This window comes from Ochlerotatus camptorhynchus, unplaced genomic scaffold, assembly GCF_037179485.1.
Source record: "Ochlerotatus camptorhynchus isolate MF236.1 unplaced genomic scaffold, CSIRO-AGI_Acam_v1.1 ptg000330l, whole genome shotgun sequence".
NCBI lineage: Eukaryota > Metazoa > Arthropoda > Insecta > Diptera > Culicidae > Ochlerotatus > Ochlerotatus camptorhynchus.
The window spans coordinates 2,199,838-3,353,270 of record NW_027040818.1 but is presented as its reverse complement, the minus strand read 5'-3'; the positions used below and the strand labels follow the sequence as shown (position 1 = coordinate 3,353,270).

Here is a 1,153,433-nt window from a genome sequence, read left to right as displayed (position 1 = left end):
AATGTTTCATAGCACATTAAAAAAATGCAATATTTGTCTAAGAAATAAGCAAAGCTCCACGAATCAATAGCAACAAAACTAAACCAATTTCCTTACATAACCACTGATTTCAATGTTAAAAGTGTAAAGATTTGTTTAGAGAGCCGTTGTTCTGTTGCGTGTAATTAGGGTGCGTTCCATTAATTTCGCATGAAACAAATGTTTTATGTCCTTTAATAAGCTAAAGCTATACAAATATGCTAATAAAGATCATGTGTCAAATAAGCTGTCCATGCATAATATAATTATAATCCGTTGCGTTTGGCTTTTCAATACTAGCAATCTTTAGTAAAAAAATAATTTAACGTACTTTAATAAAACGGTAAAGTTTTCATTTGATTCACACGATCAAAATATTAGGATAGTACTGTACGATTCTTGTTGTCCATTATACTAGTACCAGCAATGCCAGATTGAAAGAAAAATATTAAATCCTAGTACACAACTAACCTTGGATTCAAAAATGCTAAAGCCACTATGTACTGATGAGCATTCAAATGTTACATGTAAAAGAAACATGACAACATTTATTTAATTATTTCATTGAATTATTCGATCAAAACATCAAAGGCGTTAAGCAAAGGAATGCAAAAAATATTATTACACACGCAACGAATCGAAAAGTCTGGGAAAACTAGCAACAAGGCGCCACTGAGTTGCCTATAGATCAGTGCACGGTCCCTAACCTCACTTTTTGCTCCCTATCATTTTGCTTCTGAGTAAAAGAGATAGCAACGAATGGGAGTCAAAACAAACCACCCAAAACTGTCAAAACTTACGGGTGAGAGAAGAGTGCGGCAAATCTTCGTGAACTGATCAATATATATATATCGAGTGTAGTGTCCCACTAACTGCTACCAGGAGGACTGAAAGAACAAAAGAGACGGCATGTTACTATATGCTACATGACTGATAAGCTCGTATTCGCCTTCTCTCTCATAAATCGTAAACAATGGGGTCATCCGTCGTGAATGGAACGATTTTTTTCTACGACGAAATGCATTATGATTTCACTTTTTCTGGACGACGGTTTTTACGCATAAAAAGTGAAAGACGGAAGATGTTTTGCTTTTTAACACAAACGCACACGGCCATGAGAAATGCCATTGGAGTAAAGAGAGTTTCCCTGCCATTCCTTCGACATATCCTCTCACAACCCAAGATATTTTCTAATCCTATAGGTAGAGCGATCTGCATGTGTATTGAATATAGTTTTGAGAATTCAGGATGAATGAAAGATTGGATATTTTTTAATTAGGAGGAATGTCAGCTTCGGCACTTCTTTCCCTTTTATCGCAACGGGGGTAAATGAAGTCTTAGAGTGTTAATTGTTTGCAGAACAATACATTGGAACATTATTTGCATCAATACCCGCTGATGATAATATTTCCTATCGTTAAACTTTGGATATGTCTTATTCTAATTGTGTTTTTGAATATCAAAGTGTATGGAATTATGATAATCGTACTAGAATTAGCAAAACAATCATAAATACAGTTTTTCTTTTATGTGATCGTCTCACTCCACAATTAGCATTTTACTTACCCTTTGTTTTTGCAGGAAGCATTGATGAAATCTGTGGGTAGGAAGTGATCTGAGCTGTCAAAGACTCGTGCTTATTCCTGCTTACACTACACCAGTGCTGCACCGCAAAAACGAAAACGACATAAGCTCAGAGCATGCAATAAGCTTATATGCAATAAGCAATAAGGTTAAATTCGAAGAAGAAGAAGAAGAAGAAGAAGAAGAAGAAGAAGAAGAAGAAGAAGAAGAATTCAAAACAAGCATATAATCTAAAAAATAAATAAGATTTTCTCATCTTTCCTAAAGACACTCTATACATAAGCACCAACAGAAGTGTACACACCTTTCAATATATGAATCTTGGGTATGTTTGGTATAAATGGTAAAAGGTGGTATAAGTGTAAATAAATTTTGAGTGTAAAAAGCGTTCTCTCCACCGCTAGGTGTCACTACCAATTGAAATTTAAATGGCTCCGTTTCTGATTCCCATGTTACCTATCTGTTCTGTGTTGTCAGGATAAGATCATTTGTTTGCATCATGGCTTCACCGGGGCAAGCACGTCGCGATTCGATTGTGCATGCTTGAAACGGAAATCCCGGTCTATCCGCTCCTGGCAGTTTTCGATCAAATTGCTGGGCAGTAAGGTTATACTTCGGTTGACCGAAAGAATGCCTTGGAAGAATGTAAAATCGAAAAGAATCTGCAGTAGTGGGCTGAAAAGCGAATCTTCCGTTACATCTGGGATCATGGAACAGCAAATTTACCAGGAGGAGTGCCTAAGGAAGAGACTACTGCCTTTTCTGGAGCAGCATGAGGTGGATTTCCTATTCTGGCCGGACTTGGCAAGCTGCCACTACTCAAATTCCACCAAACGGTGGTACAGCAAAAATGGCGTCACAATGGTTCCCAAGGAGATGAATCCGGCCAATACTCCGGAACTAAGGCCAGGAATACTGGTCAATTGTGAAGCACATACTGAAGGAAAATGGTGGAACTGCTACTGATCTGAAGGATTGGACATGGAATTTGGCAGCCAAACAAGTGGGAACAGGGCCCTTGCATAAGATGATAGGCCGTGTACGAAGAAAGGATCGAGAAATGGCCTATGGTAAGAAGTAAGATTGAAACAATTGTCTTACAATAAGCATAATGTATACTAATGTATAGCTGTTACATTGAACTATGAAAAATAAAATGCATTTTCAAACCCTAACAAGATGTTCATGTCCGGATTTGTTCATGTTATTTTCAGTACACAGATCGATGAAAGAAGCTATTATCTAGCTTCTAATATGACAAACACGACAAAAAACGGCTCTCTACCCAAGTTATTACCGAAAGTGAAAGTCGATGATGAGAATCCATAAATTTTACTTACAATCTAATGCATAGTTAAGCTTGAATTGTATTTGTATATGTATATGTATATAAACTACGTTTTCTTTACACAATGAAAACCAATGTATCTAATCTAATCTAATCCAATCTAATCTAATCTAATCTAATCTAATCTAATCTAACACCAACACAGCCAGTTCATGAAAGCATCATGGAAAATGATAAATATACCTCCATAATTTTTCTTGTCTATTTGGTATATGTTGCAGAGATGCGCAAAATATATCAAATCGGCCAGGCCTACTGTGTAGCATTTAAGGGACAAGATGATTCAGAATCATCGGGCCTGTTTAAGTAAAAGATTCAAACACAATGCTTCAAAATCCAATAAATGGATGAAACGTGGACATCTCGTACCGTACGTTCCGTTGTATTGTTATTTACAAATGATTGGTCGTTGGGAGCATCTAGTATAAAAATGTTAAGGGATGCTCCATCTTTCTTTAATGGTCAGGACATGAGCGCTAACTCTTGTCCTACCCCTATATGGCCTATGATTATAGCGCCATTACTCGCTTTCTGAAAAGAGATGAAGGAAATGAAAAAAAGGAAAAGAAACTAGTTTTGTGGGCATCTTTAAGAGGAAGTTCACCGTTTTCCCAAAAATATTTTTTTTTTTTAGTTTTTATAGTTCCCTCCTTAGATTCCTGAGAAAATTCACATGCAAAGACAGGTTTCCGTCTCATCATTAAAAAAATAGACACTCAGCAAAACCGAAAGGTCGCTGTTTCGTGTTTTTTGAGTCCAGCTTTATGCCATGATGACTAGAAAATGTTTTTGCACATGAATCCTCCTTAAAAAATAAAAAAAAAATATTTCTTTAGCCCTCCGATATCTCTCTCTAATACCTCTACCAAAATGAAAACGTTATTATTTTTTCGGAGCCGTGAACTTCCCCTTAGCTTAGATATTCATCTGTGTGTGTGAGTTTGTATCTTCACGTCAGCTGACCAGAGTTCAACCAAGTTACCTCTATGGTTCAACAGTGGAAATGAGGAAAAATTCAAGTCTGCATTACCGATCGATTTTCATTAACACCAGCAATGTCTAGAACCCAACACACAACTTGTTGCCATAATAAATTGAAATGTTTCGCAAAATAATATAAAATATGAAAAGATCACTCCGATCTCTCAAAAATGACATGGTCCAAATCGTTTTATAAACAGTAGAAACAAAAGAGCAGAAATGCGTCTAGCGATAGATGTGCTGCTGGCCGTCTTCGTCCTCCTTCTTTTTCAGCTTGGAAACATAAATACACCGGAACTGCTGCTGGTTTCCGAATCTTCAGCATTCAGCTGCTCCGAAATATCAGAGGTAACCAAAATCGTAAAAGCACCACTACACTTAGCAACCCGTAAATTTTACTCTTCACGCACTAGAAAATGCAAATCTCACGACGGAACCGAAAATAACGGAATACCCGAATCACAGCTCACGCGACCGGGATTCCGTTAAAAATACTTATGGAAATAGCCTTCAATTTTTATACTCACGCACTTTCTAGAAATATCTTATCAAGCGTCTTCAACCAAAATTCGAAAAAAAACGCTACGAAAAAACATAGACGAAAAATATGACAACTGACAAATTTTCGAGTCACACTTCGATCCTCACATAACAACTCCCAATAAAACCCAATGTAAAAACTATTGGCCGAATTTTTGAAAAAAATTGAAAAATGATTGCCCACAAGGGTTTTTTTTAATATTCTGCGTCAAAATTTAAAAAAATATAAAAACTGAAATATCTTAAAAAGCATCTCTTCAAATCATCCGATGATAACGCAAATAACGTGGTTGCCGATTACTCTTATGAAAAATCAATCACAAACAGCTTGATCGGAATATTTTCTCTTTGTGGGACTCTTATTATAACATCGACTCTGATCTGTAATGAAATCATCACCATTTAAAGCTAAACATAAAAAAATAAAGACCTCTGGTTGGAATTGCTCCCCTCCAGTGAACAAAATATCGTTTTACCTCTTCCATTGCTGTACCAAGTAGCACAGCTCAACTTAAACAAAAAAAAACAAAGCATCGGAACAATGGAATTTTAATGCAAACGATATCCCCATTACGAATATTATGTTCGTTTCGAAAAAAAAAATCAACATGACCAAAAAGGCGCTTAATTTCCATGGTACACTTTTCTCTCTCTCTCTCTCGATAATTTGAATAAATGCTCTGATAAGGCCTTCTGCCAGTGTCCTTGGCAACCCCAGCGGCAGATGATATGCCGTCATCGCAGCATAATGGGTGCGTTGTGCTTTTCTTTTACGCATCGGTAGTTGAGGGCAACCGTTCACTGGAGGGCAATTTGGTGGAATGCTTACGCACTCACACACTTACACTCGTTAAATTAATCCTAACGATCCGGAGCATCCAACCGGCACGAGCCAACCCTCTGAGCTGCTTTAAAAGCGCGTGCAAAGTGCCCCAAAAGTTGTCTCCGCCCGTCTCCGAAAGGAACAAGAAGGAGACCGATAACGATCACCATAAATAATAATTTCCCCAAAGCGAATGAGCCTCCACAGGCAAGCTCGGGACCATACAAAGTTTTGCACTCACTGCCACACAATCGCAGCAAACCAGTGCAGGATTAAGGGATTTCAGGAGATAACCGGTCCTGTTGGTCCGCACAAAGCGCTCGACCCTCTAATTGCTTCATCCTTTTAGAGGGACCAACAGCCATCCGTCCGTCCGTCGGTCGGTCGTCGTTGGCTTCTACCCGCACCCCTCACTTGGGATTACAATGAAGTGGAGCTGCCTCTGCTGCTGCTGCTGCCCCTTAATCGCATTGCTCTTAATGGAAAAGTGGCTCCAAGAGACATTTATTGTATTATCTCCAATGTGATGATGGCATTTATCATCATCTGCGTGCGGACGTGTGCCGTGGTTCAGCTAATGTCTGGTGATGGTGTTCGTAAAGTCGCATTTTGACACTACTATAAGATGCAGAAGACTGTGAAGTGGGCGCCTCGTTAACAGAACCGGTTGAACTTAGTTTGATACAATCAACGTTCGAATTATTCAAGGAGATTCCCAGGCAGAACAATATTATTAGAAAACAATCAGAATCACTGACACACCCATTAAACAAAATCTTAGATGCTCCTCTTTCAATTAGGACTAGTTTCAAAAAATTCACCCCCTTGAAAATTACCTCACGTTGGCAGAACCTGAATGTGCTTAAATGTTTAGCAAAAATCACTAGCATTCAATCAAAGTGTTTTGTTACTTCATACGTGAGGTTTCGCCTGTGGATTTGAGGGCATACCTCAACTATTGATTCTTTACACATAAAAACATGAATGTTTGTATTTGATATAATTGCATAATTACACGGCCGATATAAAGTTGAATAGGAATAAGTTCATGTTTTAGGAATAGTGAAATATTTGTATCATAGATCATATTTCAAATCTGTTGCTCCCCATCAATAAAATTGTCATCCACAGAATTATTTTTAAAAGTCTACAATTCACTGCTATTTTTGCTAAAAATAAATTTAAAATGCATTTTTTTTTATTTTGATTGAAGCGTTGTTTTATAAATAAAATCAATTTGTCCACATATTTTTAACAGTGCATATTTTTATCCACTAGAAAAAAAATAAACATCACTAACCTTTTTAGGCTAGATGCTCTACAACGACCCACTATTTATAAATTAAAGACTGAATGTCCTCGACTGCCCCGCCGCTTCGTCGAAGTTGCTGCTGAGGCATTCCACGAAGGTTCGCAAAACGATCCTGACCGATCATTTCCAATTACGCTGAAACTTTGCACAGTTGTTCCTTTTTAGTAAAGGTGCCATTTTGTGCTCTCAGTTTTTCATATTGAATCACGACTACTTTTTGAAAAGGGCCTGTGTAAAAATAGTACTAATGAGTTTAAAAATATATATTGCCGAAACGCTTTGTTCGATTGATTTGGTGTCTTGAGCAAAGTTGTAGATATTATTTTGGCAATTGTGTAAAAAATATACACTGTAAAAAAATTAGTTAGTATCAATGAAATTTTTTTATTTATTATTAAAAAAGTTAATTTATCAAAAAGTGCATTTCATTTTAGACCTCATTGAAGCTCATAATGTTTGCTACTAACTGGCAAAGTTTAGTGATGGTAAACTCAAAAACAAAAAAGTTATGTTTTTTTTTTGAAAATTTCACGATTTTTACATTTTTATTAAAAACACATGTTTTTTAACCGTGTATATTTTTTCAAGAATCGCATTTTAATTTTGGACAACTCTCCCGAAGACACCATAGCAATCAAGCAAGCCGTTTTTGCAATTATTAAAATGTTTATTTTATAAGCACTAGGCCCTATTGGAAAATAAGTCGGGGTTCGCTATTACATTTGTAATAGCGAATCCCGACTACTTTTTTATTTTCAAATTTCAACTTAAATCCACAAAATACATTTTTCTGCTCTTTTTTACTTTTTTTTATTCGGAAACCTTATGAACAGATATACATATTTTATTTTCATTGTAATACACTTACTTTCTATTTTTATTTACATCACTTCTTAAATACATCGAATTTTTTGGCATCATTATCATTACAGTTTGAGTAACGTTTGGCTTTAATTTTATTTTCTGAAACAGGAATGAAAGAATGAAACTTTTGAGTTCCTTGAATTAGTTTTGCATTATTATATTGCTCGTTGAGGTGTGAAGCCATACTTTCGTATTCCTCTGTTGTGGCAAAACTAAATGGTAATTTTGTTAATTCTTCTTCTTTTCGATTATTTGCCCAATTATAAAGCTCTCTTGCATTTTTTATTGGATGTTCACGTTCTTTGGCCAAACTTGCTCTAGTAGCCATACGTTTTATTGTACCTCCAATAGCGTCACAAGGACCTTTCCCATGTGATGTTGCAAAGAAATGCCATTCGGCTTCAATTCCATACTTTGATTTAAATTTACAAAGGCTAGTAATTTTTTTCCTGTTCTTGTACTGTGACGTGGCTCCATCGGACATAAAATAAATCTTGTTGATATTTTTAATTTGGTTAATGCGTAAAAAACTTATCATTTTAGAAATAAATAGGTTAACAGCCACTGAGTCATGCCTTGACTTTTCAGAAATTATAATAAAACTTAAATGTTTAACTTGCATATTTTCTCTAAAATATATAACAAATGGATGAATGGTAGCTTGTTGGACATTCCAGTGATGAGAGTGAACTTCATCCTGTAACACAAAGCTGTAGTTTTCGGAAAAATCGCAAGTAACTAAAAATTCACCTTCTTGCAAATTATTTCGTGTAGTTTTCAAAAAAATAGATTGCTGTGTTTTTATGAAATCATGTGGTTTCAAACTTGTCAATTTCAAGCAGAAAAATGAAACAAACTCGTCTGCAGGCTTTACAATAGTTTCTAAATCACATCTATCCGTGGTAAGCCCACTATTCAAATGAAAGCTGATAAATGCATTTTTCCTCTAATTGTTTTAATAAAATGTTTTCTAATGCGGAAGAGTCTGGACAATCTTCACAACACCGTAGATAGCAATATGTTGTCTTGTTTTCACAAAGTAGGCTGTCAGTGAACGTTTTTACATCATTTAAATGGTTAAGTTTTTTCAAACTGTGTAAGATTAGATTGATGTTTTCATGCGTTGTGCACACGCAAACATTGTGGGTTCCAGAACTGGTTAAAAGTTTACATTGCTTAGGGCGGAGTTTTGCAAATGAAGAGAATCCAATTTTTACATTGCAGTGAATTTCATTGAATCGTTTATAAGCTTCTCTCAAAGTCATCATTAGTAATCTTTTTTGAATGGCTTGTCGTTTTCTTTCTTTCTGCACACACATTATCTTTTTGACCATGCATTGCCCGGCTTATATCATCATCTTCAAAAAAAAAATTATGACTGCCAATTTTGTTTCATCACTTAAGGCTGTGCCATATTTTGCGGTTTTTGACGAATGACCTTCCTTTATCAACTTAGCCTCTGTTGCAATATATCTTCTTCTTCTTCTTCTTCTTCGCATTTCAAGCTTATTGCATATTGCATATTAGCTTATTGCGTGCTCTTAACTTAGTGTTCTAGATGCACTTCCTCAGTTATTAATTGAGAGCTTTCGATCCCTAATAAAAATAACCATAAAAGAGAGCTTAACGACGTGTTCGGGGTATCATCCAAACCATTTGTGGGATAGTTTACCCATCCGGGATACAGTTTGTTTATGGTATTTGTTTATTAGGGATGCCTGTACCATTTTTGCATTAGTATAATTGTGTGGCAAGTCCAATGATACTTCTATGCCCAGGAAAGTCGAGAAATTTTCCAACCCGAAAAATTCCTAGACCGGACCGGGAATTGAACCCAGCCACCTTCAGCATGGTCTTGCTTTGTAGCTGCGCCTTTACCGACTGAGCTAAGGAAGGCCCGAATATATCTAGGAAGGAAGGCAATATATCTACTAGCATGAAATTGATCCATAACTTTTTGTGTTGACCAAGAATAAGGCAATAACGATAAAATTTATAATTTTTCACTTCTTGCAGTGGATGAATTGGAAAACTTTTCCTTCATGTTTTCTAAAACTTCTTTGAGCTCATTCACTTCGTCAGCCTCAGGCTCGAAGTTGAAAAGATTCTCTCTAATACCTTCGTTGATTTCACGGTGCTTCTTTTCGGGGTAGTGGATGTAGTTGAGTTTTCCCACGTCTATCGGTGATACCTGGATTCCTGCAATGCCTCGGTTGAATATCTCGATGCTGACTGGTTGAGTGAATTCTTGGTACGATTGAACTGAAGTAACTGATGTCATTGGTGGTTCAGTTGTAAGACTTTCGTAGCTCGGCACGACAGGTACTATCACTGTAGTTGGCATCTGTAAGCTTCCGGCAACATGCTGTTCCTTGTTTGAGATGAAAAGAGCTTGTTTATCAACACGAAGACGGCAGGACGTGCAAATGCGAAAACCAGTATTCAATCCTGATGCTTCAGAATATCCAATCGATTTTAATTTCTGGATGGTAATATTCGAAATATTCCTCAGCTGTTTCGAGCACTTGACTTCCTCGAACGGCCGAATGCACCTGATAAAGCATGCTCGTTCACTCATGTTGCTTCCTGTATTAAAAAAAATTGAAAATAATAATCTTTAAAAATGATTTCATTGAAATACAACTGAAGGTTATGCTTACCTTTCAACCAAATGGTGTTACACTTATTTCCTATAATAACTTTTTAAGATGTATGCAGTAAAAAGCAATCTTTGTGATCAACTGCTTGTTTTCACCATTCAAACTCATTTAAGTATCAGATCGATAGGTACAATTTCTACATTAGGTACAGACAGATGTTTTTGGTGTTCACTACTACAGTGTTGAGTATTTGAATTATTACCATTAAGATCACTGATACAACTATGCAAAATTGAAGGCAATGAATAAAAAAGAAAATTAAAAAATCGTCAATTTGAATGGAATTGCTCCTTCAGTAGGGGTCGCTAGTTTGAACATCATATCACTTTTATTTAGTTCTAGCTCAATATTCATCAAATGATTTTTTTATTTTTGTTAGTAACGATACCTTTTCATGGTATCAGAAGAACTGATAACACAAATTGGCATCTTTACTGAAAAAGAACAACTTGGGGACAAAATCGATCTTTTTGGCAGCATACAACTTCAGAACCACCTTGGAGTAGTGGCAGCTGGCCAAATCAGGCCAAAAGATGACTCTGACCCTATGCAATACACGCTTTTTCAGGCATTCTTCGATGTAAACTTGGGATGTCATCGTCGAGGATGTGACGAATGGTTCCGTTTTCAAGCCACAACTGCAAATCGCTTGCCAAATCATGGCCTTCTTCGCGAACTTATCGGCAAACGCGAACTTGAATCTTCCCGGCACATCCCCACGTCCATTCGCTATGTAAAACTTTTGACCGGGAACCTGCTTAAAATTAAGTTTGACGTATGTTTCGTCATCGATCAAAGTGCATTCCTTGTGTTTCGTCAAAACACGATTGAACAAGAGCCTTGCATGCTTTTTGGCCACGGAATTCTGCTTCATGTGCCGGTTCGGATGTTTACTGGCTTTGTACGACTTGTTTCCTTCTCTGGCAAGGATGTTCCGCACCGTTTGAAAGTTGGCGTTGTACCTTCTGGCCACATCTCGAATCGAAAGACCGGGGTTGGCTTTAAGGTGATACGGCACGTCATGCAATAATGGCTGTCCCTACAATCATTAAATAAACGTGTTTTGGTGTGCGTACGAAAGACATCTTCATACAAAACAGTAAATTACAAATTACATACCTTAAAAAATGGGCCAGAATGGTATGAATAAGATCTGGATACATATTTCAATACTTTTCCACGAAAATATTGCCAATTCATTCACGCATTGGTAATATTTTTATTAAAAAGTACGATCAGCCGATTTTGTTATGCTCAGGGCATGAAATTTCAATAACTGTTTTCACTAGCTTTCACTTCTCAGAACCGCACTAAAAACAATTACGACACGTGCTTCTACAAGCACTTTCAAGTTAATTCACTTTTATAGACGACATTTACTTAAATAATATCATTTGCATCGTTAAAAACGCGAGCCGCGAATAATTTTGCAAGCTGAAACTGTTTTGTTTACCTTTTTTCTACATACCGCATTACGAAGGTGTGTGTACGAATCATCAATCATCGTATCCAGTGTTGTCGATTTAATTGAAACAAAGTGTGTAAAAAAAAAATGCTTTTATTGCTTTTAAAGGTGCTTAAACTGTGTTCAATTTAGAAACCATCACTAATAAATGTTTATAACAATTGCTTATTTTGTTTCTTAAGACAAAAAATGAAAGTAAATGAACCTAGAAATCTTCTATAGAAAACATGTGTGTCGTTCTGGGTGCACTGCTCGAAGCCATCAGCTGATATGCAAAAGGAGGCAAAAGGATGATTCGAAAACAAAAACATGCACGATAAGAAAAAATATCCAGCGGCCAGTTAATTTTTGCCTACTTTTGACTTTGAGTATAATCACGTTGAGTATAATCATATTCACCTACTTTTGGGTACAACTATTTTCTGGGTAGAAGCGAATTGTCAATTCCACATTAATTGAACACAATCAAATGAAAACTCTTCGACCCACATTACCTACTTTTGGCTTTCTGCAATATGGTGCCGAGATTTGTGAAAATGAGTCACTTTAGGATATTTTTTCTTACCGTGTACCTGGAGGTTTGAGCTCTGGAATAACTTTTGGACAGGTCGTATGCAACCAAAGTGTACAAAGTGTGATGTTGAATCAATTAACACTACTATGATGACTTGACATGTTGGTCTTGGTGGCTAGGCGCATAATTATTTTCTGTATAGGAAGGGGTGCCCTGGGAGGTGGTTGGTCGATAATATTGGCAAATTGAATAGAAATGTAGTGATAGTCTCAATATTGAATGATAAAGAGATATCTTTATCTTTTTAAAAATGTAGAAGGTTGAAATTTACAGTAAGATGGACATAACTTATTCTTTACCTTACTTATTTTTTTATCAATTGTTACACATTCGACCTAATAATATCGAACTAGCAGCTATGTTTACGGTAGTTGCGGTAGTGCATGATGAACACTCACACCACTACAGCATCAATGATAATCAATTCAATGACACATAGAAAGAAGAGAAAAAAAAGCAAAAAATGCGTGACGCATCGTATCACCTTAACGCACCTCAACAACACCTTGCAGCACAGCTGACGATACCTGGTTCCAGTTTTTTCGTAGGTCTGCTGATTCCTTTCCACACTCAGGGTTTCCTTGTAGGTTTTGACCACTCGACAAACTGTTGTTTTCGGCATCTTCAGCACTTTAGCCAGCTTGGAACCGGACCGCTATTTCTGAACGCAATCGACTACTTTGATCAATGCACCACATGCACCAGTTGTTCTCTATAGAAGTGTAAACAAACCACGGTTAAAGATTTTCGATTCGCAAAACTAGAGACGTGCTAGTGACACGCGAGGGATGTACCAATTTACCAATTTAGTTAGCCTTTATGAGGGTGTCGCTGAGTCGGTTGCCTCTCGTTAAGTAAGTAATACATCAACATTTCTTTCCCTATCCCTAGTAATGGTAAAGATGGGCGTGGCCATTGATAGCGAAATTCATGCTTCTGTAATTCTGGTTTAGATTGGAATCAATGTTTACTCCCCAGCATTATTCCTGAAAGTATTTAGTCTGCCTGAGAATTTCAAAAGAGTCGTGAGTGTCGCTAGTATCCAATCTACGAAGTAGGGTTTTTGATCTAATTTCCGTCCTACTAAGCACAACCCGCGCTTTACCTCTCTTTTCTGAGTTTAAACAAAAAATGGAATATTTCTATCAAAAATGACTTGCAAATTTATTCACCTTTCCGATTTGATAAAGAACCACAAATTGTTGATATATTGTCTAAAATCTAACACTGCTTCTTGATTCTAAATTCGTTCTACGAGTTTCAATTCCGTCCTAACGCATTGAAACGCCATTAGATTTTCTTCGTCCTACGGATAAACGTAGAAAAAGGGGATTCGCTAGGAGCGCTTCTTTTGTTTTGAGAACAATGAGCGCAAATATTCATACAATGCGCTCTAACAGGATTTATGTTGCAGTTAATGAACTAACGCATCGGAACAAACCTATTATTGATTTGTGCACGGTGAAATCATTGATATGATTGATCTTTTCTGATCGATAGAACGGAAATGGGCGATTACGACGAAGTAGCGCTCTACCCTATATGATAACAACGCTAACGCTAACGAACAAAAAATACCGTCTACACAGCAAAAAAAAATAACTTTGATCACATCAAAGTGGATGCACTTCAATCGTGTCAAAAATGTGAGGTAATATGACTTGTCAAAAAGGATAAAATTATCATTAATGCACTGTGAACTGACATTACGTTGCTTCGAATGCATTTGCTTATTTTTATGGCCATTAAAATTACATGAGATTTTCGTCATGATTGAAGTGCATCCTCTTGGATGTAAAATTAAAATTAATGTTTAGCTGTGTACAAATATACATTTGTTTTATTTTGCAATATAAACCAACATAATTCATTGTAATAAACGTCAAGTAAAATAAACGGAATGGCTACTCAGTTCTCTACTGCTATCACCGAAGCAAATACGTTGATACGGATTTTAACGACAGCTGTATAACGGAACCCACATTACGAGCACTTCCGGCAACAATTACAAGAGTAGAAAATTTGCGTGTCAGAGCTAGGGTTCATTTATAGCCACCCGTGGGCCGCTCTACAGCAACTGCTCGCAAATAGGTAGACATTTGTGTGGAGCCAAGGGCCGTCATCCGGCAGTCCGGCGGTTCTGATTTGGGCAATTATTATTATTTATGACCACCCATTGCCGCAGAATGCCACGCCAGTTCCGTCGTCCGAGTTCAGGTGACCCGACCGAAGGCTATTTGTTTCACCGTAACCCGGAGGTCATTCTAATAAAATGGTTATTCCACGGGTGGTACCTGGAACAATTGAATCAACTAATTAGCTAATTAAGTCCGTTTGCGATAAGCATTTTCTCTGAGAAATTTTTGTCATTCTTCGGGATTGACCTCCTTCTTTTTTGCAATATGACGTTGAACAACAGCAAACTCATTCAAGATTTACATCAAGCGCAAATTTACTGACCACATTTTTCATCTCTTTGTGCTATCAATTTGCATAAGAAATGAAGTTCATCGTTAGTTAGTGCTCAGTTCACTATCATCTTCATGAAGCCGCCGACGACAGATGACATTTTTCATTTACTCACACCAGACTACTGGCACGTGTACACAATTTTCTCATCCTTCTTCTTTCGACCATACATCCATCCATCCATCTTTTCAGTCAGTCGTCAGCACCAAGCGAGCGCCAGAGGAGACCCACCCGCCAAGCCATAATGAATTACCCCTTCGACAGTCACTGGCGGCGGTGCGGACAGCGCTGTTTAAAGTGGAAAAAGATGGATAGTGTTTCCAGACTTGGTTGGGCCTCCACCGCTATTTCCCGTTTCCACTTTTCTGTGCCCCACAATCGACACGAACAGACGTGGGATGTTCTTCATTGCGTCATTATGGTTCGCGGTCATCCCCCTGTCGGACAAGTGTTTGCTAAGCATTCCCAGCAGGGGAGATTTTTCCAACGAACAAACTGTCATAAAACAAGAGATGGACAAATTTCAACGTACTTGTCAGAAATGCGTTCGTAATTGTCCAGTCTTCAAACACACGCAAGCTGTACGAATTGACTGTGACTTGATGAGTGGACGCTGGCTGGTCGTCGTCATCGCTGGTGATGCCTGCAGACGCAACGTAAATGTTTAATGAGAAGTGAATTCATGCTGAGCTCTTTTTTTTGCTCTGCATAGAGATGACAACCAAAACGATCATTGCTGGTGACGTGCTGGAATGTTTGGCCAACGCCGGGGGATGCCGCTGTTATGAACCTAGACGGGCTGGACAGTCTGTTCGTGGAGTAAATATGGTAAGATAATGGCTGTAAGTGACGTGGGCTCCAAGAGTGTAGCCAGGTTTCTAATTAAGAGGGGGGGGGCAAAATATGTTTGTTATGGAGAATTAGGTTAGACGCCGATTAGCTGTTTTTGTTTTTCTTCATCGGTCTTAACGTGTCTAAATGAAGCCTGATGGTGAAAAGCCTAGAAAAGGCGTAAAAACCCCATATCTTTTCGAAATACATGAATCACAATAATACAATATGTCCGTGAATCAGGTAGAAGTCCTCGTCATGCAGTTGAACCGTACATTAAAAGGACAGCTACTCACCTTCACAGGAGTCTGCGTTGAATACGGTGACGAAAGGTTTCCGCTGCACAGTTAAAGTCGAAAAACTCGTAAAACTCGTTGAAATGCCCAGACATGAACCGTACTGGGTCATGCAAGCTGTAGTTCGCAGCACGAGGTCCAAGATGCAGGAAACTCCTCGACCGAAGAACTCGTTCGGGTGCGTAGATTTCGAATTCAGCCAAGATTCCTGGAGAGTCGATATCACCAATAAGTACTTTCGCTGCGAACCCGACCTGACTAATCGTCCGCCTTTGTTCTAGTGTTTCAAGACCCAGGAGTTGACAACGATCTTCGTACGGCGGAAGGTTCACAGGGTCATTCCAAGGAAGGTGACGAGAGGCATACCGAACAAATTTCCTTTGAACAGATTCAATCCTCGCTATCCAAACTGTTTGATACGAGCTGAATTCCAAGCTCGATCGCACTAGAGAGCAGTATAGAGCTTTTAGACAGGCAGGATCGCGAAACTCGTCAGCGATCTTGAAAATGAACACGAGTTGGCTGTTAGCTTTCGCAACGATGCCCGAGTAATGAAGCTTGAATGTTAAGGCGCAGTCCAGCGTGATTCCTAGGTCACGAACATTGTTCACACGATGCAGAAGTTGGTGATTTATCGTAGAGTTGAATGCCACTGGTTTCAGCTTGCGATGAAATGGGATAATATTACATTTTTGTACATTCAACGTGAGATGGTTTCTTGAGCACCACTCTTCGAAAGTATCGATTAGGTGCTGAAGCCGCAAGTAATCGGCGAAGCTACGAACAGTCACATAGATCTTCACATCATCCGCGTAGAACGATCGGCAACACAAAGTTCCTGATTGGTCAGATAGGACTTGAACCAACGAGTTAAACCCGAGGATACACCCAGTTTTTCAAGTTTAGCTAGCAGTATGGAGTGGTCAACCCGGTCGAATGCAGCCTTAAGATCTGTATATACAACGTCCACCTGCGCTCCAGCTTCCATACTCCGAAGACATAAAGAAATGGACGGAGCTAGATTTGTTGAAACTGATCTCTTGGGATAAAAACCGTGTTGGTCAGGAGAAATGTTATTTCTGCAGCTAGAGAATGCGTCGTTGATAATGATTTCGAAAACTTTAGAGCAGGCAATGAGTGATGTGTAATTTTCGACGTTTCTCTTGTCTCCTTTCTTGTAGATCGGGAACGTGAATGAAGATTTCCAACGCGTAGGGAACTCCCCCTGCTGTAATGAAATATTGAACAGCTTCGAAAGTGGTGTTGTAAGCTCTGAACAGCATCGCTTCAGGATGCTTGAGGGGATCCCGTCAGGGCCAGCAGCATTAGAAAATTTCAGTTTCTTGATGGCGGATTCGACGAGGTCTACTGTAACCGAGGTAATCGAAAAATTGAAAGCATCACTGGGAGTGTCCCTCACCGCTTCAGCAACTTGGGACAACGAAGCCGTAGTGTCATTGAAAATGCTTTTGAAATGTTCTGCCAGAAGATTACATTTCTCAAGGGAATTGCTGGCGATTCTATCAACAATCAATACGAAACTATCGATTTTAAATTGGCTCACTACTTGACTAGCCTATTGGTCCCAAGCAAACGATTAACGTACCCCATTCTAGTCGAAATTCTAGTACTACACAATGTTTGTTTTGATTCGCTATGAAAGTTTGACAGATAAAATGAGGGGCTAGTGGATTTTTCTATGTTTCTAGGGGTGCATCGATTAGCTTGGGACCGAAGAGAGTACCAGAGCTGAGCCAAAAAGCTGAGCACGTTTCTTCGGGACCTTCTGGTCTTAGAGTTACCTCTATGATTGTATCACCCAGGTGAATTTTGACTGGTAGCCCCTCCTCGTTTCGTTTGGTATTCACGAATTACCAGAACTGCTTTGGATTAAGCCGTAAATTTGCCTACACACACCTTGTGTAGCTCTTGTAAAGAATGCGGTGAAAATAATCGTTTGGTGAATGGGTGACGAGTACGACAGCATTTACGGAGGGCCTTCGATCTCAGACGCTTCAAATTCCGTAGTCGAGCATTGGACCATGCGGGTTTGGGAGAGGGTCTCCTCAATGGGACAGAATCAGTTATTGCCCGGCCAACGACCTCAGCGAAGTAGTTGACGGCTTCATCAATAGATGAACACGTGTCAAGGAACTGCCAATCTGCCTGGGCAAGCGAGTGACTCAGCGCGACGAAATCTGCTCTACGAAAGTCGAGCTCATGTACATCAACAGGGAGGTTATCGTATTATAGTGTCGATGCCAATCAAAGGCTCTGGGGCTTCTAGGATAGAACATTCCAGTCCTGCTGCTTTGTTCGTCAGAACGAGATCAAGCAGCGGAGAGTTGCTATTCAGTATCGAGTTGATTTGCGTTAAGCCATGCAGGTTGAAACCATCAAGGAGAGCACAGCAGGATGCGGACATGTTCGAGCAAAGAACATCAATGCTAGGAAGATCGTTTGCAGGAACGTTCCATGAGAGCCCAGACTGATTGTAGTCACCAAATACCAGAGCTAGGTCGTTTTGTTCTAGTCGAGAGAACACGGTACCAATCGAACTGATGTGGTTTGCAATGCTGCTCGAATCAGATTTCCGGTCTGGAGGTAGATACATGGCGCCAATACTTATTGATCTACGAGGCGTCGTTATTTTGACCCACAGCTGCTCTAGAGAAGTGCAAACTGGAGCATGATCGATGCAGGAGCTTAGGCGTTTGGATACCGCAATCAAGACGCCTCTCCCCCATGCGATTTGGTACTATTCTGGTGGTTGCGGTCGTTTCGAAATACCGTGAATAGACTGCCAAATAATTGAGATGAATTAAAGCGGTCATCGAGCCAGGTTTCCGTAAGAACTATGACATCGTAGTCAGAGTCAATGGCAGTCAGAAAAAAACATCAATCTTTGTTCCCAAGCCACGAACGTTCTGGTAATACACCAACAGGCGGTCGAACGAAGTCGGTTGGAGGTCTGCAGAATGATCGATCAGCCGAAACGAGCATAGTGGTACTCTGGAATACAGGTACGGATCAGGAGAAGAACTGTTTTCAACAAACGCATACTTGCCTGATGTAGAAGGTTGGAAGACCCCTTCACCATTCTCAACCACAGGGCCAGAACGACTACGATGACAGGAATCAGCAAGCGCGACTGGGTTGATTGGCTCAGGGGCTTCCTTGAGGCAGCAGGCAGCGCGTTCTGGTCTGGGATGTTCCAAAACGTGGCGAGCAAGATCCCGTGCAGTGCTGTATGTCCCATCGGGGATTTATTTATTTATTTATTCAGTCTTCGACGGTTTCGCACAGACTAATCTTAACCTATCACATTTACTCTTAACCTATTTTTAAAACAGAGCCTAGTTAAATTAAAATCGAAGGTACACAAACAGCATTAAAAGCTCTAAGACAGGAACTTAGCGGACTATTAAACCCATAACTAGTCCTGTGACTGGGAATGACAATAAGGGCAGAGTTTCGTAATTGGCGCTGAGGTGCGTTAAGCATAACTTCCTGTAGAAGATCTGGACAGTCAGTGTTGTTCATCAGGATGTCGAATACAACCAATTGTTGCAATCTCAGCCGTCTCACTGATAGCAACTCTAAGTTGATTAAACGGCACCTTTGTTGGTAATCAGGAAGATTCACGGGATCATTCCACGGCATGTTCCGGAGTGCAAATCGTATGAACATTTTTTGTATACGTTCAATGCGGATCACCTGGGACGTGTGATATGGTGCCCAAACCGGGGCAGCGTATTCCAGAATGCTGCGCACTAAAGCACAAAAGAGTGATTTTAATGCGTACACATCGGTTAGTTGAGAAGCATTACGCCGAATAAACCCGAGTACGGAGAAAGCTTTTGATGTCATGGTGGAGACATGTTCGCTGAATCTAAGTTTAGAGTCAATTATAACTCCCAAGTCGCGAATAAATTGCACACGTTCTAGCGGAGTAGTGTCAATTCGATATTGGTGAGTGAGCGTTGACAAACAGCGACTAAATGTGATCGTTTTGCATTTATTGATGTTCAGTGTTCACGCTCATACCATTCTCTTTGCACCAGATTGACACTACGTAGATGTCAGCCTGCAGTACAATACAATCGAGTACAGACGCGATAATTCTGAAGATTTTGAGGTCATCAGCATAAATGAGCTTTCCAGAGGATATTCGAAGGCACAGGTCGTTAATAAAGAGGACAAAGAGCAACGGTCCTAACACGCTACCTTGTGGTACGCCAGATGGTATGTCGAACGTATTGGAACGAGACGAGTTCACTTGCACAAATGCCTTTCGACCCGTTAGATATGACATTATCCAGTCCGCAATCCAATCCGGAAATCCCATGCGTTTCAGTTTTTCTGTGGCATAGGCATGCGGGACGGTGTCGAACGCTTTCGAAAAGTCGATGTAAATAGAGTCCACCTGGTTGCGACGTTCTATCTCACGGAACAGTACGTTGGTATAGCACAGTAAGTTGGTTGTAGTAGACCGGTGTGGTATGAATCCGTGCTGATACTCAGAGATAATCGGTTTCGCTGCATTCAGCACGACCTTATGAACTAGTGATTCGAGAACCTTTCCCAGACAGCAGAGAATTGAAATCCCTCGATAGTTTATCACATTGTTTAAACTGCCAGATTTGTGTACAGGAATCATTGACGCGGTTTTCCATAAACTTGGGAACGTTTTTTGTTCTAACGAACAGTTAAACAGTAACGTCAATGGTTCAACCAGAGATGCAGCGCAGTTCTTCACTAATATCGGTGGCAGACCATCGAATCCCGCTCCTTTCGAAGCATCTAATTTAGCCAACGTACTTAACACTTCGTCGCAAGAAAAACTGAAGATTGGAAGGTGGATACCATAAGATGGCACGTGTTGGAAACAATCCGGGCGAGGTACAGGAGAAGTTGAACAGAACACACTTTGAAAAAAATTCGAAAAAAGTTCGGCAGCATCTTCAGGTGTGCTGGCCATGGAATCACCGTAGATAACGTTATTCGGTACACGATTGCTAGCCTTTTGCTTTTTAACATACCTCCACAACATCGACGGATTTTGTTTTAGGTTGGATTCAAGTTTGCGCATGTATACTTGGTAGCTTGAAGAGAGAAGTTCATTATAGGATGATTCAATTAGATGAAGGAAATCTCTGTTCTCGTTCGATTTATCAGCGAAATATCGTTTGCGTGCTTTCCTTAGTCTATTGGGCTGATTTCGCAATTCAGCCGTCCACCAAGGCTTCCTGTTGACGCAACTTGAAATACGACGGCGACGAGGAACAATTGAATGAATAAGTCATAAAACAAGATAACGTTTGCATCAACAGTGTGTTCATGTAGAAGAAGCTGCCAGTCGATCGACGAAAACGCGGCATTAAGTGAATCAAAGTTGCATTGCCTGAAATCTGGGTCAATTGCATCCAAATCCGCGTCGATTTGGTGGTTTATGATGACGCTGTGCACACCCACTAGTAAAATAAACGGTGGGTGATGGGCGTCGGTGGATAAGAGTGGAAGTGGTGGCCGCAGTTCTTCAATGACATCTGGAGAATTCGTGAATGCTAGATCTAGTAGTCTACCGTTCGGGTTCGTATAAGAATTCACTTGAACCAGCCCGCACGTAGAGATGGATTCGGTGAGATTGAGTTCTTGTTCACTGGTAGCGTTCGAAGGTATAAACCCATTAACGTCCTCATCGAAGCACCATTGCAGATGAGGAAGATTGTAGTCCCCGAAGAGTAGAATAATGTCATTGTCCGACGAACGATCCGATAAGTTCTGGACAGCCGTAGCGTGAGCCGAATATAAACATGCGTCGGAATTCGGGGGAATATAGATGCCAATGATCAACAGCGAATGGTGAGGAAGTGTTACTCGTACAGCAATTTGTTCAAGCTGTCTACAATCGTCCAAAGAAACCGCAATACAGTGCAAATTATTTTTAACAGCTACGAAAACTCCACCACTCCTCGAAGAATTACTAGTAGTTTCACTTCGATCACACCGAAATATTGAGTAGTCGGAAGTGAGTTCCGTATCGCTTATATCAGACCGGAGCCATGTTTTGGTAAAAAACAATTATATCGTAGTCGCAGCTCGATAGCCTTAACTTCAATTCTGTAGTTTTAGTGCGCAGACCTCTGACGTTCTGGTAGTAGACGGATAGAAAGTTGTGTCCTGAATGAGCTGCATCATTATTGCTGCTGGTCACTACCGTGCTGTTTGGCTAGTTAAACTCGCTGACGTTTGAAGAGGGACAGTTGATTGCAACGCTAGAACCAGTAGATTGATCAGAAGTTGAACTGCTTAAAACAGAAACGTACTTGCCAAAGATAGCGGGTTGAAAGACCCCTTCTCTGACCCCACATACAGGGCCAGGACGACTGTTGGCCGATAACGGGAAAAGCTCCACTGTGATAGGGGGATTAGGGGCTTCCATGTAGCCAGTATCGTTGCGTCCCAGTGTTGAAACATGCTGAGTTGAAAGTCTTGAATAATGACGGCTGAACGGTGTAGTACTGAAACCAAGCAACGAATCAGGAGTTGGGCTGAACAAGAATGAATCGTACTTGCCTGCGGTATTAGTTTGGAAGACCACGTTTCCAAACTCACACACAGGGCCGGGACGACTGATGGACGATGGCAGGAAAGGCACGACTGTGGTGACCGTTGTGTCCCAGAGTAGATGAAAGTTGCGTAGAGTTGCGAGTAGTTGATGTAGAGTGTATCGATAAACTTATTGTGGAAGTATTGGTGGTCGTAGGTTGATTGGAGCCGCGTCGTTTTTTGATTCAAATTCACTCGTTGACTTGTTTGCCTCTAGGTACCAGCTTCACACAGCGCACCGTAGAATTTTCGATGTTGAAGGTTTCGCGGAGGTATTCCAGGACATCTTCTTCAGTCTGCTCGACGTGGAAAGGGGTAATGTAGAATGGTTTCAACAATTCGGTTGTGTCGGTATTGCTTTGCTGCCTTCGACGTTCGTTTCTCATAACAACCCTTAAACGGTTAGATTGTCCGTGAGGCCCTCGGTTATTTGTCAAGGTAGCTGTTGAGGTAACCGTGGTTCCAGTTCCAGGTGCGGTGATTGATACGACAGTTGTGCAGTTCTTGACAGCGGTGTTCATGGTTATTGTAGAGGCGACGGTGCATGTAGCAGTAGAGCTGTTAGTGGTAGCAACGGAAGTGGCATTCTCATTCGATCTAGTGACAGTTGTGGCAAGGATAGCAGTTGGAATGGCGGTCGTGGTGGTGGTGAGAGCAGCAGTACGCCTTACAACAGAAGCAGCGGTGGTTTCTGAAGTTATGGGTTCGTCAATGTTCATGCTAGAATGCAACGAACTATTCAGACTTAACCGATCTATGCTGTGGTGAAAATCAGTGGGAGCACCCGCTGGATGCTGATGGAATCTCAAATCAACATTCGATTCCCTTCTCAGATGTGGAAATGATAACATGATGTGGGATTTGAAGCCATCGGAGTATGGCGTTTCAGTCGAACCAGCCGGATGTTGCTCTTGAGGCGGTGAGGCGCTGGAAGCAACGGACGAATCAAGAGCGGAACTGGTGATGACACGAACATACTTGCCTTGAGTTGCGGGTTGGAAGACCCCTTCTCCAAGCCCACACACAGGTCCAGGACGACTGCACGACGATGACTGGATTAACTCGACTGTGGTGGGAGAAGAAGGGGCTTCCGCAGTGCTAACTTCAATGCGTCCCAGAGAGTTCAGGTGACAGGCGGGCGATGCATAGTTGATGGTTGGTAAAGCGCTAGAGCCAATGGACGAATCAGGAGCGGGACAGATCATGACACGATCATACTTGCCTTGAATTTCAGGTTGGAAGACCCCTTCTCCAAGCCCACACACAGGTCCGTGACGACTGCTATTATACCGTATGGATTACTAGGTCGATTGCCGTTTAACGAAAACTGAATATAAATAATGTATCCAGGGTGACAGAACCTTTCAAAACTCTAGGGATTATCTTCAAGTTTCACGTTTTTTCTAGTCTTATTGAGTTAGTTTTAACAAGTCAATCCTCTGATTTTCCACTCCCGGATCTTTTAAATTTCCCTAGAAACCCCTAACAACATAAAATTTGATACCGTTTGAATAAAAATTCCCGTGAACTTCAAACTAGGGGAAATGGCTCTAATGTTGGCCTATGGATCTAAGATTTTTTGGGACGGTACTAATTAATATTTCTGATTGCTATCAATTTGCTTCGTCGATTGCTGAATTTATGTATGGGCCCAAATTAGGGACACTTAGGCCGACATTATATACATTTGCCCTATATGCTTAAGAATAATTTCGGACACATGATGTCGACAGGCCAGTGCCAGTATGTTTTTGCTTAGAACCACGAAACCAAAATATGGATAATTAGCCACACAACGACTTGTAGCCTTTGCTCCATGCTGTAAATATTAAATTAGTAATAAATGAAATTTACACGAAAAAGATCAAATCCATACGCCAAAATCTATGCCAGTAGCGAAACGACACTAGCTGATTTACGTTAAAATTGGAATGCCTCGCGAGTAACGCCACTCGACCTTGCGTAGTTTCTCCCAAGGCCGAGTCCAGGTAAACCTTCGGGAAAGTTGGGGAAAGAGAGAGTGTGGCTACACCCGACTTTGAACGAGTGGCCAACGATCAGAATAATCTCTCGCATTACCGATCTCATTCGAAGAAGTTCGCGGGAAAATCGAACTTCCGTTAAGTTCAGCCGAGGTCACCTTCCCTAATCTGAGGGTCACCTTCCCTAATCTGAGGGTCACGGTTTCGCTTCACTTTCGTCCGAACCGCAGTTTACAGTGGAAGTGTGTCGTTTTGTTCGCGTTAATTTATAGTTTTGTATAGTGAGTGAAAACAACGTGGTTTTACTTGTACTTAAAATTCTAATTTATCGTTGATTGTTTAGTTATAGCAAATCAAACTAAATGTAGTGTGCGGCATAGGTTAGACTTTGTGTGCATTGAAAAACAATCTAGGCCAGGTAATGTGCTCGTCGAACAACATTTGTGCTTTGTGCTTAATATTAATTTCAACAGCCGACGACTACATCCAACTTCCGACGACCTGCTTTCCCGGGGCGAAAGATCCCGGCAACCGTCACCTTGTCCGGTGGAAAGCGATCAAATTTCTCATCGCGTATCGGGGCTTGGTGGATACCAACTGCCATTGTTGGTGAGATCACCGTCCACCCACGTGGAAAACGTTGGCCGTCCAACGGTCGAACATCATCGTCGCTGCCGATAACAGCAGCGCAGCAAACAACAGCAGCGAAAACCAACTGGTGAGTCCGTTCCAATTTCTTTGTTGAGTGTGGCGTCCGGCGAGGGCGCCACGGAGGACCTTTTTTGCCGACCATAAGGTCGAAGAGCATATTTTGCTAATATGTGGACAAGTCCAATGATTTAATGGTTGGGTGTAGGCAAATAAATCGTGCGCACGTATCGTCAGATATGGACGCCCACCCAACCCATTAATAATAGACACCCGGGTGCCAAGCTTCGTCGTTTCCCGCTTGCTGCATCGTCGTGGGATTAACTGAGAAGACAGAAAAGAGCACAGCACAGATAGGAGGTAGTTGTACCGAACGCACACAAGTATAGGGCTAGAAGTATAGAGAAGTAGAATAAAGAGGAGTAGAAATACAAACAATCACAACAAATCCGCAAAAGCATGCTTTAGTTTAAGGCTCTGAACCATTTGGTGGATTATTTTAACTTTTGGTTAAAATTTGACAGATGAAAAGTTATCGATTAACCCTGCTATCCGAGCGTGGTTACTTCTGACAGACAAGAAGTTAAATTTTGACGACCGTGGCTCGAAAACCGGTCGATCGACAGCACGGGGATTTTCGAACATAAGAAATAACTTTCGAAATGTCACTTTTAACCACGAGTTAAATTTAACTCGGCAAATGGTTCCCAGCCTAAATACAATAAAAAACAACTTACCGTTTTCCGTTGTAAATAAATGTTTTGATTTGAAATCGATGTTGTCCTATCAAATATTAGAATGAGACGAAGAAAGTATTTTTACGTTGTTTCGGGTCCGTATAATTATGTTGTTGTCTTCCGCGTGGTCAGATTTTGACTGTTATGTTGCGTACCTCTTTTGCTGCGGCTGCGCCTCTGGCGGAATTTAAGTGAAGCTACCGATGAGGAGAACTTGACGTGGAACGTCGTTTAGGGTTTGTGTATTCTCTTACCGGGAGCTTTTTAGAAGTATTTCGATGTTGTGAGAGATTATGCTGTATCGCAATAGGGGTTTCTACTCGATCAAATTCGGTAGTAGTCAAGCTGGCTCGATCTCTTCTTTCTATGAAGATTTTCAATTGGACTCGCCCTGAGGCAGTCTCATCCGGGCAAACTCAACGTGGCCTGCGGTCTCCTTTACCGGAGTGGCGCTTAAGCCACAGGCTTAACCTAGATCGGCCAGTGTCGGCTACAGACTAAACTATTGACAATAATGACAAACAATATTTTCCATTGAAAAAAGCCACAACCTATGGCCGAAATGTCAGACAGATTACATCGTAGTCGTTGCAGTGTTTTAAAACAGAGAAAGCCGTCCATCAAAGCAAAATTTTAGAAGAAAACTCCGGAAGAAATTCCGGAGAGTGTTTGAATGAGCTTCTGAATGGAGCTGAAAAACATCCAGAGAAAGACGAAAAGAGCTCTCCTGGATGAAGTTCGAGAAAAGCTGGAAAAACCTCCGGGAAACTTCCAAGACATGAATTATAAATTTAAATAAACTATCGGAAAAAATCGGATGTCACATCCAAAGGAAGCCAGAAAATTTTCGAAAATCAGAAGTAAATTTGCAGAAGTAGCCATTTCCAGGGAAAGCCAGAAGAAGCTCGGAAAAACCTTCCAATGGAAGTCGAACAAAAAAACCTTTGACTTATGGTCAAGCTTCCAGAAGAAGACGAAAGAAATTTCTGGGAGAATTAATTGAACTTCCTGGAGAAGACGAATGAAACTTCCTGGAGACGCTGGCAGAAACTTCTTAAGGTAGATTGGAAGAACCATCTGAAGAAAGTCGGAAGCCAGAGCGCTTACGGAACAGTCGAAAGAAACAAGGACATTCCGAATGAAAGAGATTCCTGGGGGATGTTCTAATAATCCAGAAAATATTCTGATATTCAAAAAACATCCCTGAAGACTCCGAAATTTCCCTAAAGTTTTCGGAACATTACTGAAATGCAGGAATGGAATATTCCATAGTTCTTCGAAATTCCTTGAAAGTTCTTGTAAATTTCCTGAAATTAGGGACTGTTTTGTAGTTCTCTGGTCATCCTCGAAGCGCTCGGAATATCTCTAATCATCTTAGAAGGTCACTGGACTTTCTTTAAGATTACGAAAACTCATAAGTGCTGCCACAATTTTCTTGAATTTATTGTAACATCAGCATTAAAGTTCTCTGATCTTCCCGATCTTTTGAATTTTTAAAAGTTAATCGACACTGCCATTAAAAAGCATAGCACTTCCCATAAAATGTTCTCACAATGATCTAATGTTCATGTAACTTCCCTTACGTTTCCTAAATTTGCATGGACATTGCTGAAGTTTTCGGAAATCGCCTGAGTTTCTCGGAACACCTTTATAATTTCAGCACTATTTTTGAAGAAACTACGTTACTTGTTTGAGCTTGAAGAGATAAATAAAATAAAGAAAAACCGAAGCGATTTGGATTTAATTCCAAAGTGAAATATAGCAATATGTTGATGCGGCTAGGCGAATGCATTGCACTGTATATAAAATGAAGTAAAATGGTGCCCAAGCGGTCATCAGATGACCCACCAAAGGATTTGGAACATCCGTAAAATTGATTACTGCGTAAATTTGATCAAAGTAGGCCTTGATTTTTTTTTCTGCTACTATATGGACATACAAGCTGCTTATTGGCTCCCAGTGATCACCAAATGGTCCGCCGGAAGATCCAGAACATCCGTAAAATTTATTGCTTCGTAAATTTGATCAAACTAGGCCATTATTTTTATCTGCATTTATATGCGATGTGGGAAAATAGTGTTTGCTGATCATTGGATCCAAATTGTCAACAGATCGTCCGCTGGAAGATCCCAAACTACTGTAAAATTGATTGTGGTATAATTTTTAATGAATTTGTCCTTGATTTGTTCTGATACTATTTGGAATTTAGCAAAATGGTGAATTTTTATATATTAGTCAGTCATTACTTCCAAGTGGTCCACCAGATGGTCCACCGGAAGATCTGAAACATCCGTAAAATGTATTGCTTGATAGCAACGTAATACCACTCTCAACAGCAATCCTCATTCTTCTAAACTTTCATTCAAGGAATAGTACTGAATTTTTTGTTCGTTCATCCCATACGTAGCCGAACGTGGGCTGTGAAACTTTTAACGCACATTTTTTCCATTACCACAAGTCACCGTTCGCACTACTGCCCACCTCCACCCTTCCATCAATCGTTGTTTTACGACGGACGGCGGTCTGATCCTTTTAAGCCGCCCAAACACCACCATTAGACTGATGCAAAATTTGAAACTTTCACTCCACGGTGCTCAAACGGTTCCAAATTGGGTCCTGATAAGCCTCCCAACAATCGAGCTTATTTTTTTTAAAGAAACTTACTTGACACAAACCTTTTGAAGTTTACATGGAAATTACTATGGGAAAACCTTTCGAAATTCACCATTTTACTCTGCTTTTAAAAATGATAGCTGTGCTTGTGAGAAATTTTCTCAGCTACAAAATTATTGAAAACCTTTTTTTTCGATTAAATGTAAGGAACAAAAGTTAGTAATGATTCAAGTCACTAATGTCTTATGATTATACTAAATCAACTGTTCAGCAGGTGACATTGATGTTTCTGGCGCGTAGAATAGAGCACAACAATCTCTGCTACTATGTCACACTTAACAATACAGTATTGTCCATATAACAGCTGCTCGATAATGCCATAAGAGTATCAAAAACTATTTAATTTGACGTTTGGCTAAAAAACGACCTGATGCAAAGTTGTAGCTGAGAAAATTTCCCATAAAAATAGTTATAGAACTGTTTAAAAGCACAATCTGCAAAACGGCTAGAAGACAATGAACAAAAAGCTTGGTTTTCCCATAATAATTTCCATAGAAACGTCAAATAGTTTGTCCCAAGTCAGGTTCTTTCCAAATTACTTCAAATGTTGTACCAGTCTAACCACCATGTATGCTAGTGGTCCTGTAGACAAAAAGAAAACAAATCCTTTTTCATTTTATCTTCGTTAACTCTATACAGGATTCGGATAGCTATGTTGCTGGTGGTGGTTGGTGATGCGGCTTAGGTTTGTCCACTTTTGCTTGCCAGGGACGTCCATAAAACTGGAAGCAATTTTTATCAATCAACAAAAGCATGCGACTAAAGCCAAGGTCTTGTTTTGCAGAATGGAAGGGAAATAGTCAGCAGAAGGTTGACGATGTAGTAATAAAGTCACACGCATATTGCTTTCTGGAATGGGTTTCGGATGTAATTTTCTCTTTTTGGTTGTCCGGTTGTAAATTCTGGTAATCATTTTGTGATTTTGGTTTTGTTTTAGTGAGGCTAATTGCAATACCAATACTCAAGAAAAATGTTTACAAATGAAACAATAACATTTGTTTGATTAAGTACAATGGCTTCTAAATAATCTCACGTTTTAACTAATGCATTCTAATACAATCAAAATTATCAACCGACGCATACCACAACATTAACGGCAATCGTTCCGATCATGGAACAATAAACACGGTACCGATCTAGAGAAAACCGTCTTGCCGCTTCGAATCACTTGAAGGTAAATAAACATACACGTTACATGTGCGACTTATTTCCATTGACGCGTGTTTTGCTGATTTGTATGTTTTCTCAAATCGAATTAGAAAGCACCCCAAATGGTAAATACCATTAAAAGCATTTAGACCACAATCGAATGTGGTATCTCTGCTACTTGATTCATCAATCCAATTAAGTACGCTTCACAGGAAAGGCGTACGTGGAAAATTGTGAATTTTTCACTGAAGAACCAACATATTGTTCCGGCATACTAGTACAAACACACAGCATCGTAAATATTCTGTCGTTATCCTGAATCAAGCTCGTCAAATATGAACTGGTGTGCGCCCATCAGGTATATTTGAATGTTTTTGGCCGCCTTATCAGGCAACCGTCAACCTCAGAATGGTGAAAATAGCATGATGATTTTTCCAGCATACACACAAGAAATATACAAAAGTTAAGGGTTGTGTCCAAAGCACGACCGCATTGTTGACATAGAACTACAAGGTTGTTTTTGATGCTCCATTCACTAATATATTAATATTAAAATAAATGGTTTAGAAATTTAACTCCAAAATTAACAATTAATTATTCAAATTTTTGAAATTGGGCGGTTATTGAATAAATCCTCATATTAGGATTACCTTTGGCCGCTTTCTTATTGGCTCGACACAATTGAACGCGTTCAGTAACGGTCCACGTCTGTTTTGCAGGTTTCCCTGCCTCCAGGTCTGTCACGCGCTTTTGATAATCGCGAAGCTATTTTGCAGCCTTGTGTTGAGACATTTTGAAGGTTTTTACAGAATTTCTCAATAAACACTTGATTCACTTCAAATATTGACTCTATCCAACGCGGAGTGTAAACTTTGTACCAATTGGAATATACAGAGAATACTACAATGCATAATCACGATGGTGTTTGAATATGATGTCTGTATTTGGGAAACAAAGACAAAATGAAATTTTGATTGCCTTTATTTTTGCACCCGCCGGTAAACTTCTTAACCCCTCTCATCATGAGTAGTTTGCTATCAAGTAGCGAAACTCTCCTTTGCGTGGTTTGCCAATGTCAATCCTTCAAAGTAAAGGGCAATTAACAAGTTATTAGCGAAAGATGAACCGAATCGATCAAAATCACATGAGCTTTTCCTGCAGCCTTTGTTGCTTGCTAGGTAAAATAATGGACTACCTAAGGGAACATGCATAAATGACGTAGCATTTGAGGGGGGAGGTGGGGGTTTCAGAACTTGTGACCGGCCATGTATTGGATATAGCCAAATACGCTACGAGGGGGGGGAGGAGGGGTCTAAAATTGATCAAAAATATGCTACGTCATTTATGGATGCTCCCTAACCTGCCACCACCTTCCTACTGCTGCTATTGCTGCTTCTGCTGTCTGCTCACCACGCCGTCCGAAGGGAAAATGAGTTAGGGCTGACTTCTGACTTAAATGATCTATATTTCTTGAATTTGTGTGGTTTACATGTATAACTTATCAAGTGACACAGATGCGTCTTTTCAACTTTAGTTCCTGTGAAATTTCAATTATTATTAATTACAGTTCCTAGTCCTATCAGGCCTGTTTTAGAGAATGACCATCTTGGTGGGATTGGTTTGTTTGAAAATATGAAAAAGGAGACTACTTATAACTACTATTTACAACTACAACTAACCTACAACTACTATGTACACCTAACCTACTATATACAAATTGCTTATCAAAGCATGTTCTGATAAATTACATTTTTGTGCAAATTTAGTCTTAATTTCGTTAATTTTGGAATCTATTTTGGCAATGCCTGCCTCTTCATGTAAATTTGTTATTCTAGTGTCGAAAGGACGATCAAGAACCATCCTCAGCACTCTATTCTGAGCGACCTGGATTTTGTTCCTGTGAGTCTGTGCACATGATTCCCACACCGGAGCTGCGTAGAGGATTGCAGGTGCTATGATTTGTTTGTAGACAGCCAGTTTGTTCACCCTTGAGAGGCGGGATCTGCGGCAAATCAGCGGATACAGACACCTAACCAAGGTAGAACACTTGACTACAGTTTTCTCTACATGCGAACGGAAGAGGAGCTTTTCATCGAACAACATCCCGAGATAGGTTACTTCGGCGGACCACTCAACCCTTGTGCCATCCATGATTACAGTACAAGAGGGAGCCGGTTTCAGTTTGCGCGATTGCCGATGGAGGAACATGATTGTTTGTGTTTTGGAAGCATTGATTTTGATTTTCCACGTGGTGGCATAATCAGCAAAGGCGTTAAGGCATCGTTGAAGTTTGTTCGTTATTTCGCGAGGCATCCTTCCTTTGACGGCTATTGCGGTATCATCTGCGAACAGGAAAAACACGCAACCGTCTCCAAGGGGAGGAATGTCGGAAGTGTAAATGATGTAAAGCAAGGGGCCCAGCAGACTGCCTTGCGGGACTCCTGCTGGGATGGAAAACGTGTCTGAAAGACAACCATTCAACGATACCTTAAACGACCTTTGCTGGAGGTAGCTACGGGTGATTTTAACCAGATGTAATGGAAAGTTGAAGTTACAAAGCTTGTATACAAGCCCATTGTGCCAGACATTATCAAACGCTTTCTCAACGTCTAACAAGGCCATGGCTGTGGACTTGGATACAGCTTTGTTACTTCGGATGTTATTCATCACCCGCACTAGCTGGTGATTGGTGGAGTGCCCCTTTCTGAACCCAAACTGTTCCGGAAGGAGAATGTTATTTTCCTCGACAAACTTGAGCAAACGATTGAGAATGAGTTTCTCGAACAATTTGCTCAGCGCTGAAAGGAGGCTGATTGGTCTGTAGCTTGAAGCTAGCGTTGGGTCCTTCCCGGGTTTGCGGATAGGTATGATTTTCGCTGTCTTCCAGATACTTGGATAGTAGTGCAGTTCCAAGCATCTGTTGAAGACAGCAGCCAGCAGAGAGTGAACCTTCATGCTGAGATTTTTCAATACTAGGTTGAATATTCCGTCAAACCCGGGGGCCTTCATGTTTTTGGTGCATTTCAGCGCTGAGCAAATCTGTTCCACTGTGATTCTATCCTCCGGAGGGATGGCACAAGGGGAGGAATCAAGGTTGAGTACGCATTGCTCAACCTGAACTTCGAGCGGACTTTGGATGTTGGAGCCAAGCAAGTGCGATTTGGCAATATGCTCACCAATCGCATTTGCTTTCTCCTGAGGGGTGATTATGAGCCGATCGTCATCATTTTCGACTTTGAGAGGTGGAATGGGTTTGGGATGAGTTTTCAGGACCTTGGCTATCTTCCAGAATGGTCTGGAGCGGTCGTCCAGATTCTGGACAACACGCCCGAAACTTTCATTTCGGAGTGAGTCCATTCTGGAAGCAATCTGTCTGTTCAGATCAGCCATTTCACGTTTTTTGCCCAGATCTCCAGTCCTCTGAAACTGGCGTCTACGAACATTTCTCAGGCGAATCAAAAGTTGGGTGTGGGAATCAATGGCAATAAACTTACCCCTCACAGGAACTCGTCGGACGCACGCCTCGTCAGCCACGGTTATGGCTTGGTGGAGTCCCTCCAACGCTCGGTCGATGTCCTCCACGGTGTCAAGCGGCGGGTTGTCGATGATGTGCCTGTCTACCACGCGTCCAAACTGGGCCCAGTTAACGCGATGGTAGTCCTTGCGCAGGCTTGAAGCAGGAGCCACGTTGCAGCCCAGTTCAGCCACCACCGGTTGGTGGTCGGAGCTGAGTTCGTTCAAGGCTACCGGCTTGGACAAGCCGATATTTGTCAGGAACAGGTCTAGCGTCGATGGGTTGCCCGCCGGTGAGATGAATGTTGGTTCATCCGAAAACCAAACGGAATACAGCCCATGCTGTGAGTGGTCGAACAGGAGACGACCGTTCTGGTTCTGCTGGTAGTTCCGCCAGGCCTCATGGCGAGCATTCAGATCTCCTCCAACTACGAAGCGGGAACCGGTACGGGTGATGGTGGACAGGTCCTTCTTGAATTTAGCCGCTAGTCCACTGCTGGCGGCACACTGTCGAGGGCAGTAGACGGCGATGAACTGGACGTATCCAGTCGACGACTCCACCTCCACACCAAGGGCCTCGATGATAGAGGTGCGGATATGGGACAGAGTGTGGTATTTTATTCCTTTCTTGACGACGACCGCAACACCACCCCCCCTGGAGCTGGTGCGATCAAGCCGAATAATGTTGTGGTCAGGCAACCAGAAGCTGTCGCCGGACTTTAGATGGGTCTCGGTTAGAAGGCCCACGTCGATGCTGTGCTTGCGGAGGAAGTCGGCAAGCTCAATCTTTTTTGCTCTTACAGAGCAAGCATTCCAGGTGACGATAGTTAGCGGTTTAGACGCCATACTGGATGATGAACTTACCGAGCACTTGGATCTGTTCGGGCTTATTGCGGCACTTACGAAGAGCACCGGACATGTTGACGAAAATTTCCATCAGTTCATCCGCTGAGAACAGATCGTGGTTGTTGTTTTGCGCTGTTGGTTGTCTCCAGAATCCAGGGGGGGATGGAGAGCTTTGACCAGCAGAATCACCGGAAACTTCTTGAGGGGGGGCGGGTTGCACCCGCGAATTCGCTTGCCTTTGCTGGGGAGCACGAAGAGGCGGAAAATCCTCCGTCCTGAATGATGGGGTTTTGTCCTTCTTGCGTCCTGGTTGATTGTTGCTTGACGCCAGCTTTCGGATGCGTTTGAAGTCCTCGCGTTTGGAGCACTGTCTGTCAGAGCCTTGATGTGCACCACCACAGTTAGCGCATTTTATCGCCACGGCTCCATCCGCAGGACAGTTGGAAGTGGCGTGTTCTTGAGCGCAGTTGCTGCAGCGTGGCTTGATGTTGCAGTTGCGGGTACCGTGTCCAAAATTGAGGCACCTCTGACACTGCGTTACGTCACGATGACCGCCACGGTATGGCTCCCACCGTACGATGATGGAGTAGATCGATCGGATGGCTTGTAGCGCATTGAGCGTCACCGTCCCTTTCTGGAAGTGCAATGAGTTAGGGCTAGCCAGCAGCGCTCTTTTATATCTTTTCTGGTTAAAGCAGAATGATGTGCAACCAAGTAGTACTCGATTATGACGACTGGGTTTGGGAAAAACGTTTATTTCTTTAAAACAGTGACCACATTACCAGATTACCACTTTTTCAATAGTTTTTTGTTGAAAATCATATTGATGCGTAGACATATTTCTGATCGATTGGTGATAAAATGATTGAAATTGGTCCAGAGGCAGCTGAGTTATTAATGTTCAAAATCTTTCATAATTGTGTTACATGTTCCGTTTTCGGTTTTCACAAAGTGTACCCCCATATAGAAATCACAGACGTAGTCCTACGTCAAAAAATTGTATTTCAAAGCTTGTTCTCCCAGCAGCTGGTGCAATTCGTGGTTCATTCGTCTCCTCCACGTTCCGTCATCCATCTGCACTCCATCGTAGATTGTACGCAACACCTTCTGTTCGAAAACACCAAGGGCACGTTGGTCCTCCACGAGCATAGTCCAGGTCTCGTGACCGTAGAGGACCACCGGTCTAATCAGCGTTTTGTAGACAGTCAACTTCGAATTTTATTCGACCGGAGCGTCCTCCGGAGTCCAAAGTATTCCCTGCCATAATGCGTCTTTGAATTTCTCTGCTGTTATTATTTCCGACGGTCACCAGTGAGCCCAAATACACGAACCTCTTCCTTTCATGTATTTTGTCTTTGATGCGTTGATGGCAAGTCCGCCTAGCTTCAGCTTTCAGCCCGATGTACGTTTCCGCCATCGTCTCAAAGTTCCGTGCCATGATGTCAATGTCATCGGCGAAGCCAAGGAGCTGGATAGACTTCCTGAATATCGTGCCACTCGTGTCTATCCCAGCTCTTCTGATCACACCTTATAACGCGATGTAGAACAGCAGACACGAAAGTCCATCACCTTGCCGTAGCCCCCTTCGAGATTCAAAGGGACTCCAGAGTGTCCTCGATACTCGAACAACGATCCATCGTCGCCTTGACCAAACGCGTCAGTTTATCCGGAAATGCAGTTGTAACCAGATGGGCTCAAATTTTGGCAAGATGATTAGGACCCAATATGGAATCGTTTAAGACTTGTGGAGCGAAAACTTCAAAATTTGCATCAGTCTAAGGGGACATGGCACTCTTCCCAATGTTGAACCCACCATCATAAAACCTCCATAGAACTCTTTGAATCACAACACATATAAACAGCTGAATTACTATATCTATAAGCATCAAATTGCAAAGCATTACGTACCTCCATAGCATTTTATAAAATACGATTAGGCACAAGTCCATTTGAAACGCAACTTTCCAGTGAGTTCATTAAGATATATCAGCAACAACCACTTTTACCTTTCACTACAGTAGATAAGCGCTGAGCAATGTACCCAGTGAAGTGTATCCAAAAGTATTCCTTCTGACAAGACATTTTCTAATTTAATTTTAAATTTATATTAAATTACCTTCTCAATCCAACGGGCATTGTAAATACTTTTCTGAGTCTTTTCACTATTATCAAGACATGCGTTCCTTTGATTATTAAAAAATCCTAATTCCCTAGTTTGAAGTTGACAGGACTACCCAACAAACAATTGAGAGCTCTTATAAAACACCTGAGTTGATCAAACGTTGAATAATAGCTTCCAGAGTTGAACAAGAATGTAGTTGTATTGCCATTTGATTAAAAGTTTTAAAAGCTGTTGGAGCACTCTTAAATGATTGTTTACGTTCGGTTTAACTATATGCTTTATAAGACCTACGATAACTTTTATAGCACCTTTGTTAAACTGATTCACAAGAGCTATACAGAACGTGGAATAAACGCATCAAACAAACCATTTGGAGCTCTTATAAAACACCTGAGTTGATCAAACGTTGAATAATAGCTTCCAGAGTTGTACAAGAATGTAGTTATATTGCCATTTGGTTAAAAGCTTCAAAAGCTGCTTGGAGCACTCTTAAATGATTGTTTACGTTCGACCAACCACCAACCATAATTTAGTTGCTAAAAATAGCACAAGTGATAGGCACACAAGTTATATGACCATAAGGCAATGATTATTCGACTGCAAGAGAAGTCACTCAAGATGAGCTTCATATACTTCTCTCATATGAACAAAATATGTATTCAAGAATAGAGCAGATGGAAACAGAAGCGGCTGGCAATCCGGGATCATGAGTTCAAATCTTGCTTCGAGAAACCCTCGGTGGAGTAGAGGTAAATTATATATAGGTGTTATAAAAAAATGCAAACATTAATTTAAGACATATATCATCAAAATCAACAAAATCAACGATAACATTTCTAGATAAATTCTCTCAATGAATGATTAGAGAGATTACTTGAAAGAATATCAATCAAAGATTGAACAGATGCTTGTTACTACTTCCTCCATGATCACAGAATGTGAATTATGGCATAATTACATATTTTTTCAATGTGCACAAATAAATTAAATGAATAAAAACTGTACAAGCAATTATTTTGGGGTACCACGACAATTGTTAAACTAATTTTAATCTGTGAATATTGTGAGTACTTACACAACGGTTGTTAAGGAGTCATTAAAAAGTGCTATAAACGCTTTTCACCGCTTGCTGTATAGTGATTATTTAGGAGTCATAAAAGAGTGTAACAAACGCCTCTCAAGTTCAATCTCTAATACATTTCGAAGCAGCTGTTAGGAGGTGTCTACAAACGTTGTATAAGAGCTTTCACCAAAATAATAAAGCTTGAGTTTAAATATGTATCTATAAACGTTGTATAAAAGTTGCTTCTATCCGGTTATTAAGGAGTTATTGAAAAGTGTTATAAACGCTTTTCACCGCTTGCTGTACAATGATTATTTAGGAGTCATAAAAGAGTGCAACAAACGCCTCTCAGGTTTACTCTCTACTAAATTTCAAAGCAGCTGTCAAGAAGTGTCTACAAACGTTGTATAAGAGCTTTCACCAACATAATAAAGCTTGAGTTTAAATATGTATCTATAAACGTTGCATAAAAGTTGCTTCTACTCCTATACCGCGTATACATATAATGCTGTAGTTGAACAGGTTCTCCAAACCAGTGTAAACAAGAGTTTTACAGAAGTTGTAATAAACAAATTGTACAGTTATTATTCAGTATGCAGTTGAATAAAATCACAATGGAAGCGTTTCTTCAACAAGAAATTGATTTTGGGTAAACGTTTTACTGAATACGTTAGACAACACCTTTGTGTTGCAGTTGTATAGGTTCTCCAAACCAGTGTTAACAAGGGTTTTATAAAAGTTGTGGTGAACACATTGTGCAATTATTATTCAACATGCAGCTGAACAAAATCAAAACGAAAGCGTTTCTTCAACTGGAAATTGTTACTTGGGTAGGGATCGAAGGTAGACCTTATACCAGTAACGCACCACGATCTACCAGCGTTACTGGTTTATCAACTTGCAATTAATGTTAGCGTTAGCGTTGTTATGATATACTTCGTAGATTGGATACTAGCGACACTCACGTCTATTCTGAAATTCTCAGTTAGACTACTTTCAGGAATAATGCTGGGGAGTAAACATTGGTTCCAATCTAAATAAGAGTAACACAAGCATGACTGTCGCTATTCCCGGTCACGCCCATCTTTACCATAACTAGAGATATGGAAGGAAATGTTAATGTAGTACTTACTTAACGAGAGGCCGCCGACTTAGCGACACCCTCATAAGTGCTACGGAGTTGGAGGGTTGGGTAGGGTATTCAGTTAGGATTCACCTCAAGTTGGCGATGCAACCAAAAGTATGTATTGTTTATTTGTTGTTTATTTAATCTTAACATATTCATTTTGTTTAGTGATCATGAATTTTAAGAGTCATGACGGAGAGCTTGGGATTAAACCCATGATTTTCTGCTCAGTAAGCAAAAACGATCCCTCCAGGGTCATCGAGCATCTCAGAACCATAACGGTTCGCGACAATACAGGACTACGTTTTCGCTTGATATGCAGATAGTTTCCGAGGTTAATGTTCAATATCAAATATACAAATGATGGTGGCTGTGGGAGAGCTTGAGGTTAAATCCACGATTTTCTGCTCAGTAAGCAAAATCGATCCCTTCAGGGTCATCGAGCATCTCATAATCCACAGCACTTTGCGTCAAAGTACGAATATATGGATGAACTATCTATTATTGAATAATAATTATTTACGATAATTACATGAAAGAAATAAAATATAAATTACAAACAAAACGTGACTACTAAAATTTCCAAAAGATATTCTCACAAATATATTTCACGCAACCAGGAATCTCAAAATCATTAGATGCTATAATGATTATAATGATAATCATCATATTAAACAGAAATGCATACTACTTTTTCGAACTGTCTGTAGTCGACACATCATTATTGATTGGGTTTTGACTGAAGTCATGTAGATAACGATGGGGTAGGACAGCTACCCTTAGCTTACAGTAAAATTTAACCCAGACCTCTTGCCAGTTTGGTCCTGGGTTCATGGTTCTGGGCACTCCAAATGGACTGGTTTTTGATTTCTTGGTGTAGGCTAGTTTAAACTGTTTGAGGTGTCACGTGAATTCCAAACTCGTTCCTGATTTGTTTCACTAGGTCCTAAAACATTTTCCAACATATTCTCACGAGAGCGGGACGCATTTTTTGAAATCCTAAAGATTTGATTTGTTTTGTATGAATGCGAGAAAAACTAGTACTAAATTAAAGCAATTCACAAATTCTAGCTTGTCTTGACTTGAATATTTGTCGGTCACAAACAGTTGCAGCAACTTCATTGTGACAAAAACTAGTCGCATAGAAGTTACCTCAACTGGTCTTTGATAAATGTGCTACTAGGGTTTGCTTGAATTATCTTAATCGCAATAATCCTATAAAAAATGTATGAAAATGTATATTGGAGCAGTCTCCATCGTGGAATAACCACTGCACAAGACACACTAAAAAAAGCCACACATCTCAGTATGAATAATTTATTCCTGCATGGCAAATTCCCTCCAACAATAAATCAAGAATATTGTCACATTGCAAGCTTCCTGACTTATCTTCGTGGAAATTACATTCAATGAATTCCACCCACAACCAAAAAGCTATCCAAAGCGACGACGCACCCCACTATGGAATTTTCCACGCTCAAAGAAACCCGAACAAGTCGCTGTCGTCGTCAGCGTCCTCACACGCACGCATAAAATATTCGTCTGTATTACTTTTGCCGAGAACCATAAAGACCGGTTTATTATCAAATTTCTCCAAAACTTTTTCTATTTCTCCGTCGTCATGGTCGTTGTCATTTCCCTGTGGCATCATTTGCGGAGCAATGGCAGCCAGCAGCAGAAACAGCATCCACACACTACTGCTGACTGACGGTCGCTAGGAGAAGCTCTTGTCATATGTGCTTATGGAAAGTCGTCCGAGGCTCACGGATGCTTTCCAAGAATTAATTGAATGCCGTTCTGGTCCCTAGGGGGCGAGGAATTTTCGACGTTGTCATTAGAAATTTGTGGTTATTTTCAGACATTTTAAAGTGATCTCTTCGACAAGTTTGAAAACTAGAACATTGGAGTTAGAACTAGATATAAACAAAAAAATGTTCTCACATTCCTCAAAGTAAGTTGTCTAACATGCCTATGATAAGGTCATCATTTGCCTCAAACCATAAAAATAATATCGAATTCCCTTCCGAAGTTGGAATACAGACCCCTGAAATACCAGCCCACGACGAAATAAGAGCAAGTTTTACTCTCATTTACATTCACAACATGAACCGGTAATTTGCTAGTTGGTTACGCAGCACACTGGAAATAATGGGACCTAGCCTGCATTCTCCGGCTGTGGCTGCGGCGTGTGGCAATGGTTAGCTGAGGCACTCACTCACGAAAAAAAAAAAACATTTCTGCCAAGGAAAAAGTTTGAGGTCGGTCTTTCGTAGACTCTGCTCACGATGTCATGAGACGTCTTCGGAAGTAAATATTTCACTTCTGTCGGGAAGGATGGATGCGCGTCTTCATTTACGTAATGGCAATTGAAATTCAGCGAAAATTTAAATTACGACTAATTGGATTAGCATTCAGAAGCTACTCGGAATTAGATGAGCTTCTTGCGAGTCGTTTGGGCTGCATTGTTTCGGATCAGTAGCAGATTTACGATAACAGAGGCGTAATTTTGAATAAGATTTACTCAAAGTTTTCCATTTGAAATTGTGATGATTCGACTTCATTATAAATGTCTTATCGTTCGTTTTCAACATTGTCACATTTTACAATGACAAATCCCTTTCCAGTAAGAACCATTTCCCACATGTAGCTCATCGATCGATTGATTGATGCCTCAGAACGGATTATTAATATTGCATTAAAATTTCCATGTCATCCGCAAGTGGAACGAGTGCTCCAGTCGGAAGGCACCGGAAATAAGAGAAAGGTACGAAAATCGAACCTCAGTGCAGACAACAATGGAAATATCCATCACTATTATTGGTCGGACTGTTCGGAATCGATTGCTCAGCTAGGTAATCTTTTAATCCACATCGACATTTGTTCTTTTCGATTCGGAATACGGCTTAGCTCGAACGAAGCATGATGGAATTGGTAAAGCCTCGTGGCCTCCCTCCACACCACCCACTCAGACACACAATGGTCGTCGTCATCGTCGTCATCGTCGTCGTCCTCCTTCTTCACAGGATATCTCGAATATAAATCCACTGAAACGTTGACAATCATATCGAAGATCGAAAGCTTTTCACTTCGATTTCCCCGTTTTGGGGAAAACTTGCTCCGCTGAGAAAGAAGCCTTTAAACGGCTGTTATAGTGTAGAACGGTTGAAATTCACCCTAAGGTCAACCAATTGTTCGCTCAAGACTTGAATTTTCACTAATGGTTTTTCATTAACCTTGTCTACGTGGAATTACAACTTTACCCTAACAACAGTGCCCTAAGTCTTCGCTCGTATCAACCACATCTCAGTCGTCTTGTCTTACTGAGCTAGTAAATGAAATCGTTGAAGCAAATTTCATAATTTGCATTTCTCAAACTTTGGTGCTGCCTTTTGCTACTCCTGCCCGCATAATAGGCAAAATGCTCCCCAGGCGGCGGCGGCGGTAAAACGACTGAAGCGAATAAGTTGCAGCACCAGGACAGAAGGAAACCCCCAAGACCATAGTGCGGAAAGTTGTAGTAACGATGATGCACCATCGACAGTCTTCGGAGTGCTGAGCACCACTGCACTGCTAATGGAGGAGGAAATGGAAAAGTTAAATCACTAACGAGACAATACTGCAGCTAGGACCGACGAAGGAGCCGGGGCAAGTTACTGCACACTTTGCACCATTGATGCGACAATAGTGTCACGAACTACCATGCCAGCAATGGGTGCACTTTTCAATTTCTAGTAGACCGGATGTTACTTATAACTTTTATTGAATTGTTGGCGAAAAGTATAGAATCTCGCAACAAAAATAGAAAGACAATTTGGTGTTTGGTAATTTCCTATCTAACTGCCATGATCGACTCTCTTCATCGATTTTCTCTTCAAATTGCTACAGTTAAGGGAAGCAATTTTCTTAAATTTGTCCAATACAGTGCTTCTTCTTCTTATTATTATTCGCATTTCAAGCTTATTGCTTAGTGCATATTAGCTTATTGCGTGCTCTCAACTTAGTGTTCTAAATGCACTTGCACAGTTATTAATTGAGAGCTTTCGATGCCAATATCAATGCATGAATTTGTATATTGTGTGGCAAGCAAAATGATACTGGAAGTTGAGAAAATTTCCAACTCGATAGATTCCCTCGACCGGACCGGGAATCGTACCCGCCATCTCCGGCTTGGTAATACCGTGCCTTTACTGACTAGGCTATGAGGCCCCTAATACAGTGCAGAGTGGTTTAAAAGTGAAAATTTCTGAACTTAATTGTATCCTTATGTTTGTGTACATTTTATCCATTGGCGTAACAACGGGGGGGCTAGGGGGTCTATACCCCCTCTAAGAATTTTTACTACTTTTTTTTCCATACACATCAAAATTGTTCACTAATTGCTAATTCAGAAGCTTGATAAATAAATTTGATTTTAACCCTTTGAAGTTTTCCAATGATTTTCATAATTAGGTTTGTTCTCGTACTTGCTTTTTTGCTTTTGCTGTAAGTTGCTGTAAGAAAATAATACAGGAGTCCCAGATTTGCGTGGTGAGTGGTGTTATCTAGCCACCGTCATTATTGAACAGTCTTTCAACCAATTTGGCGCACTTTTTGTGATTGTCAAGTTTGTGATTGGCCCTAATCACATATTAAAAATGAGCTCAATTGGTTGAAAGATTGCTGAGAAATGGCAGTCACACCCATCGCGCAAATCGGAGATTCCTGTATTATTTTCTTACAGCAACTTACAGCAAAAGCAAAAACCAAGTACGGGAACAAACTTATTGTCTGTTTCGCAACTTTTGGAATATACTTCATAATTTTTTCTTAAGGTGCCATTGTACTTCAGAAACCTAACTTTTTAATTTCAACAAATTGAGAGTAGATGTTCACGAACAAGTTATAGAAAATAGTATTTCAAGAAACTTTGCTCCTAGCGGCACCGGTGGTGTAGTGGGATGCTCTGAGGCGGTTGGTGGAGGCGGAGGAGGAGGAGGAGGAGGAGGAGGAGGAGGAGGAGGAGGAGGAGGAGGAGGAGGAGGAGGAGGAGGAGGAGGAGGAGGAGGAGGAGGAGGAGGAGGAGGAGGAGGAGGAGGAGGAGGAGGAGGAGGAGGAGGAGGAGGAGGAGGAGGAGGAGGAGGAGGAGGAGGAGGAGGAGGAGGAGGAGGAGGAGGAGGAGGAGGAGGAGGAGGAGGAGGAGGAGGAGGAGGAGGAGGAGGAGGAGGAGGAGGAGGAGGAGGAGGAGGAGGAGGAGGAGGAGGAGGAGGAGGAGGAGGAGGAGGAGGAGGAGGAGGAGGAGGAGGAGGAGGAGGAGGAGGAGGAGGAGGAGGAGGAGGAGGAGGAGGAGGAGGAGGAGGAGGAGGAGGAGGAGGAGGAGGAGGAGGAGGAGGAGGAGGAGGAGGAGGAGGTGCACAGTGGTGCAAAAGGCCAAATCCATGAACTTTTTTCATTTGCACCTTTTACAGTGGGTTTTTTTTTTCAATACAGTTTCTTCAAAAGAGTTTTTATAAATGACAAGACCCATTGAATGAAGTTAAGTTTTAGTTCGAAACTTCACCACAGGTGGTGCTGCAAAATCTAACATTTTAGTTTGACCAGATAGAGATATAAAGTCTTCAGCTAAGTTGTAGGTTGCTTTATAACTAAAAACTTTGTACAAGACGCCGTGTCTCTATCTGCTTGCGATTTTGAGTTATGAAGCGTTTTCTATATATGCAATGGTCTTAAAAATCCATTTATTGTAAATATTTCCAAAAATATTTGTTTTAGATGACTATAATGTTCTGCAACTTTTTAATAATCAATAAAATAAACAACTTTGCTCAAGACAAAAAGGTTATATCTGCAAAACAGAAAATTTTATAGGCAATATCAGCACAAAAATAGCCAAATTTCAAGCATCCACAAACTTCAAAGTGGCAAAAAGGGGCAGACGGCTCCTCAATATACTACAATTTCATCTAGTAGTCATTTGTATCCCGTTGTATCCATGTGAGCTGACTAATGTTTTATTAACAGCATTCTAACCACCCACCATGTTTTGTGTGTTTGTTTTTGACATGCCATAGCAACCCATGATTGCCATTTTTAACTGTCACTCGAGCGTTACGGTACAAAACGTTCGTTGCATTTGCGTTCATCAGAGTAAAAATTCGTTTGCAAATAACATTCTGAAAAATTAACTACACAGAAGGTAAGTTAAATTGCGTTTTGTTTTCTGGGTATTCTGCATTCATGTAATTTTTGTGTTTTATTGCTGGAGAATGGTTTTTGAGCAACTACCAGTCAAATATACTGAACAACATTAAAATGCTGTTATCGATTCTCTATTTCAGTCGAAATAGATAAACGAAAGCTGTTTTCAATTTGGAAAAACTCCTTAGGAGATGAAAAGGTTGCCTCCGTTTGCAACGAAGTTGTCATTCATTATGGAATTGAACCTGAGCTCATGGTAGCAGCTGTCATAGAAGCTAAACAAATTGTACTATCGATGTGTTAATATTTTACCCCTTCGAAAATAATTAATGGCATTCCTTCGTCATCCTCCCCTGCTAAACGTGGCAGAAAGTTACTGGCATTCGAAGACAACAGCGGACATCGGATAGATACTCAAATGAAACTAAGAGAGGAGGGTAAACACGATTCCGCGACTATTGTGCAATATATTGCACAAAGGAGTCCACCGATAGCAACGCAAGTGTCGTCATTGCAAAGTTAAGTTTCTAAATCTCTTGTTCCGTTTACAAATAATGAAGCTCTTGTCATGGATCTGAATATGACGAAAAATCAATATGAAAGATTGCGTAAAGGTGCCGTTCAGCGCAACGCAAACCTTTATCTTTCATACCACAAAGTGTCGGATGCAAAGAGAAGTTGTTACCCCGTAAAAGAATCCTTGCTGATCTCAGAAACTTCAGCTGAAGTAAAACTTGGGGCTCTTTTGAGACACACAAGCCGTACAAGGCCGTTCGCAATGCTGAGTTTCAAAATTGTTTCAAACTACTCGTCAATTCTATAATTTGAAACTGTCAAAAATAAAACTGCAACACGATCAGCGCAACGCACAGCTCTAAAACATGTTTGTAATCATCAAGTTCCATAAACTTTACTGTTCTCTATGAAGTTCTCCGGTTTTTTTTGTGGAGCTCTTCGAAACATCTTCAACACATCCAAAGAAATTTGAAACAGAGTTCCATTCGTGTTTCAAACTCGCTCAGAAATAAAACAGAATAGTCGAGCAGTTGCAAATCTGGTGCAAAATAGTGCTCGAATAATGAAACTGCAACTCAGCATTGCGAGAGGTGCGTTTCTGTTCTAGTTTCAAATTGAAACAGTCCTTATAAAATACAACAGCATTGCGAACGGCCTAATAGAAGCAAATATTAATACACTGTACAGACGGCTTATATCATCTAGTTTTCACTGGAAAACCTATGTATGAGTGCTCATTGCAAGACAGCCAAACATTGGTCAGCTCACATGGATACAACGGGATACAAATGACTACTAGATGAAATGATAGTATTTTCACTATAGTTTCATCATATTGAGGAGCCGTCTGCCCCTTTTTGCCTCGTTGAAGTTTGTGGATGCTTGAAATTTGGCTATTTTTGTGCTGATATTGCCTATAACATTTTCTGTTTTGCAGATATAACCTTTTTTTCTTGAGCAAAGTTGTGTATTTTATTGATTATTAAAAAGTTGCACAACATTATAGTCATCTTAAACAAATAATTTCGGAAATATTTACAATAAACGGATTTTTAAGACCATTATATAAAAAACCACTTCATAACTCAAAATCGCAAGCAGATAGAGACACGGCGTCTTGTATAAAGTTTTTACTTATAAAGCAAACTGCAACTTAGCTGAAGACTTTATATCTCTATCTGGTCAAACTAAAAAGTTAGATTTTGCAGCACCACCTGTGGTGAAGTTTCGAACTAAAACTTAACTTCATTCAATGGGTCTTGTCATTTATAAATACTCTTTTCAAGACACCGTATTAAAAAAACCACTGTAAAATGTGCGAATGAAAAAAGTTCATGGATTTGGCCTTTTGCACCACTGTCCAACGCCCAAGATCACGCTTGATTTTCGTAGACAAAAATCAACAAGCAAACAACTGCGATTAAATTAGCAAGCTGTGATATCGCAGTTCCGAATACCAAGCTAACAAAACTCACCAGCTGCAAATCTCACCAAACTGTGGTGAGATTGAGTTTCATGATTTTTGCTTTACACCCGAATGCAACCGAAACTTCAATAACGGCTGGCAGCAGCCACTTCGTGTCTGCCATCGGTAAAGAGTAACTAGAGACAGCAAGCTATACTTTCTCTTTCTAAGAAAACGATGTGCAACGGAATCGTTTTTGAGTCGAGTCAACTCTCAGCTTGATTTTTGCACGCTGTGAATAGTCTCGCAATATCAAAAAAGCTTGTAAAATCAATATCAAGCATGATAATATTTTGTTCCAATATCACGCGTGATATTACGAGCATATATGTTATGTTTTGCTGTACCTGTTGTGGACATTAGGACATCCTTTTCCTTCAACTTGTTGAGGATGCCTTGTCTTAGCGACGATATGTGCATTCTTCTCAGTATCTTCTAACTTTCTCCTAAAATTAAATGTGTAAATTTGTAACAATCTATGTTAGAAATATGATACTACCCAAACTAGAGTCAGTGCTGTGAAATCTCGACAATACACGGTGATATTCATAATTCTGCTTTAGTCACTTATTTCACCCGAGTGGCACATTTCCGTCACATTAAGTTGCAGCAACTTGTTTATTACTAATATAAGTTGTAAATAAGTTGCCACAGCAGATTTGTGACAAGCGTGCTACTAGGGCAGCTCAGTCTTCGTCAAGGCAAACCATGTCCATAATTGAACATTTCAAATTGTCCTATCTGCTTTGAATGATTCTCCTCATCAACTCTCTCTTCTCATAACCACTGCTGTGCAAACAGATTTCGCGCTAATTCTACCACATAGTTTGATAAAGGAGGTTCTTATCTAGCGTACAAAACGTCAAATACAACAGGGAAAGGTTTTGCAACTGAGTTATTGACGAAGGAGAAAGTCCATGAAGAGAATCGATCAATGCAAATTCTAGAATTGTCAGTTTCAATGCTGTCTGTGACGAGCATGTGTAGATTTTTATTATTAACTAAATTTGTATCGAAAGTAAATGAGTTGGGCAAAACAATTACATGGAGCCGTTCAAGTGAACAAGCATCTACGCCCTGAACTGCTTGGATAACAATTAGACTAACATTTGAAAAAAGGCGTAATTCCAAAATGTAAACAAACCATCTTTTGCCACATATAGAGAGAACAGTTCACAAACTACTCGGATGGAAGATCCGGGGGTATCAACATGTAAGAAATTATCAGGGCGTAGGTATTTTAATAGATGGGACTTTGGTATATATGGTTTCGGGGTAGATATCCGGAAGTTAATTAAAAACACTTGTACTCTGTTTTATCATAAAATGATTTCTGATCTGTTTATTCCAATTCGTAAATTTTACACTTCTGTATTCTCTTTTTCATACCCTCTATCTTTATCTGACAGAACTCTCTCGTTCTCACATTTTACCGTCTTACCGAATAACATCGAAATCGGATACTTCATATTTTACCTACAGCTTTTACACACAGGTATAATGTTTTATTTTCAATTACACGACAAAGAAAACTTTTTTCGAATTTTTAGTTAGGCATGATGATAGATTACACTATAAACTATATGTCAAGCTTATAAAATCATCCAGAAAATGGAAAGTCGTAAAATAGGATTAATTTTTAAGTAATCAAAATTCGGAAGCGATTTTCCCGATATGGGCATTTTGGAGTTACGCCCTTTTCAAATGTTAGTCTAGAAATCACACTTTTTGTTACCCACATTGACGAAAAAATGAATGATATTTTGACGAACGTTTTTTTGAGAATCAAGTCATTATGTGAAAATCAATTTTGTCAATATCGCGCGGAAGTCTGTCATTGATAATGACAAATCTCAGCACTGACAAGAGAAGTTATAATTTTGATAATAGATAGAAGATTTTTTGTTATTTCAACTACATCCTGCATCTAAACTGTAACAAACGGTTGATACAAAACTCTGAGGAACAAAATAACACAAGCTACAATAATTTTGTTAGTCTAGTATGAGAGTAGCCGACTACAGTCGCCATATTCATAGTCTGGTGGATAGAATTTCGATCTATCAAAAAGGCTAACCAATTAAATATATTGTAAACCAATATTTGAAAAGGTACAATCAAGTTTTATAAACGAATCTTTGATAGGTCTTTCCACGCCAAACAAATGGAAATTAACAACATCATCGGATAGGAGAAACTTTCTCCAACCCGATGATGGTGTTGGTCTGCGTAGGCGAGCATTGAGCCACATGAAAGGGGTTTCCGAAGTTTTGTTCACAACAGCTGATATGCTCTATTAGTTCCGATATTTGACAGCTCAATTGGTTCCCGAGATTCTATCCGCCAGACTATAAATATAGCGATTATAGAGCGGACTGGCTGGTTTTGAGCCAAACAAACTGTCAAAGCCAGAGCCAATCGAGCAGCGCCTATCTTGATTACATTGGCAGATGTAAGTGACAGATGTGTGCTACTTGGGTTTCCAAGGCAGTTTGTTTTGAATCCACTGCTCTCTTATACTAGACCCTCTCGAATCTACTCTATCGAATGCCGTTTTGAGGTCCGTACTCACTTAGAAATTATTACCGATTTAGGTAATGTTTTACCGAAGTTTTAACAGCTGACCGTTCGATAAAACTTTGACCCTCATTTCGAAAGCTGTTTCACTTAAAAATAATTTCAAAACCTTGTCAGCCTTTTTAAAAAATCGAGATTTTCCATTGTGGTGAAGTTTTTCTTGTGTTGAAGCATTAAAATTAATTAATTAAAATGTCTGATTTTACCGAATAGTTCAGCTGTTGAAAGTTCCATAAAAATTACCGATGCCGGTAATAATTGCTAAGTTTGTACGATTGGCGTAGTCTTGCCAATCGGAACCAAGGGGGGGAGGTGGCTGTCAAATACGTACAATCGTCGCCTACCTCGCATAACTGGTTCCAAACGTAAACAAGCCATAAGAAACCTACAGTGTTTGTTTACGTTTGGAACCAGTTTCATACAAGAATGATCGGTAGGCTGATTTAACAGCACTTCGCTCCCCCCCCCCAGATCGGAACACACGTCGATTCAAAATGAATTTTATTTCATTTATTTGTCGTCAATCAGTCAATTATTACATTTGTCATTGTTTGCTGATCAGCTTAAATAGAAAGGGGACCAACGATCCGCTCCACTCGCTTTTGGTGAATGGACATCATTTGATTTATTATCCACGTTACGTTCCACTATATCTGCATTGCAACGAAACTAATTTCTGAAATCCGCATTCACCGCCACCTTCAACATGAATGAATGTAGCAGCGATAACCAGCAATTTTTCATCTGACTTACTTTGTCATTCCGAATTTCTCCTCCTTTTCCCCTTTCAGATCAAACAGCAATGATGGCATCGACGGTTTACAAGTGGGAGAAACTCTCGCCAAGTGAATTCCAACAGCTGCAGGACCTCGCCTCATGTAAGTGAAACCTAGCCTTTTGCTCCCTTTGAAATCCGATGCTTTTCATCCCCCGTTCCATGCCGACTGTCTTCACCAGTTAGTCAGTTAGTGTGCAGCTCCGTTTTCCGTCATTCACTAAGTTTAACGTTTATCTTTTCTTTTACTCTTCCGCCTACAGATTCAACGAAAAAGCTGCAGAACGTACTGCAAGAGTTCTGCTCGCCCACGACTCCGTCGGCGACACGGTTCCATCCCGATGGGGTAAGTTCACCGAGCATAAACCAATCCAAATAAAGGGGGGGGGGGGGTAAGGGGGCGGTGGTTCCTACCGATCGATCGACTGGATGTAATTGAATCCGATCAAATGGAATGTAAAATTACCGGCAGCATCAGCACCATGACAGATATGTACCTACGTATGCACGTTCACGTGCTCGGGAAAAAAACGAGATTGTGCTGGTTTCATTTTATTCGCCCCATGCCAAGCGGGTAGGACGGAGACGGAGGTTTGATTTATTTCGTCGTTATCGAAGTGATTAGAAAGAAAATCCGCTTTTGCTTGAGTGGGTGTTTTCCGGAAACATGCCGTTCCCATGTTGCTTGGGAAAAAGAGCTTACATGGAGATTTGCTGCGAATACAAATGCTAATGTGATGTGCTTACATAATAAGCAGCGGATTCAGATGGTAATGGAGCCGTTTGATGAGTTCACGATGTCTGTTTAATGGGTTCTGTATTATTAAGTATCAGAGGGTTTAGCAAGCCCGCCCTTTTTGCATTATAAGGTCAACATAGGGCTTCTAAACAACATATAAGCCTTATTTTGCAAAAAGGACGATTTGCAGGCTTGATGGTCACTTGGGTCGTGATTAAACCACTCTGGTGGCACTAAAGTCATCCAAGAACACTTTGCATGAAGCCGATTTTTGTTGGTTCTTTGGTTCGATTATACGTCGGTTATTGACAGCTGATGTAAACATTACGAGTTTCAGCTTCGTTTATGCGTTTGGTTAACCGGTCATGGTAACGTTGAGGTATAGTTGAAAATGTTCACGTGCATGGTGTTTTCGATGGTTGTCTCGGTGAATTCCACTGTTTTGTTCTACCGCTCTATGCAATTATGAGAAAAAGTGCATGAAAGTGAATTCACGAAGGCTTCAAGAATCAATGACCGTGCTATCGATTGGACATACTCGGATGGTTGGATCTCATCGGCTAACCATGATAATGGTAAGGGTTGATGCATATATTATGTCACGCTCTAAGGGGGTTGTCTAAGATTTTTTGACAAGCAATGCATTAGGTATAGGAAAAACATCACGATAGGGGGGAGGGGGTAATTTTTTGCTCGATTTAGCATGACATAAATAATGCATGGGCCCTAACGCATGAACGAGACTTAAAATTAAGCTGACATTAGCGTTACCACTATCAATGACGGCAGCTTCAAGAACATTCGGTCGTGTCAGGGGATTCGATTAAACATTTAAATTTGAGTGACATAACATGACAGTGACATGATCAAACTCCTTACACAACTGCAGCTGCTTTAGTAAAACCCCCAAAACCCTATCACTCACAATTGACGGTGTGCGTTATATTAAGCTTTAATTGTATTGAGGAAAACGAATCATACTTGTGGAACAAGGGCATCGTTCTATTCTATGGAGTACACTGTGTCATCGCTGGAGAGTTCTGCTCATGAGGGTCTAACTGCGATGATCGATTCTCTTCATCGATTTTCTCTTTTGTTAATAACTCGGCTGGATTAACATTTTTCGGTGTGTTTGATGTTGAATTTTCACTACACTGTATTGCACCGAAAATAATTTTCATGTAGCTTCCATTGGAAACGCACATGATTTTCATCCATCATCAAAATTTATGGAATTCATCTGAATTTCACATAACATTTATGCGATCACATTAATTTTATATGATTTTTCATATGAATTTCATGGACCTCATAATATTCATGTGATTTTGTGGTGGGATTTGCTGCTATGCGATCACAGGAAAGCTATGTGAAAATCTCATGAGATAAGTGATAATTTTTTTGAGTGTGTGATCATTTCAAAAAATTGGTTCACTGAACTTTCGCGTCATTTTGCAAATACACCATCTATATTGATCGATTCTCTTCATAGGCTCTCTCTTTCGTTTATAACTTTGCTGCATATATATTTCGGGCTAATTTTTCTACATTGCCTGTTAAAAGAAAGTATTATTAAGCGTATTGGACGATAAGAACAGCTGAACATGTTTTTGGAGCCGAGTTATTAAAAGAATCGATCAATGTACAGGGTGATTTGGAATAACTGTCACTTTTAAAAATGGTCATAATGATTGAAGTCTTGCATGATTTTTTGATATCAGTTCATTTCAGATATACTAACTGGTATATTAATATACACACAGACAAAAATTTTGAATTTTAATTGTGATGTAAACATTCATTCACGTAGTTTTGGGTTTCATTTCACGCAACCGAGCAACTTGCAAACAATGTTGTTTACAAAGATGGGCTTTGGTATGCAATATTTGCTACATTGCATGAAATGTGTCAGAACTTTACATGATATATAATCTAAACGTATATTATTTGTGACGCTACATTTATGTGCATCATATTGAACAGACATTTACACTACTTTTTAGAACTGTGCAGGGTGTTCGGCTGTGGAAATAGTGGAAATAATTTAAGGGCGATAGAAGATCATATTTGAAGTAAAAAAATTGTTCTACGCATATGATCAAATCTCAAAGATTACTGAGTTATTGAACTTTTTCTGTGTTGGTCTTAGCTTGCCATAAATTGGCTCTAACTCGAAAACTATGCCATTTATCATCTCTTGCCTCCATTGGACAGCTTGGCAAATTTCCTGCTTAATAGTGTCATTTTTACTTTAAATTAGCTGCATTTAGACACATTTTAGGAATAAACGAGTCTAAAACTTATATTTTCCTTTATTATTTCAAGAACTACGTATTAAAGTGAATTATTTCGTCTAACCAAAAGATGCCTCTCAATGCGCTCTACAACTCTCTCTCTCTCTCTCTCTCTTTGACACAAATTTTCTATCTTGTTTAGTTTTGTCGCACTTTCGTACTAAACACATCATGTTGGGTCGTTAATTAACGGTTGCGTAAAACACGAATTCAACCCCACTGTGCGTTGCTGTTGACGTCTGTTTGCAGCACGCATAGCACACTTGATCGCCACGCGGAGTGGCGGTATGAAAAGTGTGACAAGAAAAACAATGCTGCGGGGTTCAATTGAACGCATAATGAAAATTGAAAGTGTTCTGTTTTTTTTATCTCGATACCAATGTAGATCAGTTCACTGAACTGATTGGGTATTTTCCAATGATTAATCAAATTGAAACACTGATCTTCGTTTCTTTCATATTTCAATAGTTGCTCCACAGACAAACAGACATAACTCTCGCAAATTGTTCATCGAACAAGCATTTAACGGTAAATTTAAAAGTATCGTTTGTCTGTGGTTGCTCTATGTGTCCTCCATTTTCTTGGATGCAGTACCTGAACCTCCTTCCGGTCTCTTCCGTCACTCCGCGTGGCGATCAAGTGTGCTATGCGCGCTGCAAACAGACGTCATCGTTTATCCCTAAAATGTGTCTAAACTTAGTAGCTTACTTAAATGACACTATTAAGTAGGAAATTTACCAAGCTGTCCAATGGAGACAAGAGTTTTGAGCTAAATGGCATAGTTAAAGCCAATTTATATGTAGCATAGACCAAAAAGAAAAAAGTTCAATAACTCAGTAATCTTTGAGATTTGATCATATACGTAGAACAATTTTTTACTTAAAAAAAAAACTTCGGCCTAACCGCCCATTTTGGGCCTATCGAGCAGAAAACTTGAGTTCAGAGTTAACAAGGCAGTTATGCGTTTGGTACGATACTTTAGTTAATAATCTAACGAACAAAGTCAATGAGAACGCGTGATATGAAGGTTTGCACCCATTATTCCCAAAAACGAAAGAAGCGGTCCGACCGAATCAATTTGTATCTTCATCCGATAGGCCGAAGTGAATTTATTGGCGTTTTAATAGCGTTTCAATGCGTTAGGCCGAGTTTAGAATCCGTAGGCCGAGCTTGGCGTCAAGGAGCAGTGTTGTTAAATTTGGAAGACATTAATAATAATAACATTCCGTTTGGTGCTAAACTGCTCTAGAATATGAAAGACTAAGTGCGGGTTGTGCTTAATAGGCCTGAAATGGGGTAGTTAACCCTATCGTCCCTTAAATTATTTGCACTAACGAACGTAACACCCTGTATAACCTTCAACTAAGCATACTTTGATTCAAATCTCTCTCCCTTTACCTTTAATTACCAGTCACATTTGTCACGCGGCACACACATTTGTCATGTGGCACGCACGTTTTAGCTCCAGCCCTTTTGGAGTCCTGCCGATGCGTCTTAGCTTTGATATTGAACGGATTTTCCACGCATGGTTCCTTTCATGGTTTCATTCTTTCGAAAAGATTTCAGTTTCTAAAAGATAACACACGAATTTACATACACAGATTTATGACATGCTCCATTGTCACGTCCATGGCTCTTGAAATCGGGAACGAATGAAATTTCAAATCATAGGGTTTTTGATCTAATTTCCGTCTTACTAAGAACAACCCGTGCTTTACCTCTCTTTTCTGAACGAATTTTAATCAAAAATGGAATATTTCTGTCAAAGATGACTTCTAAATTTATCCACCTTTCCATACGTACCGTTGGATTTGATAAAGAGTCACAAATTGTTGAGATATTGTTCAAAATCTAATACTGCTTCTTGATTTTAAATTCGTTCTACGAGTTTCAATTCCGTCCTAACGCATTGAAACGCCATTAGATTTTCTTCGTCCTACGGATAAACGTAGATAAAGAGAATTCGCTAGGTGCGCTTCTTTTGTTTTGAGAACAATGAGCGTAAATATTCATACAATGCGCTCTAACAGGGTTTATGTTGTAGCTAATCAACTAACGCATCGGAACAAACCTGTTATTGATTTGTGCACGGTGAAATCATTGATATTATTGATCTTTTCTGATCGATAGAACGGAAATGGGCGATTACGACGAAGTAGCGCTCTACCCTACTACCAATGCAAGCTGATATTTGTATTTACTTGAGAATTGCATATATGAGAAATCGGTGACAGTTATTCTGAATCACCCTGTAGATTGGTCTATTTGAAAGGTGACCCGAGAATTGTGGCTATGCGAAGAGAAAGTTGATGAACAGAATCGATCATCGCAGTTAGGCCCTTATGATTCTGAATGCTAGAAATGAATGATTATTCTAGTTTCCCATCAAGTGACTCCGTTGGCCTTCGAGCAGCAAAACCACACCGGAAACGGTAATACCTGGGCGCGTAATATTCTCATTAACCACAACATCGCTCCGGTTTTCGGGTTATGTTCTATTACCAAAAATAGATTGCATCTTTCCACTCTTCCTCGGAGAGCGCAAACATTGCCATCATTGCCATCGTCATTCCTCCTTAAATTTCTCATTTCCTGCTCCACCCATCCAAACATGATTTAGCTCGGAAGCAACAACCCCATCATATTGCCACCTTGCCACCTATCCGACCAACCAGGTATAGAGACGTACCACTGTTGATGATAATATCCTACATAAGCTTAACTGAAACGCCTGGGTACCTCTGCTACGCTGTTTATGTATATTGCGCCAACCACGAAGACGACGGTGACGACGGCGACGACACGCTCTCCTGGATAGAGACGTACCGCTACTACAACCATCAAGGATGTTGGAAAACGGATTATCATTAGCGAAAGCACCCGGCAGTGACTCTACACAACACTATACTCCGAGATGTGTGTGACACGTTTAGCGAGGATCGTCATCATCATCATCGTCGTCGTCGTCGTTGTCGTCGTCGTTGTCGTCGTCGTCGTACGCAAACCCATGTTTGAGGGATGGTGGATTGGTGTAAATAATGTTAATGCTACCATCTTCTTTCGACACATCATTTATTTCCCACCTGCTGCCACACCCACCATTGGGTGGCGCCCTAGTCACTTCTGGTTTCACTCATCCCCCTCCTCCCAGTCCACTGGGGACCCGTTTCGATGAAGTGGTTTTGCGGTCAAGGTGCGAGAACTAATCTATTTGGGGTAATACCTGACCAAACTGCTAAATGCTTGTGTGCTGCTTGCTAGCTACTGCTGTTGCTCACCATCCGGAAGTGGTTCTAAGGATTTGAACATTTAGATGATACTTGAAAAAACTATCGTGTACTGAGAAACTCATCGTTCTTATATCATCAATCAATAGGAAACTAATGATTTTTGATTGGCTTATCACTTGAATTATGGACGCCCCTATTGAAACATCTATTACACCCTATTTAACCCTAGTTTTTAGGCATGAATTCTCAAATATTTCGCTCCAACTGACACCTAATTGTTTTGTCTCAATAGTAACGGAGGTAACCCAAATAAATTTCAATCATTGCGACACTGCACAGCAACTGTTGTTACAGTCGACAACGGAAACAAAGTGCGACGTTTCAATCATTGTGTAACCGTATCGAGTCCCTCCCGATAACGGTAGCTGGGTGGCGGATAGAGCTGGAATGGCTGTAATCAGTGCTGATAAAAATCATTTCTTCCACACTCAACTTAGCTGAAAATGAAGACAACCTTAACAGATAGACCAACTACTTGCATGAATCTGAATTTTGACATCACAACATTTTCTTGATCAAGGCAACCTCTGAGTCTCGTAATCAACATTATTTGTTTTCCTTCATTTGTGGCTGGATGTTCATTATCGCGTCCGTTGCTGTCAATATTAATATTCGTCTTCATCTTGGTGGGGATGATTTTGAGCATCAAATGCAAAATGATTATTTTCATTTTACATAAATATAGTGCTGAAGGACGCGTCGTTTAAGTTTAACAGTAACAAATGATTGCCTCATGCTGAAGTGATGATAAAATCCCGGTTTTAGGCTCTGGAGTCAACAATGTTCAAAATAATCATTTTGCCCAAAATGAATTTGAATATGTTGCTTTCGAAGATCATTTCTGAATTTGACAATTTTGGGTTGGATAATCAAGCACCGGAGAATATCAATAAACACGTATTTGTTGATGTATAATGAACTCATTTGTTCATTTCACTCGTACGTAATAGCGAAGATTTTCAAAACAAACGCAATTCATCTACACTGGGTTGAAGCGCTACTCCTTGCGTGTGATGGTAAATGATAAAAACAGACACTGGCTGTAATACATGCTGGATGGATTTACCGAAGCGCTGATCGGACGAAGACCGGAGGAGACTTCAATGCTTGGGCAGTGGAGTGGGGAAGCAGATGTAGCAACGCAAGAGGGCACATTCTGCTGGCAGCTCTGGCAACGCTGGTTAGGCTGAATCCATTATCGGCGTCACTTTCTGCAGTCCGTCGCTGGTGGCAAACAGGAATTGGAAAGTGTGCGAAGGATATACCCATAGCGACCATCAGGCGATGCGATATGACATCGGCCAACGGAATCCGGTGGCAGTACGGAGTATGAGAACTTGCGACCTAAAGTGGAAGACGAAGGCTTTTGACAAGGATCTTTTCGTAAAAGCACTCCGTGTGGATAGCGGCCCCGTGGATGTGAACGCGGACGAGTTGACAGAAACGTTAGTGAGAGCATGTGACACGATCATGACGAGGAAACTGGAGCCAAATAACAGACGGCGTCCAGCTTACTGGTAGAACGAAGCAATTAGCACCCTCAGCCAGAACCAGAAGACGTGTTCAGAGAGCAAGAACAGATGCAGACAGAGAGTAACGTAGATGAGTTCTGCGAGTGGCCAGGGGCGCACTTAAACGAGATATAAAGTTGAGCAAGTGAAAATGTTTTAAGGAGCTGTGTAGAGGTCCTGATGCCAACCTCTTGAACGACCGAGGGGGGCGTCACATCTAAATCTCAATTCTAGATGCTCGAAAAATGTTACACTAGCGAATCAATCTACGAAAAATTATTTCATTTCTCGCATCTACTTGCATCGCGCATCATCTTTTTGCAGGGAATCTTCAGAATCGCCATCAATCTAATTTCTATCTACTAAGCTTGCACGCAGCTAACCACACCAAAACAAAATCTTTACTGCATCGTATATAGAGTCATCCCCCTCGAGAACGATGCAAACCGTGTCGTGATGGAACGATGATCAGAGGGCAAACGATGCCCAGTAGAGTGATGCAAAATTTGAAATTTTCGCTCCACAATACTTAAACGATTCCAAATCTGATCCTGACTAACCTCTCAAAATTTGAACCCATTTGGTGACAAACTGAGATGGCACAAACCATTTGAAGTTTGTATGGGAATTACTATGGTAAAACCAAGATTTTTGTTCATGTCTATCTAATAATTCACCATATCGGTCTGCTTCATAAGATTTCAACTGTACTTGTAGGATGTTTTCCCAGCTACAACTTTGCTCAAGACCACTTTTTGATTAAATGCAAGGATCGAAAGTTATCAATGGTTCAATGCGCTGATGTCTTATGATCATGCTCAATCAACTGCTCAGCAGGCAACATTGGTGTTTCTGGGGTGTTGAATAGGACACCAAAATCTTGGCTACTATGTCACACTGCAAAATACAGTGTTCCCTACAGAGCAGCTGCTTGATCATGTCATAAGTTTACCAATCTCTTAAATAATTAATAACTTTTTCCTGTCTCGTTTTACATAAAAACAATCTTCAGCAAAGTTGTAGCTGAGAAAATTTTCTATAAGAATGGCTATCGAACTGTTTCGCAGCTCATTATGGCAAAAGACTAGAAGGCAATGAACAAAAAATTGAGATTTCCCATAGTAATTTACATGTAAACTTCAAATGGTTTGTGCGAAGTCTGTTTCTAACCAAATGAGTTGTAACTTTTGGAGGCTAATCAGGACCCGATTTGAAACCATTTAAGCACTGTGGAGCGAAAAAGTCAAATTTTGCATCAGTCTAATGCCCAGAGAAGCTAAAAATCATCGTGGAACGATTTTTCCCGAAGCACGACCCAACGACCTGGCCTCGGTCCTTATGGAATCCCCAACGTTGCGTTGAAAGCGGCGATCCAGGCGTCTCCGGACATGTACAGGATTGTGCTACAGAAATTCCTTGGCGAGGGTCACTTTCCTAACAGGTGGTCGAAACCAGGAAAACCGCCGGGGGATCCAGCATCGTAGGAGCTTATATGCCTGCTGGATACACTCGGAAAACTCTTGGAGATGATCATCCTAAATAGACTGACGAAATGCACGGAGAGTGAGCACGGATTGTCGGAGAGGACCGAATAAGGACAGCAACGGTGGATGCAATTCGGTCGAGAGAGCCAAGAATGCGTCCACATAGATGCAGAGAGGAGATCGATATAACGATCGACGTCAAGAATGCGTTTAACAGCGCCAGGATCTCTGACTTCCTGTGCAGGATTCTAATGAGTTACTTCCAGAACCGAGTTCTGATCTACGAGACAGACATGGGACAGAGATCGATTAGGGAGTGGGAGTTCCACAAGGATCCATCCTTGGTCCAACGCTCTGGATCGTGATGTACAACGGTGTGCTAACGCTACAGCTACCCAAAGGAGTTGAGGTCATTGGCTTAGCGGACGACGTCGTCTTGACGGTAACAGGCATTGGATGAGATGGAAATGTTGGCGACCGAGGCAATTGACATGATTGGAAACTGGATGCAATGAGCAAAGCTGCAGACAGCCCACAACAACACGGAAGTGCTATTGGTCAGTAACTTTAAAGCGGTGCACTACACAAAAAGGCAAAATAGCAACAATCAATACGAAACTAACGATTTTAAATTGGCTCACTACTTGACTAGCCTATTGGTCCCAAGCAAACGATTAACGTACCCCATTTTAGTCGAAATTATAATACTACACAATGTTAGTTTTGCCCATTTTTTTTCGCTATGAAAGTATGACAGATAAAATGAGGGGTTAGTAGATTTTCCTATGTTTCGGGGGGTGAATCGATTAGCTTGGGACCGAAGATAGTACCAGAGCTGAGCCATAAAGTTGAGCACGTTATTTCGGGACCTTCTAGTCTTAGAGTTATCTCTATGATAATAGTGCCATATGGATTTTTGTCAGAAATGAGTTATCCATTAGAATCGAATGTAAACTATCGAAATTTTACACTGTGCACTAAAAGTTACATATTTTGTTTAGAAAATAACGTAAAAATACCAAAACTATGCGGTCCCATCCATGCATCCATAAGAGTCTACGGAGAAATAAATTTTCAGCAGCGTTTTTTTCGGCATGCTGCTTTTCCAGATGGGACTGAAATGCTTTTATGGGTAGTGCAGCGGACAGAAGTTGCCGCCTGGGAGCACGCCATACCCTCAAAGTACTTGTTAAAATACCCTGGCGTGATGCTCGACGACCGCCTACACAGATGAACATTCTGAATAAACTTCCATTTCACGTAAACTAGCAAGACATGTTGCTTGCAAAGCTAAACAATTGCATACAATATACGGAATATTTCATGACATATCTCATAAATTTACACGACCTATACTGTAAACTTGAATAATATACGACACTCCATTTTTGTGCATCATAGTAAAGGAAATGTACACTACTTTTTATAACTGTGTAACTTCAATAGCCATGTCGAATAGGCCTGCGAGAAGGCGGCGAAGGCCATCAACGCGGTAACCAGAATCATGCCGAACAACTCGGAACCAGTGTTCACTCTGCTGTTGGAAGAAGCAGACTTTCGGTATTTGTCACGCAATCGTCTGTTTACTCGGCAGCAGCCATTGTGTGATCCTCCTCATTGTTCTTCATTAGCAGTTGTTTCGGTCAACTTTGGAAAGCAACCGTTTAGTGATGAGTGTGTGAGTGATGATAACGTTGTGCGTCCATTGCTGCAATGGAAGCGCTCTGCCCCCGTTGGCGATACTGCCATACAATGAAACCATTGGAAGCGAGTCCCGTTCTGATGGAGGAGACTTATTGGTCAAGTACAAGATATTTCACTTGGTTTGACCAGGAAATTTGAAATCCGTTCATAGTGACTATGTGCCTGCTACTCGGTTTCAAAAGGAATTTCTAGGCTTATGTGGGAATTATAAGCTGAATTTTGTAAGCAGTGGGACAAATTTTCCATTTTTGTTAATAAGATGAGAAAATATCTAAACTTTTCTGCAGTCTGCTGCAAATAACACGAAGACTTCTTCCTTTAGCGGAAATGCCTGTGTTATCAGCGAATAAAGATTTGTGGCAATTATTAGGCAAATCAGGGAGGTCCGAAGTGAAAATGTTATACAATATAAGCTCAATAATGCTACCCTGCGGAACTCCTGCTCTAACAGGTAGTCGTTCAGATTTGGAATTTTGATAATTTACCTGCAGAGTTCTGTCAGCTAAATAATTTATGAACTAATTTCATAATATAAAGTGGAAAATTAAACTTTTTTCAATTTAGCAATCAAACCTTCATGCCAAACACTGTCGAATGCTTGTTCTATGTCTAGAATAGCAACTCCAGTTAAGCAGTCTACAGATTTTTTGAGCGAACTAAATTGGTAACTCTTAAGAGTTGATAACTAGTTGAATGCCCATGGCGAAATCCAAACTACTCATCTGCAAAAATTGAGTTCGTATTGATGTGAAGCATCATTTTTTTCATAATTATCTTCTCAAAAAGGTTACTCATTGAAGAAAGCAAACTTATTGGACGGTATCTAGAATCTTCAGCTGGATTTTTATTCGGCTTCAAAATTGAAACAACTTTGGGAAGGTCCATTAATTATGTCACGCAAATTTGGCCCACTTTCAACCCCCCCCCCTCCCCCCTTTGTCACATTTATTATATGGACCTTAATTGTTTTTTGTAAGGCTCGTCACAGTTTCCAAAACCCCCCTCCCCCCAAAAAGTGTGACATAATAATAGTTAATGGACGATCCCTTTTGCATTTTTCCATTAATAAGGAAAGTATGCCAAATGAAAATATCTGTTAAATAATTTCACCAAGAAAGACAAAGTACTCCCTGGGAGATTTTTGATAAGAAGACAGACAATTTCAACATCAACTGGAGCTTTCATATTTTGAAACTTTTTAGTTATAGATCTTACTTCGTCAAAATCAGTCCAAACATATTTTCCCGAGAGAAAATATTCAGATTATCCCCAGCAACCTGATTCTCAATAGGACTAGTAAGACAAAATATGGGAATTCTCGAATTGCTTAGCAAGTTTGTGAGCCTTTTTCCGGTATTGTGATCAAACTTTTATCACCTTCTTTGAGCGCTGGAATAGGCTTTTGAGGTTTTTTTTTTCAATAATTTGTGAGCTTCCAAAAGGGTTTGGAACTTGGGTCTAATTACGACACATTATTTTCAAAAGTTTTGTTCTTCAAGGCAGAGCATCGCGTTTTAATTTGTTTTTGCAAATCCCTCCAGATAACTTTCATGGCATGATCGTGTGTTCTTTGATATTACCTCCTACGGACATTTTTCAGACGGATCAAGAGCTGAAGATCGTCGTCTATTATAATTGAATCTAATTTAACCTCGCATTTTGGTACTGAGGCAGCTTTTGCTTCAACTATAGAAGTAGTCAGAGATTCAAGAGCATCATTAACATCATTTTTGGTTTGCAAAGGAATGTTTGGATCGAAGCTATATTCCATAAATGTTCGATAATGCTCCCAATCAGTTCTATGGTAATTGAAAGTAGAGCTGTTGGAATATTTCAAAATTAACTAAATGGTGATCAGAATCGAAGTCAGCAAGGCTACAAAGTTGAGACCAAATCAATAGTTGAAGGATTTCTTGCTGAAGAAAAGCATGTTGGGCTGTTTGGATATTGAATGGTGTAATAACCTGCAGAACAATCATCAAACCGAATATTTCCATTGAAATTGCTTTGAGCATTATTCCATGAGCGGTGTTTTGCATTAAAATAGTAACTTTCTGAAGGTTACGTTTGAGAAAATTCATTTGCTGGCCTACGCATTGGAATGGCAAATGGGCAGCTATAAACGTAAGTTGCTTTAGTTATAACGGCAATATGCACGTTATGAACTCTAAAAAGGTTAAACAGCTCCTCTTCATTATCTTTAAGAGATCGAGCATTCGAATTCAAAATATACAATGATTTAGTTCATCTTGAACAGACGTTCAGTTTTGATGTCGCAAGTAAAAAATGTGTGTTGCTTCTCAGTTAGGTACTTGAGACGACGGTTTCAGCCAATACACTTGAATTTAACGAAGTTTAAAAGTTCCGTGCGAAGAGCATGGAAGTTGGAAGTGGTTATCTCAATAGGGGGGACTTTCTTCTTCTTGGGAACGTTTAATAACATTTTGCCTGGATGATGGATCACTCTCATCATCCGTGAGCATATCAAATTGATTGCTCAAATAAATATCAGCAGAAGGGGGATCAAGAGATTGCCATTTTCTTTTGTGTTTAGGCGCCATGGCGGCACAACAAAACTTCTCCAAATCGACTTCCAAGTAGATTACTAAAATCTGAGAGGAATTTTCCAAATCGATATCCAAGCAGGATTACCTCGGGTGGGGTCGGATAGAAGAGGAATAAGAGTCAAACAAGGAAGAAAATTGCCAGTTAAGTTTGCGCTCTGAAAAATGCTGTTTAAATTTGTTGAAGCTTCAGGTAGCTGTAACACTTGCTTCAGCAAAAAGCAAATAGATCCGCACGGCAAGAGAGCACGATGCGGACTGAATGAAGAAGTTCATTTTAATTAGCGGACTATTTATATGTATACACATAATGCATCATCATTAATTTCAATTAAACATGATGCCTGGCATAAAAACATGTATTCCTGCTCACCAGCAAAAGCATTCATCAATACATTGAACATATTAATTATGATAAAAAGACATTGAGCCTGCAAAGCACGGTACTGATAAATTAAAATCCCAGTCAAACAATGAGAGCAGTTTCACCAGAAATGTCAAACAAAGAACGAAAAACCATCACCCAATGCACAAATGACCAGTTATGATCAGCAGCTCACCGAGAAAAACATGCCATCAAAGGTAAAATGCGATATTTTCCAACCCACCAGAGGCCACGTCGGTCGGCTCACATCTCAAATATCAGCCAAACTCATTACGGGACGGTGGGCCTCGTTCATCATCCCAATTACCAACCCGTTTTCTGGAATCAAAATTAATTTTATGGTCGTCCTTCCCTTTTTGTGCGGCGAATTTTATGTGTATCGGCTTTCCCGTATATTGTCCCTGCCGAACCCCATCAACCAACAGGTGCTGCCGGATCGTAGGTGCTTTGTGTCAGCTGACGCTTGCCGTGAACCATATTAACGACCTGTCAACGCTATCGAAGGTTGAAAGGAATGAATGGATATGCGACTTCATGGGACATCAACTGAGGAAGGGGGGGGGCATTGAAGCTTTGAATAATGACTCCCCGTCGTCAGTTCTGTATGCTTTTCGATGGGCGGGCAGGAAGAAGAAGCTGCGGTGGATTTAGCTGGGGAGTCAACGAATCTATCTGCCTGTCCGGGTGGGACACTTCTAGGCTATACGTTACGAGTGACACTCGATGGGGATTGGAATAAAGAAATTATTCTTTTGCATTTAATTTACATTGAGCGAGTTATGGCAGAATTCAGCTATGGTTGACGGTAAATTTACCTTTTTTTATTTTCTATGGAAAGGATATTTTATGTATTTTAGTTTGCATGTCATATTTGGTTGATATTCTTCAGATTTTTTTTTCTAATGAGTCATTTCAGCTCAAGTCCCCGGCAAGGTGACAGATAACCTTAGTTTCACGTACCCACTCGCAAATAGTAGATGTCGCTACATGACGTAAACAAAGGGATTGTCCCTCACCGCCGCAACGGTATTTCTCTATGGAAAACCAACTTTTTGTTGCACCATGTGTGGATGCCAAACAACAGACAAGAATGTCATATGAAAAGAGCTAATTTATGATTTTCGTGGCGAAGTGAAATAAATCCATACAAATTGAACCGAGTTTTATCTTCTTATATCAGGCATAACATTTGATAACGGCACAAAAGCATTTGTAAACAAACTTTCTACACGGATAGAAATCTCCTTATACCTTTTGGCAAATTTCCATTGCTGATTATTCATAAAATGTATAAGTCAACTAATAAGCAGACGCCTTGCAAAAAGTTAATAAAGATCATGTGTCAAATGAAATGTATAAGCGGTCACACATACCTTTTATGCATTCTAATAGGACCTATGTGGTTTGTCTTATGGAATGTATAAGGCTGATGCTTTGGCAAAAATGTATAAGTGAAACACATGAATTAAATGATTGATTTTCGTTTCGTGTAAGGCCTTTTGCACGCGAACCAAAGTACACCCACGCAAACCAATACTACTTTCGGAAAGGTGATAGTTACCTCTATCCGATGATGTTGTTGGTTTGCGTGGGCGTACTTTGGTTCGCGTGTAAAGGGCCTTAGAAAGTTTGTTTACAAATGCTTTCGTGCCGTTATCAAATGTTATGCCTGATATCATCGAAAACATTGGTTTTTTCGGTTAATTTTTGTTCTTGAATTTGATTATCCTTCAGATTATTGCAGTCAGCATAGTTGTGCAATGAAGGCTTGTCCTGGGCCCTTGAAAAATTACTTTCCCGTGCTTCTCTTACGAGGTACGTAAAGTAATATACTGCAATTGAAAATTAGTCAAATTGCATGATATATTACATATTAAGCTTAAATGCATTTAAGGCCTTCTAAAGCCATACAAAGTTCATCACAGTACTCTTTTAAGCTAGTTCCTCAAATTGTACATTTTGCAGTACTAGCTGCGTATACAGTATCTCCCCACTCTTTAATCCGACATCACGGTCTCTTATGGAGCTTTTTTTTACATTGGTATCATTGATTTGTATGGACTTGACAATCAACATTCATGTTTTCTTCATCATCGACGATAATAGCAATAGCGTCGAAATCATCGATAGTATCCTCGCTCAATTCTCATTTGTGTCGATTAATTCGATGACAATCACATATTTTCGTTTTACAAATCATATGTGTAAACATCTGGTTCTGTTCTGTTCGCGATATATTCCACATAAAGTGGATCACTGTAAAGGTTCGCATTAATGCGGGTTTCTCGCTGAAATTACTGGATTTCCTAGTCACTAATATTAATTTTGACGCCGGACGCGCGTTCCGATTTGGTGGGCGCGCGACAATGAGATGAACTTTAAGCGTGGATTTTATTTACTGTACATCATTTCCGCATTCGCCCTATTCAGATAACCCTTCTGAAACTTGTGAGTTTGACAGAACCACCAGCACCAAATTTTCGGGGTACACTGGAAATGTACTGGAGTTGTCAAGTTGCCCCCGGGTTGTTTCAGCTCTTGAAACTATTTTCTTTGTGTTTTAATGCTTTTTTTTTTTTTTTTTTTCTATTATAGTCACTTTAACACTCTTGGGTCATTCGTGACTTGTCCGGGGGTGAGATTTGAACTCGTGACTTTGGCGTGAGAGGTATGGATGTTAACCACTACGCCGGGGTCGCCCCCTGTGTTTTAATGTGTTTTCGTATTTTGGACCACGTTGAAACTTGTTTTGCTGCTTTAAAATTTTTTTCACGTTGCTTAGCTAATTTAACATTTTTTTAAGGTTCCTAATGATTAAGTAGCTTATTTTGAATATTTATGCAATAATTTCTTGGTTTATAACTTTACGTTGCAAAGCATTTACAAGTTTTTTTTTGCTAGCTTTGGCATTTTGCTGTAACTACATATATCGCATTCTAATACCTAACCTGTAATAAGGATAAAATTGAAACACGCCAATATCAACAGTGCTTAATAAAGCAATAACGCGCATTGCATTCAAATAGTTCTAATGCCAAAAAGAAACTGAAAATCTTGTGCTATTTTTCGATTACCCCAAGTAAGATAGTGAAACTTTCTATAGTATCTGTACAACCACAATCATCGAAAAGGTAAAAGAATTATGTATTTCCTTCCACTCTCACTTCGATCTATTGTGTCGTCTAAAAAAGTAGACACAGCATTTTCATCAGATTTCGCTCAGTACGATCATAGCCTCACACACAAGCCCTCACCGAAAGCTTCAAATTCCAGCTGCCTTTAATTCTGCCAATTTGCATCTCAAACAGCCAGCGAGCACCGGAAAACTCAAACAGGTGAAATTGAATCGATAATCGTATTATTGTTGCATTTCATCACGCCACATATGTATGGGGCTGGAAAAACAGACACCGAATGCCGGTATACCTCTATTATACCTTGTTGGATCACCACCTGCCGGCCGAAAGTTGCCAACCGTAATTGGATGATGCTATGGTGGTGTGATGATTGGTGGTTGGTAGCTAGAGTTCGTACACACAGTGACAGACAAAAGATTAATACAACGATAATTAATCGTATTTAAGTAGCACGGCGACGGAGACTTCTGATCGAAATGAAGTCTGAGACAAAATTGTGGAGAAAAATAAACCGAAGTAAGCTGGTTACTAATGGTTTTTGTTCTTTTCGAGAATCGGCCACTTCTTTGAGGGCACCGGATCATTCCCGGCAGAGCCAATGTGGTCACGGACTCTCAATAACGCCTTTACAGGGTGATATTTGAAAAATCATGCAGTTTGATAAGTTACATGGCAGGTTTTGGTTCTTTTCGAAAATTGGCCACTTCCCCGAGGGTACTGGAACATATTTCCGGAAGGGGCAAAACAACCGCGGGCTCTCAATATACGATGTTTGTCAATTTTCAAGTGTTCATAGTTTTAAATACTCAAAAAGTTTGCATTTTTCATGATATTAAAAGATAAATTATAAAAATAAGAGATGAATGTTTTGAGATAGGGGAAATGGATATTATGTCGGCCTAAATACCCCTAATTTGGGCCCTTACAAAATTCATTAATTGACTAAATTTTCAATAGCGACCAAAAATATCCAATAGTACCGTCCCAATGACGCGTTTATCTAGATAAAATTTAAAAATAACAAATTTTAAGCGATGGGCCCTATCTTAGATCCATAGGCCATCATTAGAGCCATTTCCCCTATTTCAGTTTTTAACACTATTTTATAATTTTTACTCATAACTACTAAATAAAAATTAACGTTGATATTTTCCCCAGAAAAACTTTACTTTTCTCTACAACTTTATATCAGACGTCATTTCAATCAGAACGGACGTTTTCGGGCTACAATTTATTGAAAAATGAGAAAGACGCCATTTGAAAAAAAAAATACATAATCCATAATGGCCGACATTCAATTATGCAAAGTTTCATGCAAAATATAGCTTTGGTGTAGAAAATGATTGACAAATGATTTTTTTTTTAATATATCCGAATCTAAAGGCTATGTGCGAAAACATAAAGACAGAAAGATAGAATACAACTTTTTTGTAAATGAAGAGCTTTTTGAGTGTGTTTATTTCCTTTTAATTTCGTAAAAATTATTTTAATAATGATTGTTGTAGTGAATAACTTTGAAGGTTATGACTTTGGCAATCAATCATTTAAGCAATGCGTAACATTTTTAGGCTCAAAAATTGAAAACAGCTACGGGCTTCTTCCGGTGTCCGTTTTACAAACTGAACAGTCCTTAGTATCCTCGGCCAAGTAGCAAATTGGATACATATATCTAGAATCTGGAACACGAATACTTCTTTGAGGCCTTAGATTTGTAATGCCACTGAAAATAATGAATTTGGCACCCATGAATGATTCCAGATGGCAGACATTGAAAAATTATCAACATTTCAGACATCGACAAATGTTCAAGATATTAGAACTTGATTTTTTTTTTTAGATTCTGGGAAATATAGGACATTGAGTTTTTTTGATACAACGGACTTCAGCTATCCGAACGTTTTACAATGCAAGGGTGCCAGGGGTATCAAAGGGTATAAATAACTTTGCTGACGATCATAGCTTTCTAGCTCATAAAGCTACTGAGTCTTTAGGATATTTCAATAATCATTAATAAAACCAATCTGCATCGTGCTCTATTACCCTGCGGATCTATTTGCTTTTTGCTGAAGGAAGTGTAACTGCTACCTAAAGCTATAACAAATTTAAACAGCACTTTTCAGTGCTCATAATTACCTGCAAATTTCCTACCTTGTTGGACTCTTATTCATCTTCGATCCTTGTTTGAACCCTACCCGAGGTAATCCTGCTTGAATATCGATTTGGAAAATTCCTCTTCGATCCTTCGGGTTCTTATAGCAACCTGCTTGGAAGTCAATTTGGAGAGCCGTTTTCTGCCGCCATGGCGCCTAAACGCAAAAGAAAAGGGCAATCTCTTGATCCCCCTTCTGATGAAATTCAATTGATATGTTTACGGATGATGAGAAGGATCCATAATCCAGGAAAATTTCACTAAACATTCCCGGCTTCATTCCAAAAAGGAAAAGGTCCCCCTATTGTCATAACCACTTCCAATTTCCATGCTCTTCGCACGGAATTTTTGAACTTTGTTAAATTGAAGTTTTCATATCAAATTGGCCGTCGGGGTGAAACCGTCTTCTCAAGCATCTTACTGAGAAGCAACACACATTTTTTACTTACGTCACCAAAACTGAACGTCTGTTCAAGGTTGTGTTGAAAGGTCTGCCCAATGGTGAATTCCTGGGTCAGATCAAAGATGAACCTGCAAAATTACTTGGAGTTGAGCCAGTCCAAGTAATCATGAAGTAACTGAAAATGAAATCCCATCCTGGTGATTTGCTCAACGGGATTTCTAATGTATTTTATTTAGGTCATTTCAAGTCGAGTGATCTAAACAACCTTAAGGCCTTCGAGTAAGCTAGCCTTATGCTTCCATGTCCAAGTGAAGTGAGAACTCTTCGGGAAGACTGGTAAAAATGTTCAAAACCTCAGTGCCGTAAGTGCCAGGGATGGCGTCACCGGACTAAATATTGCTACATGCCTGTTAAATGCATGAATTGTTGAAATTCCTCTCACTGATTTTAAGGCAAAACACCGCTCATGGAATAATGCTCAAAGCAATTCCAATGGTAATATACTGATCGATGATTGTTCTGCAGGTATTACACTATTCAATAGCCTAACATGCTTTTTTTCAGCAAGAAATCCCTCAACTATTGATTTGGTCTTAACTGATTCATGTCAACATTGTAGCCAATTGATTACCCATGATCAACCTTGCGGTAACTTTTGAAATATCCCTCGGGAAAATATTTTTGATTTGGACGAAGTAAGATCTATAACTAAAAAGATTCAAAATATGAAAACTCCAGGTGATGATGGAATTTTCTATATCCTCATCAAAACACTCTCAGAGAGTACTTTGTCTATCTTGGTACAATTATTTAACAGATGTTTCCATTTGGCAGACTTTCCTGATAAATGGAAAAATGCAAAAGTTGTTCCAATTTTGAAGCCGGATAAAAATCCAGCTGAAGATTCGAAATACCGTCCAATAAGTTTGGCTTCTTCAAAGAGTAAACTTTTTGAGTAGATAATTATGAAAATAATGATGCTTCACATCAATACGAAGTCAATTTTTGCAGATGAGTAGTTTGGATTTCGCCATGGACATTCAACTAGTTATCAACTCTTAGGAGTTACCCATTTGATTCGTTCAAACAAATCTGAAAAGGCTACTTTACTGGAGTTGCTCTTCTAGACATAGAAAAAGCATTCGACAGTGTTTGGCTTGAAGGTTTGATTGCTAAATTGAAAAAAGTTTAATTTTCCACTCTATATAATGCAATTAGTTCAAAATTATTTAACTGACAGAACTCTGCAGGTAAATTATCAAAATTCCAAATCCTTACGACTACCTGCTAGAACTGGAGTTCCTTAGGGTAGCATTCTTGGGCCTATATTGTATAACATTTTCACTTCGCACCTCCCTGATTTGCCACAAATCTTTGTTCGCCGATGACACAGGCATTTCTGCTAAAAGTCTGGTACTTATACAGATCGAAGCACAACTAAATTTTAAGGACGCGTAAAATCATGAAATTTCGCTAGCGAAAGAGGTTGTGAAAACATTTTTGTGGAACATTTTCCAGTTTCCTTTTTTCGCAGTTTACAGGCCACCTCCTCGTGAGCTTGTACCAACATACTTGCGCTTGATATTCCTAGATTACTCCATAGCTAATACAAAAGTCATATATGTAGTTGATTGCAAAATCATGTTAATTAAATTTACAGCTGTATCGATACAATACATTCAAACATTGGTGAAACTTTGCAATCACAAGGAAATATGGTTTGATTATGATCTTATATTTTGAATACTGAACACGGCGAATGAGAACGACTCAAAATTGAGTTTAGTTCACTCATAATCGCAAAAAGTGCAGGAACTCAGCAATGAGAAAATTTGTCTCATGGTTTCCTGTGGAAAACCTAAAAAATCTGCCGGAAAATGAGGAAATTGACGAAAATTTTATTCAGTCTCGGAGTAGTACCAATAGACTGAGTGAATCCAATCTTTACTTTTCTCAAATTCGGGAATGTTTCCCTGGAAAATCCTGGAAGAACCTGGGAAAACATGAGGCAAATTTACTCATCGCTGAGTTCCTGCACTTTTGGCGATTATGAGTTGACTAAACTCAAATTTGTGTCGTTCTCATTCACCGTGTAAATATAGACGAAATCAATAGAAGACCGTTAATGAAGTGAAAACAGTGTCAACGAAGAAAAAAGCCAAAATTGCATAGTGTATGCTAATACTTTTAATTAAAATTAAATAATTTTAAATGTAAAGAGAGCAGCTTGATTTCTTCACCATTGTTTATCATTTTTATGTACCGTAAAACGGGGTATCTTTGATAATGCGGGTAACTTTGATAGTATAGTATAAAGAATAAATTTACTCGCTGTGCTTTTTCCAAATAACAAACATTTGTTCCATATTGTAGCTTATCAAAAAACCATTTTCGTGTTTTCGCCTATTTGAAAAGCACTCAAACCATCACTCATGAATTGTATTTAAGATATAGCCATCACAAATTTATAATTTTATAATCATTTAAAGGATAATTTATCATTTTAAATAACTTTGTAGAACATATCCAATTTGCTTAGGTTTAGAAATAGTTTCAGTTTATTAAAAAAAAAACTATTATTTCAGCAACAACATTGAGCTAGGTAGTTCTGATCTTCAGCAATGTTGTTTATAGTAACACCATCTACAACTTTGCTGAACAAGCCTCTATATCATATTCTACAAAGCAAAAATTTTCCACCTCAGTTTGGATTAATCGCCCAACTGCTTTTAACATAAGATGGAGTTTTCCGTACCAAGAAACATTTCAAAAGACATCAAACTGCTACAATCAACCATTTCAACGCAAATAGTAATACATTAATACAATATACATTATTAAATAGTTCTAGAATATGATCCCGATTCATGGACAATTTTTCTGAGCGTCCGCTATGTAGAATTTTGCTCTAACTCAGAGGATCTTGAATTCAGTGCTGTTAATTTACATATCATTCGATTGAAGATGAACCAACCATTCAATCAATTCTGTAAAAACGAATTCTCACATGACCATAATTTAACAGCCCCTTTCTCATTCGAAGCTCATCATCACTGTCAATTGAGTCACTCACTATCATTTGATATACGACAGTGGAGTATGGAAGAAACCCAGCAAAATGGTCCCGAACACACATGTCGACCCGATGTCGGATCAGTGTAAGGCAAATTTAAGGTCTATGTCGACCCAATCTCACTTTGTTGTCGATTCAATTTTGGACTTTTGTCGGGTCCATGTCGTGTCAACATCGGGCTGGGGTTTGGGAGAAGCCAGGTTGGTTTCGGGTTGGCTTATCTTTTTCGCCGGAATGTCCAGAGCTCCGTTTATGTGTTGGTTACACTCAATTGAATGATATCAAGCGTTTCTCAAATGAGAATGATCCATGCCTTCGTCAAATGACTAAGCAACTGATATCACCCATTCGAAGGAGGTCTCCTTTGATAGCGAATAGCTGCTTTTCTCATTTTCATCGAAAATGTTCAATTGATTTTGAGAATTTACAGCACTGCCTTGAATATTGGTCCACGAATCAGAATCTTGAAAAAGATATGCTTAGAAGAATCATATTCTTGTTTTTAAAGTTTACCATTTGTTTAAGATTAAGATCTAAAAACTCTAACCAAGTTCTAGAAGCCCAGGTATTGATTTTGTTGAGTGCATAGTTTTCAAACAAAAAGTTTGAAGTTCATTCTAAAAATGTAAAAATCCTGAAAAATTATCCCATAGTACTTTCATTTTAATCTTAATTTTCAAGCACAGAAGGGGGTCATTGGACCTGGTCTCCAGTGAAAAATCACTGTCCATACAGCACAAGGGTAGAGGTAAAGATTTGGATTTGGTACCATACAATAATAATTACAGGGATCAAGTGAATCCTGGTTAAGATGCCGGATAGGGAAGATTAGTGTTTCAAGTAGTCGGAGTAACAGTAGTAATAGTTGTAGTAAAAGTTGGAAAGTAGACGTACAGAGGACCATGTTTTGCAATACCTTTTTAATAATGATGTTTTTGAAATGTTTGAGAATCAGTGTCAGTCAGTGCCATTGTCTTTGTCGATGTCTTTACGTTTGTCAGTTGCCATTGTCATTATTTATTTATTTATTTATTTGTCTGCATCAACAGGCTGTGTAAAGCCCCTATGATGATTTAAGTAACTTATATAGGTAAATCAAAAAAATAAAAACTAAGAATAAAATACATAAATAAAACACACAATCATTCACGGTTAACTGTGCCAGAAAAGAACGATGAGAAGTATCTTCGTAGCAGCTGTCGAGGCATATGGAAATCGAAGATGCCCGAGACTCGATTGAACACTCGTTGCAGCCCACCTATTGCACCGTTCATGCCATAGTTTGTGCGCTGAAGTGGCAATCTCAGCATAACGTTGTTACGTAGCGCACTACCTTGTAAAGTGTCCGCAATGAACAGGGCCCTAGAGGTGTCTCTTCTAGTTCGGAGAGGCTCCAGATCAATCAGCTGGCAACGACTTTCATAGCTGGGCAGATGAAATGGGTCTCTCCAAGGCAGCTTCCGCAGAGCGAATCGAAGAAAACGGCGTTGAACGGACTCAACTCTCTCAGCACCATTGTTGTAGTTTGGACTCCAGACCGCAGAACAATATTCCAGAATGGATCGCACCAAGGAACAGTACAGTGACTTCAAACAGTAGATATCGGAGAAATTCTTTGCTATCCTGAAGATAAATCCCAATGTCCTAGACGCCTTATCGACAACGTACGAGATGTGCTGCTTGTACGTAAGTTGAGAATCTAGAATAACACCCAGATCTTTCACATGGTTCACACGGTCGATTACAGTGCAGATAAGTTTGTATTCAAATGTGATTGGTTCTTTCTTCCGAGTAAAAGTGATCACTGAACACTTAGTGGGGTTAACCACCATTCGGTTCAAATTACACCAGCTGGCAAAGGCTTCGAACTGACGTTGAAGGAAGTGATAGTCATCAATCGAGTGGATTCGTAGGTAAATTTTAAGATCGTCTGCATACGATAGTCGTGGGCCTTCGATGGCCAAGTTCACGTCATTGAAGTAGAGTAAGAAAATCAAAGGTCCGAGGTGACTTCCTTGAGGTATTCCTGATGTAGCTAGATAGATATTGGACCGGTTGTCACCAATGGCAACCATCAGTTGCCGATCAATGAGATATGAACGAAACCATCGCAAGAGGTTGCCGCTGACCCCAAGTCTATGCAACTTGGCAATCGCGATGGCATGGTTTAGCTTATCGAAGGCAGCTGACAAGTCGGTGTATATGACGTCTGTTTGAGTCCTCTCTGCCATGCTTTCCGTAAGATACGATGTCAAACACAGCAGATTTGTGGAAGTAGAACGGTGAACGGTATAGGTGTTGTCTCAACGTATATGTTCTTGTCAATGACAGTATTGAAAGTATCCGTGGGATTTTTGACTGTGTGTGGTTATGTGTGTTTTCACCAAATTATTATATTCCTTCCTCATCTCCTAGTTTTAACTGCGTTCAAGAATAATTAACTAAAAAAATGTAGCAAAAGTTCATACTATAACATGTCTAACTTACAATCTACTTTTGTTGACAAATACCTAAATGTAATTTTTAATCTTTAAATTTGTGGAACCTTTTAACGGAATTCCTTTATGAAGCGCTTTGAGTGTGTAATTTTAAATTATATGACGATAAGTTGCTCAAAATAGCAGCCTGTAATTCCACCTCCAATTCAATGTCTTTTGTGGATTTTTAGAAGCAAAGTTGGGCTAAAAGCTAAATAGTTACCTAAAAATTCTATCTAAATCGTTCACAACCAGAGCCGGATCACTGATGAAAACCAAAACTACAACCCTGAAAAACGTATCGAAATTTTCGAAGGCGAACACTCCGCAACCTATTCTTGTTACTGATTCTGTCCAATTGTTAGGTATCCAAATTATAGTCATCCGTAAATTTATTATTGAATATATGGATGAATTATCTATCATTGAATAACTATTATTTACGATAATAACATGAAAGAAATAAAATATAAACTACAAACAAAACGTGACTGCTAAAATCTCAAAAAGATATTCTCACAAATCCAGAAAAACTTGTGAAAAGGGCATACAAGCTTTTTGTAAACAAACCTTCTTATGCCCTTTTCTCGCCACCCATATGACACCAACGGAAACTTTTAACTCGGTTGGCGAGAAAAGGGCCAACAAAGGTTTGTTTACAAAAAGCTTGTATGCCCTTTTCACATGTGGCTCTTGAAATGTAGTTCACGCAACCAGGCCTGCTTCCACTCACTCGCCACCTTGCACATGTTAGACACAAGGAGAGGCCAAAAGGCAAGCGTCTGACACACAAAACCCATTAAATCTACACGCTAACTTCTGCTTACTCACCAGGTGAGTCGATCATACTCACTTTCGTCCGATGTATCGAGTTGTCAAAAATTGAGTAAACGAGAAATGTCAAACTGAGTAAAAGCCACTCAGTCAGCAAAATCCTGGACTTGGAAAAATGCCAGTCATGTCGGAGGAAACCTCATAGAAAATGTTTCTCAAAACCGGCTAAAACGCCTTCAGGTAAGTACGAATTGCTTAGGGAAACGGTGTTGAACCGATTTTTGCTCCGGTAGAATGAATCCGGAGCGGGCAATTTCCATTTCCTTGAATAAAAATCAAAACAAAAACTCTCCCCGCAACTGAAAATACCGGCGAGTGGATTTGACTCCGTCTACGTGAGAACGTAGTTTACTCAAAAGTGAGTCAACATAAGGCTACTCAATTTTGAGTAGCCATACTTGCCGCTGAGATGAGTACATTCGACTCAATTTTGAGTTGACCAGAATAAGCGTGTACCTGCAGATAGTCACAATCAACGGTTTTACGAATCGCGAGCGCTAACTCTGATTGAACGCTCAAGAATCATAAAATCGCTGACTGTGACACTCTGAAAGCGAAAGTAACAGGTTTTATGCGTCAAACACCCACCATTTTATCTCCTCCCGTATCCAACAAGTACAAATCTCCACTGCAACATCCAACGAATTCAAAACCCCGAAAATCACTCCTCTATAGCAAGTGAGTGGAAGCAATTCTGCACGCAACGTTTTTTCATGATACACTTTTTCTACCTATCTTTGTATAGAGCTTTTTGACGTTTAATCAGCGCACACTACTGCACCATTTAAATCGAACGAGTGCGAGCAAGAGGGAAACAGATTAGTGGGAAAACAAACTGTCCATTCATTAATGTGTGCTAGATAGACGATTAAACGTCAAAAAGGTCTATTAGGCCTGTGCATGGTGGGTATATAAATGGTGATACAGCTTTGTCACTATCTAGGCGAGGAGGTCGCGGGGGGGGGGGAGTGCGGTTTTAGAGCAAATTGTAAACAAACTCGGTCGCTGTCCCATACAAAAATCCAACATGGCTGAATCATGAATTTGACACATTAGAACACCTATATATAGTCACCTTGGACCTGTGGACATGCGTTAGCTTCGAAACTTCTAACCAAACTGGGAAATCTATCAGATCACAAGAAAAAAACACAAAAACTTAAAACGTTTCAAAGGTAATTACAAGTAAAATGAATATTGATTATTTTACGCAAAAACGAGCAAGTAATATTAAATCACTTGTGTAGTATGCTAATGCTAATTGACTGTAACAAAAACAATATGCTTAAATAAAATTGTAATTTTAATAAAATGATATGCAAAATTTACTAGAAGGTCATTACTTTATTGGTGAGAAGTTTCTAATAAGCCCTCCCAGTTCCTCTGTATACAGAACAAATCTGATACTATAATCAGAATTGCTCAGTCTGCATGAAGCAGCCGATTTCATCAAGGAAGTTCTATTAACAACCAAGAATTAATCGTTTGAGGCATACTGAAGCATTATGAAGGTGATATGTGTCACTATGGGAAATCATCATCGTTGCAAATATAAAGAGATTAAGCATAACCCTTTGCTTCAGTACCGTCAACCTCCATGTATATGGGGAGGGGAAAAATTATCCTGTAGTACTTATATATATATTATTAAAGTGACGTTAAATTTGTCCGTGCAATTTATGAGTGAAATTCATTCCGTTAATTTTTGTCCATCACTGTATGTCTATACCGGTAGTTGGAAAACAGTATTTCTATTTGCCAAGATTTCAATTCCGGTTGGATCGATTCCAAGCCAAAGTTTCATTCGCTCGTTCGCTCGCTCGGAGAATGAGAAACTAATAGGTGCAATTATGCCTACGTGATGATTGTTTTTGTGGTCGTACCGTAATGTATGTTTTGGGGACCGAAATTCATTCACCAAAATAATTGCAAATTGCAGTGGCCAACTCCAATTGGCAGGGCAGTCTGTAGCGTGCAGCCTACGGCTCGTTTATAAAGATAACATAACCTAACCTATAGCGTTCAATTAAAAGTGGCATATTGAAAACGTGGGTAAAAGTTTTCGACAGATCTCCGAAAATAACTGATTGTGTTCATTAGTCTACACCAACCCAACCATTGACATTTTAGAATGATAAGTGGAAATTTTCAGCTGAAAGCTGTCCAGTTGTACCTCTTTTCATTTAAAATTAATTGCAATTTTCATGTCAACGGAACTTTCAACTTTTACTAACGTCCGCGCTCCTTCTGCACGGGTACCAAAACACTCCTATGCTGAAAACAACTTCCGTTTGCTCCGAGAGTTGCTCGTTTCGTATGCACAGCAGCTCGATTGCCATTGTTTGTAGGAAGCGCAAAGCAACAGCTCCCATAATCGGTTGACGGAAGGAAAGTGGCTTCAGCCAAAAAAAAACTGCAAAACAACCAGCAAATGTGCCAAAGCTTTCCGCGACAATAAGGCACGTCCGCGGTGCTAACGTACGACAACACGAAGTCACAAATGCACAAGCGACAAATGGCATTAATGCCATGCTCCTTGCTCATAAAATTTCAACGAAATTTGGAGCACGTCAATATCGAGCGATATCGTTTCAAAATGGTGCATCATCGTAAACCCTCGTTTTGAGCATCCTTCACACACCACTGACTGCACCACACAAGTCATCAAACGGAAGAGTGTCACAAGAACCCACTTGCACTTGACTCTCCGAGCCGGAAGCCTGTGTACACATAAAGCGCTTATATTCACGAAACACACGACCCAGACCGAGCTTCGAGCTACCACGAGTTCAAATGTTGGAAGTAGCTAGCAAAAGATATCATGGGAAAATTCTAAATAATACCGCAAAACAAAAAAAAGGGAAATGAAACACTCTAGGTGGTGCAAATATTCAAAAGTTCTTTTGCCAGTCTTGACGGTTTCTCATCTCATCTGCATATTACCCACTGCCACAGATCCGGGTGTTGTTGGTACGTTGGAATGAATGCCTGTTCTTTTTTTTTCTCTCGCCCTCTTTGAATATGAGAACAAGTTTCTTTTCAACTTTTCCAACGACCCTTGGCTGCTCTTTTGGCCAAAGGACTGAACTTCCCAAGCAGTATAAACATCCCAATCTCGGCACGAACCGGATGCTGAAAGAACTGCGTGCGATGGCACTCGAGTTGGATTACGGCCACTGTTGGCTGATGCCGCTTGGGTGCTCCCTCCATCTCTTTTTCTCTCACTGTAGCTTAGCATACAAAGCTGAGGATTTCCTGGAAGTGGCGCTAGTTATGAAGAGTTTGTTTGCTTTTTGGAAGTTTAAACGAATGTTGTCTGTTTCCATCGGATGATGTTATTCCTGTTGCGGTTAATTAGCAGAAGAGCTTTTTGGCTTTCGATACAGAGTGGTGGGTATTCTTGGGAAACACCATCGTTGAGTTCATATCTTTCGTCGACCAAAAAATTTGTGAATTGAAATATATTGGAAATGTTATGGTCATTTTAGCGCTTTTAATGTGATTCTCGTGTTCAAATAGCAACGAATTTCATCCAAAAGCATCTATGCACAGATAAAACTTCTGAATTTTAGTTGTAATGTAAACATTCATTCACGTAAACTTGTATTTCATTCTACGCAAACGAGCAACTGTTCTCAGAACTTTACATGATTTATAACTCAAACTTGTATGATATGTGACGCTCCTTTTATGTGCATCACATTGAACAGAAGTTTACACTACTTTTTCGAACTGTGCAGATAAAACTTCTGAATTTTAATTGTAATGTAATCATTCATTCACGTAAACTTGTATTTCATTTCACGCAACCGAGCAACTTGTAAACAATGTTGTTTACAAAGATGGGCTTTTGTATACAATATTTGCTACATTGCATGAAATGTGTCAGAACTTTACATGATATATCAGGCATAACATTTGATAACGGCACAAAAGCATTTGTAAACAAACTTTTTAAGGCCCTTTACACGCGAACCAAAGTACGCTCAAGCAAACCAACAACATCATCGGATATGGCACCTTTCCGAAAGTGGTATTGGTTTGCGTGGGCGTACTTTGGTTCGCGTGTAAAGGGCCTTAGAAAGTTTGTTTATAAATGCTTTTGTACCGTTATCAAATGTTATGCCTGATATAATGTAAATTTAAATGATATATGACGCTCCATTTATGTGAATTATATTGAACAGACATTTACACTACTTTTTTGAACTGTGTGGGTTTGGCAGCATTATCTCTGAAACTTGATAGAAGTAACTAGTTAACTAGTTTAATAACATGGCTTACTTATTTTACAAGCATGAAATAGAGCTAAATTATAACAATAAATTACAATACGTGGTCAAAGATCATTGTAGAAAAATTTCTATATTTCTCGGCTTTCTACGCTTCTTTAACGAGCGTTTTGCTGGCTCTCAATTTAGTGTTCTAGAGAAGTTGAGAAAAATTTTAATTCGAAAGGTTTCCTCTAGTGTACCGGGAATTGAACCCGCCGCCTCCGGTTTGGTAAAAGGGTGCCTTTACTGACTAGACCTGTGCGTTGGTCATTTCATCGGTGGCGGCAGCGTAGAAGCTGTTTTAGTCACTGATAAGTTCGAAATACAGGGGTTACTCAAAATAACTAGGATAGGCAATTTTGGTCAACTTTGGAGAGTTGATCCGATTTCAAATCTTCCAAGAGCATTTGACTTGAAAACTTATATTGTTTTACAGTGTAGCCACAAAAATAATCCTGGTCACCGGATACCGGAGATATTCCGGGTTTCCGGAGGGCTTGTCTAACTTGCTAATTTTTTGGTGAAATTTTATATATGATGCTGGTTAAATATAGTAGATACAACGAAAGAAAAACCATTTCTTAAGCGAATCATATGCCAAGAACTAATATCGGCCTATAATCAGCCAAGATATGGTCATTTCCCTGGAATCGGTTCTGAATGCGGGCGGATCATTTAATCACTCTAAACATGCCGTGCGACAGCTCTTTCTTCATGGTTTCTGGTCAATAGACTTTCGATAAACTTTAAACGCATCTTTGACCACATTGGCCACTCTCGGAACATCCAGTATGCCCCCGGGGGAACCTGGAGCTGGGAACAACTGCATTTTTACACCAAAACATGCCGTGTGACAGCTCATTCTTCATGGTTTTTCATGAATAGGCTTTCCATAAACTTCAAATGAATCATTGACTACATTTGCCACTCTTGGAATCACGGGATACCCCCGAGGGATCCTGTAGCAGGGGTCAATTGCGTTTTTACAACAATACATGCCGTGCGACAGCTTTTTCTGCATGCTTTTTCATGAGTAGGCTTTTGATAGACTTTAAATGGATTAGTGACCACATTGGCCGCTTTCGGGACCTCCGGTATGCCCCCGGGGGAACCTGGAGCAGAGAACAGTTGCATTTTTACACAAAAACATGCCGTGCGACAGCTCATTCTTCATGGTTTTTCATGAATAGGCTTTCCATAAACTTCAAATGAATCAGTGACCACATTGGCCGCTCTCGGAACCACTGGGATGCCCGAGAGAACCTGTAGCAGGGGACAATTTCGTTTTAACTCAAGAACGTGCCGTGCGACAGCTCTTTCTTCATGGATTTTCATGAATATTCTTTCTATAGAATTGAAGTGGATCATTGATCACATTGACCTTTCCTGGGATGACCACATTGACTGGAATGCCCTGGGGGGAACCTGTAGTGCGGAACACGACGAGGACTTTACGCACCTGCCATGGCCAGCACAGTCGCCGGATTTAAATATAATTGAGCCACTTTGGAGCTCGTATTCGAAGCGTTTTTCCTCCTCCATCGTCGTCGAAAACGCTTGAACATCTTCTGATCCAAGAATGGTACATCATTCCACTAGAAGCCATCCAAAAACGTTATGAATCAATTCCCAGACGAATCCAAGCTGTTATTGAAGCAAATGGTGGTCCAACATCATATTAGACGGTTCCATTAAAGGGTGTCCACGATGAAATTGCCACACACAAAATTGATTCGCAAAATTCGAGTTTTCATCCGATTGCCATCAAATTTTCAGGGATTGAGAAATAACTATTAAACTTCATTTTACCATTTTACTCGTATTTTATTTACAGTCCATACGCAAATGCCCGCACCTTGGCCTTAACCCCGGCCATAAGATTCTGCACAACCTGTGAATCAACCGTTTTTTGCATGTAAACCCATACTTTCTTCAGTTCCTCGACTGTCTTCACTACCTTAGGTCGTTTAAGAAGGTGCTGCTTCATAATCGCCCAGTACTTCTCGATGGGGCGGAGCTCCGGAGTGTTGGGAGCGTTGAACATTTTCGGCACGAAATTGACCTTATTGTCCGCATACCACTTCAGCACGTCCTTGGAGTAGTGGCATGAGGCCAAATCCGGCCAGAAGATTGTTGGGACGTTGTGGGCCTTCAGGAGAGGAAGCAGCCGCTTCTGGAGGCACTCTTTTATGTACACCTGTCCGTTCATCGTGTCCTGGGTCACGAAAGGTGCACTCCGCTTCCCGCACGTGCAGATGGCTTGCCAAACCAGGATTTTCTTCGCAAATTTGGACATCTTCTGAGTGCGGACATGCTCCAGAACGCTGAACTTATCCTTGGCCGTGAAAAACAGGTTGCCAGGGAACTGCTTGAAGTCGGCCTTCACATATGTTTCGTCGTCCATGATGCAGCATTCAACTTTCGTCAGCATGTTGAGGTACAACTTCCTGGCACGGGTTTTGGCGGACTTGTTCTGCTTCTCGTCGCGATTAGGGGCCTTTTGTACCTTGAACGTTCGAAGCCCAGCCTTAGTTTTGGCCTTCTGGACAAAACTTCGGCTTAGGTGCAGCTTCTTAGCCACATCCCTAACGGAGGCGTTCGGATTTCGGTTGAAGGCCCCAACTACGCGGTTGTGATTTTTGGTGTTGTACGGAATACTTTTTCCTTCACTTCTGGGATTCCGATCGGTGGTCAACCGTTCCTCGAACCGCTTAATAACTCGCGACACCGTGGAATTCGCGATTCCCGACGTTTTAGCGATGGAACGATGCGAGAGATCCTTGTTCTCGTGATGAATGCGCAAGATTTTATCACGCACGAGCTGTTCTTTCGACTCCATTTCCGCGAGTTTTGATCACAGGACTTTAAAACTTGCAGGATGTAAATAATGCACTATGGACTAAATCCACCCAAATTTTCATTAAATTCTACCCAACGGTTAAAAAGTTAGAGCAATTTCATAGTGTGGCAATTTCATCGTGGACACCCTTTATAACATTTTCCTACAATTTTAAATGGCATTTTTAATTTATAAATAATAATTCATTAATAATACATAGCTTTGCAAATAGCAAATAGCTTTGGAACCCAGATTAAAAGGGCAACTTTTCAAATAAGAATGATTTATTCGCACTATTATTTATTTGAAAATCAGGAAATGGCACTAACTGATTGTCACTAGCGAGCACAAAAGTGCTGGCGAACATCTCCAGAGCTGACGTCGACAGTCATTTTGTTCATTAAAGAGTTGTTGTTGTGCTCTTGCTACACCTTACATTAATACAAGAGAGAGAGACTTTTATTGGTCTACAACCAGAGTTTGAAGACCTACTCTCCCTATTCACTACTAGTAGTCAATGGTCCATTTCAAGACTTCAGATAGTTCGAGCTGTCGAACGGCATTGTGAAGTGAAAATACAATTTTCCTCTTACATGTTATCCTGGGGCATCTGCTGGTTCCAGAATGAGCTCCCCAATGGCATTGTTTTGAATAAAAATGTGATTGCATCCTACTACAGGTTCCCCCCAGGGCATTCCAGTGACTCCGGAAAGGTCAATGTGATCAATGATCCACTTCAATTCTATAGAAAGCATATTCATGAAAATCGATGAAGAAAGAGCTGTCGCACGGCATGTTTTTGAGTAAAAACGCAATTGTCCCCTGCTGCAGGTTCCCCCCGGGGTATCCAGTGGTTCCAAGAGCGGCCAATGTGGTCAATGATTCACTTTAAGTCTATAGAAAGCATATTCATGAAAATTCATGAAGAAAGAGCTATCGCACGGCATGTTTTTAAGTTAAAACGCAATTGCCCCCTACTACAGGTTCCCCCCGGGGGTATCCCGTGATTCCGAGAGCTGTCAATGTGGTTACTGATCCATTTGAAGTTTAATGAATGCCTATTCATGAAAATCCATGAAGAAAGAGCTGTCGCACGGCACGTTTTTAAGTTAAAACGAAATTGTCCCCTGCTACAGGTTCTCTCGGGGCATCCCAGTGGTTCCGAGAGCGACCAATGTGGTCACTGATCCATTTGAAGTTTTAATGAATGCCTATTCATGAAAAACCATGAAGAATGAGCTGTCGCACTGCATGTTTTGGTGTAAAATGCAATTGTCCTCTGCTTAAGGTTCCCCCGAGGGCATACCGGAGGTCCCGAGAGCGGTAAATGTGGTCACTAATCCATTTAAAGTCTATCAAAAGCCTACTCATGAAAAAGCTTGCAGAAAAAGCTGTCGCACGGCATGTATTGGTGTAAAAACGCAATTGACCCCTGCTACAGGATCCCTCGGGGGTATCCCGTGATTCCAAGAGCGGCCAATGTGGTCAATGATTCATTTGAAGTTTATGGAAAGCCTATTCTTGAAAAACCATGAAGAATGAGCTGTCGCACGGCATGTTTTGGTGTAAAAATGCAATTGTCCCCTGCTCCAGGTTCCCCCGGGGACATACTGGATGTTCCGAGAGTGGCCAATGTGGTCAATGATGCATTTAAAGTTTACCGAAAGTCTATTTATATATTTATTTATGTATTTATTTTTTCCATTCCTCAAGTACTCTCAATTCTATTGAAGTTCTTGGTACTATCTGGAAGTAAATAGAACTTTCAAAAAAAAATTCTCGAAGTTTTCCTGAATTTTATTGAATTGACCGGAATTTATCGGAGCTTACGCATATAAATCTTCGGACTTCCCTGAAAGTCTGGAATTACTTGAATTTCTCGAAGTTATGAAGTTATTGGTAGTTCCGTTGATATCTCTGAAATTCCCTAAAGCTCTTAAGTTAAACTTCTTTGAGGTACTTGGAAGTTCTTTAACTTGTCAATATTCCTCGAGTTATCTCCACATCTCTGAAATTATTTTGACTTCCCTAAAGTTCTCTGGACACCCCTGAATTTTTAAAATTTTCTTAAAAGTTCTTGCAGTTTCCTGAAGCTTTTGGAACCACTTTAAAAATCCTGAAATTTCCAGAAATTTTGCGGATCTTTTCTTTTGTTCCCGCAGTTTGCCTATGAAACTTCCTGAATTCGTTTCTTTGTATTCCTCAGACTCTCCTGAAGATCTATATTGTTTCCTGAAGTTTACGGAACTTCCCTTATGTTTTCTTGATGATATTCCTGAAATTGTTCAGAAATTAATGGAACTGCCCAGAAGATCTTTAAATTTCCCTTTAAACATGGATCTTCTGTATAGCTTTCCAAATGTGTTTAAGTTTATTCCCTGAAGTTTTTTTTAACTATCCTCAAATTTTCGGAACGTCTTGAAGGTTTCCTCTATTTTACTGAAATAAATGGATTTGCGATAAAGTTCTCGAAACAAATCTAAAGTTTTAGGAACGTCCGCCAAGTTGTCACAGTTTTCCTGATATTCATGAAACTGCCCTAACATTTTCAGAACTTACCGGAAGTTCACGTAACTTACTCATAGGTCTTTAAGCTTAAATTTTCCTGAATTTATTCTTAAAGACCTTTTAACTTCCCCACATTTCTATCAATTAGAACTTTTCAAAGGTTTCGATTTTTTCTGATGGTAATAGATCTACCGTATTAAATTCGCTAGCTTGATAAATTCACAAACTAAAATATGTAATCTAGTAATCCAGGTGGGCATCCGAAAATGCCTTTATGCAGTTTGGTACGCAACCTTTAAAATATAAGCATACGAAGATCGTTATTTCGATCATTTTTACGGATTGACCACTTTTATGGATGTACCGGATCTTCCAGAGTACAGTTTCGTGACCACCAGTGTGCGCATTCTGGTCCCAGATTCAAATATATTCATGTAGCATCACAACAAGTGATTTAAAAAAAATCGCTGGGCTATTCGGATACCTGGGTCAGTAGTTAGATCTTAACCTTCAATCTTCAGTCTTCGTGGTTAGGTATATCAATATTGTCGAAAAAAAACAATCACGAAACTCCGTGATCAATTTCAGTTCGAAGTTCGACGATAAGTTTAGCAACTATCGGTGCGAAAGCCGAAAACTTAAATTCACAATCGTGATAGCAACGACCGGTGAAGCAGTGAAATCTTAAGCGAAATTAACGCAGATGCATGGTAACATGATTAATTCTATAACCTTGTGATTCCATTTCTCCCGGCAACTACCATAGACCTTACAAAAACAGCAAATAAACAAAATACATTCCACACCCATTGAGCAAGGTAAATACGCAAACCATAACGAACATACAGTTTTGTAAGAACGTAATTTTTTTACCTCCCAAGTCCAGCTAATTTCAACTGAACAAACGATAAATAAAAATGCAACAAAACCCCACGATCTCACTCGTAGTTGGTACAAAGGGCCAGAACGTGACACCCAAAGGCCATTCAATAGCTTGAAGTGCAAACCACGCGGCATCACACACACACACAAGCCGAAACATAAAAAGGAGGATTTCCCCGAAAAGAGAAGCCTCTTGCTCACCTCACCACCCATCCATTTATGTGCTGGAGTATCTCGCGCTTTTGGAAAAACAGAATTCATAACAAGAACATCTTGTGAAAAGGGCAATTTTTGTAAACAAACCAATTTTTTTACACCAACGATTCCCCTTCCCGTTGATGTTGATTTGCATGGGCGATGGTGATAAATGAACCTACAAAAGATTGTTTACAGAAAAGCTGTCCGACCCTTTTCACATGTTGTTCTTGATACGTTCAACGACGACTGTGAACCATGAACAAAGAGCAAAAAGGCTTTTTCATGGCGATGAATGGAAAAAAAAGGTGCGTTGTATGCTCTTTTCATGGCTCGGTTTTCGGTTCTGAAAGGCAATAACGGAGCCTTAAAGAAATACGTGGAAATTGTCAATTGACTCCAAGCGTGGCGGTGTTTTCCAGTCGTTGCGCTCGTTGGTTGTGCAAGAGAACGAGATTAAATAAAGTGAACATCTGACAACATTGTAGTACTTGCATATTGGCAGAGTAGAGCTTTTGTGCTTGTTCCTTCTTTTGATGCATTATTGTCGAGGCTCGTTGAATTTTTCATTCGACTGGCTGTAGGAGCATTATTGTGGATGCGAAACACATTGTCACCGTTTGATTAAACCGTAAGCCGTAACCAGACCGTGGAATATGTGATTCTCAATGATGTCGCAGTTGAGATGAAAATTTTACGACGGTTTTACGAATAAACGAATTCAGTATCCGTAACTCGAAGATAGTCTTTCCCATTATGTCCATTACGGTCCATTCTTCCACCACGAGGGGGCAGAACGTGGCAATTGTAATGGTAAGCTCCATTTTCAACGTAATTGGCTAAGTAGCATTCACTGGTGTGCACTTGGCGTGTAAAAGCAGATTGAAATCGAGTGAGACTGCCTCGCCATGTAGTTACATGGTTTTATAAGATTTAGCAGGACTCGTTTGAAATGGATTGAATAAAATGGAGAGATTTTCCTTTTCCCTCGGAGAACTGATCCCTTCGAATGGTGCGGTTGGTGTGGAGATTTGCACAAGTTTTTGCAGGAGCATTCCAGTGGGGGCGGGGATACGTTCATTGTAAAAGCGTTACGTGATGGTAAACTGAGAATGGGCATAATGATGGGATTAGAATATTGATTCATGAGTCTGTGGTTGTGGGCAGACTTGCTGAGAATGGAAAACATCCAGCTATGGTTTGTCAAAGGTTGAATGGTATGATGCAATTTGTTAACATAATAGACTGTAGGCTTAACTCTCGCAATGCAGTGTGAATATATAATTGTAATTATAGAGCCATTTATTTTTTTAAATTTTCGACAATATTTATTCCAGTTCAGGTTTTCAGTAATCTTAGGAAAGATGGTCTTTTAACTCTAAAAATCGTAGCTCTTCCTCTGTAGGTCAGCCCAAGCAAAGTAAAATAACATCGTGATATCATCTAGATAACAAGTCTGGTTGAGTATTTAAAATGAAGGTCATTTAAATATTGCACTTTGGAAAAATAGCCAACAAAAATATTCCGATTTCGTTACCACACGGCCAATCATACCAAGTCAGTGACTGAGATTAATTGACTCAGAGAATTATTTTCTTTCCATACGAAATTTACTCAGATTTGGAAGAAACTGCAGTTCCTCATAGCTTATGAGTAACTGCAGTTTTTTTTCCAAATCTGAGTAAATTTCGTATGGAAAGAAAATTTTCTGAGTCAATTAATCTCAGTCACTGAGTGGGTATGATTGGCCGTGCACTCATTATATTTTGAACGCTATGTTTGCTAACCTGAGCGGTCATTTTGTTCCACCATCCGTTCATCTGTGTCGCATCCCGAACCACCTTTCCACTCTTCTTCACTCTTATGTTTGACAATTGCCCAATATTTCTCAATTGGGCGGAATTGATGGCAGTTGGGTGGATTGATGTCCTTTTCGAAGAAATCCATCCCGTTATCTCGTTATCACTGTAGAACTTCTCCGCTGTAGTGGCCAGTGCTGATAAAAATCATTCCTTCTACACTCAACTTAGCTGAAAATGAAGACAACCTTAAAAGATAGACCACATGAATTTGAATTTTGGCACATTCACATTCTCTTGATCAAGGCAACCTCTGAGTATCGAAGTCAACATTTGTTTTTGTTCATTCGTGGCTGGAAGTTTATTATCGCCTGTGTTGTTGTCAATTTCAATATTGATCTTCATCTTGGAGGGGATGATTTTAAGGATCAAATGCAAAAAATTATTTTCATTTTTTTTTTCCTTTGGTTTGTTTTTTCCGTCGATCTTGTTTTCCGTGCTGAGCACCAATGCTACCGACGTGCCAGGAAGGCAGCTCCCACACCTGGACCCTACCTATCGACCCATCAACTCATGAACCGGGGACCAACGGCTTTACTTCCCATCCGAAGGAAGGCGTGATCAGAGATGTTATGCCTCAGAACATCCCGGCGGCGCCGACTGGGATTGAACCCAGGCCTGCTGGGGTGAGAGGTAATCACGTTTACCACTACACCACCGGCGCCGTTATTATTTTCATAAATACACTAATACCAAAGAAGAATACTAAGATGAAACAGTCGAAAGAAAAATTTTCTATTTTAGTGTCCTCTTTCACGGTCCCTTTCATCCAATAAATACCCCCCGTATGCAAGGTAATTTTGTGGTTTTGCTTCCCCCTCGGTGGAGATGAAATTTTGCGCTCTTTTTTATCAAAACAATCACACGAAAATCAGAGATGTCCCATTTTTTAAATTATTAGATTAACATCTAATCGATTATTTTTTGTTCGCTGTGCTATCATTTTTCCACCAATGAGAGTGCAGCATATGTTTGAAACGATGGGCGATGATCATCTGGAGAAGTTAATGCTTATATCACCATGACATAACCGATTACAAATATTATACTTTTCGGTTCGTTAATCGATTACAGTCAAAATTCGCTGCTTGGGCCACCACCTCGGCCCAACTAACGAATTTGATTCGCTAGTTGGGCCAACTCAATTAGATAGATTACCGAGGTGAAGCAGTCGGCTAAGTTGTGTGAGTAATACCTCTGTACGATACATGCAATTAGTGACGTCACTAATTGCGTTTAGGTTGATTTTTTGGATTACTAATACAACCATATTTCACGATCTGCTTCACCTCTCTCTGTACCTCATTGGGGCCAACTGACAGAAGGCTAAAATTTGTTGAGGGGTGTGCGCATCCTTTGTTGAAAAGATTTCACAAAAAGCGGATTGAAGCAATTTGCTTGAAGCAGAGTGCAAAAAGCAAATCATTAAGTACACAATTTTTGTTTTTGTTTTCTTCTAGAATTTTAAATGAAACTCAATTGTTTCGAGCAAATACCAAACGTTAACATTCATTACATATGATTCGCAATCCTAACCGCATATGCTTACCCCCTGGAAGAATTTATGATCGATTGTCAAATCCAATTTGACATGTGATTTTGACATCCAGTTGCTTTTTAATTGGGTCATGGCCCAACCAACGGAGGCCCAACTAAAAAGCAGCCCAAGTATTAAAAACCCAACCAGCGAATTTGGACTGTAATCGATTATTCGAATGAAAATCGGCCATCAGTAGTTGAATGTGAAACGTCATTTCAAATTTAAGGCCGTACATAAATAATGATACAATTTGAAAGGGACCGGGGCTAATCACAAATTACGTCCCCATGGTAACTGAAATAAACACGAGTGCGGACCGGTTGCTAATACAGCGCTATAGAACGTGTTGTATTGGTTTTTATACAAAGATTGATTGAAAATTATTGCCTCATGTTGAATTGATGATAATATCGAGGTTTTAGGCTCTGGAATCGACAATATTCGAAATAATCATTTTGCCCAAAATGAATTTGATTATTTTGCTTTTGAGGATCGCTTCTGATTTTGACACAGCGTTGGATACAGCGTTGCCAGATTGTTTTCCAGCTTATCGGTACCAACAGTTTAAAAAAATCGGTATTTATTATCTTAATTAAATTTATATTTTTGCCGTTGGCTTGATGCCGAAAGATCAAACTTTTGGACTTAGAACGGAAAATTTGCTTTCCAGGAGAAACCGGAAGAATTTCCCGGGCAAATTTCCAGAGAAAGAATAAAGTAGCTCTACTGGAGGAAGTTTGAAGAAAGTTCTAAGAGAAGTCAGAAAAACTTCCGGGGAACTTCCAAGACAACTATCGAGAAACTTCTGATGACAAGTTAAAACAGCTTTTGGAAAAAATAAGGTACCACATCCAAAGGAAGCCAGACAAGATTTGGAAATCTGGTACAAATTCCAGGAGTAGTCATTTCCATGGAAAGCCAGAAGAAGCTCAGAAAAACCTTCCAATTGAAGCCCAATAAGAAACCTACGGAGAATGACTTAAGGAGAAATTTCCAGAGGAAGACGAACGGAATTTCTGGGAGATACATTTGGTGGAAGTTTAATTAAACTTCCTGGAGAAGAAGGAATAAACTTTATGGAGACGGAAGAAGATGGAATAAACTTCCTAAGGTAGAGTGGAAAAAACTTCTAGAGAAAGTCGGAAGTCAGAGGGTTTACGGATCAGTCACAAAAAAACTTCAAGGAGAAGTTGGGGAAAAATTCCGCAAGAAAGAGATTTCTTGGGGATGCTAGCACAACATTACCTGAAGTTCCTTACATGTTCTAATGATCCTGAGTATTTTTTATAAAACATCCCTGAAGACCCAACAATACCCCTGAAGATTCTTGAAATGCACTTTGAAATATCACATAATTCGTCTGAGCTCCTTGAAAGTTCTTATACTTTTCCTAAAGTTTATGGGGCTGTTTTGAAGTTCTCTGATCATCCTCAAAGTACTGGGAACTTCCTTGATTATTATGAAACTACCAGAAAACCTCTAATCTTCTTTGAAGGTGTCCGGACTTTCATGAAGGTTTCAGAACTGCTTAAGTGCTCTCACAATATTCTTGTAATTAATGGATCATCAGCTTTGAAGCTCTCTGATCTTCTAGATTTTTTGACGTAGGACTACGTCTGTGATTTTTATATGGGGTTACACTTTGTGAAAACCTAAAATGGAACATGTAACGAAATTATGAAAGCTATGGAATGTTAATAAATCACCTGCCCCTGGACCAATTTCAATAATTTTATCAACAAACGATCAGAAATATTTCTACGCATCGATAGCATTGCTTCCAACTGTTGATGCTCAACAAGAAACATCCTAAAAAGTGGTAAATGTCAAGCATTGTCCAAAAGCGATGAAATTACTAGCATATCCACCAATTACGTACATGCATATGTTGCTTCCCCAACACAGTCATCAGAAAATCATTTCTATACGAAACATGCCGATGTAGTATTGCTGCTTCCCCAACACAGTCATCAGAGAGTCGTTAGTAGACGAAACAAATCGAAGTGGCATTCCGATCTTCGGGCATGTGCAAATAGAGAGGATGCACAAAATGCTCTCCAGAGTTGTAATCTTGTAACCAAACTTGGAAGCAGGACTGCAAGTGATTTTGATCGATTCTCTTCATCGACTTTCTGTTTTGTTAATAACTCGACGACAAGCACATTCATTGATACGTTTGTTGTTCTGGATGATAGAAGAGCATAGCAGAAATAGTGCCAGAGAATCCCGCTCAAATTCCTATTCCTACACAAAACACAAGCAGTTAACAAATAACTTTTATTATATAAGACCACGTAGTCCTACGTCACCATTGCGTACAACCCTATAGGGCTGTTCCTTGTAGTTTTTTTTTTGTTTATAATAGTTCTCGAAACTTGCCTCTCACAATTTTTTAGTATTTATGTTACTTCTCTTAAGCTTCCAAAATATTCATGAACCTCTTGGTACTTTGCTCAAGTTTTCGGAAATTCTCCAAGTTCTTCGGATTTTTTTCAAAGTTTCAGCAATTTGATTTAAATTAATTGATCTTTTCTGATGTTCTCAGAGCTTCCTTAAGTTCTATGAATTGCTCCGGAAAAATGGAATAGTCCTGAAAACCATTAAATTTCCCTGAAGTGCTTTACATTTGTGAAGTTTCTAAAATATTTCTGATGTTTCCTTAGGTTTATTGGAGTTCTCTGGACATTCCTGAAATTCCCGTGTTCTCGAATTTTAACAGAATTTAATGAAACTTTATTCAATTCATCGGAACTTACCCTCACAGATCTTTAAACTTACCCAAAAGTCTGAACTAATCTGAATATTCAGATCTTCTTAAAAGTTCCTGCAGTTTTCCTGAAGCAAGAATGGAACCGCAATTAAACACTTTAAGCATCCCTGATGTTCCGGGGAAGTTGAAAAAAAAAACAAACTGGCGGGAGAAGATGGAAGAATCTTTCGAGCTAAGCCAGAAGAAACTTCCAAGTCGAAATTACTTTCCCGTAGGAATCGGTAAATAACTTACGGGGTAAGGTGGAACAAAATTCCAAGGGAATATTAAAAATCTTCAGGCAGTTAAAAATTCAACATATTGATGAACCTATTTATTCACTGAATAAAAGTATATACCGATTCCCAGGAATTATCGGGATAATTCATCAGTTGTTTCTCAATTCCTGGGTAGCCAAAATCGGCGAGGAAATGTAAACATTAATCGAAAGAGTGTCAAGCATAAGACGGCACTAAAAATAAGAGATAACCAAAAAACTAAAAGTCTCTCAAAATGGTTTCCTCCAACAGTTCAGCGTGGACTGGCAATCATTTTGATTATCATAAAAAAAATCGGTATAAATCGGTATAAAATCTAAAAAATCGCTATTCTGAGAAACCATATGAATACCGATAAATCGGTATATCTTGCAACGCTGGTTGGATAATCAAGCAGTGGTGAATATCAACAAACGCGTATTTGTTGGTGAATAATGAACTCATTTCTAGATAGAGCTGGAATTAGGGCGTAACAGCCTTTGTAAACAATTACTTCTCTCGTTGATTTCTAGGAATTCAAGGTACGCCTACACGAACCAACATATTCATCCGGTAGGAAAAGTTTTCCCTACTCGATGGTAATGTCGATTTGCCAGCGAGAGCCATAACTTTCGAGAAATCATCAAGAGAAGTCTTTGTTTACCAAAGCTGTTAAGCCCTAATTCTAGCTCTATCTAGATTTGTTCGTTTGGCTCGTACTTGACAGCGAAGATATTCAAAACGAACGCAATTCAAGCTTAACATTGCATTAGGCCCTAAGAAACATTGACAGATTCTCTTCGTCGACTTTCTCTTTGCATCACCACGGTCATGTAATGACATTCACAGGTATTTTCAGCCCATAAATCGATAAAAGCAGCTTTTATTTAGCTTCTAATACGACAAACACATCAAGAAACGGTTCTATGCTCAAGTTGTTAACGTAAGAGAAGGTCGACAAAGAGAATCGATCAATGTTACTTAGGACTTAATGCAATGTTCAGCTTGAATTCATCTACACTGGGTTGAAGCGCTATACGTTGTGCATGATGGTAAATGATAAAAGTAGAAGGGTCTGTGCCTAGGGGCACAAACAGAAGCTTGACGTAGGACCGCTAGTTGACGGAACAAATATGTTGATTATTTAGTTCTTAAAGGCCCAAACGCAATGTGGACGGAAGCGGAACGGCAACGGCAGCGGAAAAGCCCGATCTGAGTAAGCCAACTTGTCGGATTGAAAACTTGTTGGAACCAAATCGACTTCGGTTAGGCATCTTGATGTCATTTGTGACAACTATCAAACTTTCCTTTTACGTTCCGCTTCCGTCCACATTGCGTTTGGGCCTTAACTCTTTCCGTTTTTGAATTGGAGACCCTGAAAAGGGCTGGTTGTTTTTCAAATGGTGGCCACAACAGTGCGAGTCGATGTCGACCGGATAACGGCGGCCTAGTTATGCTGCCCTCCAGTCGATATGGGTGCTTACGTCGTCGTCTTAGTGTAGAGATTTTTCTCAAAATTTTGATGCAGATTTTTGTATATACAGATTACGTTTTTTTTTATTATACAGATTTTTCAGATTTTTCAAATAAGTGGAATAGGGAAAATGGATGTAATTTCGGCCTAAATGCTCCTAATTTGGGCCGATACATAAATTCAGCAATTGACAAAATTAAAAAATAGCGACCGAAAATATACATTAGTACCACCCAAATGACGCGTTCATCTATATAAAATTGATAAATAACTAATTTTTAGCGATGGGCCCAATCTTAGGCCAACATTAGAGCCATTTTCCCTATATGTTTAACTCTGGATTGTATTTATTAATATCCGTAAATAAATTCTTCCTTTTGAGTAGTTACGAGGAACTAACCATGTACCAATTTTTCACTTTTTATTTTATTATCTTCGTTAATTTTGAACGGACTTCTGATGCTCAGATGTCCTGATTTCTGATTTCTCGTTAGAAGGGATGTTAGTTTTACATTGTTATTATTGTTATTGTTATTGTTTAATTATTATTAACCATATCACATGTTGACATCACTCAAAAAAACAAGGTATAGGATGTCGAGGTCTTTTAAAAAGATTAATTCTTTAAAAGCAAACTTAGGTCATTCTTCAAGATTCTAAACTATGAACAAACTATTTCTGAACTTCAATTGAACTCAAAGTATATTTACGACCATCCATACCAAGATCATACTATAGAATTTATACAGATTATTTTACAGTTTTTTGTCAGCAAGAAACAGATTGAAAAGATTTTTTACTGTGAAAATACAGATTGAAAATGAAAATAATGTGGCAACACTACATCGTCTTCGCATTGGTACGATGCGTGCTGTTCCGCTCATATGTCGTGTCTGACGCTTATCCGTCCGTTGCTCGAAAACAAATGACAAAGAAGACGATTTGGCAAGCGTTTTTATTATCGCTGCTTTTCTCCTCCCTTCCTTTCATTGGTGAAATGGTGAGCGATCACCCGAGCATTGAGCTCGCTCATGTAAGCATGCGCAATGTGTCGTTTGTTCGAATTGCGCTCTATAGTTGCGTCCGTGTTTGGGATTTTTCGTTACATGTTTGAATTTTGATTTTTTTTTTATGTGACCACTGTGTTGGCCTAATTTGGTAAGCTGCCACTACCGGTGTTTGTTTTTGACGTAGGACTACGTCTTTAATTTCTATTCTGGGATAGAAATTAAAGATGTAGTCCTACGTCAAAAACAAACATTGGTAGTGGCAGCTTATCAAATTAGGCCAACACTTTACAGGTCCATTTTGAGCCTTAATGTACGAAAGAATCCGTTTTTTTAGGCACTCCTGCTTGTACATTTTGGAATCCATAGTCTTGTTTGTCACGAAAAGCTAAAATACCTTGCCATAAGCTTTCTTGCAAATTTATCGGCAAAACCAAATTTAAATTTGCTAGGGACGTCACCTTGACCAGCGGCTTTATAGAACTTTCCGGCAGTCCGGGAAGCTGCACATAATCCATCTTCACGTACGTTTCGTCGTCCATGAGGATGCATCCTTCGTACTTTTTGTAAGAACTTCTGTGTTGTAAGATTCAGTGTCCTGTTTGGTTGCTTACTGACCCGAAAAGATCGAAATCCTTCCCGCTGATGAATCCTTCTGACGGTGCTTTGGCTGGCATTGAATTTCTTGGTGATATCATAACCCGACAGCCCTGGGTTTGCCCTAACCGTTCTAAACACCTTCAAATGCAGCTTCCGATCCTTAGTTCCACTACGACGCATGCTATAGTCTTGCCAATCGACAGTATGCCGCTCACACAAACGTTTGAGAACACTGCACACGGTCGATTTAGCCAATTTCAACGACTTCTCGCTTTTTGAACCTGACCACGATGGATTTTCCAAGTGGGTGTCCAAAATTAATTTTCGGTTCACGGGTTCCATCAAGTATAACTTATTTTTAACAAAATGAATCGTGACGAACTTTTCAGCACTGAAAGAGGAAACATTTCAAAACAAACTGCTGTCAAAACATTCCAGATCCGACCGCTAGGAGCACTGCAGTAAAATAAACAGTGCGTCCAAATATTAAATGAATCAAGCTTTAATTCTCATTGAAACTAGGCCACCATTGACATATGGTCTTTAAATATTTAAATATATCCGCTTGATTGGTTGAAACTGATGAAAAAAATTAAATTGCCGCCTTCCTTAGCTTAAATTAATGGACCCCTCGCTCGCCAAGGTGGCTTACTGTTTTCAAAAAAGTTGAATTTCTAGCAATTCTTGACATAAGGCCTGTACTCGAAAAAAATGCACCAGACAAAAGTGATCGCCAAAAATTTATTTTAAGTCGGATTTTCTTGAAACTTTCAGGGAATGAACTAATACATATGAATTATGTTTCGGCATAATTACTTTATTAAATTTCCTTTCCATCGCTGAAAGACCGCACCTTTCCCTTAAGACCCCTCATTACATTTTGTGCAATGGTGGAAACGACCTTTTTGGTCACTTTCATCTATTCTATCTTCAACTCCAGCTCGTTCTTAAACACCTTGGACGATTTTCGAACTTTGGCCTTCATTATGTCCCAAAATCGTTCCACCGGACGAATATCTGGTGAATTTGGGGGGTTGGCGGTTTTTTGTACAAAAACAACGTTATTGTCCCTCCCCTTGGCTAGTTTTTTAACCTGGACGTTGGTGGGCGGGCCTAATCTTATGCTTCATAGTGGAGCGTTGGAGACGGTTGGTTTAGGTCCGGCATCGTTGGCTCATGCCGTGACAAAATAGCGTCATGAGCATGCGATGAGGATTACTGAGTTTCCTCTCTCTGATGAACCATTGCATAAGAGAACCAAAGTTCTAGCCTGAAGTGATAGTATCACACTTGTTACTCCTTTATTTGAAAGCCGCGTTGTAGTACGCTTACGTACGGGTGCGATACTGGCGGGTTTTGCCGCAAATCACTCTTATTTTATTTATTTTTACGCAGATAGATTTATTTGGGTTCAGTGCTTCTTCTACTTGCGTGACAAGCTTTCGTTGTTATTTTCATTAAGGTATTACTCAGGGAACAATGTTAAACATTTTTGTAGATGGTATTGCAACTATTCTTATATGTGCTTCGTTTTGATTTGGGATAAGTGTTTGAACTATGGCTCGGAATTTCCACTGTGGTGCGCTTCTATTGTGACATAACCATACGTATTTTTGTGGTGCGACATAGTGGAAACGTGTGAGTGTAGTTGAAGCATATGCCCTATGTAATTTAAAAATCAGCTAGGAAATTAACTTCAAAGTGAAGCATTTTAGTCACTTGAAGGTGTCAGCTGGGACGAACTAATATATATTAAATATAGGTCAAAGTCAAAAAGAACTTGAAACACGTTAAATTTTAGATTACATTCACAAGTGCAGGTACTTAATAAAGCATGGTACGTAGATTAGAGATTTCAATTATTTATTAAATTAGACTAGAGATATCATAATCATCAAACGAACTTAAATAAGAAAATTTAGATAGCCTAGTAGCATTAAGTGGATAAACAGAAGAGTTAGGATGCGGAGGGTCAGCTTAGGGAGGCAACTAGCCTTTAAAGCAACTGGCAACTAGCCTTTTCATGTATTATCTGTTTATTTTGATTATTGCTTTAAAATATCAATTTGGTATACATGTGAAAGGATGGGAGATGGATTTTCGGTTTCTTTACATTTGGCATCACTATGTGTCATTTCCTCAAAACCCCCCAATAACCGGCCTCTTCAATCCCTTCCTTTTCCCATGGCGTTCAAGTGGTCCGCATAGACTATTCAGCCATTACCCGTCCTTTATCCTCGGCTTTGGATTGACTTGCGCTCCCATTGCCTCACCAAACGCTGCAAAATGAAAATGAAAATGAAAAAACAACGTTATTGTCTCTGTACCAATCCAACGTCGATCGCGCGTAATGGCATGATGCCAGGTCCGGCCAAAATGTCTCGCCTCCGTGGGACCGCAGGAAGGGCAACAGACGCTTTTGGAGGCACCCGGTGCGGTAAATTTCGCTGTTGATGGTACCGATTGTGATGTACGGTTTACTCAGTTTACCGCATTGGCATATGGCCTGCCAGAGCAAGTATTTTTTGGCGAATTAGTCCACTTTCTTCTTCCTTATGTCTTCCGGAACATCAAACCGTGATTTGGCAACGTAGAACTCTAGCCCCGGTATCTGCTTTGCGTCTGCCTTGATGTAGGTTTCGTCATCCATAGCCACACACATCGGCCTCGTTAACCACTCTCGATACAGCTTCCTTGCGCGGGATTTAACCACCGTGTTTTGTTGGTCACACCGGTCCGGTGCCTTCCGTACCTTGAATACACGAAGCCCAGCTCGTTTCATGGTTTGCTGAACGAACCAGGCGGAACACTTTGCCTTCAGAGCCGCGCCGCGAATCGAAAGGTTCGGATTACGCTTGAAATAATCCAAAACCTTCCGGGCCTTCACAAGGTCAGCTGTCTTCGATTTTCTTCCACTTCCAGCCCGCCGCTCGGTCGTCTGGGACTCCTTAAACGATTTTACCGCAGTTGTATGGGTGATTCCCAGTTATCTTCCAGCGATTTTCTTCTTGTTTCGATGACATCTCAATTACCACCGAACCGATTGTTATGCAATTTTGCACATGTAAACAATTCACTCCAAACTAATTAGAACCAGATTTTCATCAATTTTTACCCACGGATAAAAAAGTTACACACGGATAAAAATTGTGCATTTTTTTTCGAGTACAAGCCTTATTTATCATGTTGAATCTTTGAAAACTCAAATGCTTTCATACACGCGAACAATGAGCCAACAATAAGCGTATTTCGTCTACTACTTGCAGACTTCATCAGTGCCAAGTACTCAACAACACTGTTGTAGTGCTGTTTAGTACTTGGCACTGATGAAGTCTGCAAGTATCGACGAAATACGTGTATCTTTAGACTTGGACTTTTTACTTAAGGGAAATCACGAATTCAAATGAACTTGCAATTCAGCTCATCGTGATTTTTGTTCACGAAAACCGGAAGGGATTTTTTTTTGCGTGGACCGGACCGGGAATCGAACCCCCCACCTCCATCTTGACAAAACCGTACCTCTACTGATTATGCTATCTGAGGCAATCAAATGCACGTAGCAGAAAATAAAAGGTCTGGAGATTACTCAGATCCATAAACTGCGTGAATCTCGAGATCCGTGCTCTTAAATTCCTCAAGATGTCCGTAAATGGTTGGGATTAAGTCTTGAAAAAATCGTACATTGTAGCAACCAGCAATGCCATTCATATTGTCTTTCAAACCGAGGAGGAAAAAAAACTTACCAAGACATTCTATCTCAGTTAAGACCCCATCCAGCTTCCGAATGGTAAGCAATCCTTTTTGTTAAGCGCATAGAAAAATTCCATCCTCAACCGAACATGATGCCTGGAAAGCATTTTCCTTGACTGTGCGCCATTTTCGCCATGTTGGTACCTACTCTACTCACTGCAGTCGTTCATTGTTGGATGCATACATCCAACCATCAACCCTTCCGCTGAGAAGCGAAAGCAAATTTACGACCCACCATGAATCATTCTCATTCTTCTCCCCGAAGGAAGGCAGTTGGCCTGACACATGACACCGTAGTTCAATTTGAGATTATGTTACTCCTCGGGCAACGTCTGATAACTATACTGTGCTGCAAGTGGTAAGTATCTACCAGAAACGTTCATCTCCTCCCAAAATGGATCGGAATACGAACAGCTCTCACTCTTGGAAATCTGTCACCGTGCGGGTCCTATTCTCGCCCCTCACAGCATTCGTCAGCCGATACTCGGGAGGAGAAACTCGCATTCGCCAGCAGCCCCCGAGCTCTTGAAGGCCAAGCCCGTCCCGTGGTGGAACTAAATTTAGATTTTAAATGCAAATTTCAGCCCCGTGGTAACCAGCTGCCGCATCTGGTGGATCGGATGGTTTGGATGCTGTGAGGAGAGGGGTGAAAGCGTGTGGCATTTCGATTACGATCCTGACTCAGTTCCCCTGGGAGAGAGCGAGTTGGAAAATAAAAGACACTGACACACTCACGACTCCCGAGTTCTGCTGCAGCATGGATCTGCTTTTTATCGCCTTTCCTCGAAATGCTTCCTATTCAACTTCATCACCATTTAACAATTTATGCAGAGAAATCATTTGCAATTCAATTGCGAATTGCAAGCTTGATTTTTATGGATGGAATTGTTTGAAAGATTCCTTCTTCCTCCGCTTTAACTCGTCAAAATCTGCGCATCGGGCATTTAGATGCAGAATTCCCAACCAGTGACCCACCGTAAATCTTTAATGGTCGTTGTAAAACATGTCACTTCATTTTTTCCACCATCTGGTTTCCAGTGGTAGTGAAACGAAGCAAAGTGCCAGACCGGGATCGGTAAAATGGGAAAATCACGTTCTCTGATTTCATTTTGTCCCAGTACCTTTCCTGCGATTACCGTTCACCGTTTACGCCATTGATTCACACTTGGTTATTCATTTATTCCTTCCATGGCCTAAAGGCTGACTAAAAGTAAATTTGTATGCACAAAAATACCTGTAATTCGTGATTTAATAAGTTTAAAAAGTCTATTAATGGTTGCTTCATAGTATTTTTATTAAAACTTCAAAGTTACAGCATTAGATGGTTACATTTCTTCAGCTTGAACGAAATCTTGAACCTTCACAGTGCAAACGGACACGGAATCAGCGCATTTATTCCATTTTGCCCGCATTTGCTGGATGTCCTTGAATGCCCCGCTGATTCGTCGAAGTCGCTGCTTTGAAACTTCGAGACTTGTTGACAGCATACCACTCCAGAACCATCTTGGAGTAGTGGCAGCTGGCCAAATCGGGCCAAAAGATGACTTTACTCCTATGCTTGCGTATGAACGGCAATACACGCTAATTCAGACATTCTTCGATGTAAACTTGGAATGTCATCGTCGAGAATGAGACGAATGGATCCGTTTTCAAGTCACAACTACAAATCGCTTGCCAAATCATGACCTTCTTCACGAACTTGTCGGCAAACACGAACTTGAATCTTCCCGGCACATCCCCACTCCAGTCGCGACGTAAAACTTTTGACCGGGAAGCTGCTGAAAATCGGGTTTGATGTATGTTTCGTCATCGATCAAAGTGCAGCCCTTGTGTTTCGTCAAAACACGGTCGTACAAGAGCCTTGCACGCTTTTTGGTCACGGAATTCTGCTTCATGTGCCGGTTCGGATGTTTACTGGCTTTGTACGACTTGTATCCTTCCTTGGTAAGGATGTTCTGCACCGTTTGAAAGTTGGCGTTATAGATTTTGGCCACAACTCGGATCAAAAGACCGGGGTTGGCTTTAACGCACCTCAACACCTTGCTGCGCAGCTGACGATCCCTGGTTCCAGTTTTTTCGTAGGTCCGCTTTAGGCTTTTGAGCACTCGACAAACTGTTGTTTTCGGCATGTTCAGCACTTTAGCCAGCTTGGAACCGGACCACTCTGGATTTTCCAGGTGTTTGTGCACAATATTTTTTCTTCTTTCGAGTTCCATTTGACGTTATTTATAAATGCGATCGACTACTTTGATCAAACTTGCACCAGTTGTTCTCTATAGAAGTGTAGAAAAAACACTAGAGGCGTGCTAGCGGCGCGTGAGAGGCGTACCAATTTACTTTTAGTCAGCCTTTACTACACTTCTGTTTCCTCTTCCATTCCATTGATTGCTTCCGTTCATAGTAGGCTCAGGCGGCATTTTTTTATGATTTCTCAAACTTGCCGGTCGCCAGGAGAAAGCAACGGCAAATTTGCTTTTCTTCGATTGATTGTACGATCTTCCTCTTCGTGCAAACGATGCTTTGATTGGTTGGGGGTTCCGTAAACCAATTTTAGTAACCATGGAAAGTGTGTACGAAAAACCAGTCAATCGCATCTTTGCGTGCCAACCGACCTCGTTGAAATTGCTCAGCAACAGTTTTCCGATATTTTCTTCTACCTAGCCAGCTAAAGCTCGAACATGAGACGGATGGGAAACAAGAAAACACTTTCCACATGCCACGGGTGAGGGAGGCGTACTGGATTTACCTCAGACGATGAATGATTTAGACACGTTTCAATGAGTGATTTCGGCATCAGCCTACGGAACTTCATGTTCTTGTGTAATCATAAAAATCATTCTCACTGTCGATGTTCATCTTCATTATAGCGCACAGTGTTTCCTTTTTGTTAGCCCTGATAAGTTAATCAGGGTAAAAACAGGGAATATCAGGGAATTAATTTTAGGATCTGGAAAATCTGGGAATCTCAGGGAATTTCAATCAATTTCAGGGAATTGTTTCTTAATCACAAAATTTAATTTTCTTCATTGAGTCGACACCCTGTTCACTCTACTGGTTGGGAGAAAATTTTTGTAAAGTAAATTCCATCTTCTGAAAGTATATCATTTGTGATCACCTCTACAAGGGAGATGCAAATTTTGTTTCTCACACAAGTACCTCTCACGTCTAAGTTACGAGCTCAAATCTTATCCCGGAAAATTCACAAAAGACGTAACTAGGATTATGGACTAGGACAAAATGTCTTCACTTCTATATTTAAAAAATACGGGTGGCAGAACAGGTACTCGCTTTAGGGGTTTTAAACTTAGTTTTTACCATGTCACTCCGCACAATGTGCCAAAACACCAATATTTTGGCACCAATGGTTTGAAATAGAGAGGGTCTAGTATAAGAGAGGAGCGGACTGGCTGGTTTTGAGCCAAACGAACTGTCGAAGCCAGATCCAATCGAGCAGCGCCTATCTTGATTGTATTGGCAATGTTGCTAGAAATCACCTAGGCATAGGTTGCCAAGGCAGTTTGTTTTGCATCCGCTCCTCTCTTATACTAGACCTTCTCTAGTTTGAAATATTCATGATCTCTAAAAATAATGGCAACACTGTGTCAAAATTTGATTTAATCGTTACGGTTGACATTATTTTTTTTTTTTTTTTTGAAACCTTGACCGTGAATTTCCGCCAAGGCATGCCATAAGATTCAGCCAGCGTTTAAACATTTGGGCTACTATCAGGACCAGGAACCGATCTGTTATTATCCGTCATCAGACATTTCTTACTTCACCGATTGCTGCTGCCCACCTCCATCTTGACAAAACCGTACCTCTACTGATTATGCTATCTGAGGCAATCAAATGCACGTAGCAGAAAATAAAAGGTCTGGAGATTACTCAGATCCATAAACTGCGTGAATCTCGAGATCCGTGCTCTTAAATTCCTCAAGATGTCCGTAAATGGTTGGGATTAAGTCTTGAAAAAATCGTACATTGTAGCAACCAGCAATGCCATTCATATTGTCTTTCAAACCGAGGAGGAAAAAAAACTTACCAAGACATTCTATCTCAGTTAAGACCCCATCCAGCTTCCGAATGGTAAGCAATCCTTTTTGTTAAGCGCATAGAAAAATTCCATCCTCAACCGAACATGATGCCTGGAAAGCATTTTCCTTGACTGTGCGCCATTTTCGCCATGTTGGTACCTACTCTACTCACTGCAGTCGTTCATTGTTGGATGCATACATCCAACCATCAACCCTTCCGCTGAGAAGCGAAAGCAAATTTACGACCCACCATGAATCATTCTCATTCTTCTCCCCGAAGGAAGGCAGTTGGCCTGACACATGACACCGTAGTTCAATTTGAGATTATGTTACTCCTCGGGCAACGTCTGATAACTATACTGTGCTGCAAGTGGTAAGTATCTACCAGAAACGTTCATCTCCTCCCAAAATGGATCGGAATACGAACAGCTCTCACTCTTGGAAATCTGTCACCGTGCGGGTCCTATTCTCGCCCCTCACAGCATTCGTCAGCCGATACTCGGGAGGAGAAACTCGCATTCGCCAGCAGCCCCCGAGCTCTTGAAGGCCAAGCCCGTCCCGTGGTGGAACTAAATTTAGATTTTAAATGCAAATTTCAGCCCCGTGGTAACCAGCTGCCGCATCTGGTGGATCGGATGGTTTGGATGCTGTGAGGAGAGGGGTGAAAGCGTGTGGCATTTCGATTACGATCCTGACTCAGTTCCCCTGGGAGAGAGCGAGTTGGAAAATAAAAGACACTGACACACTCACGACTCCCGAGTTCTGCTGCAGCATGGATCTGCTTTTTATCGCCTTTCCTCGAAATGCTTCCTATTCAACTTCATCACCATTTAACAATTTATGCAGAGAAATCATTTGCAATTCAATTGCGAATTGCAAGCTTGATTTTTATGGATGGAATTGTTTGAAAGATTCCTTCTTCCTCCGCTTTAACTCGTCAAAATCTGCGCATCGGGCATTTAGATGCAGAATTCCCAACCAGTGACCCACCGTAAATCTTTAATGGTCGTTGTAAAACATGTCACTTCATTTTTTCCACCATCTGGTTTCCAGTGGTAGTGAAACGAAGCAAAGTGCCAGACCGGGATCGGTAAAATGGGAAAATCACGTTCTCTGATTTCATTTTGTCCCAGTACCTTTCCTGCGATTACCGTTCACCGTTTACGCCATTGATTCACACTTGGTTATTCATTTATTCCTTCCATGGCCTAAAGGCTGACTAAAAGTAAATTTGTATGCACAAAAATACCTGTAATTCGTGATTTAATAAGTTTAAAAAGTCTATTAATGGTTGCTTCATAGTATTTTTATTAAAACTTCAAAGTTACAGCATTAGATGGTTACATTTCTTCAGCTTGAACGAAATCTTGAACCTTCACAGTGCAAACGGACACGGAATCAGCGCATTTATTCCATTTTGCCCGCATTTGCTGGATGTCCTTGAATGCCCCGCTGATTCGTCGAAGTCGCTGCTTTGAAACTTCGAGACTTGTTGACAGCATACCACTCCAGAACCATCTTGGAGTAGTGGCAGCTGGCCAAATCGGGCCAAAAGATGACTTTACTCCTATGCTTGCGTATGAACGGCAATACACGCTAATTCAGACATTCTTCGATGTAAACTTGGAATGTCATCGTCGAGAATGAGACGAATGGATCCGTTTTCAAGTCACAACTACAAATCGCTTGCCAAATCATGACCTTCTTCACGAACTTGTCGGCAAACACGAACTTGAATCTTCCCGGCACATCCCCACTCCAGTCGCGACGTAAAACTTTTGACCGGGAAGCTGCTGAAAATCGGGTTTGATGTATGTTTCGTCATCGATCAAAGTGCAGCCCTTGTGTTTCGTCAAAACACGGTCGTACAAGAGCCTTGCACGCTTTTTGGTCACGGAATTCTGCTTCATGTGCCGGTTCGGATGTTTACTGGCTTTGTACGACTTGTATCCTTCCTTGGTAAGGATGTTCTGCACCGTTTGAAAGTTGGCGTTATAGATTTTGGCCACAACTCGGATCAAAAGACCGGGGTTGGCTTTAACGCACCTCAACACCTTGCTGCGCAGCTGACGATCCCTGGTTCCAGTTTTTTCGTAGGTCCGCTTTAGGCTTTTGAGCACTCGACAAACTGTTGTTTTCGGCATGTTCAGCACTTTAGCCAGCTTGGAACCGGACCACTCTGGATTTTCCAGGTGTTTGTGCACAATATTTTTTCTTCTTTCGAGTTCCATTTGACGTTATTTATAAATGCGATCGACTACTTTGATCAAACTTGCACCAGTTGTTCTCTATAGAAGTGTAGAAAAAACACTAGAGGCGTGCTAGCGGCGCGTGAGAGGCGTACCAATTTACTTTTAGTCAGCCTTTACTACACTTCTGTTTCCTCTTCCATTCCATTGATTGCTTCCGTTCATAGTAGGCTCAGGCGGCATTTTTTTATGATTTCTCAAACTTGCCGGTCGCCAGGAGAAAGCAACGGCAAATTTGCTTTTCTTCGATTGATTGTACGATCTTCCTCTTCGTGCAAACGATGCTTTGATTGGTTGGGGGTTCCGTAAACCAATTTTAGTAACCATGGAAAGTGTGTACGAAAAACCAGTCAATCGCATCTTTGCGTGCCAACCGACCTCGTTGAAATTGCTCAGCAACAGTTTTCCGATATTTTCTTCTACCTAGCCAGCTAAAGCTCGAACATGAGACGGATGGGAAACAAGAAAACACTTTCCACATGCCACGGGTGAGGGAGGCGTACTGGATTTACCTCAGACGATGAATGATTTAGACACGTTTCAATGAGTGATTTCGGCATCAGCCTACGGAACTTCATGTTCTTGTGTAATCATAAAAATCATTCTCACTGTCGATGTTCATCTTCATTATAGCGCACAGTGTTTCCTTTTTGTTAGCCCTGATAAGTTAATCAGGGTAAAAACAGGGAATATCAGGGAATTAATTTTAGGATCTGGAAAATCTGGGAATCTCAGGGAATTTCAATCAATTTCAGGGAATTGTTTCTTAATCACAAAATTTAATTTTCTTCATTGAGTCGACACCCTGTTCACTCTACTGGTTGGGAGAAAATTTTTGTAAAGTAAATTCCATCTTCTGAAAGTATATCATTTGTGATCACCTCTACAAGGGAGATGCAAATTTTGTTTCTCACACAAGTACCTCTCACGTCTAAGTTACGAGCTCAAATCTTATCCCGGAAAATTCACAAAAGACGTAACTAGGATTATGGACTAGGACAAAATGTCTTCACTTCTATATTTAAAAAATACGGGTGGCAGAACAGGTACTCGCTTTAGGGGTTTTAAACTTAGTTTTTACCATGTCACTCCGCACAATGTGCCAAAACACCAATATTTTGGCACCAATGGTTTGAAATAGAGAGGGTCTAGTATAAGAGAGGAGCGGACTGGCTGGTTTTGAGCCAAACGAACTGTCGAAGCCAGATCCAATCGAGCAGCGCCTATCTTGATTGTATTGGCAATGTTGCTAGAAATCACCTAGGCATAGGTTGCCAAGGCAGTTTGTTTTGCATCCGCTCCTCTCTTATACTAGACCTTCTCTAGTTTGAAATATTCATGATCTCTAAAAATAATGGCAACACTGTGTCAAAATTTGATTTAATCGTTACGGTTGACATTATTTTTTTTTTTTTTTTTGAAACCTTGACCGTGAATTTCCGCCAAGGCATGCCATAAGATTCAGCCAGCGTTTAAACATTTGGGCTACTATCAGGACCAGGAACCGATCTGTTATTATCCGTCATCAGACATTTCTTACTTCACCGATTGCTGCTGCCGAGACTAAAATTGCTTTCTGGAAGTTGGTATGACGACTGACGACTGGGTGATGGTGAGAGAGGCAAGCACAACCGCCGCTGAGAACCGCTTTTGGCGGTACTTTTTCAATGCATCATGCACCAGTTCCTCTGTGATACCACTGAAGCAGCCAACTTTTAGTAGCAGCAACACTTTCGTCGCATTTACCAATGTCATCATCTTCAAACACCGCCGATGAAAGCAACTTTATCGCTTCCTTGACTGCTTTGAACAGTACATCTGTCTTATCGCCATCGTTGATCTTCGCAGCCGATTTCGATCCCTGGAAGAGCTTCTCGCGTTAGTGCGTTCCAATTATCGCAACAACAGCAGTACATTTTGCCGGTGGCTATAGATTTCGAATGCCATTTGATGCTGTTTTGACGAGTATCTGTAGCGGTCAGCGAAACTTTTTCGCCTTCACGAAGGGATCCTCTGGTCGAATTAATGTATCCGGTATTAGCTACTCCAACCGAGATGTCTCTGGATCACCGTCTTGCTTCGAATATCACTACCTTTTTTTTATCGCAGACCGATTACACTGCTTGTGATTTTTTATCCTTCAAAACAAAATATTTACACTGTCAAAATACCGGGTTACCAAACATGCCATTATTCACAAGTAAACAATGTTAAATGACTGTCACTCTCGGCACTGCGGACACAGCTGCGGCACACGTGAGGCACATTGACAAAAAGTTGGCGCACAATAAGTCTGTAGTGTGACCACCCCTTAACTTTTGGTTTTTACAGAACTTTTTAGAAAACAAAAAAAACCCGTAGAAGCTATGACTTAACAAAATGATTTCAGGGAACTTCGTAGATTGTTGGAAAACTTTAAATAGCGAACTTAGAAAACTCTATAGAACTTCAGGAACTGCACATAAATTCTTATGATTTGTTTAGAAGTACAACAAATTTTATAGGAGTTCAGTTATTAGTGTAAAAGCTCATAAAATCCAGTCTGAAAAGTAAATCCAGTAAATCTTCCTATAAATCCAGTGAACTTCGTAGAAAAGCAAATAATTAAGTAGAACTTTATCACACTCTATAGAAATTTTGGGAAGTTCGTTAAAGTTTAAGCATATTTCTTCACCTTCATTAAGTTTCTTTAAACTTTGGTTTGCTTTGGAGATGTTCAAGTGTAATCATACAAATGCTTGGAATCTCATGTAAATTCAGAGAGCTTCGACTTTTTTTTCAAAAGCTTCGTAAATGTGGGGAACATGTACCAGTTCGGGAAGCATCAATGGAGTTAATGAAACTTTGTTTTAATGCAGGAAACGCTATTAAAATTCCGTGACCTTCCTTTGTCTTAAGCACTTCTTTTAAAAAAATATATTTAGAATAGCTTTAGGAATTCCATAGAATGTTGTTACGGAACTTCAGCGAACAGAAAATATACGAAAATTTTAAACGTTCGGAAAGCTTCATAGAAGAGCTACGAGTTTGTAGTAAATCAGTATTCTTTGTACAAATTGAATGAGTTAAATAGAAAATCGAGCTACTTTGGAAAACTTTTTTGGAGAGCTATGAATTATGTAGATGTTAAGGGAACTTCATAAAAAAGGAAATATGTATTGTAAAAGTTTTATAACGTATGCATTAGAAATGCACTAATTTTATACGACGATGAAAAAAAAACGACAAAGTGTAATTCAAAGGAACGAATTTTCCTTAAATCCTGCGTTGATTAAGCTTTCTACAAAAATGATGGATGAAAAGATGGATGTTGGCATGTGCTTCAGCTCTTGGCCTTGGCTACTCCTCCGTTTGAGGCTCGCCCAAAAATTTTCTATCGGTCACAGCGTTGGGAGGGTTGGTTTATCTTCAGCCGGTCCATCTCCTCCAGTGATCTCTTGGAATAATGAGACGAGGCCAGGTCCGGCCAAAAGACCACATCCTTCTTCGTGTGACACTTCTTGATGAAGGCGGCAACTTCCGTCAGGCACTTCGTACTGTATATCTTCCCGTTCACCGCAAGCCCTGAATGAAAGAACAGCGGCTTGGACATTCCCTTATCGCTGATCGTCAGCCTTCTTCGGGAACTCGCTGTGGGAGATATATTTGCATCATCGCTTACCTCCTTGGTGGGGTACGTAAAGTACCCGGTCCCCTGCCAGTCATGCCCGTTCAACGTAAAGTAGGTCTCGTCATCCATTACGACAATCATTCCACGTTCTGCTAGCGAATGAGCAACATCAGGGTCTGTTGTCTCGTCACATGGCATTGCATTGAAAGTATTTTTTCACCGCGAAAAGTTTTTTATTTGCAAGTAGTTTTTGTGCCTTAGGTGACTCGCGCATTTCGGAAGGAAGCAGCCGATCCTGGCGAAGCCTACGGTCGGTCTGTTCAACTTTAACCCGCTTCGACGATATCGAAATTCTTGCCGCATCATTAGCCATAGTTAGCAGCAAGAACGGTTAAACAGTGGCAATCACACGGACTGGAAACAATAACCAGCAGAAAGCAGTGAGCCACCGCACGGACGGTGTGTACGACCGGCATCTATTGTGGCAGAGCAGCAACAGTATAGCAGTAGAAACGGTAAGGGCAAATAATAGCACGTATCTGTTTTTTGTATACCCATTCCTCTGACTGTTTGCTTGTGAATCGTCTGTCTCTCTCCCAGTGGAATCGTTCCACAAAGGGTGGTTCTTTAATAAAAAATTAATTACTTTTTAACGAAAGTTTTCAATTTCTAATGGATGGTTCAAAGGGGGGCAGTAAGCCTCCCAATGATAAACTTAGAAAGCGCCATTATCAGGCGTCCTCTGCCTCGCCTTGGGTTGTCTATTTTCGGCAGAAAGAGAAAGCCCTTAACTTCTTAGGGATTAAAAGAATATTGACGCGTCGTTTCCCGGGGACCGAATTTCATCAGGTCAATCGGAACAAACTGCGTATAACTGCGCCTACATATAATATCGCAAATGATATTGCTGACGACGAGGCTTATAACAAAGAGTATTACGTCTACATCCCATCTCGAGATGTGGAGATAGACGGCGTGGTCTCTGCAGTGAGCCTGACGTGTGATGACGTCATGGAAGGTATGGGGCGCCTTCAAAATGCTGCTACATCTACCGTGGACGTTCTGGGTTGCAGGATATTGTATTCAGCGACCACGGTAGATGGTCAAAAGACTTATTCCCCTTCAGGCTCACTACAGGTGTCTTTCGCTGGATCGGTTCTCCCAAAGTTCTTAGAAATTGAAAATGTTTTTTTCCCGGTGCGACTTTTTGTACCAAGGGTATATAATTGTACCAACTGCAAAAATTTGGGACACACAGCTGCTTTTTGTGACAACAAGCCCCGTTGTGGCAAATGTAGCCAAGACCACATGGAGGGTGCTTGCCAACAGGAAGCAACTAAATGTGCTTACTGTGGCAAAGAACCTCTTCATGCTTTGCAGGACTGCCCCGCGTACAAGAAGCGTACCAACAATGTGAAGCGTTCAATAAAAGAACGCTCCAAGCTGACGTTTGCAGAAATGGTTAAGTTGCAAAATGGATCCTCTGCTTCGTTGGCATCAGCCGCTCAAAATGAAAACACTTTTGAGATTTTGTCTTCCGATGAACTGGACTCTGACATAGCAGATGAGAGTGAGTCTCCGGAGGTACACGCCCCCGGTAAAAGGAAGCCGACTAGCTCCCCGGGAGTGCGCCGGAAAAAAAATAAAACCACTCTCAAAAGCATGCAAAAATCTGAAGGTAGCGGGGATTCATTGAAAAACCCGAACAAATCGGTAATTGCTGCTCCATCTGATCCTTGCTGCAGCTTTTCCACCCCGCCGCTACCTAATAAAGGTAATCGTAAGAAGTTACCAAAAATAAACACCACGTCTACTCGCAATTCAAAGAAAACATTCCCGTCCAAGCGAGGAAAGATTAAATTTAAGGACATTGTGGATAATATTTTGAATGCCCTCGGCTTTCCCGACGAATCGCCACTTCGAGGGCTTATTGACCTGCTTGTTCCTATAGTCGGAAACTACTTCAAGCAATTGACTGCATCATGGCCCCTCATTGGTGAATTCATATCTTTCGATGGATAATTCGTCGAGTGAGGATCAAGATATGATCACTTTATTACAATGGAACTGTCGTAGTTTAATACCTAAATTAGACTCGTTCAAGTATTTGATTCACAATTCTGATTGTGATATATTTGCACTCTGTGAAACTTGGCTTTCTTCTGAAGATGAACTAAACTTCCACGATTTTAACATTATCCGCCTGGACCGAGATGATTCATATGGTGGCGTACTTTTGGGGATCAAAAAATGCTACTCCTTCTATAAAATCTCAATCCCAATAATTTCAGGCATTGAAATTGTCGCTTGCCAAATAAATGTGAAGAACAAAGATCTTTGCATAGCTTCTGTATATGTCCCTCCAAGGACTTCCATAAACCGCCGTCAGCTTTGGAGTTCAGTTAATATCCTTCCATCTCCAGTTCTAATACTGGGCGATATGAACTCACACGGTACTGGTTGGGGCGAATCATACGATGACAATAGAGCGGGTATTTTCTATGATTTGTGCGACGATTTCAACTTGACTATCTTGAACACTGGTGAAGCAACACGTATAGCAAATCCTCCTGCTCGAGAGAGCCGTCTTGACATTTCTTTGTGCTCTAACTCACTATCATTAGATTGTCTGTGGAAGGTTATCAATGATCCCCATGGTAGTGATCACTTGCCAATTATTATTTCAATCAAAAGTGGTCGTCTAAAAACAGATCAGTCAATTCAAGTTCCTTTTGACCTCACGAGGAACATTGATTGGCAAAAATTTGTATCGGCGGTAACTCTTGGTATTGATTCTACCGATCCTCTACCACCACTGGAAGAGTATCGTTTCTTTACCGAGCTAATCTACAAAAGCGCATTAGAAGCTCAGAAACGACGTGTTCCAAGTGCATCCCTCAAAAGAAGACCCGCCACCCCTGGATGGGATGACGAATGCACAAAGTTGTATCTTGAGAAATCCGATGCCTTTAAAGATTATCGTAGACATGAAAGATCTGAGCTTTTTGAAAAGTATCTAAAGCTTGAAAAAAAAGCTTAAAAACTTACTAAAAGCAAAGAAACGAAATTACTGGCGTACTTTTATCGAGGGACTTTCTAGAGAAACCTCGATGACAACGCTTTGGAAAAAGGCTCGCTATATGCGAAACCGCTCATCTTCCAATGAGAGTGAAGAATACTCCTCCCAATGGATATTCGACTTCGCTAAAAAGGTTTGTCCAGATTCTGTTCCAGCACAACCAACTTTACGGGATACAGTCCGAAGTAACGGTTCTCTGGATGAACCATTCACAATACTGGAATTTTCAATGGCTCTTCTTTCATCGAATAACTCTGCTCCGGGAAGCGATATGATCAAATTCGACCTTCTAAAAAACCTCCCCGATATCGCTAAAAGACGATTACTCAACCTATATAATTCATTTATGGAATTCAATATAGTTCCACCAGCATGGAGACAGGTTAAAGTAATAGCTATTCAAAAGCCTGGGAAACCAGCGTCTGATCACAATTCTTACCGTCCGATCTCTATGTTATCATGCCTGAGGAAATTATTAGAAAAAATGATCCTATTAAGACTTGACCATTGGGTTGAATCAAACAATCTACTTTCAAATACGCAATTTGGTTTCCGGAAGAGTAAAGGAACAAACGATTGTCTAGCAATGCTTTCATCTGATATTCAACTGGCCTTTGCGCACAAGGAGCAGTTGGCTTCAGTCTTTTTGGATATTAAGGGCGCATTTGATTCGGTTTCCATAGACATACTGACAGACAATTTGCACAGTAGTGGATTACCCGGTATTTTGAATAATTTTTTGTATAATTTGCTGTCAGAAAAACAAATGACCTTCAATCTAGGTCAACTGACAACTTCTAGAATTAGCTACATGGGCTTACCCCAAGGTTCATGTTTAAGTCCCTTACTTTATAATTTCTATGTCAAAGATATTGATAACTGCTTAGATAATCAATGCACGCTTAGACAGCTTGCAGATGATGCCGTGGTTTCCATGAGAGGTCCACGTGCAGAAATCTTGCAAAGACCATTGCAAAATTCCCTAAATAATCTGTCTCTCTGGGCAAGAAATTTAGGGATCGAGTTTTCACCGCAAAAAACTGAATTGGTAGTGTTTACAAGGAAGCGGTTTCCAGCCCAACTGCGTCTAAATCTTTTGGGCAGAGACATTACCCAATCTTTAACCTTCAAATACCTTGGAGTCTGGTTTGATTCAAAATGCACTTGGGGTACCCATATTACGTATTTGAAACAAAAGTGTCAACAAAGGATCAACTTTCTACGATCAATTTCCGGGACATGGTGGGGTGCTCACCCGGAAGACCTCATTAAACTATATAAAACGACTATTCTTTCAGTTCTTGAGTATGGCTCGTTTTGCTTCCACTCGGCAAGAAAAAGCCACCTAATCAAATTGGAACGTATTCAATATCGTTGTTTACGTATTGCCCTTGGCTGTATGCATTCAACACACAATATGAGCCTAGAGGTCCTAGCGGGCGTAAAACCCCTGCAGAACCGTTTCTGGGAGCTCTCATTAAGAATATTGATTCAATGTAGTGTCAGTAACAACCTTGTGATTGAAAACTTCGAAGAAATGCTCGAATTGAGCATCCAGTCTAGATTCGTGCGAATCTATCTTAATTATATGTCATCGGATATTAGCCTTCCTTGCTATAACCCCTCTCGTGTATGCTTTACTAACTACAGTTCCCCCATTGACTCTCCATGAAACAGGCTATTCAAGGAGTTCCAGATCAACTTCGACCTATCTTAATTCCCCGCATTTTCGCTGAAAAGTACCAACAAGTCAATTGCAATAGAAGATTTTTCACTGATGGATCACGCATTGATGGATCCACTGGCTTCGGCGTCTTCAATGAATACTCAACCGCCTTTCGGAAACTTCAGGAACCTTGTTCCGTTTATGTTGCTGAGCTAGCAGCAATCAACTTCGCATTGGGGATGATTTCCGATATGCCCATAGACCATTACTTCATCTTCTCGGATAGTCTCAGTTCGATTGAGGCTATTCGGTCGATGAAACAAGGTAGGCACTCATCTTATTTCCTTTCAAAGGTAAGGGAGCAGATGAGTTTGCTGGTCGAAAGATCATATATGATTACCTTTGTATGGGTCCCCTCACATTGCTCAATCCCAGGCAATGAGAAGGCAGACTCTCTCGCAAAGGTGGGCGCACAACAAGGCGAGATTTATGATAGAAGAATTTCACATGATGAATTTGTCCCACTAGTACGTCAGAGTTCTCTTTTAAGTTGGCAAAACGATTGGACAAATAATTCTCTTGGGTGGTGGTTACATTCCATTATTCCAAATGTTTCTTCGAGAGCGTGGTTCAAAGGTCTGGATGTAAGTCGGGGATTCATTCGAGTGATGTCAAGACTTATGTCCAACCACTACTCGCTAGACGCACATCTCTATAGAATAAACCTCGTTGACAGCAATATATGTAGGTGCAGAACCGGTTATGATGACATCGATCACGCAGTTTGGTATTGCTCGGGTAATGACGCCTCCAGAGCACAACTATTGGATACCCTAGTGGCCCGAGGTAGACAACCCTTCCGTGAAGTAAGAGATGTATTGGGAACACGTGATCTTCCCTACATGCAAGCGATCTACGAATTCCTTTGTTTGTCTGATGTTAGAGTTTGATGTGACTATCCCCTCCTTTCCAAACAATTTCCCGCCATTGTGTCCCAGTCTTATTATCCTCCTGTTCCTGTGCTACTTGCCCCTGCCTAGCCAGGATTTGGTCAACCGTCCGAGAGTAGTATCTGAAGGAGGCTTCAGAAACCAGTTTCCTACCTAGATCCTTCCAATTGAAATTGTTACCTATTAACCTCGAGCCCGCCACGAGTAATTGGTACCCAATACTAACCTAGAAATACTGCTATTTAAAATGTAAATCAAACATTACTGATTTTGGCTCCGCAAAGTGTCACACACGACTGAGCCTAGTAAATAAACGAACTAGTTAAAAAAAAAAATCCATTACGACAACGACGTCGCACTTCGCCGGAAAGATGTTTTTCACCAGCCCCTTCAGTCGCTCCTTCTGGGTGATTGCCTGCTGCTCAGACACAGCCGGCATCGACTAACGCTTCCACATAACAATGCCCATATTGTCCAGGTACTTCTTCACCGTTTGGCCGGTACTCTGACCTCCCGGGCCAAGGTGCGGAACGATTCGGCCACCTTGCCTCGGTCTCCCTCTTGAGCTTCTGTGTACTTTACGGTCGCGGCCAGGCTTCCGTTCGACGCTCTCGCCTTTCTCCAGAGGATGTATTAAATGCCGGATCGGCTATTTCCGGCGGACACGAAGTGCCTCACGATGTCCAACTTCTTCGCTCCGTGGTGGAGCTGGCAGTCCAAACAAACCATCGAGCGTAGTTGTTTGACTGTTTTCGCCATAGCTGCTGCAAATTAACTGATAACGCTGACTTTTTTTTTTCTTAACACAACAGGGTTGCTATGATTGGCGATGCATAGGTCGATTCTCCACCAGGGGGCAGCCCGTAAAAGAAATAACGATAGGGATAGAGCTCGGGATAGAGTGAAATGTATTGTAACCATACAATAGAATTTATTGTACTTAACATAAATTGTATTGTCCACAACGAAAAAGTAAACTTAGAATTTATTGATTCCACAATAGAATATATGGTAAATGGGGAAATCTTCAACCGAACGATGGGTTGTTATGTATCTTTTTATTTCCTTTATTATAGAGATTTTCAGCCTTTGTTATGTATCTTAACTGAACAAAAAAACAGTTTTTCCCGAACAAGCCATTTACCATTAATTTTACGGATTTTCTATTGTTGTAAATTCATGCTATATGGGACTTATCTACAATCTATTGTTATATTTTAAATTTACTTGCATGATTTACATACAATAAGATTGATTATTGACAATTGATTTTGTTGTGATTTTATATTATTTTATGGTAATTGTATGGTTATTTTTTTCCGGAAGGATACGCGCATGAAAAATCGCTAAAATCAGTCCATTTTTTTAATGCGTACGTTACGATGTTCTGAGGTCGTTGTCAAATGTCAAGGAACAGTCAATGAGACATAGGGACCAATTATGAAAGTCGAGTCGAACGTCACTTCGCTCGACTGGTCTATTTTGGAATTACAGAAGTCGATGTCGACCGCTCAAAAAATGTTGACTCATCTGTCACAATCTGTCGAGTGGAGTTTGTTTTGATATGGATGTTCGTTTTGTTGATTCGCCTCTATCCGTTTTCCCCGTGTTTCTTTTAGCGTTCCGTTTCTTCTCCTTTGTCATTTTTTATGTGATTCATAGTAGGCAGCAATTCTGCCAAAATATTCGAAACCATAGGTTGACTTAAACCTAAGTGCATGTCGTTACCGACGCATTTGTTAGTAACTTCCAGTTGCAATAAAGTGAAGTGATGCACATATTTCCAAGCCTGGTGATGCAGCTGTATTCCTATATGCCATTTTGAAATCATTTTTAGTCAGATCCACCAGATAGAGAATCACAACTCCTGATTCAGTCTGAAGAATTTCACGCAAGTGAGAAGAATTTTCATTTAAAGTGTTTTTTTGTTACTACATACGTGAAATTAACGATTTTCAGAGTTGGTTGGAAATGCTATCTAATATCAACATGAAGCTTTAATGTGATAATTTATTAGCTAGAGAAAGTTCTGGACTGGAAATGCTGGGACTTTAGGTAGTGATGAATCGTTACTAGAACTATTTCACAGCCGCAGACAGTATATGAGCAAGTCAAACGCTCACTTTTTTTTTCCTATAGATTTGAAGAAATACTTCAAGTCTCCTCACCCGTTAATGTACTAGTTAGGTAAAGGAGTGTGCGTTTGACTAGTACTGTCGCATTATTGGCCCAGCGCTCATTTTCAACTTCTATTCAATTTTCACAATGCCGTACTCTAGCGGAAGTATCAACCATCCTTCTTCAGAACTTTCTCTAGCTAATAAATTGTCACACTAAAGCTTCATGTTGATATTAGATAGCATTTCAACCAATTCTGAATTTTCAGTTTATGTTAGATTCAAATGAACAGAAATGATAAATTATTATTTACTCATTGTCTGATTACCACCGAGGATTTGAAGTGTCACGAATGTTTCAGCGCATTATATTTATGTTATACAGCTCCTCCAGGTCATCCTCCTGATCACATTCGTAGAAGAATTCGACACATATTCACATTTTTCACTACCTCAACTTGACCGATTGTACAGAGCTGAAGAGCTACTGGGTGTTGGTTTATTAAAACAGAAAAATCACGGGCACTACAATCTCCAATAATGCTGGGTTTAGACTAGGCAAGTCAAATGATCAACTCAGTTGAATTCATTTGGCTTGAAAAGTTGAGCCTGGTTCAACTTTTTTCAATTCAAGTGAGTTGATCAAGTCAGTTGAATGGCATGGTTTACACGTTCAATTCGCGTTCAAGTCAGTTGAATTCAACTGATTTGATCAATTGACTTGCCCTGTCTAAACCCAGCTTAACAGTGGAGTTTAGCAGAAGAATAAAATGAATCGCACCTCTCCAAGAAACAGCAAACCAAATGTTACGAAAAATGCTTGAAATCTCAAGTTTACTGCAACTTCACTTGATGAGATTTTCGCAACAACAAAAACTAAAAAACAAACAAATGTAAACAATGATCTTTATCTGCCAAAAATGACAGTTAAATATGTAGAATTCCTATCTCTAAAGTTTTGGGGAAAATGGGGAAAAATGAGCGACTACCGTCATTCGTGACTTGTCTGGGGATGATATTTGAGCTTTTGAACCCCATTACGCTGAGGTCGCTCCCTTCATCATGCGTTTTGTGTCTGAAATCTACGGCAGGTTACAAAACTGTTAAAAAATTTCGTAAAATACTGAGTTTGGCAAATGGGTCAAAATGAGCTATTTTTTAAGTCTGCACAGGATGAAGTAGGTTTTAATTGATGTCTTCGGCTTCGTGTTTAAAGTCAAATAACTACTGATTTAACTATAAACGGGCAAAATGGGGCACTTTCCATTAACTGCTCAAGATAAAAAGGAATTCGATTCACCGGATATTTTTAAATAAGAAAAAGTATCTCAAACCTCCTGGAACCAGCGGCACGAGATAAGTTCGGTTCTGGATTAGTGTTTGCCCACTGTTCGATTTAGCAATGAGGCAAGTTTTACCACTATAAATCTATAATGATGATGTGAAGCAGTTATGCAAAACATCATGACACTCACTCGACACTCCCCAAGTAACAATCTAAATGCTTGGAAGATTTATTCTTATTTTATCATTGTTTTATCATAGCATCCCTTGCAGCCTGTGGTTGTATTACGGTTTTGTGTGCTTGTCATAAAATCAGGCCGTCAAGTCGAATATAAAACTGTTTTATGATTACTAAATTAAAACTCAGACTTCATAGTTTTAATGGTAGCTGTAAGGTGGCTCTATATCACTGCTTATAACTGCAGAATAAAACCAAAACAAAACATACAATTATGTTTTATGGCATACTTTTTATGACCGATATAAAACTTAAAGCAGTCTTAGACCTTCATCAAAACCTCATTACAACCATCATCTTTATCAGAGGCCTAAGATTTACAGATAAGAAATATACTACAACAATAACAAAAAATACTCTGAAAATTGTTACCAATATAAAAAAATAAATCTATTGAGATACATGAAATGAAAACCCCTTCAGTGTTTTTAAACACGATGAAAATGAGACAATCGCCATTATGAAACTCCTGGAGTATCTACAGTTATGGGCTCCCTTATTCAACATAAGGCACAATGTGGTGAATGAACTTTTAAAAATATTGAATAAGCGGCTTTCCGATACACTTCCGACAGATCCACGAACCCTTCTTAAAACAACGCAGACAGTTTCACTAAATCCGGTTGGAGATGGTCAGTATTTGCATCACGGCTTCACACCTTGTATTGTAAAAGCTTTTAAAAGATCCAATAAGCATTTCTTACATCTTGATTACAAGAGAAAATAAGAGGATCGCTTGGAATGTTGACTTTTTGACAGGTTGCCATGGTTTTTGTTTTGTTTTGATTCGCTGTACCGAATAAAACCAGCAAACTATTATAGAGCTTAGATATAACTTAACGTTCTCAATTCGGACTACGAAATGCTAAGATACAACCATTAGGTTTATGTTATGCTATAGAATTCCAATCTAGGAGAATATGTTATATTGAGGTATTTTTAAGGAGTAGCAAGTTATAACGAAAAAAATGTCGCCGTATGAACAAATTTAACACAGTATGAATAATTACGCTTTAATTGATAAAACACTTTCACACATCTATGTATAATTAAATAATAAATGACTGGTTATTGCTCAACAGTAGCAACAGTTTTGTACTAAATAGATAATCTTTTAATGACTCTTTAATGCATGGTGCAAATGCAGACAAATTAAAAATATCCCTATTTTTTAGTATTCATATGGCGCACTGAATTTATGCTCCTATTTGGTATAATAATCACCACAAATATTGCACGGCATGCTGTGAAGCATGTACAGATTGGTTTAAAATTGTAATAAAGTCGTTTTATTTTCAATATACAATAATATCAATAATATAAAGAATAAAACCACAATAAAATATTTCTCAATATTAACTATCATCCAAAAACCCCAACTTAAAACCTTCAAGGTTGTCAAAATGTTTTGCGTATCATGTTTTATCAACTTCTTCAGGAGCGATTTATGCGGTTGTAATATAGTTTTATGGTAGTCATCAAAAGGTTGTTAAAACTTTCTGACCTGGAGGAGGTTTTATGTTTGCATTTTTGACTACCACGTGTAGAGTGTGATAAAACTAACATAAAACCTTTGCTCCTAAGGTAGTTCGCATATCAAGTTATAATGAATGCATTAAAACTGGGCCAATTGGCCATGACATGGCTGTATAGCGGTTCTCAGGAGGCTGTTAAAGCAATGTGGTCGTCAGTGAAGGTTTTATAATGAGGTTATATCAACTGCTATAAAACTTTAATAAAACAAAAAATGTTGCTTGGGTCGTCAACAAATCATCCGACTATCGCTGACAGAATGTTTGGTCACGCAGTGAGAGGTAGAGCCGTGGCAAACAACAATCACCAGTAATGGTCGCTGCTCACAGGCAAAACGTAACACTCACTGCTGATGATGAAAATCACAACGAAAACAGTGAAGACTTCTACAGTACGATGATGAGAAAAAGCGAAACGACAGAAGAAAATGAAAACAATGCATACGCATTCCAAGTTCGTCTTGGCACGTGCGACTGTGTGAGTTACAAACATAGCTGGCAAAATTAAATGGAAGCTGTTGGGCTTACTCACCAACACACTCACATAAGCAAGCAAAGCAGCAACTGCTTCAAAACGAGCACAGATGAGTGTCGTGAATGTCGAGAATGACCAGATCAATGATGGATCACCAGCGAAGACGACATTCATCAGTTGCTTTTCACTTCTTTCGTCAACTTGATGGATACTCATGGAGAGTGCTTTGACAAGCACATAGACGAGTGCACGGATGGATTTGAGTTCACTCACTCGACAAAAAGTGACACAACCGCGGGGCCCTGTTTACTAGAAATGAACATATCAGGAGTGATTTGAGATTTGGGCGTAATTGCTTTTGTAAACAAACACGCAATCGCCGATTTCTCGAAAATAAAAGCTCATTTTCGTAAACAAGCTATGCCAAATGATAAAGGAATAATTCCTCTAGCTCGTAGAGTTATTAGATTTCAAAATTGAGCTTTCATTCACGAGAAATCGGCGATTGACGCGTTTGTTTACAAATGCAATTACGCCCAAATCTCAAATCACTCCGGATATATGTGTTCATTTTTAGTAAACAGGGCCCCGCTGTTGTGTCACTTTTTGTCGAGTGAGTGAACTCAAATAGGAATATACCAAGCGTTACTACCATCAGTTGTTGGACGATCATGATTGTGATATGGCGCAACTCTGGTGTGAACGACGTGAAAAACCACCACCGCCAGAACTTGGTAAACAATGACATCCACTTGGAAATAGTGGTTTTCTAGAATAAATCTTATAGGGTCGCAATTTTTTCGAGGCTTTTGTTATATTGTTCTCCATTTTTTTTAAAGTAAATGATTGTCACACATTTATGAATGAATACATGTGTTTGGAACACCAATCAAACTTCTGTCGCACTATAGACAATTTAAAGCGCCCTGATGACATATCAAAAGTCTGATACGCATAAAATCATCTTCAAGAGAAACACTATCATACAACGAAAAATAATATCATCCCTTCACTGTTGAGTTTTTCCTGTTCTACGCCCAGTTTTGGACAAATGTTATAATTTAACATCTCCAAACAAACTTTTGCCTGTTCGAAAACATCACCAAGTTTTGAGATTTTGTGTAGAAAAATATGGCGTCCAATCAAGTATCAAAACATTGCATTTTGCACAGGTTTCGAAGACCTCAAAAACCGAACTTTTGCCCCACCTTACTCTACGGTTCATGACTTTCAAATGTAGCTATTTGTGAATATCCTGAACTTCCAGCGCACAGCATATCGAAGCTAATGCAATGAGACCAGCATGACTACCCAAAACCCATCGCTATTCACATCACCATTAGCACTAAGCAACAGAGTGCTGGTCCAAAGAATAAATAGTTCAAAGACCAAAACTGCCCATGTGCCAACCGACCACCATACGTCATTAGCATCGAGAATGTAGCGAATAGCTTTTATAGACCGCCTACAAGCTTCAAAGAGAGCAACAACCCATCATTGAGCAAAAAGCAATTATGACTTGAAGAGTGAAAGAAAGACACAACCAGTAAGACGAAAAAAGCATAGCGAAGAACCCACTATCTATGTACCAATCTGGAACCGTACATGAACTGATGCTGAAGAGATTAGTTTTGCCACCCGCCATCGTTGCCGCCATCGTGGCCGTTGTCGGTCGGATATAAATAGTATTTTTCCCACAACATTCTTCATGGCTGCGGTTGTGGCTCTGGCGGGACCGACTCGACTGACTCTGTGGTTTTACTATGTTGGACAGAACTGCCGGTACTTTAGGTTAAAAGCATTTCACGTGATGTAACGCGCACTGGGAGGATACGCTTTTGAAGGATAATTGCTCACAGCGATCATCTATCATTTCTGTGCAAAAGCAACTTCCCGGAAATGTCTTCACAGTGCTTGTTAGGGAATCAGTATGATACATTTCGCAAACAGTTATTCCCATCAATCTAGTACCAGCCACTGGTCATCCGCCCGTCCCCCTTCGGTATGGGATAAAAAGCCAATTAGTGATATCATCGCCCCTCCCCGATCATCAAAAAACAGGGCAGCTTAACATAACCACTGCGTTACGATGGTGACGATAGGCGCTCAGTTCCGACGTTGTAAAATCCCTACCTCGCCCGGAGCGAGAAACGCGTAATTTGCTCCCCAATCAATATTTGATTGTTTGTACAAGCGCTTAGAATTCCGAGCGAGCAACAGGAGGGATTCAACCAGCAGCTCCTTGTTGACTGTTGCTACTGTGCCTCTCGGTCCGGTTGTTGGGTCTGACAGTTCGTGGAACGTATATTCAATTGACTACGAATTTCCGGGAACTAAAACCGATTGACATCATTCGAACAGTTGCCCTGGTTACAGCAAGACAGTTTTCTGTTTCTCTGTGGCTCCTGACATTCAAACCCAGTTAGCTTAAAAAGCCCTTTCCCAATCCTCTCGAACACCACTTCAAAATCTCCGCAGCCGAGCAAATTCCCTGAAAAGCAATCCTTTCGTTTTCACTGAATTCGATAACTTTCCAAGAGTTTAACTCCCCCTCCCAAACCACAGGATTTGGACCGGTACATATGAGCACCTTTTTACGATAGCTTCTTCTGATTCTTCTTCTTATTCGCATTTCAAGCTTATTTTTTGGCTTTTTAGCTTATTGCGTGCTCTCAACTTAGTGTTCTAGATACACTTCCACATTTATTAATTGAGAGCTTTCGATACCTGTACCATTTTTGCATTAGTATAATTGTGTGGCGAGTACAATCACATACTCTATGCCGAGGGAAGTCGAGAAATTTTCCAACCCGAAAAACTCCTAGACCGGACCGGGAATCGAATCCAGCCACCTCCATCATGGTATTACAGTGTTGCTGCGCCGCGTGAGCTAAGGGAGACATGCTCCCTAAACCGTCGATATACACGCTCAAGTGCGTAGCTACTCAGGGATATTATCCAGCCCTTGTTTGTGTTTTAGTTAAGATAAACAGTACCTGAGTAGCTACGCAGTCATTGAGCGTTTCCAAAAAATTGGGGAGCATTTCAGAAAAAAAAAATACATTTACCGTTTTCCCATTAGGAAAACATCCTAGGACACAAGCACGCTTCTGAATCTCGTTTGTTATTCAACCGAAACCAATATCGTTCAATGGCTTTCATCGCATAATCCGACTGTGGTTTCGAAATCGCCCCAAAATGCTTGATCAAAGCCACAGGGAGTAAACTTTTCAGCTCAGTTTCCCTTCTTTTGCTCAACTTCGATTTCAATCAAAAGGCAACTAATTCCTTATTCCCAAAGATGTGTGCATCTCCACAAAACGGAGTCCTCGAAGAAGCAAAAAATCCACACACCGACTCCACCTTCATGAAGATTGAATCCATCTGCATCCTGATGGCAGTTCGTTCGTTCCAAACCAATGGACGAAACTTCTTTAACCCGACTACGGGCTCCAATCGTCGAGCACCATCGACCGGCCAGCCAACCGTAGCTTTGTGATAAACTGGATACAAAGTGGATTGAACGTCCGTTTGTGATGATCTTTTGAATGAGTGCAAAGTATTGTATTCGATTTAGCGCAGTGGAGTCGGTGAACATCATTTCCGGCACCAACATGGACCAGTGCATCGATGAATTTGAATTCATGCATACGGCGAATGAGAACGACTCAAATTTGAGTTTAGTTCACTCATAATCGCCAAAAGTGCAGGAACTCAGCGATGAGTAAAATTTGTCCCATGCTTTCCTGTGGAAAACCTAAAAAATCTGCCGGAAAATGAGGAAATTGACGAAAATTTTATTCAGTCTCGGAGTAGTACCAATAGACTGAGTGAATTCAATCTTTACTTTTCTCAAATTCGGGAATTTTTCCCTGGAAAATCCTGGAAAAACCTGGGAAAACATGAGGCAAATTAACTCATCGCTGAGCTCCTGCACTTTTGGCGATTATAAGTGAACTAAACTCAAATTTGGGTCGTTCTCATTCGCCGTGCACTAAAGAAAATTTGACAGGAGAGTGGGGCAACGGCTTACATATACCAATGAGCTGGATTACCGAGGTAAAGCAATCGGTTAAGTTGTGTGAGTGAAACCACTGGACGGTAAATGCAATTAGTGACGTCACTAATTGCGTTTTTTTTTTTTTTGGTTCACTAATACAGCCATATTTCACGATCTGCTTCACCTCTCTCTGTAACTCATTTTTACATATCCAGCTTTCCATGCTCGGTAATGGCGGCCTGTTTGTTTGAATAAATGTATCCTTCACTGTGCTTTTTGACACTATCTGGATGTTCGAATTTTGATCCCTCCCTTTCCATCTCCCAGCAACAGAAGAAAATAGAACAACATACGCCCTCCAGTTAGTGTCAAAAAGTACAGTGAAGGATACATTTATTCATACAAACAGGACGCCATTACCGAGCATGGAAAGCTGGATACCAGGCTAGCTAATTACACACAGAGTTTAGATTACCGGTGTCGGTAAAATTTTACTGGGTTTTCAAACAGCTGAGTTTTCAGTAGTTTTTAATTAAATAAAAAAGTCAGTAAATTCATAAAAATAAGTGTATTTACTGGTAGTAATGATTTGTTTGGGTTTCATACGATGGGTAGGATGAAAATGTTTCTAATTGTTTTACGAGTTTTATTTGGAGACTGAGATTAACGTGTTTAGCGCTTCCTGGTGATTCGGCCGGTTGGTGGATCTCTTCGTGTGCCGGATTGCGTTTCCATGTCTGGAGCTGAACAACAGGCAATGTTAGTGAATTGTTCAGCTTCAAAATTAGAGAAACATCTGGAAGTCGATGCAGGAGTTCACAAAGTTTTTTTCTCACACATAGATTTCCAAACAAGTTCGAGGTAAGTACGCGATGTGAAACGGATGAGGATGACGCAAGCAAGTTGACTTACGGGTGAGATCAGCAATTATGGAATTTTGTTCGTTGACTGTTCAGTAAAACATAATGGATACTGTAAACGTGGTACTCTATTTGACTGAGTTTTAGTCATTCGCCGTAAAGCCGTACACTAATAAAATTCCACACATTTTTATTGACGAATTTCCATGTGAAACTCCACATGATTTTCATGTGACCACACATAAACAGAATCCACCCAGAATCACTCATAAAATGTATGAGTCAAATGAATAGTATGTGTGGTTACACATGGCTTTTATGTGTACACATATTAAGTATGTGTCCAACACATAGATATTATTTGTTGATCACTTTGCAAAAATTCATGTGTGGGACACATAAAAACAATCTTTGAAATGTTATCAGTGTACGGAAAATTCAGTACTTGCTATTACAGAATTCAGTAGTTTGTCGCACAAGCTACTGAGCATCAGTAGTTTTATTGAAAGTAGCTGAATGTTCGGTATTTTTTGTGATTTACAGTTCGAAAACTGTAAAAAAAATTACCGAACAGGGAAGCCGTGATTAAGTGTGTAGAGAGTAAACATCAACCGAAGTAGGCCGAAGTGACGTCATCAGAATCGTTAAAGTAAATAGTGTACAAGGGGAACATTTGTTTCACTGCTCTCGGGTTTTAGACGCACCAGACGGGATTTCAGGTATTCATCCGCGTTTTCGCACATGGGGCAAACCCGGAACTCAAGCAGCTCTAAGAAATTGAATTTGATGTTGTAGAGGATCCCTGATATCGAAAATCCACCACAAGCTTGAGCATCGTAGCCAATCCCTTCGGGTGGTTTTCTTACGGTACCGCATGAGATGACAATTGGCGAACGAGGCAGGAAAAGAAGTGGAAAGTCATTTCTTCGGCAGGAATTTGCTGAGGCTCGGAAAATCATCATCTTGGACGCCACATTCAAGGGCAAGAGGCAACAATCCGATTGCTTTTTAAGCCGGCGAGTTAGATGTTGTTGCATTTTCTATTGCATTTAATGTGGTTATCATGAAGTTTATCTGATTTTTAGACCATAGATGTATAATTTTAATTAGACAAGTTTGAAAATTTATGTAGGGGAAATGGATGTAATGTCTGCCTAAAGTCCCCCTAAATGTTTATATCACCAATTCTGATGACGTCACACACAAAATGACAGAAGTGGTGTAGCTAGCCTGGTATTTGTAAACCGTGCAAAGTAGTGGCGCCGGTTCTGGTGGTGTAAGCGTGATTACCTGTCACCCCAGCAGGCCTGGGTTCAATCCCAGTCGGCGCCTCCGGGATGTTCTGATCACGCCAGGGAAGTAAAGAAGTTGGTCCCCGGTTCATAGGTTGATGGGTCGATAGGTAGGGTCCAGGTGTGGGAGCTGCCTCCCTGGCGTCGGTAGCATTGGTGCTCAGAACGGATAAAAAATCATGGAAAAAAAAATGTAAGGCCTGAGTTCAATCCCAGTTGGCGTCGCCGGGATTTTCTGAGGCATAACATCTCTGATCACGCCTTCCTTCGGAAGGGAAGTAAAGCCGTTGGTCCCCGGTTCATGAGTTGTGATGGGTCGATAGGTAGGGTCCAGGTGTGGGAGCTGCCTTCCTGGCGTCGGTAGCATTGGTGCTCAGCACGAAAACAAGATCGACGAAAAACAAATCAAGAAAAAAAAATAAATAAATAAGCAATAAAAGCTTGAATCTGAATACCTATCAGCACTCCCAGCCAGGGATGGAAAATCATTTACATTCATTTAGTGCATTCATTTACATTCATTTGCCTCTATCTTTTTTCATCAACAGAATACCGTTAAATGATGTATGAAGCTTTTGTAGCTTTCGATACTAACTACAACTTTTGTTAGAAATCTGAATCTCTTATGCATGATGAAATAGAGCTGGCAGAACATGTTATTGTGCTTCAGTGAATGCAATTTACATTCACTGAAAAACAATGGTGGGTTCTTATCGCTCTGGTTCGTCATGCATAAGAGATACAGGTTTGGGTTGTTTACAAAAGATGTAGGTAATATCAAAGCCTACAAACACTATTTTACGGAATTCTGTTTATGAAAAAAGTTAGAGGCAAATGAATGTAAATGATTTTCCATCCCTGCTCCCAGCCGCAACTCTGGCTAATTCAAGGAGATGTGAGAATGATTAATTCATTCAGTGTTGTTTTATATGAGACATGGAAAGGATGCTGGGCTATTCTTTTCGATAGATCGATGAATTGGTTGTCGTGAGTGATACGATCTATGATTACGATTTAAATTAATTAGGCGTAGAAAATAATTAAAAAAACGTTGAGATTGGGATTGAACTCGCGACCTTCTACTTGGCAAGCGGAAATGGTAACCACTATGCTACAAATTTCGTTTTGTTGTTGCCTGAAACAGTGTTGTGGAATAAATTTTGTAAAGCATTTATAAAGCATGTTATTACAACATGCACGCATAGTTGTATAAGAGCTATTATGCTGACTGTATTCCCCTTTATTCAGCAATATTGTTAAGCGATGCAATGGAATGTAATAATGGAGCTAGAAAACAATTATTAGACGTATAATAAAGCATTTTATTAAATCAATTGAAAACAGTCGAATTAAAGCGTCAATGTATGTGCAAATTACACCTATCCAGTATGTTATTAAATCAAACTTCTGGTGTTGAATCAGGAAAACAGTCATGGTTTGTCTAGAGTTTAATAAGTATATTAATCAAATCAGAGTAAACAGCGGAATAAAGGCGCATTTATCAATCTCAATGAGGTTTTTTCAGCACATAATTTGACAACCTGTTTTATTCGGCATTTTATACTGTTATAAAGCATTTATTCAATATATATGCTTCTTTGTGACTCTGAAATGTTTGTTGGGGAATTCGAGAGGAGTCCGTTTGTTTACATAAGAATAAGGATTTTTCACAACGCAAATTAAAGCACCAAACTAACAATTTTCACAATGTAAACGCTTTACTCATTTCATTTATACAGCCTCAAGCTGTATTCAAACGTTATACGATGTGAGGCAACCTTTACTCAACCTCTATACAAGCAAATCTTGCGAACTTAGTCAGCTACTTATGGCTGTTGAGACGGTTGTGGAGCAACCGTTTGGGTATTTTCTATTGAAAATTTGGGTAGAAGTAGTTTAGAGTGTATTGTTTACACTGTATTTTTATCGCTGTCAGTATTTTGAAAGTTGAAATAAATAGCGTCACCCGGAAAAGCAACGTCGCGAATTGATTTTGCGCAAGCACCTGGAAAATCCTCAACTCTCTCATCGGGACATCGGAAAACAACTCGGAATTGTGCAGTCAACGGTGAGTCGTGTGATTAAACGTTACTACGAAACTCTGAGCATCGAACGGAAGGAGAAATACCGTAATAATGGATGTTCTATTAGTGATCAGGATCACAAGCGTGTCGTGAAAGCGTTTAAGCGGAATCCCAATGCTTCGGTCATCGATGTGGCCAAAAAGTTGAATCAATCCAAGTCTTTCATTCAGAGAGCCACGCACCGGGAGGGACTGCATACGTACAAAGTGCAGGAGGCTCCAAATCGTAACGAACGGCAAAATACGGTGGGAAAGTCACGAGCCCGGAAACTGTACACCCAGATGCTGACGAAGCCTCATTGTCTCATCATGGATGATGAGACTTACGTCAAGGCGGACTTCCGGCAGTTTCCAGGGCTACTGTTCTTCACCGCCCAGCACAAGTTTGATGTTCCGGAGGAAGCAAGGAAGTGGAAACTTTCAAAGTTTGCCAAGAAATATATGATTTGGCAAGCGATCTGCTCATGTGGCAAACGAAATGCGCCGTTCGTGACTACCGGGACTGTAAACGGGGAGATCTACCTCAGTGAGTGTCTACAGAAGCGTCTGCTTCCTATGTTGAAGCAACACGAGGGCCCTACGATCTTCTGGCTGGATCTAGCTTCGTGCCACTATTCAAATGTTGTCCTGGAGTGGTACGAAGCCAACGGGGTCACTTTCGTACCCAAGGACATGAACCCCCCAACGCACCGGAACTAAGGCACATCGAAAAATGCTGGACTAGTATGAAGCAGGCACTACGGAAGCATCCTAAGGAGGTCAAATCTGGGGAAGACATGAAGAAAAAGTGGGTTTCCGTACAGAAGAAGCTGCAGCCAGATGTTGTACAGAACCTAATGAGTGGAGTTAAGCGTAAGGTACGGTTATGGTATTGAGCTTGAATGAAACAAATATGCCAAAAACTTACTAATGGGTTGTCTGAAAGTTTGAAAAGGATCGGTCCACTAGGTAATTTTCTGCGTTTTTTTCGTGAAGCAATTTGATGTGGGAAACCCTTTAGTTCAAGATCAACAATTGAAAAGGCCTCAACTCCAAACCTAAAACACAAGGGTAGAGGATAATTTAACCTAACTGTTCATTTTGTTGGTTTGCGTTGGCGAACCTCGGTTCACGACAAAATGGTCTTACAAGGTTTGTTTACAAAATGGAGTTGAGGCCAATTCAATTGTTGGTCTTGAGTTCTTTGATATCAATCAGCCCTTTGCCCAAGTTTTGGGGTAAACCATTCAAAACGTGGGTACCAAAATCAATATGAGATAGATGCGTTATATATTGGATTTGACAGCCACAGCATACATTGTATACCCCAGGATTTTTCGCATGCCTGACAACCACATCCCTTTAGGTAAATCAATCAACATCGTTTCTTTCTTGAAAGGAACACTCGTCTTCGTTTGTATCGTTTGCTCACGAAGGAATAGAAGAAGAGCAAACACAACAAAACAAACGCAGAAGTAGAAAAATGGCAATCCGACAAGGCCGTGCTCCTCCGTCAGGCCATACGGTGCGTGCTCGTGGTGCTCGTATCTCCCAGACCCTTGAATAATTTATGACGAAAAATCTGCAATCATTCCTACCTACCAGCAGCGTGGCAAACAGATTACAATAGCTAGAAACCTGAGAGTGTCTCCACGTTCGTTCCCGGAGGGAAATCTGACGTAAAAGAACGACTTGGAAGTTTCCCGACCGACCGTCCGGCCATCTCTCAAGAAGCAGCTGTAGAAAATTGTTGCAAGGAAAACCAAGCATCTGCTATAGGGGATCCGGCACCGCGTGTGATAATGTCGTACAAGTCTAAATTCTAAGTTGTAGAATAAAACACAAGATAATGGCACCCGAGGCACGTGTCAAATGTCTACACTCGAAAAAAAATTGTCACCGCCGCCACGATTTGGAGCTCCGACCCATAGGACAAAATTGCAATGATCCAATAGCTGCTGAAATGTGTGTGTAAGTGTTGAGGGCGATCCAAGTTTAAATGGATCCGTTGACACTTGCTCATGCATAAGTAATGGTATTGAGATACTCTGCATATTTTTTCCGAACACTAATGAAATGATGGAACGTGGCGGGTTGACGAGGGAAAAAAAGGGATAATGGTCGGCAGTTTTTCAATCGTACTGCACTGCCGGTCTGCCGTTGGAACTTTTCAGCACTGCTTTTAAATTCCACCAGTCGACACCGGAAAACAAGTGAAAAATTTAATAGCTTCGAATAAATTAACTGTTTGGAATGTGGCTTTTTTCTCGCGCTGATTGTCCATCGGATCGACCGCGGTGCCATTGATGCGGTGCTGTGAAAATTTAATTAGCGAACGTGAAAAATCGCTGCCGCAGGAATTTTTCTATTGCTTTTTGCTGCGTTCAGCCATTCGCAAAAGGTCAGACGTGAAAAATAAATTGCATGCGGTTTTTGGGGGGGGTTCCAATTTTGGGATTCAAATAGGATCCAGATCTTACTCTATCGGAAACATTCAAATTTTTGAAGGTTCGGCATCTTGCACCCAGAGTTTATCAAGGGAATAAAGTCACCGACAAACCGACATGAAACATAAGTTTAACTTTTGCTCGAAAATCTATAACGGCCGATACAAATAAGCAGCGATCCGAATCTGTCAAAACCATAGAAATTATTTAAGGTTTTCGATCTAATTTCCGTCCTACTAAGCAAAACCCGCGTTTTACCTCTACTTTCTGAACGGGGTTTGAACAAAAAATTGAATATTTCTGTCAAAGATGATTATATAATTATTAGATTTGAGTCACAAATTATTGGGATTTTCAAATATTGAATAATGGTAATGCTAACGTTTATTACTGATTAGGAAAATTACGTTTATTCGATAAAAGCACATGTTTTAAACTGAAGGGTAAAGAGAGGTACACACATTTAGATTTTTTCGCCGAGATGGGCACCACCGAGCAGCTCGGCATTTTAATTTAACGGGATCTCAGTGAAAAACTTGCCGATATTCAGCTAACAAACGAGAAATTTGCCGAGATCTCAGCTAACAAACATATTTTTTGCTGAATTTCCAGCAAAATAAAATGCCGAGCTGCTCGGTGGTGCCCATCTCGGCAAAAAAATCTAAGTGTGCATATGTCAAAAACACTCAGTGCTGCCAGTCTGTTCAGGTGCGGAAGCCAGTGTGTACAGAAACGTTGATTTGTGTATGAAAACATAACACATTTCCCTCGTTTAACGGCCATCTGGCGAGAAGATGATTCGTGGCTTCCTGGCTCTTGTCGACCTTCGTGGAGCTGCTGGAGGTGTTACCACTCCGCTAGCATCGCGGGTGATGCTCGGGGTGGTGAACTGCTCACCACTACTGTTTGTTGATACCTGGGGTGATGGTGGCTGTTCCTGAAGACCGGCTGTAGTGGAACCGTCGATTGGTGTTGATTCCAACGCAAATCGTGAAGAATATGGATCTGGTTTGTCACTCATACCACAGCCATTTCTAGGCAAACCAGGTACGCGATTCTGGAGCTGATCGATATGCCGTTTACACTTTTTGCCATTATAGTCAACCTGATAGTGCAAGTCTCCTAAGCGAGCCGAAATTACACCGGAGACCCATTTATCCATCCGTGGGTTGAAAGACCGAAAATAAACTGGCTGGGAGACGCCAAACTCACGAAACGATGAATCCAACTTATTTTTCTGTTGTTGGCAGATTCTTGTAGTGAGATCCGCTGGCAGCAGTAGATTCAGGCGTGTTCGAATGTTCCTACCGAGAAACAGTTGACATGGCGGTTGACCAGTAGTAGAATGAGGTGCTCTTCTGTATTGTCGAAGAAACTCGTTCAAATTGAGTTGAATGTTGCTTCTCGTTGTATCCATTGCTTTCAAAGCATTCTTCACTGTCTGGACACAACGCTCGGCCTGTCCATTGGTTGATGGGTGGTACGGAGCAGTTAACTTGTGATACCTTACGCCTACCATCCGAAGATAAGTCTTGAACTCAGTAGATGTAAAATTAGTTCCATTATCTGAAACAATAGTTGTGGGTACTCCATACGCTGCAAAAAGTTCATCTAGGAGAGCAATTGTAGCACTAGCGGTCATGCTGATGGTAACCTTCACCTCGATCCACTTACTATACGCCCATAATCTATATGAATGCGCTCCCACGGCGCCTTCGGGTACTCCCACACGTGATCGCGAAACTTTGGAGGATCGTTGGCATTTTTGGCACATTCATGACACTCCTTTGCAGCGCGCTCGATGTCCGCATCGATTCCGGGCCAATAAATAAACGATCGCGCCAGCCCCTTCATCTTCACTATTCCTAGATGTCCGACGTGTAAATCCTTCAGTACAGCTTCCTGCAAAGAGCGCGGTACTACCACCCTGTGTTCATATACTAGACATCCAGTTGCAGTTTTGTAGTTGATTTCGGGGGGCTTGAAGCCTACACGTTCCAAAGATTGGCCCTCCTCGAGAGCGCGAAGAATCTTGCCCAAGACGTCATCTCGCCGTGTTTCCTGGGCGATTCGTTGAGCATGGATTGGTAGCTGTTGGATTTGATGCAACATAAAACAATCGAATGCATCGAACTGTTCGTCTCGTCCGATAGTCATCTCTCTCAATAGGTTTACTCCACACCCTGGAACAACACGGGAACAGTAGTCTGCGTTGACATTTTCCTTCGTTCGTTTGAAAACAACGTCGAAATCGAAGTTTCCCAGAAAATCGGCGTAGTTGGCCATACGGCTAATGCAAAGCGTCGGAAGCGATTTTTCTGGATGTAGTATCTGTGACAGCGGCTTGTGGTCAGTTATTAATGTCCAGTGATGTGCATACAGGTACATGAAAAATTTCTGCACAGCCCAAACTATCGCAAGGGCCTCCTTATCCATTTGTGGGTAGCGCTGCTCTGTCGTGCTTAACGTTCGACTGGCATAAGCTATCGGTCTTTCCACTCCATCACTCAGACGATGCGACAACACCGCCCCCAGTCCTGTACTACTGGCATCCGTTGCTTGTAGTAATGGAAGCTCCGGATCGTACTGCATTAGCACCTGTGGTGAAATCAATGCACTTTTGATTTCTGCGTACGCTGTCTCGGTGCTTGCTGTCCACTTGAAACTGTCGTGGAGTAACATATCTCGGAGAGGCCTGTCCCGTGTGGAAAGGTTAGGAATAAATGCGCTGTAATAAGTTGCCTGTGCCAGAAACAGCTGTAGTTCTTCGGGGCTCGACGGCTTTTTTGCATCCCGTATTGCTTCAATATGCCTGTCCGACTTATGTACTCCTGCAGCGTCGATTTTATGTCCCAGGAACTCCACAATAGGAGCCCCGAACACGCACTTTGAACGATTTAGGCGAAGTCCATTAGTTCTCAGCCGCTCAAACGTTTTCTCTAGCACATCCAACATCTCCTCGAAGCTTGCCGCATGTATCAAAATGTCGTCGTAGAAATTCACAACATTCGAAAGTCCTTGTAGAACCGTTTCCATTCGCCGTTGCCAAATTGCAGGAATATTGGCAGCACCATATACAGCTCGTGTGGGTCGAATCAACCCGTGCGTAGGTGTATTCAGCGTTAGAGCATGACCAAAATCATCGTCAACCGTCAAATGGGAATACGCATCGGTTATATCGAGATGACAGAAAACCACCGCACCTTTCATTTTGTGAAAAAGATAGTCTGCACGGGGAATTGGATGCTCATCAATTATCATTCGGGCATTCAAAGTTGACTTGTAGTTACCTGTAATCCGAATCGTTCCATTCTTCTTGGCGACGACGTGAGTAGTAGAGGCCCATTCAGATGATTCCACACGCTTGTAAAGACCGGATGAAATTTTCTTGTCTATTTCTCTGGCGTACGCATCTCGTAAAGCGAATGGAATTTCCCGTGTCTTTGAGAAGACTGGAGATGCTCCTGGTTTCAGATGTAGAGTAGCCGGAGGGCCAGCCAGCTTGCCAGCAGTCTCGCCGAATACACCATCGAAACGTGAGATGAGATGCGACAGCCGTTGCTGCTGTTGCTTGGTGATTACTGGTTCCGCTGCGGTAAGTGTGTTCACTTGCTCATCCGTGCCAAACAACTGCACAAAGTCAATGTCGTATGCAAATTGCGCAATCCATTCTCTACCGAAGAGTGAATCGAAATCTCCGTCTACGACGTACAAGTTTAGACGCCGGGAGGTCCTACCCAACGTAACATTCACTGGCAAGCGGCCGATGCAGTGGATTCTATGCCGCGTGTAACTGGCAAACTGTCTTTCCGATTTGTGCAGGCGAAAACTAGCTTTGATCTTGCGAAGCGTACACAGGCTCACGATTGCACACGGCGCCTCTGTGTCTAATTCCATCTTCACAGCCTTTCCATCAATCTGAACTTCTAGCATCTTCCTGTCCAGAGGTTCAACTGACGAGATGACATCAACTTTCTGCAAAGCCTCCGTGTGATCGGCGTAATCGGATCCCTCATCCGATAATGGAGACAGTTCTTCCTTGACTTGAGCCGTCTTCGATCTACATACCTTCGACAAATGTCCCTTTCTGTTGCAAGCAAAACAAACCGCATCCCGGAATTTGCAGTATTTTCGCACATGGCGGCCTCCACAGCCATGGCATGTTGGAGCACGATCCTGGTTGCTCGAGCCTTGACGAAAGCTTCCTTCCTTTACACCCGTTGACACATAACCCAACTTGTTTGTTGTTATTGTCGTTCCGACCGGATCCGTTGTCACTTCTACAGATGTTTTGTGTGTAGCTTCCATTGTGTGCGCAACCTTGTAGGCAGCGTCAAACGTCTCCGGGTTTTTCGCAATAATTTCATCGCACATTCCGCGAGATTCCAAGCCAAAGAGTAACTGTTCGATGAGCATACGGTCCAAAAAATCTCCGTATTCGCAATGAGCAGCAGTCTGTCGTAGTCACATAGCAAAACTCGCAATACTCTCTTCCGGCTCCTGGCGCAGTTGGCGAAATTTAATGCTTTCAGCATACTTATTTTTCGGCCGGTCGAAGTGTTCCACCAATGTTGTTTTTATCGCAGCGTATGTCAAATCCTCCGGTTGCCTTGGGCTGACGAGAAATTTGAGTGCGTTGTTCAGTTCAATTCCCATATGAACGCGAGCATATGCGGCATGGTCCGCCTCCCGGATTCTGCTGAGGTTGAGCGCCCAGTCGAAACGCTTGAAATAGTCCTCCACTGATGAACCGTCCGATGTCTTGAATTCTCCGATTGCGAAAGCTGCTGGTTTTGAGCCTCCTTCTTGTGCTGCATTGGCACCGCCGGCTGCTGCTGCTGAAACTTCCTTAACTGCTGCTCCGCTTAACTCCGCTGGAATGGACATTTTATCCAACTTCTAACACCACTTTCAAATATTGAATAATGGTAATGCTAACGTTTATTACTGATTAGGAAAATTACGTTTATTCGATAAAAGCACATGTTTTAAACTGAAGGGTAAAGAGAGGTACATATGTCAAAAACACTCAGTGCTGCCAGTCTGTTCAGGTGCGGAAGCCAGTGTGTACAGAAACGTTGATTTGTGTATGAAAACATAACAGGGATATTGTTTAAAATCAAATACTGCTTCTTGATTCTTAATTCGTCTTACGAGTTTCAATTCCGTCCAAACGCATGGAAACGCCATTCGATTTTCTTCGTCCTATGGATAAACGTAGAAAAAGGGGATTCGCTAGGAACGCTTCTTTTGTTTTGAGAACAATGAGCGTAAATATTCATACATCGCGCTCTAACAGGATTTATGTTGTCGCTAATGAAGTAACGCATCGGAACAAACCTATTATTGATTTGTGCACCGTGAAATCATTGATATTATTGATCTTTTCGGAAATGGGCGATTACGACGAAGTAGCGCTCTACCCTATCTAGATAAAAATAACTTGTCCAGAATAGACCAGACAGGAACCATTTCATACATTTTGCACGCGTGTTCATGGATTAGATGAACATATTCCGCGAACACAGAGTCATCTATGTCAGTAGTGTGCTTTGAGCAGAAATTTAATGGTAATTTCTATAATCATTCATGTCGGTTTGTCGGTGATAAAGTGTTCACTGGATGGTTGCTGATATGTTGTCAAAATTTCTGTGTGAATGGATTTAATGATTTTTTTCAAAATTTAGTGCAAAATGTTAACGTTATGAAACATCCCAACACTTCCCGTAATCCTCCTACCAATCATATCCATCACCCAACGTATGTACCCTTAGGGATACCCTTCGCAATAAACGTGACGTCAACCCGGACACAAAGTGCGATTATTCATCGGCAAGATCAGGCCAATGATTACGCTGCGTTTATTTTCGGCACCAAACTTTATAGCAAGAGTGGTGTGGTGCTGCCCAATACATAGGTACCTACATAAACCTATCTATGGACAAAGGACCACTTGAAAAGATTTCTGTTTTCCGTCCGTCCGTTCGGTCGTAATGATTGGGATGGATTGGGTCATTTTTTTCGACCACCTCCCTCCGGCTGCCTAGTCCCCACCTCGGTCTTGCTTGTATGAAGGACCAATTTGGCGTTGCTGGTGAATATTTTGCCCTCTGTTCCAAAAATAACGTTTCCAATTTTCCAATTAGCAGCAGTGACATCCAGGACAAAGTTTGTATGAAAGTCGGATTCCAGATTCCAGCGGGATACGTTCCGAAATTAGAGTGATAGATAGAGAGTGTGAAACGAGATCGCTTATAATCTTATTATCAATCATCACTCGAGTGGATTGAGGGGATGAAGTTGAGGCTTTTGGAGGGACGACGGGATGAATGGAGAGAAATTTAGTCCAGTAATGTAATTTGTTTGAGCGTAAATTTCATTCCATCATTTCTCGAGAGTCATTTGGTGATTTGTGAGTGGACTTTTGGCAAACAGATTGTGATTGCTAGGGGCAATGGGCCAGGGAAGATTGATTAGTAACAGAGAGCCAATTCCAGGAAGAGAAGCTGTTGTGCTGGTTGAAGTGCTGGATGACGTCGGTGTCTGGCTTTCAAGGTGAATTGCTTAAATTTTACTTGTGAATCATTCCATAATGGTGGGCGGTGAGGCGGTGATATGCTCAGGATTTTGTTTGGAATTGTTGCATTACTAAATTGTTGATCAATTGAACTGCATTCGAAATCTTAAAATACCCAAAATCCGGTAGAATCCAGTGCCGATTCCCGGAGGCATGTGAACTTTTACTTCCTCCAATCAATGTGGCATACTGCCGCTGTGCCGCCATTGATAATGTGTGAAATAGAAGAAAATTAATAGCTGTTGCTGGGAATAATTTGTAGGCATCCTATTTGATCCTAGCTCTCGAGGGGGTAATTTTAACGGCTCGTGTCCGGAGCTAATTGGTATGCAAATTTCATACTTTTTTTTAGTATCGCTTATCATCCGACCAGTGTTGAAACATAATGATGGTTTGCCGAAATTGGACTTTATTATTTGTTTCTTTCTGCAGCTCGAGTTACCGTTATGTTTTTATACCCGTAACCAGCAATAAACTTTTTCTAGTGAAGAACTTTATCCTTACTCTATAGTGAGTGGTGCAATGCAGTGTATAACCACAGACAAACAGACATACGCATTGGGTCGTATGAATAAAAAGCAGTAAGTATTAGTTTCCTACAATTAGAGTAGTAAATACTATATAGGAGAATTTACGTATTCTCGGCAACCTAAGCAGCGACCTTCTTTCTATAGCCTTTTTCTCTATGGAACGCACACATATGCAGTATTGGTTTGTTTACAATCTTTTGCTGCCAGCTGCTCTAACAATTTCAGTCGAAAGAATTGTCAAAAACTGTTTTGAAACGCTTTTACAAAGCTCCAATCTTCTATAGTGAGAGCGAGTATTGTCGGCAACCAGTTTTTCTTCGGCAACCGTTCCATTTGAACTACATGTTAATCTGCTGTTCTATTATCGGCAACTCGAAATCAGCTACAATTTGTAGTGCGTGTGTTTCATTTCAAGAAAACCCTGCTAGATTGCTTTTTCTCAGTGGTAAAAATATAGTCAAATTGAAGCTGAAAGCATAAAGAATCGTTTGCATGCATTCAGCGAAGTGTTTTCGTAAGAAAATCCAGTGAAAATAGTGTTTCAATTTGGGTTGCCGAAAATAGTCTGTCATGCCGAAGCCGTCATTTCCCCTATTCATAGTCTGGCGGATAGAAATATATATTCATAGTCTGGCGGATAGAATCTTGGGAACCAATTGAGCTGTCAAATAGCGGAACCAATCGGGCAAATCATGACTAACAACAGAAAAGAGCACATCAGCTATTGCGAACAAAACTTCGGAAACTCTTCTCTCGTGACTCAAGGCTCGCCTACGCAAACTAACACCATCTTTGGGTTTTTTGGGAGGATAGTTTCCCCTATCCGATGATGCCGGTAATTTGTGTTCGATTGGCGAGGAAAGGATAATCAACGTTTTGTTTATAAAAGTTGATAGTACCTTTTCAATTTTTGGTCTTGGTTCCGCTATTTGATAGATCGAAATTCTATCCGCCAGACTATGAATATAGCGACTATAGTAAATACTGCATACGAACCATTTTGGTATGAATAAAATGACATTACTTTACCGCATGATTCGAAGATGCTTCACAATTCTAGAATTTGGTATTTTGGTGTAAATGAAAGTAGTAGAGCAGTTCCACGTCAAGTGACGAGTCGATTTTATATTTCCCTCTCCGAGTTTCATGAAACTTCGTATAATTGTGCACTATGGGCATTGAACCAAGTTTGTGCCGAAATTCGGCCATTTTGACTTACGCATTTTTTTTTTTTTTTTTCAAAATGGCGTTGTTCGCGCGTGAACCGTTATTTCGCACACTGGCTAAAAAACTCGCGATTACAATATACACATACAACGCGATTACAACATACCTACAAATACCTACAAAAGTGATAAAACAAATTCCCAAATCGATCCTGGATATTGATAAGTGCTGTTGAAAGGAGTATGTTTTGCGAGAGAGTGATAGGAAGTGCAATGAGGTTTTGGCTAGTGTTGGCTTGTTTTGTGGCTAAGTGTGTATGCGAGTTGGCAGAGGTAGTAGTGTTGGTAGTTTGTGTCTGTTGGTTCGGTTTTGATTTGGATTGTGATTGTTGCTCCTGTCGGGATTGCGTTGAAGGTATTGACTGCGAGTGTGGAACGGAGGATCATGTTGCTCTACTATGCAACATGGAATGGTGCTTCTGGTGGCAATGGCGACATACTCCTAGATCGCAGGTCCTCACTAAATGGCCAGGATTGAGGTAATTCAACAACAGCTTTCCTTTCATGACGGCTTCATTACTCTCAGCAACCTTCATTCACAGAAACTTCGCACAATGAAACGCAGAATTCCATGTCTCGTTGCAGAAGGGACATCTTCCAACTGATTTTACGGTAGTGTGGTAGACTGCTGACTTCGATGATCGTTGATCTTCGTGATTGGATTTCGCTGGAGCTACTGACTGGAGAGTTATTATGAGTCTCCCAAATCCTCACTACATACCATGTGCGCCACTCCACTTCGTTGTGTTTTCGCCAATTTTCTCCAGCATTTGAAGTCAGTCATTCCACAGCTAAAAGTGCGTCGATGTGAGCCTTCACTATTAGCATTTTGTTCTCGTAGCGTTTTAGCAACGTATCCCACGCTACACTGTAGTTAGCGGCGGAAACTGAACTTTTCTCCTGTACAGCGTCACCAGACAAAGATGATCGCAGATAGCTGAATCTAGCCATCTTCATCAGCTGGGTGTTGGAGTCGATGAGGCTACGAAAACTATCACGGAAGGGGACCCATTCTTGAGTTTGGCCTACGGGAAGCTAGTTACTGATGAGCTATTTTCTGTCTGTCGTTGTGACGCAGATTTGCAGTTCTGTGCGAGTCGTCAATCAATTCGGACGCGTTTTTCATAAGCTCCCGCCCCGCGCGCGATAAATAAAATAAATTAATATTGTTTTTGTTTTACTTTATTGACCAAGCGTAATTTTTGCTAACGTCATGAGCTGCGAAATTTGTGCCTTCGACGCCTCTGCCGATTCGATAATGTGGACTTGTGCGGGATGTCCACGTGTGTTCCATGCTGCTTGCATCGGTGTTACAGTGCAGTCACAGACGCGGGGTTCAATGCGGAAAAAAGAGAGGAAACCGATCACTTCATACATACTATCATGTTGCGAGGCTTGCCAAAAGTATGTTGAAGCAAATTTGGACTTCCACCGGCTGTCGGAGGAACAGAAAAACCTCACAGAGCAACTGCATGCCAACACGCAGGTGATTCATCAGTTCACACTGCATCAGAGTAAACCCAGTATAGTCAATGAAGCTTTTGAGGGGCTCGAGGTTCTGCGAACCAGTATAAAAAATGAGCTAGCTGCAATACACAAAAACAGCAGTTTAGCTGGCAGTGTAGTTACCATAAAAAACCACGTCACGTCTGTATTCGACTCTGCAATACAGGCAACCAATGACAGAATTTCAAAGTCGTTGGATTCTGTGACGTCTGAGCTAGCCGGTGATCTGCGTAATATAAACGCAGAAATATGTCAGCTCAATCAGCTGGCAATTTATGCAGCCGCTACGTCAACAATGACTACTAACCCGATTCTAGAGCTCAATGTTCTTGATGAGCTGAAGTCATTGTCAGCTCATATAATGACGTCGCAGAACCCCGCGCCTTCGCCCGAGCCTTCCGATCCATACACCAGTTTGGAAGACGAAATAAACAACAACGACGGATGGCGTCTTCTAGGCACCAGAAAGGTATGGAGGGTAGACTGGTCTCAATACGATGAGCGAAAAAATCGTCGTATTAACCAGCAAAAAATAGCCGACAAGGGGAAAAAACGGAGGAAGCTAAATAAATCCAGAAATAATACCAACAACAACGATAGAAACAACAACAACAGTAATTACTCACACAATCATCGACATCATAACAACAGCAATAACTACAACAATAATGGCAACAGCCCCCAACGCAGTTTCAAGAATAACACCACCGCTCGTAACAACTTTTCGAGCGACTGGAGAATCTACCAACTTCCATCCGATCGTGAGCTACTTGCGGCAGCGAAGCATCGTTTGACACAAGCGACGATCAACTACAGACCTACAATACGATTCCAACGAGGTGATATTTTAAACCCTTGTCAAGCGAACGGATCCACGTTTGCTGCATCGACTATCCACCGACCAATACAGTTCCAGAGAAGTGAGACTCTCAATCCATATCCAACTGATGGTGACTTACCACGGCCTACGCCTGGCTCGCAGCCCAACTGGATGCCTACTAGATCTTCATGTGAGGCGAGCTGTGTTCAACATACGTGTTTTCGTCCAACTTGACGCACTATTCAAAGGCAGACCATGACGAGCCGGATGCGGCTGGTAATGAATCCATAGTTTTAAATATTTTTTTTTACGAAACTGACACACTCCATAGAGGAAGAAAATAACGAAAATCACGACACCTTGCAGAACGAAACAAATTCGGAACATGGATCAGGGGTAAATAACTTTGATAATAGTTTTATGAATGACAGGTTACCATCAACTTCTACACCTATTCTTCAAACTACTACAGAAATTTTGGTATATTGCCAAAATGTTAACCGCATGAGAAGCGCCGGCAAAATGAATGAAATTAACAAAAATATATTAAGCTCTACTTACTCTGTCATAATGGCTAATGAAACAAGTTGGGATGATAGTGTGAGAAGTGAAGAACTTTTTGGTAACAATTATAACGTTTATAGAGACGACCACAATTTTCAATGGTCTGGAAAAAAATCGGGAGGTGGAGTATTAATAGCGATTTCAACCCAATTGAATTCTGAAATCATTATGGCTAATTAATTTAAAGAATTCGAACATGTATGGGTAAAAGCGCAAGAAGCAGACGAAACACATGTCTTTGCTTCGGTATACTTTCCTCCAAGCAATGCTCATAAGAACACGTATGATAAGTTTTTTGGAAAAGCGGATGAAATTTTGTCTAGTTTACCCCCTGAAGTAAAGGGTGATACGGTCAAAATTTGGTCAAGGGAAAACGCGTGTAAATCGGTGAAATCGTTTATTTAAAAAATCAAATTAAATTTCTTTTTCAAGTTCAATTAGTATAAAATTCAGGAAAAATATTCAGTTAGGCTTCCGCTTTTCCAAATCCGAATTGCCGGGCCTTACGCTTGACCCCTGCCATCAGATTTTGTACAGCCACCTTGTCCACCTTCTTCGCCGCAGAAAGCCAGTTTGCCTTGAACTGCTGCTCGCCCTTAGTAGTTTTTTTTGGTCTTCTTTAGGTTCCGCTTGACAATAGCCCAGTATTTCTCAATTGGGCGGAGCTCTGGCGTGTTGGGAGGGTTCTTGTCCTTGGGAACCACCTGCACGTTGTTGGCGGCGTACCACTCCATGGCCTTTTTACCGTAATGGCAAGATGCCAAATCCGGCCAAAACAGTACGGAACAACCGTGTTTCTTCAGGAAAGGCAGCAGACGTTTATTCAAACACTCTTTCACGTAAATTTCTTGGTTGACAGTCCCGGAAGCTATGAAAATGCTGCTTTTCAAGCCACAGGTACAGATGGCTTGCCAAATCAGATATTTCTTTGCGAACTTTGACAGTTTCATGTGCTTGAAAACATCAGCTACCTTTCCCCTTCCTTTTGCCGTATAAAACTCCTGTCCCGGAAGCTGCTTGTAGTCGGCTATGACGTAGGTTTCGTCGTCCATTACCACGCAGTCAAACTTCGTCAGCATCGTCGTGTACAGCCTCCGGGATCGCGCTTTGGCCGTCGTATTTTGTTTATCATCGCGATTTGGAGTCACTACCTTCTTGTAAGTCGATAGTCCGGCTCGTTTTTTGGCTCGATGCACGGTTGTAGACGATACACCCAGCTTATTTGCGGCATCTCGGAGAGAGAGGTTAGGGTTTCGCTTGAAACTACCGGCAACTCTCTTTGTCGTCTCAGCGGCTTCCGGTTTTCGATTTCCCCCCGATCCAGACTTCCTGGCTGTCGACAAACGTTCCCCAAACACTTTAATTACATTTGTAACGGTTGATTTGGCAACTTTTAGCGATTTTGCCAACTTTGCGTGCGAGTAGCTCGGATTTTCGCGATGCGCGAGCAAAATTTTGATACGCTGCTCTTCTTGCTTGGACGGCATTTTGACAACTGAAGAGTGAATTCCAAAATCAAAATAGGAGCAACATTCTACACACACACACCTTCAAAATGAGGGGTGTTCAGGTTTTTTAAATGCAAAATTGAAAGAAATACGTCAAGTTGATATTGACCAAATTTTGACCGTATCACCCTTTAAAAGTACATATGTATGGGGACTTTAACCAACGCAATGTTGAGTTTATTTCTGATATGGACAATGAAAGCAACTTACTTCCCATCGTTGGGGAAAATGAAACACTCCATTGCAAATTAAGGACTTATTCAAATTAACCATGTGAAAAATCAACAAAATTGATACTTATGAAGATTTCTGTGTAACTGAATCGTTAAGTCCCATATGGAGAAAAGGAATGTTTCACACAGCAATAGAATGTTCCTTATTCACATAAATGAAAGAACCAACGACTGCGAATTTGATGAAATCTTTGATTACAATTCAGCAAATTATGATAACATTAGAAATAGATTGAACATTGTCGATTGGCAAGCAATATTAAGAACTGCAGGAAATGTTGAATGTGCAGTTGACGTATTCTACAATGTGTTGTTTGAAATAATACTCGAAGAAGTGCCAACAAAAAGAAGAAGACGTCAGAGTCATGCAAAACATCCGGTTTGGTACAACAGGGAACTGAAAAATTTAAAAAAAATCGAAAGCAAAAAGCTCACAAATTTAATAAAAATAAAATATTGGCCTTCACTACTATTAAAGATTTGCGATCAGTTTAATTTGGCCGTGAATATGGCATTTAAGGAGTATAATTTAAAAACTGAACTTGAAATAAAATGTTGTCCTAGGAACTTCTTCAATTATGTGAAAACCCAATTAAAATCTGATGAGAACTCGGATGATATATGCAATTTGTTTGTAAATTTCTTCCAAGAAATCTATACTACGTTTTCAGAAGAGGACTGTGACCGTGAATATTTTGAATCTTATCCAGAATTTTCAAGTGACATCAGCGTAAGTCAAATCAAGGTTCATGATATCTTAAAGGGTTTAAACAATTTAGATGCATCTAAAAGTCCTGGCCCAGACGGTGTTCCGCCAGTTTTTATGAAAACTTTAGCAACTGAACTTACTGCTTCATTATTTTGAATTTTCAATATGTCACTGGAATCTGAAAACTTCCCTAAAATATGGAAAAACTCGTTTTTAGTGCCTATCTTTAAATCAGGCAAAAAATCTGATATACGTTATTATCGTGGTATAGCCATTATCTCTTGCATTCCGAAACTTTTCGAGGCGATTATAAATGAAAAACTCTTCAAATTAAAAACAGAATAACTACTATGCAACATGGTTTCTTTAAAGGCCGTTCAACAACTAAGAATTTGCTACAATTAAATATAAAAAAAATGTAACTCAATTACCATTAGTAGAAAACGAATCCTACCTGATATAACAATCACTTTAGGAAACCAGATCGTAGAAAAGTGTGATAGAGTCAGGGATCTAGGTGTTATTTTGGACTCAAAACTTACTTTCACAGGTCATTATAACACAATTATTAACAGAGCTAACAACATGCTTGGTTTCATAAAACGTTTCTGTTATAACTTTCACGATCCGTATACGACTTAAACATTGTACATTGCTTATTTAAGGTCGATATTAGAATATTGCAGCATAGTTTGGTCTCCTTTTTCAATCACACACGAAGAAAGAATAGAGTCCGTTCAAAAGCAGTTTCTATTGTATGCACTCCGCAAGTTAGGTTGGACTGTATTTCCTCTGCCATCTTACACAGCTCGGTGTATGCTCATAAATATCCAAACATTAAAAGAGCGTCGTGAATTTGCTATGATTTCATTCGTAAACGATATCGTATCACATGGCATTGATTCAATAGAACTATTGTCATCCTTAAATTTATATACACCATCTAGGCATTTACGAAATAGAAATATATTTGCTACAAATCGTCATCGTACGCATTATGCCAAATTTGGATCCTTGAACCAAATGATGGACACATTGTAACCAGTTGGTTACAATCCGTGGATTTTCGTTTGTATGAGTTGTTGTTGTTTGGAAAATTCACGTAATATCAAAGACAGAAGGCAACACACAGCAGCGAGAGGGTTAGTACCGCTGCAAAAACACTCGAACGATACTAAAGGGAGGAAAATCGTAGTCTTAAGCTAAAAATGGAGAATGATCGGCAAAAGGCATGCGAGTGGCCATCTTCTAAAAGAAAAAAACCTTCTAATTGGCAGAAGTAATCAGGCGTCCGTGTAGACCGGTATCGTAAAGTGCAGTGCCATTTAGTGTACCCCCCCCCCCCCTTCTGGGGTTTCTGGGATGTTGGACTGCCTCCGTTCAGGTAATTTACTTTTTATTATCCTGTCGGAAAATTTCCCTGAATTATAACAATTCTCAAGACCTCGTACCGTAAATAAAACGGTCTTACACGGCTCGGCTCGGAAGTCAAGATGGCTTCGGAGCCTAATAGTAAATGATCCTCGATCGTCCGTCAGGGACGATTCCCTCAGACCGGTGGCCTTAATTGTCAAGGAGGGTCCCGTCTCGGCTCGACCAAGGTGGCCATGCCACGGTCAGCCAATTTTGTCAACGACGGAAGACGCCTGCCAGCCAAACGAGCCAGCAACGCCTGCTGAGCCGTATGTGGCTGATGAACGCCACCAGATCCGCCATTCTCCCAAAGCTGCAACAACACTGTCTGCAGCCCGCGCCGCAAGTTTCCGACCACACGGTAGTGCAGGAGCAGACGTGTGGGCCAACGCCAGCGTCGCGACGCCGTAGGAGATCCTGCTGCAGCAGTGAGTGCTAAATTTTGAACCCTCGCATACACGCCACATATATGTGAAAACCCACACCCACACGCCACAGAAAAGGGCAAATAAATGTTTTAGAAAATGTGAATATTCCTGTGTTTCATACTTTGTCCGCGTAGCCCCTCCGAATACCCAGTAACATGCCGGCCCTGCGACACAGTTCAGGGGTCTCATGCTACTGAGTTAGTTACCCGGGAGTGTCTGGTCATGCCATAGTCACAACATATAATAAGCACTGCGATAACATTGACTTTACAATGACAAAAACCAAATTAAAGCAATATTTTAATTTCTCGCATAACGTCAGCTAGAAGTAACTTTTCTTTTAACTTGTTCTCATGACATATTATAAAAAAAATATAAATAAAGTCAAAATTGTAAAAATAGCACTTAAGACCACAATTTTAAAACGGTCGACACTGATTGACGACAAATATATAAATAAGTTGTCGAACATTAGCTTCGGAAAACACAATTCACGATTCTTAATATAGATTTTTTTTGTAGCTACAATTTCTGATCCATCATTTCGAGAAGATCTGCTTTCATGGCACATTAGTGATCTTCGAAATCGCTGACAGCCTTCTTATTGCTCGATCTGGTGATCGTCCGTCTTTATCTCTGAATCACCGCTTAGGTCGATTTCTTCCAGTAGAAGCTCGATTTTACTCCGGCCCTCGAAATACTCCTTGTAAACTGCTTCTAGAACTTGAAGGCGAACTCCAGCTTTGCTTTCGTCTTTCAATGGTGGATAATGGTTCTGGACAAACCACTCGATTGCTTCCAAGGAGTTCAACAGCTGCCGTTCACGCTTCGTCAATGGACGCATATCAGCTACCATTTTGGCGTACAACCGTTTATCGTCAACTGCGGTTGAAGGTCATTCGGAAGGCTGATCCCAATTGGTCAGATTATGGTTTGTAATGTACTGCACTGTGCGGCGAATCCGGCTACAAATACCGAGCAAGTAAACAACCCAACCAAAGCCTGCAACAACAAACAGTGGCCAGAACCCGGGCCCGTAAGCTGTATGACCAGATGCTGACGAAACTTGATGGATGTGTCTTGATCGACGATGAAACCTATGCGAAAGCCGGTTCCAGGCAGATTCTAGTTTGTTTTCGCGGATCTTCTTATCTTGATAATTCATAGTCTCGAAATCTTAAAAACTTTCTCAAATCTGGATCTTGTTTTATTTCTGTTTCTAGGTTTATGATAATAATTTGTTTCGGTACTCTTCTCTTGTCTCGGTAATTTCTCTAGTATTCCAATATTTTTTTTTTCATTTGCTCTAGGAACTGTCTACACACTCTCCTTAGAATCCTCCCAAAAATTCTCTTGACCGTTTTCCAAGTACTCTCCCAAAACTTCAATGGAATTGATTCTTGAATTACATTTGATTTCTGCTCAGGAATTCTTTGAAATGTTCCTCAAAATTCTCATGGAACTCTCACCTTCTACGTTTCTTGTTTTTGAAACTTGTAGCATAAATAGCTATTTTAGAAGGAATCAGAGGAGTTATTAGCCTCTCCCTGCCACCTTTGACTCCCACACTCCACTATCCAAGTTCACAAGTGGCGGTGAAGGCATTTGAAGATATTTTTTCGATCTGGTTGAGGACTTTTCTTAAACCTGCTGGCATCTCTCAACCAGTGCCAAGAAAAATAGTAATAGATCGTTACATGGAATCCCTCCACATCACATTTTCAATGGCACTTATCACGCCATCTACATAGAAGTCATACAGATTTGAAAATTAAACGCGGTGGTGCTTGCTTCTCTGCAACAAGCATTTAGATTTATTTTGAGCTTCGTGGTTAAAATAGACCGCCAAATGAGGGCATGCGAAAATGCGATGTGGTAATGCAAATTGTATGGAAAAGGGATTCCGTCAATCGTGTTCTTAAATGTGTGTTCGGAGAACAACAAGTGAGTTCTAGGTCTGTTTATCTGTGGTATAGCCTTATTCCCGTTTGTTGTGAACGGTGAACGGAATTTCCGCACGCTAGGAAGAACCACGGTAGAGTTTACCTCATCGTCTTTCGTGATGGAATACCGCATTCACCTGATTTTGTCCGTTGTCCGTCATATTCGTAGAACTCGGATCGGGAGCAAAACGACGGGCAGAAAAGTTACGCTCTGTAGATAATTGTAGCATGAAAACATTGCAGTCGGTAGCAATTTAAAAGTTTGCGCCACAAACTGATTTCAACATTGTTTGAAGCCGTCAGGTCAATTTGAAGGGAAACAGAAAAGGGGCTTATCATTTTGAAAGCAGACATATTTAGTACGATACCTTGTCGGTATAACATTCGAAAAAAAATCTAAATAATAAATGAACAAATCTGATGAAAACGCCCAAACAGCTAATTCCTGTAATTTATCTACAACCTAATAAGTTTCCGCAAAATTAGGTCAGACAGTAACAAATTTCCCAAAGCCAACAAAGCAAATGATACCTCATGGAAATCACGGAACTTCCGTCCCTCGCTCTTCAAGGCGAGACCAACATCACACTCTACGCATTCCCCTTTCTCCTGATGGAACAAACTGCTTCCCATCGCCGGGTTGTTTATCTAAATCACCAGTTGATTTATGGGATATTGAGTCGAGTGGTGTTCTGCGTACGTGAGCCCGCCCTTTTTCCCTGCCTTCCATCCTCGCAGGACACTTATCACATTTTTTACTCAACCATCACCCATTTTCTTTTCCACTCTTTTTTTTCCAGGATGTCGATTACGAGGGTTTTCGCAAATTTTTGGACGCATTCCTAGACTGCGAAACGCCGGAGGAGCTTACGAGGCATCTGTTCATATCATTCCTGAAGCCGGCCCTGTATCAGCACAGCCATGGCAAGGCGCTCAGTCAGATGGCGGCGATCAGCAGTAATGCCGCCTGTGCCCCGGTGACGTCACACAACCGAGGTAATTGTGCGGGATCAGAGAGAATTTGGAATTCCAAACAATGCTGTTACTATTGCAGGTAGGGGAAATGACGGCATCGGCACTTCTTTACCTTTACCTTTGAGTGCTGATTCTTTGCATGAAGGTGCATTATATTCTAGAGCATCGGTTTGAAAAAAAAATTAACATTCTAAGACTTCATTTATCCCCTTGACGATAGTAGGTAAAGAAGTGACGAAGCCGTCATTTGCGATGGCGTTACCATGGTGCCGGGGTAAACAAGTTATTCAAGAACACTTTGCTTGGTACATTGGTTCGATTATAAAGGTTGAACACGAAAAAATCCCGACACATTAAAAACGCTGCCATAGAGTTCTCCAGATGAACAAAAGTGTGCGTGAGACCGCGCGCTCTACCCAAGTAACCAAAAGTTCTGCATTCCACGATTAAATTCACTTCCAAGTTTCAAATAAAGTTCCAACCGAACCTTCAAGTTCCATAAAGTTCTAATAAAGTTCCGAATGAATTTCAAGTTCATTCCGACAGTACTTTCAAGCCACGTGAAGCAATCCGCACAAGTCTTTATTAGTAACAAAATTTAATGTACGTAAATATGCAATGATCAGTGGCCCGAATAAATCATAATTCTTATATTTATGCAGTACATCAACATTCTATCCAAAGATAAAAAAAAATAATTAAAAGGTAATTTTCTGGATTCGAACCCCTGCGGGCAAACACCAAATTAAAATTCATCAAGGTGTTGTGTTTCGTATTCAAGTCAGTCAGCTGGCACTGAAAACTCTAACAGCTCACTTTATTATATCTCAGATGACACAGCGGTTCGTGCTGGGGCTCTCACGCAGAAGGACTGGGTTTAATTCTTAAAACAGCTCCAATTCTACTACTAATGCTGATAAATCAATACACATTAATACCTGCCTTTAGAAAAAAAAAAACTTTCATAAAAATGCGAATTAAATATAGAATGGCTTGCCGTGATATCGACTTGCTTATTTACGACTTTCTTATAACTGTTGATGTATGTGTTTAATGTTTAGTCAACCTTTACGTTTAAGTTTTAAATTAGTTCAAAATGCTTTCCCTTGTTCTCCCCCCAAATGATCAATAAATGTAAGCCCTAATCTCAAGTAAGCCGTGAGTAATCGGCCCTCGTTCTACTAACATTAGTTATAAGAAATGATATTCACTCTGTAAAAATCACCAGCATGTAAACACAATCATGTAAAAAATATTTGGCTCCGCAAAGCTAACGCATTTGAGCCTTGAAAAATAAATGGATTATAAAAAAATTGTACACAATCATGTAAACACAATCATGTAAAAAATATTCGGCTCCGCAAAGCTAACGCATTTGAGCCTTGAAAAATAAATGGATTATAAAAAATTGAATTGGTTATAGAGGACAAAAACCTTTTTTAATTTATGTTCTAAAGGGTGATACGGTCAAAATTTGGTCAAGGGAAAACGCGTGTAAATCGGTGAAATCGTTTATTTAAAAAATCAAATTAAATTTCTTTTTCAAGTTCAATTAGTATAAAATTCAGGAAAAATATTCAGTTAGGCTTCCGCTTTTCCAAATCCGAATTGCCGGGCCTTACGCTTGACCCCTGCCATCAGATTTTGTACAGCCACCTTGTCCACCTTCTTCGCCGCAGAAAGCCAGTTTGCCTTGAACTGCTGCTCGCCCTTAGCAGTTTTTTGGTCTTCTTTAGGTTCCGCTTGACAATAGCCCAGTATTTCTCAATTGGGCGGAGCTCTGGCGTGTTGGGAGGGTTCTTGTCCTTGGGAACCACCTGCACGTTGTTGGCGGCGTACCACTCCATGGCCTTTTTACCGTAATGGCAAGATGCCAAATCCGGCCAAAACAGTACGGAACAACCGTGTTTCTTCAGGAAAGGCAGCAGACGTTTATTCAAACACTCTTTCACGTAAATTTCTTGGTTGACAGTCCCGGAAGCTATGAAAATGCTGCTTTTCAAGCCACAGGTACAGATGGCTTGCCAAACCAGATATTTCTTTGCTAACTTTGACAGTTTCATGTGCTTGAAAACATCTGCTACCTTTCCCCTTCCTTTTGCCGTATAAAACTCCTGTCCCGGAAGCTGCTTGTAGTCGGCTTTGACGTAGGTTTCGTCGTCCATTACCACGCAGTCAAACTTCGTCAGCATCGTCGTGTACAGCCTCCGGGATCGCGCTTTGGCCGTCGTATTTTGTTTATCATCGCGATTTGGAGTCACTACCTTCTTGTAAGTCGATAGTCCGGCTCGTTTTTTGGCTCGATGCACGGTTGTAGACGATACACCCAGCTTATTTGCGGCTTCTCGGAGAGAGAGGTTAGGGTTTCGCTTGAAACTACCGGCAACTCTCTTTGTCGTCTCAGCGGCTTCCGGTTTTCGATTTCCCCCCGATCCAGACTTCCTGGCTGTCAACAAACGTTCCCCAAACACTTTAATTACATTTGTAACGGTTGATTTGGCAACTTTTAGCGATTTTGCCAACTTTGCGTGCGAGTAGCTCGGATTTTCGCGATGCGCGAGCAAAATTTTGATACGCTGCTCTTCTTGCTTGGACGGCATTTTGACAACTGAAGAGTGAATTCCAAAATCAAAATAGGAGCAACATTCTACACACACACACCTTCAAAATGAGGGGTGTTCAGGTTTTTTAAATGCAAAATTGAAAGAAATACGTCAAGTTGATATTGACCAAATTTTGACCGTATCACCCTTTAAAAGGTCCGTTCAAGTTCCGCCAGAAGCTGCTTAGAATGCTCTTCAATTATGATACCGGAACTTTCAAGTTCTTATAACGATTTAAAAATGAGGCTGCTTAGAATTCTACAGACCACCACCAACCAAGCTGCTTAAGCCACAAATTACTTTTTATCAGAACTTTTGGTTACTTGGGTACTCATTTTTATACATGGATGTTGGATTTTAGTGTTCGTGAGATTGCGCTTGGAGATATCTATTTAGGCATTTTTTTGGTTAAATTTTTCAAAATTTCAATGAATCAAGCTTCGAGCAATGGCCTATGGCAAGAAGGAAGGCTGAAACAATGGTCTTACAATAAGCATAAAGGCTGACTAAAAATAAATTGGTACACCCCTCACGCGCCGCTAGCACACCTCTAGTGTTAGGAATCGAACATCTTTGACAGTGGTTTGTTTACACTTCTAACCAACTGGTGCAAGTTTGATCAAAGTAGTCGATCGCGTTCAGAAATAACGTCAAATGGAACTCGAAAGAAGAAATAAATATTGTGGAAAATCCGGTGTGGTCCGGTTCCAAGCTGGCTAAAGTGCTGAAAATGCCGAGAACAACAGTTTGTCGAGTGATCAAAACCTACAAAGAAACCCTGAGTGTGGAAAGGAATCAGCGGACCTACGAAAAAACTGGAACCAGGGATAATCAGCTGCGCAGCAAGGTGTTGAGGTGCGTTAAAGCCAACCCCGGTCTTTTGATCCGAGATGTGGCCAAAAGGTACAACGTCAACTTTCAAACGGTGCGGGACATCCTTACCAGGGAAGGATACAAGTCGTACAAAGCCAGTAAACATCCGAACCGGCACATGAAGCAGAATTCCGTGACCAAAAAGCATGCAAGGCTCTTGTTCGATCGTGTTTTGACGAAACACAAGGGCTGCACTTTGATCGATTACAAAACATACGTCAAACTCGATTTTAAGCAGCTTCCTGGTCAAAAGTTTTACGTTACGACTGGACGTGGGGATGTGCGGGGAAGATTCAAGTTCGTGTTTGCCGACAAGTTCGCGAAGAAGGCCATGATTTGGCAAGCGATTTGCAGTTGTGGCCTGAAAACGGAACCACTTGTCACATCCTCGACGATGACATCCCAAGTTTACATCGAAGAATGCCTGAAAAAGCCGTCATCCACAACCGCAAGCATAGGGACAAAGTCATCTTTTGGCCCGATTTGGTCAGCTGCCACTACTCCAAGGTGATTCTGGAGTGGTATGCTGCCAACAAGATCGATTTTGTCCCCAAGCTAATGAATCCTCCGAATTGCCTGGAATTTCGACCAAACGAAAAATACTGGGCAATTTCAAAGCAGCTACTTCGACGAAGCGGCGAAGCAGTCAAGGACATCTAGCAAATGCGAGCCAAATGGAAGAAATGCGCTGATTCCGTGTCCGTTTCCACTGTGCGGGCGCTAATGGGCTCCATCAAGAGGAAGGTTCGAGATTTCGTTTGAACTGGAAAAATGTAACCATCTAATGCTGAAACTTTGAAGTTTTATTAAAAGTACTGTAAAACAACCATTAATGGACTTTTTAAACTTATTGAATCACGAATTACAGGTCTTTTTGTGCGTACTAATTTACTTTTAGTCAGCCTTTAATACCTACTGGTACAGTCTTTAATACCTCAATGTACAGCTGTTACATTGAACTATTAAAAATAAATTGCAATTTTAAACCCCAACAACATTTTCGTGTGCGGATTTTCTCGTTTTCAACCTTTACAGAAATTAGTATAAGGTCAAAATTAGATTATAACTTGGAAAAATACTGGAAGGATTTTCCTCCACACTGAACTGACGAATTGAACGGAGAGTGAGCATTAGGGTTGGTCACGTTTTATGGCGGATAACAACCGCCTGTTCCCCACTGCTCTTTCGATTTGTATTAAAGTTCCCAACAACTGTTCCAAATTTGAATGAAATGTACGATTAAGATTTGCAGGATAATTTTAAAGTTTGTATGGGAAAATGTATGGGAAACGGAGCAAAGCTGTTCATTAGCACGTCATAAATTCAAAAATGGCTAAATGTTGACCAAATGTAAGACTTAGATTGGGAAAACTAAGATGTGATCGCCAGACCAATCCGCATCGGAATAACCCATCAATTCAGGATGATCCGCTGAAATGCAGCTTCCAATCAACAGTACGACGCAGATATCTGACAACACGTTTTGCGGCCGCCCAGTCGGTCTCTGTTGGCTGAGATACTTTCCGTGCAAGAATCGATGTAGCTACAGGGCTACAGCTATGTCAGGTCACGCATTCACAGAGACGTACAATAACGCTTCCACCAAGCTTCTATAGTTGACATTATCCATTAATGGTTGATTCTGCGAATCACCTCGAGCATAGGCTTCATCCATTGGTATGCGAGAGCATTTCGCTTCACCCAATCCAAACTGTTCAGCAACGCGTTGGATGTACCCTGATAGGCAGAGACTGTAATTTCCGTTGACACGTTCAATCTCCAGACCGAGGAAATATGTTAACTTCCGTTGTTTCAAAATGCTTGCTGATTCCTTCATGTACACATTCGAGCTCTTCTTTATCGTCGCAACCAATAACCACATCATCAACGTAGAGTATCATGTACTACTATGCCTACCGTCGACGTCTCGAACGTACAAACATGGATCTGTCGAGCTACCCGTGAACCCCATCTCCTTCAATACTTTCAGCAACATGCGGATTGCCGTAGTCTATAAATGCTTTTGAGTAGTGGACAAACTAGTCCTTCTTTGCCCGGTTCTACGAATCCGGGTGGCTGAATTATGTAGACCTCTTCGTCTAGACCAGTGATGGCCACACGTGATGCTTGGATATCTATGATGCAGCAACCCCAGCTTGAAATTCTTTTGCATTACGAATGTATGGCCAAAATGATTGGAAAATACACTAAATTTAACTTAAAATACGGCCATCGAAAAAGATACAGCTATTAAAAACTGGGCATGAGCACCACGGGTTGAGACTACCGTTAAGGTAGGATGTCTCTATATCCACAGCTTCAGAATCATCTTCTTGTGACTCACTACTGCCAGAAGTGTTCTGAAATTCGCTTGCAGCTGGCGCATACACCTCCTCGAAGTACACACCCGTTCGTTTACTCCACCCTTGTGCGACCAATCGCGCTTTATATTTAACCGGTTCACAAAGGCTGCCAACTACTTTCATTCCCTACGGAAGATTGACAAGGTTCCATGTTTTCAAATCTCGATGTGAAGCATCCACTTATAACATTCTTCAAGTCTAAGTCAAAGTCTACAGAACCCTCACCAAACCCAAATTGTTACTTGTGCAGTCATATGAGAGGTACACCCCGAATCTATGTATGATTGTCCATCTTCATTCTTCGATCGTACACTTATGCACACTCCACTTTCTTCTTCTACTTGATTCACTTTATGCTTGGAGCTGCTCGGCTCACGGCCCGAATCGCCACCCTTTCTTCGTTGATCCTGATCCATTTGCGGCAGTCACGTCTGAAGTGCCCCTCCTTACCACAGTAAGGGCTCTACATTTTCGAAGCTCTAAAATAAACTCGAGTTTTGTTTCTCTCATACAAACGTGTTCAACGCTTCATTTCTATAACGCCTAGCTAGACTATCAACAAGAAACGAAAATGAAACAGAAGCACGCTTAGAAGGAAAGGCTGACTGTGGATCTTCTCGTCGTTGCTTTGCTTATCGCTTTCAATGTAACTAACGTCGAATTTCGAAACCTCATTATGGCTTTCACTCTCTTTCACGAATACTCTATCACCGCTCTTTCAATTTGTTTAAAATGCGTTATGTCCCGTTTTCGTTATTTTAAATATGAGGATAGAAGATAAATTAAACATATTACGTGTAATCTTCAAGTGTTTTCACGTGAGAAATGCTTTAAATATATATTTTCAATTTCCTTCATATACTATACGTCATGAAACCTCTGTTGATGTGTTTCATGAAAGACGAAACTATCAAAGTCGAGCGCTCTTTCGCTCGTACGTTTCACCGAAGCTTGAAAGAAAGACCAATGGAGCGACGGGAGAAAGAAAGACAAGCGATTGAACATTTGTTTGTGCACGCCGACTGAGGTTTTAGAATGCTGCGAAGCTATTCGACTTTAACAGAAAAAAAAAGTCAGCAGTCTCTTCGTCGCATCGAAATTGGTCGTTGGTCGATTGAATCTGATATTGTGACGCCCTGGTAATGACACTTTTGTTTTGCTTTTGTGCCAGTCTGCAGAGCTTGATGTGGCTGTTATGACTGCTGCTGACACCAGCCAGTGGTCTGTCACCGTTTCTCCAATTCCAGTCAGACGATTGTGGGGTAAGGTTTCATGGTCAACCATGCTGCCCTGCTCGGGCATCAGCAACGAAATCAAGGGTTTATGCATATATTATGTCACGCTTTAGGGGGGAGAGGGGGTCTAAGATTTTGTGACAAGCAATGCATTAGGTATAGGAAAAACGTCACGATTTAGGCTCCAGATCAATAATGAGCTTCCCTGAAATAAAATAATGTTCCCTTAACTTTTACGAAGCTGCTCAAATTTAAATAAATTTTCCAGATTTCAGAAAATTTCCAAGTTCCTTGTTTCTACGAATTTTTCTGAAGATCTATGAAGTTCCCAAAATTTCTACTAAGTTTCATCAATTTCTATGATGTTCCCTGAAGTTCTTAGAAGTCCTTGAAGTTTTACAAAGTTCCCAGAAGTTAGAAAAATCCTTTGACTCATGGCAAATTTGTAGACTCTGAAGACGTTCTTATTATGCCATCGATTAAATTCAGTGCTTTCCCGATTTTGTAAGCTCCCGATTTTGTCTACCCCTGAATTTGTCAGCTTTTTTCCCGATTTTGTCAGCCTGAAGATTTTGCTGAACTTTTTGGTTTGCAACAAGATTTTTTAAGCATTTCGCTCCAAATGACACTTAATTATTTTGTCGCAATAATAACAGAGGAAACTCAAATAAACCTCAATTATTGTAACACTACACAGGTGGCGGCTGCAATACAAGTTATGGGCAGATACCCCATTCAAGAAGAAGGTTCCGTGATCGCCAAAATTAACGGAATAATCATATGTAGTTGCTGCGCACTCGATGGACGATGGAGCAGTTCCACGAGACGCTGGTTGGACTTACCGAAGAGCTAGTTGGACTTACGAAGACCGGTAGTCATCGGAGGAGACTTCAGTGCTTAGAGCAACCGTAACGGTCGTTGTCATTTGCGGGACTATTTTAACAGCGCACAGCGCTCTCATTTTAGTTTAGTCACTCTTCTGCACACCGGTCGCTGCTATCGCGGTTATCAATTTACTCGCCGTAGTCCGTAGCGGTAGTGAGCATTTTGACATTTCTACGAATAGCAACCTTTCTCTCGCGCTGCTAAATTTGGTAACGCGCTTCTCACCGAGAAGCCGACTGCTATTTTAGTTACTCGTATGGCAACCCCCGATACGGTAGCTGCGCTATGATGAGGGCTGCTAAAATGAGTTGCGGTTGCTCTTAGGTAGTGGAATGGGGAAACTGATGTACCAACGCAAGAGGGCACATTCTGCTGGAAGCTCTGGCGAAGCTGGAAATCAGGCTGTTCAATAAAGGCACCACCAGCACTTTTTCGCAGAGATGGCCGGGAATCCATTATCGACGTCACTTTATGCGGACTGCAGTCCGTCGCTGGTGGAAAACATGAATGTGTGAAGGATACTATATGCCCATAGTGATCATCAGGCAATCCGATATGGCATCGGCTAACGGAATCCAGTGGCAGTAGACAGGAAGAGTTGACAGAATCGTTAGCGAGAGCATGTGACACGACCATGGGAAACTGGAGCTAAATAACATATGGCCTCCAGCTTACTGCTGCAACGAGGCAATTAGCACCCTCCACGCTAGTTGTCTCATAGCGAGAAGACGTGTTCAGAGAGCAAGAACAGAAGCAGACAGAGAGGAACGTACAGGAATGTTCCGAGCACATAAACGAGAGATAAAGCAGAGCAAGTCAAACTGTCAACTGGAGGTTGGTCGCGACGCTGCTGCCAACGACGTACACCGGGTCGTGATGACGAAGATCAGATGTCAAGTCATGCCCACTGAAATGTGCTTAGAGAACCTGAAAGTCATCGTGAAAGGACTTTTCTGTAAGCATGATCCAACGACCTGGCCATCTACATCGTATGGAGACGGAGAGGGAGATAACGACGAAGTCACCAACGAGCAACTCGTAGCAGTGCCTGCTGGATACACTCGGAAAACTCTTGGAGAGGATCATCCTAAACAGACTGACGAAATGCACTGAGAGTGATCAAGGATTGTCGGAGAGGCAGTTCGGATTTCGAAAAGGAAGAGCAAAAGTGGATGCAATTCGGACAGTTGTGGAAAGAGCCGAGAAGGCCTCGAAACAGAAGTGGATCGACGTCAAGAATGCGTTCAACAGCTCCAGCTGGGAGACCAACGCTACTTCCAGAACCGGGTTCTGATCTACGATCCAAATATGGGACAGAGATCGATTAGGATCGCGCTGGGAATTCCACAAGGCTCCATCCTTGGTCCAACGCTCTGGAACTTGATTTAAAACGGCGGTCTAACGCTGAAGCTACCCAAACGAGTTGAGATCGTTGGCTTTGCGGACGACGTCATCTTACGGTAACAGGCAAGACGCTGGAATAGATGGAAATGTTGGCGACCGAGGTGATTGACATCATTGGAAACCTGATGCATGGAGCGAAGCTGCAGATAGCCCACAACAAAAGCGAGATGGTATTAATCAGTAACTTTAAAGCGCTGCAGCGATCAGAAATTACCGTTGGGGAGCACGCAATAAACTAGAAGTTCGTGTTGAAATGCCTGGGAGTGATGGTCCACGACCGTTTGGCTTCAACAGCCACGTAGAACTACCCCTACGAGAAGGTGTCGAAGGCCATCAACGCGGTAGCCAGAATCATACCGAACTTCTCGGAACCAAGCAGTAGCAAGAGACGGCTCCTGGCTAGTGTATTTACGTTGATACTGAGATATGGAGGTTCAGCCTTCGTTGCAGCGATGAAAACCAAGCGGAATTTGAGGAAACCGAACAGTATGTACCGGCTCAACAAATCGTACGCAAACTTTTCGAGACGTTTGGTGTACCCTTTGTTGTAAGAATAGTAAACATTTATCAGTAATTCCATTAATAGTGGATAAATAATGGTTAAACTTGATTTCAAAATCATTTTGATGGTTAAAATATTGAAAAATAAAATTTCCCGATTTTGTCAGCTTCCCGGTTGTGTCAGCCTATAATTTCAGATGGGGCTGACAACAACCGGAAAAGTACTGTATCGATATAATATAATTTCTCAAAATTTAATCTTCTAGTCCAGTTAACATAAAGGACATTAATCAAAATAGTAACATCGAACTAGACAAGCTTGACAAAATACCGGTGATTCAAAAAAAACTCGCAAAATTCTGGGGGCACCCCCGTTAGCTACGTCAATGGGTAAAGGCTTGTCTTTCAATCAAAAAATGAGTGTGCAGGTACTCAAAGAGAAGTATGTTGAAGACACGTACAAAATTCCAGTTGGTAATAAAGATGAAGATGTGCCGTGTTCTTCCGTAAATTTTCCACGAGCTCAGAGAATTTCAAAATCAAACCTTCTCAATTTTCTCGGAAATCCTTGAACGTCGTATTAGACATGACAGATCAAATTCCGGCACGTGTGTCCCAGCTCTCGCATCGAATTGTATCGGAAGCTCCCCGGAGGCAGGGAAGTTCGGAAAGTTGAAATGGAAACATTTCCTAACATTGATTGTCGCACGCACAATTCTTTCTTTTCCTTTCCTGTGAATTATCGTTTTGCCTTTCTCACTCCCGCAGGGTCTATTCCCAACCTGAACAACATTATTGACCTTCCGACGCCGCAGCCTTCGCAAGAATCCCAACGCAACAGTTTCGTCGACCGGATACACGGCATCACGGATAAACTTCAATCGCTGGGCCATTTGGGACACGACACCGGTGACAGGCAGGGCAAAAGCGGTTAGTATGCGTGCGTTAGTTGTAGCGCTGTGTTCCATAATTTAATTGAAAAACACCTTCCAGGAACAGTGCACCCGATGCTGACGGTGACGCCGAGTCCGATGGGTGGTAGCAGCTCGATCCTGCCGGCACCCTTCCGTCGGTCTGCCGATTCGAGCCCGTCGCATAGCCACAGCCATAGTCATTCGCAGATTTCGCGGAACTCATCTCGCAAGAGCAACAATTCCGTTAACTGTCGGATAGATGGTAAGGAAATCAATCACGACGGCCACCAACCCAGGTTTTCATCATCACCCCCCATCGCCGTCCGTCGGTCGTCGTCGTCATCATCATCGTCAAAGTCATGATTTGGACGGGTTGTCTTGCTGATGGTTGGTTGCCGTCTCGGTGGTGTCATGTTATATGGCAGGTTACAGGCAACATGCAGTTTTCCCTGCGTTGGGAGTAGGGATGCCCAACGATTTTTTTAGATTTAATAAATATTCCCGCGATGAGCTGCTTCAATTGTAATGTAAATAAGGTGATGGATTTCATAGCGTTCTTAGTATCTACCAATGCTAAAATCTGGTCTTCAAAGCCTAACCCTACAAGTTATGGAAAATCATAGGATTCGCCATCTTCGCGCCCCCATGCTGTGACGTGTTGTCACGTCTGACAGCCTTTCACACAACCCACTCACGTTTGAATGGTATGGATTTTTGACTTGGCCTTCCTCAAACGACACCCAGCAGAGCCGTCATCGTTTCATTTCATAGGATTTCCTCTGCCCCTGTCGTCGTTTAGTTTGATACAACCGCCAACAATATTGACTGCCGATTGCTCAATCACCCAATCAACTGCTGCGAGATTTACATTCAATACCTACCAATCGTATAACAAGTGCTGATAAAGAAGCTTCATATCGACATTCAATATCGTGTGCGAAAAGATGTGTAATCTGCAAGTGACGAGCGCCTCCAAAAGAGAGCAAGTTTGATGGCTCGTCGTAACTTGTATTTCATTATGGCTCCAACCCACATCAACGAGCGGCAATCGAATCCAATCATAATGGTACGCCATGCCATCATCGCAGCGACGCAGGCACGCATTTCTCTGCGTATGACTTTTTGACGGCATGACGAGGATCGACGGATCGCATCCATCCATACCTATCACCGACCATATCAATATTCAGCATACAATGTAACAACTTTTTCTTCTATCTCCCCACCCCCGAACAGACATTCGATTGGTTCCCCGAAAGCAATCCTATTTGGATCCGATGCTATTCAAGGTGCCCCTGAAGGACGTCGTGTGCTATCTATCGCTGCTGGAGGCTGGCCGGCCGGAGGACAAGCTGGAGTGTGAGTATTCGATTGTCATCGTCTTTTTCTTCTTCTTCTTCTTCTGGCGATTACTATTATCTCGGTACCTACAAATGCGATGGACGGGATGGAGGGACAGCGGGTGTTCCGGGATGTTGTGAAAACAGGAAATTGGATCAGCCACGGTCCGATTTATGGTGGTATTTTGTAGCACCCAAATCCAGCACAGCAAAGTAATGCTGCAGGTTTGTTTTTCTCGGATAATCAGATGAAATTCGGTGCAAAGGAATTTTATCATCGGAAAGCTAGGTGACGAATCCAATCAGGATCGGTACGATGTAGGAAGGAAATCTAGATAGCATTTCGTTAAAGCATATTACACGGGGAAAAATCCGCTCCGAAATTCGTCAACCTCAAGTCATGAATTTCAGAATAAGTAAAATTTTAGTTTACGGAAGTACACCATGAATAAAAATCATGGAATCGTGAACATTATTCCGCAAAATAAACGTAACGCCTGCGTTACGGTGCACCGGACGCCAGCAAAGGCAATAAAACTCATAGAAACGTGAACTCTGTTCTGAAAACCATGATTTTCAGTTCTGGTCAACGTGATTTAAGTTCATGATTTGTGCTTGATATCGTGCACCTGTTCACGAAAATGGGAACATGGTAATTGGTAATATTGTTTTCAGTGATTTGACCATGGATAAATCAGTGGGCTATACTAGCTTGCGTTATTAAACCGCTAATTTAAACGTTTTGTGCCAAATTACTATTATGCCAAAAGGATCTTTACATGAAACCATTTTATACCGCATAACTGTATGCCAATCAGGTAACAGATCCTTTGTGAATTATGTTTTATAAATTTGCGCCTTCTAAAGATCTAAAAAATATTTGAAGACAAATTTAAAAATTTTAAATAAGAAAACTAAAGGGTGATACGGTCAAAATTTGGTCAATATCAACTTGACGTATTTCTTCAATTTTGCATTTAAAAAACCTGAACACCTCTCATTTTGAAGGTGTGTGTGTGTAGAATGTTGCTCCTATTTTGATTTTGGAAATCACTCTTCAGTTGTCAAAATGCCGTCCAAGCAAGAAGAGCAGCGTATCAAAATTTTGCACGCGCATCGCGAAAATCCGAGCTACTCGCACGCAAAGTTGGCAAAATCGCTAAAAGTTGCCAAATCAACCGTTACAAATGTAATTAAAGTGTTTGGGGAACGTTTGTCGACAGCCAGGAAGTCTGGATCGGGGGGAAATCGAAAACCGGAAGCCGCTGAGACGACAAAGAGAGTTGCCGGTAGTTTCAAGCGAAACCCTAACCTCTCTCTCCGAGATGCCGCAAATAAGCTGGGTGTATCGTCTACAACCGTGCATCGAGCCAAAAAACGAGCCGGACTATCGACTTACAAGAAGGTAGTGACTCCAAATCGCGATGATAAACAAAATACGACGGCCAAAGCGCGATCCCGGAGGCTGTACACGACGATGCTGACGAAGTTTGACTGCGTGGTAATGGACGACGAAACCTACGTCAAAGCCGACTACAAGCAGCTTCCGGGACAGGAGTTTTATACGGCAAAAGGAAGGGGAAAGGTAGCAGATGTTTTCAAGCACATGAAACTGTCAAAGTTCGCAAAGAAATATCTGGTTTGGCAAGCCATCTGTACCTGTGGCTTGAAAAGCAGCATTTTCATAGCTTCCGGGACTGTCAACCAAGAAATTTACGTGAAAGAGTGTTTGAATAAACGTCTGCTGCCTTTCCTGAAGAAACACGGTTGTTCCGTACTGTTTTGGCCGGATTTGGCATCTTGCCATTACGGTAAAAAGGCCATGGAGTGGTACGCCGCCAACAACGTGCAGGACAAGAACCCTCCCAACACGCCAGAGCTCCGCCCAATTGAGAAATACTGGGCTATTGTCAAGCGGAACCTAAAGAAGACCAAAAAAACTGCTAAGGGCGAGCAGCAGTTCAAGGCAAACTGGCTTTCTGCGGCGAAGAAGGTGGACAAGGTGGCTGTACAAAATCTGATGGCAGGGGTCAAGCGTTTTTTTCAATTCGGCAATTCGGATTTGGAAAAGCGGAAGCCTAACTGAATATTTTTCCTGAATTTTATACTAATTGAACTTGAAAAAGAAATTTAATTTGATTTTTTAAATAAACGATTTCACCGATTTACACGCGTTTTCCCTTGACCAAATTTTGACCGTATCACCCTTTAGAGCACAGCAACTGTTTTTTTAGATACACCCTAACTCAATTCAAGAAAATAGCTCTAATTTGGTCAGTTTAAGAGATACAAAAAAGTTCATTTTCACAAAACTGCTTTAAATTAGCTCAGTTAGAACTTTTCCGAAGAATGTATACCTTAATTTCTACAAACATAAAAATTTGATTTTTGATCTCAATGATTATAAAAACCACCCTAGAATTTATTGTCATAAAAATGAGGGCTTAACTATAAGGAACAACTTTGACTTTTAGTCCAAAGTTTCAATGTCAGGCTCAAAACATATCCTTCCACCTAAATCTGCATTCTAGACCACTGTGCACTATTTGACACTAAACTGACAAACTCCCATACAAAGTGACACCGAGGGGCGCTAATAATGTGATTTTTGCAAATGTAATCGTACTTATTTAAAATAATGCCAGTGTAACAAAATTGATGAAATTTTTGGATTGGTTTCCATTTTTAATGCAGATTACGAATATGCATTTACCTCATTACCTCTAAAGAACCCAATTGTCGAAATTGTTTTTTATCACTAAATGTTGTATTTAATTGAATCAACAATAAATAAGTAAATAACAGATATCAAATATTTCGTAAAAATAATTAAACACTTTTTTCGTCATTGAGAACAATACTCCTTTCTGGTGAATTGAGCGAACAGTAATGTTTATTTACTTTGCTCGTTTGGTTCAGCGTTTGACGGTTCGTTTGCACACTTAGAAATAACTAATTTTACACGTGACGTAATCCATCTTTGACATAAAGGATGAGACGTAAACAAACATGTCATGTAAAATTAAGTGCTCCGAGACTGAAAAGCTCGCTACTCGACGAAAAGTAAGTTTGATTGAGCTGAATTTCTCGGCTATTATGACTCAATTTTATGTCAAAATTGACGCTCGTATATGTCAGTCTCAGAACACCTAAATTTACATGATTTCTTCTAAGTGTGTGGTTCTTCCTGTTCCATTCTATGCGTGACTCTATTCAACGTCTCTGGTCTATGTTATTCTATCCATGGTGGGTATACACATGGTGATACAGCTTTGTCACTATATGGGCGAGGAGATCCAACATGGCTGAATCATGAATTTGACACATTAGAACACCTATATGTAGTCACCTTGATTCTGCCTTTTAATGGTGTTTATGCCAAATTACCATAATTAAGGGAAACAGCCCTATGGTTGCGGTACGTTAGCAGCGTTAGAAGCCTATTGTTGTGTATGGCCTCCATACACAACAATAGGCTTCTAACGCTGCTAACGTACCGCAACAATAGGGCTGTTCCCCCTACCATAATACGTTTTTTATTTTGTCATTAAGGTTACCATTTCCATGTTAGGGTGGTCAAAAAAATCGTTTTTTTTTCAAAAAATACTTTTTTCAAAAATTTATAACTTTTGAATCACATGGCCTAGTTTAATAATAAAAATAATATTCATGAGAATCAATATTTATTAGTTCTTCTTATTTTTCCAAGGAGGTGACCTGAGTTTTGCTCTCTGCCGTCAACGCAACTCCCTTTCTATTCCAAACGATTTTTAAACCAGAATGCCAGCCGACTGGTCTCCTTTTCGTACGATTTTTTCTTCTTCTCCGTCATTCCGATGTTTAGTAACGGGTGGCTCCGGGGACGTAATGTCCATTTCCTCTTCTCCAAGCCCAAAACCTTTCCCTCTGGATCTTTGTCGTTGCCATCCAACGGTGCACTCCCAGCCAGCACATCCGCGTCCAATTTCACTCTGTTATTCGCTCTATTATTTTTGTTGCACTTGCGTTTTTGTCCTTCGTTTGATTGTTCATTTTCTTGATTTCGGGCCATCCACTTGGGGCAGGAATTTATCGGGTGCCCCTCCATCTTGCATAAAAAACACATATTTTTGTTTCCCTCATAAAATATGGTTCCCATCCGATTGAGGAAATCGAGCGATGAGGGAATCTCCTTTCTCGCGTCTATATATACACTACCCGTCATAAGTGATGACTCGCGTGGAAAAGTATTGCAACACTCGTTTGAATATTGCATCACCCCCAAAAAGGTTTAGCATCACCCATGGAAAAGTTTAAATTTTCAGTAAAATTTGAACAAATTCACTGTATTACTGTTAAATTATTGTAGTAAACATTCAGAACGCCAGAGTTAGACTATGAAAGTGTTGCAGAAAGTGATGGCTCCCGGTAGAGAAGTTAGATATCACTATGGATAGTACTGAATCATTTCGAGCTAGAAATCATTTCAAATTTATTGATCTAGTAGATAAGTTTGAAATCAGTATGAAAAATAGTAAACCATTAAATATATATTACCCGCCATAAGAATAATATCGCTTCACTGAGAATTAGACTTCAAGGTCGTAGCGATTCTATACACAAAAGTTTGGTATGATTTGAATTTGAAGTGAATCAGAACTGAAAAGTTTTAAATCACTTGAATTTGATGTGAATCAGAGCTGAAAAGTTTGGAATCACTTGGATTTGATGTGAATCAGAGTGGAAAGCTTTAAATCGCTTGAAATCGATGTAAATCAGGACAAAAAAGTAAAGTATCACTTGAATTTCGACTGTTTACATTGTAAATTATTTTCTATCGGTGTCTGCACATTTCTCAAATTTTCCTGATAATTCTGAAGTGTGTTTTCCTTGATTTGTTTTCCGTGCTGAGCACCAGCGCTACCAACATCAGGGAGACGGCTCCTGCAACTGGACCCATCAACTCAAAGTACCGGGGACCAACGAGCTTACTTTCCTTCCAAAGGAAGGCAGATCAGAGATGCTATGCTTCAGAATATACCGGCGGTGCTGACTGGGATTGAACCTAAGCCTGCGGGGGTGAGAGACAATCACGCTTAACAGTTCACCACCGAAGCCATTTTCTGAAGTGAGTTCTAACATATCAGATGCAAATAAATTAATATTCTTAAAAATTAAAACATAACAAAACGTGAGTGGTTCGCGCTTGAGTTTGAGATCACACATCTGTTCGTTCAAAAGTGTTTCCACTTTGATTGAATCTACTTTTGTTTATCTTTTGCTTGCCTGTTGTGGCATTAGTTTTTAAAATTTCTGTGTGGCAGAAAGCTCCATGAATCATTATTTTGTCATTCATGGTTTGATATTCAGGGTGCGTAAAAGCTCCTGTTGAAAAATTAGTACCACTCATAGCACATCGGCTTTATAGAATATTAGTTTCTGCTCAACAGGCTTAATCATGGGTACGAGAGCTGATCCATGACTCATTACTCGTTCCAATATTGTTGCGTTACATTTTAAAGGGTTTTCAACACGCCACATCTCGCGTACCATGAACGTCAGTCAGCCGACTGTAGTGCGGGCAATTCAACGTCACAAGCAAACAGGAAACCACTCCAGCAGAGGTCGTTCGGGAAGGCCTGTTGGTTCCGTTGGCCGACAACATGTACGTAAAATGCAAAAACGTCCTATTTTGAAGAACCGTAAATCAATACAAAAGTTGAGAAGGATTCCTACGGAGAAACGTTCAGGTGTCGTAACGTTGCACAAGGCTGGATTATCAACTAGACAGATAGCGGCACAGCTAAACCGTACTCAATGCAGCGTTTTCCGAATTATTGAACTATTTAAGGAAACGGAATCAGTTTTCAATCGCCCGTACAACAGGTAAAAATATTCTTCGAAGTAGTGTGTTTGCTTCTGTTTTATTTCCAAATCTGCATATTGTTACTTTCCATAGTTTGAACCAAGGTTGCAAAGACTCATTTCAGCTAAAACAATGTTTTTCTAAATTATGAAATAATTAGATGCCATGATCAAATTTTGAATTGGTAGGATACAAGAAGAGGTTGCAAAGAATGTGTTTGACATATTAAACCTGTTTATTTCACTTCATGAGAGTCACAATCAGCGATTTTTCACAAACTCACTCACTCACTCACTCAGCGATCAGCAAATCGCTGATTGTGACTCATAGAAAGCAAAATTTACAGGTGTTATGTTTCCAACGCATACTTTGTAACCTCTTCTTGTAAGTTACAAGTAAAACATGCCATTATACCATCTTTTGGTTTTATTATTCCGAAAAACATTATTTTAGCTGAAATGAGTCTTTGCAACCTTGGTTTGAACCGGCAAAGACGTACTGCAACAATCCAGAAGCTTGGGAATGCAGTAATAACTCCTTCCCGGATGAGGACAGCAACATGGAAGAGGGTAGACAATCATAAGCGAGCGCAGATATTGCAGATGGCTGCAATGGGTCAATCCATGCACCGAATCGCTGCTGTGACGATGATTAATGCATCAACAGCATCTAGAATCATTCGCAGCGATGTTGACAAAACATCAACAGTTCACCTCGGCAGACCTCGGAAACAAGGAACTGGATCAAATCCATTAAAACGCACCTCTTCGATGACTCGAAGTTCGTTCGGCTCAAGGCGAAAGGAGTCAAGCATTGAACAGCGTGCAGCGTGCATGGCCCTATATAATGAAGGACTTTCGACACGGCTTGTTGCTAAGAGACTGTGCGTGAGACTGTGCATGAGAACCGAAAGCGATGTGGAAGGTCACGCATTACAACCAGAAGAGAGGACAAATATGTCACCATTTTCAGTAAACGAGAAAGAACACGGACAGCCCCTGATATCCGTGAAGAGTTGAATAGTATGAGAAGCACACCACTATCCGTTCCGACAATGCGACGACGACTCCTTGAAGTAGGGTTGAAAGGCCGTATTGCTGCTAAAAAAAACCTCTGCTTCGAGAAGTCAATATTATGAAAAGACTGCAATGGGCCAAAGATCACTAGAACTGGGATACAAACCAGTTGGCGAGAGTACTATTTACAGACGAGTCCAAATTCGACCTATTCGGCTATAAACGGTGAGTGTTTTTTCGCCGTCTTGTCGGTGAAAGAATGAACCCTAGTTGCATAGTACCTACCGTAAACACGGAGGAGGATCGGTGTTAGTTTGGGGTTCATTTGCAAGAAGCGGTGTTGGGGATTTAATTCGAATCAGCAGAATTCTCAATATAGAAGGATATCTCAATATACTGCAGCAAAATGCAATTCCAAGCGGAAAACGGCTTGTTGGACGGGGCTTTATCCTTCAACAAGATAATGACCCCAAACACTCGTCAAAGCTCTGTCGGGGATTTATAAACGAAGAGGAACAAAAAGGAGAATTGGTTAACATGGTTTGGCCAGCACAATCGCCTGATCTAAATCCCATCGAGTTGCTCTTAGATGAGCTGGATCGGGCCACTCGAAAAATTATACCACAAAATCATGAACATCTTTGGGAATGCCTACAGCAGTGTTGGCAACAAATAGATGATGATGCTAAAAGAAAATTGATCAAGCGGATGCCCAGGATGTGCAAGGCGGTGATAAATGTGAATGGAGCATATTTCGAGGAATCTAAAATCTGATTTGTTAAAATAAAAATGGTTTAAACGATCCTAGAGTAAATTTAAGCTGTACAAAAAACTTATATTCTGATTGAATCCGAAAGAATTTTTAACTTTTGACGTAGGACTACGTCTTTGATTTCTATATGGGGGTACACTTTGTGAAAACCAAAAATGGAACATGTAACAAATTAAGAAAGATTTTGAACGGTAATAACTCAGCTGCCCCTGGTCCAATTTCAATAAAGTTATCACCAATCGATCAGAAATATGGCTACGCATCGATAACAATGTTTTCGAATGTTGATTTTCAACAAGAAACTATTGAAAACTGGTAAATGTCCAGCATTGTCCAAAAGCGTCGAATTAACTAACAAATCCTCCAATTACCTACATGCATATGCTGCTTCCCCAGCACAGTCGTCAGAGAGTAGTAAGTAGACGAAACAAAGTCGAAGTGGCATTCACCTTCGATCCTCGGGTGCGTGCGAATAGGGAGGATGGAATTGCATTATATTTTGCACACTCATCGCCATATTCAGAATCAAACGCAAATTCTTCAGATAACCACCATCCGTCGTCTGTCGATGCTGTCACCTAAAACTAAACACGCCAAGCGTAAGCGGCCATGGATGTCATCTACGTTTTGAAGTGACAGAGACGCTCTCTGTTTGAATTGGGAGGTTAAATCATCACCAAACTTTGCTTGGTTAAAACAACACAAAAATGCTCATGTAATCAAACTGGATGCAGGGGTACAAACTATTTGGGTCAACTTTGATCAACTTTGAATCGCCACGGCCGGATATTTTCGATGAAAGAAGCAACAATCTAGCATCTAATTCGACAAAGACGGCAGGAAACATTTTGTGAAGCCGACTTATTTACGAAAAAGAGTGTCGATGAAGAGAATCGATCAATGTAGATAGGACCTATTGAAAAAGTGACGCGAGATTTGTTTTCCATACTGAGCTCCAATGCTACCAACGCCATGGAGGCAGCTCCCACATCTGGACCCTACCAATCGACCCATCAACTCAACCGGGGACCAACAGCTTTACTTCTCGAAGGAAGGCGTGATCAGAGATGTTATGCCTTAGAACATGCTGGTGGCGCCGACTGAGATTGGACCCAGGCCTGCTGGGGTGAGAGGTAATCACGCTAACCACCGGCGCCGATATCTTTCAAGGTGATATCACGGCGAAATGAGATCGACCCAAATTTGAGTTTAGTTATCTCAGAAATAAGAAATAAAGTACAGGAACTCAGCGATGTAAATTTGCCTCATGTTTTCCCAGGATTTTCCAGGGAAAAATTACCGAATTTGAGAAGTAAAGATTGGATTCACTCAATATATTGATACTATTCCGAGACTGAATAAAATTTTCGTCAATTTCCTCATTTTCTGGCAGATTTTTTAGGTTTTCCACAGGAAACCATGAGACAAATTTACTTATCGCTGAGTTCCTGCACTTTTGGCGATTATGAGTGAACTAAACTCAAATTTGGGTCGTTCTCATTCGCCGTGTATGCAAAAGGAAAAGAGGCAGTGTCGCTACTTGATAGCAAACTACTCATAATGGGAGGAGTCTTTGTAGCTTTTATACCACTCGGTTGCACATCATTCTGCTTTAACCTGAAAAGATATAAAGGAACGCTGCTGTATGGCATTACCTCATTTTCGCTTCGGACGGCGTGGTCTGATCTACGAGGTGTGCTGAAGGTGTTCCTGGAAAATGAGGTCCGTGATGCTGTCACGTGCACTAAACATGCCAAGCGTAAGTGGCCATGGATGTCTTTTTTTTTTATCTAGTTCGTTTATTTGGAAGGCTCAATCGCGTTAGCTTTACGGAGCCAATAATTCATTGTTCACTGTGTGTAACAAAATTCACTTAATTCTATGTCTATTTAGTAGGATAGCCATGGATGTCCTCTTCAATAAGACGGCCCTTTTCAGGGCCATCAAGCTTACATCAGTAAAGAGTTGGAATATAATTTATCTGTGCTTGTTTGTCCATATTCAGAACCACAACCCTTAACGACCACACAAAATGATCTCCAGAGTTGTAATCTTGTAACCAAACTAGGAAGCAGGGGTGCAAGTGATTTTGATTGATTCTCCTAATCAACTTTCTCTTTGTAAAAAAAGTACAAATTTGGTACGCCTACAATTCAAAAACGGAAACAGTTGAGGTAATAGATAAATGATCAATTAAAAGAACTAAATGCTCTTCACATTTATTCCGTGCACTAGCGGTCCTACGTCAAGCTTCCGTTCGTGCCCCTAGGCACAGAGCCTTCTACTTTTTTAGAATTATTTAGCATTTCGGTATTTCCTAATTTTCTGAAGTGAAGTGGCTTCAAGACTTCAAAAAGTGATTTCAAAGTATCCTGAAGAGTTTTTTTTTATTTCGCTTATTCACTTCCAAATCAGTACTTCCCAAAAAAATCTCCATTTTACATATTGGTTTTAAAATCAATATATTTCACCGTGATTCTTTACTTCTCCCGAGTCATTCAGTGTTTTTCAAATATTTCATCATCAAATTTCATACATTTCTGAAGTGATTCTGTACACAAATTGAATTTAGAATTTCCTCAAGTGATCCAGTGCATAAAAAAGAAATTGGGAAATTGGGAAATTGGGCTCTTATACACACCGATTTAAGTGATTCCAAACTTTTCAGGTCTGATTCACATCCAATTCAAGTGATTTCAAACTTTTCAGGTTTGATTCACATCAAATTCAGGTGATTCTAAACTTTTCAGGTCTGATTCACATCCAATTCAAGTGATTTCAAACTTTTAAGCTCTGATTCACATCCAATTCAAGTGATTTCAAACTTTTCAGCTCTGATTCACATCAAATTCAGGGGATTTCAAACTTTTCAGGTCTGATTCACTTCAAATTCAAATCATACCAAACTTTTGTGTATAGAATCGCAACGACTTCACGAGATTCTAAACTTTTCAGGTCTGATTCTCCGTGGAGCGATATTATTCTTATGGCGGGTAAAATATATTTAATGATTTACTATTTTTCATAGTGATTTCAAACTTATCTACTAAGGATCAATAAATTTGAAATGATTTCTAGCTCGAAATTATTCAGTACTATCCATAGTGATATCTAACTTCTCTACCGTGAGCCATCACTTTCTGCAAAACTTTCCTAGTCTAATTAAGAGCTTTCTGAATGTTTACCACAATAATTTAACAGTGATACAGTGAATTTGTTCAAATTTTAGTGCAAATATAAACTTTTCTTGGGTGATGCTAAACTTTTTCAAGTGATGCAATATTCAAATGAGTATTGCAATACATTTCCACGCGAGTCGTCACTTATGCCGGGTAGTGTATACACTGCGTACGCCAGTGTGCGTGTTAAGGCCCAACTCCACAGGAAATTCCTCCCGGATGGCACGCTTAATTTTTCTGTGTTTCCCCAACACCAACGCTAGTGCATTATTCGGATCAAATCATACACTCGCACGTATTGAAGGCTGTCTCCCGCAGGTGACATATATATCTTCACTGCCTTTCCATCCGCATAATGGTGAATACATTTTCCATTTTGCTCTTGATGGAGGTAGGGTTAACTACCCCATTTCCGGCATATTAAGCACAACCCGCACTTAGTCTTTCTTAATCTAGCACAGTTTAACACCAAACGGAATGTTATTATTACTGATAGCTTTCAAATTTATTTGCCTTTCCGTACGTACCGTAAGATTTGATAAAGTGAAACCAATCGTTGAGATATTGTCAAAAATCCAACACTGCTTCTTGACGCCAAACTCGGCCTACGGATTCTAAACTCGGCCTACGGATTCTAAACTCGGCCTAACGCATTGAAACGCCAATGAATTTATTTCGGCCTATCGGATGAAGATAAAAATTGGTTCGGTCGGAGCACTTCTTTTGTTTTTGGAAATTATGGGTGCAAACCTTCATATCACGCGTTCTCATTGACTTCGTTCGGTAGCTTATTAACTAAAGTATCGTACCAAACGCATAATTGACTTGTTAACTCTGAAATTATGGATTTATTTAAAGTTTGCTGCTCCATAAGCCCAAAATGGGCGATTAGGCCGAAGTAGTTCTCTACCCTAATCATTAATAATCCTATCCCTGGACAAGTCACTCTAGCTCACTTTCTATTATTTTTGGAAAAGTTTCACAGTACACCTTTTTCACTCGGTCGGTGTACTCAAAAGCTTGAGAACCGCTGATTTATCACATTTCCGTCCTGAAAGCTAAGCATCCCGTCCGTTGCAAGCCTTTCTCTATCTCTCTCTCAACTTTTCAGCATTCATATTCCTCACATTATATTCCTGCTTTGTTTCTATTTCCCTCCTTGCAGTCATGTTCCGGTTATACGACACCGACGGCAACGGCGTCCTGGACACCGCCGAAACGGACGCCATCGTAAATCAAATGATGTCAGTGGCAGAGTATCTCGGCTGGGATGTGTCCGAACTGAGGCCGGTAAGTTCCTTTGCTTCATTCCAACAACCATCCGATCCTGGCGCGCCGTGCTTTGTTGTGTTAAATAGGATTTCTCCAGATATATATATGGGGAACTGGATGTCTTGTCCATTTCGGCGAGATTTCTCGCTAATGAAGGCGAAAATCTGCTCACTTCGTACGCACGCAGCCTCGACGACGACGAGGATGCTTCAGGATATTTTATGCACAGAAAGCTTCTCCGTTTTCCTCCTAATTAAGTTGTTTGTTCAGCCTCGGCTAATAAAGGATGGCATATTCCGGAGGGAATTTTCACGTTTCATTGTTATTTCTGTTTGCGCTCACATATTTATCCGATGCCATTATTTCGATTTTGATTTCAGATCCTGCAAGACATGATGACAGAAATTGATTACGACGGGGATGGATCCGTTTCGCTGGAGGAATGGCAACGGGGAGGACTGACCACCATACCGCTTCTGGTGTTGCTAGGTAGGTAACCATCGCTAGTTGAGGTGAATCAATTTGTGTTGGGATAAATTTGATCTATATTTCACGAGTATTCAGTGTCAGTGTCTAAACAGAGCCCAGTAATTGCAAAGATGCTTCAACTTCACTTCAGTCCATACAATTTCTTCAAGCCAATGAGAAGAGCTTACAAAAACGTTTAAAACCACCCATTCGATTAAACTAATCCCTCCGTAGACGCTTAAATATGCCAGCTCTCCTCTGCTGTTGCTGCTCTGATACAATCTGACAGAACATGTGTGTAAAGCAGAGGATAATTCAATCAATTATTGCAACCAGAACACTTTCACAAACACACATACACCCACACGATCTCACATAGTCCAGAGAAGCTGCTGCATTGGGTAGGTCTGGCTAATCTGCACTTAACATAATTGTATTCCCAACACGCCATTCACAAACAGAGGAAACCCCAAGGTATGTGCAATCGAGGGGAGTGTTGGGTCACTGCTGTAGATCAATCCATAACACAGAGATTCCACTGCCACTGAATTCCATCCGAACCGACGACGGAGCCTAAAACTCAGCACAGTCTGGTCCATCGGTTCCATCCTACCCAAATCACCCCATGATCGTCATTGAGCAAAGACGACGACGACGACGGTGACGGATCTAAACGGCGAACTGGATTGAATATGCAAACTGGAAGCTTTTTCGATTGAACAAACAAAATTTTCAAATTGCCGTGGATCAACTTTATCCCTCTCCTGTAAAGGCCATCAATCAGTGGCTGAGGAGGAGAGCAGGCTGCGGCTGGACCTCTGTCGGCGGAGCAGACTAGACTCTGGCTGTGTTGAGTGAATCTTCCTTCGGATCGGTCCGCTGCTGACAGTTTGCTAATACATAGTTTGCTTCCCATTATTCGTACCCGTCTCTATCGGTGCCATCATCATGCACGCACGGAAAGCTTTCGGGGGAGTCCATCGCCCCAATAATGGTGGATGGATTGTTTAATAAAGGCTAATAATGTTTGCTGGCAGATTTATCTTTGGGTTGGGAAATCCCTGGGCTTTTTGTGCGAGGCAGTAGATAATAGAATGATTCGTAATCCGTCATTATAGGTTAGCTTCAGAGGTTTCAAAGTTGAGGGGGGCTAAATTTCGAATGATCTGTTAAACAAATTTCAAAGTCCGGTATTTAAAATAATTGTTTGATATTCTTGAAATTGGGCGATTCCAGGCCCAACAGAAAAAACTAAATTTTTGACCCGATTTGCATGAAACTTTGCATCATTGTTTGTTATGGGCAATTATTCAAAGTTTTGCAAAAAAATCGACCATTTTGCATCTTGTATTTTTTTTTCAAATTGTGTCTTTCACATTTTTGAACAAATTGTAGCACGGAAACGTCTCTTCTGATCCAAATGACGTCTGAGATAAAATTAGTGGAAAATTAAACTTTTCCATTTAGCAATCAAATCTTCATATCAAACACTGTCGAATGCTTTTTTATGTCTAGAAGAGCAACTCCCGTTGAGCAGCCTTCAGATTTGTTAGAACGAATTGAATTGGTGATTCATAACAGTTGATGTGTAGTTGAATGCCCATGGCGAAATCCAAACTGCTCAACTGTAAAAATCGAGTTCGTATTGATGTGAAGCATCATTCTATTCAAAATTATTTTTTTCAGAAAGTTTACTTGCTTGTTATTGAGCAAACTTATTTGGACGGTATCTAGATATAAGCTTCAGCTGAGTTTCTATCCGGCTTCCAAATTTGAACAACTTTTGCTTTCTTTTTTTCATTTATCGGGAAACCCGAGCAAAGGATTATACCAAATTTATAACAAGTTCTGATACCCTGTTATCAAGATTTGATAACTGAACATGTTATCATTGTGGTTGAATAAATAGCCAACATATCACAAATTTTATCAAAATAATACTCCTTGGATATGATGATGATGGTCCCACCACTACAAAGGTTTGAGCTGGACGATTTATCTTTAAGATAATTAAATATGACATTTTAACCAGGTTGGCAAACAAAATCGAACTGGTTTCAGTTACAGGAATAAATTCCCTCTAGAGTTTACAGTTGCTTCACAGCGATATAAATGTGGAAAAGCTCAGGCGTCTACCTCTTAGTTCATCTTTTTGTCCACCTAAAATATTCATAAGTATTACAAGCAATCAAGAGTTAATGAACAATCAACAAAGCATCCTATTACACTAGCAACCCCGCAATCTGATGCTATCATAATTTTCAGCAATGTCAGGAATGCTCACGAACCCCCAACATTTGCCAGAAAACTTACTACTAACTCAAGGTATCTTCCAAATAAGCTTCAAAATTGCATTTTTTTTTTATCAAATGTTAAATTCAGTCCTCTATATCCATAATACGCGCGCGAGGCTCAAACCTTTGAAGACTACTATTTTTTTTTACTACTACTATCAAATCATATATCAAAAATCCATCATCACCATCGTGGCGAACAAAATAGTTTTTGCAGTGCTACAATAATTATTAAAAAGTCGTTATAACAGCTATCCATACAAAATAATCCGTTAAAAATAACTTCGTCAAGATACATAATTTCATCACACACTGCGTCCTAGCAAGAAGTACGGTCGACTTGTTTCGCGCTCCGTTGTTTTGGAAGTTTTTTCGGTATTCGCTTGATATAATTTATCAGTTTTTTCTCACTAAGTGACTCCTGGCATAATTCCCGGTAAATTGATCGAAAAGTGAGTTTTTTTTTAGTAGAAAGTGTCATTTTCGGAAAGATTAATCCGTGCTATTGGAAATTCGCAAACAAATTTGGGCATCATCGTTGCGTGGTCACGCATACGCGCTTACGCATACCCGCTCACGTATCATCATCATCGAGTGTGAGCACCCGTTTCTACATCTATATCGTTCATCATTCATCGTGCGCCTGTGTGCGCTGAGTGCCGCGCCTCGATCAAGTGCACCACAGCGAAGGTCATCCACGCTGCGCGTCGCTTCCCAGCCATCTGTGTAAACGCCTACACATATAACGCTCGGTGGTAGTAGTATAGGATTATCAGATAAGTTTTTGTTTTTTTCTTGTTTCTTTTACTCCCCTATTAGTTAAATTTTCATTTTGTATTTCTGTGTTTGTAGTGTTTTCTGTGTATTGTGTCTGTGCGTTCAGTGGGAGAGCGTTTTGCGCTCCCACTAGTTGAACAAAATGGATGTTTTGTCAGAAGACGACATGGATGACCATTCATCTCAGAAGAATGATGATGTCATCCCTGGTTCGTCATCTCAGTCTGTCGATGGGCAGGCTGAGAAAAGCACCAGATTGCGGGCCTACCCGAATGACTCGACTGGCCCATGGGTTGTCTATTTTCAGCCCAAAAACAAACCCTTGAATGTTGTTCAGATATCTGATGATCTGACAAAGCGATTCTCTGCCGTGACCGAAATAACGAAGGTTAGGCACAACAAACTTCGTGTGACCGTCGCTAACCTGAAACAGGCCAATGAAATTGCTGTTTCCCAATTTTTCACACTGGAATATAGGGTGTACATTCCAGCCTCTGATGTGGAGATCGAAGGCGTGGTCACTGAGGCGAGCCTGAACCCCGAGATACTGGAGAAGCAAGCGGTTGGCCGATTCAAGAACCCCTTGCTTCCTCCGGTAAAGATACTGGCCGTTCATAGAATGAAGTCAGTATCGCTCAGCGAGGGTAAAAAGAGTTTTACCCCCACAGACTCGTTTCGGGTGACCTTTTCTGGATCTGCCCTTCCTCAATACATCGAGCTGGGAAAACTTCGTCTTCCTGTGCGGTTGTTTGTACCTCGGGTCATGAACTGCCAGAATTGTAAGCGGTTGGGACATACGGCCTCCCACTGCGGCAACAAGGCACGCTGCTCCAAATGCGGGGAGAAGCATGAGGATGGCGCCTGCGCAGCTACTGCACCAAAATGCGTGTACTGCAACGGAACTCCTCCTCATGCTCTCTCGTCGTGCCCGGCGTACAAACAGCTCGGGGACAAAATGAAACGCTCCCTTAAGGAACGTTCCAGGCGGTCTTTTGCAGAAATGCTTAAGACAGCCACGCCATCGACCAATGACAAAAATCCCTTTTCTCTTTTGTCAGATGACGAGACTGACTCTGACTTGGCTGAGGAGGGAACTTCTTTCAGTTTTCCGGAAGGTTCTGCACGGAAACGAAAGCGCATCCGTTCGCGGATTGTTGCAAATAAAGAACCCCAAATCAGCTTGCCTAAATCAAGGAGTGGTGGAAAAAAGGAGACTTCTACTCCTCCTGGATTCCGCAGAACTGACTATACCCAGGATTTTCCACCACTTCCGGGGACATCCAAAACCCCTGATGCCCCAATTTTAAGAACAGAAACCCCTTCTTCATCTGGGTTGTTCTCATTTGATGACATTGTGGACGGTATTCTCAAATACCTCAACATTTCTGATCCTCTGAAAAGCATTGTCCTCACATTGCTTCCCACTGTGAAATCCTTCTTGAAGCAATTGACTTCAAAATGGCCCCTTCTTGCAGCTATCATCTCCTTCGATGGATAATTTTCCAAACGAGGTCGGGGATTTGATCACTGTTCTACAGTGGAATTGTCGAAGTCTTATTCCGAAATTAGATTCGTTCAAGTATTTAGTCCATAACAATAATTGCGATGCATTTGCCCTCTGTGAAACATGGCTCTCTTCAGAAATTGATCTCCCTTTTTATGATTTTAACATTATTCGATTGGATCGTGAGGATTCACGTGGAGGAGGGGTACTTTTGGGGATCAAAAAGTGCCATTCCTTCTATAGAGTGAATCTTCCCGAATTCCCCGGTATTGAAGTTGTCGCATGTCAGGCTACCATTAAAGGTAAGAGCCTTTGTATTGCTTCTGTATATATTGCTCCTAGAGTCTCTGTTAATCGCAAACAACTTTTCGACATATGTGCGGTACTTCCCGCTCCATGGTTGATCATGGGAGATTTTAACTCCCACGGTACAGGCTGGGGGGAACTGTACGATGATAACCGTTCTACTTTGATTTATGATCTCTGCGACAACTTCAACATGACAATCCTTAACAATGGAGAAGTAACACGTTTGGCTGGTCCATCCTCGAATGGTAGCAGATTAGACCTCACCTTTTGCTCCAATTCACTATCGTTGGATTGCACTTGGCATGTAATCCAGGATCCGCACGGTAGTGATCATTTGCCGATCAAAATTTCGATTGCCAGTGGGTTCAACTCGTCAGAATCCGTTAACGTCGCGTATGATCTAACCCGTAACATCGATTGGACTAAGTTCCAATCCACGATAGACGATACAGTATCGTCAGTGGAAGAGCTTCCGCCGTTGGAGGAATATAATTTCCTCTCTAATCTCATCGTCGACAGCGCACTTCAAGCTCAAACACGACCGGTGCCGCGATCGTCTATTCGTAAGAAAACACCATCGCTCTGGTGGGATCAACAATGCACGGAGGTTTACCGTAAAAAGTCCGACGCGTTTAAACTTTTTCGGAAACGCGGAACACGTGAGCATTTCAACGCATACACATCTCTTGAACGCGAACTCAAGAGCCTCATCAAGGCCAAAAAACGGGGTTACTGGCGGCAGTTTGTAGACGGATTGTCGCGCGAAACGTCTATGAATACGCTTTGGAGTACGGCGCGAAGAATGCGTAACCGGTCTACTAACAACGAAAGCGAGGAATGCTCGGATCAATGGATTCTTAAATTCGCGCGAAAAGTGTGTCCGGATTCCGTGCCGTCGCAGTTGATTCCTCACGAAACCGCGAATTCGGTAGACGAAATCAGTCAGCCTTTTTCAATGGTCGAACTTTCACTCGCTCTCCTTTCGTGTGGCAATTCTGCCCCGGGATCTGATAGAATCAAGTTCAACTTGCTGAAAAACCTTCCAGACGTCGCTAAGAGGCGCATGTTGAACTTGTACAATCAGTTCTTGGAGCTCAATATTGTTCCCGACGATTGGAGACGAGTGAGGGTGATAGCCATTAAAAAGCCTGATAAACCCGCGTCGGATCACAATTCGTATAGGCCCATCGCGATGCTGTCGTGTATTCGGAAATTGATGGAGAAAATGATCCTTTTTCGCCTCGACAAATGGGTTGAGACGAACCACCTTCTTTCAGATACTCAATTTGGTTTCCGTAGGGGTAAGGGAACGAACGACTGTCTCGCGTTGCTTTCCTCGGAAATTCAGTTGGCTTTTGCTAAGAAAGAGCAAATGGCTTCTGTGTTCTTGGATATCAAGGGGGCTTTTGATTCAGTATCCGTTGAAGTTCTTTCAGAGAAACTCCACGCTTGTGGATTGTCTCCATTAATGAATAATTTTTTGTACAATTTGCTGTCAGAAAAACATATGAGCTTTTCTCATGGAAACTCTACAGCTTTTCGATTTAGCTACATGGGTCTCCCCCAAGGCTCATGTTTAAGCCCCCTTTTGTACAATTTCTACGTTAGAGAAATTGACAATTGTCTTAGTGACAATTGCACGTTGAGACAACTTGCAGATGATGGCGTAGTGTCTATCACAGGGCCAAAAGAGGTTGACCTGCAAGGACCCTTACAGGATACCTTGGACAATTTGTCTACTTGGGCTATTCAGCTAGGTATCGAATTCTCCACGGAGAAAACTGAGTTGGTCGTTTTTTCTAGGAAGCATAGCCCAGCACAACCGAAGCTTCAACTTTTGGGTAAACCGATCACTCATTCCATGTCTTTTAAATATCTCGGGGTCTGGTTCGATTCCAAATGCACCTGGAGATCCCACATTGAGTATCTGAGACGAAAATGCCAACTAAGGATCAATTTCCTTCGATCAATTACCGGAACGTGGTGGGGAGCTCATCCGCAAGATCTTCTGACGTTGTACCGGACAACGATTTTATCGGTTTTAGAGTACGGTAGTTTTTGCTTCCAGTCGGCAGCTAAAACGCACATCATCAAGCTGGAACGGATCCAGTATCGTTGTCTTCGTATCGCGTTAGGATGCATGCACTCGACTCATACTATGAGTCTCGAAGTGCTGGCGGGCATGTTGCCACTATCCGTCCGTTTTTCAGAGTTATCTCTGAGGCTCCTCACCCGTTGCGAAGTAATGAACCCACTGGTGATTGCAAATTTTGAGAAGCTTCTGGAGCTAAATCCTCAAACATGTTTTATGACTTTGTACTACCTTTATTTAACACAGGATGTCAGCCCTTCAAGAAATATTTCCAATCGTGTAGTCTTCTCCGATTTCGGCAATTCAGTGAATTTTGATTTATCTATGACGCAGGAAATCCGCGGAATTCCAGAGCATCATCGTCCTATGATTGCTCCGTCATTATACGCTGCAAAGTTTGGCCATGTTGATTCTGCAAGAACGTTTTTCACAGATGGATCTCTAATAGAGGAGTCCGCTGGTTTTGGTGTATTTAATGAATTTCATAGCGCCTCTCGAAAACTTGAAGCTCCTTGTTCTGTGTATGTGGCTGAACTGGCAGCAATTCACTACACTTTGGAAACTATTGCTTCACTTCTTCCGCACCACTACTTTATTTTTACGGATAGTCTCAGTTCTGTCGAGGCTATCCGTTCCATTAGGCCGGTAAAGCACTTCTCTTATTTTCTCTTGAAAATACGAGAACTGCTTAGTGCTTTATCCGTGCGCTCTTTCATCATCACCTTCGCGTGGGTCCCTTCGCATTGCTCAATTTTGGGCAATGAGAAGGCGGATTCACTTGCGAAGGTGGGCGCTATGGAAGGCGACATTTATGATCGACAGATCGCCTATAGTGAATTTTTCTCTATTTATCGTCAGCAGTCGCTCGTTAGCTGGCAACATCAATGGAGTGAAGGGAGCTTGGGACGATGGCTACATTCAATTATCCCTAAGGTGTCGAAGTTTGCATGGTTCAAAGGGTTGGACTTGAGTCGAGACTTCATACGCGTGATGTCTCGTCTCATGTCCAATCACTATTGTCTAAACGCTCACTTGTTCCGTGTGGGGTTGGGAGACAGCAATCTCTGTGAATGTGGACAAGGTTACCAGGACGCTGATCACATCCTTTGGTCTTGTGTGGAGTATCGTGGAGTCAGATCACATTTTTATGATTCCCTTCGGGCTCGAGGTAGACAACCTAATGTTCCAGTTCGGGATATTTTGGCTAGACGCGATCTGGAGTTTATGAAACTCATATATGTTTACTTTAAGGATATTAACCTTAGATTGTAAGTTTGATTAACCTTGTGTTTAGTTTGTGTTTTGTACGTCTGGGGTTTTTTTTTTCAATGTTTGTTTTCAAGATGAATAGAAATAATTTCATGCTTTAGGATTAATTAAATAGTTATATCGTAAACCACATTTAAAACCTGCTTCTTCCCTTTTCCCATCCAAAAAATTGTAAATCTCCACTAACCTCGAGACGACCGCGAGTATTCGGTCCAGTTCCTTTAACTTTAAATATAAGACAGTAACAATGTATAACGCAAAGGATAACTCGGCTCTGTAAAGTTTATTCGATTGAGCCTGTACAAATACAGTAATTACAAAAAAAAAAAAAGATACATAATTTGTCAATTCATAAAAAAAAAATCACTGGATAACCGTTCAAAAGACAGTTTTAACGTGTGAAATGCAATGTCTCTTAAATTCTGCTAATGTTGTTGAACGTTTAATGTGTCTAGGCATCGAATTGAAAACATTTATTCCTTTGAAAAATAATGAATTCTGTGAAGCACAAGTCAAGAAATGTGGTGTTCTTATTTCATCCGCGTTTCTAGTATTAAATATATCTATGATAGTCACTTCCTCTTTCAATTCGATCACACAAATATCGAGGTAGCAAACCGCTAACTACTTTAAAAATGAACACCATAGTCAAATATACAATTCTTTGCTTCACCGACAACCATTGTACGGCGTCTAGCATCAAAGTTAAGGAAGTGAATCTATTACATCTCAAAATCAAACGCATTATTTTATTCTGCAAGCGCTGTAATCTCGATATTTGTGTTGCATTGGACAGAAATAAAATGGAAGGGCAAAAGTCTACAGCGTGCGTGACGAATTTTTGCAGTAAATTTCAAATAGTAATTTCTCATGCTTGTGCATCATGATTTAGATATATTTGGCAGCACTGGATAGCTTATACTGTTAGGTGTAAGATTTAAACAAACAATGTTGAGTAAACGTAAAGATGTCGAAACAAGAGAGCAATCTGTCAACCGTTGTCGCTTTGTTGCGCGCCGGAGTATGCATGAAAAAAATAATTCGGTCGGTAAATGTGTCTGAAAGAACAGTGTATAATATTAAAAAAGGCTTGGGAAAGTGATAAGACGGAGCACGTGCTCATACTGCTAATAAAGCACAGAAATGGCTTACGGAAAATATTTCGTAAATTTGGGAGGAAGAAATTTGGCCCCCAAGCAGTCCCGATATCAATCCGTTGGATTATTTTGTATAGGGCGTCGTCCAACGGGATACCAATAGAACCCCTCACACCACACTTAAGTCGCTAAAAGCTAAAATCAAGGCAGTGATGACATCTATGGATCGAAACATTTTAAAACGTGCATACTGCAGTTTCCGGAAGCGTCTAACTACAGTCGTCGAAAGGGAAGTCAATTTTTTTGAATAAATTTACTTACAACTTCCATATGTTGCGAAAGAAAATAAAGCGCACAAAATTCATTGCTAGAATAACTAACTGGTTTATTTTTTCTCAAATATGCCATTTACTGCAAAAATTCGTCACGCACCCTGTAGATGGGGAGAGATGATTGATTTGTATAGCTGTATTTTACTGGCAATAGTTAAATCGTTTTTCAATCGACATAGAATTCCATACTTCTTGGCAATTTTCTTGATGACATTGTCAATGTGAGAGTTGAACTTAAGTTTGTCATCAATAATCACGCCAAGATATTTAATATCCTGAACGCGATCAATAGTCTCATCATCAATTACAAAAGAGACGTTCTCATTTAATCGATTCCGCGAAATCACCATAAATTTAGTTTTACTTGTATTCAATTTTAACTGCTTACACTTCAACCATCTACTTAGATACTGCAAATCTTCATTCAAGTGTGAGACAGCAACTTCTAAATCCTTAGCTGCAATGAATAACACAGTATCATCTGCAAAAAGATTAATGTCGCAAAACCGTAAAACACGTCGCAAGTCATTAATATACATAATAAATAAAAGGGGCCCTAATACACTTCCCTGGGGCACTCCAAGGTTGTTCCCCAAGGGACTGGAAACAGAATCATTAAAAACAGTCCGTTGAGTTCTGTCAGACAAATAGCTTTCAAATCATTTATATGCAGTACTCGTAATTCCAAAGCGCTTGATTGTACTTAACAGTAAGGGCCTAGAAATTGTTTCAAAAGCGCGTTTCAGATCCAAAAAACAGCAACAATCGTATCCCGATTGTTCTGGTATCAACAAAGAGTTGCTATTCAAATACTCCAACAGCTGGCCTTTAACAACAAGTTCTAAGATTTTCTCTAAAGTGTGCAACATGTTGATGGGACGAAACTCTTCGGCTTTAATCGTTCCAGCAACTTACAACAACAATAGGAACCACTAAGGATTCCTTCCAAATTTGTGGTACATGTCCATTCTGCAACGATTTATTAATAAGGTCCAGAATGATGTGGCCAATGACATGAAAGCAATCTTGAATAACTCTAGCATTAACATTATCTACTCCAGCCGATTTTCCTAATGAAAAACAAATAACTCTAAGTTCATCTAATGTAATTGGGTGAAAAACTTCAAATCTGCAACTACTATTAACTGGCTGTTTTATTTCGTCAGGTTCATCGACCAATTCAATAGATTGATTAATCAATGAAACACTGTCTACGAAATAATCATTAAACTTAGATGCAATTACTTGTTCTGACTGTTCTAATGTGCCATTAAAAGTTATGGACCGTGGTTTGCAATTACTAGGTTTTAATAAAGATTTCAAAATTTTCCATAACTCTTTGCTGTTGTTTTGATGCTGATCAATCTTCCTTTGAACATATTCACAACGAGTTTTCTTTATCGATTGTGAATACTTATTACGCGCGATTGTGTACCTACTCCAATGATTGTCATTATTAGATCTACAAAACTTTTTGTACCATTTGTCTCTTTTCCGTTTAAGACGCAAAAGATCCAAATTGTACCAGCTGTTCGAGTTTTTCAAAGAAACAAACTTTTGCTCAACTAGTTGATTGGTACACGTTTTCAAAGCGTTATTAAGAACAGCTGTAGATTCATCTAAGTTACCGGCCGCGAATGGAAAATCCAGGCTTCTCTCAACAAGATTTGAAACAGCTTGCTTCGAATATTTCCTCCAGCACTTCAATTTTACAAAATTATCGTTATCGTTAACATGGTCTAAGACATTAATCACTAAAGTCTCATGATCGGTTATTTTCAAATCAGTATCCGTAACTGAACAAATGGAATCAAAATTGGAATAAACGTGGTCAATTAAAGTTCTACTGTGCCTGGAAATACGCGTATATTCATTTACCGTTTGCTTTAAATTAAATCACAAAAATAACTAATTTAGTTATCATTGAAAACAACAAATTGTGTGATCCATGCAATTTTTTCAACAAATTTCAAATAATTTTATCGATTCGGTATTAAAGGCTTACGCTGATAACTGGAATATGTTTGGCATTGTTTTTTTTTTTTTCTTGATATGCGAATAATATTTGAAACTTTGCATAATTTAATATTCTTTCATGATAAAAACTGATAACAAAATTAGTCAAGGTTGATAACTAAATTTGTTATGCAATAACAACTGAAAACAAAATTATATCAGGAATAACAATACTTGTTTTCAAGATGTTATCAGGTAGTTATTTTACTTTGCTTGGGAAGTATGCCAAATGGAAACATCTGTTAAATAATTTTACCATGAAAGACAAGGTACTCTGCAAATTTTTTTATGAGCATTAGAAAATTCCATAATCACCTGGAGTTTTCATATTTTAAAACTTTTTAGTTATTGATCTTACTTCGTCCAAATCAGTCCTCCAGGAATCATCAAAAATATTTTCCTGCCCCTCGCGCGCCGCTAGCACGCCTCTAATGTTGGGAATTGAAAATCTTTGACAGTGGTTTGCTTACACTTCTATAGAGAACAACTGATACAAGTTTGATCAAAGTAGTCGATCGCGTTCAAAAATGACGTCAAATGGAACTCGAAAGAAGAAAAAATATTGTGCACAAACACCTGGAAAATCCGGACTGGTCCAGTTCCAAGCTAGCTAAAGTGCTGAAGATGCCGAAAACAACAGTTTGTCGAGTGCTCAAAAGCCTACAAAGAAACCCTGAGTGTGGAAAGAAATCAGCGGACCTACGAAAAACCTGGATCCAGGGATCGCAGCAAAGGTGTTGAGGTGCGTTAAAGCCAACCCAGATCTTTCGATCCGAGGTGTGGCCAGAAGGTACAACGCCAACTTGCAAACGGTGCGGAATATCTTTACCAGGGAAGGATACAAGTCGTACAAAGCCAGTAAACATCCGATCCGGCACATGAAGTAGAATTCCATGGACAAAAAGCGTGCAAGGCTCTTGTACGACCGTGTTTTGACGAAACTTTGATCGATGACGAAACATACGTCAAACTCGATTTTAAGCAGCTTCATGGTCAAAAGTTTTACATCGCGACTGGACGTGGGGATGTGCCGGGAAGATTCAAGTTCATGTTTGCCGACAAGTTTGCGAAGAAGGCCATGATTTGGCAAGCGATTCGCAGTGGTGGTCTGAAACGGAACCATTCGTCACATCCTCCCCGATGACATCCCAAGTTTACATCGAAGAATGTCTGAATTAGCGTGTATTGCCGTTCATCCGCAAGCATAGGGGCAAAGTCATCTTTTGGCCCGATTAAGCCAGCTGCCACTACTCCAAGGTGATTCTGGAGTGGTATGCTGCCAACAAGATCGATTTTGTCCCCAAGCTAATGAATCCTCCGAATTGCCCGGAACCAATCGAAAAACTACTGGGCAATTTCAAAGCAGCGACATCGACAAAGCGGCGGGGTAGTCAAGGACATCCAGCAAATGCGGGCAAAATGAAAGAAATGCGCTGATTCCGTGTCCGTTTCCACTGTGCGGGTACTGATGGTCTTCATCAAGAGGAAGGTTCGAGATTTAGCTCGAACTGGAGAAATGTAACCATCAAATGCTGAAACTTTAAAGTTTTAATAAAAGTACTGTTAAGCAACCATTAATGGACTTTTTAAGCATATTGAATCACGAATTACAGGTTTTTTTGTGCGTACCAATTTACTTTTAGTCAGCCTTCAAGATCCAAACTGAAATCACAAGAATTCTCGTACTGCTTAGCATATTTCTGTGCTTTTTCCGTACTGTGCTTTGTGATCAATATTTTATCACATTATTTTAGCACTGGAATAGGCTTTTGAAATTTTTTGAAATTTTTTGTGGGCTTCTAAAAGGGTTTGGAACTCGGGTCCAATTTCGGAACATTATTATCAAAAGTTTTGTTCCTCAGGGCAGAGAATCGCTTTTTGCTCTTTATTTTAAATTCCGCCAGATAACTTTCATGAATAGCGAGGGCAGGATAGCGTGTTCTTTGATAGTGCCTCCTACGGACATTTTTTAAACGGATCAAGAGTTGAAGATCATCGTCTATTATAATTGAATCGAATTTAACCTCGCCTTTTGGTACTGAGGCAGCTCTTGCTTCAACTATAGCAGTAGTCAGAGATTCAAGAGCATAATTAACACCACCAAAAGAATGTTTGGATCATAGTTATGTTACATAAATGTTCGATATTGCTCCCAATCAACTCTATGGTAATTGAAAGTAGAGCTGTTCGGAGTAGAAATTATTTCTTGGGATATTTCAAAAGTTACTGGCAGGTGATCAGAACCGAAGTCAGCATGAGTAACCAATTGGCTACAAAGTTTACATGAACCAGTTAAGACCAAATCAATAGTTTGTTACCGGTGGGTAACATAGTATTGTTTAAAATATTGATGTGGGGAGTAGGGCCAATAAATTGTAGTGAAATAACGGCCGATTCAAAGTGGGGCGCAATCGGTTTCGAAATGTGTGGATCTTGTGTAAGGGTTGTATTAGAAGCTACGAGATAGGAGTGAAGGCTGCCTACGATCGGGGGCGGATGGAGAGAAACGCAACACCACGGTCGATGTGAAGAGGTAAGAGAGAGCCCGACGGTCAGTGGATTTAGGCAGTAAGTCGTGAGCCCTCGTAGAAGCGACAAGGAAAGTTTGTTGCGTGTGGGGTGAAATTTTAGTCACCCCCGCCATCAGTCCAAGCCACGCGGTGTGAGAACGCTTTGTTTTCTGGAGCGCTAGGAGATCTGACTATCACCCGTTCACCGGTCAAGTGATCCGGTTATCACGGGGTCCTGAGTATCGGACCGCTTGTTATTCAGTCCGACGACTTTCGCCGCAGTGCTGCCACTCCAGATTAAATCAATACCCGGCTTCACGGTCAACCCACAATTAGTCGCCCCTGGCTTATTCTATCGACGGCCGAATCAACCTGGCACCGGCCAAGTTACCCGGCTATTCACGAATCTGCCCGGTGAGTCCGCCAGCTGGCCAGCTGATCATCAGTCGGGAATCAATCGCCACCGCATTGCGGACAGTCAGTCCTTCGTAGAAGGCCCATTGCAGGTTGACTACCCGTCAAAGCCCAGATCACCCCGGCCATTCAAGTCCTCCCGTTGCCCACCCGGCAGCCGATCAGCACCCGATATACCTCCCGGGCTACCTTCGTCGCCGTTTAGAGCCAGGATTACAGGCAAACTCACACGGGCGTCTACCATCGCCGTATCCCGGCCAGGGTCGCCCGGACCACCTGCTAACATCACCGCTTCCCGGCCAGTTTCGACCGAACCCCCAGCCGTTCACCGTTCGATACTGCTCCGCCCCACTGTCATCGCCGGCCAATAAAATACCAGGTAATAAAAAAAAAACATAATTTCAGGTCTCCTCACATCCGAAAACTCTCCCACGCCAATACGCCCTGAGACCCGGAACCTACAAGGGAATTGAGTGCCCACCCCGGGAGCTGCCGTTGGTTAAGACCAGCAGCTTGGGGTTTAGGGGGTTCCCTTCAGAAACTCAGCGGTTCCGGGGCATATAAAGTAGTCTTATAAGTTTAGGGATTTTTAACTGAAGAAAAGCATGTTGGGCAGTTTGGATATTGAATAGAACAATCATCAAACAGAATATTACCATTGGCATTGCTTTGAGCATTATTCCATGCGCGTTGAAAGAATGAGAATTTAGACCTATGACGGGTAAGTTTCTGAAGGTCACCCTTGAGAAAATTCTTTTGCTGGCCTTAGCATTGGAATGGCAAATAGGCAGCTATAAACGTAAGTTGCCCAAATTTAGTTTCGACAGAAACTCCCAAAGTTTCAAAAACTTTGGTTTCAAATGAAGAAAGAATTTTATGTTTGATTCGTCTATGAACAATGATAGCAACGCCACCACAGGCTCCATCAAGACGATCATTTCTATAAATGAAATAATTTGCGTCCTTTTTAACTTATGGTCAGGTTTAAGGAACGTTTCAGTCATAACGGCGATAGGCACGTTATGAACTCTCAAACAGTTAAATAGCCCGTCTTCATTATCTTTAAGAGACCGAGCATTCCAATTTAAATTATTTAATGATTTAAAATGCATTACTGAATTTCAAAGTCATGACGGTATTGTTCACAAATTTAACTACAGTTTGAATAGCATTAAACATGGAGTTAGTTTTTAGTATATCAGTAATCATGTCAATTAATGATTTCGGTAAAAATTCTATTTTAGGATTAGTAAAATTTCCGTTAGAATTACCTTGGCTAGTATTTTGAATTCTACCCTAATAGCAGCATAGGTAACTCCATTTACTTGCTGAACATTGTTAGCAGCGAGGAGAGCAGGTATGGGTGAAGAATTTGAAGCAGGGTGATGTTTGGACCTGCGGGTACGAATGTAGAATTTGTTCCTCGCTGACCGCTGTCACTAAGCACGCGATTGTAGGATCGCTTTGCGAGTCTTACATTCCCAAAAATTGGATTTGTGGTTTTCACCACAATTTGAACATTTAAATTTCTTAGGATCTTCCTTCACATGACAGTCGTCCTTTGCGTGAGAGGAATCACCACAATTCATGCATTTAGCTGGCATGTAGCAATTTTTGTTTCGTGGCCCCATCCCTGGCACTTACGGCACTGGGTGAGGTTTTGGAAACTTCCTCCAGTCTTCACTCGGACATGGAGCATAAGGCTAGCTTTTTCTAAGGCCTTAAGGTTGTTTAGTTCACTAGACTTGAAGTGAACTAAATAAAAAAAAATCATTAGAAATCCCGCTACGTGAATCGCCAGGCCGGGATTTCATTTTCATTTTGTTTACTTGGAGTGGCTCAACACCAAGTAATTTTTCAGGTTCATGTTTGATCTGATCCAGGGATTCACCACTGGGCAGACATTTCAAGACACAACAACACACGCTTAGTTTTGGTGTCGTAAGTAAAAAAAATGGTGCCACTTCTCAGTAAGATACTCGAGAAGACGTTTGAATCCGTCCAAGGTTTCAGCCAATACACGGCATCCACCCCGACGGCCAATTTGCAGTGAAAACATGAATTTCACGAAGCTCAAAAGTTCCGTGCGAAGAGCATGGAAATCGGAAATGGTTATCACAATAGGGGAAATCATTTCCTTTTTGGCATTAAGCCGGGAAAATTTATTAGAATTTTTCCTGTATGATGGATCATTCTCATCATCCGTGAGCAAATCAAATTGATTGCTAAAATCAATTTTATCAGAAGGCGGAGCAAGCGATTACCCTTTTATTTTGCGCTTAGGCGCCATGGCGGCAGTAAAACGTTTATCCAAATCGACTTCCAAGCAGATTACTATAAGAATCTGAAGGAGCGAATAGGATTTTTTCAAATCGATATCCAAGCAGGATTACCTCGGATTATCAAGAGGAATCAGAGTCGAACAAGGTAGAACATTTACAGGTATATTGAGCTCTGAAAAGTGCTGTTAAAAATTGTTGTAGCCTTAGGTAGCAGTAACACTTCCTTCAGAAAAAAGCAAATAGATTTGCACGGTAAGAGAGTACGATGCGGACTGACGTCGCTCTCCTCAGATTTCATTTGAAGCTTTCCTCAGCATTAAGGGAAGCTGACATTAAAAGTACAAAACTATTTAAAAACTTTGCCTTCCTACATTACAAATCATGTGTACATTTTTATGCAAATCAGTAATATAATTTTTCATTTGCCGTTTGGGTGTATCAGAAATACAATTGGTTCCTTTTTTGCACCTCCTGTTTAGTACAAAGATGGATTCTTAACTGTAAATGACTGCCTACGAATGGGGAGGGGGTCTTAAATCGCACATAAATGAAAAGCTGCAAATACAAAACACCAAATTTCACTCAGTTTATGAATATTCAATATCTATTTTCCTCAACAAACCCGCCTAGTTACAAACGGAAATTCATCCTGATTATTTACACAAAGTTCAAAACAAATTTATTCCATTACACATTCACATTCGCCCGCAGACAGACCGAGTCGTAGAAGAGAACTCTAACGAACCCACAACTGTACAACTCTCCATTGCATCAAACTGGAAATTGTCATATCAAAGTAAACAAGGTGACAAACTACGTATATGCAAATGCTATTCTCAGTTGGTTCGTTATTGATAGAAGGAAATTTGCATAATGATGAGTACTGACTGGATCTGGGTCTCCCACACGAACCGATGACCAACCAGGGAAACTGCCTTCGAGCGATTCCCTTTCCCCCACCGACAACGCTGTCACTCTGTTTGGACACTGGCCGTTGAATAAAATACGCACACAAATAACACCCCCTCGCCCGAATTTTCCCCAAATCCCACAGATTCATTCACCGCATCCCGCATTCCCCCTGTGTGAAGGTATTAAGCACTTGAATTTATTTTTCCTCACGTTTATTCGTCTCTGCCGCGACGGATGGAAATTCAACCCGTTACGCTGTGGGTAATCGAACCCGTAGGTGTCGATAATACCCTCAAAGAGGACGGCTACCACGTGTGGCGACTGAAGCACTTCAGCAAACCGGCCTACTGCAACATGTGCCTCAACATGCTGGTCGGCTTGGGCAAGAAAGGACTCTGCTGTGTCTGTGAGTATACCGACGAATCATTGCTGATGGTGTATTTCCAATGTCCCTGAACCGTCGTCGTCCACCACCGCAACACAACCTCAAACCACATCCTCCTCCCTCCTCACTGTCTCTGTGACGGGGTCATGTTTATTGATACATATTATGTATACGTTTCTCTTCTGTATTTTTTTCGTTCATCCAGTGTGCAAATACACGGTCCACGAACGGTGCGTCCAGCGTGCACCAGCGTCCTGTATAGCCACCTACGTCAAGTCGAAGAAATCGAAAACCACTTCAACCTTTCAGCATCACTGGGTCGAGGGCAACTGCTACGGTCGCTGTTCCAAGTGTCGGAAACGAATCAAAGCGTACAACGGCATCACCGGATTAACCTGCCGATGGTGTCGGATGATGGTAAGTGTTGTTGTTCGACTCTGGCTGGACATTGCTTTGGGTATTTTCACCACCGACGTGGAATGATCGGTTTATTTGATTTCTCTTAACATGGGCTGAGAGGATTTATTTTGAGCTCTTCGAGGAAATGTCAATCGGTGTTTCTAAGGTGATTAGAAAATCATTCATTCCGTACTGGTTTAGGGCACTTCCACAAATTTTGCCAGAGCTCTATTTAACGTGAGGTCACTATTCATCGCTCTCTCCTTCCACCGCTCACTCTGTACTTGTTATCATTAGTTTACTGAAAAAGAAATCACCCAAATTATTGTAACAAAAATCATGGTATACGATATCGTACAGAGCGTGTCACGACACCTTAAATTTTATTCTCATTAGAAACACTGTAGGGGAAACAGTCCTATTGATGCGGTACGTTTGTAGCGTTAGAAGCCTATTGATGTGTATGGAGGTCTCCATACACAACAATAGGCTCCTAACGTTTCTAACGTATCGCAACAATAGGACTGTTCCACTATCTCTGTTGTTTGTAAAGCAATCGTTATTAAATGGCTGGTGAAATAACCAATATGAGCAGTTCCACACCAAATGACGAATCGGAAAAACTCGACCATATCCGATTTGCATGAAACTTTGCATATTTGTTTGTTTAGAACATTTTTTTTTCTAAAATTCGGCCATTTTGGATCTTGCAACATTATTAGAATGGCGTCTTTCAAATTTTTCAAAAAATTATAGCATGGAATCGGCATTCTAATCGAAATGATGCCAGTGGCAAAGTTGTCGAGAAAAATTAAGTTTTTTTTTTCTGGCAAAAATATTTAAAATAAATATTTTTAGTATTATCAAGTAACAATTCCAAAACTATGTTATAAACCGAAATATTCCTAAATGCCCTCGAATGATGTTTAAGATTTATTTTAAAAAAAGCTCAGTTTTCAAACTTTTGGAGTGGAGGGGAAATTGTGAACACTTAAAAATTCACAAAAATTGTAGAACAAGAACTTTTGGTCACTTTGATGAGTTTTGTATTATTTTTTGTATGCGAGCAGTTAAAATCCCTTGAAAAAAAATGTATATTTTTCCCTGAAAAATCACCAGAAATGCTGTTACTGTACTACATTTTTTTTTAAATATCAAAGACGCCATTTTGTAAACGTTACAAGATCTAAAATGGCCAAATTTTAGAAAAAAATGTGAAGGATTGTTCATAACAATGGATAAGGTTGAGTTTTCCCGAGTCGTCATTTGGCGTGGAACTTGTAACCAGTGGTGTGTCGGTCTGTCCGAGATTCCGAGATTGTTGTGATTGTCACGAATTTAGTGTTTCGATTTAAATGTTATGAATGCCAGGAAGTTCCGCTGAAAAGTAAAAGTATTTTAAGATTGCTCTCGTATACCTCAACGTGTACAATTTTGAAACCATCGTCACTCTCATAGTTCTTCTATTCTCCACGAGTGCCAACTTTGATTTGCCAATAGTCTTTCTCTCATTTCTCGATGAACATTTCAAATGGTCCTATCTGCTTTGATCGTTTCTCTTCATCGACTTTCTCTTTTCATAACCACTGCTATGCAAACAGATTTCGCTCTAATTCTACCACATAGTTTGATAAAAGAGGTTCTTATCTAGCGTCCAAAACGTCAAACACAACAGGGAAATGTTTTGCAGCTGAGTTATTGACGAAAGAGAAAGTCGATGAAGAGAATCGATCAATGCAGATTTGGTCACGAAACATCTGTTGCGTGATCTTTTCCAGCACAACTTATAGCGAATTCGACACTGAGCATGCATAAATACGTATACGGGATGATCGATTCTCTTCATCGACTTTCTCTTTGCATTGATACAGCTAAGCAAAACAATTTTCTACAATTTGTTCAATGCAGAGTTGTAACTGGTTATATTGGCTATCAAAAGCAACAGAAAACGCACCGAGAAACGTTAATTCTAGCGAGATATTAACAAAAGAGAAAATCGACGAAGAGAATCGATCATCGCGCTTATGCAAACTCACTGTCGAATTCTTTTATTATTGGGTTGGAACTAGTTCCCACCCAGTGCGAAACTGAACTTTTTGTCAGTGCAAACAACCTCAACCTGAGGTAGGTTTTAAAAACAAACGACCAAACTGACGTTAGTCAAAAAAACAGGCAGACCCAATCTTGATACCCGATCCAGATTGGAACTGAATAATAAACGGATTCGCTATTAGTTGTTTCACGTACGTTGGACGACAAGATTGACGAAAAAAGTCTGTCATGTCATTCTCACATTCTGTCGCGATCGAGCTGCCGCTGGTCGTTTTCTAGCCAACGAATAAATGAAATTGTATTGTTTTGACGGAATTTCCCCGCTGACTCAAAGTAGCTCGAATTTTTGTGCTAAACTTCATATTTGGAAGTACCTAAGTGACTTCTACCCAAGCAACAATTTCGGTTTTATAACGCTCTTGAAGACCATGGTTTAGCCTTGAAGTGTTCTTTAAAAACTCGATAAAACTTGCAATGTTACTTGGGTAGTGATGGGTATTTTTGGAACGGGGGCGACGTGAAGATGCCGAAAATCGATCGATGTCCAACTCTATTTCGAATTCAAAATGGCAGCCATTGCACACTGGGCCAGGAAACGAAATTAGCAAGACAAAACCTCTAGCGCATTGGGTTTGCATTATATTAAAATAGTGTCTTTCGCAAAGTTTCTCGGTTTAACATGCGCTTTCATCTGGTAATGGAAACTAGTTCCAATTTTATCCGCATAGATGGTGCTGCGATACTAACTTTCTTATTTCACATACTAGAGGTTTTGTGTCTTCGGCAAAGTTGTAGAACATTAAAAAATATAAAAAAATGCCCAATCACTCAAAGTTCTAGGTCTTCAAACAACAAAGATATAGTGAATATTGTAAAATATAGCTGAAATTTACGTTTTTGTACTATTTTCCATACAAACGACAAATCCTTCATTTTTTACGCCGTGCATCTTTTAAGTCGGATAATTTGCAAGTTTTAAGGAAGAGTTCCCAATGTTTTGGGTACAAGCGAAATATTAGCCAAAATAGTGAAAATTACCATGATTTTCATAATCCGGTTTCTCAAAAAGTAGCAAGTTTTAGCAAAAAGTCATTTACTTTCTGAAATGTACCATTTATCTTCAATCAAATGTAAAAGTTTCAATGACATATAATTTCATATATTTGAGATATCTGAATTCATAGACTACAATGTTTATTCAAGCAGCGTTCGCCAAAGCACGGCTTGCTGGCTGCATGCGATGGAAACGATGGAATATGTCTCTTATGCTTCGCTAGCTGCACGTTGGCGAACGCTGTACTAATGTATGCACAAAGTTTCTTCATGTTCATGTTCATTCTAGAACATGTGTGCGTGTGACAAAAGTCGATGATAATAGTTGATAGAGCAGTGCACGGTCCCTAACCTCGCTTTTTAGTTCCAATTTTTTTTTCTCTGAGTAAAAGAGATGGCAACGAATGGAAGCCAAAACTGTCAACATTTACGGATGAGAGAAAAGTGCAGCATATCTTCGTGCACTGATCTAATGTTGAAATGAGAATACACATGTACTACTTACTGATTGACTAACTGAAAATGTAAGTACGAAAACGGAAGCTCTGTTATTTCGAAGTAATGTTGACTCTTCCGGTGGATTATAATTTGTGTTATTTTGAAGTATATAACTGATAATTATGGCAGAAGGTAGGTTATTTTTAATTGTTCAGAAGGAATTTATTTCATTATTGAAAAAAAGTTGTATAGATTTTTCTCCTTTAGCTTACTTAAATCTTTGGTTTTTATTAGTTAGGTAGGTTCCGATTCAACACATTGTAGTTTCATTTTTATACCTATGATCTTGACTTTTTTACCTAGGGGATGAGTACTTAAGGGGGTTAGATTTTGATAAGTTCTTTAGTGGGAATGACACTGATGAAGACTGCACATTGTAGTCGAAATACGTATCTGTCATGGATACAAAAATTAATTAAGTGGAATTAAATGGAAGATAAACCCTTTTGCTGTTTTATTTAGCATTCCGCTAACAACCCAATTTCATTACTTCATCGATTTATGGTCTTTAGACGTCATTCTGATTCCGAAAATACCCATATTGAAGAGTGTTTGACAGTTGTACTCACTTTTCCTGAAACCGGAAGCTGCCATATTGGATTTCAAGATGGCGCCCCGATTCTGAAAATACCCATATTGAAGGGTATTTGACAGTACTCCACACTTTATCGGAAACCGGAGGCCGCCATATTGGATTTCAATATGGCGTCGGACATCGATCTACGGTGTCTAGACGTCACTCCAATTCCGAAAAAAAATCATATTTCATTATTTTCTCGACTCAATACCTAAAATGAAAGATCATGGTAAGCCAGTTCGATAAACTGGCACCAGAGGAAGGACGTGAGGTTTTCTAGGAAAGAGGTAGTGCAGATTGATGAGGTCAGACTATTGACGGTCGTTCCACGAAAAATGGAGACAGGTACCAGAAAATCAGCGGAACCAGAAGCGTTACTGCAAACAATAACAACAAAATGGAAACCAGAACTACCAGAAGCACACAAATTTCACCAAACCGAAACCGAAGCCGGACAATACACAACAACCGAGGAGAACATATCCTGGTCCCAGTGGAACTAGTGCCCTACACAGCATCGTTAGTTCGCACATTCCGGTGAGGAAGAATGCCATGAAGGTGGGCACTATATAGACTGATGCAAAATTTGAAATTTCCACTCCACAGTGCTCAAACGATTTCAAATTGGGCCCTGATTAGCCTCCCAAAATTTGAACTCATTTAGTGAGAAGTTGACTTGGCACAAACCATTTGAAGTTTATATGGGAATTAGTATGAAGAAATCATAATTTCGGTTCATATACATCTGAAAATTCACCAGTTCACTCTACTTTAGAAAATGATAGCTTAGCTTGTTGAAAATTTTCTCAGTTACAACTTTTCTGAAGACCACTTTTCGATCAAATGTAAAGAACAAAAATTATTAATGATTCAAGTAACTGATGTCTTATGATTATGCTCAATCAACTGTTCAGCAGGCAACATTGGTGCTTATGGCGCGTAGAATAGAGGACAAAAATCATGGCTACTATGTCACACTGATGAATACAGTGTTGCTCACAATACAGTTGCTTAATCTTGCCATAAGATTATCAATCTCTTAAATAATTAATAACTATTTAATTTAACGTTTGACTGAAAAACGATTTTCTGCAAAGTTGTAGCTGATAAAAATTCCCATAAGAATAGCAATACAATTTGTTAACAGAACAATATGTAAAAATGTTAGAAGACAATGAACAAAAAGTTTTGATTTCCCATAGTAATTTCCATATAAACTTCAAATGGTTTGTGCCAAGTCAGTTTCTTATCAAATGAGATTAAACTTTCGGAGGCAAATCAGGACCCGATTTGAAACCGTTTGGACCACTGTGGAGCGAAAATTTCAAATTTTGCATCAGTCTAGTGGGCACGATTTTAGGGATTGCACCAGGGAACAGAAGATGTTCGGTGAACGTTGTGGATTCCCGGGCTTTCTAACGGAGGATTGCCTTTATTGCCAGTCAAAAACGGTTCGAACACTGCCAAAGGGGGCAAGACAGTCTTCAAAACAACTCCACAAGTACTTTAACTATTTTGTTTGTATTACTTCTGTGTGAAGTTAACGATTTACATAGTTGAAGATGCTAATTTCAAATAACAGACTAAAGTGGTCATTTTTATACGATAGATGAGGAGATAAAAGTTGTAAGTTGCGGCTTACTTGCCAGCCTATAGCTGGCCCGATTTACCCCGGCGGGGCGGCTACGAGCAGAGTACTTCCCCCAAAGACGTTCGGATTTGGATGGATTGTTAAGAAAAGAGAAAGAAAAGTACAATTTAAGACGTCTATTATCCTCTAACCTTTCCCTTTTCTCCTCGTTATCCTCGGTGTCACTCGGTGGGGCCCTTCGACGATAGCGGCGGCGGTTGCAGATCGTACTGCTTTACGTTGGCTCCAGACACGGTCTGTGCCGAGCGTTTTCTCCTTCACTTTAGCTGCGTAGCAGCGGTCCTTGGCGTTTAGCGGGGGGGATGAGCAAGGCTCCTTTATCGGAACCCCCTCGGCGACGATGGTGACGAAGCACCGGACCAACTACTCGCCGTAGATGGTCCCGGTAGTCACCGCAGCGCACTACCCAGGCGAACGCTCCTTCGGTTCTGCCTGCTTCGTCCCTCCTTGGCTCTTAACTGCGGTGGCGAGACTGGCTCTACTGGCTGAGCCACCGCAGTGAGGACGGTGGGTGTTCGGGGATCCTTGGGGTTTAGCCGGGAAGCGGAAAAATCCTTGAAATTTAGCTTCCCTTGGCGGCGATCCGACACCCTTCACTTCAGCTCACGAACCACGGCACTTTTCGGGGAAACGACGTCACTTCCACGCGACGGTGCTGGGAATTATCCCTCCAGCGGACACACGCCACGAAAACGGCACTCCAACTTCTCGTTTTCACTTGAAACGGACGGGGCAAAAAACGCGTCGATTTCCTACCGTGGCTCGTAACTTTCTTCTCCCTGTACTACTTGACAATCACGGACAATACAACAACCGCCATCGTTCTCCTGCAACCGCGCTCGAATGTTGTGCTGCTTATGTTTTTCGCCTTCTTTTGCAGCGGGAGGAGAAATGGGACCTAACTTTATTCTACACGCGAGACAATTTTGAACGATAATTTTTACACTATATTCTAATCCTAAAAACATGCCTACACGAATAAAATCTACGATGAAAATAACAAATTAAAATATTTATAAATAAAGCAGTGGTGAGTATGTTGCCGAGCGTGCGACCAAAACAAAAACAAATCATAACAGACAAGGCACACGCTCATGGCAAACACGTTAAAAGGGTGGGTTATTAATTGTCACCCTAGACGAGGGTTACAAAGTATAGAGTTGATAGTTCCGTTAGAGTACGTCGTATATAGAGACGAGCAAGGACAATTTTGAAAAAGGTTTGAGTCGGGTTGGTCATCCCTCTTTACCAAACTCCCCAGTTGGAGAGAGATGGTGAGTGGTGTCCCCTCCCCCACCGCCACCACTGGCAAAAAGAGATGACTGTCATTTGTCGAAAGGTACAGTAGCAGCAGCTTCCCTACCCGTGTCTCCTCGAGATCGTCAAGTCGACGATGACAGGAGCACATACCGTGATAGACGAAGAAAAGCTGCAATTTCCAAACCTGCGACTTGATACATCCCTTCAGATAACGACTTGAGTGTGGTACAATCGATAGAACTGTTTCAAACACATCGTCGGTACATGAGCAAATCGGTGATCATCTCTTTTTACCAGTGGTGGTGAGGGGGGGGGGACACTTCTCACCATCCCTCTCCAACCGGGGAGTTTGGTAAAGAGCAGACTTGCTTCCACTCACTTGTTATAAATCATTGTTTATCATTTAAATCATTAGATGTTATAATGATAATTTATACTAGTATGTTACAAGAAGTGGTTGTAAAGGATGTGTTTGATTCATAAAACCTATCAATTCTGATTTCAGAGCATCACAATTAGCAATTTTGTGATTCGTGAGCGCTCACTCTGACGCTCACGAATCATAAAATCGATTACCATGACGCTCTGAACGTGAAATTGACAGATTTTATGTGTCAAACACTTACTTTACAATCTCTTCTTGTAACTTACTAGTACAAAATATCATTAAAACATTTAACGATATCAAAATTCCAAAAACCCAGTTTTTATAGCAAGTGCGTAGAAGCAACCCTGGTAAAGCGATATGATCAACACGATTCGAACCTTCCTCAAAGTTGTCCATGCTCGCTTTCTACTATCTATATACAATTTTCATACTGCCGTACTCTAATTGCACTATCAACTCTATACTTTCATCTGCTCATCTATCGCTCATCTATCTAATCTAATCTAATCTAATCTAATCTAATCTAATCTAATCTAATCTAATCTAATCTAATCTAATATAAACGCAGCCAGTACGAGAAAGCATCCTGGAAAATGATTAGGTTAGATGAGGTCTAATCATTTTTCTTGCCTAATTGATGTTTACAGCATTTCTGAGATATGATATAAACATCAATACGGCCAGGCCTACTGCGTTGTATTTGCCGCAAAGATGATTCTTGGAAATAAAGAGGAACGTTTCTTGAATCTACAGGGGTGGAAAGATGCGTGGACATACCGTATCAAACGCTCCGAGTTACTATGTGTAGTTGTGTGTAATGTGTAAATATTTGTACAATATTGAAGAATCATTATCATGCATTACTTCAATGGAAGGATCTTATCGAATTTTTTCCTATGTTGGTAATGATTCTTTTGCGCTTAAAAGTTTCGTTGGATGCATCCAGGGTTACTCATCTATCGCTCATCTATCGTATAAAAATTACCACTTTAGTCTGTTATTTGAACTTAGCATTCTCAACTATATAACTCCACACCTTACAGATACAGCTGAGGATTAGAGATAGTCACAAGTTCGTGATACTCAGTGATTACCCAAGACCATTCGTGAGAGTGGAAATTTGGGATAGTGGAGCATCTAGAACATTGTTAGGAATAGGTGGTAGGAAGCTAGTGAGTTCTCTAAATTTGAAATTGAGGCCCGCGAATGTTGATTTGACGACAGCAGGAGGTCAAAATTTAGACGTCGTAGGGACCACCGACATTCCAATAACATTCAACGGAGAAACTAAAACTCTAACCGGTCTTGGTTGCTCTCAACCTAAATCGTCGTTGCATCTTGGGATATGACTTCTGGCAGGCCATTGAGATTCATCCAACAATTTTCCAGTCCGTCGAAGTGATTGATGAAGCTGAAACAGAACGAATGGAAAGCGTTAGTGAGCTCAACGATGACCAAAAACGGCAACTGGAGAAGGAGCTTATTCTTAGTAGCAAGTCCAGGGCACTTGGGAAAAACTAGTCTCATGGAACACAAAATCGAGGTGAAGGACGAATTTACAAATACCGACCCAGTTCTACCCGCAACTTAAAGAAAAGGAAGCAATAAATTCCTGACTTGTCTAGCTTAGCATAAATAAGACCCTATTTTAACGAGGTTCTTGAAGAAATTTTTCAAGATAATGTTCAACGACAAAGTTCGAGTGGTAGGAAACGTCGTTTTAAACAGCTCGGATGATATGATTCAAAGTGTTGACTTATGCGAAGCTGCTCGACTTCAATACACTAGTACACTAGCAATTCCTTCCGTAATTGAGGGATTTCCAAACTTACAAGAACAAGGCAAGGTAAAGATTTTGATAAATAAAATTCTAGCTCGGAAAAAACAAACTCGACCGTTCCGGAAATCACTTACGGCTTCTGTTGGCTCAAGTGATTAAGGTTTTATTGCACAATTATCATGAAATTTACCTGTTAACTCCAAATTGAAGTTATCAACTGTAATTTTAACTTGTAAAATCTAGGAACATTGAACGTTTTGAGATCGTACTAGCTAGCGCCTAAATTGTCATGCTGGATCCCAGTAGTCTGGAATTTTCACCGGCTGCGTCGACTGACGCCGCTATCGTCATGACCGCTGATAATACCAACAATCAATACGAAACTAACGATTTTAATATGGCTCACTACTTGACTAGCCCAAGCAAACGATTAACGTACCCCATTCTAGTCTAAATTCTACTACTACACAATGTTTGTTTTGATTCGCTATGAAAGTTTAACAGATAAAATGAGGGGTTAGTGTATTTTCCTATGTTTCGAGGGGTGAATCGATTAGCTTGGGACCGAAGAGAGTACCAGAGCTGAGCCAAAAAGTTGAGCACGCTATTTCGGGACCTTCTAGTTTTAGAGTTACCTCTATGATAATACTGCCGCCCACAGCTGGACGTCTGTAATTGAAAGAAGCACTATTGGTTTACCATAAATACACTGTCACACTGCTGCTACTGCCGGAACAGTTCGTCATACTGTTATAATAAACTAACTACTCGCGCCGTGCTCACCTTACAATAATTCAAAAATGCATGTATTGCTGACATTAAACCGAAGGCATCATATCAAGAAGACTGACAACTTTGCCAGAATCCAAGTGACAGCAACAATACCGCTGTGCTTGAGTGAAGGTGGAAGCAACGCATAGAAAAAAAGAGCAAATACACAAACCTTTCTTCTGAGGATGTAATCTTTGCTATCAAATTCGTTCGAAGCATTTACCGTTGAAAGGCAGATGACACGATTGTACCTGTCTCATAGCGTTCGTATGAGAAAATGGAAGAGTTGCCAGTCTTCTTGATGTGTTGTCTTCACCTCAAACAGTAAACAACGACTGAAAATGACAGCTGTAGCTTGGCAAGTGATCCAAGTGCACGATTGCACTTTTATCCATCCATCCATTCCATTTATGGGTTTATGGTATCATGAAATCACCGACAAACCGACATGAATGATCATACAAATTACAAATAAATTTCTGATCAAAGCACAAAACTGACATCTGCCGCCGTGTTCGCGGAAAATATTTCTCCTAGCCACGAACACGCGTACAAAATTTATGAGTTGGTTCGTGTCTAATCTTTTTCTAACAAATTATTTTTATTTAGATAAAACATTTCTATGGTTTTGACAGATGGGATCGCTCCACATTTGAATCGGCCGTTATGGATTCTCGATCAAGAGTTAAGTTTAAGTTTCATGTCGGTTTGTCGGTGATGAAATCGTGAGTATATTTTGTATTTTCTGTAGCGTTACGAATTTGCTGATCCCGCTAAACAGGCGTAGTTCACGGATTTGGGATTAAGTTCTTAAAAATTCGATCTACGTGATCACGTTTACGGGAACTAAGTCGTGAATTCATATGGAATAGCAGTTTAGATTCAAATGATATTTTTTTCACGAATATCGGAACGGTTTTTTTTTTCGTGTAGAATAATACGCCAAGCCACGATTAAAAACTTATTATATTATTCTTTCACCTTAAAGTTGATCAAAGCAAAATTAAAATCATCATAATTGACCTCTGACCAACAGGATAAATATTTGACAAACAAATTAATTGTCACTGGCTGATTGAGGTTTCAAAATCAATCATTCCTTTTTTTCGCCCAATACTTAATCAACCCTCGCCCATTGCATGCTAATATATTCAAAAATCTTTGAAGCGTCATACCATAATAATCCAGCCCGTAATTTCATGGCACTTTGAAGCTTCACGATTAATTGAATAAAATTTCACGCTCATTTTGCCCGTTTATTCCCCAGCTCCACAACAAATGTGCCTCTCTGGTGAAAGCGGAATGTTCGTTGGGTGAATTCGCCGACATGGTGCTACCTCCGACGGCCATTTGCCCCGCAGTTCTGGACCGGCAAAAGTCCATCAACTACGCCACCAGTCGAGGGAAGGTAGGACTTTGGAACCGGTACTCGAGAGAAGAATTCAAAACACTGCCCTTCCTACTTTCAGAACGTGTCCTCGACAATTCACTTCCAAATCACCGCCACGTCAAACATCTGCCCGCTGTTGGTGTTCATCAATCCGAAAAGTGGAGGCCGCCAGGGCGACCGAATCCTTCGAAAGTTCCAATACCTGCTGAACCCCCGGCAAGTGTACGACCTGTCCAAGGGAGGCCCCCAGGAAGGACTGACCATGTTCAAGGACGTTCCGAACTTTACGGTGATATGCTGCGGCGGTGACGGCACCGTCGGATGGGTACTGGAAGCGATGGATTCCATAGAAATGCAGTGCCAACCGTCGATCGGAGTCATTCCACTGGGGACCGGGAATGACCTGGCCAGATGCCTTCGGTGGGGTGGTGGCTACGAGGGGGAAAGTATTCCGAAAATTTTGGATAAGATACAAAGGTCCTCGGTGGTGATGCTGGATCGGTGGAGTATAGATGTCAAAAATAATCCGTCGGCCTGTGAGGACACACCGCTGATTCCGACACATAAGGTACTACAGGTCGTAATCTCCTTTGATAGCAGCACAGGCGAAGATGTTTTTTGAAATGAGATCCCTTTTTTTCATTCTCTCCCAACAGGTGACACTGTCGGAAAATGTACAAAAAGTGATAGAACTCTCGCATAGGATAATAGTAGAAAAATCTGTGATTCAAACGTATGACGAAATTCAAAACAGTACAAAAACTACCGAGATATCGATAGAGAACACGAAACGTGTCGTTCTGAGTGACAATAATGGCACGTTGGCAATGATGCACCAACAACAGCACCAACAGTCGACCACCATGATGTCGAAGGAAATTACTCAGCAAACAACCGCCACCAGCAACGGAGACATTAGCAAAGCGTTGCCACACTCGGAAACAGTCGTTAATGGCACCAGCCAGTGCCAGTGCCAGTGCCAAACGGAAGTCATCAATGGTGATAACCCAACAACCCCCACGATGGTGGTGACTGCAAAAACCACCGAAAGCAAAGACGATGATGCGACACGTGCTGCTCCCGACCGTCCAGAAGAGACGACGGAGACGCCGGAACAGCCAGAGGAAACGAAACAAACTGTCGAGCAGTCGGCACCGACGATGACGGCCTCAGCCAGGGAGAAAATTATTGACCTGCCCAAGCTGTTAAAGCCACAGGCCGCGTCGGAATTCATCGTACCCTATAACATTATCAACAACTACTTTTCCGTGGGTGTGGTGAGTATACAGGACTTTCCGATTTGCTTGATTTTTGCAGAGAGTGCGATTGTTTAAATTTGTTCGACAAGTTTGTTTTCTAATTGGAAGCAGTTGAATTTTCGTGAAACATCACCCCTTTACCCGCATAAAGCCAACCCACTGTATTTTAGAGCAACAATGTTGCATTAGAGAATGGGTTAATATTGTATACCAGGATAAACAAATCTTTGCTCATCATTGTTCTTGAATTAAATCAGCGATTTGACAACCGGGTCAGCGTTGCCAAGTTATTTTCAAGTTTATCGGTATCAAAGGTTTAAAAAAAAATCGGTATTATCGTTATTTACCATTTTAGTTAATTTTACATTATTGCGGTTTTCGAAAGCAAAAATTTAAACTTAGGGACTTTCCAGGAAATTCGGAAGAAATTTCCAGGGAATGTTTCAATTTTCTTCTGAAAAAGCCAAAAAAAAAACTTCCAGAGAAAGAAGAAAGTTCTCAAAAAACATCCGGGGAACTTCTAAGTGAAATATGGAGAAACTTTCACACCCAGAGGAAGTCAGAACGGTTTCGGAAATCGAAAAAAAAAATCCTGGAGTAGTGGCTTCCAAACGAAGCAAGATGAAGCTCGGGAAAACCTTCCAATATAAGTCAGAAAAAAAACCTCCGGAAGAATCTCGTGGAGAAACTTCCAAAAAAAAAAGACGAAAGAGATTTCTGGGATATTTCAATAGATACTTTCGGTAGAAGTTTAAAGGAGCTTCTAGGAGAAGTTGAGAAACATATTTCGGAAGGATTCCTGGAGGATGTCGATAGAAATTTCCGGTGCAAATCGGTAAAATCTTCTAGGGAAAGTTAGCACAATATTCCGCGGGAAGCTGGAAAAAACTGACGAAAGAACAAGCCAGAAGAAGCTTCCAACGGAAGTCGAAAGTACTTTCTGGGAGGAATTGCAAAATAAGGTTGAAAAAAATAACTGGCAACAGCACACTACCATTTAAAAATAAGTGGCAGCAACTTGATTGTAACTGAAATAGGTAACATATAAGATATAAGCAGAGTTAATGTACACGTGCATCCATCCCGCGTGATAGAGACACGCTTTCTATAAGATCGTAGGTGCCTGGTACATTTCGAGACGAATTATTTCGCGTTTCTTTTTTGTTCCTACGTGCCTCATTCGTGTCACATGTGCTGTATCTAATGAGCTAAGCTCGGCGAGCTCCAGGGAGATCGGCAGCGTACACTACGTCTTGCGTGCATGCTAAAAGTGGCTGGTTGGTGATAAAAAAAACAGCAGAGAACTGTTGTAGTCCTGTCACATTCTCGTGTTGCTGATACAACTGATTGATTTCAATCAGTTGGTATTAAGTTTTTGAGGGTTGAGAGATTGTGGTTTCATAGAAGTATTTCAAGCGGAAGATGAGTTAAACGATTACGAACCAATTACCGGCGGGGTTATTTGTTACCGATCCATGCGTATGGAATTTTCATGGTTCACAATATTGATTTAGCTCCACCAAGTTCAAACGATTTCAAATCAGCTCCTGATCATTCTCACAAAATTTGTTCTCATTATAATGCGAACTCATACTGCACTTGACCCTTTGAAGTTTATGTGGGAATTGAAAAATTGAACGTTAGGATAATTAGTTATTAATTGATTAGGAAGATGATGTTCTTCTGACATGATTCATTTACTATTCGGCAACATTGGAATAATAGGACAAAAAATCGAGACTATTATGTCATAAGGGCAAGATGCAGTGTTGTCCTGAAAACAGCCGATTAATCCTACCAGCAAGTTATCAGCTTGGAAATTAATTAATAACAAATTTTCTTGACATTCAACTAAAAAAGGGGTTTTCAACAAAGTTGTAGCTGGGAAATTTTCACGAAAGGGGGGGCTCTGATGGACAACTTTTCCGTAAATCTTTATGATGCAGGGCTAGAGCGATGAAGGAAAAAAATACACTTTTCTTATAGTAATTCCCATATAAACTTCAAGGAGCCAGTGCAGAATCAGTTCGCCACCAAATTAGCTCAAATTTTGGGATATTGATCAGTCTGATTTGGATCCGATTGATCTTGGTGGATCAAATTGATAGGTATTTTGCAGCTGGCAGAGAACCAATAGTTCGGAGGGCCCTTTAAAAAAACTTCGTTGTTGAAATTGATTCGTGTGACTTCATCCGTCAGTATTTTCAGCCTTTCAAGCTGTAGCCAACATCACTAGTTAATTCAAACATGTACTTAAATTTGAGAACTGTTCAAATAGATTTAGACAAAAAGCATGGTGTGTTCGTCCCAAGTAGTAGTCAACCTGAAAATATGATGAGAAATAAGAAAACTGGATTGTAAATTTTGGGATGAATCCAACAGATTTGTCACACTCAACGGTCAGTATCTGAATCGAAAACCATGTTTTCCAAAATGTTCAATATCTTTGAAAGCTCTGCGGAGCCGAAGGACTAAACAAATATTACAATTGAGATCTGAATCGATTTCCTATGAAACAGCAAAAAAGGTTATCTTCCATTCAATTCCACTTAATTAATTTTGGTATCCATGACAGATACGTATTTCGACTACAATGTGCAGTGTCATTCCCACTAAAGAACTTATCAAAATCTAACCCCCTTAAGTACTCATCCCTAGGTAAAAAAGTACTTAAGGGGATTAGATTGATAAGTTCTTTAGTGCGAATGACACTGATGAAGACTGCACATTGTAGTCGAATTACGTATCTGTCATGGATACCAAAATTAATTAAGTGGAATTAAATGGAAGATAACCTTTTTTGCTGTTTTATTTAGCATTCCGCTAACAACCCAATTTCATTACTTCATTACGATTTCCTATATTTTTTGTGCTTGCAACGCATCGAATCTCGACAGATCCGCAAACCCTTTCTGCCGAGGATGCAGATGTTCGTTTTTGCATGCTTTATCGGCCTCCTGAGGGCACTTCCATTATCACCACCTCTTCATGCAGCACCTCTACCACTTCCTCTGTTGATTTGCTGGTGCTGACTGACAATGCACCTACAGCCACTACACCAGGGTACGAACTGCTATCCGAGTTGCAAGGAATTTTGTAGTTCTTCAAGAAACTTCGTGGTACTTCAGGGAACTTTTTAAAAGTTCAGGAAACTTTCTTGAAGTGCAGATTTTGTTTAAAGTTCAGCTAACCACAATCTCAGCTAACTTTGTAGAAGCTTACCGAACTTCTTAGAGTTTCATCAAACTGCTTCGGTAACTCTTCTTCTACGTACCTGAAAAAGTTATAAGACACCGACGCTTCATACACCTCGCAGCTCGTAGTTGGGCTGAATTAGGCTATTGATACTGTCGCTAATGTCATTAGTAACACTTATGACTCTAATGTTCCGTTAACTATTTTCACTAGAACACTGTCCTGATTTTGAACGTTTCTTTGGTATTATTATTATATTTTGTTTTATGCATTAAAACCAACATATTTCAGATGAATCATGAGCTAAATTTAGTGAAATTATTTGAAGTTCTGAGATCGTGGAACAGTTCAGAAAACTTCGTAGAAGTGGGAACTTTATACAAGTTTAGGTATCTTCCTAGAAGTTTATTGTTAAATGGCAGGGAACCTCTTTATTATTCTGGGACCTTTTTTTATATCTTCAGAGCTTTGATGAAACCTCATGTTCAGAAAATTCGGCACAAATTCAGGAAATTTGCGGAAAATCAACGAGAAACGTAAACGTGAAGCAAGCTTTGATGAAGTTTTGTGGACTGCGTAATAATTCGAGGAACTGCGTGTAGCTTCATAGAAGTACAGGGCATTTTGAAAAAGTTCAGGGAATATCGTAAAGATAGAAGACTTCAGGGAGCTTCGTTTCAGTTAAGGGAACTTCAAAGCAGTTTTTCAGAGATCTTAAAAATCTCAATGAACTTCCTGAAGATGAAAGTTATGATCGTTTAATTTCAAGGTACTTTGAAATTTGAGTAAATTTTCTAAAACTTAAGGAAATTTTTTAGATGTTCAGGAAACGTTGCATAAGTAACAGGATATTCTTTCAGATATGCTCCCTAGACAGCCAGGAAGTTTTAAAAGATCAGTATTTGCTGATGTTCTTCTGATCTTAATTAACGAGTTGCTAAAAAAAAGGATGACTTAAGAATGTGCTTAAGTTTTTGAATATAATAATTTTTCAAATGCATAGATCAACTTTCAACACGATGTGTTCCAAATTTAAACCATACACTCTGGCAAAATGGTGGCAACATGGTGATTTGAGTGGTTGATCTGTTGCAGGTTGTAGCAATGGCTGTACCACTTTCTGGTTTGTTGTAGCGAGATGGTGGCGCTTGGTGGTCACTTTGTGGAATTGGTACCGATACTCAGGCGCTTCCTTCTGACACTGTTGGTATACAAAGGCAAGGTCGCCCATTATCTAACCGAAAAGGTTATTTCTTCTTAGCGATTACGGACATCGACGCGAAAACGATGCCATCGAAACCCGCAGAGCAATGGTCAGCAGCAGCCACCTAGATCGTACCATGCCAACCAGAAAGCGATTTGAAGGAACGGAACAGAAGGTCGGTAGACTTTGTGATATTACTAATTGGAATGGTAAATATATCACTGCACTGGTCCACACGCTCATCTGAGTTAAAGCCAATGATGCCCACTCATGTCACTATTTTGTTGCAGCTATTTAGCATAGATCGCACCATCATCCAGTGGGTCACCGCTGCCGTTATAGAATTTATCTGAATGCTCGGTCACATGAGGAACATTAAAAAAAAAATCTGAACTTTTTTAAAGTAATGGTTACAAAGTACAAGTGAAAGCGTAAAGGTAATACGCCAAGAAAAAAATGTTCTGCAAAAAATTCTTCCACCCATTGAATTATCATAACATTGCTGCATTCGTAGCATTCCCACATAATCTATTCAAAATACGTAACATCCCATCTAACTATGTATACCAGTTGTGTTGCCGATGAATGGTTAAATTACGTTGAAAATGTGTGAACGTCTTGCAACGGTCAAATCCCCGCACTAAACAATACCGATACACTTTTTGTAGAATTTTTGTCCATTCTATATTTTGAAAATAACGTGTCAAAAGATGTTAGTCATGCAAGTGCAGTTAAGTGTTGAACCGAAAAAAAAATAAACAAAGAATATTCTAATTGACTGGCAAATTAATGGCATTTGCTATTAGAGGATTTCAAGAATTTAAGCACTGCAAATATATGCTACCTTTCCTCTAAAATAAGAAAGGTTTGTGCAAACGCATATGAAATGTCGGTCAAAGCAACCAAGTTTCAACAGCCTGTATTTCGCTTACCTACACCTTCCAGAACTTCGAGCTCTGCAGTTCTAGCATTAATCGTAGCACATGAGATGAGGCACATGAGATCAGCGCGAGCCTCGCGCACGCCAGGATTTTTGGGTGTCGCATTTGTTTCTCGCTCGTATCTTGTTCTCGCGTGTCTCTTTCTCGCTCGTCTCATGTTGTTTTCGTTGCGACGGGAGACGGTTTGTTGAGAGTATCGGCAGCACATTTTTGCACACACGAGGAAAATGTAACTCTGGATATAAGTAACCACAACTGATCAGGTAACAATTTGGATTTTTTTTAATCGTTATAAATCGGTATAAAATCTTAAATATCCGTATTCTGAGGAATTTATCTGTATATCGGTATTATGTTAGAAAATCTGTACAAATACCGATAAATCAGATTGTTTTAAAAAAATTCTGGAGAATGTTAGAATTATATTCTGAAAGAAACCGAAAAAGCTTCCAGAAAATGAAACAAGAAGCTATTCTGGAGGAAGTTTGAAGAAAGTGCTAAGATAAATCGGAAATGTCCAGAAACTTCTGGGAAACTTTAAAGAAACTTTTGGAAATATCGGTTGACACATCCACAGGAAGCCAGACAATTTTCGGAAATCTGAAGAAAATTCCAGGAGAAGCCATTTTCAGGGGAATCTAGAAGAAGCTCTGAAAAACATTCCAATAGAAGTCGGTAAAATCCTCCGGAAGAAGCCCATCGGGAAACTTTTTTTTTTTTTTTTTTTCCTTTATTAACGAGACTTTCAGCCTTAGGCTGGTTCATCCCATCGGGAAACTTCGAGAGGAAAACGAAAGGAGCTGCTGGGAGAATTTTATATATACATTCGGTAGAAGTTTAAAGGAACTTCTGGGAGAAGACGAGTGTAACTTTCTGGAGAACGCTGGAAGAAACTTCCTGGGGTAGTTTGGATGAAACTTCTGAAGAAAACCGAAATTTCTGGCGGAAGCCTGAAATTTTCCGGGTCATTCGATTCTAGGAGAAGTTGGAATTACTGTAAAATACCGGAAGAAAGAGATTTCTGGGGGATGTCGAAAGAAACTTCCGGTGGACATCGGTAGAAGCTTTAAGGGAAAGTTAGCACAATATTCCAGGATAGTTGGAAAAACCTGGGGGGAGGGTCGACAGAACCTTTCGAGCAAAGCCAGAAGAAGCTTCCGAGGGACGTCGAAATAACGTTCCGAGACGAATTTGTAAATAAATTATGGGGTAAGGTAGCAGAAAATTCCAAGGGAAAGTAGGCAGAAACTTCTAAAGGAAGGTTAAATAAACTTCAGAATGTTAAAAAATTCACATTAAAGATAAAAGTATTTCTCGATTTCCAGGAATTACCAGTTTAGCTGTTTCTAGATTCTTGGGTGGCCAGAAACGGTGAGGGAAATGGAAGCGCTCACAATTCTGACATTTTTGCGCGGACAGACAATAATTATTTTGATTATTTAAAAATCGGCATAAAACCTCAAAAATCGGTATTCTGAGGAGTCATAGGGGCTGTTCATTAACTACGTAGACAGTTTAGGGGGGAGCTGGCAATTATCGACGGGCCAAACAAAATTTAAAAATTGTGTCTACGTAGGTCTACGTAGTTAATGAACAGCCCCTTATCTGTACATCGGTATCATGTTCGAAAATCGGTACAAATTTCGTCTGTCAACGCTGGTAGCGATTTCAAGACAATTCAAGCTGAACATTGCATTAGGTCCTAAGTAACATTAACAGGTTCTCTTCGTCGACTTTCTCTTTGCATTCCCACAGTCATGTAAGGCCATTCCCAGGTATTTTCAGTACACAGTTCGATAAATGAAGCTTTTATCTAGCATCTAATACGACAAACACATCAAGAAGCGATTCTGTGCTCAAGTTATTAACTAAAGAGAAAGTCGACGAAGAGAATCGATCAATGTTATTTAGGACCTAATGCAATGTTCAGCTTGAATTTGCCGTCGAATCCGAGCCTGTTTCTGATTGCCCGATTTGACAGTAGCTTTCGTGGAATAAAAAGGACAAAGGGATTACAGTAACCTGACTGGCAGCGATGTCGAAATCAATGTTGACGCCAATTGGCGTTGACGGCGACTCTGTAGCTCTTTACTCCTATGAGAAAATCCATAAGCAAACGTCAGACTGTGCGTGAAACATGGCAAACTTTGTATTATCCTTTCACTTCACCAAAAATTCCCATAAGAAACTGTCTAAATTAGCTGGAAATGAAATTTTTTCGTCGGTGCCGTCAAAGCCAATGGCGTTGTTAACTGTTTATATTTGCGAAAAGAAAGTTGAAAAATGGTGTGCACTGCGTGTTTTAAGAGATGGATGTTGTTGTTTGTTTATGGTTGTTTTTATTGTGTTAAGCAAAATTGACCACTTTGTCAAGCAGTTTTGACGTGGTTTTCTACCAGAGATTTCACAAAACTGGACCAACTAATTTCTATTTTTTTATGGAACGCACAAATGTTGGCTACTTTTCTCGAGGTTCTAGAAGAAAAAATCTCAAAATAATGTTTTATTTCGAAGTTCTAGTGTTAGTAAACGTCATTTTAACTGCTCAAATGAAGTGGTTAATTGATGTCCAAAGTGCTATACTGCGGTAGAAACTCCGAATCAAATCAAAAGTAAAATAGAAAAATCATTCTGCAATCCTGGCATCATTGGTCAACTCCGTCAAAATTTACGCAGGGCATCCATCAAAAACATTAAGTAGAGTGATAAGCTCGATTTTCAAGTCCCGTCCCAGATTTGAGTGAGTGAGTAATTAATGATTGTGATTACCAGGAAGCGAAATTGACAGGTTTTATTTCGACAAACATATATTTTGCAACCTCTTCTATGAATATTTATACTTTCCCGACGAAATGTGGAAACTTCCAAAATCTTCTGTGGCTTTTAAAACTCTTACCATTTCAGCTTTTCCTTGTCGTTTTCGCGCGCAAACAGGTTCACCAGCTTGATTATCGTTGGATAAAAATTATAAAATTTTCTGATATATACTTTTTCATAAATTTTTGGAACGATAAAAAAATACTCGTTTTTTATAAGCGATGAGGTAAGACGGACCATGACGGATTTTTCGACAACCATTGCACAAAATTGGACGCAACAAGCGCCTTATGAAAGGTACTATGGTCACATAGATCATAACTGAATATCTTTGTTCCACTGGTTCCACAGATGTGACCGGAACAGGTTGCAGTGACCATAATTTCGGTGAGCATAGGTCTAGAAATGATCAAAAACGGTACAAACCTATGTTTTGACACATATAATCGCATGAGAATTAGAAAATGTGACCAATGAGGGCCTCATTTTCAACACCCTGACATGTTCCGGGCACCCCTGGGGAAGTGGTTAAAATCATATTAACTTGAAACCCATCATGTGACACGACAAATCACATGAGAACTCTTAATACTACAAGGGACAGCCCTAAATCTTAATTGTGCAGCAGGATCTTGTACTTTGTGTAGGAATAGGAATTTGAGCGGGGTTCTCTCTATTTATACTCTTTAGTATGACGAGATTGACATAGATGGCTCACAGCGACTCACGAAGAGCTACTGATTTCAATCAATAACGATGCAGCCTCTTCCTCCTTCTATGGATGCTCATGTGGGCTGCATCTCACTGCTTGCAGGCAGCCTTTCGTTGTATACTGGAGAACAATGTTCAACGCCACGCGCCGACAGCACTGCTGCTGCTGATGCCGACGACCGGACACCATCACACACGTTGAAAGAAACTGAATCCGATCAGCGGTTGAGGCCAGCCTTGGTAGCTAGCTACTTGCGGGGAGCCTTTCGTTATGTACTGGAGAACACCACCACTCACCACGCGGTGATTGAATAAACACCGTTTGGTGAGTCCGGATGGAATTCAACTTTGAAATCTGTGTTAGGGAAATCGCTTTTTCACAGGCAATCGGTGATAATTTTAATTATCATAGCAATAGTTACACATTCATGCAATATTCAATAGTGAAATTTTGAAAAATGATAAAGTCTTAAATTTCAAAGAAATGTTTCTGATCGATTGGTGATAAAATTATTGAGATTGGTCCAGGGGCAGCTGAGTTATTAACTGACATAACCCCAAGGCTGCAAAATGCGTGTCGATGCATGTTGACATGACTGGTTCTCAGCAATACAATCACCAATCGTTATGATTCAGCCACCAATCGAAAGATATGGCTATCTAATTTTATTTTGAACAGATAGAAAACCAATTGGACCTGTGGTTGGCCAGCCGGAACGGAAAAACCCGGAAAAGTCCCGAGCAAAATGCGTGTCGATTGAAGTTGACATGACTGGTTCTCGGTGATTTGGTTACCAAATTTCAAGATTGAGCCACTATTTGAAAGGTATAACCATAGAGTTAACTCTAAGACCACTGGGTCCCAAAGAAAATCATTATTATTTTTGGCTCACTCAGTACCAGAACAACGGTCCCAAGCAGTCCCAAGCTATTTCACTCACCCCTGCATGTTCTGCATGAATCCACACACCCCTGATGTTATCTGTCAAACTTTCATAGCGAATCAAAACAAACATAGTGTAGGAATAGAATTTCAACTAGAATAGGGTACGTTAATCGTTTGCTTGGGACCAATAGGCTACTAAAGTGGTGAGCCAATTTAAAATCGTTAGTTTCGTATTGATTGTTGGTTATACCTTTCAAATAGTGGCTCAATCTTGAAATTTGGTAACCAAATCACCGAGAACCAGTCATGTCAACTTCAATCGACACGCATTTTGCTCGGGACTTTTCCGGGTTTTTCCGTTCCGGATGGCCAATCACAGGTCCAACCGGGTATCTACCTGTATTAAATGAAAGACGATAGCCATACCTTTCGAATGGTGGCTAAATCATAAAGATTGATCATCGCATTATTGAGAACCAACCATGTCAACCATGAATCGACACGCATTTTGCAGCCTTGGGGCTTTGAGGAAGTTTTTATGGCTTGGGGTTATGTATGAAATCACAGACGTAGTCCTACGTCAAAAATGGTTATTGATGGATAAATTGAGTATCGTGGACCACATTGGCCATTCACGGACATATTCCGGATACCACCCGGAAGCAAAACAAAATTTATTTTATTGTTCGAATGTTAATTAGTAAGAATAGTCACATCTCACCATAGATGGATGAATCCAGGTATTTATTCTTAGTTATAGCTAAGAGAAACGAATGTAGCTCAATACTAGATCTGGAAAAACATCATTTCAGTTTTAATCAAACTCACTTCGCAATAACAAAGGGTGACGCTTTTATCATAGAGGTAACTCTAAGACTAGAGTGTCGCGAAGAAACGTACTCAACTTTTTGGCTCAGCTCTAGTACTCTCTTCGGTGCCAAGCTAATCGATGTACCCCTCGAAACATAGGAAAATCCAGAGAGAATAGGTAGAGAGGCGAAGAGTGTGAAGCAAAAAAAACCTTATCGAACCGTCAAACTGGTATCCTATCGAACAAAATAAACAAAAGTTGATGTTCCCCAATTTGGTGAAGGCAAGTATTGTAATCGCTGCGAATATATTTGGAAGAAAACTTTTTAGGATGAGAAAAATACATGAACAAATAAAAAGTAATGCTTGAATTTAAAATGTAGTAATATTCAGGATATTTATTTTTATATTCTTTTAGTATAAAGATCAATTTTTTGTAAAATTTGCAAAAGCATACACACTTAGAAAATAGTACCGAACTCGGTTCAATTTCAACCGAGTTTTTATCTGCTGAACGCTCGGTAGTCTGTTCGGTTCAAAAAGAAACAACCGAGTGTTCGTTAAAGTTTCTTTTCCCACAACCTGTCAAACTAACCGAAAAAACTCGGTTGACAAAAAGTCAATTCAAGCAGGAATAACCGAACATAGGTTTACCCAAGTATTACCGAACGCTGTCAAACAAACCGACTCACCGGTTGCAATGACGGAATTCGGTTCTTTTTGACAGCGCTCAAATCCAAAAACTTACGATGTTTCGAATCAGAAATAAAACTAGTTTTTTTTAATGAGATGCATGATTTATATTATATTTGTCAGATGTTGTTTTAATGCATAAATATGCTTTGTATGTACTAACTATTGACAACAAACTTGAGACGAACCGGAAAATTATGGCTCACCTGTGCGGGGGGAAAGAGAGGGTTAACCCCCTTGAGGGAAACAAAAAACTTCTCACACGTCGTGATAATGCCTCCTACATGGAATTCAATCAAACATGCAGTTCCTCCAGAAGTTTTTCCATTTTCAAATCAAATTCACCGTGTGACACTAACGAAAAAACACGTCTTGCGAAAAAAACACAACGCGCACCAGCGAGAAAAAATGGCTGACGATATTTGGTTTAGCTGAAAACCGAGTTTTGGTTAAAATTTCCGTCGTGAAGTTGAACCGAAGTTGTGAGTTTGACGTTTGAGAAAGTTTAGCGAATATTCGGTTCAGTTTACCGAGTTTTCTCGGTTTTCAAGTACCAAACTGGTAAATATCGCTACTTTACCGTACTTTTCGGTTCAGTCTTCATTCCTATCTGTCAAATTTAACCGAAATTCGGGTTTGACTAGGAAAATACGCCTAAAAACATATTTTTACACGAATTCTTCGGTTCGTTGTTGGTAACCGATGTAGTTCGGTAGAAAATTAAACCGACTTCGGTATTGTTTTCTAAGTGTGTACATTTGTGGAAAAAAATAAATTTTTTTTAATTTCATATATTTTCTACCAGAAACAATGGGCTGATTGTGATACTAAAACAACAATAATAAAAAAAAAACCTCAAACCTTTGTAGGGGTCAGAGTGTTTATTAATCATTATATCCGGCAATATGGTATATCTGGTTCTTCTCCGAGTTGTCAAATGTTTCAGCGGCAAAAATCGTCATGGGAAATTCAATTTCAAATAGTGTGTAATCTTGTTCGTTGTTGTTACTATCTGCTGTTTGGTCAAGAGTTCGGATTTTAGTCGTGAAGTCGGTTAGCCACTTTCTATCATCTTGGTCGTATGAAGATGAGGGGATTGACATCATAAACTGCGACACGGAAAGCAGTTTCAGGTTGTCTTTGAACTGGAGTGCGGTTGGGCGTTTCTGTTTGAACCTTATCAACGAGAAAACGTTCTCGACGCAATCTTGCGTAAAACGAGAGGTGAACAAGCAAGGGTATTTCTGTTCGAACAGGAAGTACGTTTGTAAACGGAGGATCGAATTCGTACACAGGATTGTTGCTGCTTGCCATGGTTTCCAGGCTCTGCGAACACCAACCTTGCATGCGAATATTATTTTCCTGAACGAGGTTAGAAAATTGATCGATTGTCGATATGTTATGGAGGGAAAGTGCCAATTCTGATCTACGTGAAGACATAAGTTTGAACCAACGCCAGGTAGTTTCTATGAAGAAAGCCGTGGTTAAAAGCTCCTTCTGCCCAGTTTCAGCACTCATGAACCGTAAAGCAGCAGCAACATCGTGATTCACCAATTTGTATGAATTGGAAACTTTCATCGCGTCAAGACGACTGCCATTTAAAAAATCTACCTCTTTCCAAGTCAATCGAGATGCCATCTTCAAGCGCTTACCCTTTTCAAACTTAACCAATTCTTGCAAGTGAAAAATATCAACGACATCAGAAACGAGATCGTTTTCCTTAACGATATGCGCTGGCAGATATATAAACCGATTTTTCACCCATCCTTGGACGCAGCTTTTGAAGACGTGAACAGCATCCGGTATAAGCTCAAAGGTCCGTTCGTCGTCGATAGGATGCTTCAAAGGAGGGCCACTTAGTGCTTGATCCTTCGAATGATTCAAGCCGAAGTCATTCCACATTCGAACATTGTTCGGGCCACAGTCAGACGTTGCAAAGTGAACCTTCAGTCCAATCTGTTCCGCTCTCCTGATAATGTCAATCATTGTAGCTTTCATGAACCCTTCTGGTACTGAATTTCCGGTGAACTCATACGCCACTATTTGTTTCCACCGACTTGAAATACCCACCAGCATAAACACAAGTGCGTGGATGGCTTTTCCATGTTGTCCGGGAATGGTGATATCGCCAAAGTATTTTTTGTTGTTGCAACAATAGGTCCTACTAGGGTCGATCGACATTTCGTCCGCTATCAATCCGCAATCTCTTTCAGCGGATGACATGCAGTTTACCTTCGATTCCATCAAGGTAAACACCTCCGCTGAAACTCCAGTGTCAAAATGAAGGTTCTTCAAGTAGTCCTGTTGCGAGCGAATTGTAGGCATTGGAAAGTTCTTTTCATCGCGAAGGAAATTGTACCCTTTTGATCCACATGCGAAGCGATATTCAAAACTGTCCGTTATGGTCTTATCAGTCCATTTTTTTAACCCTCTTCTGTCCTCTCTGTAGCCTTTTCACTTGATCCGGGTGGAATAGCTTAGAGGCAGCATCCTCCTTGTTGCCGGAGAGCTTCTTCATTCGTGCCAAATTCTGCCGCAGCATTTTTATCGTTTTACTCTTCCGGAGGTCACGTTGTCTGAGGCGGTGTACTGTTCGGACTAGTCTAAGAAATGCGTAAAATATATATTAGAATTTAAACAGGTAGTAATTAATTATAATTACTTTTCGGTAGTCTTCGATTTGGATGGTCCCGAGCGTTCCGTGGAGCATGCCGTTAATGTCGTTCCCAGGGACTCGCTGGAAGCGCTTGTAATGTACACCGACTGGTTTACACTGGTGGTGTCCTGTTAAAATATAGGTACGCGTTATATTTTTGTTTGTATCATACAAATATTTGGTTATCAAACCGAATCACAGGTACTGGAATTCGAACACAAATTCGCAACGTATTCGAATATCGGAACTGAGTTTGGAAGTCTCATTAGTCTGCCGTTTTCTGATATTCGATACAGATCATCGTAGTTGAAATGAAGCTGGAAATATTATTATTATTATTGCAAAATCAATCTGAAAACTAGAAAATGTCTTACGCTGCAGAGCCTGCTGTTATCAGTAATGATGTAATCGTCCGGAAGCCTACAGAACTGAATCCTCTTCTGCCTGTTTTCCTCATTTTTCGGAAATCGAAAGAAAGTTATGTTTTTGTATCCACTCACATACTGGTTTTTACAAAAACTCGCAACGCACTTCATTATCAGCAATCATTAAATTTTAATAACGATAAAAAAAAACAATTCTGACGCGGGTAAAAACAACACAAATAGATGGTTGAAAAAAGTCACTTGAAGTGTGCCCTTCAGAAACAGTTGCCAGAACTTGTAGGATGGAATCATAATAAAAAGAGTGCTGCCGTTTCCACGGTTTTTCACTCTTCGACTCTCTACCTATTCTCTCTGGGAAAATCCACGAACCCCTCATTTTATCCAAGGTTGCAAAGACTCATTTCAGCTAAAACAATGTTTTTCTAAATTATGAAATAATTAGATGCCATGATCAAATTTTGAATTGGTAGGATGCAAGAAGAGGTTGCAAAGAATGTGTTTGACATATTAAACCTGTTTATTTCACTTCATGAGAGTCACAATCAGCGATTTTTCACAAACTCACTCACTCACTCACTCACTCACTCAGCGATCAGCAAATCGCTGATTGTGACTCATAGAAAGCAAAATTTACAGGTTTTATGTTTCCAACGCATACTTTGTAACCTCTTCTTGTAAGTTACAAATAAAACATGCCATCATACCACCTTTTGGTTTTATTATTCCGAAAAACATTATTTTAGCTGAAATGAGTCTTTGCAACCTTGATTTTATCTGTCAAACTTTCATAGTGAATCAAAACAAACATAGTGCAGTACTAGATTTTCGACTAGAATAACTTACCTTACCAATCAGGCTAAGGCCTTGTTGTCCTCTGCTGTCCGAAGAAGTCGTCTCCACTCTACTCGATCCATGGCCACAGTTCGCCAGCCTCGTAGTCTGCGAAGGGTCCGCAGGTCGCCTTCTACTTGGTCGATCCACCTTGCCCGCTGCGCGCCTCTTCTTCTTGTTCCTGTTGGGTCGCTTTCTAGAACCATTTTCACTGGGTCGTCGTGCGGCATTCTTACGACGTGCCCAGCCCACCGTAGTCGCCCAATTTTTGCAATGTGGACGATGGATGGTTCTCCCAGCAGCTGGTGCAATTCGTGGTTCATTCGCCTCCTCCACGTTCCGTCATCCATCTGCACTCCACCGTAGATGGTACGCAACACCTTCCGTTCGAAAACACCAAGGGCGCGTTGGTCCTCCACGAGCATAGTCCAGGTCTCGTGGCCGTAAAGGACCACCGGTCTAATCAGCGTCTTGTAGACAGTCAACTTCGTGCGGCGGCGAATTTTATTCGACCGGAGCGTCCTCCGGAGTCCAAAGTAGGCACGATTCCCTGCCATAATGCGTCTTTGAATTTCTCTGCTGGTATCATTTTCGGCGGTCACCAGTGAGCCCAAATACACGAACTCATCGACCACCTCGATTTCGTCACCGTCAATCTGAACTCGGGGTGGGAGGCTAACATTGTCTTCCCTAGAACCTCTTGCTTTCATATATTTTGTCTTTGATGCGTTGATGGCAAGTCCAATCCGTCTAGCTTCAGCCTTCAGTCTGATGTACGTTTCCGCCATCATCTCAAAGTTCCGTGCCATAATGTCAATGTCATCGGCGAAACCAAGGAGCTGGATGGACTTCCTGAATATCGTGCCACTCGTGTCTATCCCAGCTCTTCTGATCACACCTTCTAACGCGATGTTGAACAGCAGACACGAAAGTCCATCACCCTGCCGTAACCCCCTTCGAGATTCAAAGGGACTCGAGAGTGTCCCCGATACTCGAACAACGCACGTCACTCGATCCATCGTCGCCTTGACCAATCGCGTCAGTTTATCCGGAAATCCGTACTCGTGCATAATCTGCCATAGCTGATCTCGATCGATTGTGTCGTATGCGGATTTGAAATCGATGAACAAATGATGTGTGGGCACGTTGTATTCGCGGCATTTCTGCAGAACCTGCCGAATCGCGAAAATTTGGTCCGTGGTAGCGCGGGCACCCATGAATCCCGCCTGGTATTGCCCCACGAACTCTCTTGCATATGGTGACAGACGGCGGCATAGAATTTGGGAGAGTACCTTGTAGGCGGCGCTCAGCAGTGTGATCGCGCGGTAGTTGCAGCAATCCAACTTGTCGCCCTTTTTGTAGATTGGGCATACGACACCTTCCATCCACTCCTCCGGTAATATCTCCTCCTCCCAAATCTTGGCAATTACCCAGTGCAGCGCTCTAGCCAGTGCTTCACCACCGTATTTCAATAGCTCACTTGGTAGTTGATCTACACCAGTTGCTTTGTTGTTCTTCAGCCGACCGATCTCCTCCTCAACTTCTTGAAGATCAGGGGCCGGTAGCCTGTCGTCTTCTGCGCGTGCTCCAAGGTCTGTTGCCGTGCCACCTTCGTTTTCTGCTGCTTCACCGTTGAGGTGCTCGTCATAGTACTGCTTCCACCTCTCAATCACCTCACACTCGTTCGTGAGAAGGTTACCGTCCAAGTCCTTGCACATATCGGCTTGCGGCACGTAGCCTTTGCGCGAACTATTTAGCTTCTCGTAGAACTTCCGTGTGTCGTTTACGCGGTACAGATTTTCCATCGCCTCGCGATCTCGATCTTCCTGCTGACGCTTCTTCCTTCGGAAAACCGAGTTTTGTCTGTTCCGCGCTTGTCTGTATCGCTCCACATTCAATCTCGTGCGGTGTTGCAGCATTCTCGCCCGTGCTGCATTCTTCTCCTCTACTAACAGTTTGCATTCGCCGTCAAACCAGTCATTTCTTCGGTCCGGGATTGCAGTACCTAGTGCCGCTACAGCAGTACTACCTATGGCTGAACGGATGTCCCTCCAGCCATCTTCAAGAGAAGCTGCGCCAAGCTGCTCTTCCGTGGGTAGTGCAACTTCCAGCTGCTGCGCGTAGTCCTGGGCAACTCCGGTGTCCCGTAGTTGCTCAATGTTGGGTCGTGGCGTTCGACTTCGACGTGTGTTATGCACCGTCGAGAGTTTTGAGTGCATGCATACTGCAACTAGGTAGTGGTCCGAATCTATGTTCGCACTGCGGTACGTGCGGAAGTTGATAATGTCGGAGAAGAATTTCCCGTCGATTAGAACGTGATCGATTTGGTTTTCTGTGTGTTGGTCAGGTGATCTCCAGGTGGCTTTGTGGATATCCTTGCGGGGGAAAAAGGTACTTCGAACTACCATACCCCGGGAAGCTGCAAAGTTCACGCATCGTTGGCCGTTGTCGTTCGATACGGCATGCAGGCTGTTTGGCCCGATTGCCGGTCTATACATTGCCTCCCGTCCTACCTGAGCGTTCATGTCGCCGATGACGATTTTGACGTCCCGTTGCGAACAGCCGTCGTACACCTGCTCCAGCTGCGCATAGAACGCTTCTTTCTCGTCGTCGGGTCTCCCTTCGTGTGGGCAGTGCACGTTGATGATGCTGTAGTTGAAGAAACGGCCCTTAATCCTCAACTTGCACATCCTCGCGTTGATCGGCTGCCAACCAATCACGCGTTGGCGCATCTTACCCAGCACTACAAAGCCGGTTCCCAGCTCGTTGGTGGTGCCACAGCTCTGGTAGAAAGTAGCCGCTCGATGCCCGCTTTTCCATACCTTTTGTCCCGTCCAGCAAAGTTCCTGCAGTGCTACGACTTCGAAGTTGCGTGGTTGAAGTTCGTCATAGATTAACCTATCGCAACCCGGGAAGCCGAGCGATTTGCAGTTCCATGTTCCGAGTTTCCAATCGTAGTCCTTATTTCGTCGCGTAGGTCTGTGCCGATTGTTCCGATCCGTATTTCTTTCTTCGGTATTTGCAACTTTGTTTTTTTCCAGGGCGGCTTGTTGGGCCTGCCCCAACCCCCTGTCTCGCCGGGGGACCATCGTGCACAGCTCTGTTTAGAGTCCCACGCTGGCACTAGGACGGTGATCAGCCGCTCCTAACATGGAGAACAGACGCCGTTTTGAGCCGCACCTCCATGGTGAGCAGACGCTCAGGTTTGGTGAAGCATTTCCTCTATCACCGTACTATGGTTACCGCGCCAGTGTTCGCGTCGCACCTCTTCACTTTGCTATTGCCGGACTGGCAACATTGCCCAGGCTACGCCAACCAGCTGTGTCCATGTTTCAGCTGGTAGTCTTTTGTTATCATATGACTCGAGGAGGCGTGAAGTAGGAACTTGTGAGGACCAGGGCTAGGTATTCCGCTCCTTCCAGGTTGTCAACTCACCATTTTTTTCGACTAGAATGGGGTACGTTAATCGATTTGCTAGACTATATAATATAGGCTACAATAGGCTAGGCAAGTAGTGAGCCAATTTAAAATCGGTATCAATATGGTATATTTTAATATGTTTCATGCATTTTTACATACCTATATCTACAGTGACAGAAACAGTACAGCCTAAGGAAAAATGTAGTTTTTATTTATTGTTCAGAAGTTTCATAAGTTCGGGGGTTAAACGGTGTTCCAGAATGATAAAAACATGTTGTCAATCTTTTCTATTTTGAGTATTGGCAAGAGTCTTGAGGATTTCATTTTGAACTGACTGTGGTCCCTTTTACCACGCCGGACGTTCTTACCCCATCTTCCCCTGCATTTTTTTTATACATTCCATTGTTTTCATGACTATTATTCGAGATAAAGCACCTCTCAGACATTAAAAAAATAATACAAGTATACGCTATGGACTAAACAATCGTCACTGAAGATGTCAAGTCATTTGGAATAAAAGTTACAACTATTTATGTGTGAGCCAATTTTACCGAATACACCCATTACTAGCGGACCCATCTTGTCTCACCTTACCCTTACCGAACCGTTTTTACTGCGTCCTTGGGATGGATTTTATCGTTTCTTCGTTACTGTCAAACCAATCAATGATAGTGCTATCTCATTGAATCAACGATGTCAGCATACTGTTTCACTTAAATTTACTTCGCACTTTTATTGGTGTGATGAATGAACTTACACGGTAAGAATCAAATGCCCATTTATGCGTCAAATTTCACCCATTTCGAGAAAAAAAGGCCTACTTATTAACGGGTAAAATATAGTATTACTAATCATGAACACTAAATCACAGACAAACAGACGTAACACTTCATTGTGTATCTTCGTTCATGCATGTAACGGTTGATTTGAATATTATCAGTTCCGCGAACTACTCGCCGCAGCGCTGGCATAGGATCACTTTGACGTTTCTATACATTCTATAGAACTTTTATGCAATATTGTTTGCGAGCTAGCGAGCAAGCTTGTTTTCCGCGAGAAGCCCGAGAGATGTCGTTACTGAGGTCATATGTTTTGAGATACTATGTTTTCAAGAAAAACTTTTTCAAAGAGTTACGTCTGTTTGTCTGTGACTTAATGTTCATTATTCATTATTCATGAACAGTTCAGTGCCAACATTTCAAAGGGGCGTAATTGCATTTGTAAACAATGGCTTTACCCGTTGATTTCTCGCGAATAAAAGGTCACTCGTGAAAAATAATGACACCAACAGGTAGAGGAATGTTTCCTCTACTATCTAGCATTGTTAATTTGGAGGGGCGAGCTTTTAGTTGCGAGAAATCGACGGCTAAAGCCATTCTTTACAAAAGCAATTACGCCCCTTTGAAATGTTCGCACTGAGTTAGTGTTCATGATTAGTAAACATTGCCCGCAGCTTGTGCCACTTTTTCTCGAGTGAGTGAACTCAGATCCAATGCCCCATAAAGCGGTACTTGATTCTTACCGTGTGCGAAACGCGCCCTGCCCAACCAAACGTGAAATGATCGCTTGGGGAGCAATCAACTGAAAAGCGTCACATTTTCGTACCATGCCCTGCCTTATCTCATCCTTTCTTGTGACGCTTGGAAAAGAGTGAAAACATACCGACCATTTAATGCAAAGGCACGTGTTTGGATTCATATCTCCCGGTTTAATAATGCTTTTCTGTAATTTTTATCGTGAACATAAAATAGGAAAGGCACGCGGAACAGTCAGCGTCGCGTCGTGGGAAAGTAATTTAAAGTTTGCTTTCTTTCCTCGCTTAGCGGCGCTGCTGTGTAAGAGAGAAAAAAAATACCGTCGGAAACAGATACAGCGTCCGTTACAAATTAAAAATTGTATAGAATTTCCTCCAGCTTTTGCGTTGTTGTTATTTGAGATGCACTTTTTTCAATCGAAACTCTTTCTTTGTTCGTTCACCGGAACCAGTGTGCTTTAGCGAAACACTTGACGGTGACGCGCTTCCTCCCCCCAGGGCCACAGAAACAGGAAGCGCCGTTATAAGTTTTTTACGACTTGGACAATGAAAATATCGCTGTGTAAACAGCTTGCAGCTAATTTGGCCAAAATTGACGAACTTTTCACTTTGACGATTATTTAGCCGGTGTTAGACGAAGATTTAATCACCCTTCCTGGGTGACTTTCAGAATCCGTGGCTGTTGGTGCCGGTAAATTTAATGATTAAATCAAACTTGGGGGAACTTTCACTGCTCGCATAAAATTTGCTTTAGCTTAGGTTAGGATAGTTCATAAAAACAATGCCTAACAACTTAGCTGGGGCACCGACTCTCTATTCAATGAGCCACATTATTTGGACAGACAAAAGGAACATATTCTATTCTCGGGAAATTTTCCACCGCCAATGTAACACTACAATGTTACACTTTTTCTGTAGTGCGCGAGAGGCATACAAATACGGAATGCCTTGCTTTTCACTTAGATCAACTGTTCGGCAAGCGTTGCATAGTTAAGTTTAACTGTGGATATACAGTAATTCCTCCATTTATGCGGTAGGTGGTACCGTCCACCCTCCCTTATTTCTCGGCTGTCCTTCAACCAATTGAGATAACTAGTTTATGGTTGACACTAATCACATACAAACAATCAGGCGGACGGTATCACCCACCGTATAAATGGAGGGGCTATTGTAGTGTAGTTCCTCCCGAACTATTCCTACGCTTCTATGCTCTGAAGTAGAGAGGGTCTAGTATAAGAGAGGAGCGGAGCTTAGATGATTTTTAGCAACACTGTCGATGCAATCTTGATAGGCATATAGTCACTATATTCATAGTATGGCGGAGACAATGACGGGAGCCAATTCGACCTGTCACTTGCGGGAGCCAATCGAGCATGACTGTTTATTTATAGATCAATGAGGTCGAAGTATTGTGATCGTCACGATAAATGGAGAAAATCGACGCGGCTACTGCGTAGACGACAAATAATATACTTTTGATAGATTTTTTTACGGATGGAATGGTAAGGTTTAGTTTTCATTTCAATGATCCATACACAATCAAAACATTATACGTTGCATATGTTAGGCCCCTCCTTGAGTTCTGTAGTATAGTCTGGGCTCCATATCAATATACTTATATAAACCGTATTGAATTAGTTCAAAAACAGTTTCTATTATTTGCTCTAAGAAAGTTAGGCTGGACGAGATTGCCCTTACCATCTTATGAGTCTCGATGTATGTTGATCAACTTGGATGCACTTGAAAAGCGAAGGCTGGTCTACATTTGATTGACGACGAATAAATAAAGTAAATAAATAAATTTTGCAGGTATGCGTTGAAAGTGTAAGTTGATCGATATTCTTTTAACACATTTACTCCTATTCTGTCTAAAATTGATTACATTGATATTCATACTGCACAGACAAAAAAATATATGTTGCGTACAACGAAAACGTTCTCTCAAAGCTTGAACAATTTCACGGGGTGCCAGATTATTATTGAAGAAATCAAAGTTGCCAGTTGACAGGATTTTGTATCCGGCAGACTATAAATAGACACTGCTCGATTGGCTCTGGCTTTGACAGTTCATTTTTCTCAAAACTATACTAGACCCTCTCTACTCTGAACCGTCAGTACCCCCATGTGTTCGGCATCCTAGACATAGTATCCGCTTCAGTTGGTATAACACAGATATGCAATGCAGTTGACTTCCGGAAAACGGCTGAGAGTCGAGTGAATTCAATTGATGGCGTACGGATGCGGAAATGGTATGCGAAGCCCGGCTAAAGGTAGACGCTCCGTTGTTCCCAAACACCAACCAGCACAGGTCGAGAGCGTCTGCCCGATGATATGATGGGGGAACAGGGAAGGAAGTCGGAAATTTCAAAGGCCAAACGGTGATGGCCTATTTTAACCTGCTCACAATCAGACACCTTCGAGCTGTTTCTCCTTTCATGTGTTTGCTCTGCCTACATATACCTATCCTACATATGCACATTTTGCAACTTTGTGCCGTGCCAAAGGTGAACGAGCAGGAATCACGAAGCCAATCTGGGGAAACTGTATTATCCTTTCCGGAGCGTTTGGTGAGGGGTTTTATCCTAAGACGACACAATTGCGATGGCTCATTGAGTGGTCGTGAAAGGCGATAGAGGGCTTTGGAGGGTTAACAACATTATGCTAACCTTGCATATGAACAAAGCCTGCCACCAAAAATGCTTACATTTGGATTCTCTAGATTTGCAGAGGTTATCTCCTTCAACAGTTCACGAATGACATCATTTGATGCCCTCAACCAAATTGGTTGGACATTCATAAAGCCACCAATCGACGAACTTATATTAGGAAGTTGAATATTTGAAGATGCGAAATTGAATAGGCCATCTAGACGCTAAAATCAGAAGTCACGTTTTCGTGCTACAATTTATTAAAAAATTACAAAGACACCATTTTGACAAAATTTAGACGATCCAAAGTGGCCGAATTTTTCTAAAAATGCAACTGCTCTTAAGAGGCACTCTTAAGGCACAAACAATGTATTCCACCTAAATACGGCTTCTGGACCACTGTGCACTGCAAGCACGGTGTAACTGTTAATTAATAGGGAATGGGGCCGACGTAGGGGCTATCATCCATGCAGCTCACGCTAAAGACGATATGGTGAGATCTGGCCCTTCTTACTTACGTTCATAATTCACGTAGACCAAAATTTTATACTTTTTAACCCCTCCCTCTCCCTTCGTAGACTATAGTAGACTTTTCTGAAAACCCTGCTCCACCCCCTAAAATCTACGTAGTCTTTCATAATTATGAAAAAAATATATATATATTCAAAATCGTTGTATTGTCTCAAATTATCTTGTATTCATAATTTTAAATTCACTTTTGCAGAATATGATTAACAGAATATTAGTTCTTCCGGCTTATTTATTGGAATCATATTTTTTGGTTTTACAGTTCATTTATGAAAACCAAAAACTAGATACGAATGTGATTCAGTATGATAAAACATCCACTCATTTGTTTTAAACCTGTTTTGATGTTTTTTTTTTAAATTTTTAAACTTTTTTCACTAGAAAATTTCACCAGTATCCGATGTGTTGTCAACAAGGAATCAAAAATATCTCCAAATGACAAAATAACAAGCGATCAACGAACCGAATAATAACGCTATGTCAGAAGTGCAAAGCAATAATGATATAATCTTCACCGTTCTTTTTCATGACAAGCGGCCAGTGCGACACAACTCATTCGGGGCGGTAGAAGGAAACGAGCAAATTGTTGGCAAGCTGCTTCACGAAGTAAAGCCGAAGATGATACACGTGTGTAAATGGGAATTTTTTTGTTATGTCTTTTCCCGATTCATATCAAGCTATGTCCTCATCCATGTATATTGCAACAAAGCAGGCAAGCAATATATCATTATCCTTCTACCACTCGGATCGAGTTTTGTTACAGAGCGAGTTTGTCATGGTAGTCGTAGCAACCGTTTTGTCTGTATCGTTGGTTGCTTTATGTGTTTTGATTCGCTGGTTGTCAATAATTCAAACGACGATGTTGAATTTAATTAGTTTGTTGAATTTTTCCATTGGATGCAGCGAAGTAAACATTGAAATTATCCGATTATTTTATCCAGTATTTTACGATCGCTTATGGCCGCCACAATCTGGTTGAGTTTCTGTTAGGGAACATTAAATTTGAAGTTTGGGTTGTGTCGTTTAACGTGCGGGCTATCGAGAGATTAAATAATCAACAAATAAACAATACATACTTTTGGTTGCATCGCCAACTTGAGGTGAATCCTAACCGAATACCCTACCCAACCCTCCAACTCCGTAGCACTTATGAGGGTGTCGCTAAGTCGGTGGCCTCTCGTTAAGTAAGTACTACATCAACATTTCCTTCCCTATCCCTAGTTATGGTAAAGATGGGCGTGGCCGGGAATAGCGACAGTCATGCCAACCGGTGAACACTCGTGTTTATTTCAGTTACCGTGGGGACGTAATTTGTGATTAGCCCCGGTCCCTTTCAAATTGTATCATTATTTATGTACGGTCCTTATATTTGAAATGACGTTTCACATTCATCTAGTGATGGCCGATTTTCATTTGAATAATCGATTAATCGATTAACGAACATAAAAGTAAAATATTTGTAATCGGTTATATCATGCCGATATAAGCATTAACATCTCCAGAGGATCATCACCGATCGTTTCAAACATGTGCTGCACTCTCATTGGTGGAAAAATGGCAGCACAGCGAACAAAAAAATAATCGATTAGTTGTTAATCGAGTAATTAAAAAATGAGACATCTCTGATTTTGGTGTGATTATTTTGATAAAAATGAGCGCAAAATTTCATCTCTTCCGAGGGGGCAGCAAAACCACAAAATTACCTTGAATACGGGGGGTATTCATTGGACGAAAGGGACTGTGAAAGAGGACACTAAAATAGAAAGTTTTTCTTCCGACAGTTTCATCTTAGTATTCATCTTTGGTCATGCTTCTGTTACTCTTCTCGGAAAAAAATCCGTTCCCGAAAACGGGAACGGAGCGTGAACTAAAAATCACGGCCAGCTATCCAGAACAAAATTTTCTCAAATATACACCGTGAACACGGCTGTGGTTCACGAATATGGGAACTCTTTTTTTCTCGTGTTGTTTAGATTGGAACCAATGTTTACTCCCCAGCATTATTCCTGAAAGTAGTCTAACTGAGAATTTCAGAACAGACTTGAGTGTCGCTAGTATCCAATCTACGAAGTATATCATAAAAACGCTAACGCTAACGCTAACGTTTAACGTCAAACGACTCAACAAAAACGTCAAATCCTATGTTCCCTACCAAAAATTCAGCCAGATTGTGGCGGCCATAAGCACCGGTAAAATGCTGGATACGTGGATAAACAAAGCTAGTTTACAAATTCTAAAACATATGCATGAAAGATTCCCAAAAGATCATCAAATCGCTAGACGAATGAATCTTTGCTCGAAGCTTGCAATCCCAAGTAGAAATTTCGGTACGCCATTTAGTTTATGATAAATCACATATTTTTGAAAATAAATTTCAGCTACGTGGACTTTATCAAATAGACTAGCGTAAACATTTTGCTACACCCTCCTTCCCCATAGAAAGTCTACGTAGTTTTTGAACGGCCCCTAATTTTAAATCTGACAAAATTGCTCAAGTCCGCATTAAACTAAGAAAAGCAAGACATACAAATAAGGTAATTCTGTTAAAACCAATGAACAATGAATTATCGGCTCCTTGGCTCCGTAAAGCTAACGCGATTGAGCCTTACAAATAAACGAACTAGCTAAAGAAAAGCAAAATAATGTATGCATGGTATGAGGGTTTAATCAGTACGATTACATTACAAGCACCATCTTAGCGCCCCTTGGTGGGACTTTGTATGGGAGCGAGCTGTCAACGAATAGGTTTAGTGTTTTTTCGGTTTGCTAATCGATTAATGGATTATTCGTATAAAAATCGGGACGTTCATAAATAATGAGACAATTTTAAAGGGACCATCATCAGTTCATCATCGACGATAGTACGCCTTTTTAATAGAAACTAATCGCTTCAACCTCTGGTGGTGAATATGAGAAAGTCAAAAAGATTGTTGTGACAAATATTATAAATTAATTAATTTATAATATTTGGTTGTGAGCAAAATTTGTTGCCGTGAGATATTGGAAGCGGAACACTTTTACACTTTTCCTGATAAATTGATCAATCTGAAATGCTCGAAAACTTGATTTATAGTTGAAAAATTTCATTCTGTATCATTTTTTCAAGGATTCTGCTAATGTTCAGGAATATTTTTATTGAGAAAAATGCAAAATTCCAATAGTGCCTTAGTGGTTATGATCTTCCGTATTTCTTGTGTGTGAATAGTTTAGGTGCAAATCAGTTAGATTTGTGGAAAATCGTAAAATAAGACAATTACCGATGGAAACTGGCAAGATGTTCAATGAAAAATGCTTTAATTTGCGTTGTGAAAAATCCTTCTTCTGATGTAAACAAACGGTTTGGTTGACGTTTCCTCTAGAACTCGCGTGGTGCCCTCTACGTTGGTGGTGCATTAAAAAGGCCTATAGCAATAGCGTCGAAATCACCGATAGTATCCCCGCTCAATTCTCATTTGTTTCCATTAATTCGATGACAATCACATATTTTCGTTTTCCAAATCATATGTTTAAACTTTTGGTTCTGTTCTGCTAAAAGACACACGGGACTACAAAAAAAACAAGTTTCAAAAAACTGATTATGAATTGTGTATACTACTGAAAATCAAAACGAACTATCTCACTGGCATCACTGGACTTCCTATGTCACTACTGTTAATTTTGACATCGGACGCGCGTTCCGGTTTTAAGCTTGGAGTTTATTTATTGTACATAATTTCCGCATTCAGATAATCCTTCTGTAACTTGTGAGTTTCACAGAACCATCAGCACCAAATTGTCGGGGTACACTGGCAATACACTGGAGTTGTCCCCGAGTTGTTAATAACCTACTGAAAACCCGAAGTGGTTCGATTTATTCTAATGTTCTTAAAAAATTAACAAAAAATATCCTTCGATTGTTTTACAAAATTAAAGAACTAACCATTTTCAAAGTTTAATTTTAGGACCACAATCAGAGTGGTCGCTAGCTTTGCTCAGCAATTAAACAAGTATTTAGTATGAAAGGTCATATTTGACTTCCGTAGATCGTTTTAAAATATTGTTAGGAACATTTTATCCCATAAGACAATATTCCTGTAAACAATTTTTTTTTTTGTAACGCAACCCCAAGCATTAGATTTTGTTTTCTTAAAGTCCTGTATAGATCGAAGCGAAGTGAAAATCTCATATACAATACTATATTTTTCACCAGAAAAACGCAACTCGCAAATATTTCACTGCGCTTGGAACTGTAAACAGATACGATCTATTGACGTTTCGAGAAAGAGTGTACCTCCCAACTAACATTTTCAGCTTTGTAAGCCAACTTTTCCAGCGTTGTGCTGTAAAGTAGCTGAAAAGAAGCTGCAGATACAGCTACAAGCAAAAGCTAGCAAAATAGTTTTGGAGAGCGTTTACTCAACTTTCTCACAACCATTATTCAATTTGTCAGTCGCACTGAATAACATCAGCCAATAAACGCTAATGTCACTTCTACACACACACTAATCAACTTTCAAACTTGTAGCTGCAAAACAAAGCTAACAAAGTTAATATATTACTCATTTGATGGCTTTTAAACAACCAACCACTCTTGCTGAATAACATAAACATCAAAAGTGCTTTTTCAACAACTAAACAACCTGTACTCAGCTTATAAACTGTGTAAGAGCAACTTCGGATGCATTTTCACAGTCAACTAGGTTTATTTTTAGACGTGTGCAGTTTTACAGCTTTTACTCTGCTCTTTTATAACTAGTCGAGAAAAGTCATTCGTGTGCACTATTATAAAGCCTCTACTCAGCGATTTTGTTGTAGAAGGGAATGTTGATTTGTTTACATAAGTTCAAAGTGTTGGCTTAGCACAGTTGGTAGTGTCAAGGTTTGCCAATGAGGTCGTCTCGAATTCGATTCCAGGTTCCGGTGCAGGGTAAATAATTTGGTGATGATTTGTAGCTAATTTCGATTAATTTGATTCACGGCAAAATAAACTCAATAAATTCCTTCATAAAAAAGCGTAAACAGTATTTAACCCAGCTTCAAAAGAAAGCTGTGTAGTGATTATTGGATAACCGGGAAAAGGTTGAATAAGCGCCTTTCAAGTTCACACACAACTAAACAGCAGGATAACAGCTATATAGAAGCGTTAATGGATATGCAATAAGAGCTTCTCCCGACCGTTCCAACAGCCATAAGTAGCTGACTAAGTTCGCCAGATTTGCTTGTATAGAGGTTGAGTAAAGGTTTCCTCATATCGTATAACGTTTGAATACCCAACTAACAATTTTCACAATGTAAACGCTTTACTCATTTCATTTATACAGCCCCAAGCTGTATTCAAACGTTACAGCAGAGTAAAAGCTGTAAAACTGCACACGTCTAAAAATAAACCTAGTTGACTGTGAAAATGCATCCGAAGTTGCTCTTACACAGTTTATAAGCTGAGTACAGGTTGTTTAGTTGTTGAAAAAGCACTTTTGATGTTTATGTTATTCAGCAAGAGTGGTTGGTTGTTTAAAAGCCATCAAATGAGTAATATATTAACTTTGTTAGCTTTGTTTTGCAGCTACAAATTGAAAGTTGATTAGTGTGTGTATAGAAGTGACATTAGCGTTTATTGGCTGATGTTATTCAGTGCGACTGACAAATTGAATAATGGTTGTGAGAAAGTTGAGTAAACGCTCTCCAAAACTATTTTGCTAGCTTTTGCTTGTAGCTGTATCTGCAGCTTCTTTTCAGCTACTTTACAGCACAACGCTGGAAAAGTTGGCTTACAAAGCTGAAAATGTTAGTTGGGTACAGCTTGGGGCTGTATAAATGAAATGAGTAAAGCGTTTACATTGTGAAAATTGTTAGTTGGGCTATCAGGTTTTCACATCGGCGGACATGTAAAAACTGATCGATTTCGTTTCTCGGGAAAGGTCTGTATAGAGATCGAAGCGAAGCGAAAATCAGTTAAGCTAAGCATGTATGGATCTGTGCGTTAGAAGTCTCCAGATGGAAGAGCAATGTGATTTGGAACGCTCGCACAAAACAGAGAAGCGAAAAAAAAAGCCACGCGACGGGGCGATCCATGAATGAATTAGCATGCAAACAATCAGCACCGAGAGCATGATCAAGCTCGCGCGTGACTTTTTTGTTCGCAATAATTGATGAATATTGTAAGATATCTTTTGGTATTTCAATTCAAAATATTCCGCGAAAATTATCGATAATTGAAAACGGATTTAATAATTATTCGGCAATGTCATCTATGCGTTATCGCAAGAACTCCTTGAGAGTATTCCTGTGTGTGTATGTGTAAGCTAATTGCTAAAAAATAGGCGTTGATTTGAAAGTCAAGCTACAGTGAAAGCGCATAGTTCGAAATGGTAGCGAGAGAATAATTCGATTGTCGAGTGGTGGAAAAGAAATAATTAAAAAACGGATCCCAAATCTGAATCATCTGATAGTGAAAATGGTGGTTCATCACCGGAAGTTGCGAAGGATCCTCTAGAAGGCAATAGTGTTCCTGGGTATTCTGCTATATCTGGATATTTTATAAGATAATTGTATAAATTGAACTATTTTAGAAATCATCATGTTATATAGCCTTCCCAGAACTTGGATCCTTGGTATTGAAGTTGTCATTTCAGTAGTAGAATTATAATTATACAATAATGTTGTATTCACGAATATGGTCAAAATGGCAATACTTCCCATTTTGCTAATTTGCATGCTTGTTGGTATTGATGCATTTTGAATTTGGGTGTGGTTCGAACGGGTGTGGAGTCAGTATCAACGGAAAAGAATTACCTTTCACCTTAAATAAGTACTGAGTATTTAGTGGTAGATTCACAAACATTATTCTTCTTTTTCTTTGCATTGCATTGTAATTGCATATCGCATATTAGCTTATAATCGATTTTAGGGGCCTCATAGCTTAGTCAGTAAAGGCACGGTATTATCAAGCCGGAGGCGGCGGGTTCGATTCCCGGTCCGGTAGAGGGAATCTTTCGGGTAGGAAATTTTCTCGACTTCCCTGGGCATAGAGTATCATTGTGCTTGCCACACAATATACAAATTCATGCATTGGTATTGGCATCGAAAGCTCTCAATTAATAACTGTGGAAGTGCATTTAGAACACTAATACCCCGTCACATTACAGCGTATATCACGTGATATACGCTGTTTTGCAATGAGCACTCATACATCTAGTTTTCATCCTTTGTATGAGTGCTCATTGCAAGACAGCCTATATTACGTGATATTGGCTGTAATGTGGACGGGGTATAAGTTGAGAGCACGCAATAAGCTAATATGCGCTAAGCAATAAGCTTGAAATGCGAACAAGAAGAAGAAGATATTAGCTTATTGAGAGCTTCCGAAGCCTGGTACCATTTTTGCATTAGTTTACCGAAGTCACATCTGTCACACAAAGATGCAACATCTTGATTGGCCCTGAAATTAGTTCTATAGCAATAACCTCAACTGGTTTGTGACATGTTTGCTACTAGGGAAATTGTGTGGCAAGTACAACCATACTCTATGACCAGGGAAGTCGAGATATTTTTCATCCAAAAAAAACTACAATGGACAGCCCTATGCGGTTGTACGCAATGGTGACGTAGGACTACGTGTTCTTATATAATAAATCTTATTTGTTAACTGCAGCAGGAGCTTGTGTTTTGTGTAGGAATAGGAATTTTTCTCTTTGTTTATACTCTTTAGTATGACGCGCTTGCTACTAACGAAGAGCTACTGATTCCGATCAATAGCGGTGCGGCTTCTTCCTCCTTCTATGGATGCTCATGCAGGCAGCCTTTCGTTGTGTACTGGATAACACCACTACTCTCCACGCAGTGATTGAATAAACACCGTTTGGTGAGACCGGATGGATTTGAACTTTGAAATTTGTGTTAGAAAAATCGCTTTTCGCAGGCAATCGGTGATAATTTTAATTATCATAGCAACAGCTGCACACTCGTGCAATTTTCAATAGTGACAGTTAAAAAAATGATAAAGTATAAAATGCAATAGATGCGTAGAAATGTTTCTGATCGATTGGTGATAGAATTATTGAAATTGGTCCAGGGGCAGCTGAGTTATTAGAGTTCAAAATCTTTCACAATTTCGTTACATGTTCCATTTTCGGTTTTCACAAAGTGTACCCCCATATAGAAATCACAGACGCAGTCTTACATAAAAAAAAACCCAATTAACATTATCCAAACAAAAAATCCTGCTTCCGAAATGGATAAAAGATTTCTAAATCGATAGTCCCTTCATTTCAGTGAAATCTACCGTGACATCACCCATTTAAACGCTTATCCAATCTACAGATTGTAACAATTTATCCACTCAACACCTTCTTGCAACTTTCTTCCCCATTTTCCAGGACGCTGCCATCTGCGTGAAATTCCATCTGGAGCGTGAGAAAAACCCCCACAAATTCAACAGCCGAATGAAGAACAAGCTGTGGTATTTCGAGTACGCCACATCGGAAACATTTGCCGCATCGTGCAAAAATCTGCACGAAAGCCTTGAAATCGTGGTATGTTTTCACAGCTTTCCTTTCGGCAGCTGAACGATTTTGTTGCCGGTATAAAGAGGGGTGGATTTCAGCGAATTTGCATATCACCACCAGTTAAATTGCTTTTCTATCATGGGACTTTCCTTTCTCTCTCGCTCTTCGTAGTGCGACGGTGTCTCGCTGGAACTGGCGAACGGTCCCCAGCTGCAGGGCATTGCCCTGCTGAATATCCCCTACACCCACGGCGGATCGAACCTGTGGGGCGAGAACCTGTCGCAGAAGCGGATGCGCAAGGGTCCCTTCCGGAAGAAGCTGAAAAACTCGGACAAAGAGCTGTCGGCCAATAGTTTCAACTCGGTCGATCTGTCGATTGCCATACAAGGTATGTGATGCAAATCCATAATGGCCCGTATCGGAACGGAAATTTGTAATTTTCTTTTTCTTCTCTCATTTTCTGTTCGGATTTCAGATATTGGTGATCGACGGATAGAAGTTATTGGATTGGAAAATTGCCTGCACATGGGTCAAGTAAGGACCGGGTTGAGAGCTTCTGGTCGAAGATTGGCCCAGTGCAGCGAAGTGGTACTGACGACGAAGAAAACCTTTCCGATGCAAATCGATGGCGAACCATGGATGCAGGGACCGTGCACGGTAAGACGACCACATAAAAGGAAAGGTCGATTGTGTTTTTCAAACATAACATTACACGGGAAGCTCGAAAAAACGTGTCAAGAGATCATAGAAACCGTCTAATCAGCTTATCGAACTTTCCTGGGATGGGATAAAGTTTTATGTAATTTCCCTTCTTCCCATTCCAGATTCGACTGACCCACAAAAATCAGGTCCCCATGCTGATGGGCCCTCGGTCGGAGAAGAGTGGAGGCTTTTTCAACTTCCTAAAAAGATGACTATCGAAGAAGCCCGACTCGGATATCCCCTCCAATGAGGCCTAGCCATGCACAAGCCTCTCGGACAACACGTAACGACGTTGAAACAGAGGGGAAAAGTATTACGATACGAGGGCTTTGATCCCAAGGATGAGAAAAAAATACAAACAATAGCTTTAACTCGGAACCAACAAACCAAAAAACCAGAAATCACAAAAAGGTAGCGACATACTTTTTTAATACCAGGAAAGCCTGAACCGCGAAGAATGAACCAAATAGTTCCTTCAGGACTTTATCCAATTTAACTTGTATATTTAGATTCTATTTCAACTTTCCTATGTATGTTTATACACACGTAGACACAAACACACCTCTGTATGATATTGGATTAGAAAATGACTTAATTAAGAAAAACGGTTTCGTATCGAAATTCGTCTCTCAGAATGATGAGAATAGTGGTAATCGAGAAGGACCTGCTTTTACTGACTAAGAACTAACACTATTCTTATATGCACGAACTTTGTGCACAGAAAAAATACAACACATACACATTTCACAAACGCATGGATTTGCACATCAAGTGACCAATAAGCCCGGTAATTCGCACACGGCTCATATAACCGAGTCATTTGTTGATTGAGTACACCAGTAGTAGTGAAAGAGACAATTATCATTTCGCTCTTGAATGCGTTTCCGTTTTAAAAACCTTCTAACGATGGCAGAAGAGGACTTTACCGTCATTATCCCAAAAGCTAAGCATGGCCAGCGGTCACAGTTTATCTAGTTAATCCTCCGTTACTCGCGCCAACTTTTGTAACACGAGTACTCGCGCGTTGTACTTTGTACAACAGTGTGAGTTTTCCATTGCCATTTTGCAGCCGAGCTACCAATCGATATGAAACCAACGAGTATTCCTTGAAAAACTTATTTTTAACTAAACAAGCTAAACTTTTATCACAGTTGATCCCCCAAAAATGCGGATAATAGAGAAAATGTGAATAGAAACCGCGTAAAAAGTGTCCGTACTACGTGGGATTTGACTTAATTGGTTACAACATGGACAATCTCGAGATCCTGACCAGATAGAAAGTTACGGTCTTGGGCAAAGTTGTTCTAGAGATCATAACCTTTTTTCTGGTGGACAGTAGTTCAGAAAATTCTCACTTCGTGGCACTAGTATATACGTGCAATATTCGCATATACAATAGCTCGAGATCCTGAGTAGATAGAAAGTTACTGTTTTCGGCAAACTTGTTCAGGGGGTCAAGACTTTTTGGCTGGTGGACAGTAGCCCAGAATTTTTTCACTACGCGGCGCTAGTGCACACGTGAAATTCTCATATTTAATATCTCGAGATCCTGACCAGGAGATTCATAAACATGTAAACATGATCGTATACATGCTAAGTTTCCGCATGGGATACAACCTGACCAGATAGAGAGTAAATATCTTTGGCAAAGTTGTTCAGGAAATCAACATCTTTTCGTTGGTGGACAGATGTTCAGAATTTTCTCACTATGCGGAGCTAGTATACACATGCAATTCTCGCATATACAATAGCTCGAGATCCTCAGCAGATAGAAAGTTACTGTTTTGGGCAAACTTGTTCTGGGGGTCAAGACTTTTTGGCTGGTGGACAGTAACCCAGAATTTTCTCACCACGTGGCGCTAGCAAACGTGTACAATTCTCGCGTATGCTATAGCTCGATATCCTGAACAGGTAGAAAATTACTGCCTTCGAAAAAGTTGTTCATGAGATCAATGCCTATTACTTGGTGCACAATAGTTTAGAATTTTCACACTACGTGGTGTTAGTATACACGCGAAATTCTCGCATGTAAAATATCTCGAGATTCTGATCAGATAAAAAGTTACTGTCGCGGACCAAGTGGTTCAAGAGGTCGTAACTTTTTCGCTAGTGAAAAGTAATTCAACACTTTCTCACTACGTAGCGCTAGTATACACGTGAAATTCTCGCATGTGGTTTATTTCGAGATCCTGACCAGATAGAAAGTTACTGTCTTGGACAAAGTTGTTCAGGAGGTCAAAGCCTATTGATTGATTTACAATAGTTGAGAATTTCCTAAGCGGCGCTACACAGATAAAAATTCTGAATTTTAATTGTGATGTAATCATTCATTCACGTAAACTTGTATTTCATTTCACGCAACCGAGCAACTTGCAAACAATGTTGTTTTCAAAGATGGGCTTTTGTATACAATATTTGCACATTGCATGAGCTGTGTCAGAACTTTACATGATATATTATGTAAACGTATATGATATGTGACGCTCCATTTATGAGCATCATATTGAACAGAAATTTACACTACTTTTTCGAACTGTGTAGAATACACGTGAAATTATCACACATAAAATATCACGAAATCCTGACCAAACAGAATGTTACTGTCTTGGGCAAAGTTGTTCACGGGTCCAAGGTCTTTTGTGTGGTGTACAGAAATTCATTTTTTTTTTGCACATCATTGCGCTTGCACGTGTATAGCAATTCTCGCATTAGATATATTTTGAGACCTGCTAAACTGTCATCGGAAAAGTTTTCCAGGAGATTGAAACTTTTTCGTTGGTCGACAGAACAGAATTTTCTCACTACGCGGCGCTAGGATATACGTGAAATCTTCGCATATATAATATCTCGAGATCCTGAACAGCTACAAATTTACTGTTTTTGGCAAAGCTGTTAGGGAGATAAAGATCTTTTGGCTGTTAAAAAGTAGTTCAGAAATTTCTCAAAAAACTTGGCGGGCAATTCTCGCATATCAAATATTATAAAATACAAATACAATTTACATCAGCCTAAGTGGGATAAGATAAATATATTCTGGATTTCTTTTACTGGTGAAGATTTTCATACAGATTTGTGGATACATACATTGGGGTGAGTCGTTCCACTTATATATTCCACTAATATCGCTGAAACTTCCACCAAATGAATGTTAAGAGTCGCCCTTTCATTCTAGGCTAATTTAAAAATGTCTTATCGAGAGATCCAGAACAAAAACAAAATCCTGTATTTACGTGTGCACGGACAACGAGACTAACTCAGAGAGTAAGGCACTTTTGCTCAGTTGAATGGAGAAATTTATAAAACCGTACACTCCCGATTATAAGTTTAAGGACACCCCCAAAAAACATGCAAATGTTCATATCTTTGTCATTTAACGTCCAGTTTTCGTTCTTTTTAGAACATTTGAAAGATTTTGAATGGAAATACGAAGAGGCAAATTGCTCAAAATAATTTTCAAATTTTGTATACCAAAGGTTCATCCAAAGTTACACTATTTTTCAAAATTTACTCTGAAAAATCATGATTGATTTTCTCAGAATTGAGTTGAAAAAAAAATCTTTGAAATTAAATTAGTAGTAGAAATCTTATGCTATACCATTCATACCATTCAAATAACCTAAGGAGATTAAAAATTGGACATAAAATGAGAGAGCTTTGAACAAAACACATTTTCATGGGGTGTATTTAAGCTTATGATCGGAAGTATAGGTTACTCAGCGCTGAGTGAACTACGCTTTTGGAAATTTCTCCAGACAACTGAGTAAAACAATCTCACGACTGAGATAGTCCTATGGCTGGACTGGCTAACTCATGTGTATATATTTTATACATTTTACATTACATTACACATTTAAGATGAACTGAGTAGATTCTTCTCGTTTAGATTTTGGGAAAAGTGGGTTTTTTTTTTATATACAGGGGGGAATCTGCTCCCAGACTTCTGAGAAGATAACTCAGGGTGTGGGGATGCGAGAAATAGCTCTCCCGACCCACTAAACCTTATCCTGTTCTCTAGGCCCTTGCCCTCCCCGGAAACGCCCGAAAGCATTACGTCATGGGAGGGGGCCGGTTGCGCTATGGCGCATCACTAGGTGTTGTGTCCGACGTGACACTCGCTACTGCACAGTGAGCAGTTGTGCAGGGCCTTCCTCTTGTTGTTCGCTGTTCGTTGTTCGCTTGAGTTCTAGAGCAGACGTGATAGCCAGCCAACTGTCCAACAGGGCAGCTTAGGACAGATGTGACCACTTACCAGCTGCGTGTGCTAAGCACTCTAAGAACCCGGCGTCACTCCTGCCTTTGCACAACGAGTGTTTGTGCAGGGCTTCCCAACCTCCTGGGACGAGCTGGATGGGGTTCCAGCGTCCCTACTCTGCGGTAGTTCGTTTAGCCGCAATATCTCTTCCTTGGGTTCGATAATTAGCGTTTCCAGGGCACACCACGAGGAGGCGAACTACTTCATGCCCCAGGATAAGGTGTATGTAACCACTAATTCGACGTCACACTCCTAGCAGCGTAGGAATAGCGGTATAATGAAAGAGATGATAATTTCATATTATCAGGCCTTTTCTTTATGACTTTGGATGTACCACCGAGCAGCTTGGTATTTTATTTTGCTGGATCTCAGCAAAAAGCTTGCCACGTGGTGAAAAAAAACTTAACTACTGTCTACCAGCGAAAAAGTGTTGACCCCCTAAACAAATTTGCTGAAGACAGCAACTTTCTAGCTGATCAAGATCTCGAGCTGAATATGCGAGAAAGGGACGTATATACTAGCGCCGCATAGTGAGAAAATTCTGAACTATTGTCACCCAACGAAAAGATCTTGACTTCTTGAAAAACTATGCCGAATACATTTACTTTCCATCTGGTCAGGATCTAGAGATATTTTATATGCGAGAATTTCACATATATAGTAGCGCCGCGAAGTGAAAAAAAAACTCTGAACTACTGTCCACCTGCAAAAAGGCCTTGACCTCCTGAACAACTATGCCGAAGACAGTACCTTTCTATCTGGTCGGGAACTCGAGATATTTTATATGAGCATTTCACGTGTATACTAGCATCGCGTAGTGAACAAATTCTGAACTATTGAGCACCAAGCAATAGGCTTTGACCTCCTGAAAAACTTTGTGAAGAACAGTAACTTTCTATCTGGTCAGGATCTCGAAATATATCAGATGCCAGAATTTCTCGTGTATACTAGCGCTACGTAGTGAGAAAATTCTGAACTACTGTCCACCAGCGACAAGATTATCATCTCTTGAACAACTTTGTCGGAGACAGTAGCTTTTTATTTGGTCAGGATCTCGATATATTCCATGTTGTAATCAATTAAGTCAAATCCCACGTAGTATGGTCACGGTTTTCGCGGATTCCATTTACATTTTCCCTACTATCCGCATTTTTTAGTTTAGCTTGTTTAGATAAAAATAAGTTTTTTGAGGAATACTCGTTGGTTTCAGATCGATTGGTAACTCAGCAACAAAATAGCAATGGAAAACTCATGTGTGTTGTACAAAGAACAACAGTGCGAGTAACGGAGGGTTAAAATCGACAGTGAGCATGCATAAGGGCGTAAACGCGATGATCAATTCTCTTCATCGGTTTTCTCTTTACATTGCTACACCCAACCGATGGATGTAAGATTCGCATACAATTATGTGGGATTCATCATCAGAGGATGTAAGTGAAGACCGCATGAACCGAGGATGCAATATACCTAGCTGCGGTCCAATGCAAGAAAATTGAAGACCGAAAAATGTAGAGTGTATTAGTGAGTGAAATTAATTATGTCGAAAAAATAGGAGAAGGTTGCCGACTGTACTCGAACAATGAACGTTACGATTATCAGACCTGTGCTCCACTGCTCCTCCATGCTTCTGAATATGGATAGCCTAAAAACAAACAACAAGCGCTCATTTCCTCTCACACTTGACTTTGTATGCTTTTTCTGCTGGAGAGATTCGAGGCAAGTGTGTGCGTGTTATACATAAAAATCAAGGCAAATGCTTGCTTGTGTAGGTGAAAGCACAGACAGAACACGAAATAGAAAAGGGAAAAAACCATTACATCGCCTGCAAGGTCAACTTCTAACATTCGCTGCGATGTTCATGAACAGAGGATGATAGGAAATGGAACTAACATTCATTGTAATAAATTTTTCGTGTGCGTGTACAGCTAAGCGAAACAATTTTCTAGAATTTGTTCAATGCAGTGCTGTAACAGGTTGTATTGGCTATCAAAAGCACCAGCAAACGCACCGAGAAACGTTAATCTAAGCGAGTTATTAACAAAAGAGAAAATCGACGAAGAGAATCGATCATCGCGTTTACGCCCTTATGCGTTTACGCCCTTATGCTCATTGTCGAAATGTTAATCCATGCGAGTTATTAACAAAAGAGAAAATCGACGAAGAGAATCGATTATTCCGTTTACGCCTCACTGTCGAAATATTGCAATACAAATCTAGCACATCACAATGGCTCACCCCGTTATACGCATAACTGTCCCATGTTCTATGCAACCATTATGACCGTAATGGAGGGCACATATCCGTAAAACTTCCTGTCCCGTCCTTTCTCATTGCACACTAAATGAGATGCCAAATAACATTGAAAGTTTTATCAAGGTTTTAAAGCGTTCTTCAAGATCAAATCTTGGTCCACGAGACTATGATAAAACCAACATTCTTACTTGGGATGAGAAAATCAGGTAGCATATTATTTATTGTGTAGTTCATTTTGAGTTTCGGAGTACCTTCTTGCAATTCTGGATTTTTTTTTTTTTAAGAACTTATCCTTCAGTCAGATTCTGCGAAAGTTTTCAAAATTTCAGTGACTTCACAAATTTATTATATTCTATAAACTTCCAGAATTTTTAGAATTTTAACTCTGAAGATAACTTACTTTACTAGTGCTTTTAGCTCTTTGCGAGCTTTTCAATCTTTCACACACTTAGATTTTTTTACCGAGATGCACTGCACCGAGCAGCTCGGCATTTTATTTGGTTGAATCTCAGTGAAAAACTTCTCGAGATTCAGCAAAACTTATATTTGTTAGCTGAGATCTCGGCCAAATTTCCGTTTGTTAGCTGAATCTCAGCAAATTTTTCAATGAGATCCAGGAAAATAAAATGCCGAGATGCTCGGTGGTGCCCATCTCGGCAAACAAATCTAAGTGGACAGTATCTTTGGAAAATGGTGATACAGTCAACTGTTCATACCTCGTTGTTCTATATCTCGATGTGACAACTTTTTTGGTGTTTTCGATGGTCCTTTCAAACGGTCTAGTAGGCTATTCTAGTTCTACGTATCGATATTGCCATATATCGATGGTCCCTTCAATATTGAGATAGGAATGTTATGGAAAACTCGAACAACTTCTGAAATTACGAAAAAATTCGGAATTACTAGACCATTAGCAGTCCATAGAACTTAAAGCAACTATTTAGAAAAAAGCTTTTAAAAATCTCACAGCAAAACAAAAACTATGGAACTTCCGGGATATTAAGAGTAGTTTCTTGAGCTCCAGTAAACCTAACGAAGAATCTAGAAGAAATTATAAACTACCCAATTTTTCACGACTACAAGAATTGCGGAGCCCCCGGCACATTGATGATTTCAAAAACTTTTCGATCGCCTGCACACTACGAAAAAGACATGTACATTTCAGTGCCCTGAGACCGACATATGCGAGCGGCTCTTTTGACATAAGAATCAGTTGAAAAGGACGAGAAAATAAATTCAATCAAACGCACTTTTCGTCGAGTTGCATGTGTTTCAGTTTCAGGACACTTAATTTTACATGCCATGTTTGTTTACGTTCCATGATTTACGTCAAAGCTGAATTACGTCTCGTGTAAAAATAATAATTTATAAGTGTGAGGGAACAACTTTGAGGACTCCAATATATTACTGTACTTTTAGATATTCTTAATCTTCTTTTAGCAACTCTAAGAAGTTCATAAATTTGATCTCAACCATCCTTTGGAGCTCTTAGAAATTCTAAGGAATTCTGGGCTGGGCATAAAAGAACTGTCAAACTTCCGGAATATTAAGTCATTCAAGAAATCCAGGATTTTTTAGTACTCTAACAACTCTTCATAACGCTTGGGAATTCAAACGTTGAAAACATTCAATACTTCCCCAGTAACTTCAGAACTCCAAGAACTTCTCGATCCCTGAGATCACTAAGTCTGGTGCTGTGGGAGCTTCCACAACATCTAATAATTCTTCGTTATCCAGGATCTTCTCGATCTCCAGACAATTTCATACTCTACGACCATAAAAACTATAGAACTCCTGAAACCTCTGCACTAGCACACTACTGTGTTACTTGACTTATAACGAGTATACCATTCTGCAGAGAACATTACGCATTCCAACTGAAGGCCCTATCTGTTCTCATAATAATGTTCATTCTGTATTCGAGAGGAAAATCATCTGAATTCAAAACAACCGTCACACAGTGGTCCAGATCTGTAAAAACCCGGTCAAAAGTGATTATCTCACGAACGATGCATTTTAGACATGTGGTGTGGTGAAAGTTTCTGGATATGAAAATCCTCTTCTTATGACATTGACAGATCAATGATTAATCCCCCTAGAAGTGAGATCGAAAATTTATTTTTGTCAAAGTTTCATATTTTGGATCGGTGTCTTCGGCAAAGTTTTAGAAAATATCATAACAAGAAACTTTGCTGAAGGCACTAGGTGTCCATTTCTTTACCCTATTGAAATATGGAACGTTTTTTATAGAAACCCCCTTAATTTAAGTTTTTGCTCTATAACAATGTTCATTCAACTGCTACAGGCTTAAAATGTTCTACAAAATTTTTCAAAACATCAAAACACACAAAATTTCTCAACATTATAGGTTACTAAATTGCATAATAGGTCAGTTATTATTGATTTTTCCGAAAAAATAATAATTTTTGGCCACTTAATTATGATTTACTACCATTCTCCACGAAATCTGCATAACGTTTTTGGTGCAACGTACATAGCATGCGTTGCTTTTTTGTGTACCCTTCGGTCTTTCAAAATCACATGGTTGTGAGTCCGCACGTGTTTTTCGAGAGATTAAAATTCCAGTATCCAAATCGTGTGCTTGAAGCCGAAATTTAGCAGGTTTGTTTATCCCTTCTTATCATTTGAATAGTGAATTAATTACGTTTTTCATAGAATGAAGCCATTTTCTTCAACGCGACGGAAGCTGCTAGAAATTATCCGTGAGAAATCAGCTTTTAGTAGAGATGAGCAGAAAAACCACGTCACTTCTTATGTGTTGAATTGCGTTTGTTCATTGAATGCAACAAATCCAACGGATCTCATCATTCAACATGTTCGAAGCATAATTTCATCATTTTGTGGTATGTTTTGATTATTAATACTAACTACCAATAGCTTAAGACCCATTCAATATATCTGAAATAGACAAGCTTTATGAGCGATGGGACAATTGTCACAGAAAATTTTCTGCTTTTGAAGCTAAGTATAGTAAGTGGCTTGATGAGGATGTTTTGTTTTATATCGAGGATACTTCTGTGGAAATGAAGGAAAAGGAGGCGAATAAAGGTCGGCCATCTATGGCTTTCGAGAATTCGTCAGCTCGCAGTAAGCGGCGGAAAACAGAGACACTCAGAGAGCAGCATAGTGGTGCAGAGTTGCTGCATGCAGCTGCCATGCAGTTCAGAACCGTTGGGAATGAGTCTGCAGCAAAGCTGCTTCAATTTGTTGCTGAAAATCCTCAAAAAGCCAGTGATTTTCTTGATGCGTACAAGAATACAGAGATGCATTCATTGCCTGTCAAACTGACTCTTGAGGAAGGTGTTTCATTGATCATTGAAGCTGATCTAAGTAAAAATCAATATAATTTGCTTAGGTCTGTTGGAAAAGCGCACCATGCTGACATTTTCCCTGCATATAATGTGGTACTAGAGGCCAAGAAAAAAGCGTACCCCCCAGCAGAAGCTATCACAGTATCTGAAACAAGTGCAGAAGTTAAGCTCCAGGATTTGGTAGACTTGGACGCTAAAAGGATCGCGGAACACTTGGAAAGTGAAGGATTGTTGGAAAATTCAATTGAGATGAGATTGGAGTTGCTGCATAACTGCACCGATTAAAATTCTGAATTTTATTTGTGATGTAAACATTCATTCACGTAGACTTGTATTTCATTTCACGCAACCGAGCAACTTGCAAACAATGTTGTTTACAAATATGGGCTGTTGTATACAATATTTGCTACATTCCATGAAATGTGTCAGAACTTTACATGATATATAATGTAAACGTATATGATATGTGACGCTCCATTTATGTGCATCATATTGAACAGAAATTTGCACTACTTTTTCGAACTGTGTGGGGCTGTGATGGCAGTAGTGGGCACTCACAGTATAAACAGTCGATTTTCTCCGAGTCGTCAGATGATAGCTCTGTACTGTTGACAGCTATAGTGCCACTACAGTTGAGAACTATCAATGAATCCGGTCCTCCAATCACCATTTGGACAAATCCTGCGCCCTCGTCAACAAGGTTTTGCAAGCCTATCCGCATACAATTCATAAAAGAAAATAAAATAACCTTGAAGCATGAAGAACACACAGATAAAAATTCTGAATTTTAATTGTGATGTAAACATTCATTCACGTAAACTTGAATTTCATTTCACGCAACCGAGCAACTTGTAAACAATGTTGTTTACGAATATGGGCTTTTGTATGCAATATTTGCTAGATTGCATGAAATGTCTCAGAACATATCATGATTTATAATGTAAACTTATATGATATGTGACGCTCCATTTATGTGCATCATATTAAACAGAAATTTACACTACTTTTTCGAACTGTGCAGTATGTATCTGACCAAATTGCGTCACTGCAGCCATCCATGGTACAACTGAAAAATGGAAATGAGTTGAAAATATATCATCGTCTCAGTATGACCATGATTGACGGAAAAGCTCGAACCATCCTGACGGATACGTCATCGATGGCTACCTGGTATGCCTGTGGAGCAACTCCATCCGCAATGGCTGTGGATCAAGTGTTATTGCGACCAGTAAACGCTTCAACATTTAAATACGGAATTGCAGTTCTTCATGCACGGATTCGCTTTCTGGAGCTAGAGTTGCATGTTTCCTACAAAATGGAGCTTAAAAAATGGAGCGTAAACCAGCAATTGTATAAAGAAAGGAAAGAGATGATCCAGAAACGATTAAAGGAAGAACTGGGATTGCTCGTCGATGTTGTCAAGCCAGGAAGCGGAACTACCAATGATGGCAATACGGCTCGCAAATTTTTTGATAATATTTCCATTGTGGCAGATATCACTGGGTTCGACAGAGAAGTTTTGGAGCGATTCTCGGTGATTTTAACTACTCTAGCCTGTGGTCGCAAAATTGATACCGAGAAGTTCAGAATATTCGCACTGGAGACAGCCCGTTTATTTGAGAAAAAGTATCCTTGGTACTACATGCCATCATCAGTGCACTTTATACTAATTCATGGTGCTGATGTAATGGAGTCGATGGAGCTTCCGATGGGTCTTTACTCGGAAGAAGCGTTAGAAGCTCGGAATAAAAATTTAAGGTCATTTCGAGAGCATCGGACGCGAAAGACCTCTTGCCAAGCCACAATGACGGATCTGTTGCAAAGAATAATTTTAACGGGTAAGAAAATTCTTTTAAAAACAGGAAAAATAAGAAATAACATATCTCTTGGTTTATTACAGGCGATATACTTTTGTCAATGACCAGACCAATGAAATCCAAGTTATCCCAAACATTACCTGATGCTGTACAAAATTTGTTGAAATGATAATGCATGAATGAAGACTGTTTGAAATTAGCCAAGTTTTTATATAACATGAATATCTGTTACTTAATATGTACGTTTACCAAACCATGATTGTGCCAAGCTAACAATAAAGTATTAGCAATACTGAAAAAGAAGTTAGGCTTTGAAAAAATAAAGAAAGCTTAATTTTGTTTTGCGGCAGCAAATCGCCATCAAACTGCAAAAACATATATTTTTCAATAAAAATAAAGAATTACTTCTATTTGAGAATACAGTACGGTGGAATATTTTGAAAATATGTGGCCCTACTTTGAAGCAGTAGAGGTTCAAAGAATATTATATGTACGAAAAACTCAATATTAAGGTGTTTTCCATAGAAAACATCGCATATTACGCATTATGTTACCTCTAACTCATGTTTCTGCATGTTCCTGCATGAAATGTCGAATGTTTTGATAAAAACACACCTAAACGATTATTTTGCAATTGATTTCATCGTGGGATTTCGTGGAGAATGGTAGTAAATCATAATTAAGTGGCCAAAAATTATTATTTTTTCGGAAAAATCAATAATAACTGACCTATTATGCAATTTAGTATCCTATAATGCTCAAAAATTTTGTGTGTTTTGATGTTTTGAAAAATTTTGTAGAACATTTCAAACCAGTAGCAGTCAAATGAAAATTGTTATAGAGCAAAAACTTAAATTAAGGGGGTTTCTATAAAAAAAAAACGTTCCATATTTCAATGGGGTAAAGAAATGGACACCTAGTGTCTTCAGCAAAGTTTCTTGTTATGATATTTTCTAAAACTTTGCCTAAGACACCGATCCAAAATATGAAACTTTGACAAAAATAAATTTTCGATCTCACTTCTAGGGGGATTAATCATTGATCTGTCAATGTCATAAGAAGGGGCTTTTCATATCCAGAAACTTTCTTGAAGACACCACATGTCTAAAATGCATCGTTCGTGAGATAATCACTTTTGACCGGGTTTTTACAGATCTGGACCACTGTGCATCCGGTTGCAGCTATCATTCGAAAAGGCGATTTCGATGTTTCGATTTGAATGGTCTGAGGTTTCACTCGAACAGAGGACAGTGGTTTGGTACAGTGTATGGATCTAAGATTGGGCATATCGCTAAAAATCTACTATTAATAAATTTGAATTGGGACGGTATTAATGGATATTTTTGGTCGCTATTGAAAATTTAGCCGATTGCTGAATTTATGTATGGGCCCAAATTAGGGGCGTTTAGGCCGACATTACATCCATTTCCTCTGTGTATTCAATTCACAAGCATAACAAGTGCTCGGTGCCACAAGCACCTATCAAACACCAGCGGATGATAATTGTCTCCTCAAGAGTACTACACTATCGTGAGAGGTGATCTGCGCTTTATCCTGTCAAGCAATCAAACACACCCACACACACACAATGAAACAGCTGACACTGACACACTGACACTGTTAGTTTAAATTCAGAACTCAAGCATCGAAATCGTGGCTCTATTAAAGCGATGAATGTTATTTATTATTCCGAAACACAACGCACTTCATCTGTAGGCATATGAAGCTGGAACTCTCACGTTTGATGATTGTGTTTGTCTGCCAGGCAGATGGGGTGGAAAATCAAGGCGACCTGTAGGTATCTCAATTGTCGTTTAATCTAAACTGTTTGTCAGTGCGTATTATCCGTTATGATTGTGATCGGAAGTTGAAGATATTATTGATGTTGAACTGAGATTGAAATTATGATTATATCATTACCGTTATCGTCATGTTGTTATATTATCATTGTTAGCGTCATTATTGCTCTGGAAATGGGAACTCCCATTCCGCCACCAGTGGAAAACGAAGAGCACAATGCTCGGTTTATGTGCTTTAACTTAGATCTATAAGATTACGATTCGGGCCGCTGGTTCAGTGCGTGGACGGTTTGCTGGATGAATTTCTGTTGAAAGGCGTTCGATCAATCAAGTTGCTGTGAACTGCCAAATGTGGATACATACTCCTTGTAAAAATTCCATTCGAATGTAATTAGGCGATATATTTGAGGAGATTTCTTATTAAACTTATCTAAATTTTAAATTATACCTAACAAGTTTATTAGATTTCGAATTGGAAACCTATTAAATCACTGCACAAGTGTTATGAGATTGCTCTTATTGGAGTTGCCTACAATTCAAGCTATGGTCAGTTGTTTGACATTTTTTTTAATTACTCCTTAAGGCCTGCATAACTTAACGTATGTATTTTAATAAAAAAAATTTCAAGATCTCACATTTTAATTATTTTTTCTCCAAATCTTGCATCACGAAGATTGTTATTAAACACAAATTTTGAAAAAAAAAACAAAGTTCTAGTTTCAGACTCACACAAATTTTAAAATTTCGGGAATCTTCTTAATTGATTTTTTAATTCTTCAGTAAATTCCTTTCAGAACGTTCTTAAAAATGCGTTCAATTTGGTTTTTTGTTTAATATTAACAACCGGGATTTTTTAAAGATTTAAACCGGGAAAACTGGGAATTCCAAATTAAAAATTCACTGGCCACCCTGCCAACAGCATTTGTAAACAAACCACCCACACAAACCAACACCATCATCAGATAGGGGAAAGTATCCCCTACACGATGATGGTGTTGGTTTGCGTGGGAGGCCTTCGCTTTATGAGGAAAGAGCTTTATAACGGTTTGTTTACAAATGCTGATGGGCCTTTTTCTATTGTTAGTCCAGAACTTCCTGACCATCTCGGACTGTGTAGCATTGGCGTTGACGACACCGTCGAAAAATTTGCTCTTCCAGCAAATATAGACAGTATCTTATAGGAATTTTCGGTGGAGTGACGCACAGTCTGACGTTTGCGTTTTAAATTTTTGAGTGAATAATCATTAATGAAACTTGATTTTTTCATGATTAGCTAGCCTAATTAAAAAATAATAATAAAATAACTATTTAATTACATCAAATACGTGCTTTTTGAAGATTTATCACGATTATTTTGCCGCGCAACAAATCAAACATCTATGTGGACGGAGCATAATTTCGGATGGCCACATAAAGTGATACGGAACAAATACGGATTAATTTCAACTTCGATAAAAACGCGCGTAGTTTATTATATAGTTTTCTTTTGTCTGAGATAAAAAAAAGTAAACATCATATTATACACTTCTGGTCAGTAGACAAAAAAAAGGCACAGAAGATGCACACTCTAGGAAATAATAATAGGGCTGCTCACGACTAGGGATTCTATCGCCAACACTCCTGCTCAATTACTGGAGTTAGCTAGCCCGATGCCAGCACAATGCTTCCGAAACGCCGCAACAGGAAGACTCTTGGTCATCATGTCTGAACGATCTTCTTTGACTTCACCAGATCTCGGAGGTAATGAAACTTAACGTCCACATGCTTGAGCCGACCGAAATCCTTAGACTCTTCAGCAATACGCATCGTTGACTGGTTGTCTTCGAGGAACTCAACCGGCTCTTCTGGATCACATTTGAGGTCACGCAACAGTCTTACCACACAGCAAAAAAATAATTTTGATATCACGTTAAAGTGGATGCACTATAATCATGTCGAAAATATGGTGTAATATTACTTGCTAAAAAGGACAAAATTATCATTAATACAATGCATGAACTGACATTACGCTGCTTTTACTGCATTTGTTTATTTATGTGGTCATAAAAATTACATGAAATTTTCGACATGATTGTAGTGCATCCACTTTCATGTGATATCAAAATTATTTTTTTGCTGTGCAGCCACTGCTCATGACATGCTGCCACACAAAGTGCAGCAAGTTCCGCCTCCGTTGATGACAGAGAGACGGTTTGTTGCTTTCTTGTAATCCACGCTATGGTACATCCAAACACCTTAAAAATAGAACCGCTAACAGATCGCCTGCCTACAACATCGTTGGCCCAGTCTGCATCGGAGAACACTTTCATCGTAGCAGCATCCGGATTCCTTTTGAACAACAGACCCATGTCTAACGTCCCCTTTACATAACGCAAGATTCGTTTCAGCAGTAGATCCGTTGGACAGCTTTGATATTGACTAAAGAAGTTCACAGATGCTGCCAAATCCGGTCTGGTCGTAATCGCTGCGTAGGTTAAACATCCGATCAACCCTCTGTAGGGTCGTGTAGTCCGATCCTTTTCTTCACCACGTTTAAGCTTCAACCAATTTTCCATGGGTGTTGAAATCTGCTTGGAATTGTCCATTTTGAATCGCTTCAACAAATCCTCGAGATACTGCTTCTGACTTATACGCATCCAACCGTTATTCACGTCACGATCGATTCGTAATCCGAGCAAACATTTGATTTCTCCTGCGTCCGTCATCTCAAACTCACGAGCCAAGCAATATTTTACTGATTCAACAAGCTTTAACGACATACCAGCAATCACGATATCATCAACGTATATCACCAACATTACTGTTTGCTTATCGCTCTTCCACACGTACAGGCATTGATCATTCTGGCTTCTCTCAAACTTCAGTTGTTTCTTCACAAAATTGTGGAAACGCTCGTTCCAAGCACGAGAAGCCTGTTTGAGCCCGTACAAGCACTTCGTTAGGCGACATACCTGATTTTCACCAGTTTGGTATCCTTCTGGCTGAAACATAAAAATTTCCTCCGAAAACTCTCCATTCAAGAAGGCCGTTTTCACGTCCATTTGGTGGACGATCATGTTTTCCTGATTGGCAATTGCTAAAACTGTTCGCAATGTGTCTAGTTTAGCTACTGGTGAATATGTTTCACTCTCGTCGTTGGCTAAAACCGCGTGCCACCAAGCGGGCCTTATAGCGGTCAGGCTGTCCGTCGATCCCTCGCTTGATCCGGAACACCCACTTGCAGGTAATAGGGGTCCGATTCTCAGGCAACTTCGTTAGAACCCAAGTACTGTTCTGTCGAAGCGATGCCATTTCATCCTCCACAGCGGCTTTCCACTTTTGCCAGTCCGATCGCTTTTGGGCATCTGATAAGGAATTCAGAACTTCATCAACATATCCTGTCGCGTTGAGGGCATATGCTGCATATTCCACCTCGTAATCATCTTGCCACTTCGGCACGGTTCGCTGGCGTTGTTGTCGTGGTTCACCTTGGCGATCACTGCTCGCTTCATTATCCGGTTCAACAGGTGCATCTTCACTTCCGGTGCTCAAACTTCCGAACTCATCATCCGTCTCTCCGACGTCATCATCCTTATCATCCGATTGTACGTCACTCTCAGCTGAATTATCGCATTACTTTTCTTCCTCTGGATACCGGAAAACATCACAATACCGAACCTCTTTTTCTTCAGCACTGCGTCCTCCGGTTTCGTCGAAATCGATGTCCCGCGCGTGTACAATTCGCTGCGATTTTTCATTCCACACTCGGTTGCCGTTGTTAGCATAACCTACGAAGATACCCTTCCACGCTTTGGATTCCATTTTCTTGCGATGATCTTTCGGAATTTGCACAAAAACATTACAACCGAACGTACGCAATTTTGAAATATTAGGCTTCTTACCTACCCATAATTCTAAGGGTGTCACTCCAGGCGAGGGGGACGACTCTATCTACGATGCAGAAAAGATTGTGTTTTGCTGTGGCTAGCTGCACGCACGCTTAGTAGATGGAAGGAAGATTTATGTCGATTTTGAAGATTTCCTGCAAAAAGATGAAGCACGATGCAAGTAGATGCGAGAAATTAAAGATGATTTTTCGAAGATTGATTCGCTAGTGTGAGATTTTTTGGGCATCTAGAATTGAGATTTAGATGTGTCGCCCCCCTCGACTCCAGGTTCAATCGCACTCGAAGGGGTGCGGTTCACCAGGTAAGCAGCTGTTTGAATCGGGACCGTCCAGTTCACTTGAATGCCTTTCTGCTTACATAACCACTCGAACTGCTTGCTGCGGTATTCACCGCCGTTGTCACAACGGAGACGACTAATCTTCTTTCCGAATTGTGCCGTCACTAAAGCTTCAAAATTTCGGAACTGCTCGAACACTTCATCCTTCGACTCGATTAAAAACACCATCGTAAAATGCGACCAAACGTCAATAAACGTTACAAAGTACTTCACACCGTCAAGTCCGATCGGCGTTACTGGTCCACATACATCCGAATGAATTACTTCAAGCACTCGCGACGATTGATTGGTTTCACACACCGGAAACGGCTTCGGAGATTGTTTTCCCAAAACACACGGCTCACAAACAATTACTGTTTTGTCTTTTCCGCCGATAGATGGAACTATTCCGGAAACCATTTCACCACGGAAAATTTTGTCGAGACTCTTCGCATTCAAATGCCCATAAAGACGGTGCCACAGCTCCATATTTTTCAGAACACGACCACACGTTAACAACGATGCACTCCCGACGCGATCGACTTTGCAGAAATCCAACTGGTACAGCTTTCTAGCACGCGAGCCACATGCGACGACTTTCGAACCTTGGAAAATAGTCACTTTTCCACCCGCGTACACCACGCGCATTCCCGCTTCGTCTACACGCATTACGGAAAATAAGTTGCAACGAAGCTCAGGTACATACAGAACATCTTTCACTGTACACTCAGTACACTTACCATTTACGCACGACACAACTTTCACAGTGCCAGAATACCTGGCAACCATCGATTCTCCATCCTTTGCAATCGCAATTTCGATCGGATTGCAAATTGGCATTAGGTCTTCAAATAGTGATTTTTCATTTACAAGGTGATCTGAGCATCCTGAATCGATGAACCACTTTATTCGATCAGTCACCTTCGGACTTTTATCACCCCTGCTCACATCAACAGAACATACATCACTTCCTCCAGTCAAATGCACTTTCGATTTGAAATCGCCTGCAGGTTTCTTCTTCTCCTTCTTGAACGGACAATCCGATAATTTGTGGCCATCCTTCTTGCAGCCGAAACATTTGATCTTCTTCTTCCAATGCAGTTGCTTCGCTCCAACGATAGCTGTCTCGTTACTCTTCGAAACACATAACTCCACCCCTTTCCGCTTCGTCTCCTCATCCAGCAGCCGGCACTTAACAAACTCTAGGGAAAGATTCTCCTCTGGCATCGTTTCGAGCGCCATCACCACTGCCGAATATGACGATCCGAGCTTTAGTGTGATGATTTATTAGCTAGAGAATGATCTTTAGAAGAGGGTAGGTGGATAGTTCCGTTAGAGTACGGCAGTATGAAAATTGAATAGAAGTTGAAAATGAGCGAAGGGCCATTAATGCGACAGTTTTTTTAAGATCGACGCACATTTTTGCCTCGTCGCTAGAACTATTTCACAGCCGCAGTCAGTTTATGAGCAAAAAGAGGGACGCACATTTTTGCCTGTGGACTTGGAGACATACTTCAAGTCCCCGTGTACATCGTACGGGTTAGGCAAAAATGTGCGTCGATCTTAAAAAACTGTCGCATTAATGGCCCTTCGCTCATTTTCAACTTCTATTCAATTTTCATACTACCGTACTCTAACGGAGCTATCCACCTACCCTCTTCTAAAGATCATTCTCTAGCTAATAAATCATCACACTAAAGCTTCATGTTAGCATTTCCAACCAACCCCCCAGAGATTATTTGTTTAATTATGTCACAACCTCATCTTATCTAGCAAATGTCATTCGATGGTGGGACTAGGTTGTCTACTACAGTTGTCAACCCCCCTACATTTAGGCTGCGGTCCATTTGATGAATCTTAACTTAAATTTGACAGATGGAAAATTTTCAAATAAACCTTCTATTCTACCAGACATATTTCAGACAAACCAGGAATCAATTTTGACAAACAATTTCTCGAAAACGGACGATCGAAAATTATAATTTATCAGTGTCAGTGAAAATTCATTGAATGAGTAATTTGATTATGTACATGATAAAAGTTGGGATGGGTTTAAGACTGTAAAGCTGTAGTTTTCATCCAAATGAGCTAGACTAGATCATTTCCAAGTATCAAAAATGAATTATGAAGGCTAGTTTGATGCATTTTTTCAGAAGTATAGCAAGAAGATTAACTGAATTGGTAACGACTACAAGTTATGACAATCTCAATTGAACCTTTGCAAATCTTGAATTTTGTGATACGCACATATTATCAAAACGTTTGATAAAAACTCATTGTCCTCCTTTAAAGTTAAGAAAAGGAATCATTGTCCTCCCTAATCTCCAAACCTCAAATGAAATGTCCTCCTTTTCAAGTTTTATATATGGCAACCCTAGATACAAGAAACGTTCTGTGTGTGTGTGTGTGTGTGTGTACAATCTAACCCCCACTGTCCGGCAGTGTTATTATGGAAGAAAACTGCTTTTTATTACCCTTAAATTAAAGCAGGTTAAGTCCGGGAGTTAGAAGGTGTTAGCTCTATTGCAGCTCCAGTGACCCATTTCAGAATGCCTGGTAATTCACGACCACTCCGAGGTCACTTTTACTTACAATAAGCCCCGCATGTTCACTTTACCTTTATCAAATGGATAATGGTATCATAAACACACTTCCAGATTCAAAAAATATTATTTCCAAATCTGGCACGTATATAGTTTTCAAATTTGTTCCACTGTAATAAATCGATTTGAATGGACATTTCTTACCAATTTTGTTTCGAATACCTCTTGATTCATCTGCTGGCAGCACTTACTGACCCTTACCGGCGACCAACTCGTCTGCCCGCAAAAGCAACAACGCCTAAATCTCAAAGCTCTTTGGACGTCCCCTCGAAAATGCAATCGAGATATGTATAAGAACAATCTTCAACTGGAACGTACTCACCAAATCAATACATCCGGGAGTACATTCACGATGCTTATTTTTGTCTCGCATGCCCGTCGTCGTCGAACGGCAAAAAAGGGAACTTGGTGAGCAATTTTGTGATTTTTCACTGAACGGAATTTTCACTGAACATAAACCGCGAATTTACGAATTTCACCACTCCCAACTGCGAAACACGTTCAGAAGCACTTTTGGTACACTTTCGATATAAAAGTTGCAATCGAGCCAACATCAACACCGATTGTCAACGAAATGTTATTATTACTGATGGCTTCCAAATTTATTTACCTTTCTGTACGTACCGTAAGATTTAATAAAGAGAAACCAATCGTTGAGATATTGTCAAAAGTCTAACACTGATTCTTGATGCCAAACTCGGCCTACGGATTCTAAATTCGGCCTAACGCATTGAATCGCCAATGAATTCACTTCGGCCTTTCGGATGAAGATAAAAATTGATTCGGTCGGAGCGCTTCTTTTGTTTTTTTCACGCAAATTTAGATATCCTTATTACTTCCATATTAATTAGGCACGACTGAAAATTATGAATCTCACAATTTTAACATGAACATTTTCCAGGTACGGTCCCTAGATACAAGAAACGTTCTGGTTCCAAAACCTGAAACGGTTTCGGATGGCCACATAAAGTGATACGGAACATATACGGATTAATTTCAAGTTCGATAAAAACGTGTAGTTTATTATATAGTTTTCTTTTGTCTGAGGTAAAAAAAAAGTAAACTAAACATCATATTATACACTTCTGGTCATAAGCCAAAGAAAAGGCACAGAAGGTGCACACTATAGGAAATAATAATAGGACTGCTCACGACTAGGGATTGTATCGCTAACATTTCTCTATGTTTGCATCAGCTGTCTTAGATTGGCAGATAATCGTGCAAAAGAACCAACAACTTTGGCTTCAAGCAAAATGTTCGTCGATGACGTTTCTGCCACCAGAGTGATGTTTCATCGTCAGTGATAACACATGCCAATTTTCCACACAGCATGCTATCATATAGCTTCCGAGTCCTTGGTTTGACGGATGCGGTTTGTTTCTGACTCCGTTTCGGCTTTTTCTGCTTCTTTAAGTTTCTTCTAACGTTACTCTTCGATCTTCTCCGTTTTTTGGCCAAATCTCGACCAGTGGCACTTTTCTTATTGACGAAAGATTGAGTGATCTTGCGGTCCAGTTTTCGGTTCACCGGTCTCGGTTTACAGCCAGATTTCGGTGTGTCCTCGAATGCAACTTCTTCTCCGAACTTCCGGACGGCGGTTCGGACTGATTCGATACTTACTACCTCCATTTTCGCCAACTTCCTTACTGATAGGTTGGGAATAGTGCACCATTTGTGTACGATCTGTTTGCGCTTTTCCGGGGAAATGTCTCCATTTTTATGATTTTGTAAAAAAAAAATCACTTTGCACACACATCGATGAACAGACGATAAACTTCATCGGGATAGAAATGGCGGCGAGTTGAAACTGTGCTTATACTTTCTGGGACACACTATACCTCAACAATCTACATGAAGCTAAATGGACAACAATTCTCTTCACCTTCTCCTCAGAGCTCCATTCCTTAAGGCAACCATATCTAAAATTTGAAATTCCTCGGGAAATTTCCTTAGCAATTCTCAAAAATACAACCGTTGAAACCAACCTGCCACCGACCTCGTACTGAACTAAGGCTATCGGAACGAAAGTAAATCAAACAAAAAATCATAATCTGGATTCTGGATACACAAAAAGGTTCAAAATCAGCAGTTATCAAAAAAAAACATGTACAAAAATTCAGCAACGCGGCTCTGAATTACCGAAACTGACCTAGTCAAACAATACGAACGTTTCTTGTATGTGTGTGTGTATCTAGTGGGCATCGGAATCTGTATGCTTCTATGTCATAACAAACCCTGAACAAAATACCAAAGCCAACCAAACAAGTAAAAGAGTGTAAGATATTTTTGATCTTTGAATAATTTATTTTTCTACGAGCAAAAATAACCATTTGGAAAAAAAAGACAACCGGTGAGAGGGAAGGGACATCCCTAGGCATGAATGAAGCCATGATGATTCTAGTTGAAGGTGTGAAGCATGGCTCAGTGCAAGAGAAAATTATTTTTGCTTCGGAAACACCACAGTAGAAGTTAACATATGAAATGCATGAATATTGTGTACATAGCTAAATTTTAGATAAAAGATGAAAACTTGTAGCACACTCTAACGCATTAGTGGTTTTCGATTCACTGGATATTCTACGCCACTCAACGGAGCAGGAGAACACGCAGTATTGAAATAAATTTAAAAAAAAAACACTGAGATTCTAAAATAGGCTTATAAGATATGAACATATGAAGAGATGAAATTTCATTTAGTTAGAAGGATAGATGATCTAACAATTCTAAAATATACACCTTATACGAGATGGGGGCAGAGTTTTAGAAACGATCTATAATAGTGACACTCTCCTGGTTTAGACCACGTTCCTGGTTTTAGCAAATCAAACTGTTCACCTGTATCTTGTTACCCGACTGTATAAGTTTCTATTATCAGTTATTTTAGTTTTCTCAACCGATGAGGACTTGAGCAGCGATCGAAAGCAGCCAGTCGCCTCTGGATAGTAGTTTCAGGCCTAAAAACACTGGTTTTATATAGAAACATACACATATTCAAACCAAGCAGAGATATTGTATTTCTATAGCAAAACGACACAAACATATAAAGGGAGAAAACGAAACTGTTAGATTATATATGGGGGACAGTGTTTAGACACCGAACAAGAATGATCGAACTCGCACTCACGTGGGTGTACAGCAGCGAACGAATGCGAATGGAAGAGAAAGAAAGAGTGAGTAGAATAGACAACAACGGTGCGCTACCAGGTAGCCGAATAACTGGAGGAAAGCTCTGTTTAGTTTCTGGAAAAAATTTAGACATGTACAAAGTATAGTTCAATATGGTAATTTATTTCCGTCGTTATTGTCCATTCGTTTTAACTGAAGTTAAAGGGGTGTAACATTGAACAACCAACACACAAACTTTCGGACCAAACGGGGCACTTTTAGAAGCTAAAATGCGATACTGAGAAAATAGAGGATACTATTCATAGCGATTCATTTGTCAAAACCGTAACTACTTAGATTATTTCACCAACACAGTAGATAGTTTCCTATTTTTACCACCAACTGACTGACAATACAGTGAAAGTGAGATAATAACCCAACCAATCTGTGTCAGATTTGCTACCACCTACCTATCACCCTTCAGTATCAATGCACATTTTATTTTCCACGAAAAGAATCGAAACACATTCTCGAAAGTTTTGGTATTAAGAAAAAGGGCTTTAAACCGTATATACATATATACTGCAAAGAATAACGATGCTAACTAATATGATAGTGAACCAAAGCCGTAGTCAAACTAATAACAATATATTCGTCCAACAGTCATACAATTATACTCGTAACAGAATCATTAAGACCTACACAAGTATCGATATCTATAGAAATACATTGAGATAGACGGAAAACCATAGTTTCATGATAAGAAAAAATACAAATAGAAAAAAAAATATCAATTATCAAAAAATATGCATAACTTCTAGAATCTCGCATATGATCTTTACAAGTTCTATCCACGGCAACCTCGTTAGAGAATATATGCAAAATAGAGATAGAGATTTAAAGCTGAACATGTTTTTGTTTTTAGGAAACCATCGAAAAAAAAAACATTACCGTTACGAGAGCAAATATGTGATTTTATGTGTTAATTTAGCCAAAAATCAAAAAAAAAACACAATATGCGTTTCTGTTTTGCTGTGTTAATTATGTATAGAAGAAGAACAGTGCTGACTGCTGACAACAACGCCCGCTGGCTGTAAGGTCAATAACTAAGTTACTAAATATGAATATGTATAGGCAATGAATGCTAATGAAAATTATCAAGAGTAAAAGTCATGTACCATGTAATATATACAAAACTCTGTAGAAGGTGTGACCCATTGCATCCGAATGATCCTTGTTATACAGGGGGTAAGTGACTCTGCCACATTGTGCTACGCCCCCATAAACACAGTTCGACACACTTCAAACACCCACAAACAGCCTTCCGCTGCATGATAAACACATGTTTTAATCAATTCTGGCACCACTGCAAATAATGTTTACATTCGTGTTAATTTGTTGCTTTCAAAAAAACGAGAAAGAAACCGCCGAATTGTTCTGCCGGAAATGAAAAACATCCTGGATATGTATTCACGCTTTTTTAAAACTACCCAAATTTGGGTAGAATCCACCCAGATCTGTCAAAACTGAACCTACCCAAAAATGGGTAAACTATGTTGGGAGTGATAAGTTGACAAATTAACAACGTCGGTCGGATTCATGTTGATGTTGTTCATTTGTCAACTTGTAACTCCCAACACAGTTTACCCATTTTTGGGTAGGTTCAGTTTTGACGGATCTGGGTGGATTCTACCCAAATTTGGGTAGTTTTGAAATACGCCTTTTTAATGTACCACCAACGTAGAGTGCGCCACGCGAGTTCGAGAAGAAACGTCAACCAAACCGTTTGTTTACATCAGAATAAGTATTTTCCCCAACGCAAATAACAGCATTTTTCATTCAAAATCTTGCCAATTTCCATCGGTAATTGTCTTATTGTACGATTTTCCACAAATCTGAACTGATTTGCACCTTAACTATTCACACACAAGAAATCCGGAAGATTATAACCACTAAGGCACTTTTCTAATTTTCCATTTTTCTCAACAAAAATATTCCTGAACACCAGCAGGATCTTTTCAAAAACGTTACAGAATTAAATTTTTCAACTGTAGATTGAGTTTTGCAGCATCTCAGATGAATCAATTTATCAGGAAAAGTAAAAAAGTGTTCCGTTTCCTATGTCTCAAGGCAAAAATTTATGCTCACAACACTCTTTTTGACGTTCTTCTATCCATCACCAGAGGTTGAATCGATCGTTTAGTTTCTATTAAAAAGGTCTATAGCGTGTTGAAAAAATCCAATCCGAAAAAAACGGGAATTCGAAACCGGTTGGGATCTACTTCTTCTTCTTTCCTTTAGTTAACGTCGGTTTCTGTTATTGGACTTAGGATTACAGTGTAATGAAAGGCCAGGTTTAGAATACGAATAAGAATATATTGACTTAAGATGTTGTCACATCGAGAGCACATTTACGATTAAACAAAATGGTTCTTTTGCACTTTCTTCTCTCTGCTACGCAGTCGACCCTGCTGACACACCGATAGGGATGTACACGCACCACACGTATACTGTAGAGGTGGCACGATTGTTGCCTCTCCAATACTCCTCCTCAACCAATGCTGTCACCACTTGAAAACAATCCCATCATTTCAGCAAACTTCTTCTACTTGATCGCACCAAGCGGTTTTGTAAGCTAATCTGCTACCATAAGCTCCGTCGTACAGTACTTCAAGTTCAACACCTTGTCGTTACACATCTGCCTAACGTAATGCGCTCTGGTTTCAATATGCTTCGAACGACGACTCGTACGTTCGGAGCTCGCAAATGTGATGCAACTCTGATTGTCCTCCAGTACTGTTACAGGACCCTGACATGGTTCCCCAAACTCCTTGAGCAGATTCACAAGCCACACCAATTCCTGAGTTGCTTCGCTGAGCGCCACATACTCCGATTCCATCGAAGACAAAGTGACACTCGTTTGCTTTCGACTGCACCACGAAACGGCGGCACCAGCGAACATGTACACAAAACCAGTGGTTGGCTTCCGGGTACGGATATCACCAGCCCAATCTGCATCAGAAAATCCGACCAGGTCACCACCAGTACTGTCATACCGCAATCGCCAATCCTTAGTCGTCTTCAGGTAGCGAACGACTCGCTTCGTAGCCACCCAGTCCGCCTCTGTCGGTGAACTTACTCTTCGCCCAAGTATTGATGCACTTACTGCCACATCCGGTCGAGCACAGACCGCTATGTACAGTAGTGCTCCGATGAGACTTCTGTACTTTGTTCCATCAGACAGCAAAGGACTCTTGTCCTTTACCTTCACGTATCCGGTTTCCATTGGAGTTTTTACCCCTTTTACATCACGAAATCCGAATTTCTCAACGACTCTGTCAATGTATCCCTCCAAAGACACACTGTATCCACCTGCATCACAATGTACTTCCAAGCCAAGGAAATAACTCAGATCGCCCAGATCCGTGATATCGAATTGCTTCTTCAACGCTTCGTACACCACTTCAATTTTCGCTTCTTCCTCACAACCAACGAGAATATCATCTACATATACCAGCAAGTAGACCCTTTTCCCTTTCACTATCTTCGTGTACAGACAGCTATCGGATGTGCTTTGCTTGAATCCCATGCTCTGAAGAACATAATCCAGTCGTTTGTTCCAGCACCTAGCAGACTGCTTCAGCCCGTAAATGCTCCTCCTCAAGCGACACACCATGTTCTCCTTGCCCTTTACCACGTGTCCGGGTGGTTGCACCATGTACAACTCTTGGTCAAGTTGGCCATGCAAGTAGGCGGTTTTCACGTCAAAGTGTTTAACCTCATTCCTCTCTTACTCGCCGTTGCCAACAGAAGTCGAAGCGTTGTGTGTGTAGTTACCGGTGCAAAAACTTCATCGTAGTCTTCGCCGTACTTCTGGGAAAAACCCTGCGCTACCAGGCGTGCCTTATGCTTGGTTACCTCACCAGCTGCGTTCCGTTTCAACTTGAAAACCCAGCGGCAACCGACAGGCTTACGTCCCTTAGGTAAGTTAACCAATTCCCACGTTCCATTTTCAGAATGGGATTTCAACTCATCCACCATGGCTGCATTCCATTCTTCCTTTCGTTCACAGGTCAGTGCAGCCTTCAAGTTCTTCGGTTCCACTTCCTCCCCGGATACAGTCCCAGCTGAAAATATTTCTTCAATCAATCTGCTTGGGGGAACGCCCTTCGTGGAACGCATTGAACGCCTTGAAATTTCGTCCAACGGAAAACCATGAAATGTAGAAACACCATCAGAAGCACTACCATACATTGTCGAATCCAGATCCGAATCATCATTTTCATCATTTGTCTCCGAAGATCCATCAGAATCCTCTTCCTGATCTGATTCATCCGAAGGCATCACCAGTGGCACGTCGAAAAATTCTCCTGTGGCTGGAGACTCAGCTTTTGGAAACGTACGGACGGCTTCTTTCACGCTGCACAGCTCCAGAAATTTTGCATCTCTGCTGATCGTGACATAGCCCGTCTGCACATCCAAGAAACGATACGCTTTTCGTCCCTCCGCATAACCAACAAAAATCAACTTTTCGGACTTCATATCCAGAGCCTTCCGTTTATACCATAGAGGTAACTCTAAGACTAGTAGGTCCCGAAGAAACGTGCTCAACTTTTTGGCTCAGCTCTGGTACTATCTTCGGTCCCAAGCTAATCGATTCACCCCTCGAAACATAGGAAAATCCACTCGTTGGTGATGATTGACACGGCCTAGGACGACACAGGATTGACGGGAGTGATCCGTTCCAAAAGCCAAAAGCACTGATCCAGGAGTGCTCGAGCATTGGTTTTTGTCTTTGAGCTTACAATTAAAAATGTGTTATGAAAAAGTATGAATCATTTTTATGAGATTGCAATGCTTGACGAGAGGTAAGAACAGTAACTGAGTTTGTTGCTTCTGAATGTTTGGCTCCCGTTTGACAGTTCTGACTGGCTCCCAAGTGACAAGCACATTGAGTGAGTCCGCAGTACCCAGGTGTGTACCATCAACACAGACACGAGCCTACATATGCTTGAAATCAGTGAGCTTGCAGCTCTGAGGTGTCGCAGTCTAGAACAGTATGTTTCTCGGAAAGTGAGAGGATTATATATTCCGTAATAAAATTGGCATATTTCATAACGAACCAATACTCGGAAATAATCAATTTTATGAGCAGCCTTTATGTCGGCCTAAATGCCCCTAATTTGGGCCCATACATAAATTCAGCAATCGTCTAAATTTTCAATAGCGACCAAAAATATCCATTTGTACCGTCCCAATGACACGTTTATCTAGATAAAATTGATAAAAAGCAGATTTTTAGGGATGGAACCAATCTTAAAGCCATTTCCCCTATATGTTTAAAAAATGAAATGGTTTAAACTTTCGGGAAATTTCACTCCTATATTGCTATAGAAATGTTATCTAGAACTTTCATTTCAATAGAAACCCTGAGAAAACAAAACTGTTAAAACGTTCATACCTAATTATTTAATTCTTTCAATTTAAATTAAATTTAGGTAGGTATACATAATGCAGCCGAATCCTAAGTATTTAGTTTTTAACGCTTGTTACAGCTTGTTTTGTATCGTTGTCCCACAGCTGTCTACAGCAGCAGTCGATTTTTTATTTCGTTGTGAACCACACGATAGCCTGTTTTCGAGACTCGCTATTATATAGGTGCTCTTTGTTCGTTGCTAGCAGTTCGGTGCCTTTTGTTGCTACGGTGCAAGATGTGTGAAGTAAAAAACACCATCAAGTTTAGCTTCAGCCATTGTGATGCCAAACCAAACATCGGAGAGATAGTAAATTTCGCCAAAGCACTCGACGCGGATCCGGCTGAAATGGAAGCTGTTTATCGCATTGGTGAGGAAAGGGGAGTCTTCATGAAGTTCAAATCAGAGGAAGCGATGCTCCATGCTCTGACATTCAATTCGGAGGATTTAATCTTCCATTATGCGAATGGAACGACGGCAAAGGTACGCATGTTGCATGCTGGTGAATTCATTCAATATGTGCGTGTGTATGACTTGCCACCAGAGGTACCCGACAACGAGCTGGATAAAGTGCTGGGGAAATATGGGAAAATCAAACGCATCATCCGGGAGAAATTTCCTACTGATCTGTGTTTTGAGGTATATACAGGGATACGCGGTGTATATATGGATGTGAAGAAGAAAATCCCCACGTCATTACATTTCTTCAATCGCAAAGGAAATATTTTTTATGATGGCAACAAAGATAAATGTTTCTGTGCAAGGCGGACGGACACCGAAAGCTTTCCTGTCCCAAGCGGAAGGCTCGGAAGGAACCGGAGAAGCAACTGAAGGAAAAAGGAACGCAAAGTGAAAGAAAACAAAACAACAGCAGTACGTATGCTGATGTAGTGGTGGAAGGTGCGTCGTTTGTCATTAGCGACCAGGAAACGGACACGGGGTTGGAGATGTTGAATGAAGATAACGAAATGGACGTGACTACCCCGACGACCGACGAGAGTAGCGGAGAGCATGCAACGGGAAACGATGTTCAGAAACAGCAGCAGCGATCACGATTCGGGTTCAATGAAAATGAGGAACAAATTCGGGAAAGAAAGAAGTTGCGTGCACGGGAGAAGATCGCTTTGTCGCCGCTTCGATCGCCACCCAGAAAAATCATATGATAAAATATATTTGTATATATATATATATATTTTTTTTTTGTATTTTGAGTACCATAATTGGTATTCTATGTTACTCGGCTCCGCTTAGTTATTTTTATAACATTTGAGCCTGCCAAATAAACGAAATAAAAAAAAACAAAGCTTGTTTTGCAGAATGGCTTTGCGGGGCGGGATGTACCATATAGAGATACAGGTGTTGTCAGTCAGGCTGGTTGGTTTATATAACACATATGTTATCGATAGGAAACCTTCAAAAACTAGAAGGCTGGTGATCCAGTACAGTAATAGACCTAAGTGGATGGGAAGAATAGTGGATTAAAACTTGCGCTTTTCCATGAATAGAGCATTTTACGAGACATTTCTGGTTAAATTCATGAATGAACGCATAATACTCTTGTAAATCTTTGAAGTAAACCTGCCGACCGGGAGTATGTGCCGCTACAGGAATAACCGAAGAAATTCATGCTACAGTACACAAGCCCGGTCAAACCGTGAACGAGGTAGTTTTCACAATACCGCAACCTGCCAGTTGCTGGGGGTTATTTCGAGAGTCGAAGTGACTTTTGACTTGTTAAGTGAGAAAAATCACGTCGTGGTGACGTGACTCTCTGTGCAAATCAAATGAAGAGTCATGTCGCCACGACGTGACTTTTCTCACTTCATTAGTGACTTGGACTCTGACTGACTTTGACTAGAAAGATGCCGGAGATCTACGATCATTGCGTTTTTCATTGTAGAACCCTAAACTGGCAGTGGTTTTCATTGGCCGGTACGGTAAGTATTCACGTTTTGCTTCGCAGTGGGCACTAGCTTCCACAAAGCAATTTCGTAGCACTAAATTCATTTGCTCTTAAAAGTATAGATTCTTAAATCTTCAATACTAGAGCTTCCTAAATGACCATCATTTGGCGGCTCCATCTCTATCTCCGAACGGACCGCTTTAAACTCACAAATCTATAATTCTGGTATTACGACGTTGAACAATTATCACTTGACCACAGTCTCACCGAAATGTGCTTTTGCTGCTTCGTCTGCTATGGTTGTTTGTTCGGTGATAACTCGATCACGAGAAGATTCGGGCATGCGCAAGTAGATGGTAGTAGGGTTTTCGATCTAATTTCCGTCCTACTAAGCACAACGCGCACTTTACCTCTCTTTTCTGAACGAGTTTTAACTAAAAATGGAATATTTCTGTCAAATATGACTTCTAAATTTATTCACCTTTCCATACGTACCGTTAGATTTGATAAAGAGTCACACATTGTTGAGATATTGTTTAAAATCTAATACTGCTTTTTGATTCTAAATTCGTTCTACGAGTTTCAATTCCGTCCAAACGCATTGAAACGCCATTAGATTTTCTTCGTCCTACGGATAAACGTAGAAAAAGGGGATTCGCTAGGAGCGCTTCTTTTGTTTTGAGAACAATGAGCGTAAATATTCATACAATGCGCTCTAACCGGGTTTATGCTGTAGCTAATGAACTAACGCATCGGAACAAACATATTATTTATTTGTGCACGGTGAAGTCATTGATATTATTGATCTTTTCTGATCGATAGTACGGAAATGGGCGATTACGACGAAGTAGCGCTCTACCCTAGATACCACAAATGCAAACAGATGGTGTACGGTAAATAAATATATAAAAAATAGGACAGATTCTGGAAGATAAAAAAATATAAATGTGAACTATACTGCTCTAAGAATTGAATTTATTGAAATTTTAGCCTAATCCGAACCTATCGAACCGCTCCTAAAAGTCTCTACACAGAATTCCAAGAAAGCACGTCAACTTACTTAGCTTGACAGCATCGGTTTCAACATTATTTTCAGTATAACAATCAGGTTGCTATGTGTATATAAGATATTGATCAACGTGAGTTACTCAGAGTTACTCAACATTAACTCCGGTTTTACTCATGATCGAAAGCTGTCTTGCCCCCAGATGTTTCCTCTCGCGTGGCGCACTCTACGTTGGTGGTGCATTAAAAAGGCCCATAGACACTAAGCGATCGTTTCAACCCCTGGCGGTGAATAGGGGAACCCTGAAAAGAGTGATGAGGGTGGAAATTTTCACCACCGACAAACCGACATGAAACCGGGGGGGCGACACATCTAAATCTCAAGTTTAGATACTCAACAAATCTCACACTAGCGAATCAATCTTCGAAAAATCTTCTTTCATTTGTCGCATCTACTTGCATCGCTCATCATCTTTTTGCAGGAAATCTTCAGAATCGTCATCAATCTTCTTTCTATCTACTCAGCGTGCGCGCAGCTAGCCACAGCAAAACACAATCTTTTTTGCATCGTAGATAGAGTCGTCCCCCTCGCATGAAACTTAAACTTAACTCTTGATCGAGAATCTATAACGACCGATTCAAATGTGCAGCGATCCCATCTGTCAAAACCATAGAAATGTTTTATCTAGATAAAAAATAATTTGTCCGAAATAGATAGCGTTAGCGTTTTTATGATATACTTCGTAGATTGGGCACCGACAAACCGACATGACACTTAATTCTGACTTATGCCCGAAAATCGTAAACGGCCGATTTAAATGTGCAGTGATCCAAACTGTCAAAACCATAGGACTTTTTGATCTGGTCGAAGATATTCAGTTGGGAAAAGGAGATTATCTCGCATTCCGGATTCCAAATCATTTCCTACACGCGTTCGTGATTTGAGAGTTATGGACAGTGGAAATCGGTTTCTCTTCGTCTAAGTAGACAGTCGAATCTGACCGATTCCACATGGAAGATCACACGAACATGGAGAATTTGTTGTCGACCCAAACGTGGCAACATCCGATCCATATCGTTATCTGTTTCCATTTTTATAGTCGTAGAGGTAGTCTTTTTGGAAGAATTAACATTAATCATTGAATTTACCTATGCCGGGCGATGCTCTTCGTCTGAAACTAAATACTCTTGTTTTCCCGCAAATCACCTCCTTCAACAAGCGGTACAAACAACAGCTGTGAATTGAAGGGTTCCGATCTTGCGAGTTTCTCAGTAGTAGTCAGATGCGTGTCACTCTTTCTCCTGATACGGAGAAACGAAAGGATTTCTTTTCAACTTTTCGAAAACAAAATGCGTTCATCATTAAATATGGGGGGTACCTACACTGATAAATTGAAATATTCCCATTTTGCTTGAAATTTAATCAATTTGACATTAAACTCAGTTTAATCATATCGAATGATTAAAAATTGATCCTCTCTTTCTAAAAAATAAACATCTGATATTAATCCCAGTTGAATCATGGTTGATTAGATTGTAGATTATCTTTTTTTGAATAAATTTTAATCATTTTAAATTCTATTTTAATAATGTTTGATTGAATTTTAAACTTTTTTGATTATATATCAGTATTGAAAAAGAATAAAATTTAATACTGGAAAGATTATTTCGATTTTAATCATGCATGACTACTGCCAAAGTAATCATGGCTCGAACTCAATAAGGTGAAGCGGGAATCTGCATACTTTTTAAGCATTTTTTATTTAATTTATCTTTGAGTGTATAATTGTCACCGGTTTTTGCTCTTCTCGGCTACGATAACGAAGCAACGTGGCGAGAGATTATCGTTGACGAGCTTCACCAGATTACTCCGTACGTTTATACCTTTGAGTGCGGTTTCCGTTTCGATGTAGCACATTCGATCCAGCAAGATGAGGTTTTCGCAAATGGACTACAAGAAAGTGTAATCATCGGAATGAAATATTAAGCAACATGGAGGCAATCATATTTACCTGCAAGCACGTCTGAAGGCACGTCAAATATTCAGACAGTTGACCTCCGTTGGGATACTTGCTGCTGAGTTCGTCTAATTTCATCCGATGCGCATCTGTCCAAGGCTTGCAGCACTTCGAATCAGAATGATCACAGAGCTGATACCTGTCTAACAGATTACGACTTCCGTCGCGTGATGTATGCTTATTAACTGTCACCAATTGCCCCGTTCCAACAATCGATTCTACTAGGCTACGCTCAAACATTGCTTGTCCATGTGCAACATGTTGGTCCGAAGTCATTATGTTCCAACGAGCAGAGGTCTGTTGGCAACCGAGTCTAAGAAAAGGTCGTCCTAGAAAATTCCCAACATCTTTCAAAACCTCCTTTAGCTGACTGCTGATGGGAATATTCATAAAATTTGTGCAACTTTCATCCTGAGGCACCAGTTTGTGGTAGCAGCAAGGCATGATCACCAAGCTGGTAATTGAATCGTTCGAAAGGAACATTTTGATGGCGGTGATGGAGAGATCCGCACACGCGTGCAGACCTACTATTGCGTATGACACAGGATGAGGTTCGCTAAATTCTGTAGCCATGATGTTTCGAATTTGCTCAAAAGAGTTTTCTTCTATGAAGTGTTGGATGTATTTAACGTGTTCATGTGATTCTGGAAAAAGCTTTAACTGTCTCTGCTGAGCAGCACTTACGCGGTAGGAATCACCTTCCAGTCCGAGAACTTTAAAATCATGTTTCAAATGTAGATTTTGGCTTAAATATCCCTAAAATGCAGATATAGTTATTTTTTAGAGAATGAAAAATGGGCGCAAATTCGATTGCAACACTCACCAGACCTGATCCAAAATCCAGCAGGACTTCGCTCCCAACACAAACTTCACCAATAACAGCAGTCAGATTCTCGATTTCGTACAATTTCTTAGGACTAACTCCTTTGAAAGCGCCACCTTTCCCACTGGAACAATTCTTCTGTTCATATTTCACCAAAAGACTACCGGCCATGTGAAGGAACTGCTTGAAACTCGCACTCCACTCTTCGTTTACGTAGCCCAACGGAATTTGGTTGAGTTCTTCATTGGTGGTAGATTTGAAATCTTGGATCCACGTGCGATCGAGTAGCACATCAAGAACGCCAGCTTGCACAAACTTTGTGTTGGAATGTTCGAAGATCCACCGGTGTTCGTCGAGGAAAGCCGAGCACCGTAGGAAATAACCCGTATAGTTAAAGGCACTAGAATACTCCAGTGGCATTCTTGACTAAGGGATTATTTTGAATTATTTGCGAGATTTGAAAATTATCTTCCTAACTGGAAGTTGTGCTCAAAAAATTCAATCAATGTTTGTTTATGAGGTTTATGTTTTCGTGAGAGTGCTGACATGAGACTTGGTACGGATAGTACTAAATATCAGTGATGAAGAACAATGAACACTGGTCGTAAAACTGTAACCGTTTTTCAGTAAACCCAGATATTAAATCTTGATGAACATTTCAAATGGTCCTATCTGCTTTGATCGATTCTCTTCATCGACTTTCTCTTTTCATAACCACTGCTATGCAAACAGATTTCACGTTAATTTTACCACATAGTTTAATAAAGGAGGTTTTTATCTAGCGTCTAAAATGTCAAATACAACAGGGAATGGTTTTGCAGCTGAGTTATTGACGAAAGAGAAAGTCGATGAAGAGAATCGATCAAAGCAGATAGGACCATTTGAAATGTTCATCGAGAAATGAAATGTGAAAATTTTAAGCATTTAGCAATTCACATCTCAGAGAATTAATGCCAGGGTTTACATTCATGGATGTTAATTAACTTTGAGTACATCGTGCCATAAAATATTTCCATCTGATGAGATTGCCTATGATCAGCTGTTTCGATAGCAGTTAATACAACCTATCAAGTGTTTAGAAAAACTCAAATCTCATGCGTGAGTTTATTCGCCGATGAGTTTTACCTTGCAAATTTTAACTGCGCAGATATTCATTCCTTTATATATTGGCGTTATCCATTGTTATTACAGTTATCTTTACATCATAAGATAGAAAACTAACACATGCTTAATACCCCGTTCACATTACAGCGTATATCACGTAATATAGGCTGCCTTGCAATGAGCACTCATACATCTAGTTTTCACTGGAAATCCTGTGCATGGGTGCTCATTGCAAGACAGCCTATATTACGTGATATAGGCTGTAATGTGAACGAGGTATAATACCCTTAATATAAGCTGTCTTGCAATGAGCACTCATACATCAAGTTTTCACTGGCAATCCTATGTATGAGTACTCATTGCAAGACAGTGCAACTTCCATGTAAAATTCCACATGATTTTCATGTGTCCATACATAAACAGAATCCACTCAGAAGTACACATGAAATTTATGAGTGAAATGAATAGTATGTGTGGTCAACTCATGGACCGGGGACCAACAAGTTTACTTCCTTGATCAGATTTTATGCCTCAGAAAATACTGTCGGTGCCGGCTACTGTGTTACCTGACTTATAACGAATAAACGTTCTATACGAGTACCCCGAATACAACGTATAGTTCGTCTTATTTTACATTACAAATGCTATGCAAAATTAGACGAGTCATACATTGTATTCGGGGTACTCGTATAGAACGTATATTCGTTATAAGTCAGGTAACACAGTAGGATTGAACCCAGGCCCTCTGAGGTTGATGAAATGATGAGTCAATAGGTAGGGCCGAGATTCCAACAGCCAAGTAGTTCTGCAATTTATTTTGCTGATATTCGGTAAAACAATTGCCGAGACTTAGCTAACACACAAAATTTTGCTGTGAACTCAGCAAACAAACACATATTTTGCAGAGATATCAGCATAAGTAAATGCCGAGGTAATCGGCTGTTGGAGATTTTACCGAGCTAGATTAAGTATGTATCCAGCTTTCCATGCTCGGTAATGGAGACCTGTTTGTATGAATAAATGTATCCTTCACTGTGCGTTTTGAGACACTAACTAGAGGGCGTATGTTTTTCCATTATCTTCTGTTCCTGGGAGAGGGAAAGGGAGGGGTCGAAACCCGAACATCCAGATAGTGTCAAAAGCACAGTGAAGGATACATTTATTCAAACAAACAGGCCGCCATTACCGAGCATGGAAAGCTGGATAGTTATCGAAGTTATGCTTTCATGATTCTGAGTGTTTGAAATATACCTACAAACTATTTCATCTTCAAACAGTTGCACTAAAAACATACACAAATCACTTTTTTCCAGTGTAACCTCGTTCCGGGTCTCTGAAGCCATGCCTCCAAGCGATAAGTAGCACAAGCTATTTGACATCGTTTTGTTGTTTTGTTTACCCAACAAAAGTAGCTGGTGCTTCTGTCTATCTTCATTCGTATCACCGATCGGGTTTTACAAAAATCAACTAATTTTCCGTGAAAAAAACAAGTTTTATCTTACCGCAAACGATGGACGACTGCGTCGAGATCAATTCTTCCGACGAGGAGATACAGCAAGTGGCCCGCGGTAGCCGTGAGGCAGAACGGATTGGCATATCTTCGGCGTCCTGTTCGCCGCAACCATCGTCCGATCGACCCAGCACACCGGTATCGGCGAACCTGCGATATTCTAACCAGGCCGTACACCGAATGTCCCGTCGGAACGAAAATGGTCAGCTGAAAAAGTTGGAAACCGATCCGAAATTCCTGGCCAATTTCAATCCGAACACATCCCGCCGGGAGAAGCGAAAACTGAACCGAAAATCTACGCCGCTGGTGGTGCCGAAGACGACGGGAATCTACAACGAAAAAGGTATCCACCGGGACTCCTGCCGGGATATGTGCGATTGTTTGGACATGAGCTGCCCCGGGTGCCACTTTCCGTGCCAGTGCTGTGGGAGCTCCAAGTGCGGGCCGCACTGTCGCGTCACGCGCAAGTGGATGTACGAGAGTATCGAACATGACGCCAAGGATTTGGTGATTAGAAATAAGTTGATGATAAAGAAGTAATTTAGAGTATTAGATTAATATAAGAAGATAAGAGATTATCCGACTGTGTGAATGACCACGTATTAACTGCATTAAGGAGAATAAACACAGATTAACCTCATCTATTCATTATTTTGCGTTTGATAAAAAGAAATCTGTGGTATGAAAAGTGAGCCAAAGGCCACCACCGTAACGAAACTAGTAGTAGGGGAAAGTGGGGCAGTTTTACTACCTTAAGAAAATCATCACTAATCATACACAATTCAGTGGAAAACTCGAATGATGTTTCAGCAAATGGATAGTTTTAAGTCCTATTTACGTCATGAATCAAAGGGCCTTATTACGGGTGTCACTACATTGTGATAAGGAAGTGATACTCAGAATACGAGCCGTGATGGCCGTACAAAATCAAATGGGAATCACTTCACCGCGACGACAAGCTTTTACGGTGAAGTGACATCCGTAATAAGCTCCAAATTGAATATTAAAAGTAAACTTTTGAATTTTATGAACGAAGATTTAACAAATGTTCGTTTTGTAACCGAAATTGGACCGTTGGGGTAAAATGAGCACCCTGTTTGGGTGTATGAGCGACTTTGTATAAACAACCGGTTAGAATATTCTGTTCTCTTGAGGCATTATGAAGGGTCAACAATGAACAGTTTTAGCATAAAAAGATTTAAAAAAAGCAATAATTTTCTGTTGAATAAATTACATTTTAGAAGTACTGCCTATTTAAGGCTAAATTTTTTCAGTCTTGTGAATGACTGATTTTTTTTTCCAAAGCAGCTGCTTCAAAACGTGCTTTCATATGATTTAGTAATATTTATGAAAGGAATAATGTAAAATTGAAGAATTTAAGATTAAATATGCTCATATTACCCTGAATGGACGTAAGTAATATTTTGTTAAAAAAAATTCATGAGAAAATCATTACTGTTTATTAAAAACTAAAAACTAGAAATACAGATGTTTAACAGATGTTTATTGATTTAATAACCTTATTTTAGTAAATTGCACGATTTTCAACCTAGAGGTCGAATTTTAGTAAAATTAGTGGAATATGAATGACCTCCCTTAGCTCAGTCGGTAAAGGCGCAGCTACAAAACAAGACCATGCTGGAGGTGGCTGCGTTCGATTCCCGGTCCGGTCTAGGAATTTTTCGGGTTGGAAAATTTCTCGACTTCCCTGGGCATAAAAGTATGATTGGACTTGCCGCACAATTAATTATATGATTTGAGTAGTAGCTATACTGAAGATCCGAGAGATGTCGCCCCTTCAGTGGTAGGAAAATCATTTTTGCAGTATGGAGAATATCAGAAAATCCACGATTGGTGACTAAACATGCTTTCACAGAAGGAAACAAATAAACGAGTGTTTATCTTATCACCATAGTAATGTACTCGTTCAATTGTTGTGCATCTAAAACTGCCCATAAAGACGATAATGAATAAAAACTGAAAATTTTCATGCATTTCCAAATGGTTTCCTACCATTCCCATACATTCGAAAGTGAATGGCCCTCTGGATGTGGATGATGTCAAAAACAACAAAACATGATTAATTATACCAATGCAAAAATGGTACAGGCATCGAAAGCTCTCAATTAATAACTGTGGAAGTACATCTAGAACACTAAGTTGAGAGCACGCAATAAGCTAATATGCCATACGCGAGGAAGAAGAAGAAGATGACTAAAAATCTCGCTAAAAATGAGCAAAATTTAATTCAGCAAGTTCATTATATTTCAAGATATTAAGGTTTTACAAGGAGCAGGCGTTTTCCTCAAATAGCTCTTACTTTTAATAAAAGCAACCAAATAAGCCCAACAAGCCACTTTTTATTGTTGTGTCATAGGATGTATTCTGATGTTTTATGCGTGCAACAAATTACATCGTGATGAAGTTTGATTCTAATGTAACGTTTGGTTCTGTTGTCATTGGATGTATTTCGATGTCAAATTTTACATCGTCAAGACGTTTGATTCTGATGTAACGTTTGAGGCTAATGTATTTTTATGTACTTGGACGTCACACTGAAGTCTGAATACATTAAGGGTACAGCAATACACGTTAAAATTTAATGTATTGAAGATGTCTGCTGATGTTTCCTACATTACAATTTCTATTCGGGAACACTGTACCAATAATTCATAAATGTATGATGAATAAGGAGCCAGAAATTAATCATGTTTTGTTGTTTTTGACATCATCCACATCCAGAGGGCCATTCACTTTCGAATGTATGGGAATGGTAGGAAACCATTTGGAAATGCATGAAAATTTTCAGTTTTTATTCATTATCGTCTTTATGGGCAGTTTTAGATGCACAAAAATTGAACGAGTACATTACTATGGTGATAAGATAAACACTCGTTTATTTGTTTCCTTCTGTGAAAGCATGTTTAGTCACCAATCGTGGATTTTCTGATATTCTCCATACTGCAAAAATGATTTTCCTACCACTGAAGGGGCGACATCTCTCGGATCTTCAGTATAGCTACTACTCAAATCATATAATTAATTCAGAAACGTATCTCTTTAGCTGTTTTTTTTTTCTCAAATTTAAGGACATCTGTACGATAGAGGTAACTCTAAGACCAGAAGGTCCCAAAAAAACGTGCTCAACTTTTTGGCTCAGCTCTGGTACTCTCGTTGGTTCCAAGCTAATCGATGGACCCCTCGAAAGATAGGAAAATCCACGAACCCCTCATTTTATCTGTCAAACTTTCCGAAGTTTCTGCTGTACAAGCATACACTCAAAAAATTCCACACGTCATCATCATGTGTCTCACACTTAATTTTGCGCATATTGTGTAACACATCCATTTCATGTGTGAATCTTATGCTATGAACCATGCCTGAACACTATGGATTTGAATTGTGACACACTTGGATTCTATGTGTCTCATATGGTGATATCAATAGCTTTGCACACCATAGTTCAATATTCTACTTTATCGAATTCTACTTTACCGACTCTAAAAATGAATCGACAAATATATAAACAAAACTGCCAGAGGCCAGAGCTTTCACATATATTTTTAATGGGTCTGATTTGGAATTCGATCATGGACTGTTGGAGTATGCTGCTGCCGAAGTCTTCGTTCGATCTCACTGTGCCACGGTTGTTCTCATACACGGTGAGAAAAAAGTACCCAACGGCCAGTTCACTTTTACGTACTTTTGACTAGTTTGTCTCCTTTTCTCCTTCTAATGTTGTCAAAAACGGAGGAGCAAAACCACCCAACAGGGGTTCTAAAGTGTGGGAACTCAACGTTGAGTATAATCATATTTACCTACTGTTGGGTACAACTAACTTACTTTTGGTTAAAAAGCCAGTGGAAAATTCCATACGAACTGCACACAAGTAAATGAAAATTACTTAGACCCGCTTTACCTACTTTTGGGTTCCTGCACTATAGTGCCGAGATGAGTGAAAAGAACTTAATTTTGGGTACTTTTTTCTAACCGTGTATATGAGGCAGGTTGATAGGATAAAGTCACAACTCTTGTTATCGATGTTTACCTTTCTGAGCAAGCAATTGGGTTCTTTAAGGGTATTGAGGTAAATGCATATTCGTAATCTGCATTAAAAATGGAACCCAAACCCAAATTTTCATCAATTTTGGTACACTGGAACTATTTTAAATAAGAACGATTACATTTGCAAAAATCGCCTTATTAGCGCCCCTCGGTGTCACTTTGTATGGGAGCGAGCTGTCAGTTTGTCAGTTTAGTGTCAAACAGTGAAGTTATTATTTTGCTTTAAATCTTGATTTAAAAATCGAGATGAAAGCGTGTGAGCTCGAAAAAAATATCGCTATGCTCAGAAAACGAACCTCTTTCAGATAATATATAAAAACCCAATTCACATCGTATTGAAATGATGTGCATCTTTGACTTTTCCAGGTGAACTTTTCAAGATATATTCATTTCATTTCACGGCTCCATCAATACTGCATCGTAAATATGATGGTAAACAGAAGTAAATTGCTCAATTACTCAAAATAAAGATGATTTGTCATCTTGTTATCACTTTGAAGACCATCTAGCACCATTTTATAGCATGGTGCGTGTTGAGTAAATCAAGTTCCGGTGCATTTTCCATCGAAAATTGTGAGTATCAATATGTTTGCTTAAAAAAGGCCAAAATGAACATTTATTTAATATTGGCGTTCTATACAACCAATTCTTCATTACCACCAGAATGATACAACCTTTCCTAAGTAAATTCACTTAATTTCCACTTTCATCTTAGTGAAAATCGCACATATTTACCATTTTCTGAAAAATGCAGCTGGCAGGAGGTAACCTCTCCCTGTGGGTGCAAACTTGTTATGCATAATTTGCCATGAAAACATCTCCGATCCATACCGAAATAATAACAAATAGTTTTCAAATACGTTTTCTTAAACGATTCAAGCAAAAGTTTCCACGGGAAATTATTATTTTTTCTTTATGGACCGATTTTCCCTAAAAAGCGTCTGCTTTACTTGGAAACTTTGGAAACTATCCTCCTTCTAGTAGTTCTCGCTTCGAAATGTAGGTGGCGAAAGCTTGGAAAAGTTTCACTGCAAGACGCCAATAGCTCCGAGATTAGCTCTTGTTGATCTTCAAGGTGGATCGATGTAATAAATCTTCAACTAATTAGTCTTTTAGCTTTATTTATGGAACGTTATTACAGATCACACTATTCGTTGGGCTCTTCTTCACTCGACTGACGCAGTAACTATTTAGCTGTACACTGGTGTCCCTACGATAATGCATGTATGTGTGTGTTAAAAGAAGCAAGGGAATAAATGAGAGAATGGATTACACACTGGACAAATAATGCATATTTATTACACGCATTCTTTTTTTTATTATTATTATTATTATTATTAGGGGACGGGGACGGTAGGGAGAAAAATGCAATTTAGTATTGCCATTGGCCATAACGATTCGGGGGAACAACTACTCTTCCACTGCGGGTAACTTGAGGGGGATCAGAGAGTGGGTTTGATGATTGACTAGAGAATGAGCGGAATGAATCAGTATCAGATTCAGAGGCACTGAACTCTAGAAAGTCTGGTTCGTTTGTATCACTGCCGTAGCCAGTAGTATCATAACTTTGGATAGGACGATGGTTGCTTTCAGGCACAAGGCTAACGTTTTCTATTGGAGGACTTACAACCCGCTTAGACTGGGAACCATCTGCGTTTGGAGCAATGTTATCATCGAGTAGCAACTCTCCCGGATTAACTTCGCTATTAAGAGTAGGCGACAAGAACCGACGATTTCGGCGAAAGTGATTTCCAAAGCCATCTTTGACAATATAAGATCGACTATTTACTTTTCGGATTACGGTACCATAGCGCCAATCTTTGGAGTTCTTCCTAAACATAACTTTCTGTCCCTCAGCCAGTGGTGGTAAAGACTTTGCGTTTCTGTCATAGTATCTCTTCTGTGTTTCACGTTTTTGCTCAAGTCTCACACGGATTGAAGGATTGTCAACATCTAGTCTAATCAACAGAGATTCATCAATTGGCATACGCGTTTTGACTTGTCTTCCAAAGAACAGTTGACTGGGTGACATCTGCATACTGGCTATTGGAGTCGTATTGTACTCCAGAATACGATACTGGTATTGTTCAAGGTCATCGGCTTCGTAACATCTTTTCAAGATATTCTTTGCAATGGCCACAGCCTTTTCAGCAAGACCATTACTCTGTGGATAACGTGGGCTCGAAAATTCAAGAGTTATATTATTTCTGTTGGCGTATCTATCACATTCCAAAGAGTTGAACGGTACGTTATCACTGCGTATTTCTGTGGGATAACCGTAGCAGTTGAAGAATTTATCAAATAACTTACATACGCTTGTCATTGTTTTATCTTGTAGTTGATCACAGCAAATGAATCCTGAAAATGCGTCAACTATTACCAGCCAGTCATGTCCACCATACTCGAATATATCTGTGGAAACTTTTTGGAATGCATAGTCAGGAAGTGAGTCCTGAAGAAGAGGTTCCTTTTGATTGCTTCGTTTGAATTTCTCACAGACAATGCAGCTTTCCACTACTTCTTTCAAATCGTTTGTCATACACGGCCAGAAAAACTGCATCCTAGCCCTAGCAAGCGTTTTCTCGATTCCAAGATGTGGTGCATGTAGCCATTTACAAATAAGGTTCTGCAACTCAGTTGGGATGACTAGCCTATGATTCTTGAATAATAGACCATTTTCATAGTGCAATTCATTGCGATATTTATAAAAGAGCTGACTGAGATCATCTAAAGCGTGATACGAAGGCCACCCACATTGAATATACCTTACGATACGCATGTATTGTTCATCCTTATTGAGAGTTTCTACATAGCGATCATAGTTCTCTTCGGACATACATGCACGTTTAGTCAGACTGTGTACCATACCTTCAAGTTGTGAGTCACTCTCATCCGTTGTTTTTAAAGCAGCACGTGACAAGCAGTCTGCTACCAGCATACTTTTACCCGGCAAATACACCAGTGACAATCCCGGGTACTTAAGCAAGGCCATAAACATTCGTTGCAATCGTGGTGTGACATCATCTATGTCACGCTTTATGAGACTTTCAAGCGGTTTATGATCTGACTCGACCACAAATTCTCTTCCGTACAAGAAATTATGGAACCGTGAACAAGCAAAAACCACAGCAAGTAGTTCCTTCTCTATTTGGGCCCATTTCTGTTCGCTTTGGGTCAAGGTGCGAGATGCGAACGCAACGGGACCATTTTCTTGCAATAGCACACACCCTAGTCCATCCTTTGAACTGTCCGTTTGTACTTTACAGGGCTTTTCGGGATCGAAAATTGCAAGAACCGGAGCTTTTCCTAATGACTCACAGAGATCTCTGAATTCTTCATCATTATCGTTCGTCCATTTCCATTCTACACCATTGTGAGTAAGATTACGTAGATGCGATGTACGCTTGGACAAATTGGGAATAAATTTTTGCCAAATACTTCAGCAAACCAAGCAGTCGGGAAACATCAGACACGTTATTTGGCTTGGGCATTTGCGTTACGGCACGAATATCCTTGTCTAATGGATAGATTTCACCTTCTCCGATTGTATGTCCCATGAATTTTACTCGATTTTGACGATACTGCAACTTATCTGAATTGAACTTAACATTGTTCTCCAGGGCTCTTTCAACTACTTTAGATAAAATAAAGTCATGATCTTTCTCATCAACTCCCGCAATCGCTATATCGTCAAAATAGATCTCAACACCCGGTATATCCCCAAATATTTGTACCATCCTTCGTTGAAACATCTCGGGTGCACTATTCAAGCCAAATGGTACCCTGTTCCAACGGAAACGACCAAACGGCGTCATGAAGGTTGTTAATTTTGAACTTTGTTCATCCAATTTCATTTGCCAAAACCCACTACTTAAGTCCAATACCGTGAACACATGTTTTCCCGACAAACGGCTGAAAAGGTCTTCTTGCGTAGGAATCAGATAATGTTCTCGTTTGATACACATATTCAGCGGCTTGGGATCCAAACAAATTCGCAATCTGCCATTGGGTTTCTCAACTACCTGCATATTGCTTACCCAATCAGTGGGATAATCAACCGAAGAGATCACATTTTGCTCTACCATACCATTCAGCTCATCCCTAACCCGATCATACAGCGCAAGAGGAATTCGTTTCTTATAATGCAACGTTGGAATCGAATTGGGTTTGAGAATTATTGAATTCATTCCAGGAAACTCACCCAGACCCTCGAACAGATCACGAAAACGGTTCACAAACTCATTCTTATTATTCGGAATATCAACAAATTTCTTCACATTGCACAAACGTTTGATCAAGCCAAATTCACTACATGTTTGCAATCCAAGAAGGGGTTCAAATCTATCATCAACGACTAAGAACTGGGCAGACTGGGGAATATTTGTTGAGGGGTCGAGACATGTCAATTGTGCTTTCCCATGTATGTTTATTCTGTTACAACTGTAATCGAACACAGGGCCATCCTCAAATGTTCGAATGAGACCACCAACTTTCTTAAAGATACTGAGAGGAACGCAATTCACATCTGAACCAGTGTCCAGTTTAAATGCAACGGGCAAACTATTGATATGGTAAACCTTCTTCCATCTTTGTATCTGACCGCTGTCTTGTAGGTTAGAGCTTACTCTGTAAGAACCGGTAAGGAAGTCATATTTCACACTACATGCATTATCGACCTTGCGTATCTTACCTGCGTCAGTCCAATTAATTGATTGTACAGATTTCTTCCATCCTCCTGATGGGGTCGCCTGTTTGACCCTGCTTTCAATTCCTCCGGATGGGTTCGCCTGGTTGACCCGATTTCCTCTTCCTCCGGATGGGGTCGCCTGGTTAACCCTGTTTCGGTTACCGTTCTCCTTCTTATGGCAACACATTTTAAAATGTCCAACTTCTCCGCAAGTGTGACACACGGCCTTCGATGCTGCACACACTTGACGATGATTGCGATGATACAGCTTTCCACAATTGTAGCAGGTTTTCCGAGTGATTGAATCTATCACCTCTTGCGTTACTGCTTCCGCTTGCTTCTGCTCCACCACCTTCACTTCAAGCGGTCCGGCTTTTCGATCGAGCAGCTGCCTGTTCTCTGATGCCGCCTCAAAAATTTTGCAGATTTCAATAACTTTCGCCAGTGGGTCATCCTTCCCATCCAGCAGTTTCAACTGCAGCTTCTTGTTTTGCACGCCAATAATTATCCTGTCCCGAATCATGCGGTCTGAGTATGACGTTTGGCAGCCGGAACACTTGAAATCACAATACTGTACCTGCGTACGTAGCTCCGTCTCAAAGTCACCAAAAGATTGCTTCTCCTTTTGCGTCACTAAGTTGAATTTGAACGCCTCCATTGCCACATTCCTACGCGGCAAACAGTAATTATCAAATGCCAATACCACCTCTGCTAGTGTACGTGCAGCATTCCGATTACGGTCATTCATCTGCTCACCAACACCAACACCACCTCCAGCAACAGCACCCCCAGCAGCAGCACCCTCAGCAGCAGCACCTCCAGCAGCAGCACCTCCTGCAGCAGCACCTCCAGCAGCCGGTTCATCCTGTCCGAACATATCCTCAACGCTTCCATCATTTGGGTAAAGAGTATTATAAATTTCTACTCCGCGCGGTCCAACCAGCCACAAAAACGTTGCAATTTTGTTTGCTTCACTTTCTCCTATTTTATTGTTCGCTCTCAAGTAGATGGCGAACGCTTGCTTCCAGCGGGGCCATTCCTTCGCGAGGTTTGCTGTGTCAAGTGGCTGAGGCAAACGCATGTCGAATCCAGACGCCATCTTACACACCAACGCGTGTGACTATTCCTCCGCTTCCACGTTTCTTCCGGGAGATTTCAGGATCCACTCAGTACACTAGTTAGACATCCGTATCCCACTTCTGACACCATGTAATAAATCTTCAACTAATTAGTCTTTTAGCTTTATTTATGGAACGTTATTACAGATCACACTATTCGTTGGGCTCTTCTTCACTCGACTGACGCAGTAACTATTTAGCTGTACACTGGTGTCCCTACGATAATGCATGTATGTGTGTGTTAAAAGAAGCAAGGGAATAAATGAGAGAATGGATTACACACTGGACAAATAATGCATATTTATTACAATCGACATCTACACTGGACATACTCCCGTTCACACGTACGGCATCGGACTGCACTTCGATTTCACGGAGAGTTGCTTCATCCGGTTGTTCATCTGGATCATCCCAGACATCGTCGTCATCCGATTCAGTTGATCCTGGCTCACTCATTAGGTCCCCTCGTTCGAAACAGATGGATGGTACAACCAGACTTTCTCCCACCGAACCTGGCATGGGCCCGCAAGAAGTAAGAAATTTAACATCACGGCTAACAGTTACCTTTCCATTCGTCTCGTCCACCAGGCGGTATGCCTTCGATACTTCACTGTATCCGACGAACCTGGGCTTGACAGCCTTCCGATCCAGCTTCCCTCGCTTTTCATTTGGTACATGGCAGTACGCATCCACACTAAACCGCTGAATGTGTCCGAGATTGGGCTTCTTCCTGAACCACCGCTCATATGGTGTGCCACTGATCGACCGTGATGGCAGCCTGTTCTACATGTAGTTTGCAGTTACCACTGCTTCTCCCCAGAAACGCTTGTCCAGATGTCCGTCAATGAGCATGTACCTGGCCATTTCGACAAGGTAACGATTCTTTCGTTCTGCTACCCCATTTTGCTGTGGGGTGTATGGTGCCGTGAGCTGGCCGATGATACCGTTTTGCTTCATCGCCTTGCCAGTAAACTCACCACCCCTGTCCGAGCGGAGAATTTTTAGCTTCCTTCCAAACTGCGTCTTGACTAGCTCAACATATTCCTTCAGTTTCTGGAGCGCTTCAGACTTCTTCCGTAGCAAATAAACGACCGTGTACTTACTGTAGGTAGTCGTCGATGAATGTGATGAAATATAGTCTTCCGCCCAGAGTCGCCGTCCTCATTGGTCCACAAATATCAGTGTGAACCAAATCCATCACCGCCGATGACACACTTTCTGACGTCTTCGGAAACGATGTCCTGTGCATCTTACCTTCAATGCACACTTCACATACATCAGTGCAGCTGCATCTCTTCACCCTCACGCCGTTGACCAAGGTCTGCATTTTCAACACCGCTTCGCAGTCTCTGTGTCCCAATCGTCTGTGCCACGCATGCACGCAGTCATCGTTCGTCATCACCATGGATACGTTTTCGGTTGATTGACGAATTATGAACAAGTTACCAACGGACTCCGCCATAGCACATATCTTTTCACCTTTCATGATTCTCGCTCCAGTTGCGTCGAATGTGACGACGAATCCTTTCTGCACCAGCCGCTTCACGGATAGCTAACTTGACTTCATTTCAGGAACATACAAAGTGCTTTCTATTGGAACTTCACGTAGTCGACCAGAAATATCTAGCACATTTATTCGCCCAGCACCTCGGCCTTTCGAACATACCTTCGTCCCGTTGGCGACCCAAACGTCCTCAGTAGCTGCATCATCCAAATCCTCAAAGAAGTTCCGGTAATTTGCAATGTGGCAGGTTGCACCGGAATCCAAAATCCATTGGTCTTCCGCTTGACTATTGCATCCAGTGAGAAACGCGTAGCTATCATCATCATCTTGCTGCGATACGTGGTTGGATACAGCTCCGTTTCCTTTCTCCGCCTTCCATACTCTGAACTTTTCGCAATTTGCCTTCTGGTGACCTAACTTTTTGCAGAAGAAGCACCGGTCTTTTTCGGCCTTTGAACTTGCATAGAGAACAGCTTCAGGATTATCGCTATCATCGTTGCGCTGCTTCTTTTTCTGCCATTCATCGATGAGCTTGCCCTTCACCATATCCAGGGTCAAATCATTATCTGGTCGAGCTTCAAGGGCGGTTACCAACGTCTCGTACTCCTCCGGCAGACTGCTGAACAAAATCGCGACCAACCATTGGTCGTCATTCGTCAACAATCTTTTCCGGCTGTAAATTGTTGAGCTTCTCGAACAATTCCGACAACTTCGATACGTGCGCTTCCATATCTTCATGTTTTTCCAGGCGTTGACTACAAATTTTCTGCTTCACAGAGACCTTCGTCGTTAACGTTTTCTTGACATGGAATTTTTCTAGAGCTTTCCACGCCTCCGCTGCCGATTTGGCCTTCCTTATGTGGATTAATTGGTTATCCTCCACGGCCATTCCAATCGATGCCAGCGCTTGATCATCCTTGGTCTTCCACGCACTTGTAACCGCTTCTGGCCTTGCGTCCGCTATGGTCGTCCAATTTCCTTCCTTGGTCAGCAACAGCTTCATCCGGAAACTCTAGTTATCGTAATTGGATCCATTGAGCCTTGAAAACGACATCAGCTTGTCTTCACCAGTTCCGATTGCACTGTCTGGGCCCATAACCTATCAGCAGAAGTGGGAAAATTCGGACTGGACTCGAAATACTATTCGAACTACAATTGAAAGGAACGTCTTTATTTGTCAGTAGTATAATTTAAACTGAAGAAAATGAAGTTATGCTCTAAAAGCAAGGCATACTGCGTTGTATATACTCAACAATAAGACCGGTACCTCTCAAACAGCACGATACGTGGACATGCAAGCACTGAGAGTTTTCGAACGACGTGTGCTTAGGACCTCTTAGGACAAATATTTGGCAGGGTATGGGACACGGCGTATGAAGGAGAAGAATGAACTACGAACTAGCGCAACTCTATGGTGAAACCAGTTCCAGAAAGTCGGTAAAGCTGGAAGGATACAATGGAAGGGACACGTTGTAAGAAGGCCGGACAACAATCCTGCAAAAATGATGTTTACCTTGAACCCGACCGGTCCAAGACGCAGAGAAACCACAGAGAACAGACGCCCAACTTTGGTCAGAAACTTGTTTAAATATAAGTGGCGCTAGCATCTCCTGATTTCCTCTATAAATTTTCACTTTCGACCAATTTGGCACTAGTATCGATAAATTTTCGGTTGAAAATTACCACTCGGCACTACCGGCACTTAGTGTCTAGTGTAAGTTGTGCAACGCCAGCGCCATCATGTTGTCAAAGAGGGGTTTAAGTGGGGAAGTCGGCGTTGGCGGAGCTTAAGTCGAATAGGAATCTTGTTACACAAGTTTTTACAGAAATTTAGTTCGAGCCTCAACGTCCGTTCTCTGTGATTTAACTGAAACGACAAATAAAACCACAAAATCGAGCTTGAACAGCTTTCGTGAGTGCAAAGTTTATTTACATAGCAGTTTCCTTACATTCTGATGTAACCTCTTTCAAGAACAGTGCCAATATGGGTAGATTTGCTTTTATGTTTTAAATCACTTTAATTGATAGTAAATATACATTTGTGCTTTTTTATGGTTCATTTGTTGATGAACGAGGGGCCATAATCTGCAACAGTCAATCTAGTTAATAGTAGGTTTTGGCTGAATAATCACGTTGATTCTCGATAACAGTGTAATCTGCTTACAGTTGGTTTACTTTGCTGTCTTCTTTATATTCAATTTCACTTTACACATTTGCAACAATTTTCAAAAATATCAAATACATAAATATATATATACTTTTATTGGGGTGTAATATATAAACAATCCAACGACAGTCAGTGCATGTTTCCTTGCGTTGAATGTTTGCAGATGTGGTTTAACATTCTTTTGAATCGTTTCGTTGAAACTAAAATATAATGCGTGTACCCATTTGGCTCCCGGGATCGCTGAAGAGAAACCACCCAGCCTTGATCGTTGTTTGAGGTTGATCTGAAAAACAAACAAACAATAGCACAGATCAACTTCAAACAAGCTAAATCTCTCTTCAGCGAGCGGAGCCAAAGCTGCGCGACGTGGTCATTTCCGGTTTAATCATAAGTTGGAATATATCTTGTTAACATTGCGTGTGTTTTTGTGTGTTAAGCAGCGTGTAGGTTAAAGTTGGCAATCGGAACGGAGATGGTGTATCACAATGTTGACGGAGCTCTTTAGAGGTTAGATGAGTCCAAACTGTCGCCAAGTTGCTGGTCACGTTCCTTGCTGAAATTCAAAAAAATGTATATATTATAATGTTTTTCTAATTTCAGTTAAAGAGTTTATTTTACCCGTAGCACCGATACAGATTGGAAATGCCCGTGTGCAGACAAGCCAGATAGGTCAGTTCGGCGCCATTGTTGTTGTCGGTTTCGATTTCCTTCGTCAGCGTATCGGACCGCTTGCCGTAGCGAGAGCCCAGAAAGAAGCGATCGTTGCGTGGGACAACGTTCACCTGCCGGAGGTCCTTGCCACCGTACACGTGCGAACGTCCGTACCGGCTACCGACGAAGAACGGTCGCTTATCGTTGACATCTGTGCGGGAGGAAGAACGAAAATTGGCTTACAAATTGGCACATCAAAACTTAAAGTTTGTGGTGGGAAGTTCTTCGGTGGATTTCTTCAGCTCTGGTCAAAGATTTCCTAAAGCTTGTAGCTAGGAATTACTCGAAGTATATTTATCCTAGTAGTAGTTGTGGAATTGTCAGGAGAATTCACAAAAACCTCAATAAAACTCTAACGAGCCAGGATTCAAACAATAGAATTCATGGGTCGAATCATGGGTATGGCATAATTGACTATTCTAATTATACTTGTAGCTAATTGTTAATGATTAAAGACTCCCATCGCAATGAATGATTAATTTTTCTATGATTAAAATTTGATATTCTATGATGAATGAATAAATCTGTATTTACAATGATTAATTATTTAAAAAAAAATCTATGATGAATGGTTATGATTAACGAATAAATCTAAATTTACAATCATTAAGGAATATGATTAATGATTAAAAACTATTCTTCAATTTGTGGGCTTAGGGACAAAAGGTCGAAATGACAAAATGTCGAAAGGACAAAATGTCGAAATGACAAAAGGTCGAAAGGACAAAAGGTAGACCGATAAAAAATCGAAAGAAAAAAGGTCTAAACGGTCAAAAGATTGAATGCCGAAAAGCCAAAAGCTATATATATATATTCTGAAACTGGTTTTTTGTTACATCGATCTATTTCATCTGTTGAAACTTTGCACAGTTGTTTATTATTGTCCAACATGCCATTTTACATATTTGGTTCCCTAGTTTTGTACACGACTAACACTTGAAAAGGGTTTATGCAAAAATGATACGCATCAATAGAAAAACATATATCTTGCGAACGATTTGTTTGATTGAGATGGTGTCTTCGAAGAAGTTGCGGACAAGTATTATGCCTTTCAAGAAAAAATATACACTGTAAAAATTATATTTTTTTTACAAAAAAAAACCAAATTATCAAAAAAAAATATCAATCTTGAAAGTATTTTTAACAAAAAGCCCAATTAATTTCCTTAAACTTTGCTGTTCACAGTTTTTCAATCATACGCATGAGTTAAGATATAATTAATTATGAGTAAGAGATGGTATGGGAAAAGTATATTTTTCTGTTTGGCCCCATATACGGCTAGCTAGTTTAGCTAATTAATTATATCTTAACTCATGCGTATGATTAAAAAACTGTGTAAAGCAAAGTTTAAGGAAATTAATTGGGCGTTTTGTTAAAAATATTTTCAAGATTGAACACTCACGAATAACATCTCAAAAGAGTGAAAATTGCTCAAATTAAGCGACAAGTGAATTTTAACCTACGAGTATTTCGAAAATAACAACTTTGGGCAATTTAAGCATTATGAGCTTTTTAGTCTAGTCTAGTCTAGTCTACACATACACAGCCAGTACTTGAAAGAATCCTGGAAAATGATACATCTATCATTTTTCTTGTCATTATTAATGCCTGCTGCACATCAAGGATGTGAAACAAACAATAAAGCGGCCAGGCCTACTGTGTAGCGTTTAGTTAATTTTTGTGGAAGTGAATGTTTACCATGTCTACTTAATAAGTATAGACAGTGGTTAACATTTAATCCACAGGTAATCAAAGAGCGGGGACATACCGTACCAACCGCTCCGTATGCAGAATTTGAAAATAGGCTATATAAATTGTTGGGAGTGACAGAGCTAAGAAAGTTGATGTACACTCCTTGGTTGTCCGATCTCCTGGGATGGAACACAGGTATTTACCCCTTGTGTTCGAGCGTACAGTCCTCCCTCCGTACAAGCGTGGACGGCACTGCCAACCCACTGCCATCCCTCAATCGATCCAGCCGACGAAGGACAACAGAGAGCGGTGTGCGGACGTAACCTATACGGAGGGAATGCTGTATTCGCTTAGGTTATAGCGCCCTTGCTCGCTACCATTTTCTTCTAGCGGTTGGGACCTGAGCACTAACTCTTGTCCTAGCCCTATATGGCATATGGTTATAGCGCCATTACTCGCTTTCTGAAAAGAAAAGAAGGGAAGGGAAGGAGAGGAAAAGGACTTGGGAAAAGGAAATGCGGAATTCCTTTCCTCATTAGTATTTGTATCGTCAACTTTTATGAAAACTATATAAATCATTTTTCCTTGGTCAGAGGTATTATTACGACATTTGAATAAGATTGCCTTATCATTTGTTATTGAAAATTTAATGTTATAATGATCAACATAGCTTTGGATTATCCAATATAAATCGGTAACACTGTCCTGCAACCGATGATTTTTCTAATCCGAAAACTAAAAACTAAAAAACTTCATTAAGTTCCACTTTCACGCGACGTTCAATGGTTAAACAAGTAAACAAGTTATTAAAATGAAATCACGTACCCGAACGCAGTCAACAATGTATCTTAAACCGGATCAAGCGTGCGCCCTATTTTTCTAAACATTCCGACGCGTTCCGCCCAATATCTATCAATTACGTTTTTCTACAATAGTAGCCTGGGATAAATCCTAATTCGACCAACACGTAATTGTTGAAAAATTATATTCTACTTATATTCTACTGATATTAGGAGTCAGTAGTCATTAGGAAACCTGTTACTATATTACCACATATGTATCCATCTTTCATGAATTTGTTTTACGAACATGATTTAACACAACATTATTCTATGACAAAACTATATTCTGATAAAATTGGATCATTGCCTAGACCAACTATTGAAACTAAAGAACAAAACAATTGGCCACGTGTCTGGAATAATATTAACTTAAAGAACCTGAACTCAAATGAAAAATCTATTATTTATTTACTTTATAATAGGAAAATTGATCACAGAGCTCATTTGTATCGCATAGGTATTGCTGACAACCCTAATTGCTTATCATGCGGATTCCTCGAAGATCTTGAGCATATATTTTGTAAACGTTTTTCGGTCAATCAGTCATGGAACTATTTTATTAGACATTTACTAAACAGATTTGATCCTCGTTTAATGCGCTTCTTAACCTTTTCCAGTTTGATAGCTCCAACCTTAGAAGAGTTTAGCAGGGATGACAAAATTATGATTCTAAGAAAATTTGTTCAGTTTAGTCAATATATTTTGGAAACAGAACGACATATGATCTCCTTGCCTAGCTTCAAATTCTTCTTAGAAATAAATGCCTGTAATTAGTTAAGAATAGCTTAGCTTGTAAGACATTTTTATATGTTAGGAAGACAGAATAAAGATTTTATAAAAAAAAAAACAGACTAATTTTGACACATTTGACTGATGCAATTATTCATTCGTTCATTTATTGTATGTACTGTATGTATCTACAATCACACTCCTGTCTGGCAGTGGTCTGGCAGTGGTATTATGTATAAAATCTACCTGTAACCATTTTTTTTATGACTGCAAAAAGTTTGAACTCTGGAGTTCGAAGGTGATAGCTTTACCGTATACCCATTAGCCTATTTCAAGATCGCATGCTTCCGAAGATTTTGCTTACAATAAGCCCCGCTCCGGTACAGTATCGATGCTGATAATGTACTGAAACTTTCTTTAAAACAGTAGCGCAAAATTTGATTGGCGCGTATTTAATGATTTAAAAAAATATTTACGATAGAATTACCACAAAAATTAAGGAACGAGCTCATCAAATTAGTATCCAGAAAAGAACGGCACGGTTTAAAAGGGTTTAACCAATGGGAATCTTTTCTTTCCATGCTGATTTCACGGTCTAAATCACTAACACTGGCACAACACGGTTACTGAATACGTAAAACTGAACTGGACTATACATTTGGAAATAATTCAAACGAAAATTCTTCCGGATGGCGTAGCGCCACCAGCCAAAACGCTGACAGAAGATTATCGCAAAAAAATCCCGACAATCAATTTAAGCATTATGAGCTTTTTTGTTGTAAATTTAATGTGTTTTAATATTAACACTATTTCAAAGATATTCGATAATTATCGGTAGTATTTTGGAAAATACTTATTTTTTGCAATAATTCATAAGTTTTTTAATTATGATTTGCCCAGCAAATACACAGTATCAATTGGTATTTCTTTATCTAAACTACAAAATAAATATAAAAAAATAATTTAAAAAAATATATGCAATTTGAGCAATTTTAATTTTTTTTTGTTAAAAAAATATAATTTTTTACAGTGTATATTTTTTCTTGGAAGGCACAATACTTGTCCGCAACTTCTTCTAAGACACCATCTCGATCAAACAAATCGTTAACGAGATATATATATTTTTCTATTGATGCGTATCATTTTTGCATAAGCCCTTTTCAAGTGTTAGTCGTGTACAAAACTAGGGAACCATATATGTAAAATGGCATGTTGGGCAATAACAAACAACTGTTCAAAGTTTCATCGTAATCGTAAAAGGTCGATCCGAAACGATTTGCGAATGTGTGTGGGCTCAAAAGTAAAGATTGGATTCACTCAGTCTATTGCTACTACTCCGGGACTGAATAAAATTATCGTCAATTTCCTCATTTTCCGGCAGATTTTTTAGGTTTTCCACAGGAAACGATGCATGAGCATGAGCATAAGCATGATTGACCGCCCACGGTTGCTACTCTGGTATTGCCAGACCAGCTGTAATTACACAGAGAACCAATAGACGATGTGTAAAAACTGGTGATCTCGAATTAGGCAATACCAGCGCCAGCCGCGCCTAAACGCAGGTCAAGAAAGGAATGGGTAGGAATGTGTTGACGTGACACTCGCTTTGATGGAAGCCGAGGAGTCCTCTGCACTTCCACGAGGAATCACAGGGATGTTGGGTAAGAGGGTTGGGTTTGCAGCAGGGTTCGTTTTGGTAAAAATAAGCTGAATTGATGTCCTAACGATCGTATAACGCGAAGGAGCTTGGGATTGAACCCACGGTCTTCTGCTCAGTAAGCAAAAACGTTTGCTACTAGGCAAACGAGCTCCTTTTTAATCATCGAGTTGCTGTTATTACCATGTAGTCATATTAACAAATAAAACGATTGACGAATCTTGATGTGGATGGGCTTGAGATTAGACTCAGGATGTTCTGCTCAGTAAGCAAAAACGGTTGCTCTAAGGTCACCAAGCCCCTCATATCACATCATACCGTTACTCAAGTTGTTATAACTATTCAAACCCGGCACCGATGACAACGAAAGGTTTAGCAAAATACACGATAAACAAGCCATCTTACCATACATTTTTAATATGAAAGGACCTGGGACCGCGTTTTTCTGCTCAGTAAGCAAGCCAATGATAGAAGAGCAATAGTTTGTATCGTTTAACTCGATTTGTTTACATTTGTTACATTGGTCTATTTGAAAAGTGACGCGAGAATTGTTATTGTACTGATTATCATCGTTTTTGTATGTGCTTGATGAATATTCACTCTCCCACTATTCGCGTCTCATCCCACACGAAAGAAAAAAATCTCACCATTCGATTTGCTCACGCACCCACGCACAAAAACTCATCCTCGACCTGCAGCAATGGCACTCTTCTCTCTTCACCACTTGTTTTCACCGAATTTTTCCACAGGAAACCATGAGACAAATTTACTCATCGCTGAGTTCCTGCACTTTTGGCAATTATGAGTGAACTAAACTCAAATTTGGGTCGTCCTCATTCACCGTGCATTAATCCGATCGACTTGCTGTGATCACATAGCTGCAAATCCCACCACAAAATCACATTAATATAGTGAGGCCGATGAAATTCATATGTAAAATCATATAAAATTAACGTGATCACATAAATGTTATGGGAAATTCAGATGAATTTCATTAATTTTGATTATGGATGAAAATCATGTGCGTTTCCAATGGAAGCTACATGAAAACTATTTTCGGTGTAGAGCAAGCTGCGATTGTTTGTAAATTACCCAACCCCAGCAACCCGGTATTTCTCTAGGGAAAATCCACTAACCCCTCATTTTATCTGTCAAACTTTCATATCGATTCAAAACAAACATAGTGAATTTATACTAGAATAGGATACGTTAATCGATTTGCTTGGCACCAATTGACGAGTGCACGGATGGATTTGAGGTCACTCACTCGACAAAAAGTGACACAACAGCGGGGCCCTGTTTACTTAAAATGAACACATGAATAATGCTCGCATAACATTATGGATGGATTATCAATTTTTCTAAACAACTTGCAAGGTCCTTTTCACGAGAACCGAAGTATGCTTACGTAAACCAAGAGAACTATCAGGAAGGGGAGAATTTCTCCTACCCGATGGTGTTGTTAGTTTCGTATTCGGTTCGCGCGAAAAGGGCTTAACCTTTTTTGTGTACAAAAGTTGATAGGCCCGTTTCAAATGTTACGCGAGTATTATTCATGTGTTCATTTTTAGTAAACTGGGCCCCGCTGTTGTGTCACTTTTTGTCGAGCGAGTGAACTCAAATCCATCCGGGCACTCGTCTATTGACCACTTTGTCCAGCAGTTTTGACTTGACTTTCTACCAGCGATTTCACAAAACTGGACCAACTAATTTCTATTTTTTTATTGAACGCACAAATTTTGGCTGCTTTTCTCGAGGTTCTAGAAGAAAAAATCTCAAAATAATGTTTTATTTCAAAGTTCGAGTGGTAGTAAATGTCCTTTTAACTGCTCGAATGAAGTGGTTAATAGGCTAGTCAAGTAGTGAGCCAATTTAAAATTGATAGTTACATATTGATTGTTGGTGTAACTGATATCTACACCCTGAATTATTTTGGTGCACGGCGGTGTAGTGCAAAAAAAAACGACATTAGGATTTACTACACAATAAATTTCGTTTGCCGAATCTCTGTAATTTTTGCAGAGATTTGCGCTAACAAATTTCACAACGATCTTAGAAACATGTTGCAATAAGTGTTGTAAGGCCCTGTGTAAATCTCGGTGAAAAATGCCGAGATGGAGAAAATAAAACTAAGTGAACTTAGTCGTCCTCGTCGAAGTCGTGAACTTAGTTTAGTCTCTTAGTTGTGGATTTTGTGTAATTCTCCTATGAAAACTCCAACCTTTATCGTTTAAAAGTTTCAACTTCATAAATATCGATTTCCAGAAACAACAACCGTTCACCCACTTTAGATTTCCCGCATCTTGAAAGCACTGCAGCACGGTAACCTGCACTATTGAAGTTCTCTCATCTTTCAATTACAATCATTTCCGCTAACCTTAAAAGCATACATTTCCCGTCTCGTCTCTTGGTAGAGGCAAACTATAGCCATTTGAGGTATTGATATGTATCTCCTATCATTCACCTCAGCAACAAACAACCAGACAGAACAACTGCTGTCTGTAAGAAACGAACGCAAAGAGACAAATGTCTTGTTTTTTCCGACATGACTTACTGATTGAATTATAACTGCATTATTGATGACATGTTTATTTGCTGAGAACGACTCGTCCTATCGTCAAATATAGCCAACCTTTGCATTTGCAATTCTTGATATATCAGATTTCCGTATCTATATCAAATTAATAAATCTCACAAACAACTGCCTGAACCTCAAGTGTAGCCCATCGCACCCATTAATTTACGACTTTCGAGTACTTATCGCAAGATAACGGCCATCGACTGATAGGTACTTTCAACAATCATAGCTTTGGCGGTTAATTCCGATGCATACATATATTAATAGCTGGAAAATCCGAGTCGATTCCCGCGGTCAATGGATTTTTATGGCCACCGCCGCCACCAAATCGATGATAAGACTTACTCTTCTCGTCGACGCCAAACAGGCTGTTGGATTCGAGCGGCGATGGATCGGCCTCGCACATGGTGGAAACCATCAGCAGCACCACGCCGAACAGGAAGATTAGCGAAGAGGCGCTGTAGATGGCAGCGACGGGATGACTGCGTGCAATTAGTTTCATTTTGGCGTTGGGATGAGTTGGTCGTTTCCTACGGGACCGATAGAGATTGGTTGCACCCGGGAGGATGACGTGCAGCAGCGCTTATTCCGGTTGAGGTGACAGGGAAATGAAGATGATGTGGCCTGCAATTTAGAGAGAGAATACGAGGAAAACGGGCGATTAGCCAATCGTTGGAAAATATTTGTGTGTTGTGGATTATTCACAATGTATGATGAAAAAATTCAAGTTTCACTGTAAATCACTCTAATTGGCATATAGCTTGACTGATATATCAATCAATCTACGAGATTTTATTGTTTCTGATTTCTTTATTGATTTATGGGGCTCTGATGTGGAAATATGTTTCCAGCTTCTTCTCTGATGTTGAAATATTCTTCTCCTGTTTAATTCAATTTCCTTGCTTACAACTGCTTCTTAAGATGTTTCCTTGTAGAGTTCATTTTTCCATCACACCTCGCAATTTCAAGAGCACACAACTCAAGATCTAAGATGTTTATACATCTGCAAATTTCAGACATGACTTGCTTCTCCGCAGCAAACAACAAGTAGTAGTTTCAGCTATGTGCATTCACAGAAACCTTATTATTTTTACATGTGAAATTGCGAAGTGTAACACGAAAAAGGACGCTACAGGGAATCACTGTGACATCCTTATTCTCGAAACTACTTCGAAACTTTAAGTGCACACTTATCAGCTTTTGTGACTCGTGCAACATTTAAATTGCATACATGAAGTCAAACGAAATGGGGTATTGATTTCCGAAGTTTATGTAATTGAAAATTAGAAGTGGAAGTGCATGTCTAGCCTATGTGGCGACAATTTGTGAACATAACAAGGAATCACCTTAATTCCCTTAGATTCCTACGGCTACATCTATAATTTGCAACTTTGGACCCTTCGTCATCTGAAGTATTAAAGCAAGAAGCTGATTTTAAGTCTAAAATCCATAATGATTGTAAAACTAATATAATGTGTGTAATTTAAAACTGTAAGCTTCAAAATATTCCTAAATTCCGGTATCACATAAATGCTCTAAAGTTCAGCGAACTTGAAAAGATTTGCTGTTGTCGGAACATCTTACAATCTCAAAGCTCACGCTTGAGATTATTCGCCTACGAGTTTGGCCATGCGACATTTAACTGTGCAATAATCATTCATGAGATGTCCGCTTAAAAAAATTATTGCTTTATATTTTGGCATTATGTAGGGTAAACTACCCCATTTCCGGCCTACTAAGCACAAGCCGCACTTAGCCTTTCTTAATCTAGCGTAGTTTAGCACCAAACGGAATGTTATTATTACTGATGGCTTCCAAATTTACCTTTCCGTACGTACCGTAAGATTTGATAAAGAGAAACATATTGTTGAGATATTGTTAAAAGTCTAGCACTACTTCTTGACGCCAAACTCGGCCTACGGATTTTAAACTCGGCCTAACACATTGAAACGCTATTGAAAACCTAATGAATTCTCTTCGGCCTATCGGATGAAGATAAAGATTGATTCGGTCGGAGCGCTTCATTTGTATTTGAGAATATTGGGTGCAAAACATTCATATCACGCGTTCTTATTGACTTCGTTCGGTAGCATTTGAACTAAAGTTTCGTACCTTTACCTGTTAACGCCGAAATCATGGATTTAGGCTGTGAACCATTTGCCGAGTTAAATTTAACTCGTGGTTAAAAGTGACATTTCGAAAGTTATTTTCTATGTTCGAAAATCCCTGTGTTACCGATCGATCGGATTTCGAGCAGAACTCAGCCACGGTTGTCAAAATTTAACTTCTTGTCTGTCAGAAACAAACACACTCGGATAGCAGGGTTAATCGATAACTTTTCATCTGTCGAATTTTACCCAAAAGTTAAAAAAATCCGCCAAATGGTTCAGAGCCTTAGTGTTCTTTTTACAATATGCAATGGAAAACAAACAAAACATGCATATGCACTAGGGTGGTAAAAAATATCGATTTTGCTCCACCAAACATAACCGAATCTAAGCCAGGTTCTGATAATTCTCTCAAAATTTTAGTTCATTTGGATGTGAACTCACTGGATTTTTAAATTTTATATGATAATTACTATGGGAAAAGTAACGGTTTAGCCCTTCGCTGTAGTGATCTACGGAATAGTTTGCTATCTGTTCTTATAGAAAATTTTATCTGCTACACTTTGTCTAAAACTATTTTTTGATTAGATTTCAAGGTAATAAGATATTGATTGATTTCAAAGCCGATAATTTGCTGGTGTGATTAATCGACTGCTTTCAGAGCAACACTTGCACTTATGTCATAGTAGTTCTTCGCGCCAAGAACACCAATGTTGCCTGCTGAACAATTTATGGAGCATGTCACAAGAACATCATCTTCCTTATTAATTAATAACTAATTATCCTGATGTTCAATCAAATAGTGGTCTTGAGAAAAGTTGGAACTGGGAAAATTTCACATTAGTACAGGCAGAAAACTTTTCTAATCTAAATGCATATATAGAGGTACCAGACATGTTTTGCACTGCACTGTTCTCTGTGAACAATTAACGGAAAACATATTATGTGCAGTTTCCGATAGATGTCACCAAAAATAACAGTGGCATCTGATGGAAAATAAATGCAGAAGCTTAACAAAATGGTTTATTATTGTTAAATAAGCTACAAATAAAAGGTTTCTCATACACATTTTTACCACAAACGAAGTGGCAGACGGAGCGGCTCGAAAACTTTGGTGACTAACCTGCTATTGCAATTTTTCAGTGTACCACATGGCAACACCACTTCTACTGGATTGTACCACATGACAACACTACTACTGGATTCTACTAGCATTTTCACCAAATGTCCTAGAATGTTTTGGTTCTATCTCTTTCACTCTTCTCAAAACTGAAATGCATAAAAATAACGACAAAAATATACACTCTTTGCACACTGTCAAAGAAAAATTGTACACAAAATCAACTTTGTTCAAATCAAAACAAAAAAACTAGCCCATCTGGTGGATGATGGCACAAGCTTCTAAGAAAATTCTATTACAGCGAACCACATTATTTTAATTGATTTCTTCGCCAGTTAGTCGTCTGTCACTTCGTTGGTGTTTTTACCCACTTTACTACCAGGTCCCAGAGAGCCAACACAATCCAATGCTCCCTTACGAGATCAATCCCTCAACATTTCATGAATTTTGAAGACGCACAATGTGTGATTTCCCTCTCACAGACTTCAGAATAGAGTACCTGGCACTAAACAAATTTGTCGGTACCCTTATTTGTGTATTTAGATTAACATATGAATTTCCTCCTTTTCAGCATACTCAACACATAAAATGCTTGCTGAGCTCCACTTCTAACAGGATTCCCCGCCTTCACTCTGACAGGTTTTATGTGTCAAACATTTTCCTTTCAATATCTTCTTATATCTAACAAGTACACATTGTTATTTCAACATCTAATAATTTCAAAGTTCCGTAAATCATTTTTTTATAGCAAGTGAGTTGAAGCAACCCTGGTAGCAAGTACATCTAAATATAAGTGTATACGCTAACTTCAGCTTACTCACCGGGTGAGTCGATCGTACTCGATGTCAATTATATAAGGTCTGGCCCAACCGGCTTATTGGTATTAGTGAAATGTGGAAATGTTTAGTGGTGTTCGTATTTCATCGCAATGTTTATCTTTTTACACGAAACAGCTGTTTTCTGTGACGACACGTCTGCCATTCGCAGTATGGAATGTTGTGCTGCCGTGACATCGTCATTCTCTTGTTCAGCAATGTTTACAACATTTTTGCTTCTAACACCAGCAAGCTACCTGTTGTTCCAGACCTTGTATGATTGACATAGGATCGTACTCACTTTCGTCCGATGTATCGAGTTGTCAAAAACTTAGTAAACCAGAAATGTCAAACTGAGTAAAAGCCACTCAGTCAGCCAAATCCTGGAAAAATTATTAATCTACGTTATTAATCTTTGACGTAAATCATGGAACGTAAACAAACATGTCCTTTGGTTTGTTTTTTTTTTCCGTCGATCTTGTTTTCCGTGCTGTGCACCAATGCTACCGACGTGCCAGGAAGGCAGCTCCCACACCTGGACCCTACCTATCGACCCATCAACTCATGAACCGGGGACCAACGGCTTTACTTCCCATCCGAAGGAAGGCGTGATCAGAGATGTTATGCCTCAGAACATCCCGGCGGCGCCGACTGGGATTGAACCCAGGCCTGCTGGGGTGAGAGGTAATCACGCTTACCACTACACCACCGGCGCCGTTGTAAACAAACATGTCATGTTAAATTAAGTGTCTTGAAATTAAACCATATGCAACTCGACGAAAAGTTCTTTAGATTGAATAGATTTTCTCGTCTTTTTCAACTGATTCCTATGTCAAAAGAGTCCGCTAACATATGTCGGTCTCAGGCAAGCATGGGAAAAATCGATTCATTTTTGTTACCTCTATGTTTATACTACACCGAAAAAAGTTTTCATATAGTTTCCATTGGGAACGCATATGATATTTTTCCAATAACAAAATTAATGATTTTTATCTGAAATTCACATAACATTCATATGATCACATGAATTCTATGTGATAAATCACATAAATTTCATTGGACACATAAGGTTCATGTGATTTTGTAGTGCGATTCCCAATTATGAGATCACATGAAAGTTATGTGAAATTCTAATGGATATTTTCCATTGGAAATGTGATTTATTTTTTGAGTGTACTTACTCACACGCATACAACATCAGAAACGAACAGCAGCTTGTGCGAGCCGCACTGATTTCGTTCGTATTCGCATTGCTTCTATTCTCTTCGATGAACGCAGAATTGAGCAAAACAGACAGCTGAGCGTAACCTGAATGATTCTGAATGTTGTGGTGTGGATGATTCTTCACTTATTATTTTTTCCATGCTGAGCCTTTTATGATTGCATTCTGCTGAGTGAGCTGAATGAGAATTTTGCAGAAAGAATCACTTTTTTTTTTTTTTCTAGCTTTAAACACGCATTGAAACATTTAAATTGTTATTAATATGAATAAACTTGTTAAACTGTAACCAGTGCTGATAAAAATCATTCCTTCTACACTCAACTTAGCTGAAAATGAAGAGAACCTTAACAGGTAGACCAACTATCTGCATGAATTTGAATAGGATGCTGCACGCTGACGTCACGAATGAACGCGATGAACCCGCATTCATCAGTTTGACATCCTGTGATGGTTTGTTTACCTATGCTTGTTAGGCAATTCAAGTGGATTTGAGGTTTTAAATAAAAAGAACTAAAACATATGATATCCGACTATGTTCGTTTGAAAAATATTCCTCTCCTAAAAATCTAAAAAAAAAAACAATTAATAAATTTTTTAAATTTTTTTCAAAGTCCATGTAAGCAAACCACTGCCAAATGTCAAAAATGTGAGGATAAACCGACGGTGCAGCTCCCTATTTTGACGTAAAAACATTCTCTTGATCAACACGGAAACCTAAAAATACGCAAAAATGACTAAACGGGACTACACCTTAAATGTGTGTATTTATTACTCATAAATGCATAAATTTCATTCATTTTTGCACTAGCAATTACTCATAAATGTGTAAAATTGTAGTAATTTTATGAGTAGTCCCATTTTCTTTCAAAAATGCGTACTTTATAGTCATAAAAGAGTTTTTTGTGAATACCGTGAAGGCAACCTCTGAGCAAGGTTGCAAAGACTCATTGCAGCTAAAACAATGTTTTTCTAAATTATGAAATAATTAGATGCCATGATCAAATTTTGAATTGGTAGGATACAAGGATGGTTATTCCGAGAGTCGAAGTGACTTTTGTCACTAGTGAAGTGAGAAAAGTCACGTCGTGGTGACGTGACTCTCCATTTGATTTGCACAGAGAGTCACGTCACCACGACGTGACTTTTCTCACTTCACTAGTGACAAATGTCACTTCGACTCTCGGAATAACCCCCAAGAAGAGGTTGCAAAGAATGTGTTTGACATATTAAACCTGTTTATTTCACTTTATGAGAGTCACAATCAGCGATTTTTCACAAACTCACTCACTCACTCACTCACTCACTCACTCAGCGATCAGCAAATCGCTGATTGTGACTCATAGAAAGCAAAATTTACAGGTTTTATGTTTCCAACGCATACTTTGTAACCTCTTCTTGTAAGTTACTAGTAAAACATGCCATCATACCATCTTTTGGTTTTATTATTCCGAAAAACATTATTTTAGCTGAAATGAGTCTTTGCAACCTTGCCTCTGAGTATCGAAGACAACATGGTGGGGATGATTTTGAGGATCAAATGCAAAATGATTATTTTCATATTTAATACACAAATACAGTGCTGTAGAACGTGTTGTGTTGGAAGAATTTACACTCGTCCGGCAATCTGTTTGTAGGTGAGGATGGCTATTTTGATTCTGTGGTGTTCGCGCGAGTGAATGAATCTTCCCATGCTTGGTCTCAGGGCACTGAAATTTACATGACTTTTTCGTAGTGTGCACTATGCAACATCCAAACAACCCAACATGCTGATTTGCTCTTAACTGATTCATGTCAACTTTGTAGCCAATGCTGACTTCGGTTCTGATCACCTTCCTGATCTAGAACACTAAGCTGAAAGCCGGCAGATCGCTCGCTAGAGAAGCGCAATTGGCGTTGACGGCACCGTCGAAAACTTTGCTCTTCCAGCAAATTTAGACAGTTTCTTATGGGAATTTTCGGTGGAGTGAAAGGGTAGTACAAAGTCCGCCATGTTTCACGCACAGTCTGACGTTTGCTTATGGATTTTCTCATAGGAGTAAAGAGCTACAGAGTCGCCGTCAACGCCAATCAGCTTAGAAGAAAAATAAGAAGTGTCAATATTGAATAATGTGATTTGAAATGTCAAATGATATACTTTGGCTCAATCTAGATTCGCGGAGTTGTTCACAAACCACGTAGAAAGTTGGTGATGGGGGAGTAGTTCATCCCCTAATCACATGTGTGGCGAATGGAGTTCCAGGACCCTTGCACATTACCAAACCGCATGTGATCTTGTAATTTAATCCTTTTGTGATTTGATGTGTCGCTTGATGGATTCTGACCCCCTCCCCGAGGCTACCCGGAACGCAACCGGATGTGGCCGTGGGCTCTCAAACTAAGTGCCAATGATTTTGATTTGCATGATGGCTTTTGACTCATATCCGGGATTGGTTAATGTGGTACAGGTCCCTGAACTAAACTTCTTGTTGATCATGTTTTTGCATATTACATTGTCGCATGATAGTTTGTTGCTAATGTAAAAATCTGGTCACCTCCCCGGAGGAATTTAAAAATCAAATGTTTGCTCATTGTTATGAAACAAATCAGGGTAAAATTCATCAGAGCGATTAATTTTCTAACATTTCGGGGAACTAACCGCTAAATGCTTCCAGGCTCCAACCAAAGTTTGCTACATATTTCTCTCAATGAATCAAAATTTAAAGTTAATCTTCCCTCAATTTAAACACGTGTTGTACCGGATTTACTGCCTCGCACAAACAGTATTCGATCCCACTTTCCATGCCTCTCGCGTTGCCAAATATTATACAAATTGGATTGAATTTTCAATAACCCGGTGGATTTAAGATTAATACATACGGTTCACAGTCAGTCACAGCAGCCACGACCAGGGCAGGTTCGTGCTCTCACCGAATTCAACCGCAGAGCAAACAAAGTCTCCACAAACGGTGGCTTCATCGGCGGCTACGAATTCACATTTTTATTCCCGTTATTCTTCTTTTTCGCTTTTCGTTCATCATCGGGGCACAATGGGTGTGAAGAATAGGTTTGTGTGTAGAAGTATGTAACGATCACACACTCTTCACCCGACTCCCGTCGTCCTCGCCGTGCTGATGAGACGATGACAAACTGGTTTGAATAAATGTGGGTGGTTGGGAAAGCAAATTCAATCACGCAGTGCGAAATCATTCGTAACGCGTGCTGGTAGGTGAGGTGTATACATTTTTTTGATTCGAGACGAGCATAAGGATTTATTTCCACACACTGTGTCATCTCATTGCTATCTCGGATATCGATGGATCAAAACCGGATCCGGTGGGAGGCAGTTATTCTTGCTGCCAACATGAAGCAATTGGATCTGTGATTTCCGGCCGGCACTAACTAGCGTATAATAGATATTGCTGCAGGTGTAGGTACAATGTTGAGGGTGGGGAGAATTTTATCCCAACATAACAACAGACAGCAAAGATTGAATGAATTTATGGGATTCGTCGATGAAACGTCACAGGGTATTGGTGAGAGAAGGGAAGCAACATCCTTTATCTTTGACCAGTGTCGACAAACCGAGAAACGAGTCACAAGCAGCAAGTAATGTAGCCGATGCCAAGGACTAGAACGGAAGTGCCATCAGTGTGCTGTATGTTTAAAAATACCGACAGTAAGCAGTGTGGTGTCAGCACCGTCGAGTAATGTCCTAGGGGGAGCAGTTTTGTGTTTTCATAATGGTTGCTAATAATGGAATCATTATGATGGTACATTTACTTCCGTATGTGGACTGTCATTTCGGTTGAACTTGTTATGCTGTTTTCGATGCAAAAGAGTAACACTGTCGCTCTTAAATACACGTAGAGGTCTTTGCTACGAACGCCATTATCCGGAATGACCATTAGACTGATGCAAATTTTGACATTTTCACTCCACAGTGCTCAAGCGGTTCCAAATCGGGTCCTGATAAGTCTCCTAATATTTGAACTCCTTTGATAAGAAACTGACTTGACCCAAACCATTTGAAGTTTATATGGAAATTACTATGGGAAATCCAAACTTTTTGTTCATTGTCTACTTATGGAAAATTTTCTCAGCTACAACATAGCAGAATATAGTTGTTTAGCCAAACGTCAAATAAAATAGTTATTAATTGTTTAGAGATTGATAATCTTATGACATGATCAAGCAGCTGTTTTGTGAGCAACACTGTATCTTGCAGTGTGACATAGTAGCACACGAGTGGAACTTCGGATCAGAAAGGGGCTCCACTTGTCATTTGCGAACACTTGCGCACCTAGCGGTAGAAGGCATCTTCTGCCTGCAGTTAAGATAGGCAGCATGCTATCATAGTGTGAGTGCACATAGAAAGCCCATGTGGAAAGCTGCCACAACACATTGCGTGTTGAGCAGAAAAACGAACCACTTTTTCATTCATCGACTTGTTTGCACTTCCCCTTCTGTTCTGTGATAGTAGCCATGATTTTTGTTCTGTATTATAAGCGCCAGAAACACCAATGTTGCCTGCTGAACAGTTGATTGAGCATAATCATAAGGCATTAGTGGCTTGAATTATTGAAAACTTTTGATGCTTACATTATATTGAAAAGTGGTTTTGGACAAAGTTGTAGCTGAAAAAATTTTCTACGAGCTCAGTTATCATTTTTTGAAGCAAAACAATATGGTAAATTATTAGATGGATAAGAACAAAATATTTGGTTTTCCCATAATAATTTCCATATATACTTCAAATGGTTTGTGCCAAGTCAGTTTCTTATCGAATGAGTTCAAATTTTGGGAGGCTCAGAACTCGATTTTGAACCGTATGAGCACTGTGTAGCGAAAATGTCAAAATTTGCATCAGTCTAATGACCATTACCCAGAATGAAGCTTTCGGTTTCAACTATTGTTCACTATTTTGATAGGAATTCCATGGATGTTGCAAGGAGAGCTTCATGTAATTTTTTGGTGAATTTCAAGGTAGTTATGAGTAGAATTACGTGGTATTTCGCCGGAGAATTCTACGGAAATTATGAGGAAGCATTTAATTGCATGCCTAATAAAATTTGGAAGATAATTCCAAAGAAATTTTATTGACAATTCTAAAAAAATACAGACAAGAGTTCATAAGGAATTCTCGTAAGAATTTCCAGGGAATCTGCAATTGAAGATAGTTCCAAAGAAATACTTGGGTTTTAGTGACAAGAGGTAATTACTCAGGGAATGTTGAAAATAATTCATAGGAAATAGTAGTAGTAGTTATGAGTACAGTTCCAATGTAATTGTGATTAAGAACTTCTGAGGAGATTTGCATTGAGTAATCATGAGAATTTCAATAGAATTTAAAAAAATCACCATGAAACAAAGTTATAGGGAAAAATAAAGACTTTCTACGCGAAAATAAAAATCCATTTCGAATGAATTAATCAAATCATATATATATATATTCGATTACTAACATCGCATGAAGCTTAAGCGTAATTCATATGATATTTATAAACCATGATTCTTTAGAATTCTGAGGAGAATACCTATGGATTTTTAAAGGAGAATTGAAATGGAAAAAAAAGTGTTAATTCAAGACAAATGCAGAGATTACAATCACAAAATTCTGATAAACATCCTAAAGAATATCTGACCAGGATTCCAAGATAATTCAGAGAACGTTCTAAGGAATTCTGGGTGGAATTCTAAAAAAAATCTGAGAAGAATAAAGAAACTTATGAAATGAATAATTACCAAGTAATACTAGGATTCCTGAGGAGAGTTTTAGTTCAAATGTAGAGAATATTTTCAAAGGAATTCCACTCTCCGGATCAGTGATGACCAGGGCGTCACAATATCAGCTTCAATCGACCAAATCGATGCGACGAAGAGACTGCTGGCTTTCTTTTTCTGTTAAAGTCGAACAGCTTCGCAGCATTCTAGAGCCTCAGTCGGCGTGCACAAACAAATGTTCAATCGCTTGTCTCTCTTTTTCCCGTCGCTCCATTGGTCTTCCTTTCAAGCTTCGGTGAAACGGATGAGCGAAAGAGCGCTCGACTTTGATAGTTTTCTTTTTCATGAAACACATCAACAGAGGTTTCATGACGTATATGAAAATGAAATTACATATTTAAAGCATTTCTCACGTGTAAACTCTTGAAGATTACACGTAATATGTTTAATTTATCTTCCATCCACATATTTATCTAAAAAAATTTAACGAAAACGGGACATAACGCATTTTAAGGTTCTACAAAGGGTCATTATTTTGTTTACTTCTTCTTTTTGAAATATTCTTCGATCATCATTTATTTTAATGTATTGGTAAAATTCATTGGAAGTGCATGTCCCCACGCCAAAACTGCCCATTTTTCATAAATATCAACTGGTATGGTGAGGAAAACTTAACCATCTCTTTTCTTCCTTCATTTCAATACAACAGCAAATGTGATGTCACACTATCGAGTGGATAAGAATGTAGCAGACAAAACATAAGCACTGCCAGATTGCGCTGTATGCAAGTTTGTTTACACCCCTGAGCGGGAAAGTGTATAACAGGCTACGTGCACTGCTGCCATCAACCCTGTTAGTGTTGAATTCAATCTTCTGTGACTTTTTTAATTTGACCGGTAAAATGTTTAAAATGGTCATTTATGTTTTATTTAATCAGTTTTTGATATTTATTCACCATTAAATACATCCACTCATCTATGTTAATAAGGCAGACTTTGCAATTAATTGTTTTAATAAACTTAAATTCATTGCTAGAGGCAATACATCTGGCACCGCTGTTTCAATGATACTTTCACGATTGCTAGCAAAGCAGTAAAGTAGAAATGGTTTTCTTTGTGATGAATTTTGTTCACCAAGAGTTTTGTGAAGCAGTTGTTTTGAGTTTCGTGTATTCGATTGCGTTTCGAAGAACACAAGTAAGTAAATACAGTGAATGTGTTTTACCCAGGAAATTTTCGTGTTTTACCCACGAAATACATGTTTTAAATTTTCGTATTCATAATATACGAATGTATGTGTAAACTAATGATGATGATTTTATGATATTTAAAGAAGAAGAAGAACACAAAATTACTTACCCTTTGTAGAACCTTAAACAAATTGAAAGAGCGGTGATAGGGTGTTCGAGAACAGGGTTACTTCCACTCACTTGCTATAAAAAAAGGTTTTTCGGAAACAGCCGAAACGGAGTCAGAAACAAGCCACATTTGTCAAACCCAGGGCTCGGAAGCTATATGATAGCCTGCTGTGTGGAAAATTGGCGTGTACGATGAAACATACAGCCAAACTTCCGGGAGACCAATACTACACAGTCCGTGATAGTCAGGAATTTGACGATATGTGAGTGTGGCAAGTTGTCAAAACCATTTGTGACGAAGGAGACGATGAACACTGAAATTTAATTCGGGAATGTTTGAATCGGTCTCTGCGGCCTATGATCCGTCTACATGATGGTCCAGTACTATTTTGGTGAGATTTGGCGTCAATGCACTACTCGAAACAGCAAACAATGTGCAATACGTGCCAAAATAGATGAATCCTCCGAAATGTCCGGAGGCTCAGTCAATCGAACCTTTGTGGGACCTTTCCACTTTAAGGCAGCGAATTCGATCGAAAAATTTGAAAAATGCTGGACAAAAGTGGCCAAAATTATCGCCAAGCAATCTGCGCTGACACGCATGGGCAGAGGGAGATCAAAAGTTCGCTCCATGGCATACGATTAAAGGAGCTGTGGATTATTTTCATACAATGGAAAGAGAATACTATAGAGAACATAGGAGAAATGGCTCTAATGTTGGCTAATGTATCTAAGATTAGGCCCATCGCCAAAAAGTCTGCTATTTATCAATTTTATCTAGATGAACGCGTCATTGGGACGGTACTAATGGATATTTTTGGTCGCTATTGAAAATTTAGTCGTTTGCTGAATTTATGTATGGACCCAAATTAGGGACATTTAGACCGACATTACATTTCCCCTATACACTGAAGTCTTTTTTTACACGGTTTTTTTTACGCGGTTTTTTTTTACACGGTTTTTTACGACGATTTTCGAAATAACGCGGTTTTTTTTTACGCGGTTTTTTGAAATAACGCGGTTTTTTTTTACACGGTTTTTTGAAATAACGCGGTTAAAGAGCCAAAACATTCTAAGTGTTTTCTGAGGAATGGACTTAGCCAAAAAAACAAACTTGGAAGAGTACTTCTAGTGGATTCACCGGACAACATGAGTACATACATATTTTCGGAACGGGAACGACGTGTAGAGGCCGGAAATCGATGATTCATGCCATTTTGGAATCCAAGATGGCGGCTTCCGGTTTTGTGAAAAACTGTCAAATAGCCAACAATATGGATATTTTTGGAACGGGAACGACGCGTAGAGGCCGGAAATCGATGATTCATGCCATTTTGGAATCCAAGATGGCGGCTTCCGGTTTTGTGAAAAACTGTCAAATAGCCAACAATATGGATATTTTCGGAACGGGAACGACGCGTAGAGGCCGGAAATCGATGATTCATGCCATTTTGGAATTCAAGATGGCGGCTTCCGGTTTTGTGAAAAACTGTCAAATAGCCAACAATATGGATATTTTCGGAACCAAGACGACATCCAGAGGCCGGAAATCGATGATTCATGCCATTTTGGAATTCAAGATGGCGGCTTCCGGTTTTGTGAAAAACTGTCAAATAGCCAACAATATGGATATTTTAGGAACCGAGACGACATCCAGAGGCTGGAAATCGATGATTTATGCCATTTTGGAATCCAAAATGGCGGTTTCCGGTTTTGTGAAAAACTGTCAAATAGCCAACCATATGGATATTTTTGGAACGGGAACGACGTGTAGAGGCCGGAAATCGATGATTCATGCCATTTTGGAATCCAAGATGGCGGCTTCCGGTTTTGTGAAAAACTGTCAAATAGCCAACAATATGGATATTTTTGGAACGGGAACGACGCGTAGAGGCCGGAAATCGATGATTCATGCCATTTTGGAATCCAAGATGGCGGCTTCCGGTTTTGTGAAAAACTGTCAAATAGCCAACAATATGGATATTTTCGTAACGGGAACGACGCGTAGAGGCCGGAAATCGATGATTCATGCCATTTTGGAATTCAAGATGGCGGCTTCCGGTTTTGTGAAAAACTGTCAAATAGCCAACAATATGGATATTTTCGGAACCAAGACGACATCCAGAGGCCGGAAATCGATGATTCATGCCATTTTGGAATTCAAGATGGCGGCTTCCGGTTTTGTGAAAAACTGTCAAATAGCCAACAATATGGATATTTTAGGAACCGAGACGACATCCAGAGGCTGGAAATCGATGATTTATGCCATTTTGGAATCCAAAATGGCGGTTTCCGGTTTTGTGAAAAACTGTCAAATAGCCAACCATATGGATATTTTTGGAACGGGAACGACGCGTAGAGGCCGGAAATCGATGATTCATGCCATTTTGGAATCCAAGATGGCGGCTTCCGGTTTTGTGAATGTTTCAAAAAAATGTTATGCAACAAATTTTAATTAACTTTTTTTTTCGATAATCTGTAATTAATCTTCTTACATTTACAAGAACTTCATAAATTCAATGTTGAACAACATGTGATACCAGTGACTTGGTTGTGGAATGCATGTAGCACTAGAGGTTGTACAGGTACAAGTGGTAATGGCCTGCCGAGATTTGCTCAGCCGAGCTCGGTAGAAAAAAAAAAACTTAGTGTGTGGATAGTACTTAACATAACAGGAACTGGGGTTGAAGTTGTCGCTGACCGAATAGTCAAAGTCATGAAACACAGTGAACGAAGAATCCTTGTCACTGAAATCGATGTTTAGCCAATAAGACATCATGGACACTGCCACTGCCAAAGTAACTCTAGTCGGAAACCTGACAGACTTAAATCTTATTTACATAACTAAGACTTATCGATACTTAATACAAGCAAATGATGAAATTAAAGCATACCCCGTCAGTCAATGCTAACCAGTATATTATTGCGGTAATGCTCTTCGACAGAGGAACCATGCCATTAGTGCGAAGCATTTTTAGTCCACTGCACAGTGGTCCAGAATGCAGATTTAGGTGTAATGATATGTTTTGAGCCTGAAATTGGAACTTTAGACTAAAAGTCTCTTCTACAAAGTTGTTTCTTAAAGTTAGGCCCTTATTTTTATGACAATGAATTTTAAGGTGGTTCTTATTATCATTAAAATCAAAAATATAACTTTTTTGTTTGAATAAATTAAGGTATACATTTTTCGGCAAAGTTATAGCTGAGCTAATTTCAAGCAACTTTGTAGAAAATAACTTTTTTGTATCTCTTAAATTGGCCGATTTAGAGCTATTTTCTTGAATTGAGTTAGGGTGGCTCTTAAAAATCCAGTTTTTTGCTCTATTTATCTTATTTCGAATTTCTCAGCAAAGATGCCTTGAGATAACTTTTAGATCTTAAAAAGGCGCAAATTTTTAATGCTCAAAGCTTGTCAATATCTTTCGCCGATCAAGAGTTATTGACGTTTTTATACTAAAAGTATGCACTTTTCAAATGTTAATATCTCTGTTGGGCGCAAACAAAAAAAAAAGTTTTTTTGCAGCATTTGAAAGAGCGTATGTTATTCTCAATAATATGAAAAAATTGGAGGTATGCTATTTTTTAAACTCGTATAAAATCAATTTGAATTTATTCATATTTTTTACTATATTTGAGTATATCTTTTTTATTAGAAGAGATACAGGCAACAAATTCAGCTATAAAACATTCGTCTTAAAGAGTTTCAAAAGTCTCTAGAAGATGACCAAAAGACTTTTAAAATTCTTTAAGACGAATGTTTTATAGCTTAATTTGTTGCCTGTATCTCTTCTAATAAAAAAGATATACTCAAATATAGTAAAAAATATGTATAAATTCAAATTGATTTTATACGAGTTTAAAAAATAACATACCTTTATTTTTTTCATATTATTGAGAATAACATACGCCCTTTCAAATGCTGCAAAAAAACTTTTTTTTTGTTTGCCCCAACCAGAGATATGAACATTTGAAAAGTGCATATTTTTAGTATACAAACGTCAATAACTCTTGATCGGTGAAAGATATTGACAAGTTTTGTGCATTAAAAATTTGCGCCTTTTTAAGATCTAAAAGTTATCCCAAGACTCCTTTGCTGAGAAATTCGAAATAAGATAAATAGAGCAAAAAAACTGTATTTTTAAGAGCCACCCTAACTCAATTCAAGAAAATAGCTCTGAATCGGCCAATTTAAGAGATACAAAAAAGTTATTTTCTACAAAGTTGCTTAAAATTAGCTCAGCTATAACTTTGCCGAAAAATGTATACCTTAATTTATTCAAACAAAAAAGTTAGATTTTTGATTTGATTGATAATAAGAACCACCCTAGAATTCATTGCCATAAAAATGAGGACCTTACTATAAGGAACAACTTTGTAGAAGAGACTTTTAGTCTAAAGTTTCAATTTCAGGCTCAAAACATATCATTCCACCTAAATCTGCACTCTGTACCCCTGTGCACTTATACCAGCGCTCATTTCTGAAAAAAAACTTATAATTTATTCATTGCTTGCAAAAAGAATAGATGAATCAGGGCACATGTATCAGTATAAATCAAATTATAAAACTCTATAGTGTGAAAAAAATCAACAAATTGAAAAATTTACTCGGAGTCGTATGTTTGCGAAAAGAATTATTTCGCGAAGTTCTCTTTGGCGCAATTCCGATTTGCAGAATCCTATTTTGCGGTATAAGGATAAAATTTCTGCAAGATAGGACATTACGCGAAATGGGATATTCTGCCAAATAATATTCCGCTTGATGAAATAGGTTACCCCGTAAATCGCTATTGAAATGCCACTGCCGTCAAACTATAGGGCGCCTTGATTATGTTGAGCCGACTCTTTCAATTAGTAATGGATGAAATGGTTTTGCAGTACATACATGTATACCACATTTTTTTTTTGACCATGTCAAACAGTGGAATTTAAATTGAAGTTTAATTTAAAGGGTCTACTTCAGTACATACCGTGCACTGGTAGTGGCAGTGTCCATGATGTCTTATTGGCTAAACATCGATTTCAGTGACAAGGATTCTTCGTTCACTGTGTTTCATAACTTTGACTATTCGGTCAGCGACAACTTCAACCCCAGTTCCTGTTATGTTAAGTACTATCCACACAATTAGTTTTTTTCTACCGAACTCGGCTGAGCAAATCTCGGCAGGCCATTACCACTTGTACTTGTACAACCTCTAGTGCTACATGCATTCCACAACCAAGTCACTGATATCACATGTTGTTCAACATTGAATTTATGAAGTTCTTGTAAATGTAAGAAGATTAATTACAGATCATCGAAAAAAAAATTTATTAAAATTTGTTGCATAACATTTTTTTGAAACATTCACAAACCGGAGGCCACCATTTTGGATTCCAAAATTGCGTGAATCATCGATTTCCGGCCTCTACACGTCGTTCCCGTTCCGAAAATATCCATATCGTTGGCTATTTGACAGATTTTCACAAAACCGGAAGCCGCCATCTTGGATTTCAAAATGGCATGAATGATCGATTTCCGGCCTCTGCATGTCGTCTCGGTTCCGAAAATATCCATATTGTTGGCTATTTGACAGATTTTCACAAAACCGGAAGCCGCCATCTTGGATTTCAAAATGGCATGAATGATCGATTTCCGGCCTCTGCATGTCGTCTCGGTTCCGAAAATAACCATATCGTTGGCTATTTGACAGTTTTTCACAAAACCGGAAGCCGCCATCTTGGATTCCAAAATGGCATGCATCATCGATTTCCGGCCTCTGCATGTCGTCTCGGTTCCGAAAATATCCATATCGTTGGCTATTTGACAGATTTTCACAAAACCGGAAGCTGCCATCTTGGATTTCAAAATGGCATGAATGATCGATTTCCGGCCGCTGCATGTCGTCTCGGTTCCGAAAATATCCATATCGTTGGCTATTTGACAGTTTTTCACAAAACTGGAAGCCGCCATCTTGGATTTCAAAATGGCATGAATGATCGATTTCCGGCCTCTGCATGTCGTCTCGGTTCCGAAAATATCCATATCGTTGGCTATTTGACTGTTTTTCACAAAACCGGAAGCCGCCATCTTGGATTCCAAAATGGCATGAATCATCGATTTCCGGCCTCTGCATGTCGTCTCGGTTCCGAAAATATCCATATCGTTGGCTATTTGACAGATTTTCACAAAACCGGAAGCCGCCATCTTGGATTCCAAAATGGCATGAATCATTGATTTCCGGCCTCTACACGTCTAGATTATACCATGCAAGAGTGGAAATGGCATAATTCCAACACAAACCTGGTTCATTGTCTGGCTTTGTGGAAGCCAGCTGCTTTCAAGATGGTTAGGATTTACAAATGAGAGCAAATTCCGTAATGGTGTGATCAAAGCATTCGGAAGGTCTTTACCTCCAGAAGAACTTTATCATGAACGAATATGTTCTAGGTGATCATGACTTACAAGTACCGAATAAAATTCCATGCACACTGCTCAGTTTTTTTGTTATGATGAATTTTGAAATAACACGGGTTTATCACACGGTTTTGTGAAACACATGGTCTTTTTTTACACGGTTTTTTGAAACAACGCGGTTTTTTTTTACACGGTTTTTTGAAACAACGCGGTTTTTTTTACACGGTTTTTTGAAACAACGCGGTTTTTTTTTACACGGTTTTTTGAAACAACGCGGTTTTTTTTTACGCGGTTTTTTTTTACGCGGTACGTATCCCCCGTGTAAAAAAAGACTTGAGTGTATATGAAATAAAAATTTAAGTTCATTAACATAAAGTTGTTTTACTCCAATAATAAACTATGCTTATACTTTCTGGGGCACCTGAATTTGGAAATTTGAGTTGATAATTTCTAAGGACGGTCATATTTTCGATTCAGAGAAAAATAAGCATTAGGGTGGGTCAGTATTACATCCCCCTGCTCCCTACTGCTTTTTTGATCTATATTGCATTTCCCAACAACAGTACTAAATTTGAACCAATTTGAATATGGTTTGAATTTGCAGGAGAAATTTAAACTCGACTTTAAAGCTTGTATGAGAAATTGTATGTCTTCATGGTTTGTTCAATCTAAGCCTTAGATTTAGGATAGTATTGAGCAGTGTGTGAATATTTGATAAGCAAATTAATAGTATCTTCCCGTTTCCTTTACATTTTCCAAATTCAAACCTTTAAGGTGATACTCTAAGCACAGACAAACAGACGTAACTCTTTGAAAAAGTTTTTCTCGATAACATAGTATCTCAAAACATATAACCTCAGTACCGACATCTATCTGGCTTCTCGAGGAAAACAAGCTTGCTCGCTAACTCGCAAACAATATTGCATAAAAGTTCTATAGAATGTATAGAAACGTCAAAGTGATCCGATGCCAGCGCTGCGGCGAGTAGTTCGCGGAACTGATAATATTCAAATATACCGTTAAATGCGTGAACGAAGATACACAATGAAGAGTTACGTCTGTTTGTCGGTGCTCTAAGGAAGCCTTAGCGTGAAACTTCAAAGGCACAAATGTCAGCTTCCACAAAACATACAAATTTGAAATGGCTACTCTCTGTTTGTAATAGCACAGCAAACAAGGAGGGCTTCCTTAGAGTATCACCTTAAGTTCTACCGCTAATCCAGATCGTATCCAAATTCGTTCAGATCTGGCAGAGTTGCTTGAGGACCCAATCGATGGAGCAGTAGGACGCAGAGGGTTGTGATCCGCCTTACAAATCTAACCCACCCTAATAAGCATCATGTGACAGATTATTTGACATCCCAAAGCTGCGGTTGTCAAATCTTATGCTTTGTTTTCTTCTGAACTGGCAATATCTACCCATAATTCGCAAAATTGTCCTGCAATCTGTCAATAAGTCATTGCACTTTTCGGTGAGTCAGCACCAACGGAAAAAGCTTTTAGGGATTCATAATTACTTTTAACCATAATGCGTTGGACGTGTGCACAACGGCAGATCAAAAGCATCGGTTGATAATAACTTTCGATGCATCGTCGGGTGGTGCATTAAAGCGCGCATTGGAATCGTTTTTTTTTCGAAACGTGTTAATTCAAACACTTTTTTCTCTTGTCTTTTATCCGAACGACTCCCGTTTTCACTTGATACTACAAGTATATTCATGACCGGTGGCGTGAATATGGTAAATAAACAGCAGTTGATGAGATTAATCAACTTTTTACAGTTCAATAAGGGACCTTATTATCCAAGCTGCTAGGGCGGAAGCAATGCAACGATTTTAATCATGATTTGCAAGATGCGAAGGATGAACTCTGGCGAGGAGGTTGTGAACATTGTGTGTACTTTTACATACTGTTCAGAGCAAATAAGCAACTTTGCTGCAGTAGCGCAGGACGTCTAAATTGATGAAAGTGTAGCTGCCGGCGGTTGCCAGTCATTCGCCAAACGATTACCCGATAGGTGATTGGGAACATTTTATTTGAATTGAGTTAATTAGATGCACTTTCTGGGTAGAGTGCAACTGATAGGAATCGGTTACCTAATGGATTAGAAAATTGGTCGATTAGTTGATGCGATTCAGTGCACCACTATCAGTGTCAGTATCAGATTTCTCGCCGTCATTGCGCCACACAGTAATCATTCGCTGCTGGTTGGGACGCCTTTGAAGCGGTAAAAGTGTAATTTTACATACAGGAAAAGCTCAAAAGATCATTTACAGTTATCAACACAACAAACACTATTTTCTAATTGATAACTGTTATTTAGTTAGGGCCTGTTCATAAACTACGTAGACAGTTTTTTTTTTTGATTCTTGACCCCCCCCCTCCCCCTGCGGAGACAATTGTCCATACAAAATTTTTAAAATTTGTATGGGCCGTGGATAATTGTCAACCCCCCCCCCCCTAAACTGTCTACGTAGTTTATGAACAGCCCCTTAGGACGTCACCCATTAGTGATCTTTAAAAAACAGTCAAAAATTTTAGGATAAAATATGTATCCAATTTTATAAATGATGTTGCATCATAATTTCATCGTTATTGTTCAATGATATTGAATTTCACCCGTTTACGCGACAGATCACACATTTTAACATTTTATAATCTATGAGCACTGCTCTATCTGCTTTTAGCCTCGTTCATTGTCTTCGTGGTTGATGGCACTCACATATATGTCCTGCATGGCCAAGGCTTCCCATACTAATTAGGCTAATCGTGGAGTTTACGTTAATTAATTTAAAGTTTTATCTGTGACAGGCGTAAAAACCGTCCGTCATGCTCGGAGTAATAATTCCATCCCAACTTGATAATAATCCCTGGTTGGAACAATTTAGATTATACCCTGGTTCGCATTTACCGGTGATCCCTTGAGTGTAGCCAACCTGCATCCTATTTGTTGTGGTCGTTGCAATTATAACACATACAATGTCAATTTACTGGATCAAAGTAAAACGCACTGCAAAGTACTCCGTCTGCTAATGTACTGGTTAAAATTAATACTAACCGAAGGGCATATGAATTTGATGGCTGCAATGGACAAACAAAGATGGAACAGTGTGCAAATAAACGAGTGTTTACTGTTATTATTTTTTTTAAATTCAAAGCCTACATCGAAAATCAAACACGTACCGCAACCACTCATGGACAGGCCTATATTTATAGTTGTAGCCCAATGCATCAATAAAAAGTAAAAGTGATGTCGTAAACCACTTTGAATTGACCATTTCACCTATGCACAGAACGCAGAGAGGTGAGGCTTTTCTCTGTGACATAAAATTCAAATTAGGCTTGGGATTTGCGCTAGCCGCACGTCATCATTTGTGACAACGTAACAATATACGTATGTACGCGTATCTAACAGACGTTAAGCTGACCTCATACCTTCCTTGGAATGGTACACGGCTTTCTTTCATAGGTTCCTGGAATCGACGAAAACAATTTCCCACGTGAAGGACGACGATTACAGTCACTGGGGGAGCAATGAAGGACAATAAACACCCATTTGCCTGCCGGATCTGCTGGAGCATAATTCAATAAAACAAATCTTCGCTGATCTTGGCCGCTCTGGTGACCATCGACATAATGATACCTAGCATGTAGTTTGGATGGAAGTAGCCCGAGGGAGGATGCTATTTTGTTTCGGTTTCTGCTTGCTTGGTCACACAGTGTTGTTGGCTAGAAAGCATCCAATTGCGTGCACTTCGGTTTGTTTAATGTTGGTTTGTTTGATGTTGTCACGGTCATGGTTGGCGATGGACGCCAAATTGATATGGATTTTAAATTGACATGGAAGAATTAATATGATGAACGACATTGACATAATTTGCATGCTCACAAGATTAGCTTGTCCTTATTTTGGATCTCCATGGCTAACAATTATTTGACTGGAAGTTAAGACTGCCGTCAACAAAAAAAAATACTTGTTCTTCAAAGCTCGATGAATGAAAGTAAAAGAGTGAACTTATAACTGTTTTCGAAATCTTAAACTTGGAAAAAATTCTCTTACTCAGAAATATTTTAAACAAAAATTTCTCAACTTTCTCGATCTAATATAATTAACATAAATTATTTTTATATATTATATTATCGGACTTAGAATAAATCATGACTAATTCACCAAGCAAGTGCCTTTCTCGTATAATATTTACCCCTAATCCGTATTTCGATCGAAACTGATTCCCACACATTGATTTTTTTTTGCCTGTGAAATCCATGTCGCTCGAAATAGAGCTGAGATCTAATTTTGGGCCTACTAAGGCTCTGAACCATTTGGTGGATTATTTTAACTTTTGGTTAAAATTTGACAGATGGAAAGTTATCGATTAACCCTGCTATCCGAGCGTGGTTACTTCTGACAGACAAGAAGTTAAATTTTGACAACTGTGGCTGGGTTCTTCTTGAAAACCAGTCCACCGACAGCACGGGGATTTTCGAACATAGAAAATAACTTTCGAAATGTCACTTTTAACCACGAGTTAAATTTAACTCGGCAAATGGTTCACAGCCTAAGGCTCTGAACCATTTGGCGAATTTTTTTTAACTTTTGGTTAAAATTTGACAGATGGAAAGTTATCAATTAACCTAGAGTCGGTGTATAATGAGTCACGCCAAGAGTGAAGCCAAGTCTACCTATTGAACTGTCAAACCGGACGATAGGTCGTGCAAAGTAAACAAGCATTACGATGCTATGAAAGGTCCACGAAAGGTATTACAATTAAATATAAAATATAATCGAAGAAATGATCATATACACGCAGTGAGCATTACATTTGTCATGCGATATGTTTTGTAATGATCAGTAATGACAATTTCTACTATTTTTCTTTAAGATAATTCGACAAAATCACTGATATAATGATTTAATACAGCCGTTAATTTTTTCCTCACTAGAAGTCATTTGATGTTGATGCAGAAGTCCTCTGTTGCCAAGTTAAAAGAAAGGGAATCTTTCGAAAACCGTGATGCGAGTTCAACTGTTTTTCTCTTGGCGTGACTCATTATACACCGACTCTAGATTAACTCTGCTATCCGAGTTAAATTTTGACGACCGTGGCTCGAAAACCGGTCGATCGACAGCACGGGGATTTTCGAACATAAGAAATAACTTTCTAAATGTTAACTCGGCAAATGGTTCACAGCCTACATACTTAAAAAATTTCGCCGAGATTCTAACAGCCGAGTTATTCTGCAATTTATTTTGCTGCGATTCAGTCAAACAATTGCTGAGACTCAGCTAACAAATAAAATTTTGTTGAGATATCAGCTAACAAACAGATATTTTGCAGAGATATCAGCAAAAGTAAATGCCGAAGTAATCGGCTGTTGGAGATTTTACCGAGCTAGATTAAGTGTGTAAAGCTCTGAACCATTTGGTGGATTATTTTAACTTTTGGTTAAATTTTGACAGATGGAAAGCTATCGATTAACCCTGCTATCCGAGCGTGGTTATTTCTGACAGACAAGAAGTTAAATTTTGACAACCGTGGCTGAGTTCTGCTCGAAAACCGATCGATCGGTAACACAGGGATTTTCGAACATAGATAATAACTTTCGCAATGTCACTTTTAACCACGAATTAAATTTAACTCGGCAAATGGTTCACAGCCTAAGGCTGTGTTCCATTTGGTGAATTTTCACTTAAATTTGACACTTCGAAAATAAATTAAGATGTTCGAAAATCCCTCTGTTGTTGATCTTCCTATTTTCGAGAAGGTGTTTGTCAAAATTGATTTCTGGTCTGTCAGAAATAAGTCTGACACAATAGCAGGTTTATTTGAAAATTTTCCATCTGTCAAATTTACGAGGGGGACGACTCTATCTACGATGCAGGAAATATTGTGTTTTGCTGTGGCTAGCTGCGCGTACGCTGAGTAGATAGAAAGAAGATTTATCACGATTTTGAAGATTTCCTGCAAAAATATGATGCGCGATGTAAGTAGATATGAGAAATGAAAGAAGATTTTTCAAAGATTTATTGGCTAGTGTGAGATTTTTTGAGCATCTAAAATTGAGATTTAGATGTGTCGCCCCCCTCGCAAATTTAAGTGCAAATTCACCAAATGGAACACAGCCTAAGCACAACCCGAGGGGGACGACTCTATCTACGATGCAGAAAAAATGTGTTTTGCTGTGGCTAGCTGCACGCACGCTGAGTAAATAGAAGGAAGATTTATGTCGATTTTGAAGATTTCCTGCAAAAAGATGAAGCGCGATGTAAGTAGATGCGAGAAATGAAAGATGATTTTTCGAAGATTGATTCGCTAGTGTGAGATTTTTTGAGCATCTAGAATTGAGATTTAGATGTGTCGCCCCCCTCGGCACAACCCACCCTTTGTCCCTATTTTTCGAGTGGATTTTTTTTTTCACAAAATGGAATGTTCTCACTGTAGATGACTTCTAAATTTATTTACATTTCCGTACATACACTGAAAGAAAAGACCTGCCATATATTGAATGATTCTTCATACGGTGTGTTAACAAATGCCAATTTCTTGTTTTCGAATGAAACCAGCAACAAGTGAAAAGGATGCCTACACACTTAGAAATACCTAATTTTACACGTGATGGAATCCATCTTTGACATAAAAGATGAGACGTAAGAAGTGTATCGAAAAGTAATTAGCAACTTTTAAGGTAGGTTTATTCATATATGATTGAACTTTTTTTTAGTGTGCATGCTGGAAAATGTTTGTTTACATGTCAAAAGTGGTAGTGCAATCATTTTGTTTCGTTTGAGTTGATCGTTGACGCTATGGCTAGAATTAAACTAGAAACGAAAAAGAAAACTCTGCACATTTGGTGCACTGAAAAAGGTGTTACCTATAACCAAATACCAGATTCGTCATGGAACTTTTCACAGGATTTTTTAGGGACTTTTTCTAGATTTTTTTTAAATAATCGAATACACTGGAGTCGCTTTTTATGCGGGTGATACGTCCCGCGTAAAAAAACGCGTAAAAAAAACCGCGTAAATTCCGGAATCTGCGTAAAAAAAACCGCGTAAATTCCGAAATCCGCGTAAAAAAAAACCGCGTAAAAAAAGACCGTGTAAAAAAAACCGTGTAAAAAGCGACTCTAGTGTATAACGATATACCGCGTCAATTCTGAAATCCGCGTAAAAAAAAGCAAAATCCGCGTAAAAAAAATCCGCGTAAATTCCGGAATCCGCGTAAAAAAAACCGCGTAAATTCCGAAATCCGCGTAAAAAAAACCGCGTAAAAAAAAACCGTGTAAAAAAAAACCGCGTAAAAAGCGACTCCAGTGTAAATCCATCTTGGGGCTTTAACCCACATAATTTTCTTCAAAACACTCTAGAAATTATCTAAATAAATCTCATGAAATTTGGTCTGCAATTCACTTCATATTTTCAATAATTGTAGCATAATAACTTTAAAATTTTCATCAGAATAATATTAATCTATTAGAATTTATCTTAGCATTTCCTTAGTATTTATACAAAACATCGATGGGATTACTCCTTAAATTACTTTTAAAATCTGCTCAGGATGCCTCAAAATATGCTTCAGAATTCTCATAAATTCCACTTTCAGTTTCTATGAAATTCTCATAGGAATTTCATTGGGATACACCTTAAATTTAGTGTGGAATCATGCTCAGAACTTCCATAGAATTCTCGTCATAATTCTCCTCGAATTCTAGCCAGAACTCCCTTGGAATTCTTTTAATTTTTTTTTGCTTTATGTAGAAATCTTTTAAAATTCTCCCCAAAAATTCACCTCCTTACATTTCCAAGTCAATATTCCTAGAATGGTGGAATCATGCTTCGATCTCCCGTTGAATTTCTCCTCAGAATTCAGTTGGAATTCTCCCAGAATTCCCTTGGAGTTATTCTCACATTTGCTTAGAAATTATGCTTAAATAATCTTTTGAATTTTCATCTCACTTTGGAATTCTACTTAGAATTAAATTGAAGCTCTTCTCGTTCGAATTCTTCTCCAAATTTCCTTGGAAACCTCCTGAGCATTCATAAGGAATTAAAAGGCCCTCAGAATTATCTTGGAAGCATTCCATAGATTTCGCTTGAAGTTCTCCTCAAAACTAAAATGGGAACACAACAGTTCATCTGCTCTGACAGCTTGACTTGACAATTGACCACTATGTCAAGCAGTTTTGGCGTGACTTTCTACCAGTGATTTCACAAAACTGGACCAACTAATTTCTATTCTTTTATGAAACGCACAAACGTTGGCTACTTTTCTCGAGGTTCTAGAAGAAAAAATCTCAAAATAATGTTTTATTTCAAAGTTCGAGTGGTAGTAAACGTCATTTTAACTGCTCGAATGTAGTGGTTAATTTGATTGCTCACTGCTACACGGTAATCGTAAAATACCCAATAATGACTACAAAGAAAGCATTTTCGAGGGAAACTGGGACTACCCATTAAATGAGTAAAATTCTACCCATTTATGAGTAATTACGGCTACAAAAATAAGTAGTAAGTATTAATTTGCGAGTAACAAATACTCATAAATGGGTATTTTTTACTCATTTAATGCGTAGTCTCAGTCTTCCTCAATATTGGGTATTAAGCGGTAGCGGTGCACAGAAAAAAAAGTTGAATATTACATCCATACAGCTGCACAGAGGTCATTCCGCTGGTTGTGTAATGTTTATTATTTTGTTATAACTGATCTTGATTTTCACACGTCGTGTGTAGTTCGGTTATTACAATTAGATGCGTGTGTTGAGTTTGGGATTTCGGAAAGGGTGTATGCGTGATTCAGTTTAAAAACATTGTTGACTGCTTTCTGGGACGTCACTTCATTTGAATATCTTTTTGTTAAGTCGCTCGAAGATTGTGGTACTGTAAGGGGCACGATGGCTATAGAGTAATCGTTTTTTTGCTTATTGAGCAGAAGATCATGAGTTAGAACCCAAGCCTCGTTACATTACGGAGTTGATCTATCCCAGGCCTCTATTGTAGAAAATCGTGAACAATAGAACCCGGCAGAACAATTCGGATAAGTAATACATATGTTTAGACAAAAGAGGCGTACGCTTGATCCAGTTCGGAAGACATTGTTAACTGCTTTCGGGGATGTCCTTTCATTTTAATAGCTTCTTGTAATCGATAATGAACGATCGTAGATCGTTGCTTATTGTGATGTAAGGGGAACGGCGACCGTTTTTGCTTACTGAGCAGAAGATCGTGGGTTAGAACCCAAGCCTCTTTACATAACTTAGTTGATAGGATTGCGTCATTTGCTTACCAGGCTTTAAAAGATCGCATCACTTTTCAATGTGAATCCAGATCTAATTCACCTTTCCCACTAACAAAAACGTCCTTCCCGTGACAACCGTGGAGATGCAGAGGTATACTCGGTCTCTAGTAGCAACAGGTATCGAAATAACAATCCTTTCCCTCCCCGATGACAGTAAGGACGTGTCCAGGAAACCACTCATTGTTGCAGGCACAACCATTAGACAGTGGACTGTCCACCTCGTACTACTTGATCAAGTACAACAACTGATTGTATTCAATTTACCATTGTATGAAGGGCCAAATACGGAGGGTGAACCTGTAAGCAGAGACACTTACGCTTAGTTCGCGGGATCAAGGAGAATCCCCTTCCAACAATAAAATCCTACAACCCGGTAATATACAAGTCATCGCACGAGGGGATGTCCGAATGAGTGGGGAAGAAGAGTCCGCCTTCAATTCACGATATGTTAACGACAGGAAGTTGTTTATTCCACTCTCCCCATCCAAATCGCTTCAATCGGGTGCCCTGGTTGAACCGTCCCATACCCAGGATATAATGTGTCACATAATAATGGAATGAATGTTAAGAGAACAATAATCCATGACTTCACGGCGATTTCAAAGAGGTCCCATAGATTAAAGGACAATTTATATCCTTCTGCAGTTAAACAAAAACTATCGTCTCTGAAAGACTCTCGATAGAACTACACGATGAAAGCGTGATATTCGAACACGGTGAACCGGCCTCCCAGAAGGCAATGCAATTCGCAGGCACACTTATAACCGGTATAACCGTTCGGGAGGTGCCAGCGCTAATCCGGCAAATGCAGCCGAAAACTATGAAAGCGAACGCACGTACAAAACAGAGAGCAAACTTTAAACACCACCATATCCGAAGGGGTTTGAAACTGCACTTCGTGTCCTCAAAAATAAGGATTCACCGGATTTTACACACTGAAAATGGATTGCTAATCCCAAGCCCCATTCATATGGTTCTTTGGGCAAATTTCGCTAAATCTGTTCAATCGCGGAGTAACTCTACTGAAATGTATGATCGTCAATACTCATGCTCTATTTGGCTTGAAAATGCTCACATGAGCAAGGTTCGTATTTTGGCCGAATTTAGACAATATTCAAGTTGACTGTCTTCAATTTTGAGACTGAAGATTATTGGTTACATGTAAAGCCTCATTTCAAACCCACAATACTCAAACCTTCATGAGTCCAATGTCAAAAGTGTTATGCATACATAAATCAAATGTAAGGGAATTGGGAATCTTATAATTGATAGTCATTTTCCATTTCATCTTGTCCACTTAAATTGCTTCACTCATTTAGCTTGTGGGCACATTTTGACCTATGTAGGCATACTATTCTTTCCATATCCTTCCGAGAAAAGTAGTTCCCTGACCGGAGAAATTACTTTCCCCATCTACTTTGAAGAGAGAGAGAGAAAGAGCCATGCACGACCACACTGATGTCATTTTACTGATAGATTATTCACCTCTTTTGCCGGACATGTCACAATTTCCACACGTGGACACATGCCATCATTTATCTCAGAACGTTCAATTTCAGTGTAAAAATGCTATCAATGAAAAACAAAATCAGTCACTGCAAAGACCCATCATACTTACAATTAACCTAATGTTGCTCAATCGATTGGAGAATATTGTCCCCACAATTAGCGCCCCCTTCCCGATCGCGTAAAATAGACCCCGTTAATTGCTGCTTGCTGGGTTGTCTCGATTTCATAGACGGGTGCAAAGTGCTGGCACCGCGATCCATCTATATGCCCACGGCAAGGATGCCAACAGCCACTGTTAATAAATTGCATTATCATAAACTGCATCAAACGGATGTCATTCTAATGCACTTATACGACGCACACGAGAGATACAGAGAATAATGCGAGCAAAGGGGAAAGGTTCTTGATATTGTCCAAGGCCACGTGGTGTGTGCGTGGAGTTGGATTGAATCATCTGCAGAAGTTTGCCGTTCGCAAATTGGTATCGATTTCCGTGAGACCTGCCAAGGTAGCTACTTATTCACTGTTTTGATGTCCTTCAGTTGAAAAAATAGCGATGGATAAAAATGACGATGCTATTCTTATTCCGTGAGACTCAAGAGTAGATTGTACCATGTAGCTTTGACCGAACATTGAATGAGAACTCTCTCGAACACGTGTTCGGTTCGCAATGATAACAAGTTCCAGTGTGGGTCAGTTTTCCGTTGCACTTTCCTTTGTTATTTTTGGATGTGCACAGAGCAGACATTAGGAGAGGACTCTGCTATTACTTGTGTTAACGTTATCGCTAATGGCTCTCGTCAAGCACTTGTCTTACATTTTGGAAAATTTCATAATCAACAATACCATTACAATGGCATTTTTGGTGCAAAGCTACGAAAAACTTGCTCAGGATGTTTATATTTCCTGGAAGCTCAGCATCGGACAGTCGGTCAGGAGGAGGTCAGCCAATTGAAGACATGTTAATGGTAATGAGGTATCATGTTCAGAAAATATTCCGATGGCTGTGGTTCTCATTCCAGGGAATAGCAATGACGTGGTTTTTGAATGATTTTGCGTACATACCCGAAAGGCTATGAAAATTGTTCACTATAAATTATAAGAAATGCGATTGTTGTTTTAATCACACAAAGAATGTCAATTTTAGCACGTCTACTAAGACTTGTCAAAATACTCACGATGTAATCCTGCCTAAATGATTAGTCCACTCGATGCTTCAAACATAACGATCCCGCAGAATGTAGTCGCAATCCATGCGGATCGATGTTGGTTGCGTGTTACTCAACGCAAATCTCACAACATGCTCCGAATTTTATGCAGACTGTTTGAGAACCCGGGGAAAAACCAGAGCAAACTAATATCTTATTTTACTATCAATTTATTATAGAATTTGCAAAGAATACCAACACAAACAATTAAAATCATATACTAAATAATAATATCTCGTACGGTAGCGACAATATCATATCCATAACAAATTGAGCTATTTTTTGAACAGTTTGAAATAAATTTAATAAATAATAAAACGGAGCAGACTGCAACAGAACCATGGACGTTGAGACTATGGGTCCTGTGTCTGAACTACTCGTCTGTCAACGCTTGGGAGAATATAATGGCTTAAAGCGTATAAGAGCTATCTCATGTTAGACAAAACCAGTCATAAGTCGAGCGTAAATTCATATGTGTCGTTCATAAGTCGAGCCTTATGAAATTTTTAAGTCTATTTTCCACAGTACACGATCTGCTTTATTTTCGTCTTTGAAAAGTATAACCATGATAATCCTCCTACCTTCAACAAGAAGATAAAGCTGATTGGTCAGCATATGAGGCAGTCACGCAAACGACGGGTATTTTACCTCTTATATCGATCAAAACAAATTGCGAAAATAAATATATTGGAAATGTAATAGTTTAAAAAACCATATCGAAAATCTTAAAATATCGGCTTTTCCTGTAGCGAAAAATAAATGATTTTTTTAATCGACCATATCCGATTTTTATGAAACTTTTTTTTTTTTTTTCTTTGGTTTGTTTTCCGTCAATCTTGTTTTCCGTGCTGAGCACCAATGCTACCGACGCCAGGAAGGCAGCTCCCACACCTGGACCCTACCTATCGACTCATCAACTCATGAACCGGGGACCAACGGTTTTACTTCCCTTCCGATGCTATGCCTCAGAACATCCCGGTGGCGCCAACTGGGATTGAACCCAGGCCTGCTGGGGTGAGAGGTAATCACGCTAACCACTACACCACCGGTGCCGCTGTTTTATGAAACTTGACGTAATTGTTTGTTATCGACAGTGATTTTTTTTTATTGTTGCATGGAAACTGAATTTCTGATCGAAATGACGTCTGAGATACAGTTGTAATGTCTTTCTGGGAAAAAATAAACAAACATTTCATTTCATTTCATTTCATTTCATTTTTAGTAAAATTTAAAACAAATGTCTCCCCCCAAATATCTCAAAATGTACCCATCCCGATTTTTTTTATCTAAAAAAAGTGTATGAAAAAAGTGTACTAACAAAAAGATCAAACATTTTACAACAAGTTCGTGTTCTACGATTCTTGTAAATTTTTAAGTGTCAATAGTGTTAAATATTCCCAAAATTTGCAGTTTTTGAGCTTCCATTAAAAAAACAAAAACTGTATCAGGACAATTTGAGATATGTTGGACAACATTTTTTTTTTCACTTAAAATTACTAAAAACATTTCTTATATATTTGTGACAGTAAAACATTACATTTTAAATACATTTTTTCTATGTCATCATGGTATAAAGTTGGACTCAACAAACCGCAAAAATCAACCTTTCAGTGTTAAGAGTTCAACTGGTTCAACTTTTTCATGAAGAGATGGACAAAATATGTGTTAAATGTATTTGTTTGCGGTTAGTGGAAAGCACATTCTTAAGAAACCTACATACGCCAATTTATTATGAAAAGAGATATTTAATATTATTTAATATCGATCACGCAGTACCATCCCGAGCAGGAACGTATATCTCGATACCTCAAATTTTGCAAATGCTATACCAAAAACTACAAGGGACAGCCATATAAGGTTGTACGCAATGGTGACGTAGGACTACGTGAACTTAAATAATAAATCTTATTTGTTACTGCAGCAGGAGCTTGTGTTTTGTGTAGGAATCGAAATTTGAGCGGGGTTCTCTCTGTTTAAACTCTTTAGTATGACGCGCTTGACATACATCTCCCACAGCTACTCACGAAGAGCTACTGATTCAGATCAATAGCGGTGCGGCTTCTTCCTCTTTCTGCTTACCTTTCGTGGTGTACTGATGTACGTTTGGTGAGACCGGCTGAAACTCAACTTTGAAATCTGTGTTAGGGAAATCGCTTTTCGCAGGCAATCGGTGATAATTTTAACTATCGTAGCAACAGTTGCACATTTGTGCGATTTTCAATAGTGAAATTTTGAAAAATGACAAAGTTTTAATTTTAACAGATTTGTAGAAAAAATTTCCATCGATTGGCGTATTAAGAATTAAAATTCATCATCTCTGGATCAAAACCAGACCACTTTCATGCGGCGACCGTCTTTGGGTTTTAAAATAGCACCCACAATGTTACCATAAAGTACATGGTATGCTAGATTTAAACATAACTAGATAGAGCTGGAATAAGGCATAATGACTTCTCTCGATGATTTTATAAATTCAAGGCACGCCCACGCAAACCAACATTACCGTAGGGGAGGCGAAATCTTACCCTACCTGATGTTGATATGCGTGGGCGAGCCTTGACTTTCAAGACACCATCGAATGAAGTCATTGTTAACAAAAACTGTTACGCCCTTATTCCAGCCCTATCTTGATATGGGAACTGACATCCGACCTTGTCAAATGTCCAAAAATGCTCTAATACAAATTTATGGTGGTCCTGAAAAGGACCGTTTGTCGTGATGGTTGAGTAATGCTGAGCTATTGGGGTATTAAACACAGATGAGGCTGGTGAGCTGTATGTTGTTTGGAATGAGGGTGACGCGCTTGGCATATATGGCCCACAGCGCCTCACGAAGAGCTACTGATTCTGATCAATAGCGGTGTGGCTTCTTCTTCCTTCTATGGATGCTCATGTGGGCTGTAGCTTGCTTCTTGCAGGCAGCTTTTCGTTGTGTACTGGAGAAAAATGTTCAACGTCACGCGCCGAAAGCACTGCTGCTGCTGCTTGGGAACTGAATCCGATCACCGTCTTATACCAGCCTTAATAGCTAGCTGCTTGCGGGGAGCCTTTCGTTGAGTACTGGAGAACACCACCACTCACTACGCGGTGATTGAATAAACACCGTTCGATGAGACCGAATGGAATTCAACTTTGAAATCTGTGTTAGGGAAATCGCTTTTCGCAGGCAATTGGTGATAATTTTAATTATCAGCAAAAGTTGAACATTCGTGCAATTTTCAATATTGCCATTATGAAAAATGGTAAAGCCTTAAATTTAACAGGAATATTTCTGAGAGATTGGTGATAAAATTAATGAAATTGGTCCAGGGGCAGCTGAGTTATTAACGTTCAAAATCTTTCATAATTTAATACAGGTTCCACTTTCGGTTTTCACAAAGTGTACCCCCATATAGAAATTACAGGCGTAGTCCTACGCAGTGCTGAGTTGCATCACGGTACTGACAGCCTTTAGATTGACAAAAGAGATTCCCACGGTTAACAATCAAAACAACTGAGAACTCTCTCTCCGTAAAACTTCTCACCAGTATGAAACAACAACAGTGAGATATCGTTGTTTTGCTTTTCTCACTCATTCGCAATATCACTAGCTCCTGCCATGTGTTACCATCATATCACCGAGGAAAAATAAACAGACATATAAATTGACCGTCATCTCATTTCGAGTATAAATACAGTTATGACGGTCATTCCCCTTCCAAAATCACGGATGAGGCGACAGCTGTGATGTATCAAGGAAAAAGTCTTATCCTGCGTTATACAATCGTATCATAACCAGTAATTATTATTGTGAGAATTCATATCTGCATGAACACGTACTAACTGCAGTCACGAATGCTTATTCATGCATAGAGATTTTGAAGCTATTCATTTTTGACGTAGAACTACGTCTTTGTCGACTATACTGGAATGCAAATCAAAAAATATGTGTGGTGAAGGAGTGTTAGGTTTTGAACGCTTGTAACTTTATCATTTATAGATGAAATTAAATTCCAAATACGCCAATCGATAGGATATTACATTACGAACCTGAAATAAATATGTTTTCAATTTTTCTGTATTTAAACTTTTGAAAATGTCCAAATGATAATTTTATCACTGTTTTCATGAAATAAGCCTTTATCCCAAACCCAGTCATCATAAACGAATACCACTTGGTTGCACATCATTCTGCTTGAACCTGAAAAGATATAAATCAGCGCTGCTCTCCTGCCTCTGCTAATTACCACTTCGGATGGCGTGGCACTAGGTCCTATTTTGATTTCATTTGACATGTGAAAGTTTTTGCTCAGGATACTTGATTAGGTGAGTGATTTAACAGGTTATAATATTCGGTTTATTGATATTAAAAGAAAAAAAAAAGAAAGATTAACATATGAAACAAAACGATTAGATGGTCGGAGTGTAAAAGCAGGTAAGTACGGAAAGTACTTAATTCAGATATCCCAACGCTCAACCGAAAAGTACCCCAAGAAAGCTAATTGCGCCATGCGTTTTGCATTGAGCCGATATCGATTATGTGTGGTTTCACCAGATTTAGAGAATAGCCTCTCTGACGGAACACTTGTTACCATTCTTGATAAATAGTCTCGAGCAATGGGGTATACATGGGGATATTCACTACGGATTTTCTCTCATGCTTGAAAAGGATTGACAGAACGTGGGAAAACAGGCTGAAACAAGAAATTTTGTAATTCTGCCGATATGCCCCCAAGGCAATCCAGTTCTGACATAGCAGAGGACTGATGAACCTGCAATATGTCAATATATGAAGTGAATGTTTATGATTAATAACTTTCTTTACCATTTCGCCATGAATATCCCACAGGTCTCCGGTTGGTTTTAGTGAGGGGACAGATGTGTGCATATCATCGTATACTTTTTCGGTACTATAGATCTACTCAGACACAATTTTAACTGCCCGAGCGTGAGCTGAAGACTCCAGGTTCAGTGTCTTGAAACGGGGATCAAGGAGCGTTGCAATAGCAAATGTATCCATCAGCTCGACGTCTTTGAATCTCTCGTCAAGCTGCAGTGCGCTCACCGACAAACCGACATGAATGACCATAGCAAAAACAATAAAATTTCTGACCAAAGCACACTACTGACATCTGGCTCCGTGTACGCAAGAAACATTTAGCTAAGCCATGAATCCGCTTGCAAAAGTTATGAATTGGTTCGTGTCTATTCTGGAGAAGTTATTTTTATCTAGATAAAAATATCCTATGGTTTTGACAGTTTGGATCACTGCACATTTAAATAAGCCGTTAACGATTTTTGGGCATAAGTCAGAATTAAGTGTCATGTCGGTTTGTCGGTGGTGCACTACTGCACAATTTAAATCAAATGGGCGCGACCAAGAGGGAAACAGATTGGTGGGAAAACAAACCGTCCGTTCATCCATGTGTGTTGGATATAGAAAGACAATAAAGCTGTCCACGAGACAGTTGCGATCAGCTGACTTTTATGTTTACCAAGAACTTTTGACAGATCACAGTAAAACTGGCAGGTTATTCTCATATGAATTTCTGCTTTGTTTATGTTTATATTCAGCACCATTAACACCAGATAACTCATTGCTAATTAGCTGGCACATCGGTTACTTCATATCTATATATATATCGATATATCGAAGACATGTGAAAAGATTCATCCAAATCTGAGAGAGTTATACCACGTTCACATTACAGCCTATATCACGTAATATAGGCTGTCTTGCAATGAACACTCATATATAGGATTTGCAGTGAAAACTAGATGTATGAGTGCTCATTAATGTAAGTAAACATTGTAATAATCATTGTATGTAGTCTACACTGGCTTGACGAAATGGAAATAAAATTGGAAATAAATAAATTGCAAGACAGCGTATATCACGTGATATACGCTGTAATGTGAACGGGATATTGAGGTGGGTTGTGAGCGGCGCCGGTGGTGTAGTAGTAAGCATTAATAGCTCTCACCCCAGCAGGCCTGGGTTCAATCCCAGCCGGCGCCGCTGCAATTTTCTAAGGCATAACCTGATCACGCCTTTCTTCGGAAGGGAAGTAAATCCGTTGGTACCCGGTTCATGAATTGATGGGTCGATAGGTAGGGTCCAGTTGTGGGAGCTCACTGGCGTCGGTAGCATTGATGCTCAGCACGGAAAACAAGATCGACGTAAAAACAAATCAAGGAAAAAAAAAGCTGGGTCGTGTAATTGTGGCCTATGTAACCTCCGATTATATCTAATCTCGAAGATCCATAAATTTCACCTTTGTATTTCTCTGTCTATTAGTCTATTTCAACTGGTATCATAGATTGCACATGAGCAACGCGTAATGAGATAAATGTCTTCTTCTTCACGAAATATGCTCGTTGGTAACCAAAGTAATTCGATAGGAAATTAAACCGAGTTCAGTATTATTTTCTAAGTGTGTGTAGAGGGAGAGTCCACCTATCCGATAGAATTGCTGGCTTACATGGATTGACTTTGAATTACGAGAAGTTTACGACAGAATGCATTGTCTACGTTTGCGATATTGGCCCTTATGAACGATCAGTGTCAATATCACGAAAAACTTATTTTGACAGATCAATGTTCAACTATAGACCTTTTTGACGTTTAGTCGTCTTTCTCTATCTAGCAAACATGGATGAATGGACGGTTTGTTTTCCCACTAATCTGTTTCCCTCTTGCTCGCACTCGTTCGATTTAAATGATGCAGTAGTGTGCGCCGATTACCCTAATAAAAATGTTATGGTTAATTTGCTTAACGACGTGTTCTGGGTATCATCCAAACCATTTGTGGAATAGTTCACACATTTGGGTTATCGTTCGTTTATGGTAATTTTTTATTAGGGTAAACGTCAAAAAGCTCTATACCAGTTATACCACTTAGGCTACACAAAAAAGGCGTCAACTTTTAGTCAGTTTTTTTTTGCAGAAGTTCCATATATGCTATGTGGTATTACCTAAAGAGTCTGAATTTATAAAGAGGCGACATCTTATCCATTCGACCATTCTGCTCGATTGGAATGACTTTTCCTATAACTTTGACAGATAATCGATTGTTCCAATTTTGACATGTCGTCTCTTTATAAATTCAGGCTCTTCAGTATTACCAACAATCAATTCGAAACTAACGATTTTAAATTGGCTCACTACTTGACTAGCCTATTGGTCCCAAGCAAATCGATTAACGTATCCCATTGTAGTCTAAATTCCAGTATTACACTATGTTTGTTTTGATTCGCTATGAATGTTTGACAGATAAAATGAGGGGTTCGTGGATTTTCCTATGTTTCGAGGGGTGAATCGATTAGCTTGGGACCGAAGAGAGTACCAGGGCTGAGCCAAAACTTGAGCACGTTTCTTCAGGACCTTCCGGTCTTAGAGTTACCTCTATGGTATTACCATCTCGGTCGATGATACGTACGTATTACCCCGGAACGGGATTTGACAATCGAGCTTCTCACTCTTCTTAATGGTTTTGATGAAATAAGAACTTCGAATATTTGTGCGTGGTGTTTGACGGAGTTGAGTAATGATGACAGGATTGCAGAATGTCTTTTATATTTAAATTTGGGTTTGATTCGGATTTTTTACCGCAGTTTAGCTCCTTGTATGTCAGTTTTGCTCATCACAATAAAGACAACCATAAACTGACAACAATATCCATCGTTTAAAACAAGCAGTGCACTCAATTTTTCAACTTTCCTTTTGCAAATGTAAACAATTAACAACATTGATTCCGACATCACTGCCAGTCAGATTACTGTGATCCCTCTGCCCTGAAAGCAAATTGGCTCTAAATCGCTACCCGATTGTCAAGTCCCGTCCCGTCCCGTGTTTTGTAAGATGTTTCCAATTTATTTTTTATCCGAGATTGTGGTAAAAAATCGAAAAAAAAAATAATTTTATTCCGGAATATCTATTTTGAGGAAAATTGCAAAATTTGTTTTATAGGATGTTTCCAATTTATTTTTTATTCGAGATTGTGATAAAAAATCGAAAAAAAATATATAATTTTATCCCGGAATATCTATTTTGACGAAAATTACAAACAAATTATGAGGGAAATTCCAAGGGAGTTTCAAAGAAATCTCGAAAATAATTCCCAATGAATTTCGAGGAGATATCCAAAGAAGTTCTGAGCAGAAATTCATAGAATTTTAAAGAGCATTTCAAGGCAATCCTGTGAAGAATCCCAATTTATTAGAATGATGAAATTTATAAGAATTAAACTAAGAATACTTAGATAATTAATCATGGGGAGAAATCAAAAAGAAAATCGACAGGATTTCAAGATGATTCTGAGCTAATTTCAAAGCAATCCTTAGGTGAATTCCAAGATAACTTTAAGGAGAAAGTACATCCTTGAGATCAATACGTTGAGATTTATTTTTCTTTGAGTGCAGTTCCTGCAAAAATAAAGTTATGAACAACAACAACGCCACATGCTTCAGTTTGACCGTATTTTTACGACCGAGGTGGTGCAATCATACCTAAATTCATAAAGAGGATGGCAGCTCCTAAAAAACGTGACGTATTGTGGCATAATTTTGTTCTACGCTTTAACTCAGGGGTTCACAAGAAAGTCAAATATGGTAAAAAAAAAATCTGACAGTGAAAAGTTCACCACGACAGTTCAAAAGTACGATGAATTGAATCCAATGACGTTGCAGTGTGTTTGGACTGAATTGAAACTCCTATGAATCAAGAAGCAGTGTTAGATTTTTAACAATGGGTGACTTTTAATCAAATCTAACGGTACGTATTATAGTTATCTAAATTTTAAAGTCATATATGATAGAAACATTCATCTTTGGTAAAGTGCGGGCTGTGCTTATTATGACGGAAGTTAGATCTAAACCCTATGATCACATTCCACAATAAGATTCGTTTTCCTCCTCAGCTGCAGACAGGCTTCAGGTCATGTACAGCCCCATTTTCATCTAGAAAAAAAAATCCATTTCCCAATATGTTCAGGCAATTTCCCACGAAGAACACCGATTAAATATATCTCTCGAAAATTTTATTAAGCAAATCGTAAATAATACACATTCCTGAGTTTCGTTTTCTCCCTTTCCCCAACACAGATGACGACATCCCCCCTAATATGTTCACACACCTACTCAATCTACTCAACAGGTTGGAAGGAAAACCGATCCGTATGCATGGCACTTTTCCTTACTCAGTATAGAGGTATGAGTAGGTCGTACGCACACGGAAAGACGACTGACTGTCTTCACGAGATAAGTCCCATTCACGTATTTATACGATTTTACAGCAATTTTAGCATTATTTTTGTTTCACACCTATTGCAACCAGAACCTGGCTTGGACTGGGTTTGAATGTGGCACATCATATGCAAAGATAGAAGCTTGCATCTCACCTGTGGAGTTCCTACTGATATGAGCTCTCTGTCTCTTTCTCGTATAACAATATGGTGTCATAAAAGAATATATCATCAATTTCACCGTTACTTTTTTTTTTCTCGCACTTGTGGTGCACAGGTTTCCATGCTTTGAATATTAAGCCACGCGATGTTATTTATTCTACTCCGGAGGAAAGTCAATGGGTTTATCGACAGCCACTTGGTTGGTGAGGACATTCGGTTCATCCTGTTAAGGGGTAGTACTAGAGTAGCTGTAAATATTCATGGTGCGATAGACATCGGAATGGAATTGACATTTTTCAATCACTTTACGCGCGACGCTTTGCAAACTCTTCAAATTTGAGATCAATTATTGAAGGTTTTGGTGTTACTGGCAAAGTTACTCGCGATATTTAATAAGAACAATCGTCAGATTGGTTTAAATAAACGCCACCCAGATGGCACGCATGAGTGTATTTTGCCCGAAGCACGAAACCGACAGTACTGTAGAATCTTATTTTGAAATATCAAAATCAATAGGATCGCAGGGAGGTGCCTAAAAAGCATATAGGACAGCTTTTTATTTAAAAATCAATGTCAACTTCAAGTTCTATTCGAATTTTCATGCTGCCGTACTCTAACGGAGCTATCAATTTTGTGCTTTCCATAACATTCTCTAGCTAATCTGATGTTTATATTATTAAAGTATTGCCTTCAACTCTGTAAAAATGATGCTCAAATAATGCTAAATCAGTGGAATTGTCTATGTTCACCGACTAGAGATGCCACAAACCACCATGCGTTTCCATTTGAGTTAATTTCATAATGGGAATGAGGCATATGGTCCTTTGAATTTTTCTTCCGACCACCAATAAATTCCATCAAGCCTAAGTCGTATATTATTTACAAACAGTCATTTCGGCAGTTAGCGAAGCTTTCATGTTAAATTTGGGTAACTAACAGATTAAACATCACTTTTGCACGCATGTTGTCAGATATAACTAGCCAATTACACATTACTGATGTATCGATTTTATCGAATAAGCTAGACGACGCCATTGTGCGTTAGAATAGGTATCCCATTGCCAGAATAGCATCATAGAGACATTACCATCCGTCAACATGTCAATTCGTATCACGTTTTCGTTTATGGTTGTATTTAGATGTTGGAAGTTGAAGTTTTCTTAGTATAATTAAATAAGTTGGTGTTTTTTTTTTCTTCAGATTATGATTTAATTTGTGCAACGTTTCTACAATGTTTAGATATGTTTTACCCCATTCAAAATCATTGTCGGTCAGCATGCCATAACCTCAACGGACGTGCTGAAATACAATGAAGGAATGATGATCCATGACGCTTAGCGGCGCCGGTGGTGTAGTGGTAAGCGTGATTACTTCTCACCCCAGCAGGCCTGGGTTCAATCCCAGTTAGCGCCGCCGGGATGTTCTGAGGCATAACATCTCTGATCACGCCTTCCTTCGGAAGGGAAGTAACCCGTTGGTCCCCGGTTCATGAGTTGATGGGTCGATAGGTAGGGTCCAGGTGTGAGAGCTGCCTCCCTGGCGTCGGTAGCATTGGTGCTCAGCACGGAAAACAAGATCGACGGAAAACAAACCAAAAAAAAAAAAAAAAAGATCCATGACGCTTCTAAGTACCTTAAACAGAAGGTAAATTATTATTTATTTTTTTGAGCACCACTCGCATCCACAAACAACATACTCAGAAATTATACTATTTCTATTTAATTAATCACGTGTTGTTTTTGACATCATCCACATCCAGACGGCCATTCACTTTCGAATGTATGGGAATGGTAGGAAACCATTTGGAAATGCATGAAAATTTTCAGTTTTTATTCATTATCGTCTTTATGGGCAGTTTTAGATGCACAAAAATTGCACGAGTACATTACTATGGTGATAAGGTAAATACTCGTTTATTTGTTTCCTTCTGTGAAAGCATGTTTAGTCACAAATCGTGGATTTTCTGATATTCTCCATGCTACAAAAATGATTTTCCTACCACTGAAGGGGCGACATCTCTCGGATCTTCAGTATAGCTACTACTCAAATCATATAATTAATTGTATTAAGCTACTTTATAGCTTTTTCAATAATTGCAAAATGTGAATAATACAAAACAAGTTTAAAATTGTTCTAGAGCCAAATTGGTTTTGAAAGGAAGGTCAATCTACCACCGAACAGCTCAGCCGCTCTGAACCCTTCAAGTGTGAACATTATGCTTTCCCTAAGCGGTCCCTCCGCGTTCTGCCTCTGTTAATCCAAAAACCTAAAACTGATTCAAGGATTATAATATAGAGTGTATAAAATAAAATATCCACCTGCACAGTATTATCCATTTAGAAATCATTATACCCTAACCCACTTACTTGGCCAGCCTTCAGCATCAACCGGTGGGCAGTGCACTCTACACTCCAAGTTCCCTTTGTTTCAAAATCATCTCAAATTTCATACTTTACCCATTAAGTGTTGATTAATCACAATACAAATTGTGACCGAGCGCGGACTTGAAGTTATTAGACTATTAAATAATCTAGATCCCTTTAGGATCATTTAGGTTCAATCTGCGGGCCGTCCATAAACCACGTAGACCAAGTTTTAAACATTGCAGATCCTACCTTTCCCTTCGTATACTCAAATTTTAAAGCGTTTCGTTTCAATACTCCTCCCATAGGGCCTTTTCCATGACAAGTTGCGAAAAAATGCCACACGGCAGCAATGCCAAAATTTTTTTGCATGTTGCATCAGTACCTAAGAGTCCAAGCTGTACCTCATAGGTATATCACTCGTTCGTAGGCAATGACTTTTACATAAGCTTCAGCCCAATAGGCTTCGCGGTGTTAGTGACATTTGGAAATGTTTGGTGGTGTTTGTATTTATTCGCAATATTCATCTATTTACCTGAAACAGCTGTTTGAAGTGACGTCATTGCTTACGAACAGGTGATATACCTATGAGTTACAACTTAGACTCGTACACACAAAAAACAAAAATTGTATCATTAAAAATACTGACCTTTCAATTTAAAAGTATCCACTAATTCGTTATTCTAGCAATGACAACATTTAATACAACTAGGTAGTTTTCAATTTAAAAGTAAATGTTATGTTTTTGTCTTGTAGTTCTGAAAGTGCAAATTTTCAGATCGAAAATTGTTGAGCTATCAAAATCACTTCTTCATTGGGTGGACTTCTACTCATTTATGAGTAGTTTTAGAATAGTGTGAGTGCATAAAGAGCGAAAACAGTCACGTGTGTGTAGGGATCAAATGAGTTTAGCAAACGTTTGCCTCAATTCCGTTAGTAAAATGTGCCCCAATTCGATCTGTTTCAATTCACAAATGGAAGACCACGTAATTATGCACTCGCGGCGATCGAATGCGGCCTGAAACGTTATTTTTAAACCGATTTAATGTGGACAATTTTATCTACCTGCTTGAGTGTTTGGACCTGTGGAAAGTTCCGCCATCCATCAAAAATAGGAACATGGAGCGGGATTTTAATAAGAGGAAGCATAGTCGCTCGAACACACCACATTCGAGACAATCTGCAGGATTGCAGATAAAATGATAGTAAGTGTAGGCACCATAACGCATTGAAAATAAATTATCTGAAGTAAAATCTTCCCCTTGTTTTTTTTTTTAGATCCAGAACAATTTCTCGTATCCGTTAGATCCCTCGTTGGATCCCCAGTGGAAACATTCCTATGCGCATCTGAAAGTGGCCAGTAATTCGGTGGAAGTGGCCCGTTCGTCAAGCAATCCACATTTACATTGGAAAACAGATTTACATATAAACGGGCTTCTGGACTAGGAAATATCGCAAATCGCGTCGTTTGCTACAGCTGCCCGATCAAGCATTCTTGCATCGGAGGATTTAAAAATTATTGAACAGTGCATAATAAATGTATTTTTGAACCTTTCTATTACATATTAGAAACAGTAAAATTTACACAGCAATAGAACTTAAAATAAAACAATAATATTTTTATGATGAAAATTTTGTTATTTCAATTGAAAACTTTGACACGACATTTCAACTGTATCAAACTTTCATACCAAAAAGTTTGTTGTTAAACAAAATTAAACCACATGTTATGAACTTTAATCATGTTGTATGGAATTATTTCAGTTTTTATTAATTTTAACATTTAAAAGATTGAACATTTCGAAACATTCCATGCGGAAGTATCTCATGTAAAACCAATAATTGATGTTAATTTTGCAAATCAAATTCGGAGAGCATTGAAAACGTCGACATTTTTGGTACATATGCCTATCAAATCCAATACTTTGATTCTGATCCATTACGTTGATAATTTGCGTTAAGTTCTTTAAAACGTTATGTTTTGAGCATTTTAACTACCATCACATATAAACGCAAACATACTCCAATATGAATTATTTCCGTTACTAATTTCCATGCTAGATTAACACGATAGCTGAATATCTACTTCTAAAATCTTTTGCAAAATACTTTCATTTTAACGAATTATTTAACAAAGCTGCTTAAACGCTCGACTACCTCGAATCTTATGTCTTATATCAATAAGCTCATCAATAGAATCAAAAAGCGGCAACAAGTGGACGCTATTTATGTTGATTTCTCGAGAGCCTTCGACAAAGGTCTCACGAATTCGCCATTCTAAAAATGGATCGTGTTGGTCTACCATTTTGGATCATAAATTAGCTGGAATCGTATCTATCGTCCCGTAAAGCATTCATTAAGGTTCATGGGGCTAAATCCAGTGCGTTTGCAATTCCACTGGGTGTACTTCGTAAATGACCAATTCAATATTCGGTGCACCGAAAAGATATTGTATTCGGATGACCTGAAAATATTTAGAGCAATACAATCACCTCTGGACGGACTGATGTCTGTAGGCTGACATTGAGCGGCTGTCTATATGGTGCCAGAAAAATGGAATGCATACGAACGTTGGTAAATGTATAGTCATCACATTGACGCGTACTCGGTCTCCAATTGTGAACGACTACATGCTGCTGCTTTCACCATTAGAAAGACTCAATTCGATCAGGGATTTAGTAGTCATTCTTGACAGCAAGGTTTCATGAATATATCTCGTTAACAGTTGCTAAAGCGTATGCGATGCTTGGATTCGTACTCTCATTTCGATGACGTTTATACTTTAAAGTCGCTGTATTGCTCATTACTCCGAAGTGTCCTACCGTACAGGTTTGGACTCCGTATCATAATGTTCATATCCAACGAATCGAACGAGTTCAGAAACGCTTCGTCAGGTACGCTTGACGGGGTCTACCTTGGAATGATCCCTTCAACCTACCACCTTACGATCAACGGTGTGAACTTATTGGTATGCAAAGTTTAGAGAGCAGGCGGTTGATGCTCCAGAGGTTGTACATCTTCTACATTTTAACCGGCAACATCGACTGTAACAGTATACTACAGGATGTGTACATGCTCCTGCCCGCCAGCTATGAAATCAATAAACCCTGTGGATTCCTAGTCACCGAACCAACTATGGCCAACATATACATTGTATTTGATTTCAATACTAGGAAATCAGTCTATACAATATGAATAGGTCATTTTAAGCAGTCTGTACGACCATGTGGTCGAATTCGCTGAACTATAAATATATATATATTTTTTTTTTTCTAAATTACATACAATCATGAGAATAAAGAATCTGATACATTTCCGCGAAATCTTCATAACTATGTTTGGTTTTATCTTTTGACGTTGGATAACGTCTTTCGGCAACATACGGGGGTACAAAATTGAAAACAGTCATTTTGGATGCGTTACGAAAAATTAAAAGATTTTGAACGATAATAACTCAACCGTCTCTCGATAGATTTACGAGATAATGGCATCAATTGATTGGAAATATTTCTAGCAATTTGCTGAATGTTTCAAAACTATTGATTTCATTCTGTAAACTATTGTAAAATGGTTAAAAGTAAACCATTTTCTAAAGATGGTGAAAATCGATTGATTTTTTTTTATATTCTTATATTTTCTCCAACCGAGACATCAGATGCGAGTATCTGATACCTCTGATATTTTCTGTTCTACTATATAAGCGTCCAACAAGGTCGCCCGTTCCATCATTGTCTATCCGATCGTCGACCCAGCAGCAGAGCAGCAGAATATTCCTAAAATATAATATACACAATTAAGTACAACACATAACAGATGTTATCCAACGCCAACCCTGCGGTCGTATCTAGTATACAACCCTTCCATCTTTTTTCGTGCCACTCCACCCAAGCAACACACATCCATTATAATAAGTTACTGCAACTTGATTGTGACTGAAATAAGTTGCATACAACTAACGAGAACTGTTCAGTGAAAAGTGTGCTGCTAGGGCACTACGTCAACATTGTCGCGAATATTATACCTGTGCTTTAATATACTTTGGATCAGCGTAACCTCAACAGCAAAGTTGAAAACGCCTGCTAAGGCTGTGAACCATTTGCCGAGTTAAATTCTAATGGCGGTAAGCTCCAACTCGGATTAACTTTTAATACCGTCCCTGTTTGTATGATCTGAAAAATGTTTGCTCAGAATTATGTTGATTAACTCTGATGTCGACATCAAACCAGCCGGACATTCTTGATCGGGATTTAATCCGAGGATAATACCGGTTGGAGCTTACCACCATAAGAGAAGAGTGGACAATACGGGGGCGAAAACGAACCACTTTTCTGTCAAACGCGAACCAGCTCGTGATTGGCCGATTTGAAGTGCGTAAGATAGAGATAGAAATAGATATAGATAGAGATAGAGATAGAGATAAAAGAGTAAGAAGTCAGTTGTCTCCTTTTCATCTTAGGTTAAATTGAACTCGTGGTGACATTTCGAAAATTATTTCTTATGTTCGAAGATCCCTGTGTTTCCGATCGATCGGTTTTCGAGCAGAACTCAGCCGCGGTTGTCAAAATTTAACTTCTTGTCTGTCAGAAAGGACTACGCTCAGATAGCAGGGTTAATCGATAACTTTCCATCTGTCAAATTTTAACCAAAAGTTAAAAAAAATCCACCAAATGGTTCAGAGCCTAAGGCGGTGAAGTCCATCACGGTGCTAGCTACTATCCAGAGACGTTGAATCTGTACCAAAATACCGTCCTCTGTTCGAATGAAACCTCAGACCATTGAAATCGAAACATCGAAATCACATTTTCGAATGATAGCTGCAACCGGATGACGGTTGTTATTAAATATGATGATTTTCCAATCAAATACAGGATGAACATTGTTATGAGAAGGAATAGGGCCTTCAGTTGGAATGCATAATGCTCTCTGCAGAATGATAGTCATCTTAAATTGAAATGCATTTCGTATTGGTTCAGCCCCATAACGCAAATCATTCAAAACGATGATGTAAATAATTCTATGGAACGTCATTTGCTGCTCTGAGCAGTGCTGTAAATTCTCAAAATCATTTGAACATTTTTGATGAAAATGAGAAAAGTAGCTATTCGCTATCAAAGGGGACCTCCTCCGAATGGGTGATATCAGTTGCTTAGTCATTTGACGAAGGCATGGATCATTCTCATTTGAGAAACGCTGTATATCATTCAATTGAGTGCAACCTACACATAAACGGAGCTCTGGTCGACATTCCGGCGAAAAAGCTAAGCCAACCCGACACCAACCTGACTTCTACCAAACCCAACCCGACATTGACCCGACATTGACCCGACATTGACCCGACATTGACCCGACATAAACCCAAAATTGACCCGACAAGAACACGATATTGGGTCGACATCGACCTTAAATTAGCCTTACATTGATCCGACATCGGGTCGACTTGTCTGTTCGGGACCATTTTGCTGAATTTCTTCCATACTCCACAAATTATAGTTAGTGACTCAATTGACAGTGACAATGAGCTTCGAATGAGATAGGGGCTCTTAAAATTATGGTCATATGAGAATTCGTTTTTTTTTTATCTAGTTCGTTTATTTGGAAGGCTCAATCGCGTTAGCTTTACGGAGCCGATAATTCATTGTTCACTGTGTGTAACAAAATTCACTTAATTCTATGTCTAGTAGGAGTTGGGCCGATTACTCGCGGCTTACTCGAGGTTAGAAGGGTACATTTTCGAAGGATAGGATCAGGGGAGGAGCTTGGGGTAGGGTAACGTTGTCTCATCAGAGCGTTGTCGCCAGTATGAACGGTAGTGCTGTTCTAGCTTCGTCCGGAGTTCGACCGGCTATGGTGGGTGACCAGTGGGCGACGATGAGACTCATCGAGACGGGGGGACAAGACAAACAAAAACTAATAAAGAGAGACAAAAGACAAAAGGAATTAAATTCTTATACTAGACATTTGAAGAAAAACATAAACGGACTGCATATAGCAGAGATTACGGGTTGCCAACACGTCTCTGATAGGAACATAGGGTTGTCTTCCTTGGGCCTCGAGGGTATTCAAAAGTCGCTCTCTGGCGGCTTCATTATCCGTACATTGCCAAACTGCGTGTTCGATGTCATCGTAACCGTTTCCACACCGACAGATGTTGCTGTCCACGAGGTTTATTCTATTGAGATGAGCATCTAGCGAGTAGTGGTTGGACATAAGTCTACTCATCACGCGAATGAAGTCACGACTTAAGTCCAAGCCTTTAAACCACGCTCTCGAAGAAACATTAGGAATAATTGAATGTAACCACCGTCCAAGATTTCCAGTGTCCCAATCGGTTTGCCAACTCGAAAGGGTACTCTGACGCACTAAATGGTAAAATTCATCGTGTGAAATTTGCCTGTCATACAATTCGCCTTCCTGCGCGCCCACCTTTGCGAGAGAGTCCGCCTTCTCATTGCCTGGGATTGAGCAATGTGAGGGGACCCATACAAAGGTAATCATATATGATCTTTCGACCAGCACACACATCTGCTCCCTTACCTTTGAAAGGAAATAAGATGAGTGCCTACCTTGTTTCATCGACCGAATAGCCTCAATCGAACTGAGACTATCCGAGAAGATGAAGTAATGGTCTGTGGGGAGAATTCGTTTACATACAATTGATTGAATGGTTGTATTGGTTCATCTTCAATCGAATTATATGAAAATTTACAGCACTGGCTCTGAGCAGACAAACAAGGTGGAAGCATAGTCATCGCTATCAGAGGTAGTACGAACATTGGTTAATCGTGGAAACCGTAGATTGTTTATTTCATGGTGGAGGAAGTTTCCTCTACCAACAAGTAGTTTATGTATTCATGATGAATGGCTGTTCATGGCTATTCAATATGGAAATATAAACAATCGAATTCATTGTCTAATCTAAAGCATTTGTAAGTCACCCTATCCTTAAATTGTTGTCCTCTGAATATACCTGAACTTTATATGTTTTACAGCCTATTTTCAAATAAATATCATCCTATATTTGGAGGACAGCCATATGGATGCTTATCAGTTGATGACGAATTCAACCATAAGGAAATCATCCGAAATTCGACAGCATATTGTTAGAGGGTTTGAACGATACAATAATCAGTCAAAGTATTGCGTATGTTTTCGTTCAGTGTATGACTGGCACTGCTGACATAATCGGTACACCTGTGGCACACTTGCGGCACACTGAGTGACCTACTCCACACATTGAAAACTTGGTTCCAAGCTTGATCTCAAATTTCCAAATCCATCATACGATGATTTGTAGCATGATCGATGGAAAGTTTGCAGCACCTTGACCGGAATCTTTTCACAGAAATGCTGGGTTTAATTGTGGTGTTGAGTACTTGGCATTGATGAAGTCTGCAAGTAGTCAAAAGATAACCAATTATAACGGAATTTAAAGGAAATAAACCAACCCACTCAAAGCTCTTCATAAAGGGATTCCTTTAAGAGGTTCGACAAATTTAAAGGATTGATGCTGGGTTTGTCAAGCGTCGCCAAAGCACTTTAACTACATTGAAGCGATGTCTGTGAGCAAATCAACGTTTGAATTTGGCTTGTCTCCGCTGCATGCCCCGATAAGGTAGTATATTCTAATGGTGATTGACTATTTTTTAAATATTTTTTATGCATGTGCTTCAAACAGATTTATAAAATGTCTAGTAGAGTGATGCAAAATTTGAAATTTTCGCTCCACAATACTTAAACGATTCCAAATTGGATCCTGAATAACTTCTCAAAATTTGAATCCATTTGGTGAGAAACTGAGATGGCACAAACCATTTGAAGTTTGTATGGGAATTACTATGGTAAAACCAAGATTTTGGTTCATGTCTATCTTATAATTCACCATATTGGTCTGCTTCAAAAGCTTTCAACTGTAATTGTAAGAAATTTCCTCAGCTACAACTTAACTGAAGACCTTTTTTTGATTAAATGCAAGAATCGAAAGTTATCAATGGTTCAATGCGCTGATGTCTTATGATCATGCTCAATCAACTGCTCAGCAGGCAACATTGGTGTTTCTGGGCGTTGAATAGGACACCAAAATCATGAATACTATGTCACACTACAAAATACAGTGTTGCCTACAGAGCAGCTGCTTGATCTTGTCATAAGTTTACCAATCTCTTAAATAATTAATAACTTTTTCCTGTCTTGTTTTACATAGAAACGATCTTGAGCAAAGTTGTAGCTGAAAAAATTTTCTATAAGAATGGCTGTCGAACTGTTTCGCAGCTCAATATGGAAAAAGACTAGAAGGCAATGAACAAAAAGTTGAGATTTCCCATAGTAATTTACATGTAAACTTCAAATGGCTTGTGCGAAGTCTGTTTCTAACCAAATGAGTTGTAACTTTGAGAGGCTAGTCAGGACCCGATTTGAAACCATTTAAGCACTGTGGAGCGAAAAAGTCAAATTTTGCATCAGTCTAATGTCTACTGCACATCACTTATACACACTTAAATTTTTTCGCCGAGATTCCAACAACCGAGTAGTTCTGCAATTTATACTGCTGAGACTCAGTAAAACAATTGCCGAGACTCAGCTAACAAATAACATTTTGCTGAGATATCAGCTAACAAACAGATACTTTGCAGAGATATCAGCAAAAGTAAATGCCGAGGTAATCGGCTGTTGGAGATTTTACCGAGCTAGATTAAGTGTGTAGATTCTCCACATGCGAGCGGAATAGGAGCTTTTCGTCAAACAACATTCCGAGATAGGTTACTTCGGCGGACCACTCAACCCTAGTGCCATCCATGATTACAGTACAAGAGGGAGCCGGTTTTAGTTTGGGTGATTGTCGATGGAGGAACATGATTGTTTGTGTTTTGGAGGCATTGATTTTGATTTTCCACGTGGTGGCATAATCAGCAAAGGCGTCAAGGCATCGTTGGAGCTTGTTTGTTTGCTCCTTGACGGTTATTGCGGTATCATCTGCGAACAGGAAGAACACGCACCCTGCTGAAGGTAGTCACGGGTTGGGGTGATTGTAACAAGATGCAAAGGATAGTTGAAGTTACAAAGCTTGTATACAAACCCATCGTGCCAGACATTGTCAAACGCTTTCTCAACGTCTAACAATGCCATGGCTGTGGACTTGGATACAGCTTTGTTACTTCGGATGCTATTCATCACCCGTACTATTACTATACTAGTACTATACTACTGATGATTTGTAGAGTGCCCCTTCCTGAACCCGAGCTGTTCCGGTAGGAGAATGTTGTGTTCCTCGACAAACTTGAGCAAACGATTGAGAATAAGTTTCTCGAACAATTTGCTCAGCGCTGAAAGGAGGCTGATCGGTATGTAGCTTGAAGCTAGCGTTGGGTCCTACCCGAGTTTGCGGATAGGTATGATTTTTGCTACTTTCCAGATGCTTGGAAAGTAGTGCAGTTCCAAGCATCTGTTGAAGACAGCAGCCAGCAGAGAGTGAACCTTCATGCTAAGATTTTTCAACACTAGGTTAAATATTTCGTCGAATCCGGGGGCCTTCATGTTTTTGGTGCATTTCAGCGCTGAGCAAATCTGTTCCACTGTGATTCTATCCTCTGGAGGGATAGCACAAGAGGAGGAATCAAGGTTGAGTACGCATTGCTCAACCTGAACTTCGAGCGGACTTTGGACGTTGAAGCAAAGCAAGTGCGATTTGGCAATATGCTCACCAAATCGCATTTGCTTTCTCCTCTGGGCAGTCGGAGGAGGCATGATCCTTGGTGCAGAAGCTACAGTGTGGGTTGGTGTTACAGTTTCGGGTGCCGTGCCCGAAGTTGAGGCAGCGCTGACACTGCGTTACATGGCGGCGGCCACCACGGTAGAACTCCCAACGGATGATGACGTTGAAGAGGGAGCGGATTGCTTGCAACGCATTAAGCGTCACCGTCCCCTTCTTAAAATGTCCCTGGAAAAGGCAATCCTGCTACTTCCTCTGGCTTTCGATCCTCCTCTTGATCCGGAAGACGGCGATGGGGGCCAGCTAGTACCGGTCTTTAATTTCAGCTTCGATCACCTTCGTGAGCATTCCTGACATTGCTGAAAATTATGATAGCATCAGATTGCGGGGTTGCTAGTGTAATAGGATGCTTTGTTGATTGTTCATTAACTCTTGATTGCTTGTAATACTTATGAATAATTTAGGTGGACACAAAGGCGAACTAAGAGGTGGACGCCTGAGCTTTTCCATATTTATATCGCTGTGAAGCAACTGTAAACTCTAGAGGGAATTTATATGTGTAACTGTAACCAGTTGGATTTTGTTTGCAAATCTGGTTAAATTGTCATATTTAATTATCTTAAAGATAAATCGTCCAGCTCAAACCTTTGTAGGGGTAAGAGGTGGGACCATCATCATCATGTCGTGTGTGAAAAATTCTACTTTGGAATTCTTCAGGAAAGCCAAAACTTTGTTGTAGTCCGCTTTGGTGTGGAGGATGATTTTGATTTGATTGCTGTTGAATTGCCAGCTGATTGTTTGAATTGGCTCGTGTTGTGTATAATTTCGGCGCCGTGGTTCCAAAAACAGAAAGTCGTTGACGAAGAGGCCTCTCAGGGGCATACATATTTAGCTGAGCCAGCAGTGTTGGACAGTCAATGTCACCCGTAAGCAGTTTTCAAGTGAACATAGCTTGAGCGACCGTCCGTCTCACCTCTAATGGTTCGATTCCCAGGAGACGGTAACGCTTCTCGTACGGTGGCAAGTTCGTTGGGTCACGCCAGTTGAAGAAACGAAGAGCATATCTCACAAACTTGCGTTGAACGGATTCAATTCTAGTGATCCAGCTAGCATGGAAAGGGCACCAAACAACTAAACATGACTCCAATAAGGATCGCACAATCGAGCAGCAGAGTGACCTGAGGCATAGTGGGTCACGGAACTCGTCGGCAGTTTTGAAAATAAAGCCCAATGGTCGATTAGCTCTGGAGATGATGTCATTGTAGTTGATTATGAAAGTGAGTCTGCAGTCCAAGGAAACGCCGAGATCCTTTATGTGCTCTACACGAGCAAGACAGCTTCCGTAGAGAACATAGCCAAACATGATTGGTTCGATTTTTCGGTGATAGGTGATGATCTACAACTTTGCCCAAGACATAAACCTATTATCTTGTAATTACAGGTGCATATTTCCAAAGATGTAGAATAGCATTTTAAGAAACTTCTTCGAAGACACCTAAACGCTAAAACATCGGGAACTGTGGGAAAAGAGTTTTGACCGTTTTTTTTCAGAATGGTCCCACTGTACATTAGTGACATTGTTGACAGCACACAGTACTGCTTATCAGTCATGTTAATCAGAGGTTAAATGTGCTTAAATGTAGTTGAAAATATGGCAGAAACAATAATTTAAAGGTCATGAATGAAGCATTAATTTGCACTATACCATTTATGCATTAGTAGATTGTGAGGCAAGTACAATGATACATAATGTCCAACGATGTCAAGAAATTTTCTAAACCGAAAAGTTCCTAAAGGGTGGAACGGTCCAAAATTGGTCGGCTCAAATTAGGTGAATTTTTGTTAATCGTACATTAAAAAAAACTTGAGCACCCCTCATTTAGTAGGTCTGTGCGTACGATTTTGTTTTTGCATTTTCCATTGAGTTGCCAAAATGGCATCGAAGCAAGAGGAACAGCGTATCAAAATTTTGTTCGCGCATACCAAATTATTCCGACATTTTAAGTAGCTCCTTGGTCCAGAGTTTACACGGCTACCGGAAAAGGTACACACTTAGATTTTTTGCCGAGAATGGGCCCCACCGAGCAACTCGGCATTTTATTTTGCTGAATCTCAGTGAAAAACTTGCGGAGATTCAGCAACATTTTTGTTTGTTAGGTAAGATCTCGGCAAAATTCCCGTTTGTTATCTGAATCTCGGTATGTTTTAACTGAGATCCAGCAAAACAAAATACCGAGCTGCTCGGTGGTGCCCATCTCGGTAAAAAATCTAAGTGTGTAAGGTTCAAGATAAGTTTAAGCAGAAAAATTTTATCAAAGTTCCCGAAAAAATATTTGGTTTGGCAGGCAATTTGCCCCTGTGGGCTAAAAAGCGAGATTTTTGTGACAACTGGAATTGTCAACCAAGATATTAATGGAAAGATATGTTTGAAAAAACGATTGTCACCTTTTTTGAAGTAACACAATTGTTCCGTGCTTTTTCGGCCAATCTAATCTAATCTAACACCAACACAGCCAGCTCTTGAAAGCATCCTGGAAAATGATGGATATACCTCCATCATTTTTCTTGTCTATTTGATTTATGTTTCACATCGAAGATGCGTCACACATATCAAAACGGCCAGGCCTACCGTGCAGTATTTAAGGGGCAAGATAATTCAGAAAACATTGGGCCTAAAACGGGATAAAACGTGGACATCTCGTACCGTACGTTCCGATTTTCGTAATTATATGATTGGTTGGTCGTTGGAAGCATCAAACCTAGAAAGGTGCTCCATTTTCTTCTGACGATTGGGACATGAGCACTAACTCTTGTCCTAGCCTTTTTATGGCTTATGGCTATAGCGCCATTACTCGCTTTCTGAAAAAAGAAGAGGGAAAGGAAAAGCAGAAGGACAAAGGGAAAAGGATTATGTAAATTCTATGAACAGAAACAATACTTTTGATTTGAAATATACAATATAGAAATGCATAACGGCGGTGGTCACTATCCGAGTCTTGTCACTATTATCAAGTCATAAAAAGTAACAAGGACTAAAATGTGATCCTTTGATTACTGGAAAATCCTGATTCCCTAGTTTGAAGTTGTCACGACTAGAGTTCGGTGGTAGATCTTATACTAGTAACGCACCACAAAAAGGTGATCTTCCAACGTTACTGGTTTGAAAAGATAAAAATTTGCAAAATGTAACGAACTCACCAAGTTTAGCCAATTGAACCTGAATTGTTCCGTGCTTTTTCGGCCAAGGATAAAAACCCTCCAAACTCGCCGGAGCTGCAAAATTGGGCAATCGTTAAGCGGAACCTCAAGAAAACTCAAAAATCAGTTGGAAATTAAAAACAGTTCAAAGCAAATCAACGTTCAGCATCAAATAAGGTTGATACAACAGCGATACAACATCTGATGGAAGGTGTGAAACGTTAAGCCCGAAAATTCGCATTTGGAAAATCGGAAGCCTTATCAAATAATTTTCCTGCGATTGTGTAGTCATTGAACTTCCAAAAGAAATAAAGTTTGGTCATTTATACAATAACATCAGTGTTCACTCGGCTGTCGACAAAAGCAGGCCACTCTCGATGTGTGCCACGCGATCGTCTGTTTTCCCGGCAGCAACCATTGTGTGGTCCTCCTCATTGTTCTTCATCAGCAGTTCTTTTGGTCGATGTGTCGTCGACTTTGGAAAGCATGAGTGTGTGAGTGCTGACCACGTTTTGCGGCCATTGCTGCAATGGACGCGCTCTGACCCTCGTTGGCGTAACCGCCGTACAATGAACCTACTGGAACCGGCTCCAGTTCTGATGGAGGAGGCTTTTTGGATAGCGGAAGATAAAGTGTTTATTGTGTTGTACCTTTTGACTATAGTTTTAAGATGTATTGTATAGTAACCAAGCATCCTCGGCTCTGTAAAGTTAATTCGGTTGAGCCTTATCAAATAAAGTAATAAACAAAAAAAAATTATACAATAACATAACCAGTGTGCACTTAACCATGATTGTCCAATTTTTAACTGTTCCACCCTTTAGACCGGACTGGAATTTTAACCCAGCCATCAACCATAGTCACACACAAGGAATCAAAAATATCTCCAAATGACAAAATAACAAGCGATCAACGAACCGAATAATAACGCTATGTCAGAAGTGGAAAACAATAATGATATAATCTTCACCGTTCTTTTTCATGACAAGCAGCTCGTGCGACACAACTCATTCGGGGCGGTAGAAGGAAACGAGCAAATTGTTGGCAAGCTGCTTCACGAAGTAAAGCCGAAGATGATACACGTGTGTTAATGGGAATTTTTTTGTTATGTCTTTTCCCGATTCATATCAAGCTATGTCCTCATCCGTGTATATTGCAACAAAGCAGGCAAGCAATATATCATTATCTTTCTACCACTCGGATCGAGCTTTGTTACAGAGCGAGTTTGTCATGGTAGTCGTAGCAACCGTTTTGTCAGGCAACAAGCCTTCCGAAGGAAATCGTCAAAGTAATGAATCTGTTCCAATATGAACAACTCGTTAAATTACCCAACCCGTTTGTTACCCAAAATTTTTATTTCAGGATATTTTTTTTCTTTTCCTCAGCAAAAGTTTTAAATAATGATGTTGTCCTATTTTTTCCTAGCCTTTCCGATATTCTACTGCTTTTCCAAATCATTAAAATCAGCGCGATTCTCGGTCCAGTCTACACATTTTAAGGGTTGGAAAATATCTAGAATTCCCTGGGCATAGAGTATGATGATTGAACTTGCACACAAAAATGGTACCGGCATCGTAAGCGCTCAATTAATAACTGTGGAAGTGCATCTACAACACTAAGTTGAGAGCATGCGTTAAGCAATAAGCATGAAATGCGAAGAAGAAGAATAAGAAGAAGAGGAAAAGAAGAAGAAGAAGGAGAAGAAGAATGGTAAAATTTATCAAAATGCCTTGCATATTCAGCTGTTGCCTTGATTTTTTGGCAATAGATATCTATGTAGAGAAATATTGATAGTATTTCATCAATGGAATCTAACGATTGTTGTGAAGAGTTTTTCTCATAAAAAAGTATATTTTACTGCCTAAATCTCTACTTTATTTTACTTTCGTCTAATAGCATGCTTTTTTATTTATTTATTTATTTTATTTCGTCAACCAACGTAGACTAGTACATATTCGAATACAGTTTTGTTTTCTTAAATTTATTTATTTATTTCGTCAACTTTGGACAAAAGGTTAAAAGTATAATTTTGTCTTTAATAAAAACTAAGCAGTGTCAGCTTTCCTATTTTTTTATGAGTTATAATGCCTTATGGAGTAAAAATATTGTTTTAGTTTATGCCGAGACATTGTAAAGTCAATGGTTTAACAGTATTGATTGTAAGAGGCCATCATGCGGTTTAATGGCCTATATTTTGCATAATTTATGCCATGATGTTTTATGGCAAATAAATTTCGATTTCGGAGTTGCCGAGTAGGTGCATGGAAATTTAATTTTGATAAAAGTTCTGTGGAGTCAATGCGCTGCGAAACGATATCGTTTACAAATGAAACCATTGCATATTCACGACGCTCTTTTAATGTTTGTATGTTTATAAGAATGCAGCGTGTTTCATATGATGGAAAAGGAAATGATGTCCAACCTAATTTACGAAGAGCGTATAATAGAAATTGTTTTTGTACGGATTCTAGTCTTTCTTCGTGAGTGATTGAAAAAGGAGACCATACAATGCTGAAATATTCCAGTATTGACCTCACATAGGCAATATATAGTGTTTTAATTGTGTATGGGTCCTGAAAGTTATAGCGAAAGCGCTTGATAAAGCCTAGCATGTTATTTGCCCTGTGTTGTAATGGTCTATGAAAGTTAGTTTAGAATCTAAGATAATTCCTAAATCCCTAACTCTTTCACATTTTGCTACATTTTTATTTCCTAGTGCAATTGAAATATTTGAAATTGTTCTTTTCCTGCTAAATCAAATTAAGTTGCATTTTTTTACATTCAATTCTAGTAGACTTTTTTTGCACCATATGTAGAATATGTTTATTTCATTCCGGAATATATTGATGTCTTCTTCATTTCTTGTTTCCAAAAAGAGCTTCATGTCGTCGGCATAAATAAGCAATTTAAGTTTTTTGAGAATGAAAGAAATGTCGTTTACGTATAGAATAAAAAGAAGAGGTCCCAAATGAGAGCCTTGGGGGACGCCTGAAGTGACTTGAATTGGACTCGATTTCTTTCCGTTGAATTTAATTATTTGTTGGCGGTTAGTTAAATATAATTCAAGCCATTTGAGGAGCCCTGACTCAATTCCAGTTTTTTTTTGCAATTTAAAAAGCAGCATTGGTATGTCTATGCGGTCAAATGCTTTGCTAAAGTCTGTATAGAGAGCTTCTACGTGGTTTCCATTATCCATTGCATTCAATGAATAGTCTATAAATTCAAGTAATTTGTCGAGGTCGAGCGACCCTTGAAAAAGCCGTGTTGCATGTCAGTAAGTCTATTTTTGATTTGGAGAAATAATTTTTCGTTGACAATTGCCTCGAAAAGTTTAGGAATGCAAGAGATAATGGCTATACCACGATAATTACGTACGTCAGATTTTCGACCAGATTTAAAGATAGGCACTAGGAATGAGCTGATCCAAGTTTTTGGGAAGGTTCCAGATTCCAGGGACATATTAAAAATCCAGAACAATGGAGCAGTTGTTCCATTGCTAGACATTTAATAAATACTGGAGGAATTGCGTCAGGTCCAGGACCTTTTGAGGCGTCTAAATTTTTTAAAGTTCGCAAAATATCTTGCACTTGAAGTTGATTGAGGCATACAACATCATCATTCAAACCAACGATTATAGGGCTGCATCGACTGTTATCATTAGCTGATCATTGGATTTTTGACTAAGGTTCGTATTACTGAAGTATCAAAGTATTAAAAATGTAATGATTTCTAAATTTTCAATGCCAAGAAATTAGAGGATTTTTGTCAAATTTCTAACGATTTTTAATAATGCTAACTTAATGCTTGTAGGTAACTGTGTATTTTAAGGGAAAGCTTACCGGCCCGAAAATAAAAAAAAATTTCAGTTCGTTTTTATTTTTCTAAAAACATAGGGAAAAATTATCAAAAATCCAAGAAAATCAGTTTCTTCCTTAGATTTTTGTCAAAAATTACATGTAAAAATATTGTTTCTATCTCATCATATTTTCAATGGACTCTCAGAAAAACCGAAAAGTCGATGTTTTGTAATTTTTTGAGTCCAACTTTATGCCATAATGACTTATAAAAAACGTTTTTGCACGTGAATTTTCTTTGAAAAATTAGAAAAAATGTGATTTTTTTAGATTTTTGATACCTTTTTTCAATATTTTTAGAAAAATCAAAACGTTATTATTTTTTTTCGGACCGGTGAACTTCCCCTTAAGAAACTATTTTGGCATTTTTGCTTGAAATACACTTCGCACAAGGAAAGCTACTTGACCAATTTCACCCCATTTCTACATTTCCAAATTTCAAAACATTCCCAAAAATAAGCAATACATCCAATATGACGAATAATCATGCAGAACGAGCTGCTTTAAAAACCATTAGTTCGTCAATGTCCTCTATTTTGTAGAAATTTGGTTCGGTATTTAAATTAAACAGTGATCAATTCGCCACCGATTTACGAATGGCTTCATATTGCATCAGAATCGCTCGATTTACCTCATGAGCAATTTTCCAGGAAATAGGTCAACATTAGTGGACGGATTTTCCACCTGCACAACTATGATTTGTGATACATTCTTACAAAAAAAAACATTCATTGTTTCACTTTCATTTCGTTTAACTCAGGTCATCAACATATTTGCACGCAAGATTTAATTATTTCCCGCATGGTTCCCTTCCGATAATAGGTTCCGCGGAAATCAGTCCATTATCACGCTATTGCAATTTTCCTCAAATGTTTTCAGAACAGCAAAAAACGACCAAACGAATAGTATAAAATAATTGTTAACATCCGGGTCTTTCCACGCCACATCTCCACCAATCCTAAACAGACGCTAATCCTGAATGATTGCACAAATATTGTTCCCCGTCCCGCTGCCAGTTCAAAACTCACCTCTTGAAATGCCGAATTCCGCAATTACACACAATCACCACTCCGACGAAAAGAATTTCCAATTGCCACAGATTTATATCCCTTCCGTTGGGAGCTTCACACTTCACTCAAAAATAATCACACCAAGTCACTGTTGGCACTGCCAACGAAAATGTCGCCGTTCCGATCCTCCAAAATGCCGATCTAGTTCACTTTCAAACACGTCTTGCCAGCAGAAAACAAAAAAAAAACCGTCAAATTGTGGTTCTAACACTCAACGAGGATTATAGCTAGCTCGTTCTATGCTGTTCTGTTCCGGTGGTCGTCCGAGTCGTTCTGTTGGGGCATCAAACGCCGGCTGCTGTTGTTCCTTCGACACTGCGGTTCACCATGGCAATGGGCTATGCTTTTATACACATATATCGACGATACGATACGAAGCTCGGCAGGTTGCTCGCGTCTGCCGGTGGTAGGTGGCCGGGAGGAGGACCCACACCGACATGTGCGGCGGATGGTTGTCGTCCGTATTACGGAGGAGGTGGTGCGATGATAGCAGCAGCATCAGCAACACGATGTCCCACCGAAGCTACAAGTTGTTCGGTACACAAGGATAAGGTTGGGTGTTGGTAGTGCGCAGCATATCGTTAACATCCAACAGGGGAGCATAAATGAACGTTTGTTTGACGAGATGTAGCGTGGTGATCATCAAGGAAGGAGAAATTGTCCAATGTAATAAATTTGTCATTTGCGGAGACTTCTCTCCAAATTTACCTATTTGAACCATTTGAGCTTGAACGATCATTCCAATAAAGCATGGCCCACATAGTAATGGAACAACATCATTTGGGTCTATTTCGGATTTGAAAACGGTTTTCACTCAAGCAGGGCTGGCAAATGTCATTTTCAATGAAAGAACTCACGCGATATTTAAAGAGATACTTCAGTCACTATCATCGGATGAGAAAACGATGAAAGAGATTAAAATCTCATCGAATTTTTTGTCATGACAGAACGTGACAGTGTTAAGATCATCGTAATTACAAGGTCATTTATTGCTATTAAAGTTACTTGTACCGAGGAAATCTTAAAAATGTATTCACTTTACCGATTACATAAGGCTGCTTGCTTAAATTCATCAAAATCAGTTAGAAATTTTGATGTCAAAATCGCATTAGAATTATTCTCATGAGTGCTTGATCATTGGAAAATGACAAGAAAGCTAATGGTAGGTAGTTTCGTCTCGTGATAGTGGGAGGACCTGTTTTATCATTATCAAATGACGGCCGTGATATTTACCAGCATCCCACAAATTTTTCATCTGAGCTGCCGTTTTGATGACTGTATCTTTAACCTTCAGTGTCCTCTTCATAATTACCCAGGGCCTGAACTGAGGACAATTGGGTAGATTGAAGGTTTTCGAAACAAACTGGACTCCGCTGCCATTGTACCAGTGTTGTACTTCCCGGCTGTAGTGACAACTCGCAAGATCCGGCCAAAATGTCACCGGACCGTCATGTGACTGGATGAAGGGCAGAATTTGCTTCTGGAGACATTCGGCTTTGTAAACCTCCGAGTTGATCATTTTCTCAGTGATGAAAATCTTTGTCTTCTGGCCGTAGCTGCAAATTCCCTGCTAGATCATATATTTGATCTGCCAGGGACACCCCTTGAGCCTTCGCCTTGTAAAATTTTGGTCCTGGAAGCTGTCCGAAGTCGGTCTTTACATAGGTTTCATCATCCATAAGTTTGCACCCATCGGACTTGGTCAGCAGGTTGTCATACAGCTTTCGAGCACAGGCTCTAGCAACGGTATTCTACTTGAGTGATCGATTTGGTTACCTACTGGCGTGGTATGCCTGTAAGCTTTCGCGGTACCAAATTCAAACCAGATGGGCTAGTATTTTTGTTTTGATTTGAACAAAGTTGATTTTGTGTGCAATGTTCTTTGACAGTGTGCAAATAGTGTATCCTTTTGTATTTTTTTATGCATTTCAGTTTTGAGTAGAATGAAAGAGATAGAACCAAAACATTCCAGTAAATTTAGTTTTGCCATGTTGTACAATCAACAATCAATACGAAACTAACGATTTAAATTGGCTCACTACTTGACTAGCTTATTGGTTCCAAGCAATGTTTATTTTGATTCGCTATGAAAGTTTGACAGATAAAATGAGGGGTTAGTGGATTTTCCTATGTTTCGAGGGGTGAATCGATTAGCTTGGGACCGAAGTACCAGAGCTTTAAAATTTTAGCACGTTATTTCGGGACCTTCTAGTCTTTTTTATACAGGGGGAATCTGCTCACAGGCACCTGAGAAAGTAACTCAGGGTGTGGGGATGGGAGAATTGTACTCCCGACCCACTAAACCTGTGCGCTTGGCCCTTGACTAGAACGCAAGTAGTAAGTACTAGAATTTCGACTAGAATGGGGTACGTTATTCGATTTGCTTGGGACCAATAGGCTAGTCAAGCAGTGAGCCAATTTAAAATCGTTAGTTTCCACCGGTTGGTAGTAGTGTTGCCAGTGGTACACTGAAAAATTGCAATAGCAGGTTCGTCACCAAAGTTTTCGAGCAGCTCCGTCTGTCGCTTCGTTTGTGCTACTAATCTCGCTACTAATTCAAGGCATCTTCCAATGTTCCATTTTTTGTTCATCAAATATGAAATTAACTACTACTATTAAATCAAATATTAAAAGTCCATCATCAAAATCGTGGTGAACAAAATAGTTTTTGCGGTGCTACAATAATTATTAAAAAATTCGTTATGACAGCTATCCATACAAAATCGTCCGTTACAAACTTCGTCAAGATGCATAAATCTTCAATTCATCAAACAAAATTCATTAGATTACTGTTCAAAAGACAGCTTTAACAGAGAGGTAACTCTAAGACCAGAAAGTCCCGAATAAACGTGCTCAACTTTTTGGCTCAGCTCTGGTACTATCTTCGGTCCCAAGCTAATCGATTCACCCCTCGAAACATAGGAAAATCCACTAACCCCTCATTTTATCTGTCAAACTTTCATAGCGAATCAAAACAAACATTGTGTAGTTCTAGAATTTTGACAAGAATGGGGTTCGTTAATCGATTTGCTTGGGACCAATAGGCTAGTCAAGTAGTGAGCCAATTTACAGTCGATAGTTTCGAATTGATTGTTGGCTTTAACGTGTTATATGCAACGTCTCTTAAATTCTGTAAGTGGTGTTCTTATTTCATCCGCGTTTCTAGTATTATATCTATGAAAGTCAATTCCTCTTTCAATTTGATCACACAAATATCGAGGCAGCAAATCGTTAACTACTTTTAAAATGAACACCATACCGTATGGGCCTATAACCATAAAAAAACGAGTTTCTGGCAACCTTATTTGCTGTTTGGTTTTGATTCTGCGATCCGTTTCGGATCGTTCCTCTTCACTTTACTCCATGTCATGTGCTGAATGACGTTTGAGCAATTTTTGGTTTGAACGGCGCGCAGATTAGCGGGGTTCGAACTAAAAAGTGTTCAGATTAAAAACGGTCAGATTACCGGGAGTCCACAGTACCCTGATTATCATTGTTGTGAACACGCTAACTTGAAAGTACCCATTAATGGTTGAAAAAGACCCATTTTGAAGAAAAGTGGCTTAACTCATTAAATGAGTAAATTTTTTACCCATTAATGAGTATCTGTTACCCATTAATGAGTAATTGTTAATCATTAATGGGTAACAGATACTCATTAATGGGTAAAATTGTTTAATCATTAATGAGTTAAGCCACTTTTCTTAAAAAGTGGTCTATTTTTACTCATTAATGAGTACTTTCAAGTTAGCGTGAACCATGATTTTCGTGGAGATTTTATAGTACCGTGGACTAGACCGTGGACCCCCGCTAATCTGAACGACACTTCATGCATATTAACGGAGTTCATTTAAAATTTACACTTCTAGTAGCCCTATTAGCAACAATCAATACGAAACTAACGATTTTAAATTGGCTCACCACTTTAGTAGCCTATTGGTCCCAAGCAAACGATTAACGTACCCTATTCTAGTTGAAATTCTATTACTACACTATGTTTGTTTTGATTCGCTATGAAAGTTTGACAGATAACATCAGGGGTGTGTGGATTCATGCAGAACATGCAGGGGTGAGTGAAATAGCTTGGGACTGCTTGGGACCGTTGTTCTGGTACTGAGTGAGCCAAAAATAATAATGATTTTCTTCGGGACCCAGTGGTCTTAGAGTTACCTCTATGCTATTAGCATAGAGGTAACTCTAAGACCAGAAGCATGATCCTGGTAACCTTATTTGCTGATTAGTTTTGATTCTGTGTTCCATTTCGCAATGTTCCATTTCACAATGTTCCAGTTCGCTTTCCTCCATTTCATATGCATCCATATGAATGACGTTTGAGCAATTTTTAGTTTGGTCAGATTACCGGGGGTTTTTGCATTTTTATTTGATTTTTTTTTACGGGCCTCATTAAACTCTGTCAAATTTATAAGGTGAATCAAAACAAACACAAACTTTGACAGATTCTCGTACGATAGTGGGGTACGCTTATAGATGTACTTGGGACCAATGAGCTAGTCAAGTGATGACCCAATTTAAAAATGAAAATTTCGTATCGATTGTTTTGACGTAGGACTACGTCTGTGATTTCTATAGTGGGGTACACTTTGTGAAAACCGAAAATGGAACATGTAACAAAATTATGAAAGATTTTGAACATTAATAACTCAGCTGCCCCTGGACCAATTTCAATAATTTTATCAGCAATCGATCAGAAATATAGCTACGTACTGATGATTTCCAACAAGAAACTATTGAAACAGTGGTAGTGCGGTAATGTGGTCACTGTCCTTATGAAATAAACGTTCTTCCCAAACCCAGTCGTCATAATCGAGTACCACTTGGTTGTACCAACAATCAATACGAAACTAACGATTTTAAATTGGCTCACCACTTTATTAGCCTATTGGTCCCAAGCAAACGATTTACGTACCCTATTCTAGTCGAAATTCTAGTACTACGCAATGTTTGTTTTGATTCGCTATGAAAGTTTGACAGATAAAATGAGGGGTTATTGGTTTTTCCTATGTTTCGAGGGGTGAATCGATTAGCTTGGGACCGAAGAGAGTACCAGAGCTGAGCCAAAAAGTTGAGCACGTTATTTCGGGACCTTCTAGTCTTAGAGTTACCTCTATGGTTGTACATCATTCTGCTTTAATCTGAAAAGATTTAAAAGAGCGCTGCTGTCTAGCCTCAACTCATATCATACGCTGGTGCTGTCTCAGGTGAATCTGTCGACGATTCTCCGTTCATCTCGGAGCAACTTGTGACGCTCGTGGCCGAGGTCATCATCATCATGCGTACCTGCAAGACTCGATCTGAACAGCTACACGCTGCCCTGTTCCTTGTCACTAAGTATGGACCGTGAAGCCATCAAGATCGTAAATTGGAATTGCTCCTTGAAGAGCAAAAACATCGATTTTGTTGACTTTCTCAACGAATGGCACATCGACATAGCCGTCATCACCGAGACACACTTGAAGCCCGAGCTGAACGTCTTCCTTCCCGACTTTCAGCTCGTAAGGCTTGACCACACCAGCTCCGGGGGAGCTGCGAGACGGAACATCAGCTGCCGGCTACTACCAAGCTTCCAGCTGAAAATTATCGAAGCCATCGGAGTTGAGGCAACAATCAATACGAAACTAACGATTTTAAATTGGCTCACTACTTGACTAGCCTATTGGTCCCAAGCAAATGATTAACGGACCCCATTATTGTTGAAATTCTAGTACTACACAATGTTTGTTTTGATTCGCTATGAAAGTTTGACAGATAAAATGAGGGGTTCGTGGATTTTCCTATGTTTCGAGAGGTGAATCGATTAGCTTGGGATAACAGCGCCGGTGGTGTAGTGGTAAGCGTGATTACCTCTCACCCCAGCAGGCCTGGGTTCAATCCCAGTCGGCGCCGCCGGGATGTTCTGAGGCATAACATCTCTGATCACGCCTTCCTTCGGATGGGAAGTAAAGCCGTTGGTCCCCGGTTCATGAGTTGATGGGTCGATAGGTAGGGTTCAGGTGTGGGAGCTGCCTTCCTGGCACGTCGGTAGCATTGGTGCTCAGCACGGAAAACAAGATCGACGGAAAAAACAAACCAAAGGATTAGCTTGGGACCAAAGAGAGTACCAGAGCTGAGCCAAAAAGTTGAGCACGTTTCTTCGGGACCTTCTGGTCTTAGAGTTACCTCTATGGTTGAGGTGAGCACATCGCTTGGTCCAATCACCATCATCGCGGTCTACTGCCCCAAGCAAACCAACATTAGGGACGGCTCGGCCGCAGACCTCCGAAGAGACATCATCAAGCTAACACGACGGCGGCAAAATTCCGTCATCGCTGGCGACCTGAACGCCAAGCATCAAGCCTGGGGCAATAGTCGGTGAAACCAGAACGGCACAATATTATTCAACGATCTGCAGGAAACCCACTACAACATCCTATGTCCGGACACTCCCACTGGGTTGAGTCGATCCGGAGCTCATGGCACCATCGACATCTTCATCAGCAACATTGGCGATAACATCTATCAGCCTATCGCCTATCAGGAACTGAGCTCGGACCACTATCCGGTGGTGGCCGAAGTAGGTTCCTCGGCCAATAGGTTTCAAGTTTCCCGGCGAAATTACCATCGTGTCAACTGGCAGCAGTATCAGCGCTGCTGGGACACAGCAATCGATTACGACGTCCTACCGGAGTCGTTCGAAGAAGTCGATCAGTGTCTGCAAACCATCGAAGAGGCGATATCCCGTGCCAGGGAGCAACACGTACCAGCATCCAGACAGGTGAGTCATACTCTGAACCTTGACAGCCCAACCAAATAACTTATCAGGCTCCGTAACACCATTCGTAGGCAGTTCCAGCGTTCTGGGCTGCCCCACTTGAAGACCAATGTCAATAGGCTAATCAAAATTATCAAGGCCAGGAATGTGGAACTCAGAAATAACGATTTTCCGAACATGATTCGCTCTCTCTCCCAGATTGTGCAAAACCATTTTGAAAGATGACCAAAATTTTAAAAAATAATTCGAGACCGATCCCTCTGCTTTCCTCTGTTGACCAGAACTTGGATCCATCCCTACTCATAACTCCAGTTGAAAAGGCCAATGCTCTTGGCCAACATTTTGTGATTACACATAATCTTGGCCAAACCATGGTGAGCCTCCATGGGCCTGCCATACTGGAGGCAATGTCTAGAGTCGCTGACACCCCCGTAGTAGTCCATGATGATAGTAGAATATCGGCTGATGAGGTGATAGCAGCTATTAGAAGCACGTAAAACATGAAGGCTGCGGGTATGGATGGTGTAGTCAACCTCGAGTTGAAAAACTTGAGTAATGACTTTTCAACCATCTTACCGTTATCTTCAACAAATGTTTGGGGCTTGGCTACTTCCCTGCATGCTGGAAGTTAGCCAAAGTGATTCCAATACACAAGCCGGGCAAAGATCCTACCAGTGCCAAAAGCTATCGCCCCATCAGTCTCTTGTCCTCCATCTCGAAGCTATTCGATAAGTTGATACTCAGCCGTCTGCTGGTGTTTTCAAATGATAATAACATATTTCTCATAGAACAATTCGTGTTTAGGGAAGGCCACTCTACCATCCACCAACTCGCACGGGCTACTAACATCATCAAGCGGAAAAAGTCCGTCGAGAAGGCGTTCGACAATGTCTGGCATGATGGTCTAGTGTACAAACTGCATCGATACAACTTTTCGATCTACCTCGTGAAGATCATCAAAAACTACTTGTCGGGCAGATCATTCCAGGTCTACTTGAACAATGTCCCCTCTGATACGTTCAACGTTGATGCAGGGGTCCCTAGCCTGCTTGGGCCTATCCTATTCAACATCTTCACGTCAGACGTTCCTCCCCTGTCGGGTGGTGGTATCCTGTCAATGTTCGCAGACGACACCTCCATCATCTATAAGGGTCGAGTGATCCGTGCTCTGGCGAGTAAACTACAATCAGGCCTGGATGTTATGTCCGACTATTTCAAGAGCTGGAAGATTTGTATCAATGCAGCCAAAACACAAACCATTCTGTTTCCACACTCGAATTCACCTCGGCTTGTTTCGCCTGCTAACGTCAAGGTCCATGTTGATAGCACTCCCAATAAATGGTCGAGTGAAGTAGTCTACCTTGGTCTCACCCTCGACAGCAAATTGCTATTCCGATCCCATGTGGACAAGACATCCACCAAGTGTAACATCTTGATCAGGTCGCTCTACCCTCTGATAAACAGGAAGTCCACCCTGTCCCTGAAAAACAAGCTTGCTGTCCACAAGCAGATCATTATGCCGGCTGGGAGAGGTGTGCTAAGTGCTACCACCTAAAGCTTCAGAGGATCCAAAACAAGATCTTCAGAATGATCCTTAACAGTCCACCGCGAACTCGTAATTCTGAGATTCACCACCTGGCCGGTCTTCAAACGCTCGAGGAGCGAAAGACTTTTACGCTGGAAAGGTTCAGATTCGCCTGTCTGCGATCAAACCACCAGATCATTCGTGACTTGGCAACCTAGTATAAGTAGTTAGCCAGGTTCCTGTGCTCAAGTAGGTAGGTTATCAAATTTTTTAATTCAAAACAAAACAATCCCATAAAGGGTATTCTGTAAATTAGCGCTAAACGCAATAACCAATTAACTAGAACAAAGATGAAGGGCCAAAGGCTAACCAATTGAAATGTTAAACCAAATGTTGAAACATAAAAACAGAAAATAAACGTAAATTTTACTACTAAGCCTCAACTCATTTTCGCTTCGGACGGCGTGATGAGCAGGCAGCAGAAGCAGCAATAGTAGTAGTAGGAAGGTGGTGGCAGGTTAGGTAGTCCACTCTTCTACCTAACAAGAAACAATGACTGGTCGTGGCAAAGGAGGAAAAGGTCTTGGTAAAGAAGGCGCCAAGCGTCATCGCAAGGTTCTTCGTAATAACCGTCTGGTTTGCCGTGGCGGTGTCAAACGTATCTCCGGTCTGATCTACGATAAAACACAAGTAATGCTGAAGGTGTTCCTGGAAAATGTGATCCGTGATGCTGTCACCTACTCTGAACACGCCAAGCGTAAGCGGCCATGGATTTGAAGCGACAGACGCACTCTGTACGGTTTCGGAGGTTAAATCATCACCAACTTTGGCAACAAAACGGCCATTTTCAGGGCCAACAAGCTTATTACAGTAAAGAGTTGGAATAGAATTTATCTGTGCCTGTCTGTGCATATTCAGAACCACACGCCCCCAACAACCACACAAAATGCTCACCAGAGTTGTAATCTTGTAACCAAGCTTGGAAGCAGGGGTGCAAGTGATTTTGATCGATTCTCTTCATCTTTCGTTAATAACTCGTTAATTGCCCTTTACTTTGAAGGATTAAGATTGGCAAACTACGCAAAGGGAGAGTGTCGCTACTTGATAGCAAATTACTCATGATGGGAGGAGTCTGTGTAGCTTACCGGCGTGTGCAAAAAGAAAGGCAATCAAAATTTCATTTTGTAATTGTTTCCTAAACACAGACATCATATTGAAACACCATCGTGATTATGCATTGTAGCATTCTCTGTATATTCCAATTTCCAATTGGTACAGTAAGTGCTTCAGTGTTTACACTCCGCGTTGGATAGAGTCAATATTCGAAGTGATGGCTGCAAAATATCTGTGCGATTATCGAAAGCGCGTGAGAGACCATGAGGCAGGGAAACCTGCGAAACAGGCGCGGACCGTTGCTGAACGCGTTCGATTGTGTCGAGCCAACAAGAAAGCGGCCAAAGGTAATCCTAATTTTAGGATTTGTTCAATAGCCGCCCAATTTCAAAAAATTGAATAATGAATTGTTTATTTTGGAGTTAAGTTTCTAAACCATTTCTTTTGTTATTAATATATTAGTGAATGGAGCATCAAAAACAATATCGTAGTTCTACGTCAACAATGCGGTCGTGCTTTAGACACAACCCTTAACTTTTTAAAACCTGTCTGTGTAAGAAGGGTAGAAACAGTATTTTTATACAACTCGAATTACCTGGATTACCAGTCCCAGGTTGTCACAAGAACTGTACATTTGAATTAAGAACACTGAAAACGAATCTTACTCAGAGAGTGAGTCACTTTTACTCATTCATATGGTTACATTTTTAAAAGCGTAGGTCACTCAGCGCTGAGTGACCTACGCTTTAAGAAATGCATCCATATCAATGAGCAAAAGTGACTCACTCTCCGAGTAAGATTCGTTTTCAGTGCACTTTTTTTAATGCCTCTCCATTAGGCTGACCATTTGAAGTTTATATGGAAATTTCTATAGGAAAACCAAACGTTTTGTTCATATCCATCTAACAATTTACAATATCGCTCTGCTTTAAAAAAAGATAACTGAGCTCGTAGAAAATTTTCTCAGCTAAAACTTTGTGCTTAACCACTTTTCAATATAATGTAAGCATCAAAAGTTATCAATAATTCAAGCCACTAATGTCTTATAATTATGCTCATTCAACTGTTCATCAGGCAACATTGGTGTTTCTGGCGCTTGGAATAGAGCACAAAAATCATGGCTACTATGTCACACTGCAAGATACAGTGTTGCTCACAAAACAGCTGCTTGATCATGTCATAAGAACATCAATCTCTTAAAAAAATAATAACTATTTTATTTGACGTTTGGCTCAACAACTATATTCTGCTAAGTTGAAGCTGAGAAAATTTTCCATAAGTATTCGCGTTGACGGCACCGTCGAAAAATTTTCTCTTCCAGCAAATATAGACAGTTTCTTATGAGAATTTTCGGTGGAGTGAATGGATAGTACAAAGTTCGCCATGTTTCACGCACAGTCTGACGTTTGCTTATGGATTTTCTCATAGGAGTAAAGAGCTACAGAGTCGCCGTCAACGCCAATAGCTTTTGAATTTTTGAACAGTTCAATATGGAAAAGGTAAGAAGACAATGAACAAAAAGTTTGGATTTCCCATAGTAATTTCCATATAAACTTCAAATGGTTTGTGCCAAGTCAGTTTCTTATCGAATGAGTTCAAATTTTGGGAGACTAATCAGGACCCGATTTGGAACCGTATGAGCACTGTGGAGCGAAAATGTCAAAATTTGCATCAGTCTACTCTCCATACCTTCACCATTCCTTCTATTTCAAACAAGTCTTCAAGCTATTGTCTCAGAAGAAAGCTAACAATATCTTCATTAAACATCCTTGGAAAGTCAACCGATTATCTGACCCCACGCATCGTCGGATTTGTTTATTTGATATAAATTTAATGTCCCCGTCCGGCACACATCGCCACGAATCTCAATTATTTATCATTGCTCATCGTCGTAAAGCTCTCCACATAGAAGGAACGGCCAAGAAATGACGCAATGTTATTGTTCCGCCCTCTTGCCCTGGCTTAGCATGTATGGACGTTTCCGAGAATATCGTGGTGGACAATGGAAAAAAATACGAAAAACCTGATTGATGAAAATGCAAACCATCGAGATAGAAATCCCACATCGACGACGGGAGGTGGAAAACCCGTTAATTAGTGTCAGCTTTCCGGCATGTCGGTTGTTGGTACCTAGCCCCATTTGTGACGACTTGGCCATGTTCTGGGCATCGAAGTAAGGAACTATAGCCATATCGGTTTAGGTACCTTTACCACGTGGCGAAGGTGCGAAAGTCGAATTAACCAACAAACTAATTACAATCGATGGTTAATTTGCTGTTTAGTTCAGATTGGAACACACGTCAATTTGACACTCTGATGTCATTGTGATTAGATTAGGACGGCTGAAAATGTTCATAATCTTATCTTTTAGCCCAGGCCGTGATTTCCGCGAAACATAATGTATCGGTTGTCTCATTACTTGTGATTTGCATTTGTTTATCCTTGTGTATTCCGAATCAGCTACCAAATATGTGTTCAAATCGTCTGCCAACATATACGCCACACTCAACATCCTCGTCGTCGATGGTAGCGCGATTCCCATTGGAGCTATGATACTTTTTCGCGTGAAAATGAGCAACGTGGGAAAATCCCCTTCCATCACTTCCACTTTGACATGGTGGGGAAAAGTATCGAACAAGCGAAAGAGATGTTAAATGGCGATAAGAGAAAGCATGGGCCACGAATCAGCAGGAAAGTGATAGAAGGTGAGGGGAAGGCGGTGAGGTGGTGACGAAAAATGAGAGGTTTACATGTTGCTTCGTTACTACAGGATTATGCTGCATCGCGCGACAACGTTTGTGTTCGTTGCATGTTGCATGCGTAGGATGGTTGTCGCACCACCCACTGTAGGGTGAATACATAATTCAGTCTTGTTGTGAGAACATGCAAGTCTTTTTGTTGATACATGTTATTTGTTTTTTTATGATTTTACACACTCAGATTTTTTGCCGAGATGGGCACCATAGAGCAGCTCGGCATTTTATTTTGCTGGATCTCAGTGAAAACTTGCCGAGATCTCAGCTAACAAACAGTAATTTTGCTGGATCTCGGCAAGTTTTTCAATGAGATCCAGCAAAATCAAATTCCGAGCTGCTCGGTGGTGTCCATCTCGGCAAAAAATCTAAGAGTGTACATCAGCGTTGCCAGATTGTTTTAAAACTTATCTGTATCAAAGGTATTTAAAAATCGGTATTTATCGGTACCTATTTACTATTTTTTTAATTTTCTATTTTTGCCGTTTTTGAAAGCGAAAATTTTAACGATGGTTACGACTGGGATTTGAGGCTTTGTTTGACGGCTTTCTCAGTCTTAAAAAACTCTTTATTTTTTTTTTTAATTAAATTTTTAAAATTTTTGTTGTCTTTAAGTGGTGATCAAAATGGTCACCAAGCACTGTTTTTTTTTCGATTAAATATCATTAAATGAAACCAAAATATGGAAAATCAGCCACAACAATGACTTAACTACTGGCAATAACGACAAAAAATATTTTCCCTTGAAAAAAGCCACAATCTATGGCGGAAATGTCGGGCAGATTACATCGTAGTCGTTGCATTGTTTTAAGACTGAGAAAGCCGTTAATCAAAGCAACATTTTAGCTTCTGAACTCTGATCGAAAAATTCCGGAAGAAAGCGCCGGGGAATGTTTGAATTCGCTTCTGAATGGAGCTGGAAAAATATCCAGAGAAATACGAAAGAAGCTCTCCTGGATGAAGTTCGAGAAAAGCTGGGAAAACCTCCGGGAAACTTCCAAGACACGGAAAAAAAATCGAATGTCACATCCAAAGGAAGCCAGAAAAGTTTCGGAAACCGGAAGTAAATTTCCAGACTTAGCCATTTTCAGGGAAAGCCAGAAGAAGCTCGGAAAAACCTTCCAATAGAAGTCGAATAAAAAAAAACTTTAACTTATGGTCAAACTTCCAGAAGAAGAGGAAAGAAATTTCTTGGAGAATTAATTGAACTTCCTTGAGAAGACGAAATAAACTTCCTGGAGACGCTGGCAGAAACTTCCTAAGGTAGATTGAAACAAACATCTGAAGAAAGTCGGAAGCCAGAGCGTTTACGGAACAGTCGAAAGAAACAAGGACATTATTCCGGAAGAAAGAGATTCCTGGGGGATACAGAAAATTTTTCAATGATGATCCAATGATCCAGAAAATTTTCCTGATATTCAAAAAACATCCCTGAAGACTCAGAAATTTCCCTGAAGTTTTCAGAACATTCTTGAAATACGCTTAGGAATATTCCATAATTCCTCGAAATTCCTTAAAAGTTCTTGTATTTTTCCGGAAACTAGGGGCTGTTTTGGAGTTCTCTGGTCATCTTCGAAGCGAACTTCCCTGATTGTAATAAAACTACTGGAATATCTTTAATTATCTTAGAAGGTCTCTGGATTTTTTTGAAGATTACGAAATCTCTTAAGTGCTCTCACAATTTTCTTGAATTTATTATAACATAAGTATTGAAGTTCTCTGATCGTCCCGATTTTTTTTTTTATTTTTAAAAGTTATCGACACTGCCATTAAAAAACATTGAACTTCCCATAAAATGTTGTCACAATGATCTAATCGACAGTGAGCATGCATAAGGGCGTATACGCGATGATCGATTCTCTTCATCGATTTTCTCTTTGCATTGCTACAGCTAAGCGAAACAATTTCCTAGAATTTTTTCAATGCAGAGTTGTAACAGGTTGTATTGGCTATCGAAAGCAACAGCAAACGTACCGAGAAACGTTAATTCTAGCAAGTTATTAACAAAAGAGAAAATCGACGAAGAGAATCGATCATCGCGTATACGCCCTTATGCATGCACACTGTCGTAATGTTCATGTAACTTCCCTTATAAGTACGTCCTCGTACTTACTGTAACTGTAACTTACTGTCCCAAGCTAATCGATTCACCCCTCGAAACATAGGAAAAACCAATAACCCCTCATTTTATCTGTCAAACTTTCATAGCGAATCAAAACAAACATTGTGTAGTACTAGAATTTCGACTAGAATGGGATACGTTAATCGTTTGCTTGGGACCTAGTCCAGTAGTGAGCCAATTTAAAATCGTTAGTTTCGTATTGAGTGTTGGTTGTACCATAGAGGTAACTCTAAGACCACTGGGTCCCGAAGAAAATCATTATAATTTTTGGCTCACTCAGTACCAGAACAACGGTCCCAAGCAGTCCCAAGCTATTTCACTCACCCCTGCATGTTCTGCATGAATCCACACACCCCTGATGTTATCTGTCAAACTTTCATAGCGAATCAAAACAAACATAGTGTAGTAATAGAATTTCAACTAGAATAGGGTACGTTAATCGTTTGCTTGGGACCAATAGGCTACTAAAGTGGTGAGCCAATTTAAAATCGTTAGTTTCGTATTGATTGTTGGTTGTACCATAGAGGTAACTCTAAGACCACTGGGTCCCGAAGAAAATCATTATTATTTTTGGCTCACTCAGTACCAGAACAACGGTCCCAAGCAGTCCCAAGCTATTTCACTCACCCCTGCATGTTCTGCATGAATCCACACACCCCTGATGTTATCTGTCAAACTTTCATAGCGAATCAAAACAAACATAGTGTAGTAATAGAATTTCAACTAGAATAGGGTACGTTAATCGTTTGCTTGGGACCAATAGGCTAGTCAAGTAGTGAGCCAATTTAAAATCGTTAGTTTCGTATTGATTGTTGGTACAACCGTACAACGGTACTAACAACAATCAATACGAAACTAACGATTTTAAATTGGCTCACCACTTTAGTAGCCTATTGGTCCCAAGCAAACGATTAACGTACCCTATTCTAGTTGAAATTCTATTACTACACTATGTTTGTTTTGATTCGCTATGAAAGTTTGACGGATAACATCAGGGGTGGGTGTGCGAAAATCTTAGCTCAAAAATTGTCCATTGTTAAGTTTGAAATGATGGGTACATTATTGTTACTTTGGTCATTCGGACTGCCTAACATGATTGGTGCTCATTTTCTAAAGGCGGGGCCAACCTAAAGTTAGGAATTCTACTCTGAAATCTGTGAAAGGGAATCTAGTATCATGTAGACAAAACGTCCAATGTAACACTCATTGATTATGTCAATGAGAAAAATCGTCCAATGTAACATGTCCGATGTACAACTTGACTAGTCAAAACGTCCTATGTCGTTTTTTTTTCTATTTTGTAGCATGAAATTCAAAGTAAAATTGTGATTTTACCTTTTCTAATAAATTTTCAACGTTATTATTCACTGACTACATTAAAAATGGTATTGTAAACTCCCTCATAAAAATAACCATAAAAGAGAGCTTAACGACGTGTTCGGGGTAACATCCAAACTATATGTGGGATAGTTTACCCATCCGGGATACAATTCGTTTATGGTATTTGTTTATTAGGGCTGTATTGTTTCTAAACAGTTAAGATAATAAACTGTCGAACTTCAACTTCGATTTTCTCAAAATGGTGGATATGTTACATTGGTCTATTTGAAAAGTGACGCGAGCTATGTGATTTGTCTTATGGAATGTATAAGGCTGATGTTTTCGCAAAAATGTATGAGTGAACCACATGAATTTCGTGTGGGTTATTATTTTACGCAACACCCCCTAATATTTTTTTCTAGTTTTCGCTTTCAAAATGGTTTACTCCTCGCCTCAAAAAAAAAGTGGCGCCATGCTGTCAGTAGTTATGAGATCAAAACTGACAGCATACAGTGATCCATTGGCCTACACAGAAACAAAATCCATTGGCAAAAATACTATATTGATGGTTTAAATTAAATACTCCCACCAATAGATTTGTGCAGAAACGAAATTCATTTAATTTTACTATTTTTTCTATCAAAACTACTATGCCGTTTGAGTAAGCATAGTAGTTTTGACAGAATGGTAGTAAATTTGATTATATTTTTAGTCAACTATACTGAAATCATGGTAGATTTAACGGCATTAAGCGTAGTTATACTGAAAATAAGTGTTTTCTGCAAAATAGTATTCCTAACTATGGTCTTTGTTTCAGTGTATTTCAATCGTGGAATTTTTATAATCTTGTGGAAGAATCATTTACAAAAACCAAAATCAGAATTACCTCCAGTGCACACGCCAGTCGAACTTCTCTCGTTCGCCGCTGCGATGTCGCCACTTGTTTCCTCTTTCGGCTGTCACCGGTGACAGCTAGAACTGTCAAAACCGCTTCTGTCTGCAGTTTACCTTTCCGAACCAATCAGTGTGCTCGTTCTCTGTTTCCGGCATCTTGTGCTATCGTTCATACCGCATTTATTCTACTGCTTTGTGAAAAGTGGTGTAAGTTTGTTGAAATTGTAGCTTTTTTCCGTGGAAAACCTGCTTGCGATGGAGTGCGACGGGAAGGACTAGAAAAACCGGTGTTTGGTGATTTGGGACTTGTGCAAAAGTCAGAAGTGTTTTCGTGAAAAATTCTTAGGAACATTTTCGTCCTGATGAAGAGAGAGCCTGGGGCGGCTTTAGTCGGCGAATCGCAAGAAAAAGTGAAAAATTTATAAATAGACCGATGTTGAGGTTACGAAAAGTGGTTCCCGGCGTTTGCGATAAGAAGTAAACGATAGGAACGATTGTAAATTTCGGATGAAACCTTATTCAGAACGGATGCGGTTTGCGTTTTCCAGTGAATCTAATTAAAACGATTGACCTTCGGCTTCTCGGTTCTACGCACTCATCGTTCAAGCAAAAGCAGTTTTTCCTACGCCTTACGAGCAGTGAAACGAAGCCAAAAATCGATTCTCCATCACTAATAGTTTGTATCCGTTTCGCCCTTCTGCAGGAATTAAAATCTCGCTAAGACCAAAAAGAATCAAACGATCGCAAACATGCCAGAATTGACTGAAATCACGGAAAGCACTGCTGCGGCTGCTACCACTTCCGCTATCCCGAGCACCTCCGCTGACAACACAGAGGCCAAGCTGGAGGACGCCCCAAGCGATACCGAATCGGATGACACAATCCCAGAGCTGGAAGATGCAGGTGAGTGAGTTATTGCTGCAGATGGCTATTGGTGTTCTCGTGACCCAGCAAAGGCGCGCAAAATTTGAACGGTGTTCCGGTGAGGGTGTGTTGGTGTTTGCGTCTATCTGATGATAAGGAAGAAGAGCTGACGGAAAACGAAAACCGGTTTCTTGAGCGATTTTTTTCATTACTGCTGAAGAAGCACATTCATCCCGCTCGTAGGAGTGCGCGTTACGTCACGGGTGGAGTAAACTGATACCTAGGATGTAGTTGATAAGGGTGATAGTGCAATGATCTGTCAAGGCCGTTCTAGGCGAAACATGTAAAATGATAGTGACTTGCCATCTCCCGACATCGATGTTTGAGAATTCGTAATAAGCTGATAAAGGAACCATAAAAGGTTGTTATTTTGTAATGTTCTGAGGTTCTACTTTCAAACGTGCTATATGTTCGAAGAACTCTTAGCGCCTAGTAGTGAAATAGGATAAATGCAGGCTGGATCATTTTTCTGGATTGTCATCAACATTCCCTAATAAGGATATATTATGATGCCCAGGTAATAGAGAATTATTGAGCGTGCCACACAAAATTCGAAACTAAAAATTGAACGTTAGAAAACTTATCTCTTTCCTCCCTCTTAGCTTGCTAGGTCAACGAGATCTTTGATTTTCCTATTACAGGTAGCCTCTTGATTTGTCGTCAAATCTAGTATTATAGGCTTCATGCATTGTCTTTAAACCGCTGGAACCCTGGATGTTCTCTAGTTTTGTCCCAGAGGTCAATTAAAACTTAAAGAACCACTCCAACTTTCTCCTGATGACCCCAATGTAATTTTAAGTTACCTTTGTTATCTAAGTTTGTTAAAAATGCTTACCTTTCATGGCATAAGAGTCCGTTGGAATTTGCCCCTGGGTCCGTTGATCTGCAGTCTCATGCTCTCAGGACTCTGACACTTCATCGGATTGGTTCTACTTGCTTTTCTTAATGTATCCACCTGGACCAGTCTCTGAGGTGCATACCTTTTTACCCTGTATCTTTTGCATGCATATTGAATATAACGCAGTAACTCTCGCAGAACTATGTAAATATTGCACGGCATTTTCCCGAAAAAAATGTTTCTCAAAATCGGTTGCCAAGAGTACGATTGCAACAATCTTCTCGTATGTTTTTTGTTCCTCGGTGAGGATGTCATTCAGCTCACTTCTATTACGTCCTTCGTAGCTCTCCCTCTGCACCTCCAGTCGGACCTCATACCTACCTATTGTTGCGGACAATTTCCTCCACCTTGTGTTCATCGAATTTTGATCATCCTACTGGCATACGCTTCGTCAAACATCTCGACGATACAGGATCACCCACTCATGTTAGTACGTCTTTAATGATGTGCAGAAGCTAGTAGACCCAAAAAACGAAACTGTTCATTTTGAATGTCCACATGATACGGTGCCTTTCTGTACCTACCTGAACGATTGATGGCGCCCAGCCGCAATACCTCCTACAGGTGTAACAATGTTGTGTTCGGACCGGGAGCCCGCTGTTGTCCATCTCCCAGCCGCTCGCATTACGCCCCATTCCAGGTTCAGCTCCAGTTGTTTTTAGACGTAGAACTACGTCTTTTTGAACAACAGATATTAATCAAAAATTGTTTATGGAAAAAGTGTCAGGTTTCAAACGCCGAAACCGAATTTTACCTGAAAATTCTCCCCTGGAATTTTACTCAATGAACTTGAAAATTCTGAAGCGAATTTATCTTAATTAACAAACTCTGTGGCTTCAACTGGCATTTTAAAGGTCTTAGGACATTTTTTTACAGATCTTAAAATTAGGCAATTATACAAAATCCTGAACTTAGACACACACAAAAGCTTGAAGAAATGTTTCAGAATTTGGATCGGAAGATAAACATTCAACATGTCATCATGCATTTGTCATCCACGAAAATTCGCAGGAGTACTCCAAAGTTGTTTCGGAAAGAATAGAAATAAACTTTCAAGGTAGTACTGATGAACTCCATATTCCTGGTGAAATTTACGGAAAATTCCAAGATAGTTCTAAGTAGAAGTCCAAGGAAACCCTGAATATGATTCCAACAGTGGCGTCGGATAACCCCACTTTTTACCTGTGCCCCAAACGTCAATCTATCCAGCGGGACAAACTTAACGAAGTTCAAAGTTGATACGTGTTATGGAATGTACCCATAGCGTACCTTCATGGATTTTGGACGTATACCTCAAAGCTTCTCGGAAAACTCGTCAATTTCAGCCATGACCACGTGGATCGATCAGAAATGAGAAGTACCAAATGCTTACTTTACGAATCTGTAAGTCTCAGCCACCTCAGTCAGGAGCACTTCTGCGACTCCCTGACTCCAATAGCCTCATGGTCGGCACACTTACCGATTGCAATTACGCGGGGCAGGGAATGATCGCACGTGACACACAGAAAAACTCCACAAGCACTTCACTACTCAAGTTTGTTTCTTTTACTACTCCCTTCTTCTCCCACTTTCTTACAATCTATCTGGCCTGTTTTCTCCGTCGGGGCCCCTCGCAACACCTCCACCACGTGTCTTCGATCGTCGTCCGCTTGTCCTCGGTCGACGTTCGCTTCCTCTCCACTTCCTCTTCGTGTACCTCCTTCGCGCCTTCTGTACGGGGTGACGATGACGAACTCCGGGTTTCAGTGTAACCTTCCGGTACGTCTACAGGAACTTCACTGTGTACAAGGCGATCTGTACTAAATATAGCGGGGTCCTGCTGTCCTTCTATCCGTGACTCTCTCTCCTCACACTTTTCACTTGTTTCCACTATTAATTTCCGTTTTCGAACCGTTTTCGCTGGTTGTCTTACGAACAGTGATTTTTATTTTCAAAGTTGAGTGAGTCATTAGGTCACTGCACCAGGCTGTCGGCCAGTTTGTCGTGCCCGTTATCCTCCATTAAAAATGGCCATCTCTATCGCCACCCCTCATGGCCTCCCAACAGGCACTTGTTCGTCCATCTGGTGGCGGGTTTTGCAACAATCGGTGAGGTGGATTGTTGCTATCTTTGCCTACTAGGGAGTTTAACAATGGAGAAAACTGCACAACACTCACGAACACTACCTGTTATTATTTTTCTACAATTTAACGGAACTAAACACCACGATAATCTAAAAAATCCTCGAGCTAGCACTTACAAATCTGTAATTCATTTTTAACGTACTTATTTTCAATTAAATCCTTATAAACTTTTTGAGATTGATGTGTGCACCAACTTTTAAAACGTGACATCTAGCAATAATTACATTTAAATCGGTTGGCAAATGCACATAACCTTCTATAGTTATCCATTGCAAGTAATATTTTTAGATTGGTTAACGTTTTGAGTGCGCTGGTAGATGTTAGTGCGACGCCACTAGATTCAAAGGAAATTTCAATGAAAATTTATAGCAATTATTTATGAGGAAGCGAATTCTGAGGATAATTTCATGATAATTTTGAAAAGCCCAAGTTAATTCGAGAATTTTCTGGGAGCATCCAGGGCATCATTCCGTTTGAAGAATACTTAGGGTATGCTAAGGAAGATTACAATTAAATGTGAGAAGAATCTCAGGAGAACTTGAAAGGAATTCGGAGGAGAATTTCAAAAGAGATCTGACTAGAATCCCAAACTAACCCAACAAACAACTGGAACTGATTGAAGGCTCCTCAGGGAATTTTGAAATCATCGTATCAAGGTCAAGTAAGAACCGAATGGAAGACGTCTGAAACTTGAATTGTTTTTTAGGGTTCTGAAACATGAATTTTTTTTTTTTAGATCTTGGAGTTTGTTTTTCTGGAATGTGGAACGAAGATAAATGTTCAAGACATTGAATATTTTCTAAGAACCCAGATAAAAATAAGGACTTTGCAAAAGTTTTACATCTTATGGACTTAAATGAATTAATCCAATGAGAATTTTCTGGGATCTCAATGGATAATTCCAAAAGAAGAATTGTTAGGAAAACTTGAAGCGAAATCTGGGGATTCCTCTGAAGTTAGTTCTGTTGAACTCCACTTTCCAAGTGAAAAGTAAGGAGAGTTTCAAGGTAGATCTAAGTAGAATCCCAAAAGAACCCTGAGTAGGATTCAATGGAAATTTTCAACAGAATACCGAGGAGAATTCCACGAGAGTTTTTTTTTTCTAAAATTGTAAAGAAATTTTGAGGAAAATTCTAAAGGATTTGTAAAGCGATCTTCAAAGTACTTGTGAGCAGGATTCGAAAAGAAAATGGGGAATCCATTAGAATTCAATGAAAATTTGAAGGATAATTCTAGACTAACATTTAAAAAAGGCGTAACTCCAAAATGACCGTATCGAGAAAATCGCTTCCGAATTTTGATGACCTAAAAATTAATCCTTTCCATTTTCTGGATGATTTTATAAGCTTGACATATAGTTAATAGTGTAATCTGTCATAATGCATCACTAAAAACCCAAAAAAAGTTTTCTTTGTCGTGAAATTGAGAATAAAACATCATACGCCCTGATTAATTAATTAACTGCCAGCACTGGTGATACGCCGTGGAAATACACCCTCGGGATTTTTAGTTTGTTGTTCCGCCTTGGTTCTTCTTTTTGTTCGTTGTTTACACATGAAATATCAATCGGATGCATTTCAAATTAATCGAGCGTGACTAGATACTACAGAATCAGTACGTTTGGCATATTGAAACAATACAATTCGTAGTTCTGGTGCAAGGCGTAACAATCAGATGCATAATAGAGTTGAAAGTTGGAGATGCGCCATGTAAAAAGAAACGTTTTTGGTGATTTGATTTATCAAAATGAGTAGACACCCTGACAAGCAATTTTTTTAGCTGAAGATGTATATTTCTAGATAGAGCTGGAATTAGGGCGTAACAGCTTTTGTAAACAGTGACTTCTTTCGATGGTTTCTAAAAAGTCAAGGCTCGCCAACGCAAATCAACATCACCATCGGGTAGGAGAAGACTTTCCCTACCCGATGGTTATGTTGCTTTACGTGGGCATCCCTTGAATTCCTAGAAATCATCGAAAGAAGTCATTATTTACAAAAGCTGTTACGCCCTAATTCCTGCTCTATCTAGATTTTCGCATGAATAAACTCTTATTCTGCTTCCAATGTTTGTTGGGGATGTTGAGTAAAATTTTACGCATTTGTAGGCAGAACTGCAAGTGAATTCTATCGAGAATACCAATGTAGGTGTAGACGGGGCAAGATGGTCAGCCTAAGGTTGAGCTTAAGTTTTGGCATTAATACAACTATTGTTTTATTCAATACTGCTGCAGGGTTGTTGTTTGATATTATGTCTAGCTTCGTATGGTCACTTTAGTTCCAAAACGTAAACAAAACATTGAAAAACATAACATAGCAAAAACAACTTTTTTTTTTGTTGAGTAAGTCACCCCGGGGCAAGAAGAGCACGGTATATTTAGATATAGAAGGCTTTTTTATTTAATTGTAGATTTTATTTTAACTGAACGTAGGTATTTTACAAAACACAGCAGACATTTTTCTTTAATAAAAAAATAATAATAGTGTTGTTACGAGCAGCGAAAGTAGGTATTTATTATGGAAATCAAATCTGAATCCAACTTAGCAAATATTCAACATGAAGGACATTTTCCTGCTTCGCAAAGGTGATACCACTTATTGCAATTCGTACATTTATTCCAGTTTCACCATCACTGGACATACTGAAATTGAGACCACATTTGTCGCACAGCGTATCGTGGAATTCAGGTTCAGTTTTTGGTCTCTTCGGTTCGGTTCGTTTGATTTTGTTGAGTTCCTTGATATCTCTGGCAGCTTGTGACTACTTCAATGTGCTCCGAAAGGAAGAAGAGGTGATTTTAGCTGCTTTTTCCTTTCTACTCTTCTTATTTTTACAGTTCCTTGATACCATTTTTGGAAGTGGCTTGATGATTGCAGGTGAAACTTGAAATTGACAGTTCTTGTTAATTGGCTCTGATGCAGTTACAGGCTTAGATTGCTCGTTTAGAGTTGTCAATGGCTGCCGTGAAAAATTGGCGTGTTGGCTATTTGGGTCTGTTTCTTTACTGACCAAGCAGTCCATCCGCAGCAATGTTCGGTTTTTTTCTGGTTATTTCATTTCTTCCGGCTCAAAGCCAAAGAACAGTGGTTCGTCGTGCAGCATATTGATGTTGATTGCGGGCATTGGAATATCGGATACATCGGATGCCGCAAAATCATCATTAGTGAACATAAATCGATTAAGAGGTACTATTCCGGCCTTCCTAAAACCATTCATAGCGATGGCAGGTGTCGATGAATATAGAAACGCTTTACCAAGAAGACTACTTACATCGTTTATGGTCACTGCCTTTCCAGGATTTCCCTTTAGAAAAACCTCTATGGCCTTAGAAAAATTAGTTTTCAATAGCAAATATCGAGAGGCTGAAATAACAGTAACGTTACACTCTCTTGCCTTCTCAATGAACGTCAAGTTCTTAACATGAGCGCAGTGGAGGTTTTCCGGATATAATCACTTTGAACAACGAATAAGAGAATTGAAGGTTTGTCAGAGATAAATTACAAAGGAGTTTTTGGAAGAACTCTTAGAGCAGTGATGGCCGGTGATCCACTGCCTTAGAGAGTTTTGACTGAAACTCCAAGTGTCAGTTCAATATAGAATTTTTTTGGTGATTCTGTGGGAATTTCCATGACGGTTGTAAAGAAATTTACCGGTTGATTTCTAATGAATATTCTGAATAAGTTCTCAGAAGATTATTAAGAGAGTTTTTGCCGAGAGTATTGAATTCTGAGGAAATTAGAAAGATAATTTCAAGTGAAATCCGTGACAAATCCCAAGGGTTTCTCGTTTTCAGAGTATAATTACAAAGTAATTCTGAGACGAGTTTTATGGGAATTCCGAGGATGGTTCCAAGGGTATCTTGAGAATAACTTTTAGAGAATTCTAAGAAGAATTCCAGAAGAAACTCGTAAGATAATTCTGTGCAAAATTTCAAGACAATTCTGAGGTGAATTGCATGAAAATTTTAAAAGTTTTCAAGGAAACTTTAAATATGTAGAATTATTAAAGGAATCTGCACTGAATTCTTGGACGAATCAATTCGAAGAGAATCTAAGAGATAATCTATTTAAGAGGATTTCTGAAAAGAACTCTACAGAAAATTCTTGCGAACGTTCCAAAGAAATCGTGTAGGTATAATAAAAAGTACTGAGCAAATATAGACAATTTTTGACGCAGAAACAAATTCAAGATCCAGGAAAAATTCTACTGGCTTATTGATGATCCAATAAACATAGTGCTCCATTCGGCTCAATTGAATTCGGTTTAATGCTTGAGTTATGCATGGCATAACCGAGAAAATTACAAGAATTCTGAAACAACTGGGCCACCATGATGATATAGGGGAAACAGTCGTATTGTTGTTGTGGTTATAAGCGTTAGAAGCCTTATCTGCCGCTATTCGCATGTCCGTCCCATAGCGAAAATCAGCAAACCGAGAATATGTGATGGGACAACCATTTTGACTGTCTTTCCAAACCTTTTTCAGAACAAAGTTGTTGAGTTTATTATAAAAATATGCCATTTGCATTGAATATCTTAGTTTTGATCAAAACTACTATTGGACCGACATGCAAAGAGCGACAGTATTATTGTATATGGAGGTCTCCATACACAACAATAGACTCCTAGCACTTCTAACGTATCGCACCAATAGGACTGCTTCCTCTAGTGGAACTTTACTTCTGTAGTCGAATATTAGTAGAAGACACTAAAGAAGTCTGTCATAGATAAGCCATTATTAGAATGAGAACTACATGGAAATTACGAATCCTTTTTCTTAGCTCCGAGATTAGTTCAAACGAAATTATGAGGAAGATTCTTATGAGAGTTTCAATATAATTCTTAGATGAATTCCAAGAAAATGTTGAAGAGAATTTCACGGAATTTGTCAGACCAGTGGAAGAGAATTAGAACTCAGACGAAATTTCATCGATAATTCCACGGAAACTTGGATGAACACACTTAGAATTAACAATTCACACGTCTTTGACGTAAATTCTAAAACGAAATGAAGTGTTCTTCTCAAAGAATAAAGAAAGTTTGAGTGCTTCTAACTATACGTTTTTATTCAGGTTGACATTTACACTTCGAATCACTAATTTTTCCATCTCGGTCGCAGCTGTAGGTTGCTGCGATTACTTGAATGGAACATTGTGATTACTTGGATGGAACATCTCCCCTCTTAATTCATCCAGTACTCCTCGAATCTAGCTGGTAAACGAGTCTGCTGGCGGAACTGGTACTGGATCTTGCTGTGGTGGATTGTCTGCCTCACTATCATCCGAAAAATACTCCGCCTCATCACTTCCAAGCTCTTCATCTACTGGACCAAGTTCGTCGGGCACTGCAGCCGGTATCGTTGCTGGAACGGATGGTACGTCTAGGCCAAAACCGTCGAAGAATACCGATAACATACTAGGACCTTGGCTTGGACTAGGATCTGGACCAGATTCGACCGCACGTTGCTTCAGTTGATTGGCATGAGAACGGATGAGCCGCTGATTATCCTCCAGGAAAACGTTGTAGTTGACTTTTCCGACACGCTCGATTACTGTGGCAGCCTGCCATTTCCAGGAATTTACTTGATGCACTTGAGCATATACAGCATCACCCGGAACGAACTGCCTCGAAATCGCGCCATGCTTCTTGTTGAAACGCTGAAGAGCTTCAAGCCATCGCCTCTATTCCGGCACCCACCAATGTTTCCGAAGTGCGATCATTCCTGGGAGCCGTTAATTTCTACCGCAGATTCGTGCGCAACATCCTTGAACTTCGTCATCCTCTCGACCAATTACTCAAAAAGGATTCGAAGTGGCAGTGGAATTCCGATTGTCAACGGTCTTTAGAGCAATGCAAGCAAGTCCTGCAGTCCGATATGTTGCTGCGATTACTTGAATGGAACATCGTGATTACTTGGATGGAACACAAAAACAAACGTGTCATGTGAAATTAAGTGTTCCGATGTCTAAACCTATGCAACTCTACGAAAGTTTTATTGAATTTTTCATCTCTTATGTCTTATGTCATTGAGAACGCTTGCATGTATCGGTGTCAGCACTGAAATTTACATGACTTTTTCGTAGTGTGAATACTTAGAAAATGCTGAGAAGAATTCCAAAAGAATTTTCAGGAGATATTTTTAGGAAATGCCTAGGTTGAAAATTGAAGCTTCAATTCAAAGTTCTGCAGATAATTAACATAATGTAATAGCGCCAACACCAAACCATACCGACTGCCAGCGAGAAATGCTGTCCTTTGCACAATACAGTAATGACCCGATTTTGTCAATCCTTCCGCGCGCGTCAGACATTTATCTTTGAATGATTTAACATAACCGTAATTCCTAATCTTTTTCATTCCTATACAAGATGGATGTACAAGCACAGAGAACATACATCCAAGCTTAAACAGATTGTTTGAAAAAAATGCTAAATTTATGAACTCACTACTGCCCAAGGTTTATTTGTTTATTTGTTATGGTGCGGATTGTTATTTCCCTCACCCGAATAACAACCCCCGGTACGCAAGTAGCGTTATGGTAGAGGTTGGTAAATGTACCTTATTTAATCCATTAAATTTGTCGAACCTCTTAACGGAATCCCTTTATGAAGAACTTTGAGTGGGTTGGTTTATTTCATTTAAATTCCATTATAATTGCTTATGTTTTGACAGATACGCGTATTTCGTCTACTACTTGCAGACTTCATCAGTGTCAAGTACTCAACACCACTGCCTTATTTACTCATTAGTACGGTTGCTCTAAGTTTCCTGTAGATCTACAACCGTTTTTCGTTCCAATTTTAACTGGGCATAGTAGTCAGGAGCAAAACTAACTTTTCTTGAGTTCACTGGCGGCGTATCTTCAAATGATTCGGTGAGGGTGTGAACTCCAATTAGCCCTCATTTAAATTCAGAAAAATGTGGTAAGATTTGAACACTTCTTGCCCTGCATCCGTTCTTCCAGGAGTTCGAAAAGCCTCCGGGGCAATGCACAGTGGTTGAAAAGTCCATTTTGACGCTCTTAATTAATAGCACCATGGAGAGCGGATTTAGAGTAATGACGTCTTGAACAAAGTTGATGAGTATGACATGCTTCATATTTTGAAGGCATGGGTTTTGTGATTAATCCCCCGAAAAGTGAAATGAAAAATTTATTTTTTCACAATGTCGAGATAAATGGTTGACGTCTTTAGCAAAGTTGTAGCAAAAATGATTACAAGCAACTTTGCTGAAGGCATTTAAGTCCTAAATTTCACTCAAATCGAGATAGAGAGCGTTGTTTGAGGACGGACCCCCAAAAACACGTTTTTCATCAAAACACATATTTTCTTTAATTTTAGGTCCTCATTATGTTCAACAAAGTAGTATACTACAATACACATCGTTCTAGAACATACTATACCTGCATCATTTTAATAGGATGAGTTATTGATAAATTTTCTTCTATTTTCCTCATACTTTGGCCTTGCGTATCTTTCTTAGGTGCAGGAAGGTGCAGATGAAATTAAATGCATCTAAAACTACATTAAAAGAGCTTTCAAATGGTGGTAAATTTGTCCGTTCACGACCGTCTGCTGGAGAGTTATGATCAAAACAAACACCCGTTGATAGGCTTTATAGAAGTCATGTCAACAACAAGGGGATACTGTGTTTTTTACCGCGTAATAAATTCGTTTCCATAGTAACCGACTCAATAAACAAATTTCCCACTTCTCAGAGCTTATAAAATTCAAGAACGGCACATTTTCTTTCCAAAAATTGCCCAGAAGGCAAAACTGAAGCATCAAGAATGAAAAAAAAAACTGTCAAATTCAGTTAAACTTGTGAGTCGATAAGTGTTTTTCCATAGTGCTCATCACTGTTTTTCATCAAGCGTGAAGCAATTCTAGATAAACATTTCAAATGCTCTTATCTGCATTGATCGATGCTCTTCATCGACTTTCTCTTCCGTTATTAACTCAGCTTCAAAACCTTTCGCTATTGTATTTCACGTTTTGGATGCTAGATAAGAATCTCCTTTATCAAACTATGTTGAATAATTAGCGCGAAATCTGTTTGCATAGCAGTGGTTATCAAAAGAGAAAGTCGATGAAGAGAATCGATCAAAGCAGATAGGACAATTTGAAATGTTTATCGAGAATTGTGAAAGTATATGAAAGCATGTAAGATAGAAGAACTGCGGGAGCCAAGCGAAGGAGAGAGAGACTAATTTTGTCAAAGAAACCGGACAGTAGAGGAAGCTACGAGATCAGGGCTTTGAAGTAAAATGACATTATCTGGAAGGGCTTAATTTCTTTTAAAATTTTCAATTCATCGTTAGATCACAAAAAGTGCCAATGATCTTTTTTTCTTGATTCAATTTAAGTTGAAATTGATAAGCGTGATCTCTTATCACTCTGGTCAAAAACGAGTGGAGGCCGATCATCAAAATTCAACTGCGTTTATAAGAAGGTACTCCAGTGTTATGCCATAAATGTGAATATTATACCGGATGTGGCTGCACATGTCGGAAAACCCGTGAAAACGATGTGCGACTTTTTTTGAAAAGCTCTGGACCAAACATGCTCTTGCATGGTTGTCAAGTGTCACGCCGTTTACGCTTCCTGAAAACGTTTTAAACTTGCTTCCGTCTACTTCTGAAAATGCAAAAAGTGTGACAGGACGAAGACTGTTGTGAAACAACGTAGAGGAAGAAAACTGCAGAGGTTCGGAATAGCTACCATCTTAATGAGCTAGCATTTGCGACACAAATGAAGATGAGAGAATCAGGTGAGAAAAGGTGACGGATATCCTGAAAACCGTTTCTCACGCAAGTTCTGCAGATGAAAATAAGTTGGTTCATTCTTTGAAGAAGTCCTTGAGCAACCCTATACCCGAAAACACAGATCTAGAAGCTTTGTTAATCAACACCAACCTGTCGAACCTGGTATTACTTGCCAGCTAGAATTCATAAAGTATTGATACATGGATCAGCCGTGATTGGACATTTCCTTGTTCTAATCGGTCAGTTTTCTGAGGAAGCACAGGAGGCAAGGAACAAGGATTGGAAGAGGTACATGTATCCAACCATAATAACAACGAATAAATTAATAAAACTTTTATTTAAAAGATACAATACCCGCAAGCAATCAAGATCGCTTACAAATCGTGATCTATTGAACTGGCTCCTATTATTATCAGATCCATTGATTACTAGCATTCGTGGATGGCCTAAAAATCACGAGAAGCCTTTGTCGAGCGATGCTAAACAGCTGCTAGCAGAAGAAGCTGAAGGAAACAATAATGATTGTATTAATGGTTATGATTATGATAATAATGATGATAATTGAATAGAATACAAAATATTGACAACAAAAATGCAAAACCATGTGGATATATTGAAGTAGATTATCTTTTTTATACTGGTTTTACCATAAAACAGAGTAAAGATATAGATACTTGTTTTGATCACAACTCTCCAGCAAACGGTCGTGAACGGACAAATTTACCACCATTTGAAAGCTCTTTTATACCCCGTTCACATTACAGCCTATATCACGTAATATAGGCTGTCTTGCAATCAGCACTCATACATAAGATTTCCAGTGAAAACTAGATGTATGAGTGCTCATTGCAAGACAGCGTATATCACGTGATATACACTGTAATGTGAACGGGGTATTAATGTTGTTTTAGATGCATTTAATTTCATCTGCACCTTCTTGCACCTAAGAAAGATACGCAAGGCTAAAGTATGAGGAAAATAGAAGAAAATTTATCAATAACTCATCCTATTAAAATTATGCAGGTATAGTATGTTCTAGAACGATGTGTATTGTAGTATACCAATCAACTTTGTTGAACATAATGAGGACCTAAAATTAAAGAAAATATGTGTTTTAATGAAAAACGTGTTTTTGGGGGTCCGTCCTCAAACAACGCTCTCTATCTCGATTTGAGGGAAATTTAGGACTTTTATGACTTGGGCAAAGTTGTTTGTAATCATTTTTGCTACAACTTTGCTAAAGACGTCAACCATTTATCTCGACATTTTGGAAAAATAAATTTTTCATTTCACTTTTAGGGGGATTAATCACAAAACCCATGCCTTCAAAATATGAAGCATGTCATACTCATCAACTTTGTTGAAGACGTCATTACTCTAAATCCGCTATTCATGGTGCTATTAATTAAGAGCGTCAAAATGGACTTTTCAACCACTGTGCAATGGTCGGAACATAACTTTTTCGTTGCAAGCGCTTGGGCTCCACGTGAGAAGAAAATCTCCTGTAGTTCGGGCAAAATTGTGAAAAGATTTTCACTTGGTAACACTAAAGAGCCTGAATTTATAAAGAGACGACATCTTATCCATTTGACAAGTCTTCTGCTCGATTGGAATGACTTTTCCTATGACTTTGACAGACAATCGATTGTTCCAATTTTGACATATCGCCTCTTTATGAATTTAGGCTCTTTAGGTAACACCATAGAGGTAACTCTAAGACCACTGGGTCCCGAAGAAAATCATTATTATTTTTGGCTCACTCAGTACCAGAACAACGGTCCCAAGCAGTCCCAAGCTATTTCACTCACCCCTGCATGTTCTGCATGAATCCACACACCCCCCTAATAAAAATTGTATGGTTAATTTGCTTAACGACGTGTTCTGGGTATCATCCAAACCATTTGTGGAATAGTTCAATGATTTGGGTTATCGTTCGTTTATGGTTATTTTTTATTAGGGCCCTGATGTTATCTGTCAAACTTTCATAGCGAATCAAAACAAACATAGTGTGGTAATAGAATTTCAACTAGAATAGGGTACGTTAATCGTTTGCTTGGGACCAATAGGCTACTAAAGTGGTGAGCCAATTTAAAATCGTTAGTTTCGTATTGATTGTTGGTAACACCTTCGGTGTTTTGCTCACAACAATTTTGACATTGATGTTAAGATGACGTATGCCGGTCATCGACGTCGATGGGCAGCGACACTAGCGCCACCACGATATTGCTAGTTTCAAATGTCTAAATTTCTTACACACTTTAAGAATTTGACATAGATGTTGTTCTCTGTGGAATGAGGTACACTTTGGTGCAGTAAGACCATTGAAAAGGCGCATGGTCTTCGTAGAAAAGATTCTAAAAAATGAGACTGGCAAAATCGGGTCATTACTGTACTATCAAGAAAATAATAAAGGAATACCAGAAAGTTTTTTTTAAGATCAACTCTGAGATGATTTAAAGGGAAATTCTTAAGTGAATTCTAAAGATGTCCTGTGGAAAATTGTCATCGACACAGAAAAACACAAGCTCTACGATATAAAAAAGGGATCGATTTTTGTTGGGCCTATAGTTTTTAGAAAATTTGTTTTTTTTTTATTGCGTTTATTTATAAGGCCCTCTCGCCTATTAGGCATTGCTTGGGCCGATGACCATTATTTACAATGAGATCCCTTCCCGCTTTTATTTTTCAAATAAAACGTATTATCCCCTATTTGATAAGTTGCATTATTTTCATCTAAACGATCTATTTGCTGACCAGTCTTCTGGGTGCACTGATCAGCACGAACTTTCTTTTTTTCGTTCTCCTTGTGTTTCGACAGCCGGCGTTTGTTGGTATTTTCATTGAAATCCTTTGTTGCGTTTGATGAGCTGGTGCTACACAGCAAAAAAAATGTAATATCGATCAACGTAATTCAAGCTGATGTATGAAATAATGATGTAATAGCAAAACGCAGATACAATATTACATCAATGGATGTAATTTTGTTCGCAAAATCGATGTACATTGTACAATGTGATATTACACAACCGATGGATTGACCTGGTTGCAGCAGTTTCGATGTAATATTCAACAACTTTTTTTGCTGTGTAGAGTTTTCGTCGTTGCTTTAAGTGTGATGATCCTCGGTTTGATTGTCGGTGTTTCGCTGTTGTTCTTCTGCTGAGAACCCGGTGAAAGCAGGAGATGATTGACCCGATGTCGTTGGCTGGTTTTGTTCGATATCAATCGACGGGAAATCATCGAGACTGAATACCCCCTCGGTTGGTGGAGCTGCTGGAGCGGTGCTATTGTTCGATGTGGCTACATCCAAACATTTCTGTTTGTGATGTGCTGCTCGGCCACAATGGCGGCACGTTTTTGGTTGCTTGTCATACGTTACCAACGTTGTTTCGTTGTCGACCGTGATGTACGATGGAATGGCGCTTTCGAGTCGCATTCGTAAAACTCGAACACCGCTCATGAATCCTGGGAAGTAGTGCTTCCATTTCTCATGTCGACTGGAAATCACTGTCCCGTACTTTACCATGTGGTTCATAACAGTGGCTTGTGGCCATGCCAGAGGAAGATCATGCACTCGAACGGTCACTGCTTCGCAATCCACATATACCGGGATTTTGAACTCACTCTTCGCACAGAGAATCGCGTGTTTATAGTTGTGCGCCTTTTCATAGCGCAAGGCAACTTCATTGTCTATCATCTCAACAAAAACACAATTTCGGACGTTATGAAACTGAATGCATCTAACGTCCGAATATTGAAGCTTAATATTGTTCTCGAAGAATTTTTGCACTTTTCCCGCATTGGGACGAACTGGAAGGACACTGAAGTCAACAACAAGTGTGTTTTTACGAACTACACTCATTTTCGCTACAATATTTCACCAAGTTAAGCAGAGCAGAAAGAGAACACGTCCGATGAATACGAGTAATGGCTGTCGAATGGAGAAAATTTGTTATAATCCTGAATTTCCTGATTGAGAAAAATCTGCAATATTCAGCGAGTTTATTTTTCTTTAAATTCGGGAAATAGGGGAAATGACGGCTTCGGCATGACAGACTATTTTCGGCAACACAAATTGAAACACTATTTTCACTGGATTTTCTTACGAAAACACTTCGCTGAATGCATGCAAACGATTCTTTATGCTTTCAGCTTCAATTTGACTATATTTTTACCACTGAGAAAAAGCAATCTACCAAGGTTTTCTTGAAATGCAACACACGCACTACAAATTGTAGCTGATTTCGAGTTGCCGATAATAGAACAGCAGATTTACATGCAGTTCAAATGGAACGGTTGCCGAAGAAAAACTGGTTGCTGACAATACTCGCTCTCACTAGAGAAGATTGGAGCTTTGTAAAAGCGTTTCAAAACAGTTTTTGACAATTCTTTCGACTGAACTTGTTAGAGCAGCTGGCAGCAAAAGATTGTAAACACACCAATACCATAGAGGTAACTCTAAGACCACTGGGTCCCGAAGAAAATCATTATTATTTTTGGCTCACTCAGTACCAGAACAACGGTCCCAAGCAGTCCCAAGCTATTTCACTCACCCCTGCATGTTCTGCATGAATCCACACACCCCTGATGTTATCTGTCAAACTTTCATAGCGAATCAAAACAAACATAGTGTAGTAATAGAATTTCAACTAGAATAGGGTACGTTAATCGTTTGCTTGGGACCAATAGGCTACTAAAGTGGTGAGCCAATTTAAAATCGTTAGTTTCGTATTGATTGTTGCCAATACTGCATTTGTGTGCGTTCCTTATATAAAAAGGCTATAGAAAGAACGTCGCTGCTTAGGTTGCCGAAAATACGTAAATTCCCCTATGTGAGGAGAAATTTTCAAGATTCAGGAACATAAGTTTCAACTCGACATGAAAACAAGAAGATTAAGATTTTTTTATCGATAAAATGACCGCATCATTCTTGTAAAAAAAATCCCATGGATCTCTTTCTAACAACATCGTGATGTTCTTTCCCTTCCGCAGGCACCGCCGCCGCCCAGCTGTCGTCCGGTGGCATGCCGGATCTGGTCTCGAAGGCCAAGCAGTCCCGTGGTGAGAAGAAGGCCCGCAAGATCATGTCCAAGCTCGGTCTGAAGCCGGTGCAGGGCGTGAACCGAGTGACGATCCGCAAGTCAAAGAACATCCTGTTCGTGATAAACAACCCAGACGTGTACAAGAACCCCCACAGCGACACCTACATCATTTTCGGAGAAGCCAAGATCGAAGATCTGTCGCAGCAAGCCCAGGTGGCCGCTGCCGAGAAATTCAAGGCCCCGGAAGCTACCCCCGCCGCTGGAGAATCGTCCGGTGCCACCACCTCCGTCGCCCCGATCGCCGAAGAGGACGAAGAGGAAGTGGACGACCCCGGCCTCAACGATAAGGACATCGAACTGGTCATGCAGAATGCCAACGTACCCCGCGCCAAGGCCATTCGGGCACTGAAGGTGAACAAATACGACGTCGTAAACGCGATCATGGAACTGACGATGTAAAGGACTTACACGCTGTCGGTTGTATATCATCTTGGATCGTGGTTCTCCTCCCCTCAGACCCCCCTCCCCGTTTCTTGATACCCTTAATACCTTCTACTAGTAGTAAAAGAACAATATATTCGTACGGTTAGACACAGGAAACAAAAAAAAAAACGATTCTTTTGCTCTGAACTGCGCTTCGAAAGTTCAAGGACACGATTAAGACGAGACTCTGCTGCAGACGGTGCATGTGCTACTGGTCGCTATTATTGCTTATTTGCTACTACTACTACTACTACTGCTACTACTATTATATTACTGCAACATACACACATGCATACAGATACTAAGTGTAGGAATCAACAAGAAAATACACAAGGAAAAAAAAACGAAAAAAATCAATAAAATACAAAAAATTGGAAATGGCCTTGCTAAGAATCATCCTGCATCCGAAAATCTTTTTGGTCCGTTTCAAAATTCACTCACTCTTGTGTCCTGAGCTCACACTCCAGTGACGCAATACATACACTGAACCGGTGCGTCGGAGTTAAAATGCAAGCATACTGGGAAACAATCAATGCATTTTGCAGGGTGCCAACTCTACCAGGATACAGGGAAACCGGGAATAAGTCGCGAATGTTATGAACTTACCAGGAAAGTCAACGTAATCATACTCCAAATACAATTGAAATTAGAATCATTGAGATTGGTGCGGATTGCATCAACTAACTACAATTCTCTGGGTGGGCTGCGGAACTCCATACTCCATGTGAATCGCATTGAAGAATAACAAAGGTAGATCTGAGTAGAATTCCAAGGAAACCCTGAATAGGATTGCAATTAAAGTTTAAGTAAATACCATAAGAATTTCTGAGGAGAACTTCAAGCAGTTTCGGGAGAAATATAAACCGAAGCATAATCCAATGGGAATATTCGGAGAATTACAATTAAATCTGAGAATTGGGAGAAGAGTTCCCTCTTCTTGGCTAGTTTTTAACCTGCACGTTGGTGGGCGGGCCTAATCTTATGCTTCATAGTGGAGCGTTGGAGACGGTTGGTTTAGGTCCGGCATAGTTGGCTCATGCCGTGACAGAATAGCGTCATGAGCATGCGATGAGGATTACTGAGCTTCTCTCCGATGAACCATTGCATGAGAGAACCAAAGTTCTAGCCTGAAGTGATAGTATCACACTTGTTACTCCTTTGTTTGAGAGCCGCGTTGTAGTACGCTTACGTATAGGCACTGACGTTGGGTGCGATACTGGCGGGTTTTTCCGCAAATCACCCTTATTTTTTTACGTAGATAGATTTATTTGGGCTTGCAAGGGAATTATTATACTATTGAAATATTTCAGAAAACGCCCAACAGTGCTCCTTCTATTTGCGTGACAAGCTTTCATTGTTGTTTTCATTGAAGCATTACTCAGGGAACAATGTTAAACACCATTTTTGTACATGGTATTGTAACTAACCTTATATGTGCTTCATTTTGATTTGCGATAAGTGTTTGAACTATGGCTCGGGATTTCCACTGTGCGCGCTTCTATTGTGACATATCCATACGTAATTTGGTGGGACGACATAGTGGAAACGTGTGAGTGTAGTTGGAGCCTCGGTTGGAGCATATATCCTATATAATTTAAAAATCAGCTAGGAAACTAATTTCAAAGTGAAGCATTTTAGTCACTTGAAGGTGTCACCTGGGTCGATCTAAGATATAATGTATACACGCAGAGAATTTTTGATGGTTAAAACAAAAAATAATATGGTAGTGGTCAACGATCGCTTTATTATTGTTTCAATGGGGTATTTTTGTTCAAACATCTTTATTTTTTTTAATAACAATATTATTTTTTGTTCTCTTGCTCCAATTTCCAAAGCATCAAAATTGTTGATTTAGCAAAACGCATGGTTTATTTCAAGGGCAACATAAAATTAATTCAGATACCATGATTGTTGATTGAATCATATTTTTTTGTTCAGTGTGGAGAAGCTAGAAACCGAACCCGTCCTTCGCCATTTTGTTCACGTGCCAGTAAAGTTTTGCGTATCAAAATATGTTCCGGTTCCGACAATTCAATAATTATTGAAGAACTGGATGTAGAAAAGGTGTCGGTTGAAGAAATCGAGTTGATAAATTTATTGAATAGTTATGGAATGTCTGAACGAGTTATTGAAGCGTTTCTCAGTAGGTAGTATCCTTTTTTATTCAGTTACGGTATCCTAACATTATTATTGCAGTTAATTGTTACACCATAGAAACATTGAAAATCATACAGAGGAAGGAAATTGAGGAACTCCTTCCTTCGCCGTTTCTTGCTGAACGAACCAGATTCATTCATGAATTGGACTCTTGGAGGGAGGCACAGGTAAATTATCATCAAATCATTCTTGTTTATTGCAACTAACTAGTTATTCCCTTTCATTACAGGGGCTTTCAAAAGTCAGCGAACAACCCGTTCGAGCCCGTTACTTGCAATTCATCTGTGACCGGAGACAACAACGCGCGGCCCTCTGAAGAGACTCAAGTGACTCGAGAAGCCTGTACTCCCACCTTCTTATTGAACGCGTCATCGAAAGGGCAAGCCATCCTAAGGAAGTACAGCAAAACCGCGTTCCTCTCCAGATCTGACAAAAAAAGTGTCACCCACATCGTTGTTGACCAGTTCAAAACCCGTTTCTCTAAGCTGTCATCGTCGGAACTTATAGATAGAGTTTAGAGCTTATGAGCTGAAGCAATTAAGGCATAATATACGCATCAAAACAATTTCTCACTTATTTTAAAAATTAAACCAGAAAATACCACGAATTATAAAAACAGCCATATTCATTTATTGAGCTAAATAAATTTTTATTAAAAACCAAGAAAAATTGCATTTTGGGTCCAAATATTAACTCTATTCCTTTTACCCTGCGCTTTGGTCAGAGAGCGTATAGGGCGTCGTTGTGCCAATTTGGTCGTGGCACATTTCGAGTATGAGAGAGTGATTGCAGTTTGCTCAAAAGTGCCTGAGTAAAATGCAAGTATTTTCGATGATTACCCGTAGTTGTTACAGTGAAGATATACACCCATATTCTCGTCTATGTCTGGACGTGTTTGCCATACAGAAACATTTTTATTTGAATTTGTGTGGTGGATGGGTTTCGGGCGTGGACAGGCATATGGGTGATAATATTAAGTTTACGTTAGGATAACGTTGAAACATTGAGAAATGTATCGCTTCAGTTTAAGAAGCTCTTCACTTCGCAACCGATGAACCATTCTGACGGCCCACATTGCCGTGCAGGCGCCGTGTGTTGGCAGGGTCCAATATTGGACAGTTTGAAGTTTATAAAGTACCATCAGTTAAAACTGTATTTTTGAACTTTATCTCTATACATTCTTAGATGTTTCTTAGTAGATTATCATGTTTGTGTAAGCTGATCCAAAGAGTAAATGGTATTAACATTGAGCTGTCCATAGTTGGGCGTTGTTGAACTTCTGGTACTTGCACAACATTTCATGTGAATACCAAAGTAACCATATAATCACAAAATAGCTTTAGGTGTGGGTTCAGAGTGGTACAATGTCACTGAGTTATGGTTAGTTGGGTATTCAGATAAAACTATTACTTTAAAAAACTAATCCTGGTTGTATCTCTTTTTCGTTTTTTCGTTTGCATGTAACACTGTTTGATATTACTAACCGCACCGAGCCTTCATTCCGGGTGGTGAGCGAACCTGAAGAAGAAGAAGAAGAAGAAGAAGACCATAAACCCTTCTCGGAACGAGTGTTTTGTTAGTGGACCTGGTCTGCGATTCAAGGTTGGACTCTGTGATGATAAGTATCACATAACAGGTAAAGTAGGCAGCACCATCTTTATCGAAATGTAAGTATTATTGACAATAATCATAACTAGATTATATGCAAATTTATATGATAGGTACCTGGATCAACGTTGTTTAAACATGCGCATTCAATCGTGACGGCATCTATTTCTGCATTTTAAACCTACCCAACCCTTTTCCTTTCTACAATCCCTGAGCCGCTGGTTCACCATAAGTGTACCTCGCAGAACTTTTTTAACCCCCATGGGTAAAGATGCTGTGTTGCTCACTCCTCTCCCCTTCCCTGGTGTATTATGGATGGTGTGAATATTCACATCGGTGACATGGCCCCTGACCCCCTTGTACATCATAAAATGAAAATGAAATATTAACTCTATTCCTTTTAAACACCAGATATTGTTGTTTCTCAAAAAATCATTTTTGTTTTAAGAAAAAAATATTGTTACGTGGTCGTATCATCCCACTTTTGAATTCAACAATAAATATTGTTGAAACGAAAGCATGATTATTGTTGAACCAAAGATATTGCTTTATAAGCCGGGAGATAATACAACTTTTTTGTTGAAAATATACTGAATATTGCTATGTTCAAAAATATTTTCTCTGCGTGTATAGATCAAAGTCAAAATTACTTGAAACACGTTAAATTTTAGTTTAAATAGCAGTTAAGGTACTTAATAAAGCAGGAGTTATTATTGATTAGGTAAATTAGAGATTTCAATTATTTATTAAATTAGACTAATGAGATATCATAATCATCAAACGAACTTAAATAAGAAAATTTAGACAGCCCAATAACATTAAGTAGATTAACAAAAGAGTTATGATGCGGGGGGTCCGCTAAGGGAGGCAACTAGCCTTTAAAGCAACTGGCAACTAGCCTTTTCATATATTGTCTGTTTATTTTGATTTTTGCTTTAAAATATCAATTTGGTAAAGGGCGAACACGAAATTATTGCGACACATTCAACAGGGCATAACTTTTTTACCATTGGGTAAAAATCAACCAAATTTTGCACACTTTCTCATTGATGTGTATTGTGTACATGCTGTCAAACTCGAAGTCGTGTTTTTCGATTCAACGAAAATGGAGGTGAACCAACGCGAGTTGAGAGAACAAATTCTTTCCAAACACCTGGAATTTCCTGACCTGTCGCACCGGCAGTTGGGAAAAATGTTGAACATTCACCATTCAACCGTCTCCAGAGTGTTGAAGCGGTTGACGTTGGACCCCGGCAAAGGAGCTGGAAGAAAACCGGGACCGGAGAACAAAAATACGAAGGGAAAGGTGAAGCGGATGATTAAAGCAAATCCCAACGTCTCAAGCCGTGATTTGGCTAAAAAGATCGGCATGTCGCAGAGCTACGTCCAGAATGCAAAGAAGAGAGCTGGACTACATACATACAAGGTACAGAACTTCCCAAACCGCGATGAGCGGCAACAATCGACGGCTAAAACTCGGGCACGGAAGCTCTACGAGAAGATGCTGACAAAATATGGCTGCTGTGTGATGGACGACGAAACGTATATAAAAGCCGATTTTAAGCAAATTCCGGGGTTGGAGTTTTTCACCGGCAAGAGCAAGTTCGATGTGGACGACAAATTTAAGAAGAAGAAAATGTCGAAGTTCGCCTCCAAATATCTCATTTGGCAGGCCATCTGCTCTTGCGGACTGAGGAGTGAGCCTTTCGTGACAAAGGGCACAGTAAATTGCGAGATCTACAAATCTGAGTGCCTCGAGAAGCACCTTTTGCCGTTCTTGCAGCAGCACGACGAAGCTCCGCTATTTTGGCCAGATTTGGCATCATGCCACTATTCTAAAAGTGTCCTGGAGTGGTATGAGGCCAATTCTGTCCATTTTGTTCCAAAGGACATGAATCCGCCAAACTGTCCGGAGCTGCGCCCGGTGGAGCAGTACTGGGCAATAATGAAGCGGGAACTTCGGAAGAGCAAGAAGACAGTCAAAGACGAGAAGGACATGTTAAGAAAATGGAAAAAAAAACTGAGAAACTGGTACCGGATGACACTGTGAAGACTTTGATGGAGGGCATCAAGCGAAAATGCGTTCAATTTTACACTCAAGGCTCCATCGATTAACTTTTCTTTTGATTTTTGAAGTAAATATATGTATAAAACTACCCTAAAATTTTGGTTTGATTCTAAACATTATAAGAAAATTGGCATGACATTTTCGGTGTCGCAATAATTTCGTGTTCGCCTTTTATCTATGTAAAAGGGTAAATCAGTGGGAGATGGATTTTCAGTTTCTTTACATTTTGTATCACAAATCTAGTACTATGTGTTATTTCCTCAAAACCCCTAAATAACCGACCTCTTCAATCCCTTCCTTTTCCCATGGCGTTCAAGCATAGCCAATAGGCTAGTCAAGTAGTGAGCCAATTTCTTCTTCTTCCTTTTTTTCTTTCCTTTATTTAACGTCGGTCTCTGTTCCGCAATCTAGTGCCAATGACCGACGGACATCGATTGCCATCCATTGACAGCAATCGAATGTGCAGGAAGGCAGCTTCCACACCTGCGTAGGATATCGCACCCATTCAACACACATGGGCCGGGACCAACGGCTTTACATCCCTTCCGAAGGAAGACGTGACCAGAGATTTTTATGCCTCAGAGAAAAATCCCACCGACCTCGATTGAACCCAGACCCATTGGGGTGTTAGAAAGCAGTCACGCTTACCATTACACCACCGGCGCCGGCTGAGGCAATTTAAAATCGTTAGTTTCGTAGTGATTGTTGATATAAGTGCGATGAAAAGAGCGGAACGATAATAAAAGCACCGACAAACCGACATGAATGATCATATAAATTACAAAGAAATTTCTGATCAAACCTCGGATCAAACCACAAAACTGAGATCACCGACACACCGACAGGAATGACCATAGCAAAAACAAAATTTCTGACCAAAGCACACTACTGATATCTGACTCCATGTTCGCGGGAAATACTTAGCTAAGCCATGAATCCGCTTGCAAAAGTTATGAATTGATTCGTGTCTGATCTATTATGGAGAAATTATTTTTATCTAGATTAAAATATCCTATGGTTTTGACAGTTTGGATCACTGCACATTTAAATAAGCCGTTAACGATTTTTGGGCATAAGTCAGAATTAAGTGTCATGTCGGTTTGTCGGTGCTGACATCTGCCGCCGTGATCGCGGAAATGCATTACTCTCTCGCTGCGCATAATCCTCCGACAAAATATCCTTTTAATTAATTTCCAGGATAAACTGAAAAATATGCATAGAATTTGAAATTGATATTTTCAGGAATTGGTAAGTTCTCAGAGAATGTCAGGTTTTTCAAAATATGTAAGTAGGACACACTGAAGCGAAGCGAAAAACCTATTTTTATGACGATTAATTACCAATGCAGCTAATAAAAATTCCCATTGTGTATTTACTTCCGATCAGCGCGATGTTACATTTTCCGCGAAAACTTAAACTACCTTCAACTGTTGTATTTCTTAGTGAGAAACAAAATTTCATTATCAAGGGATAGATCTACTGATCTAAGCTCATTTAAGTAATAAAAATGAATTCATTGAGTGGAAAACACTGCGAAAAAGAAACCTTGTCACAACTTTCAAGGAAAACCCAACATATTAGGAATCGAATTCCGCTGGAACCGATCCATCCTAGCTGAAGCGCATATTCATGCTCAGGTCCGTGGTCATCGGTTTGATCCGTTCGTTGTCAACACCGGTTCCGTCCGAGCTTACCACCACTCCATTCGATCCGTAGAACATCGATTTTCCTTGAAGCGAGTGGATCTCCTTCTGCAGTTTCATATCGTACTTGGGTCCAAAGTTCTGCTGAACCGTCGTGATGTGGTTGAGCATTGTTTGCGCAGCAAACGGCATCAGTTCGGTCGGATTCATCCGGGTGAAATTGTCCGCCGGTATTATCGGCACCAACGCGGCCGGCGGTTGTTGTTGCTGCTGATTATGCATCACATTGCGGATCACATCGGCAAACGTGTCCCGATTTTGGCTGTCTGCCGCTTGGCCGATTTGGCTAAGCATGTCTGCGAATGTTACCAACTGCCGCGGTTGATTCAATGGCGTCAGCGGTCTCCAAAGACCGCTCCCAGCAGTAGCATGTGGCGGCAGCATCGACGACGGTGGTGTAATGAAAGGTCGCAGATCTCTGATCTGATTCTTGTTCATTTGGGCACCGTGGACATTCGGCATAAAACCTGACGTTCTGTTTGCATTTTTACGATTATTGCTGGAAAAAAACATAATGGACATTAGATGGAGAAAACCCATTCTTACATTTCTACATATTTCTACTTACTTGTTCTGATTGTTCCAGTTCTGAACGCCGTAGTACCGGTTTCGATTCTGATTACGGTTGTTATTCCACTGACGCTTATTGTTTTGAAGCTGGGTGGCACGATTCTGGGCATCAACATTCTGGAACTTGGTGTTCTCGCTCAACGATGCGATCAGCTGATCTGTGTTCCGATCAAAGACCGACTTGACTGAAATCAGCGGTGGGATGCCGGTCGGTTTCTTTGAAACCTGATTCTCCCGCCGGAGGCGCCACTGTTGCGAGGGCAGTTGCTTTATACCACGCCTCTTCTCCTCCGTAGTGAACGTGCGGCACTCCCGTTCCGAGTCCACCTGAATCGAAAAGTTGGTCGGCTTCTTCTCGTTGTCGATTTCCTCTACTTTACCTTGGTCGTTTTGCGTCACTTCGCGAATGATCGAAATCGGAGGGTCTTCCGTATCCATTACCTTACCCAAACGGTCTTCGAACATTAGATCGTCATCATTTTCATCGTTGTCCATTTCCGACCGCATCGGACGCTTGAAATGGCTCTCTCCGGAAGAATCGGTAGATTTCTGCCGAAGGCTCGAGACGATTCCCTTTCTGGCGATGTAATCGTCTACAGAAAAAGATGCGTCATTGAAGTGGGAAAACACGTTAAAAATCAGCACTTACCGAGGGACATGTTGAGTGTTTGCGACAATTTAGAGCCACTCATTGTTGGGACAGTTTCGGAACTTAATTAGAATTTCCAAAGAGAAAACAAATTGCAGAAATACAGCGTGTACAGCACTTGAAGCTCGAAATTCACACAAAAAAAAACACGCAAAATGAAAGCTCGCTTATTGGAGTTGAATGGAATTTTCTCTTCCAGCAAATATAGACAGTATCTTATTAGAATTTTCGGTGGAGTGAATGGATAGTACAAAGTCCGCCATGTTTCATGCACAGTCTGACGTTTGCTTATGGATTTTCTCATAGGAGTAAAGAGCTACAGAGTCACCGTCAGCGCCAATCCCGCTTTTAATTTTACACACTGTTTTCAAACTAACAAAATAATTTAAAAAATCTACTCATATCGGTCGAAACTCAAAAATGAAGATTGCCGTATACGGATTACGGATAGCGAATTTACCATGTCGTCATTGCATGATTAATCATTCAGAGCTATCCGATTTCTTTAACATCGAAAATAATATGAGATACCCGATTGACTGATAATTGACATTAAATGGGATGATTCATCATACATATCATAAAAGGAAATAACATCAACCACTTAATGAAGTACCGTTCAAATTTTGAAAGGTATTAACAATAAATGAATTCAAGAACAGAAATGAACTAAAATCATCCAAGTGAACCCCATAACGAAAATCATACAACAACTGTCATACGATTCATTTTCTTGTCGTTTCAGTCTCCCATTGCGTTTTGGCCTTACCATTTTTTCGCAGTTTGTTGCGTCTCTCTCGAATAGCAGTACACAGTTTTTTCGCATACCACGGGGAGTGTCACCAAAAAGCGAACGAGAAAAAAGTTTTCGGATTCATGTGGCAAAAAAATATCTACTCGTTCCGTTCCCGTTTGATTCGAATGCTTCAGTGCCCGTGGATTGTTCGCGATCCAGCCCCCCCTCGAGGAGGTGGTCAGCGACTTTGAGGAAAGCAAGTACCAAAACGCCGAACTGCGTCTTTCGTACTACGGCAAGTCGTCGAACGAGTGGAGTTTTACAAACTGGCCAAGTGGCCATCGACAGAAACGTGTAATCAAAACAACATCCGCTGGTTGATTCAAATTCCTAGACTTCAGTAAGTTACTGGGAGGGAGGTCCTTTGTTTCAATCAAAACGATTCTAACAAAACAAATTTATCTTCCAGTGATATCTTCAAGACCAACCAGCTGATGAGCTCGTTTAGCAGATTTTGGGACAACATTTTCAAACTGCTTTTTGAGGCCACAAACAACCCGAGCCAACATCCTAAATTGCACAAGTTCCTACAGAACGTGATTGGGTTCGATTCCGTGGATGACGAGTCCGAACCGGCGAATCCACTGTTCGATGGGGACGCCAGGGGCGAGACCGGCCCAGTGCAGCATTTAGTGTGGTTGTTTTATCATAAATGAATAAAACAATTGTTCAGCTTATAAAACAGAAGTGTTTCATTTGCAACAATAATTAACAGTTCCAACAATTTAGAAGAGATATATTTCGTTATGATCACAATTTTTAAACAGTAAAATAAGCTTTCTGCTTCCATATATTTTTCATTCAGATTGCACTTATATTTCATATAAACGTTGCATGACAATTTATTTTGAAACTGTATGACGAGTCCGTATCTTTCTCAATGTTAATCATACGGTTTGTTCATTTCAAGTCTTCCTAAGAATGGATGATAATCATGCTAATGGTTTACAGCGTGCAGAACGAAAATCATCCTGTTTTAGAATTAATGCTATTCAGTTCTTCTGTGCTTTGAGAGCTGAATCAGAGAATGATAATCTTTCACAAATAGAAAAATAATCCGTATGGGGCTCAAGTGAAGCAATAATCATACATTGATGTATGGACAATTTGGTTCAGTGTAAAAGCTCAACGCGGATGTCGCCACTGCATGATGATGATAATGTTAACAGACTGCATATTGGCGTCTTGCAGTGAAACTTTTCCATGCTTTCGCCACCTACATTTCGAAGTGAGAACTACTAGAAGGAGGATAGTTTCCAAATTCTTCAACTAAAACAGACGATTTTTGGGGCAAATCGGTACATAAAGAAAAACTAATAATTTCCTGTGAAAACTTTTGCTTGAATCGTGTAAGAAAATGTGTTTGCAAACTAACTGTTATTATTTCGGTATGGATCGGAGATGTTTTCATGGAAAATTATGCATAACAAGTTTGCACCCACAGGGAGAGGTTACCTCCTGCGCAGCGGCATTTTTCGGAAAATGGTGAATATGTGCGATTTCCACTAGGATGAAAGTGGAAATTAAGTGAATTTACTTAGGAAAGGTTGTATCATGCTGGTGGTAATGGAGATTGGTTGTATAGGACGCCAATATTCAATAAATGTTCATTTTGGCCTTTTGTTAGCAAACATATTGATGCTCACAATTTTCGACGGAAAACGCAACGGAACTTGCTTTACTCAACACGCACCATACTATAAAATGGTGCTAGATGGTCTTCAAAGTGATAGCAAGATGACAAATCATCTCTATTTTGAGTAATTGAGCAATTTACTTCTGTTTACATCATATTTACGATGCAGCATCGTTGGAGCCGCGAAATGAAATGAATATATCTTATGAAAGTTCAACTGGAAAAGTCAAAGTTGCACATCAGTTTGATCGTAAAAACGTTTTCTTCTGCAATTCGAATGTTATATAGGAAGAATTTTACACAGGCTTGATGAAAATTATGATTTAACGCTAATTTTCACGAATTTTATATGCAGTCTGTCAACATTATCATCATCATGCAGTGGCGACATCTGCGTTGAGCTTTTACGGCAATCTTCCAATAAAATTCGTGAAAATTAGCGTTAAATCATAATTTTCATCAAGCCTGTGTAAAATTCTTCCAATATAACAGTCGAATTGAGCACGGAGAACAAATTATAGCAGACGCAATTATTTTTCCGGTCAAAATAACTATATTGTTCAATTGTTTTAGAGATAACCCGAAACCACAGACAAACAGACATAACACATTGAATATTTCTCACTGTAAAACATCGTCGTTAAAACATTACCGCCATCTGATGAGTACACTGTGGTGGGTAGTACGCTGAACAGATGGCGGTAGTGTGGAAACGTCAAACGCAAGGGAATTGACTATGCGCGCCACAGGTGGCGGTACTACCAACTAAGATACTTTTAAATTGACCGATAAATGCTTATTCGATGTTTATCTTGCGAGTGATATGTCTGTTTGTCTGTGCCGAAACTATAGTGGATTTGACTATATATAGAGGGCAACAACTATAGTCCATAGTTGGCTCCTCGGTTGGCTCAACTATATTTTTCAGTAGATGAACAAACGCCAAACTTCAAAATACAACTATGCGTTAGTTGATTCAAGAAAACTATTGTTAGAAAAGCAAAATTTTACAATGTTCATTAAACGAACTGCTCTTCATTATCGACATATTAAATAAAGTTTGTTTTGCTTCTTTATCGATCTCAAAAACACAACTGCAAAATCATAAAAAAGTGAACAAGAACATTCAACTTAGATTTGAACCGTGTTCATCTGCGTGAGAGCCAGCTATCTTATGGCCTGCTCTACGCATCACAAGTTAAAAGTATGTGGATTTATGATGATCACTTGAAACCAAATTATATAAATAAATTACATTTGACGGTTGTTATAATTGATCAAATTATAGTTGAATTGAGTATAAGATGAACAGTTGAATCTATTAGGTAGATATGATTGAGTTGACGGTCAAATTAATGTTGGAATAACTATAGGTTTCTTTCAAACAACAATATTTTTCCATGTGAAAGTAACTATTACACGAAACGAAAATCAATTAGGTATTTAATTCATGCGAGAATTCATGTGTTTCACTTATACATTTTTGCCAAAGCATCAGCCTTATACATTCCATAAGACAAACCACATAGGTCCTATTAGAATGCATAAAAGGTATGTGTGACCGCATATACATTTCATTTGACTCATGATCTTTATTAACTTTTTGCAAGGCGTCTGCTTATTAGTTGACTTATACATTTTATGAATAAACAGCAATGGAAATTTGCCAAAAGGTATAAGGAGATTTCTATCCGTGTAGGATTGTTATCTTAACTTAACGAATTTGGTCTCCGTGAAGAGATTCGAGAAGACGCTTAAGGCTCTGAACCATTTGGTGAACTATTTTAATTTTTGGTTAAAATTTGACAGATGGAAAGTTATCGATTAACCCTGCTATCCGAGCGTGGTTATTTCTGACAGACAAGAAGTTAAATGTTGACAACCGTGGCTGAGTTCTTCTCGAAAACCTGTCGATCGACAGCACAGGGATTTTCGAACATCAAGAATAACTTTCGAAATGTCACTTTTAACCACGAGTTAAATTTAACTCGACAAATGGTTCACAGCCTAAAGCCTGGTACGCAGCTGAAAAGAAAACGGAAAAGTAATTTTTGTGGATTTTTCCCAAAAGAAAATTTGACAGCTATAGTCTGCTAAATTTTGAGATTATAGGGAGATGCGGTCAAATTGTAAAATCAACACTTATTAGTGTTTCTGTTGTTTAAATGCATCCAAAACATCAGTTTTGCAATAAACGCCAACATTACCTAACGGAATAATTGATCAGACCATTATTCCGCAAGGAAAGTGAAATTGCATTCAGAATGCGCCACCTTCATGTCGATCACGATACTAATGTAATCGATCTTTCCTTTACCGATTTCTTTTGAACTGCGTACTGGGTCAAGAAATGCTAAGGAAAAGAAATTTCTTTAGCATTCCGTGTCCTATCCCGTAGCACGTAAAAACGTCATTACTTTTCAGCTGCGTACCAGGCTTAAGAAGTGCCTAGCAAATAGACTGCATTTGTCCTCAGTTGTCAATACTACGTCATTGCCGAGAAACATTTTTGACGGCAGCCCAGTTTCCTTCCTCTTCGTATCCACAAACGACCAGAGGTTGTTTGATTTTTTTCTCCCGGTCCAGAAATTTGTGGCATCGCGACTGATAATTTTAATTTTAGTTTATTTACGCGGTGATGATGTTGGTTCACTCGCAACTATTTTTGAAAAAATTAAGTGTTTTCGAACGAAAGTGTACCATAAGTGCTTCTGAATGTGTTTCGCAGTTGGGTGTGGTGAAATTCGCGCATTCCCGTTTGATTTTGGAATCCGTATCACAAAATTTCCCACCGATTCCTTTTTTTGCCGTTCGACGACGACGGGTGTGCTTTCGCAAAAGTGACGTTCATTGGATCCGTTTCTTTGCACGGGTGTGTGTTTTTTTTTTGTAACTAGCGTAAGTGTGCCTGTGATATGCATCGAGTGACGGAGATTGTGAGTAAGCTGAAGGATGTCTCGCTGGATACGCCCAAGACTGGACGGGTAGTAGCTGGTGGCCGTGAACGGTTCCCGGGGAAAGCACTAAATGCGAACCTCCTCCCAGATCACCATGGCAATACAGGAAGTATTACAACAAAGGTAATTGCTATTAGATATTTTGCAAACAGTGACAGATAGCGGACATGAAGAACCAGTGCCGGTGCCGGGAAAAGGTGTTTATCCTAGACAAATGGTAAGTTACAAATTCTCTGTTGTCGTAGGCGCCGTCGCAGTCGCTGTCGTAATCACCGTCGTTGTCGTAGGCAGAACCGTTAGTATATTTAAAATTAAACATCAACCGCTGCAAATATGAATTATCGCGTATTTCTGTTGTTCATTACATACCAAGTGAAATTCGAGAACGTAATTTCATTTGAATAGCTTGTTTAACCAGGTCTTAAAGAATCGTCATGTCGGTCAAAGCTTGTTATGATTGTCTGAACCATGCGTAAAGAGAAAATCGAAACATTGAACGTCGCGTGAAAGTGGATCTTAATGAAGGCCTAAGTACTCTTTCGAAGCTTTTAGTTTTAGGTTTTCAAAGATCGTCGGTTGCAGTGGCTTGCTTACTGAGGAGAAAAACGCGGTCCCAGATCCTTTCATATTAAAAATTCATGGTAAGATCGCTTGTTTATCGTGTATTTTGTAAAACTTTTCGCTGTCGTCGGTGCCGGGTTTGAATAGTTATAAAAACTTGAGTAACGCTATAATGTGATATGAGAGGCTCGGTGGCCTTAGAGCAACCGTTTTTGCTTACTGAGCAGAACATCATGAGTCTAATCTCAAGCCCAACCACATTCAAGATTTGTCAATGATTAAAAAGGAGCTCGTCTGCCTAGTTGCAAACGTTTTTGCTTACTGAGCAGTAGACCGTGGGTTCAATCCCAAGCTCCTTTGCGTTATACGATCGTTAGGACATCAATTCAGCTTATCGTTTACCAAAACGAACCCTGCTGCTAACCCAACCCTCTTACCCAACGTCCCTGTGATTCCTCGTGGAAGTGCAGAGTACTCCTCGGCTTCCATCAAAGCGAGTGTCACGTCAACACATTCCTACCCATTCCTTTCTTGACCTGCGTTCAGGCGCGGCTGGCGCTGGTATTGCCTAATTCGAGATCACCAGTTTTTACAAATTGAGGATGATTGCTAGTCCCAAGCATTGTCTATTGGTTCTCTGTGTAATTACAGCTGGTCTGGCAATAACAGAGTAGCAACCGTGGGTGGTCAATCATGCTCATGCTCATATAACAGTCGAATTGAAGAAGAAAATGTTTTCGCGATCAGACTGATGTGCATCTTTGACTTTTCCAGATGAACTTTCATAAGATATATTCATTTCATTTCACAGCTCCATCAATGCTGCATTGTACATATGATGTAAACAGCAGTAAATTGCTCAATTACTCATTATAAAGATGATTTGTCATCTTGTTGTCACTTATATAGTATGGTGCGTGTTGAGTAAAGCAAGTTCCGTTGCGTTTTCCGTCGAAAATTTATCATGTTTTGTTGTTTTTGACATCATCCACATCCAGAGGGCCAGTCACTTCGAATGTATGGGAATGGTAGGAAACCATTTGGAAATGCATGAAAATTTTCAGTTATTATTTATTATCGTCTTTATGGGCAGTTTTAGATGCACAAAAATTGCACGAGTACATTACTATGGTGATAAGGTAAACACTCGTTTATTTGTTTTCTTCTGTGAAAGCATGTTTAGTCACAAATCGTGGATTTTCTGATATTCTCCATACTGCAAATTTTCCTACCACTGAAGGGGCGACATCTCTCGGATCTTCAGTATAGCTACTACTCAAATCATATAATTAATTGTGAGTATCAATATGTTTACCATAAAAGGCCAAAATGAACATTAATTGAATATTGGCGTCCTATACAACCATTTCTCCATTATCAACCGCATGATACAATCTTTCCTAAGTAAATTCACTTAATTTCAACTTTCATCCTACTGGAAATCGCACATATTCACCAATTTCCGAAAAATGCAGCTGCGCAGGAGGTAACCTCTACCTGTGGGTGCAAACTTGTTATGCATAATTTTCCATGAAAACATCTCCGATCCATACCGAAATAATAACATAATAAATCGACGGGAAATTATTAGTTTTTCTTTATGAACCGATTTACCACAAAAAGCGTCTGTTTTACCTGGAAAATTTGGAACTATCCTCTTTCTAGTAGTTCTCACTTCGAAATGTAGGTGGCGAAAGCTTGGAAAAGTTTCACTGAAAGACGCCAATACCTGGATCGGTAAAAACTTTGGTAAAGAGTAATCACAAAAACCGTGAACGTAAACGAAACCAGTGATTAAAAAGTTTTTGATGTTCCGTGTCAACGTCGGTGCGTGGTTGTCATCGGCAAAGTGCGTGTTATTTTATTCAAGTTTTTAAGTTCGAATAATCTCGATAATGCTGGCGACAATCTCTAGTTAATGGTTTTATGTTGGTTTTTGTAACAAGAAATTGGTCCGTGTTAAAGGATTTTCCCATTTTTATCCATGTCCATTTGCCGGCTTCATCCTTCGATTGGTAAGGCAAAAACAAACCATAACACTCACACCCGTTGTCACAAGTTACAACACAACAACCCCGATAGAAACACCCACAAGAGAAGCGATCCGTGAGCCACCGTGCTTGGCGGTAGTGTGGTGAAGAAGGTAGTGATAAGGGAACGGGCGAACCAAAGCGATCGGCCTAGCACCAAGACGTCCATCCAATCGACCAAGTTCAGTCAGTCTGGTTATGTTGTTCATCGCGCTCGGATTGTCGGTCTTCAGCACAGCGTAGTTGAATCGCGGAATCGAGAAGAGAAGAAAAAGTCCTTATCAGTAGTTAATAATAATAATTGTTGCCTATTCCTGTGCCTTCGTTGTTGGCCGTAAATATTCCACGGAGAATGTAATCTAATCTTCGTCAGCAACGACTTTTCGTTTGAGAGCTGAATCTTATCGTACCTCTACCGTGTGTAGTTCAATCTGAGTGATATTGTGCCGCTGATATTTTCGTGTGGTGAAATAATTTTCCTAACATCCTCTGAGGTTGGATGTTCGTGGAATAGATCTCCGGAACGAGCACTGAGAAGACTGACCAGCGGATAAAGATAGACATTTCATGCGTCTGTGTTCCCGATGTTTAAAGCAACTCACTTAGGACGAACATTCGCAGGTAAGGAGTAACATTACTACCCACTTAGAATGGCAATATTCCTTGAAGAAATCTACCAAGCCAAGTCTGACGACAATGCTGCTGTAGTCAAGGGTAGTGACCCAGAATTTGCAAAGTGATTCAAACCGGTTCAAGTGCAACTTTCGCACTATACTGGTTGAACCACATCAGCATCAAGATAGATTACTTGCTTAGAAGCTGCAGTGGCTGAAGGTACACCCCATATGGCCGATTGACCGATGCAAAAAAATATATATAAAAATAGATCACAGCTTATCAGCTGTTGTGGTGTGACATGCAGCTCTGCTCTGGGTGGTGAAAGGCACGGAAAACATGTGCGCTTAAGACTCGTGATTGAAAGCAATTAATACCTACTCGGTATAATCTGCAAATATTATGACGTGCAGTGATGCTCGGAAAAAAAAACGGCGTGAACCATCTCTATCATAAATTCAAACACGTTATCAAACTACGGCCGCAATGACGTAGCTGTTTTTTTCTTATTTGCTCGCTTATCGCCCCGCTTCTGATGAGGAAATATTTTTTTTTTCCCAAAAAGTATTGCTTTTCTACTCTCATCCCTTCCCAGGTCCAACTCAACTTATCTTCGAGGTTGAAAGCGCAACAAGAACAGGCGCAGTATGATTGGGGTTTTTTTTTACACACCTACCATCACACTATCTGTGTGCTCTGTTCGTGTTATCTGAAATTGATTGTTATTGTTGTTGTTATGTGCTCATTTTTCGCGAACACTAGCAAAAATAAAATACGTAGGGGGCCTGTCTGCGCAAGTGACCGTTTTTGTGCGTCGTTCTTTGTGTATTAAATGAAAAGATACTGTTCACCAAGAGTTTCCAGCATGTCAAGGTTATCTGATTTGTGTAAACGAGATTTTCAGCCATTATTTTGAATTTCCGAATGTTATCAAACAATTCTATGCTATTTGATTGATTTCAGACAGTGATATTTGTCTTGCGTGAGAAACTTTGACCATGCGTGGCAATGTTTGTAAGTAAAGCGCTTAGCTTGCCGAGTTCCTGGAATTTTCTACAACCGTTGATTTTCTCATGAAACTCACATTCAAATCACCTAACATACTGAAAACATCTTGCTGTTTACTATTTCACTCGGCACGCGTGTTGATCTTTAACTGTAGTTGTGGGGGGGAGCATTTTCTTATACCAATGATAATTTTTAGACGACTTCATATTCATAAGTTTACTATATAATGATTCTAAATATAATCTATTTTACCGAACATTTTACATCACACTCGGAAGTGCTACCCGAATAATCTGGTTCTATAACTCAACGTGTTGAATTTGATTAATTATTTGATTTGTTATGCTGTCTTAATTAACATAATTTTCCGACGTTGACTGTTCTAGTGATAATGCTTTGTTTTCTTTTTTGGCGCCTCCAAGGATTTGTAGGCATACGCATACTCATTATTAAGCATCATTAATGCACGAAAATGGTCATCAAAACATGTTTGTTTCGCTTCGCTGAATATGTATCAGAAAACAATTCAATAATATGGAAAATTTTCTAACGCGCGTTGGTGGAACTATTGGAATTCAATAATCCAATCTTTTTAACCAGGGTGGCCGCGGGAACGAGAAAACCGGCAGAACCAGGAATCGAAAACAACCGGGATTTTGATTTGAACCTTCATGAAATTTATTAATCGAATTTTGGTAATACAAATTCTAAATCCGATATCTTGATTTTTTTAAGGTCGCGATTCCTCGCTTTCTCTTACAACGAGACACCAAAAATTGATTACAAGATGGCAATTAAACCAGGATATACCGGGAAAAAGTCCGGATTTTATTTTCACCAGGAAAAACCGGGAAAAAGTTGGAAATTTTAATAATCAACTAGGACAATAATCGTGTTTCAATGATTTCAATCTTTTCTGAAATTAAAATAAAAGATATTAGCACATATTTCGGGGCTTCCCTTAGCTCAGTCGGTAAAGGCGCAGCTACAAAGCAAGACCATGCTGGAGGCGGCTGGGTTCGATTCCCGGTCCGGTCTAGGAATTTTTCGGGTTGGAAAATTTCTCGACTTCCCTGGGCATAGAAGTATGATTGGACTTGCCACACAATCATATCAATGCAAAAATGGTACAGGCATCGAAAGCTCTCAATTAATAACTGTGGAAGTGCATCTAGAACACTAAGTTGAGAGCACGCAAGCTAATATGCGATATGCAATAAGCTTAAAATGCGAAGAAGAAGAAAGACATATTTCAAAAATGAAAAACCGTCAAAACTAATCATTTCGTTCAAACTTCTACACAACAAAAAATTTGCTACAAGTTAAACAACATTTACTCCAAGCAAAGTGCTGAACACAATGATAGCGGCATAGCGGCAATCGCCAATTTCCCAATGCACTGACATCCGTTTGACAACCCACAATAAACCTTTTTGACGTTTAATCGTCTTTCTCTATCTAGCACACATGGATGAATGAACGGTTTGTTTTCCCACTAATCTGTTTCCCTCTTGCTCGCACTCGTTCGATTTAAATGGTGCAGTAGTGTGCGTCAAATAGCTCTATGAGTGCGTTGTGGAAAAAGCAGCATTTTACTAAACGCGTTTTTTCAACATTTTGGAAAAGAAAAACGAGGTGCGGTTAAGCGGCAACCGGCAACCTGAGAAGTGCTCAATGTTTTCAGTTGTATTTTTTGTAATTTTGAATTAACCAGAACCTTCAAGACGTGCACCAAATAATCATCCGAGGTCGTAGTAAGTAGTCAGAACTATGTTGGCCGCATCCGGACATGTTCCGGGAAAGTGTTCAGATTCACCCTCACTGCGACACATCAAACTACATGAGAATTCAAAAATATGATCATTGGTGGCCATATTAAGTATTGAAGATCACGTTAGCCAAATCCGGACATGTTCCGGGTACCCCGGGGAACAGGCCACTCTCTTCTGAACACCCTCATGCAACCCATCAAACTACATCAGAATTCAAAAATATGATCATTGGTGCTCATATTAAGTACTCATGACCACGTTGGCCAGATCTGGACATGTTTCGGGTATCCCCAGGAAACTGGCCAGATTCTTGTTGAATCAATACAAACATGCGACATATCAAATTACATGAGAATTCAAAAATATGATCATTGGTGCTCATATTAAGTATTGAAGACCACGTTAGCCAGATCCGGACATGTTCCCGGGGAAGTGGCCACCCTCATGCGACACATAAATAAGATCATTGGTGGCCATATTAAGTACTCAGTACCACGTTGGCCAGACACGAAGAGTTTCATAAATTTCCCGAAATTTCCCTGAGGCCAATGGAACTTCTGGAGTTCTCGGAAATTCTCTGCAGGTCTTCTCCAGAACTACTCTGAAGTTCTCCTCAGACTTACTCTGAAACTCTTCACAGAAGTAGTTTGAAGTTCTCCTCAGAACTACTCTAAAATCACAGACAAACAGACATAACACTCGAAAGTTGTTCATCGAACAAGCATTTAACGGACAATTAAAAAGTATCGTAGTTGGTAGTACCGCCACAGGGTGTCTACTACCTGGAAAAACCGGGAATTTACAGGGAATTTAATTTTTTCTGGAAAAACCTGGAATATTTAGGGAATTTTGGTTCCACTCAGGGAGTTTTCCAATTATCACTTCATTCGTAATTCAAACAAAGTTTTTCGTTCAGTTTCTCAAAACGTTTCTTAAGGGCACTGAACTTGACAAGCATCTGACAGGTAAGACAACGTGTGCGAACGAGACAAGTTCATTCAGAGAGTCTTGTCACGCTCGCTCTGCGCTGATTTGTATGTGGAGGATCAAAATCGTCGTAAAAGGAAACAGTCGAAGAAGAGAGACTGGCAACCGTCAAAAGGAAGCATACGAAGGATGTATTGTATAAGAATAAGCATGCCAGACAGCAGGTCTGAGAGCCCACATAGAATTTTTTTTTGAGCTTCAGAGAGGGTCAGAGATCTACTGAGAAATTCGTTGAGCTTCAGGGTAGTTCGTAGATCTAGAGAACAGAACTACAAACAAATTAAAAGTAATTAGCAGAAATTCATAAAAACAAAATCACAAGAGAGGTCGTAGATCTTCAGATAAATGTTCAAAGAAATTTTCAAAACTTCAAGCAAGCAAAAATAATTTCAAATCAATTTGTAAAACTATAAGCGAAATTTTGCAAATCTTCAGGGAAATTCGCATAACTTCAGACAAGTCCAAGAATGTACAGTGAAATATAAAGTATTTCACAGAAGTTTGCAGATCATCGAAACATAATTCAACATCAGAAAAGTTCGTAGATTTTCAGAACAAAGCCACAGAACTTTGAAAAAATTACAGGACTTCTGAAAAAAGTCACAAGAATCTCAGAAATGTTAATGGATCTTCAGTAAAAATTTCAGAACTTCAGGGAAGTTCGGTGACTTAAAAAATATTTACACGATTTCAGGAAAATTTGTAGATCTTGAGAGAGACATTTAAAACTTCAAGGAAGCTCAAATATTTTCAGATAAATTTTGACAACTTAAGGTAATCTTCAAGGAAATTTTCAAATCTTCAGGGTAAGCCAAGAGGAATTTACAAAACATCAGAGAAGTTTGCAGATCTACTGAGAAATTTATTGAGCCTCAAGTTTTTTTGTAGATCTTGGGAATAGAGCTACGGAGCTTAAGACAACTTTACAGAACTTTAAAGATATTTGCAGGAATTTGACAGAAAGTTTCACAGTTTCACACAAATGTGAGATCTTCCGAAAAATTTGTTAAATGTCAGAAAAGCACCTCAATTCCAAAAACAAATTGCAGCGAAGTACAAAAGTACAATATTTTACAGAACTCCATGGAAGTCGGAAATAGATAGATCTAAAGAACTTCAGAGAAGTCCGTAAACCTTAAGAGAAGTCGATAGACCTTAATAGAAGTCTTTAGAACGTCAGAAAGTTCGTACGTTTAAAAAAAAATTGCAAAACTTCAGCAAAACTTACAGATCTTAGGGAAAGTTCGTCGATCTTTAGATCAAGAATCCACAAAGAAATTAAAAAAAAAACTTTAGAAAAGTTCGGAGATCTACTGTGAAATTTATTGAACTTCAGGGCAGTTCGTAGATCTTTAGAGCTGAAATACAGTACTTCAGAAAACTTTACAGAATTTGAAATAAATTTTAGGAACTTCAGAAAAGTTCACAGGGTAGATCTTAAATCTACTCAAAAATTAGCAGATGTTTAAATAAATTTTCAGAATTTTACTGCGGTTCTTGGATTTTTAAAGACATTTACAGAACTTCAGGTAAGTTCGCTGATCTTTAGAGATATTTGCACAGCTTCAGAAAAATTAGAAAAACTTCAGAATACTTCCTGAAACTTCCGGAAAGCTCAAAAATTTCTAGATAATCTTTTAATTCTTTAGAAAATTGTATAGATGTTCAGAGATATTTGCAGATATTCATTGAATCATGAAAATCTGCAAAGAAAATTACAGAACTTTCGAAAAGTTTGTAGATTATTAGAAATTTTGTGAACATCAGAGATAATTGTTGATCTTCAAGGATCTTAAATCTTCAGGGATTCAGGAATTTTGTAGATTTTTAGGAAAATTTGCAGAACTTCTGAAGAACACACAGAACTTCAAAGAAATTTGCAGATCGTCAGGAAAGATTGTTGATCTTTAAAGAAATTTTAACGGAGAATAGAAACAAAACTTCAGGGACGTCAGAAGGTTTGAAGACCTTGCAGGATTGAGTTGTTAACAGAAATTTTCAGAACTCAAGGAATCATGTAGATCTAGTGAGAACTTTTCCCACTAGCTTGTCTAAAGTTGGTATCGACATCCTGGCGAAGTTTTAAAATCCATTTTCATCTTCATATCGCAGCTCTTGAAGGACAAGATGAGCCAGATTCTTGCCGGTGTTCCTCCTGAGCAACGATTTCCTACTCCACAAAGTTCACCTTCTCCTTCTCATTTTATTTAAAATAATAAAAGCAAATACGTCTGCCGGAACTAGAGCAATTTTCTGGTAATTCATGCTGGAAGTATTAACTTTTGATTCCTGATACAGTTTTGTTTTGAAATCTAAATTGACAGTTCTTTCGACATGTGCAAGCAGTGTGAACACCAGCAAACAGGGGGGCTCGACAAAGTGTGTCGAAAGTAAATTACTCGAATTTTTCATTATGGTGGCGGTCAAAATCAGACCAAGAAATCAGATAGTCTAAACGGACCTTAAGAGATTTTAGACATGTGAAACCATGATTTATTCTGTCTTGATCTTCCAAACAGAGTTGGACTCAAACATATTATCAAAATGATATTTTGTTTATTGGTATCAAATTTTGATATATCGTTTTATCGAAATAGTATAGACAGGGTTCTTACTTGTATTTATATTCTTGAATTTAAAAAAATACTACACAAATACCTAAAAAGAATGTAATATTGATTGATGTAATGCATGCTACTGTATGAATAACTAATGTGATTGCAAAAACCAAATACAATATTACACCCATGGATATAATTTCTTTTCGCAAATTATGTGTAGGATAAATGCACCAATAGTGAGGTACTTTTACATTGCACTAACGTGCATTTACTAAACATAAATTGTACAAATTAACATTAAGCAACCTATGTGCATCTGTTCTGCTGTAATATTCAATAACTTTTTTGCTGTGCCGACTTATAAGTACCAACGCCCAAGTTTGAACAATCGAAAATAACATAAATAAATAAGTACATAAAAGGGATTCCAGATGGATAAATAGATAAAATAATAATGTGTATAATTTGTAGGCACCTGGATTTTTTTTCATCCGACCTGGAAAAACCTGGTAAACTCAGGGAATTTGATTCCTTGGATTGATTAGAAACCCTGCGCCACCTGTGGCGCGCATAGTCAATTCCCTTGCGTTTGACGTTTACACACTACCGCCATCTGTGCAGCGTAGTGCCCACCACAGTGTACTCAACAGATGGCGGTAATGTTTTAGCGACGATGTTTTACGATGAGAAATATTCAATGAGATTTGTCTGTTTGTCTGTGTTAAAATTGTCCTTAGAATTACTCTAAAGGTCTCCTCAGAACTACCATGAAGTTCTCCTCAGAACTAAGCTCTCGTCAGAACTACTCTGAAATTCTCCTAAAAACTACTCTAGACCTTCGATGAAGTTTTCAACATTTTCCTGAAATGTACGAAGTTGTCTGAATATTCTCTTGAAGTTCTTTATACTTTTCCGATAGTTGCAACTTCCCTAAAGATATCTTTACTCCCCAGAAGTTATTTTAACTTCTCAATATATTAGAATTCTATGGTCTACCCTAAAATTCACGGAACTGTCCTTAAGCTCCGGCAGTTTTTCTGATAATCATAACTCGTCTCCGCAGCTCTCGTCATTTCCCCACGGTTCATGGTACTTCTTCAAATTGCTCCCAATTTTTTTTTAAGTTAATGCAAATTCAGAGACGATCACTTGGATATTTTACAAGGTTTCAGATTGATTAATTATTCAGAGGACCTTCTACTGATCAACTATTCGATCAGATAATCCCTATGTCCGCTATGTCAGAGATTATTCAAATAACCGTATGACTTCATGACGATTAGCTAGTTTGTCAAGTATTTTGTTTTTTTTATTCTTCTGGCAGATCAGAGATAATTTAGGTAACTGAAGCAAAAAATCAAATGACAGATCTAGATAGAGCTGGAATTAGCAACAATCAATACGAAACTAACGATTTTAAATTGGCTCACTACTTGACTAGCCTATTGGTCCCAAGCAAACGATTAATGTTCCCTATTCTAGTCGAAATTCTAGTACTACACTATGTTTGTTTTGATTTGCTATGAAAGTTTGACAGATAAAATGAGGCGTTAGTGGATTTTCCTTTGTTTCGAGGGGTGAATCGATTAGCTTGGGACCGAAGATAGTACCAGAGCTGAGCCAAAAAGTTGAGCACGATTTTCGGGACCTACTAGTCTTAAACGCTGTCCAGACTGTAGAGTTATAACATGTTATAACGGTTGTCAACTAATTGTAACACAGAAACCACCATCAAGATAGCGCTATAACATGTTATAACTCTGTAGTCTGAACGCACTATTAGAGTTACCTCTATGGAATTAGGGCGTAACAGCGTTTGTAAACAATGACTTCTCTCGTTGATTTCTAGCAACTCAAGGTCCCCCTACACAAACCAACATATCCATCGGTTAGGGGAAGTCTTTCCCTATTCGATGGTAATGTTGATTTGCCAGGGAGAGTCGTGCCTTTCGAGAAATCATCGAGAGAAGCCATTGTTTACAAAAGCTGTTACGCCCTAGTTCCAGCTCTATCTAGAGATAGGTATTGGCATATGACTTTTAATTACATAAACATTATTTTAATATTATATTGTCGCACACCGTAGTTCAACTGTTTGAATTTTGGGCTGCTGCATTAAGCTTACTGGGTTTTGGTGATTCCATGCAGTTCCCGTCGACGAAAGAAACACTGCCTTGTCCGCCAAAAGTATACCCAACTGAGGATCGTGTTCTCCTTCTCGGACACCAGAATGGGACTCGATCTGATTCAAAAAAATATTCTGATCTACTTCTTGTTGCTGTGTTTCGAGGTCAGATTAAACAGAAACAGACTGATCCACCCTGGCTGAAATAATCAAGATAGTAAAGTAAAATTAGTTTGTTTGTCTTGATTCTATTATAAACAATAATTACTTTTAAGAAGTTCTGAAACATCGGAAAAGTTCAGACTTTTGAGTAAGTTTCGATAAATTAAAGAATGTTTCAATAACTTCTGTTCAAATTCTAAAACCCGGTCAAGCGAACTCCAGTGAACTTAAGGATACATCATAAATATTTTGAATACTTTACAAGTCCAAAGAACTTCTGGAAAATTTAAGGTTTTAGAACAGTTCCATTAGTTTCAGGAGAATTGAGAGAACTTTAGGAAACTCCGAGAACGTCAGGACAGATCAATACATTTCAAGGAAATCGCTGAAATTTTAAAGGAGTTGCGAGAAACTCAGGCAATTTTCGAAAACTTCATCAATGTTCCGAGGGGTTAATGCAAATTTAAGAAACGTAAGGGAAGTTACATGAACATAAGCACATTGTGAGAACATTTTATTGGAAGTTCCGTGCTTATTAATGGCAGTGTCGATAACTTTTAAAAATTAGAAAAATCGGAAGATCAGAGAACTTCAATGTTGATGTTACAATAAATTCATGAAAATTGTGTGCTTAAGAAATTTCGTAATTTTCAAGAAAGTCTAGAGACCTTCAAAGCTGATTAGAGATATTCCGGTAGTTTCATTATAACGTTTTCATCACTACCTAAAGCCCCACGTTGCGAGAGCATTTCCAGTCGATGGTGTGTTATAATGCAATTCTTCTTTACCCAACTATTGTGTTGCTCCTCTCGTCATGACCAACTTTAGGTAGTGATGAAAACGTCGCTAGAACTATTCCACAGCCGCAGTCAGTTTATGAGCAAAGGAGGGACGCACATTTTTTGCCTGTAGACTTGGAGACATACTTCAAGTCTCCGCGTACATCGTACGGGTTAGGCAAAAGATGTGCGTCTATCTTCAAAAAACTGTCGCATTAATGGCCCTTCGCTCATTTTCAACTTCTATTCAATTTTCATACTGCCGTGCTCTAACGGAACTATCCACCTACCCTCTTCTAAAGATCATTCTCTAGCTAATAAATCATCACACTAAAGCTTCATGTAAGCATTTCCAACCAACTCTGAAAATCGCTTAAAAGGAATTGTGTTTGATTTTGTTTAGACTCATTTCTTTATTCTTCAGGATTTATTTACAGTATAATTTCAAGAATAGATCATTTTACGGTAGTGAGTGAGACTGTTAACATCAATAAGTGAGACACATAACATCTAAATGTGTCACAAGTAGCTTTGTAGTGCTCAGAAATCAATTAATATCATAAGATTCACACATGAAATGCATGTGTTTGAGTGTGGTGAGCCACATAATAGTGACGTGAATATTTTTGATTCAAACGTATTTTCCGTAGATCAGTGCACGAAGATTTGCTGCACTCTTCTTTCACCCGTAAATTTTGACAGTTTTGGCTCCCATTCGTTGCCATCTCTTTTACTCAGAGACAAAATGATTGGAACCAAAAAGTGAGGCTAGGGACCGTGCACTGCTCTATTGGAACCATTGGAACCCTCCTCATGACTAGTTTTTGCACCTAGACGCGTTGGTGGGAGGGCTTAACCTCATGCCATAATGGAGCGTTGGAGACGGTGGGTTTACGGCTGGCATCTCTACCTAATGTCGTGGCAGTGTGCTGTCATGGGCGGGCGTTGTGGATTAGTGAGCCTTCCTTTTTTAATGAACCATGGCTTGGGAGTACCAAAGTTCCAGCCGCTAGTACCAGTATTACACCTGTATATATTTTATTCGATAGCCATGTCGCAGCACGCTTATGTAAAGGCACTGAGTTTGGATTTGGGTGTGGTACTAGCGGCATAGGCCGGAAGTCACTCTTATTTTATATCAACACATAGGTATACTGCCGTTATACGCATAACTGTCCCATGTTCTATGCAATCCTTATGCACCGTGGGACTGTTATGCGTATAACGGCAGAAATTTTCTCGACTTCCCTGGACATAGAGTATCATTGTGCTTGTCACACAATATACAAACTTATGCATTGGTCTTGGCATCGAAAGCTCTCAATTAATAACTGTAGAAGTGCATTTAGAACACTAATTTGAGAGCACGCAATAAGCTAATATGCGCTAAGCAATAAGCTTGAAATGCGAACAACAAGAAGAAGAAAGTATATAGTTGCAGATGCTAAGCGTCAAATAACAGGCTTTAATTGGCATTTTATACGATAGATGAGGAAATGAAAGTATAGAGTTGATGTTCCGTTAAGGGCCACCCACATTAGATCCGTTTGCGTTGCGTTGACGTTAATTTGACAGTTTGACAATAGATTTAGCAGTCATTTCACCGCAACGCGTCCGATCCGGATCTAATGTGCGTGGACCTTTAGAGTACGGCAGTGTGAAAATTGTATATAGAAAGTAGAAAGTGAGCAAGGACAACTTTGAGGAAGGTACGAATCAGGTTGATCATCTCGCTTTACCAAACACCCCAGTTGGAGAGGGATAGTGAGACGATCTCCTCGTCGATATAGTGACAAAGCTTTATCACCACCATGATATGGATATCCCCAGTTATTACGTATTGTCTGCCTGTCGTCGGCCAGAGAGTTCACCCACGCTTGCTTTTCTCGTCTGCAGGCGGGCTTAACTTCCTTCTCTAGACCGTTGATGTGCTTCGTTCTTTGTTCCTTTGATTCTCGTCCGCTCTATCCTCTACGATCCTCAATCTTTCACATGGTTTTTCACCCTCTGCTCTGAGTTTGTAGCTCACCCCGGTTGCCCTCGTCAGAGGCATTCTTGGTGGCCGTCCCCTGTTCTTCTACGCTGCCATCTGCTCTGGTCTCAAGTTTTTCAGTGAACAACCTTTTCTAGAGCAACATGTGAAAAGGGCCTATGTGTCACATGTAAAAAAATGACCAACATCTGGTAGAGGAAGTCCACGCAAACGTGTTGTGATTCGTGAGCAATCGTTCAAACTCATTGTTTACGTGTAGGTCCTTTTCACATGTTGCTCGAGTTTTGTGTTGAATTGCCGTCCGGATCTCCCAAATAATTTGAAATTATACCAATGTACAGTTCAATACTTACTAAATAATAATTTCAATATTATTAACTTTATATCATGCATAGCCGAAGAAACAAAGGCGAGTGGTGTGCGTGCCGTGTGCCATGGATGCTGATCTGGAACACCCCGGTTCTAGTAACAGCGAAGGTAATCTTCAAAACTGCATCAATTAGATCTCTTTCTCTCTCTGTCGTTGTGATTTCATTGACACTTCGAAGTGTTTAATGGTTCAAATCGGTCTTTGCCTAAGTCTTACTAAGTTTACTAAATAACTAGTCCAATAGTGTTTACTCTGGGTTAAAACACAGCTATTACCACATGCTTATCTAACGAGCCACGTCGCCTTTCAATCAACAGGTTGCAAAAATGTACTCCAAGGTGTCATAACATTGCGCACGTTCGGAACGAACCCAAAGGCAAAGCTACGAAAAGTGCTGGTCGTTTCCAAACTAACGCGGCTAGAATTCGAGAAAACGCGCGACCAAGCCCTCAGCGATGAAAGGTTGGAGCACAAAATTCGCAATCGTGGTTCCGACTACGATGCGATGAAATACTACCACCACCTGCACAAGGATGTGGAGGCCGAGGTTGTGAAATCGTTCCGAGAGCAAGGAATTGAAGTGAAGGTGGTCAATCGGCTAACGATCAACAAGCATTTGTTGCGATGGGCCGATATGCTGGTACCGGTTGGGGGCGATGGGACGTTCCTGTTGGCAGCCGGACGAGCAAGTCCGTTCATATTGAACGGACCGAACAAGATGCCCGTGGTGGGATTCAATTCCGATCCCAGGAGATCTGAGGGAAGGCTTATGCTGCCCAAGCACTATTCCAGCAATGTCGAGGAGGCGGTCAAACGAATCATAGCCGGCGAATTCAATTGGATGCACCGATCGCGAATCAGAATCACTCTGATAGGAGCAACGACGACGGAACGGCCACCACCGATCGATCTACACGAATACAATGTAGCACAAGTTGAACACAAGGAAGTGACCAATGGTTCCGAGGAAGGCAGCAACAATAGAATTCTACCGTATTTAGCGTTGAACGAGGTACGGTTGTAAACTGGCATGAGCTTAACTGACATTAACTGACTTCTATATTACCTTAGGTCTTCATCGGGGAAATGCTATCGGCGCGGGTGTCCCATCTGCACCTGCGGATCGACAAATCGGACGTGGTTACGAAAACCAAGAGTTCCGGGTTGTGCGTCAGTACAGGCACCGGATCCACATCGTGGCTGACGAGTATGAACCGCCTTTCGACGAACAACGTAAAGGACCTCATCGAAATCATCAAACGACGATCGCAGTCGAGTTCCCTGAACGGAATCGACCCGGCAGCGGTGTCCGAGGAGTACAATCAGAATCTGGTCTACCCACCGGACGACCCACGGCTGTGCTACTCGATTCGGGAGCAGATCTGTGTTGGGGTTTGGCCCAATCCCAAAGGACTGGAATCGAGGGGTTTCGCCAAGCAGATTACGGTTAAGTCTAGGTGCATTGATGCAAGTGAGTAGCTTGAACCTTTAAACTTGTCGTGCCGTGCTCTAATATAGCTGTGCCCTCTGTGTTTTTTCAACAGGCTTAGTGATAGATGGCAGTATTGCGTACAATTTTAACGACGGAGCAAAGGCGCTACTCGAGGTTCACCCGGAAGACGCACTGCTGACCATTGACATGAAGTGAAATTATGATACATCAATTTTTTTTTAGAGTATGACTTTAGAAAGTGCAACTATTAGGCTGGTGAGGTATACAACAGATGCAATTCATGTTTTTAGTCGGCTTTTGGTATTTGAAAGTCAAAAACAAAAAAAGTTTTCATTCTGATATCCTTCTCGTTATCATTATTATCATCATGTTTTAAGTTATTGTTAGCGTAATTTACAGTGAAAGATCATGCATTTATTTATCACCCAAACAAACGAAAGTGCTGAAAATAAACACCATTGATTGTGACACACTATTATATATCAGTGAAAAAAAAAGAACTCCCTCATTCAGGTATTCTGGGCACTCGGTGCTGCTCCAGAGACGCTTCTGTAAGATAATGGTCTCTTCAATAAATCAAATCTCACCAATGACCATGATCATAAAGGTCAAAAACTGTAATATTGGTGAGACTAGTGAAACTGCCGGCGATGTTAATAAGGAAATGTGGATTGCTGTCATGTTGATCGAGCCTCTACAGTAGGGGTACACGGCCAACTCCAGTAGTATAAAACTATAGCTCGTAACACGTAATATAGGTTTTTCCTCTCTCTTTATTATTGAGATTTTTAGTCGCAGGCTGGTTCATCGTTTAATGATTTAATGGTAATAGAGAGAGGGCGTTTGAAAGATCCAGTGAGGTTCCCTTGGAAATTGAATAATCAATGGTTACAGTTAGTGGCGTTTCCTTAACCTCAATCTACCAGCTCTCAAAACATCAATTAGCAAAACATTGCTTGCAATGGATAGATATCGAGTAAACTGGAAGATTAAGTGTATGTTTCAACCGAACCGAGTATGAATATGACATTAAATCTGGTTTTGAAAGTTGGTGCACAGGTAAAAAGTAAGATTACGGGACGCCACTGGCTACAGTACTTAGCCCATGGTAAATTACATATTATAAAAATGTTAAACAAAATCGTAGTCTGTTGAACGTTGGCAGGTGCTGTAGGTTGCTGTGATGATGATGATAACAATATTGATATTAGTTAGGAGAGTCGTCCGGTAGGTGTTTGCAGGATGATCAGTTCTGGAATTTGAAAGCTCATAGCGTGGACAGAAGATTAGTTTTTCAAATTTGTGTGTAGAGTCCGATGTCTTTCAAGAAGCACATCAAGGCAGATCCGTATGAGGGATCGTTACTAAGAACTTCTCGCACTTCAGGAATAGTCATGGGTGGCTCGAGTGTGACCCGTTTTTAGACGCGATAGGATTCGTTGGTCTTTCCAGCGCACTTCACCTTTCGCAAAAAAGCCATCTTTCTTGTTGCCAGCTTCGGGCCCAAGCATCTTGGATGATCGATGTTTTGATGTCGTCAGCTGGCGTTTCATTGGTAAACAAACTTGACTTCCGATCGACTGACGTCAGATGGTCGACAGTTTTGTTTCCATCTATTTCGCAGTGTCCGGGTATCCAGGCAAATCGATGGTTGTTATTAGCCGCATTGTGCATAGCTTGGATTCACGGGTACCGATTCTTTGAAGATTCGAGCGCTGAAAGTACACTTTGCTGAGTCGGAGAGGATTACCGTAGGACACGATGAAGCTTCAGAGGCAGCTAAAAGTATGGCGACAGCTTCGGCTGTGAGCACAGAGTAGGTATCAGGTAGGCGATGAAAGTAGGCTATATTGGGACCGATTACCCCAATTCCTACGTGACCAAGTGCTTTAGAGCCATCAATGAATATGAGTTGGAGATTGGTAAGCTTGGTAGCAATGAATGGTAGGTATGCTTTGTGAAGATGAATAAAGTTTGCTCCAGCTCTGAAGTTCCTTTTCATTGTCCAGTCGATGTTCAATTGAGGAGAGTTCCAACCTCTGTCTCCTACCCAGTGACCGTCAGAAACTAAAGGGTGCTCTTGATTAGTCAGATATCGAAGGAGTTTGCTCGTCTCCGTGAGGAGGAACACTCCCTCATTCTCACCGATGGTGCGTTAAAGAAAGCTAACTGCTTTGGAACAGGAGGCGATGGTCATCAGATGCCTAAAGGGAAGAACACCGCTTTCGATGCAAGCAGCTTTTTCCGGAGTGGATGGGAGTAACCCTGATACACCGTTGTAGACCGGTCCCAGCATTGCGACCATCAAGTCGGCCGCACTATAGTCGCTATATTCATAGTCTGGCGGATAGAATCTCGGAATCCAATTGAGCTGTGAAATAGCGGAACCAATCGAGTAAATCATGACCAACAACAGAAAAGAGCACATAAGCTATTGTAAACAAAACTTCGGAAACCTTTTTCTCGTAACTCAAGGCTCGCCTACGCTAACTAACACCACCTTTGGGTTGAGGATAGTTTCCCCTATCCGATGAGGCCTGTAATTTGCGTTCGATTGGAGAGGAAAGAATAATCAATTTTTGTTTATAAAAGTAAAGTGCCTTTTTAATTGTTGGTCTGCGATATATTGAATTGGTTCCGCTTTTTGATAGATCGAAATTCTATCCGCCAGACTATGAATATAACAACTATAGTAGAGAAGTCTGCTTGGAGATTCGAAGTGCAATGTCTTGGTTATTAAGGCTGGCGCACAATGCATAAGTTTACGGGTTTTTTTTTGACAGATAATGCATGGGCTAACTGTCAAAAAACCAGAAAACTTATCCATTGTGCGCCGGCCTTTACATTGATGGCGACTGATGATAACCCGCAGTAGCCGAATTTAGGACTAACTGCTGTGAAATGTGGCTTAAAACTAAGCTGGCGATCGAGAAGACCACCGAGGACTCGAGATTGCTATTTGTAGGGTATTTCCTCCCCGTCAATTGAGATGGGCCACTTCCAGGGATGGTGCTTACCCACGCAGAGGTAGGTTATTGCACTATTATTAGCGGAGAGTTCTTCTTTTCTTTCCTTTATTTAACGTCGGTCTCTGTTCCGCAATCTAGTGCCAATCACCGACAGACATCGATTGCCATCCATTGACGGCAATCGAATGTGCAGGAAGGCAGCTTCCACACCTGCGTAGGATATTGCACCCATTCAACACACATGGGCCGGGACCAACGGCTTTACTTCCCTTCCGAAAGAAGACGTGACCAGAGATTTTTATGCCTCAGAAAAATCCCACCGACCTCGGCTTTTAGCGGAGAGTTGAAACCCAGTATTTTCGGCCCACTTGGCAACGGCACTTGTTTCCGTCTGAAGTTTTCTTGTAATATAGGCTTGATATCAAAAGTCAAATCTACGCTTGCCGGTGAAAATTTGACGTATGAGTGCTCATTGCAAGACAGCTGCAAGATATTAAATGGTATCAGCCATAGTAGGTAGTAGTGACTTTAGTGGCTAAAATAACGAAAATAGTGACCAAATAGCGACTTTAAAATAATAAAAAAAAGTGTCCAATAGTTACATCTATAGATCGGAAATATTATAAACTTCTAAACGCATTGAGAAATATTATAAACTCACAGCCCACCATGAGCATTTTTCAAGCTTCTTTAAAATAAAACAAATGGTTGAAGCACAGCCAAACAGACATAACTCGCGCAAGTTGTTCAACGAACACGCATTTAACGGTAAATTTATTTTTTTTTTTGTTGGTAGTACCACCACCAGTGGTGCGCATATTCAATTCCCTTGCGTTTGACGTTTACACACTACCGCCATCTGTTCAGCGTACTGCCTTTTATGTACGTCTAAACTAAGTAAAGGGCAAGTTAGGCGGACTGCGGAACCGAAATAAAAAGATCACCGTTTTGTTGTACTTCCAGAGTAAACTGAGCTCAGCTCTATGTATTCAATGTGTTTTTATGCAGCTGGCCGTGCTGCCAGTTTAAGGTTTATAAACATAGTTTCGTCAATTGACGTTTGGTATCTCGTGAAATGTGCAGGTATACAACAATTCTTCCCCTTTCGAAAGTTAACAAATTCTATATTAAAAAATTGACCATTGTCAACTGAAGATTCAATTTATACAATTCCTTAGTCGTATTAATAATCTTCGAGCTTTTTTTCTTTTCTTGCCCTCTTTGACCTTCTTGGTTCCTCCTCCTTTGTTCCCAGCTGCTTCCTTTTTCTTCCCCCCTTTGGGGCCCTAACCTCGTCGGATCTGTCGTCTCCTGCTCTTCTATCACTAGCTTCCTCTATCGTAGTACTGTCGGGTTCACAGTTCGTGTCCGTTCGTGGTGTATTCACCGTCACTACCAAGTTCGGGAAGTCCCAGACAACCTCCCGGTACGGCCTAAGCTGAGAACGGTGCGCCATCGCGCTTACGCTTCCAATTTGTACCAAACGAATCCAAAATGTCCCCGCTAACCTTCAGCTGACCTCCACGTTCCGAGTATGCCACCAACGGAACGGGTTTGCAGAACTTCCTGCTGCGCACAAGTGGAGCTTTTCCACCACTAAAAGCCGTTGCTTCCTCCTTGATTAATTTAGCGGCCTCCGTATAATCACACTCTCTGATATGAACACTAGGGATAAACTAATTGGCTGCCGCCCGGAGCACTTTTCGCTGGACCTTCAGCGCAGTAACCCAAACGGAGGAATAATCCTGGTGTAGGTGGGCACTGTCGCCGTCGTTGATAGTGCACTGCCGTATGACAGCTACACACCTCGCACAACTAAGATTCTTTTTTTTTTTCTCCTAAAACTTCACTTTCACTTTCGTGACCCCACTATTGCACGCGAATGTTCTTTTTTTTTTTGCTATCGTCGCCACTTTTATGTACGTCTAAACTAAGTAAAGGGCAAGTTAGGCGGACTGCTGAACCGAAATAAAAGGTCACCGTTTTTGTTGTACTTCCAGAGTAAACTGAGCTCAGCTCTATGTATTCAATGTGTTTTTATGCAGCTGGCCGTGCTGCCAGTTTAAGGTTTATAAACATAGTTTCGTCAATTGACGTTTGGTATCTCGTGAAATGTGCAGGTATACAACACTGCCCATCACAGTATACTCAACAGATGGCGGTATTGTTTTAGCGACGATGTTTTATATTGAAAAATATTCAATGTGTTATGTCTGTTTGTCTGTGGTTGAACGATCCCATAAATTAATTTTAGAAACATCAGTATTAATTGAATAATCAAGAGCACAGTTCAGTCAACCCACATTTTCAACCTACATTTCCTCACACAGTAGTATTTTTTTGAAACTAACATTTACTAAGTTGAATTTAGATTCCGATCGCAAATTGGTTCTTACACAGAAAAAAAAGTTGTTGAATATTACATCGAAACTGCTGCAACCAGGTCAATCCATCGGTTGTGTAATATCACATTGTACGATGTACATCGATTTTGCGAACAAAATTACATCAATTGATGTAATATTGTATTTGCTTTTTGCTATTACATCATTATTTAATACATCAGCTTGAATTACGTTGATCGATATTACATTTTTTTTTGCTGTGTAGAATGAATTTCGGGATTGTCAAAGATTGATCATAGAAATTTATTAGGAAATCTTCGACTTGAGCATAGCAAAATGTTCGAAGTCTCGGACTAAGAAATTTCGACAATTTTAAGACAAGCAATTTTAAAGATCTCGAATATAGAAACTTCGGTGACACCTCAGACATAGACACAATTTCATAACTGTGCAACCTAGACAACTGTTCTAGATCGTAGTCTAAGAAAATTTTTCATTATTCTGGAACGAGGAAAATTTTCCCATAATATAATCACAGAAATATCACAGACATAGAAAATTATACATGCGTTTATGATTTAAAATCACGATCTTAAAAAAAAAAGTTTTAATATTCTGGGATAAATTCTAGATATATTGGATTTGTTTTTAAATACTGGGACTTATCGCGATCTCTAATACAAACAAAATTTAAATTGAAAAACATAGAAAAGATGTCATGATGTTGGACATAGATTTTTTTTTAATTTGGGCTTGGACATTTTTTGATTCTAGATCTGTAAAAAAAATACAATTTGATGGACAAGAACTCAAGATTCTGCTACATGGTTTTTCGGTGTTTGGACAGATACTCATGCTATCGGGCTTTAAAGGTTTTTCAAAATTCAGGTCTTTGAAAAAATCTAGACCATTTTTCAACATTTTAGGCTTGAAAAGCTTTTAAAATGGGTAAAAGGTAAAAAAGCCAGGAGGCTGAAAGTCTCGTTAATAAAGAAAACAAAACTAAACTAAACTGAAAAAGCCAGGATATTGAACCAACGTTGTTTTGATCAGAGACAATTCTGAAATGAACTCCAAAGAAATTCTTAGCAATATAGAAGGATAAATTTCCTAAAACGGCAACTTATTATTTTGATTTATATTTTAAATATAAATAAATTTAAGGGAAACCTCTCAAGAATTGTTAAGGAGATAAGAAGATAATTGTAGATTGAACTCTAAGAATTTTCTACAGGGGTTTCCGAAAGTGGTATGCAAACATTTCAAGAGTATGCCAGATAGAATAATAACATTTTTCTGGGGAATCAAGGAGAAAGCACATCTAAAGACATCTTGGGATGATTCTAAGGAAATTCTCAAAAGAAATCCAAAGATATCCAAATCCAATGAAGAGTCTTACCTTCTAGAAATGTAGAAATTATCTAATTCAGGTAATTCAGGCTCCGGGCATCTCCAAGCATTGAAATTCAAGTTTCAGGATTGGGTAAATAGCTTTTAAAATTCTTAGACTTCGAAGTAGTACCTGAGACTTAGGACTAAGGATATTCAGATTGAAATCACTCATCAAACGAATGTATCTTTAACCCCCAATCATCTCTTATTACAAAAAAAACTTTATTCGACAGTACACGACAGTTAAGAATCATTTGATCAATTCCTTCTGTAAGCTAAACAAATGATAAGAAAATGGCTTTAAACAGATAATTGTTAGTAAATATCTTTATTTATCATTTTCTTTACTTCCAATGTAGCCCGCACCATACAGGAGCGGAGGTGGCTTTAATGACCAAGTAGTAGGAAGAGCAAAGCGGAAGACCAGAAAAATAGTGGTACTAGAACAACAACACCAAACAGGAGAAGAAACAGCTCAGACATAATAATTGGGCTTATCAACTACAACCATCTACTAATCCTCAATTTATCATTGTTTCATTTCAGCAAATAAAAACCTCCCTTCTCCTGCTTTATTTTCTACCTTGGAGGTATATTTATAGGCTATCCTCTGTGTAATGTACCAGAAACTAGCGGGACGGGTTAAAACCCTGTGCCTGCTAGTTTATGAACGCAGTGTGCTATAGGTAGGTCCTCACCTAGTAAAGTGTAGATGCAGGTTGGGGGCTGAAAAAGACCAGAAGGTCCCGAAGAAACGTGCTCAACTTTTTGGCTCAGCTCTGGTACTATCTTCGGTCCCAGCTAATCGATGCACCCCTCGAAACATAGGTAATCCACGAACCCCTCATTTTATCTGCCAAACTTTCATAGCGAATCAAAACAAACATTGTGTAGTACTAGAATTTCGGCTAGAATGGGGTTCGCATATATATCAAGAGCAAATTTTCATTATGTCGTAAGTAACATTCGCACCAATCCGAGAAAAATAAAGTTTTGTTTTGATGACCGAAAAGTTATTCCTATTTCCAAGTAAACACATATAATCTCATAGTGATAGCAATGTTTAACATATTTAGCAGGGTTTTAATCATACAAATGCAAATCGCTAGCTTTCATGCTAAGAAATACTGGTTTTTGAGTCAAAAGTTATTATACGTCGTTTGGTGGCCCCTATTGTTACTTAAGTCAAAGTGTATTTACCAGGATATTCGGGAGAATTATCAATTACGTCTGCTTACGTGCAGCCCATTCATCATTTTAGGACCACCGAAATCATCTTAGCAACAAACAGTTCGATTTATTCACTTTAATAATGAGAAAGCGAAACGACGTACGTACACTTTTCACGGGTTTCTCAGCGGTGTTACTTAAGTCAAACGGCATCTCCATAGAAATTGGGTGACTTAAGTAACATCGAAAACTATTTTGATCGGAAGGTGATTACGTCGAAAAGCAATTTGACTGGTAAATAAATTTAAAAATGGTATTTGATCCTATATTCGGACAGTATATAGTGTAATAGCAGGAGAATCGATTGACACTGATAGCTCGACTTTGTTTACCTTTGTTACATTCGACGTAATGAAAATTTGCTCTTGATATGTACTTGGGACCCTCGTTGGGACCAATAGGCTAGTTAAGTAGTGAGTCAAGTTAAAATCGTTAGTTTCCACCGGTTGGTAGTAGCAACAATTAATACGAAACTAACGATTTTAAATTGGCTCACTACTTGACTAGCCTATTGGTCCCAAGCAAACGATTAACGTACACCATTCTAGTCGAAATTCTAGTACTACACGCAGAAAAATGGATTTTTGTTTCAGGGCCTAATGTATTTTGTTATTGATTCAAACATATTGTATCACTATTTCAACGAAACATATTTTTGAATCAACAAAATGGTTTTTAGAATCAACAAACAGATTATTGACTCTACAACCGGTTTGTTGATTCGAAAATATTTTTCTTTGGATTAACCGAATAATATATTTGAATCAATACCAAAAATATATTAGGCCCTGAGCCAAAAATATATCCATTTGAATTTAAAAATCATTTCTCTGAGTGTATGCAATGTTTGTTTTGATTCGCTATGAAAGTTTGACAGATAAAATGAGGGGTTAGATCCGGATCGGACGCGTTGCGGCGAAGTGACAGCTAAATCTATTGTCTAACTGTCAAATTTACGTCAACGCAACGCAAACGGATCTAATGTGGGTGGCCCTTTAGAGTTACCTCTATGGTTATAGCAACTTTGTGGATTATTGCGCAACACCGGAAATTGATCGCTGAACATATACGAGAAAAAGATTCACGCTTATGGATACCAACTACTGAAACATTGACGCACATGAATAATTCTCGATTACTTTTTCGAAGTGACGTATCAGCATACTAACACTACCATCAGATAGGGGAAATTTTCTCCTGCATGATAGTGGTGTTAGTATGCGTTGATAAGCTACCAGTTACACCAAACCGACGATCAAATGCATTGTTTACAAAAACTGATACGTCTCCTCGAAAAAGTAATCGAGAATTGTACGTTGTACACGATCACGTTGGCACGGCAGCACACAGCTTGTACGATGATGTCACATATACAACTTTACCTGGGTAATGCAGCTGATTGAGCTGACGTATATATGGTGGAAAGGGACGGATAATCGTGTAGTAAGCAGAGAGACAAAAGCAGATGATAGCATCAAAAACATGGCCGCCAGCGAGGCCCCTGGTTTGCTGGCAGCTCATAATAAGTAAACAATCTCAAAATTCAGCACAGCATTTAAAAATGGTGACATGTCAAAAATTTATATAATGTTATCTATTTTGTGAAACAGTTCATTTCAATGTAAAGGATGTTTTTATCGGTATATATAAAGTGAAATTTAAAAAAATCATCGAATATCATGTCTTCAGTTTTCTGGTATATGTTAGACGATGACATGAGCTAACAAAAGAGACAAAGTCCAGCTGCCCTTAGCTGCCCTTTCGAGAATCCCACCCACCTAAAAAAGTGGTAATATCATGTTTTTCGAGAATATTTCACTAAAACCACTATAAATTCCACAAAGAGTTCAATGAAAACTCGCACCTAGTTTGTTTTCGTTGAAATAAATGCAGAAACCAGAGCAAACATATGAAAATATACAAAAAGCTAACAAATAAGAATTTTGGCATCATATTTTTCAATATACCCTATATCTCCGAAACTAATGAAAGGTTATGGAAGTTTTATGTCTTCTGCAACTTTCCTTTATTGTAATAGATAAAAAAAAACTTTGTTGAAAACACTATACGTCTAGGATGCTTTATTCAAAAGTTAGATTCGCGCCATCTCTACGACCAAGTTGCTAACTAATCAATGTATTCAGAAGCGCTTAACTAATACAAACAACTTTACCCAAAACAGTATTCTGATTGGATGCTTTGTTTAAAAGTTATTAATTTTTTTCCGAGAAAATCACTGATCTGCCCCAGTGTGCGCCGTCTTGACCAATCGCGTCAGTTTATCCGGAAATCCGTACTCGTGCATAATCTGCCATACACAGCAAAAAAAATGTAATATCGATCAACGTAATTCAAGCTGATGTATGAAATAATGATGTAATAGCAAAAGGCAAATACAATATTACATCAATGGATGTAATTTTGTTCGCAAAATCGATGTACATCGTACAATGGGATATTACACAACCGATGGATTGACCTGGTTGCAGCAGTTTCGATGTAATATTCAACAACTTTTTTTTCTGTGTAGTTGATCTCGATCGATTGTGTCGTATGCGGATTTGAAATCGATGAACAAATGATATGTGGGCACGTTGTATTCGCGGCATTTCTGCAGAACCTTCGAAAATTTGGTCCGTGGTAGCGCGGGCACCCATGAATTCCGCCTGGTATTGCCCCACGAACTCTCTTGCAAATGGTGACAGGCGGCGGCATAGAATTTGGGAGAGTACCTTGTAGGCGGCGCTCAGCAGTGTGATCGCGCGGTAGTTGCAGCAATCCAACTTGTCGCCCTTTTTGTAGATTGGGCATACGACTCCTTCCATCCACTCCTCCGGTAATATCTCCTCCTCCCAAATCTTGGCAATTACCCAGTGCAGCGCTCTAACCAGTGCTTCACCACCGTATTTTAATAGCTCACTTGGTAGTTGATCTACACCAGTTGCTTTGTTGTTCTTCAGCCGACCGATCTCCTTCTCATTTTCTTGAAGATCAGGGACCGGTAGCCTGTCGTCTTCTGCGCGTGCTCCAAGGTCTGTTGCCGTGCCACCTTCGTTTTCTGCTGCTTCACCGTTGAGGTGCTCGTCATAGTACTGCTTCCACCTCTCAATCACCTCACACTCGTTCGTGAGAAGGTTACCGTCCAAGTCCTTGCACATATCGGCTTGCGGCACGTAGCCTTTGCACGAACTATTTAGCTTCTCATAGAACTTCCGTGTGTCGTTTACGCGGTACAGATTTTCCATCGTCTCGCGATCTCGGTCTTCCTACTGACGCTTCTTCCTTCGGAAAACCGAGTTTTGTCTGTTCAGCGCTTGTCTGTATCGCTCCACATTCAATCTCGTGCGGTGTTGCAGCATTCTCGCCCGTGCTGCATTCTTCTCCTCTACTAACAGTTTGCATTCGCCGTCAAACCAGTCATTTATTCGGTCCGGGATTGCAGCAGTACCGCAGTACTACCTATGGCGGAACGGATGTCCCTCCAGCCATCTTCAAGCGAAGCTGCGCCAAGCTGCTCTTCCGTGGGTAAAGCAACTTCCAGCTGCTGCGCGTAGTCCTGGGCAACTCCGGCGTCCCGTAGTTGCTCAATGTTGGGTCGCGGAGTTCGACTTATGCACCGTCGAGAGTTTTGAGCACATGCATACTGCAACTAGGTAGTGGTCCGAATCTATGTTCGCACTGCGGTACGTGCGGACGTTGATAATGTCGGAGAAGAATTTCCCGTCGGTTAGAACGTGATCGATTTGGTTTTGAGCGTTGGTCAGGTGATCTCCAGGTGACTTTGTGGATATCCTTGTGGGGGAAAAAGGTAGGTACTTCGAACTACCATACCCCGAGAGGCTGCAAAGTTCACGCATTGTTGGCCGTTGTCGTTCGATGCGGCATGCAGGCTGTTTGGCCCGATTGCCTCCCGTCCTACCTGTGCGTTCATGTCGCCGATGAAGATTTTGACGTCCCGTTGCGAACAGCCGTCGTACACCTGCTCCATCTGCGCATAGAGCGCTTCTTTCTCATCGTTGGGTCTCCCTTCGTGTGGGCAGTGCATGTTGATGATGCTGTAGTTGAAGAAACGGCCCTTAATCCTCAACTTGCACATCCTCGCGTTGATCGGCTGCCAACCAATCACGCGTTGCGAGCGATTTGCAGTTCTATGTTCCGAGTTTCCAATCGTAGTCCTTATTTCGTCGCGTAGGTCTGTGCCGATTGTTCCTTTCTTCAGTATTTGCAACTTTATGTTTTTTTCCAGGGCGGCTTGTGGGGCCTGCCCCAACCCCCTGTCTCGCCGGGGGACCATCGTGCACAGCTCTGTTTAGAGTCCCACGCTGGCACTAGGACGGTGATCAGCCGCTCCTAACATGGAGAACAGACGCCGTTTTGAGCCGCACCTCCATGATGAACAGACGCTCAGGTTTGGTGAAGCATTTCCTCTATCACCGTACTATGGTTACCGCGCCAGTGTTCGCGTCGCACCTCTTCACTTTGCTATTGCCGGACTGGCAACATTGCCCAGGCTACGCCAACCAGCTGTGTCCATGTTTCAGCTGGTAGTCTTTTGTTATCATATGACTCGAGGAGGCGTGAAGTAGGAACTTGTGAGGACCAGGGCTAGGTATTCCGCTCCTTCCAGGTTGTCAACTCACCATTTTGTACGCTTACCACACCGAAATTCTTTTGAAATATAAGTCTAGAAATGATCTTATGCCAAATGTACCAGACCCTGTTACAAGGGCTGATGTCGTGCACCACGGGAACTTCGATTAAAACACATTTTGGTCATTCACAGGTCCCATTTACCCAGCAGCCAAAAGTTAAGTTGCAATGATTTGTGATATCAATAATAAACGACATCCAAAGAATTTGTTGTTTTGGTATTATTTCACTTGGAAAATCTGTCTCCTTTCTGGGACAGGACATACAATGCAATAATTCATAAATACAAATCTATTCCAATATTATGTTTTTTACGCCAACAAGTAAAATGCACAATAAGGAAATGCACATCGATATCAGGATTACACAAGTAGGTACACAATAATTGATTGAATGATAATATCTTATTCTGCCATGGTTCGAAGTCTTCCGTTTGTAAAAAAACAGGCAATTCCTGCTTTTCTAATGCAGGTTAGTACGAAACCAAAATATTCACCTTAAACAATTCTTAAGCTTAAGTAAACTTCATCCCGTATGATTTATATTCTTCTCGAATTAGCCATGTGGCTCTTACGTATAAAAAAAACTAGATTCAATAATAAATATCTCAACATTGTGGAATTACTTTTCATCTCCATCGTTCTATAACTAACCAATTTAAATACTCGATAACAACAGATCTTACATTTCTACTCGATATCAATTCGTCCGGTTGGATTTAAAGTATTCAAAACTCCTTTACGATATAAGTAGGTATGCTTTCGGTGAGATTGACTAAAGATTCGTGGGTTCCTAAACTTAAAATAAATAGATTCGTGATCGTTTCGAAGCAGATCTTCAAATTCAAGTAAACCGAATGGTTATTCATAGTGGTACTTACATACGCTCACCTTTTCCTTCCCCCGTCCAGTTCACTGGTTCACATTGCGCAACATTGTTGCCTGCCCGCAGTGGTTAATGCTAATATCACAGGGCGACTGCATCCAGGGTTCACCGTCCGCCTGTACCGGGAGAGTTCCGTGCATTCTGATCTTTACGCTGCGGGCCTGTCCCAGCCGGACGGGCTTGCTCAGTCCGACCTGCAGTTGGGCAATGTGGAACGACGAAACCACGCCAAATACTTCCAGAATCCCGTCGGAAATGCTATGAGCTTCGCGCATGCTGCCACCGTGAGTGGGTGAATCGCGACTCATTTCTGAAAAATAAGGTCAACTATGACTACTGATCAAGACGTGTGCTTGCATTACACTGGACCCACCCCAAAGTTTCACTCCGGCTCCCCAGGAATCGATATTAAGTACGACAATGGACTGCAATTCCGGTAGCTCAATTTTGACGTCGTCCAAGTAGAGTTCCACCTTCTGCTGCAAGTCGACACATTCCTGCTGAACCACTTGGTGCGTACCGTAGCACAAATATAAAGCCTGAAAAAAAAGAAGATTTCATTCCGTAGTACACGGTCAGAAAACAATGCTAATCTCAGGCATCTTACCTTGTTTATAAATCTGCTGCTAAACACATAGTACGAACTATCTCTAGCCTTGTGGAAATTCAACGTTACCAGCGCGTCAACACCAATGCTAAAATAGTTGTACACAAACACGCTTCTCCGGTAGTGGAAGCGTGGAACATGAAACCGACTTTGATGATGTACGGAAATCTCCATCAGCCACCGATCTAGCTGCACTGGTTCGGCTTTCTCGATCTTCCTCATGTATTCGATCGGGTTGAACGAGTCCGGCCCTTCGGCACCCCATCCGAGTACCCGCGAAAGATCGTTTCCTGTTCCAAGTGGTAGAATTGCCACCTCAGGCAAGGGCTCGACCTTCATTTGAAGCAACGTATTCAGAACCCAATCGACGGTTCCGTCACCTCCGGCAACCAGGATCCTACACGTTGCTGGTGCTGCATAGATTGCCCACTGTAGCGCTTCCTGCGGACCGTGTGATTCCAGTTCAAACACCTGCAGCGGGTGCAAGATTCCACGCATCGATGCGACCACTTCCAGTGACTCACTGCTTCCAGATTTCGAATTTGCTACAAGTGAAAGCAATTAGTAAATTGGAAACGGAAGCCCATCAATCAAACCATACGCACCAACAACTATCAGCGGTTTCCACTGGTCCTTCCACTCGGGTGGAATGATTCCGGTCAAGTGAACCTTCGGAGCGTCCTTGGTTCGCGACGCCAAAATACACTTCGGTGGAAAAATCATACTTTTAAACTCGCCAAAATCGCACAGCGTGTTGGAAACCTCACTGAAGCACTTATCGTGCACCGATCGCTGACACCACGCACATCGCTGACCGTACAGTCCCGGTTCGCTCGTCTGATCCACATCCTCCGAACAGACCGAACATTCTGACCCCAGCGGTAGGTTTCCCTTCACCCACAGATGCCGGCTCTCCTTTCCATCGTCCGCTCGGCTCCGGATGCGCAGCTCCTTGCAGCGAAACTCCGTATCCGCCTTCCGCACGCATCCATTGTCCGAACAGACTCCGCAATTTTCGCAAAATACCCCATTCGACGACATCAGATTCTCACAAATCGAACAGAAGCAAGACCGGCTCAGCAGCTTTACCGATTTCCACGCGTGACGACGCTTCCCATCCGGAATGTAGACCACATCCTCCTTCAGAAAATATCGCCCGGCCACCCAAACTCCACCAAGAATCAAAAACACCGACAAAAATAGATTGAACGACCATTCCAGCATTGTGCTGCCAGCCGCCAAGGGAGCGATGCCCCCCGAGTGAGGATGCACAGAGAATGTCCTTGGTCGTGACACCCACGCAAACAAATCAATCACAACCGGAAACGAAACTACGCGAAGCCACTAACTGCAAGCCCTTTCACCTTTACAATTATTAAATTTTATTCCTCGAAATTTGGTTTGAACTTTGATGCTTAGTTTTACATAAACTACGACCTACTTTTTACTGCATCGGCAGAAAATGCAGTATACAGTTAATGATTGAAAAATGCATTAATTAATAAACACGATTTTCAGCTTTTCTTTTTTCGATTAGAGGACACGACACTGGCTGAATGCAGTTTTCGCTTGGCGTCGATCGCGACTCACCAGCTGATGCGTAAAATTTGATTACTCGACTTTGTTTATATTATTCAGGGGTGGGCACGGAGTAAAATATATGGAAGATTCGCGAACGAGCTCCGCGTGTGGATAGGGTTGCCAGCCTTTTGTAGGTGAACACTTAAGTTTGGGTTGTTTTGAAATAGCGTGGAAATTAGGAAACGACACCACACCGTAAAAGTTAAACGTTTCTTTCTTTGCTTTATGCTGACAACGAGTAAAATTGCAGCTGAAATTGAACAGATGCGTAAGTAAATTTGTTTTGAAAATTAAAACTATGGCAGTGATGCCACTCACATTGATGGTGGGACCTTCCTCGATCATTAATTTTCTATCTCAGAATTATCTTCCACTTTTCCTAAGCCCTTTAGTGATGCATTTATGGGTATTCGTATGGTGCATTAGTAAAATGCATGCCGTTCCGCATGGCTTTGGCACCTGGCCACAGTGGGGGGAGTTACGTTGTGACGCTCGGCAACTTGGCACAGTATACTCGCTGACCATTTGAATGTCACTGGCCAATCCGACACTGTTGTTATCATTCTCTGGAAGGGGTCGGTCGATTCCAAGAATGGATGAATGAAAATGCTAAGGTTTTGACAGAACTGTGGTGTGGCTACCACAGTATTTTACACAAGGTTGCAAATACTCATTTTAGCTAAAATAATGTTTTTCGGAATAATAAAACCAAAAGATGTTATGATGGCATGTTTTACTTGTAACTTACTACAAAAGGTTACAGAGTATGCGGTTGAAACATAAAACCTGTCAATTTTGCTTTCTATGAGTCACAATCAGCGATTTTCAGATCGCTGAGTGAGTGAGTGAGTGTGTGAAAAATCGCTGATTGTGACTCTAATGGAGTGAAATAAACAGGTTTAATATATCAAATACATTCATTGTAACCTCTTCTTGTATCCTACCAATTCAAAATATAATCATGGCATCTAATTATTTCATAACTAAAAAAAAAAACATTGTTTTAACTGAAATGAGTATTTGCAACCTTGATTTTACATTTGATCGTCCATATACAGTAGCGCCAAAAGCATGCTGTGGTGGGTTCAAAACTTGACCATCTAAATTATTGATCAATTGATCAATTTAGATGGTCAAGTTTTGAAACCACCACAGCATGCTTTTGGCGCTACTGTTTATGGACGATCAAATATAAAATACTGTGGTAGCCACAGCACAGTTCTGTCAGAACCTCAGCATTTTCATTTATCAATAATGGATCAATGAAAAAGCAGAGTTTTTGACGAACTGTGCTGTGGCTACAACAGTATTTTACATTTGATCGCCCATATACAGTAGCGCCAAAAGCATGTTGTGGTGGGTTCAAAACTTGACCATCTAAAATCAAGAGCAAATTTTCATTATGTCGTAAGTAACATTCGCACCGATCCGAGAAAAATAAAGTTTTGTTTTGATGACCGAAAAGTTATTCCTATTTCCAATCAAACACATATAATCTCATCACAGACAAACAGACATAACACTCGCAAGTTGATCATCGTACAAGCATTTAACGGTCAATTTAAAAGTATCGTAGTTGGTAGTACCACCACCTGTGGCGCGCGTAGTCAATTCCCTTGCGTTTGACGTTTACACACTACCGCCATCTGTTCAGCGTACTACCCACCACAATGTACTCAACAGATGGCGGTAATGTTTTAGCGACGATGTTTTACAGTGAGAAATATACTATGAGTTATGTCTGTTTGTCTGTGATCTCATAGTGATAGCAATGTTTAACATATTTAGCCGGGTTTTAATCATACAAAGGCAAATCGCTAGCTTTCATGCTAAGAAATACTGGTTTTTGAGTCAAAAGTTATTATACGTCGTTTGGTGGCCCCTATTGTTACTTAAGTCTAAGTGTATTTACCAGGATATTCGGGAGAATTATCAATTACGTCTCCTTACGTGCAGCCCATTCATCATTTTAGGACCACCGAAATCATCTTAACAACAAACAGTTCGATTTATTCACTTTAATAATGAGAAAGCGAAACGACGAACGTACACTTTTCACTGGTTTCTCAGCGCTGTTACTTAAGACAAACGGTATCTCCATAGAAATCGGGTGACTTAAGTAACATCGAAAACTATTTTGATCGGAAGGTGATTACGTCAAAAAGCGATTCGACTGGTAAATAAATTTAAAAATGGGATGTGATTCTATATTCGGACAGTATATAGTGTAATAGCAGGAGCATCGATTGACACTGATAGCACAGACAAACAGACATAACTCATAGTATATTTCTCACTGTAAAACATCGTCGCTAAAACATTACCGCCATCTGTTGAGTACACTGTGGTGGGTAGTACGCTGAACAGATGGCGGTAGTGTGTAAACGTCAAACGCAAGGGAATTGACTACGCGCGCCACAGGTGGTGGTACTACCAACTACGATACTTTTAAATTGACCTCTAAATGCTTGTACGATGATCAACTTGCGAGTGTTATGTCTGTTTGTCTGTGCTGATAGCTCGACTTTGTTTACCTTTGTTACATTCGACGTAATGAAAATTTGCTCTTGAAATGATCAATTCAAAGTTTTTCTTGCACTAATAATACTTGTGCATTTCACAAACGTCAGAGAAGTCTTTTGCGCATCTCGAAAAGAAAAACTTTTTCATACAAGCGTTCGTACAAAAAGTCTTTCGTTTCGAGATGTGTAATGTGGTCCCAGTGCGTTGCTACTGGCTTCGACAGCGATGCCAGATCTACGGAAATCTCCGTAGATCTACGGATTTTACAAATTTTTGCGGAAATACGGATCCGTAGGCAAAATCTACGGAATTCGGTACAGTTTCCACGGATTTTTCTTCAGTATACGTCTGCCTTCAGAATCGAATTTTACAATCTAGAGTATAATCTGATTCTGAAGGGAAAGAATTATTATTATTATTTAGCTTTATTAAGGAGGCTTTCAGCCTTGGGCTGGTTCGCCTCCAAAAAAGGGAAAAGAAGCATAAAGTAGAATACAACAGTTTTCTTGCTCACTTATCCGCTTTTTGATAGAATTGACGTTGACGGCGACTCTGTAGCTCTTCTCTCCTATGAAATATCCCGTAAGCAAACGTCAGGCTGTGCGTGAAACTCTTCACTCCGGAGAAAGTTCCCATAATATACTGTAAATCTTTGCTTGAAGAGAAAAATTTTCGACAGTGCCGTGTGAAGGCGAATAAAAGTCGTGTCGGTCGACCGTAGTCGACACATTTTCTGTGATAATCGACTGCCTTTGCTTCCGACACTTGCAAAACAAGCTTTCAAATAACAGTACCAATGTTTTATGTCAGGCTCTGTCATACGACTCTGTCACCGAAGGCCGTAACGAATGTATGTATTTGAGTTTTTCTTATAATAAGAGCTGCTGATGTGTGCTTGTGTGAATTCTGAAAGTAGCAAACAACGATGTCCTAGTAATAACATTTTTGATCAGAAATGGTTTAATTGACACCAAATTGAGGAATTAGAACGAAATCATATATGTCATATGATAGTTATTTGATAATTTTCTTTTTGCTTCAATGTTGTTCTACTGTTTGCGTTGTGTAAGAGAGACGCCGCTCTCTTCTCCGTGAGCTTGATGATGATCAGGCCTTCAACGTGTTCATCAAAAAGCACGTAATCCATAAGTCGTCGTAGTTGTCCGGCTTTATAAAGGAAACTACGGTTAAAACTTGGCTTTCTTATTAGATTACGACACCACTGACACTATTGATCAGATCGCCATAGATGGTCTTGAAACCCCTGCAGTGGATCCTCAAATTGAGCTGCAAACCATTGCCGTGGATAATGAGACAGAATTGCTGCTTGGGCAACAGGAAACGATCCTTTGTAATAAGGACAAATGCCTGGAGATCGCTCCCGTGCAAAACAGGGTTCATCTGTCATTAATATATGACGAGCACGGCGAAGAGATAGCTTTTCCTGCCATATGTTTTGACCATCTACGGAAATTCAAGCCAGGGATTCGGATGACATATTTCATGATGGCATCCACACAGCAAAAAAAAATGTAATATCGATCAACGTAATTCAAGCTGATGTATGAAATAATGATGTAATAGCAAAAAGCAGATACAATATTACATCAATGGATGTAAATTTGTTCGCCAAATCGATGTACATCGTACAATGTGATATTACACAACCGATGGATTGACCTGGTTGCATCATTTTCGATGTAATATTCAACAACTTTTTTTGCTGTGCAGTGAAACTCGTCGTTAAGGTGTTTCCTTGTAGAGTCCATTTTTTCATCACACCTCGCAATTTCAAGAGCACACAACTCAAGATCTACGAAGTTTATACATCTGCAAATTTCAGTCATTGCTTGCTTCTCCGCAGCAAACAACAAGTAGTAGTTTCAGCTACGTGCATCCACAGAAACCTTATTATTTGTACATGTGAAATAGCGAAGTGTAACACGAACAAGGACGCTACAGGGAATCACCTTAAGACAGGCGTGTGGGCAAACCACAACATTTGTTGTGAAAGTTCTACGCCTTAGAGTTTCCGAAGGCTTGCAATGCACTTTTAAGTGCACGGGGACAAGCAGTACATTGAGCGAAATCTATCCTTCGTCAAATCAATACCGAATTCAGTACAGTATTGGTAACAAAGGAAGATAAATTTGTTCACCATGATGCGACAATTGGGAAAGCCTACGATGTTCCTCACACTTAGTGCAAATGAGATGAAGTGGTCCCATTTGTTGAATCTCCTACATTGTCAGAAGGACGCAATGGCAATGACTTAACAGATCCTATCCAGGAATTGACTGCACTACAAAGAGCAACTCTGGTCAATGATGATCCAGTCACGTGCTGTGTGTACTTCAACAAGCTGCTTCATACGATTGAGTTTTAAGCACCGTGGAAGTCCTCACGCACACATCTTGTTATGGCTGAACATTTATCCCCGGGAAGCAATCAGTGAAAGTATACCAAAAACTACAGGTGCAGCAGTATCATGGTATTCATCCCTGTACTACCATCGGCCCTTTTCAGGGCCACCAAGATTTTCCAAAAGAGTTAAATTTCTGAACATATCCCAACTAAAATTCACATCAAAAGCTTCTTTTCAGGGCAATCATAGTCATACTAAAAAGTATAAACAGAGAGAACCCCACTCAAATTCCTATTCCTACCTAAAACACAAGTCCTGCTGCAGTTAATAAATAACATTTATTATATAAGACCACGTAGTCTGACGTCACCATTGCGTACAACCCCAGAGGACTGTCCCTAGTAATTTTTCAAAAGTTCTTTCATCGATTTTTCATTTAACGTAAAATATCACCATAGAACTAAAAAAAAAATCACCTTCGACTAAAAAAATCCGTAGATTTGAATAAGTCTACGGAATTGCATAGAAAACAATCTGGCATCTCTTACGGAGTCTAATAAGGTCGTTGGTTGATCAATCAAGGTTCAGAGTATTGCATACCTGCCAGGATACGGGTACGTGTTGATCCCTGGCCCATGATATACCCTTCTTTATAAAGCGCGGACAGCGGCCAACATCTTCGGTTGGGCAGCATAGTCGACGTAGTGTTGAAACTGATCCTTCTTTCTTCTTCTTCTTCGCATTTCAAGCTTATTGCATATCGCATATTAGCTTATTGCGTGCTCTCAACTTAGTGTTCTAGATGCACTTCCACAGTTATTAATTGAGAGCTTTCGATGCCTGTACCATTTTTGCATTGGTATAATTGTGTGGCAAGTCCAATCATACTTCTATGCCCAGGGAAATCGTGGAATTTTCCAACCCGAAAAATGCCTAGACCGGACCGGGAATTGAACCCAGCCACCTCCAGCATGGTCTTGCTTTGTAGCTGCGCTTTTACCGACTGAGCTAAGGGAGGCCCCAACTGATCCTACTAGACTCGATGGTAGTTGCCCTGGGACCCACTGGATGCGACGGGGAGATTTAGGTTAGGTTTCGCGCAATGACACTACCTGCTTGAAAGACTCGGTTGTTCGGCTTGTAAGCCAATGTTGCCCCTGGTAAAATCAAACCTCTTTGATTTTACTGCAACCGATTGATCGTCTAGCTCTATGGAACCTTGTCATTAGGGCATAACATGCAAGCCAGTTGTAGGGTAAGATTGAAATTTCTCAAAATAGATTGGTTCTAAAATTACCTTTATAAATCATTTTATTATACGAAAAATAAGAGGACCTTTATGTATGCGGAAGTCCCTCTATTACTTGGAATGAATATTTCTCATATGGCGCATAAGACTAGCGTTCCTATCGAAATCCTTCCCGCAGGTACCGCAGACGAATGGCCTCGGAAGTGGATTGTTTTTCTTTTCGTGCCATTGCTGATGCTTCCTTCGATCTTCCTCGGACGTTACGATAAACTGACAGTTCTCGATGGGACACCGAACCACCGATTGGATTGCACCGTGCGATAGGATGTGCTCTGTTAGATCGCCCAGGCTACCAAAAGAGTATTCGCAGTGCACACAGCTGTAACTGTTGGCTAGTTTGTGTGCTACTTTAAAGTGGGCCCGTAAGACGCTTAGCTCTCCAAATTCTACACAGCAAATGGTGCACTTGCGAACAGCCGCTCTCTTGGAAATGTTAGCGCAATCACGGAAGTGCTGTTGCAAGTTTGCGTACTGCTCGGTAGCGTAATTGCAATGTGAATTCAAGCATTTGAATGTTTTATTGCCTTCATGAATCAACATGTGCTTCCTCATAGCGGTCCGTGAGTTGGAGGTTGATCCACAGTAGATACAACTGTGATTTTTCACATCCTTATGATCCTTATTGACGTGGTCTTTGGCTGCCGAAAGAACACTGAACTGCATGCCGCAAATGTTGCATGTGTAAACATGTGACTCACTAGAATCACTGACCGTTAGTTTAGCTTCCTCGTAGGGAGTCAGTTCATAACTGTCATTGAGATCAGTTACACGTAACGCATGGATAGAGGCGTGCTGCTCTAGGTCACCAGAACTGTCGAAATTTTCCTTACAAATAATACACTTGTGTTCCTTTTTCGGCATACCACTCGCGTGTTGAAGGCGACGGGCATGTCTTTTGAGATCGCTTGTACTGAGAAAACCCTTGCCACATTCCCCGCATTTGTGTGGTCGCTCTCCGGAATGACTTCTCATGTGAACATTGAGATTGTATCTGTATGATAAAGTTATTCCACATGTCAGACAGGTACGTTTCTTCACATCGATATGAGCCTCATTGACATGGCGTTTGATGGAATAGAGATTTTCGAAATCCTTCGAACAGATCTTGCAGGCATAATGAGGTACGTTGTCGTTGCGGTTATCGATAATGTTGGCCTCTTCGTATAAATCCAATTGACCACTGTCATTTTCAACGTCTTCAACAGGCGGAATCTGTACTAATAATGAATCTTCATTGTCGGGTTCAGCTTCAATCGTTTCGTCTGTCTTCGCTACACTGCCAGCAGGTTCATTCGCAACGGGATTATTATCTCTTACTTTGCGTTTGCTTAGTTCGCCTTTCGCTACAGTTGCCAATGTCAGGTCCCCCTGATAGTCTTTATGACGACGACGAACGTGTTTGTACAGAGTACCAGTCCACGAGGCTGTGTAGGTGCAGTTTTCTGCTGGACATTTGAAGGGACGCTCTCGGGTATGAACTTTGTTGTGTTCTTCCAGATCCAAGGCCCGATCGAACCCTCGACCACAGTCGCTGCAGGTATATCGTTTAATATTCATGTGAACTTTGGCAATGTGCGCTTCACAAGTCTCCCTTTTACGGAATACATTTTTGCATCTGCTGCAAGCGTACATTACTCTTCCCTTGTTGTAAATCTTTTCAATTCGCACGACAAACCCTGAAACATCAACGACTTCTGGCTTTGAAGTAGATTCCACTTCACCATCGCTTAGGCTGGCCGCTGGCACTGCTTTGGCCACATCCTTTATTTTTCGAGGTTTTCTTCTTCCACCTACTTTGAGGTTCGCTTCTTCATGTCGAAGACGAGTGTGCGAGTCTAAAGCTTTAACCGACGCACAAGAAAACTCGCAATATTTTCTCGGGCACTGAAAGGAAAGCTTCGTTGTCTCTGGCGAGATGTTCAGCCTTTTCGATTTCCGGCACCGTTTTCTAAAAGGACCCTGCGCATTATCATCGACGTCTTCTTTAGCCGTTATTTTTAGCCTTTTAGAGGACCGTTTCAAGATTTTTTTCCGTTTTCTACCAGGCTCCGACGAATTTCCATCGACGTCTCTTATAGCCATAACTTCTAGCTGGAAGTTCTCTTTGCAAGGCGATGCTTTTTGTGTATCTAAAAAGAAAGGCACCCATGATAACAAACTAGGTAATACGGATAAAATGGGCAATTACATTACCGCTTACTACACTTATTGAGTCATATTTGGCTTCCAAAAAATCATCCGGATCTATCTCCAGCGGCTCCTGTTTGATGCAAAAAGCAGTTTCCAGGCATGTGTCGTTGCCATCGTTTGATTCTTGCTGGCTTGCGTCGGTCATCTTGGAAACACTTTTAAATGTTTATAACCTTCCACGATCCAACCTACGGGGCGTAAGAGTAATGTATCGTTTAGCGACTAAGTCGCAAGTTAAGAATTAAGATTTTTTCCTAAAACCGGCTAATTTCAAAGAAAACAAAATTTCCGAACTTTACGGGAGAAATTTCACGAATTTCACTGACATGACTGTGCATTTGTTTATGTTTTTGTATGCGATGTTTCTCGCGTAATATTTTAAAAAGACCTGATATGTTTTGTAAAAAATACTAATCAGAGCTGCCAGAACCATTTTTTGATTATCGGTACCTCCGTTCACTGATGAAAATCTGCATTTATTTATTAATCGGAATCGGAAAAAAATAATTTATTTATCCTAAAATTAACTGGCGTTGACCAAGGCGTGGTGTTTAGATGTTAGGGAACTAACGATTTGAAATTGGCTCAGTACTTAACGAGCCTATTGATCCCAAGCAAATCGATTAACGTACCCCATTCTAGTCAAAACTCTAGGACTAGACCATGGTGGGTATATAAATGGTGATACAGCTTTGTCACTATATAGGCGAGGAGGTCGCGGGGGGGAAAAGTGCGGTTTTAGAGCAAATTGTAAACAAACTCGGTCGCTGTCCCATACAAAAATCCAACATGGCTGAATCATGAATTTGACACATTAGAACACCTATTTGTAGTCACCTTGGACTAGACTATGTTTGTTTTGATTCGCTATGAAAGATTGACAGATAAAATGAGGGGTTCGTGCGAGGGTTAGTGGATTTTCCTATGTTTCGAGGGGTACATCGATTAGCTTGGGACCGAAGAGAGTACCAGAGCTGAGCCAAAAAGTTGAGCACGTTTCTTTGGGACCTACTACCCAACAAAAATTGGAAGCTGAACAAGAGCTTATTCAGGCAAAAATATGCTTTTTCAGCTTAAAAATGACTTGTTAAGCCTTTAATCAGCACACATTGTTTGTTGGGTAGTCTTAAGGCCCATGCACATTAGATCCGGATCGGACGCGTTGCGGCAAAGTGACAGCTAAATCTATTGTCTAACTGTCAAATTTGCGTCAACGTAACGCAAACGGATCTAATGTAGGTGGGCCTTTAGAGTTACCTCTATGTTTACACCATCGCTGTTTAAGGAAGTAATGATGTCCAATAGACGCTGAATAATCAAAAATATGATCGAATAAGCTCTGTTACAACTCTTGTAAGTCGAATAAACGCTTCTCGACATACCTTATTTAGCACCAAATATTTCGATGTTGCGCTTGAATAAATTCTCCAGATTTGTGTGAACCAAGCCTAAACTAAAGCCTTTTAAAAATAGTAAAAGTATTATTAAGCATGCAGTTGAATAAAATCGTCAAGAAGTCGTTTCTTCAATAGGCAATTGTTTGTTGGAGTATTTTTTTGTGTATTTTCCGAAGTGTGTATTTACAATTCAGCTGATTTATGAAGTTGATCGCCCCTCCACTTGATCATACAAACGTTCATGTAAAGTTGCATAACCATTTCAGTTAAAATTTAGCAGGGATTACACAGCAAAAAAAGTTGTTGAATATTACATCGAAACTGCTGCAACCAGGTCAATCCATCGGTTGTGTAATATCACATTGTACGATGTACGCAGAATCAAATGATGTGATACACAAAACCGATGTAATTTTTCTGACGTAATATATGTGATGTACACAGATGCGATGTAAGTAAACGAAGCGATGTAAGTAAACGAAGCGATGTAATAGTGATGCGATGTAAAGAAAAAACCGAGGAAAAAACGATGTATATACGTATACGTAGTTGATTAAATTGCTTTGCTATCTTTTTTCTCACATAAATTTTAATCAGTTGTAAAAACTGCAGTTACTCAGTTACAGATTACGGCTTCCTCTGGTACTGCGTGGAGTACTGCGCAATGTTGATTGGCATGAAAGACTTCCAGAAAGCATAACGACTAGTCTCCGTCGTGTTGAAGGGCTGACCACCGGGTGGTAGGAGCCATGGACCATGGACAATCAGCATTCCTACTGAATTCGGGTCAAGTAGAAGGTACAGCTAGCTGGATGGACTTCCTTCGGCACTGCGTGAAGCACTAACAGTATTGGTCGGCATTGAGGGTTCCCAGAAAGTATGGCGTCTCTGCTTAGTTAACCGTCTGGTTGAAGGCAATGAAAAAATCTCGTCGCGGATGTTCTGCAGAGATAAAAGCGAAATCGTCAATAAATCAACTAAAATTTGTAAAAATTATTTCAACTTACAGGTTGCTGCTTCCTCTGGCAATGCGTGGAGTACATTCACTCCCGATCACCTAGAACGAAGTCTTACAGTGTTGCGAGATTTAATATAGCATCAACATTATATGATATTACACAAATTTTGTGTAATATTACACAACTATTTTGGAATGACTTGGTTGCATCTGATTCTGTGCAATAATTATGTTATTGATATGTGAATATTACTCAGATGCAACGTAATGGACAATGGTAATTTTGTTTCGGTGTAATTTAAAGAGCGATGTAATATGACATCCAAATGGATGTTATTATACATCTACTTTTCTTGATTACATCCGTTTTGTTGTACATCATGTGAATTACGTTGATGCATATTACTTTTTTTTTTGCTGTGTATACGCGAGGGTTTATAAACCATGTTTAACCATTTTCGGTAAGGCCGAGAAATGGTTCGCGTTTATGTGGGAAGTACATCGATGAGCGTACCCCATTCTAGTCTATACTACACTATGATTTTTTTTGATTCACTATGAATTTTTGACAGATAAAATGATGGGTTCGTGGATTTTCCTACACTAATAAAATTCCACACATTTTCATTGACGAATTTCCATGTGAGATTCTACATGATTTTCATGTGACCACACAAAAACAGAATAGGAGCACATCACTTGTGGTGCATTTATTATAACAAAAAAAAATTAAATGCATTTTTTCAGTGCATTTTTTGCTGTGTGTAGCTTTAAGTGACATCAATACATGCATGTATACATGAAGGGTTTTGCTCGGGGTTTTGTCCTGTTTTGTTGTTCGCTTGGGTTTTGCTCAAATCCACACTCTTGGCTTGAGAAAATTATTCCAGAAGCTCCTCGACCGAGAACGCCGAAAAAAACCGTCGGAATTTTCGGTGTCAGCATTAGAAATCTCCACCGGAGTCGTGCAGAGCCTCCTCCACCAAAAACGCGATCTCTTCACTAGTATCGTGCAGAACCTCTTTCACCGATAATGCGTGGAAACTTCGTCGAAGCACACTGGAACCTCCTTTGGTAGCACCGAAATCTTTCGGAATCCTCTTCACCCTGAACATATGAAAACTCCTTCAAAACTCCCCTCGAAAATTCGGATGCTGCCAAAGAAGGTTCCCATCGGAATTCGACGAAGTTTCCACGCATTATCGGTGAAAGAGGTTCTGCACGATACTAGTGAAGAGATTGAATGCTGCAGATGGAAGTTCCAGGGAACATCGACGGCGTGATTTCGGTGAGTTTGGAAGCTGCCAGCGGGGGTTTCTGGAAGTTCAAACGGATTTTTCTTTCCTTCTAGATGGAGGAGGTTCTGCATGATTTCGAAGACTGCCAACGAAGGTTCTAGGAACTTTGTCTTATCTTGATAAAGGGTTTATCCACCAGGATTACGATTGACTCGGTTTGACTACATACATTACATTGAGGTTACATTGAGTCTGTCGATGTTGGAAAATAAATAAATTGCAATTACATAAAGTATGGCCCATTAAAAGATGCGAAATTTCGATGGAGCTTTATGATGCTGCTAGTGGAGGTTTAAGGAAATTTTAACGGAGTTTTGAGGCGTTCTCAGTTGAGGATGTTCTGCACAATTTTAGTGGAGGTTAATCATTCTGCCAGCGGATGTTCCAAATTCGTCGGAGTTTTCTCGCATTTTCGGTGCTGCCAACGGAAGTTTCAGAAAATTTGTAATGTAATTTCATGTGTTTTTAGGAGGAGGAGCTTCCGCATGATTCCGGTGGAGATTTCCGATGCTGCCAACGGAGGTTCTACCATAGAGGTAACTCTAAGACTAGAAGGTCCCGAAATAACGTGCTCAGCTTTTTTGCTCAGCTCTGGTACCATAGAGGTAACTCTAAGACTAGAAGGTCACGAAATAACGTGCTCAACTTGTTGGCTCAGCTCTGGTACTCTCTTCGGTCCCAAGCGAATCGATTCACCCCTCGAAAAATAGGAAAAACCAATAACCCCTCATTTTATCTGTCAAACTTTCATAGCAAATCAAAACAAACATTGTGTAGTAGTAGAATTTCGACTAGAATGGGGTACTTTAATCGTTTGCTTGGGACCAATAGGCTAGTCAAGTAGTGAGCCAATTTAAAATCGTTAGTTTCGTATTGATTGTTGCTGGTACTCTCTTCTGTCCCAAGCTAATCGATTCACCCCTCGAAACATAGGAAAAACCAATAACCCCTCATTTTATCTGTCAAACTTTCATAGCGAATCAAAACAAACAGTCAAGTAGTGAGCCAATTTAAAAATCGTTACTTTCGTATTGATTCTTGGTTCTAAGGTGTGTTTGTTTATCTTCACCTTGATGAATGTATAGTTTTCACCGGAAAAGCGCATGGCTAGTTTTGATGTTCGCATCCCACTCAATGGTTGATGCAAACGATGGAAATTAAATGCATTTGATTTAAATTAAATGCATATTCAATGGGCATTCTAAAAGCGAGACTCTCCTAGAACAGAATCCACCCAGAAGAACACTTGCAATTTATGAGTCAAATGAATAGTACACACAAAGAACAAAAATTGTTGCTATAAAAATAATGCATGATCAAATTAAAAGTTTCCCAAATTTCGTAGTTTTAACTATGAACATTTTCAAAATAAAACATATTTTTTTGGTTTAAAAGTGTTTCTTTCACTTTCAGCTTGTAATTTTAAAAGTGTATTTTTTAGAATAAAAGTCGAAAAACTGTCAAAAACCTCTTCATTGCAAAGTTTTTGACAGTACTGGACCACCGTTTCCCGCCAAATTGGACATGTGAAAAAAAAAACGAAACCAGCAGCTAACATGAGCAGCAGCAGTTTCTTCAAGTTTCCCACATTTTCATCCGCCGGCGCACTTGTTTCTTTTCTGACGCTATCGGGTGGAAGGATCGGAAGGATATTCCAGTTACGGGATTTGGAGGTAGGTTGATGAAATTTTCGAATATTTTCGATCTTGTTTCCGATTTTACTAATTTATGTGTTTTGAGCAGTCTTGCCGGAAAGGAAGGCTACTCCCACCATCACCATCACCAACTGTATCATTTGCGTAAAATGCTTCCCATGATTCCACAATGCAGTGCCCTATCGAAATATATAAATAAGCGAAAATATATTAAATAAAATATTTTTATTGATATTTTTTTTCAAAGCATATAGCAGTCAAATTAAAAATAATTCATATTTGAGATGAAAACATACATCGTTGCGATAAAAATGCCCATCATTTAAATTAAGTCCTTTCGTGAGTCTATTTAAAAAACATGGGTTTTTATATTGACAGTTCTACAATTCGATTTGAAAGTTCATACTTTTAAAAGTAAAAAACGAGTTACTTTTGAATTGAAAGTTGGCTGACTTTTGTTTTGAATGCTAAAGACTTTCTACCAAAAAGAACCAACGCAAACTTTTAATTATACCAATGGTTTTTTTCATTTTAATTAACGATAATTTTTTGTGTGTATGTGTGGTTACACATGGCTTTTATGTGTACACATATTAAGTATGTGTCCGACACACGTCAATCACCGATTTCTCGCAAATCAAAGCTCAATTTCGAAAACTAACAACACAAAGAGGTAGAGGAATTACTCCTCTATCATTTGGTATAGATTGTTTGCGAGATTGAACGTTTATTCGCGAGCAATCGGTGATTGGCGTGTTTGTTTACAAAATCAATTACGCCCAAATCTCAAAGTTCTCCGGAGATATCATTTGTTGATCACATTGCAAACATTCATGTGTGGGACATATAAAAACAATCTTTAAAATTTTAGCAGTCTATGTTTCGAGCGAATAACAGATGTCCGAAAAACTCTCCCTTGGCAAACAAAAATGTGTTTGCAACAAGTTCCAAGCCTGCGCGAAACGGAACAGTCCTTGTTTGAATATTTTTCAGGTTTTAAATGAAAGTCATCGGATGCTAACGCAAAAAATCAGGTTGCCGTTTACTCCGAGGTTTACTCTGACGAAAAATAAATCACAAACAGTGCTGATTGTTCACAACATTTTCTCTTGGCGGGACTCTTATTATAACATCGGCTCTGTTAAAAACAAACGATCAAACTGACGTTTGTCAGAAAACAAGCAGATCCAATCTAGATACCCGATCCAGGTTGGAACTGAATAATAAACGAATTTTCTATAAAAGTGAGACGCCCCTATATGAAACGAAAACTAATTATTTTATTCATGTGTTTCACTTATACATTTTCGCCAAAACATCAGCCTTATACATTTCATAAGACGAACCACATAGGACCTATTAGAATGCATAAACGGTACGTGTGACCATTTATACATTTCATTTGATACATGATCTTCATTAATTTTTTTGCAAGGCGTCTGCTTATTAGTTGGCGTATACATTTTATGAATAATTAGCAATAGAAATTTGCCAAAAGGTATAAGGAGCTTCGTATCCGTGGAGCTCCCCTAATAAAAAATCACCATATACGAACGATAACCCAAATGATTGAACTAATCCACTAATGGTTTGGATGATATCCAGAACACGTCGTTAAGCAAATTAACCATAGCATTTTTATTAGGGTCAAACATCGGTAAAAATACCGATTTATCTGTAGTTCTGGCAACGCTGCTTAAAATGCCCCTTTCGCGCTACTTTACTTCGAAATGGGCACTTTTTCACCCATTAATGGGTACTTTCCAGTTACAGTGTAATCGAAACGAGAGAGAGAGAGTGCAACGATTTTTGACGTTTCGATGTTTTTCCTCGGCATCTAGCTCTCGCACTAAACAGACTATAAACACCATCAGCGGCGGAATCGAAAATCAAAACAGAACACACGTGCGAGTGTCAAAGTATAGCTAAGTGCTACGAAGTTTCCAGTGATTTCTAGTGCTAAAATGCAGTTTTAGCTGTTTACTGAACAATAAATGGCACTCAAATCGGACCCAAGTTTCGCCGGGCTCGGGCTGAAACCATGGATCGTCAAACAGATGGATAAACTAGGTAAAGTTTCCCGCGAATGCATGACCTAAATGAAAAGTGTTGAACACCGTCTATTCCACAGGCCTTCGTCGACCAACGCCAATCCAGCAGGCATGTATCCCACGTATCCTGGATGGCCAGGAGTGCATAGGTGCAGCTAAAACCGGTTCCGGCAAGACCTTCGCCTTTGCCCTGCCGATTCTGCAGAAACTGAGTGAGGAACCGACCAGTAACTTTGCCCTGGTGTTGACTCCGACGCATGAACTGGCGCACCAGATTGCGGAGCAGTTTTCCGTGGCCGGACAGCCGATGGGCGTGAAAGTGTGTGTCATAACCGGTGGAACGGATCAGCTTCTGGAGGCCCAGCGACTGCAGAGCCGGCCGCACATTGTGGTGGCAATGCCGGGCCGATTAGCGGCCCATTTGACCGGGTGCAATACGTACTCGTTCCGGGCGATGCGATTCCTGGTGGTGGACGAAGCTGATCGGGTACTCAGCGGAAGCTTTGATGAGGATTTGCAAGAGATTGATCGATTTTTGCCGAAGAAACGTCAGAATTTGTTCTTTTCGGCTACGTTGAAGGATTTCATGCGGGAGAACAGTGTGTTTCCGATCCGGGAGGATGCGTTCGAGTGGACGGAGGAAAGCGAGGTGGCCACGGTGGAAACGCTGGATCAGCGATATATTCTGTGTGCCGATTATGATCGGGATATGGTGCTGATAGAGACATTGCGGAAGTTTAAGGAGGACCACGAGGAGGCAAGCGTTATGATTTTTACAAACTCGAAGAAGGATTGCCAAGTCCTGTCGATAACGCTGAACTCGATCGGGTTTGATAACGTTTGCCTGCATGGTTTTCTGAGGCAGAAGGAGCGGGTGGCGGCGCTGAACAAGTTTAAATCGAAGCACGTTCGGATTTTGATCGCGACGGATGTGGCCAGTCGTGGGTTGGATATTCCGAACATCCAGCTGGTGTTGAACCACCGGTTGCCGAAAGTTCCGAACGAGTACATTCATCGAGTTGGGCGAACGGCCAGGGCCGGGAGGAAAGGTTTGGCGATCTCGATTTTTAGGTTCCCAAGGGATTTGGAATTTTTGGGTGAAATCGAAGGATTGATCAATACGAAGCTGACCGAGCATTCGATCGATCAACGGTTGGTCGAGCGGATCTTCATGCAGGTTAGCGTTGCGCGAAGAGAGGCTGAAATGAACCTGGACACCAAGGACTTTGACGAGAGGCAGCACAACTACAGGCGGAAGAAGTGGATCGAGCAAGGATTGGACCCGGACGAGATGGACGCCAAGTGGAAACAGGAGAAGGAAGCTCGAGCGACCGAGAGGAAGGAACGGACGAAGAAGGAGAACGAGCTACGGAAACGAAGCATTAAGAGCGGAGAGTTGGATGAGCGTTTCAAGGGAGCAGCTGATAGCAAAAAGTTCAAGAAACGAAAATTTGTCAAACCGGAACAGTTGGACGAAATGGTTAAGAAGAGTAAACTGAATAGAAAGAGCGATGGGAAAGCGAAAGGCAAAAAGGGGTCAATGAAAGCGAAAAAGAATAAAGCGTGATTGTTGATATTAACAGGCCAACTATTTTGATTGATGAATTCCGAAATCCATTTTTTTATATTTCTAGATCTAGATGAACACCGCAAAAGGTACGTTAAATTTCGGGTTATTTTCCCCACGTAGTTTGATAAGAAGTTTAACATCTTAAAAAACAAACATAGGGGAAACGGATGTAATGTCGGCCTAAATGCCCCTTATTTGGGCCATAAATAAAGCAGCATTGGACTAAATTTTCAATAGCGACCAAAAATATCCATTAGTACCGTCTCAATGACGCGTTCATCTAGATAAAATTGATAAATAGCTGATTTTTAACGATGGGCCCAATCTTAGATCCATAGGCCAACATTAGAGCCATTTACCCTAGTTGGAAACATTACAGCCGAGTTATTAGTGCAGTTAATTCTTCATCTAGATTTAAGAAACAATCTTGCATCCACTATTGAGTTAACATTTTGAAGTGGGTTGGGTTTGCTTTAAATTGTGTCCGTAACTGGTTTTATCGGGATATTTACGATCCGACACTCTGCTTCCACGACTTCCTTCAAACGGATACTGTGATATGACACTGAACAAAGACAGTCAACTCGCGATCACTTATCTTAAACCATAAAGTTATATTTTCATTTCCTGCGATGGAATTATCAACTCCCACCTGAGAGAAAAACACGGAAAAGCTCCCCAAGCAAGCTCCAGAAAGGGCAGGTCACAGAAACACCTTACTTCTTGACGGCCTGTCCGACCTTTGCCTTCTTGGTACCGCGCACCTTCTTCATACGGTTCTTGCGTTCCTTGCGCTGCTTGCGGGTCATTCGCTTCTTCTCGAACAGTCCGTGGCGACCCAGTCGGTGCTTGGGTTCGAACTTCTTGGCAAAGTCCAGGGTATCGTAGATCAGCGCGAAGCCGGTCGACTTGCCACCGCCAAAGTTGGTGCGGAATCCGAACACGAACACCACATCGGGGGTGGTCTTGTACATTGTGGCCAGCTTCTCACGGATTTCCTTCTTGGCCACCGAAGCCAGACCTGGATGCAGGACATCACAGATCATCTGTTTACGGCACAGCAGACGGTTGGTCATGAACCGGCGGGTACGGATCGTTGCGGTCGACATTTTGGTGAACCTGAAACAGAGAAAGCAAAACGATACACCATTAGTCCTCGTAAAACAACACAATCGAGTTCTGATTATCTCCTAAACACAACGGGACCAACGAAACATTCACACTGGTAAACAAATCCCGTTTTGACACTAGCAGCGCAGGAAGCCATAACCTCACTCTTCCCGCTGCGATGTCGGTTCCAGCAAAACGTGAAACTTTCCGAGACGAATTTCCGATCATTTCATTAATTTCCACACATAAACCGTACATCCACCTAAAGTACACCGTTCAGGCAATCCGTTGCGCACTAATTTACGAATAATTCGGGCCAAAAACTACCTTATTCAGCTGACTGTTGGTAAAACCTCAACACGTCTTAGCAAACGCACTTTAGCGAAAAGAAAGATCTTTTTGGGAAGGCATGTTAGATCGGTGACAGTTCGCTGGTGCCGGAAAGTTGGCAGCTTTGAGAGTTTGACAGCAAATTTGGCAGATGCGTGTGATGGAACCGGAGCGTTTTTTTATAGGTGGGCTCGATTCAGCACCGGCTACACATTGCTATCGATTTGAACATGTCGGTGGGAAATCTGGAGAAAAATTGTTGGTTAAAACCGAGGGTGGCGACCTTTCTAAATCTTAATTCTAGATGCTCGAAAAATCTCTCACTAGTGAATGAATCTTCGGAAAATCTTTTACCATTATTCACATGTACTTGCATTACGCATCTTCTTTTTGTAGGAATCTTCAAAATCGTCATCAATCGTCTTTCTATCTACACAGAAAAAAAAAGTTGTTGAATATTACATCCAAACAGCTGCACAGAGATCATTCCGTCGGTTATGTAATATTACGTTGTACGATGTACATCGATTTTGCGAACAAAATTACATCCATTGATATAATATTGTATCTGCTTTCTGCTATTACATCTTTTTTTCATACATCAGCTTGAATTACGTTGATCGATATTACATTTTTTTTTGCTGTGTACTCAGCGTGCGCGCAGCTAACCTCGATCTTTCCTGCATCGTAGAGAGAGAGTTGCCCCGAGGGACACGCAATACAAAGAACCGGTGCGTTGAAGTTAAAATGCAATCAAAAGTACTTAAAGTAATTAATGCGTTTTGAAGTAGTACTGATGGTAATTAAAATTATCTATCCGTAATTAATGTAATTATAAGTATTGAAAATGTAATTAATGTACATACTATAATTACGAAATTTCAACTGTAATTAGTGGAGTTAAAGAGTAGTTAATGTTCTACATTGTGTAATTAATGTAATAAAAGCAGTAGTTAGTGGAATTAATTTAATTACAGCCGTTAAGTATTAGTGCAAGAAAAATTGTCTGCTAATTTTTCTCTGACTTGGTATTGTGGGTTGCATTGGTTTTTAGACTGATGTGAAAATATTTGATAGTTGGTTCACACATCAAAGTACAAAGGGAATAGCAGGTAAACAAACCGATTATTCAATATGCCACCCTAGAATGCGCCCTCGCTACATGAAACTGTAGCATCGAAATGAACCAATGTATGCTGAAAACGGTGTGAACATTTTGTAGTGTGACAAAATTATTCTGCTGGGAGTCTAATTAGGGGGCAAAATATGCAATAATATTCTTTCTCTTTATAGCGAGCTATGGGTCAACCAGGCGAATAGCGATTTAGTGTGACTTTTAAAGTAGTTAGTGTAGATTTTTGTCTGAGTGTTGAGTTCACTATAAATTTGCAATTATTCTCATTGTTTTTACCTGTAATGAATGATAGCTGACACCAGAGTGGCCAGATTATTTTTTTTTTCATTATCGGTACCTTCTCAAAACTTTTATCGGTAGTTATCGGTAGGCCGTCTTAAGAAGGCTTCCCACAAAACTTAAAAGCTTTGTGTGCGGGGGAAGGATGAAAACAAATCACCCGCAATTTTAGACTTTTAAGCCGAGCCATCAGTCCTTCAACCTCACACATTGGATAGTCTAATCTAGTGTATAATGAGTCACGCCAAGAGCCGTGAGGCCAAGTCTAAATTGAACTGTCAAACCGGTTACCTATCGTGAAAAGTAAACAAACATTACGATTCTATTAGAGGTCCACGAAGAAATGATCATTAACATGCAGTGAGCATTAAATTTTCATGGGATACGTTTGTTAATGATCAGTAATGAGAATTTATACTATTTTTTCTTAAGATAATTTGACAAAATCACTGTTTTAATAATTTACTACAGCCGCTATTTTTTCTCGCTAGAAGTCATTTGAAGTTGATGTAGAAGTCCTCTGTTGCCAAGTGAAAAGAAAGGGAATCTTTCCAAAACCAAAAAAGGAGAAACAGAAAATAGCATCTCCGCTAGGAGACAGACAGAGAAAGTCGATTAAACGCGAGATTAAACGTAAACAAACTCATCCGTTTGGATTGAAGTTGCAAAACGCATCGCGTTCGATCAAATTGATTGACTACACGTAAAACCAAGGGGTTGGTCACTCTACACAGTGTGCCAAAATCAAACTGGGGCACATCGGGGTGCAGTCATTGACGTTGTTTGGCACCCATGGTTACAATTTTTATGATCTTCAAAGTTACTGGCAACACTGAACTTTTTCTACGCCTGCCCAGTGTGCATGTGTCAAAATTTGTTATTGACGTTGCCACTCCTACACGAAACGAAAATCAATTATTTAATTCATGTGTTTCACTTATACATTTTTGCCAAAGCATCAGCCTTCCCAACAAACAATTTTAGCTGCAGCTTAGCTTATACAGGCAAAAATTAGCTGCATAAGGCAAATTTTGGCTGTATAAACTAATCTGCAGCTAAAATTGTTTGTTGGGTTATACATTCCATAAGACAAACCACATAGGTCCTATTAGAATGCATAAAAGGTATGTGTGACCGCTTATACATTTCATTTGACACATGATCTTTATTAACTTTGTGCAAGGCGTCTCCCTAATAAAAATTGTATGGTTAATTTGCTTAACGACGTGTTCTGGGTATCATCCAAACCATTTGTGGAATAGTTCAATGATTTGGGTTATCGTTCGTTTATGGTTATGTTTTATTAGGGCTGCTTATTAGTTGACTTATACATTTTATGAATAATCAGCAATGGAAATTTGCCAAAAGGTATAAGGAGATTTCTATTCGTGTAGTCAAATTATTTTCAAAACAACCGTGAATCTCCACCAAGTCTCGTTACACCTGTGACGGCAGTCGCATCCACATTTCCTCTCATACGAAGAACATCTGACAGCGGTATCTTGACCTAACCGAGGTTTCCGGCCATGGCTACACGAACTAGCGATGCAGCTCCCACGGCTGCGGCTGCTTCCAACGCTGCTGCTGGTCCGTCTTTTTTGACGAATTTTAGAGGAGACGGACCAGCAGAAGGAACAGCAGCAGCAGCAACATTGGAATCAGCCGCAGCTGCATCGCTAATTTGTGTAGCCGTGGTCGATGCTGGAAATCTTGGGCCGGTCACGACAAGCGGTGCTTGAGTTTTAATCCAACAACCAAACAAAACTGCTCGTATACATCCATGGCGGTGGCTGCTACATCAACCATTCCATCGTCTAACATATAATGTTGGAGGACCGTCTTGGCAAAATCTCAAATAGTTCAACACATTTTTACTCTCGTTCCTTTTTGCACTTCCCACTAACACAATAAGAAATTATAATTACGAATCATAACATTAAGTAACCAGAAAAAGAAAAATCCTTTCTTTTCTCAGAAAATAAGCTTCCGCTCTTTCAAAGCTAACGTGTTTTCGGTGTTCTCGTTGCTCCACTCACCGTTCATCTTCTTGGAGGAGGAGAAGCACAGCTTCATAATGAACGGGAGTTTTGTGCATTTGTGATCATCGCGCTGTGGTTGCAATTCATGATGACGTTCACCGCCAGGGCTACGCTCGGGAACTCGACCAATCCGGAGGAGGAACTTCCTGATTTCAGCGGAAACATTCGCACTTGCGACGGGTGGCAGCCCTTGGTGGTGAATGCAGCCAGCAGCAGATCCTCGGATGGCATACGGGTGGGTTATTCAAGAAGTGGAGAATGCGATTATTGCTAGCATGGGAAGCGATTGTTCTTGGAGGCCCTGTAGACCTTGAAGCTGATCGAATTGTCCTGCAGGGTGTACGAGTTGGTGGACTCTGACAAGTAGTTCAGCTTGGAAAATTGGCTGGTCCGTTTCGGGTCAGCGGTGCGTCCTTCATCAGACCGACGTGTGTTCTGGCCGGTGTTGGTTTCCAGTTTTCCGACGGATGATACTCGGGCGGTGAAAAATTCGGTGCAAATCCATTTCCTCCGCCGGCTCCCAGAAGGGTTGGTTGACTAATGATTGACGTTCGTTGTGCGGGGTCGGCCTTCCGCCAAAGATGGAAGGATCGTGTAGCAACGGAGCTCGTCCGTTGCAGGCATCCTTGGAGACGGATGCATCCAGTGTGTAGTCCCAACTGGAGTCCGTGTCGTTTTTGAAAACATTGAAAAACAAAACAAAAATAAAAGCTGTTAAAATACCGGGTTGCCAAACAAGGCATTATTCACAAGCAATCAAAAGTCAGTTCAATGACTTCTTGACACTGCCTGTACAACTGCGGCACACTGAGGTACACTGAGAAAAAAGTTGGCGCAAAACAAGTGTGTAGAGTGACCACCCCTTGCGTAAAACAAAACATAGGGGAAATGCAGTTAATGTTGGCCTAAGTGTCCCTAATTTGGGCCCACATACATAAATTCAGCAATCAACTAAATTTTCAATAGCAACCAAAAATATTCATTAGTAACGTCCCAATAACGCGTCCATCTAGATAAAATTGATAAATAGCAGACTTTTAGCGATGGGCCCAAATTAGGGACATGTAGGCCGACATTACCTACATTTCTCCAAGGTATTGAACATTTGGCATTACTTAAATTCTGTGATTCTCGGTAGGAAAAGTGAAAAATCGGCAGTTTTCAACCTTTCGACTGTGAATCGATATGCATCCCGAAAATTGGTAGGACTACCGATAAATCGGTAGGTATGGTCACCCTTGTTGGCACTGTTGCATTGCAATACAGAATACGCGAAAAATTGAAAAGTGATATTTTGACAGCTCACACACACACAGCTTACTGAACATACAGCAGCACATGGTTTTACTGGAAGCTGTCCAGTAATTTGTTTTGGTGGAACTTGATTTCAAAATTGAGTGTGTGGTTACGGGATCGGATTGAAAAAGCCTAAAGCAACGGACCTAGGCTCAGCGTCCTCACTGGCGAAACTGTTTGGCAACTGGAGTAAGCTCTGTCAAAATCGCGTCAGCGAAAGCCCCGTGACGTTTATACAAGCGATAAGCGACTGGTATTTTTTTAGACTGGACAGGAAGCTTACCATCACAGTTTAGCTTATTTTTTTGTTCGCTGTGCTGTAATTTTTCCACCAATGAGAGTGCAGCACATGTTTGAAACGATGGGTGATAATCATCTGGAGAAGTTAATGCTTATATCGGCATGATATAACCGATTACACATATTTTACTTTTCGGCATTCTATTATTCGAATGAAAATCGGCCATCACTAGATCAATGTGAAACTTCATTTCAAATATTTATAATGACCGTACATAAATAATGAAACAATTTGATCACAAATTACGTCTCCACGGTAACTGAAATAAACACGAGTGCATGGTTGTCGAAACTGACTACAAAATGTTTTTGTCGTTCTACGCATCTGAATCTATCTACTCGCATCGCGTAGAACAAAATGGATGTTTTGTCGGAAGACGACATGGATGACCATTCATCTCAGAAAACTGATGATGTCATCCCTGGTTCGTCGTCTCAGATTGAGAAAAGCACCAGATTGCGGGCCTACCCGAATGACTCGACTAGCTCATGGGTTGTCTATTTTCAGCCCAAAAACAAACCCTTGAATGTTGTTCAAATATCTGATGATCTGACAAAGCGATTCTCTGCCGTGACCGAAATAAAGAAGGTTAGGCACAACAAACTTCGTGTGACCATCGCTAACCTGAAACAGGCCAATGAAATTGCTGTTTCCCAGTTTTTCACACTGGAATATAGGGTGTACATTCCAGCCTCTGATGTGGAGATCGAAGGCGTGGTCACTGAGGCGAGCCTGAACCCCGAGATACTGGAGAAGCAAGCGGTTGGCCGATTCAAAAACCCCTTGCTTCCTCCGTCCGTTCATAGAATGAAGTCAGTATCGCTCAGCGAGGGTAAAAAGAGTTTTACCCCCACAGACTCGTTTCGGGTGACCTTTTCTGGATCTGCCCTTCCTCAATACTTCGAGCTGGGAAAACTTCGTCTTCCTGTGCGGTTGTTTGTACCTCGGGTCATGAACTGCAAGCGGTTTGGACATACGGCCTCCCACTGCGGCAACAAGGCACGCTGCTCCACATGCGGGGAGAAGCATGAGGATGGCGCCTGCGCAGCTACTGCACCAAAATGCGTGTACTGCAACGGAACTCCTCCTCATGCTCTCTCGTCGTGCCCGGCGTACAAACAGCTCGGGGACAAAATGAAACGCTCCCTTAAGGAACGTTCCAGGCGGTCTTTTGCAGAAATGCTTAAGACAGCCACGCCATCGACCAATGACAAAAATCCCTTTTCTCTTTTGTCAGAGGACGAGACTGACTCTGGCTTAGCTGAGGAGGGAACTTCTTTCCGTTTTTCTGCACGGAAACGAAAACGTATCCGTTCGCGGAAAGTTGACAATCAAGAACCCCAAATCAGCTTGCCCAAATCAAGGAGTGGTGGAAAAAAGGAGACTTCTACTCCTCCTGGATTCCGCAGAATTGACTATACCCGGGATTTTCCACCTCTTCCGGGGACATCCAAAACCCCTGATGCCCCAATTTTAAGAACAGAAACCCCTTCTTCATCTGGGTTGTTCTCATTTGATGACATTGTGGACGGTATTCTCAAATACCTCAACATTTCTGATCCTCTGAAAAGCATTGTCCTCACATTGCTTCCCACTGTGAAATCCTTCTTGAAGCAATTGACTTCAAAATGGCCTCTTCTTGCAGCTATCATCTCCTTCGATGGATAATTTTCCAAACGAGGTCGGGGATTTGATCACTGTTCTACAGTGGAATTGTCGAAGCCTTATTCCGAAATTAGATTCGTTTAAGTATTTAGTGCATAACAATAATTTGCGATGCATTTGCCCTCTGTGAAACATGGCTCTCTTCAGAAATTGATCTCCCTTTTTATGATTTTAACATTATTCGATTGGATCGTGAGGATTCACGTGGAGGAGGGGTACTTTTGGGGATCAAAAAGTGCCATTACTTCTATAGAGTGAATCTTCCCGAATTCCCCGGTATTGAAGTTGTCGCATGTCAGGCTACCATTAAAGGTAAGAGCCTTTGTATTGCTTCTGTATATATTGCTCCTAGAGTCTCTGTTAATCGCAAACAACTTTTCGACATATGTGCGGTACTTCCCGCTCCATGGTTGATCATGGGAGATTTTAACTCCCACGGTACAGGCTGGGGGGAGCTGTACGATGATAACCGTTCTACTTTGATTTATGATCTCTGCGACAACTTCAACATGACAATCCTTAACAATGGAGAAGTAACACGTTTGGCTGGTCCATCCTCGAATGGTAGCAGATTAGACCTCACCTTTTGCTCCAATTCACTATCGTTGGATTGCACTTGGCATGTAATTCAGGATCCGCACGGTAGTGATCATTTGCCGATCAAAATTTCGATTGCCAGTGGGTTCAACTCGTCAGAATCCGTTAACGTCGCGTATGATCTAACCCGTAACATCGATTGGACTAAGTTCCAATCCGCGATAGACGATACAGTATCGTCAGTGGAAGAGCTTCCGCCGTTGGAGGAATATAACTTCCTCTCAAATCTCATCGTCGACAACGCACTTCAAGCTCAAACACGACCGGTGCCGCGATCGTCAATTCGTAAGAAAACACCATCGCTCTGGTGGGATCAACAATGCACGGAGGTTTACCGTAAAAAGTCCAACGCGTTTAAACTTTTTCGGAAACGCGGAACACGCGAGCATTTCAACGCATACACATCTCTTGAACGCGAACTCAAGAGCCTCATCAAGGCCAAAACACGGGGTTACTGGCGGCAGTTTGTAGACGGATTGTCGCGCCAAACGTCTATGAATACGCTTTGGAGTACGGCGCGAAGAATGCGTAACCGGTCTACTAACAACGAAAGCGAGGAATACTCGGATCAATGGATTCTTAAATTCGCGCGAAAAGTGTGTCCGGATTCCGTGCCGTCGCAGTTGATTCCTCGCGAAACCGCGAATTCGGTAGACGAAATCAGTCACCCTTTTTCAATGGTCGAACTTTCACTCGCTCTCCTTTCGTGTGGCAATTCTGCCCCGGGATCTGATAGAATCAAGTTCAACTTGCTGAAAAACCTCCCAGACGTCGCTAAGAGGCGCATGTTGAACTTGTACAATCAGTTCTTGGAGCTCAATATTGTTCCCGACGATTGGAGACGAGTGAGGGTGATAGCCATTAAAAAGCCTGATAAACCCGCGTCGGATCACAATTCGTATCGGCCCATCGCGAGTTGCTGTCGTGTATTCGGAAATTGATGGAACCACCTTCTTTCAGATACTCAATTTGGTTTCCGTAGGGGTAAGGGAACGAACGACTGTCTCGTGTTGCTTTCCTCGGAAATTCAGTTAGCTTTTGCTAAGAAAGAGCAAATGGCTTCTGTGTTCTTGGATATCAAGGGGGCTGTTGAAGTTCTTTCAGAGAAACTCCACACTTGTGGATTGTCTCCATTAATGAATAATTTTTTGTACAATTTACTGTCAAAAAAAACATATGAGCTTTTCTCATGGAAACTCTACAGCTTTTCGATTTAGCTACATGGGTCTCCCCCAAGGCTCATGTTTAAGCCCCCTTTTGTACAATTTCTACGTTAGAGAAATTGATGATTATCCAAGTGACAATTGCACGTTGAGACAACTTGCAGATGACGGCGTAGTGTCTATCACAGGGCCAAAAGAGGTTGACCTGCAAGGACCCTTACAGGATACCTTGGACAATTTGTCTACTTGGGCTATTCAGCTAGGTATCGAATTCTCCACGGAGAAAACTGAGTTGGTCGTTTTTTCTAGGAAGCATAGCCCAGCACAACCGAAGCTTCAACTTTTGGGTAAACCGATCACTCATTCTATGTCTTTCAAATATCACGGGGTCTAGTTCGATTCCAAATGCACCTGGAGATCCCACATTGAGTATCTGAGACGAAAATGCCAACCAAGGATCAATTTCCTTCGATCAATTACCGGAACGTTGTGGGGAGCCCATCCACAAGATCTTCTGACGTTGTACCGGACAACGATTTTATCGGTTCTAGAATATGGTAGTTTTTGTTTCCAGTCGGCAGCTAAAACCCACATCATCAAGCTGGAACGGATCCAGTATCGTTGTCTTCGTATCGCGTTAGGATGCATGCACTCGACTCGTACTATGAGTCTCGAAGTGCTGGCGGGCGTGTTGCCACTATCCGTCCGTTTTTCAGAGTTCTGAGGCTCCTCACCCGTTGCGAAGTAATGAACCCACTGGTGATCGAAAACTTTGAGAAGCTTCTGGAGCTAAATCCTGTTTTATGACTTTGTACTATTTATATTTAACACAGGATGTCAGCCCTTCAAGAAATATTGCTTCTCTTATTCCAGCCCACTACTTTATTTTTACGGATAGTCTCAGTTCTATTGAGGCTATCCGTTTCGTTAGGCCGGTAAGGCACTTCTCGTATTTTCTCTTGAAAATACCAGAGCTGCTTAGTGCTTTATCCGTGCGCTCTTTCATCATAACCTTCGCGTGGGTCCCTTCGCATTGCTCAATTTTGGGCAATGAGAAGGCGGATTCACTTGCGAAGGTGGGTGCTATGGAAGGCGACATTTATGATCGACAAATCGCCTATAGTTAATTTTTCTCTATTTATCGTCAGCAGTCGCTTGTTAGCTGGCAACATCAATGGAGTGAAGGGAGCTTGGGACGATGGCTACATTCAATTATCAATAAGGTGTCGAACTTTGCATGGTTCAAAGGGTTGGACTTGGGTCGAGACTTCATACGCGTGATGTCTCGTCTCATGTCCAATCACTATTGTCTAAACGCTCACTTGTTCCGTGTGGGGTTGGGAGACAGCAATCTCTGTGAATGTGGACAAGGTTATTAGGACGCTGATCACATCCTTTGGTCTTGTGCGGAGTATCGTGGAGTCAGATCACATTTTTATGATTCCCTTCGGGCTCGAGGTAGACAACCTAATGTTCCAGTTCGGGATATTTTGGCTAGACGCGATCTGGAGTTTATGAAACTCATATATGTTTACTTTAAGGATATTAACCTTAGATTGTAAGTTTGATTAACCTTGTGTTTAGTTTGTATTTTGTACGTGTGGGTTTCTTTTCAATGTTTGTTTTCAAGATGAATAGAAATAATTTCATGCTTTAGGAATAATTAAATAGTTGTATCGTAAACCACATTTCAAACCTCCTTCTTCCCTTTTCCCATCCAAAAAATGTAAATCTCCATTAACCTCGAGACAACCGTGAGTACTCGGTTCAGTTCCTTTAACTTTAAATATAAGACAGTAATAATGTATAACGGAAAGGATAGCTCGGCTCTGTAAAGTTTATTCGATTGAGCCTGTACAAATAAAGTAATTATAAAAAAAATTATGGAGGGACCGGTTGTTTCTGGACACGAAAACATCCGCTTCAAAGAGCACGAGTGCATTGCATTACAATTTCGTGGTGTTTATTAAATGATTCTGCATCGGTGAACTGTATAGTAAATCTGTTTTATTATATTCCGATACTTGATAACAATAAAAATTGGTAGATTAAATTCATTTGTCTCTAGCTTAATGTTCATGTGTGACCACACATAAAACTTATTGAATGGCGAATGAATCTAATTATGTGTCTTGCAAAAATTTATGTGTGTGGCACATACATTAAATATGAGCAATTTTCTCAGTGTGAACTTGCAGCTTGGCAAAATCCAGCAAAATATTGCTGGTTTTCAGCAATAAAAAATGGGTGTGTACCTTTGTGCAGGAAATCCGAGGGGGACGACACATCTAAATCTCAATTCAGTGCTAACATTTGAAAACGGCACAAAAGCCATTTGTAAACAAATGGTTTGTGGGCCCTTTACTCGCTACCCGAAGAACGCCCACGCAAACCAACAGCATCGTCAGGAAGGGGAAAATTTCCCCTACCCGATGTTGCTGTTGTGTCGCGTGGGTGTACTTCAAGTAGTGAGTAAAGGGCCCACAAACCATTTGTTTACAAATGGCTTTTGTGCCGTTTTCAAATGTTAGCACTGAATTCTAGGTGCTCAACCACACTAGCTAATCAATCTTCGAAAAATCTTCTTTAATTTCTCGCATCTACTCAGGGTTACTTCCACTCACTTGCTATAAAAAAAAACGGTTTTCAGAATTATGAAATCATGAGATGGTATAGTGATAATTAGTACTTGTAAGTTACAAGATAAGAACGTGAAGTATGTGTTTGACACATAAAATTGTCAATATTGCTTTCAGTGCGTCGCAATCAGCAATTTTACGACTCGTGAGTGCTCACTCTGAGTGAACGCTCGCTTATTGTGACGCTCGGAAAGCAAAATTGACAGGTTTTATGAGTCAAACACATACTTCACGTCCTCTTCTCGTTACTAACAAGTACAGTATATCATTATATCATCTAATGATTGCATAATTCCGAAAAATATGTTTTTATAGCAAGTGAGTGGGAGCAACCCTGTCTATCTACTTGCATCGTGCATCATCTTTTTGCAAGAAATCTTCAGAATCGTCATAAATTTTCATACTATCTACTCAGCGTGCGCGCAGCTTACCACAGCAAAAAACAATTTTTCCTTCATCGTAGATAGAGTCGCCCCCTCGAGGAAATCTACAAAATCTTCATCAAACTTCGTTCTATCTACACGGATAGAAATCTCCTTATACCTTTTGGCAAATTTCCATTGCTGATTATTCATAAAATGTATAAGTCAACTAATAAGCAGACGCCTTGCAAAAAGTTAATAAAGATCATGTGTCAAATGAAATGTATAAGCGGTCACACATACCTTTTATGCATTCTAATAGGACGTATGTGGTTTGTCTTATGGAATGTATAAGGCTGATGCTTTGGCAAAAATGTATAAGTGAAACACATGAATTAAATAATTGATTTTCGTTTCGTGTACTCATCTCATGACACCAAAACTAACTCTTCCCTGCATTTTAGATAGAGTGTCCCTTCTCGGAATAGTCTCTTTATCCGCAACAATGGGCGTCAATGGGTTTAGTTTGCCATAAACTTGCTCTCAATGTTATGGCAACATTTATGCCACTTCGTCACAAAATGACGTTTGCACAATTGGTATAAAATGTTGCAGCCCTGCCTGTTGTCAGAGGTTTGACATAGAGCTTCTTCTTTTTCATAGGCGTCTCACTCTTCTTCGTTGTATTCATTTACGTTTACGACGGCGTCTTGCATACAAAAAAAAAGAATGAAAGAATATGCGGCTCCGTCGTCGTCGTGCCTCGGTTGTAGTTGTGCTGTTTCGTCTGGTTCCATTCATTCGCAATATGGCCGGCTCGGGAGTAGGATGCTGTTGCCTTCGTTGTCGTATTCGGTTGTCGCGTAACGCGTAGAGAGTGTGAGAGTAGAGTGTCCTATTCTGGTTGGTGGAATTAGAAACCGTCGCGGGTTCATCGGATGAGGATACAAGGAGAATAGTAGTATCGTAACAACTGGCGGCGAAGGTTTTTTTTTCTCGATAGTGATTTGAGTACGAGGAGGCCGAGTGAAAAAGATGGGGCAAGGGTGTTGAATTTTGAAACGAATCGGGACGGGAATATCGACTTGCGGAAAGTTTGAAATTTGCAGAATTGTGAATTAAAATTCTACTGCCGGAGTGTGATATTGATCGACGGAGATTGAGGCAAGTGCCGGAATGGAGTGAAGCGATAAAATATTGTAGTTTTGCCGAATGGCAGTGGAGTGGTGTATTCGTGTTTTCCTGCGTCGTTGGGCCAGCCGATCGAAGTGAAGAGAAAGAGCAGTGGGCGAGGCAACGAATAAAGAAGTTTGTTTTTGAGCAAAATTCGAATGTTTTCTTGGCTTTGGCCTAGAGGGAAGAATCAAAAGTGAAAATGAAATTGATGAAAATGTCAGGAGAGCAACCCGCAGCAGGCCCTTGGTGGCCGGGAAGAAGGGTTGGCGGCGCTAGAAGCAGGCAGCGGAATCTAATCATATGTGGAATGGTATTTTCGCTAATGTTTACAGCGTGTTACAGCAGTCAAGGTAAGCAACTAGAAATAGCAGCACGGGCCACAACAAAAGAAGACTGGATATAATACATTATAGATCGACATCGGGGCCCCAGATTGCAGGAGGGAAAATGGAGAGAATGGGGAGCCTGATTGCAAACGAGTTTGTGAAGCGAAATGTGTGAATGAAGCGCACTCGACTGCGGTTGCCGTGTATTAGCCGAAGTGGTTTGAAAACAAAAGCCGAACCGTACACGAACCGAGTGAAGGCAGAAGGAGCCTTATCGAAGAACGCCTTTAATCCATTTGGACGTTCGGTGGACTAATCGTCTAGTGTGTACGGAACAGTTACTCAAGAATTTAGAAACAGAAAATTTAATGATTTGCAACATCATAGGAAATACTGGTTCATCATTTTAGTTGTGAAAGAAGAACGAAGTTTATCTTTCACATCTATTTGTAGTGATTAGATGTTTGGAGAATTATCTTTGATTGTTCAGTGTAGAGGCTAGCGCGTTTTAGTAATGATTTTCAGGAAATTGACGAGCATTAGATTTAAGAAAACAAAATCCGATTATCCCACCGGGTCTGATCCGACCGATGATTGTTCTGCCACCAGTCACGATACTATTGAATGCTAAATCTGGCCGAACAGAAGCGTCAGTTATCAGCTGTTATTGTTTGGAAGGAAATTGAGTCACTGTCATGTTTATGAATCAACGAGCTCTTCGGCTTTTGTTTGAAATCGGCACTGCGGGAAATGTTACTACAAATATTTATGTGTAACGCGAAATGCATAGATTATCTGCCCTAACTCAGCTACGGAGTGATTCAGCAGGGCCTGTCCTCCAAAATCTCACTCATACACACAGTCTAAACGTTTCGCAAGCCTCTACAATATACAAACTGATCAGGCAGAAACGATGGGAGTACTCCGAGCGCATATAGCGCTCCCCCAACAACACTGCGCTTGCCAAGTAGTGGAAATTTGCGTCGATACCAAACCATTCCATCATGCGAACAAATGTTAATTAAATCGGAAAATTAACAGACTAATTGCGTTTGATGATTAGGTTTGAACGATGGTTCGAGCAGAAATCGATCGAAATTCTATGCATTTATATGGCAGGGGCAAGGTTTGATATGCTATGTGGAATAAAACCGCACAGCAGAAGGCATCCAGACACATGTACATTTGAAGACCTCGAGCACAAGACATATTTGAATCTTCAAGTCTCTCCGTTAGTGAAAGGTTTTGCTAATCACACACAGCACCTATTCGTCGTCGAGGTGGAGAAGAAACAAGACGGACCGAGCATTGATCGACCACCTCCCACAAATGGTCATGAAGTGCACGGTCCGGATTGCGTAAAAGGAAAATTCAGGAATCGATACAAGTCGAACAACAAAAAAACGCACCTTATTGAACGTTAAAACTGAACTGAATTCGTTGCGCCTTTGGTTTGCAATTCGTTTTGGAGGTATGATGGTAGCAAAGGGTGCAGCGGGGAAACCAGTTTCACGATCGGCACGGTACGATGGGATGTACTGGCGACGAGAATGGCGAGAAGAAAATACATAAAATATATTTACACTGCACTGTGCAAAAAGAGACTGGAAGTCCAATAGCTGCACGGGGCATCTTTTTATGGAGTGTCTTCTTGAAGCGGTTTGTGGGAGAAATTGTGGATTCTGGGTACACCACACCATCCCGGTGGACCTTGGTTTGATGTTTTAAATTGAGCGCGATATGCTCTGGGACTGCCGAAGAAAGATTTTCAGCTGTGCGAGGAAAAACAAAAGTTAATGCAACTGATCAGACGATGAACTATGGACAAAACAGGTGCACTTACCCTATACGAAACAAAATAAAGGTGTTGTATCTAGGAACACAACAACGGTCGTGATGTAGGACTACGAAAATTTCAATGAATTCCCTCCACCCATTTGCCGTTCCCAGGCTTGTTATTTCCTAGCACATTGAGCACATAGAGCAAAATTTACAGCTTATCACATTGAGGAGAACGATTGCACAGCTTTATGAAAACACATTCACATTGAGTCAAACACAAAACGAGAAACGGAGAAAGAGTGATGCGCTTAGATAAAAGTTACCTTCATCTTATCAATGTTCTCTTTAAATTGCGAATGATGTAGACAAGTAGCAAAAAAAAAAAAAAAATATGAGGTTACAACCGCGATTCAAACCATGGACTATGCGAACCAAAGACGCGTACCTTACCAGTTAGTCCAGCGATGCTTGGAACACTGCGATAAAAACCATCAACGGATTCAATCAAACCAAAAAGTGTCAAAGAGGTAGAACATGTGGTTTCCTCAGTTTTTTGCACATTGAAGAGGCCATCCGAACAGCCGTCCTCAGTTTTAAAGAGGAAAGTCGAAGCAAAGCGGAGAAGAGCGCATGGTATTGAAAACTGAGTGAAGTTCCTTTCCTTTATTTAACGTCGGTCTCTGTTCCGCAATCTAGTGCCAATCACCGACGGACATCGATTGCCATCCATTGACGGCAATCGAATGTGTAGGAAGGCAGCTTCCACACCTGCGTAGGATATCGCACTAGAGTGATGCAAAATTTGAAAATTTTCGCTCCACAATACTTAAACGATTCCAAATCGGATCCTGACTAAGCTCTCAAAATTTGAACCCATTTGGTGAGAAACTGAGATGGCACAAACTATTTGAAGTTTGTATGGGAATGACTATGGTAAAACCAAGATTTTTGTTCATGTCTATCTAATAATTCACCATATCAATCTGCTTCAAAAGTTTTCAACTGTACTGGTAGGAAATTTTCCCAGCTACAACTTTGTTGAAGACCACTTTTTGATTAAATGCAATGATCGAAAGTTATCATTGGTTCAATGCGCTGTTGTCTTATGATCATGCTCAATCAACTGCTCAGCAGGCAACATTGGTGTTTCTGGGGCGTTGAATAGGACACAAAAATCATGGCTACTATGTCACACTGCAAAATACAGTGTTGCCTACAGAGCAGCTGCTTGATCATGTAATAAGTTTACCAATCTCTTAAATAATTAATAACTTTTTCCTATCTTGTTTTACATAGAAACGATCTTCAGCAAAATTGTAGCTGATAAAATTTTCTATCAGAATGGCTATCGAACTGTTTCGCAGCTCAATAAGGAAAAAGACTAGAAGGCAATGAACAAAAAGTTGAGATTTCCCATAGTAATTTACATGTAAATTTCAAATGGCTTGTGCGAAGTCTGTTTCTAACCAAATGAGTTGTAACTTTGGGAGGCTAATCAGGACCCAATTTGAAACCATTTAAGCACTGTGGAGCGAAAAAGTTAAATTTTGCATCAGCCTAATATCGCACCCATTCAACATACATGGGCCGGGACCAACGGCTTTACTTCCCTTCCGAAGGAAGACGTGACCAGAGATTTTTATGCCTCAGAAAAATCCCACCGACCTCGGCTGGGATTGAACCCAGACCCATTCGGGGTGTTAGAAAGCAGTCACGCTTACCATTACACCACCGGCGCCGGCTAACTGAGTGAAGTTGCAATTTTACTTTTATCTTTTTTCTGCTCTGAGGTGGATTGCAATTCGAATTTGGAATTTGATCAGCTGAATTCAGGCGAAATAATTGTACATAAATGTACCTTTTTCGAGAAATGCTCTCTAAGCCTTTGAAAAACGTTTGATTAGTACGTAGTTTTTCTTCTTCCTGACTTTGACGCTTTTATACGAGCCCACTTTCAACTTAGTGTTCTTTGAGGCATTTCCACAGTTATTAATTGAGAGCTGTCTCCACTGATCCTACCCTTCGACAATGTACCCCTCTAACCTCCGGTAAACAGCGAGTATTCGGTCGAACTCCCCTACTGGACATAGAATTAAGTGAATTTTGTTACAAATAATGAACAAAGAATTATCGGCTCCGTAATGCTAACGCGATTGATCCTGGAAACGAACTAGATAAAAACAATAACTCACCGCTCCTGGCTTATTAAAATCGTGCCTTAACCCTTTACTGCCATTTTTATCTATTCTGCATGATTTCTTTTAAAAGGCCACCAAGCAGGCCTGAATATACTCATTACAGCTAAGATACGACTTTTCGAAAGTATGAAACTATGAGATATTATAATAATAATTTGTATGCAAGAAGAGGAGGTAAATATTGTGTATGACATGTAAAACCTGTCAATTTCGCTTCCAGAGTATCACAATTAGCGATAAGCTGTAACGAATAGACGAGTGCACGGATGGATTTGAGTTCACTCATTCGACACAACAGCGGGGCCCTGTTTACTAAAAATGAACACATGAATAATACTCGCGTAACATTTGAAACGGGTCTATTAACTTTTGTACACAAAACTTGTTAAGCCCTTTTCGCACGAACCGAATACGCTCACGCAAACTAACAACACCATCAGGTAGGTGAAATTCTCCCCTTCCGGATAGTGTTCTTAGTTTGCGTGGGCGTACTTCGGTTCTCGTGAAAAGGACCTAGCAAATTGTTTCCAAAACTTGATAGTCCCTTTTCAAATGTTACGCGAGCATTATTCATTTGTTCATTTTTAGTAAACAGGGCCCGCTGTTGTGTCATTTTATGAACAAAAGTTCACCCGTGCACTCGTCTATAGTACTCACTCATGACGACTCATTACAGCAAAAACCGAGAGGGGCGACTCTATATACGATGCAGGCAAAATTGTATTTTGATGTGGTTACTTGGCTGAGTAGATAGAAAAAAGATTGATGACGATTCTGAAGATTTCCTGCAAAAAGATAATGCGCAATGCAAGTAGATGCGAGAAATGAAAGAAGATTTTTCGAATATTGATTTGCTAGTGTAAACTTTGTTGAGCATCTAGAATTAAGATTTAAATGTGTCGTCCCCCTCGGCTAAAATAGCTTATTATGAACCTCTGAAAGCAAAGTTGACTGGGTTTTTGCGTCATACACAATCTTTACTTCCTCTTCTTGCTACATACATGTACAAATTATCATAATAAATGTCTCATAGTTTCATAATTTCGAAAAGTAGTATTTTAGCTGTAATGAGTATGTTCAGGCCTGCCACCAAGACACTAATGATGGATTTTTTGGTTCTAAATCAGTTTAGCTCTTATAGAGCAGTTTTTGTTAAAACTATTTTTCAATTTTTTAAATGTTCTTAGGAACTATTACTCCAATTTCAATAAAACTTTGCCAGCTGAAAATAGAAGTTATGACATTTAGACATTCAATAATTGTGTGTTGTTACTTCTCACGTGAAGTTTACGATTTTCAGAGTTGGGAGGAAATGCTCTACTTATAGCAAATTGACGCTTTAGTGCGGTAATTTATTAGCTAAAGAAGAGTATAGATTGATAGTTCTGCTTGAGTACGGCAGTGGGAAAATTGAACAGAAGTTGAAATTGAGTGAAGCGTCATTAATGTGACAATACTAATCAAACTTACACTTCTTTACCAAGCTCATAAATTGATGGATGATGGGATTTGAGGTACCGTAAAACGGGGTATCTTTGATAATGCAAGTAACTATGATAGTACCTTTGATTAAATTTACTCTCTGCGGTTTTTCCGAATTATAAACTTTGATTCCATATAGTTGCTTAGGATATTTCCGTTGATATCCTATGTAGTTTTATATAGTAGGGGAAATGACGGCTTCGGCATGACAGACTATTTTCGGCAACCCAAATTGAAACACTATTTTCACTGGATTTTCTTACGAAAACACTTCGCTGAATGCATGCAAACGATTCTTTATGCTTTCAGCTTCAATTTGACTATATTTTTACCACTGAGAAAAAGCAATCTAGCAGGGTTTTCTTGAAATGAAACACACGCTCTACAAATTGTAGCTGATTTCGAGTTGCCGATAATAGAACAGCAGATTTACATGCAGTTCAAATGGAATGGTTGCCGAAGAAAAACTGGTTGCCGACAATACTCGCTCTCACTAGAGAAGATTGGAGCTTTGTAAAAGCGTTTCAAAACAGTTTTTGACAATTCTTTCCACTGAAATTGTTAGAGCAGCTGAAAGCAAAAGATTGTAAACAAACCAATACTGCATATGTGTGCGTTCCATAGAGAAAAGGCTATAGAAAGAAGGTAGCTGCTTAGGTTGCCGAGAATACGTAAATTCCCCTATGTGTTACATATTTTACAGGCATAATTAAAAGCAATTTTCGTGTTTTTCGCTCAAACCATCACTTATGAAATGTATTTCCGATATAGCCATCACAAATTCAATGTTGTATTCGTATCGTATTGCTTATGATGTTTTCTGATTATCTACTCATTCAAAGTTTCATATTTTAAGAAATAAATTGTTTGAGTTTCACGTATTTTTTTGCTACATTCATCGAGCATTATCAAAGTATGTAACCCCAAATTAAATACGGATGTTCGGTCACAAAACTGAACTGAAGATTCCAGGTTTTCCAAATTTTTTTTTCGTAAAGGTAATAAACACCCTGGAGTATTGAGAAGAATTCAACAGAGTTAAAAATATTTATATCGAAATTTTGAAAAAAAAAAATCAAACGGAATTGTGAGACGAATTATAACGAGTGGAATTTTGAAAAATTTAGAATTCAGAATTCCCGAAAATATTTCTGAGAATGGAAAAGAAAAAAAGTTCTGATGAGAATTCCAAGGAAATCCTGGCAAAAAATTCAAGGGTATGCTGAAAAGAGTCCCAACAGAATTCTGATAATAGATCCAAGGGAATTCAAGGAAAATATAAAATAAATTTTAGTGATACTTTTTAATGGAAGCGAAAATTCTTAGAAAATTTCAAAAAGGATTTAAACCGAATATAGACAGAATACTTAAGGAATAGTGAGGTATGTTTCCAGGCAATCAACAGGAATATTCTGTGGAAAATTGAAAGTTGATTCTGGGCATATTGACTATTATAAAATTACAAAACACATTGAGCATCCCTTGACTCTTTGATCAGTCTGCCGCAGGGTTTTACTACACTCGCTTCGTTGTCTTGCGTGACAGTCTGTTTGTATTCGTACTCTCATGCTCTACCGTCGTCTCTCTTAAACCACACACGGTAGAAAAACATTCGAGCAAAATGAAAATTATCAAATAACTATCATATAACATGTGTGATTTCGTTCTAATTTCTCAATTTGGTGTAAAATAAACCATTTCTGATCAGAAATGTTATTACAAGGACATCGTTGCTTGCTATTTTCAGAATTCACACAAGCACAACAGCAGCTCTTATTATGAGAAAAATTTAAAATACATACATTCTTGACGGTCTTCGGCGACAGTGTCGTATGACCGAGCCTGTCACAAGACATTTTAGTTTGGTACTGTAATTTGATAGCTTTTTTTATGCAAGTGTCGGAAGCAAAGGCAGTCGATTATTACAGAAAATGTGTCGACTACGGTTACTGCTTACAAGACTGGTCTGCCAGCATACATTCCACAGACTGAAAGCATTCAGCGGGCCACACAAACTCACTCGGCGGGTCGTTTGATGAGCCTAAAATGCGGCTTAAGGAACTCCGACGTATTGCATACGAAGGTCAAAAGAATTAAAAAAAAAAAAATCTGGAGAATCTCTAGGCGTAAGAAAATCTCAGGTTTTCTCCAATGTTATCAAAAAATGCTATTTAGTTTGATTAATTGATTTATATTCATGCAAATTAATTTTATCCGATATAATCGTGTTTAAATCTTTAAATTGAATAATACCGTTTTTGTCGATCACATCTCTAACATATCGGGTTACATCTCTATCTATCAAATGACTGATTATTTACCATAACTAGAGACGATGTTAAATAAGAGACGCGCGAAGACTGAAGCCAAAAGTTCCAATCGAATCGTCAAACGCGGTTCCAATCGAGCAATGTAAATTAGAGTCGGTGTATAATGAGTCACGCCAAGAGTGAAGCCAAGTCTACCTATTGAACTGTCAAACCGGCTACCTATCGTGCAAAGTAAGCAAGCATTACGATGCTGTGAAAGGTCCACGAAAGGTATTGCAATTAAATATAAAATATAATCGAAGAAATGATCATATACACGCAGTGAGCATTACATTTGTCATGCGATACGTTTTATAATGATCAGTAATGACAATTTCTACTATTTTTCTTTAAGATAATTCGACAAAATCATTGATATAATGATTTACTACAGCCGTTAATTTTTTTCCTCGCTAGAAGTCATTTGAAGTTGATGCAGAAGTCCTCTGTTGCCAAGTTAAAAGGAAGGGAATCTTTCGAAAACCGTGATGCGAGTTCAACTGTTTTTCTCTTGGCGTGACTCATTATACACCGACTCTAATGTAAATAAGCACGAGCACTTCACGAAGAAAAGAGTGGGAAGTATTGAGATTGGGGTTGATTTAATTTTTGAGGTTGGTTGTTTTTATTAAGGAGATTTTCTGCCAGACGCTTGTTAACTGTTGAGAATTAAATAATTATAAATAAGTTTGCGTATGAAAAGTGAAATTGGACAGGGAATATTATTGTTATTCAACAGCTGTATCCTCGTTATGTTCTCACGAAATATTTGCTCCAGCACAACGAAAAACATCTACACAGGCTCTGTAACAAAGATCAAGGCGTTTCCGGTGTTATTTTTCAAGATAGTAAAATTTGTGAAAGACTTAAAAAGAGATTTCACTTATTCATGAAAGGAAGCAACTATTGCAGATTGAATAATTTTGTGCAACGCTCTGTAGAATATACCCTCCAATGTGGTATATTTGGTTTTCACTCAGAGTTGTCAAAAATTTAGTCTTCAAATACTTCCATTGAATAGCGATACTACCGATACGGTTAAAAAAGTATTCATTTTACCGTAATGCTGAAGCAGACGACAGTTGCTCAAATTAAAATTCATTTGAAGTAAACACAAAACTGCGGATTGCCAAATCTTGCAGAAAAATAAATTAGTTGGCCGTGCAACCAGATTTACTCTTATATAACATCGGAGATCGATGAGGGATGTGGATGCTTTGAGATCACCGATCACAACCTGGATAACGGGTTCTGTCCGACGTCTGACCGAGCAGCAGCAGGTTTGTGGTACCGTAAAACGGGGTAATATTTATAAATTTTTAAAGTATATATTCTACATATTTTTTGCAGCTATGAATATTTTTTTAAATTTTATATTTTTAAAACAAGTACTGAGGATCCAGGAGTTAATTAGTTAGTGCTTTTTCAAACAGACGAAAAATACGAAAATGGTTTTTTAATATGTTTGTAAAATATTTAACACATACTATATAAAAACTATAAACGATATCAACGAAAATACCCTAAGCAACAATATGGAACCAGTATTTCTAATTTAGGAAAAGCGCAGCGAGTAAATTTAATCTTTTGTATTATACTATCAAAGTTACCCGCATTATCAAAGATACCCCGTTTTACGGTACTTGCTTGAATACTTGCACGGATGAGAATCCTTAATTTTAGCAGCATCCGGGTGGGAGTGCAAGGAGTTCGGATTGAATGACGTGACCCCGGGGGTGGATTCTAGTCCTGGCCTTGATGATTTAGGGAACTGAGAGGCGCATCTACTGGATCCTCTTTCCGGTCATGTTTCCAGTATCTGATCGACTGCTTAGGGTTTAAGACTGCATCAGCGGACGATTGCCTTACTGTACGGAATATTGGCAGCCCAAGTAACAATTTAGTCGAGTATTAGTACAAGACACTGAAGAAGTCTGCACATTGTAGACGAAATACGCGTATCTGTCAAGGATTAGCAAATAAGGTAGTGGAATTAAATGGAACTTACTAATCCTTCTCTCTCTCATTATACAAGTATTCCACTAAGACGCCCACATTCATCAGGAACAATTTAGGTTTTATGAGGGTTCTGTAGACCATGATTTAGCCTTGTAGAATGCTATAAAACCGCGATAAAACTCTCAATGTTGCTTGGGAGGTGAGGCCGATTGTTGTTGTTGGTGCTCTCCGGGGAAGAGTGTAGTGGCCTAAAAGAATTGCAGCTCGATTTGCGATTTTTTCTTCAATGAGATTGACTGAATGCGAAAACCGCGCGATCAAGAAAGTGACATGACTGCAGTAAACATAAACACACTAAAACTTATTGGAGTATTGCGGTTAAATTTGATCGTTTGAAATTTAAATATTAATGTTGAGTGTTAAAATGTACGTATGTGCTTTGATATTACATTTTATATCTTTAATAGTTTAAGATTTCCCAATTTCCATTTAACATGTTTCCAACATTATATATAGGGACAGTGGAAATTCGCGATTTCGCGGAAGCCGTGACCCTGGACAACTCGAGGAAAAACTCAATCGACAAGCACCTAAAATCACAACAGCACTTGCAAAAGCTAAAATTGCAACAGGACGAGGCTGCGCAAAAAGAAAAAAAAGCGAGTATTGTCGGAGCATTTCAGCGTCAAACGATCTCCAGAGATGCGCGAAACGTGGCACACTTCGAGTTGGTAGAGGCTTTCTGTGCCGTGAATGTACCGTTACATAAATTGGACCATCCTAAACTGCGTGAGTATCTCCAATCGAGTGTTAAAAATCTGGGACAACTACCAAATTCATCCCACCTCCGAAAGGAATACCTTCCAAAGGTATTCGATCAGAACCAAAAAGAACTTGAAGCTAGAGTTAAAACCTCAACCTCGATTGCAATCATAACAGATGAAGCCAGTGATTCACAGGATCGTTTTGTTCTACATGTAATATTTGTTCTTCCTGTTACGACCTCTGAACAGGAGAAGATGGAAGCTGTAACAGCTGATATTATTTACTTGGAACATGTCAATGCTACAACTGTGTCCCAAAGTATAATAAAAACATTGGCTAAATATGGTGTTAATTTTGATGCTGTTACAGCCTTTGTGACGGATAACGCCACTTACGTGACTAAAGCTTTCGAGAATCTAAAAGGACTACTTCCGTGTTGCATTCACATGACGTGCAATGCACATATTTTGGGGTTGATCGGTGAAGTGTGGAGGAAGAAGTTCCCTAGCGTTGATCGTTTAGTGGCATGCTTCAAGTCCATTTTTACTCATTCTGCCTCGAGAAAGCAACGTTTTAAGGAGTTGATGGCTGAACTTACCGGGGTTGAGAAGGACAAAGTACCGTTACCTCCCGTTCCAGTCATTACGAGATGGAATAGTTGGCTAAATGCTGTCGCCTACCATGCTGAGTATGTGAATCACTACCAAAATTTCATCGGCAACGAACTTGAAATATCAGCAGCAACAAATGCGTTGAATGAGCTACATGAATTGCTTCAGGACCGAAAACTGAGAAAGAAAATACTGTTCATCCACAAAAGTACGACCAAATTGGTTGAGCTTTTGACCTGGTTTGAAAGCCGCCATGTTCTGATACATTTAGCGTACAATAAAATCATGGACTTGCTAGCAGGTACATTAATGGAGTACTTTTTCAAAAAAATCCACTGATCATTTTTTTCTTACAGTATTTTCAGACAAATCTGAAGAAAAGTCTGTACCTCGATGGCAGCGGGAAGCCTTTGCAGATGCATCGAATAAGATGAAACAGTACTATCACACACCCACAGCCACAACGCGATTCTGTCAACCTGGTTTGAAGTTTCTTCGGGCGGTTCGACTACTGGATCCCCATCAAGCGAAGTTTTTGTCTATTGATGACCTGTACGACGGGATTCCAGAGTGCACAACCAGAAAATTGACCTTGCAAGATGAACTGACAGCATACAAGCAAGCAGTACTGGAAATATGTGACAGTGTGAAACCATTGACGTTTTGGCTTTCGAATCGTAATCGTTTTCCTGAGCTTTTCAGAATAGCGATAAAGTACCTGTCAATCCCTGGAAACTCGGTTGATGCAGAACGGAGCGTAAGTCAGTACAATTTAATTAATACTTGTAGACGACAGAATATGACCGAAGATAATTTGACAAATCATGTACTTTTGGTTAATAATGCAAAGAAAGCATAAAATGTACCGTTGAATAACTGTATTTTAGTTCAATAAAGACTCATTGGTGACATGACCTTGATTATGCGTGGAGTGCGTTCTTTTGTACGTACGAGCTAGAAGAGCGTTATCAGTGATTGCGGTGGTTCAAAGAAAAAATTAAATAAAGCATTTCTGAAAACATGACGCTGCAAAGTCTCTAGGCCAATCGGGTGAGATCTTTCCATTTTATCTATTTATATTTTATTTTTTGTCACTGATTTATCAAATGCTCTATATTGACGAATAGAGTTGCCAAATCATTCACCCTCCCACTAACACAACTCTTTCCTTCCTGTGACACCTATGAAGGTAGTATGGGTTCCCTGCACCTTCTTAAGTAGATGTTGGATTAACTTTCCCTCCCTTCCCCTGCGATTGTAAGGATGTGGCCAGGTGTATAATGCGATGCTTGTATTGTAGATTTTATTTTCGTGTGGGGAAAATCACTAATCCCAAGTGATATTTTCTGCGTCAACACTCGATATTTTCTGCAAAACGTATTAGTTGACCATTATATAGCCACCCACGATTTGTACAATCGCATATGCTATGCTATGCTATGCTATGCTTTAGTTCAATAAAGACTCATTGGTTGTTTTAGCAAAGAAAATTTCACTTTTCTACGGTATATTGAAAGAAAAAAATCAACCGCGAAATTGCCGCGAAATTTCCACTTTTTCTCATTTATCGACCGCGAAATTTTGGATTTTTGACCGCGAATTTCCACTGTCCCTAATTATATATAAAACATTTAAAATTTAATTTCTGGATTGAAATATTTAACATAGCTCATAACCTAGTAAACATTTCGTAATTATCGTTTTATAGTTTACATTGATTATATTACATTTAATATTTATCATTTATCATATAGCAAATTTCACATATTTTTTTTCCAATTCAAAGCAATTTAACACGTTAATAACATTTAACATTTTATATCCATGATTAAACGTTAACCTTTTGACATTTTTACTTAAAAATTAAATTTTACTATTTAAAATTTATCATTTAAAATTTATTACGGAAAATTTAACGTAAAATTTTAAAATTTAATATGCATAGTTAATAATTTAAATTGTCTATATTGATTTACATTAATAATAAATAAATAATTTATAAATTAAAGTTTCAAATGTAAAATTAGAAATTAAACATTTAAAATTTTAAAATTTGAATTATGCGAAAAATTAATATTTGAAACATTAATATTTGAAAAGTTTGAATTTTAAATTCAACATATAGGGTAGAGCGCAACTTCGTCGTAATCGCCCATTTCCGTTCTATCGATCAGATAAAAATCAATAATATCAATGATTTTACCGTGCACAAATCAATAATAGGTTTGTTCCGATGCGTTAGTTCATTAGCTACAACATAAATCCTGTTATGGCGCATTGTATGAATATTTACGCTCATTGCTCTCAAAACAAAAGAAGCGCTCCTAGCGAATCCCCTTTTTCTACGCTTATTTGCATCATCATCATCATCGTAGGACGAAGAAAATCTAATGGCGTTTCAATGCGTTAGGACGGAATTGAAACGCGTAGAACGAATTTAGAATCAAGAAGCAGTGTTAGATTTGGATAATATCTCAACAATTTGTGACTCTTTATCAAATCCAATGGTACATATGGAAAGTTGAATAAATTTGCAAATCATCTTTGACAGAAATATTCAATTTTTTTGTTTAAACTCATTCAGAAAAGAGATGTAAAGCGCGGGTTGTGCTTAGTAGGACGGAAATTAGATCAAAACCCTAACAATCAATATTTAATATTTAACATTATATAAAGTTTGTGTTCGAATTTATTTTGAAATTCTTTTTTACGTAAAACTGAAACGAGAGAAACGTGTAGATTTTGAGTGTGCGGTACTGACACTTCTTATTTTTCTTTATTCCACCAAATGAGAAGTTTTTTGTGAATCAGCAATAAATATAGAGATAATTCTGCCTCATCCAAGATTACCCAAGTAACAATTTTGGTTTTATGAGGGTACTGTAGACCATGATTTGGACTTGTAGAATGCTATAAAACCTCTATAAAGCTTGCAATGTTACTTGGGTATCGATGAATAGTGGATGAAATCGGATGGTATCGGCAGATGCGTGTTAATATTCTATATGAATGGACTTTATCAAAACAAATCTGAATTATTAAGTAAATTTTCAGAGTTGGTTGGAAATGCTATCTAACGTGAAGCTTTAGCACCGACGAACCGCCGTGTCAGCTCATACAAGATACATTCAAATTATTGCCCAAGATGCCATACTTAAAAAACGATGAACACTTCCGCCATTTACTCATCCATTCGCGTCGTATCATGAGCAAGAACACGAACACACGTAGAATTTATATTGCCTTGGTTTGCGTCTCACCTCGTTTGACAGATCTGATCGCCCGTTTGATAGTTCGAATCGCTCGTTTGACAAATATAATTGAGAACAAATGAAATGCTCCAGTGGCATATGTTGGTTCGCTAGTTAGCTAGAGAATGGTCTTAGAAAAGGGTAAGTAGATAGTTCCGGAAGAGTACGGCAGTATGGAAATTGAATAGAAGTTGAAAATGAGCGATGGGCCGTTAATGTGACAGTACAAAGTCAAACGCACACTTCTTTGCCCAACCCGTACGATGTAGGCGGAGATTTGAAGTATGTCTTTATTATTATTATTATAAATTTTATTTAAATCTGTTAAATGAAATGTAGAATGGATTACTTCCGTCCCCCTCGGAGAATCTCGATGGAGATCGCGGATAATCTCAACAATTATTTTTCGAAATCATTCTGGGACTTCCTGAAATCCTCCCAGGGACTCTCCCGAATCCCTCAGGGACTGTACATATACCACGTGGATAGTTAAAGGAGGTCGAAGAGTTGTTTGAGCTACGGAATCCTAATATTTCCACGAGTTGGCAAATCTCTAGAAATCATGCCATTTGTCTCCCGGAAACAATGTGAATGAAAAAGGAGCTCGATATTACTTCATGGTTATTTGTCAATCAATAATTATAATCATAATGTTTTAACATAGGGTAATTTGCATGATTTCTATCAGTTTGGTTGTGAACAAATTGGTTCTTTTTTCAGCTCAGTTTTGATTCCAAATAAAAAATTGGATTCGTGCGACCCACTAGCTCTTGACCCACACACACACTGAATTTATTCTAACCGAAGTCGGTTAAATTTTACCAGAGATTTAACTGCTGAAAATGGTCAGATGACGAATTTTATTTTTTATCATTAAATGGGGTTAACTGCATAGTTGAAGATGCTAATTTCTAATAACAGACTGAAGTGGTAATTTTTATACGATAGATGAGGAGGAGATGAAATTGGTCGAAAGGTACAGTAGCAGCACCTACCCTACCCGTGTCCCCTCGAGATCGTCAAGTCGACGATGACAGGAGCACATACCGTGGTAGGGGTAAACAATAGCTGCAATTTCCAATCCTACGACTGGATGCCTTCCTTCGAATAACAATTGGAGTGCGGTAAAAATCGGTATAACTGTTTCAAACACATCGTTGGTACTTGAGCGGTCGGCGATCATCTCTTTTTTCCAATGGTGCGGGGGGGGGGGGGGGGAGGAGCACCCCTCACCATCCCTCTCCAAAGGGGGAGTTTGGTAAAGAGAGATGAGAAAACAGATTTGTACCTTTCTTAAAAGTTGTCCTAGCTCGCTATCTACTCTCTATATGCAATTTTCACACTGCCGTAATCTTTCATCTCCTCCTCATCTATCTTATAAAAATTACCACTTCAGTATGTTATTCGAAATTAGCATCTTCAATTATATAAATCGTTGACTTCACGCCGAAGTAATACTAAACATATCGTCAAAGGGGTTAACTGATCAAATTCGGAATAAAATTTTACCGAACAGTTCCGTAGTTTAAACATTACCGAACGGCGAAGGCCTGATTTAGTGTGTAGATTGTGTATTGCGACCCATAGATTGAGAAATGCTGCTTATAGGGACTCCGGCGAATCCCATACGAGGTTCAAAAGAATCTCAACAAGAATTATGTGGAATCCCGATAGAGAGTGCGGATAATGTCAACAGAGATTTTCCGGAATACCTCCAGGACTCCTGAAACTCTCCGAAATCCATCCAGGAATTTTCCGAAGTCCCTCGGGGGCTGTCCATATACCAAGTGGATAGTAAATGGGGGAAGGTTGTTTGGGCCAGTGTCAATGCCACCATGTGATGTTTTATCAAAATCACTTTACTGTGTCATGATTATTTGAGGTTTATCAAATAAAGTAAATATGATTATTTAAATATCCTGAGCAGCGAGGAAATAAAATTGCAACTCTACAGTAATCGCTGTAATCCATGATTATACATGCGATAAAAAAAACCGCCGTTTGTCGCCGACAGACGAACCGGAAAGCTACCAATATGTACTTACAATGGCTGTGAATGTTTGAAGAACTCCACTGCCTTCGGGAAGCTCCGCACTTGACTCAGCAGAGCGACTGGAAGAACGTGTTTTGACTGTATTGTAGCATTCGCGTCGTCCGTCTTATCAACTATAAAGCGCGAACTTGAGTGTAAAGTAGACGCGCGCGATGTTTATAAGCACCATGGACGCTTGCTGGACTAAGACATACTTATATAAAGAAAAAATACCGGATTTCAGTAGGAGAGAATTCCAGTGTGGAAGACTAATTGCATGCACCGTCTAGGATTATTTATACAACGGGATGACGGGTGCGACAAGATTATCGCAACTTGAAGAGCGAGAGCGGACTGACGCAATCCCTGGCTGCCCGGTCGGAAGGAAGCACCCTATTAAAGCGGTTTGTTATTATCATATACACTAAGCTAAGTATGGGATAAGGTCAGAAGTTCTGATTCTTACCGAGTGATCCGGTTGGGTTCTCCTGATGGCCTAATTAGTTAGTCAGCGCGATGTGGATCACAGGATGAGAGCGTCAACCACAACAGCTTGTAGGGCGGGCGAGGCCAAGTTTAACCTGTTTGCCACGATGATTAAAGCCGAAGTAGGTACCTACCGGAGTGAGTGGGGAGAAACCACAGCCAATCAATAGAGTCCTGGGTTAGGTTCAGGATAAGCTCGTTCCGAGCAACATCTAATGACAATGTTGTGGACGCACGTGTTGCAGCTAGCAGTTCCACAAACAGCAGCCAGTATGTGTTCCGGTATGTACGTGTGAAATTTACGTAAATATAAGCTTCCGTTTCGCCGTCAAAGGAAACGAGCTCCATCCATCGGCTGCTCGAGTGGATGGATCGAAACGGATTGCGAGGCGGATAATCCAATGTCTTGAGTGCAGAAGCTCGAGTTGAGGAGAGATTAGCATACAACGGAGGAAGGGTTGATCCAATTAACGTGGGAATTATCGGTCCTCGAGAATGTGGCTGGTTAAATCCTACGTACCTCTACCGTCGATTGCAGAGAAAACTTTTCATGGAACTCCGTTCGCCTTCGTCGGTGAAATATGCGGTCTTGCGATGCACGTCAAGTGCGGATTTTTGGCTTGAAGAATATTAGCTTTCAGCGTATCCAATTATTTCCAGGAAAGGAACATTCGTATTCCTGATCATATGATGCAAATAATGTTGAAGGTGCAAAAAAGCGCCGTAGTCAACAATTTGCAGTCTTCCAAGGGCATTTAATTACTCCTCCGTGGTTAAGTGTTCACCAAAGTTTTCGCAATTTTCTCCAGAAGCCATCAAGACCAAAGCTGAGCTTATTTTAGTCTTCTTCCTACACACTTGGATACTTTCGCCAACCGCACAAAACCAAAATAGCACGGCAAAACTCAAGAAGGATCAAAGCGGTAAACTTTCGCCAACTCTTTGTTGTACGCTTAAGTAAGCTCTCGCTTGCCGGTGAAATGTGGAAAAGAACTTTCCACGACACATTCTTGCACACGAAAATAGCCTCCTGGGTAAGAAACTTTCTTGAGTTGTTTTCCGACGTGGTTGATCCATTTCCATAAGTTGAGCCCCTTCAGCTAATTATTTTTGTTTTGATAAAACCCACTATCGAGTTGAGTGACTTTATGGGTAATCGATTTTGATCCAGTTGCAAACCCCTGAGAAAGTTCGTCTCACTGTGGGACGGCAAAAAGTTCATAAATTAGATATAATGATTTTGTGCGATGTCATCGTGGCGCTTATCTACGTGACATCAAATGTCACTCACGTAGTTTATCGCCGTATTCCGGGGGTATCTAGGAAATATGGAGATGTCCAGAATTTGGGTGCTGTTCGAAAAACTGTTAATTATGCAAATTTATGCTGCATTTCGTCGAGCGCTTTGGATGAGCCTATTTTCGGGCAACGCCTTATACGTATCTCGGGTGTTTAGGAAGCGACGACCGGCTTTATCGTCCATGAAATATCGATCCATTAAAAATCAAGATACATAAACATTCACTCGCACACGCCGGTCCCATCTTCAAGCTGGGCAAACGTTTGCTCTGCACTCTTGACCGGTTTTGCGTTTGGCTCTGCGTTGTCATCGTCGTGTTATTCTGCCATATTGCTACTACCCAAGCCGGTGGTTCCAAAAACGATATCGTCCAGTGTCACCACCACCGTATCCATATTCACCGTTGACTGGAATTGGTTTGCTGATGGCAAGCGGCGTGTGTAGATCTTTGGGGAAGGGTGGAATCTTGCGAATCTTGAGTTCCGGTACTGGAATGGCGTTTTTTTTCGTTCTATTTTGATTTGATATTTTATGAAACATCTACCACTATGTGTTCTAGAATGTTCTCTGGAGTTTTGGCGATTTATGTTGTACAATTCTCCACTTCGTGCTGTGTGCCAAATAACTTTGGAGCCCTGACTGCCTCGTTCGTCTTAGCCTCCACAGTAAAAACAATGGGTGTTTGCTGGATCGTTAAACATAAACCAGCAAAGCAATTGATTTTGGACTTAATTATATAATTGATGAAATTTTTAATTTCTATTAGACTTAGACTTTTCATTATTCTAGGTTTTGATAAATTTCTTGATATCCAATATCGTGATCTTAGGCAAAAATATCTTAATCAAGTGAATTAAATTAAAATATTGCTCTTCAACACAAGTTCTGGATTGCATCATATAAGGATAATCATGAAGGGTTCTAAAAAAGTTTACATCTTCAAATATTATCTCTTCATATCTCTTCATATCAGCAATATCAGAAAATATTCTTGAAAACTGCATCTAATCAAATTATCAAAGGAGGTCCGATACCCTCTCATTTTTATCAGGACAATCTGGAATTATCCAGAAAACCTTCAGATCACATGATATTGTAACATTATGTAACATTTGTATAAAATTATTCTGAAGACCATTAGGTGTATTCCTATCGTGTGTTAGGTTGATTTCAATTAATCATGTTTTGTTGTTTTTGACATCATCCACATCCAGAGGGCCAGTCACTTTCGAATGTATGGGAATGGTAGGAAACCATTTGCATGAAATTTTTCAGTTTTTATTCATTATCGTCTTTATGGGCAGTTTTAGATGCACAAAAATTGCACGAGTACATTACTATGGTGATAAGGTAAACACTCGTTTATTTGTTTCCTTCTGTGAAAGCATGTTTAGTCACTAATCGTGGATTTTTTTTATATTCTCCATACTGCAAAAATGATTTTCCTACCACTGAAGGGGCGACATCTCTCGGATCTTCAGTATAGCTACTACTCAAATCATATAATTAATTATGATTAATGATTAATTCTCAAGACTCAAGGCAAGAGCTTCAGACAATCTCTCATCATCTTAGGATGAGCAGGAATTATTCTGACGACCTACAACCAGGGCTGTGGATTTGGAGTCGGAGTCGGGGGGAATTTCGTGGACTGCAGAATCGAAGTCGCAGTCAGTGAAATTATACCGCGAACAATATTAAAGGAAACGAATTTTGAGCGTATAGTTCAAAAGAAATTCTGCGAAGAGTTTTAAGGGAATTACGAGGATAATTTCATAGGCATATCGAAAAAGTTTTTAGACAATTTTAATGAGAGTTCCAAGGGAATTTTTTGGCTTATTGTGAGCTCTGAGCAGTCTTGAACAAAGTTGTTCTGCACAGTATTCCCAATCTATTTCCAAGATTTGGTGTAATTTAAGCGGATTGAGCAGAAAATCCAAATCATAACAAAATTCGCTTCAATTTTTTACACCGTTATTGGGGACCTCAATACACATCGGAAGAGTAGAGGAGAACAACTGGTTGTGATCCACCATACAAGCTTGACCCATCCTACTCACAACCCCGCAGGCTGTTCATGAAACTTCCTCGAAATCCTCGGTATTATCTTTCATTTCTTAGAAATTACTTCGTACAATTTTTCGGAACCCTGTTGAAGTTCTCTAATCTTTCCAAAAGTTCTCTCGAACTTCAGAAGTTCTTCTGATTTGCCCTGACATTAATAAAACTGTTTTAACGATCCCTAAACTTCCTGACGTTTTCTGAATCTCCTTGAATTACTCGCAACTTCAGTGAAGTTTTCGATTTTTTTTTCTTAAGTTATCTAAACTTCCTTACGGTTCCCGGAATTAACCTGAAGTTCTAGGAACTTCCTTAAAATTCCTTAAATTTTCTGATAATCTTCTTCTTCTTCTTCTTCCTCGCATTTCAAGCTTATTACTTATCGCATATTAGCTTATTGCGTGCTCTCAAATTAGTATTCTAGGTGCACTTCCACAGAGCTTTCGATGCCTGTACCATTTTTGTATTAGTATAATTGTATGGCAAGTAATGTCCAATCATACTCCATGCCCAGGGAAGTCGAGAAATTTTCCAACCCGAAAAATTCCTAGACCGGACCGGGAATCGAACCCAGCCACTTCCAGCATAGTCTTGCTTTGTAGCTACGCCTTTACCGACTGAGCTAAGGGAGGCCACAAATTTTCCTGATAATCATGGTCCTAATTCCTAGAACTGCTCAAAGCTATGTCCGTCGCTGCGCATGTGCATTAGCTGAGCCGCTAGCCTTCATTTTAAACCGTTCGTTTGAGCGAGGCTGTGCACAAAAGTGGTGACCGACGAGATGTTAGAAACTACCGTAGGATAACCAGCCTTTCTGCCGCATCGAAGCTTCTCGAGATTATCGTCAGCGGTCACATTTCATAAGATCAAACGGGATTTATTCCCGGTAGGTCTGTTGCTACTAACTTGCTGGATCTAACTACTACCTGTTTTTCGGCTATGGAAGATAAAGCGCCGGTTGACGAAATCTATACGGACCTGAAGGCGGCTTTTGACAAAATTTTCATAAAGTGTTGCTCTGCAAGCTATCGCGGTCGGGAGCCTCAAATCGATTGGTGTCGTGGTTGTCATCGTACTTGACTGGCAGAACGCTGTACGTTAAACACGGATCTTATGTTTCATCGCCATTTGCTTGAACGTCCGGTGTCCCGCAAGGAAGTAAGTTGGGACCGTTACTGTTTGTGTTATTTTTCATGACGCTTCATCTACCCTTGGCCACAAGCGCAAGCTCGTATATGCTGATGATTTAAAAATCTATGTGGTGGTACGCTGCACCGAGGACTGCTTTCTCCTGCAAAGGTTGCTTAACATGTTCGTTCACTGGTGCCACTCGAACAAGCTTGTCATCAGCGTCGCGAAATGTCATATGATGACCTTCTATCGGTCCAAAGACCCGATAATTTATCAATACCACATCGATGATACTGTTCTTAGCAGAGTGGATCAAGTGACGGATCTTGGTGTCGTATTGGACTCGAAGCTTTCCTTTCATTCCCATTATGCGTCGATTATTTCCAAGGCTAATCGTCAACTTGGCATCATCTCTAAGATTGCCAAGGATTTCACGGATCCACACTGTCTAAAAGCATTGCATTGTTCACTCGTAAGGCCGAGTGGGCTCCAAACGACGTAACATGGAACCTAAGACTCGAGCGTGTGCTACCGTGGCGTGATCCTTTGAACCATCCAGCGTATCCCTTGATCGAAGATGTAAGCTACAATAGGCTACGTTTATAGCTAAATTACTCAACGGTGACGTCGATTGCTCTCATCTTCAGTCACTGCTTGATTTCCGTGCTTACAGGTAGGATGTTACGTCAGCAATCTCTGATGCAACCGAGCTTTCATCGTACTGTCTATGGTTAAAACGAGCAGTTTTGTGCAATGGTTCGTATGTTTGTATTCGTCGAGGCTGCGTCACAACTCAATTTGTGAATAGAGTAAGAAGACTGAACCTTATTTAAGATAATGAATAGTTTATTCACGAAGACAATTTTGTCAGATGAATTATTAAATAAATAAATAAATAAACTTCCTTTAAGATCTGTTGACTAAACTTAAGTGTTGGGAGCTTCTGTTAAGATTCTGAAATTTTCATAGAGTTAATGGGACTGCCCTGAAGCTTTTTGATCTTCATTGAATTTCTAGAAATTTTTCCGAATTCTATCGAACTTCTTCAAACCTATCGGAATTTATCTGAAATTTTTTAAACCTTCCCCTTAGTTCTGGACGTTCTTGGAGTTTTCGGAACTACCCTCTAGTTTTTTAAAGCTTCTTTACATTCTTATAAATTCCAAGAAATTCACATTCTTGTTGGAACTAATATAAAGTTCTCGGAACTTCATTAAAAATCCCGCAATTTTCGTGACGTTCATGAGACTTTCAAAAGTCCAAATTTAATGTTTTCTGGAATTTGTTTTTGGAAAATCTTTAAAGTTTCTGCATTTTTTTTCTGAAGTTAATCTCAAAGTTTTCCTGATGTTTTCTAAGCTTCCATAATTTCAAAGAACCTGAAACTTTCTTGAAGTTAATAAAACTGTCACGAAGTTCTAACTTCACGGACATTTTTTGAAATTCTTTGAACTGCCCTATAGTTTTGCGAATTAACCCGAATTAAAAAAGATCTCAAAGTTCTGAAGTTTGATGTAGTTCTCGGAAGTTTTTAAAATTTCTCTGAATGTTTCGGATATTGCCTAAAGTTCTTGCTTCAAAAATGGCTTGAATAAGCTCCTACTTCTTTGATTTTTTTTCTGAAGTTTTATAAATTTAGTAGAACTTCTATAAAATTCCTGGGATATTTCTGAAATAGTTAAACTGTCTTGAAGTTCCATGTGAAAACCAACAATTTATTGTTTAAAATGTGAGGATTGTGTGCAAATTCAGCATGCTAGAGACAAGTTTTTTTTTAACTCGGCGATTATTTTTTTAAGCATCTGTTTTCATCACTAAATTGCAATATGTCTACACTTTGAGAGCGCTCTGGTATCATAATAACAAAATATTGTTTTGGACCATTAAAACAAATTTAGTTTTTTTTTTCGAATGATAAAAATATTTTTGCTATAAATCTGTATCAGATTTCCTGAGCTCTATAATTAAGTTAATATTTTGAAGTCCAAGATCTCGAAAGATTTCTACTGTCTTCAATGAGTTTGGACATCACCCAAGGAAGCTGAATCTGATTCAAAAAGTCATTATGATCAACACGTACATCAACTCAAAACTCTGGTATGTGGCCTCAAACATACCACTCACGAAGGGATTTGTCACAAAAATAAAGGCGTAGGTCGGAGGGGTGGCCAAACCATGCGAGGAATAGCTTTTTCAAATTTAATTCTTCCTAAATCTAGGTGTGTCTGTGTGTGTATTCCCTCTAACCCCCACTGGCCGGCAGTGTTATTATGGAAGAACCCTCTCTCTACAACGTTGCATTTATGGTCATTGTAGACAGCTTTAGTCCGGGAGTTAGAAGGTGATAGCTCTATTGCAGATCCAGCAACCCATTTCAGAATGTCTGGAGAGTAACCATTCCGAGCCCCACCGTTATCAAATGGATATTGGTTATATATACACACTTCCAGGTTCGAAAATATTTTTTTCAAACCTGGCATGTATTTAGTTCAATTTTGATATTTAATTTTTTTTTTTAATAATTGGAAAGCTCTCACCATATTCTGCTCTTCCGCCGTCGTTAATTGCTTCTTTTGAAATCTCTTGGACTTTTTTCTCTAAGGCTTCGTATTTAATTCCGTGCTTCAACGGCATCACGTCCAAAGTCGTTGGTCCACCACCGCTCCGTGTGCGAAAAGAGAATGAAAAAAATACGAAAGGGATCAATTTCAAGAAGTGACAGTTTCATCAGATTCCCCAACTAACCATACTCAAGCAAAATAAGAATATACAAGCTATATTGCGACTATATGGTTACTTGGGCACTCATATGGCTGTCAGAATGGTTCATCGGTTGCGAAGTGAAGTATTTCTGAAAGTGATGCGTTATATATGCGTTATTCTCAATGTTTTGATTTAATCCTTACGTTACCTCAATGTTATATCACAGACAAACAGACACAACACATTGAACATTTATCATTGTAAACCCTACCGCCATCTGTCGTATATACTTTGATGGGCAATACACTCAACAGATGGTTGTAGTGTGTAAACGTCAAACGCTAGGGAATTGATCATGTGCATCACAAGTGGCGGTACTACCAACTAAGTAACATTTCAAATGACCGTTAAAAACGATTTCGATGAACGTTTTAAGAGTGTTATGTGTGCTTGTCTGTGATCATACCTTCACTATCGCAACTTCGGGTAATCTGCGAAAGTACTTTTCTCAGGCATTTTTCTCAGGCACTTTTGATCTAACTGCAATTACTCTCTCATATTCGAAATGTGCCACGACCAAATTCGGACAACGACGCTCTCTGACCGAAGCACGGGGATTCTTCCTAAATCTAGAGGTTGCCTAAATGTACATTGTCCAGAGATAAAATCGAAAGCACTTCTCTTGAATAGGATGATGAACCTGACGCATCAACATCCATTCTTGAGCAGCCTCCTGGAGAATTCAAACAACCTAATACCAGCGAAGTTCAACCATGTTAGTATATTGGAAACAAAACTGCCTCACTTACCGGATCAATTGTTTAACACACCATCGTACCAAGAATTTTACCATAACTTTTTGACGCTGAAACCGGATCCTGGATTTGTAACGGCTGATCAACGCGACTGGAAAATCGTCTTTAAACATCTCCACAATAACAGTCTAACATCCACACAACGATCAAACTGGTTACTGGTAATGCACAAGAAGATAAGGGATAGAGAGTTGCTGTTTCAACCAGGTGTAGTAGATAACCCTTATTAGCGGTGGCGCAGTGGTAAGCGTGATTGTCTCTCACCCCAAAGGGCCTGGGTTCAATCCCAGTCGGCGTCGCCGAAATTTTATGAGGCATAAAATCTCTGATCACGCCTTCCTTCGGGAAGTAAAGTCGTTGGTCCCCGGTCCATGAGTTGATGGGTCGATAGGTGATAGGGTCCAGGTGTGGGAGCTGCATCCTTGGCATCGGTAGCATAGCATCAGTACGGCAAACAAGATCGCGGAAAACAAATAAAGGAAAGAATAAAAAAAAGATAACCTCTATTGTGAAACATGTCAGGGAGAAATAGAAACCACGATACCATGGCACAATGGGCCTCGAATGAAATATAGCAGGAAAAAATAATAACGCTCTGGGATTGCATCCAATTGAGTCAACGTTTTCAGTGATGTTTCTTGGATTAGTTAGGACTACAATTTTGTTGAGAGATTATTTAGCAGTAGTTTTGAGTTACATTCCATGGAAGTTCCAACTCACATATGAGGATTGTTTTTGTTTTATAGTTTGATTATCTGTCAAGGCTCATTCGCAGTAGCTTCACGGAGCGGAAATTCAGTATTGGTGTAACAAAATTACTTAAAACTAAAGACAGTTTAGCAGGGCCGATTCATCTGAGGATAGTTATTAATTTATTAATTTATTTGATAAAGCTCAAATGAATTAACTTTACAGAGCCGAGGATTCTTGGTCACTATACAATACATCTTAAAACTATAGTCAAAAGGTACAACACAATAAACACTTTATCTTCCGCTATCCAAAAAGCCTCCTCCTCCATCCGAACTGGAGCCGCTTCAAGTGGTTTGATTGTATGACAGTTACGCCAACGAGGGTCAGAGCGCTTCCATTGCAGCAATGGACGCAAAACGTGGTCAGCACTCACACACTCATCACTAAACGGTTGCTTTTCAAAGTCGACGACGCATCGACCGAAAGAACTGCTGATGAAGAACAATGAGGAGGACCACACAATGGTCGCTGCTGAAAAAACAGACGATCGTGTGGCACACATCGAGAGTGGCCTGCTTTTGTCGACAGCCGAGTGAACACTGTCTGAGGATAGTGTCATGGGAGTTTTGGTGAGCATTCTACAGAATTAATTTTTTAATGGAATACAAATACTAATACGATACAAATTATAACAGCATCTTATGAAAAAATGCAGAGACATTTTGAAAAAAATAGAGGAAATTCTGCGGATGAAAAAGAAGTAGTTCTGATAAGTATTTCAAAGAAATCCTGACAAAAACTCCAAGGGCATCCTGACAAAGTTCCAATAGAATTCTGCTAAGAAATCCAAGGGTATCTCAATCTGATAATACCTTCAAAGTAATTCTAAGACGGATTCCAATTCAGAGGATAGTTTCTTGTGAGTCATGATTCCAAGATTCTTCTTAGAAGAATATCAAAGAACTTCTGGAACATTTGAAAAGAAGCTCATTGAAGAAAACTTTTAAGAGCATTACAACCGATCTTAGACATAATACTTAAGGAATACTGAGGTAAGTACCTAGGAAATCAACATGAGGTTCTTTGGCCAATACAAAGTTAATTCTGAGCATAATGCCTATTATGAAATTTAAAAACATATGAGGCATCTCTGAATAGTTTGGTCAGCCTGCCTTAGACTGAAAGCTATCCGCGGACCGCACAAACTCACTCGGTGGACTGCGGGCCGTTGGATGAGCACCACATTGTAAATGGGCATTCACAAATTACTGATTGCTTTTGGAAATGTAAGTATCTGTCTTCACAAGAGCATATGAGCATACATAAGGCGGCCCAAATAAAATCAAAATGTTTGTATCTAATGATTTGATGCGGCTTTCCATTTTTTAAACTTACTTTTAACGTGGGATTACGTCTTTTTTTTTTGCAATTTAAAAAAAAATCCAAATCGACCGCGTTACGAAAAGTGGTTAGGGTTTGACCACTTATAACTCTGTCGGGAAGGTCATTCTTGTGAAACCGCGTTGAATTTGGTATTAGCGAAGTGGAAAAATAACTTGGAGTGTAAAGATACGATTGTTGCTGTTTTTTTGGATCTTAAACGCGCTTTTGAAACAATTTCTAGGCCCTTATTGTTAAGATCAATCAAGCGCTTTGGAATTACGAGTACTGCATATAAATGGTTTGAAAGCTATTTGTCTGACAGAACTCAACGGACTGTTTTTAATGATTCTGTTTCCAGTCCCGTGGGGAATAACCTTGGAGTGCCCCAGGGAAGTGTATTAGGGCCCCTGTTATTTATTATGTATATTAATGACTTGCGACGTGTTTTACGATTTTGCGACATTAATCTTTTTGCAGATGATACTGTGTTATTCATTGCAGCTAAGGATTTAGATGATGCCGTTTTACACTTGAATGAAGATTTGCGTTCTCTAAGTAGATGGTTGAAGTATAAGCAGTTAAAATTGAATACAAGTAAAACTAAATTTATGGTAATTTCGCGAAATCGAGTAAATGAGAACGTCTCTGTTGTAATTGATGATGAGACTATTGATCGCGTTCGGGAGATTAAATATCTTGGCGTGATTATTGATGACACACTTAAGTTCAACTCTCACATTGACAATGTCATCAAGAAAATTGCCAAGAAGTATGGAATTCTATGTCGACTGAAAAACGATTTAACTATTGCCAGTAAAATACAGCTATACAAATCAATCATCTCTCCTCATCTTGACTTTTGCCCTTCCATTTTATTTCTGGCCAATGCAACACAAATATCGAGATTACAGCGCTTGCAGAATAAAATAATGCGTTTGATTTTGAGATGTAATAGATTCACTTCCTCAACTTTGATGTTAGACGCCTTACAATGGTTGTCGGTGAAGCAAAGAATTGTATATTTGACTATGGTGTTCATTTTTAAAGTAGTTAACGGTTTGCTGCCTCGATATTTGTGTGATCGAATTGAAAGAGGAAGTGACTTTCATAGATATAATACTAGAAACGCGGTTGAAATAAGAACACCACATTTCTTGACTTGTGCTTCACAAAATTCATTATATTATAAAGGAATAAATGTTTTCAATTCGATGCCTAGACATATCAAACGTTTAGCAACACTTACAGAATTTAAAAGACACTGCATTTCACACGTTAAAACTGTCTTTTGAACAGTTATCCAGTGATTTTTTTATGAATTGACAAATTATGTATCTTGACGAAGTTATCTCTAACGGATTATTTTATATGGATAGCTGTCATAACGACTTTTTAATAATTATTGTAGCACTGCAAAAACTATTTCTGTTCGCCACGAGGGTGATGATGGATTTTTAATATATGATTTTATAGTAGATTAATTTAAAAAAAAAAGTAGTCTACAAAGGTTTGAGCCTCGCGCGCGTATTACGGATATAGAGGACTGAATTTAACATTTGATAAAAAAAAAAATGCAATTTTGAAGCTTATTTGGAAGATACTTTGAGTTAGTAGTAAGTTTTCTGGCAAATGTTGGGGGTTCGTGAGCATTCCTGACATTGCTGAAAATTATGATAGCATCAAATTGCGGGGTTACTAGTGTAATAGGATGCTTTGTTGATTGTTCATTAACTCTTGATTGCTTGTAATACTTATGAATATTTTAGGTGGACAAAAAGGCGAACTAAGAGGTGGACGCCTGAGCTTTTCCACATTTATATCGCTGTGAAGCAACTGTAAACATTAGAGGGAATCTATATCTGTAACTGAAACCAGTTCGATTTTGTTTGCCAACCTGGTTAAAATGTCATATTCAATTATCTTAAAGATAAATCGTCCAGCTCAAACCTTTGTAGGGGTAAGAGGTGGGACCATCATCATCATCAAATAGCGGATGGATTTTAATTTTAAACAAATCAATCGATAGGAAATTTTTCTATGAATCTGCTAAAATGAACACTTTATCAATTTTCAGTATTGAAAATTACACAAATGTCCAACTGTTGCAATGGTGATCAAAATTATCACCGATTGCCTAACACAGTCGCCGAATATTGATACCGAGCATGTAATCTTACGTCAAATCTACGGTCGTGTTTTGGATACAACCTCTTACGTTTTTATAATTAAATTCCGCATTTGTGGGCGCTGATTGAATCTACATTTATGTTAAATGTTAAATTTTGCTTATTGAGCGCACAATAACGCCGCATCCAAAAATTTGCTGGAGTATTTTGGTGCACAGCTTTTATAAATGAAGCACATGTCAATATGTCTGCGCTCGGTTAGTTTTGAAAAAAAAAACAAATCGGCTTTTGAAGCTGGCTACTCATGAAGTAACCACGAGTGACCACAATGACAGGCCTGTTTCCAATTCCCAGAATTTAAAAAATCTAATAAACGAAACCTCGATTGTTATACCAAAAAAACGTTTCAATTTATGTAGAGTTACAATTATTTAGAAGTTTAGAACTTTGCATTTGTTTTTTTTTTCAGTTCAGTCTGCTTAGCATAAATCCTTCCTAAAAGTTGTTCAAAGTCTAGAATCTCGATTTTTTTTGTAAATCCCAAAATCTTGAAAATTTTGTTTCAAGTTCAGTGATGGCATAATCATTAGCAAATTCATATTTTTCCGCTCTCATACGCTTTCAATATCACGCGTGATATTGGAGCAAAATATCATGCTTGATATTAATTTTACAAGCTCTCTGGATATTGCGAGACTATCGACGCACAAATGATTCCGTTGCACCTCGTTTTCTTAGAAAGAGAAGGTATCTCTTTTTTCTCTTCACCGACTGCTGCCAGCCGTTATGGAAGTTTCGATTGAGTTCGGGTGCAAAGCAAAAATCATGAAACTCAATCTCACCACAGCAACGGCGCCGGTGGTGTAGTGGTAAGCGTGATTGCCTCTCACCCCAGCAGGCCTGGGTTCAATCCCAGTCGGCGCCGCCGGGATGTTCTGAGGCATAACATCTCTGATCACGCCTTCCTTCGGATGGGAAGTAAAGCCGTTGGTCCCCGGTTCATGAGTTGATGGGTCGATAGGTTGGGTCCAGGTGTGGGAGCTGCCTTCCTGGCACGTCGGTAGCATTGGTGCTCAGCACGGAAAACAAGATAGACGGAAAAAACAAACCAAAGGAATCTCACCACAGTTTGGTGAGATTTGCTTCTTCTTTCTTCTTCTTCTTCTTCTTTTTCGCACATCAAGCTTATTTCTTATCGCATATTAGCTTGTTAGTGTTCTAAATGCACTTCATAACTACCAGAACATAGGAAATTCTGAGTTCAGTCCCAGTTTTTTTCATTGTTGAGGAACTCAATATTTCTCCCCTGGAATTAAATTCTAAATTTATTTTTAGGATTCTAAAACAAGTTCTAAATTTCTAGAACTGCTAATTTATTTTTAGCAAAGTCCTTCAGATATTTGTCCTCAGACGGTAGAGTATCCTTTTAGACTCCCTGACTTCAATGGCCTACGTGGCGGCACGCTTACCGATTGCAATTTCGTGGGGCAGTCAGTTTTTGGTAACATCAGTCGCCGCCTTGCTACACCCATGGTGGTGCAATCAGTAGCATCAGCAGCATCTTCCTCCCTTCTTTCTCCACTTCGGTTTTAGCTCACCACGTCGTCGTCGCCGTCGTTCGACCGTTGAGAACCACCGAACGACTTGAAAAATTGAAACCGTATCAAGTGCCTCTTCAGCTGAGTGTTCAAATAATCGATCCACGGCAGAGGACCGGACGACCTTCTTCTTCTCTTTCGAAGGTTTGTGGACACTACTACTGGTGGCGATTACTTTTGCCACCAAACGGCCAATGTAAACATCCACCGGCGTACCATTGCGGGAGACGCCGCTTCTCGGCATCCGGATTTTTGGTGCAGGCAGCAATAATGGATGGTTTGTGTTACGGTGTTTGGTTCGATTGTAATATTCGCCGTTGAAGTGCTGACCGCGTCGCTGATGCTGCTGTTTGGGTTCGGGTAGGGCGTGGGAGAGTGTGTAAATGTTTACCAAACCTCCCGCATATCGGCCATCATCATCATCACCATCGTCGTCGTCGGAGGCTACTACTGGTTTACCGGACCCGATAATCATATGCTGATAGCCTGTTTGGGGCACTTATGAGCGTATGAGTGACCTCTTGCTTTGGCTGAAGAGTCTTGAGATGATGAGATGAGCTGACGGTTGCAATATATGGATGGGACCGATGTCGATGTCAACTATATTCGAGTGTTGTTTCTGTTGATTGGCGTGTGATCTTAGGTTTGGCTGACGTAATGGGTTTATTAGAAGATGGGCTGGTTTATTGTAGTTCTTATTGATAGTAGCATAATATTTTTAATTCATACCTTCTTATCTCATTTTCAGGTTCGTAATTCCAGATGTTACACAATGATGTGATGCCAGCAACATTTTAAGAGGAAATTATTCTTATATAAGGGGTAAGATACCTACCACCAACAATATCCGTTAAATATTTGTTTGTAATTATGTAATCCAAGTAGAAAACTCCATGAATATCTTGTTCAAATGATCTCAGCGTGGCCACTGAACCGGGAGAACTGGGAATCAGCCGGAAATCTAAACCAACCGGGAAAAGCTGGGAAATATCCGGGAATTTGATATTAACCTTAAAATATTTTGTTCAATATCTACCCTATGTTACCTTATATCACTTTTTTTTTATTTAACCGAGAAAACTATCTTAGTCAACCGGGAAAAACTGGGAAACCCCGGGAAATTCAAATCTTAAATTAAGTAGCCACCCTGAGTCCTTAAATATCTCAATTGAATTTATTCAACAGTTTGGACGTCGTAAATGAACAATGACCAATTGTGCAATTTCTACTGCCCTATGAATGTTTGCCTTAAGCAAAATTTTAATCACATTATTGTGTTCCAGTTCAAATGAATTCCAATCCCGTCATTAATATCAATCAACTGCATATTCAGTGTGTGCCATTGCAGAGCAAATTAAATGAAAACATCCTCCCGTAGCATCGTTCGGTCTTATAAAGACCTGGCCAATTCAATTAGCCACCTCGAGAAGCTCGAGTAAATTTAATTAAAATTATTCCAACCTTTCAGGCCAACGAGTGTCGTCAGTTCGCACATCTCACCCGGCTGGATGGTGAAGTACATGCTTTCCATCAAATGCACTTTGATAGTTACCGTTCGCGACACTCCTCAAATTCACGGTGACTGGCAGTTGCATCGATACAAGAAGCATGATAAATCTCCTTATTAGAGATTTGTATAGATTTTTCTCCTTTAGCTTACTTAAATCTTTGGTTTTTATTAGTTAGGTAGGTTCCGATTCAACACATTGTAGTTTCATTTTTATACCTATGATCTTGACTTTTTTACCTAGGGGATGAGTACTTAAGGGGGTTAGATTTTGATAAGTTCTTTAGTGGGAATGACACTGATGAAGACTGCACATTGTAGTCGAAATACGTATCTGTCATGGATACCAAAATTAATTAAGTGGAATTAAATGGAAGATAAACCCTTTTGCTGTTTTATGATAAATCTCCTTTCGTGAAAATAATCCAATTTCATTCCTTCGGTCGCGCGCAAATATTTGCTCATGAATTTCCGTTTACACCTTTCCAACTCGCACTATACTGGGACATGGACGTGATGTTCGGTAAAGCGAGAGGTCACTTGACCAGGACATCCTAGCACACAATCGTGTATAATTAATTGAATCGATCCAATTTACGCCGATAATCCGATGAAGGGTCAGGAGCTAAGGTGACAAAGCGATGCGATAATAGTATTGTTTCAGTGCACGTAAATCTAGCTGATTTCAACTAAATGAACTACACGGATAGGTCGACTGACCGCAAGTCGTCCTCAAATGCAGTGCTGGGCCACAAATCAATCCGGAAGACAGACAGGAAGGAAATATTTTACGCAATTATTCCCTGGGGTCAGGATTAACCGGAAGGGCGAGAATAATATGTAAAAGTTGATGCGACAATCACAATTATGGCAAGATAAATTATATCCTTTTGTGTGTCACACCGACCAACACGTTTCGCCCTTCCTACCTATCCCACATTCTTTCATTTTGTTTGGAAAATGTTTGAAATTTGGAATTTAGCTTGGATTGAATTTCTCTCCAGCTGGCAGGGGATAGAAGGTGGGAAAGTTAAGCCGAAAAGCTGATTTTGGTAGAACGAAGAAATGAGTGTTGTGCAGGGGGATTAAAGCGATGCGTACCACCATCGTCTTTGTCGTCGTGGCGTATTACCATATGCCCACAACCACGGGGTTCAGCAGGAACAACTTTCTGGGGGGAAACGAACAACCGCCATCTGCCGTCGACGGTGATGACAGGATGCCAAATGATTGAAATTCCTCGAGAAAATCGAGATATCTATTAACCTAATTGCTTTGACGTGCCAGCTTTCGGTCGGTGAGAATGGCAGAATTAGTCCCGAAGGAAGGTATAAGCTCTGTAAGCTTCAATTGTTGTGGGGGGGAATCGGAAGGATTGCCGGAGCAGTTGGGGAAGCCGTATGATTAATGGTTGGGGGTTGAAGGAACGAACACGGTAAACTCTTCAATGTGTGCTATACCCCCAGCCCACAGCTGTTGCACCGACTTTACAAGTTCTCGAAAGCGAGCGACGATGATGATAGCTTGGTTTGTATGTGTGTGTGTGTGTGTGTGGGTGTGGTTCTAAGTATTCATGTGAGGGATAGCAACCATTCAGAAGTTCTGGATGAGAAATTTGCTGATGTCAGTGGTTTGTTAAGATGCTTCCTGGTTTGGGATTAGCATTTGATGGGGGCACGAGGCAAAGATGGGGCTTCCGGTCGGATGAACTAATTACATTGTTGTGATAATGCCCTGGAATATCGATACGGTGGTTATGTGAATGATTGTGATTTTATTGGATATTTATTTATGGATGATTGGATGTTGATAGTAGCATATCGATTCTTGCTCACTGTAGTACAAGATTAAGTTGACTAGCTGAGGCGCATCTAGATTCTGTAGATCAGTAGATTTTTATTTTTATTATTCTTCTTCGAAATTGTATACAGTGCACTCTCTACAAATCCGATATTGGAAGGACCATAGAATTATAGAACAACAATTCCATAGGAAACCAGTATAGCAGTAGCCATGGAATTCAGTTTTAGTTCTATGGTTGTGGAGAGATGACTGTGTTGAGAATTTCCAGGCTAAATAGCAAAAAATAATGAAATTAAATCTCGACCTTCTCCGATTTGCATGATTGCTGTTATGGTCAATCATTCACATTTATGCTAAAATTCGGGCATATTTAATCTATCTAATCTAATCTAATCTAATCCAACACGAACACAGTCAGTTCTTGGAAGCATCCATGAAAATTATGGATATACCTTCATCATTTTTCTTGTCTATTTTGATATATGTTTCACATCGAAAATGCGTCACACATACCAAAACAGCCAGGCTTGCTGTGCAGCATTTATGGGGCAAGATGATTCCAATAAATTGATGAAACGTGGACACGTTCCGCACGTTCCGTTTTTGGTAATTATATAATTGGTTGGTCGTTGGAAGCATCTAGGCTAGAAAGGTTAAGTGATGCTCCATTTTCATCTGACGGTAGGGAAATGAGCATTAACTCTTGTCCTAGCCTTTTTATGGCTGAGATGGACAAATAGAAAACGATTATACAGGGGTTACTCAAAATAACTAGGATAGGCAAATGTTTGGTCAACTTTGGAGTGTTGTAACTTCGTCAAATATGATCCGATTTTAAATCTTCCAAGAGCATTTGACTGGAAAACTAATATTGTTTTACGTTGTAGCCACGAAAATAATCCTGGTCACCAGATACCGGAGATATTCCGGGTTTCCGGAGGGCTTGTCTAACTTGCTAAATTTTTGGTGAAATTTTATATATGATGCTGGTTAAATTTATATATATATTTAGTAAATACAATGAAAGAAAACCATTTCTTAAGCGAATCATATGCCAAGAACTAAAATCGGCTTATAATCAACCGAGATATGGCCATTTCCCTGAAATCGGTTCTGGTGAAGGGTTCTGAATGCGGGCAGATCATTTAATCACTCAAAACATGCCGTGCAACAGCTCTTTCTTCATGGTTTCTCGTCAATAGACTTTGGATAAACTTTAAATGCATCATTGACCACATTGGCCACTCTCGGAACATCCAGTATGCCCGGGAACCTGGAGCAGGGGACAATTGCATTTTTACACCAAAACATGCCGTGCGACAGCTCATTCTTCATGGTTTTTCATGAATAGGCATTCATTAAACTTCAAATCGATCAGTGACCACATTGGCAGCTCTCGGAATCACGGGATACCGCCGGGGGAACCTGTAGTAGGGGGCAATTGCGTTTTTACTCAAAAACATGCCGCTCACAAAGGTTTCAAGTTTCGGGAAGCCTTTTTAAGACGACCTACCGATAACAGTTTTGAGAAGCAACCGATTATGAAAAAAAAAAATCTGGCCAGCCTGACTGACGTATATACTCTATGAACAATATTTTTGATTTAAAATATGCAATATAAAAATTATAACGGAAATTATCACTACTCGAGTCTTGTCACTTTTAATAAGGCATAACAATTAACAAGGACTAAAATGTGTTCATTTGATTACAGGAAAATCCTGTTCCCCTAGTTTGTAGCGGTCAGAACTAGGGTTCAATCGAAGACTATAAATCAAGAAGACTGACAACTCTGCCAAAAATCAGGAGACAGTAACGGCAACGTAACTGTAACAAGTTGTGTTACTTGGGATTCGTTTCCCATACATTTTCCTATACTAAATTTAAAATTATACCAAAAATCCAAATCAACCAGATTCGCTCCCATTTTTTTTCATTGTTGTTGAGGACCTCAATACACTTCGGAAGAGCAGTGGTGAACAAGTGGTTGTGATCCAACATACAAACTTGACGCACCCTGCCCACAACCCCGCAGTCTGTTCATGAAATTTCCCCGAAATCCTCGATATTTTCTTTCATTCCACGAAACTTCTTCGTACAATTTTTATTTTTTTTGACCTAGTTTGTTTATTTGGAAGGCTCAATCGCGTTAGCTTTACGGAGTCGATAATTCATTGTTCATTGTTTGTAACAAAATCCACTTATATCTATGTCTGGTAGGAGTTGGGCTGAATACTCGCAGCTTACCCGAGGTTAGAGAGGTACATTGTCGAAGAATGGGATCAGGAGAGGAGCTTAGGAGCGGGAAGCTATGGTGACCAGTGGGCGACGATGAGACTTATCGAGGGACAAGACAAACAAAAACTAATACAATTTTTTGTAAACCCTGTTGAAGTACTCTAATCTTTCCTGACGATGTTCCGCTACTATTCTAATGATGTTCCTGGATTTGCCCTGAAATTAATACAGCAGACCTAAAGATCTCTAAAATTTCTGACGTTTTCTGAATCTCCTTGAATTTCTCGCAACTTCAGTGAAGTTTTAGACATTTTTCTTAAGTTATCTAAACTTCCTTAAAATTCCGAAATTTACTTGAAGTTCTAGGAACTTCCCTAAAATTCCTGCAATTTTCCTGATAATCATGGTCTGAATTCCTAGAACTATTCAAAACTACGTAACTTCCTTTAAGATCCGTTAACTCAACTTTAGTTTCTGAAATTTTCCTAAAGTTAATGGGACTGCCCTTTGATCTTGATTGAATTTCTCGAAATTTTATCGAACTACCCTGATGCTACAGAGCAAAAAATAATGAATTTTAACTTGAGCATAATTTAAAAACTAGCAGAAAAACTCTTCGCGTACTTCCATTTATAGTGTAATTTAATTTGTGTAATAATTCAGCCATTCTATAGCAAAACGATATAGTGGGTCTCAGAATTTCGTAACAATTGGTAGTTTTGTTCCTTATCGAAAAATATTAGGCCCCGTATTTTTTTTATTTTCTCATTAGGGTGACCATTTTCATATGGTGGTGGTCCAAAAAATAGATTATTTTTTCTATTTTTTTCCAATTTTTTTTTCAATAAAACAGCAAAAAAATGTTATCTTTCATTTAATTCCATTTAATTAATTTTGGTATCCATGACAGATACGTATTTCGACTATAATGTGCAGACTTTGTCAGTGTCATTCCCACTAAAGAACTTATCAACATCTAAACCCCTTAAGTACTTATTCCCATAGGTAAAAAAGTCAGGATCACAGGTATAAAATGAAATTACAATGTGTTGAATCGAAACCTACCTAACTAATAAAAACCAAAGATTTAAGTAAACTAAAGGAGAAAAATCTATACAACTCTTCAATAAGGAAAATCCCATTATAAATCCCACTTCATTATGATGGCTACCAAGCCTTTTGGATTTTCTTTATTAGAGAGTTGTATAGATTTTTCTCCTTTTCCTAAACATTTCATGCATTTGACAGGTTACTTACTTACTTATCCTGGTCCGACATCCCTCAAAATTGCATCTGCATCACAATGTTACGCTGCTTGTCTCCAATTTCTTGACCGTCCCACACTTCCAAGATCCTGCTCCACTTGGTATAACCACCTTGTTCGCTGTGCTCCTCTTCGTCTTGTACCGGCCGGATTCGAGGCAAACACCATTTTTGCGGGATTGTTGTCCGGCATTCTTAAAACGTGTCCCACCCATCGTACCCGTCCAGCTTTCGCAACTTTCTGGATACAGGGTTCGCCATAGAGTTGCGCCAGCTCGTGGTTCATCCTTCGCCTCCGCCAAAGATGGTCCTAAGCACTCGTCGTTCGAAAACACCCAGTGCTTGCAGGTACTTCTCGAGCATCGTCCACGTCTCGTGCCCGTAGAGAACTACCGGTCTCACATTTAGTACGGAGGTTGAAGTTTACTCGACCTCAGGGTCTTGTGGAGCTCGTAGTAAGCACGACTTCTGGCAATAATACGCCGATGAATTTATCTGCTGCAGTTGTTATTCGACGTCACCAATGATCCGAGGTACACACATTCATCCACCACCTCGAACTCATCTCCGTCGATAGTCACGCCACTGCCTATACGAGCCCTATCCCGCTCGGTTCCTCCAGCTATCAGATACTTTGTCTTCGACGTATTCACCTTTAATCCAACCTTCTCTGCTTCACGTTTCAGCCTGGTGTACTGCTCCGCCACGGCCTGAAACGTTCTTTCGACAATGTCCACGTCGTCAGCGAAGCAGATGAGCTGGCTGGACTTATTGAAGATCGTGCCCCGCATGTTAAAGCCCGCACGTTTCATAACACCTTCTAGCGCAATGTTGAACAGGAGGCAAGAAAGACCATCGCCTTGTCGAAGTCCTTTGCGAGTTTCTCGTCCATAATATTCCATAGCTCTTCACGGTCAATAGTATCATAAGCGGCCTTGAAATCGATGAATAGGTGGTGCGTAGGGACTTGCTATTCATGACACTTTTAGAGGATCTGCCGCAACGTAAAGATTTGGTCCGTTGTCGATCCCACAAATCTGCTTGCTAGCGGCGATAAACGGCGAAAGATGATCTGGGAAAGCACTTTGTAGGCCGCGTTAAGCATAGTGATCGCTCGATAGTTCTCATATTCTAGTTTTTCGCCTTTTTTTATATACTGGGCATACTACTCCCTCTTTCCACTCCTCCGGTAGCTTTTCTTTATCCCAGATCCTGACTATCAATCGGTGCAGACAAGTGGCCAACTTATCCGGGCCCATTTTGATATGTTCCGCTCCGATACCATCTTTCCCAGCTGCTTTGTTGTGCTTAAGCTGTCGGATAGCATCCTTAACTTCACCTATCGTGGGAGCTGGCATGCCCCCCTTTCAGCCATTCATCCTGCCGCCTTGGTCCTCCGCCTCTGCGCCGTTCCGATGTTCATCGTAGTGCTGCTTCCACCTTTCAATCACCTCACGTTCGTCCGTTAAGATACCCATTTTGGCTCGCGGCACAAAGCCTTGGCGGGATGCGTTGAGTTTCTTGTAGAACTTGCGTGTTTCTTGAGAACGATACAGCTGCTCGATTTATATCGCTCCACATTATGACGGGTTCCTTGCTGCAGCATCGCCGACCGTGCTGCGTTCTTCTCGTCCAACGCCGTCTGACACTCTTCGTCGAACCAATCGTTCCGTCGATTCCGCTCCACGAACCCAATGGCGCCTTCAGCAGCACTGTTAATGGCTGCTTTCACGTTGCTCCAGCAGTCCTCAAGAGGGGTTTCGGTGAGCTCTTCCTCATCCGGCAACGCTGCGTCGAGGCATTGCACGTACTCAGTTGCGACTTCGGGCAGCTTCAGGCGCTCCAGATTGTACTGCGGCGGGCGTCGGTACTGAATGTTTTTGACGACGGAAAGTTTTTGGCGCACCTTCACCATTAGAAGGTAGTGGTCCGAATCGATATTTGCGCCGCGATATGTCCTGACGTCGATAATGTCAGAGAAGTGCCTTCCGTCGATCAAAATTCGTACTCAACATAATCTGCAATGCCACCCCAAGGGATTCTGGTCGTTTGTGAATACTAAGAGGAAGGAAACTGGACTGCCGTCAAAAATGTTTCTCGGCAATGACGTAGCATTGATAACTGAGGACAAATGCAGCCTATTTGCTAGGCACTTCTTAAGCGTCTTCTCGAATGACTCCCCATCGCAAGCAGAAATTGAGCGAGCCGTCCGTGATGTGCCAACCGACGTCGTAAACATGGATGTTTTTGCCGTAGATGTACAAATGGTTCTTTCTGTGATGAGTAAAACCAAATCATCATTTTCACCAGGTCCGAGTGTTATTCCATCTGCAGTCCTAAAAAAATGCTCCGATATCTTAGCTGCTCCGTTGTCCTTGCTCTTCAACCTGTCACTTCGTCAACAGAAATTTCCCGCACTATGGAAACGGTCTACTATGTTCCCTGTTTTCAAGAAAGGAGACAAACGCAATGTGGAAAACTACCGTGGGATTACCTCGCTTGGGGTTGAATCTAAGGTGTTTGAGTCGCTGATAAATGAGAGATTGTTTGCTTCCTGCAAGCATTACATAAGTACATGTCAACATGGTTTCTTTCCTGGCCGCTCCGTGGAAACTAATCTCGTCAGCTTTACGTCGTTCTGTATGGAAAATGTATGCAAGAAACTTCAAGTGGATGCCATCTACACTGATCTTAAAGCTGCGTTTGATAGAGTTGTGCACGACGTTTTGCTAGCAAAGCTTGAAAAAATTGGATGTTCTGTTTCCTTCTGCAGCTGGCTTAGATCGTACCTCGTGCAACGTGAAGTTACTGTATGCATTGGAAACTACTCATCATGTTTCTCGAACAGATCAGGAGTTCCACAGGGTAGCACTTTGGGACCAATGCTCTTCTCTTTATTTGTGAACGATGTAACGTTTATTCTACTACGAGGAGGTAAATTGTTTTTTGCCGATGACTTGAAGATTTATCTAGTCGTTCGAGGCTATGCCGACTGTTTAGAACTACAAAACCTTCTTGAAATCTTTAATGATTGGTGTGAACGTAATTTTATGGTCCTGTGCGTCTCAAAGTGCTGCGTAATTAGTTTCCGTCGAACTAGGACTGCCATTTTGTTTGATTATAACGTTGCTGGAACTGCAGTTCAACGTGTCGATCACGTTAAAGACCTCGGTGTCATGTTGGATGAAAAGCTCAGATACACTCGCCACTTCTCAACCACGATCGACAAAGCTAATCGACAGCTTGGATTCATGTTCAAGATATCTAAGGAATTTCGTGATCCTCTGTGTTTTAAAGCCCTTTACTGTTCATTGGTACGCTCACTACTGGAATTCGCGTCTGTTGTCTGGAATCCCTACCAAGCAGTATGGAGTGGACGATTCGAAGCTGTTCAACGCAAATTCGTCACATACGCACTGCGCTATCTTCCATGGAGTGACCCGCTGAATTTAACACCGTATGCTGACCGCTGTCGTTTTCTGGATTTGGATACTCTTGCTAAACGACGAAACATATCGCAGGTCGTCTTCGTTGCTAAAGTTTTACTCGCAGAATATAATGTTCCTGAGCTACTGGCCAAAATTAATCTGTATGCTCCTGCCCGAACACTCCGTCCGAGAACCTTGCTACATGAAGTAGTACATGCAACCAACTATGCTGCAAACAGTTCCTTTGTCGCCATGATTCATAAATTCAACGAAGCCTCTGACCTATTTGACTTTGACATCAATGCCTCGATGTTTCGTCATCGTTTGCTGTTGGCCAATTTTTAATTTTTAATGAGTGACTACATTTAGATTTAAGTGTTTCATTGAGACTATCAAGTCAGATGGACTATAATAATAATAAATAAATAAATAAAATGTGGTCGATTTGCGATTCTGTCTGCTGTGTCTTCAGGTGTACCGACATGCACTAGCGTGCACAGGAATCTTGTTAAGGAGGGGCAATTTTTTTCTATGGTGCATTTAATCTGGGGATGGGGAGTACTTCAAAGTGCGTGGTGGATGGTGCTGTCCATCCACCACTGTTTCCCTACTGTCTTGATCTAATCTTGATGAGTTGTGTTGAGTACTTGGCACTGATTAAGTCTGCAAGTAGTAGACGAAATACGCGTATCTTTCAAAAGATAAGCTATTATAACGGAATTAAAAGTAAATAAACCATCACACTCAAAGCTCTTCATAAAAGTATATCGCTGTTTTTGTTCTTGCACTTGGCTTGTACTCCAGCAGTGCTGCCAGCCATTGTGCTGGCACTGTCAAAACATACTGCCATCAACTGGTCCCAAGAAATCTGAATCGCTGTCAGGACCTCAGAAATGGCATTGAAGATGGTCATCGCGTCTGTTTTCAACACCCGTCTCACACCCACGAATGTTTCTGTCTGCCGATCATTATCAATATAGGGAAATGGATGTAATATCGGCCTAAATGCCCCTAATTTGGGCCCATACTTAATTTCAGCAATCGAATAAATTTACAATAGCGACCAAAAATATCCATTAGTACCGTCCCAATGACGCGTTTATCAAGATAAAATTGATTAATAGCTGATTTTTAACGATGGGCCCAATCTTAGATCCATAGGCCAACATTAGAGCCATTTCCTCTACCTGATGACAATCGCCAACTGCTCGTGGTGGCCAAAATCGCTCATCTCATCTGCAATGATTGCCACTGGTTTTCCTCGCAAGGTTTTCGCAATGTTCCGCAACATTACATTGTGCAACGACGTAATCATGTCATTTTGAATACGGTTATTTGTGTACTGGCAATTTTTGGCACCTTCCGCCTAGTGTTTTCCAGCACAGGATTGTAGTTAGCCACCAACTGGGAGGCACACTTTCCCAGAATGTTCACGAAGTGGTCGGCCACCTTTGCAAAGTATGCGCACAATATCGATGAAACGTTCCATTATATAGCGATTTTGTAGCTGTTTTGCCTTATAGCCCTACATACTATGGCTTATATCATGTAATAAAGGCTGTCTTGCAATGAGCACTCATACATCTAGTTTTCACTGGAAATCCTATATGTGAGTACTCATTGCAAGACATTCTATATTATGTACATGATATAAGCCATAGTCTGTACGGGGTATTATATGCTGTTGTAGTTACACTATTAGGGTAATTGATTCTGGTTGGACCTATCTAAAAACTGATGATGGTTGGACCTATTTTTTCAATCGCTAGTTTAGTCAATCTGCGCTAAATTTTTATTTTCAAAGATCACTTTACTATCATAAAAAACTCTTTTTCTTCAATTTGCATGGGTGTTTTATTGAAAAAACTTCAACACAATTGAGTTTCAATGTGTTTTCAAAATAGTTCACTTTACACGCATTAGCTCGTCAACATGCCTTACTTTCAAACATACAAAAAAGGAATATTTTTTACATTTATTTTCATTTTCATGCAGTAAAATACTACTTTAAGGTGTAAACATAACGTTAGTACGCCATTTATCCATTGGTTTCACTAAAATGTTTGAATAATTGACGAAATTCAAATAGATAAATATGATCATGGTTGGACTTACGCATGATGATGGTTGGACCTATGTGTTTCCTAAGACGGCCGCTAGGTGCGCTTCGGTTTGTCTACATCCTTCATGCGCAGCTGATTTGAATTTCGATTTCGTTTTGGCCGAGTGATCAGTTTCTTCGATTGAAAAAATGGCTAAAGAAAAGAGTTATACGGTCGAAAATCTTCAAAAGCCTGTTCTTTTAGTAAGAAATAAATCACTTACCGCGTATCAGGCAAAGAAAAGGTACAATTTTCCGAAAACGACAATTCACGCAAAAATTAAGGGAAGCCACGGCAAGAAATATGGAAGGGAAATAGTGTTGAGTGTTGGTTTGGAGAACCAGCTAGGGGATTGGGTTTGTATGTGCGCTGCTTCTGATAGCCCCAAGACGACCAAAACAATCTTGGAAGCTGCTAAAGACCTTGCGTCAATAGTTGGGCGTAAATTTAAAGGAGGAATTCCATCGTCAGGTTGGCTGACAGGGCAACCATCGATTTCCGAACTGCCACGAAAGCGCCAAAAGAATCTGTTAATATGAATTTACATTAAGCACTTCTCATACACCTTCTGTGTGTGAATTAACTTGAAATAAAATGTTAACAAACTAAAAATTGCTAACTGAAACTTATTTCCAAAAAAAAAGCTATAAAACCGGAATTAAGTTCTGATATTCTGTCATTTTAAGCCCCTAAATTCCCCGGGGGCACCCAGAACATGCCCGGAAGTGGCCAATGTAGTCCTAGGCACTCAATTTTGTTATTGACCTTGTCCTCGTATTTGGAAGTAATGTGAAGTGTCGCATGATAGGTTTTATTCCTGACATGTCAAAATTAGGTCCATATGTTCCATATACCCTGGAACTTGTTCCGGCCATATCTCCGGAATCAGTTGACCGATTTCAAAAATATTCGTTAGCTTTCAATGGGACCACTATACCTATAGTTTGAGTTTAAAAGTTTTCCAAATCGGCTCAATGATTTCCGAGAAAATGAGCCATGATGAATAGCTAATGCGTGGAAAGTGAACTTTTTTAAAAACGAAGTTAAACTCAAATTTCTTGATTTTTTTAAAATAGCAAATTAATAAAAGCTGTATAAAAGGGGTTTTTTCATGATACCAATAAGCTCCAAACAAAGTTTTTGAACAAATATGGGCTAAACTAGCATTTGCAAAAATAGGTCCAACCATCATCATTTTTTAGGTCCAACCAAGTTCAGTATAGGTCCAACCAACATCATATTTCTTTGCTGAATAAAAACGATTTATAAAATCAATTGTTCATAATATTTAACTTTTTATGTTATTATTAGAAACAAGAAAGGTAGATCTTTCCACTAATCACGGATTTTTCATAATTATATGTTGAATTCATACAAAAAATATGACATGAATGTTGACGTCGTGTGAAACCGGCCTAAATAGGTCCAACCATTATCAGTTACCCTACCGTTGCGAGTCCGTTAAACTTGGTCATTTTCAGCGAACATTGTAATTCTATTTTTTTCAAATTTTGACCTAAATGCCAAAGCTAATAGGATCATTACCCCAGTCGGGGTGACAGGAAATAATGCCGAACATTCAACATGTTTTAAAGATGATATAAAGGACAATCCTGAACTTATTGTAACGCACAGAAACAGCTGTAACTTTTTAACCACTGTAACAAATGACTTGAAATTTTCAGAGAAGATTCTTAGATGAATTCTTAGTAAGACAACAATAGACCAAGGTTCATTGGCAAACTAATACCCACTTTACAATTAGGGAATCTAAAAGCTGTCTTTAAACTTTAAACAGTTGTGAAAAATTCCATCCTCAGAATTCCTTGAGGTTCTTTTCGAAATGTTTAGAAATCTATGAGCTCTTTTGAAATACTGCTCAATCTGAAATTATTTTTAGAACTTCTTGACTTTTACTCACAACACCTTGGAACTAAAATTGCCTAAGAGTTTCAGAAGAATTTCCTCAGTATTATCCAGAAATTATTACCGGAATGAGCTAGAAATTATCGGTACTCCCTTGAAATTTTCCTCAAAATCCCTTTGGAATTTCACTCAAAATTTAATTTTCTCGGTATACTTTTGGAATTATGTTGGAACTATCTGCAGGATTCACTATAAGTTATTCACAGAATTTTTTGGAATACTCCCCAGAAATCCTTTGAAACTGTCCTCAGAATTCAATATCCTTGAGGTTCTTCTGGGATGAGCTAGAAATTATCCTCGGAATTCGTTTGAATTTTTGCTTGAAATCCCTTTGGAATTTCACTCAAACATTGATTTTCTCGGTATTCTTTTCGAAATTATCTTGGAACTAGCTGCATGATGCTCTAGAAATTATCCGCAGAATTTTCTTTGAATTCTCCCCAGAAATATTTTGGAACTGTCCTAAAAATTCAATATCCTTAAGGTTCTTTTCGGAATATGTTTGTACTTTTTTTTAGAACACCTTGGAACTGAAATTCCACTAATGTTTCAGAAGAATTTTCTCTGTATTCTCCAAAAATTCTTTCCAGAATGAGCTTGAAATTACCCTCGGAATTTCCTTGAAATTTTCCTGAACATCCCTTTGGAATTTTATTCAAAATTCGATTCTCTCGGTATTCTTTTCAAAAGTATCATGGAACTATCTGCAGGATTCACTAGAAATTATTCGCATAATTTTCATGAAATCATCCCCAGAAATCTTTTCTTTTGAAACTGTCCTCAGAATTCAATACCCTTGACGTTCTTCTCGGAAATGTTCATTAAATCTAGCCCCTCCATTCACCAGAACTGTGCAACTTTTACATAAGGAATTTTCAATTCAGCTTTTCCCTCCATGCAGCAGATTGTTGCAAATCTTACACCAGAAATTTTCAATACAAACTTGCCCTCAGATAATTTTAAACCAGAAAATTTCAATTGACCGGAACCATGCAAATTTTCCACCGTTAATGTTCAATAAAAATTGCTTCTCCAATCTTCTGATTGGTGCAGATTTTTTTTTTCAATTTTCCACCAGACATTTTCAATATAGATTGCTTCTCCTATCATCAGAATGTTGCAGGTTTTCCACTTAATAAATATTGCCCCTATTTTTAGATTTATCATCATAGATCTACAGTAAAGCAGCTTCCGTTCAATCATCAGAATGGTGCAATTTTTACACCAGAAATTATTATTAAAATTTGTTTCTCTATTCAGCTGAAGGATGCAAAATTAAGACCAAATTTTTCCGAAAAGCTTGGCCATCCTTTCACCAGAACGGTGCAGATTTTCCACCAGAAATTATCATTGTAGCTTAATTTTAAATAAAGCTTGTGCCTTCATTTACCATACCAGTGCAAGTTTTCCACCAGAAATATTTTCATTTATCAGAGCAATGCAAATTTTGCACTAGAAATTTTTAATAAAACATGCTCCTCTATTCACCAGAACGGTGCATCAAAACTTGTCAGTGAAGTTTGTTTCACCGTGCACCTTTGTGGTGGAATTTTCCGCCTTTGCCTCTTCATGCACCAGAATGGTGCAAATTTTCCACCATACATTTTCAATTAAGCTTGCATTCATCAGAACGATGCAAATTATGCACCAGTGAAATAAATAAACCTTGCTTCTACATTCACCACAGTGTTGCGAACTTTCCAGCAGAAATTTTCAGTTAAATGTGAACCTCCAAATTTTTAGTGTGATTCAATTTTTCTACCAGAGTTATTCATTTTGATTAATACCTGCATGCACTACCTTGATAATAGTTTTACACCAGAAATATTCAATAAAAAGCTTTTTCTTCGAGTTACCACCACGAAGGTGAATTTTTTCAACCTCAAATTTACCCTCTTTTTCAACACATTGAAAAAAAAAAAAATACACCAGAAATTTTTTGACCAAAAAATTTCATGGAAGTTTGTCCCTTAATGCATCTTTGAGGTGAAATTTTCAGGCACCATCTCAAAGGAATTGACTCAATAAAAGGTTTCCAGTGCCCTTATATTATGAAATGATATTATTTTACCTTCAAATCAAGTTATCAAGAAAGTTATTTTATATCATAACTTTGTAAACGTGGAAATAAAAATCTTATTTATGAAAGGTGGGGCAATTGCCCCACCTTGCCCCACCCTGTGCACGCCAGTGCCGACATGTGAGGCTATGCTGGAAGTAGGTACTACGTATGGCCATGTTCTTTGAGGCGGCGAAATCGATCGAAACAATCGGCATAGACCCAAGCATTTGACAGGTATGTGGTTTATTATTGTATTTCCAGATTTAAATCCCAATAAAAAAGTACAATGTGTAACCATCTCAATCATTCTGCACTGGTTATTATATTTTAATGATTAATGAAGTTCAAATAGTGGACGCAGTAGTTCAACTCCTCCCAACAAAAAAAAAATGTTTAATAAATTCTCAAAAAATTGGAACTGGATCCGGAAAAAACTGCAATAGTAATTCTAAACCGACGTTACACCAACCGACGTGAAGTTTATAGTAATGGGTAAACAAGTTTCCCCATTTTTTTATCATATCTCCGCGACCAAATGTCCGACCGAGATAAAGTTTGCTGGAATTCTACGGAGTTCAATGTCAACAAAATAGAACCAATTGGGTTGAGACGAGAGCGAGTTCTATACTCAATAAATCGGCTTTCGAGTGATATTATAGCCTCCCAGGTGAACGAGAAAGGCAAAAGAGTAAGACACAGTTTTTGGTATGAGCTTTTTGCACCTCACGGCACGCAGTGCGTACAGCGATAACGAACGACAATGTGGTGGGTGGATGGGGTGGCCTGGCTCCCCCACGGTCATAAATTTGAGTTTTTACGACCCGAGTCGCAAATTTCACACGTTCATGTCATCGCGCGCGCTCTTCGGTAATGAAGTTAAGTGGTTGAAATTGAGCAAATTTCGATCGTTTTGATGTCAATGACTGTCAGTCGAGGCGAATCCGGTCACTCGGATGTAAATATGAGTGGTAACAGGCGGACAGGAAGGTTTGTATCACGCTGTGTGCCGGTAATTGCTTAAAACTGGGTAATTTTTCATTTTTAATAGATCTTTGTCTGCTGGGTAAACATTGCTGGCTGGCGAATGGTTGCGCAGTGTTATGATTCATAAAGTAAATGTTGAATTGAGGCATGGAGTGTTAATTGAAAGACTTGCCGTGCGATTGTTGGGCCTAAATTGTACGTATTATTAACTGCGACTAAACGGCTAAAATATGGCTACAATATTCAAAGTTCCATTCCAATTAAATTTCCTTCTCGGCTATTCAGTGCGAACCCGTCATCCTCCGATAAGGCCATTCAATGCGAAGAGAAGTAACTCACCGTTAGCACTCTCCTGGAAACCGGTCTCGTAAAAGTCTGAACGATCTAATTAAACCTTAAATCGGTTTTTAATCTCCTTTTCTCCGATTTTCAATCAACGTTTCATTTCGCCCATTCAAACATAAAATATATTCCCCCCCCCTTCCACCAGACAATCCTTATCGTCTGGCATAAATTTGCACTCTTTTGTTCTTGGGAAATTATAAAGCGCTTTTCCACCTCTACTTATTCGGTCCCTCGGTTTGATTCGCCCTAGCAGCATCATTAAACTAACGCTGCCATCATAGTTCCTAGTCCAAGCATCGGCGCTCGAACGACAGGACACTAGCTCATGGCGGACTAGAACAAAATGGCACTATAATGATCAATAAACAAATAATAGAGTGATGTTTTATGAGGAAAGCAACGCACAACGCTCATCTAGTCCACGGTCATCGTCGTCCGGTGCCTCAGCGTCGGTCGGTCTATGCTCGCGCCCATTCGAACACCCGGTCACGGCGTAGTATTTGTAGTAGTGTCATTGTCGAACTGGAAGCGATAGTGGAAAATTCAATTCCTCCATAATTATCTCGCTAATTTGCATATTTATCCGGGGGATTACCCCTCTCGCCACTGGACGGACAACCCCAACGCAGTCCATCATCATCCCATAGGAAAAAGCGCCCGTCGCTCCGGCCGATCGTCATCATCATCGGATCGGTCGTTATGGAGAAAAAAAAATCACGATTGACGTTCTGTGTAGCTAGACCGACTATGATATTGCAAAAAAAAAAATGAGATGAGATGAGAAACGGACTTGAACTCCTGCTCTCGTGTTGTTCTGTGTGCATATTGCTGTGGGGCTGTTCATAAACTACGTAGATTTTGAGTGGTTTTAGATCCCCCTCCCCCTGCGTAGACAATCATCCATACACACTTTTGGAAATTTGTCTCTACGTGGTTTATGAACAGCCCCTGCGCAACTAGGTAGATTCGTCGTTTCTCGTCGAAGTTGCAGAAGGTGGTTGCTAAATACAATGAAACGAAAGAAAAAGGAACAAGAAGCAACGTAGCTACAAATTGATTTATTGACATACAATCGATTGGGCGAGACCATTTAGCATGTCGGAAGTCCCTCTCCGGTTGCCTGCTGTCGGTAAATGGTTTATGGCGTAAGGTGGCAACATGACACGGACATATTGCTTGGACAACAATCTACAAGGTCTTTGACCAATTGAATGATTGTTCGTTCAATTATACGCAGTGTGACAGACGTTAAGGGGGGCTAACTGCTGAAGAAGTTCTGGAGTTTGAGACTACCAGAATTTCGCAGTGTACCTTCAAGCCTCTACAAATTTTGAAATCTTGAAATTTATGAACATATTTGAAACGAGAAGAAAATACCAGGCCAAATAGCGAACAAATATACAAATTTTAAATAATACCTCTCAGAATTTCATGAAACTTCGCATAATTGTTCGCTAGGGACAATGTACCAAGTTTGTGTTAGAATTAGGCCATTTGACACATGAACTATGAAGCTTTGTTTAGAGAGCGATTCTCTGTCAAATGAGCAAACGACATGGCACGAGCCCCTGCGATTTTGATGAAACTTTCAACATGTCTTCAGTATGGGAGATTATGATTTTTCCACAGATCACGAGACCATTTTGACACAAGACTAATTTTTGGAAAAGGCGTATGTGTTTTTACATATGATATTTTCAAAAAATTCCAACTCTTATACCGTTTATTGTATCAAAATTATGTCTGGAAAGAAATTGTGGAAAATTGATTTTTAAAGTCCAAATTATACACTGAAAAAAAATTGCTACATATCTGAAAAATAAAATAAAAAATAAAATAGCAATATAAAATGTGAATTTTCCAACTTACGATTGTTTTCATTTTTTTCTGCGATGTCCTTATGTCATAAGACAATTATTAAAAATGAATTCAAGATGGAGCAATTTCAAATAAAAACAAGATCCTGGAAGAAAAACATGTTATGAATTTTTCAAATTTGATGAATTAGATTGAATAAGAATATTATGGTGCTCAAACTTTCGTTGATTGCGACCCTCTTTGTGAAATTTCCTAATATCGCGACCCTCCAATGTTGTTATAAAAAATGGATCCAAAGTTAAGAAAGCTTCAGATACGTGAAAATAAAGGGTTCTAGAATCGTTAAAATGGTTCTTTAAACGCCAAAAATGACCAAAAGTCGATAGTCATAAAACTTCAAAAGTTTATCAACGTCAATGGCTCAGAACCACCAAAATTACCCTAAAAACGCCAAGAATGTCTTGAAAACGCTAAAATATAGCATCGCCCTAGAAAGCCTAGTTAGTGACAGTAGTGGGTAGTCGAGGACTACACAGTTCGAAAAAGTAGTGTAAATTTCTGTTCAATATAATTCACATAAATGGAGCGTCACATATCATGTAAAGTTCTGAGACATTTCATGCAATGCAGCAAATATTATATACAAATGCCCATTGTTGTAAACAACATTGCACTATGGTCCGAATCGACAATTTAGCAGGAAAAACTTTAAATGGATTGAAGCCTATATATTTACGAAACAAATATTATATTCTTGAGGCATATTTCGCAAAAATAAAGAAACAAGTGTAACCAAACTTAACTAAGTACCAGATGTTGAGCATTTTCTGGTAAAACCAATGTACTATTTCTTGTTATTTTGATATTCAAGGATACCACCGGGTCAGTCTTTTAAAAACGTCCTCGATGTTAGATTCTCTGTTAAATTTTCGGACATTATGTTCTCGGAACTTACGGATATTCTTGTTCCGTGTCTCTTGCGCCTCTTCGCTTAGCATGCCTATCGGTAAAATTGCATGTCTGATTATGGTTGATCCGTGTACCAGCAATTTATGGGCAGTTGGCGAAAGTGGGTACCACCCATAAAGTTCGACATAAAGCCCGTGTTTCTTCGGCATAGCTTTGAAATGCCGCAATGTTTATGTCAGATCTACTGTTAATTATTGTGAGAAGCACATAAAATCGCTCCAGTAACCTTTCATAAAGGGCAGTGATTTCTGAAACTATTTTAAATTCCTTAAAAAAATTTCGGGCAGTGTTGCCGTCATTAGAATTTCCTCCAGACTGCATTGGTTCACTTATGCGCAAGCCCAAGTGTTCCTTGAATGCAATTTTCATACTGAGCTCTCATTTTTTCACTTTCTCGTTCAACTTGCTAACTCTCCATGTTGGTTTTCCATGGCCAACCTGTTTGAAATTTTAAGCATCAATTCCATACACCGGATCAGCGAATCCAAACAAATAAAGCAACCAACGATACAGACAAAACGGTTGCTACGACTACCATGACAAACTCGCTCTGTAACATAGCTCGATCCGAGTGGTAGAAGGATAATGATATATTGCTTGCCTGCTTTGTTGCAATATCCACGCATGAGGACATAGCTTGATATGAATCGAGAAAAGAGATAACATAAAAATTTCCATTAACACACGTGTATCATCTTCGGCTTTACTTCGTGAAGCAGCTTGACAACAATTTGCTCGTTTCCTTCTACCGCCACGAGTGAGTTGTGTCGCACGGGCTGCTTGTCATGAAAAAGAAGGAAGAAGATTATATCATTATTGCTTTTCACTTCTGACATAGCGTTATTATTCGGTTCGTTTATCGCTTGTCATTTTGTCATTTGGAGATATTTTTGATTCCTTGCACCGGATATATGCGTGGAGAGGGAACATCCCAAATGAACAGAGCATAGCATCGTTTGCTTCCTCTTGACGTACTGGATCGTTCAGCTTCTTTCATTTAAAAAACACGCGTATATTTAGCACGGAAAACAAGATCGACGGAAAACAAATCAAGAAAAAAAAAACAATCATTGAATATTACTGTCTTTAAGTCACAAAAAAACATAATTAAATCTATCTCTTTTACTTTACATTCTACAAAAAAGTTAAGCAAAAAAGACTCTAAGATCTAGTCAAAACCTACAATTTTGATCAAGACAGTACGTTGTTATGTTTAGACATTTTTGAGTTACAGGTAATTTTTAAGTTTTTTTTAGGGAAATTTTAAAATTGATTTATTCAAATTTAAAGAAAGTTGTCCTCGCAGTTTTTTCCTCAAATATTTCTTTAAGTATGGCTTTTCAGATGATACCACAAGAAAAATTTTGGCGATCCAACTCCATGTGATATAAGCATTTTAACACCACTTGGTTTTTTGGGCAAAATAGTCTATAATTTTTTAACGCTAAGACTTATCAACATGCTTTGTTCAGCAAGAACGTGCGTGAATATTTGTTCTACAAGTTTTTTGAAGACCATTTTATAAAAGAAAATGGTTAAAAAAGATAGAATAAAAAAACCGTTTTTTTAGGGACACCCTATCAAAATACTTAATAAATCCTCTAAAACAGTCAACTAAAGCGATAGATAAAAGGTGTATTCAGCAAAGTTGTCTAAAATAATATTTTCTACAACTTTGATCAGCAATGTAACTACCTATAACTTGAAACAAAAAAGTTAGAATTTGAATTTGGATTTAAACGAGGACCACCCTAACCGAATTTTTGCTCAAAAGAAGCATGGTATGATAACAAACAACTTCTCTCACGACACTTCGCATCTAAAATGAACAACAACGGAGAAAGCATTTTTTTCCTGCTAAATTGTCGATTCGGACCATAGTGCATTGTTTACAATTGCTCGGTTGCGTGAAATGAAATACGCGACCGAATGTTTACATCACTATTAAAATTCAGAATTTTTATCTGTGTACCTTGAACCAGGAAAAAAAAAACAATTTTCAATATTTTCATCAGGAAAAGCGTAATCGAATAAATATAACAACAAGCGAAGTCCAATTTTGCTTGGTAAAGCGCAATCGAATTTGAATTACTAAAAGCGAAGTCAAATCTTACTTGGAAAAATGCAATCGAATTTGGATTTGGATGATTATTAAAAATTCGCTATTTAAGCCGTTTTAAACAAATAGGTGCAAATTTCAACTCAGTTTTGAGTCCATATAATTTTTAAATTTTAATTCCTGCGACCCACTTACAAGCAACATAATAAACGTAGCCTTCTTTTCAAAAAATTAACAACTTTTTTTTATGGTTTATATGTTTTTTCATCAAAGTTCAATCAATTCTCTACATCTTCTTCTCAGACACAATTTAGATACAAGAAACGGTTTTTGAGCTCGATTTTTTTTTTAAATTCGTATGTGAAAGCACATACGCTCTTTAAAAAAATAGTCTTGAGTCAAAATGGTCTCGTGATTTCCAATGCTGAAAACATGTTCATAGTTTTATTCAGATGGATAATTTCACCTGGAAATGCTCTATCTAGAATGCCAAATTAGTTTTGAGCTTAGTTACAGAGTGAATCTAGGGAAAATTGCAATGGAATTTAACTAGACATTTTAGGAAATTTTAAGAAGCATCTCATGGAAATGGTTAGGAGAAGTAAAGGTGAGTTTCAAGGTTGTTCTTAAGAGACTACTATGGGGATTTTGATTTTAATTCCAGAGAACCTTCTAAATATTTCCTCAAAGTCCAGCTTGGTGGTTCTCTAGTATTCCCCTGTTATTTTCTTCATGGCACTCCAAGAATATTTTTTTACATGCTCATGGAATTCCCCTTTTGAATTATCTTAAAAAACTATCTTGGAATTTCCGAGTTCCTTTATCTCTTGCCGTGCGGATCTATTTGCTTTTTGCTGAAGGAAGTTTTACTGCTACCTAAAGCTACAACAAGTTTAAATAGCATTTTTCAGTGCTCAATATAGCTGTACATTTTCTACATTGTTCGACTCTTATTCCTCTTCGATCCTTGTTTGGACCCGCCCCGAGGTAATCCTGCTTGGATATCGATTTGGAAATTCCTTTTCTATCCTTCAGATTCTTATAGAAATCTGCTGGGAAGTCGATTTGGAGAAACTTGATTCTGCCGCCAATGTGCCTAAATGCAAAAGAAAAGGGCAATCTCTTGATCCCCCTGCTTATGATATTAATTTGAGCAATCAATGTGATGAGAATGATCCATCATCCAGGAAAAAATTCCATTAAACTGTCCCGCCTTAATGCCAAGAAGAAAAAGGTTCTCCCTATTGTGATAACCACTTTCGATTTCCATGCTCTTCGCACGAAACTTTTGAACTTCGCTAAAGTCAGGTTTTCACTTCAAATTGGCCGTCGGGGGTGAATGCTGTGTATTGGATGAAACCTTGGACGGATTCAAATGTCTTCTCCAGTATCTTACTGAGAAGCAGCACGATTTTTTTACTTACGACACAAAAACTGAATATCTGTTTAAGGTTGTCTTGAAAGGTCTGCCCAGTGGTGAATCCCTGGATCAGATCAAAGATGAATTAAGAAAATTACTTGGAGTTGAGCCTGTCGCAGTAATCAAAATGAAAATGAAATGCCGCCCCTTGGCGATTCGTGCAACGGGATTTCTAATGATTTTTATTTAGTTCACTTCGAGTCTAGTGAACTAAACAACCTTAAGGCCTTAGAAAAAGCTAGCCTTATGCTCCATGTACGAGTGAAGTGGGAACACTTCAGGAAGACTGGAGGAAATTTCCAAATCCTCATCCAGTACCGTAAGTGCCAGGAATGGGGTCACAGAACAAAGAATTGCTACATGCCCGCTAATTGCATGAATTCATATGATTCCTCTCACGCAAAGAACGACTGTCCTGTGAAGGAAGATCCTAAGAAATTTAAATGTTCAAATTGTGGTGAAAACCAGTAATCCAACGATCGCTTACATTCAATGGGATCAGCGATGAACAAATTATACATTCGTACCCGTAGGTACACACAGCTCCCCTGCTTCAAATTCTTTATTTATACCTGCTATTAACAATGTTCAGAGTGTAAATGGTGCCACCTTTGCTGCTATTGCAGCTGGTAGAAATCGAAATCAAAATTCTAGCCATGATAATTCTGACGGAAATGTTAATGATTTTGACTTATTACTGTATTACTGCTCCTAAAATGGAATTTTTACAGAAATCGTTAATCGACATGATTACTGATATGCTAAAAATTAGCTTCATGTTTGATGCTATTCCAACTGGACTAAAATTTGCGAATAATATCGTCATGACTTTGAAATTCAGTAATGAATTTTGAATCAATAAATATTCTGAATTCGAATGCTCGATCTATTAAGGACAATGAAGACGAGCTATTGAATTTTTTTAAAGTTCTTAACATGCATATTGCCGTTATAACTAAAACGTTTCTTAAACCTGACCATAAGGTTAAGAGGGACGCAAATTATTTCATTTATAGAAATGATCGTCTTGATGGACCCTGTGGTGGCGTTGCCAAAATTGTTCATAGACGAATTGAACATAAAATTATTTCTTCATTTGAAACCAATGTTTTTGAAACTTTGGGAGTTTCTGTTGAAACAAAATTTAGACAACTTACGTTTATAGCTCCCTATTTGCCATTCCAATACTCCAATACGTAGGCCAGTAAAAGAATCTTCTCAAGGGCGACCTTGAGAAACTTACCTGTTATTTCAATGGTGATATTCTGTTTGATGATTGTTCTGCAGGTTATTATACTATTGAATATCCAAACAGCCCAACATGCTTTTCTTCAGCAAGAAATCCCTCAAATATTGGTTTGGTCTTAACTGATTAATGTTAACTTTGTGGCCAATTGGTTACCTATGCTGACTGCGGTTCTGATCACCTTCCAGTAACTTTATCCCAAGAAATAATTTCTTGTCCCAACAGCTCAACTTTCAATTTCCATATCGATTGCGTACATTTATGGAATGTAGCTTTGATCCAAACTGCGAGGTTAAATTCAATGCAATTATAATAGACGACGATCTTCAGCTCTTGATCCGTCTGAAAAATGTCCGTAGGAGGCAATAGCTGGAGGACGTAGATTAAAATGAAAAGTAATTTATTTTCAATTTGGAACAAATAGAGAGTTAAAAAAAGCATTTGTTCCGTTACATTTACTTATTAGCTACAGCATAAAACCGAAGACTTCATATCAAGAAGACTGCCAACTTTGCCAGAATCCAAGCGACAAATACACTAGTGCTGCGCAATCATCTTGAAAAAGTTCAAAATTATTTATAGTACAATTTGAAAGTCTACTTGCCTTCGAATATTTTAATGACAAATCCTAATCTTGGGATTCGGATAGTTCACTGAAATTTATTAACATCAAAATGTCTCAAGCAGTGCTGAGGTTAAACGACTTCTCACGATATTATTTTTGAAATCGTCTCTGAAAGAATTGATTCTCAAAAATCTTTCGTCAAAATCTCATTCATTTTTTCGTCAATAACACAGATTCACCCGTGTAGCTTTGAGCATTCTGTATCAAGTTATTGTTATACACGCAGTTAGGGACATAGATGGTTGATCGGTTTAACGCCTCCATGCTTAATTAATTTAATTTCGATCAAAGTTTATATATAACAAAAACTGTACATTTTCGTCACTGATTGTCACTAACAATTGACATGATTTCTCTCGAAGATGACTTTCAGCTCGAATGAGTGACCAAAGTTTATCTGCCAATACCGCCGTGTATGGTCGAGACTTTGTAGCACTGGCTCGATATAGGGAAAATTGATAAATATTAGATTTTTAGCGATTGGTCCAATCTAACAATAGACCCATTTCCCCTATATATTTTTTTTTTAATTTTAAACATTCCCTTCACTACCGAACTAGGGGGAATAGCATTCACCCGTTCCTACCTCCTCTGGCTGTGCTATTAGTATAGCAAGCGATGTTGTGTCTAACGTCCATTAATTTTAATGACCTAATTTTTGTAAATATATACGGTCAACTATTTATGCAGAGAAAGAGAGAGTTTTTTTTAAAGTTCATCAGTATTTTTTTATTAAATAATTAATTCATTTGAGGGTGACCCCAGCGTAGTGGTTAGAATATATTCCTCTCACCAAGGGGTATTCAACTCTGCACACCTAAATCTGTGTCGAATGATTGAGCTGTGCCACAAACTCTGCCAAGCGCTGTGCAGCTGAAATTACCACGGTGTCAATCAAAGTGTGCTTATCAAGGTGTCAATATTCCATGAATTTGGCAACCCCGAAAGCTATGACTTTTGTGATTGTGTTTACATTCTCAATTTCTTTGACGGATCATGGCAAGCAATCAGCTTCCCTTCATTCTCATTAGAGCGTTAGCGGATCGGGAGGTGGAAAAGGAAGTGGAAGCCATCAATCTTGTACGGTGTTCAAGCAAATTCGATCCATCCACCAGATTCCAGATCGATTTCCCTTTGAACTGCTGATTCCTTGCAGATTGCCACCCAGTCAAATTCTTCCCGACCCTAGGAGCAACATCCTCGAGCCAATTTCTAATAATGCTTCAAATCAAATTTTCAGTATAATGATTACGGCCTCCGTATCCGTTGTCCGATCGATAGGTCACCCATAGCACGGGGGTGCCTTTATACGAGCTAGTGAATCAGAAGGATGATGACAGAGATGCATCTGCAAAATGAGCGGATCTGGTGATGGGGATGTACTTGATGTGGATTAGATAAAATGTAATTGCATTTCATTTCTAACTGCAATAGTCCGTTCCTATAAATCCTATACTATTGCGCTAAGGCAATCGTACACCGATCCAGGGCTGATGGAATATGTGGGGTTAATATGTATTGGCATCCCACAGCATTACTGAGGCTTCTGTCAAAATTCTATGGACATCCCTATACAGTCTTGTGGGTATGCCATCGAAGTCCATATCAATTGAGACCAATGACTGGCAAGAATAACCAAGGGAATTTGCATGGGAAAATGTGAAAATGTCTATCCCGGATGATCCTCGGCAAGACCGGTATTCGAATCTGGGGCGATAAGTTTTTTCTTATTTATTGATTATTCTGCGTAACAAACTTATATCTCAACTTTCGCAGGACGTCCTGCTCTGATCCTTCGTTGTACGCTTCGAGATCGGATATCCACGACAGTACAACATATTTAGTCTAAAAATAAGAAGCGTTTTCTGGAATAAGCCCTCCAGTGGGTGACCTTTGGTGAAAGCATATGGGCGAGAATATGAGAGTTCATCGAGGTTCATTCCCACCATCCATTTGTTTTTTTTTTTTTGTTTATTAATTTATTTGATAAGGCTCAACCGAATTAACTTTACAGAGCCGAGGATTCTTGGTCACTATACAATACATCTTAAAACTATAGTAAAAAGGTACAACACAATAAACACTTTATCTTCCGCTATCCAAAAAGCCTCCTCCATCAGAACTGGAGCCGCTTCCAGTGGTTTCATTGTATGGCAAATTGTTGTACGCCAACGAGGGTCAGAGCGCGCCCATTGCAGCAATGGACGCAAAACGTGGTCAGCACTCACACACTCATCACGAAACGGTTGCTTTCCAAAGTCGACGACGCATCGACCGAAAGAACGGCTGATGAAGAACAATGAGGAGGACCACACAATGGTTGCTGCCGAGAAAACAGACGATCGCGTAGCACACATCGAGAGTGGCCTGCTTTTGTCGACAGCCGAGTGAACACTGAACTGATCCATTTGTTTTATATTGATGCGATTGTTTGTATGGCCTTTCAAATTTATCATCAAAGACAACGGCTGGGTATTTTTCGGCCGATAAGCCCCAGTTTGACCAGCTTATTATTTTCATACCATTATTCAGCCCCAGCGTAGTCAAAAATTGTCGGATGTACAAACAATTTCCTTCATAATTCCTTGATGATACGATCAGACTTCTTTAAAATTTCTTACACAGCCGGCTTAATTTTGCTTTGCGTCCCAACAAGGATACGTACTGCGAACGTGCATAAACTCATGATCAATGTCTCCAGGTTTGATTTTGATTTTCATTATCACGGGATTCAACTAGTCTGCACTATAGGAAGACTCAACGACTTCGCCGACCGCATTCCGAATTGTACCGTCATATTGGATGACCGAATCTTCCAGGCTTTTGACCAACCGTCGCTGGAGGTAAACCGTTTCAGCCGCCTTGGATGCCGTATCGACAAGACCCTCTCAACCGGTCACTTGATGAAACTTGATTGAAGTGAAGCCCGATTAGAAGCTGTAATGGATGAAAACATGATCCGCTGGAATGTTTGCTGTGAAACGGAAGAGACGGACTGAATTTTGTTAGATTTGAAGAAATTTACTGTTCAGAGAATACTTACAGATTTTTTTCGAACGATCCTCGAAACCGGTTTGTCGTTCTTAAATTCTAATTGAATCATTGTTCTACCAGTTTTATGTATAACAACGAATTCTCTGGCTAGTCACTTTTGAGTAAACAAAGCAACGATTGGCTAAACGTCAACACTCAACAGTGATGCCGTTTTATATTATATTGTTTGTGTCCTACTTGTCAAAGTGCCGAACAGAGTGCCATGCTGTGTTTCGGCACAGTGTGCAGAGTTGATTACCATTTGTCTCTCACGATAAAGTTACGAGTTCTAAAGGGTTATACGGTCAAAATTTGGTCAATATCAACTTGACGTATTTCTTTCAATTTTGCATTTAAAAAACCTGAACACCCCTCATTTAGAAGGTGTGTGTGTGTAGAATGTTGCTCCTATTTTGATTTTGGAATTCACTCTTCAGTTGTCAAAATGCCGTCCAAGCAAGAAGAGCAGCGTATCAAAATTTTGCTCGCGCATCGCGAAAATCCGAGCTACTCGCACGCAAAGTTGGCAAAATCGCTAAAAGTTGCCAAATCAACCGTTACAAATGTAATTAAAGTGTTTGGGGAACGTTTGTCGACAGCCAGGAAGTCTGGATCGGGGGGAAATCGAAAACCGGAAGCCGCTGAGACGACAAAGAGAGTTGCCGGTAGTTTCAAGCGAAACCCTAACCTCTCTCTCCGAGATGCCGCAAATAAGCTGGGTGTATCGTCTACAACCGTGCATCGAGCCAAAAAACGAGCCGGTCTATCGACTTACAAGAAGGTAGTGACTCCAAATCGCGATGATAAACAAAATACGACGGCCAAAGCGCGATCCCGGAGGCTGTACACGACGATGCTGACGAAGTTTGACTGCGTGGTAATGGACGACGAAACCTACGTCAAAGCCGACTACAAGCAGCTTCCGGGACAGGATTTTTATACGGCAAAAGGAAGGGGAAAGGTAGCAGATGTTTTCAAGCACATGAAACTGTCAAAGTTCGCAAAGAAATATCTGGTTTGGCAAGCCATCTGTACCTGTGGCTTGAAAAGCAGCATTTTCATAGCTTCCGGGACTGTCAACCAAGAAATTTACGTGAAAGAGTGTTTGAATAAACGTCTGCTGCCTTTCCTGAAGAAACACGGTTGTTCCGTACTGTTTTGGCCGGATTTGGCATCTTGCCATTACGGTAAAAAGGCCATGGAGTGGTACGCCGCCAACAACGTGCAGGTGGTTCCCAAGAACCCTCCCAACACGCCAGAGCTCCGCCCAATTGAGAAATACTGGGCTATTGTCAAGCGGAACCTAAAGAATACCAAAAAAACTGCTAAGGGCGAGCAGCAGTTCAAGGCAAACTGGCTTTCTGCGGCGAAGAAGGTGGACAAGGTGGCTGTACAAAATCTGATGGCAGGGGTCAAGCGGGCCTTTTTTTACGGGCAATTCGGATTTGGAAAAGCGGAAGCCTAACTGAAATTTTTTCCTGAATTTTATACTAATTGAACTTGAAAAAGAAATTTAATTTGATTTTTTAAATAAACGATTTCACCGATTTACACGCGTTTTCCCTTGACCAAATTTTGACCGTATCACCCTTTAATCTAACCCCGGACAAGTCATGAATGATCCAAGAGTATTAAAGTGACTATAGCAATGAAAAATATAATTTATTTGTCAGTTGTTTTCTTTTTTTCCTTGATTTGTTTTCCGTCGATCTTGTTTTCCGTGCTGAGCACCAATGCACCGACATCAGGGAGGCAGCTCCCACACCTGGATCCTACCTATCGACCCATCAACTCATGAACCGGGGACCAACGGCTGTACTTTCCCAGGCCTGCTGTTTATTTGTTTTCAACGGTCTTGTATTGTAACTTTTCTTGTGTCAAATATTTCGATTTCAGCTCTCTCTTTCTACGCACCTGAACCACCGCCTTTGCAAGGATATTGAATTAATATACCCAAACCAAATACATTGAAGTCGTTATTAATATAGTCATAAACCCAAATTGGTGAGCTGATATATTAACTCCACCTCGATCTATGGATACCGATTTCTCAGAGCTACCCCCTTTTGCAGCTGCATCGCAAAGTAAGGCAACAGCCAAGAAAGAAAATTATTATAGTTTATTCTTCTCGGTAAGTGATTCTGTTGGCCCTTTTTTGGGAACCACGCTACAACCGCCACTTCTCTCCATTTTCGGAGAAGCTTCATATCCTCATACATTGTTGTGCGCCGCTGCTTTCTGGATCTGGAGCTCCTTTGGATCCTACATACCCTACATACGACCGTCGACGAAGCGCTTACTAAAAAGGGCCAAGTTTATCTTGCCGTGTTGATCTTGATAAATCTCCTTTAATATTTTGCTTTCTTTTCCGTATTTAAACTTCGGGCGATACTCGTGCTGTACCAGTCCCAGCAGCAGCAGCAGCATCAGTATTAGCTTTTGTTCCACTGTAAACGGTGATGGTTTTTCTTAATATGTCGAGATTTTTCCCTTCTCTAGAATTCCGTTCCTGGAAGAGATGAAAGTAGTGCAGCAGCTCACGGGAAAAGACAACCGACTGGCTTAATTCTTTATCTCGTAGACAAGTACATGAGTCAGCTCTACTCTGGCGTGGTATACGGTGGTTGTGGCTGCGACTGCGAATGCAGTTATTAATAGGAAAACATAAACCATAAAAATAAATTACCCAACCATATATTTTATCCTTAGCAAACAAAGCGAAGGAGGAGAAGGTGTGGTCGGTAGCGGAAAGCCGGAAGAGATTAAGAGACACTATGTGACAGCAGTGTACTGGCGGTTGTTTGTCTGTCGAACTGAATGCGAGACCACCTCTTTGAAATAAGAGAGCTCTGATTAATTACTTGCGCCCACATCTGGAGGAACTTTTCTCGACGTTTCGTGATTAGTATTGATGGCCAGTCTTCCTGTCGGTGTGTCCTAATAAGATCAACGGGACGTCCTCACTCATCTGTTGATCCCACCACGTGCTGACGCAGACGTTGGTACAACGAGATAACCGTGTGACTATTATTTATTTCCGCACAGCGAGCAGGGTGTAATGAATCTGTGATAGGCCCACTTCTTCCACCATCACCGACGAGGACGCAGACAGAATTCGCACAGCAGGATGGCACTCCGTCAATAATGAGAAACGACGACCGAGGCAGCAGCTGCCGTTTGCGGTCAACCACCATGAGGAACAGGATATCTCGGTAACATCTGGGTCAAGATGCTGATGCTGGATGATGAGGATCGTATTAGCCTCTAAATTACATATTTATGCCCTCCTGCTGACCATCCGAGACGCAACTTATGTGCCATTCGGTCGGAAGCATAGTGGGCTCTCCATAGGTGTGGAAATGGAACCAAGGCGGCAAAAGTGAGCAATTGGCAGTAACAACAATAAACACTTAATGGCGCTCGTTGGCGTCGGAGAGGGATGGGACGGTGGTATCTGTGTCAGATTGCTATCGTTTCCGACAGATTGGAGAAGGATGATTAATTTTTCGCTTAAAGCTCTGATCGAGTGCATAATTTGCGAATAAATGCTAACTGCAATGATTGATTTTCTTCAACGATTTTCGCTCTTGTTATTAACTCGACTGAATTTCTTGGTGCGTTTGCTTGCCTAGAAAACCTTCCCTACAGTACAGTATCGGAAACATTGGGGGAGAGTTAGCTCATCGATTCTTCCAGTTCGCCTCCTAGCATCGTGCTATAAGGTACCAGGCGATAACCAGGGTAGTTGATCGATAGCTCGATGACGTCATTTCGTTGGCGTCTGCAATGGGAAATTCTCATAGCAGGCGTTGACGATGGGACGTTGTCGAGTTGTTGAATAGCAACTATCGTGGTAACTCACCGATTACCTGTCGATCTGCCAAATTTGGAAAGACGTCTGCATTGAATTGTCTCATATAATAATATTCCGCCCACTATATCACAAGAAATTGCGAGTAGCTGAGTGGAATGGAGATAAGTTAAGCATTGGGTACAGGACCAAGTCTCCCCTGGGTGGTGCCAAAAGATGAGCGCAATAGAATCATCAAGTTGCCATAAGGCACGGAATGAGACTATTGCATGGCTGGGTAGTCAAAGTCTTCCATTCGTTAGTCATTTCAGGTGGATTAGAACAGGTTTAGGTTTAGGGTGAGCGTTGGCCAGATTTGGATTTTTCAGATGTAATCCTGGATAGGACCCTGTCATTGAACGTCGCGTGAAAGTGGAACTTAATGAAGGCCTAAGTACTTTTTCGTAGTTTTTAGTTTTCGGATTTGAAAGATCGTCGGTTACAGTGGCCTGCGTACTGAGCAGAAAAACGCGGTCCCAGGTCCTTACATATCAAAGAGATTTATGGTAAAATCGCTTGTGTATCGTGTATTTTGCGAAACTCGTTGTTGTCGTTGGTTCCGGGTTTGAATGGATACACAAATTTGAGCAACGGTATTATGTGATATGAGGGGCTCGGTGGCCTTAGAGCAACTTTTTTTACTTACTGAGCAGAACATCATGAGTCTAATCTCAGGCCCATCCACATTCGAGATTCGTCAATCGTTTTATTTGTTAATATGACTACATGGTAATAACAGCAACTCGGTGATTAAAAAGGTGCTCGTCTGCCTAGTGGCAAACGTTTTTGCTTACTGAGCAGAAGACCGTGGGTTCAATCCCAAGCTCCTTCGCGTTATATGATCGTTAGGACATCAATTCAGCTTATCGTTTACCAAAACGAACCCTGCTGCAAACCCAACCCTCTTATCCAACATCCCAGTGATTCCTCGTGGAAGTGCAGAGGTGTTCTCGGCTTCCATCAAAGCGAGTGTCATGTCAACACAATCCTTCCCATTCCTTTCTTGACCTGTGTTCGGGCGCGGCCGGCGCTGGTATTGCCTAATTTAAGATCACCAGTTTTTACACATTGAGGATGATTGCTAGTCCCAAGCATCGTCTATTGGTTCTCTGTGTAATTACAGCTGATCTGGCAGTAACAGAGTAGCAACCGTGGGCGGTCAATCAAGCTCAAGCTCAAGCTCAAGCTCAAGCCTACAGTAGAGTATCGGAAACATTTCGGAACATTGGTTCACTTAGCTTATTTTCAGAAAGCATGATCTGAGAACTTCATAGCAGTTCCATTAATTATTTGCAGGTACTTTCAAGAAGTTGGTGGTTGCTCATCGGAAACGAATGTTCCAAAAATTTCAGGAAAATAAAGGACTCTACAGGGAAGTTTAAGAATAGCAGGGACATTTATGGAACGTTAGAGAAGTTCCGGGACCTTCCTAAAACATTAGGGAACTTCATAAAGGAACGGATACTTCAGACAAGTCCAGAGAAGTCCAGATAAGTTTAAATATTTCAAGGGAATTTCCTTGTGCTTCGAGGAAGTTTCGAAAACTTCAGGAAAATGGCAGGAACTTAACTATAGATCAAATAACTTCAAGGTAGTTCAATCAATTTCTGGAAAAAGCGTCGAATACTTTAGCAAAGTCTGAACTTTTGTCAAAGCCGATAGCTCTTGAAGATTTTGCAATTTTGTTTCGGCTTTCAATCTTTTAAAAAAAATAGCTGATTACAGTTTTATCATCACCAACGTTTCGATCTAAGGGGTTGGAACCGATAAGTCGTCCGCTATATAGCTACCCGAGCAAAGTCTGAGATCAAATTGAAATCTAAATTTGATGTTGTGGTTTCACTGATAATGATTACTCAGGTTGCTGTCGTTTTTGTCGTTTTAACGGTTAAAATATCAAAATTGAGAGCAAAAACATCTTCCTGTGACATCACATTGAAAACTATTTCTGCTATCAGTGAGAGCAAACTGAAAACTCAATTTGATATCAATTTTTCCTGTTGATAACAAAACAAGTTGTCAATTTGATGTTATGCTAAGGCAATGAAAGCAAACCCGCAACAACATATTTTTGAAGAGCAAATTTACAGCAAAATGAAATCAAAATTTGTTATCAAATTTGTCAATTGCGTAAACTGAAATCAAATTATGATTTCAGTTTGATGTTGATATCGAACCTTGATTTCAATTTGCTGTCATTTTGATGCTGGACTTTGCTCGGGTACTTAATTAGCTATGTATCAATGGAGACGCATGATAGTCTAGTCGCATAGGAGTATTGAGTGGAAACCCAAAACTTGATAACTTCAATAAAATATAGCTCAAAAACGGAAAAACAATCATCTCGCTGATTTTTTTATATGTTGTTTAAAAAAGCCTAAATTTTCAAGGAAAATTATAAAAATATATTGCGCCCTCTGTCTAAAAACCATGAAAAAATAAATACACACAGTAAATATTTTACAATGCAAAGTCCGAATTAATTTATATCATCATATTTTTTCTAAAAAATATTTTTAATTATCTTTCATTTGATATTTTGATCTTTGAAATCAGACCAGTGGTTCAAAAGTTATGGATTTTTGAAAAAAGTGATATCTGAAAAAAAAATGATTATGTTGACCACCCTTAAATGGAAATGGTCACCCCAATCACAAAATATAAAAATACTGGTCTAATATTTTGCGATAAGGAACAAAACTACAAATTTTTACGAAATTCTGAGAACCACTATATCGTTTTGTTATGGAATGGCTGAATTATTAAAATAGCTCAGAAAATTCTTTGCATAATTTTATACAAGTTGTGTAGATAGTTTCAAGATAATTCCTAAGAGAATTTATAAGAATTTTGAGGAAATTTCAAGAAGCTTCCGGGAGGGTTTGGTTAGAAATTTTGATTATATTTCAAAAGAAACTTTGAGTAGTCTCCAAGAGAATCTGATTAAATTTCCAAGGGAATATTAAGGAGAGTTTTATGTGAATTCCAAGAGATCCTATTATGGACATGTTGAGAAGAATTGTGAGGTGAAATCCAAGGAAAATTTGGGAGTATACATTTCTCAATTCTAATTGATTTATCAAAAGGTTTTCGAGGAAGCATGCTTAAGAAAATTATGGAAAGAAATAAAAAAAATCTCGCTAGAATTATTAAGCATGCGAAGATAAATTAGGAGAGAATTTCAAGAATTTGCTGGATCGAATTCTTAAAGTGTTCTGCACAGAATTCCGATGCTGTTATGAAGAAAATTTCTTTGGAATACCGGACAGAATCATAAGATTCTTAACAAATATGCAAAGTTATCCAGAGATGAGTCTGTGAGAAACAATTTAGTGAATTCAAACATTGGAAAATTTGCAAGATTCCGTTCATAGAAAATTAAAATTCCGGGTTAACAGAAAATCTCATGATTCTGATACTTCGATTTCAAGATTCTGGTGTTAGAAATTTTTTTAAGATTATGGAGCTAGGAATTTTAGAAAAATGTAACAGTACGGTATGAGAGAAAAATCCTCTTTGGCCGTACATTCCACATTCCAAAAATGTAGAAATTTTCTATAATTTGTGACATGTCAAGTTTTTCAGGTTCTAAAATTACCAAAAATGTTTAAAATGTAAGAGGTCATCGCTAAATTTTCTTTAGATCTCAGACTTAATTTTTTGTTTCCTATACAATTGGCTAGAAGAAATTTTCTAGATTTCCAGAGAAATATTCAAGATATTGAACTTAGAATGCTTATTAACACTCCGAACACGATGCCTTCGATAAAATATGTAACGGCAAATTGGAAATGTTTGGAAAATATTGCTCAGCAATTTATCGATAGATTTTCCATGTATCGATACCGAATAAATTTTTAAAGCCTGTAGTTTCAAATGGCGTCAATAGATTCGCAATTTTTCAATAATTCGATGAGCTATAATTTTTTTCAAACATTGCAAGTTTGCCGTTACCCAATTTAGGCGGAAGCGTCGTGTTCGAATTGTTAAAAGAATTCTATTCGATTCAAATTCCCGATTATTTCCCGCTTTTTCACAATGGTTTTAGATTCCCGGTTAAATCCTGGTTCTCCTGGTTTTTCCGATTCAGTGGCTACCCTGTGACTTCTGTGTATCAATTTAATTTTGAATTCCTTACAATTTCTGTATTTATTTCTTACAAGAAACGAAAGGGTAGTACTTATGGCAGACTGTCGCAAACAACCAAATCCAGCTTTATAAAGGTTGTATAAACTGTTATAGAACTTTCGTGTTGCTGGGGAAGTAACTTTTTCCTGAAAATTCCTGACTGATTCTTCTCTAATTCCTTGATCCAATCCTAACGAGTTTGGATTGACAGTGAAAAAAAATCAAGGTGGCTGATAAGTTCATGTATTTGAACTCACTGGTGACCACCGATAATGACACCAGCAGAGGAATTCCAAGACATATTTTTGCATGAAATCGTGCTTACTTTGGACAACACGAAGTTGACTTGTTTTACAATAATCAAAAATATTGGTGTGTGACTCTATCTTTGCTTATTTGAACACAAACTAGTCGATGGGCGCTAGACGGCTGCTGATTGCACCATCAGAAATTAGGTTGAAAATACTACAAAATCCAGAAGGTTTCATTTGTATCTAGTTGTATCCAACGACAGGTAATAGAAAATTTAAAAAAGTACATTAGAAGTCCATTAGGGTGCTTCATTTTGAAAAAAAAAATGTATATCTTATAGGCCACCCTTCAGTTTGATAAATAACCCCAAAAAATGGTCTAAACCTTCATCAATCTTTACCAGTTTTTGCACACACCAATATTTTTGATTATGGTAAAACAATTCAACTTCGTGTTGTCCAAAGTAAGCACGATTTCATGCCAAAAAATGTCTTAGAATTCCTCTGCTGTTGTCATTATCGGTGGTCACCAGTGAGTTCAAATACATGACAATTCATCAGACGCGCACCATTTTTTTTTGTCGCGTACGCTGACAGGCAGACCGTGGAGGCAACGAAGATCCTCAAATTGTGGACATACGCATAACACATGCTCCGGAGTCTGGAAAAAATCCTCTGGTCTCGCAGGTTTGCAAGGTCCGTCCACTTTCCGATGTCGCCATTAATTTTTCTAATAAACGAAAGTTTGGCACTGGACCATTCCATTGCCCACACTGTCCGCACTGTGCAAGTGATTCATCTCTTCACGTCCTGCAACGGCACCGAGTACCGAGGACCATATGGGCCTGATCCCACAGTATCCGGGAATCCATGCGTAGGTAGTGTTTGGTGGCACAACCTTCAGGATGCCCTGGATCCAGGGGTGGACCGGAACTTCCGACAAAAGGGCCTGAATAACACTGTGGGAGTCCGACAGGATCAGGATTGGGCGATCCGCAGGAACCGTGACGGCATGAAGAATAGCCGCTGCTCCTGCCGAGAACACCGAACATTCTTTTTGCATACTTCTTCTCGTTGCGGAAATGTCACCAGCGATTCCCATTCCGACTCCAGCTCTCGATCTTGACCCGTCCGCGTAACGATGCATGTAGTTTGGGTACAATCCGGTCAGCTCTGCTACCGATTTCCTAAGGGCTACGGAATTGTCCCCGGCTCTGAACTTCTCCTTTATCCGGCTGTCGATGTTTGGTGCGGGAGATTGCCAACTCTTATCTCCGTACCAGTGAATTTTGGCCACTGAGGGGAGCTCTGCGTTGGCGATTGTACGGAGAACTCTGCCCCCCTCGCTGAGGAGGCAGATTCTGTCGTTTCCGGCGGTATTTGCTGAAAATGCTGCGGCTTTGTTGGCAATGGCTGCGTAGATGCGGTACCGGAAAGAGAGAGTGCCGGCTTTGACACAGCTGGTATTGGCTGGCACTTTTCCATCACTGCACCGGAGCGAGTATTTGTATTGCCTTGTCGGTGGCGATGCAGGTCAGCTCGAGTCCGTACATCAGCCAGTTGTCTACGATGGCCCGGGCAATATGGAAACGTACTTCTCTGTTGTTGGACCGGTGGGGACGGGAGATTGTGCGGATGAACTTTGTTCTTGCTGAGACAGCTGGTCTTGATCCCTTGAAGGTGCTGGTCAAAACTCAGCGACAGGTCAATGACAACCCCCAGCAGTTTCACAGTTTTCCTCAATGTGATGGCTTGATTACCGATCTTTATGGAAAGTCCGCGGATCCGATGTCGGTACTGCCAAACGTGGCCCCTAGCGCTCTTTCCAGCAGACAGCTGAAAGCCTTTCGAAGCGGCCAATCTGGCTACGGCGGAAACCCCTGCCTGGGCTCTAATCCTCGTTCGTCCCGGCCTACGATTAGCACGTCGTCTGCGTACACGAAAATGTAGATGTTCGCTGGTAACCGCTCGAAGACACAGTTCATGGCTACCAGGAACAAGGTGACAGCGATCACTGAACCTTAGGGAACGCCAGTTTCCTCGCAGAAAGTGCGGGATTTGGTATTACCTACCGAGACTCGGAAGGATCTGCCAGTCAGGAAATTTTGGACGAAATGGATGATATGGCGGCTAAGGCCCTAGCTGACGAGTTGCTTCAGTACCGCGGGCGTCCATGTACGGTTGAAGGCTTTCGTAATGTCCAGGGAAACCAACTCCGTATGGAGACCGATATCCTTGGCATCCATGAGGAGCTCTCCTATCGTCGCAAAATACGTGGATGTACCGTGACCTTGCCGGAATGCGTGTTGGCGATGGTCTAGAAGGCCACCAGACTCCAGAAACTGCTTCAGGCGTCGGTTGGCTATCCGCTCGAATGCTCGAACTCCTTTGTCATGAAGCAGGTGAGCGCAATGGGTCGGAACTTCACCACGTCCCGTGTCGGATCGTTTGCTTTGGGGACGGGGACAACCAAGCTCTCCCTCCAATGCATTGCAATGCTCTGGATACGAGTCTGTCTGCCAAAGCTGGTTGAAGAGTTCCAGCATTTTTACTTTACCCGGAGTAGGCAGGTTCTTGAGCAGCGAGTAGCCGATCTCGTCTGGGCTGGCTTATTTCCCGTTGCTTCTACTAAGCGCGAATTCTTGCCAGGTGAAATAGTGGAATGTAGGGTGGCCATTTTAACTCTGCTCAATTGGCACGATCTCTCATGACATGCCCATATAATTTTAAAGATTTTGATCTTCCGGAACCTGTTCCAGAGCCATTGTGAGGCCATTGTCGCCATACTCAATGGCCACTTATGACTAGTTTTGGTTAAAATCAGAGATTGACTACTTTTCCAGGGCATCCGGAACCTATTCCAGGGACATAGGTCATTGTCTCTCTGCTCAATTAGTAGGGTGTCTAATAAATTGTCTACAAATTTCTGAAAATTATGATATGCCGTCGCCCTTTTAAGTTGTACAAACAGTATTTGATCCCTGATTAGCCCCTCCTTTGCCCAAATCTTCTGAAGTTTCACTATAGCATTTTACAAGATGTCAGAAAGCTTTATTCGATTAGAATCGCATGCATGATTTTATTTCAATTTAAACAACAAAATGGGTACCCGAGTACTCCTTCGCACGCATAATGGTTAACTAACTTAAACGAACACATAGAATGTTAGCGTCTTGAGCTAATTTTCTTGTAAGAATATTTTCTACAACTTTGCTGAAGACACCAATGGATTATTCATAAAACAAATAGCTTCAAAAGTGAGATCTTTAATTTCACGAAACTTTTCCCAAGACTCTACATACTTAAAATCTAGCTTTCCCACTCAAATCTGAAACGATCTCGTTTTTTCGGTTTTAGGCCAATTAAAAATAAGTACTAATTTCTGTAAATTATATCGTCTGCTCGATCTGGGCTCGAAAACATGGTTTTTTGCCATTTTGCCATGCCATTTTTTATGAATAGCTTCATGCCACCGAGGGATCGTCGGTCGTAGTGATTTGTTTTGTGGTAAGGAGCCCGGTGGCCTAATGGCAACCGATTTTACTCAATGTATAGATTATCGTGGATTAACTTCCAGGCTCCTGCTAATTGCAGAAGTCTGAGCATTGAGTTATTAGTTTTTCGGTATTTAATTTTCATAAAGATTCATAAATGACGTAGCATTTTAAGATTTGGTTTGGAATTCTAGTTTAGTATCATGATTTCAGAGTTGCATTGATTTTGTTTCTGAGATTAGGGAAGGCTTTATACATTAAAACTGATGATTTGCATTTAGATTATTGGGAATTAGATCCTATGATGGAACTTACAATCGATATTATGATATTTTAGAATCATTGTATAAGAATTTTGACTGTAGATTCACTTTTTGCACATTCAATAAATTCAAATCAACATTCAGTGAATAAAATTGTGGTTAAGATTAAGATTCTGGCATTGAGATTATAGTTTGATATTAAGTCCCTGGGATGGAACCCAAAAATTCTGGTATTGTCTGTAAATTTTGGAATTGTATTTAAAATTCAAGAAACGAAACCGTTTCCATCGCGTCACTTTCTCTTTATTTTGAATCAAGAAAAAAAAAACGTATATTCCGCGTGTTTACCAGGCATGCTGCTACAATCCAACATCACCATCGTCTACACCGTTGTCGATGCGAAGAGAAGATGTTGATGACGCTGACGATTTTCCAGTTCCATGCCTTACACGCCCTCGTGAAAAAAAAAAACCCATCTTCCAACCATCGCATCCTGATGGCTGCCTTTCGGCGGCAATGAAAATCCCAAGGATACAGGCGCACTGCTACCAAACCATATCACTCGGGCAAGAAGCGGTAGCGACGTGTTTTCTATCTGTCTGTCTGCTGGTGTCTGGTGGGCTGATGATAAGAAGCAATTTTCTATTCAATGTGAGCGAACTGCCTGCCGAGCGCGGAGCAGCACTTAAACATTCATCGCGTGCCTCTCTCCCTGGCTGGCTGGTCCATCCTATGAAGCAAAGTACACTGCTGCATTATCTCAGATATACATAGTTACACGTGCAACATGATGGGCTTCAAAAAGTAACAAAATGCCTCCAGGGAAGTTGGCACTGTGTACAACTTCATAGCAACATGAAGAAGCCCCGGATTCGTTCGCGCCAACAGACACACAAACAGCTCAGCCAACAACGAGGAGACGGCGCAAGCAAGGCGAAAGTGAGTTTAAACGGTTCGAGTATGAAGTAAATAAGCTTTTCTTCGACTCAGAATGGTGTATTAAATTACGACCTCCTTCGCTGTTTTCATGTGAAGAGATGAGGCTTTTTGCTCGTTTGGAGAACTCTTTGAAATTTTTTCTCTGGCCCTGCAAGTAAAGCTTCTGGGTAGTTGGCTTCCGTTGATTTTCCACACCGAAAGGGAATCGAGTGAGCGGGCGGAAAAGTTTGCATGTAATGATGCAATGGAAATATGCCAACGTTGCTGGATGTCGGTTGGAGAACCTTGCCACTCATAACTCGCTACGCATGATCCTCGGGTGGAAAATAGTTTTGCTCCGTTTTGCCTTCTGGCTTGCTTTTGTGTGAATGTTTCGAGGGGAGAACATGAGGATTTTTTTTGGCTTTTCCCATTCGAATGGGAAAAGCTTTCCCTTCCATTCGTGCGTGTTGTCAAATATTCATAGGAAGCAAGTTTCGGAAGTTTGGATTGGGACCCCCATGGGACGGACAGGAAATGGAGCCGCTTTTAACCCGTAGGACAGGTTGGTTTTGTTTCGGTTGGCTGTGGCTGGAAATAGTCGACAGATTTCAACGGTGCTGTCAACTCTGTTGGTACATAAACGTGGCTCTTTATGGCCCCGGTGGAATTACATAGTAGCGAAATTGAAAGGAATGTATTCAATTTTGGGATATTCTGCAAAGAAGGTTTGGTTTGATGCGGTGAGGATGGCTACGGAATGGAAGGATTTGACTTTTGCATTTCTGGGGATAATAGATATTTCAGCTCAATGGAAAGATTTGTGAGTGTTGTTCAATATTGTATTGAAGGAAGTAGCAGTTTTTTTTTATCTTGATTGGTGTTGAGTTATTTCTGGAAAATTGTTGTTCATCTATACATAATATCAGAAAATCTGCTTGTTCTGCTTGATAACTGCAAATGATCTTGTATAACAATCCGAATCCTAGTATACTGCAATGGCAACATCTTACAGGGTTACAGTCAATTGAATGTGAAATTAAAATAAGTCTCATCGAATATTCCACAATCGTTTTGAATGGGAAAATAGATTCCACTGGGGGAGCATCTGAGAATCAAAAAAGTCATCCTCGGTTACTAACAGATTGTTGTACTACTATACATTCTGTCAAGCGAGTAGTTATTCAACTGAGGAATAGATCAAAATTTACCCTCTCCGAATTCCATGAAACTTTGCATAATTGTTTGCTTTGGGCAGTCATTCACATCTGTGCTTCGGCCATTTTGAATAAAGACTGTACTCGAAAAAAAAAATGCATCAAACAAAAATGATCACCGAAAATTCATTTCAAGTCGGATATTTTTGAAACTCTCAGGGATTAACTAAACACATATTAGCTATGTTTTTGCAAAGTTGGTTTATTCAACCTCCTCTCCTAGGCTAAATGCCCACACCTTGCACTTAACGCTACCCAAGTTTTATCATGGCTTTAAAGTGTTCTACAAGTCTAAATCATGGTCTTCTTCTTCTTCTTATTCGCATTTCAAGCTTATTGCTTAGTGCATATTAGCTTATTGCGTGCTCTCAACATAGTGTTCTAAATGCACTTCCGCAGTTCTTGATTGAGAGCTTTCGATGCCAACACCAATGCATGAATTTGTATATTGTGTGGCAAGCACAATGATACTCTATGCTCAGGGAAGTCGCGAAAATTTCCAACCCGAAAGATTGCCTCGACCGGACCGGGAATCGAACCCGCCGCCTCCAGCTTGGTAATACCGTGCCTTTACTGACTAGGCTATGGTCTTCGGAACCCTCATAAAACCCAAATTGCTACTTATGTACCCAAATCCTGTGCAACACTTGCGCCATCTTTCTTACACACTTTCATCCACTCTCAAATCCTTGTCATTTTTGAAGACCTTCCCTGTTCTCCGGAACTTGCCTTTCATAATCGCCCAGAATTTTTCTATTGGATGAAGTTCTGGCAAGTTTGGCGGATTTACCTCCTTCGGCACAAAAACAACATCGTTAGCTTCGTACCACTCCATCACCGGTTTCGCATAATGGCACGATGCCAGATCCGGCCAAAACAGCAGGCGCTTCTGGAGGTATTATTCTTTATATATATGGCCGTTGATGGTGCCAGTCGTTATGTACGGCTGACTGAATTTGCCGCACCCACAGATCGCCTGCCACACTAAGTACTTCTTGGCAAATTTGTCGACCTTCTTGATTCGGAACTTCTTCGGAACATCCAGGTGGGACTTGCCAACGGAAAACTCCTGGCCGGGGATCTACTGTCCATTACGATGCATTTCGGCTGCACCAATCACTCGCGGTACAGCTTCCTCAGAGATGTTATGCCTCAGAACATCATGGCGGCGCCGACTGGGATTGAACCCAGGCCTGCTGGGGTGAGAGGTCAGATGAATTCTGAAATCGACTAAATTTTCAATAGCGACCGAAAATATCCATTAGTACCGTCCCAATGACGCGGTCATCTAGATAAAATCTTACTTCCATAGGCCAACATTAGAGTCATTTCCCCTACATAGATAGTCATCTCGTAAAAAAGGAACATTACTAGACAAATTAAACTGATCTTGAAAAAAACGAACAAAACCTCCGGCGAAACAGCTGGCGAGTCAGGTCAAAGTCAAACAGTGCGGAGACCCTATTGAAGAGTCTCTGTAAACCACCGATTGCGCTGAACATGCTATAATTAGTTTGCTGTATTAGGCACAGCATTGAATTATCCCGTAGGGCTCCGGCTTGAGCAATGATGTGAACTTGCTCAAAGAGAACAGGGCAATCGGTGCGTCCTTGCAAAATATCCGCAATTAGCAATGTCTTTGACGTATCTCTTCGGACCGACAGGGGATCCAGATGGATCAGTTGCAAACGACTTTCATAGCTAGGCAATCGGGAGGGATCCGTCCACGGCAGTTTACGTAGCGCATATCTCAGGAACCGTCGCTGAACAGACTCAACTCTTTCGACACCGTTGTTGTAGTGAGGAGGCCAGACAACCGAGCAGTATTCTAATATGAAGCGAGACAAGGAGCAGTACAACGATTTAGGGCAGTAGATATCCGTGAAGTCTTTGGCCTGAAGATAAACCCTAGAATTCTGGAAGCTTTGTCGACGGCATACGAGATATGCTGCTTGAAAGAAAGTTGTGTATCCAGAATCATACCTAGGTCCTTAATTTGCCTGACGCACTCAATTTCAGTGCCTAACAAAACATACTTGAACGTAATAGTCTCTTTCTTGCACGAAAAAGAGATAACCGATCGTTTCGACGGGTTAACCTCCATACGATTCAGAATACACCAATCAGCAAAAGCATTCAGCTGACGTTGAAGGAAGCAACAGTCTTCAATCGAGTGAATTCGAAGGAAGAGTTAAGGTCATCTGCGTAAGATAATCGTGGTCCCTCAATTACCAGATTCACGTCGTTGAAGTAAATCAGGAAAATCAGCGGTCCCAGGTGACTACCCTGGGGTATGCCGGACGTGGCAGCGAACATACGGGACTAGTGATTACCAATGACAACAGTAAGATAGCGATCGGTGAGGTGCGTCTGAAACCATTGCAAAAGGCAGCCATGGATAGCGAGCCTGCAGATATCAGATAAGTCAGCATAAATGACATCCGTCTGAGCACGATCCGACATACTGTTAGAGATGTAGGAAGTAAGGCACAGCAAGTTAGTGGCAGTGGAGCGACCAGCCATGAAACCATGCTGGTCGATACTAATATACGGCTTACAGTGAGCAAGTAATGGTTCCATAACAAAGAGTTCGAACAATTTAGCAACAGTGCTAAGCGAAGTGATGCCACGGTAGTTGCCAACGTCCTGTTTGTTGCCCTTCTTGTGTACTGATGGAAACATGTGCGCTAGTTTCCAACAGGATGGGAAACCGCCGACGTCCACGGACCATTGAAAAACGTGCAGCAGTGGAGACAACAAAGTATCCAAATGCGTTTTGAGGAACGCCGATGGAATTCCGTCAGGATCCGGATTGTACGACGACTTGAGTTTCGAGGAAGCCCTCGAAAAAATCTCGGGATTGATATCAATTCTGCTCATGGTTTGGCCAGAGAGTGGTACGTAATTGGCAGCCAGTCGGCAGTGGTCGTCACTTAGTCTCTCGTCCGTGAAGACACTAGCAAATTTTTCAGAGAACAATATCTTGCGTAGTTGAGGCCACCAGCTTCATGACGTTGTTCGTTGACAAACTTCCAAAACTGCTTGGGACGTGACCTAAGCTTTCTCTGCAATCCCCGTCGATACTGAAGAAAGCACCGTTTCGCGTGATTGATCCTGACATAGTGACGTTGAAGGGATAGTGTACGGTGCTTGGTGAATTTTCTAAGAGCGGCTCTCTTTCTGGATTTCAGTCGACGAAATTCGCTCGTATGCCATGGTGGATGGCTCGTATGATGATGAATCTTTTTCGGAACGTGTCTGTCAATGACATATGCCAAGATATTGGAAATATTTTGAGCGGTGGACTCAATGTCAACGGTGTCCAATAAGTCGTCCCAATCTAAACTGTAGAGTAACTCGGCGATACTACCATGGTCAGCGTTGCGAAAATCGAAGGAAACGGTGGCAGGCGAATTATTAAAATCATGCATCAGCTTAGTACTTAAAGCCATCAGTACACCCAACCGGTGGATGTAAGATTCGCTTACAATTATGTGGGATTCATCATCAGAGGATGTAAGTGGAGACCGCATGAACCGAGGATGCGATATACCTAGCTGCGGTTCAATGCAAGAAGATTGGAGACCAAAAAATGTAGAGTGTATTAGTGAGGTAAATTAATTATGTCGAACAAAAATAGGAAAAAGGTTGCCGACTGGACTCGAACAACGAACGTTGCGATTATCAGACCTGTGCTTTCTCCACTGCTCTCTCCATGCTTCTGAATATGGATAGTCTAAAAGCAAACAAGAAGCGCTCATTTCCTCTCACACTCGACTTCGTATGCTTTTTCTGCTGGAGAGATTCGAGGCAAGGGTGTGCGTCGTTCTACCATGTTATACATAAAAATCAAGGCAAATGCTTGCTTGTGTAGGTGAAAGCACAGACAGAACACGAAATAAAAAAGGCAAAAAACCATTACATCACCTGCAAGGTCAACTTCTAACATTCGCTGCGATGTTCATGAACAGAGGATGATAGGAAATGGAACTGAAATTCATTGTAATAGATTTTTGGTTTGCGTGTAGCGGCGGGTGGTGCCGATCCAGTCTCACCAGAGGAGTGAGTGCCTCGCATAAGGAAGGAGTTATGTCCTGGGAACTTACAAAACAGTAATCCAAACTGTGGTTGTTCTGGTTAATAGCATGATTGATTTGAGAAAGAGTGGCTGAGCTGTAATTGTCCAGAAGGAGCTAAGCGTTGGAATGGATGACAGAGTGATCCATATCAGGAGAGAGGAAGCCGTTATGAATTTTTTTTCTATGAAATCGCCGGGAGATTGAAGTCACCAATCACAATAACTTCATCGGTTGCTTTAGCGGTATCCAGAACAGAGAAAACCGATTCGCAATGGGTTTCGATGAGGTCGCGCTTGCGTATACGGTCGAAAGGAAACTACACCGCACAGAGAAAAAAGGTACGATCGCCCAGTTGATAGTCTACATTTGGAATATCTTTGCATGACTGATCAAAATTGACTTGTGAAATTGAGATTTAAATACCTTCAGAATATCTATGCCAAATTTGAGCGAATCTGGTTGTGATTTGGATTTGCAGAAATGGTTCATCGTCTGCCCGTCAAGGGAGACAACTCCACGGCCGTGAAGTCCTAGACCTCAACGTTGGAGGTTCAGCTAGTCTGAAAACTACTTAGTGGAGCGAAAGCGACACATCGTGCCAGTAAGTGAGATCCAAGGTGCTTTCTATAGTTGATGCTCGTCGAAAACATCCGGATTCCAATTCCGCCACCGAAAGTAACTCGAAGCCGAACACAGACTACAGGTCAGCTGAATCAGTCCGCTGAAGCCCACGAAGAGTGGGAAACCACAAGAACAGCAAGGTTTGGAATCCGGCAGAAGAAGTCTATTGGAGGCATGGTCGTCGTCCGGTGAAGCATTCACTGGAACTGTGACACAGGCATCGTTCGACGTTTGAACAGAACCAGTCCAGTCCAGTCAGTCGAAGCAGTTATCAGTCATCTGACCAATCAGCAGTAACAGATAGTTCGGAATAAACAGCAGTACCGAACCAGCATACCGAAGATCAGAAATCGCAGCAAACGATAGTCCAGGCCCAATGATCAATAAATAGCATTGAACAGCAAACATTCAGTCAACAGCAGCAATTAACCGAAACAGACAAGCAGCAAACCAAACATCTCATCTGGTGGCTCCAGCAATAAGGCTTCGCCACATCCTCCCGGAGTACTTGTTCCGGGACACAGCTAAGTATGTACGTTCCATTTAACCGACGAGGACGGAGCGAGGACGTGTACAAAGCAAGAACGGACAACCAGCTAGAGCAACATGAACGGAAAGCAACACTATCACGGTAGCATACGAAGAAAGGAATATCTGCGTCGAACAGCAGTCCATGAAACTGTAAATGCAGCATCCGCAACCCATGGTAGCAGGGAACAGGAATTCCATTTCTATCCATTGAAACAACGAATGGCAGTCCCATTCACCGAGTGATAACCGCAACGGCACTCGCATCGGTTGGAGCAAAATGGGTGATAAACGTCACCCGCAACGAAGGTTCTAATGACACGGCTACTCTACAGAAGAACGAACAGAACGGTAGATCAGCAGTAACGGTACGAGCAATGGAGGAAAGAATAGACCTACTAGGAAAAAAGGAAGAGATCGACCAAGGTAGACGATAATAGTAGCATATAGTAGGGTACAATCTGTTGAAAGGAGAGCAACCACCTTGTGGTATGTTTACACCACTTTCAAAATCAGTTTAGACAAGTTTCACTTTAAAGAGCATATCCATTAGTCTATAATTATCCGTGTAGTAAACTGTCCAGAAGTTTATAATACTAAGTGAAGTGCTTCGTGTTTCTCATAATTGTATCAATGAAGAAATTATCCTGACTGTTGGATTTTCCGTTTCTGTATGATGTCTAATAATCGCCCGAACCTGATCGGATTTCACAACCCAACGCTGGAATGAGCGATAACAACCTCCATTATCTCGATAAATTGAAATTATTGCCACTTGATGTTTTCAGAAAAGTTGCTTGAAATAATATTTTGTACAATTATGCAGAAAATACGACTCGCTAAATAAAAATTACAGTTGTACTTTAAGAACAAAAAAGTAATTCCACAAGATGCGAAAGCTGGAATTATCTTCTGAACACACTTAAACGTCAAAATGTACGCATTCATCATGTTAATGAATTTTCATTTTTAAACCACTGCACAGTGTTCCAGAATGCAGATTTAGGTGGAATGATATGTTTTGAGCCTGAAATTGAAACTTTAGACTAAAAGTCTCTTCTACAAAGTTGTTTCTTATAGTTAGGCCCTCAATTTTATGACAATGAATTCTAGGGTGGTTCCTATTATCAATCAAATCAAAAATCTAGAGACTAAAGTTTCAATTTCAGGCTCAAAACATATCACTCCACCTAAATCTGCATTCTGGACCACTGTGCACTGTGCAATGGCAGTAGACCGGGACAGGCGAGAAACTGAGAGAATTTAAAAAATTCTCTAACAAATGCAAGCTCGCTTGAAAGCGTCAAATCTGAATGGAAAGGATTTAGAATCAGTGAGTGAGCTGTCGTACGCTCAGTGATAGAGTTAGTTGGATTGATTGCTGATTAATTCATCTTAATTTAAATAAAAATTAATCTCAAATGTGTATACCTGGCCTCTAACTTCTCACGTAGTGTTGACAAGTTTTTACTGTACATATGGAATCTTACGGCACGATTCAAAAATAAAGTCCGTATCTTTTCTAATTTGTCCAGCTCCTCCATTTCCTGAGTCCAACATTTTTAAAAATTCAATTCGCACTGTCACTTGTACAGAACGCTCTATTCGCATTTTTAACGACCCTTTGGTGCGATAGAATTTCGACTTTTATGAAACACGAATGAAATTACTAGAATTTGCAAAGAGATTGAAAAACATTCATGCATCGATGTAGGTAAGATGGTGAAAGTGATCCAAGGTAAAAGCTGCGCTACTACTTCTGTTATTCTTTGACAAATCTTCAAGTCTGTGGGGAATGCTTTCTTCCCTCAACGATGACAACAGACAAGAATTACGCTCCTTCTAAAGATTGAAGCAGCTTTCCTTGCTGTTGCCATCCGGAGAGCTCCACCAACGCCGCACCATCTTCTTCGTCGTCGTTGGTTGAATGCTCCCGGTAAATATGACTGAGGACCGATTGACTGAAATAGCATAAATGAAATTATATATGTAAATGCGCTGTAACGATGGAACATAGAACCATCATATTTTTCGCTCGATCCTTCCTAGCTCGTAGTGATGACGCGATGAAAACAAGTTCCGCTTTCCTAGCGGGAAATTTCCTTTCATGCGCTTCTGCTTTCAGAGCGAAAAAAAAAAACACAGGATCCGGAAACCCGTGCTCCAATCCAGTTGCATCCCCGCCCTGAAGAGCAAGGGAGCTGAAATGTTGTTACTACCGATGTCAAAAATAAATGTGGCGGCATGCAGAAAAAAAAAGCAGAACTGTACAAACGCGAATAAAGTTTTTCCTGGATTTCCGCCGGCACCATTATTGGCTGATTGCGCTTGTGTTTGTTTTTCGTTTCTTTGGTTTGCGTTCGGCTGTCCGTCGTCCGCCGGAGTGTTCCGGGAAACTGCCGGGGATGACGATGGTCTCGGTTGGAATAATATAATAAATAGTTATGCATATCACTCCGACCGGGTGCAGCACGGGTGACTGCGAAAGTGCAGTGACATCAAATTATGTGCTTGTGCACGCTTTTCAATATGGAAATTGTGAAATTATGGCACGATGAACTCGCTCGGCGAAGGGAGCAACAGGGATGTTGGACTGAATTGAAGTGGTTGTGATAGGGATTTTTTGTAGATATTCGAAACATTGGGTCTTATAATGAGAAGTCATACGATGACTAAGAGCGAGCCTGGGTGTGGGTTGCTAGATAACATAAATGGTGATTGTTCGCCGAATAGAATCGGATAATCAGAAAAGGATTGCTGTTTTTAGGAATCGGATAATTATTGAGAAGTAGCCGGTCGATATTGGTAAAAAAAAACCTTCATATTTACTGCAGAAGGATGCGGACGTGGCTGAAGGTGGTGGTAACTGCAGTTGGAATCGACCGATGGAAATAACAACAGATTTCGAAGTGGCTGCTTTTAGTGAAACGACATATCAAGAAGACTGGCAAAGCTCCCATTTTCTCATTCAACCGCTATAAGACAGGCAGGGGCTTCATAGTCTAGACAGTAAAGGCACGGTATTACCAAGCCGGAGGCAGTGGGTTCGAATCCCGGTCCGGTTGAGGGAATCTTTTGGGTTGAAAATTTTCTCGACTTCCCTGGGCATAGAGTATCATTGTGCTTGCCACAAATTCATGCATTGGTATTGGCATCGAAAGCTCTCAATTTTAACAACTGTGGAAGTGTGCATTATAACACTAAGTTGAGAGCACGCAATAAGCTATAAGCTTGATATGCGAAAAAAGAAGAAGAGACAGGCACAACCACGTCATCTGCCACTCAAAGGTAAATTCCCCGAACAAATTTGTCAGCAGATTCCAACATCATAAGCATGGTTTGGGTTTTTGCTGTCGCTTGGATTCTGGCAAAGTTTCCAGTCATCTTGATATGATGTCTTCGGTATTATTTTAAAAAGTAAATTCTTAGTCTTTTAACTTTGTCGAACCTATTAGCGGAATCCCTTTATGAAGAGCTTTGAGTGTGTTGGTTTATTTCCTTTTAATTCCGTTATAATTGCTTATCTTTTGACAGATACGCGTATTTCGTCTACTACTTTCAGACTTCATCAGTGCCCATGCTTGGAATGCACAGTTGCACACACCAACTGCTCATTTGTTAATAACTTTTCACTCAGTTGTTGAAATTTGTTTTTCTTTAAAGTAATTGATAGATTAGAATCATAGCTTACTATAGATATGCAAAGAGTAGGTAAATCTTAACATTTGAATCAACACCAATAAATTTTTACGCTTAAAGTCCGAGATGTGCAGCGAGCATTTCTCACTTCATTTTTACAACGTAAAAACAAATACAGTTTATTACTAGAACTAAAATCTTCTTTTTTTACGTATCTATAACAAGCTTAAACTCTATTCTATCTACTACTTCAAAAAGAACTATGTTTCGTCAACTGTGTTCAAAGTTATTAGCAAATGAGCAGTTCGTGACCAAAACTGTGTATGCCAAGCATGTCAGTGCCAAGTACTCAACACCACACACCACATCAAAAGATAAGCACACACTTAGAAAAACTCATATACATTTAGGTTCTCTGAGACTGACATATACGAGCGTCAATTTTGACATAAAATTGGGTCATAACGGACGTGAAATTCAACTCAATATAACGTATTTTTCGTTGAGTAACGAACTTTTCAGTCTCGGAGCACTTAATTTTACACGAAATATTTATTTACGTCTGATCCTTTTTGTCAAAGATGGATTCCGTCACGTGTAAAATTAGTTATTTCTAAGTGTGCAATTATAAAGGAATTAAAAGGATAAACCAAACCATTCAAAGCTCTCCATCAATTCTTAGGAAAATTTCTGTCTTTATTAAGGAGATTTTTAGCCAGACGCTGGTTCATCTCCGGCGGCAGGAGTATCAGAAGATCGTTCAGATATTGACAATTTTACAAGATATCGGACACAGTGAAAAAAATAATGCATTAGATAGTCTAGTCTATTAAGGAACGGTTTTTACAAGCCGGAGGTGGCGGGTTTGATTACCGATAAAAAATATTCCCCTGAGTATAGAGAATCCATGGGCTTCCCGAACAAAGCTGGAGATCAAATTGAAATCAACATTTGCTGTTATAATGTAACTTATTTTGAATAATGCAGTTAATCTCATTTTGGTTGACTTAACGGTTACCACAGCAAAAACTAGAGCAAATTTTTACACTGTTGAATCAAACGGAAAACTAATCCTGTTTTCAATGAAATCAATTGGATTACTGGTTTTGCATTCATAATATTTAACTGAATACGGGCCTGGTATAAATCGTTAGCATCCATGCTTGGGTTCAAATCTCACCCCGGACAAGTCACGAACGACCTAAAATGTGTTCAACAAAACAAATTAACAATAATTGTTAGTTCAACCACACATGAAATTAATGTAAACAGCAGACGTTAACCGCAGAACTTGAAGTTAAGTTACCTTCATTAAAAAAAACTCTTGGCTGCATAATAAAAGAACAATATGCTATCAGACTTATGTCGCGACAATTGAAAGCAAAATGAGTTCTCATAATGATAGGAACTGCAAAATTTAATATCGATTTGCGTTCATTTTGTTAACCGACTTTGCTCGGGTTTCCAGTCACATAGTAATTAAGTTTATGCAAGGTTTGCAGTGGCGCAGCCAGGTTTTCTGTCTGGGGGAGTTTTGTAAAATTCACATGATTAAAAAAAATCTTTTTTGTTATTGAAATACCGGCGTCATCCTGGGAATTAATTTCCGCTAATTTAACCTAAAATCACGTTTCCAAATTCTAGGGAAGCTAGTTAAATTGCGTGAGATTTAGCTATAAAAATGCATACTGAATATACATTTTCATTGAAGATAGCCCATATCGATCAGGAAACCATCCCCAGGAAATTTAGTCTGTTTAGAACTATGAATAAATTACGATACATTTCCAGAGGAAGGTGATGATTTTTTTTGAGAGATTGGAATGAGCTTCCAGAAAAGACAGATAGAAATCTACTGGATAAAGTTGGCAGAAACTCCCAGAGGAAGCCGACCGACTGTCGGAACATAAACATGCAGGAAAAGTCGGTTGACATTTCCGGTGTAAGGTGGAAGAAACTTCCAGAGAATGTTTAGAGAAACTTCCAGACACTTTCGAAGTAAGTCAGCAGAATTTCTGGATGATCTTGCAAGGAGCTTCCAGGAGAAATCGAAAGAATTATCTGGTGTCAGTTGAACGAATCTTTCAGAGCAAGTTTTAAAAAAAAAACTCCAAAATGATGACGATATAAACTACAGGAGGACGCCAGAAGCACTTTGGGGGAAAACTGGATTAAATTTCCATGATAAGTTGCAAGAATATTCCAGGGAAATTCTGAAGAAATTTCCAGGGGAAGCCAGAAGAACCATCCAGAGGAAAACTTAAAAAAAAAACATTCGAATAAAACTGAAACATGCTTTCACGAAAAGATGGAAGAAAGTTGTGTCTTAAGATTTAGACTTTCAGGGGTAATACACAAATAACTTTCAGGACAAGGTGAGAGAATCTTTAAAAAAAAAAGCTTCCGGGAGATGTCTGAAGAATATTTCAAAGGAAATCAGAAGAAACAGCCGGAGGTAGTTGAAAGAAAATCCTGAAGGAAGTCAGAAGAAATTGGGATAGATGAAACAGTCGGAAAAAAATTGCAGATGAGGAAGTCGGAGCCTACTGAGAAGGAGAAGGATGAAGTACTCGTGACAACAAGACGAGTCAGCTCCTGTGCGTATAAACCGCCGAAAAGTTGTTGGAGGGTTTATTAAATTATGTACCCTGCACAATTGCCCATTCTCGAGCACGTTGTGGGAAGGATTACGGGATATTATTGATCCCATTCTCGAAACATTTAAAATGACTATGAATCTCAGAAACATAGTGCAGATGATTGGTGATAAAAGTGACGGAATGGTTGAATTAATTAAGGCCGAAGTGGGAAGTCAACTGCTTTCCTTGAATTTCGATTGTACATCGAAGATGACGAAAAGTGTTCTAGGAGTCAGCGTGCAATTTTATTTTAGAGGACCTGAATCTGGTGAGCCGATCTCTCGGTAAGAAAATCATGAATCAAAAATAAAGATTTTTGTTAAAGATAGGGGAAATGTCTCTAATGTTGGCCTATGGATCTAAGATTGGGCCCATCGCTAAAAATCTGCTATTTATAAATTTTATCTAGATAAACGCGTTATTGGGACGTTAATAATGGATATTTTTGGTTGCTATTGAAAATTTAGTCGATTGCTGAATTTATATGGGCCCAAATTAGGGACACTTAGGCCGACATTACCTGTATTTTCCCTATTGAAGATTAAAGATATTTGAACATACATTCTCCCTGTATACTGAGGCTGTGTTTCATCTCGTGATGTTTTACTTAAATTTGGCATTTCGATAATTATTTACGATGTTCGAAAATCCCTCTGTTGATGATTTGTCGATTTTCGATGAGGATTCTTGCAAAATTGATTGCTCATCTGTCAGAAAAAAGTCTGCTAGAGTAGGAGTTTAACGGGTGGCAACTAAAATTTTGGAATTTTTTCGAGGTCTGTATGCTCAACAACAAACGAGCTCAGAGAGAAATAAGAGTGTGTATGTGTTAGCTCTCTCTCTCCTCTTTCTGCTAGTATTTTCTGTTTTGTTTATGCTTGCTCAGTTTTGCTCAAAATGCCGTCGAAACAAGAATTATTTCGCGAGCGCGTTGTACAGTTCTACGAACTGCACAGAAATCTCGGCAAAAAGTATACGGTACATCATTTTAAAAGCGAAAATGTAGCGGCTTCGACTGTTTACCTAAGATCCCCAACAACTGCTCGCAAGCAAGGTAGTGGAAGACCAGCAAAAATTATGGACGCAAAAGGACTTCGTTCTCTTTCTCGTGCCATGGTTCAAGCCCTCTGGTTTTGCAATCAATCAATATGTGTACCAGAACGAATGTTTGAAGAAAATTTTGATCCCGTTTCTACAAAAACATCATGCTGATGGACAATACGTGTTTTGGCCGGACAAAGCGTCATCGCATTACGCCAAAAAAACACAATCGTTCCTGAATACCCATTCGATCCCATTTGTACCCAAAAACCACAACCCGACAAATCTGCCTCAGTGTCGCCCAATTGAAGATTTCGTCGGGGTTTTGAGCTCCTTGGTGTACAAAAATAACTGGAGAGCCATGAATTGCAAACAGTTGATTAGTAGAATCAAGAGATGCATTCGCAAAGTTGACATGAAGGCCGTACAACGCTCCTGTTCCGACATCAAACGGAAGCTTCGCCGAACATCCGATTACGAACCGTTTTCAAATGTTCACTAATTTTTTTTCAACAATGGACAATGTATCTTTAATTTCAATAAATCAGGTCTTCTTCAAGTATGTTTGTCTTTTTTTGACAGCTTGAGAAAGAAATTCCAAAATTTTAGTTGCCACCCGTTATTTGAAAATTATCCATCTGTCAAATTAAAGTGAAATTCACTAAATGGGACATAGAGTAAGTATCTACAATTTTTACGATTTGGAGATCAGTTCTACGCAAAATAGTGAAAAATATTTAATATCAGACTCGACTTTAAAAACATGAATTCAAAAGTTTTTGAAAATTCTTAAAACTAAAACGTGACTTTTGCCAAAAATTCAGAATAATATCTTAAGCGTTTATTATTAAGTTAAAAACGGCACCCCGCTAGAAAAAACTTCACCCATTTCACAAAACTGAGAAATTAGTATCCCGAATTTTGAATTTTTGAGTAACAATCATTAATTTTTGGGTTCATTTTTAGGCAACCCGTAAATGGATATGAGCAGATTATGAGGCTTTCAAAAATGTACATCGTTTTCTGCGTGCAGTTTGCGAGCAATCCCAATAATCTCTTTGCACTTTCAGGGTAAACTGATCTTTCCGTGTAAGAATACTTTACAGCTAAAATATGCATTGTAAAACATTCTACCTACTTTGGGAAAACATGATAAATTCTTAAATAACAAACAATGCGCATCTTCAAATCTCTCATGCATTCCTTTATTTAACGTCGGTCTGTAGGAAGGCAGCTTCCACCTCTGAGTAGGATATCGCACCCATTCAAACACACATGGGCTGGGACCAACGGCTTTTTTTTAAACTCAGTGCTTAGGAAACGTTTTATTTATGAAAGCAAATTTTTTGTCTTAAGAAAAAATGCCAATTCTGCCTACGTTCTTGTGGCCTTTGATCGAGAACCTCAGCCTGCATTTAGATTATCAGAGCCTACTTAAAATTCGTGATCAAGGGCGTAGCACGGTTTCAAATAAGAAGGAAATATTTTGTCTTAATAATGGATAATGTCTTCGCTTTTAGAGTAGTAAAATAAAACTGTGAGGTAGCCGGACGTGGTCTTTTGAAAATGCAAAATGGTATTATCAAGTGGAAATGTATTGGAAAAATGAAATCCCATGCCATCCTTTGAAATTGCAATCGATGAATATCTGGTGCCTTATCAGAAGTCGGGATCGTTTAAGAAAGTTTCGTAATCACTTATAAAGCAATTCCCTTGACCATTGAATTCAGGCAGCTCACTTGCCGCAGTGCTTATCATAACGCTTGAAAAGGCAATTTGTTGTTTGTAAAATTGATGAAATCTCCAATCAACCTTCCCGGGACTTCACTGACTGCCTTCCTGCCGCTTAACCGCAATCACGCCGATTTTCAACCGATAATCTCATTTACTTTCTCGCCGATGATCGAATCCGAGACCGAGGCCGAGGGAAAATCTAATTTTCGACCCAAACATGGCCCGCCCCTTCAAGCTTCCTCGCCACCACTGACTAACTGAAGATACATTTACCAAGCATTACCCTCGCTTCGCTTGTTTCGACCTAAAACATACACAGGTAGGGTAGATACGGGATGATGGATATCTCACGATTGCAAATTACCGGAAAGGTTGGGATCTTTATGACCATCATTGCCGCAGCACCGCCACCGTCGTCGTCTTCGTCCGGATTGCGCGAGAAATTTTCATCTCCTATCCAAACCGTCATCATCGTCATCCACGTCAGCATCAGCAACGTCGAAGATTTTCGTTCCACCAGAGAGAGACCTCTATTGTAGTAACAAGATAAGGCCACCCGGATAAAAATATTCGTAAAATTACAATACAATAACAGTACATTCTATTGTTGGCAATTAACCCTATCGTAATTGTATTGTATTAGTCAAATGATGATGTTGCCATCAACATAGGTTTACAATACATTATATCAGCCATTCCATAGCAAAACTGTATATTGGTTTTCAGAATTTCGTAAAAAATTGTAGTTTTGTCCCTTATCGCAAAATATTAGACCATATCCCTGTTAGTAGGGTTATCCAAAAATCGATTTTTTTTTCAAAAAGGACTTATTTTTAGAAATTCATAACTTTTGAACTTCAAAGATCAAAATATCAAATGAAAGGTAATTAAAAATATTTTTAGGAGACATATAATGATATTAAAAATTTGGATTTTGTATAGAAAAACATTGATCGTTTTTGTTTTTTTTATGGTTTTTAGACAGTGAAAATTAAGGTTTTTTTTACACAACATTAAAAAAACAGGATGTGTTTTTTCGTTATTGCGTTATATGTTGTTGAAGTTATCAAGTTTTGAAAAAAAATAGATTTTTGGAACACCCTAACATGGAAATGGTCACCACATTGACAAAATAATAAAATATACGGGTCTAATACTTTGCGATAAGGAACAAAACTACCAATTCTTTCGTAATTCTTAGAACCACTGTATCGTTTTGCTACGGAATGGCTACTATGTTATCACAATTTTCAACAATAGAAAAACATTATAAATTATTGTAAATAGATCAAATTTGTTCGAGAAAAAATTGGTAACTAAAAACCCCCCTTTTGTTTTGCAATACAGTAATGAACCGATTCAGCTCCTTTTTTGAAAATATTTTGCCAAATGACGAATCGGAACAACTCGACCTTCTCCGATTTGCATGAAACTTTGCATAACTGTTTGCTATGGGCACATTTTTGCTAAGAAAAGGCCATTTTGGATCTTGCAAAATTTTCAAAATGGATTCTTTGAAATTTTTCAATAATAAATTGTAGAAGGGAAATGGCATTTCTGATCGAAATGACATCTGAGACAAAATTGTAGAGAAAAGTAATGTCTCTCTGGGAATAATATAGGTACAAACAAAGTTAAAATTAAAAAAAATCCAAAATATCTCAAAATGTCCATGTCCGATTTTTGAAATTAAAAAAAATCTCATGAAAAATACAAACTTTTGAAATGTTTAAAATTATGAATTATGAACAAATAAATTTTCAAAAAACGTAGAATAAGAACTTTTGGTCGAATTTTTGAACTTCAAATCAAAATCTGAAATTTAGCCATGTTGGGCCTTGTAATTTTTTTCCAATTTTTATTTGTTTGCTATTTTGTCTGGAACTACTTTAATGTTCTACAAAACCCTTGCCCTTTTTCAGTGACCTTATTGCACTGTAGTACAGTACTATATAGTACATATATATAACCTTTAACTTAGCATACTTTAATACAAATCTCTCTCCTTTTGCCTTAATTACCAGCCACATTTGTCACGAATATTAACCACAGCTGGCACGCAGAACTTTTGGAGTCTAAGCTTTGATATTGAACGGATTTTCCGAGCATGGTGTCTTTGTAGGTACCTCTATAATGATGCAAAAAATAAATGTTTCATTCTTCCGAAGCGATTTCAGTTTTTAAAAGATAACACAGGATTTTATACAGATTTATGACATGCTCCATGGCTGCTTTAAATCGCAAACGAATGAAATAGTTTCAAATCCCACTGTATATCAATACAAGCTGATATTTGTACACGCTTTAAAACAAAAATACTTGAACATATACCCATTTTACCCATTGAGAAATGCATATTTGTTAAATCGGTGACAAAATCACCCTGCGTATCTTAAGCATCCATCTTGAAGATGGATGAGAACGATTTGGATTTACGTTTTGTGAAATTATTGAAAGATAAAAGTCTGGTGCGCGGAGGGTCTGACAAAATTGGGTCATCGCTGTACTCCAATATACAATAGTTTCTATGGTACAATACAATAAGGTCTATTGTATTTTTACTGTTCTCGACAATACAACAGATATTATTGCTATAGATTCTATTGTTTTTGCAAGCTAATTTTTTTAGTCGGGTCACTCGAGTAGCAGTCACAAATCAACGCGCACGGCCCAAAGGGACAAATCGCTTTCGCGCTCCGTCTTCTATGTTGTATCTATCCGTCTGCCACATTTCAACCGCGGGCGCAAAGGGAAAACGTTTCGAATTTTCTTCGAACCGGCTGGAACAAATTCACGATCTGGATCTTCATTTGGCGGAAAACGATTTATGAACCCGAACGTTCTGTGTCTGACTGTTTGCCTGTGGTGGGCACTGGAGCGTGGGTTGGTGTGAAAAACAAGCTCACTGGTTGTCTGCGGATCGAAGGGGTTCAAAGGTGCAGGAAAGGCCCTAAGATTTCAATCTCATTCGGTCTATTGTAACGAGTTGGTGTTTCTTTCTTTCTCGGTGGGAGGGGGCAGTCATAACTTGGGTCGGCGGCGGCGGCGTGTATTAGGTCTTGTATCGAAAAGTGATTTTCATGTTCGGTTGTCTGTTAAACAAACTTAGACCGGGCTTAGACCGAGCCGACCAACGACGACGACGACGACGACGACGACGACGGGAAAGCTCTATCGCTGGCAAAGGATCTCTGTTCAAACATGCTGGGGCTGGGTTTACGGAGTTTTCGGTTTGTTTTAGAGTTGTAATGTTTGAGGATTGAGTGTAAATCTGAATCTCTGCTCTCGTTTAGTAGCGCAATAATAGTTATAATAAATTCAGATTGGGCTCTGTTGGAGTATGGTAATAGGAAACTTGGAAGCTCGAAAGCTGTAGAAAGAGGAAAGTTATGTTTGCCCTCAGAGGTTATCGATATTGGCCGATCTTGACTCAGAAAGGTCTGCTGGATTATCTGTGTTAGTATGGTGGGATTTATTGGTTTAACGGTTATGTAAATTAGCAACTTTTGAACTGAGTTGATTTATCTGAAATGGGCTCAATCAATATTTTACTACAACGCTGAACGGTATAGCAAAGATTTCGTTTTGCATAAATGGAAAAAAAATGTTTTAAAAGCAATATAATTGAAAAAGTTTTGCCGATACACCATGAAAAATAAGGATTGTTTCTGTAGGACTACGCACTTAGAAATTCATAATCTAACACGTGACGGAATCCATCTTTGACATAAATGATAAGACGTAAACAAACATTAACGTTACATTACAACATTACAACATTACAATTAAGTGCTCCGAGACTGAAAAGTTCGAAAGTACGTGTGATTGAGCTGACTTTCGCGTCTATTATGACTCAATTTTATGTCCTCCGTATATGTCAGTCTCAGAGCACCTAAATTTACATAAATTTTTCTAAGTGTGTAGGAGTTGATTTTTATTCCACCATCAGTTGCCAATATACTTTAAGTTCTGAATTTTAGCTCTAAATTTAAAATTAATAAATATTATTTAAAACACCATTATTTGAACTAATGAATGAATTTTCTTTTAAAATAGTCTACAAATAATTAAATGAAAAAATCTTTGTAACAATCTATTTGAATTGAAAACATTAAGTTACATGTAGTGCTTTCTTGATTTAGACAACAGAACTTCAGGAAAAATTACTACATATAGAACATTTCGAAACTAGTCTCAAACGAAAGAGGGCCTCTTAAGATTTAGTTTGAGTGATACTGATTTTTATATAATAATGTTATCCGACCAGAGACACCGGGCTTTAGGAAAGGTCAAAGAGCTACGGAAAGGTTCTGAGAACTTCATGATAGTTCCATAAGCATCCGGAAAATTGTGGGACATTAAGGAAAGGTTCGAAAAAAAACTTCAGCAACATTTTAAGAACGTAAGGTCGTTCGATTGACTTTTGAAAATAAAATACTATAACTTTTCTGATGTTCCACGAACAAAGTCCTGGGAACTTCAAATTTGTTGAAAAATTCCAGATGTTCCAAAAACTTCAGGGTAGTTCCGCGAACTTCAAGAACGTCCACAACTACGGAGAAGTTTTAAGATCTTTAAGGGTAAGTTCCGAGAGCTTCAAGGCAGCTCCATAGATTTGAAGAAAATTTCTTGAAATATAAAGGGTGTCCACGATGAAATTGCCACACACAAAATTGATTCGCAAAATTCGAGTTTTCATCCGATTGCCATCAAATTTTCAGGGATTGAGAAATAACTATTAAACTTCATTTTACCATTTTACTCGTATTTTATTTACAGTCCATACGCAAATGCCCGCACCTTGGCCTTAACCCCGGCCATAAGATTCTGCACAACCTGTGAATCAACCGTTTTTTGCATGTAAACCCATACTTTCTTCAGTTCCTCGACTGTCTTCACTACCTTAGGTCGTTTAAGAAGGTGCTGCTTCATAATCGCCCAGTACTTCTCGATGGGGCGGAGCTCCGGAGTGTTGGGAGGGTTGAACATTTTCGGCACGAAATTGACCTTATTGTCCGCATACCACTTCAGCACGTCCTTGGAGTAGTGGCATGAGGCCAAATCCGGCCAGAAGATTGTTGGGACGTTGTGGGCCTTCAGGAGAGGAAGCAGCCGCTTCTGGAGGCATTCTTTTATGTACACCTGTCCGTTCATCGTGTCCTGGGTCACGAAAGGTGCACTCCGCTTCCCGCACGTGCAGATGGCTTGCCAAACCAGGAATTTCTTCGCAAATTTGGACATCTTCTGAGTGCAGACATGCTCCGGAACGCTGAACTTATCCTTGGCCGTGAAAAACAGGTTGCCGGGGATCTGTTTGAAGTCGGCCTTCACATATGTTTCGTCGTCCATGATGCAGCATTCAACTTTCGTCAGCATGTTGAGGTACAACTTCCTGGCACGGGTTTTGGCGGACTTGTTCTGCTTCTCGTCGCGATTAGGGGCCTTTTGTACCTTGAACGTTCGAAGCCCAGCCTTAGTTTTGGCCTTCTGGACAAAACTTCGGCTTAGGTGCAGCTTCTTAGCCACATCCCTAACGGAGGCGTTCGGATTTCGGTTGAAGGCCCCAACTACGCGGTTGTGATTTTTGGTGTTGTACGGAATACTTTTTCCTTCACTTCTGGGCTTCCGATCGGTGGTCAACCGTTCCTCGAACCGCTTAATCACTCGTGACACCGTGGAATTCGCGATTCCCAACGTTTTAGCGATGGAACGATGCGAGAGATCCTTGTTCTCGTGATGAATGCGCAAGATTTTATCACGCACAAGCTGTTCTTTCGACTCCATTTCCGCGAGTTTTGATCACAGGACTTTAAAACTTGCAGGATGTAAATAATGCACTATGAACTAAATCCACCCAAATTTTCATTAAATTCTACCCAACGGTTAAAAAGTTAGAGCAATTTCATAGTGTGGCAATTTCATCGTGGACACCCTTTAATGAATATCAAACAGCTTCAGGTTTCATTAACTTCAGAAGAAATTCAGGAATCTAACCCAATCAGGAGAAAATAACTTATGAATACCAAATTCAGCATGCTAAAAGCAGAACTGGACTCCTTAATATGATATTGATGAGTCTTACTAAAGAGGTGAAATAAATTAAAAAATAATGCCTCAAAAATTTTCTACGGATTACGAACTAATAATTTAGTTATTATAATAACTGATGAATAACAAACGCTTTTTTTGATGCCAGAATACCATAGTTTGTTATTTAAAAGGTCTTCTAATACCAATCCAATATCTCTTTTTGGTGTTATTGTCTTATTGTCAAAGATCAGGTTTTTCTACTTTGGTAGTTATTTGATATTTTACAAAATATTTCTATAACTGATTACTATCAAAATAATGTTTCATACCTCATTAATATATTCAAATGTTATCGGTTAGAAATTGGTTCTTGGGTACAGAAGTTTCTAAAACTTCAGTTGAGTTTGAATATCTTAAGGGAATTTACGTAGGTTCAGGCAGTTCTGAGAACTTGTGAGGGCAGTTCCATGATTATCAGGAAAATGGCCAGAACCTGTAGGAAGTTTAAAGAACATTAGGGAAGTTTAGAGAACTTGTATGTATATGTTTGTAAAAGATACCACTGATTGTTGCAAGGCACAGGCATTAGCCAGTGGATCGTCCTCCAAGTATGACATGATCAAGTTCGACACGATAAAATCCTACCACCAGGGATGCCATTCTCCCCAGTGTAAGCAGGGTGATGAGTTGAAAAGACACCTCGCACTATGAGAAAAGCAAACTCACCCGAGAGATCTTTATTTTGTTTTCAGTTTCTGACCTCGCACCTCCACCAGTCCAACACACCGGAGCGTATGAGTGATCACTAGGGAGCACCGTAGAGAGTTCGTTTGCTTCACCGGGGATAATCACCCCGGTGAAGCCTTTGGTTGTTAATTTGTTGTTTAGAGGAAGAGGAGACAACAGACTTCTTACTCTTTTATCTCTATTTCTATCTTACAGAAAAGTGATTCGACTGATTCGTTTTCGCCCCCGTATCCTCTTAGGCTTGTTGCATACAAAGATTTTTTAAAAGTTACTTTTTCTATTAACGTACAGTAGTCAATTATTTTAAAATTTGGTGTACACATTTTGGAAATGCGAATACGGGAAGTGCATCAGCGCACCATTATTGAAATTTGCTTCAGTTTAGTCGACAGACAGACATGGGACAGAGATCGATTAGGATCACAGCGGGAGTTCCACAAGGCTCCATCCTTGGTCCAACGCTTTGGACCGGGATGTACAACGGAGTTGAGATCGTTGGTTTTGCGGACGACATCGTCTTGACGGTAACAGGCGAGACGCTGGAAGAAGTGGAAGTGCTGCCGACCAAGGCGATCGACATGATTGGTAACTGGATGTAAGAAGCGAAGCTGCAGATAGTCCATCATAAAACGGAAGTTCTATTGGACAGTAACTGTAAAGCGGTACAGCGCGAAGATATCACCGTCCGGAGCATGCCGTAACCTCAAAGTGGAAGACAGCGAGTGCTACAGGCGGAGGGAAGCCGGAAGAGTACGGAAAGTTGTGAGAGCGGAGTAGTTGGCTAAGTGGCAACAGGAGTGGAACACGGCAGAGAACGGTAGATAGACACGTAGACTAATAAAGAGATGAACCAGCTGAAAGTCTCGCTATTAAAGATAACCTAACCTTACCACGTAGACTAATACAGATTTTTTTCGACCTGGGTGAACAGAAATCACGGAGACGTCAAATTCCACCTAACGCAGTTCTTGTCTGGCCACGGCTGATTCAGGAAGTATCTGCATCGGTTCGGACACGCAGTGTCACCCCTCTGTTCGGAGTGTGGCAACGTGGATGAAACGCCGGAGCATGTGGTCTTCGACTGTCCAAGGTTCGAGGCAGTTTTGTGAAGGGAGATGCCCGTCCTCAACGTGGAGAATGTCGTCGATGAAATGTGTCGAGAGGAAGGCACTTGGAATGCCGTCAGCAGCTGCAGCAAAAATGAAGAGAGGAGCAGCGATCTAGCCACACCAGAACACCCGATGAATATTGACGAGATGCCGCTTCAAGTTGAATACCGTGACCACTTTTAATGTTTTTCCATTTGCCCTGCAAAGCACAACATTCACAACCACCTTTTCGGTACCGTCCTCAAACCGCACTAAACTCTGCAACAGAAAGGCTTTCGGTGAAATGGCGTTAGGTGAAATGGCATTCGGCCAAATTTTCTATAGTAATTTTTTTCACCCCTCCCTAGCTCAAAACCTGGCTACGCTGTTGTCTTTGTATACGTTTTTCAGCCATTTTATTGATGTTTTCACTCACTCACGTCAAGCTCTGCCGGAATCTTTGGAGAAACAATAATGCATTTGCGCTGCCATCTTTCTCACGGAAGTGAGTGTATAAACAGACAAAAAGTGAACTGTCAACATTCTCACTCTCTCGTGCTGTGTCTAAAAATCTCTCCAGTGGTGCCAAGAAAAATCTCCGAGGAGACAAGCAGAGATTCACCCCAGAGAATGATATCTCTTGCACCCGTGTGATTCTCCCCAGATAATTTTCAACTCTGCCTACCACCCGATGTAGAACAAGCCATCATACGCGGGGACGAAGAACCCACCGTCAATTCACGAAATGTTAATGCAGGGAGCTGGCAATTCCACTCTCCCCATCGAAATCACTTCAATTCGGTGCTCTGATGGTCACTTTGCATTTAATGTGTATAAATATATATCGGCAAGTACAGTACCCGTTCGATTATGGCAACACAATTTAGACTTCTTGGCTTTCCAGAAATTCTAATAAATGCATATCTCATTATTAGCAGGCCTATTCCGGACCTCGTCTGCGTGCGGCTATCTGCAACCAGTGAGGTGCCTCTCCGTGTAAATCAAATAAAGAGTCACGTCACACGAGGTGACCACTGTCACCTCACTAGCGCCACACGAATCGCAAACTAGGTCCGCAGGTTCAAAGCTCCACAATTCTACTGACAATCTTAGAAAAAATATTAAACAAAGGTACAGATTTTAAACTGCAAAGCACAAGCAATTTAAAGATATTGAGGTCCTGTTGCCAAAATCGAACGGATAGTTTATATGTTTATTAATTCATCTTATCTTAAGCTATTACTCTAAGGAAGCCTCCTCGTGGTACTCCAAAAGTACAGAAAATGTCGGGAAGTTTAGTGATCTTTACGGCAGTTTCATTAATGTCAGGGCAAATTCAGGAACATCATCAAAAGAAAAGTAAGAACTTCAGGAAATATTACAGACCTTCAGGGTGGTTCTCTAAAAATTTTAGGAAAAACTGCAGGAACTTTTTAGAACTTCAGGGATGTATTGAAAAAACTTTAGAGAAGTCAAGAAAATTTCCAACAAGAAGTTCAGCGAACTTGAGGAAAATTGTGGCAATTTTAATGAAGTTTCAAGAACCTCATTGAAGGTCAAGGTCTAAAAATCTTCTGGGACGGTCAGTCCATTCCGAGAATTTCAGGAATGTTTAAAAAATTTCTGGAAAATTGCGAATTATGCAGAGAAGTTTCTTGAATATTAAGAAAATTGTTGGAACGTAAGAGTAGTTGGAAGAATTTCTTAAAAATTTATGGAACTTCATGAAAGAACGGTAACTATAGGCAAGTCCTGTGAAGCTCAGGCAAGTTTAGAGTTTTTGAAGTAAGTTCCATGATTTTCAGGGAAGTTTCAAAAGCTTCAGATGAATTGCGGGAGTTTCAGGATAAATTAATTAATTGAACTTCTCCTTCTTCTTCGCATTTCAATTGCTTATCGCATATAAGCTTATTGCGTGCTCTCAACTTAGTGTTCTAGATGCACTTCCACAGTTATTAATTGAGAGCTTTAGATGGCGGTTCCATTTTTGCATTAGTATAATAGTGTGGCAAGTACAATCATACTCTATGTCCAGTTCCCTGAAAGTCTAGAAACTTTCCAACCCGAAAAATTCTTAGACTGGACCGGGAATCGTACCCAGCCTCCTCCAGCATGGTCCTGCTTTGTAGCTGCGTCTTTACCGATTGAGTTGAGCTAATGAATTTCTACGTATTTCAATTTAGTTCAGGAAATATTCGGGAACTATTTATAAATTTCTGAGACATTCAAGAGAAAATAACTGAGGATCAGAGAACTTAAGGAAAGTTCCAATAGCTTTAGAGAGGTTCCGAAAACTCCATAAAAGTTTAGACTTTCAAGGCAGTTGAATGATCTTGAGATTTCTATCAGGGCTAGCTTTAGTTTGAGATCGTACAGATTTTTGCGCTGATGGAAGACGGTATAATTTTATAGCCTCCGATGAAGGCCAAGTCCAAAGACCGTAAAACTGTACATACAAGATCGTAGCGTTTTGTTCCACCGTTAATCTGAAAAGCCAATTTAAAAAAAATGTATTTTTATGTTTGAGCTGATTGCAAACAAGTTTTACCAGTGCCCTAGTTTTGATTGATGGGAACTAGATTTACTGGAACAAAACTGATCGAAGAAAAATGATAAAAGTATTCATTTGAACTAATTTATAAAACTTAATACTAAAAACGTTAATTTCAGACAAATTTTACAAAACTTCACAAATTTCTGTTGGTAGAAGATATACAGCCCAAATGTCTTGAGAATTTTTTATAAATCTTTACGTTCTACAACTTTGCAAACCTCTAACGTGCGAAATAGAAAAGTTGGCATCACTGCCCCATCTTTGCGGCTAAAATTTGAACTATTTTTATCCACCAAATAATAGTCCCAACTATGTCAAGAAACTTTGCTGAAGACGTCAACCTAATTGGATGTAATCGTAGAGCATTATTATTTTTTTCCTGCTAGATGACATTCCTGGCCCACTGTGCACTGACTGGGCTGAACATAACCTCTGCAGACCCCCTTACTTTTATAAAACGCATGTTCCCCACGGTGTATTTGTTAGAATATCATTAAAACAAAATAAAAATCAGTATTCCCGTAACCTTCACCATTCGAACGAGAGTAAGTAGTCTTATTGGGCATTTCGTATTAAACTATGGGAATTTTGCCTTCTGTTAGTGAGCGTTGCGAATAATCTTTAGAAATCTTACAATATCGGTATTTTCGGAACGGGAACGGCATGCAGAACCTCGCATGGGCGGAGTTCGACCCAAACCTATAGTCGCTATATGTATAGTCTTGCGAAAAGAATTTCGATCTGGCAAGAAGCGTATCCAATTTAATATATTGTAGACCAACAATTGAAAAGGCACTATCAACTTTTAAAAACAAAATATGGATAGTCCTTTCCTTACCAACCGAACGCAAATTAACAGCATCGTTTAATAGAAGAAACTTTCACCAACCCGATGATGATGTTGGTTTGCGTAGCCGAGCCTTGAGCCCCCAGGAGAGGGTTTCCGAAGTTTTGTTCGCAAAAGCTGATGTGCTCTTTACTGTTGTTGGTGGTGATATACTCGATTGCCGATTGGTTCCGCTATTTGACAGCTCAATTGGTTCGCGAGATTTTATCCACCAGACTATAGAGATTTTCACGTCCGGTTGTATTGGTGCGATATGTGCGAGCATGTTAGTGAAAATCCGAGGAAAATATATAACAAATCGCCGTCAAGCTCATTTTGACAGATCTAATTTCATACCTTTTTAAGGTTAGCCAGCGGAAACTAATAAACAACTTTACACGGCGATGCACCCGCTAATGTGCGTGCGTTAAACTTCACTGAACTCTATACCCAAACAGTGTTCCCAGTAAGTTTTTCGGCGGATCAGTTCCCGATGCGGCAAAAAATCTTCCGGAGTTGGAAATTCCTTCGAGATGCTAAAGGTCACTAGGCCTAGAAGAGCCCAATTTTTTTATGTCCCATCAAATATAATTAACCTCCTCATTTTCCCGCTAATGCTCTCAAAAGCACTAAATTATCATCTAATCTTAACTTTATCTTGTTCCCTAATCAATGTTATCCCCATCGCCAGTTACTAGGGAGATATTTATCGCCCCGGCGAATGCCAAAAATTCAATTAAAACTTAAATTGTTATGCAAATTGCCTTCTCTTGCTTCGACATGGACCTAAGCACATGCAGAACGACCTCTGACCCCGTCATCGTATGGGTGTTTAATCCGTCCGGGACCCGGAAAAATTAGCACTTCAATACTGAAAGGAGCTGCGGAGCCCACCGGTGAAGCGTTTCTTGTTGTTGTTGTTTGGTCCTCATCGGCCTAAATTAAAAAAGGTCCAATCCCATTCCCATCCATTACGGGGTCATCTTTTCCGGTTTCGCAGTGTTTTTGTTGATCCAATGAACGATCCCATACTCCGCCTCCCATCCTATAATGGCTTTTTATTAGTTTGCCTATTGTTGTTGTCTTCCGTTATGCGGCCCTCCCTCCGGTATGGCTCGGAACGTCAAACTAATACAAACTTTTGTGCGCAAATCGGCGTGGTTCTATTATCACACTTTTTTATTCTGTTTTAGCGAGGATGGCAATTCAAAACAAACAAACAATAGCGAAAACGATTATCGTTTTCGTTTGCTAATGAGTTGAAATTAGCTATAATTACCGTTTTTTTCTTTGTTTATTTCTTGCAGGTTTGTAGACCGACCGGCGCGGAATTTGGCTATCGAATTGGATCATAATCGTGGCATGGGAGTCCGGATAAGTATAGCGAGAGACACCGTTATTGTCGTGATTTTCCGAAATTATTTTCGTGCAAAACTCGGCAGTCCTAATAATTGAAATAGGTTTAGCCAAATTCAATAGCTGTGCGAATGACTGTCCTATATCCGGGAGGGTTCCACGACTTTCAACTCTCAAGAGCACTTTTCTTTCCTTGGTTCCATATTCGACTTTTAAACCGAGACAGACCTCCTCGGGAGAATTCGAGAAAAGGCAGAAGCTGTTTTCCTTCTACTGTTTTATTTGCTTGCCAGGAGGAGGCAACCGGTTCTTTTGTCTACATCTATCTGGTTGTATGTAGTTTTTTTTTTCTTCTTCCAAACAATGAGCACACCCGATAGGGGTAAAGACAATAATACACCCGCGCACGATTTGTTCTCTATTTCTTTGGCATGAAGCGGGGTAAAGGTGGAGGTAGATAGAGTAGAGTAGAGCTGAGCTGCCTTCCGGGCTGTGGTCGTCAACAGGTCAAGATCGATATTCAATTTCAAATTCACCCCAAGGCATGTGGGACAAGGAGAAAGAATCGGCGATTGTCGATCTTGATAGATGATGCGGTGGTTGGGTTTGTGGATGTTCGGTGGTAAATTTAGTGGGGCAGAATCGAACTGAAAAATGTCACAGATTATAGAAGCGTTGCAATAGAAAAAAATAATTGTCGCCGTCAAAGATATGAAAAGTGCAACATTACTTTAAAAATACAAGTAATTCTTGTATTGGGAATACAACGTATTGTCAAAAAATCTTAAATCTTCTACAAGAGATCAAATTGCCAATGGAATCATCAAAATTAGCAATGAATTCTATCTTTCGTTAATAACACACAGTTGTTGATAATAAATAGTTGCAATTTATTAAATTTTAATTTATCTCGTTTAAATTTTTGAAGTTTTCTACTGGCACGCTTTCAATGTTTTAGGCTGATATCGAAGACAACAAATCAAGAAGAGTGGAAACTTTGCCAGAATCCAAGCGACAGATACAATAGCGCTGCGCTTGAGTGAAGGTGGAAGCAACGCATAGAAAAATAAGCAAATACACAAACCCTTCTACTGAGGATGTAATCTTTGCTATCAAATTCATTCGAAGCTTTTACCTCTGAGCGGTAGATGACGCGATTTTACCTGTCTCATAGCGTTCATATGAGAAAATGGAAGAGTTGCCAGTCTTCTTGATTTGTTGTCTTCGCTGATATGCAGCTTAAAAGTGATGCAAATTTTACGTGCTATAGCATAGGACCGAAAACAACATATCAATAAGACTGGCAACTCTTCCATTTTCTCATACGTCGTGTTGTCTTCGATAGGGCTCAAAAATACTCTAGATATATATTTCTTTGAGCATTTCTCGGTACGCCGTTTTTCAAGAAATTGGTACAGAAAAGATCGATTACATTAGAACAGTGGTCGACATGCACTCGGATGTGATCGTATGCTATCAGATTTCATCTCACAACTACTGACGCATGGATTCACTTTCATTAGAGACCAAAAGTCATCCGAAAATATAAGATGCAAGAAGAGGAGGTAAAGAATGTGTATGATACATAAAACCTGTAAATTTTTCTTTCAGAGGGTCACAATTAGCGATTAGCTATAACGAAGAGTACTAACTCATCGTGATTACTCATAACAGAAAAAAAATAATACGCCTTTTTGTGTATTTCTTCATGGAAAATGATTGATAATGTTAAAAAAGGCTTTCTGAATATAAGATAATTGTACGGAATTTCATGAAACTTTTGGGTTTTGGCTATGAAAACAGCAGAAACATGCGGAACAATATTCTGCGGGCCAGATCTCTCAATTGAATGCAAGATTTACTGTTACTGATTACTATTACCTGAAAATTTCGTTGGCTAGAGCTTAATTTATGATAACGGAGAATTTTAAAGTAAATTATGCAACCATTGGAATTCATAGAGTCTTACAAAACCACACGTTTACAATAAGGTGCAAAAATCTAATATGTGCAAGTTTCTATAAAATTTAGGCCAACATTTCGTTTTGTTTTGTTGTTGTAACGTAAAAAACGTTTTATCAAAAAGTTCAAAAATTAGGCAAAATTTTCATGTTTTACGATTTATGTCAATTTGTATGTATCAATAATTTTAAACATTACACAAGATTTTTAACATGTTTTAAGAATTGTTCACCTGTAGTCTGCCGAAGTTCCCCTGGAATTATTCTAGAAATTCTGCAAATTTCTGAAATAATCTTTAGAATTCGCTTTGAACGCTTCTTTGAATTCTCTTAAATATCACTGGTTCTTTTTATTGGCAGATCATTTGGTTTCCAGTGCATCCGTTGATTTTATTTCCAGTAGATACTATTTAATTTAATGTTGATTTTTTATAGTTTTGCTGGTAAGGAAAATATTTTCTTAATTAATTAGAAAGCTGAGAATATTTAGCCATGGAACTCAAGTCTTAAAGATTTCTAAAACAAATCCTACTTTCAATTTCGCATTTTTCAAAGTTCATCCTAGGGACCTTCGAAATTATAGAACAATGACTGTAATTTAATTTGTTTTCTTTGATCGTGCTTTCCGTACTGAGTACCAATGCTACCGACGCACAGTGGTGCCAAGGGTATCAAATCACGCGCTTTATTAAAGTTGCTTGGTGTCTTCTGAGAAGTTTCTCGGGTTATAACACTCTTTCTTATGGTAAAAGAAAATTAAAGATTAATCCACTTAAAAATGAGATGCAAGAATTATTTTTTTGTTATATGATGAGATATAAAATAATTGTGTTAGACAAAGCTGTAGAGAATTACTGTGAACATCTTTGCTGAAGACTATAACTTTATAGCTCTTATAACTGCTGAGATATAAAGGTTTTTTTTGTGGAGACATTGTTAAAATCAGTTTTGTAACTGTAACTTTTTCTACTATATTTCTACATGTTTGGTATGTTCTACAAAGATGTTAGAAATATCAAATTACATATCTTTTTGCAAGACTGCTATCATTAATATTTGCAAAGTTATTTACATTTTTTGGTTGAAAATTACCCAAACTTCCAATACCAATAACTTCTAAACGGGCAAAAACGATCAGGCCATTCTTTGAGCAATTGAAAGTACAAGAAAATGCAATGAAATGGCGAAGAAACCAGACCGCCCCCACGTGATACTTGCATTGAAACATCACTTTTCAGAATTTGAAATGGCGATTTTTTGAACCCACGGGACTGTTATCGAGTAGGTGTGAAAAGAGGTATACAAATGGATTACCAAGCAACCTGGGTTATTTCTAGTGACTAACAAAATGACGCGGGATCAAAACCAGACCACCCTCAAACGACCCTTGGCTGAATCGCACAATTTTATTGCATTTTCTTGTACTTTCAATTGCTCAAACAATGGCCCGCTCGTTTTTTCCCGTTTAGAAGTTATTGATATTGGAAGTTGGGTAATCTTCAACCGAAAAATGTAAATAATTTTGCAAATGATAGCAATTTGCAGTCTTCTGAAACGATATGTAATTTGATATTTCTAACATCTTTGTAGAACATGCCAAACATGTAGAAATATTGTAGAAAAAGTTACAGATACAAAACTGATTTTAACGATGTCTCCACAAAAATAACTTTATATCTCAGCAGTTATAAGAACTAGAAAGTTATAGTCTTCAGCAAAGTTTTTCACAGTAATGTTTTCTACAGCTTTGCCTGACACAGTTATTTTGTATCTCATCATATTAAAAAAAATAATTTTGCATCTCACTTTTATGTGGATTAATCTTTAATTTTCTTTTACCATAAGAAGGAATGTTGTAACCCGAGAAACTTCTCAGAAGACATTTAGTACTTTTAATCAACCATTTTAACGTAAATAAAAAAGCGCGTGTTTTGATACCCTTGGCACCACATGCGACGCCAGGGGGACAGCTCCCACACCTGGACCCTACCTGTCGACCCATCATCTCATGAACCAGGGACCAACAACGGCCATACTTCCCTCGGAAGAAAGGCGTGATCAAAGATTTATTGCCCCAGGTCTTTTGAGGTGAGAGGTAATCACGCTTACCACTACACCACCGGCGCCGCTAATGTATTTTGAATTCGAAGGCATCGATTAATTTTCAAGATCATGGGCTTTCAAGCATTATTTAATGTCTGGGACTTTGAAACATTTGTTAGATCTAGGATTTTGAAAAGGTTCCAAGGATGTGAAATTATATAAATTTTTAAAATTCTGTCTATTAAAGCCTCATAAGCAAATAATGAGCCACTATCAACTTAGCAAGAGGATTTTCATAAACCACATAGATTTTTAGAAGGTGATTTGGCAAGTGTTTAGGGAGCATTCAATTAAAAAAAACTCCATTGACGGTTGTCTAAATTTGCTCAAAAACAGCCTGCGTAGAATATGAATGTAAATAAAGAGGCGTGGGATTCAACCCACATTCTTGTGCTCGATAGGCAAAAATAGTAGCAATTAGGTCACCGAGACCCTACCTGCGACTGACAATTGTTTGGCAATCAAGGCAAGTTGTCAAAATAGCTGTCCGAATAGCACAGCATCGCAGCAATAGTTCAACATCCGTTGTTTCTAGAGACTGAGACTTAACCTTAGCATCTCCCCGGCTGTTACGGGAAAGACGTTTTTGTTAGTTGGAAGGGTAAATTAGATTTGGAGTCACTGTTATCTGTCTGTTATCCGTTTGCTATTGTAATAACTAAATTATTTATTAGTTTGTTATTCGATGAACATTTTTGAGGTATTATTTTTGTTATTTTACCTTTTATGTCAGCCTCACTAATACCATATTTAGGTTGCCAGTTATGCTATTTTCATACCTGAATTTGGTATTAATAAGTTATTTTTTCTTGCTCGGGAGAGGTAAAATTATAACAAAAAAAAAAATGCAGTCACAATACTTTGTAAATAACAAAAATTGTTATTTGGATACTAAAAGAATACCTGTGTGATATTGTTTAGGTATTGCATTATCATAATTTGGTGTTGGAGCGGTATTGTGGGAACATATTTTTTTTTTTATTATTTTTTGGTATTTTACTTCTTATGTCAGGCTCAACCATACAAGTATCGAGACATTCGGTCCTGCTTGGGAAGAGGTAAAATACCAAAAAATAATACCAAACAAATGTTCCCACAATTCCATTCAAATAACAAATTATGCAAATGCAAGACCAAAACAATGCCATATTCTATATATATATATTCGAGTATTCTTTTGGTATTGAAATTTCAATTTTTGTTATTTACAAAATATGTCCCATGCAGTTATTTTTTGATATTATTATATAGTATTTTACATCTTATGCCAGGCGGATCAACACCAAATGTAGGTATAAGGTCAGAATGAGCGATCTGAACAGCTAAAACTATCCACTCATAATCCGATGAGAGATCATAACCGCTGGGACAATTTTGTAAATCGTAATTTTTCTCAACAATAATATGTAGAAGCACTGCAAAACTGATACCGAAAATAAAATATTTCACGTGGATGTCGATTTATAGTTCCTGTGAAGGATACATTCGTTCACAAGAAGCTCAAACGAACGCTTAGTTTTTATCAAATTCATCTATCAGCAAATAACGTGCCCCAACCCAGTAATATACAGGGGCCTTGAATTAAATCCATCCTAGTAAGCACAAACGGTCACCATCAGGCCACCCAGCCCCGCACATCACAACAAACCACTGCGATCGTCAACTGTTCAAGCGCGGCAGCTCAAAGCTATTCAAATGAAATTACGTCAGCAGAATGTTTACACCCGGATTAAAATTAAGAATTTTGTTCTGTGTAGCACCGACGCTAAATTGCAGTCACAGTCATCGCACATATTGAACATCCCAGGCAACAATTTGATGCTTAACAAGTGTTGTTTAATTGATTTTAATTCAGCTTTAGATTGAATAATTGCTGGAAATAGGCCACGTTAACCTTTGTTCAGCTTTTAAACATCTAAGTCTGGTGATTTTAATCAGCCAGAAGCTTAACAGTAATATTCATTATAAGTTTTTAAGGCATTAAATAACAGTCTTTTCCAACCCTTGTTCGCCCTCCTAGTTTTATTTCAAAAATAATAATGGAAGACCGCTTCATAGTTTATGCATTAATATGGAACTGCTTTAACTTGTTTGCTAACTAATTCGATTTACATATTTATATTGTTAATATAAGTCTAAAAATTACCTTTGCATTTTAAGATTCGACGCTGATTGACAGGCGTCAACCATACCTACTGGACCACTTAAGCATATGTGTGGCAAAAGGTATGACCATTGACTTGAAGTACGTCAAATTTAAGTTGAATAACAGCAACCGGAATAGTATGTTACAGCAATGCAGAATTGTAAACAACAACTGGTGACAGTAAAACATTCCTTTCATTTTCAAGTGCAGTTAACACAAGTGCGTGATTTATTGCAATAGTAATTTGGATGCAGTTTTAGTGCCATAATTGAGTAATATTTTTGGAATGCGGTCTGAAACTCCCGTGTAATATAACAGACAAAACACAGGAACACAAATGTTAATACTTCCGATGTCGTCGCAGCCCACATCTACCTGGATCTATTCCTAAAAATCTCCTCTTCCTTGTATCTACTGCTGCCACTGCTTGTAATTAGAAAGGTAGGCAGTGAATTTAAAAGAACTTAAATGCCGGAAATGCAACGAGTGACACAGATACTGACGACATTTAACAAATCAAGCTATCAAAATACGTGTAACGCATTGTTGATTTGTGGAGTAGTGTTAAGCTTAATTAAGGCTTGTTCAATCTTTAGATCAGCTAACTTATTGAGGTTAGATTATGGGGATACAACTCGCTTCATGCACTACTAATCAACTATATATTCAGCCTAATGTTAATCAACTTTGTACACCTTAAATCAACCAATAATCAGCTTTTGTTCTTACTATTCAGCTTGAATTGTTACTTGGGATAATCTCACGCATGCGACATGCGTTCATCCACTGCCTTTTCATTCGCACAATGGAAAATTACTAAATCTTCCGAATTAATTGTCAATGTGTGGAGTATCGATTCTTCGGACTTAAATTTTATGAAAAGGGATTTCTTCTCAGCTATGTTGCTTGCATCGGAACGGAATCTGGATCCAGTGCTTTCACAAAAATCAGCAAGTGGGTTAGGCACTTCGATTCCCGAAGAAAAACTCAAAGGTAATCTTAATTTCCTTGATTTTTTTTTCCGTCGATCTTGTTTTCCGTACTGACGCCAGGGAGGCAGCTCCCACACCTGGACCCTACCTATCGACCCATCAACTCATGGACCGAGGTCCAAAGGCTTTACTTTTACATGATAAGAGATTTTAAGTCTCAGAAAATTCCGAATGCGCCGACTGGGATTGAACCTAATTACGCTTATCACTACACCACCAGCGCCTCTTAATTTCAATCCCATTTGATTTCAATAGCAACGACAAAAGCGATCGAGTTACAGGCAAAGAATAAAAGCGCTCCGAACAATTCTCGATTGCTTTTTCAAAGGGACGTACATTCTTTTGTAAAAGATTCAAACGTAAATTCATCGATACTCATAGCACTCCCACGCAAACTAACAGCACCATCTTGTTGAGGAAACATTAGCCTTTCTGATAGTGTTGTTAGTTTGCGTGGAAGTACCAAGAGCTTCGATAAATTGACGTTTGAATATTGAAAAGTAGATACGTGCCTTTGAAAAGTAATCGAGAATTACTTGATCGAGTAAACAAACTGTCGATCGACACCGAGAGATACAACCAATAATCAACTCGAAACTAACGATTTTAAATTGGCTCACTACTTGATTAGCCTATTGGTCCCAAGCAAATCGATTAACGTACCCCCATTCTAGTCGAAATTCTAGTACTACACAATGTTTGTTTTGATTTGTCATGAAAGTTTGACAGATAAAATGAGGGGTTCGTGGATTTTCCTATGTTTCGAGGGGCGCATCGATAAACTTGGGATCGAAGATAGTACCAGAGCTGAGCTAAAAAGTTGAACACTTTTCTTCGGGACCTATTAGTCTTAGAGTTACCTCTATGATACAACTGTTTCTGTTTCTTCAGCTTAAATCCATTTAAAAAAAAGTTGTATGCGTTTCTTCATATCCGGAGAGTTAAAAGTTGGTTCGATTTGACAGTGCTAAAATGGTTCGATTTTGAAGTTTATCTTCGCAATACGCAGACTTTAATTGGGCAACTATTTTTTTAATTTATTCAGAAAATTTAAGCTTGATGTTCCGACTGTCGGATCTACGGGAGTTTTGACTATGCAGTCTGGTGAGCTCAAATGATAGACAGTTAAAACTCACTAGACTGCATTTCAAGTATAATATCTTCAATTTTCGAGTTTATTTGTTTGGTTTGGTTTAAAAGGTTAACAAGACCAAACCGTTGAATGTTAATCAACCTATTCAAATATATGAAAATGAGCATGAGCATGATCATGAGCATTGACGACCATAAATTTCAGTAGTTACTACTCCGTGATGATCAGATTTAGCGAAATTTGGACAAAGAACCATATGAATGGAGCTACACGTATCAATATATTGAAGCGAAGGGGAATTATTGACAATAATATTGAAGATGTGAATACAGAAATATTGTCAATATCGATGTATTGACGTCAATATAGAATGTATTGACGATACGATTATTGTCAATAAAAGAAATCGTGTAGGGTCCACTTTACGGTCATCGGGAGCAGTCTTGTAAGCGGTCACGGTAGTCGACACATTTTCTGTGATAATTGACTGCCTTTGCCTCCGACACTTGCAAAACGAGCTATCATAGTACAGTACCAAACTAAAATGTCATATGACAGGCTCTGTCATACGACACTGTCGCCGAAGACCGTCACCAATGTATGTATTTTAGTTTTTCTCATAATAAGAGCTGCTGATGTTGTGCTTGTGTGAATTCTGAAAATAGCAAGCAATGATGTCCTAGTAATAATATTTCTGATCAGAAATGGTTTGATTTACACCAAATTGAGGAATTACAACGAAATCACACATGTCAAATGATAGCTGTTTTGATAATTTTCTTTTAGCTCGAATGTTATTCTACCGCTCGTGTTGTGTGAGAGAGACGACGGTAGAGCATGAGTGATCGAATACAAACAGACTGTCGCGCACAACAACGAAGCGAGTGTAGTAAAAAACGTCAACTGTTTCAACCCCTGATCGGGAGGGAAAAGATTATTACTAGAGACCGAGTATACCTCTTCATCTCCACGGTTGTCGTTTTTGTTAGTGAGCAGGGTGAATTAGATTTGGATTCACATTGGAAAGTGATGCGATCTTTTAAAGCCTGGTAAGCAAATGACGCAACCCTATCAACTAAATAATGTAAAGGGGCTTGGGTTCTAACCCATGATCTTCTGCTCAGTAAGCAAAAACGGTCGCTCTAAGGCCATCGTTCCCCTTACATCACAACTAACTACGACCGACGATCGTTCAATATCGGTTACAAGAAGCTATTGAAATGAAATGACAACCCCGAAAGCAGTTAACAATCTTTTCTAAACCGGATCAAGCGTACGTCACTTTTGTAAAAACACGTGTTTTACTTTTCACGATGTACTTTTACTTCTCGATTTTCTACAATAGAGGCGTGGTATGGATCAACTCCGTAATGTAACGAGGCTTGGGATTAACCCATGATCTTCTGCTCAATAAGCAAAAAACGGTTGCCCTTGCATTACCACAATCTACGACCGACTTAACAAAAAGCTATTCAAATGAAGTGACGTCCCCGAAAGCAACTAACAATGTTTTTCAAACTGGATCTGAAATTCCAAACTCAACATACGATGTCTGTGAAGACTACCCTAGCACCACCGATCATCAAATCAGCCATCTTCTTCCAATTCTCGTTGGTTTTCGATCGGAGTTTCGACATCTGGTGACATCATACGATAGGAATATTAACATCTGGCGAGTTCATTCAACCGTTGATCATTGATTGATGAGTAGAAGTATTCGATCTATTGGACACTTTTGGAGCTGTTGGTTTCTCTAGGTGAGCTGCCTCATTATATGTCCAGTCGAGGTTAAATATTTTTTGAATACTACATGCTGGTTTTTTCTCCTCTCATACGTTCCTTATTCGCTAATGAGCACTACCATCAATGCACCTATGTGTCGTGACTGAAGCTTTGGCCAATTGCTGACTTTGGATCAATTTAGGAGGAATCGTTTGTTGTAAAGGTCAGTTAACATAGAATAGTGTGTGTCCACCGAAGCAAGGGACCACAGTATACTACAACGACACTTCTTTTCTCGTTCCGTATCAACTATACCGAGCTAACATCATGCCTACCAAGAAGCCGTGTACCAGGAAGTCGGTTCTGAAACTCATCATTACCAAGTTGAAGGAGATTGAGTTGGCCTTCAACGATATCTGGCGTTTCACGGAGAAAATCCAGGAAACAATGACCACTACTCAGATCAATCTACGATTGGAGAAAATCGACGAACTGTGGGAGAGGTTTGGTGCTACTTTCGTCGAGCTTAAATCGCAAGATGACTTCGACGAAGAAAACGACGAATTCGAGATACAAAGACAGGAGTTTAGCGACCGTTACTATCAATCAAAATCCACATTAATAGATCAGGCTAGGGAGAGGCAGGAACCTACATCGTTGAACCAATCCATCCTTGGTGCTGAACCATCAGTAACAGCCACGCTTGATCACGTTCGTCTTCCGCAGATTAAGCTGCAATCTTTGAACGGGGAGAGAGTTTCCGGGATTTATGCACTTCCTTGATCCACTGGAAGACGGATCTTCAAGAGGTAGAAAAGTTCCACTACTTGAAGGTATGTCTGCAAGGTGAACCGAACACGTTGATCGATTCGTTGCAGATCACCGCCGCCAATTACCAAGTTACATGGGCTATGATGTTGAAGCGGTACAACAACAGCAAGCAACTGAAAAAACGCCAAATCCAATCTCTCCTCAAGTTACCCATCCTATCAAAGGAATCCGTTAACGAGTTGCATAGTCTAGTTGAAGGGTTCGAAAAGATTGTGCAAACGTTGGACCAGATTGTACAACCGGTTGACTACAAGGATCTCCTCTTGGTTAATCTGTTGACGTCTCGTCTAGATCCGTCCACTCGCCGGGTTTCCTTCAAGACTGCAGATCCTATGAAATCATCCATCCAGCCACAACCACCAAGGCAACGGAGCACTGCAGTCAGGACTAGCCTCAACACTATACAAGCGTCCGGATGGCGCTGTTTAGCCTGCTCGGGAAATCATCCACTGTTCCAATGTGGCACATTCCAACGAATGTCAGTGACGGATAAGGATTCGTTACTGCGGTCCCATTCGTTGTGTAGGAACTGCTTCAGACAGGGACATCAGGCTAAGGAATGTCAGACGAAGTCGGAAGGGTCGACACCACACGTTGGTCTGTTTTAAACCTGACATCAACCAAGGGAAGTATATCCAAGGAAGCTTCGGAATCCAATCAATCCTCGAAACATTTAGCATCCTCTTCCACTCCTCAAGTAGTTAATCTGGCTGCTACTGACAGCTTGGTGGCAGGTACAGCCCACCAATGCTCATCCAAAGTTTTGCTGGCTACAGCGGTTGTCATAGTTCAGGATGATGACGGCAATCGGATTCCAGCTCGAGCTCTTCTAGACTCTGGATCGGAGGGCAATATTATTTCAGAGCGTCTCAGTCAGCGCCTGAAGATTACTCGCCGAAGGGTGGATATTTCGGTTCTTGGCATTGGTCAGGCAGCTACCAAGGTCAAGCAACAAATCTCAGCAATGGTTCGATCACGGTTATCGGAGTATTCACGCCAAATGAACTTCCTAGTTCTGTCGAAGGTTACGGTGAACCTGCCGACTACCACCATCAACATATCCGGTTGGACACTTCCAGAAGGAATCGAACTTGCTGACCCATCGTTCTGTATATCCTCAGGAGTGGATATCGTCCTGGGGATAGAAGCGTTCTTCGACTTTTTCGAATCGGGTAGGAAAATTTCACTTGGAGAGCGACTTCCAGCGATACACGGTTCAGTATTCGGCTGGGTAGTCAGTGGAGGATATACCGAAGGCAACCATAGTGTGCAAATCAACTGCAACATGGCAACAACGGATCGTTTGGAGGAACTACTATCCCGGTTTTGGTCCATAGAGGAGGTTGAGTTGATCAACAACTTTTCTTCAGAAGAATCCCGCTGTGAAGCAATGTTTGCGAGTAATGTGCAGCGTGGAGTGGACGGCCGCTATTCTGTTTCCCTACCCAAGGACGAAAACGTCATTTCTCGGTTGGGCGAATATATGGAGATCGCATTCCGACGTTTTCAAGGTACCGAGCGTAGACTATCCAAGGACGCTAACCTACGGGAACAGTACGTTGCATTTATGGAGGAGTACGTGCAATTAGGTCACATGCGGAAGGTCGAAGGAGACCAAGGATCCATTAAACGCTGTTTTCTTTCACATCATCCGGTGGTGAAGGAGGCTAGCACCACCACCAAGGTCCGCGTGGTGTTCGACGCATCTTGTAAAACGTCTACAGGATTGTCGTTGAACGATGCATTGCTGGTAGGGCCAGTAATACAGCAAGATCTTCGATCCATCATTCTTCGTTGCTGCACGAAACAAATCGTGTTAGTCGCCGGCGTGGAAGAAATGTTCCGCCAGATCTTCGTTATTTCCATAGATCGACCACTCCAATCCATCTTCTGACGTCCATCACCATCAGAGGAGGTAGGCATTTACGAGCTAAACACTGTCACTTACGGAACGAAACCAGCTTCGTTCCTAGCAACTCGCACACTCAACCAGTTGGCAATGGACGAAGGCGATCGATATCCACTGGCAGTTGATGCGATTACCGAAGATACGTATATGGATGACGTGATCACGGGCTCCGATACTCTGGAGGAGGCCAAGGCCTGCAGATTCAGCTAGACGGAATGACGAGCAGCGGTGGTTTTCGGCTCAGAAAATGGGCATCGAATTGTGCAGAAGTCTTGCACGGAATTCCAGAAGAGAATCTTGCGAACCGTGCATCCGAAGGAATCAATATCGATCCAGACCCTTCCGTCAAGGCGTTAGGACTAACCTGGCTCCCTAATTCCGATGTTTTCCGGTTTCAGTTTGATATTCCGCCTAGTACTCACCAAACGTCAGGTTCTCTCAATCATCGCCACGTTGTTTGATCATCAGTGCCTTTATTACAGCTGCTAAGGTCTTCATGCAGATTTTGTGGACTTTGGAGGATGAAGACGGCAAGAGATTAGATTGGGATAAGCCGATACCTTCGACAACCACAACCCACAAGTTGATAGGTCGCAACAACCAAACTACACACGACGCGCAAAAATCAAGATCAGTGACAACATATTTATAAGCAATTCTCGCAACTGGAACAAACTCACCAAGTCCAGCCATAATCGATGTCCAATGGGGTGGCTTCACACATTTTGAATTCAAAACTGAACCACCTCTGTACGTACTTGGTTCAGAAATGACTGCAAACGACCCGGATCGCGTCCAGTTCCACGACGAAACGTTACTACCACTTATTTTCCACCTGGCATATAGGCCCCTTTAACATATTGTGCTAGATTTGTAGTCGTTCCCAAGCATTTCCCATTCACACACTACTGCCACTGCATCTTTTTGCTACTTGTCCACCCGCCTATCCAAATTTAATGGATAAAGTCGACAGTTTCCAATACGTTGGATTTTGGGTAGCGCTAGATAGTTTCAAGTTGACACACGCTGGGTAGCCTCACAACTGGATTTCCAATGCTGAGTTCTATCGTTGTTGTAATCTGAAGGCATCACAGCAACTGACCATGAGTTCATTAGAACAATGTACTTCGAGCTTTTCCATCGGCAGTCCTAGCTTCAGTTTACCGCCAAACAAATATGGTATTACCCTTCGACGTTCGTTATGGGAAGCAGCTTCTATTTGTCTGTGTATTTCGATGTTTGTGTCATCAATATACATCGACATATGTGGAGAAGCATCCCGGAAGCTTGCACGATATTGAATTCTTGAACTTTAGTAGATATTTATGCCAGTGAGGCTCATGGTATAGCGGCATACATCGATTCCCACTACAGTACGAGAGAGAGAGAGAAAGGCAATGAAAGGCGAATAGACGAAATGAGAGCATGCATAAAAAACAGCCGGAAGCGTGAAAACTGTCAACAGCGGCAGCAGCAGCTATAAGGACAAAGTTTTTACGATGGATTCCTGAGGATGCCTGGAAAGTAGGTTTATTGTCCATGGCTGGAGAGCGAAATTCAGGTCAGTTATCTCCTATGCGAAGCATATCACTTCATGACGTCACTCGAATCATAAACGATCAGTTCAAATTGAAGCATTGTTACTTAAGCAATTTCTTATTCACCGAAATGATGCAACATGAATGCATTCGGGAGATTGATCGCATGATCCCAGCAATTGTTAAACAAACTAAACGAGACCGACGACGACGACCAAGACGACGATGTCGTCGACGGAGCCGGAATCAGATGGAAATAGCGCATCATATAATATGACTTTATGGCAGCATTGTCAACATCAGTGACGGCATGGAAGACCATCATCCACAGACGGAATCCTCACTGTTGTCCTCAACACGTTGTCGTCGTCGTCGTTGGCTGTGTCATTTCAATGACAAGAGCCTTATAAAAATCTAAATAAAAGACACTTGTTTTTCTGGACAGATTTTTTTCGTTCGTTCGTTCGTTTGGATTTGTTTGTCCTCAACGTTTAATCCGAGGGAACAATACAGTATTTTTTGTTCGTTTCATTTCGTTCCTTTTAATTCTTTTATTTACGTTCCTTGGTTTTTTTTTCTCTTCTCTAATCTTTGACGTATACGTACCTAAGAGGGAGGAAGATCCGTGGAGGGGACGGGAGCATCGAACAAATAGCGGTTAAATATTCCTCGTGCTGGTGGAACCCTTTTTTGTGTGATCTAAATCTTCTTCGTTACAGTTGTGAGGACTTGAAGTCCGATCCACGGAGGATTGTCTCCATTGTTTGAAACGGCGCGTGAGGAGGGGTTTCTATGCCCACAAGATTTAAACAATGATGGTCGATGACGCAGTACGAGGGTTCGATTTTCTGTGCATTCTGGGCCGGTTATGGAATAGTAGAATGTCGTTGTTGGATGCTGGGTACAAATCGGGTCTAGTTTATAAGTGACTACAATGGGATTGATTTCCACATTTTTTTCCTACCATCAAAAAAGTCATCTTATAATTCTTCACCGCTAAAATTCGTCCACTGCATGGTACCTTATTCTAGACCCAACCTCCATTGCGATAATCGATACCGTTTATCCCCACATGCATCAATCAGGCAGCCGAGCCGTCCCCGAAAAATATTTATCTGACCCATTTTAGTGCCATCAGGCGGCAATGGATGGGTACTAATTTCCAATTTGTAGCCCGATGCCCCGCTGAACGCAATAAATTCGGAACAAAATATCGACTAAAAACAACAAATACATTTCCGACTCCACGACGACGGAAGCCCGGCACACCATCGTGGTATAATGGTGCACAATAAGTTACGATCTCGCGGCTCCCGGTCATGTCATTAACATTTCTTGCCGTCCGTCCGTCCGTCCGTCCCATTATTGTTTGGATCAACAATTCTAAACATTAGCGCCGGATGCTGCCTAGCGACGACGACGACGCCGACGACGAGGCCGCTACGGTGCGCTCTAAATCTACTGTCGATTGTTCGTTGTTTTCCTGCGCGTTTTTCAATCAAGGCGGGAACATTTTCCTCCGCTTCTAATGAGAATAATGTGTCCCATTTCGCGCGCTCCAAAATGGCATTCCTGCGGGAAAGTGCTGTGCTTAGCTAGGTTGGCACTTTTTCCATAGTTTCACGGCGTTGCTGGGAAAGCAGCTTTTCCGCTGCACCAAACCGTGATGCGAGGTAAATCTGGAGAATGTCTCATTAATTAGCGTTTCCTCTTCGTTCGCCGGGAGGGGTGACACAGTCTACAACCGACGTAGAATTACTCGAAAAACTAGTTATCGTAGGAACTCCGTGCTGCGTCATTCGCTTTTTTTATGGGATCTCTAGGAGGTAAATAGACGACTACTGCCGCAGCAGGATAGGGGAAAGTTAACGAACGTGTTCTCGAGAGTAGTTTCAACGAAATTTCATTGCACTGTCACAGTAATTAAAGGATTCCGGAGCAGACAGTTCTGGGATTACGTTTCGCACTGTATTCTTCGTTCTATGGGAACATCGCAGTGGGACGAATGAAGGCGTAAATTTTGTTGTTGTATTCCAAGGCTGGTAGCAGGTCACTATTTTCAAGTTAGTAAGTGACTTTTTTCACCACATTGTCACTAAAGTCACTACATATTTCTTACAATTTCTTCGCAGAAATCCAAAGCGTTTCTGGTCGTTTGTAAACTCAAAAAAGAACGAAGTCGGTTTGCCATTGTCAGTTCATCTCGGTGAGCAAACCGATAGCTCTGAACCGGAGAAATGCCACCTTTTCGCTCAACATCTCAATAGTTCGTTCAATGAATCTTCGGCCTCACCAAGTCACGATTACTATAAGTGATTCTCCAAGAGATGCATTTGAGCTCCGTCCGTTTCAAAGGTTGAAACTCTCCTTTGCTGCCGGCCCAGACGGCATTCATGCGTCCGTTCTGAAGCTGTGTTCGGAGTCGTTGCTCACTCCCTTGGTGAAGGAGGATAGTAAATTTGCTGAGGCGTGCAACTATGTTGCTGCTCCAAAGTATTCGAGATCATCATCAATGAGGCGCTCTTCAGCTCTTGTAAACACTATAATATATTACAGGGTGTCGACTATCTGTAAAACCTTGGAATGTCAGGGAATATCAGGGAATTCCTTTTTGGACCTGGAAAATCAGGGATTATCAGGGAATTTCATTCAAAGTCAGGGAAATATTTCTTTATCACAGAAACATATTAATAAGTATGGCTGACTTCGCTAGTTTTAAACAACTTAATTACTCGTTGTAGTTTGAGGATGGTTTTCAATTTCAAATAGAGTTGCGAAGTTGTGGTTGTTCAATGCTTGCTGTTGCATTTTTGCAAGTGGAGCAAAAGTAACTCAAATAAAAGGGTATTTCGATGATTTTGAGCCTATTATATATTAATTCAGCTCCCCTGGGTGGTGTCACATTCCTGAGTTGAATCGAGATAAAAATTCAGTTCCGGAGAAACGCTAGACGTTGTTAGTTGTTGCAAAATTAAGCTGCTTATGGAAATGTGCGTCCCTTAATAGATGTTATACCCAATTTCGTCTGACAAAATTTTACTTTCAAGAAGATTATGCGTCTGCTCGATCCAGCTGTGTCCAACAAAAAAAATCTATTGAGCGCATTGGAGTGCTTTTGGGTAAATGCAAGAATGATTAAGAGTTAATCTGGGCTTAGACAAGGCAAGTCATTGATTAGCTCAGTTGAATTCAATTGGCTTGAAAAGTTGAGCCTGGTTCAACTTTTTTCAAATACTTTTAGTTCTTGTTCCTTACTGTGTTCCTAACAACTTGATTCGCTCAGAGAACTAACTAAATAAGAAGTTAGGATAATGGTCTTGCACGGGAGGTTTTTTTTTATTGCTTGGAGCAGCACTTTTATGATTGCATAATGATTCAAATGTACGTAGACAAGAATAGCTTTGACGGTAAAGAGTGGCTGTGTTAAGTATTCTAGGTCTTCATTTCCCACCGGAGGAGTCCGTCCGCGAACTAGCTTTTGGTTAAACATATTATCCGGTATAATTTTCTTAGGGAACTGAGTCTCAAAATGTGCTCAAGGCAAAACAAATATAATGGGATTAAAAACAAGTGTTCAATATGTGAAATGTAGAGTGACAAGTGAACCGGGAAAACCGGAAAAAGCTGGAATTTGAAGTCACCGGGAAAATCTCATGAATTTAGTTGACAAATCTGGAAAAATATACCTCGTCCTTTCTTCGAAAACAATAAGATTTCAAGACCCTTGGACTGGTCTAGATTTTCAGGATAACTACAGTCATTTTAAGAAATTGTGAAGAGAGTTTTAGATCTTTTTTTTCCAAATCAAATTTGAGAGCAGATTTTAGAATGAATTCTATATAATTATATAACACCAAGATATTTCAGAAAATATTTTCTAGGGAGCTTTGGGAAAACTTCTAGCAGTGTTTTTACTAGATCTCCCAAGAGTGAAAAGGATTCCAGGATTCTTGAAAAATACCATGGAACGCGAATTTCGAGGGTACAGTTCCAAAATAATTATGCGAAGATATATAAGGATAGTCCGAGTATAATTCCAAGCGCATTTCGAAAGGAATTTCTAGAGAATGTTGATGAGAATTCCAAACAATTTTCAGAAGAATTTAGAGGAGAACTCCGCGATAGTCCTGAGCAAAATTTGGAGACAATTCTCGGCGGGAGAATTTCGCCTGCCAGATGGTGTTGGCAGGGAAGGAGCATTGCAAATTTTGCTCACAAAAGCTAATAGGCTCTTTTATATTGTTGGTCTGAGGTGAATTCTACGGAGAATTTCATGCAAATATAACAAAATTTAAGCTCCAGCAAATTATTAGAAAGAGTTTAAAATTCGAAGAAAGGATGAACTTTAAGAATTTTTTGAAGTGTTTTACAGAGAATTTCTGTACTATTATAAAAAAAAAATTCAAGGGATTTCCAGAATTCTGGAAAGATCTATATGAAAGGACATTAATCTAAAGGAAAGGCTTGAGAAAAATGAAATAAAAGCTTGTCAAGTTTTGAACGAAACTTTCATACACAAATTGTAAAGACTTCGAACCTGTCGCAGATCCAAATTCAAGATCCAGCAAAGGTGTTGCTGTCTTAGCAATTACCCATTTAACCTTAGGCTTAATCGCATTCAGTTTTGTGTTTAATTAAAATATCTAAACCGCGATAATTTCCAAAATTCCGGGAGAACAACGGGTAAAATTGCTAATCGAGATTTGCTGGTCACCATGAAGATGAAGGAGATTTGGATGAATGTGTGCCCCTGTCTTTTTTGCATACTATAACATGTGTAGAACGCTTTATTTAATTTGAAATTGTGCTGGATCACTCTTCATGGGTTAGAGGTCCGTGTGGTATTTTATGAAAAAATGTCCATAAAGCACTAATATATTCTGAGGAAAGTTATAGCTGAGGGGTTTAGTTGCCAAAAACCGGGTAGGTACTGTACCTGTAATTTTTTTTGAAAATTACTGGAAAATCAGGAAATATCAGGGAATTTTGTTTTCTTCGTTGAGTCGACACCCTGTATTATCTCCACGGCTCAGCATGGATTCTACCCAAAACGGTCAGTTACAACCAATTTGACCGAATTCGTGTCGCTCTGCGTTCGGACCATGGCCTCTGGTGGACAAATCGACACTGTTTACACTGATCTCAAGGCTGCATTTGACCGAGTAGACCTCAACATTATTTTGAGTAAGCTTGAGAAACTCGGAATGTCTGGATCCTTCATCTCGTGGTTCAAATGTTACCTTACGAACCGCTCGACTTGCGTTAAGATAGGAGCTTCTCGTATTGAAGTGTTCACTTACGTTTCCGGCGCTCCCCAAGGGAGTAATCTGGGACCCCTTCTGTTTTCGCTTTTTGTTAACGAGCTTTCGTGTCTACTGCCACATGGATGCCGGCTATTCTACGCTGACGATGCCAGAATGTCGCAAGTTAATTGCATCGCTGATTGTGTGGAGTTGCAGCTGATTGTGGATGCTCCCGTAACTTTTTGAAGCTCAGTATCAACAAGTGCAATGTGATGTCATTCCACCGCAAACAAAACCCGATAATATTTGATTATTCCATTTCCGGGTAAACGTTAGAGAGGATTAGCCAGATCAAAGATTTGGGAGTAATACTCGACTGTGGATTGACCTTCAAACCGCACTACAATGACACTCTGACTAATAGGCAGCTTGGCTTTATGTTTAAAATATCTGAAGACTTTTACGATCTGCTATGCCTGTGGGCGTTGTATTGTTCGTTAGTACGTATTGGTGCCTGACCCAAGCATGCTGGATAGTCACATTTGAGAGTGTACAGAGAAAGTTTGTTCGCTACGCGCTTCGTCATCTGCCCTTGCGTGACACGGCTAACTTGCCGTTTTACGTGCTTTGCTGTCGCCTGCTTGGAATTGACATCTTCAAACGGAGAAGACGGAACGCGCAAGCTGTGTTTGCTGCTAAGATCATTACCAGCGAGATTGGTTCCCCCGAATTACTTCGGCAGCTCTTATTTTACGCACCTGAGAGAGTGATTAGACAGCGTAATTTTGTACAACTCGCTGCTCATAATCGGTAATACGGGTTATCGCTAATGCATATAATGACGTTTATGCATTGTTCGACTTTAATGTGCCGGTAACTGTTTTTATTAGAAGACTGTCCTGAATTAGAACGTTCCCTGTTTTATTTCTAAATTATACTTTTTAATTGTTAAGACAATCATATATCAGATAAATCATTGAAAAATAACAAATAAACAAAATTTAGTCACTAATGTCACTTTTTTTCGATCAATGTTGAGAGTGAAGATAAAAATCACCTCAAATCTAAAGTTTATGTGATAAAAAAATTGTCTTGGAGAGATTAATTAAAAATCAGCGTGGAAAGTCTGACAAGAAAAGTTGCAAACATACGGGAACGTTGACTGTTCAATTGATGTTGACAGAATCACTGATATCTTGATTTTTTGACGCAGATCTACGTCTTTCTTTACATTAAGAAATCACAAATGAGACATGTAGCGAAAATGGGGGTTGTTTTCAAATGCATATATCTCCAAAACATTCATGTGAAATATGTCAAGCAATATGCCATTTGACGAGGAATTTATCCACAAATTTTGTGGCATATAAAGGGTGATACGGTCAAAATTTGGTCAATATCAACTTGACGTATTTCTTTCAATTTTGCATTTAAAAAACCTGAACACCCCTCATTTTGAAGGTGTGTGTGTGTAGAATGTTGCTCCTATTTTGATTTTGGAATTCACTCTTCAGTTGTCAAAATGCCGTCCAAGCAAGAAGAGCAGCGTATCAAAATTTTGCTTGCGCATCGCGAAAATCCGAGCTACTCGCACGCAAAGTTGGCAAAATCGCTAAAAGTTGCCAAATCAACCGTTACAAATGTAATTAAAGTGTTTGGGGAACGTTTGTCGACAGCCAGGAAGTCTGGATCGGGGGGAAATCGAAAACCGGAAGCCGCTGAGACGACAAAGAGAGTTGCCGGTAGTTTCAAGCGAAACCCTAACCTTTCTCTCCGAGATGCCGCGTTTTAGAGATGAACTAGCCTAAGGCTAAAAATCTCTTAAATAAAGAATTAAAAAAAAAAATCCGAGATGCCGCAAATAAGCTGGGTGTATCGTCTACAACCGTGCATCGAGCCAAAAAACGAGCCGGACTATCGACTTACAAGAAGGTAGTGACTCCAAATCGCGATGATAAACAAAATACGACGGCCAAAGCGCGATCCCGGAGGCTGTCCACGACGATGCTGACGAAGTTTGACTGCGTGGTAATGGACGACGAAACCTACGTCAAAGCCGACTACAAGCAGCTTCCGGGACAGGAGTTTTATACGGCAAAAGGAAGGGGAAAGGTAGCAGATGTTTTCAAGCACATGAAACTGTCAAAGTTCGCAAAGAAATATCTGGTTTGGCAAGCCATCTGTTGGCTTGAAAAGCAGCATTTTCATAGCTTCCGGGACTGTCAACCAAGAAATTTACGTGAAAGAGTGTTTGAATAAACGTCTGCTGCCTTTCCTGAAGAAACACGGTTGTTCCGTACTGTTTTGGCCGGATTTGGCATCTTGCCATTACGGTAAAAAGGCCATGGAGTGGTACGCCGCCAATAACGTGCAGGTGGTTCCCAAGGACAAGAACCCTCCCAACACGCCAGAGCTCCGCCCAATTGAGAAATACTGGGCTATTGTCAAGCGGAACCTAAAGAAGACCAAAAAAACTGCTAAGGGCGAGCAGCAGTTCAAGGCAAACTGGCTTTCTGCGGCGAAGAAGGTGGACAAGGTGGCTGTACAAAATCTGATGGCAGGGGTCAAGCGTAAGGTCCGGCAATTCGGATTTGGAAAAGCGGAAGCCTAACTGAATATTTTTCCTGAATTTTATACTAATTGAACTTGAAAAAGAAATTTAATTTGATTTTTTAAATAAACGATTTCACCGATTTACACGCGTTTTCCCTTGACCAAATTTTGACCGTATCACCCTTTAATAGGTATATAGAAGAGGACCTGTTTTCTCATTGTCACATGACAACCGTGATATTTACCAGCTCTGTCCAGAGTACACTTGGTCGGTGCACTAAAACGAAGATAAAACTATATTTGAAGCCCGACGCCCGTCCCGTGTACTGTCCAGAAAGACCGGTGGCTTATGCAGCACTTCCCAAGGTCGATGACGAACTTCAACGACAGCAAGAAAACGAAATCATTTCGCCAGTGAAGTTTTCTGACTGGGCAACTCCGATAGTTGTGGTCCGGAAATCCGACAACGTTCGAATTTGTGGCGACTATTCTACGGGGTTGAATAATGCGCTGGAATCGGATGTTCACCCACTTCCACATCCAGATGATATTTAACCTGGCTGGCTGCAAGTATTTCTCCCAACTCGAACTGTCTGATGCCTACGTCCAATTCGAGGTTGAGGAGGAATTACAAATGTGCCTTACAATTAACACGCATTGAGGATTGCTTGAATACAACCGGCTGCCACCTGGAATCAAGTCGGCCCCTGGTGCGTTCCAAAGGATTATTGATAGCTTGGTTGGAGGAATTCCTAGAATTAAACCATATATCGACGATATCATGGTTGCCGGTAGGACGAAGGAAGAGCATGAGCGAAGCCTCAATGAAGTCCTGGATCGAATCAAGGCGTACGGTTTCCACCTGAGATTCAACAAGTGCCGTTTTGGTCTCTCGCAAGTCAAGTTCCTAGGCCACATCATCGACTCAGATGGTTCACGACCAGATCCAGCCAAGATAACCGCAATTTCGCAGATGCCCCCCAAGAACGTGTCTCAACTTGGATCGTTCCTTGGGGATATCAATTATTATGGACGTTTTGTCAAGCAAATGCAGGAGCTTAGGGCACTCATGGACAACTTACTGAAAAAAAACGTGACATGGGAATGGACTGGCAGCTACCAAAAGTCATTCGAGAAGTTCAAAGCTCTACTCACTTCTAACTTGTTGCTAACACACTTTGACCCGAACAAGGAAATCATTGCAGCAGGTGACGCATGCACAGGTGGACTTAGCGCTGTTATTATGCATCGCTTCCCTAATGGATAAAACGTCATTTGAAACTGCTCGAATGAATAATAAATAATTGTGCACTTTTAACATTTTTGGGGTAGTTCATATTCAGATGCTATCAACAGTAATGTCTTCCTACCACAGATCATCTCCATTACACCGGCAGCTGGAGAGAAAACTATTGAGGCTTCCAGTGAAGTACGGCGCGATGAAACGCTGCTTGTCGGAATCCCGTTTTGAATTGCTATGAAGAACATAATCCGTTCAAGCATAAATCATTCAAAAATCCCACAAAAAATGGCTTCCCCAGATACGTCACACACGGCGAGTGTGACAAAGCGTCCTATTCAACCGCCACTTGACAAGTTCCTATCCCACCGACGATGACGACGTCGTCGTCGACGACGACGACGACGGGTTCAACAACTGTAATTTGAACTCGTTCATTGTCATCATCAAACACACTTATCCTAGCGCTCGGTTGGATTTTTGCTCCTTCGGTCGTTCGTTCCCTGTGCTTGGTACTATTTTCCATTCTTAAATACCCTTTCGGAGCAAACCATCCATGGAATTCTTTTCCTGAATTGTTGACAAATTTCTTTCCGACCGATTATGTGTGTGTGTGTGTGCGTCGTCGACCAAACGATGAATACCTACTAAATGCAATACGCTCCTACGTACAAATGTAGGTACGTTCCAGCAAGGGGGCGGATGTCATCCCAAAGATCTGCTACACAATACGATCCTGATAGCGAAGAGCGTTAGATTTAAACGATGGGCTGCGTTTTTTTGCTATTGTGTTCTTTTGCCGACTCGTTTTGCCTTGTCTACTTCACGGTTATAAAAAAAAATGCGGTTCCATTTCAAGAGAGCATCCAGTGATGAAATATCGTTTAAATAAATGCCACAATCAGATGAACGAGTTGGATCTGAAGAGATTGAATGCGGTTTAGTGGAGGATTGAAGAGTCAGTTGTCTGGTGAATTGTTTGCTGAAAAATTTTCCGATGATATAGCAGCACGAAAGGTTTTTTTCCTTGATTTGTTTTCCGACGCCAGCAAGGCAGCTCCACACCTGGACCCTACCTATCGACCCATTAACTCATGGACCGGGGGCCAACGACTTTAGGAAGGCGTGATCAGAGATGTTATGCCTCCGAAAATCCCGGTGGCTCCGACTGGGATTGAACCCAGGCCTTTTGAGTGCACGAAAGGTTGTTTCAAGTGTTTTTAGGATTAAGAGTTAAAGCAAAGACAATACGAAGAAGATCGAAACGAACAAAAGAAAAATAACTGAGACTGTAAAAATAATGGGAGCATAATTGATCTGAGGACCTGCTGACAAGCAATCTACTGCAAAATATAAATCATTCATAAATCTCAAACCAATGAACAATTAATTCATTGGACCACAAAAATGCTTCTTCGAATCAAAACAGTCAAACCGCAAAATCCATTGAAACCGAAATTCAACCTCACGCAATCACAAAATGTTTCCGCCCAGCTGAAAGTGCACAACAAACGTAATCCAACAAGCATTGCGAGCGTACCCGGTGCCATTCGAAACCGACAAAACTTTTCCAATATATTGTTTAGGAAGCAGCAGCAGCAGCAAGTAGGCAGTATGTAGCGTGTTCATCCTGGTGTCATACAGTTGGATTTTTTCGGGTTTTTTTTTCTTACCAAATCGCAAACGACAAAAAAAAAAGAAAAGTTTTATTTTCAAAACAAATAAACCTAGTTTTTCGCGCAGTTTTTCTTATTTTTTCTGTATCGTCTCTGCACTTCTCGTTCGTGGGGAATATGACAAGCTAGGTATCTACTAGTACCTACACGGCCACTGAGATAAACCCAAATTTGAGGATGAGTAATTTTGCCATTTGTTTTCCTGTGGAAAACCTCAAAAATCTGCCGTAAAATGTGGACACGTGACAAAAATTCTACTCAGCCTAGGAGTAGCACCAATAGACTGAGAGAATCCAATCTTTACTCATTTTAATATTCGCGATTTTTTTCCTGGAAAAACCTCAGGCAAATTTATTCATCGCTGCGATTTTTGAGTAAACAGAACTCAAATTTGGGTAGATATCATTAGTCGTGTATAGTGGAGTGTCGGACAAAGTGAAAGCACAGTGAGTTCGGGAAAACTTTGTGGAGAAAAACTTGCTCCAACTATTTGCCTGTCTATTTAGTGGCGCACGACGAAGGTGCTGGTGAGCGAGAATGCTGTCTTATAAAAATGCACCCGGAAAATTCACTCAAGTTTTCAAACAAAAGTTGATTTTTCTTCCCACCCCTCTTTCGAACAGGCAGCGTAGGTACTTGCCTGCTACTTCTACGTTGAGTTGAGTGGCTCAATTTCTGTTTTTCCTCAAAAACGATGCTTTGTTTACGGTTCTTGTGGTCGATGAGCGGAATGGTATTATTTAGCCATTTGCCGAAAACGAAACTACTATAACTCAAAGAGTGAGTAACTTTTACTCAGTTGGGAGTCACTTTTGCTCATTCGCATGGAGAAATTTTTTAAAATCGTATGTCACTCAGCGCTTGTTCTTGTACATTTCTCGATTGCATTTTCGAGGGGAAGTGTCTGCTTTTGTGGGCAGTGCGTTTGATGGTCGGTTCGGTAGTATCCTTGTAAATATAATGTCCCATGTCCAAATAACCTCGATTTTCGGTCTATTGATTCAATACTTTAGTATTATATTTTCAAAACATACAATGATGCATTATGTCATTTCATGGCACATAAAACAAAAAGTGTGTTTATAGGACCCGATAATCTAGGTTATTTGTATTTTGTAAAACATCTTTATTTTTTATTATATTTTTCATTTTACTACATATTTTATATACATTATATATTATGTACATGATTATATATAAATTCATAATGTAAATTACAATAAATACTGGGACGGGAGGGAGCATCAGGGCATCATTGAAGTAGTAACTGGACAATGGAGTGGAGTGCAAACCGGAGTCTAGGAGGGAATGTGTACTGTCATTTTAGATAGTTACATTTCACTTCAACAGTTGCAATGAATTTGACGCGCTCTTCTTAAACAAACCATCCCGTGGAAAGCTTAACATGTATTGCGAATTTCGTTATTCATTTTGTTGGATCATATTGTTGGAAGGAGATTCTCTTATTCCCGCGGGTTTCGCGTAAGTGCCTCTGGTTACGGGCCCGTCCAACCCTTTTTGGCCCTTCATACAGCAGTATGTTGAATTCAAAATGATGAACGGAATTTGATCTTGCTGTTGAGTGGAGCCGCATGCAGGGCAAGACCCAAGCTAGGATGGTGGCTACTTACATACATACATACATACATGTCACTCAGCGCATGAGTAACCTACGTTTTTTAGGTATTTCTCCATACGAATGAGTAAAAGTGAGTCACTCTCTGAGTAAGGTTCGTTTTGATTGTAGATCGTTATTCAGGTCCCGAAAAACCGTGCTCAACTGTTTGGCTTAGCTCTGGTACTCTCTTCGGTCCCAATCTAATCGATACACCCCTCGAAACATAGGAAAATTCACGAACCCCTCATTTTATCTGTCAAATTTTCATAGCAAATCAGAACAAACATAGTGTAGTACTTAAATTTTGACTAGGATGGGGTACGCTTATAGATGTACTTGGGACCAACAGGCTAGTCAAGTTGAAATGGTTAGCTTCCACCGGTTGCCTTAACTACTTTACCATCAGCATAATAGAAAATTGATTGCTCATGGTTATATATATTTTTTTATTAGAGACATTTTACACTTGTATTGTGCATTCATGTCTAGATTGGATTAATTACAATTTGTTGTACAGATCAGTTTCTTTTAGGAAAGCAATGATTTTTTATTTAAAATAAATTACATTTCATTTCAACCTAGGTGCTCCAGTTACTACAGTAACTTACCAGCCTTAATTGTTATGATATATATCTAAGTATTTTTACATTGTTCCTGTCTTGGAAATTCAGTATTTTAAACAGGTTTTTTAAACCTGCATGTCAGTATAACAATTGATATCTTAAAACTAAAAACTAAACCTAAATCTGTAACCGTTTAGTTACAATGTCCTAGGTTTTAATTTGTGCATGTTGTTTTAGGAAACTGTAGTGTTTGTTTAGTGTCAGTGTTGGGTTAGTAGTATTAGTAGGATTGTAGGTAAAATTGCTGTTATTGAAAAATGTATAAATTTGTCTTAGTAGGTAGTTTGAAAATGATATTTGTTTATAAGCTTAACTGGATGTGACAGGATCGAAAGGGTGTTATAATCAACTGTGGTAGAAAAACTCAATAGGCGAAGGAGATGATATGGATGGGTGGTGATAAGCTACAAGGAAGGAAAATGGAGGAAATAATAAGGAACGAATTGAAAACTGGATGGGAAAAGGAGGGCTTTTGATAGCTGGGATGGTCAACCATTGCCCAGAAGTAAACCGGCGTTTGTGCCTAGAAGACGTGAGTGGAATGAAAAAGTGAACCAAAGTGCAGAGAATGACCTTTTATGTTCCTGGTGTTCATTCAGGTAACTGAATTTGACCAAAAATGATTTTGGCTTGGTTTAAAACAACCATTTGTCCTTTAGGACCTTTTGTTTGGTATTCCACGGAGATTCTCACGATCGGCAATTTTCGACCAAGTCAGTCTCGACTGTCATTGAAATCATGCCAAACACTGTCGAATGCTTTTTCTATGTCTAGAAGAGCAACTCCAGTTCAGTGGCCTTCAGATTTGTTTGAACGAATTAAATTGGTAACTCTTAAGAGTTGATGAGTAGTTGAATGCCCATGGCGAAATCCAAACTGCTCATCTGCAAAAATTGAGTTCGTATTGATGTGAAGTATCATTCTATTTAAAATTATCTTTCCAAAAAGTTTACTTATTGAAGAAAGCAAACTTTATGGACGGTAGCTAGAAGCTTCAGCTGGATTTTTATCCGACTTCAAAATTGGAACAACATCTGTTAAATAATTTTACCAAGAAAGACAAGGTCTCTCTGGGTGTTTTTCAATGAGGATATAGAAAATTCCATCATCACCTGGAGCTTTCATATTTTGAAACTTTTTAGTTATAGACCTTACTTCGTCCAAATCAGTCCCCCAGGAATCATCAAAAATATTTTCCCGAGAGAAAATATTCAGATAATCCCGAGCAACCTGATTCTCAATAGGACTAGTAAGATCCAAACTGAAATTATGGGAACTCTCGAATTGCTTAGCAAGTTTCTGAGATTTTTCCAAATTTATGATCAAAATTTTACCACCTACGCTGGAATAGGCTTTTGAGGTTTTTTCAAAATTTTTGTGAGTTTCTAAAAGGGTTTGGAACTCGGGTCTAATTTAGAAACATTGTTTTCAAAAGTTTAGTTCCTCAGGGCAGAGAATCGTTTTTTAATTTGTTTTTGTAAATCCCGCCAGATAACTTTCATGGCAGGATCACGTGTTCTTTGATATTGTCTCCTACTGACATTTTTAAGACGGATCAAGAGCTGAAGATCGTCGTCTATTATAATTGAATCGAATTTAACCTTGCATTTTGGTACTGAGGCAGCTCTTGCTTCAACTATAGAAGTAGTCAGAGATTCAAAAGCATAATTAATTTCATCTTTGGTTTGCAAAGGAATGTTTGGATCGAAGTTACATTCCATAAATGTTCGATATAGCTCCCAATCAGCTCTATGGTAATTGAAAGTAGAGCAGTTGCGATTACAAATTATTTCTTGGGATATTTCAAAAGTTACTGGAAGGTGATCAGAACCGAAGTCAGCATGGGTAACCAATTGGCTACAAAGTTGACATGAATCAGTTAAGACCAAATCAATAGTTGAGGGATTTCTTGCAGAAGAAAAGCATGTTGGACTGTTTGGATATTGAATAGTGTAATAACCTGCAGAACAATCATCAAACAGAATATTACCATTGGAAGGAAAGCAATGATGTTTTTTTTTTCTACTGCATCATTATTGTGGAGTATTGCTTGCAGGCTTGAAGAGTCAATGTTGAATTGTGATCGGGGATCTTGATATTTCCTGCAGTCCAGAAGGATATGACGTATGTCGATGATGGAGCCGCAGCATTCGTCTGTTCTGTTGATCACGAACTCGTGGATGAGCCTCGTATGTCCTATTCTCAATCGGGTTAGGACCCGTTGGTCTGCGTGGTTCGCACTGTCCTTCCATTGGCTTGTGTCGGATTTTATCTCGCGGAGCTTAACGTCCTGCGAATTGAACTATAGTTGGTCCCATCGTTCTCGTATAACGCTTTGGACTTCTCTTACTGCGTCCATGGCTGGTATTGGGATATCATGTGGTTCGTTCTTTCTAGCTTCACCCGCTAGACGGTCTGCAGAAATATTTCCTTGAATACCAGCATGACCAGGAATCCAGCAGAATTTTATGTTTTCGTTGCGAGCTGCCACTTCAATACTTTCGATCCATGGATGTGTAGACCTACTGGACTCGAGGATGAAGTCTTGAGTGCCAGGTTGAGGGCATAGGCCTCTGCTGAGTACACGCTGCACTGACGATGGATGGCTACGGATTTGCTAACGCCAGCTCCAAAAATGCCTGTGCCGACTGTATCGTCACTCTTGGAGCCATCGGTGTAAAGTATGGTGTGTCCTTGGAAGTGTCGTTCGATTATATCCTGTACTAGCCCTAATAATCTGTTTAACGTCTCAGACGATCGTAGGTTTTGGTACGTTCCAGTGCCGGTCTGCGCTGACAGATTCTGGGAATAGTTGAATTGGTTTTTTCGGTATACAGCTGTAATATACTTTGAATGACTGGAAGATAGGAGGCGTCACTAATTTTCTCTAAAAGCCGAATCGTCACCCTCTGCTAACGATTGTAGTACCAGAAGGTCAAATGGTAGCATGCCAGATTCAGCCATGATAGCGAGTGTAGGGCTTGTGACGAATGCTCCAGATGCGAGTCTAATCATCCGGTTATAGGTTGGGGAGAGGATTTTAAGGGCCGTATGGCCTCCTCTGCTAACTAGACCTATTCCGTACAGAAGGCGTGACGTGATGATCGCAGATCCTACCTGCAGCAGTGAACGACGGGCGCCTCGGGGAAGTCTTGATCCAACCATGGTCAGGATTCGTAGTCGCGTGGCGCAGTTTTTGACATTCTGGGTACAGTGACTCTGTGTGCTCTAAAGGTGAAGGTCTCGTCTAGCGTGACACCTAGAATTTTGAGCCGCTTTGTTCTAGGTACTGCGATGCGATCTATGGTTGTATCTTTCTTGGGCTCACGACGAGCATTAGGGCTACCGTAAAAGATGTTTGATTTGTTAGATGATATAGAAAAACCAATGCTTATCGCCCATTTGACCACCGCGTTGACAGCAATTTGAAGCTTTCGACCTAAGTTTTGATTCTTTAGGCCTACTACGATCAAAAGGATGTCGTCGGCATAAAGGAGAACCTTGACACCATTTGGAACCACCAGAAAAATCGGTTGCATAGCCACGAGGAACAAAGTCACAGACAGAACCGAGCCTTGTGGGACTCCATTCTCCAATGCAGACAGGTGTGAGAGTTGCCCCGCTACGGCTACTTGAAAAGTGCGATCCGATAGGAAGCTTTTCAGAATGATGTACATGCGTCCAGAAAAGCGCCATTGCTTCAGTGTCCGTAAAATCCCCATGGTTATATATCATTGGTTATGCAGCAACGATTCTTCTGACTTGCACTTTATGAAAATTGCTTTCTCCTCTGCAATCCGGTTGGTTGCTTCCATCTGAACGGAATTAACATCCAGTGTGTTCACGAAATTGACAATGTCGCCCATGGTGGGTTTCGAAATTCCATTTCCAAAGCTGAATTTGATTGTATGCTTTATTTCAACGGACATTTCCAGTTGTTTACTTCCAACCACATCGGAAAAGCAACCAAGTAGCAAGCAATGAATAAAGCGCACCCCGTGAAAATAGCTGCTATAGAATATAAAGACTTTCGAGTGATTGAAACCGAGTGGAACAACTGCTGCTGTCAGTATTCACTCGGCAACAGCTTTGAGTGAAGTGGATGCCTTTTTGTATTGTGAGTTTGAACTGAAGTATCCTACCAAACATATTGATTGATTTGTTCACGTTGAAATCATAGTTATATTTGATGATTTATGCTCAATACGAGGGAAATAGGCGCTTAGGTCGAAGAAGCCCTACTGACTTAAATCATATAGGCCAAGACTGGTACATGCCAAAACTGGAGCATTTGGTAACATGGTCTTGCTTTGTAGCTGTCCCTTTACCGACTGAGCTAAGGTTGGCCCCTAAAAATTTAAGTTTTAGCACAACCAATTTTCTTATCCAAAGCCGTTGGTCCCCGGTTCATGAGTTGATGGGTCGATAGGTAGGGTCCAGGTGTGGGAGCTGCCTTCCTGTCGTCGGTAGCATTGGTGCTCAGCACGGAAAACAAGACCGACGGAAAACAAATCAAGCAAAAATAAAAAATCTTATCTCGTTTTTCATATTAAAAAACAAAACAAATTCATGCTGAAATTATACTAAGCTAAAATGTTCAACATCTAAAACATCCTGTCCACCTGAGCAACAGACATCTCAGTCCGAATTTTATAAAAAGGCTCTTCCCTAGCACCACTAGATGAATCGATTCTGTCCCCTTTGCTTTGCATAATATGCAACCAACGGTGTTCTGCCTGGGGGGAACTGAGAAATTTAAGTTTCATCGCAAGTTTCATACTTAATAACGGGAAACGCGCGGCGGATCGCATCTTGCTGGGGAAAAGTTTTCCACCAAAACGTGCTTCCACGTTTAGTTTGATTCAAGTTGGAACGCTTTTTCACGCCTCAGTAAACTACGGCTTCAAATTTCCCACCAGCAAAGGAGACTCTTGAGAACGTGGCACCATTGAAGCTCAGTGGATTAATTACGGTATGGCTAAAACAGGTGTCAATGATTCCAATTAATTTACCGCAGGAAAAAAAAACATGACCTTGATTGCCTCCCCGGCAAGCTTACACAAATTGTCCTTCAGCAAGCTTGTAAGCCATAAAATTTTCGCATTCTACCCACCTCCTTCTTGATGATTGCTCCTGTGTGGATATGAGAACCCCACACCCGCATGACAACATAATGATCACCCTGTCGATAATCGTGTTCGGCACTCTCTACCCTTCCGAGAACACACAATCACTTTTCCGAACTGGCGAGTGTAGGCGGAGTTAATTAAAATTTACGCTTCTTCCAAAAAAAGGTCTCACCGTCCGCCGATTTCTGGTAGGCAGTTTTCAATTGCTTTCCTATCTTAATTGGTTGTTTCATGGGCCGAGATGCTGCCTCACTGGTATAGGGGTTTACTCGTTTTTATTTTTTCGATTGGATTAAAAAGGATTTGGTTTCTTATCGAATTACTAAAGTAAGTAAACTGATTATTATTGAAGGAAGAAAACAGACGGTGAAGTTTGACAGGTCACGTGTCGTGAAGCGTGTCCCATTGAGTAGAATATGAGGACGATTGCTCATGTTGGTCTGCTGATGTGTGACAACAGTTTCAGAGCTCGTATGCTCTGCATCCAAAGGAAAAAGTTCAAACGACCACCGCTTGACACTGGATTAGACACTCGAACATGGAACAGTAAATCACGAAAAGTGCATCTCATATAGGAATATACCTACAAGGGGTGCATGTAGGAAAATGAGATATATACCTCTTGCATCCAAGGATATGATCCACCCGGATAAAGTGTAGTTTTGTTCGAAGTGATGGGGTGCTAGGAACTTTTTGCATTGCAAAGCTGAATGATGATGGCGTGTCGCCGCATTCGCCGTATCGCCAAAGGATATGGCGGTGACAAGATCCATCATCGCAGTAGTTAGGATTTAGTTACCCGGCAACGAGTGTCGCTTTTATTCATGTCGACAGCTGCTGTTATCACTTTATACCACTCTATCTATTTCCCAGTCTTTGATGGAAATGGGTATTTTGCCAACACATCTCAAAGCTTGAAGTGTTCTGAAGTTTCGTTGACGACACATAGTCAAAACTTTCTAATTTGATATTGAAGGGACAATCGAGTGGGTTATGATAAAAGCGATCAAACTAGTCTTGATTTCTATCACCTTAGTTAGGAGAGTTACGAAAAGACAATTTTGGTTAAGAAATAGTTGACTGTATGTCCAGAAATGCTAATGAAATATATTGCCGAAAGCGTAACGAGCGTCACTACACCCGTTACTAATTTCCATAGGGGATTGGGGTTTCCCGAATCCAGTAGATGAAAGGGCTAGTTGTCTACTCGACAGGTCATGAGTAGATTGATGGGCACTGTCAAGGGGAATGATTGAGCGAAATAGAAAGGAAATCCTGTTGGATTGTGCGGCTCAGTATGTTGTTTATTAGACTGATGCAAATTTTTTTTCGCTCCATAGTGCTCAAACGGCTTCAAATCAGGTCCTGATTGGCCTCCCAAAATTTAAACTCATTTGGTAAGAAACTGACTTGGCACAAATCATTCGAAGTTTATATGGAAATTACTATGGGAAAACCAAACTTTTTGTTCATTGTCTTCTACCCATTTTCCATATTGCATTTTCGAAAAGTTCCATAACTATTCTTACGGGAATTTTTCTAAGATACAACTTTGCGGAATATCGTTTTTCAGCCAAATGTCAAATTAAATAGTTATTAATTTTTAAAAGATTGATAATCTTATGGCATGATCAAGCAGCTGTTCTGTTAGCAACACTGTATTCTGCAGTGTGACATAGTAGCCATGATATTTGTGCTCTATTCTTCTCACCAGAAACACCAATGTTGCCTGCTGAACAGTTGAATGAGCATAATCATAAGACATCAGTGACTTGAATCATAAAAAACTTTTGTTTCGTGCATTTGATTTGAGAAAATTTGCTACAATCACTGCTTTCATTTTTAAAAGCACAGTGATGTGGTGAGTTGTTAGATAGATATAAACAAAAACATAAGTTTTCCCATAGTAATTCCCATATAAACTTGAAATGGTTTGTGCCAAGTCAGTTTCTTACTAAAGTAGTTCAAATTTGGAACCGTTTGAGCACTGTGGAGCGAAAATTTCAAATTTTGCATCAGTCTATTGTTTATATTAACAAAAAAACAGATATGATGTGTATAAAATTGATTATTATAGATTTCAAATGTATTTGATCACACTAGAATTTGTTGTGAGTAAATTAATAATTATAAATATGAATTACAGACTAAAACATACGACCTATTAACCTGAATACTGATAATTGGTTATCCTAATCGATTAAATATTGAACTATCTATTAATGCTTATCCTCTTAAAATCGTAAGTAAATAATGCTACATTTTGATTATGAACTAGTTTCACTCAACACAAAATCGATTTTCAAATACAGGAAATATAAACCACGAGCACAATTGTCCACTAGAAGTAGATAAGGCGAATAGGGTCACCAAAATTGTAAGCTTTAGAATCTGCGAACCTAAGTTTATGTTAACTAACAGAAATTATACTTTTTTTTTAGCTTTAAAGCATTACTGCTGAAAATATAGGCAAAGGAATTGCTAAAAGAACTGTGTTTCCTAATTTCTACTTCGACGTGACAACAAAATAAGATAGTGAACTGTTTGCAGGGTCAAACCAGGGGTTTGCAAGTCAACCAGAAAAACCTGAAAACTTAAGAAGAAGTCGGGAAATTTAATAATCAACCAGGAAAATAAACTTGTTCAAATGATTTACATAATCTATGAATTTAACATAAGTTATAATGGCACATATTTAAAAACTAAAAACAGCCAAAACTAATCATTCCGTTCAAATTAAATCTTCTAACCAATTGAAAATTCACTGCAAGTTGATCAAAATTTACCTCAAGTAAGGGTTTAATCAGTGAATCCAAACGCATAAAGCAACCAACGATAAAAACAAATCGCTTGCTACCACGATAAACTCTCACTCTAGCTTAATCGGAGTTGTAGAAGGATAATGATATATTGCTTGCCTGCTTTGTTGCTATCTACAAGGTTTAAGACATAGTTTGATCGGAATCGAGAAATGACATAACGAATAATTCCCATTCACACACGTGTATCAACTTCGGCGTTACTTCGTGAAGCAGCTTGCCAGCAGCTTGGTCGTTTCCTTCTACCGGCTCGAGCGAGCTATATTGCAAAGGGAGTTTTTCATGACATAATGGGAAGAAGGTTATAACATTATTTCTTTTCAATTTCTGACAAAGCGTTATCGTTCGGCTCAAGGGGAATCAACTCTGCACACCTCAATCTGTGCCGATAGGTTTCGCTGTGCCGAAAGCTATGCGAAACGCTGTGTCGAAGCGTGTCAATCAAGTATCCCATGACTTTGGCAACCCAGAAGATTTAATGACTTTTGTGATTGTTTATTTGTGATTGTGCAATAAAACGAAGCGTGATAAAAATTAATTGATGTACATATGCAGCCTAAAATCACTGTAGCAGCACGGAAATTTCACCAGAATAAGCTAACCAAACCAAATCTGTTCTAAGAAGACTGATTGTAGCCCTGGTGCATGCCGGTTCCTTAGTTATACTCCGTCGGATAGATTCCGGAAAGCTGGATTTGGTTCTTCATCCGTGGCGTTGACTATGAAACAGTACAACAACGATAACAACTCGCTGATTTCTAGCTAACAATCATTACATCAAGCAATGAAATAGCACCATCGAAGATATGAGACAATCCTCCATCGTTTGTTCATGCCAATTAGAATAATTGAATTCGATGATGGCAGTTAAAAGTAACAATTACTTTATATTGAGGTATACCTGTATTGTTACATGAATAAAACATAAAACAATGTTTAAAGAAAGCCTATCTAATATGTCTTAGACTGCACAATAGGGTATCATAATATTTGTTGAACGAATCCTGATTATTTAAACAGGGTGAACTACCGGTGGCTTTGAAGATCGTTTCATAATTTGTATGACGCTATGTATTTGGCTACCATGCATGTGGAATTGACCCATGTAAACCGTGATTACCGATATTGTCACAACCGGAAACGACATGCAATTGTTGCAATCACGTTGGTTGCAAAAGTGGATGACCCTGAGGGTGATCTAGTTATTGCTGTTGTTGGTCTCGGCGCTGCTATTAATCACCACACATTAACAACTCTTGCAGGGAATTAGACGAAGTACTGGCTGCAGGAGAGTTCCGAGCAAAGTCCTATAGGTTTGACTCCTAATCCGGGATACCATCGTCTAGTCCGATGGATTTATTAAATTCATTCTGAAGCGAAGATCAGCGACTGTCAACAAAGTGCGAAACCTTAGCAACTATTGGAAAATCAACAGGAAAAATCAGTTATGCCATTCTGTGTCATTCTTGTCAATTTGTGCTCTAGCGTGCCGAGCAGTGTACCGTGATGTTTTTCGGCACAGTGTGCAGAGTTTTTTTCATCTAGTTCGTTTATTTCAATCGCGTTAGCTTTACGAAGCCGATAATTCATTGTTCACTGTGTGTAACAAAATTCACTTAATTCTATGTCTAGTAGGAGTTGGGCCGATTACTCGCGGCTTACTCGAGGTTAGAAGGGTACATTTTCGAAGGATAGGATCAGGGGAGGAGCTTGGGGTAGGGTTTCGTTGTCTCATCAGAGCGTTGTCGCCAGTATGAACGGTAGTGCTGTTCTAGCTTCGTCCGGAGTTCGACCGGCTATGGTGGGTGACCAGTGGGCGACGATGAGACTCATCGAGACGGGGGGACAAGACAAACAAAAACTAATAAAGAGAGACAAAAGACAAAAGGAATTAAATTCTTATACTAGACATTTGAAGAAAAACATAAACGGACTGCATATAGCAGAGATCACGGGTTGCCAACACGTCTCTGATAGGAACATAGGGTTGTCTTCCTTGGGCCTCGAGGGCAGTGCTGTAAATTTTCATATCATTCGATTGAAGATGAACCACTAAGCCGGCGCCGGTGGTGTAGTGGTAAGCGTGACTGCTTTCTAACACCCCAATGGGTCTGGGTTCAATCCCAGCCGAGGTCGGTGGGATTTTTCTGAGGCATAAAAATCTCTGGTCACGTCTTCCTTCGGAAGGGAAGTAAAGCCGTTGGTCCCGGCCCATGTGTGTTTGAATGGGTGCGATATCCTGCGCAGGTGTGGAAGCTGCCTTTTTTTTTTTTTATCTAGTTCGTTTATTTGGGAGGCTCAATCGCGTTAGCTTTACGGAGCCGATAATTCATTGTTCACTGTGTGTAACAAAATTCACTTAATTCTATGTCTAGTAGGAGTTGGGCCGATTACTCGCGGCTTACTCGAGGTTAGAAGGGTACATTTTCGAAGGATAGGATCAGGGGAGGAGCTTGGGTTAGGGTTTCGTTGTCTCATCAGAGCGTTGCCGCCAGTATGAACGGTAGTGCTGTTCTAGCTTCGTCCGGAGTTCGACCGGCTATGGTGGGTGACCAGTGGGCGACGATGAGACTCATCGAGACGGGGGGACAAGACAAACAAAAACTAATAAAGAGAGACAAAAGACAAAAGGAATTAAATTCTTATACTAGACATTTGAAGAAAAACATAAACGGACTGCATATAGCAGAGATCACGGGTTGCCAACACGTCTCTGATAGGAACATAGGGTTGTCTTCCTTGGGCCTCGAGGGTATTCAAAAGTCGCTCTCTGGCGGCGTCATTATCCGTACATTGCCAAACTGGAAGCTGCCTTCCTGCACATTCGATTGTCGTCAATGGATGGCAATCGATGTCCGTCGGTGATTGGCACTAGATTGCGGAACAGAGATCGACGTTAAATAAATGAAAAGAAGATGAACCACTACAACCATTCAATCAATTCTGTGTAAACGAATTCTCACATGACCATAATTTGAAGAGCCCCTTTCTCATTCGAAGCTCACTGTCACTGTCAATTGAGTTCTCTCAGTATCATTTGATATACGACAGTGGAGTATGGAAAAAATCCAGGAAAATGATCCCGAACAGACAAGTCGACCCGATGTCGGATCAACGTAAGGCTAATTTAAGGTCGATGTCGACCCAATGTCGTGTTAATGTTGGGTCAATTTTGGGTTTATGTCGGGTCAATGTCGGGTCAACATCGGGTTAGGTTTTGATAGAAGTCAGGTTGGTGTCGGGTTGGCTTAGCTTTTTCGCCGGAATGTCGACCAGAGCTCCGTTTGTGTGTAGGTTACACTCAATCGAATGATATATAGCGTTTCTCAAATGAGAATGATCCATGCCTTCGTCAAATGACTAAGCAACTGATATCACCCATTCGGAGGAGGTCCCCTTTGATAGCGAATAGCTACTTTTCTCATTTTCATCAAAAATGTTCAAATGATTTTGAGAATTTACAGCACTGCTCGAGGGTATTCAAAAGTCGCTCTCTGGCGGCGTCATTATCCGTACATTGCCAAACTGCGTGTTCGATGTCATCGTAACCGTTTCCACACCGACAGATGTTGCTGTCCACGAGGTTTATTCTATTGAGATGAGCATCTAGCGAGTAGTGGTTGGACATAAGTCTACTCATCACGCGAATGAAGTCACGACTTAAGCCCAAGCCTTTAAACCACGCTCTCGAAGAAACATTAGGAATAATTGAATGTAACCACCGTCCAAGATTTCCAGTGTCCCAATCGGTTTGCCAACTCGAAAAGGTACTCTGACGCACTAAATGGTAAAATTCATCGTGTGAAATTTGCCTGTCATACAATTCGCCTTCCTGCGCGCCCACCTTTGCGAGAGAGTCCGCCTTCTCATTGCCTGGGATTGAGCAATGTGAGGGGACCCATACAAAGGTAATCATATATGATCTTTCGACCAGCACACACATCTGCTCCCTTACCTTTGAAAGGAAATAAGATGAGTGCCTACCTTGTTTCATCGACCGAATAGCCTCAATCGAACTGAGACTATCCGAGAAGATGAAGTAATGGTCTGCGGGCATGTTGGAAATCATCCCCAATGCGAAGTTGATTGCTGCCAGCTCAGCAACAAAAACGGAACAAGGTTCCTGAAGTTTGCGGAAGGCGCTAGAGTTTTCATTGAAGACACCGAAGCCAGTGGATCCATTGAGACGGGACCCGTCTGTAAAATATCTTTTCATGCAATTGACTTGTTGGTACTTTTCAGTAAAAATACGCGGAAGGAGTGTGCAGAGTTGATTACCCCTTGGTTCGGCTCGTTAATCGCTTGTCATTTTGTCATTTCGAGATAATTTTGATTCCTTGGGTTTAATCGATGGTTTTGTTTTTTCGAATCAATTGGATTGACGATAGCTGCGTGATTAGTTGATCACAGAATCGTGCGAAAATTGACAAGTGAATATGCCATGCCTAATTGTTGAGTCACTTTCAATTATAATTACATTTAGCTTGATAGAGTAAATCAATCCTTGCTTTAAACATAGTTGTGTTGATATTGATATGTTGATATGGAGGTACGTACTATGTTGAGTAGATAAAATTGATCCAAATAAGGCAAAAACGTCTCACTGATTTTAGTTCAAATCGTTCAGTCGGTGAGAATGTTTTTCATATTCTTTCCGTTTCTCGCCTGTTTCGTTCTATTTACTGCTGTCAGTTCTGATTCTATGTACAGAGATCTGCTTGGTAGAATCAACACTCGTTCAGATATCTTTTAGTATCCACACGCAAACCAAAAATCTATTACAATGACTGTTAGTACCGTTTCCTATCATCCTCTGTTCATGAACATCGCAACAAGTGTTAGAAATTGACCATGCTGCCGATGTAATGGTTTTTTGTCTTTTTTTTTATTTCGTGTTCTATCTACGCTTTCGACCATACCAGTAAGCTTGTAAAACGACGCACATTGTAGAACATTGTAGAACGACGCACACACTTGTCTCGAATCTCTCCAGCAGAAAAAGCATACGAAGTCGAGTATGCAAGAAAATGAGCGCTTCATGTTTGCTTTTAGGCTATCCATATTCAGAAGCATGGAGAGAGCAGTGGAGAAAGCACAGGTCTGAGAATCGCAACGTCGACAAATCCAGTCGGCAATCTGTTTCCTATTTTTTTCGACATAGCTAATTTACCTCACTAATACACTTTAAATTTTCGGTCTCCAATTGTCTTGCATTGGACCGCAGCTAGGTATATCGCATCCTCGGTTCATGTGGTCTCCACTAACATCCTCTGATGATGAATCCCACATAATTGTAAGCGAATCATGGGTGCAAGCATGACTATTCTGCTGCTTGCACGAGTTAATGAATTTGCCATAATTGCATTCACACTTATTCATTCAAAATCTGTTAAAAGGCTTCTTGCCAATACTCAAATGTTTGCAATTGTTTCTGCAACTTTTATAGAGACAGTAAAAATAATAATTTTATGTAACGTGAAAGTCGCAATACTGCCTGATTCTAAAGAAGATCGAAGTAGATTCCTGCGCTAAAAATAATATCATTTTTTTCACCAGGGCAGAGAAAATTAATAAATTAATAATTTTCAAAGTTCTGTCATGTCACTATGTATATATGTCATTATGTTGTAAAATCTAGCGCTATAGTACATGATCGCGCACGGATAGGACCCAATTTGTACGTTGTGTGATAGTAGAAAATAATGATTTACGATAGATTTACTGACCGTCCTGCCATGGCGGAGGTAAAAGTACTACAGACGTTTATTTACTGTAACATAACAAGAACAGTACATAATAAGCTATAACAATGATACGGGGACAAGTGGTGACATCTATTGGTAGGCACAGTACCTATTTGATGTTAAGGGTAGAGGCAGTAGTAGTCGCCTGCACGAACAGTACATTTAAAATGATCTATTTTTAAAACTTCAAAATTCATGATAGTGGTTTACCACCCATTGTAGCACGGAAACTAAGTCTGACAGCTGTGGGCTCTCTTCTCTGTTTGTCTTGATCAAGCTGAATAACCTCATTTGTCCTCATAATAAGGGTCAAAAATGGATTGGGTAGATCGATAGGCAAAGTAGCCTCTACGCATCTACGGAACAATAAATAATCTCCTTCCAGCAACTTGATCAGCCAATTGGTCAAAAAGACAAGCCCCCAAACAGGAAGATGCCCTAATGAGTGGGGAGAAGAGTCCGCCTTTTATCCACGAAATGTTATCAACAGGGAGATGGCATTCCCACTCTCCCCGTCCAAATCGCTTCAATCGGGTGCCCTGTTGGACCGTCCCTTCCCTTTTATTTATCTATTTCAATGTATATACGAGTTGATTGTTATGATTATTGTCAATAATTCTTACGTTTCGATGAAGATCGTGATACTTATTATTACAGAAACCAATCTTGAATCGTAGACCATGCCGTTCAACAATACACTCGTTCCGAGACGGGGCTCTGTGATAAAGCCATCTTCTTCATCATGTTCGCTCACCACCCGGAATGCATGCAAACGAAAAAGAGATACAACCAGGATTACTTTTTTGTTTTTGTTTATTTTTGTTTTTTGTTTTTTTTTTGCAATAAACCTTGTTACACATTCTCTGTCATATCCTTTTTTCTTCCAGTGCTTATAACTTTCTTTTCCTTGATCTTCTTCCTCTGTCGATACACCATCTGAAATTTCGCTATCCTCAGTCTCATAAATTTCTTCCACTTTCTTTTTTTAATTTTTCTTTGTCCTTAGCTAGTTCTTTCTATTCTTCTATATTAAGTTCTTCATAACTATCAAAGTCCTGATTTAATGATTTCCTCCAAGTAAGGCTTGGTCTAACCTCTTTTTTCTTGTTGAATTTGAATCTATACGCTAATTGCAGTGGATGATTCATCTCTCTTCTTCTGATATGTTCAAAATAACTTATTCTGCCTACCCTAACTCTTCTATTTATTGTTTTTCCTGCTAAAATTTTTCTTTCATTAAATTTCATATTACTTGGTTTTTTTACAGTTATTAAACATGTTCCTTTGAATATTTTTCTCGTAGTTTGCTAGTGCCACCCTGTTTTTCTTTGTTAATTCCGCTACCTTAGTTCCATATAATAACGCTGGCGCCAAAACTGTATTATATGTAAGCTTTCCTAAATTCCAACTCGGATGAAAGCTTGTACAAAAATCTACTACTTATCTTGAAGTTTTCAAAGCGTTTATAGATTTATGCCTTTTGGTTAATTTCCTGTTTAGGGTTGCTGTCAGACAAACTCCTAAATACTTAATATATTCACTAGTTTCAAAAGCAGTTCCATTAAGCATTAATTCGTTAGAAATTTTTTTTAAACTTCAAAATTTGTATGCACGAACTATATTTTATTCTAATAATTTATACAGACATTTGTTTAAATGCATTCATTCAGATTATTAGACTAGCGTTAATTTAAAATCTTAAAAAAATTATCTGTTTTTAAAATCATGTTGAAATTGAAATTTTACTTGTATAACTTCCTTTTGGAGTTGGTTGGAAATGCTTGCTAACATGAAGCTTTAGTGTGATAATTTAATAGCTAGAGAAAGATCTGAATAAGGTTGGTTAATAGTTCCGCTAGAATACGGCAGTATAAAAATTGAATAGAAGTTGAAATTGGGCGAAGGGCCGTTAATGCGACAGTACTAGTAAAACGCACACTTCTTTACCTACACGGGAACAAATCCAATATCCGAAATGAGAAAAATTACTGATGATTTCATGAACATAGCGTATTTTCATGTTATGAAAATACACCATGAATAATATTCATGATATCATGAGCTATTTTTGCATAACGCAGCTAAGATTCCCGAAATCACGAATCATCCGAGTTGAAATCTTGAGCTAAATTCATGAATTTAACTTAAAGCTTTTAACCAAAACAAAGCATCACACTGGATTCGAACCAAGAACCTTGTGATCATTAAACCCATACCTTGACCACTAGGTCATCAGTGCTTGTATAAGATTGAAGGTAAATGGCGTATAAGAGATACCTATGTAGTGCGTTTTATGACCACGGTTTTCCAGGTACGTGTAACGCTTGCAGCGGCCATGATTCCGCTGCATTATGATATCATGACTCATTGTTATGATTTCATAAGATGGCAAGTTTTTTTTCTTTTCATGATTTTTTATTAATGAAAATGGAATCGGATTTGTTTCCGCGAGCTCATACATGAATGGATGAGGAGACATGAAGTCAAGAGCAAATTTTCATTATGTCGTAAGTAACATTCGCACCAATCCGTGAAAAATAAAGTTTTGTTTTGATGACCAAAAAGTTATTCCTATTTCCAATTAAACACATGTAATCTCATAATGATTGCAATGTTTAACATATTTAGCAGGGTTTTAATCATACAAATGCAAATCGCTAGCTTTCATGCTAAAAAATATTGGTTTTTGAGTCAAAAGTTATTATTACTTAAGGGGGGAGTACATTTTGATTTTTCAAAAAAATGCATTTTTTTGGCTTAAAATGTAATTTGGGATGTATACTTTAATTTAGAAAAGACTCCAAGTCCGCCAGAATATTCCTTACCGCTTTACGAAGCGATTTCCTAAAACATGTACCGGCGCGCTGAGAGAGCAATTTTATCTTTAAACGCGTTTATCTCGAAACGGGGTTTTTCAAACTGGCGTGAGAAATAACTCTAACCAGTTATCATCAAATTTGGATATCGCCTAAGTTTTCTTGTTCAGAATTAAATTCTGCTTAGAAATACGTATCCACATTTTCGATTTTGTCAAAAATGGATTTTTAATCCACGATTTTGCAAGCATTTTTAGGGTGAAAAAATGGACTGTTTTTTTCCTAAGGCCACAACTTTTGAAAAAATTAATTAAAAAAAAATCGGAATACGTATTTCTAACCCAAATTTCATTACTAATCAGGATTTTTGTTCGATTTATGTTCCAGGATCACATGGAAAGGAGTATTTTCCCACGCCGTTTTCCGACTTCCGCGCGACCTGGTGCAAAGGCCACGGGGAGACGCCAATCGAGTTAAAAAAAAATACAAATTGTAGTTCGAAGGATGACTAAGAAATGGGTTATAACATATTTGCCCTCCCTGAGTGTTTTATTGCTTAAAAAAACTAACGAAAATGCCTTACTTTTTGGACGTTCATAGTGTACTACCCCCTTAACTCAAAGTGTATTTACCAGGATATTCGGGAGAATTATCAATTACGTCTCCTTACGTGCAGCCCATTCATCATTTTAGGACCACCGAAATCATCTTTGCAACAAACAGTTCGATTTATTCACTTTAATAATGAGAAAGCGAAACGACGAACGTACACTTTTCACTGGTTTCTCAGCGCTGTTACTTAAGACAAACGGCATCTCCATAGAAATCGGGCGACTTAAGTAACATCGAAAACTATTTTGATCGGAAGGTGATTACGTCAAAAAGCAATTTGACTGGTAAATAAATTTAAAAATGGGATGTGATCCTATATTCGGACAGTATATAGTGTAATAGCAGGAGCATCGATTGACGCTGATAGCTCGACTTTGTTTACCTTTGTTACTTTCGACGTAATGAAAATTTGCTCTTGAAGTATTACTTCACTTCTTTAACTTGTACTGTCGCATTAATGACACTTCCCTCAATTTCCACCTTCTATTCAATGTTCACACTGCCGTACTCTAGCGGAACTATCAATCAACCTTCTTCAGATCTTTATCTAGCTATTAAATTATCACACTAAAGCTTCATGTTAGATAGCATTTCATACCAACTCTGAAAACCGTTAACTTCACGTATGAAGTAACAAAAAGCACTTTGAATGTAATTTCTTAATTTTGTATTAATTTCTGTTTGGTAAAATGATTTGAATTTCTAATTATGAAAATTTGCCAACTATTTGAATAAATTTCAAATCAAATTGATAGAAGCATTTAAAAATTATAATATAAAAAAATTTAATTGTTGGATACACACATGGTTTATTAATCCAGGATATCTTCGAATAATAGCCTAGAAAATCAGGGAAAAATCCTGGAATTTAAAAATGGACATTCAATGAAAATTGCTAATATTTCTTTTCTTTTCTCTTTACAGGTAAAACATATTTCAGCAAATTCTACATCAGAGGTTAGAATATCATAATGAATTTTTATCATATTCCTGGCTTTGACGACTTCGCCAAGGTACCTAGGTAACATTTCATGTTTTGTCAAGGTTTAAAAGCATTGTGGTGGTGTAGTGGTAAGCGTGATTAACTCTCACCCCAGCAGGCTTGGGTTAAATCCTAGTCGGCGCCGACGGGATGTTCTGAGGCACAACATCTCTGATCACACCTTCCTTCGGTAGGGAAGTAAAAAGCCGTTGGTCCCCGGTTCATGAGTTGATTGATGGGTCGATAGGTAGGGTTCAGGTGTGGGAGCTGCCTCCCTGGCGTCGGTAGCATTGCACAGTGGTCCAGAATGCGGTTTTAGGTGGAAGGATATGTTTTAAGCCTGAAATTGAAATTTTAGACTAAAAGTCTCTTCTACAAAGTTGTTTCTTACAGTTAGGCCCACATTTTTATGACAATCAATACTAGGGTGGTTCTTATTATCACAGAAATCAAAAATCTATCTCTTGTTTGTAGAAATTAAGGTATACATTCATCGACAGTTCAATCCCAGTCGGCGCCGCCGGGATGTTTTGAGGCATAACATCTCTGATCACGCCCTCCTTCGGAAGGGAAGTAAAGCCGTTGGTCCCCGGTTCATGAGTTGATGGGTCGATAGGTAGAGTCCAGGTGTGGGAGCTGCCTCCCTGGCGTCGGTAGCATTGGTGCTCAGCACGGAAAACAAGATCGACGGAAAAAAAATCAAGAAAAAAAAAAAAAATTCATCGACAAAGTTATAGCTAATTTCAAGCAACTTTGTTAAAAAAAAACGTATTTGTATCTCTTGAATTGACCGATTTAGAGTTATTTTCTTGAATTGAGTTAGGGTGTCTCTAAAAAAATAGTTGTTTTGCTCTAGATTTCTTATTTCGAATTCTCAGCAAAAGTGTCTTCAAATAACTTTTAGATTTTGAGAAGGCGCATATTTTTCTCCACAACGCTTGTCGATATCTTTCGCCGACGTTTTTCTACTAAAAATATGCCCTTTTCAAATCTAATAATATCTCATATATCTCTGGTCGGGGCAAAAAAAAAATTATCACGGCATTTGAAAGGGCGCATGTTATTCTCAATAATATGAAAATATTGGAGGCATGTTATTTTTTAAACTCGTATAAAATCAATTTGATTTTATTCATATTTTTTACTTTAATTGGTTACATCTTTTTTATTAGAAGAGATACAGACAACAAGTTTTGGCATAACACATTCGTCTCAAAGAGCTTTGAAAGTCTCTAGAAGATGACTTACATGAGAAATTTGAAATATAAAATTTATCGGCTAAAGATGGTTTTCATAGGACCACTCTAATGACAAATTTAAATAAAATGTGCTAGTAGATTTGTTTTAATGTGCAACATGTTTAGAGCCTTACGAGATTTTTAAAATTAAATCAATACCTAGCATTTTCAAAAAATGAAAAATCCTCAGATTTTTTTTGAAGTTTGCTTCTGCAATTTTGCCTCGGACTTCAATTGTGTTTTTCAAGTGAACTCGTAAGAAGCTTTTAGGTATCAAAATTTAAACTCAAGTATCCTTAAGCATTTGAAAGATTGGGAAAAGTGAGGTTGTAGAACTTTGCAAGTTGTTAAACCGTTTTTTGAAACTGATTTTTTTTAGAGCAAATTGATTTGTTCCTAACAAGTTTATTTTTTCATCTTAAAAAAGCTGCCCAAATTTGTAGGTCATTCCCATTATTCTGAAGTATGACCTTTAGAGATATTTTTCAACTTAACTATGTATTCGATAGAATGCTTTTGGGAAGCTCTAGAGAATCAAAAATACTATTGGGATATTGTGTACTACTTAGCAAAATCGTATAATATTTTTTTTAGAACAAGATGGAATAATAATGATTTTGTTTTTTGTTTATTAATTTATTTGATGAGGCTCAATCAAATTATCTTAACGGAGCCGAGGATTCTTGGTCACTATACAATACTATAGTCAAAAGGTACAACACAATAAACACTTTATCTTCCGCTATCCAAAAAGCCTCCTCCGTCAAAACGGAAGCCACTTCCAGTGGTTTCATTGTATGGCAGAATCACCAACGAGGGTCAGAGCGCTTCCATTGCAACAATGGACGCAAAACGTGGTCAGCACTAACACACTCATCACTAAACGGTTGCTTTCCAAAGTCGACGACGCATCGACCGAAAGAACTGCTGATGAAGAACAATGAGGAGGACCACACAATGGTTGCTGCTGAGAAAACAGACGATCGCGTGGCACACATCGAGAGTGGCCTGCTTTTGTCGACAGTCGAGTGAACACTGTGAATATTCTGATGATCTGGATATCTTTAATTACCAAGTTTATCCTGTGTATGTTTCCAGTATTGAGATATGACTTTTTTGATCATACTGATATAACATATAGGCTCGTTATTTATAGAAAACTCTGCAAATTTATGTAGGTTTATGATTTCCTGAGGTTTGATCATGAATGTACAATTTTATATTTTTCTCAATAATTGAATTATTTTTGAACAACATCGCCCAAGAAACTATATGATTATCTTTAAATAGTGATTTTTGACAGCCAATTTTGTGTAAAGGCCATGGGATGGGATGGGATCGAATCGGTTAAACTAGCATTTTGGCCCATGAAATCCGAGAATTAGTACTGGGAAAGCAATAAAAAACTGCATGAGGCCATTTTACCCCAGGAGTGCATTATGGACTGTTCTGCTCTACTGTGATCGAGCACGATAACGCAGGCTAGGTCAGCGTTGCCAGATTGTTAAGTGTATATTTATTTTTGCCGTTTTTAAAGCTTTTGGACTAAGAATGGAAAATTTACTTACCAAGATAAGTCGGAAGAAATTACCGAGGAATATTTGAATTAGCTTCTGAAGGAAGACCAAAAATCTTCCAGAGAAAGAATAAAGAAGCTCTTCTGGAGGAAGTTTGATGAAAGTCCTAAAGTCCTGGGTGGCCCACCCATATTAGATCCATTTGCGTTGCGTTGGCGTAAATTTGACAGTTAGACAATAGATTTAGTAGTCACTTTTCCGCAACGCGTCAGATTAGGATCTAATGTGGGTGGCCCATAAGAAAAGTCGGAATAACTTCCTAGACAAATATTGAGAATCTTCTGGGGAAATCATCACATCCAGAGGAAGCCAGAAAAGTTTTGGCAATCGGAGGAAAATTCCTGGAGTAGCCATTTCCAGGAGAAGCCAGAAAAAGCTCAGAAAAACCTTCCAACAGAAGTCGGAAAAAGCTACGGAAAATGGCTTTTGGAGAAACTTCCAGAGGAAGACGAAAGATACTTCTGGAAGAATTCGGTAGATACAACAGGTAGAACTTTAAATGAACTTACAGGAGAACATGGAACAAGCTTCTTGAAGACGCTGGAAGAAACTTCCTAAGGTAGATTGGAAGAAACTTCCTGAGGTAGATTGGAAGAAACTGCTGGAGAAAGTCGGAAGCCAGAGGGCTTACGGAACAGTCGAAAGAAACTTCATGGATATACAGGGGAAGGGGATTTCTAAGGGTGGGGTTTCAGAAGTTGTTACCGGTCATGTGTTAGATATAACAAAATATGGTGGTTTAAAATTGTTAAAGAATATGCTACTTCATTTAAGGATCATTTGGCTAAGGTTCAAAGACTCTTGAAAAATTCTACGAAACCGAATATTTTTACAACAAATTTACAATTGGTTTTTTGTGGGTGTACAATCCATCTCCCACTGCTTGTATCATCATATTTTTAATTCAATTGGTAATACAACATTATTCCGAAGCAGAATCGAAGGGAGTCGTGATGAGTTCTTATTGATTTGTGCTAGCTGATTTTCTAGTACCAAATTCACAGAAATTATATTTGAAATACATGTTGCTTATGTTTTTCTGCCTAGCGTACGTATGGAGGATAGCATTTAGATCAATCCAAATCCCTGCTTTTGAGCAACTTAAAAAATCAATGGCTCCAAAACCCAACAAGTCTGACGTAGTTGACAGTTCAACACTTGATTTCGCATGTATCAATCACCATCCAATTTTCCACCGAATGTGATTAGTTGCAACCACTTCAAACCCAATTCATCTTCCTCGAACGGCTCCGTTCTGAATTTCCTCTCACCAGGTAAGAACGAGCCCTTCCCCGAAAAGCCACGACGTGAGTGACGGGTGATTAATTTATTACCGTATCCATTTCAACGCACTGACACCTCCCCGTTTTCCGGAGCAATTGAGTCTGTACGAGTACGAGGCAAGGCAAGGCCCCATCGCCGTCGTCGTCGTCGTCGTCCTGTCCCCATCGAAAGTAGGGGGATGGGCCGTAAATTTATATTTATAGAAAATTTAAATTTATTCATCTCCACAGCTATCTTCTTTCAACTCCCTCCAACTGACAACAAATGCCATTCTCCTAAATGTGGTTCATTTGTCGACGGTAGGTACCTACTCCACCCCGCGCATCCCGGAGCAAGACAAAATGAGTGCCACGATGAGTCGGAAGAATATGAAAAGTATTTACGCTACATTTATCATATTTCCAACGCCTCGCGCCATCCAAGACGAGCACGTGCGTGTACTGCTCGGTTGTGGAGAGGAAAATTATTTATTCGCTTCGCAAACACGCGCGTTCCCCTGCCCGGAAAAGCTCCGGTGGTAGGCAACCGGAAAACCTTCCAAAACTAACACACATAGCTGGAACGGAACTAGAGGAAGAAAGGCAAGCTCCCTTCAAAGAAGATACACTGTACCAATCCAACAACTCTTGCTCCAAGCAACAAGGAAAAATACTTAGCATTCTTGATACAGAAATTTGCATAATGAAAAGTTATTACGAGCTGCTGTACCCACCTGGTTGCCGTCGTCACATCGTCGTCGGTCTTTTGAACGTGTACTCTGCTTGGAACGAGAATGAGTGCTTTTCCAAGGAGTCGGGAATTCCAATGGAGCAAAAGTTTTAACTTTCCGCGATGATGGAGTGATTTCTCAGTGTGTCGTTGGTTGGTAAGTGATGTCGTTCAACCCCGTTGAAAAGGAGGTAAACGGACGCACCCGGCAAACCATCAGACCCGCGTTTCAGCAGTCTTTGCTAATGATCCGATGAAGGCAAGAAGGCTTTGCAGTTTGGTATTCGAGGAATGCTACGCAGTAAGGGTTGGGGTTATGGGTTAATCGACTAAGGGTTGTAACATATCAATCAAAGGGCGTACCATTCGCAAGTTTTAGCGTTCTAACAAGTTGACTCAAGGAACGGGCAGGAAGCAAATGCGCTTCCATTTTCATTTTTGGAATTGATCCGAGATCGTTTGCTTGAATTTTGGTTTGATGCTGGAGCATTCTCATCATCAGCGGAGGAGTTCCACGCAAAATGACGAATCGGAAAAAAAAACTCGACCTTCTCCGATTTTCCAAAAATTCCTATAGTTGTGTGTTTTGGGAAATCATTCACATTTGTGATAAAATCTATGGCGTCTTTGTAATTTTTCAATGAATTGTAGCTCGAAAACGTCACTTAGGATCGAAATAACGCCTGATATACACGGCATTTTTTTATTTTGTGTAAAATTCTAAAAAAGTGTTAAAAACTCAAATATCTCATACAGTATATCTTCAAATTTAATAATAAAAAACTCATTAAAAGATCTTAGTGTTGGTATATTTAAAACCACGGACACTTGAAAATTGACAAAAATCTTCGAACAAGAACTTTTGGTAAAATGTTTGAACTATTTGCTATTGACGAATTTCACGCTAACTCGAAAAAGGAGTTGGAAGCACCCTCTCAGATTTCAATGAAACTTTGTGGGTGTGTAGATTTCGTCTACTTAAGCAACTTTGCATGCTTATTTTTTTAATTTTTTTTATTAATAGTTTCTTCAAAAGATTATTACTCAATAATGTCAAGTCCTACAAAAATGTTCCCAGAAAATGATTTGTAGATAAATAAATGAGCTTGCATAATAAAATACCAAAACATTAAAAATGTTATTGATGCACTGAAGAAAAAAATGTCTAAAATTTAGAATTAGGATTTCTAAAAAAAAAAAATTTTAAAAATTGGATTTTTTTTTCTACAGATGGGCAGACCATTTATCTATAACTCGTTCATATATCTCAAGATGGGCACTTTTAAAGAAAAAAAGTTGTATGACAAAAACTTTTTCGTGTTGACACTGAATAAAATCAGACATGTAGACATGAAAAATATTGAAATGTTGAGACTCATGTGAAACCTACCATTCAACCCGATTTCACTCAACAAGCTCCAAATGAAAGGTACACCAAAAAAGATATTGAAAACGTATTCAATCCTACTGTGAATGATATAGAAAATTTAATTTTAATGTTATGTTTACTTGGCAGAGTATGAACAAATATGGTATGGTGTTCTTATTTCATAAATTTTTATTTTATCTTATTTAGAGAATAACTTATACAGGGGAATTTACGTATTCTCGGCAACCTAAGCAGCGACCTTTTTTCTATAGCCTTTTTTCTCTATGGAACGCACACATATGCAGTATTGGTTTGTTTACAATCTTTTGCTGCCAGCTGCTCTAACAATTTCAGTCGAAGGAATTGTCAAAAACTGTTTTGAAACGCTTTTACAAAGCTCCAATCTTCTCTAGTGAGAGCGAGTATTGTCGGCAACCAGTTTTTCTTCGGCATTCGTTCCATTTGAACTGCATGTAAATCTGCTGTTCTATTATCGGCAACTCGAAATCAGCTACAATTTGTAGTGCGTGTGTTTCATTTCAAAAAAACTCTGCTAGATTGCTTTTTCTTAGTGGTAAAAATATAGTCAAATTGAAGCTGAAAGCATAAAGAATCGTTTGCATGCATTCAGCGAAGTGTTTTCGTAAGAAAATCCAGTGAAAATAGTGTTTCAATTTGGGTTGCCGAAAATAGTCTGTCATGCCGAAGCCGTCATTTCCCCTATATTATTTCTTAACATTGTCAAACAAAGTAATTTTTTTTGGATGCTCCGTTTAATTAGAATATTTTTTAGCTGAAATTTGATTATCGGCAACAGTTTTCAGTGTGAAATTTTAGTGTACCAGATATCGTCTTTGCGTGGTGAAACAAATCTTCTAGTTCTTCTGACATTTTTTCGTTTTGCTTAGTAGATATATAACAGAAATTCAATTTTGTGATGCTTTTCTCTGTTTGTTTAACTGCCCAGTCGTAGAGCTCTCGTGGGGTTGTAATAGTATTTCCGTATTCTTGGGCAAGGCTTGCTCTTTTTGCCATTCGTTTTGAAGTTCCTCCAATAGCATCACAGGGACCTTTGCCATGAGATGTTGCAAAGAAATGCCAATCTGCTTCCAATTTGTGCATTGATTTGAAGTTACATGACTGGCAAAAAAAAATCTGTTCTTATAATGAGCAGCTGCTCCATCTGACATGAATGTAATTTTGGAGAAATCTATTGATAGTTTCAAGAATTCTATCAGTTTTGAAATGAACAATTGAACTGCTATTGTATCATGGACCAATACCTCTGATATTATTATAAAACTAACGTTTTCTATTTTACTGTCCTTCATACAATAAACCACAAAAGGGTGAATAGTTGCCTGAACGTTATTCCAATGGTAACCCTGAGCAGCGTTCTGAATAGTAAATGAATAGTTCTCAGAGAAATCGCAAATTACAATTAATTCATATTCTTGTAGAGATTTTTTTTGGTCCCTTGGAAATAAAGACTGTCTGAGTGTGCTTTAAACCTTGCAGTATTTTTTTAGCCTACAAATAAAAAAGGTGTAAATTTAAATTATCGATCTGAGTATTCTTACCTGGTATATCATCAGGTTGGTGGCCGTTCATCACTTATATATATATATATATATATTAGACCTGTTCATTTTAAACGAAATGTTCGGAATGTAACAGGTCAACCGTGATTACTGTTCGTCATGTTAATTTGAACGTCTGTGCAAATTTTCAGCAAAATCGGTGATGATTTAGAGGTGCTTCAAGTTAATTTTATGTTTTTAAGGTAATTTACGGCTTACAATATTTGTATCTCGAGACTGAAACAACGAAAGCTGCTGTAACAACTTTCATAGCAAAGTTTAATGTGTTATGTATCAACTTTGTAACCAAAGGTTGACTATTCGAAGTGATTTTATTGAAGTTTGACTTAGTTTCATGCTCGAAGATATCTTAAAAAGTGAAGAATTTTAAAGTATTTGTTCTACGAATTTTCCACCCATATGGTATAAAAATGTGTAGTGTACGGCATAATGTTCCTCATATTGTTCTAGAAGTTTCGTTCCAACATAGTTTTCGTGTATATTTCATAGATTGAGAGATAAAACAGCAATGTGATGTCACAGTAAGATTTTTTTGCTCTCAATTTTGATATTTTAACCGTTAAAACGACCAAAATGACAGCAACCTGAGCAATCGTTATCAGCGAAATCACAACATCAAATTTAGATTTTAATTTGATCTCAGACTTTGCTCGGGTCGCCACATGCAGGCTACATGATCGCCATGGGAAGGGATAATGATTAGATTCAGGTAGATGGTTGGATGTTTTTTGGATTGAGATGGCCACGATGCTACAAAATGATATGGAATGTGTAAGCTGGAAACAGTTTGAAATTTGAATGAGTTATTTAGAATTCGTTACTGAGAGTTCTGCTCTGCTTTGAATCAGAACACTGGATTCCGTATGTATTGTTTCAAGATAGTTATGGAAAAATGCTGCGACGTGAGTGCGTAGATACATCCGCGCAGGCTTGCTTCCACTCACTTGCTACAAAAAAAACGATCCTCTGACCCTCGAAACCACTAGATATTACAATGATGCTTCGCACTTGCTAGACACAAGAAGAGGCCGAAAGACAAGCGCTTGACACATAAATCAGCGATTCTACGACTCGCGAGCGCTCACTCTTAGTGAACGCTCACGAATCATAAAATCGCCCATTGTAACACTCGGGAAGTGAAATTGACAGGTTGTATGTGTCAAACGCCTGCCCTTCAACCTACTCCTGTATCCAACTACAACATCCAATGATTCCAAAGCTCAGAAAATCATTCCTCTACAGTAAGTGAGTGGAAGCAACCCTGCATCCGCGTAGTAAACCGATTGAATAAGTAAATCCGTTTCGAACGAAATATCTAAATTATGTAAGTTGCGAAAACCGCACGAATTCCGAGAGCCGTGCGAGACAACCGAAGCGAGGAAAAAATGCTTATTATCATTTGAAGAGTGCCACAAAAATAAATGTGATAGTCTATGTTGGCAAGTTGATTCATTTTGGTTTCCTCCTTAGATATTCTACTTATTTTACTATTATTAACATTGACTGTTGTCGTACCTACATCGTACCTTTTTTGTACCTAAATATATATTTTCTAGGTACATTTTGAGACATTGACACTGGTTTTCTCACTCGTTAATAATATATTGTTTACCATTTTGTGATTTGATATATCGACACCCAAATTTACCATAACATGTCCGTCTGTATCTTCGAAACTAGTTGACCCTTTCTTAATATTCAAAAGCTTTTTAAAAGATCATTTTATTTTTCATTTGGAGTTTAACTCAATCTTATTTAGTGGTAGACGTAAAACAAGTCTTTCAAAATTTTTAAATTTGTCGTTCCCACCTTGAAAAAAAAAAAATCATAGATTTTATTCAGTGCCCATCTAGGAATGTATCAACGAGTTGTAGATGAATGGTATGTATTTCTTTAAAAAAAGTTTCAGATTAAAAAAAATGTGTTTTGGAGAAATCTCATTTTTAAGTTTTAAAAATTATTTTTTTCCGTGTATTAAAAAGACATTATTTTTTTATATATTTTTTTAAAAAAGCTCATTTATTTTTCTACAAATCATCCTTTGGTAACATTTTCGTAGGACTTGACATTATTGAGTTATAATTTTTTGAAGAAAATGATGACAAAAAAGATCTGCCCTTTCCAAATGTTGATCTAGTTTTTTTTTATAGAAAATAAGTATACAAAGTTGCTTAAGTAGACGAAATCTATACACTCACAAAGTTTCATTGACATCTGAGAGGATGCTGCCAACCATTTGTCGAGTTAGCGTGAAATTCGTCATGAGAGACATTCTAAATCGATAAAATAGCTTATTCACAAGAACTTGGTCACTATTTTAAAGCCAGTTACTAAAAAGTCACTTTTTCCACCAAAAAGTCACTAAAGTCACTATTTCCCTAAAAATAGTCACTAAAGTCACTATTTCCCTAAAAATAGTCACTAAAGTCGTTTTTTCACTACTAAAAGTTAAATTTAAAAATATCAACAAAATGTTTAAATTGGGTACTTGGCACTAAGAAAGTCTACAGTACTTTTAACCAAGTATACATATCTGTTAAAACATTGAAATTTTTTATCAGGGTTCCAGTGAATCGCAAAACTTTAGAACACCAGGAAAACTATTGGGAAATGCCTTCAATCTCGATTAAAAATCGAGGGAAATATACCTCCATTCCCAGAAAATAAATTGTAAACCTTTTTTTTTTTTTTGTTTATTAATTTATTTGATAAGGCTCAACCGAATTAACTTAACAGAGCCGAGGATTCTTGGTCACTATACAATACATCTTAAAGCTATAGTCAAAAGGTACAACACAATAAACACTTTATCTTCCGCTATCCAAAAAGCCTCCTCCATCAGAACTGGAGCCGCTTCCAGTAGTTTCATTGTATGGCAAATTGTTGTACGCCAACGAGGGTCAGAGCGCGTCCATTGCAGCAATGGACGCAAAATGTGGTCAGCACTCACACACTCATCACGAAACGGTTGCTTTCCAAAGTCGACGACGCATCGACCGAAAGAACTGCTGATGAAGAACAATGAGGAGGACCACACAATGGTTGCTGCCGAGTAAACAGACGATCGCGTAGCACACATCGAGAGTGGCCTGCTTTTGTCGACAGCCGAGTGAACACTGGTTGTAAACCTTGGAAACCTTCCAAAAGTATTTGTCTGTGATAGATTTTCAAAAGTCTTTCAAGGATGATTAAGAACTTTAAAAAATCCAAAGTAAATTCAAGAGAATTTTAAAGGATTCTAGCGATGTTACCAAGATATAACAGAGAAAAATACCAAAGTACAGACTACGATTGTCTCATGTAAAATTATGTGCTCTGAGGACCGATCTCTTCATCTCCGCTTAAATCTTAAGCCAGGTTTACCTGCATAGTTAAACTTGGCTTAACACATACGATCGTCACTTTTAATTATTGTTTAAATTATTAGAGATTATTGTATAAGAGACGCAAAATTCAGCTCCAAAACAACTTTGGAAATAATTCCAATATAATTGAGAGTGAATTTTAACGAGAGTTCTGAGAAGAATTATTAGATGAGGATCAATATCTTAAATTTGTCAAACCTCTTAACGGAATCCATTTATGAAGAGCTTTGAGTGAGTTGGTTTATTTCCTTTAAATTCCGTTATAATTGCTTATCTTTTGACAGATACTCCTATTTCGTCTACTACTTGCAGACTTAATCAGTGCCAAGTACTCAACACCACTGGATGAGGATTCTAGGTCCAATTCTAATAAGAATTCAAAATTAGTACTGAAATTTTGCTAAGGGAGCTCTGATGAAAATTCCATGAAAATCTGTGAACTCCAAAGATGGTCTCTGCGGATAGTTGTAAAAGAATTCTGGGGTGATTTCTCAAGATACTGTCAAGAGAATTCTTAAGAATTCGAAATAAATTCCGAGAAGAATTCCAATGGAATCGAATTTTGAGGATTCAATCTAAAAGGAATTCTGAGAAGATTATCAAAGTTTGTGGTGGATTTTTGTGTTGAGAATTCTGAGAAAATACTATGGGAATTCTAAGGAGAATACGAATTAAATGCAGGGGAGAAGTCCAAGATTATTCTAAGCAGAAATTTATGATATAACTGAGGTCAATTGCATGGAAATTCCAAAGAGAATTCAAATAAATTTATAGTGGATTAATGGAACGAAAATAATTCACTTTAACTAATCATGTGTTATTACTTCATGCATGAATTTAACGATTTACATAGTCGGAGATGCTTAACGTCAAATATCAGTCGTAAAGTGGAGATTTTATACGATAGATGAGGTAATTAAATTATAGAGTTGATAGTTCCGTTATAGTACGGCAGTGTGTAAATGGTATACACAAAGTAGGAAGCGAGCAATGGACAATTTTGAGGAAGATACGATTCGGGTAGCTGTTAACGTCAGAGGGTGACTTGAGTGTGAAACAATCGATAGAACTGTTCCCGCACATCGGAGGTACATGAGCAAATCGGCGATCATCCCTTTTGCCAGTGGTGGTAGGAGGAAACACCCCTCACCATCCCTCATTAACGGATGAGCTTGGTAAATGAGATGCTCTACGCGATTCGTACCTTCCTCAAAATTGTCATTTGTTCGCTTTCTACTTTCTATATACAAATTCTAAAACGCACATCATCAAGCTGGAACGGATCCAGTATCGTTGTCTTCGTATCGCGTTAGGAGTACTACCTATATTTAACACAGGATGTCAGCCCTTCAAGAAATATTCCTAATCGTGTAGTCTTCTCCGATTTCGGCAATTCAGTGAATTTTGATTTATCTATGACGCAGGAAATCCGCGGAATTCCAGAGCATCATCGTCCTATGATTGCTCCGTCGTTGTACGCTGCAAAGTTTGGCCATGTTGATTCTGCAAGAACGTTTTTCACAGATGGATCTCTAATAGAGGAGTCCGCTGGTTTTGGTGTATTTAAGGAATTTCATAGCGCCTCTCGAAAACTTGAAGCTCCTTGTTCTGTGTATGTGGCTGAACTGGCAGCAATTCACTACACTTTGGAAACTATTGCTTCACTTCTTCCACACCACTACTTTATTTTTACGGATAGTCTCAGTTCTGTCGAGGCTATCCGTTCCATTAGGCCGGTAAAGCACTTCTCGTATTTTCTCTTGAAAATACGAGAACTGCTTAGTGCTTTATCCGTGCGCTCTTTCATCATCACCTTCGCGTGGGTCCCTTCGCATTGCTCAATTTTGGGCAATGAGAAGGCGGATTCACTTGCGAAGGTGGGCGCTATGGAAGGCGACATTTATGATCGACAAATCGCCTATAGTGAATTTTTCTCTATTTTTCGTCAGCAGTCGCTCGTTAGCTGGCAACATCAATGGAGTGAAGGGAGCTTGGGACGATGGCTACATTCAATTATCCCTAAGGTGTCGAAGTTTGCATGGTTCAAAGGGTTGGACTTGGGTCGAGACTTCATACGCGTGATGTCTCGTCTCATGTCCAATCACTATTGTCTAAACGCTCACTTGTTCCGTGTGGGGTTGGGAGACAGCAATCTCTGTGAATGTGGACAAGGTTACCAGGACGTTGATCACATCCTTTGGTCTTGTGCGGAGTATCGTGGAGTCAGATCACATTTTTATGATTCCCTTCGGGCTCGAGGTAGACAACCTAATGTTCTAGTTCGGGATATTTTGGCTAGACGCGATCTGGAGTTTATGAAACTCATATATGTTTACTTTAAGGATATTAACCTTAGATTGTAAGTTTGATTAACCTTGTGTTTAGTTTGTATTTTGTACGTGTGGGGTTTTTTTTTCAATGTTTGTTTTCAAGATGAAAAGAAATAATTTCATGCTTTAGGATTAATTAAATAGTTGTATCATAAACCACATTTCAAACCTCCTTCTTCCCTTTTCCCATCCAAAAAAATTTAAATCTCCACTCACCTCGAGACAACCGCGAGTACTCGGTCCAGTTCCTTTAACTTTAAATTTAAGACAGTAATAATGTATAACGCAAAGGATAACTCGGCTCTGTAAAGTTTATTCGATTGAGCCTGTACAAATAAAGTAATTATAAAAAAAAATATACAAATTGCACACTGCCGTACTATAACGGAAATATCAACTCTTAACTTTCCTCTCCTCATCTATCGTATGAAATGTCCACTTTAGTTCTGATATTTGATGTTAAGCATTTCCAACTACGAAAATAATCCATTTCCAAGAATTTTGTTTATGGAAGAATTTCAAGAATGCAATTTAAGTTTGCTAAGTTTAAGAGAAGGGGAATTATTCCAAAAAAATTCTTGAGATCATTCTGAAGAAATTCGAAAAGTTCTTAGCGAATTATCAAAGTTATCTACCTAGATATATCAAAATTTTAAAGATTTCGAACGCAGAATCAAATTTAAGATCATACTAAAATGGGAATTACTACTTGCTAGTCATCATGTATAACGTAAGCAAAAGTAAATTATTCAAATCACTTCAAATGCTCTTCACAGGAGATTCCATTGTGAGATTCGATTAAATTAGAGAAATTTATTAAGTTTGATTTTAAGTTCCAGGACATAAAAAGTTTGCTTCAATATCAAACCGTATTTGAATTTCTAAGTTACTATATAAACGGTCACTTATTTAGTATTTAAAAGTCACTATTTGGTCACTATTTCCGTAATTTTAGTCACTAAAGTCACTACTATTATATCGCATCAGCACTACCAGTCCTGCATGGCGATAAAAGTAAATTTTCTTAGCAGGATTTTCCGATGGGGTCAAACAAGAATCTAAAAGGAATATAAATACATCCAACCGGGAAATGTAAGATTCTATTACAGATTTGTATGAAAAGACTGCAAAATTTGAAATGTTTCACGACATAATCAGTAGACTGATGTAACATTTGAAATTTTCGCTCCACAGTTTTTAAACGGTTTCAAATCGGGTCCTGATTAGCCTCCGAAAGTTTAAAATCATTTGATACGAAACTGACTCGGCACAAACCATTTGAAGTTTATATGGAATTTACTATAGGAAAACAAAGCTTTTTGTTCATTGTCTTCTAGCTTTTTTACATATTGTATTGTTAACAAATTCTATTGCTATTCTTATGGGAATTTTTATCAGCTACAACTTTTCAGAAAATCGTTTTCCAGCCAAATGTCAAAATTAAATAGTTATTAATTGTTTAAGAGATTGATAATCTTATGGCAAGATAAAGCAACTGTATTGTGGGCAACACTGTGTTCTGCAGTGCGACATAGTAGCCATGATTTTTGTCCTCTATTTTACGCGCCATAAAATCCAATGTTGCCTGCTGAACAGTTGATTGAGCATAATCATAAGACATCAGAGACTTGAATCATTAATAATTTTTGTTCCTTACATTTGATCAAAAAGTGGTATTCAACAAAGTTGTAGCTGAGAAAATTTTGAACAGTTCAGCTACTATTTTCTAAAGTAGAGTGAACTGGTGAATTTTGAGATAGATATGAACCGAAATTATGGTTTCTTCATAGTAATTCCCAATAAACTTCAAATGGTGTGTGCCAAGTAAGTTTCTCACTAAATTAGTTCAAATTTTGGGAGGCTAATCAGGGCTGAATTTAGAACCGTTTGAGCACTGTGGAGCGGAAATTTCAAATTTTGCCTCAGTCTTATGAACAGGTTCTTTATTGTGGACGCCGGAATTGCGTCAAAACATCGATGTTATTTTGATAAGACGTCTATGAGTGCTTTCTAAAAAACCGTGGAGCTCTATGATCAGTTTCACGAATTGGTCACTATTACGGATATTCCGGAACTTTTTGTGGACCATCCTGTAGTTCCCAGAGTCGAAATTCCAGTCAAAACTACGAATTAATTGTGATAAGACGTCTATGAGCGGTTTAGAATAAAACACGGAGCTCTAGAATCAGTTTCATGAATTGATCATTTTTACGGATGTTCCGGGTCTTCCGGAGGACCAGACTTCTGACTGGAGCTCTAGGATCAGTTTCGCGAATTGGTCACTTTTAAGGATGTTTCGGATCTAGCGGTGGACCATCCCGTTGTCGCCAGAGTCCAGATTCCGTACACAACTTATTCTCCAGTTACAACTCCGAATGAATTCTGATAAGACGTTTATGAGGGGTTTAGAAAAATCCAGGTAGCTCTAGGATCAGTTTTATGTAATGATCACTTTTACGGATGTTTCGGATCTTTTGGTTGACCATCCTGTAGTCCCCAGAGTCCAAATTACAGTCAAAACTCCCAATTAATTGTAATAAGACGTCTATGAGCGGTTTCTAAAAAACCGCGTAGCTCTAGGATCAGTTTCATGAATTGACCACTTTTAAGGATGTTCCGGATCTTTTAGTGGACCTTCCCTTGGTCCCCAGCGTCCATTTACTGGTAACTCCTCCGCATTTATTGTGATATGACGTCTATGACGAATAAAACACGGAACTCCAGGATCAGTTTCATGTATTGACCACTTTTACGGATGTTCCGGATCTTCCGGTGAACCATCCCGTGGTCCCCATGGTTCATTTTTCGGTCACAACTCCGAATCAATTCTGATAAGACGTTTATGAGGGGTTTAGAAAAATCCACGTAGCTCTAGGATCGGTTTCATGAATTGACCACTTTTACGGATGTTCCGGGTCTTCCGGAGGGCCAGACATCTGACTTTCCGGATGCAAAATTGTCCTCTAAACATTCAAAGTGTTTTGACGGAGGACAACGTCTGTGATTTCTATATGGGGGTACACTTTGTGAAAATCGAAAATGGAACATGTAACAAAATTATGAAAGATTTTGAACGTTAATAACTCAGCTGTCCCTGGACCAATTTCAATAATTTTATCACCAATCGATCAGAAATATTTCTACGCATCTTTTGAATTTAAGACTTTATCATTTCTCAAAATATCACTATTGAAAATTGCACGAATGTGCAACTGTTGCTATGACAGTAAAAACTATCACCGATTGCCTGCGAAAAGCGATTTCCCTAACACAGACTTCAAAGTTGAAATCCATCCAGTCTCACCACGCGGTGTTAATTCAATCAGCCCACATGATCATCTTTAGAAGGAGGAAGAAGCCGCACCGCTATTGCTCGGAATCAGTAGCTCTTTGTGAGTCACTGTGGGCCATCTATGCCAAGCGCGTCATACTAAAGAATATAAACAGAAAGAACCCCGCTCAAATTCCTATTCCTACACAAAACACAAGCTCCTGCTGCAGTTAACAAATAACATTTATTATATAAGACCACGTCGCCATTGCGTACAACCCCATAGGGCTGTCCCTTGTAGTTTTAATGTTCACCTCTATTCCCGTTTTCGTACGAACCGGATTCGTTCGAAACGAAAGCAATTTCCCATTCCCGTTTTCGTTCGAAGCAATTCTAACTTTCGAACATCGTTCGTTCGAACGATGTTGCTATTCCCATTTTCGTACGAATGCGTTTTTTTGTTCGCTTTCCAAACGTCACTCCAAACTCGCGAATCGCGAGACAGCCAGGGGATAAAAACTTTGAAATTTTTTGTAATCCCTAATAAAAATGTTAATTTGCTTAACGACGTGTTTGGGGTTGATTGATTGATTTATCTTTAATAAGGAGGCTTTCAACCTGAGGCTGGTTCGCCTCCAACGTGTTCGGGGTATCATCCAAACTATTTTTGGAATAGTTCAATCATTTGGGTTATCGTTCGTGTATGGTATTTTTTTTATAAGGGATGGCCTGAGTGTACAAAAAAATCTACAACCAAATTTTTGGTGTTTGATTGTAATAATTTTACTTAAAATTACGTGAAGTTAAAGATCTCATATGGAAATTGATTGAAAAATCATGCAATAAAAATATAATTTAGATTAAAAAAGGATCGAAACAACTAGAAAATTTTGGACAAAAGCATTTATGCAACAGCTTACATAACAAATATTTATGCATTTAATTATGACTCAAAAACATTGCCATAGCCATATACAGTCAAGATTCCTATAGTGCGGATTCGTTCTTGCCGGATTCCTATAGTACGGTCGATCCGGCATTAACGAATAAACGTAGCATATGGGATTAGAGCTAATAGGGACCAAACACTGATTGTACGGCAATTTGAAGAGATAACTTTCTGATGTCTTTTGAGAAGTAGTTAAGCAGAAAGTTGGCCACCTTTTGGGACGATTCAGTTTCCGGTATGACACAAGTCTGATCCTGTGGAAGATCCGGAATATCCGTAAAAGTGACCAAACCATGAAACTGATCCTAGAGCTCCGCGGATTTTTCGAAACCACTCATAAACGTCTTATCAGAATGAGTTCGGAGTTATGACCGAAAAATTGACCCTGGGGACTACGGATCCATTATGATATCCGGAACATCCGTAAAAGTGGTCAATTCATGAAACTGATCTTAGAGCTCCACGGATTTTTTGAAACCACTCATAGACGTCTTATCACAATAAATTCGGAGTTGTGTTCGGAAAATGTACTCTGGGGACCATGGAATGGTTCACCGGTAGATCCGAAACATCCTGAAAAGTGGTTAATTCATAAAACTGATCCTAGAGCTCTGTGTTTTTTTTTCGAAACCGCTCATAGACGTCTTATCACAATTAATTCGGAGTTTTGACTGGAATATGGACTCTGGGGACTACAAGATGGTCCACGGGAAGATCCGGAACATCCGTAAAAGTTGTAAAGTTATGAAACTGATCCTAGAACTCCGTGAACTTTCCGAAAATATTCATACACGTCTTATCAGAATGAATTCAGAGTTGTGACCTGAATATTGATTGTGGGGACCACAGGATGGTTCAAAAAAAGATCCGGAACATCCGTAAAAGTGGTCGATTCATGCAACTGATCCTAGAGCTCCATGTTTTTGTTAAACCTTTCATAAACGTCTTACTACAATTAATTCGGAGTTTTGTCTAGAATTTGGACTCTGGGGACTACAGGATGGTCCACCGAAAGATCCGGAACATCCGCAAAAGTTGTCAATTCATGAGACTGATTCTAGAGCTCCATGAGTTTGCGAAACTACTCATAAAAGTTTTATCAGAATGAATTTGGAGTTGTGACCGGAATATGAACGCTTAGACGGAAAATGGACCTTTGGGACCACGAGATGGTTCACCAGGAAGATCCTGAACATCCTTAAAAGCCGTATTTATGAAGACAAAAATATTAGCACCAAAACCATCACTTTTAGGTATATGGTGTCTGGAGAAAGCTTATTCGTATTTTTAGCCGATTTGAAATTAGGGTGGTGCTTAAAATTGGTGAATTAAAAATTCAACCTTTTTTATTACTTGAGATAGACTAATGCAGTTTTTTTAAAGTTATAGAACAATCAATTTGAACCAACTTTGCTCATGGCATCAAATTTTTATCTCTTATGGTTCATGACTTATGGTTATTTTAAACAAGTAGGTTGGAGTGGCCCCTAGAAAATCTTTCTTTAAATATTTTTATTGGTGATCAACGTATAAACAATATTTAAAGAAAGCCGATTTTCTAGGGGCCACCCTAACCTCTCGTAAAAACATTATTCTAAATACTTTTAGAACTTTTTATGACGCATATTTTTGCAGAAGTCACTAATTTGAATCTCCCTATTTAAAAGTTATGGCTAGTTTTTGATAAAAAAAAAAGATTTTTTTTTAAATTAAATTAAATACTTTAAACAAAAAACGCTCTCACAATTTTTCCACAAATACTGAAAAAAAAACACGATCCGACTGATCGTACTGACTACCATAACCATTACCATTAATGTTCTCAAATCATAAGTAAAAACGTTCTTATATAGTTCTCTTTCTGAAAATGTATGGAGAAAATAAGAATTTGGAATGGTAATGGTTCTTAACAACCCATTATTTGTAAGGTCCAGTTCCAAAAAACCATAATACATAAGGTTGAAACTTTATCATTAAACGTTCATGTAAAGTTCCATAACCATTTCAGTTAAAGTTTAGCAGGGATTATAAACAATTTTTAACCATTTTAGGTAAGGTCAATTTATGGTTCGCGTTTATGCGGGTTCCAGGGTTACTTCCACTCACTTGCTATAAAAAATTGTTTTTCGTAATTATGAAATCATTAGATATTATAATGATAGTTAGTAGTTGTAAGTCACAAGATAAGGTTGTAAACTAGGTGTTTGACACATAAAACCTGTCAATTTAACTTTCAGTGCGTCACAATCACCGAATTCACTCTGAGTGAGCGCTCACGAATCGTAAAATCGCTGATTGTGACGCACTGAAAGCAATAATGACAGGTTTTATGTGTCAAACACCTAGTTTACAACCTTATCTTGTGACTTACAACTACTAACTATCATTGTAATATCTAATGATTTCATAATTCCGAAAAACAATTTTTTATAGCAAGTGAGTGGAAGCAAGTCTGGTTGCTTCAGCAAAAATATGCGTTACATAAGTTCTAAATGTAACCAAAACATGGTTTTTACGAGAAATGAACTTATGAAAAGATATTCGAAGAAATCTGTTTTTATGGGCCATTGTAACCTGCTTGTTTAAAAAATCTTAACTCATGAACCTTAAGAGACAAAAATTTGGTGTCTTGAGCAAAATTGCTTCGAATTGATTGTTCTACAACTTTTAGAAAATTGCATTAGTCTATCTCAAATAATTATGTATTTTCAAATCTCCAATTTTGTGGACCACCCTAATTTCACTTACATAAAAAGATCGGCCAAACAATATGAAGAAACTTTCCCGAAGACACTATATACCTAAAACAGTTTGGGTGCAAGCATTTTTGTCTTCCTAAATACGGCTTTGAGACCATTGTGCAGTGGATGGTCTTCCGAAAGATCCGAAACATCCGTAAAAAGGCTCAATCCATGGAACTGATCCAAGAACTCCGTTTTTTTTTCGTAAGCTCTCATAGACGTCTTATAATTATGAATTCGGAGTTATGATCGGAAAACAGACCCTGGAGACAATGAACGGTCCTCTGGAAAATAATAGACAACTCATCAGAATGAACTCGGAGTTGTGACTGGAAAATGGACCCCAGGGTCAATTGGATGGTCCTTCGGAATATCCGGAACATCCATTAAAGTGGATAGGTCAAGAAAACTGATCTAAGCACTCTATGGTTTTTTAGAACTGCTCATGGACACATTTTTTATTTATTATCATGGATGATTTCTAGGTGGTATTTAAGTAATTAATAACTTCTAGACACTTTTAACGGAATTTTTTATGATCTTCCGGATCTTTTAATGGACCATCCCGTGGTCCCCAGTATAAACTGTCTGGTCAAAACTCCGATTTTATTGTGATAAGATGTCTATGAGTACTTTTAGGGATGTTCCGGATCTTCCGGTGAACCAACCTGTAGTCTCCATATACTTATTTCTGAACACAACTCCGAATACATTCCGACAAGACGTTTATGAGTGGTTCCGAAAAATCCGTAGAGCTCTAGGATCAGTTTAATGAATTGACCACTTTTACGGATGTTCCGAATCTTCCGGTGGACCATCATGTAGTCCCTCCAAATACATTCTGATAAGACGTCTATAAGTGGTTTGAAAAATCCACGGAGCTCTAGGATCAGTTTCATGAATTGACCACTTTTCTGATGTTCCGAATCTTCCGGTGAACCATCTCGTGGTCCGCAGGGTCCATATTCCAGTTACAACTCCGAATTCATTCTGATAAGACGTTTATGAGTGGTTTTGAAAAAATCGCGGAGCTCTAGGATCAGTTTCATGAATTGACCGCTTTTACGGATGTTCCGGTTCTTTTAGTGGACCATCCTGTAGTCCCCAGTGTCCATATTTCGGTCACAACTCCGAATTCATTCTGATAAGACGTTTATGAGTGGTTTCTAAAAAACGCGGAGTTCTAGGATCAGTTTCATGAATTGACCACTTTTACGGATATTCCAGATTATCCACAGGATCAGACTTGTATCCTACCGGAAACTGAATCGTCCCAAAAGGTGGCCAACTTTCTGCTTAACAGCTTCTCAGAAGACATCAGGAAGTTATCTTTTCAAATCAGTGAGATTTTCAAATTTTCAACCAAAAAATCTCAACAATGTTATTGTTTTGTTGACATCGTTTGACAGTCCACTTGACCGAATAATGTCAATTTCGTGCGCGGTCTATGCTTCGAATTGTTAAGAAATGTCAAAGTGCATCTGGTACCACTAACACTGTTTATTTTCGAAAAAGCTTTCGTTCGAACGGGTTCGTACGAAAACCAGAATGCCGTTTTCGAACTCGTTCGAATCGAGTCGTTCGTACGAACGAACGATTCGAACGAAAACGGGAATAGAGGTGGTTACTTCATACGTGAAGTTTACGATTTTCAGAGTTGTTTGGAAATGCTATCTAACATGAAGCTTTAAGTGTGATAATTTATTAGCTAGAGAAAGTTCTGAAGAGGATAGGTGGATAGTTCCGCTAGAGTACGGTAGTCTGAAAATTGAATAGAAGTTGGAAATGAGCGAAGGGCCATTAATGCTAGTCAAACGCATACTTCTATACCTAACTCGTACAATGTACGAGGAGATTTGAAGTATTTCATCAAATCTACAGCCTTTGTTGATTTTAGAATAAGTTTGATAAATCATTCTTCAGGGTGGCAAAAAACCAGGAATTTCATAAGTCCACCGGAAAAATATTCTTGTTTGTATAATTTAAATAGGTTTTAAATCTTATGTATGTCAAAGTTTTTTTTTATAATCAGGTCAAAATTAACCCTTTTGTTCAAGCTAAATCTTTCACACAACTAAACATTGGTGAACAAATTTCACCCTGAGAATTTAGTAGATATATTTTGTATTTATTTTTAATTTAATTTTTTCCTCGAATCTATTGCATGTATGATTTGTGCTTAATTGATAGCAGACTTAAGCAGTGCCGACGCGTAACTACTTTGAAGTACCTGTTTAACATGTTCAATAAAAAATTCTATTTCTAAAAACTTCAGATAAACTTCATGCAAGTTCTATAAAATTCGGGAAAGTCTTACAAGTTTCAGGAAAATTCTGTGAACTACTGTGATGACCTACGACGGTCAGGAAATCTCTCAGAGCCTTCAGAGAAGTTCTACAAATTTCAGAGAAGTCTTACGAACTTCAGGGAAGTCCTTTAATCTTTAGGTAATAACAACGAATTTTACAGAATTTTTCTACAGATTTAATGTAGCTTCTACGAGATTTAGGCATTGCTTAAAACTTAAGGATAATCCTATGACACTTATGGATTTTTCCGAGCTTCAGAGAAGTCTTCAATACTCTTGAGAAGTCCTTAACATAGTTCTCCAAGCTCAAAAAAGTTCCTTGAATTTCCGAGAAGTCGATTGAACTACAGGTAGTCCTACGAAATTCATGGGAGCTCTCCAAACTTCAGGGAATTTCCAAGAAATTAAGGAAAGACCCACAAAATTTTGGAAAACCCTGGAAATATCTGCAGAGGAAGTAAGAAATTAGATCTTGTCGATGGTAAAGGAAAAACATCCAACGTTTGAATTTGAAAGTTTGTTTGAAAAAATTCGTCTCGAATGAATAACCCTCCGAAAACTCAGTGTGCCCATGTTCGCAAATCACCGACAGTTTTATTTAATTTGCCCATTCACACCCCCAATTGAGCAGGGCCCGACAAAGTTTCGCTCCCAAAACATCAGAACTTCTGTCGCATTTCTCGGAAACTTTTCAAAACGACTCTCCTCGGGAATTGGTCGCGTTCGTCCCTCTTTTCGACGCCATTAGCTCTGCGACCGCAAGCAAAACTGTCACAATTGTTACGGCTCGTTTAACTTTATCAAACTCATCGCCTGCTTGCATCTTCCGTCGGTGTAATATCTAGTTGTAGCAGGCTAGGCTAAGCAGCACGTTTGTCAGTCAGTTCCAGCAGTCGTGGTTTTGGAATCATCATAAATTTTCACTTGATTTTCATTTGCCATGTTCCCTTCTCCGCTTTCTTCGTCCCATCATCATCATCATCCAGGACGGGGGGATAAGTTGGAAAGTTGAATTTATTACGGATTTGGTAATTAATTTAATATTTAATGAAAATTAAGAACGAGCGCGCACGTTAGGCAAAAAAAAAGTCATTTGAAGATATGGGAAGGTAAGGCTGAAAGAGATCCCTCGGCTATATTTTTTCCTGATGGGTCCTCCTAGGCATAGCAAGAGGCTTCACCCGGGAGCGATAAAAGTGTATTAAATTTCATAACTTATGAGTAATGGCGGTGAGTGTATGAGCGCACGTTTCTAGGGGGGAAAAATATCCGAGGTGTGGAAAGTGTATCCAATTGCAAAGTGGTGGAACTGCTTCGGAAAAAGGGCGAGTCGGCACATAAATATGGTCACGTATCTGTTATCGTATAATGCAACCTCTGTCCGGAAGGGCGGACGACTGCGGCTGTCGATACGAGAGTGTTTGTCTCTCGCTGGCATAAACATATAGCACCGACACGGACACGGAGGAGTCACAAAACCAAAGCCAGATTTGAACGTCCTGAGATTTCCGATTCCGATATGTCGGGTATAGTTTTTTCCGGGTCTAGTCTCCTCGTGTTTTCCCTTTGGCCAGGTCCCAGAAGTCAAACATCGACGTCCCCACCGCCGCCGTAATATTGCTCACGCTTGTCGCGTATGAATGTGGCTGAGCTGCACGATGCGCATCAGTTCTGCCATTTATAAAAGTGAAAGCTCCCTCGAGGGATGCAAACCGTCGTTGTCCGTCGGTGGGAAGGTAGACTCACCCCATGCAGTCTGGACTGTTGTGGAAAAAAGTGCTTATCCCCAAACGAAAGAACAGTAGCCAAGCTAACTCCCCTGCCTAAAAATGGTTTGTGTGTTGATGCACACGTTTACAGTATACAAAAAGCCTAGCATGCATTCAGGATGATGGTGAACCTAAGTCGACGTGTGCCTGGATTATGGTATGGCATGTTTATGTATGGGATTTTTGCCGGTGGGGTTCGGGAGCTCAGCTCGTCGTCGGATTCGGATGGGTAGACTGTGGTGAGGACTAAAGTGCAACATTGGCTCAACTTTTGGACAGCTTCGGCTGAGTTTGATGGACTGACGGGTGTTCCATTGTGACAGTTTTGAAACAATTTCCTGATTGAGTTTGTTTTGATTTCGTGCACGTCAATCTTGGGCAGATGTCGTGTTTTGATGTAATAACATGTAGCAAATAATCGTTGCCCAACTGGTTATTATGATCTGAAGCTAAAGGTATACTGCTCTAAACAGATCGTACTGTAATGCACCGCATATCGGGCATTTCGTTAATCCGGATATGTTTTTTTTTTAAATTAAATTTTACGTCTACATTTCAACATAACAAATATGTGTTACATCCAGGTTGTGTCCAGAGTACTATGTTGCGATTAGTTTTGATTGCAGGGCTAGTAGCGAGTTACTTTTTAGTGATTTGGTCACTTTTTTCAAGCCAGTCTCTAAAAGGTCTCCTTTTTAAGGCCAAGTCACTAAATTCACTTTTTCATTTAATCAGCGACTATTTTCAACTTTTTTAACGTGAATGTATTTCAAGATTGATCATTATTTAATCGTTTCTCTATCTACAGGGTGTCTACTAGACTGATGCAAAATTTGACTTTTTTGCTCCACAGTGCTTAAATGGTTTCAAATCGGGTCCTTATTAGCCTCCCAAAGTTACAACTCATTTGGTTAGAAACAGAATTCGCACAAGCCATTTGAAGTTTACATGTAAATTACTAGCAGATCGATATGGTGAATTATTAGATAGACATGAATAAAAATCTTGGTTTTACCATAGTAATTCCCATACAAACTTCAAATGTTTTGGGCCATCTCAGTTTCTCACCAAATGGGTTAGAATTTTGAATCAGGATCCGATTTGGAATCGTTTAAGTATTGTGGAGCGAAAATTTCGAATTTTGCATCACTCTAGTGTCTACTCATTGTCGAAGATTCGTATTCCATGTACAAGTTCAAGATATTGAAAATTTTCAAAGTGCTAGAATTAATGAAAAAAATAATGATTTATTTCAAGTTCGTAATTAACTTTATGAAAGATTAGAGATCTTCATTGCAGTCTCATTAACTTCACAACAATTGTAGGAACTTTGGAGAAGTTCTGATGAATGAAAGGAAATGCTGAGAATTTCAGTGAAGTTCCATAATCAAACTGCGGGAACATCAGGGAAATTAACACGGTGAAAATATGGGGAACTTACTGGAAGCTTTAAGAACTTCAAAGCGGTTTTTTTACCATCCGAAAATTTTCAGGAAGTTTTATGAAGTTCCTTGAATTTCAGAGAACTGCACAGGTGTCAAGTGAACTTGAGAAATATAGAACACTTGAGGAATATTGTGCAAATTTTTAAGAAGTTGTAAGCACCTCAGAAAAGCTAGATCTAGAGATCTTTGGGGAATTTCAGATCTTAAGAGCAGTTCCCGTAACTTTAGTCCAGACGTTTGGAGCAGTTTAAAGATCTATAATCGTAAGGTTAGAATAATTCAGGATAGTTCCATGATGTGCTGAAAAAAAAAATCGAGAACCCTTGATATGTTCCGAGAATTTCAGAAAAGTACCGAGACCTTCAGAGAATTTATGAAAACTTCAGAAATATTTCAGGAACTTCACAGAAGACAAGAGAATTTTATGGAAATTTAAAAGTGTTTACGGGAATTCCATTTATTTCCGAGCAGTACCGAGATCTTCAATAGAATTGAAAGCGTTAAGGAAGCTTCTATAACATCAAGACAGATCAGAGAATCAAAGGGCCGGAAACTTCATCAAATCTCCGATAAAATTTCTGGAACGTTATAAAAGTTATATGAACATCCGGAAAAGTGAGAGCAATTTAATGGTGTTATATCATGGAGATTTCAAGAACTTAAAAAAATGCGAAAATTTAGCTAAGTTGATTAGAGAACATCAACGAAGTTCCATTAATAAAAAAAAAGAAAATTCGAGAACTTTTAGCAAGCAACGATATCTTCAAGAAATTCCAGAGAACTTCGTATAATTTCAAATATTTTTAGATAGTTTCATGATATTCAGAGAAGTTCCGAGTACTTCGAGGACGATCAGCCCATTAACAAGCAAATTTGCAGCAACGTACAAGGAGTTCCGATTGATCCGAAATCGTCAGAAGCGTCAGATAATTATGAATATGTATCTGAAAATTTGCTGGATTATTTACAAATTAAGAGAACTTTAGGAAAGCATAAATATGTTCAGGGAAAATTAGTGAGCATTTATAATGGTTATAATACTTAAGGAAAATTGTCGCAACTTCAAGCCAATTCAATTAATTTCAGTAAAGTTGCGGTTTTTCTTAAAATACTGATAAATTCAGAATAGTCTAGAGAACTTTATAGAAATTCTGTAATCGTTTAGGCAGTTTTAAAAACACCAGGACAGTCTAGACCATTGAATAAGTTTTAAATCAGTGTCGATAATTTAAGGAAAGTTTCATGAACTTCAGAAAATTCTTGAGAACTTCAGTGACAATCATAGAACTATGTTAATGATTTCGTTCTAATTCCATGAACATTGCGGGAGCACAAAAGTTCCAGAAATTTAGAAAAAACTTTCGAGAACCTTCACAGAAGGACAGTGTTTTCAGAAACGTTTCGAGACTTTTATAGAAATCTATGGCGAGCTTCAAGAATTTTTATGAAAATTAGAAAAATGCGGGAGTATTTGAAAGAAGTTTAGTAAGCTTCGAAAATTGGAGGAATTTCAGGGGGAGATCAGTTCCATTAGCTTCGGAAAATTAGCGGGAAATTCAAAGCAGTTCCCAGATTTTCGGATAACTTCAGAGACGTTAAAGAGTTAATTGAGGTATTCGCATAAGTTCAGAAGTTCACGGAAGCTTAAGCATTTTTAGGGCAGTTCACTTAAATTCAGCGCAGTATAACAAGCTTTATAAGAACTGCAAAAACTTTAGAGAAGTTTTGAGGATTTCAGAAAAGAACAGAGAACCTCAGAGCAGTTCCGTTAACATTAGAGAAGTCACATAAATTTTAAGAAGTTTAAAGAACTTCAGTGAATTGTTAAACCTTCAGAGGAGATCCATCATCGTTAGAAAAATTGAGGAAACTTTAGGAAGTCCTAGAAGTTTTAGAATTTGATTAGAAGTATTGTGGGCATCAGGCTAGTTTCACAAACTACAAAAGAGCTTCAAGGCAGTTTCATTAACTTTAGGAAAAAAACTGGGAACTTTCAAGTATTTCTGAAGACCTCAGAATAGTCCTTTCCATATTTATCGGAGATTTCTATTGAAGTACTCCTCAAAGTTTCGATGAAACTATCCTCCGAATTCAATTTTCTTTTAGTTTTCCTCGGAATTACCTTGAAATTCTCCACAATTAGAAATTTTTTGGATAGATTGTCCGAATATTCATTGAATTTATTTCAGATTTCCTTTTGAAACTCACTCCTTCCCTTGGATCCCTACTCACATTGAAAGTCTCATAAGAAGTCATTGGCATTTCTCCTAACAAATTCCTTAGATTTTTTAACATTATTTATTTGGCAACCTCTCCAGAATTTATTTTCTGAATTCCTTTGCAGATGTCCTGGAGCTATTGTCAGATTTAATTGTAATCCTCTTTTTAGTATTTTCAAAACAAAAATCCAAGGACTTATGCTCCGGATTCGTTTTTTTCCCCATAAACTTTATGAAATTATTCTCAGGATGCCCTTGGAATTTTGTTCTGAAGTTCACAGGAGTTGTGCAACTCCGAAAATCCTAAGAGTTTTCATTCAAGTTGACTTTTAATTCAATTCAAGGTTTCTTGAAATTCTACTCAAAACTATCAGGCTTCACATGAAATCTAAAATTCCTCAGAACTACCTTGAAAGCAGATTGCATTTGATGTTTTTCTGATTTTTTTTTTTCACAGAACTCCTTAGAAATTATAATGAAAGTCCACAAGCCTTTAAAACTGTGCATGGGATTTGACTCCAAATTATTGGAAATTTCTTGAATTATTGTAGCTTTTAAGTCCAGAACTAGTTCAAATTGGAGATTAGTAGGAAATATGCATGGTTAAAAAAACACATTTCTTCAAGCCTCTGATATTTTTAAATTTTGTTGTTGCTGAAGATTTAAACCCTTCAAAACGTGAATGTAACGAGAAAATGCTTGTATTCTAAAATTTATTATTTTCTTTAAAACGTCCTTAGTAAGAAAATTATTAAATTCTCTGAGACTTCTGGGTATTTAAAGAAAAAAAACTTTCCTGAGGATTCTCGGTTTTCCAGGTTTTTGCAGTTAGTAAACATCCTAACTAGCCAGAGACAAACCAGCCCAAACCAGCCCAAACTAGACCCCCCCTCCCTCCCTCAAACTACACACATGAGATAGAGCAATTGTTTTTGAATAATTCGTAAGAAACTGGAATCTGATTCCCATTGGTACACGGGCAGTGTTGGCATGTATTTGAATAGTTATAACTTTTTTTAGATACATTATAGCTTCAAACTTCCTTTAGCAAAGTTGTTAGGTACTTCCTGAACTATATTTATACATACTTAGTTGCATACATGCAAAATGGTTGTCTCTAGAGATAAAAATGCAAAAAAGTTGATATTCCCATACTAATTTCCATACAAATTTGCAATGCGGAATGCCGAGTTACAACCAATCGTCCCCAAATTTTGCACAGTTGTTTGGGACCCCAAGTGAAATCAAAAAAAGGTTGTTCTCGATTGGTGAGGTAAAGTTTGCGTTTTTCCATATAACGATGACCTACTCTACTGGGCATATGACTCGCTCTTTCCACTCCTCCGGTAGCTGTTCTGTATCTCAGATCCTGACTATCAGTCGGTGCAGACAAGTGGCCAACTTATCCGGGCTCATTTTGATAAGTTCCGCTCCGATATTATCTTTCCCAGCTGCTTTGTTGTTCTTAAGCTGTCGGATAGCATCTTTAACTTCACCTATCGTGGGAGCTGGCATGTCCCCCTCATCCGCTGTACCGACGAAGCCATTCCTCCTGCCGGCTTGGTTCTCCGTCTGTGGGCCGTTCAGATGGTCATCTTCTTGTTCTTCTTATTTCCTTTATTTAACGTCGGTCTCTGTTCCGCAATCTAGTGCCAATCACCGAAGGACATCGACTGCCATCCATTGACGGTAATCGAATGTGCAGGAAGGCAGCTTCCACACCTGCGTAGGATATCGCACCCATTCAAACACACATGGGCAGGGACCAACGGCTTTACTTCCCTTCCGAAGGAAGACGTGACCAGGGATTTTTATGCCTCAGAAAAATCTCGACGACCTCGGCTGGGATTGAACCAATTGGGGTGAGAAAGCAGTCACGCTTACCACTACACCACCGGCGCCGGCCAGATGTTCATCGTAGTGCTGCTTCCACCTTTCAATCACCTCACGTTCGTCCGTTAAGATACCCCCTTCTTTATCCCGATACATTTCGGCTCGCGGCACAAAGCCTTGGCGGGATGCGTTGAGTTTCTGTAGAACTTGCGTGTTTCTTGAGAACGATACAGCTGCTCCATTTCTTCGCACTCCAGCTCTTCCAGGCGGCGTTTCTTATCCCGGAAAATATGGGTTTGCTGTCTTCGCTTCTGTTTATATTGCTCCACATTATAACGGGTTCCTTGCTGCAGCATCGCCGCCCGCCCTGCGTTCTTCTCGTCCAAAACCGTCTGACACTCTTCGTCGAACCAATCGTTCCGTCGATTCCGCTCCACGAACCCAACGACGCCTTCAGCAGCGCTGTTAATGGCTGCTTTCACGTTGCTCCAGCAGTCCTCAAGAGGGGCTTCGGTGAGCTCTCCCTCATCTGGCAACGCTGTGTCGAGGCATTGAACGTACTCAGTTGCGACTTCGGGCAGCTTCAGTCGCTCCAGATTGTATCGTGGCGGGCGTCGGTACCGAATGTTGTTGGCAACGGAAAGTTTTTGGTGCACCATGACCATTAGAAGGTAGTGGTCCGAATCGATATTTGCGCCGCGATAGGTCCTGACGTCGATAATGTCCGAGAAGTGCCTTCCGTCGATCAAAACGTGGTCGATTTACGATTCTGTCTGCTACGGTGATCTCCAGGTGTACCGATATGGGAGGCTATGCTGGAAGTAGGTACTACGTATGGTCATGTTCTTAGAGGCGGCGAAATCGATGAGTCTAAGGCCGCTGACGTTCGTTAGCTGGTGAGCGCTGAACTTTCCTATAACCGGTCTGAATTCCTCCTCCTGGCCGACCTGAGCGCTAAGATCTCCGATGACGATTTTGACGTCATGGCTTGGGCAGCTGTCGTATTCCCGTTCCAGCTGCTAATTAAAAAAAAACACCCTGATTAATACCGTGGATTTGGCCACAAACTTTCTAATGAATCCTTCGCTTTAAAGGCTCATATCGTACATAAGTGTTTATGAGATACTAATTGAATAAGTCTAAAACATCAGACATTTTATTGTGTGTCATCAGAACGACTACTTTTCTTCTCTTAGGTCACTTTTTAGTAACTATTTTTACAACTATAAGTCACTATTTGGTCACTTATTTCCTCAACATGGGCATTAAAATCACTATTGTTGACAGCAGTGATTGCTACCAGCCCTGTAGTTCACATTATTTTCCGCCTTAAGCCGCTTGTTGGGTAGAAATTCACAAATTTTTGTGTTTCCATCTTGAGCGGTTGGCCGCAGACTGGCTAACAGGTACAGTATCTATCACTACAAATCCCACGATCCACGAATATCAAGGCGTCGGTTCGGGCTTCGGCACACATTGAACTCCGTGATAAACCGTTGCATATGCATAACACGTGGGCGCAGCAGACAATTCGGTCATGATAAGAACTTCCACGGCTCTCGGTAACTATGCTTTCGTATTTTCACATTGTTTAGGTTAAGTTGTTCAACACTATTAGGAATATTTTAAAAATTTAGACGAAACGAGCGAACACGTTGACTGCAAAAAATAAACACGTCCACTCGCGGCCAAAGCATGCTTCGATCTTTTTCAATCTTAAGCTCAGATATGAGGAACTTAAATGATGGCAAAAAACGGAACATACTGGCTTTTATAAAGGCGTTCCATGCAACTAGAATTCTAGCAATCATCACTTCACAGGCTTGCCAAACACTTAATAATCTTATTTCACTGTAAGCATGAAGCTCGCTCACTAAATAGAACGCCTGTTCGCTTGGAGTCCAATTCGGTTTTATGGAATGCCTGGCATACATTTCATCGATAAGAAAGAAATTTATACATACATATTAGATATATGGTAGAGCGCTACTTCGTCGTAATCGCCCATTTCCGTTCTATCGATCAGAAAAGATCAATAAAATCAATGATTTCACCGTGCACAAATCAATAATAGGTTTGTTCCGAAACGTTAGTTCATTAGCTACAACATAAATCCTATAAGGGCGCATTGTATGAATATTTACGCTCATTGTTCTCAAAACAAAAGAAGCGCTCTTACCGAATCCCCTTTTCCTACGTTTATCCGTAGGACGAAGAACATCTAATGGCGTTTCAATTCGTTAGGACGGAATTGAAACTCGTATGACGAATTTGGAATCAAGAAACAGTGTTAGATTTTAAACAATATCTCAACAATTTGTCACTCTTTATCAAGTCCAAGTCCAGTATGGAAATGTGAATAAATTTAGAAGTCGTCTTTGAAAGAAATATTACATTTTTTGCTCAAACCCGTTCAAAAAAGAGAGGTAAAGCGCGGGTTGTGTTTGTAGCCCTATGTAGAAATTTCCATCCCTTCGTTAAAATTTATGCCCGGTATTCAGCTGTTGGAATGCTAATTCTTGACTATATAGCTAAATCACCAAGGCATGGGTCTTCCCTATAGAGAATGTACAAACATTTCCATAAAATCTAGATGCATCATTCAAGATTCCATCATATTCAATTAGCTGGAAAAACTTTTGAATACCGTAATTTGGGGAAAAATTTATCACTATTTAACGTAAATAAATAAATTTCTACAATAAACTAAATTGAAAAAAAAAATACTGGTATTTAAATCAGTAGCTATGAGGGTTCTATCGTGCTACATGATTTCTTATAATTCTGTATGTTTTGTTAATTTTTAGGAAATTTTTGAAATCTTAAATTTGAAAATATCGATATGGGGTGGAATTGAAAAAGCCCTCAAATGGCTTCCCAGTGCATATCTAGTCATTGTTCTTATTAAATTTGGGTTCCCTGAATCCGATTCAGGTGCTTAAACCCTTGTGTAAAAAGTGTTTTCAACAGAAACGCCAAAACAGATGTCTTAAATGCACAGTTGCACCTAAATGTAGGCAATTTCATTCAAAGGCACTGGTAGTTTTGCAAAAAAAAACCCGGAATTTCTTGATGTTTGAAACATTTTACAGCAATTTTTTAAACAATTCGAACACTTAGTTTAGTAAAATATGATACTTGAATGGTAATGTCATCAATCGCTGCAGTCCTATGATCGTTTGTTTGGATGTTGATATTTTGAATTGAAATTTATGCAATAATTTTTTTTTGTTAGAAAAATACATCAAGGCGATCATTGAAGTCTCATGATGATATACTTCATGACGTGATAGTTATAAGTGCAACGCATTGTGATCAATTTCACCCCGGTGATCAATTTTCCTCCGGATTCCTGAACAACCTACAGTCTTGAAAGAACATTGAATTTTTAAACAGTTGGAGATCACCAGAACTTGATCAACCAGCAGCAAGGAATCAAAAATATCTCCAAATGACAAAATAACAAGCGATCAACGTACCGAATGGTATCGCTATGTCAGAAGTGGAAAGCAATAATGATATAATCTTCTTCATTCTTTTTCATGACAAGCAGCCCGTGCGACACAGCTCACTCAGGACGGAAGAAGGAAACGAGCAAATTGTTGGCAAGCTGCTTTACGAAGCAAAGCCAAGGATGATACACGTGTGTTAATGGAAATTTTTTTGTTATATCTTTTTTCGATTCAGATCATGCTAGGTCCTCATCCGTTTATATTGCAACAAAGCAGGCAAGCAATATATCATTATCCTTCTACCACTCTGATCGAGCTGTGTTGCAGTGAGAGTTTGTCGTGGTAGTCGTAGCAAGCGTTTTGTCTGTATCGTTGGTTGATTTATGTGTTTGGATTCGCTGACGAGTAGTGTTGGTAAAATATCCAGAGAACTTTACTAATATGTTTGTCTATATGGAGATCTTTTGAATATTTCTTAGACAGCAAGGATGTCTGAAAGAATATCCTGTAACTTATGCAACTTTTCCGGAAAATCTACAAAACTCCCTTAAGTTTTACTAAATTTCCTCAACTTCTACCAAGTTCCCTGAATGTATTCTAAATTCCATATTTTGTCAATCTCTCTTAATTCTACGAAGATCTCTGAACATCTTTGCACTTCTGGAAAGGCACCAATCATCTACAAATATTCTTGAACATCTGGAAAGTTCCTTGAAATTTAACGAAGTTTATAAAACCCCCAAGAAGTTCATGGAGCTTTTTCGAATTAAGAGCTTGAGCTTGAGCTTGAGCTTGAGTTGATTGATCACCCACGGTTGCTACTCTGTTACTGCCAGATCAGCTGTAATTACACAGAGAACCAATAGACGATGCTTGGGACTAGCAATCATTCTCAATGTGTAAAAACTGGTGATCTTAAATTAGGCAATACCAGCGCCGGCCGCGCCCGAACACAGGTCAAGAAAGGAATGGGAAGGATTGTGTTGACATGACACTCGCTTTGATGGAAGCCGAGAACACCTCTGCACTTCCACGAGGAATCACTGGGATGTTGGATAAGAGGGTTGGGTTTGCAGCAGGGTTCGTTTTGGTAAACGATAAGCTGAATTGATGTCCTAACGATCATATAACGCGAAGGAGCTTAGGACTAAACCCACGGTCTTCTGCTCAGTATGCAAAAACGTTTGCCACTAGGCAGCACCTTTTTAATCACCGAGTTGCTGTTATTACCATGTAGTCATATTAACAAATAAAACGATTGACGAATCTTGAATGTGGATGGGCCTGAGATTAGACTCATGATGTTCTGCTCAGTAAGCAAAAATAGTTGCTCTAAGGCCACGGAGCCCCTCATATCACATAATACCGTTGCTCAAATTTGTGTATCCATTCAAACCCGGAACCAACGACAACAACGAGTTTCGCAAAATACACGATACACAAGCGATTTTACCATAAATCTCTTTGATATGTAAGGACCTGGGACCGCGTTGTTCTGCTCAGTAAGCATGCCACTGTAACCGACGATCTTTCAAATCCGAAAACTAAAAACTACGAAAAAGTACTTAGGCCTTCATTAAGTTCCACTTTCACGCGACGTTCAATGACAGGGTCCTATCCAGGATTACATCTGAAAAATCCAAATCTGGCCAACGCCCACCCTAAACCTAAACCTGTTCTAATCCACCTGAAATGACTAACGAATGGAAGACTTTGACTACCCAGCCATGCAATAGTCTCATTCCGTGCCTTATGGCAACTTGATGATTCTATTGCGCTCATCTTTTGGCACCACCCAGGGGAGACTTGGTCCTGTACCCAATGCTTAACTTATCTCCATTCCACTCAGCTACTCGCAATTTCTTGTGATATAGTGGGCGGAATATTATTATATGAGACAATTCAATGCAGAAGTCTTTCCAAATTTGGCAGATCGACAGGTAATCGGTGAGTTACCACGATAGTTGCTATTCAAAAACTCGACAACGTCTCATCGTCAACGCCTGCTATGAGAATTTCCCATTGCAGACGCCAACGAAATGACGTCATCGAGCTATCGATCAACTACCCTGGTTATCGCCTGGGACCTTATAGCACGATGCTAGAAGGCGAACCGGAAGAATCGATGAGCTACCTCTCCCCCCCTGGAGCTTTTTCGAATAAAGATCTCTGACAAACTGAAACAAAGTTCCCTATACTGAAGTGAGGATCGCTGAAGTTCCTAGAAGTTTATTGAACCATCTTTAGATCTTCTACAAAATTCCCTGAACTTTTCAAAATTCCTTACACTTATATGAAGTTTTACGCAGCTCCTCAAAATCCTACGAAGATCGCAAAACTTCTACAAAGTGTGCTGTACTTCTACGTTTCTCGATGATTTTCCGCGAAGTTCCATGAACGAAATTTTTTGCATTTGTAATTTCATCAAAATCATGAGGCTTCAAAAAAGTGCCCTGAAATTATATAGAGGTTTCCGATCAATAATGAGCTTCCCTGAAATAAAATAATGTTCCCATAACTTCTACGACGCTTCTCAAGCTCAAATAAATTTTCCACTTGTACGCAGTTTTCAGAACTTTTCCAAGTTCCTTGTTTCTACGATTTTTTCTGTAGATCTATTAAGTTCCCTAAATTTATAATTAGTTTCCTCAATTTCTACGATGTTAACTGAACTTCTTAGAAGTCCTTGTAGTTTCACGAAGTTTCCAGAAGTTAAAGAAAAATGCCTGGGCGCATTATCAATTTGTAGAGTCCGTAGACGTCTTAATATGCCATCGATTACATATCAATGTAATATAATTTATCAAAATTGCTTCTTCTAGTCAACATAAAGGACTTTAAAAAAAATTAGCAGCATCGAACTTGACAAGCTTGACAAAATACCGGCGAATAAAAAAAAACACCAAAAGTTCTGGAGGGGGGCTGGATAACTCTGGATGGGGCCTGGCTCCCTTGGCACTCCCAGTAGCTACGCCAATGATGACCGATTTGGCCTGTTGGGAATTAGTGCAAATGTGATATATCGCAAATTTATCCTGCCTCATAATGTTTTTAGTATCAATAGGAGGACACAGGATATATTAATCAGTTCCTAGATAAGAAACAGATTGTTTGAACTTTACACATTTCCAAAAATTTTGTGATTTTATTAAATTAAAAATTCGATTTTGTTTCTCTCTAGAATATAGAACTGTGAAATACGGGGCTTTGATCAAATTTAAAAATTCTGGCGTGGAGTTTTTTATAGATTCTTGATTTTTTTTTAATTTGTTTGTGCTTACTTACATTTACTTCGAGAATTCTCATGTACATCAACTTCTTCATTTGAATTGCATGCAGCACCTCCATCTGAAACCATTATCTTACTATTCGGAAATCACACCACGATCCCTTACACATTACAGACCTGCGAGCAACAAGCTGTTACATCCAAATTATTATCCAAAATCATGTAAGCGCATTCCCCCGCCCGGTTCTAAACCGCTTCCTTTCAGAACCTTTTTACATGCACCCAATTAACTCCCGGTGAGATTGTGTGAAAAACATGACGATAATTACTGTACGACTCTTCTCATTCGCACTCCGGAAAGCCAAAGGCAACGACGACGACGACGACGACGACGATGCGACGATGACGATGCGATGAGTGCGATCCTCCTGCAAATCTCGGATCTCAGAGTAGTTCTCGGATGGTTCCCCCGAAAATCCAACCGTCACGCACCCACGATGGAACGACCGACGATGTGCCTCGCAGCTCAGACCTGTCTGTAGATATGCCACTTGCAGTTGCGGCCATCATCGCATCGTCGTCGTAGTCGTCGTTGGTTAGAGCCACAAAAGTGACTGATGATGACGACAATGACATCGACTATGCTGTCTTCTCTGCGGTCTATGCTTTTGCGTTTAATGCACATTCTTCTTGTGGCATGTGTGTACTATCCCGACGCCGACTAGGACACAACACAGGGAACATGTTTTAGAAGCACCTCACAACATGGCACACGGATCTATGCTAGTCAAAGTACGGTGACGGTATGGTGTCGGTTCGTTGTGCATCAAGACATCAATTACGACGAGGCATACTCCATGTCGGGGTTTGTGTGTGTGTGTATGCACACACGCCTAGCGTGTAAACAAATAAATAAACTTGAAAAATGTAAAACATTTCCCAAAATGATATATTGCTCGGATGCTGTGCTAATACACTACACATAGGTACGAGGTTACCATGGATAACGGTGGTAGCTCCCCGGAGATTTGGTTTATGTGGTTCTCCTGCTCGGTAAGGCTAGGCTACAGGGTTATTGGGGGAGAGCATTCTGCTGCAATTCAAATGGTTCTCTAGAGGAAGACGATCCGGTGTTGGCACACACTATTTTTCGGATGGATGCCGTTTCGGGGTTTGACAACGATGACGATGCAGCCGGCATCATGGGACGATTAATAGCGTTTCATGTAAAATTAGTTTTCAATTGCTGTGATTCAAGTCGAGATAGGGGTAATCGGGGGTCTAAGGTCGAAATTTGTGTGTAATTCGTGTTAGTGTGTAACAAATATTAACCTATTATTTATTTGAGCTAGATCGGTACAATGCACGATGACCAATATAAATAAAAATTAAATTGAGACAGCTTTGCTAAAGAAACCATTTATCCATCTCTAATGCCATAGAGGTAATTATATAATTGTTATAATGGTTTTTAATTAATTGGTAACTTAATCACTGAATTTTTGTAATTAACTTCGACTTATTACAAATTATTTGTTCTTTTCAAGAATCCAAAAGTTCTGATAAAAGGTTATTTAAGGCGTAAGGTATTCTAAGTACCCTCATTTTTAATCCGTTATAAGAATTTGAAAGTTACGGTTCCATAACTGAATAGCATTCTAAGCAGCTCCTGGCAGAACATGAACCGCACTTGTAGAGGATAAGAAAAAAAAGGATTCTGTCCTCTACGAACATTATATATTTAGTTCGCACTTTTATGAAAGTTGTTTCTTAAGCTAGTGTCATTTATTATTAATTCAACCCGGTCTGAGTTTTCAGTGCCGACTGACTTGAACACGAAACACAACATCTTGATGAATTTCAAATTGGCGTTCCGTTCCGCCATAGGTAGTATTGCTGCAGCGGCACTAGGTACTGCGATCCCGGAGCGAAGAAATGACTGGTTTGACGGCGAATGCAAACTGTTAGTAGAGGAGAAGAATACAGCACGGGCGAGAATGCTGCAACACTGCACGAGATTGAATGTGGAGCGATACAGACAAGCGCGGAACAGACAAAACTCGGTTTTCCGAAGGAAGAAGCGTGTAAACGGAAGTTCTACGAGAAGCTAGATAGTTCGCGTAAAGGCTACGTGCCGCAAGCCGATATGTACAAGGACTTGGGTGGTAACCTTCTCACGAACGAGTGTGAGGTGATTGAGAGGTGGAAGCAGTACTATGACGAGCACCTCAACGGTGATACAGCGGAAAACGAAGGCGGCACGGCAACAGACCTTGCAGCACGCGTAGAAGACGACAGGTTACCGGCCCCTGATCTTCAAGAAGTTGAGGAAGAGATCGGTCGGCTGAAGAACAACAAAGCAACTGGTGTAGATCAACTACCAAGTGAGCTATTAAAATACGGTGGTGAAGCACTGGCTAGAGCGCTGCACTGGGTAATTTCCAAGATTTGGGAGGAGGAGATATTATCGGAAGAGTGGATGGAAGGTGTCGTATACCCAATCTACAAAAAGGGCGACAAGTTGGATTGCTGCAACTACCGCGCGATCACATTGCTGAGCGCCGCCTACAAGGTACTCTCCCAAATTCTATGCCGCCGCCTGTCACCATTTGCAAGAGAGTTCGTAGGGCAATACCAGGCGGGATTCATGGGTGCCCGCGCTACCACGGATCAAATTTTCGCGATTCGGCAGGTTCTGCAGAAATGCCGCGAATACAACAGGCATACTATGGCAGATTATGCACGAGTACGGATTTCCGGATAAACTGACGCGATTGGTCAAGGCGACGATGGATCGAGTGATGTGCGTTGTTCGAGTATCTGGGACACCCTCGAGTCCCTTTGAATCTCGAAGGGGGTTACGGCAAGGTGATGGACCTTCGTGTCTGCTATTCAACATCGCGTTAGAAGGTGTGATCAGATGAGCAGGGATAGACACGAGTGCCACGATCTTCAGGAAGTCCATTCAGCTTCTTGGCATCGCCGATGACATCGACATCATGGCACGGAACTTTGAGACGATGGCGGAAACGTACATCAGACTGAAGGCTGAAGCTAGGCGGATTGGACTTGCCATCAACGCATCAAAGACAAAATACATGAAAGGAAGAGGTTCTAGGGAAGACAATGTTAGCCTCCCACCCCGAGTTCAGATTGACGGTGGTCGATGAGTTCGTGTATTTGGGCTCACTGGTGACCGCCGAAAATGATACCAGCAGATAAATTGAAAGACGCATTATGACAAAGAATCGTGTCTACTTTGGACTCCCCCATGTATACACTTGTCCATACATTTTTTTTGACATTACACAATTGATTATAATGATGATGATGGTCCCACCTCTTACCCCTACAAAGGTTTGAGCTGGACGATTTATGTTTAAGATAATTATATATGACATTTTAACCAGGTTGGCAAACAAAATCGAACTGGTTTCAGTAACAGATATAAATTCCCTCTAGAGTTTACAGTTGCTTCACAGCGATATAAATGTGGAAAAGCTCAGGCGTCCTCCTCTTAGTTCGCCTTTTTGTCCACCTAAAATATTCATAAGTATTACAAGCAATCAAGAGTTAATGAACAATGAACAAAGCATCCTATTACACTAGCAACCCCGCAATCTGATGCTATCATAATTTTCAGAAATGTCAGGAATGCTCACGAACCCCTAACATTTGCCAGAAAACTTACTACTAACTCAAGGTATCTTTAAAATAAGCTTCAAAATTGCATTTTTTTTTATCAAATGTTAAATTCAGTCCCCTATATCAGTAATACGCGCGCGAGGCTCAAACCTTTGTAGACTACTTTTTTAAAAATTAATCTACTATTAAATCAAATATTAAAAATCCATCATCACCCTCGTGGCGAACAGAAATAGTTTTTGCAGTGCTACAATAATTATTAAAAAGTCGTTATGACAGCTATCCATATAAAATAATCCGTTAGAGATAACATCGTCAAGATACATAATTTGTCAATTCATAAAAAAAAATCACTGGATAACTGTTCAAAAGACAGTTTTGACGTGTGAAATGCAGTGTCTTTTAAATTCTGTAAGTATTGCTAAACGTTGGATATGTCTAGGCATCGAATTGAAAACATTTATTCCTTTATAATATAATGAATTTTGTGAAGCACAAGTCAAGAAATGTGGTGTTCTTATTTCAACCGCGTTTCTAGTATTATATCTATGAAAGTCACTTCCTCTTTCAATTCGATCACACAAATATCGAGGCAGCAAACCGTTAACTACTTTAAAAATGAACACCATAGTCAAATATACAATTCTTTGCTTCACCGACAACCATTGTAAGGCGTCTAACATCAAAGTTGAGGAAGTGAATCTATTACATCTTAAAATCAAACGCATTATTTTATTCTGCAAGCGCTGTAATCTCGATATTTGTGTTGCATTGGCCAGATATAAAATGGAAGGGCAAAAGTCAAGATGAGGAGAGATGGTTGATTTGTATAGCTGTATTTTACTGGCAATAGTTAAATCGTTTTTCAGTCGACATAGAATTCCATACTTCTTGGCAATTTTCTTGATGACATTGTCAATGTGAGAGTTGAACTTAAGTGTGTCATCAATAATCACGCCAAGATATTTAATCTCCCGAACGCGATCAATAGTCTCATCATCAATTACAACAGAGACGTTCTCATTTACTCGATTCCGCGAAATTACCATAAATTTAGTTTTACTTGTATTCAATTTTAACTGCTTATACTTCAACCATCTACTTAGAGAACGCAAATCTTCATTCAAGTGTAAAACGGCATCATCTAAATCCTTAGCTGCAATGAATAACACAGTATCATCTGCAAAAAGATTAATGTCGCAAAATCGTAAAACACGTCGCAAGTCATTAATATACATAATAAATAACAGGGGCCCTAATACACTTCCCTGGGGCACTCCAAGGTTATTCCCCACGGGACTGGAAACAGAATCATTAAAAACAGTTCGTTGAGTTCTGCCAGACAAATAGCTTTCAAACCATTTATATGCAGTACTCGTAATTCCAAAGCGCTTGATTGATCTTAACAATAAGGGCCTAGAAATTGTTTCAAAAGCGCGTTTAAGATCCAAAAAAACAGCAACAATCGTATCTTTATACTCCAAGTTATTTTTCCACTTCGCTAATACCAAATTCAACGCGGTTTCACAAGAATGACCTTCCCGATATCCCGATTGTTCTGGTATCAGCAAACTATTACTCTTTAAATAGGGGAAATGACGGCTTCGGCATGACAGACTATTTTCGGCAACCCAAATTGAAACACTATTTTCACTGGATTTTCTTACGAAAACACTTCGTTGAATGCATGCAAACGATTCTTTATGCTTTCAGCTTCAATTTGACTATATTTTTACCACTGAAAAAAAGCAATCTAGCAGGGTTTTCTTGAAATGAACCACACGCACTACAAATTGTAGCTGATTTCGATTTGCCGATAATAGAACAGCAGATTTACATGCAGTTCAAATGGAACGGTTGCCGAAGAAAAACTGGTTGCCGACAATACTCGCTCTCACTAGAGAAGATTGGAGCTTTGTAAAAGCGTTTCAAAACAGTTTTTGACAATTCTTTCCACTGAAATTGTTAGAGCAGCTGGCAGCAAAAGATTGTAAACAAACCAATACTGCATATGTGTGCATTCCATGGAGAAAAAGGCTATAGAAGGAAGGTCGCTGCTTAGGTTGCCGAGAATACGTAAATTCCCCTACTCCAACAGCTGGCCTTTAAGAACAAGTTCTAAAATTTTCTCTAATGTGTGCAACATGTTGATGGGACGAAACTCTTCGGCTTTAATCGTTCCAGCAACTTTTTGAATAGGGACCACTAAGGATTCCTTCCAAATTTGTGGCACATGTCCAGTTTGTAATGATTCATTAATAAGGTCCAGCAAGATGTGGCCAATGACATGTGCAATCTTGAATAGCTCTAGCATTAATATTATCTACTCCAAATTTTCTAATGAAAAACAAATAACTCTAAGTTCACCTAATGTAACTGGATGAAAACCTTCAAATCTACAACTACTATTAACTGGCTGCTTTATTTCGCCAGGCTCATCAACCAATTCAAAGGATTGATTAATCAATGAACACTGTCGACGAAATAATCATTAAATGTAAATGCAATTTCTTATTCTGATTGTTATAATGTGCCATTAAAAAATATGGACCGCGGTTTGCAATTACTAGGTTTTAATAAAGATTTCAAAATTTTTCATAACTCTTTGCTTATGTTTTGATGCTGATAATTCTTCCTTTGAACATATTCACAACGAGTTTTCTTTATCGATTGTGAATACTTATTACGCGCGATTGTGTACCTAGTCCAATGATTGTCATTATTAGATCTACAAAACTTTTTGTACCATTTGTCCCTTTTCCGTTTAAGACGCAAAAGATCCAAATTGTACCAGCTGTTCGAGTTTTTCAAAGAAACAAACTTTTGCTCAACTAGTTGATTGGTACACGTTTTCAAAGCGTTATTAAGAACAGCTGTAGATTTATCTAAGTTACCGGCCGCGAATGGAAAATTCAGGCTTCTCTCAACAAGATTCGAAACAGCTTGCTTCGAATATTTCCTCCAGCACTTCAATTTTACAAAATTATCGTTATCGTTAACATGATCTAAGACATTAATCACTAAGGTCTCATGATCGGTTATTTTCAAATCAGTATCCGTAACTGAACAAATGGAATCAAAATTGGAATAAACGTGGTCAATTAAAGTTCTACTGTGCCTGGAAATAAGCGTTTACTCATTTACCTTTGCTTTAAATTAAAAAAACTCAGCTAAACGCTTCAAATGATTCGAATTATCACGCCAATTAATTTACTAGAATCAAGGAATGTCTCAAGCCAGTTCTCTAAAACTTCAACAAAACGCTGGTCACTAGAACTGGGAGAATGATACAAAACACCATAATTAGCCATCTTCATGCCATGTACAACTGTAATGCCCAAGAACCAGTTGCCATCAATAACTTCGTTGGTACGAAGGTTGAATTGAACTGATTCTTTGACATAAATAGCAACACCACCAGTGTGTCTAGAATGTGATAAACAAGCAGCAACAATATATCCCGGAATACTATACTGATCAAAAGCTTCAGTTTCTACAATATGAGTTTCAGATAATAACGTTTTTCCTCAACAATCTGACGTAATGCTACGTAGTTTGTTGACAACCCCGCAATATTCAAGTATAAAAAATCGAATTGATTCACATTCCTGGAACTTGGCTGCCCTCCCTCAAAGTGTCTATGTGATTTATGAACAGCCGGGGGTAACGTTCAATATCCCTTCGGATGTCCCGGATCGCAATCTAGCGTTGCTGCTGGGGAGATACGGAAAGGTTAGGCATGTCATCCGAGACAAATTTCCTGCGGAGCTGGGTCTCGATATGGACACAGGTGTGTGAGGTGTATACATGGACGTGGAGAAGGACATACCACCCAAACGAAAAGCCAGCAATATGTAACTACGCTGGTCGGGTAGCAGAAGGTGCATCGTTGGACAGGAACTGCTGGGAAACGGAGGAGCAGGTGCAAGTGCTTGAGGAAGAAATGGTAGAAATGAGGATACTTGTGAAGAGGAAGTAAACGATGCCTAGAATCAGCAGCCACCAGTATTCAAGCATCCGAATGATGTGTACGAAATCGTAGACAGGACGGAGTGTGAGCAGCTAAATAGCGATGGGAGGGCTAAAGAGTTTGAAGAGTTGAAGAAATTGCAACCTCAGAAGCAGAGCTGATAAATATCACGACCGTCATATGACAATGAGAAAACAGGTCCTCTCACTATCACGAGACAAAACTACATATCATGAGCCTTCTTTTCATTTTCTAATGATCATGCACTCATGAGAGTAATTCTCATACGGTTTTGGCATCAAGATGTCTAGCTGATTTAGATTAATTTAGGCAAGCAACAGTATGTACTCTGTAAAGTGAATATATTCTTAAGTTTGTCGCGGTTCGTGTAACACTAATATCAATAAATGAGCTAGTAATTGCAATGATCCGAACACTGTCACGTTCTGTCATGACAAAAAAATCGATGAGATTTGAATGAAAATCTCTATCATCCTTTTCTCATCCGATGATAGTGACAGAAGAATCTCTGTAAATATTGCGTGAGATTTGTCTTTGAAAATGACATTTGCAAGCCCTGCTCAGGAGCACCAGAACACGGTAAATCTATCCGATAGGATTCTATAGGACCAAAATCGTGCAAACATACCAACATTCATAAAGAGAGCATTATCCAAAAAACGTGATGTGTTAGGCTTGCCAAAAACTACATCAAGAGTCATCAATAAGCTGAGCTCCAGCATATTTTGATGATGATATATTTTGCTTTCACGGAGCTATACTTGATGCTCAAGCTGGGTTCTTGCCAACTCGCATCGCTGAGAGGGATGCGGAGCTTGTTCTGGGATGTAGATCGACTCTGCCTACCGAGGAGAAATTTTAACTTCGTGGTGCGCTCGCGCAAAGCAGTAAACTTGGAGCTTCGTGATGTATTCGTAGAGAGCTTGGTTCTTGATGGCTTCTCCTAGTGCGCATGAATGAGTGATTTTGTATTGCATTCGAGAATGAAGTATACAACCAAGAAATGAAAATTATTCCGTAACTCCAAATTGACAATTGTATTCGTAGGGTAACTGTCTATATTCTCGGAAAACGCCCCTATTTTAGGCAAAGCAGAATAGCTCTCGTGTTTGTAAACTGAACCACGATTTCGGCATTTCAACTGTCTCGTCATCGTATAGCGGATCATCTCTTGTGTCGAAAACTAAAATCGCAGTTGAGATTCAAGAGATATTGGGTTATGCCGGGAATACATACATAAAGTCGGAAATAGAAACTTCTACGCTATCTATCATGTATGAGTTACACATTGTAAATTTAATGCTATGCTGAATTTGTAGCTAGAGTAAATATTTTTTTTACCCAGCTGATTACTTAAAATGTTAATCGATTAACGCGTGATAATTATACAACCTATAATTATCACGCGTTCATTGAATAACGTTTGAATTTTCTGGAGCTTTTTCGGAGGCGAATAACCAACCTCATCATCATCGTTCAACAGTGCATTCTTGACCGCCACTCCAGGGTGCTGACCAATCACATGTCTTTTCAAATTGAAGTTGTGTTTCATAGCAAATTCACGACGCTCTTTTAATGTTTGGATATTTATGAGCATACACCGAGCTGTGTAAGATGGCAGAGGAAATACAGTCCAACCTAACTTGCGGAGTGCATACAATAGAAACTGCTATATAACTATTCTATTCTTCGTGTGTGATTGAAAAAGGAGACCAAACTATGCTGCAATATTCTAATCAGTGATGACATAATCCTCACTCAAATGATTTTGTTTCGCTCTCAAGGGCTCCCAATATCACGCGAGATATTGGAATAAAGTATCAAGCATGATATTGATTTTACAAGCTCCTTTGATATTGCGAAACTATTCAGAACATGTAAGATTGTAGCTACGAGTTGGCTTACCACAACAATGATTCCGTAGCACATCGTATTCTTAGAAGGGAAGGCATAGCTTGCTATCTCACTTTAATCTTCACAGATGGCAGACAAGAAGTTACTACCAGCAGTGATGGAAGTTTCGGTTCGTGTTCGGGTGTACATCAGGAATATTGAAGCTCAAACTCACCACAGTTTGGTGAGAATTGTAGCTGGTGAGTTTTGTTAGCATGATATCAGAGCAACCGTATCACAGCTTTTAATATGATCCGCTGTTGTCTGCTTGTTGATTATTGTTTACGATATTCAAATGAGATTATTCTCATTGGTGAGATTTGATCTTTTGATATTTTCCCAACACTGATTCTAATATCGACCTTACATAAGCAATGTACAATGTTTTTATCGTATACGGATCGCGAAAGTTATAAGTTTTGAGTCCAAAATATTTAACACCTAGATTCCTGACTCTATCACACTTTTTTACGATATGGTTTCCTAAAGTAATTGTTATAGCGGGTAGGATTCGTTTTCTACTAATGGTAATTGAGTTACATTTTTTTTATATTTAATTGTAGCAGGCTTTTTTGGCACCAAGTATGGAATATCTGTATTTCCTCTTTGAATGTGATAATGTCTTTGGCATCTTTTATTTCCAAAAAAAGTTTAATGTCGACAGCATAGATTAAAACTTTCAATATCTTAATAATGAAAGATTGGCAAAGAGAATAAATAAAAGCGGTCCTAAATGGGAGCCTTGAGGAACTCCAGAAGTGACATCAACGGGATTTGATGTCTTTCCTTTGTATTTTACTATTTGATGGCGGTCAGTTAAATATGATTCAAGCCACTTGAGGAGTGCGTAATGAATTCCCATTTTTTGAAGTTTAAAAAGAAGCATGGGTATGTCAATTCGATAAAACGCTTTGCTGAAATCTGTATACAACATTTCTACATGGTTTCCGTTATCCATTGCATTCAAGGAATAATTAATTAATTCGAGCAAATTCGTAGTTGTTGAACGGCCTTTGAAGAAGCCATGTTGCATAGTAGTTATTCCGTTTTTAATTTGAAACAACCAAACGTAAACAATGGCTTTAAACACAAATTCTCCCAAAATCAAAGCACATCCAGACAATCTAACACCATCAGCTGATAGAGCAAACTGCAATATTAGTTTACGTGGTAGTGTTTTGATTCTCGAGAATTATGTGTTTAAAACCATTGCTTACGTTGGGTTGTTCCGCCTATTTCAATTGTTGGTCCAGAAAGATTTCCGAGCTACCGTGTGTGCAGCGAGGGTAGCGAATTGAATGAATGAACATGTTAAAAAGCAACAGGAGAATACGAAAACATCACCAAGGGATAATCCATAATCGGAGTAAGTAATGCTTTTACTAGTTTTTCCATCGTATACTAGGTCATAAATATGATTTCGTTTATCCACTCATCAAGCCCTTAGCGAAAAAAAAAAACGATCAAAGATTTTTGTGACTGAGTTTGAGTAACCCAAAAAGTGGTCCCCCAGTTGAAAAAAACATCAATCTATCAATATGTTACGCTCTCTGGGAATGGTCCTATAGTCCATTGAATGTATTGTTGTGTATCATAATATTGAATGGAAGAACCGTGCATTAATCAAAAGCCGTGCGTTCTCTCTCCGAATGCACAACGAAGCTCTATATTTACGGTTTCACCGAGTCCATCCCGAAGCTCATATTGTTGATTGGTGAGCAGAGCCGATGTAAATCACGCCTCACTCAAGAACGAACCCCGAATCACTCATCGTGATGCGTGTTTGTGGAAGTCCAGCTTGAGCATCAATTTGAGCTCGAGCTCTTTTGCGCTCTTTAGATTTGACATCATTGCTCTTTAGATGTGAGGGATGAACTAGCTCACGATGAATGAGCATCTATACGGCATAATCTGAGTTCAAGGAGTTTAGGCAAGCCGTATAAGTATGTTCTACATTTTAACTCGGGGATTACAAAAAAGTCCAATATAGACGAACTTTTATATCCATCCGTTACATCAATCCCCACTATCACTTCTTCCAGCACTTCAACCGCTTCCTTTGTGTCTTTATCGTTATCCACTGATGACGCATCTTCATTCGTTGTTTTCTTCGTTGCATCTTCGTTCGTTGTTTTCCTCTTCCTGCCGTTAAGCAGGAGTTCATCCGAAGCCCCTTCATCCTTACAAAGGAAGCACACGTTTTTGTTCCCTTGGTAGAATATGTTCCGCTTCCGATTGAGGAAATTCAGCGAGTTGGAAATCTCCTTTTTTACATTCATGTAAATTTATCGTACACCTGTCAGCATATCGAGGCTTAAGGCAGCTGGAAATTTCTCCCGCACTACACGATTTACATCATCGACAGAGCATCTTCGACATTCGAAACTTAAAAAAAATGCGTTTTCTCAGACCAGTATTCTGGACTTCGATAAATATTTGTCTAACTGAATGACCCAAGAGTGTTGAAGAGACTATAATAAACTCAAAAAAAAAAAAAAATCTAGCGAAGAAAAGAATATTTATTGGCTATTTCCGGAGAACGTAATTTGGCTAAATGTGATGCAGGAGAAGTATCACAGCAGAAGGTTCCATTGGGAGAGAAATTGACGAAACGGTTCGGTTTCGGTCCATGTTGACATCAATTCCAATGAACATTCAACCCAGCTTCGCTACATAATGCGCCAAAGCACTAAAACTCGACACATACGTTTATTATTCACCCACTAACTGATCATAAGGCTTCCATCGCCTGGACGAGGAACCGAAGGCTATATAACAAAAGCAGTCATTTCCCCTGACATGTTCCTCATAACCATCCACCCCTACAATGTTACTACCCGGTTCAGTAGAACGCCAACCATCTGCCGCGGGAAAGTACTAGCTAGGTACCATCATTATCTAGAATCATGCCGCAGAAAACAGGGATCATGAAAAATGAAAAATGGAAACTCTTCCTCCTTCCTAACCGAGCAAGCAGCCATTATCCTAGAAGCACCCGAAGGGCAGAGAAAAAAAATTAAAAATCCAATTGATAAGGAACTTGCAATCCCGGTCGGGCCATTTTGCTCCTATATAGGTCCCACGGTGGTACACCTCTTTTGAACGAACGGGCGATGGTCGCGCCCAATCCCAGTTCGAGCCACATTCCACGGTGATCTACATTGGCAGTAGCCCGTTTTTGTGGTTTAACCATCAGCCGCCACCATTCAGTAGCCGTTTACCGTCGTCGTCGTCGCTGCCGCCCGGTGTGCTATGCTATGCTATGCATGCATGTGGCTGAAGTTTATTATGCAATAAACACGGTAATAATTCAAAGCAGATTTGATTGCAGAGCGAGGCAAAAAATGTAGAATGCTACTGCTCCTAACCGACTCGTTCGTTAACGAGAGCTGCCATCTAGCGGCGGTGGTTAAAAGGAATATCGCCAGTTGATTGGGGTTTCCGCGGGGGACGGTGGGGCTCATACCACACATGGAAAAAGCATAAATCGGCGGTGACCATATCGGCCGAAGCGCACAATAATGGTTGGAAAAATAATATATGACCAAATGCGAAAGTCCTCGAGGTCGACGATGACCATAGTTGGAACGTATAGCAGATATAGCTATAGAAGGGAGATTCGAACTAACAAACAAACAAAAAACAAGTGAATGCTAAAGGGGTGCCGTGCTCCGTGAACTTGTGTGAGCATGTGCTTATTCACCTTGCGACCTGCGCCTGTCGTCAGCCTGAAGGGGCATATTAGCCAATCGGATGAGTGTGTCAAATATATGAGTTCCAAGAAATTGACACGTTTGTTATCAGGTGTCACAGCTCCGAGAGGAGAAAGCACCTGGCGTGGGATGATCGGTTGATGTGGGATGTGGCGGCGGAAGAGAATGACAGCGTCCTGAATGGGTAGCAGTCGGTCGGAACCCTTTGATTTCCCCTGAGAGGCCGACCGGAAGGTGTCAATTTTCGCACTACGGTCGTTTGGCACATATGTGGAGGATACGTTCCCATATGTTCCGTTTCCGGTGAATGTAGCCAAACAACAGTGTGTAAACAAGTAATTTTGCGAAAAAGAAAGGATCCCCTGTCTGTCAACTGGATTGGAAATTTGTTTTCAAACCTGAATAGGGAATGAGCACGTGCGCTGACATGTTGTTTGCGGAAATAGGAGGAAAATGATTTAATTTGGTTTTGTGATGGTCTCAAATATACATATGGTTCCATTTTGATATGTATTAATCAAAAAATTTGTTATTATTGTTAGTTGAGGGATTACAATTTTGTGATTTTATGTTTAATATGTCCTTGAAATCTTCAAATTCAATCATTCCAGTTGGATCAAAGTTGCATTTGATTTCTGAAAATAGAAAGAATGCTGCAAAACTGGGCTGTTATATTGAGCCTGGCAATTTTTTCACATTTCTTCGAGATGTTGAAAATTTAACAAGTGCGTTTGTTTCTGTGTTCTAAAGACTTCCGTTGATCGGAATTTTATTAATTCTTAAATGACTACTCCGACCGTTTCGCTCTAATTCCATGAATTCTGACTTAGAAGGTCGATTTAAAAAAACCTCAATAAAGTACTCTAATAACTTTTATACCAACACCAATTGTGTAGCTTCTGAATGTAATATGCATTTTTCACGTACTGAAAGACATTTTACATCGGGCTGTGGAAAATCATGATTTCGCAGAATTCCGAAAAAAAATGGCTTTGGCACTTCGCCGTCATTCTGGCATTGACGCTCTTACACAAGCTTGCACTTTCCCTAAACATAGAGTTCTTGAAGCAGTTCAAGGCATCAACATTATCTCTATCCATTATCGATTATCTAATCTATCGTTGGTTATTAGCACTGTCCCTATACTGATAATTTTAAAACTGATAATATCCGAGTGAAAATTATCCGGATAGAAATAAATGTGGATAGGGATAATGGCATCCCATAACTTGTACATTCAACAAATTTGTCACATAAATTTTACTGGAAAAAAAAACACGTAAGCTTCAGATACTAAAAATAATCTGAAATGCACCTGACCTTAATAACATTCATTACTAATCATATTAAACGGAATGTGATAAACTTTGAATCTTAAGTGAATTATAGATAAATTTAAATTTAAGTTATCATTTTTGATAACATTAGTGAACATTAGAATAAAAATCTTTTTTCCCTAGATTTGTGTTTCGTCGATTTTGTTTTTCGTACTGAGCACCAATGCTACCGACGCCATGGAGGCAGCTCCCATACCTGGACCCTACATATCGACTCATCAACTCATGGACCGGGGACCAACGGCTTTACTACCGGCTTCTGAAAAGCCAATCCAGCTTCATACAACTTGGTCTCAGGCATCATTTCGATTAAATGGGTCGTTTTCGAATATGCCATTTTGTAAAATTATGCGAGAGTAAAAATGATCGAATTCCCGCACGAAATTGGTCCACTGTCCCTAGCGAACAATTATGCGATGTTTCATGGAATTCTGAGAGGTAAAACTAAAAATCGTTTATTCGCTATTTGACCTTATGTTTGTTATACAATTATTCAGGAAATTAACTCATCAAACCTGAAATCAGTTTTGTTTTGCTTGCGCTGTCAAAGTGTAGAAAATTTTCATCTATTATTCGACTAAGAATTTGCCATAAAAGTAAGAAAGGGGTTCATCAATCAAAGTTTATGGCAAAAGCTGTATTGGAACATTGCCGAAGAGATTCAAAGTAGGCCTTGCTGAGGTCGGTTTGATTTTTAATGGACTTATTGGATATTAAACTATTTTTGGTGTATAGATTTAGTCGTTTGTTGGTTGCTTGGAAGAGGAAGTGAAGTTTTTTGTGTTGATGGGGAGGAGTGTTGGACGATCGGTCAGCGTTGGATAGAGGAGAAAGGGTGAAGGCCGAGTTCGCCTATTCTTTGGTACAAGCGATGTAAATATTTACCTTATTTGACAAAACCCAGATAATCATGACGTTTGATTATTGAAATTAATTTGAATGAAGAAAAGAGACCTACTGCTGTCATGATTACCTGGGTTTTGTCAAATAAGGTAAACATTTACATTGCTTATACCCAAGCTTGCAAATGCTCATTACAGCTTTTTTTCGGATTTATGAAGCTATGAGATATTTGAATGATAATTCTTATTAACAAGATGCAAGAAAGAAAACGGCGCCGGTGGTGTAGTGGTAAGCGTGATTACCTCTCACCCCAGCAGGCCTGGGCTCAATACCAGTCGGCGCCGCCGGGATGTTCTGAGGCATAACATCTCTGATCACGCCTTCCTTCGGATGGGAAGTAAAGCCGTTGGTCCCCGGTTCATGAGTTGATGGGTCGATAGGTAGGGTCCAGGTGTGGGAGCTGCCTTCCTGGCACGTCGGTAGCATTGGTGCTCAGCACGGAAAACAAGATCGACGGAAAAAACAAACCAAAGGAAAAAAAAAAAAAAAAAAGATGCAAGAAAAGAAGGTAAAGTGTGTGTATGACACATAAAACCTGTCAATTTAGCTTTCAGAGGGTCACAATAGCGATTAGCTGCAACGATGAGCAACGCGATGAGCGAGCAATCAGCGATCATAAAATCGTTAGTTGTGACCTTCTGAAAGCAAAATTGACAAATTTTATATGTCATACACAAACTTTACCCCCTCTTCTCGCTTCTTACAAATAAAAATTATCATTATAGTATCCCATAGTTTCATAATTCCCCCCCCCCCCCCCCATGGACATGGAGGTTGACGGTACTGAAGCAAAAGGTTATGTTTAATTTCTTTATATTTGCAACGATGATGATTTCCTATAGTGACACATATCACCTTATTAATGCTTCAGTATGCCTCAAACGATTAATTCTTGGTTGTTAATAGAACTTCCTTGATGAAATCGGCTACTTCATGCAGACTGAGCAATTCTGAATTCTGATCATAGTATCAGATTTGTTCTGTATACAGAGGAACTGGGAGGGCTTATTAGAAACTTTTCACCAATAAAATAATGATCTTCTAGTAAATTTTGCATATCACTTTATTAATATTTTATTTTATTTTAGCATAGCAATTGGCATTATACCCTGGACAGACTATGGCTTATATCATGTAATATAGGCTGTCTTGCAATGAGCACTCATACATCTAGTTTTCACTGGAAATCCTATGTATGAGTGCTCATTTCAAGACAGCCTATATTACATGATATAAGCCATAGTCTGTCCAGGGTATTAGCATACGATACAAAAGATTTAACATTACTTGCTCATTTTTTAAAGTTTTTGTGATCTGATAGATTTTCCAGTTTGGTTAGAAGTTTCGAAGCTAACGCATGTCCACAGGCCTAATAGAAAGATAGACAGAAAAAGTGTATCATGAAGAATGGTTGCATGCAGGGTTGCTTCCACTCACTTGCTATAGATGAGTGATTTTCGGAGTTTTGAATTCGTTAGATGTTGTTATGGGGATTTGTGTTTGTTGGATACGGGAGGAGATTGGATGGCGGGTGTTTGACGCATGGAGCCGTCAATTTCGCTTTCAGAGTGTCGCAGTCGGCGGTTTTATGATTCGTGAGCACTCGTGATTCGTAGAATCGTTGATTGTGGCTGCGAGTGGATTTGACGGGTTTTGTGTGTCGGACGCTTGCCTTTTGGCCTCTTCTTGTGTCTAGGATGTGCAAAGTATCATTATAGCGTCTAATGGTTTTCAGATTTCTGGTTGCGTGAAATACATTTGTGAGAATATCTTTTTGAGATTTTAGTAGTTTTGTAGTTTATATTTTATTTATTTCATGTAATTATCGTAAATAATAGTTATTCAATAATAGATAATTCATCCATATATTCAATAATAAATTTACGAATGACTATAATTTGGATACCTAACAATTGGACAGAATCACTAACAATAATAGGTTGCGGAGTGTTCGCCTTCGAAAATATCGAAAGACATTTAATTGGAGGTGGATTCTGGTACGGAATTACAGGCTGATGTTTTGAGCAACTTATCGCCATAAAATTAAAAAACTACACAAACACATCATGCCAAGACAAGAAAACCATTCAGACATTAAAAATGACGTACGAATTAGAAGAAGACATAGACAAAGACAGACCAGCGATTACCGAACAATAAAGATTTTCAAGAAGATTATGATTAAGCAAGATCGTGAATCCGGTGTTTAATTGGTCATCAATTTTTCTCATCAACCCCGATCATTGCAATCCTATGGGGATAAAAAAAAGCATCCCATAGTTTCATAATTACGAAAACAAGCATTTTAGCTGTAATGAGCAATTCCAAGCCTGCCTGTACCAAAGAATATAGCAGCCATCCTGCAAGATTCTCAAAGAAATATTAGAGCTACGTCCATGCTTTTCATTGCTTAAGCAGCTTAAAAAAGGAAGTAAATCCTCCATTGGACCCACGAAGTCTTGATCACACTGAGGAGCAAGTTGCAGGGCTGTTAAAACAGGCGCGGGTTTCGCGATTTTCGCGTATTTGACGCGGATCTGAACTTTCAGTCGCGAAAATCGTGGAAACATTGAATGATGTCGCGAAAATTGCGAAGGGACTGATGTTCTGTCCCAAAAAATGTGGAATTCATAATAACCTTTACGTCCCGGATTATTTTGCTGTCATCAATTTTGTTGTTCATTTGGCTCTCATTTTTTTACCGGTTCAAACCAAACACGCTGTAAATAATCGAGAAATGATCTCAATTTCATAAGTCACACCGGATTTACACAGAAATTCTTTGGGGTCTGTCCAATGTGAGACATTTTCATGTTTTTTTATTTCCAATATGAACATAGCATTTTTCGTTGTCAAATCATAAACGAATCGTATATATGCGAGTAATTGCCATGTATATCAGATATTCTAGGTTCTCCAAATCGTCCTGGAGTTCAGTTGATTTGTTCTACTATATCAACCAAGAGTGCAATAATATCTGTAGTATCGAAATATGTCCAAACAGATTCAAAGAGTCTATGTTATAGATGTTATAGGTTCTGAAATCATTCTGGAGATCAGATTATTTTTTTATTAGATCACCCAAGACTAATTGAATATCTGTAGTATCGAAATATTCCCAAATAAATTTGCAGTGACTATGTGGATCATGGCAACCTATTTCCGTGTATGCCGAATGTTCTAGAGTTTCCAAATCGATATTTCGATAATACAGATATTATCCTAATCTTTGTTGATCTAGTAAAACAATTCATCTGAATTGCAGGACGATTTGGAGAACCAAGATCAGCTAGTATACGTGGAAATAACTAAACAATATCCATATAGACACTATGAATCTGTTTGGATATATTTCGATACTACAGACTTTATCCCAGTCATGGTTGGTCTAGTAGAATAAATCATCTGAACTCCAGAGATATTTGGAGAGCTTAAAACATCTGGTATACATGGCAACAGTCCATGCATGATCCACATAGACACTGTGCATCTGTCTGGAAATATTTCGATACAAAAAAACATTGTCCCAATCTCGGTTGATCTAGTAGATCAAATAATCCGAACTCCAGGACGATTTGAAGAACCTAGAACATCTGGATTACTCGGAAATAGATCATGCATAATCCACATAGACACTTTGAATCAGATTTGAAATTTTTCGATACTACATACATTATTGCAGTCTTGGTTGATCTGATAGAACAAATCAGCTGATGTCCTGGACTATTTGTAAAACCTATAATTTCCAGTATACATAGTAATTAGTCGTGCATGGTCCACAAAGTCACATATATACACGATTCGGTTATGATTTGACAACGAAAAGGTCTAAGATTCATATTAAAAATAAAAGAATATCATGAAAATGTCTCATAATTGGACAGACCCCAAGGAATATCCGTGTAAATACACAACCGCGACGTGACCAGCAAGTGTGACTTATGAAACTCTGGTAATTTCTCGATTATGTGCAGGGTGTTTGGTTTGAACCGGTAAAAAAAATTAATAAAAACTAGAGCCAAATTAACAACAACATTTTTTTTTTATAATGCGTTTATTTTTTCAGGCTCGTTTGCTGTAGCTTTGCGGAGCCAATATTCATTGATTAGATTACAAAATTATTTAAAACTAACGTTAGTAAAGCGGGGACCGATTACTAGCGGCTATCTCGAGCTTAGGGGTAACAAATTGTAACTCAAGGTGCTCTTGATCTCAAACTAAGCGACACTCTGATGAAAAAGACAAACATGGGGGTACACCGATGGGCAGCTAACAACTTGGGAGAACACAAGATGACACTAACTACTAAATCCTCAGATCTATCCGTTTTAAAAACACATAAATTAAATTCAAATAGCCCTGAGGGATGTGGATAAATCAGATCTGGCAACACGGTGTAAGGTACATGACCAAACAACATGCTCGATACCGTGATAACCACTGCCACACGCACATAAATTGTTGCCTGAGAGCCCAATTCGATAGAAGTGCGAGTCTAACGATTTAAGCCTTGATGTAACGCGTATAAAGTCGCGGCTCATGTCCAACCCTTTGAACCATGGTTTGTTCGACACCTGTGGGAGAATAGAATGTAACCATCTTCCCAATTCACCATCATTCCATTTTTGTTGCCAATTGATGAGGACTTGCTGACGAGCAATGGAGAAAAAATCGTTGAAGGCGATTTGTCGCTCAAAAATATCGCCTTCCATAGCGCCCACCTTAGCCAACGAGTCCGCTTTCTCATTACCCGGAATTGAGCAATGAGATGGGACCCAAGCTAAGGTGATAGTATAGGAGCAACAACAACAACATTTAGGACAGCAAAATACGTCAGAGACGCAAAGGTTAATTTTCAAGAAAAGTTGCATTTTAAATAAAAATGCATTAATTTTTTTTTAAATAATGTTTCATCAAATCTAGGCCGGTATAATTCAATAGAATCTCATACTGTACGGGTGTTTTATTATGTTCACTAATTACTCAGAATTTATACTATACATAAATAACTGAAGATGGTAGATTGTTATTTTTTTTTCAAAGGTTACAAACGATAATCCTTTAGCTCAGTCGGTAAAGGCGCAGCTACAAAGCAAGTCTATGCTGGAGGCGACTGAGTTCTCGATTCCCGTTCGGTCTATTCATTTTTCGGGTTGGAAATTTTCTCTACTTCCTTGGGCATAGGGTGGTACAGGCATAGAAAGCTCTCAATTAAAATGTGAAAGTACTTCAAAGAACACTGAGATGAGAGCAGGCCAAAATCTAATATGCTATGCACAATAAGCTTGAAATGCCATGTAGTAGTATACAGATGGTATTTTTAGGCAATAAAAACAGTTTTTTTTTGCCGCGGATTAGTATTTGAATTCGCGGATTTCTTTTGAGAAATCGTGGATTTCGCGGATCAAATTTAGAAAATCTGGTAACAGCCCTGAAGTTGGAGTGATGAACCTATCAAGAGAGCACTCGATTATGGACATTTCATTCAAGTTTTACCAGACAGCCAGACCGGATGTTGATCCTCATCAAGCAAACGATTTGGACTACTGCGCTGGAACATTGGTTGGCAGCTTGATACAGATTCACTTGGCCACTCGGTGAGATCGTTCTTTTTATCTTTATTTATCTATTTATATTTCACTTCAGCTTGTCGTTTACCAAAACGAACCCCGCCGCAGACCCAAGTTGGGTCACCCAACGTCCTTACCCAACATCCCAGTGATTCCTCGTGGAAGTGCAGAGGATTTCTCGGCTTCCATCAAAGCGGGTGTCACGTCAACACATTCCTACCCATTCCTTTCTTGACCTGCTTTAGGGCGCGGCCGGCGCTGGTATTGCCTAGTTTGAGATCACCAGTTTTTGCACATTAAGGATGATTGCTAGTCCCTAGCATCAGGATTTTCCAGCAATCAAAGGATCACATTGTAGTCCTTGCTACTTTTTATGACTTGATAATAGTGACAAGACTTGGGTAGTGACCACGCGCCGTTCTGCATTTCTATATTGTAAATTTCAAATCAAAAATATTTATGTTCATAGATTTCACATAATCCTTTTCCCTTTGTCCTTCTCCTTTTCCTTTCCTTCTTCTCTTTTCAGAAAGCGAGTAATGGCTCTATAGCCATAAGTCATAAAATGCTAGGACAACAGTTAGTGCTCATGTCCCAACCGCCATAAGAAAATGGAGCATCACTTAACTTTTCTAGCTTTGATGCTTCCAACGACCAACCAATCATATAATTACCAAAATCGGAACGTACGGTACGAGATGTCCACGTTTCATCCATTTATTGGATTCTGAAGCATCTTCGATTTAAACAGGTCCGATGTTTTCTGAATCATCTTGCCCCTTAATTGCTGCACAGTAGGCCTGGTCGTTTTGATGTGAAACATATATCAAATAGACAAGAAAAATTATGTAGGTATATATATTATTTTCCAGGATGCTTTCAAGAACTGGCTGTGTTGGTGTTAGATTAGATTAGATTAGAAAAGCTCGATTGGAACATCGCTGAGTTACTGCAATTTGAATCTGGGTTTAAAATGACCTCAGGAAACAGACAAGGTACGATTTTTTTTCGAAGAGTTCAATATCGTTTATTAATATAGATCTTTTTACCATCTCTATGGGGTGTTCTTTACCTCAGTTGGTAAAGGTGCAGCTAGAAAGGCGGCTGGGTTTGATTAGGAAAAAAATGGTTGTACATACTTGCCACACAATTATACTAATGCAAAAATGGTACTGATTTAGAGAGCTCTCCATTTACAACTATGGAAATGCTCAAAGAACACTACGTTGAGTGCTGGCGTGAAACCCCAGTAGGGTGGTAATGAAGTCAAATGAGAAGAAGACAATCTATATCACATGAGCTGTTCTTTCTGGAGATGGTCATTGCATTCACGAAGATCCTCTCTCATGCGAATCCTCTGTTAACAATTTTCCGAGCAGGAATGTTACCACCTTTTTTTTCCTTGATTTGTTTTTCGTCGCCCATGCCTGCTGGGATGAGAGGTAATCACGCTTACCACTACATCACTGGCGCCGCTGAATGCTACCACCTGGAAGTTATAAAATATCACTTCTTTCTCAGACACTTTGGATTCGCTTCAAGTTTAAGTCACTCGAAGACTTCGTCATTTCAAAAGTTCAACAAAACTTAGGGTTTGCTGACATGCTAGACGTAACATTTTATCTACTTTGTATATCTTTTCAACATGCCAAACGTTCTTGTGCGATACGTTTTTATGCGAAATGGGCCATACGTGATGGGCGCGTCAATCGCATATAATTTATTTTAACTAAATATACAGTCAACTCTCCACAACTCGATATTTTGTGTAACTCGATGAATTCTGCGGTCCTTCATTTTCACATGTATCGTACACTCCATTAGTCGATGTTTCTACAAGTCGATGCTATCATTGGTCTATGTAGTGTTATTTTGAGTCTATAGCTCGATATGTCAAAGTGTACAGGGTGATTCAGAATTACTGTCACCGATTTCACAAATATGCAATCCTCAATGGGTAAAATAGGTTAGGTATAGGCTTGCTACGTTGCAACAGAAAGGGCAGACGTAATCGATTATCGCTTCTTATTCGCTAGCCTATACATCTCTCAGAGTAATGGCTGACGAGTGGTGAAAATGAAGGGCTAATACACTCGAAGTTCATGGTTCGAGCCTGACATTTATAATTTTATATACTTGACTAACTTGAATTCGAAAAATGTTTAAACGCTGAGGCAAACGATGTACAAACATAAACATTGTACTCACGTTGGGGTGCACGTCCAATATAATCAAATAGGGGTAATGGCTCTAATAATGGCCATGGATCTAAGATTGGGCCTATCGCTAAAAATCTGCTATTTATCAATTTTATCAAGATGAACGCGTCATTAGGCCGGTACTAATGGAAATTTTTGGTCGCTATTGAAAATTTAGCCGATTGCTGAATTTATGTAAGGGCCCAAATTAGGGGTATTTAGGTCAACATTACATCCATTTCCCCTATCTTAATAAATTAATTTTGAGGAACCGGCAGCCCTGTTGAGTTTTTTGTGTATATTGGCTTATTATTATAAATTAACTGCTCAGAACTTCCATATATAATTGGAGCTTTGAACCTTTTTTCGAATTCATATGAGAAAATAAGGCTAGATATTCCAGAAAATGGAGTATATCGGACAGTCAAAAACAAATTGTTTATTCTATAATGCGATAATTCTATGGTCGACTTGTATAGTCGATGGTCCCTTCCATATCGAGTTATGATGAGTTGACTGTATAACATGAGACAATTTTCATTAACCGTTTATGTTATAGGCATAATGTTTTAGGATTCGTATAAAGTTTTCAATGGTCCAGAAAGCCTTCAACTTTGGCATTTTATGATTAATTTATAATTCATTTGCTAAATTCCAGTTCCAACTACGAATTTAAGAATCAGCTGAGCGATATATTGCCGTCGCTTTTTTGGTAATTTGAATTTTCTGCTCACTCCCTTCAAAACCACAAAGGAATGTTGATTTTCAATCATCAGAATAAACACAGTTAAATCCTGTCTAGCTTTTCTAGCTTCTACCCACTACTTTTCGTTAGCTTTCACACGACAAAGTTGAGTAATAATAAAATGCAACTTAGTTTAAAATCCCACGATTTTTTTCCCCATCGAAACAATCACACTAACTCTGGCTGGATTGGAGCCAGATGGTAACGACACCCGGCCGGCACGAAAGCCGCTTTCAGGATTCCAGAGCCCAAAATCTATTTCGCAGACAATTTGTAAAAATCCCACCACCCCACAGTGGGACGAAATGAAAAATAGTGGGACATGGCCATTTGTGACGAATCTGTTGAGTGTTGCATTTTGATGTCTTCAATAATGTTTCTTAATTGTTTGGGTATTGGAAAAATCTAGCTAAAAGGGGGTATACACCCAGATAAAAAAAAAACTTTTTTATATCTTGTTAAAATTAATAAACATCTATGGAAATATTGTAGATGAAGTCATTTAAAAAAAACTTTGTCCAAGGCGGAAATTTTCTATCTCTCAAGTTTACGAAGTTATAGGGTGAACATGGAGTACAAACGGTAGTACCCCCTTAAAAGGCATTTCAAAAGCAACAAATCAGTATCATTTCGTATTAAGGATTTGTTTCACTTTTTTGATTTCGTCCCAGTGTGCCCTCATCATCTCAGCGCAACGGCGGCCATGCAATGCGATGTGGTCTATCGGGACGAACAAAAAAAATATTGAAAAACCACAGACACCACTCGCCCATAAATAATTCCGTTTGTTATTTCTGATGGCGTGGTGGTGGGGTGTCTATTTTTTTCCTACCCCTTTATCCGCTCTGTTTGGATTCACATTCGATGCCTCGTCCGTGGGGTGGTGGGAGAGTGTCTGCCATAATCCCATGGCCACCAGTAGGGACGGTGTACCACTGTCCCATCCCAACACCGCCGTTCGTTCCCATCGCGGAATGGTATCGGTTTCGCATAAAATAAATGTGTACACTTTTTTATTTAGTTCAGACGGCCATAAACGGTGGGTGCCATCCGATGGATATTTTGGAAGTAGTCAGGCGTTTGGAACTGCCAAGCGTTTGTCGCCAAAGCATTTGGGAAGCTTTTAAAGAGGAAAGGTTTCCAAGCTGCACGGCACGGGAAGGATAAAACTATTATTGGTGTTTGTGGTGTGGTGATGGAAAAAGTGTAACGTGTGTGGCAAACATGAGTGCATTTTTATTGCGCTAAATGCATTTTCCGATCGTGGTGAAGATGGTGCGCGGGATGTGGATTATTACCACTCTTGGAAATTGCTCTGTAGAAAGAAGACACGATGGAGAGTTGAAGTTATTGAACATAAATGTTCTACCAAACGCTCAAGGCCGTTTTTAGAGGATCAAGGGTCAATTAGGCGAATTGTCTTTCGGCTACGATCATGAGTCATTCGTAGAATCAACTCCATACATCTGCTGGAGCAATAACACTATACGGTCAAAATTCTGCATAGCCAAACCTTCCAATCAAAATTCCCTGCAGGGAATTATCCTTCCATTCACTTTCTACCAGAGAGAAAATTGATAAACAAACAAAAGTGGAAAACTGACTGCAAATATAACAATAATAGCTCGTTATGGGGTTCACACATGCTCAGGGGACGGTGCCAAACCGGAGTGTGTCCCATATCTCCGACTGTGCTGTACCAATTTATGTATATCTATGATTGTACAATCGATTGCACATGTACCTCTCTGAGTGTCTGGTTCTAATTTCCAAACTAGTTGAATTTTATCGCACCAGCACCATTTCAAAATTATATCACCCAGAGATACAATTGCCAAGTGTCAAAGCATGCCAGAAACGGACGTCCCCCTGCGCTCTGTCTGTCTATCCTTCGTCTGGACAGTTTGACACACGTTTAATTATGAACAGTTTATATTCCGAGGGCCAGCGTTGCTGCTGCAGCAGCATCCATTACAATGGGAGACTTTTGAAAAGCCATCAAAACATAGAACAGCATTACATAATTAGATTTCCCTCCCCGTGCTGTGGGCCTCGCCACCAAGTGCGGTGTCAAAATCCAACGAACCATATGGCAGACGCTTACGCCTGGATCGGAGCAGCATCCCCGCTGAGAGAGGGTGCAATGGCATAAATTGTGAGACAGTCTCAAATTGACTCATTCAAGCCTAAAAAATACAAAATCCTAAACATCGGTGGAATGGGACAAAAAAGTTTCCCACCTCAAAATATGTCAAAACTTTGACTGTCTTATCTTTGTGCGGCTCTTGTTGCTTGCAGTCTCAGATGGCACATGAGACAAGGTTTCGGGGAGAAGGTGTACTGAAATTTAGAGATCTGAGGTTTGCTCGCAAAAAATGTTGGCGAGAAACGAAAGATAAAACAATATTCATGAGATGAAGAGGTTTCGGCGGGTGGGAAGAGATAATACTAAACTTTTCGACAGATACATTATGCATTTCAATCATGGGAAGTTTTCCTATTATCGCTTGGAATTATTAGGTATCCTGTGTGCTGCACAAGACTTCCGACAGCCGATGATAGGAAAAGGTGACAGTTTTACTAATCGATTTTGTTTTGCTTTTTTTTTTTCTATTTGCAGGTTTGTGGAATTGAGTTTATTACGATGATGATGGTAAATAAGATGTTTGCAAGGTCGTTTGAGCTCATTTGAGCCAGACAGTCTGGCCTTATAATGTTTAGATTTGTAAGTACAGGTGAGCTTCGCTATAACGTACCCTCGATATAGGATCACTCGATATAACGTACATTTTACCTAGATCGTTTCCAGGTCACTTAGCAAAACAAAAGAAATTGAATTTCAGACTCGACCTTTTCCGATTTGCATGCCACTTAGCTTTTTTTGTATTACTAAAGTACTGAGTGTCACCCCATTGGGCAACTTTGATATTGTTTATTTTTTCCAGAAAGAAGCTTTACCAATTGAATTGAAATGCGATGCAACTTTGTAAAGCTTTAACCAATATAAAAAACTGTCCCAAAATGGGCCAATCCTCATCTGTGTCCAAATGATCCCAAAAACAAATTCCGGATTTCCTGTACAAAATCCGCCCCAGGTGTGATCGGATCCTACCGATGCGACACACGAACCGGAGAAAAAAAAATACCTGAGTAATCCACTTGAAATTTAAATCCGCTCGTTTCAACAAGTCCCACTTGGGTAATCCTATTTTGACCAGCTGGATTCGCTTTTCACTCATACTGTAGGGCTCCACTGGCCGAAGGCAACCAGACAAACAACCCGATTGACCAGGTGCGGTGCAGCAGTGCGTATGTTTTTTTTTCATGTCATACGGAAAGCACGCGTCACTGAGCACAATCGTGAGTGAGCGCAAGATTCCGTACTGGAGGCAGGGGAAGTGCAGTTAAATCAGTTTATCCCCGAAAAAATGCATCGGTCAGCTCTTCCGCACACATGGCTGGTCACGACGATTATTATAGGTAGTCCCACACGACAGAATCATGCTCGAGTCATGGGAATCGAGATTATCGTAAAGCATGCTTTATGCTGCAGGGGAGTTGCATTTGGTTCGATAAATTTTACCGCTTCTGGTCGGACCATCCGATTGCGATAGGGTGGAACTGCAGCAGCGCAGTGCGATGCAGAAATGCAGCAGCTTGGCAGGAATAACAACTGCTGCAGCTCTCTCCGTCGGGAAATGAAAGGAAAACAAATCTCAAAACCACAAGGCGCCCTGAATTTGGGACTTTGCGGTGGATCCATTTAACGATTTTGTAGTGAAAAACTACTTCCCGATCCTTTTGTTTTAGCGCGAAGCACCAATAAATCAAACCACCGCAAAATCCAAAACGAACGATCTCCGCTTACTATATAGCATCTACTTTTCTCGCCTGCTTCGGTATGTTTGCATTTCGGCTTAGTTTCATTCGCAGCAAGCGTTGGCTAAAAAAATTGTACTTCATAAAAATTTTGACAGCTGACAGCTGTTTAACACACAGAGGAACGGGAAAAAACACATGTTTACGATTTCTGCTTTGCCACCGCTTGGCGTTTGTTCGAATGCAAGTATGCATGCATGCATGCATACATGCCGAGGTTGCGTCTTAACTTTGACTGACGGTATATTTTTGTTTTTCTTGCCTCCTCTATGTGTGAATCGTGTGTTTGGTATACCGAGAAAATCACAAAACCCAAACAAGATGAGAAACGCAGTTTATGCTGCTGGTACTTTATGCTGAATAGTGCATAAAATTCCCGATTTCGGTGGCACCCGCGCTCGGTAGGTGCGGCGAGACTTGAAAGATGCTGTTGGTGTTTCCTGGCTCTTTTCTTAGGTTGTTATGCTTCCATGTCTGGAGCAGATTATGTTGTCATAAATTTAAGTAAAGCGTGTTTGTACGGGTAAAAACTGTTATCAAAATATTGTGTCTACGTTTTCGTTTAAATGGCCTATTTTGGACTGAGTTTTTTATGGGTCTGGTTGGCACAATATTCTAGGAAGAATTAAGGTAAAGAGTAGTAGTACCAATGGTGGCAGGGTAAGTGCAATAGTTATGGCCATATTGTCCTATTTTGGCCACCCTTAGAAAAAAACGATTAAATCATAATCTTCGCACCACACATATGTGAGGTCCCAGGAGGGTTGAAGATCCACTTGGTGTTGGTGCCCGTAAACGTATGTGTAGTTTTAAGGACAATTCCAAACCCAGAAATTCAATCACGCTTTTCCTGCATGATTTAGCATAGGTTATGTTTAAACAATTTATATTTATATTATACAATTTGTATGAAATAGCACTAAGTAGGAACAACTAGGTGTAAGTATTTTGCGGTAAAATAGTTTAACTAGCTGAAAGATACAATTTAATTTAATGTTAAGTTAATATAGTTCAATTTAAATTATTCTTCACCTTCTGTGATCATACGTTCACTTTTAAAGTCTATTACAACAGCAGATCTTCACGGTCTATCTCCCTGTTCTCTTTCGACTGTGTCTAGTTGACGGCTGTCGTTGGCCGTTACTGTATCGACAAAAACAGTGTTCCCAGTTTCAACTTATATTCAATTTTCACACTGCCGTACTCTAACGGAATACCCCTTACTCCCTTATAAAGTGTACCCCGTATTCCCCTAATATCTCATGAACTGTTGTTTAAAGGCATAGTTTTCTAAAACCATGCATAAAGTGCTTATATTTTACGAAAAATAGAGCTGTGAAAAAACATTTCCTCCAAAAAGTAGGTGAAAATGCGGTAAAATTATCCAAAACACATACCTACAAGGCTCTCCGGTCTATGGGACCACGTGCAATCGATTCCCCGGACGATTTCCCTTCGGAAAAGTCGTTTTTCATGGCAGGAATTTAGCGTGCTGTTGAGATATTGAATTTTTGGTAATTTTGGACACATTTTTGCCCATAGTGCATTGCTTTGGAATTAACACTTGAATTCCATTTATTTATTTTTTTTCACTTGATTTCGATCTTGTTTTCCGTACTGAGTATCAATGCTACCGACGCAAGGGAGGCAACTCCCACACCTGGACCCTACCTTTCGACCCATCATTTCATGAACGGGGGACCAACGGCTTTTCCCTTCCGAATGATCTGTAGATCTAAGATTTTATGTATCAGGAAATCCCGGCGGCGCCGACTGGGATTAAACCCAAGCCCTTTGAGTGAGAGGCAATCATATTTACGACTATACCACGGGCGCTGGTTTTAATTCCCTTTAAATTCTTCCCTAAACTTACTGAAGTTCGTAGACTTCCTAAATCTCATAGATTTTTTTTAAAGTTCGTAGACTTCCCTTAAGTTATGTTAAGTTGTCTTTTTTAGGGAGGTTTTCGGCCTGGGGCTGGTTCGTCTCCAAAATTCAAAGAATTATCCGAACGTTAGAGAAAGTTAGCAGAACTTTCCAAAAAAATTCTGAACTTTCCTGAAACTTACAGATTTTTTCTAGAGTTCTTGAAAATTTCAGGTTGTTTCAAAACTTTCCTGAAGATCGTTAGAAGGTTTCTGATATACGCAGAATTTTTTAATTTTAAAAAGTTCTGTAAATTTTGTAGAATTCAATCAAGTTTTCAAAAGTTCTGTGAATGCCGAAAAAGATGCGACAATCCCGTTGAAGCTCTGGGAGCTCCATCGAAGTTTTCAGAATTTGTGGGAACTCTGTTGAAGTTCTGGACACTCTTTTAAGCCCTTGTTGCTTCAATTTTGCTAAAATTACGAGGATTTTAAGAGTTTTTGATATTTTCCTAAAATTAATGCAACTGTTCCTAAATTTCTGGGAAGAACTTCCCTGGAGCAATGCGAAAAACTTTTCTAGCGATCTCGGATAAACTTGCCAGAACTTCTGAAAAGTTCATCCCTGAAGTTTTGCGAAAAACTCCGTTCATGTTCTGGAATGAATTTCCCTCAAGTTCTAGGAAGAACATCCTTAAAGCTTTGGGAAGAATTCTTTTAAAGTTTTCAGGGTGGCCAGCGAACCGGGAAAACCGGGAATACCGGGAAATATCCGGGAATTCGAAAAGTAACCGGGAAAACCCGGGAATTCTATGAGGGAACCGGGAAAAATAAATTAATCACACCATAGGAATACATTAATCACACCAGAATTTCAAAATAAACCATTAAAACAGAGTGATTTTTTACCAAATGAATGTCTTTCTCTATTTGCTGCATAATTTTCTTCAGATTCCCGCCTTATTGTTCTTAGAATTTAATCACTCAGCAATATTTCAAATTGATTTTTGCGATTCAATTTCATATGTAAAGTCCATGGGCCTTAAAACAAAATATTGAAGATGCTGGACATAAACACCGTTCTGAACCGTTCTTTTCCCGGGTTTTAATTTTATTAAAAATTCTCATGATATGAATTTCAGAATGAACTTGGAATTCTGCTCTGAATAATTATAGAATTCTTTTAAAATTAACCAAAAAAACACTCTGCGTAATAATTACCATTGAATTCTTCTTGGAATTTCCTTAAAACCCCTTCTAAGAAATTGTTTGGAATCCGGCTTAGAATTCCCTTAAACCTATCCGGAGACTTTGATTTCATTGAAATCCTTTTCAAATTTTTCTTTTAACTCTAGCATAAATCTTTCGAAATTTGGTATTATTTAGAAAACCCTTGGAGTATTTTAAATAATTTCTTTCTAATTATTAGCAATTTTTTTTCAATCAATTTTGTTGGAGCTCTTTGACGAATCATTCACACTGGGGGTTGAAATTATCGCTAGAACACTCTTAGAACTCTGTTTCTTCTTGAATTTTTATCATAATTCTCTTGGGATTCTTCAAAAATTACCGAATAATTTAATTTAGAACTTGCAATCTTCTCCACAGAAATCCATATAAATTCTTCTAACAATTTCTAAGGACTTAATGTCAGAATAATTCTGGAATTCTGCTCTGAACTTCTCCTTCGAAAACTATGTGGGATCCTCCTCAATAGTTTTTTGAAATCAACACTTTGAATACTTTTAAATTTAACTGAAAACTCCAGGGTTTGTCCGCAAGATTCTATCGATTGTTCTGTAATTTGTTTAAACTCCTAAAATACTTCCTAGTCTCAGAGCCTTGACAATTATGACTGCACGACTATAAATATGATATTTTTTTTTCTAATCTGTGATCTTGGAAATTTTCCAAACTCTCACATTTTTTACTCCAAATCTTGTATCACAAAGATCCCAAATTTTGATGAAAAGTTCTATTTTCAAACCCTTACAAATTTCAATGCCCCAGAATCTTGGGAATCTGTCTTTTTAGTAATTATTCTTTCAGTGAATACACAGCTTCTTTATCCTATATCACTATCAATTTGCTCTAATTTTCATTTGTGCCAAGTTCATTTTTCTGAAACATTTTTTTTTAAATTAAATCTTTTATTCTTCACAATTCACCTATTATATAACCTATTCATCCAGATAGCATTTGGCCCAGTGATCTTAATCTCTGTCACTCAATAAATTCTAAGGCTTTGAAATCATAAGATGTATCGATCATAAAAAGTGGTAGAATTCTATTTATCAAAGTATCTCGAAAGATCAATAAATTGTTTTGAATACATTATATGACTCATAGAGTTGAAATTTTCCTATAGCTTTATACCCCGTCCAGACTATGGCTTATATCTTGTAATATAGGCTGTCTTGCAATGAGCACTCATACATCTAGTTTTCACTGGAAATCCTATGCATTACAGCCTATTTTACATGATATAAGCCATAGTCTGTACGGGGTATTAGAAAACAATTTCTGTAATTTGGCTTTAATTTTTCCCACAAATAACCACTGAAAATTTACAGTTGGCCACGTTTTAAAAAATGTGTACAATTTCGTTTTTTGTTGAATATCAACAACCGGGAAATTTTAAAGATTTGAATCGGGAAAACCGGGAAAAACCGGGAATGAAAAGTCACTGGCCACCCTGCAGTTTTGTGAGGAACTTTTCTGAAGTTCTGCGAAGAAGTTTCAATAGCAGCACACTTGGTGCAAAACGGTTGCGGCAACTTGTATGTGACTTATTGTAGTCTTCTGAGAAGAACTTCCCTAAAGTTTTAAGAAGAACTTCCCTCATGTTTTGGGAAGAACTTTCCTCAAGTTCTGGGATGAACTTTCCTCCTGTTCTGGGATGAGGTTCCTTTAAGTTCTGTGATGAACTTTCCTAAAGTTCTAGGAAGAATCTCCTTAAAGTTCTCTGAAGCATTTTGTTTAAAGCTCTGGGAAAAACTTCTCCTGGAATTGTGTGGTCTCGTCATATTATGTGTATGACCTCATCTGTTTTCTTTGTTCAAGTGTTGAAAGTTAGAGATTTTTAGTGGAAGAAATTAGCATAAAATCATACAAATCTAATGAAATTAATATATTCAGTAATTTTATTGAATTAAATCCTAAAAATTAAAGATTGAAAACAGGTTTTGTAATCATTTTTCAAAATCGAAACGATATGTTCACCACTTTAAACCATTCATTCTCTAGCCCCACTCGAAGTCAATAATGAAAAGGGTCTCTCATCAATTACGTCTTTCCTATATCTTCTGCTTATACATACCACACAATACGTATCATATATATCAATCATAATACTGGAATACTTAGGTTATAATCTTCATCCATGATATCATAAAACCGCTTCCAAAAATTGCAATTTTATATCAAACAGCAAATATTAAAAAAATTACATACCTCTGGTGATAACCTGTACGTGGATGATTAAAAATACACAATATTTTACTATTGAGCATGTATTTAGTAGAGGCTTGAAGGGGAAGTTCCCCGCTCCGAAAAAATACGTTTTGATTTTATAAAAATATTGGATAAAGATATCAAAAATCTGAAAAAAAAAATCTAATTTTTTAAGGTCATAATGGCATAAAGTTGGACTCAAAAAACCACAAAAAACCAACTTGTGGTTTTGCTGAGAGTCCATTTTTTTCAAAATGAGATAGAAAAAATATTTTTACTTGTACACTACCGATCATAAGTTTAAGGACACCCCCAAAAAACCATGCAAATATGTTTGGTTCAATGATCTCTCATTTTACGTTCAATTTTCGATCTCCAAAGGTTATTTGAATGGTATGAATGGTATAGCATAAGTGTTCTACTACTTCTTTTATTTCAAAATTTGGCCAACCCAATTCTGAGAAAATCAGTCAAGATTCTTCAGAGTAAATTTTGAAAAATATTGTAACTTTGGGTGAAACAAAATTTGAAAATTATATTGAACAACTTGCCTACGAGGAAAGTTCCATTCAATACCTTTCAAATGATCTAAAGAGAACGAAAATAGGATGTAACATGACAGAGATATGAACATAACAAATTTGTCATGTTTTTTTGGGGGTGTCCTTAAACTTATGATCGGGAGTGTAAATTGTTTCAAGAATCTTAGGAAAAAAAAAAATGATTTTCTTGGATATTTGATAATTTTCCCCATAAATTTTAGAAAAATAAAAATGCGCCGAAAAACAAATATGCATCCGTGCGGTAAACTTCCCCTTAATCCTATTCATAATCATTGGTCTATCATTTCGTTTAACTGCCTTTCGAACCAGTGCGTACTTTTACCGCCAGTGTATTCTTGCCCGGCTTTACTCTACTGGGAAGAACATCCCTTAAGTTCATGAAGTTTTGAGAAAATCTTCCATCAAGTTTTGGGAAGATTTTACTGGAGTTCTGGGAAGAACTTTCCTGAAGTACTGGGAAAAACTTTTCTGATGTTTTAGAAAGAACTTTCCTATAGGTCTGAATAGAACTTCCCAAAAGTTCTGCGAAGAACTTTCCTGAAGATAAGATTTTTTTTTTCTAGAGTTCTGGAAAAAAAAACTTGCCATGGGAAGAACTTTCCTATAGTTTTGGAAAGAACGTCCTAAAGGTCATGGAAAACTTCCCTAAAGTTCATGCAAAGTTCTGGGCAGAACTTCCCTTGAACTCTGGGTAAAGCCTTTCTGAATTTCCGAGAAGAACTTTTTTGAAGTTCTGGGAAGAACTTTTCTCAAGTTCTGGGTAGAACTTCCCCCAAGTTTTGGTAATAACATCTAGGAAGTTCTGGATAAAATTTCCATGGAGTTCTGGGAACAACTTTTCAGTAGTTCTGAGAGGGACTTTTCTGAAGTTTTGAGCAGAACATCCCGAAAATTCTGCGAAGAACTTCTTTGAAGTTTTGGGAAGAGCTTTCTTGAAGTTTTGGGAAGAACTTTCTTGATATTCTGGGAAAACATCCATTAAAACGAATTTCACTGGAGTTCTGTCCCGAAGTTTATTTCGGGATGCTTTATAAAGTCTTGGGGCCTCCCTTAGCTCAGTCGGTAGAGGCGCAGCTAGAAGCAAGACCATGCTGGAGGTGGCTGGGTTCGATTCCCGGTCCGGTCTAGGAATTTTTCGGGTTGGAAAATTTCTCGACTTCCCTGGGCATAGAGTATGATTGTACCTGCCACACAATTATACTAATGCAAAAATGGTACAGGCATCGAAAGCTCTCAATTAATAACTGTGGAAGTGCATCTAGAACACTAAGTTGAGAGCACGCAATAAGTTAATATGCGATATGCAATAAGCTTGAAATGCGAAGAAGAAGAAAGAAGAAGAAGTTATAAAGTCTTCAGGATGATCACATTTTATTCTGAAGATCTTCTTATGTCCAGGAATTCAAATAGAGTCTCACCAATGATACTCGTATTGTCAGAATTTATTTCAAATCCCATCAGATCAGAGATTTCTCTGAAATTATCAGGATATTTTTATCAGGTTTATCAGGTATTATTCTAAAGATCTTCAACTGTCCAACAATATAAATCAAGTCTCTTGGATTTTCACCTATGATACTAGTATGATCAGAAATTACTATAAAAATCAACAAATGAATAGGTCTCCCTGAAGTCTTCATGAGTTTTTTTTAAGGACCTCTGGTTTTTTTCCTTGATTCGTTTTCCGTCGATCTTGATTTCCGTACTGAGTACCAATGCTACTGACGTCAGGAAGGTAGTTCCCACACCTAGAATCTACCTATCGACCCATCAACGAAGGAAGGTGTGATCAGAGATTTTATGCCTCAGAACAGGCCTGAACATACTCATAACAGCTAAAATATTACTTTTCGAGATTATGAAACTATGTGATATTATAATATTAATTTGAATATGTAAGATGCAACAAGAGCAGGTAAAGATTGTGTATGACGCATAAAACCAGTCAATTTTGCTTTCAGAGGGTCCCAATTACCAATTTTAGCTGTAATGAGTAACCGTCATGAGTGAGTACTATTTGTTACTGCTAATCGCTAATTGTGACACTCTGGAAGTGAAATTTATTATCATTATAGTCCATCTGACTTGATAGTCTCAATGAAACACTTAAATCTAAATGTAGTCACTCATTAAAAATTAAAAATTGGCCGTCAGCAAACGATGACGAAACCTGGAGGCATTGATGTCAAAGTCAAATAGGTCAGAGGCTTCGTTGAATTGATGAATCATGGCGACAAAGGAACTGCTTGCAGCATAGTCGGTTGCATGTACTACTTCATGTAGCAAGGTTCTCGGACGGAGTGTTCGGGCAGGAGCATACAGATTAATTTTGGCCAGTAACTCAGGAACATTATATTCTGTGAGTAAAATTTTAGCAACGAAGACGACCTGCGATATGTTTCGTCGCTTAGCAAGAGTATCCAAATCCAGTAAACGACAGCGGTCAGCATACGGTGGTAAATTCAGCGGGTCACTCCATGGAAGATAGCGCAGAGCGTATGTGACGAATTTGCGTTGAACAGCTTCGAATCGTCCACTCCATACTGCTTGGTAGGGATTCCAGACAACACACGCGAATTCCAGTAGTGAGCGTACCAATGAACAGTAAAGGGCTTTAAAGCACAGAGGATCACGAAATTCTTTAAATATCTTGAACAAGCTGACGATTAGCTTTGATGATTTAGCTTGAAATCTGTGAAATTTTACCGAAATCTCAACAGCTGAACGTTCGGTAAACAATGCGGTGATTTTTCACAGATTTTCTGTAATTTTTCACAGATATTCGTTGAAAAATTACAGGAAAACTGTGAAAAATCACCGAACTGTGTACCAAACGTTCAGCTGTTGAGATTTCGGTAAAATTTCACAGATTTCGGTAAAATAATCTTAGTGCGTTTGTTCAGGCCTGCCTCAGAAATTTTCGGCAGTGCCAACTGGGATTGAACCCAGACCCTTTGGGGTAGCAGCAATCACGCTTACCACTACACCACCGGCGCCGCTGAAAGAGCTCAGGTTGATCCGGTGTTATTTTGAATATCTTTTTTAGCTCGCCGACTTCCCTGTTACCTGCACAGATTTCCAAAAATTCACAGAATTTTCCAGGTCGAAGCATACTTTACTGAAGTTCTCAGAATATTCATGAAGTTCACAAATTTCCCTGAAATTCCCAGATTTTTCCTAAAATTTGCAGAAATTCGCAAAGCTTTCCAAAAATTTGCTGAACGTTCCTGAAATTTACAGATTTTTCCAGGAGTTCTTGATATTATCTGAACTTTTCAGAAAATTCAAGAAGTTCTTGTCAAAATTTTCTGATGTTTTCGCAGAATTTTCCTAAAGCTCACCGGCTTCACTGAAATTGGCCGAATACTTTTGAAGTTCGCAGAAATTCACGGACTTCCCACAGGTTCGCAAATTTACATGAAGCTCGCCGACTTTCTTTAATTTAGTGCAATTCTCTGAAGTTTAATAAAGTTTACAGACTTCCTTGAAGTTCGCAGACATACCTGAAGTTTCCAGATTTGTTCTGAACTTTGCAGATTTTTTTCTGAAGTTTGCAGAACTTTTCAAAAATATGCTAAACTTTCCTAAAGCTTGCAGAATTTCATTTATGTGTTAATAAAATTTTTCCGCATTTTTTCAAAACTTTCTAGAAGTTTATTAAAGTTTTCAGAAGTTTCCTGGAGTTTCTTGAAGTTTTTCGGAAATTCGTAATATATTCTTGAAGTTCACTGAACTTTTATGTAGATCATTGATTTTGTCTTAATTTCACATAAGGGCTTAGAATTTCCTTGAAGTTCTCAGAATTGTCGAAGAATATTCTTGAAGTTTGTAAAATTTTATTATTGCTTTTAAAACTTTCTTGTAGTTGTGCATTGTACTATAGGAAACTCACAGATTTTTTAAAAGAATTGTTGGCAGAATAATTTTAGAGTTTGCAATCTACCTGAATTTCAAAGAATTTTTCAGACATGTACACTACCGATCATAAGTTTAAGGACACCCCCAAAAAACCATGCAAATATATTTTGTTCAATGATCTCTCCTTTTACGTTCAATTTTCGATCTCCAAAGGTTATTTGAATGGTATGAATGGTATAACATAAGTGTTCTACTACTACTTTTATTTCAAAATTTGGCCAACCCAATTCTGAGAAAATCAATCACGAATCTTCACAGTAAATTTTGAAAAATATTGTAACTTTTAGCACACAAAATTTGAAAATTATATTGAACAATTTGCCTACGAGGAAAGCTCCATTCAATACCTTTCAAAAAATCTAAAGAGAACGAAAATTGAACGTAACATGACAGAGATATGAACATAACAAATTTGTCATGTTTTTTTTTGGGTTGTCCTTAAACTTATGATCTGGAGTGTACAGGCTTTTCTGAATCCCGTAGAATTTTTCGGAAGTTTATAGACTTCCCCAAAGATAAAATTGTCTTAAATTCGTTAAATTTTCCGAAGTGCGCAGAATTTTCCTAAAGTTCGCAAAAGTTCCCTGAAGTTTACTAAAACTTCATGTTGTCCTCAGAAATTTTCCTGTAGTTTGTAGATTTTTTTTAGGAATTCGTAGAATTTTACGTGAGTTTGTAGAGTTCACAGTTGTCTATGGAATTCACAGTTTTTTTTATTCACAGACTTCCCTGATATTTTTGGAGATTTTAGAGATAAGCCAAATTTACTGAAGTTACCAGTATTTTTCCTGAAGTACGCTAACTTCACTGAAGTTGACAGAATAGTTTTGAAGTGCTCAGATTTGCCTGAATTCAGTAGAATTTTCGAAAGTTCATAAACTTTCCTAAAGTCTGAAGACTTCCTTGAAGTTCACAGACTTCTCTGAAATTCCAGATTTTTCCTAAAAAATTTCAGAACTTTCCAAAATTTTGCTAAACTTTCCTCCGGTATGTTTACAAATATCGATAGGCTGTTTTCTATTGTTGCTCTAGAATTTGGAAAAAAAATGCTGCTGATGACGACGGGACTATACTGAACGATATGGTTCTATAACATTCCCCAGAAAACCATTCCCCAGAATGTACCATTCCCCAGAAAAGTATGACATGTATTAAATTTACTATTTTTGTTTATTATAGTCACTACTGGAATCTTCTTTCGTGTATATAAAAAGAAGAAGAAAACTTCTTAATGGGTCAAGGGGTTTTAGGAGACCTTAATGGATCAATGGGTTTTCCCTTCTTTGAAAATATAAGAAAAAGTTATAATTAATTCTTTGGATAAACGATAAAGAAGGCTTTCTTGGAATATGTAAAAGAGAAAATAATTAATTCTTTGGAGATGTATGATAAAGAAAGGAATATTCCCTTCTTTGAAAATATAACAAAAGCAAATAATTAATTCTTTGGATATACGATAAAGAAGGCAGGGTGGCAAGTGAACCAGGAAAACCGGGAAAAATTCGGGAATTTATTTTCACCAGGAAAAACCAGGAAAAACCACGATTTTCATAAGTCCACCAGGAAAATAATTTTGTTTGTATAATTTAAATAGGTTTTAAATTTTATGTATGTCAAAGTTTCTTTTTATAATCAGGTCAAAACTAACCATTTTGTTCAAGCTAAATCTTTCACACAACTAAACATTGATGAACAAAATTTACCCTAAGAATTTAGTAAATATATTTTTAATTTTTTTTTCTCGAATCAATTGCATGTATGATTTGTGCTTAATTGATAGCAGACTTAAGCAGTGCCGACGCGTTACTACTTTGAAGTACCTGTTCAACATGTTCAATAAAAAAGTTCTATTTCTAAAAACTTCAGATCAGGCCTTTGAACTTCATGCAAGTTCTACAAAATTTGGGAAGTCTTACAAGTTTCAGGAAAATCCTGTGAACTACTGTGATGAACTACGACGATCAGGAAATCTCTCCGAACCTTCAGAGAAGTTCTACAAATTTCAGAGAAGTCTTACGAACTTCAAGGAAGTCCTTTAATCTTTGGAAATAACTACGAATTTTACAGAATTTTCTACAGATTTAATGTAACTTCTACGACATTTAGGCATTGCTTAAAACTTAAGGATAATCCTATGACCCTTATGGATTTTTTACGAGCTTCAGAGAAGTCTTCAATACTCTTGGGAAGTCCTCTGAACTTAAAATAGTTCTCCAAGCTCAAAAAAGTTCCTAGAACTTCCGAGAAGTCGATTGAACTACAGGTAGTCCTACTAAATTCATGGGAGCTCTCCAAACTTCAGGGAATTTCCAAGAAATTAAGGAAAGACCCACAAACTTTTGGAAAAACCCTTCGATATTTAAAGCCTTATGAACTTAAGGGAAGCTCTTCTAAATTTAGGGTCCTCATATATTCAGTTAAGTCCTTCAAACTTCAGGGAAGTCCTCAGATCTTCGAGTAAGTTCTTCGAACTTGAAGGAAGTCTTACGAACTTCTGAGAATTTCTACGAACTTCGTGGTACTTCTACGATATTTAAGAAATTTCTATGAATTTCAAAAAAACTCCAAACTTCAGGGAAGCCCTAAGATCTTAAAAAAGACCTTCGAACTTCGGGGAAGTCCCATGAAATTCAGGCAATACAAACTTCAATTAACCCTTCAGGAAAAACCTTAACGCTTCAGGGAAGTTCTACGAACTTAAGGGAGTTTCTATGAACTTCAGCAGTCAGTCTTTTTAATAATTTGCGTTGTTTATGAAATCTTTAAATCATATGATTTTGAAATCAAGTTGTAATCAAAATTTCACTTAATAACATCCTTAATCGTTGACAATTTGCGGAAAATTTAAACAAACTGGAAATCCGTTAAATTGTTAGAAGCAAAGGTTTGTTTGAAGAGTCCTCATTCATATCACACTTCGCAATTTCACCTTGAGATAAACTAGCCCGTTGGCTAAAAATCTCAATAATAAACGTAAAAAATCGCAGTTTCAAAAACATAAATCTCAAGATTTAGGGGCTTATATATCTATAAATTTCAGACATTAGATAGGGCTCCGCGCTAGTCCGTCGTATCTCAGCAGAGTTATTGCAAATGTTTCAGTGTCAATCGTAATTAATCTGGTAAGAAAAGATGTTTTTGCAATAACATGAGTGAAAACGCTTTGCTATTATAGTTTTAGCACATAGAACGGAAATAGGCGCCATGATACGACGAAGTAGCGCGGCTCCCTACTAGCTTCTTTACAGCAAACAATCAGATAAAGATTTCACGGGCATTCACAAGAACCTTAATAGAGGAATTTACATATTCTCGTCAATCTAAGCAGTGTTTGCACTTCTATTAGCATTTTCTCAGCGTCACGCACATATATGACGTGTCTGTTGGTTTACATTCATCTGCTGCTTGCTTCTCTATCCATTCCAATCGACAGAATTCTTCAAAACTGTTTGAAAGCGTTTTTACAACGCCCAAACTTCTCAGGTGAGTGTGACTATTGTCGGCAGCCTCTTTTTCTTCGGCAACCTTCCCATTAGAACTGCGTGTTAACCAGCTGTTCTATTATCGGCAACTTGAAATCAACCCCATTTTAAAGTACGTATGCTTCATTTGAATAAAAATCTGGCATAACAGGACTGCTCAGACTTACAAATACAATCAGATTGAAGCTGAAAGACTAAATAATCGTGCATTGGATGCATTCAGGGAAGTGTGTTGATGGGAAAACATAGTGAAATTAACGTTTAAATTTTGGTTGCCGAAAACAGTCAATGGGTGCCGAAGCCGACATTTACCCTACCTATTTTGGTTTGTGAAATTTCGCATTGCGCGAAGAATGATAGTACAAGGATTCACTTTATTTTTTTATTAAAAATTGTTTTTTAAATGCATGGCTTTTAAAACCAGGACATTTTTAAATCATTTACCAGGAAAACCAGGAAAAAACCAGGAATTTCAAAATGGAAATTCACTTTCGCAATGGATTCGGGGTAATGACCATTTGGGATAATAACGATTGGAATAATGTTAAAAATTTGTAATCGGTAGTTCAACGTTCCAGGCACCGATTTTTTAATCCATCACGAGAAATTCTTCAACTCAGGTCGAACAATTCTTCGATAAGGTTTAACAGTTTCCGACTGGTTGAATTGGATTGCATAATAGACCCTTTGACTTATTAAATGATGAACGAAGTGCTCGAAAACTTGAAGGTTGTCATTTTATAAAGAGCTAGAAAATGGTTTGGAATTGATAAATACATAGTTCCATAAAAGTAAACATAGTGTATTATCAATAGTAAAAAAAAAGAAAAGTGAAAATTACTAATTTCATGGTAAATTCTGGGGAATGTTTTTCTGTGGAATGGTGCAATCTGGGGAATGGAATTCTGGGGAATGGTTTTCTGGGGAATGTTATAGAATCAACTATATCATCCGTAATACTTCGTATGATTATTGCATTGCTCGAGCTTTTTAACAATATGCTTTCGAATTTCGGATGATTGCCTTATGGTTCAATTCGCTGATGAGCATCCATATGACTATCATCCAAATAAAGGATGACTTTTATTTGAAAATTGGCTGTTAAACATACAACGCTCAGAGGACAACAATTTAAGAGTACGATGACTTGCAAATGCTTTAACATAGATACATAATTCGATTGTTTACATTTCAATTTTCAATAGCCGTTCATTATGGATTCAAGTTTTTTGAGTTTAAGCCGTTTTTTGGTAGAGGAAACTTCCTCTTTCACGAAATAGACAATCTTCGGTTTCCACGTTTGACTAATGTGATTGTGATGTGGTGATTTCAGAATATAACTCAAGAGCAAAATTTTAAACACCAATTGTCAAATCGATCTGCAATAAATAGTGGAATATGATTAATAAGCCATTATTTACTTATTTATAGTGCGAGCTGATTTCTCATAAAAATGTTAGATGCTTTTTCGCTCCCCTCCTCTTTCCAAAGCCTACTAATATATTAACAGGTACGAAATGAGAGAGCGTGAGAGCTGACAAATTACTGTTACAGCACAATTCATCAATATAAAAAAAAAAACAATAAAACACTCAAAGTTAGTTTCCCAACGCACTTTATTGAAACACTACAAGTTAACGTTCCAATAGATCAATTTTATTATGCTCAACGCGAATTATTTGTGTCTCCAGCGATACAATCTCCCCGGCACCCATTGCCAACACCTTTCGAAATGGAAAACAATGCCCTGTGCATTCTAATTAAGAACCCGTAAATTTGATTTCATTCATTCCAAAAGTCATAACTCATAAAGATACATTTGAAAAGAACCTACCTTTTGCCAGTCGTTCTCGTCGAACAATCGATGAACGCAAGAGAATATATGCACTCTACTACCAGAGGCACTTCAATGCCTCGCCTTTCAATGCCTTATACAATCGAACCATTCGGCACGATCCGGCACGTAGACCCCCATGTTCTATGCTCTGTGTTATTATTTCATTATTATTATCCGTTTCCCAGTCACATACACACCATCAGCCACATGTTTGCCCCATTGAGAGTTATGCTATTATTAACTGGAGCTGCGCTATCTTCCGGGACAGCGTCTGCGACCAACTGCTCCCCCATGTGCTTATATGCATGCATATGTGCAACTGCAACAGCTCGACCTCCGCCGCAATTTCCACCGATATCCGCTCTACTTCTGCTCAGAAAGTACTCAGTAGGTACAAGACGAACTTCCATAAGCGCACTTCCGGCTGAATTATGCCCCAGAAGAAGCGAATCATGAACCCATGAAAGGGAACAGAACAATAACAAATGGGCTTCCAAAAGTCTATAATTTCCATTGCTGATCTCGCTGCTACCGGTGGGGTTCGTTGCCGTCTTGGTCGCGACTTATTCACGCTTGAATGCTACTTATCTTCCAAGATGCGGCCGCGAATATGACAATGTTGAATATGGCAGAGCTGTTGCATTTTCACACTTATTTGGACTTTGCCGATTTCGATCCCGACGGCGGTGGTGGTGGTGGTGGTGGTGGTTTTAGCGACGACCACGAATTGCATCAGCGGGTTTCACTTCGTGGGAGATCTTGATTCGGTGATTCGGTTTCTTGTGGGTGAAATGTGCTGCTGCGGTTGCTGTCATATTTTGTGGTGGTTTGCCCTAATATGCGAACTGGTCGTGATTTTGTTTCTACCACGATCAGGGAAAGTGGAGCAGAAAATGGTGGCAGTGTGGTTGCATTGTTGTGGCGATGTTTCGGATGAGTGCATGGTCATGGTTCAATGGAGAAATGCGAAGTGGAGTTGTGAACTTGATTGGTTTTGGGACCACATGTGGGCATATCTTGCAGAAACGGAATCATAAATATGTTTAAAATAGAAGGGAATTTGTTGGTCTAGATCAATAACAATCAATAGCAGAGTTTTGCGAAAATATTCAACGTGGTCATTTGCAAAAGAACTTCTCAACCCTCTGCCGACAATTAAGTGATGCCCTTAAAGAATTTTCACGGAGATCGCGCTGTTTCGTTGATCTGCAGTATGGGAGAGAATAGCAAATCAATTAATCATATCGTTAGGCCATTCTCCACGATATTATTGTAAAACATCCTACAATTGAATAAACAAACTATTTTCTCATAAACTTTTTACCCGTTTTACTACCAGTCCCAAGAGAACCAAAAAATTCAAATCCAAGATCGGAAATTTTATCTCACGAGCTCAATCTCTCATCATGCCATGTATAGTGATGCCACACTATATGTGATTTCCCTTTCACAGACAACAAAATACAGTATCTTACCCTGAAAAAATGTTGGAACCCTAATTTATGCCATTAGACTTCCCATTGACACCATTTTTCCTTGATTTGTTTGCCATCGATCTTGTTGTCCGTACTGAGTACCAATGCTACCGACGCCAGGAAGGCAGCTCCCACACCTGGCCCTCACCTATGGACCCATCAACTCATAGAAAGGGGACCAATGGTTTAACTTCCTTTAATAATCTGCACAAAATATACTTTTTTTTTTCATAAAAACGGCGGAAATTTCTGTTAGGGGTGGGGCTTAGAATGTATTTTTTCAATATGCAAAAAAGGAGGGGCTGCTGATGTTAATCTAAATGCATATACAAAGGTACCAGCCATGTTTTACACTCCATCATTCTTTGCTCAACTGTTGAGCTGTTCAGTCCGGGTTTTCACTCGGGATCTCGTTTCGATTTTGTTTCGTTTTGTGCCGTGGAAGTGTCGCCACCTTCTCGCGTTCTGGCAAGTTTATTTGAACTTGCAAACACGTAACAAATGGTGCGTAAACGTGCCAATGAGACACCAGCGGGTCCTTCAAAGAAGGTGCTAATCAAGCCCGTCGCGTACTCCCGGAAAAAAATGGCGATGGTGACGCCGTTCTCATTGCAAGAAAAGAGCGGATTCCGCCGCTTTTCACGCCGATGAAGGATGTTGCCAAGCTAGGTGCCGAACTGGCCAAACACAAGCTGCTGCCTCGCTTTAAGCGCCTGGAGGAGTACAAACAAATAGGATGTTTCCTGAAGGACAACAACGTGGACTTCTTCACGCATGATCTGCCATCGCGCAAGCCACTGAAGGTGGTTTTGCTTGAATTACCGTCGTTCGAGGTGGCTGCGATGAAATCCGAGCTGGAGCGGCTTGGGCTCAAACCTGAGGCCATGTACCAGATGAACCGGCGTTCCAACAACAATACCAGCTTCCGTGACCAGTTGTTCCTGGTGCACTTCACTGAACTGCCTCTCCTATGGCCATGGCACCAAAAACTGCCATATGAAGACAAACTGCGACAAGTGTGCTGGAACTCACTCAACTGCGTCCTGTGAGTAAGTTGATGACATAGAGCCAACGTGTGTCAACTGCGGGGGAAACCACCAAGCCTCCAATCGCGGATGTCCCAAGCGAGTGGAGTTCATTAATATCCGTCGGAAGGCTACAATCAACAACCAGCTCGGTCGCCTCCGTAATCATCGTTCGCATCGTGTACTCACGGAAGTCCAGTACCCATGTCGACATGTTCCGAACTTAGCCCCGCTTCCGCTTAACAACCAACAAGCCAATCCTGCGAGTATCCAAATGGTTCAAGACAGTCGGACAATTCAGTATCGTCTCGCTGATGCTGCGGCCCAGCCAATTCCAGGTTCATCCACCGCCCCTGGTTTATCATACGCTGGTGTTGTCTCAGGTGAACCTGTCGACGATGCTCCGTTCACCTCGGAGGAACTTGTGACGCTAGTGGCCGAGGTCATCATCATCATGCGCACCTGCAAGACTCGATCTGAACAGCTACATGCTGCCCTGTCACTTGTCACTAAGTATGGACCGGGAAGCCATCAAGATTGTAAATTGGAATGCTTGCTCCTTGAAGAGCAAAAACATCGAGTCAGCAATGACTTGAAGCCCGAGCTGAACGTCTTCCTTCCCGACTTTCGACTCGTAAGCATCTCTCAACCTATCGCCTATCAGGAACTGAGCTCGGACCACTATCCGGTGGTGGCCGAAGTAGGTTCCTCGGCCAATAGGTTTCAAGTTTCCCGGTGAAATTAACATCTTGTCAACTGGCAGCAGTGTGGACACAGCAATCGATTACGACGTCCTACCGGAGTAGTTCGAAGAAGTAGATCAGTGTCTGCAAACCATCGAAGAGACGATGCCAGGGAGCAACACGTACCGACAGGTGAGTCATACAGCCCAATCAAAGATCTTATCAGGCTCCGTAATACCATTCGTAGGCAGTTCTAGCGTTCTGGGCTGCCCCACTTGAAGAGCAATGTCAATAGGCTAACCTAAATTATCCAGGCCAGGATGGTGGAACTCAGAAATAACGATTTTGCCAACAAAATTAGCTCTCTCCCAGATTGTGCAAAACCATTTTGGAAGATGACCAAAATTTTGAAAAACAAGTCGAGACCGATCCCTCCGCTTTCCTCTGTTGACCAGAACTTGGACCCATCCCTACTCATAACCCCAGTTGAATAGGCCAATGCTCTTGGATTTCACAAAATCTTGGCCAAACCATGGTGAGCCCCCATGGGCTTGCCGTACTGGAGGCAATGTCTAGAGCAAGGTTGCAAAGACTCATTTCAGCTAAAACAATGTTTTTCTAAATTAGGAAATAATTAGATGCCATGATCAAATTTTGAATTGGTAGGATACAAGAAGAGGTTGCAAAGAATGTGTTTGACATATTAAACCTGTTTATTTCACTTCATGAGAGTCACAATCAGCGATTTTTCACAAACTCACTCACTCACTCACTCACTCACTCAGCGATCAGCAAATCGCTGATTGTGACTCATAGAAAGCAAAATTTACAAGTTTTATGTTTCCAACGCATACTTTGTAACCTCTTCTTGTAAGTTACAAGTAAAACATGCCATCATACCATCTTTTGGTTTTATTATTCCGAAAAACATTATTTTAGCTGAAATGAGTCTTTGCAACCTTGGTCTAGAGTCGCTGACACCCCCGTAGTAGTGCATGATGATAGTAGAATATCGGCTGATGAGATGATTGCAGCTTTTAGAAGCACTAAAAACATGAAGACTGCGGGTATGGATGGTGTAGTCAACCTCGAGTTGAAAAACTTGAGTATTGACTTCTTCAACCATCTTACCGTTATCTTCAATAAATGGAGCTTGTCTACTTCCCTGCATTCTGGAAGTTAGCCAAAGTGATTCCAATACACAAGCCTGGCAAAAATCCTACCAGTGCCAAAAGCTATCGCCCCATCAGCCTCTTGTCCTCCATCTCGAAGCTATTCGAAAAGTTGATATTCAGCCGTCTGCTGGTGTTTTCAAATGATAATAACATCTTTCTCAAAGAGCAATTCGTGTTTAGGAAAGGCCACTCTACCATCCACCAATTCGTCCGAGGCACTAACATCATCAACCGGAACAAGTCCGTTTCCAATACATCTGCCATGGCATTGTTGGACGTCGAGAAGGCGTTCGACAATTTCTGGCATGATGGTCTAGTGTACAAGCTGCATCGATTCAACTTTCTGATCTACCTCGTGAACATCATCAAAAACTACTTATCGGGCAGATCATTCCAGGTCTACTTGAACAATGTCCCCTCTGATACGTTCAACGTTGATGCAGGGGTCCCTCAGGGTAGCCTGCTTGGGCCTATCCTATTCAACATTTTCACTTCAGACGTTCCTCCCCTGCCGGGTGGTGGTATCCTGTCTATGTTCGCAGATGACACCTCCATCATCTATATGGGTCGAGTGATCCGAGCTATGGCGAGTAAACTACAATCAGGCCTGGATGTTTTGTCCGACTATTTCAAGAGCTGGAAGATTTGTATCAATGAAGCTAAAACACAAACCATTCTGTTTCCACACCCGAATTCACCTCGGCTTGTTCCACCTGCTAACGTCAAGGTCCATCTTGACAGCACTCCCATTGAATGGTCGAGAGAAGTAGTTTACCTTGGTCTCACCTTCGATAGCAAATTGCTATTCCGATCCCATGTGGAAAAGACATCCACCAAGTGTAACATCTTGATCAGGTCGCTCTACCCTCTGATAACCAGGAAGACCACCCTGTCCCTCAAAAACAAGCTTGCTGTCCACAAGTAGATTATTCTGCCAGCTATTGAGTATGGTATGCCAATCTGGGAGAGTTATGCTAAGTGCCACCACCTAAAGCTTCAGAGGATTTAAAAAAAATCCTCAGAATAATCCTTAACAGTCCTTCGCGAACTCGTAATTCTGAGATTCACCACCTGCCCGGTCTTCAAACACTCGAGGAGCGAAAGACTGCCACACTGGAAAGGTTCAGAGACGCCTGTCTGCGATCAAACCACCAGATCATTCGTGATTTGGAAATTAGTTTAAGTAGTTACGTAGGTTCCTGTGCTCAAGTAGGCAGGTTATCAAATCATTAAATAAGTTCAAACGAAAACAATCCCATAAAAGGGTATCCTTTAAATTAGCGTTAAACGCAATCATCACATTAGAATAACCAATTAAGTAGAACAAAGCTGAAGAGCCAAAGGCTAACCAATTGAAATGTTAAACCAGATGTTGAAACATAAAAAACCATCAAATAATCGTAAATTTTACTACTACTGTTTTAAACTGCACTGTTCTCTATGTACAATTAACGAAAAGCAGTTTATGAATAATTTCCGACGGATGTCACCACAAACAACTGTAGTGACATCTGATGGGCATAAAAGTGCAGAATCCATTTTCTTCGGTTCATCAACATCTTTACCCAGTGAAAACAACAAAAGCTTGCCTAATACAATATCTTTCCCATATAAACTTAATTTATCAGTCCTAATGTCTGTACTCATATCGAAATACAGTCCCATTATTCCTGCGAACTGGGTCACTAGCGAGCAATTGGAAGAACTCACATCTTTCCTCGGTGGTCGCCTTTTCCACTCCGTGACTGACATTGTCATCAGATTTTTATTTTGTTTCCCCACTGCCTCAAGCACCGAGATTGCTTCTAATTGATCATATCATTGCCCAAACTCCTAGACAACTGCTGGCCACTTGATACTTGACGGTACTTTCCCATTCTATCGAGTTATCCGCTTCCATGCCGAAATACCCGATGAAGTCGCGCTTCTGCGGTTCTGTGTACGCTGCGAAAGGAACAAATTCATTTCCAAATTGGTATCAAATTCATCAGAAACATCTGCCAGGCAGACAAATGGGCAGCAGCCCGATTATTATATAGGGGAATTGTGCCAGTTATTGGTGATAAGTTTTCCAACGTAGGCATTTAGACTAACTGCCTGTGGATGACATTTTGATTTTAATTAATATTTTGAGGTTTAAGGCCATATGGCCATTCGGAGGACCATTAGTGCCATCACTGGTTCACTTCCCCTATTTGCTCTTTGTGCGGGGAGTTGTGCGCTTCTTTTGGGATTCGGGAAATCGATATGCTCGCGCGCTGTCGCTGTGCTGCATGTGGTAGGAGAGACATTGGGCAACAGCTAAAGCGGGGGAAAAAAAGATGTTGGGTCTGGAGATGAAAGACGAGTAGCTTCCAGGCAGAAGAACAGCCAAGCCGAAAATAATACCCCGCGTCAGATGGTTAAGGATCCATATAAGCAGCGGGTATCGGTTGCAGATGCGATACGCTTTCTCGCCTTCTCGTTTGTCGTGCTCGCATGCCAAGCTCGCGAACGGGAGGGAATTAATTAAGAGAGTATAAGAACTACCATTAGAAGGGATTTATAAACCTGGACTGCTGGTTGGCTGGAGGATGTTTTTATAGTTGTAATTTGGCAACAATATTATCGAGATGGAATTATGAGAGCTCTCAAATAGTTGACATTCGAAATACGGAAATGACCATAAGTAGATACATATCGTCGAATTTTTCTTTTTTTTTTGTAAATCGTTAAACAAGTTCATAGAACTGTCACAGAGCACATTCAAGTGGTGCATACACAAAATTTATGTTTTTTTTTCAAGGTGATTCATGGAGAGTTAAAAGAAGAGAGTAAATTTAAGTTTGAAAAATTCACCTTCGTGGTGGTAAATTGAAGAAAAAGCTTTTTATTGAATATTTCTGGTGTAAAAATATCATCAAGGAGGTGTATGGAGGGACTTATCGAAATGAATTACTCTGGTGGAAAAATTGAATCACGCTAAAAATTTGGAGTTGTACATTTAATTGAAAAATTATGGTGGAAAGTTCGCAACACTACTGTGGTGAATGTAGAAGCAAGGTTTATTAATTTTTCTGGTGCATAATTTGCATCGTTCCGATGAATGCAAGCTGCTTTGAAAATTTGTGGTTGAAAATTTACACCATTTAGGTGCATGAAGAGGCCTGAAAATTGCACCACAAAGGTGCATGGTGAAACATGGTGCACCGTTCTCGTGAATGGAGGAGCATGCTTTATTGAAAATTTCTGGTGCAAAATTTGCATCGCTCTGATAAATGAAATGAACAGAAAATTTCTGGTGGAAAACTTACACTGGTCTGGTAAATTAAGGTACAAGCTTTATTTAACTGTAAGCTATATTGAAAATTTCTGGTGGAAAATCTGCACCGTTCTGGTAAACGGATGGGCAAGCTTTTCGGAAAATTTTAGGTCTTAAATTTGCATCCTTCTGCTGAATAGAGAAACAAATTTTAATAATAATTTCTGGTGTTAAATTTGCACCATTCTGATGATTGGAGGGAAGTTGCTTTACTGAAAATTTATGATGAAAAATCTGAAAATAGGGGCAAGCTTTATTTGGTGGGAACCTGCAACATTCTGATGATAGGAGAAGCCAGCTATATTGAAAATGTCTGGTGGAAAATGGAAAAAGGAAATCTGCACCAATCAGAAGATTGGAGAAGCAATCTGGTGTAAAATTACCTGGGAGCAGGTTTGTATTGAACATTTCTGGTGTAAGATTTGCAAAAATCTACTGCATGGAGGGGCAAGCTGAATTGAACATTTCTAGTAGAAAAACAACAACGTTTTGGTGAATGGACGGACAACTTAAACTTGACTTCCGAGAAGAACCTTAAGGTTATTGAATTCTGAGCACAGTTCCAAAAGAAAAGAAAATTTGAATGAGATTCCAAAGGGGTGTTGAGGAAAACTTCAAGGGAATTCCGAGGATTATTTCAAGCTCATTCTGGGGAGAATTTCTCGAGAACACAGAGGAAATTCTTCTGAAACTTTAGAGGAATTTTAGTTCCAAGGTGTTCTGATAAAAAAAAGTTCTTAAAATATTTCGAGAAGAACCTCAAAGATATTGAATTCTTAGGAAAGTTCCAAAATATTTCTGGGGAGAATTCAAAAAAAAAATCTGCGGATAATTTATACACTAGCTTTATGCACAATTTATGCTGCAGATATTTCCTAGATAATTTCGAAAAGAATACCGATGGAATCAAATTTTGAGTGAAATTCCAAAGGAATTTTAAGCAAAATTTCAAGCGAATTCCGAGGATAATTTCTAGCTTAAACCGGGAAAAATATATGAAACTCCAAAGAAATTTCAGTTGCAAGGTGTTCTGAGAAAAAATCATGAAGACTACTAAGTATAATTCCAGTGGACTTCTGAGAAGAATTTCAAAAGAGCTCTTAGGAGTGTTCTAAAAAAATCCGAAAAGAACTTCAAGGATATTAAATTTGGAGAAAAATTCTAAAGGATTTCTGGGGAGTATTCCAAGAAAATTCTGTGCATAATTTTTAGTGAATCCTGCAGATAGATGCAAGATAATTTCGAAAAGAATACCGGGAAAATTAAATTTTGAGTGGAATTCCAAAGGGATTTGAGGAAAATTTCAAGGGAGTACCGATAATTTCTAGCTCATTCCGGGAATAATTTCTGAATAATACTGAGGAAATTATATTGAAAATCTACGAGAATTTCAGTTCCAAGGTGTTCTGAGTAAAAGTCAAGAAGAGTTCTAAAAATAATTCCAGAGGACTTCTGAGAAGAATTTCAAAGAGCTCATAGAGTTCTAAAAAATTCAAAAAGAACCTCAAGGAATTCTGAGGATGGACTTTTTGCAACTGTACAAAGTTTAAAGATAGCTTTTGGATTCCCTAATTGAAAAGTGGGTATTAGTTTGCCGTTGATCCTTGGTCAATTGTTGTCTTACTAAGAATTTGTCTAAGAATCTTTTCTGAAAATTTTAAGCCATTTGTTACCGTGGTTAAAAAGTTACAGCTGTTTATGAGCGTTGCAATAAATTCGGGATTGTCCTTTCGATCTTGTGCTGGAAAAAACACTTGGAAGGTGCCAAAATTTGCCAGTACACAAGTAACCGTATTCAAGATGCCATGATTACGTCGTTGCACAATGTAATGTTGCGGAACATTGCGAAAACCTTGCGAGGAAAATCAGTGGCAATAATTGCATATCGAACGATCGATTGTGGCCACCACGAGCAGTTGGTGACTGTTATCAGGTATATTGATAATGATGGGATCAAATTGCCAGTGCCATTGGCTGTCTGAAAGCAGTTTGCATTGAAGAAGATGAACCACCACCGGAGCAAAAAATAAATGAAATTGGCTCAATTGAACAGTAGGGCAACAGTGGTGGGTGGACACTTTGGAGTACTCCCCATCCCCAGATTAAATGCACCATAGAAAAAAAATTGCCCCTTCTTAACAAGATTCCTGTGCACGCTATCGGTCGGTCCCATTTGCGTTTTTGTCAAAACCGAGTTTTTCAATGAAAATGGTTGCTAATCAGCCATAGTTTAATAATACTGGATAAACTCTTCAACTTTGTTCTGGAAAAGTTTGGAAAAACAGCCAAACGGCTTGTACCATAGTATAAGAAGCAATGGTACGAAGCTAACATAAAACGTGTTTTTTTTCGATTTGCTGATCTATGCTATAGGACGGACTTGCCATGAGCGGCAGTGAAGCAACTTCAGATTAGGGTCAATACAACTGAATACAACAGAGAATTGAGGCGAAGGATTGGAGACGGGTATGTGAAGACATCATCCAGCAGCTGCAAGGATGCATACAGTTCTTTCAAAAGATCATTCAACTAGTCTTGGCAGCCTAAAAAAGAAGATGGTAGTTTTACTGCTGGCTCTTCTGAAACACTGGAAGAAATGACGAGGACTCACTTCCCAGAGGCGACTCCATTTTCGCCTGAAGAACAAGACTTTGAAATGGCGAGACATGAATGGTCAATAGATGCCTATCAAAAAGCTTGTGAAATCTTCACGCCATCTAGAGTTGAATGGTCATTAAGTTCTTTTCAACCTTACAAATCTGCCGGAAAAGATGAAACGCTCAGCCCCCTCCTTACTGAACTATTCAAAGCCAGTGTTGCTCTGAGCTACATATCGCAAGCATGTAGAAAGCAGAGTGGCCAGCAAACCAGGAAAACCGGGAATACCGGGAAATATCCGAGAATTTGAAAAGTATCCGGGAAAACCCGGGAATTAGACGAGAGAACCGCGAAAAATAAATTTAGCATACACACTACGAAAATGTCATGTAAATTTAGGTTCCCTGAGACCGACACATGTAAGCGGCCCTTTTGACATAAGAATCAGTTCAAAGAAACAAGAAAATCAATCCAATGAAACGTTCTCTTCGTCGATTTGCTTATGTTTCGCTTTGAGAACACTTAATTTTACATGAAATGTTTGTTTACGTTCCATGATTTACGTCCACTATGGATTACGTTTCGTGTAAAATTAGTTATTTCTAAGTGTGTACCATAGGAACAAATTTTTAAAACCATAATTTCAGAATAAACCATTAAAACACAGTGATTCTTTACCAAATGAATGTCTTGCTCTATTTGCTGCATAATTTTCGTATGTTTCCCGTCTTATTGTTTTTAGAATTTAATCACTCAGAAATATTTGAAATTAATTTTTGTCGTTTCAGATGTAAAGTGCATGGGTCTTAAAAGAAAATTTTGAAGATGCTGGACTTCGGAAACAAATATTTGTAAAAATCGAATCTGAACTATTCTTTTCCAGGGTTTTAATTTTTCGTTTTCATTTCAAAATCAAAATAACCATGCAATTTTATTCAAAATTCGCATGATATGAATTGCTAAATTAACTTGGAATTATACTCTGAATCAACACTCGTAATACTTACAGTTGAATTCTTTTTTGGAATTTACTTGAAACCCCTTCTAAGAATTTGATTGGAATCCTTCTTAGAATTCACTTGAACTTATTGGGAGACTTTGATTCATTTGAAATTATTTTCAAAATTTTCTTTTAACTCCATTCAATGCAGCAGAAATCCTTCGAATTTTTTTTTAGAAATCCCTTGGAGTATTTTAATGAACTCCTTTCCAATTATCAGCTAATTTTTTGCAATCAATTTTTTTCAATGAATCTTTCGCACTAGGGTTGAAATTATCCCTAGAAAACTTTTAGAACTCTGTTTCTAGTTGAATTCTTACCATAATTCTCTAGGAATTCTTCTTAAAATTCATCTGTTATATTTCTCACGATCGCCATACAAATCTCCTCAGAATTAGGTATGGATTTTCTTTAAAGTTTTTTTTTCACAACTCCTTATGAAATCTTCTAAAATTACCCAAGAAATTAATTTAGAACTTGCATTCTCTCCACAAAAATCCCTCTAAATTCAACTAAAAATTTCTAGGGACTTCATGTCAGAATAATTCTGGAGATCTGCTCAGAACTTGTCCTTCGAAAATTATGTGGGATTCCTGCTCAATATTTGCTTGAAATCAACACTTTGAGTATTTTTAATTTTACTAAAAAATCCAGGGATTGTCCGTAAGATTCTGTAGATTATTCTTTAATTTGTTATAACCCTTAAAATGCTTCCAAGCCTCAGAGCCTTGACAATTACGACTCCTCGATCTATAAGTATGATATATTGTTCAAAACTGTGACCTTGAATTTTTTTTTCAAAATCTCACATTTTAATAATTTTTTCTCCAAACTTCGGCGAAGTTGTTGGAAATCAAATGAAGCAAAAGCAGCCTCATGTGGAATAATCATGTTTTGTCCGAGATTATGGGAGCTGACGAAGTGTTGGCCTACCACAGCAGCCTTCTCACCAGGAGTTAATAGATGAATCACTGAATCATCGGGACGATTCAGTGAAACCAGTGGTGGAATTGGTCTGGGGTTATTTTTAAAGATTTTGGTTAGCTTCCAGAAAGGCTTTGCACAATCTGAAGGGAACGGATCTTATTGGTAAAATCGTTATATTTGTGATCCACCATCCTGGCCTGAATGATCTGTTTTCCATCGGCTGTTTTAATCGATTACAATCAGCCTTCAAGTTAGGCAATGGTGTTACGGATTCTAATGAGGTCTTTAGTAGAGCTGTCATGGTTCAGAGTGTTACTCACCTGTCTGGATGCTGGCATGTGTTGTTCCCTGGCCCGTCAACATCTTCGGACTATAGTCACTATATTCATAGTCTGGCGGATAGAATCTCGGGAACCGATTGAGCTGTCAAATAGCGGAACCAATCGAGCAAATCACGACCAACAACAGAAAAGAGCACATCAGCTATTGCGAACAAAACTTCGGAAACCCTTTTCTCGTGACTCAAGGCTCGCCTACTAACACCATCTTTGGGTTTGGGCAAGTTTCCCCTATCCGATAATGCTGGTAATTTGTCTGCAATTGGCGAGGAAAGAATAATCAACGTTTTGTTTATAAAAATTGATAGTATCTTTTCAACTGTTGGTCTACAATATATTGAATTGGTTCCGCTTTTTGATAGATCGAAATTCTATCCGCCAGACTATAAATATTTCGACTATACTTCGGACGTCTCCGGTTGGACATCGTAGTCGATGGTTGTGTCGACGCAGTGTTGATATTGAGTCCAGTTGACACGATGTTAGTTGCGCCGGGAAGCTTCGAATCGGTTCACCGTGAAATCAACTTCAACCACCACCGGATACTGTTCCGAGTTAAGTTCTTGATAGACAATCGGTTGCAAGATGTGGGCCATGTTACCGAGGTTAATGTCGAAGGTGGCGTGAGCACCGGTCCGGTGCTAGTCGTGCTAGTCGGTCCGACTCAACCGGGTGGGAGTGTCCTGACTCAAGATGTTGTAGAGTGCTTCCTGCAGGTCTCCAGCGATGATGAAGTATTCCCGCTGTCGTGTTAGCTTAACAATATCTGATCGCAGGTCTGCTGCCGATCTGTCCCTGATGTTAACTTGTTTGGGGCAGTAAGCCGCAACGATGAAGATGGGGCCGACAGTAGTAGAAACTTTCACCTTCACGGCTTCGATGGTCTTCAGCTGAAAGCTCGACAGCAACCGACAACAAATGTTTCTCCGATGTCGATGACCACTCCCCCCCCCAGAACTGGTTAAATCTAGCCTCATGAGCCAGAAATCGGGAAGGAAGACGTTAATCACGGGCTTCAGGTGCGTTTCGGTGATGATGGCGATATCAATGTTCCGTTCATTGAGGAATTCAACGAACTCGATGCACTTACTCCTGAGTGAGCTTTCGTTCCAATTGGAAATTTTGAAGGCTTCACGGTCCATACTTGTTGATGAAGGACATGGCAGCATGAAGCTGTTCTGATCGGGTCCTGTAAGTGCGCAGGATGTTGATGACCTCTGTCACGAGCGTTACAAGCTCAGTTAATGTAAGCAGAGTATCTGTTTCGTTCGTTTATGGAGGCGGTGCATCATCACGACGCCAGAAAAGCTCCGGAGGGGGAGAGGTTCTTCGGGATGCAGTGGTTGCCCCATAACTTACGACTTTAGTTTGCCTGTGTGTTAGGTACCTCGGATGTTTGAGGGACCGATACAGCAGTAGCAAAACGGTTGTTGAGTGGAACCCGAGCAGGAGAAAATATCTTATGAATACCTAATTCTGACCTGATACCGAAATTTGGTATTGACTATGTCATGTTGGTCAATACCAAATGAATAATACCAAAAAATTATATGCAAAATACTTTGTAAATAGCAAAAAATGATATTTGGATACCAAAATAATACCTGTCAATACCACACATGGTATTGTATTATCATAATTTGGTATTGGAATGGTATTGTGGGAACATTTTTTTGGTTTTATGTTTTGGTATTTTAACTCTTATGTCATGCTCATCCATACCAATTTGAGGTATCAAGATATTCGTTCCTGCTCGGGAAGTGGTGGTAGCACCGGAATTTGGCGCCGTGGAGGGATGGCTGGAAAGTTCTGCTCGTTGCCCCGCTCTGCGGCCAGGTTGATCCTGCGTAGAGGCTTTTTTGAGGATATTAATGAATCCCGCTCGCTTCGGGCATGTCTTGCTGGTTGCACGATCCCGAGGAGGAAAAATTAACTTATTAATACCAAATTCAGGTATGAAAATAGCATAGCTGGCAACCTAAATATGGTATTAGTGAGGCTGACAAAAGAGGTAAAATATCAAAAATAATACCTCAAAAATGTTCTACAAATAACGAACTAATAAATAATTTAGTTATTGCAATAACAGACGCATAACAGACGCTTTTTAGATACCAGAATACCACAGTTTGTTATTTTGAAGGTCTTCTAATGCCACTACAATAACTCTTTTAGGTGTTATTGTCTAAAAACTGAGATTTGATATTTTACAAAATATTTCGATAACTGAATAATATCAAAACAAGGTTTTATACCACAAGCTTACAGAAATCTGGAATCATGCCACATTAAGATATTCATTTGTTATCGATTAGCTATCGGTTCCTGCTCGGGATGTGCTGCACCATAATTGGCACATTTGGGATCTGCGTTCTCTACCTATTAGCTCGCAGGCTTCAGGTGCGTGCTGCTTTCCACAATTTCATCCAGCGGTAGGCCATGTGGCAGCTTCTCGCTCCATGTTACGGTGGACGGGTTGGTATATTTCCCATATCACCACGATGTGGAACAGCGCCTGAATATTCTGCAGATCTTTGATACACGTTGAATTCATCTCCAGCGTTATAATGATTAATCTTGTTAATCTGGATCGGATTGAGTCCGTTCTCCTTCAACTCCTTAGATAGTGTGTCGGGTTCCATGTCGGGGAGGCCACGCAGGACTACCTTTGGAGGTTTTTCGGCCTCGACGTCGTGGGAGAAATACTCCACATTTTGTTGCATCAACAACGTCTCAACAACCCTGTTGTGGTTCATCACTGGCACCATCAACTTGTAACCTTCAGTGCACAGGTGCATGGTGTATTTAAGACATTTTCGATTTTCTCCCGCAAGCTTTCCGGGAATCCTTTTACGAAGAACGGTGGAACTTTCTCCTACTTTTCCACCTTCGGTTCATCGCGGTTTTCCGGGATGGCGTAACGATTGTTCGCCAACAGCTGCTTCGATGCCGAATGAGCACATGCGGAGTCGGATCGGGATCGTTTCTCGGCCGGAGTAGCAGTCGCGTCAACACGCGGTGGTTTCCCCATACTGGAGTCGCAGAGAATGGCAGCCAAACGATGACTGCATTCTAATTTTCAACGTTACCCTACACAGATAAAAATTCTGAATTTTAATTGGGATGTAAAAATTAATTCACATAAACTTGTATTTCATCTCACGCAACCAAGCAACTTGTAAACAATGTTGTTTACAAAGATGGGCTTTTGTATACAATATTTGATACATTGTATGAAATGTGTCAGAACTTTACATGATATATAATGTAAACGTATATAATATGTGACGCTCCATTTATGTGCATCATATTGAACAGAAATTTACACTACTTTTTCGAACTGTGTAACTTAAACATTTAGATTTGCATTCTAAGTCTCATTTTTTTTGTATTTTGCTGATGTAAGTAAATGAATAGAAAAAAAATTACATTGAATATTGAGTGGTATCGGCTCGTCGCTCTGGTCTCTCGATACTCATGATTGGTTTATTAGGACTAAAAAGTTTGATCAATTTACAATAGTTAACAACTATCATAATTATACCAAACAAATCTTACATTCAATCTGAATAAAATGGTGTGATTAAAATTGAATTTCAGTCATAAATGACCATGAGTTCAAGCGTTTAAAACCCCAGTAACAACACACAAAGACGAAAGTGGTATAGCTTTGCAAGCACTACACATAACCACATACTGTCTTCAGCAGAAACATGTAGTTTTACTTTGTTTATATATGTCTAAAACATTATTTGGTTGAAAAATTATTATTTAGAAGTTTATACATAAAAAATAAAATTAAGAGGTAACCATAGAAATTTTCCCATATATCCAAAAATATTAGACACCATGGTATCTTTAACAAAGTTTCATATTTTGAGTAGTTCTACAACTTTGCCGAAGAAAGTGTCCTTTTGCTTATTGTTTATTGTTTATTGTTGTTTTACATCAACAGGCTGGATGAAGCCCCAATGATTTAAACCTTATCAACTATGGTAAAAAAAAAAATACATTCAAGCATGGTCATAACATAAAAAAAACATTAAAAAACGTATATCTTATAGTCAATATCTTGACTCCTGCCGGCGAAAAACAGAAGAAAACTTTCGACGAAGCGCATCACGGGAGAGATGAAAGTCGAAAACAGATGCAACTCTGTTGAATGTTCTCTGCAGTCCGCAAATCGCACCGTTCACTCCATAATTTGTGCGACGTAGAGGCAGTCTTAGCATAAGGTTATTACGAAGCGGTCGGGGTTGAACATTCAGGTCAATTTGCCTCAGGATAGCCTCACAATCTGTCCTTCCTTGTAGGATATCGGCCACGGTAAGGGCTCTGTTTGTGTCTCTTCTAGTCCGGAGAAGTTCTAGGTCGATAAGTTGACAACGGCTTTCGTAACTTGGTAATCGAAACGGATCGTTCCAAGGCAATCTACGCAACGCAAAACGAAGAAAGCGACGTTGAACAGATTCAATTCTCTCGGCACCGTTGTTGTAGTTTGGGTTCCAAACCGCTGAACAATACTCAAGCGTCGATCGAACAAGCGAACAATAGAGAGATTTTAGACAGTAGATATCAGTGAAGTTTTTAGCTATCCTAAAAATGAACCCTAAAGTTCTTGACGCCTTATCAACAACATATGCAATGTGTTTCTTGAATGAAAGCTGCGAATCCAAGATTGTCAAGCCAAGCAGGTCATAGCTAAATATTATCGGTTGTTGTTTTCGTGAGAACGTAATAGCGGAGCATTTGGCTGGGTTCACTACCATTCTGTTTAACCTGCACCAACTAGCGAATACATTCAGTTGCCGTTGAAGAAAGTGACAGTCAGCAATGGAGCAGATTCGTAGGAAGATTTTGAGGTCATCTGCATATGATAACCGAGGAGCTTCGATGACCAGATGCACGTCGTTGAAGTACAGTATAAAAATTAACGGTCCCATGTGGCTTCCCTGAGGTATACCTGATGTGGCGAAGAAGCTAGCTGATCTGCAATCTCCTATGGCAACTTAACCGGTAAGATATGATCGAAACCAACTCAGAAGATTACTGCATACACCGAGCCTGCCGAGTTTAGCAATCGCAATAGCATGGTTCAACTTGTCGAATGCTGCGGATAGGTCTGAATAAATAACGTCCGTTTGAACCCGATCTGACATGCTTTCGGTTATATAGCGGCCGACAGTAAACCCATGTTGATCAGCACTCAAATACTGCTTGCAATGGGACAGCAACGGTTCCATAATCACTAGCTCGAGTAGCTTCGAAACGGCACTTAACGATGTAATTCCTCGATAGTTATCCACAGCTCGTTTCCTTCCTTTTTTGTGGACGGGAAACATGTGCGCAAATTTCCAGCAGGATGGAAATATGCCACCTGAGAGAGACATTAGGAACAGGCGAAGAAGCGGAATTAACAAGCTAGCAATATGTCTCTTCAAAAATACAGATGGAACTCCATCAGGTCCAGGATTGAAGGATGATTTGAGCAGAGTCGCGGCCTTAGAAATCATTTCTGCATTAACATCAATTGCACCCAGCGTTTGATCGTTTACTGGAACGTTCCTGGCAGCCAGGTTAATATGGTCGTCAGTTAGTGTCTCATTAGTGAATACACTGGAAAACTTTTCGGAAAAAAGGTGGCATATATCCTGAACAGTGGCAGCAACTTCTCCGTTGAATTCCATAGACGATGGGAGGCCGGATTCCCTGTGTTGCTCGTTCACGTAGTTCCAAAAGGATTTCGGGTGTAGCTTAAGTTTGCGCTGGATGCCTCGTTGGAAACTTGAAAAGCATTCACGACTGATTCGCTGATACATGTGATTCAGCCTCACATAATGTAGTTTCAGAGGAAGCGTGCGATACTTCGTAAATCTTCTCAATGCTGCTCTCTTGATTGACTTCAACCTACGTAGCTCTCTCGTCTGCCAGGGAGGGTGAGACACTTTGTGGTGAGTTCTTTTCGGGACGTGTCTGTCAATGACATATGCCAAGACATGTGAAAAGGTTTGCGCTGCAGCCTCAACGTCATCTGGATCAAGGATGTTCTCCCATACCATGCTAGACAATACATCTATGATGCTACGGTGGTCAGCTTTACGGAAGTCATAAGAAACCGTAGCAGTATAGTCGCCGAAATCACGCACGAGTTTGTCCTCAACAGTGACAATTAGAGGAGGGTGATGTTGAACTAGCTTAGTTAGTGCACAAGGAGCCGAGGAAATTGATGGAGCCCTGTCCTGTGTGCTCACGAAGCAGAGGTCCAAACTACGACCATTTTCATTAACTACATGGTTAATTTGAGAAAGCGTCGCTGCGCTGTAGTTGTCGAGAAGGCTAATAGCTCCTGCGTGAAATGTAGAGCTATCAGGATCTGGATACAGGAATCCGCTATGAGATGGACTCCACGAAACGCCTGGCAGATTGAAGTCACCAAAAATGAATATCTCATCAACTGGAGTGGAACTTTCGACAACTGTGAAAACTGACCGACAGTGAGTATCGATGAGTTCATTGTCGCGGACTCGATCAGGTGGAATGTACAGAGCGCATAAAAATAGTGTGCGATCACCCAGATTGATGGCTGTCCAAACCTGCTCCACATTGTTCCATGAATCGTTCTCGATGGCCTTTGCCTCCAACCCGCTACGGACAGCTACAAGGACACCTCCTTCTACCTCTTTGTGGGAAAAAGTTAGATTTTTCGTTTTTTTTTTTTTTCATAGTAGGCCATGATAAATTATTGAAATTGTAGGGTTGAGGGCGATGCTTATTTGAACAATTCCTCTGAAGACATTTGTTTTCATTAAGTCAATAGTTTATACACAATTCCATACATTCGTGATTTTGCCATCTCCGTCCACTGTGCATATATGGATAAATTCAAGGATTGTGATGTTTGTCTCTTTAATTAACCTTCGTGTTGTGCGCAATAATGAAAGGAAGACATCGACTAACTAGGAATTTCGAACCAATTGTTGAAAAATGGAGTTTTGTTTTGCACAGTCGTCATTAACCTCACCACGAACATTTGTCCACCTTAAATACTTTGCACTAACAGTACCAGCAAGTCCAGCTGTAATCTATACTAAATTTTCCTCTCAATTTAGCAACAACGGAAAAACCTTCAAATTTAACTGCTGGAAAAAAACTAGTACATTCCCATTAGCATGCATCGCGTACGTTACAACCATCGCAAATTAATTCGCAGTTGAATGCACTTTAACCTCCCTCTACCAACAGCTTCCGTTAGATCCCGTGGAAAACACGAATTCACCTCGAGACCATTTTGCTTACCACACCGAACCATTTCTTTTGTCTTGCACACAGCTTTAACCACAATAAAGTCGCCTATCTGTAACCCAACCAGAACCAGTAAACAACGGTTTAGTTACCCTTCCAAGTTATTAACTCCTGTAAGTGGTCAAGACCTTTCCTGACAACACACAACGTCGGCAGTCTAGCTATAGTTTTAGTGCAACCTATAGGTACGAACTTTTGTGCATTCATCTGTATAGCCTCCTCCTCGGATCCTGAAACCCTGGATCGAGCGAGCGGGGGACGGTGGAGGCAGTGTCAATTGGTTCACCTATTCAAAACCTGTTGTTGCTGAGGCTGTGTCTGGAGTGCATACACCACTCACCATGGCATATGGATGCGGCTGGTTAAGGTTTGCTCATGGGCAGGTGGTGGGGGTAAAGATCGTGCTCATCCATTGTGCACGAATGAATAAAATGCATTTTGCTGCCATATGCAAATTTGGGGTTTAATCTCTAAATAACAGTTGCTGAATAGGACTGGATAGCCCGGCGAATGAGCTTTACCGTACCTACGCTCCTGGCTGCTGATCGACTACTAGGTTGGGATCTAGAAGTGCACACCGTCCATTTGTTGCTAGTCAAATGGCAAGGAGAGGGACGGACGGTTAGCATGGCAAACAAATTCTCGAAATGTAAATAGCATAGCCACTCGGACTCCGGACTTGACCAGCCGCAGCCTCAGTCGTCATATGGTCTAACGGGGCGGGTGTGGAACCGGACGGAACCGGGTGTTATCTGTTAATTCAATCAATTTTAATTGAACTTTGAATTGATAATGGCTAGCCGCGTGAGCTCGATGAACGTTTGATTCGAATGCTCGACGAGGTATTATTTGTTGATTCTGTGGTTTTCCGTTTTGTTGCACACTCTCATGGGAGCTGCGTCGGACTGGGGATTACTGGTTGAAGAATTTGTGGAACGCTTTTCCTTCTGAAAATCGAGGAACGAAGTTCCCGTTATTTAAAGGCGAATGATGGAATGACTGTACAGAGCTGAAGTTCTAAACTATACTCATACTGGCCAGTTATTATCAAACGTTCACATCCCCGTAGGTTGCTTCACTGCTAGAGCAGTTTTGCAATTGCAAACATTCGGATAGCCACACAACTGGCCCCACTGAAAGCTCGTTTTATTATCCATTACCGCGCAAGCAAATGTTTACTCAAAAACTAATCGAATAATTGAAAGCAGTTCTGGAGTAGTTGCTACTGTCTGTTGTTACCCACTACCGACAGTTTTTCGCGAGCTGAAACTGGGAATTTGAATGCAGTCCCAGCTGCAGACCACCGACCGGTCGCCGGTGCAAGTTCGTTTGGCTGTGGGGTATTAATTTAAAACCATTAGCTTGGGCGATTGTTGAACAATTTCGGACCTCCTGAACTTTCCCGCGTGGCCTCTTTCGTGGGCCACAGCGTTTAGTCAGTGTTGCATTCTGAATCACAATGTTTCGCATTTGGCCGTCGTCGGAGTGATGTTGTTCGCAGTTGTTTACCGGCATTAAAATGTCAGAGAGTAGTGCACAAATGGATAGTGGCGATTGGCATTTTGAAGGGTTCAATTTACATCTGCGGGTTGAGGTGTGTCCGCAGTGACGAAACGAAGCGTGTCTTCGACTAAGAGACCAGCGTGGTCACTCCCTGCGTTACTCAATCGATCAAATGTCTCGGGGTTGATTATGAAAGATGGTTCATGTCCAGTGGAAATGGGTGAATTATTTATGGTTAATAAATTTTCGTAATTAGAATCGATTTCTTGCCGTCGAAAGCAAAAATACCAAGACCATTAATCACACATCAAATCAAAGTAAAGAAATTCCACCATGAAAAGAGTCTCCGGTCAATCGCCTCGGAAGAAAGCACCCGTCTTCCATCGTTCATATTTCCTACCGACAAGACATTCCCTCCAACGCATGACTTTCAATTTCCGGGGCAGCCGCACGTGGCTTCCCTTTTTCCATTTCCCACATTACTGTGAGTTTCATAACAATGAATATGAATTTATTCCATTTTTGGATACTCACGAGCTTATTAACCGTCGCCGTTTAGATTCCCTGGATTTCGATAGTTCATCGTTGTTTACCCGGGTGTTGTTTGGTCAATCGTAACCTTTAGAGCTGAATATATTTATATGCGGCAACGTTCGCGCGTCTGGGGCATTCGTAATGATGCTGCTGCTGACAGAAAGTACCAAAACCAGCATAGTTCAACATTAGTGATTGTGCTGCAGAATGCTGATGAATGGAAATCCTCCATCGATATGAGTAAGTTAGATAGAAGAAAAGAAGCAGACCACCAGTTATGGAAGTCGTATGCGAAGGGGATCAATACTCGCCAATCGCCATCAACGCCAAAACGGGAGGTGGAACGATTGAGATTTGTTGTTTGTTCAATTGTTATGCAATCGTATAACGTTTTTGGAGATGACGATGGCGTCCTGGATGATGTTGATGATATGCGCCTTTGCCTAGTATTACATGACGATATGGGGCAAGTGAGGTTCAGACAGATTTTGGAATATTTAGCTATCAAAGTCTCGTTATTTAAGAAAACTAAACGTAACTAATATTTAGCTATTAGGGGATTCTCTTCACCATCGCTCATCAACGGATGAGTTTGGTAAAGAAGATGATCAACTCGATTCATAGCTTCCTCAAAATTATCCTTTGCTCAATTTTTACTTTCTACGTACAATTTTCATACTGTCGTACTATAACGAAAGTATCTACTTTATACTTTCATCTCCTCTTCATACAATGTCCACTTTAAGTCTGATATTTGACGTTGAGCATCTCCAACTATGTAAATCGTTAACTTCACGCATGAAGTAATAAAAACAAAGTAATTAGTAGTCGCAAAAAATAAATAATGTTTCACTCAATCGTACTCGATTTACATGAAGCTTTGCATAATTGATTGCAATTTTTCAAAAATTCGGCCATTTTGGATCTAGTAATTTTGATAAAAATGGCATGTTTTAAATTTTTCAATAAATTGCAACACGAAAACGTCACTTATGATTGAAATGACGTTTTTCATGCTACAACTTATTGAAAAATGTCAAAGACATAATTTACAAAAAAAAAAAAAAAATCCAAAATAACCGAATTTTTTATTGCGACAATCATTATGCAAAGTTTCAAGCAAATAATTTGGCGTGGAACTGATCATTATTAGGAGTGAACTTTGGATAAATGGAAGTTTAATTTGAATGATAATTATCTTTAATTCCATTCAGTGAATTTCATTTTCAACATTTCTTCCCATATTAAATCCAATTTATATCTTCTCTAATAAAATCCAAATCTAAGTCCAATCCGAATACAATTCACTACTAATCAGAAATTCAATCAAAATTAAATCCAAATTTAATATAAATCCAATTCAAATCTAAACCAATTCAAATTCAATCCAAATTCATTCGAAATTCAATCCAAACACAATTCAAATCAAACCAAAATCTAATCCAATTTCAATTTAAATTGAATACAAATCCAATCCAAATCTAATCCAAATCAAATTTAAATCCATTCCAAATTCAATCCAAATTCAATTTGAATCTAAACGAAATACAAGCCAAATCCAATCCTAATTCAATTTAAATCCAATTCAAATCCATCCAAATCCAATTCAAATTCAATCCAAATCAAATGCAAACCCAACACAAATTCAATACATATACAATCCTAATCCCATCTTAATCCAATCAAAATTAATTCATTATTCAATCAAATTCAATCAAATACCAACTCTATTACAAATTAAATCTTACTCCAATCCAGATTCAATCCAAATTCAATCAAAATCCATTCAATATTTAATCCAAATAACTCCCAAATCTAAAATAATTAAAGTCCAATTCAAATACAAACTCAAATACAATCCAAATCCATACCAAATTTAAAAAAAAAATCCACTCCAAATGCAATTAAAATCCATTCAAAACCCAATCAAAATTCAATTCAAATCCAATTCAAATGCAATCCAAATTAAAGCTAGATTCAATAGAAATCCAATCCAAATTCAAACCAAATCTGATCCAAATCCAATCGAAATCCATTTCAAATCCAATCCAAATCAAATCCAAAATAAATATTCTTATCAAATTTTCAATCCAATTTAAATTCAAGTTAAATCCAATCCAAATCCAATCTAAATACGGTCCAATCCAAATTCATTTGAAAAACAATTCAAATCCATTCCAAATCCAAATTCAATTAAAATCCAATCTAAATCCAATTCAATTTCTTTCCAAATCCAATATTCAATAAAAATTCATTCCAATAGAAATCCAATGTTAATACATTTAAAATCTAAAACAAATTAAATCAAATTCCAATACAAATTCGAAACAAATCCAAACCCATCCCAAATTTAAAATAAATCATAACCAAATCAATTTAAATTCATTACAAATACATACTAGAATCTAATTTTAAACTGAATACAATTCAACCCAAATACCATCCAAATCCAATCCGAATCCAATGCAGATCTAATGCAAATCCAATGAAAATCCAAACCAAATGCAATCCAATTTCAATCCAAATCTAACCAAAATCCTTTCGTAATCACATCCAAATCCAATACAAATCCAGTTCAAATCAAATCTAAATCCAGATCGAATCCAATTCAAATCCAATCTAAAACTTATCCAAATCCAATTCAAATCCATTCCAAATACAATGCAAATTCATTCAAAATCCAGTCCAAATTCAATTAAAATCAAATCCAAATTTCAATTTAAATCCAAATCCAATCCAATTTCCTTCGAAATACTATCGATATCAAATTCAAATACATCTCAAATCTATAACAAATAAAATCGGATTCAAACACAAACACAACCCACATCCAAATCCATCCCAAATTGAAAATAAATCATAACAAATCAATTCAAATTCAATGCAAATACAAACTGGAATCTAAGAAAAAAACAAACTCTTTTCAAATACAATCCAATTCCAATCCAAATCAAATCCATTTTCAATTCAATTTCAATCAAAATATAATCAAAATCTATCCCAATCCATTCATAACCTAATTCAAATCCAGTTCATGTTCGATCTACATCCAATTCCAACTAAAATACAATCAAGATCCAATCCAAATCCAATCCAATCTAATCCAATCCAATCCAATCCAAATCCAATCCAAATCAAATCCAAATCAAATCCAAATCCAATGAAAATCCAATCCAAATCCAATCCAAATTCAATCCAAATCCAATCCAAATTCAATCCAAATCCAATCCAAATCCAATACAAATCCAATCCAAATCCAATCCAAATCCAATCCAAATCCAATCCAAATCCAATCCAAATCCAATCCAAATCCAATCCAAATCCAATCCAAATCCAATCCAAATCCAATCCAAATCCAATCCAAATCCAATCCAAATCGAATCCAAATCCAATCCAAACCCAATCCAAACCCAATCCAAATCCAATCCAAATCCAATCCAAATCCAATCGAAATCCAATCCAAATCCAATCCAAATCCAATACAAATCCAATCCAAATCCAATCCAAATCCAATCCAAATCCAATCCAAATCAATCTAAATCCAATCCAAATCCAATCCAAATCCAATCCAAATCCAATCCAAATCAAATCCAAATCCAATCCAAATCCAATCCAAATCCAATCCAAATCCAATCCAAATCCAATCCAAATCCAATCCAAATCCAATCCAAATCCAATCCAAATCCAATCCAAATCCAATACAAATCCAATCCAAATCCAATCCAAATCCAATACAAATCCAATCCAAATACAATCCAAACCCAATCCATACCCAATCCAAATTCAATCCAAATCCAATACAAATCCAATCCAAATCCAATCTAAATTCAATTCAAATCCAATCCAAAAACAATCCAAATCCAATCCAATTCCAATCCAAATCCACCTGAAGGGAACTAGCTTAAGCCATCGCACAGTGGGAAAAATGAGCCTGAATTCTTACAGATGAGATGCCACTGGATTTCAAACGAGAATTGAAGCTTTCCTTATCGTAGATTTGTTAATAAATCGTTTGGTGGGTTCCATTCCGGGCCCGGGAAGTTGTTCATTTGCTCCACTTGTACCGAAATCTGTGTCTTTTTGAGTTAGTACTCCAATTGGCACAATCGCGGTTGCGTTTTTTTTACTGAAAAGCAGCATATACTATGTGAAAAAAATATAAGAAATCGAATGGGGCTGGTTACGTTTAGTTTCGGGCCCGGGAACGGATCTGTTTTTCCTAATTTCTCCCAAAATCTGTGATTTTTATGATTCTACTCATATTGCTAATCAGAAATTCAATCGGAATTCAATCCAAATTTAATATAAATCCAATTCAAATCCAAACCCAATGGGGGTGACCCCGGCGTAGTGGTTAACATCCATGCCTCTCACGCCAAGGTCACGAGTTCAAATCTCACCCCCGGACAAGTCACGAATGACCCAAGAGTGTTAAAGTGACTATAATAATAATAAAAAAAAAAATAAAAAAAAAATCCAAACCAAATCTAATCTAAAACCAATCCAAATTCAATCCAAACTCATTCGAAATTCAATCCAAAAACAATTCAAATCAAACCAAAATCTAATCCAATTTCTTGGTCTAATCTAATCCAAGGTTGTTCCACCTCCTAGCAGTTCTTGACCTCCTGAGAAACTTTGCCCAAGCCATCATCCTTCCATATAATCAGGATCTTGAGATATGGTAGTACAGAATATTTGCATTACCAGGACGCAGATCACATTATTTGGCTATGTGTTGAGCACCTTGCAGTCTGATACGAGTTGTACGATTCCCTTTGGACTCATCCTAATGTTCCAGTTCAGATATTTTGGCTGGATACGATCTGGAGTTTAAGCAACTCATGTATGTTTTCTTGAAGAGTTTTAGGTTTGATTGTGGTTGGATTAACCTTGTATTTAGTTTGCATTTTGAGTGAGTGTGTGTGATTTTTTGTTTGTTTATTTGTTTCTTCAATAATTTTATAATTACAGAGCTGATATAAAGTTGAACAGGATTAAGTACATAATTTAGAAATAGTAAAATCATAGTTCAAATCCTCTTCTCCCTCTCCCCATCCATAAAATTGTCATGCACTAACCTCGAGAGGACCACGAGTATTCGGTTCAATTCCTTTAACTTTAGATTTAATACATAAATTATGTATAACGCAAATGATAGCTTGGCTCTGTAAAGTTTATTCGAATGAGCCTGAAAAAAAAAGTAATTAACAAAAAAATATATATATTTGCATGGGTGGGGTGGTGCGTATGCTTCCAACTACGTGAAGTCTGACTTTGAAACCCAAATTCCACTGCAGCTTAAACAACTTATCTTTATTCAATTTGAAGGTACAGTGACAATGGAATGTTACTTCAAATGCTTATGACATTGCTTGAAGGTGGTTTCCATTACAAGGTTAATGCATGTTACCTCAGCTTATAGAAAACTTATAGCCTGTCAAAGAGGCCTGGGTCAAAGTGACTCCAAGGTACAAGCAAATGGATTTCCGAATATATAGTACAGCCGTTTGAAGTTCGTTTTGCTGCTCTATTACAATTTTGGAATATTTTCTTTATCAATATAACTTTAAGGAAAATGTCTTGAACTTCTAAACCTTATTAACTTTATGTTTTCTTCTTTTTATTTACAGGTATTTCACACATGTTCATCAAATAAAGAAATTAGCTGGAAGTGATAACGTTGGATATGTTAGATTCAGGAATTTGGGTGAGCCAAATATTTAATGAATTCAAATTTCGATTGTGAAGCCACAAGTTCGTCCAAAGTAGTAGTCCCGATTTCATATGAGTTAGAAAGGGCCAGTTGCAACCAACTGCTAATTGACTTCAACGCAGATTGCACCACTTCGTGCACAGTGAAACACTGGAAGTACTATACCCACCTGAGCGTATTGCATCACATTTTTTTTATTTTCTGCTCAAACCCATAAACAGTTATCAGCAAATTCATCTTTGAACCCACACGACGACGTTTAAAATGAAGTCATTCTCGCTCAACATTGTACCTTTGTCGAACAAACTGTTCCCAAAGCACCGGGAACCGTTGGTGGGTTTTTGCTAAGTAAACATTAAAGTGAAACATCATAAAACTCTCACAATGGCTCTTGTACGATGCCTGCGTAGAGTAGGTACATCCCCATGTTGATGACTGAAGCGATTCCCTTCTCCCGCAGTGCATAAATGGAAAATTTTATTACTACGCATTCCCGCCTACCGAACCTTTTACATTTCGGGCAAAGAACGGTAGCGCAGTCGACGGCCGGCGACTACAAATTGGAGCGAAAATTTTTCCCACCCACCGAAGCATTTTATTAGCTATTGAAGTAAATTTTGATAACAACAGAAAAACACCGAGAACGGAACGGAACGGAAGCGAACCGCGCCTAAACAAACAACAACCAGCAGCACCCAGTATGGATTCGAGCGAGCAGAGGGAGTCATCATTGCAAGAAGTGACTAACATCAAAGAAAATTTAAGTTTGACATTCGGTGTTCTGCACGGCCAATCAGAGTAACCCAGTAATTGAGTCGAATTCGACGCAAATGTGCAAAAAGTGAATGGAATTTTCCTAGATTTTCCCGAGAGGGGCTCTATCTAAGATGCAAGAACAATTTAGCTTTGCTGTTGTGAGATGCGCGCACGCTTAATGGATAGAGAGAAGATTGATGGCGATTTTGAAGATTTCGTGCTAAAAGGTCTTGAGTGATGAGAGTAGATGGATTTAGATGCAAGAGGTTAACAAAGATTTTTCGTAGATTGATTCACCAGCGTGAGATTTTTCTAGAATTGAAATTTGGATGTGTCGAACCCCTCGGATTTTCAAGGTAAAAAGGTGAGAATCGAAAGATATTTTATTCAGGCTAGTAGTATAAATGGAAAATAGCTTTTCCAACAAAGCAAAGAACATTTGATTCGAATTTGACTCAATTTTGAGTTACTCTCATCGGCCCTACGTTGCTGGGAAATCGTTTTCCCTCGACTTAATTACTGTGTGTACAATAATTAACGGGCCAGTACTGACTGGCATCAGCGGCAGAGACAGCGAAACAACGTCGGACTGTGGACCTACAAATGGAGGTACAGTGCTAGGACTTTCTTGGAGCGTCTGTTCACTGACAAACAGACGTATCTCTTTGAATTGGGTTTTCTTGAAAATATTGTACCCTTAATTAATAACGACATCTCTCGAGCTTCTCGCGGAAAATAAGTTATCTTGCTAAGTCGCCAACAATGTTGCATGCAAGGTAAACAGAATTTACAGAAGCGTCAAAGTTGATCCTATGGAGAGTAATCTGCGAAAATGAAAATATTCAAATCAATCGTTAAATGCGTGAGCCATGATCCAGAATGAAGGGTTACGTCTTTTTGTCTTTGGTATGTTATTTATGGAGCCTAATTCGCTTTCCGACACGGGCAGCTGCGAGCAATGAAATCACTTTGAGTTCTAGAGCCTAAGGAACAAAAATGGAAATTGTGCGCCTGTAATTTTATTTTCCCATTTTCGGAGTACGATTCGTATAATTATTTTCCACGCTTCAAGTAGTCTAGTATCGGGAAAAGGGTGTGGTAGGATTTGGTGTTTAGTAAGGCGTCGAACCCGAAACTTTACACCTGTACGTAACATAGTGCTCTCTGAATTTGTTGCTCACTCAAGTATTCAGAGTCAAGGTCCAATTTCTATTCACTTTCTTGAATCCTTTATTGAGACTCCGCCTCTGCTGCAAATTTTCTATTTGAAATAATATGCCTTCTCAGTTCAACTAACTGCTAGCATTTTCGAATTAGTGGCGTAATTGTCACGACCTAACATCTTTCTTATGAGGTGTTTACAATTGTGCTGGTGTGCTAGCACTGGTGTACTGGAACTGTACTTTTAGTATTCAGCATAATATAAACAGGGTGTCAGCGTCTACCAGCAGGAGATTTAAGGAACAACTGAATTTCATGAGAATCGTAATGGAAATACATTCTTCCTTGAAAATATAGGCACCCCCATCAGTCTACTCCTTCTCCCCAACAAGGGAAATCAATCTACCAATGAAGACCTTCCCATAATAAGTCATTACGAATTGTATTACCTATCAATTTGGATCTCACCTAACGGGATACTTTTCTCCGAGTGAACCTTTTTTTTGACCCTTCCATAATTTATTGCCATCACGTGCGTTCACCTCCACTCTGTCAAAAATTAGCCCAAAACCATCAACCTCCATTCGGAAAACCATCACTCCCAATGTCGAAACATCTGTCCATTCTTCACCAGCTCCAGCTGTTTCAGCAATTCACGGTTTCCCATCATCTTCGGAAAAGTAAATCCAACTATTAAGTAGTCACTCCCAATTTCGATCGCGATGAAAGAGAATGAGTGAGCGAACCCCCATCGTCGTGTCGTGCAAAGCTCGTTAATCTCCCACCCGATCGTTGGGACCCGGAATCGTAAAAATTCGAATCCTACAATCTCCATAAATCTTGAAGCAATTTCTCAAACTACCGACACGGACGAGCTATAGCTCAATTCGCACATAAATCAAAACCACCACCTCCCGGAATGGCCCAAAACTCCATTCGTCAAATCTGGTTCGTTTTTCCGTCCGACCTAGGTAAACAACCGTCGCAACAAACCGTGTGCAACTGGTAGATTCAGCTTAGCCAGCACTTTCTGGACCTGTCGTGGGCAGCAATGACGAAAAAAAAAAAAAAACAGATTGCTGAGAACTCCGTAATGAAGATATATGAAAAACTCGCCATTTCCCGGCCCGGAGTTCGTTTGGCGGAACAGTCAAAGCTGAAAAAGTCGACGTGCGGTTTTTCTTTGTTTTGTGCGGATTCCATATCAATCATTTTCGGGGGTGTTTTATGCGATTTCTGTGCGCGCGGGGCAATCGGAATAAAAAACGGAACCGGACCGGAGGGCGGAGGTGTTGGAGCAATTTGTCCTAGATTCGTTTCGGATTTCTTATTGTTAGACTTGACTCGTGCTCGTTATGCTGTGTTGTGAGAAGATGGCCTCTTCTCTAATCAAAGCGTGCTTGTTGCTCGAATGACCACTCTCCATCAGCGTAGGTCGGTCGGTTGGTTGGTCGTCGTCGTCGTCGTCCTCGTTGTGATTAATGGAAAACCATTTGTTGAGTGGAGCTTTTTGGAATGGTCACTGGGTTTGTGGTTTTTCGGTGGAATGTATTAGCCGAAAGTGACCACACTGATTGCGGGCGATTCATTCGAAAGTGCGTCGAATTGTTGTGGATTAGTTCAAGGGGATCTTTGAGATTAATTGTGGAAGAATTTGGGCTTTTCTAATTAATCAAGCCATAAGGAAGTTCATTTTGCTGTCAATGAGTGATTAATGCGGTTGTGCCAATTTGAGCATATAATTTTTCACGTTTGTCTTTTGGTACGAATTGATTTGTACCAAAAGACAGACGTGGTTTGGTTAACTAAACGACTGTATAGTACCTAGAGTTCATGGCAAGTAGACCTGTTAATTTTAACAGAAATATTCGGGATGCACCGGGTCAACCGTGATTATTGTTTGTCATGTTAATTTGAGCTTCTGTGAAAATTTTCAGCAAAATCGGTGATGATTTAGAGTTAATTTTATGTTTTTAAGGTTATTTATGGCTTATAATATTTGTATCTCGAGACTGGAACAACGAAAACTGCTGTAACAACTTTTATAGCAAAGCTTAATGTGTTATCTACCAACTTTTTGACTAAAAGTTGACTATTCAAAGTGATTTTATTGAAGTTTGACTTAGTTTCATGCTTGAAGATAACATAAAATGTGAAGAATTTTAAAGTTATTGTTATACGAACTTTCTACCCATATGATTTAAAAATGTGTAGTCTACGGCATAATGTTCCTTATACTGTTCCAGAAATTTTGTTCAAACATAGTATAGATTCCATAGATTGAGAGATAAATATCTGAAAAGAAGCTGTTATAGCTAAAATTCACAAGACAACAGAGCCAATAAAAGTTTCAATTAGATTGACAGAACATAGTTGCATTGCTTTTCAATGACGACCGATGACTGTTCATTGATAGAATCTAACACCGTCATCTGATAGAGCCAGGACTGGTAGCGAGTCACTTTTTAGTGACTTGGCCACTTTTTTCAAGCCAGTCACTAAAAAGTCTCTTTTTTTAAGGCCAAGTAACTAAAGTCACTTTTTCTTTTAATTAGTCACTATTTTCAACTTTTTTAGCGTGAATTTACTCTAATATTGACCATTCTTTGCTTTGTGACGTTTATTCGTCTTTCTCTATCTACTAAATAAAATTACCTGAGTTTTCCAGAACTTTAACGGATCAGGTTTATAATAAGAAGGCTATTTATTAAATGCGATAAAAATATGCTTTTTTGTAGATCAAATCAGTAGCAATTTACCGAAACGTTTTTAAGAAATGGCAATCAGTTTTAAAGAAACAGCTTTTCAATCAAATCCATTGAATGTTGAAGTTTAACACTTACTTAATTTCTCGCTTTAGTTTTTTTTTTTTTCAATTATAGTCACTTTAACGCTCTTGGGTCATTCGTGACTTGTCCGGGGGTGAGATTAGAACTCGTGACTTTGGCGTGAGAGGTATGGATGCTAACCACTACGCCGGGGTCGCCCCCCGCTTTATAAAGTTAAAAAAAAACCTAATTTGAGTAAGTAAGATCTAAAATTATTCAAAATATTTCGCATTCCATGTACAAGTGACTTTCCATAAACTACGTAGACAGTTTAGGGGGAGTTTGGCAATTATACACGGCCCATTAAATTTTTTGTATGGACAATTGTCTACGCAGGGAGAGGGGGGGGGGGGGGGCATGGATTTAAAAAAAAAACTGTCTACATAGTTAATGAACAGAAACTCAGAGAATCCCGGAAAATTCGGCAAAGTTCCGAGAGAATTTCAGGAACATGATAAAAATTATATGAACATTCGGGAAACTTGAGAGTATTTTAAGTTATAAGTTATATCTTGGAGATTTCACGAACTTAAAAAATGCAAAAATTTAGCTTAGTTGATTAGTGAACATCATCAAAGTTCCATTAATTAAAAAAAAAAATGCGAGAACTTTTAGAAAGCTTCAAAGAAATCCAGAGAACTTCTAATACATTGAGATATTTTTAGATGGTTTCATGATATTCAGTGAAGTTCTGAGTACTTCGAGGACGATCAAATAGCTTCAGAATAATCCCATTAACTTATGCAAATTTGAAGGATTATCATAAAAATTTAGAGAACTTCAGGTAAACATAGATAAGTTCAGGGAAAATTAGTGAGTGTTTATAATTATTTTAACACTAGAAAAAAAGTGTCGGAACATCAGACAAATCATTTAATTTCAGTAAAGTTGCGGGTTCATAAAAAATACTGATAAATCCATGGCAGTCTAGAGAACTTTGAGGAGATTCAATAATCGTTTAGGCACTTTTAATTCCACCAGGAAAGTCTAGACTATTGAAAAAGTTTCAAATTAGTGCCTATAATTTACAGGAATTTTCATGAACTTCAGAAAAATCTTGAGAACTTCAGAGAAAATCATAGAGCTATATTAATTATGTCGCTCTAATTCCATGAAAATTGCGGGAGCACAAAAGTTCCAGAAGTTTAGAAAAACTTTGAAATCTTCACAGAAGGACAGTGATTTTCAGAAACATTTCGAGAACTTCATAGAAATCTATAAAGCTTAAGACGAAATCCGTAAACTTCAGCAGAATGCGGGAGCATTTGAAAGAAGTTTAGTAAGCTTCGAAAATTGGAAGAATTTCAGGGGGCGGTCAGTTCCATTAGTTTCAGAAAATTAGTGACAATTAAAGGCAGTTCCCAGATTTTCAGATAACTTCAGATACGTTAAAAATTAAATTAAGGTCTTCCCATGAGTTTAGAAGTTCAGTGAAGCTTAAACATTTTTAGGATGGTTCAATTAAATTCAGCGCAGTACAACAAGCTTCATGAAAACTGCAAAAGCCTTGGAGAAGTTTTGAGATTTTCAGAAAAGAACAGAAAACCTCAGAGCAGTTCCGTTAACATTAAAGAAGTCACATAAATTTTAAAGAAGTTCAGGGAACTTCAGCAAATTGTTAAACCTTTAGAAGAGATCTATGATCGTTAAAAAATGGAGGAAACTTTAGGAAATCCTATGAAGTTCAGATAAGTTTAAAAATTTTATGAGAAGTATTATGAGCAGCAGGCTAGTTTCTCAAACAAAAAAAAACTGCAAAGCAGTTTCATTAACTTCAGGACAAATTTGGGAACTTTCAAGTAGTTCTGAAGACCTCAGAATAGTCCATTCTGATTTCCATTGAAATATACCTCTACATTCCGATGAAGCTTCGAATTCAATTTTCTTTTCGTTTTCCCCGGGAATATCTTGAAATTCACCACAATAAGAAACCCTTTGGAAAGATTCTCCGAATATTCATTGCATTAATTTCAGATTTCTTTTTGAATCTCACTTCTTCCATTGGAATTCTACTCACATTGAAAGTCTCATAAGAATTCATTGGCATTTCTCCTCACAAATTATTTAGATTTCTTCTTATAATTTGTTTGGCAAACTCTCCTGGATTTATTTTCCGAATTTCTTTGAAGATGTTATGGAGTTATTCAAAGATTTAATTGTAATCCTCATTTTAGTATTTTCAAAAAGATTCCCGGATTCATTTTCTCCCACATTCTTTTAGAAATTATCATTAGAAGACCATTGGAATTTTTCTCTGAAGGAGTTGCCACTCAGAAATTACTAAGCGTTTTCATTAAAATTTGCTTTCAATTCAATTCAGGGTTTCTTGAAATTCTACTCAAAACTATCACGCTTCACAAAAAATGGTAAATCCCTCAGAACTACCTTGAAAGCAGATTGAATTAGATGTTTTTCTGGAAGATTTTTTCCTAGAACTTCCTCGAAATGAGGTCCTAAGAAATTTTAATAAAGTTCCATGAGCTTTTAAAACTGTGCATGGAATTTGACTCCAGATTCTTGAAAATGTCTTGAAGTATTATCGCTTTTAAGTCCAGAACTGGTTCAAATTTAAAATTTCTAGGAATTATGCATGTTCAAAAAACAAAAAAAAAACATTTCAAGTTTAGTTTTGTTTTTTTTTAATTTATTTGTTACTGAAGATTAATCCACTCGATCTATAATGTTCAAAATGTGAATGAAAATAACGAAAAAAATTAAATGCTTGTATTTTAAAATATTCTTAGTAATAAAATTATTAAATTCTCTGTGACTTTTAGGTATTTTAAGGAAAAAATAAAGTTTCCTAAGGATTTCCGGTTTTCCAGGTTTTTGCAGCTTTTTTTTTTTTTTTTATAGTCACTTTAACACTCTTGGGTCATTCGTGACTTGTTCGGGGGTGAGATTTGAACTCGTGACTTTGGCGTGAGAGGTACGGATGTTAACCATTACGCCGGGATCAGCCCCCGGTTTTTGCAGCTTTTAGACACCCTGGGTGTGGTCATAAACTTTCTATTGAATCTTTCGGTTTAAAGGTTAACACCGTACATAAGTGTTTATGAGATATTTATTGAATAAGTCGAAAACATAACACTTTTCTTCTCTTAGGTCACTTTTAGTCACTATTTTTACAACTATAAGTCACTATTTGGTCACTTATTTCTTCAACATGGTCACTAAAATCACTATTTTTGACAGCAGTGATCGCTACCAGCCCTGGATAGAGCAAACTTCCTTTATCGAATGGCATTGTTAGTTTGCATGGGAGTGTTTTGATTCTCGAGAATTTTGTGTTTAAAGCCATTGTTGACATTTGGTTGTTCCGCCAATTTCAATTGTTGGTCTAGAGATGATATTTTTAGAAATATGAATCCTCAGTAGACGTGTTTTTTATCAAAAGCAAGTGTCACTCGAGCCATAACAAAAATTTATAAAATAACGAACATTTTGGAAATGTCGAGTGACACTTGCGTTTAATAAAAAAAATTGGTGGTAAACCGCAAGGTTTACGTAGACTACGTTAAGCTGTGTAGTGAAATTCTCGTGCATTTTTCTAGATATTGATTTAAAATACAGTAGAAGTAACCTATGATTTCGGTCCTATGTACATATTTTGGATGTCCTACTTAGCAAAATTCAGGACCTCATAAAAATGCGAATACATATTCTATTACATTTGGTTCCTAAATTACAATCAGATATGAGTAAGGTGGCGGCCAGGGTAGACGCAATTCGCGATGCAATTCAAAGGAATCTTATTATTTATTATTATTTCTTGCGTGAGTCGCATCTACCCTGGCCGCCACATGAGTTTTTCTTCAGGTGACTCATTGAAGCGTCCAACAATGACCGTCATGATGGCTGATATTCCCTATCACTTCAAGATTCCTAGGGCATAAATCTTGGACGGTTGTGACTTCACTCATGAAATTGAAAGTCCTTGTGTGCTACACTGCAGCAATGGTGAAGTTGAAGTTTCTTTGTTATAAGTTTCGTGAGAGCTGATATTTGTACTCTTGAAATTTTTATCTGGTACTGAGATTGATCAGAAATAAGGTTTCCTCATCAATTCAACTTCAAAACGCTAAAAAAATAATGCAGACACACAAAAACGGAGTGCACAATTTTGCACCAATGTTATGCAACATTTCGTAGTTGATCGGGAATATCTCGATTAGCCATAGATCCCTCCAACAAGTTCTCGGTACACCTTTTATCTACCGATAGAGCAAAACAAAAAATTGCTAAATATTGCTGTTTTTTTTTTTAAATGTGACACATGTGTAATGTGTCATGAGAACACAGGGCGTTTCTGTGGTGGGAAAAAGTGACTTCCATATCTATCACAGACTAAAAATCCGACGGTGAGCATGCATAAGGACGTAACCGTGATCGATTTTTTCTTTTGTTATTAACTCGCTTGGATTAACATTTCTCGGTGCGTTTGCTGTTGCTTTTGATAACCAATACAACCTGTAATAGCGCAACAATGGACAAATTTCAGATAATATTCAAGCTTCACTTCGTCGACCTTCTCTTCCGTTAATAACTTGAGCACAAAAACGTTTCATGTTGTGTTTATCGTATTAGATACTAGATAAAAACTTCTTTTATCGATATGTATGCTGAAAATACCTGGGCCGAGTGGATACAAGGAGAAAGTCGACGAAGAGAATCTTTTCAGAGTTAATTAGGACCTAATGCAATGTTCAGCTTGAATTGTTTCGCTTAGCTGTAGCAATGTAAACAGAAAATCGATGAAGAGAATCGATGAAGAGAATCGAACATTACAAGTAGGCCCTTTTGAACGCTCACTGTCGGATTTCAGAACCTAGCACTGAAAAAAACTCGACGGTACCTCTATTTATGCTAAGAGACAGTGTTGGGAAAATACAAAAAATCAAATCTCACCAACGCCCAAGATTACGCTTGATTTTCGTAGACAAAAATCAACAAGCAAACAACTGCGGTTGATTTTGCAAGCTGTGATATCGCAGCTCGGGATATCAAGCTAACAAAACTCACCAGCTGCAAATCTCACCAAACTGTGGTGAGATTGAGTTTAATGATTTTTGCTTTAAACCCGAATGCAACCGAAATTCCATAACGGCTTGCAGCAGTCCCTTCGCGTCTGCCATCGGTGAAGATTAAAATGAGATAGTTAACTATGCTTTCTCTTTCTAAAAAAAAAAAAAAACGATGTGCAATGGAATCATTTTTGTGTCGAGTTAATTCTCAGCTTGATTTTTGCACGTTGGGAATAGTCTCGCAATATCAAAGGAGTTTGTTAAATCAATATCAAGCATGATATTTTGTTGAGAGCAGAAAAATATCAATTGATTTCTGATTTTGCCAACACTGCTAAGAGATAAGCATTGTAAGTCCCTCCTACTTGGAGAATTTTGCAATCGATCGGCTTGCTATGCCTCGCCCCCATCAGCAAAAAATCAGGGATTTTATAAACCGTTCTATGGCATAATTTTCCAAGTAGGAGGGACTTTTATAGCTAATCTAAAAGCAAAACCTAGCTAATACCTTTACAGTCTGATAATTTCAGAGCTTGGTACAAGAGTCTGTAATCTGTGTAGGGAAATCCTTTTTTTCACCACAGAAACACCCCGTTTTGTTATGTAAAATGGATGTGCGTTCATAAAACGCACGAAATGTTAAAAAAAAAACATATTTAGTATTATTTTATTCAATCAATAGAAAGATGTACCGAGAATTAAATGGAGGGATTTCAAGCTAAAATGTTCTGATCGCGAGATATTGACGATCAATACCGAAATTTCGCCTAAATTTCCAACCCGTTTTGTGTGGTGTGTGCTGCTGATTTTCACTGTTGCCCAAGGATTAGGGCACTTTCATAAATGACGTAGTAGTTGAGGGAGGAGAGGGGTTTCAGAAGTTGGGACCGGCCATGTATTGAGTGTATTGCAAAACACGCTCTGAGGGGGAAGGGGGGTTAATTGGTCAAAAAAATATACGTAATTTATGGATAGCCTAATTTTGCTTTCAAGGCTGTGTCGCAATGTGCGAGTTAAATTTAACTCGTGGTTAGAAGTGACAGTTTAGTTATCGAATAACCCTGCTGTACTAGCGTGGTTATTTCGGACCGACTAGAAGTTAAATTTTGGTAACCGTGGCTGAGTTCTGTTTGAAAACTGATCAATTTCCGGCATTTTCGAACATTGAAAATAACTTTCGAAATGTCACGTTTAACCACGAGTTAAATTTAACTCGGCAATTGGTACACAGCCCAAGAAGTATTTCTCGATTACTTTTTCGAAGGAACGTATCAGCTTTTGTAAACAACGCATTTGATCGTCGATTTGGCGTAACTGGTAGCTCACCCACGCATGCTAACACTACCATCAGATAGAGGAAATTTTTCCCTACCTGCTATAGTGGTGTTAGTATGTGGGGCGAGCTATCAGTTATGCCAAACCGACGATAAAATGCATTACTTACAAAAGCTTATAGGTCCTTTCGAAAAAGTAATCGAGATTTGTAGTTATCAGGAGCGCTTGCGCCATCGTAAGGAGCGCTTGCGCCATCGAGGTGACTCCGCTACCAGCAGCCAGTAATCTCAACGGGAACGATGCGCAAAGTTCGAAGTGCAAAACTCGAACGCTGCGCGCTTGACAGGAACCGCCTTCCTATTGCTGCTGCTGCTGCTACCTGCTTACCCGCCGTCTGAAGCGAAAATGAGCTGAGGCACATTAGCAGCGCTGTTTTATAACTTTTCAGATTCAAGCAGCACAATGTGCAACCAAATGGTTCTCGATTATCACGACTGGGTTTGGGGAGAACGTTTATTTCATGAAAACTGTGATAAAATTATCACTGTTTATTTGTACAAAAATTGAAAAAAAAAACGTTTATTGTAACAGCTTACGAGAGTTATTTCCTATCGATTGGTGTATTTGGATTTTAATTTCATCCATAAATGACGAAGTTATAATCGTTCAAAACCTTACACCTTTTCGTGACGGTCGCAATTTTAGATTTTCGATTTACCCCCAGTGCCTTCCAGTAAGACGTAGTCTACGTCAAAAAAACACGTCTACTGAGGATTCATTCTATGTGCCTCGGTAGTGCTGTACCAGGGAGGCAACTTCAAAATCATCTTCAGAACTTTGCATAATGCGGGGCCGGTATGAAAACTTGTTTAAAATCAGATGTTTATCCTTTATGCAAAACTTGGATTTCCTATTTATAAGAGGATACAAAAATTATACATATTTGTTTTGAAGGCGAAGGGTGAAATCTTCCATTTTTTGTAAATAAGAAGAGAAAATATCTATTTTTCAGTAGTCTGCGGCAAATATCACGAAGACTTCTTCCTTTAACAGAAGTGCCTGTGTCATCGGCGAACAAAGATTTGTGGCAACTCTAAGGCAAATCAGGGAGGTCCAAAGGGGACATTTTATACAATATAGGCCCAAAAATGCTACCCTGAGGATCTCCAGCTCTAAGAGGTAGTCGTTCCGAATTGGAATTTTGAAAATTTACCTGCCGAGTTCTGTCAGTTAAATAATTTTGAAATTAAGCTTTTTCAATTAAGCAATCAAACCTTCATGCCAAACACTGTCGAATGCTTTTTCTATGTCTAGAAGAGCAACTCCAGTTGAGTAGCCTTCAGATTTGTTTGAACGAATTAAATTGGTAACTCTTAAGAGTTGATGAGTAGTTGAATGCCCATGGCAAAATCCAAACTGCTCATCTGCAAAAATTGAGTTCGTATTGATGTGAAGCATCATTCTATTTAACATTATCTTTGCAAAAAGTTTACTTATTGATGAAAGCAAACTTATTGGACGGTACCTAGACGCTTCAGCTGGATTTTTATCCGTCTTAAAAAGTGGAACAACTTTTGTATTTTTCCATTTATTAGGAAAGTATTGTAAATGAAAACATCTGTTAAATAATTTTACCAAGAAAGACGAGGTACTCTCTGGGAGTTTTTTGTTACCTGGAGCTTTCATATTATGAAATATTTCAGTTATAGATCTTAATTCGTCCAAATCAGTCCCCCAGGAATCATCAAAAATATGTTCCTGTGAGAAAATATTCAGAAAATCCCGAGCAACCTGATTCTCAATAGGACTAGTAAGACCCAAACTGAAATTATGGGAACTCTCAAATTGCATAGCAAGTTTCTGAGCTTTTTCCGAATTTGTGATCAAAATTTTACCACCTTCTTTATGCGCTGGAATAGGCTTTTGAGGTTTTCTCAACTTTTTTGGGGAGTTTCCAAAAGGGTTTGGAACTCGAAACATCATATCACAAAGTTTTGTTCCTCAGGGCAGAGAATCGCGTTTTAATTTGTTTTTGCAATTCCCTCCAGATCACTTCATGACAGGATCGCGTGTTCTTTTATATTGTCTCCTACAGACATTTTTCAGGTGGATCAAGAGCTGAAGATCATCGTCTATTATAATTGAATAGAATTTAACCTCGCATTTTGATACTGAGGTAGCTCTTGCTTCAACTATAGAAGTAGTCAGAGTTTCAAGAGCATCATTAATTTCATCTTTGGTTTGCAAAGGAATAATTGGAACGAAGTTATGTTCGATAAATGTTCGGTATTGCTTCCAATCAGCTCTCTGGTAATTGAAAGCAGAGCTGTTGGGATTAGACATTATTTCTTGAGATATTTCAAAAGTTACTGGAAGGTGATCAGAACCGAAGTCAGCATGGGTAGCCAATTGGCTACAAAGTTGACATGAATCAGTTAGGACCAAATCAATAGTGGAGGTATTTCTTGCAGAAGAAAAGCATGTTGGGCTGTGTTGATATTGAATAGTGTAATAACCTGCAGAAAAATCATCAAACAGAATATTCCCATTGGAATTGATTTGAGCATTATTCCATGAGCGGTGTTTTGCATTAAAATCACCAATAATGAAGAATTTAGACCTATGACAGGTAAGTTTCTGGAGGTCACCCTTGAGAAAATTCTTTTTCTGGCCTACGCATTGGAATGGCAAATAGGCAGCTATAAACGTAAGTTGTCCAAATTTTGTTTCAACAGAAACTCCCAAAGTTTCAAAAACTTTGGTTTCAAATGAAGAAAGAATTTGATGTTTGATACGTCTATGAACAATGATGGCAACGCCACCGCAGGCTCCATCAAGACGATCATTTCGATATATGAAACAATTTGCGTCCCTTTTAACCTTATGGTCAGGTTTAAGGAACGTTTCAGTTATAACGGCAATATGCACGTTATGAACTCTCAAAGAGTTAAATAGCTCGTTTTCATTATTTTTAAGAAATCGAGCATTCCAATTCAAAATATTTAATAATTTAAAATCCATTACTAAATTTCAAAGTCTTGACGATATTGTTCGCAAATTTAACTCTTGTTTGAATAGCATCATACATGGAGCATGTATGTAGCATATCAGTAATCATGTCCAATAATGGTTTCTGTAAAAATTTCATTTAAGAAGCAGTAATGCTTCCTAAGTCAAAATTATCAAAATTTCCGTTAGAATTTTTTTCTAGTATTTTGATTTCCACCAGCTACCATAGCAGCATAAGTAGCTCTATTTACTCTCTGAACATTGTTAGCAGCGAGGGTATAGATAAATAATTTGAAGTAGGGGTGATGTTTGTACCCTCGGGTACGAATGTAGAATTTGTTTCTCGCTGACCGTTATCAACAGTAGAGGAATTTGTACCTGGTCGAGAACGTGGAGCGTTTCCTACCTTTAGCTTAGAATAAGGATCGCTTTGCGAGTCTTACATTCCCAAAAATTGCATTTGTGGTTTGCTCACAATTTGAACATTTAAATTTCTTAGGATCTTCCTTCACAGGACAGTCGTCCTTTGCGTGAGAGGAATCACCACAATTCATGCATTTAGCTGGCATGTAGCAATTTTTAGTTCCATGACCCCATCCCTGGCACTTACGGCACTGGGTGAGATTTTGGAAATTTCCTCAAGTCTTCCTGAAGTTCTTCCACTTCACTCGGACATGGAGCATAAGGCTAGCTTTTTCTAATGCCTTAAGGTTGTTTTGTTCACTAGACTTGAAGTGAACTAAATAAAAATCATTAGAAATCCCGTTGCGCGAATCGCCATGACGGGATTTCATTTTCATTTTGATTACTTGGAGTGGCACAACTCCAAGTAATTTTGCCAGTTCATCTTTGATCTGATCCAGGGATTCACCACTGGGCAGTCCTTTCATGACAACCTTGAACACACGTTCAGTTTTGGTGTCGTAAGTAAAAAATGTGTGCTTCTTCTCAGTAAGATACTTGAGAAGACATTTAAATCCGTCCAAGGTTTCAGCCAATACACGGCATTCACCCTGACATCCAATTTGTGGTGAAAACTTAACTTTCACGAAGCTCAAAAGTTCCATGCGAAGAGCATGGAAATCGGAAGTGGTTATCACAATAGGGGGAACCTTTTTTCTTCTTGGAATTAAGCCGGGAATGTTTAATGGAATTCCTGGATGACGGATCATACTCATCATCCGTAAGCATATCAAATTGATTGCTCAATTGAATTTTATCAGAAGGGGGATCAGTCGATTGCCCTTTTCTTTTGCGCTTAGGTGCCATGACGGCAGAACCAGGTTTCTCCAAATTTACTTCCAAGAATAAGAATCCGAAGGATCGAAGAGGAATTTTCCAAGTCCATGACCAAGCAGAATTACCTCGGGTAGGGTCCAAACAAGGATCGAAGAGGAATAAGAGTCAAGAAAGGTAGAAATTCTATAAGTTGAACACTGAAAAATGCTGTTTAAATTTGTTGTAGCTTTAGGTGGCAGTAACACTTCGTTGAGCTAAAAGCAAATAGATCCGCACTGCAACGCACAGTGGGACCATTCTGAAAAAGGCGGTCAAAGCCATTTTTACGCTTTTCTAACTAGATGTTTTTAGTGTTTAGATGTCGTGAAAAAAGTTTCTTGAAATGTTATTCTGCATCTTCTGAAATATCCATGTATATTTTTATGAAGGTGGTATTACACTTAGAAAAACTAACTTTTTGAAATCACAAGATGATATTTTTATGTCCTGGGCAAAGTCGTGAAATATGAATTTCATGAAACTTAGCTGAAGACACTAAGTTTGCGCGTCATAGTGAAATATAAATAGAATTTTGTCAGGACTACCTTAAAATCAGTTTTATTTTTTTTTTATTTTTGCATCATAAATCTTGTCTTATCGATTTGACATGTCCTACAAGGATAACGAGTAGTGATTGGACATGAGGCGAGACATCATACGAATGAAGTCTCGACCCACATCCAACCCCTTGAACCAAGGACTCTTCGACACCTTAGGGATGATCGAATATAGCCATCGTCCCAAACTTCCTTCGCTCCATTTATTCTGCCAACTGACGAGTGACTGTTGACGATAAATGAAGAAAAATCCATCGTAGGCGATTTGTCGATCGTAAATATCACCTTCCATAGCACCCACCTTAGCAAGTGAGTCCGCCATCTCGTTGCCCGGAATCGAGCAATGAGATGGGACCCATGCAAAGGTGATGACAAAAGATCTTAAAGATAAAGCACTATTTTCATGAGAAAATACGAGGAGTGCTTTACCGGCCTCATAGAGCGAATAGCCTCGACAGAACTGAGACTATCCGTAAAAATAAAATAGTGATCTGGTGGAAGTGAGGCGATCGTTTCTAGCATATAACGCTAGACTTATGACTCGAAAACTTGATGTGTTCAGCAAAGTTTTATGAAATTCATATTTCTACGACTTTTCCCAGGACATAAACATATCATCTTGTGATTTGAAAAAGTTAGTTTTTCTAAGTGTAATACCACCTACATAAAAATATATATGGATATTTCAGAAGATGCAAAATAACGTTTCAAGAAACTACTTCTAAGACACCTAACCGCTTAAACATCGAGAAAAGCGAGAAAAGGGATTTGATCGCCTTTGTTCAGAATGGTCCCACTGTGAAACGTAGCAAATATGATGATGCAATTTTAATGCCTGAAATAGCAATTACTGTCCGAGATTAACACGCTAGAAAGTGGCCGTGCATGTGCCTCTGATTTGTAGACGCTGGATCGTAACACCGTATCATCGTAGGGGCCTCCCTTAGCTCAGTCGGTAAAGCCGCAACTACAAAACAAGACCATGCAGGAGGTTGCTGGGTTCGATTCCCGGTCCGGTCTAGGAATTTTTCGGTTTGAACGATTTCTCGACTTTTCTGGGCATAGAGTATGACTTTACTTGTCACACAATTATACTAATGCAAAAATAGTACAAGCATGGAAAGCTCTCAATTCATAACTGTTGAAGTGCATCTAGAACACTAAGTTGAGAGCACGCAATAATCTAATATGGGTTGTTCCAGCTCAAGTGGGTACAGAATTTTAAAAAGTTGTAGTCGATGTCACCGATTTGAGCCAAACTTGGTCAAAATGCTTATTTTGGCATTTTGAACAAACGCCTTTTTTGATTTGGCTCTAAAGTGTCTAGATCCTTCTGGGCTACAACCCTGGATTTTCGAAATTTTTAAAAATTTCATCTTTCAGAAGAGATTACTCCACTACCAAATAAGCTATTCGTGATCTTAGAACGTCAATTTGAAGGTTTTTTAATGTTATTTTTTTAAATATACAAACATTTTGTTTTTGTTATAGTAACTACAGTAAACTGGCTGATTACCGACAGGTATCCAAATTGTCAATGGCCTATATTCACCATGTTCGGGATTTTTTATTTCTTAATATTTTGGGCTCAAATTTTCACCACACTTTGGAAAACTCTTGTACTTGATGTGTTTCCAAGGGAAAATGATTTGGAGAAATAGTTTTTGAGATATGACCAGATGAGTGAGAGGTAGTTTTGAGCTTTTCTGGTGGAACATCAATGCTATTTAATATTTGTTATTTTTTCTAATTCCTTAATTGCACAATAATATGTTTATGTTATTTTTCACATGTTCTGGACAGGATTCTCAATATATGAAATCATAACTACCTCATTTATTTACTTCTGTCAATAATTTAATTGTGGTCCTAAAAGTGAAAAATACGTTCCTATGGGATTCAGGCAAAACGTGCTTTAGAAGTACGATGAAATCAGATGGATTAGCATGTATATAACATTTCAGTTGTGGCCATTTTTTGACAATTTGGATACCTGCCGGTAATCAGCCTGTTTACTGTAGTTACTATAACAGAAACAAAATGTTTGTACATTTATAAAAATCAACATTAAAAAACCTTCAAATTGACGTTCTAAGATCACGAATAGCTTATTTGGTTGAAAGTTGAAAGTTGAAATTTTTAAAAATTTCTAAAATCAAGGGTTGTTTAGAGCAAAATCAAAAAAGGCGTTTGTTCAACATGCCAAAATAAGCAGTTTGGCTCAAATCGGTGACATCGACCACAGGTGGTGTACCCACTTGAGCTGGAACGACCCATATGCGATAAGCAAAACCTTGAAGTGCGAGGATGAAGGAGAAGAAGGATCGTATCAACTTAAGGACTGCCCTTAACTTAGGTGATAGCGTCTACCTAAATGTTTGTTCATATTGGCAAAAGAGAAGACAACGAATGCCGTGCAAAATTAGGCCATAAACTGAAGCTGCGACCTACTTTCTGTTATGAGCATTGTGATGGCCACTTGTCTGGTCCAAACAGAGCTAGACAACCGTATTGTTTATTATCATTTGCTGTCATTTTATAGCTACTAATACGCATCACATTTCCCGTTCCAGCAACCAACATTGCTTCATTAGGGCTATGATGGCACTTGCTTTGCGTTGAAAGTACGCATTCTCAAGATGAACACGACCGACCACTACCCTAGTTCGCTCCAACCGACGATGATGGCGGAAATGAAAATTCGAACTGCAATATGCGTTTCGTTTCAACTTGACAGGATAATGCAGCCTGGCTTTTCTTCTCACCATTTGCACTGCCGGGTGAACGTGAATGTGCACCACATCTAACGCTCTTCGGGTGGGCATGTGTTAGCTTGGGGTGACGATAACAATTGACCGAAACAGTCGCACCCCTCCTAATGTGTGGAAAGTCGCTGAATTTGCAATTTCGATCTTCTTGTTAAATAAGTAGGTACCCTCCTTCAGTTCGATATGTGCAAGGGAAATGGAATTGCACTTCGTCCAGGATTGCAAAGCCAATTTGAGCATGTCTGAATCGAACAATTTAATATCGAAATCGAAGCCAGAACCCATGACCGAGAGATTTGCGGGATCCTTCGAGGGAAAGCGTGAAATTTCCATATTCATTGATTGAGTTTTCATGCTGCACTTGTTCGTCCTTTGGAGGTTCAGTGAACCATCATTTAGTCCATCGATCACAAATAGGGGTAGAAAAAAATCCATTTACTGCTGCGAGAACTCCATAGAAGTTGTTGTGCCAAACTGCGAATAAGCTGTATTAATTTTCGTTTGGAAAATTACGGTTATTAATTGTGTTTCCCGTCTGGGGTTGCAACATGGCAGTCCTTTCATGCTGGGCGTGGGACACGATATAGGCAATATTGGATAGGAAATTAAATTTGATGCAAACTAGGGAAGAAAGTGCCTCCAAATAGGGTGCAACCAATAAGCTCGGTCTAAAATTAGTCCATTTTTCCTTGCTGGACACATTTTCACTGCTTTGCATCCAATAATTTCCCCCGATCTCGACGAATACCCTCAATCATACCCGGAGACGACAGAAGTCAAAAGGAGATCTTTTCTCCTCACATTTGACCACTTCTTGACCGTAAAAGCGTTCTGATCCAATTTCACAAAGCAAAACCCGCCGCCTCTGCCACTACCGACGTTCAGCACAGATTTCCACTAGACCGGGACGAGTACCCTTTTCAATTTGGCTTTTAGCAACTACTATTTGAGTTTCCACAAAACCGCACCCTCCCGTTGCCCCTTCCACATGAGCAAATGCCACTCCTTTTGGAAAAGGATAAGAGTTCACGGCATCACCAATATAACTTTTGATTGAATAATACATTTTCCATAGAGTCGTCATTTTGGACGATCCCTGCGTCTGTGCCCGCACCGAACCATTCGGGATGGATAGCATGAATACTCCGCTTTTATATTTAAGTTGTGTGCACTTTTTTTTTCCCCCCAAATCCAGTTTTCGCCCACTCGAGTGAAGAGAGTATGCATGCATTCGTAGGAACGTGAGTAAGTTCCTTTCTGCCTCCGCATAATACCCCCATCATTCAGACAGAGCTAGCAGGCAGCATTCGAAATGATTGCGTTTATGCGAACGATGGATCATAATTTTTCAAATATGTTTACTCTCCATTCGAGAAAAATATTTAAATTTATTGCTTTCAATCTTCAGCTCCGATCCCGAACCGTCGTCGTCGTCGTTCGAGCGGCCGGATGATGCGATGCGTGGGATGTTTGCGGAACTTGGTGGTGTGTCTGGAAGTTCTAGAGAGCCATTTTTTTTTAAGTCGATGTTTGAATTTTATGAGGTGATACTGAAAAAACGAATCAGTTGACTGCGACGAGTTGTGGTTTCTTATTGAAACTATAGCCCCGTTATATACTTTTGGATTCTGGAAAGCTATAGATTTCAAAGAATTTACATAAAATTTACATAAAATCATCTCTTTTTGTAAAGATTGGAAACTTTTGAATCAGTGGCGATGCGCTTGAGTAATGGTGGATCCACCGCATAAAAACGATATCGATTTTTTGTGCACAGAAAATTGTTTTGAAAATCTAAAACCTGGCTTCTTGTGCAAAATTAAAAAAAAAACACTTCGGTCACGAGAAGCTGTAGCAACTATAATGCCAGAATCGTTCAGTAAACTGAAAATTTGCCGTACTTTCGTTGAACATATAGGGGAAAAATTGGCTTCGGCAATACCTTAACCTATTATCGTCAGGGGGTAAACAACGTCCTTGAGAGCTCAATGTCGGCATGTAGATACATGTGCCAAATTTGAGTGCTCTAGGACTTTGTTTACTCCCCTGACGATAATAGGTTAAGGTATTGCCGAAGCCAAATTTTCCCTTAATAGTTTACCGAAATTCGGATCTGGTTTTAGCTAAATTTTGGTAAAACAATCATTTACCGTGCTTCGTTTATAGTAATCACTGATCTAATTGGAAAAATCTCAAACTAAATAAATCAACTAACGATGCCTCCGGTAAAATGTTTAGCGGAAAATTTTCAATATTTGAAAAATCATAGCTCAGCCATTTATTGACGAATTTCAAATCTACTAATGCCATTTGAAACTACATTAGGGGATATTACGTATTCTCGGCAACCTAGGCAGCGATCAACTTTCTATAGTCTTTTTCTCTAAGGAACGCACCCATATGCATTATTGGTTTGTTTACAATCTTTTGCTGCCAGCTGCTCTAACAATTTCAGTCGAAAGAATTGTCAAAAACTGTTTTGAAACGCTTTTACAAAGCTCCAATCTTCTCTACTGAGAGCGACTATTGTGGGCACCATCTTTTTATTTGGCAACCTTTCTTTTTGAGCTGTGTGTTAAACAGCTGTGATGTCATCGGCAGCTCGAAATCAGTAGCATTTTGTAGTGGGTGTGTTTTATTTCAAGAAAACCCTGCTAGATTACTTTTTCCCAGAGGTAAAAATATAATCAAATTGAAGAGCTGAAAGCCTAAAGCATCGTTTGAATGCATTCTGTGAAGTGTTTTCGTAAGAAAATCCAGTGAAATTAGCGTTTCAATTTGGATTGCCAAAAATAGTCTGTCATGCCGAAGCCATCATTTCCCCTACATAAAGATTTATTCGCAAGAAATCAAAAATACCTCTTAATGACAAAATGACAAACGATCAACGAACCGAACAATAACGCTATGTCAGAAGTGGAAAGCAATAATGATATCTTCCTATCTTCCTATTTTTTCATGACAAGCATCCCGTGCGGCACAGCTCACTCGGGGCGGTAGAAGGAAACGAGCAAATGGTTGGCAAGCTGCTTCACGAAGTAAAACCGAAGATGATACACGTGTGTTAATGGGAATTTTTTTTGTTATGTCTTTTCTCGATTCAGATAGGGAAAATGACGGCTTCGGCATGCCAGACTATTTTTGGCAACCCAAATTGAAACACTATTTTCACTGGATTTTCTTACGAAAACACTTCGCTGAATGCATGCAAACGATTCTTTATGCTTTCAGCTTCAATTTGACTATACTTTTACCACTGAGAAAAGCAATCTAGCAAGGTTTTCTTGAAATGAAACACACGCACTACAAATTGTAGCTGATTTCGAGTTGCCGATAATAGAACAGCAGATTTACATGCAGTTCAAATGGAACGGTTGCCGAAGAAAAACTGGTTGCCGACAATACTCGCTCTCACTAAAGAAGATTGGAGCTTTGTAAAAGCGTTTCAAAACAGTTTTTGACAATTCTTTCGACTGAAATTGTTATTGTTATTGTAAACAAACCAATACTGCATATGTGTGCGTTCCTTAGAGAAAAGGGCTATAGAAAGAAGGTCGCTGCTTAGGTTGCCGAGAATACGTAAATTCCCCTAGTAGTCGTAGCAACCGTTTTGTCTGTATCGTTGGTTGCTTTATGTGTTTGGATTTTCTGTTTATCGATAGATTGCTGAGCAATGATTTATCAAACATTGCTAATTTTTCATTACACGTTTTAACGGAGGCATCGTGTTCTGAGTGCTAACGAACTTTACGGCATTCGCATTTTACTTTGCCGAAAATCCTTAAAATATCTGTAAAAACACAGAAGGACTTAAGTTTTGTCGAGAATACGTAAAACAGCTGTCATATTGAAACCAACCACTCTGTTGGGTGCGCATGGAACGTAAAAGAGGTAGCCAAGCTGAAAAGAAAGTTGAAATAGAGAACACTTTTCAACCATTTTGAAGTGTATTATTGTTCGTTGAACCACTTTCTTGAATAAAAATAAACAATTTTGTAAAATTGTATCCTACTTCTTTTAGTTTTCTTTCAAATCTTGATCATAATTACAAACGAAAGCACAAAACTTACCGAAGGCTTGGCAAAATTTGACAGCTGTGGTGCTTTGTCGATCTCGTGGCAATTGAATGTTTTACCGAGATGTTTGCTCGAGTTTTGGATTTTAGGCACTTTGTTTTGCCAGGCTGTTGCTTGCCAAAATTAATCTAAATCAGTGAGAAATGTTAATGTCAAAACCCTATGAGAATTATTCTCATGAGTACTTGATCATTGAGAAATGCCAAGAATGATCGTGATAGGTAGTATCATCATGATAGAGACCATGTTTTACGGTTGTGATATTTACCAGCTCTGGTCAGTAGCTTTTATCTGGCAAAGAACTGCTCATGGTTATGTAACAAAGAGTGTAATCCAAGTGAAGGAAATAAATATTCAATATAATGAGAGAGAGAAGGATTAGTATTTTCCATTTAATTCCACTACTTTATTTGCTTATCCTTGACAGATACGCGTATTTCGTCTACAATGTGCAGACTTCTTCAGTGTCTTGTACTAATACTCGACTGAAGAAAAACATCGCATTTACCGAATATATATTAACACAGGTATATTTTCACTTAGAAACTAGGTAAACTTAAATTTAATTTTCTATAGGAACAGGTACTCCGCTGCTTACTCGTTGATGTGTCCTAGGTAGTAACTTGTAAAGCCATGTGTGTCCGTTTCCTTGATCCCTGTTGAGTAAAGTTGAATTACGTTGTTTGTTGATCTCGAGGCTTTCTGCAACATCCAATTTCCATGGTGTAGATACGGTTCGTAAAATCGTGATGTGCTCCGTTGATAGTTGGTGGTCCTCTGTGAAGATGTGTTCTGCAACCTTTGATTTGAAATCGTATGTTAGGCCTTTTTCCTCTTGCTTTTTGGCCTTATTAACCTCCGCTATATGTTCTTTAAATCTAGTTGCTAAAGTTCTCTTGGTTTGTCCTATATATACTTTGTTACAATGATTACAGCTTATTTTATATACACCTGCTTTACTTAAAACATTAACTGGGTCTTTAGTGGATCCTAACAATGATTTCAACTGGTTATGTCTACTGGTGAAAACTAAATCTAATCCGAATTGTTTTAACTGTGGTCTTAGCTTGCAAGTAATATCTTGATCAAATGGAACGGACACTCGTTTCAATGGTTCAGGTGCTGCGGTGAGGGTTGTAAATAATCTCCTTTGTAGAATTCTCGCTTTTTTATCGATGATTGCCTGGATTGTGGTCTCCTTGTATCCGTTGAGTCTTGCTGTTTCGAAGATGTACTGTAATTCCTTAACCTTTCCTGTATCGCTGAGTGGAAGAGTCTGCATTCGATGAATCATGTGGTGGAAGGCGGCCATTTTCTGCTGGAACGGATGGTTGGAAGTATAGGGGATAACTCTTTTGGTGCTTGTTGGTTTCCTGTAAATTTCGTATTATCGTATATATTCGTATATCGAGAAATGCGAGTTTCCCATCTTTTTCTACCTCTTGAGTGAATTTGATATCCTTGTGATTTCTGTTGATCTCATCTAAAATTTGTGGAAGTGCTTCCCGTTTAACTACGCTGAAGATATCGTCAACAAACCTCCACCAACGGTTTGGTAATAGTCCTTTCTGCTTCAGGATTGTCTCCAAGTTGGCCATGAACAGTTCACACAAGAAGGGGGATAGGGGGTTTCCCATTGGGGCTCCTTTCGTCTGCTTGTAGAAGTTACCTCGGAAAGAGAAGTAGTTCTCTTCCATGCAAAGGCGGGTCAGCTTAAGGTACGTCCGAACCTTGTTTCTCCATGCTGCATCCTCTCGTTGTGTTAATAGCCAGTCCTCGAGATGGTTGATCGCTTCCTTGACCGGTACGCTGGGAAAAAGAGCTGTGACGTCGAAAGATACCATAATCTCGTCCTCGTTGATGTCTCCTGAAGATTGTAGTTGCTGGGCGAACTCCTGGGTGTTACTAACTGCTTTACTCTGGAACTGATTCGGCATACTCTGGAACTCTTTGACTAGCCACTTCGCTAGTTTGTGGGTGGGGGAACCAACTGCAGACACGATCTCTCGCATTTCATTTCCTGGTTTGTGGACTTTGGGGAGACCTTTGATCCTGGGTAGAATGGGATTGGGTTCCCGTAAACGACCTGCTCCATCTCCTAATATCGATTTGCACTCCTTCAGTGCTTTTTCCACGCGTTTCACTATGTTCTGTAAGGGGTCTACTCGAAGCTATCTATACGGTCCGTTGTTAATCTTCGTTGTCATCTGATTATCGTAATCGTCCTTGTCCATGATAACGACCGCGTTTCCCTTGTCTGCCTTCACGTAGTATACTGCTTTTCTTTTTAGCTCCTTTACAATCCGAATTTCTTTTTCGTTGGCGCGACTTTGTTCCTGTCCGTCTTTGATTATGTTCGATGTGATAGTCCTAAACGTATTCTGTGATGTTGTTGGAAGCGTCTTGGTAATCGCTGTTTCTACGTCAATGATGATCTGCTCCACGTCTGGCTTGGTTTTTACCGCGTATCCTAGACCCTTGTTGAGGTGTGTCAATTGTTCTTCCGTGAATGCGGTCGTCGATCGGTTGACAACCAACCCATCAATGGAGTGAACTCTCGGCGTCGTGGTGATGGTTGATGGGATCTGCTCACCCGTTCGGTGTGTCGTCCGTCTCCGTTGAGACTCCTGCCGTAGTCTGTTTAGCTTCCTATCCTGCAGCTTTCGCTTCCTGTCCGATTCGCACTCCTCTGCTACCTTGGCTCTAGACAGAAACTCCTGGAATTTAATTGGATACTCCTTGGCCAATTTGAGATGTAGATAATAACATTCCAAAACCTTCATGTCCAGTTTGCTATATAGCCGTCTGATGCTATCCTTGATGAACTCTGCTTCCATCCTCTTTACTACGCTGGGTGGGGTGGGTGTCCGTGGGGTGGTGGGCGTGTCAAGGATAAGCAAATAAAGTAGTGGAATTAAATGGAAAATACTAATCCTTCTCTCTCTCATTATACAGGTATTCCACTAAGACGTCCACATTCATCAGGAAATATTCAATGTTTTGCTCTGCTCAGCATTCTGCTTTTGCGACCCTTAATTCTTTTTGGTTTGTGATCCACATAAAGTGATTTAACATTTTGACCTTCTGTCTATTGGACTTTTTGTCCATTTGAACATTTCGTTCATTCGTCCTTTTATTCCGTACGTATAATTTAATTAGACCTTTTGTCTCTTCAACCTTTTGTCTCCTCGGCATTTTGACTCTTCGACATTTTGTCTCTTCGACCTTTTGTTCAGGGGGGAGCGAACTCTCAAAAACGGTATGTATGATCATGAATGAAATCCCGCGACTTGCTTGTTTCTGATTCCAAACGATCAAGCAATACATCAAATCATGTAATCAGAGCTGTGCTAAGGAGTTTTCTATTCTATGTCCTAGGCCATCTATATTATCTAATTCCTCTATGGTACATGTTCTTATCATCCAAAAAGATGCTGTGTAAATGCCATAAAAATGTTACGGGGAAAAATATCGTGACATTAGTTCCCTCATTCCGAATTTAGTGTTGACATCTCTGCAGTAAAAATGTACATTTATCACCTATGGAATGGTCACTAGGCCGAATGGTAATTAGGCTGAATGGTCACTAGACCGAATGGTCATTATACCGAATGCTCTCTAGTCCGAAGATACGTTGCTGGTCTTAGCCACAGTAAACTTACAGTTAGTTAAATAGATTGGTTTTGGAAAAGAATGATCAGCTTTTACGATCAGCACGATAACAGTAAGACTCGAAAAAACTGCTCATGATTGAATGAAGGAAAAATACTTGTATATATATTTTATTTTAACTGCTTGCCAATTTGAATAAACCAGAATCATCCAAATATCTCGGGATATTTTAAAAATATACGATTCTGGAAAACATATAAATAATAGTCTGAGCACTCTCGTGTTTTCCTAAGCCTGACACCAGAACATGATAAGCGTGACTGTGTTTTAAACTCTGTAAACTTTATTCAAGTCTGGATATATTGGAAAATTCCTAGAAGCTCTTGTATCTCCAAAATTCCTTAAAACTTACATATTTCTTAGGGTCCGAAATTCCGAAAATTCTCGTGTAATCTCCAAAAATTAATTCAGCTAAATGACCGTTCGGCTTGATGACCATTCGTCCTGATGACTAGTCTGATGACTCTTCAGTCAGATGACCATTCGGTCTGACGTCCAATTAGACAAACGATCATTCGACCTAAGGGGCTGTTCATAAACTACTTAGACATTTTTTGGGATTCTTGACCGCCCCCCCCCTCCCCCTGCGTAGACAATTGTCCGTACTAAAATTTTAAAATTTGTATGGGCCGAGGATAATTGTCATTTTTATGTGAATATGAACTACCATCTGCCTCATCATTCATTGCCTCGTGAGAGTCTGAATGATTGAGAAGTAAACGAGTCACTGACAGCAGAGCACTGAGTCAATAGCTCAGGCAGCACGTTTATTCTTCCGGGATGGTACCCAAATCTTGTTTTGTATTGCTGAGCATATATTTTCTATGGAAAAAGGTTTTAATTACATGCTGTGTGAGCGAAAGCAAGCGGTGTGAGTCGCCTGTTCGTGAGTGACTGAATGTTTTTGTTGGCTCTTTCATTGTCTCTTCCTTTACCGTTTGGTACATACGGTTAGGATAGAGCAATGAATTGAATACAGTAGTGGTTTTACACAGGGATTGGCGATAGATCTTATATCAGTAACGCACCACGAAAAGGTGATCTACCAGCGTTACTGGGTTGAAAAGATAAAAATGGATAAAAAGGAACAAACTCACCATGTTTAGCCTAAAGGTAGCTTGACATGTGTAGATGTAGACCACGACTGAGGTAATGTCCTTTGCAACGAAACATGTTCAATTACTTTGAATATTGTCTCAATCGTGATTGATCAAAGGTCATCTCGCTTCAAATTTTAAAATTTATTACCTGATAATCTAATGATAAAGATTCGATTCCCGGACAAGTCTATGAAATATTTCGACTTTCCTGACCATCGAGTATTATTATGCTTGCCACACAATAAACAAATTGAAACTTCATTATAAATCTTGATGATATCTCGAGCAAAAATGTTGGGTTGCTTTCGAGAACCATTTTCACTGGGTGCGGCATTCTTACGAGGGTGGATGGTTATCCCATCAGCTGGTGTAATTCGTGGTACATTCGCCTCCTCCACGTTCCGTCATCCATCTGCACTCCACCGTGGATGGTCCACAACACCTTCCGTTCGAAAACACCAAGTCCTCCACGAGTATAGCCCAGGTCTCTTGGCCGTAGAGGACCACCGGTCTAATCATCGTCTTGTAGATTCGTGCGGCTGCGAATTTTATTCGACCGGAGCGTCCTCCGAATCCAAAGTAGACACGATTCCCTGTCATAATGCGACTTTGAATTTCTCTGCTGGTATCATTTTTGACGGTCACCAGTGAGCCCAAATACACGAACTCATCGACCACTCTCATGTATTTCGTCTTCGATGGGTTGATGGCATGTCCAGTTCGCCTAGATTAAGCCTTCAGTCTGATGTACGTTTTCGCCATCGTTTCAAAGTTCCATGCCATGATGTCATCGGCGATGCCAAGAAACTGGATGGACTTCCTGAAGATCGTGCCACTCGTGTCTATCCTAGCTCTTCTGATCAAACCTTCTAACGCGATGTTAAATAGCAGACAGGAAAGTCCATCACCATGCCGTAACCCCCTTCGAGATTCAAAGGGACTCGATCTATCGTCGCCTTGACCAATTGTGTCAGTTTTGATAGCATTAACCAGTTGTTTTATTTAATTAGTGCTGTAAAGTTAAGTGCAGTGAATAGTAACAAAAACACGTTTTTAAAAATGTTCAAAGGCAAAAAAAAGTTTGAACGCACTTAGCCATGCATACGAAGTACATGGTGATCATAACCAAATTTACTTCGAATAGCTACGTTACATTAACATATTTTAAGATATTTTAATCAATTTTATGTTTCGGCCCAACGGCGCCGGTGGTGTAGTGGTAAGCGTGATTACCTCTCACCCCAGAAGGCCTGGGTTCAATCCCAGTCGGCGCCGCCGGGATGTTCTGAGGCATAACATCTCTGATCACGCCTTCCTTCGGATGGGAAGTAAAGCCGTTGGTCCCCGGTTCATGAGTTGATGGGTCGATAGGTAGGGTCCAGGTGTGGGAGCTGCCTTCCTGGCACGTCGGTAGCATTGGTGCTCAGCACGGAAAACAAGATCGACGGAAAAAACAAACCAAAGTAAAAAAAAAAAAAAAAAAATGTTTCGGCCCAATGTCACCCTTCATAAGGTATTACATTGGTCTATTTAAAAATTAATTTAAGTAAAATCAGATATCAATTTCAACCAACCATTTCCATGACTGTCGTAAATTTTTCATTTATGAATATATTGCTAAAATCATTTTCCTTGCTAAAATGTGAATGTTGTAAGGTAGGGAACGCAAAATTTTGATTTTTTGCACCAATGTCACCCCCACTTACTGTATCAAACTTTCTTAGTCAGAAACCATGCAAAATTTCTCAATATACTTAGCCCAAGATCGGACAATTTTTCTAAAACAGCTTTGTTGAACGAGCATTCATAGGAAATTACGATTTGAGGAAAAATTTATATCCACTGATTTGTGTTCGGATTTCGGATCCATTTAACTACTCTAAAACCCCTTAATCATCCGGATCCGACAACTGTATTGCATCAAGGTATTTCTCAATCCGAGCAAGCTGACTGCTTTTCCAAGAACGTCTCGCAAAACAGTATAGCAAAATTAATGAACTTGAAAACGATTATTTGTCCATAAAATTGTCATAATTTTCACTTCCTTTGCCAACGTATCCAACGTGCACGGCCGAGCTTTCCCCGGCATGGCTTATTCTATTTGTCTTCCTCGATGATGATGTTTGAGTTCATCTCTCCCTTCCCATGCCGGCGGGACAGACCATGCAGAGACAGAGACACATCCACACAAAGTGCCGTTTGTTTGAATATTTATTTTTGTCATATTTATTGCTTGCATTCGACAACGTTCCCCATTCACCCGGAGGCAGGCCGTGCAAAGCCAGACTTGATGGCCATCCAATTCGCGGCCGGTGACAACTCTGGACCTGGAGTGTCATTTATTGACCCAATGCATTAGCGCGTGCGTTTCCGTTCGCCGTTCATTTGAGTTGGAGTTCGAGTCAAGCACGAGAGGGATGAGTTTACTTTGGTCATCTGCCTGATTGCACTCGGTCGTGCGACCTACCGACGATTTCCAACTGGTCGGATGAAGACATTAACGTCGATATATCATTCAAGCCGGTAGACAGTCGGACGCGCGTGCAGTTGTGGCAGTTCGTTCGGAGCGGGATTGCCAGAGACTGGACTATAGGAGGAAAGATGGTCATTAGATGTTTGTGTTTGGTGCGGGGGAGTGAGTGAGTGGATGAATGCAGACGAGCGCATAATTGTCTCCGTTTCCGAGTTGCGTCAGGGAAAGGGGCGATACATATTTTCACCATTTGATACAGGCACGGGGTGGGGATCTTGTGGGGGAATAATGAAGGAAATCGACTGCAATTTTCTGGACTTGCCTTATTGGATAATTATTAGATAGTTTGGAAAATTGATGCGGGGAGCAATTACACAATTTAGGTCCAACTCAAGCGGGTTTTTTCTTACCGAATAATAAAGAATAACAACAGCAAGCAACCTTAAAGACTGCGTTGACAAACGGAGTCCTACGTGGTGCTAATATTATTTTCATGAACTGCTTCTATGTTGACAGTGTTTATAAGCTAAATAATGCTGATTATATGCATGTAACATGCTTGGTATACACACACAGCAACAAATTCTGAATTTTAATTGTGATGTAAATATTCATTTACGTAAACTTGTATTTCATTTCACGTAAACGAGCAACTTGTAAGCAATGTTGATTGCAAAGATGGGCTTTTGTATACAATATTTGCAACATTTCATGAAAAGTCTCAGAACTTTACACGGTTTATAATGTAAGCTTATATGATATGTGACGCTCCTTTTACATCACATTGAACAGAAATTTACACTACTTTTTCGAACTGTGCAGTTTTGGTCACGAACTGCTCATTTGCTAACAACCAGAGATAGAAATTCTCACTCAGCTGCACGATAAGCATTTCCTCACTCAAGCTACTTTTCGGTGAGTAGTGAACCGTTCACATTTTCATCTCTCCTTTTTCACCGATAATTCATTATCCTCTCTCATACATAATCCGAAAATTTCTCTCTTCAAAAAATCAACGAAAATACTTGGCTCTGAAAAGTATCAAGAGCGAAAAATATACCACCCCAAATTTTTCGGTTCCAACCCAATGTGATGTAAACAGTTGAGGCTTGGGAATTCGCCGTCTCTTTTGTTCTTCCGCTGATTAAATGGTTAACGGAGTAACAGCGGCAGAACGAAAGGGACAACGATTTCACATAGTCTCACCTGTTTGCATTTCATTGATTTTAACCAGTCCGGCAGATTTTTTTATTCCTTTTTTTACCTTCTGTCAAATCATAAGGGTCATCCATAAATGACGATGCAATTTTCTTACCAATTTTAGACCTTCCCCTCCCCCTTCGTGGCGTTTTTTCTATACCTTATGCAGTCTATGTCCGTTACAAATGTTGAAATCTCCTATCCATTACTCCTCAGATTCTACGTAACTTATGGATGTGCCCTTACTGTTGTTTTGGTTCTTAATTTCGGATCATCGTTTCCGTGCGGAAAGTGAATTTTCAGGTGTATGAAAGAAGTGAACAATCATTATCGGCATCAAGAATTCACTGAAAAAGAAACGATTTATCTGCCGCTCATGCCCTCCGAAAAAAAAAATCGCTGTTGCTTTTCTCGCGAAAACTGCTGTGAGCGTATAATATTCGCTCTCTTCTCACATTCTCTTCTATTTATCCTAGCAGATGAAAAAACACGTTTCTCTTCTCAAGTAGACGAAAATTTCGATCCCTGTTAATAACTTTGCACTTCTTCTTCTTCTTTGCATTTCAAGCTTATTGCATATCGCATATTTAGCTTATTGTGTGCTCTCAACTTAGTGTTCTAGATGCACTTCCACAGTTATTAATTGAGAGCTTTCGATGCCTGTACCATTTTTGCATTGGTATAATTGTGTGGCAAGTCCAATCATACTTTTATGCCCAGGGAAGTCGAGAAATTTTCCAACCCGAAAAATTCCTAGACCGGACCGGGAATTGAACCCAACCACCTCCAGCATGGTCTTGCTTTGTAGCTGTGCCTTTGCCGACTGAGCTAAGGGAGGCCCCAAATAACTTTGCACTCAGTTGACAAAAAATAGTTCTAGTAGAAGCAGAAGATAGAATAAAGTTAGAGCTTGTAATAGGTACGTAAGAAAAGTAGATTTTAATTCTATTAATAAACTGTATTTGTTTTTGCGTTGTAAAAATCATGTGAGAAATGCTCGCTGCACATCTCGGACTTTATGTGTAATAATTCATTGGTGTTGATTCAAATGTTAAGATTTACCTACTCTTTGCATATCTATCGTTATTAGACCTGTTCATTTTAAACGAAATGTTCGGAATGTAACGGGTCAACCGTGATTACTGTTCGTCATGTTAATTTGAACTTCTGTGCAAATTTTCAGCAAAATCGGTGATGATTTAGAGGTGCTTCAAGTTAATTTTATGTTTTTAAGGTAATTTACGGCTTACAATATTTGTATCTCGAGACTGAAACAACGAAAGCTGCTGTAACAACTTTCATAGCAAAGTTTAATGTGTTATGTATCAACTTTGTAACCAAAGGTTGACTATTCGAAGTGATTTTATTGAAGTTTGACTTAGTTTCATGCTCGAAGATATCTTAAAAAGTGAAGAATTTTAAAGTATTTGTTCTACGAATTTTCCACCCATATGATATAAAATGTATAGTCTACGGCATAATGTTCCTCATATTGTTCTAGAAGTTTCGTTCAAACATAGTTTTCGTGTATATTTCATAGATTGAGAGATAAAAATCAGATAAGAGGCCGTTTAGCTAAAATTCACAAGACAACAGAGCCAATAAAAGTCAATTAGATTGACAGAACATAGTTGCATTTCTTTTCAATGACGACCGATGACTGTTTCATTGATATATGATTTTTTTCATAAATATGAATCCTCAGTAGACGTGTTTTTTTTTTATCAAAGGCAAGTGTCACTCGAGCCATTCAAATGTTCGTTATTTTATAAATTGCTGTTATGGTTCGAGTGACACTTGCCTTTGATAAAAAAAACACGTCTACTGAGGATTCATGTTTATGAAAAAATCATATATCAATGAAACAGTCATCGGTCGTCATTGAAAAGCAATGCAACTATGTTCTGTCAATCTAATTGACTTTTATTGGTTCTGTTGTCTTGTGAATTTTAGCTAAAACGGCCTCTTTTCTGATTTTTATCTCTCAATCTCTGAAATATACACGAAAATTATGTTGGAACGAAACTTCTAGAACAATATGAGGAACACTATGCCGTACACTACACATTTTTATATCATATGGGTGGAAAATTCGTAGAACAAATACTTTAAAATTCTTCACATTTTAAGATATCTTCGAGCATGAAACTAAGTCAAAATTCAATAAAACCACTTCGAATAGTCAACCTTTGGCCACAAAGTTGGTAGATAACACATTAAGCTTTGCTATGAAAGCTGTTACAGCAGCTTTCGTTGTTTCAGTCTCGAGATACAAATATTATAAGCCGTAAATTACCTTGAAAACATAAAATTAACTAGAAGCACCTCTAAATCAACGCCGATTTTGCTGAAAATTTGCACAAAAGTTCAAATTAACATGACGAACAGTAATCACGGTTGACCCTTTACATTCCGAACATTTTGTTTAAAATGAACAGGTCTAATCGTTATGTATCAATTACTTTAAAGAAAATCATTTTTCAATAACTGAGTTAAAAGTTATTAACAAATGAGCAGTTGGTGTGTACAACTGTGCATGCCAAGCATGGCTTGTAAGCATTTCCAATGTTGATAAAAGGCCTCAAAGCGCTAACAAGGCAGAACTGAAACTTATTCAAAGCTGGAAACTAATTGTTATAATCAGTGATGGCATAATCATTAGCAAATTGATATTTTCCACTCCCATACGCTTTCAATATCACGCATTGGAGTAAAATATCATAATTGATATTGATTTTATAAGTTCTTTTCATATTGTGAGACTAATCACAACGTGTAAAGTTGAAGCTGAGAGTTGACTCGACGCAAAAATGATTCCGTTGCATCACTTTTTCTTAGAAAGAGATGGTATAATAATGCTATCTCTTTTTTTCTCTTCACCGATGGCAGACACGAAGCGACTGCTGCCAGCCGTTATGGATGTTTCGGTTCCGTTCGGGTGTAATGCAAAAATCATGAAACTCAAACTCACCGCAATTTGGTGAGATTTGCAGCTGGTGAGTTTTGTAGCTTGCAATCATGATATTTCGAGCTGCGATACCACAGTTTACAATTAGAGTTGGTAACGGACGTTTGACGAAAACCAAAAATAAATTGTCGCGGTACAAAAACTACCATTTCCATACATCTTTCGGCATTGACGAAAAGAGGCCGACAGTAATCCCATTGAACAAATCCTATGGCATCTTTTACTTTCACTTTTCTTTTTTGTATCATGCATGGACAAAAAAAGCAAATACCGTCGAACGTGCATGTGAGCAAACTAGTTACCACACTACGAGTGCTTGTTATTTTCCTTTAGCTTAACCTGTTTCCTAAGCGTTGATTAACCAGTGGTGAAGACATAAGGCTGATAATCACAAAGTTGGTGGTTCGAACCCGTTTTGTACCCATTTGAAGTTTTTGACGTAGAACTACGTCTTTGTCGACTATACTGGGGTGCAAATCAAAAAAATATGTGTGGTGAAGGAGTGTTAGGTTTTGAACGCTTGTAACTTTGTCATTTATAGATGAAATTAAAATCCAAACACACCAATCGATAGGATATTACATTACGAACCTTCTGAAATAAATATTTTTTTCAGTAATTAAACTTTTGATAATGTCCAAATGATAATTTTATCACTGTTTTCATGAAATAAGCCTTTTTCCCAAACCCAGTCATCATAAACGAATACCACTTGGTTGCACATCATTCTGCTTGAACCTGAAAAGATATAAATCAGCGCTGCTCTACTGCCTCTGCTCACAACCGCTTCGGACGGCGTGGCACTAGGTCCTGCAGCAAGCAGGACCAAGTCAGCGGCTAAAGTTGGATCACGGCGTGTCCACCACAATGAGGAATGAGAATGACAAGATATGCATGTTACACCCTCTCCCCCTTAACAACAACCTCTTTCCCTCCCCCCTTAACAATAACCCGAAATAGACATGGACTTTGATGATCATTTTTTTCCGGGAAATAAATTTTAAACAATCCACAATTATGTATAAACAATTAATTTTTTATATCGAGAGTCAACATTTTCAAAAAACAATTCCTTAACAGGAGACATACACTCGATGGCTTACCAACAACTGACTGTAAAACATATCTGGTACCTCTATATATGCAATTATATTAACATCCAAAGTCCATCCTTTTTTACATATTCTGCACAAAAGAAACTTTTTGCTCCGCCCCATTCATAAAAAAACGGCATGAAATCCTATCAGGTGCGGTTGCAAATTGTTCTGCTTGAACCTGAAAAGATATGAAACAGCGCTGCTGTCGTGCCTCAGCTAATTGCCACTTCGGACGGCGTGGCACTTGGTCCTGCATTAATCATGACCAAGTCAGCGGCTAAAGTTGGATCACGGCGTGTCCACCACAATGAGGAATGATACCTGTAAAATAATGCATGTTAAACCTTCTCCCCCGCCCCTTACCAACAACTTCTCCTTCCCTAACAACAACCCGAAAAATACACGATCACTTTTTTCCGGGAAATAAATTTTAAGCAAAACCACACATAGCTGACTGTAAAACATATCTGGTACCTCTATATATGCAATTAGATTAACATCCAAAGTCCATCCTTTTTTACATATTCTGCACAAAAGATACGTTCTGCCCCGCCCCATTCATAATAATAAGTTTAATAGTCAAAAATGTATGCCAAACATCAATTTTGCGTGGTTCTACGTCATACTGCGGTCGTGTCTAGGACACAACCCTTTAATTTTTTTCTATTATATAGAATGTATTGCTTCCAACGATCATCTTTTTTTTTGTCACACAATACGGACGGCTGACTAAAACGTGCAGTTTTGAATCCTCTCCGAGTAACCGATAGATCTAAGAGAGTTTTTTTCACGACGTAAATGAAAGAGGACTGTCTTCATACGGAATTTGTCATGCGCTGTTTGGAGTGCAACGAAGATAGCAATTCAATATTTTTCATATTCAAATGAAAAATGCTACCATTTCCATTGGTAGCATCGATCATATGAGTAATGTTTCATTCAAATCGGAAGGATTCGAGACAAAACTGAAGAAATTATCGCTAGAACTCCCTTGCATCTCTCCTCACAATTCTCATAGAGCCCTTTTATCTAGAAATCCTTGTCAGCTTTCCTGCTCGAAATACCCTTGGGTTTTTTTTCGCAATCCCTGAGTCCAACGGCTCTAACGGGTGTTCAATTAAAAATGAGAATTTTTTCAGTCAAATAGCTAGTAAAAAAAAAATTTTATTCAATGAGTTCAGTATTTTTTATTAAAAACAAAATGTTTATTCTTCAAAAAAACGTCAATGAATATTGGAGAAGGGGCCCTGGTCAGCCGTACGACGCAACTTAGTCGCGATGCTTTCACAAGAGCGCTGGACAGCACTGAAATCATTCTCATTTTTTATTGAACACCCGTTATATACTTTTCCTTGGCAGAAGTAGCAGTAGCAAATTAATATAAGTAAGAATAAGCACACTATTGCTTAAAGAATTGTACTCATAATCATAAGCAGTTGAGAATAGTCCGGTTGTTAAATCAAATTTCATAACCTGAAAAAATCTAAGAAATGCCTAAATATTATTCCAGATCATTCCGAGAAGAATTCCAAACGAACAGAATTCCAAGGAAGGTTGAAAAAAAAAATGATTCCAGGAGAATCAAATAACTGGGAATTGTTTGTTTTAAAGGAATGATTGATTTACTGACATCATGCCTAAGGGAATTCTGAGTAGAATTTCAAAGAAATTTGGGACAGTCCTCATTAAAAGTGGGAGAGAATTTCATGGATTTTTTTTTGAATATGTTGAAGATAGTTCAGAAATTCAGAGCAAATTTGAAAATCGAGAGATTTGCTAAACAGTGATCGCCGGTTATTGTGAAAAGATTACCAAGTGAATACATAGAAATACCTCTGAGCATTTTTATAGAGATATCATAATAATGAAGGCAATTAATTTCAACATTTTAAAATGAATTTCAGACTGTGCTTGGCTCAGCACTTCGTGCTAGAACAAGTCTCTGACTGTTCTTTGTGGTGCTACTCTGAAATTTGATGCACGGTAAAGTGGAATCAAAATTACAACCAACAGCAGATGCAATTTGTCAAGTCTTAACTTTATTCTAATCCATCGAATCGTTTCTATTGCTCTTTTTTGTAGCTGGAATTTACTGATTTTTTTTTAAATATTTTTTCCCCCAAATCTCAGATAGTGAAAATATTTATAAATATGTTTTAAATTTATGTTTTACTTTGGATCTTAAAAAGAAACATCTAAGTCTGTTAGCCTTCTTAATCTGAGATTTAAGCAATTTTTCGAAGTCTGTGATCTCAAACAAGAAATAAATTTCATTCAAAGTGTTTTTCTGTTACTTCCTATGCGAAGTTTGTGATTTTCAGAGTTGGTTGAAAATGCTATCTAACAAGAAGCTTTAATGTGGTCATTTATAAGCTAGAGAATGGTCTTAGAAAGGGGTAGTTTTGAAGAAGAATTGCATTATAACACACCATCGACTGGAAATGCTTTCGGCAACGTGGGGCTTTAGGTAATGATGAAACGTCGCTAGAACTATTCCACAGCCACAGACAGCATATGACCAAGCCAAGCGCACACTTTTTTGCCTGTAGATTTGAAGACACACAAAAGACGTACTGGTTAGGCAAAGAAGTATGCGTTTGACTTGTACTGTCGCAACGGCCCTTCGCTATTATTCAACTGTCGGCCCTTCGCTCATATTCAACTTCTATTCAATTTTCATACTGCCGTACTCTTCCGAAACTGTCTACTTCTACCCTCTTCTAATAAATTATCACACTAAACCTTCATGTTACATAGCATTTCCAACCAACTCCAAGTAATAAGTCTTAAAATGTTGAAAATTGTTTTCAGTCCTAGGTACTGCAAATATTTCAAAGTTTTTTAAATTTGTTTCTTGGAAATCCAAGATCGTTGAAACACTGGTGTAGTGGTAAGCGTGACTGTTTCTTATTCCAAATGAACTGTGTTCAACCAAAGTCCAAGCCGTCAGGATTTTCTCTGGCATACAATCTCTGATCACGCCTTCCTTCGGGAAGTAAAGCCGTTGGTCCCCGGTCTATGAGTTGATGGGTCGATAGTTGGTAGGGTACAGGTGTGGAAGCTGCCTCCCTGTCGTCGGTAGCATTAGTACTCAGTATGAAAAACAAGACGGAAGACAAATCAAGGAAAAAAAAAAGACCGTTGAATCCGATTCTCCGCCCTAAAACTCTGAGATTATGCCATTTCTACTTATTTTAATCCTAATTTGGATTTTATATTTAAAAGTCTCACAATAAAATAAATTTTGATTTTTTTTTTAGTTCCAGTGAAAAGTGAAGAAAGTGCTGAGATACTTTAATGCCACACTCATAGTACACGATGAATTCTACATTGTTAATATTTTGGTTGGGTCCAGCATCAATAAGGCAGTTTATTTTCGGAAACTTCAGTATTTTCCAGAGTATGAAACTGAAGTTCCAAAATATTAATTTTTCTGCGTTCTATAATCCAAAAATACGAAAATCGATAATTTTTTAAATTTGCAATACAGTGCCTTCCCGTTTTTGGCAACATGACCTCATCAACTAAATCTTTCTTCAAATTTGGGCTAGCACTTTCTGGGGATTAATTTATGACATTTCAAATAGATTGGATCCCCAAAGAGAGGTCTAGTGTTGTTGGATGAATTTTCTAAATAGTGAAGAAGACAAAAATCGTGTGTTGCCAAAATCGGGAAGGCACTACTCATGATTTTTTTAAGCCTGAGAAATAAAAGAAATCAATTCCAGAAATCATCAATATATACGCAAATATGAAACATTGCAAATTAAAAAGAGATCAGGTGACCGAACAACGCTGCAATATACTAATATTGACCTCACATAGGCAAAATAAAGTGTTTTAATTGTGTAAGGAACTGTAAAGTGGAAACCAAATCGCTTTATAAAATTAAGCATACTGCCTACTCTATGCTAATGCTAATTTAGAAGTTAGAATTACCCTTAAATCTTTTATTGTATAACATCTTTGAACAATTAACCTAATGAAATTCGAATATCTGGTTTGATTAGCTTTCTACTGTACGTTTGAGATTACATTTATTAACATTTAGTTCCAACAAACTTTTACAACACCACGTATAAAAAACATGAACTTCATTCTGAATTTTGAATTTTGACCTACTGTCCTCATCGGCCATCTAGCATAATAACGTTCGTCCTAATGCGATCATCCGGTTCGCATCTGACCCAATCCTAATCATCAAACAAATGATGTAACCTGGCTACGCCCTTGATTTATTGTAGAAGCTTTCAGCGACTAACCTTATCTCCAATTAACTGCCGACAAGGTAGTTTTATGTGAATGCTTTTGTATTTGTCTTTTTCTAAATGTAGTTTCATTTTACGTGACGATTTTCGTCGTCACTATTTTTGTGCGGTGACACCAGCACACACGGTCAAGGTGTTTGTAACGGTGATCCTAATGGTTTGTAGTGATATGAGAGACTCAGTGGCCTGATGGTGACCATTTTTACCTTTTTTTTTCCTCTGTTCGGGACCAAAAACTACTGCGACCAGTAAATTGATTTATTGTAGTATATCCCGTGTCCTTAGTTTAGTGCATGTCGTATTACTCCATCACTATTGAGAAATGATGAAGTATTCGATTTTTTTTTACAGTTGCCGCTCTTGCATTTATCGCAAGGATCCGACTCTAATTGAAAGGTCCCGCTATTTATACCCTTCGAAGTTTAGAAACACCCTCCTAAGGCGCGCCCCTTTGTCAGTCAAAATTGGATTCTTTAGCAACAAAATTAAGGTATGACACCGATAATGACCATGCATCAGAACCTTAGTCTTAACCACTTAAAACTAGGGAACAACGAATAGAAGATTAGGAATCACATAGATGAAGACAACTAACTCATTTTTTTCCTTGTTTCAAGATCATCTTCGGTAGACAAGGCCGAGTCTTGTCACTATCAACAAGGCATAAAAAGTAACAAGGACTAAGATGTGTTCCTTGGATTACTGAAAAATCCTGTTCCCCTAGTTTGAAGTAGTCAGGACTAGGAATCGGTGAAAAGGTGATCTACCCACGTTACGGGGCATTTTTACCTTACTGAGCAGAAGATTGTTGGCTCAATCTGCATCTCTGTTCGGGACATAAATCCACTACGACCAGTACCCAAGCAACACCAAGCTGTGGCAGAAAGTTGTGACATAATTAAGTCACATTAAAGCTGCCACAACTGTTGTGCAAAAGGTGTGCTGTTATTGCATGCCATTAGTTTGCATTTTTTTTTTGTAAGCCTATTTAAAAAAAAATAATAAAAAAAAAAGAAAAGAACATGTTGAGATGTTTGTACTTTTAAGACTTTGTATGAATTTTGACTTTGAATAAATACAAAACCCTTTTGTTAATTTTTCCTGTAAAGACATTTTTCACTACAAATTGGCGGACGTTTTCGATCAGTCCACACCAATTGTATATCAGCCAGAAAATCTGATAAAAATACCTCAAAAGAAACGATCACGAGGTTAGAAATGGAAGGCATCAATTGTTCAAAGCAGTCAAAATTTAGAAAACTTAAATACCAAAAGAAGAGTCCTGAGATCTCACGGCTCGTAAGTATTTTTAATGCAAATCCAGAAAACCTAGACGCTGATCAAATTTTGTCCCAAAATCCTCTAACCCGGACTGCTTCTGGATCATTTTTTCCGTTTCAATATCTCCAACGGAAAAACACCAGATTCTCCTCATGCTAGACATGAAAGTTTATTAATTAATTAAGAAAATTCCAATTAAACAGCAGCTTCCCTCCGGCACACAAAGTGTTGCAGATAAGCGGGATCTAGTGCTATCGAGACATAAAACCCGGTAAAAAAGGACTGCTGTAACTCCGGGCTCGGCTTTTAACACCTTGCCACTTACCGTTAACACTCTCGAATGAGCTGACTCCCGTTGCCATATATCCCATCTCGACCTGTCCGTTCTGTGTAACATCAGATACTCCGGTGGGAAGGATAGTTATTGAAGGATTATGAAAGTTTACTTTTCACAACAGAAAATGAAAAGTCTCCTAGGTAAACAGCTCAGCTCACCCCCATCGCCTCTCGATGTGGCCAAGACGGAGATGAAAATTGATCGGTTACCTCACCTTTGCCTCCTTCCACCCAATCCGGGTGGGTGGGAAAGTTTTTCGAAGGGATGCATTTTCCCGTTCTGTTGTGGAAAAGGATGCTCCCGTCAGATGCATGTACGAAGCAAGCGAGAGGGTTCTCAGCTCACATCGAAGGTTAATGTTTGCCGAAGTGAACGAGATTGTAACAGATGATACCCTGAGGCTAGTTATGTTGCTCGTTGAATTTGACTGGCGAAGGAACGCTGTGAAGTGGGCCGTGCTGTCGAGAGTGAGCGGTGGAAGGCTGCCGGATAATGCAATTGTGATCGTATCTGAGCGAGGGAGGCTAATTGGATGCATGTTTTTCTTTCATTCATTATTTCGGTTCGCTAGCAAGGATCTGGGAAGTGCTGAATTGGGGTCAAGATGGTCCGGAGGGCTTGTTAATGAAAATGTAGATAATTATATTCGTTTGACCATCTGTTTGGAGGCCGACTAAAGAACGCCGCTGGGTATCATTCGGTGAGTGCAGTGCAGTTTGAGCTTGGAAATATGAATTTTGAAAGGAAACGTCAATCGTGAGATAGATTCTTACGGTAACTAGATTCATCTGGATTTCATGGGCTTTATAAAATGTCAAAACTTATAATGTTCCTTATAAACATATCTTTAGTTAAGTTGGACGCATTAATTTTTTAACTGATCAAAATCGTCAAAATTACGAAAATAACGAGCTCAGTCGAAATTTCAAGTAAAACTCATAAACTCACCTGCTCTTTCGAATTTGAAATTTAATAGCTACTCGTCTGTAATTTCTTTCCAATTGAAAACTGCGTTATCTCCTCATTTGCACCTGTGCCCCTCAGAAGCATTCTTTCCGCTGTTGGTGACATTGACATAGTGCTGGGCACACACAGACACACTGATTACATTCTGGAAGCATTTCCCGACTGGCAAGGAATAAACTGACACCGTCTGAAGATGGTGGCTCTCAACGCGAATCTTCCACCTTTTCTTACCGTTCTTCATTTGCTGCTCCGGATGACTGCTCGGCTCCGGTATCAAGTAGTAATGGTTCAGCATTTATCCCAACTTCTCCCACCTACAGGGCATCTCGAAATTGAGCGTACACCTGAATGGGCAATTTTTGGAACACTGTAAATGGATAGATTTTTTAAATCTTGTCTGGTGGTTGAACAACTATTTATTGATTTGTCAGCATTGTTTTGGAGCTGGTATCAAGTTTGAGTATTTTAAGTAAAACCAAATATATTATATTAACAATATAATTCACTCCTTCGCTTAGATGGTGAACTAAACTTTTAGCGATGGAAGCGCCTCTGTCGCTAAAAAGGCTACCAATGTATTTGTTTATCTTCATGAGGGGTAAACCAAATAACAATCTTTACAATATTTTAAATGTTTGTATTTCAGCATATTAATTTTCGTGATAGTAACAGTGACACGTCAGACAAATTGTTATGTGATTTGCAAAATGTAATTAATTAAACTAATTTGACGTTTATTTTTGTAATAAGTGCATTATTCGTGCCCCTCGATTGCATTGGATGATTGTTGCTAACTTTTTTCAACGCTAGATGATGCATGAAGCAAAATGTTAAGGGTTGCCATTGCACTGCATGGTAAGGGCATGAATGGATCATAATGTTAATAATGATATATTTTGTGAAGATCTTTATTATGACTACAAATGAGCAAAATTTTTAAAAATTATGTTATTATTTATTTTTGAGCAAATGTTTATTTTGAGAAAAATATAGTTTTTGGTGTAAAAGCTCAACCAAATAAGTCCAATATCGGTAAGCGATAAATATTTAATAAACCAGCAGCCGAAATTTCAATAATATATCTTTGCCTCTATTTATCTCGGTGTTCACTCGACTGTCGACAGAAGCAGACCACTATCGATGTGTTCTTTGGAAAGCAACCGTTTAGTGATGACTGTGTGAGTGCTGACCACGTTTTGCGTCCATTGTTGCAATATAAGCGCTTTGCCCCCCGTTGGCGATACTGCCATACAATGAAACAACTGGAAGCAGATCCCGATCTGATGGAGGAGGCTTATTGGATAGCGGAAGATAAAGTGTTTGTTGTGTTGTATCTATTGACTATAGTTTTAAAATGTGTTTTTTTTATAGTGATCAAGAATCCTCGGCTCTGTAAAGTTTATTCGATTGAGCCTTATCAAATAAATTAATATATAAAAAAATATCTCGTACAGCTGACTTTTTCCCTAAAATTCAAGAACAGCTGTTCGCTAAATTTTGAGATACACTGTATGAACTCCGGGTGCGTTGCTTCGCAACTACTAAGTCGTTTCAAACTGACGACAGCCTGGTATCAAAATAATTTATTTAAAATTTAATGTAATCAGTGCCAGTGCGAACGCTGCAAGTAACCAGAACCACTGGGATATTCCACGATGGTAAAAGAAAAAACATGGATGGAGGCAGTACGACGACGACAACCCAGTGTCACAAAAAACGAGTTCCCCCTAGAAGTGCGCCGGTCGTCGCGCCACCGTTCATTGGAGCAATTGCGATTTCTGCCGGTGTCTGGAATTTCTGAAATTTGTCAAGTTGAAATTTATTAATTTAATAGAAAACGCGTGCGCACGCTGGAGGCTCGAATGTCGTTTGTTTGGGTGCAGTGCGGTGTGCTAGTAGAAGGATGATTTGCGGATATATTTTCATATTTATCCTACCTAGGGGGAAATGGTTTGATAAACATCTCATGTTCTTGGAATAATGCGTCATCTGGACAGTATAAATGGATATTTTTGGGTGCTATTTAACACTCCGAACACGATGTCTCCGGTAAAATGTGTAACTGAAAATTGGAAATGTTTAAAAAATCATAGCTCAGTCATTAATTGACAAATTTCAAATCTATTGGTGTCATTTGAAACTATCGAGAAATTGCTGAGCAATGATTTTTCAAACATTGCCAATTTACCGTTACACATTTTACCGGAGGAATCGTGTTCGGAGTGTTAATATATATTAAAAAAACTTTCTGATGATGATGATGATGATGATGATGATGATGATGATGATGATGATGATGATGATGATGATGATGATGATGATGATGATGATGATGATGATGATGATGATGATGATGATGATGATGATGATGATGATGATGATGATGATGATGATGATGATGATGATGATGATGATGATGATGATGATGATGATGATGATGATGATGATGATGATGATGATGATGATGATGATGATGATGATGATGATGATGATGATGATGATGATGATGATGATGATGATGATGATGATGATGATGATGATGATGATGATGATGATGATGATGATGATGATGATGATGATGATGATGATGATGATGATGATGATGATGATGATGATGATGATGATGATGATGATGATGATGATGATGATGATGATGATGATGATGATGATGATGATGATGATGATGATGATGATGATGATGATGATGATGATGATGATGATGATGATGATGATGATGATGATGATGATGATGATGATGATGATGATGATGATGATGATGATGATGATGATGATGATGATGATGATGATGATGATGATGATGATGATGATGATGATGATGATGATGATGATGATGATGATGATGATGATGATGATGATGATGATGATGATGATGATGATGATGATGATGATGATGATGATGATGATGATGATGATGATGATGATGATGATGATGATGATGATGATGATGATGATGATGATGATGATGATGATGATGATGATGATGATGATGATGATGATGATGATGATGATGATGATGATGATGATGATGATGATGATGATGATGATGATGATGATGATGATGATGATGATGATGATGATGATGATGATGATGATGATGATGATGATGATGATGATGATGATGATGATGATGATGATGATGATGATGATGATGATGATGATGATGATGATGATGATGATGTGGGTGGGCGGACCCGTAAGCAGAGACACATACATACGAAAAATCCACAGGAGTGACAGCGAATCTCTAGAATCCAAATCAAGCCACTGTGTAGAAGAATATCCCAATAGGCGAGGAGAAGACCTCACCCTCAATCCACGAAATATTAACAACAGGGAGTTGGCAATTCCACTCTCACCATCCGAATTGTTTCAATCGGCTGCTCTGATGGTCCCTCCGTTCCCCAATAATTAAACAATTTAGATGAGTAAGAAGCACCCAGCTGTAGGTGTTGTGACATTTACCAAAATTTCAATATTATTTGAAATTCTAATAATGGAAGAATTTTAGTCGGTGAGCATTATAAAAAAAATATGTCGAAACCAATTAAATGTTTTCAAAAAGAAAGTAAAAAGACTAAATAAAGCTTACAGCTGAGTACATTTTCTATTTAATCAATTTTGAATCAACCTTACCTTACCAACCACTTACCAATGTTTTCATTGACATTTTTCCGTGGACGGATACCTGCTTCGTTTACGTAAGTTAATTATCTTTGTATGATGAAAATAGACAGTGCATTTCTCCGGGTGTTTTCTTAACGAGCATCACTCCATTGTCGTATCGCATTTGCTCCATTTTGCTGCTCTCCTTTCACTTTTACTTTGTTGGCTCCATGGTACCGGAACAGATATAGATGTACACATTATTAGCAATGCTGTGATATAACCACAACGGGATGGCGGTTAAGAATGGTTCAACGGCAGTAAATTGAGAGAACATTTAAATTTAACACCGACATTGGAGACATTAACCCTATATTTTTTTGTTATTCTCTGCTAGTATACAACTAACATGATATTGTATCATAGATTCAAACATGACTAATGTGCATATTTTCTATTTGTTTCATTTCATTTCAGGTATGTTTGCAAAACAAACTCGAAGGTTCATCTTAAATTTCAAAAATAGGAGAAGGTATTTCTAAAATATTCATTTATAATGATCCTATGATTCATCAAGCCCAGAGAATGCTCGGCGTAAAGCAAGTGGACCTAAGGCAAATTCAGGGAATTTAAAAAAAGTACGTCAAAAGAAACGCAAGTAGATTCATTCTGGACAATAATTGCTTACGCGGGGAGGGGGGAAGTGTCGTCTAGAACCTCTCAAAATTGGTCTACGTACTTTATGAAGTGCTTTGGCCAAAGTTGTAGCTCAGCTTATTTCCATCACCTTTGTTTAAGAAAACTTTGTCGTATCTCTTTGTTTAAGAAAACTTTCTCTTTTGACATAGGGTGTCTCTAAAAAAACAGTTGTTTCGCTCTATTAGTTATGCGTAAAAGATAGTTATCAAAGGGTCACCCTAAAGGCATTGAACAAAATGATCTTATACTTTTGTTTTAATATTTAGACGTTTAGTGTCTACGGTGAATATTTTATGCTTAAAAACATCCCTTATTTTGGTACCAGTAATATTAGGGTAGTCCTTAACTGATATTTAAAAACAAATTTTTTTATTTTTTTAAATGGAAACGAATATTCCTCAACAAAGTTGTAGCTAAACCAATTAAAATCAATTTTTGCTGAACAAATAATTGTTCTATCTATTAACGTTCTCATTTTAGAGCAATTCTTAAGGGAATTGAATTAGGGTGCACCTTAAAATTTAGTATTTAAGCACTATCTCTTTTAACGCAAATTTCTCATGAAAGTCATCTACGAGAGAGATTTGAAGCTTTATGAGACACATGTTTTGTTTCATATATATCACCCGTATCTCTTTTTATAAAGAAGTTCTACTCAATTATACAGCCATAATTCCTATAGTACGGATTCGTTCTTGACAGATTCCTATAGATTTGAGTTAATTGGGACCAAACACTGATTGTACGGCAATTTTAAAAGATAACTTCCTGATGTCTTGAAGAAGTTGTTGACCATCAGCCATTGACGAACTCATGGAAGCTATCTTTGGAGCGGCCACGACATCTATTCCCAAGACCAGCTCGAAACCCGGCAGAAAAGCTCTCCAAAGCAGAGAGGCTACCCCCGATCACCCAGACCGGGAAGAGGCCTTCCAGACGTCATCCAGAATCCCGAGACGTCATCCGTGCCGCCAATGTGATCAGCTGAACTGAGCTTCTAAACAGTATCAACCCCAACCAATCAGCCTCCGAACTGTGGGGAGAGGGTCAACTCTCTCAGCGGAAAGTAGAGATTTCAAGAGCTAGCCCTAGAGATCAACGGCACCGCAACGACAGATCGTCGCCGACCAGTTTGGCACGTACTTCCATTCCCTGTCGGCGATAGACGGCTATTCTGTGGAATTACGCCGAAAACACAACGTGACCAGTGACTCAACATCACCATTCCCGACGATGACATGGATTCCACCATTAATCAACCCTTCGATCTCACCTTCTCGACCACCGTCAACACGCGTTCCGTCCAGAGCACGGTACTAATACGTACTTCGGGACGCTCGGTCATGCCATCCACGACGCAATGAAAGATAACAAGCATGTGGAGTTGGCAACGTTGGACATTTCAAAGGCGTACAACCGGCATGGTGGTCATCCAACAACTAGCCAACTGGGGGCTAAAAGGTCACATCCTACAATTCTCCAAAAACTTCATACACCACCGGACCTTCCTAGTCATCATCGGCAACCATCGTTCGACTACGTTCCGCGAGAAGACGGGTGTGCCCCAGGGGTCCATCCTTGCAGTCACCCTGTTCCTGGTTCAGCAAGCGGGGATCCTAATTTTCGTATACGCCGACGATATAGTGCTTATGGTCGTTAAAAATAAAATACTAAACTGTCCCAAGCCATTAACAACATTCGAATTTCAGCTATCAGCTGAAAAGAGCGCTTTCGCGCACATCTGTGCCTACAGCCACCGGCCCTTGACGACACCGATCACCATCGGGTCTCAGGCCATCCAGAAGCATAAAACCGTTAAGATTTTGGGAGTTCGAATTTCCCGCGCCTACTTTGATGAGGTGAAATCTATCTGCCGCTCAAGGCTCGATCGCCAGACGAGATAGCAATCAGCAACTCCGGACCCGAATCGCCAAAGCGATCATCAAAACGCGGCTCACCTACGGGATCGAGTTAACCTGCATGGCCAGAACAGCTCTTGTCGATAAACTCACTCCTGTGTATCAAAGGGTGGGCCTCCCTTAGCTCAGCCGGTAAAGGCGCAGCTACAAAGCAAGACCATTGGAGGTGGCTGGGTTCGATTCCCGGTCCGGTCTAGGAGTTTTTCGGGTTGGACAATTTCTCGACTTCTCTGGGCATAGAGTATGATTGTACTTGCCACACAATTATACTAATGCAAAAATGGTACAGGCATCGAAAGCTCTCAATTAATAACTGTGGAAGTGCATCTAGAACACTAAGTTGTGAGCACGCAATAAGCTAATATGCGATATATGCAATAAGCTTGAAATGCGAAGAAGAAGAAGAAGTGTATCAAAGAGCCATCCGAACTACCTCCGGTATACTCTCTTCAACTCCAGGTTAGGCAGCATGCGGCCAGGGAGGAGTCCTTTCCGTCTTATCGTACTCACCATCAACCGCCGAGCCTGCCTCGAAGCTACTGGATCGAGCGACGAAGTGGTCCTCCTAGAGGAGACACACTAGCTCCTGGTTAGAACTGCTGACCAGGCACTCTCCCAGTGTCCACGGTCCACTGGGTTGGAACCTGCCCAAAATCTCCATAGACCCAACAATTAAACATAGCTGTAAGGCAGGCTCTAACTCTCTCGCCGTTACCCAAGTACACAGGAACCTAATATACCGTCGCTACAACAACCATACGATCCGCTATTCCGATGGCTCGATTGCACAAGGGAGGGCTGAGCAGAATTGGGGTATCCGGCCCCGAGGTAAGTGTGTACCACCGACTCCCTTCTACGTCGCACCGTCTAGCTAACCTATCGTTCTGTTCACGGATTCCGCTAGCGTGGTAGCCGCCCTTGACGCCGAGCACCCCACACACCCGTGGATCCAAGCCATCATCCGGTCTGCTCCACTCAACACCACCGTCTCCTGGATTACCCGGATCCAGGGCAACGTCGAAGCTGACCACCTTGCATCTTCAGGACGACAAATGAGCTAATTAACGATAGAAGTTCCAGGCCCGGATCTGAAAACCTGGCTATCCAAAGTTACTTGGGAGTCCTGGAGCCACGAAATTTCCTTATCCGTAAAATTTAAGATGAGACACGCCTCTGGAAGGACCTACCTGTCCACCGCTTTCAAGTGCTGTTCACCAGACTGAGGTCAGGAGACACCCATATCTCACATAAAATAACTGGACACAGTGATGGACCCAAATCCACTCGCACAATATCAAGGATCTAGAGACCTGTTCGATATCCCTGTTGAACATCCCTGCCGCTCAGCGGCACTATTGACTTTCCTCCGCGATGCAAGTCTGTTCTCTCAAATATAACGGAAGTGGACCCCTCAATGATGCCTGCCTCCATACTCCCAACTCCGACCATGAGGACAGCTGCCTGTAAACCACACCACGACCAACCTGAACACCCTCAACAACTACGAACACAGCTAAGAACAAGGACTTCTTCTCCGCCAGCCGTCGAAACATGCCTACCGGCGTAAAATGAGATAGCAACAAAAGACAACCACCGTACCTTACATTTTACACTGCCTTACATAAGTATTCCACACTAAGGGGACTCCCCTCTGGAGCCTCCTTCATCTTTCAGTAGTGCCCCATCGGGACACTTCTTTAAATTTTCAACTCTGTAATTTGGGGAGCCAACTTCAGGGGTTCCCGGAGATGAACCAGCATCTGACTGTAAATCTCCTTAATAAAGACAACCAACCAACCAACATTCAGTTTCCGGTAGGTCACAAACCTGGTACTGTGGAAGATCCGGAACATCCAAAAAAAAGTGGTCAATTCATGAAACTGAACTCATAGACGCCTTATCAAAATTAACTCGGAGTTGTGACCGGAATATAGACCCTGAGGACCACGGTATGGTAGATCCGGAACACCCGAAAAGTGGTCAATTCTTGAAACTGATCCTAGAGGTCCGTATTTTTTTCAAAACCAATCATAGACGTCTTTTCAGAATGAATTTGGAGTTGTGAGTGGAATATAGACCCTTAGGAAATAAAATTGATCCGCTGTTTTTTTCGAAAACACTCATAGATGTCTCATCAGCATCTGAATTAGGAGTTGTGCCGGAATATGGACTCTGGGGACTACGGGATGGTTCATCGGAAGGAATAGGAACATCCGTAAAGTGGTCCATTCATGAAACTGATCCTAGAGCTCCGTGGTTTTTTCGAAGCCACTCATAGACGTCTAATCAGAATTAATACCGAGTTGCGACAGGAATATAAACTCTGGGGACTACGGGATGGTCCACCGAACGATCCGGAACATCCGTAGTAGTGGTCAATTCATGAAACTGATCCTAGAGCTCCGCATTTTTTTCGAAACCTCTCGTATATGTCTTATCAGAATACATACGGAGCTATGACTGGAATATGGACTCTGACGACAACGCAATGGTCCACCGAAAGATCCGGAACATCCATAAAAGTGGTCAATTCATGAAAATGATCCTAGAACTCTGAGGTTATTTAGAAACCACTCATAGACGACTTTTCATAATGAACTAGGAGTTGTGACTGGAATAAGGGCCCTGGAGATCACGGAATGAACATCTGGATGATCTGGAACATCCGTAAAAGTGGTCAATTCATTAAACTGATTCTAGAACTCAGCGATTTTTTAGAAACTATTTATAGAAGTCTTAAGTCAAAAAATGGACCTTGGGGTCTACGGGATGGTTCTCCGGAACATCCGGAACATCTGTAAAGGTGGTCAATTCATGAAATGCTCTTCGTTTATTATAGAAACCATCCATAGACGTCTTATCACTATGAATTCGGAGTTGTTATCGGAAAATAGCCCCTTGGGACCACGTAATGGTACTCCAGAAGATCCAGAACATCCGAAAAAGTGGTCAACTCATGAAACTGATCCTAGAACTCCGTAGTTTTTTTTTCGAAAATACTCATAGACGTCTCATTAGAATGAATTAGACCAGCTTAGACCAGAATATGGAATTTTTAGAAAACCACTTAAAGTACACAGCAAAAAATTAATTTTAATATCACATCAAAGTAGATGCACTTCAATCGTGTCGAAAATATGGTGTAATATTACTTGCCAAAAAGGGCAAAATTATCATTAATACAGTGCATGAGCTGACATTACGTTGCTTTTACTGCATTTGTTTATTTATGTGGCCTTAAAATTACATGAGATTTTCGACATGATTGAAGTGCATCCTCTTGGATGCAGGGTGCCTTCCATTCATTTTGGCTAAATTGTGGAACAATGAGATATTATGATAATATTTTGTTTGTGTAAACATCAGGAAAATATTGTGAAGTTTGTGTTTGACACATAATACCAACCAATTTTGCTCCATGAGAGTCGCAATAAGCGATTTTGTCATTTATCTCACCCACTCTTCGCTCCTCACTCTTCGCGAAGAGGCGAACAGAAAATCGCTCATTGTGTCTCTGTCAAAGCTAAATTTTCAGGTTTTATGTGTCAAACACAAACTTTACAATCTTTTCTTGTTACTTACACATACAAAATAGCTTCATAATATCTTATTATTCCATAATTTCATAAAACATTTTTTTAGTCAAAATGAATGGAAGGCACCCTGCTTGGACGTAATATTAAAATTTATTTTTTGCTGTGTATAGTAAAGTAAAATTTGACACAAAACTCGCCATGTTGAGAATTGCTGAAATATATGAAATATATGTAGATCAGGTTCAAGAATAATTTACAGAATATCTTCTAGGAAGTTGATTTGCATGGAGAACTAGTGATTGATGACGATGAAATTGTCAGGGATGTCTTAGGGTGTAATGCTTTTAAGTGATATAATACTCATTCAATTCACAATTTCACGCTAATGCTTTTTGTTAGAATCTTCCCATATACAATGCAACTAACAAACATACCGGACTATTTATGACGTATTTTCATTCTTACGTGAAGACTCATAAAGTCATAGAAGTCAGAAGCACCGATCATTCCACACTGGCTCAAATCACTTCTTGTTTGCATTCAAGTACGTCGACGTTGGCACTCAACGTACCGTATAGATGAAGTATACATCGAGTAAGACCCCTCCTGAAAGCGGAATCACTCCTTTTTCGTAAAAATATGCCTCGCTGTTTTAAATGAAAAATGCAAAATCACAGCCTCAGGAGAGATATTCTGATGTCAGTAAACAAGTGTAAAATTTCCTCCAGGCAGATTTCCCTTACCCAGCTGTGATTCAAGAGCACGCAAAAATCGCTCGTAATCGAGCTTCAAAGGGGAGTCCCTTTTATCCAAAGTCATACCTGGGCTTAACTCCCAAAGTTCAAACACCATCATGGCGTTTGCCATGGCAAGTGGTAAATATGCTGCGGTACTTGAGCCCCGACTCCAAGTGGTGCGATTGTGGGTTGTACAAAAGCGTCGAACGTGTGTGTAATGATGCTGATTGTTATTCCAAGGGAGAGACGGTGACAACTGGGCTGGGAGTAATTGGAGGATGCTGCCTGACTGCCTGGATGTGAAGAATAATATGGCTCCGAGCGACGATGGTGTTCGTGTACGTTACCTAGATGTCACACTCTTGATAGTGAACGTAATAATACGCTAATGGGAGGGAAATAATTGATCTTGAGCTGCTCGGTCTGCTCTGTACGGTGTGGTACGCTTCTGGGCCTTAGGGGATTAAAGGAAATGATCCAGAAATTATTGAAATTGCGATGCAAATGTGGAAAGGAGAAGACTCCAATCGGTTGTGTTATCGTTTGTGTCGAACTATCATAACAAGTGTGTTATTGTGCCTCGGATGCAGGCATGCAGCATTCACTGTTCAAACGATTCTGGGAGATTAAGCAAGAGGATAATTGAGCTTAATGTAAACTCTTCTGCTACATTGTTCGATGATGTCTCGAAAGAGGCTAGTTGTAGAGATTCTCAATTAATGTTTTAATAGCATTCATGCATAAATGTCTTGATGATTTGATTTCTGCAGCTATTACTGGAGACTTATAACATTTATCCTGGGAAAGGGTATTCCCTTGCCTAACTTCATACTGAAGTGGGCACATTTTAAACAAATCATTCTGAGAATTTTAAATAAAAGCAGCACGATGGTAGAAAGCCAAATTTTTCGCAGTCCAACTTTGCCATTGCCTATGTCAATGGAAACACATTCGAACAGTTTCCAATTTGATGGAATCTAAAAAAAATAGTGAATCCTCATTAAAACACCTCTGCGTCACATTTCAATCTATACCCGGTTCCGATGGCACTTCCAGCTAACTCGTCACCGCTTTTTCACACCCAAGCAAAAAAAAACCCCCCAGACTCAGCACGAGCTCTACATTGGAAAATTTGCGTACACGTGCACCATCTCATAGCACGGTTCTGCCTTTTAGCTCGAAAAATAACCCGACTCCACGCGCGCGACAAGTGAACATCGAATTCATTACTGAGATCCTCCGACGCACACTTTCCAAATTGGTCACGGTATTTGGGCATGACAGAATAATTTATGTCATCCGGACACACGTGGTTTTCCATTTTCCCGTGTCCCTGTCCGTCGTCGTCGTCGTCGTCGTCGTCATTACTTCGGGAAGCATCCGGGACGAACTCCGTTAAATGAGATGAGAAATTTTCGCTGCCTGAATTTAATTTCTTGATCAATTTCAATTTGGTCCTCTTCCCCGGGAAGGTTTCGAAATGGCCCAGACGAGGTTGGATTATCCAAGCTGGTAAGAGGAAAATGTAAAGCAATTAATTGGGCTGGATTTTAAAACCAGGCCAAGGGAGGGTGATCTCCGTCTCGTGTTTCGAAGGGTTGGTTGGTGTAGAGAAGACAAAAAAAAGGAACCTCACACAACCACTTGTACTCCGTGGTCGACCGAGCATGGGCAACAAATACAACATCCATTCGATACGTCTCATCCCGAAATGGCGAGACGGGAAATTTATTCGGCAATGATTGGGTAGAATTTAAATTAAAGGATTTTCAGATGACGGTGCTGCTTTTGGATTGGAATAATCACGTCTCTGTTTGGAAGAAGGCTTGGACAATATGTTCGGTGCAGATGTTTCGAAGATTTTCCGGAAAGGGATAAAGCTATGTGCTTTCCGAAGATGTATATGGAAGGGCGTGTGATGAATGGATTTTCCCCTATTTCTAGATCTAGGCCTAAATACGGCTTTTGCGAAGATAGCTGGAGCAAGTGTGTTGTAACATATTTACTTTGAGTGCAATGTTATCTGCGTAACCTTTCATGGTAATTAGTATTTTTTCATCCCAATCCAAATTATTATCAAATTACTGGTTTACACATGGGCTTCAATTTCTCATAACACAAAGGAGGCCAAAAAACTCTTTTCATCAGTATGTCGCTAAGTTCAAAATCAAGAGCACATTACTCTCCAAACCTTGTGTTCTCAGTCCCTCCCTGCCATCTATTTGTTATAATTTGTTTCTCCTAACCTCGAGATAGCCGCAAGTAATCGGCCCCCGCTTTACTAACGTTAGTTTAAAAATAAAAATAGACAGTGGACTGTCTACCTCGTATGATTTGAGAAAGTACGATACCTGATTGTATTCAATTTACCATTGTATGAAGGGCTAAAAACGGAGGGTGGACCCCTAAGCAGAGACACTAACGCGTGATCCACGGGAGCAAGAAGAATCTCCTTCTAATGATAAAAATGTTCCAACCCGATTAAGAACAAGCCATCATCCGATGGGATGTCCCAATGAGTGGAAAGAAGAGCCCACCTTCAATTCACGAAATGTTAACAAAAGGGAGTTGGAAATTCCACTCTCCCCATCCAAATCGCTTCAACCAGGCCTGGTCCTATCCCTACCCAATGAATTTATATGTTAATATGAAAATATGTATAATATAAGAATATAATACTACCCATGATTTTCTGCTCAGTAAGCAAAAACGATCCCTTCAGGGTAATCGAGCATCTCAAAACCACAACACTCCACGACGAAATATGATTAAGTTTTCGCTTGGTATGTTATGAACAACAGATAAACGCGGTAATTCATATAGTTGCTGTGGTTGATGGTTAATTTTAAACATACGAATGGTACTGCCAACGGCAACTACGACGACAACAGCGAACTTGGAACTTATCATTTGTCTAAGATATACCACCTTTGCCCGGCACCTCCACCTGGATCTTAATTTTTTGTGAATTGATTTATTTGTACAGGCGCAATCGAATACACTTTACAGAGCCAAGTTATCATTTTCGTTATACATACCTAATCCTAATCTTAAATCTAGAGTTACAGGGATTGAACCGAATACTCGCGGTCGTTTCGAGGTTAGTGGAGATTTACAATTTTATGGATGGGGAGAGTGAGGAGGAGATTTAACTATTTCTAAAACATGAACTTATTTCTATTCAACTTGTTATCAGCTGTATAATTTTACAATTATTAGAAAAACAAAAATTTAAAAAAAAAACCAAACACACAAAATGCAAACTAAACACAAAGTTAATCAACCTTACAATCTAAGGTTAATATTCTTCAGGAAAACATATATAAGTTTCATAAACTCCAGATCGCGTCTAACCAAAACATCCCAAACTGGAACATTAGGTTGTCTACCTCGAGCCCGAAGGGAACCTTACAGCTCAGATCTGACTCCACGATGCTCAGCACAAGACCAAATGATGTGATCTACGTCTGGTAACCTTGTTTACATTCACAGATATTGCTGTCCCTCAGCTCAGCACGGAACAAGTACCTGGATCTTCATGTCCACCATGTGTCTCTGTCTGCAAAAATATTTAATAGCAATTACCTACCTTCCCAAGTAACAATCTAAATATAAAACTATTTTATGACTACTAAATTAAAACTCAGACTTCATAGTTTTAACGGTAGCTGTAAGGTGGTTCTGTATCACTACTTATGACTGCAGAATAGAACCAAAACAAAACATGCAATTCTGTTTTATGGCATACTTTTTATGACCGATATAAAACTTGAAGCAGTCTTAGACCTTAATTAAAGCCTCATTACAAACTATCATCTTTATCAGAGGCCTAAGAGTCACAGATAAGAAATATACTATGTACAACAATAACAAAAAATACTGTGAAAATTGTTACCAATATAAAAAAAAAAACATAAAATGAAAACCCCTTCAGTGCTTTTGAACACGATGAAGATGAGACGATCGCCAAAATGGAACTCCTGGAGGATCTACAGTTATGGGCTCTCTCATATAACATAAGGCACAGTGCGGTGAAGGAGCTTTTAAAAATATTGAACAAGCGGCTTTCCGATACATTTTCGAAAGATCCACGAACCCTTCTTAAAACAACGCAGACAGTTTAGCTAAATCCGGTTGGAGATGGCCAATATTGGCATCACGGTTTTAAACCTTCTATTGAAAAAGCTTTTAGTGGATCCAATAAGCATTTCTTACATCTTGATTACAAGAGAAAATAGGAGGACCGCTTGAAATGGTGACTTTTTGACAGGTTGCCATGGTTTTTGTTTTGTTTTGATTCGCAGTACCGAATAAAACCAGCAAGCTAGTTTTAAAGCTTAAATATAACTTAACGCTCTCAATTTGAACTACGAAATGCTAAGATACAACCATTAGGTTTATGTTAAGCTATAGAATTCCAATCTAGGAGAATATGTTATATTGAGGTATTTTTAAGGGGTAGCAAGTTATAACGAAAAAAATGTCGCCGTATGAACAAATTTCACACAGTATGAATAATTACGTTTTAATTGATAGGCGATAAAACACTTTCATACATCTATGTATATTGAAATAATATGTGACTTGTTATTGCTCAACAGTAGTAGCAGTTTTGTACTGAATAGATAATCTTTTAATGACTCTTTAATGCATGGTGCTGATGCAGACAAATTAAAAATATCCCTATATTTTAGTATTCATATGGCGCACTAAATTTATGCTCCTATTTGGTATAATAATCACCATAAATATTGCACGGCATGCTGTGGAACATATACAAATTGGTTTAAAATTGTAAATTATTACCAACTGACAAGGATCATGATTTCACATCAAACATCGAAACAATAAAATATTTCTCAATATTAACTATCATCCAAAAACCCCAACTTAAAACCTTCAAGGTTGTTAAAATGTTTTGCGTATCATGTTTTATCAACTTCTTCAGGAGCGATTTATGCGGTTGTAATATAGTTTTATGGTAGTCATCAAAAGGTTGTTAAAACTTTCTGACCTGGAGGAGGTTCTATGTTTTCATTTTCAACAACCACGTGTAGAGTGCAGGTATGGAAAATCATTTGCATTCATTTCGTGAATTCATTTACATTCATTTGCCTCTAACTTTTTTCATCAACAGCATTCCGCAAAATGATGTATATAACTTTTGTAGGTTTTGTTATTAGCTACAACTTTTGTTAACAAAATCCGTATCTCTGATGCATGACGAACCAGAGCGAACAGAAGCCACTACATTCACTGAAAAACAGTAACAAGTTCTGCCCGCTCTAGTTCGTGATGCACAATAGATACAGATTTGAGTTATGATCAAAAGTTGTAGGTAATAACAAAACCTACAAAAGCTCCATACATCATTTTTCGGAATGCTGTTGATGAAAAAAGTTAGAGGCAAATGAATGTAAATGAATGTATGAAATGAATGTACATGATTTTCCATGCCTGGTAGAGTGTGATAAAACTGACATAAAACCTATGCTCCTAAGGTAGTTCGCAAATCAAGTTTTAATGATTGCATTAAAACTGGGCCACTTTTTCCATGACATGGCTGTATAGCGGTTCTCAGGAGGTTGTTAAAGCAATGTGGTCGTCAGTGAAGGTTTTATAATGAGGTTATATCAACTGCTATAAAACTTTAATAAAACAAAAAATGTTGCTTGGGTGTGTTGTGATACTTCCTTCAACGAAAACAAATTAGACGCATTTCGCGCCAAATCGTATTCGGAGCTGGCAGCACCCTCTTAAATTTCAATGAAACTTTCTGGATGTGTGATCCTGAGTCTTAAACTATGTTAATCATCGATCGAGTTTCCACTTGCTGCAATTACGGCCTCCACACGCTTCCGGAATGCACGGCAGGTTCTAATAATGTAGTCTGGATCCATTTCTCTCCAGGTATGAGTCAATGTTTTTCTGAAGCTTGCTGTATTCGGGTGGCGTTTGGCCTTGGCCTTCATGACGCGCCATATTGAGTAATCCAGCGGATTAAGATCGGGGCTGGATGGCGGCAACATATCCTTTGCACAGAACGGAAAATGTTCCTGCAACCACTTCTGAGTGCGGTTCGAGGTGTGGCACGGAGCCCCATCTTGTTGCAATACAACATTTGGCTTCGGATCGTACTGTTCTTTGATCCACGGAAGAACATACTTACTTAAAATCCCGATGTAGACCTCCGTGTTGACCTTGTCGGCTTCTGGAATGAACACCGGGTCCATTTTTTGCCATCGGAAGCCACCAATCCAAACGCCATAACGCTAGCAGGTTGCTTGGTCAGATACACGTTCTTGTGCTCGTCGGCCACAAGAGAACTAATATACCGGCCGGTTCTGGAATTTGATACGGGATCGACGGTAAACATGCTCTCGTCGGTGAACAGGATTACCGGATTTTTTCGCTTAAGGAAGTTCAAGATTTTCTTGCATCGTTCGACTCGTAGCTCCCGGATGCGGTTGGTAATCAGGTGAGTTTTTTTCCGTGCCCTCGAGTTCGCCCCGCAATCTTCTTTTACGATCTTCCGTGCCGTAAAGTCACTGATCCCGTGTTCCTTTGCCACTTTCGTTATTGAACGCACTGGATTCACCCGAATCTTCCTTTTGATATCAGCGATAACCCTCGGAACCCGTGCTGATCTCGGATGACCTGTGGCCACCTTCGCGGATAGTTGTCCTTTCTTTTCTCGGTCTAAAACCCTTTTGACGGTCCACCGGGACACTCACATGGCGATTGAAATGTCTTTTTGCGACATTTGCGCGTGGGACAAATCACGAATACGCTGCCACTTCGTCATGGTGCAACTGTCAAACTAAGTAAATCATTTTCTTTTATACACAGCCAACTACGGTATGAGCTATAGGTTACGTGCATGCAAAGAAAACCAAGACATTGTATGCACAGGTGAGCATGATTGACCGCCCACGGTTGCTACTCTGTTATTGCCAGACCAGCAGTAATTACACAGAGAACCTATAGACGATGCTTGGGACTAGCAATCATCCTCAATGTTTAAAAACTGGTGATCTCAAACTAGGCAATACCAGCGCCGGCCGCGCCCGAACACAGGTCAAGAAATGAAGGGGTAGGAATGTGTTGACGTGACACTCGCTTTGATGGAAGCCGAGAACACCTCTGCACTTCCACGAGGAATCACTGGGATATTGGGTAATAGGGTTGGGTTTGCAGCAGGGTTCGTTTTGGTAAACGATAAGCTGAATTGATGTCCTAACAATCATATAACGCGAAGGAGCTTGGGATTGAACCCACGGTCTTCTGCTCAGTAAGCAAAAACGTTTATCACTAGGCAGACGAGCTCCTTTTAAATCATCGAGTTGCTGTTATTACCATGTAGTCATGTTAACAAATAAAACGATTGACGAATCTTGAATGTGGATGGGCTTGAGATTAGACTCATGATGTTCTGCTCAGTAAGCAAAAACGGTTGCTCTAAGGCCACCGAGCCCCTCATATCACATTATAGCGTTACTCAAGTTTTTATAACTATTCAAACCCGGCACCGACGACAACGAAAAGTTTTACAAAATACACGAGAAACAAGCGATCTTACCATACATTTTTAATATGAAAGGACCTAAGACCGCGTTTTTCTGCTCAGTAAGCAAGCCACTGCAACCGACGATCTTTGTATTCCTTAAACTAAAAGCTACGCAAGAGGCCTTCATTAAGATCCACTTTCAGGCGACGTTAAATATTTCGATTTTCTTTTTACGCATGGTTCAGGCAATCATAACAAGCTATGACCGACGCACGGAGGGGTATTTGTTCTACGCTAGCTGGCAAAAAGTCGATTTCTCAAAATAAGCCAAAACAAATTCTGAATGCATGCAGTGTATACTTCAGAAGTAGGGTAACAATGCCCTGTACTCATTATTTCTCTTTCTAAACTGACCGCGTTGTGGCATCAGTTCAAACTTGCCTGTTGTTGAATCGTGTTGGTTTGTTAGAAAAAATCGTTCCGCAGTGCCATTGTTTTCGTGTCTCTACTTGTTGTTGGGATAATCACATTGATTTGCAAAAATGGATAGTGATCAAGCAGGTATTGAAATATTTATTCCACATGACATCAGCTTATTTCTATTAGTGTTGACTTCGTAGAAGCAGTTTATGAAAATCTTGTCTTTAAGTGTTATTTAAACTATAAAATAAATATATTGAGATAAAAAAGTTGGCTTATCCTGTAGTATCCTGTGAAGTCGTATATGAGGCATTATATGTACATGTGTATAGAAGATTATAGCAAAAATTTAGCTGCGATTATTTGCGATCTTTCGAGAAATTGGAAAATGAAGATGACGTGTCCATATAGGTAAATTTATCAAAAATGGACACAAATGCAGTTATCGACATTTTCATTCATTGTATGGCGGTAACCTAGACGGTCAAGGCCTTGTTTTGTGAGAGGGAGGGGGGGGGAGGGGGGGGGGTCATGGGCTGCCTTTCAGGTATATTTTTAAGCAAGTTCTTTCTTGTTTCATATTTGCACCAGGTGCGCACGCGTTTGTATGTGTGTGTGTGTGTGTGTGTGTGTGTGTGTGTGTGTGTGTGTGTGTGTGTGTGTGTGTGTGTGTGTGTGTGTGTGTGTGTGTGTGTGTGTGTGTGCACGCGTGTGTGTGTGTGTGTATGTGTGTGTGTGTGTGTGTGTGTGTGTGTGTGTGTCACAATTTTTGGCAACGTGCTTCTCACCAACCACTGGATCGAATTGGATTCAACAAGAACCAGGTAAAGGGTATTATGGTTCCTTCTTGTCACATTTTCAAGTGAATATGGTGCATGAGCCTAAAATAAACCAGAAATCATCCATTATAAAATAAAAATCAATATGTTCCAAGTTAATTATTTGCATCATTATCGTAGGCTCATCTGGTATAAAAATGTTTTCTCGTCGCCACTTGTTTGACAAAATGCAAGGACAGGAGCTGGATTTTAATGCGAAATTGATATATATAGAGAACTATCTATTGAATTTTTATGATTATTCGGAAGAAGAAAGACGCGCATTGACGCTAAAGATTGCAAAATTGAAAACACAATTCAAGCAAAGATGGATGTCTGCTTCCAGGAAGGTCGATAAGTTCCTGCATGATAACAATGATTGGTTACAAGGTACATTTGAGATTCCACGACCACTGAAACGACCCGGTCGTCCTCAAATATCTTTCGATGAATCAAGTGAACGCAGTAAAAGAAGAAAAACAGAAGATTTGAGAAGATCCGTTAGTCCTGCTGAACTGAGCTTCGCTACTCGTATAGCGTTATACTCATCTGGAAAGAAAGATGCTTCTAAAGTTTTAGGAGATATTATGGCTTCACCTACCAAATACAGGCAAGCATTTTACAGGAATCCGATAAAAGCTGCAAATCGGTTATCTCCACTCCAAGCTCTAGCCATGTTTGTCGAGGCTGATCTTACACGCAAACAATATGAAATTATTCGTAACACCAATAAAACTTTGTATCCATGCTACAGTTTGATCCAAAAAGCAAAACGTGAATGCTACCCAGCAAAAGAAGAATATACTGCCACTGAAACAGGTGAGTTTGTTGGTATATCTTGTTTTATTATATGAAATTTTTGTTTTCCTTTTCTGCATAATTAGACGCAGAAATTACATTACAAAGCAACCTGGATCTCACTACAAGTCGCCTCTTTCGATATTTGGACGAAGTTTTGGAACCGTTAGATGAACAAGAACGTGGATCACTTGTTCTTATTTGCAAATGGGGATGTGATGGGTCACACCAAGCTCAATACAAACAAACATTTGAAAACGATATGGATTCTGATACGAGTATGTTCCAAAGTTCGTTTGTACCGTTAAGAATAGTTTGTGGATCCAATGCAAAAATAGTTTGGCAAAACCCAACTCCATCTTCACCTCATTACTGTCGCCCAATCCGCATTAGGTTTATCAAGGAATCATCTGAGGTAATTAATGAAGAGATCAGATATATTGAAAATGCAATTAATTCGCTACGTCCGACAAACGTTGCATTAAATGGCAAGCAGTTCACTATTAGACATACTTTTATGCTCACTATGGTTAATGGGAAAGTGTGTAATGCTGCAACTGAAACAACATCAACAATGAAATGTTATATATGTGGCGCAAGTTCAAAGGAATTCAATAATCTTGGCGTTAAAAAGGAAATCAACACAAATTCGCTTAAATTAGGATTATCCATTCTTCATGCCAAGATTCGTATTTTTGAGACAATTTTACATCTTTCTTACAAGTTGCCGATCAAAAAATGGCGATTAACTGGCAATGAAAAGGAAATCGTCAAAAAAAAAAAAAAGAGCACATTCAAGAAAACTTCAGACAGACATTGGGACTCCTTGTGGATTTTCCAAAACCAGGCTTTGGAAATTCGAATGATGGCAACACTAGTCGAAGATTCTTTGCTGATCCGGAAACTGCTGCTCAAATAACAGGTGTTGATTTTAATTTGATCTACCGGCTTAAAGTTATATTGGAGACACTAGCTAGTGGTTTTAAAATTGATACGAAAAAATTTGGAAAATTTACTCAAGAAACAGCGGAGATATACGTTCGACTGTATCCGTGGTATCCAATGACTCCAACTCTGCATAAAATTTTAATCCACAGTACCATTGTTATAGAACATGCACTGCTACCAATAGGGCAGCTGTCAGAAGAAGCTATAGAATCGAGAAACAAATATTTAAGATTATACCGCCAAAATTTTTCCAGAAAGTTCTCAAGACAGTCTTGCAACATGGATGTACTGAATAGACTGCTGCTTAGTTCTGATCCTCAAATCACAGGTAAACAACGTAATGATTATCATACGTGAGAGTAAATAAATATTCTTTTAGGATTAAGAAAAATCCCGCAAAAAAAGGCAAAGGCATTGACGACAGAAACATTGCAAATGTTACTCCCAGAGGATCTCATCCGAGAAAGCGAAGATCGGCTGGAAAAATTAGAGATGGAAGAAACATATGAAACAGACGTTTCTAGTGAACAAGAAAATGTGTTCTCAAATTCGGAATGACATTTTTTTTTCGTTTAATTTCATTTGTTTTTTTTTTCTAGTTGTTTTGTTTTTGTTTTTGAATTGTTAAATATGTTGTTGCTGTGTAATACTCGGTTTAATATAAGCATTTTCTAAAGGTAAAAGATGATGGAATCCATGAATGGCCGCCATTTTGTTCATTTTGCCTTATCACTTCGAGTTTTTGGCGGCACGAATCTCAGAAACTTCAAAGTTTTCGTGCATGAAACTGTAATGACATGTATGCTCTAGTGCAGGAAAAGAGCGATTATAATTTGGCACACGAAATCCTTTTAGTTTCTTAAATTTGTGCCACCAAAAATTAGCGGCCATTTGTGGATTCTATTAATTTTCACCTTAAATCTCAAAATCAAAATATAAATATCTTGTTCTTTTTTTGCTTAACTCATTTCACAAAAACTGATTTTAAAACGTAAAAAAAAATCTTCAATTTTTTATATTCTTATAAAGTTTACACCTGCGGCCAAGAAAATAGCACCATAGGCGGATTTTAATTTTAATTAGCCAACTTTTACATGATTTAATTTCGTTTTGTTATAATCAATTAAGCTGAAATTGTTATGAAGAACCAAACTATGGTGAAGTTTGCGTGTACGAAAAATAATTTAAAATGAGAATCTTGAAATATCTCTAATTTAAAAAATGCTATTATTTTAAGCATTTTTAACCATATTGTCAATTTCCGGCAGGAGTTTCAAAAAAGTTTCAAAAAGGCTTTTGTTCGCGCTAAATTCAGCATATTTGTGGTTCTGTGCCAAATTTCAGTTCAATTGATCATAACAGAACAAAGTTACAGCATGTAAAATTTGGTTACATTAACAAAATTTGCCCTTTGGTGCTTTTTTATTGACCGCAGGTGTAAGTGTTTTTTTTATATTTTATATTTAAAGTATTATTTGTTCCCAACATTTCATCCTTTGACGATAACTAAATTTAAAAAATGCTTAACGACTTACAAATAAAAAAAACATCATTATAACATGACCCGCCCCCCTCCAAAATACGACTCCACCCTTTTTTTTACCAAAAAAATGTTTTATCCTTGAATAAAAATATATATGTGACAAGTTAGAGTGGTTAAATATTTTTGGCCAGCTAGAATTAATAAATACCCCACTGTGCGACGTGACGATTGTTTAGGACCGGGTTAAACAAGCTATTCAAATGAAATTACGTTCCCGAATTTCACTTGGCATGTAATGAACAACACAAATACGCAATAATTCATATTGTCAGAGGTTGATGGTTGATTTTAAATATACTAACGGTACTGCCTACGACTACGACGGCGATTACGACAACGACAACAGCGAATTTGTAACTTACCATTTGTCAAGGATAAACACCTTTGCCCGGCACCTCCAATGGTTCTTCATGTCCGCTATCTGTCACTGTTTGCAAAATATCTAATAGCAATTACCTTTGTTGTAATACTTCCTGTATTGCCATGGTCATCTGGGAGGAGGGTCGCATCTAGTGCTTTCCCCAGGAACCATTCACGGCCACCAGCTACTGCCCGTCAAGTCTTGGGCGTATCCAGCGAGGCATCCTTCAGATTACTTACAATCTCCGACACTCAATGCAAATCGCAGGCACACTTACGCTAGTTACAAAAAAAAAACACTGCACGGATCCAATAAACTGAATATTCCTATTATTACTTAGTAATGAATAGTGAGCCTAGTTGTGATCAGTAGTTATTCATTATTATATTATAATATGTATTTATAGCCCTAGGCCTATTCACATCCTTCGTAGGTAGTCGGTCATATGTTCTGTACAAATTGTATTAGTATCAAGTTCTGTTGTACGTGCCATGAGTATGCTATTCTTGATATTTTCGAAAGCTTACCCTGCTACTCATTTTAAACTAACCTTAATTTACACTACGGTATAATAAAGCACATCAGGTTGTAGCTTCTTAGGTTAAAATAACGAAGTTTTGTGGACTGGATTTTTTCTGAAAACCGACTGGAAAGTTAGGGAATTTTATTTTCACCTTTGAGTCGACACCCTGATCATTTCTAATCACACTATCATTGGAACATATTGCGAAAGTCCGAACCGTCAACACTAAGCTCGCTACCTGGCAAACACTTAGAAACTTTTACATTGGTGAAACGATTTATAGTCAAGATGGCGTGAAATTCGTCTTGCACTAGCACAAATTTGAGGAAATAATTAGATGATGAGCTCGTGTTTTAGGATGATACAAAATAGGCACTGTGCGATTGCACAGTGGTTCAGAATGCAGATTTAGGTGGAATGATATGTTTTGAGCTTGAAATTGAAACTTTAGACTAAAAATTTTTTCTACAAAGTTGTTCCTTATAGTTAGGCCCTCATTTTTATGACAATTAATTCTAGGGTGGTTCTTATTATCATTAAAATCAAAAATCTAACTTTTTTGTTTGAATAAATTAAGGTATACATTCTTGGACAAAGTTATAGCTGAGCTAATTTCAAGCAACTTTGTTTAAAACAACTTTTTTGTATCTCTTAAATTGGCCGATTCAGAGTTATTTTCTTGAATTGAGTTAGGGTGGCGCTAAAAAAAAACAGTTATTTTGCTCTAGTTTTCTTATTTCAAATTTCTCAGCAAAAAAGTCTTGTGATAACTTTTAGATCTTTAGAAGGCGCAAATTTTTGCTGCTCAGAGCTTGTCAATATCTTTCGTCTATCAAGAGTTATTGACGTTTTTATACTAAAAATATGCACTTTTTAAATGTTAATATCTCTGGTTGAAGCAAACAAAAAAAAAAGTTTTTTTACGGCATTTGAAAGGACGTATGTTATTCTCAATAATATGAAAAAAATTGAGGTATGTTTTTTTTTAAGCTCGTATGAAATCAATTTGAAATTATTCATATTTTTTACTAAATTTGGGTATATCTTTTTTATTAGAAGAGATACAGGCAACAAATTTCGCTATAAAACATTCGCCTAAAAGAGTTTTAAAAGTCTCTAGAAGATGACTTTTATGAGAAATTTCACGTTGCAGCAGATTTTTTTTGCAGCACTGAATAGATCTTAGTATGATAGTATGATTGAGTATTGAGCTGAATAAACATATTTTTAACTGCAAAAGGTAGGTGATAACATTGGCAGTAGTAAAAGATGACACAAACTGGGCTTATTTTAGAAAGCCAGATACCTTTATCATTGAAATAGTCCTAATAGCTAAACGTCATAATGCGTTAAACAAGTCCTATTGAGTTATCGAAATGATGAAATCGAATTTTCATGAAAACAAATCTTCCTCAACTGAGTTAAGGAAATACATAAATCCATTTTTCAAACACCCCTTTTTTCGTTCATAGCTGTGGGATGTTTTCCTTCCGTTTCCGTCGTATTTTGCACCTCAACCAGACTTTGAAAAAGTATCGCATCGAGCACGAGGACGGCTACACGCCAACAACACTCCGAGGAGAGTGAGAAAAGATTTAATTACTTTCAACTAGAAAGTTCGACCAGCTTTCCTCCTGGCTTGGCAGCATAATACACTCCAAGCCGGTAAAAATACCAAACCGGTGTTTTAAGGATAACTTTTACCTCCTGCACCTGTCCGATTGCCAGCATTGAAAAGCAAACGCTGTCGGTTTCGGTGGTGCTTTGGAAATTTTTATTTAGAGGTAATTAATTTAACTAATTTCCCTTTCCCTCGTGCCCCTTGCACGTCCAGTCCTACCAGTGTGTTGGTTCTTTCCAGGTGAGTTCATAATTCTCAATGGAGTTTGGACAAATTGCGGTTTTGTCGTCTGTGGTTTAGGTGTCCATTTGTCTTGCATGGTTGGAACTTTTCACGACTGCCACCAACCTGAAAGTGAAGAAGTGGTTGTGGAGCGAAAGTTTCTCAAGCAAGAATTGCATCAAGTTTCATCACTTGCTTAATGCACCCGACAATCGCCTCAGGTAATGAAGCAGAACTAAGCGTCGCCAGCAACTATCTATCTAAAGAGAACGGAGCAAAAAAAAAACCTGGTGAGCGCCAACCAAGAGACAAGTGTAAAATTCAATTTCAAAACTTTTTGCAATTTCCAGCTCATTTATAAAATTTACATGAGCAAAGTACATGGACGAAAACGACGGGAACAAGTAGATACCAGCATTTTCCCCTCATTACATCGTGTTCTCGCAAGTCAAGCATACGAGAATTATAGTGGAACGGTTTTCCATCTTCTTCATCTGGTGAAAGAGAGTCACTGACGCACTGGCGGAAAAGTGTTGTTTCTCTAATTAAATTCTGCATTCGCTTGACGAATTTCAGCGAGTCAAGGGGAAAGCCCTTTCTTCGATTGGGAGGGTGAAAAAGGAGGGTAATTTTACTGAGGGGTCGCTGTAAAGCATATCAACCACTTGATAGTGTCATCAGTGAATCACTTAAATCTTTCACTTTTTTCCTAGGGAGGGGAAAAACGGTACACAAGTGTTACTTGTGACGAGGGTGAAAATCTAGGATCCTCGGTGAAAAACACGATGCTTATATATATAAATAGTCGTAGAAATTGATAATGTAATCGTAAATCGACACTTGCATAGGTTTCAAATGTGGTATTTTCAAATATCTGGGATGAAAAAAAGTAGATTATAATCACTATGGCCTTGCATTTGTGAAGATGGTGTCAGCTTTAAGTTTTCCTATTTTCTGACCCGAATACTCTTTTACGGTCGTTCCGGTTATACTGCAGGTGGTTTGCAGCTACCTACGTTTCGCTGAGCATTGAAATGACTGCCGGTAATTTCGCAAGAATTTTTTTTTTTCCGGTTGGCTATAAAAACAAAAGCACTCGCATCTCGTGTTCTCAGAAAATCTCAACCCGTTCACCAGCATATGTGATCCTCGCACGTCGGTATGCTCCTTTCGGGAAAGCCATTCCTGCACGACGTGGTAGCACTTGGAATAGTGGAAAACAAATGATAAAATTTTCCCTTCCGGACTAGGCTCATTTTTTTGGACTTTTTCTAACCCATGTGCTCGTTTCGTAAATGCTGGATGATTCCAGATGAGCTTGGGCAAACTGCTGAAGCAGCAGGTATGCAAAGTTGGCTCTTGTGGTCTTCCCATGGATGGCTTGTGTGAAAAGTGAGATGTTGAAAAATGCCTCCTACCGAGTGTTTTACTCGTTCAGTCCGGACTGCTCAGAAGGTGGAATATGCATACCTACATGAGTTTTCTCGGCATGGAAGCTGCTTTGGACTGCTGTTGTGTGGCTTTAAACCGGCGAGATATGTGATACCTGTGGATTATGGAGTTTGGTGGTTTCGGAACTGTGGGAAAGTTTTTCTCTGGATGAAGTTCAAGTTATCTAAATTGACTTCTAGCGTGACACCCCAAACTTGAGGGACGTGCCATTATTCCCTTGGTTATCGGATTAGTACTATGTGTTCAGTTTCTAGTCTTTTAAGCAAAAGACGAGCAACTCCACGATTGCCATAAACCGGAACGTGCCTTGGAAAACATTCAGACCCAACCACAAGTAAGACATTTTATATTTTTATGATTCTTGCAGCAGCGGCAGCAGCAGAAGTGCTATTTCAGCACCTGACACCCTCCTTGTGCTGGAGTGACAAAACCGCATGCAGCGTCCGTTGTTCCATGGATCGTTTCTCCGGCTCACGTTGGCGCATCGCTGGCACATTTTCGTGATAAGGTGTCATTCCCCAGTTGCTATCGATGGTTGCTCTTGTTAGAGTGATACCTTTCTCCGTCCCACCAACACCGATTGCTATCGACAAAGCCAAACGGAGACCGCCGCCGTCAGAAGCTTCTTATGCTTGTGGGTGCTATCACCCATTTTCCTACAACCAGCAGTTTGACGTGTAATAAAAATATGTATTCCAGACGAATAGCTGCTAGATTTACGACATCGAGAGCCATCATCAGCGCGCTTTTCAGCGCTTGAATGGGTCCCTCGAGAATTGCCCGACTCTGCCATTATTCCGTTCTAGCGTGTGCAGCTGGTTGTGTGTGTGTGTGGGTTATGGTGGGTGACGGGCGGATGAGGTGAAGCTTTTGCGGTACACTATTCACATCGATTTTCCTTCTTACAATCTATTTGGATAATGTTCCTTTCAGTCTATCTCACCCTTGTTCCGAGTCGGTGACGTAGATAGGGGTAAAACAAAGATTCGTTACCTGAGCAGGAGACAATAACCAATGAATTCAAGTATTTTAACAGTATAACTGGCAACCTGAATATGGTACTGACGAGCCTGATACCAAAAATATAACCTCAAATATCTACTACCAATAACGAACTAATAAATAATTTATTTATTATAATAACTGACTGATACTCAACGCTTTTTGACGTACGATTACGTCTTTCGGCAATATATTGGGGGCGCAATTAAAAAAAAAAACAAAATCGGCTGCGAAAAGTGGTCAGGTTTTGACCCCTAATAATTTTGCCAATAGCGAAAGAATTTTAATTCTAAGCAAGCCAATCGGTTGGAAATGTATCTACGAATCTGCTAAAATGAACACTTTATCAATTTCCAATAGATGACTTTTGAAAATTACACACTGTTGCAATTGTGATTAAAATTATCACCGATTGCTTGCAAAAATGCCCTTTTCCTAGCACAGATTTCAAAATCGTCATCAGCAGCAGCAGTGCTTTCGGCGCATGGCGTTGATCATTGTTCTCCAATACACAACGAAAGGCTGCCCGCAAGCAGCGAGCTGCAGCCCACATAAGTGTCCATTAGACTGATGCAAAATTTGAAAATTTCGCTCCACAATACCCAAATGGTTCCAAATTGGACCCTGATTAGCCTCTCAAAATTTGAAGTCATTTAGTAAGAAATTGACTTGGCACAAACCATTTGAAATTTATATGGGAATTACTATGGAGAAACCATAATTTCGGTTCATATCTATATTAAAATTCACCAGTTCACTCCACTTTAGAAAATGAGAGCTGAGCTTGTTGAAGATTTTCTTAGCTACAACTTTGTTGAAGACCACTTTTCGATCAAATGTAAGGAACAAAAATTATTAATGATTCAAGTACTGATGTCTTATGATTATGCTCAATCAACTGTTCAGCAGACAACATTGGTGTTTCTGATACGAAGAATAGAGGACAAAAATCCTGGCTACTATGTCACACTGCAGAATACAGCTGCTTGTAAAGTGATCCTTCTCACCGCATCTTCAACACTGCTTAGATCTGTCGTCGCCTTTGCAATTTCTCACCTGGTGTTTGAAGCCCATTAGGTAGTCCTCAATGAGCACACTGACCACCCTACTACCCTACGCTTTCCTCATCTCCATTGTCATCAGCTCTCATTGTATCTTCAGCGCATCTCTCAGCGTTTACCACTTCGCCTACCGATTGCTCAACGAGCTTTTGATTGACGAGTCTTTCTTCAGCTCACAAAGCATATCGCATTTCTGGGTAATCCTGGTTTTGACCACGTTGTCCACTGATTCCTTCAGATCCGAACCTTCTTTCACCTTTCGGAGGAGGGGCTCCCACAATACTACGTCAGTGTCAGCATTGACGATGGGGTTCGTCCGTCAAATGACAAGTGTCACGCATGTCAATTTGCTATTAAACCGACAACTCTCGTTGGCGACATACATCAACGTTGCGTCAGTCCGTGAATATTGATTGGGCTCAAATTTGACGCTGACGCAGCATTATTCCTTTCCTTCCGTGGCCTACACACTTAGAATTACGTAATCGTACACGTGGCGGAATCCATATTTGACATAAAGGCTGAGACGTAAACAAACATGTCATGTAAAATTAAGTGCTCCGAAACTGAAAAGTTCCGAAGTACGTTTGGTTGAGCTGAATTTTGCGTCTATTATGATTCGATTTTATGTCAAAATTGACGCTCGTATATGTCAATGTCAGAGCACCTAAATTTACATCAATTTTTCTAAATGTGTAGGCTTCTCCTTCATTCTTTCTCCTGCTACTTCCACCTTTCCCTGGCTTTTTGTTGCCTTCCTGATTCTCGGTTTGTTTTTTGAGCTCCTCTTACTCACCTGGCATATTCCTATATCTTTTTTTTGTATGTGGATTCGGAGCTCCCTTCGACGTTTTCTTTGCTTCAGCTAACCTAGCTTTTTAAGGACTTTTTCAGCATTTTAGGCTGAAAACCCGATCAGAAAGGTGTAGAGTTAAGCACACATAGACATGGACTTGAGTACGTCTCTGTATGCTTATACTAGTGTGAGTGATGTGAATGGTACATAATAATCAGACGATGGGAAGGAATTGAGCCATGGCCTACGACAAAGGAGTGGTGATATAACATTGGTGACGGATGGACGATTCAGACATTTGGAGGCTTTGAAGGGATAGCTTGGCTTGATTCTACAAAAGGCATAACAAAATTATAACAACTGGAGTTATTTATTTTACAAACAAAAATGTTGCAGAACGTGTTATATGAACTGGTTAGTTGTTAAAATAACAAAAATTCGTCTCGTGGTAGCAAAATTATAACAGACTTTGATATGATAATATCTAATTATTACAAAATTAGATATAATCTATCGAATTCAAAAACATACATCGATAACAACCGTTGTTAAAGGGCGAACACGAAATTATTGCGACACCGAAAATGGCATGCCAATTTTCTTATAATGTTTAGAATCAAACCAAAATTTTAGGGTAGTTTTATACATATATTTACTTCAAAAATCAAAAGAAAAGTTAATCGATGGAGCCTTGAGTGTAAAATTGAACGCATTTTCGCTTGATGCCCTCCATCAAAGTCTTTACAGTGTCATCCGGTACCAGTTTCTCAGTTTTTTTTCCATTTTCTTAACATGTCCTTCTCGTCTTTGACTGTCTTCTTGCTCTTCCGAAGTTCCCGCTTCATTATTGCCCAGTACTGCTCCACCGGGCGCAGCTCCGGACAGTTTGGCGGATTCATGTCCTTTGGAACAAAATGGACAGAATTGGCCTCATACCACTCCAGGACACTTTTAGAATAGTGGCATGATGCCAAATCTGGCCAAAATAGCGGAGCTTCGTCGTGCTGCTGCAAGAACGGCAAAAGGCGCTTCTCGAGGCACTCAGATTTGTAGATCTCGCCATTTACTGTGCCCTTTGTCACGAAAGGCTCACTCCTCAGTCCGCAAGAGCAGATGGCCTGCCAAATGAGATATTTGGAGGCGAACTTCGACATTTTCTTCTTCTTAAATTTGTCGTCCACATCGAACTTGCTCTTGCCGGTTTGGGAAGTTCTGTACCTTGTATGTATGTAGTCCAGCTCTCTTCTTTGCATTCTGGACGTAGCTCTGCGACATGCCGATCTTTTTAGCCAAATCACGGCTTGAGACGTTGGGATTTGCTTTAATCATCCGCTTCACCTTTCCCTCCGTCTTTTTGTTCTCCGGTCCCGGTTTTCTTCCAGCTCCTTTGCCGTGGTCCAACGTCAACCGCTCCTGGAACCGCTTCAACACTCTGGAGACGGTTGAATGGTGAATGTTCAACATTTTTCCCAACTGCCGGTGCGACAGGTCAGGAAATTCCAGGTGATTGGAAAGAATTTGTTCTCTCAACTCACGTTGGTTCACCTCCATTTTTGTTGAATCGAAAAACACGACTTCGAGTTTGACAGCATGTACACAATACACATCAATGAGAAAGTGTGCAAAATTTGGTTGATTTTTACCCAATGGTAAAAAAGTTATGCCCTGTTGAATGTGTCGCAATAATTTCGTGTTCGCCCTTTATAAATTAGATATAAAATTTGCCATATTTCCGGCAATGGTTATGCCCAGGCATGGAAAATCATTTGCATTCATTTCATACATTCATTTACATTCATTTGCCTCTAACTTTTGTCACCAACAGCATTCCGCAAAATGATGCATAGAGCTTTTGTAGGTTTTGTTATTAACTACTACTTTTGCTGATAACTCAAATCTGTATCTCTTATGTGTCACGAACTAGAGTGGGCAGAACTTGTTACTGTTTTTCAGTGAATGTAAAATACATTCACTGAAAAACAGTAGTGGCTCCTGTTCGCTCTTGTTCGTCATGCATCAGAGATACGGATTTGACTTGTTAACAAAAGTTGTAGCTAATAACAGTACCTACAAAAGCTATATACATCATTTTGTGGAATGCTGTTGATGACAAAAGTTAGAGGCAAATGAATGTAAATGAATGTAAATGAATGTATGAAATGAATGCAAATGATTTTCCATGCCTGGTTATGCCATATCTTTTGCACTTTTTTTTTAATCTAAGTCAAATAATTAGTTGGAATTCATCAACTGTAGGTCATCAAGATTAATTAAGAGACATTTTCCTGGCTTCTTTTTCTAAAATATGCCAGAATCCGCTACATAATGTGTAGTGCTTCATCAGCCAAAGATTTTGCAGAAGCTGGTTTGTCTCCCCGATAAATGCGGAGTTCCAACAAGCGATCTGAGAGAAAAATTGGCTGTTTTAGTAATTCTGAATGAATGAATGAAAAATTAAGGTTACCTCGCACATATTTCACCTTTTCCGGCTCAAGTGGAACGCGTTTAATTGTGTTATGTGGCAGTTGAGCCCGATGCTTGGTTGCCGTCGTTCGTGGTCTTCCACATGGATTGTTAGAGGACCTTCCATCAAATCATGAGATTCCTATGTTGATGGAATTTCATTCATCATCTGGTTCAGAAACAGTAGGCAGCCAATCTATTTCGGATCGCGGTCGGTAGAGTTTTACCACAGACAAACAGACATAACACTAGCAAGTTGTTCATCGAACAAGCATTTAACGGTCAATTTAAAAGTATCGTAGTTGGTAGTACCGCCACCTGTGGCGCGCATAGTCAATTCCCTTGCGTTTGACGTTTACACACTACCGCCATCTGTTCAGCGTACTACCCACCACATTTTACTCAACAGATGGCGGTAATGTTTTAGCGACGATGTTTTACAGTGAGAAATATACAATGTGTTATGTCTGTTTGTCTGTGGTTTTACGATGACGAATCAGAAAAATCGGAAGATTTTATACAAGCAGAATTCTTCGAAGGATACGATGAACGATGTTCCGGATCGGTATTTATTATCTTATTTATTCAAGGTAGACAAGACAGAGAACATCCTATATTTTTTTTCAGGAGCCTTCGAGTCACGATCAATCGGCAAAGTGTCATAACAACATTAAAGACATAATATTTATGGCACTGAATTTTTACATAAGGCACAAGCTTACCCAAGGAGGTTTGGAAGATTTTATGAAAATGTTGGTTTATTTTTGTGTAAATTGTCTTTATGGGTATGTCATGTCTTCTTGTTCAATAATGACAGCACACTAACAACCTATTTTATTTTAAAATATGAAGCTGCTCCACGACCTTAACCTCTATGCCCTGTGGAAAATTGTGGATCAATTAAAATGGACTTTTTTGTTACTTTTCCCATAGAGCAGCAGATCAGATAATCTCTTTTAAAATACTTCAAAGAGATAGCTGAATACGAGACACCGGTTATTACTGAAGAAATTCGCGATATGCGCCGTTTATGATTTAAACAATCTTTGACAATCATTCTAAAATCTTATCATTTCTTACTATTTATACACAGATGATCGTCCCTTAGAAACAGAAAATAGATAATAAACTTATATTTTGGAATCATTAATACATATTTCATGTATTGTTAGTAATGATAACTGACTTTGTTATAATTCTGACATGATAAGAAACTTCGCACAAACCACTTTTCGCTTATATATCAAAATTTAACACACGTTGATATAAAAGTCAACCATTGATATAATTGTGTTATATTTTTGTTATGCCCTTCTGATCGGGAAGGCGTTGCTATGCCGGATTTGATACCTATCACTAGCGCCTTGATCTCCTGGTGCACGTTGTGATTTGCCTTAATGAACTCATAGAGTTCGTCGATCTTTCTTTTGGCCCCCATCATTCTGGTTCTCCCAAACTGCAGTTCTTGAGATTTACTGGATTTCGGTATGAACACTAGACGTAGCTACACACCATAGAATACTCTGTTGTTCTGGGGCTAAAGTTGACCGATTTCCGGAGACCGTGGTTGAAGTCGAGCTTTCCGTTATCAGTGAACATCCGGTTATATTTACAAAGTTTCGCGGATTGACACCTCAGCTTCTCCGATAGGACGCTCAACTGCCCTACCAGTGTGTCGATATTCTTCCAGCCGGTGGTTCCATGAGAGCAGCTACCTGGGGGCTTAATACTTACGCCATTTCTGAACTCCATCAGTCTACCAGTTGTTGCTTGTTGATACCACCGTTCCAATCTCCTTTTCTATGGTGGCTCAAGCCTTTCTAGAAGTTGTTGATGTAAGGTACAGCTGCATAGTATACTATTAAGTGCAGGTCCTACAGGTAGCACATTTAAATCAGAGTTTATCTTATTTCTCTTCCCTGCAAATGGACCTCATATTTTTTGTCAGAAGGGTCAGATCTCACCATAGGTGGGTAAATTTAGGTTTCAGTTTAAAACAATTTAAACCCAATTGTTGTTAGCTTTGGTAGACGTTTTTGAATCGCTTTATTATGTGAAGCTTCGAATCCAGCATGAGCAGTCGAACAGCGATGGAAATGTTTGTGAATTTATAAAAGAAAAAAAAAAGATCGTGAGTCAAAGTGAGCGTACGTATCCCTTTCATTACTGTTTCAAAATTCTTGGCAAAAATGTTGCATTCTCAGGTATTCACTTCGATCAAACGTCGATTTTACATTTTAGTTCAACTTAATTCATCAACAACTTTTTAGATTCAATACACAGGAATTGCAGGGCTGGTAGCGAGTCACTTTTTAGTGACTTGGTCACTTTTTTCAAGTCAGTCACTTAAAAGTCTCTTTTTTGAAGGCCAAGTCACTAAAGTCACTTTTTCTAGTAATAAGTCACTATTTTCAACTTTTTATAGCGTGAATTTATTTCAAGATTGATTATTCTTTTCGTTGTGACGTTTAATCGTCTTTCTCTATATACAGGATGTCTACTCATTTTTCTTGATAAAATTACATGGGTTTTCCAAGCAAGTAAGTCCAAGATCTAAAAATATTCAATGTCTTAAAGTTTCGTATTCCATGTACAAGTTTAAGATATTGAAAATATTTAAAGTGCCAGAATTAAGTTTAAAAAAGAAACGATTTATTTCAATTTTGTAATTAACTTTATGAAAGAATAGAGATCTTCATTGTAGTCCCATTAACTTCACAACAATTGTAGGAACTTTGGAGAAAGAAATGCTGAGATTTTCAGTAAACATAAGGGAAGCTACCACGCTGAAAATATGGGAAACTTACTGGAAGCTGTAAGAACCTCAAAGCGGTTCTTTTAGCATCCGAGAACTTGTATGAAGTTCCTAGAATTTCAGAGAACTTAACAGGTGTCAACCGAACTTGATAAATTGAAGAAAACTTGAGGGGTATTGTGCAAATTCTTAAGAAGTTCTAAGCACCTCAGAAAAGCTGGATCTAGAAATCTTTAGGGAACTCCAGATCTTAAGAGCAGTTTCCGTAACTATAGTCTAGACTTTTGGAGCAGTTTAAAATCTAAAATCGTAAATTTAGATAAATTCAAGATAGTTCCACGATGTACTGAAAAACAAATCGAGAACTCTTAATATGTTCCGCGAATTTCAGGGAAGTACAGAGACCTTCAGAGAATTTATGAAAACTTCAGAAATATTTCAGAAACTTCATAAGAGTCCAGAGAATTTCAGGGAAATTTAGAGGTGTTTACGGGAATTCTATTTATTTCCGAGCAGAACCAAGATCTTAAATAGAACTATGAGCTTTATGGAAGCATCAAGACAGGTCAGAGAATCAAAGGGCAGTTCAAATAATTTCAAGGAAATATAAGAAACCTTAAAGAAGTTTCGAGAAACTCAGTGAATTTCCGAAAACTTCAGCAAAACTCCGAGAGAATTCCTGGAACGTGATACAAATTTTATGAACATCCAGAAAACGTGAGAGTATTTTAAGGGTGTTATATCATGGAAATTTCAAGAACTTAAAAAATCCGAAAATTTAGCTAAGTTGATTAGAGAACATCAACGAAGTTTCATTAATAAAAAAAAAGCGAGAACTTTTAGCAGGCAGCGATATCTTCAAGAAATTCCAATGAACATTTAGATATTTTTAGATAGTTTAATGATATTTAGCGAAGTTCCGAGTACTTCGTGAACGATCAGATAGCTTCAGAATAATTACATTAAATCCAGAAATTTAGAAAAAACTTCGGAAACTTCACAGAAGGACAGTGGTTTTCAGATACATCACTTCATAGAAATCTATGGAGCTTAAGATGAGATCCGCGAACTTCAGAAAATTTTATGAACATTAGCAAAATGCGGGAGCATTTGAAAGAAGTTTAGTAGCTCCGAAAATTTGAGACATTTCAGGGGGAAGTCAGTTCCATTAGTTCCATTAGAAAATTAGTGGGGAATTTAAAGTAGTTCTCAGATTTTCAGATAACTTCAGAGACGTTAAAAAATTATGTGATAAGTTCAGAAGTTCACTGAAGCATTTTTAGGACGATTTAATTAAATTCAGCGCAGTACAACAAGCTTCATGAGAACTGCAAAAACTTTAGTGACATTTTGAGAATTTCAGAGAACCTCAGAGCAGTTCCGTCAACATTAGAGAAGTCACATAACTTTTAAAGAAGTTTAGAGCACTTCAGTGATTTTTTCACCTTTAAAGAAGATCCATGATCGTTAGAAAAATTGAGGAAACCTTAGAAAGTTCTATAAAATTCAGAATTTGAGGAGAAGTATTGTGAGTATCAGGCTAGTTTATCAAACTACAAAAGAACTTCAGGGCAGATTCATTAACTTCAGGAAAAATTTGAGAATTTTCAAGTGGTTCTGAAGACCTCAAAATAGTCCATTCCATATTCAACGGAGATTCCCCAAAATTTCGATGAAGCTATCTTCTGAATTAAATTTTCTTTTAGTTTTCCTCGGAATTACCTTGAAATTCTCCACAATTAGAAATCCTTTGGAAAGATTCTCCGAGTATTCATTGAATTCATTTCAGATTTGCTTTTCAATCGCACTCCTTTCCTTGGAATTCTACTCACAACAATTCATTGGAATTTCTCCTCAGAAATTCCTTAGATTTCCTCTCCTGAATTTATTTTCCGAATTCCTTTGAAGATGTTCTGGAGTTATTCTCACATTTAATTGTAATCCTCCGTTTAATATTTTCATACAATTTCCAAGGAATTGTGCTCCGTATTCATTTATTCCCACAAACTTTATGAAATTATCCTCAGAATGCGCTTGGAATTTTCGAGTGAAGTTCACAAGAGTTGTGCTCCTCAGAAATTCCTAGTATTTTTCAGTAAAATTGACTATTTAACTCAATTCAGGGTTTCTTGTAGTTCTACTCAAAACTAAGGCTTCACATGAAATCTAAAATTCCTCAGAACTACATCGAAAGCCGATTGCATTTGATGTTTTTCTTAGTGTTTTTTTTCCAGAGCTCACTTGGAATGAGGTCCTTCGAAATTATTTTAAAATTCCTCGAGTCTTTAATTCTGCGCATGGAATTTGACTCTTGAAAATTTCTGTAAGTGTTATAGCTGTTATTTCCAGAACTAGTTATTTTTTTTTTTTAGAAAATATGCGTGTTCCAAAACATTTTTTTTTTATTTATTTGCTACTGAAGATTAATCCACTGTGAATCTTTAAAGTTTACAGTGTGAATGAAAATAACGAGAAAATTAAATGGTTTTATTTTAAAATTCATTATTTTCATTAAAATATACTTAGTAAGCATATAATTTCCTGAGGATTCCCGGTTATAAACTTTCTATTGAATCTTTCGCTTTTAAGGTTCATATCGTACATAAGTGTTTATGAGATAATCATTGAATAAATCTAAAACATCAAACATTTAATTAATGCGCCTTCTCTTAGGTCACTTTTTAGTCACTATTTTTACAACTATAAGTCACTATTTGGTTACTTATTTATTCAACATGGTCACTAAAATCACTTTTTCTGACAGCAGTGATCGCTACCAGCCCTGGAATTGCAGCGCCACTTTTTGAAGCAATCTTTTTCAGGCTGGGGTATCTAGCTCCTTGAGTGCCTATGGCTTTCCCTCAAGAGGACAATCTCACCCCACCGCGATGCCGTTTTGTTTTTGATAGTTTTCTGAAAAGTGTCATAAGCTGCTGTGCGTGTTTGGAAGGCTTTAGTTAGTGGAAGCTTCTGTATAGAAAATGAAATTGTCCCTGCTTGTGACGGAGCCGCATACAGAATGGACGAGCTCCCCACCACAATCGTGGTATTACACGCTGTCATTGCTATGCACACCACTCTGCTCGAGACCGGCGCTTAAGGACACGATTGTTCGAATCCTTTTTCCATCCTTTTCCACTTCGCATTGTAACGGACCCACATCTGGCGATCAACTTAATGTATAGAGTTCAAAATGTATCCTCATGTTTGCTGCAGGGAAGCAAGCATCGCGATTGATTTTCAGATCTGTATGACTTATGGATGGCGAGATTGGTGCCAGTGAAAACGCGAAGTGGAGAGATTCTATGAACCTTGTCCTTAATGGGGAAGCGAGGTCAGAAAACTCGTTGCTAAATGGAAAAGTGTAACCGTCAGTGACATACGCGCGGTCGGATGGATGAGGAGATGGAAAAGGAGTTGCTTGTTCGCTCTATGGAATGAAAAGCTTCAAGGAATCTGACAACTGAGCTCTAGCATGCATTCAGTTGACTTGTGTCACGTTAACTGCCAGAAGCTGGTGAATGGCTTGAATTTAGTGAGAGAATGTGTTAAACTTTAATACGATGATGGCATGGATGGCATTTCAGATGTTTTTTTTTCAATCCACATCAAACAGGTACCTTGTGTGTTCATAAACAAATTGGTTGAAATTTATCTTCTGCCACAAACAGTTTTATTTGATTACTCAATCAGTGAACTCATTTCAAAATGAATAAAACATAACTAAATAGACCATGCGGTTGGAGCATCATCCTTCAAATGATGAAAACTACCACCCACTCCACCAGCACGGATCCCTTTTTTTTCAAATCCTCGATTGTGGAATAAAAACTAATCAACCAACCGACGAACGGAGCAGGGCAACCACCGAAGGCAGAGAGGGTCACCCGTCCGACCTGATGCGGAAAACCATATGTTTGCGTTTTAGAATTTATCCTTATTTTTTCCCCATCGCGCAGTGGTGAACCCATCCAACCGCCAGACGACACAAAACCACTTGATTACTGTTTGTAAATGATGTTTGAACAGATAAATACGTGTAGGTTGGTAGATAAAGGGGGAAAAATCCATCCATCCGCAATCGTTGCGTACGTTGAACATGGTAGATTCCTCTGACTGATAACGAACCGCTAGACGAACCGACGTGATTGAGCTTCCCTTCATTTGGTTTCCTACCCCTGGTTGGCATCATTGGCATAATGTTTACGTTGTAGTACCGTTCCATGTAAATGTCCTCCAGTTTGGTTTTCTGTTTATCTGTTCATGCGAAGGGGGATTGCGCTATCACTCATCGGCAAGCAAAATTTACGCGACTGCCTACTGCATGGCAGTTTCCCTGCTGATTAGATAACGCATGGCAGTGAAACTGGCCTGTGCAGTGGTTTTCATAGTAGTTTTTGTTTGTTTTTGTATTTATTATGAGTGCATTTCAGTTTGACCTGAGCACACAAATACATATTCAGTTTATTCCTCACTTTTCAAAAGCTCTACCGAAAATTTGCTGCAAACAAATAATTTTAAAATTTAATCAATTTCTCATCCTTTCATACTCCTTCATGAAACGAAAATCTCAAAATACCGTTAATATATATTGCTTAATTTATGCACACGCTATAATGTTTATTGCGCCATCTGTCAACGCCATAAATTAGGACCGGTTTATGCCAAGCCACTGCGGTAACATTATTCTGCCTGGCAGTCCTTCTTCGGCAAATACCGTTATCACGGTATGATAGCTTCACAATGTGATGATGTTTAACGGATTGATAGGGTAGTCATGGCTATATGTTCCTATTATGGTGTGTTCCAATTAAAACATATAGAAATTCCATGAACCGTAATTGGAACATACCATAATAGGAACGTATAGCTATGACTGGTACATCTACCCTACGCATGGCTGTGACTTAATGTTCGATCGATCTTTAAACAGGTTGAATAGGGTATACGTCCCTAACCTCGGTCTAATATGCAGCCATCGATTACGTTTTTAATCATAACTCATCAATGAATTTACCTGCAAACGATATTCTACTGCTAAATGGTATGCTTAGATATGCTTATCATGTCGTTTGCTATCAGAAACCACGAAAAGTTGAAAAACTTACTTTTTTTAAGACAATAACTCACGAGGGAAATGTATGTAATATGGGTCTATTGTCCCCAAATTGGGTCTATTTATGGATGCAACTTCGTCCTATCTTGTTTGATCCTCAAAAAAACGCTCTTGGTAACGTTTTCTGATGTATTTTTTTTATCACTATCACTGTTAACTTAATGCTCTTCATTCCTCAAAACATTTCTTAGAGAAAATTTTACGAAAACTACATTAAATCACTCAATTTAAAAATTAAAAATTAAAAATTTCGCTTATCGTCTTTTGACCGCAGAATATCTAAATCAGAACATTGTGATGTTCATTATACAGGTTTGGCAGAAAAAATCTCCCTTCCTGTTCGTTCCTTATCATCCAAATGCAAAACAACATTGTTGACGTTACTCTTATTGCTATATGCTGTCAAATGAATTTCATGGGCCATAGTTAGGAACATAGAAAAGAAATGTGTCCCTAAAGTTGGGTCCATGTTTTACTTGTGAAAACGTTGTTAAACAATTAAAATAAACATAAAATATTCAAACAGCAACTGTAAGTTTTACGTCTAGTGTGTATTATCAGGTAATTCCAATCAATAAATGCCATAATCAGGCCATTTGATGATCGTCAGTCAACCTTCCCATCTTAACCTTATAAGTCATGGCGGCTAAAAACTCCGAACATTGTGATATTCTCAACCAGTTTTATTACTTACGAGAGCTGAAAATGTATTGAAATGTTGTGATATAAATTGATTTGTGTGTGGTACACATTTATCAACCATCAGTGATCAATATTTTCCTTATTTTTTGTGTAATATTCCTTAATTAATTATTTATTTGCGTGATAGGCCGAATGAAAGGACTAGACCCACATTACATACCGTAACCCTATGTGGTCCTTAAATGCTACAGCTAATTTAATTTTTTTCCTTGATTTATTTTCCGTCAATCTTGTTTTTCGTACTGAGTACCAATGCTGCCGACGCCAGGAAGGTTGCTCCCACACCTGGACCCTACCTATCGAGCCATCAACTCATGAACACAGGGACCAACGGCTTTACTTCCCTTCCGAAGGAAGGCGTGATCCGAGATTTATGCTTCAGAAAATCCCGGCGGTGCCGACTGGGATTCAACACAAGCTCTTTGGGCCCACCGTCATCTTTGTTCTAGTTAATTGGTTATTCTAATGTGATGATTGCGTTTAGCGCTAATTTACACGGTAACCTTTTATGGGATTGTTTTCGTTTGAATTTAAAAAAATTATATCCTACCTACTTGAGCACAGGAATCTACCTAACTACTTAAACTAGGTTGCCAACTCATGAATGATCTGGTGGTTTGATCGCAGACAGGCGACTCTGAACCTTTTAAGCGTGGACGTCCTTCGCTCCTCGAGTGTTTGAAGACCGGGCAGGTGGTGAATCTAGAATTACGAGTTCGCGGTGGACTGTTAAGGATCATTCTGAGGACCTTGTTTTGGATCCTCTGAAGCTTCAGGTGGTGGCACTTAGCACAACTCTCCCAGATTGGCATACCATACTCGATGGCCGGCAGAATGATCTGCTTGTGGACAGCAAGCTAGTTTTTGAGGGACAGTGTGGTCTTCCTGTTTATCAGAGAGTAGAGTGACCTGGTCAAGATATTACACTTGCTGGATGTCTTTTCCACATGGGATCGGAATAGCAATTTGCTATCGACCATTCAATGGGAGTGCCATAAAGATGGGCCTTGACGTTAGCAGGTGGAACAAGCCGAGGTGAATTCGAGTGTGGAAACAGAATGGTTTTTGTTTAGCTGCATTGATACAAGTCTTCCAGCTCTTGAAATAGTCGGACAGAACATCCAGGCCTGATTGTAGTTTACTCGCCAGAGCACGGATCACTCGACCCTTATAGATGATGGAGGTGTCATCTGCGAACATTGACAGGATACCACTAACCGGCAGGGGAGGAACGTCTGACGTGAAAATGTTGAATAGGATTGGCCCAAGCAGGCTACTCTGAGGAACCCCTGCATCAACGTTGAACGTATCAGAGGGGACTTTGTTCAAGTAGACCTGGAATGATCTGCCCGACAAGTAGTTTTTGATGATCTCAACGAGGTAGATCGGAAAGTTGTATCCATGGAACATGTACTCTAGACCATCATGCCTGACACTGTCGAACGTCTTCACGACGTCCAACAATGCCATGACAGATGTATTGTTAACGGACTTATTGCGCGAGTAGGTGGATGGTAGAGTGGCCTTTCCTAAACCCGAATTGCTATTTGAGAAAGATGTTATTATCATTTGCTTCGAGATGGAGGACAAGAGGCTGATGGGACGATAGCTTTTGGCACTGGTAGGATCTTTGCCCAGCTTGTGTATTGGAATCACTTTGGCTAACTTCCAGCATGCAGGAAAGTAGCCAAGCTCCAAACATTTGTTGAAGATAAGGGTAAGATGGTTGAAGAAGTCAATACTCAAGTTTTTCAACTCGAGGTTGACTACACCATCCATAACCACCAACCTTCATGTTTTTAGTGCTTCTAATATCTGCTACCACATCATCAGCCGATATTCTACTATCATCATTCACTACTACGGGGGTGTCAGCGACTCTAGACATTACCTCCAGTACAGCAGGCTCATGGGGGCTCACCATGGTTCGGCCAAGATTCACAAAATCACAAAATGTTGGCCAAGAGCGAGACGGCTAATACATAGGTGTAACAGTCGGAAGAAGTGTTAGTTTGTTTACTTAAATGAACCTTGCCCATTTTCTTATGGCATGTTTGCTATAAGAAATGCGCCTCGTGTTTATTAGCGAATTTCACATCAAAGATTGATTAATTGAGTAGGAAATCAGTTTGGCACGGCATTTGTGACCAGCATACACCTTCCGGTAGTATGAAACAGGTCAAAAACTGTTCAAATCCGCAGATAAAATTTTTGTTTTGAATTTCTGTATAGCAAAATAGTGAACTTTTCGTGAACATTAACGGTAAAGAACTCACCAACACTGGGAGACTGTGAGTTCCTGCCCACCTGTCATTTTCCATCGTGGGCCAAGAGCATTGGCATTTTCAACTGGGATTATGAGTAGGGATGGGTCCAAGTTCTGGTCAACAGAGGAATCTTGTTGGCAAAATCGTTATTTCTGAGTTCCACCATCCTGGCCTGGATAATTTTGGTTAGGCTGAGTGTGAAAGCAGTGCTCTATTCAATTCATTGCGCTATCCAGACCGTAGGGTGTTTGATCCAATTTTCGTCCTACTAACCACAACCCGCGCTTTACCTCTCTTGTTTGAACGGGTTTGAACAAAAAAATGAATATTTATGCCAAAGATGACTTCTAAATTAATTCACTTTTCCACGGTTGGATTTGATAAAGAGTCACAAATTGTTGAGATATTGTTTAAAATATAATACTGCTTCTTGATTCTAAATTCGTTCAACGAGTTTCAATTCCGTCCTAACGCATTGAAACGCCATTAGATTTTCTTCGTCCTACGGATACACGTAGAGAAAGGGGATTCGCTATGAGCACTTCTTTTGTTTTGAGAACAATGAGCGTAAATATTCATACAATGCGCTCTAATAGGATTTATGTTGTAGCTAATGAACTAACGCATCGGATCAAACCTATTATTGATTTGTGCACGGTGAAATCATTGATATTATTGATCTTTTCTGATCGATAGAACGGAAATGGACGATTACGACGAAGTAGCGCTCTACCCTATGTACCAAAAGGTAAAGGACGAGTCAATGAAAGAGCCAACAATCACTCACGAACACATGACTCACACAGTTCCAGAACAACATGTGAAAAGGGCATACAAGCTTTTTGTAAACAAACCTTTGTAGGCCCTTTTCTCACCAACCAAGGGTCGCCCACGCAAACCAGCAATATCATTGGGAAGGGGAAAGTGTCCCCTACTCGATGATGTTAAAGGTTTGCGTTGGTGTCATATGGGTGGCGAGAAAAAGGCATAAGAAGGTTTGTTTACAAAAAGCTTGTATGCCCTTTTCACATGTTGTTCTGGAGTTTACTTTCGCTCAAACAGCATGTAGCAATAGAAAATGTAAGCTCAGTCCTAGGCGGGTAATACAAAGGTGACACAGTAGGAAGAAGTTTTAGTTTGTTTACTAAAATGAATTATGCTCATTTTGTTATGGCAAGTTTTGCTATAAGAAATGCTCTTCGTGTTTATTAGCGAAATTCACATCAAAGGTTGATTAATTGCGTAGGAAATCAGTTTGGCACGGCATTTGTGACCAGCATACAGCTTCCGGTCGTATGAAGCACGTCAAAAACTGTCCAAATCCACCCATAACATTTTTTGTTTTGAATTTCTGTATGGCTAAATAGTGAACTTTTCTTGAACATTAACGGCAAAGAACTCACCAACACTGGGAGACCGTGAGCTCCTGCCCACCTGTGATATTACCCGCCTAGCACTCAGTCATTCAATGCAAGGATTGGGTACCATCACGGAGGAATAACGTGCTGACTGAGCTACTGACTGAGTGCTCTGCTGTCAGTGACTTGTTTATTTGTCAGACTCTGACGAGGCAGTGAATGATGAGGCGGATGGCTCTTCATATTCATATGTAAATGGCTTATTGAACCTGACTATTTTGCGCACTGAAGCGAAGTGCTCAACAGTAATTTTCCATACGCACCCAGACCAACTGAGCATGAGCATGATTGGCCGCCCACGGTTGGTACTCTGTTATTGCCAGCTCAGCTATAATTACACAGATAACCAATAGACGATGCTTGGTACTAGCAAACATCCTCAATGTGTAAAAATTGGTGATCTCAAACTAGGCAATACCAGCACCAGCTGCGCCCGAAATCAGGTCAGCAAAAGAATGGATAGGATTGTGTTGACGTGACACTCGAGGAGTCCTCTGCACTTCCACGAGGAATCACTGGGATGTTGCTGTGATGAACTAGCCTACGGTTAAAAATCACAAAAAAAAAAAAAAAAAAACTGGGATGTTGGATAAGAGGGTTAGCTTTGCATCAGGGTTCGTTTTGGTAAACGATAAACTGAATTGATGTCCTAACGATCATATAACGCGAAGGAGCTTGGGGTTGACTAGGCAAATAAGCTCCTTTTTAATCATCTAGTTGCTGTTATTACCATGTAGTCATATCAGCAAATAAATCGATTGACGAATCTTGAATGTGGATGGACCTGAGATTAGACTCATAATGTTCCGTCTCAGTAAGCAAAAACGGTCGCTCTAAGGTCACCGAACCCATTATCTCACATCGATAAGTTACTACCAAACATTTTCGGATAACAAAAGCGGTGACGGCACACGAACGAATTCACCGAACCGGAAAATCACGATTGTGGCTTCACAACTTCCTTCACTTCTTGTCGGATGCTCCGCGTACACGAGACTACAGTGCAACTTAATGCAGAGATAAGTACAGAAATCCCCCAAATAGCGTGGTAGGTAGGCTGATTTTCGGTAGATGACACGTTTATACTTCAATCTAATCACATACAAAAAATCAGCTCAATTGGATGGAGGACAATCGATTAACTGCGGTGGGTGGAAGGCACCACCCACTATTGTTTCATTCTACCTTCACAACTGTTTTTTTTTTTCGTTTCCTTTTCTCTGTTTTGGGGCAAACCAGTTGCAGTGCTACGTTAGTCCCCGCAAGGGATATTTCTGACGATGATTCTCTGAAAGCTCTACCTTCATCTGAGGCTATCGATACTTTTAGTGGTGATGGTTTGGACACCAAAAAGTACACTGAAGCGTATCCTAAGGTTAAACGACTTGTACAGCTATCTTATCCACCAACCCCTCCTCGATCTTTGTCTCCTGCTCCACCCGTACCCCTTAAACAAAAGTTGCCCCCGCTTTATGGCTTACCCTACAGACTTATAAGGCCTAGGGATAGTTTCGTTCCAGCAAAAAAAAAAATGGCGAATAACAGCATTTCACACACTGAACAACTTTGCCGAAGACTGCAACTCTTTAGAGCTTAATTTCGCAAATTAAGACAACAGTGTCATCTCTGCCGCATGATCTGGAACTAATCTGATAATTTCTGATAACATAATTTAACAAACTGAACAACTTTGCCGAAGGCTGCAACTTTTATGACCTCATTTTGCAAAGATAGACTACAGCGCCATTTCTAGTCTGATATTTAATGTCAAATGACATCATTTTACGTAACGTGGCCGGTGACCACAGTTACAGTGCCCAACAGCAATACTCTCTAGAGCATCATTTCGCAAAGATAGACAACAGCGTCATCTCTGCTGCACGATCTGGAGCTAATCTAATAATGTAAAATAAAAGCATTTCAAATACTGGACAACTTTGCCGCAAATCTTAGGGCTTCGTTTAGTAAAGATAGACTACAGCACCAGAGATTGCACTTTATTATTATTATTATTATTATTATTATTATTATTATTATTATTATTATAGTTCATCTGACTTGATAGTCTCAATAAAACACTTAAATCTAAATGTAGTCACTCATTAAAAATTAAAAATTTGCCAACAGAAAACGATGACGAAACCTGGAGACATTGATGTCAAAGTCAAATAGGTCAGAGGCTTCGTTGAATTGATGAATCATGGCGACAAAGGAACTGTTTGCAGCATAGTTGGTTGCATGTACTACTTCATGTAGCAAGGTTCTCGGACGGAGTGTTCGGGCAGGAGCATACAGATTAATTTTGGCCAGTAGCTCAGGAACATCATATTCTGCGAGTAAAACTTTAGCAACGAAGACGATCTGCGATATGTTTCGTCGCTTAGCAAGAGTATCCAAACCCAGTAAACGCGGGTCACTCCATGGAAGATAGCGCAGTGCGGATCTGACGAATTTGCGTTGAACAGCTTCGAATCGTCCACTCCATACTGCTTGGTAGGGATTCCAGACGACACTCGCGAATTCCAGTAGTGAGCGTACCAATGAACAGTAAAGGGCTTTAAAACACAGAGGATCACGAAATTCCTTAGAAATCTTGAACATGAATCCAAGTTGACGATTAGCTTTGTCGATCGTGGTTGAGAAGTGGCGAGTGTATGTGAGCTTTTCATCCAACATGACACCGAGGTCTTTAACGTGATCGACACGTTGAACTGCAGTCCCAGCAACGTTATAATCAAACAAAACGGCTGTCCTAGTTCGACGGAAACTAATTACGCAGCACTTTGAGACACACAGGACCATAAAATTACGTTCACACCAATCATTAAAGATTTCAAGAAGGTTTTGTAGTTCAAAAACAGTCGGCATAGCCTCGAACGACTAGATAAATCTTCAAGTCATCGGCAAAAAACAATTTACCTCCACGTAGTAGAATAAACGTTACATCGTTCACAAATAAAGAGAAGAGCAGTGGTCCCAAAGTGCTACCCTGCGGAACTCCTGATCTGTTCGAGAAACAGTACGATGAGTAATTTCCAATGCATACAGTAACTTAACGTTGCACGAGGTACGATCTATTGATTGACCTAAATATGCCCTCAACAGAATTAAAAATATATTTCAGAACCCTGCGAAGTCATAGAACATAAGTCCTTATGTTAATATGTAGTCTACGATTTGATTGATTGACGAATAAATAAATAAATAAATAAATAAATAAATATTGATTGATCGGTACGATCTGGAACTAATCTGATAATGAAAAATGACGGTCTTTAACATACTAAAGAACTTTACGCAAGACGGTAACTTTCTACAACCAACCTGAAATTGTGATATTGCTTGGTGTAAAAAATAGCTATTCCCAATGGAACCGGATTCCGGAATTTCCGGATCAGGTACTGTCCAGGGTATCTGCCTTAACCAAATTAATTTATATTCGAGTACACGGAACCTCCTTTTCGGACCCAAGCCAGGGGTTCGTAAATCGAATCAGTGCGTAAAAGAACTCGTTATTTGAAATTTACTTCGTAAAAGAAAAACTCGATACTTTGGATTTACTACGTAAAAATTTTTTTGGTGGTATTTTTGGGATTTTTGGAATTGGGATAACGTGTAGGGACAGGAAATCCATGTCTGACGCCATTTTCAAACCCAAGACGATGGCTCCCGGCTGTAGAAAAACTGGGAATTACTGTCAAATACCCCATAATATGGGTATTTTTGGAATCGGGTGTAACGTGTGGGGATCGGAAATCCATGTCCAACACCATTTTGAAATTCAAGATGGTGGCTTCTGGCTACAGAAAAACTGAAAAATACTGTCAAATACCCCACAAAATGGAATTTTGGAATCGAGGTCTCGATTAAGGACCGGAAATCCTTGTCTGACGCCATTTTGAAACCCAAGATGATGGCTGCTTACGGTTATAGAAATACTGGGAAATACTGGCAAATACCCCATAATAAGGGTATTTTTGGAATCAGACTAACGTGTATGGACCAAAAATTGATGTCTGACACCATTTTGAAATGAAAGATGGCGGCTTCCGGTTACAGAAAAATGCTGTCAAATACCCCACAATTTTTTTTATTGAATCGGAGTGACGTTCGTGAGAAGGTTTGATCATGTACTTGGAAATTGCGACCAAATTAGTGCAAATTGTTTGAAAAATCAGAAAATAATCTTAGTAAAATATAGAGGTTTTTTTAACTTCTGTTCCCATTTTATGTAAGGACCAAACCGAAACAATGAACATCGTGGAACAGTAGAATTTAAATAAAGCCTAAGCGCTTTTTCGCAGCTTGATGGGTTTGAAAGATCATCGGTGGCAGTGGCTTATTCTGCTTTAAGGGACACCCCCGTCGGTCTTGAATGGACATAGCTAGAGGGTCTAATTTCCAGGGTCTAAAAAAATCCCGGGATTCGGGATTTTTTTTTGAATCCCGGGAAATCCCGGGATCCCGGGAAGTTTTGATATGCTTAAAAAAAACATTATTTTCCAAAAATTAACGCTTTTATTCAACTTTAAAACTTAACAATGAGTAAATGAATGAATGAATATAGACTCAAACATGTTATAATCAGTTGCTCCTCTTAAAATAAGATTTCAAGAAGCAAAGTTCGTGGATACTTGCATCTGACAGTGATGATCTCCTTTTGGAACAGATGTTCGCCGAATCCGAAAAAGCTCTCTCGCTATCCGTTGAAGTTGGCTTGATGGTTTTGAGAGCAGTTAACAAGATTTTCAGACCAGCTGTTAGGTCTCCGGTCAACTCGTAAAGAGAAATCTCTTTTTGAATGACCTTTTGAGCAATGTTTCCGCGATCGGATTTTTCTGTCGTTGGCATGCTACTAGATCCAGCATGCTGTTGGATAAAGATTTCCAACTCGTCCTTTAATGATTGATGTTGGTTCTTACTCGTGTCATCCACCGTTGCTTCATGTTGGTTGTCGGAAGTACATGTGAAAAAACGAGTACATTCTTCTTTGACGAACTTGAACAGCTGGTTGCGTGAAATCACAGGTTACCATGTGAAGATGATGTTGAGGCAATGCTGTTCTGAAGAAATTTTAGAAGTGAAACCAATTTGATGTTTCGTCTCTCATTGATTCTCTTCAGAACCGCCTCGTAGAGTTTCGTTGAAATAGGGTTGCCCATACTCTTAAGTTTTGATACTCAGACTACCTTCCGCCGTCAACAACGTAGCATCTTGACGTCCTAAGGCTTCCGAAACGAGTCGTATTGGCTGCAAAGCTTCAAAGAGGGATCTGACCGAAATAAAATCTTCACTGGATACAAAGGAACTTTCTCCCAACTCTTCGAGTGCTTCCTCTACACAATCATTTTTTTTCGGTGCTATTCCATCTGGTTTTTACGTCCAGCAAAAGTTGAAGAGGTTTCTTGAATCTTCCGACAACTTTATTTTGCAGCACCGAGCTTTTCACCGGTGAATGACGAAACATCCGAACTACATTTCGGATCTGCTTAAGAGTTTTTCCAAATGTTTTGGTATTGTAGCAATCTGAAAAATAAATGACAAGATAATGATAGAAAAATAGTAATATGAAAAACAAATAACAGAAGTTCATAGCGTACCGGATGAATAGAACTTTTCGTTATCAGAATAATCGTGTCGGTCTTCGTTGTCACTATCTTCGTCATCAAAATCCTGAATTTCAGAAGAAGAATGTCCTTCACTTGCCGTGGACTCGGATTCGTTGGAGTTCATTTGATTGATGACGTCTTGTACGGCAAGGTGCAATGACTGTCAATGACTCGCACTTGTTGCAATTGTTGCTACAGATTTCTTCAGTCCGTGCTAGAAGCCTAAGTCACAGTCATTCGCGACCGAGAAGACATAGACATCGTTGTTAGACGCCAAACAGAACCCGGTCATACTCGGTATGCTGGTATACATTCACTCCTCCGTAGCGGAACTGGAAGGATCCACCCAAGCTGCCGGATATCAGTTTTGTCTGCTCCAGCTTCTTCTTATTATTCTGCAGAACCAGACAGTGCGAGTACTGGTCGTGTTTGCCAAACCAACCGGTGGAATACTAATCTGAAAGCCGATTTCTTAGGCACGTTGCATTTGTCGCAGTAGATCGTCACTTGCCGCTGCACTTTCATGGAGCGGATTACAATCGCCGTGGAAGTAGTTTCGTCGTACAGATCGATCACTGGATCGATATCAACCCGATAGGTATGGCCGGCATGCTTCGCGTAGTGACGCTCGCTCATGTCACGGGGAATCCTTTCCGAACAGGCGGCGCATTGAAACTTCTGTACGAATGGATCCGGACATAGGATTTGATGTCTCTTGCTGCCTCGACTGCTCAGCCTCTTCTTATTCATCATTCAAAACCTTTTCCGGTACGGGTGCGGGTAGTGGATGTCCCTGTCGAATTGGTTGATTAGACGAGATCATCGTCATCGACAAGTACCAGTTATCATGCAGATGAAGTTTTCAACGGAGTAATCTCTTCCACCTATGCAGCACAAGCTGCGGCAAGTTTTTACGTCGATGCAAATGGGAAATTGGAATTCAATCTGAAATTGAAAACCAACCCTAATAAAATTGTTATGGTTATTTTGCTTAACGACGTGTTCGGGGTATCATCCAAACCATTTGTTGAATAGTTTTATTATTTGGGTTTTCGTTCATGTATGGTAGTTTTTTATTAGGGAAACAGTAAAAAAAAAGTTGTTGAATATTACAGCAGATAAGCTGCACATAACATATACACATTAATCCAGTCAGTAATGTTTTACTGGGTTTTTGAATTGCGGACTGTTCGAAAAAAAGTTTAAAACTCTGCAGGAAATTCAAAAATATGAAACTTTTTCTGAACTTGTACAGATAAATTTCTGTTAATCTAATTTCTTTTTTTTTCCTTTGATTTGTTTTTCGTCGATCTGGTTTTCCGTACTGAGCACCAATGCTACCGATGCCAGCACTGATAAAAATCCCCTTATACCTTTTGGCAAATTTCCATTGCTGATTATTCATAAAATGTATAAGGCTACCACCAACCAATTTGTTCCGAACGGCCGGAAGACGAAGCTGAGGCATGGGATGCTCACTATGCCCCACTTGTTCACTATGCCCCTCTTACTCCTACCATAAAATCACAACGAAAATCATGGTATATGAGAAATGTACAATAAAAAAAGGGGGCTTGTTAAGCTAAGCATCTTAACAATAAAAATATTGATTTTTGTCGAACAAATTTGATCTCATCAAATTAATTTTCATTGATAATTGTATCGTTAAAAACGAAATTTATTATTTCTCCTTTCCAATAATTTAATAATAAATTTTTAATGTGCCCAAAATTCAACCGTAAAATTCATTGTAATTTCGTTATTTTATTATAATTTTTTTTTTGCGGCCATCCTCGGTATGCATTCGTTACTCCCAAAGTTACTCCGTAGCGGAACCGGAAGCTCTCGACGAGGGCGATCTAAAGGAGGAAAATTTACTCCAAAATCATGCCGAGATCCATCGAATCAAAGAGGCGATCGACGTGCTGGAGGTGAGAATGTAGGAGGATCGGATGAAACTGATTTTTTTTTTTAATTTATTACGGCTAGAGATGCTGTATGTCAAGTGTTTGAGCATGATTGCGGTACGATGCACTATTCTGGACTGGTCTACTATACGTGGCAAAACTAGTCATTTACCTGCTACGTGTACCTTGTTACCTGAAGACGAGGAGGGAATCTTCGGATTCATGGAGGAGGACATCAGAAATGAGGAAGCTCGTATGCGAGGACAAAAGTGTTACATCTGCAAGGGTTGATGCATATATTATGTCACGCTCTAGGGGGGGGGGGGGGGTGTTCTAAGATTTTGTGACAAGCAATGCATTAGGTATAGGAAAAACGTCACGATAGGGGGGGGGGTAAATTTCTCTTCGATTTAGCGTGACATAATTAATGCATGGGCCCCAAGGAACGGTATGCGAACGTTTTGTGTTTCACGAAGAAGTGCTTCCGTTCATTTCAGACGCTTTGTGGGATGCAGAATGAGTGCCTGTCGCATTACGTGGATACGTTCCAGTCGTGGTGCGATAAGCACGTAGCGCTGGTGGGTAAGGTGAAATAATCCGGGACCGAAGCCTGTGGGATTTGCTACGATGAGATGGGACCGTACAGGAAGCTGGAATCGATTCGTGCTGTCAGAATGTCTGGTTCCATCGGAGCTGCATGGCACAGTTTGCCCAATCGGCGGGGTACTTTTTCAAGTGCCCTTTGTGCAACAACAAGGACGACTTTAGTCAGCAGATGCAGCAGCGTGGCATTTATATTCCACTGCCACGAGGAACTTCCGTCGAAAAATTGCTTCGAGCCAAACCGGTCGTATCAAATCGTTGACTTCTTCGGACAATGAAGACGAAGCATCCTCCACCGGATCGTCGACCGTGTTCGATTTCAACTATCGTGTGAATTTAACCAAAAAAGCAGTGCCGAAAATCGATGGTAGAATTGCAGTCGATCTAAGAGTTCATCCGTTCCGACACGGACACGCTAACGGATGCCTCGGTGGGACAGGAGATCGTGCGTCCCAAGACGCCTGCCAGAAATCTTTTGAAAAACTGTTCAAATTGTAGCTTTTCGGGTCGAAAACCGTCCCACTAAAACGGTCCACCAGCGAGTCTGATCCGGAGTACGTTACAGCGAAGAAAATTAGGTTGATTTAATTTTAATGGTGACCTTCCTTAGACGGTGAATTTTCCAGCACTAGTCAGGTCTTTCCCACGGCGCAGTGGATTACTGCCAACGGTGCCACCTCAAGTGGGAATGCGATTCGAAACCGGGTTGATGTTGATGCTCAAAAGTGAGAAAATGTTCCGGATTTCACTACCCACATTAGGCGAATGTCAGCTGGTATCACGCTGCTTTCAGGTACTGAGGGAGAACCTTCCAAAACTTCTAGTGTTTGGACTGGTGGAGATTGCTAAAGTATGATCCCGATGAAAACATTTTGCGTATACGTATACGTGACGTAGTGTGCGTAAGATAAACGCCAGCAATCTCTATGACACAAAGAATGCACCTGAAACCGACGGAGAATCGCAAGTGCTGTGGTGAGGCAGAAGGACACAAGTTAGCACTTTCATTATCACGACGTTCTTATGCATAATCTAGTGTGACGTAACGTTGGATCATGCGTAAGAACACCGTGAGAACGAAAGAGTTGTCAACATTCCTTCTGCCGCACCTACAGTAACGCACACGGTTCCCGCGCTGATTGTTCCTTACTTTCTCACTCTAATCAAAATTTCCTTCGATGAGTGAGAAAACAGCACCACGTCAACGCGATCGAGAACGAGGGTTGCCAGATCATTGCACACAAAACCAATTTGAATTAATTCAAAGCAAAAATACTAGCGAACCTGGCGGTGAGGGGCGGAAGCTGGACTAAAATTCTATTACAGAGAACCACATTATTTTAATTAATTTCTTCGGAGAAAGTCGTCTGTCACTTCGTTTGTGCTTCAAACACTGGGCGCGCTCGTCGGGAAGTTTCTTAAAATGTTGCCACACGTCCGCCATAGCTTCTGCAATTAATTTAAGACAAATCGCGTAAGACCAACGCTTTGAGGATAAAAAAAAACATTTATTTTACCTGCTTTGAGTGTAATTACGACGCGAATCAGTATTTGTACCGGAAATATGGAACGTTATGCTTGCGAATGCAGTGAATCCAGGAGCCTCTTTTGTTATTGTTGTGTTTTTTTTTTCATTCCTTTTGTTTTCAAGCCTGTCACACACCAATGATGCTTACATAAGGTCTGGTGGCACGAACATTACGATGAAATCTCGACGAATATTGAAAATGGTCCTATCTGTTTATATCGATTCTTTTCACCTATTTTCTCGAATATTTTTGCATAAGAGATTGAAAAAGAAAAAAATCGGGAAATCTCGGGTTTCGAGTAAAAATCCCGGGATTCGGGATTTAGGCTATCCCGGGAAATCCCGGGATTTCCCGAATTGGACCCTCTAGACATAGCGTCAATTTGATCATAAGTGGAGTTGATATTACAAAATAATCAGTTGAAAGAAACGAGAAAATCAATTCAATCAAACGTTCTCTTCGTCGACTTGTTTACACACTTAGAAAAATTTATGTAAATTTAGGTGCTCTGAGACTGACATATACGAGCGTCTCTTTTGACATAAAATTGAGTCAAAATAGAAGCGAAATTCAGCTCAATCAAACGTAATTTCGAACTTTTCAGTCTCGGAACACTTAATTTTACATGACATGTTTGTTTACGTCTAATCCTTTATGTCAAAGATGGATTCCGTCACGTGTAAGATGATGTATTTCTAAGTGTGTATGTTTCGGTTTGAGAACACTTAATTTCACATGAAATGTTTGTTTACGTTCGATGATTTACATCCAATATGGATTACGTCTCGTGTAAACGTAGTTATTTCTAAGTGTGCAGGCTTCTTCATATTAACGATGCCTCCGATAAAATATGTAACGGTAAATTGGCATTGCTTGAAAAATCATTGCTCTGCAATTGATGGATAGATTTTAAATGTTTTGATACCGAGTACGTACGTAATTTTGCAAGCTTTCCGTAACACATTTTACCGTAGGAATCATTTTCGGAGTGTTAAGGAGCTATAGGATCGCATTGCTTGCTAATCGTGTGTTTTTGTCAATTTTGTAATAACTTTCCTCATTATTTTCAATAAAATGTTTGGATTTCTGCTAGATCTGCGTGAACCTTCTTACGTTAGTTACTAACGAAGCGTTATTTTTTATTTGATAGAGAATTTTCAAATGTTTACCGAATACATTCGCAATCACTCCAGTAAAGCATTGAATATGACTGATGATACCAATTCTCTGGAAATTTTCTACCTCCACTTCACGTGAAATCACTTCGCCATTTTTCGAACCAAGAAATTGCTTCCCACCCCAAATCAAACTTCTTGTGCATTACCGTAAAAGCACATAACCCTTACGCTGGAGAAGAAATTGGGTTCATGCGGAGGCCTTTCTCGCGCTATCATTTGTTCCCATCTTTTCACGCCTTTTTCCTGCTCCGTCACACTCGCACTCGGAACATCTTCCAAATATGGCTTTTTTCTGGTAATATTTATTTTCCCATCCCTCCCCCCAAGAACCTGACCTTTTTTATAACTCAATTTTTTTTCGTTTCGTTGATTCACCTGCTTTCTTTGCGCTTTGTTGGAAACATTTTGCCGGTACATTTCCAATTTGCCACTGTTTTGCTGTTGTCACCTTTTTTTTGCTCTCCTCGCTCACAATGGATGAGCAGCAAAAATGGTTGACTGGCACACATTTTCCGCCTTTTAGTAGCCCTATCTCCTTTTGGGTGGTTATAGAAAGAGGAAAATTCATTTTTATATGCTTTAAGCTTCGGGTGAAATATTTGTGGGCCACAGAAAATTCTTTACCCACCGCCATTCACTCTTCAGTGGATTAACTCAGCTCTCAAAAAGGTGAAAGGCAGCGCCAAGCTCAAATGGATGGCACTTTTCTTGATTGAGAACAAACCATCACACGGAAGGCAGGACGAGGTCAAGCGGGAAGGGACGGTTGAGGGACCGTGTCTGCCATTTTCCGAGGAACCTTTCGTCGTCAGTCGGTGTGCTTTGGTGATGATGGCAATAATAAAAATGGCAGAAATGTAAATGCAAATGACCGTTGTGATAAAGAAATGTAAATAATATCCAAAATGGTGACTTATAATGCTAAGTGGCGTTGAATGGGGCAATTTGGTTTTGTTCGTTTACGGTTCACTGGCGTTTGGGCTCTGGAGATTGACCTATTTTATTTTTTCACGAGGATGCCATTACGGGTGATGTGGGGGTGGGACTGGATTAATGGAGACACGGAAACAGGTACAAATGACAATTGCTTCTGAAGGCAGAATATTCCAAGGAACGCATCCACATCTTTACTAGCAGCAGTTTTGACATCGCGAGGTGCGAAACGATTAGCATGAAACCGTTGCAAATCTTCCTCGTTCTAGTATGTGTTGAGTTGGATCGCATCACATAATAAAAGGATAAATTCCCATTTTTCATCCTTCCCGGGATGCCTTTCTTCATATTTTCTTTTATGCAGTGTGGCACTGGCAAAAGTGTTTATTTTAAAATTTCACCGGAAACCTTTTATGCGCTCTGACATTCATGACACATTCCTCACACAAACACTCATAATTCTTGTGGCGAACCTCATCTACAATGTACACATGGCGGAAAGCAGCTACTGTTGCTCTGCTGGCCATACCATGGTAACTGGCTTGGCAAGAGTCCATAATCCTTTCACCTTCCTTTGCCCCAGCAGCTGTTGCCTGGGAGGTCGGGAGAAAATATGCACAAATTTAAAGCCAAAGGCGTGAAATGAAACGCCCCCCAGCACACTTTCCGTCGGTAGAGTTTTTTTTTGTATCGGTATGACTCCTAGAAGGAGGACTTCAGCAAAAAAGGCATGATAAGGGTTTTAAATTAAATTAAGGTATCCTGAAGTGCTCGATAAGAGAAGGTTATTGTGGTTCGGCCCCTGTACCACTTCCAGAGTCACAAACCTTGCGCAGTAAAAACTGGAGGAAAAAGGGTTGGTCCTTCCGGAATGCGTGTACAGGCAGGCAGTCAGCAGCCGGGTCATAGAGTGCTCAAATTGAAAGTAATGGTTCGACACTCCTTCCGACCAGACCGCCTTCCGAGAATGGGCTTGCAGTTCGGGTTCGGTTGTCTTAGGAACGCATTCCCATCCCGGAGCAAGAAGCAATTTCCTTCCAGTCAAATTTGACTTCATAATTTCATTATGTCGTGATCAACAGACGTGAAAATTGACCATCCTCTCGTTCTCTCTCTCTTTCAATCTTGTTGTTTGTCTTTTGGGTGCAGAGATGGAGAAATGATGCTAAGTGTAGAAACTATAATAGTGTCGGTTTAGGGACCAGGATTGGGTGAAGTGGAACAGGGACAGGAATTTTCTCGAAAAATAATAAGTTTATTCATGATTTCCAATTTGTCACTTGAACGAATTTGTGATGGAATTAACCGATTGATTGAGTGGTCACTGAATTGAATTTTCAGGGTAAAGATGTTATACGGTTGACTTATACAGCGGAGCAATAGATAACCTTGAATCGAATTGCAGGAGTCTTCGCAGTAGTTGAGACCTGGGTACTGAGGACTCGCTCAGTGATTGTCCACTGGGAGCCAGCGTGACATTCAGAAGCCTCAAAAGTAGTTACTCTTCTTACCCATTGTCAAATATTGTTGTCTCCGAGGTTATCTCATAGAAATCAACCATTATTTTCCGTAACATATTTTTAATTGTACGCTCAACAACAGAAACCAACAAGCTACACGACGAGAGCATATAAACCAGATCAGTTATCAGTTATTACTCAACTCAAGGGGTAATCAACTCTGCACACTGAGCCGAAACACAGCATAGCACACTGTTCGGCAGGCACATTAGGGCACACGTTGACAAGTTGAATACAAAAAATTAAATATAAAATGGCATCACTGTTGAGCGTTCAAGTTTTGCCCATCGTTGCTAAGGATGAATACTTTGTTTACTGTCCATCTAATCTGATTCGCAGTGACAACTCTTGCGGCTAGTGGTTTTGACAAGACGGCAGTAACGGGCAGCATTGCCAGGTCATTTTCAGAAAAAAACTGGACCAGTTAAAATATAAAATCTGGAAAAATCTGGAATGCAACAAAAAATGCAGTTTTTTACATAATACTATTGAAATCAACGTGATGTACCAATCTCCTGTACAAATCGGTCAGTATGATCATCTGGAATTAATTTAATGTACTAGAATGACTATGAATTACATGTTTTAATAAATTATATAAAGCAAATTACTTGTTAGCATTGCTAAAATCATGCAAAAGTTGAAAATTATTGACACAGTGTGCCCAAAAAGCTAAAATATCCATTACGCAATTCTTACAACATTCTTAATAATTTCCTTGGTACACTCTTCAGTATGACCATCACGCTCTTCTCAGACTCATCCGGTAATTCCCTTTGAACTGCTTTGTAGGTGAGGTTAGGATTGGTTTGAAATCCTCGTCAGGATTCCCTAATTACTCAAGTACCTTCCAAAAATGGTTTTGAAAGTCTCCTAGAAATTGCGCCTAATTCTGTTTAAATGTCTTAAAATTGTGTTAAAATGAATCTCCACAGAAACATTTTCTATGATTTCTCTTCCGGATTGTATTTCCTTTATTCACAAAATCTCCATGCAATTGTCATCAGAGTTGACAAGAGGCTGCACAGACTGAATATTTAACACTAGACAACGGACAACACACCACACCCAGTAGACCAGTAAGGAAATTTTCAGGTTTTAAAAATTTGCACCGGCTGGAGCGGGAATCGAACGCTCACTTCGTGGCACACACAATACGCATGAGCACCCACAAAGATGGATGAAACTCTACTCAGAATAAGCTTGAAATTCTCGTTTGATGTCACAATGAATTCGTCTCACACTTCACTGTGAACTATTTTCAGAATTACCTTAAAATTCCAATAATGTCCAACTTTAATAGCCTTTAATAATCGAAGTAGCAAGTTTGGCTTTTTATATTTGGATTAGAGGGTAAATCAATTGCAGTGATATTTTAAAAGCAACATGTTTAAAAAATCTAGGAAAATCTGGAATATATTTAAAAAATCTGGAAATATACGTGGTCTGTCTGTGTATCTGGCAAGATGACTAAAAATCTGGAATACTGGCAACGCTGGTAACGGGTTACCTCCAACGAGGGTTGGTCAAATGCCTAGAAGGTCTGGTTTGGAATGCGATCGGCAAAATTGTTGAGTTTGCCTTCGGTATAAACAAGTTGGTACATGAAGTTCAAAAACAAACTGGTAGACATTGAACGTCAGTTTATGCACGTTTGCAGTACATATCTCTGTAGAGACGAATCTCCTCAGAACGGTGAGAAAAATTGTACCGACTGCAGATGAAATGTTGAAGAAGTCTGTTTTCAAAGGTAGTCGAGCAGATTTCCGGAAAGAGTGGCTGTTTGTTCATTGCAGCTGATTTGTTACAAGTGGAGATGTTTCTGACACAGGTGCGCAAAGCGTACAACAAAGCCATAACCGAAACGGGAACGGCCGGCAAAATATCCTGCATCATTCGATGGTCAAATTCACTTTTGGAACGAAGGATACGACAAGATATTTATGAGAGTCGGGCTACATTTACAATTTTGTTATGTAGAATAACTGATAAATGTACATCAGCCTAACGTCCTTCAGTCTAACATACTTCGGCTTCATGATCCAGCACCGAATAATCCATAAAGACAAAACGATTATCATAGGGTTTTTTTTTTTTGCCAGGTTCAAATATCGGTTTTGCCAAGGATCTTCCGGTATGGATTTTTTCTCGTTTTCCCCTGAGTGTTTCCTCAGATATTATAGCTTGTTATTCAGGCCTATGAATCGATGTTACTCGTGAGATGACAAAGGTTACGTCGTGTGACGTGACTCTCCCAGGCCTATTGTACGAGTCGTGTGACTCTCTGTCACTAGTGAGGTGACTCTCCATTTGATTCGCACGGAGATTTACCTCACTAGTTCAATTTATTCATCGCAAGTGGCCCCGGTGGAATTCCCACTTGACGACCCTAAGCAATTTTCTGTTTAGTAAGAGCCTACGGGTATGCAGATGATCCAACTACACTGTGCAACACAGATTTCCACATTTCAATCCGGCAGAGATTACGAATTATCTTCTTGCAGGGATGGCTCTAAGTCCACACTAGGTACTCGACGCGTCCGTCCGTTTGAGTTCGTTGTTCTCTTTAGTTGTGGAGGATTTCGAAGGATGCCGGTGGCATTTTCTTCCTCCATCGATCACGTTACGGCTTGGCTCCTGCACACCTGAAAGTAATCAGTAATTCAGATAGACATCGAGTCAGAATCTTGTGGATCGGTCGAGATTGCTTGAATACCGTATACATTTGATAACTTCCAGTTTCTCTTTCACCTGCCGCTCCGAAAATGAAAGTTCAAACACAATCACAAATGTCATTATAACTTCAGGGTTGCCAAACTTATGGGATATTGACATGGGATATTGGCACACTTCGGCCTACTTGGGCACTTTCAGCATATCGCATGGCACAACTAAATTCCTCGGCACAGATTAAGGTGTGCAGAGTTGAATACTCCTTGACTCAGCCACTTGAGAAAATTTTCAAACAATTTTCCATTGGCTTGCAAAATAAAATTTGTAAGCTTCGTCTTCTTCATCACAAACTAAACTTTGACATCTTACCACACTCACATATCACAGTGTTCATCGTATACCTCGTCACAAATGGTTTTGACAACTTACCACGCTTGCCAAACCATGGCCTTCTAACCAAATTTTTCGGTAAAAGTTGACTTATCGGCATCGTTAATTTCCTGACTATCACGAACTGTGTAGTATTGGTCTCCCGGAAGCGTCTTGTAGTCAAGAGCTTGGGTCATCTTCCGGTCCACCGGTTCCGGTTTACGGCCAGTTTTCGTTGCGTCCTTGAAGGCAACTTCTTCACTGCACTTCCGGATCGCGGTTTCGACACCTCCGATACTTCCTTCCTCCATTTTCGAATAATTCCTTACTTATAGGTTTGGAATAGTGCACCATCTGTTTGCCTCGCATTTTGATGATTTTGAAAAAGAAATGCACTTTGCGCTCACAAACTTGTTGAACAATAAGTAAACAACAATCAGTGTTCACTCGGCTGTCGACAAAAGCAGGCCACTCTCGATGTGTGCTACGCGATCGTCTGTTTTCTCGGCAGCAACCATTGTGTGGTCCTCCTCATTGTTCTTCATCAGCAGTTCTTTCGGTCGATGCGTCGTCGACTTTTGAAAGCAACCGTTTCGCGATGAGTGTGTGAGTGCTGACCACGTTTTGCGTCCATTGTTGCAATGGACGCGCTATGACCCTCGTTGGCGTACAACAATTTGCCACACAAAGAAACTACTGGAAGCGGCTCCAGTTCTGATGGAGGAGGCCTTTTGGATAGCGGAAGATAAAGTGTTTATTGTGTTGTACCTTTTGACTGTAGTTTTAAGATGTATTGTATAGTGACCAAGAATCCTCGGCTCTGTAAAGGTAATTCGGTTGAGCCTTATCAGATAAATTCATAAATAAAAAATAAGTAAACAACAATACACATTTCCTGAAAATACCTGGAATTTTCAGGAAATGTCATCATTTCACAGATAATTATGATTTTTTTTTTCCTTTGGTAAGCTCACAATTCGACAATGTTTTAGTTCTGCTCTATCAATAAATGGACCTCTCCTAAAAAAATTAAACTTTCTTGAAGTTTTCTGGACCTCTATGAAGATCCCGAAATAATTCTGAAGTTCCATAATTTCTCTGAAAGTTTTTATTCTTTCCTGACATTCTCAGTACATCTTAAGAGTTCTCGTAATGTTTTTTTCCTAAAAAACATGGAGTTGTCCTGTGTCTATCTAATCTCACGCTTATAGATTTTTAAAATCTTAAAAAAGGCTTGACATTCCTGCAGTATCGGAAACTGCCCTTAAGATCTTTGGAATTTACCAAAAATTTCGAGATCTAGCGTTTTTGGGCCACTTGAAACTGGGCTACTTAATGGTGCCGCTTTCAAGTTTTTAAGGCTTAGGTGCAGTTCCTTATATTTTCAAGATGTTTTAAGAACTTCTATTATGTTTTCGCAGCTTGTTTATTAAGCTTCACTGAAATTCTTTGCATTTATTTTCATTCCTCAGGCCTTCTGTCAAGTTCCTACAATTGATGTGAAGTTAATGGGATCTCCCTGAACATCTCTTATTTTTCATTAAGTTAAATGTTATCTTGAAATAAATAATTTATTTCCATAATTATAACTCTTTGAAAATTTTCAATATATTGAGGTAGTATTTGAAATACGAATCTTCAAGACATTGAATATTTTAAGTAAGGGAGCATCTATTTATTACGTCACGCAAAAATTGGCCAAACTTAACCCCCCACACCTAGCCCCCTAGACACAGATTGTCACATTTTCCACGACCCTTCACACTATTGCTTGCCCCTCCTTCTTCGATGAACGATTCATAAAAATCGTGAATTGAATCACATAAAACGACTGAAGTTCTATGAACTTCTTGCATGTTATGCGGACTTTTCGGAAGTGCTTTGGACATCTCGGATATTTTACAGACTACACCGAAGTTCAACGTATCTCTCGGAAGTTTAAAGGTTTTTTTTTTCTCGGAAGATCGGCGGACCTTTCTGAAGTTCGATAAACTTCTAGGAATTTCAACGAACTTCTCGAAAATTCTATAGGCTTCTCGGATATTCTACGGACTTCTCGGAAGATTTATGGTTCTTTCAGATATTCTAATGGTTTTTCAAAGTTCTAGGAACTTCTTAAAAGTTCAACGAACTCCTCAAAAGTTCTACAGACTTCTCGGAAGCTCTACAGTCTTCTTGGAGCTTCTATAGACTCCTTGGAAGTTTTACGGACTTTTAGAAAGTTCTACGGTCTGTTCGGATTGCATACGGACTTATCAGATATTCTGTGGGCTTCTCGCAAGCTTCATAGACTTTTCGGAAGTTCTATTGACGTCTCGGATGTTCAACGATCATTTAGAAAATTATACAGACTTCTCAGAAGTTTTACGTACTTAAGAAGTTATCCGGACTTCTCAAACGATCTACGGACTTCTCGGAAGTTCTACGGACTTCTTGAAAGATGTACGGAGTTCTCTGAAGTTTTACGAACTTAAGATATTCTACTGGCTTTTGGGAGTTCTGTGAACTTCTAAAAAGTTCAACGAACTTCTCAAATGTTCTACGGTCTTTTCAGAAGCTCTACAGACTTCTTAGAGCTTCTATGGACTTCTTGGAAGTTCTACGGACTTTTCGGAAGTTCTACGCTCTGCTCGGATCGCATATGGACTTATCGGATATTCTATGGGCTTCTCGCAAGCTTCATAGACTTTTCGGAAGTTCTATGGACGTCTCGGATGTTCAACGGTCATTTCGAAAATTATACAGACTTCTCAGAAGTTTTACGGACTTAAGAAGTTATCTGGACTTCTCAAACGATCTACGGACTTCTCGGAAGTTCTGCGGAGTTCTCTGAAGTTTCACGAACTCAAGATATTTTACTGGCTTTTGGAAGTTCTGCGAACTTCTAAAAAGTTCAATGAACTTCTCAAAAGTTCTACGGTCTTTTCAGAAGCTCTACAGACTTCTTGGAGCTCTATGGACTTCATGGAGGTTTTACGGACTTTTCGGAAGTTTTACTGTCTGCTCGGATCGCATACGGACTTATCGGATATTCTATGGGCTTATCGCAAGCTTCATAGACTTTTCGGAAGTTCTATTGACGTCTCGGATGTTCAACGGTCATTTCGAAAATTATACAGACTTTTCAGAAGTTTTACGTACTTAAGAAGTTATCCGGACTTCTCAAACGATCTACGGACTTCTCGGAAGTTTTACGGAGTTCTCTGAAGTTTTACGAACTTAAGATATTCTACTGGCTTTTGGAAGTTCTGCGAATATATAAAAAGTTCAATGAACTTCTCAAAAGTTCTACGGTCTTTTCAGAAGCTCTACAGACTTCTTGGAGCTCTATGGACTTCATGGAAGTTTTACGGACTTTTCGGAAATTTTACTGTCTGCTCGGATCACATACGGACTTATCGAATCTTCTATGGACTTCTCGGAAGCTTCATAGACTTTTCGGAAGTTCAATGGACGTCTCGGATGTTCAACGGTCATTTCGAAAATTATACAGACTTTTCAGAAGTTTTACGGACTTCAGAAGTTATTCGGACTTCTCGAAAGATCTACGGACTTTTCAGAAGTTCTACGGACTTCTCAGAAGTTCTACGGACTTCTCGGAAGTTCTACGGACTTCTTGGAAGTTTTACGGACTTCTCAAAAGATGTACGGAGTTCTCTGAAGTTTTACGAATATAGGTAGCTATGCGGGCTTCTCGAAAATTTACGACTTCTCGGAAGATCCATGGACTTCTCGGAAGATCTACGGGCCTCTAGGAAGTTCTAACAGGCTTCTAGGAAGTTCTAATGAATTGTCAGATATTCTACGGACTTTTTGGAAGATCTATTGTCCTTTAAGATATTCTACTGGCTTTTGAAAGTTCTGCGAACTTCTAAAAAGTTCTACGGTCTTTTCAGAAGCTCTACAGACTTCTTGGAGCTTCTATGGACTTCTTGGAAGTTTTACGGACTTTTCGGAAGTTCTACGGTCTGCTCGGATTGCATACGGACTTATCGAATAGTCTATGGACTTCTCGGAAGCTTCATATACTTTTCTGAAGTTCTTTGAGCGTCTCGGATATTCTATGGCCATTTTGGAAATTATACAGACTTCTCAGAAGTTTTACGGACTTAAGAAGTTATCCGGACTTTGCGAAAGTTCTAATGAATTCTCGGAAATTCTACGGATTTTTCGGATATTCTGCGGACTTTTTGGATGATCTATGGTCCTTTAAGATATTCTTCTGGCTTTTGGAAGTTCTGCGAACTTCTAAAAAGTTCTACGGTCTTTTTAGAAGCTCTACAGACTTGTTTGAACTTCTATGGAATTCTTGGAAGTTTTACGGACTTTTCGGAAGTTCTATGGTCTGCTCGGATTGCATACGGACTTATCGAATAGTCTATGGACTTCTCGGAAGCTTCATATACTTTTCTGAAGTTTTTTTGAGCTTCTCGGATATTCTACGGTCATTTCGAGAATTATACAGACTTCTCAAAAGTTTTACGGACTTAAGAAGTTATCCGGACTTCGCGAAAGTTCTGATGAATTCTCGGAAATTCTATGGACTTCTTGGAAGTTCTACGGACTTTTCGGAAGTTCTACGTTCTGCTCGGATCGCATGCGGACTTATCGGATATTCTATGGGCTTCTCGCAAGCTTCATAGACTTTTCGGAAGTTCTATTGACGTTTCGGATGTTCAACGGTCATTTCGAAAATTATACAGACTTCTCAGAAGTTTTACGGACTTAAGAAGTTATCCGGACTTCTCAAACCATCTACGGATTTCTCGGAAGCTCTACGGACTTCTTGGAAGTTGTACGGAGTTCTCTGAAGTTTTACGAACTTAAGATATTCTACTGGCTTTTGGAAGTTCTGTGAACTTCTTAAAAGTTCAACGAACTTCTCAAAAGTTCTACGGTCTTTTCAGAAGCTCTACAGACTTCTTAGAGCTTCTATGGACTTCTTGGAAGTTTTACGGAATTTTCGGAAGTTTTACCGTCTGCTCGGATCACATACGGACTTATCGGATATTCTATGGACTTCTCGAAAGCTTTATAGACTTTTCGGAAGTTCTATGGACGTCTTGGATATTCAACGGTCATTTCGTAAATTATATAGACTTTTCAGAAGTTTTACGGACTTCAGAAGTTATTCGGACTTCTCAAAAAATCTATGGACTCCTCGGAAGTTCTACGGACTTCTCGAAAGATGTACGGAGTTCTCTGAAGTTTTACGAACTTAGGTAGTTATGCGGGCTTCTCGAAAGATTTACGGATTTTTTTGACTTCTACGGACTTCTCGGAAGATCTACGGGCCTCTAGGAAGTTCGAACAGGCTTCTAGGAAGTTCTAATGAATTGTCAGATATTCTACGGACTTTTTGGAAGATCTATTGTCCTTTAAGATATTCTACTGGCTTTTGAAAGTTCTGCGAACTTCTAAAAAGTTCTACGGTCTTTTCAGAAGCTCTACAGACTTCTTGGAGCTTCTATGGACTTCTTGGAAGTTTTACGGACTTTTCGGAAGTTCTGTGGTCTGCTCGGATCGCTTACGGACTTATAGACTTTTCTGAAGATTTCATAGACTTTTCTGAAGTTCTTTGAGCGTCTCGGATATTCTACGGCAATTTTGGAATTTATACAGACTTCTCAAAAGTTTTACGGACTCAGCGGTGCCGGTGGTGATTGCCGCCCACCCCAAAAGGTCTGGGTTCAATCCCAGTGTGCGCCGCTGGGATTTTCTGAGGTATAAATCTCTGATCACGTTTGAATCGAAAGAAACGGAATTTTCTTAAGAATTTCAATTTTTCTATTTTTTTTTCTCCCATTGTCAGCTTCAAATATTCATGGCATCCATGCCATGTTACAGGAATTGTAAAAGGGGTCCTTGGAAATGATCCTGAATGATAATCAGGTCAAAGGATACTTCAAAACTATCACCCTCTGCGTTTAAGATTATTGGAATATTTTATTCCATATAACTTCAAGGTAGCTTTAGCGTCTTCTTTGTTTAGATGATAAATGAAGAATGGGATACTGAGTTCAAACTAAATGTAGTTACCTTAAATTTGTGTGCATTTGGATATTTGGCAAGATTTTTGGCGTTCTAATCTGCAAAATAGTGTTTTTTAACACGTTAATCTAACCAGCGGGACAAACTTAACGAGTTTCAAAGTTGATACGTGATTTGGAATGTACCAATAGCGTACCATAGCGTACCTTCAAAGATTTTGAACGTATCTCTAAGCTTCCCAGAAAACCCGTGTCCCGCTGGAGAGACATACGATTCCAGCAATTACCAAGTCGATCGACCAGATTTCTACGGAAATGTGACGTACCAAATGAGTACTTTACGAATCTGTAATTCATTTTTAACGTATCTTTTATTTTCACTTAAATGCTTATACTAAACTTTTTAAATCGGTTCATATATAAATTATGGGCACGGAATTGGATTTCTTGGAAAATTTTAGCCCGATTTCATATAAAAAACATTATACTTAAGTGCATTCTAGCCCATTTTAGGACCAGAAACAGTTTTTTTATTTGCAACCCTTAAAAATATACTAATTTTGAACAAAACCGTTAATTTCATGAATAATTATGGAGACGCATGGTGCTGCTTGGAAAAATTCATTATGAGATATGCCTTGATAACTTGATGATCGGTCATGCCCAACGTACCTAACTGGAATTCACTTTCTGATAGAATTTAGCAGTGATTTAAATAAAACTTAATATTATTTAAAAATTCAATTTTTTTGATGATGCATTAGAGAAAACCTAATCAGATATCTTTCAGAAGCAATTCCCGAATATCCCTGGAACACTTTATGATTGGTCATGACCAACGTAGCTAACTGGAATTCACTTTCTGATAGAATTAACCAGTGATTTGAATTTTAATTAATATTGTTTTTCTTTTTTATTTTTCTTTTAATCACCGGTAAATTCTATCAAAAAGTGAATTCCAGTTTGGTTCGTTGGTCATGACCGATCAGAAAGAAATTAAGGCATTTCTAATGATAGAGTTTTCCAAGCAGCACCATGCGTCTTCATAATTATTCATGAAATTAACGGTTTTGTTCAAAATTAGTATATTTTTAAGGGATGCAAATTAATAAAAAAAACTGTTTTTGGTCATCAAATGGGCTATAATGCACTTAAGTATAATGTTTTTTTATATGAAATCGGTCTAAAATTTTTCGTGGAATCCAATTCCGTGCCCAGAATTCATATATAAACCGATTTAAAATGTTAAGTATGAGTATTAAGTGAAAATATGAGTTACGTTAAAAATGAATTCCAAATTCGTAGAGTACGCATATGGTACGTCACATTTCCGTAGAAATCTGGTCGATCGACTTGGTCATTGCTGAAATCGTATGTCTATCCAGCGGGACACGGGTTTTCCGGGAAGCATTAAGATACGTTCAAAATCCTGGAAGGTACGCTATGGTACACTATTGGTACATTCCAAAACACGTATCAACTTTTAAATTAGTTAAGTTTGTCCCGCTGGATAGATTGACGTTCTTTTTACAGCGGTACGTTCCTTCACGCCTGAATGTAGGCATTGTTTCCTGGAACCACAGAACAGAAGGGGAAGTGCAAACAAATCGGTGAATCAAAAAGTGGTTCGTTTCTCTGCTCAACAAGCAATGCACTATGGGCAAAAATGGGTCCAAAATTACCCAAAATTCAATATCTCAATAGCACGCTGAATTCCGGCCATGAAAAACAACTTTTCCGAAGGAAAATCGTCCGGGGAATCGATTGCACGTGGTCCCATAGACCGGAGAGCCTTGTAGGTATGTGTTTTTGACCATTTTACCGCATTTTCCCCTACTTTTTGGAGGAAATGTTTTTTCACAGCTTTATTTTTCGTAAAACATAAGCACTTAATGCATGGTTTTAGAAAACTATGTCTTTAAACAACAGTTCATGAGATATAAGGGGAATACGGAGTACACTTTATAGGGGAGTAAGGGGTAAAAGTGAACCCTCGCTAAATTTATTTTAATTCATACAAATGTTGAACGATGCGATTGTTTGATTGCAATAATAAGATTTTATTTCTCGAAATTTTAAGGTTAAGTGGGGTTAAATAAGTTTTAATTTACTGCTATCTGTTTTAAAAGAGTTTTCACTTTTTTTGTCTGTATACAGCAAAACGATATAGTTGTTCTCAGAATTTTGTAAAAATTGGTAGTTTTGTTCCTCATCGCAACATATTAGACCCATATTTTTTATTTTGTCATTAAGGTGACTATTTATATATTAGAGCGGTAAAAAAAAATTTCAAAAATTTATAACTTTTGAACTGTTTGGCCGATGACGGAACTCAAAATACCAAATGAAAGTTAATTAAAAGTATTTTTCAGAAAAAAAATATTATGATATTTAAAAGAAATGGATTTTGTATTAAAAACATTGATTATATTTTCACTTTTACCCCTTACTCCCCTATAAAGTGTACTCCGTATTCCCCTTATATCTCATGAACTGTTGTTTAAAGACATAGTTTTCTAAAACCATGCATTAAGTGCTTATGTTTTACGAAAAATAGAGCTGTGAAAAAACATTTCCTCCAAAAAGTAGGGGAAAATGGGGTAAAATGGTCAAAAACACATACCAACAAGGCTCTCCGGTCTATGGGACCACGTGCAATCGATTCTCCGGACGATTTCCCTTCGGAAAAGTCGTTTTTCATGGCCGGAATTCAGCGTGCTGTTGAGATATTGAATTTTGGGTAATTTTGGACCCATTTTTGCCCATAGTGCAATGTGTTGTGGTAGCGTTCCACACGGGCTTTTTATGCGCATTCACACTATCATAGCATGCTGCCTATCTTAACTGCAGGCAGAAGATGCCTTCTACTGCTAGGTGCGCTAGTGTTCACAAATGACAAGTGCAGCCGCTTTCTGATGCGAAGTTCCACTCCTGTGCTGGAACGCCCTGAAGGGTGGTATGGCGCCGGGTAACTAGACCGTTCGGTCAGAACTTTTGATAATTTAATAGACCTTCCGACACGCTTACGGATTTTACGATAAGTACACGGAACCTCAAAAAAGTCCATCGTAAGTTCTGGCTAACTCATGGATCTTACGACTCAATGTTTCTAAGGTTTTTTTTTCAACTAGTTCAAGATACTTCCATCTTTGTTGTTTCAAATAGTAGAATTCTCGGGATTATTACAACTTAGCAATATTAAACCAAATGAGCTATCTGTACATTTTGAAAATTAATAAATCTAGATAAAGCTGGAATTAGGGCGTAACAGCTTTTGTAAACAATGACTTCTCTCGATGATTTCTCGGAAGTCATGGCTTTCCCTGGCAAATCGACATCACCATCGAGTAGAGGAAGACTTCTCCTACCCGATGGATATGTTGGTTTGTTTAGGCGTTCCTTGAATTCTGAGAAATCAACGAGAGAAGTCATTGTTTACAAAGGCTGTTTCGCCCTAATTCTAGCTCTATCTACAAATGTTTCTATGTTTCTCATGGCATCGATGTTAAAATGTTGTGATTTTTAGTAAATTCGACTCATTTCTATGCACATACTCATGCTGTCACGGTTGAACACCCCCCCCCCCCCCCCTTCTACCGTTTGTCAATCCTGGTCACGTTTTCTTACATCCCCTCCCTCCATAGACGTGTGATTTAATTTATGGATGCTCCCTAAATGTTAAACTTCAACATTTAATGGATTTGATTGTTGAGCTGTTTCTTTAAAACTGCTTGTCATGTCTTCAAAAGCGATTACGTTAATTTCAGTTGTTGTTGTTATACCAAACATATTATATATTTACGCATTTAAAATAGCTTTTTCTTGTAAACCTCCGTTAAAGATCTGGTAAACTCAGAGAATTTTGTTTAGTCAAATGAGAAGACACCCTATGAAATTATAGACAGTACCCGAGCAAAGTCCAGCATCAAAATTACAGCAAATCCTAATCCAATTATGATATCAACATCAAACTGAAATCATATTTTGCTTTCAGTTCACGCGATTTATAGATTTATTAACAAGTTTCGTTTTGATTTTGCTGTTCATTTGATCTTCAAAAATATGTTGTTGTAGTTTTGTTTGCATTGCCTTAGCAGAACATCAAATTGAATATTCCTTTTGTTATCAACAGCCAAAATGTACATCTAATTTTTACTTTACTCTCACTGAATTAGTCATCAATGTGATGTCACATGAAGATTTCTTGCTCTCAATTTTTAAACCGATCAAAACTACTGCAACCTGAGTAATCATTATCAGCGACATCACAACATCACATTTAGTTTTCATTTTGATCTCAGACTTTGCTCGGGTAGTTCACTGAATGTGTTCCGGAAAAAGTTTTAATAAATTTATTCCTATAGCGTTATGGCATTATTTAAGCGTATATTAATTGTGCAGTAAAACTTCTTTATGTCGACCAGAAAACAAAAACCATCCATCAGTGCAATAGATAAAAATTGGTTCTAGCCTTAATAGTCAATTACTACCCGTGATCACCCACAAATACAGCACTGCTCCTCGAATCGATTTCATTTTACCCTCTCCGAATTCCACGAAACTTTGTATAAATGTTCACTAGAGCCCCGTTCCTAGCTACATCTATAATTATTATAAAATCAATAAGAATTATTTGGCTCATAGAACAACATTCAACCCGTTCACTCTTGGAATAATGGATAATTCACTCTTTCACAGCTACAGCTACAGTGCGAAATCTCTCCCAAATTAGCTCCATCAATTCATTATCTGATTAAATAAACACCATAGCGCGCCACACCAACATATCGAGAAATCATCAAACGAACCGATTAAAAGCCATTTAGCACTGCCTGCGTGGGGATCCGGGCAAACAATCAGCTTATAAATTCAAATCAACGCAATTTCGCGCCAAATAAGATGAAAGCTTTCAAACAGATTTTCCCGTGTCTCCTTCTCCGCCGGTTTCCCACCCAAAGCCGGAGCCTCGCTCCAAACCTGACGGAGCACTTGCCAAGTGCAATCTGTCCGGGGCAGTGGGATTCAGTCGCTACTGTGCAAATTGAAATTTAATGATTTTTCCTCCGTCGTTTCTTTGTCTTTTCGTTTACTTTGAATACGCATTCGCAGGACCAGTTCCAACCCATCCAATCGCGTTTTTACTAGTCAAACAAATGAAAGCGACCGATTGAGACAGTGAAAGCATAAGGTTCTTCCTTCATTTTTTCCTTTGTCTCGTTTGCTAACGACTGCGATGAATGTGTCCTCGGTTTGTTCTCCGGAATTGAGTATTTATGGCTTTGTGAAACGAATGAAAGTTACCAACCATCGTCGTTCTATCGGACGATTGACAGTATTGAAGTTCGAGAATCCCTTGGTGTTGAGGACGAGAACAATGGTTGGAGATAATCTTATGATGAATTGATTCAAATTAACTGAGAGGAAAACTATGGAAATTGGATTAGTTTGCTGTGGAAATGAAAATGAAAATTTGATTCCCTGGTTTTGAAGAAACCGTTTGGTAACAACCATTACATGCAATCATAACCGTGCAACTATGTTCTCACTCAAAGTGCAAATCACGTCCCATAAAGACGGTCTCTTTAATCGTACTTTTAATTAGCAGATTTACACTGTCTGGCCCGGAGCACAGCGCTCCATTCTGAGTTCAGCTTACGAGCTTGTCCAATCCCAAATTCTGCTCACACGTCCAACTGCCCTTGGCCCTAGGCTGCTTGGTCGTTGTCGTCGTCTCTCGTCGTTGGTTGGCGCCAAGTCCTAACCCGTGTAACACTTCTACTGTACCCACTGCATTCCACTCGCCGAATCACGAAATTAACGCAGCAGCTGAATTATTGAAATACTCGCACGTCTTCTCTCTTTCGGTGCGGTGTGAGGTCCTCAATGGTCCGTAGCGCGATAATTCGAGCGTTAATATTTACGAACCATTTGGCGCTGGAGCAGCATAGCAGTAGCTCCGGTCATAGGCCAGTCACAACTCAACCAGGCACCAGATGCACACATGGGAGCAGTCTTATCTTGTTCTTTGGGGCGATGGTGTTGTCATACCCTTTCCGCGCTCGACCTCTGACCGACCACATGGGCTGCTGTAACCAGTAGCGTCAACTCTCTGGAGGAAACCCGTTAGGGAAGAAAAACCTATCCTTTGACGCCCCACAGCACCATCAACAAAGCGGCGCAGACAACGCACGGTATAAAGACGACAACGATGAGGACTCTGTCGGTCAGACGTCTACACTCTAAAGGGGCTTATGATTTACTGCATTCGTTGCACACCGTAGACGTTACAAACGGAGCAGAAGAAAACTATCGCATCACTTGGATAGACAAGTTTACTGCAGACACACACAGGTCCTCTTTCAGTCCTACTCGTCGTATCGACTTCAGATACGTAGCGGAAATGCAACTGACTCCGAATCACAACCCCTCGCTACGACGCTGACTCCAGTCAGTGCCGTATTGTATCCAAGATTATTCTCTACATTTGCACTTCTTCGTCACTTTCGTTGGTTCGACGATTGCTCTCCCGTCCCGTCCCGGGCCACTTTTCCCTAATATCCAAGAAGAGCTGCTCCATGTGTGAACGGTGAAGATGGTTGGTGCCATGTTTACAATTTCCACCCCGCCTGCGTGACCCGAGGACCCAGCGCTTCGTCGTCGTTCCAACTAGCTACCTCGCAATCTCCGAACCAACGTGTTTGCATGATGTTTGGTCTATCGCAAACTCATATCTTTTATTCGATCTCTTACGTTTGAACTGGTCCTTTAAGGTACCTTACTTATATTTACTATTTCAATGGCAGTTTTTTGTGTGAGCAATCTTGAGGAAAAGTTTCATGTGGGAGAGGGACCTTTTCCGCAGCCATGAGAGAGCTGGCTGAGTGAGTTGGATGTGTACGACGGAAGCTCTTTCGTCGTCTTTTGTTGGTTGCAGTGTGTTACTTGGAATTGAAAAGAATTAATTCTGGTACTTTGATCCCGTGATTTAGTGCCCTTTTCGCACTGCTACTGCTTCTGCAATATTTTATGTGCTTCATAAATCTCGTTGAACGCACTGTGCCGTATTATTTTTTCTTCTTCTTGTTGCGCTGTTTCGTCGGTTGTATCTTGCTGATGTTTGTGGAGATTTGTAACACAGTCGTGGTAATTCTGTGGCATCGAAGCGATTCAAAGCATTCTGAGTTCTGGGGAACTGGGGGTAAGATTAATTCCAATTTGATTGATATTTTGTAAAACAGCATTAAAACGATAACTACCATTTTCCTATAATTTTGTTTATTTGTTTGATATACTGAAGTTTCAACTGACATTTATTGGTCGTTCCAGTACTCTGGTTCAACGTTTAATTTTTTTTTTTCGATCGCGACCAACATTGCAAAATTCAAAAAGCTCGCGACCCATCAAAATGACCTTAAAAATTCCAAATGACATGTAAACGAAAACAAAAAATCTTCAGGTTGCATGATTACCTGAAACCGAAGACATCATATCAAGAAGACTTCTTGATTTGTTGTTTTCGCTTAAACTCAAAAACAGAATGCCATTGAAACGGTTTAAAAAAGCCAATATAGCACCAATTAAAAATTTCAAAGGTTGCAAATCATTTCAGCTAAAACAATGCTTTTTTTATTATGAAATAATTAGAAGCTATGATCATATTTTGAATAGGTAAGATACAAGAAGAGGTTGCAAAGAATGTGTTTGACATATTAAACCTGTTTATTTCACATCATGAGAGTCACAATCAGCGATTTTTCACACATTCACTCACTCACTCACTCACTCAGCGATCAGCAAATCGGTGATTGTGACTCATAGAAAGCAAAATTTACAGGTTTTATGTTTCCAACGCATACTTTGTAACCTCTTCTTGTAAGTTACAAGTAAAACATGCCATCATACCATCTTTTGGTTTTATTATTCCGAAAAACATTATTTTAGCTGAAATGACTCTTTGCAACCTTGCAAAAAACGGCATAATTGCGGTAATACACCAAAACATTCGAAAAATTACCCTTAATATCAGCGAAAATGATCTGAGAACACTGAAAGAGTTGATAAGTATGAAAAGTATCAAAACGACAATGTAGTATTAAAACTAATTAGAAAAGCACCTCCATACGTTGTTATGCTAAAATAGCTGACTGTGGGCCAATTTTCTACAACAAAATGGCTATAATTCGCAAAAAAGGTTTCAAAACGGAAAAATGGCTTTTCAACCGATTCTGAACGACATAGTAGTTGAATTTAAAAAAATCGCCATATTTTTCATTTTAAAGATATTCTTATGAAATTTTGTCTTGTTTTATGGAAACATGTAAGAACTAGTGCTGTCATAGTAAATTTAAAGAGCCGGTTTTTCACAGATTTTTTCATATGTAAGCCCACCTCAAATTCATGCGCTTAAAGGGGCACACCCATAATTGATATATTGAAATGAAACACAATATATTTGCCTCTAATTAAAACTGGGTTTTGGGTAAAACTTGTCTGCAATCAGCTCACCATAAAACTTAAACATACAAGCTCAAATATTGACTTTTGTGTTTAACGGTAGATCAAAATGCAACGAAGTTTTATGGCCGACGTTTTTATTCAGTGAAAAAAGTTCCGCTTTAAAGCAATAACAAACCATTATGAAGATCCTAATGCCTGATTTGAAATGTTAACGATAATAAGACTGTTATCAGTAGCCTGATCAATGTGGGCGTCTTGGTGGAGAATACCTGTATAGATAAAGAGAGAAGGATTAGTAATTTCCATGTAATTCCACTACCATATTTGCTTATACTTGACCAGGCATGGAAAATCATTTGCATTCATTTCGTGCATTCATTTACATTCATTTGACTCTAACTTTTTTTCATCAACAGCATTCCGCAAAATGATGTTTAGAGCTTTTGTAGGTTTTGTTATTAGCTACAACTTTTGTGTAACAAATCAAATCCTTATCTCTGATGCATGACGAACCAGAGCGAACAGAAACCACCACTGTTTTTCAGTGAATGTATGTTACATTCACTGAAAAACAGTAACAAGTTCTGCAAAAAAAGCAAAAAAAAAACCTTGAAGCTTCCTAAAAGAGTCCGACACATTACCGGAGGTCTGTTATGTTCCCGTAGTCTGTTCAAGAAACTTGCCAGAAATTCTCGGAACATCCATGAATTTTTTGTGACATAAATAACTTTTATGAGTGAAAGCAGAGCTCTTCGTGTGGTTTATTTGAAGGACAGTTTGATAATGGAACAGAAAAATGAAAAGTCAAATAAGCAGGACTACTGAGATGGAATTAAACGATTGCTTCTGGCTTCCAGGTTCCTTCGATATCATCCCCTCTCAATCGTGTAGCCCTAGACTCATCCGTAGTTCTTGAAAGCGTCCAGAGTCCAATGGCTTGGTGAATATGTCAGCTAATTTTTCGCGAGTACCAATAGATTCCACTTGGATGCGTCCTTCGGCAATATGATCCCTGATGAAATGGTGTTTAACATCAATGTGTTTGCTTCGTTTCGTCTCCAAGTTATTCGCCATTCCAATACAGCCTCTGTTGTCCGCGAATATGGTGACAGGTGTCCTTGGCCTTCATATCTTCAAGTACTCCAGATAACCACAGGGGTTCTGCAGTAGCGGCGCTCAGAACTACATACTCGGATTCACTTGACGAAATAGCAACTGTAGTTTGCTTCTTGCTGCACCATGATACCGTTGATCCAAACACCTTAAAGACGTATCCAGTGACTGATTTTCGATCTTAACTGTCGGCCGCCCAGTCAGCATCAGCAAATCCAACGAGCGGACGGTTGTCATTGCGTTCGAAGTTCAATACAGCATTGGCACTTCCCTTCAGGTAACGAACGATTCGCTTCAAGCACTGCCATTGTGTTTCTGTTGGTTTTTGCTGGTAGCGCCCCAGATACCCTACTGGAAAACAGATGTCCGGCCGAACGCACAGCATAATATACATTAAACTGCCTAGTAGCTCCCTGTAAGGCTCTTCAGTTGGCGTCCCCTCTCGTTGCAATTGCAGTTCCTTTCTTCATTGGTGACTTTGCTGGATTGCATTAAGCCAGTCCAAAACGCTCCAAGACTCTTGCCACGTGCGCCTCTTGCGAGAGTTGAAGAACTCCTGTTTGCTGATCGTACGCTATCTTCATTCCCAGAAAGTGGCGTGCTTCTCCACAGTCAGTCATGCTGAACACAGTCGAAAGCTTCTCCTTCATACGTGCGATGGATTCCAATTTCCTCCCTTCGATTAGCAAATCGTCCACATAGAGTACAACGTACAGCTCGTCTCCTTCTTCGCATCGTGTGTATAGGCAATAGTCATGGCGGGACCGCTTGAAACCCATCTTGACTAGTTTTGAATTTTTCATTCCAGCATCGTGGAGATTGCTTCAATCCATACAATGATTTCAGCAACTTGCAGGTCATATTTGCTGGAGCCTGGACGCCTTCAAGAATATCCATATAGATATCCTCCTTCAAATCTCCATGGAAGAAGGCAGTTTTAACGTCCATATGATGGAAATGGAACTGGTTGTGGACGCCTACAGCTAGCACAGTCCGGATGGTTGGTAACTTCGCCACCGGTGCATATGTATCCTCGAAGTCAACTCCATAACGCTGCAGGTAGCCCTTCCCTACTATTTGGGCTTTATATCGAGCGATCTGGCCATCTTCGTCTTCCTTCACACGGAATATCCACTTGGATTTGAGAGGTTTCACGCCACGTTGACAGGGCGTCATCTTCCACACACCGTTCGCCTTCATGGATCACAATTCGACATCAACAGCCTCCAACCATTTCATACGATCGCAGCGGGCTTCGATGTCACTGTAGCATTGAGGAGCATCTGTGGAATACGAGCCAGCAAAAGTTGCTCTGTAACCGGTGAAGAAATTTAACAACTTACCGAGGAGCTTGTGGTCCCGTTCGCTGCGCCTCAACATCGCTTGTCCTTCGGACTCGAGTTGTTCTAGTTGCTCCGGTATCATCCGCCTCCAAAACGTCTGCATCATCAGCAATCGGAGTATTCTCACGTGACATCGGCCTTTCTTCAGGTGACGGTTCCATTGAATCACGAACGACTTCCCCCTCTTGCTCGTACGGTACTACAACGAGTGGTGTATCTGCTTGATTTTCGGTTCGATTTGGATACCTTTCTGTGAGTATAAACGCTTTTGGTTGTTAGAAACATACTCACGGCCTTGATCTATTGTTAGTTTCGAGATCTTCATGTTGAATTGCGCCGTTACCATTGCTTCGTAGTCGCGGAATCGATCAAACACCTCCGATTTCCTCTTCATCAGGAACAGCATTGCAAAATGGGTATGGTCGTCAATGAAGGAAACAAAATATTTCGAACCATGCCACGCAGTAGGTTCGATTGGTCCGCATACGTCCGAATGAATTCTTTCCAACGGCCTTGTTGCTCTCGGGCGTGTGCCGTTGAATGTTTCACGACATTGTTTCCCTTGCACGCACGCATCACAGAACGCCAACTTGTCTGCTCTGAAATCAGCACCATCCGCAAAATTGTTACTTATGATCGATTTCATTCCCTGTTGACTCAGGTGTCCAAGCCTTCGGTGCCACAAATTGGTCGCTTCAGTTTGACACATATTTGCCGAAGACACTGGAATGTCTACCTAGATCTCGTACAGGTTACCTCTCAAGTTCGCAGTAGCAATGACTTCGTTGTTTTTCTTGAGAACCGCAAAGGAACCGCAGAAAATTACCACAACGCCTGCCTTCACCAACTTTTTAACGGACATCAGGTTGTCGCGAAGCTCGGGGACATAGAGAACATCCTTCATGTGCAACGACGTGTTTTTTGTTACTGCTTCCGACGATGGTTCGAACCGTTTTTGATACCAGTGTTTCTCCGTCCTTCGCTACTTGAATCACAATGGGTTGCTTCATCTTGCGAATTTCCGAGAATACTGCCAAATCATTCACTAGGTGGTCGCTTGAACCCGAATCGAGCTTGAATACCACCTTTCCACTTGGTGCCTTTTCAATCTTGCGACTTGCAATGAAACTTACTGCATTCCATTGATCTGCCGAATTAGCTTCACCGCTTTTCTGCCGACAGTCCTTCTTCAAATGGCCACGTTTTCCACAATTGTGACACTTGCCTTGGAACTTCGTAGACTTGCGTTTCTTCTCTCCAGAAAATGCCGCAGCCTTGATCTCACCTGAGTCTTCGTGACGTTCGGTTCTTTTCAGCTCTTCCGCCAATAAGCGTTGCTTCACGATCTCCAAACTCAACTCTTCCACTCTTGGAATGTTTTCCAAGGCCGTCACCAAGGGGTCATACGCATCCGGTAGAGTCTGGAAAAGCGAAATGACCAAATCAGCTTCCTCGACCTTCGCCTCAGCGGTTTTCAGCTGCCGGATCAACGTTTAGACGCAGTTTGATCATACAGTGAAATAAATCGTTGCATGGAACTGAAATGTTTCTCGGAACATAGTTTGTAATAAGTGGCGCCGGTGGTAAGCGTGATTGCATTTGACCCCAAAAGGCCTTGGTTCAATTCCAGTCGGCGCCGCCGGGATTTTCTGAGGCATAAAATCTCTGATCCTGCCTTCCTTCAGAAGGGAAGTAAAGCCGTTGGTCCCCGGTCCATGAGTTGATGGGCTAATAGGTAGGGTCCAGGTGTGGGAGCGAGTACAAGCGCTTTTAAATATGTAATTCATCTGAATGGTTTTCAACTATTATTTTTAGGTTAAATGTATTTTAATTGGAGATCAAAATTGGGCTCTGTTTATTCCCAGGTGCTGAAGCCGCCTCCCTGGCACTCGATTTCCATCGGCTATTAATCACTAATTGGCAATCGGAACACTTTGGGGATGAGAATAGCAGAATTATAATAATGCTAATAATAATAAAGAGTCCAAACGAAGTATTAAATAACATGAAAAGTTTGCTTTTTACTGTCGAAATGTGATATTTGGATCATCCAACAAGCATTTTTTTACCTTCGCATTCAAAGCAGTTCAATGGAGAGTTGTGTTGCGTGACACGTTTCATGAATCTTAATGCTTAGAAATGAATCGTGACTTTTGACGTAGGACTCCGTCTCTGATTTCTATGTGGGGGTGCAGTTTGTGAAAACCGAAAATGGAATATGTAACAAAACTATGAAAGATTTTGAACGTTCATAACTCAGCTGCCCCTGGAGCAATTTCAAAAATTTTATCACCAATCGATCAGTAACATTCTTGCGCATCTGTCAAAAACTTTATCATTTTTCAAAATGTCACTATTGAAAATTGCACGAATGTGCAACTGTTGCTATGATAATTAAAATTATCACCGATTGCCTGCGAAAATCAATTTCCCTAACACAGATTTCAAAGTTGAATTCCATCCGGTCTCACCAAAATGTGTTTATTCAATCACCGCGGTGTGAGTGATGGTGTTCTCCGGTATACAACGAAAGGCTCCCCGTAAGCAGCTAGCTATCAAGGGTGCCCACAACCGCTGATCGGATTCAGTGGTGGTGTCCGGTCGTCGGCATCAGCAGCAACAACAGCAGTGCTTTCGGCGCGTGGCATCCCGAGCAGGAGAAAATAACTGATGAATACGTAATTCTGACCAGATACCAAAATTTGGTGTTAATCAGCATGACATAAGAGGTAAGATACTGAAGAATAATACCAGAAAATACATGCAAAATAATTAGTAAAAAACAAAAATTGATATTGGGATACCAAAATAATACCTACGTGGTATTGTTTTGGTATTGCATTTTCATAATTTGGCATTAGAATGGTACTGTGGGAACATTTTTATGGTATTATTTTTTTGTATTTAACCATTTATGTTAGGCTCACCAATACCAATTTAAAGTATCGAGATATTCGTTTCTGCTCGGGGTTGAATATTGTTCTCCAGTACACAACGAAAGGCTGCCTGCTAGCAGTGAGCTGCAGCCCACATGAGCATCCATAGAAAGAGGAAGAAGCCGCACCGCTATTGATCGGAATCAGTAGCTCTCTCTTCTTGAGTCGCTGTGGGTCCTTCATGCCAAGCGCGTCATTTTTTTCCCTCTGTTCGGCACCTAACACCACTGCGACCAGTAATTTGATCTATTGTAGTATATCCCGTGTCCTTAATTTAGTCACTATTGAGAAATGATGAAGTATTCGATTTTTTTACAGTTGTCAATCTTGCATTTATCGCAAGGATCTGACTCTAATTGAAAGGTTCCGCTATTTATACCCTTCGGAGTGTTGAAACACCCTCCAAGACGCGCCCCTTTGTCAGTCAAAATTGGATTCCTTAGCAACAAAATTAAGGAATGACACCGATAATGACCATGCACAAGAACCCTAGTCTTAACCACTTCAAACTAGGGAACAACGAATAGAAGATTAGGAATCACATAGATGAAGACTAGCCAGCTAATTTTTTTCCTTGTTTCAAGATCATCCTCGGTGGACAAAGCCGAGTCTTGTAACTATCAACAAGGCATAAAAAGTAACAAGGACTAAGATGTGTTCCTTGGATTACTGGAAAATCCTGTTCCCCTAGTTTAAATTAGTCAGGACTAGGAATCGGTGGTAGATCTTACATCCCGTAACGTACCACGAAAAGGTGATCTACCCACGTTACGGGGCGCGTCATACTTAAGAGTATAAACAGAGAGAACCCTACTCAAATACCTATTCTCACAGAAAACACAAGCTCCTGCTGCAGTTAACGATAACATTTATGATATAAGACCACGTCACCATTGCGTACAACCTCATAGGGCTGTCCCTTGTAGTTTTTGACTGGGACTCAGGGCTGGCAAATGTCATTTTCAATGAAAGATCTCACGCGATATTTACAGAGATACTTCTGTCACTTCTTTGGATGAGAAAACGATGATAGAGATTTTCTTCTAAATCTCAACGAATTTTTCGTCATGACAGAACGTGACAGTGTTGTGATCATCGTGATTACTAGCTCATTTAATGCTATTAAAGTTACTTGTACCGAGGAAATCTTAATAATATATTCACTTTATTCGCAGACTTGGGAAAACACGCACCGGCACTGCGAGCCGTGCAAAAATATTGCTCCCCGTTCAAAGCTAACACGCACTCGGTTTCGGTACCTCTTGTCGGCTCGCCACCGATACGAACAAGAAACCTGAACGCGGAGCCGTTTTATTCGGCTTGGTGCCGTGCTATGGTTATTCGGTGCGCTCCGTGTGGCTCCGTGCCAGGGTCCGGTGCCAGACAGAATACAGTGCTTCTTCTTCTTTTTTTCCACTATCGCAGTGTGCTAATTTTTTTTCGTTCCTTTTCTGATAGACCTTTCCGGCTATACTGTACCTCTTTACTCCTATGAGAAAACCCCACAAACAACTGTCATTATGTGCGTGAAGCATGGCGGGCTGTTCCGTACTCTGTCGCTCAAATGAAAAATCTCAAAGGGGCTGTTCATTAACTACGTATACAGTTTTTTGGGATTCTTGACCCCCTGAAATTTTAAAATTTGTATGGACCGTGGACAATTGCCAACCCCCCCCCCCCCACCATTGTCTACGTAGTTTATGAACAGCACCTAAGGAACTATCACTCTGTGAAAAGCCAATGCCGTCAATGCGAATTAATGCAACAGCGATTTTCACCATGTAGCATTAATGCGGCAAATATTATTGCCTTAAAACCATAGTTTTTTTTCCCGCAAAGGTCAATTAAAAGTTAATTTTGTTGTTCTTTTTTTCACTGGCGAATACAATTTGCTTCACTATAACGTTATTTAGAAAACTTTCTCTAGTTTACGCAACGCGACACAATATGTACCAAACATAATCGTAGACGAGAATTGGCGTTGACGGCGACTCTGTAGCTCTTTACTCCTATGAGAAAATCCATAAGCAAACGTCAGACTGTGCGTGAAACATGGCGGACTTTGTACTATCCTTTCACTCCACCGAAAATTCCCATCAGAAAATGTCTATATTTGCCGGAAGAGAAAATTTTTCGACGGTGCCAACGAAAATGGCCAACACATCCGTATCCGAACGGACCCTGTTTCTGTCGAGAGAAATGACAGACGCAATTAAGAACGCGTTTTAAGTTTGCTTCGCACCATGGATTCTTATGTAAAAGGAAAACCTGCTTGCCCATTTTTCTAAACTATTTCAGAACAAATTTCTTGAGTTCATCGAGGAAACTATGAGCTACTTGCTACCACTTCCATTGAAAAACTCAGTTTTGACAAAAACGCAAATGGGACCATAGCGCAACACCAACAACGAACGATACGAAATCATGAGCGGTTCGTTGGCTCCGTGCCGCACGGTGGCGAGCCGAAACCCGTAGCACCGCGTTCGGGTTTCTCTTTTGGTTCGGTGGCGTGCCAACATGCTGCACCGACACCGGGTGCTTTATCGAAGAAACCCAGTGCTGTGCATACATGAGTAGGTTGCCACCGAGCCGCACCGAGCGGTGTTTTTACCAAGTCTGCTTTATTGATTAACTTCATCTAAATCAGTTAGAAATGTTGATGTCAAAACCGCATAAGAATTATTCTCATGAGTGCTTGATTATTAAAAAATGACAAGAAAGCTAATAATAGACAGTTTCGTCCCGTGATAGTGAGAGGACCTGTTTTCTCATCGTCACATGACGGCCATGATATTTACCAGCTCTGGACAGGGTTTCTATTGGGAAAGATTTTTTTACCTCCCGCAGCCGTTGAATGTTTCGTCCGGAAGCCACGCATCAAATTATCAGAATCTGGAATCATGCACAAGCACAGTCGGGATCAATGACACAATAATATTGATATTCAGTGGTCGGGCGCTATGTTCACAAACCTTTTCATTTTTGACGAAGAACGATACTGTTTTCGTCGTTAGATATGGTATTTATTCCACTAAGCACAACAAAACGACAACCGAAACGATGAGGAAAAACATGTTGCTCAATGAAGAAAAATAACAGCCTGGGACAATCTCAACCTGTAACAAACAATTTACCAGACTACTTTGTCTGTCAAAGTGCATTGACGAAGCAAAGCAACGCACGTCGTGTTGCATCATATTTTGTCAGTCAGCCAGAAAGGATTTTTGTCTATGACAATCGATAAATGTTGCACGTCAGATGTCACGTGATATTTATGATAGGCCTGATTATTAGCACTTTGAGTTAAATATGGACTACACAGCGGCACCGGTGGTGTACTGGTAAGCGTGATAAACTCTCACCCCAGCAGGCCTTGGTTCAATCCCAGTCGGCGCCGCCGGGATGTTCTGAGGCATAACATCTCTGTAAGTAAAGTATAGTAAAGTAAAGCCGTTGGTGCCCGGGTTCATGAGTTGATGGGTCGATAGGTAGGGTTAAGGTGTTGGAGCTGCCTCCCTGGTGTCGGTAGCATTGGCGCTCAGTACGGAAAACAAGATCGACGGAAAACAAATTATGACATTTTCGCGGACTTCGGTAATTTTTACCGAAATTTCAACAGCTGAACTGTTCTGTGAAATTTAGACAGGTTAAAGTTACAACAAAATAAAAACCTCACTATAATGGCAAGATTTGTGCATTGGAATAATATTGAATGTTTTTTTAAATCAATTTGAGTAAAACCGAAGACAACAAATCAAGAAGACTGACAACTCTTCCATTCTCTCAAAGGTAAATGCTTCGAACGAATTAGATAGCAAAGATTACATCCTCAGAAGAAGGGTTTGTGTATTTGCTCATTTTTCTATGCGTTGCTTACACCTCCACTTCTTGATATGATGTCTTCGGTAAAACACAAAGCCCAAACGTTCAGCTGTTGAGATTTCGGTAAAAGTTTACCAAACACCTCAATGATTTCTGCGTGTGTAGCCTAATTTATTTTTCTATTTTTTGCTGTTTGTTCTCTTTTTCAGACCAGCAAATTTTCTTCGCTAAGTGTTAAGAAACAATTTCCAGAGATTCGGCTTAGTGACCATTCAGCTTAGTAGCCATTCAGTCTAATAACGTTCGAACTAGTCATCTTCGAACTAATGATATAGCATTCTATAAAGCAAGACCATGCTGGAGGCGACTGGGTTTGATGCTCGGTCCGGTTTAGGAATTTTTGGGGTGGAAAAATTCTTGACTTACCAGGGCATAGATTGTACTTGTCACGCATAAATACTAATTTAAAAATGGTACAGGAATAGAAAGCTCTCAAATAGCATCTGTGGAAGTGCATTAAGAACAGTAAGCCAAAGAAGAAGGAACATGGCAAGTTTTCACTGTCAATACATAAATTGCTGACAGATTAAAGCACAGGTTAAAACACATCGTTCAAGCATCTTCAATTGAGAATAATTACATGTGGAAAGGAAATTTGCTTCACGTAACTCTTGGCACGTAACCATTCCATATGTTATTTAGCAATATTGTACTCCTGTTCACATGTGTACTTCATGGTAACATACGTATTTACAATAAGTACCATAATTGAAATCCTATCTAGTCCACCTTAAACATGACCCTCAAATCCGTGTAATCCCACATCACAAACCACAGCGCAAAACGCTCGACCAACCGACCATCAAATTATTAATTCAATTTTCCTGCACTTCATTCGATTTTATGGAACATTGTTTAATAATTTCATCCAATTACCAGAAATTCAATTTGGCGGCAAGCGAGAGAGTGTAATCATACAGCTAAACATCCCACCTACACAATCGTCATCTCGCGTCCTACGCTAACGATGGAAAACACGGATAACAGCGGGATTTTCCACGTCGCCTTCCCACGACAACGCGACAATCGACATTTCCCTTTACTTCTAACTTCTCCGGTCGGTCGGTCGGTCGGTGGTGGCATGAGAATCAGTGGATGTTTGCTTTTGCAGCCGTTTTTTTTCCTGGCTGTTCTACACACTCAAGCGACTCCTGGCAGCAACAGAACCACAACATCCACCCAAGCCAAGCGTTTCCCTGATTCCAAAACCCTGTTAACAGTTGAAGTTCACGTTGCGTCGTTGTTGGTGAGATCCATTTCCACCACTGACTGGTTGGGACGCGGACAGTATTGCTGCTGCTGGTGCTGCTGGTGCTGTAGCCAAACATAATCAGTCAATCTCTATGCAAATTGTTTTATTTCTGCTGTACCGTTCTTTTTATCGCACCTTTTGACTGTTTAAATAGAACCTCCCGACCCGGAACCGGAGCCACCCCCGGAGCAGCGATGAAGGGAAGCAACCCCTTTTCGAGATTTTCTAGATTATTTCCAGAGTTGTTGTTTTATGTTTGCTGTTTGTTTGATGCTTGATTTTTTTTATCGTTCAATGAATGGCGCAGAATTTTTCTCCGGTCCCGCCAATTTAATAGACGTGATTTGATTGAGTCTGATTTGCAGTTCCCTGTGGGCCTTCCAGCAGGTGGAATAGAATTCCCACGTGAATGGCTGTCAAGCTTCAATCAGAAAATAAAAATCATATTTTCCGGCTTTACATTTTTTCCCCCCAGGTTGGTCAGGTGAAACCGATCTGAAGTTTTTGGCGAAAAAAGATTAACTTTGACGTGCTGTGTTCTTTTTCGTTTCGGATAGATTGGTTAAAAAAAATGATGGTGCATGTTTTTAATTGAGTTCATCAATCAAACAGTTGAGAAGTAGATCAAAAAACAATGTAATGTAATGTTGTTTCTGAGTTTTGCAACATTTGTATTAGAAAATTATTTTTACAACTTGAAAGAACAGATATTTTTGAGGCAGAAAACAATTCTTTGGATACGTTGACAAACGCACTAGAATAGGAATTTTGCATAGTCCAATTAGGGAAACCGCACTGCTATTTAAGATTTTAGTCATGTTTCGCAAGGGAATTGTAATAAAGCTTTATTCTTAGGCATGATTAAAATATGACCAATACAGTTCACTTACCCTCTACCATGGTGCTTCAAAATTCAAAGATAAGCTAGACATTTGCGCCATATTCAGCAAGGATGAAAAATTCATCAAATATTCATGCAGAATATAATTACTGCATAAATTAAATAGCAAGTTATTGCACCACATGCTGCGGACCAAATTGCCAAATTGCTCACTACTCTGCGCCATTGATCAATGCATAATTTAATTAGTTTGATCGATGTCGAATCAATGCTGAATTCCCAGTGCATTTTTGGTTGGCTCCGGTTAACTTCCCTCAAAATACATTCGGCGTGGGAATTTGGCAGGCACATCCCGCTCTATTTTCAGCGATTGAACATATTGAAAGTAGGTACGTTGCTTTCGAGTGCATCATATCTCATTCGTTTACCACCAGATGCGACCGTTGACTGAATGGATATTGACTATCGAACGGAAGTCCGCTGACTTGACTAACCAATTGCGTTGCACCCGCCTTGACACGTCACCTGTAGTCACCTGTAGTAGTGTGCGAGCGAGCGCGACAGGTTGGATTACGTCCAGCTCAACCGAAACGATCTGATTAGTGAATTACAGATTATGCTTATATCCATCGTATTATCTATGCAAAATTGGTGCACTATTGATGCGTTCTCAGTTGCATGAATATGCAAAAGGCAGCCACCGTTTGGCACCTGTGACACAGTCCGACCTGGGGAAAGTTGTGATGACCGTCCGTGCGGGCATAAATTTAAGCATCGAAATAAATTTCCTTCCGGTCGGTGTCGTCCGTCGACTGAATCAGTGGGAAAAATGTAAACAGCAACTTATAAAAGTCCCTCCCTTGGCAGTCGTCGTGAAGTTAACGTCGGATTCCACCGGAATGTGCAATGTTAAACATGGAAATGTAATCAAAGGGAAGTTTGCATTCGTTTGAAGCTCGGGCCGATGTGGTCCGGCGATGGGCGAGAACTCTTCCGTTGTTGTTGGGGATTCACTTTTAATTGTAGAGTAAAACCCTGGAAACGGTTCGTCTGTTTACATCCGTAAACGTTCGGAAGGGATCGGCTGCTCGGTGGTTGAAACATAAAACAGAGGGAAAATTTTCATCTGCATTCCATTCCGGAAGATGTCGAGCGGGAAAATCGCTTGGATCTGTAGACACGATCCAGAACAGCACCACTTGGTACTTTCTCATACTTATTTTTGTATTACTCTGCTTCAAGCGTTGGAAATGAAATACTAAATTTGTTTCTATTTGTTTTATTTTCAGGTGAGTTGCCACGATTGAACGGAGTGCTGAAGGATGATGGGAGGTTTGTTTCAAGAAAAGCATTTGTGATCAGCCGTAGTTTTGTTCTTGAATAGCTCAATGCCGCACGTTTCGCAAGCCAACAATCTATTAGTGTGCTTAAGTGTTTCTAACATTGGGCTCATTCATACATTTCGAAGGAAAGCATATTTTGACAATGTTTCACTAGCGGCGCTGGTGGTGTAGTGGTAAGCGTGATCAGTGTGAAAATTGTTTATATATAGAGAGTAGAAAGCGAGCAAAGGTAAATTTTTAGGAAGGCACGAATCGGGTTGAGGAAGAAAATGATGATCAACCCGATTTATGCCTTCCTCAAAATTGACATTTGCTCGTTTTCTACTCTCTATATATAAACAATTTTCACACTGTCGTACTCTAACGGAACTATCAACTCCATACTTTCATCTCCTCATCTGTCGTATAAAATGACCACTTTAAGGGGGAGTTCACGGCTCCGAAAAAAATAGTAACGTTTTGATTTTTCTAAAAATATTGAAAAAAGGTATCAAAACTCTAAAAAAAAATCATTTTTTCCTAATTTTTCAAAGAAAATTCACGTGCAAAAACTTTTTTATGGCGTTAAGTTGAACACAAAAAAACACAAAACATCGATTTTTTTTCATGATGATATTTTTGAATGTAATTTTTGACAAAAATCTATGGGAGAAACTGATTTTCTTGGATATTTGATAATTTTTCTGAATATTTCTAGAAAAATAAAAACGTGCCGAAAATATTTTTTTTCGGGCCGGGAAACTTCCCAAGCAGAGAATGAAAACAAATTGAAAACTAAGTTTGATATTTTGATATAAGCGTTCGTGATAACATATTTTGCCTACCGTGTGGTCAAGTTAACAGTAATCATAACAAAATGAGAAGTAAATGGTATATGAAGGATATTAAAAAGATAACAAATTATGTTTTCTTGATAACAAATTCATGTATGCGTTTTGATATTAGTAATTTCGTTAACAATAAAGAAAATAAGTAAACAATACGTTATTATAACTATGGTAGGGAAACAGTTATTATTTTGATATCATGATATCAAATTTAGTAATCTGAATGTTTTGAAATCTTTTGGTTGATATCAAGATTCAAAATCAAATAATGTTGTCAATAAAGTGCGAATGGTGCCATATTAAAGTACAGAACTATCATCCAGTGGTACACATTACAAGAAAGTATACAAAGAATCGCTTTTGTCATTATAGACAAATAGCAAAAGTTAAAATATGACGATCGATTGAAGTTTATTAGATCCAATAGCATAGAAATAGACGATGTGAAGTTTTTAAGTTTAGAGTGTCGTTTTCATGACAAATTCTATTGGAATTATATTCAATATAGGAATAGAACACACGAATTGGTTAGTCTACGATGACTCTTATATTATTATGAATGATAAATTCCTTCGCATCGAACATATTTTAACAGACAATGACGATATTTATTTTATTGGGAGAGAACTGATAATTAATAAAATGTATGACAACATATTTAAATATGAGCTAAGAAACCGACTAAGTCTACGAAAGTTAAATTGTAATATTCAAAAATGTATTAGTATAAGTATTACAGACGAACTGGACGCAATCAATTTTATATCGATTTGTAAATTCAATTCACAGGTAGATTAATATCAATAAATGTTGTCAGGCTTGCAATTGCTCATTACAGCTAAAATGCTATTTTTCGTAATTATGAAACGATGAGATACTATAATGATAATTTTTATTTGTAAGATGCAAGAAGAGGTGGTACTGTTTGTGTATGACATATAAGATTTGTCAATTTTGCTTTCAGAAGGTCACAACTAGCGATTAGCTGTAACGATGAGCAACGCGATGAGCGAGCAATCAGCGATCATAAAATTTTGACCTTCTGAAAGCAAAATTGACAAATTTTATACGTCATACAAAAATTTTACCACATCTTCTTGCATCTTACAAATTGAAATTATCATTATAGTATCTCATTGTTTCATAATTACGAAAAATAGCATTTTAACTGTAATGAGCAATTGCAAGCCTGAATGTTGTAAAACAACACTGTAAGAATCATAATTGTCTTTGTGATGTTCCTAAAGACACCTGATTGACTCGTAAGAAGAAAAATGAAAATAAATGTAGATTTCAGTGATAAGTGTGGATACGTTTTTTTGTTTTATAAAATATCAAATTTTGTTTTAAATAATATTTTTAGAAATATCAAAACAATATCAAAATATGAATTCAACTGAAATTAAAAAAATAGTATATCAAAATATGTTGTCAACATGATTTCAAAAACAAAATTAGATATCATTTTAATAGTATTTTGATATCCGACTTTGCTCGTTGAAGCATCTCCAACTACAAAATTATATATTTAAAGTTTGCAGTCAACTTTATGAAAGATTAGAGCTGTTCAGTGAAGGCCCATTAACTTCACATCGATTGTAGGAACTTTACTGGAGATCTGAAGAATGACAGGAAATGCTAATAATTTCAGAGAAGCTTAATAAACAAGCTGCGGGAACATAAGGGAAGTTCTTAAAACATCTTGAAAATATGGGGAACTTCATGGAAGCCTTAAGAGCGGTTTCATTAGCCAAAAACGCCGCAGGAACTTATAAGAAGTTATTGGAATTTCAGGTATATTAAGAGAACTTAACGTAAGCCAAAAGAAGTTCAGATATGCGGAAAGAATTTGAAAAAAACTGTGGAAACTTTTTAGAAGTTCCAAGTATCTCAGAAAAGCTAGTGATCTTTGGTGAATTTCAGAGATCTTAAGAGCAGTTCCCGTAACTGCAGGAAAGTCCAGACTTTTGGAGAAGTTTAAAAATCTATAAGCGTGAGATTAGATAAATCACGAGACTCGGTAGCTTAGCGGTTACCGTTTCTACTTACTGAGCAGAAGGTCAGAAGTTTAATCCAAAACCCGTCCCCTTGCTTGCAATTATTCACTATGCCTTATTTCTATCCCCACTAGATTGAAATAAAAGCAGTCTGCTGCTTTCACGGATCGCATCACTTACCACAGTGAATCCTTTTTTTTTTGCGTTTCAAGCTTTGTTTTCAAGACTTGACCCATTCGAATAAATTTTGCTTCTATCTTTGACAATACAGCAGAAAGACTACCCTATGTTGGTCGCTTGAACACTGGATTCCGTATTTATTGTTTCAAGATAGTTATAGAAAAAATGCTGTGACGTGTGCGCGTAGAAACATCCGCGTAGTAATCCGATTGAAGAAGTAAATCCGTGTCGAACGAAATATCTAAATTATGTAAGTTACGAAAACCGCGCGAATTTCGAACTTCGTGCAAAACAACCAACGCGAGAAAAAAAGACTTATTATCATTTAAAGAGTGCCACCAAAATAAATGTGATAGCCTATTTTGGCAAGTTGATTAATTTTGGTTTCCTCCCTAGATATTCTACTTATTTACTACTGAGCTTTGTATCAAATTAGTTAATTTAAAAAACGTATCAATCATTTCAAGATTTTGCGACCGCACCGAACAAATTCTATACTACATAAGCTCAAAAGCGTTTGACAAGCTCTACCGAATTGCGTATCACTTCTGCGTAAGCTCCGTAGACGTAGGCGCGTTGATTCCGACAGCCGCGAAAAGTTAAACATGCATCAATACCACATAAGCAAAGATCGATTTTACGTAGGGTTTAGTTCATAGATTAACATTGACTGCTGTTTACAAATGTAAGTACTTGAACACTAAGAAATAAGTTAGCTCAAATGCTTTAACCGCATATATAAGAGATTTCGCGTATTGAGAGAATAATATAGTAATCGAGTACAGCAAACTCAGGGGAATACAAAACCTCCAAAAGTTTAAAAGTTATTAATTGTCAAATACCTCTACTTTTACTTATTACCTAAACTATTCCTCTCCTGCTTGCGTTTTCTTTTTAAAGTTCAAGACTAAATAAGAATATTTATTCTACAACTTTAAAGGTTAGTTGCCTCCCTAAGCGGACCCCCCGCATCCTAATTCTTTTGTTAATCTACCTAATATCATTAGACTTTCTGAAGTTTCTTATTTAAGTTCATTTGATGATTATGATATCTCATTAGTCTAATTTTATAAATTATTAAAAGCTCTAATTCACCTAGTCAATCATAACCCATGCTTTATAAGGTACCTGCACTTGTGTTTGTAATCCAAAATTAAACGTGTTTCCAGTACTTTTGATTAAGGCCTATACCTATTTATTATATCTTAGTTCGACCCAGGTAACACCTTCATGTGACTAAAATGCTTCATTTTGAAGTTAGTTTCCAAGCTGATGATTAAATTATATAGGGTATACACTCCAACTATGCTCACACGCTTCCACTATGTCGTCCCATAAAATTACGTATGGATATGTCACAATAGAAGCACGCCACAGTGGAAATCTCGAGCCATAGTTCAAACACTTATTCCAAATCAAAATGAAGCACATGCGGCTCTCAATCAAAGGAGTAACAAGTGTGATACTATCACTGCTAGACTAGATCTTTGGTTCTCTCATGCAGTGGTTTATCAGAGAGGGGAAGCTTAGTAATCCCCATTGCCTGCCCATGGCGCCATTCTATCGCGGCATGAGCCAGCAACGCCGACCATAAACCTACCGTCTCCAACACTCCACTATAAAGCATGAAATTAAGCCCGCCCACAAACAGCAAGGTGCAAAAACTAGCCAAGGGGAGGGCTTACCACAGTGAATTCTCATCTAAAAATAACACAAACTACTAACACAACTATCATTCCCGAGGCAATTGTGGAAGATGCAGAGGTAAACTCGGTCTCCAGTACCAATGATTGTTGAGCTAATAAGTATCCTTACCCTCCCCCTGTGAGCAAGTGGCTGGTACTGATCTATACATACAATGAATCAGTGTACTTGTACATTGAAGATGGAAATCTAATCCCAAGCTCCATCTAGTATACAAAACTTCAGAGAACTGATGAAAACTTCGGAAATATTTCGGGACCTTCACAGAGGTTCAGACAAGGAAAGTTTAAAAATGTTTAGGAGAGTTCCACATTTCTGAGCAAAACCAAGATATTGTAGCATTGTGAGCTTCTCTGATTCAGACCGATCGGAGAGCTAAAGGGCAGTTTAAATAATTTAAAGAAAATTGCAGAAAGTTTACAGAAGTTTTGAGAAATTCAGGGGACCGCAGTAGGCTCAGCCTACGGACGGACGGTTGGGTTTTCACGAGCTGTCACGTATTGATCTGTTTTTCCGCGAAGTGATTTTTCAAGTTCAAATAAGTTTTTTTTTTCAATATGGACGATTGATTGGTATCGTAGTGAATCTTTAATTTAGAAAATATCGTTATTGATGTTATATCGATGTGGGAGTTTGTGCTTTTGTACCGCGTTTGTTTTTTTATCGATAGAATAAAGTGCTGGTGTTTCCGGTAGTTATAGGTAGATTCTGGAAAAAGTTCAGATATTCCCATCAGGGTTCACGTAATACCACACAATGTACGAGAAAAATTGAGCTGCCCCCTCGCATAGCCGCTGGATCCCTGATCAAGTAGTAGTTACGACAAAAGAAATCTTCATTAAACCTCCAACATCCAATCGTCCGATACATCCACATCGAGAAGAAGCGACTGAAGGAGGTCTCCATTTGTGACATTTCATAGCAATTTATCAGAGCTCGAAAAAGTTGACTAGTTTTGGTGCGATGATTCCATTTTTATCTATAATTTAGGAATTTGGCTAACATTGCAGGCAGTTGGTGAAATCTTTCCATTACACTATCTTCTATGCATATAAAAATTAATTTCTGTCTGTCTGTCTTGACCCACCATAACCAATACATACTTTCAAACTAATACGATACGAGCTAGAAATACTTAACGCTAAAGGGATTCCTAGAATTTCAGGAAAGAACAGAGAACCTCAAGGCAGTTCCATAAATTTTAGAGAAATAAAATAAATGAAAAAAAAGTTTCGAGAGCTGCAGCAAATTGTTAAAACTTCAGAAGATTCTTAGAATTCTAGAAAAACTGCGGAAACTTCACTGTCGTAAGCACCATGTTCAATTAACACTTTTCACCATGTTCGATTTCTGCATCCTTAGTGATACCCAAAAACACTTAACCCTGGATAAAAATTTGATTTTGAAACAAATGAGCAATGTGACGTCCGCCAGGAATTTTCGGAAAATCAGTGAAAAATGTTCACTGTTTCTACACATAAGAGACATCTTGAGCAAATCCTGAGATCAAATTGAAATCTAAATTTGATGTTGTGATTTCGCTGATAATGATTACTCAGATTGCTGTCGTTTAAGTCGTTTTAAAGGTTAAAATATCAAAATTGAGCGCAAAAAATGTTCCTGAGACATCACATTGAAAACTATTCCTGAGCAAACTGAAAACTCAATTTGATATCAATTTTTCCTGTTGATAGCCAAACAAATAATCAATTTGATGTTATGCTAAGGCAATGAAAACAAACTCGCAACATCATATTTTTGAAGAGCAAACTCGAGCAGAGTATGAAAACAAAATGAAAACTAAATTTGATATTTTGATACAAGCGTTCGTGATAACATATTTTGGCTACCGTGTGGTCGAGTTAACAATAATCATAACAAAAAATGAGATCTAAATGGTATATCGAGGATGTTAAAAAGATAACAAATCATGTTTTCTTGATAACAAATCCATATATGCGTTTTGATATTAGTAATTTCATTATTAATAAACAAAATGAGTGATCAATATGTTATTATTATAACATATAAAAAAACTAAATTAGTTATTATTTTGATATCATGATATCAAATTTAGTAATCTGAAAAAAACGGGGCGACCCCGGCGAAGTGAATAGAATCCATACCTCTCACGTCAAAGTCACGAGAGTATCATTGTGCTTGTCACACAATATACAAATTCATGCATTGGTATTGGCATCGAAAGCTCTCAATTAATAACTGTGGAAGTACATTTAGAACACTAAGTTGAAAGCACGCAATAAGCTTGTATGCGATAAGCAATAAGCTTGAAATGCGAATAAGAATAATAAGAAGCATAGAAATAGACGATGTGATTTTTTTTAAATTTAGAGTTTAGTTTTCAGAAATCGACTAAGCCTACGAAAGTTAATAACAATATTCGACAATATATTATATATATATATTATATTTGTTATCAATATATGTCAATTTCGTAAACTGAAATCAAATTATGGTTTCAGTTTGATTTTGATATCAAAACTTGATTTCAATTTGCTGTCATTTTGATGCTGGACTTTGCTCGGGATGCGCCATATATAAGTGCTGAAATATTAACAGCTTTTTTAAACATCAACGTTCATATTTTTAGCTTTGCTTAGATAATCATTGCGAGGTTAAACAAAATTATGTTTTCTGAACAATTCACGAAGTGGAATAAGAGAGGATCCATGACCGTTCGAAAAATTGAGGAACTTTAGAAAACCCCAAAAAATCTCATAGAAATTAAAAAAAAAGTATTGTGAGAATCACCCAAGTAACAATTTTGGTTTTACTAAGGTTCTGTAGACTATGATTCAGACTTGTGGAATGCTTTAAAATTAAGATAAAACTTGCAATGTTACTTGAACAGGCTGGTTCCTTAAACTACAAAAGAATTTTAAGACAGTTTAATTAACTTCATGGAAATTTTTGGGAACTTTCAAGTAGTTCTGAAGACCTCAAAATAGTTCAGGAGATTTTTCCGGCAAATTTACTTGGAGTTCTCCTCACCGCTTATTTTGTATTCTATCGATGTTCCCATGGAATTATTTAGAAATTCTATAAATTTTCTGAAATTTTTCACAGAATTAGTCTCAAATGCTTGTTTGAATGTTCTAAAAATATCACCGAATATCTTTGGAATACTTCTGCAAGTTCCCATTCATACCTCGAAACATCGGAACTATTATCTGAATTCAATTTTCTTTAAATTTTCCTCGGAATTGGCTTGAAATTATTCTCAGTCAAAATCTCTTTGGAATGATTATCACAATTTTCATTGAGTTCATTTTAGAATTCTCTTTGAAATGTATAACTCTACTCACATTCAAAGTTTCTTCAGAATTCATTTGCACACAAATTCCTTCGATTCGTCTTCAACTTATGTTTGTCCAACTTTCTTGGAATTCTTTACCGAACTCCGTTGAAGTTCTCCTGGATTTAATTGTATTCTTCAATATAGCATACCCCCACCCTCTACATGTTCTCCTAAAATGTCTAAGGAATTATGCTCCGGAATCGTTATTCCCCAAACATTCCTTGAAATTATCCTCAGATTGCCCTTGGATTTTTTCCTTGAGGTTCCCAGGAGTTCTGCTCAGAATAATCATAGAATAATATTCAGAATGTTTTCATAATTATATCAGGTTTCACATGAAATCCGGACTTCCTCAGAAGCTAAAAGTAGATTGCACTTGGTTTTTTTCTCGAAGATTATTTTTAACTCCCTTGGAATGATCCATATAAATTATAATCAAATTCCAAGACATTTAAAACTGTACAGGTGATTAACTCTAGGTTCTTGAAAACTTCTTGAAATATAATTAGTTTTAGCCCAGAATATCAAAATCTTTTTCAAATTTAAAATTTGACACATATTTCAGAACCAGAAAAAAAGCAGTACATGCCTCTGAATTAAAAAAAAAAGTTTTTCTTTTACTGAAGATTTTTTCGCTGCGGATCTATTAAGTTCGATTCTGGAATGAAAATAATGATGAAAATTAAATGTTTGCATTATAAAATGCATTGCATTTTTTTTTTTTAATATGCCTATCCCTATGCCTATAAATTTATGATCGATTGTTTAAAGGTTTAAAATCTAATTTCATGAAGTAAACGAACATTTTTGGCATTCAAAATCTTTACGCTGGTTGTCTATCACCGCGGTAGCTTATATCACGAAGCACAATGATAAATGTGTACTCAATCCACGGGTCCATTAGCAGAACTGTCGGTACATAACGCATTATTAACTGTTCATGTTGTGTGACAGATTTCACGGCAGAGCGTTTCAATTTCGATAATGGTCGCTGCTTCGTGATATGTTGCTGATGATGACAGTGATTTCATGGATATGGGAACCAGTCGTTACTCGCAGATGGGACATACCTATAATGTTGCACGAGTTCACAGCAGTACGTGAGTGAGCATTTTCTGTCGGAGTGGGAGATAACGGCAGTAAATGCAATTGATGACATCAGTGTCATAATATGTTGAGTAATGGCCTTTCATGGCTACAGGTTGTTTTCAAATGCGATCCCGATTAAGCAGCGTTGAAAATTTTGGTATTTGTTGCAAATAAATTACCATGAATATCAGTTTGCCTCAGCATTACCCCCTCGGAGTGAATGCATCAATAACGTTTACCGAACCGTTTGTTTTCCACACTAAATTTGCACATTGTCCGGGGAGCAATTTTTCCATGCTCACATGCATCAAGTTCCAAAAACTGCTGATTCAAGTTCACTGCCGACGACTGCTCCACAGCATCTCATCCTATTGCATATATGAAGCATGCAGAATTTTTAAATGAATGCCAACAGAACAAAACAAAGCAACTCCCAAAAAACGAACGCTTCTAGCGGAACGTATGTATGTTCAGGGCAGAATAAACATATGGAAGCAAACGGAATAAAGCGAACACAGGTGCATTTGAATGTTTTGTTTATTAAAAATGAATTGCAGGTTTTAAAGGACGAAAATTGGACCAGTTTTTTTTTCTGTTTATTCTGGAATCGGTGGTAGTATGAATGTTCCAGCCGCCGACCATGTAAAAACGCATGAACCGGAAAATGAAAAGTTATTAAATTGGAGTTTTGTGCACAAACAATGTGTTGTCCGGCAGTTTTCCGCAGTGTTGTTTTTTTAAAGGAAAATAGAACGTATTTTTATCCGAAAAAAATTAAATTTATTCATTGAATTTAGTTCATGATAGTTGATAGGTCTTTCCTACCTGTAGTAGAAAATGCAAGCGTTTGCATCATCACGCTTAACTTGCAAGCATGATTAAATGTTTGGATTCCCATTGTAAATTCCCTTCACGCGTCATTTCCAACTCTATCGAGCATAGCAGTCAGTCTAGTTGAAACACTCGCAAATCAACCAAAAAACGATGGCAGCAAAAAAAACATCCAATTGTAATCCATCAAGCGTCTCCACCCTTGCGTCGTAGCAAGCTGAGAGGGTGCAACCATTTCAAAACAACCCACCCCCACATTCCCTCCCAGTCGGCAGCATTGGGGAAAACTGACAACGTAAATCCAGAGTGAAGCAACAAGATCTACCACGCTGGCTGACTGCCCTGCCATTATAGCCGGTACTCTCGTACGGTAGTTTTTGGCAGTTTGGAGCCGAACGAACGAGAAATGCTGATTTACGTTCCGTGAAAAAAAAAACTTCTTCTATTCGCTGGCGTCTTGCTTCGATTTGATTTGCTGTACATGCTGTATTTTCGATATTTTATTGGTTGAATTTGGTCTCATCACATTCGCCAACAACTGTCTAGTCTACGAGGTAGGTACGACTGTGAAACAAGGAAAGGCTAGAACCCGGAAAAATGACTCAATGCAATTGTTGGTTGTTCGTGTTTAGAATTGGTAAAACAAGCGAATTTTGTTTCGAATCTCTGGAAATGTTCATCTTTAAAACTTTAACAATGAAATCAACACACAACTCTGCTTTGAGTTTGTCTTCATCTGGAAACATTTGAGCACTCTAACACCATCCCCCATCAGAACCCACAACGACGCACCAACTCTTGATAAGTGTTTCAAAATGAAATAATGAGATCATCACATTTGCTATCAGAAACACTGCACCATGCAGCGGAGAAGCTCTTGTGAAAATTCTAAAGGAGATAGAAGGTTGGAAATACGTTAAGAACAATTGTGTCTGGTAAACAAGTCGGTGGAATTAAATAAAATTGGATACCATGTGTACTGCCGTTCTACGCATATCTGTCCCATGTTACTTTTGGACGTTTTTCACTTTTGTTCATAAAACACTACTTTTTTAAGTAAACTTTCGAATGAAAATAGTAAAACGTGTTATTTGTTTTGGGCTTATTTAAAAACAACATCAAGTCTAATTGTCCCATGTTGAAATTCTACGCATAACTGTCCCACAAAGAATTTTTACTGAATCTTTTATTGACGAACCGATTTGAGTGCACGAATGATCGAAACAGGATTTATATGATCAAAAGAAACTCAATGAGTCATCTCGGAAAGTAGAAGCTTTATTTTATGATGAAAAATATTAAGAGAAACGGGAATTCATATAAAAACACCAGATTATAGTTAAGATTTCAAACTGTGAATTATTAGAGTAATAATATTCAATTGATAAGAAGCAGTGTAATGATCTTGAAATAAACCAAAGACAAAATAACATGATATAAAATGCAATTTTATGTAGCAACGATGTATAAACATCTTCTAATATTGGCATGATTAAAAAAGTACGTATTATTGTCTAAAAACAACTCGAAGCAATGCAGTTAACAATGATGGCACTTTCTGTCACTTGATGTGTTCATTCATCAATTTGATAGCTGCTACCATACTTTGTAGTTAAAATAATGTTCCTGTTGACTGATTCAGAATATCCGTTGTCGAATCATCCTTTGTAAATTTAGTCATTAGAATGTTCTCAATATACTGTCGTGGATACATTTGGTTGAATATAATGGAATCCTTACTGTGTATGTTAACTTTTCCAAAAAATTTCTTGAAATCATCGAAGTCCACGATCGACAATCTTATTGTGTTCTTCATAAAGCATTCATCATTTGTTTATCAAGATTGTGCTTTATAGATGTAGCAAACGACGATTGCAGCAATGTCAACGGACTTATTGTTGGTTTCAGTTAATGATGCAAACCTATGTAAACTATTCACTTTCAAAACTTCGCGGAGAACTCAAGCACGCTCATGTAAACACAACCACAACCATAAAAGTTAAGACGTCAAACACAACGTGGCCATCAAAGCAACACGGAAAGTAATAGTTCTTAGTGGGACTGATATGCATAGAATTTTCTACTTCATAGCAAATTTCTCGGCATAACAGTCCCATTGAATTGTTTCCGTATAAAAATATTTTTAACTAATTCCATTGAAGGTAATTTCTGTAGTTTTCACTAAAACAAATTGATTCTGATGAAATATGAACAAGCACAAATTTATTTTAACTTATATTTCTTCCAACAAGCAGAAATGATTCGTAACATTATTCGCGATTTTATCAGATGTTTCTTTTAGAACATGGAACAGATATGCTTAGAACGGCAGTGTAGTGTTCGGAAAATCATTTCAAAATCTGATTCATTGAGCCTTTCTTCGAGAATAAACTCGCGTGCGAATGCGGCACACCAAATTCACGTTTGAGATTCTCATGCATGCAGACTCACACTCACAACGCCAAAAAATCATGTCAGCTTTAAACTCATGAAAACCACTAAACGTCAATTGGTAACATGCTTATGTATGTTGTGTTAGTTTTCCAACCCCTGATGCACAAACAGTAGAAATAACAATTAATAACGCCAAACTATAAAGAAATGAATTTTTGAACCTGAAACTCATCGGTGATTTTTGCGACGTTGGATTTTGCAAGGCAAAACACATAGGCGCATAAACTCATGCATGAAATTTGAGTTTTCGAGGTTTTTCGAATACTGAGTCCGATGAAAGTTGTTTAGTAGTTACATTCGATTTTGATTCCGATGGGGAAAAGTTGTGGGAATGGTTAGTCGCAAGTCTGACGAGTTTACGGGTGCACTCAGTGTATTCTGAGTAAAATTTTCTTCGATTTTCCCGATATTCGAGCCTATTTTTAAGGAAAATCCACTGAGTCCACTGAGTAACCCCTTTTTTTTTTGCAATTTTGAGTCGAATACACCTCAATTCTCTGTTTTTTTTCTTTTGCTGCGTGTTTTTCGTGAGCGAATTAAACACATTTTGGCTTTAAATTTGTTAATTTGTGTGCTGAAATTTAGTTGCAAGTGTTCGTGTTTCTATATCGTGTTTTGCCTGTGTTTACCTTGAGTGGCTCGGTTGAACTTGAATCTAACCTCAAAAATATACAACGCAGATTCAGTTCCATTGTTCGGTGTCGATTTTCATTGCCTCCCGGGAGCGCTGTTCTCCGAGTTCGGTGTGTAGTTCTATTGAGAGATCGGTCAGGTTGGTGAATTAGCCCAGGAACGTGTTGATAATGTGTCCGTCGCGAGTTTTTGTGGTGATCCGGTGGCCGACGTTGCTGTGAATCAGTAAGTTTTCCGCTTGCAAAAGTGCTCGGCAGTTGATCTCTCGCCAGTGTTGGAGATTGCGAGCAATATGAAAGATGCCTCGCTGGATACGTCCAAGACTGGACGGGTGGCAGTTGGTGGCCACGAACTGTTCCTGGGGAAAGCACTACACGCGAACCTCCTCCCAGATGACCATGACAATGCTAGAAAATTTGTGTTCGTTAAAGGAAGTATTACGACAAAGGTGCATCACGAAATGAGATGCAAAGCTTAAAGAAAATCAAAATTACGGAACCCATGGATTGGAGAATCAAATTAACATGGTGAGACCAATCCAAATACATTTTACAATTAAAAAAAATAAACTAAATACGTGCCAGGTTTGAAAAGAATATTTTCGAACCTGGAAGCGTGGATGTACCAATACCTATTTGATAACGGTGATGCATACATGCGGGGCTTATTGTAAGTGAAAGTAACCTCGGAATGGGCGTGACTCTCCAGACATTCTGAAATGGGTTGCTGGATCTGCAATAGAGCTATCACTTTCTAACTCCCGGACTAAAGCTGTCTACAATGACCATAAATGCGACATTGTAATGAGAGTTCTTCCATAATAACACTGCCGGCCAGTTGGGGTTAGAGGGAATACTCGCAAATACACCTCAATTCTGAGCTACTCTCAGGGGTCGTGTGTTTTCAGTTTCATTAAGCTTACTTCACAATATAATCTTCGTAATTTGGTATTCTTTGAACGCTTCCACAGTTGTTCAGCGCTGAACACAATGATAGCGGCATAGCGGCAAGTGAAAATGTTCCAACCCGTAGCCCTATTAGTGAAAGGCTTTCGTTAGTTAGTTTTGTTGAGCTGTCAAACTGAAAATTGGTTGAGGGATACACCGATTATTTATTATTATCATAATCCTTTAGCAACTATCGAAATTGTTCATACATAAGCCCATAAGTGAATCAGTACTGTCTGAAATGACGCAATGAGCAAAATTTGACTGTACACTGAAATCCGTGGGTTGTCACACAATGAACGCGTTGCGGCAATAGCGACATTGTACTAAAACGCGTTTTTACTACATTTAGGAGAACCAAATGATCATCCAAGAACTTCAATACCATAACCGTACGCTCGCGCCTTACGCTTAACTTCACTCATTACGTTCTGTACAACATCTGGCTGCAGCTTCTTATGTACGGAAACCCACTTTTCTTCATGTCTTCCTCAGATTTGACCTCCTTGGGATGCTTCCGTAGTGCCTGCTTCATAATAGTCCAGTATTTTTCGATGGGCCTTAGTTCCGGTGCGTTAGGGGGGTTCATGTCCTTGGGTACGAAAGTGACCCCGTTCAGGGGATGAAACAGTTGATGTTTTATACTACACTCGCTTCGTTGTCGTGCGCGACAGTCTGTTTGTATTCGTTCAATAACATTCGAGCAAAAAGTAAATGATCAAATAACTATCATATGACATGTGTGATTTCGTTCTAATTTCTCAATTTGGTGTAAATTAAACTATTTCTGGTCAGAAATGTTATTACTAGAGCATCATTGCTTGCTATTCTCAGAATTCACACAAGCACAACATCAGCAGCTCTTATTATGAGAAAAACTAAAATACATACATTCGTGACAGTCTTCAGCGACAGTGTCGTATGACAGAGCCCGTCATATGACATTTTAGTTTGGTACTGTAGTATGATAGCTTGTTTTGTAAGTGTCGGAGGCAAAGCCAGTCGATTATGACAGAAAATATATCGACTACCGTAACCGCTTACAAGACTGACCCCGTTGGCCTCGTACCACTCCAGGACAACATTTGAATAGTGGCACGAAGCTAGATCCGACCAGAAGATAGGTCGTGTTGCCCTCGTGTTGCTTCAACAGAGGATGCAGACGCTTCTGTAGATACTCCTTGATGTAGATCTTCCCGTTTACAGTCCCGGTAGTCACAAACGGCGCACTCCGTTTGCCACATGAGCAGATCGCTTGCCAAATCATGTATTTCTTGGCACACTTTGAAAGTTTCTGCTTCCTTACTTCTACCGGAACATCAAACTTGTGCTGGGCGGTGGATAACAGTAGCCCCGGAAGCTGCCGAAATTCCGCCTTGACGTAACCCAGACAACCAGAAGTCGTATAACAATGTACAGACAGTATCGTAAATTGCTACAGTTTAAGTCAAAATCGCATATTAGAATGGCATACCTCGCATTATGTTTAAGTTAAATCGTATAGAATGCAAATTTCCGACTTATATGCGATGACTCATTTTTCCGTCGTACTGTATCACAAATTTAATCGGATTACATCGCAAGTCTTTTCAAAATGGATTTGTTATTACAGATCAAATTGCATATGATGTTAAATCAACTCGTTTAAAATTAAACGAAAATATGCACGTATATGGCCTCCACTTTTGTACGTATAAGCCATGTCTTTGCATTCTATATGACTTGTTTGTTTGTATATATGTTTGTATATCACGAAAACAACTTTGAATATACGTGCATTCTGGTTGTCTGGGAAGTCTCATCATCCATGATGAGACAATAAGGCTTCGTCAGCATCTGGGTGTACAGTTTCCGGGCCCGTGACTTTCCCACCATATTTTGCCGTTCGTCACGATTTGGATCCTTCTGCACGTTGTACGTATGCAGTCCCTCTCGGTCCTTGGCTCTTTGAACGAAAGACTTGGACAGATTCAACTTTTTGGCCATATCCCTGACCGAAGCATTGGGATTCCGCTTAAACGCTTTCACGACACTCTTGGGATCCTGATCACTAATAGAACATCCATTCTGACCGCATTTCTCCTTCCGTTCGATGCTCAGAGTTTCGTAGTAACGTTTAATCACACGACTCACCATTGACTGCACGATTCCGAGTTGTTTTCCGATGTCCGATGATTTTTGGATGACGCCATTTTTTCCAACTTACGAAAAACTGACAGCGATAAAAATACAATGTAAATAATACCAATGGGTAATTTTCTGCAGCGTTTTTTTCCAGTGATGCAATTTAATGTGGGACACCCTTTAGATCTTTGATGAAGCTTTCCTGAAATGTACGAAGTTGTCTGGATATTCTCTTGAAGGTCTTAAACTTTCCCGATATTTGGGACTTTTCTAAAGATATCTCTACTCCCTAGAAGTTCTTTTAACTTCTCAATAAATTAGAATTCTTCAGACTTCCCTAAAACTCACGGAACTTAAGCTCCCGCAGTTTTCCTTATATTCAAAACTAGCTGAGTGTGCCTGGCCTTGCTCGGGATTCAATATTAGCTTGAGTTTATGCGCCAATTAAAAAAGGCATGCTGTATTGTACGAAGCTCCCCTCCCTATCTTATATAAGGGGCTACCCTCTATGACCTCCACATGCCAAATTTGGTTCAATTTGCTTGATTAGTTCTCGAGTTATGCAAAAATTTCTGTTTCATTTGTATGGCAGCCCCCCTTACAGAAGGAGGAGGGGTCTCGAACCATCATAAGAACCTTTCCCTGCCCCAAAACCCCCTGCATACAAATTTTCACGCCGATCGGTTCAGTAGTTTTCTGAGTCTATAAGGGTCAGACAGACAGACAGACAGAAATTCATTTTTATATAAATAGATTCTTCCGGGTATCTTCGAAATCAGACGTGAAGCAACAATTACACATAATCACATGAGGATCAACTCCAATCTGCTTCAGATTAGGTTCTACGGTTCTTTTTCAACACTCCGGCATAGTCCGGAAACCGCAACATATTTTTTTTCTCTGTTCGGGACATAACACCACTACATGGGAAAAAATCCGATCTCCGAAATGAGAAAAATGACTCATGATTTCATGAACATAGCGTATTTTTATGTTATGAAAATACACCATGAATAATATTCATGATATCATGAGCAACTTTCTCGTAACGCATCAAACATTCCCAAAATTATGAATCTTCCGAGTTGAAATCATGAGCTAAATTCATGGGTTTAACTTTTAACCAAACATGTAAAAAGAATAAAATAACGCATCTGACTGGATTCGAACCAAGAACCTTGAGATCATTAAATCCACACTTTGACCACTAGACTATCAGTACTTGTATAAGACGGAAGACAAAAGGCGTATAAGAGTCTTATCTAAGTAGTGCGGCTTATGAACACGGTATGCCAAGTACGTGTAACGCTTGTAGCGGTCTTGATTCCACTGCATTATGAAATCATGAATTTCCTTGACGAAATCATGAATCATTGTTACGATGCCATGGGATGGCAAGTTTTTTCATTTCATGATTTTTTATTCATGAAAATGGATTTGGATTTGTTTCCGTGTACGACCAGTAATTTGATCTATTGTAGTATATCCCGTGTCCTTAGTTTAGTGCATGTCGTATTACTCCATCACTATTGAGAAATGATGAAGTATTCGGTTTCAATACAGTTGTCATTCTTGCTTTCATCGCAAGGAATCAATTCTAATTGAAAGATCCCGCTATTTATACCCTTCGGAGTGTTGGAACACCCCCCAAAGGGGAGCCCTTTTGTCAGTCAAAATTGGATTCCTTAGCAACAAAAACAAGCAATGACACCGATAATGACCATGCATCAGAACCCTAGTCTTAACCACTTCAAACTAGGGACAACGAATATAAGATTAGGAATCACATAGGTGAAGACTAGCTAAACTAACTTATTTTTTCCTTGTTTCAAGATCATCCTCGGTCCAGGCAACCCGAGAACTTATCACTATAAACAAGGCATAAAAAGTAACAAGGACTAAGATGTGTTCCTTTGATTACTGAAAAGTCCTGTTCCCCTAGTTTGAAGCAGCCAAGACTAGGAATCGGTAGTAGATCTTACATCTCGTTACGTACCACGAAAAGGTGATCTACCCACGGCAAACCGCAATATGTTATTAAGCTATTTAATTTTAGTCGAGAAAGGCACTAGTCAGCAGTAGATGAATTAATCAGAATTTTTTTCGATTACTTTCAAATGTACGAAATTATTCCACCAGAAATGTCTGGTACATTTCTCGTTAACGGAAAATATCACGACTAATCTGGCCTTTACAGCCAACGATGCATTCATATGTGCCCCCTCATTGGTGCATTCCCACATCGGATTAAGCTGACCTTTCTGGCTGTGCCCCCATTCGGTGAAATCCTCTCATCAGCTACCATATCAACCAGGTATTCATGCACCTAGCGACGACTGGCTCAAACTATTGCACCATGCGGAATCGTGTCTCAAAAAGCATAATAATTTGCGCTAATTTGATGGTGGCGCTTGAACGTGAGTGTGCTTTCAAACGGCGGTGGCGGTAAATCATCTCCGCGAGCTCCCGGCACAGGTCGACTCCGGCAGTGTAGTAAAACTTGCATTAAACTTTTTCCCCTTGGTCGGAGTGGTCCGGGTGGTGGCGTTCGTTGCCAAGTCATTGCCATACCGACCGGTCGGTGGAAACCCTAATGAGGCTGATTCATAGCTTGCCGGCTGAGGGCGAGAAGAGAGAGCTATGGAACTAAGACTGCTAAATGACCATCTGCTTGGGAGCATGTCCGATTATGGCAAAGAACTTGTCGGATGAAAGTTTTCACTGTTCTTCTCTTTTAGCTTCTCAAATCTGTGGATTCGGATCATATCTTTTATCTTTTGCTCTTGTTTCTCCAGGTTTTCTTTTGCGGATCTGATTTGTGACTTTTTTCTTTTATTTATAGTATAGCATAAAGAAGATGTGCTGCTAACTGTTCTTTTAGCGTTTGGCCGCAGGGGCCTCAATTTGACCACCTCGAACAATGAGTGGGAAATTGTCGGGTTAATCATCAAGTTCAAGTTGAATAGGAGCTTAGTGCTGTGGAGATGGTGATGGATAGTGTAATTTAGAAATTAGTCAGACTACATAGGATGAATCGCAAAGATGCAAACTAGCTGAGATAAGGTACGTTTCAAAATTTGCACAGTAACTCAAACCATTTACTGGCAAGGGAATAGATTACGCTGAATTGACACAAACCTGGACAGCCGCTCGGATGTTTACTGTTTTCCCACGTTTCAAACACTCCATCAGCCGATCCTAGAATCCAAACAGCGATCAAACTCATTCACAGTAAACACCAATTATGTCACACCTCGTCGCTGGTGTCGTCGTTGCCATCGTTGTGGTGTGGGGGATCCGCCTAGGCAGCCATAAATTTCCGCTTTCCCCCAGTCCGGATGAATGAACAACCAAGAACCGCGCATTCAGTTTGTGCGGTTTTCCAAACAATTCAACACCGATTATCACACCATAAATCGCAGGCAGACGGGCGGGTGTTCGTTCGGAGAGCAACCTTACCCCAGGCTGCCACCATATATAGACGAACGATATAATGATGATGCAAAGATTAAAGAATGCCAGAGCTGAGTTCTTTTACACAAACAAGTGCAGCACCATTATGGCCTGGGTAGACAACTTGGCTTGTTTACCGAGCGATGGTTGCTAAATTTGGATCCATGTTGGGTGGATTTCAAAGCGATCACCGTCGATGATAGCATTGAGATGAAAAATGGAAAATTCAAACTAATAAGCGATGCATTCACCGTCCATGTTAGGCATGGATGAATGGTGGCAGTAGGAATATGAGAATCCAAAGCAAAACATCAAAAATCGGTTATTCGATGGTTGTTCGGTACGGATATTTTCCGCGCTGTACCAGGAACCAGCAATTCGGTTTTTATTCTTTTTTTAAGATCCTAGTATGCTTTGGTGTTTGACTCTCACATATCGGGCTGAGCAGAGCAAGCGATGCATGAACAAGTCGATGAAGGGGAAGTGGGGATAAATTAAAGCCATTCATTGGATTAATTTGCCATACCATTAATCGTTTACATTTACAGAAGGATGATGATCCCACCGCTAAAAGAGCCAATAGATGATTTAACCCCCATTCCCCATTGAAAGCGAAAACCAATAATTGCCTAATTTAGATTGGTGGCATTTCCAACGAGGGCAGAAAAGGTACTTTGATCGCAGAAAACATTTTTGGGATTGAATTAAGTGCCAGCCATGGTACATATCAGGTGAACTTTAATGAAAAGCGGTTGCTGTAGAATACCGTAGGGCAGGAATAAATTGAATTCGGTGACCAAAGCGTATATTGTTTTTTTTTTTTAATAACCCTTTTGACGTAGGGCTACGTATTTGTGTACGATACTGGGATGCAAATCGAAAAAATCCTGTATCGAAATATTGTTAGGTTTTAAACGCTTAAAAATTGGCAATTTATTGATGGATTTAAATTATTTTCACACTCTTTGATTCAGAATTGATGTAAGATTTGTTTAGTATAAAAGATAAAATTATTTTATCATTAGTAAATTATTGAAAATTGTTCAAACTTTTAGGCCGCAATCAGCCAATCACGTGCTCGCTTGCTATGACTATCAAGAGAACAGAAAGAGACGAACGGTTGTGAGGTCATAAAAGAGCTTACCTGTACGTTTTGCTTCAATTCGTCTGGGGACAGTGATGCCATATATACAGATTTATCTGAAATCAGACAGATTTTTATCAATGTTTTGATACAGATATCTGTATGTACAGATTACCTCCCCTTGGCTAGTTTTTGCACCTTGCTGCTAAATTTCATGCTTCACAATGGAGTGTTGGAGACGGCAGGTTTATGGCCGGCGTTGCCTGGATTACTAAGCTTCCCCTCTCTGACGAACCACTGTGACAAGCTTTCCCAAGTAACAATTTTGGTTTTATCAGGGTTCTGTAGACCATGATTTGGACTATTCCTATATATACTTCGTTTTGATGTGGGATAAGTGTTTTAACTATGGCTCGGGATTTCCACTGTGGCGTGCTCCTACTGCGGCATATCCATACGATTTTTTGTGGTGCGACATAGTGGGAACGTGTGAGCGTAGTTGGAACATATACCATACCCTATACAATTTAAAAATCAGCTAGGAAACTAACTTCAAAGTGAAGCATTTTTATCACATGAAGGTGTCACCTGGGACGAACAAAGATAAGATATAATATAAGGCAACTAGCCTTTAAAGTTGTAGAATAAATCTTTCTATTTAGTATATTTGTTAGTTACAGGCAATGTCTATAATGAAAGTCATATCTTAGATCAGGTGCTTTTTTTTCCTCTGTTCGGGAGCTAACACCACTGCGACCAGTAGTTTGATCTATTGTAGTATATCCCGTGTCCTTAGTTTAGTGCATGTCGTATTACTCCATCACTATTGAGAAATGATGAAGTATTCGGTTTTGATACAGTTGTCATTCAAAAAAAGGATTCGTTAGCAACTACATTAAGGAATGACACCGATAATGACCGTGCATCAGAACCCTAATCTTAACCATCCTCGGTGGACAAAGCCGAGTCTTGTCACTATCAACAAGGACTAAGATGTGTTCCTTTGATTACTGAAAAATCCTGTTCCCCTAGTTTGAAGTAGTCAATACTAGGAGTCGGTGGTGAAAAGGGCAGATTAGGCGCTTACGAATAAGTGAAGTTTTGGGAAGGATGTGTTAAATATGCTGATATGTTTGAGGTGAGAATTAGGACTGTTGTGCTTTGGTATGCTTTCGGTAAGCAACTTCCCAAGTTCCCCTAATCCCTTTTGAGCAAGTTTTCGAAAATCAATTCATAAAATTTATAGGAAAGTAGTATCCTAATTGAATAATTTATTGAAAGACTAGTAGTACATCTTCATTGAAACATTTCGTTGCGTTGTAAAACAGTGTTCTTCTTTAACGAAACTTGACAAGTCATACATCTAGCATAGTATCTGATCTTTAAGAATGGCGAATCATATGACACGTACAGTTGGAACTCAAAGAAATAACCTGCTTTCAATGGACTAAGGATAAGGAATAGAAACACTTCGAACAGGATATCAAACAAATTAAGAACCAATCCAAAAGCGACCAAAAACCAACAAGGCATCTTGGCGTTATATACTCAATAAGTGATAAGTTTAAATCATAGTGGAACCAAGGATCATAAGAGGTAATTGTGAATAATTCATTAATTTAATATAAATAACCATCCTACCCTATCATTGATATTACTATTTTAATCATAACAAGCGGTATGCGCAACTATATGTTTTAAACTATTTGGATCAACACAAAAACAACAGTGACAAAACAATCACCATAGCCTAGGAACATCTGCGTGCTGATTTAAAATAGAGGCTCCTAGAAGCAAAGTTTACCAACAAAAGGGGTCCAGTGTAGAGTTTTAGCTAGGGTTTGCTGCCACTGTGATCACTACAAAAAAATATATCCGTATACAATAGTTTAGTCGCATAGGAGTATTGAGCGAAAACCCATAACTTTAAAAAATATACCTCAAAAACAAACACCCTAACTACGGTTTGTTTCTGGCTCCGATTCGGCTTTTTCTGCTTCTTGAACGTTTTCACTCCACTTCTTGCCTTGGCACGTTGGACGTTCTTGGATTTTCTCATTTTTTTTGGCCAAATCACGAACAGAGGCACTCTTCGTATTAACGCAAGCATGGGTGATTTTCTGGTCCACTTTTCGGTCCACCGGTTCCAGTATACGGCCAGATTTCGATGTGTCCTCCAAGGTAACATCTTAACGGAACTTCCGGATGGCGGTTCGGACTGCTTCCATACTTACATTCTCCATTTTTTCCAACTTACTTACTGATAGGTTGAGAATAGTGCACCATTTGTGCACGATCTGTTTGCGCTTTTCCGTAGAAATACCTCGGATTTTGATGATTTTGTATAAAAAAAAATGCACTTTGCGCATACAAACTTATTGAGCAATAATAACACACATCGATGAACAGCTGATAAACTTCATCGGGGTAGAAATGGCGGTTAGTTGAAAGTGTGCTTATATTTTCTGGGACACTCTATAAGAGCAATATATTTTATTTTATTTTACATATATCTTATTTCGTTTCTCCTATTCGAGTAGCTTGAATTTACGCTTTGAGCATGAAACCCAAATCGTATTTTTCACTAAATAAAATATTATTGTATTATTTTAGATAATGTTGAATGGACTTCTGATGTTCTGGTTTCTCGTTTGAATAAATATTAGTTCCTTTTCATTATTATATAATTAACCATGTCACATGGTGGCCGATACGATGATTGTTCATTTGTTTTTCGAATCAGTAAACAGTTTGATTACAGTTTGTGACTCGAAGAGTCAACTGGATATTTTGATATGTAAACAGCGTAACAATTGAAAAAGTTTTTTTTTTTTTTTTCCTTTGGTTTGTTTTTTCTGTCGATCTTGTTTTCCGTGCTGAGCTCCAATGCTACCGACGTGCCAGGAAGGCAGTTCCCACACCTGGACCCTACCTATCGACCCATCAACTCATGAACCGGGGACCAACGGCTTTACTTCCCATCCGAAGGAAGGCGTGATCAGAGATGTTATGCCTCAGAACATCCCGGCGGCGCCGACTGGGATTGAACCCAGGCCTACTGGGGTGAGAGGTTATCACGCTTACCACTACACCAACGGCGCCGTTGAAAAATTTTATAATGTGTGCGATTTAACTAAACTTCCAGTATAAGTGGCAAGCGATTTGCAGTTGTGGCCTAAAAACGGAACCATTCATCACATCCTCGACGATGACATCCATCGAAGAATGCTTGAAAAGCGAGTATTACCGTTCATCCGCAAGCATAGGGGCAAAGTCATCTTTTGGCCAGATTTGGTGGTTTTGGAGTGGTATATTGCCAACAAGATCGATTTTGTCCCCAAGCTTCAAATTTCCCGGAACTTCGACCAATCGAAAAATACTGGGCAATTTCAAAGCAGCGACTTCGACGAAGCGGTGGGGCAGTTAAGGACATCCAGCAAATGCAGGCAACATGGAAGAAATGCGCTGATTCCGTGTCCGTTTCCACTGTGCGGGCGCTGATGGGCTCCATCAAGAGGAAGGTTCGGGATTTCGTTCGAACTGGAGAAATGTAACCATCTAATGCTGTAACTTTGATGTTTTAATAAAAGTACTGTAAAGCAATCATTAATTGACTTTTTAATCTTATTGAATCACGAATTATAGGTCTTTTTGTGCGTACCAATTTACTTTTAGTCAGCCTTTAGTACACAATGAGATTAACTCAAAATTGAGTCCAATTGGAAATGTGAAAAAAGGGTTACTTAGTGAATAAGTAACTTTTTCCTTGAAATTCTTGAATACCGTAGAATCCAGATAATAGTTGAAATTGCAGTTATCTGATTACATGTAGGGTTACTATATCAAAAACTTAAAAAGGAGGACATTGCATTTGAGGTTTGGAGACTAAGGAGGACAATGATTCATTTTTTTAACATTAAATGAGGACCACGAGCTTTGATCAAACGTTTTAATAATATGTATGTTTCACAAAATTTATGAATCGACCACTTTGTCAAGCAGTGTTGGCGTAACTTTCTACCAGCGATTTCACAAAACTGGACCAACTAATTTTTTTTATGAAGCGCTCAAATGCTGGCTACTTTTCTTGTGGTTCTAGAAGAAAAAATCTCAAAATAATGTTTTATTAAAAAGTTTGAGTGGTAGTAAACGTAATTTTAACTGCTCGAATGAAATTATTATTGGAAAGGTTCAATTGAGGTTGTTCATAACTTTTAGTCGTTATCAATTCAATTCATCTTCTCGTTATACTTCTGAAAAATGCATCAAACTAGCCTTCATAATTAATTTTTCATACTTGGAAATGATCTAGTCTAGCTGATTTGCATGAAAACTACAGCTTTACAGTCTTAAAACCATCCCAATTTTTATCGTGTACAAAACTCAGGATATATGTCATTGCTGATTGATACTAACATGGAACATCTAAGCAACCTGTTAATTTTTTTCCATTGATTCACCATAGGACTCTTAAGGCCGCTGCCATAGTGGGGGCGAAGAGGCACGCTTGGCGTTCTATACAAATAATTCCTTTTATTGATATTATTCCTTACATTCGGTTTCACGCTTCGCGTGCCTCTTTGGTGTCTACATGGCAGCGGCCTAAACAAAGTACCTAAAATCCCATAGAACCTGATCGTCAAAATCGAACACATGTTAGATTCAATATGTGAAGCTGTGTTCCATTTGGTGAATTTTAACTTAAATGTGACAGATAGGAAATGTTCAAATAAACCTGCTATTCTACCAGACTTATTTCTGACAGACCAGGAATCAATTTAGACAAACACATTCTCGAAAATCACACGATTTTCCAACATTATAATTTATTTTGGAAATGTCAAATTTTAGTAAAATAAATTATAATATTCAAAAATCCATCTGTTGTTGTCCAATTTTCGAGAAATTGTTTGTCAAAATCAATTCCTGAAATAAACCTGGTAGAATAGCAAGTTTATTTGAAAATTTTCCATCTGTCAAATATAAGTTAAAAATCACCAAATGAACCGCAGCCTAAATATAGAGGGGTTGACAGTTGTAGTAGTTATACTCCTAGTCCCACCATCGAATGGTATTTGCCAAATCCCATGTAACAATTTGGGTTTTATAAGGGTTCTGAAGATCATTATTTAAACTTGTAGAATGCTATAAAACCACGATAAAACTTGCAATGCTACTTGGGATAAGATGAGGTTGTGACATAATTAAATAAATAAGCTATGCAAACAACGCTCTTTGAAAGCAATTTTATGAATATGTTACTGGAAAAATGCAAGGTCAAAAAGGAGGACATTTTCGGGCAATAGGAGGATATAGAAAAATTATTGAAAAAAGATGACATGTCCTCCTTTAGGATACCATATGGTAACATTTGAGGAATTCCGGATGCTAAACAGATAAGTTCAGTATTCTGTCACTATTGATCCTACATTATTACTTGGGTGATAATATTTCGAACTAGGGTTACGGTTGCCGAAAGTATGTATGAAAAACGTGAGCTTGAGATTGTGCTCCTTACGTCCAACATGTCTAACGTATTAATTCTTAATAGGGTATGCCAAAGAATGGTCAATCGGCTAATTGAAGTACGCCAGCCAATAACGAGAGAACTGATGTAATCCAAACCATATTTTTCGGTGTGGATTCGTGTTGTCCCATGGATCTGTAATGCAGCAAAACCAATGCTGAGGAAGAGGCCAGAGCCCCACAAATAAACATTGCATGACTCCGACCGAGCATGCTTACTTTTCCACTGAACATGGAGATCGAAATGCAAACAAGAGTAATAAGAGAGGGAGCAATTAAAATATTTCATATTTGGAGTTTGTTTTCATCTGGTTCGTTCGAAAACGGTAATCATTTGTCTATTTACATACTCTGGCGGGTCGCTATGGGATTTAGATTCATGCAGCCTCCTACTTCAACAAAAAAGAGGGGGAGATCAGGACCGTCTCATGCGAGACCATTAAAATCGTGAACGATTAACTATAAATATCACCGAAAGTGTGGAGCTATAACCGAGTTTTTCCATTCTGGGAGAATAAACAAACACATTAATCATAATAATTGAACGATGTTTTCATGTGCATGTGCAACTGAAAGTGAGTTTCTTATGAATGTAAATTTTCAGCACAGCTCAACAAACTTGTTCATGCGTAAAAATTCACCATTTCTCCCAAGCAATTACCAAGCACTCGACTCACTGGACCACAAATACAATTTCCCACTGATCAAACCCTTAGCACAGAGCCCTTTTGAAGAAAACAATGGGCGAGGGGCAAAAGGTCAATTGCTGATGTATCGATAAAACTTCTGTGTCTTCTTTCCTGTCAGTCTTTCCCCCGTTCGGAAATTCACCAGATGCAGTTGTTCTAAAACGCAAGCAAAGCCAAGAATTCCCTCCCCGAACTTGGTTCCCAACCATTGCTTCCTATATCAGTTGAAAACTATCTCCTTCGCCCAAGCGTCCGTTTGTTGCATCAACCGGAAGAACGGCAAGGCTGGGAGAAGTCAAGTTTAAATGCAATTATCAGTTGGGCGTGTCGGTCAACACAAGCAAGCAGCAACCATTCCGGAACCGGAAGATGTGCCGCCAACCCTCTTGTGTGCCGGCTGGGAGCAAATTGTAGTGGCTGTAAGCTTCTCGATTCGATTAAAACCGGACGAAGCTGGTCAGCGTTTATTCGGGGGCCCGAAAGTTTCAATTGCTCGAAATTGGTCCACTGGAGTTTGCCAAGCCAAGCAAGTGTAGGATTGTTTCCCGAGAAGAAGAGATTGCGCTCCGTGGTGAAAGGCCGAGCAAAACAAAAATTGTGTAATAATAGTTTTCCGGGAGTGGAGCCCATGATGGGATGGCGTGGGTTTTGAGGGGATCTTAAAGGCGCAAAAAAGTTAGAACAATGGTAATAAAGTTTTTCGCATCGTTATTTCTGTGTTCCATTTGGTTGTAGTTTTGTTTTTGTTGTTGTTGTTGTTCCGCAGAGTTTTCTTGTTGATTGTTGTTGAGGACGGTTTTGGTTTTCGCATCGGAATTGATTGTATTAAGATTGATTTGGTTAGCCTTTTTCGAATAAGGTTTATGAAAAAGGAGGGAATTAATTTCACTTCCACACTAATAGGGATAATAGTCGGCAGGGTTTTATGGGAATCAAATACGAACAGCATGGAACGAGTTGCACTCAAATCGGCTCAATCATCTCGCTATAAAGTGAAAGAGTTACAACACACGCATGGCTATTACTTCATAAGCTTACTAAGTCCTACTGCCTTGTTTTACGAGCTTCAAATTTTTTTTCGAACCATTGCATTAACCGACTGTTTGCATCATTTTGCTTCCAGACAATCATCAACCGGACTAGCTTTCTTCTTAAAAAAAAATTACAAAGTAACGAAATTGCCACCATAAATCAAATCGTTTGCCTAAATCTGCTGCCACTTGTTCTGAACCTCAAAAATCCACATATGTGCAGCACGCGCTCCCAAAAAGCCATTCCCAAGTTTTATGACCCTTCGCAGACACAGGCTACTGTTATCGAATGGACCCCCATATGTAGCAGCAGCAGTAATAGCGTCCCACTGCATCACACATCAAACCTCGGACTGGATCATTCGAATGGGCCACCATTCCCGTCCGAATGACAGTTTTATTTGAAATAACTTCAATTTATGTACAGCATTCCATCGACCTATAAATTAAGTGCACTGCCGCAGGCACGCTTCCTCTTCTTTTTTATTTTATAGCGAATAGCACTCACACTCTTTCTGTTCGAGTGGAGCTACATTTTCAAGTCCATCTGTCCGGCGATGGTCTGTGTCTGTCCCATTGGTTGCTGTGGAAGGACATTACAGCCCCATCACAGATGACCGCATAAAACTTGAAAGCATGCTATTTGCAGGACTCCAACCGTAGAGGGGAAGAAGATGCATCACGAAGAATCAGCTTTTCGCCCATTTCTTGGAAGTCCATTAACCGGATCTCCCCGGAACGGTCCGATGAAAGTATACAGTTCGTGATTTACCATCCCAAGAGCTTCCAGGAGCTTGAGTTCATTAAACCCCGGATGTGTTGACGACGGCATTACTTAGTAGAGATCGTACGGCTAAGTGAATTATCTAAGGAGGTGAAGAAAATGTTGTTGCTTCATTCATCAGCAGCAGAGGCTTTTACCGAATCGAACTCCATCGACACGTGCGACTGTGCTCTTCGAATGAATCTTGGAAGTAGCCGGCCCTAATCCTAAATCATCATTTGGCCCAATTTGTGCGTTCCCTTTGTTGGGAAGGAAAGTTTACCCGTTTTCCTTTTGCAACCATCCGGAAGGGCGTTAGAAAAGAAACAACGTTGGCGAACATGGGGAAGATTGCGAGTCCTTAGTTAGGGCAACCTGACTAATGGTTATGGGGGAGGGGGATTTTTCCTGAGATACGACAACATTCCGTTGATGTTTGACTGGGAGGAAAGAACCAGCTGATGAAATATTGATGAGCGGATGAGAAGGAAGCAAAATCTGCCATCCATGGTCTTTAGCTGTTTCTGGTGTTTGTTGGGGTGATTAGTAAAATTTATCTTTCTATACAAGAGAAAAAATTGGGTTGATTCAGAAGGTTGGGGAAATTGTTCTCAGTTAGACCATGAGTAAACTTATTAAATAAATGCCTAATACTTTACTCTAATCATCAGTTTTTCAGCTGACATCCTCTAAAACTAAACAAAGAATGTCAAAACAGTCGCTAATTTGGTCGTAATTTTCTTTCTTTTTCAGGTAAATCTTCGCAATTAACCAAATTTGAAAACGATCCAAAACAACACCAAAGTGATAAGTAAGCCCGATTTATGTTTCTTGGGGCAATACAAAAAAGGCACTTTCGAATGACACAAAAAGCACACGTCTTTAAAGCCACCGTGAAGAATCCTCTGGTAAACGGAGGATAGGAAGTGGTTGGTCCCGAAATCAATGGATGCCTCGCCAATAATACTTCCCCGTTTTAATAACGAATAATAAAGGGTGTCCACGATGAAATTGCCACACTATGAAATTGCTCTAACTTTTTAACCGTTGGGTAGAATTTAATGAAAATTTGGATGGATTTAGTTCATAGTGCATTATTTACATCCTGCAAGTTTTAAAGTCCTGTGATCAAAACTCGTGGAAATGGAGTCGAAAGAACAGCTCGTGCGTGATAAAATCTTGCGCATTCATCACGAGAACAAGAATCTCTCGCATCGTTCCATCGCTAAAACGTTGGGAATCGCGAATTCCACGGTGTCGCGAGTGATTAAGCGGTTCGAGGAACGGTTGACCACCGATCGGAAGCCCAGAAGTGAAGGAAAAAGTATTCCGTACAACACCAAAAATCACAACCGCGTAGTTGGGACCTTCAACCGAAATCCGAACGCCTCCGTTAGGGATGTGGCTAAGAAGCTGCACCTAAGCCGAAGTTTTGTCCAGAAGGCCAAAACTAAGGCTGGGCTTCGAACGTTCAAGGTACAAAAGGCCCCTAATCGCGACGAGAAGCAGAACAAGTCCGCCAAAACCCGTGCCAGGAAGTTGTACCTCAACATGCTGACGAAAGTTGAATGCTGCATCATGGACGACGAAACATATGTGAAGGCCGATTTCAAACAGATCCCCGGCAACCTGTTTTTCACGGCCAAGGATAAGTTCAGCGTTCCGGAGCATGTCCGCACTCAGAAGATGTCCAAATTTGCGAAGAAATTCCTGGTTTGGCAAGCCATCTGCACGTGCGGGAAGCGGAGTGCACCTTTCGTGACCCAGGACACGATGAACGGACAGGTGTACATAAAAGAGTGCCTCCAGAAGCGGCTGCTTCCTCTCCTGAAGGCCCACAACGTCCCAACAATCTTCTGGCCGGATTTGGCCTCATGCCACTACTCCAAGGACGTGCTGAAGTGGTATGCGGACAATAAGGTCAATTTCGTGCCAAAAATGTTCAACCCTCCCAACACTCCGGAGCTCCGCCCCATCGAGAAGTACTGGGCGATTATGAAGCAGCACCTTCTTAAACGACCTAAGGTAGTGAAGACAGTCGAGGAACTGAAGAAAGTATGGGTTTACATGCAAAAAACGGTTGATTCACAGGTTGTGCAGAATCTTATGGCCGGGGTTAAGGCCAAGGTGCGGGCATTTGCGTATGGACTGTAAATAAAATACGAGTAAAATGGTAAAATGAAGTTTAATAGTTATTTCTCAATCCCTGAAAATTTGATGGCAATCGGATGAAAACTCGAATTTTGCGAATCAATTTTGTGTGTGGCAATTTCATCGTGGACACCCTTTAAGCATCTCCGAATAGTGTACTAGTGATTCATTCTTTTCGTTTAAAAATAATCATCTGTCAAACGAAAATAGTATACTACTGAATGTACAAACAGAAAGAAGTAAACTGCCTCACGAAATAACAGGAAGGGCTTCCTTAACATAATAGTACATACCGATAAACGTAAACCACAGACAAACAGACATATTTCTTAGAAGGAAATGCTTCCAAAATATCGTCAAGCGTACTTTGCATGCTCACTAGCACCCTCTATCATGCACATACCCAAGCATTGATTTGCAACCGGAGCATCCCTCGTTCATGCAATTTTTTCACTATTCTCTCGATCTGTCAACACACCAGCTGTGTTGAATAAAAACAAAACAGATGTCGGTTTGATGGAATTTTGCAGAAATACGGATCCGGAGGAGATATTCACAGAAGCTCAGACTTTTTTTAAGGGATTCAGTTAGTTTGTTTAGTATGATTATTCTTTTGGTGGAAACAAGTTTTTAAACAAGGTAATACATCACCTTCTACCACCGGTCATCACCTTGATGTTTACATAGCAAACAAAATATAATATGTATCAATCAATGATATTCATGGTGATGTACTGAACATAAATAACAGGTTGAAGTTGATAGAATATTACAGTCATCAAAATGAATTCTGTATTCGTCAGATGTGGTATGTGTTTCCAGTGAGATGCCTTAACCACTTTTCATTTTGGGGGCGACCCCGGCGTAGTGGTTAACATCCATACTTCTCACGCCAAAGTCACGAGTTCAAATCTCACCCCCGGACAAGTCACGAATGACCCAAGAGTGTTAAAGTGACTATAATAAAAAAAAAAAAAAAAAAAAAAAAAACTTTTCATTTTCAAGAGCTGACATCTACTAAATTGGCCTGAAAAAGAACTGGCATCACTGATACGTTCAAAATGTGGTGGCTTGCTTAACGCTTCAGTGGCGCCACCATGGCAAATGCGAGCACATTCCCAACTATAACCATATTTGCGATGAATGTGATTGTGAGAGTTATGTCTGTTTGTCTGTCGCATTTTTTTTCTCGGTAATTAAATCTTTGTTGAGGATGCTTAACATCCACTACAATACTGTCACCCATTTGACCACAAACGTTTGGTTGCTGGGTACATTATCAATGAGCTTTGTGGTGGTGTAGCGCTTGGCATATATGGCCCACAGCGACTCACCAAGAGCTACTGAATCCTATCAGTAACGGTGGGGCTTCTTCCTCCTTCTTCGGTGACTGGACGCTCATGTGGGCTGCACCTCGCTGCTTGCGGGCACCCTTTCGTTGTGTACTGGAGAACAATGTTCAACGCCACACACTGAAAGTACTGCTACTGCTGTTGATGATGACGACCAACGGATGATTGAATAAGCACCGTTCGGCGAGACCGGATGGAACTCGATTTTTAAATCTGTGTTAGGGAAAGCGCTTTTTACAGGCAATGGGTGAAAATTTTGATCACCATTGCAACAGTTGGACATTTGTGTAATTTTCAATAGTCACCTATTGAAAATTAATAAAAAGTTCATTTAAGAAGATTTGTAGAATTTCCAATCGACTGGCTTGTTAAAAATTAAAACCCATCCGCTATTGACAGAGTTATTAGCGGTCAAAACCTGACCACTTTTCGTAGCGCGGTCAATTTTGGTTTTTTTTAAATTGCACCCCCAATATGTTGCTGAAAGACGTAATCCTACTATCGCTTATGTATGTACCTCTAATGTGCGGAAACGGTTCTATCGATTGTTACTTTCGCCATCTTACGTAAGCATGTAGTCGCAGATTTTTTGCAGCTATTGTCTTACTCTACCACTGTCTGCGCTTCCGTGATCGTCAGGTACATGAGTACAGCGGCGATAGTTCCTTTTGCCAGTGATACTATCCCTCACCAACGGGTGAGTTTGGTAAAGGGAATGCTCGATCCGATTCGTATCTTCCTCAAAATTGTCCTGTGCTCGCTTTCTTTCTACACTTTTCACACTTTGTTCTATATACACTATCAATTCTATACTTTCATCTCCTTATCGATCGTATAACATGTTCACTTTAAGGCTTATATTGACAATAAGCATCTCCAACTGTGTAAATCGTTAACTTCACGCATAAATTAATAAAAATATGATTAGTTAAAGTAATTAAAACTTATGTTTGTTTCACTTTATTATCGAGATTTTTAGCCAAAAGCTAAATCATCTCCAGGCAATTAAAATTCTCCCAAATTCATTTCCCCGCCAGTTTTGGCAACCCGGGAATCGGCTCAACATAGAATAAAAAGATAAACAGTATAACTAGACTTACTAGTCATTGCCGGATACAGGTTTTGAAAACGTGATTTGAATTAATCAAATAAAAAAGATTTGTATTATAATATTAACGTATGATCTTCAAGAAAGTGCACCCTTCTTTGAAACATAGGTTGTTCTTTGATTGATAGAGTTCTAAGATGTCAAATAACAGCCTTTGTTCAATGAAGATCGTAATATATTATCACAAAGCAAGATCTACAGAAAAAGGTACTGGTTGCTTTACAGTACTTTTATTAAAACTTCAAAGTTACAGCATTAGATGGTTACATTTCTCCAGTTCGAACGAAATCTCGAACCTTCCTCTTGATGGAGCCCATCAGCGCCCGCACAGTGGAAACGGACACGCATTTGCTGGATATCCTTGACTGCCCCGCCGCCTCGTCGAAGTCGCTGCTTTAAAATTGCCCAGTATTTTTCGATTGGTTGAAATTCCGGGCAACTCGGAGGATTCATTAGCTTGGGACAAAATCGACCATACCACTCCAGAACTTGAAGTAGTGGCAGCTGGCCAAATCGAGCTAAAAGGTGACTTTGCCCCTATGCTTGCAGATGAACGGCAATACACGCTTTTTCAGGCATTCTTCGATGTAAACTTGGGATATCATCGTCGAGGATGTGACGAATGGTTCCGTTTTCAGGCCACAACTGCAAATCGCTTGCCAAATCATGGCCTTCTTCGCGAACTTGTCGACAAACACGAACTTGAATCTTCCCGGCACATTCCCCCGTGCAGTCGCGATGTAAAACTTTTGACCGGGAAGCTGCTTAAAATCGAGTTTGACGTATGTGTCGTAATCGCTCCAAGTGCAGCCCTTGTGTTTCGTCAAAACACGGTCTTACAAGAGCTTTGCACGTTTTTTGGCCACGGAATTCTGTTTCATGTGCCGGTCCGGATGTTTACTGGCTTTGTACGACTTGTATCCTTCCCTGGCAAGGATATTCTGCACCGTTTAAAAGTTGGCAATGTACCTTCTGGCCACATCTAGGATCGAAAGATCGGGGTTGGCTTTAATGCACCTTAACATCTTGCTGCGCAGCTGCAGTTTTTTAGTAGGTCCGCTGATTCCGTACCACACTCAGGGTTTCCTTGTAGGTTTTGAGCACTTGACAAACTGTTGTTTTCGGCATCTTCAGCACTTTAGCCAGCTTGGACCACTTCGGATTTTCAGGTGTTTGTGCACGAAAAAGTTTTGCACGAGTACTTTGAGAATAAGGATCTGTCGCATCGCACCAAACCGCGACGAGAAACAGAATACGGTCACAAAAAGCCGTGTCCGGAAGTATTACGAAACCACCGAAAAAACCGAATGTGAAGGCGGACTTCAACCAGATTCTTGGAAACCTGTATGTGACTGCCAAGGATAAATGCGATGTTCCCGAGAACCTCCGGACACAGAAGATGTCGAAGTTCGCCAAGAAGTTCTTAATTTGGGAAGCGATTTGTACTTGCGGAAAGCGGAGGACACCTTTCAATACCGCAAGCACCAACCTTGTTACGATGTGCCCAGCCCACCGTAGTCGCCCGAATTTCGCATACGCATTAAATTTCTTAACTTACAATGCTGCAATGCTACTTAATGATTCAATTATTTTCTACAGTGATTCAACAATGCCCGAGCTTAATCCATTTTTTTTTTTCAAAATTTTAAGAAGTGAGACCAAATCTGATACGATTCAAAAAAATCCTAACTGAGGTGACACTTTTCAATGCAGATTCAAAACTGAGTCGAATAAGTCATTAAAAAAAATTCTAACTGAGTCAAAACTTTTCTGTTATGTTATTCAATCTTTCTTAAAGTTGTCAAAGCTTTCCTGAAGTAATCCAACATATTCCGAACCTAAGCTTTAAAGAATTGGTTTTGCATTTTCTGGAGTAAGGCCACATTAGGTGATTTAATCTGTTTCCTAGATAAATCCAAGGTTTCCTTCATTAATTCTCTTTTTCCGAACCGAATCCAAACTTTGATCAAACGGGTTTGATTTTTTCCTAAGTGAGCTCCAAATTTTTGTCAACCGCTGTGGCATTTGGCAAGGAAACAACCTTGTTCAGGTCATCTAGCTTTCCTAAAAGTGTAGAAAGTTTTCCGAAGTGAACCGACACTTTTTTTAGCTTAAATTTTCCAAACGGAGTCCAAATTTTTCAGAAGGCAGTCCAAACTTTTCTGTTGAGTGATTTTTTTTTTTTTTTTGTATATTAATTTATTTGATAAGGCTCAACCGAATTAACTTTACAGAGCCGAGCATTCTTGGTCACTATACAATACATTTTAAAACTATAGTCAAAAGGTACAACACAATAAACACTTTATCTTCCGCTATCCAAAAAGCCTCCTCCATCAGAACTGGAACCGCTTCCAGTAGTTTCATTGTATGGCAAATTGTTGTACACCAACGAGGGTCAGAGCGCGTCCATTGCAGCATTGGACGCAAAACGTGGTCAGCACTCACACACTCATCACGAAACGGTTGCTTTCCAAAGTCAACGACACATCGACCGAAAGAACTGCTGATGAAGAACAATGAGGAGGACCACACAATGGTTGCTGCCGAGAAAACAGACGATCGCGTAGCACACATCGAGAGTGGCCTGCTTTTGTCGACAGCCGAGTGAACACTGAGTTGAGTGATTGAATTATATTTAATGTTAGTCTGAGCTTTCCTGAAGCGATTTAACAAACTTTTAACATAGATTCCCCTCCCCTCCCCTCAATTGAAAATTAGACTGAGATTTTAAAGAATCGACCTTTGTGTGTTCATACCTGATGGTAGATTTTTTTTAAGCAAGCACAATTGTTGAGAAAACTGGGTTATATCCACAAAAGTACGTATTTTTATAGAAATTTGGGTTTCTTGATCAGCCAAGTTGGATTTTGGCTCCATCATTTGAAAAACAGGCTTGGATTTTATAGAATAGACCTTTGAAAGTTCATACGTGATGATAGATTTTTTTTTTTGAAGTCAGGTTGGATTTCGGTTCTATCGTTTGAAATGTGTTCTTTGATTTTATAGAATGGAACTTGCTGAGTCCGTACATGAAGGACCAACCTGGTTAATATTCACAAAAGTAGGTATTTTTAGGAAATTTGATTTTTCTGTTTTGCCGAACTGAATTTTGGCTTTTATATTTGAAAAATAGGGTAGTATTTTATAGAATAGACCTTGTTGAATCCAAACGTGAGGGTTTAATTTCTCATTTTTTTTTAGAATTGCATTTCGGCTCATATCTTTGAAGGTTGAACCAGGTTTGTGATTCGAAAAGTATATATTTAGAAATTTGGGTTTCCTTTTCTGCTAAGTTGGATTTTGATACCGTTTTTTGAAAGTTATGGTCCTTATGATTATTTTTTTAGCACACACAAAGCCAGGTTTAAATTGACAAAAGTACGTATTACCTTTGTTACTAGCGTAACATAGGTATTAGAATCGATTTTCACACGTCTTGCCGTCTGCAACCGATAGCCATCCACACAAGCTATCTCACAAGCTAAAACATTCTCAATCTATAGAACCCAATCGATTCCCTATTTCATCTAGGCAAGATTTTTTCGAGATAGCTTATTCGATCAATATGGCTCATACGTGCATGTCGGTTAACCCCTGTTTTTTGACGTAGGACTACGTCTTTGATTTCTATATGGCGGTACACTTTGTGAAAACCGAAAATGGAACATGTAACAAATTAAGAAAGATTTTGAACGTTAATAACTCAGCTGCCCCTGGTCCAATTTCAATAAATTTATCACCAATCGATCAGAAATATGGTTACGCAACGATAAAAATGCTTCAGAATGTTGATTTTCAACGAAAAACCATTGAAAAACTGGTAAATGTCCAGCATTGTTCGAAAGCGTCGAATTAACTAATAAATCCACCAATTACCTACATGCACATGCTGCTTCCCCAGCACAGTCGTCAGCGAGTAGTAAGTAGACGAAACAAGTCAAAGTGGCATTCGCCTCCGATCCTCGGGCGCGTGCGAATAGGGAGGATGGAATTGCGTAATGTTTTGCACACTAATCGCCATACTCAGAACCACACGCTCCCAACGAACACACCACTGTGTGGTGGTGTTCGGTCGTCGAAATTAGTAGCAGCAGTAGCAGTGCTTTCGGCGTGTGGCGTTGAAAATTAATCTTCAGTAACAACAAAAGGCTGCCTGCAAGCAGCGAGCTGCAGAGCTCATATGAGCAACCATAGAGAAGGAGGAAGAAGTCCCACCGCTAGGCTAGGATCGGAATCAGTAGCTCGTCGTGCTCTGCTCAGCATTACTCAACCATCACTACAAAACGGTCCTTTTCAGGACCACCATAAATTTGTTAAGAGTATTATTTGAACATTTGTCAAGGTCATCAGTTCCCGCAAGCAGCTAGCTATCAAGGCTCAACCTGGTCTCTATAGAAGGTGTGGAATTATAGCCCCGAATGTATTGGTGAGATTAATCAACGTCCGACCATTTTCCATAACACGCTGGTAGGAAGTGTTAAAAATCCATATAGAATTTGAGAGAAGTGGTAATAATTCGCTTTGGGTGTATATGCAGTCCCCAGAAAGCCAAAAAAATCAAATTTGTGAGAAAATTAGCTCTCACGAGTTCAATCTCTCGAAGTCCCTTCTTTATTACATATTCTGCACAAACGATACTTACCACCCCCGCCCCATTCATATAATTCGGAAGGAAATCCTGTGAGGGATGCATTGAATACACTTTAATACCAAAATGCACAAAACTTAAAAATTCATAGATAACAAAAAAATCAAAACACACCTTTTAAAGTCGGGTAGATGAATCGAAAATACTATAATCCCTTGGATTCTCTTCATCAACTTTCTCTTTGAAATAAAATACTACAAATTTGATACGCTTACAAATAAAAAACGGAAAGAACATTTGTTCCGTCCACTAGCGGTCCTACGTCAAGCTTCCGTTCGTGCCCCTAGGCACAGACCATTCTACTTTTTCAGTCAGGGGAAGGCTTTATGTTTAGTTTGGGCGTTAGCATCAGAAGAAGAAATCGTACGCAAAATCGTGGAATGTAGGGGAGAATTGCCCATAATACACCCCTGGGGTAAAATGGCCCCTGCAGTTTTTCGTTGTTTTTCCATTACTAATTCTGGAAATATTATGTGCCAGAAAGTTAGTTCAAGCACTGAACTAGCAATGCTGATTGCTAAATTCACGAATTGACAATCGGAAACCTATGAGAAACAGCGCAGAGTCATTTACCCCAGGGGTGCGTTTTGAACCATCCTACCCTACGTATTCCAATAGACCTTTTCGATGCTTAATCGTCTTTCTCTATCTATCACACATGTATGAATCGACGGTGTATTTTCCCACTAATGTGTTTCCCTCTTGCTCGTTGCTCTCCCTCGTTGGATTTAAATCGTACAGTAGTGATGATGATGATGATGGTCCCACCTCTTACCCCTACAAAGGTTTGATCTGGACGAGTTATCTTTAAGATAATTAAATATAAACATTTTAACCAGGTTTGCAAACAAAATCGAGCTGGTTCCAATTACAGATATAAATGTCCTGTTAAATATGCTATAGGCATCAACCAAAAACATTCAAAGGTGTAACTAGTTATCAAAAGTCCAAGTATAGTCCTCGACAATACTTCCATTTACACGTGACCTGGGATTTACACGTTTAAGCTTCCGCAGTGCCAGGACTATATCCAAGGAAACGACTTCCAGCCAATCCTTTACTAATTCAAGGCTTTTGCCACAATTTCCACGTATTAGTCATTTATACCTGTATTCCGCGCGCGAGGCTCAAACCATTGTAGACTACTCAAAGCTATTTTTACTATTACTACTACAAAATCAAAAAACTAAAAATCCATCATCACCATCGAGGCAAACAATGTAGTTTTTTGTATATGCTACACAAATTACTCAAATGTCTTTATAACAGTCTCCATACAAAATAATCCGTTAGTGACAACTTTGTCAAGATACATGATTTATTCATAAAAATTTAACTGCTCAATAAACAGCTTTTACATGTGAAATGCAGCGTCTCTTGAATTCTGTAAGTGTAGTTGCACACTTGAAGTGTCTAGGCATCGAATTGAAAACATTTTTACCTTTGAAAAATAATGAATTTTGTGAAGCATTATTCAAAAGATGTGGTGTTCTTACTTCATCCGCGTTTCTAGTGTTATATCTATGAAAATCACTTCCTCTTTCAATCCGATCACACAAATATCGAGGCAGCAAACCGTTAACTACTTTAAAAATGAACACCATAGTCAAAAACACAATTCTTTGCTTCACTGACAGCCATTTCAAAGCGTCCAGCATAAAAGTTGAGGAAGTGAATCTATTACATCTTAAAATCAAACGCATTACTTTATTCTGCAAACGCTGTAATCTCGATATTTGTGTTTCATTGCGCCGATTAGACGTCGAAAAGCTCTATAAGACCAGTCAGATGTTGTCCCTTCAAATTTGTGCACGACCGATGAGATCAACCCAAATAAAAACCTCAATAATCTGCTGGAAAATGAGGAAAATTTACGAAAATTTTACACAGTCTAGTAGTAGTACCAATAGACCGAGAAAATCCAATCATTAGTGTTATCATATTTTGGCATTTTTTCCTTGAAAATTGCGCGAAAAAACTGGAAAACATGAAGTAAATTTTTCTGAATTCCTGCACTTTTTGCGATTTATGAGTAAAGTAAAATCAAATTTAGGTTGATCTCGTTGGCCGTGTACAGCGAGTTTTTCCACCTTTCTGCACACGTTATTTCTAAACAATCCAACTTTCATTAAGATCTTCTCATTTCCAGCAGCAGTATGGCTACCCAATATTGAGCAAACTAAATTGTAACTGAAAAGATAACAAATTAACATTCGGATTTAGATCGATGTTGTTCATTCGCCATTTTGTCAGTCCCAACTTTGTGTACTCAATTTTGGTGGATATGAGTAAATCCTACTCAAATTTGGGTTGCTTAGAAATAGCTTGCACCCTGCGTTGTTTTTGCCCATACATCTAAACATATATACATCTAAAGCGGACGTTGCACATGTCAATATATTCACAAGGAAGATAGTGTAACTTGCGCTTTAAATCTTGGTCTATAAACACCCTCATTTTTAAAAATCGCTCTTAGAACTGGTACATCATGAAACAAAGCTGGGAACTCACTGATGGCACATTTTTCGAATGTAATGCTGTATTCCCGCGTAACATTTGAAAAGAGCCTATCTCTTTGATTAACCACGGCAACATAAACGAATTTCTCGCAAAGCTCACAAGACAGTTCGACAGAAGATGATGCATAATCGCTATATTCATAGCCTACCGGAGAGAATCTCGGGAACCAATTGAGCTGTCAAATAGCTGTTTGACCAATTGAGCTGTCAAATCACGATCAACAACAGAAAACAGCACATCAACTATTGTGAACAAAACTTCCGGAACCCGTTTTATCGTGAGTAAAGGCACGCCTACGCAAACTAAGACCAAATTTGTTTCCTTCAAAGTTGCTTGAAATTAGCTCAGCTATACTTTGCCGAAAAATGTATATGTACCTTAATTTCTTCAAACCAAGCAGTTAGATTTTTGATTTCAATGATAATAAGGGTGGTTTGTCATAAAAATGAGGGCCTAACTATAAGAAACAACTTTTTAGAAGAGACTTTATGTCTAAAGTTTCAATTTCAGGCTTAAAACAAATCATTCCACCTAAATCTACATTCTGGACCTCGAATCGAAGAAATTCAACCTTCTTAGATTTGTATGAAATATTGCATAATTGTTTGTGAGAGGCAATGATTTACATTTTTGCTAAAATTAGGTCATTTTGGATCTGGTAAAATTATCAAAATGGTGTCTTTGAAATTTTTGAAATAACTGTAGCACGGAAACGGCCCTTCTGATCAAAATAACGCACAGTGGTCCAGAACTTTGTATTTTGGACAAGTGGTGTTTTGGGAAAAGTTTCATATAGCACACTATATCGCCAAATAGGTAAGTTATTAATAATAGCGGTGGCCAGCGAACCGGGAATACCGAGAAATATCCGGAAATTTTAAAAGTAACCGGGAAAACCGGAAAAAAAAAACCCGGAAATTCAATGCAAGAACCTGCAAAAAAATTAAGCATACCATAGGAACAAATGGGACTTTGGAAACAAGTATTTGTGAAATCCGAAACAGAACTATTCTTTTCCTTGGTTTAAATTTTTCGCTATTCAAAATTCTCAAGTCATGAATTTCAAAATTAACTTGGAGTTCTTCTGAAATTAACCAGGAAATACTCCACTTCCTTGAAAGCCCTTCTAAGAACTTGATTGGAATCCTTCTTAGAATTCCCTTGAACGGAAATTTTGATTCCTTTGAAATTCGTTTCAAAATTTTATTTTAACTCTATTCAAAACAGCATAAATCTTTCGAAATTCTATTTAGAACCCCCTTGGAGTATTTTAAAGCAATTCTTTCTAATTACACTAAATTACAAACAAAAGTAAACAAAATGTACTTCAATGTTTGATCTACGATTCTTATGTAAAATCGTGCGCTGAATCCAAAAATATAGTCACTTACTAAAACACATATCTCCGGCTATATAGATTATTTAAACGCCTAATTAAAGGTGAGTTTTTTTTCGATCAGCTGAACATTATTTGTCAGAAGGGTTAGTGGCATTGTTGTTAATTAATAGTTTGTTTAATTTTTTTTTTCATGTTCTCCATATTTCCAAGAAAATTTGATTTCAGCAAAGTTTTTAAGCAAGGTAAATACAAATGTTTGTAGTGGTTGTGCCAACAATACCACTAATCTCACTTAAAAATAGTATTAAGTTGATCGAAAGTAAACTTTCTCACTTTTAATTTGGCATTAAAATAATTGATATAGTTTTATTGCAGCCGGAGATTTTTGTATTTTAGTAAACAAGGTAAGGTGAAATTTATTTTTTTTTAGCTGTATCTAGAAAACTATCCTACTGAGATTTTGCTGAGAACGTTTTAGGATTCAACACACGATTTTACCTGGTAAATGACCACGCTGATGGTCAAAGTTCAAATATGCTGTAAACTAGTGTTATTAGCATTTTTTGTGCAATACATTTTGTTTGAGCTCTGTGATGAATCTTTCGCACTAGGGTTGCAATAAGCGCCAGAACGATCCTCTTATAATTCTGTGTCTAACTTTGAGGAGCTTCTTGAGCTCAACCCTCAAACTCGTTTTATGTCATTGTACTACGTGTACATAACTCAGAATGTCAGCCCTTCGCAGCATAATCCCTATAGTGTTTGCTTCTCCGACTTAGGCAATTCTGTTCATTTTGATTTATCCATGACGCAAGAGATTCGCGGAGTCCCAGAGCATCATCGTTTCATGATTGCTCCGTCAATTTTCGCTGCAAAGTTTGGCCAAGTTGATTCCGCAAGATCGTCCTTCACCGATGGATCACTAATAGAGTCGTCCGCTGGTTTTGGTATTTATAACGAATTTCATAGCGCTTCTCGAATGCTTCATGCTCCTTGTTCCGTATATGTTGCTGAACTGTTGGCAATACATTATACGCTAGAAACGATCGCCTCATTTGCACCAGATCATTATTTTATTTTTATGGATAGTCTCAGTTCTGTCGAGGCTATTCGCTCCATGAGGCCGGTAAAGCACTCCTCGTATTTTCTCATGAAAATACGAGAGCTTCTAAGTGTTTTATCATCACCTTTGCATGGGTCCCATCTCATTGCTCGATTCCGGGCAATGATAAGGCGGACTCACTTGCAAAGGTGGAGTTTATGCAACTCTTAAATGTTTTTTTTTAAGAATATTAACCATAGATTGTAACTTTGATTAACCTTGTGTTTAGTTTGTATTTTATGTGTGTGTGTGTGTGTGTGTGTGTGTTTTTTTTTTGTATATTTGTTTCTGTAATAATTGTATAACACTAGTTTACAGCATTTTTGAACTCGGTAAGGTGATGATCTTTTCCAATGCCAAATCCTACGCTGAATTCAATGCCGTGGTCAGAAAAAATTAAAGTAGAGCCATTTTTGAGATACACAAAAATTTTGATTTTTTGAATTTTGGACAAAAGTACGATTACTAAAATGTCAATATCTTTGGAACTAGTGCACCAATTTTAAATCTTTTTTTTTATGAAAATGAAGCTAAATAAATTTGCTATCTATGTTCACTAGAATATTATGTCTTAATTAAAAATTTAATTTTGAAGTCATTTAAAAATTTACAGCATTTTTTTTTTTTATTTTTCCTGCGAATTTTTCATAAAAATCTTGTTTTAATCAACATTTTTAATGGGATAAAAAGATTCAAAAAATCATTCAATAATTTATTCTTAAAGTCCATTCAAAACCGGAGAAAATGAGCCTTTAATGGATGAAATCGGTTGGAAATTGTCGAAGTTATGAGCATTTTTGTAAAACACTTAAAAATGTTGCTGAAATACAACAGCTTTAGAGTTCCTTTTCTAGGTGTCGTTGTAAGCATCCAAATCGCATGTAAAGTTTTCATGGGAGATTCTTTTTTCTACATATCAATTTGATTAAGGCATATCAGGATTTAAAATCGAGTTGATACAAAAGAAATTTATTTAGGTTTTATTAAAAATGATTGAGAATCGAATGACTATGTCTTCGATGTTTTGAACTTGTTTCTCGAATCTGAAACCAACAATAGTCACCCATCATTGCTTCATCCCAAAACCCTTGGTAACGACGTTCCATCATCTTCATTTGTTGGTGAAAACGTTCGCCGTGCTCATCACTCTCGTCACCAAGATTTTCCGGGAAAAAATCCATGTGAGAATGTAGGAAATGTATCTTCAAAGACATATTCACACCTGTGTTCAGTGAAATAAAAGGATTTGAAGTTAATTATATGTAACAAACACCATAATTTTTATTTATACCTGTTTTCTCATAATTTTTGAGCAATTCATCGACGGCTTCCTCATAATCTGGGCTTCTGAAAAAAAAATGTTTCTCATTCCCTTGATGCAGTAAAACAGCTTTCAAGCTCAACTTGCTGCTATCGATGAATAAACGCAATTCAGCTGGATCATATGGCTCACCAAACTTTTCAAACAAGCCGTTTACGTCATGGCAAAAACATGTCTTGTCCTTTGTAGAATAATATTTGTCAAATTTCTTGTGACGATTCCTGTGACAAGAAATTTTGACCTCCTTGCTCAGCATGTTGTGTTCTTTCAAGCGTGATGCCAGCAATTCGGATTTCTCCTTCGATAAGTCGAGATCTCGCACCAAATCATTAAATTCGGATTGTGTAAACAGTTTTGGGTTTCTTTCCAATTCCACCTCGAAGTCTTCCTCGCATTCCTCCTTGAATTCCTCCTCACTTTTTGTAACGGTCGATTCAACAGAGGGCGCTCGTTTCCGCTTTGGATAAACAGGATACGGGACCGAACTTGAATGTGGAACAGGTTTTGTCATAGAAGCCACTTGTGGATACTCAACTTCAGTAATTGCATCTATGTTTAATGATTATTTTGTCGAAAGTGTTTCATTGATTAATCAATCCATTGAATTGGTCGATGAACTTGACGAAATAAAACAGCCAGTTAATAGTAGTTGTAGATTTGAAGGTTTTCACCAAATTACTTTAGATGAACTTAGAGTTATTTGCTTTTCATTAGGAAAATCGGCTGGAGTAGATAATGTTAATTCTAGAGTTATTCAAGATTGCTTTCATGTCATTGGCCACATCTTGCTGGACCTTATTAATGAATCTTTGCAGACTGGACATGTGCCACAAATTTGGAAGGAATCCTTAGTGGTTCCTATTCAAAAAGTTGCTGGAACGATTAAAGCCGAAGAGTTTCGTCCCATCAACATGTTGCACACATTAGAGAAAATTTTAGAACTTGTTGTTAAAGGCCAGCTGTTGGAGTATTTGAATAGCAACTCTTTGTTGATACCAGAACAATCAGGATATCGGGAAGGTCATTCCTGTGAAACTGCGTTGAATTTGGTGTTAGCAAAGTGGAAAGACAACTTGGAGCGTAAAGATACGACTGTTGCTGTTTTTTTGGATCTGAAACGCGCTTTTGAAACAATTTCTAGGCCCTTACTGTTAAGTACAATCAAGCGCTTTGGAATTACGAGTACTGCTTATAAATGGTTTGAAAGCTATTTATCTGACAGAACTCAACGGACTGTTTTTAATGATTCTGTTTCCAGTCCCGTGGGGAATAACCTTGGAGTGCCCCAGGGAAGTGTATTAGGGCCTCTTTTATTTATTATGTATATTAATGATTTGCGACGCGTTTTACGATTTTGCGACATTAATCTTTTTGCAGATGATACTGTGTTATTCATTGCAGCTAAGGATTTAGAAGTTGCCGTCTCACATTTGAATGAAGATTTGCGTTCTCTAAGTAGATGGTTGAAGTGTAAGCAGTTGAAATTAAATACAAGTAAAACTAAATTCATGCTAATTTCGCGGAACCGAGTAAATGATAATGTCTCCGTGGTAATTGATGATGAGGCTATTGATCGCGTTCGGGAGATTAAATATCTTGGCGTGATTATTGATGACAAACTTAAGTTCAACTCTCACATTGACAATGTCGTCAAGAAAATTGCCAAGAAGTATGGAATTCTATGTCGACTGAAAAACGATTTAACTATTGCCAGTAAAATACAGCTATACAAATCAATCATCTCTCCTCATCTAGACTTTTGCCCATCCATTTTATTTCTAGCCAATGAAACACAAATATCGAGATTACAGCGTTTGCAGAATAAAATAATGCGTTTGATTTTGCGATGTAATAGATTCACTTCCTCAACTTTGATGCTGGACGCTTTAAAATGGCTGTCAGTGAAGCAAAGAATAGTTTATTTGACTATGGTGTTCATTTTTAAAGTAGTAAATGGTTTGCTGCCTCGATATTTGTGTGATCGAATTGAAAGAGGAAGTGATTTTCATAGATATAATACTAGAAACGCGGATGAAATAAGAACACCACATTTCTTGACTTGCGCTTCACAGAATTCATTGTATTTTAAAGGAGTAAATGTTTTCAATTCGATGCCTAGACATATTAAACGTGCAACAACATTAGCAGAATTCAAGAGACATTGTATTTCACACGTTAAAACTGTCTTTTGAACAGTTATCCAGTGATTTTTATTTTTTTTTTATGAATGGACGAAGTATGTATCTTGACGAAGTTATTTATAACGGATTATTTTGTATGGATAGCTGTCATAACGACTTTTTAATAATTATTGTAGCACTGCAAAAACTATTTTGTTCGCCACGATGGTGATGATGGATTTTTTTTTATATTTGAATTAAAGTAGTAGTTAAAAAAAAAAAAACTAGTAGTCTACAAAGGTTTGAGCCTCGCGCGCGTATTACGGATATAGAGGACTGAATTTAACATTTGATAAAAAAAAATGCAACTTTGAAGCTTATTTGGAAGATACTTTGAGTTAGTATTAAGTTTTCTGGCTGAATGTCGGGGGTTCGTGAGCATTCCTGACATTGCTGAAAATTATAATAGCATCATTGCGGGGTTGCTAGTGTATAGGATGCTTTGTTGATTGTTCATTAACTCTTGATTGCTTGTAATACTTATGAATATTCTAGGTGGACAAAAAGGCGAACTAAGAGGTGGACGCCTAAGCTTTTTCACATTTATGTATATTGCTGTGAAGCAACTGTAAAGTCTAGAGGGAATTTATATCTGTAACTGTAACCAGCTCGTTTTTGTTTGCTAACCTGGTTAAAATGTTTATATTTAATTATCTTAAAGATAAATCGTCCAGCTCAAACCTTTGTAGGGGTAAGAGGTGGGACCATCATCATCATCAACTGTTTTGTGACGTCCTTGTTGCTTAACTTTTGTCAAGCAGAAATAACAATCCGTTGCATGACAAAACGGTCGACGCCATATGGTGGGCATGTCAAAGGACAAATAGCGACTGACAGATAACAAATGAGTGAGTTAGTAAGTAAGACATTAACACTTATCAAAAATAGATGAAGTAAGATAATGTCGATCAGGAAAGAACAAAGCACTACCATGCTGTACATAAATTGTTTATATGAAAGTTATTCAAAAAATCAATTTACCTTGCGCCTGACATCCACCTAGCCAAGCACGTTTTGCACGAACTACATAATACTTTTGGAATCCACGGTTCGTCAAAGTCTCCAGGATCAATTTTAAGATAAAGCCTGTATGCAGTTTGCAACGAAGCAGTGAAATTGACCGATTTAGTAAATATATAGTTGCCACACGCGTAACAAAACTTTTGAGGATCATTTTTACACTTGAATTCACGTTTTGTCGTATACATCGTTAAGGGGGTATTCCCAATCTTTTGCCTTTTTTCGGCCTGTTTTTCAATTAATTTTTTTTTAAGGAAAATGAATAGTAATGCGCCTAACTCTTTGGGATTCTTGTTTATTGAACATTAAAGTAAACAAATAATTTTTTTTCGACATAAAAAAAGACATTATTGACGTCACAAAATGGCGACAAACAGACCCCTGTTCGCCGCAAACGCCTGGACGGGCGAAGACTTTTCTCTGGAACGGCTTCATCTGAAACAGATTTCGTGATGAAATAATAATCTGCATAAGATTCTCTGGAGCTTCTCCCGTTGGCAGCAAAAAATCTTGCAAATTAACAAAATGGCGGCCATATGAAAAAACAGGCGATTTTTAGCCCGCTTTTTTGCAACTTTAAGGTGCTTCAAACAATGTTAAATGTTAATATTTTTGGCTGAAAGTGGGAGAAGCTCCAAAGAATTTAATAAGGAACAAAATGCGCAAAGATTCAAGTCAATATCTCTTATAGTTTCTGAGAAAAATCTTCGCCCGATAAAAAAAAATGTGGTTTCGAGAAAAACGCGTTTAAAGTTTTGACTTTAGTTAAAACCATTTGGGGGTTCTTACCATTAGTCAGCTATGCCTGGACACCGAATTCGCTGATCGGAAAACGGCTTGGGGGGATGAAAGTATATAGTCTAAAGTACAAAAAAACGTGAAAAAAAAAATTGATTTTTTGAAAAAAAAGATCGGGAATACCCCCTTAAGCAATGTTAAAGAAAGAAAGCTGTCAAATTGAGTTGGTTGCGTTAGGTTCTCGCCGAGCGGTCTCACAAAAACTAGCGTAAATTATATTGTTGAAAATATCCCATTTAATTTTGCGTGACAGCTGCTAGTGTTAATGAAATGCACCGTATGCGTACACGTCCGCAGAAAGGCTTACTGGAAGTGGTGCATGAACCTAGGAGCGGGACAACGGCCAATCTTGGAACATTCAATTTCCATGATTTTACAAAAAATTTCATAACTTCGACAATTTCCAACCGATTTCATCCATTAAAGGCTCATTTTCTCCAGTTTTTAATGGACTTTAAGAATAAATAATGGAATTATTTTTTGAATCTTTTTATCCCATTAAAAATGTTGATTAAAACAAGATTTTTATGGAAAATTTGCAGGAAAAATAAAAAAAAAAGCTGTAAATTTTTAATTAAGACATAATATTCTAGTGAACGATAGCAAATTTATTTAGCTTTACTTTCATAAAAAAAGATTTAAAATTGGTGCACTAGTTTCAAAGATATTGACATTTTAGTAATCGTACTTTTGTCCAAAATTCAAAAAATCAAAATTTTTGTGTATCTCAAAAATGGCTCTACTTTAATTTTTTCTGACTACGGCATTGAATTTAGCGTAAGATTTTTCATTAGAAACGTTGGTCAACCACTAAAGTTCACACTTTTTATGTTGTTTTGTAAACTAGTGTAATTACAGAGTTGATATAACGTCGATAGGATTAAGTTTATGTTTTAGAAATAATGAAATTTTTGAATCATAAATCATATTCCAAATCTCCTTTTCCCTCTCCTGATCCAAACAATTGTCATCCACTAACCTCGAGAAGACATTAAGTTTAAGACATTTATAATGTATAAAGAAAATGATAACTTGGCTCTGTCCAGTTTATTCGATTGAGCCTGTACAAATAAAGTAATTAACACTGTGTCTTGTTGAATTTTCATCATAATTATCTTGGAATTCTTCTTAAAATTCATCTATCATTTTTCTCACGACCCTCATTCAAATCTCTTCAGAATTACGTAGGAATTTTCCTAAAAGATTTTTTTCACAACTCTTTTTGAAATCTTCACCTAAGAATTTAATTTAGAACTTGCATTCTTCTCCACAGAAATCTCCAAATTCATCTAACAATTTCAAATTCAGAAATTGAATATAATTCTGGAATTTTGCTCAGAGCTTCTCCTTCGAAAATTTTGTGGGAATTCTCCTCAATATTTGTTTGACATGAACACTTTGAATACTTTTAAATTTTACTAAATATTACAGGGTTTGCCCGCAAGGTTCTTTCGATTGTTCTGTTATGTGTTATAATAAGCCTTAAAATGCTTGCAAGTCTCAGAGCCTTGAAAATTATGACTCCACAACTCATAAGTATGATTTTTTTTTTTCAAATGTGTGATCTTGAAAAATTTTCAAAATCTCACATTTTATTATTTTTTTCCAAATCTTGAATCACGAAGATTGTTATTAATCGCAAATTTTGAAGAAAAGTTCTAGTTTTAGACTGTACACATATTTCAAAGTCCCAGAATCTTGGGAATCTTCTTAAATCACATGTATTATCGTTTCAGTAAATAATCTTTCAGTAATATTTGGTCTATTGGTCTATTGGACGTAGGTATTAAATTTCATAAATCATGTTTAGTTTCACGTTGAGTAAGTTCCAACGTCAAAAGGTTTTACATATTTGTATGTGTTTAACTTTGTACATAAGTGCGAGTACTGAAAAGTTAATATTTATGTTAGTATAGACAACGGAGTGAAGACACATTTTCTTTATCCGACATCCCTAAAAATTTCCTCTAATTCTCATTTGTAGTTCACAGTTCATTTTTTTCTGAAACAGTTTTTTAATTAAATCTCTTATTTTTCACAATTCTGTCTTATAACCTATTCATACGGATAGCATTTGGCTTAGATGTATCGAGCATAAAAACTGATAGAAATTGATTTTTTAAAGTATCTCGATACATCAATGATTTGTTTTGAATACATTAAGTGACTCATAGAGTTGAATTTAAACTTTCAGCTTTAAAAAATACTTGCTGCAAATCTGCTTTTACTATTCCCACAAATAACCTCCGAAAGTTTACAGTTGGACACGATGTTAAAAATGCGTAAAATTTCGTTTTTAGTTGAATATTAACCACCGGGAAAATTTTTAAGATTTTACCGGGAAAACCGAAGAAAAACCGGGAATTCCGAAATGAAAATTCACTAACCACCGTTGTATTATTGATTTTGCTGAAAAAATATAATTGTTTGCCACATAATTAAAATGTTCTGCCATTTGCCACCACCGGTACAAATACGGTTCCTTTCTCCTAATGAACAATTAGGCCAAGCTTTAATGGAATTTTTTATATCAAATAGAAATTTGTGCAACCAGGTTAAGCTTTGACGAAAAACGAAATGAGATTTTGACGAACGTTTATGTGAGAGTCAATTCTTCCAATGACAATGTCAAAAATAAAGTTGTCAATATCGCGGGAAATCTTTGAGTGAAAATGAAAAATGAGTTTGTCATGAATATTGTCGCAAGAGATTTGTCTATATCGTTACTTGCTACCAGTGTTTTAATAATCTGGTCCGGACAGATCAAGGAGAAACCAAATAATCGACCAGGATGGAAGCCTTTCAAGTTGGTCCTGTGCACCTTTAAGGGTTCTTTAGTGAGTGAGAAATCAAAAATATTCTCGATACTTATTTATGTTACACTTTCTATACTCATTTCACATATTCGCTTCGCTCTTCATCAATTTAAATTCGATTAGAATTTTTGTTCCATTGAACTTAAATCAGCATTCCATAGACCAATCCAACCATTTCTAAAGCGCTGAATTCTCCTTTCCAATTCAACTGTCCAAAACAGTACCCCTTATCCACGCCATCCGAGTACCGAACCGAGTCCATCAAGCGCAGTTATGGTAGAAAACGATTCCAACATTGCAAGCACTCCCACCCCCTCCCCCCTCCATCCTCTAACTCACCATTCGTTCTTTGAAGTCCATCCGAAGCGAACGTTCTGGCCGTGCGACGCATTCGTCATATTAATTTAGCGTCCGTTTTGAAGTCCCATGCCGCCGTCGCCCGCCACACGAAACCGCTAATAGCGGGCTCACGCGGTGCAGGCATCAAAGCGGAAAACGAGATTCCTACATCGCATGCAGCACAGCTCGCTTGATGATCGGGAGAGATGACTAAAAATAAAACCCCACTCGGACTACAGTTCCAGCGATTCTAGCTTTCACTTAAATGCGATAATAGTTCCAAATGTGGGCGCCTGCGACTTCCAAACCAGACGGCTAATTCCCGCTGATTGTTGGCAATTTTCAATGCCAATTATTAGTAGCTGCGGTGGGTGCGTTAGCAGCCATTTAAGCGAGATTCTAATTGTGTGCACAGGAATACCCTCATGGACGATGAAGGTTGACGAATGAACGAATGAATGTTTCTGTCGCTCATTACTCTTCATTCAATTTAAAATCACTTCCACATCTTCGTAGTTTTGACTGTCTCCCACTTTTCGGAGGCCACCATCTTTCGTTCAGGACAGGATGACATCTGTAAATCGGCTTAATTTATCAATTAAGATAAATGGCTTTACGAGTTTAAAGTCAAGCCGAACCACCACCCGGTGGACGATTGCGTGGGGTCAGATTTAAGTGTTGTCGAAGACGGAAATTCTGGCAGTAGGAATGAATTGTGTGTTTAAAAATGCAACTGATTTGACACTTGAGCAGTTTAATTGACAATTACGTAATTACTTATCAAGCTTACGTAGCAACGGACACTTAACCCTAGTAATTGACTGGTAGTTAGAATTGTGTTACTAACCGTTCTGTGTTCAGATCTTCTGGTGCAACGCTGCTTACGATTTCACGCCTCACAGCAACTTCCGCTTCAGCTGGCTCGAAAACACAACCATCCTTACAACATTCCTAAACTCTTGACTTTCGACAGTATGGAAACCACAGCATCGACCAATGCCTGCCATCATCCGGGAAAAAGAGCTTCGCTGCAATATTGATGCGACAACTGCATATCCGGAAATTCCCAGACCTGAAGGAGTTCACTGTTTAAAGCCCTTTCCTGCCCGGGTTGGGAGGGTAGATCTATGTTAAACTATGTGGGAAACTTTCCACCCAGCAACGACGATGTCGACATCGAACCGGATTCGTCGGAGCACAGATCTCTTCAAACCGATCTACCAGCACATACACACCAAGTCCCTAAACTAATTTAATTCTGGTAAATATTGCTTCAGAGATGGTATGCAAATATCCGACGAATGCCGTACTGCACTCGATGCATGAATGTACATCTTTTGTCGCCCCCACCGTCGAATCTGCTGCTTGTGCACCATTGCATCGGAGAACTGAAATGCCATCCGGTGACGATGGCAGGCAAAAGAGCGTCGATATCTACGGAGAAAGTACCTCTTCTCGGACTCGGACGACCAGCAAACTCTTGGCATCAATTTGCTTCAATGAAAAACTTTACTTTGGAATTTACACACAAGCCTGTTCGGAGGCCCCTGATTGGTTCGAGGGAGAGCTGCAGTGACAATCAACACCCAGAGTGGACGAACCCTGACGATGTGGACCCCGATACAGACGAGAAACAGTTACGTTTTACAACGGAAAATATTTGAACTGCGTCGAAAATTCCGCTCACCCCCCCTCGACCGCTCTACACTTTTGGCATTGTGAAGAGATGCCTCGACAAATATTTACCACTTCCATCAATTTTATTTTGTATGCACACACAACAACGGGAAATTACGATGGGCATGGAGTTCAGTTCTTTGGATGTTCTTCAGGGTGGGCTATAGCAAGGGGTGTTTGATTGTTGTTTGTGTGTCGAAGGGAGGGGGTGAGATAGAGAACTATGTAGTCGGATGGCGCAGCCAAATGGCAAACGACCGCTGCTGGTGCTGCACGACACAATTGGCTTTTTGTGCGCTCATGTGAGAAATTAATTGATGTTTATATGGTAAAATGCTTCTAGATTATCTTATTAGACGGACGAGCGGCTTCATTGGGGAAGGTTCAGGAGCAAGAAATGGGGATTTGAAAAGAGTATACTTTTGGATTGTGTGGGGTTTGCCAAATTATATTCAAGAAAGTAACGAAATCGCATCACTTTCTGGAATTCCAAGCTTTTAATAGAACATAGAAATTGTCAGAGTGCTGTAGCACACTTGCCTCAGATTGGTTTGAGTTTCTTTTGTGTTACTCATTCGAGTCACAATCAAGCTGTTGTAGCTTTTAGTGTCAGATCTGTGCTACTTGGGGGACATTTTTTTTTTTTTCTTTGGTTTGTTTTTTCCGTCGATCTTGTTTTCCGTGCTGAGCACCAATGCTACCGACGTGCCAGGAAAGCAGCTCTCACACCTGGACCCTACCTATCGACCCATCAACTCATGAACCGGGGACCAACGGCTTTACTTCCCATCCGAAGGAAGGCGTGATCAGAGATGTTATGCCTCAGAACATCCCGGCGGCGCCGACTGGGATTGTACCCAGGCCTGCTGGGGTGAGAGGTAATCACGCTTACCACTACACCACCGGCGCCGTTACTTGGGGGACATCTCTACTATAATCCTTTACATTACTTTTACTTTTGCTGGTTCAACGTCCCTCATGATTTGACCTACTGTACAATGTTGCACCAACTAACTCGGTTCGTTATTGCTTGTTTCCAGTGTCTTAAGCGACCTACACTTCCTAAATCTTTCTTGATTCCCTAATCCTTTAGAATGTTTGCAAATCTGGAAATTTGTCAGTAATCTATGAAATTTTCAAATCAACATATATGAAAATTGATTCCTGTGTCAGAATCTCAGTTCAGAGATTCCTGGGCCATGCCCAATTTATCATTTTGTCAAGCTTATGCATTCATGTTCCATCAGACATCGCTGCTGTTGTTTGTGGTGACATCTATCGGAATCTATGCATAATCCGTTTTACGTTAATTATTCACAGAGAACAGTTGCAGTGTAAAACATATTTGGTACCTCTATACATGTAAAAAGGTTAATATTCGAAGTCCCGAAGTGAAGAACAGTAGCCCCGGAAGCTGCCGGAAGTCCGTCTTGACGTAAGTCTCATCATCCATGATGAGACAATGAGGCTTCGTCTGCATATTGGTATACAGCCCGGGCCCGTGACTTTTCCACCGTATTTTGCCGTTCGTCACGGAGCCTTCTGTACGTTGTACCGTATGCTTGATAATGTTTGCACCATTGAGCAATGTCAAAATTAAAAAAATTCTCAACAATTTCGTTTTCGAGTTTTTTTTTATTTATTCAAAACGGGGATGTTTCTCAGAGTCTTAAACTATGTTAATCATCGATCGAGTTTCCACTTGCTGCAATTACGGCCTCCACACGCTTCCGCAATGCACGGCAGGTTCTAATAATATAGTCTGGATCCATTTCTTTCCAGGTACGGGTCAATGTTTGTCTGAGGTTTGATGTACGCGGGTGGCGTTTAGAGGAGGCCTTGGCCTTCATTACGCGCCATATTGAGTAATCCAGCGGATTAAGATCGGGGCTGGATGGCGGCCATATATCCGTCGCCCAGACTACTAACATACCGGTCGGTTCTGTAATTTGTTACAGGACCAATGGTAAACATGCTCTCGTCGGTGAACAGGATTACCGGATTTTTTCGCTTAAAGAAGTTCAAGATTGTCTGGCATCGTTCGACTCGTAGCTCCCGGATGCGGTTGGTAATCATGTGAGTTTTCGCCCCGCAATCTTCCTTTACCGTCTTCCGTGCCGTAAAGTCACTGATCCCGTGTTCCTTTGCCATTTTCCTTATTGAACGCACTGGATTCACCCGAATCTTCCTTTTGATAGCAGCGATAACCCTCGGAACCCGAGCTGACCTCGGACGACCTGTGGCCACCTTTGCGGATAGTTGTCCTTTCTTTTCTCGGTCTAAAACCCTTTTGACGGTCTACCGGGACACTCCCACGGCGATTGAAATGTCTTTTTGTGACATTTGCGAGTGGGACAAATCACGAATACGCTGCCACTTCTTCATGGTGCAACTGTCAAACTAAGTAAATCATTTTCTTTTAAACACAGCCTACTACGGTATGAGCTATAGGTTACGTGCATGCAAAGAAAACCAAGGCATTGTATGCACAGGTGAAACGGGAACCTTATTTGTACGATGGTGCAAACATTATCACGCATACGGTACGTATGCAGTCCCTCCCGGTTCTTTGCTCTCTGAACGAAAGACTTGGACAGATTCAACTTGTTGGCCACATCCCTGACCGAAGCATTGGGATTCCGCTTAAACGCTTCCACGACTTCGTGACGTTGCTTTTCGGGTGATGCCAATTTTTTTCAACTTTCGAAAAACTGACTGATACAGTGTAAACAATACACTCTAAACTACTTACCTTACCAATCAGGCAAAGGCCTTGTTGTCCTCTGCTGTCTGAAGAAGTCGTCTCCACTCTACTCGATCCATGGCCACAGTTCACCAGCCTCGTAGTCTGCGAAGAGTCCGCAGGTCACCTTCTACTTGGTCGATCCACCTTGCCCGCTGCGCGCCTCTTCTTCTTGTTCCTGTTGGGTCGCTTTTTAGAACCATGTTCACTGGGTCGTCGTGCGGCATTCATACGACGTGCCCAGCCCACCGTTGTCGCCCAATTTTTGCAATGTGGACGATGGATGGTTCTCCCAGCAGCTGGTGCAATTCGTGGATCATTCGCCTCTTCCACGTTCCGTCATCCATCTGCACTCCACCGTAGATGGTACGCAACACCTTCCGTTCGAAAACACCAAAGGCGCGTTGATCCTCCACGAGCATAGTTCAGGTCTCGTGGCCGTTGAGGACCGCTGATTAGCGTCTTGTAGACAGTCAATTTCGTGCGGCGGCGTATTTTATTCGACCGGAGCGTCCTCCGGAGTCCAAAGTAGACACGATTCCCTGCCATAATGCGTCTTTGAATTTCTCTGCTGGTATCATTTTCGGCGGTCACCAGTGAGCCCAAATACACGGACTCATCGACCACCTCGATTTCGTCACCGTCAATCTGAACTCAGGGTGGAGGCTAACATTGTCTTCCATAGAACCTCTTCCTTTCATGTATTTTGTCTTTGATGCGTTGATGACAAGTCCAATCCGTCTAGCTTCAGCCTTCTGTCTGATGTACGTTTCCGCCATCACCTCAAAGTTCCGTGCCATAATGTCAATGTCATCGGCGAAGCCAAGGAGCTGGATAGACTTCCTGAATATCGTGCCACTCGTGTCTATCCCAGCTCTTCTGATCACACCTTATAACGTGATGTAGAACAGCAGACACGAAATTCCATCACCTTGCCGTAACCTCCTTCGAGATTCAAAGGGACTCGAGAGTGTCCCCGATACTCGAACAACGCACATCACTCGATCTATCGTCGCCTTGACCAATCGCGTCAGTTTGTCCGGAAATCCGTTCTCGTGCATAATCTGCCATAGCTGATCTCGATCGATTGTGTCGTATGCGAATTTGAAATCGATGAACAAATGATGTGTGGGCACGTTGTATTCGCGGCATTTCTGCAGAACCTGCTGAATCGCGAAACACTCTAAACTACTTCTACCCAAATTTTCAGGAGAAAATACCCAATGGGTAATTTTCTACAGTGTTTTTTCCGTGATGCCATGCGATGTGAGACACCCTTTACTGCTACAAATTTATTTAAATCAATTCCATGAACTCAAATAAAACTCTCTGAACTTCTTCCCAATCCATTTAGCTTATCCCTGAGCCTCTATGAAGTTTCTTAAATTTGTGCAAAGTTCTGCGAATTTCTGGGAAGTTTTTTTTCCCTCTGTACGGGACATTCAACCACTGCGACCAGTAATTTGATGTATTATAGTATATCTTGTGTCTTTAGTTTAGTGCATGTCATATTACTCCATCGCTATTGAAAAATGATGAAATATTCGGTTTTGATACAGTTGTCATTTTGCCTTCATCGCAAGGAATCGATTCTAATTGAAAGGTCCCGATATTTATACCCTTCGTAGAGTGAGACCACCCTTAAAAGGCGCGCCCGTTTTGTCAGTCAACATTGGGATCCTTAACAGCAAAATAAGTAATGACACCGATAATGGCCATGCATCAGAACCGTAGTCGTAACCTGGAACAACGAAAAAAATATTAGGAATCACATCGATGAATACTAACTTACTCATGTTTTTCTTGTTTCAAGATCATCCTCGGTCACTATCAACAGTAACAAATACTAAATACTACTTTGATTACATGAAAAATCCTGTTCCCCTAGTTTGAAGTAGTCAGGACAAGGAATCGGTGGTAGATCTTACATCCCGTAACGTAACACGAAAAGGTGATCTACCCTCGGTACGGAGCTGCTGGGAAGTTGCATTCACTTCTGCATCCACTAAATTTTTACCAAGATTGCCGAGCTTGTAAATATTTCCTATGTCTCATTCACTGTTTTCGTTAATTTGGCCAAGATCTCAGAAAATCATGTTGAAAAAAAAAATCAGCAGTATTTCCATCTACAAAACTTCCTAAATTCCACGAAATTCTCGAAAAGCTAGCCGAGCTTCCACGAAGTTCCCGGTACTTATACAAAATTCCTTGCTCTTCGACGACGAAAACAACTGCTCTTGAGAAGGATAAGGATTTGATATGGATTACCGATCAACACGTACTTTTACGTACCCGGCCCTTCAACCGAATTTCTTTACGCCTGACATCGTCTTATGAAAGAAAACCGATTTAAAGCATAACTCTATAATGAGAAGAAGCTTTCAATTGAACCCTTGATTTTCTGCTCAGCAAGCAAAATTGGTCGCCACAAGGGCACCGAGCTCCTTATTTCACAAAACAATTACGATCGGATTCCAGTTAAGCTTCCTGTTACTTCTATAAAAACACGTCTTTCCTAAGTTTTAATATTATTTTTTTACATATTTGTTTACTCTATAATGTGAAGAAGATTAAGATTGAACCCATAAATATTCTGCTCATCAAGCAAAATCGGTCGCCACCAGGCCACCGAGCTCAGTTTATATCACAAAAAACTACGATCAAGTTCCCGTTTCAACTTGCTGCTACTAGACTTCGGTCCCGACGGCTACCTATCAGATGACGACAACAACTGCTATTGAGAAGGAATGGATTTCCGATCAACACGTCTTAAACAGACGATCTTTTATTCAATAAGCAATCAAGCTAGCCGAGCGCGATACGTTATTTGGTAAATATTGAAATAAGTTTAGACAAATAACTGGAAAGGATAATGTTTCATAAGCTTAAAACCAATCGCTCTTCCATGTTCACCGCTTAAAAAATACATATACATATTAAAAAGTAGAGGGGTCTGTGCCTAGTGGAACGAACGAAAGCTTGACGTAGGACCGCTAGTGGACGGAATAAACGTGAAGAGCATTTAGTTCTTTTAATTGATCAATTATCTATTATCTCAACTCTTTCCGTTTTTGAATTGTAGGCGTACCAAATTTGTAGTAATTTTTTTCAAAGAGAAAGTTGATTAAGAGAATCAATCAAAATCACTTGCAACCCTGCTTCCAAGTTTGGTTACAAGATTACAACTCTGGAGAGCATTTTGTGTGGTCGTTGGGGGCTTGTGGTTCTGAATATGGACAAACAATCACAGATAAATTCTATTCCAACTCTCTACTGATGTAAGCTTGATGGCCCTGAAAAGGGCCGTTTTATTGAAGAGGCCACTTACGCTTGGCGTGTTTAGTGTATTTGACAGCATCACGGACCTCATTTTCCAGGAACACCTTCAGCACACCTCGTAGATCAGACCGGAGACACGTTTGACACCACCACGGCGAGCCAGACGACCAATGGCGGTTATCTCGAAGAACTGTGCGATGACGCTTGGCGCCTCCTTTACCGTCACTTTTCGATAGGTCCTATCTACATTGATCGATTCTCGGCTTCACAAATGTTTCCTGCCGTCTTCGTCGAATTAGATGCTAGATTGTTGCTTCTTCCATCGAAAATATCCGGCCGTGGCGATTCAAAGTTGATCAAGGTTGATCAAAATAATGTGTACCCCTGCTTCCATTTTGATTACATGAGCATATTGTGTGGTCGTTGGTTCTGAATATGGACAAACAGTCAGATGAATTCTATTCCTACTCTTTACTGTAATAAGCTTGGTGGCCCTGAAAAGAGCCGTTTTGTTGCCAAAGTTGGTGATGATTTAACCTTCGAAACCAAACAGAATGCGCCTCTGCCACTTCAAAACGTAGATGACATCCATGGCCGCTTACGCTTGGCTTGTTTAGTGTAGGTGACAGCATCACGGATCTCATTTTTCAGGAACACCTTCAGCACACCTCGTAAATCAGACCGGAGATACGTCAGATACCGCCACGGCGAGCCAGACGACGGATGGTGGTTATCTCGGAGAATTTGCGTTTGTTTCTGAATATGGCGAAGAGTGTGCATGCAGAGGCGAATGTCACCTCGACTTGTTTCGTCTACTTACTACTCTCAGACGACTGTGCTGGGGAAGCAGCATATGCATGTAGGTAATTGGTGGATTTGTTAGTTAATTCGACGCTTTTGGACAATGCTGGACATTTACCAGTTTTTCAATAGTTCAAAATCGAAAATCAACATTCGGAAGCATTTGGGTAGCCATATTGCTGATCGATTGGTGATAAAATTATTGAAATTGGACCAGGGGCAGCTGAGTTATTAACGTTCAAAATCTTTCTTAATTTGTTACATGTTCCATTTTCGGTTTTCACAAAGTGTACCCCCATATAGAAATCAAAGACGTAGTCCTACGTCAAAAAAAATAACTTTATCTCGTCGTTATTTATGTAATAGTTACAAACTTACCGCTGTTTATGTGTGCTCCATTTTCCACGAATACACCCTTTACGAGAGTGTGTTTGCCAGTCGTTGATAAGCTCATCAACAGCAGCCGTGGACCCGAGTATTAGCAATCAACACCAAAATCAGTACACCCCAGATGGCATGGGATCGGGACTAGAAATTATCCAGATAAAAAAAAAATCACAAATATCAGTACTAGTACTGCGTATAGATATATTTTTATTTGACAATTTAATTCGATATTTTGATCTGACAACACAAATCGATATTATTACATTGGTAACGATTGGTATCAATATTAAGAAAAATATCTTTATAAATGATTCGCGATTAGACTTTTAGTATCTTTATATATATATATATTCATGAAATGTTGACGATCGCCTTCGATTTTTCTTATGAATGGCTTTAAAGTATTAAAGAAATTTTACGAAACAGTTGGTCGGTGGCCGCCGGTGTCTCGTTTGGCAGCTTTTTTGAATTAATTGAAATGGTCATTGAAGTTTAGATGGACGCCGAGGACATGGATAGTTTTTTTTTAAAGGCATGGAATGCCATTAAAGTTAACCGGAGAGCGGAGCACCCGATAGTTCAGCGATGTGGGAATAGACACAATTCTCCACGGAGAGGTTACAACGACAGGTTTATTGGAAGGATTACAACATTTTCGTAACATTTTAATGGCGCCAACCTTGCAACCAAACACAATATCTAGTGACGAAGCAATCATGTTTCTATGTATCTTCCAAATGGTCAACCAACTAAAAAATAATGCATCTCCAGGATCCTAGATGAATGTGGGCGTGTTAGTGGAATACCTGAAGAGAGAGAAGGATTAGTAATTTCCATTCTATTCCACTGCTTTATTTACTTATCCTTGACAGATACGCGTATTTTGTCTACAATGTGCAGACTTCTTCAGTGTCTAGTACTAAAGGCTGACTAACAGTAAATTTGTACGCCCCTCGCGCGCCGCAGCACGCCTCTAGTGTTGGAAATCGAAAATCTTTGACAGTGGTTTGTTTACACTTCTATAGAGAACAACTGGTACAAGTTTGATCAAAGTAGTCGATCGTGTTCAGAAATAACGTCAAATGGAACTCGAAAGAAGAAAAAATATTGTGCACAAACACCTGGAAAATCCGGAGTGGTCCGGTTCCAAGCTGGCTAAAGTCCTGAAGATACCGAAAACAATAGTTTGTCGAGTGCTCAAAACCTACGAGGAAACCCTGAGTGTGGAAAGGAATCAGCGGACCTACGAAAAAACTGGAACCAGGGATCGTCAGCTGCGCAGTAAGGTGTTGAGATGCGTTAAAGCCAACCCCGGTCTTTTGATCCGAGATATGGCCAGAAGGTACAACGCCAACTTTCAAACGGTGCGGAACATCCTTGCCAGGGAAGGATACAAGTCGTACAAAGCCAGTAAACATCCGAACCGGCACATGAAGCAGAATTATGTGGTCAAAAAGAGTGCAAGGCACTTTGATCGATGACGAAACATACGTCTAACTCGAATTTAAGCAGCTTTCTGGTCAAAAGTTTTACATCGCGACTGGGTGTAGGGATGTGCCGGGAAGATTCAAGTTCGTGTTTTTCAATTAGTTCGCGAAGAAGGCCATGATTTGGCAAGCGATTTGCAGTTGAAAACGGAACCATTAGTCACATCCTCGACGATGACATCCCAAGTTTACATCGAAGAATGCCTGAAAAAACGTGTAGGTATTGCCGTTCATCCGCAAGCATAGGGGCAAAGTCATCTTTTGGCCCGATTTGGCCAGCTGCCACTACTCCAAGGTGGTTCTGGAGTGGTATACTGCCAACAAGATCTATTTTGTCCCCAAACTAATGAATCCTCCGAATTGTCTGAAATTTCGACCAATCGAAAAAAACTGGGCAATTTCAAAGCAGCGACTTCGACGAAGCGGCGAGGCAAATGGAAGAAATACGCTGATTCCGTGTCCGTTTTCACTGTGCGGGCGCTGATAGGCTCCATCAAGAGGAAGGTTCGAGATTTCGTTCGAACTGGAGAAATGTAACCATCTAATGCTGTAACTTTGAAGCTTTAATAAAAGTACTGTAAAGCAACCATAAATGGACTTTTTAAACTTATTGTCTCACGAATTACAGGTCTTTTTGTGCGTACCAATTTACCTTTAGTCAGCTTTTAGTACAAGAAGTCTGTACATTGTAGACGAAATACGCAGGAGGGCGGTTTATGAATTGACATTATTTTTAAGCGATATAACGCAAATGTTCTTCCATTAATAGATAGAGGTACAGCTCCAAAATACCTACCTGGAACATTGTATACAGCATTGGTCCAAAAATACATTCATATCACACATATTTCAAAGCGAAAAATCTAATCAATCAAAATTCAATTAGTCCAATTCGATTGTGATAGCGTTGTCGAACAAGGCGGTAATCAATGTTTGCACCCTCTTAAACATGACGAAATTGACACCTCGAGCAATCGCCGAAGGGGGCCACCGGCTGGAGCATCGATCGGCGAACTTCTCTTATATATCACCGCCCAAAGTCCAAAGTCGTGTGGTTTCACTTTTTCTCTACTTTTCCCTGTGCACCGTTTATTGATTGACAGTCAACACACAAGTCGCGGTCGCCACCTTTCTAGCTACATTTAACTGGCGTCGTCCCCCTTCAATGCGAGTCTCCAAAAAGCGTGTAGGTCTTCGTACGGAGATACTTACTAGATGTGATGAAGCCGATAAAATCTATTTTGATTGCGTCTCGCTGTTTTGCTTTCTTATTAAATGCCCACAAAGAGGAACAACATGCGGGATTCCAGTCATCCAATTTCACTTTCCGGGCAAACATAGATCTAATTGAAACCGCACCGTCCGGCTCCACCTTTTCCCCCCCGCTGGCTACAACAATTTGTCCGAAGTGAAATAAAAGTTTCTACACTCGGACGACCTCCAAGCTACGATTTGATACACTTCTGCCACAACATAACAATATCGGCGCTAGTTTCCAGCTAAATAAACATCCAACTTTTCGTCATGCTGCTCGAGGGAGGCTGCCGTTCATCCGGCCGAACGACGAAATTGATTTCTATTTACCCGACACTGTTTGCGGATAGTACAAATAACGTTAGTTTAATGAATTTTTATTCACATTTAGCTTCTTGTATCTTCCCGCTTCCGAACATTGTCTTGATTTCCCCCAAAGCGGTCCAAGGATTCGTCGTAGATCTATGTGTTTGGCGCCCACTGTGGAGTCGAGGGTGCATATCGTGTGCCGGAAGCAACCAACACACAAGTGTGCAATTGCTTCCCTTACTGATCCTTGTGTAGTCTAGTGTATGGAATTCCATCACACAAATTGCCGGAACGAATGCTGAAAAAATTACGATTCCACCCCAAAAGAGCTGCTTCTTGCTGTTGCTGCACCCTCCAATTTACCTCCCTGTAGCCGGTAGGTAGTGACTTTCCTCTTCCCGAGCGAAGACAACGACGACGACGACGATGGTCGATTGCTCCGAACTTTGCAGGGATTTATGTGCAGTCGCGCAAAAGTGTACTACACGCTGCTGTCATACATAAACCACCGACCCATAAAATATAATGGCTTTTGAAGGCGCGCAGCAGCTTAGGGGAGCAGGAATTGCACATCGGACGACAACCAACAGGGCTGCAGAATGGAAGACGCACCATTATCATCTCTTATGGGTGCCGTGTGGCTCTGTCTGAACTCCTCCCGCAACAAATACAACATGTGTGCGGCTGCAAAGTTCTGTGGGGCCACCCCCGCTCCACGAAAAAACCGACCAACATGCTGTCGTCGTCACTGCTACTAGTGCTACTGAGGCGGCACGACGACAGCATGTTGGGTTGACTTCAGCCAAGGAAACGTGGTTTGTATGTTTGTGTCTCCGGACAAAGTGTGTAGCTAGTTAAACTTCCGGTTGTTTCTTGGTTTGTTGGGAGTGTTTGTGTATTGTTTGGGGGTGATCCGAAGCGGAAAATGGAGTTGTTGCTGTCGGACATGTGAATGAACATGGAGTACCGGATGATACCGTTGAGCCGGAGCCGAGTATTTAAATTCATGCTTGAAGAGCCTCTTCTGGCAAATCACCCCCAAGTAACCAATAAGCTCGCTGATTCGCCTTTTTGAAATGTAAGGCTGACTTACGGGTAACTAGGGCCTCCAAGCTTTATACAGGCATAAAATTTAATGGAATATAGTGGAAGCTTTACGGAGCCGAAATTTATTTTACTTTTTACAATGTTTCTTAAAAATAGAGTTAGTACAAGAGGTGTCCGAATACTCGCAGCTTACTCGAGGTTACGGACTACAATCAGAAAGGGATCAAGGAAAAGGTACACAAGGATGCGATTGATATATTTATCTCCACTGCCGTTTACTGGCTGTTTTTCGACGATTGACCATGGGAGATACAGTGAGGTGACGGGAAAGTGCTCTTGATCTCTCTCGAGATGACTGGTGGTTGTTTACAACTGCAACGAAACATAGCCCCTCTGGGAAGAAACAACGATGAGAGAACAGAAACTAAAATTGATACACGAACAGACAAATCACTATCACACTCTCAAACGCTAGTAATTTTAAACGTCAAAGTTGAAGAAGGTCGAAGGGGTTACTACACGGAAGAACTCGGGAAAATGGAGTAACTGATCTTAGGAGTCTTTAAACCGCTGAAGTTTTCTCCCTGCTGTTTGTATCTTAGACAATCAGTGAGAGCATGTGGAATTTCCAAACAATAAGGACATTTTGGGGAGGCACGACAAGAACCCTCCGTATGTTTCTCCCCACATTGATCACAGCGTGGCTTGTTACCACAGAAAGCCGCAGTGTGCCCTAGTCGCTTACTTGTTGTACAGTTCATTACCTTTGGTACAAACAAGCGCACAGGTAATCGGATCATCCCTATCGCGACGTAATCTGGTAGTACTGACCCGGCGAAGGTCACACGAAACGAGTCCGAAAGCGTGTAAGTTTTCTTCGTTCCAACGAGGGACACTGGATGCAATTGAATGCAGTCTAGTATTTTAATTTTCGGGAGGTGAGGGTTCTTGAAGACACCAACTCCGCCTTTTAGGAAATCATCACGAGTTATACTTGCTTCGGTAACAACTCCCTCGAATTCAACTTCTTTACTTGGAATATACACTCGATATTCCAACAAAAACAGCTCAAATACAACAATTTTGTTTGCCTGCACCAGAGGCATTCATCGCCTCAGAAGAAGGAAAATCCAGCAGAGAATCATCGTCGAAGAGTGAGATCAACCCGGCGTCATCTAAAACCGAGATGGGAAATGACAGGTGGGCGGGAACACACGGCCTCCCAGTGTTAGTGAGTTCTTTGCCGTTAATGTTTACGAAAAGTTAACTATTTTGCCATACAGAAATCCAAAATAAAAAATTTTATCTGCGGATTTGGACAGTTTTTGACCTGTTTCATACGACCGGAAGGTGTATGCTGGTCACAAGTGCCGTGCCAAACTGATTTCCTACACAATTAATCAATCTTCAATGTGAATTTCGCTATTAAACACGAGGAGCATTTCTAATAGCAAAACTTGCCATAACAAAATGGGCATAGTTCATTTTAGCAAACAAACTAACACTTCTTCCGACTGTGTCACCTCTCTTACTCGCCTAGGTCGCTGGCTGCATGAAGCACTCAAAATGGATTACTGTGAAGGCCCAAACGCAATGTGGGCGGAAGCGGAACGGAAACGGAAAGTTTGACAGATGTCACAAATGACATCAAGATGTCTAACTGAAGTCAATTTGATACTAACTAGCTTTCAATCCGACAAATACGCTTACTCAGATCGGGCTTTTCCGCTGCCGCTGCCGTTCCGCTTCCGCTGTCATTGCGCTTGGGCCTTGAATGGAGTGAAAACAAACTTAACCCGCGTTGGCCGAACGCTCGACTGAGAGTGAAAATAACAAAAAATCTCGATAAATTTTTCAAAGGGACGTATCAGCTTTTGTAAACAGTGCATTTGATCGTCGATTTGGCGTAACTGGTAGCTCGCCCACGCATGCTAACACTACTATCACTTATTTTGCGCTATTTTTTCTCAGTGTGCCTCGCGTGTGCCACAGCCGAGTGATGTAATTTGATTTACTATCCCAACTAACAATTTTCACAATATAAACGCTTTGCTCATTTCACATTTATACAGCCTCAAGCTGTATGCAAATGCTATTTCTCTATGCAATGATGAAATTCCCTGAAAATTGTATTTTCAGGAAAAATGAAGTTCCCTGTGAATTCCAGGTTTTCCAGGTTTTTTCATGCAGCAGACACCCGGTCATATCACCTTGTACCAGTTGGAACTATTAAGATATGTCACTCATTGCACTTTTGCACCTCAATTTTTTACTGTGGAAGTGCATCTAGAACACTAAATTAAGAGCACGTTATGATCTAATATGCGATAAGCAATAAGCTTGAAATGCGACGACGGAGATGAAGGGGAAAATATCCTTTACCCGATTGTTTTTTAGGTTTACGAACATAGGTTTCGGTTCGCGAGAAAATGGCCTTACAGGGTTTTTTAACAAAATTGAGTCGAGGCCTTTTCAATTGTTGGTCTTGAATTTTTCATGGATCATTTATTAGTTTCTATATGCAAAAATATGTTTGATTTAGAACTATAGAACACCTGTCTTAAACACACCCTGGCCTATAAATAACGACGTGACGGTTGTAAATAACCTGGGTGTTGCGGAGGCGGACCTCAAAATCGAACCATTCCGAGCTGTCAATTCTAAGGGTATACTAGGGCGGTCAAATCTCATACCTTAAGGTTAAACTCAACATGCATTCAGTTTTGATGTTCTGGTTCTATGGAATATGACGTTATGGTACAGAGTCTGATAGCTCGTTTCACCAAGCGTTGCTATGCAAAACATTTCTAAGTATTTGACAGAAAGTGGACCTATGGGCCTATAGTGTTTACGATTCGGACTTAGAAATATATCACAAAATGTTCCAATGACAGTCTGATCTGAAATGATTGACTGTGATGGTTCTTAATCAGAACAGAGTTTTTAACGAGTTGGCTGATTAATTACGATTAATACGAGTCAACGGAATGTGGATTTTAACATTCCGTTGTATTAGGATCATGATGTCATGGCAGTAAAAGTGGTGTACTGAACTACTTCTGCAATTTCTTTTTCCTTGATTTGTTTTCCGTCGATCTTGTTTTCCGTGCACCAATGCTACCGACGCCAGGAAGGCAGCTCCCACACCTGGACCCTACCTATCGACCCATCAACTCATGTTATGCCTGAGTACATCCCGGCGGCGCCGACTGAGAATGAACCCAGGCCTGCTGGGGTGAGAGGTAATCACGCTTACCACTACACCACCGGCGGCGCTATCTTCTGCAAAATATGCTAACTTCCATAACATACTTACCGCTTGAGGATAGCCCTTAATGATGTGATTGGGTGGATCTGAGGGCAACTCGGACGTCTCATTGTATATCATCTCTCGAACCTACACACTTAGAAAAATTCATGTAAATTTATGTGCCCTGAGACTGACATTTTGACATAAAATTTAGTCATAATAGACGCGCAATTAAGCTCAATCAAACGTACTTTTCGTCGGGTACCGAACTTTTCAGTCTCGGAGCCTCTCATTTTACATGACATGTTTGTTTACGTCTCATCCTTTATGTCAAAGATGGATTCCATCACGCGTAAAATTAGATATTTCTAAGTGTGTAGTTAAAATATGCGTGTAGAGATTTCAAAGGCGTGTATTGGCCATCTGATTCAGTTTTAGTGACCTGCTTGGATGCTTGCTGGTACGAAGCAAACTATTTCATCGACCGGAGCTGCACTGGAAACGAAAACTGGAAGGACTCCGTTAATCTTTTCCGCAAGGACAATACAACTTCCAGATGCTCTGAGTTAAAGCACACACTTAGAAATAACTAATTTTACACGTGATGGAATCCATCTTTGACATAAAAGATGAGACGTAAACAAACATGTCATGTAATATTAAGTGCTCCGAAACTGAAAAGTTCGATACTCGACGAAAAGTACGTTTGATTGAGTTGAATTTCGCGTCTGTTATGACTCAATTCTGTGTCAAAATTGACGCTCGTATATGTCACTCTCATAGCACCTAAATTTACACGACTGTTTCTAAGTGTGCATGGTATTGCTAAGCAGGATCTGGCGTGATAGATTCCCGGTTAGGACCAGAACATATTTTAAGTTGTAAATATTAAATAGCAATCCTTTACCTCCCCGATGACCGTAAAGACGTTGCCAGCACCGTTATTGACCATGAAAGCATGCTTGGCATACACAGTTTTGGACACGAACTGCTCATTTGCTAATAACTTTGCACACAGTTGACGAAACATAGTTCTGTTTATAGCAGTAGATAGAATAGAGTTTATGCTGGCTTAGATATGTAAAAAAAAGTAGATTTTAATTCTAGTAATAAACTGTATTGGTTTTTGCGTCGTAAAAATGAAGTAAGAAATGCTCGCTGCACATCTTGGGCTTTAAGTGTAAAAATGTATTGGTGTTTATTCAAATGTTAAGAATTACCTACTTTATGCATATTTATAGTAAACTATGATCCTACTCTATCAATGAGTTTAAATAAAAACAAATTTTAACAACTGAGTGACAGTTGGTGTGTACAACTGTGCCTGCCAAGCATGCTTGGAAGGAATGAACCTAATTTTTCACACTGATAATGAATTGCAAACTCAAGCCCCATCCATATGGTTGCTACTCTGTGATTGACCAAATCAAGCAAAATTTGCACATTGAACCTTGCTTGAGTTTGCAATATACGATATACACATGCTCATGCTATGCTCAAACATTTTACAGCAGATCGAATTAAGAAAATACAATTGGAAATTTTAGTTATGAGTCTGAGGATTGATCCCAAAATAAATATGTATATACCTATGTATATGAATTTTTTGTTCATCTAAAAAGTTTTATAGGATCAAACTGAAGGATACATCAGGAATATATGGATTCCATGTTTCAAACGCGTGTTCAGTAATAGGCATTAAATGAATAGAAATATTCCAGTGTGTGCCAGTGTGAAAATTATTCAAGTTCTCTTCGAATCTTTCTATTAATAAAGCGACATAATACGCTGAATGTAAGCCACATTTTTCTTAAATCATCAAAACTGTTTCTCAAACTATTTTCTTCTAAAATAAAAAAAAAATATTCTTTAAGCTTATCCCTTCACTTTTAACAATTAACGAATGCAAAAAAAAACAACCAAAAAGTCATGATTTGGCTTTACGCAAAATGCTCGAGTTCATACGAAGTGTTAGAATTTTTAAGCACAGCTTTTAAATTGAGTATAACTTCTGTATTAAAAGTCTTTCGCTGAAATTCTGGATGGATAAAGCCGCGCGCGTCTACTAGCATGATTTAAGGTTGATTCAAATATTAAACTGCTGCCATCCCACGCAACTGATCAATCGGAAAACATCGACCATTGAGCTTTGCCGGTTAAATACTCTGAATCCACATAGCGCGTGCTGATAACAATCACTCATTCTACTCTGCCAATCAACTTGCCCACAAACCCATCTCTCCAAGCGTAATAATCGTGTGAAGAGTTTTATATTTTTCACACCATCTTGATAGAGCAACCGCGATGACGGAGCATAAATCCCCTCTTCCGCAAACTGCATTCCGTTCAACCAAACAAGCAAAATAGCCTCTGTCCATGATGATGATGATCATGATGATGATGGTAGTGGCTGTTACTCACATCTGTTGCGTTCGCTCGATGAGAGATGCTAACTCAAAAGCAAAAAGAGTGCACTTCAATCGTTACGTCGCGCACCCCACAGCGGTCACAACATGTGATTACAATTAACCGAAGTGCGATATGCCACAGCAGAAAGGGCATGATTCACTTAATCGCTCAAAATTTAATTAAGCCATCGCCCGCGACTGATCGTTTGATTAATTGGAAACAGTAAAAAGTAATTTATCATCTGACTCCCTTTCTTTTTTTTTTCTTTTTCGTCCGCAGCGCTGGAATTCACAGTCGAGCCCTCGGACATGACGGTGCCGGAGGGAAACTCGGTCCTGCTGCAGTGTGCCGGTCGCGTGGATCCCAAAGTGCTCCGGGAGGGAAAGGTGGCACCGAACATTCGGTGGCGTGGCCCAGATGGGCAGGACATCGGCATCGTGGGAGACACATTCCGCTCGCAGCTGACCAACGGATCGCTGTACATCAGCACGGTGGAGAGCAACCGGGGGCTGACGGGGTTCTATCACTGTTTGCTCTCGGTCGACGGGATCGGGACGATCGTGAGCCGATCGGCCCGGGTGGCCATTGCTGGTGAGTACTCAAGTTAAAATGTTCGCACATGGGGTAGGTGTACAGTGTATCTCGAAATTGAGCGTGCAGCTGTCCGTACATTTCAGAAAAAAAACAGCTGTACGAGCACAGCTTAAAAAGATAGGTTTCTAAATTTTTGCCTGCTGGCTCATCAACTATTTATGGGTTATCGGTATAGTATTGGGCTTATTTGGAAGAGTGTGTAAGAAGTTAAAGCTATTTTAGAAAAACTAGATTTCCTATAAAAACAAATTTTCTTGAAATACAATGAGCCAAACATATTGAAATTTTGCTAATTGGTAGTCATAATAGAGTTCTTTAAAATGCCGCTAATTTTACTATAATCCGCCTACTAAGAAAAAAGTTGAAAATTGACCGTTTTACTGAAATTACTCAAACTTTTAACATACTCTGCCAAGAAAGTCCAAAGCTATACTGATAAATCAATAAATAGTTGTTCATCCACTAGCCAAGATTTAAAAAAAAAAATCTATCTACTCACAGTCTTTCAAAAAATTGCCCATTCAGGTATTCGCTAAATTTTGAGATACACTGTATATATGATCATTAGACCGATGCAAATTTTTTAACTTTCGCTACACGGTGCTGAATGGGTTCCAAATTTGATTCTGATAAGCGTGTGTGTGTCATCCTCTATCCTCACCCAGCCGGGGGCGTTGGACAAGTAGAACTGCGAATAATTTGATCAAATCTCATGCTCCGTAATGGTGCCCTTTATGTTGTGAAGACTAGCACTTCAAAAAGGGTATCTTTTGAGGCAAGACAGGATGTCCTCAACAAGTTAAGGGAACAGGATGCACTAAATATCTGCAACAGGTACAGCAAAACATCACATAGACACCCTTTTTTTTTCCTCTGTTCGGGACATAACACCACTGCGACCAGTGTTTTGATCTATTGTAGTATATCCCGTGTCCTTAGTTTAGTGCATGTCGTTTTACTCCATCACTATTGAGAAATGATGAAGTATTCGGTTTTGATACAGTTGTCATTCTTGCCTTCATCGCACGGAATCGATTCTAACTGAAAGGTTCCGCTATTTATACCCTTCGGAGTGTTGAAACACCCTCCAAAGACGCGCCCCTTTGTCAGTCAAAATTGGTTTCCTTAACAACAAAAACAAGCTATGAAACCGATAATGACCATGCATCAGAACCCTAGTCTTAACCACTTCAAACTAGGGAACAACGAATAGAAGATTAGGAATCACATAGATGAAGACTAACTATCTCATTTTTTCCTTGTTTCAAGATCATCCTCGGTCCAAGCAACCCGAGGACTTATCACTATCAACAAGGCATAAATTAAAATTTACCTTTTTGATTTTACGGTTTAGCGACTTTGCAGTCAATTTAATTGTTTATAGGAAAGTTTGAACATACTGAGAGGTAAGCACATATCATCGGTAACAGACGGGTGTGTGAGAAAATTTGCGAAAAAATCTAAGAGCACCGGTGGGATTAAAATTTACCTTACTGTCGACCGGTTTCGGGCGTGATGCTGCCCATCTACGGGACAATGTCCGACTGATTACTTGGATGTTCATACGTTGTTCCGTACACGTCCAAAAAGAAGAGAAGAGAAGCTACTGGATTCTCAGATTTGTCAGGTTGAAAAGGCAGGATATAATGGGGTGTTCATCTTCATTCATTAATGGTTCAGCAGCATTGGTGATGAATGATGATTCCCAGGCGTTTAGATGTGTAGTTTTTCTGACGGATTTAATGAGTTTTGCACCTTTCCAGTCAATGTTATGGTTTAAGCTAATTGTGTGTACTGCCACAGCTGATTCATTTGATTTTCTGTTGTCTACAGCATGTTTATGTTCCTTTAGGCGGACCTTTACTTTGCGGCGCGTTTGTCCAATATAGACTGAAGGACAATCCTTGCATGGAATTTGATAAATTCCAGACTGTTCATCCGGCGGAACTTTATCTTTCAAATTACACAACAGGTCACGCAAAGTGTTGTCGCTCTTGTATACTACCTGTAGTCCTTGTCGCTTGAGTGTGGATTTGATTGGATTCGTAATTTTGGGATAGAACGGTAGGCTGATTCTTTTTACTTCTTCTCCCATTGGTTCTAGTGTGGTTATATTTTGTCGGTGCTTCTTTCGTTTGTGTTTTCGGGGAATTTTGTCCACGAACTCCTTTTCGTACCCATTCACTTCAGCCGCTTTGTAGATACGAATTCTTTCCTCTGCAAACTCGTCATCCTCCATGGGTACATTGTAAACACGGTGTGCCATGGAGTGAAAAGCGGCTTGCTTTTGAGCTCCAAAGTGGTTGGAATCGGAAGTAATGTAGCGATCGGTGGACGTCGTTTTGCGATAAATACCAAATTTCAGGGTGTCGTCCTCCTTTCTGGTTATCATTAGATCCAGAAAGGGCAATTTCCCATCCACCTCTTTTTCTACCGTGAATTTTATTGAACTGTGCCGGGAGTTAAGTAGACTTACAGTTTGTTCTAAGTAGCGTTCTTTCACTGGTGCAAAAACATCATCTACATAGCGCCTCCAAACACGTGGGAAAAACTTGTGTTTTTCAGCATCGACTTCAAAGTCACTCATGAAGATGTTCGCCAGGAGAGGCGAAAGTTTGCTGCCCAACTTGGCTGAAAATAAAGACAACCTTAACAGATAGACCAACTACCTGCTTGAATTTGAATTTTGACGTAAAAAAATTCTCTTGATCAAGGCAACCTCTGAGTATCAAAGACAATTTGATTTTGTTCATTCGTGGCTGGATGGTCATTACCGCCTGTGTTGTTTATTAAAATTTATATTAAAATTTGTTTTCATCTTGGTGGGAATGATTCTGAGGATCAAATGCAAAATGATTATTTTCATTTTAAACAAATATAGCGCCGAAGAACGTATCGTGTTAACTTTTACACATAGATCGATGGAATAATCATTTTGCCCAAAATGTATTTGATTATTTTGCTTTTGAGGATCGTTACTGATTTTGAAAATTTTGGGATGGATAATCAAGCACTGGTGAATATCAACAAACGCGTACTCAATGATGAATAATGAACGCATTTGTTCGTTTCTCTCGTACATCACAGCGAAGATATTCAAAATGAACGTAATTCATCCACACTGGGTTGAAGCGCTTCTCCTTGCGTGTGATGGTAAATGATAAAAACAAACATCACACTAAACTACTAGAAGGCCAAGAAGAGCCGCCAACTAAAGCTTGAACCGGGTACCTAGGACTCCCACGATATACCCGCGGCAATGGTCAGCAGACGATGCCCTGTGTATGTAATATTTTTTATTTGGATATACAAAACGTTTGAAGCCATGTGTCATCAAAATCATAATTTGCATCACCGCAAATACATTTTTCAACAATCTTCAACTGGAACGTACTAACCAAATCATTACACCTGGGAGCGCATTCCCGATGCTTCCACGCATATTTTTATCTAGTCATCCACAATTCCTCCTCCAGCGACTCCAACCACACAACCAATATCACTTTGCTTTGCTTTTCTTTTTCACGTCACTCTGTGCACAAAAACAGTGCATATCGCAAAAACCTAACAATAGATCAGCGCGGTCGAGTCACACCGGCAACAAAGGGAAGCGAGAGCACATCAGCCAAAATTTAATTCTGATAAGCCTCCCAAAATTTGGCACAAACCATTTGAAGTTTTTATGGAAATTACTATGAGAGAACCAATTTTTTTCTAACAATTGGGTTCTTTAAGCGTATTGAGGTAAATGCATAATCGTAATCTGCATTAAAAATGGAACCCAAACCCAAAATTTCATCAATTTTGGTACACTGGAACTATTTTAAATTAGCGCGATTACATTTGCAAAAATCACCTTATTAGCGCCCCTCTGTGTCACTTTGTATTGGAGCGAGCTGTCAGTTTGTTAGTTTAGTGTCAAACAGTGAAGTTATTATTTTGCTTTAAATCTTGATTTAAAAATCGAGATGAAAGTGTGTGGGTTCGAAAAAAATATCGCTGTGCTCAGAAAACGAAGCTCTTTCAGATGATGTATAAAAACGATACATTTTTCAAAATTAAAGAACCCAATTCACCATATCGCTCTCCATTATAAAATTATATCTGTAGCTAGTAGGAAATTTCTCAGTTTGCTTTAGCGAATCTCCAAAATATTCAGATAAGCTTCGAAAACTTCAGCAAAGTTCCGAGGACTACATGAAAGTTCAGTACTTTGGGGGAGTTTAGATATCTTTAAGGGTACGGAAATGGTGACCTACATAAAGATCAGAGAACTTCGTGACAGTTGCAGCAACTTCAAGAGCTTTGCGAAAACTTCGAGAAATCTTCTTTCCATAAACATCATAAACATAAAGTTTTAAGAAGTTCCTGAAGCATCGGACATTTTTTAAATGTTTAAAGCGATTCTATTAATTAAAAAGTAACTGAACGAACTTTACAGATGCTCCAAGAACAACGTTCAGTTAACTTCAACGAACTTTTGAGCGTCATGATCATCGTGAAAATTACGGGGTCTTTAATGAAGTTTCCGATAATTTCAGTTAAATTCTGAAAACTCTATTCCATTAAGAGGAAGCTTACCGCCCCGAAAAAAATACTTTTCGATATTTCTAAAAAATATTAAAAAAAAAACATATTAAAAATCTAAAACCATCGGTTCTTTTCTTTTTTTTTTATGTACGTGAAAAACATTTTTTCTAGGTCATCATTTCAAAAAATAGGACTCAAGAAACCACACTATTCTCAACCTTTCGGTTTTGATTAACGCCCAACTTTTTTTCATGAGATGGAAAAAAAAATTAAATTTGCTCAGGAATCTAACAAAAAACCGATTTTCTATGATTTTCTGGATTGGATTCTTTAAAAAAAAAATTACACGTAAAAGTAGTTTTTCTATCTCATCATGAAAAAAGTTGGACTCAATATCTCAATAAAAATGTTAAAATCTCAATAAAAATGTCTGAAGTTTTACAGAAGCTCCAATAAATTCAAGGAACTACAAAAAAGTGTTGGGATTTTAAGAGATTTTCAGGACAGTTTCATTGATTTCAGAGCAGTTTCAGAAACATCCTGTGAAGAATAACGAGAACTTCTACAGAAATTTGGAGTGGTTTTTAGGTTTTACATGTTGTTTTTTTTTTTACTTTAAGGAGATCCGGTAAGATTTCAGGAAAATTTCATGGACAAATTGCGGGATAGTAAGGTAAAATCAGACAATTTCTATAACATTTTGGGCACTTCAGGGAAGCTTTGAGAACTTCAAGGTGCTTCCATCAGCATGTTCATGGAAACTTCAGATCTTTAGGGAAGTCAAGAAAACTTTCGAAAAGTCCAAGGAACAAGATAGCACACACGGAATTCATTGCATACTTGTTCTACTTGTCATGAAAATGTATGCCATTGAAATCAAATCAAAACAGGTGTAGCAAAATCGCGTGTTTTGCTTTGAGTATGTAGTGATTGTTTGAGATTATTCAGCGTGCAGTGAGAAACTGTACTTTTCTGTTTTCTGTTTCAAGATTTCAATACCACCTTGTGTATTCTTGTTCAACTGTAAGAAAAGTATCATAAAATTGCTTGGCTCCCAATGACAGTTCGTGACAGTAGCCGGCTCTCTTCGCGACTCTCCCTCAGGTGGATACTATATAGACATTCCAACAACCTCAGACAAACTAGTTCTTGAGATCTCCAGACAAGCTCAGGGCTCTTAAGGGCAGTCTCAATAACTTAAGAAAAGTTCAGACTTTTGGGGAAGTTTAAAAACTGTAAAGGATAATTCAAGAGCCTCATGTAAAAAGGGCATTCGAGCTTTTTGTAAACAAACCTTTGTAGGCCCTTTTCTCGCCAACCGAGCGTCGCCCACGCAACGCTTTTTTTTTTTAATCTTTATTTTAGAGATTTTTAGCCTAAGGCTAGTTCATCTCTCCACGCAACACAAATATTATCATCAGGAAGGGAAAAGTTCCCCCTATCCGGTGATGTTGATGATTTGCGTGTGTGTCATGTGGGTGGCGAGAAAAGGGCATAAGAACGCTTGTTTAAAAAAAGCTTGTATTCCCTTTTCACATGTTGTTCTTGAATTTCAATAAATTCATCTCCATGAATTCTACGAAAATTTTGAGATTTTTAAGTCCAGAGAACTCCTGAAAAATTTAAAAAAAAACTTCATACATATTTTGAATTTACAGAAATTTTCAGGTAAAATCTTCAGATGTAGGACTTTACGAGAACTGCGCAAACTTCCAGGTAACTTCGAAAACATCAGAGAAAATCATAAAACCTCAGTTCTACGTAACTAGAAACTCAGGCAATTTTCAAAAAACTTCAGCAAAGTTCTCAGATCTCCAGAAGCGTCCTGAGAACGTGAGAGAAGTTTTTAGATTTTAAGGCATTTTCTTTATTTTTTGGTGTTCGAAGGATGATTTTTTTAATGAATTGCTGGAACCAGTGTTGGCAAAATCATCAATCAAATGATATTTTTTCGCTCTCATACGCAATCAATATCACGAGTGGAACAAAATATCATGCTTGATATTCATTTTACAAGCTCCTTTGACCTTGCGAGACTATTCACAACGTGCAAAAATCAAGCTTAGAGTTGACTCGAAACAAAAATGATTCCGTTGCACATCGTTTTCTTAGAAAGAGAAAGTATAGACTACTGCGAAGTGACTGCTGCCAGCCGTTATGGAAGTTTAGGTTGCACTCGGGTGTAAAGCAAAAATCATGAAACTCAATCTCATCACAGTTTGTTGAGATTTGCAGCTGGTGAGGTTTGTTAGCTTGATTTTCCGAGCTGCGATATCACAGCGTGCAAAATCAACCGCAGTTGTTTGCTTGTTGATTTTTGTCTACGAATATCAAGCGTGATCTTGGGCATTGGTGAGATTTGATTTTTTGATATTTTCCCAACACTGGCTGAAACTTTCAAGAATTTCCGATAAATTATAGATAATTCAAAAAATCTCAGGAATGATCAAGAATTTTCAGCAATATTGCAGGGTTCTGAGGTAAATTCCATCCATATCAGGAAAATTGTTGGAACGTTAAGGAACTTCTGCAAACTTCTTGATAATTTAGGGAACATTGTTAAGGAGGAACGATAACTTTAGGTAAGTCCAGAGAAGTTAAGGGGTGTTTTTATATTTTAAGGGATGTTCCATGACCATAAATGTGTTGAAGTTCAGAGATCTTTAGACTAGTACCAATAACTTCAGAGATGCATCGAAAACATCTGAAAAGATTAGACTTTTAAAAATCTTGAAGAATTCAGTTAATTATGTTTGGGTTTCGATCCAGGGGTTTGGATCTTGATCAGGGCTAGCTTTAGTAGATCGTAAAACTTTTTGTGGTAAGCGGAAGATGGTACAACTTTATATCCCATGAAGAAGATCAAGTCCAAAGACTGGAAAGTCGGACATGAGCTCTATATTTACTATGAAAGCACTCATACTGGGTTCAACCCTTCTGAGACCCCTTGTCGCCTATTTCAGGGTTGAAAGGTACCCAATATGGTCCTGGACACATGATATGACTACTAGTTGGTTATTTATGAGATCCTGGAATTTTTTATCCTTTTGTAAAGTGTTTACTTTTCTTGGAGGTTGCAGAACCTATCCTGAGTCTCTGAATGACCAGTATGGTGCTAAATAGTTGATGTTATCATTGTTTTTATCACATCCGGTCTTTTTTCGGATACCCCCAGGGAAGTGGCCTGTTTCTGGCATGACCAAACCTCACCATTTGACACCTCACAACATGTTAGAATTAAAAAACTCCCGGTGAAGTGGCCACTACGTGAACCAAAATCCATTATGCGGCACATCAAATTACACCAGAATTTCAAAACAAGATCAATGAAAATGAAACCGAGAATCCAGGACTACACTGCCCACATTCGGCCATGTACCGGGTACTCCCGAGGAAGTGGCCAGTTCCTGATGAGGATCAACACCCATTATGCAACACATCATAATTCAAAAGCAGGATCAATGACAGCCAAACCGAGTGTCTAGGACCACATTGGCCGCATCCAGCCATGTTCCGGGTACTTGCGAGGAAGTTACCAGCGCCTGACTAGGACAAAAACCCATCATGCGACACATCAAATCACATCGAGTGTCCCAGACTACATAGGTCAGAACCGTATCCACCCCGAAGAAGTAGCCAGTTTCAAACTAGAGCCAACACACATCATGCGACACATACAATTTCATGAGAACTCTAAAACAAGCTTATTGCTGAACACATTAAGAACCCAGGACCTGCTGAAGAAACCAATGTTTATCTCGTTTATTCACGTTGTATTTTATTGTTTTCAAAAATTAACTGTTGACACATTTGATTAATCACAAATCATTTGTTCTAGGCAATTTTAATATGTGTGCCCTCGACCATCTTAAATTCATTCGCCCCTTTTCACGAGATCCCATAATTGTAATGTAGGAACGTATAAATATATGTAAGCTCAATTACAAATACATGTAAGTCTAATAGACACTGAGGTACGGGTATAGATTCTTTCTAATCAACTTGCCATAAAACTTAAGAATACTTACAGGGAAGCGAGTCATTCATACAATCCAATCAATTCGTTCTGTAAGTTATTGATTTTTGAGACGTAAAAACTTCCCTAAACTCGATTATCCTAACCTTGATAAGCCAAACCCTGTTCTATCCTGACATAGATGCTGTACGTGGCCATCGTTCGGACATTTTTAGCCGTTTGTCTTTGATTTGGGTGGTTTTCCAGGGAACATCCCGAAAATCCGGTGAAGGAAAGCGAGTATCTGAAACAAAAATTCATTGCGATTGTAGCCAAGCATTTTGTTTTTCCAATGGTGTAAAATTCGGGTAGAAAAGTACATTCAATTTTAATCAAGGTGCTTTTTCCGGGAAAGAGGCATTGCCTCCCATCAGGGTTGATGACTGATATTCGCATCGTACGTCTCGAAATCTCCGAACGCGTTCGAAAGAACGAAACAAATCAAGCATTCATGAGCGAAGCGAACGGTGCTTTGATGCGAGTCTCTGTGAGTGACCAGTGAGCGAGGATTATTCCTGCCGTTTTAACTATCCTCCTTCCAGCCTCGTTCAATTCGCATCGTTCGTTACGAATCGATGCGATCCATGCGATCGGATATGAATGTAGTTGCGTGTGATGCGAAACGATGTGAAGCGATGCGATGAATAATCGCGGTGAATATTCTCGGTGAATGTTCGTGGTGAATATTTGCGGCGAATAAATTTTGAATGACACATATTTCATAAACTAAAAGTGCTATCAGCACCGCTCTAATTTTGTCTCCATTCAATAGATTCGGGTAATTCATTCAAGCTAATAGCAAAAACTATACATATTGGATACTGACAGCATTGTCACTGACTGTTAAATTTAACTCGGCAATTGGGATACAGCCTCAAAAGAGGTCAGATTAAGGCCTTTTACTAAACAATATTTAGTGTTTTGATGTGCCTGCAACGAATGTATTTTCGCTGTACAATTCACGATATCCTGCTTCGCACTATTGAAAGATATTAATGACGTTATTAGTCGACATTCGAACTTAATGTTTGTGTATTAGCTTGTTAAGTATGCCGTGTCACTGCACAGATGTTAAACTGTAGTTGTATGTGCAAAACAGCTCACTAGATGCTATCCAAGTTTCAACAATAAATTGACATGCCTCCAGGCCAGAACTGAAAGTCTCCTTAATTATGATATAAAAAACAAAACAAAAATGACAGAATGTTCTGACCGTAGGGGCGGTGGGATAAAATGAAAACCCTAAGGCTCGCGTTGTTGGAAATGGTAAAAATAAGTGTATTCTCAGAATCTTAATAGACATCTTGTTAGTTTAGTTTTAGTAGTAGTTAGCGTGAGGCATCTCACCCCAAAAGGCCTGGGTTCAATCCCAGTTGGCGACGCCTGGATTTTCGGAGACATAACATCTCTGATAACGCCTTATTTGGGAAGGAGTTAAACCGTTGATCCCCGGTCCATGAGTTCAGGGATCGATAGGTAGGGTTCATGTGTGGCACAAATCAATCAAATCAAGGAAAAAATAAGGAAAATCAGGAATCATGTCGAAGACCTTTAATGATCAGAAATTGAAATAAAATCAAGTTGGCTGGCACTAGGCTGGTTCAAACCACATAACATATGTGGAACTTCATGCAAAATAACTGACCAAAAGTTGACCCTTTTTTTGTGTTGCCTCAGTGGTATAACTGGTATAGTTGGCCATCGATCTGTCAAAATAAAATTTTCATGATATCGTTCACAAAGACCAATGTCGAAAACGTAAACAATTGCTTCTTTCGTAAACTTCTCGTAGTTCAAAGTCAATCCTTGTAAGCCAGCAATTCTATCAGATAGGGGGACTCTCCATCTACATAATCATCGTGGTGGTTTACTTGAGTGGCTTTTCATTCTCGAGAAATGCGCAGAAAAAGTCATTGTTTACTTTTGCGACATTGACTCTTATGAAAGAGAAGCAGATATATGGTTGCATGCTTAGCAAGTTGACGACGATTCTGCAACTCTTTACTCTTATGGTAAAATCCCATAAGCATCTGACAATCTGCGCATGAAATCTAGCAAACTTTGTCTTATCTCTTCCCTCCACCATGGTACCAGTGAGGCGCCGTCTCTTCACGCAAAGCTTGGGAGTATCGTATGGGATTTCTAACTGTAGGAGTGACAGGGTAAGGAAATGTCCACCATGTTTCACGGACAGACTGACGTTTGCTGATGGGAATTTACCATAGGACTAAAGAGTTGCAGAGTGGTTGAAAAGACGATTTGTAGCTGTCAAGGTAATGCGGCCATTCTTTTTTGACTAGCTCTACAGGGGGCTTATCAAAGGATTTTTTAACTAGTACTTTCAAGTCGGTCAGAAGCCAATCAAAAGCGTTATTAACCAGTAATATTGTTCACTGTGCTTTTAGTAAGTCAACTATTCATGTTATGATTGCAGCACGAAATATTCTGTTGATGGATAAAGACATTTACATTAACAAACATCGTTTTTTTTTTTCTTAAAAATGTTAGAGATAAAATTAATGTAAGTGTGCCAGATTTAGGCACTAGTGGTCCTCGAATTGGTCATATCATAAATTTTACATTTTTACATTATTTTCTATTTTTATTTTCGATACAGATACATATGGTTTGCCATAAATCTACGAAAATTAAACCATGACAATTTATTTCAAATTTGATTACTAGTGTCAAAACTGGTGCAGTTACCCTACGTAAAATAGATCCAAACGATTACTTTCGTTTGTAAACAGTGCTTAATATTGCTAGGAAAAATAGCCGTTCCTGGTAATTTTAAGACAGCTAGCTGGGAGTTCCGGTCTGGGACCTAAGCCATAGTGGTGGAAAAAAGTTTGATCCTGATCAATCTTTCTACGTTTTTTAGTACAAAGTAATTGGAGTAGATCTTTGTGTTGGGATTTGAGCAAAAAATGTCAATTGGCCACAGTTGAGAAACATATCGAGGGTTGAATCCATGGGTATTACAGGTATCGAAGCGCTTGATTTGATTTATCGTCCTGCTTGCGAATGGAACTATGGGCACATCAAAACACTGTATATTTTCCGCATAAATCGAGACACTTTTTTCAAAATTTTACTGCTTCTCACTGGACTTTAAAATGTATGCAGTAAACTCCTAATTTTCGAGATCGTATTTTTCCTCATACGAATCCAAATGAAATCAAAGTTCGATCCAATTTATTCTAATTAATTAAAAAACAATTAACGAAAAAAATGGTAGGGTAGAGAACTACTACGGCCTGATCGCCCATTTTGGGCCTATCGAGCAGAAAACTTTAAATTAATCCATGATTCTAAAGTAAGCAAGTCAATTATGCGTTTGGTACGATACTTTAGTTAATAAGCTATGGAACGAAGTCAATGAGAACGCGTGATATGAACGTTTGCACCCATTATTCCCAAAAACAAAAGAAGCGTTCCGACCGAATCAATTTTCATCTTCATCCGATGGGCTGAATTCATTGGCGTTTCAATGGCGTTTCAATGCGTTAGGCCGAGTTTGGCGTCAAGAAGCAGTGTTAGACTTTTGACAATATCTCAACGATTGGTATATTTTTATCAAATCTTACGGTACATACGGAAAGGTAAATAAATTTGGAAGCCATCAGTAATAATAGCATTCCGTTTGGTGCTAAACTGTGCTAGATTAAGAAAGACTAAGTGCGGGTTGTGCTTAATAGGCCGAAAATGGGGTAGTTAAGCCTATATACATTCATCTTCTAAGTTTTCAAATAACAAATTGACAACAAAGAATTAGACAAGTTTTCTCGTGGAGTTTCCCCACTTTTTTACGATAACTACAGAAAACAATACGTATCGCTTTCAAAATTCGGCAGTAAACAGTTAGCATATAGTAGCTCACAATGATATATCAGGATTCATCGTTGGGTGGCAGGTCATTGCATCAAATATCGGTGAATAATGCAAACGTTAATATATTTTTTTACTATGTAAAGTAACGTGATGTATTCGTTAAATCCAGCTAAAGGGTGATACGGTCAAAATTTGGTCAAAATCAACTTGACGTATTTCTTTCAATTTTGCATTTAAAAAACCTGAACACCCCTCATTTTGAAGGTGTGTGTGTGTAGAATGTTGCTCCTATTTTGATTTTGGAATTCACTCTTCAGTTGTCAAAATGCCGTCCAAGCAAGAAGAGCAGCGTATCAAAATTTTGCTCGCGCATCGCGAAAATCCGAGCTACTCGCACGCAAAGTTGGCAAAATCGCTAAAAGTTGCCAAATCAACCGTTACAAATGTAATTAAAGTGTTTGGGGAACGTTTGTCGACAGCCAGGAAGTCTGGATCGGGGGGAAATCGAAAACCGGAAGCCGCTGAGACGACAAAGAGAGTTGCCGGTAGTTTCAAGCGAAACCCTAACCTCTCTCTCCGAGATGCCGCAAATAAGCTGGGTGTATCGTCTACAACCGTGCATCGAGCCAAAAAACGAGCCGGACTATCGATTTACAAGAAGGTAGTGACTCCAAATCGCGATGATAAACAAAATACGACGGCCAAAGCGCGATCCCGGAGGCTGTACACGACGATGCTGACGAATTTTGACTGCGTGGTAATGGACGACGAAACCTACGTCAAAGCCGACTACAAGCAGCTTCCGGGACAGGAGTTTTATACGGCAAAAGGAAGGGGAAAGGTAGCAGATGTTTACAAGCACATGAAACTGTCAAAGTTCGCAAAGAAATATCTGGTTTGGCAAGCCATCTGTACCTGTGGCTTGAAAAGCAGCATTTTCATAGCTTCCGGGACTGTCAACCAAGAAATTTACGTGAAAGAGTGTTTGAATAAACGTCTGCTGCCTTTCCTGAAGAAACACGGTTGTTCCGTACTGTTTTGGCCGGATTTGGCATCTTGCCATTACGGTAAAAAGGCCATGGAGTGGTACGCCGCAAACAACGTGCAGGTGGTTCCCAAGGACAAGAACCCTCCCAACACGCCAGAGCTCCGCCCAATTGAGAAATACTGGGCTATTGTCAAGCGGAACCTAAAGAAGACCAAAAAAACTGCTAAGGGCGAGCAGCAGTTCAAGGCAAACTGGCTTTCTGCGGCGAAGAAGGTGGACAAGGTGGCTGTACAAAATTTGATGGCAGGGGTCAAGCGTAAGGCCCGGCAATTCGGATTTGGAAAAGCGGAAGCCTAACTGAATATTTTTCCTGAATTTTATACTAATTGAACTTGAAAAAGAAATTTAATTTGATTTTTTAAATAAACGATTTCACCGATTTACACGCGTTTTCCCTTGACCAAATTTTGACCGTATCACCCTTTATATAGTTATGAATAGAGGACGTAAATAGTTAACGATAAACACAGGCATAAGTTCAGAAGTGCTAAGAAGTCATAGAATTATAAACCAGGTTATTATTATTTTAATAGAATTGACTACCTCCTTGATTCCCTTTCTCATTTTGCAGCTGGTAAAATCAATTTGACAGATCGATGTCTTTCTATACCACTTGAAATCTAAGAGAAGAGGTGACAATACGGGGGCGGAAATGAACCACTTTTCTGTCAAACGTGAACCACCAGCTAGTGATTGGCCGATCTCATGTGCGTAAGATAGAGATAGAGATAGAAATAAAAGAGGAAGAAGCCAATTGTCACCTCTTCCTCTTAGCTTTAAATCACTGAAATGGGGTCGATTTTTGATGATCGAGTTCCAAATATGTTATGTGTTCAAAGGTAGGGTGGTCTCAAACTTTAAAACCGAATTATTTCCGTTATATACAGGATATATAATATTGTAGAAGAACTTGTTGAGGTCCTCTATCAGCCTGGTTTGGATTGACCTACCTGTCACCATGCATAATATACAGGGCTTAGATCTAATTTTCGGCCTACTAAGCACAACCCGCCCTTTGTCTCTATTTTTCGAGTGGATTTTTTTTTCACAAAATGGAATGTTTTCACTGTAGATGACTTTTAACTTTCCGTTCGTAACGTAAGATTTGCTAAAGAGAAACAAATTGAGCTTGAACTTGAGCTTGAGCTTGAGCTTGAGCTTGAGCTTGAGCTTGAGCTTGATTGACCGCCCACGGTTGCTACTCTGTCATTGCCAGATCAGCTGTAATTACACAGAGAACCAATAGACGATGCTTGGGACTAGCAATCATCCTCAATGTGTAAAAACTGGTGATCTTAAATTAGGCAATACCAGCGCCGGCCGCGCCCGAACACAGGTCAAGAAAGGAATGGGAAGGATTGTGTTGACATGACACTCGCTTTGATGGAAGCCGAGAACACCTCTGCACTTCCACGAGGAATCACTGGGATGTTGGATAAGAGGGTTGGGTTTGCAGCAGGGTTCGTTTTGGTAAACGATAAGCTGAATTGATGTCCTAACGATCATATAACGCGAAGGAGCTTGGGACTAAACCCACGGTCTTCTGCTCAGTAAGCAAAAACGTTTGCCACTAGGCAGACGAGCACCTTTTTAATCACCGAGTTGCTGTTATTACCATGTAGTCGTATTAACAAATAAAACGATTGACGAATCTTGAATGTGGATGGGCCTGAGATTAGACTCATGATGTTCTGCTCAGTAAGCAAAAACGGTTGCTCTAAGACCACCGAGCCCCTCATATCACATAATACCGTTGCTCAAATTTTTGTATCCATTCAAACCCGGAACCAACGACAACAACGAGTTTCGCAAAATACACGATACACAAGCGATTTTACCATAAATCTCTTTGATATGTAAGGACCTGGGACCACGTTTTTCTGCTCAGTAAGCAGGACACTGTAACCGACGATCTTTCAAATCCGAAAACTAAAAACTACGAAAAAGTACTTAGGCCTTCATTAAGTTCCACTTTCACGCGACGTTCAATGTTTCAATTTGCTCTTTACGTATTGTTCAGGCTATAAATAGGCTCTTTTCAAAAGTTACGCGAGAAATACGCACAATCGTCGCCTACCTCGCAAAACTGGTTCCAAACGACAACAAAGGCATAAGCAACGATGGATGGTTGAACTTTGCTGGCTGGTGTAGTGCTGCTGAAAAAAGATAAGTCTATTATTTTGGTTAGTGATCGTTTGGATTTGGGTCACCCCACGTTGTGTTTAGGTTAGTATAAATAAATAATACTATTTAGTCATATAAATCCCCACAGCTCATTATCTTCAGCGTTATCGGTTTTTGTTTCTGGATCTTTAGTTGCCTCTGTGATATACTTACTTGCGGCATACTATTTTGGGAGTGTATATGAGCGTGTACTATGTACGGTAGCTCATCTCTCATCGTGATGGTGGGACATAGTAGACAAATTAGAGAGAAAACAAGGAGGTATTAGTATTAGTTATATGTAAACAAACAAAACAAAAGAAGAGAAGCAGACAAATAAAAAAGGGATGAAGTAGATAACAAATAAAAGAAACGTAGGCAGATTATTAGAAAAGGCATTATCCGAGACTCGGCAATCAAATGTCACTCCCGCCGAGATCTCAGCGAAACCCCCTCCCCGCCGAGACCCACACAGCCGAGCTCGGTAGAAAAAACTAAGTGTGTAGATAGATTAGTAGGAAAATAAATAAAACTACTTTATGACTCAAAGTGCAATGAATGAGCGTTAGTTTCGGGATCATTTCAGTGTTAGAGTTATGTTAGTTTTGATCCGTAATCAGCCCTGCTGACCCCTCCAACATTAGTTGCAGGCAGTGGTTGTTAGATAATGCGGCACTGTAACTACTACTATTTTAGAGGTATGATTCGTCAAGTTTATACAACTAAATGTTTCAATTGAGGCAAACTAAAATCCACCTACTAAGAAAAAAGTTGAAAATTGATCGTGTTACTGAAATTACTCAAACTTCTAACATACTCTGCCAAGAAAGTCCAAAGTTATACTGATAAATCAATAAATAGTTGTTCATCCACTAGCCAAGATTAAAAAAAAAATCTATCTACTCACAGTCTTTCAAAAAATTGCCCATTCAGGTATTCGCTAAATTTTGGAGACCGATGCAAATTTTTTAATTTTCGCTACACGGTGCTGAAACGGTTCCAAATTTGATTCTGATAAGCGTGTGTGTGTCATCCTCTATCCCTCACCCAGCCGGGGGCGTTGGACAAGTAGAACTGCGAATAATTTGATCAAATCTCATGCTCCGTAATGGTGCCCTTTATGTTGTGAAGACTAGCACTTCAAAAAGGGTAACTTTTGAGGCCAGACAGGATGTCCTCAACAAGTTAAGGGAACAGGATGCACTAGATATCCGCAACAGGTACAGCAAAACATCACATAGACACCCTTATTTACACTCAGTGCTGATAAAAATCATTCCTTCTACATTCAACTTGGCTGAAAATGAAGACAACCTTAACAGATAGACCAACTACCTGCTTGAATTTGAATTTTGACGCAAAAACATTCTCTTGATCAAGGCAACCTCTGAGTATCAAAGACAATTTGATTTTGTTCATTCGTGGCTGGATGGTCATTATCGCCTGTGTTGTTGTGAATATTAATATTCGTTTTCATCTTGGTGGGAATGATTCTGAGGATCAAATGCAAAATGATTATTTTCATTTTAAACAAATATAGCGCTGAAGAACGTATCGTGTTAACTTTTACACATAGATCGATGGAATAATCATTTTGCCCAAAATGAATTTGATTATTTTGCTTTTGAGGATCGTTACTGATTTTGACAATTTTGGGATGGATAATCAAGCACTGGTGAATATCAACAAACGCGTATTCGCAGTCCGCATCGTGCTCTCTGCCGTGCGGATCTATTTGCTTTTTGCTGAAGGAAGTGTTACTACTACCTAAAGCTACAACAAATTTAAACAGCACTTTTCAGTGCTCAACCTGTAAAAATTTTTTTACCTTGTTCAACTCTTATTCCTCTTGGATCTTTGTTTGGACCCTACCCGAGGTAATCTTTCTTGGATATCGATTTGGAATATTCCTCTTCGATCCTTCAGATTCTTATAGTAATCTGCTTGGAAGTCGATTTGGATAAAAAATTACTGCCGCCATGGCGCCTAAACGCAAAAGAAAGGGGCAAACTCTTGACCCCCCTTCTGATGAAATTAATTTGAGTCATCTATTTGATTTGCCCACGGATGATGAGAATGATCCATCATCCAAGAAAAATTCTAGTAAACTTTCCCGGCTTAATGCCAAGAAGGAAAAGATTCCCCCTATTGTGATAACCACTTCCGATTTCCATGCTCTTCGCATGGAACTTTTGAACTTCGTGAAAGTTAAGTTTTCTCTACAAATTGGACGTCGGGGTGAATGCCGTGTATTGGCTGAAACCTTGGACGGATTTAAATGTCTTCTCAAGTATCTTACTGAGAAGAAGCACAAATTTTTTACTTACGACACCAAAACTGAACGTGTGTTCAAGGTTGTCATGAAAGGACTGCCCAGTGGTGAATCCCTGGATCAGATCAAAGATGAACTGGCAAAATTACTTGGAGTTGTGCCACTCCAAGTAATCAAAATGAAAATGAAATCCCGTCCTGGCGATTCGCGCAACGGGATTTCTAATGATTTTTATTTAGTTCACTTCAAGTCTAGTGAACTAAACAACCTTAAGGCCTTAGAAAAAGCTAGCCTTATGCTCCATGTCCGAGTGAAGTGGGAACACTTCAGGAAGACTGGAGGAAATTTTCAAAACCTCACTCAGTGCCGTAAGTGCCAGGGATGGGGTCACGGAACTAAAAATTGCTACATGCCAGCTAAATGCATGAATTGTGGTGATTCCTCTCACGCAAAGGACGACTGTCCTGTGAAGGAAGATCCTAAGAAATTTAAATGTTCAAATTGTGGTGAAAACCACAAATCCAATTTTTGGGAATGTAAGACTCGCAAAGCGATCCTACAATCTCGTTCTAACCGACAGGTAAGAAACGCTCCACGTTTCCGTCATTATTCATAGACGAATCAAACATAAAATTCTTTCTTCATTTGAAACCAAAGTTTTTGAAACTTTGGGAGTTTCTGTTGAAACAAAATTTGGACAACTTACGTTTATAGCTGCCTATTTGCCATTCCAATGCGTAGGCCAGCAAAAGAATTTTCTCAAGGGTGACCTTCAGAAACTTACCCGTCATAGGTCTAAATTCTTCATTATTGGTGATTTTAATGCAAAACACCGCTCATGGAATAATGCTCAAAGCAATTCCAATGGTAATATTTTGTTTGATGATTGTTCTGCAGGTTATTACACTATTCAATATCCAAACAGTCCAACATGCTTTTCTTCTGCAAGAAATCCCTCAACTATTGATTTGGTCTTAACTGATTCATGTCAACTTTGTAGCCAATTGGTTACCCATGCTGACTTCGGTTCTGATCACCTTCCAGTAACTTTTGAAATATCCCAAGAAATAATTTCTAATCCCAACAGTTCTACTTTCAATTACCATAGAGCTGATTGGGAGCAGTATCGAACATTTATGGAACATAACTTCGATCCAAACATTCCTTTGCAAACCAAAGATGAAATTAATTATGCTCTTGAATCTCTGACTACTTCTATAGTTGCAGCAAGAGCAGCCTCAGTACCAAAATGCGAGGAAGTCTTCGTGTTATTTGCAGCAGACTGCAGAAAAGTTTAGATATTTTCTCTTCTTATTTACAAAAATGGAAGATTTCTCCCAACGCTTCCAAAACTCAACTTATAATATTTCCACACAAGCCTAGAGGTTCCTTTTTGAAACCTAGTAGTAGTCACATAGTCACTATGAACGGAGTTACAATTTCCTGGTCAAACCAAGTGAAATATCTTGGATTAATACTTGACCAAAAATTAACTTTTAAAGATCACATTGAGGACATTCAAGCCAAATGTAACAAATATATAAAATGTTTGTATCCTCTTATAAACAGGAAATCCAAACTTTGCCTGACGAATAAACTTCTAATATTTAAACAAGTTTTTAGACCGGCCATGCTTTACGCTGTGCCAATATGGTCTTGTTGTTGCACTACCAGGAAAAAAGCACTTCAAAGGATTCAGAACAAAGTTCTGAAAATGATTTTGAAGTTGCCTCCCTGGTACAGTACTACCGAAGTACATAGAATTTCGAATGTTGAGACTTTAGAACAAATGTCCAACAAAATAATTAATAATTTCAGGCAAAAATCGTTGCAATCCTCAATTGCAACGATTAATTCCCTTTATACTTAGATAAGATTTAGTTTTAGTTTTTAGTTTTAAGATATCAATTGTTGTACTGACATGCAGGTTTAAAAAAAAACCTGTTTAAAATACTGAATGGCCAAGACAGGAACAATGTAAAAATACTTAGATATATATCATAACAATTAAGGCTGGTAAGTTACTGTAGTAACTGGAGCACCTAGGTTAAAATGAAATGTAATTTATTTTGAATTTGGAACAAATAAAAAGTTAAAAACAAAATGGATTTATTTGATGTTTTCTGCTTGATATGCCCAAATGGGCGATTGGGCCGAAGTAGTGCTCCACCCTAGCTCTCAAATTTAAGACGAAAATAATTTATTTGTCACCATCAATTAATGAAGCAATCACCAACCATCTTGTTCCTCCCGCAGACCGCCCGGAAATCAACCAGGACTCGCACGAGATCTACCTGTACGCCGGTCAGACGGCTTACTTCAAGTGCATGTCCACTATGTTGCCATTCATCCTCGAAGCCGGACGCTACCACGTCGAGTGGCTCAAGGATGAATCACCCGTACGGATGGATCACACCCGGATGCTGTTGCTGCCGTCGGGTGCGTTGGAAATCGACGAAGTCGTCCCGGCCGATCAGGGAACCTACCAGTGCAACGTCACCTCGGGGATATTCTCCAGCATGAGTAGCAAATCGAATTTGAACATCAAATCTACCGCAGGTCAACCGCAAAGCTTTGAACCTCCTTCGTTCGTGATCGTACCGCAACCGCAGACCGTGAAGGAAGGCGACACGGTGATACTGGACTGCGTGGCCAATGGCAATCCGAAACCGACCATCAAATGGTTGAGAAACGGAGAGGAAATCGATATGAATGATTTGGATTCGAGGTTTAGGATAATTGGGACGGGATCGCTGCAGATCAGTTCGATACAGGACGTCGATGCGGGGGATTATCAGTGTAGGGCGAGCAATTCGGAGGATTCGTTGGATGCTTCGGCGACGGTGCAAGTGCAGGTTCCTCCAAAGTTCATTCTTAGTCCCGAGGATAAGGTGGCTTACGAGAAAGAGGAGCTGGAGCTCCAGTGTTCCATCCATGGGAAGCCAACGCCGATCATTCAGTGGTTGAAAAACGGCGATTTGATCACTCCGAACGAATACATGCAGATCGTTGGAGGGTGAGTTTTCCTGATTTATTAATTAATTAACAAGGTCAGTTGCACAATCAAAAGTTATAAATCATTAACTTTTGCCAGCCATTGACCTTGCTGCCAATTTATCATTCCAATTGACTAATTTTCTTCGTATTTTTGCATCGTCAATAAAACAGCCACAACCTCAAAATATTCGGCCTGATTGGCTCCGACGCTGGAATGTTTCAATGCATCGGAACGAACCCAGCCGGCAGCGTACAGGCTGCGGCCCGACTCGAGATTATCGAACCAGGTAATTTATTGTCATTCGACTCCCGTCCTTCCCTTCTCTCGCGAAGTAGTGAGTGGTGCAATGCATCCTCTCGATTGTCTCGTTCGACTTGTGATTTTTTTTTTATTCGTTTTGCATTTGATGACATTTTTCCCCATTTCTTTTCCGATTTCGTTTCATTTTCTTCCGTTGGATATGCGATTTATCGATTTTGGTTGCGCTCTTCGGATTTCGGTTGATTATGATTTATTGCTCCGTCGATTGGATTGGGTTCGGTTTGTTTTTGCATGCAAACGATCCGACGATGTTTGGTTCGACTTGACTCAAATATGACGACAGGGCAAACGAGACGACACAAAAGCAAAAAGTTCCATCACAATCAGGGCAAAATGAAATCGTACGAAAAACCCATCCATTCGGATCCGAAACTGTCCAAGGTGGTGCTGGATAGTCTGCTGTCCAAAACCAAGGACAAGGCAAACGTGAATCAGAACAAGTTTCAGTACGATGAATACACCGACGACGACTACCTAGAGCACGAGGAAGACCATGACGACGAGGACGAGGACAGTGGGAAAATCTATGCCCTTAGACCCGACGAAGACCCAAACAAATTGTACCAATCGTTGACCGGATCCCGATCGTCGGAGAACGGGGGCGAAGTTGGGCACTTTTCTAATTCGTACCTTCCCAATGCCGTCACACGGAAATATCCGAAATCGCACCTGCTAGATGGAAGCGAAAAGTTCGCAGCGCCGCTGCCGGGACCGCCGAGAGATCTGCAGGCACAGATCGTGAAGCCGAGATTCATCACACTGAGCTGGCTGGAACCGGCCAAGAATCCGGACGAGGTTATATCGTACTCGGTGTACTACAAGATGCACACCAGCGAGAGGTAAGATCATTATTTTGAAAGGTAGCGAATCTCATCCTTTGGGCATCCTATCCTTGCATATCCTTGATTATCGTTGATAATCACTCGTTTTCAAAACAAATGCATCAACTCAACATCAACAACACAACTATCCCATCTTCAACAGAGAACGAAAAATGACCACCAAATCCCGAGACGAACAGGAAGTCAACATCCAATCTCTTCTCCCCGGGAAGACCTACCAGTTTCGAGTGATTGGCAACAGCAACCACGGATCCGGAGAGTCCTCACAAACCCTGGAAGTTCGCACCCACTCGGAAGAGAACATCGCCGGGCCTCCACAGAACATCCGAGGAGAAGCAGTGTCCGACAAGGAGATCCACCTTCTCTGGGATGCTCCCCTGATGTCTACCGCAGAAATATCCAGATATCGCGTCTACTACGTCGAAATCGACAATGGTGATGAGTTGTACTCGGACACTACGTCGACTGACATCACCATCACTGAACTGAGGCCTTACACCGAGTACACACTGTACGTGGTCCCGTGGAATCAGATGGGCATGGGAGACCCATCGCATGAAATCGTCATCAAAACTCATTCGTCCGTTCCATCGGAAGCACCCTCGAATGTCACGTTGGAAGCATCCAGTTCCACATCGATAACCATCCGGTGGCAACCGCCACCGGTGGAAGATCGTAATGGTCAGATCACGGGGTACAAGATCCGTTACCGCAAGAACAAGAAACCTCTACAGGTGGAAACCACTCCGGCCAATGTGAGGCATTGGGAGCTGAAGGGATTGGACCGCTTGTCAGCGTATCAGGTCAAGATCGCTGCCATGACCGTCAACGGGTCGGGACCATTCAGTGAGTGGCATCACATTGAAACGTACGAGAACGACCTGGATGAATCGCAGGTTCCCGGACAACCGGGGTGGATCAAAAGTAAGTCTCTGAAGCTCTCTAGATATAACTAATTCTAAAAAAATATTTTCTTTACAGCACGTCCTGGCGCGGAAAGTATTGCAGTTACATGGGCTTCCCCAAACCATCAGGAAATTAAGGTCCGGAACTACATCCTCGGTTGGGGCAAGGGCATCCCGGATGAAGACACAACCGACGTTGAAGAACACATTCGAGTCTACGAGATTCGTAATCTGGAACCAAACACCGAATATGTGATCTCGCTGAGAGCTCGCAACAACATGGGAGACGGTCCTCCGATTTACGATACCGTTCGGACACGAGAAGACTCACCCATTGAAGCTCCAACTCCGCTTGAAGTTCCAGTTGGATTGCGGGCCATACCTATGTCCGGTACCTCGATCGTAGTTTACTGGACGGACACAACGCTGAGCAAAAGTCAACACGTAACCGACAACCGATACTACGTAGTGAAGTTCACGCCGACAGCTAGCACCAGGATCAGGTTTCACAATACAACCGATCTGAACTGTATGATCGGTGATCTCCGGCCCAGCACTCAGTACGAGTTCGCAGTCAAAGTCGTCAAAGGTCATCGACAGTCCGCCTGGTCAATGTCGGTCATCAATTCGACCCATCAAGCCGCTCCAGTATCTCCACCTAGGGACCTAACCGTGTCCTATGACGATAGGAATCCCCTTACGGCCATTCTCCAGTGGCAGCCTCCTCGTCATAGCAATAGCCCAATCACTGGCTACGTAGTGCTCTATACCACCGATCCCAATAAACGGGATCGAGAGTGGAACGCCGAAGCGGTCGTTGGAGACAAAACCAGTGCGGAGATCACCGGGCTGGAATCTCACACTACGTACTACTTCAAGGTACAAACTCGTAACTCCAAAGGCTACGGACTGTTCTCGGCCATGGTATCGCAGATAACTGGAGCCGATGTCGATTCAAGCGAGAACCTTGCCATGCCCAAATCGATCTCGTCGGAAATGATCTACGTGATCGTGGGCTTTTCGATACTAACGGCGGTGATTGCCGTTTCCGTAGTCATCCTGCTCTGTCGAAAGAAACCGGAAGGAACGCCCGAACACGCGAAGAAGAGCTACCAGAAGAACAATGCGGGCATAATTAAGCCTCCAGACCTTTGGATCCACCACGATCAGATGGAGCTGAAGAATTTGGACAAGAGCAATCACAGTACGACCCCGGGATCGGTGGACGGAGGAGCATCCAGTAGCGGAGCGATGACCCTGCCCCGATCGGTGAACGGTCATGAGTTTGACAGTGAAACACCGATCACTCACGTGACCAACTCGCTGGATAAGCGAGGCTACGTTCCTGGTTATACAGGTAGCTTGCGGTGACTTTACCAAATTGATTGTATTTATTTGAAAATTTATTCTGCAGGAACAACGACGCCTCTGAGCTCAACCATGGAACGACCGCAGTACCCACGCACCCAATACAACATGGCATCACGGCCGCATATATCACTCGATCAGCAGACACTCTCGCAGCAGAGTCTGCTGCAGCAGCCTCCCCAACTACCTCCGGCGAATTCGTTGGTACAAACGCCGGAGAATCCGTACACATACGAAGGAAACTATAGGTAAAATATGTTATATTTTGGGATTGAACGTTTTTAAATGGGGTTCGAATTTTCCAGCAATCCAAATGTGACGTACGCTCCGGGGATGACCGTGGATGCCCCCAAACGGGGGCAGGGTCATCCGCTGAAGAGCTTCAGTGTACCTGCACCACCCGCATCGACTCCGATCATCAGCAGTCAGGGCAAACATGGTGAGTACTGGACGTCAGTCATGTAGTGGTGCAATTCTCGCTCAAAGCGGCCACTTTTTGTTCTTGGATCTTAAAAACGATTTCTTCGGTACACTAGACGTTCGCTAACTGGAATATGTTTACTTCTGCTTAGCGAACTGTAAACGCATTTCAATGGTCAAACCAGCAGTCAAATGCACTTAAAGTGCATCATTAAAGGCTGGTCCATTTATAATCCGGGCACAGAAAACCAGGTGTTTTAGTATCGACGCACCCCTCGATCCACCCAGCGACAACATCGAACGCCTAAATTCAACACGAAGAAGAAAGTGGTATTTTTCAATGCAAAGGATTTGTTTTCAATACAGTCCGTTAATTCCGAGAACGTTTGGTCCTTCGGAGAACCGGAATTTCGGACTATGGAGAAATTAATCAGCAAAAGAAGTGCTTTGATCGCTCGGGTGAAAGCAGAGCTTTCGGTCGTGAAAGACCTCCATCATCGGAATCTATCACGGAGCCTAGCGGAACCGGTAGTCGCTATATTCATAGTCTGGCGGATAGAATTTGAATTTGATGGATAGAAAAGCGGAACCAATTCAATATATTTTAGACCAACAATTGAAAAGGTACTATCAACTTTTATAAACAAAACGTTGAATATTCTTTCCTCGCCAATCGAACGTAAATTACCGGCATCATCGGATAGGGAAAACTTTCCCCAACCCAAAGATGGTGTTAGTTTGCGTAGGCAAGCCTTTGAGTTACGAGAAACGGGTTTCCGAAGTTTTGTTCGCAATAGCTGATGTGCTCTTTTCTGTTGTTGGTCGTGATTTTCTCGATTGGTTCCGCTATTTGACAGCTCAATTGGTTACCGAGATCCAATTCCAGATCTATACGCCAGACTATGAATATAGCGACAATTCAACGATGGTGAGAGGCGGTCAGGTTTCAAAGGAGACCGCAAGAAGTGGATGACATTCAAGGATAATTACGTGTCTACCATTCACGACAGGAACGATCTCACGGATTCCTTGAAAATGCAGTATCTTGTCTCCTACCTGGAAGGAGATGCGAAGCAATTAGTCAACAAATTCACCATCTCTAGTGCTAACAGTGGCGTCGCCTTAACCTCAATCTACCTGTGCACTAACTCTCAAAACATAAACAGTTATCAAAATATTGCTTGCAATGGATAGATATCATGTTAACTAGAAGATTAAGAATATTTTTCAATTGATTCGAGTATGAATATGGCATTAAATCTGTTTTTGAAGGTTGGTGCACAGGTAAAAAGTGAGGTTACGTGTGCTAACTATAACAATGCGTGGGCGACGCTTAGTCACTACGACAAGCAGCGTTCCGCTGTGTTTGCGTTAGTTCGTGAGTTTATGGATCAGCAAGTCGTCACGCAAGCTTCGCTGCAATCACTAAACAAACTCGTGATGACACTGGATGAGGTTGTCCAACAGTTGGATGCGTTAGGAGAGGAATACCAAGGCCGCGATCCGTGGCTGATTGACTTGATGCTAGAAAAGCTGGACAAAGATACTCGCGCTGCCTGGTCGGAGAAAGATGTTGACAACGAGCATCCAACGTTTGTGAAGCAGCGGTATGAGATACTGGAAACCTGCTCAGCATTCTCGAAGAAAGCGGAAGTGAACAAAAAAGAACAAGTGAAAATGGTTGTGAGTGAGAAAAAATTGAAGACATTAGTGACAACTACAATCTACCAAAAGTGCGCGAAGTGTTCAAGAGAACACGCTACGTTCGTTTGTGAAGAATTCAAGAAGATGGATCTGCAGGAAAGAAGAGAGTTGGCACAACAGGCGAAGCTGTGTTTCAACTGCCTACGGGCTTCACATCAAGCGAAATCATGTCCCTCGAAATCAGTGTGCCATACACCGGACTGCAAGCAGCGGCACCATACGTTGCTGTGCCCTAAGGCGAGCAAGGTGAAGGGAACACCAACGACAGCAAGCAACCTAACCAAATATCCACCTACCGACGGTGAGGAACAGACTATTTCGTCGCTCATGGCAGCAGTTGAGAAGATTTTGAAAAAGTAATCGAAAATATTTTTTTTCCTTTGGCTGCTTGAGTTTGGCTCAAAACAATGAACTGTCAAAGTGTGAATCTGATATAAGGTTACTGTGATAATATCATCTTGGCGTGAATATATCAAAATATTGAAAATATATCGAAAAATATTGATATTATCTTGCCCCTTGGCTATAGCCTAACTAACGAGAACCCAACTAAACCGTAGCGCACTTAAAGATAGCCCAACGAGTGAAATTCGACTGTATCTACTTCAAATAACCAGTTCATAAATTTGGCTAGATTGCTATTTGTAATAGCGCAGCAAACAGTAAGTAGCAATTCCATATTTCTAGATAAAGCTCGATTCAAAGTAAATCTGGACGCACGGTTTAATACACCACCGTGCCCCTGGTGGTTGGAACAAAAAACGTTTGACAGGCATTTGTTGATGTTTCATTGACGAAGAAATTGGAGAAAAGTTTTTCTCGATTGATCGACGCATCCCGAAATTACGGATCATGGAACTTGAGAAAAGAAAATTAATTGTGCACAAACATCTAGAGAACCCTTCGTGGTCTGCCTCAAAAATAGCAAAAGTGTTAAAATTACCAAAGTCAACGTTGAGTCTTGTAATCAAACGTTACAAGGATACTCTGAGTGTGGATAGAGCACAGTGCATCTATCATAAAAGTGGCACTAGGGACAAAGAGCTGAGGAGAAAGGTGTTGCGGTACGTGAAATTCAACCCAGGTGTCTCCATACGTGATTTGGTAAAGAAATACGATAACAACTTTTCCACCGTGCGTAACATCCTTTCAAGAGAAGGATATAAGTCATTTTGTGCCAGTAAACATCCGAATCGCTCCCTGAAACAAAATTTAGTTGCCAAAAAGCGAGCACGATTACTATACGAACGAATTTTGCCGAAATTTGATGGCTGTATTTTAATGGATGACGAAACATATGTCAAATGGATTATAAACAAATCCCCGGACGAAAATTTTACCTGTGAGTGTCTGAAAAAGTGGATTTTATCCTTCATTCGGCAACACAAGACCAATGTTATGTTTTGGCCGGATCTAGCCAGCTGCCACTACTCTAAGGAGGTACTAGAATGGTATGCTGCAAACAATGTTAATTTCGTCTCCAAAGAGATTAGTCCTCCGAATTGCCCTGAGTTCAGACTGATCGAAAAATATTGGGCAATTGTCAAGCGAAAACTTCGAGGATGCGGTAAAGAAGTGCCAAATGTAAAACAAATGCGTTTAAAGTGGAATAAGTTCGCCGGTACAGTGTCACCAGCGATTGTGCAGATCATGATGGCATCGATCACAAGTAAAGTGCGACAATTCGTTCGAAGCGGTGAAATGTAATATTTTGTTATACAATTGTTTGAAAGCTGAATAAATACCCGTTTGTTTGACGTTTTGATCAACCGCGTATGTTGTATAATTCTTGAGTTAGGCCGTTCGCAATTCTGTTGTATTTTATAAGGACTGTTTCAATTTGAAACTAGAACAGAAACGCACCTCTCGCAATGCTGAGTTGCAGTTTCATTATTCGAGCACTATTTTGCACCAGATTTGCAACTGCTCGACTATTCTGTTTTATTTCTGAGCGAGTTTGAAACACGAATGGAACTCTGTTTCAAATTTCTTTGGATGTGTTGAAGATGTTTCGAAGAGCTCCACAAAAAAAACGGAGAACTTCATAGAGAACAGTAAAGTTTATGGAACTTGATGATTACAAACATGTTTTAGAACTGTGCGTTGCGCTGATCGTGTTGCAGTTTTATTTTTGACAGTTTCAAATTATAGAATTGACGAGTAGTTTGAAACAATTTTGAAACTCAGCATTGCGAACGGCCTTTGATCACTTGAATGCATCCAAATTTACTTTGAATCGGGCTTTAGAGCTGGAATTAGGACGTAACAGCCTTTGTAAACAATGACTTCTATCGATGATTTCTAGGAACTCAAGGCACGCCTTCGCAAACCAACATAACCGTCGGGTAGAGGAAGTCTTCCCCTATCCGATGGTGTTGTTGATTTGCGTTGGCAAGCCTTAATTTTCTAGAAATCATCAAAAGAAGGCATTGTTTACAAAAGCTGTTACGCCCTAATTTCAGCTCTATCTAGATTGGTATGATTTTTTTTCCTCCCTTTTTATGGCACAGACCTGTTGGTCCATATTAATTTGTATGATTTGTGGAAGCTGTCATATGCGATTTCGAGCGAAGAATGATTAACCTTTTCTTTTTAACTGTATTCCAGCACAAACCCCTTCGGTCACGATACGTCCGCAAAATTCTTCGCCGTACAAGAAGCCGCCCGTCATTCCGACGAATTCGCTAACGAACCGGCTCCAGACCGGGCCGGCGGTGCAGCACTCCACGGACGAAATCCAACGGTTGGCCCCTTCGACGTCGACCGAGGAACTGAACCAGGAGATGGCCAACCTGGAGGGCCTGATGAAGGATCTAAGTGCAATAACGGCCAACGAGTTTGAGTGCTAATTGAGGGAGCGAATGGGTGGTGCATGAAGACTTCTTCGTCGCCAACGTGGTGAAAGTGATGAACTATTTAGTCATTTATTTTTCGTAATTTAATACCGGAAATTCTGGAAAGCTCTCTTCTCGATCCTATGCATGGCCATAGAAAACCGGGGGAGGAAACAATGGAAAACAGCCTTGTAGCGCGACAAGGATAAAACCGATGTATTAGATCATATGTATACTATTTAAGTGCTTTTCCCTATCCTCTCTCCTGTCCACGAAACTAATAACGAATCGTATGAATATGAACGTAGAGTTTAAAATTATTTATTTATTGTCTACTCAAGCGAGAAAACAAGCAAAACTGCAGCAAAATCGTACTGTGAAAATGATTGAAGTTCTTTTTTTTTTATTTTTATGTAAAAATAGGAGGAAATCGATTGTAATACTTTTTGAAACGGTTTCGTTTCGTGACGCATTTTGTCCAAATGAGTACGGATTCGAGTAAGATAAAAGAAACGTAGCTGTACATAGTACTAATCGATAAGGCTTTTTACACGCTGCTGGTAAACTAAGCAAAATCAGATATATCGATATTATGCAGTCGGGCATCACTGCCTCCGGGAAGGAAAGCGACTGAGCCATTATCCTTGACATTTATGTTTTAAATTAAATATTTTGCTTAATTTTAAGTACTAAACTGATAGATAGCATTTCATTCCCAGTGATTTTTTTTTCTTTTAATTTAATAGTTCGAATTGTATAGGTTTTTTTTTTTAAATAAAATTTCGGAGCAACGGTTGTGCATTTATTTGGAAAAGTGCATTTATTTTCATTGGTTTTTAATTAAGAATAACGGCAAACGTCAATAGACATAGGGAAAATTGCAACACGAAACACAACAAATGGAATTTACTCCCAGGGATCTAATTATTCAAAAGACTTCGATGTCGGAATTGTGAATGAATTATTTTGAGTTCAACGTGGTCTCCGGTCGGGAAATGCAGCAAAATATAGGCGAGGATTTTGATCAGTGTGTCCTAAACGTATGCTCAACTTAATGTTCATTCGGTACTTTCTAAAATATTATTTGGGAGCTTTCTAAGCCAACCAATGCATGGCGTTGGTTGTTGTGCGGCAAGCACACTTTTACCATTGAGGTAACTATAAGACACGAAGGTCTCGAAGAAACGTGCTCAACTTTTTGGCTCAGTTCTGGTACTCTCTTCGGTCCCAAGCTAATCGATGCACCCCTCGAACATAGGAAAATCCACGAACCCCTAATTTTATCTGTCAAACTTTCATAGCGAATCAAAACAAACATAGTGTAGTACTAGAATTTCAACTAGAATGGGGTACGCTTATAGATGTACTTGGGACCAATAGGCTAATCAAGTGAGCCAATTTAAAATCGTTAGTTTCCACCGGTTGCTTATATCGAAGACAACATATAAAATTTGCACAAATGATTAGAGACAGACACAAACTTGTCATCTGTCGCTTAAAGGTGATGGCTTCAAACAAATTTTATTGCAAAGATGCCAACCTAAAAAAAAAGGTTTGCGAATTTACGCCACATGGTCGCTGAGAATAATTCAGTGAGAGCGTCTTTTTTACTCAGCTGTATGAGAAACTTCTAAAAACAACGGTTACCCGTGGTTTTAAAAAAATGTATCTTACACCTAAGTAGAAAAGATTCTCACAGTGAGTTAATCTCAGCGACCGTGTACTGTATTTGTCCCTTGATATCTGGTAGAGTTGCCAGCAGGCTTGGAAAAACTCATTACAACTAAAATGCTACTTTTCGAAATTATGAAACTATGAGATATAATCAAGGGGTAGGTTACTCCGCACACCAATCTTGGGTCATCTTTTTTGTCAGTGTGCCTCAAATGTGCCGCAAGTGTGCCGATTGTGCCGGTAGTAGAGCAAACTGCGATTGTTTGTAAAATACCCATCCCGGCAACCTTGTCATTTCTGGCACCTTGAATGTTTTGGTTTGAAATCGCAAGGAAAAATCGGATTGAGGATGACGCGGGAAGTGGCGGGTGTGCGAAATTTTGGTGTTTTGTGTTACATAGGGTAATAAAAGTCCTGTGTTTTAGTGCTTTATAATGCCCTCAAAGGCAGACCAGAAACCTAACTTTTCGTGATGTGAAAAGCATCGCCCGCATAAACAATAACCATAAGAAGCGCCTAACCACCAATTCGGGATATCATCCCAACTTTATGTGGGATGCTCGCACCATCTATGATATCGTTAGTGTATGGTACCCGTTTATTAGGGCGGTCTATCAGCGGCCGGAAAGAGTTGAAACCGGTGGGGAGCATTGTTGAAGACTGACTATAGAGGATGATGAATAGACTTCTTTAGTTTGTTTTGTGTGAGTTGCAGCAATATTTGAATTAATGGTACTAATGGGGCACTAACTGGTTCTTTCTCTTGAGCCACTCTAGAACCTACATTTCGCATTTAGATTTGTAAATAAATTGCTGGTCTGAGTTAGTACTCAATTAACAGTGCTCCCATTTTATTTACAACAATCCAATGCCTACGAGATTGTGGCGAGGGTGTGCCGAAGGCATGTTGAAGGTGTGCCGATGGATGGAACCTGTAGATTTTGCTTTCAGAAGGTCTCAAATAGCTACAGTCAACTCTCCACACACTACATGCGTACTAACTCGATATCGAGTTACATAAGCATGTGATACTCTAAGGAAGCCTTAGCGTGAAACTTCAAAGACACAAATGTCAGCTTTCACAAAACATACAAATTTGAAATTGCTATTTGTATGTTTTGTGAAAGCTGACATTTGTGCCTTTGAAGTTTCACGCTAAGGCTTCCTTAGAGTATCACCTTAAATATGAATTTCATGGCTACTGTGATAACGATTGTGTTTGGGTTTTTATTCTATAAGGGCATCTTTAGGGCATCTTTAGCGGTGGTCTGATCTAGATCCAAATCTATGTCACATTTGAACCAGCTAAAATTAAAACAGATCAAGCCAAAATAGGTCAAACTGTGTGCGTACGCACCGGTTGGTCTATTTTTGGCCGTTCTATTTCAAACGTCAAAACCCGAGTCAAAACCAACTCACACCCTGATTTCGTGGTCAGCCATTTTTTAATCTTGTACGCATTCGTACACGGTTTTTATCCGGAAATTACCGTGAAATAGACCTCCAATGGCTGTCTCCGGGATGGATGTGCGGCTTTAACAAAAAGCCTTGAACTGCTCGTCCTCCTGCTCCTCGTGCTTCCAAGTGAAATAATAATAAAAACCTGTATTTATTGAAATTTGTCTGGTATGATGTTGCGTGTTGGGTTTTGGCCCAAGTCAGAAACTGGACAATTCCCTGGGAGTTTCCCGAACATGCCCGGAAGTGGCCAAGGTGGTCCTGGGTACTTTATTTGATTACCAATGATCTTATTTTTGAATTTGCATGTGATTTGATGTGTCGCATAATAGGTTTGCAATCTTCAAACGTTCCATAGCGTTCAATGGGACCACAGTACCTTTTATTTGGCGCTAGTTGTGTCCAATTGGCGGTGACGGCACCGTTGATCCTTTCGCAGCTACGACGACAGGGCCGGCAGCAACAGCAGCACCGATAGTGCGATAGAGCTGGAACTACACCAATGTCAACAGCAGTCCGCCCACGTTTCTTAGAAAATCGGGGAAATAAATCGGTTTGTTTTGCAGAAAATACCCTTACAACGAAACAAAACAAAACATATTCTCGAGTGCAACCGCTGTCAAACTAGTTTGGAACAGTGATCCAAATTCAGTTCAAAATAGATCGAGAATTATACTGGTTTAAAAAAATATATTTTAGGACTAGTCTAAAACAAAATATAGACTACCAGTGCAAGGGCTCGGTCTGGGTCTACTCCAAAATTTTAGACCGAACCAACCAATTGGATCGCCGCTAAAGATGCCCTAACTCGATAATTCTATATCTCGATGGTCCCTTCAATATCGAGTTGTAGAGAGTTCACTGTTCTTTGATCGCTTTGAGCAAGTACTCTTCTTCTTCTTCTCTCCGTTATTTAACGTAGGTCTCTGTTTCGCAATCTAGTGCCAATCACCGACGGACATCGATTGCCATCCATTGACAGCAATCGAATGTGCAGGAAGGCAGCTTCCACACCTGCGTAGGATATGGCACCCATTCAACACACATGGGCCGGGACCAACGGGTTTACTTCCCTTCCGAAGGAAGACGTGACCAGAGATTTTTTAGGCCTCAGAAAAATCCCACCGACCTCGGCTGGGATTGAACCCAGACCCATTGGGGTGAGAAAGCAGTCACGCTTACCACTACACCACCGGCTCCGGCTCAAGTACTCTTCGTTATAGCTAATTGCTATTTGTGACACACCGTCACACCGTGGAAACGATATTGACAGGATTTATGGGTCATACACATCAACCTCCTCTTCTTGCATCTTACATAGAAGAATTATTAAAGTAAATATCGGCTTCGGCATCCATTGACTGTTTTCGGCAGCACAAATTTAAATGTTAATTTCACTTTATAATCCCATCAAAACACTAAGCTGCATGTATTCTACTGATTACTTAATCTTTTAGCTTCAATCTGATTACATATTTACGACTAAGCAAGAAAGGCTAGATTTTTCTTTAAATGAAAAATAGACATGTTAAAATGCGCCTGATTTCGAGTTGCCGATAATAGAACAGCTGGTTAACATGCAGTTCAAATGGAAATGTTGACAAAGCAAAAGAGGCTGCCGACAGTAGCCACACTCACCTGAGAAGTTTGGAACGTTGTAAAAACGTTTTCAACCCGGTTTGGACAATTTTGTCCATTGGAATGGATAGAGAAGTAAGCAGCAGCTAAATGTAAACAAATAAACACGTCATATGTGTGCGTGACGCTGAGTCAATGCTAATATAAGGGCGGACGCTGCTTAGATTGCCGAGCATACGAAAATTCCCCTATTACAATAGGGGAAATGTATGTAATGTCGGCCTAAGTGTCCCTAATTTGGGCCCATACAAAAATTCAGTAATCGACTAAATTTTCAATAGCAATCAAAAATATCCATTAGTACCGTCCCAATGACGCGTTCATCTAGATACAATTGATAAATAGCAGATTTTTTGCGATAAGCCCAATATTAGATTCATAGGCCAACATTAGAGCCATTTCCCTATCTCACAGTTTCATAATGTTGAAAAGTAGCATTTTAGCTGTAATGAGCATTTTCAAGCCTGGTTGCCAGTCTTCTTTATGTACTTTCTTTGTACCGTAGAAGCCCGTTAGTTAGAAAAGCTAAAATCGCAATTAAACGGCACTCATATAGAATTTGTTTACCTGTAACCCCCTACACTGGTGCGTAACGCCATCGGGCACCTCTGTTAGGGTGCCAGTTCAACAGAATCTAAATGAGCGTCGTTTAATTGCGATTTTTGCTATTCAAACTAACGGGGTTCTACGGAATGTTGAAGCACCGAAAAGACATGCTTTGATGGATAGATTTTATATTCCAATGAATTTGATGAATAAGTCATTGTTAACGTTTTTGATTTTGACCCTTCAATGTTATACAGTAGTCATATAGAGATAGCACTTCAGATTAGCTTCACCTTTGATAAATTGGTAATTTTGCGTTTTAATTTATGCTGCATTCCTCCATCGGATCGCCGAGCTCACCATCAACTGCCATATATATGTCGAATCATCGAATGGTTTGTAAACACCGCAACCCCTTCGGTTTCAACTTTAGTTTCGTAGCTAGCCGCTAAACGTCTTAGGAAACCTATAAAACACTCATAAATCGTACTTTCTCGTCATTGTAAATGTAATTCGCATCAATTTTCAAAGTCACACATAATTCACGCACTCCAATCTAACCAATCGAGTATACATATATGAATCTGAAGAATCAATGTAAAGTAATCGTATTTTATAAACTCAAGATTTTTTAAACCCCTTCAAAAGCCCCCACAGAATGAGCACTCTCACACATACACTTTTACACAAACACATCACCACAATCAATACAAAGAAGCAAGGGATCACGTTCACCAAATCACAAACACACACACACACACACATTCATACATACACACGTACACTCAATCAAACACAAATCAACACTACCCACCCACACAACAAAGAACAACAACAACAACAACCGAACCCCGAATCGAATGAGTACGATAAGCATCCAAATCTTGTAGGACTTTTTCGCGAAGCGCATACGAAAATTCCAAAACTTTTTATACGTATTATACAAGAATAGTCACAAATAGACACACAAACACACAAACTTATTATACGTGTGTCGATGCAAAACAGTAAGTAAGGAAAACAGATGATTTTTAACCAAATGATTGCCAGCAAAGGAGAACAAATGTACTGCGAAGCCTAACTAGCGATATAGGTTAATTATACACAAGGGAAGCTGTCAAAATTCAAACGTCTAATTTGTATCGTAAAACTTGGAGGAAGTGAAAAATGCAACGTATTGGTTTCTTTGAAAACATTGAAAACAAAAACAACAAACATATACTATTGGCTAGGTAAAAACACAAGAATAAACTTCGAATGAGTAATTTTAGTCCATGCCTGCAATGTACATACTATCTTTATGTGGAACCATATTTATTGATGAAGGCAAATCGGATGAAACTCAAACAGTTGAATTCCACACATTGGATCTAAAACATGTTTAGCTTTTCTATTGAAAATTTGTTTATCTTGATAAAAAAAATCCCAATGAACAAACCAAAATGAGTCGATCGCAAAAAATACACACAGAAACAAACAAACAGAATGGAATTATCAAAGTGCGTGAGGAGCGTTTTTTGAAGTGCTGCATTTGTATTTATAAACATACCACAAACAGTAAACCACAACAACAAAACTAATTGCTACTGATTAAAAAAGTGAGACAGTGAGAACCCGAACAAGAAAGAACAGGAAACAAAGAAAATTGGGGATAGAAAAATAAATCCGAAATGAAAATTACTTGGAAATTGGTAACGTTTTCAATCCGAAATCGCCCTTTTTCGCATGATCCACGGGAGCAAGATAAAAATGTTCCAACCCGATATAGAATAAGCCATCATACGAGGGGATGTCCCAACGAGTGGGGAGAAGCGCCAACCTTTAATTTACGAAATGTTAACAACAGGGAGTTGGCGGCAGATCAACTCTCCTCATTCAAATCGCTTCCAGCAGGCCTGATGGTCCCATACATACCCAATGAATTTATATGATTATATGAAAATATATATGTAGAATATAAGAATATAATACTACACATGATTTTCTGCTCAGTAGGCAAAAACGATCCCTCCTGGGTAATCAAGCCTCTCAAAACCACAACACTCCACGACAAAGTATGAAGTTTTCGTTTGGTATGCAATGAGCAGTAGAGATACGCGATAATTCATATAGTTTCTGCGGTTGATGGTTAATTTTAAATATTTGAGGGAAACTTAGTAACGGAACAACATCATTTGGGTCTATTTCGGATTTGTATTAACAGATTTGAAAACGGGTTTCACTCAAGTGCAAACTAGTCCATATATTTTAAGAACAAAATACGCCACGAATTATTTGTCGCGGTTTCAAAGGAATTCTCGATCTTTTCCCTTGATGCGACCCATCAAGCGGTGCACAACGGTCTCGTCCACTGTTTTGGAAATTTTCTCCCTCCATTTTTTCATCTGAGCTGTCGTTTTGGTGAATTGCCCAGTAGTTTTTAATGGGCCTGAACTGGGGGCAATTGGGCAGATTGAGGGTTTTTGGAACAAACTGGACTCCGCTGTCATTGTACCCTTGTTGTACTTCTCGGCTGTAGTGGCAACTCGCAAGATTCGATGAAAATGTCTTCTGGCTGCAGCTGCAAATTCCCTGCCAGATCATATATTTGCGTGCGAATTTATCGGTTATAACAAATTTGAATCTGCCTTTGCCTTGTAAAATGCTGGTCCTGGAAGCTGTCCGAAGTCGGCCTTTACCACAGAGAACCTTTACATAGGTTTAATCATCCATAAGTATGCACACACCGGACTGCAGGTGTGCTTCTACTCTATTGGCGTTGACAGCACCGTCGAAAAATTGTCTCTTCTAGAAAAGATTGACAATTTCTTGTGGGATTTTTCGGTGGTGTGAAAGAATAGTACGAAGTACGCCTAGGGGCATCCCACTCTAAACTTTGTATTTCTCGCATTATACTTAGAAAGCTCTTACTGATATCTAAGATACCTGAAAATACTTAAAAATATTTAAAAAATATTTAGCGCTAGTTTGTTACCACCGTTGCTAGAGAGATTTCTTTCGACTATTTACCCGCTGTCATCTGGGATTTGGTGTATGCGTGTTTAGAAAAATCAACTATAATTTTTAAATGTATTCCTTTTTTGTAGGAATCGAGGAGGAGCCATTTTGATTCAAAGAATATTACATTGCCAAACCGATTTATCTGTCATTCAAAGGGAGAATAAGGAACTATTTGGAAAGTTACTATGGAATAAACTGCATGTGTAACAAGGTGTGGAAGCAAATCCTCTAAACAAATTTTTCTATCCCAAACCATCTCTCCATAAAAACATATTTTTGTTCCAATAGGATCTTGATCCAACGGACGATAGCTTCAGGCCTGTACGTTGATTGAAGCTGAATAAGAAGTTTTGAAAAATTTCCGCACCATCCGCACGTATAACATCCTGAAAGCCTTATCTCCTAGATTACAGCCGAATGAGTTTATTGTAGAAGTTAATCGGGTTTGGAACCTTCAATGCTTAAGACTTATTATTATTAAGGCTGGACATGATCATACAAATATATTCGCTTGGTGTTAATTTCGGAACCGCTCTCTAATTGATTCCATCATTCATCAGAAACGGTTGTTATGTATTAAGACATAAATACGTGAATATTTTGAAGAATATTTTGGCATATGTTTGGGGAATAGTTTGAAATAAATTCATATATTTTATCTTAGGATTGTTTTACACGAAATGGAAACAAATAAATAACGGGTTTGAACTAAATCGTTGTATTTGGTACATCAATTATTTGAAATAAATTTCAGAATAAATTAATTTTTTCCTTGTTATACTTATTGGTTTCGAAGCCTAAAAGTGAGAAATTCATGTTAATTTCACATAAAGCCTTCGGTTACTATCAGGATACTCACTCAACTTCCTCACCAGTCCGTCGTAACTCATCTTTACTGATGTAAGTTTCTCAAAACGTAGCACGATACGACCACCAGTGGCAATTGAAATCACTTCAATTTCTAGTCAACCAACCCAACAACTTGCTAGCAGTTACACTTCATTGTATTGTTATTGTTCTCTGGTAAATAACCAGCGTAGTCCTAGCATTCTTGACCAGTATAAAACCGAGAATTTCATACTCATGCAGCTTGCGGTTCAGACTGGTTGGTTAGAAAGGCCAACGACACCCACACCATTAGCCTCCAGCTAAGTTATGGAACTCCAAACTTTGAAACCTTACTGAACAGCCAGTTCGAAATTATAAATAATTAACTGGTTTGCTGAAAGAAAACTGGTCTTTGATGAACTGTTTCATAAATAGAATTAAAATACTTACTCATAAAGGGTGATACGGTCAAAATTTGGTCAATATCAACTTGACGTATTTCTTTCAATTTTGCATTTAAAAAACCTGAACACCCCTCATTTTGAAGGTGTGTGTGTGTAGAATGTTGCTCCTATTTTGATTTTGGAATTCACTCTTCAGTTGTCGAAATGCCGTCCAAGCAAGAAGAGCAGCGTATCAAAATTTTGCTCGCGCATCGTGAAAATCCGAGCTACTCGCACGCAAAGTTGGAAAAATCACTAAAAGTTGCCAAATCAACCGTTACAAATGTAATTAAAGTGTTTGGGGAACGTTTGTCGACAGCCAGGAAGTCTGGATCGGGGGGAAATCGAAAACCGGAAGCCGCTGAGACGACAAAGAGAGTTGCCGGTAGTTTCAAGCGAAACCCTAACCTCTCTCTCCGAGATGCCGCAAATAAGCTGGGTGTATCGTCTACAACCGTGCATCTAGCCAAAAAACGAGCCGGACTATCGACTTACAAGAAGGTAGTGACTCCAAATCGCGATGATAAACAAAATACGACGGCCAAAGCGCGATCCCGGAGGCTGTACACGACGATGCTGACGAAGTTTGACTGCGTGGTAATGGACGACGAAACCTACGTCAAAGCCGACTACAAGCAGCTTCCGGGACAGGAGTTTTATACGGCAAAAGGAAGGGGAAAGGTAGCAGATGTTTTCAAGCACATGAAACTGTCAAAGTTCGCAAAGAAATATCTGGTTTGGCAAGCCATCTGTACCTGTGGCTTGAAAAGCAGCATTTTCATAGCTTCCGGGACTGTCAACCAAGAAATTTACGTGAAAGAGTGTTTGAATAAACGTCTGCTGCCTTTCCTGAAGAAACACGGTTGTTCCGTACTGTTTTGGCCGGATTTGGCATCTTGCCATTACGGTAAAAAGGCCATGGAGTGGTACGCCGCCAACAACGTGCAGGTGGTTCCCAAGGACAAGAACCCTCCCAACACGCCAGAGCTCCGCCCAATTGAGAAATACTGGGCTATTGTCAAGCGGAACCTAAAGAAGACCAAAAAACTGCTAAGGGCGAGCAGCAGTTCAAGGCAAACTGGCTTTCTGCGGCGAAGAAGGTGGACAAGGTGGCTGTACAAAATCTGGGGTCAAGCGTAAGGCCCGGCAATTAGGATTTGGAAAAGCGGAAGCCTAACTGAATATATTTCCTGAATTTTATACTAATTGAACTTGAAAAAGAAATTTAATTTGATTTTTTAAATAAACGATTTTACCGATTTACACGCGTTTTCCCTTGACCAAATTTTGACCGTATCACCCTTTACACATGATAACACTACTTCCTTAATTTTAAAACAGATTGAAACTAGCATCAATAGTACGTCATTAAACGTAACGGAATATACAACAACAAACAATTACATTAGTAACCGCTCACCAGAGTTAATGTACACGTGCATCCATCCCGCGTGATAGAGACACGCTTTCAATCAGATCGTAGGTGCCTGGTACATTTCGAGACGAATTATTTCGCGTCTCTTTTTTATTCCTACGTGCCTCATTCGTGTCACATGTGCTGTGTCTCATGAGCTAAGCTCGGCGAGCTCCAGGGAGATCGGCAGCGTACCTACGTCCTGCGTGCATGCTAAAAGTGGCTGGTTGGTGATAAAGAAAACAACGAAGAACTGTTGATCGAGTAGTCCTGTCACACTCTAGTGTTGCTGGTACAGCTGATTGATTTGAACCAGATGGTATTCAGTTTTTGAGCTTTGTGGTTTTATAGAAGTATTTCAAGCGGAAGATGAGTTAAACGATTACAAATCAATTACCGGCGGGGTTATTTGTTATCGATCCATGCGCATGGAATTTTCATGATTCATGATTTTGCTCCACCAAGTTCAAACGATTTAAAATCAGCTCCTATTCATTCTCATAAAATTTATTCTCATTAGGATGTGAGCTCATACTGCACTTGGCCCTTTAAAGTTTATGTGGGAATTGAAAAATAGAACGTTAGGATAATTAGTTATTAATTGATTAGGAAGATGATGTTCTTCTGACATGCTCCATTTACTTCTCAGCAGACAACGTTGGAATAATAGGAAAAATAATCCAGGCTATTATGTCATAAGGGCAACATGCAGTGTTGCCCTGAAAGCAGATGATTAATCCTACCAGAAAGTTATCAACTTAGAAATAAATTAATAACTAATTTTCTAGACATTCAATTAAATCGTGGTTTTCAACAAAGTGGTTGCTGGGAAAATTTCACGTATGGAAGGGGGGGGGGGTTCCGATGGACAACTTTTTACGTAAATCATTATGGTGTAGGGCTAGAACGATGAGGACAAAAGTAAACTTCTTATAGCAATTCCCATATAAACTTCAAAGAGCCAGTGCAGAATGAGTTCGCCATCAAATCAGCTCAATTTTTGGGAGATTGATCAGCCTGATTTGGAACCAATTGAGCTTGGTTGATCAAATTGAAACCATCATAATATAATAGGTACTTTCCCGTTGAAAGAGAACCAATAGTTCAGAAAGCCCTTTAAAAAAATGTCTTCGCTGTTGAAATTGACTTGTGTGTGACTTCATTCAGCAGTTATTTCAGCCTTTCAAGCTGTTGCAAAATTTAGTGAAATTATTTGAAGTTCTGAGATCATGGAAAAGTTCAGAAAACTTCGTAGAAGTGGGAACTTTCTACAAGTTTAGGGATCTCCGTTGAAGTTAATTGTTTAATGTCAGGGAACCTCTTTATTTTTCAGGGACTTTTTTATAACTTCGGAGCACTTTGATGAAATCTCATGGACTTGAAATAGTTCAGAGAATTCCGCACAAATTCAAGAAATTTCGTGCGTCGAACTTTGCGGAAAATCAACGAAAAACGTAGACGTGCAGCAAACTTTGATGAAGTTTTCCTGAAGATGAAGATTATGGACCATCGTTTTATTTCAAGGAACTTTGAAATTTTAGTAAATTTTCTAAAACCTATAGAAATTTTGTAGATGTTCAGGAAACGATGCATAAGTAATGAAGTAATGAAATAGGGTTGTTAGCAGAATGCTTAAATAAAACAGCAAAAAAAGGTTATCCTTCCATTTAATTTCACTTAATTAATTTTGGTATCAATGACAGATACGTATTTCGACTACAATGTGCAGTCTTCATCAGTGTCATTCCCACTAAAGAACTTATCAAAATCTAATCCCTTAAGTACTCATCCCAGGTAAAAAAGTTATACCTGTGATCTTGACTTTTTTACCTATGGGATGAGTACTTTTTTTTTGCTGTTTTATTGATGCATAAGTAACAAGAGATGAACTAGCCTTAGGCTAAAAATCTCTCTAATAAAGGAAAAAAAAAAAGATGCATAAGTAACAAGATATTCTTTCAGATATGCTCCCTATACAGCCAGGAAGTATAAAAATACCAGCATTGGCTGATATTCTTCTGATCTGAATTAGAGAGTTGCTAAAAAAAGGATGACTTAAGAATGTGCTTAAGTTTTTTTTATGTATCATATTGTTTCAAATGGATAGATCAACTTTCAACACGGTATTTTCCAAATTTAAACCATACAATCTGGAAATCCAGCGAGCGGATGCGACGAGATTTTGAATCATATTCCGGTGCTGCGCCGATGCTGGTGGAAACATGGTGATTTGATCTGGGGGGAGACGTGTTGTCAAATCAACTAACTGATCATTCTTGTATGAAATTGGTTCCAAACGTAAATAAACCCTGTAGGTTTCTTATGGCTTGTTTACGTTTGGAATCAGTTATGCGAGGTAAGCGACGATTGTTCGTATTTGACAACCACCTCCCCCCCCCCCCCCCCCTGGATTTGATTGGTTTATTTAATGCAGGTTGTAGCGATGGCTGTCCTGCATAAAATTCTTCGACCCATTGACTTATCATAACATTGCTGCATTCGTAGCACTCCGATATAATCTATTCAAAATACGTAACATCCCTTCTAACAATGCATACAGGTTGTGTTGCCGATGAATGGTTAAATTACGTTGAAAATTTGTGAACGTCTTGCCACGGTCAAATCCCCGTACTAAACAATACCGATACACTTTTTGTAGAATTTTTGTCCATTACATATTTTGAAAATAACGTGTCATGCAAGTGCATTTAAGTGTTGAACCGGAAAAAAATAAACAAAGAATATTCTAATTGACCGGCAAATTAATGTCTTTGGCTGTTAGAGGATTTCAAGAATTCAAGCACTGCAATTATATGCTATCTTTCCTCTAAAGTAGGAATGGTTTGTGGTAACGCATATGAAATGTCGGTCAAAGCAACCAAGTTTCAACAGCCTGTATTTCGTTTGCCTACACCTTCCAGAACATAGAGCTCTGCTGTTCTAGCATTAATCGTAGCACATGAGATGAGGCACATGAGATGAGGCACATGAGATCAGCGCGAGCCTCGCGCACGCCAGGATTTTTGGGTGTCGCATTTGTTTCTCGCTCGTATCTTATTCTCGCGTGTCTCTTTCTCTCTCGTCACATGTTGTTTTCGTTGCGACGGGAGACGGTTTGTTGAGAGCCTCGGCAGCACATTTTTGCACGCACGAGGAAAATGTAACTCTGCCGCTCACTACGATTTAAAAAATCAAAAACATAACATACTTAAAAATACTTAAAAATACTTAAGAATACTTATCAGATACTTTGAAATACTTAATTGATACTAGATCTATAGTTTAGAGTGGGATGCCCCTAGAAGTACGCCATGTTTCACGCACAGTCTGACGTTTGATTATGGATTTTACCATAGGAGTAAAGAGCTACAGAGTCGCCATCAACGCCAATAAAACACTATAAAACATCGCGGTGGAACATTGCAAGTTCTGCATACTTTTTATGCAAATCTGTAATAAAATCTTACATTTCCCGGTTGGGTATATAGACTGAGACAAATCTCCATTGATTTTCCTGATATTCGAACCAATTTTAGAGGAAAATCAAGATTTTTTTTACTAATCTGACTAATCCAGCACTTTTTGCAATTATGATTTGAATTACACTCAACTCTGAACTACTCACATCGGCTGTGTAAACGAAAAGTTTTAAAATCATTCTCAATCTTGGTTAAATCCAGCAGCCGTGATCGAATACGAATCTACGCCAAAATGTAGGCAAACCACCATCCCTCATCATGCTATAATTTAGAGGACCGTCATAGTCTATTCAGATTCTCACAAACAGATGTCGCGTTAGATAGCGCTAACACGGCTGATGAGATCAACTCAATATGTTGTCGGTCTCATCTCAAATTCGTATAATCCTAAGAGAAGATGAGACAATACACGAAACGAAAATCAATTATTTAATTCATGTGTTTCACTTATACATTTTTGCCAAAGCATCAGCCTTATACATTCCATAAGACAAACCACATAGGTCCTATTAGAATGCATAATGCATGTGTGACCGCTTATACATTTCATTTGACACATGATCTTTATTAACTTTTTGCAAGGCGTCTGCTTATTAGTTGACTTATACATTTTATGAATAATCAGCAATGGAAATTTGCCAAAAGGTATAAGGAGATTTCTATCCGTGTACGGAGGCGAAAACAACGATGCCATGTATACAGACTTCTGTACACGAAAAAAGTGGTCACCCTTTTTTAATTGTATCCAAAAAATATCAAATGAAGTATTTCCTGAAGCTAGAATTAATGCAATAACTAGTTAATATTTGTAACTATTTTTATATCTTATGATATTAGAAAAATCATTATTATAATTAAAGTTACAAGGGTTCAAAACAGATAGTGTCCACCTTTATCGTGTACAAAAGTCTGTATATCTGGCGTCGTTGGGCGAAAACGAAACAACTTTTCTGTCAAACTCGAACCAGCTCGTGATTGACTGATTTGTAGTGCGTAAGATAGAGATAGAGATAGACATAGATAGAGATAGACATAGATAGAGATAGAGATAAAAGAGTAAGAAGCCAGTTGTCTCCTCTTCCTCTTAGGAATAATCCAATCAGATTACTTATAGCACAGAGAACAGATGTCCAATTTCGATCAGAAACTTTGCATCAGTCTAATAAACAGGTATCAGAACCAGCTTTGCCTATATTGTTATAAAGCTTATTGGTATTAAAGGCATTAAAAATCGGTATTTATCGGTATTAATTATTTAATTATTTTATATTTTTGCCGTTTTTGAAAGCGAAAATTTTAACGATGGTGACGACTTGAGACGGGACTTGAGGGGAATTGTTTAACGGCTTTCTCAGTCTTAAAACAATATATTTTTTTTAATTTAATTTTTTTTTTAAATCATCGTTTTCCTCAAGTGGTGATCCAAATTGTGACGAAGTAGTTTTTTTTTAAATTAAATATCATTAAATGAAACCAAAATATGGAAATTCAGCCACAACAACGACTAAACTTTTGACAATAACGACAAACAATATTTTCCCTTAAAAAGGCCTCAACCGATGGCCGAAATGTCGGGCAGATTACATAGTAGTCATTGCAGTGTTTTAAGACTGAGAAAGCCGTTAATCAAAGCTACATTTTAGCTTTTGAATTATGATCGGAAAATTCCGGAAGATAACTCCGGGGAATGTTTGAATTAACTTCTGAACGAAGCTGAAAAAACATCCAGAGAAAGACGGAAGAAGCTATCCTGGATGAAGTTCGAGGAAAGTTCTAAGAAGAGTTGGAAAGACATCCGTGAAACTTCCAAGACACGAACTGAGAAACTTGTAGCGAAAATTTAAATAAACTATCGAAAAAAAAATCGGATATCTCATCCAAAGGAAGCCATAAAAGTTTCGGAAATCGGAAGTAAATTTCCAGAAGTAGCCATTTCCAGGGAAAGCCAGAAAAAGAAAAACCATCCAATAGAAGCCGAACAAAAAAACCTTTGGATTATGGTCAAACTTCCAAAGAAATACAAAAGAAATTTCTGGGAAAATTAATCGAATTTCCTGGAGAAGCTGAAAGAAACTTCCTGGAGACGTTGGCAGAAACTTCCTAAGGTAGATTGGAAGAAACATCTGACGGACGTGGGAAGCCAGAGCGCTTACGGAACAGTCGAAAGAAACAAGGACATAATTCATAAAACATCCCTGAAGACTCCGTAATTTCCCTGAAGTTTTCGGAACATTCCTGAAATGCACTTAGGAATATTCCATAATTTCTCCAAATTCCTTAAAAGTTCATGTAATTTTCCTGAAATTAGGGGCAGTTTTGGAGTTTTCTGGTCATCCTCTAAGCGCTCGGAATTTCTTTTAGACTTGGACTTTTAAGAAGTTTCAGAACTTCTGTTCCTGCAGCTAGTGTGGATCTGCAATAAAAATCTGATAGCATGCTGAAGTTCCGAGAAAGTAGAAAAACTTGCAGGCAATGATGAAAGAACCATTCGAGCGAAGGCTGAAGAAGCTTCCAAGGTAAAGAGGAAGAAAATTCCAGGGAAAGTTGGACAAACTTCAGGAAGTTTAAAAATGAATAAAAACATCCGGTAGTTAAATAATGTTTAAAAAATCTTTCTCGATTCCCTAGGAATTATCGGAAAGAGCCATCGACTATATGGGTAGCCAAAAACGGTGAGGAAATGCAAACATTAGTCGAAAGGCATCTTTAGAGATGAATATTTAGAATTTTGAAGGCTCAAAAATATGTGGTATTCAAAAAGATACAATTCTCTCACAAAAATTGTTTCCGAAATTCAAGCGTGGGCAATAATAATTTTGATTATTAAAAAAAAAATCGGTATAAATCGGTATAAAATCTCAAAAATCGGTATTCTGAGGAACTTTATCTGTATATCGGTATCTAGTTCAGAAATCGGTATAAATACCGATAAATCGGTATATCTGGCAACGCTGATCAGAGCCCTAGTCTTAACCACTTTAAACTATTGAACAACGAATAGAAGATAAGGAATCACATAGATGAAGACTAACTAACTCATTTTTCCTGGTTTCAAGATCATCCTCAACCCGAGGACTTGCCACTATCAACAAGGCATAAAAAGTAACAAGGACTAAGATGTGCTCCTTTGATTACTGAAAAATCCTATTCCTCTAGCTTGACGTAGTCAGGACTAAGAATCGGTGGTAGATCTTACATCACGTAACGTAAGACGAAAAGGTGATCTATCCACTTTACGAGGCTTGGCGAGTTTAGTAAAATGCTTGTTTTGTTTAAAACTGCTATTTCCAAAAGAGCAATGAACCAAACTAGCTTAAAATTTGCTCATTTCTTGTCAAATCATTATTCTTCTTTCAATTTCACAAAAATCAATACATCAGAGAACTGCCGATCGACAAGACGTGCTTGAACTTTTTAACGATTGAGAACGGCAATACCTTGAAATACATCATCCAACTTACACGAGGAGCATCCGTTCATCAACTGCAATATCTACAGAATCACGTCCAAGATTCTCTGGATCTACGAAATGCAGATTTCAAGTCTCAGCTCATAGTCCTTGATGTGGACATTGACGATGCAGGTAGGTCTTCTTCGTTTGAGTGGCCGGCTAGGGCAGTAACGTTACACATACGACTTGTGATGTGATACAAAAGGCAAATCTTGGAGTGCGAAAATGATTAAATTATTCAGGTCTACATATTTTAAACATTCTTTGCTGATGAATTTGATCAGGGTGTTCTTAAAATGTGTATATTATTTCAAGGCTGAGAAACTGAAAAAAACTTTACCTAGACTATAGAAATCAACGCTTTCTGAGCTAATACAATTGGTAATTCCTATTATAGGTTATGATCTATGAAGTTCATTGAAGTTCTAAAACTTTCCCTGAACTTTTTCGACGTTTCCCGAAGTTCGTCAATAGAAACCGAGCTCTTGCGACATCTCCAACGTGATCTTTTGCTTCAGCATTGGCACTCGGAACGTCTTTGTCAGTAGGTTCCTGGCCACGCAATTAAAACGACTATTTCACCTTGGTAATCCAGCTAGATCCAGCCCATTGAGCTACATTCCAGGTTTTGACGTTTTAATTTCTTCACTGTAAGACACAATTATCTAAATAGTAGGCTACATCTACGTATTATCGGTTTAAAAAAGAAACACTGAAATAAGAGACCAGTGGAAAAAACATGAATGTGGCAATGAGATAAACATCAAAGTATTCCTGGCATCACTTGCATTTGGAGCTGCTTGCGAGTGACTTCATCAGTGGTTATAACTAAAAATATTCATGAAGCAAACCAGTTGTAAACATTGCAGATTGGATCCGCTTTTGGCAGTTCGATTGAGATCAAGACAGAGTTTCCGCTGATCTCTTATGCCAGTGTTTCTAGTTTAAATTATGCATTAGCATAAAAAAAAATTGATTTTTTTTGAGTCGGGGAGTGGGTTAGACAAAAATTTCAAAATAATTTTTTCTTGCTTAGTGTTTTATAATTTTATGAATTTTGTTTTTACTACCTCGCCAGATTCGAATGTGGTACACACTAAGATTATTTTACCGAAATCTGTGAAATTTTACCGAAATCTTAACCGCTGAACGTTCGGTAAACAGTTCGGTGATTTTTCACAGTGCTCCTGTAATTTTTCAGCGAACATCTGTAAAAAATCACAGAAAATCTGTGAAAAATCGCCGAAATATTTATCAAACGTTCAGCTGTTGAGATTTCGGTAAAATTTCACAGATTTCGGTAAAATAATCTTAGTGTGTAGGATAATTTGCCAATTGTTGCACAGCTAAGCACGTTCCTTTTGTTATTTTGAATTTTTAAGAGATTGAAATCGTTTTTGAAGTAGGAATACTTCAAGAAACTTTTGAATGAGATTGATAAAGCATTTACAGGGTTCATCAGCAATTTATATTGGTACAATCATTCTGTATAGTCAAGCTTTTGAATGTACCTCAGAGTCTAATTCGACAGTGAGCATGCATGATTTTTTCTTTAAATTGCTACAGCTAAGGGAAGCAATTTTCTGAAATTTTGCCAATACAGGACTGTAAAAGGTTGTATTGGCTATTAAAAGCAACAACAAACGCACCGAGAATTGTTAATCCAAGCGAGTTATTAACAAAAGACAAAATCGACGAAGAGAATCGATCATCGTGGTATCGCCCTTATACATGCTCACTGCCGAATTGTTGCACGCATCATTTGCTATGAAATCCGATGAAATCGTATTACACACCCATAAAACATGGCTAAATGTATCATGAAATGACATATTTCAGCAATAATAATCATTCAGTGATTCTGTTAGATGGTTAAACGAATGTTTTCGGTTTGTTTACCTACGATATCAGCTATTTTATTAATTTAATTGCTGCGGTCAATAATCGAAGAAAAAACATACACAGCAGAGCAATTCTCTACAGATTGACGAATTTTTTAATTTTTTTTTTAATTTGTCGGCTCCGATTTTGATGAAAATTTGCACAGTTGTTCTTTTTTAGTAAAGATGCCAATTTGTGTTATCAGTTCTTCAAATTAAATCACGACTACTTTTCTAACAGGGCCTGTGTAAAAATAGTACTAATGAGTTAAAAAATTTATATTGCTGAAACGCTTTGTTCGATTAATTTGGTGTCTTGAGCAAAGTTGTAGATATTATTTTGGCAATAATGTTAAAAATATACACTGTAAAAAAATTCGTTTGTTTCAATGAAAAAAAAATATATTTCTTATTAAAAAAATTAATTTCTCAAAAAGTTTTCTCGTTTTAAGCCTCATTGAAGCTCATAATATTTGCTACAAACTGGCAAAGTTTGGTGATGGTAAACTCAAAAACAAAAAAGTTATGATTTTTTGAAAATTTCACGATTTTTACATTTACATTAAAAACACATGTTTTTCAACCGTGTATATTTTTTCAAGAATTGCATTTTAATTTTGCACAACTTTCTCGAAGACACCAATGCAATCAAGCAAGCCGTTTTTGCAATATAGATATGTTTATTTCATTAGTGTTTTTCTACACAGGTCCTATTGAAAAGTTAGGATTCATTACATCTGATACCATGAAAAGGTATCGTTACTAACAAAACTAAAAAATTCATTTGATGAATATTGAGCTAGAACTAAATAAAAGTGAAATGATGCTCAAACTAGCGATTAATTTTCTTTTTTATTCATTGTCTTCAATTTTGGATAGTTGTATCAGTGATCTTAACGGTAATAAGTCAAATACTCAACACTGTAGTAGTGAACACCAAAAACATCTGTCTGTACCTAATGTAGAAATTATACCTATCGATCTGATACTTAAATGAGTTTGAATGGTGAAAACAAGCAGTTGATCACAAAGATTGCTTTTTACCGCATACATCTTAAAAAGTTATCATAGGAAATAAGTGTAACACCATTTGGTTAAAAGGTAAGCCTTCAGTTGTATTTCAATGAAATAATTTTTAATTTAATTTAATTTATTATTTTTAATTTTTTTAATACAGGAAGCAACATGAGTGAACGAGCATGTTTTATCAGGTGCATTCGGCCGTTCGAGGAAGTCAAGTGCTCGAAAGAGCTGAGGAATATTTTGAATATTACCACCCAGAAATTAAAATCGATTGGATATTCTGAAGCATCAGGATTGAATACTGGTTTTCGCATTTGCACGTCCTGTCGTCTTCGTGTTGATAAACAAGCTCTTTTCATCTCAAACGAGGTACAGCATGTTGCCGGAAGCTCAAAGATGCCAACTACAGTGATAGTACCTGTCGTACCGAGCTGTGAAAGCCTTACAACTGTACCATCGATGACATCAGTTACTTCAGTTCAATCGTACCAAGAATTTACTCAACCAGTCAACATCGAGATATTCAACCGAGGCATTGCAGGAATCCAGGTATCACCGATAAACGTGGGAAAACTCAACTACATCCACTACCCCGAAAAGAAGCACCGTGAAATCAACGAAGGTATTAGAAAGAATCTTTTCAACTTCGAGCCTGAGGCTGACGAAGTGAATGAACTCAAAGAAGTTTTAGAAAACATGAAGGAAAAGTTTTCCAATGCATCCACTGCAAGAAGTCAAAAATTATTAATTTTATCGTTATTGCCTTATTCATGGTCAACACAAAAAGTTATGGATCAATTTAATGCTAGTAGATATATTGCAACAGAGGCTAAGTTGATAAAGGAAGGTCATTCGTCAAAAACCGCAAAATATGGCACAGCCTTAAGTGATGAAACAAAATTGGCAGTCATAATTTTTTTTGAAGATGATGATATAAGCCGGGCAATGCCTGGTCAAAAAGATTATGTGTCTGTGCAGAAAGAAGGAAAACGACAAGCCATTCAAAAAAGATTACTAATGATGACTTTGAGAGAAGCTTATAAACGATTCAATGAAATTCACTGCAATGTAAAAATTGGATTCTCTTCATTTGCAAAACTCCGCCCTAAGCAATGTAAACTTTTAACCAGCTCTGGAACCCACAATGTTTGCGTGTGCACAACGCATGAAAACATCAATCTAATTTTACACAGTTTGAAAAAACTTAACCATTTAAATGATGTAAAAACGTTCACTGACAGCCTACTTTGTGAAAACAAGACAACATATTGCTATCTACGGTGTTGTGAAGATTGTCCAGACTCTTCCGCATTAGAAAACATTTTATTAAAACAATTAGAGGAAAAATGTATTGATCAGCTTTTATTTGAACAGTGGGTTACCACGGATAGATGTGATTTAGAAACTATTGTAAAGCCTGCAGACGAGTTTGTTTCATTTTCTGCTTGAAATTGACAAGTTTGATACCACATGATTTCATGAAAACACAGCAATCTAATTTTTTTTAAACTACACGAAATAATTTGCAAGAAGGTGAATTTTTAGTTACTTGCGATTTTTCCGAAAACTACAGCTTTGTGTTACAGGATGAAGTTCAGTCTCATCACTGGAATGTCCAACAAGCTACCATTCATCCATTTGTTATATATTTTAGAGAAAATATGCAAGTTAAACATTTAAGTTTTATTATAATTTCTGAAGAGTTAAGGCATGGTTCAGTGGCTGTTAACTTATTTATTTCTAAAATGATAAGTTTTTTACGCATTAACCAAAGTAAAAATATCAACAAGATTTATTGTATGTCCGATGGAGCCGCGTCACAGCACAAGAACTGGAAAAATTTTGCTAGCCTTTGTAAATTTAAATCAAAGTATGGAATTGAAGCCGAATGGCATTTCTTTGCAACATCACATGGGAAAGGTCCTTGTGACGCTATTGGAGGTACAATAAAACATATGGCTACTAGAGCAAGTTTGGCCAAAGAACGTGAACATCCAATAAAAAATGCAAGAGAGCTTTATAATTGGGCAAATAATCGAAAAGAAGAAGAATTAACAAAATTATCATTTAGTTTTGCCACAACAGAGGAATACGAATGTATGGCTTCACACCTCAACGAGCAATATAATAATGCAAAAATAATTCAAGGAACTCAAAAGTTTCATTCTTTCATTCCTGTATCAGAAAATAAAATTAAAGCCAAACGATACTCAAACTGTGATGATAATGATGCCAAAATATTCGATGTATTTAAGAAGTGATGTAAATAAAAATAGAAATTAAGTGTATTACAATGAAAATAAATTATGTATCATTTGTCCATAAGGTTTTCGAATAAAAGAAAAGTAAAAAAGAGCAGATAAATGTATTTTGTGGATTTAAGTTGAGATTTTAAAATAAAAAAGTAGTCGGGATTCGCTATTACAAATTGTAATAGCGAACCCCGACTACTTTTCCGATAGGGCCTGTGTAGAAAAGCGCTTATAAAATAAACATTTTAATACATTGCAAAAACGGCTTGCTTGATTGCATTGGTGTCTTCGGAAAAGTTGTGCAAAATTAAAATGCAATTCTTGAAAAAATATACACGGTTAAAAAAAATGTGTTTTTAATGAAAATGTAAAAATCGTGAAATATTAAAAAAACCATAACTTTTTTGTTTTTGAGTTTACCATCACCAAACTTTGTCAGTTAGTAGCAAACATTATGAGCTTCAATGAGGCTTAAAACGAAAATTTGTAAAATGTACTTTTTGAGAAATTAACTTTTTTAATAATAAATATAATTTTTTTCATTGATACAAACGAAATTTTTTACAGTGTATATTTTTTACACAATTGCCAAAATAATATCTACAACTTTGCTCTAGACCCCAAATCAATCGAACAAAGCGTTTCGGCAATATATATTTTTAAAATCATTAGTACTATTTTTACACAGGCCCTATTCAAAAAGTAGTCGTAATTTAATATGAAAAACTGAGAGCACAAAATGGCGCCATAACTAAAAAGGAACAACTGTGCAAAGTTTCAGCGTAATTGGAAATGATCGGTCAGGATCGATTTGCGAACCTTCGTGGAATGCCTCAGCAGCTGTTTTATATAAAATGGAGCATACCTTCAGGCGTTATCGCCACCGACAATAATCACAGAACAGAAGGGGAAGTGCAAACAAATCGGTGAATCAAAAAGTGGTTCGTTTTTCTGCTCAACAAGCAATGTGTTGTGGTAGCGTTCCACACGGGCTTTTTATGCGCATTCACACTATCATAGCATGCTGCCTATCTTAACTGCAGGCAGAAGATGCTTTCTACCGCTAGGTTAGCTAGTGTTCGCAAATGACAAGTGGACTCACTTTCTGATCCGAAGTTCCACTCCTGTGCAATAATCCAGGGCCAAGAGTCCAAATGTGATCCAATTATTAACCATTCATATTTTTTCCGAAAATTTTACAGAGATAGAAGATTGATAGATGTATTGTAATTGATCGTTACATGAAAAATAACCAATATTTTCCTATACGTATAACTCAATTGATTTAAATTTGGAATGTTTGTTTTATTACAATATTCCTAATACTAAGTATCAAAAACAAATGTTTAATCATTCATCAATTGATCAATGATTAAAATGTAACCGTGATGATCGGAAAACTTTATGGTCAGGGATAAATGCTGCACAGCAAACAATGTGAAGTGTGCAACATTTGAGTGGTGTGCAACAATTGGCAAATTACCCTATGACAAAAGATAAAAATTTCATTTCATACGGCCACATATGGGGCCTCAATCGGGATGGGGCACGGCATTACCAAGCCGGAGGCGGTGGGTTCGATTCCCGGTTCGGTCGAGGAAATCTTTCGGGTTGGAAATTTTCGCGACTTCCCTGGTCAAAGAGTATCATTGTGTTTGCCACACAATATAAAAATTCATGCACTGACATTAATAACTATGGAAATGCATCTAGAATACTGAGAGCCGACAAAGCGCTCACAAAAGAAGCGTAAAAAAGTCTAGAAGATGAAGCTATACATGAACCCCGCCGTCCCAAAATGGCTAAGAAGGATAACGTTGCGACGGTATGTTTCAAATATTTTGAGTGTGGATATTGAGAATCGTGGGGGAATTTTTTTGGTGGTCTCATGTTCATTCCATGGTGATTTTTCAAAATTTCTATCTCCGCAAGTGGCAAATCGAAGGGCATTTAACGCCATCATAACCAATCTGATCCCACTAAGAATCGCTCTTTTAGAAAATAAAGCAAAATAATATTTGTTTACCTATTACATTATTATTATTATCTTACTCTGGAGGGTCACCAGTTCTAACCACCACTGATCTAAAAGCTATCAAAATATTTTATTTTAATTGGCAAATAAAGTCTTCCGAAATCATTGATTGCATCCAAAGCTGCCAAAATGTCAACTCGTCCTACGATTTCGCTGTATCCCAAAATATCCAGTTGCGAATTCGGATTTGCATATTCTAATCGTTCGTTCGTTCGTTCGTTCGTTCGTTCGTTCGTTCGTTCGTTCGTTCGTTCGTTCGTTCGTTCGTTCGACTCAACTCGCTGTCGTTTGAAAAAACTATAAGCGCATAATTTAAGTTCCTCTCTTTGGTTTAAACCGAGGCAGTGCTGAGCGGACGCCCGGTTTCAACACGCTGCGCTACCCCATGACCCATGCCATAGTTACCTACCAGCTGCCAGCATCAGCATCTCGTGAGAATTCCCCTTCCCGCAGTCCATCCGCATCAATCCACCATCATCGATCGATCGCACAGTGGTTTGAAAGTTCAATGCCGCGAACATAATTCAATAGTGGTTTAGTGCTTGACTACACCGTCCTAGTGTATTGGGAAGAATTGTTCATAATGAAGTTAACCAAATTATAGAAATATTTTGAATAAATCATTGAATAGAATACTATGAAAATAACAAAATTAAACTAACTTTTTTGTTTGACCTTTAAAATGAGCAGTGTCTTCAGCAAACTTGTGGAGAACCTTATCAGAATCAACTTTGTTAAAGACGTCAAATCGCCAAATTTAATCTTTTTTGTTCTTTATGGCAACCCCCTTGATTTCAGTTTTTTTTTTGATTTGTCTTTTCAGACAGGCTAAGACCATGACTGGTCAATCTCGCCTTGATGTCAGTTTGGTGCTGGTTACTTTCATGGATAAGATTTCAAAATTGCTGATCATATGGATGTCACCAGGTTTGAAATATTCTCAATTGAGTACTTGGAAATGGAGGACAGCTTTGAAGCAGTAATTGCGAAATATAAACAAGATGGATTCTGGTTAGGACAAGAGGCGTTAGTAGTTGTGATGGCGTCACTTGAATATCAATAGCAGGATGGTAGGAGATATCTATATAGAGTTGGAATTAGGGCCTAACAGCTTTTGTAAACAATGACTTCTCTTGATGATTTCTAGAAATTTAAGGCTCAACCACGTAAACCAACATCCTCATTGGGCTGGGGCTTCTAGATATCTGGATATTGTTTTGCAGAACAATACAAGGATACAAAAACGAAGAACTTTCATACATATACATACCGCGGTGATGGTGATCGCGATGGCCGACACAGCGACTCCTGTCCTACTGTGCGGCCGGAACTCTCACCGGATTGGCGAAGCGAGCGGATGACGGACCAACGGGCGTTGCTGGATAGTGGGATGGCAGGCGTCTTCTCTCATGGACATATATTGGTCGGCTATCTTGGCAAACCGAGAGAGGAATACTCCTTGGCGATTATGGCCTTCGTTTGGCCAGAGAATGGTGTTTGGTCCTTAACTGTTTGGCTCGGAAACAGTTTCCAGTTTCGAGCCTACTGTCTTTGCACAAGAAACGTGAAGGTTCCTAACACAACCAATATAAAGGCTGACTAAAAGTAAATTGGTACGCACAAAAAGACCTGTAATTCGTGATTCAATAAGTTTAAAAAGTCAATTAATGGTTCCTTTACAGTACTTTTATTAAAACTTCAAAGTTACAGTACGGAATCTCGAACCTTCTTCTTGGTGGAGCTCATCAGCACCCGCACAGTGGAAATGGACACGGAATCAGCGCATTTCTACCATTTTTGCCCGCATTTGCTGGATGTCACTGCTTTGAAATTGTCCAGCATTTTTCGATTGTTTGAAATTAGCTTGGGGACAAAATCGACTTTGTTGACAGTATAGCACTCCAGAACCACCTTGGAGTAGTGGCAGCTGGTTAAATCGGGCCAAAAGATGACTTTGTCCCTATGATTGCGGATGAACAGCAAAACACGCTTTTTCAGGAATTCTTCGATGGAAACTTGGGATGTCATCGTCGAGGATGTGACGAATGGTTCCGTTTTCAGGTCACAACAAATCATGGCCTTCTTCGCAAACTTGTCGGCAAACACTAACTTGAATCTTCCCGGCATATCCCCATTTCCAGCCGAGATGTAAAACTTTTGACCGGGAAGCTGCTTAAAATCGAGCTTGACGTATGTTTCGTCCTCGATCAAAGTGCAGCACTTGTGTTTCGTCAAAACACGGTTGTACAAGAGCTTTGCACGCTTTTTGACCACGGAATTCTGCATCATGTGCCGGTTCGGATGTTTACTGGCTTTGTACGACTTGTATCCTTCCCTGGCAAGGATGTTCCGCACCGTTTGAAAGTTGGCTTTGTACCTTCTGGTCACATTTCGGATCGAAAGACCGGGGTTGGCTTTAACGCACATCAACACCTTGCTGCGTAACTTGCTGCGTAACTGATCCTTGGTTCCAGTTTTTTTCGTAGGTCCGCTGATTCCTTTCCTCACTTAGGGTTTCCTCGTAGGTTTTGAGCACTCGACAAACTGTTGTTTTCGGCATCTTCATCACTTTAGCCAGCTTGGAACCGGACCACTCCGGATTTTTCAGGTGTTTGTACAAAATATTTTTTCTTCTTTCGAGTTCCATTTGACGTTATTTTTGAACGCGATCGACAACTTTGATCAAACTTGCATCAGTTATTCTCTATAGAAGTGTAAACAAACCACTGTCAAAGATTTTCGATTCACAACACTAGAGGCGTGCTAGCGGCGTGCGAGGGGCGTACCAATTGACTTTTAGTCAGCCTTTAAAACAAAAACCTATGGACTTGAGACCAAACGGTTACACATGAAGGTTTGATTGCCAAAATGAAGAAGTTTAATTTTCCACTCTTTATTATGAAATTAGTTCAAAATAATTTAACTGACAGGACACTGCAGGATAGCGGCGCCGTTGGTGTGGTGGTAAGCGTTATTGCCTTTCACCCCAAAGGGCCTGGTCCCAGTCGGAGCCGCCGGAGTTTTCTGAGGCATAAATTCTTTGATCACGGGAAGTAATGCCGTTGGTCTCCGGTCTATGAGTTGATGGGTCGATATGTAGGGTCCAGGTGTGGAAGCTGCCTCCCTGGTGGCATTGCTACTCAGTACGGAAAACAAGATCAACGGAAAACAAATCAAGGAAAAAAAGAACACTGCTGGTAAATTATCAAAATTTAAAATCTGAACGACTACCTTGGCGCTGAAGTTCATCGGGTAGCATTCTTGGGCCTATATTGCATAACGTTTTCACTTCGGACGTCTCAGATTTGCCTTAGGGTTGCCACAAATCTTTTTTCGCCGATGACACAGGCATTTCCGCTAAAGGAAGAAATCTTCGTGTTATTTGCAGACTGCAGAAAAGTTGAGATTTTTTCTCTTCTTATTTACAAAAATGGTAGAATTATCCTAACGCTTCCAAAACTCATTTTTTTATATTCTCACATAAACCTCGAGCTTCCTATTTGAAACCAAGTGAAATATCTTCGACTAGTATTGGACCAAAATTTTAACTTTTAAAAATCACATTGAGGGCATCCAAGCCATACACACAAAATTTAAGTTTTTATTATCAGTAAAACGAATTGCTGGATGATCAGCAATCCAATGCTTTACTGAAAAACAGCACGCGATATTTTACCGAAAAAATCAGCTAACATAAACTAACACCCAGTCAAAGAGCTGTCAAACTGTTAGCATCACAGTCGCAAGTATTTTTGCAGTCGTACACCACCGGTCAAACCGCAGGAGGAGGAAGAGGTAAAAAACTAAAAATAAATAAAATTATGTAGGTAAGGGCACTGGCTCGGACACTTGTTATATTAAATAAATGATACTTGGAAACGAGTCTGGCGATTTTATCTTTATTATTCGTATATTTGTATCAACGATCTTCTACAGAAGCTGAAAGCTCATATAGTGAAAACAAATTTGATGTACTGATTGCCAAATGTCAGAATTTAGCAGCATTATTTTGCTAATCTTTCATCATGTCTTTTTGTCAAAATTTTGCTGATTTTCAGCGATTTAAATTTGGTGTGCATGTAACAAATTTACACACCAAATTTTGAATCAGCCTTCCAGCAAAACGAATTGCTGAACAGAGTCCAGCAAAATTAAGATTTACTGTGAATCCAGCAAACATGTTTGTTTGCTGGATGATCAGTAAAATACGGGAACTGTCAAATAGATTGCAATTTCGTAAGTGGATTCTTTTCGCATGCCTGATCGCAAGTTGATATATTTTGATGGTTTTATACTAGTTTTCAATGTGTTTTGCTATTGAATGTGATTTAAAATCATAATTAAAGGTACATTTGCATACAAACATCCGTTATAACAGTGCATCTGTAATGTGACGTCTTTTTTTATTTATTTGCAGGAGGAAGTGGATAATTAGTCGGCGTTTTTGATCGTTTTTGATAGTATTTCTTCATTTTCACTGAATTTATCGCTACATTATTTGAAATGCAGTTATGATGCTAAAGTATGAAATAAATTAAGTTTGAATTAAATAAAATCTTTGATTTTTTCTCAAAATAATACTTCACTAATTTTGCTGATCATACAGTAAAATAAATTCCCATTTTGTATTACTGAACAACCAGCAAATTTTGCTGGTTCTACAGTAAAGTGCTGTCATTTTTATGTCAGATTATTTTGCTGGTTATCCAGCAATATTTTTTTGCTGGAATAATTGCTGGATTTTCAGCTCGGCAAAATCCAGCAAAATTTTACTGGTTTCCAGCGAAATAAAAATAGTGTGTATAGAATGCTTGTTTTAGAATCCTCTGATAAATAAGAAATCCAAATTTTGCCTGAAGAATACCCAAGCAGCACACTTCGATCGAAATAAGCTGCTGCAACTTGATTGTGACTGGAATAAGTGGCACACAAGTAAACACAATTGTTCAGTGACATGTGTGCTGCTAGGGTAAGCTTGTAAAAATTAAACATGTTTTAGATAGGCCATGCTTTACGCTGTGCCAATATGGTCTATTTAGTTGTTGCTCTACCAGGAAAAAAAAAACATTTCGAAGGATTCAGAACAAACGCACAGTATTGCGTATTTCACACCAAATTGGACTAATAAGCGCGTTTTCACTTATTAAAAAGTGTGATAAAATTGCAAGTTTACGTCTAATCGTCTTGGTGCCTTCGGTGCACTTATTCCTTATGATGCAAGCAATAAGTTCTCCCAAGACATCAAAACGATTTGACGGAAATGTGCACTTCTATCACACTTTTTGGATTTTTGGGACAGTCCAGTTTCAGATGCAATCAGCAATACTATCATAGCGGTAACTCTAAGACCAGAAGGTCCCGAAGAAAGGTGCTCAACTTTTTGACTCAGCTCTGGTTCTATCTTTGGTCCCAAGCTAATCGATGCACCCCTCGAAACATAGGAAAATCCTCGAACCCCTCATTTTATCTGTCAAACTTTCATAGCGAATCAAAACAAACACAGTATAGTACTAGCACAGACAAACAGACATAACACATTGAATATTTCTCACTGTAAAACATCGTCGCTAAAACATTACCGCCATCTGTTGAGTACACTGTGGTGGGTAGTACGCTGAACAGATGGCGGTAGTGTGCAAACGTCAAACGCAAGGGAATTGACTATGCGCGCCACAGGTGGTGGTACTACCAACTATGATACTTTTAAATTGACCGTTATATGCTTGTTCGATGAACAACTTGCAAGTGTTATGTCTGTTTGTCTGTGGTACTAGAATTTCGACTAGAATGGGGTACGTTAATCGTTTGCTTGGGACAAATAGGCTAGTCAGTGAGCCAATTTAAAATCGTTAGTTTCCACCGGTTGGTAATAAGTCCAACAAAACAATTAATTTCAGGCAAAAATCGTTACAATCCTCAATTGCAACGATTACTTTCCTTTATATTTACATAAGATTTAGTTTTTACTTTTAAAGTGAGAATTGTTGTCTGTATGCAGGTATAGAAGACCTGTTAAAATACTGAATTGCCAAAGCAGGAACAATGTGAAAACTCTTAGATATGTATCATACCAATTGAATGTTACTGTAGCAGCTGGATCACCAAGATTAAATAAAATGTAGTTTATTTGTTTGAACAAATAAAGAGCTAAAGGGGCCTCCCTTAGCTCAGTCAATAATGGCACAGCTACAAGGCAAGACCATGCTGGAGAGGTGGCTGGGTTCGATTCCCGGTCCGGTCTTGGAATTTTTCAGGATGGGAAAGTTCTCGAATTCCCTGGGCATATAGAGTATGATCAACAATCAATACGAAACTAACGATTTTAAATTGGCTCACTACTTTACTAGCCTATTGGTCCCAAGCAAACGATAAACGCACCCCATTCTAGTCGAAATTCTAGGACTACGCAATGTTTGTTTTGATTCGCTATGAAAGTTTGACAGATAAAATGAGGGGTTATTGGATTTTCATATTTTTCGAGGGGTGAATCGATTAGCTTGGGACCGAAGCTGAGCCAAAAAGTTGAGCGCGTTATTTCGGGACCTTCTAGTCTTAGAGTTACCTCTATGGTATGATTGTACTTACCACACAATTATACTAATGCAAAAATGGCACAGGCATCGAAAGCTTTCAATTAATAACTGTGGAAGTGCATAAGATATAAGCTTGAAATACGAAGAGGCAGAAGAAGCTACGTTTAGCTACGTAGATTGTCTAGGGGCATCCCACTCTAAACTTTAGTTCTAATATCAATTAAATATTTAGAAATCTGTCATAAGTATTCTTAAGTATTTTAGGTATTTTCAATCCTAGATAATTTTCATCATAGTGACCGGTTGCTAGTGTAGTTGTTTGTTGTTGTGACTTTTCGTCACGAATTTAGTGGAATTGATACTAATTTTACTCTGTTTTAATTTAAATTATATGTGTAATCATTGGTAATGTGTAAGTATTTTAATTTGGGTTATGAAATAGTAATAGATTCCGAAGGCATTAAAGGACGTCAAACTGGTATTATTCTGACCTGTCCAATCAAATCACCAAAGTCTTGGACCAAGAAATTCTTTCATATTATTTCGGCTGAGCATTGTATAAGTTCTTGACAATGCTCAAGTAGATCAGGTAAACCGAAGCTATCACACCTAGAAAAATGAATATAATTTTAGGTGGTCTGAGACCGACATATACGAGCGTCAATTTTGACATAAAATTGAGTCATAATAGACGCGAAATTAAGCTCAATCAAACGTACTTTCAAACTTTTCAATCTAGGAGCACTTAATTTAATATGACATGTTTGTTACCGTCTCATCCTTTATGTCAAAGATGGATTCCGTCACGTGTAAGATTAGGTATTTCTAAGTGTGTATGCTGTTCATTTGCTAATGAGCCACGATGGTGAAGCGTACCATTTACAGTTGCTACAGCAGGAACTATTCGTTGGGATGCTGAACCTTCCCATAGTACAGTCAAATTTCGCTCGTTGGGCTATGTTTAGGTGGGCTACGTTTTAGTTGGGCTGCAGCCCACCTAAATCGAAGTGAAACGTAGTTTTTGACAGTGCTATTTCTTTTTCGAGTGGCTCGTGTACAAACAATTTGGATAGTTCACACTTAGAATTAACTAATTTTACACGTGACGGAATCCATCTTTAACACAAAATATTAAATGTAAACAAACATGTCATGTAATATAAAGTGCTCCGAGACTGAAAAATTCGTTGCTCGACAAAAGTACGTTTGATTCAGCTATATTTCGCGTTTGTTATGACTCAAATTTATGTCAAAATTGACGCTCTCAGAGCACCTAAATTTACATGAATTTTTCTAAGTGTGTTGCTAAAGGATTGTGATGATAATATACAATCGGTGTATCCCTCAACCAATTTTCAGCTTGACAGCTCAGCCCAACTAACGAAAGCCTTTCACTAAGTGGGCTACAGGTTTAGCCCAACGAGCGAAAGTTTACTGTATCACTGTTTGAGGAGCATACATTGCTGGATTACGCCGTACTGGCAAGAAAGTTAAGATACACACTTAGAAATAACTAATTTTACATGTGACGGAATCCATCTTTGACATAAAAGATCAGACGTAAACAAATATTTTATGTAAAATTAAGTGCTCCGAGACTGAAAATTTCGTTACTCGACGAAAAGTACGTTTGATTGAGTTGAATTTCGCGTCTGTTATGACTCAATGTTATGTCAAAATTGCCGCACTTAAATGTCAGTGTCAGAGCACCTAAATTTACATGATTTTTTTTCTAAGTTTGTAGTATCCTATTAGTAGTCAATGATTTTTTTTTAATTCTACCCGAGTAGCACACTTTCATCACAATAAGTTACAGCAAATTGTTTATGACTGAAATAAGTCGTATTTAAGTTTCTACAATTGATTTGTGACAAGCGTGCTACTAGGGTACATAGATTTCGTGCTTTTAGGTTTTGGAACCGACAATGATAAGCTGATGATTGAGGATTGCAAAACACTCGCTTCGTTACCATTATATTTTATAGAGGCAACCAGATGATTCGTGCGACCCGATGAAATGAAGAAGAAGTCTGCAAAGTTTTTCAAGAGGGGAAACATTTTTTTTTTTTTTTGTATTAAGCAAATATAAATATATTGAGTCCAAAACAGTCCATGTTCATATTTTTACATACCACAACCGTTTCTGAAAGTTTACAGCAGTAGCACATGCCGTGGCACATGCTCACTGATCCCATATACGCGGTACTTAGGGCTTATAGAAGCAGTAATTAAACTATTCCAACATTATAAAAAAGGGTATATGCCGTTGCGAACTTGCCTAGACTTCATAATTGTTTAGAACATCGATTCTCAACGTTGCTCCACCGATCAGCTCGGTCTACATCGCTTAAGTGGGTTGTTTAACTTCGAAAAATATATCTGATAGAGCTTTGTTTTCTGAGCACAACGATTTTTTATCGATCCTGTAGACATTCATTTCGATTTTTAAATCATTTTTTTTTTAATTTTGGATCGTTGACACTAAATCTATTCGTTGACAGCTCGCTCCCATACAAAGTCCCACCAAGAGGTGCTAAGATGGTGATTTTTTGCTAATGTAATCGTACTTATTTAAAATAGTTCCAGTGTGCCAAAATTGATGAAATTTTGGATTTCGGTTCCATTTTTAACGCGAAGATAACAACCCAATTCCTTTTCTGTACTTTTCGTTCAGTGGGGGTTCGTGAGCCCCAGGTTGAAAATCGATGGTTTAGAATAGGAGCGTCGAAGGTTCCAAGTATGAGAAATTATTGTCCACTTTTAGATGCTGGGGAGCTATGAGATGTGATTCTCGCTCGGGATGCTAAAATTAAGGTGCGAATGGTGTGGAGATCCTACACAACTTCTAATTCAGCTCTGATAAGCCTAAATTACTGCAGTTAGTGTCACTCTGTCAATAGCCTTATTTTCACCATTACACAATGATAGAACTCAAATCAACGAGGAACGGGTGGAAGATTCCCACGACTATCAGCTAGACGGAGCTAGACCATACCGTAAAATGTGTGAGTGCTAGGATCATTCAGTTTGTTCTCGAAATAGAAGCCATAATCGGGATGACATTCCGTCACTGCAAGGCATTAAAATGATTGAATTTCTTGCAAAGGACAGGTACTTTTAAAATAGTCGCTGAAAAATGCTAGACGATTTTAGATAAACAAACAAATTAAATTTGTATAGCAAGGGTGGTAACTATTTAACGCTAAATATTTATTAAGTATTTTTAAGTTTTTTTTTCAGGTATCTTAGAGATCAGTAAAAACTTTTTGTGTACAAAACGAGAAATACAAAGTTTATAGTGTCCCTAGTAGACTGTGATAAGGTTGTCCACAAGTTTGTTGAAATCGCTGTTCAGTTTTAAAGGTCGAACAGAAAAGATAATTTTATTTTATTTTCACAGTAAGCCATGCTTTACTTAACATATTTCTATAATGTGGGAACTTCAAAATAAACAATTCCATAAACAACCTTAAAATCAAGCACTAAGCCGCAATGGAATCAAGTTCGCGACAGTGCACTTTTAAACCACTGTGTATCGGTGAGACGCAGACGAAGAAGCCGAATCCGGATTACCTACCGCCGCCCGCCGATGCAAAAAAAATGACTTCTCTCGCTTGATGGCTGTTGGGCTGCTTGGTGGCTTGCTACTGCGCTCTGCTGTGCCAAGTTCAGCTCAGTTCAGTCAGTCTTAGCTCAACGTTCGTCTCGTAACCACGTACGGTTTTTTTTTCGCGCCGCGCGATCAAGTCACTTTGCCTGCAATCAGCGTCAACGGTGTGGCCAGATCGGTTCGCTTCCATCGGATATTCAGGTTTCTTGTTTCCTTTTCATCTGGTGGTACCCTCCCTAGGCCACGTTTTTTTTTTAATTTTGTAGGTCTCTCGGGCCGCGCGCGCGTGTGTGAAGTGTGTTGATTTGGGTCTTCAACTTCTTCTGCTTCTTCGGCTTCTTGATTGGTTAGCATTTTTTTCTAAATAGCATGTTTTTTTTTCGGAGAGTGGAAGTTTGTGTGGAATCGCAATGAGCAAGTACACGGTTTTGAGCTATGCTTACACAGCCCGAAGGTGCAGCAGCATTCTATTCGAACGATCCACACGAGACGTGGAAAAAGCCGTTTCAATTGACCCCGTTAGCTGCGGCGGAAAAAGGAATTGGTTTTCGATTGTGAAATTGTGCGATACAATCTTGGCGGGTTTCGTACGTACTTACGTGTGCAAAAGTGCTTCACAGTGGATGTGGATGATAGATGTGAAATCAAATTGAAAGTGATCGTTTTGATATGGACGAAAGGAAAAGTCGAGGTGAAAAAGTGAAAACGCTATGTGAAATCTGGATGAAATCCACCCTTAGTTTGATGACATGGCTTCAAATTTATGGAAATGGATATGCGCAAAGCAAGTCTTAAATTGCATATCATGAAGAACTTAACCGTTCAGTGTCGTAAAATACTAAGTGGAAACAGTTTTTTTAAAGTTGAACTTTGAGGCTCTCTGAAAAAAATAATAAAATAACATAAACTAAATGTATTTGCATCACAAGATTCGTAAGAGTGTCTATCATAAAAAAAAATAGAATTATAATTAAGAACGCAGAAACATTCATTTATAAAAGTAAACATTTGATTGGTTAAATGATCATAGAATAACAGCAATAGGCTTAACGTAGAGTTCTGTATTTAGGAAAACAAAAATGTTTGTGCCCAAACCGTCATCTTTATGTATATAGTGCCTTCGGGAAAGTTTCTTCTTATTTTTGGGCGATATTTTTATGTTAATGAATTAGAGATGAACTAGCCTAAGGCTAAAAATCTCTAAAATAAAGAATAAAAAAAAATATATGATAATGAAATTAGGGTGGTCCATAAAATTGGTAAATTGAATATACAAACTTTTATTATTATGTGAGGTAGACCTATGCAGTGTTCTAGAAAGGTGTAGAACAATCATTTTGACAATTATTTTTGAAAATTTCTCATGTTTCTCTAGTAAAAAATGTCTTTTACCGTTGTTATGTTATAACCGACAAACTAACGATCAGTCACCACATTATTTTAATCTCTTAAAGAACTTTTGATGGCGCATGTTTTTGTTATAGAAAGCATTTTTCTTATCTCTTATGATTCATGATCTATGATTTTTTTTTAAACAGGCAGGTTAGGGTGGCCATTAGAAAATTGTGTTTCTTTACATATCGTTGACATTTCTCGTAAAAAGTTTTATGAATACATTTCTAAAACTTGTTATGACGCATATTTTTGCTGCAGCAAACTAAGTGGTAATCTCTTTTATTTGAAAGGTTATGGCTAGTTTTTGCTGAAAAATATGTCTTTTTTTATAAAATGAAATGCTTTTAACAAAAATTGCTCAAGCACATGCCTAAGGCTGTGAACCATTGTCGAGTTAAATTTAACTCGTGGTTAAAAGTTACATTTTGAAAGTTATTCTCTATGTTTGAAAATCCCTGTGCTGTCGATCGACTGGTTTTCGATAAGAACTCAGCCACGGTCGTCAAAATTTAACTTCTTGTCTGTCAGAAATAACCATGCTCGGATAGCAGGGTTAATCGATAACTTTCCATTTGTCATATTTTAACCAAAAGTTAAAATAATCCACCAAATGGTTCAGAGCCTAAATCGAGTAAATTTGAGTTACTCATAATTACTCAAAAGTGATCAAAGTAGTCCTATATCAACAAGTGAAATCAGGTCAACTGTCATCAGTTTGAATAAACATCGACGGCAACCCAACGAGTACTTGGGATGAGGTTCCGGAACCGATTCCGGATATGGTTGATGATACAGTTACTATCCTATCAGCAAGGCCGTCGATTACAGCGAAATAGCAGTTTGGTGGTGGACTGGTATGGCAGTTTCACCGCTACTGTTATAAAAAGAACCTAAATACCCAATCACATGGCACGGATTAAAAAATATTGATGCATATTTTTGCAACAGATTGCTCTAAATTTATAGAAAACAAAAACTGTAGTCAGTAACATGGGAGAGCAATAATAAATAAGATTTCTACCCAAAGCGATTGGTCTGATTTAAAAATTAAGTCTTCCATCCGCATGCTTGAATTTGAAAATTGTAATCATCGGCAACATGGAATTCCTTATTGAAAAACCTTCTGAAAATAGTGGTGTTTGTCGTCGAGACATGGTACACTAATGAGGCATGTTGTGTTTTTAATGCATAATATACAATGTACAATGTTGCAATAATAGAAGAAAATAATCGAATATAATCTCTAATTACATTCAACTGCTGCATTGAATTTCCAGTACAAATCGTTGCAATATTGCCAGTGCCGTGGTTATTTCAGTCGAGCGCCAGGCAAGCTAAATTTCTTCAAGTTAGTACTCATAGTACGGCTTGTATTGAATTTTGAATAACTCGAGCTACTCAGAGTTATTCAAAATTAACTCGGTTTTAACTCATGATTAAAAGCTGTCTTGCCCCTAGCTTTCTAATAAAAAATATTGAAACCTGGTGGCTTCAGCAAAAATATGCCTCGTAAAAATTTCTAAAGGTTTTTAGAATTAAGTTTTTACGAGAAATGAACGCATGAAAAGATATTCAAAGAAAGCTGTTTTTTAGGGGCCACCCTAATCTGCTTGTTTAAAAAAATCATAACTCATGAACCATACGAGATAGAAATTTTGTGTTTTCAGTAAAGTTGCTTCAAATTGAATGTTCTACAACTTTTTACAACACTGCGTTGGTCTATTTCAAATAATAAAAATGATTGTATATTCAATTCACCAATTTTATGAATCACCCTCACCTAATCTGTTTTTGTTTTTTTTTCCTCTGTTCGGGACCTAGCACTACTGCGAACAATAAATTGATCTATTGTAGTATATCCCGTGTCCTTAGTTTAGTGCATGTCGTATTACTCCTTCACTATTGAGAAAAGATGAAGTATTCGATTTTTTCACAGTTGCCACTCTTGCATTTATCGCAAGGATCTGACTCTAATTGAAAGGTCCCGCTATTTATACCATTCGGAGTGTTGAAACACCCTCCAAAGGTGTGCCTGTTTGTCAGTCAAAATTGGATTCCTTTGCAACAAAATTAAGGTAAGATGAAGACAACTAACTCATTTTTTTCCTTGTTTCAAGATCATCCTCGGTAGACAAAGCCGAGTCTTGTCACTATCAACAAGGCATAAAAAGTAACAAGGACTAAGATGTGTTCCTTGGATTACTGAAAAATCCTGTTCCCCTAGTTTGAAGTAGTCAGGGCTAGGAATCGGTGGAAGATCTTACATCCCGTAACGTACCACGAAAAGGTGATCTACCCACGTTATGGGGTCTGTTTGTTTTGTTTTCAACGTTTACAAAAACGACACGGACTCCAGTTGGAACTACACATTGGAAGCAGCCGTCTCCAAGGATGCCTGCAACGGACGACCCCATTGCTACATGATCCTACCGTCAACGACTGCCAATATTTAGTTAAACATGGTCCTAAACCAGCCCTTCTGGGAGCCGACGGAGGAAACAGAGAAAACTACAAACCAACACCGGCCGGAACACACGTCGGACTGATGAAGGAGGCACCGCTGACCCGAAATGGATCAGCCATCTTCATTCAACCAGCACAGCAACAGGGCGCAGTGATGATGGTCTACGGACTCGATAACAACACAGCAAACACACCGATAAGCTGTTTAATCTGTTCTACCTGTACGGAAATGTTGTCAGGATAAATTTCCTGAAGAGCAAAGAGGGTTTCGCCATGGTCCAGATGGGAGACGCCATCGCAGTCGAACCAGTCGAACGCAGCATCCAGCACTTGAACTACATTCCAATCGGAAATAATGGTAGCAAAATTCAGATTGCATTTTCCAAGCAGAACTGCTTGTCTGAGTCCACCAACCCCTACACCCTGCCGGACAATTCGATCAGCTTTAAGGACTACCCAAGTAACAATCTTGGATTTATGAGGATTCTGTAGATCATGATTTAGACCTGTAGAATGCTATAAAACCTCTACAATGTTACTTGGGTACAGCGCCTCCAAGAACAATCGCTTCCTTTCGTTGACCCAGGCCAGAAAAAATCGCATTCTACCTCCGAGCAAGATACTCCACTTCTTACCTCACCCGTTATATCTGAGGATCTGCTGCTGACTGCATTCACCACGAAGGACTGCAGACCGTCGCAAGTGCGAATGTTCCCGCTGAAATCGGAACGTTCCTCCTTCGGATTGGTCGAGTTCCCGAGCGTAGCCCTGGCGGTGAATGCCATCATGCAGTGCAACCACAGCGTGATCGATCACAAAGGCACACAATTCCCGTTCATTATGAAGATGTGTTTCTCCTCGTCCAAGACAATGAACGGTGCGTGGAGCAGCGAGAACATTGAAAACATGGGCATGGGCATGGCAGCATGTCCTTAGAAGGAAAGCAAAATCAACGAATTAGCTCATTCGTCAGCTCTCATCCCACCATCCAAGGCCACACATACACACCCCCATGTAATGCCCTTTTCAATTCGATTCGAGACTACACGGCGGAAGATTGATCTTGATAACCAGTGATGCAAAATATCATGACATTCACGGGACACTCGTGTACACATCAACCGACTTTCACTGACAGAACGTTTTGTCACGCAGTGAGAGGTAAAGCCATGGCAAACAAAAATCACCAGTAAAGCTGGGTTTAGACAGGGCAAGCCAACTGATCAAGTCAGTTGAATTCAACTGACTTGAACGCGAATTGAACGTGTAAACCTGATCAACTCACTTGAATCGAAAAAAGTTGAACCAGGTTCAACTTTTCAAGCCAGTTGAATTCAACTGAGTTGATCAATTGACTTGACCTGTCTAAACCCAGCTTAATGGTCACAAGCAAAACGTTACACTCGCTGCTGATGATGAAAAGCACAACGAAAACAGTGAAGACTTCTGCAGTACGATGGTACGATCATGAGAAAAAGCGAAACGACAGAAGAAAATGAAAATAATGCCTACTGTGTGAGTTACAAACAAAGCAGGCAACATTAAACGGAAGCTGTTGGGCTCACTCATCAACACACTCACAATAGCAAGCAAAGCAGCAACTGCTTCAAAAATAGATGAGTGTCGTGATTGTCGGGAATGACCAGATCGGTGATGGATCACAACCGAAGACGACATTCACCAGTTGCTTTTTACTTCTTTCGTCAACTTGATAGATGGTCATGGAGAGAGCTTCGACGAGCACATTTATAGGAATGCACAAAGCGTCACTACCATCAGCTGTTTGACGATCGTGATTATGATAGATCGCAACTCTGTTGATAACATCCTCTTATTGAAGCAAGAAAACATTGAAACAATATCAAAGGTAAATTTAAGGCACAGTCCAACGTCCGTTAAGACATAACCTAAATGGTGTATTCCAAGAGCCACGGCTACATGTAGTCTCCTCGGTCCGTCTCCAAGAGGGTTTAAAGAATGTGTTTGACTCATAAAACCTGTCAATTTTGCTTTCAGAGCGTCACAATAAGCGATCTTATGATTCGTGAGCGTTCATTCAGAGTGAGCACTCACGAGTCGTAAAATCGCTGATTGTGACGCACTGAAAGCAATATTGACAGATTTTATGTGTCAAACACATGCTTCACGTCCTCATCTTGTAACTTACAAGTTCTAATTATCACTATACCATCTCATGATTTCATAATTCTGAAAAACATTTTTTTATAGCAAGTGAGTGGAAGTAACCCTGTCTCCTACAACATTCTTTTGACGAATTTTAGAGGAGACGGACCAGCAGCTGCAACCAAAGCAGCAGTAGTATTGGAAGCAACCGCTAGAACTATTCCACAGCCGCAGTCAGTTTATGAGCAAAAAGAGGGACGCACATTTTTGCCTGTGGATTTGGAGACATACTTCAAGTCCCCGCGTACATCGTACGGGTTAGGCAAAAATGTGCGTCTATCTTCAAAAACTGTCGCATTAATGGCCCTTCGCTCATTTTCAACTTCTATTCAATTTTCATACTGCCGTACTCTAACGGAACTATCCACCTACCCTCTTCTAAAGATCATTCTCTAGCTAATAAATCATCACACTAAAGCTTCATGTTAGCATTTCCAACCAACTCAGCAAATTTTGATTTCAATTTGATCTTCAGCTTTGTTCGGGTACTGTATCTCAAGATTCTGATTATTTAGAAGGGTGATGTCTTCGAAAAAGTTGATCGGAGTTCAAGGGCTGCTGGGAGCTGAACCAGTTTTAGTTGTAAAGTCAACCGTTAGCTTGGCAAAAAGAAACAAAAAATCAAATTATATCGTCAACAAAATTCCACTTAATCAATTTCAATTCTTGATCAAACTTCACACTACTGTTCCCTAACGGAACTATCAATTTAAAAACTTGCATCCCTTTCACTATCCATAGCTAGTTGTCACCTTACGTCAGCTTTGACCATAAGGCATATCATTTTGAACATTGAGATTATGATCGATCAAAATTCATGGTCACTATGACCACTGTTTATATTCCGTATCAATCAAGATTTTGATTATAGCGATCTAATGCAGTGTGGTCCATATACAAGTTCTTTACTAAAAACTAAAAAAAAAACAAAAAAGGTACTCGCTTTACAACTGCTCTTATAAGATTGAGCAATTGTTTTTGAATAACCCATCCGCACATTAGTCTTTATCTTTACTTTCATTGATATAAGTGAGGGGCGGGAAAGATACCGTAAGCCCAGTTTACTTCCATTTATATGAGTGTGGAGGGCGGGTGTATAGTTAGCCCCCCTTCATCTCTTAATATGCCTATGAGACTGAAAAATTGTTTTTGAATAATTCATCTGAACATACCAAATCGATAAGATAAGAAACTCCGAAGTTATATCAGCTTGAAACTTTACTTCTATTGATATGAGTGACCCCCCCCCCCCCCCCCTTCTGACTACGCATATGAGATAGATCTATTGTTTTTGAATATTTCATCTGAACATACCAAACCGATAAATTAATCAACTTCATAATTATTTCAGTTTGGAATCTGACTTTCATTGGTACACCGGCAGTGTTGGCAGAAAAAGGAATTTTCGGCATTTAATTCGAAATATTGATTTTTGAACAGCTATAACTTTTTTAAGAGCCATTCTAGCACAATACATCCTTGAGCAAAGTTGTTAGGCCCTTCCTGGGGTATACTTTAACGTATTTAGATGCGTAGTTTGTGCAAAATTGTGGTCCCTCGTAATAAAGATGAAATTTCAAACGCAATGCGGAAAGCCGGGTTACAACCAATCGTCCCCAGTTGTTTGGTACCCCAAATGGAACCAATAAAATATTGTTCTGAAAAAATGATCATGATGGCCCATCCTAATATACAAGTTCTAAATTTTTAAAAAAATTATCAACTGCTAATCATCTCGCACAAATAGAATCTATTGTTAATTATATTTGCGTACCCACTAGCACAACCTCGTATAAGAATTATAAATTGATCTGTTCAGCACCCAGACTTTCTGAACAGTTTGGCCGAAAACATCATCCGTCTAAAAATTCAAGATATTGAGATACGGCAGCACATAATATTTGCATGTGGGGTGGTCACAAGCACCACCTAGTGAGAGATCTGTCAATCCCCTGGCAGTTTTTGGCCCTGATTAACTTTGCCGAAGATATCACCCTTTTATATTATCAGTATCTGGAGCTGTATAACATATTTGCATGCTCACTAGCACTGGCTGATGGCAGAAATTCGATTTGATCAGTCTACCTCCCAGCAGTCTTTGGCCGAAGATGTCATCCGTCGAAATGATCAGAATATGTGCATGTGAGATGTTCAACAGCCCCAGTCCGCCTGATCAACTTTGCTGGAGACATTGCATTTCTAAATAATCAAGATCTTGAGATACAGCAATACATGGATTCCAAAATGGACCATGATTTAAGGTTACCATTACAGGGTTTTAAGCCTACCATGACTGAAACATGTAAATATTTCTAGATAGACCTGGAATTAAGGAGTAACAGCTTTTGTAAACAATGACTTCTCTTGATGATTTATAGGAATTCAAGACAAGCCCACGCAAACCAGTCCTCTATCCGATGGTGAAATCATCGAAAGAAGTCATTGTTTACAAAAGTTGTTTCGTCCTTATTCCAGCTTTATCTAGGTTTTCTTCTTGTGACGTTCAAATATGCATGGGCATGGCGGCATATAAAATAAATTGATTTTGGCAGTTTCTTATAGCAGGAGCTTAAATTACAGAATACTGATATTCTTTGGTACAACTTGTACAAGCAATGTAAATATTTACCTTATTTGACAAAACCCAGGTAATCATGACGTTTGATTATTGAAAACAATTTGAATGAAGAAAAGAGACCTACTGCTTTCATGATTACCTGAGATTTGTCAAATAATGTAAATATTTACCCCGATTGCATCGAAGAATTGCAAGCAGAATTCTGTATTAATTGACGATAACAATCGTGAAGATGCCCGTCTTACCGCAGTTTCCCCTACTACTACCCCAAGTGGTATAGTTTACAAGTTTAACATTCGAAACGCTTGGTTTTTAGCGATGATATCGATGGAAAACTCATGAATACGGCATTATGGTTCTACGGAAAAGACCAATTGGGAGATACACTTTGAAGACAATATTTCCCTCGCTCTAAACACTACAAAACACCTACGATATCGGGAACTTTCTAAAAGTGTTGTACTGTGTTGAAACTTCTTTTGACTCTGCAATCATCTTTCTTCAAGGGCAGAGCTTTCAAATATGGACGACAAATTTGAATTCCGAACCATTGTGAATTTTCATTCAAGTTCAACTCATTTTTTTTTACTTTATTATAGTGATAGGAAATCGTTGAAAAAGCACCTATGTACATCGCTCTTCATAACACCACATCAATTAACATTCTTTTCGCATGTGGCTCGGTTTTTTTTTTTCATATCTATTTCAATCAAACGTACCACTTAAGGGTGAGCTGCTCGTTTGCATGGTTGGCTAATAAATCTGCGCAACAGTGCCACTGGGGCGAAAAAATTCCAATTGGGCTGCAATGACGCTCTTTTCTTCGAAAATTGAAAACTGGAACTCCGCAAAACGCATTTCTTTGGATGCCTGTTGGGAGATTTCCCAACACACCTCGCGTATATTTCTCAGATAACTGTGTGTTGGCCAACAAATAGTTATAAACATAATCTACGAGGCAAAAACCCCTCTGCGAGGTTTGGTTGATTGCGAGAAAGCTAACATTAATTTTTCCTTGGGATAGTCATCATCATCAACGCTCGCTTGTTGGCTCGCTCGCGCACTATTTGTCAAACATCGTGAAGATACACCCCAAAACATCACTGTCGATTGCGAAGACTACATAACATCATAACACAAGAAAACACAGCATCGACGTCGATAGGAACGGAACGGAACGGATCGTCCGATGATCGACACTTAAATGTTTGGTTTGAGCAGCTGGAGGAACAACTCAACACAACACATTGATGAATTCAATTTCAGCCTTGATGACGCCCATGTCCATATTATTTATGCTTCATGTTCCTACTCATGCAAGTATCTCTATAGTATAAAGTCACATTGGAATTGATTGCGTTGCAGAAGGCTGTTTCACTCTCCCATGCAGCAGATATTAGTTACAGTTTTCGTGAGGAGCATGCGAACAATGTTGTGATATGTTGATTTCGAGTTTGTTTTCGTTTTGCCCACGGAAGGCACTATGGATGGATAGAGTTTCACTTTCTTCGTAGTTAATTTATTTCACTATCAATAGCCATTTGTCTTAGGCAATACTGCATGAGATATTCAATGCACATCTATGGTTTTTAAATCAGGAAGTATGAACACTGCAAGACTGCATGCTTGAAATTTGGATGGATTTGGTGAAGTTTTTGATTAATTTTCGAATTGTTTCGGCTTGAAGATATTCATCAACATCGAAGCGGGTACTGGGGTAGCTAAGAGAACTTCCATCGTAAGAGTGTGGATGGCTCTTATGGCATTCAAAAACTAATTTCCAATCTAAGGCTCTTAGAGACAAGTTTCGGATACCAATCGACTCAGTTCAATGAATAGAGGGAATAAAATTGTAATCGAATCAAATTTATTTTCGTTGTCATTGCAAAAAGTAGCCAGAACATTTGAAAAATTCAAAACCATTCTGTAGAGGTTCGGTGATTTAAAGTAAAATCTACAGTGCTTCCCCGTTTTTGAAAACACGACTCCATCGGTTATTTCTTTCTCAAGCTCTGAGACAACGCACAAATTAATAGCTCCAAAACGAAGCATTTCCTAGACTTTGTGTCTTCAGCAAAGTTTCTTAAAATAATGAGGACCATTTTTTGACAGTTTTGACAGCTCAAAACTCATCCCCTTATATGGCGCCAAACTTGAAGATGTCCCTTTGACATTTTAGAGACAAAGTTGTTAATCTTTATGCCGTTTTAGTTTGAAGCGAACCCTCACCCGGGTTGCAACCTAAGAGCTGTAAAACTGATAGTTTGAACGCCAGTTACCAACCTAGGTTCACCACCAAGCAACCTGAAGAACGACTAGGTTCGAACCCGATTTTTTTTCGAGGTTCATCAGTTTCACGCATACATTCAATGGTGAAATTATTATGGTGAAATGTCAAAAAGGTAAACAACAAAGAATCAGCCAGTCTGAAAGTATTGAAAAAATTTCAGCGAAACAGATAGGGAATCGATTGAACTTGTAGTTGGCCGGTTGGACCGAGAAAAATAGTTAGAGGCTTATGGTCTGAAGATTCCCGGAAAACCCCGTGTATGGTCAATTCTTGAAAGACAGCCTTGAGATTAATGTTTTTTTTTTTTGTAATTTGTATAGAATATTGAGCATACACACTTAGAAAAATACATGTAAATTTAGGTGCTCTGAGAGTGACATATCACGTCAATTTTGTCATAAGTTTAAGTCATAACAGACGTGAAATATAGCTCAATCAAACGTACTTTTCGTCGAGCAACGAACTTTTCAGTCTCGGAGCACTTAATATTACATGACATGTTTGTTTACGTCTCATCTTTTATGTCAAAGATGGATTCCGTCACGTGTAAAATTAATTATTTCTAAGTGTGTAGATGAAATATGCAATCCTCACACCGATTCTGTTACTGGGTGTTCGGAAAAAGGATCCCCAGATATCCACAATCACCGGGAAAACTGTCCATTACTGAAAGTCGTCCTAGAAATACACGTTTTTTTTTATTAATTGCATAGAATCTTGAGTATAGCTATAACATGCAATCCTCAGACCGATTTTGTTACTGGGTGGCCAGAAAATTGTTCTATGAATATCACGAATCACCGCAAGTCTTACCCATTTTTAAACGTGGTACGAGACAAACGCGGTTTTGTTAAGCTGCATACAATTTTGAGCAAAGATGAAATATGCAATTTCAATAGTGATTCTGCTACTTACTGTCCATATTCCTCAATCATATGTAATTATGCAGTTGGATTACGTCTCCTTCATGGTCTTAAATTAGTTCGTAATTTGCGTGCGTTCAAATAAATGTTGGAAAATATAAAATGGCAGCGGTCACAATCAGCAGTAAACAAGGGAATTCCCAGTGCATATTTAAGCTGAAAACTGCTGTTGAGCAATCGCTTGGCAGCTAGCTGTCATTGCCTTTTCGACTTTTCTATTTCAAGTCACACATACACATGTACACAACATTTCAGTTCACCCAGTTCACCGCTAGAGCACAGAGAACAGACGTCCAAGTTCGATCAGAAACTTGTGTAAAGTTAAGTGGAAACGTCGCCGTTACGTACCGCTAGCATCTCCTGATTTCCTCTATAAATTTATCACTTTCGACCAATTGGGCGCTAGTATCGATAAATTATCTGTAGAAAATTGCCACTTGGCGCTACCAGCACTTAGTGTCTACACAGCAAAAAAATAATTTTGATATTACGTCAAAGTGGATGCACTACAATCATGTCGAAAATATGGTGTAATATTACTTGCTTAAAAGGACAAAATTATCATTAATACAATGCATGAACTGACATTACGCTGCTTTTACTTCATTTGTTTATTTATGTGGTAATAAAAATTACATGAAATTTTCGACATGATTGTAGTGCATCCACTTTGATGTGATATCAAAATTATTTTTTTGCTGTGTACCCAAGTAGCACATGTTGTCACATAAAAGTTGCTGCCACTATTTTGTGACCAAATTATGTGTCGTAAAATCATTACAGTAACCATGAAGGCAACAGCAATGCAACCAAAAAAGCGCAAGATGTGAGTTGATATGTAACCAATTCAATGTTACAAAACTAGTTACACAGTAGTGGATTACATACAAATAAGTTAACTTGTAACGTTAATTAACTTTAGTTTAATTTCGACGATGAATATTGTTTTACATAGTACTTTTATGGAATAAACATTTTGAGGCGTTGATAAAATTATAATAATCATTAGAGATATTTGCAACGAAAAAACGCACCAGAGAAAAAAAAAATGCAGTTTCATATTTACGGTGAAGTTGGGAGTTTTATATTGATAAAATAAATGCGCCATCCTCTATTTCATTTGATTTATTACCATATTTTTGATCATAAATGATTCGAAGAAAAAATTTTTCTGTGAACACTCAGTTTGAGAGTTACACTTCTAACAAAAAGTTTCATGATATTAAACATTACTTGAGATTATAAAAAAACTCGTTTCTATTCGTTTGTCCTTAAGACTCAGTATTCACAATTGCATCACCATTAATTAAATATTTTACCATTTTGATAATTAAAAAAGGAACATACAATTAGATTGCGATAAGTGAAACATTTTAGAGCGGCAGTGTAACTTTTATTTGCCCAGATCATAGAGATTGCATATGTGTTACCATCTGGAGACATGCGACTATTAGGGTCACGCTGAAACGAAAATGTAACTGTAATGCGGCATACAATAGTTGCCAAGTTACATATTCGTAAATTTTCGGTCGCTATCGTGTGGCAACACAGTTACAGTTCAACCAATTGATAACATTAGATCGACACAAAAAGGTTACACTGTGTCATCATTGAGACCAGATAAGTCGCATTTTATCTCAAAATCGTGACAATCTGACTTTAGAGTTACCAATGACCGTTGTGTCACATTAATGTGTCCTATTACTTAGAAACTCATGAGGTAACTTCACGTTGACTTGATATGTAACTGCATATATTTCATGGTTACTTTTATGTAATAATTGTGTAACATGTTTCTCTTTCTCTCTTATAAAAAGATGGTACAGGTGCTACTTGGTGTTGTGCAACGCCAGCGCCATCATGTTGTCAAAGAGGGTTTTTAAGTGGGGAAGTCGCCGTTAGTGGTGCTTAAGTCAAATAGGAATCTTTACACAAGTTTTTAGAGAAATTTTGTTCGAGCCTCAATGTCTGTTCTCTGTGGCGAGAGTGATATTTTGAAGAAACTAACCCAGATTCGAACCTGGTTCATCAAACTAAAACGGCATTAAAAATATAAACAATTATTTTGAAGACGCCAAAATGCTACAGCCTACTGTTTTCAAGTCATTGGGAGAACATTAGCGGCGCCGGTGGTGTAGTGGTAATCGTGATTGCCCCTCATCCCAAAAGGCGTGGGATTTTCTGAGGTCCAGCTGTGGGAGCTGCCTCCATGGCGTCGGTAGCATTGGTACTCAGTACGGAAAACAAGATCGACGGAAAACAAATCAAAGAAAAAAAAATAATTGGGAGAACATTAAAGTTGTGAGATAAAACTGTTTTTTGATTCAGTTTATTGCAGGGGAAATAATGCATCCTCATCCATCTCACCCCTCATCAATTTTATACTGAAATCCGCATTCTCATCCACATCATCCAGGCATCCCCTACCCAGGCATACCAACAATCAATACGAAACTAACGATTTTAAATTGGCTCACTACTTGCCTAGCCTTTTGGTCCCAAGCAAATCGACTAACGTAGCCCATTCTAGTATAAATTCCAGTACTACACTGTGTTTGTTTTGATTCGCTATGAAAGTTTGACAGATAAAATAAGGGGTTAGTGGATTTTCCTATGTTTCGAGGGGTGAATCGATTAGCTTGGGACCGAAGATAGTACCAGAGCTGAGCCAAAAAGTTGAGCTCGTTTCTTCAGGACCTTCTGGTCTTAGAGTTACCTCTATGGGCATACCGCTTTCATTGATGTGACGTACTGCAGCCCGTGTTTGGAGGGCAACCTACACTGGAGGGTCGATAAGGGTTACACCCATAGTGACCATCAGGTGATCCGCTACAGTGTGGGGCCAGGTGAGAGGCGAGTGGCAGGAAGAAATCCTTCCTGCGCTCGAGGCTGGCAGACGGCGTTCTTCGATGAAGAGGTCTTCGGCGAAGCACTGAGTCGGGAGCGAATAACCCCGGATCTGACGGGGGAAGAACTGGTAGCATCGCTAACAAGGGCGTGCGATACAACCATGCCTAGGAGAGCCCCCAGACAACCACAAGTCGTATAACAATATACAGACAATATCGTTAATTGCTACAGTTTAAGTCAAAATCGCATATCAGAATGACATACCTCGCATTATGTTTAAGTTAAATCGTATAGAATGCAAATTTCCGATTTATATGCGATGAATCATTTTTCCGTCGTACTGTATCGCAAATTAAATCGGATTAAATCGTAAGATTTTTCAAAATGAATATGTTATTACAGATTTAATCGTATATGATGTTAGATCAACTCGTTTAAAATTTAATTAAAATATGCACGTATATGGCCTCCACTTTTGTACGTATAAGCCATTTCTTTGCATTCTATACGAATTGTTTGTTTGTATATACGTTTGTATATCACGAAAACAATTTTGAATATACGTGCATTCTGGTTGTCTGGGCCTATCCCAGGTATGGCCATAGACCGGTGTACTGGTGGAGCGTGTCGATTGCTATCCTCAGGGCGTCTTGCCTCCAGGCGAGAAGGACGACGCAACGAGGTCGTACGACAGAATCTCGGGAGGAACGCCGTGTCGCTCTTCGAGCGGCTAAGGCGGCCCTCAATAAAGAGATCGCCAGACGCAAGCGTGCGTGCTTTGACAGCTTATGCCAAAGCGCCAACACGAACCCATGGGGGGATGCCTACGAAGTGGTCATGGCCAAGACCCGCGGCGTGGCGGCACCCCCGGAGAGATCGCTGGCGATGCTGGCGTTGATCGTTGGGTTCTTGTTTCCACGTAGGGACGTAGACTCCTGGCCGCGGATCCCAGTCGCGGATCAGGGAGAAGTGTCTAGAGTGACGAACAGAGAACTTAGCGATATTGCCATGTCGCTGGTGGTGGGCAAGGCCCCGGACCCAGATGGAATCCCGGTTGTGGCTCTGAGGGCGGCCGTTGCGGAAAATCCAGACATGTTCCGTTCTGTTTTTCAGACCTGTCTGGACGTAGGCATCCTCCCAGATGCGTGGAAGCGGTAGAGGCTGGTGCTGCTCCCGAAGCCAAGAAAACCCCCTGGCTTCCCGTCAGCATACAGGCCCATTTGTTTGCTGGACACCACTGGTAAACTGCTTGAGAGGGTCATCCTCAACAGGTTGTTGGCTTACACTGAAGGTGTAGACGGCCTGTCAAGCTGCCAGTACGGGCTTCGTAAGGGCAGATCCACGGTGGAAGCCATCCGCGACGACATCCAGACGGCAGAGGTGGTCCACCGGAAACGAAGGGGCATTCGATACTGCGCGGTGGTAACCTTAGATGTGAAGAATGCGTTCAACAGCGCGTGCTGGGGAGCGATAGCCCGCTCACTACACCAGCTCCAAATTCCCGGAGGGCTGTAGAAGATTCTGGAAAGCTACTTCCAGAATCGTGTGTTGACGTACGACACATAAGATGGCGAAAAATGCGTAAGAGTCACCGCAGGAGTGCCACAAGGCTCCATCCTGGGCCCGGTGTTATGGAACATCATGTACGATGGATTGTTGAGGATAAGATTCCCAGTAGGCGTGAAAATTGTAGGTTTTGCCGACGATGTCACGCTGGTAGTCTACGGGGAATCCCTCGAGGAGGTAGAGCTGACAGCGGCTCACTCCGTCAAGCTTGTGGAGGAATGGATGAGATCCAGGAAACTGGAGCTTGCCCATCACAAGACGGAAGTGGTCGTAGTCAACAATCGCATGTCGCTACAGCATGCGACGTTGACAGTCGGTGAAAGCACAATTAGGTCTGTGCGCTCTCTGAAACTCTTGGGGGTTATGCTCGATGATAAGCTCAGCTTCGGCTGCCACGTCGAGTACGCCTGCAAGAGAGCGTCTACGGCTGTGGTGGGGGCATTATCCCGCATGATGTCAAACAGCTCGGCAGTGAATGCCAGTAAGCGCAGGCTCCTCGCTGGGGTCGTAGTATCTATCCTCAGATACGGCGGCCCTGCGTGGGCTGCGGTACTGGATATTGACTGTCACAGGCGGAAATGAGAGAGTACACACAGGCTAATTTGCTTGAGGGTGGCCAGTGCATACCGCATCATCTCGAGGGAAGCCGTCTGTGTCATAGCAGGGATGATGCCAATCGGCCTCAACATTAAGGAGGAGGTGGTGTGCTATGACACGAGGACCGTGTCGACTGTGTTCACCTGTCCACGCTTCGAGCCAGTATCGAGCGCTATGCTAGCGATATGCGGAGCGGATACCAGTCCGGATAACATCGTCCCTAGGATGTGTGGTACCACCGAGAACTGGAGCGCAGTGGTGACTGCGGTCACCCACATAGTTTCAGAACTACAACGACAGTGGCGTGCCGAGCAGCAGTTGCCTACTGCCCGACTAGATCGATAGAGTATTGCTAGAGAAGCGCCATAGCGCTATAGTGGCCCCTGCCACGAAGTAATGCCTTCGGGCGGTTCCGGGGAGGTCAAGGGCCAAGCGCACAGGGTAAGGTTTAGTGGGTCGGGAGTGCAATTCTCCCATCCCTACACCCCGAGTTCATTCTCAGGTGTCTGTGAGCAGATTCCTCCCCTAGGGGAAGGACAGCTCCAAGTATCAGTATCAATACCGATGGTGGAAATATTAAATATTTTAATATGTGTAATATTTGAGAATCTTATACTTAGTCTGACAGTTGTTTTGGTTTGTTTTTGACTATTTTGGTTTTAAGTGTACATTTGACATTCGTTTAATCAAAAATGTATTTCACACGAGAGGCAAGTCATTCCTTTGTACTGGCCACCACCAAGAAAATCCGCTCCTTGTTCTCATAAATTTGGCATTATTTGGTAGCTGTTCTCAGTGCACATAATCGGCCGCACTTCCATTCGCAGGAATTAATTTCCACGAATTTTTCATCGTCTGCGAACCAATGCGCTGTTCTCCGGTGGAACGGGAATCGATTGACAACGCTGCCCCTGTTAACGGAATCCCAGAGTGATGGTTCCGTGGTCGTATTACGCTCGATTCGCCATGAGCATACAACTTGGAGAGATTTGTTGCAGGGGGAACGTCCAGTACCGTTTTTATCATGAAAAACCGAAGTCGAAATCGATCAGAGCTATCGAAAACGAAAATCTAGGCAAACATTATGACAAACAGAAAGCTGAAGAAACATAAACAACAACGGTGCAACGTCATTGAGTGTATGCGTTAAAGTTTCACTGTTATTTTTTTTTTTTACTTTGAAGCTATCCACTTGACGGTTAATATCATTAATATTTAAACTAAAATTTATAATAACTAACACGAACTGTCAGTTAGTGTAGTCAAACGAGTATGACGTCATCATGGTGTTGTTTGTGGGAGAAGTATTATAATATTATGAGCACAAAACGCTTTCCACACTCCACATTCCGATTTATTCCGCGGACAACGGAAGAAAGAAAGATAAAGCATTCCTTCCATTCCTCGATTCGTTGTTGCAAAGATTTGCTATGCACTTCATTTTAAACTTTTACGCACGAAACAAAACGAAACTCCACAACGAAGAGCTCTATGATGGCATGAACTTTTTTCACGGATGCCAGTAAGATCATTTATTTTTCATGGTTGCCAAAAAAACTTTTTGTGCCTCCACTTATCTATGGAACCTATAGTATCTATAGTTTACACTAGGGTGTGGTTTGTTTTTCCGAATAATACTTAAAATTCGGTCGTTTTTTCTGGATCAAAATGGCTTGGAAAGAATTGTCCTCGAGCTTGAAGCAAACTATATTTAGATTTATTGGTGATGCAAACGTCTTGCAGGTGGATTTTTGGCCATTTAGAAATTACTTTTACTAAACTCATCACACCAAGTATCAGTTTGACGTGTATTACTTTCAGTTTTTCATTAACCTGCCATTACTTTGTCATTTTTAGACCAAAAAATTTAAAGATGATGATGTGCACTAAAAACTTCTAGAACAAATTATGCCTCTGAATTAACATTCTGGCATTGTTATGTTCCTGAGCGACGTTCATTTAAAGACTGTCTACACGGTTTCTTGAGATTAGCTCTAGATCAGAATCAGAACTAGATCATCTAGTAGTTTTGATAGACCGCGAAAATATTTACCACAACCCATAGTATTGGCACTGCGCCGAGATTGGTGGTTTTAATTTTTGATCGATGACATTCTCATCATCAGCAAAACAAAATTGATTGCTCAATGGAGATGGATGGAGAAGGATGTAATTAAATTACCTGTGTCTTCGGCGTTTGGGTGCCATGTCAATAGAAGATGTTCACAGGCATGGAAAATCATTCACATTAATTTGCCTCTACCTTTTTTAATCAACAGAATTTCGTAAAATGTTGTATGAAGCTTTTGTAGGTTTTGATATTAGCTACAACTTTTGTCAGTAACTCAAATCTGTAAATCTTATCTATGATGAATCAGAGCAAACAGTACCCACCATTGTTTTACATTCACTGAAACGCAATAATAAGTTCTGCTCGCTCTAGTTTGCATAAGAGAAACAGATTTGAGTTACTGACAAAAGTTGCAGTTAATATCAAAACATACAAAGGCTGCATAAATGTTTTGCGGAATTCTGTTGATGAAAAAAGTTAGACGTAAATCAAAGTAAATGAATGCACTAAATGATGTGTTATGCCTGGTGTTCAAGCATGATTACCCGAAAGGTTTAAGCAAGGATGGTAAATACAAGGTCAAAAAACTGTTGTTAATGTTTAGCTCTGAGAAGTGCTTTTTATAGTTTGTGTTGTTTTTGGTAGCAGCAAAAAAACGCATCCGCTCGTATTGACAAGTACGATGCACCCTACAACAATTTATATTGAATTTGCTCATCATTTATCCTAATGGGGTGTTTACATATACGCTGGTTCATTAGCTCAACCAGCTCAAGCAACTAGCACAAATTCCAGTTGCTCCTGAAATCAGATGCCGACTCCGTTTACATTATGCTAACTACTGTTTAGTACAGTTCTAGTACACTAGCACTAGCACACCAGCACAGATGTAAACACCTCATAAGCACTCGCTAATACAGATCTAGATTTCAGACACCATATGCCAACCATCCTACCTCCAACCAACAACGAAGACATCTGCAATGTAAACGATCGCTTCGCCACGACATCATTGAATTACTCAAATTGCATGATGCAAAATAGTCAAAAGCCACTCGATTGTAATACATACTTCAACACTGTTACTGAAAAAGGCACCGTTCGACATGGCAAGTGCCTTTTTTGCATGGTTGCAGATAGGTGCCTACAAACCCATTTACGCTCACTATTTCGGGCGTTCCACTGCTGCTGCGGTGGCGTCGCATGGCAGTGCAGTGTGCAATGCAATCATAATTTACCCGCTCAGTCGGATGGTATCAACAATGGTAATGTGTGTCAAAAGCATCTCCACCTCGCTGTTATAGTGAAACCGTTCAGTACCACGGTTGCACAGTGGGGCGACTCCATATAAAACCAGTTGATGGTCTTTTTTATTTAAATCGTAATTAACATACTTTTTAAGTAGTTTGAGCTCAAGAATCCACATTTTGCGTTGAGGTATTTAAAAATTTAATATTCTAGGGTTGTTTTACAAATTGTATTAAGCATTTTTGTTCAGCAAATATCACGTAAGGGTGGAAACAATAATGGCATTTTCAGAGTTGGGAGGAAACGCTATATATACGTCAAGAGCTAGGTAAAGAAGTGTTTGTTTGATAAGTATTGTCGCATCAATGGCCCTCCACTCTATTTCAACTTCTGTACAATTTTCACACTGCCACTCTAGCGGAACTATCAATCTATCCTCTTCAGAACTCTCTCTAGCTAAGTACTATAAGTACTAAAGCTTCATGTTGATATAGGTATAGCATTTCTCTGAAAATCGTAATTTTCACGTACGAAGTAACAACACAATTTGATTGAATATAATGGCATCCTTTCAGGGTCGTTGAATAGGTATGTTTTAATATCATCCTATGGTGGCTTTTAAATATATCCGTTAAAATCGATATTCATGAGAATTATCAATTTTATAACAGAAGCAAAAACTTGAGCAAACACATACTGACGCAATTGGGCGCATTTTAGTTATAAGTAGATGCCTAGAAATTATTTTCAGTTTGAAAAATAATGATTAAGTAATAACTCAGTTGAACAAAGCTAAAAATGGACTTAAATTTATTTTATTATATACAATGATAGTTTACATCGTTAAGGAAAGAATGATAACATAATATGTATGGAATTTCTTGGCATATCAATGGTCATTAGACTGATGCAAAATTTGACTTTTTTGCTCCACAATAGTTAAACGATTCCAAATCGGATCCTGACTAACCTCTCAAAATTTGAACCCCTTTGGTGAGAAACTGAGATGGCACAAACCATTTGAAGTTTGTATGGGAATTACTATGGTAAAACCAAGATTTTTGTTCATGTCTATCTAATAATTCACCATATCAGTCTGCTTCAAAAGCTTTCAACTGTACTTGTAGGAAATTTTCCTAGCTACAACTTTGTGCAAGACCACTTTTTGATTAAATGCAAGGATCGAAAGTTATCAATGGTTCAATGCGCTGATGTCTAATGATCATGCTCAATCAACTGCTCAGCCGGCAACATTGGTGTTTCTGGGGCGTTGAATAGGACACAAAAATCATGGCTACTATGTCACACTGCAAAATACAGTGTTGCCTACAGAGCAACTGCTTGATCATGTCATAAGTTTACCAATCTCTTAAATAATTAATAACTTTTTCTTGTCTCGTTTAACATAGAAACGATCTTCAGCAAAATTGTAGCTGAGAAAATTTTCTTTAATAAAGTCTATCGAACTGTTTCGCAGCTCAATATGGAAAAAGACTAGAAGGCAATGAACAAAAAGTTGAGATTTCCCATAGTAATTTACATGTAAACTTCGAATGGCTTGTGCGAAGTCTGTTTCTAACCAAATGAGTTGTAACTTTGGGAGGCTAATCAGGATCCGATTTGAAACCAGGCACTGTGGAGCGAAAAAGTCAAATTTTGCATCAGTCTATTGGTCATGCCTTGGTCAAATATTTACAGTTTTTCAACGAATTTTCATCTTCACCGGTATGTACAAAAATCAGTTCTTATCAGATTATCCTGAAATTTTGCATTAGGGCCTAAAATCTATCAGCAAAGCAAAAAATAATAACTCATGAAAAATAATGCCAACTACTACCGGCTTCGCCCCACTGTGGGTTGGTCCCTCACTTCGATTAAACCGGTACGTATCTATGTAGTTGGATGACGTGGTTATTGTTGGAAACTCGCTCGCAAAAGGTGACCGACATTTTTCACTCGCTTGGTATTGTTGTTCCTCTTTCGTATTGGACTGGGTAAACTCGTGCTAGCGGAACGCTTTTTTGCGTAACCTTGACTTCAAATTGCTTCACGGGCAAACGGTTCCAATAGTTTTGCGGGACTACACATGGAGATTTTGAATTTTCTACAGTTTTGCTACCCCTAGCTCGTAGTTACCACCTGTTCGATAATTTTCTGTTTTGTACGCGCTCGTATGTAAACTTGTAGATCTTAACTCTTCGATGGGGACCTTGAAAGTGCGCAGCTGAACGAGAAGATCGAAGACCGAAAGCACCGCGCGTGGATTTACGAAACCAGTTTTTCAATCTTGCTCTCACTGCAAGAGGCTGCAGCTTGCAGCAGTCGATCGTTGACGGCCTTTGTATGGTGGGTAGGTAGTTTGCAATCAAGGTTATTCTCGGCAACGTTACTTGCATTTTCGAAGGTAAAAGAATTGCACTTGAATGTAATTATGTGTCAAAAGGGATTAAATATGTTTTCGGTCAATGAATAACCTTTTTAAATCCTTATATCATACATTACAGAACAGTTCAGCTTTCTCAAATATGGAAGGTTAATTTTTTTCTATCAAGACTGAATGTTAAAATATCCTGATGCAGTTCCATGAAACTATTGAACATCATTGAGTAAACAACTTTTCAATGTTTCAACTTTTTTTAAATTTAAAAAGAGTCGGCGACCCTCTTTTAATTCAGATCGAGCATGGTTGTGTATTTCACTCAGTCACAGAACATAGATTAACACCGAAGTGCTAAGATAAATCGTAAATATATCGCTTTCATATTGCCAGATCCACAGTTGTTGTTTTGGAACGCTGACTTCTACATTCAGAAATGTTCAGTTGTATTGCCTGTTGCATAAATCAACCAATTCGATTCTTACGTAATTTTGGTTGATGATTAACACCTCCGGTTTATCAATAAACGCTACGTTTTCCTCCATCATCTCACGCTATTCACACATAGACTCTGAAGAAACGAAATAAAAAGCAGCGATGCACTTGATCATCCGCCAATTGCGAAGAAGCCACACAAACCACACTGCTCACATCCACACCCGAAGTGCATCGAAATAATTAAATTCACTCCATCATTTCCCATCCACAGAATTTGCCCCTTCGTAGCAACCATCGGTGAAAATGAACACCACTCGCCATCGGTTGATACGCGAGCTGAATAGATTAGCGTCGACGTCGGCCACATCGGCTTCACAATCGGCCAGCTCCACCGCTACCACCACCAACAAAACCCACCAGAGCAACAAAATCCCCAGCTCCAGCTATGCCACCACGACATGCCCGCACCTGATGGATGTGGCTGCTTCGGCTGACTCCGTCGTCAACACCCGGCTCCATCCGGCACACATCCAACAGCAGGCACCACCGACGATCAAACTGGAAAATGCTCGACCTTACTCGGAGGTTCCCGGCCCGAAGCCGCTGCCCATCCTCGGAAACACCTGGCGGTAAGCATGCGCGGATCCTTTGTCCTTTAACTTTGCATTTGCATATTTGTGAATTCTGATTTCCAAGAACTTTCGATTTGCGTCAGTAGCTTAAGACTTAACGCTCGAAACCAGTTTGACTGGGTTTGACTGCGGTCGCCAATTTGGCGAATGCTTGAAGGATTTTTTTTTAAATCAGAACGGGAGCGATAAACTCAAGGTTGAATCGGTTGGGGAAAGCATTAGCGACCGCGCATCTTCGACCCGCATCGCGACTGCTGAACAAAGCAAATAGACCGTGCGAAATCCGCTTTTTACCTGTCACATGTCGTTACGTGACGGCATTCAGTTAATCGAAAACAAAATCACACCGACGCGATAGTGGTCGATGGGTAATGAATTGAAATTGCGTGACCATACTTTGTTACAGTTGCTTTAAATGTTCGACTAACAACCGTTTGTATCTAGCCGTGGGAATTTAAATTTCATTTAAAAAAAATAATTTCAATTTGAATATATTGCAGTTTTTAATGAAAAAAAAAATGAATTTTAAGAGCAATTGAATTGATCTGATGAGACCTTTTTCGATTTGCATGAAACTTTGCAAAATTGTTAGTTATGGTCAATTATTTACATTTGAGTTAAAATTCGGCTATTTTGAATCTCGCATAAAACTTCAAAATGGCATATTCTAAATTTTCAACAAACACACTTAAAAAAAACATGTAAATTTAGGTGCTTTGAGACTGACATATACGAGCGTCATAAAATTGAGTCATAACAGACGTAAAATTCATCTCAATCAAACGTACTTTTCGTCGAGTAAAGAACTTTTCAGTCTCGGAGCACTTAATTTTACATGACATGTTTGTTGACGTCTGATTCTTTATGTCAAAGATAGATTCCGTCACGTGTAAAGTTAGCCATTTCTAAGTGTGTATCATATTTAGAATACGTCATTTTCAATCTGTTGCTTGCAGATTGCTTATTATGAAAAACATACACGGTGAAAAATATCATGTTATTTTGGGTAAAAACAAAAAAAAAATCTAAAACTTAAATAGCAAAAAGATTAACACAAGGGGTTGGTCCCAGCGTTGCCAGATATACCGATTTATCGGTATTAATACCGATTTCCGAACTACATACCGATATACAGATAAGGTTCCTCAGAATACCGATTTTTGAGGTGTTATACCGATTTATACCGATTTTTAAATAATCAAAATAATTATTGGCTGTCTGCACTCAGAATTTTGGGTGAAAATTATTGTGTGAGACTTGTATCTTTTTGAATATCTCAAATTTTTTGAGCATTTAAAATTCTAGAAAAATCATCTTCAAAAATCTTATCTTATGGATACTCTTTCGATTAATGTTTCGATTTCCTCACCGTTTTTGGCTACCCATGAATCGATAAACAGTCGATGACTCTTTCTGGTAATTCCGGGGGAATCAGGAAATACTTTTAAAACATTATTTAACTTCCTGGATTTTCTTCCAACTTTCCCCTGAAATTTTCTATTAACGATTCCTCTCGGAAACTTTTTTTGACTTCCCTTGGAAGCTTCTTAAGCCTTCGCTCGAATGATTCTTCTCGGAACTTTAGGGATGCTTCTAGATTTTGATTGCGGATCCACACTAGCTGCAGGAACTTTTAAAAAGTTCTGAAACTTCAGAAAACACCGAAGCCGAACCAGCCTCAGGTTGAAAGCCTCCATAATAAAGAAAACTAACTAACTTCAGAAAAGGCCAGACTTTTAAGTAAGTTTTGATAAATTAAAGAATGTTTCAATAACTTCTGTTAAAATTCTAAAACCCGGTCCAGTGAACTCCAGTGAATTTAAAGAAACATCATAAATATTTTGTTTACTTCACAAGCCCAAAGAACGTCTGGAAATTTAATGCTTTTCGGGACAGTTCCATTAGTTTCAGGATAATTGAGAGAACTTCGGGAAGCTCCGAAAACATCAGCACAATCAGATCAGATCTATAAATTTCAAGTAAATCGCTGAAATTGTAAAGGAGTTCCGAGAAACTCAGGCAATTTCTGAAAACTTCAGCAATGTTCCGAGGGGCTCAAACATTAGGACATTGTGAGAATATTTTATGGGATGTTCCGTGCTTATTAATGGCAGTGTCGATAACTTTTAAACATTAGAAAAATCGGGAAGATCAGAGAACTTCAGTGCTGATTTTACAATAAATTCAAGAAAATTGTGAGAGCGCTCATGAAATTTCGTAATCTTCAAGAAAGTCAGAGACCTTCAAAGTTGATTAGAGATATTCCGGTAGCCTCATCATAATCAGGGAAGTTCCAAGTATTTCAAAGATGATCAGAGTACTCCAAAACAGCTCGAGAACCTATGAAGTAATCCTAAGTACATTTCAGGAATGTTCCAAAAACTTCAGGGCAAGGCGGGGATGTTTTATGATGATTTGGAAAATTTTCTGGATCATTACACAAGAGCTATTTCTTCCAGAATTATGTCCTTGTTTCATTCGACTGTTCCGTTAGCTCTCAGGCTTCCGACTTCCTCCAGAATTTTTTTTTTCCAATCTACCTGCCAGCGTCTCCAGGAAGCTTCTTCTGTCTTCTCCAGGAAGTTCAATTAAACATCTCCCAGAAATTTCTTTCGTCTAGTTCTGGAATTTTGTCCAGTTGGTTTTTTTTTACTTCTATTGGAAGGTTTTTCCTAGCTTCTTCTGGCTTCCCTTAGAAAAGGCTACTTCTGGAATTTATTTCCGATTTGCGAAATTTGAATGTGAAATCCGATTTTTTTTTTCTTAAAATTTCTTTAAATTTTCGCCAGAAGTTTCTCAAGTAATGCCTTGGAAGATCATAGTCCAAAAGTAAAAAATGTCGCTTTAAAAAACTGCAAAAATATAAAATTATTTAAAATAGTAAATACCGATAAATACCGATTTTTTAAAACCTTTTATACCGATAAGCTTTAAAGCATTCTGGCAACGCTGGTTGGTCCCTCTGCACAGTGTGCCAAAAATAAGCTTGGGCACACCTGGGCACAGTCATTGGCACTTTTTGGCACCCATGGTTACAAATTTTCTAATCTCCAAAGTTACTGGCAACACTAAAATTTTTCTGGGCCAGGCGTACATCAAATGTTGTTCATACTCCCGGGTCATCTCAGGTTTCGAAAAACGAAACAAAAACAAGAGCTGTTAAGATACCGGGATGCCAAACAAGGCATTATTCACGAGCAAACAAAAGTCAGTTTCATGACTTCTCGGCACTGCCGGCACAGCTGCGGCACAGCTGCGGCACACTGAGGTACATTCAGGAAAAAAAAATGGCGCTAAATAAGTGAGTAGAGTGACCACCCCTTGGATGGTCATCAATATTGCCTGAATATTTTTAATTTAAAAGCTTATAAAAAATTACATCTTCTGTGCAATGTTCAAGATGGACACTTAACAATTAACAAAAATCGTTAAACAACAACTCTTGAACACATTTTTGAACTTTAGGCTTGAATTTTTTTTTATAAAATTTTACACAGAAAACAATTTTTTAGACTTTCAAAATCGTTTCCTGTTATGTTCTGTTAAATTTACAAAAAATAATTATAAACAAAGAGTTCAAAAAGTTGTCCAAGAGTTGTTGTTCTATGATTTTTGATAATTTTTAGGTGTCCAACTAGAAAATTTCGCAAAAGATAGAATTCTTTAATAGATAAGTTTTTTAATGAAAAGTAAAATTGAAGAGAGTTATAATATGTTATTTATGTTTAAAAATTATTTTCGATGTTTAACCCGGAATTTCTTATTTTTTTTAACTTTGTCTCAAACGCCATTTTGATTGAAAGTGACATTTTCGAGTTCGGATTTGTCGAAAAATATCGAGAAGATTGAGTATGATTTTTTTTTATTTATTTGGCCAGGAAATGCTCTTAACCAACGCACAGTGAAAGAATAAATAGTATGAGATTGGTCGAAGGGTCTCAACATTTTATATAATGTTGCCCACAGGCGCCTTCCATTCATTTTGGCTAAAAAAATGTTTTATAATGTTTTATATGATAATAATGATGATATTTTGTATGTTTAAGTAACAATAAAAGATTTGTAAAGTTTGTGTTTGGCACATAAAACCCGCAAATTTAGCTTTGATAGAGTCACAATTAGCGAATTTTCTGATCGCCTCTTTTCGAAGAGTGAAATGCGATGAGTGGGTGAGATAAATGACAAAATTGCTTATTGCGACTCTCATGTAGCAACATTGGCAGGTATTATCTATCAAACACAAACTTCACAATCTTTTGTTCATACTTACACATACAAAATATCATAATAATATCTTATTATTTCAAAATTTCATAAAACATTTTTTAGCCAAAATGAATGGAAAGCGCCTGTGGGCACCATTTTATAAAATGTTGAGACCTTTTGACCAATTTCATACTTTTTATTTTTTCACTGTTCACTGGAGTATCTTTGCGCCAATATTTTCAGTGTGCCGCAGCTGTGCTGGCAGTGCCGAGAAGTAATTAAGGGGAAGCTCCCCGTTCCGAAAAAATAATTACGTTTTGATTTTTCTAAAAATATTGGAAAAAGGTATCAAAAAGGTAACATTTTTTATAAGTCACTATTGTATAAAGGTGGACTCAAAAAACCACAAAACATCGACTTTTCGGTTTTGCTGAGTGTCCATTTTTTTCATGATGAGATAGAAAAAATATTTTTACATGTACACTACCGATCAGTTTAAGATAAGTTTAAGTTTAAGGACACCCCCAAAAAACCATGCAAATATGTTTTGTTCAATGATCTCTCATTTAACGTTCAATGTTCGATCTCCAAAGGTTATTTGAATGGTATGAATGGAATAACATAAGTGTTCTACTACTACTTTTATTTCAAAATTTGACCAACCCAATTCTGAGAAAATCAGTCACGATTCTTCAAAGTAAATTTTTAAAAAAATATTGTAACTTTGGGTGAACTTTTAGCTCACAAAATTTGAAAATTATATTGAACAATTTGCCTACGAGGAAAGTTCCATTCAATACCTTTCAAATGATCTAAAGAGAACGAAAATTGGACATTCATGACAGAGATATCAACATAACAAATTTGTCATGTTTTTTTGGGGGTATCCTTAAACTTATGATCGGGAGTGTAATTTTTGACAAAAATTTTAGAAAGAAACTGGTTTTTTGGATTTTTGATAATTTTTTCCAATATTTTTAGAAAAATAAAAACGTACCGAAATTTTATTTTTATTTTCGGGCCGGTAACCTTCCCCTTAAACTGACTTTTGTTAGCTTGTGAATAATGCCTTGTTTGGCAGTCTGGTATTTTAAACTGAGATGACCCGAGAGTATGAACAACATTACCGTTCCGAGATACAGACCTTGCAGGTGGATTTGGCCAAGACGGTCCTGCAACATTCTATGTTGGACGATGGAATGTTTGGTGTAACAGATCAGCAGCAGTAGCAGCATGGATGTTTTCGAGCAGTTCCAGGAGGCGATGTTGTAAGGTATTGTTTGTGTTTGGTTGTTGACTTTCCGATTAAATCTCAAGCACCGCTTGTCGTGACCGGACCGAGATTTCGAACCTCGGAAAGGGCTATACGAATTAGCGATGCAGCTCCCACGACTGCTTTCAATGCTGCTGCTATTATTGCAGCTGCTGCTTTAGTTGCTGCTGTTCCTTCTACTTGTGATTCGTTAAAAGAATGTTGTAGAAGACGGACCAGCAGCAGGAGCAAGAACAGCAGCAGCAGTGGAAGCAGCTGCAGCCAAGAGATCTGCTAGCTAATTCGTGAACCCGTAGTCGAGACTGCAAACCTTGGTCCGGTTACCACTGTCAGCTGTTCTTTGTCTCCTGTTCATCTAATGAACGGATAGAGCCCGCACGGAAATGTGGGCGTGACTGCCGTCATGGGTGTAACGATTTTGATAACGGAGCTGGAGGATATCATGAACCCAGGAGGGATGAAATATTTGGGTTATAAACTTTCTTCGATGAGCATTTTTCCGGTAATGTTGGCATTGTAGAGTGTTGCTATATAAGCGATGTACCTAGCTCTTTGAACAGGCATCAAGATGTTCGTGTTCGAATCCATGGCGAAACTTGGTGGAGATTCAATGTTGAGGTTTAAAAAAATGGATTGTATTGTGGAAACATCAATAACAAATTTTGACGAATCCATACTGCGCTGGCGTAGAAAAAGTTCAGTGTTCCCAGTAACTTTGAAGATCAAAAAAAAATTTAACCATTGGTGTCAAACAGTGCCAATGACTGTGTCCAGGTGTGCCCAAGCTTGTTTTTGGCACACTGTGCAGAGGAACCAACCCCTTGTAGCAGAATATAATGATTCAATTCACTCTCTGTAATTGTTTTTGGCTTGGAAACATTGGTTCCATATTGTAGCTTAGGGTATTGCCCTTGATATCGTATAGAGTTTTTATATGTTACATATTTTCCGAAAATATTAAAAAAAAAATTCTTTATTTTCGCCTGTTTGAAAAAGCAGTCAAACAATCACTAATGTCCAGTGTGGTGAATGTAGCATCGGTTTGATACTCCACGCGCGCGCAAGTTGTAGAAAGTTTTTATCTTCTCGCTCGCGAATTTATGAACTCTTTCCAAATTTGATACTAGTTACTGCACCGTAACCTGTTGTGCTACACTTCTTCTTCTTCTTCTTCTTCGCATTTCAAGCTTATTGCATATCGCATATTAGCTTATTGCGTGCTCTCAACTTAGTGTTCTAGGTGCACTTCCACAGTTATTAATAGAGAACTTTCGATGCCTGTACCATTTTTGCATTTGTATAATTGTGTGGCAAGTCCAATCATACTCTATGCCCAGGGAAGTCGAGAAATTTTCCAACCCGAAAAATTCCTAGACCGGACCGGGAATTGAATTCAGCCACCTCCAGCATGGTCTTGCTTTGTAGCTGAGCGGTTCCATATCATTAAAGCAACGAGTAATTTTCATCTTTTTTGATTTGCATGAAACCTTGCATACAAGTTTTTGGGGAAGAAAAACGCCGTTTTGCATACTTGGTTCGCCATTTTGAATCTAGCCTTACTTATGAGAAGGGCCTATGAAAAATGCACATAATATCTTCAAAAAATGGTATCTCGGAAACGGTTTGTCCGATTGGTTTGGTGTCTTGGGCGAAGTTTTAGACAATTGTTGGTGTTATATGGAAAAAATATGCACGGTAAAAAAAAAAGTTTGGTATTTGTGTTTTGAACTAAAATATAAATTTTCCCTTTAAAGTGACATGTCAATAATTTTTTTTATTATCCTTATGTTATAGCTGACTGAAAATGCTATCTAGTGCACAGTAGGTTGTTCTGGAGAAAAATAGGTTACGATGAAAAAAATTGTTTTTTAAAAAAATACAATTTTCAAAAAAGCTATTAGAAAAAATCAAAAAAGTTTGTCACCCTAATTTTATGAAAGAACATCAAATTTGCAAACAAAAAGTACTTCGGTAACATTTTTCTAAGATGCACCGTTTAGAAGATATTACTGATTTAATATTGTTTTTTTTTGATAACTTAATAAGTTTTGGCCCTTTTCGGATGTACTCCGTATTTTTCCAGTTTCAAAAGTATTTTTTTCGGAAAGATTGGAAAATTTTGAGTTAAAATGACACTGACAGCTTAAAGATTCGAGTGAAATTCTCTGCCTTAAAAGTATTTTGAAAAACAAGTTTCAAAATCCCACTATCAGGAACAATGATTTCTTCAAGTGATTTTTGGTGCGTTGTGCTGAAAACGTGCTAACAAGTATTAGATACAGGTAATCAGATACCAGTTAGCTGTACTACGTACAGTTGGTGATTGTAAACATGGTCTTTGTTGGAACTAGTCCACCATGGCCACGCTGGCCATAACGAGGCTAGCTCTGACCGTTCCTTAATAATAAATAAAAAGAACGCAGTAGTCACCTTCCATCAAACTAGAGGGCTGCCGACTGATACCTCAATCAACAACCGCCGCACTCTTTATTCATTCCAGGTATATACAATTTACAATCTTCTTCAATAACAATATACCTACGCCAGCAAATCTACCTCGCTCCAACTCTCCAAACTCGTACCTGAAGGTTCGACTATACCTGAGCGTTCAACTCTACCTATCTTCCAACAGTCTTTACCCAGCATTGATCTTTAAGCTGTCAGTGTCATTTTAACTCAAAATTTTCCAATCTTTCCGAAAAAAGTACTTTTGAAACTGGAAAAACACGGAGTACATCCGAAAAGGGCCAAAACTTATTAAGTTATCAAAAAAAACAATATTAAATCAGTAATATCTTCTAAACGGTGCATCTTAGAAAAATGTTACCGAAGTACTTTTTGTTTGCAAATTTGATGTACTTTCATAAAATTAGGGTGACAAACTTTTTTGATTTTTTTTAATAGCTTTTTTGAAAATTGTATTTTTTTAAAAAACAATTTTTTTCATCGTAACCTATTTTTCTCCAGAACAACCTACTGTGCACTAGATAGCATTTTCAGTCAGCTATAACATAAGGATAATAAAAAAATTATTGACATGTCACTTTAAAGAGAAAATTTATATTTTAGTTCAAAACACAAATACCAAACTTTTTTTTTACCGTGCATATTTTTTCCATATAACACCAACAATTGTCTAAAACTTCGCCCAAGACACCAAACCAATCGGACAAACCGTTTCCGAGATACAATTTTTTGAAGATATCAAGTGCATTTTTCATAGGCCCTTCTCATAAGTAAGGCTAGATTCAAAATGGCGAACCAAGTATGCAAAACGGCGTTTTTCTTCCCCAAAAACTTGTATGCAAGGTTTCATGCAAATCAAAAAATACAAAAAATAAAAACTGGAAAAATTTCCCACTTGTTCGTGGAACCGCTCAGCTGCGCCTTTATCGACTGAGCTAAGGGAGGCCTACACGAATGTGATTAAATCCTGTGTTTATCTACACCGAAGTGGAGATGTTTTATAATTTTGTTGGTCATTTTCATAGTCTTCAAATTCAATGAAATATACTGAGCAGCATAGCAACAAACCAAACAATCTGCAACACGCTTCACCAGCAACATGCGACCGGACGCACATAGCTAAAGCCTGGTACGCAGCTGAAAAGTAATGAAGCTTCTACGTGCTACGGGATAGGAAAGATCGATTACATTGGTATCGAAATCGACATGAAGGTGGCGCATTCTGAATGTAATTTCACTTTCCTTGCGTAATAATGATCTGATCAATTATTCCGGTAGGTAATGTTGGCGGTTATTGCAAAACTGATGTTTTGGATGCATTTTAACAACATACACAGTTCGAAAAAATATTGTAAATTTCTTTCCAATACGATGCACATAAATCGAGCGTCACATATCATATAAGTTTACATTATAAGTCGTGTAATGTTCAGAGACATTTCATGAAATGATGCAATTATTGTATACAAATGCCCATCTTTGTAAACAACATTGCTTACAAGTTGCTCGTTTGCGTGAAATTAAATACAAGTTTACGTGAATGTATCTTTACATAACAATTAAAATTCAGAATTTTTTGCTGTGTAAACACTAATAATTGTTGATTTTAAAATTTGACGACGCCTCGCTATAATCTCAAAATTTAGCAGAAGACACCTCTCTATTGATGAATCTACGCGAAACTGCACCAGTGCATGCGACACCTAGGTTTGAAATCCAAAACCACAAAAGTGGTGATGTACTAAAAAATATTCCATATGATTTGACAGGTAGCAAAACGTCATTATCATTTTAACATCATTTCCATCTACTGGACGACCATAACGTAAATTCATCAATAGCTTAAATTTTCTTTTGGTAATCCTAAAAAATTACTTTTCCGTTTTCCTTTTAGCTGCGTACTAGGCTTAAGCTCCGATTTTCCAGTGAGGCCACTGTAACTTCTGGCAAATGAAACTAATTTCATTATTGTTTTGGCCTTGGAAGAGCTAACATCGTATCACAAAACCATGAGGTTTTATAACTTATATGTATTCTCTTTCAATTGGATGAAAATAATCCGCAGTTCCTTTATTCGTATGCCAAGGAGCGAACTTTTGATCTGACGCTGCCCATCAGCTTCAGCACAGATTTCTTGGCAATAATTTTTGCCACTTTTGTCCAGTTTTTCGTTTTTCAAATTCTTCGATTGAATTCGCTATTTAAAAGTGTTTCTGTAAATACCCCTGAAAGGGCTCAAAAAGTTTCGATTGACCGGGCCTCCGGACAATTCGGAGGATTCATCTCTTTTGGCACGTATTGCTGGATCATGGGCCGCAGATGCCGATTCAAACACTCCCGAACGTAAATGTCATTGTTCATCGTCTCCTTCGTCACAAATGCTTTTCACAACTTGTCACATATCGCTTGCCAAACCATGGCCTTCTTAACAAATTTTTCGGTAAAAATTTACTTATCGGCATCGTCAACTTCCTGACCATCACGGACTGTGTCTAGTATTGGTCTCCGGGCGTCTTGTAGCCAAATTTGATGTATAGGTCATCGTCCATGATAATACACGTCCATTTTCCACACAGCAGGCTATCATCACATAACATATGTGGAATTCGATCATAAAAAGTCGACCCCATTTCAGTGATTTCAAGTGGTATAGTAGGACATAGATCTGTCAAACTGATTATACCAGCTGTAAATTGAGAAAGGAAATCAAGGGGGTAGTCAATTCTAATAAAATATTTCTAACGTGGTTTATAATGCTATGTCTTCTTAGCGCTCTTGAACTCATGTCTTTGTATTGCCATAATAACTTACGTTCTTGATTTATAATTATAAAGCTTTTTTAATTATGAATTATCATTTCCATAAAAAGGAAACATTTTTCGAAGATGTTTTAAGCGATGACCTGCCACCTAAAAAACGTAATTTTAAGCTGCCATGTGTTATCTGTTTACAATTCAATTTTGAATGCGATACGTATTGCTTTTCTGTAATTATGACCAAAAATTTGAGAAACTCCAAGCGAATACTTGTATATTTCTTTAAATTTGCGTGGGTATTTTTTTTCCATTTGCTTTCTCAATGATAAACTTAGATAACAAATGTATGCACCATTTCTCCATATTTTTTTTTTTTTGGGAACCAATTACATCAAACTTTGAATTCAAGCAGCAACATTTTACAAAAAGTATCCTGGTTTATATATAAGCATTGAAAATCTTAAGAAGCTGAATAGCTGAATACTGAAAAAAACATAGTGTGCATTGAGAAATTGAAGTATATTTGCTGGCGATTCTTTCAAGCCTTGTTCATTTGATAGCTGTAGTGGAACTTCTTCTTCTTCTTGGAATTAATACGTAAAACAGTCATAAATCTCTTGATATTGTGGAAAATATGCAGTGTTTTGAGCTGACCTTGCATCTTTCCATTCACAAGAATTTTGCAAGAAGGATGACAAACGAAATCGAGCGCTTATCGATACCTGTAATACGCAAGGTTTCACCCCTTTCTATGTTTCTCAATTGCTTAAAATTGAATGTTTCTAAATCCTTTGGTAAGCCCCCTGTTCCCTAGAGCTAGTCTAAAAACGAATGGCCGCATTACCTGGACAACTAGCCTTTTCGGTCACTCTGTAACTCCTTACTCCTATGGTAAAAACCTATAAGCAGTCTGTGCGAGAAACATGTTAGACATTACCTTACCCTTTCACTTCAGTGGAAAATCTCATAAGATCCTGTTAAGGTGATTCCTTTTAGAGTCCACAAATGGCTATACATTCACATCCACTTAGTTTACACACATCTCGGAAATTAATGCCCAATTTCACCTGAAATTGCTACTTCATATATGCTGCAGTACAGCAAACGTGGAGTAACAATTTCATTGTGGTAGGTATCGTAGGAGCTGATATTTGTTCACTTAAAGTTTCGAAGTGGCTACGAGAGTATGGATCTCACAGCGAAACACCTTCATCATTGCGTGAAGAGACGGTGGCTCGCTGGAACCATGGTCGAGTGAAGGATATAGGAGTAAAGAGTTAAAAAGCCACCTTCAACGTCAATACTTACACGTTATTTCAAAACTACTCAAATTTGGGTAGAATCCTCCCAGATCGATTACAACTGAACCTACTCAAAAATGGGTAAACTATGTTGGGAGTGACAAGCTGACACATGAGCAACATTGGCATGGATCCAACCAACGTTGTTCAATTGTTAACCTGTCACTCCCAACATAGTTGACCCATTTTTTAAACGATTCAGTTTTGACAATTTCAGTTTTACTCGAATTTGGGTAATTTTCAAACAGCGTGCACTGAGCATGCAACCAAATATATTGTTTTCTTTCGTAAGGGCCAATTTCACAAACGTAAACACTGACTTTTCACGAATTGCCTGAGAATGAAAACTCGCTCAAGTAAGCCACCACGATGCTTGTGTGTAAGGAAAGTCCCCATAGCTTATAGAATTGCTGGGTTACATGGATTGACTTTGAATTACAAGATATTTACGAAAGAAACCATTGCTTAAGTTTCCGACATTGGCCCATATGAAGACTTAGGTCAAATCACGAAAATTTAATTTTGACAGATCGATGTCCAACTATACCAGTTATACCACTGAGGAAACACAAAAAAGGGGTCAACTTTTAGTCAGCAGTTTTGCATGAAGTTCCACATATGTTATGTGCTATCATATAGGTTCTGAGGCCCCGGTTTGATGGATGCGGTTTGTTTCTGGCTCCGTTTCGGCTTCTTCTGCTTCTTGAACCTTTTCAGTCCATTTCTTGCCTAGGCAGGTTGGACGTTACTCTTCGATGTTCTCATTTTTTGGGGCCAAATCTCGAACAGAGGCAATTTTCTTACTGACGAAAACTTGGTAATCTTCTGGTCCACTTTTCGGTTCACCGGTCCCGGTGTGTCCTCGAAGGTAACTTCTTCACTGAACTTCCGGGTGGTGGTTTGGACTGCTCCGAGACATACTTCCTCCATTTTCACCAAGTTCCTTACGATCTGCTTGTGCTTTTGGGATTTTGTAAAAAAAAAAAAATTGAGCGATAAGTAAAAACCATAACACATCGATGAACAGTTGATGAACTCCTAGAAGTATTTCACGGTTTAGGTAAATTGCAAAGAAAATCAATATTAGGGTATATGAACCAAAAATACCAAAATATTGTCGTGCGTTAAAATATCTTTTCTCAGCAATTCTTTAGAAAAAGTTAGAGAGGATTCATGAATGTTGCGGCAATTGTTAATTTTGATCTAAAAATATTAGACCCGTGTTTTTTTTATTTCACCATTAGGATGGCCTCTTCCGTGTTAGGGTAGTCCAAAAAGTCAAGGGATCTTAAAGTCTAGTTTTATTAAATCTAGTTTTTAGGAAAAATGTACTACCATTGATTGTAATCGACTTTCATGATTTTGATTAGTCTCGAGATTAAAGGCACATTACATAGTAGGGGGATGTAATGTCGGCCTGAATGCCTCTAATTTGGGCCTATACATAGATTCATAGATCGTTTAAATTTTCAATAGTGACCAAAAATTTCCATTACTACCGTCCCAATCTAGATAAAATTGATAAATAGCAGATTTTTAGCGATGGGGCCAATCTTAGATCCATAGGCCAACATTAGAGCCATTTCCCTTATTTGTTTTCATGAAAATCTGAACTTTTTCGAGTTGGTTGGAAATGCTAACATGAAGCTTTAGTGTGATAATTTATTAGCTAGATAATGATCTTTAGAAGAGGATAGGTGGATAGTTCCGTTAGAGTACGGCAGTATGAAAATTGAATAGAAGTTGAAAATGAGCGAAGGGCCATCAATGCGACAGTTTTTGAAGTCAAACGCATCACACTTTTATCACACTAAAGCTTCATGTTAGCATTTCCAACCTACTCTGAAAACGCTAACTTCGCGTATGAAGTAACATAAAAACACTTTGAACTAAACTTTTTATACACCATATTTTTATTTCTGTGTTGAAATTTTTCAAAAACATTATGTTTTCAATGTTTGCTCATAAGAAACTTCACAAAACGTTGATATTCTGCTATGTTGGTCAATTTTTAAGTGTTCATTTTGTCCATTTCAAAAAAGATGGCATTTCGATAAGCTCACAAATAATCATAAGTTTAAAATTCTTAAAAATAAACTTTTATAGTTATGGAATATTTGGGTTTTTTTTTTCATTTTGAGAGGCTAAAAAATTAGCGTGCATTTTTTTCTGGAGGAGCAAACCAGTTTTCAACATCATTTCGATATGATATGATTTATTGGAGAATATAGATACTCAATTTTGAAAAATTAGGCGCGATTCAAAATGGTCGGCACAAACTTGGTTCATTGTCTTTAGCGAACAATTAATTTACAACAAGTTTTATGGAATTCAGAGAGAGAAAAATAGAATCGATTCGGTTGACGTGGACTCAGTTAAAAACAAGAAACAAGAAAAGCCGAACGAGTATTACTCACCAAGCTAACCAAAATCGGCGAACATGCGCCAACTGTATCTTGGCGGAGATCGACCTTGGACTTGAAATAAAGCTCAAAGCAGCTTCCCAGTCAGTGGAATGTGGCAGTGAATGACGCCAATATTCAACAAAAATGTTGTGACGCACCACGGACTCCAAATGATGAGACAACGTAAGCTCGAGCCATACAACTATATAGCTAGTTTTACACCTCAAACGTAACGGAAAAGACGCCACTACCATTTGAATATTGACTGAAAGATTTAGTATCAGTGGAACTCAAACATGCGGTTGATTAGCACTGTAATAATGTCCATACGTCAGGTGTTAGTAACCTTTACTCTGTTTCATTTCTAATGCAAGCTATAAATCCTTGATTGTAAGTTAATTATAGGAGCATATCTTGATAATTTCTTAGGGTTCGATATATCTGCGACAGATTTCGAAATAGTTCCACAAATCCAACTCATTAAAAACCGATCGCATGCATAATTTCTGTCCGTTTTTTTTTCCAGCGTCTTCCCCATCATCGGCCAGTACAAAATCTCCGACGTTGCGATGATATCGTTCCTGCTGTACGAACATTACGGCCGGATAGTGCGACTGGGCGGTCTGATCGGTCGACCCGATCTTCTTTTCGTGTACGACGCTGACGAAATAGAAAAGGTATGGTATGGTATGCATCTCAGGGGTTGAAGTATGAATATTCATAGCACAATCCACCAAAGCACCGCTATGATGGCAAACCTTTCAGAGTAACCGTTGTTCCGCGATATATCGGAGGCAGACAGGCGGATGATTACGAGAATTCGAATTCCATTTGAATGTTTCGATTTCGTGTGCTTTGCGGAAGCAAAGAACCGGTTTGACGACTACATTTTACATATGACATACAAATTTACTAGGTTTTTGAACTTATAGGACGTCATATCGATTAATTTTTCAACTGCTACATAGACAAAAGCCTTTAACCTTCCTCATCAATAAACTAAACGTTAAATGTCAATCTTAAATCTTCGTGTTCGTTTGGAATTTTTAAAACTTGACCTTTGTCAGACGACTTGTAACACCTAGCTTCCGAACCAAATATATAAGCCATAAAAACAATCACAATACGAACAAAACCCGGTACCAATTCTCCAACTCCATAGTTGATGTAAAACACAATCGAGAAATCAAAAATTCAAAAATTCAAGGTTTCTCTCTGTATTTATTGGCCTGCATAGAAGTCGCTGCTTGCCAACGCGCCTGTTTGTGAACTACTAATTTGCCTACAATCTTCATCTCCATTGTTGTGTGTATCTTTGAACTTGACTGCTGTGCTCCGCTGGCTGTTTGACTTCTTTTTTTTTGTCTCCAGCTCAATCTCAACAAAATATGCAAGCAATTTTTATGACAATCCTCTTCTTCTCCCCGCCACGCAGGTCTACCGCAACGAGGGACCCACACCATTCCGACCGTCGATGCCCAGTCTGGTCAAGTACAAGAGCGAGCTGCGAAAAGATTTCTTCGGAGATTTGCCCGGGGTGGTTGGAGTGTAAGTATTGTTGTTTTTTCGATGGTAACCACCTATGGCCACCAAACGCCGTACGCTGTCAACATTTGATGTGCTTGTGGATGCGTAGTTTCACTTTTTTTTTTTTTTCCTTCTATAAACGATTCAATTTTGCGGTAGGTTGGACGGGGTATTGTCTATCTGGCTTTTTGGATTTGCTTGAGACCGGTGAAAGCATTTACAGCAACACCAAAACGACAACAATGTCGGTGACGACGTCGTGATGGTTACGGTTGGTTGTTGTAGAGGTTATCCAGACGAGGCTACTTGGATTCGTGGGCACTTTCGATTTTCTGAGTGTGAATGGGCTGATATACGAGTGGCTTTCATGATGGCTAGGCAAACATGGGAAGTTTCTTATGTTTCTGTATTATGCTAGTAAAAGATGGAATACGCTAACACATCTCTTTCGAAATTCTAATATATATGAGGTCACATGCTTGAGATATTTTCATAAGCTTATCGTTGTGAGAGAATTGTTGGTTTAGCCTTTTTCCGCTCTTCCGTTGGTCAAAATGTGAAAATCATTAAAATTCAAGTCATACATGCATACCTACGAAACAATTTCGGACCTTTTTCTGTTAGAATTGATATTAACTGAAGTTAGTTTACTGATTTAGCTCGGGGGGACAGCCTCGGCGTTGAAGCGAGTTAAAGCGACTGTAATTTAAAAAAAAATAGTCCATAGTAAAGGAGAACAAATCTAGAGCACCATAACTTTAAACGTCACTTTCTTACTTATCGCAACACACCCTCTCAAACTTGTTCATAAAGCAAATTTGCTCCAAGATATGCTGCTGCTATTACCTGAAAGAGTCTTAATCCGCTAGCAATTGACGTCTATAATTATTGTTAATATAATTAGCCAATAATCACATGTTGCTCTAAACACGTAAATTGAAAAACAAATTAATACACTTTATCCAGAAATAAACATAAAAACATCTATTGCACTTGAATTTGATGTTGCTTCTGATTTGAGGACCATTGTGTGATGTATTCACTGAGCCAGACAGTGCTGAAAATCGTCACCGTTGCTGCATAAATTTGGGCTACTCTGACGACCATTGCAACATCGTCATCAAATGACGTGCGACAAAAAAATGTATCACGCGCTGTCCCTTTTGTATCATTTACCATCACAAGCAAGGAGTAGCGCTTCAACCCTGCGACGGGACTTGACAATCGGGTAGCGATTTCGAGCCAATTTGCTGTCCAATCCGAGCCAGTTTCTGATTGGTCGATTTGACAGTAGCAATCGTGGAATAAAAAAGACAAAGGCATCGTATCAATCTGGCTGGCAGTGATGCCGGAATCAATGTTGATGTCAACGGCGTTGTTTATATTTGCGAAAGGATAGTTCAATAATTTAGTGCACTGCGTGTTTTAAGCGATGAATATTGTTGTTTGTTTATGGTTGTTTTTTATTGGGTTGAGCAAAAATGATGTACAAGCTGCTAAACTGCGGTAGAAACTTCCAATAAAATCCAAAATAAAAGAATAGAAATATTTGACATTCCTGGCATCATTGCTCAACTCCGTCAAATACCACGCACAGCTTTCCGAAGGGCATTCTTCAAAAACATTAAGAAGAATGAGAACCTCGATTGTCAAGTCCCGTCCCGGCTTCAACCCAGCGTAGGTGAATTGCGTTTGTTTTGAAAATCTTCGCTGTTACGTACGAGTGAATGAACAAATGAGTTCATTATTCATCAACGAATACGCGTTTGTTGATATTCACCAGTGCTTGATTATCCAATGCACAATTGTCAAAATCAGAAGCGATTCTCAAGAGCAAAATAATCAAATTCAAATTTAGCAAAATGATTATTTTGAATATTGTCGACCCCAGAATCTGAATCGTTGATATTATCATAAATTCAGCATGAGACAATAATTTGCCATCGATCTGTGTATAAAAACCAAAAACGTTCTTCAGCGCTATATTTCTGTTAAATGAAAATAATCATTTTGCATTTGATCCTCAAAATCATCCCCACCTAGATGAAGACGAATATTAATATTGACAACAACAGAGGCGATAATGAACCTTCAGCCCAGCGTTGCCAGATTGATTCAAAGCTTATCGGTATCGAAGGTATTAAAAAATCGTTATTTATCGGTATTTACTAATTAATTAATTTTATATTTTTGCCGTTTTTGAATGCAAAAATTTTAACGATGGTGACGACTGGGACTTGAGGGGAATTTCTTTATTTAATGGCTTTCTCAGTCTTAAAAACTCTTCGATTTTTTTTAATTTAATTTTTAAATTTATCGTTGCCCTCAAGTGGTGATCTAAATTGTGAGGAAGTAGTTTTTTTTTTCTTTTAATATCATTAAATGAACAAAAATGTCGAAAATCAACCACAACAACGACTAAACTATTGACAATAACAACAAATAATATTTTCCCTTGAAAAATGCCACAACCTATGGCCGAAATGTCGGGCAGATTACATCGTAGTCGCTGCAGTGCTTTAAGACTAAGAAAACCGTTAATCAAAGCAAAATTTCAGCCTTTGAACTATGATCGGAAAACTCTGGAAGAAAACTCTGGGGAATGTTTGAATTAGCTTCTGAACGAAGCTGGAAAAAAATTCCAGGGAAAGACGAAAGAAGCTCTCCTGGATGAAGTTCGAGGAAAGTTCTAAGAAAAGTTAGAAAAACATCCGGGAAACTTCCAAGACACGAATTGAGAAACTTGTGGCAAAAATTTAAATTTTAAAGAAGCCAGAAAAGTTTCGGAAACCGGAAGTAAATTTTCGGAAAAACCTTCCAATAGAAGTCGAACAAAAACACCTTTGGCTTATGATCAAACTACCAGAAGAAGACGAAAGAAGTTTCTAGGAGAATTAATTGAACTTCCTGGAGAATACAAAAGAAACTTCCTGGAGACGCTGGCAGAAACTTCCTAAGGTAGATTGGAAGAAACATCTGAAGAAAGTCGGAAGCCAGAGCGCTTACGGAACAGTTAAAAGAAACAAGGACATAACTCATAAATCATCTCTGAAGACTCCGCAAATGCACTTAGGAATATTGCATAATTCCTAGAAATTCTTTAAAAGTTCTTGTAGTTTTCCAAAAATTGAGGGCTGTTTTGGAGTTCTCTGGTCATCCTCAAAGCGCTTAGATTTTCCCTGATTATAATGAGACTACCAGAATATCTCTAATCAGCTTTGAAGGTCTCTGAACTTTCTATAATATTACGAAATCTCTTAAGCGCTCACATAATTTTCTTGAATTTCATCAGCATTGAAGTTCTCTGATCTTCCCGATTTTTTTCATTTTTAAAAGTTATCGACTTTGGCACTGAAAAGCATAGAACTTCCCATAATATGTTCTCACAATGTTCTTATGTTCATGTGACTTCCCTTACGTTTCCTAAATTTGCATGAGCCCCTCAGGACATTGCTGAAGTTTTCGGAAATTGCCTGAGTTTCTCGGAACTCCTTTATAATTTCAAAAAATTCATTGAAATTAATTGATCTGTCCTGAAGTTCTCTAAGCTTCACTAAAGTTCCTGAAAACCATTGAATTTCCCTGAAGTTCTTTAAACTTGTGAAGTTTCCAAAATATTTATGATGTTTCCTTAAGCTCACTGGAGTTCGCTGGACTTTTCTGAAGTTTCAGAACTTCTTAAATGCTCCTGTAGCTAGTGTGGATCCGCATTAAAAATCTGATAGCATCCTTGAAGTTCCGGGCAAGTTAAAAAACAGGCGAGAGAAGATGAAATAATCGTTTGAGCGAAGGCTGAAGAAGCTTCCAAGGTAAGGTGGAAGAAAATTCCAGGGAAAGTAGGATGAAACTTCCGGAAGTTTAAAAATGAATAAAAACTTCCAGAAGTTATATAATGTTTAAAACATATTTATCGATTTCCTAGGAATTACCGGAAAGAGCCATCGACTATTTCTCGATTGATGGGTAGCCAAAAACGGTGAGGAAATGTAAGCATTAGTCGAAAGAGTATCAAGCATAAGGCATCTTTAGAGGTAATTGTTTAGAATTTTGAAGGGTTAAAAAAATATGAGGTATATAAGTCTCTCACAAAAAATATCTCCGAAATTCGAACGCGTGCAAGGAATAATAATTTTGATCATTAAAAAAACGGTATAAATCGGTATAAAATTTTAAAAATCAGTATTCTGAGGAACCTTATCTGTATATCGGTATCTAGTTTGGAAATCGGTATAAATACAGATAAATCTGTATATCTGGCAACGCTGCTTCACCCACGAATGAAGAAAACGAATGTTGACTTCGATACTCAGAGGTTGCCTTGATCAAGAAAATGTACACTGAACCAATATGACATATTCCTGTTATGTGGAAATCTTATAAATTTGCGCTATAAGATAATCCATTGAAAATTATATGATTGAAAATGTGCCAGGTAAATTCTATATGAATATCTGATACATTTGCAATGCTGATAATTTGGTAACTTTTATATGATCGTCGTATGATAAATGAAAATCGATCAAATTATAATAATTAACTGAAATGGATTTGAAACCCATAAGCATAAGCTACACTTTTCACCACAATATAATATATGTGTCATAAATCAATCGAAGTAAAGTTTGTGTGAAAATCACATGAAATTTACTTCTTCTTTTGACGCATATATTTAATCGATGTCTAAAAATAAATCGAAAAATAAACATCAGGCAGTGGGAGCTTTCACAGTTGTGCCTTTTTTTATTGTAGCTGATTTGGGATTCGATCAAGGACTGTTGAGGTGTGATGCTTTCGGTGTCTGCGCTCGATTTCACTGGGCCACGGCTGACTTCAAGATTGAGCTCGTTCAAATAGCATGAAGTAAGAACAGCTCTCCCGACATGGAATGCAGTGCAACGTTATGCTCGTTTTGCTAGAGTGAAGACAAATAGCACTGACAAATTTATGTTCCGTTTCGGTGGTGTGGTTTGTTCAAATCTTTCTCAATGCACCTGTGTGCAATAAATCAACGACTAAATTATATAAGTTGATGTAACTGGTTCATGAAGTTCGAGTACTAGGGCTGGAATATGAATTAGCCGTGTAGAAGGCTTACAATAAGAATCATAGCAAAGTAAATATTGCAGTAGAATCATTTTTTTTTCAATCTCAATACATTCTTTTCCGGAACCCCTAATCTTATGAAACAAAAACAAACAAAGATTATTCAATACAGTATCATTGTTGTTAGTAGTATTTAGTTCAACTAATCATTTTAATGAGTGTACGATAACATCGTTGAAAATTGTTTCAATAATTTATAAAGAACAATCATGTAAGATGTATTTTATTGGGAGCGATATTCAGCCCAGAAAAACATGCAAAAACAAACGTTTGCTGTTGGATTTCTGAAAAGGCAAATCTATATGACTATTAAATGATTGGGATAGATCTGTTTACAATCTTTAAACCTCAAAAATCAAAGGAAGCTATTCCAATGAGATATACATGTTTTCCTATACTGCAAAGTTAAATGACAGTCCAATAGTTTCTACATGTCTGTTTACACGCGACATATCAACAAACGTCAAAAATGATTAAAAGCAACTCCAATAAAATATACATCATTATCTTATAAGATATATATTTTAGTGAGCAATATTCATCATGAAAACAGGTATATTTTACTGGATTTTCTCATAGTGCAAACTTATATGATTTTCCATTAGTTTCTAGATGTCTGTTCCCACCCATGACATATCAACAGTTTTTCACCATGAAATATATCAGACAATATTCATATACTTCTTACCTATCGCTAACCACGTTCGAAGCAAAGTATTTCAAGTACTAAGTATGTAAAATTACGATAGAAATCATTCCATATCGCAGTCATAGTTTTTAAGTGATAATCCAATGGAATCTATCAATCATCACATAGAATGAATAAATCTGCTGACATTGCTATGTTATAAGATGGATCCAATAAACGGTACATGTCGATTTGTTTCAGTGAGTTATGTCAAAATTCAAATTCATGCAGGTAGTTGGTACATCTGTTAAAGTTGTCTTTATTTTCAGCTAAATAATTTGAGTGTAGAAGATATAATTTTTATCAGCACTGATCACAAGTGCTTCATACACTGCTGATAAACAGTCTATCATTAAAGCATGTTGCTAGTCATCTCCCTATGATCGTCAAGACAAGAAATATCATGTCACTAGGTTTTCGTATAGGAAATTTATACGATAAACACAGCCAGAGGCGTGTTTGCAGCCAAGTGATTAACGATAGAGAAAGTCTATGAAGAGAATCGATCAATGTAGATAGGCTCTTATGCATTGTTTGGGTTGAAATGTCGTTATTGAAATATGAAACGTGGCATCCATGGCGTGGATGGTTCTGTAGACCATGATTTAGACTAGGAGAATGCTTTTAAATCTCAATAAAATTGCATTGTTACTAACACACTAAGTTTTTTCTACCAAGCTTGGCTGTGCAAATCTCGGCAAAAAAAGTTTTACTGAGATCTCAGAAAACATTTAAATTGTTTGCTGAGATTCAGCTAAGCATTATCCGGGACTCAGCAATCAAATGTTACTTTTGCTGAGATCTCAGTGAAACTTATTTTTGCCGAGATTTGCACAGCCGAGCTCGGTAGAAAAAACTCAGTGTGAAGGTTGGCAATTTGCGAGTACCATCAGAATAAATGAAGAAAACTTCAGGAACAAGCCTAAAAATATTTCTGAAAGGCTGTCAACGTCCTCTTTATCCCCAATTTAAGAACTTCCATGACTTGCTTTCAAAGTTTCCCAGATTTACCCTGAGACCTTTGTAAATTAAATTTTATGTTTAATCTAATCAGCATCTAGAAAATAACTATCTTTAATCTTTCAATCACAGTCACGGCGAACAATGGCGCGAGTTCCGTTCCCGGGTGCAAAAACCGGTCCTCCAGCTGTCCACCGTCCGCCGCTACGTATCGCCACTGGAACAGGTCACCGAGGAATTCATCGACCGCTGCAACCAAATGCTGGATGGTAACAAAGAACTTCCGGACGACTTTGATAACGAAATTCACAAGTGGTCCCTCGAATGCATTGGACTGGTGGCTCTGGACACCCGACTCGGATGCTTGGAACCCAATCTGTCCCCCAACTCGGAACCGCAGCAGATCATCAACGCAGCCAAGTATGCACTGCGCAACGTGGCCACCCTGGAGCTGAAGGCACCCTACTGGCGGTACTTCCCGACCCCACTGTGGACCAAATACGTCAACAATATGGACTATTTTGTGAAGTAAGCCAGAGATTCCGCGTCGATGGGTTTGAATAGTGCTTACATTTTAACTTTTTTTTTTTCAGGGTTTGCATGAAATACATCAAGAGTGCCACCAAGCGTATGAATTTGAGTGAAGGACGCGCCCTAGAAGGTGAGCCCTCGCTGCTGGAGCGAGTCATCAAAAGTCAAAAAGACGAACGGCTGGCGGTGGTCATGGCGTTGGACTTGATTCTGGTCGGCATCGATACCATCTCAATGGCAGTTTGTTCGATTCTGTACCAACTGGCCACCCGCCCGGCCGAGCAGCAGAAGCTGTACGAAGAGCTGAAGCGAATCATGCCCGATCCGAAGACGCCGCTAACGTTCCAACTGTTGGATCAGGCTCACTACCTGAAAGCATTTATCAAGGAAGTCCTACGAGTGTACAGCACCGTGATCGGTAATGGACGAACACTGCAAGAGGACACCGTCATCTGTGGGTACAGGATTCCCAAGGGGGTAAGTTTCGAAGTCTTCCATCTAGTTCAACAATTACTAATGATAACGGTTCAAACAGGTCCAATGCGTCTTCCCGAATTTGGTCACCGGCACGATGGAGGAGTACGTAACCGACGCCAAGAGCTTCAAGCCGGAACGTTGGCTCAAGCCTAGCCAGGGTGGAACCGGTGACAATCTGCACCCGTTCTCAACGCTGCCATACGGTTACGGAGCGCGAATGTGCCTGGGACGCCGCTTTGCCGATTTGGAGATGCAAATTCTGCTGGCTAAGCTGCTCCGCTCGTACAAGCTCGAATTCAACCACAAACCGCTCAAGTACGTAGTGACGTTTATGTACGCACCCGAGGGGGCACTCAAGTTCAAGATGACGCCACGGGAATAAACTAGCGCCGGGACATTTCGAAGCGGTGATGGACAAAGACAAGCTGCCCTAGGTTTAGGATTTGATTTTACGTATAGATAACCAGCTTTCCATGTACATAACCAACTTATGTAATTGTTATACTATATCTTACGGAATAAAGATGATGTAATGAACGATCTCGTCCATAGCTATGAAGGGATGGGACAGCTGGCAATGTAATTTCGTAAAGTGTTGCAGCTATCGGTATTGGTCCAGAAGTTCGGTAAACACATCTGAGAACAGAAATCCATGCCATAGAACACCAACACGAATGCATGCGAAAATCATATTTACCTTGAACGATTCCATATTTACACAGCTGATGAAGTGAGCAGCCATCGGATTGCAAAATTTGCTATCTTTAGGATAATTGCTGGACGCTACATACTGCGCCGGGATTTGGAAGCACTGCACGCAACTCGCTACAAAAACTTGCATCAACGCTGGATCGCTCCCCGTTCGAGTTCCGATCAGTTGGAGTATCTTTGATTGGTCTAGAACACCGTTGGCCAGCGTTCCGGTAGCATTCATGGCACATTCGATGAAACACTGCGGAAGATCAAAAATAATGATTTAATCAAAGTTCCGGTTGATTGCTTGCATTATACGAACACTTCCTCTCTCGTGGATCAGTCCCCTTATGAGATGTTCACCGCCGTGAATTTGCTTGCAACCGATCAGTAGACGCTCGTCCAGCAGCGGTGGCATATGACAGCAGTTCTTGGGGTGCTTGCGGGGATAAAAATACCGAATTAATGGTGGCATAATAGACACACAGATCATTGGACCTTTGGTACTTTTGAGCTTTTGTTCTTTCGACCTTTTGTTCTTTGAACTTTTGTCCTTCGACCTTATGTCCATCGACCTTTTCTCCTACAACCCTAGATGTACAAAAGGTCGAATGGAAGGACAAAAGGTTGAAATGGACAAAAGGTCTATAGGAGAATAAAATGGGTGGCTAACTGTCAAATTTTTAACCTTCTTTAAATCATGTACAGGTTTTTGGAAAATGATGATAACAAATAGTTACTGTGTGTATTAGAGTGATGCAAAATTTAAAATTTTCGCTCCACAATACTTAAACGATTCCAAATCGGATCCTGACTAACCTCTCAAAATTTGAACCCATTTGGTGAGAAACTGAGAGGGCACAAACCATTTGAAGTTTGTATGGGAATTACTATGGTAAAACCAAGATTTTTGTTCATGTCTATCTAATAATTCACCATATCGGTCTGCTTCAAAAGCTTTCAACTGTACTTGTAGGAAATTTTCCCAGCTACAACTTTGCCGAAGACCATTTTTTGATTAAATGCAAGGATCGAAAGTTATCAATGGTTCAATGCGCTGATGTCTTATGATCATGCTCAATCAACTGCTCAGCAGGCAACATTGGTGTTTCTGGGGCGTTGAATAGGACACAAAAATCATGGCTACTATGTAACACTGCAAAATAAAGTGTTGCCTACAGAGCTGCTGCTTGATCATATCATAAGTTTACCAATCTTTTAAATAATTAATTAATTTTTGCTGTCTCGTTTTACATAGAAATGATTCTCAGCAAAGTTGTAGCTGAGAAAATTTTCTATAAGAATGGCTATCGAACTGTTTCGCAGCTCAATATGGAAAAAGACTAGAAGGCAATGAACAAAAAATTGAGATTTCCCATAGTAATTTACATGTAAACTTCAAATGGTTTGTGCGAAGTCTGTTTCTAACCAAATGAGTTGTAACTTTTGAAGGCTAATCAGGACCCTATTTGAAACCAATTAAGCACTGTGGAGCGAAAAAGTCAAATTTTGCATCAGTCTACTGTGTATCAATTAAGAGACAAATAACTGAATTTTTCTAGAACGAATTCATTTTTAATCATAATCTTTGAGAATATTTTTTTTATGTTCTTTGAAACTCTGAGCGAAAATTTTAATAAACAGTATTTTGTCAATTTTTATGTTGGTTTTTTTTTTATTTTTTTGTCCCTTCGACATTTCGTCCATTTCGACCTTTTGTCAATTGAGATTTTTTTTCCATTTGACCTTTTGTCCTCAAACTTTATGTCCATCGACCTTTTGTCCAACCCTTTTGTACAACTCTAGATGTACAAAAGCCCGAATGGACAAAAGGTCAAATTGACAAAAGGTTGAAATGAACAAAACATTGAAATGGACAATAGGTCTAAATGGATAAACTGGTCGAATTTTTGGAGGATAAAATGGGTGGCTACGTCTCAAATAATTGTCCTTCTTTAAATCATGAGCAGTTCTTTGGACAATTATGATAACAAATAGTAACTGTAATCCTTCGGAGTTTTTTATGCTCTTTTATGAACAATATTTTGTAAATTTTTATGCTGTTTTTTTTTAATGTTGTCCTCTTTGATCTGTTGTCCATTTCGACCTTTTGTCCCTTAAACCTTATTTCCCTCTAACTTCAATGCGACCTTTTGTCCATTAGATTTTCTATCCATTCGACTTTTTGAGCTTCTAAGTAAAATTCGACCCTTTTGTCCATTTTGACCATTTTCCATTCGATCATTTATACATTCGGCCTTTTGTCCCTTCGACATTTTGTCAATTTAGACCTTTTGTTCATTTCGATTTTTTTTTCTCCATTCAACATGTTGTCGTTCGACCTTTTGTCCTACAACCTGAAAATCTGGGAATACATTTTTTCCACCGACATTTAGAAGAAATTTAAAGTTTTGTGAAGATGTTTGGTGACATGTTGAGCTTGAAGAAGACTTTTTTATGTTAAGCTATTTTAATGTTAAGCAGCCATGTGAAGATTTATGCCATAGAAATGAAGATTTTGACATAGTGTTTTTTGTTTTTTTTTTTTTTTCCTTTTATTTAACGTCGGTCTCTGTTCCGCAATCTAGTGCCAATCACCGACGGACATCGATTGCCATCCATTGACGGCAATCGAATGTGTAGGAAGGCAGCTTCCACACCTGCTTAGGATATCGCACCCATTCAACACACATACATGGGGCGGGACCAACGGCTTTACTTCCCTTCCGAAGGAAGACATGACCAGAGATTTTTATGCCTCAGAAAATTCCCACCGACCTCGGCTGGGATTGAACCCAGACCCATTGGGGTGAGCAAGCAGTCACGGTTACCACTACACCACCGGCGCCGGCTATGACTTAGTGTTGTACATGAAAATGTGGGTTATGAATAATGTAACCAAAATAATTTATTTTTTAGCATAATACATAATCGACTGGAATACTCACAGGACTATACTGAAACCTTCGATTAGTTGGAGATCTTTTGAATACATGCTGATCATCGTGCCACTTAGGTAGAATATCTTGCTTAATATTTGATTTTTTGAACTGTTGAAGATCATCGCACTTGATTCACCTGAAGCCTTGAAAAATACCCAGAGGATCATTTAAAATCCGTTAAATGAACAAAGTTCTCTAAAGATCTACGAAATTTCTTGAGCATCTACGAAGGATCCTGTACTTCCATAATGTTTGTTGAACTTACTCAGTTTGATAAACTCAAATGACGCTCCAGCTACAAGTTACTTTTCAAACCATTGCAATTATACGAAGCTCCCTGAGCCTCTATGAAATTCGCAGAACTTGTGGAAAGTTCTACTAACTCCTGAGAAGTTCCATCAACTTCTACAAAGATCCCTGAGCTTCTAAGATTTCTCCGTAGTTTATACAAACTACAACTGAATTTCTACTAAGATGGCTAAATCTTTTCAAAGTTCCTATAACTCATACAATGTTCCATGAACATCTACAAAGTTCCCTTATCTTAACATCTAGAAAATTTTCACAACTTTTCTCTTCTTCTTCTTCTTCGCATTTCAAGCTTATTGCTTGTCGCATATTAGCTTATTGTATGCTCTCAACCTAGTGATCTAGATGCACTTCCACAGTTATTAATTGAGAGCTTTCGATGCCTGTACCATTTTTGTATTAGTATAATTGTGTGGCCCGAAATATTCCTAGATCGAACCGGGAATCGAACCCAGCCACCTCCAGCAGAGTCTTGCTTTGTAGCTGCGGCTTTACCGACTGAGCTAAGGGATATTTTCTCTTCCAATTATTGTTTTCTAATTTCTCTCAATTCCGCCATGATCTCAAAATATCCATGACGTTCTCCAGGGAAGACCGAATTCTACGAATATGCCTAAACATCTGGGCGAAACAAAGTTCCCAAAACTTCCAGTAATTACCCAAATTAAAGCCTGCAGTTCTTAGAAGTTTACTGAACTTCTGAGATACTCCATGAACTACTACTCAATTCCCTGAACTTCAACGAAGTTGGTTGAGCTTCTACAATGTGTAATGAGAGAGAGAAGGATTAGTATTTTCCATTTAATTCCACTACTTTATTTGCTTATCCTTGACAGATACGCGTATTTCGTCTACAATGTGCAGACTTCTTCAGTGTCTTGTACTAATACTCGACTATTAGTACAAGACACTGAAGAAGTCTGCACATTGTAGACGAAATACGCGTATCTTTCAAGGATAAGCAAATAAAGTAGTGGAATTAAATGGAAAATACTAATCCTTCTCTCTCTCATTATAACGATGGATTGTTGAACTTTGCTGGCTCCGGTGGTGTAGTGCACAGCAAAAAAAATGTAATATCGATCAACGCAATTCAAGCTGATGTATGAAATAATGATGTAATTGTAATTTTGTAATTTATCAGCACACACCCTGGTCGACCACTGTAAACCAATCTGCCGTTCAGCGTTTTCGGTTTTTGTTTCTGGATCTTTAGTTGCCTCTGTGATATACTTACTTGCGGCATACTATTTTGGGAGTGTATATGAGCGTGTACCATGTACGGTAGCTCATCTCTCATCGTGATGGTGGGACATAGTAGACAAATTAGAGAGAAAACAAGGAGGTATTAGTATTAGTTATATGTAAACAAACAAAACAAAAGTTAGATAATGCGGCACTGTAACTACTACTATTTTAGAGGTATGATTCGTCATGTTTAACTCAATGTTTCAATTGAGGCAAACTATCTATCTTACAATTACAAAAGCAAACCTAAACTTACAATTATATGCAAATGCAAAATGAAACTTGACAAATCATCGTCAATTCCCTTATTCCAGGGCAGGGCCTGACGATTTGAATCTAATTTTGATCAGTGAACGGGCACCATATGGTACATTTTCTCACCATGAACCTATCATTTCCAGCCTATCTGAACTATTTAATAAATGGAAGCCATAACATGGGTTACGCTCCCCCTAAGCGGCCCCCTGCATCCTGTCTCTGTCTTATCTCAAATACAAAATGTTAATGGTATGAATGTATCTGTACATCAAATCCATGTATCTGTATCAAATACAAAATGCCAATGGTATGAATGTATCTATGTAACTTGGAAATGACGTACAATCAAATAAACCCGTAACCCACTCACTTGGTCAGGCTTCAGAATCGTCCAGTGGGCAGTGCACTCTACACTCCAAGTTCCCTTTTTTCAAATTTACCGCAAATTTGATATTTTACCCATTGAGTGTTGATTAGTCACAATGAAACATTGTGACAGATGTTGAGGTTACTAGTGTATTAAATAATCTAGGTCCTATTTAGGATTATATCTGAAAAATCCAAATCTGGCCAACGCCCACCCTAAACCTAAACCTGTTCTAATCCACCTGAAATGACTAACGAATGGAAGACTTTGACTACCCAGCCATGCAATAGTCTCATTCCGTGCCTTATGGCAACTTGATGATTCTATTGCGCTCATCTTCTGGCACCACCCAGGGGAGACTTGGTCCTGTACCCAATGCTTAACTTGTCTCCATTCCACTCAGCTACTCGCAATTTCTTGTGATATAGTGGGCGGAATATTATTATATGAGACAATTCAATGCAGACGTCTTTCCAAATTTGGCAGATCGACAGGTAATCGGTGAGTTACCACGATAGTTGCTATTCAACAACTCGACAACGTCCCATCGTCAACGCCTGCTATGAGAATTTCCCATAGCAGACGCCAACGAAATGACGTCATCGAGCTATCGATCAACTACCCTGGTTATCGCCTGGTACCTTATAGCACGATGCTAGGAGGCGAACCGGAAGAATCGATGAGCTACCTCCCCCTGTCACAGCGATTCACCTTCAGATCTAGTAAAACTTGAAAGCATTCTAAGCATGTAAAAGGAGCTTCCAGGCAAGGCTCTGGACTCTCTGGAGTCTTCCGAGAAGCTTCAGTGGGTGTTCAGATAGAATTCAGAAGACGCTTAGGGCTTATATTTACTAGAAATATTCAATTCAGATGTTTGCCAAGGAAAACAGATTAAATAGTTTGAAGAGTCTCAAGGACAAGAATATAAGATATAAAAAGAGACTTCAGAGCACGTTCAACGGGTCACTGAACAAATAGTCTTCAATGCACGACTAGAGGGTTTCCGGTTCAATTTCAAATGGTTTTCATGATGAATTCAAAGTGTCTTCCGACCACGTTCAAAGGGTCTTTACATAGAATGGAAGACTTCAAAGACAAGCATTGAGTATTTGAATGATAAGCCAATTATTAGTCCACAGAGTCAGAGTCATAAGCTCGAAACAATATTGTATGGTGATAGTCTGAAGGACTCCTATAGCAAAAGCAAAGATCCAGGACTATGTAGGAACCTATAACATGAAAGAATGATCAAATCCAGCCTAAAGTTCTTTAAATCTGTCCTGATTCTTTTTTAATCTACTTTCTAAAGCCTCAAAACCTAAGAAATCAAGTGAATCTTCCTTCCCTCGTTAAATTTCACCCGTTCCACACACGATCAATAAGATAAACCCAAATTTGAGTTCAATTTACTCATAAATTGCAAAAAGTGCAGGAACTCAGCGATGAGTGAATTTTCCTCATGTTTTCCCGTGGAAAACCTCAAAAATCTGCTGGAATATGAGGAAAATTTACAAAACTCTTACTCAGTCCAGAAGTAGTACAAGTAGACTGAGTGAATCCAATCTTGACTTTTCTCATATTTGAAAAATTTGTCCAGGAAAAACTACGAAAATTTTCCCAGCACTGAGTTCCTGCACTTTTTGCGATTTATGAGTAACTTGAACTACAATTTGAGTTGATCTCATTGGCCGTGAAGACCTCTATAGGCCTTTAAATATGATCTAGACTAGAGAGCGAGCTAGAGAGGGCGGATTCAAAACAAACCACTACACTGCCGATGCAAAAATCTATTGGTGAAGGTAGAGTCAGTTTATAACGAGTCACGCCAAGAGTGAAGCCAAGACTACCTATTGAACTGTCAAACTGGCTACCTATCGTGCAAAGTAAACAAACATTACGATGCTATGAAAGGTCCACGAAAGGTATTGCAATAAAATAAAAAATATAATTGATCATTTAATAAACACGCAGTGACCATTAAATTGTCATGGGATACGTTTGGTAATGATCAGTAATGAGAAATTCTATTATTTTTAATAAGATAATTTGACAAAATCACTGAAATAATGATTCACTACAGCCGCTATTTTTTTTTCTCGCTAGAAGTCATTTGAAGTTGATGTAGAATTCCTTTGTTGCCAAGTGAAAAGAAAGGGAATCTTTCGAAAACCATGCTGCGCGTTCAACTGTTTTTCTCTTGGCGTGACTCATTATACACCGACTCTAGGTGAGGGTATTTAATTTAAACCAGCAATATAGTAATTTTGCTAATGGATTGATTTAGACGCTGCTCGAATGGCTCTGGCTTTGACAGTTCGTTTGGCTCAAAACAGCGAGTCCACTTCTCTCATATTATAGACCCTCTCGGCTCCGGTCCCGGAGGTAGGAATTTTTATCGAATTGCTCCAGATATCTAGAAAAAAAATCAATGAAAGTTACCATTGAAGGCCAAGATATAAAAGGATAAACATCGTGAACGTCCAGAATCAATGTATTACCATTTCAGGGAAAACATTACGACACAACTGACATGCTATTAAAGCTGATAATCTGACGCTAAATACTTACTTTTCTCTGAATTGACAATATATTCAAAGGCAAGACTTTCACGAAAATTATTTTTGAATTTACTAAGACTTATCCAGACCCGCCATCCAAATTTACCTTTGAGATACCAAATATGCAAAGGAATGCATAAGGTTAAGCATATAAAACATGGCAAGATTAGAAGGGCTGAGCATTAGGGTGGTTCAAAATATTGAGGTAATCGATTCCAAATCAGGTTCTGATAGTTCTTTCAAAAGTTGAGCTTATTTGGATGCGAACTCACACTGCAGACAACCCGGAAGAGGTCATCGACTCTGGGATAGGCCTCATACGCGTTGACTTTTTGCAGTTTAGGAGAACATTAGGTCCCTTAATAGCGTTCATATCGACTGGAAGCGATTGGTTTAGGTCCGAGCCCAGTTGAAATGCTTGAGTAAAATTTCAATACGTAGTAATTAGAAAGAGGAGAGATGGGCGGAGAGAATGTTTTTTGCCAAATGAACTGTCAAAATCTGAGCCAATCGAAAATTCCCATTAGAATTTTTCCGAGGATTTCTTATTCTTACTAGAATAAATTTGAGAGTATTGCAATCGAACAGAAATTCAATTACCTTTATGTTTCGTGTGTTTCTCAAATTCTACTAGTTTTTGGGATCAAAAACAATATTCTAACTCTATTGATGAATTGATCTCAGTTGGTTAATTAAAAGCCATGTGTAGCCACACATACTATTCATTTGACTCATAAATTTCATGTGTGCTTCTGGGTGGATTCTGTTTATGTGTAGTCACATGAAAATCATGTGGAATTTCACATAGAAATTCGTCAATAAAAATGTGTGGAATTTTATTAGCAAAGCGGTGCATTTTGACAGTTCGATTGGAACAACTTTTGACAGACATCCATACACGGCGAATGAGAACGACCCAAATTTGAGTTTAGTTCACTCATAATCGCCAAAAGTGCAGGAACTCAGCGATGAGTAAAATTTGTCTCATGTTTTCCCAGGTTTTTCCTGGATTTTCCAAGGAAAAATTCCTGAATTTGAGAAAAGTAAAGATTGGATTCACTCAGTCCATTGGTAGTACTCCGAGACTGAATAAAATTTTCGTCGATTTCTCATTTTCCAGCAGATTTTTTAGGTTTTCCACAGGAAACTCATCGCTGAGTTTCTGCACTTTTGGCGATTAGGAGTGAACTAAACTCAAATTTGGGTCGTTCGCATTGGCCGTGTACTTTTACTGTATACAGTACCCCACGTAAAAATCTCTATTCCGGTCAAAATGGATTTCCCATACAAAAAAATGTATGGATAATCCGTGTCGAACACAAAAGAGAATACTCGCGTCACTTTTCAATAGGTCCTATCTACATTGATCGATTATCTTCATCGACTTTCTCTTTAGATCGCCACGGCCGTGTTCAGATATTTCCGGATATTTTTCACACACAGTTCGGTGGAAGAAGCAACAATCCAACATTTCTAGATAGGGCTGGAATTAGGGCGTAACAGCTTTTGTAAACAATGACTTCTCTCGTTGACTTCTAGCAACTCAAGGCACGCCTACACAAACCAACATATCCATCGGGTAGGGGAAGCCTTCCCCTATTTGATGGTAATGATGATTTGCCAGGGAGAGTCATGTCTTTCGAGAAATCATCGAGAGAAGTCATTGATTACAAAAGCTGTTACGCCCTTATTCCAGCTTTATCTAGATTTAATACCTGATTTAATACGACAAAGACGACAGGAAACGTTTTTGTAGCCTAGTTATTTACGAAATAAAGAGTCGATGAAGAGAATCGATCGATGTAGATCGTTCTATTTGAAAAGCAACATCCATGTATGTAAGCTTCCCTTAATAATTCAAATACATGCATAATGTCCGACAGTCAAGCTGCTCTAAATGCTTTAAAATCGGCGACATGTACATCAAAACATGTCTGGGAGTGTGTTCAATCACTTCAAAAATTGTCTTGTCATAATCAAGTCAACTTATATTGGGTTTCTGGTCCTTGCGGGATTGACGGAAATGAAAGAGCTGATGCACTAGCAAGACTCGGACCTTCTCATAAGTTAATAGGGCCAGAGCCCTTCTGTGGGCTGCATCTCTTAGAATGGAATGGAAGAACACTTCCATTGCTAGGCAGTCGAAGCGAATTATTAATTCAAACATTTCCGCAAAATCCTGGAACTTTCTTAGAAAGATCTAAGCATATATACAGGTCTTATAACAGGTTATTGTCCGAGCCGTTATCGCTTGAAGCTGATTGGAAAACTTCAAGATGATGTACTATATGTCGCTTTTGTGGCATAGAGAAGGAAGACTCGGAACATTTTCTATGCCACTGTCCGGCAATAGAACCCTTTGACATTTGGAGATCAACTCCCAGTACGGCAGTGCACTTTATTCAAAGTGTAATGCCTTGCTGGGATAATGCTATTAGTCAAGCAATGGCGGTCACTCCTAATAATAGTGATACGGCATCTTGATCTAGCTAAAAAAAATTAAAATGTGGAATATATCACAATAGATCAGAAAAATAGTCGCAGTGATGAAAACACCCGACAAGGATTAAAAAAAAAAACCCTTTCACGCAAGCTATCAACTTGCAAGAAATGATACTTACTAAGATGAGCATTCATAAGGGCCTTACTGTGATGATCAATTTTCTTCATCGATTTCCTATTATGTTAATAACTCGGTTGAATTAACACTTCTCAGTGAGTTTGAGGTTGCTTTTGCTAACTAATACAATCTGTTACTATATTGCAATGAAAAAAAAACGGAAATTGGTCCCCTTAATTGTAGTAATGCAAAGAGAAAATTGATGTGAAAAATCCATTGCCGCAGCTAGGCCCTTATGATTCTGAACGCTAGATATATTATAATTTAAGGACAACGCGTTGAAACACTGTATGTGTTTTCTCCTAGTAGCACACTTAAATCACAAAAAAAGCAAGGGCTTAATTTTGATTTAAATAAGTAGCATTGAAGCTTCCGAGTCGAAATTTGCGACAATTGTGTTTACTTGTGGTTTGACCAAATAGAATCAAAATGAGACTGATATTAATAAAATTTAAAACTCTATTGGGGCGATTCAATTCACAAGATAGTTTTTTTGACCAACCCCAACCCCACCCCTTCCTGTGTCACGCTTTTTCCAAAACACGTACTGTCCCAAATTTTTGGACTCCTTCTGGACGGCATATTTGAACCTCCCCATAGTTACTCGCCAAAATATCCATAGAAACATTAAACCTTTTGCCAGACTCCTAAATGTTCGTCAATCTCTACCTTGTTGGACACGCTCAGTTGGTCACGCTCATATTTGAGGGCAACAATTCAAACTAGGAGTTGGCTGACATGTTCATTGCCCATGATTTCGATACCTAGATAAATCCCTGAATCACACTCACAACTTCCAACGGTGGCTTGGAGCAGTCGACCGAACCATCCGCAGCGACCTTGTCACATAATCCAAACACCGACACAATAAGCAGCAGCAGCAGCAGCAAAGGAAACCGCAATCTCGAACGAACTTCGCTTTTGGATTTTCTCAGATGCTGAACTTGAGCCACGACGGCCATACCTAACCGTAAACCAACGATAACGAACATGTTTCCCGTGCTTTTACGATTACTGAATGAATCTCGTACGGCAAATCGATGCCCACCTCGAGTCAATCAGCAAGTGTGAAATTGCGCATGAGAGCGCGCGTCGGTGACTTTTTCTCGCAGACTATTCAACTTTTTTTCTTTCGATTAACTACAAAGCATATGAATGTGCCTGTTGTGTCTGCAGCAGCCAAGCATAAAATTTGGTTTTTGCTGACTTTGTTGTGATTGAATGTACCTACGTGAAAAAAAAAACCGTAAACCATTACCCTGGATAGACAAATTTGCCGCAATTATCTACAAATTAAACTGAATTGTATGTGGCTTTATTTTTAGATCACAATAAATTCTGTGTGGGCGTGGAAAACGGCAATGCTCTTGTTGCGTTTGTTGCTTGGTAAAAATCCTTCTGAATAAACAAACACTTCTTCTGTGTGTATGGTGTTAAGGTAAACACTCTACTAATTCTTTTTCCTTGATTTCTTTTCCGTCCGTTTTTTTCAGTACTAATTCCAGGGAGTCCTACACTTGGACCCTACCTATCGACCCATCATCTCATAGTTCTGCGACCAACGGATTTACTTCCGTTAATAAGGAACATTCTACTAATTAACGGGAATTTAATCCAAAGCTGCAAAATGGGCCTTTTGATTATTCTAAATATTGGGTGTCCCAGAATTTCTAAGCACGATTTTAAAAAACGATAACTTAAATCCACAGACAAACAGACATAACACTCGCAAGTTGTTCATCGATCAAGCATTTAACGGTCAATTTAAACGTATCGACTATATCTTACTGGCGCGTATAGTCATTTTCCTTGCGTTTGACGTTTAAACACTACTGCCATCTGTTCAGTGTTCTACCCACCACAGTGTACTCAACAGATGGCGGTAATGCTTTAGCGACGATGTTTTATAGTGAGAAATATTCAATGTGTTATGTCTGTTTGGCTGTGGTAACACTGTTAACAGCAAATTCGATTTTTATTTCGTATTCATGTTCTCTATAATATTCCCTTACAGTTAAGGAACGGATTTTTGATTCTTCGATACTCAAGCACAGATGCCTGTCCAACTATTTTGGATACTTTTTTGCACAGCAATTGGTCGTACAACTTCCGAGACCTCGGTTTGACGGATGCGGCTTGTTTTTCACTACGTTTTGGCTTCTTCTGCTTCTTATACGTTTTTAAACTCATTCTTGCCTTGGCCCACTGGACGTTACTTTTCGAGGATCCCACTTTTTTAGCCACGTCTCGAACCGAAGCACTTTTCTTGCGATGATTTTCCGGTCCATATTTCGGTCAACAGGGTTCGTTTTACGTCCAGATTTTTGCTTATCCTGGAAAGTTGCTTCATCACCATACTTCCGAATCACGTTTCGAACGGATCCGATGCTTACACCCTACAATTTTGCTAATTGACTCAGAAATGTTGGGGATGGTACACCATTTGTGCACGATCTGTTTGCGCTTTTCTGGAGAAATGCTTCGCATTGTCACGGAAATGTAAAGAACCGACACTTGCGATACACGAATCTGTTGGTCGAAATGTAAATATTCAGCGTGATAATCAGCTGTTTAAACGTCATCTGAAACAAGCAGGGGTGTTCCAAAGTCGTGCTTAGACAGTTTGGTACACCCTATATATTGAAAAAATTAATATACAATCTGATCAATTAACGTAGACCTCAGACCTATACTCCTAAAAATACAAAAAATCGTGTTCGGTGATTTATTAAAAAAAGTCCTTTGGTTATTTTGGTGCCAAAACATGTTTTGCTTTGTATGAATATGTCTCCATAAATATATCTCCAATATGTTTGTAGCACTGCAAAAGCTACTTTGTACGGAAGAATGGTGATGATGGATTCTTAATATTTGTTTTAATAGTAGCAGAGGACTGAATTTAACATTTGATAACAAAAACAACCAACTCTGAAAATCGCAAACTTCGCGTATGAAGTAACATAAAACACTTTGAATGTAACAACTCAAGGTGGGAGTAGCCGTCCACAATGCTGATGATGGTACAACACGGAACAATCACCCTACTGCTTTCTCTCTGAGATGACTACGTAGGTCATGACGAGAGGAGCAACACAATAGTTGGGTAAAGAAGAATTGCATTATAACACAACATCGCCTGGAAATGCTTTCGGCAACGTAAGACTTTAGGTAGTGATAAATCATTTCATTAAAGCGTCAAGCTAGATGAGAGTAAGTTAAAAATAAAATAAATAAAACGTTCTAGAACTATTCCACAGCAAGCAATTACATACTTTCTTTTAACAGACTATGTTGAAAAAATAGCCCCAATTATCAATGCAGCCAGCAGTAGATTGGTATAAGGGAAACGCTCCTATAGTTGCGGTACGTTAGAAGCGTTAGATTCCTATAGTTGAGCATGAAGACTCAATACACAACTATAGGAACCTAACGGTTCTAACGTACCGCAACTATAGAAGCGTATACCCTAGTTGAAAATTGCCGCGAGGATTGTCACCTCAGGTGAGGTGACTCTCCATTTGATTTGCACTGAGACTAACCTCACCCGAGGTGACAATTGTCACTTCACTGTAAGCTCACCTCACACTCATAATTTTTAGTGTCTTTATACTTATTTCCTGGAGTGTATGAATGCAGTAGCGTTATAAAGTTTTCTCCGTTTTCTTTCCTTGAATTCAGCGTTCAATGCTTGTGCAAGCGCCAAAATGTATGCTTTGGAAAATGCAATGATATTCGGCTTCTATATGTGAACGCATTTCAGGCATAACATTTGATAACGGCACAAAAACATTTGTAAACAAACTTTTTAAGGCCCTTTACACGCGAACCAAAGTACGCCCACGCAAACCAATACCACTTTCGAAAAGGGGAGAGTTGCCCCTATCCGATGATGTTATTGGTTTGCGTGAGCGTACTTCGATTCGCGTGTTAAGGGCCTTAAAAAGTTTGTTTACAAAAGCTTTTGTGCCGTTATCAAATGTTATGCCTGATTTCATCAACGCTTTCACACAATACATTCACATAGGGTGATCCAAAAAAGTGGAAACATTTGAGACGCCATAGCCCAAGCAACACACAAGTTCTATAACAGTTTATACCACCTTTGAATTACTGTTTTTGGAAGTTTACTCAACATAATTCCACGAATATGCGTTACTTGGGTTGCAGCCCTATTAAAAACCCGAATTAAACAAACTATGGTGGGATCTGACCCCGGGTAAAGCCATTTGTTCCTCGGTCCGGATTTGTCGATAGGCTCCTGGCGTCGGTAGCATTGGTACGGAAAACAAGATCGACGGAAAACAAATCAAGGAAAAAATGTTCCCATTTGGAAAAACCATTGACAAGTTGCTAGGTGTCAGCATTTGCTCGATCATTAAATGATCAAATTTTGTTCGATGTTCCACTCCTAGTCCTGTGTTGGTGTGCTTGGCTCGAAGTACAGGGCACAAATTCCAGCACTATGTCATAAGTGCAAGATGCAGTGTTGCCTAGAAAGAAGTCGAATAATCATATCAGAATGTTATCTGCTTCGAAACCAATTAATAGCCCATAAGGCAGTCCATGAGACAGTTGCGATCAGCTGACTTCTTTGTTTGCCAAGAACTTTTGACAGATCACAGCAGAACTGGCAGTTTTTTATATAGATCATTTTTTTTTTAATTTATATATGCAAAAGTATGTTAGCCTTGTCTAATACCTCGCATTATCCTCACAGGACCTTTCTTTATTATCCTGATGATTCAACGGAAAGTCACCATTTTGTCTGGTCAGAGGCTAGACCAGGTGCACAGGATCCGGCGTAGTAGTCCTCGGTTTGCTATGTCTATCCGCAAAGGACCATCAGCTCGTTAAGGTGGTTTTCGAGGTTGGTGTCGAAACTCCTAACCGTATAGGAGCATTCCCCTCTTGACACGGTCACTCTGGACGCCTAAAAGGCTTACACAGCCACACACGATTGACAAATCACGCAAAACCATCGTGCGGTTAAACGACCATTCGCTACCGTGTTGGGAACCACCAGCCACTATTCGTCGTCAGCAGCAGCAGCGAGCCCTGGTTAAGTACGCGTCTTTGGATCCCTGAGTCCTTTATTTAATTGTCTGTTGCTACTTTTCTACGTCATTCGCCACGGGGAGCAAATTGAAAAGCTTCTCATTTAACATCTAAGCACACCACACTTTCTCCGTTTCGTTTTGTATTTGCCTCAATGTGATTGAGTTTTCATAAAGCTGTGCAATCGTTCTCCTCAATTTAATAAGCTGTAAAGCTTGCTCTTTGCGCTCAATTTGTGCGGTAATAACAAGCCTGTAATTACCTATGCAAAGTTTCATGAAATCCTAGGAAAGTTGCGTCTGATCAATTTGTTAGTTGACGTCGAAATTCACATAATTTTTTTAAGTAGATATTGTCCAGGGTTCTGTATTTAATATTATAGAAAATTTTGGTTTCGGATCGACGACTTCTTACGTTTTCTGTGAATACAAGAGAAATCATTTAAAGGAAAGATTTGCCGTTGGTCGCCGGTCCATGAGTTGATGACTCGATAGGTAGGGTTCGGATGTGGGAGCTGTCAGAAACGTTGATAGAGACGCGCAAAGAAAATTTCTGTCAAAACAGCAGCACGGTTTTTCAGGGACCTTATGGAAATGTCTCTGGCAACCATGTTTCTTCGAATGGCTTCAAATGACTTTCATACAATGCGAGATACAATGCTGGAATGCTGTTGAGAAAATTTGAACGTTCGATCCTCAGTTCGATCGGAACTGAATAAGAATTAAGTGCGTGGCAACATTTTGCAATAATAAAGCGAAGGCGAGAGATGACAGTCGCTCCATGACATTAAAACTTTTGTCATATTTTACTGTTTTGCTTGTAGCGCAATCATTTTTATTACCATAAAACTAAATAAAACGTTCTGATTCAAAATGGGTTTTTCACTATTAAATGTTGTTAAATTAACAATTAATAAATAAATAACAGATATCAAATACATCGTGAAAATAATTAAACACTTTTTTCATCATTGAGAACAATACTCCTTTCTGGTGAATTGAGCGAACAGCAATGTTTATTTACTTTGCTCGTTTGGTTCAGCGTTTGACGGTTTGTTTGGTTCTTCCTAAGAAGGAAGAGAAGACAATACGGGGGCGAAAACGAATCACTTTTCTGTTAAATGCGAACCAGCTCGTCATTGGCTGATTTGAAATCTGTAAAATAAAGATAGAGATATATATAGATAGAGATAGAAATAGAGATAAAAGAGTAAGAAGCCAGTTGTCTCCTCTTCCTCTTAAACTGGGTTTAGACAGGGCAAGTCAATTGATCAAGTCAGTTGAATTCAATTGGCTTGAAAAGTTGAGCCTGATTCAACTTTTTTCAATTCAAGTGAGTTGATCAAGTCGGTTGAATTCAACTGACTTGATCAATTGACTTGCCCTGTCTAAACCCAGCTTTAGGGTTCTTCTTGCTTCAGTCTATGCGTGTCTCTATTCAAGGTCTCTGGGAGCTGCCTCCCTGGCGCCGGTAGCATTGGTACTTAGTACAAAAAACAAGATCCATGGAAACCAAATTCCTGCTTCAATCACTTTAAAGAGAAATTTCGAAACATTTTTTTTTGCTGATTTCCCAAGAAAGTATTTAATTTTTCTTAAAATGAAGGCTATAGCCTAAGTTTTCAAATAGCGAACGATTTTAGGGAGCTGATTTTTTAAATAGTTTATCCTGTGCCTTTACCCTCGAGGCCTAAGGAATACAATCCTATATTCCTTTCGATGTTCGTGGGAACTCGTGATCTCTGCTATATGTAGTCGAGTTATATGTTTTTGAAAATGTTCAGTATATGAATTTAATTTCTTTGTATTTTGTCTCTCTTTAATAGTTTTTATTTGTCTTGTCTCCCCGTCACGATGAGTCTCAGACGAATCTAGAACCGTACCACCGTTCATACTGGCGACAACGCTCTGATGAGACAACGAAACCCAACCTGGGGGCAACTTGACACCTCCAGTATATTGCCAATGTACCCCGACAATTTGGTGCTTGTGGTTCTGCAAACTCACAAGCTTAGAATTCAACTCATTTTTGCGTGCCCACCAATCTGGAACGAGCTTCCGACGTCATAATTAACGTTAGTGACATAAGAAGTTCAGTGATGCCAGCGAGAAATGTCGTTTTGATTTTCAGTCGTATGCACAATTCATAATCAGTTTATAAACTTTTTTTTTGTAGTCTCGTGTGTGTTTAAGCAGAACAGAACCAAAAGTTTAAACATTGATTTGTAAAACAAAAATATGTGAGTGTTATCGAATTAATCGAAACAAATGAGAATTTAACGAGGATAATATCGGTGATTTCGACGCTATTGCTATTATCGTCGATGATGAACAAAAGAGGATGGTTTTGCAGCGAGTAAGAGCGTACTTATCACAGTATACCCCCGCTAATCCGACAAATTTGATAAACTGACTGACAAGTCCATGCAAATCAATGTTACCAATGTAAAAAAAAAAGCTCCATAAGAGACCATGATGTCGGATTCAGGAGAGCCGGAGTGGGGAGATACTGTATACGCAGCTAGTACTGCAAAATGTACAATTTGAGGTACTAGCTTAAAAGAAGTGGTGAATGTTGTACGTCTTTCGAAGGCCTTAAATGCATTTAAGCTAAATATGTAATATATCATGCAATTTGACTAATTTTCAATTTCAGCAGTTTACTTACCCCGTAAGAGAAACACAGGAAAGCTAAACTTTTTTTACGGGCCCAGGACAAGCCTTCATTGCACAACTATGCTCAAAGCAATAATCTGAAAGATAATCAAATTCAAGAGCAAAAATAACTGAAGAAACCAAATTATTTTTATTGCCATTCGATGATATAAGAAGATGAAACTCGGTTCAATTTGTATGGATTTACTTCATTTCACCACGAAAATCATAAATTAACTCTTTTCACATGGCATTCTTGTTTGTTGTTTGGCATCCACACATGGTAAAACAAAAAGTTGGTTTTCCATAGACCGGGGACTTGACCAAACCCCACCCTCAAAGCTCCTCTCCTGATTCTATCCTTCAAAAATGTACCCTTCTAACCTTGGGTAAGTCGCGAGTATTCGGCATAGCTCCTTCTTGGCTTAGAATTAAGTGAATTTTGTTAAAAACAAAGAACAATGAATTATCGGCTCTGTAAAACGATTGAGCCTTCCAAATAAACAAACTGTGCCTGGTATCCACTTTCTTCATTCTTCAAAAAATGATCCAGCCATTACCCATTATAATTATGATCTGTATTTGCCATCGCCCACTTTTGATTGAGTCTCTCTGATCAAGACTCTCAAGATACACCGAGTATTGCACATTATGAATAACGATGCTCGAGATGCACACCTCAACCAAACGCACTGAAAACACGTGAACCTTCGGCGATGCTGGTAAATTGTCACCTCTATCTGGTATCTTAAATGGCCGTGCACTTCCGATATTTAATTGCTATTTACTCACTGGTGTGATTCCCACAATGATTCCATCAGCCACCCTGGAACTAACCATCCATATCATATAAAAAGTGCAACAGAGTGCACAGAGCATTGCATTCTACCCGTTGGTTCCAGTTCTAACACAACAGTGCAGCAGTATGAAACAGTTCAAATCCAGCCAGTTGCTGATCGTGGCGATGATGAGTGTCTTTGTGGTGAGTTTGTTTTTGTTTCAGCTGGTGTAGAGTACGAAATCTAACGACTACTTATTGTTATAAAATAGGACATTTCATCGGCCATGGATTGCAAGGAAGTTTTCCAAAGGGTATTGACCAACAGCTTTGAAGTGAGAATAATAGTTCTAGTCTTAAGGTGGTCTTATTTTCCAGAAAGAAGAAATCAAGGAATGCTGCACAGCGCCAGCGGTTCTGAAAATGGACGATTTTGATGAGTGCATGTCGAAGGCCGAAGGAAACCACCATGAAAAGTTTTTCGTAAGTCCTCAAACTACACACTTAGAAAAATTCTTGTAAATTTAGGTGCTCTGAGACTGACATATACGAGCATTAATTTTGACATAAAGTTGAGTCATAATAGACGCAAAATTCGGCTCAATCAAACGTAATTTTCGAGTAACGATCTTTTCAGTATCGGAGCACTTTATTTTACATGACATTTTTATTTACGTCTCATCCTTTGACATGGATTCCGCCTCGTGTAAAATTAGTTATTTCTAAGTGTGTAGTTGTAACTTACTTTGACTTATTTGAAAATCAAAAATGCCTTCTCGCAGTGCGGGTCCGAATGTATGCTCAAAGCTCAAGGCCTGATGAACGGTGATGATGTCGACATGGATGGGATCAAAAAGAACGCTGAGGGTCTGGAAGGAGACTGGAAGGAAACGGTTCTGCAAATAGTTGACACTTGTGGACAGAAGATCGACGCCATCAAAGCCGAAATGGAGCAACGTGGTGGTTCCAAGGGACAGTGCAGTGCGTCGGCAGGTATTCTCGTTATGTGTCTCGGAAATGGCTACATCCAGAGCTGCCCGGCCGAACATTTTCATGAATGTGAGTAACGGTGGAGATTCAGGAGGCGAAGTGGAATTTTTCAACGTGTTGTCATTTTTCAGCTGAGCTATGCAACAAGGTCAAGAGCGGAGAGTGTGATAAGAGACCCAAAGGAGGACATCATCATTAACGATCCATGTTTTTATTCAGTAAACGACCTACAGAGGATAAATGAACTGCGAGTGTATGACAAATAAAGATTTCTTGAGCATTGTAACTGAATTTTGTTTGATGTTTTAGTCCAAGCAACTTCAATGGTGGACGCAAACCAAAAATATAGATAGAGCTGGAATTAGGGCGTAACAGCTTTTGTAAACAATGACTCCTCTCGATGATTTCTCGGAAGTCATGGTTCTCCCTGGCAAATCAACATCACCATCGAGTAGAGGAAGACTTCTACTACCCGATGGATGTGTTGGTTTGTGTAGGCGTGCCTTGAATTTCGAGAAATCAACAAGAGAAGTCATTGTTTACAAAGACTGTTACCTCCTAATTCCAGCTCTATCTAGAAATATACTACATTGAACGTTAGTTGCATTTCCTGTCATCCTCTGCAGCGAATATCGCACCGAATGATATAAGTTGACCTAGCAGACGATGTAATGGATTTTTGTCTATTTCGTGTTCTGTCTGCAAGCTTTTTATTTGTGCCTCGATTCTCTCCAAGTCCCTTTCAGCAGAAAAAGCATACGAAGTCGAGTATGAGAGAAAATGAGCGCTTCTTATTCGCTTTTAGCCTATATAGATTTCGAAGCTTGGAGATGGCAGTGGAAAACCCAACGGTCTCAAAATCGCAACGTTCGTGGTTCGAGTTCCAGTCGGCAACCTTTTTGTTTTCATCGACATAATTCATTCCACTCACTAATACACTTCACATTTTTCTTTCTCCATTTTCTTGCATTTGACCGCAGCTCGGTATATCGCATTCTCTGAATAAGAAGCGCTCATTTCCTCCGTACTCGACTTCGTTTGCTTTTTTCTGCTGAACGGGAATTAGAGAGAATAGAGGCAAGTGTCTACGTCGTTCTAGAATGTTATAAATAAAAAGTTTGTTGGTATAGCCGAAAGCGTAGACATAACACGAAAGAAAAAAGACAAAAATCCATTACATCGTCCGAGAGGTTAACTTAAATCATTCGCTGCGGATGATGATAGGAAATGCAACTAACATTCAATGTAATACATTTTTGGTTTGCGTGTACAAAATCGACAAAAACCAACTTTCATGGCTGCTCAAGTAGACTGAACTATTGAGATGAATTTAATTATTAAAAATATCATCGATCAATTTTACGAAAAAAATTGATATTGATATATCTGAAAAACCTGAAAGCCTTGAAGCATTATTTTCAGAAAAAAAAAGTTCCTTCAGCCCACCATCAAAGAGCTTCAAGATGAGAGGACATATATATATACATGTCATCCAGACTTAAGTTTTAAAAAAACACTAGTTAACCTTACTGAGGTCTAAAACCAACTGAACTGATTTATTGAATTATATTATAACCAAACCTACCGACGCCCTATCAATTAGCTGAGTAAGATAAATTTAAAGAGGGAACGTGGTCGCCGTGTTGCTGTTGCAAAGACGACAAAACTGCTGAGGTGTCTTCCGTCGTTGGCGGGTCCAAGGGTTGGTGACATCGTTAGTTGGTGGTGAAACTGCTGAGGTGTCTTCGATCGTTGGCAGGTCCAAGGGTTGGTGACATCGTTGGCTGCCGGATGACCATTTGCTGATGTAGGAATATGCCTTGCTTTGTACTGAGCTACCTTTGTGTTGCTGGGGAAGAATTGCTGATGTTTGGACTTGGGTGCGGGTTAGTGATCGTGCTGACTGCTATGCCGATTGCTGAGTCTTAGTCGTCGTCATCGGCGTTGTTGTTGTTGTTGTTGTTGTTGTTGTTGGTATGGATGATGACAATGATGACGATAATAGAGATGTACCAATAAAGTGATTGGTTGCTGTTGTTGCTAATGGTATGGATGACGGTGATGATGATAATAGAGATGCACCGATGAAGCGGTTGGTTGTGGTCCAAGAGGGTTCGTTCTTAACTACTCCCCCTTTTGAAGACGAATCGTCCCGATTCACTGAGATACTTCTGGTTTCGAGCGATCCTAATGGTTTAGACTCCTTGGATGTTCCAATGTGAAGAGAAATTTGTTTGCGTCTCCTTGGTATCCAGAAAAGGCCTGTAACGATACTTAAAAGGATACAGATTGTCGACATACTTAGGCTGTGAACCATTTGCCGAGTTAAATTTAACTCATGGTTAAAAGTGACATTTCGAAAGTTATTTTCTATGTTCGAAAATCCCCGTGCTGTCGATCGACCGGTTTTCAACCTACGGTTGTCAAAATTTAACTTCTTGTTTGTCAGAAATAACCATGCTCGGATAGCAGGGTTCATCGATAACTTTCCATCTGTCAAATTTTAACCAAAAGTTAAAATAATCCACCAAATGGTTCAGAGCCTTAATGATGTGTATGTCCGTATGTTGTGTTCCTTTGTCAATGTTTCGATGTAGTGCATGTTTCTTACGTGGATTTCATCGATGTTACGAACTTCCAGGGTCTTTTCGTTAATGTGCAAACCGTCCAGAGGCATTACAAATGTCGGTTCTGACTTATAGGCTTCGACGTTGTTGTATCTGGTGCCATTTATAAAGATGCTGCAGTTGTGAAACTCGATCAAATATGTACCGGATATGTTTCGTTTGGTGAGTCCACAATTTGAATCTACTTCGATGTCCTGAGTGTTTGTAGTTACGATATGATTGTCCGTGATTCTTCTTATCTCCGTAGGCTGAAGGCATTTTACGAAAGTACAATTTCCTGATAGTCCTTTCAGCAAATTTGAGTAGCATGAGTCTTCGGTTGCATCTATGAGGTTGTTAATGTTACACAGTCTCGTCTTCTCGATGTTTAGGCATTTCTCCTTGATGAAGTACGTCTTGTTACCATTATGCAAAGCAACACTGGCTAGTGGATTCAAAATTTTATCTGATATTGGAAGAGGTTCTAGTAAAAATTCGGTATACGTAGAGTTTTCTAATCATGGAATTGAAACTATAAATATTAGAGTTGGTTGGAAATGCTAACATGAAGCTTTAGTGTGATGATTTATTAGCTAGAGAATGATCTTTAGAAGAGTGTAGGTGGATAGTTCCGTTAGAGTACGGCAGTATGAAAATTGAATAGAAGTTGAAAATGAGCGAAGGGCCATTAAAGCGACAGTTTACAAGATAGACGCACATTTTTGCCTAGCCCGTACGATGTACGCGGGGACTTGAAGTATGTCTCCAAGTCCACAGGCAAAAATGTGCGTCCCTCTTGTTGCTCATAAACTGACTGCGGCTGTGGAATAGTTCTAGCGACGTTTTCATCACTACCTAAAGCCCCACGTCGCGAGAGCATTTCCAGTCGATGGTGTGTTATAATGCAGTTCTTCTTTACCCAACTATTGTGTTGCTCCTCTCGTCATGACCAACGTGATCATCTCAGAGAGAAAGCAGTAGGGTGGTTGTTGCGTGCTGTACCATCATCAGCATTGTTGACGGCTACTCCCGCCTTGAGTTGTTACATTCGACGTGGGGCTTTAGGTAGTGATGAAAACGTCGCTAGAACTATTCCACAGCCGCAGTCAGTTTATGAGCAACAAGAGGGACGCACATTTTTGCACTGATTCAAACAGATTTTCAAGATGGGTCTTCAGGTTATCTAAGTTGTAATTGATCTTTATAATTTCCCTGAAAATTTTAAAATTTTTGTTGATTTCGTTGTCTAACCTTGCTGATACAATATTTTTTGAAATAAGGTTTTATTGTTTGTTCAACCGGTTAATTAAGAAGTTAATTCGATTTTGTAATAGTAAGTTAATTTTAAGTAGCTCATTATTTTCGTTAGTGAGGATTTTATTATTAATTTGTAAATCAGAAATGCTTTTTGAAATTTCTTCGAAATCATTATGGTCCATATTCCCGGTTATTTCTTTTATTCCTGTCCCTAGCAAATTTAATAGTTCTCTCTTTCTTCGTTGCTTTGGTCGAAGACTGTTAAAGATGCTATAAACAGATTCATATTTTGTTTCTAGTATTTCAAACATGTCCGTAAAATTTGGAAAGTGTCGTATTCCTTGAATATTCGTGAGCAGTTTCCTAAAAATAGGCTCGTAATTATCCAATTCTATGATGTGAAAAAGCTAATGACTGCCTAGTTTTATAAAACTGCTGCCTGTGTCTATGGTGAGAAGGCCAGGGTTTTGTTAAAGGTTCTGGATATGGATGGATTGTGGATGCGATAGTTGGATATACAGGAACGCAATGATTGTGGTTAAGAATATCCGAATTGGTATCATCTAAAAAAACAAAATAGAGAGAGAGTTAGAATTTTGCAAAACTATTTCCGGATACGGCGAAGTTTTTCTTTGTGTAATCGTCGTTTTTTTGTATCTCTGTATGTGCGTCTTCTGTTATATTTGACTTGTATTTGCTGAAAACGGTCTTTAGTTTTAGATTTAATTCCTTGAATTTTATTGTATACCATTTCGTCGCGTTGTAGAGTCGGTGGTTTTTCTCTACTGCTGTTGTGGTACTTGTTTTGTTGGTTCTGTGTTTCCTTGAGTTTTAGTGCGGCTTCATCGTATTATTTGTTCCTTAGCTGGATCATGTTATCTTTATTCAGAGGTCGCTCTTCTCCAGTTTTGATTCCGTAAAAGATTTCGCGGGGTTTAAGGTTGGTAGCTGTATAGATACTATTATTATAAAGAGTATTACATTTTTCTTTGTTTGATAATTCTCCGTATTTATGTTTGTTGGAATTGAAAATTTCAGTTATGGTGGAATGGAATCTTTCTACTATTCCATTCATTTGGCTATGGTTTGAAGGGGTAAAATACTGCTGTATATTCAAATTTGAAAGCAATCCTTTGCAATACTTTGAAATTCTTCATTTTTTTAAGATATCTTCGAGCATGAGACTAAGTCAAACTTCAATAAAATCACTTTGAATAGTCAACATTTGGTCAAAAAGTTGGTAGATAACACATTAAGCTTTGCTATGAAAGTTGTCACAGCAGTTTTCGTTGTTTCAGTCTCGAGATACAAATATTATAAGCCGTAAATTACCTCAAAAACATAAAATTAACTTGAAGCACCTCTAAATCATCACCGATTTTGCTTTTCTTCTTTTTACACCAATCCTAGATACATATTTCAAAAGGTCATATCTGCAATGATTGATTCTCTTCATCGACTTTCTCTTTCATTAATAACTCAGCTGCAAAACCTTTTCCTGTCGAATTTGGCGTTTTGGACGCTAGATAAGAACCTCCTATGTGGCTAAATAGCGCGAAATCTGTTTGCATAGCAGTGGTTATCAAAAGAGAAAGTCGATGAAGAGAATCGATCAAAATCCTCTTCACATTCAGACTCGTAATCATTCTGAAACTTTTTAACACCGTCACATCCATTCCCTGATCTATTCCCAACTATTTTTTTTCTATCCCTGGTCTATTTTCGTCAACACGACACACTCAAAAAATCACATCAATTGTGTTTTCCCCGAAAATCCCAAGTAATTACTAGACTGAAAATATACTTCCAAATGAGTGTCGTTCCCCCTGCCGAGGACATAAACATATTATCATGTGATTACAATAAGTTAGTTTTTCTAAGTGTAATACCATCTTAATAAAAATGTATAGTGATATTTCAGAAGATGCAGAATAACATCTCAAGAAACTTCTTTGAAGACACCCCAACGCTAAAACATCGGGAGTTAAAATCAACGAACAGTGGGCAAGGGAAAAGAAATAATAACGTTCTGGGATTGCATCCAATTGAGTGAAGTTTCTTGGATTAGTTAGGACTACATCCACTAAATAAAAAATAGTTCAAGTTTTGGCCGCAAAGATGGTGCAGTGATACAAACTTTTTATTTCACAAGATAGAGGTTTGCTGTACTGGGAAAAGATGTAGAACGTAAAATTTAAGCAAAACTTGCTGAAGAACTAAAAGCTGTTCGTTTTCAAACAATTGCGGTATACGAAGTTTTATAAAATTTTTATCTGGAATTCAAGCTTTGGTATCATATTTTGAAAATTCGAATTCGTAGGGCAAAGTGCAGATAACCTTAACCATTTGTTTTGTATCAAATAGAGCTGTAAGAGAAGTGTAGTATCACAAACAGGTTTTCAACGTGCAACGGAAAGCATTAACTTTCACCTTAACATTAATGATCAAGGAATCAAAAATATCTCCAAATGACAAAATGACAAGCGATCAACGAACCGAATAACACTATGTCAGAAGTGGAAAGCAATAATGATACAATCTTCTTCGTTCTTTTTCATGACAAGCAGCCCATGCGACACAACTCACTCGGGGCGGTAGAAGGAAACGAGCAAATTGTTGGCAAGCTGCTTCACGAAGTAAACCCGAAGATGATACACGTGTGTTTATGGGAATTTTTTTGTTATGTCTTTTCTCGATTCATACGTGTATATTGCAACAAAGCAGGCAAGCAATACATCATTATCCTTCTACTACGCGGATCGAGCTATGTTACAGAGCGAGTTTGTCATGGTAGTCGTAGCAACCGTTTTGTCTGTATCGTTGGTTGCTTGATGTGTTTGAATTCGCTGTTCATGATACAACATGTGGTCCCAACACATATACCCCTTTATTTCGACATTTATTTCTGTATATCAAAATTTAACTCTCAGATAATAAGGCAGGAACAAATCACAAGTTTTTCTTTTGTCACTCGATGCTCGCACCAGTCGAGGGGGAGGGGAGAATAAAAAATAAACCAAAAAACAATAAAACATTTTAAATTCGTTTTACATTACAACGCATTCGAAACTCATATGTCATTAGCCAAATACATCCGTAGACCATAGGTCCACCGTTGTATAATTGGCAATGCACCCATGTACTGAATGGGAATTGTGGGTTCGAATCCCACCGGTGCCCTTAGATTTTTTCGCAAATTTTCTCACACGCACGTCTCTTGCCGATGATATGTGCTAACCTCTCAGTATCTTCTAACTGTCGCATATAACAAATAAAAATTGACTTTCAGTCGCTAACCTAAATCGAGGATTACATCTAAACCATATATTTCAAACGCTAACATTTTTTCTCAGCCTTCGCATTAGCTTTATACTTCTGTTGACTTTATTATATGTAATACTCGGGTTATCAACAAGACATTTTTTTTTTTATAATTACTTTATTTGTACAGGCTCAATCGAATAAACTTTACAGAGCCGAGTTATCCTTTGCGTTATACATTATTACTGTCTTAAATTTAAAGTTAAAGGAACTGGACCGAGTACTCGCGGTTGTCTCGAGGTTAGTGGAGATTTACAATTTTTTGGATGGGAAAAGGGAAGAAGGAGGTTTGAAATGTGGTTTACGATACAACTATTTAATTAATCCTAAAGCATGAAATTATTTCTATTCATCTTGAAAACAAACATTGAAAAAAAAACCCACACGTACAAAATACAAACTAAACACAAGGTTAATCAAACTTACAATCTAAGGTTAATATCCTTAAAGTAAACATATATGAGTTTCATAAACTCCAGATCGCGTCTAGCCAAAATATCCCGAACTGGAACATTAGGTTGTCTACCTCGAGCCCGAAGGGAATCATAAAAATGTGATCTGACTCCACGATACTCCACACAAGACCAAAGGATGTGATCAGCGTCCTGGTAACCTTGTCCACATTCACAGAGATTGCTGTCTCCCAACCCCACACGGAACAAGTGAGCGTTTAGACAATAGTGATTGGACATGAGACGAGACATCACGCGTATGAAGTCTCGACTCAAGTCCAACCCTTTGAACCATGCAAACTTCGACACCTTAGGGATAATTGAATGTAGCCATCGTCCCAAGCTCCCTTCACTCCATTGATGTTGCCAGCTAACGAGCGACTGCTGACGATAAATAGAAAAAAATTCACTATAGGCGATCTGTCGATCATAAATGTCGCCTTCCATAGCGCCCACCTTCGCAAGTGAATCCGCCTTCTCATTGCCCAAAATTGAGCAATGCTAAGGGACCCACGCGAAGGTGATGATGAAAGAGCGCACGGATAAAGTACTAAGCAGTTCTCGTATTTTCAAGAGAAAATACGAGAAGTGCTTTACCGGCCTAATGGAACGGATAGCCTCGACAGAACTGAGACTATCCGTAAAAATAAAGTAGTGGTCTGGAAGAAGTGAAGCAATAGTTTCCAAAGTGTAGTGAATTGCTGCCAGTTCAGCCACATACACAGAACAAGGAGCTTCAAGTCTTCGAGAGGCGCTATGAAATTCATTAAATACACCAAAACCAGCGGACTCCTCTATTAGAGATCCATCTGTGAAAAACGTTCTTGCAGAATCAACATGGCCAAACTTTGCAGCGTATAATGACGGAGCAATCATAGAACGATGATGCTCTGGAATTCCGCGGATTTCCTGCGTCATAGATAAATCAAAATTCACTGAATTGCCGAAATCGGAGAAGACTACACGATTGGGAATATTTCTTGAAGGGCTGACATCCTGTGTTAAATATAGGTAGTACAAAGTCATAAAACATGTTTGAGGATTTAGCTCCAGAAGCTTCTCAAAATTTTCGATCACCAGTGGGTTCATTACTTCGCAACGGGTGAGGAGCCTCAGAGATAACTCTGAAAAACGGACGGATAGTGGCAACATGCCCGCCAGCACTTCGAGACTCATAGTATGAGTCGAGTGCATGCATCCTAACGCGATACGAAGACAACGATACTGGATCCGTTCCAGCTTGATGATGTGCGTTTTAGCTGCCGACTGGAAGCAAAAACTACCGTACTCTAAAACCGATAAAATCGTTGTCCGGTACAACGTCAGAAGATCTTGTGGATGGGCTCCCCACCACGTTCCGGTAATTGATCGAAGGAAATTGATCCTTAGTTGGCATTTTCGTCTCAGATACTCAATGTGGGATCTCCAGGTGCATTTGGAATCGAACCAGACCCCGAGATATTTAAAAGACATGGAATGAGTGATCGGTCGGAGTGATCGGAGCAGGGTTGAAAAAATCATGAAAAAATCACCAGCATTCACTATGAAATGAATTTTTCATCCATAGTGAACTTTGATGAATTTTAGTGATTTTTTCAGCCCTGGATCGGAGTGATCGGAAAGCAACGCGAGACAGTCGTTCGTTCCCTTACCCCTACGGAAACCAAATTGAGTATCTGAAAGAAGGTGGTTCGTCTCAACCCATTTGTCGAGGCGAAAAAGGATCATTTTCTCCATCAATTTCCGAATACACGACAGCATCGCGATGGGCCGATACGAATTGTGATCCGACGCGGGTTTATCAGGCTTTTTAATGGCTATCACCCTTACTCGTCTCCAATCGTCGGGAACAATATTGAGCTCCAAGAACTGATTGTACAAGTTCAACATGCGCCTCTTAGCGACGTCTGGGAGGTTTTTCAGCAAGTTGAACTTGATTCTATCAGATCCCGGGGCAGAATTGCCACACGAAAGGAGAGCGAGTGAAAGTTCGACCATTGAAAAAGGGTGACTGATTTCGTCTACCGAATTCGCGGTTTCGCGAGGAATCAACTGCGACGGCACGGAATCCGGACACACTTTTCGCGCGAATTTAAGAATCCATTGATCCGAGCATTCCTCGCTTTCGTTGTTAGTAGACCGGTTACGCATTCTTCGCGCCGTACTCCAAAGCGTATTCATAGACGTTTCGCGCGACAATCCGTCTACAAACTGCCGCCAGTAACCCCGTTTTTTGGCCTTGATGAGGCTCTTGAGTTCGCGTTCAAGAGATGTGTATGCGTCGAAATGCTCGCGTGTTCCGCGTTTCCGAAAAAGTTTAAACGCGTCGGACTTTTTACGGTAAACCTCCGTGCATTGTTGATCCCACCAGAGCGATGGTGTTTTCTTACGAATAGACGATCGCGGCACCGGTCGTGTTTGAGCTTGAAGTGCGCTGTCGACGATGAGATTAGAGAGGAAATTATATTCCTCCAACGGCGGAAGCTCTTCCACTGACGATACTGTATCGTCTATCGCGGATTGGAACTTAGTCCAATCGATGTTACGGGTTAGATCATACGCGACGTTAACGGATTCTGACGAGTTGAACCCACTGGCAATCGAAATTTTGATCGGCAGATGATCACTACCGTGCGGATCCTGGATTACATGCCAAGTGCAATCCAACGATAGTGAATTGGAGCAAAAGGTGAGGTCTAATCTGCTACCATTCGAGGAAAGACCAGCCAAACGTGTTACTTCTCCATTGTTAAGTATTGTCATGTTGAAGTTGTCGCAGAGATCATAAATCAAAGTAGAACGGTTATCATCGTACAGCTCCCCCCAGCCTGTACCGTGGGAGTTAAAATCTCCCATGATCAACCATGGAGCGGGAAGTACCGCACATATGTCGAAAAGTTGTTTGCGATTAACAGAAACTCTAGGAGCAATATATACAGAAGCAATACAAAGGCTCTTACCTTTAATGGTAGCCTGACATGCGACAACTTCAATACCGGGGAATTCGGGAAGATTCACTCTATAGAAGGAATGGCACTTTTTGATCCCCAAAAGTACCCCTCCTCCACGTGAATCCTCACGATCCAATCGAATAATGTTAAAATCAAAAAAAGGGAGATCAATTTCTGAAGAGAGCCATGTTTCACAGAGGGCAAATGCATCGCAATTATTGTTATGGACTAAATACTTGAACGAATCTAATTTCGGAATAAGACTTCGACAATTCCACTGTAGAACAGTGATCAAATCCCCGACCTCGTTTGGAAAATTATCCATCGAAGGAGATGATAGCTGCAAGAAGGGGCCATTTTGAAGTCAATTGCTTCAAGAAGGATTTCACAGTCGGAAGCAATGTGAGGACAATGCTTTTCAGAGGATCAGAAATGTTGAGGTATTTGAGAATACCGTCCACAATGTCATCAAATGAGAACAGCCCAGATGAAGAAGGGGTTTCTGTTCTTAAAATTGGGGCATCAGGGGTTTTGGATGTCCCCGGAAGAGGTGGAAAATCCTGGGTATAATCAGTTCTGCGGAATCCAGGAGGAGTAGAAGTCTCCTTTTTTCCACCACTCCTTGATTTGGGCAAGCTGATTTGGGGTTCTTGATCTGCAACTTTCCGCGAACGGATGCGTTTTCGTTTCCGGGCAGAACCTTCCGGAAAACTGAAAGAAACTCCCTCCTCAGCCAAGTCAGAGCCAGACTCGTCATCTGACAAAAGAGCGAAGGGATTTGTTTCGTTGGTCGATGGCTTGGCTGTCTTAAGCATTTCTGCAAAAGACCGCCTGGAACGTTCCTTAAGGGAGCGTTTCATTTTGTCCCCGAGCTGTTTGTACGCCGGGCACGACGAGAGAGCATGAGGAGGAGTTCCATTGCAGTACACGCATTTTGGTGCAGTAGCTGCGCAGGCGCCATCCTCATGCTTCTCCCCGCATGTGGAGCAGCGTGCCTTGTTGCCGCAGTGGGAGGCCGTATGTCCCAACCGCTTACAATTCTGGCAGTTCATGACCCGAGGTACAAACAACCGCACAGGAAGACGAAGTTTTCCCAGCTCGATGTATTGAGGAAGGGCAGATCCAGAAAAGGTCACCCGAAACGAGTCTGTGGGGGTAAAACTCCTTTTACCCTCGCTGAGCGATACTGACTTCATTCTATCAACGGCCAGTATCTTTACCGGAGGAAGCAAGGGGTTCTTAAATCGGCCAACCGCTTGCTTCTCCAGTATCTCGGAGTTCAGGCTCGCCTCAGTGACCACGCCTTCGATCTCCACATCAGAGGCTGGAATGTACACCCTATATTCCAGTGTGAAAAACTGGGAAACAGCAATGTCATTGGCCTGTTTCAGGTTAGCGACGGTCACACGAAGTTTGTTGTGCCTAACCTTCGTTATTTCGGTCACGGCAGAGAATCGCTTTGTCAGATCATCAGATATCTGAACAAGGTTTGTTTTTGGGCTGAAAATAGACAACCCATGGGCCAGTCGAGTCATTCGGGTAGGCCCGCAATCTGGTGCTTTTCTCATCCTGCCCATTGACAGACTGAGACGACGAACCAGGGATGACATCATCATTATTCTTAGATGAATGGTCATCCATGTCGTCTTCTGACAAAACATCCATTTTGTTCAACTAGTGGGAGCGCAAAACGCTCTCCCTCTGAACGCACAGACACAATACACAGAAAACACTACAAACACAGAAATACAAAATGAAAATTTAACTAATGGGGGAGGAAAAGAATCAAGAAAAAAACAAAAACTTATCTGATAATCCTATACTACTACCACCGAGCGTTATATGTGTAGGCGTTTACACAGATGGCTGGAAGAGACGCGCTGCGTGGATGACCTTCGTTGTGGTGCACTTGATCGAGGCTCGGTACTCAGCGCACACAGGCGCACGATGATTGATGAACGATGTAGATGTAGAAACGGGTGCTCACACTCGATGATGATGATACGTAAGCGGGTATGCGTGAGCGCGTATGCGTGACCACGCAACGATGATGCCCAAATTGTTTTTGCGAATTACCAATAGCACGGATTAATCGTTCCGAAAATGACACTTTCTACTACAAAAAACTCACTTTTCGATCAATTTACCGGGAACTATGCCAGGAGTCACTTAGTGAGAAAAAACTGATAATTTATATCAAGCGAATACCGAGAAAACTTCCAAAACAACGGAGCGCGAAACAAGTCGACCGTACTTCTTGCTAGGACGCAGTGAGATGTGAATATTAGTATTGACAACACAGGTGATGTAAAGGTCATATCTGTAATGATTGATTCTCTTGATCGACTTTCTCTTTAATTAATAACTCAGCTGCAAAACCTTTTCCTGTCGTATTTGCCGTTTTGGACGCTAGATAAGAACCTCCTTTATCAAACTATATGGCTAAATTAGCGCGAAATCTGTTTGCATGGCAGTGGTTATCAAAAGAGAAAGTCGATGAAGAGAATCGATCAAATCAGATAGGAGCATTTGAAATGTTCATCGAAAATCCTCTTCACATTCAGACTCGTAATCATTCTGAAACTTTTTAACACCCTTCACATCACATCCATTCCCTGATCTATTCCCAACTATTTTTTTCTATCCCTGGTCTATTTTCGTCAACACGACACACTCAAAAAATTACATCAATTGTGTTTTCCCCGAAAATCCCAAGTCATTACTAGACTGAAAATATACTTCCAAATGAGTGTCGTTCCCCCTGCCGAGGACATAAACATATTATCATGTGATTACAATAAGTTAGTTTTTCTAAGTTTAATACCATCTTAATAAAAAATGTATAGTGATATTTCAGAAGATGCAGAATAACATCTCAAGCAACTTCTTTGAAGACACCTCAACATCGGGAGTTAAAATCAACGAACAGTGGGTCAGTCCGCATCGTGCTCTCTTGCCGTGCGGATCTATTTGCTTTTTGCTGAAGGAAGTGTTACTACTACCTAAAGCTACAACAAATTTAAACAGCACTTTTCAGTGCTCAACCTGTAAAATTTCTACCTTTTTCAACTCTTATTCCTCTTCGATCCTTGTTCGGACCCTAGCCGAGGTAATCCTTCTTGGATATCGATTTGGAAAATTCCTCTTCGATCCTTCAGATTCTTATAGTAATCTGTTTGGAAGTCGATTTGGATAATAATTTACTGCCGCCATGGCGCCTAAACGCAAAAGAAAGGGGCAAACTCTTGACCCCCCTTCTGATGAAATTAATTTGAGTAATCAATTTGATTTGCTCACGGATGATGAGAATAATCCATCATCCAAGAAAAATTCTAGTAAACTTTCCCGACTTAATGCCAAGAAGGAAAAGATTCCCCCTATTGTGATAACAACTTCCGATTTCCATGCTCTTCGCATGGAACTTTTGAATTTCGTGAAAGTTAAGTTTTCACTACAAATTGGACGTCGGAGTGAATGCCGTGTTTTGGCTGAAACCTTGGACGGATTTAAATGTCTTCTCAAGTATCTTACTGAGAAGCAGCATAAATTTTTTACTTACGACACCAAAACTGAACGTGTGTTCAAGGTTGTCATGAAAGGACTGCCCAGTGGTGAACTGGCAAAATTACTTGGAGTTGTGCCACTCCAAGTAATCAAAATGAAAATGAAATCCCGTCCTGGCGATTCACGCAACGGGATTTCTAATGATTTTTATTTAGTTCACTTCAAGTCTAGTGAACTAAACAACCTTAAGGCCTTAGAAAAAGCTAGCCTTATGCGCCATGTCCGAGTGAAGTGGGAACACTTCAGAAATACTGGAGGAAATTTCCAAAACCTCACTCAGTGCCGTAAGTGCCAGGGATGGGGTCACGGAACTAAAAATTGCTACATGCCAGCTAAATGCATGAATTGTGGTGATTCCTCTCACGCAAAGGACGACTGTCTTATGAAGGAAGATCCTAAGAAATTGGTGAAAACCACAAATCCAAATTTTTTTAATGTAAGACTCGCAAAGCGATCCTACAATCTCGTTCTAACCGACAGGTAGGAAACGCTCCACGTTTCCGACCAGGTACAAATTCCTCTGCTGTTAACAACGGTCAGCGAGGAACAAATTCTACATTCGTACCCGTAGGTACAAATATCACCTCTGCTTCAAATGTTTCATCTGTACCTACTCCCCTCGCTGCTAACAATGTTCAGCGAGTTAATGGAGCTACCTATGCTGCTATTGCACCGGGTAGAAATCAAAATACTAACCAACGTAATTCTAACGGAGATTTTGACAATTTTGACTTTAAGCATTGAAGCATTACTGCCCCTAAAATGGAATTTTTACAGAAATCATTAATTGACATGATTTCTGATATGCTTAAATCTAACTCCATGTTTGATGCTATTCAAACTGGAGTAAAATTTGCAAATAATATTGTCATGACTTTAAAATTCAGTAATGGATTTTAAAGCATTAAATATTTTAAATTGGAATGCTCGATCTCTTAAAGATAATGAAAACGAGCTATTTAACTTTTTGAGAGTTCATCACGTGCATATTGCCGTTATAACTGAAACGTTCCTTAAACCTGACTTAAGAAGGACTCAAATTATTTAATTTATAGAAATGATCGTCTTGATGGACCCTGTGGTGGCGTTGCCATCATTGTTCATAGTCGAATCAAACATAACATTCTTTCTTCATTTGAAACCAAAGTTTTTGAAACTTTGGGAGTTTCGATTGAAATAAAATTTGGACAACTTACGTTTATAGCTGCCTATTTGCCATTCCAATGCGTAGGCCAGCAAAAGAATTTTCTCAAGGGTGACCTTCAGAAACTTACCCGTCATAGGTCTAAATTTTACATTATTGGTGATTTTAATGCAAAACACCGCTCATGGAATAATGCTCAAAGCAATTCCAATGGTAATATTTTGTTTGATGATTTTTCGGCAGGTTATTACACTATTCAATATCCAAACAGCCCAACATGCTTTTCTTCAGCACGAAATCCCTCAACTATTGATTTGGTCTTAACTGATTCATGTCAACTTTGTAGCCAATTGGTTACCCATGCTGACTTCGGTTCTGATCACCTTCCAGTGACTTTTGAAATATCCCAAGAAATAATGTGTAATCCCAACAGCTCTACTTTCAATTACCGTAGAGCTGATTGAGAGCAATATCGAACATTTATGGAATATAACTTCGATCCAAACATTCCTTTGCAAACCAAAGATGAAATTAATTATGCTCTTGAATCTCTGACTACTTCTATAGTTGAAGCAAGAGCTGCCTCAGTACCAAAATGCGAGGTTAAATTCAATTCAGTTATAATAGACGACGATCTTCAGCTATTGATCCGTCTTAAGAATGTCCGTAGGAGACAATATCAAAGAACACGCGATCATGCCATGAAAGTTATCTGGCGGGATTTGCAAAAACAAATTAAAAAGCGATTCTCTGCCCTGAGGAACAGAACTTTTGAAAATAATGTTTCTAAATTAGACCCGAGTTCCAAACCCTTTTGGAAACTCACAAAAATTTTGAAAAAAACCTCAAAAACCTATTCCAGCGCTTAAAGAAGGTGGTAAAATTTTGATCACAAATTTGGAAAAAGCTCAGAAACTTGCTAAGCAATTCGAGAGTTCCCATAATTTCAGTTTGGGTCTTACTAGTCCTATTGAGAATCAGGTTGCTCGGGATTTTCGGAATATTTTCTCTCGGGAAAATATTTTTGAAGATTCCTGGGGGACTGATTTGGACGAAGTAAGGTCTATAACTAAAAAGTTTCAAAATATGAAAGCTCCAGGTGATGATGGAATTTTCTATATCCTCATCAAAAAACTCCCTGAGAGTACCTTGTCTTTCTTGGTAAAATTATTTAACAGATGTTTCCATTTGGCATACTTTCCTGATAAATGGAAAAATGCAAAAGTTGTTCCAATTCTGAAGCCGGATAAAAATCCAGCTGAAGCTTCTAGCTACCGTTCAATAAGTTTGCTTTCTTCAATAAGTAAACTTTTTGAAACGATAATTTTAAATAGAATGATGCTTCACATCAATACGAACTCAATTTTTGCAGATGAGCAGTTTGGATTTCGCCATGGGCATTCAACTACTCATCAACTCTTAAGAGTTACCAATTTAATTCGTTCAAACAAATCGGAAGGCCACTCAACTGAAGTTGCTCTTCTAGACATAAAAAAAGCATTCGACAGTGTTTGACATGAAGGTTTGATGGCTAAATTGAAAAAGTTTAATTTTCCACTTTATATTATGAAATTAGTTCAAAATTATTTAACTGACAGAACTCTGCAGGTAAATTATCAAAATTCCAAATCTAATCGACTACCTGCTAGAGCAGGAGTTCCTCAGGGTAGCATTCTCGGGCCTATATTGTATAACATTTTCACTTCGGACCTCCCTGATTTGCCTGCAGAAAAGTTTAGATATTTTCTCTTCTTATTTACAAAAATGGAAGATTTCTCCCAACGCTTCCAAAACTCAACTTATAATATTTCCACATAAGCCTAGAGCTTCATTTTTGAAACATAGTAGTAGTCACATAGTCACTATGAACGGAGTTCCAATTTCCTGGTCAAACCAAGTGAAATATCTTGGATTAATACTTGACCAAAAATTAACTTTTAAATATCACATTGAGGGCATTCAAGCCAAATGTAACAAATATATAAAATGTTTGTATCCTCTTATAAACAGGAAATCCATACTTTGTCTGACGAATAAACTTCTAATATTTAAAGAAGTTTTTAGACCGGCCATGCTTTACGCTGTGCCAATATGGTCTTGTTGTTGCACTACCAGGAAAAAAGCACTTCAAAGGATTCTGAACAAAGTTCTGAAAATGATTTTTAAGTTGCTTCCCTAGTAAAGTACTACCGAAGTACATAGTATTTCGAATGTTGAGACTTTAGAACAAATGTCCAACAAAATAATTAATAATTTCAGGCAAAAATCGTTGCAATCCTCAATTGCAACGATTAATTCCCTTTATACTTAGATAAGATTTAGTTTTAGTTTTTAGTTTTAAGATTTCAATTGTTATACTGACATGCAGGTTTAAAAAACCTGTTTAAAATACTGAATTGCCAAGGCAGGAACAATGTAAAAACACTTAGATATAAATCATAACAATTAAGGCTGGTAAGTTACTGTAGTAACTGGAGCACCTAGGTTAAAATGAAATGTAATTTATTTTGAATTTGGAACAAATAAAGAGTTAAAAAAAAACGAACAATGGGCTAGGAGAAAAAATAATAACGTTCTGGGATTGCATCCAATTGAGTGAAGTTTCTTGGATTAGTTACGCCTACATTTTAGTGGATTAAAATAGTTCAAGTTTTGGCCGCAAAGATGGTGCAGTAATAGGGTTAACTACCCCATTTCCGGCCTATTAAGCACAACCCGCACTTAGTCTTTCTTAATCTAGCGCAATTTAGCACCAAACGGAATGTTATTATTACTGATGGCTTGCAAATTTATTTACCTTTCCGTATGTACCAAAAGATTTGATAAAGATAAACCAATCGTTGAGATATTGTCAAAAGTCTAACACTGTTTCTTAACGCCAAACTCAGCCTACGGATTCTAAACTCGGCCTAACACATTGAAACGCCATTGAAACGCCAATGAATTCACTTCGGCCTATCGGATGAACATAAAAATTGATTCGGTCGGAGCACTTCTTTTGTTTTTGGGAATAATGGGTGCAAACATTTATATCACGCGTTCTCATTGACTTCGTTCGGAAGCTTATTAACTAAAGTATCGTACCAAACGCATAATTGACTTGTTAACTCTGAAATAATGGATTTATTTGAAGTTTTCTGCTCAATAGGCCCAAAATGGGCGATTAGGCCGAAGTAGTTCTCTACCCTACAAACTTTTTATTTCGCAAGATAGAGGTTTGTTGTACTGGGAAAAGATGTAGAACGAAAAATTTAAGCAAAACTTGCTGAAGAACTAAAAGCTGTTCGTCTTCAAACAATTGAGGTATCCGAAGTTTTATAAAATTTGTCTGAAATTCAAGGTTTTGGTATCATATTTTGAACATTCGAATTCGTAGGGCAAAGTTCCATTTGTTTTGTTTCAAATAGTGCTGTAAAGAGAAGTGTAGTATCACAAACAGGTTTTCAACGTGCAACGGAAAAGTATTAACTTTCACCTTATCATAAAATGCTACAACATGTGGTCTCATTACATATACCCCTTTATCTCGATATTTATTTCTGTATATCAAAATTTAACTCTCAGATAATAACTACTATCCATAATTAGGTCTCGCCTGTGAGTTGCCGCTGTATCCATTCCTATCATCATATCCATTATTGTTACGACCGCTGTTGTAGTTCCCATCACCACGATTTCTTCCCTGATTTCCATCGTAGCCATCATACTCGTCATCATACTGGTTCCGATCGTCCTGACCGTACCCATCGCTCCCACCCCGTCTTCGATTTCGGTTGTATCGGTCGTCCCTCTGCCTTTTCGTCTGCTCAGTCAGTGACCTGAAGGGGCAGCCCTGCATTAGATGACTCTTTGACAGATCGCATCCTGACGTCCGAATCCAAACTCGCTCGGGGCATTGCTGCAAATAGGGCCATCATCAATCAGATAAAACAATAAAACATTCAATTGCATACCAGGAACAACTGCTCATCCAAACAATCCGCAAATACGTCGTTCGCTTCGTCACACTGCTCCATCTCTTGACCTTCCCTGATCCGTATACCGACCATCGAAGTGATTCGTCGCTTGCACAACTTCAAAGCCGATAGGACCGTTCGCTTCCAGTCCTCGTCACCATAGCCCCTCAACCTAGAGGGACGGAACAGTCGGACGCTGTTAACCTGGTTGTTGAGAATACCCATGTTGATTCGGTATACGCCGCAACTTACGCTACACTAAAATAAGATTCATCATAATTATGCTTCAGATTGCTTCCACAATACTCACAGTTTCCTGCTCCTGCCGTTGCCCACCTCGTGGCGTGTTACTGAACCGACATGGTCTCACCAGGTATTGATTGATCCAATGGGGTCGGGTACAGCATTCGCTCGGCTCTGGAAACTCCTCATGCTCAAAGCACTGTTCGTTACCATCGGATCGTCGATCGTTGTAGTCGGTGTAATCGTTGTACTGAGCCAAAACCTGGCATGCAAGAACGAAAAGGATTAAGTACTTCAAAATCATCTGTTTGTTTGCTGAAGAATTCAAAAATCACGAATGCTGTTCTCTCAACCAAGACCGACAGACAAATTGTAAGCACGGTTCCGGGTTTCACGACTATATACCGTCTGGGTTTGCGTAGCTGGAAGCGGAAGTTGCGAGGTTTCACAGCCAATGTCAGATCCACGGCTGTTGTTCATAATTCTACGGCAAGAGCTAGGTAACTATCAATTAGATCTTGTCACTAGGCGGGCAAAAGCTGAGTAATGCTTGTTACGGTGTGGAGATGAATCAAGATGGAAATCTGCAGCGTAAACAAATAATAAAAAAAAGAAATGTTACAGTTTGTAACCTGAACACATTGTATTTTGAACCTCACTTATCATTTAGTATGGTAGAACAGGGGACATTTTTCATAACTATCTCACTCTTAATTCTCGGATTTTTGTGCAGGGTTGGACAATGCAACGCCGACGCAGTTGTAACTACTAAAATTCCCAGTAGAGTGGTACAACATATTGGTTTTTCTCCATCAAGCTTAATCGATTTCAAATCAGGTCCTGGTAATTCTACCAAAATTATAGTTTATTTGGATGCGGACCCATACTTCACTGGCCCTTTGAAGTTTATATGGGAATTACAATGGGAAAAGTGAACACAGGCAACATGCTCTTTGAGCTGAAGACAGATTCTTCGATCAAGAGCTCAGCCTTCAAGGAGCTCGTCGAAAAGTCGGCATGCAAACGGAAATGCGGAGAAAAGGGTCACATTGCAAGAGGCCGCACGAAGCAACTAAGGTGCATGCTCTGCAAAAAGAGGACGGAAACAATTATACGACGGGAGGCTTTAAATCACTAGCATACCAAAAAAGCGATGGCAGGCCAACAGTAATGGAGATAACGCAAATAAACCTCAATCATTGTGACACTACACAGTCGTCGACAGAAACAAAGTTGGACGTTGCAATCATTGCGGAACCGTATCGAGTCCCTCCGGATAACGGTAACTGTGTGGCGGATAAAGCTGGGTTGGCTGCAATACAAGTTATGGGCAAATACACCATTCAAGAAGTGATTGCGAGCTCAAACGAAGCTTTCGTGATAGCTAGAAATAACGGAACCTTCGTATGCAGTTGCTAAGTATCCCACGCAGATGGACGATGGAGCAGTTTCACGAAATGCTGGATGAACTTACCGAAAAGCTGATCGGACGAAGACCGGTAGTCATCGTAGGAGACTCAATGCTTAGGCAGTGGAGTGGGGAAGCAGATGTTCCAACGTACACAGTCTGCTGGAAGCTCTGGCACAGCTGGAAGTTCATTATCGACATCACTTTCTGCAGTCCGTCGCGGGTGGCAAACACGAATTGGAGAGTGTGCAAAGGATATACACAGAGCGACCATCAGGCGATCCTATATGGCAGGACGAGAACGTGCGACCGGACGTGGAAGACGAAGGCTTTCTACAAGGAGCTTTTCGTTGAAGTGTGGGCAGGGGTCCCACGGATCTGAACATGGTCCCGGTCGTAATGGTCGTGTTGGTAGAAACGTTAGTCAGAGCATGCGACACGACCATGCCGAGGAAACTGGAGCCAAATAACAGACGGCGTTCAGCTTACTGGTGGAACGAGGCAATTATCACCCTCCGCGCTAGCTGTCTCAGAGCCAGAAGACGTGTTCAGAGAGCAAGAACAGAAGCAGTCAGAGAGGAACGTAAAGTAGTAACCAGGGCCAAACTCAAACAAAAGCAAGTCAAACTGTTTTAAGGAGCTGTGTTTAGACGCTGATGCCAACCCCTGGGGCGACGCATACCGAGTCGTGATGGTGAAGATCAGAGGTCCAACGATGCCCACTGAAATGTGCCCAGAGAAGCTGAAAGTCATCGTGAAAGGACTACTACACCGTACGGAGAGGGAGAGGCATATAACTTCAAAGTTACCAACAAGGAACTCGTAGCAGTGGCGAAAGGATTGAAGATGACGAAAGCTCCCGGTCCGGATGGAATCCCCAACGAGGCGTTGAAAAAGGATGAAGAAATGCCTGAACGAGAGTCACTTCCCTGTCAGGTGGAAGATACAGAAGCTAGTGTTGCTGCCGAAACCAGGAAAACCACCGACGGATCCAGCATCGTATAGGCCTATATGTCTGCTGGATACACTCGAAAAACTCTTGGAGAGGATCAACCTAAACTGGATGACGAAAAGCACGGAAAGTGAGCACGGATTGTCGGAGAGGCTGTTCGGATTCCGGAAAGGGAGATTGACGGTGGATGCTATTCGGACAGTGGCGAGAAGGCGTCCAAACAGAAGCGGAGAGGAGATCGATATCGAGCCGTGATAACGGTCGACGTCAACAATGCCTTCAACAGCGACCGCTGGGAGGCCATCGCCGAAGCGCTGCATAGAATGAGGGTCCCTGACTACCTGTGCAAGATCCTGGGGAGTTACTTCTAGAACTGACTTCTGAAGCTACCCAAAGGAGTTGAGATAGTTGGCTTTGCGGACGACGTCGTTGTCGTCGTGTTGGCGACCGAAGCGAACGACATGATTGGTCACTAGATGCAAGGAATGAAGCTGCAGATAGCACACCACAAAACGGAAGTGATATTGGTCAGCAACTGTAAAGCGGTGCAGCGGGCAGAAATCACCATCGCATAGCACGCCATAACCTCGAAGCGAATGTTGAAATGCCAGGGAGTGATGATCGATGACCAGCTAAACTTCAACAGCCACGTCCAATATGCCTACCGGTGTTGGGAAAATATCAAAAAATCAAATCTCACCAATGTCTAAGATCACGCTTGATTTTCGTAGACAAAAATCAACAAGCATACAGCTGCGGTTGATTTTGCAAGCTGTGATATCACAGCTCGGAATATCAAGCTAACAAAACTCACCAACTTCAAATCTCACCAAACTGAGGTGAGATTGAGTTTAATGATTTTTGCTTTACACCCGAATGCAGCCGAAACTTATAACGACTTGCAGCAGTCACTTCGCGTCTGCCATCGGTGAAGATTAAAAAGAGATAGCAAACTATGCATTCTCTTCCTAAGAAAACGCTTGATGTTTGCACGTTGTGAATAGTCTCGCAATATCAAAGGAGCTTGTAAAATCAATATCAAGAATGATATTTTGTTCCAATATCACGCGTGATATTGCGAGCCCATGAGAGCGGAAAAATATCAATTGATTTCTGATTTTGCCAACACTGATGCCTACACACTTGGATTTTTTGTTTGCCAGGATTGGCACCACCGAGCAGGCTCGGCATTTATTTTTACTGAGATCTTAGCAAAATTTATGTTTGTTAGCCGAGATTTCGGTGAAATTCCCGTTTGTTAACTGAATCTCGGCAAATTTTTCACTGAGATCCAGCCAAATAGATTGCCGAGCAGCTCGGTGGTGCCCATCTCGGTAAAAAATCTAAGTGTGTATGAGAAGGCTTTGAAGGCCATCAACGTGATAGCAAGAATCATGCCGAACAACGCTGGTCCCAGCAGTAGCAAGAGGCGTATTTTGGCCAGTGTGTTGTCGTCGATACTGAGGTATGGAGGTTCAGCCTGGGTTGCAGCGCTGGATACGAAGCAGAAGCAAAGGAAACTGAGCAGTACGTTCCGGCTCATGGCTATGCGAGGCGTGAGTGCGTACATAACCATCTCGTAGGAAACAGTATGCGTTATCGCCGGGATGATCCCTATCGGCATCACCCTGGTGGAGGACAGCAAGTGCTACAGACGGAAAGAAGCCGGAAGACTACGGAAAGTGGTGAGAGCGGAGTCGTTGGCTAAGTGACAACAGGAGTAAAACACAGCGGAGAACGGTAGATGGACACATAGACTAATACCGATTATTTCGACCTGGGTGAACAGAAAACACCGAGAAGTCAACTTCCACCTAGAGCAGCTCCTCTCTGGCCACGGCTACTTCAGGAAATACCTTCATCGGTTCGGACACGCAGCGTCATCCCTCTGTCCGGAGTGTGGCTACGTGGACGAAACGCCGGAGCATGTAGTCTACGACTGTCCAAGGTTCGAGGCAGTGCGAAGAGAGATGCCTGTCCTTAACGTAGAGAATGTCGTCGATGTCACAAACAGGGCACTTGGAATGACGTCAACAGAGCAGTCAAGCAGATTATGTCCGATGCAGCGTAAATGGAGAGAGGAGCAGCGATCTAGCAACGCGCTAAGAGAATGAGAAGTGCATGAGCATGCATGATTTTTGAAATTTGTATTTACTCACCAGGTTACTTATACCTTAAATGTGAGTTCGATAAAATGGGAAAGTCCATAAAGCCAATGATATCATCCGCAGTATTACTCGTACCCACACTTAAGCATTCAGATTTAAAAAAAAATATCGTTTTCACTTACCCCGCAGTCCAACTTGCCCCAGTGTACCTTACAAAAAATGCGATATTCGAGTTGAAACTGTTTTTTTTTTTAATTTGGTGATCTAATTCGCAAGCTACAATGTTTCATTTCTGAATATGGTGGTTGTGAGACCGATGAAGATAAATAAATAAATTTATTTATTGTATTTTGCATTTCTAACTGGACTCCACAACATTTCGGAATCGCTAAATAAAGTGCTATTTTACATTGTATCGTCTTTTTGTCTTCTCTTCTGCGCACATTTTCCATTATGAACCAAGGAATAGGTGTGCCTAAGACACCAAAACGGTTTATTGTAAAACTGCACTTTTATTACCGTTTCCGCAATTTTCGTCGCACTTATAATGTGCGCAATGCGTTATATCTCTATCCAAATATGTCCTGTCATATAATCAGTTCAATCCATAATTAGGTCTCGTGAGTGTGAGTTGTTGAACTTTTTACCGTTGTACCTATGCTCATCATCATATCCATTTTTGTTTCACCCGTTGGTATTGTATCCACCGTCACGATTTCATCCCTGATTTCTATCGTTTCTATCAAAGTCGTCAACATCCACCATGGTATCATCGCCCTGATCGTTCCCATCGTTTCCATTCCGCCCTCGATTTCGGTCGTATCGCTCTTTCCTCTGCTTTTTCGTCTCATCTGTCAGCGACCTGAATGGACAGCCCTGAATCAGATGGCTCTTTGACAGTTCACATCCTGTCGATCGGATCCAAGCTCGCTGGGGGCATTGCTGCAAGCAGGGTTTTTTGTTAATGTTTGAAATAAAAAAAAACAGCGTAACTCATACCAAAAACAACTGCTCATCCAAACATTCCGAAAAAATTTCGTTCGCTTCGTCACACTGCTCCATCTCTCGAGCTTCCATGACCCGTTTACCGACCATCGAAGTGATTCGCCGCTTGCATAGCTTCAACGCCGTTATCATCGTACGCTTCCAGTCCTCGTCACCATAGCCCCTCAACCTAGCGGGACGGAACAGTCGGACGCTGTTCACCTGGTTGTTGAGAATACCCATTCGGATTTGGTACACGCCACAACTTACGCTGCACTGGAATTAGATTCTTCATAATTGCACTTCAGATTGCTTTCACAATACTTACAGTTTCCTGCTCCTGCCGTTGGCCGCTCCGTGGCGTGTTACTGAACCGACACGGTCTCACCAGATATTGATTGATCCAATGAGCTCGGGTACAGCATTCGCTCGGCTCTGGGAACTCATCATGCTCAAAGCACCGTTCGTTCCCATCGGATCGTCGATCGTTGTAGTCGTTGTCATCGTTGTACTGAGTCAAAGCCTGGCATGCAAGAGCAGAATAGATCAAGAACTTCAAAATCATCCTTTTGCTTTGTTTGTCTGCCGAAGAACTTCAAAATCACAATTGATGTTCTCTCAAACAAGGCAGACAGACCAGTTGGAACAACAATTCCCGATTTCATTACTATATACCGTCTGAATTGCGTAACTGAAAGCGGAAGCCACCGGCTTCCACAGCCAATGTCAGATCAATATCATGTTCATAATTATAGGGCAGTGCAAGTGAACTACCAATTAGAGCTTTCACTGTGCAGGCAAAAGGTTAGTAATACCTACTTGTTCCATGTGAAGAGGAATCAAGATGGAAGGTGTGCAGAATCGTAAGCGGCATTTATGCGTCACGAATAAACGTGGAAATTTACAACGTTAAAAAATATCAAGAAATGTACTTGTTGCGATGGATTCACGTAATTAAAAAACAACACCGGTTCGGGAAATGCCATTCTGAGTGTATTTTCCTTCAAAGCATTCGTTTATAGTACTTGTTCGTACTAACTGGACGTTCTTTAACTGGGTGTTCAATAACTGGGTTGTAGCCCAGTTAAAAAGCAGTTGTACGTCAACAATACACGTCACGTAATCAGTGAATGTAATTTTAAGTTTTAGTATAAATAAATTTGAAAATATTATCATTTCACACAGAAATCTAGGCTTGATAGCGGTTTTTGCGAAAGCGTTAAGCTTTTTTAAATTCGCGAGTATGAATGCTGTGAAAATAGCAATAACAAACTTTATACTGTTTCAATTCAATGCACGTGATTTTTTTTTTTTTAATATCGACCAAACAATCCATTTCAGTTTCTCTCATTGTTTTTTGACGTTTGACAAGCCAGCCCAGTTAGCAAGTGGAATTCGCTAACTGGACTGTGAGTTTAGCCCAGTTAGCGAACAAGTACTTAATCTATTTCATTTTATGTCACAGTCCTTTTTTTTATCTAGTTCGTTTTTTTTTAAATCGCGTTAGCTTTACGGAGCCGATAATTCATTGTTCACTGTGTGTAACAAAATTCACTTAATTCTATGTCTAGTAGGAGTTGGGCCGATTACTCGCGGCTTACTCGAGGTTAGAAGGGTACATTTTCGAAGGATAGGATCAGGGGAGGAGCTTGGGGTAGGGTTTCGTTGTCTCATCAGAGCGTTGTCGCCAGTATGAACGGTAGTGCTGTTCTAGCTTCGTCCGGAGTTCGACCGGCTATGGTGGGTGACCAGTGGGCGACGATGAGACTCATCGAGACGGGGGGACAAGACAAACAAAAACTAATAAAGAGAGACAAAAGACAAAAGGAATTAAATTCTTATACTAGACATTTGAAGAAAAACATAAACGGACTGCATATAGCAGAGATCACGGGTTGCCAACACGTCTCTGATAGGAACATAGGGTTGTCTTCCTTGGGCCTCGAGGGTATTCAAAAGTCGCTCTCTGGCGGCGTCATTATCCGTACATTGCCAAACTGCGTGTTCGATGTCATCGTAACCGTTTCCACACCGACAGATGTTGCTGTCCACGAGGTTTATTCTATTGAGATGAGCATCTAGCGAGTAGTGGTTGGACCAGGGATGTAAACCGTTGACGTTTTTTACTACACTCGCTTCGTTGCCGTGCGCGACAGTCTGTTTGTATTCGTACTCTCATGCTCTACCGTCGTCTCTCTTACACAACACAAACGGTAGAACAACATTCGAGCAAAAAGAAAATTTTCAAATAACTTTCATATGACATGTGGGATTTCGTTCTAATTCCTCAATTTGGTGTAAATTAAACCATTTCTAATCAGAAATATTATTACTAGGACATCGTTGCTTGCTATTTTCAGAATTCACACAAGCACAACATCAGCAGCTCTTGTTATGAGAAAAACTAAAATACATACATTCGTGACGGTCTTCGACAACAGTGTCGTATGACAGAGCCTATCAAATGACATTTTAGTTTGGTACTGTAATTTGATAGCTTGTTTTGCAACTGTCGCAAGCAAAGGCAGTCGAATATCACAGAAAATGTGTCGACTGCTGTGACCGCTTACAAGACTGGGTTGGACATAAGTCTACTCATCACGCGAATGAAGTCACGACTTAAGCCCAAGCCTTTAAACCACGCTCTCGAAGAAACATTAGGAATAATTGAATGTAACGCACTAAATGGTAAAATTCATCGTGTGAAATTTGCCTGTCATAAAATTCGCCTTCCTGCGCGCCCACCTTTGCGAGAGAGTCCGCCTTCTCATTGCCTGGGATTGAGCAATGTGAGGGGACCCATACAAAGGTAATCATATATGATCTTTCGACCAGCACACACATCTGCTCCCTTACCTTTGAAAGGAAATAAGATGAGTGCCTATCTTGTTTCATCGACCGAATAGCCTCAATCGAACTGAGACTATCCGTGAAGATGAAGTAATGGTCTGCGGGCATGTTGGAAATCATCCCCAATGCGAAGTTGATTGCTGCCAGCTCAGCAACAAAAACGGAACAAGGTTCCTGAAGTTTGCGGAAGGCGCTAGAGTTTTCATTGAAGACACCGAAGCCAGTGGATCCATTGAGACGGGACCCGTCTGTAAAATATCTTTTCATGCAATTGACTTGTTGGTACTTTTCAGTAAAAATACGCGGAATAATAATAGGTCGAAGTTGATCGGGAATCCCATGAGTTGCTTGTTTCATGGTCAGATCATATTCAATTGAGGAACTGCGATTGGTGAAGTGAACACGGTCTGGAGTATAACAAGGAAGACACATATCCGACGATATGTAGTGGTGGTAGATTCTCATAAATCGAGATTGTGTGTTCAGCCCAAGAATTTCTTCAAAATTTGCAATTATAAGTGTGTTCGTCACTCCGCATTTGATTAGTATTCTGAGAGAGAGCTCCCAGAAACGGTTCTGGAGGGGTGTTACTCCTGCCAGAATCTCGAGACTCATGTTATGCGTTGAGTGCATACAGCCTAGAGCAATACGCAGACAACGATATTGAATTCGTTCCAATTTTATTAGGTGACTTTTTCTTACCGAGAGAAAGCAGAAAGAGCCGTACTCTAGAACAGAGAGAATAGTTGTTTTATAAAGCGTTATGAGGTCTCCCGGATGAGCACCCCACCATGTGCCGCAAATTGAACGGAGAAAGTTGATCCTCTGCTGACATTTTTGCTTCAAATACGTAATATGAGCATTCCAAGGGCACTTTGAATCAAACCAGACCCCAAGGTACTTGAAAGACAATGATTGGGTAATGTTTCTGCCCAAAAGATTAAGCTGCATTTGGACTGGATACCGCTTTCGAGTAAACACTACCAGTTCAGTTTTCTGCGGCGAGAATTCGATCCCTAGATTCATAGCCCAAGAAGACAAGTTATCTAAGGAATTTTGCAATGGTCCTTGCAAGTCCACGGCATGTGGACCTCTTACGGAAACCACACCGTCATCTGCAAGTTGTCTTAGCGTGCATTGTTCTGCCAAACAGTTGTATCTTTGACGTAAAAGTTATAAAGAAGAGGGCTGAGACATGAGCCTTGGGGCAGGCCCATGTAGCTAATTCTGGAAGTTGTCAGTTGTCCAAGGGAAAAGTTCATTTGCTTTTCTGACAACAAATTGTACAAGAAATTATTTAAAATTCCAGAAAGTCCACATCTGTGCAGATTGTCTGACAGAATTTCAATGGAAACTGAATCAAAAGCCCCCTTAATGTCCAAGAATACTGAAGCCAATTGCTCCTTGTGTGCAAAGGCCAGTTGAATATCTGTGGAAAGCAGCGCTAGACAATCGTTTGTTCCTTTGCTCTTGCGGAACCCAAATTGTGTATTTGATAGCAAGTTATTTGATTCGACCCAGTGATCGAGTCTCCGAAGGATCATTTTCTCCAACAATTTCCTAATGCACGAAAGCATAGCAATCGGACGGTATGAGTTATGGTCAGACGCTGATTTGCCAGGTTTTTAATGGTTATTACTTTGACCTGTCTCCATTCAGGCGGTCCAATGTTGTTTTCTAGCAAGGAATTGAATAAATCTAGCAAGCGTCTTTTAGCGATATCTGGGAGATTTTTCAGAAGATTGAATTTAATCATATCGCTTCCCGGTGAGGAGTTGTTCGATGAAAGAAGAGCCATAGAGAAATCCAGCATTGAGAATGGTCTATCCAGAGAGCCGCCGCTAGGAGACGCTTCTCGAAGAATATTTTGTGCTGGAACTGAGTCCGGACAGACCTTTTTAGCGAAATCGAATATCCATCGGTTGGAGTATTCTTCACTCTCATTAGAAGATGAGCGGTTACGCATGTTGCGAGCCACCCTCCACAAGGTGTTCATTGAGGTTTCTCGTGAGAGTCCCTCGACGAAATTGCGCCAATAACCGCGTTTTTTTGCTTTGATTAATTGTTTCAGCTTTGTCTCAAGCTTTGAATATTCCTCGAAGTAAGTGGAGGTTTTGTGTCTACGAAAAGCTTTGAAAGCATCAGATTTTTCTACATACAATTTTGTGCATTCTTCGTCCCAACCAGGTGTGGCTGGTCTCCTTTTAAAGGGTGCACTTGGAACTTTTCTTTTTTGTGCTTCCAGTGAGCTTTTGTAAATCAAATCGGCTAGGAATCGATATTCTTCCAATGGTGGAAGCGCATCTATTGATTCGACACCGATTGTCACCGCCGTTGCATATTTCTGCCAGTCGATGTTCCTTGTAAGATCAAATGGAACCCGAGATGGTTCTGCAGAGTGAGGGCCACACTTTATTGAAATGATGATTGGCAAATGATCGCAACCATGGGGATCATTGATAACCTTCCACTGACAATCCAATGATAGCGATCTTGAACACAAAGATAGGTCGAGTCGGCTTTCTCGAGCCGGAGGTTTTGCTATTCGTGTCGCTTCACCAGTGTTCAAAATAGTCAAATTGAAATCGTCACATAAATCGTAAAAAATAGCCGCTCTATTGTCATCATATAGATCGCCCCACACAGTACCATGGGAGTTCATATCACCCAGAATTAATACTGGGGATGAAAGAATCGAAACTAGATTCCAGAGTTGACTACGGCTAATGGAGGTTCTTGGTGGAACGTATACTGAAGCTATGCAAAGATCTTTGTTCTTCACATTTATTTGGCAAGCGACGATTTCGACGCCTGATAGAGCAGGAAGGGAAATTTTGTAGAAAGGGTAGCACTTTTTGATCCCTAAAAGTACTCCTCCATAAGAATCGTCTCTATCCAGGCGAATAATGTTAAAATCGTGGAAGTTGAGTTCTTTATCGGAAGAAAGCCATGTTTCACAGAGAGCAAATATATCACAATCAGAATTGTGAAGTAAAAATTTGAACGAGTCTAGTTTAGGCACTAGACTACGGCAGTTCCACTGTAGCACCGTGATCATATCTTCAACCTCGTTCGACGAATTATCCATCGAAAGATATGATTGATGCAAGGAGGGGCCATGAAACAGTCAATTGCTTAAGATATGATTCTAACGTTGGAAGCAAGGCAGAAACTAACCCAACTAACAATTTTCACAATGTAAACGCTTTACTCATTTCATTTATACAGTCTCAAGCTGTATTCAAACGTTATACGATATGAGGAAACCTTTACTCAACCTCTATACAAGCGTATCTGGCGAACTTAGTAAGCTACTTATGGCTGTTGGAACGGTCGGGAGAAGCTCTTATTGCATATCCATTAACGCTCCTACACAGCTGTTATCCTGCTGTTTACACAGTTCGAAAAGTATTGTAAATTTCTGTTCAATATGATGCACACAAATGGAGCGTCATATATCATATAAGTTTACATTATATATCATGTAAAGTTCTAGCACAATTCATGCTATGGAGCAAATATTGTATACAAAAGCCCATCTTTGTAAACAACATTGTTTACAAGTTGCTCGGTTGTGTGAAATTAAATTTAAGTTTACGTGAATGAATGTTTACATCACAATTAAAATTCAGAATTTTTATCTGTGTAGTTGTGTGTGAACTTGAAAGGCGCTTATTCAACCTTTTCCCGGTTATCCAATAATCACTACACAGCTTTCTCTTGAAGCCGGGTTAAATACTGTTTACGCTTTTTTATGAAGGAATTTATTGAGTTTATTTTGCTGTGAATCAAATTAATCGAAATTAGTTACAAATCATCACCAAATTATTTACTCTGCACCGGAACCTGGAATCAAACTCGAGACGAACTCATTGGCAAACCTTGACACTACCAACTGTGCTACGCCAACACTTTGAACTTATGTAAACAAATCAACATTCCCTTCTACAACAAAATCGCTGAGTAGAGGCTTTATAATAGTGCACACTGCACTCTGCTCACGACTAGTTATAAAAGAGCAGATTAAAAGCTGTAAAACTGCACACGTCTAAAAATAAACCTAGTTGACTGTGAAAATGCTTCCGAAGTTGCTCTAACACAGTTTATAAGCTGAGTACAGGTTGTTTAGTTGTTGAAAAAGCACTTTTGATGTTTAAGTTATTCAGCAAGAGTGGTTGGTTGTTTAGAAGCCATCAAATGAGTAATATATTCACTTTGTTAGCTTTGTTTTGCAGCTACAAGTTGAAAGTTGATTAGTGTGTGTATAGAAGTGACATTAGCGTTTATTGGCTGATGTTATTCAGTGCGACTGACAAATTGAATAATGGTTGTGAGAAAGTTGAGTAAACGCTCTCCAAAACAATTTTGCTAGCTTTTGCTTCTAGCTGTATCTGCAGCTTCTTTTCAGCTACTTTACAGCACAACGCTGGAAAAGTTGGCTTACAAAGCTGAAAATGTTAGTTGGGTATGCCTTGAGATCTTCTTGAAGTTTGAAATTGCCATTTGTTCTCGTAGTTGCTGATTTGTGTATTTCCTTCCAAACACAAATCACGAATTGGAGATCCCCATAGTGAGCAGTTACAGGCCAAATAGCGAAAAAAAATAACAAATTTAAGATTCTACCTCTCAGAATTCCACGAAATTTCTACACATACGCATTATTGAAAAATATCTAATTCGTCATTTTGAGAAATAAGGCGTGAGTCAAGGGGTAATCAACTCTGCACACTGTACCGAAACACAGCATGGCACACTGTTCGGCACATTAGGGCACACGTTGACAAGTAGAATACAAAACATATAATATAAAATGGCATCACTGTCGAGCGTTCAAGTTTTGCCAATCGTTGCTAAGGATGAATAGGGTAACTGATGATGGTTGGACCTATTTAAGCCGGTTTCACACGACGTCAACATTCATGTCGTATTTTTTTTATGAATTCAACATATAATTATGAAAAATGCGTGATTAGAGGAAAGATCTACCTTTCTTGTTTCTAATAATAACATAAAAAATTAAATATTATGAACAAATGATTATATAAAACGTTTTTATTCAGCAAAGAATTATGATGTTGGTTGGATCTATACTGATCTTGGTTGGACCTAAAAAATGATGATGGTTGGACCTATTTTTGCAAATGCTAGTTTAGCCCATATTTGTTCAAAAACTTTGTTTAGAACTTATTGGTATCATGAAAAAACCCTTTTTATACAGTTTTTTATTAATGTGCTATTTAAAAAATCAAGAAATTTGAGTTTAACTTCGTTTTTAAAAAAGTTCACTTTCCACGCATTAGCTATTCATCATGGCTCATTTTTTCGGAAATCATTGACCCGATTTGGAAAATTATTTAACCTCAAACTATAGGTATTGTGGTCCCATTGAAAGCTATCGAATATTTTTGGAATCGATCAGCTGGTTCCGAAGATATGGCCGGAACAAGTTCATGGACCTAATGGACCTAATTTTGACATGGAAGGAATAAAACCTATCATGCGACACTTCACATTACTTCCAAATTCGATAACAAGATCAATAACAAAATTGAGTACCTTGGACCACATTGGCTACTTTCGGGCATGTTCTGGGAGCCCCCGGGGAATTTAGGGGCTTAAAATGACAGAATATCAGAACTTAATTCCGGTGTTATAGTTTTTTTTTGCGGAAATAAGTTTCAGTTAGCAATTTTTAGTTTGTTAACATTTTATTTCAAGTTAATTTACACACAGAAGGTGTATGAGAAGTGCTTAATTTTAATTCATATTAGGGCCTGTTCATAAACTACGTAGACAGTTTTTTTGGGATTCTTGACCCCCCCCCCCTGCGTAGACAATTGTCCATACAAAATTTTTAAGATTTGTATAGGCCGTGGATAATTTTCAACCACCCCCCCCCCCCCACCTCCTACTTAAACAGTCTACGTAGTTTAGGACAGCCCCTTAATAGATTCTTTCGGAGCTTTCGTGGTAGTTCGGAAATCGGTGGTTACCCTTTCAGCCAACCTGACGATGGACCTCCTTTAAATTTACGCCCAACTAGTGACACAAGGTCTTTAGCAGCTTCCAAGATCTTCTTGGTCGTCTTGGGACTGCCAGAAGCAGCGCACATACAAAACCTAATCCCCTAGCTGGTTCTCCAAATCAACACTCAACACTATTTCCCTTCCATATTTCTTGCCGTGGCTTCCCTTCGGAATATTGTACCTTTTCTGTGCCTGATAAGTGATTTATTTCTTACTAAAAGAACAGCCTCTTGAAGATTTTCGACCGTATAATTCTTTTCTTTAGCCATTTTTTCAATCGAAGAAACTGATCACTCGGCCAAAACGAAATCGAATTTCAAATCAGCTGCGCATGAAGGATGTAGACAAACCGAAGCGCACCTAGCGGTCGTCAGATTTCCGGAAAGAGTGACTGTTTGTAAGTAAATTACATTCTTTCTTCCAAACAGCCCTTGAAAATATTGCTCATCATTTCTGCTGATTTGTTACAAGTGGAGATGTTTCTGACACAGGTGCGCAAAGCGTACAACAATGCCATAACCGAAACAGGAACGACCGGCAACATATCCTGCATCATTCGATGGTCAAATTCACGTTTGGAACGAAGGATAGAACAGGATATTTTATGAGAGTCGGGCTACATTTACAATTTTGTTATGTAGAATAACTGATAAACGTCCTAACGCCCTTCAGTCTAACATACTTCGGCTTCATGACCCAGCACCGAATAATCAATAAAGACAAAACGATTATCATAGGGGTTTTTTTGCCAGGTTCGAACATCGGTTTTGCCGAGGATCTTCCGGTATGGAACTTTTCTCGTTTTCCCCTAACTGTTTCCTCAGATATTATTGCTTGTTATTCAGGCCTATGAATCGTGTGACTCTATGTTACTCGTGAGATGACAAATGTCACGTCGTGTGACATGACTCTCCCAGGCCTATTCTACGAATCGTGTGACTCTCTGTCACTATTGAGGTGACTCTCCATTTGATTTGCACGGAGATTTACCTCACTAGTTCAATTTGTTCATCGCAAGTGGCCCCGGTGCGATGGGTTCCCGCTTGACAACCCTAAACAATTTTCTATTTAGCAAGAGCTTATGGGATTTTCAGAGACATACAATCTCTGATCACGCCTTCCTTAATGAAGGGAAGTTCCCAAGTAACCAAGCCTTATATTGCAAAAAGGTGAATTAGCGGGTTTGTTGGTTACTTGGGTAAAGCCGTTGGTCCCCGGTCCACGAGTTGATGGGTCGATAGGTAGGGTCCTGGTGTGGGAGCTGCCTCAAGGAAAAAATAGCACGCAACGCCAAAAAGTAAGCCAACACTAATGTTTTTCAGGAGGGATCTTTCGGATACGGAGTTTTCCTCGAAAAGAAATAGCCCAAATTCCGAAAGGTTATGGTTCAATACTTGTTTTTATTCATCATTGTCATATCTTCACTTGGCATTTTCGAATATTTTCAACATTAGACTGATTACAGTTTCTTCCAGATTCGTAGATTCTATTCTCTGTTCTCGTATAAATAAGTTATATACAGACATATATGAAGAAAAGGGGATGCATCTGTGGTGTAGGAGTAGCTGTGATAATGTTAACGGCTACATGGAAATGGAGACTTCTCTAGAGTAGCAGATCTTCCGATGGTGGGAAAAGGCTTAAATGAGTGTGTCACGAGTATGAAATGCGGGAAAAGGGAAACAGCAAATCTACGATACTTCTACATACTATGACTAATTGCAGGTACAAAAAATGATTCGTTGCAGTTTAACTTCATTGGGCTGCGAGTTTTCATGTTGTTTTCTTTTCAGTTGTTTCGGGATATCGCTTTTGCGTTTTTGCTTTGCTATTCGAGTGTTTCTATTGCTCTCTGTAATGCTCTATAAAGTAATCGGTGAGGTAGTCATTTCGCGGTTCCTTACGTGCCTAGTATGTACAATCTAGATTTTTTGTTGATGTCGAGGAAAACAGAAAAATAAATACAACTGCTACTTTTTCTATCGCGGAAGCTTAAATTACGCTAGACGATTTGTCGCTCATCTAAAAATTAATGCTAAGTACTGGGTTCAACTGTCGCCATCATTCTCCGCTGCATCTCTGTGTAAAGCTTCTATATTGTACATGTGCTTAAAAACGAAAAAAATAAATAATGCTTTAACGTAAATGATTCAGTCTGGTTTAGTTTGTTTTGTAGCTCTTTGCATTGCTTAGGTAGTTATATATACATGCACTATGAACAGTATATTTGTTTTTAATATAATCTCAACAAAAGTGAGCTGCATTTCTAAAGAAAACGTGGACCGAATCGATTGTGGGGAAATCAGCCAACTGGCACGATCGGAGCCAGTCGGCCAACCAAAAATTTAGAACTTAGAAACACATCTTGCTCGAATTATGCAACCATTTGAAGTTAATCAAATATTTCGCCTACCACTAAAGAGGCCTAATGCAAAAATAAATTATCATCTATCTATCCGGATCTGTTCAGCTATTTACATTACACGTGGGTGTGTCGAGCCTCGCGCTACGTGACCTGCTGCGTTAGAAGGTTGACCAGCTCCGCGTGGTCCATGTTGTTCAGGGTCTGCATGTCGACGCCGAGAGCCGTCGCCACAGCGTCCATATCCAGCCCGAACGAAGCCAGCAGCTCGAGGAACTTCATCTCCTCGCCCGTCAGCGGATTCGTCAGCGTCGGACAGGAATGGTTACACTGCGGCCAACTGCACCGCTCCAGTAACCGGAGAGAGCATTTCTTTGGTTCCACCAGATCCAACCCGAAGGGATTCACATTCTGCTGCTGCTGATGCTTTCGGTTGTTCATGTTTTGGCGGTTACGATTTTTATGATTCAATCGCTTCTTGTTCTGATTTCGCAACCGATGGTGACCATTCTGGTTCTGCTGCTGCTGCTGATGCTGCTTTTTAGAGTTGGGGCTGCCATTACTAGGACTATTACTATTTTTACCGGTACTATTTGGCGATCGCTCTAGTCTAGGAACTTTCGTTGATAGGGATTCTTCCAATCTCTGTTGGTGGCGAGTGTGGTTCTTGCCTCCTTCTCGTCCGTTGTTCTTATTGTTCAGCCGGTTCAGCCTTCGCTGTAGCTGCCGTTCCTGACGTCTGCGTGCGCGCTCTTCTTTGGTCAGCTTGGGTCTTGGCACTTCCTCCTGTCCTTGTCCACCCTGATCGTTTTGCTGCTTCTTCCGTCTGCCCCCGTTGTGCTTTCGTCGCATTTTCTGAGGACTTGGATTACGATTCGACTGGCGCCGTTGAACCTGACGATCCCGTACGTCCGACTGTTCCCAACAACGAAGTGCATCTGCCAAGCTTACATCATCGATCTTGATATTCATCCAATCTCGTTTAGTCAAAACGGAATGCCCGATACAGGAAGGAGCAAACACGGCCGTGACGTTGTTCAATGATTCCCGCAGAGCACCGCCCATATCGTGGATGTAGTCCCACTGTTGAGGCGTTACCGGAGCACCCACGTGATCGGCTCGCATCTGTGCTTCATCAAAAAGCCACTGGAACACGAACAGGGGAGCTAAAACAGGTAGATAGACTTGTTAGATTTACAAACCACGCTAGAGGGGTCTTTAACACTTACCCTTCAAGGTGTTGTACAGCCGGTGGCCAAAGTAGCACCTCCACGGTTCCTTCGGGTGTTCGGCTACGCAAGCTTGAGGCAGTGCACCGTCCCACATTCGCCATCCCTGGCGAACGGCTTCCGACGCGGCGACCGCTCCCGCTGTGTACGGTTCCCGGTCCAGAAACCATCCGGAGTCACTGACGCCACGGACGCTCACCTTGAGACCTGCAAATGGTAGATTGATAATGTGTGATTTTAGTATAATGAAGCTGTATGATGGTTAAAGGAATGGAACGAAAGTCGAATTACAAATATCATACGTTTAGAGGCCAATTCTACGCTTAATTGAAATAAACTAATGGTTTTTTTATTGTATTAAAAAATCAGATAATTTATTTCAGGTAAACTTAACGATTTCTTTTCTAACGCGAACTAACAACAGATAACAAATATGGAAACGAAAAGTGCACGATCCGAGATCTTGCCAGACCAGCTTCATGTCACGAATCATGACAACCATCATTTCGTTGGTGTGATGTGGTGTAGGAGCCAGACGCAATTTTTCCTCGCCACGTGCTACCGTTAGGTAGTTTATGGATTTCACATAGCGTCCAAAACGTTTGATCATCAAATCCGATACCTCGGTGCATTGGGCCGGATTTCCAATTTTCACTGGAATGATATGACTTGGGGTATGTTCCCCCGGGAAGCCCTCTTTTTGCAGCAAACCGCGAAGGTAGCGTACGTTTTCCTGGTGACGAGCACGTAGTTCACGCCCTTCGTCCGAAGACAGGATGTCGATGGCTTTCTGTGCACCACACAGCCCAACAAACAATTTTAGCTGCAGACTAGCTTATGCAGGCAAAAATTAGCTGTATAAGCCAATTTTTAGCTGTATAAGCTAATCTGCAGCTAAAATTGTTAGTTGGGAGTACTGTCGGATGCAGCGAAGTGGTAAAGGTTAATCCGGTAGCATACGAACGCACCATGTCCACCAGGAGAGAAGTATTGGAAATGTAGCCTCCTACGTTACCAAATGCTTTGCTCAGTGCTCCGGAGATGATGTCCATCTTATGCAGTAGCCCTTCCCATTCGCCAACTCCTGCGCCGTGATCGCCATATAGACCCACGGCATACACTTCGTCCACGAAGGTCAGAGCACCAAACTCGTGAGCTACATCGCAAAGTTCCTCCAATGGACAAATGGCACCCGTTCGGCTCCGTAAAGCTAACTCGATTGTGCCTTCCAAATCAACGAACTGGATTAAAAAATCGCTCCCGTCATCGAATGGACACTTTCAAATGCAATAGTTTTGGGTAACGATCTGTCATCGAAGCATGGTTTCCAGTATCTGAGAAGATATGACAACTGGGCAGAGCCTTGAACAGCGTATACAATGGCAACATGGCACGAATTGAACAGCAGAGCTCCCTCCTTTTGATGAAGCTGTGTCAGGCGGTTCTCGAGATTTTCGTGATTTAGCGAATTTCTGGAAATGTTCCTGGGTCCACCTGCACCGGCTCCGTAGGTCGGCCAGCGCATTGGCCACCACATTCTAGACCTCCGGATGGCAGGACATTCCCAGGTAGTCGTTTGAGCACGACACCGTAATTGGGCGCTCACCCCAGGAATACTCCATTGCACGCGGAAACTTACCGGCTTCGGTCAAGCGGTTCATCTTCTTGAACACACGGTACGAGTGGTCCTTCTTGTTGCGCATGATTTGCTCATGGAAGAACTCGTCATACTGGAACGTACGATTGGCGGGAACATCCACGCTCTCGACATCGAGTTCCTTAACATGCGGAGCAACAGAGGTCAACAAGGGACACTTCTTTGTCTCCTTATTGCCCTTCGGGTGCTGCAGCGAGCTCAGGTTATGGCTTGGGGTTTTCATCTCCAGCTTTTGCTTGGGAGTCGCAACGGATTCCTTTTTGGCGGCCACCATTTTGGCAACAACATCGGCACCGGCTGGTGGGTTCTGCAGGTTCGATATAGTACGAGCAACCACCGGGCATTGGCCTTCAGCAGGGCCGGGGCGTAGTTACGCACGTAGCTGGTGCTCAGACGAGTCAGGACTGGGCAAGGCATCTTTTTAACACTGCTTACCGAACGGAACAGTGTTGATGTGGCGAAATTTAGAAGCTTTAAATACCTTCCCTGCACGGTTTCACTTGATTGGAAATTCTCGAAAATATTGCCAGAAATCACTACGAACGTATGTAAAAATTACATCGGATAATGGTCATCAAGTCATCCCCGTTCTGAAAATGTCCATATTGTAGGGTATCTAACACTTTTTCAGAAACCAAGTCGCCATCTTGAACCCGAATATGACATCGGTAAGGATCTACTCTATGTCTCCGTTCCCCGTTCCGTAAATTTCCTTATAGTTGAATATCTGAAACTTTTTCTTAAATCGAATGTCACCTTATTAAATACCAAAATGGTGATTCATTCATTCTTTCTTTATTTAACGTCGGTCTCTGTTCCGCAATCTAGTGACGGACATCGATTGTCATCCATTGACGGCAATCGAATGTGCAGAAAGGCAGTTTCCACACCTGCGTAGGATATCGAACACACATGAGCCGGGACCAACGGCTTTACTTTCCTTCCGAAGGAAAACGTGACCGGGGTTTTTTAAGTCTCAGGAAAATTCCACCGACCTCGGCTGGGATTGAACCCAGCCCCATTGGAGTGTGTGAAATCAGTCACGCTTACCTAATGGTAAGCCGGCGCCGGCTAATACCAAAATGGTATAGGACATGAACAAGTCTTCTCCGTTCCGAAAAAAAAATATACATGGGTATCTGTCACTTTTCTAGAAACCGGAAGTCGCCATCTAAGAATCCAAAGTGTTATCGGAAATCGATTTCGATCTCTAAAAATTTAATTCCTTATTCCGAAAATGTCCAATACAGTGTTTACAATTCAGAATTTTGGGAAATTTGAAAATATTAAGACTTTAAAGACTTTGGAGTTAACATAGAGCATTAAGAGTTTGGAGCTTATTTTTATATTTTGGAACTTCCGGTATGCTTAATAGTCCGGCCACTGAGCTTTTGGAATCCTAGTGACTTCTAGCACTATTCGGAATACTGGTGACTTAGGTGATTTTTGGACTACCAGTAACATCCCCAGCTTCGGAACTTCATTAGAACTCCATGCGCTTCGGAAAATTCCGATCCTTCAGGATCTTTTAAAGCGTCCGTATAATTGCTGGAACTGCAACCATCCAGAAGGCAGTCAGCAGCACTTACTCGGAAGAAATTTGAAACTTCGAACTAAATAGCTATCAGAACTTTTAGCACCACAAGAACCCTTAGAGCTGCAGGAATTTCTGAGAATCCAGTAACCCTGAGAACTTCTGGGAACTTCAACATCGAAAACTGGCAACCTCATCATAGATTCCAAAATGACATCGGACATCAATTTTTGAACTCTGCACGTCGTCCATAAATTTGAAGAATTTCAGCAACCAGCAACTTTTGGAACTCGATCAAACCCGTAGAAATCCAAGAAAGCCATCTAAAGTTTTAGAAATTCGCATTAGGTTCTTTACAAACGTCTAATTTCAAAAACAGCGCCCCTCAACCTCGAGACGTTCCTATACTGCTAAAACTTTGGCAACTCCCCGAATTGCGAAAGCATTTAGATCTCGAGAAGCTATATAGAATCCTTCGAAATGGATCCATAATGTTTCGTTCATTAATTCGCTACACAAGGCAAGATCCATCTAAGAAACTACCTGTCCAGTTGTGGTACTTCCTACACGAAGCATGGATCAAGTTTGAATTCTCCTATTTACTATGCGGCTCAACCAAACCATCATCAAAAACGCTCAACACTTACCCTTCTCATTCTGCAGAAAACTGCGCACCTTGTCCAGATTGAGCATCACTCCCAAACCGCCGGCGGAGGATCCCGCCATCAGCAGGTCGGCTCCCTGCGAGTGGCCCAGCCCCAGCGGTATCAAGTCGGCAATCACCTGCCGCACAATCAACGAACCCATGAACCGAAGTCCGTCCCTTGTTTCCGGCTTCACTTTGGTTCCACTCCACGAGTCGCTACTGCAGTACGGTACGAACACATGGTTGGCGTTGTACCAGTAGGGATTCTCCGAAGGCACCGGAGACAGGAGACCACCAACTGTGGAGCAAAAGGACAATTAGAAGGCTGTAGGAGTGCGATTGATGCGAATGACTTACCGTCTCTGGTTTCCGGCCACTGGGCTGAGGTCATCAGGTGCCTTAACTTGAGCCACCTGGCACGGCAGGACTTGTGATCGTAGCAGTGCCAGCCTCCTTCGAAGAACACAACCCATCGTCTGGAGCCGGGTGATTTCCGTAGGTAGAACCCCGCCTGCGAACCATCGTTACACGTGACGGTCCGATTGGATAGAAACACGCGCTTCAGTTCCTTCTGAACGGTCATCACCGTCGTCGTCGTTGTCGTCGTTGTCATCGTGGTCGTGTTCGATGCTTCCGTTGAAGGCTGCTGGGGTTGACCGGAACTACTGCTGTCACCAGTGGCGACACCATTCGATTCACCATAGCTGACAGCTGCCATAGCCGATGACGCCCCGTTTGACGCTTCCGTTTCGCCGGCCAACCGTTGAATCGAGTTACTTTCGATGGAAATATTTGCCTGCCGCTGTCGTTGGTTGACTGCTGCTGTGGCCGTCGCTCCTGACGCCGCTCGGCAATGGCACGGAACGGTGAAATGCGCCACCATCAAACACACCGCCAGCGTGGCCTGCAAGAGGGAAGAGATCGATCATAAAATTAATCAAACTGTCATTAAATAATTTGTGACGCGAACTGCTGCGGCGGCGGTCTCTCAGAGAAACTGCTGGCATGACAGAAAGTAAAAAAAAAAATCTCAAACTTACTCCCCTGGAACAGCCCGTTCCAACAGCGGAAACCAAGGCGGAGAAGGCGGACAAGATACAAAAGACATCAATCATCGACCGGTGACGGAGATTTTGACGGCATCAGGCGACGAACCCGATCGATTTGTTTGATGCGGTTCACTTTGCAGATGCCGCCGCCGCCACCGTTCGTTTGTTGTTTTTCTCCGAAACGTGATGTCTTCTTTCACGTGAATGATTGGAAAACGGAAGATACGTGCGGCGCAGTATTGAATTGATTTGGAGAAAATTAACTTGCACCTTCGATCCTCGTACGCCCACAGAATTTCATAATTTCACGCTTAAGGACGAATACTCGAAAGCGGCATTAAAAAAAGTCATCGAATCAAACAAGCGAACGTAAACCACATCGAATTTAAGGCAACGCTTGGCAGAGCAGGGGAGGACGGTCATCGATCGCGATGCATACAGCCCTTGCTCGCTCGGCAAGCCAAGTAGCACAGAACAGAAGGGGAAGTGCAAACAAATCGGTGAATCAAAAAGTGCTCGTTTTTCTGCTCAACGAGCGATGTGATGTGGTAGCGTTCCACATGGGCTTTCTATGTGCACTCACACTATAGCATGCTGCCTATCTTAACTGCAGGCCGAAGATGCCTTCTACCGCTAGGTGCGCTAGTGTTCGCAAATGACCAGTGGAGCCACTTTCTGATTCGAAGTTCCACTCCTGTGCAAGTAGCCACCAACCATCATCATCCAGAAAAAGGCGGCACTTTGTGTTCTGCTGTTCCCCATCATCTGCTGCTTCGTCTTTGGTCGTCGTCTCGTGGCTGATTGCTGCTACTGCTACTGCTACTGCACTGCCCAGTTCAGTTGTAGTAGCAGCGGCACGACACACACCACTAATGGGCTTTGAGGTTTTCTTGATCGGTCGTCGTCTTGGTGGTGCACTGGCAGGCACGCAGGTAATGACGATATGCCGCCTTTAATTCTTCTCCTTAGTGCTCCTTGGAGTTGTGCTTTCACGCTCCGTTTAGGGTCAACAGCAACAGCAGCCAACGGCAGTAGCCGGCTGGAGGCTCAAGACCGGGTGCAAACTTTTATTATGGTTATGACGCTTTTCGATACGGATGCCGGCTACCGGACTTTGGTATCGGTTCAAGAGAGGCGTGCACTGCAGCAGCGGTAGCTGATCGGTCTGGGCATGAAACAAGGGGCAGCGTATTTGCAGGGGAGATGGGTGATAAATAGAAGTATGTACTCACAAGGCCATGCAGATAGGATGATCCGGATCATGGGTCCGCTCAAAATTGACGCAAAAATAGTTTGAATACAGTTTTCAAACGACCCAGAATACCGAGTCAAAGATTTCAAAAAAACAACATTTTATGCATTTTAACTTCTAATTTAATACTCTATAACTACTGAATAAATCTTTGAAGAATTGAATCCAGATGCAATTGCAGATCTATATTTGAAACCTGTACCATCGTGGCGGGCTGCTTTGGACACTTTTCAGGTGTAAGCGAGTTGTCATTGTGGTCATCACATTACATACCTTTATGGCATGTAATAAGAAGCATATGAACTACTAATTTGAACACATGGCAAATGTTCAATTGTTTTGATAATAAAATAGAGAAAATCAATGGACATCATAAAATCCATCAAACATAAATAATCTGTAAAAAATCATAGTCAGATCCGTCAAATTACTGGTTTAACAGAACATTTAAAAAATCGATTTTTTTGGTGTGATGGAGATTTAATATGGAGAAACATGGTGTTGTGCGAAAAAATAAAAGGAAAACATCGACGAGAGCTTTTTAAAATCTGAAATGATGACTAAGAGAAAACAATTTGTGACATATTATTTACTCACTAAGTCGGCAATTTAAGTCTGGGAAGGATCTAATCTAAATGACATCTTAATTCTGGGAAGGATCTAATGATATTAGCTAAGGATTTTATACGATCGAGTATATTGAGTATATACACCTGCCAACATAATTGGTAATTATACTTAATTTTTTGAAAATACTTCTACAATAAATTGATCCTCTCAACACAATATGCTATAATAAGCTAATGAATTGAGTCTAAGAAATTTATGTGTAGTTCTTTGCAATCATTTTTTAAAATGTCAGCAACTCGTTTTTTATTTGGGAGTTCGCTAATTTGGAGACGTTTTCAACTAAAAAGCAATTTTGCCAATTCAAAAGTACCCAAATTTGAGTAGGATCGATCCAGATCGGTCAAAACTGAGTTGGGGTGACAAATTATCAAATGAACAATATCGATCGGTTTAGGTTGATGATGTTCATTTGAGTAGGCTCAGTTTTGACTAAGTGGACGCTATTCAAATTTGGGTAGTTTTGAAATAGCGTGTTTTGCATGAAAAAGTAAGAGGTTGTATCCAAGACTAGACCGTAGATTTGACGTAGGATTACGTGCTCGGTATCAATATTTGGCGACTATGTTAGGGAAACCACTTTTTGCAGGCAATCGGTGATAATTTTGATAACCATTTCAACAGTTAGACATTTGTGTAATTTTCAATAGTGACCTATTGAAAACTGATAAAGTATTCAATTTAGCAGCTTTGAAGAAAAATTACCAATCGATCGGCACAGCTTTCGACTAAATTTTCAAAAGCAACCAAAAATATCCTAGTACCGTCCCAATGACGCGTTCATCTGGATAAAATTGATAAATAGCAGATTTGCGATGGGCCCGATCTTAGATCCATAGGCCAACATTAGAGCCATTTCCCCTACAAAAAATTCTATAATCCATATTAAATTTCCTATGTAAGCGCCAATCGAAACAAACTTTTTGACGTCACTACAAAGGTTATTGAGTAAAAAACGAATCGTGCGAAGCGGAATGAAAGCCGAGGGAAAAACGGATTAATCATTTTGTCAAGCTTTTGCTTTCATGTTCCATCAGATGTCACTGCTGTTGTTGGGGGTGGCATCGATCGGAAACTACACATAATTTGTTTTCGAAGAACTGTTCACAGAGAACAGTGCAGTGCAAACATGTCTGGTACCTCTATATATGCATTTAGATTAACAACCGAAGTCCCCTTCTTTACACATTCTGCACTCAAAATAGCTCACCCCTCACAGGATTTCCTTCCGAATTGTATGAATGGGGCGGGGCAGAAAGTATCGTTTGGGCAGAATATGTAAAAAAGGAGGGGCTTTGAATGTTAATCTAAATGCGGCACCAGACATGTTTTGTAGTGTCAGATACTCTATTTTGTAATCTATGAAAGGAAATCACAAATAGGGTGGTTGTCATAAAAAAAACATGGCAATTGAGAGATTGAGCTCGTAAAAGCTAATTTTATCACAAATTTGAATTTTTTGACTTTCTAAGCAGGTAAAACTGTATGAAGAAAAATCTTTTATATTAAACAATATTGTCCGGGAAAACAAATGAATGTCCCTGACTAATTAATTTAACTTGGCGCTCACTTCTTCACCTGAATATACACCTAAAGCGAATTATTCCCACTTCTTTCCAATTCTATATGTGGATTTTTAAAACTTCCTACCAGCGGAACAGCACCGTCTCTGGAAAATGGCCGGACGATATGATTAATCTCACCAATACAATCAGGTCTACAATTCCACACCTTCTATAGACAGGTTGAGCCTTGATAGCTAACTGGTTGCGGGAACTGATAACCTTGACAAATGTCCAAATAATACTCTTTAACAAATTTGTGGTGGTCCTGAAAAGGACCATTTAGTCGTGATGGTTGAGTAATGCTGAGCTATTAGGGTGTTCAACACGGATGAGGCTGGCGATCTGTTAATTTTTTGGATCAAGGTTGACGCGCTAGGCATAGATGACTCACAGCTATTCACGAGGAAACTGATTTCGATCGCGGTGCGGCTTCTTCTTCCTTCTATGGATGCGCGCTGCTTTCAGGATGCCTTTCGTGGTGTACTGGATAACGATGTTAAACGCCACACGCCGAAAGTACTGCTGCTACTGATGCTGCTGCTGCGGATACCGTCGACCGGACACCACCACACACGGTGATTGAATGAGCACCGTTTAGTGAGACAGGATCAAATTCGATTTTTAAATCTGTGTTAGGGAATGCGCTGTTTGCAGGTAATCGGTGATAATTTTCATCACCATTGCAACAGTTGGACATTTGTGTATTTTTCAATAGTGACCTATTGAAAATTAATAAAGTGTTCGATTTAGCAGATTGGTAGATAAATTCCCAATTCTTTGGCTTGTTTAGAATTAAAATTCATCTGCTATTGACTTTCCGGTTTCGCACACAAGTAGCTATAGTCAACAAAGCCGCTGCTTTCTCCGCAAAACTCCGGATACTGATATGATCTAGAATCCTCCGCACAGCCGCCAACGTGGATCTCCCTCCAGTGAACAAGAGTCACTGGCTCGGAGATAGAAGCTGGCAACTTCCCCGAATCAAAATCGACAACCGGATGAAGGACAATTTTAAAGCAGGAGATAGCTCCAAGGCTTTGAGAAGGTCGGTTACAGTACTAAGTGCAGGAATATACCCCACCTACAGTCATCGGTACACTGACGGGTCACGGTCTCAATCAGGTGTAGGCATCGGCGTTTCCGGTTCAGTTGAAGCGATCAGTAGCAGCCTAACCTCGCAATGTTCGGTATTCTCAGCCGAAGTCGTAGCCATTCAAATTGTGGCAACCACTCCGTCCGCTCATCCACGGACTCACAGTGCTATCCAGGCTCTCCAGTCTGAGGCCCTAGTACACCCTTGGGTACAAAGTGTAATCCGGTTCGCACTTACCAGCACGGTATACGCTTGGATCCCTGGCGGACAACCTGACCGGAACGGGACCCTCGGGCCCCCGCCATTCTAGCAAAGTCCCACTTCACGACATCAAACGCTGGATAGCCAGCTCAATTGGCGGAACCTGGAAGATCGAATGGTCGCAGTCTCGGTGCCAGGCCATTCGTAAAATCAAGGGAACCACCGACAAATGGGAAGCATAATCCTGTCATCGTGACCAGAAAGTAGCATCGTGGATGAGAACGGGGCACACCAAGGTGTCCCACAACTATAGAGGAACTCCCTTCGGCAGGCAGTACGACATCTGCGGGTTTGCCTTTCTGTGAAACACTTCCTTCGCGTGTGTCCAAAACACGATAACCATCGACAACTATAGAGGATTCCGGCCATCATCCACGATACTCTAGGTGACGAACCATCCACCCTGGCTGTAGTGATGGTTTTCCTCAGGGACGCCGGGCTCTACAACCAAAAGAAAGCGTACAGCACACTTTAAATCTAGTGTATTTTATTTTTTCGGCTGTCGGGACATCTCTGCTGGGTGGAGGCTCTCCAGTGGGCTCTGTTTTGTTCAGATTGTGTTAATTGTTGGTTTTAATTAGTCTACGTTTCCAGTGTCATTTTTTAGATAGTCTCTTACTATCGCGCTTTGATGACGCCAAATAGCAAATAAGGTGTATGTAGTTTAAACTCTGTTTTCAAAACACTCCGTTGAGGGTCCTCGTTCTGAGGCCCATTTTTCTCTTTTAAACGAGATGAACTAGCCAACGAGCTAAAAATCTCTCTAATAAAGTATTTAAAAAAGAACTCGTTTTAACTCACACTGTTCGTGAATTTCAGCAGGACAATAAATTCGCCTACGCTTATCGGACAGCAGTTTCTGCAGACTGTTTTCAAATTGAAGTTTAATGAATGTAGTTTTAGTTTACTTGTTGTTGATCTCAAATTTGACAATTTCGATGTGCAGTTATTTCAGTTATAACAGATCATTCTCTTACTTACACTAGTTATATGATTTTCAGAACGTTTTGGAGTATTTCAAATCCTTTGAATATAGCTCTGAAGCCTCTAAAACCTCTCAGATCTTTCACGTACTCGTTTGGAGCTCATCTCCGAAGCTTTCTAAACCTCTCCAAACCTCCTTTTACTTTTACCAAGTTACTTTTTAAGTTCAGAGAGATTCATAGAAGTTTGGCAAACTCCAGTATTATCCTGCAAATTATAGATAAATTTCCTGAATTTCAAAGTAGATCAGAGGACTTCATATGATTTCTTGGAAATTTGGAGAAGTAGCAAGGAACTTCATTGTAGTTGTAGTTTAGAAAGACTCATGACTCTCCACCATAATGATGTTTAGTTGCACTTCAAAGTAGTTAAGTGAACTCCTAAGAAGTTCTTTCTTGAATTTCAGAATAATAAAAAAAAACGATGGACATAAAAAATTAAGCGAACATTAGAGAAACTCATGGAACTTCAATGCAGTTAAAGGAATATAAAAAAACTCGGGGAACACCTCAGTGAAGTTTGGGAGGACTTCAGAGAGGTTTAAGAACCTCAGATAGGTTCATCGGATACGATGCTTAGAGACGGAAACTTCGGATAATTGTAGAGAAGTTCAAATCAACTCTAGAGTAGTTAAAGGTTCTTCAAAGAAGTTTTGAGAGCTTCAAAAATGTGTTGGAAATCTGGAAAATGTTTTGGAAACCATTATTATGATCTGAGAAAATCACAGGAAATTTCAGTACTATAAAGATGTCAAGAGAACCTCAACAACATTATCCTAAAAATGCTCTTAAAACTTAAAAGAAGATAATAAAACCTCATGAAATTTAGAGAAACTCTTGGAAGAATATAACACTTCGTGAAAGATTAGAAAAATGAAAAAAAAGGTCCAAGATATTCTCAAGGAAGTTTACTGACCATAGACTCCTTTAAGATACGGTTCCTTACCTTTGAAATAAGGTTGGAGTTAATTAAAATTAAGTGACGTAGATAACAGTTTTTTTTTCTAATTGAATAATAATGCACATTATTATGAAAATATGTTGTTTTATGAGAAATGAGCATTTGTAACCTTGTTCTGAAATTATCATTCATTCAATCCGAAGAAAACGGTGTAAATAAAATTGAATTTCATTCATGAATGACCATGTTATAAGCGTTCAATCCCTGACACTATTTCGTCACACAATTTCTTTTGATTTGCACCCCAGTGCAGTCGAAAAAGACGTAGTTCTACGTCAAAAGTCGTCAGCAACCATCATCCCTTCACTTAATTTTCGAGACTATTTGTCGTTACCGAGGATGATTTTAAGGGAAAATGCAGCTCATATATATGCCATTCGGGCAAATTGAATTCAGACGAGTGATATTCGGGCGAATGTTATAGAACCCCCTACAATCCAAATAAAAGGGAAAGAGACCGATGATTCCACTGTAGTGTCACATAAGAAAATACTATCACCATGCTAACCTCAAAACGCTCCCCAACCTAAAAACCACCTCCTTCGTACGAGACTAAAAAACATCTCACAAGGTGGAAGTCGTATTTTCAGGAAGTACGATCTTGGATCAATCACCGGTAGGGCTGAGCACGCGGGAGAGGAAAATGATCGCACAAAACGGGCAAGAAGAAAAACAATCACTACCCCGTTCGCTTCACACTGGACACTCTCCCGAAAGAGCGAACCAGAGAGAGTGGTAAAAAGAGAATATTTCGCTCATTGTATAGTGTTGCCATCCGATCGGGAAACTCACCGTTCGGAGCGACGTCCAACCACCAGGCGGCACCAACTCAATCCCGTTTCAACGATTTATGATTCATTCGGAATTTCAAGAATCGAAGGCCGCAATGCATAAGGTCGGAGCTTGGCTAAGATCTTTGCCAATCCTGTTGTAGCACCCGGAGAAGGCTCCCCCGCAGCAGTAAGTCTTCGGAAGAGCGAGACTCGAGCGAGATGGACATAGAGCGAGAGAGCGGGAGCAAGAAAGAGAGAACGAAAATATCTCATACATATAAATTGTCGGCATAATTTGTTTGATGTGATGGCATGGGGCTCCCTGCTCGCGTTTTGATCAAAGATTCCGCCAAAACACTGTTTACGTTTTTTTTTTCTCTTCCTCTCTCTCTCTCTCTGCATCATATTCTGCTTTTGTGGCTCCGGCTTGTTCTGAACGTTCCCAGGTTCATTCGTCTTCTCTACCGGTGGGTTGGGGGGTTGGCTATGGGGATGTCGGTCGGATGATGAGGGTTACTTCGTTCCTACTGTTATTTCGTACCATAGTCAGTCCGTCAGTGCTGCGGTATCGAGCCAACCATGAGCCCCAGCAGGGTTCTTCTTTTGAACTGATTACGGTCGCAGTCGTCCGCTTCACTCGGCTCGTACGTATGGACCGGGGGTGCGGGGCATGCTGGTTGGCCTTTACCTGTGGATAGGCGTCGTCGTCGTTCGATGATGTAGTAGAAGATTGCTGCTGCTGCTGCTGCTCGCGAATCTCGCGTCTGTCAGGAGTTGTTTGGGTGTTGTTTTGGCCGTTGTACACGTATGTGTGGTTGGTTTTTTTTTCAGAATCACATGTGTGTAAAATGCAGCAGGTTGATTTACTACTCTTCGCTGAGAGACATTGGTGGGAGCTAGCATGGGTTGTGACTCGTTTTTAGAGATGAATTTTTGGAGAGAATAGGAAACTCAACGGAAAGGTGGTACTGGAAATAATGCATATTATAAGTATTTTTGCAGTAGGGTAGAACAGGGGACTAATGCACCCCGTGCAAAACGCCCGGTTTGGTGTTTCATAGCTTTTTCACTTTTAATTCTGGGATTTTTTGTGCCGAAACGCTAGTTAAGTACTAAAATAGCACTGTGATTTGTGAAACTTTTGAATTTAAATCGGGAATGCTACGAACAATTGCATCAGGCGTTTTGCCTGGGGTGTATTTTGGGCTGCAAATATTGCGACTCTGATGTAGCAAAATTGGCAGGTATTATGTATCAAACACAAACTTCACAATCTTTTCTTTTTGCCGCCACAAACAAAATATTATCATAATATCTTATTATTCCATAACTTCATAAAATATTTTTTTGGCCTAAATGAATGGAAGGCACCTTGGCCCCAGATATCTAATCTAACTGGACAAAATTAATAGCTCCTCGGGATGCCATCGTCAAAATTTGATGTCTTCGGCAAAGTTGTTCAGCTGTAAAATGCTTACTTTGTTAATGAAAATGTTTGGTTTAGTGGGTCCATGTTTAAGTAATTCAGTTTTGTATCTTTTGAACGAAGCATTGGTTTCTTCAACAGTCTTGGCTTTGAAATTACGTTGGAAAAAGTTTCTTAAGATGTCGAAACCGTCAGAGCAAATAAATCTCGCATCACTTTTCAAATAGACCAATATAACAAATGTAAACAAATCGAGTTAAGCGATACAAGCCATTGCTCTTCTATCATTGTATGTGATACAAAAACACCCATCCAAATTTACTTTCATTTATTTAAGAAAATTATTGATCAAAAATTGTCCAATGTACAGTTTGAAATGATGGTTACTTGATTGTTACTTCGGTCATTCGGACTGCCTAACATGATTGGTGCTCTTTTTCCAAAGGCGGGGCCAATCTAAAGTTAGGTGCTGTACTCTGAAATCTGTGAAAGGGAATCTAGTATCATGTAGACAAAACGCCCAATGTAACACTCATTGATTATGTCATTGAGAAAAATCGTCCAATGTAACATGTCCGATGTACAACTCGACTTGTCAAAACGTCATATGTGGTTTTTTTCTATGTTGTAGCATGAAATTCAAAGTAAAATTGTGATTTTACCGTTTCTTCTGAATTTTCAACGTTATTACACACTGACTACATTAAAAATAGTATTGCAAAATGTATTGTTTTTAAACAGTTAAAATAATAATCTGTCGAACTTCAACTTCGATTTTCTCAAAATGGTGGATATGTTACATTGGTCTATTTGAAAAGTGACGCGAGAAATCTCTAGTTTTATATGATTTTGTAAAACTAAAGCAAAAATCTATTTTAGGCCATGCACAGCAAAAAGTAAATTTTAATATTACATCCAAGAGGATGCACTTCAATCATGTCGAAAATCTGATGTAATTTTTATGGCCACAAAAATAAACAAATGCAGTAAAAGGAGCATAATGTCAGTTTATGCACTGTATTAATGATATTTTTTTCCTTTCGGCAACTTATATTACACCATATTTTTGGCACGATTGAAGTGCATCCACTTTGATGTGATATCAAAATTAATTTCTTGTTGTTGGTTTTTTAATAGTTTTCTCAACATTTTGTGCATAATTCTAGCAACATTTTTCTACTTTACAGGTCAAAATTCTAAAATCTCCCAAAAGCGCAAGTCTATACAGTTGAAAGTTGCGTTGAAAATGATTGCATTCTAAAATAACTTATTATTTGTTCAAAATCTTGCAGAAATTTCACAACGGTATCTATTAGTATTTTTTCCAGTGGCTGTTTAAATTCACCTTTTTCATGTTTCCGTTCTCCCCCGGCAATGAGTTTCAAACTATCTGCTTATTCAAAAAGATGGTCCTCATTATAATCAATGAAACCTTTTTTAAAACACTGTTACATTACAGCATGTCCCATTAAATTAAAATATACCCATTATTGTAACAGTTTGTAAGATAGGAGCTAGAACTAGAAATTGTTATAATATTTAAAATAAACTCGCCTATTTGAGCGCCGTTCACTACCAAAACTGCTCGAGTAGACAACTACCACCCCTTCTCAAGGATTGGCAAAAGTGTGTGGGAATGAAGTTCAGTCCTCCCATTGAGAGCGAGGGAGAAGATAAATAGGCTCTCGACCGCTTGATGGGGGCTCTTTTGTGGAAAACCTTTTGGATAGTACGGACGCGCGGAATAAAGTCTACTGTTAAAAAAGAGGAAAGTACGGATGTTTGCCTTCGCGTGTGTGACGCCAAGTGCGACGAGTAAACGGTATGTTAACCTGGCCAGAAGAACCAAAGTCTCGGTAGTGCGTAATTCTAGTGTTCAAACGAAGTGTCCCGAAACCTGCACGTGGAGTGCGTATTAATTGCCACCGAGCTGGTCCCCAATCCCCGCCATAACATACAGGGTGCGTGACGAGTGTTTGCAGTAAATTTCAAATAGTAATTTCTCATGCTTGTGCATCATGATTTAGATATATTTGGCAGCACTGGATAGCTTATACTGTAAGGTGTAAGATTTAAACAAACAATGTTGAGTAAACGTAAAGATGTCGAAACAAGAGAGCAATCTGTCAGCCGTTGTCGCTTTGTTGCGCGCCGGAGTATGCATGAAAGAAATAATTCGGTCGGTAAATGTGTCTGAAAGAACAGTGTTTAATATTAAAAAAGGCTTGGGAAAGTGATAAGACGGAGCACCTGCTCATACTGCTAATAAAGCACAGAAATGGCTTACGGAAAATATTTCGTAAATTTGGGAGGAAAAAATTTGGCCCCCAAGCAGTCCCGATATCAATCCGTGGGATTATTTTGTATAGGGCTTCGTCCAACGGGATACCAATAGAACCCCTCACACCACACTTAAGTCGCTAAAAGCTAAAATCAAGGCAGTGATGACATCTATGGATCGAAACATTATAAAACGTGCATACTGCAGTTTTCGGAAGCGTCTAACTACAGTCGTCGAAAGGGAAGGCAATTTTTTTTGAATAAATTTACTTACAACTTCCATATGTTGCGAAAGAAAATAAATCGCACAAAATTCATTGCTAGAATAACCAACTGGTGTATTTTTTCTCAAATATGCCATTTACTGCAAAAATTCGTCACGTATATGCTTTCTCGACTGCATGGGATTGGGAGTTCGCGAGTGTCAATAATTGCCTCCTTCGTGCTCCTAATGTTGGTCCGAGAAACCAGACCAGAACCGGCCGTTAGAACGGTCCACATTAGTGCGCGAGTGGATGGAATTAATTTTTGAACCTACGTCCGAAAAGTGCGCCGCAACCAAAAAAAGATTAACCACGTGTGCTCACAGGATTCCTACGAGAATCCCTGCCGCAAGTGCCCCGACACCTGCGACGATGCAGAGAGTAACGAGCGACGGCGCAGGCCCGACGTAACTTCTCAATCGACAGAGTAGGCAGCCCCTGAGGGAAAAGGTAAGTTGCATGCTACCTTCGTAATGTTATAACACCAAGTATCGAAAATGCTTCGTTTTGTAGTTATTGAATTGTTCCAGCTAGATAGTACATCTGGCCCAATGTGCATTGGTATTTCGCGTACTTGCTGGTATAAAATAAACCCCAATGTGGTCCATATCCTAAAGTCTAGTAACTTCTATCCTTACCTTCCCGCGGTGTCGGCTGAGGTACGAGTAACCATAGGAAAGATCTGGTAACACACCCCGGTGCTGAAAGCCTATCCAAGCCTCTGTTCTCCATGTTAGGGACGGCTGATCATCGTTCTTGTGCCAGCATGGGAGCAGCTAGCTGTGCATGATGGTCATCCGACAGACAGGAGGCTGGTGCAGACCCAACAAACCACCCATGTAAAACAATCATTGAAAATAATAAAGGAAGTCTCCACCAAGCCATAATCCTGAAGCCTGAACAAGGAGATTGCTCCCAAAATGGTCTCACTCCGGAACGAATCTGGACGACCGCTCCAGACCATTTTGGAAAGTTGCACTCCAAACCCATTCCACCACTCAAAAATGAATATGATGACGATCGGCTCACAATCACCCCTCAGGAGAAAGCAATTGCGATTGGTGACCATATTGCCAAATCGCACTTGCTTGGCTTCAACATCCAAAGTCCGCTCGAAGATCAGGTAGAGCAATGTGTACTCAACCTTGATTCCTCCCCTTGTGCTATGCCTCCGAAGGATAGAATCACGATGGAACAGATTTGCTCAGCGCTGAAATGCACCAAAAACATGAAGGCCCCCGGGTTCGACGGATTATTCAACCTAGTGTTGAAAAATCTCAGCATGAAGGTTCACTTTCTTCTGGCTGATGTCTTCAAGAGATGCTTGGAACTGCACTACGTTCCAAATATCTGGAAGACAGCGAAAAACATAGCTATCCGCAAACCCGGGAAGGACACAACGCTAGTTTCCTGCTACAGACCGATCAGCCTCCTTTCAGCGCTGAGCAAGTTGTTCGAGAAACTCATTCTCAATCGTTTGCTCAAGTTTGTCGAGGAACACAATATTCTCCTACCGGAACAGTTCGGGTTCAGGAGTGATGAATAACATCCGAAGTAACAAGACTGTATCCAAGTCCACAGCCATCACCCGTAACTACCTTCAGGAAAGGTCGTTTAAGGTATCGTTGAATGGCTGCCTTTCAAACACGTTCTCCATCCCAGCAGGTGTTCCGTAAGGAAGTCTGTTGGGCCTTTTTCCTTTACAGCATCTACACATCAGACATTTCTCCCCTCGGTTGCGTGTTATTCTTGTTCGCAGATCAGTGTAGGAAAAGTTCACCAAAACTCTCTATGACTCGCGACCTTTTCCCTTGGTGAACTTCGTGAAATATCGTGATATTTTCCAACGCTGTCGCAGATGATACCGCAATAGCCGTCAAGGGTAGGATGCCTCGCGAAATAACAAACAAGCTCCAACGATGCCTTGAAGATTATGCCACCACGTGGAAAATCGAAATCAATGTCTCCAACACAAACAATCATGTTCCTTCATCGGCAATCACCCAAACTACCCAAGTAACATTTTAAGTTTTATGAAATACTACAAAGCAACTATAAAACAACATTCATAAAACCCTGGTCAAGGCTATTTTGTCATTAATGCATCCACCAAAACCTCATTAAGACTAGAATATGTCTAGTTGGCCCACCCTGGAGAAGGTTCTGAAGGGTGTATTCTCGAAGCTCTTCAAGATTGATTTACTGCAAAAGGTTGTATGACGAACGCATTGATAACCATTTGAAAGCTACAATAAAAGGTATCTAGCAACAATAAAAACCCTTTCCGAGCCATTTCCCCTAGCCGCATGCTGAATCCACTAGGAAAGCATCAATCAAGATAGAAAAGGATTTATGAATCCGATCTTATTAAAATAATGAAAATAGAAACTGATGGTATAAAAATCTTGTTGAATATCCAAATTTATTACAATAGTTTTCATTAAGTGGCCTAGTTTTAAGTGCCATATTAAATTGTATGTGAAATGTACGTGAAATCATCGAAAAAATTAAGTCCATCCTCGTAAAACGTCGATTTGACTAATTATTTAACATAGAAAAAAAAAAATATATTCTTCAGATCGAGCTTGGCCGAGACTTTCTTTTTATTTTTTTCGCATTTAAATGTTTGCTCATTGCTAAATTTACCAAAATATAGTTATATCTAAGAAAATATTGATGGAAAATCGAAGATTGTAAAAAACAAGCAAATTAATTGTAACATGGCGGTGGCATAAAAGTTGATTTTCATGGGTCATTTGTGAAAAAGTTGTTTGAATTCCTTAACAAATTAATAAGGGTTTAAAATGGCTTTTATCAAGAAAACTTGCAGGCTGAATTGTATTTATCTAAAGCCATTTTGCTTGATCCTAACCCGTTCCGATTTATGGCAGCATTTATGGAGGCAAAGTTGCCTGCAAAAAGTTAAACGTCAAAGTTTGTTTATCTTTCGATAGTTGCGCTGTGAGATCCAGGATTCTTCCAGGCGGTTTTCTCCCGATGGATTGGAAGCAGTTACTCAGATAGTTTGCGATACTGTTTTACAACATTTCGCATGTCGAACAGCTGGAAGTGCAATCGTTCCCGAAAAAGATCCCCTTCTTCCGGATGGTTACAGAAGTGCACCATCCAACGATGCAGGGATGTACGGTTGAATGAAATTTTCGAAGATTTGATTCTAAAATCGCTGCTATGGATCGGAAACTAGCTAATCTCCGCTTACGAACAGTTTCAGTGGTTTGCTGTCGGTTGATACTTCGCAAGATCTGGAGAAGGCTGGTATGTGTTTTAACTTTCGACAATGTTTTATAGCACCGCTCAGTTTACTCTTCTCCGCCAGATGGTCAGTCGTTGATGGTGTGCTGATTCTTCTAAGGAAGTAAATTTTTCTGAAATCGACTTGATTTTTTCATCCTACTTCGTCTATCCTATGAGATTTCCTTGTCATAAAATTGGCATTTATTAATTATGAGGAGCCATCTTTTAAGATCAATTTGTAAACAGAGTAATTGGGGAGTTAATCATGCACTTTAAAAAGCCTAAAAAGCAACAATAAATGCTTTTTGCTCTAATGCAAAACCAAATGGTTTTATGGTTGCTTTTATAATGATAGAACACGTTTATAAAGTATTTTATCAAGACATTAATAAACAATTGCTAATGACGTTTATGCTTGAATTACAGAACAGTTTTAAGGAGGGATTGATAACCGTTTTAAATTTATTTTTAAAACAAGACAGTTTTTGACTTTCTTGCAAGACTATAAAAGGTTTTTACAACAAAAAGCTGAATTACTGAGCAGGAATATTTTACACTTTGAAATGCTATATTTAAACTAATTGGATTGTTCATTGTCGTTATAAAACCATCATAAATCAGAGTGGATGCTAAATGGTTACTGTATTGTTACTTGGGTAAAACCGGTTCCCTCTTGTACTGCAATCATGAATGGCACAAGGGTTGAGTGGTCCGCTAAAGTAACCTATCTCGGGATGTTGTTTGACGAAAAACTCCTATTCCGCTCGCATGTAGAGAAAACCGTAGTCAAGTGTTCCACCTTGGTTAGGTGTCTGTATCCGCTGATTTGCCGCAGATCCCGCCTCTCAAGGGTGAACAAACTGGCTGTCTACAAACAAATCATAGCACCTGCGATCCTCTACGCAGCTCCGGTGTGGGAATCATGTGCACAAACTCACAGGATCAAAAATCCAGGTCGCTCAGAACAGAGTGCTTAGGATGATCCTTGATCGTCCTTTTGACACAAGAATTTCAGACCTCCACCAAGAGGCGGACGTTCCAAAATTAGATTTCAAAATTGATGACATTAAGAATAGGTTTGTGCAGAAATGCAATACATCACAACATGCTTTGATAAGCAGGGTTTGGTGTAGTTATAGGTTAGTTATCGTTGTAAATAGTAGTTATAAGTAGTCTCCTTTTTTTGAATTCAAGGTGGTCATACTTTAAAACAGGCCTGACTGGCTGTGACTAGCACCAAATTAAAATGGGTCAGACAATAATATTCCTAAGTAATGGACGCAGTTGTAAGTAGGCTCTACAAATAAAAAAACAGGCCTGATAGGACTAGGAACTGTAAATAATAATTTAAATTTCAAATATATTAAAGTTGAAAAAACGCATCTGTGTCACTTGATAATTCATCCATGTAAACTAAAAAAAAATACAAGAAATAAAGTCAAATAATACAAGAGGAATTGCGTATCGAATCAATTGGCAAAGACTTATCGCTTTGCATCCCAAGCTTTGATTGGATAGTCTACGAAGCATTTTCTTGCGGAGCCTTGACAGACTGCGAGACTGGCGACGTACAGCCATGGATTGAGTGGAATGGACAAGTCTTCTAGACACCCAGGGCTTAGCCTAACTGGTAAGAAATGCGACGCAAGGGACATGCACACCTCAACTATTTTTCCATCAGCATAACGGAAAATGATTGCTCAGGATTATGCAGTGCTTTCTCCTCTGTAAACCGGTAAGTTGTTTCCATCTGAACGGGATCAGCATGCAGTGCTTTCACGAAATTGTCAATTTCGCTCATGGTGGGTTTCGCACTTCCATTGGCGAAGCTGAATTTAATCGTATGCTTTATTTCTATGGACATCTCCAGCTGTTTAATTTCAACTGCAATGCCAAAGTGACCAAGCCTACAATGAACAAAGCGCGCACCTAGACAATAGCTGCTATCGAATATACAGACTGTCACGTGATTCACACCGAGAGGAATAACTACTGTTGTCTACAATCAACACTGCTGCCCCTTACCCGTGCCTTCTTGAAATCGTTAAATTGACGATGACAGGAGCACATAGTAGTAGGGGCAACAATAGCTACAATTACAAAACCTATCGATTAGATGCTTACGTCAGATTGAGTGTGTAACAATCGATAGAACTGTTTCTGCACATAGGCGGTACATGAGTGAATCGGTGATCAAAGGGGAATGCTCGACCCGATTCGTCCCTTCCTCAAAATTATCCTTTGTCTAGCTCAGTGGTTCTCAAATTATTTGTGATTGCAACCCACTTTTAAGAATTTCATACGCTCGTGGCCGCTGCTCTAAAGCCAAAATGATCTTAAAAACTAAAAAAAAAAGTTAAAAAAAAAACATTATTCTGCATTCATTTCCTGAAACCCAGAAAACAGAATGGTATTTCAACAGCTTAAAATTTCAATACAGCACAAAAAAATCATCGGAAATTAAATTGCTTGAAACGACAAAATTGTGGTAAATTAACAAATCAATCCAATAACGGCCTTAAAAGTGCTAAAATTATCTAAAAACACTGTCGTTGTCTAAAAGAATGAGAATGTTCAAATCGATATCATTAGTTGTATAATAAATGATATTATTAAAAGTATTAAAACTAATTAGAAAACCCCAACTCGAGACCAATTTTCAACGCCAGAATGACAATAAAATCAAATAAAAAAGCTTTAAAGGGGCTGTTCATAAACCACGTAGACAGTTTAAGGGGGGGGGGGTGTTGGCAATCATCCACGGCCCTAACAAATTTAAAAAAAATGTATGGACAATTAATCATTTTGTCAAGCTTCTGCATTCATATTCCATCAGATGTCACAGCTGTTATTTGCGGTGACATCTATCGGAAACTAGGCACAATCTGTTTTCCTATAATTGTTCACAGAGGACACTGCAGTGCAAAACATGTCTGGTACCTCTATATATGCATTTAGATTATTATTTGAAGTCCCTCCTTTTTTACACATTCTGCAAACAAAATAGCTCACCCCTCACTGAATTTCCCGCCGAATTGTATGTATGGGGCGGGGCATAAAGTATCGCAGAATTTGTAAAAAAGGAGGGACTTCAAATGTTAAAGCAAATGCATATATAGAGGTACCAGACAAGTTTTGTAGTGTCAGGTACTCTATTTTATAATCTATGAAGGGGAAATCACAAATCGAGTGTCAACCAAATACACGGCATGTGGAGAGATTGAGGTCGTGAGAGCAAATTTTCTCTCTCAAATTTGAATTTTTTGGCTCTCTGGGAGCTGGTAGTAAATCAGGTAAAACTGTATGGGGAAAAATCATTTTTATTTAATTGTAGCTTGTTTAACAATAATTTCCGGGAAAAAAACTGAACTACAAAGTCCCTGTTTAATTTCTTTAGGTTGTCGTTTACTTTTTTTACCTGAATATGCACCGAAAGCGAATTATTGCACTTCTCTCAATTTCTATATGGGGATTTTTATCACTTCCTACCAGCGGAACAGCGCCATCTTTGTGGAAAATGTTCGAACAAAATGATTAATTGTCTACGCAGGGGGAGGGGGAGGTTTAGAATCCCAAAAAACTGTCTACGTAGTTAATGAACAACCCCAAATTTCCAAAAGGCCTCAAAACGCAAAATGGCTTTTCAAAACGTCCTGAACACCCTCAAAATTATATCGAAATTACTGAAAAACATTTAAAAACGTAAAAAAACCGAAAAGGTCTCAGGTCTAAACAAGAATTAAATTACCAAAATGGCTTTCAAACATTAAAACGGCCTAGAATTGCTCTAAAAACGCTGAAGTGGCCTAAAAGTCATATCAACAAGCTGAAAATGACAATTCTCATAATAATCATGAAACGTTAAAATGGTCTTAAAAACGCTAAAAATGGTCCAAATGATTCAAAACTAGCTATATAATGCCAAAATGACCTTGACATTGATTATCCCAGCATGGCTATAGACTATATTTATGCGCTGTGTACATCCCACCCGACCGACGTCGCGACGTCGAAGTTATGGAAGCGCATATTGCAGAGTTGTGCGACAAGGCATCTTGTGATGGTAAGATTCTTGTTTGTGGCGATTATAATCAGCCTCGTCTTCAGTGGCGAATCGATGACAACAGGGTCTACCTTACCGAAACATCTTCACTAACCGCTGCAAGTATTGCCCTCGCTGATGGAATGGATTTCGTTAATCTCAGTCAACACAATACAGTCCGAAATGAACTGGGCCGCACGCTGGATTTGGTATTTTGCAACGGTGAAAATGATTTCGATATTGACGAATCCGCTGTGCCGCTTTTACCTATTGATGCTCATCATCCTTCCTTAAATCTGTCGCTACCTGCTCCACTTTACTGGCCATCACATCCAGCTTGCAACGTAGATGATAGAGCAGGGCTTCTAGACTTCAAGAAAATTGATTATGTCTCATTACTGCAGTATCTTTTTGATGTAGACTGGGCCGATGTGTTTGAATGCATTGATGATGACAACATTGGTTGGAATCAAGTGTTCCTCCCGACCAATTTCCCCAGCTTGGAGTTCCTCAGCTTAGAGTGCTGAAGCGTGAACGTAACGCAGTCCAGAGAAAAGTACGTCGTCGCAGAACAGCTGACACAAAGCGTGACTTCAAGCGTGCCAGTATCGCTTACATTAAACTTAACAGTGCCTTGTAAAATTCACACGTCCTCAGAGTCCAGTGGAATTTGCGGCGTAACCCCAGAAATTTGTGGAGCTTTATCAACAGCAAAAGGAAAGATTCGACTATACCGTCTAACATGCTACTCGATGGGAAAGAGTCCACTTCTCTTAGCGAAGCGTGTGAGATGTTTGCTAAACACTCTGCATCTGTCTTCGATAAAAATATGACAAGTGACCTTGAAGCTGAATCTGCTGCCTCTAATAAGCCTAGTGACTTAGTGGAACTGAGCACATTCGAAGTAACTCGGGATATGGTACTTTCAGCAGCACGGAGACTGAAAACCTCACTCTCTCCTGGTCCAGATGGAATTCCGGTAGTGGTGTTCTGCCGTTGCTCAGCTGCCTTAGCAGAACCTTTAGCAGTCATATTTAATGCATCCTTGGAGCAAGCAAAATTCCCAACGGTGTGGAAGCAGTCGTATATGTTTCCTGCTTTCAAAGCTGGCAATAATCAGGATATGTATTAAGAACTATCGAGGTATCACCAGTCTTTTGGCAGCGTCCAAACTGTTTGAGATCATCTTGAGCGAATTTGTCCTGAATCGCTCGAAGAACTACATTTCAAATGACCAGCATGGATTTATTCCCGGTAGATCGGTAGCTACTAACCTTTTGGATTTCACCAGTACATGTATCACCGCGCGATGGAGGATAAGGCACAAGACGTCATATATACTGATCTTAAAACCGCATTCGACAAAATCGACCAGAAGATTTTGTTTTGCAAGCTTTCCCGACTAGGAGCGTCTGAGCAACTTAGGCCGTGGTTACATTCCTACTTGACTGGACGAACTCTTCAAGTACCACTAGGATCTTGTGTCTATTGCTTTGTTGGGAGTTAAATGCAAGCTCGTTTATGCAGATGATCTTAAGCTATACGTCATAGTTCACTCGATTGAGGATTGTCATCGTCTTCGAGCTCTGCTAGATTTGTTTGTGGATTGGTGCCGTCGCAATAAGCTCATCATCAGCGTTCCAAAGTGTGCAGTGATGACGTTTCACCCCTCTAAGAGCTCAATCCTTTACGACTACTGCATTTTTTTTTTTCCTTTGGTTTGTTTTTTCCGTCGACCTTGTTTTCCGTGCTGAGCACCAATGCTACCGACGTGCCAGGAAGGCAGCTCCCACACCTGGACCCTACCTATCGACCCATCAACTCATGAACCGGGGACCAACGGCTTTACTTCCCATCCGAAGGAAGGCGTGATCAGAGATGTTATGCCTCAGAACATCCCGGCGGCGCCGACTGGTATTGAACCCAGGCCTGCTGGGGTGAGAGGTAATCACGCTTACCTCTACACCACCGGCGCCGTTTACGACTACTGCATTGACAATGTAACGCTTCGCAGAGTAGAACGAATGACTGATCTTGGTGTTCTTTTGGACCCAAAGTTGACCTTTAATCTTCACTATTCCTCGATCATCTCTAAGGCGAATCGTCAACTGAGATTTATTTCAAAGATTGCACGAGATTTATTTCAAAGACCCTCACTGCTTGAAGGCACTATATTGCTCTTTAGTTCGGCCCATAATTGAGAATGCATATGTGGTCTGGTCTCCATACGAGCTAGTGTGGAATCTCCGAATAGAATGTGTTCCTAAAAAAGATTTCTGAGGTTGGCTTTGCGCAGCCTGCCGTGGCGCGATCCAATGGATTTACCACCTTATGCAGACCGATGCATGCTATTGGATCTGGACACATTGGAACACAGAAGAAAAATGCAACAAGCCTTATTTGTAACGAAACTTTTAAATGGCGATGAGGACTACCCTCAACTGCTTTCCAACAGTGTTGGAAAAATATCAAAAAATGAAATCTCACCAATGCCCAAGATCACGCTTCATTTTCGTAGACTAAAATCAACAAGCAAACATCTGTGATTGATTTTGCAAGCTGTGATATCGCAGCACGGAATATCAAACTAACAAAAGTCACCAACTGCAAATCTCACCAAACTGTGGTGAGATCGAGTTTAATTTTTTTTTGCTTTACACCCGAATGCAACAGAAACTTCCATAATAAATTTTTTCCGCTCTCATACGCTCTCAATATCACGCGTGATATTGGAACAAAATATCATGCTTGATATTGATTTTACATGCTCTTTTGATATTGCGAGACTATTCACAACGTGCAAAAATCAAGCTGAGAGCTGACTCGACACAAAAATGATTCCGTTCAGCAGTCCCTTTGTGTCTGCCATCGGTGAAGATTAAAAAGAGATAGCAAACTATACTTTCTCTTTCTAAGATAACGATGTAGAACGGAATCATTTTTGTGTCGAGTCAGCTCTCAGCTTGATTTTTGCACGTTGTGAATAGTCTCGCAATATCAAAGGAGCATGTAAAATCAATATCAAGCAAGATATTCTGTTCCAATATCACGCGTGATATTGAGAGCGTATGAGAGCGGAAAAAATTTATTTGATTGATGATTTTACCAACATTGCTTTCACAACTAAACTTCTGTGTTCCTTAAAGGATGTTCCGGCAAACATCCTTGCTACAACCAAGATTCCAATGTCTGCGATGATTCGGACATTCTCCGCTGTGGAAGAAGCATTTGAATTCGGAGAAACATCAAACCAATTTCGAAACCGATTGAGAAGATTGTGATTATTTTTGTAATCTGATTATCTGTTACTTTTCTGTGTATTATCTAAGTTTTTTTTCATTGAGACAACTACTGTCAGATGAATTACAATTATCAAAATCTGATAAATTCTGCATGCAATTTTAAAAACCAAGGATCAAGTTGTCTGAATGTCTGCAAACTGAGGGCAGCCCAAGGCCCATGGATTGAGAAACACTGTACTAGCTTATATTAGCTCAATTTTGATTATTCCAACTTGATTTAAAACTCAGATATCAACTTTACACACCATATAAAAATGTTGTATTGAGGATTGCTCACGTAAAAATATTCGACGATGTTCATACGTCAAACTACAGAGGAGCAGTTCCAGGCGGATAGCGGAAATATTAACAAACTTTAGATTTACCTATCAGAATTCCATGATACTTCGCATAAGTGTTCGCTAGGGGCAATGAACCAAGTTTGTGCCAGAATTTGACCATTTTGGCTCATGCCATTTTTTACAAAATGGCATCTTCTATATTTTTCTATAAATCAAGAAAGACGTAAAAACGGCTTATCTAATCAAAATGACGTCTGAGTCTAAGTTGGAGGAAACTGAAATACCTTTACAGCACAAAGAAAAAATCACAAACTTTCGACTGTTAAATTTTTCAATAACAAAAAAAGTACATTTTTAAGGTTATTTAACTTATGTTCATTTGAAATGGACACAACGAACTTTTAAAAATTGACCAAAACCGTAGAATGATGCCTTTCCATTACTATCGATCGGATGATTGAGAACCTGTCTGGTCAAGCGATCTCTTAAATCGAATCTTAAACTTATGATATATTTAATCTACGGTGTTCTAACACGTTACAAGAGTGTTATAATAATTATCGGCAAAAATCACGTCATCAAGATAACTATGCAGCATGTTATTATTCTTCTGCTGATCAACCAAAACAAACGGAGCTATAATGCGGCAAAATTCCACTCACACACTCATACCGGATAACGAGAGCACACCTTGCAACCAGTTCGAGATTGAGACGAGAGAGAGAGAGAGGGTGTCTCTTATTCATCAGGACGGTAAAATTCCTTTGATCTTTCGTTTGTTATGCTTTTTTTCTACACTCACCTCCACCAACACCACCACCGCTCGCCAACCCCCCATCCAACCGGACTTCAACCGACTTCTTGACTGACTTTGTGGGCTCTGACCCTGCAGGTTATTTTGCCGTCATTCTGTTGGCCTGGATATCAGTGTAGTGCTCCTCGCACTCGCTACTGTGCAGTGACATGACTCTTTTTTGTCGGTGATATTCACGCGACCGTAAATCACCGCCGACCGTCTAAAAATCGATCGTTCGGGGACCAGACATTCATTGGCTCCGATATATCCTGGCCTGGCTTCATCATATTCGTTCGTGGAGCCAGCCGGCCGCATACCAAACGAGATGCCTGGCAGACAGCAGACCGAGGGTGCGAGACGAACCGGTTTCTTGATGGCGTTTATCAACTTGCGTAACGTCGCGGCATCGTCTGTTTTTATCAAACCAGCGCGTATATGAAGCCTTTTTTTGTCGGCCGCTTTATTGGTTTTATTTTTAAAAATTAACTTTATGGACTAGCGACTAGCGCCTTGCGGGGAACATTCCGCGTACAGGTTTTCTCGTGACACTCGACCTTAAACCTACTTTCGCCGGACTTTTGGCGCTCGGTAGGGTCATGGACCATGATCGGAACAACAATGTGCTACAGTGTTTCATTTCGAAATACTTTATGCATTCCGGGGAACTGCTTAGTGTTCACCATTTTACTAGTTCATAAATACGTCTTCTGATTGTTGAAAAACAACTAATGCGGAGTGCGGAAATCTCACTCCACGCACCATTCAACCCGGTTAGTGGTGGTAGCAATTGCAGTCCGGAAAAGTAAACCCCAGATAAATTAAGTCTACCCCCCTGGGGAGAGGCGGTTCTTTCAAGTGCGTATCGATCACGATCGGCGGCGGCGGCAATTGGTGGCGCAAAAGCGCAAACAAGACAAGTCAAAATTTGTTTATGTTCCAGATCTTCGACTTCTCCGTGGTCCGGTTTGTGGTCCCCTGTCGAGAAAGAGTCGAACCGAGAAGCAGACCGACACGGCTGCGTGTGATTTACGGTCCAATGCCGATGGCGTCTGCTGCTGTGTCGGGGCGGCGGCAGTCGGTTAAAGTTCTGTGCTGAAATCCGAGCTCTCTCTCCAGCTGATAATTAATTGTTTGGTCGGCAATGCGGAATACCAACGCTTTGTCAAAGTAGGTAAGCCGACCGACAACGACGACCTGTGGTTGGTGGTGGTGGTGGTGGTGGTGGTGCTGAACGATTTATACTCTGTGTGATTCAGTCCGGTGCGGCAGACAACAAGCTTCGTCCGCACATATGGACGGACAAGAACAACAAACAGACTGGTCCTGAGTAAACAGATTCGGAGAACTAGGTGTGAAACCAGGTCCCAGTGGGAGCGTTAGATGAATGCCGTGCCGGGCCCGGTGTTGGTTCTGTGGTTCCTTGTTGTTAAATAAATACCCTGGTGGATGCCTAGGCATTCCAGTGATCCGCAGGGAATAAGGACGGCTTTCAATACGTCCAATAGGGTGATTCCTCTACTCCCTGGATTTAACGCTCTTAAACGAGTTTTCACATCATATGAACTTGGTGTTATTTGAGGCATTTTCAGAATTATCAATTGCGAGCTTTTTTTGCCAACCAATCTATGAATTTTTATATTGTGGGGCAAGCACAACGATACTCTGATACTGATACTAAGAATCGTACCCACCGCTTTTCAAGGACATTTGAATAGATGATAAAAATAAATTGCACTGCTTGTATGTCCCCAAATTGCCCGTTTAAAAAAAAAATATGATGTTCCATTTTTCTGATGATGGTCATTTGAATGAATGTTATAACCCATATTGTATCTTTTAACTACAATAAATACATAACATTTTCTTCTACTAAGGTCTTATTCTAAACCAAATAGATTCTGAGATACATGCTGTCCGAAGAAGTCGTCTCCACTCTACTCGATCGATGGCCACACTTCACCAGCCTCGTAGTCTGCGAAGGGTCCGAAGGTCGCCTTCTACTTGGTTGATCCACCTTGTCCGCTGCGCGCCTCTTCTTCTTGTTCATGTTGGGTCACTTTCGAGAACCATTTTCACTGGGTCGTCGTGTGGCATTTTTACGACGTGCCCAGCCCACCGTAGTCGACCAATTTTTGCAATGTGGACGATGGATGGTTCTCCCAGCAGCTGGTGTAATTCGTGGTTCATTCGCCTCCTCCACGTTCCGTCATCCATCTGCACTCCACCGTAGATGGTACGCAATACTTTCCGTTCGAAACACCAGCATAGTCCAGGTCTCGTGGCCGTAGAGGACCACCGGTCTAATCAGCGTCTTGTAGAGAGTCAACTTCGTGCGGCGGTGAATTTGATTCGACCGGAGCGTCCTCCGGAGTCCAAAGTAGGTATGATTCTCTGCCATAATGCGTCTGTGAATTTCTCTGCTGGTATCATTTTGCGGCGGTCACCAGTGAGCCTAAATACACGAACTCAATGACCACCTCGATTTCGTCACCGTCAATCTAAACTCGGGATGGCAGGCTAACATTGTCTTCCTTAGAACCTCTTCCTTCCATTATTTTGTCTTTGATGCGTTGATGGCAAGTCCAATTCGCCTAGCTTCAGCCTTGAGTCTTCAAAGTTCCGTGCCATTATGTCGATGTCATCGGCGAAGCCAAGAAGCTGGATGGACTTCCTGAAGATCGTGCCACTCGTGTCTATCCCAGCTCTTCTGATCATTCTAACGCGATCTTGAATAGCAGACACGAAAGTCCATCACGTTGACGTAACCCCTTTCGAGATTCAAAGGGACTCGAGAGTGTCCGCGATACTCGAATAACGCGCATCACTCGATCCATCGTCGCCTTGACCAATCGCGTCAGTTTATCCGGAAATTCGTTCTCGAGCATAATCTGCCATAACATTCTTCTTCTTCTTCTTCTTCTTCTTCTTCTTCTTCTTCGCATTTCAAGCTTATTGCATATCGCACATTAGCTTAATGCGTGCTCTCAACTTAGTGTTCTAAGATGCACTTCCACAGTTATTAATTGAGAGCTTTCGATGCCTGTACCATTTTTGCATTGGTATAATTGTGTCGCAAGTCCAATCATACTTCTATGCCCAGGGAAGTCGAGAAATTTTCGAACCCGAAAAATTCCTAGACCGGTCCGGGAATTGAACCCAGCCAACTCCAGCATGGTCTTGCTTTGTAGCTGCGCCTTTACCGACTGAGCTAAGGGAGGCCCCATTGAAAGCATACCGATTCTAAATTGGCAGCGCTTTACCAATCTAAGTTCAAGGTTTGGTTAAATAAAAACATCACCAAAAGTCCTCAAATATTTGTTCAAGTCTTCATTTTTTTTCCTTCCGTGCTGAGCACCAATGTTACCGACCCCAGGGAGGCAGCTCCCATACCTAGACCCTACCATCAACTCATGAACCGGGGACCAACAGCTTTACTTCCTTTCCGAAGGAAGGCATGATTAGAGATGTTATGCCTCAGAACATCCCGCCAGTGCCGACTGGGATTGAACCCAGGCCTGCTGGGGTGAGAGGTAATCACGTTTACTACTACATCACCGGCGCCGCGAAGACTTCAGTTTGATCAGGTATCATTCTGAAGATCTTCAACTACACAACATTTCTAATCACATCTCCAAGATTCCAGGTTGCAGGTTCCAGATATCCTCTCAAGATACCAGGTTGGTCAGAAATTATTCCAAAGGCTTCAAGTGTGCAGAGATCTAAAAAAAAACATCACGAGCCCTTTTAAAACATCAGTTTGTTAAGATAACATTCTGAAAATCTTCAACTGCCAAACAAATCAAATCACATCTCCCAATTATTCTCTCAAATGCTCAGAAATTATTCTAAAACCTTCAAGTGATCATACCTTTTCATAAACTCCTCAGGATATGTTTCAAAACTTCAACTTAATCATGTATTATTTTAAAGATCTTCAACTGCCCAGCAATTCTAATCATATATCCAAGATTCCAGGTTGCTCATAAATTATTTAAAATAACACCAAGTGATGAGAGATCAACTTGAAAAGCTCAGGATGTTTTTTTTTCAAGATTTCAGATTGAACAGGTATTATTCTAAAGATATTCTAAAGTATTCCATCACCCATATCGCATCTCTCAGATTTTCTCTCCTATGGAACACGGCAGCTTTGAAATTATGGCGTAATTGCTTTTGTAAACAAATACGTCAATCGCCGATTTCTCACGAATAAAAGCTCAATATCACAATCAAACTACACGCTTAGAAATAACTAATTTTACACGTGACGGAATCCATCTTTGACATAAAAGATGAGACGTAAACAAACATGTCATGTAATATTAAGTGTTCTGAGACTGAAAAGTTCGTTGCTCGACGAAAAGTACGTTTGATTGAGCTATATTTCGCGTCTGTTATGACTCAAATTTATGTCAAAATTGACGCTCGTATATGTCAGTCTTAGAGCACCTAAGTTTACATGATTTTTTCAAAGTGTGTATACCAAACGATAGAAGAGTCATTCTTCTACCTGTTTGTGTTGCTAGTTTTCAAGATTGAGCTTTAATTAGTGAGAAATCGGTGATTGACGTGTTTGTTTACAAAAGCAATTACGCACTAATCTCGAAGTTCTCCGGGATTGTTTCAAGACTTCAGGTTGACCAGATACTATTATACTAAAGATCTCAAACTGTTCTTCAATTCAAATCCCATCTCTCGGACATTCTTTTATGGTGCAAGGTGGCTCCAAATATATTCCAAAGACCATTTGGGTTCACTTTATTCTGAAAATCAACCAATATGCAGCAATTCAAAGCAAATTTTGAGCTATGCAATAAGTTATGGTCATGATATGGTCTCTCGCAGCTGAGGATGATATGGTATGGTCACCTCAGGATAAGAGGGTCCAATTCCTCAGATTTAAGAAGGCATTTTGTCATATTCTATATGTAAGTAATAAGTGTGAAAACAGGTCAGCAAATATAAGGTCTCTTGCCGTGTGGATCTATTTGCTTTTTGCTGAAGGAAGTTTTACTGTTACCTAAAGCTACAGCAAATATAAACAGCACTTCTAGAGTGCTCAATATTAAAAATACTCAGAGGGAGCGATGGGTGGAGAGAATGTTTTGAACCATATGAACTTTCAAAATCTGAGCCAAACAAACATCCCAACAAACAATTTTAGCTGCAGACTAGCTTATACAGGCAAAAATTAGCTGTATAAGCCATTTTTTGGCTGTATAAGCTAATCTACAGCTAAAATTGTTAGTTGGGATTCCCATTCGAATTTTTACGACGATTTCTAGATTAAGATTAGATTCTTACTAGATTCAATTTGAGAGTATTGCAATCGAATAGAAATTCAATCACCTTTATGTTTCGTGTGCTTCTCAAATTCAACTAGTTTTTTTTTTTTTTAAATTAAAAGCAATATTCTAACTCTATTGATTTATTGATCTCAGTTGGTTAATTAATGGCATGCAAAAATGTGCAAAATATTGCGATGCAATCAATTAATATTTTACACGTAAATCGAATCAAACGTAAGTCATGTGAAATGCTAACTTCTAGCAAGGGTTGCAAGATAATTTAGGTACAAATCCTTGCTGCCGAATTGTATTTTGTTTTCTCAGCCTATCTATCCCTATTTCTACTCAATATTACCTGCAAATGTTCTACCTTGTTCGACTCTTATTCCTATTCGACCCTTGTTCGGACCCTAACAGAAGCAATCCTGCTTGGACATCGACTTTGAAAATTTCACTTCGATCCTTCGAATTCTTATAGTAATCTGCTTGGAAGTCGATTTAGAGAAACCTTTTACTGCTGTCATGGTGCCTAAACGCAAAAGAAAAGGGCAATCACTTGATCCCCCTTCTACTGAAATTTATTTGATCAATCAATTTGATATGCTCACGCATGATGAGAATGATCCATCATCCAGGCAAAAGACCAAGAAAGAAACCGTCCCCTTTCGATAGATTCAAGTTTCCAATTCAAATTTGTCTTGTCATTCAACTTCGCCTTGTAATGCTTTGGCATCTTAAGCAGATATTCCAATAAGTTGAATCCTGTGAACCATTCATGACAAAATTCAGGCTTACCCCATACCCAGATGGCAACTGCCCTGAATAGTAAAAACACATCATCAAAAACATCTGCTCGGCTGCATTCACGACAACCTACCAGCAGCAGCAACATGATTGCAGATTGCAGCAACGTTGCAATCATCGACCACAAAACAGCAACAAAATTACTAATTATTGCTCTGGAATCGAACAAGATCCGCCACTTTTGAAGCAAACTCCCCGGGCTTGCAGGGGCATCCAAATACTCAGAAATAGAGACGAAGGGGGGGGAGGGGCTTGTGGTTCGAATCCAAAGCAACTACCTCCAGTCAACATTCAGCAGCAGCAGCAGCAATAACAGCAACCAGCCGACAGCCGAGCAAAAGAGCGAAAAATGAGAGAAGAAATATCACTAATGATACAATAATAATAGTAAACTGTATCTGAAATTATACATAATTTAATAATAAGTGATGGTGGCGGTATCGCGCCTCTTTTAGAGCCGAGCCTATCAAATTCATTTTGCGGTTGGCGGCTTCGGTTGGCGGTGCCTTTGATGTTGCCTTCAACGCGATGCTCGTTAACGCCAAGAAAGGGCTCGTTCATCATCTCGGCCCGGGCGTGCGGTGGAGAACCCGGAGAGCCGTGGCCGGAGTCGTCCGTGAAGGCAGAGAACAACACCGACACGCGTGGTCGGATCCATCAGGGATCGAACTCCGACCCAGCCAGGAAGGAAGGCGGAATCGGAGCTCTGTGATCGAGGCGTGAGCTCCAGGGGGATGGACGGTTGGTTCGGGGCAACAACAGGTGGTGGTGGTGAGGAGAGTCGAGCTCGTGCTTTAAAATTCAAACTATCATTTTCGATGTTATGTAGAGAAAGAAGGAGCGAGATCAGTTGATTGGTTCTACGATCTACTAGATCATGGTGTACCGATCATACTCGCGGACGCACGCACTTTGTAGATCCGGTGTTGTAACAACACCCATCGCTATACGCGTGCGCCCAGATTAATCGCATTATAATTGCCCGCATGCTCACTGGCGGTAATTATAATGTAATTTAAATAATTTTCCCATTTAATTAATAGCTGTCAGGTTTTACTCCGTTTTCCTTTCGTTTTTTTTTTTTACGTGAGCTTTGGCGTTCCGAGCACGAGCCCGCCTTGCGTAGTTCAGCTTCTCCTATTCCGGTGTTCTGCTCAAGTGTTTTCCCTTATCACACCTCCTCGATTCCGAGCTTCTTCGCTATTTAAACCTACACGCTGCATATCCGACGTAACTAACACACGTTGAGCTGGCGGCTGAAATTACTACATACAACTCAAGGAACATGAAAGTGGAGCTCTCTGCGGGATCCCACAATAAAGCAACCATATTCCAAGTCCAGTCAGTCTCCGGCTGGTTTGCAGTCAGATCAAAGAGAAACTAGCGAAAATGTATTTATCGAACATTCCTTTCAAGTTTCCCGCGCAGACCAACACACCAACGAGCGGCTCGACGTTGCACACGGTAGCGAGAAAATCACGTGCGTTGGACGATTAAATTTGCATCCCACAACCGCCGGCCGCACCCACGACCCCCGTCGATTCGGATGAAAGAAAAATCAGTTCCGACCAGTAAGAGAAGATGTCTACGTTGCATCTCGCGCTTGCTTGCGATAGGTAACCTGTGATCTTAATCCAGAACAGTCAAAGAACTTCAAAGGTGCTCCCCTTCGGTCGTCGTGACTCGGCTTTTGGACGGCCTGGGGCCGTAAAACTGTAAATCGGTTCCCTATTTATAAGGTGACTTCAAAGCGATCACAACACCCGCCCACCAACAACCGTCGCACCAGGGCATTTACTGGTTCGATGGAATTTGATTGGGAACAGATTCGGCCTGTCATGACGACAGACGACCGCGCAACGGACGGTTGGACTTAATGGATCGGTTAATGTTCTGCTAAGAGCGGGGGGTGTGAAGGTCTTTGATTTTTGCATGTTGTATATTTATCAGAACTCTGACACTGCTGCCACAGTTTCAATCATATGATGTTATTTGATTGGTGATTGGGCAAACAATGCGGTCACTGCAGGGCTGTGGAGTCGATGTATAATTTTCCGTCACAAATTCTGACTCCGACTTCTCAAAAATCCAGGGCTGTTACAGAAATCCCTATTTTTGGTCATCCACACCAGAATGCCAATTCCGCATCATAGAAAAATATTAAATTTACAATTCGAATACCCACAAAAAAATTAATATACTCAACTATTTTTAAAACTGCCTTAAATTTGAATTATATCAAAATTCTAAAACTGGTATCACACTGTTTGCGCATACGTCAAATATTTGACTCTTTAAGTTTTGCCATATTTGTTTACCTAAGTCATTACACTTCCCAAGCAACACACATCCATCTAAATAGGTTGCTGCAACTTGATTGTGACTGAAATAAGGTGCATACAAGTAACCACATCAGTTAAATTACAGGTGTGCTGCTAGGGTTGTCTGATAGTTTTTTGATCAAATACTACAAAATGGTCATTTGATCAGCTATTTGTCAAAATATTTGTGAACGTATTAAAGTCTGGGATGCACAAAAATTTGTCAACTTCAAATTGGTGTATTTCTGTTAAAAATGCATTAAAAAACTGAAATGCTGCATTTGGAAGTTGAGTATATATATGGTTGCTATGATGAGTTTTCACCGTTTGCTCCCCATTTTTCAAAATGACGTGCAAGCAAGAGGAGCAGCGTGTCAAAATGTTGCTCGCGCAGCAAGAGAATCCGACGTTCTCACACGCCAAGTTGGCAAAATTGCTGGATGTGGCCAAATCGACCGTGTCAAACGTTTTAAAAGTGTTCGGGGAGCGTCTGTCGATCGCCAGGAAGCCTGGAAGCGGCAGCAATCGTAATCCGGACGTGGCAGCGACGACGAAGAAGGTGGCGGTGAAATATAAGCGGAATCCTAACCTCTCCATCCGGGACGTCGCTGGCAAGCTCAATGTCTCCCATACTACTGTATACTACTATGCAGCGGGCCATGAAACTAGCCGGGTTGTCGACGTTTAAGAAGGTGAAGGTGACGAACCGATATTACAAACAAAACACGTTGGCAAAGCAGCGGTCCCGAAAGCTGTATACGAATCTGCTCGCAAAGTTCGACTGTGTCGTCATGGACGATGAAACTTATGTGAAGGCGGATTTCAAGCAGCTTCCGGGACAGGAGTTTTATACCGCATCAGGAAAAGGGAAGGTGGCTTAAATTTTCAAAACCATCAAACTATCGAAGTTGCTGAAAATATATCTCGTCTTTCAGGCCATACGCACGAGTGGTCTAAAAAGCGGCATTTTCATTACTACGGGAACCATCAATCAAGAGATCTACGTTTAGAAGTGCCTGAAAAAGCGGCTGCTACCATTATAAAAGCAACATAATAGACCTGTGCTGTTCTGGCCGGACTTGGCGAGCTGCCCCTATGGGAAAAAGCCAATCGAGTGGTACGATGCGAAAAACGTGGTTGTGGAACCCAAAGACCACAACCCTCCCAATAACCCAGAACTCCGCCCTATTGCCCAGACAACCAGAAGTCGTATAACAATGTACAGACAGTATCGTAAATTGCTACAGTTTAAGTCGAAATCGCATATAAGAATGGCATACCTCGCATTATGTTTAAGTTAAATCGTATAAACTGCAAATTTCCGACTTATATTCGATGACTCATTTTTCCGTCGTACTGTATCACAAATTAAATCGGATTACATCGTAAGACTTTTAAAAATGGATTTGTTATTACAAATCAAATCGTATATGATGTTAAATCAACTCGTTTAAAATTATACGTATACACGTATATGGCCTCCACTTTTGTACGTATAAGCAATTTTTTTGCATTCTATACGACTTGTTTGTTTGTATATATGTTTGTATATCACGAAAACAACGTTGAATATACGTGCATTCTGGTTGTCTGGGTGGGTATTAAGCCTTGGTCAAACGGAATCTAAAAAAAAACTAATAAAGGGGTTAAGTGGAAGGCACGGCAGTTCGGATTTGGCAAACCAAAAGAATAAACAAACATTTTTTACTTTAAATATATGAATTGAACTTCCAAATCAAAAATAAGAAGATTTTTGTGGAATTTTGACTGAAAGAAACGATATTTTTTTTGTCAACGATTTTTTGCGCGCTCCAGTCTTTATATTGCTTGAAGTTGACTGAGTTTATTTATATGGCCATTGACTTGATATTTAATTACTGATTGTATTTGATTCAACAAAAAAATAGGAGCCTCATAGCCTAGTGAGTAAAGGCACGGCATTACCGATTCCCGATCCGGTCGAGGGAATCTTTCGGGTTGGAAATTTTCTCGACTTCCCTGGGCATTGAGTATCACTGTGCTTGATATACAATATACAAATTCGTGCATTGGTATAGGCATCGAAAGCTCTCAATTAATAAAGGGCCACCCACATTAGATCCGTTTGCGTTGCGTTACCGTAAATTTGACAGATAGACAATAGATTTAGCTGTCACTTTGCCGCAACGCGTCCGATCCGAATCTAATGTGCGTGGGCCTTAACTGTGGAAATGCATTTAGAATACTAAGTTGAGAGCACGCATTAAGCTAATATGCGATAAGCTATAAGCTTGAAATGCGAACAACAACATTTGGTTCAATTTAATTTGTGTCAAGAAAGCGAATTTGTGTAATCTCAGGCTCGATCATAGATTGGAGATCATATGATCCATATCAAATTGGGAGATCATAAAACGATCATGAGTTCATTCCGAGTTCACTAGAATCGGTTTAAGAAAAAAAAAACTTTCTTGTGACAAGCAATCAATGCTCATCTCAGATTTCTTCGAGAGTCATATTACCGTTTGCGGATCTCGGATCAGCTCTGTCAGAATCAGTTCTGAACCATAATTACAGACGTAATGAATTCATATGATGTGACGCATAAAACACATTATTTTTAGACAACAATCTGTTTACGACTCGGAAAAGACCATACGTTTTAGATTAATTTTTAACGGTGAATAGGGAGCACCGTGAGGGGCGGTCAGCAAATCTATAAAGTTCCCTTATCCCTGCTTCTTAACTTCTACAAAGTTCCATAAACTACTTTCAAATTACTTGATTATTATTTGCCCAAGTTCTCTCAATTCAACCAAGATCTCAGGACATCCGAGACCTTCTCCAAACTTCAAGGAAGACTTCGGACCTGTTCCACGATTTTTCTAAACATCTTGGCAAAACAAAGTTTCCAAAACTTCCCAAATTAAACCATCAAGTTTTAATAAGAAGTTCACCATCTAAATAATTAAATTTAAAATTTAAAAATGTACTTCAAAATTTGATCGACTTAAACGTGCTGCATTTCTTTTAATCGAGCCTTTAAATAACGTAAACACCCCTAATTATGTAGGTGTGTGTGTTTGCAGAATGATGCCTCTATTTTGATTTTGACATTTCGACAGTGAGCTCACTGTCGATTTGCTCTTGAGTTATCAAAATGGCGTCCAAGCAAGAGGAGTCAAAATTTTGCACGCGCTTCGCGAAAATCCGAACTACTCGCACGTCGAGTTAGCGAAATCGTTTATAGTGGCCAAATCAACTGTCTCCAACGTAATGAAAGTGTTTAGGCAACGTTTTACAGCTACGAAGCATGGATTGGGAGGAAATTGGAAGACGGAACCCGCAGCGACGACAAAAAGAGTGACCAGTGGTTTCAAGTCGAACTCCAACCTCTCCGTCCGAGATGCCTCAAACAAGCTGGGATTGTCATCTACAACCGTGCATCGAGCTAAAAAACGAGCCAGACTGTCGACTTTTAAGAAGATAGTGACTCCAATTCACGACGATAAACAAAACACGATCCCGGAAGCAGTATACGACAATGCTGACGAAGTTCGATTTACCTCTATGGTTCGATTGTGTGTTAACCGGGCGATGAAACCTACGTCATGGCAGGAGATTTATACGGACACCGGAAGGGGAGAGGTGGCAGACATGTTCAAGCATATGAAACTGTCGAAGTTCGCTAAGAAATGGTTTGGCAGGCTATCTGTAACTGTGGCTTGAAAATAGACTTTTTCATTGCAACCGGGACCGTCAACCAGGAAACTTACCTAAACAAGTGTCTGGAAAAACGTCTGCTGCCTTTCCTGAAGCAACACGATTGTTCCGTGCTGATTTGACATCCTTCCATTACGGAAAAAAGATCATCGAGTGGTATGCCGCCAGCAACGTGCAGGTGGTGCCCAAGGACGAGAATCCCGCCAACACGCCAGGGCTCCAATCAATAGAAAAATATTGGGCCATCGTCAAGCGGAACCTGGAGAAGATCCAAAGGCTGTTGGAAGCAAGAAGCAGTTTAAGGCAAACTGGCGTTCTGCAGTGAACAAAAGTTGTGACAATTTCCATCGAACTTGCGCCAGATGTTCGTTCGATTATGTTAAAAGTTGAATTAATTTCGAAGAAAGCTGGGGATTTCGTTAAACATTGTGATCAATTTCAATCAAAGTTGTGACCAATTTCTTTTGCAATAGCGTCGAATTTTTGAAAAGTTCGGAATTCCAAATGTACAATTTTATATATATATTTTTAAATTAATCTCATTGACAGTTATGGCCTTTTTTCGGAAAAATTAATGATCCAATCATTTAAAAATTATGAGCGGTGCTTACGGTGTCTATTTTTCAGTAATTAGAGAAACAATGTGATCAACTTTGTTAAAAGTTGTTAAATGTTTCTCTTGAAATCTTTACTTTTTATTTTAAAAAATATGATCAATTCCATTCAATTGAAAACTATCATTTCATAGTTAAAAATTGCGACCAATTTCGTTATAAGTTGTGATAAATGCCAATACAAATGTTATCAAATATGTATAACATTTCTCTATTTTTTATATTCATTTCGACAGGTTCACCCCGACCACAATTTTGTTGTATTAACGAAATGGAACAGTCAGCTCTACCTAACTCGATGTTTAACAGACCATCGAGCTAAGGGGGCTGATCTAAAAAATACATATCCATAATTAGGAAAAGTCATCGAAGTACCCTGGATTTCCATCGAGCAAGTCAGAATATCTAGTAAGAGTTGACTGCATATGATTTCGTATTCAGATTTATACGATTAAATCAAATACCGCTTCAGAATCAGAAATCCTTGCGGCCACATTACCAACCGAACGAGTGTAGGTATTGTTCATGTCGTCACTTATCTCGCCAAGTCGTGTTGCACAAATAACCTCCGACAACACGACACGGAGTGAAAACACGGGAAATCTCAGAGACACCCGGGGAGAAAACAAAACAAAAATTTAAACAGAAATACTATCTTGACATTTCATGTGTAGGATCTAAAACGCACCGACTCGGGCTGCCGCCAACGGACGAAAAACCGACGAAACAAACATAAGTAGATATTTGTGTTCCGACCCATGTTGTACACGTGATCTTGTAAATCGCGCGACTCCGCACTGCCGACAAAGGAAGAAGTCCACCGCCGCCGCCGCCGCCGCCGGACGACCAAGAGTACGCTCTGTAGTTGTTTGTCGGTCTTGGAAAGGGAATAACAGCGCGACCATCTCAGCAGCCTCTGAAGTCGCTGCTTTCAGCAGTGGCTGTTTGTTTGCCCGCCTACTACGAACGACGTCTTCGGAAGCAACGCGATATCAGCTAGTATTGCTGCTGGCCTGGCAAACATAACTACTCTCTCTCTCTCTCTCTCTCTCGCTCTGTATCTATATCTGGCTCGAGGGCATACAACAGAGAGGTGTGGAATGCCTTGCGTGCCGTTAATTCGCACCGCGCCGCGTCATGCAGTAATTACGCGGTTTCATCCACCGCCAAAGAAGGAGAGGAGTGCCCGAAGAAGTATGAACGGAGACCTCACTGCACTGCGTGGACAACTGTCAGCAATCGTTTCACGGAAAGTATCGGCTAATTGAAATATACCACCGCGCGGCAGGTGCCCTAAACGGGTTCCTCGGAATGCATTCGTCGGGGCGGGAGAGGTTCTATCAGAGAGGGATAATGATCATCCGTCACGATCATTAATCATCATCTGTCTCTAGGAGTACGACGGCGGTGGTGGCGTCGGCGGCAGGTCGTCATCTCCTGTCTCGTTGGGCTGTCATCGACGAGTGGTAGGTATGCTGGGAGAGCACTCTAGCATGCCATGCTGCTGATGCAGTTGTTGCCCCGGGGGGAGAGGAGATGATGCGGAAAGAAACTCGAGCAAGATCAAAGGGCCCGTCTAAACGCCAAGAAGCAAAGGCGCACCAGTTCGTCGCCATCGGTGTTTGTGTGCTAAACAACACGCCGCCGTCGCCACCGTAAGTGAGCACCGAGATCAAGGAGAAGCTCGGCAGCGATTTGCTCTGCCTTGGCGGAGTTTTGCTAAAGAGGCAATAAATGGCATGCCCTCTGAAGCACAGAACCGTACTTTTGAATCTGTTAACAGGAAGAAGTTCCAAAGAGCCATATAAGAACACCATGTAATTCTCGAAAGCACCTTGCTCTTATGTAGTGATGGCATGCCACTTTCAAGGAAGCCTAGTCCTCGCATCAACTTTAACGTGACTTAAACAACACCGCAGGTGACGGCACCTCATTCTTGTTTACGAAATTGCGATACTATATTCCACTTCTTCTCACTCTTAAAAACACGTTTCAAATGCACCGCACCGCCGCCGCTGAAGATCCTCGCCCGGACTTGCACAACAAACGTGCAAATCAGGTATCCGTAGCGTAGACGATGCACTCGGTCCACTCCACACAACAGGTGCATCGCATCCCGTTTTCTCATTATCCTCTTCCGACGATACCTGCCCCTGCCACGCCTCTCCCCTTCCTCGGCCCAGGGTCCTCGTCCCCGACGAATCTTCTCTCCCTTTGTCGTACCGACGACGACGACGATGACGGCCGGCGATTGCACGAATATGAATTTGCAAAATATTCGGCGGATGTGCGAGTCTCTTTCATTGAGACTTCCTCCTCCTCCCGTTGTACCTTTCGTCTCCTTCTACAAGGACCACAAGAACCTTACAGCCTGGCGGTAAGCGCAAAACGAAACCCCCTGAAAAGAAAACCTGCGAGAAACGCGATGCTTTCCTTGTAATCTTTTATTTATTGTATTATATTTGCACTCTCTTATTTCAATCGGTTTCTGAACGACTTGCCGCTGCCACCCTCACCGCTGCTGAGACTCGCTTTTCGGACGCAACCTTCCCTACTGACCTCAGAAAAGTGCACTGCCTAAAGTCAGCGCTGAGTGTAGGTAAAAAAACACATATGCAACTCAAGTGTTTTGCATCGACCGGCGATGACCGCCTTTGTGGATGCTGCACATTCCGGATCAAAAAAAAACCCAACACCGTGAGTAGACAGATACAAAGATCACTTGCCGCATTTTACGATGACTTTGTGCGATTATTGAACCAACTATTACAGGCAGACAGACAGACAGGCGGATGCAAATGAGGACTTGTTGAGGGGTTATTTTCAGGATTTTTGGAATGCAGTTCGGTGGAGGTTTGTTTGGGAGATGATTGGATGTATCGGTGGAGGTCTCTGTTAGCCCATTCTCTAACAGAATGGAATGCTTGTGGCAATCGGCTAAAACTCATTTCATTCAAAAACAGAGACGATAGGCAAAATAATTTAAAAACTGGTGCGTTTCATGAGCTAAGTATAAGCAGTCCAAATGTGGATTAATAGATATAGTAAATTAATAGAAAGTATTGAGGAATTCAGGAATTTATAATTACTTTCAATTGCAGTGAACTTTTCATAAGTCGACTTATGGAACCACGTCAAAATTGTTGTTCGTGGCTGCTAAATTGGCGCTTTCAATTAATATTCTAATTTATTTCCCTAAATTTCTATGCCACGTTAGTGCATTGGGCAGCGAGTCCATCCTTCTACGAAACTCCCATTCATGGATTTGACAGCTCGATACTTCCATGCATTGATTAGATCAATGTCAACATTTCATTAGGACGAAACTGCTTTTGTAATCAACGCCTTCAACAGGCGATTTGTCGCAGATTAAAGCTCACTTCTGCAATCTAACCATACGAAGATCGCAGTAGGCTCAGTCCGCGGACGGTTGGGTTTTTAACGAGCTGTCACGAATTTACCTGTTTTTCCGCGGAGTGATTTTTCAAGTTCAAATAAGTTTTTTATTTAATGTGTGATCAGTATTTGGAAGATTAATTGGTATTGTAGTGAATCTTATGCGTGTGTGATTTAATGAAGAAAATATCGTAATTGGTGTTATATCGATTTGCCAAAGGACTGGTTAAGAGTGTCTGCCGGGTGGCGGAGCACTGTGAAAGATTGGGCTAGAAAAGGAAATGTGATCGTTGCCAAGTTGAAGGGTGACTTGAATAGAAGCACGAAGAATCTTATCCAAATTGGTCCAAAATTGCCAAAGTGGCCTGGAATTCTTACTGACCTAGACTTTGAACTGACTTCAAAATTACAAAGGGATTAGAAAATGCCAAAAATGGTCCGAAAATTTCAAAAAATCGTCAAGGCTGACCCATAAACTAAAAAATGCAAAACATACTGAGAAAAAATATGCCAAACTAACATTACAATTCCAAAATGGTCAGAAAACGGTCTGAAAAATGGTTCGAAAATGATCTAAAGAGAAAACTTGTTCAAAATTTTGACCTAGACTTCAAATTGAGGACTCAGACTCATCTCAATCTCCATCCTGAGATGTTCGAAAATCTCACGTAAACGAATCTAGCTCTGGGGGTGCAACACATCTAAATCTCATTTTTGATGGTAGGAAAATCTCACACTAGTAAATCAATCAAAATTTCATCTGTTGGTTCTAAATCAATCTACTCACATCGCTTCCACCTTTTTGCAGGAAATCTTTAAAACCTTTATCAATCTTCTTTCTATCTACTAAGCGTGCGGGCATCTCACAACAACCAAGCAATTTTTTCCAGCATCTTAGATAGAGTCGCCCCCTCGTGAAATATAGAGCTACAAAAAATCTATATTTCACTATACGCTTCTAAATCTATGCACTAGCATAGCACTCTATCTTTTAGCAGGAAATCTACTAAATTTTCGGCAGCAAAACAAACTCTTCCGTGCATTTTAGATTGAGTCGCTCCCTCGCTTAAGGCTAACTTTAAATTTTCAAAATGTCCCGAAAATTGCACAAATTGTCCCTCTGAATATTCTATGGAAATTGTGAAGAATATGGCTGTGGAAGATTGAAGGTAATTACAGTGAAAAATTTAAGCGAGTTCTTGCGATGATGATTATGAATCAGAAGAGAATTGTAGTGTGAATTCAAAAAGTTTCCAGGAGACGCTGCCTGAAGCGATGTACGGAAAAGTTTAACGCAATTCCAAAGACAATTTTAAGATTGTTCTAAGGATATTCCGACAAATACTCTGAGACTGAAATAATTACTGGATGATAAAATGAGAATTCTTGAGAAATCTCCTAAAACATCTAGGTTCGAACGAAATAGTTCAGGTTTTGCAGACCAAGAGCGAGGTTTCAAAATTTTTGAGACCAAGATTTTGGGACTTAAATATTATTAAAGTATTTTTTTTCTCATTCTGGGCATGGTTGCTTCGAATCACTTTGCTGTAAAAAATGTTTTTTTTTTCTGAATTATGAATTCACTGGATGTTATAATGATATTGAAGATCTCCAAAGTTAAGGAAAATTTTAGGAGCTTCAATAAAGTTCTGCGAGCTGCGCCGGTGATGTAGTCACTGACAAACCGACATGACACTTAATTCTGAGTTATGCCCGAAAATCATTAACGGCCGATTTAAATGTGCAGTGATCCGAATTGTCAAAACCATAGGCTTTTTTTTATCTAGATAAACATAATTTGTACAGAATAGATTATACACGAACCAATTAATAACTTTTGCATGCTGGCTCATGGCTTAGCTAAATATTTCCCGCGAACACGGAGCCAGATATCAGTAGTGTGCTTTGGTCAGAAATTTTATTGTTTTAGCTATGGGAGCTTATTACGGATGTCACTTCAGGGTGAAAACTTGTCACTTGTCGTGATTCTCATTTGATTTGCACGGCAATCACGTCTCTTATTCTGAGTATCACTTCCTTATCACCGTGTAGTGACACCCCGAATAAGGCATATGGTCATTCATGTTGGTTTGTCGGTGGTGTGGTGGTAAGGATGATTGCCTCTCACTCCAAAAGGTTCAATCCTATTTGGCACCACCGAAATTTTCTGAGGTATAAAATCTCTTATCACGCTGTCCTTCGGGAATGGAAGAAATGCCGTTGGTCTATGAGTTGATGGGTCGATAGGTAGGGTCCTGGTGTGGGAGCTGCCTCCCTCGCGTCGGAGCATTGGTACTCAGTACGGAAAACAAGATCGACGGAAAACAAATCAATAAAAAAATAAAGTTCTGCGAACCCCAGAAACTTACAACAAACCTTCAGGGAAATTCTACAAATTTCAGGAGATTTCTGCAAATTTTCAAAATCTCGCTAATAAAGCTTTAAAAAAATGTGGATTTTCAAGGCGCACTTCGAACCTTACTGCGATCATCAGAGAAGATCCACGAAGTTCAGGGAAATTCTGCGAACTTTAGAGACGTTTTGCGAGCTTCAGGAACGTTTTCGTAAGTTCTACGAACACCAAGAGAGCTCTGTGAACTCTACCAAAATTATATGAACTGCAAACTCCAAGAAAGTTCTACAAAAATCTGAAAAATTCTACATATGTCTGAAAAGGTGTGCAAACTTTAAGAACGTTTTGCGAAAACTAGGGTGAATCTCATAACAATAAGAAAGTACTGTGAACTTCAAGAAATATCAGCACATTTTAGGAGAAAAAAACCTTTACTTTAGGGGTGTTCTGCGAACTTCAGGAAAATTCTACAAACTTTCAAGACGTACTTCAAACTTCAGAAAAGTTCTTCAAACTTTTGTGAAAGTACTGCAAACTTCAGAAAAAAATACTGCGATCTTCAGAGAAGTACCACGAGCTTTTGGAAAATTTAGTGAACTTCAGGGACGTTTTGCGAGCTTCAGGAACGTTTCAGTAAGTTCTACGAACTTCAAAATTATATGAACTTCAATGTAGCTCTGCAGTTCTTCGAACGTCTGGAAAGTTCTGCAAACTATAAGGATGTTCTGCAAACTACAGGGAAAATCTCATAACATTAGGAAAGCACTGTGAACTTGAAGAAATATCTGTGAGTTTCAGGAAAAATTGAATATTTCAGAGACGTTAGAATTTTTACGAAAGTCACAAAAAATCTATAAACAAAGATTTGAATTTTAATGGAGATTCTATGAGCTGTCTCGTCACATCGTCGGTAGAACAATTCTCACTCCATTTAAGAGCAAGGGCGTAGCCAGGATCGAAATACGGGAGGGCCAACATTTGTTTGATGATCAAATATTAGGCCATATGTCAATAGGCTACATGCCATTATGCCGAATGTGATAAGACTGAAGGGGTTCACTAGGTCCACTTTGCAGTTTTATCCTGATACATTTAGTAGTAAGATCGATATACATTTAAATAAGGCATACAACCAAATGCGATTGAGCCGAAGAATCACTAGCTCAAATAACATTGCATGTTTTATCTAGGTTGTAAATCATTCTACAAGTCTTAATCATGGTCTACATAACCCTCATAAAGCAAAAATTATTACTTGGAGAAGGTATTCATTTTCGATACAGTTAAATCAAAGAAGAATACAAAGATGAAACAGTCGGAAGAAAAACTTCCGATTTTAGTGTCCTCTTTCACGGTTCCTTTCATCCAATGAATATTTTGTGGTTTTGCTGCCCCTTCGGTAGAGATGAAATTTCGCGCTCTTTTTTATCAAAACAATCACACCAAAATCAGAGATGTCTCATTTTTAAATTAGGGCCGAACATTTTCTTGTATCCAATCTGAAAACCGAGGTTCATATCCTTCAACAAGAAGAGCTTCGGGTCAGAGTTCGATGTGTTAGCTCTTACATCCCGTAATGTACCACGAAAAGGTGATCTACCCACGCTACGCGGCTTGGGTAGGTTAAATGATTAATTACGAAAACAGGAAAGTTTGCCTATGTATTCACTACCTTCAAAATTCGTATAGAACTCTTTACAGAACTTATTTGGAATGTTCTCTTAATTTTTTTAACCATTACCGTTCACAGAATTCTTTTCAAAATTCATCCAAAATAAATATTAGAATCTCTCAGGGATTCACTTGAAACTTTTGACTATAACAGTTCAGACCTACCTATACCTCTTAAAAATCTTGAAATTCTGCTCAGAATTATCTATATTCTATTCGAAATGCCCATGGAATTATGATTGGAATTCGCTTAAAAATCTTCTCAGCATTTCATTGACATTAAACCTTCAAAATTCGATTCCCATGGTAATCTGCTCAGAATTTCATTGGAACCCTTTTCAGAGTTCACATGAAATTATTTTTAGAATTTCCACTTGCCCTAGAATTAATTTGGAACTATCATCACAATTAAATACGCAAGATTCTTACGGGTTTATAATTTGTAGCGATCCATATTTGTGAATATTTTGATGATTTCTGGTCTAAGGTTTTTTTCTAAGGCTTGAAAAATCATCAGTAAGAAAAATTTCGATTTTAATTTCAACAGCTCATGAAAAATGCAATTTTGACGAATTAAAATTGCAATTGATTTTAGAACTGTCTTTAAAATGTTCCGAAAAATTTCCGTGGCATTCTCCACAGCTTTTCTTAAGTATTATTCCAAATTCCTTCGAAATTTTCCTCAGAATTCCCTTGAACATGATCTCAAACAAATTTCAGAAAATTGTCTTCAATTCTTTAATTCTGCGCCGAATTTTCTAGGAATGCTAACAGAGTTTTCCTTTAATTGGTTATCATAAATCCTCACTATATTCTGTTATTAGATTCTTGGCATTCTTCTTGGAATGCTTTGCCATAATCTTTAGGATTTTCTACGACGTTTCCCTTTATTGAGATTTTGTTTAACAACCGGTTTGTTGTCAGCTGCGTATGCTTCAATTTACTTTGAATCCTTTTTGAAAAGTTCAGAAACAGTTTTTTCCGACGCTTCATTAGAGATTGCAAAAAGCTCGCGTCATTTTGTGTAAAATGACAGAAGGAATAGAATGATGCGAGCATTTTACAATCTAAAATGATGCGTCGAAAAAAACTGCTTTTGAATTTTTCGAAAAAGCATCAAATTTAATTGAACCTTATGGGAGTGATATTTTTAAAACGATTGTGAGCTTATTCTTACTTTAACCAATTTGCTACTGCTATTACTGCCAAGAAAAAATATTCAGACAGAGGAAAGCATGTTGAGGATTGCGTTGCACATAGCAAAAAAAAATCTCCTCAGAATGTCTGAGATTTTATCGTTAGAATTAACCTGGTTTCATCCTCACAATTCTCATAGAGATCACTTCTGAACTATCATGAAATTCTCTTTAGCAGTGCTGTTCTTAATTCTCGTGGATTGTTTTTTTTTTCACAATCTCTTCGAATTATTCCACGAATTGTGTTTTAGCTCTACTCGAAATTTGTTTGGAATTTGTCCCAAAATTCGTAAGAAAATGCCTCACAATCCCTAGAAAGAGAATCACTACCAACTGCGAGTCAATAAACGAGCTAAATGCGCCGAAACACACCCACAAACCTTTGAAGATTTTCCCCAACAAACAAAACAAAAACACTAAACCCACTACTCACCGAGAATAAAGCTCCTCTCGCGCCCCGGTTCCTCATGCTGCTGCACCGCAGTACCATTCTACCACGTTCACGCTCCAAACAGTGCAAACGAATCAAAACACTGCACCTCTTTCCTTTCTTCCTTCTTTTCTTCCTTCCTGCTTCTGCTGCTGCTGCTCACAATCGTTTTGAACTACCTTCTTCCGAAACCGTTTGAAGTCGCTACTATGCTACTTTTAACTATTACTGTTGCATACCCAAACAAGCTTTAATTTTCCATTCGGAAAAACTCTAGCACTTTGATCGAGTTGTGTGTATGTGTATGTGTGCATGTGTGCATGTGTGCGCCGTGCTCTTTGATGTCGCCCGACTTGTTATTTACCGTTGGACAGCGAACTCGCGCCCCGCTCCGTGCCTACGACGACGGACGACGACAACCAGAACAACAACAACAACAACAACAACAGCATTCACCCCAGAAGAAGTGACCCGAAACCTTTTCCACGTAAAATTTGCGTCGTTTTTCCACTTTCATATCCATCGCATTCCAATTCGGATTTTTCACTGATTACACACATATTACCACCACCATCACCCAGGCCGGATCGGAACCACTTTCTTCGACCTTTATCGGCTGTTTTCAGCGGGAGGAATTTCGACTTTTGGACACGGCGCGGACAGTCGTTGTTCGCAGTAAACTTCAATTACCTTCCCGCGAGCCGCGAAGAATGCACGGAATCATCTTGCACTTTTTTGCTGCCTGTCCCCGGATCAACTCCGGATAGACTTTTTTTCTTGTTTTTTTTTTTTACCCTTGCCACCTGACGACTTCTCTTCTCTTCAGTACACTTTACTTTCTTTCACCTTCTTGATTTTTTTGTTGCGGGAAGCCACGGCGCGGTTCAACCCCAGCCGACCGGTCAGCCAGGTTTCGTCGGTTTGATTGGCGAACGAAACACAAAAACTCCCCGAAAAATTTCAAAAAAGCACACCGCCAAAGCACGAGGCGTGCGCGCGTAAGACACACTTAATTAATCAAACCCGCAAAACACCGCCGAGCCAAAGTTTCCTTCTTTCTCCGCACCGACATTCACTGTAGTACTTCTTCCTTGGGGCGGCGCGCGAAAAACTCTCCAAACTTCGCTCTTCACCTGCCGCTTGCCATTTGCCAGTGTTCAGCGGATCGCAACAAAAAAAAAAACCGCCGCCAGCCAGTTAATTTGCGTATCAACTGCGCTTCACACGCGGTCCACCACCACGGTCACGGACGAAATGCTTGAAATTCCTCCGACTCAAGTCCGCGGTCCTCTCTCTGGCCCCGATAACACTTTCCTCACACACGACAGGCCAACAAACCACAACAACAACAGCAGCGGACCCCGTCTCACTCTTTTAAAATCTGTCTTGAAAAACTGAACTGAACTAAACTGAACAACGGATAAAGATCCTCGATCTTCAGCAGAGCGCACAGAACATCTCACTCCGACGACTGATCACTGGGAAGTGTTTCACTGGATGTTGCACTGTGCTCTGCTCAGCGCCCGTTCGAAGTTTTCCCGCAACCCGTACAATGGTGTTGGTGCACCAGCTCAAATCCAACAACCACCAACCACGTGAGAGACGTTCTCTCTCGCTGAGAGGAAACCGCCTCTCTCGCCCGCATTCACTCGTATGTATTGGTGGAAAATCCGACAAAAGGAGCACGTTCACTCTCCCTCTCTCTCTCTGCTTTCCTCTCTTCTTATGTTCCGCGCATAAACATAATTCTTCCGTTTTGCACCACTCGCCCATTCCGTATATTTTTATCTGTCGTAATCTCGTAATCGGGTCGGCTGGGCCCGGGTCCTTTGAGGGCGGTGACGGTGGCGGCGGTGGCGGCTTTCTTTTTGACTCCCGCTCTCTGTCATCTTTGCCGCCAATTACGCCCTGTTAATAATTGGTGGTGAGATCTCTCGATCTCGTGGTCGTTTGCGGTTGAAGGAAGGCTTGCTGAAACACTGAGGTGGTAGAGGAGGAGGAGGAGGAGGGTATTGGAGGTGTGTCAACGCTGCTGCGTGATGAACCGTGAAGGTTGGGGGATTGTCTATGCCACGGGGAATTATGCTCTCTAACGTGTCGTCGTCGTCGTCGTCGTCGTCGCACCAGACAGGTAGGAGGATGCACTCGGGATGAAATATGATGATCACTAGTGGAGCGTTTGGTGATGTTTAGGGTAATAAATGGGAGGTTATTTGGAAAACTACATGGGACGGCAGGATATGTGCTTTACCGATAGTTTGACGAAGAATTACTGCAAAAACTTGAAATTGTTTCACTAAGAACCATCGTGGAGGCAGAAAATATTAAACTTAGATGTTTAAATGAATGTTTATTCATCACTAGACAACTTTTCACTAACTTGATGAAACTTATTTTTACTTAAAGCAATTGATAGAGTAGGATCAGAGTTCACTGTAGACACACTTAGAGTAGATAAATCTCAACATTTAAATCCACACCAATGAGCTTTTTCATTGAAAGTCCGAAATGAGCAGCGATTACATTATTCTACAGCATATTTGAACTTTGCACGCTAATGGTTATTCACCATGTAAAATCGTGTGCTGAATCCGGAAATTTAGTCAGAAGAAATCTCAGTAGAATAATAAAAAACTTTAAAAGATAAGGTTATACATCCAATTAAAAATTCACAAAGACATAACTAGAATATTTGCATTTTCACTGAATTGTTATCTTCCACAAATTCCAACCGATTTTTCCCATTCATATTTCGTTTTCTTTGATTTTTAGCTGGTTTCAAGCTACAACAACCATACCACTAATTTCACTGACAAATTGTGTTCAACTGATGGAAAGCAAATTTTCTCACCTTTAATGTGGCGTTAAAATAGTTGATAAAGGTTCGTTCAGTCTGCCTCCGTTGATTGCTTCATTTAGAATCGCTTGTACTTTTTCTCTAACGCTTCGTATTCCATTCTGTGCTTCATCGGTAATTTCCTTCCGTAGATCGTCCTTGGTTGGTTCTGACATGACATCGCTGGTTAGTGTTCTCGATATCATGTCCACCATCTGTCACTGTAAGGCCATGGTCATCAGGGATGAGGCTCGCATCTTATGACGCTGGTCCACCGAGCAGTCGGAATGAGCGCTCCGTACATCATTGAATCAATGTTGAGATTAGTATGAGATGCTGTTGTATGCAAAGCAGGGTGCCTTCCATTCATTTTGACTAAAAAAAAATGTTTTATGAAATTATGGTATGTGGTATGGTTACTTGGGCTTTGTATATACTTTGCTTGAGTATGGTTAGTTGGGTAACCTGAAGAAACTATCATTTCTTTAAATTAATCCCTTTCGTATTTCTTTCATTCTCTTTCCACACTTTGCATCAGGGTGCCTTCCATTCATTTTGACTAAAAAAATGTTTTAAGAATTTATGGAATAATAAGATATTATGAAAATATTTTGATTATGTAAACCACAAGAAAAGATTGTTAAGTTTATGTTTGACACATAATACCTGCCAATTTTGCTACATGAGAGTCGCAATAAGCGATTTTGTAATTTATCTCACCCACTCTTCGCTCTTCACTCTTCGCGAAGAGGCGATCAGAAAAACGCTCATTGTGACTCTGTCAAAGCTAAATTTGCAGGTTTGATGTGTGAAACACAAACTTTACAATCTTTTCTTATTACTTACACTTACAAAATATCATCATAATATCCTAATATTTTAGCTATAGGATATTATGATGATATAGGATATCATGCGTCAGGGCACCGTGTTTTTCTGTGACCAATAATATGACATTGAGCCTTGCTATTAAAATAGGTAAAACTATAAATTTGATTATATTTATTTCATAACAACGATTGGGACTTCGATTGTGGGATTTATGGCGCCTGCTTACTGATTTTGAACAAGCAATGATCGTTTCTTCATGCTTTATGTAATTAATTCACATAGCGTCTGAATGTCATAAATTTAAGCATCTCAAACTTGAAAAAAATCTCAGAGTTAGGTAATTCCGTAAACTTTTTAACTAGCTTTCAATCTTTTTTTTTATTTTTTTTAAGATTTTGAATATTTCATTATCAGCTATTTATTTACAGGCCGGACTCGATTATCCGGCGGCTCGATTAACCGGAGGCTCGATTATCCGGGGCTCGATTATCAGGAGAAAAGATCGGGAAATTTTATTTTAAGTGTTTGTGTGCCTTTGTTTATAAAATCCGGCGTTAAAGGGTTTTGGATTAACTTATCAAACATATCATGTGCCACAACAACATACAAAAACTGAATCCCATGATAGTCCGATCACTAATTACGTCACGTTTGGAGGGGGGGGGGGAATGACAACCGAACAAAATGTTTGAAGATCCGTAAAAAAAATGTACCAAAGGGTCTTTAACCCTCCGTTACTCGCGCTGTTGTACTTTGTACAACACACATGAGTTTTCCATTGCCATTTTGTTGCTGAGTTACCAATCGATCTGAAACCAACGAGTATTCTTCAAAAAACTTGTTTTGATCTAAACAAGCTAAACTTTGATTACTGTAAACACCTAAAAAATGCGGATAATAGGGAAAATGTAAATGGAAACCGCGAAAACTGTGACCATACTACGTGGGATTTGACTTAATTGATTACAACATGGAATATATCAAGATTCTGACAAGATAGAAAGTTACTGTCTCTGACAAAGTTGTTCAGGAGATCATAGCCTTGTCACTGGCGGACAGTAGTTCAGAATTTTCTCACTACGTAGCGCTAGTGTATACTAGCGCTACGTAGTGAGAAAATTCTGAACTACATGTATATGTGAAATTCTCGCATGTGATATATCTCGAGATCCTGACCAGATGAAAAGTTACAGTCTTTCACAAAGTTTTTCAGGAGATCAAAGACTATTGCTTAGTGCTCAATAGTTCAGAATTTGCTCACTACGCGACGCTAGTATACACGTGAAATTCTCATATAAAATATCTCGAGTTCCCAACCAGATAGACAGGTACTGTCTTCGGTATAGTTGTTCAGGATGTCAAGGCTTTTTCACAGGTGGACAGTAGTTCAGAGTTTTCTCACTTTGCGGCGCTACTATAGATGTGAAACTCTTGCATATAAAATATATCTAGATCCTGACCAGATAGAAAGTAAATGTATTCGGCAAAGTTTTTCAGTAAGTCAAGATCTTTTTGTTGGGTGATAATAGTTTAGAATTTTCTCACTATGCGGTGCTAGTATATACGTGCCTTTCTCCCATATTCAATAGCTCGAGATCTTGATCAGCTAGAAAGTTGCTGCCTTCGGCAAAATTGTTTAGGGGGTCAAGATTTTTTGGCTGGTAAACAGTTGTTAACAATTTTCTCACCACGTGGCGTTAGTATACATGTACACTTCTCGCATATGCTATATCTCAAGATCCTGATCAGATAGAAAGTTGTTCAGGAGGTCATGGTCTTTTGGCTGGTGGACAGTAGTTCAGAATTTTCTCACTTCATGATGCTAGTATGTGAACATGTGAAATTCTCGCATATAAAATATCTCACGTTCTTGACCAGATAGAAAGTTACTGTCTCGAACAAAGTTGTTTAGGAGTTTAAAGCCTAGAGTTTATGAGAAAATTCTAAACTATTGTTCACCAGCCAAAAGACTTTCACCTCCTGAATAACTTTGTTGTAGACAGTAACTTTCTATCTGGTCAGGATCTCGAAACAAACCACATGTGAGAATTTCGCGTGTATACTAGCGCCACGTAGTGTGAAAATTCTGAACTATTGTGCACCAAGCAATAGGCATTAACCTCATGAACAACTTTTTCGAAGACAGTAATTTTCTACCTGTTCAGAATCTCGAGCTTAGCATACGCGAGAATTGTACACGTTTACTAGCACAATTTGGTGAAAAATTTCTAGGCTACTGTCCACCAACCAAAAAGTCTTGACCCCCTGAACAAGTTTGCCGAAAACAGTAATTTTCTATCTGATCGAGCTATTCTATATGCGAGAATTGCATGTGTATTCTAGCACCGAGTAGGGAGAAAATTCTGAACAACTGTCCACCAACGAAAAGATCTTGACTTCCTGAAAAACTTTGCCAAAGACATTTATTCTTTATTTCGTCAGGATCTAGTGATGTATCATATGCGAAAACTTAACATGTATACGAGCACTACCTAGTTAGAAGATTTTGAACTACTGTTAATCATCAAAAAAGCGATTACCTCCTGAACAGCTTTGCCGAAGACAGTAACTTTCTATCTGGTCAGGATCTCGAGATATTTTATATGAGAATTTCACGTTTATACTAGCGGCGTGTAGTGAGAAAATTCTGAACTACTGTCCATCATCCAAAACTACTTGACACCCTGAACAAGTTTGCCCAAGACAGTAACTTCCATCTGCTCAGGATCTCGAGCTATTGTATATGCGAAAATTACATGTATATACTAGCGCCACGTAGTGAGAATTTTCTGAACTACTTCATCAACGAAAAGATCTGGACTTCCTGAAAAACTTTGCCGAAGACAGTAACTTTTTATATGGTAAGGATTTAGAAATATTTTATATAAGCAAGAATTTTACATGTATACTAGTGCCGCGAAGTGAGAAAACGCTGAACTACTGTCCACCAACGAAAAGGCCTTTACCTTCTGAACAACTTTGTCGACGACAGTAATTTTCTATCTGGTCATGATCTCGAGATATATCACATGCGATAATTTCACATGTATTCTAGCGCTACGTAGTGAGAAAATTCTGAACTACTCTCCACCAGCGAAAAGATTATGATCTCTAAAGGGTGTCCACGATGAAATTGCCACACTATGAAATTGCTCTAACTTTTTAACCGTCGGGTAGAATTTAATGAAAATTTGGGTGGATTTAGTTCATAGTGCATTATTTACATCCTGCAAGTTTTAAAGTCCTGTGATCAAAACTCGCGGAAATGGAGTCGAAAGAACAGCTCGTGCGTGATAAAATCTTGCGCATTCATCACGAGAACAAGGATCTCTCGCATCGTTCCATCGCTAAAACGTTGGGAATCGCGAATTCCACGGTGTCGCGAGTGATTAAGCGGTTCGAGGAACGGTTGACCACCGATCGGAAGCCCAGAAGTGAAGGAAAAAGTATTCCGTACAACACCAAAAATCACAACCGCGTAGTTGGGGCCTTCAACCGAAATCCGAACGCCTCCGTTAGGGATGTGGCTAAGAAGCTGCACCTAAGCCGAAGTTTTGTCCAGAAGGCCAAAACTAAGGCTGGGCTTCGAACGTTCAAGGTACAAAAGGCCCCTAATCGCGACGAGAAGCAGAACAAGTCCGCCAAAACCCGTGCCAGGAAGTTGTACCTCAACATGCTGACGAAAGTTGAATGCTGCATCATGGACGACGAAACATATGTGAAGGCCGACTTCAAACAGATCCCCGGCAACCTGTTTTTTATGGCCAAGGATAAGTTCAGCGTTCCGGAGCATGTCCGCACTCAGAAGATGTCCAAATTTGCGAAGAAATTCCTGGTTTGGCAAGCCATCTGCACGTGCGGGAAGCGGAGTGCACCTTTCGTGACCCAGGACACGATGAACGGACAGGTGTACATAAAAGAGTGCCTCCAGAAGCGGCTGCTTCCTCTCCTGAAGGCCCACAACGTCCCAACAATCTTCTGGCCGGATTTGGCCTCATGCCACTACTCCAAGGACGTGCTGAAGTGGTATGCGGACAATAAGGTCAATTTCGTGCCGAAAATGTTCAACCCTCCCAACACTCCGGAGCTCCACCCCATCGAGAAGTACTGGGCGATTATGAAGCAGCACCTTCTTAAACGACCTAAGGTAGTGAAGACAGTCGAGGAACTGAAGAAAGTATGGGTTTACATGCAAAAAACGGTTTTTAGTCAAGTCAAAATCGAATTCGTCACAGACAACATTGAACAAGCGAAGACACTAATCAAAAGGGTTGTTGTAGCCGTAGTTTGCTCTGTGGTATGGGACTGCTATTAAAGCTGAGCTCCGAAACCGTCGAGGAGGAATGTTGAGTGGAATCTGTGCGAGAAGTTCAGGGCAATCGATGGATCCTTCAATGACATCGAAAATAAATAGCCGCTGCATCGTTACTCGTCTGACAGATAGTGGTTCCAATCCTATGAGCTTGCATCGGTCAGAATAAGGAGGAAGATTGGTCGGATCGTTCCAGGGAAGTTGTCTCAGCGCAAACCGTAAGAACCTTTTCTGCACCCGTTCAATCGTGAGAATATGAGCTACATAATAAGGAGACCAAATCGGAGGAGCGTACTCCAGAATGCTACGAACCAACGAGCAATTGAGAGTTTTTAAAGCGTGGATGTCGGTGAATCGATGGTAACGCCAAGGTCACAGATGGACGACACACGTTCCAATGATGCAGTTTCCATTCTGTATTGATGAAGAATGGGGTTATTGCAGCGACCGAAGGTAATAACTTTGCACTTCATGTTATTGACCCGCATGCCGTTATCGCCACACCATACCAGTATAATATCAATATCTTCTTGTAGGGCAATACAATCCGGAAGAGAAGCTATGACACGATACATTTTTAGATCATCAGCGAATGAAAGCTTAAACGAGGAAAGCAGCAGAAACAGGTCATTTATAAAAATGTTGAATATTAATGGTCCCAGAACGCTTCCTTGGGGTACACCAGACGTGATTTTGAAAGTGCGGGACAATACGATCGCACAAGTACGAATATATCCACTCTGTAATCCAATCTGGAAAACCTATGTGCTTCAGTTTTTCCACGGCTATAATGTGCGGTACAGTGTCGAAGGCTTTTGCAAAGTCAACATACACCGCGTCAACTTGCCACCTCTCTTCTACTACGCGAAACAGTGCGGTGACGTAACACATGAGGTTCGTTGTTGTAGAACGATGCTTCATAAAGCCATGCTGACCATCAAAGATGATGGGAGACGCTACGTTGTATAGAACGTTGTGCACCAGTCTTTCAAACCAAGGTTGCAAATACTCATTTCAGCTAAAATAATGTTTTTCGGAATAATAAAACCAAAAGATGGTATGATGACATGTTTTACTTGTAAACTACAAGAAGAGGTTACAAAGTATGCGTTTGAAACATAAAACCTGTATATTTTGCTTTCTATGTGTCACAATCAGCGATTCGCTGATCGCTGAGTGAGTGAGTGAGTGAGTGAGTGAGTGAGTGAGTGAGTGAGTGAGTGAGTGTGTGAAAAATCGCTGATTTTGACTCTCATGAAGTGAAATAAACAGGTTTAATATGTCAAACACATACTTTGCAACCTCTTCTTGTATCCTACCAATTCAAAATTTGATCATGGCATCTAATTATTTCATAATTTAGAAAAACATTGTTTTAGCTGAAATGAGTATTTGCAACCTTGTTTCAAACACTTTGCTGAGACAGCAAAGTATAGATACGCCGCGATAATTTGTCACCTGATTGCAGTTGCCAGATTTGTGAATAGGAACGATGCAAGCAGCTTTCCAAGTGATCGGTTGAATAAGCGAGCAATTGGGTTCGCTAGTTCTCTTCAGGGCTGAAAAAATCACTAAAATTCATCAAAGTTCACTATGGATGAAAAATTCATTTCATAGTGAATGCTGGTGATTTTTTCATGATTTTTTTCAACCCTGGTTCTCTTGAACAGTTTTTCAACAACAGGGGTGGTATTCCGTCCGTCCCAGGTCCTTTTTTGATGTCAAGCTAATCGATGACTTCTACTACTTCATTTGCGGAAAACTGAATAACGGGTAGGTTGATGTTGTGCGAAGGAACGTGAGCAAAACAATCGCGCCATGGTACAGGTGACACTTTACTAAAAACGCTCTCGAAGAACATGGCGAAAAGGTTTGCAGCATCCACATTTGTATTAGCCTGGGCATCATTGAAAATTGAAGGTAACATTGAATGGGATGCGAGAAGATGCTTGCCGCTTTTTCACGAAATCCCA

At 39.6% G+C, this 1,153,433-nt stretch overlaps 19 protein-coding genes and 2 pseudogenes across 23 annotated transcripts in view; 9 read left to right on the top strand and 12 right to left on the bottom strand.

Annotated features, from left to right (window-relative positions):
- The window catches only part of Dgk (diacyl glycerol kinase 1), a 440,989-nt gene extending 201,127 nt beyond the window's left edge, over positions 1 to 239,862 (top strand). The window contains exons 4-20 of the mRNA XM_065230402.1: positions 49,760 to 49,846; positions 50,007 to 50,089; positions 149,874 to 150,069; positions 160,681 to 160,842; positions 160,906 to 161,088; positions 162,063 to 162,185; positions 174,144 to 174,268; positions 174,631 to 174,739; positions 192,804 to 192,932; positions 193,117 to 193,328; positions 204,608 to 204,748; positions 204,810 to 205,298; positions 205,387 to 206,007; positions 237,604 to 237,759; positions 237,904 to 238,120; positions 238,208 to 238,389; positions 238,557 to 239,862. Of these exons, the coding sequence (XP_065086474.1) occupies positions 49,771 to 49,846; positions 50,007 to 50,089; positions 149,874 to 150,069; positions 160,681 to 160,842; positions 160,906 to 161,088; positions 162,063 to 162,185; positions 174,144 to 174,268; positions 174,631 to 174,739; positions 192,804 to 192,932; positions 193,117 to 193,328; positions 204,608 to 204,748; positions 204,810 to 205,298; positions 205,387 to 206,007; positions 237,604 to 237,759; positions 237,904 to 238,120; positions 238,208 to 238,389; positions 238,557 to 238,646 (3,294 nt within the window). The 5' untranslated portion in view covers positions 49,760 to 49,770 and the 3' untranslated portion in view covers positions 238,647 to 239,862. The remainder of the gene's footprint in view (positions 1 to 49,759; positions 49,847 to 50,006; positions 50,090 to 149,873; positions 150,070 to 160,680; positions 160,843 to 160,905; positions 161,089 to 162,062; positions 162,186 to 174,143; positions 174,269 to 174,630; positions 174,740 to 192,803; positions 192,933 to 193,116; positions 193,329 to 204,607; positions 204,749 to 204,809; positions 205,299 to 205,386; positions 206,008 to 237,603; positions 237,760 to 237,903; positions 238,121 to 238,207; positions 238,390 to 238,556) is intronic.
- A 32,107-nt stretch (positions 239,863 to 271,969) lies between these two features.
- LOC135708576 (methyltransferase-like protein 25B) lies at positions 271,970 to 273,482 on the bottom strand. Its single transcript, XM_065230680.1, has 3 exons — positions 273,022 to 273,482; positions 272,193 to 272,954; positions 271,970 to 272,131 (listed from the first exon to the last, which is right to left on the bottom strand). Exons 1-3 carry the CDS (start codon positions 273,439 to 273,441, stop codon positions 271,970 to 271,972), a joined length of 1,344 nt encoding a protein of 447 aa, XP_065086752.1. The 5' UTR covers positions 273,442 to 273,482.
- Positions 273,483 to 275,564: 2,082 nt separating this feature from the next.
- LOC135708575 (ARL14 effector protein) lies at positions 275,565 to 276,243 on the top strand. The gene has a single exon (XM_065230678.1). The coding sequence runs from the start codon at positions 275,636 to 275,638 to the stop codon at positions 276,173 to 276,175; it is 540 nt and encodes a 179-aa protein (XP_065086750.1). The 5' UTR covers positions 275,565 to 275,635; the 3' UTR covers positions 276,176 to 276,243.
- Positions 276,244 to 288,904: 12,661 nt separating this feature from the next.
- On the bottom strand, positions 288,905 to 357,988 carry RYa (RYamide). The gene is made up of 4 exons (XM_065230600.1): positions 357,646 to 357,988; positions 297,731 to 298,009; positions 289,795 to 290,038; positions 288,905 to 289,729 (listed from the first exon to the last, which is right to left on the bottom strand). Exons 2-4 carry the CDS (start codon positions 297,885 to 297,887, stop codon positions 289,678 to 289,680), a joined length of 453 nt encoding a protein of 150 aa, XP_065086672.1. The 5' UTR covers positions 297,888 to 298,009; positions 357,646 to 357,988; the 3' UTR covers positions 288,905 to 289,677.
- A 16,273-nt stretch (positions 357,989 to 374,261) lies between these two features.
- Positions 374,262 to 392,792, top strand: Nacalpha (nascent polypeptide associated complex protein alpha subunit). The gene is made up of 3 exons (XM_065230584.1): positions 374,262 to 374,390; positions 374,887 to 375,086; positions 391,882 to 392,792. The coding sequence occupies exons 2-3, from the start codon at positions 374,933 to 374,935 to the stop codon at positions 392,388 to 392,390; spliced, it is 663 nt and encodes a 220-aa protein (XP_065086656.1). The 5' UTR covers positions 374,262 to 374,390; positions 374,887 to 374,932; the 3' UTR covers positions 392,391 to 392,792.
- Positions 392,793 to 394,170: 1,378 nt separating this feature from the next.
- On the top strand, positions 394,171 to 395,089 carry LOC135708538 (uncharacterized; annotated as a pseudogene).
- A 4,503-nt stretch (positions 395,090 to 399,592) lies between these two features.
- Positions 399,593 to 401,299, bottom strand: LOC135708573 (putative uncharacterized protein DDB_G0277255). The gene is made up of 3 exons (XM_065230676.1): positions 401,170 to 401,299; positions 400,519 to 401,113; positions 399,593 to 400,449 (listed from the first exon to the last, which is right to left on the bottom strand). Exons 1-3 carry the CDS (start codon positions 401,210 to 401,212, stop codon positions 399,858 to 399,860), a joined length of 1,230 nt encoding a protein of 409 aa, XP_065086748.1. The 5' UTR covers positions 401,213 to 401,299; the 3' UTR covers positions 399,593 to 399,857.
- A 7,706-nt stretch (positions 401,300 to 409,005) lies between these two features.
- Positions 409,006 to 423,442, top strand: Nadk2 (NAD kinase 2, mitochondrial). Of its 2 annotated transcripts, none has more exons than XM_065230530.1 (4): positions 409,006 to 409,770; positions 421,839 to 422,533; positions 422,593 to 422,992; positions 423,066 to 423,442. In XM_065230530.1, exons 1-4 carry the CDS (start codon positions 409,734 to 409,736, stop codon positions 423,167 to 423,169), a joined length of 1,236 nt encoding a protein of 411 aa, XP_065086602.1. In that variant the 5' UTR covers positions 409,006 to 409,733; the 3' UTR covers positions 423,170 to 423,442. The 2 variants fall into 2 exon arrangements, with proteins under 2 accessions (XP_065086602.1, XP_065086601.1); XM_065230529.1 differs by lacking the exon at positions 409,006 to 409,770 and adding an exon at positions 421,551 to 421,628.
- Positions 423,443 to 435,763: 12,321 nt separating this feature from the next.
- Dgkepsilon (diacylglycerol kinase epsilon) lies at positions 435,764 to 438,616 on the bottom strand. Of its 3 annotated transcripts, none has more exons than XM_065230675.1 (5): positions 437,658 to 438,616; positions 437,053 to 437,597; positions 436,819 to 436,984; positions 436,441 to 436,755; positions 435,765 to 436,357 (listed from the first exon to the last, which is right to left on the bottom strand). In XM_065230675.1, the coding sequence occupies exons 1-4, from the start codon at positions 438,274 to 438,276 to the stop codon at positions 436,472 to 436,474; spliced, it is 1,614 nt and encodes a 537-aa protein (XP_065086747.1). In that variant the 5' UTR covers positions 438,277 to 438,616; the 3' UTR covers positions 435,765 to 436,357; positions 436,441 to 436,471. The 3 variants fall into 3 exon arrangements, with proteins under 3 accessions (XP_065086745.1, XP_065086747.1, XP_065086746.1); XM_065230674.1 differs by having other exon boundaries at positions 435,765 to 436,352; XM_065230673.1 differs by having other exon boundaries at positions 435,764 to 436,755.
- Positions 438,617 to 444,821: 6,205 nt separating this feature from the next.
- Positions 444,822 to 447,341, bottom strand: LOC135708571 (zinc finger protein 93-like). Its single transcript, XM_065230672.1, has 2 exons — positions 447,024 to 447,341; positions 444,822 to 446,959 (listed from the first exon to the last, which is right to left on the bottom strand). The coding sequence occupies exons 1-2, from the start codon at positions 447,163 to 447,165 to the stop codon at positions 444,882 to 444,884; spliced, it is 2,220 nt and encodes a 739-aa protein (XP_065086744.1). The 5' UTR covers positions 447,166 to 447,341; the 3' UTR covers positions 444,822 to 444,881.
- Positions 447,342 to 454,237: 6,896 nt separating this feature from the next.
- Dbp45A (putative ATP-dependent RNA helicase Dbp45A) lies at positions 454,238 to 455,946 on the top strand. The gene is made up of 2 exons (XM_065230671.1): positions 454,238 to 454,398; positions 454,460 to 455,946. Exons 1-2 carry the CDS (start codon positions 454,323 to 454,325, stop codon positions 455,944 to 455,946), a joined length of 1,563 nt encoding a protein of 520 aa, XP_065086743.1. The 5' UTR covers positions 454,238 to 454,322.
- Positions 455,947 to 456,543: 597 nt separating this feature from the next.
- Positions 456,544 to 457,494, bottom strand: RpS24 (ribosomal protein S24). Its single transcript, XM_065230302.1, has 2 exons — positions 457,387 to 457,494; positions 456,544 to 457,068 (listed from the first exon to the last, which is right to left on the bottom strand). Exon 2 carries the CDS (start codon positions 457,056 to 457,058, stop codon positions 456,666 to 456,668), a length of 393 nt encoding a protein of 130 aa, XP_065086374.1. The 5' UTR covers positions 457,059 to 457,068; positions 457,387 to 457,494; the 3' UTR covers positions 456,544 to 456,665.
- A 12,117-nt stretch (positions 457,495 to 469,611) lies between these two features.
- Positions 469,612 to 953,719, top strand: fra (frazzled). Of its 2 annotated transcripts, none has more exons than XM_065230376.1 (10): positions 469,612 to 470,391; positions 923,641 to 923,952; positions 944,071 to 944,830; positions 944,983 to 945,098; positions 945,417 to 945,972; positions 946,118 to 946,899; positions 946,957 to 948,237; positions 948,295 to 948,496; positions 948,554 to 948,687; positions 952,980 to 953,719. In XM_065230376.1, exons 1-10 carry the CDS (start codon positions 470,241 to 470,243, stop codon positions 953,219 to 953,221), a joined length of 4,536 nt encoding a protein of 1,511 aa, XP_065086448.1. In that variant the 5' UTR covers positions 469,612 to 470,240; the 3' UTR covers positions 953,222 to 953,719. The 2 variants fall into 2 exon arrangements, with proteins under 2 accessions (XP_065086448.1, XP_065086449.1); XM_065230377.1 differs by having other exon boundaries at positions 469,613 to 470,391; positions 945,810 to 945,972.
- Positions 953,720 to 1,011,742: 58,023 nt separating this feature from the next.
- On the top strand, positions 1,011,743 to 1,036,315 carry LOC135708302 (probable cytochrome P450 301a1, mitochondrial). Its single transcript, XM_065230299.1, has 6 exons — positions 1,011,743 to 1,012,079; positions 1,027,016 to 1,027,166; positions 1,027,925 to 1,028,037; positions 1,034,900 to 1,035,295; positions 1,035,361 to 1,035,775; positions 1,035,834 to 1,036,315. Exons 1-6 carry the CDS (start codon positions 1,011,754 to 1,011,756, stop codon positions 1,036,155 to 1,036,157), a joined length of 1,725 nt encoding a protein of 574 aa, XP_065086371.1. The 5' UTR covers positions 1,011,743 to 1,011,753; the 3' UTR covers positions 1,036,158 to 1,036,315.
- On the bottom strand, positions 1,036,209 to 1,047,622 carry LOC135708303 (general odorant-binding protein 67-like). The gene is made up of 4 exons (XM_065230301.1): positions 1,047,562 to 1,047,622; positions 1,036,791 to 1,036,907; positions 1,036,473 to 1,036,727; positions 1,036,209 to 1,036,411 (listed from the first exon to the last, which is right to left on the bottom strand). Exons 2-4 carry the CDS (start codon positions 1,036,884 to 1,036,886, stop codon positions 1,036,328 to 1,036,330), a joined length of 435 nt encoding a protein of 144 aa, XP_065086373.1. The 5' UTR covers positions 1,036,887 to 1,036,907; positions 1,047,562 to 1,047,622; the 3' UTR covers positions 1,036,209 to 1,036,327.
- Positions 1,047,623 to 1,055,386: 7,764 nt separating this feature from the next.
- Positions 1,055,387 to 1,056,501, top strand: LOC135708568 (uncharacterized). Its single transcript, XM_065230669.1, has 5 exons — positions 1,055,387 to 1,055,461; positions 1,055,530 to 1,055,571; positions 1,055,636 to 1,055,740; positions 1,056,040 to 1,056,316; positions 1,056,379 to 1,056,501. Exons 1-5 carry the CDS (start codon positions 1,055,405 to 1,055,407, stop codon positions 1,056,444 to 1,056,446), a joined length of 549 nt encoding a protein of 182 aa, XP_065086741.1. The 5' UTR covers positions 1,055,387 to 1,055,404; the 3' UTR covers positions 1,056,447 to 1,056,501.
- A 1,652-nt stretch (positions 1,056,502 to 1,058,153) lies between these two features.
- Positions 1,058,154 to 1,072,022, bottom strand: LOC135708498 (uncharacterized). The gene is made up of 4 exons (XM_065230617.1): positions 1,071,992 to 1,072,022; positions 1,058,791 to 1,059,367; positions 1,058,302 to 1,058,547; positions 1,058,154 to 1,058,217 (listed from the first exon to the last, which is right to left on the bottom strand). The coding sequence occupies exons 1-4, from the start codon at positions 1,072,020 to 1,072,022 to the stop codon at positions 1,058,154 to 1,058,156; spliced, it is 918 nt and encodes a 305-aa protein (XP_065086689.1).
- A 3,094-nt stretch (positions 1,072,023 to 1,075,116) lies between these two features.
- Positions 1,075,117 to 1,077,341, bottom strand: LOC135708497 (uncharacterized). Its single transcript, XM_065230616.1, has 4 exons — positions 1,077,216 to 1,077,341; positions 1,075,809 to 1,076,003; positions 1,075,496 to 1,075,756; positions 1,075,117 to 1,075,440 (listed from the first exon to the last, which is right to left on the bottom strand). The coding sequence occupies exons 1-4, from the start codon at positions 1,077,339 to 1,077,341 to the stop codon at positions 1,075,117 to 1,075,119; spliced, it is 906 nt and encodes a 301-aa protein (XP_065086688.1).
- A 3,529-nt stretch (positions 1,077,342 to 1,080,870) lies between these two features.
- LOC135708495 (uncharacterized) lies at positions 1,080,871 to 1,081,758 on the bottom strand. Its single transcript, XM_065230615.1, has 3 exons — positions 1,081,522 to 1,081,758; positions 1,081,209 to 1,081,469; positions 1,080,871 to 1,081,151 (listed from the first exon to the last, which is right to left on the bottom strand). The coding sequence occupies exons 1-3, from the start codon at positions 1,081,756 to 1,081,758 to the stop codon at positions 1,080,927 to 1,080,929; spliced, it is 723 nt and encodes a 240-aa protein (XP_065086687.1). The 3' UTR covers positions 1,080,871 to 1,080,926.
- A 10,244-nt stretch (positions 1,081,759 to 1,092,002) lies between these two features.
- Notum (palmitoleoyl-protein carboxylesterase notum) lies at positions 1,092,003 to 1,143,547 on the bottom strand. Its single transcript, XM_065230449.1, has 5 exons — positions 1,143,485 to 1,143,547; positions 1,097,855 to 1,098,401; positions 1,097,499 to 1,097,795; positions 1,093,661 to 1,093,867; positions 1,092,003 to 1,093,597 (listed from the first exon to the last, which is right to left on the bottom strand). Exons 1-5 carry the CDS (start codon positions 1,143,539 to 1,143,541, stop codon positions 1,092,576 to 1,092,578), a joined length of 2,130 nt encoding a protein of 709 aa, XP_065086521.1. The 5' UTR covers positions 1,143,542 to 1,143,547; the 3' UTR covers positions 1,092,003 to 1,092,575.
- On the bottom strand, positions 1,094,065 to 1,095,591 carry LOC135708494 (5-aminolevulinate synthase, erythroid-specific, mitochondrial-like; annotated as a pseudogene).
- Positions 1,143,548 to 1,153,433: the final 9,886 nt, after the last annotated feature.

Coding starts and splice junctions, on each gene's coding strand:
- LOC135708576 (XM_065230680.1), bottom strand. CDS start 273,441: ATGCCACTGGAGTATTCTAGTGCCTTTAACTATACGGGTTATTTCCTA. Junction 272,955..273,021: donor TGGATTTTGGATCAGGTCTG/GTGAGTGTTGCA, acceptor TCTGCATTTTAG/GGATATTTAAGCCAAAATCT. Junction 272,132..272,192: donor GCCTTCAGACGTGCTTGCAG/GTAAATATGATT, acceptor ACTTTCTTGTAG/TCCATTTGCGAAAACCTCAT.
- LOC135708575 (XM_065230678.1), top strand. CDS start 275,636: ATGGACGACTGCGTCGAGATCAATTCTTCCGACGAGGAGATACAGCAA.
- RYa (XM_065230600.1), bottom strand. CDS start 297,887: ATGAAACTAATTGCACGCAGTCATCCCGTCGCTGCCATCTACAGCGCC. Junction 290,039..297,730: donor GTTTGGCGTCGACGAGAAGA/GTAAGTCTTATC, acceptor CCTCCCGCACAG/ATGTCAACGATAAGCGACCG. Junction 289,730..289,794: donor AATCTGTATCGGTGCTACGG/GTAAAATAAACT, acceptor TTTGAATTTCAG/CAAGGAACGTGACCAGCAAC.
- Nacalpha (XM_065230584.1), top strand. CDS start 374,933: ATGCCAGAATTGACTGAAATCACGGAAAGCACTGCTGCGGCTGCTACC. Junction 375,087..391,881: donor CCCAGAGCTGGAAGATGCAG/GTGAGTGAGTTA, acceptor TCCCTTCCGCAG/GCACCGCCGCCGCCCAGCTG.
- LOC135708573 (XM_065230676.1), bottom strand. CDS start 401,212: ATGAGTGGCTCTAAATTGTCGCAAACACTCAACATGTCCCTCG. Junction 401,114..401,169: donor AACACTCAACATGTCCCTCG/GTAAGTGCTGAT, acceptor CTTTTTCTGTAG/ACGATTACATCGCCAGAAAG. Junction 400,450..400,518: donor AACTGGAACAATCAGAACAA/GTAAGTAGAAAT, acceptor GTTTTTTTCCAG/CAATAATCGTAAAAATGCAA.
- Nadk2 (XM_065230529.1), top strand. CDS start 421,586: ATGGATGCTGATCTGGAACACCCCGGTTCTAGTAACAGCGAAG. Junction 421,629..421,838: donor CGGTTCTAGTAACAGCGAAG/GTAATCTTCAAA, acceptor TTCAATCAACAG/GTTGCAAAAATGTACTCCAA. Junction 422,993..423,065: donor GTCTAGGTGCATTGATGCAA/GTGAGTAGCTTG, acceptor TTTTTTCAACAG/GCTTAGTGATAGATGGCAGT.
- Dgkepsilon (XM_065230673.1), bottom strand. CDS start 438,276: ATGCTGGAATGGTCGTTCAATCTATTTTTGTCGGTGTTTTTGATTCTT. Junction 436,985..437,052: donor GCAGCAGATTTATAAACAAG/GTAAGATGCCTG, acceptor CTTTTTTTTCAG/GCTTTATATTTGTGCTACGG. Junction 436,756..436,818: donor AGCCGGAGTGAAACTTTGGG/GTGGGTCCAGTG, acceptor CTTATTTTTCAG/AAATGAGTCGCGATTCACCC.
- LOC135708571 (XM_065230672.1), bottom strand. CDS start 447,165: ATGACCGACGCAAGCCAGCAAGAATCAAACGATGGCAACGACACATGC. Junction 446,960..447,023: donor CTCAATAAGTGTAGTAAGCG/GTAATGTAATTG, acceptor CTTTCTTTTTAG/ATACACAAAAAGCATCGCCT.
- Dbp45A (XM_065230671.1), top strand. CDS start 454,323: ATGGCACTCAAATCGGACCCAAGTTTCGCCGGGCTCGGGCTGAAACCA. Junction 454,399..454,459: donor CAAACAGATGGATAAACTAG/GTAAAGTTTCCC, acceptor TCTATTCCACAG/GCCTTCGTCGACCAACGCCA.
- RpS24 (XM_065230302.1), bottom strand. CDS start 457,058: ATGTCGACCGCAACGATCCGTACCCGCCGGTTCATGACCAACCGTCTG.
- fra (XM_065230376.1), top strand. CDS start 470,241: ATGAAATTGATGAAAATGTCAGGAGAGCAACCCGCAGCAGGCCCTTGG. Junction 945,973..946,117: donor AAGATGCACACCAGCGAGAG/GTAAGATCATTA, acceptor CATCTTCAACAG/AGAACGAAAAATGACCACCA. Junction 948,238..948,294: donor CTACGTTCCTGGTTATACAG/GTAGCTTGCGGT, acceptor TTTATTCTGCAG/GAACAACGACGCCTCTGAGC.
- LOC135708302 (XM_065230299.1), top strand. CDS start 1,011,754: ATGAACACCACTCGCCATCGGTTGATACGCGAGCTGAATAGATTAGCG. Junction 1,012,080..1,027,015: donor ATCCTCGGAAACACCTGGCG/GTAAGCATGCGC, acceptor TTTTTTTTCCAG/CGTCTTCCCCATCATCGGCC. Junction 1,035,296..1,035,360: donor AATATGGACTATTTTGTGAA/GTAAGCCAGAGA, acceptor TTTTTTTTTCAG/GGTTTGCATGAAATACATCA.
- LOC135708303 (XM_065230301.1), bottom strand. CDS start 1,036,886: ATGCCACCGCTGCTGGACGAGCGTCTACTGATCGGTTGCAAGCAAATT. Junction 1,036,728..1,036,790: donor TGATCCACGAGAGAGGAAGT/GTTCGTATAATG, acceptor GATCTTCCGCAG/TGTTTCATCGAATGTGCCAT. Junction 1,036,412..1,036,472: donor TAAATATGGAATCGTTCAAG/GTAAATATGATT, acceptor TTCTGTTCTCAG/ATGTGTTTACCGAACTTCTG.
- LOC135708568 (XM_065230669.1), top strand. CDS start 1,055,405: ATGAAACAGTTCAAATCCAGCCAGTTGCTGATCGTGGCGATGATGAGT. Junction 1,055,462..1,055,529: donor CGATGATGAGTGTCTTTGTG/GTGAGTTTGTTT, acceptor GTTATAAAATAG/GACATTTCATCGGCCATGGA. Junction 1,055,572..1,055,635: donor GCAAGGAAGTTTTCCAAAGG/GTATTGACCAAC, acceptor CTTATTTTCCAG/AAAGAAGAAATCAAGGAATG.
- LOC135708498 (XM_065230617.1), bottom strand. CDS start 1,072,022: ATGTTCGATATTGCTCTCAATCAGCTCTACG. Junction 1,059,368..1,071,991: donor TGCTCTCAATCAGCTCTACG/GTAATTGAAAGT, acceptor TTCCATGATTAG/AAAACTCTACGTATACCGAA. Junction 1,058,548..1,058,790: donor CGGACATACACATCATTAAG/GCTCTGAACCAT, acceptor TCACAGCCTAAG/TATGTCGACAATCTGTATCC.
- LOC135708497 (XM_065230616.1), bottom strand. CDS start 1,077,341: ATGAACTTCCAGCTGTGCCAGAGCTTCCAGCAGACTGTGTACGTTGGA. Junction 1,076,004..1,077,215: donor TTCGTCCGATCAGCTTTTCG/GTAAGTTCATCC, acceptor CTTGCATGCCAG/GTTTTGGCTCAGTACAACGA. Junction 1,075,441..1,075,495: donor TGGATGAGCAGTTGTTCCTG/GTATGCAATTGA, acceptor CCCTATTTGCAG/CAATGCCCCGAGCGAGTTTG.
- LOC135708495 (XM_065230615.1), bottom strand. CDS start 1,081,758: ATGATTTTGAAGTTCTTGATCTATTCTGCTCTTGCATGCCAGGCTTTG. Junction 1,081,470..1,081,521: donor AACGGCAGGAGCAGGAAACT/GTAAGTATTGTG, acceptor ATCTAATTCCAG/TGCAGCGTAAGTTGTGGCGT. Junction 1,081,152..1,081,208: donor TGGATGAGCAGTTGTTTTTG/GTATGAGTTACG, acceptor CCCTGCTTGCAG/CAATGCCCCCAGCGAGCTTG.
- Notum (XM_065230449.1), bottom strand. CDS start 1,143,541: ATGGTACTGCGGTGCAGCAGCATGAGGAACCGGGGCGCGAGAGGAGCT. Junction 1,098,402..1,143,484: donor CGAGAGGAGCTTTATTCTCG/GTGAGTAGTGGG, acceptor TCCCTCTTGCAG/GCCACGCTGGCGGTGTGTTT. Junction 1,093,868..1,097,498: donor TTTTCTGCAGAATGAGAAGG/GTAAGTGTTGAG, acceptor TACCATTTGCAG/GTCTCAAGGTGAGCGTCCGT.